General features: G+C 49.7%; 5 protein-coding genes and 3 long non-coding RNA genes across 43 annotated transcripts; 4 read left to right on the top strand and 4 right to left on the bottom strand.

Moving 5' to 3' along the window:
* The first annotated feature begins 55015 nt into the window (after positions 1–55015).
* Positions 55016–70202, top strand: LOC148758983 (uncharacterized). Its single transcript, XR_016019895.1, has 3 exons — positions 55016–55237; positions 64647–64928; positions 66823–70202. It is a non-coding gene; the product is annotated as an uncharacterized LOC148758983 (long non-coding RNA).
* A 38782-nt stretch (positions 70203–108984) lies between these two features.
* On the bottom strand, positions 108985–115591 carry TMEM18 (transmembrane protein 18). Of its 3 annotated transcripts, none has more exons than XR_016020518.1 (6): positions 115147–115400; positions 114170–114464; positions 112964–113049; positions 110640–110694; positions 109253–109346; positions 108985–109169 (listed from the first exon to the last, which is right to left on the bottom strand). XR_016020518.1 is itself a non-coding variant. In XM_074331612.2 (6 exons), the coding sequence occupies exons 2-6, from the start codon at positions 114224–114226 to the stop codon at positions 109074–109076; spliced, it is 423 nt and encodes a 140-aa protein (XP_074187713.1). In that variant the 5' UTR covers positions 114227–114464; positions 115407–115591; the 3' UTR covers positions 108985–109073. The 3 variants fall into 3 exon arrangements, 2 of the variants coding, with proteins under 2 accessions (XP_074187713.1, XP_088652442.1); XM_074331612.2 differs by lacking the exon at positions 115147–115400 and adding an exon at positions 115407–115591 and having other exon boundaries at positions 112929–113049; XM_088796316.1 differs by lacking the exon at positions 115147–115400 and having other exon boundaries at positions 112929–113049; positions 114170–114634.
* Positions 115592–239137: 123546 nt separating this feature from the next.
* On the top strand, positions 239138–393923 carry SNTG2 (syntrophin gamma 2). Of its 2 annotated transcripts, none has more exons than XM_074331613.2 (17): positions 239138–239383; positions 286256–286393; positions 292447–292503; positions 292580–292637; positions 301011–301054; positions 301152–301193; positions 304645–304732; positions 307373–307464; positions 324645–324772; positions 341198–341327; positions 342955–342993; positions 348825–348941; positions 354410–354481; positions 358866–359066; positions 370379–370471; positions 376168–376278; positions 393382–393923. In XM_074331613.2, exons 1-17 carry the CDS (start codon positions 239312–239314, stop codon positions 393511–393513), a joined length of 1614 nt encoding a protein of 537 aa, XP_074187714.2. In that variant the 5' UTR covers positions 239138–239311; the 3' UTR covers positions 393514–393923. The 2 variants fall into 2 exon arrangements, with proteins under 2 accessions (XP_074187714.2, XP_074187715.1); XM_074331614.2 differs by having other exon boundaries at positions 239315–239383; positions 292452–292503.
* A 192-nt stretch (positions 393924–394115) lies between these two features.
* On the top strand, positions 394116–448362 carry TPO (thyroid peroxidase). The gene is made up of 19 exons (XM_019752038.3): positions 394116–397806; positions 400216–400437; positions 405250–405385; positions 410505–410599; positions 414503–414587; positions 419395–419564; positions 420384–420516; positions 425745–425874; positions 426320–426526; positions 427591–428103; positions 431844–432102; positions 433305–433475; positions 435045–435282; positions 436243–436451; positions 438457–438627; positions 444292–444423; positions 446044–446143; positions 446607–446730; positions 447498–448362. The coding sequence occupies exons 3-19, from the start codon at positions 405351–405353 to the stop codon at positions 447534–447536; spliced, it is 2811 nt and encodes a 936-aa protein (XP_019607597.3). The 5' UTR covers positions 394116–397806; positions 400216–400437; positions 405250–405350; the 3' UTR covers positions 447537–448362.
* A 9445-nt stretch (positions 448363–457807) lies between these two features.
* Positions 457808–525828, bottom strand: PXDN (peroxidasin). Of its 2 annotated transcripts, XM_074331615.2 has the most exons (23): positions 525512–525828; positions 499635–499706; positions 499050–499121; positions 495364–495435; positions 492182–492253; positions 491750–491821; positions 490249–490418; positions 489147–489264; positions 486965–487134; positions 482771–483043; positions 481875–481991; positions 480512–480670; positions 479332–479444; positions 478441–478597; positions 476500–476608; positions 475801–475958; positions 468944–470447; positions 466591–466725; positions 465775–465983; positions 462438–462558; positions 462116–462248; positions 460161–460274; positions 457808–459805 (listed from the first exon to the last, which is right to left on the bottom strand). In XM_074331615.2, the coding sequence occupies exons 1-23, from the start codon at positions 525700–525702 to the stop codon at positions 459686–459688; spliced, it is 4431 nt and encodes a 1476-aa protein (XP_074187716.2). In that variant the 5' UTR covers positions 525703–525828; the 3' UTR covers positions 457808–459685. The 2 variants fall into 2 exon arrangements, with proteins under 2 accessions (XP_074187716.2, XP_074187717.2); XM_074331616.2 differs by lacking the exon at positions 495364–495435.
* Positions 525829–537309: 11481 nt separating this feature from the next.
* Positions 537310–902916, bottom strand: MYT1L (myelin transcription factor 1 like). 31 transcript variants are annotated; one of them, XM_019752018.3, is made up of 27 exons: positions 896347–896602; positions 861759–861846; positions 794808–794925; positions 729299–729346; positions 711714–711854; positions 671273–671431; positions 659976–660030; positions 659793–659826; positions 659471–659533; positions 640166–640491; positions 627404–628381; positions 622948–623082; positions 618330–618420; positions 616817–616924; positions 610484–610695; positions 602701–602954; positions 600382–600618; positions 598351–598472; positions 597933–597995; positions 597410–597478; positions 568587–568649; positions 562616–562699; positions 560964–561185; positions 550317–550408; positions 545163–545266; positions 540427–540570; positions 537310–540108 (listed from the first exon to the last, which is right to left on the bottom strand). In XM_019752018.3, the coding sequence occupies exons 7-27, from the start codon at positions 660028–660030 to the stop codon at positions 539968–539970; spliced, it is 3597 nt and encodes a 1198-aa protein (XP_019607577.2). In that variant the 5' UTR covers positions 671273–671431; positions 711714–711854; positions 729299–729346; positions 794808–794925; positions 861759–861846; positions 896347–896602; the 3' UTR covers positions 537310–539967. The 31 variants fall into 31 exon arrangements, with proteins under 31 accessions (XP_019607577.2, XP_019607573.2, XP_019607574.2 ...); XM_019752014.3 differs by lacking the exons at positions 729299–729346; positions 896347–896602 and adding an exon at positions 902769–902916; XM_019752015.3 differs by lacking the exons at positions 729299–729346; positions 896347–896602 and adding an exon at positions 902676–902832.
* A 21093-nt stretch (positions 902917–924009) lies between these two features.
* On the bottom strand, positions 924010–1086872 carry LOC141571491 (uncharacterized). Of its 2 annotated transcripts, XR_012496224.2 has the most exons (10): positions 1084797–1086872; positions 1059174–1059390; positions 1034704–1034889; positions 941927–942041; positions 937126–937231; positions 932375–932604; positions 930475–930585; positions 929044–929171; positions 928314–928496; positions 924010–924973 (listed from the first exon to the last, which is right to left on the bottom strand). It is a non-coding gene; the product is annotated as an uncharacterized LOC141571491 (long non-coding RNA). The 2 variants fall into 2 exon arrangements; XR_016020517.1 differs by lacking the exon at positions 930475–930585 and having other exon boundaries at positions 924010–928496.
* LOC141571490 (uncharacterized) lies at positions 1061429–1070339 on the top strand. The gene is made up of 3 exons (XR_016020516.1): positions 1061429–1062959; positions 1065846–1066007; positions 1066164–1070339. It is a non-coding gene; the product is annotated as an uncharacterized LOC141571490 (long non-coding RNA).
* Positions 1086873–1108069: the final 21197 nt, after the last annotated feature.

The raw sequence follows: 1108069 nt of genomic DNA, 5'->3' as shown, positions 1-1108069 counted from the left end.
GGGGGCTGATGTCCAGGACGGGGAGGGTGGCCTGGCTGCCTGCCCGGAGGGAGAGCTGCTGGGCAGTGAGCCGGGTCCCCACTGTGTCGTGGCAATAAGTGTCTCCTAGTTGTCATCTTAAGTTTTCACTTGCATGTTATTTCCATTCAGCAAAGACTGCAGCACGCCACGTGTCAGATGGGGGTCAGGACAGAAATCACGAAGCCACACAGGTGCTCATGGTCAGGGGCCAGGCGGCAGGAGCAGCTGCATGTGACGTCACTGGGTCTGGCTGGGGACCCGCCTGCCCTACCCGGCTCTGCCTGCCCACCGGTGCCAGGCTGACCAGAGTGACCACACCCAGAAAAGGAAACATGGCATATAGGGGCCAGGGTAGTTTGAACGCCATTGCCTCAGTGAAAAGGGAACAACATTGGAGAATGGGAACAGGACGGCATAATAGAGCAAATCATTTCAAATCAAATTTTGATGGGGGGGTCTCTAAATAACACGGGAAACAAGTCTGTTGTGAAAGGCTCGTGGTGTCAGTCCGAGGCAGCAAATCGACATGATGTAGGTTCACGGCATAAAACAGGAAGCTGAAAACGTGATGGACTCGAGTCCACAGGCTGCAGTTGCCAGAGAAGCCTCATTTCCCCACCTGCTGTTGCTGGTCTTTGCAGGTGCGGGCGCTGCGATGACCCAGTCGTGCTTGTGGGAAAGGAACATTGTGTTTCGTCCTCGAGTCCCTTCTCCATGTAGCATGTTCCACGGTTTCCTCACAACACACTGGGTGATCTGTGGGGGTAATGAATTCCAGGAAAAAGCAAAACTGCGTATTCAGCCGTGCGTTTTAGTTTTGATTGGTGCATTTTTGGTCTTTTGCTTTAGTGGGGAGACGAGGAAGGAGGACATGTCACACCTGGTTGTTTTCCTTTCTCTGCCACATGCTGAAAATAAAACGGCTCCCTCCGTTTAGTATTGTCTCAAAAAACTCTATTTTGAAGCTCCCGTGTCAGAGCCACTTGTCAGGGCTGGTGTCTCGGCTACTGAGAGCACAGCACAACCTGGGCAGAAAGATCTGATGGAGGAGCCGTGTGGGGCCCCTCCCAACAGGTGACTAACAAAACAGAACAAACAGCACTTTCTCCACAGAAAACTAAACTTGTCAGGTCAGCTACTGTCAGTGTTTAATAGACATTCTCGTTAAAAAGCTACTGAATCAGATTTTTGGTGGATTGCACAGGCTTTGACTCATGAAACACAGCAGCCTCTTGTTTTCATTCGTAGTCTCCAAGGACCTAGAAGTAATATTATGGGGCAGAAGTCATGGCTCACCGCATCCTACAAATGAACTCTAACGGGGATGGGAGGAGGGGCGGTTCCCAAGGCCCTGAGGGCAGACCAGGTGGCAGAAGTGACAGACCCCCCTGCCTCCTTCCTGAAGAGCTAAAAAAATGACCCCAATTTCACAACAATAACTTCTTGTTATTTGGAAAAAAACATATCCCTGTGTATGCAAGGTACTGCCAGTTGGGTTTCTGTTCCTTGAAGCTGAAACTATTTGTAAGTAATTCAAGATGATGTAAGCATTACATAAAAAGAATAAAACTATCTTTAAATCTAAAACTATATGAAAATTTTTGTAAGCATAGTAACACTTGAAACAATCTGACAAGAAGAGTCAATCAAGTTAGACTAAATGAAAATTGTATAGTACGTGCATTTTCCCACCAGATTGAAGACCCGTTCTCGCAGCTGACACGGAGGCCCCTTCCACAGGCGTCTGCCGGTCCAGCCCCACACTCCGCCCAGACGAGCTGGCGGACCACTTGTTCCCTCAGAGTCCTGTCAGTGCCGTGACTTGTCCAGGCTTCACCTGGGACACAGCCTCTGGAGGGAGCTGGGGTGAGGGACCCAGCCTGGTGGTCACACGCCTGGCCCAGGTGCCTCCCCTTGCGGCCTCTTTCCTGGGGGTCCTCTGCAGAGACCCCCATGTGGGGTTGACACGGCGCCAGGCCCACTCAGCAGTCAGAGCTTTCCGTCCCAGCCTCCCCGTGTCTCCTCCCCCGCTCCGCCCCTCAGGACCATCCCCGTCTCTGGGCCCTCACATGGTGCCCTCTGTGGGGAAAGTGGGGTGGAGGAGCTGCTGGGGTTTCCTCCGATTTAGCCTCTTGCTTCCATCGTCACAAAAGGGGTTGAGGCTGCCTGTTACCTCAGTTACCTGTGCACCTGGACACCTGCAGCTCGGCTCTCGACAATGTTGGACGTGCGGGCGTTCTCTCCACTTTACAGGCCAGTCACAAAGAGACGGCACTTTTCTGCCTCTGGGTGTGACCATGTCTGGAGGTGTGGCCTGGACGTCCTCTATGTGCCCTGTGTCCTGGATCCTGCATCGTGAGAGGAGCTGACCTCAAAGAAGCCGCCAAGGGCGATGGCAGAGCAGCAACATGTGAGGATCCCAGGAGCATTGATCGCTCACTGGAAAAAAAAAATGTGAGCCTGTATTTTGCACCATTCAACAAAATCAAATTAAAATTAAAAAAATAAAAATGAGACAGTGTTTTGACTCAGGTTATAGAAGTATGTCTTTCACATGAAAGAAACCCTGGAAATTATAAGGGAAAACTTGATAAATTCAAGTACATCATAGTTAAAAACTACTGATCCTCAGAAAACACGGAAAGAAAGTGGAAATGCCAGCTGCCGACTGTGAGAAGGTCCCGTGTGCGCACATGTTTGGTTCTGTGAACATGGGTGTAGTTCCCTCTGATTGTATCTCCATTTTCTGTCTAAAGCACCAGAGGTTGGACCAGGTTTACTTCTCTCATCTGCCTCCTTGTTTCCTCCTCAAGGTTCCATCTCAACAGGATGCTGCTGCTTTGCCACACGTGGTCTCTTCTGACAACGTCCTGACCCCTGGCCGGCCAGTCGCATGTGCTGGGCCGCGGGACTCATCCTGGCGTGTTTGGCAGCCGGGTGGGCATCTGTTAGCGCCCCTTGTCTGTGCCACACACCTGTCCTCAGTGAATACTCATGCAATGCTCATTGATAATGATTTTTTAAAAATTGTTCCCATGTTTTAAAGCAGCAACTAATGCTTGGAAAAGGATAAATGTCAATTTCGATGATACTCTTCAATTTCAGGGAAGGGTTTCATTGCAGGGCAAAATCTGCACTTTCCAAAGGAAAATAATACACCCTGCAGTTCACACTGTTTTACCATCTCAAATTTTGTTTTTCACCATTTAAAATTTTAAACACCAAAACTGCAAATAAGTCACATAGATTCAAGTGCTGCATGAATTTTGTGTTTCTGATCACTCGTGTGTGTACGCTGAATCTAGTGTGTAACAGCAGGAAGGCGTCATGTGCAGAAGTCAGTCTACAGACCTACTGCTGGAATGGAAGTGACATTGTAATTGGGTTCGCACATGGCAGGCGCCCAGTCTATAAGCTCTCAGCAGTAACGTCCACGTAGAATGTAATTTTAGGTAAGAACGCATGATAAAACACGCTCGTTTGAAGTTTACATGTATTGAAACTCAATAGTAACTTCAGCAATTATTTAAAACTTAGATTAACAAAATCTTTTTTGGAGAGCAGAATTTTATTCTTGACATCATTTAAAATTCCAGCAGTGACAACACAAATCAGCCTGCTTTTATTAATAGTTGGTTAGATGATTATTTTAAAACACCAGAGCACCCTGATTGGTCAGCCCTGGGCTGGCTGCCCCCACAGCCTCCCGTCCCTGGTGGTGTGTGTACCCCAGTCGTAATAGAATTTGTAAGGGTTTCCTGTGAAAGGGGAACCTGGAGTTACAAATAATTTACTTATTTCCTTATAGTCTATTCCCAGGAGTAGGACTAAATAGAGGGACAAAGTGTACAGACATTTTTTGTGTTAATTCACATAACTACTAAATTGCTTTTCAAAAGTCTGGCACTACTCTACAAAGCAACAGACTTCACCAACACAGAGTTTTAAATTCTATTTTATTAATTTGTGTGCCTTATTACTTTTTTTTTTTTTTTTTTTTTTTACAAGATGGCTATGGGTTTCTTTTTCTTTTTTTTATTGGGGAAGGGGTACAGGACTTTATTGGGGAACAGTGTGTACTTCCAGGATTTTTTTCCAAGTCAAGTTGTCCTTTCAGTCTTAGTTGTGAAGGGTGTCGTTCAGCTTCAAGTTGTCCTTTCAGTCTTAGTTGTGGAGGGCGCAGCTCAGCTCCAGGTCCAGTTGCCATTGCTAGTTGCAGGGGGCGCTGCTCACCATCCCTTGTGGGAGTTGAAACCGGCAACCTTGTGGTTGGCAGGACGCGCTCCAACCAACTGAGCCATCCGGGAGCTCAGTGGCAGCTCAGCTCAAGGTGCCGTGTTCAATTTTAGTTGCAGGGGGCAGAGCCCACCATCCCTTGCGGGACTCGAGGAATTGAATTGGCAACCTTGTGGTTGAGAGCCCACTGGCCCATGTGGGAATCGAACCGGCGGCCTTCGGAGTTAGGAGCATGGAGCTCTAACCGCCTGAGCCACTGGGCCGGCCCCTGCCTTATTACTTTTTGATTTCCGGTTTGTACCATTTTACTTATAGGTGATTTGAGTCTTTTCCCTGTGCCTGAGACATTTAAACCAGATATGCTGTTTTTCAAAGAGGAAACCAAGACGTGGGAAGTTGTGTGCCAGCCCAGCTCATGCCGCCATTTCTCTGGGGACACCTAACCCCATAAGCTCTGCCCTTACCTGCCGGCAGCACCGATAGCCTCTTTATCACTGACTCACATCTAGTGGGAAAGTCAGTTCTGTTAGTGCGTCTGCTCTGGGCATCAGTGTGACTTCTGGTCTGCAATTTCCTTCCCGTTGTTCTTTCAGACCACTTAATATTTCATATTGGTAATTAGCAAATTCTTACTGAGTGCTAATTTTAAGTATTCCATCTATTTTTGTGAGACTCTTTTCGGTAAGTAAAATAACCATAACTTCTTCTAAATGTTCACTGTGTTCATTCCATTTATAGCCACAAGACCGCTGTGTCACCCTGGAGTCACACCACTATTCTGCCCGGTGAGACGTATAAACTGGTTTCTCTTCTGCAGTGGTGGCTGCCCACTGACCTGTCGGCATAGTTCCCTGAGCACCTACTGTGTGCCAAGCACGAAGGGGAGGGGAGCAGACCCGCGATCAAAGAGAGAGAAAGGATCTGACATCCAAGAAGAGCCTGCCATGTGCCCAGCAGTTTTGTCACGACCCTGAATGTTCGCATTGTGCCAGTTTTGTGGATGGGGTAATGGAGTCAGGACTTTGGTGGGTCTGACGCCACTTGTGGTCACACTGCCTCACATTTTACTGTTAAATTGACACAGACCCCACCGTCCCTACGTGTGCGCGTGGGTCTCTGGTTGTCCCCAGAGGCACTTTTGCCCCGGCCGCATTTGTGACGTCTGGATGCGGTTTGGTCATTGTGATGGGTAGGGGTGTTCCTGGCACAGGTGGGTGAGCCGGGGTGGGGCGCACACCCTGCCGAGCTCAGGACACCCACCCTGAACACCTGCCCCACTGTGCGCATGCCGAGACTGGGGAACTTTGACACGCAGCTCCTGTCATTGTCCAGCTCGGCTTCCAGAGATAAACGCCCTTCGTTGGTGGCGCACACTTCCCCTCCGCTCACCGTTGTCTGCTGGGTGGAAATCTGTCCTCATTTGTTTCTCACCATGTGTATTCCTAGTCAAAAATGAGCTCATGCTACGAATATCGACCTGTAATCTTTGCCGTTTTTCTCCCTCAAATGCATGACAGTTTTCATCCGACAGCGCAGTCTTCAGCTGCTCCCCCTTCATGGCTCAGTGCCTGCCCTCCCCGAGGCTGTGCCAAGTTCCCTCAGACGTCCCTGCAGGTGGGGGTGAGGCTGCTTTCTGTTTTTCAGTGTCCCCTACATGGATCCTTAGGATCCTGTCTGTCATGTGGATGGTGTCCTGGAGGTGTGCCCCTCGTCACTGCGCGTTCCCATCTTCCGTGTGGTGTGGCGTGCCCCCTCCATCCCATGAGGGCACACGCCTGTGGTTGTCCGTTCAGTCTCCTTAACATGGAGTCAGGGACTTGCGGTGATGGCGCTCGGCCGCCATCACGTGGGTGGGCATCACCCAGTGTGCAGAGGCCTGCAAAGCAGAGCTGGGGTTTCCTGGAGAAGAGGCTCTGCCTTAAGAAAGCGTGTCCCTCCTGCCCGAGGTGCCAGCATGCCCTTGGCTCTGACTCGCAGGCACCAGCCCCTCAGGACACCACTAGGCACCACGCCCACCCCACAGTTCTGTTTCTCTGGAGACCACCGAGTGGTACACTCAGGGGCTGCCAGCGGCTTAGCATATGCCATTCAGAATACCCTGCCTGTGACATGCTTTTCTGAAATTCGGTCTGAGTTTTGTTGACCAAACTGACCTGTTGATGACGTCCCAGTGCCATTGCGGGCGAGTCCCATTGCTGTGGTGGTGTCTTCCTGGGCAGTCAGAGGAGAAGGGGAGGGAGCAATGCTCCACCAGCCTGAGGGGGCGGCCATGAGCCAGGGCAGGAAAGATGGGCGTGTGGGGACAGCGCCATCTACTTTCAAAAGGCCAGTTACACTGGGGACATGCAGACAACGGCTCGGGACTCAGAGCTTGAGGATTCCAGCGGCCACTGCAGACGTGAGCGCCAGGAGCTCTGACCAGCCCCACCTGCTCCACTGTGACCCTTCCCACAGCTCATGTCCCTCCTCCCCCATTTTCCCGCCCTGCCTATGGGCCGGCATCTCAGCTTCCTCCTTGATGAGTGCCTAGTTGTCACATCCGCCTGAGGTCCTGGGACAAGTTAAGGCTCTCGGATTGTTTCCTGATCTGCTCACGAGAGGCAGGTCTGCGGGCTCACGTTCCTGAGACACCATGTCCGGCTGCAGTGGCTGCTCTCGTCACCAACGCCGAGTACAAACGTGGAGGGTGTCAGGCTGGGAAGGGCCACAGAGGTGGCTCTGATGTCTGACAGCCCAGGCAGGTTAGGGGAGTCTCAGGCAGCGTCGTCCCTGCCGTTCTGGTCCCTTGCGCCATGTTCCCGTGAGAAGGTTGAGACCAGCAAAGGACAATTTATCTTTGGAAGAGGGTGTGAGCAGCCGTGGGTTCCGTATACTGCTGGCTCCGTCTGTTGTGGGAGGGCTCAAAAGTCTGAAACCATCTCTCTCTGGACATTCCATTTCAGCTCCGCCTGCATCCTGGGAGCCTTCCCCAGGCCAGTCTCCACATCCAGGTTTTCTTGGCACCCACCTCATAGTCCAGGCTTAGCATTAAAACTGCGCTGTAAGTAGGACATTTTCATGTTTACTTATGACAGAATTATGACAAGGCGGGAAGTCAGCGCTCGGAGACAGTCCTGCTGGTGTGCTTACCAGAGGGTCTCTTCAGTCGTGTTTGCAGCCCAAGCTCACCATGCTCACTCGCGTCCCAAGTCCAGCGGCAGCGTCTGATGGAGGCAGCTCTGTTCTGACCCCACGTGTCACACAGCGAGACACTTGGGCCTTTGCATGGAGCTCATGGAGGAACACCTGGCGGTGGGCTGGAGGACGCTGGGGACACTGGGGCCCAGGCTGGCACGACATTTCCAAAGGTCACCCGTGTGACCGAGCCAGGTCTCCAGCCTCCCGGCCTCCAGGCCGAGCTCCTGTGTCACCACAGGACCTGCTCCAAACCTGTCTTCCACACCACAGCTCTGTCATGTAAAGACACCTCTCTTCATGTGCAGCTTTTTCTGTACCTTCCCCACGTCAGACAAGTAAGCACTACTGGGGTGCTGTTGGCTGTGCACCCCAAGGGCCGCTGAGCTGGAATCAAGAGGCTGACGTGGAGAAGTGTCCTACTTGCACATCCAGCGTGTGCTCACACCCCATGCTGCTGGTTGAGTGTGTGCAGAATTTCCTTATGCACCCAAACTTCGTCTGAAGGCGCAGAAGGAAATACCACCGCCCACAGGCCTGCAGCCCCTGCAGCATCGTTTCTAGCCTGTTTTCCTGACATGCATTCAGTGGCCACAGTTCACACCTGGTTCAGGTAACTTCCTTTCAAGAAACGCAGCCTTTGGCATTTACAGGAGAGACAGCAGTGTACCCAGAGCGCGCTCACCATGCCGCAATCCATTCAGGCCGCGCTGAAGGCACAGGGAACCACCCATGGTTTAACACTGTTCAGGTGAACGGTTTTGTCTTTAGCTGCATGGCCATTCAGAGCAGACCTCACGCTGTGGCAAGGTTAAGGGTGATGCTTCTGCGATATGAAGAGAAAGCACGAGGAACGGATTCCCGTTGGTCTTGCCGACGGCTGGTGTTTCTGCTCTTCTAGGAAACATTCAGGGAATGTCAGTGTAAAGGTAAGGAGATTGTGCTGGGGCAACAGGTCGTTACCTGCAAAACAGATTTCAGAAATCCAAGCTGGACATGCCCTGTCCCTCCATCTGGGCAGGACTGCGGTGGCTCTGTGCCAGCATGCAGCCAGCAGACGGGACAGCACTGTCACCCTGCAGCCCTTCCGGGCCCATTAGGCTCAGATGAGAGACCCAGTTGTTCAGCTTTTTAGAGTAAAGCAGGACTCTAAGAAATATATGTGAATGGTGACGACAGCAGTGATTCAGCATCCCCTATGCACCAGCTTCTGTGCAAAATGTCAGTGTCTTCTCTGTCAGAGCAGCTATGACTCAGGTAATTCTGAGCACCTCAGAAGTATCGACCCTTTATGACTGAGGAAGAAACCGAGATTTTAAAAGTTCCAGCAGCTGAGTCTTGGTCACCCTTCCCACACATAGCAGAGCCAGCATTTGAAGCCAGACTCTTGTGACTGCACAGTTTGCCTGTGCCGTAAAGACGGGCTTGGGGGGAAAGCTTGCATTTCCTGGGTGCTGTGCCTTCCCCCCTTGCTTCAGCGGTCAGAGGCCAGGTCCCCTTTCCTGCCCTGCATGGCTTCACTCTTCTCCTGAGACCTGGTCCCAGAGGGCATCGGTGGCCATCACAGGGTCGGTAATGGTAGCACAGCAGAGACGCAGCCACCCTGCAGCAGGTGGCCTGCACCCCACCCCGAGCCAGGTGCCCCCACATTTTACAGGTGAGGACAGTGGACCCCAGGAGGGCAGCGGAGTTGTGGTCAGTGCACTGCAGAGCTGAGGTTGAAGTCACACTTTTTTTCCCAACTGGAAGCAGTTGGCCACAGTCGTCTGAAACCACAGTGACCTTCCAGGGGGAGGCACAGACTTGTGTCGTTCGTGGGAGAGTGCACCGTGTGCTTCCATCACTACTGTCTGACCCTGAGGACGACGTTATTTAACGTCTGCAATCCTGACTTAACCTGCACAGGCGGGCACAGGTCCCTGAAAGAGAAATGTCCTTGGCTGCGAGCCCCCGCCCCCCACACTGGTCCCCAGTGTTCTCACTGCGTTGTGGCTTCCCAGTGGATCCGGTTTCCACAAATGTCTGTGGCACGCATGTCCCATGGGCCCCTTCTGATGTCTCCTCTGCTTCTCTCCAAACCTCCCCCCAGCACTATGTTTTCCACCGTCTCCCTTTGCTGCAGTTAATGTAACAAGGACATGAGCTGGGTTGCCATCTCCATCTCGGGGCACTGGTGTCATGGTAGAGGGTTTTGCTGTTGGCCTCTAGGAATGACCAAGGTTTCTGGTCTCGGGACCTGGGAGCGTATCCCATGGAGGGCCTTCCGGCTTCTGGCCATGTTGCATCTGACTCCGGCTCATCTTGCTGAAAGATGGGCTTACTTTCTGCAAGGGGTGGGTAGTGAGCTGGAGGCCAAAGAAGGTGAGAGAGAAGGACGGGAGAATGACGCGTGGGGCACGTCGCTTTGTCTCCACTAGAATATCAGCACTCTGGTTGATGTTGGTTCTTTCCAAAGCGAGAAGTTTGGTTTATTGGTGGGTATAAATTTTTAAATGTAATTTTGCCTTGGACAAAATCCGTGACCACCTAGGGGGTGATGTCCTTTGGAGGAAAATGCACGTAGATGAGTGGCTTGAACTCACTTGCCACACACGAGCACGGCATGTGCCCCTGTCTCCACGCGCCTGTGACCAGCTCACCCGTCCTCAGTGTGCAGGGCGCCTGGGCCCCCACCTGTGCTGTGCACACAGCAGACACGCAGGCCAGGGAGGCACAGGACCGGGGCACAGGGAACGTTCAGGGTGACCTGGTCTCATCATCGTGAACCTCCCGGTTGTGGCCAGGGGGCTTGTTGCGCTGAGCAGCAATTCTTCACTATGTTGCCCAAGTGACAGTGTGTTTGGTGTTAAACTGAGCTAATCAAGGTCCTGCCACTTCTCACTGCGTTACACACCAAGGCTGTGTCTTCCTGGAAGACGGAATGGGTTTCAACTCACATCTCCGCTGACAGAACTGTGTTAGCAACTCGGCTGGTCGTCACCAAATGGACTGTTTCCTGGTGGCCAGCCAGCTGGCCAGCCAAGCGAGCTCACTTCTGGGAGGAGGCCGTGCTCCAGGCATGGAACCTGCACGGCACTCGACCATCACTGGGCTTATCCCAGCGTAACCTAACCATCCTCGCGTCTGTGGGCTTAGAAGTACAGTCAGCACGCACCCCACTCGCAAGGGGACGGTAACCCAGTGAGCAGCTAGAGTTCTGACACACAGCAAGCTCCGAGGGCCGTCGCTGCACTGTTTATACGGATCTTCAGAACCTGCGTCGGCCAGAACACGGCGCTTCTCCACAGAGGGAGTGACGCGAAAGCAAGTAGATGCAATGCAGACTTCTCCCTATCTGACCCCGCTTTGGTGACATTGTCCCTGGGACCGTAAAGGACAAAGAAGAAACACTGACCTGCACGCAGGCGTCATGTCTTGTAGTCTCGTCCTCGGCAAAGCTTTTCGTTTTTCCTCGGAGTTTTCATTTTACAACCAAGGTTGAAAACATGATATTGGTATTAAAAAGGTAAAAAATACAAACGGTAGCAGATTAATTTTTTATCAGTTTCACCCACTTGGGTCACTTGCTGAAAACTCAGACAGCGAGTCTGTGCTGAGTGGGGTGACTTAAGAACGTACCTGGGAAGGACGCGGCTCAGGGACGGTGTGTCTGCTGTGGGGACAACCTCTGGCCATGTGCATGCCTCTGGTGGCGTCCTTTCTCCATTCCTCTCTCAGGTGCAGAGGCAGGGGACCCAACGGGAGGTGAGTCTGTCGGGACCAGTCAGTCACTGTGAAGGCTTTGGGACCCCCACACCCCCTTCGCTGGAAAACCAGAGGACTGGCAGGATGTTGGCTAAATTAAAACGGAAATAAACTGCACAGCAGTTAACTGGTATTTGCTTATTACTTAAGGTAAAAATTAGAGTTAATTGCAACTAACCCCTGACACACTGTCTGTTTCAAGTTTGCTTTTAATAGCCCCAAACTTGAACTACATGCAAATTCCATCAACAAAAGAATGAAATATCGGAGCTGTGTTTATATGATGGAATACTACTCCATAATTAAAGGGAGCAAGCTGTTGACACAGGTAATGTGAATGACAGAAGCCCAACAGAAAAGATTTATGTTGTATAATTTCACTTATTTAAAATTCATGAACAAATATAATCAGACGTGCTCGAAACCAAAGCAGAGGGTGCCTGTAGGGTGGGGTTGGCGGAAACAGACACAGGTGTTAGGGGTCGGGAAATGCTCCCCGTTCTACCTGAGATGTGCTCACCTGGGTGTGTGCACGTGCCGACACTCACCTCCAGCTTTCTCTTTAAAAGTGTGCACTTCCAGTATGTAGTTTAACCTGGCACCATAGAACCGAGACTTACATTTCTGGGCCCTTAATAGCCTCTCCATCCATAGGAAAGAAAAATTTCTTCTTCTTACCTGTACATTCTTCTGGATGAAACGATAACTTTGCTATATTGAGAATCCATCTCTTTCAAGGCAAAGATCAAGAATGGTCTTCTAGAAACACAGCGAGTGTCAGTCACGTGACAGGATGGGTCCTGGAGCTGGGGTCCAGCGATGGGGTCGGGGGTGCGGTCTCTCCGTGGCATTTGGTTTCTGCAGCTTAGATCGGCACAGTGTTTCTTAAGTCTGAGTGGACGCAGGTTTCAGGCGGCTTCCGGTCTCTCACTGTCCCCACCACTTTCTACCCTTAAACGTAACCCGCTTTGCTCATCCCGATAGTGTTTTCATTTTCCACCTCAGTGTAGACAGATCACCCGGGGGTCTCACCGGTACTGAGACGTGGTCTGGAAGGAGGTGACCCACGAACAAGCACACCCAGCTGAGGCCAGGGCTTCAGAGGCAGAGGAAGACACTTGGGTTGAGAGCTGCCGGGCGAGTAGAATTCAGTCAGGTGGGAAAGTGGAGGTGGCAGGGGTGCCCGGAAGAGGACCCTCCAGTGCAGGACATCCCCCCAGGAGGGGCTGTGCCTGCCCTGCACAGGACAGAGTGAAACAGGAGGTGACGATGGGGACAGGAGAACGAAGAGCTGCTGTGTCACCAGGGCTTCTGGGCACCGGACCCCAACATTGGACCTCTTCCTACAGCAGCAGACAGCTGCCACCCGGGAGCATGCTTTGGTCAGTGGGAAGGGGTAGCCCAAGGCAGGGAGATGGAGCAGGCAGGACGCTCCCACCACAGTGGTGCAGATTCAGAGATGGCGGTGCAGGGATGGGGGAGGAGGGACGCGCGTGGGTCTGCAGCTGTCCGGTCGTTTCTGGCTCGGTCACTTGGGTGAGTGGTGGAGCTAGTCTGAAATATGCGACCCAGGCAGAAAAGAGGTGAGTTAAGTGGCATGGTCTTTGAGCTCCCTGGGACAGCCAGGACGTGCAGGAGCTTTGCACACTTGGGCCTGAAACCCAGAGAAGGCCTTTGGGCTCTGTGTCCGTTTAGTGGGACACTGGTCTGTCCTTAGCATCAGACCTGCTCCCTCGCCATGCAGTAAGAGCACCGATTAGCTCATTAGTTGAAAAGCCCGGTGGTGGTCGGGTCTGGAAAGATGTCACCAGGGCCCAGTACATGAGAGCCCGAGGCTCTGATTGGGTCTGAGAGGGGCCCTGCCCACCTCTGAGCCCATCACTGGAGTCGGGAGAGTGCAGACCTGCTGGCAGTGACGTGACTACCTGGGTGGGGAGTGACAGAAACAGCAAGTGGCCCCTGCAGGTGCCTCTGGAGAAGAAAAGAGGGGTCCCCTCCACTTAGAGTTTAAAAGTTTAGGCAAAGTCCTGAGAGGTCTTGTATGTGTTCAGGAGACATGCGAGTATTCGTGTGGCCTGCCTGCTATTCTGTGGTCGGTTGGCTGTTTGAGCCCATGTGTATTCTTTTGTTATATGTTTGACTTCTGAAGCCAGGTGGGTTTGAATGCTGAGATGGCCCATTCTGTGTGAGATCTTGTGTCTCACTTCCGTATTTTGATCTCTTTAATCGTAAGCCAATCCTTTTGTCAGCTTTTTTGAGATGTAATTAACCATCAGGTTGTAATACATTTAAGTTACAGTGTAATGGTTTGTTGTGAATATGCATTGTGAAAGGATTCCACCGTAAGTCAATTAACACATGTCCCATCACCTCACACTTTTTTTTTTTTTTTTTGGTGCGAGCTAAGTCGATTCTTGACCTCTGTAATTCTAGGTTAGGTTTTGATGACATCAGTATGTTTTCAAGAACAACTGACTCCTGCCCCTCTTCATGGCCTTTCTGATTGTGACGCATGCAGAGGGACAATGGTGAAAACAAAACGCGCTGCGAGTCAACACCAAGACTGAACCTGTAGAAACCAAGACCAAGAGCTGTAAGGTCTTTATGTATCGAGTCAGCTCAAACCCAAATCTAACCAGGGGTTGGCTATTTAGGAGGGTTCCAGGGCAAGAAGAGACTGGGGAACCTGAAAAGTAAAGGTGGAGATGGGTGGACAGAGGAAGAGAAAGATGCTCCGACTTCCTTCCGGGGGCTGTGCCCTTGTCGGCTCCCCAGCGTGGATGGAAGGGAAGCACAGAGACCCAAACAGCAGCAGCCCATCAGCAAAGCCAGCCAGTGCCCTGTTGTCTGACCCGGTACTTCAGGTGTCCTCCCCCGGAGCAAGGAAGAGCGGGGCGGGCAGGCGAGGGGGCGCTTCCTCCCCACCCCCAGAAGGCTCGGCTGTGCTGCTCACAGTGTGGTCCCACTGCCTGTAAGCTCCCTGCAGTCGTCCCACAGTTCCAGTAACACTCCCCAGCGGCATCCCCGCCTGGCGCTCCCGATGGTAAAGCCAAACCGCAGGGCGGGGGTGTGTTCGGGAGCAGCAGCTCGGTCAGGGTCAGGGTGAGTCCCGTTACAAGGAGAGGGCGAGCTCAGACCTGGGGGGAAGTGGGCCAGGATGCTGCGACCACAGGCCCGCATAGGATGCGCCATGGCTGACAGCATTCGGCTACGAAGACGAAATCTCACCTTCACCCCTGATGAATCCCAGAGTCTCGTCCTTTTAATTTTCACCCATGTGGTAGCTTTAATGTGTTATTACCCCTATTGAACTGAAGGGAGGCTGCATTTGCACTTGATGTATTATTGATATGCAGTAGATGGTTGTACATCTCAGATGTGAAATGAAAGTGGTATTAGGATCACGTGACTTTAGGTTAATGATAGAACGTTCTTCCTTATGTTGCTCCAGCTTTCCAGATAAAGTGTGAGCCCCAGTGAGTGGCTGTGCGATGCGGACTTTTAGCACATTGTGCAGCTAGTTTCCACTCGATTTTCTGAGTGCTGTCAACGTGACTTAGTTGTTTCAACATCGATGTACATTTTATACTCATCTCGTCTCCATTCTGAAGGAGCTCAGTCAGAAGTCAAAGCTTGCCATTATTTTTGGAAGAAAATATATCTTCTTGCGGAAATGTCCCATTTGGGGATACATCTTGCCCTCTAAAGTTTGATAGTGTAATTGCATAGGTGATTTCAGATTCATGTGTCAAGTTATCCATACAGCTAGCGTTTGTTGCAGTGTTAACATGTCAGTCATGCTGGCTACAGGCAATGCAGAGGCAGATGGGTTTTACTCTCGAGCATTTCAGCCTGTAGTTGTGTTGTCTTCGTTCATGACCCACCCAGCAGCTGGTGCGTTACTTACATGATGAGAAACCTGTGCTTCTGAAGGACGGTGGTGGGGGGAGGCTGTGAGCAGCTTGGGTGGGTGCAGCCCAACTGTCCCACCACCTTCAGAGCTCACGAATGGTGAGGAAACACGTCCGTTTACAGTTCCTTCCACAGACACCTCCAACACTTTTGATTGGATTTACCTACCGTGTTTCCCCGAAGAAAAGATCTAGCCGGACCATCAGCCCTAATGCATCTTTTGGAGCAAAAATTAATATAAGACCTGGTATTTATATTATATTACATTATATTATATTATATTACATTACATTATATTATATTATACCTGGTCTTGTATTATATTAAAATAAGACCGGGTCTTATATTAATTTTTGCCCCAAAAGACGCATTAGAGCTGATGGTCCGGCCAGGTCTTCTTTTTGGGGAAACACAGTAGTATTTACAGAACCGGAAGTGCAGTCTTAGAAATGCCCTGGACACAAATCCATGGTGCGTTAGTCCACCATTTATCCCCCTGACCGTGAGCAGGGAGTGGGAGGGCCGCAGTGATGGCTGAGTGTGCTGCCCAGCGTGGGGCAACTGCGGTCACACCCATGTGTCGGCCGCCTGCACTGCAGCGTGTGCCTCTCTGTGCTCGTCACTGCGCAGGTCACTCACTCATCTGCAGAGCTTGGCTTGTATTCGACCTGCAGGGTTTGCTCAGTGAATGAACATCTGGTCAACTGCAGATTAAATGGCAGAGTCTTGGGCAGGGCAAGTGTCGCATCAGTGACCTAAAAATTAGCTAAAACGCCTTCCTATGTGATTCCCAGGCTTCCAGCATCATCAGTGGAAGGGTCGTCTGTACTGTTAGTAAGGAAAGCAATTTCAAGTCTGTTTTTCTCACCTCTACCAGAAACACCCGGAAAGGAAGCCATGGGAGAGGGTGAGCAGTCCGAGGACTGTTCTGACTGAGTCTGGTTGTGCCTCTGAGGCCCGATGTCCAGGGGGCGCTTTTGCCTGGTGGAGGCGGGGGCGGGGGTGGGGTGGGGGGCGCCATCCACACTGCAGGCTCAGGAGCGACAGTAAGAAAACCTGCTCCCTTTCGAGTCTGCTTGTTCTGCACAGGATTATTTCTGTGAGTGTCCATCGTCCCAACGCCGTTTGTGTTGTCCTTGGCACCCAGGGCTCTGTGTTTTCCCAAAGAGTGAGGGGGGCCTGACAACAGTCGCACGGCTAGAAATGACCAAACATTCATGCCCTGAGTGTTCCTTGTAATAGAAAAAGTTAATATAAAAATTTTTCAGTTGCTTTTAATGTGAAAATATTACGTGTTGTATTTCTTCACACCACTTATATCCACGTACCTATGAATCTGAATTTTCAGTAATTTCAAATGTGTAAATTCTTTTAAAGAAGCGCTTGATTCCTCTATTTCCAGGGAAAAGTTGCAGGTTGCACAGACTCACTAGCCCTGCTCCCCTTCTAACCACGACCCAACGACCTGGAGGTGATTCTTCGGACGTTCATGGGCACGGGGCTCACACCTCCTTGGAGCCAGACTGCTCCACGTAACCCAGGGTTCCCTGGGATGGAGGGTGGGTCAGACATCCACCAAAGGTCCAACTACCTAAGGGCCTGGTGGTGACCACGGACATGGCACATGGACGGGGCAGCCGGTGCCCGTTCACCGTCTTCCACATGGAAGGGCACCCGTGGCACGCGTGGCGATGGCATAAATGATACGTGCCCGTGCGAGTGGTGGGAGCTGGCGGTGCTTGAGGGTGGGGATGAAATGAGGCAGAGGAGGGGTGTGACGGGCGCACAGTGTGGCTGACGGGTGGCTCCTCGCAGCCCAGCCCGGCCAGGACGGCGGGGCAGCTGGCCGATGGCACCTGTCTGCCCTGCGCTGCCCATCCTGGTGCCCCATTTGTACTCAGATAAGCCTTGGCACCTGCCCCACTCACCCCGGGCAGAGTCGGCTGTGAAGTGTGATGTCTGCCATCTGGGGGGGCTCGGGACCCCCAGCTGCAGCCATCTTGGGGGCAGTCCAGGGAGAGAGACCATGATGACAACACAGTGAGGGCACCAGGCAAGGGGTCGGGACAGGGAGCCCCGCCCAGCGCTGGAGGGAACCGGGCAGCTGCTGTCAGGCGGGTCACAGCCTCCTCTTGGGGGACAGGCTGCCAGACCCCTTTCCAGTGTGAGGCTTCCAGACTTCGTGAACTTAATGTTTGCCCTGGTGGTTTTTGTTAATTAAATGTCAAGTTAGTCTGAATAAGCAGGAATTTTACTAATTTTCCCTGCTAGTATGTCTTGTTCAGACACTTGAAGACCAGTCTCTCATAATGATGTTTGCTTTTGAATAACCCCCCAAAATAATGCCCTGTGCAATGCATTTGGTTTTTACTTTTCAAGTGATATTTGTTATTATAGTTACTGGTTATAAATTAACACATTTTATTTAGAAATTTGTAGAAAATAAAATCATGCCAAAGAAGAGAAAAAATCTTCCAATTAACCTAAGGTAACTGCTTTTTATTATTTTGGCATGTTTTTATCTCTTTGTACTTACGCACTTTTGTAGTTTTATAAAATTAATTTTATACTATAAATGAGTATTTGACATATTCAGATGATTTTGCATACGGAGAGGTGTGAACCTAAAATAATGTGAAAATGCATAAAATTCAGTGTTGATTTAGGGAGAGGAGTGCATGGAGGCTGAGGGCCCACAGGGTCCCCGAGAGCTGTGACCACCAGCTCCCAGGCGCCCTCAGGATCTTCCCTGCACAGACCTGCACGCAGAGCGCACCGTCTATAACATGCCACGGCCAGGAGAGGGGACTCCCGAAACCTCGCCCTGTGAGTTAAACAGCCACGCTTCTAAGATGAAAGAGGCACAGGCTTGCAATTAAGAGTAGAAATATGAGTATAACTTATAACTGGCAGGAGAAGAAAAGTTTTGCTGGAGAAAATGCCCCGAGTGTAACCGCTGAAGATGCGGCATGGCAGCTTGTGTGACCGCAGGAGAGTCAGGCCCTCTGTCAGCCGCCAAGTAGGTCAGGAGGGAAGCACTGGGGGGGCGACAGAGGACAGTCCCGGGCACCTTCCTGGCGTTTGCGACATGGGCAGCAGCCTGTGGCCGTGTCTGCACGTTTGCTCCATCCTGACTGTCCCATCCCTTCCAGCAGACCCACCGTGGCTACTCATGTTCCAATTGCAAGCTCCAGTTATTTTAAATGTGTTTATTTGGGAGCGTTTTCCAATGTCATCTGCATTATTACGCACACGGGAAGAAGAGTCTTCAAAGGATGACATGAAGTACTCTCCAGCACTATCACACTTTCTTCTTGCAGCTCGCTTGAGAGACTGCTAGCCACTGCCGCTGTGTCACCTGCCGACGGGGTGGCAGCGGGAGGGCCCGAGCCACATCCCCAGCACCCCTCAGGCCCCGCAGCCGTGCTCCCTCCCGAGGTCTGTGGGTGGCACAGGCCTCGCTGCAGACAGAGCCCAGCGCCTGCTACGCCCAGTGCGCGCGACCAGACAGACATGAAAACAGAGAAAGGGAGTTGTGGTGTGAGGAGGGGGAGAGTGACGTGATGTACTCATGGGCAATCCTGGCGTCTGTCAAAGCAGAATTTGGACATAGCTTCAAAGGCTCGTCAATTACAGTGTAGAGAGTAAGTACACTGTGTAAATTGTAAGGCAACCAACTTTTCCTCCATGTATCGTCACCAAGAAGAGAAAACCTCGTTAATCGAGGAATCGTTATTCTTTCCCACATCATGCCTGTCTTACTAACTTCACTCTCTTGAATGTCAGTAAGTGCCAAACTAAAGAAAAATTCACTTACTAGCGGTCGTAGCTGGTATTACAATCACAGATGTGTTATCAGCCAGCATGGAAAGTCGAGGCTCCTAAGGCTGGGTCTTCTACTGCGATGTGTCCAGCTGGTGTCCCGCAGCGTGGGAAGGACCCCGGGACACCCGCGTCCCCACCAGAGGGCAAGTCGTCTGCCTCAGACCCGCGCCTGCCTCTCAGGCAGTGAGCGCCCCCTCCTGGGTCACCCCCCCCATGTCCTTCAAAGCGCAAAGTTCAGGTTCATACATTTTCTTTTCTTTCCAGCACGTCCTCCTGTCTTAGGTCAGCATTGAAAGAGAATTATGATCAAAGATCTATAATTCCTCAGAAGTGCACATACGTACTTAATGTAACTCCCCAGTTTTTGTACTTACCCCAAACAAACTTACTGTTTCTTCTGAGAGGACTCAGAATACACAGTTTTGGCGAGTTTACTGAACACCTGGGGGACGTGGCAGGGCGCACAGTCCTGGGCCCGCCTTGAGCCTGTGGTCCCAGCGCCCCGGCCGGTCCTGGCTCTGCAGGGCCACAGCTACCGAGGGACCACGTGTGAGAATTCCGGTTCTGAGGCTTATCATCCGAATGTTGTTTGTTTCCACTTGAAAGATGTTCCTTCTCATGGTTTCCAATTATAGCTATAAAGGCTGCATCTCAAAATACAAATTTCTTGGTTTTGCCTATTTTTAAATTTTGTGTAAATGGAATGATAAACCCTCATCCTTCTCTGTCTTCTTTCACGTGAGTCTTTGTGGGAAGCGTCCTGCCCCTAAGGGTCCCCCACTGCGAAAAGTCCCAGCCGAGGCCTCAGCCACTGGGGACAAGATCCTGCATGTCAGTCATAGCGATTTCTTGAATTACTTGGTGTTTTCATACAAAGATGGACTCCGGTTCCATATGTTCGTAGGTGTTTCCATTTGGGAGAAATACACTTGACAAGTTTGGTCGGTTGAGCTAGATAATTATCTGATGTGATATTTTTAATTTTGTTATTTTCCAAGAGAGTGTGGTGATGACTCTAGTTATTGGAGCGACGTCTTTATTTAGTTCTTTATTGAAGTGTTTTTGTAAGATTGACTTTAGAAGGAATTTTAACCGTGTTTAACAGGAGTTAAATGTAAGAGTATTAATAATGGATCTACAAATATACATTCATGTGCATACATAATTTATTAACTGAATCAAGGAGACACCACAGTAGTTTATCCATTTTACGGGTATCTGATGATCTATGTATGTTTTCAATTGTTCTTATTTATTAAATTCCCTTTTCTGTCTCAGTCAGAGGCTCGGCCCCTGAGTGATGCCTGAGCATTAATAATAAGCTGCATTTATTCTGAAGGAAGCGAGTCCCCTGATGCTAGAGCAGTAGGAGCTGTTTGGCAAACACCACATGTCATTATTGAGCATTTTCCAGGTGCTCGTAGAATATGTTCCTTTAGGGACAGGCAGTGACTTGGAAAATCAGTTCTCTTTCAAATGGCTTCATGTATTTTCTTTAATGTTTAATGGAATGCACTCTACTTTTTTTTTTCTTTTAGTTTTATGGGGGAAAGGGTGTTTTGATGTTAACATTTTAATAAATGAGTGATTTTTTTACAAGCTAAAGTCTCAATGCCCAAAATGGTTCCCCACAGTGTGTTCAGACTGCTTCCAAAGGTTGTGAAGGCAATAATGAAAAATTCCCTGCTTTATGGGCTCAGAGAAAGAAAGGGTCACGGCCATCTGACTATAAACGACCCAGTTGGAATAACGGGTCTGGTGAAGTCGTTTCCTCGTGTGAATTTTGTGAACTCTGGCTGAGCAGCTGTTCCGGTGACGGGGAGCCGGGGTTTGTGCTGTGGGGTGACTGGCGTCTGACCCGTCCTGCTGCTCATTGTCTCACTTTAAATCCCCCCATTACGCTTGGAACAGGTCTTTTTGGAAACACAGGGCAGGGCTTCAGTGGAAGGAAAACGTAGCAACCTTTCCTCTCCTACTTCACCTTTAATTTAACTCCCCAGTTTTTGTACTTGCCCCAGACAAACTTACTGGTCACTGTTTGGCAGGATGAGTGATTGTTTTTCTCAGACAGGTACAGTCACGCGAACGTCATAAAAAAGGCTGCTCTGAGCGTGTGAGGCAGACGAGGTGCTTGGACACGCCGAGGGACGTCGCCCACTTGAGTCCCTGGAAACTGGCTTCTCGCCCACGTGCCATCCTCTATGAATGAGTCACTTCACCCCCTGGGCATGTGGTCAGCAACCTGTTCGCTCCACCCCCTCCCTTCTGGTCTCAGAGTCTGTGCGTGTGAGCTGGCGTGCACACGAGACCACCACTGGCCTGTCTTCTTCTTTGCACTGCACACACTTGTCTAAGTTGCCATGAAAAACATTTCTGTCACAGAAACGCCCCAGCAGAGGCAGGAGTGTCTGCTCCTCCCTGGTGGCCCAGTCCCTGCCTTGCCCACCCCTGGCTCCGAGAGGCTGTCATCTGCAAGGGCCACGCAGGTGCTTTGTCCTCTTCCTTTCCCTCGTGGTGGCCCCTTTGGTGCCCTGGGTGGGCCGCTGCTGCAGGTGGGGTCCCGGGGACGCTCTGCTGTACCCGAGCCTCCCAGCCCCCACTGACGTGCGTCATGTGGGTGCAGGGGTCACGTTTGCTCTGACAGCTTCCCTGACTGGTGGCAGCTCTAGAAAACGATACCTCACATCTACCTGACGACAGCGCTGCTCGACCAGCAGTGCCGAAGCGATGGAGCTCACATCACGTGGCCTGAGCTGCTCGTGCAGCCGGAATCACTCAGTTCTGTGTGTGAACAGTGGGCAAGCCCGTGTTCCTGTCAAGTGCTCGGACCCGCCTTTGGCTGTTATCAGTGAGCAGTCACGGCCCCACTCGGCCCTAACCGGAGGGCGCAGATGCCCGAGGGCCAGGGCAGCTGACTGGGGTTCGGTGGAACAACACAGAGCCGAGCCCCGCTTGCCAGCCCCCGGCACGTCTTAGTCACTGAAGTGTGATGTCTGCAGTTACGATTCCAACCACACTCTGATTCTGTGTTTATTTCCTGACTGCTGCTAACTTTTCATCAAGGCACCGAGGCGCAGGGGGTGTCCACCCTGCTCACAGGCTGTTCTTGGCACCGTCCGCGGGCCTTTCCACTGGTGCCCACAGACGGGCTGAGAGAGCGAGTGCAGGGTCCACGGCTCTGCCGGCGCCGGTTAGTACTTCTGTTTGCAAAATCTGACGACACTTATTTTTTTACCATCTGTATGTTCACCAAAGAGCCGAGCTCTCCCATAACAATTTGAGCACTTAGAGCAGAACAGCCACGTCACTGGGAAATCGCACCTGGTCCAGGTCATGTAACCTGCTCGGCAGCAGGTGTGTGGCTTTGGGAGGCCTGATTGGAGGAGGAGAGTGGCCTTGACATTTATTTGAAATAAAGGAAATGGCATGTGTTATATAGGATAGAAAGTTGTTCTAGCTTTAGCACTTTTCTACAAATAACTTCTTATTTTTAAATTGATGTGCATGCACATGCAAACACACACACACACACCACATACGCACACACCACATACACACACACCACATACACACACACACCACATACACACACAACACATACACACACACCACATACACACACACCACATACACACACACACCACATACACACACACCACATACACACACAACACATACGCACACACCACATACACACACACCACATACACACACACACCACACACACACACCACATACACACACACCACATACACACACCATATACACACACACACCACATACAGACACACCACATACACACACACACCGCATACACACACACACCACATACACACACCACATACACACACACACCACATACACACACACACCACATACGCACACACCACATACACACCATATACACACACACCACATACGCACACACCACATACACACACCATATACACACACACACCACATACAGACACACCACATACACACACACACCACATACACACACCACATACACACACACACCACATACACACACATACCACATACACACACACACCACATACACACACACCACATACGCACACACCACATACACACACACACCACATACACACACACACCACATACACACACACCACATACACACACACACACCACATACACACACACCACACACAAACACACGCACACATGCGAGCTGCACCCCACCAGCCCCCCCGTGCTGTGTCCCCTCCCTCAGGATGGTGAGACGCATCTCAGTCCTGAACTTGCATGTTTTCAAAACAACCACCTTAATCATTCCACGGCAGGTAGGAGGTGAGCTGGCACCTGTGTGAAACAATAGGCATGGATGGCATTTGCAGAGGATTCACAGGCGTCTTGTGCGTGTCATTTCAGGAGTGCCACCTCGTCGCCTTCAGAAGCTGGCGTTACTGTCAGTGTGTCTGTTTCATGATGGGAACTGCAGGGAGTTCAGGGGGCCAACTACTCAGGTGTGGAGCGGCCACTGAGCCTTGTCTCTCTGCGTCCACGGCTCCTTGCTACTCAGCGCGTCTTTATGCCTCTTGCCTCTGACTCTCTCTCTCTGTCCCTCACTTGTTAAAGGGAACTTGGTAACTTCGAGGACCGTTTTCAGCGCTCACTCTGGGCTCTTTCAGACACCAGATGTTTCTAAGACATTTGTGATACCGTACACAGCCTCAGCTTGTTCCTCGCCACTGTCGGGCAGTCCCGTCATCGTGTGGTAGTTCACAATCAATTTATTCTCCTGGCAATGGACTTGAATTTTTTCACAGGTTATTGGATCCCTAATTCACACCATAAAAGAGTCTAAATTTTAGATTGAGAATTTTATTTTAGGATTTAGAAGGAAATGCAATTAGGTGAGGTTGGGACTGCCAGGCACACGCTTTTCTAAGCGTCACTTCTGTAAATTCCTTCAGGAGTCCTACACAGGATACCCTGCCATTACCTCATTTTACTGCAATCAAAGCTAAACTCTGACAGGCTACATGGTTGTCCGAGCTCTCTCTGCTATCTATATGAGCTCAGGGTTAAATCCAGCTTTCTGGGGCTAGAGCAACACCCCTGACCAGCTCACTGTCCACCTCATGGGCTGAACACTTATTTGAACAAGCTGACCATTCCTGGAAGACCCACCTGTCCTTTCCTTTCCTCCTGGGATTGTGTGACCTGCCAGCTTGGTTTGCCCACTCGCCTCTGCTCCTTGGTGTGGCCTGGGAAGTGGCCTGTGGTCCAGCGTACAGCAGTCACTGTGTGTCCATCCCACGCTGGGAGGCAGGGATGGGACCTGGTCGTCCCAACCACTCAAGTGACCCCTCTGGGCACTTGGCCACTCGGTGGGGAGTGGAGGGGCTGTCTGCAAAGGCCTGGCTAGTATGTCAGTGAAAATAACTGGGCTTGTCGCTGAAATGTTTGGGAGTAAAGTACCACTGACATGAGGACCCGAAGAGTCCACTCACCAGAATAAATACCTATCTGTGTTCTGAAGACCAACATTTTGAAGGATATGGCCCATCTGCCTGGTGGGGACAGAATCAGAAAGGGCCACCCACGCTGCATGTCTGAACACACACCGTTTGTGCGGGGGGGGGGTCAGTCCTCGTGTCACAGAGGAGGGACCCGATCGGAAGCTCTTTCTTGGGCCACGTGCACGTGGTTCGTGCTGGGTCCACATCTGGATCCCGAGCACGGCCCTGAGGAGACTGGCCTGCAAGGGAACTCTGCCTGGCTTGGCACGTCTGCCAGCGACAGCCCATATAGACAGGGAAGGGGCGAGGTGGCCAAGTGGCAGCAGGCCGAGTCAGCGGCAGAAGCAGCAGATGACACGGGAGCCCAGAGAAGCCGTGCAGGTGAGACGTGTGGGAGGAAGGCTGGGCCCGCTTGAGCACGGTGGTGCAGGTGGTGTGGGTGCCACACCAGTGACCTCCCGGGGACACACATGCTGTCACGTGCATGTCACCAACGCAATTTGTGAGGTCTGCACAGCATGACAATAAATAGAGACCAAAATGAAGAGCAGTTCTCATAGCTTCTGCCTTGTCCCCGTGGGTGTTCTGTGCCCTCCAGTTGGGCGCCCACCACGGACCGGTCCTGACCCCAGCACTCCTGGAGTCTGGCTGCGTGGGTTGCACAGGTCGCGGGCGGCTCATTGTCCTCGGCAGCTGCGGGGAGAGCTCCAGGGTAGATGGTCCATGCACAGGATGCTAAGCAGGCAGGTACAGTGACAGGATGTCGTGGTATCAGCGCTGTCGGTCTCGGTTCCTGTTCGTGTCAACCTCCACTCAGAGTAGAGTTGGCGTGGGCTTTACTACGTGGGCTGGAAAGGGACAGTGACAAAGTTCAGTGACAAAACTGACAAAAGGTCTTCCGCAAGTGAGGAATAACTGAAGATTTTCAGACAGAAAAACAGGAATATTTCCTCGTGTTAATAATGGATAAAGAATGAAAGAATAAATGAACATAATCCAGCAGTAACCTCTCAAGGGACAATAAAACCCGAAATGTCCAATTTGTGCAGGAAGTTACTAAGCCACACACTGTCCTTGGGCTCTGAAGGGAGTGACCTCATGTGGGGTTGACGCCTCAACTAGGAAACTGCGAGAGGAAGGGACCTCAGCATCTCACTCGCTCAGTCTGACGAGCTGTATGTCAGCAGCTGCCCTCACCCTGCAGGGGCACAGAACCACAGTGGCCCCCGCGCTGTCACTGTGCCTTGCCGGGAAGAGCTGTGGCCCCAGCGAGGCTGGCACACCCCTATGTCTTGGTTGTCCTGTACGTTGGCTTGCCCTGTGAATTCCCAAATTCTGAGGCTTTAGCTCAGCTGCTTATTCTCATTTTGTCGCATTGTTTTCTGCAGAGGTGAATATCTTCTCAAGAGAAGCATTTTGTAAAAGAATTGGATAATTTAAAAAACATGCAAGTTTAAAGCATATTGGTGTTGTAAACCTCACAACATTTCTATTTTTTTATGAGAAAAAAAATCCAGGAGTGTAACTTTCAGCCTTAGTCCACGGGGCCGTTCTAGTAACAACTGTGACCTGCACTGGTAACTGGCAGCATTAGTTTCGGCGTGTGACTACTGCGCCCCATCCACACACAGGGAGCCTTCCTGTACGGAGGTCCTCAGCACGCTGCTCTATACATTGATGACGGACCTCACGTAGTGGTTTTTCCTACAACCATAAGTTTCACTGCTAGTTTGTGGCTCAAGTCTGTTTACATGGCCGTGGAGCCGAGTGACACCGTGAGCGCAGGGTGGGTGGCTGTGCCAGTTGCTCAGGCTAACCTGAGCCCCGCCAGCCCCACAGCCGTCCAGCATTTACAGACGCAGCCTCCCCACAGCCCTGCTCTCCATGTTTCCTTCTCCTGTGGCAGCTGGGCTGGCTGAGTGTGCGAGGGAAATTGGCCAGAATGGACATGCTCTTCATATTTTTCTGCCTTATCCACTTTACTATCCACGGGCCCAATTTTACAGTGATGTTTATGAACACCTGCCCACACTTCAAAGGTGAGACATGTAAATAAGGCTTGAGCTCATTTGCAAATGGCCAGAGTATAAAAATACACCCCTATACGACACACTTTTGTTTCTCAAATCCAGTAGTTGGGCCGTCGTTTCTACTCAGCTTTCCTTCAAAGAATGTCCTTGGCAGGAAAGATACATAAAATTACACTATAGATCTTTGAGTAAAATATTTCCATCACTGAAATAACTCAGCATTAGAGTTTGTTGCGACATACGTGTCTGTTTTAAGAATGACAAACTTATTTCATTATGTACGTGTAACTTGGGGAAGTTCTTGAGGACCCTAATAATAGACACACATATTTGTGTTTTAGCATATCAATTGTCTTATGAAAAATTAGTATTTCCTATAAATTAAAGAGATTAGCATCAGGGATTATTATAAGCCCTTTTACACATCAAATTTATCACTATTTTTAAAGAGTTTATGAAATAATGTGATTTGTTGAACACACACATCTATCTTCATTTTGCCTCTGATCCCAAACAGTGGTCAGAAAACAATTAAAGGTAAAATAAATTAATTCCAGGAAAATACTGGGAGGCAAGAAACAGAGCCATCAGCATCCTTAAAACTTTGAAGACTCTCCAAATTGGGACAGTTGGTAGGGTCACGCCATCCACGGCATCAGAGAGAAAGTTCTAAGGCAATTCCAGGCCTTAGTGCCCAGTGCACGTAAAAGACTGCCTCGGAGACAAGGCCCCTGAAGGAAGCGTCCGGGCATGGAGAGCCGGTGGGTGCCGTGGATGGGTGGGGATGGTCCCCCACGCAGAGCCAGAGGACACTCCCAGTGTTTGGCGGGGTCAGACATTCCCTTTCCCCACGCAGTGCTGAGCAGGACCACCCGCAGTGTCCCCAGAGGCTAACATAGGAAACGTGGGTGATGATCCACTCACCAGGAAGGCTGGGAACTTGCACACCCACAGAAGGCTAGCACTGAGCACAGCCAACCCCACGTCCCTTCCTCTGCATGGTCACGGAAATGAGCCCTTGTGCTGGGGACCCGCAAGGGCCACCAGAAATGACTTGACAGGCTTTTGAGGAAAGCGAAGAGATGCAGCTGGACTTCCCATGTCCTCCAAGATGGAGCAGTCGCGTTCCCCCAGGTCCAACGAAAGCACCTGAAATGCAACACAGCAAACATGCACAGGGATCTCGTAAGATGGGAAAAGAAGGCAGGGGCCAGTGGGCCTTGGGGCCGAGGGATCGGTGAGTCCCCGCTCCTGTAGCTCCAGCATGACCTGGACAGGGGAGCCGCTCAGCTCCCCCACATGCTGGATGGATGACACATAACCTTCAACCAGAACCACCAAGACTCACAAATAGAAAAGCTCCAAGGAGAACCTACCCCCTCAGTCAAGGGTCTGGACAGTGGTGGTCGAGCCACAGAAAACAAAAGAACGTTTGCCCACGTCCAGAAAACACCAACCCTCCGTGGTTTTAGTGAGAAGAGAAGGAGGCTCATCTTCTCCGTCTTCTGGCCTCCCCGCCCTGGCCGGTGGGGTCGGGTCTGAGTGGGGCTGACCTTCCATGCCTTGGGCTCTGGCCTCTACTCTTTCCACTCCTGACGTGTATTTTCTATGTGTACTGATAAAGTTTCTAAACACTAATTTGGATGAGTAACTCGTTTTCTTAAAACCTGGTTTCTTCTTACAACATGAGGTCTATCCAAGTCCCATTATACTTAGTCTTTATGTTTTATTTTAAAACACTTTTTGAAAACAATTACATATTTATTGTGTGAATATAACAGTTTAATTTACCGCTTGTCTAATGTTGAGCAATTAGCCTGTTTCAATTTTTATTAGTTTCAAGTGTACAAACCAGCACAGCGATTAGACATTTACATACCTCACTTTTTAATAGAGCTTTATTCCAGCCGAGTTAAGCTCCCAAACACGCCTTGGATCCCCTCGCCCTTTGCCTTTACTCAGCACATTTCTTTCCCTGGAGTAACTCTCGGTACCTTACGCTCACCCAGCTGTTTCTGCCTCACTCAGCTCTTCCTGGACCTGGTTTCTCGCTGCCCGATTCTCTGTTCCTTCTCTAGCAGCCCTACTTTTCCGTTTCTCTCTGAGTGTCAATCATCGCCCACGTGGGGGCTCTCCTGCTATCACTGCAGCTTAGGTGTGTGCCCAGGTGTGGTAACCTGCAGCCTCCTCAGCCCCGTGTGCCGTCACCGTCGCCGTCACGTCGCCACCATCACAAACCCGCACACGAGAACGTGGGACTCATCCTTGAGCTGCATCTCCTCTCCTCTCCATGTCTCCTGAGGGGCAGCCATCAGGTCCCCGCTCTTTGACTTCCTGCAGATTCCCACATGCCTCTGTCGCCGTCTCCATACGATGTCAGAGGTCAGGTTCTTACCCACTCTCCCCCAGTTCCAACAGCATGTACCTGGACCCCACATTGTGGGGTTTGTGTCCCCAAACTCACCCTCTGCTCAGTTACTGGATGCTTTGCCTGGAACACAGATGAGACCCTTTCAAACTCTGGCTGAAAACGGTTTACCGGGTCCCCTTCCCGGAGCCCACCGCGGCCCTTTGGCGTGGCCATGTGGACTCTTCTGGCGGGCCAGGTGTCACCTGTGCATTGCACACCTGGAACGTCATGCTCTGTGGATTGCAGATGACCTGCCATGGTCTTTGTGCTCCTGTATTTTCCTACTCCTGTGCCTTTGGTGCTGCCGGGCGGTCTGCCCAGCACCTGCACACCTGAGGCCTGACTCGTATTCGGGACTTGGCCCCAGAGGACTTGCTTTGTAGGCTGCTCGAGCTGTGGAGACCCGCCCTCCTGTGGTCCGTTGCATTTGGAAATCTCTGTACTGACTTCATGGTAGCGTAATTCTCTCCTTATGTGTTTATCTTCCCAACTGGACTGAGTCACCTCTGTGTCCCAGGGACAGGGTCATTTAAGGTCCCCTGTCACCGAGCATTTAAAGTAAGCATTTGCTTACTAGAAGAGTCCAATGGGAGTAAAGTCTGTCTCCCAGGATTTTTAGGAGGATGAAATGAAGAAAGCTTACAAACATGGTTTAATAATGTGAATACACGTTACAAATGTTAGTGACAATGTCGGTGTGAGGATGATGGCGACAGTGGTGATGGCATGGATGTCATGATGGTTGGTATGTGGGGCCAGGGCTTTGCAGAGAGGCCTGCACTGGAAATCGAATAACAACATCCATCACGGGGTGAGTCGGCAGGGACAGTCATGGGGAAACATAGATGGACCCTCTGAAGAGCCACCGGAAGTGCAGGCAGAGTGAGAAGAAGCCACCTCAGGCTCAGAGAAGCCGCATGGGAACCAGACAGTGACACAGCCGTCCCGAGAGATGTGCCGAGGAAGGGAAGGGAACACGGCGAGAAGACCTGCCAAGAGCGTGGGCGAAATGGCACAGCTCCCGTCTGGGTTAGCGCTCAGACCCTCTGCTTACCTGAGTGACAAGCTCATTCTTTCTTTGGACTATCTGGAAATTAATAAAATATTGGCACTAGCAGTATATTGTACTTTGTGAGGGCAGGAATGGCATCTGGAACGTGTCCCCTTCACCTGGCAAGTGTTTGACATGCAGTAGGTATTTAATTTACAGATTTTTTAATGAAAAAAAACATTCAGACGGGCAGTGACTTGTCTTAGATTAGCTTTTCTGTGCCTGGATATCATCCAGGGTTAGTGTAACAAGATTTTCTTGGGAAACTTAAGTTGGTAAAATTTTGTGTTTCTTGAATCAAGAAGTTGCTTTGTAAAAATAAATTTTCAGATTAGTAAAGTAACATATAATGATAATTGATTCCTGACAGCGGTTGTGTTTTCAATTAACTGCAGGAGTGAGACATTTTGTTGTTTATGTGACAGCTAGATGAATTAGCATTCGGGCGTTCATTCTGTCCCTTCCCTGTCCTCTGCCCGTCTAATTTCTTCCCTCTCCCCCTTTCTCAGAGCAGGGCATTTTTTATCTTGCTCAGCGGAATTTAAAATGCTGATATTGCACTTCTGGGGCTCAGGTTACCCCAAAGCAGCGATCATGCTTTAGATAAATGAAATGTAGCAAATGTTAAAATTGGTTAAATATGCAGTACACCAGTTTCCATGTAGAAAAAGGAAGGGGTGAGAATGTTACCCATGAAAAACGGTGACAATGAAATCTCACAGCATCCAATACAGACACAACAACTGAAAGGCCGGAAAACGATCACGAGAGGTGATCAGAAGCAGAGCTCCCCGGGGTGACAGGCCACGCAGGGACCTATTGTTCCAGTTTGGAAGATGGAAGAACCAAGAAATCAAATGAAGAAGTGTGTGTAGTGACATTGTTGCACCCAGCTGGCCCCTCACGGCTCTGGCCCTGTCACCTCCTCACTCTGTTTAATCCACGTGTCACGTTTCCTTCTTTGTCACGTTTCCTTCTTTGTCATGTTTCCCATCATCGTATTTGCTGGGGTGAACCTTGACTCCATTCTCCGTCTGTTCTGAAGTTCTAGCATGGCGGAGGGAGGCCACAGCCGGTGGCAGCCCCCAGAGTCCGTCAGCGTCTCAGGGGGCTGCTGGCGCTGCTCTGCCATCGTAGGTCCCCCAAGGTGTCCCCAGAAGACCAGCTCATACCTTCTCTTCCCCCTTCAAACCAACGACTCTCCCCCACCTTCCCTCTTGGCCGGTGATGATACCTCCATTTTTACTGAAGAAATAAAATCCCCCGTCCAGGAGGCCGTCCACGCCCTCCCACCGTCTCCCTCACCCCCAGCCTCCCTCCACCTTCCTCCTGGTGTCCTGGCTGGATTTTCACCCACACGTGTGCAGGGCACCCACCCTCTATCACTCCAACAGGTGCCCCTCCCATGTCTTAAATTGTTACTTTTTTCTCCCTATTGGATTATTTCCATCAACAAATTTAAAATAACGTGTCTTGTCTTTCAGGGAAAAGTAACGTTTTTCATTCCACATCCCCACACCTGCCCAGTCTTGCTGCTCCTCCAGTGACAACCACCCTGGACAGCAGTGCACTGTCACCCTCCCAGCTCTCTCCCCACCTCTCTCGCCCTCCACCTGGGCTCTGACCCCCCGTGTTCCAGAAACTGCTCTCCTTACTCCCATGAGGGGCCTCCCGACACAGGACCCACTGGAGGAGTTCAATGCTCATGTCACTGCTCATATGGCAGCATCTGGTCCAGCCTGCTGGCCTGTCCCCTTGGAAACAAGACTGTCACTTGCCCTGGGGACCCGCTCGCTTCTCTCCTGCTGCCCCCTTCATCCCAGCCTCAGCCTCCCCATCCAGCCCTCAGGCTCTGTCCCCAGGCACATCTGCAGGACTGAGAACAGACTGCAGGAGAGACGGCCCTCGAGGGGATTCAGAAAAGGGACGGGGGTGACAGAATGACAGTGGACACCAGAACCTCAGTGTCTGTCGGCTGCTAAGCAAGTCCATGAGTTGACCTTTGGATTTTGAATGGAAGATCGCGGACAAACATGTTGGATTGCGGGGGCGGGGGTGGCGTTTCAATAAGAGCTGAAATCACAAGGGCACCCCACATGTCCTGACAGCTGGACATGGCCTGTTTTAATGGCTGTGATGAAAGGGGCACCTGCTTCCCTGGTATTATTGGGAGCTTGTCACTTTTTAAAATCATTAACTTTGCTTTATAAAACGAGATTTTCATAGAATAATTATATTTTCACGAGTGCCCTCATCCTCCTTCATCAAAGATTCACCATTTTCTCAGTGGAATCTCCATTTTTTCCTTGCACCTATGCTGGCGTTCCAGAAGTTAGCAGTTCCAAAAGCAAGTTGTCAGTAGGTTTGGCTGTGGACACAAAATAAGCAAAGATTTGGCAGGAAAAGTTCCTGCTCAAAGCCACAAATTAATCATGAATTACGAGTGACACTACGACACGCCCGCGCTGTGTTTCGGTGGGAGTCTGACCTGACGGACGGGTTAGCCATCTCTGGGGACACACAGCACGTCACTCAGCTCTATTTTACGGGCCTTTGGCTGCTCTAAAGATGCTTTCAAGGGTGAACTCGCTAAGAGAACGGCTCATCTTTTTCTTTAACAAGGCTGCACATTCCTTGGAGACAGTTTCTTCTGTTTTTTTCTTTGAAAATAGAAAAATAGCCAAACATCTGGGCACCAAATGCCCAGAGTCTCTTGGAAGGATGGTTGCTCTGTGCAGTGGAAAGCTTGCCAGCTCGTTTGTGTGCGGCAAAGGCTCTGCATGCCACCCCCAGTGGGTGGTGACCTCGGTCCCCGGAGGAGGCATCAGACCTGCCAGCAGAGGATCGGCCCATGGACACGTGGAGGCTCCCAGCGGCAACATCTGTTTGGTCAGCGAGGACGGCCATCGAGGACGTGGGCCCTGAAGTCGCTCGCTGTAACAGCCGCCTGGTGGCGTTGCCCAGGCCTGTCTGCCCGGCACTGTCGTCCGTAGCAGTGTGGACACGCAGCTGCTCTGTTGGCATCACGTCCACCAGAAGGAAGACCTGGACCCATCACAACCGTGGGGCAGGGTGTCGGCCCAGGCTTTCCCCTGGCTCTCCTCCCGAGAGCCAGGCCTGTGGCACAAGTGCTCGGTCCCATTAGCGGCTGTTCTCAGCAGGAACATGGGGACATGAGTGAGTAATCTGAGGGCTCCATTTGCTACAAATTAACAAATCGTTGTGCTGCTTTCACCTATTATGTGTTCTAAGGAAGAGGAGGGAAATGGGCCTGGCATTTACTGAGGGTGTGAGTGTGCACATGTGTGAGTGCACATGTGTGTGCATATGCGTGTGTGCATGGTGTCTGTGTTCACGTATGTCCCATATACTCTTTACAAAAGCCCATGGCAGGAGTTCATGTCACCACTCATAAACCAAAGGCTCATAAAGAATTTAATCCTCATTTGTGTCATTTGTAGGTGAAACCCAGAGATACAGTGTTACCCAGGGTCAGGTGTAGTCTGGAGGTGAAGCTCAAGCTGATGGGTTCGGGAGGAGAGACGGAGCTGAGGGATTCGGGGAGGTATCGGGAGCGAGCGCTGAGAGCGTCAGGTGTCGTCTGCCCCTTTGCTGGAGCCGTTCACCTGCATTGCACGGAAACTGCGTCCTCTGAACAACGAAAGCCCGATGTCCCCTGCATGTGCTTGCCTCGGAGTCACAGAAGAGGACAGGAAAAACGCATGGTTCATACCAGGCTTTCAGCAATATAGCTGTCACTGTTCAGTCATTCTGTCGGTGAAAATACTACAAACGAAACAAGGAAAATACCAAATTCTTTTCTGTTCCTCTGCTTTTTCTGTCTCAAGATGGTGAGTCAGGCCATCCCTCTGGCAGAACCGCCTTACCCAGCCCATCTATGTCTGTGGAAGTCAGTCTTTGTTTTAAACCCACTGTGGCCGTGTGGCGCGTGAGGCCCCTCCAGCCCTCTGGCCTGTCCCCAGGACCTGCTGGTCAGGAGCGGGTGTTCTGTGCACATCCATGTCCACCAAGAAGGTTCATTTCAGCTTCCATTGAATTATTCAGAAGTATTTTGATCACCCTTACTTGCTTGCCACGGTCCTGGGCACGAGACATATGGTGGGTAACCAGGTAGGAACCTGGCGCTCACCTGTTTTTCTGTGAGCCCTGGTGGCTGCCACAATCAACACCCCCCTGTGATGCTTCTGTCACATGTCCTCACAGGGGTCGGTCCCTGCCCCTTTCACCCTCTTCTACACACCATCAGCCCCTTCTCAGTCTCTCCGAAGTGTCATGTTTCTTTTCTGACATCCTTTGTTCCCAAAGAGACTGTCCTGTGTAGAAAACCCTCACTTTAGGGGTAAAAGATCTAGGTTTGGGCAACTCTGTATAATGACTGCGTGACCCTAGGGAGTCTCAACTTCCTAAGCTGGTTTCTTGTATTAAATGTTTGAAAGACGTCGATGTTGATCTCATAGAGCTCTTAGGAAAATGTAATATAATAACGTATAGAATATTACTGCAATCGAATCATAGTTTTATCATAATTATTCTATTCACATCCACCTGCAATTCTAACTTCACCATTTTTTCCACCTCTAAATCTTTGAATTTATTTTCAGTTTAAAATGCCACATTTTCTCAGGTATCACCTCTTGAATGTCGTCTCATTTGAAGGGTCGTGAACGTTGCCCCTAACCAAAGAGAGTGGGTCTGGTATGCTGCCTTCTGCTCAGCTCAGTCTGACTTCCGGTATGAAGCAGCGAGACTCCTGAAACTCGGGCATGCCACTGACATTTGAGCCCTAAGCTCTAGTGGAATTTGCAAATACAGTGTTACTGCATCCATAGGAATTTGGCAAAGGCATGGATTGTGAGATAGGGAATTTTCTCCCAGCCCTCCCTCCACTGTAAGGACATCTTACAGTCATGTGACATGGACAATATGAAGTGTTGTTAAATTCAACAATAACTTGATTTTTACGCCCTGTAGCATTGTCCCCATGGGGTCATTTCACGAGGTGTCAGGAGGAGAGGTCATGTTGTAATCTGATGTCTTTTAATGCTGCATTCCCACAACCCACAATTCCTGTGCAAGAAAACACATGGAAATTGAGATGAATAGAACATTTAAGAATATTGGATTGGGTCATGTTCAGTAACTCTCAAACTATTTTTGAAATTTAATCTTTGTGATTCCTATTACATAGGATGAAAAGCACACTATGTACTTTCAAAATTCAATAAATTAGGAAGAAGCTAGAAGTAAGTAAGCGTCCTGTGTCATGTCATTCCTATCGTGTTAGGGGCTGTTTTTGTAGCCTTACCTCCCGGTCCGCTCAGTGGCCTATTTTTCCGCCTCAAAGAGGTTGTAAAACTTCGAGGGTAACAACTCGTTCTTACTTCTCCAGAGTCCAGGCCAGTGTCTGACACCCGGCAGGTCAGGTGGTTGATGCAAAATGAGTGTGGCCTCAACCCCTCTGGGTGACAATTGCAGAGTAGGTCCGGCCACTGGCAGGGGTGGAAGACAGAAGTGGTAGCAAGTAGTTTAGTTCTGTTTTATTTTAATGGCCAAAAGATCAACAATTTTCCTTACCAAGTACCGTTGGGGAAATCAGATCCCACCTTCCCCGTTTCTTCCGTCATCCCTTTTGTATGTACATTTCTTTCTCTATTCTTTCCTTGTTTTGTTGAATGCTAGTCTCATTTTTTCTACGTCAATTCTCATAAGCTTAATGTGACACTTTAGAAAATAGCAGTGATAAATCAGTGGTCAAAACTCAGTTTTTCTAAGAAATGGTAAATCATCCACATGCCATGTCCTGTATGGTAGGGCAATAGGAAAATTTTCAGTGCAACCAGAGTCAGGATAGGGTTTGAAACTTGTGATTCTCTCAGGAACCCTCCGATGTTCAGTCCCCTTGGAAGAGCTGAGATGACTTGTGGCCAGAGTCCACAGGACACACCAGTGAAAGGCACTGCCTAGCAGAAGCCCAGCACAGAACCACGTGGTGTTTAAAACCGAAGCCTAGAAGTGCTGTCTCTGCTGGAGAAGCTGGTGAGGAGCCTCAGTGCGGAGCAGCTCCTGGGGCATGTCAGCTGAGCGCTGGGCTCCTGCGAAGGCATGACACCTGTCATGGAAGTTCAAAGTCATCGCCTCCCTTAGCTTCCTGGGAGACCGAGGCATGTTGAGACGGACCAAACATAATTACTATTGAGCGTTACAAACTTTGTTGTCTTTCTATGTCGTCACAGACCTGTTTGCAGGGGTGGAGGGAGGGTGCGTGAGGAAAGAAGGCCGCCAGACTGGCTGGGCTAGCTTCACAGAGAGGAGCAGCAAGGAGTGGACACTTCCTCCCATGGGGATGCTTCCTCCGGGGCTGCAGGGCTTGGCCCCACATGGCCTTATTCAGAGCTGGTCCTGTGGCCCTGAACTCCTCCGTTCCTTCCCCAGAGCATGGATGCTGCTCCATGTTCTTAGTACAGCTTCCAGTTTTCAGTGGATTTTCCATCGAGGGGGGTTACCATTCACACGCTGTTGGTCATTCCAGCTCCTGGGAATGAACTGTTCATTTTCTGCATTTTCATCCTAATCCTATGGTCCTGTGTTCCATTATTTCGTCATTAGGCTGTGATGGGTTTCTGAGGCGGGGGGTTAATAATGGCCTCAGTATGTATATTGTCAGTTCGATTCACATTTTTCATTTGATACTTGTGCTGGGTCATTGCAGCAGAGAGCACTGTGTGACAGTCCAACGATTGCGGGAGCCTGGGTGAGACCTAGTGATCGTGTCACATGCGCAGGCATGGGGTACAATACGAGTAGCAGAAGCAGAGGTCGCAGTGGACAGGCGTCCCTGGTACCCTCTGACCATGCAGGACCATGCTACTGCTCACTTGGGAGAGGCCAACGCCATCTCAGTGGTGTCCCCTTCCCTGCGAGGTCTGACTCCGACCCATTTTGCACATGCAGTGCAGATTCATCTTCAAACAAACAGTTTGACCCCCGATCCCTACAATCTCACAACTAGAAGGTGGGGTAGTCATCTCCTCACACTCCTCACACGTACCCAAAAGCAACTGGGTATTTAGATGAAGCATCTGATGTGTCCAGTGCAGGTTTTCTCCAGGTAGGTCTCTCGACCCACCTGCTTAATCGTCACCTGGGATCCTGTGGAAATGCACATTCTATGTCCCCACCACAGTCCCACTGACTAGAAACTTTACCTCTGCATTTAACTGGGAGAGTCCTAGGCAGCCCGCAGTTCAGGGAACAACAGAGCAAAGCAGTCGTTTCACTGTGGGCAACTGTAATTATTAGAAAAATATTAGAAGGTGATATGCAGACAAGTTTAAAAATAAAAAGAGAAATCAGAATAGCTGCCTCTTCCTGTCTCATTCCTGTCATAAGACACAGAGCTGTTGCTGTGTGGTCCTGTGGTCCCTGGTCCTGTGATCCCATGGTCCTGCGGTCCCTGGTCCCATGGTCCATATGGTCCTGTGGTCCCATGGTCCTGTGGTCCCTGGTCCCATGGTCCATATGGTCCTGTGGTCCCATGGTCCTGTGGTCCCTGGTCCCATGGTCCATATGGTCTTGTGGTCCCGTGGTTCTGTGGTCCTCTGGTCCAGCAATAGAATGTGATGCTGTGGCAGCAAAGGAAGGTGGGTGTGAGGCCAGAGACGACTGCTGGCTTTCTTCCATCTTAGTCTGAAGCTCAGCTCTAAGGAGTGAGTCCAAGATGTCTCACTGGACTGGGGGCCCCCATGCTGATTTTTCTGCTGAGTCAGGGGACTTCTGGGCAGGTTCTTGAAATACAAGTTGTTTGCAAGAATGGAGGGAATGTTGTGGAAGAGTCACTCTGCTTCAAGTTCTTTTCATCTTCACTTTGGGGGTTCACCTTATAGTCTGAAAAGACTCCCGACCCAGTGTTTCTTCATTGCCATAAAAAGATTACTTAATTGCCCTTGACTCCAAGTTGGAGATGAAACAGCTCGGATCCCTTTGTGAGTGCATTCATGATTTATGCTCTTAAAAGCAATGTGTGCAGTTTACAAAGTCAAGAAGAGTAGCAGTAGTAGTACAACACGAGTAGCAAGGATGTATGTATCTGAGCCCCATCTGTCATCTCAAGAAGTGATGACGCCAAATTTATAATTTAGTTCTAAAGTCTAATAATCACCAAATGTTCAACCAGACCCCCTTGGCTAGTTCCCTTACAGCAGAGACATGCAAATGTAATTCAGCAGGAAGGAAGGAGGTTTTCACATTGTCATAACAAAAGTCTGCCCTCTGTCTTTCTTTAGCCTCCAGAAAGATCACTCTGAGATATTACATGGTTCATTTCTCCCCAAGAGACTGAACCTGCATCAGACACACACGTGCATATCTACATACAAACACAGACAGAAACGCATATGTTTATGATGACTATTGATAGGAAAAATAATGCTAGAAGTTATTTTTCTTGACGATACAGTCATATTAATATTGTCTGGGATGGTAATTACTTGGGGGGGTAAATCTGATGCAAATTAGTCTGGAGGACAGTTGAGATGGTCCTTATTTGTTATCATGTAGTATTTGTAATTAATAGACTTTATTCTTTATAGAACCCTATGTTTACAGAAAAAATGAGCAGGAAATAATAACAGCTCCCATATATCCCCTCTCACCCTGACCCACAGTTTCCCTGTTAACATGTTGCATTAGTAGGTACATTTGTTAAAAGTGATGAGTCATTGTTGACGCATTTTTATTCAGTGAAATCCATCCACAGTTTATGTTAGGGTTCACTCTCTGTATGTAAGGCTTTATGAGTTTGACAGATTCACACAGTCATGAACCCATCAGTACAGTATCATACAGAATAGCTTTACCACCCTAAGCGTCCCTTTCATTTTTCTCCTCTAACGCTCTTCCTTTCTTTGTGTAGATCCAAGTTTTAGGTCTATTTAATTTTATTTCTCTCTGCAGAACTTCTTTCAATATTACTCACAGGGCAGAACTACTGGACACAAATCAATTTTTGTTTCTCTGAGAAAGTCTTATTTTGCCTTCACTTTTGAAAGGCAATTTTGCTGGGTACAGAATTCTAGGCTGGCTCTTCTTTCAATGCTTTATCTTCCTCCATTTTCCTCTTGTTTGTGTGCTTTGTGAATAGAAGTTTGATGTAATTCTTGCTTTTGTTCCTCCCTAAGTGAGGTGGATTTCCCCCCTCTGAATGCTTTCATGAGTTTTGTCTTTGGTTTTCTGAAATTCGAAAATGATACGCTAGGTGGAGATGTTTTGATATGAGTATTTACCATGTGTGGTTCTTTTTGAGCTTCCTGGATCTGTGTCTTGGTGTCTGTCATTAACTTTGACAGTAAGAATGTCTCAGCTAGACATTATTACTTTAAATATATTTTTCTGTTCTGTTCTTTCTTCTTCTAATATTCCCATTATGTATATGTTATACCTTTTATAATTGTCTGACAGTTCTTAGACATTCTGTTGGGTTTTTTCCTCTGTGCATTTTAGTTTAAGAAGTTTCTACTGACATATTTTCAAGCTCACTGGTTTTTTCATTGGGCATGTCCAGGCTACTGATGACCCTATCAAAGCTATTTTTCATTTCTATTACAGTGTTTTTTTTTTATTTCTGGCATTTCCTTTTGATTCCTTCTTAGAGTTTCCATTTCTCTGCTTCCATTACCTATCTTTTTTTTACATGTTGTCCACTTTTTCCATTAGTGTCCTTGGAATATAAATTATAATTGTTTTAAATGGTCTAATAATTCCAAAATATGAGTTCTATCTGGTTTTGATGCTTGTTCTTTCTCTTCAGACTGTGTTTTTTGCCTAATAGCATGTCTTGTAATTTTGTATTGAAAACCAGATTGATGTATAGGATTAAAATAACTGAGATGAATAGTCCTCTCGTGTGTGCTTGTGTGTATATCTGGCTAGAAGTTAGGCATTGATCACTGTTTGCTATGGCTGTGGTATCAGAGGCTCAAGTTTCCTCTGGTGTTCTTGTTTTGTCTCTCCTTTTGTCTCTTCGTTTCTCTAGAGACTTCTTAAATAGTGTATGAGATGTGTAGTTCTTTCCACTGTAATGCGTTATTACACAAGAGCCCTGTTGATGTGGGGGAGGAGTGGGGGAGGGGCAGCATTCTGTGGCTCATGATTAGGTCTCTGTCATGTAATCAGGCTGTGCCCTGGGTTTTGCCTTCACAAGGGCTCCCCCCACCGCCCCCTCCTCCCCTCCAACGTGATACAGGAGGCCTAGAGCCAGCTGGAGGTGGGTGTTTCCTTCCTGCAATGGGATAGCCTCTGATGAAACCCCAAATGGGTAGGCTTTGGCAAGACGGTTACCCTTGAAGATGGGCCTTGCAAGGAGTGCTCTGGGCATATTTCACAGTGGCTGCCAGAAGGGTGGGGAGAATTTTTTCCAGTGTTCACTCTAAGAACCTGGTAGAGCTCGTGGGGTAAAACGCACAAAAGTTGGGGACCTTCCAGTGTCCCAGAGGGATTCTTATGACTCCCTCAAGCGTGTCCATGCTCAGTTTGCAGTGGCTACTCACTTACCCCCAAAATGTCCCTATGGGCTGCTGGCTTCAGTGGCTTCTGCTCTTTTCAGCTGTGATTCTATCTGTGTCTGTCTCTCCACTTTTCAGGGCAGCTGTCCTGTGACCTCAATCTCTAATCTAAAAGGTCTTTGAGTTTATTTAGCTGTTTTCTCATTGTGAGGATGGGAAGGCAATGGCCAAGCCCTTTACAGGTTGGACCAGACACCAGGACGCTGCCATTTTTTCTTTTCCTCTACAGCCAGCATTTCAAATTTTACATTTTAAAGTATTTCTTAGTATTAGTCTGTTCACTTCCCAATTTTTGAAGACATATTTTAAATGGTTTGGTTCATTGACAGTTGCTTTGTAATAAATAATTTATTTGTGTAGGCACTATAATTTTCTAAATATTTGTATTATCCTAGAGACATTAACCATTTTCAGGTACATTGACTAAGTTAGTTTCCTCCCTAAATATGTGTCAGTATTAATTTGCTCAACATAAGAAGCATTTTAAATACAGGGATCTGATTTTTGAGTCTAATAATAATACAGGGAGTGAGGGCTGGGCAGACACAGTCCCTGCTGAGTGATTCTGCCCAGGTCTGTACGAGGCAGGCCACCCCTTTGAAAGCACTTCATGACTCTCCTGGAAATACCAAAAAAGACAAACATGTGCACTAAGAAATAATGGCCCTTAGTTTTTATTTAATAGAAGCAGGTATTTACTTAGAAAATACTTACATAGATTGCTTCAATGACAAAGGAGAAGGTATAAATTCCATATGAATGTGGTAAGGATAGGTTTTTACCACAGGAGCCCATGTGACTGCTGTGTGCACAGATGAGTGGGCTTATCTGAGGCCTTCAGGGGATGCACCGGGGTGGCGCAGGGCACAATGGCATCAGGTGGGGGAGGGTCCGGGCTCTCCAGGATAAAGAACAGCCTTGTCAACCAAGTCCACTCTGCGAGGGACAGACTCTGCACATTGGTAACAAAAGGTCCCAATTCCGAGACTGTAGTTAGAAAGACAGGAAACAAAATAGTAGTCTCAAGGAGCCTCAGGAGTCATCTTGTCTGCCAGCCCATCATAAGATGAGAGACCTGGGATTGTGGTGAGCTGCGCAGCTCCTTTCCTCTCTCAAGCACCCCCACACATGCACACCTCTACCCATCGCAAGGGCCCTCCCTGGACGGTCACAGGGTCTGCCCCAGTCCTGCCTCAGCAGATCCTGAACTCAGGGAAGCCTGCTACCACCTCACACTAGACACGGAGGAGCCCAGCAGCGGATAAAGGTGTGGAGGACAGAGCAGGGTGAAGTCAGTGGAATAGTCATCGGCAGACTTTAGGAATTAATTTGTGACCAATTTGGGTAAAAGTACTACCTTATATGTCCATGTCATGGTTCATCTTCTGTGTCCGCTCTGCTGGGCCCCAGGATGCTATTTGATCAGACATGATTCTGTGTCCTGGGAGGGAGCTTCTGGGTGAGACTGATGTTTGAGTCAGTGGACTGGGTGAAGGAGGTTGCCCTCCACAATGTGCTGGGATTCACCAGGCCCTTGGCTGGGGGGCGAGGGGGGGGGAGAAGGCTGACAGAGCAGAAAGGGGGAGCGTGCTGTCTGCCTGGTGCCTGATTGTCTTCCAGCTAAGATGGGGGTGAGGGGGGGTGTCTCCTGCCACCAGCTGTCCCGGTCCTCAGACCACCAGACAGCACGTGCTGGGACTTGTCAGCTTCCGTAGTAACGTGGGTCAGCTCTAAACACTCACACTCGTTGGTTGTTTTTTTAGTTTTAAAAATGTATTTATATATTTTAATAAAAATTGTGTATATTTAAGGTGTGTGACATAGACTCTGTGAATTGGTTGTCACCGTCCAGCTAGCCCTCCATGTCCCCTCACAGCGATATCGTACATCTGTGTGCTGAGCGCACCTAAATCTCCCTCTCTCTGTCTCTAATACTCCCTGTGTGAGGTTTCCAAACATGGTTTTAAAAACCTCAGATTTTCTTTATATATGAAGTGTTAATAGATTCCAAAAAACTTTCAAGAAATTTAAAAAAATGAAGAAGAAAGTGATCATTTCATTTTCAATATGCAAATATCTGTTAAAAACTATGCCTGTGTTATAACATTTGGCTTGTTAATGAGTATAGTGAACTTTCTAGTGACGATATAAAATTCTTCCAAAATGCAAAACGAAATGACTGCACAGTTTTTCTAAATTTCCCTTTGCTATTTTTTCCAGTTGGCTTCACAGTGATCTCAGAGTTATTAAGAGAGAGAATCAGACGAGTGTGGTTCCCATGAAAGGCGTGCAGACGGGACAGCTGCCGAGTCTGACTCGCGCTCCTCAAAGCGGGGAAGCAGCTCTGGGCTCAATCAAAGGGGCTGAATGGAGGCCTGACGAACTGGGACTTCCTGCACCAGTGATTTTGTTTAACGTTGTTTTGCTTCTGCTCCGCCTCCTTGATCAAGTTGAGCTATGGATATTTTGGGTGATGTGGGCACGTGGCCCTGAATAGATGCAAAAATCTTCCAGTTTTCAAAGATGCTTGCGTTTCTTTGTGAAAATCTCCATGATAGTCACCAGGCTTATTTGAAAGGATAATTTCTCTTGTCCGGGCCGGAAAGGTTTGCTCAGAATAGAACATGTCCCCGCCCCCCATTTCTGAGACCTGCCCCCAAGGACAGGGACGCCCCCTGCGCTGGCGTTTTCCGTGAATTAAGATGCTCCTGGTGAGCAAAATTTCAAATAATTGCAACACTCTTTAATATAATCAACCTTGTAGTGAGCATTTCTTTAATCAAAAATCATCTTCAATTATTGGGCTCATTTTCTTACTTTAGGATAAAGGCCATTTCTATCAACACTGAACTGTTTCTGTGTAACCAGGTGGTGTCATTTTAACCCTGGGGTGTGTCCTCCTACAGGGAAGAACTCAGACCCGCCTGCTACCCCGCCCCTTTCCCCGCCCACCGGGTCTCAGTCCCGCCCCTGCCCCGCCCACCGGGTCTCAGTCCCGCCCCTGCCCCGCCCACCGGGTCTCAGTCCCGCCCCTGCCCCGCCCACCAGGTCGCAGTCCTGCCTGCTCTGCAGTCTGTCCCCTGTGGCTGAGCAGTTTGTTCTCGTCTACCACCTATTGCTATTTAGGAAAATTAAGGGACAATGAAACATGTTAAACTGGTTACTCTAATCTTAGGTAAAACAGTTAATGAAAGGGTGACTGTATTTTTAGACCAACTTTAAAACTCATACTGTGTTCCAAAGAGCTGAGTCAGTCGTTCCCTTGGCCTTCTCTAAATTCATCTACTCGTCCCTGACTCTCGTTTCTCTTTGCTTTCACTTCCTATCTCAAACGCCGTTTTTCCCATGAAGCCCTCCCCTCTGTCTCCCTTGACCCCAGGAAAAGGTGCAGATAGTGTCTTTCTTGTCTGAACACCGTCTGCGTCTGTCAACACCTGTGTTTTCAGCCCTGGTTGTATCTGTCTACCCGTCAGCCTTCCTTCTGTTACAACAGGAGCTCATAGACCCCAGGACTCCGTTAGAAGGTCTGATGGTCAGCAGACCTATGTGTACAGAGCTGAAAGTGTACCCGTGCATTTAAAACTGGAAATTCTTTTTTTCCAGAGTCATCAATATACCCGGGGTGCCAAAAAAAAAGTATACATTTTAAGAGATGTTATTAATAAAAGTGAACTGGCATCTTAAGGTGACTAACCATAGAGCTGGGAGGACTATGGGTGGAGCTGGGCCCCTTGTTACCTCTCTAGTCCTGCCTTCCTGTGGAACTTTGTGGTAACTCCCCAGAGGGATTCATATATAGAGAGGTGGTCTTGGGCAGGGGCTTTCTGGGGTGCCGGTTGGAGCCCCTCAGAGCAGTGCGTTCTCACGCTGTGGTGGTTTGTTTGTTTCTTTTCCGAGTAAACCGCTCTTTTGGTGGATTCCCTGGAGAGTTATTTTGCCCAGTTGACATTACCTATGTATTACTTTTTGAAGTTGAATTGAATTACGGTATAATGTGTAATATGCCCCTCGCTCAAAAGGTGGTGTCAAATGAATGCTAGTGTCATTCATTGTATTAACGTTTTAATATAGTTTTTTTCCTTTGTTTAAATGTGTACACCTGTTTTTGGCCCCTCTCATGACTGACGTGTAAGGTTAGGGCACACATGTGGTGCACTGACACGTTTATATGGTGACATGACCACCAGTGAGGTCAGTGAACACCCCTCACCTCACAGTCAGTTGTGGTACTGAGAACAGTTACGACCAAGAGTGCTGAGTGCACGTTCTAGTGCACGGTCCAGGGCTGTCCCTCTGGTCGCTGTGCTCACATCTCGTCTCCAGAATTGACTTATCTTACAAGTGAAAGGTTGTGTCCTTCGAACACCATCTCCCCAGCCCCCAGCACCCCGCCCCTGGTCACCACCAATCTGCTGTGTTTGTGTGAGCTCTGCTGTGTTAGGTGTTTCAGGTTTTATTTATTCTACATTCCCCAGAGAAGACTTACCTCCCCTGGAAATGTTAATGGCCGGGTATAATGGGACCCGGTGAAAGCGGTTAGACAGACGTGGACTGAGGTTGGGTTACGGCTGGAGGTAGATAGGATGGCCATGGAGAGCTTGTGGTGAAGAGGTTTATCCAACGAGCCGTAAATGCTGGTGAGAGGACTGAGCGAACTGGGAGGAGGGATGGGGGAGGCGAGAAGCACGTGGTGCTGGGGTTCACACTTGCTGGGCTGCTGACCACTCAGGGACAGAGGCAGTGGAAGTGGCCAGACCGCCCCATCCCAGCCACGTCTGATGCGGCAGAGCACAGACGGAGGGTGTTTTCTGTTGTTTCTCAAGGGTCTCCGGGGTTTCTGTGGGTTTCTCCCACAGGTAGCCTGGGCACCGAGGCAAGGTAAGCCCCCAGCTGTCACATGGCAGACGCTGCTTTTGGAAGGCATCTCTGCGTGGCCGGCTGCTGGACCGCAGGACGGAGGCCCCGTGGGTCCCCAGCAGCCCGCGTTGGCTGCAGGCTCCCAAGGGTTGGGGAGATGCCACCCCGGAGTTGCCAAGGGGCCGAGGGGAAATGGTGCTCCTCCTGCCTTTCTCCAGGTGTCCTCAGGTGTTACCTGTGCCTGGGGAGTGGAAGGGCAGGTATCTGGCAAGTGGAGTTCAGAGAGGTTCAGTTACTTGCCTGAGGCCACAAGGGTGTCTGACGGCAGAGCTGGGAGAAAGAGCCAAAGTCCATGTCATTTTATGTCCCTTTATCTTCTCACCGCACTGTCCTACTTTCCAAAGAGGAATTAAGTTGAAATCCTGTCCCTCAAGTTCATGGACACCTCTGCCATACACCATCTTTTAGAAAAACGACTTCTTAGAGACCCGCAATGTGTTTCTTTTAACACAATGAAGCAGGCTTATGAGGCTTTCCTTTCACAGAATCTGCGAGGCTGTTGGGTAATAATGAGACTTCTCGGTAGGATTTAGACAACGTCCCTCAACATGACTGGGTGATTGGCTCTGTTCCTACAGTCAGGATGTGGCACAGTCATGACTGGGTTTAACATTCCACGTGAACTGGACCAGAGCGAATGTTGGAAGAGATGGGTTTACTTGTAACTTGCAAAGGTGCCAGACTTCAGGGCCCATGAATGACGGCCAGGTATGTAAAGAACAGTTCAACCCAAGCCTAAGGTCAACACACCCAGAGTGGGAATCCTGTAAAAACAAATACACTTCTGTCTCATTCAGGGACGGAGGTAAAGCCAGCATAGGTGAAGGTGCTCCATTCATCACACAAACTCCCTCCAGGTACAATGCAGATCGCATGCACACGTGCGCGTGCACACACACAAATGCACCCCCCCACACACACACCATGACCCTGGTAATCTACAGGGCTGGAAGGCAAAGTTTTAATGGGTGGGGACAGTGGGAAACTTGGGGGAAGGGCACTTCCTTGAGTAGACACTGGGGCTGGCTTCTTAGCAAACACTTGTTCACACCCACTGTCTACATGAACACCTTGTCCCTTTTGTCCCCGGATTTACCTTCTAAAGCTGTAACTCACATTTGCATTTCTTTAATCATTAATTATTTGGCACCATATGTTCAGTCAATCAGAGCAATCACTTTGCTCTAACATACACTGTCCTGGGCAAATATTAGTGTTTATTCTGATTTTCTCAATGTAATAACCCCCGGGGGTGGATGTTTACCCAAACCTGCCCCCCTCTCTCTCTCATGCCTAGAAAGGTCCATGCACTGTTGACTCTAGGCTGTACTATTCAGACATATTCCTTGTACTCGAGTTCAAATGTTGTCTCATCCTGAAATCTCTCCCTGATTCCCCCAGTGTGAGATCCCCCATTGAGCCCTGAGCCCCTGCTTTCCTCCCCAGCACAGCCTTTACTCTGTGAGTTGCGGGGATCTTGTCAGCCCACTGCCTGGGTGACAGCAAGGAGACACGAGGTGCCACTCTCCTGCTGCCTCTCCAGCATGATGTTCCCCCCCCCGCGGAAGTTCAGTCGACTTTCTGAAAGAGGCTTTCCTTCTAATACTCTAGCTTATTTTTCCAGGACATACCATCCTTGTTTATAATGAACAATTTTGTGTTCTAATGTTTTTTCTGTCATGAAAATTATCACAATGAATTAATATAACATTCTCATTTTTTGATGGGAAGCAGTAACAGGAAATGAAATCCTTATTACACAGCACGAGGATGTTTGAACTTGAACGAAAGCCAGGCGATTCATAAAGTAGGACTTTACATCACCTGCTCAGTTATCAGCTGCACCCCAAACTTACCATTCTTTTAGGCCTCATTCTACAGATCGACAGAGAGGTGGAAATTGGTTGTGAAAACGATTTGCATAGGCTGCCAAGTCCTTTGGAAGAATCATCCACTCTCCTGAGAACTGAATTAATCAAATGTCCAGGCAGCAAACACACTTGGCTTTGCTGCCTCATGGAGGAAATGATTTCATTGTGTGTCACTGGCCCTAAACCTTCTGTTTCTCTGAACACCCACACACGTTCATTCAGCAGAAAGCAGCCATGGGGGGAAGGGGTCTGACAGGGAGGGCTGCAGCTTTGCTGTTCCGCTGAGCTGTCCACCCGACCCCACAGCTGGGGGGAACTGACTGACACTCTCGGGGGCCCTGAGCATGGTGACCACTTGTGATCACTAACTAACGGAAGCCCTATTCCCAGCACAGCAGCTGACGAAGTGTGGGCACTTGGTATGCATGGCCAACACGACTGGGATGAGGGCCTTAAATTCTCTGCGTGAGTTTTTTCATGTGCAGAATAGCAGCAGTGACACTGCAGTCCGTGGCTCTAAAGACACTGGATGTGCGCAGTGACCGACATGTGTCAGGACCCTTTCCCTCCTGAGAAAGCCCATGACTCCTGGAACCAAAGGAACACCCTGTGCAGAGCTGAGGGCCCACCCACCTGGGGGCTCCTGTCCGCCTTCCTGAGTCCAACAGCTGCAACTTCCCCCATGGCCAGGTGTCACCTAGCCCCCTGCCCCACCCCCACCACGGCCACGCTCCTGACAAGTCCACAGGCCTGGAACCGCGTTGTTCAGGGCTCCGGATGTGGAGGAAGTGACATGGGGGGTTGGATGGTTCAGGAGTGCACCAGGTTGTTAAACCTTTATACACCTAAAGAAGTGGTCACCATGACAAGTCCAGCAACCATCTGACACCATCCCAGGCTGTCACAATATTACTGACTATATTCCCTGTGCTGTACATCACATCCCCATGACTTGTTTGTTTTATACCTGGAGATTTGGACCTCTTATTCGCCTTCACATTCCCCCCCTTTTTAATTTTTCAATTACAGTTGACATTCAATATTATATTAATTTCAGTAGTTCGGAACAGTGCTTAGGCATTTATATAACTTATGAAGTGATCCCCTGACTAGTCTAGCACCCACCTGGCACTATGCACAGTTGTTACCACATTACTGACTCTACTCCCTATGCTGTACTTTACATCCCTGTGACCACTTTGTAACTACCAATTTGTACTTCTTAATCCCTTCACCTTTCTCACCCTGCCCCCAACTCCCTCCCATTTATCTCTCCAATAGATCTAGTACCCATCTGACACCATACACAGTTATTACAATATTATTGACTATATTCTTATGCTGTACCCTCCATCCCCATAACTGCTTTGCAACAACCAATTTTTATTTCTTAATCCATTTGCCTTTTCACCTATTCCCAAGCCCCCTCCCATCTGGTAACCATCAAAATGTCCTCTGTATCTATGAGTTTCTGTTTTGTTTGTTTATTTTGTTCTTTAGATTCCACATATAAGTGAAATCACTTGTATCTGTCTTTCTCTATCTGACATACTCCACTCAGCACAATACCCTCCCGGTCCATCCATGCTGCTGCAGATGACAAGAACCCATTCCCTTCCCTGGCCGACCAATATTCCATTGTATATATGTATCACCTCCTCTTTATCCATTCTTCCATCAGTGGACACCCAGGCTGCCTCCACATCTTGGCCATTGTAAACAATGCTGCAATGAACATATGGATGCACAGGTCCCCTCAAAGTAGTGTGTTGGGTTTCTTCAGATAAATACCCAGAAGTGAGATTACTGGGTCCTCCTTTGTCTCTTGCTGTAGCCTTTGTTTTAAAGTCTATTTTGTCTGGTATAAGTATTGCTACCCCAGATTTTTTTTTTCGCTTTTTGTTTTCATTTCTATGAAATAACTTTTTCTATCCCTTTACTTTTCATCTGTGTGTGTCTTTCAATCTGAAGTGAGACTCCCATAGGCAGCATATGTAAAGGTCTTGTTTTCTTATTTATTCATCCCTCTTATGTCTTGATTGGAGCATTTAATCCATTTACATTGAAAATAATTGTTGATAGATGTGAGGTGTGATCAACAAATACAGTGACTGCTGCTGCCGAGTGCCATCCAGCAGAAAGGTAGGAATCTTCAATATGGGAAGTGGCGCGTGGAAACTTAGTCACTGTGTGACAAGTTTCAACTTGTTCAGTGCAGTCAGTCAGGTGTGAGCTACAGTTGAGAGAAGGTGTGTTTTACAGTGTGCCGTAAATCATCCTCCATCATGATAACACTCCGTGTCACACATCACTTCTGGTATGCGGCAATTTCTGTCAAATAAAAATATTATGGTGTGTCCTCATCCACCTTATTCACCGGACCTGGCACCATGTGACTTCTGGCCCTTCCCCAAAGTCAAAATGATTCAGGACATTGAGGCAGCTATGACAGCGCAACTAAAGACACCCATGAAACAGGACTTCCAGAACTGCTTCAGAAAGTGGCAAGCACAATGGGATAAGTGTGTTTGAAGCAAAGTGGGGTTATTGTGAGGGGTGATTAATGGCAGCGTGTCTTTTACTGTAATAATTTTTTTTAATTTAAACATTCACCATATGTATATCACATTTGATCACAACTTGTATATAACTATTGCCATTTTATTATTCATAATTTTGATCTTTTATTTTTTTCCATCTTAAAGAAGTCCCTCTAAGATTCCTTGTAATACTGGTTTGGTGGTGATGAACTAACTCCTTTAGCTTTTTCTTATTTGGGAAGCTCCTTATCTGTCCTTCAATTTTAAATGATAGCCTTGCTGGGTATCATTTGATTGTAGGTACTTGCTTTTCATCACGTTGACTATTTTGAGCCAATCCCTTCTGGCCTGCAAAGTTTCTGTTGAGAAATCAGCTGACAATCTAATAGGAGCTCCCTTATAAGTTACTAGTTGTGTTTCTCTTGCTGCTTAAAAGCAAGAGATTCTCTCTGTCTTTAAACTTTGGCATTTTAATTATGATGTGTCTTGGTGTGGGCCTCATGGGTTCATCTTGTTTGGGACTCTCTGTGCTTCCTGGACTTGTATGTCTATTTCCTTCACCAGGTCAGGGAAGTTTTCCATCATTATTTCTTCAACTACATTCTCAATCCCTTGCCTTTTCTCCTCCTGTGGTATGAATGTTGTTATGCTTGATGTTGTCCCAGACGTCCCTTAAACTATCCTCATTTTTTTAATTTTTTTTTTTTTTTTTTTTTTTTTTTTTTTTTTTTGCTATTCCAATTGGGTGTTTTCTGCTACTTTGTCTTCCAAATTGCTAATTCGATCCTCTGCTTCATCTAGTCTGCTGGTGATTCCTCCTAGTGCATTCTTCATTTCAGTTATTGTATTCTTCACTTCTGACTTGTTCTGTTTTATGGTTTCTATGTCCTTTTTAATGCTTACTATCTCTCTGTTGAAGTTCTCACTAAGTTCCTTGAACATCCTTATAACCAGAGTTTTGAACTCTGTCTCTGGTAGGTTGCTTGCCTCCATGTTGTTTAGTTCTTTTTCTGGAGTTTCCACCTGTCATTTTATTTGGGGCATATTTCTTTGTTTCCTCATTTTGGCTGCCTCTCTGTTTGTTTCTATATATTAGTGCTGCTACATCTCCCAGTCTTGGCCAGGTGGCCTTATGTAGTAGGTGCCCTGTGCAGCCTAGTGGCACAGTCACCCTGGTCACCTGTGCTGGGTGTTCCAGGTGTGTTCCTTGTGTGGGTTGTGTGTGCTCACTGTTATAGTCGAGCCTTGACTGCTGTTGGCATGTCAGTGGTTGTGATTGACCCTCAGGACGACTGGCTATGGAGTTTGGCCACATCAACAGCTTACCCAACTGAGTGGGATTCTCCCCACTGGGTTCTGGTGGTTGTTGAGACCACCCTTTGTGTGTGCCACTTGTGGGGCTAATTGGGTGGTGCCCTGCTGTGGCTGAACCTCTAGGGCCTCTTGGGAGGGGCTCGGTGCAAGCCCAGGTCACCCACTACCTGTGACTGGCTGGGGACTACCTGATAGGAGCTACAAAGTGATCTGCAATTGTTCGCTGCCTGTGCTAAACCTGTAGGCATGTGGGAGAAGCCATGCTGTGAATTGAGGATATCTACCACCAGTACCAGACGTAGGTAGTTCTGCAAAAAGCCAGGACACCCTGATGCTTGCTGTTATCTGCTGGCATCCTTAAGGTTTAGCCACTGATAAAGCCTCATGCATTACACAAGTAGGTGAGGCAAGGTCTCAGGGAGTCACTAGAGTGGGAAGAGTTTTGGTCACCAGGTTAATGTGGATTCTGTTTTAGTGTCTGTGCTGAGCCTGGAGTGACTCAGCAAACGTCAGAGCACACCAAGGCCACCCGCCTGGGCTCAGTTGGACTCTGATAGTTTTCTAAGAAAGAGTGCAATGTGGGCCGGGCTGGCTGCTCATGGAGAAAGTATCTCCGCCACTGTGGGAGTTGTGTGGGGGCAGGGTCTCAGTGAGTCAGCAGGGCAGTTCACCAGACCAATCAAATTCAGATTTGGCTGGAGGGGACAGGCTCAACACAGGAAAGATGGAGCCCACCTGATAGCTGCATGGGAGAGGACCCCACACAGAGAATATGCTGACTGTCCTCCAGCCCTTGCTCCCTAGCCACACTCCTCAATCTGTCCCCCATATGCATGTGACACCCCCTGAGTCACTGTCCCTCCACTGGAGCCCAAGGTGAGTGCCTGCGATCAAGTGAGTCTGTGCACAGTCCCTTTAAGAGGACCCTGGGTTTCCTGCAGCCTCCACCTCACCTGGATGATCAGAATCCCCAGTTTTTCACAGTCAGGTGTTGTGGAGGCTCCTCTTCCTGGCACCAGTACTCGGGGCTGGGGAGGCCGGCCTGGGGCTGGGGGACCCTCCAATGCTCTTCCAGGGGGAACTGCTGCAACTGAGATATCCCTCCTGATTCTCATTCATCACACGCAGGTGTCGGGCCATTCAGCGTCTCTGCCCTCCTACCTGCTGCGACCTGGCTTCTTTATATCCTTAGTTATAAAACTTCTGTTCGGCCAGACTTCACGTGGTTCTCCAGACTGATTGTTTTTATAATTTAGTTGTAATTTTAATGTGCTCATGGAAGGGAGCAGGCACAGTGCTGATCTACTCTGCCATCTTGGGTCTCTCTCCTAAACATGCCTTCCAGCACAATTTTTAAATAAAGCAGTTTTTCAAAGAGTTACATAGTTTATGCCTTTAAAATTATTTTTAAATATTTAAAACTGTGAATCACAGTGTCAGGAAGGATTTTTAAAACTTAAGAAATCTCTGCTGAACAGGTGCCACCGCAAGCCAATTATTTAAATGCCTGTCCATCCGAGTTTTGTCTCCTCTTGCTTTGTTGCTGTCATGCCCCCCAGCCTGCAATACAAACAGGAGTACCTGTCATTGGGGCTGAGGTGGCCCGTCTGGGACCTGTATTTTTTTGGAAGTGATTGTCCAGAAGGCTCCCCAGTAGGGAGCTGCCGGCAGCAACTGCACAGCCCTGGTCCCGTGGGCGGGAGGGAAGCAGTTGCGCCTGCGCACAGCCCGCTGCACTGCGCCTTTAATGGTAAGTGCGTGTGCTCGCAGAGTGCGTGAGACACTCAGGGGGTGGTTGTGGTTGGGATTAAGGCCTAGGAGGTTGCTCCCAATGTCAGCGCGTCTCAGACTGAGTGATGCTCAGTCCGGAGCATCACAGCGCTGAGCAGGGAACAGTGACCTGGCTGCACGTGCGAGTCCTGCACGGCCACCTGTGGGGCACCTGCCGCCAGACTCCTCCCTGACTCCTGGGCGCCTCTGTAGCCCCTGACCCATCCCACCCGCTCAGTCAGGCTGTTCGCCCTGTTCCACGCTCCACGTGGTGGGGCCCAGGCTACTCCACCTCCAGCGCCGGGTGGCCCTTTCACCGCTGTAATGACACAACCTGTCCGCGGAGTGCACTTTTCTAGGCTGTGCCCTGGGAGGCAAGAGACAGCACGTCCCCTGGCTGCAGCTGAGAGACCCCTCAAGCTCTGTCTCTGATTCCAGATTCTTCCTGCCTCCTGAAGCCGAGGGCAGGTGGGAGGGCAGTGGGCAGGCCAGTGAATGTGTCGGTTAGATGAATGGGTGAATGCAGCAATGGGAGAGAGCGAGGGGAGGAGAAGAGGGGCAGAGAGAGAGGGAAGCAGAGGGAGGAGGGAGAACGGGCGATGAAGGGAGGGAGGGGAGAAGGAGGCAGGGAGACAGAGGGAGCGGGCTGGGGGGAGAACGAGAGAGGGAGAGGAGAAACACAAAGGGTAGCGTCTGCCGTCTCCTTTCTGGGGCTGCACAGCACAAGGCTGGTGGGAGAGCGCAGGCCAGAGGGTGCAGTGAGCCCTGACCTCCCCAGGAGTCCAGCTTGACCCCTCAGTGCCTGAGGGCCACGGGGCGGACCAGCTGCTCCCTGGGGTGGGCGGGCTACAGGACTTGGTGGCGGAGGCACCCAAGGTCCGGTGGGACATGTTGACTGACGTGGGAGCCGGGTATACACATGTGGAGCTCTGGAACAAAGGCGTCCGTTTGGGGTCACTAGTACAATTTTAGTCAACTAGCAAGAGCGCCCTCAGGACTCCCGAGGGGTCCCCAGGGGAGGAGGGACCAGCCGCCAAGGAGGCAGGGCGAGTGGAGGGGTGCTTCCGCCACGCATGCCCACCTCCCACGCTCACGCATCCCAGCAGGTGCCCTGGGTACAAGACTTGGTTCCCTGAGTCCTGGGTGACAACTCCTGCGTTCCTGTGACATGACCTTGTCCCTTTTCACCTGACCTCGTTTCTTCCCTCAGCCTTCCCCAGCTGCCTGCGCTTCTCGTGGGAGAGGCCGCGAGGGTTTCCTTCCTGGGCCTGGCATGTGGCCCCTGCTCCGAGCACATTCATGTGAATGGATCACTCACGTCGTGAATCCTGTCACCACCCGGATATGTTGACGCCAGCTGTCCCCTTTCTCCTGCCATGTCCCTTACTGGCCTCCAAGTTCATCTCTTCACTGCCCCAGGTTTTCAGGGTCCTCTGCCACCGGCCTTTATTTCCGGAGTCAAACACCAGCAAAAAAACGCTAACTTGTATGGATGTGTTCAGAGAACAAGGCTAAAGAGTCGCTGAGTTCTCCTCACAAGAAAAAACACTGTTTCCCTTTTTTTTTTTTTTTTTGCTTTGTCTTTTTATTGGATCCCTACGACACGAGGGGTGCTCACTGAAATTACTAGGGGTCATTTCACAATATCTGTCAGTCCAAGCCTCGGGCCGGTCACCTCAAATTCACCCAGTGCTGTGTGTCTGTCCGTTATGTCTCAATAAAACAGGAAAAGAGAAGACGGCTCGTCATCCCTGGAACAGGCCCTTCTGCCTGGAGGAGTGAGCCTCTTCCCTGCTCACCACGCGAGTCTGCACTGTGGGGAGACAGACGCCCGTGAGCAGGGCAGGGGCTAGGGGCGAACTGCTGGGGTGGGGGTGACGCCGGGGAGTTCCAGGCAGCGGAACATCCAGTCATGTTTCGTCTCACACCATTTAATCCAACACTGACACTCATTATGCACTGGGTCAACTCTTCCTGGAAGCTTCTACATGGCTAGAAAGGCTCTAGAGAATAAGAGAGGGAAAATGCTCTATGCTGGGAAGATGTCCAAAAAAGCATTTTCTGGAAACTAACTCCCGCCTTGTTCCTATTTTTAAAAGCAGAAATGGCTCTTTGGAGAGAGAACGCAAAGGGTGTGATGAGTCTGCCCTCTGACCACCCCTGGAGGTGGGTGGAGGGGAGCGGAGGGTGGGCTGCTCTGGGCCTGAGCGGGGCTCAGAGCGTGGGAACTCCGGCTCTGACACACCCGCCACACACCCACCGGGACCGTCACCTCCTTCTGTGAGGAAGACACGAAGAAACAAAAGGAAGGTAGCAGTAAGGAGAGTATCCTGCCACACATCAGGGCCGGAATGTAAGTTCTAGCTTAATATCTGTTTCCTTCTGAATAATTGAAGCTTGTTTTCATATCCAATCTTTGGTTCAACTCAAAGAACATATCACAGTAATATTATGGTGAAATTCTAGAGCCTCATAAGTAATGTAAATTAAAATTCTACATCATGTGGTCTCTGAAATGGGTCTTGTGTGAACAGTGCTAATTTCATTGTCTTTGATTATATGTGAGTATTTTGAGACATGCTTGAAGAGATGCCAGAATCAATTCTCATCTGATTTTAGTTCCATTATAAACCCAGTGCTCTTCCAATAGCTTGTTCCAGAAAACTATTGTCATATTAAGGGGAAAAGAAAGTATTTTTAATATAAAAATTCATTAATTGCATCACACCTATTTCCAAAAACATATTGGTAGTGGTTTACATTTAAAATATATATAATATGAATGTGTGTGTGTGTGTGTGTGTGTGTACCGAGGGTGCCAAAAAAAATGTACACAAGTGGACACTTTGGTCAGCATTGTCCAAGCAGTAGTTTTCCATAATCAGAAGTGTCTGGACGCTGATGGGAACCACTTTGAGCACCTCTTGTAATTGCAGAAATCAAACGTGACTTGTATTCATCTTTTGTTATCGGTATATATTGAGTATTACAATCTTAATACAGTTTTCCTTTCTTAAAATGTATATACATTTTTAAACGTCCTCTGTATAAACAGTTAAAATAAGAGAGAAAAGTTAAAGGAAATGTGAAGATGGCAAAAGATGTTACTCAGAAGGCAGGAATGGTATAGTCGGTGTGAAGGAAAAGTAAATGTCCTTAAGATTTTGTATTTGGGGCCTTTATTTTCCTTTGTCTGGATCATTCTAATACCCAGCTAAACAGTCTTCTGCCCCCAGTTTTCCTCCTTTGTATTTGACGCCATAGCTGTCATTCTACACGCTATTCAATCAGATCCTTCTCCCTGTGAGTCCGTGCAGTAACACCTCATTCACTTTAGGACAGTTCTGACTTCTGAGCATGTCCACAGCATCTTCCAGGGTCACAGACTCATGCTGTAGCCCCACGACTGGACGTCCCCTGTAACTGCTGTGCTCGCTGTCCTTCTGCTCCATCTGGCCAAATCACTCAGGTTTTCTTATATCTTCTGATTTAAAAATATTTTTCTTCACCTAGAGTCACAGAGTCAGTGAAGGACTCAAAGCATTGCAGTTTTCTGACACTTCCTCTCCCCCTGGGCAATGAGCTCCTGGGAGGCATGGGGCATCTCCCACTCCACAGCCCTCCGTCCTTGGGGAGCCCCTGATCCTGTGTAATGGGCACTCCAATGAATATGTAGGTTAGATGAATGGGTGAATGCAGGAATGAGAGAGAGGGGGAAGGAGAGGGAGAAAGAGAGAAGGGAAAGGGAGGGGGGGAGAGGGAGAGAGGAGAACCAGCAATTTGAGGAAGCACGATCATTTTTAAAAGGGTGAAACTCCTTGCTGGGCCTGAATTCTAGGGTGCCCAGTGTGGAGGGACACAGAAGAGGCTTCTTTGACAGTTGCTCAGCAGATGTACAAATGCCCTTTGGAGAGCCATTTCTTATTATGACCCTCAAATCTAAAAGCACATGTTGAATTGCAATTTGGTGACAACATTTCTGCAGGAAGCCAAATTAATGCCATCAAAGTAAGTTTCTTTCTGATGATTTAAGTTGATATCAGATTGAACCCAAAGAACCTAGAGAAATGAATGGTTAGCCCTTCCTGAAGGTCCCAGCTAAAATACTCCTGTCTCAGCTGCTCTTCTGACAAGAGATGAATAGTACTACTGCAAGGCACACAGGCCTCAGAAAGCGTATGTCCCTTGTTGTTGGCTAAAAAAGAGATGCCACATGCTTTAGCTATCAGGGACTCAGTCTGACAACAGAAGAGCTTTTCAGGAGGTGGGGGTAGGAGCTGGCTACCTGTCAAGTGTAAATCATGGCCTTACTTATGTATTTATGTTCTTAGATGGAACAATGGTTTCAAATTTCCTTTTCACATTTTGAATATTTCTTGTTTCAGTAACAAGTCAAAGAGGACGACCAAGTTGTTTTCATCTTGCTACTTAAGGCCAGCACGTGTGTTTTGCTGTGTGGTGTCCCCTCTGGCACCTGGGTGTCACATGGCCAAGCAAGTCCGTTTATCTGTGTGGGTGGTGCTAGCAGATAGGCACTGTTTTCCTGGTTTATTTATTAATTCTACTTCTTCCAAAATGTTCCAAAAATGACCAAAGAATAGAACAGATTAAGTAAAATGCTCATTGCTAGACCTTACAAAACTTCAAGACATTTCACTCAAACTAAGTGGTTTTTTGAGAAATAATTAACACTAAATATTTTGTTGTGGAGACTCATGGAGTTCTGTGGCTTGTTATGTGATTGCTTCTTCTGATAGTCCTCAGCCTTACACAGCCAAGCTCGACCTTGGGAAGCGCAGGTGATGGACGGAGGAAGGGGGCTCACGAGATGGCTGGCGGGCACCCGTGGCCCGTTGGCATCATTGACGGCGGCCGGCCAGCTGTGTGAGTGTCTGTGGCCTCTGCTTGGCAGCAGCACTCCGCCCCACAGGGGTTTGCAGGGCCCTGGACATGCCAGGTCTCTCTTTCTGACTGCTTCTCCCAAGCTCCTTCCCTCTAGCACACATGTATAGTCTGGTTTTAACAAAAGCCAGTACATGAAAAAAATGTAGGTTCTTGGAAAAGAAAACGTTGCACAATTCTTTTTGGAGTGGATTTTAAATGCACACACTTATCATATGTATTTAGTTCGTGTCATTGTGTACTGAGAAGCCTGACCACTAAGACAGAAGGTACAACACCCAGGAAACTATCCTATTGCATGAAAAGTACTTACTCACTGGTTCAGCTACTCTGGCTCTTTAAGCTCTGTCTTGTTCTCTGACTCTGCTTCTGAACAGTACTTTGGGCTCATGCTCTGAGCTCTGAACCGGAACACCTAGATAGAAGGTCAGCTGGGAGGAGGGCTGGTGCCACTGGGAAGTGCTGGGTTCTTTGCCTGGCTTTACTTCCTAGTAAACACTGGGAATTTTGTTTAAGAGCAGACTAGCCAAGTTACTGGACTTGCACTGTTATCTGTGTAAACAGAACAGGCCCCAGCCTGAGAAAGGAGTGATTGCTAAGAGTTAATATCGTCCGTCCACAGCCACTGCACCACCTTCATACTCACCACTTCTGGGAGCACGTGTTCTCTTTCTGAAGAATTTGAAAATGTGGAATTAACAAATCACATACATATTTAATTTACATTAAACCATACAAAGTTATTGACTTTAAGAAACTGGACTGTATTTAAATTATCTATATACATAGTATGTCTGTCATGTGTGGCACTTTTCCGGGCTTACATAAAGCAGGATAAAACTCTGGTAAAATTCTAAACATCCCATTTATAAATTCCGTTTCTATTTAACTTCACACAAAAGAAGCATTATTTTGAAATTTTCTGAGATGTCAAGGAAACCTTTTAGTTGACTTAGATCTCATTCCACACCACACAGATCCTCAGAGACAATGGTCACAGGGAATGCGACCTCTTCAGAACTTGCATGCTCGTCTCCTTCCTCCCGAACTGTCAACTGCTCGGTCGCTACGTATTCAGCATATTTAAAGAGAATGAATTATTTATGCAGGTGGATGCTGAAAATGAAACACCCTTTAGGCTGAAACTGAAAACTGTAAATCTGAAGAGCATGAGGGGTGTCTCTACCCAAATATCACAGGGTCATCCTCTTTCTCTAGATCATGGCTTTTAACATTGTCAATCTTGTTATACTGTAGAAGCAGGCTTTCTGGGATGCCTCTGCAGAGTCAGCATCCGCAGAAATTTTATAAACTAACCAGTGCAGAAAAAACTATCATTTGGAATAAAAAGGCACAGCACGTAGAATTACAGTCTCATTGTAACTTGAAAAGATTTCCCCACATTAATTTTATTGTATGGATTGCTTTTTAGAAAATAAATTCTTAAACTAAAATAGGAAAATCAATTTATCTGCCAAGTTATATTTTTGGCAGGGAGGGTAATAATTTTTCCTTTTTTTTTTTTGACTGAAGTAATACTGGTTAATAACATAATATAAGTTTCAGATGTACAAATTATAATTTGATATATCTATATGCTATTGTCTGCTCACCACCCAAAGTCTAGTTTCCATCCATAACCATATATTTATTTAAGCCCCTTTACCCATTTTGTCTTCCCTTCACTCTGGTAACCACTATTTTGTTATCTGTGTCTATGAGTTTGTTTTTATTTTATTTGTTCACGTCTTTCTTTTTTTAGTTTTATAGTGTACATATGAGCAAAATCATATGGTTTTTATCCTTTTCAGTCTTATTTCACTTAGTATAATACCCTCAAGGTCCAGCCATCTTGTCACCAATGGCAATATTTCCTCTTTTTGTGGGCTACTTATGAGGCAGCAGTTTAGAAGCTGAGGAAAATATGAATTATAAAAAGTGTTTAATCTGCATTTTAAATTGATAGTTTCTAAAATTCTTTTTCCATGAGGGGTTTTTTAAATAAGCAATTCATAATTCAAACATAGTTTTCAGGAGCCTTAGTTAAAATCAGTGGAGGTGACCTCCTGGCAGTCACCTCTTTGGGGATTTGGTTGTGCAAGGGGCTGGCGTAATGAAGACATCTTAATGAGTCAAAACGCAGGCAGTTCCCTCAGAGACGCACAGAACAGTCAGTCGATAGGGAAACAATGAGACAGGAAATTGACAGAGAGAAAAATAGCAGTGTTACTTTGGAGATTTGAAGGCAGGGAAATGGGCAAAGAATATATTTAGAAATTAGAATTTAAAATCAGTGGAGAATTAAATGGAATAATCTATTATGTTCACATGTTTAGATTTTAATGTATTGATTAATATTCATTCATCACTAATATCTAACAAAATAGAATATTTTCATACTGTCTGTTTCCACCACTGAGCTTGTAAAACTGTCACGTTTTCTTTATCCATTAATTTGTTGCAGGACACTTGGGTTGTTTCCATATCTTGGCTATTGTGAATAATGTTGCAATGAACATAGGGGTGCATATGTCTTTTCAAATTAGTGTTTTTGCTTTCTTAGTATAAATACCCAGAAGTGAGATTGCTGGGTCGTATGATAATTCGAGTTTTAATTTTTTGAGTACCCTCCGTCCTGTTTTCCATAGTGGTTGCACCATTTCACAATCCCACCAACAGTGCACAAGGGTTCCTTTTTCACCACATCCTCACCAATAAGTATCTTTTGTCTTTTTGATGATGGCCATTCTGACAGGTGTGAGGTGGTATCTCATTGTGGTTCTGATTTGCATTTCCCTGATGAGTAGTGACCTTGAGCCTCTTTTAATGTACCTGTTGGCGACTCTATGTCTTCTTTGGAACAATGTCTACTCAGATCCTCTGCCCATTTTTAAAATTATTTATTAGTTTTTTGTTTGTTTGTTTGTTTTTTGTTTTTGCTATTGAGTTGTAAGAGTTTCTTCTATATTTTGGATGTTAACACCTTATAAGTTATACGGTTTGCAAGTATCTTTTCTCATTTAATAGGTTGCTTTTCATTGTGTTGATACGTTTCCTTTGCTGTGCAGAAGCCTTTCAGTTTGATGTGGTCCCACTTGTTTATTTTTGCTTTTGTTGCCTGTGCTTTGGGTGCTATATCCAAAAATTATTTCCAAGACCAAGGTCAAAGGGCTTTTCCATTATGTTGTCTTCTAGGAGTTTCAGGTTTGAAGTCTTTAGTACACTTTGAGTTGATTTTGTGTGTGATGCAAGATGCAATCTTATTATTTTGCACGTGAACATCCAGTTTTCCCAACACCACTTATTGAAGAAACTGTCCTTTCCCCTTTGCATATTCTTGGTGGTCAATCTTTCTTGAAGTACATCCTTTTATAGTTCTTTGAGAGGTCATTATGGAGTGCCAAATTAACTGTCTACAAATGTGTTCATATTACAATCACTTTTTTTAAACATTATTGATTTTTTTATTATTAGTTTCAAGTGTACAAAACAACATAATGACTAGACATTTACACCCCGCACAAAGTGATAACCCCAACAAGTCTACCACCCATCTGACACCATGCATAGCTATCACAACACCATTGATTGTATTCCCTATGCGGTACTTTACATTACATATACAGATTAATGTTCAATATAATAATAATATAATATTGATTACATATGTTATAGTTGACATGCAATATTATTTTATATTAGTTTCAGGTACACAGCACAATGGTTAGGCATTTATATAATTTATTGGAAGTAATCCCCCCATAAATCTAGTTCCCATATGACACTCTACATAGTCTTTACAACATTACTGATTGTATTTCTCCTACTGTATTTCACATCCTCGCCATTACTTTGTGACGACCAATTTGTCCTTCCTATTCCCTTCACCTTCTCACCCATCCCCCAAAACCCCTCCCATCTGGCAACCATCAGTTTGTTCTCTGCATCTATGGGTCTGTTTCTGTTTTATTTGTTTATTCTGTTCTTTAGATTCCACATGTAAATGAGATCATATGATATTCGTCTTTCTTTGTCTGACTTTTACAATCACTCTTGAATGATAACTTAGTTGGCATAGAGTAGTGGGGTGACGTTTTCTTTCTTTCATGACTTACAAGGTATTATTACATTGCCTTCTGGTCTCTGCTACTGTTAATAAGAATTCTACTGTCAGCCTATCATTTCTTCATAAATAATCTGTCTTTATTCTCTGGTTCCATTTACAATTTTCACTTGGATATTCTGAAATGTTCTATTCTTAGGTATAGATTTGTTTTTCTATAATGCTACTCAGGACTTTGCATCATCCTTTAACATGTATTTCTCATTCTGAAAAATCTGCACTCATTACCTCCCATTCACTATTCTCTTCCTAAATTCCTATTTCATGATACAGAGCTTATTATTGTATACTCAATATCTCTTAACTTGTCTTTCACATTCCTGTCCTCTGTCTCTCTGTTTTATGTTCTGAAAAATCTCCTCATAGCTTCCTTCCAAATTATTTAATTTTCTTTTTTGGTGATGTCTAGAATAAAGTTTATATTTTCCTTTCAATTTTTATAGAAATGAGTATATATTTTTTCTAAAATATCTTTCTTGTTATGATCACTTATTTATGCTATGGAAATTCTATTCCTTTAAATCTCTTAGAATCCTTCTTATCCTTATGTTTAAGTTTCTTTCAGGTTGTTGTAGCATTTCTAGAATTAGGGGGAAAATTCACCTTATTATTTCATTGGATGTATCTCTTTCTTGGGGGTCATTTCCTTCTGATCTTTGTAGTTAATTTTTATTATGATAAATTCATTGTGAGTTTATCCTTGTTGAGTCCTAGGCTCTTGTGTTTATAAAAGTATGCCTACAGGTATTTTACATTTGAATTTGCTGGAATCCTATTGGTTGAACAAACTCTTTACTAGTTTGTATAATATATTTTGGCTTTTCATGTAAGATTCATATTGACAATGTGACCCTGGATTCTACTCTGACATGTGGTGCAGTTGTAGAATTCGAAAGACGTTCTTTGATCATATTTCCATCTAGAACCTGAAGCTTATGGCTGTAACACTCCCCCAGGATGATGGAGTTTCTCTAATGTCAATTTTATTGCTGTAGTAGTCCTCTCTGAATACAGCTCTGTGGTGGTTAACTCAATTTCAGGTCCGTGGGTGTGAAGCCTATATTCCCCTCTCTGGATTAGAATCCCAGTGTAGATTTGCTTCTGATAACCTCATAGTCAATTTTGGATTCAACTGCTGCTCAGCACTCTCACTTTGAGCTTCCTCATCCTTTCTGACGTCTCCAAATCTCTCTCTCTCTCTCTCTCTCTCATCTGAGACATAGTTATATAGTTTCTAGTATCTTGTATTATATGTCACTGAGAATGTTTAGAATTCAAACTGGGGAGAAATGGATTTTTCAATTACAGCTCAGTTGACATACTGACAGACTCATGATAGTACATAGTTACAAATATGTTTAACTATGAAATGGTTAAAAAATATACCTAACTGTGAAAACAGGATGAAATAGAATTACGGTGCAGTGTGATGCATTCTCTCATTATAATTTTAATTTGCATTTCCTCAGTGACCAAGGATGTTGTATAAATTTTCATGTATTTGCAGGTTATTTGTATCTCTTCTTTTGTAAAGTGTCTATCCAAGTACTTTATTGGGTTGTTTATTGATCTGTAAGAATTGTTTATACATTATGGATACGGGTACTGTGGCAGTTATATTTTTGTGAATATTCCTCCCAGATTATGGTTTGTGTTTCTCAATGATTCAGAATGTTAAGCATTTTTAATGTGGTGATTGGTCATTTGTATCTTCTTGTTTGAAGAGTTTGTTCAAATCTTTTGTCCTGTTTTAATTAACTTGTGTCTTTATTGTCAAGTTGTGACTCTTTATACAGTCTGAAGGAGTTTTTCTTAACAAATATATGTATAAGAATATTTTCACACTTTTTGTTTTCCCGATTGATTTTTTCAGTGTGTTTTGATTAACTCAAGCTCTTTAGAAAAACCTTATGGGATGAGAGAAGCTATAAATTTTATCTATGAATTGAATCACTTGACATTTATTGAGACTTGTTTAATAGCATGCTTATATAATGCACCTTAATGAGTGTTTCACACACAATTGAAAAATGTGTTTCTGAATTTTTTATTGTAATATTCTATAAATGTTAATTATGCCAAATTGGTTGAGTGTATTGTTCAAGTTTTTTGTATCCCTAGTGATTCTTTTATGTAATTGTTCTCTCAATTACTGAGCTATGAGTGACAGAATCTTTAATTCAAATAGTGAATTTGTGTATTTATCTTCTTAACTCAATCAAGTTCTACTTCTCACATTTTCTAGTTTTGTATAAGGTGCACACATGCTTATGATTATTATGTTTTCTTAACAAATTGACTCATTATTATGAAATGTCCTTTATACCAGTGGTAATATTTGTTTTTGTTGTAGTCTCTCTTATATGCTTTTAATATACTTACTACAATGTCTTATTAGCATTTGTAAAATATATATTTTTCCTTTGACCCATTTGTGTCTTTATATTAAAAGTGTGTCTCTTTTTTTTTAAATGCAGGTGGGGTTTGTTTTTTTTATTGACTTTGACAGTCTGTGTTTTTTAATGATAGTACTTAGTTTATTTACATATAATTTAGTTACTGATATGGCTGAGTTTACATCCCATCTGGCTATTTGTCTTCTGTTTGTCTCATCTCTTTTCTTGTTCTGCCTTCCCTGCCTTCTTTTGGATTATTTCAGTGTTTTTGTGTTTTCCTGTGTTTATTTTGTCCCTTTTATTTCTTTTAACAATGCCTCTCTCTTTTATTTTTCTTTCAGGGAATCCTCTATCAATTGTTAACAGCACACTCCCAGATGAATGTCAAATCGCTGCCGCTCTCACCGACTTCTGGGTGGTCAGGGGTCTGACCCATGTACTCTGACCGTGTCCTGCAAGTTACGTGGGAAACCGGAACTGACGTCTTCCTGGGAGAGCGAGGCCAGGCTGGCGGGGAAGTGCACCTGCGCCAACCTGGGATCTGGATGCGCTCAGGCCTATCCCGCCCGAGGGGCCCCAGCAGCGGTGGGCGCCCCCATCAGGGACCTGCCGCTTGTCCTCACGTACGTATGTGGCACCGGCTCCGGGCTTTTCTCGCTGATAAAGTGCAGCTCATAGTAGGCCTACTGAATGGAGGCGATTCGGGCAATACCTTCGTGCGGGCGCGCAATGCTTAGTACAAGGTGGAGCGCGTGAGAGCCGTCACGTGCCCGCTGGCAGGAGCAACACGCAGGTGGCCGTGGTCAGGGGCCGCGCAGTGCAGGGCCTTAGTGCGGGCAGGAGCCGGGCCTCCCTCCGCAGGCAGCGGCGCGTGGGCGTGACATTGTCACCACGGGCACGCGTGTGTGGCCTGTGGTGAGACGGAGCTGCGGTCAGTGCGAGGACTGGGCGGGCCTGCCGGCCGCCGTCCGGAGGAGACCGGCCTCTGGCCGGGAGACGGCCGTGGGACAAAGGCCAGGCCGAGGTCGGGCGACGGGCTTTTCCTTTGTGGCCTGAGGCAGGCTGCGGGCAGGCACTGGCAGGAGGCCCACGAGGAGAGCGCTCCCCGCCCCACGCCCACCAGAGGCTCACAGAGCGCTGGGATCCGCGCTTCATCTGCGACCTCTGCCCAGGTGGCCGAGCTGCTTCTCAGCGGCTGGGCACAGTGACCTGTCCCACACCAGCCCAGCGGGGTCTGGAGGTGAGCTGAGGACATCACCTGGGCCACCAGCACTGCAGCTGCCCGTAGTGGACGCGAGTCTCAGAAGGCCGTGCACCTTCTCTAGGACACTGGGTTCCAAGATCGCGGTGTGTCTGCAGCTGAGTGCCTGGCCCAGTTCAGCAAACTATTTTTATTTTCCTTTTTACATATGCGCTTCAATCCCAACAACAAAAATAAGGCCACTTCCCGTGGCCGAAGGGGTTCCATCTCAAGTCAGGTGGTACTGGCTTCTGCTTCAGGAACCCTGCGGAGTCTTCTGCACCAGAGGTTTGCACCAGCAGCACCAGCAGGGTCTGTTTGCAGCAGCAGTCCTCAAACTTCCGAGCAGTGAAAGAAATACCTGCAACCACATGTTTACAACAGAGGGAAAGGGCGCTGCTGGCGGACCCTAACCCACTGGGTCCCCTCGGCTCTCCTGTCGCAGCAGCACATACAGGCTATGGAGCACGTGGCAGAGCAATTCAGGGCTTGACCACTTTCTTCTCTCTTTCCCAGCTCTCATGTTCTCCCTGAAGATGAGGGTGTGAAATAGTGCAGGGGCTCCCAGGAAACTGCACACACGCTGGCTGATGGGTGATCTCCTGGTCCTCACTGGCTTTTCATTCTAGAACAATCTTGGAGGCCTCAGCTGAGGACACATGAGTGGCAAGGTTTAGTCCTGTCCCTCAGGGAGATTAAGATAGCATGTCACAAGATAAACAGCTTTTCCTTAAAGAGAACTTCTCAAAGGCACAATTAATAAACTGTAATTAGGAAAAGTAGAAAATGTAGGTAAATGAAAGATTTTAGAGATGATTTCTTGGTAACATATGTAGGAGAATATAAAAGGTGTAATGTCACAATAGAGCAGAGAGGTTTCAAAATGTAGGAAGGTGACGTGGAGGAACAGGACTACAGCTGAGCTCTTAATTCACAAAGGTGCTGGGGAGAATGAAAGCGAGGGCGGTCGGGGAGAAGAGGAGTTTGTGATGAAGGAGCAAACATTCACCAATTCAGACGCGCGCGCCCTTTCTGGAGCATTTTTCCTTCCCGTGGCGGGCCTGCCGGGACGCCTGATGGGAGGCAGCGAGTCCTCACTTACCCCCTTCCAGCCCTGCTCAGGTTTCACAGGCTGTGTGGAGACTGGCATTTCCAGAAGAAACCTGAAAGAGCCTGCCAGCTTGGGTGTGTTCACATCACTTCTTCCTATTGAGTGTCAGGACTTCACATGAGATCAGATCAGGGACTAATGACCTTGGCGTTGATCTTGCACACAGGTGACTTCTGAGAACTCCCTGGAGGAAGCAGGGTCACTCCCACCGGGCTTCAGTTCTCTCTGAGTGCGACGGAGAACTTGAGAGATAGACCGGGAGAGTCACTTCACTGTGGAATCTGCAGTCCCTATGAGGGCAAGTGAATCACGGGGTGAGTGTGAGTACAGGGGACACGGAGAGCCTGGCGAGTAGCCAGCGAGCCGATCACGTCCGGGATGGTAGCGCGATGTTAGGACAGTTCGTCTGACCATGAGTCAGCCGCAGACACCTCCAATTTGATCTCAGAGCGCTGCAAGAAGGGCGGGTTATACCTCTGGCATTTTGCTAAATTGTGGGTAACATGTTACAGAAGTGTAAAACCGGAATATGTACTAAAAAACAAGTTTGATGAGTGTTCTCAGAATATTGTCCATAGAAGACTGTTGAAAGAACTGGATTATTTTTGCTTTGCAGTGAAACAAAACTTGAGGGACAAAATGGAGGTGCAGTGCCACGAAAGAGTTGTTCACAGGTGTATAAGGCCCCGAGGGTGACAGCAGAGGCCACGTGCCAGCTCAGAGCTGTTCAAGGACGGCGGGAGCCACCTCCAAGTGTATGGACACAGGAGGTCACTGGACAGTCACACACAGATTCGTCAAACTCTGTAACCCACAGATGGGTACATTCTGACCCTCTAAAAGTTCTCTATATAAGAAACGACTCCTTAAAAATGTGGAAGTAGGAAATTAATGCCAAATAGAAAATATGAAAGTTTCCCTGCAGATCTTGCTGCTAGGAATTGCCCATATACATTCACACTCTGCATAAGCGACCAGGGCACAGTGTGTGGAAATGCTTTCTAGAGAGATGCATCCCTTAGAATCAGCGGCTTGGGAGTTCAGGAATAAATACAGCCTTTGTTTGGGCTGCAAACAGTCCAGCGCAAATCTCCCTGTGCTCCCCACTCACTCTGCTTTGGGTTCTGTTGCAATTTTCATACCTGTTAACATAGGTCATTGCAGATGGAAACACCTATCTCAATGACCTCCCGAGAACCACATGGGCACTGTAAGTCCATGCTTTCTCACTTTGGATGCCCAAGGAGCAACCACAGCAGAGACCCATACCTCCCTTCAACCCACATTTGGGGTCAGATGCTATGGCTGCCCCCTTTCCTGGAGCCCCTGCCTGGATGTGCAGAGAACCCCTTGTTCTGAGGGTCTCAGATTTGCCATATGCTGACAATTACATGATTCACAGACTTGTTACATCTGGGCGACCTGCATAAGTGGAGGCCAAATATATTTTCATTCCTTTAGAAATGGAAAACGGGCCGGCTCAAGGTTTGTTCTTTGAGGCTGAAGGCAACTGGGTCGTTTTCATACTTGGAATAATTCTACGGACAGAGTCAGCATAATTGAAAGCAGATCCAATTGAGCACCATGGCATTATCTTACTGTCACCCCAAAGTCCCCCCCTTACGACGTATGCTTTTGCCAAACCATGTGATACCCACAGCATGTCTGACCCCCACTTCAGGAGCTCCTGTGTCCAGCAGCTTCCTGGCCCTGCTGGACCATGCTGTGCCCTGGAGTCACCAGTGCTAAGTGCCACCTCACACAGCCAGCTGCCTCGGGGGACAACGGACAGACACGCTGATGGCCAGCATGCCCACTCCCAGGGCAGAGCGCTGCTACAGCTGCTCCACAACTGTTTCTCCAACAGCAGGAATGCAACACAATCACCGTGTGTTTCAGCCAAAAGAACGTCTCATTTTCAAAGTAGAGAAGAGTATGTTTTGCACAGCAGGGCATGGCAGCCCATGTCATCTGGGACGGCCACAGAAACCTGTGCGGGAGGAAGCGTAGCTGGAATCCGACGTCATGGGTTCAAGCCTCAGTTTTGCCAACATTGTCTATGTAATCGGGGGGGCAGAGCTGGCACCTGGGCTTCCTTTGCGGGAAGATGGGACTCCTTCCCTGAGTCCACAAAGCTGTTTGAGCTTTATCTGAAGCAGGTCATATTCACATAGTGTAAAGCTTGATACTGTTATCTTTCAATGATTTAATAAACTGGAAACCTAGTCTCATGGAAAAATACTCCCATATTTTACACCTAGTCACTTTGAAAATGGACACATCCCATTTCTGTCCACTGTTGTCAACTTTGTCCAAACATGTTGTCCAGAACTCAACTACTGCAGCCAGCGGTCAAGTGTGAGTTCAGTGGGCCCAGGTAAAGCCACTCTGACAGCGGGAATTTCCTAGTGACCAAGAATCACGCCCAGCCCTCATTTTCTTTTTACCCGTTGCTATAAGTTTCAACAGAGCCAGAGTGGACTCTGACCCACGGTCGACCGTGGGTTTGTATGGGCTTTTATGCCAAACACCAGTCTCCCTGTGGACCCGGCCGACAGCACATCAGTAAGTTTCCGTTTGGCTGACTGTCAGAGAGAGCCATGTATGGTGTCGGGGGGAGCGGGAAGGGACAGGAAACGCAGATCCTATCAGAAATCTCTGTGGGCAGGTGTGGTGTGTGTGACATTATGCCGAAAAGCACCTCCATTAGCCGAAAACAGTGTGTGCTGCACTGGTCGTTCCAGGACAACTTCAGCCTCAGGACAGTTAGGCCTCCCTGCCCGGCCCCGGGCGGTGCCACAGACCCCGTTGCTCACTTGAGGTTTTCAGGTTACAGCCGTTTGGAGCCAATTCACAATTTTTGTTGCAAAATCAAGTCTCTGCTTCTGTGCAGGTCTGCACCAGGCAGTCAGTCTCTGAGCTTCCGAGACCACGTCTGCAGAGAGCAGCTGGTGGCCGAGACCAGGGGCGTCCTCAGGGGTGCCCTGTCCCTCCGCCTGGCTGTTTTTCACAGCCATCTCTTCTTTTTTGTTTTCGGTTCTGCTTTGTATTTTTTGTAAGCTCTTTGCAAGAGATTGTCCTGTGAAAATGCCAGTTCAGTTTGCGAGTGCCAGGGAGGTGCTGTCGCAGACGACAATTTTTTGAAAAGCAACCCTGGGGAGGCTGGAGGGCTGGACAGGAGGGGTGTCGGGCAGGAGGTCCGGAGTTGACACACTGCGTGAGAGCGGAAGCATCACCTGCTCCGTGTCCCGGCAGCAAGCGTGAGGACTGCCGGCCTCCCGGACTCAGGTCCTGCATGGGGACAAGGACAGCACAGCAGTGGTGGCAGGCAGTGGGCAGTGCCCGGGCACCGGCCTCCTCTGAGCTCCACCTGGCAGGTCAAACCTGGAGGGATGGCGTCCTGAGCCGCAGAGCGGGGCCGCATTTCAGGGCCAGGGGTCCAGGGGCCCATGAAACCAGGGCCTCTGAGGGACCGCAGGTGCTTAGAAGTGGGCGTGGGTCCCGGAGGGGCCAGCCTGGGGGCAGCGTCCCTTACGGCTTCCACGTGGGCAGTGGCGTTGGTAGAAGGAGGCCTCTGAGAAGGGGAGAACAGCTGTTTCTTTATTACTGTTGGGTTTGTCTTTACATTTTTGTCAGGTGGGGGGGCAGAGCACGACAAGACAGTGAGGCCCGTTCGGGGGCCTGAGCACAATCCAGGCCAGGAGCAAGGGGCCTCACCAAGCCCATTTGAGGGGCGTGGGCCAGGGAGCCGGTTCTGTTTCGTGTAAGCAGAAGGACGGATAATAACAGGTGACGTCACTGAGTTCACACTTGTGCAGAGTCCGTCCAGAGTGCAGAGCTGCCCGTGACAGTCATCAGGAAATATGTCCCCAGTGCCCACCTGCATCAGAGAGCAGGGCTGCATGCGATGATGGCATCTGCGGTGTGGACCAGGACCAGGCCGCACTCAGGAAAACGTGTCCTGGAGCTTCCTAGAGAGTGGTAGGAAGGACAGTGTCTGCGTCAAGACAGCCCCTCCCGGCTCCACACCTACGCCCTACCTTCCCTCTCACAGAATGCGCTCCAGCCCCCGTCCCAGCAGGGCAGGAGGGGACCCATTGGGCCTCTGACCCTCCCAAGGCCAGCTGGCAGCTCCTAGTGTTTCTGCCTTAATTTATCTGATTGGCTGCTGGCTTGGGTTGGAGGGACCAATGATAGGTTTAAAGCCTGAAAGTGATCACTTACTCTGACCTTAAGAAAACTGAGACATGAGTGAAGCTGCTATGAGTTTAATGTAAATGGCTGATATGTAGAACTCTGAGCGCTTTTTAAAAGTTGTACCAATTCGCAATGTTTCTCTGACACCTAAAGTTACACTTCCTGTTTTCTAAGTGTTTGCCAGGCCGTAAGTTGAAGATTAGAGAAGATGCCTTAGAGGTGTGACTGTGCTTGCAGTTTACTCCTGAGAACTCATTTGCCACACCGTCCACAAAACACTTCCAGAAAGGCCCGGAGTCAACGTATTTGTGAGTCACAGGGAGTGTCATTGGCTCGTCCTGGCTGTACCAATTTATCACTTTCCTGATTTTGATGGTGTTGACAGTGTAGGAAGTGCTGGTCAGGATATCTGTGACTGGAATGCTTATGTTTTTCTTTACATGATAAGACAGTTTATGCCTTCTCGGGAAGAGGGCCGCAGCGGGGAAGTGCTGTCTTTGTCATATTGTGTCAAAGGCGTCCGGTCGGCATGACCTACCACCGCTGCTCTTGGCCACAAGCAGCTGGCTGAGATGCCTTGCTGGGATTCCCCACCTTGGACTTCCCCTCCCCCTTTCCCTCCTGTGCCCGCTGGAAGGAAGTCACATGTGCAGCCCACACATGAGGAATGGGGTCATGCTCCCCTTCCCTGACACATAGCATCTACCTGAGTTGTTGGGCTTTCTTCTGCTCGGAAGATCTGCCCTCTTCTCCACTACTTGTTTATTTATTCAGTTGCTTACATCACTGTGGACTCAAGGATGTTGACTTTATACTTTGGGTTATAGTTCAATACTAATTTATTTGTTCTCTTGCTCAAGTTGTTCCTTCAGCCATTGAGGCCTCTTCAGTTTGCTTCTGCTCCCTTCACACACCCGTATCAGTGCACTGTTGGTTTGGGTCACTTCCTCACTTCCTGGTGCTACAAGATGGTCCAGGCTCATCTTGTATATTTTTGCCCCAGTCCCAGAATTAGCCATTGCTTCAAGGAGCCTTAGTTCCTTTTATTGAAAAATGGTATTAGAGGCCAAGATCTGGGTGTTAGATGTGGGAGGTGTAAATGGGATGTTGTTTCTCTTCGGCCCTATCAGCTGACAGAACAAACACATGTATGTGTGTATACTAACCCGTGTATAAACACATTTCGTTAAATATTTTACATGTAACTATCTTTATTACACTAACCATGAGTTCACACTGACACCTCCGAGTCTAACCCATCACCACACGGATCATTCTGGCATCCTCCCCTTGCTTATCTGTAAGCCCCCACTGCAGTCAGGAGGAGGCTGGCTGCCGCCATCCACCGTCCATTGCCTAATTGTTGGATTCCAGTGAGTGTGTGTTCGGTACCACAATTATTAACACACCCCATGAGACACAACTCAGTTGCTTACAGCACTGTACCTAAGACTTCCTGTTGCCTCAGTCTTATAGGCATCTCGTTATTTCCAGGGCGGTAGCTCAGCAATTTGTCCGCCCCTTCAGTGAAGTTGGTTCCTACATTTGTCATAGACGTACAGTCCCGGGTCACAGTCGGCATTTCTTACTTATATTGTTGGCGTTGTATGTAAAAACTATTACCATACCAAAAGTCACACAGATTTTTCTCCTATGTTTTCTTCTCGAAGTTTTATAATACTGCATCTTACATGTATATCCATTACCCATTTTGAGTTAATTGTTATGAAAGGTGTGATGTCTGTGTCTAAATTCAGTTTGTTTTTTTATATGGACATCCAATTGTTTCATCATCTTTTGTGAAAAGATTATCTTTTCTCCATTGATTTGCTTTTTCTCCTTTGTCAAAAACAGTTGACTATTTATGTAGGTCTATATTTGGGCTCTCTATTCTGTTCCATTGCTCTATATGCCTATTCTTTCACCAGCACCATTCTCTACAGGTTACTGTGGTTTTGTAGTGTGTCTGAGGTTGGGTAGTGTCAGTCCTTCAGGTCTGATCTTCTCCTTCAATATTGTGTTGGCGTTCTTGGACCTTTGCCTCTCTGTGTAATGTTTAGAATCTGTTTGTCAGTATCCACAGAATCGCTTCCTGGATTTTGATTGGGGTTGTGTTAAATCACACATACAGGTTCTTACCACTGAGTATGACATCAGTTGCAGGTTCTTTGTAGCTGTTCTCTGTCAAGTTAAGGCCATCCGTCTGTCCCTAGTTTGCTGAGCATTTTTATCATGAATACTGATAAATGTTGGATTTTGTCAAATGCTTCTCCTGCATCATTCAGTACGATCATATGATTTTCCCCTTTAGCCTGTTGATGTGGTAGATTATATTAATTGGTTTTCAAATGTTGAATCAGCCTTAAATACCTGGACTAAGTATCACTGGGTTGTAGTGTGTGATTCATTTTATATTGTCGGATTCAATTTGCTAATATTTGTTGAGGATTTTGGCATCTCTCTTTATAAGATCTTGCTTTGTGGTTGTCCTTTCGTGTCATGTCTTTATCTGGTTTAGGTATAAGAGGAATGCTGGCCTCGAAGGGTGAGTGAGAAAGAATGCTTTCTAATTCCTTCTCCTCCTTTCTGTTCGTGGGTATAGAGGATGGACACACCGTCTGATACAAGCGGATGGCTGTGGCCCCTGGGGCTGCCGGAAGCCCTCACCTGCTCAGTCCAACCAAGCCGCACTCGCTCCAGTAGTGGGGACGTCCCTCTACACTGCCCACAGTTCTAGCAATGTGTGGCCCCGGGCACCTGGCATTTGGCTAGTGCAACTGGGAACCTGGATTTTAAATTTTAATTTGATCAATTTAAACTTAGTCACACATGCCTAATAATGGCTACCACATTAGACAGCATGGCGTCCTTACATTAGTCCCAGTTTAATGGAAGGTATGATGCCAATTGTGTATAGTGAGTGGGAAATATTAATCTCAAGCTGAATTGATTTTATTGGAGGATTAATAAATATCTAGAGAAGTTGATAGAAATCAACTACGTTAATTCAAAATAGGGAAACACATAAGTGATGAGACATAGTGGGAAAACAGAAAAAAAAGAAGGTAGAGGGAAATGTGTCCTTTACTGTGCTCACAAAATAAAGCAGCACGAGGAGACAGGTTCAGGTTCAGGTGAGAAGACAGGCACCCCCTGTTCCCGTTGGCTTAGACCTTCCTCTCCTTGCAACATCAGCAATTAGTACATAATTTAACACAGTGAGACAAACTGTATACCATGAAGCAGGCTGAGCTCGCAGGAGGGCGGGGGGGTTCAGTCCGCAGATCTGCGCAGGAGTCCGTAGGTTCTGCACTAAAGCCTGAACCATGAAGGGACACACGAGTTACTGAAAGGCGGCGGAGCTTCCTGGGAACTAGAGCTTCCTGGGAACTAGAGACCCCCTGGATTTCTGGAGGCCTTGCTCATGGGCACGTGTCGTGCGGGAGACCCTGCTCGCTGCACCATTTTTCAGGCGGGGCAGCCTGCGGGGTCTCTGCTCCCGCTCCCCACACAAGAACGCAGGATATGGTGAGGCCGAAAAGGAACACCCACGGAGCCATAGGTAGGGGAGTCACATCACTATGGTCTCACTGGAGGCTGGGCCCACCGGACGCGCGACCTGCCGTCCGCCTTTCCGCCAACCGACCGACCGACGACTCTCCTCCACTCTCCTTGACTCTGTTCCTCTACTCTCTTCCGCTCTCCTCGGCAATCCTCAGCAGTCCTCGGCAATCCTCGGCAGTCCTCGGCTCTCCTCCATAGCTGCAGCAGTTATACCAGCGGCCAATCGGCTAACTGGCCACAGCCGACGGCCATCCACCACCCGAGCCAGCACCTTTCCACGTGAGGCCGAGAGCCTGTAAACTACTTTCTGGGGCTCTGTCCCCACAGCACGTCTGTGAGCTCCTGCGAGCCCTGGGACGCTGGAACAGCCCGCCGTTCACGCTCAGTGTTTGCAAACGTCTACAATGCAAACGAATGCTCGTCCCCTCCAGATTGTCATATCCAGAAAGCCATCAGTGCGCTCAGTAAGCTCTGGTAGGTGCTTCTCTTTGATACTAAGTTCTGAGTGTGTCATGTTCCTGAGGGGCAGGGAGGAGTGGCAGTGCTAGCAAAAGTACCAGTAAGACCAGATTCGTAAAGCTCTAGAAGTGCATGAGAAGCCATTGCACACGCCCATTGCACACGCATGTGCACACACATATAAACATTTGACTTTCAATGCTTTCAAACATGCTTTTTCATCTTTACACAGGGTTTCAAGGCAGATGAGAAACGTAACCTTTACATAAAAACTGCTGCTCAAAGAATTTAAGAGACACATTCAGAATCACGAAACTAGTTAAAATGGTCGGGTCTGGAGCCCCAATCCTGACGTGGCCCAGCTCCTTTGCTTTCTGTGGGAAGCCCTTTGGGCCTCTGCCAGCGTCCCCAGCGCGCCACGGGGACAGGGCACTTTGCTCCCTCCTTTCCTGGCTCTGGGAGTAATTACAAAATTTAATTTTAGAAGAGACAGTCTTTGTCATTAGGATTCCTAGGAAACCGGCCATTAAAAAAAAACCAAAACTGGCAGATGAGAAGCTTCTGTAATTTTTTAAGTTAACGATATAGCAATGATTTAAGAATGCTGCACATTGCAGTAATAATTTAATTTCTGTCCCTGTGGTTCTCTTGCCAAACTTCCCTGTAAGTTCTTGACACGTGGTTCCCTGATGACCAAACACCGGAAAACTCCAGGCTGGGCTATGTGCTCGGTCCCCCTGACACGCACTGTGCATGTGCCTCAGGCTCCCACGCACGAGGGGCTGCAACCGGCTCCGTGTGGGCGGGACGACGTCGGCGGTGCCGGCTCAAGGGGACGCGCTCGTTTCCCGCCGTCGCTAAGCGGGGCCGAGAGGAATACCAGCCGAGCAGAGCGGAGGAACGAGCGGAGCCAGTGACCCGAGTGAAGGCGCCGAAGCCCCGCCCTGTCGCCTGTCGCCCGCGGAGCGGAGAGAGTGCAGCCCGGCCAGCTCCCTGCGTGGCCGGAGGACGCACGGGGGACGGGGTCCGCCGTCCCGCCAACGGCGAGCGTGGCCTGCAAAGGCTTCGTGTGTCCCGCGCCGCCTGCCAGGCCCGCTGCCGGCCTTCTCCGGTGTCGGGTGGGTTTGGTGCGTCCCGGGGCCCTGCAGCGGGACACAAGGCTTCGTGGTGCGTATGGCTCGTGTCTGACGGAGCGGTGTCCAGGGCTGTCATCCTTACAGACGACGGATGACACATTTCGATCTAGGTGTCACTACGTGTGGGACACGGCGCACGTGGGGCCTGCGGGAACCAAGGGCGCTCAGTCGGGCGGGGAGCGACGTCGCCTTCCCTCCAAGGCAACGGCCGCAGCCCCCCCAACGCCAAAGGCAAGAAATAGCTTTTGACTTTGCAAGTTGGTGTGGCAAACACTGTGCTTTTTAGCACGATAATTCCAGACCATAGAATTGAATGGCTATAAGCAAACATGGTATATATTTAGTCTGAAACAAAGAACCTAGATTTTCAAATTGTTAGAGACTTCCAAAAATGTATTTCGTTTCAAGAGTATAATCAGGGGCAGTGAGTCACAGTGAGGCTGGTTCAGAAGCCGTCTCTAAAGAGGAGCATGTCCCCCGAAGCCTGTTTGTGAGGACGCCGGGCACCCGGCCCTCCACCCAGACAACTGGCACTCACTCTGGGGGCCGGGCCAGCGGCAGCCGCAGGGGCAGCTGGGTCACCGTGCAGAGCCCCAGGGGCAGCAGGCACAACGCTGGTGGTTCTTTGGCTGACACTTAGGATTGGGTTTGAGGTTCCTGCGCTGGCCTCTGAGTGTGTTGCCTCACTTATGTTGCATTAACATAGTCTCCAACTTTCGCTTAAGTCAATAGTGAGTCAGCTCGATGAGTCAGTGTTAATTCTGTTAGATCCCAGGACGAGTCATACCTGAATATTGATGGAAACCCTTTGAAGTTTGAGACATTGTGTTTTGTAAAGTAAGGTCATCTCTTTTTTCCTAATACATGACCTATGCAAAGGCTCGAGTCAAAATCTGTAATTATACCCAAGCTAACATGACAGGACTGTTTATTACATTTTCCTGTAGGTTTGGCTTGGGTCCTGGAAAGCTCTGGTTGCACATAAAGATTTGAGGGGCCTGGGGTGTGGTACGACCCCAGGCTTTGGAAAATCCGGGTCCTCAAACATTCTGGCAGAGTGGTGACAAGGAAGTCAGTGTCCCCAAGGCTGGCTGTCTGTAGTACAGTGATGACGCGATGGCACTGGTCTCAGCCCCTGTGCAGGAGGCTGTCTGGGCTTAGCAGTTAGGAGACACACTCGAGTAGCCATCAGTGCTGACTCGTGGGTGATTCCAGCAACGTCAGCATAGAGGTCTCCTGTTCACGTGTCCGGTTACAAGAGCAGGACTCTACAGCTGGCATGAGCAGGAGCAGGAATTCACTCGAGAGACACAAAGACGTAGCCACCAGAGCTCAGAGGACACATCACAGGAGCCCATTCTGTGTCCTTAGGTTCATGGTGCTTTGCTTGTGCCTCTCCTCTGTGTAGTCACGCCATTGTTCTCTTTTTGGCACATCCGCATCCCTAGCCCTGGCCCCGGGGTGGTGGCCTCGCCTTCAGCCCTCTGTCAGCTCCCAGCACACACGAGGACCTGTGTTCCAGCTCCAAACTATGGATGGGCCGGGAGGCAGGCAAGCTCGTAGTCATATTGCAGTCAGGTGGCCTGGGCACAAATGTCGCCTCGGCACTGGCTGCTTTTGGCTTCCAGCAACTCTTCCTAACACCCAGTTAGAGTGAGCTGTTACAGAGAGCTAGTGAGGTGGTGTCTGCCATTAGGTCAGCGTGACACCAGGCCCACTCCAGGTGCTTGGCTGTTAGTGGGGAAGTAGAGTCGAGGAAAACCGCCAAGAGTCCTGTCCTCTTGGACAGTACTGGGGTGTCATGATTAACACATTCAGAAACACTCTTGGGGGCTTTCAGGAGAAAGTTCTGAGGTGCTGTGATGGTTAATTCTGTATGTCAACTTGGCTGGGTCACGGGCGCCCAGATATCTGGTCAAACATTGTTCTGGGCATGTCTGTGAAAGTATTTTTGGAGAGATTAACAGGTAACTCGGCAAACTGAGTACAGCAGAGCACCTCCCCCATGTGGGTGGGCCTCACGCAAGCGTTGGACGGCCTGACTAGACCTAAGAGCCTGACCCTCCCATGAGTGGAGGATCCCTCCTGCCCGATGGCCTTAAGCTGGCACATGGGCTCTCCTGGGCCTCCAGCCTGCCGACTCGCCCTGCCGGTCTTGGGGCTCAGCCTCTGTAATTGCACGACCCATTTCCTCATGTGAAGCTCTCCCTCCATTTCTCCAGAGAACCTGAAATACAGATGCTGCACACTTGTACAGAAAGGACCACCGTGGGGAGGGAGGGAAGGTCCAGGGTTGCGGAGGATGTGACCCCGGGCTTGCATGCCCGTTCATTCCCGCATGTGGACAACGTGAGTGCTGGGTGACTGCTCTACTTGGGGACCGTGTCCTTAGTGTCGGACGACCATCCCGGGCGTGCTGGGGTGTCAGGCAGCATCGTGCTGCCGGCCTCGGGACGTTCCCACCCGTCAGTGTGGCCAGGCGTGACTTGGAGGCTGGTGCAGCAGATTTCTGCCTGCCAGTTTTATTACAAATATGTTTCCCTCAAAGAGAGTGACAAAGGACACAGCACAGAGGAGCAGTGCAGAATTCATCATTTCTGTGGCCAAGTCTGATGCTGTAGTTGGGGGGGGGGGTGTCGTCTCCTGGAAAACCCTGTTTCCCCAGGCAGTGTCAGACGTCCCTCGCTTGTCCAAGCTGTGCTGCTAACATCTGCGTAGAAACAGAAGGAAAGATCCAGTTACCTTTTCCTGCAGAACTAGACCACAGTTCTCTCCAACATGATCGCGGGGACTTGGGTGCATGTTTGCAGATGCAAAAACCTAGGACCGTTGTTCTCAAGTCCTGATTTGTTGTGGCGCCCGGGACCCCGACGCCCAGACTATTTCCATCCCTTTCATCAGCGTCACATCTGCTGCTGTTGAGCCTCTGACGAGCCTCGCACTGTCCTGACGCCATCTTGCTCGTTTGCACACTGTTGGCACACATTGTTCCCATGCAGCTGGTCACATTATCCACGTGTGCCCAGCTGGCAGAGCAAAAATACCCGTGGCAGTGGTGATCAGCGATTTATTCCCTGCAGCCTGGGCCAGAAATGGGGATCCAAAGCTGGGCAGGAGGGTTGGCAGGGAGGCGCTCAGGCTCTGTGGTCCAGGACCCGTGAGTCCTCAGCCCCGGGTGACTTCATGGAAACTGCAGCCACCAGGCTGGCCGTATAGCTCTGTGTCCTGACTTGATGCTGAGAGGACGGAGCCTGCTCGGAGTTTCATCATCCAGTAGAGACAGACCGAGAGGCTGGTGTGCACGCAGGTGCCCGGCAGCCCATCTGCCCTCGTGGCTGGAGATGCGGCCTCTGCCCGACCCGAGGCATCCACGCCTGGTGTTACCCTACCTGGTCACTCGTCTGCTTTGACATCCATGACAAATGGCTTTACCTCCATCATACATACATGTTTCGATTGATTGTTGTTACTTTTTATTTTATTCTAACTCTTTGGACCAACAGACACAATGACAGCTGTGGGATAATCACCACTGACAAGGGCTCCTCCACCATCTTGCTCACTCCACCAAATTGGCAAAAGTAAACCGGGGTGCCCGTCCGCTCGGCAGGTGAAGAGGCAGGAAAGGGGCACCAACCTGTGTGTCTGTTGGTGGGATGTCTGAGATGAGCTTCTAAAAGGCCCATTGGAAAATATGTACTATGATTGTTAAAACATGCCAACACTTGCAGAAAAAACTATTTTACAAGAAGAAAATACTGAAAATATAAATCCGGGTTGCAGCATGCTGCACAGATTGTAACGTAGTATATTGGTTTTCCTGACTTTTGCACAAACATCAAAAAATCTGAGCCCTCACTGTAAGGTCAGAATTTTCTTCTGTTTTGTCTAAGACAATATTAGAAAGTATCGCTTTCTAGGGGAGCCCAGTGTAATGCTAACTCACAACTTCCCACATTTGAGTTCTAGGCTCGGAATGTCATAGTGTTTTATATTTCTGCAGCGTCCCTGGGGATTTCGATGTGACAGAAGTCAGAATTTAGGGCTATCAAGTTTCATTGTTTTAATTGAAATGAGTTTGTAGGGTCACCTCCAAACCTCCAGCTCCAGTACTGAAGCTCACTTTCTGCAGGGGGAACAGCTCACCTCAACCACCTTCGTCTGACCATCAGGTCTTACATGGCGTGGGATCATTTTCTCAGTGACCATTTCTTGTGTTTAGCACGAGGCTGCAAACCACGGAACGGCTAAATGGCTGTTCTTTTACTCAGACTTTAGGGCCCGGATAAGAAGATAGATAACCACGCATCCCATAATTGCGACGTATAGACAATTTGGGGTATAGGGAAGAGATGCTTAAATCTTCCAGGAGCTGACACAGGAAGTGAGGGTGTCACGGTTCCCCAGAGGGGCCTGAGGTGGGATGATGCCCATTCAGGGCAGACACTTGGAGCTGGAAAAAGCTGCTCTCTCAGAAACTCCAATCTGTGAGGAGGGACAGCATTTTGCATCTGGAACAGGTAACAGGTGTCTGATTTCCTCTCCCCATACCTGTCCCCCCAGTGGAGCCTCTGGAGGCCACGCTCAGCAGTGACACTGCAGTGAGGCCAGCCGGGTCCCACACAGAGAGGAGGGACTGCTTCTGTCATCTCTCTTTTTTAAAAATAGTCTCCTCTGTGCCAAGAAACTGGAGCTTACGGCTCTGGAAATAATCACATGCACGTTTAAGGTCTGTGCTTTGTCAAGCCCGCACTGGTTTGCTTTCATGAAAATTATTAGAAATTTTGCATTTGATGAAAGCTTTAAAAGAGTCCCTTTTAAATGGATGACTTTAAATTTGCATAATATTTAGAAGTGGCTGGCTCTTTTCCCTGAAATTGTGGGTGGAATTTGTAAAGATTATGATTTTTTAGATTTTATAGAACATTCTTCATTCTTTTAGAAGAAGGGGAGTTAAGAACGTCCCATCCTTCGGTGGTTTTCGGTGTTGGGTGGCTCCCTGTGCCCTGAGCTCCTGGGTTACTGGCCCCTAGATGCCTGTTGGAAGCTGGAAGGTCCAAGTTGTGGGGAAATGGATAATCCATTTTCTGACATAATAAACCAGCGCCAAATACTGGTCCTACGAGTCTGCTCTTCCCAGAACCCTGCTGCTGTCAGAGGTCACCAGCCTGGTTCTGACACCGGAAGGCTCTCTGGGAACCACAAACACGCTGTAAACACATTTAGTCAGGAATCTGCCTCCAAAAGCTTGCGAAAAACAAACTGTTCTTTGGTCTCCTTTTTGTCCTCTCAAGATCTCTCTTGTATCGTGTTTAATTTTGGCATATATGCAAATCTGTAAAAGCTGGGTTTTTATAAAATATTTGGCAAAATGTGGATTTTGTGTAAAATTACTGGAAAGGTTACCAAGACAAGGCAAGGTCATTTGAGTCCCTCGTGGGCTGTTTTTGTTTTGTTTTGTTTATTTTGTTCTGGAGTGTTGTAGAGCTTATTTGGGAGACTGGAGTCCAGTTCCTCATCTCAGGACACTTCTGTGGGAAGCTTACTGGACTGGACCTGGAGGGACTGGGGTTTCTGGCGTGTGCATGGCAGCAAAGCCACGTCAGCTGTGGTGTCGTGCAGGGGTGCTGCTGTGGTGCGGTGGGAGGAGGGCCCTGGGGCCAGCAGAGCTGGGGGCTGGGCAGCCCGTGGTCTCAGCTGCAGGCACCTTTCAGGGCCCGGGCGCCACCTTTTGTCCCTCGTGCCATTAGCTTCTGCACGCACAGGAAAAGCCTCATTCACTCCTCTCTGGGGTTTTGAATTTGCTATAAGGCAGCTCCCTGTCCGCATTTTGTCATTGAAGTGGTGGAGAGGCCCCAAGTGAAAAAGGTGGCAGTTAAGGACAGACTTACATTCAGAGCCACCAAGAGGCAGGCCCCTACCCCTGCGGGCGCACTGGTGAGCAACGGGCGAGGACAGGTGTCTGCATTTGGGCGCCCATCTCTCCAGTCTGTCCGCTGTCAGAGGGCGCAGAGCCGCAGGGGGCCGCTTCTCAACAGCGGTCATGTGGGGAGGTGCGTGTACCCGCATGAGCGTCAGGGATGCGCTCACCCCACTCAGACAGATGGGTCTGCAAGGCTGTGTCCATGTGGCACTGGCGTGAGGGTGGGTCCCGACCTTGTCTGCCTCCTGGGGCCGTAAGTCAGCTCTGGCACTAGTGTATGTTCAAGGTTTGCCCCTCGCAAATGCGCAAAGCTACTGTGTGCCCCACAGCCAGAAACTGCCCATCGCAGAGAATAAGTGAGAATCGCCCCAAACAAGTCGGTGCTGCATCTAAACAAGGAGGGTATGTCTTCCTCGTGCCGCGGGGCCCTCACTCCTGGCAGATGTCAGAGCTCCTCGTCATAAATGCAATCTCGGGAAGAGGGTCCGGCTGTGACAGGCAGGTCCCCTCTCATGCTGGGAAGTTCGAGCACCTTCGATCTGGAGAAAACCACGGCGGGGAGCTCTGAGGAGGTGCTGAGAGCACTGGCCGCCTTTCCACACTTTCTGATCTGTGTATTTTCTTTGAAAGATGCCAAGAACGACACAGCTGCATCCTCTTAAGGCATTTATGTCCATGGAAATGAGGCGGGCCTTTAAAGTTTAATTATGGAGCTAGCTGCAGACACGTCGAAATAAGGGGAAATGAGTCTTCTTAAGAGGGCCTTTGCAAGCTTGTGCGAACGCAGAATTGCATTCCTCAGACACAGGAAGCCTTCGTCTGCTCAGGCGGCAGCCCTGGAGGGTGCAGCCTGGACCCTGGCTCCTCCCCTCACCAGTGTCCCGGGAAGGTGCAGGTGTGGGTCTGCCGGCCGGCTGGGGCCGGGCTCACCACAGAGCAGCAGTGCCGAGGCCCTTTGCCAACACACGGGGTGCAGTGCCCGCCTTCAAGCATCAATGGGAGGAATAAACAAAATGCTCTTTCAAGGCACTTAGTGGAGCTGCTGTCACTCTTTGCGTGCTGGTGGTTTTGTGCCCTTCCCCCACCCCCACCCCCCATCAGGCCTGCACTGGGCAGGAGAGGCCGGCAGCTTTCCCGACATGCCACACTGCTCACTGCCGAGTGGAGTCACCCCCAGGGCATCGCAGGGCCTGGAGGACATCCTGGGCATGAGTAGGAAGGTCCAGCACAGTAAAAGCGTATGGACAGACGCCACGTCCCAACACCACAGGCCTCCCTGTGTGTCTCGGTCCTACAGGCAGGTTCCCTGTCCCCCTCCTCTGCTAGTGTCCTCCACAGGTTTCTTCCACAGACTGAAGTTGACAGGTGACCCTGACACGGGCTGCCATGCTCACGCTGTCAGCCCGTCCTATTCTGTCAGGTCCCCAAGTCAGGGCAGGGCCTCATGGCTGTGTACCTGTTACCTGCCTGGTGTGTGTCACAGAGCAGGGGTGCAGCAGACACTCAGGAAATCCTGCGCATGTTAACGCCGGCAGCTGCCAAGGTTCACACGGTTCTCACATGCTGGCCCACGGCTGCTGGCCCCATCGAGGCAGCCGTCAGGTCTTCCTTGCTGGCTGGCCAGGCAGGGCTGCAGGTGTTGTGTCCTTGAGGGGTGAGCTCAGCCACAAGGCCTCCTAGCAGGTCCAGACATCAGAGTAAGCATTCACGGACTTGAAAAGAACTGATGAGCATGTGCAAGCAATGATAAAACGAAGCTTTAGAAGAGAGTTGCAAGCTGGGAAAGACTTGGATATTCTAGAATTCAAAAAGACTCAATAGCTGCAGTTGAGGACTCAGTCACTAAATGGAAAGGATAATTAGTGGAGCAGAAAGTTAAAGGGAACACTCAGGACATACTTGAGAGAGTGCACGAGAGCAAAAGCATGGGGCAGGGACCTGTGCGAGGTCTGCTGTTCTTGCAACTTGGGTTCCAGAAGGTTGGGGGGGAGCAGGGGGTGGTGGAATGGAGTAGAAGCCACCACTGAGCAACACATGGCATTTGAAAGACATCAAGCCACAGAGCCAAGAATCTGATAAACCTCAGACAGAATAAATGTGAAGATGTGAGGAGTCACAGCTGGGCACATCAAAATCGTAATTGCAGAAAATGAAAGTAAAAGCAAGCAGAAAATCTTAAATGCAGGCTGATTTGAAAAAGCACAGTCCGTCTTGTAAAAGCACAAAGTGAGACTGGTAGTTCTCAGTGGGACGGGGAAAGCCAGAGACACTAAGGGCACCTTCAAAACTAATAACAGCAAATAAATGTGAATGCAAATTCTATAGGCAGTGACGTCGTCTTTCTAAAATAAAGAAGAATATAGTAAACTCATTTAAAACTTGGCGGGAATTGAAAGAAAATACATAAAGTCAGAAAAAACTTGTCGGGAATGTTGCTTCCAGTTTTCATGTATTTTGAAATGCGTTATATAAGGCACAGGGCACCAGTTTGGTCTTTAAGGAATCACTTTGTCTCCCGGCAGCCTTCACTCTGACTTGGAGCCCCACGCGGCACAGATGTCACCTGAAAAAGCAGGTGCCCAGGTTGCAGCCCATCCCTCTGCTCACCAAGTGAGCAGCCATGCCTGACTCCCCACTGGCCTGTGCTCCTCACGTGGGCGCATGAGAGCTGTCGTGGGTTGTGAGGCCTGTGCACGTCTGGGGCTGCAGTTGGCGTGTTTTTCTGAGTGTTGTCTGCTTGGTGTCGCCGAAGGTCATTTTCCATCCTGACCTCACTGTTGCTTGTTTTCTATGTTTCAGACAAAAACAAACTGGAAATAAGTGGAGGGGAAATGCATTATGATTCCTCAAAATGTTTCATAGTAAGCTAAGTCTTGGGTTGGGTTTGATTCATTTATACAGAAATGAGTCAGCTCATCTGTAAAGGTCAGAGGACATTAACTCAATGGAGACGTGCACAGCACCGAGGGGAGTGTCTCTGAGCAAACAATATGTTTCCAGATTTGTGCTAAGTCATAGTCTAAAGCTGAAGTTCACATGTTGTCAGCTTTTGTTACCAGCTGCTCAGACATTGGCAGTAAGAACATCCCTTTACAGATGAAAAACACATATTTCAAAAACCATGAAGGAAACTAAAGTTGCTGAAAAACATGGATTTTTTAAAAGCTGTGAAGGAAATAAACTTGCTGTTTTCTGTGCAATGTGCCATTTGCAGGTCTCCGCTGCCGTTTTCTGCAGTGATGTCAGCATCAGTCTGGGGGGGTGGGCATCACATGTTTCCATGTGAGGGCCGAGGGCAAGGCGGTGTGGAAATGTCCCATCCGCCCCTCCTTTAAAACCCACGCATGTCCCTATTATGCTGCTTTGACCCAAGAAATGACCTGCTCCTCGGAGACCTCCCTCAGCAAGGAAAGAATGAGGACCTGGCATCTGAGAGCTGCTGGGTGCTTGGTGTGTGATCTGCCTCCCAACCAGCCCCATAACTGCTTCAGCAGTGAGGTCATTCAGGGCAGAACCCTCAGTGTCGTGGGACCCCAGTGACAGGTTGTTGGCCCTCTTCACAAGGCCACTGGGGGGCGTGGTGGTCACTTCAGTGCTGCTGTGGGTGCAGTGCAGGGGGACAGTGGTTAGGCAGCCGCCTTGAGACCCAGTGTCTTTTCCTGAAGGAGGCAGGGGCGGCAGGTTGCACCCTGGTGACTTCTAGCAGTTTCTTTAGCCTGGGGCATCCTTCTTCCTACAGAACTTAGAAGTTCTGATGCTTAACGAGATTGCAAACAGCGGGAACCGTAACTGATGAGTTTAAAGCTAAACTCACGCTTGTGTTCCTGTTTCCAAGAAGGGCCGTTTCTGTCAGGTCACAGCTGTCCCTCTTTCCCCGCGGGGCCTGCCCATGGGTGGGAAGCCTCCACCCTCCAGGGCAAGAGGTCCGCAGGCCAGCTGCTGGGTGCCGGGCTCCCTCAGCCTTCACCCGATGTTGGGTGACAAGTGGTGACGAGGAGCCCTGGCCTGAGTTCTCGAAAGACGCGGAGGCCCTGCCATGCTCTGCAGCTCAGCCATCCCGGCCACCAGGCTGGTGTTTGGGTTTCACATCATCCCGGCAGTCACAGGTGTTCGTGACCTTCAGTTGGCCTCAGGAAAGGAGGGGTTCTAGGGCTCAGACAGCAGATCCCACCGTGCATCTGGAATAATTGCTTTTATTTGTTTATTTTTTATTTAATTTGGTGTCCTACATGTTACCATCACAAGGCCTAAATAGCACAGGAAATAGGATTGTATTTGTACGAAAAGTACAGAGAACAGTGGAAATTAAGTTTCCCTGGCAATCAAGAGTATTAATTAAATTTAGTGATTTACCAGCTAAATGCTTCAGGCCCGCTGGTGATTAGGGAGACTGATTGGCTTGTCAGCGGGCCCTGGGAATTGGGTCACAGTAATGGGATGGAACCTAGAAATGCAAATGAAGCTCGTCTGAGGCGGTGGGGGGACCGTCTGCTCAGCCCTCAGGGGCCGTCCTGGGGACAGCTCAGAGCGTGGACCTCAGACCGAGGTGAGGTCAGCACCACCTGCCTTGACCACTGACCAGTGCTGGGCCTGAAACCACCTGAAGGGCCAGTCCTGCCCGAACACGCTCACAGGTGATGAAAAGTCTCCCCTCGCTCAAGTGTCCAGGTCAGAGTTCTGAGTTCCCATGTCCGCAAACTTTTCTTCCAGAAATGTCCCTGCTCATTTTATGACCCTACCTTATGCCAGTGTCCTCAAGCCAAAACCTTAGTGTTCATCCTTGACCTCTTCCTGTCCCCCAACATCTGGAGCCCCCCAAGACCGGCAGCCCCCCTGCAATGGATTTCAAACCCACCCCCTCCCCTCCGCTCTGTGCTGCCACCAGGACCCCCAGAGTCTCATCAGGCACCCGGGGAGCAACAGGGCTCCTCATGGGCCGCTGGCTCTGCTGTCACCCGCAGCCTGAGTGGTCATTCTGACGCCACCCAGATGGAACCCTCCTAGCTCAGACTCCCCAGATGGGCTCCGCTAAATGCAGACGGAGGCTGAGGGCTTGCTTTTCCTGCCTGACCTCCTAGGCCTTCACCCCACCATGCCCCCTCTGCTCGTGGGCACAGCGGTGTCTGCCCTCCGAGGGGTTGAGCCGGTGTTAATTCGTCGCCAAAGGACTGTCCTGACCATCCTTCTCCTGACAGGTTCTCGAGTGGCTCTAACTCGTGCCCATTTCATCATGGCCAGTAGTGACCTTGTCACATGTGCTCACCTGTGATTGGTGTCCCTGTGACAATTGAAGCCTTGTTTAGAGAAACACGGTGGGCGCCTTTCATCTCTGAATCCTTAGTGTACCACGTGGCTCTAATAAGGATTTGTTCAGTGGGGAATCACCAAGGAGGAGGGTGTGAGGGGAAACGAGAAACAGGGAGGCCCCCTGGCCTCAGCCCGGTGCGGGCGGAGGAGAAGCAGGGGAAGCTCTTCTCCCCTTGAGAGTCCCGGTCACCCCGACACGGTCCTTCCATCTCGTTATTCACGGTGCTGCTGCCTGTTCACACTGTCCTCCCTGCCCCCACTAGAAGTGACATCGCTGCATTGGGGACTTTCCTCATTTGGGTCACAAATGTGGGCCTGCCACTGAGCCTGCTTGCTGATCCTGAGGTGACACTCAGCGTTTGTCAGACGAACAGTGAGAAGTTCTAGTCTCCGTCTGTGCTTCCTTCTGAGATGGATTAATGTGTCAAAGCACTACATTTATTTACAGGTTATTTCATGCCAATCGACTAAGTTTGCTGCAGTTCAAAGTTGCCGGCATTTCACATTCTATGAAGGGACCTGGCCTGACCGCATGACATGACCTCTGCTCTTGCCACCAACCACCTACTATGTGTGTGTGTCCTTTTTAATTCTGAGGGGAGGTATCACGGATCTCCTCTTACGTATTTTTATTTACTATTACATATTACATGTGTAACGACATCATTTGTACAGCACACACAGTGCACATGACACACTTTCCATGTGTGTACCTTACATTCCTTGCTGATACTTGGCAGGGCCGAGACACTAATATACACGTGTGTGTGTGTGTGTGTGTGTGTGCGCGCGCGCGTGCAAAAATGTATAAAGTGCCTTTTGGGTCATCTGTGTGGGTCCATGGAAGGGCTAACCATAGGAGGAAATTTAGCAAGTTATGTGAATGTCTGGAATATGTGCCTGCACCTGCTTTTCGATGCCAAGTGTCCCCAGGAAGACACTACATGAGGTTCCTGGGGGAGCAGTCTCAGGAATGGCCTCCGCAGGTATGTGGGAGCTGGGGCCTTCAGAGTATCCCAGCTAAGGCCATGGCTGTCGTTGCTGGGGGTGTAACGAGGTGGGGAGAAGGCAGGGGAGACAAAGCAGCTTCCTCGTGCCGGAGGTTCCGTGAGGAGCCTCCGCCCAAGGTGTTAGCTGCTGGCACACGTGGGAGCTGAGTGACAAACATCTCTGTCCGGAAGCCACTCGGTGGCCCCGCTTGTGACGGGCTTGTGCACACAAGTTTCTGAGTGTGTGTTCTCAGGAGCAGTGTTGAAAATCAATCTGTTTTGAATTTGATTCCTAAAAAAATTCTAGTTGTTTTATAGATACAATCAGTAAAATGAACTCAGACCTTCTTCAGTTGGAAATTGATGACCACTGATTGTAGGGTAGAGACTAGTGTCTGCAGCTGTGTGCATTTCTTCGTGGATATCTATTAATACAAACCACAATGTGTTTGCAAGTGATTTCACCTTGGTTTAAATCACCTTCCTCAGACACAGCATTTAATGTCATTATCAATCAAATTTTAAGTGAAGTGTTAGATGTGGAGGAGGGGAACTATGAGTCGTTTTTTACAGATGAGGTTCATTTTTGTGTCCTGGAACCAATTTTTGTTGGTATCAACTGGAGCAAAGGACTCAAAAAGGACTCTAATAAGATATTAAAGAAGGAATAGAATTTCAGCGTTGTCTACAAACATTCTAATTTTGCGCATAAGAAAACAGGCTCACAAGGAGAGTGGCCTCCCAAGGAAACAGGCGTACAGATGACCTCAGCTTTCCAGTGAAATGTCCCTGACGCCACCTCCAAATGTGTCAGAATTGTGTGGCAAGCATCTGAACACACGTGACAGCGGTCGGAGATTTCTCACGGCTGTTGGCAGACGCACCTCAGTCACCATTTCTCTCTGTCGTGAACGCAGGCATTGTGTGTCCCAGGTGCCACCCTTCTCCTGATCTTGCTGGGACAAAGCATAATTTTTTTTGGCTTCCAGGCCCAAATGAGGGGAAGAGAGCAGTGCTGGCAGGTGCCGTCCTGCCCCGATGGTTATCGCCAAGTGGTCAGATCAGGACCTGCAGACTCTGAGCAGAACTCGGAAGAGAAACAGTGAACAGGAAGTGTGCATTCCTGGTGCGATTTCTGCATGTAATGCCTTACCCATTCGTGTCCACTTGGCTTTACTGACCCTGAAATAGAGTGGATCATGCTCAGAGACAGATTACAAACGATTAAATAAGGCGAATACTGTGGTATATTCTAGATGAGCATGGAATGTGGAACTACTGTGGTCACAATTGTTGGGACTTTTAACTGAGATAACAGGGCCTTTATTCCTAAGTTTTAAGTTCGTGATGGACAAAATCTTCTTACATGTAACACTCACGTGAAGGCCTAAGAAAACGAAAGGGAACCTCTGCAGCATGACTTGCAGAGGCTGTTGGGGATCACAGGTGCCCCAAGCTCCCCTTGAGCACTGGGTGTAACATGCCAGCTGAGGTCCTCCTGTCGGAGGCTGGTTTGTAAGGTCAGTCCATTCATCTCCAGCAGTCTCAGCTGATTTCCTCTGTGAGACCTGGTGTCCCCCCGGCAGTGATGGTCTGGGGTATTTGCATAGTTTTGTTCTAAAAAGTAGTTAGGAGAAAATGACATGTGTCACAACCAACAATGACAAAGATTGACACCCACAACAGACACGGGACTGCTAAGGGCACAGAGGAAAGCGTCACAGGCAGCAGTGATCCTGGTCCTCCCGTCACCTGCTCTGTTACTTAGCGGCACCTTTATGACGGGGCATTAGAAAGATAAACACATGAAGCCTTTGGGCACCGTCGTGCGCTGGGCTCACCACAGAGAAACTCGCGAGCCAAGACCGTGTTTACGTGTGCAGCTCAGATTGGCCGACCTGCTCTATTGAAAACCACCAATGTGCGGACAGCTCTGGGCATGGCTGGCACATGTTCGATGGAGCTGAATAACAGTAGCTTTGCAAACGTCCGTAAAATGAGTAACTGAAAAAGAAGAATTGGCCGAAATTCATTTAACATTTTAAAAATGGCTATAAAAGTGTCTAAAACAGAAAAAATTTAAGTAGTGAACACTCCGGTAGTGGTTCTGCAGAAGAATGTCATGTCCTTTCAAGATTTCAAGAATTAATGCATTGAAACATGCACAAGTGTCCCGGGCCTGTTGTAGGTGGGAAGTGATGCCACACAGCTCTGATGAAAGCTGTCACATGTCACAGAAAGACTGCGGACAGTCCCCGCGTTGCACTGCGTGGGAGAACCTGAACAGTGGATTCTGTCCCATGTTCGAGATGGGGTTCTCTAACAGGAGTTTCAGTATTAGGAAGTTAAGTATTGTTGCATATTTATACCATTCAGAGAAGTGAGAAGATTTCTTTGGTCATTTCAAAGTGTTCCAGATGAAGTGAAATCTCACAGCCACGCCTGATGCGAAGCTGTCTCAAACCAACTGTAGGAATCAGTCCGCTTTCCTGGGAAGTCCTGTGAGTGACCATAAGCGAGGCCGGGATTCCCAGCAGCACCTGAGGGAGCATCTCCAAAGCCTGACTCTGGCAGTTCTGATCAGGCTGACTCAGCACGAGAGACTTGTTTTCTTTCTGGTTTTCTTTGTTTTGTTTTGTTTTGTTTTGTTTTGTTTTGTTTTGTTTTGTTTTGTTAACTGCCCTTCACAATGTCTTTCATGCAGTAGACAGACAGTAAATATGCTAAATAAATGAACAACTGAAAAGATGGGAAATCGGTTTATTTCAAGTCCAATTCCTGCGTGCCCAGGAGGGAGCCGGCCTGGCTCCATGGCAGTGGGCCCTGTGGTTCTGTTTTGTGCTGGGAGAAACGTGGCCGTGGCTGTACTGGCAGCGCACGTTGATTCCTTTTTGAAGTTTTAATGTAACTAAGAAGGGCTTGTTGGGACTCCAGCTGTGTGACTTCTCCCACTGAACACTTGAGTGATGTGAGGGGACAAAGTCAGGGGCATCCTGGGGGCTTCCGACGAGGTTGTCAGGAGAGCAGCACAAGGGGGGGCTGTGTACAGGCCCCTGGAGTGCAGCCCTGGACAGTTGCCGGTGTCTAACGGGTCTCTTGAGAGCCTGACACTGCAGTGGCGGTTAGGTTGTGACAACAGAATGACAAGAAAACAGGTACTAGGGAGCGGTGATTCACCAGAGTTCAGACTCCAAGAAGTAGGATTATGTCAGTGTGTGACCCACACGTGACACCATTGTCACAGTAGCTCTCCTGGGGCTGTTCTCTCAAGTCTGTCTCGAGACCAAGTGTGCAGCTACCTAAGTCAGCAGGGTTGTGAAAATAGATGCCATGAATAGATTTGGAAACCCCAGTGCTATTACTGGGTGCGTAACGCAAATTAACCAACTTTGAGATGGTATGGTATAAGTAATATTTTAAAAAATGTATGTGCAAATTGTAAAATAATTCTAATCTCCCAAGGTAATGAAAACCATGTAATTTCAAAGCTGTGGAATTTGTATATTGTGAACATTTTCACGTGTGAGAAAATATACATAGTACACTTTTTTAATTACTACAGAAATAGCCTGTAGTAAGAGTGTATCTTGATTTCCATCATAGCATTCCTAATGAGTTTCAGGCAGAAGAAAAACAAGAAGTTACATCAGAGGGTTCCTTTTAGTGAAATATTTACCAATTGTCTTATATCTTAAAGTAAAAAGATTTTTAAACTTTCGTAATTGTTACTGCTTTGGTTTGCAGCTAACTCAGAATGCTAGGGATTGTGCAATATAGCCTTCATCTAGCAAACACATTTCACACATAGATGAATAGTTTTCACCTATACGTATCCTGATCACACTCGGCATGGCTACAATCCCACGTTCCTGCTCCCTTTCACAGTAACTCCCTTAAGAATTGCTTACCTCTAACTTGTAAAATGTCCTTACGAACTACGTATGACTTGTGGAATTGGTATAAGAGGATCCTGTAACGCCTCTGTACCAAGGGCATAGCGTGTTTCCTCAGCCTAGCACACACGATTTCCAATCCATGCCTCCTCTATAAAAAATCAGTTTTTCTAGTAGTCAGGAGATAAAACAAATAATGGCCAGGAAAACAATGAAGCCAGTGAAAATGTTCTTTCATTGAGCTTTTATCTATAATTATGCCACTAAACTGATATTTTTAAAAATGAATAAATAATATGGGCCATGAAAGAAAACAGTAATGTGCTAAGCATTTAACTGCTGACGTATGTTTGAAAACATTAAAAGGTCTGTGGAACACAGGCCTGTCACAGTGGCGGGCAGCTGCACTGCAGCCTGTTTTCAGCACCGGCCCTCACCAAGGACTCAGTAGGTCCGCACGTGTGTCAGTGACCTTCACAGTCACCTTGCCTCAGACGTGCAGCCCTGACCCTCCAACCTTCCTTCAGCTCAGAGATGGAAAAGCACCTTCCAGTCACTCTGGATAAAGGAGCACATAGGCAGCAAGTGACCCAGCCCGCCCGCCCCTGCAGGTCCCCACCCCTGGCCTGTGGCCTCCCCACCTGGTGCCCCTTGTGTCACCAGCCCCGTCCTATGTCTCATCAGTCGCTCCCCCACAGCACCGGTTTCCCACAGCCTTGTCACAGCTGGAGGCAGTCCTGCTCTGTGGTGTTTCTTCATGTAGCTCCTTCCTGCAGCAGGTCTGCTTTCTACCTCCCTCTGCCCAGGACCTGATATGTGAGACACACCCAGCAGTGCTTGTGGACTGACTACCTGTGGAGGTGAGCGCAGCGAGAGGAGACCTGACCAGTCCACAGCAGCCAGGGAGCTGCATGTCCCACCTTTGCGCCCACCTCCACGTCACCGCCTGGTGGCTGTGTCTCCTTACTCTGTCATCAGTGACCTGAGCAATGTCACCTTTAACGGATGTTTGCTGATCGTGTCACCAGACACAAAACAGTTGCTGGGACAGTATCCCCAGAACGGGAAGTGCTGGCTTAGGTGTCTGGGGCCCTTGGAGCCCTGTGCAGGGCTCTGGGGGCCTGTCCCTGGGACACGGGCAGGCATGGGGCATGGAAAGGCGCCAGCAGCCAGGGACAGGCAGGGGACCATCTGGAACACGACACTTCTATGCATTTCTGTACTTCTTCATTTTCTCGTTCAGATGGCACAAAGTTCAGAAGTGAATCTTAGCTAGGATTTTCCCCCACCTCCCTTATTGCAAGATCAGCCCTTGCTCCTGGGGTCTCTGCCATGTGCCCTTGACTGCAGGTTGTTGACACTTCTTTCAGGAGCAGGACGGGGAGGTGGTGCTAGAGCAGGCAGATGGGAGGCACAAAGCATCGCTGCCATTCATTCAAAGGCCGTGGTGCTTTGCTGCCAAAATTGTCCCCTCGCTGTATGTCACACTGGTGGCCTATACGTTATAATTCACTTCATTCTCATTCAGTTCTGCTGTGTGCAGCTTACCTCAGGACACACTGCACCTCTGTGTTCCAAGTCTTGAGGCTTTCCATTGGTTTCCATGGCGTTTTTAGCACCTGCTGACTTACGCACGGAGCGGCTTGCCTTGTCTGAATGGTAGTGTCATGTCAGTGAGCCTGTCTCCCGGCAAACGTGGGTGTGAAGTTAGTCTCGGCCTCATTAAGGAACAGTGGCTTCCTGGCCCCACAGGCGCGTGTGCTCACACCTGGGGTTGGGATGCGCTCACACGTCCTCTCCCATGTTCCTGCCACCCTCAGCCATCCAGTTCTGGGGTGATATACAAGGTAAGAGGGTGCCAAGGCTTACCCTCCCACCAGCGTGTATCCCAGCAACGAAACAGGCCTCCACCCCGTACTTAGAGTAACAGTGGCAAAGTACTGAGGTTGCCCATGTGGGTGGAGGCTCCCGTCCACGTGACAACGTTCGGTTGCTGACACTTGAGATCTGCTGCCTTAGGTGCCTGTCGTTGGCTCAGTAAATGTGCTGGTGTGTGTGTGTGGGGGGGGGGGGGGTGTGGGGGTGTTCATGGGCAGGAAATTCCATGACTGAGATTTAAAGACGAGGAGGCCCAGCAGTGGTGTGGGGATATATGGGTGCCAGTGTGATGGGCAGGGCGGGAATCGTCGGATTCGGGAGCCCTATGGATGTGATGCTGGGGACAAAAAAGAATTGATGAAAGAATAAGCGGACAGATATGTGCCTGGCAGGGCCAGACGTGTGGACGGCGACAGGGAGCGAGATGGGGAGGGCGGGGTGACGGGGGAGTTTTTACAGCACTGGTGGAAGCTGCCAGGTTGAGACTCTACAGAGGAAATAAAGGGAGTGAAGGAAGAAGTCCTCAAGCTTGGCTGACAAGGGAATAGAAATATGAGAGGCTGGAAGAGCGGGGAGAAGACGACGCAGTGGTGACCGCTTTCACCAGGTCCGCTCGGGGAACTGCAGTGCCCGCCTTTCCGTTTTTCCGACAGCAGCCCCTGGCGTGTGGTGTGGCCACGGTCGCCTAAGCCACATGTTAAGGTTGCTGCTTTCCGCGTGACTCCCGTTAGTTTCATCTGCAGCCTTTGTCCTACTCGTGTCTGTTGTCACAGTTCTCGTCCCTGTGACGTCCCCAGCTTGTCACTCTGGATTAAAACCTGGGGTCACTCCTCTGAAGAGACAAGCCGGGAATGGAGGAGGGCACTGCGGAATGGGCTGAACCGCGAAGTCAGACACAGGAATTTTAGGGCGACCTTTGATACTTGCAGAAAAAGTAAACCAGGTCCGTAGGAGGGAATGGCCTTCTGTACCAGCACGAGCCGCCTGAAATCTGGCTTTGTCAGCTTGTGGTGGTGACGCTTTCGAAATACAAATCTTTCCAATTGGCAGCACACACGTGTTTCTACAGTTTGTCCCTTTGTTGCCCCCGTCAGGGTCAGAAGATTGGCCTGGAACGCTCCCCAGGACCAGCGCTGGTGTGGGCGCTGGACGTCCCTGTCGCGCCCTTGGAGGACGCCGGGTGTCCTCACCTGCGGGCGCACTGACGACGAGCTGCGTTAGCAGGACCTCTGGCGCCACCTGCCGCCCGGCTTCCGCGTCGCCGCTCGGGGCTCTGGTGCGGAGCGAGGCGGGGTCTGGAAGGGGACAGCAGAAGCACGTGCCGCATCACTCACGGTGTGCCGTTTGCATCTGTGTCACACCTGGAAGGTAAGTGGGCGCCTACAGGTAGTGTGGTGCCAAATAAGAAAAGCAGTCGGATGGTCCGTCCTCCGTTAGCGCTCCCCGCACACCTGGCCCGCGCACCAGGCCGGTGCCCGGTGGGCCGAGTCCTCCCAGAAGCCGCCCGCCCACCTCCTGCGGCCCAGAGGGAAACAGCTTCCAGACTAGGCCGCGGGAGCGCGTGTCGGAGCCGGGGCAGCGGCCGTGCGTCGCCCCCAAGGAGCACGGCCTGCGCCTCGGCCTGTAACGGGGCAGCGGGGCAGCGCCCACTGGCCCAGGCGTGGCCTCAGCAGAGCTAGACTCCCTTCGCACATTTGGGGATGAGTTACAGTTCTGCCTGTCGTCTTCCATGATTGGGTGAGATTGGAGTTTATGTTTGTGTGTGATTTGTATAAAAGAGAGTTTAAAGGTCATTTCAAACCTGACTTAGAGAAACAGGGACCTGCCTGGTGGCAGCCGGCAGGCACGCCACGCTGGCACTGGGCACTGACAGGGTGTTCTTTAGGGAGCACTTAGGTCACCCAGCCTGGGTTCTCTTGCTGTCACAAATCAAAGCATGATTGACAGTCATGCTGTTTTAGGTGAATCACGAGAAATGTGCTGATAGGAATCACTGCGGTTTCAATGAGGAAACTGCTAAAGCAGCCCCTGTACCTTCTACACCACCACCGTCTGTAAGTCTCTCAGGCACTAGCTTTCTCCCTCCCCAAGCACAATTCTGGTTGCCTCCTTTTTCTGTGGCTCCGTTAGACACACCCTCGTGTAGCCAACTCACTGAGATGGTCATGACACCAGTATCTTCCTGTAGTGTTGCTCATAGTAATAACGAAATGTGTAATTATAGAGTGAATGAGTGAATATTAACGGTATGAACAAGTACATAAAATACAAGTTAGATTTCTGATTCTGACATCACATTCCAATGGGTGGGCTTCCCATCCCCTCTTCCCCCCAGCAGTGTCCTACAATTCATCTCGATTCTGACAGTCTTCCTGGAGACAGTGTCAGGTCTCACAAGTTGAGGGCTTCGTCCCATGGGACTGCCCCCCCATGTGCTGACTGTGAGTCTAGGTGGTGGCCTGGGCCTGTTGACCGGCCGCAGAATGTGTAGACGGGAGCTTCCCAAGCGGGGCTTGGTTAGTGTCTAGAGTGTCTCTCAGAACTCAGGAACGTTTTACTCATGAGATCACCAGTTTATCGTAAAGGGATGTAACTCAGGAACCGCGGAGGAAGAGATGCATGGGACAGGTCTGGGGAAGAGCGAGGGGCTTCCGTGCCCTCTCCGGTGCTGCCCTCCACACATCTCCACATGTCACCAACGCTATGGCTCTTTCAATCCTGTCCTTTTGGGTTTGGGGGGTAGCTTTATTTTGTAGGCACAATTGATTAAATCACTGACCATTAGTGACTGAACTCAACCTCCAGCCCCTTCCCCCTCCTGAGCAGAGGTGGGGGTGGGGTGAAAGTTCCAACCCTCCAATCACAGAGTTGTTTCTCCTGGCCACCAGCCCCCATCCTTAGGAGTCCAAAGTCACCTCATCCACAGAACAAAAGTTGCCTTATAGCTCCTATCTCAGATAATCCAAAGGGTTTCTAGAGCTCTGAGCCAAGAACAGCTGAAGACCAAATGTATATTTCTCATTATAAATCACAATATTATACCAGGCTCTTTGCAGTTTTAAAGTAATTACAACTAAAAAATTTTGACCTGTATATTTTATATATTTTTATAATACATTTTCATTTTTTGGTGACACATATTTTCACAAATGTGGTTTTGCCAGGAGACAGAATGGCTTGCTCAGCTTGTAGGTATTTGCACAAGTGCGTCTCACCACATTGGGGTCAGAACTCCTTTCTGTGGGCTCTGGAGCTCCATTTGCAGGGCCGCCAGTGCTCACCGCACCCCTGTCCCTGGGTGGGCTCACATGGGAATTCAGGGTGAAACCAAGGCAGAGGGGACATGCTCCCCCTTCAGGCCCCCAAAAGCTTTCCACAGACCCTGCATGTTCTCACTCTCTGCCCACCAGCTGGCCGGCTATAGAAAATGCTAGAATATGGTCCAGCTGCCAGAGGAAGGAGCCTAAGACAGAGCCTCCTATACCCCTGGGGAAACCTGTGTGAAGGTAGCTAAACCCTGGGCTAGTTTGTGAGTGTAGCTAGCCCACTTCCTGGGCTCATGTGTGTATCAGCCACCCTATCAGATACTCATGGCAGGGAGGGGTAATGAGGGGCAGTGAGGGGCCGTGGGGGGTAATGAGGGGCCGTGAGGCGTAGCGAGGGGCTGTGAGTGGCCGTGAGAGGCAGTGAGGGGCTGTGAGGCGCTGTGAGGCACAGTACGTTGAATGGCTTCACTTTGCCATGAACTTCACAGTTCAGGAAAATGCTGCTCAAGGAGCCCAGGAGACCTTCTCAGGTCATAAACTTGTAGACACAGAGCAGAGGACACACTGAATGGGAGAGGGTTTGGGATCCAACAGTATGTGCATGTTATTCATAGTTTTTAAAGACATTAGGAGATTTGTATTCATAAAACAGATTTGAGCTTTAGCCTCTAAGTATGGGAGATAATTTTATCCAAAGTTCTTTTTACAGAGATGGCATTCTAGTGTCTAGAATAACTGCTCTTTCTTTTTGCTAAGAAGTCACTGTCTCCTGAGCAGGCTCTCCACACTCACAAGAGTCTCGTAAAGAGTCAGGTTTGGAGAAAGTGAGACTCTCCAGGCAGGTTGTCCGCCAGCTTATCCCTTAGAAGTACCACAATAGAATACAGATTTAAGTATTCGGGATATTTTTCTTCATATGAAAACAGCCAAATAGAATGAAATACCTATGCATTTATACATGCAGATTCACAAACTGTAACTCTGGTATTCTTTTCTAATATAGACATGGCAAAAATAATTTTAAGAAAGGGAATTGGAGCTGACCTGGGGCCAAGTGCTTCAGCAATTAGGTGCTCACAGATGAGCTGAGGGATGTTTTTACTCAAAATTCCAGCCCGCTGGGGTCTCGGGGGAACTGCAGAAACCACGGTGATGCTCTCGTGTGCTGGTCAGGTGGGTTCGGGCCCGTGCAGTTCACACTTCCTGGCAACCTTTCGCCCGCATCAATGAGGTAATATTTTCAGGGCGGCTGCAGTGCATCTTTAGTAAATTAAGCACAGCACACCTACGAGCAGTTGACGGAACACGTACCTTCAGGCGCAGTCTTGAGCTCTCAGAAACCACACGGTGTTACGGCAGTCGATGCCTCTGCCATTTGGAGTCTGCAGATGTGGGCGTGTTGCCAAGCACATCTGTCTTGGAAGACAGAAAATCGTTCTTTCCAACTTCCATGCCACTCGCTTGCTGGAATACTCTCTGAACTTTTAGTTCAGGGCAGACCTGCTTTTTTCTTTAGCGTTTGTGCCTCTGTGGGAGGAAAATGCAGAGAACACGTTCAACAGTCACTTCTCTAGTGGGTATTTACTAGGCACGACTCTAGGCACCATGGGGAGGCCATAGAAATAACAGCACAAGCCATGGACCTTAGAATAACTAGCAGTACTACTTTTATTTGATTTTTTGTATGATCTGGTTCACACCTTCATGAAAATTTCAGTCTGGTTAGATGGATAAATACGCAAGCATTGACAGTGGTGAAAACCACAGTGACAAGCGCTACTGTTGGTTCAGTGCTGCCAGTGTGCCAGACCCCAAATTAAATGTGTTTTCCACAATTTTCACTGATTTTAATAGCAACATTGTGCATAGGTATTGGCAATGTCTTTTTCTAGCTGAAAGTGAGAATCAGAGCATTGCACTGAAATGCGAAAAAGCCAAAAACGAAGATGTAGACGAGCCCATCCTCCGTCAGTGCCCCACACATTCTAGCCCGGGCTCCGTGAAAACACAAGGACAGCCTGAGCTCACTGTGGTGGCCCTCAGGCCGCCTGCTGAATAGTCCAGGCCCCCTTCCCTCACAGGTGGCAGGGCCGGACGCCCAGGTTCTGGGCGCGGGTGGGGGAGGGGGTTGCTTCCGTCCAGGGGCTGCGAGTGAAGCGGCCTGTGTCTCTGGGGATAGCACAGGGTGACCTGGGGGGCACAGGAGCGTGGGCAGAGACCAGCTTCCAGACAGTCTGGGACCAGGAACGGGCATGGGGCCGGTGCTGGAGAAGGCACAGTGACCTGCAAAGCACAATCGGCTCCCTGGAAGCCTGGAGAGGCATGAACGAGGGCAGCCTGGGCAGTGTGGGACCTTCTGGGCCACTGATCTCAGCTCTGAGCTGCTTCAGGGTGTAACCAGGACGTGCCTGCTCCCTCTCCAGGGTGACAACGACGAGGTCAGAGGTGTTGTGGGCCTTGGGATTCAGAGAGTGGCCACGGTGGATGGGACAGATTCTGGATTCAGCCGTCGGTTGGAATTTGGCGGCAGCACACTGGGGCGGGGCTGTGGGTCACGGTGGCTCTGACCTGGGAGCATGGGGCTGCCTCCCGAGAGCCCAGGGTCTGAGGGTCAGACTCTGATGGCCGTCTGCTGAGCCCCTCGGCCTCCATGTGTCCTTGTGTCTACATGCTGGGGCCCAGGACACTACACAGCCTGGCCCTCTTGGAAATAGCCAGAGTCCCCCGCCCACACAGACCCACGAGTGCCACGCCACTGAGCAGGAATGGCATTCGACGGGTTTGAATGTTGGCTGTGGGCCCCGCACCTCGCTAAGCATTGAGGGCGTTTCCTGGCCCATGGTGTCCACTGCTCCCATGTCGCAGACCCCGGGGCCACACAGAGCTTCCTCTGTGACCACTCACGAGACTCTCCACCGGCCAACGACCAGTCACATGAAGCAAGGCCAACCACCCAGGAGCCTGACACTGCAGCCTCCAAGAGATAGCAGCTTCTGATCGGTGACACAGCTCAGCCACCAGCTCCCAGGACAGCTGACTCGTCCAGGGCACTGTCCGCGGGCAATCCCAACACACGTGTAACCGAACGAATGCCTCCAGCCTCCATTGCCACCTTTGTGTGACACAGATGCATGGGAAATGCACAAAGTATTCAGAACATTCTGCTTACGGTTCACTGGCAATTACTGTGCCCGGGAGTCTGGGGAGGGACTTTCTGGAATGGATCCTAAAATATTTGTAGCTGAGGGGGGTGGGCACTGGCAGAGTCTGCCAATAAACTGAAAGTCAATTATGCAGCTGCAATAACCTAAATTAATGCCACATGACGGTGTGTTCAGGCCTCTTAACTTGCCCTGGTTGTTAAAGGGACTTGACAAAGTGAACTCACGGGTCTGTTTCTTTTTGAGTGAAGAGCTGTGCAGAGTGGCTCTCTGCACAGGCTGTCAGAGTTCCCCACACTTCCTGCCTTGGCGACAGCAACTGGGATAAAAAGGTGACTCTGGGAGTCCAGATTTAAGGCCCGTGTACATGTTTACTCCAAGGCTGTAGTGCAGTTTCTTTTCAATGGCTGTGTCACAGTCATCTGGTACCAGAGGGACAATGTGACCTGGTGGGCGAGGCCAGGTTCTCATGTTGAGGTGGCTCCCTTCTCTGGCTCTTTGCACATTCCCGGGAAAGCCACCCTCCTCTCACCCTGCTCCCTTCACACCTGTCCCAACAAAGGACCCCGTGCTGAGCGTACACTGGAAATTAGAGGTGCAAACTAAATAGCCAACACTGTTTTCAATTCCAACATCATTTTGGGTGCCCCCCATCGGCTTGGCCTGCAGGACTCCCCAGGCCCACTGCTCGTGGACTCACACTCAGCAGGGAGGATAGCCAGCAGGACCCTGAGACCCCCAGGTCTGATACCTGGAGCACTGGGACTGCGAGATTTTTTTCTACAAGTGGAAGGAAAGGTTTTGCAGGCCATTAAAGGGATTTCACGCCAAATAATAAAACAAGATGATGTGAGAAAATGGCATTTAAAGATGCAAACTTAGGGTTCTGTGGTGTAAACAATAGACTTGCCCCAGGAAACCCAAGCTCAAAACTGTCACAGAACAGGTGAGAGCCTGGTCGGGACCTGTGCCCTAGGCTATACTCCCAAGGCCTGCAGGAGTCTTCTGCAAAATGGTGATGTCTCCAACAGAGTCTGAGACAAGGAAAAAATAAGTCAGAACAAAGGCAGCTAAGCGTTCTTGTGTTGTGATGGAGAAGCACTGTTTTCTTCTGAGACCGCAGCTTCGGTTGTCACCTCCATGTCATTTACTGTAAACGCTGAAGCTGTAGCCATCATTATTTCTCAGCGTAGTTCTCGGGACCCAGGTAACCAAACCAACTTTTACCTTATTTTTTACTCTTTTGACATTGACTCTTAGGAAAATTCCAAATCGTATGTGTAGTTATGTAGTTTTTTACTTTAGCTTTGGTCATTAATCAACCCACCTGTCACTGTCATGAAAATCTGAATCTCTGGCCCCTGAGATGCGTCCAAGGCTGGTGATTCTCTGGCCCCAGAGGACACGATTACACAACAACCATCTGTTTCTTTCATTCGCCAGAACGGTGAGAGGCAGCCTTTGTGTCTGGGGTCTCTTTCCCTAAGTCCTGCTCATTTCTACTAAATCATGATTCAGGTCAACAGGCACCATCCTGCGGGGCCGTCCCAAGCGGACACTGTCTGCTCCTCGCTGCGGCTTCTGTTCTGCTTCAAATGCACAGACACTGAGCTCTGTTTATTAGCCTCCTTCCAGTTTCGTCCCACGTCAGCACATCTTCTGAGGAACCAGACATGTTGTCTCTCTAGAACGTGAACTATGCTGGTGTCAACACAAACGTGCACCTTGGAAACGGGAGCACCCACGGGCTGTGACACGGCCACTTTGGAGCCCAGTGCTGAGGCTCAGCCACTGGGAGGCGCCTGCTCGCAGACAGCCTTCTGCTGTGGCCTGACCTTCCATTTCTTACACCATCTACCAGGCCCCAAGTGGCCTTTTCCAAAGTTAAGTCTATGTGTTAAGTCTTGTTAAAAGAAAAAATAACTCCAGACTATAGTTGCTTAAATAACTTAGAATGTTCTTTACCCATAAATGAGAATCTCAAGGTGAGACCTCCAGTCCACACCAGGTGGCCACTTGGGGACCCAGGCTTGCCCCAGCCCCAGACTCTGGTCCATGGTGGCGTGGCTGGTTCTGGGTCACTGCTGTTCTCATTTAACCCCGGGGAGGAAGTAAAAAGTCACCTGGTTAAAGCAGCTTTGACTTTAAAAAGGCAGGATAGATATTGACTATTTCACTCTGCTATGTCCCAGACACATAGTCACACCAACAGGAGAGACAGGGAATGGAAAGGGAATGGGTCTGGGCGGGCGGCAGGATGGCTGCGGGGAGCTGCGAGCCAGGGGCAGTGGGACACTGAGGGATGCGTGGTGAGCGGAAGTGCACACGTGCGGAGAGCTGAGAGGCGGCCCGCCCAGGAGGAGCAGGGCTGCGGGGCTCGCACCTTCCTCTCACCCCAGAAGCTGCAGGACCTCAAAGGGAGGGACAGCTTTCTGTCTGTGCACGTGTGGGCTTGCCCCTGGTACTCTGTAAGTTAACACCATCAGCTGCACCTTGTTCACCGAGTTCCAATGACGAAAGGAAACCAAAGTTCCACAGCGCTCAGCCCAGCCTTTCCTGGGAACAGCGTCCCTCCTTCCGAACATCAGGCTTCTCTTTCTGAACACCGGACAGCTGTCCCCAGCCTGGCCTGACCGCACACCTGGCAGCCTATGACAGCACGTGGGTGCCCTCTGCAGGCTGCAGTGAGATGGCACTTTCTCGGGAAGGAGACCAGGGCAGCAGTGGGTGGAACCTGAGAGGCCTCCACGTTTATACTCACCGCCCAGGTCAGGACCCAGCGCAGAAGTGAGCACCGGCGGCGTCTGTGCTTGTTGCTCCCTCGCAGGCGCAGATGCCACCCTCACAGCTGCCACAAGGCCCGCGCCTGCCTGCACTTAGGGAAGCTCCAGACCCATCTGTTTATCCTTTAGTGACGGTATAAATAGGCCTAGCAGACACGACATACCTTTTTCACAAGGGGAAATCAGTGATTGGCTGCCATTACGTCTCCCCAAGTCCAAAGAGAGAACTGTTATGTTCTCGTTACTTTTCCAAGCAAATCTCAGGAACACTGGTAAACAGAATTGAAAATCTTTTTGTCCTCGTGCAGTACATAGACTTTGCAGATAAAGAGGGAATCCAAGGCCACCACCCAGAGGGGCAGGGCTCGGATGATGGTGACATTCAGCACAGGCCGTGACTTCACGGTTCTCACAAGTACCCAGCTCGTCAGGAACACGCTTTTAATGACCATGTGATGACGTGTACATTTCACAGCGATCATCTGCCGCTCTTCTCCAGAAAGTCAGCTCATTGCGTCAGTATTCAGAGTGATCTCGCCTGTACAATGGGGACAGTACTTCCCGGCAGCTGTGTCGACAGCACCGGGACATAAACCATCCAGCCCATGTCTCTCTTTCCAGGGTCCGCCTGTTTTCAGTTTCTTAGTTACTCTGCTCGTGATTGGGATTCCAGCGAGTAAACATCTGCTCTCCATGTCACACAGGCTCTGCTGGCGGGGAAAGGTGTCCCCTTGCTTGCTGGCCCAGCCCGAGAGCAGACAGCCGGTGTCATGCCGGGTGTCATGCAGAGACTCTGGTCCTTCTCCCAGCACCAGAACGCAGGACATGGTGAGGCCAAAAAGGAACACCCACAGAGCCATAGATACGGGAGTCATACCACTGTAGTCTCACTAGCGGCTGGGTTGGAGACAGTGGGGACAGAGCCAGGAGTGCACTTTCCAGGCTCTCGGCCTCACGTGCAAAGGTGCTGGCTCAGGTAGTAAATGGCCATCAACTGTGATTGGATGGCCATCAGCTATGGCTAGTTGGCCGTCAGCTGTAACCTGTAAGCCACTGGCCACTAATATAACTGCTGTGGCTACGCTAGCCGTGGATGGTGGCTGAGCTAGCAAGCGTGGATTGCAGGTAGCAAGTGGGGTTGGTTGGTTGGCAGAGAAGCAGACAGCAGATTGCAGATCGTGTGGCTCCTGCTTCCGGTGTCTCCAACCCAGCAGCCAGCGAGACTATAGTGGTATGACTCCCCTACCTATGGCTCCATGGGTGTTCCTTTTTGGCCTCACCATATTCCGCGTTTTTATGTGGGGAGCGGGACCAGAGACCCCACAGAATACCCTGCATGACACACGGCGCAGCGAGCAGGGTACGGTGTCGGCCAAAGCTCCCCGAAGGGCGGTGGAGCAGTTGGTGTGTATGAACACTCAGTCTCAGGAAGACAAGGAGGAGCGGCTGCCGGGGAGCTGCACCCCCGTGGAGGGGTGGGAAGACGTGGACAGTTCTTTGACCAGCATAGGCCAGAGAAAGCAAAGGTCATTGCAGCCGTGTTGGCTGGGAACTGCCTGCTGAGGCAGCCCGGATGCAAGACTTGTAGTCCCAGGAGAAAACACTTGCTGAGTCCTCCGTGGGAGATGAGGGTGAGGTCAAGGTTGTCGTCCATCACCCCCAGGTTGGGGAGGGCTTGGAGCCCTCACCCTGTGGAGAGGGCACACGTTGTGGGGCCAACGCACAGCCCTGGCGAATGACTGTGGACTATGGGGAATTGCCTTCCATCCCTGATTTGATGGACCGCTTGACTGTTTGCTTGGGAACATACCACCATGCAGTGGAACCAGTGTCTTGACCAGCCGCCATCGACAATATGTAAGCACCTTGACTGTGAGTCACTGTTGTTCCAGCATGGTACCCTGAGAACTCTAGCTGTGCCCAGGAAGTGTGGCTGTGTCCAGAAAGACTGGCAGTGCCCTGAGAAACCCTGGCTGTGCCCTGAGAACCCTGGCTCTGCCCAGAAAGACTGGTGGTACCCCGAGAAACCCTAGCTGTGCCCAAGAAGACTGGTGGTACCCTAAGAAGCCCAGGAAGTCTGGCTGTGCCCAAAAGGACTGGTGGTGCCCTGAGAAACCCTGGCTGTGCCCAGAGAGCCTGGCTGTGTCCAGGATATTGCATTCACCTCCAGGCTCCTCGCACAGGGCCCCTCGCGGAAGACGCTTGTTGCGTAGATTGTGAGGCGAGACCGTGGAGGGGTGGAGGGTGGGGACAGAGCCAGGAGTGCAGTTTCCAGGCTCTCGGCCTCACATGGAAAGGTGTTGGCTCGGGTAGTAAATGGCCATCAACTATGATCGATGGCCATCAGCTGTGGCTTTTTGACCATCAGCTGTAACCAGTGAGCCACTGGCCACTAATATAACTGCTGTGGCTACGCTAGCCGCGGATGGTGGCTGAGCTAGCAAGAGCGGATTGAAGTTAGCAAGTGGGGTTGGTTGGCAGAGAAGCAGACAGCAGGTTGTAGATCGTGTGGCTCCTGTTTCCTGTGTCTCCAACCCAGCCTCCAGCGAGACTACAGTGGTATGACTCCCCCATCTATGGCTCTGTGGGTGTTCCTTTTTGGCCTCACCATAACCTGCGTTCTTATGCAGGGAGCGGGACCAGAGACCCCGCCTGACACCCTGCATGACAGAGACACAGGAAGCAGTAGCCACACGATTTGCAATCCACCATCCGCTTCTCTGCCAACCAACCAACCTCCTAGCATAGCCATGGCAATTATATCAGTGGCTAATGGCTAACTGGTAACAGCTGATGGCCAACAAGTCACAGCTGATGCCAGCACCTTTCCATGTGAGGCCGAGAGCCTAGAAACTGCTCTCTGGGACTCTGTCCCCACAGCCAGCTACAAAAGGAAGGGCAGTGTGGATTGAAGCTGAATGTTACGCTGAAAAATTAAAAAGACAAAATTCCACAAATGTATACTAACTATATTTTAAAACCGTCAATCTTTATAATACAGTAGTACCTCAGTTTTCGAACGTCTCTGTTGACGAACATTTCGGTTTAGGAATGCCATAAACCCGGAAGTACATGCTTCAGTCTTTGAACACGCCTCGGAAGTCAAACACGTCACACGGCTTCCGCTGAGTGCAAGGTCCTGAGGCCTTGCTGTTGGCTGCTTTCGAACAATTCAGGACTTGAATGATCTTCTGTAATGGATTACGTTCAAAAACCGAGGTACCACTGTATTATACACCAAGTATGTTTTGAGAGATTCTTGGATAAACTTCCACATCATGAAAATATAAACTGAATTTGCTAATTAATGTGACTTTGAAATGCATGTAATGTCAACAGTCAAAATTTATTTCATATGCACTGAATTTACTATTTTAATAATTATGACATCAGAAACTGTTCCAAAAATATTACACCCCTCTACACGGAAAACCAAAAAAACCCAACATCATGTTTTCACATGAAGACACTAACTTCAAATCTATGCCAAGTTAATGCTATTACACTATTGTCACAGGGACGCTGATGCAGCCAGATGGTGCCATGTTCACTGTCCAGATGTGCCCAGTGCGAACACACCCCTCCCACCTGCACCTGGGCCTCCTGTCGGCTGAGCCTAACACCCAGAGCTGCCTGGACAATGTCCAGAAACCGGGCACTTTTCACAAGACACAGCCCGAAGGGCTGGGGTGTGACAGAGACCCCCACTCCTACCGCCTCCCTCCCAACGCTCTCGCCTGCTCTCGTGTAACGGGCCCAGTTTGTTTTGACTCCCTGTGCAATTAACTTGTGACATAGTGAACTCTTGAAGCCTCAATGCAATCAAACACCCCAGAACGCAACAAATTAACCCCCCCCTTTACATGGGGTACTCTGAAGTCATTTTTATGTTCAAGACAAAGGCTAACATGTCAGAAAGAGAACGGAAAAAGTGTCAGGTTAAAAGCACCAGGAGACTTAGCTAAAAGATTCTACCAGATCATTTCTAAAATCAACATAAAAATCCAGGAAGTACTTTCACTACTAAGCGTTGACAACTGTCTGTAAAAACATTTCATATCTGGACTTCAAGATTTAATCTATCAAAGTGTCATCTTTTAAGCTGCTAAATAGAAATGCTTTCATATGCAACAGGTTTTTTCTTTGTGAAATTTGAAGACTATGTTTCACTTGGGAAATATCTATCTAAAATTAAGACAACTATTCACCATTTTCTAAAACTCAAATCAAGAGCCAACACTATGTATTTTTTAAAATTTGGATCTCTCCTCACTGTCGTGCTTAAGCTGTGGCTCCAGGCTGGAGAGGACCCAGAGTGTCCTGTGTATTAGTTTGTGAGGTGCGTATTACAAAGTGCTTTGTGTACCTGCTCTAATAAAATGGACAGTTTATGTTCCTGTGCACCCAAACTGTAAAAAATGTAAAACTTAGGAAGGCACATAATCCGTCATAAAAACCTGTTAGTTGACACAGGTAGTCACAGACTCTCCTTGTGACTCTGCATCCTGACAGACAGGGTCGTCTCTACAGGCCCCTCCATGGAACCTGACTCTGGCCTGTTACGCTGTAGATTTGTAACGATCACGAAAAAGCAAAGGAGCCTCCAGTCTGTTCTGTCCCAGGACAGAGCCTGTGACATTCATTGGCACCCAGCCTCATGGGAACTGGTTCTATGCAGACGTAGCATACTTTTTTAAGACCTTGCTCCCAAGGTCTGCTTTCCAGGTTCCTGTTGTCCAGGGTTTCTCAGTCTGGGTGGTGCTGGCATTTTGGGCGAGCACAGACTGTCTGGGGTTTCCTGGGCCCCCCTGTAGTGACCTTCCGCATGTCACCGCTTTACCACACACCTGGGGCAACACCACACTCGGTGGACCACCAGACAGGCCGGAAAACTGTGACAGGAGGTGGCGTTGGCCACGCCGACACGGCAGGTGATCACTGAGTTCACCGTTTTTATCCCAACCATACTTCTGACTAATACAGAATCAGTGTGAACTGTGCAGCCTGTGTGATGGGCTCTGTGCAGACTGTCTGTCTGGCCTAACCAGAAGCTGCGTGTTCTGACACGTGTAGGTGCGAGCCTCGACAGGCCTTCGTGCTCACTCTGCAACCAGCTCGGGCACGTGCTCCACTGTGGGTGGTGGCTGTGATTGCTTGTGATTTCAAACCCACCCGATTATGAGCAAGTGCAGTTGTTTTGATCTAAGGAACGAGGAGCAGCTAGGACGTAACGGACATTGACCTGTAATGCCCAGGTCCCGAGCACGCACCCAGAGCGTTGTCTGGGCACAGCTCCTCCTTGCTGGCCCCAGTGGTCCCCGCCGACCCTGGGGCAGCAGCTCCTGCCATGGGGACACCATGGTGCAGCGGTGCATGGTGGGGTCAGATGCCAACACTGGTACAAGTGTGCCACCAGCATCGCGCTCCAGAAAAGGGACTTGAGTTTGTGCTGGCAGCTGGGCGTCGGCTCTTGGTTGGCAGAGCAACTCCGAGAACCATCCCGGAGAAAAGGCCACCTCAGCCTGATGTGGACTGCAACCCCTCGTCCCCGAGCCTGGAGCAGTAGTGTGACTCGTTGTCACTGGTTTCGAGCACATTGCTCCTTTACTGGCCTGTCAAACAGTTACTGTAAATTGTAACTCCTGCAGTGAACCTGTGCTAAATAAATGACTGCCAAGGACAGCCTCAGGCTCTGAGCACAATGTGCCATAGCGGAAACCATGCTGAGCTACGAGAATAGGCGTCACAAACCACCAACCGGTTGCTAAGAAGGACCCTCGTAACACGTGCTCTTTAATACTCAAAACAATGATGGTGGAGGACAAAAACTAGCATAAAAACACAGAGCAATTGCTGTAACGTTATTCTTCTTTTCTTCTCCTTTTCCGTTCTTTTATTTTCTCTTGTAAGTTCTTCAGGTCAGTCATCACATTCAAAGTCTTACGTACCCACATAATCTAAAAATAATCGTTTCGAGATATGGTTAGAATTGGGAGACACAGAGAGAAAGCACACACGTGGCAGTCTGTGACATACATACCACAATGACCATGGCATTGAACAGCAACGGTGCCGAGAACACGATCGAAATGAACATTCCTCTTGAATCGAAATACTGGTATTTTGAAAATAACCTATTATAAGAGAAGTTTAAAAATGACTTGGCATAAGGAAACAATAATATTCTCTATTGAACGGAGGCTGTTGGAGCGCTCCTGTGTCAACTAAAGTAGCACCAGCTACCCCACGACTGACCCCCCCCAGCAGGTCTCCTACAGTCTCCCGTCTGCTGTCCCAACTGTGACGCCCACTATGAAGGAAATGCAGTTGGTCCCAGGTGCCGGAAGCAGGCGATGGCGGAAGCCAGGTAACTAACCCACAGGTTTTCTGGTGCAGAAAAAACACACACACACTCGAACCTGACATCAAACCCAACGTGCTTGTGACCTGAAATGCGTTCTCGGCTGAGCAAGGCTGGGGGAGGTGGAGGGCGTGTTAGTCACTCGGGAAAGTGTCTGGATGGTAACCGAGGAAGGGGACCGCTCAGCACGCCTCTTAAAGGCCCAGAGAGCTGATGCTTATTCCTCGCGGGCTGGAGGCAATGTCTTCCGCTTGTTGCTGAAAGCTAATTTTTTTCTTTTTTTTACTTTCAAAAACTTAAAATTTTACATTTACAACTGTAGAATTCATTATTAGCTCACAGGCCACATAAAGACAGCTGGAGGGCCACCGTTTGCAAGCCCCGTCTGGAGAAACGTGTTTCGGGGCTCCGCAGAAGCCTCTCGGTCAGCACAGTGTGGCCTGGGGGCTGGCCCGGCAGCCTAACCAGGGGCAGGCGTGATACCCAGCCAGGATGATGTTACAGGTGGAAGAGGAGTTGGGGGAAGCACAGGACGAGGACGGGGACGAATTGTGGGTCTGGACCCCGGCGTGGGGGGACCCAGGAAGTGGGGAGAGGTGGGACTGCCAGGCAAAGCCCTGAAGGGGGCCGTGGACAGAGCTGGCCAGCACCACGCTGCAGGGAGTGGGGACAGGAGCAGGCCCTCAGGGAGGGCAGGCGCTGGGACTCAAGGCACTGGAGACGGGACATGCAGGCCAGGCGGGCACCCTGCACTCCGACCACGGGGGGCCCAGCTGTGTCCTGCCACTCCCTTCCCCTGCAGGAAAGCCATCGTGCGTGGCCCCAAGCGCTCTCCTGCGCTGTCATGAACACGGCCAGCACTCTTCAGCTGGACTCACTCAGTAAGAAAGGCCACATGTTCCTATGTGTGCAAGAGCTGTTTCCAAACTACACCTGCCAGCGTGCGGATGCCGGCCTCACGGGGAGCTACTAATCTCTGAGGCCTGTGGTGTGTGTGGCCCCCGGGGGGCAGGCGTCGGCACAGCGTACTTCCCAGGACAGGGCGCGGGCGGGCGGGCGTACTCACCTCCAGTTCAGCGCGGCCACTTCATTGATGTACTCAGCACAATAGACTAAAGTTACTGCCAAGGAGGAAACCAAGGTAGGATTAATCATTAGGGAGTAAAATTACACATTCTTTACAAGGGAAGATTTAATGTAACACAATAGCAAGACTTGGATGAGAAACGTAATTTCTATTTTAGATATAACATGAGGTAAGTTATAAAACCATAAAACTTCAGGATACACCTACGTAACAGAAAGGAAAACCAAGGTCAGCACACGTGAAGGTGTCCGACGTGCGTGAAACCAAGAAAGCGGGTCAGCCACACAGCATAGCTGGAATCCAGGTCTTCTGCCTGAAAATCAGCTGCTCCCCACCTTTGCCATTTAGTGGCATTTCCCAGGTGTCACTGCCGCAGAATGCCAAGAGCCATGACCAGGAGCCTACAGCCACCGGCTTTTCAACCCCACCCCTTGCGAGGCTGCTGCTGATGCTTCCACAGCGGTGTTGAAGGCAAGGACAGGGCAGGACAGCCAATCCGATGGGGACAACAGCCACAGGAACCACTGCAGCTGGCTGGCCATCCTCACAGGCCACCTACATGGGGACACGGTGCTGCTGGAGCAGCATGGGAGGCAGGGGAGCCCCGCCGTCCCCACCTGGGAGAGATGCCTCAGGCCAGCGGGGCCGCCACCTGCTGACAGAGGGACAACACACTGGAAACCCTATGCTTTACTTTCTCGGCTAAGTTCAATGTGCAAATCAGAAAACACCAGGGCCCTGAACATGAGGAAGCAAAAAAGAGACGGAGAAGAGGATAAAGAAAGGGGAGCCCTGGCTCCTGGGCTCCTTCCCGGCTGATAACAGAATGGATCTTGACTAGCCACTCAGGAGCTGTGGGGAGCAAAGCTCTGTGTCTCATTTGTAAAATGAAATGGGCACATAACACACCAAGCTCAGGTGAGAATTCAATGTCATAGATAACAGCATCTATTATCCCCAAGTGAGAAAGCCATCCCTCTGTTTATCCTAGAAAAGCCCAAATCCACACATAGCTCCTAAGTTCACAAAACTGTCTCACACACATCAGCTCATGTGCTCAGGCCACCGCCTTCTGCAGGGAACCTGCCCCAGGGCCTTTGCACATGTTATTCCCGCCGCATGCTGTGTTCAGGCAGGCCCCACAGACCTGCTGCCTGCCTCGTCCCCTGGTACCCTTTACACCTCGGCGTAAGTGTTACTGCACAGACTTAAACGGGCCCTTTGTAGTGTTTCTCGCACTGCTGCCTCTTCTGACATAACATTTATCACAGCTGATAACAAGACTACTGGGTCAGATTAGTGAGTGCCAGCATCCCCACTAAGCTCCGCAAGCCTGAGCAGCCTGTGTGTTGTCCTCCCTGGACCCCTAGCATTCCTTAGTCCACCCTGGACAAAGAGCTGTCAGAAAGAGGCACGAAGCAGTAACTCTCCCTCCCTTTTCTGCACAGGACCACGGCACTTGTGTAACTCGCTGACTGCATCACACTAATCCTTGCTATACTCCCCACCTTGCACAAGGCCAGCTGCTGACCTTATCGTCGTTGTCGCAGCTTATTAAACTACCGTTGCCTTCCCAGTGTTCACAAAGCGCAGGTTCTGCCCAGGCACAGAGGCCCAGCCACCCGTTCTGTCCCAGCACTTCTGAGGACACGGCATCAGAAACGAGCTGGGCTGGCCCTTTCTGACTTCTCACCGATGCTTCCCGTCCCTCTTCACCCTGTGTGTCAGGGGCCTCTTCTCTCATCGGGGCGCCTTCGCCCCAGATCTCACGCCTTGGCCACGGACCTGCTCTTAATCTCTTGCAACACGAGCTTTCACTCACTCTGTACACCACGTACCGTGACTGTCTTTTCCGTGTACTCTTTCTCAGTCATTCCATACAACTGTCCCTTCTCTTCCTGTAGCTCTTACCTTGAGAACTGATTTGGGCAACATGTTATTTTATGCACAGAACTTTCCTTTCTGGTTTGCATTCTCCCTCCCAGAGCAAGCAGTACAGCGCTAAGCCCATGGAGAAAAACAGTTCTTATAAAGAGTCAGCATGTCACTGACGCTAAGTGGTCTTGGCCCAACTGGTACTGGCACAGTAGGTGGTCACTGGGGTCCTTTCCAAGCCGATGCCCACGGGGTGGCATCCGGGAGTGCCCTGAAACCAACGTGGAGCACATGGTAGAAGGGCTGGGTCTTAAGAAAACATTTCTGTACTGAGACCCACACAGTACCCTGCCCAGCAACGTGAGTCACAGAGGTCTCCTTTACTGTACTCACCCAGGCACAGGAAGTGCCCGACCTGCAGTTCATACCTCCGGGATGAGACACACGTGAGCAGCAGACACAGCACATGGAAGACAGCCAGCCCTGTGAGCCACGGCTCGGTCCAGTCTGTCTGCTGTGGGGACACACCAGTGGACACACATCAACGCCAGCTCCCACAGGGCCAGGCTTCATATCCCCAGGGTCAGTGGGAAGTCAGTGGCCCCTCACTCCTAAGTTCTTCTGGGGCTGTCCAGGGAGCACCCTCCCCAGGCCTCACAGAAATGGGGAGGGGGGACAGGAAAAGGAGAGAGGGAAGGGGAACCCCACCACGGTCCCGGGACTTAAAGAGGAATTCACTGGTTTAAAGCTGGCGCACACAGGCCTGACGGCCTCGTGGACATGCCCTTCTGCTTGTTGAACAGAGTCACAGCCTAAGGCTCCCGGTCCCATGAGGCCTGGGGGAAGTGACTGGTATAGGAGATGCACTTGGCCACTCCCGTTCAAACTATTTCTAGCTCCTTAGGCTACTACTTAAGGCCTTGGGAAATCTGAGCCACCCTTCTGTCTGCCTTACACCCAGCCCTCCAAAGTGCTGCGATCTCAGGCCTCCTCAGCTTTCCGGGGGGCATGTCCGCACCCAAGCTCAGAACCTCGCCATACTGATCTCTCCCACCTGCTCAGACCGGCGCCCTGCCCTGCCCTGCCCGTCTCCAGACCAGCCTCAGGCCTCTCTAAGTGTGCGCCGCCCTCCTGCACGCCCGCTCCGCAGGACCACGCCAGCGGACATTCCACAGCCTGGGCACCGTAAGCCGGCCACCAGCTATGTCCATCCACGCGCGTCCGCAGGGCCAGAGCGAAGAGCAGGGGAGGGCGTGCGGGACATGGCGCGGGCAGCAGCAGGAGGCCACGCTGCGCGGGGAAAGGGTCGCTGGGGGAGCCACAGCCCCTCGCCACTTCGCCCACTGCCGGTCCACACCCACTGGACGCTCCCCGCGGCGCCACTAAACCGCCTATTCTGTCCTCGGTTCCCGCCCCCGGGAGCTCCGCCCGCACGACCAGGCCCCGCCCCGTCCCGGGAGCTCCGCCCACACGGCCAGGCCCCGCCCCCGGGAACTCCGCCCACACGGCCAGGGCCCCCCTCACCCCCGACGCCCAGGCCCCGCCCCCAGCGCCCCGTCCGTTGGCCTCCGCGGCGGACGCTGGGGAGCCTGGAGCGGTGTCACCGCCAGCGCGGCGGCTGACCGCCCGCTTACCGTGATCACGGCGGGAATGCTGACGGGGAAGGAGCTGACTGAGAAGGCGGACGGCATGGTCCCCGAAAGGCCCCCGTCCGGCCCGCCCCGCCTTGGTACCGCAAGGAGGGCCTCAGGCGTCGCCTCTCGCGGGATCTGCGTTGTCGCGAGACCTGCTGCGTCAGAAGCGGGCGGTGGACGCTGTTAACTCGCGGTGGCTGCAGGGCCTCGTACTGAGTCCACGTCTCGCGATGCTCCGTGGTGGCAACGCGGCTGCGGCCGGGCTGCGAGTGCGTCACCGCCTGTCGTAGTCTCGCTGCGAACGGGGGGGCAGGGGCGGGGCGCCGTGAACTGGGAGCCGGACGCCGGTGCCGCCGCGCCTTCCCGGCCGTTCCTGGCCCCGGTGCCCTGCTCCCCGCAGCCCCTCCGCGCGCTCCCCGCAGCCTCTCCGCGCGCTCCCCGCAGCCTCTCCGCGCGCTCCCCGCAGCCCCTCCGCGCGCTCCCCGCAGCCCCTCCGCGCGCTCCCCGCAGCCCCTCCGCGCGCTCCCCGCAGCCCCTCCGCGCGCTCCCCGCAGCCTCTCCGCGCGCTCCCCGCAGCCCCTCCGCGCGCTCCCCGCAGCCCCTCCGCGCGCTCCCCGCAGCCCCTCCGCGCGCTCCCCGCAGCCCCTCCGCGCGCTCCCCGCAGCCCCTCCGCGCGCTCCCCGCAGCCTCTCCGCGCGCTCCCCGCCCCTCCGCGCGCTCCCCGCAGCCCCTCCGCGCGCTCCCCGCAGCCTCTCCGCGCGCTCCCCGCAGCCCCTCCGCGCGCTCCCCGCAGCCCCTCCGCGCGCTCCCCGCAGCCCCTCCGCGCGCTCCCCGCAGCCCCTCCGCGCTCTGGGTCGGCCCCTGCGCCCCGGGCCCCGCCCTCCCCGCAGCCTTCCTGACCCTGGTTCCCGTCCCTGAGCAGCGCCCAGCCTTGGCTCCCCCAAGTCCGTGTGGTCCCCGCCTGGGCCGACACGCACCGGACCCACCGTAGGTCGTGCCCCTGCCTTTCAGGGTCCAGTGCGGCTGAAGTGAGCGAGGCAGCCACGCCGGCCGGGCCTGTGTCCTCACAGCCGCCTGTGAGCGGGCCTGTCTGCACTTTCCTGCCTCCCCCATCCCCATGTCCGTCGTGTGCGATCCCCTTCTCCGCACCGAACTTGGGGACCTCAGCGGCAGCCTGTGGGACACCAAGTCAGCTGCCGGGCCGCTGGGCTCCTGGGCTTCTCTGTGCTGTGCTCACCTCTGGGTTCCGGGGGCAGCTGCGGGGCCTCCGGCCGCATGGTCGGGCCCTGGTGTGAAAGCCACTTACTCCTCCGTTTCTACAGTTCAGGGTTACAGCAGGGCATTGGAGAGCAATGCAGATTTTGTTTCGCTTTTCACAGGAAAACGACAGGGGTTGCACTTCCAGTAGAAGCAGTCCTGCTAGTCACCTGCTCCCAGCACCTGGGACGCTCCACCTGCCCCCTCCCTGCCCCCCCCCCCCCCCCCCCCGCCTTCCATCTGTTCTGTTTCCTCTTCTTTTGGCCTTAACATTCAGAAAGCACAGTCTTCTCTTGGTCCGACATCGAGTTACGCACTTTCTTAAAACTTGGTTAACAGAGAACAGACGGAAGGCAGGCTTGCCTCTTCTTGCAAGCACTCATCGCGCGCGCGCTCCGCAGGGAGCTGGGATGCATCCCGCGTGCCCACTGCCCAGAGGCCGCAGCGTTCAGTAGGGGTCGCTGGGCTGCCTTCCCTCCACCTGCGCTGCCGCCTGTGGCGTTCCTTAGGGGTATGACGTCCAGTGGTTCTTCCCCGAGGGCCCTCCCCCTCTGTCCCCACTGTCCCCCTAGTTTTCAGTCATAGGTTGTCACCTTTTCCCAAAGTCAGGCATGCACAGTGTTCCCTAAACCAACGTCAAAATGATCCCGGACGTGGAATCTATCATACTGTGTTTAACACAAAGCTGACATTCTTAGTCTGTTACTCCCCTCCCCCCACCAGGAGGTGACACTGTGTGCCTCCTGCGCGAGCCCTTCCCACTGTCCCCAGTCCCAAGAGACGTGCTCAGGCTCAGGATGAAGACAGGTGGTCCGTGGACTCAGGGCCGAGTCGTAGTTTAAGTGAGGCACCAGCAGGTGGCAGCACGCCGCCTGGTCGGAGGTCCTGCGCTGTATGTAGCCTTGACACTGTTTTTCGTGTTTGCAGCAAATGGATTTGCATAAATTCATACTGAATTGAGATGTTTTAGTGTATACCATTTAATTTTAGTTGGAGAAATAATTTTTTCTGAACATCATGGAATAGCTGTTATTTTTTACTTCTTTATTTGATTGCTTTTAGAAAATTGTAGTCTTTTTTAAAAAGTGCCTGTGAAAATTCCATAATTATGGATAATAAATGCTTTATGGGTAAAACCCAACAAACGTAACATCTCATCTTCACTTTATTTTCTCAATATTCTGTTACTGCGTCCCTCCTCCGCTCCCCCCTACAGAAGATGGCGTGACCACGTGGGCCACCGCACGTTGCGTTGTGCAGCTTTTTCTCTGAGCTGAGCCTCCCCACGGCACTAACAATGTCTTATCTACTTACTTTACATCCTCAGCACACCTGACAGTAGGTTGTGTGTGAAAAGGTTTGTGATATGAATGAGGCAGTGGGTCTGGAATGACAGCTCCCGTAGTGATTAGAGGTGAAGGTCTGGAGTCTGGTCCACAGGTAACCAAATGCAGTGACTGCAGAGCCCCTGACTAGGCAGACCTTTCATGCAGAAGAAGGAAGGGTCTCGGAAACGTGTCATCACTGCCATCTTTGGGGAAAGTTGAATAAATGATGACATTATCAGTTAAAGAGGTTCTTTTTTGCTTTATTCCCAAGCCAACAGGGCTGAGATAGGAGTTTTCCTGATGATGTTTGGAAGGCCAGCCCCAGTGGCTGCAGCACCATATCGGGTGTGGAAGGGACTGTGTTCCCAGCCTGTGGGTTTCTGTTGAAGCCTAAAAACCTTGGCTGCTGAGGAACACACATATGCAGCGTGTGCTTGGTACTTGGAGAGTTCTTCCTCTTCGTTGTATTCTGTTGACCCAAAATAGATAAAATCCCTAAGCACGGTTAGACATTAGGCCACTAACATGGCGTGGGTGTTGGCTGCGTGTCTAGACAGGTCAGCTATAACACCGCGGCTGGATGACCAGGTCTGTGGCCATCTCAGGCCCTGGGGACGGGGCCCCACACCAGCACAGTGGCTTCAACTTCCACCTGGGCGTTTCTTAGGGCTCCCAGACTCGTCTCCCCGATTCCACTGTCGCATGCCCTCATTGAGCAACTCACGTGTACTGAAAATGTGGACACTTAGCAATGTTTGTTCAAGTCATTCAGACCCTGGCCACTTGCCAGTGACAGGCTCTGGGCCAAAGGTGGCAGTGCCCTGGGGACGCATGCCTATGGTGGTGCTAAAGAAATGTGCCTGAGATTACAGTATTACCAGAGAAAAAGCGTTCTTAGTAAATCTCACAGGAAGGAATTCAGGATTTCCGAATAAGCCACGCAAACAAAGCCCAGAAAGCATGGGTTTATTAAGAAAAAGGAAACAGTACAGCACACTCTCAAGAACGGCGTGAGAGCAGGCAGGCCCAGAGGAGAGTAACTGCCCTGAAGAACAAAGAAATTTAGGGTTACATTCGAATGAGGGCGCAAAATATTTAGGGGTGGCTTTGTGGGCGTTCCAGGCGGGTCCTGGCTGACCACTCTTTCTCGCAGGGAGGAGGGATTTTTGTCCTTATTTGGCCCTTGTGGGCTCTGTCGTGGTGACACAAGGTGGAGATTTTTCTTGGCTGCCATGCTAATAATATTAGAATCCATTATAATTAGCTGAACGTCGCCTGAGGGGCAAGATGTGTCGGGGATCTGTTCTAGGCCACCGGAGCCCAGTTCTGGCCGGTTTGGTAGCTGCACCTTTTCCTAAGAATGACCTCATCTCATTCCTTTGTCTCACCTTACTGCCTCCTTCCCTTCCAACCCACTCTGCCCAGGGCCCTGTTCTTTCTGCCAAGGGTAATATCAGGATGGCAGGGAAATAATTATTTCTGGGCATATCTGTGAGGGTGTTTTCCGGGAGAGATTAGCATTTGATTCAGTAAACTGAGTAAAAAATACCCCTCCCCCAGTCCCTCAAACCGGGTCTTTTTATCCTCTGTATATTGGATTGAGGGTAGAGAGAAAAATTAAGCACAATAAAAGGATGATTTCAGGTCTTATAATGCCAGTGATCTATTGCTTATGGAACAATCTCTTTGATTTTTTTTCTTCAAGAAATGCTCATAATTTTTGTAGATGTTTGTTTTTTTCTTGTTGGACCCCCACTCTGATTATGCACAACACGTGCACGAGGGCTACTAAGGAAATGAAGGTATCCTCTGTCACACTGAGTTTTTCAGGATCTGAAAAACTGACACAAGGACTGAAGCAAAATGGGGCACTGACCTTAGTGGGGCACCTTAGTGACTATTTTGGCACCAAACTATTGAATTCCACCTTCATTACCAAGTATCAGTTAGAATCTATCGCATTAAGGAGACATCTGAGATTTTGAAAAGGTTATATTGTGGCTACTTACGACCTTTTGTAAGAAAAAAAAGATTAGTAAGGTCAATGTATTTACATTTTACCCAAACATTTCCATGGACATGAAAATTTCAAGTTCTGATGCCCTAAGTGCTTTGATTTTTTTTTCCTAGTATTTGTTGGGTTTTGGCATAAGTTTGTGATGTTCAAAAGGCAAAAGCATTTTCATGAGCTTGGGGACTTCCTTCCTTCACCCCGAAGCTTAACTGCCCCTTTTCTAAGGCATTAAAAACGGAATTACACCCTGAAAGGACCCTTGTAGGTGGCTGTCACCGGCCTCTGACCCACAGAGCCTCCCTGCCCTTTCTCAGTCCCTGTGCTGCTAGCGGGAGATGGCAGGGCACGGAGAGGGGACTTCTCCAACCAGCTCACTGTTTATTTGACAATTTCCTTCTGATAAGAAGATAAATTCAGGGTTAGAAAGTTGTTGTTTTTTCTTTGGTTATTATTCAGTGCATTGAAAAGAAAGTGCAGACCGCTAGTTGTTAGGTTTATAAGAAATGTCATTTTGGAGAGTAATTTTCTAACATTAGTGTTTATCCAAAGAAGGCTGAGGGGTCGTCAGATGAAGGACATGTCCTGGGCTGGAGAAGACGGGCTGTGCTGACGTCACTTAGACCCACAGCCACTCCATGTGCCTCCCCAGCACCGAACACACAGCATTCATTCAGCATCTCCTTTCTTATCCTCAGTTTGTCTTGGTCACTTGGGGAAATTCATTCATTCAATTAACTCATTGAGGTGTAATTCACAGCTAACCCCAACCTGTGTTGAAATAGCTTCGGGCTATTCTCCTTATCTTAGAATTTAGGAAGAATTGTCAAGTGCACAGCACACTGGACACAGGGTCAGGAGTCGGAGGACGTCCCCTCTATGGGGACAGAGCGGCTGAACCCCTACTAGGGCACTTCAGTACTACTTGGGGAGGCAATCGGAAAATGGGCGTGTGAATTTATGGGGAGCATACAGGGTACCCCAGGGGGGATGCTTAAACAACAGAAATGTGTCCTTTCTCTGTCCTGGAGGCTGGAGGTCCAGGTAAGGCGTGGGCAGGGCCTCTCCCTCTGGGGGCTCTCGGGGCGGTCTCGGGGGAGGGAGGACAGTCCTTGGGGGAGTATGCGGTCCTGGGAGAGGACGGGTTCCTGGGGGAGGATGCATCCCCCACTCCTGGTTGGCAGGGCCCCACTCTTGTTTCTGCTCTGTCTCTTCCATGCTCTCCCTGCTTCTGTCTTGCCTTCTCATCAGGGCACAATCAGTGGATTAAGGTCCCCTACCCAGCACCGTGTCACCTACTTGATGACAACTGCAGCCTGCTTCCCGTGGGACCACAGTCACAGGTACTGGGGACTAGGACACATCTCTTTGGGGGACACAATCAACCAGCAGAGGCAGCTCCCTTGTAGCCAGGGCGCCTGCGCAGGCCATCAGGACATGCTGCCTGGACCACAGCAGGGGACAAGAAGGGTTCTGCACACGGTGGTGGGTGGCACAGGAGGACAGAGGCCTCAGGAAGTCTCAGCTACGGAGGTCTCCACTGCCACTGTCTAGGAGGGGGAGGCATGGAGGTGTGATGCCTGCATACTCTCAAATCAGCTTCTCTAATTGGCTTCAGTCCAGTTACAGCGTGGCCTTGGGGCAACTGCACAGACCAGCCGCCTGACGCTCACGTCTTTTCTTCACTTGACTCCTCCACATGCAGGCTGGTGCGTTTGAAGCAAAGGCTTCTGCAGCCACGGTTTTGTGATTGCTCCAGACCCTGGATGGCTCATTTTCTAAGTCTTGTAGATGTTTGCAGTAATAACCCAGCTTTGTTTAAGCGGAATAATACCTCATTGCATCTTTGTTTCCAGCTGTCAATTTGCACTCTGCTGTATAATTATGTTTTTATGCATATTGTTTTTTAACTGAAACAAGTTTTAAGACTTGGCAATTTGAATACTCAGACATAGCAGCATGATATTCACTGGTGACAGCTGTCATTCTCAGAAGCTGATTGACTGTAAGGGACATATCGCTGCCTTCCACTGACTGTCGGAAATGGAGGGGAAGTCATCCCAACAGAACCAGGAGCCCGTGGCCACTCCTGCACTGGGAAAGACCAGCATCTGTGTTGACTGAGAGTTTGGTGGGTCACGTGACAGGGGCTGCGGGAGGGGCATCTATTTGGGGGGAACCGGGCGTGTGACTTCCTCTCTGATTTCTTCCCACCCATCTGGTAGCCGTGCACTGGGCGTGACAGTAAGTTGTTAGTTATGGCAAACATGGGTCAGAAACAACTCCAAGTGTGTCATGTCTCAGCTGATATCATCACCTGACAGGCTTTACAGATGAGGACAGTTAGAAACAGCAAGTTAAGCCGTTTGGCAGATGTTGGCCTCTTCGTGCGTCTGGCAGTCACTTTCCATACCTTGTTCATGTTTGTGGTTTTCTTCGGCGGGGAGGTAGGCATGACAGGGCATGTCTGGCCATTGCTGGAAGCAGAAACCCCCGAATGACACATTCTTAGGCATCCAGCAGTGCTCTGTGGGACAGGTTATTTTAGTCACTTGGCAGTGAGGACTCTGAGACTCAGAGAAGTAGGAAGCGTTGCCCAGGGTGACACTGGCCAAAGTCCGGCAGGGTGTGGCACTTGACTTGGCTGATTCCCAAAGGCTGTTACGTTTCCTCAGCCTCTCCCGGAGGTGGCCCTCCATGTCCCTCTAATGAGCAGACTGTCCCTTATGTGAGGGGACGGTCATTTTCCCCAGAAGACGATACACCAGCGACTCAGTGCCTGGCTTCTGCTGCAGGTACAGGCTTTAGCCTCTGATTCACTTCTCCTCGGCAGACCCTTGCTACCGACCTAATGTTGGGTCCTTGGTGGGCGTCAGCCCCTCCACATGGTGAGACTCCCAGTGGGTGGGGACAGAACGGCCGTGATTCCTGAGTCAGTGTCCAGTGGTCCAGTGGAGGGTCAGTTAGACAACAGAGCTGGTTGGGAGTAAGAGTGGGCAATGCATTGCACAGGGGCTGCTGTGTCCTCTACGTGGGCTTTTGTGTGTAGCTTTACTCTCCTGACCTGTCAGGGAGAGGGGCTGGGAAAACCAAGGACTCAAGGGCTGTTTTCCTGCTCACTGAAAATGGCTCCCATGAGGGACAGCAGCTGTGCAGAACCCGCCCTGCAGGAAGGTCCCAAGCACCAGGAACCCTGTGACAGTGGGGGTGGACTTTGTGCAGCTGCTAGTCATTCCTCTTGTTCCCACGGCAACCTGCCCCAGGGAACTGCAGGGTCAGCTGGGCATGCTGCTGCCACCGGCAAGGTGTGGCCGCCTTCACGGCAGCCCCTTGAGAACAGGAGGGGAGGCTCGTGGGCTCCCTACACTCAGGAGCTGGTTACTGGGCTTTATCGTCCCACTTGCTTTTAGTGCATCGTTAAATTACAGTGGAATTCCCACTTTCACTTCGAGAGACACGGGCTCATCCTCAGCCCATCAGCAAGCCTGTGGCAGCCGGAGCATCTCCTTCCCCTGCTCATTTAGGGTGTCTGCTGCTGCCCTGCTCCCACACACAGACAAAAGCCCGGGGGGTGAACGGGGCATCCAAAGCCTGCTGGGGACTGGCCTGAGCATCAGATGTGAAGGTGAGTCTCTGGGGCCTAGAAAGTGTTCTCCCGAGGAAACTGCAGGTCACCGAGGCCTGGGAGCCCCAGACCGAGCACAGCACACGTCTCGTTCCTCAGTTCCCTTCTGTTTGTCGCTCACCTGGGGGCCGATCAGGCTTTCCCTACCTACAAGCGGTTTCAGATTTACTCTGTGATGTGCTGAACAAAACAAGCTGCATTTAGGGCTCTCAGATGTCTTCTCCTGGGGTTCTTTTCATTCTTTATGGCTCAATCTGCAGGCGAGACAGGGAACATCACCAAAGGTGTGAATTAGAGAACCTGAGTGATGCAGGGGCTGCTAACCTCACGCTCATCCTGCACAGGAAACACGCTCTAGAGATTCACTTATTAGGTGACGGTAGGAAGAGGACAACACGATTTCTGTAACGTTTCTTACACAGAGCTTGGTCTGTGGTGTTCAAACTGACCTATGTTGATATGAGAAGAAACAGCCCTTCTCTTGCACAATTATGAAATATCCTCCAATGAGAGATTTCTACTCCTCTGTGAGTCCTTAAGCATTCCTCCAACTGAATCATTTTCCACATTTTTAAAACAAGTCCCAAGTGGCATTCTCAGAATGAAGAAAGGAATAAAATTAAAGAATGCTGTTACGTCAATAAGAGAATTTAACCCAAGAAAGAAAAAAAGAATTAAGTGATTAAAGATTGGACTCAGTGTGTACAAATCTTAGAAAGAAGGCTGCACCAATTTCCATAAAATACTCTGGTTGTTGTGTCTGTTCTGGGTCCAGCTGTCATTTGGCAGGCTGTCCCTACAGTGACCCCGGCATCCGTGTTGGGTCAGCTGGGTGCCCAGAGCCCTCTTCAGAACCCTCTGGTTTCCCCCTTCATCCCCTCCTCTTGCTTCTGCTCATGGAAACTTCTGGCAGCTTTGCAAAGGAGGCAAGAGGGAGGACAGGTGCCGAGAGGGCGAGTCCCCCTTAGGGCAGGCCTTGTCACTGTGGAGAGGACACGTGCTCATCAGCATCGTTTCAGAGTGCCATGTTCATTCGTGGTCATCTTAACTTGTTTTTCAATTGAAAAAAAATCACATTTGCCAAGAAACATAACAGTTTTATCACACATTTTGTGATTACAGCTGCTGAATTTCAATAAATCTTAAGGAATGTCACAGGAAGATGAATGCATTGTCTAATCTATAGCACAAGTTTAGTTTGCAGTGAAGAGAAATGATAGTTTGTTTTCAATCACAAATCCCCCTTCACATAGGTGCAAATGTGGTTTTGCATGGCTAGGAAGTGTATGGATGACTGATAAATTAGTGATGGGTGAAGACACACGTTTTCCACTGACAGCGGATGAATCTAATTATGTACAAGCAGGAAAAGTGAACAAGGTCTTTAGCTCGAATGCATTGGTCATTAATTAGAAGGCCAATTGAATACATCATTTTCTTTTTGACAAAATCCAGGTTTCTGAAAGTAACTTCCATGGCCGGGCTTCAGCAGATCCAGGCTGCTCTGGAACTCACCCACAAGTTTCCTTTTCAGTCTGTTTCCATGTGATCTTTCTGCAGAAAAGCTCCCAATTCTTAACTTCTCGAAGGATCCATGGCACCTAGAAGATGAGAAAACTGAGTACACTTCCTGTTTCCCGGAGCCCAGAGCTCTGATACTCTCACTCTCACTCTGGTCCTTTCTGTTACGATGTGGCTCTTCAAGCGGAGGAGGAAAGGCTGAGCCTGACCTGTACGGACAGCCCATCCACACTCTCACAAAACAACGGACACATTTTTTATTTCCCAAGTAGTTAAAGGGCTTTACTACTCAGTGGCTATTGTGCACAGAAGCATAAATGAGATATGAAATGGGAAATTTCAGCCCACTCGGCAAAGGGGCGTGCAGCGTGTCTTCCAGTTACAGCTTGACTGTGACACTAGGCTTCGTTCTGAAAGAATTCACCAGTGGCCATTTCCTGTATTTCAGAAAGAAAAACTCTCCTGTGTCATGTATCAGTGTAAAGCATTGCAGTTAACACAGGAGAGAACGACGCAAAAGTAACTCTTTGAAGGTTGCTCAAATCTCCTGGGATATTGCCAGTCACGATCAGCACCATGGACAGAAACAGAGAGTCACGTTAGAGAGGCGCCTGCCCATAGCAGGGGTGTAAACTGAGGAATGAGTAAATGTTAATTTATTTCTTTAAACAAAAACTTTAGAAATATATGATTCAAATTTAGAATTTTTAACAAGACTCACATTCCTTATTTGGTTCCAATTTTGATATTTGAATATAATTTGAATTTCGTTCTATTATTTTTGTATTAAGTTCTCTTTAAGAATATTGCATGGTCACCTTAGACTCTGCTAATGAGTACTGAGTACTTTCTTCAGCTATGCATAACTTTTCGATAGTAATTTCCACTTATGTTTAATGAGTTTTGAGCAGTTCTGTTAAAAATAAACTCCTATTATGGCTCTTTCAGAATTGCATAAATTCTTGGTTCACATTTTGACATGTCTTCATGAATTTCCCCTTACACTCCAATTGTATTGTCACTTTTTATTCATCCATGTGGCAATTTCTTAAAGTTTTTGTCCATCTAAACCTCTATTAGAATTAGTGACTGAAGACTTCATTTTCCCCTCCTGACTCTTTCCCCTTGTTCCTCTTTTAGCTACTTCCTGTTCATGGTCTCAGGATGTCAGTTCCATCAATACTGTTGTAGAAACTCCTATTAAATGTGTCATAAGTGAATTAATCCAGAAGTTTTAAAAAAAACCTAAAAATGCAACAAGAGCATGACCTGTAAATCTGAGTTTGCCCTGGGTGTGTGCGAACACTGACACCTACAGTGTGACTGTGCCTTACACGTGTGGATGCACATTTAACTGGCTTGACTGAGTCCTTCAACTAAGTAAGGTGGTTACATTTTGTGTGAAAGAACAGCAGCAAAATGAAGCTGATGTTATCAAGAGAGCAGTTGGGGCCTCTGGGAAGCTGAGCTAACCTCCCCTCCCTGTGAAAATGAACTTTTGAACTTGGCTAAACCTCAGCCACAACAAGGAAACGGGTAGGGTGGGAGGGAGGCCAATTTGGAACCACTCTGCTTTTGCACCATTTCCATGGCAACAGACGTGGCTTCATACCCTGCCTCTTTCTCCAGCTTATTTAGTTCCAAAGTCAAGACTCACATCAGAGCCTCTGGATGGCAGTGTCTACACCACACAGGAACTTTAGTTTTAAGAAACAGGTAGAAATAGATGTTGAGTGATCTGGTCCACAACCTCCCCAAGTCTTGTCTCACTGAATTCCCAGGGCCCAGGCATACCTTCCTTTTTCTACCTAGACCATAGACAGTAAGAATGGTAACGCAGTATGCTCCATTTCACAGAATTTATCAGCCTTGGTTCAAGCACATGTTTGCGCCCCCTGAGAAGCAAAGCCTTTTCCTGCATCTCCTTCTGAGCAATGCTCAGGCTTGCTGTCCCTTAGCCACACCCACTTGTCTTCTCACATCCTGCGAGAGAAATCACATTGCTGGTGATGCCAGCACACTTTATAGAGTAGAGTGTGGGAGAGCCAAAAGAGAGAGAGTGGAAGCGGTTAGTGAAATGCACACTTGTGGGAAGAGCGTGGTCAGCTCCTCTGTCCCTGAGAGTGATGGTCACACAGCTGTGTTGGAATGGACAGCTCCTGCAGCTGCACCTATCCATGTCCCTTGTCCCTCAGCCAGCACCTCGGTGATGAAGGGTCCACACTTGAACCTGGGGGCATGTGCTGTCTGCTGTTGATTTTGCTCCTGGACGTGGCAGTGCGGGGAGAGTCCCAAGGGTCTCTCTCTCACTGTGAGCAGCAACTCGGCTGTCTCTGGATCACCAGGGTCCATCACTCCAGCCAAGGCAGGGACACAACTGTTCTGGGGGCCGGTGCCCTTCCTGTGCTGCAGTGGGAGTGACAGGCATACACATTTCGGCGGAAACAGCACTGTCGTCAGTAGAAAGCAGCTGTAGGACAACGACTTGATCTTCACCATCTTCACCATTAGCTCCCGTTTGGCACTAGAGCGGAGCCAGACATTTTATCCGTAGGCATTCTACCCCCCTAGCACGCCAGGCATCCTTGAGGGATGCTTAGAGCAACTACATATGCTGGTTAGCCTTGGAGACCCTGGTTCACACATTTCTTCACGCACAGTTATTAATGGCAATCCCGTTTGTGTTAAAAACCATTGTGTTCATGGTAACTCCCATAAAAGTCCAAGATCAGATCTGTGAATCTGACTTGGTTTGCTTTGTGGCTATAAATGAGTTATTCTGCCAGAAGCTATGCTCTACATGAAATTACCATGATGGATAAACGTGCCATGATGTCCACCATTGGCATTACTGGAAGAAGCCTGTGAGGCACCAGTTTCTGGCTATTTCAGTGTGAAGCGTCCCGATCACTGGCCTGTTGTGGGGCTGTGTCCTGTGCCAGTTCCATCTGTGGCCTGCAGAAGGAGTGAGGGCGGGTGTGACAGGCCGCTAGGGAAGGAGTGGGGACAGTCAGTCTTTTTGAGCAGCGCACTGCTTCCCTGTTATCATGGTCACCAGCACTGGCCTGAGGGAAATGCCACCAAAATTCACAGAGTGGGTATGTCCTCTCTGCTGACGCCTTCTCTGCAAAGGGGACCTTTTGGTGACATTTATGTGGGGCACAAATACCCCACAAATCAGAACTTATCCTGTAAGTCTCCTCAAAATAAATCTTCCTGAAGCCTCATTTTCACTGATTCTCCATTTTGTTTCCCAATCTCCATCGGACCACGTGACATGCATGCAAATTCACACCACCTCTACCTCCAAGGTGGAAATCTGTCCTCCCCACAGAGTAGTTACAGAGCAACGCACTTGTCACCACTGCAGGAGATAATGCTCTGTGGATTAAAGGGGTTAGAAGTGTGAGGTGTGGATTAAAACACCATGTGAATAATCACAGACTTCATTCCAAAGAAAATCTGGAGTTAGGCTTTTAAAGTCTCTTCCATTTCTTTAACTTTCACTAAATGGCACTTCTTTGTTGAAATTTAATGTGCCCATGGGCTGTTAGGACGCCCTCAAAAAGATTGAAACTTGGTACATTTTGCTCAGCTCGATGCTTTCCTACTCTGTGATCTCAGCGACCAGTTACTCGTGCTGGTAAAAGGATAGAATTGGAACAGACAGGCCAGGTGCCTTTGCTCCCGGAGAAGAGAATTTGCTCTGTTTTGGGCATAAAGATGTGCTATCTGATCGGGAGACTGCTAAGATGACAACTGTCAGAAGAGAAACAAAATAAAACCATTGCATGAAATGTAAAGTTCATGAATCTTCTCATGGTGTACAATAGCTGGATGTTTTAAGCAATATTTTTGTTAAATAATAATTGGTTTGGTCTATCCTATCCCATTGGGTGACAGTTTGTTTCTACTTTGTTTTTTATCATGCAATATTTTAACTACAAGATTTTTAATGTAAAGGTGTGTTAATAGTTACATCTACTAAGACTGTCTAAACCGAACAGCTAGGCATAGGAAAGTTAAGAAATTCTCTTTCTCTTTATTTTAAAATTACTCTGTCCCACATAACTTACAAGAACATATTTTTTGTTCCCTTATCCTCTATAAATTTACACTAAAGTCAGTTTTATCATTTTAAGAGTTCAGCTCATCCTAGTAATACCTCCTCCAAAGAGCCATGGACAGTATTTATAAAAAAGGTGCATTAAAGTGTTTTATGGAAGCTTTATGTGCAACAATAGCTCTAAATCACAGGCTTCCATTTCTTGCCACCGGGCTCCGGTCTTCCTCTGTCTTAAGAGGTTGTGTTCTTTGCAGCCACCTCCATTTATTGCAAGGGAGGAGCCACGCTTTCTTCTTTATGATCTAGTATGTCTTAGTTCTTAATGGAATTCCAATTATTTATGCAATCGTAGTATTTCTCATTTTATTTCATTTATACACTTGCTTTTCATTGAGGAGTATAAATGGAACTGAGGTTTTTACATCCATTTTAAATTCACTTGGCATAATAAAGAAGGTAATTAGAATTTTGACAGGTACTTAGGATGAGATCTCCCCTCTTGCCAGGCCCAGTTTTCTAGTATAGGTCCCATGTTTTCCCCTTGGAAATCAATCACAAAAAACACTCCTGCCAGTTTTTGAAGACTCTTGGTCACGCGCCGTCCTCTACGCCATCAGAGGAAGACGGACTGGCTGTTTGGGGCGCTGGGCCTGCAGGGACCCTTGGCCGCTTCCGCCTGAGAGCCCGCCTGTCGCGGAGCAGGGCCGGGTCACCCACCTGCTGGTCTTTGAAGCTGCGCAGACTCACTTCTCTGGACCCTGTGGAGGGTCCGGGCCGGGCGAGGCGGCGGAGGGGAGAACCCGGCGGAGAGGCTTCCTCGCCGGCCGCTGCCGTCAGGAGGGATGGTGGAGGGTGGCGTGGGATTGCAGATAGGGTTGCCTTTCGTTTGCTTTTGCAGTGCAGTCTTAGGAGGAAGAATAAACGCAGAAAACTGAGGAGACGTCTGCAGAAACTTGGACCTATACTATGATACCTGTAAAACGGAGAAGCAAATCAGTAGGAGAGCTGGTGACGTCGTGAGGCTGTGTCACCTGCCAGCCGGTCACCTGCCTGGAGACCCCCGGGGCCCAGCGCCCAGTGTGCGTGGAGCTCTCCCGCTCTGCTGACAGCCCGCACGGAAGTGACGGAAGCTTTTCCTAACGCAACCGCATGGAGAACAGGATCGGGAGAACTCCCGCTTCTCAGAACGCGGCTTATTGCTGACAGATCTTTCCATTGAAAACAACTGGAAAATTGCATAAAATACAACATAGAAACGGAAAACTTCAGGCCATCAGCGACCAGGCAGTGAGCACGTGAGCCGACACTGGCCCCTCCTCCCTTCAGGGAGGTTGTCACATACAAGTCCCCGGGGAGACGGAGAAGCTGAGGAAAAAGTAGTGGAAAAGGTTGAGAAACTCAGAAAATGATTTCTGAATCGTCAGGAACTGAAGTTCATCACCCACATATGAGAAGGAGCCCCAAAGTGGCCCAGAACTCAGGGTGACCAGGTAGGAGAGCGGCCCTCACATGACACGGAAACACCGCTGGACAACCTCACCCCACCGCCTGCCTCTGACCCGCCACCAGCCAGACACACAGGACTCCTCTCTGGGGAGACTGTGGCCTCTGAGGCACGACTGTCTAACGTTGTAGGTCGTCACTCAGATGTCCCCAAGCACACAGGAGACAACACTAACCACCGAGAAACAGGAAATTTAACAATAATTGCAGTCAAACCTCAGAGATCCGGAGGTACGGTCATCAGACAGAGACTTAGAAATAATAAGACACGGTGAAGACATTGCTTGACAAGATGGACCGTTTCGACTGGAAATCCTGAAAGAATACAATTTGGAAATTCTGGTGAAAACACTTTTTTAAATTAAGAACTTAACAGATAAATTAAATGGAGTATTTGATGACTGAAGAGACTACTGAACTGGAAGTTAAATCAGAAGAAAATATCCACAGAGATAAGAAAGAATATGAAATATAAAATGGATCATAAGATAATATAATAAACAGTGAAAAATGTAACTGCTTGTGTTTGGAGTCCGAGAGAGAGACGAAGGAAAAAGAGCAAAAGCATATTTAAAGAAAAGGTAGTAATTTTTCAAAACACAATATAAGCTATCAAGTCAAAGATTGAAGACGAGCTATAAAACTTGAAGAGCATAAATAAAAAGAAAGCTAATCTTAGATGCATCGTAGCCCTGTGACTGAATAAAAGAAAAAGTAAGATATTTATAGCAGAAAGTGGAACAGAGACACATTATTTTTAAAGAAGCATTGACAAAACTGATGGCCAATTTCCCAGTTGTAATAATGGAATCACTGACCATGTGACCATGAAACGACATTTTACAGAGCTGAGAGAAATAGCTACTGACCTTGAGCTTCATACTCTGAAAAATCTCCTGGAACTTATGACACACAAAACGTGAGAGAACATCACAATCAGGCTTTAATTAAAAGAAATACAAAATGATGCTCTTCAAGCAGAAGGAAAGGGACCCCGGATGGAAACACATGGATATAGGAAGAAATAAAATCTATGGAGGTAGGTAATTTGTGGTAAAACTAAGTGGTTATTAATTCTATAAAACAATAATAATAGTTTATGGAATTTAAACATATGAATAACTGAATAATTTAAGTAACTAATCTAATAGCAAAAGGCTCACTGTTCCTTAGTCAGCTGTGCCCATTCTGGTGACGAGCTAGTTAAAGCCATTCATCATTTCCATTGGAGTGTTTTTGATTTACAGCATTCCCTCTTGTTTCTTCCTTAAAGTTTCCATCTCTCTACTTACATCACCCATCTGTTCTTGAATGTTGCCTGTTTTATGAGAGCCCTTAATATATATATTATAGTTATTTTAAATACCCTATTTGTTATTTCCAAAATCTGTACTGTCTCTGAGTCTGGTTCTGATGTGTGCTTCGTCTCCCAAGACTATTTATTTTTTCGTTCTTTAGATGTCGCATAATTTTTTTCAAATGTTAGACTCACTGTTCAGACAATAGGAAGCAAGACAAATATGTCTGCAGTGTGAGATTTTGTGACATGTGGGCAGGAGCTGGGCCTCAGTGCGTACCTGCACTGCAGGTGCCTGGGGCTCCCAACTTCTGCTGTACCTTTGTTTTGTCCCCACTGTCTTGGGGCTTCCCTGGACACTTCTTAAATAAAGCCTAGATGGGCACTGCTTTCAGTTCTCTTCTCCAATGACTAATACCAGGAGTGTCAAGTGTCACCAAGAAAACAAAATAAAAAAGATTGTAAAAGGAAGTTACAAATAAATTTATGCTAATTGTTTGAAAATTTGAATGAAATGAATGATTTCCTAGGAAGACACTATATATTAAGACTATGTAAGAAATAGAAACTGAGTAAACCTGTGTCTCTTAAAGACACTGAAACTGTTATGGTAATCATACTGCAATGTAGACTTCTGGGTCAGATGGCTTCACTGGTGAATGAGTCCAAACTTTTACTAAAGAAATAACTTTTTCTAAAGAAATGAACTTGTCAAGAAAATACAAAATGACAGAATTCATCTAATGGGTTTTATGATACCAGTATTCCCTTGATTCTCAAGTATAGCAATACAGATTATTGACTAATCTGTCACCTAAACATAGATACAAATATGAATAAAATAGATTCCTTGGCATGCAAAAGAATATATATATCAAAACTAAGGTTGTTTTAAACTCTAAAATCTAAATGTAATATTCCATGTTAAAAAATGAATTTAAAAAATCATCTAAGTAAATAAGGAAAAAGTATTTGATAAAATTCAACATTTCTTATTAAAAATATTTTGTGTCAAAGTAGCTATAGAAAATACCTCTTTACCTCTAAAACCACAACAAACCCCAAGGCGAAGGTTGATAAGTTGAAATCTGTTTTCAGATCAGGAATGAGTTGAAAATGTTCACCGTTAGCATTTCTAGTCAACATTTTATAGGAGTTTGTTGTCAGTGAAGTAAGTCAAGTAAATAAATGGTAAGAAAATTTGAAACAAAGAAATATATGTCTTTAATTACAGATAATGTGTTTATGAAAGAAATATTCTACAAACTATTAGATTTAACAGATAGGTTAGATTGGCTCACTAAATATGGTGTCAACATATAGAAATCCATCGTGTTGACTAGCAGTTATCTATAAAGAAGTAACTTTTTTAAATGGTACTGTTTACCATAGAATCAAAAATTATCAAATACCTAGGAAACACATGCAAATATGTGTGAGGGCTCTAAACTAAAATTATTAAAAGATTATTGAGAGAATGAATGCGGTCCTAGATAAATGGGAGGATATAATATTTTCCAGGTTGGAGGGAGCAATATTCTGAGAATAAAAATTCTCCTTAAGTTAGAACAGGTAATTTTGTTTGTTTGTCTGGTGACAAGAGACTTGCTAGTCTAAAATTTATATGGAACAGGAGAGATCCAAGATGGCGGACTAGATAAACACTGTGCCTGCTTCCTTCCACGAACACATTAAAACTACAACTAAATTATAGAACAATCAACCTGGAGAACCATCTGACACCTAGCAGAACAGAAGTGGTATAACTAAGGATATAAAGAAGCCACGTTGGGATTGGTAGGAGGGGCAGAGACACAAAACAGGCCCCACACCTACGAGTGGTGAATGAGAATCAGATGGGATATCTCGGTTGCAGTGGTTCCCCCCTAGAGGAAGGAAGGATCCCAGCCTCACACTGGCCCTCGCCAGCCCAGAGTACTGAGGCTGGGAAGAGGAGCCCCCACAACGTCTACCTGTGGAAAATAGTGGGATGGAAGGGGGCAGGAAACCCAAGTGTCTTCTTAAAGGAACCGCACACAGACTCACTAACTTGCAGGCACTCACGTTGGGTTCCAGTGGAGGGATGATGACTCGGGAGGCATCAGAGGCATACGGTGGGGGCAGATTGAGGTGTGTGACTTCAGGCGAGGGCTGGAGAACTATTGCCATTTGACTGTGAGGAAATCCTCCTCCCCCAGCAGCTGACAGACAGGTGCCATCTTTAATGTGTTGAGCCCGCCCCCTACACTCACTGCCAAACCTGAATCTGATTGGCCTGGTGAGCTCCAGGGCTCCACCCTGCTGACTCACTGGGGCCCCACCCCACCCAATTTCCCCAACCCTGGAGGCACATTTTCTGAGAACAGCCAGCCCCATCCACATTGAACTTTTTCTTAGGAAATGATCAGAGTTTGCAGTTTGCATTCACTGCTGGGAGGGTGGTGACTGGCTTCATTGTGCTCTGAGACTTTTGCTGAGTAGCTCCAGGCTCAGCCCTGGTATCAAGCCAGAATCTACATTAACCTGGTGATTACAACTCTTCCCATTCTAGTGACTCCCTGAGATCCTGTCTCACCCAACTCATGTAATGCACAAGGCTTTATCAGGGGTTGAACCTTATAGGAGCTGGCAGGTGTCAGCAGGCTTTGGGGTGTCCTGGCTTTTTGTGGAGCTGCCCCAGGCCTGGTGCTAGTGACAGATGTCCTCAGTTTGCAGTGTGGCCTCTCCCACATGCCTACAGGTTTAGCACAGGCAACAAACCACCGTGGATCACTTTGTAGCTCTTAGCAGGTAGTCCCCAGCCAGTCACAGGCAGTAGGTGACCTGGGCCTACATCAGAGCCCCTCATCAGAGGCCCCAGAACCAACGTACTTGGATGTTGGCTTCAGACCATAGCAGAGCACCACCCAATTTGTCCCACAAGTGGCACACATACAGGGTAGTTTAAACAGGCACCAGAGCCCACTGCGGTGAATTACACTCAGTGTGGTAAGCCCCACACACAGCAGCCCATAAGCTGTGGACATGGCCAAACACCACACCAGTCATCTTGAGGGTCAATCACACACACTGACATGCCAATAGCAATTAAGTCTCAACTGTAACAGGAGGACACACAACCCACACAAAGGACACTCCTGGAGAACCTGGAGCAGGTGACCAGGGAGACTGTGCCAGGGCCCCACAGAGCACTCACTATATAAGGCCACTTGGCACAATTGGGAGACATAGAAGATCTGCCTAATACATGGAAACAAACACAGACAGGCAGCCCAAATGAGGAAACAAAGAAATACGTTCCAAAGAACAGGAGAAAACTCCAGGAAAAGAACTAAATGAAGTGGAGACAAGCAACATACCAGAGACACAGTTCAAAATAATGGTTATAAGGATGCTCAAGGAACTTAGTGAGAACTTCAACAGAGAGATAGCAAGCATTAAAAAGGGCATAGAAACCATAAAAAAGAACCAGTCAGAAGTGGAGTGTGGTCACACAGAAGCCTAGCCGTTTGTCCCCTCCAATCTTTCCTTAGGGAAGGAAAGACTTTGCGGGACTGTCCCTCTTTGGGGTTGAGTTCATTTATCCTAAGTCTCTTTATTTGGTCTCTGTAAGCAGGGTCTGCAGTCAAAGACGAGTAAGTTTCCTCATGGGAGGAACGACTTAAGCCAGATGGGACCCCATTGGGACCCCCATGAGTTAACATAATAAAAGTTAGGAGGTAGCCATACCCCTCCTCCTCACCATTATGGGAAGCTGCTAATGCATGCCCCAGTTGTTGTCCTGCACTCGGCTATGCAAAGGACTTCTTAGAGCGATAAGATATCGCTCTTCCTGCTTACCTCATGGGATGGTTTTACCTTGTGAGACTTGCTCCCCCAGGGGGTTGTACACACCCACCTTAGTCGCCTGGGGACAATGAGCATCGGTTGCTTTGGGACAGATATCTGGGAATTGGAAGAATTTTTATGGTGTGTGAGAATTTCGTGGACCCTGCCTTTCATCTTGTGATGCTTATTGTGAGAAATCAATAAATACCCATGACAACCCGATTCGGGGCTCCAGTCCCTTGAGGCTGTGAGTCCCTCAGTCCTCTGTGATTTAATTGTATTTGAGTCTCTGTCTCTTTATGATAGTTTAACCCTCGCCGCCTCCCTCGCCTTCCCACGGCTTGTGTTGTGCAGGTCGCAACAGTGGAGAATACAATAACTGAAAAGAAGAATGTACTCCAAGAAATCACCAGCAGACTAGATGAAGCAGAGGATCGAATCAGCAATTTGGAAGAGAAGGTGGCAGAAAACATCCAATCAGAACAGCAGAAAGAAAAAAGAATCCAAAAAAATGAGGATAGTTTATGAGACCTCTGGGACAACATCAAGTGTACCAAGTTTCACATCATTGAGGTACCAGAAGGAGATGAGAGAAAGCAAGGAACTGAAAACCTATTTTAAAACTTAATGACAAAAAACTTTCCTAACCTGGCAAAGGAAATAGACGTATAAACTCAGCAAGCACAGAGAGTCCCAAACAAGATGAACCCCGAGACACATCATAATTAAAATGGCAAAGATTAAAGACAAAGAAAGTATCCTAAAAGCAGCAAGAGAAAGGCAACTAATAACTTATAAGGGAGCCCCCATGAGATTGTCAGCTTGTTTCTCTATAGAAACTTTGTAGGTCAGAAGGGATTGGCACAAAATATTCAACATCATGAAAAGCAAGGACCTACAACCAAATGATACCCAGCAAGGCTATCATTTCAAATCAGAGGACAGATAAAGAGCTTCCCAGACAAGAAAAAGCTAAAGGAGTTCATCACCACTAAACCAGTATTACAAGGAATCTTAGAGGGACTTCTTTTAAGAGCAAAAAAAAAAATCAAAAAAAAAAATCAAAATTATGAATAATAAAATGGTAATAGCTACATATCAATCAAGAATGACTTTCAATGTAAATGGATTAAATGCTTCAATCAAAAGACATAGGAGGGCTGAATGGATAAGGAAAGAAAACCCTTATATATGCTGCCTACAGTAGATTCACTTCAGATTGAAAGACACACAGAGACTGAAAGTAAAGGGGTGGAAAAAGCTATTTCATGAAAATGCTATAAAAAGAGAAAAAGAAGGACCGAGTAATCCCACTTCTGGGTATTTATCCAAGGAAACCCAAAATGCTACTTCAAGGGGAATGAAAGGCAGACTGAGGCCTCAAGGTAGGTCAGTGTGGGTGCTCACGTGGGTGCCCCACTGTTGGTTGAATATATTCTGCATTAGTCAGCTAGGGCTGCGTAACAAAGACCACCTGGGGGGCCTCGTTTATTCTCTCACAGTCTGGAGGCTGGAAACCCAAGGTCAGGTGTCACAGAGCTGGTACCCCTGAGCCTGAGATGGACATCTGCCCCCCAGCCTCACTGCAGCTCCTGGTGGTTTGCTGGCTGTCTTCTGTGTCCCTCAGCTTGTGGCAGCATCACCCATTTCCATATGCTGTTCTCCCTGTGTGTGTGTGTGTATGTGTCTGTGTGTATGAGTGTGTATGCGTGTGAGTGTGTATGTGTGTCTATGTGTGTATGGTGTCTGTGTGTATGTGTGTGTGTGTGAGTGTATGTGTCAGAGTGTGTATGTGTGTGAGTATATATGTGTGTGTGTGTCAGTGTGTATTGTGTGAGTATGTATATGTGTCGGTGTGTGTGTATGTATGTGTGTGCATGTGTGTATGTGTGTGTGTCAGTGCGGTCAGTGTGTGTATGTGCATTAGTGTGTGTGTCCCCAGCCCTGAGTGGCAGTCTCAGAGGGAACAGAGGGGCTGTCTTGAATATCAGTCTTCAGAGTGGGTTAGCTGACGAAGAATGTCCTGGTCTCAGCACTTATCAGAGAGAGCAGAAGCAGAATTTCAAAGGGAGATACAGGAGAAATCACTCAGACATTTATGTTCTTGCGCAGAAATCCAAGCATCCCCCCAATTCCATCCATTGCAGTTTATTTTTTTATTTCTATAAGGATTCATGAAATGAACTAAAAATTACATAGAAAATGAAAGGTTGTTAAAGTTTGGGAAGTGCTGACTTTGTAGGTTATGGCCCTTCTATCAGGAAACCAAGGGGCAGCTTCATAAGCCCCGTCAGAGGCATAAAGACCCACCAAGGTGACATGGAAGGACTTGGACGGAGCAGAGCACCCTGGATTTGAGTTGGAAGTAAAGCAGGATTTCTGTCAGTCAGGATAGTTTGCATGAGAATGGGTTACTTAGAGGCCCCGATGGAGGAACTAGCTGGAGGGTCAAACCACAATGGTCAATCTGAGGTTTATTGTATCTATAAGAAAAAGATGTGACTGGCTTTTAAGAACGTGCGTCACCTTCCATGAGCCTGCGTGGCATGTGCATACCTTTTCGTCATGACAATGCACAGGGTCACCTCTCTGGGGACTGTGAGGCATTGGCCCAGCTCTGTCTGTCGCACGTCAGGACCTTCTGAGGGGACTTCTGCAGGTCCCACTACACCTGTGGCGACATGTGAAGTAGCAGCATCGGTGGGAAAACGGGGCTTTCATGACGAGCAATTTGACGTTTCTCTTTTGTCTTTTGCAAACTTGGCCCTTTTCTCTCCCCTGAAGAAGAGAAACAAAGGGACGGTGTCCTCTGGCCAGTGCCCCTTTGACTCAGTCCTGCTGAGGGTGTATAATAGGCTCCTCGCTGCCGGCCGCAGGAGGAATCCCGCTGATGGTGAGAGCTGCTCTCGGGGGGGATTAAGCCTCATTTTACAAGCATGGACTTCAAATGCCTGTTCACGAACTCTGGGGGACTTGGGACATATATGCTGAGAGGAGTCTGACCCGTACGTTGGGGCACAAAAACAAAAGGCTTGATTTGCTTTTTGCTGCCTTTGTTCAGTTGTAAAAGGAAGTTATTTTTGCTCAAACTGTTATAAAACCTAATTTAAAGACATTTCAAAGATTATACCTGTTACTGGATTTCGTATACAATTCTACTTACTCTGCAAGAATGCATTTGCATAAAAACTCCTGCAGTCTTTCAATTTGTGAGACGTGCATTTGTCCTTCAGCAATGATTGTGTGGACGCCAATACGTGCGCCTGCTTGATACCCGGCTTCGCGTCTCAGGACAGAGCCGTGACACTGTGACGCGTCCCAGGCCGTGGGGCAGTCACTGCGGAGCTGCGATGGGTGCTTCTCCGAGGAAGGCTGCATCTTCGGTGACAGCTCTCAGAAGGACACGGTTTGCTCCGTGTGACTCGCATGTCCCTGTCACTTTTTGGACGCACGGGCACGGCCCACGCGCAGTCACACAGCTGCGCCGCCTACGGGCCGGGGACAGTAGGGCCGCCACTGGTCTGCGCGTGTTTCTACTTCCCTACGAGTCGATTAAAGTATGCTTTTTATGCGTACACTTCTACATCGTTGGGTCTACAAAACCTGATATGTTTTTAGGTTTTTACTGAAATGTGTTTAGTAAGAACTTCCACGTTACCGTGTGAATCTTATGTTAAATAATTTATGACCTTGGAATAGTATAATTCATGATTTTTCTGTTTTAATCTATGTTATCATGAGGTGTAGGATGCTAATCTAATAATTGTATTTGACCAGGTGACGTTTTGCCCCGACAACAGTCCAGTCTATTCTGCAGGTAAATTACCTCCTAGTCACAAAAGGTGTTTGCTCCAATGCTAAGTATCTTCTCCCTGTGCCCCGAGTCCCCTGTTTAACTGAAGACACTCTGGGGGACCCTTGGTGACAGTCGGCCCATCAGCTGAGACCCATCCGCCCCTATACCACTTGGGTAGTGGGGACCAGGAAATGTCCATGGGACCTGACACTGTGGGCTCCGGGAGACACCTGATGCTGGTCCCTGATAGGAGCTGGGAGGAAGAGAGCCCGCAGGGGGGTGGCAGCAGGGGGTGGGGGGAAGGTTAGGGGGAGGGGGTGGGGGGCGGTTACGAGGAGGATGGGGTGGGGGTACGCAGGGGGAGGGGGGGCAGCAGCCGAGGGACTCGGTGCCAGTGACGAAAGCACTATTGCGTTTTCCTTGGACCTCTTAGCAGATGTTTTAAAACAACAATGCTCACATTTTGCCCAATGCAGTAAGAGTCACACTTTGTAATAAAATAAAGGCAGAGTTCCTTCCTGTGATAGGTTAAAAAAACAGGAAAGTGGAGAAGTGATATGCGAAGAGAATGCATAGAGGACCCCATCGTTTTAAGGAAGCATTTGCACACGCACCGCAGTGTTTGGAAGAACCTCAGGGCGTTTCTGGGTACCACAGGATAGGGCCCCAAAAGACCTGCCTCCTCCGGTCTACAAGTCCCAGGACGCACGCGCGTCCACGTGCCAAGGACACCTGTTCACTGGGGATTGTTGAGTTGACCAAATGGTGCCATTAACCAGGAAGAAATAAATAGGACAGCGCCAGTGGGACATTGCACGGGGGTGGGAAGTTTTACCTCTGAATAACAATTTTACTTTTGCAATAGAAAAAATGGATTTATAAATATTAAAATTACAGATATGCTGTAATTTTTATTCTTGGAAGAGAGCTTAATTATCTAAATCCATAGTAACTTTTAATGAAAAATGGTCTCCAGTGTTTCAGTACATTTGAGATACGTTCATCATAACATTAATTATGAATTAGCTGATGTTAGTTATTCATCTAAAGAATATCATGTTCTGTGATGTGTAATCAACCAAGACATGAAGAAAGCTGTAAAAAACGCTACCCTTCATGTGAAAAACAAATGAAAGGAACATTCTTCATTTTAAAGGGCACATACATATACTTTGGTAATTAAAACATTATATGTGCACTCTGCTAAACATTTCATTTTTATGACACCTCTGGAATGATAAACTGCTCCAATAACACATAGAATTAATGAGAGATAATAAAGTATATTATTGCCACCTGTGGGCTTATTTGTTTCTCTTTATCTTTCTCAGCTCTCTTGTAACATTCCTGACTTTAGTTTATAAGTATTCTCTTACTTTCCTGGGTTTTCCTGTTGCTGTTGTTTTAAAGTCACAAGCAAACACACTGTGCACAGGAAACGTAATGACGTGTTTCAGTTTACACGAAGCATTTTTGGGGCCTCATCTTGTGACTTCTCCCTGTTTCCCAGAACATCTTCTTATGGTTTGCAATACACCACATTCTAAGTTAAAGGTGCTGAGTTTGTATTCAGACTGCTTGGCTGTGACTTCACATCTCTGTGACTTCTTCCCTTTGCTGGTGGGAGGGGCCGTTGTCTGTCCCTGCTTTAATTTCCGAGGACAGCCTGGCACACACTTCCTCAAAAACGCTGAAATCCATCTCTTGAATTTGTTCTCTGAATTCCTCCCATTCTTTCTTTTACTACAGTCATGGTTTCTACCCAAGCTCTGCGTTTTCAAGGCCTCCTGGCTTTTCATGAAGAAGCTGAGAAGGTAAGATTAACAAACAGCACATCCATTCACCTGCTACACGTTACCTATGTTTGGACCCCACGAAGCATGAGGCCCTGATTTTGGAGAGGGCGGATGTGGATGCTTGGGAGAGCTCGTTTCTCAGTTCAGTCTCTGCATCTTACATGAAGAAACCACAGCCAGACGGCGGACTTCACACGGCACTGTCTGTGACCCTCATGCTGCATGCTTCTTCGTCATGTTCTTGGAAAGGCTGAATTTCTTTACACCAAGAATATTCTTTGAGATTACACGTCTCACCTCACTTCCTACTCTCTCCCCGCATCCATGCTAACCATGCTCTTTCCTCATAGTTTCTTAATTTGGGCAGCTGTTTTTCACCCCAGGGCCTGTGACTTTCTCTGGCAATCTTCTGTCTGGAGGGTTGAGCTGATCCGACTGGCCCTGCATATTCTGAGTTAGAGTCTCGTCCTGCTGGGGCCCCGGACCCCACCCAAGCCTTTGTATGTTCTCCAATGGCATCTAGTGAGCAGATCTGACCTCTGTGACACGACACCGTAGAGTGACAGAGCCCATGCACCCTCCTCTGAAACAAGTTAAAACCTCCTGCAATATACAACAAAGGAGCTCAGACCTCGCATATCAGGCACCCAAGGACAGTGGTCACGGAGTAAAGCGACAAGTGATGTGAGTCCCACAAAAGCCCAGCTGGTCCAGAGGGCGAGCTGGCCAGTCTCAGGTGGACAGCTGAGGAGACAGCTGCAGGGAGGGCGCTGAGAACCGCTCTCCAGGCTACGGCTGACGTGTCCGCGTGTGAGGCTGGGGGAGTGTGCCCCAAGGAAGCAGGGAGAGGTGCTACGGGTCACAAGCACGGAGTACAATGTGCCATGTGTGGCATCCAGTCAAAGTTGCCCGGCATGCAAAGAATGGAAGAGTCCAGTGTGCAATGACAATGGAAATCAGTGAACAGAGTAGATGCAGAACCACCACCGACGGCAGTATTAGGAGAGAAGGACGAGAAAAGCAGTTATTATATTTACTCATGAAGGTAAAGAGAAGTAGCAGCATGTCAGGAGGTCAATCGGACTATATTTTTAAACATGCACATCAAGCTTCTAGACGTGAAACCTAAAATCTCTGAGGTGAAGCAGACCCTAGGTGTAAGTAATAGAAGGTCGATGCCACAGATGAAAAGATTTATACATTTAAAGGTACGGGAAATGAAACTCGATCAAATAAAACACAGAGAGGAAAATCTTGGGAAAGTAAATAAATAAAAAAAGAATGCAGCACCAGTGAGCCACAGGACGACTACCAACCACTTACTATATGATCTGAGCCCAGGAAGGGAAAGCAGAGGGCAGGACAGAAAAAGTATTTGAAAAAAGCAGTGTTCAAAATGTCCAGATATAATGAAAAACAAAGCAAAACTATAAAGCCACAAATTCAAGTAACTTATGTAAATCTAAGCTCAAGAAAGTGAGCAAAAAAAAAGCGGGGCATGTGATCAGGGAGTTGCTTGAATCAGTTACAAAGAGGAAGCCTTGGGCCAGGCCCCGGGGCACACGCCAGACCAGGAACAAATACAGGATGACAGATGCCTTGGAACAAGGTAACGCCAGTTGGCAGAGGACCAGCCTCTTAACCAAAAAAAAGTCAACCATCGAAAACTCTGCCCAACAAAATGTCTCTCCAAAAAGAAGGGAAATGAAGACTCTCAGATGTACAGATGCTGAAGGAATCTGTCACCTGCTCACCTGTGCTGGGGACACTGGGACCCACCACACAGGGTAACCAATCCACGCCCCCTGGGAAACTTGCCAGGCTCATGAGATGTGGGTGCAGTGCCTGCCCCCCGACCTGTCTTGAGAGGGCTTCTCTCACCAGTAGTCTGCTGCTTAGGGGCTCACTAGGTCTCCTGAACACCATGATTGGAACTTTGGAGTAAGTTTGTTTATCTCAAGGTTCAATGAGACTCTTGCCCCTCCAGCCGCAAAGCCCCTACCTTGGTGGTTTGGGGTGCTGTTTGTTGTGGAAAACACCCGGCTGGGAAGTTGATAGTCCTTTGCTGTGCAAAATACTCTGCCTTAAGGCCCCTGGAGAAAAGGCTGTGCTTTCACGTCAACAGACGCTGTGTCATGGGAGATGGGGCCAGAGAGAGAACTGCATGTGGGGTCTCAGCCTCCGTCAGACTCAGGGTGTGAAGGGCCCCCTCCTCAGCCTCGCAGGGAACCTGAGACCCTCTGCGCCAGGATGCCCTTGGATCTCCATTGCTGATGCCTGTGGAGGGGCCTGAGATGAGTGGTTTCCTTAGTAAGTGCCTTGCGTGCCTCCCATGGGGTGTCAGCCCAATTCTGGCTGTTTGCAGTGACCATTTGGGATCCGACTGCAGGCTCCCAGGTGCTCTGTGTGCCCCGATTGTCCATCGGTGAGTGGGCCCGCCCATGCTTCCTTCCGCCCTCAGTCCTGGATGGAACTGTGAAGGGCTGAACCTCGTCCTGCCCTGACAAAGGGCACTGAGGCGCCGTGGCATGCAGGCGGAGGCTGCCCCCCGGCTGGCAGTGCCCACCCCTACTGCTGGGTCTTACCTAACTGAGCAGGGCTCTAAGAAGGAGCGTGCCATCAGTGGAGGCCAGAACACAGAGGTTGGCGGGGGGCATTTTTAGGTGTTAGCTCTGCACACATTAAACACCTCCCCTGCTTCACGTCATTTCCGTGCAATACTTGTGGGTTCAGGTGGTTTGAGAAGTGTTTACAGAAAGTGACAGATCATTCATCCGAGACTCTAGATGCGACCTGGTTACAGATCCAGTGACAGCAGTTTCTCAGGATTGTCCCCTCATCGTGGTCTCGTTTGCTGTCAGCTGACTGCCCTTAATCACGTCCTCAGTGGTCACTGACCTCCGCCAAAGCTGTGACGATCATTGGTAATCTAGATATAAGTGACAATGTTCATGCCAAAATCTATAATTACGCCCTTCAATTTGGCCTCTTTTGTGAGTAATATTTATTTAATTATAGACCCATAAAATAGTGTTTGCTGTACATAATGATGATTTCTCTTCATGGGCAGCTAGAATTGGTTAGGTACACTATATACAGCATAGGATTTTTTATTTAGGATTTTATTTTTAGAGCAGTTTTAGGTTCACAGCAAGACAGAGGGGACAGTATGGAGACTTCCCATGTCCCGTCCCCATACCCTCAGCCTCCCCCAGTCCATATCCCCACCAGATGGGACAATTGTTACAACTGGTGAACCTACACTGACACGTCATTGTCACCCAGAGTCCACAGTTTACCTTAGGGTCACTCTTGGTGGCGTCCATTCTATGGATGAGGACAAACATGCAATGATACGTGTATGTCACTATCCTTCCTTCCTTCCTTCTTTCCTTCCTTCCTTCCTTCCTTCCTTCCTTCCTTCCTTCCTTCCTTCCTTCCTTCCTTTCTTTTGCCTTTACATAAGTTTATCCCGACGTCTCCGTCCTGGCTCAGTATTCTACCTGCCTGTGGAGCATCAAAAAACATCGATGTTCCAGAGTCCTGGTTTAGTAGGGGTGAAGCATCATCTGCCACCCCCCCTTTTTTTCCAGCGGCCTCTGGGCGTGGCCTCTCACTGCCTGTTGGCACCCCTTTCAGAGCATATGCAGCCCTTGGCCACACGGGGCTCTTCTCACTTGCAGGGCTTGTTCAGCGTCTCACTGTCTCTTGAGTTACCCGTGTTCCTCTGTGAGAATTTGGTGCATGGCTCTGACTGCTGTCACAGCTCATTTTCTGCAAGCGCCATGTCCCCTCGCTCACCCCAGCAATGATGTCACCTAGCTTGTTACCTCAAACAGTGGAAAGCAAAGAACACAGCACAGTGGTTGTGGGGAGCTTAAGATTTGGAACAGACAGCGACTCCTCTCAGTCGTGTCACTGTCACCGCCCCCAGTGATTTCCAGTCAGTGAGCGCTTGTGCATGAGGGACCCACGTCTCACCAGCATAGACCCGGCCCCCCTTCCTCTCTGGTGGTTGCACTTGACATCGTGTCTCAGAAACGTTTTCAGTTCATGTCCCCACCCCCAGCTCCTAACTCTGGTCTGCCCTTGTGACAATTCAAAACCATGACACGAGAAACACACTTCACAATCAGGGTAACTTTTTTGGTTCTTGAGCTAACAGTCGTCGGGACATACAACAGAAATGAAGAAATCCGTGGAAAAAGAACACATTTGCAAAATACATGTGATCAATGATTTCATTAAATACCTATTAATGTACAAGCTTCAGAAAGAGCTCCCTATTAATAGCTGTCTCTGGGCTTTGGGATTCGCTGCTTTCTTTTTCTGTTCAGTTAATTTCCAATTCATTTTACAGTTTCTAATAATGACTCACTAGCAGAAGGTCCTGAAGCCGCACAAAGGTATTTCATCAACATGACAAGACAGAAGTTAAGAAAAAACAAGACCGTCCACTTGCTGGAACCCGTGAGGCCTAGAAACGGTTTGTAGTCCTTCAGCTGTAACACCGCCCCTCCCCACGCCTGCAATAGTATCACAGAATTAACAGGCTGTTTTCTCTTTTCGCACCATTTCCTGCATGGGGTAGATGGCTGCTCAGCAGGGGCCTCTGTGGAAGGAAGGGCCTCCCCTTCTGCCCCCCCTTTTCCTGCCCCCCCCCCCAGGGAGTGACCGCATTTCCTCTGTTAATGTCCCCATTTCCTCACCATCCTCTTTCAGCCCTTTGGACACATGGCAAACACTTTATAACACGGTTTCTAAAAAAATAAATACCAACGTCAAACGAGTGTGTGTGCAGCAGCCCATACCTGCGTGCACACAGCGGTACCTGGCATGTACTCGCAGACACGCACATGCTGCTCGGAAACGGACCCACACTGCAGAGAGGGACGCGGACCAGCCCGCAGGCGAAGCGGGGCAGACAGTGTGGTCACCGCTTCCTATGCCCCAGGGAGGAGCTTGGTCCAGAGCAAGAACCAGGCAAGGGACTAATTACAAGTCTGAACTACCAGGAACATCAGGGCTGAAAGGAGGGTTTCCGCTGATGTGACTGACCTGTGTGTGACAGTGAGTGTATGTATGTTTGTGTATGTGTGAGTGATGTTGAGTGTGTGTGTGACAGTGTGTGCGTGTGTGTGATGAGTGTGTGTGACGATGTGTGTATGTGACTGTGAGTGTGTGGCTGTGTCTGATGGTGAGTGTGTGTGACGGTGAGTGTGTGTGTGATGGTGAGTGAGTGTGATGAGTGTGTGTGACAATGTGTGTGTGTGGCTGTGAGTGTGTGAGTGTGTGTGACGGTGACTGTGTGTGACGGTGACTGTGTGTGATGGTGAGTGTGTGTGACGGTGAGTGTGTGTGTGATGCTGAGTGAGTGTGTGTGTGTGACTGAGTGTCCCTAACTGCCAGCGTCCTGCAGGTGACTGACAGAGGCAGTAAGGTGTCTGGGTGGCCTGTTGTTAGAGCCCCGAACACTTCCGCGTGGTGCTGACTGATAGCCGGGGTGTCTGTGACCTTGTCCCTGAGGGTCAGGGGCTGGTCCCTAGCCCTCTGGCTTTGTTCTGATGGACGTTCAGGTTGGTGCTTGCCGCCAGTTGCTGTGGAAGCGCTTCCAGTCACTGCCGTGCACTTTCGGGGCACATGAGAGGCCACAGTGGTGACACTGGCGGGGCCTGGAGGAGAGACAGCAAAGGCAGCGCAGGCAAGCGCGTGGGGGGGAGACACCCCAAACCGCCATGGCCCCACAAGTCCATTTGTGCTGCGCAGACTGACCCAGGGAGGGCAGGGCTCCCCACACCTCCCAACAGCCTCAGCTGCAGCTGGGGGAGTGCAGAGGAAGCAGCCAGGAGAGCAGGGAGGCCTGGGCGGGGTGAGCAGGGAGAGGAAGGAGAATAGGACCCCAGGCACAAGCGGTAAGGCCTGGCACCGAGGAGAGGGGGGTCCCTTGACGGCCACCCTCACCGCGGGCTCCAAGTGGGGCCGGTCGGGTGTCATGTCTGAGGCTCTCTGGGGCCGGGGGAGCCGTGCAAGCCCGGGGCTGGTGCCGGCCGGCTCTCCTTCCCCCACCGCAAGGCTGGAAGTGCATCAGCTCAGACGTGGACCCAGATGCCCCAAAGTGTCCCTCTCAGTGGTGCGCCCGCTGTCACCAAGTGCCGCTCACTTGGATGACACCCTTTTCCTCAAAAGGCTGTCACAAAGCTTGTTACCCTGATGACAAAGCAGGTCCAGGCACCCATGACACTGTTTGCAGAGCCTTTCTTGTGCAAATTTATGTTCTGGGAGAGTTTCTCTCTTTTTTCAATCCCTTCTTAAACAGAGTCCTCCAACTAACACATTTACAGACGGCTGCTGGTTCAGACACCGCTGGCTGGCCACAGGGGTGGCCTATGTCACACAGTTATGATGGAAAAATGCAGGCTTTTGCCAATGAAATTGAGGCAGATTCGTGCCTGTGCCTCCCGTTCTCCTTTACAGCAAAGTTCCCAGGAGAACCGCTGGTTGTTGGGAGACACCATGTCAAAGTTCGGGATTTCCTCGGTTTGCGGTCCAGCAGGACGTACAGAGCGTGCGGGGGGCAGTGTCAGCGGTGTCACCAGCCTTCGTGCCCTGGCCCCTGGGAAAAGTCGCGTTTGCACCCCTGTCCCTTCGCTAGTACCTGCAGCTAACTGTTTGCTGACGTCTTTTGTCCTCAGGTCCCACAAAGTGCCCTTTAATGGTTTCACTGTCTTGTTTACTTTTACCCTCATTTATTCACTTTCTGGTTCTAGGTTTCTTCAAATAAGACAGAATTTCACAACAACACTTCTATTATTTGAGGATTATTTACTTTGTCCTGTACCATATGTCAACTCGGGTAAAAATATGACTACTTTTTCCAAAATTGTCTTTTTGTCACTGAAAATATTGATTTGTTGAGTATATAATTTTAGTACGATGATAACAGCAGTGTTTTTCCCCTCGTGTTTCTGAACTATGTTTTCACAGCCTCATGGCTTCTCACTCTGCCCTTGAGGACGCAGCTCTCACATTATTTGTTGTTTTATTTGGGGAAACCTCGTCTTTCTTTCCACGTATTTTCAAGGTCCTCACTGTGTCTTTGGCATATTGCAATTCTCCATCTTTCCCGCTTTTCCAAACCCGAGACTAAAGGTCTTTCGGCAATTCTGGAAATTCTGTTCCTACCTTTGCAAATACAAGCCCAGACAGAAACAAAGCTTGTTTCCACATGGTATCTCCTCAGGTATTAATAAGTTCTCCAATCACAAAAAGTAGGCTCTATGATTGAAGGTAAGGCGAGTAACTGAAGCAGAATCGTAAATGCCTGTGCTTCTCAGGACGGTGTTCTCTGACTCTCAACATGTAATTCTGCGTTTTCATCCAAAGAAAGTCTCCCAGGCTATTGCAACAAAAATTTTCCTACATTTGCTAACAGCAATTATTGTACTATGCATACTCTACACCATATTTTAACCATAATTGGACTAGAAAATGACTTTGGGGCATTAAAAATTCAAAGCAGCATATAGTAAGATTCAAACAACTTAAACCGAGACAGACAGAAGGAGAAGGGGGGAAGGTCCCCATAGACCCAAGGAGCCGGGACCCAGGTGGACGTGGTCCTAGACAGATGTCTGTGGACCAGCCTGGACCAGGTCTTTAAGTACAATGTTCTGTGTTGAAACACTTCCGTTCCCTTCCAGCTGTCACATAAGCAGGGACATTCCTGAGTGAACACACTGCTGTCTGTGTAACACTGGACATTTATGGAACTGTCATTTTAGTTGTATAGTAAACTGCTAGGCCCTTAATTAATTTACATGCAACAGTAAAAGAAAGAAGTTAAACCTATCAAGTGTATCATTAGATACCTTAAATGAATTATGAGGAGCAATCATCTTAGAGGGAAGTTTTCTTGTCTCTCTCTCCCTGTCGGACATTCCGTCAGCTCTAGTCTGTTGACAAGAAACTGCTAACCCTACGGGACCTCCTTTTACCCCTTTGCTGAGAGCCGTGGGTCTCTCTTTTCTCTTAGCATCTTGTGACTGGGCCACATAACCCAGAGGGACAGAGGTTGTGTGGGGGAGAAGTGGATGCAGACCTGTGGGTGGGGTCGTCACTGCTGTCCCCTGGCCCCCTGCTGACCGCTGTGAGCTGACAGCTCTGCCTCAGCTTCCCAACCGAGCCCCTCGATTCTGGGGCAGCCCCAGGCCATTGACTTGGCAGAGCAGGTGCTGTGGGCCAGCTGCTTCTGAGTGCCCTCTGAGGGAGTCTGCTCCGGGAGCCACATCGGGCGCCAGAGATGGCCAACATGACCTCGTGGTCTGACTGTAGGACCCGCCGCCCCCGTCCCTTCCCCAGGGGTGTCTCCCCAGCAAACCTTCTCATCCAACACTGTGACAGCCAATTTCAGGGGTGTGGGGACTGCATGGCTCCAGCCCAGGCCTGGTGGTAGGTGGTGTGCAGGCAGCCGCCTGAAAGTGGCCGTCCCCTGGTGAGGGGACAGCATGCATGGAGGGGGATGGATGGGAGGGGGCACTGGGCCCCGCAGGTCTAACAGCAGGTGTCAGCGGAGCCTGTGGCTCACCTGCAGGACCCTTCAGAGGGGCTGGACGTGAAATGCCCTGACATAGGCGCTGTCATTCCTCAGGCGGCTCCCAGGAGCCTGGAGGGAGCTGCAGTCCACACAGAGGAAGACTGATGTATCTGAACTCCAGGTGGAGGTAGTGGGGATGTTACTGTCACACAAACATAAGTCACAGAGTTTCGGGGAGGTGGGGTCCGTCTGGAGCCTTGTGTGAAGTAGGCAGAATCATGTTTATCTGAGTGTGGGTCCGACATTCCAGTGACAGCAGGGTGGAAGGCGCCTGTCTGATGTCTGAGGAAGTCCAGCTGCCTTCCTTCCAAAAATAATGGCCTGTCCCTCTGTCCTAGGAGTGTGTGGAAATATTTACTGATCAGCTGCTCACAATTCTGCCAAGCGTGACTGTCACTGCAAACATCCTGTGAACACGTAGAGAAAGATGTTTGGGAGAACCAAGGCGGGGAAGGGCTGCGTCTTTGCAGAAGAGCCGCACGTGCAGGTGGCTTCCGGCCACAACGGAGAGCCCCTCGCGGCCCCTTGCACTTCAGATGGCTTGTCAGAAATCCAGGGTAAAGATGAGAAGCTGAGTCAATCCAGTGGCAGACTGTTCTGGGAGGTGTGACACGCCTGCGAGGTGCACTCGGCCCATGCACGCCTGTGGCAGGAGGTGATTGATGTACCTGCTGCTATGCCATCAGCTTGTCACAGCACGGCCCTTTCTGGCTGACTTTTCAAATAATCGTCAGGTCACCATGGTGTATGTAAATGATGCCCTCGCCTGGCCTTCTTGTGTCATCAGAATCTCTGGAAACACTAAGTGTCAGCATCCCTGCACAAGCAGGCTTGTCCTCGCCCCTTCCCTCCCTCGGGGAGCCCCCATGCTCCCCGCTCCTAGTCTCTCCCTACTTCCAGCTCTATTGTATTTTTGATGGGAGGGGCAGAGAACTTACATTTGTTATTTATTAAAGGGAGGGGCTCAGGTGGGAAAAATTAAATTGCTTTGACATGTGAAAAAATATTTAATTGACTTTAAAGTATTTAACTTTTTTAAATTGCCACTTATTTTGAAATGCTGCATAACCTCAAACAATAATACTTCTTTATAAAACTGCTCTAAGTTTTATAGTTTAAGGTTTACACTCACGTGTTGGTGAAGAAGACTCTCAAGGTTAGAACTTTGTGCCGTGGCTTCCCCTGAAGGACACCTTTGTTTCACCTTTATTCTTACCTAAAGGAGAACGAGGCACAGGACTTCCTCAGAGCGGCTCTGTTTCCACACGGCAAGAGCAGTGTCAGCTCCGGGCCAAAGGTGTTTCGGGTCCACATGCTGAGGTTGAGTGTTTCTCGGCATAAACACTCCTGAAAGCTGCAAAGACTGCTGTCTGGATCCCGACAGGGTGGGGCGACTGAGCTCTGACGCCTGAGAGGAAGCTGGCGTCCTATGCAGACACTGGGTGGGAGGGATGGACAAGCCGCGGGGCTGCATGCTAGTGTCACAGCCGCATCTGTCCCCCCACTGTGCTCTGCGTCCTCGCAGGTCACTCCCACTCAGGACTTCTCAGTCATGGAACGAGCAGAAACCGACAGGTTTGCTTCTAGGACTGTGAACCAGCAACTCTAAAACTGGTTGCTTTCTAGTCAAAAGTGCTAAGAATCTTCATGCGGTAACAACTTGACTTTGTCCTGATGCCATAAAACGTCAGTGTGTCAGGTATTCCATTCACTATCAAAATTGCAGCAGTGTTATCCTTTCATTGGCAGAGCGTTACAGTTTTGCTGGTAAGAGTGAGTACACAGGGCATTCGCAGCAGCCAGAGGACACTGTGTGATTAATTCACCCCATCTCTTAATTGCTGCTTCCCGTTACTCTGCACTCCTGAGAGTTTCTCTGTCCCCATCAGATCCCCACACACATGCTCTTAGTACAATGCTCCACTGGAGTTTCAATAACTAATTTTATTCAAATAGCTAAGGGTTCGTTACTGTGGCTTCCAGGAAGTGGGTGAAAATACGCGCCCACTGAATGGAACAAGAGCAGGTCCCTCGTCACACAGCTCAGTTCCGTCCGTGCCCACTGGTGTCTCCTGAACGTCCCCGCACGCCACTGAGCACGCCTAGGACAGCTGCTTGGTTCTCTGGCACCTCCCCCCACAAAGTGGCTGGAGGTGGGGCTCACGCAGGTCCCAGGTCCCGGTAGAAGGCCCCACGCGGGGGGCTGTCCAGGCAGCGCCGGGAGGACTCGCCAGGCCCACAGGTCCATATTCCTGGCCTTGGTGGGAACCCCGTGGGAGGAGCGGGACCCCACTGTCCTCAGAGCCACGCTTGGCGGTGTTTTCAGAAACCCTCAGCCTCCAGGTTTCTGAAATCAGGACTCAGACACCTTCAACTTCACTGAGTTTAATTTTTAAACAGCACCATGGTCACAAGATGAGAATGTTGAATAATGTTTTATTTTAAATAATAATTAGGGCTTTCTCATAAAAGAACTGTTTGAAGGAGCTTCAAAGCCTGCTTAATACTAGGTTGTCTCAGAAATAGAGACAATTTTCATCATTTTGTTTTCAAAAGTATAGTCTGTCATTCTTCTAGGCACCTTGAGGAAGCGATTTGCTTTAAAAGATTACAGAACCTTTTTTCATTCTATCATGTTTCTCTTCAAAAAGCATTCAATTTCAAAGAACAGATGAATATTTTATGTGCGCTTTAAAAATCTCCTATTTTAAGAACTGATATTTTGTTTTCCTTGTAGATAGCATCTGCTGGAGGTGTGTGTGTGTGTGTGTGTGTGTGTGTGTGTGTGTGTGTGTGTGTCTTTTATATAAAGTCACAGCTTTACGAATCGAGCTCATGCGATGCCAAGGGACGCGATGGCAGCAGGAACCCACTGCGCATCTACCAGAGCGGAAACCAGCGCGTTTTCGTTGCTTTCTGTTCTCTCAGCGCCAGCTTCCGAGGGCAGAGAAAACCCAGACCCAAAACGCAGAGGCTGGCGGCCCAGACAAGCTCACGGACCGCAAGGACCGACCCGAACCGCCCGCAGGGCTTCAGGATTAATCAAGCGCCAGGTCCAGCGGACGCAAAGCTTTCTCCGAGGGGCCGGGGGCGGAATCCCAGCAGCGCAGCGATGCGACCGGCGTGACCGGCGACCTCGCTGCCTTGTAAGCGCTCAGCCCAGGAGTTTCCACAAACCCTCACTCCTGGGGTTTCTGCCGGGAAACGCTCCTCTTCAAAGTGAAATACTGCAGACCCGCCAGGAAGCATGAAAATGTAATCAGAAACCGAGAAACAGCGAGCGACAAAAGTGCGTGATCAGGGCCGCATCGGGTCACCTTGCCGCTTCCAGGCTCCACCAGCGTCGGGAGCAATTACGCAGCAGGCGACGGGAGCCAGCGAGCGGGCAGGGGGGACTCTAGTCCACCACACGTGACAAGTGCTTTGGGGCTGGGTTAGGTCACCAACATGAATGGGGCTGAGACAAAGGGGGAATTTCAAGGAGGTAAAACCGAGAGAAGCAGCGTCTGTGAGCTCGCCACAATGCAAGGAGGACGGGCCATCAACCGTGCGCAGCTACATTTTAACACATTTAAAGTAAAATTATAGTCTTAAAGTTTTTTTCTGATAAAAATTTGTGCATGTTTATTATATTATTATATAATGTTTAGAAAATATCAGACATCAATCACCTTTAGTACCACTGTCCAGATGTAACCACAGTTAAGGTCTGTGTTTTTGTATGTGTGTGCACACGCGTGTGGATGTGTGTACTGAGGATTACAGAGCTTGGGTTCCTGTTCATTTGCTTTTACACAAAACATGATAGCTTGAATATTTTCTTCTGTAACCAAATCTCAAGTATATTCTCCCAAACTTCGTATAATTTAGTGATTCTCCTATTGTTGGGAATTAGCAAAACCTTTACCCAAATAATTTCACATGGTAGAAAAGGAAAGGAGGGGAGTTGATTCTTCTTTGCTTTCACATAGAGTAGGAAGTCTAACTTAATGACAATATTAAGTGCAATTAAAAATAAATCACTAAATTAGTTACTAGAGCCAACTTCACCAATCAGGTGATGAAAAGAGGTCCTTGGTGCCCTGATTAGAAGTGTTTAAAGCTCGTTCTGTTCGTACACAGCAGCAAATTTGTAGTCAGCACTGCAGTCTCCAATCAAACCAGAAATACATGTTTGTATGAGGGCGCGGTCACATCCTGAAAGAGACGTAAGCACATGACGCAAGCCCTGTGCTACAACAATGTCACCACCTTTCAAAGAGGCTCTACCTGACTCTTGTGCCCTGAGCCTTCCCAGGGCGGCCACAGCCCTTCAGAGCGCTAACCTCTTGACCCCCTGATGGCGTCCAGCTGGCACAGCACCTGGTAGGGACGATGGGAGTTAGAGCCGTGTTAGAGTGTTAGCAGGATGCCATCTCCTTCATGGGGGACAAAGAAGACGTGACTGCATAGCCACTAGACATGATCCTGCCATAGGTGGCTTGGACACCAAGTCACATAGAGTGAAAAGAGATGGGGTCTTCACCACACACTTTGCCTGAGGATTTACTGAGTCTGAAGCAAACTTTACCAATGAGAGATAAGCAAAACTGCCTTGTTTCCTGCCAGCTTGGGTGTTTGACTAGCAACCATGTGTCCTAACAGAGACAAGCCTGAAACATGCATTTTCTCCACGTGAGAGCTGGGCAAGGTGGAGTTTAGCTACCACTAACCATCAAAACCTGCCTACATGGGTCCTCTAACTTCACATGAACAATTCCTGACCCTTGAGTAACTTCTGATGGCACCCAGGACTGATAAGTGTGGCCACATTTACTGTGGGGTTCAATTTTGATTGATAATAGTGGTATTAGGAGAAACATAAGATTGAGAAGAAACCCAGAGAACGGACTGGACCAGAGAGCCGCTGTCTCGTGCAGTGCCCCCGTCTCCATTCTGAGGACCAACCAGTCAGGTCAGAGCACCACGCACTCAGGTACCACGTGATGCGGGGCCAGGGGACACCTGTCACCAGGCTGGGCAGTGGTCTGTTCTGGGAGGAAGCCATGTCCCATAACAATGGATCCTTCAGGAGCCAAGAGCATGACCTTGGGTCAGCTGTCCATGGTACCGAGCAGCAAGGGGGTTCGTGAGCATGGACAGCTGCCTTTCCTAGGCCATTACCTGGGGTTCTCACAGGCTCCTTCCGCACCTCATACTGGTCAGGTTGGCATTCATGCCATCCTCCCACCAGCCAGGCGGTAGTGAGTGCGTGCTGTGGCGTTCCCATGTCATGGGAGCTGGGACAGCCCTGGATACTATAGTCCACACTAACACAGCCTGTCCATATCGTGACATGTTTGCTGCATCACAGCAAGTGGGCGCCTGTCTTCTCTTCATCTTCTGCCATGCGGGCACCTGGGTCTGTCAAAAATCAGCAGCGTGTTTGGCTTGAGCTGTGCCCGTGTGTACGACTCACCAGGTGGCATCGCCTGGAGCCCTCCTGGGAAAGTACCCGTCACCTTGTCACCCTTCCCACGTGGCCGTGCTTCCCTGTGCAGCCTTTGTCGTGTGAGTGACAGGCCAGAATGTGCTCAAGCCCCTTTCCTTGATCCACCCCCCTTCCCTGTATAAGGTGCTGATGTCCCATTAGGAACGATCAGACACAAGTGATAGTGACTTAGGAAGGGTGTCTTAGCAGGGTATCTGGTCACTGGCTCTAGGAAATGTAGCCACATGTCCACATTGGAAGCACAGGGGAAGCAAAACCACCCATGTGCCAGACTTACTGGAGGATGGCACTACCCCCTTGCTGCAGACGGGGTGGTGACAGCCAGCGAGGGCAGTGAACACAGCGAGCGCAGTGAATGCAGTGGAATCCAGTGGGGGGGGGGGTGACAGCTGTAGAGAGGAGGGCCAGGAAGAACGGGTCCAGGCGTTGATTCATTTGGCTCCTTCCTGGCACCAGGACTCAGGACCCGGGACAGAGATTTTCTCTTTCTGGGGCCACAGCTTCCCAGCCCCAACTCCACAGCTTCCACAGATGGGAGTGTGAAGGCCCAGCAGAGCCAGGAAGTGCTCCGATGGATGTGACCAAACTGGGCAGGTAGAGATCAGATGGGGTGGTGACGTCACAAGAGTGGGAGACATCCATTAGGTCTGTGAGTGAGGGACACAGCAGATGGCAAGAGAGGCTCCCTCAGGAAAAGGAGAAAGCCACGCTTCCAGGATGGAAAACCAAGCGCCCATTTCAGTATCACCTGGAGTGCCAACTGCCCTCAGAACCTTATGGAGTGAGGGACAAGAAAAGCACTTTTTCCTGTGACATTGACATTTGAGATAACAATTTTTAGTGTGTAGAAATTCAATATGGGAAAGGGAACAAAAGAAAGAAAATTACAGAGTGTTGATATTAGAGCTTTAAAATAAAGCAACGGAAAATAGAGTGTTTTCCAGAGACGCTGGTTGAACAGAAGGGCCTATTTTAATACAAAAAGAGAGTCCCGAACACACCATGTCTGGGCAGAGGGGACGATTACAGGACGGAAAACACTAGTACCCGTGCAGACAAGGTGACAACTGCAGGAGCAAATTTTATTTTTATCTTCTTTTCATATTTCTTTCTTTTCCCCCAGCTTGTCTGTCAGAGTACAGCCCACCCGGTCACATTGCTCCATTTGACTGACTTAGCACCAGAGGGCACACACTGATTTTAGAAGAGCTACTGGCGTCACTAATGCACAGTCTGGTCGCATCCAGATTACTTTCTAGGACTTAATGGGTTATAATTGATTGGAGGAATGCAAACTGACACTAAATTTTTTTTCAGTAATGGCTCTTTCTTTTTAATGGGATTAATTCTTAACATTTTTTCTGCCTAGAATTTCTACAGAAGGCCAATGTGCAGAGAACTATATTAATTGATGGCTGTAATGGTTTCCACTTTGAAAATTAGATTTAATAATATCTGCATTTTAGATAAGCTGAAGGAGTAATGACAGCTAATAGGAATCACTGAGGAGTGACAGCTCCCCAAATTCTCTTTCATTTCTGCCCCCTCCCCAGCACAGACACCAACATCACGTTCTCCCTTTCCAGATCTGCCCTCGTCCCAGGTCCGGCCATGCCACCCTAACCACCACCCTTTCCAGCCTTTCTAAGTAAAGTCTGCAAAGCCTGACTGACCTCTGTGCCCACGCCTGCCCATTTCCCATTCTTACTCCTCTAATAATCTAGTGTGATGTTAATCTAATCTAACCTTGGCAATTAGAAGTTAATTATTTGTGCTCACTTTGGCAGCACATATACTAAGAAGTTAATTATTAAAAGAGTAAGAGTTGGTATGAAATTTCAGAAGGAAGAAAAACTATCTTATCTCACAGAAGATATGACTGTTTTGTAGAAAATATCAAAGATTTAAAAAGAACAATAACAAAAGTGTCCTGGAACTAACAATTGACTACAGCAAGGGGTCAGTGACGCACACCTAATATACAAAAGGTGATCACTTTTCTGTGCAGCAGCAATTGAAACCTGAACTTAAAAACACAATATGACTTACATAAGCACCAAAAAAGGGGAAATGCTTGGGCATAAGACTCAAAAAATGTATAAAATAAATGAGGAAAATCATGAAACTCTGATAAAAGAAAAAGAGAAGATCTAAATAAATGGAGAAATATTCCATGTCCATGGGTAAGGAGACTCAAAACTGACAAGATGTCAGTTTTTTTCAACTTAATCTGATATTCAGCTCTAGTCAAAATCCAGGCGAGTCATTTTGTGGATGTTGACATACTAATTCTGAAGTTTCTACGGAGACAAGGGAGCCAGGACAGCCCACACAACATAAGGAGAGGAACAAAGTTGGAGGACGGCCACTGCTGAGCCCATGACTTATTATAAAGCTACAGTGATCAAGACAGCATGATGCTGGTGCGAGGACAGACAAATGGATCAATGGAACAAAGAGAGAGCCCAGAAAGGCACCCACACGGATACAGCTAACTGATCTATGACAAAGGAGCAAAAGTGACATAAGGGAGGACGGACAGTCTCCTCAATAAATGGCTCTGGGACAACTGGATGCCACGTGGAAAAAGTGACTCTAAGCACAGTGACACCTTTGTAAAAATGACTCTGAGTGGATCAGGGACCTAAAAGTAAAACTAGAAGGTAACGAACATAGGAGAAAATCTGGATGACCTTGGGCATTTGGATATCTTTTTAGATACAACATCAGAGGGACTATTCATGAAAGAAAAATTGATAGGTTGGATTTCATTAAAATTAAAAACTGTTCTGCAGAAAACATCATTAAGAGAAAAGATAAGCCACAGACTTGGAGAAGACACTTGCAAAAGACACACCTGAAAAAGGACTAGTGTTATTGAAAATACAGAAACAGCTCTTTAAACTTAACAATAACATAACAAACAACCCAATTAACAAATGAGCCAAAAAGTTCCACACAGCTCATCAAGTAGATATACAAGTGGAAAATAAATATATGAAAAGATTTCCCACATCACATGTCATCAGGGAGATGCAAATGGAAACAACAATGAGACACCACTGTACACCTCTCAGAACAGCCACAATCCAGACACTGAAAACCCTAAAAAATGGGGGCTGTGGAGCCGCAGGAACCCTCGCTCGTGGCTGGTGGGGAAGAAAACGTGGCACAGCCTCTCTGGAAGACAGTTTGGCAGTGTTTACAAAACTAAACTCACTCTGACCACACGATCCAGCAACTCATGCTCCCTGGTATTTACTGAAAGGAGTTGAAAACTTATGTCCACAGGAAAGCCTGCAGACAAGTGTTTATAGCAGTTTTTCATAACTGACAAAACTTTATACAGCAACCAAGATGTCCGTCAGTGGGAGAATGGGTTAAAAAAAACCTCTTATTCATTCAGGCAATGGAATATTATTCAGCACTAAATAGAAATGAGCTCTCAAGCGATGAAAAGATGGAGGAACAGCATATGCACACGATGAAGTGACAGAAGCCCGTCTGAACATGCCACACGCTGTGTGATGCCAACTCTGTGACATCCTGGAAAAGGCACAGCTGTGGAGACAGTCAAAGGGTCAGTGGGTTCCTGGGGGTTGGCGAGTGGTGTGGAGGGGAGCACAGAGACGCTAGGGCAGTAAAGCGACTCTGTATGGCAGCAAAATGGAGGCCACACGTCACTGCACATTCGTCCAAACCCACAGAATGTACAACACGAAGGGTGACCCTTATGTGGGCTGTGGACTTTAGTTGATGATGATGTGTCAATATTGATTCAGCCGCTGTAACAACGTAACACACTAATATGAGACACTAACAATGGCGAAACTGAGTGTCTGTGGGGAGGGGGCTCATGGGAACTCTGTAGTATCCACACTGTATTTCTATGAACCTTACAGTGCTCTGAAAAATGAAGTCTATTAATGAAAAACAAAACAACAAAAAGGGCAAGTATCTCTCACAGGACTACGTACTCAGCTTACACTGCAAATGCTGAATTGTTTCCTGCAAACTGACCACTGTGAGCTGAGCAGACATGTCCACAAGCAGGTTCCAATACAACATAAAGTGATGATGTCAGTGCTTGGGGATGCCATGTCCGGGATGCTAAGGACACCTCTGTGCTGCGTGTCAAGGAGTCCCAGCACCGAGGGCACGTGACAAACTGTCTGCCACATGTGGGTTTCTGCGGATGCTGACACATCTGAGAGACCCTGCCCTTGGTGTCAGTGACCTGAGGTGTCTGAGAGGGCGAGAAGCAGAGGGGAAGGGATCCCAAAGGGCACAGAGCCACCACCAGGCTGGGGACTGCAGGGGCACAGCCACTCTCTGCTCAGCACTGGTCTGGCCGTCCCTCTGCTCACACCTGCACTTCCAGCACTGGTCTGGACATGGTCCCTCAGGTCCCCCAACCCCACAGCACCCCCACTTCAGGAAGGAAAGTGTGAGTTCCACCCCATCTTGACATTGTCTGTGTCCTCTGTGTCCGTCAGACTCTCTACGTGGAGGGCTATTTCCATTATGATTTCCAATATGACACACGCAGATACATGTTTAAAATGCAACAGAAGTGGGTGCCTACAAGGCTGATATAAAAGTAACAGACATGCAAAATACAAACTCAGATATTTGCTACATTGTAACACATGGTTGACAAACATAACAAACAGAAAAAGAGATATTTTATTAAAATATACATGCCAGTCAATGAACACTCTAAAAGGTGACTAACATATGAGGTCAATTAAGTTCTTGGACTCGTCCTAGAAAAAGTGCTACATGCCTCATTGCTGAATATCACTACGGTCATCTTCGAAGTGCTCCCATGGGAAGCTATGCACTGACACCTGTGCCTAGTTTACCCTTTAAAGCAAATTTTGAGCTGTTTTTCTGGAATGGCCATCAGAGCTGTCGTATTACCCTTGATGTCCTGAATGTCATCAAAATGTCTTCCTTTCAAAATTTCCTTTATCTTCGGGTAAAGAAAGAAGTCATTGGGGGCCAGATCAGGTGAGTAGGGACGATGTTTCAATACAGTTATTTGTTTACTGGCTAAAAACTCCCTCACAGACAGTGCCGTGTGAGCTGGTGCATTGTCGTGATGCAAAAGCCATGAACTGCTGGCAAAAAGTTCATGTCGTCTAACTTTTTCACGCAGCCTTTTCAGCATTTCCAAATAGTAAACTTGGTTAACTGTCCACTTGGTACAAATTCATAATGAGTAATCCCTCTGATATCAAAAAAGGTCAGCAACATTTTGCCACAAGTTCGCGAACTTAATTGTCAGACCTCGTATACGTAACATTTCATTTTGTGGAGAGAAAGTAAATATATTTTCACTCACAGCCGATTTCTGGCTGAAAGACTTTGCAAATTAATGTTTGTCACCAAGTTTTGCTGTATTTAAAATAAACCACAGCCATGTCACAGGGTTGCTGTGAGGATAAGTGAATTAAACGCAGAAGCGAGTCTGACAGAGCTCTTTGTTCTCAGGGAGCCGTTGGCCGTGGTGCTGCCACAGCTGTGCGTGCGCGTTCTCAGGAAGCCGCTGTCCGTGGTGCTGCCACAGCTGTGCGTGCGCGTGCTCAGGGAGCCGCTGTCCGTGGTGCTGCCAGAGCTGTGCGTGCGCGTTCTCAGGGAGCCGCTGTCCGTGGTGCTGCCAGAGCTGTGCGTGCGCGTTCTCAGGGAGCCGCTGTCCGTGGTGCTGCCAGAGCTGTGCGTGCGCGTGCTCAGGGAGCCGCTGTCCGTGGTGCTGCCACAGCCGTGCGTGCGCGTTCTTAGCAGTCACCATGTTGAAATGCCTTTCAGAGGCTGAAACTTGACATAAAGAAAACGCAACGTGGTGACTAACGCAGGTGTGCCCAGCAGGCGTCTGGGATGGTGCCACCTCGGGCTGACACTCACGGGTCACAGGCTGAGGGAGTCTGACCCCTCTTCAGGCTGATGGAGGAAGACGTGCTTGATCACGAGAAGTCTTCGCAGGATGCAGAGGGATGAAGGCCGAGCATTTTGTCTCAAGGCCCATGAGGCCATTCCGAGTCTGACTCCTGCTTCGCGTCAGGCCCTTTCCCGGGCACGTGGTCAGCCAGTCCTCTGCGTCCACAGTAAGAAGCTGATCCTAACCGCTGCCATGCTCTGAAGAGCCACTTGGCAGATTGCTTCCTCCATTCCCACAACAGCCTTACAAGGGAGCCTTCGAGCTCCTTGGTTTCCAGGTCGGGCAGGCATCGCAGCTTCCCCAGCTCTTCAGGTGAGTAAACAGGTGAGAGCCCGCTGTGCCAGAGACACGACGCCCCAGCGAAGAATGTGAGGTCCTAAACGGCCTCGTGTTTGACCATCAGCTGGAAGAGGCCTCCTGACGGCGCACGGCCCAGGATGAGGCACTGTGCGCGCACGTGACCTGGGCACTGCTTTCCAGACAGGCCCTGCCTCCAGGGAAGCCCAGACCTGCACTTGTATCAGTTTCCTCAGATAGTTTTTCTGCACACTGAATTTTGAGATACTTACTAGCAAGCTTTTGTCATCCTCTGAGTGTACATATAATAGAAAGGCTCAGTTTTAGAAATTTTTCAAGTGTACGCTCTATCTACATAGTTGTTCTAGGAAAAGCACTTTCCGATACATTGTAGGAGATGGGGGCGGGGTGGGAGGAAGCGTAAGAACAACTACTAGAGCCGTCATATTATAAAAGGAAAGAGTGCTCTCTGAGGCAAGTTAAAACTGAATTAAATTTAGCATATTAGACCAAATACTTATAAAGCTGAAAGACATGTCACAAATGCTCATGCCATAGACGATGTGTCATCTAAAATTATTCTGTAATGATACTAGCATTCAAACCTCAAACTATATCATAAAAAGCTGAGAGAGGGGTCATAAAAAAGGGAAAAAATAGTGTGAAACACTTTGTTTTACATACAAGGAAAATATATTATCCTATCTCTTTCTTTATTTTGCTAGTAAATGAAATATCACTTAAGCACATTTAAGTAGAATTCAAATCAGTGATAACATAGAAAATGAAATTTAAGAAAAATTTAAGCAGAATCTAAATCACAAAGAAAATAAAGGCTGACCAAATTCAATCTACTTAGAAAATAATAGGAATAAATAAGAGAAAAAAAGATGCAGAGAACACAAAAATCAAAGAGTTGACAGACATAATACACAAACTTCCATTTCATTAATTTGAATAGTTTTAAAAACCTCATCTTGCAGATGGGATCAAGAAGCAATGTACTGAGTCTTTCGTAGAGGAGAGCCACCGAAAACCAACGAAGGAAACTGAATTACTCCAGCACATCCATGTTCATCTATGCCTGGGGAAATCTGGGCCCAGATTTATGAATTGGTTTCAAATCTAAGCACTTGTTCACTCACTTTCAATATATATATATCACATTTTTAATTTACTGGTTAAAATTTTTCTTGTTCAGTATTAGGCTGTACATACACATTTTAAGGGTTTAAGTTATAATACTATTCTAAATATTTTGTCAATTTAAACACAAAAATCTTTCTTAATTAGAACAATTAATGCACTTAGAATAAGTGTGGTCACATACGGGCTGATTTGTAAGTAGACGTGTTTCCTTGTTTCCTTGACCCTGGAAGAAGCTGGGGGTTTTCTCCACATAATCAATGCAGTGCACACAGCAGGGTCATGACGTGCCTGGGTCCCTCCGTATCCCCACTACCTGCTCAATAACGTTGAGTGGGTTCTTAGTGAGTATTAACTGAAGGAAGACAGACCCTCATGTGAGGAAGGTCACGGCAGGTGGGAAGGGTGATTTGCACAGAGAAGGCTGCCAGGAGTCCCCACACTGCCCACCCTCTGACACAGCCCACTGACCTCCCACTGCCCTACTTAGAAGCCAGGACCTGGGAGGGCTCGGTCAGTCTGTGCTTGAGAAAGCAGGTTACCCACACTGTGGGAAAGAACCGAACACAGGAGGCTATGGAGGGGGCTTATCAGGAAGTCCGGTGGGAGGAGATGCTTGGCTAGTAGGTATAGCTTTTTAAAAAGTAACACATCTAAGGGAAATTTAGGAATCTGCGACCGTGACCACTGGTTTTAGTCCTTGGAATCCATTGCAGCCTCTAGTCCTTCTGGTGCACTGAGAGGAAATAAAATAAAGTTGCCTTGCTACTGCTTTACACCGAGAGGAGATGAAGACTGAATTTATGACAATTTCCAGCAGATGAATCGGCAGGACAGGCATCTCTTCTCAAAGGCATTTTTCCTTAATCAGCTAATTAACCCATAATGAATTTCCAGCCGTCCGCTTCTCCTGGCCAGAAGTCCAGTGCAGTGCAGGAAGCGAAACCCTTTCGTTGCTGAAAATTCTGACACCAAACGCCTGTGACAGGGATCTGACTGATCTGACATGAGTATTTAGCATGAGTCCAACCAAGATTCTCCTGGGTGCTCATGAGTCACCTCCAGTTTCACAGCATCTGATTATTCACCAGCTTTTAAACCCCTTTCATTGCTCAGAAGTGGCATAGAATTAAAAAAAAAAAAAAAAAAAAAAAAAAAAAACTACCAAAGAGACAATTATTGTAACACCTGGTAAGATTTAATTAACAGTTTGTAAATCACACCTTAAGCATAACACCATGTGGTGGTTTCTTTATCTTTCATGGAAATAAACAGTGGCATTATCATCTTAATAAAAAAAGGGACAAAATGTATTTTAATTTCATCTAACCTTTACAATTTAATCATTAAATGTTGTGGTGCTTACAATAGCACTTAAATGAAGTCATTTTTCAGGGTGACAAATGTTCCCATATTTTTAGTTCTCAAAATGCTAAGGAATTAGACATCATTCTCATTCAAATTACTTACTATGCCCAACATAGTGAATGAAATAAATTCGTATATTTATTTTATCTTTTACTGTGGATCTTTTCACCCTCAAGCTAAGGATTACATCCAGATTAAATTAATTAATTAATTAATTATTTTAAATTCTACACTAAAATGTTTTCTCTTAGACAAACACCAACTATATCTCTAAACCCTCACACGGTGCTGTGTGGATGCATCCCACACACCCCCAACCACAAGGACTTGTAAGAAATCCAGATCCATAAAGCGCAGACATCTAAAAACCACTAACACACAGGGACAGCCAGAAACAAGTGTCTTCCACAGTAGGTCAGTGTTCCCTCTAGGTCACTGGTGTCCAGAGGGCTGGGGTCTGGTCCCTCTGAGTGTCAGGGTCGTGTCCCTCAGGGGTTTGGAAATGGCCACTGGTAGGCTTCTAGGGGACAAGGCAGGTGACACAACCTGCCTGGGGCAGAAGCAGGGCGGGGAAGCCTGTGCCAGGTGTGAATCCTTAAGCAGACACCTGCCGTCCAGTGGGGCTGGAGGTCATCGTGCCTCCTGTGAGACAGACCCATGCTGACCAGTGACCTGCAGCCGTCTTTGGGCCAGAAGCAAATGTCAGACTAGCCCGGAGTATTTCATACTTGGGTGGCTTGTATGTGGTATATTTTTATTTCAGTTTCCAGTTGTTGCTCATATGGAAATCCGACTTCTTTCTGTGCATTGACTGCCTGTCTGGCACCTTGCAGACTCACGTTTCTCTCAGGAGCTGTCCCCTGACGCCCTGGGAAGTTCTGCTCAGACAGGCACGTCTGAAACGTGGTCCCGGCCTCCCTGCCCTGCCCAGACAGGCCTCCGGGGGGCGCTCTGAGGAGGGGCTGGGCCCAGGGCCGCCCATCTGGGGCTGTGGGGAGAGCTGTTGTTTGTAAAGCCTCCTGGGGGCTGAGGTCACGCCGTCTAGTCCTTGTTGGTCCAGCAGTTTCATTCACTGTGTCAGCGTTTTTCCTACAAGTCTCCAGATAATCAGATGGCCTATAATCCTACTCAGGTGATGACTCCTGTTGATTTGATTTGAAAGTCACATGCACGTATCACGTCTATTCCCTGCTGCAGCGCATTTGCTCATGTTATGTTCAGGAGTTCGCGGCTGTATTTGTGAGGGTTATGTCCCTAGTCTTTCCTGGAACCATCGTGGAGTCAGGAAAACGCTGCTGAGTCGATGGGCTGGGAAGCCGTCCGTCTGTCCCACTTTCATGCAGGAGTTTCTGTGGAGCCGGCATCCTGTTTTCCTGTGTGTTGGCGGAAGTCAGCAGGAGGGCCGCCCGCCGGGTGGTCTTCCTGGAAGTGGGGTGCGGCTCCATGAGCCCCACAGAGCCTGGAGCGTGGCCTCCCTCAGACGCCCTTGCTGAGCTCTGTCCATGGTGGTGAGTGGCAGCCAGAGCTGGCATGGCCACCCCCTGCCTGAGTCAGGTGTGACCATACGTCGCACATGCTGGCATCACCCTGGCCAGGCGGCTGCCCCTCAGCATGGGCTGTAACAGGCTACCTTGTCTTTTCTGAAGCCACTGTCACCCTCCTCTGCTGCCAGGTGGGTCCCTATCTGGGTCTAAGGCCTCCTGGAGGCCCCTGAGTGTCGGTTCCTGGAAGGACCCCTGCCAGTGCACAGACCCAGCATAGGGAGGGCAGTCAGGCCACCACACAACTCGGGGTTCTCTGAGCAGGAACAGCCGTGTTTGTCAGTGACCCCGCCCATCACAAGGGAGGGGAGCAAAAGGTGTGGGAAGAGCAGAGGTGAGGGGCCTGGAGTCTGGACGCCCCTCACATGGCTCAGGGATGGCCACCTGCCTTCTGTCCACGATGACCTGGACAATGTGGTCACATCCAGCACGGGCCACCTGCTCACTGATGGCCCAGGGCCAGTGGCACAGGGCGGCCTTCAGGCACAGGTGGCCTCCTGCTCTGAGGCCAGACCCTGAGGAGTGTGCCCTGGGCTCTCCCAGGCTTCCTGATACGGCACAGACACCACCACCCGACTCCAGCTCCCTCAGAATGGTGGGTGCATGGCTGAGGGGGCAGGCGGTGGGTGCCCCGGGCCCCAGCATGGCTGTGCCTCACCTGAGGCTTTCCTCTTCAAAGTCGTGCCATAGAAGGGCAGAGTGACGCCCCCAAACGGGGGGTGTGCCCTCACGTTCGGCACCCCACCAAGCCTTGATACTCTTCCTGTGCGGAGACTGGACACACAGGCAGGATGACACACCAGCCTGTTAGAAGGCACATCCTGGGCACAGGCCCCTGGCCCTGTGTGTGCAGCCTCCTGGCTCTGCTCCCCCACCTGCATGAGTCCCGTGGGACAGCAGAGATACAGGCACAGCCAGTCCCGCTCACGGCCCCCGGTGTGAGGCCCCCAGAAGAGAGCATCTGCGGCAGTTAATAGACGTGATATGAGAGGTTCTCTCAACGGTCAGGCCCAGGGTCTGGCACTGCCCACCTCAGCACAATGTCCTTATGGTCACCTGAGGGGCCATGATTCCAGCCCAAACCATCCTGTCTGGTTCCTTCACTCGTTCATCAAGGGACGTGGACACTTAGCCACTTACTCTGAACGTGGGACCATCTCAAGGACTTCCATTTCCTTTCCGTGGCCTTAAGCACACAGATCACTTTGAACCCTCTGCTAATCCAATCAAAGCTCCACCAGGTGGAGAGAGTGGTCAGGACACCTGTTAGGTGAGTGAAGCCCCTCCTCCTCGGAGGTGTCACTCACACTATTAGTCACCTGCTGAGCCACCTGTCCCTACAGAGCTGGAGGACAGAAAGTCATCACATGCACTGGGCTTCCTGGTTGGCACAGAATAAGCCAAATCGGGAAGAGGCACGTCCCACCGGGATGCCGCCCCCTAAACCTCTCTGTCCACAGGAGCTGTTCCTCCAGCTGGCTCAGTGCTGCTTGGTCCCGAGTGAGGCAGGAAACGCAGGGGCTCCCAGTGGCTGTCTCATTAGAAGGCCACCCCAGGCAGGGATGAGGACTTTCTTCTCCTAAAAGATGAGCTTTTCCTTTTACCCCCTTGGTTGTAACCCATGGCCTCTGCGTGTTCAACTTTCAGGAAAACACTAAAACCTCCTGCCACTATTTTACTCTCCATACGAATTTGAAAATAAAAATAAAAATAATATACCTACTACATTACAACTTTTCTGATTTCCTAGAGCTACAAGGTAATAGATGAGTATGAATACAGTTCTCATCTATATGATGACTTTAAATGGTGCATTCTCCTTATTCCCGGAAGTATTACAAATATTTGGGGCACCAACTATAATTTGAGAATAATTTGTGCAAAAGTTCTATGTCTGTCTCGACACTGGCACAGGGCGCGTGACGGTGTAGACGGGGGTGCACAGGGCGCGTGACGGTGTAGACAGGGGTGCACACAGCACGTGATGGTGTAGACGGGGGTGCACAGGTGCGTGACGGTGTGGACAGGGGTGCACACAGCACGTGACGGTGTAGACAGGGGTGCACAGGGCGCGTGACGGTGTAGACGGGGGTGCACAGGGCACGTGACGGTGTAGACGGGGGTGCACACAGCTCATGGTCATTGCCATTCTCTAGAGCCAGTCTCAACGTTTGTGCTCACATTACCAAGAACATGAGTGAGCTTTGTGTCAGGAATGTCAGGGGATGGTAACTGATTACTGAAGTCACCTGACACAGTACCTCAACGTCCAAAAGAAAAGAAATGCTGAGTACCCGTATGCTACTAGAAACGCAATTTCAAAGCAAATAATGGATGGCGTATTCAACATGAAGGTCTGGCATTTTTTACTGCTTAAACATTTCTGTAATCAAGAAAACTTCAAAGGAATGCAATAGAAATTAACAATATTTTCTCAGCAGACTAAAACCAATATTCTCTAAGTATTTGGTTTGTCTATTAATTGATTTTATCATTTGGCCTCTGTTAAAGTATCAATCAAGGGGATTTTTCTAAGATCAGAATTAACATCAGTGGTGTACGTAGGTGTGTATATTTTTCTACTATTTAAAATTTGTGCACTCCTACAGCGCATCAGACATGATATTAAAGAAATACGTGTGGTATTCTGCAGCGGTAGGTCGTTGCTCATCTCCGTGGCCTTGCACCATGAACTACTGCAGCTACTTTTAGGAAGCACACACACACGGGTAGGTGGCCAGAGAGAGCCTCAGGTGGCTGTCACTGTGGGCACGTGGGATGTCAGCATCTGTATCTCCAGGCTGCTTTCATCCTTGTCTTTTGCAGGATTTCCTGTCCCCAAGAGGAGGGCGCCTTTTCTTGCCACACTAGGCTTCCAGAACCCAAGGCCTTCTCTCACCTGTCCCTGCAACTGTCTTTGAGAAAAGAAAGTTCCACGTATTCCAGCCTTAAAAGTCTGACTTTCAACGACAGAGTCTTACGCCTCCTCACAGCCTCCCTGTGGTGTTGCCGTTTGGCAGGAAACAAGAACACATGCACTCATCACTGAGCAAATTAAAAAGCCATGGATTTCAAATGTCATTCTTCTTAGTATAAAAGTATTAACTGTGCACATTTCTAAAATTAAAAGCTATGAGGGCCCCATGGTCATACTCAAGCCAAGCTCAGCAATTCGACTGGTGGACAGTCTTCCTAACCATTTTCTTTATTCCCACCAAAGCCATCCTAGTTCATGTATGTATTTTATTTCTATGTGGCAGCACCTGAAAACGGAGCCTTTGTTAGTACGTATTGCATGATATCATATTATGAAAGTTAACTTTTCCACATTGTAAACCAGGATTTAAAAATCTCAGTATCTCGTCTGACAGATAAGAAATCCATTTCTTAAATCAGTGGCATGCAGCCCTGGCCTCCCACATGGAACGGATATTGATGAAGCGGCAGGTTTGCAGAAGGAGCTCGATTCCAAGTTGAGGAATCTCACCCAAGTGTACTGTAGGGTGCAAAGGGAGGAAGGGCTCAGCTTCCCTGCCAGCAGCTGGCTGACCATGAGTCACCGACTTACACCTCCAGCCTGACATGTCCAGTGGGTCGGACTCAAGCTTTCGTGGAAACTGGCTACACGTGTCTGCGTATACAAAGTTTACTGCAAACTCAACTCAAATACATAGAACCCCAAAGTCCCATTCTCCCCTAGACCTGATACTGAAACAAGCTGACAAAACTGCAGTCTGGCCCTGAAAGCAGCTGTCAGGGGCCATTCGTCCCCAAAGACAGGTCTGGATTGTTTCTCACGTTCTCTGTGATTTGACTTCAGTGTCTCAGAACAAGTGTGGAAATAAACGCGCAGGTTGTCGGGCTGTGCGGTTCGTCAGGACTCTGCTCACGGCTCCCCCGCCCCGCCCCTCCCGCCCGGGCCCTGGCCCAGGCCCACCACCTGCAGAACCAGGTGGCGGAGCCCAGCGGCATCTTCAAGGGGTTGCTTAGTTTTCCTGGTTCTCAGTGTCCTGGCCCATTTGGAAGGTTCAACAGTCTTCCAGCTTTTAAATCATTCGACGTTATAAACATTCCAAATCCATTTACTGCACGAGTCGTGTGTCTCACCCCGCTCCCTTACCGGAAGGTAGTAATCAGGCTTGTTTTGCACAATGTGCATGTTTAACAGGCAGTTTCTTTTTTTTATATAATTAGGAGAAATATCTTTATTAAAGCAACTTTCACCAAAAGTATGACATATTAATACATATTAAATAATGTTTTCTTTTTTATTCTTTACATTTTTTAAATTAGTTTCAGGTGTTTTCATTATCACTTTTTCCTAGAAGGATGGTTTTTCACCTCAGTAATAGCTTTCTAACACCATTAACTAATGTCAAAATTAAGAATGTCTCTTGTAAATTTGATACAATAAAAAGATGTTAAGCTTTTTACAATAAAATACAATAAAAAGCTATTAAGTTTGTAATCCATCCTATATATGGTCAAATTTAAAAGTGAATCATAGCCACTTTTTCCAGTTCACGTAATTGTAATATCTGATACTTTATAAGTAAACAGTAGGCAGTTTAATGTTCTTTGTGAGATATATATACACTTATGACATTTCAAATGATACAAGATTATTTTTAATGGATTAACTGTCTTAATGACCTTCTCAAGACGGGCCCACTTTTGAGAATAATTATTCGTTTACCAATACACGGATTTGAACTTCAAAGAAGAAACACTGGTGATTTAGCATTTTTGCAAAACATGGACAAGAGTGTACACGGTCGTGGTGGCTGGCCGTACTGGTCACAGTTTGGACTGCAGAACACGTGAGAAAATGTCAGGTAGGACCTGTGTGCTCCTTTGACAGGAGGCAGGGCAAGTGACTTGCAAAGCGTCCTGTCAGGGGTCAGGCTGTGCACAGGGGTGACGAGATGCTGGCCCTGGGCTCTCACTGCCTAGCGACCTCATCTTGCTCTATGGGCCACAGGGCAGGGAGTGGCCACAATGCAGGAAAGGAAAGCTGCCCCCTGTCCCCAATTCTGGGGCTAACATGTGGAGGTGACAACATTTTCAACTATTATTCTGCCTTTCTGGAGTCACATAATCTGAAAAAAACCTGTTCTTGGCTGCAGCTCAGAAAAGTCAGTTCATTAGACAACACGAACCAGCGGCCTGTGAGAAGTGACCACTTGCAGGATGCACAGAAACCTGCTGTCCCATAGTTTCTGGGCATCCCATAGTTTCTAACAGCACAGCCAATTCTGTCACGCACTCTGCTATAAGAATTCCAGGTAAAATTATTTTATTTCTATGTATTCCCAGCACCAGTTGCTAATCAACAGAAGGAAAGATTTAGGCAGACGCACAGCTGCTTCTGCTGGCTGTGGAAAGCATAGACACAAGAGTTAGGGGTGACCCATCCCCAGGAGCCTGCCATGTTGGGACCCAGATGGCCCTTGGGGACGGGTCGCCTAAATTTTACTTTCTTCTGTTGATTAACAACTGGTGTTGGGAATACATAGAAAATAAATTAATGTTACCTGGAATTCTTATAGCAGAGTCTGTGACATAATCAGCCAACTAGATTTAGGGAGAGAAATGGGTAAGGATGAGCTTCGGACATGGTGTGACACCAGAGAAAAGACAGCTCCTAGGTCGCCTGCTTGTCTCAGAGCAGGGGGCATGTCCCGACATTCTCAGCTGCACTGTTTGTTAGGACCAGACATGGAAACTGCACAAAGTCCCATACAAGTAAAATGGATAAGCTGCTGTTCAGAGCACGAAGGAGCCAGCTAGGACAACAGCAGCCACAGACATAACATTACAAAGGAGTCAGGCAGAGAGGACGAGGTCTGGTCCCATTTGTACAGAGAATGAGAGTGGCAGACCTGGCCGGGGCTGCGCTGAGGCTGGACAGAGCTGCCCTGGGTGCAGGCGGTGGGGGCAGGGTGCCGGGGGCCGTCTCCTGTGACCTCACCGAGGGGCCAACGACGTGTGCAGTTCGTCAAACACTCAGGACACGTGCCCCTTCCTCCATGGTGCTTTCCGCTTATTAAAACTTTCGTAAAAAGTACTCAGGATGCAACATAAATAGGCTTCTCCCGGGACAGGATGGGACAATTTTAGTACTGAGAATGATAATAACCTTAAGGGACTGAAGAACAGCTATTATATAAAATTTATGAATTATTCATGATTCTCAGCAGCAAGTACAAAGGGACCCATGGTCAGGTTGGGAAATACCAGAAAAACAACTCATGATTTGGAAAGTGGAAAGAAAGGGGAAGAATAAAGCATTTATCCTGCCTTTTATGTAAACCCTGTGCCTCAGAGTAACCATACAGTTGATCACGGGGAGTTTCTCTTCATAGAAATACTTCAGCTAATAAACAAGGAAAGAAGGGTGACATTAAAATACCACTACTTCGCTACTTGTACTGAATTAATGGTCACACATAGATTATGAATGCTAACTAGAGAGGGACAGAGGACGGCACACTGTGTGCTCTCAGTGGAGGTGCACAGTAGGACCAATGCAGAAATCTTGCCCAAAACACATAGCATGGACTTGCTCAAGCATCTTCTTCCAACCACCCATTTATAGGCAATACAGGGAACAGGTGAAAATACTTAAAAATCTAGACACCAGAAATGTAATCAGCAACACCAGCTAATGGGACAAATGACCCGGTTTCTTCAACAAATACATTGTAAGGGGGAAAAAATAAATGAAGATGGAATATCTAGATTAACAGTATGAAGAGATATATTAACCAATACAAACTCATGGAATTTGTTAGAATTGATTTCAAATACACCAAGTGCTTTAAAATGTATTTTAAATGCATTAGAACAATTATAGAAATAGCAATTTCAATTCTAGAACCCACCTAAAGTAACACCAACACAATCTCGTAAGGAAATATATAGAGGTGTCCCCTGCAGCATGATTTGTCAGGGCATAAAAAATGGAAAAAAATCCAAACGCCCGAACAGTAGGACACGGACAAGTGAGCCGCCATAGTGGTGAGGGTGACATGAGCTGTTGGCACCAGAGATTTGTCCCAAAGGGACTTGTGGGAACTCAGGGATGCAGGACGCACCCCATCCTGACTGGGGCATTCGCACGGTTGTACCGATCCGTCAACACCCCTCAAATGTACTTAAAACGTCTGCGCTTGATTCGCTTGGTCCCAGTCCATCTCCCTCCCTTTTGGGCCAGGCTTGGTGTAACGTTATACGCTGGGTCTGCAATGGATGCCCCTACGATACAGTAAACCGGTGTTGTCTCCTGCCTGTCAGCTATTATTTTCAACCTAAATTTCATGTTATCAGACTCACCATATTTTGTTAATTTTGCTTTAAATAGTCAATTAGCTTTTTTTGGTACTTTTTTATTAGTTTCAGTACAAAACAATGTAATAGTTAGACATTTACACCCCTCACAAAGTGGTAACCCCCCCATCAACTGCCCATCTGACATTATATGCAGCTGTTACAATTCCATTGACTCTATTCCCTATGCTGTTCTTTACATCTTTTTGAAGAATTCAAAAGGATAAGGGAAAATGGCTGTTTCAGGTGCTGCGCACACATCTGCTGTTTCCAGGGCTTCCTATCATGTCCGTGTGCCACTTTCTTTCTGCTGTGGCATCTTTACCTGCAGGATGTCCTGCATTTCCTGAGGTGTGAGTCTGCTGGGAACAAGCTCTCAGCTGCACTTCATCTTAGGCCGGCCTCATTTATCCTTCCTCTTTGAAAGATAGCTTTGCTAGACATATTTTAAAATTGACAGTCTTTTTTTTTTTCAGTGACAATTTCTTTTGGACTCAATTTCTTTTGTGACAAAACGTCATCCGTCAGTTGTGTCATTCTTCCCCTATATGTAGTAAATCTCTTTCTCTCTCTCTCTTTTATCTGGCTGCTTTTTTATCTTTGGTTTTCAGCAGTTTGGCTCTGGTTGACTTGGGGGTGACCTCTTTGTAATTATCCTGTTTGGAGTTTGCTGTGATTTCTGGATCTGCAGGTTGCTGTTTCTGGTAAATATGGGTTATTTTCTGCCAGTATTTCTTCAAATATATTTTCTGTTCCATTCTTTTTTGTTAATATTGTTTCCCTCTAAATTACCAATATGTTTCAGTTTTTTAATATTGTATCTTCCACAAGTGATCGAGGCTTTGATTTTTTTTGGTTTTGTTTTTTTTCCTCTCACTGTGCTTCAGTTTGGTAAAAATCGAGACACATCAAGAGGCATCATCCAAACTTAGGAATATGACAGTAAGGAAATAAAGCCACCCCTCCCTTCATCCTTCAGAACCCCAACATTATACCTGATTCTGGTGTCTTTCTCCTGACCATGACGACACAACTGCCTGCGTCACTTGAGCGAAACCCCCACCCCTCACACCCTGAAGAATCAGCCAGAGGTAACAATGACCTATTCCACTCGGAGCACCCAAATCACACAGACAGTCTTTCATTACGGGGGGTCACGCCAGTGTTCCCAGCTCCATCACAAGAAAGATTCACACCTTCCAATCCTGGCATGTGTTTGGTTCAGCCAAGTTCTTTTCATTGATGTGAAGCGATTACATACAAGCCAGGATGGGCAGCGTCCAGGAGGCAGCAAATGGAGGTTTTCCCAGCCTGGTTTCAGGCACATGGAGGAAGATAAATTGGGAAACAAATTTGGAAGCTATTCAAGTTTAATAATTCAATCTTACCACACTCTTTTTAGAAAATTGAAAGCTAATTGCTACCTGTGCTCATGAGCTGCTGGGTTCAAGGATGGAAGTAACTTAGCTCTCAACTTCAAAGGCTTTAGTTTTTGAAGAATAAAACATCCAGAAAAAGAAACCATCTTTTGATGAGTGACTTAAGTGTTAGGTCACTCTAGTATTGAAGCAGTGCCCTGGGACATTACTGACTGTCTCCCATCTGCTCTGTCTCCACTTGGAAACTGCACAAAATCCACTGATGTGAGTTATAAGTTGATCTTGTCCACAGATTTCTAGTGTCCTGTAAATTCTGGCATCCACAAAGCCTGTTCCTTCCCCAGAGGCCGACTCCGCCATGCGCCTCTCCCTTGGAGTGTGTCGGTGTGGGAGGGAGGCAGGGATAAAGGTCCCATTTCCTCCAGCCGTGAGCCTGGACTCTGAGTGTGGTCTCACATCCCTGCGTCCCCAGCACTCCAATCCCCCAGGGCCCCATGGCCACAAATCTCACCTTTGATTCATTAAAGAAGGAGGAAGACCCCTTTTCCACAGGTCAGAATCAAAGGGGCAAGCAGACGGCGTTATGAGTACGTGCATGTGTGTTCTAGGTCGGACTAACCACACCACCCTGTCAACTACTGTACCAAATGTACACAGGAACAGATGTTTAGAGAAATGGGGAGCTACAGTTAACATGAAAAATATATTTAATTTTGGTATTTTATTTATTACCTTTTTGTTCCTAACTACAGTGTTATCAGGAGAGCTGATACTTTTATTGAGAAAAAACTGAGTTAATATGATGAGTTATTTGATAGACGTTACTTGTGATAGGATTAAGTGAACCATAGCAAATACCGTGTTTCCCCGAAAATAAGACCTAGCCAGACCATCAGCTGTAATGCGTCTTTTGGGGCAAAAATTAATATAAGACCCAGTCTTATTTTAATATAATACAAGACCAGGTATAATATAATATAATATAATACCAGGTCTTATATTAATTTTTGCTCCAAAAGACGCATTACAGCTGATGGTCTGGCTAGGTCTTATTTTGGGGAAACACGGTAGTACATTTAGTTTTCCTGTTACCAGTTTGATGGAAGTGAAAGCTAAAACATATATAGTTTAAAAAGCTGTACAAGACTGAGTGGAAGATGGTGTGACATGTTTCTAAGCCATGATATTCCTTTCCAACCTCATCTACCAATTCAAAATATTTTTTTTTGGAAATTAACTCTTAAGTTTCCATCTTTCTTAATATCAGTCAACTTTTATGCAAATAAACAAGATTTTTAAATATTTTAATAAATGAATTCAATATCTATTGAACAACTTTGCTGGAAAATTTTTAAATGGGTGAGTAGGTTTTGTGTCCAAGATTTCAGAGAGACGGGGGAAAGTCACATATAAACCCCCATGGACTGACCAGCTAAGCACGAGAGAAGTGTGGCTCCCTCAATTGCCATCAAAGAAAGTGAAAAAGTAACCGATTCAGAGAGCTGTGGCTGACGAAGGGACAATGGCAGCAGTAGCTGCAGTGTCTTCCACACTGTCACTTCCAGCTCAGATGGCTGGACACACTGCTACCTGCCACAAGTGTCTTCTGATCCAAAATCACAATCAGAAAACATTTTCCTTTTTTTTTGCATAATGTCTTTGTCATGAAAATGGCTTATTTATAAGGCAATTGAGAGTGAAAACAAATTTAGACGAGACTTCAGAAACAATAGCAAAACTTTCCAGAGACTTCTATTGATGAGTTAGGTTAGGAGTTAATGAGAAAAATTGTATTGCTTTTGGCAGAAATAATAGAAACAGAAATTTGGGCAGATGTTTGTGTTAAGGTGCAAATAACGTCTATCAGAGTTGAAGGCAAGCGTGAGTGATGCTCTGGGAGGGGCTGGCAGCTCTGCCCGTGCCCCCTCACGCTGCTCAAACACCATTTGATGTCCTTCCACAGATTTTGAAGTCATGCCCTGTGCTGTTTTATTTCAGCACAAATGGGGTTAAACTGAGTGAGTAACAGACTTTTGTAATTCTGTTTGCATTCAGTGTTTTTCAGTTCTTTTGCATTCAAAACCCCAATGGCCCCTAAACAAATGCAGCTGACAGGATCTTCATTTTACTTAACGCCTAAAACCATAGTTCTATTCTGAGGGAATAGGCTCCAGCAATTCTTGTTGGCTTGTAAAATAACCCTTAGGGTGAAGCTACTTACTTTCCTTCATATTCTGTGTTATGACTTTTGCAGTAGGATTCCACAGGTGGAAATGCTGTCAGGGCAGCCCTCCAGTGCTTAAAGGAACTTGTTGAAAGTGGTGAAGCAATAACTGATGGCAAAAGAGTCCTTTAAGCATCAAGAACGCTCTGAAATGTCCATGAGAAGGAGCAGACATGTGACGTGAAGCAGCTGACGCCTGTGGCTCTGGGACGCCTGGGCTGTGCACGGATGTCATCCTTTGATGAATCGGGTCCCCTGGCCCGTTAGCAGGCACTCCCCCGTGGGGGCCTCGTGGGACCAGCAGGTGTACTGACGGAGAAGAGGGAAACAAAATGTGACGATAACGCTTTTGTCAGGGGACACCATGTTTCATAAGCTACTGATCACGGAATGTGCAGCTCTGGAGACAGAGAGTGAGTTGTGCGGGGAACCTGGTGTCTCGTGGCCCCTCCAGCATGTGGCCTTGGCAGAGCGTGCGCAGCGGGCAGGGCAGCTGAAGGGAGAGGCGAGGACTGCGCTAGTCTCAGCAAGAAATAAAGGGTCCTGCTGCCAGAACGGTGTCTGCGGAGGCTGGAAGGAGTGGAGGTCAACGTTCATTTTCTGGAGGCCTCTGAGCAGCTGGTGATGGATTAGGGCTGGAAAGCGAGGGCACGTGGCCAACAGGACGGGGTCTGGGCCTCGGTGGCGCATGGCGACGCTGCTCACACTCGCCCACTCCTGCAGGGTCCAGGCCCGCAGAGTGTCCCCGGCGACCTTTGCTCCCAGAGCTGCCAGTGGTCCATCTTCCCTCTAATAACTGCCTCGGCCAGAGGTCCCGCGGTTGCCAGAACCCACTGTATTTATCCCCACTGTGCTTCTCACGTTCTCTCTCCACAAATCAGCACCAAGTAAATACTTCCTTTAGCATTTGCTTAACCTTCAGATCTTCAAAGGGTATTGGAGAAACTGAGACGAATAAATAGCTGAGGGGTCCTCAGTGCTAATTAGAAATCAATACATTGTTTTAAAAACTCCCCCAAATGACAGTTTTAGAGAAACCGTCTAAGTCGAAAATAATTAAGGTTCTTTTTAATAGGAAAAAATAAATAAATCAAATTCAGATTATCTTCAGTTAACTTATCGCATGTCTTGTTTAATTATATCTAAAAGCATTAGCATTGACCAAAAACAGTGTTATTGTGCTTGAGATTGTCTTAAAGTTGTGCTCTTTGGTTTTAAATTTATTAGCTTTCTATCTTATATCATCCTGTGTTAATTTAAAAGCCTACTTAATTTTTATTTCTTATTAAATGAGCTTTCGGTATGTAGTTACTGAAAACGAGAAATTATTAGAATGAATAAGAACCAGGCCCAGACCTGCCCACATCCCACTTCCGCTCAATTTGGAAGTTTCTGTGCGGCTTAAGCCCCACCCTGCGCTGCGCTGCGCGGTCCCCGAGCGCGGCCCCGGGCGCGGGCCCCGAGCGCGCCCCGAGCGCGGCCCCGAGCGCGCCCCGAGCGCGGCCCCGAGCGCGGCCCCGAGCGCGCCCCGAGCGCGGCCCCGTGCGCGGCCCCACGCCCACGCCCCCTCGCGGTCCCACAGACGCCTGGCATGTGCGGAAGCCCCTGCTTCCATCGCTGTTTGTCCGTGCGGTCTTTTATGTGAGTTTTCGAAAAAGCACATACTGAGTCGCTCTTCGGCTCCGCCTAATTCTGAGAGAACAGGACATGAAGCCGTTCCCACGTGAGGAGTCCACTGCACGAGGCAGTGACCGTGGCCTTCTGCGTAGCCATCGGTCCGCCTGGGTCCTGAGCCAGCGCCTCCTCGGCCACGGGGCAGCGCCGCTGATGGCCCAGCACTGGGTTCCCCAAATCACTACGTTCCAGCACCTTCTCCCTCCCTCGGCCCCGCTCAGGCAACGGCTGCAGCATTGGGTGCCGCCTGGTGTCAGCGGGCGCAGACGCAGACACTGCCCGTGGGGTCCCTGACAGAGCAGCTACCCCTGTGCGGAGCGAGCCTCCGTCTGGGACTCCTTCACCGGCAGCTGCTGGGCTGCAGTGACATCTGCAGGACAGAGTGGCTCCCAGAGGGAGCGGTGACTTTCTGTGTCAACCTGGTGGCCTGACAAGATATTTGGTGCAGGCTTGTGAGTCAGCGGCAGGCAGGCCCACAGGGCGCTGGTGGAGCGGAGCTCTGCTTAGGGGGCGCCAGTGGGCCGAGGGTCAGAGTCAGGCACCAGCCCCCCACAGACACTCCACACACTCTGGACAGGGCCACGCAGTCACACGGGTTTAGAATGCTTGAAGACATGGGTCTAAGGGTGACTAACGTCACCTCAATCCAGGGAGAGGTCCTGGGAGCAGTGCGTGGGCCCCCGGGGAGCAGGGCGTTTGTGGAAAAGACCCTGGAGGCTCCTGGGAGGACGGAGCCCAGTGAGCACATGGCTTTATCTCCTTTTGAGGAAACCAAGCAGAGAGCTTCCCGTGTCTCTCCAAGGTCAAATGCTTGTGACCACTGAACCAGAAATTTGGGGGCAGGGGGTTATCAGGGAACATTAAAGTTCTCAATATTGGTAGAAGCTAGAGACCCAGGACAGAATCTTTCCCATGCACCAGGAAGGGTGTGTGAGCACGATTACAGTGACAGCACAGTCACTGAGGGAGGTGCTGTCCTGCACCTGCTGGCACCTCCGTCCTCCCTGCTCCTTGCCAGCCGCTGCCTGAAGCAACCACAGGCACCGCCCACCCGCCTCTCCCTCATGATTGTCCAGCGACCTTGGGCTGTATGAACGGGTGCAGCCCTGGTTCCCGTTGCCTGATCCATTCTACAGATTGTCCACGCATGAGGGTGAATACGACGTTTCGTACAAGAGCCGTAGCAAGCAGAGTGGCCCTCCGGCCATTTGTTTCTATTTTTTGGAGATGCTGCAGTGTCTAAAGATCGTTTTTTTCTGAGAAAATGTATGCTAAAATCTAAAGCTACTTTAGAAATGATCGATGGAACCCTGACCACAGATACGAAGAATATGTAAGACACTGAAAACAAGGTGTCTTACAGAAGGGTCCAAATAATTGACGTAGGTGCTTGGGCTTGAATAAGTCAGCTCAGCCCCTCAGCCCTCAGTGGGCTGTGATATGTGACGTCCCTCCAACGAGGACACTGTGGGAAAAGGGGAGGGCTGCTGTGTCACCACAGTGAAGACAACCGACAAACACACCTCGCCAGGTGGTTCCGTCAGCAGCAGCAGTGACAAGCCAGGTGGCAAGCACAGCCTCTAATGAGGTGATACAGTGTCACTTTGCCTTTGGGGTCTTCCTCCCAACAACCAGTAATCCCAGTCTAATCGTGAGAAAAACACCAGACAAATTCTGAGGACATTTTATAAGTTCTCACCAGTTCTTCTCAAAACCATCAAGGTCATCAAAAACAAGGAAAGTCTGAGAAACTGCCCCCGCCTAAAGGATCCCAAGGAGACATGGCAATTAGATAATGTGGCATCCTGGGGCCAAAAGAGGACTTTGGGTGAAAACCAAAGAAATCGGAATAAAACATGTACTTCAGCTCACAGTGACGAGCACCACCAGTTTCTTTGCTGGGACATGTGCTACACTAACGTCAGATATTAGTAACAGGAGAAGCTGGGTGCGGGGACTAGAAACTCACTGTACCATCTGCACCTTTTCTGTAAATCTAAAACTGTTCTAAAATTAAAAAAAATATATTTTCAAAAGTACTTCATGAAAGACTTTACAAATGTAGAGTACTAAACAGCCTGTTGGAAATTGATATGGAGCTTGTAATCTTTTATTGTCTGTTTTTGCTATAAAATTGCAAATGGATTAGGGGTGAGCTTTTTTAGTTTATCTTTCTAATGTACCGGTTGAATGTCACTTAGCTGTTACTTTTTCTGTCTCCAGAGGCTGACAAGAAAAAATGATGAATTAAAACTTTCGTAGATCTGTAATTTTCCATATATCACCAAATAATAAAAACATCAGCAAAAAATTAAAGACTGTAATTTAGTCTAGCATTATTACTAATGCATGAGAAATGCAGTTAAAAATTTTAAATTAATAGCATGCATTAGAGCAATAAAACTGGTGCTTTTTTCTAAGTCAAATATGTACATTTTATAATGGAACTGTAGCTGCTCGTCCTCTTAACACACGCCTGTGAAAATCAGGATGGGACCGGCCCGGCGACTCAGGCGGTTAGAGCTCCATGCTCCTAACTCCAAAGGCTGCTGGTTCGATCCCCACATGGTCCATTGGGCTCTCAACCACAAGGTTGCTATTTCAACTCCTCGAGTCCCACAAGGGATGGTGAGCTGTGCCCCCTGCAACTAGCAATGGCAACTGGACCTGGAGCTGGGCTGCGCCCTCTGCAACTAAGAAAGGACAACAATTTGACTTGGAAAGAGGTCCTGGAAGTACACGCTGTTCCCCAATAAAGTCCTGTTCCCCTTCCCCAATAAACAAACAAACAAAAAAATTACTTTAAAAAACTCACGCTGGAAAAGCACCCACTCACTTGTCCCCCCATCTCAACCCTGCCACTCACTTGTCAGACGGCTGAGCTACAGTTTTCTGTGGTCTTTGCTGTTATATTTTATGGTTGGGTTTAAAATTCCCTAGATTTCTTGAATTAAAATTATTTATTTCCTCTAGGCAAGCTAATAGGTCAAAAACGAGAAGGCATTTTCCAGAACGTCTGAGTGGAATGTATTTGCATCCACGTTGACACCCACAGACGCTCTTCGCACGTGATCCGGTCGCTTTGGCGCACCCTCAGCTCCCTCGAGATTCAGAAGGAGCCTCGAGTGTCAGCTCTGCAGCAAGTGAGTCAAAACTCAGGAGTACAGGTACTGCTCCCGTTGTGGTTGGAGCAGAAGAGGACAAACCGCCCGTGTGGCCCCCTGGGTGGGCCTGTGTCCCGGGAAGGACACCGTCCCCGGGTGAGAGCCACCCTCCCGGCCTCGTGCCAACTGGATCCCTTTTCACATCAGCAGTGCAAACACACTCACGTGCTGGGGCTTGGGGCTTGACCATGACTCTTCGAGGGGCCACAACTCAGTCCCTACCTGTCTGCCTTTCAAATTAAGGCCAAGAATTCATTTTTTAAAATGTGCCTTTCCAACAGTCCATGTACTAACTTTCATGCTTGTTGTTTCAAATAGCAACATCGCCGAGTTTGGCTCCCGGCTCCTCTCTCCTCTGGCTTCTAAGTTCTCCTTCTGCAGAGATCGCAGATGAAGTGGGAGGTTGAAGTACTCGGGTGGCTTCACGTCTGCCATGCAGGCAGCTTTCTGTCTCACCCGCACAGCTCACCTGAGCATGAGAAAGGCCTACAGGTCACGACCAAAGTTACAGGAGCGAGCTGAGAAGATGCTGGACCTTCCCTGTAAGGGTACAGCCACGTGTGTGAGGTCCCCGGCGTGTGGGCGAAGGTACAGGGACCTGGCTGTTTGCTGCAGGCCTCCTGACAGCGCTTCCTCTGGGACCGCGGCAAGGGCTTCTCCATGCAGTCCCAGGGTGGCTGTCGGCACAGCACACGTCTGTTTCCACGTCCTCATTTCCGGAAAGGGTCCGTAGGGATCGGAACCTGGCATCATTAAAAGGCTGCCGCCTCACCCTACCTGGGAAGGATGCTGCTTGAAACGTCCACACAGAACAGTGATATACTGAGGGCAGGGTTTAGTGCTCCTTGAATGTACACTCCGTAGAATTTGTCACCAAATCACTCATATTGTTCTGGAATGATAAAGCTCTCCATCTGTCTGCACCCTGTGTGTCCCTGATGGCGCAGGTCAGACAGACCCTCTGATGGCACAGTGCCCAGAGACCAGGGCACACTGGGCGTGAGGCAGCTTGTGCACGGAAGCTTGTAAAACACTAGAAGCGGTGTGTGAGGGGCTTTCTCATGCCCACGCCCCTGGCCATGACCATCAGCTCTACAGTTGTGGACTGCAGCTGTGATGAGTGTCTGGTGGGTCCCCAGGTGAAGGAATGGGGTGCCCGCAGCCTGAAGGCATAGGACTGCGGACGTGGCCAGCACAAGGTCACACAGAGGGTCCGACAGCCTGTGTGCAGTGGGCAGTGTTATGGCCCCCAAAGATGCTCATGTTCCCAGTCCTGAAAACCATGAGGGGACACTGCCCTGGCTTATCCCGGTGGGTGGGCCCAATGCAATCACATGTGTCCTTGAAAGCAGAGGTCAGCTGTGGCGAGAGATGTGACCTTGGAAGAAAGGTCAGCGATTGGGACTTTGCCGTCTGTGGAGATGGAGGAGGGGCCATGAGCCAAGGATGTGGCACCTTGAGAACCCAGAGAGGCCAGGAGTGGGTTCTCCTGTGGCCCCCCCGAGGGGGGGGAACAGCCCGCCCACACCTGGTGAGACCTCCAGAACCGGAAGATGATACATTTACGTTGTTTAAGCAACTACGCTTGTGGCTATCGGTTCTGGCAACAAAAATAACTAACACACTGAAAAAGATGAAAAAACACGTCTAAAAGAAGCAGTCGCATTGTCTGATTTTTGCTAATGCAAAAACAGAGGCTAAATTTCATCATGAAGTCATGTTTTTAGAGAAGCCATAGAGATGAGTTTTACATGAGTTACCCTGATATTTAAATATTGGGAGAAAGCTTCGGGAAAAATTGACCACGATGAGTCAAACAGAACACGTTTGTCACTAGGCTGTCCCTGCAGGCCGTCGGTTCCCCAACCAGGAACTTTCTCCCTTGCAGTCTTCTCAGCCCTTGCTTCACTCCTTGATTTTCTCTTCTCCAAAGGACAACATTTTTATTTCAGTGCACGTGGAAACTCTGGGAAGTACTCCTTTTTGCAGTGAGGCCTCACCATGACAGTCAATGAAAGCTCTCCTGGCAAAAGTTCTAATGCCTTGAAATTTAAATATTTGATCAAACTTTTAAGAATATTTGGAAACTATCATTACTCACAGCAGTATATGGTGGTGTGTGCAGTTTATGGAGAGCTGGCAGAGCCTCAGAGACACTGTAGAAACAAAAGCCGTGAAGGGGGCCCAGACTGGGGCGTCAGGACCTGCTGTGCCCCCCCCCCCCCCAGGACACTGTGTCTCTTGTCTGAAAGAATGTGTCGCTGCGAAGATGCTAATGAAGTCTAGCAAAGATTTTTATCAAAGTTGATTTTACAAGTGAACACTTTGAGTAATTGCCATAGCTAGTCAATGTTATATTGCTTATACTTGCTGCAACTTATGCAAATGCTGCTTCCTGTAAACATCAATTCCGTCGCTGGATATATCATAACGTCACTAAGAGTAGGAAGCACATTTCCCATTTCTCTGCTTCTTCTGTAAGCAGAGAGCGATACTCTATACACGTTATATGCTAAAATGCTTGGTTGCTAAACACACACACACATGCACAGTTTTCTTAAAATGGCCTTTCCTTCAAATCTGTTCAAATATGTCCTTGACCTTTCGGCATCAGCAGTCAATGAATTCTCTCTACTGGAAATTGGAGCCTAAATTAAAGTCTGAGGGGCCCAGCATTGACTGTAATCCAGCACTCCTGTCTGACTCACAGACGCTGCACGATGCTGAATCATTTGAAACGTCGCCTGTAGTTCATTTCTAGTGAACACACCACTGGGCGATCAATATTTGCATCTTCTGTTTTTCAACCCTCTCCCAGTTTCTCTCTATTTTTAACTCGGTCAGGAACACCAGTGTGTTCCCTGTCACACAGGCTAGACATCTCAGTGGCACCTGCTCCTTTCCCTTCCATCTCCTCCCCGGACAGTGAAAACACTACCTGCCCCCCCACCCCAGTTACTGCTTTGCATGTCCCATGTCCACGCACATCACTGCAGCAACTCCAGAAAATGCGCAGGTCACATACGTGTCTTCAAGGAGCTTTCTTCCCTTCCTCAATGGTTTCTAAGCTTTTGATAATTTGTTTTTAGCAAAACTCCATTAATTTTAGTGAATTCGTACTCAGTGGCCTAATGAATCAAACCAGTGACATCAGAGAAGGTCTGATGGAAGCTGCGGCCGTGGGAGGAGGGTTAGGGCAGTCACTTGCCTCACCCCCACGGCAGCACAGACAGGCAGCTGACTGACTGAGTTGAGGCCCCTTCCCTGCACCACACCCGCTCTGCAGGCTGACACCAGCAGCTCCCCCACTGTGGTCTCCTGCCCCACCTGAGACCATCCCCACCCCCATAGCCACGGCGGCATGACACCCTCCCTTGCCTCGTCCTGCTTCTACTCTCTGGAATCCCCACATAAGCTTCTTCAGTTAGCACGCCCCTCCGGAAACCTCTCCTGACTATTCCCACTCCCCCAATCCACCTAGAAGGCTGTGCACAGAGCCCCATGACACGCCCCAGCTGGGCGGCATTGTGATTCTCTCACATGGACCGTGTTTCCCCAAAAATAAGACCTAACCAGAAAATAAGCCCTAGCATGATTTTTCAGGAGGACATCCCCTGAACATAAGCCCTAATGCGTCTTTTGGAGCAAAACTTAATATAAAACCCGGTCTTATTTTTGGGGAAACATGGTAGACCCAGGTACTTCAGGGGAAAACCTGAGATTACTCTTGTTTAGATCCAAGATGCTTAACAAAATGGTTAGTGAATAACAGGCACTTAAACAGTGTAAGTATCCAAAGGGGTGTTTTTACTAGGAAAGGACATTGGTGTACATGCAAGTTGTATGTTCCAATTCGGCGCAACAGGGTTCCCTGATGCTCTGTGTTTTTCAAACTCCTTCACCAGAGTTACTCTGCTATCTTATTGGCCACGTCTGTTCAGTGAATATTGAAACATGAAATAAAATGTGAACCAGATGACTGAACAGAGACAGAATACTGAGGGGCTTGTAGCTTTGCCATCTGTCGACGTCTTGCCGTCCCAAACCTGTTTCCTGGGAATGTCCTAGAGCAGTTCTGTCGTCGGGACACATAACGTGTGTGTTCTGTCCAGCTTAGTTTCAGTGTGTGGCACACAGGTTCCAGTACATCAGCCAGTCTGCCTGGGGACGGCTCACATGCATTTGTGGGGACTGTTTCCCGCTGAGCCCCGTCCTGCACTGAGCTAGTTACTTCGTTTATTGCCACTTCTTCCACAGGAGCTTTTCCCGTTTCAAGAGCAAGACATTAGTTGCTGGTAAACGAAGGTCAAAGGCATCTCTCCTAACGTTTTCATTAAAATCACAACGTGTGATGTAATGTCTATGACTTAAAATTATATAAAACTAATTTCCTTAGATGCTGCTTTGAATTTGACAAGAAGAGAGCTCACCTCATTCTATTTTCATGTGGGAAATGGAACTGTAAAACCAGCTCCCCCATCACAGCCCCCAAAGCAGCCGTGAGAAACCCAGTGGTCTCCCGGGGATAACACAGCCACTTCTAGCCAAATGCTAATCGGGTTACATAAACTACTTGTGAGTCAAACTCGGTCTAAAATAAAAAAGGAATTTCACAGGTGTGGCAAATTTGGGCAGATGTTCTTTCAGGTTAGGATCTGATGACTTGTACTTGGTCAAAATGGTGAGTGTCCCCAATGTGTCCACAAGCCCCTGTCAGACTACAGCTGGAGACAGCAGGGCTCCCCCAGTGCCCCGTGCCCCCACCTCCAAGGTGTGGACCTGGTGGCCACAGGAGCCCTTTCCATGAGCCCTTTTCCTCTAGACCCCTGATGCAGAAAGTGACAGAGTGGGACCTCCCTTGGAAAGTGACTAAGAGAATGAAGTGAAGCCGACAGTGCTGAGTACATGGCAGGTGGCCCAGCAACTTAGCTGTGACTGCATCCGAATCTAATTCCCACACACAGCAGCCACTGGGCAGCCGTCCTCTCTCTGTCTCTCTGTCTCTCTGTCTCTCTGTCTCTCTCTCTCTCTCTCTCCTTTTTTCCTATCCCACCATCATCTCTCCAATGAGGAGAGATGCTTAGCATCTCCTAAGGCAATAAAAACCTGTCTCTGGACGTTTAATAGCTAAGCTCTCTTTTGCGAATCAGAAAACATAAATTTTGCCCATTGAGACGGGCAGGTGAGGCAGATGGCAGTAAGAGAGGAGGGGGCTGACACCTGACCCCCTGTGCGTGGCCACAAACACTCCGAACCACACTGACCGAGTGACTGGACACAGTCAGATTCTGTTCAGTGCGGTGTCTGAGTCAGCGCCGGGTGTCAGAAGTGTCCGGCAGCTCCAGGCCCCACCCCCATTCCTGTCCCCTGCTGTTCATGAGCTTCTTTCATTCCTGACTCCCCATTGCAGTCCTTGCAGCATCACTCAGCACTGCTCTGTGTGTCACTGTCACTGTTCCCAGTGGTGCCGCAGTAGACGGGGAGTTGGCCCTGAGACGACAAGGTGAGGACAGTGGCCCCTCCCCTGAGGTGCCTGGACTGGCCCTTCTCCCAGGGGAGGGCATTGGGCAGACATTGCATCCACTTCCACGGCTTTCCCACCAGGCAGTGCGAGGACCTCAGCTGCTTCGCTCGCTGCAACACCAGGCCGTCCCCTGATTTTTTCTGCATGTTTGTGTTTTTCTTCACTAAATCAGTTCATTGAGTAATACTTCTTATGGCATTTTTATTTCAATTTTTAAATTGGCATTTTCCCAGAACCAGTAGCATCCAAGTCTCGACAAATATTGCTCAAGGTCTGCTTGGCATCCTAGAGAGTGTGCAGGTTGTGCTGAGAGACTGTAAATCCTGCAGCGCCTCAGACCCCAGCTGAGGGGCTGAGCACCCGCAGGGGCTGCCCCTTGCCCAGGAGGAAGCAGCACAGGGCTGGCGTCCATCCATCCGTTCGAGCAGACGCCTGGCCGTGGGGCTCTCGTACTGTCCCCGCAGCAGCCTGACGTGGCAAGTCTGGCTGAGGCGCCGAGGCTGGTGAGCATGAGCTGGGCGGGCAGTGGGGGAGGGGCACAACTGCTCCGTGCCTGAGGTCCTGGTCCTGCCAGCGTGTGGGCACAGCGGAGTGACGGAAAGGCGGCTGTGAGCCGCAGTTTCCCAGAGAGGATGCCGCTAACTGGGGTGACAGAAGCGACAGGGAGGCGCCCAGACCCACCCCCAGTTTCTGGCTCCCAGTGGCCCTGGGAACAGTGGTGACCAAGGACAAAGCAGGGAGCGTGTGGACCCTCAGCCTCCCTATCCAGCCAGAGCAGCGTCTGCCTCCGCGCCCAGGACTCCTTTACAGGGTCCAAAAGATGAGCTCTTTCCATTTCAATTGCTCTAATAGCTGAAAACATGGATAATTACACATTACAGGAAACCATGGACCCTGAAGGCTCAGTGAGGACACCGTGGCATTGAGCAGACACAGCACTCACCCTCCCGAGTCCCCCTTCTCGCTGGGTCACTCCACCTTCATCCTCAGAGTTTCCCTCAGAGTCTCCCCTGGGACATTCTCTGCTTTCACACGTTTCCATTTGGAACTTTGAGAGCAGCCATTTGCAAACTTAGCGGGGAAGACGTGTGTTGTACACGTGCCGGCATCAATGAGGTATGTCACAGTTTGAGGCTTCTCATTAAGTAATTTCTGCTCCAGGCTACAGTTCTATTTCAGGAAGTAAAGGAAAAAAGGGCCTTTATTTCAGTTTTGCCAAAATTACACCCACACAGAGGGACACAAATTGATTTCCTTCTTTACGTGAGGAGCCTTTCGTCTGTGGCTCAGAAACACGCCAGCCATTCACTGGCATTCTCAAAAGACATTAAAGAAAACTGTAATCAAAGAGAAAATGGTTGTAAGTATGGCTGTAAGCCAGCTTTTCAGGGTACCCCTTCATAACCAGTTCAACGGCTTACAAACTTATTTCTTCATATGTGAACATGAAATTATTTTTTTCCAGCTGCATTCTAAAATGCCGTCTTTATTTCAAGCAGAAAGTGTTTCTGTGGGAAAGGGTTCCAGTTGCTAACACTGCATCAGGGACTTTGTGCATGTTGAGAATTGCAGAGGAAAACACACGCCACCCAACCCAAGCCGAGCGGCGCCACACGGTGACCTCTGAGCCTGAGGAGGGCATCAGGGGTGTGTCCGGCTTCTGTTGCACTCGTGGGTGCAGACGTTACCAGCATACTGGACAGTGGTTGCTTTCAGCTCCCTAACTGTGGAAAGACATCTGCTTCTACTTCAGGACTGACCCAAACTAACTAGTATCCAATGTGAGCGGAACTCTTCCTTTAGGCTCCGTCAGAAGGAGTTTCGCTGATATCCTGAGCCTACAATCTGTCCGTGGCCCTGGCCGGAGGGCCCGCCTTCCCGACCCAACTGCCAGCCCCTCACAGTTCTCAGCAGCCCTGCCAGCCCCACCCAGCACTGGGCCGTGTACATGCACGTGTGCTGTTGTCACTGGAAGCACTAATTACCTGGGCAGAAAAGAAACAAAGAGACACGGAACATTCAAGTTCCAACAGTGGCAAAGTCTAGAAATCAGATAGTTGTAGAAATGCCCCAAATAGGTTAGTGAACCTGGCCCCTGGTTTCCTGGAGAATGACGTCTGGGGCAGAGAAGGGCCTGTCCTGACTATGACGCGCAGAGTGAGCTTGGCTCACATCACCATTCGCAGGCTGTGGCCTCTCCCACGTCCTGCGGGGGCCGCCTCCGAACACCAGAGGTGGTTTACAGCGCATCGGCACACCTGACGTGTGTCACGGACAGGACCCACGCTTACTGATGCCACCGTCTGCTGTGCCCCGGGTGTGTCTGGGGAAGCAAACCTTAGCCTCCAGGTCAGCACGTGCCCCTGACACAGCTCCGAGGGGACTGGGGGCTGGGGGCACGTGCCCTGAGCTTCCTTCTCCAGACACCACAGTCAGGCGAACCGTCTAATCCTTGGAAATACAACCCTTTGTGTTTAAACTGAGCAGAGTGGGTCCTGCTCCTAGAATTAAATGCTTTTCTGTGACCCCGTCTGCTGAGTGACAGGAAACAACAAGGTGAGCACACAGCCTTCACAGTGATCTGATCTCTGTGAGACACAAATTCGTCTCTCACAGAAGTGGGTCAAGAAGGAAAACGTGTAGACATAAGCTGTAAACTACAAACGAGTTAAAAATCCCCTGTGTAAATGCCAACACATTTTTCCTCTTTATGAGAATCCCAAGCCCAGTGCTATTTGTAAGCCAACATTTGGCAGGGATTCTGGCTTGAGTCTGCACAGGAAGAGAGAATGAGGAAGACGTGGGAGGACCATGTAAGGAGCCACCTGCTGTCACCCAGCAGTGACCTGCAGTCTTCTTCTGTCTGCTTTCAGCCTGGATACCTGATCCCCCGCAGAGGGACCCACGCAGTGTTTACCCTGCAGGAGGCTCCGGGGGCCCAAGGAGGCCTCGCACAGCAGACCCGCACCCACCCATAGACAGAGCGACTAGAAAGCTGGAGGAAACCGGCTGGAGCCGAGTGCCCTGCATGGGGACACGCCAAGCGGGGCTCTGCAGTGACTTGTATTCACTTCTCCAGCTAGATTGAGTGGGGACTTGTCTGGGGCGCTGCCACAATTGTCCCCATCCCCCGGAATCCCTGGAGTCCCGCGACCTGGGCCGAATGCTGCAGTGGCCGTGGCCACCACGCACGGCCTGGGAGGGGGGTTGGCACTGTGTGCACGTGTGTTGGGGGCACCAGGTTCTCAGGGACGGTCCTGTGCTGTCACTGGGAACCGCTGTGTTTCAAAAGCTCCCTCCCAACCTGGATGGCAATGGAGCCCCCAAAGGGCCACTTCCAGGCCACCTGTAAGCGGTTGGGTGCCTGGAGCTGTCAGTCACGTGGTGTTTGCTAGAAGCACTAGGACCAGCCAAGGCTCCACGTGCAGCCTGTGGAGGCAGCAGTTGGGGTCCCATCCTGAACCCCGACTTCATGGCTGCCTAACCCGGGCGCCCTGCTCTCAGGGGCCGGTCCCTCTCTGTCAGCACGGGCAGATCAGGGCATGAGGATGAGGACACAGAGTCCAGCCCCCAGGCCCTGCAGACCACGCACTGATGCAGCTCAGGGAGGCGACACGGAACGGCCGGGCCTCTGCAGCCACCACACATGACTTCCTGGGCCCTCTGCTCCTGCTCTCGTCCCACCCAGAGGCCGAGCTGCACGCTGGGCCCTGGAACCCAGGGCCCCTCTGAGCAGCCACATGGGCTCCTGCTCACACGCATGGGGCACCCTCGCCCCGGAGACCAGCGTTGGGACGATGCCTTGGGGCCTGACCTGTGACTGCCCGGCTGTCCTACCTGGATGGTAACATGTGAGACAAGAGCCCAAAGCTGATGGTGACGAGAGCCAGCGCATGCGTGGGAGGCATCTCACCTTTTCATACAATCGTCCTGCGGGAGAGCCACCCTGGCACCTCGCTGACGGGACAACCATGGCCCTGACTGCAACCTCACGTCTGCTGTTAGCTACGGAAGTTCTTTCAAAGTTCTGTGCTTTTTGGTTATTTGTAAGCAAGATACTACCACTTAATTATAACTGCTTTATGGGTTAATTATCACAACGACTACATGAATATTTAATACAATTTATGGTGTTTACTGACTATATCTTGAAAATTAGCTCCTATGTAGCAACAGGCCAATATTAATCATTTATATTCATAAACGCAGTTTGACTTTCACCAGTAACAACTACTGGAAATGATGTGAGCATATTCCTGAAAATGTAAGCGCTGGGAGCTAGCAAAGTAATTCTTATACAAAAGTGACGAACAGCTCAACTGTCTGAAAATTCCTCAGGTTAAATCTCCTCCCTTGTAATGCTGATGTTTTGGCATCTCAGCAGTGTTTCAAAGCACTTGCTTCCGTCTGCCACCTGCTAACATGCTCCCGGTTCTGCACGCGTCACACACACCTCACCTGGAGCCCCTGAGGTCGGGCTGCTTCACTGACACCGTCACTGCTCCTCAGCGCTCGGCTTCTGCTGCCCCTTCATCTCCCTCGGAAGACACAACGTTCAGGTGCCTGGTTCATCCACATGACATTTCTGCTGCTTACCATGGAGCTGTCGGATTCTCTAGTCTACACTCATGGACTTCTGCTTGGAACGTGTGAGTATCACACCTAACGAGAACTGCTGTGCCCGTATCCTAACATCGCCTGTGGTTGCAAAGGGATTGTGCTGCAGTGGAGGGGTGCTTAGGGGCCGACGAGCTGGCCTGCACCCCTGCACCCCAGCTCTGATCGGGGGTCCCATAGCCTGTGATGGCACAGACGACACTGCAGGGCAGGTCCTCAGGGTGGTCTAGGCCCCTTACTGATAGCTGTTCACTGCCCAGTTCCCCCACGACCACTGCACACCGGCTGCCTGGCACGTGGTGCCCAGTGTGGGGCAGGCACAGCAGGAGCTCCAGCAGAGTTCAGGGGCCTCCTGCACTGAGCACGGCCCGTCCACTCCCGCCGTCCTCACTGACCCTTCACGTCCACACAGACACCACCTCCTGAGTGTTGCAAGGGCCTCCCTGGTCCGAGCGGCCAGGGGCCAGCTTTACAGGGAGACAGAAACGGCCACTTCCAGGCCACACTTTGGACGTCACGGCTGACACTGGTTGTGACTTTGGCATCTCTCTTCCCGAGCAGCTGAGGGGTCTGGGGGCTTGGTCCCACCAGCAGGGGCTGCCCACCCAGGGCCACAACCTCACACGCTTATCTCCTGAAGTCCCCACGAAACACGACATGTGGAATCTCTCATCTCTGTTATCAGGATCCATACGAAAGTTTTAGTGTAGGAAGAAGGGACTGGGCAACAGTCAGTTTTCCTCAAAGGAAAATGAGATGATGTCGTGACACATCTTATGTGCTCAATACACTTTCCTATTTTAGGTCAATTTAGAGGTTCTTTGTGAAGAGAATGGCAATGATGTGAAGCCTTCCCACCCCTGCCAGCGGTGGGAGGGGTGGGCAGCCGGCCGGCCCAGGGGAGGCCGACCTGGTGGGCAGATTCCTAATGGAAGTAAGGGCCCATCTGGATTTTCCCTTGATCTGTGCACAGAATGCTGACGATATTGCCACCACCATCTGATCTCGTCACTGTAGCTACTTCCCAACGTTGATGAAACACTCAGTTCAGAGAGAAAGAAACATGTTTTTGCATAACTCCTGTTGTGCATAAATGGCCACATTTCTTTCATTGCCCTGTACTTTATCATTCTTTGCCATTTGCATTTTATTTTGAGAGATGAAACACACTTCCGTTCTGTCGGGGGCCCAGGGAACTCAGAAACCTTTCTATGTGAAGGAGAAAGGCAACAAAAAATAAATAAATAAGGACTTGGAACACTTTAAAATTCTGCTGCTATGATTCAGAAACTGAGAGTGACCGTACAGTGAAGTGTGACTTTCTGTGTATAAGTTACGGCTCATGGGCTCCTCCATTTTCATAATGCAAATAATCCAGCACATTAAAGTCTCAGAGGAAGGTCTGCTTATCTGCAGCTGAAAACCGGCACTCAAGCATTTGAAGTGGAGGTCCTGGAATTCATAAGCAAGCCCCCTTCTCATGGGCCCCACTCACCAACCATTAAATCAGTTTCACACCAGTTCCCTCCCACGCAGGAGAGACTCAGTGCTTCTTCTGTTTAACGAGAGGTGTCATTTCAGTCAAAACTGTCATCTGAGAGAGGCCCTGAAAGAGCACAGGGAAGGGTTTCAGGCCATGTCTATGGATCGAAATCTCTGTTTTTCAGGTCATACTCCCTTCTGCAACGACTCGTGGGCTGCTTTCTCACCAACACGAGGGCTGGGCCAGGTGGGCTCTGTGTCCTCCTGCAGCCCCCCAGTCAGGAAGGCACCACTGGGGCAAGAAGCAGGCTGGCACCCGCGCCTGCTGGTGACAAAGCACAGTCCACATTCCCGGGTCCTGCCCATGAGGATATTTCAGGCTGACGCAGGGCAAGCGCTCAGCTTATCTCATTGAGTGGCTCGTGCGTGGGGCTCAGCCCGGTGCCTGGAGACAAGACACAGATGTCTCAGCCCATGTCTGCACACCCAAGACACGCACGGCTGTCCTGTCACCTGGGGCTTGTACTTTCCTTCCCTGGCCTGATTTGTCAGTGTGAAGGGAAGAATTCACTGGAGTAACCCCACAGAGGTAATACTCTGATTAACTGTATCTGCTTAGGTCAGGAGTTAGGACAAGCACACTGCAGAGCAAACACTACCTCTTTATAATTAAGGTCAGCTTTGTGAACAGACATGGTAGCAGTCTGAGGAAAAGCAACATTTAAGAGCTACACTTATCAAGGAAGATGGATGGAGAGAGTCACGAAACCGGAGTATGGTTAGAAAATGCGCGGAAGAAATGACAGCAACACACGAGCTGTCAGGTGCTTTCCACACAGCCTCTCATTGAATTCTCACAACCCCACAGGAAATACATTGCGTTTTGACTTCACAGACAATGATCCAGACCTCAGAGAAGCCACGTCACTCGCAGAGGTCACATGCAGGTGAGCAGCGAGCACAGGTGTGTGGTCCTCCCCCGAGCTGGGAGAACACTGACGGCGGGGGCGGCGGGGCAGCCCCAGACCTTTCCTGGGGTTCTCCTGTGGCTTTCCTACAGCCACGTGCATTGCTGGCTTTCATACTTGTCTGAGTTCACAAAAACCCTAATTTCAGTGGAGACAGGAACAGGACAGCTGGCATTTCCCTGTGACACCTGCACGAAAGCACATTAACCAGAAATTTGGTAGCAACAGAGATAACGGCGATGTTACGAATATGAATCATGGTGATAGTTACAGCTATAACACTAAACATGATTCATCTCATATGTTTATGAAGCGTTTCCAGTACGTTCCGGCCCTTACGTCCCAAAGGAGGAGTCCCAAGGCATAAATGTTACACTGTCCGTCTTTCACAGATAAGGAAACAGACTCAGGGAGGCCACAGAGAGTGAGCGGCAAGCGTCACGCTTGAACATCTGTCCTGAAGCCAAAGTCCTAGAGTTGTCCCTCCACAGAACGCACTCAGTAAAGTCACGATGACACAAACATCCTCTGAGATTCCCCTTTTGTTCACGCACTGCCTGAGAAGTATCCAACATGACAGGGCTGTGCCCACACACTGCCTGAAAACATCCCCCGGGGTCCTGTAGAGGCTCGTACACCAGGTCAGCAGCGAGGCTGGGGGAGCCGTGGCCGAGGAGGACGGAGCAGGATGCTGACAACACCTGCGAGCCGGCCGGTCAAGGCTCCGTTTCTGTTGTTCGGCCCCTCCCCCACCCGTGTTCCTCACAGCTGTTCTTCTCCCTGGCATCTGGAATGTCCTGTTTTCAGTACATTCTGGTTCCGTGCTACACCTGGGCCAGGCCTGGACCTGAAATCCTGACGCAGACGGAGGGTACAGCGAGTCACCCACAGAGGCCAACGAGCCTCCACGGGCGCAGCGTCATGAGGCCTGACAGCAAGGTGAGCTGTGACTGTCCCGTCCACCACGGCTCGGCCCCACAGGGGTGACAATGACTCTCTCTGAAGGGTCAGCTGAGGCCAGTGGGATTTGGCATGCCTCCGTGGAGAACACGTGACCCCACGCATGGGGCCAGCAGGGTCACTGGCCTCCTTGACCCTGGCCTCACGTCCTTGGCGACATGTTGCTGGAGCAAAGCGAAAGGTGCAGCCCGTCCAAAGTGTCACCACAGCAGCCTTCCAGGCCCCACCAGCCTGCACGGTCTGCTGCCACCTCGTGCCCGCAGGACACTAGCCAGCACAGTGGAAGTTCAAACCCACAGCTACAATGCGACTGGAAGTGTCTAAATCGGGAAAGCTAAGACATAAAGCACATCTCTGACTTACGCAGACACAGAACTCCGAGTTTTATTGTCTTTGCTGCTTTTAATATTTCTGCAGCTGGCGAGGGCCTCAGTGCTCAGACCCCTGTCCCTTTGACCCAGAGCAGGGACGTGTAGGACCCTGACTAAGGGCCTTTGCACAGAGCCACAGCCCATCTCCACGCAGCTTCCACACGCGGACAAACTTAAAGTTCACCACATGGTGCTGGGACATCACTTTGAATGTCCACGTTCCATGAGGCCAGAGAAGGGAAGGGTCGTGCCCAAGGTCACAGGCCGTGCAGGGCGGGCCTGAGTCCCTCAGGCTCTCCATCGCGTTGTGGCTCCTTCCTTGTGATGAAAGGTAAGAATGAGCATTTTGAAACACTAAAATGAAACTGGGAACTGAGGAAACACTTAACGAATGATTTTTAGGTAATAAGAGAAGTTCTGCAGATCAACACAGTGAAACAAGACAAGTGTACTTCCCCCCCAGTGTTCCTTGCGATCTTGATTTAAAAACACTCGTGCATCTGTGAGGCTGGACGGCATGGCAGCTTTCTGTTGTCTGAACAGCCCGTGCCTCTATCTCCAGAGCAAAGCAGGTCACTGGCAGGGACACCGTGAAACCAAGGTCATTTCCAGGGGAAAAAACGTCAAAATGCTTCACGTTCCTTTAAATGGAAAACCTGCCATTCGTATGCTAATTATTTCAATTCAAAGAACAGCTCTCTGTTTAAAGGATAAGACATATCTGAGAAGATTTATACTAGAAACTTCAGGGGGTGAAACAAAGTCGCAGCTTTTGGAAAGTCAGGTTGGCCTCTGAACACTGTTCTCAGCTCCCGCTGTCTGGGAAGATCTTTCAGTAGGAGAAACGAAATCGCTTTAGGTTTCCCCAGGAAGCACACCTGACACACTAATTTTTCAGTAGCAAATGGAAATGGTAAACATTCGGGCGACATAAATAATTCTGAAATAGCAACTTCTGGTGTCACATTTCTTCCTTGGAGTTTAAGGCATGAAAAAGATTTTGGTCTCCGAATTTGTAACCTAGACGTGGACTCAATGTTTCATATCAGCCCACGATCCTTTTATTAATCGTAGATTTTAATGTTATTTTAATGTTTTGTGGTTTGACTTTTTACAAAACTATCTCTACTTTAAGAGAATATCTCTCTCTATGGACAAACTTGGACTTTTTAATGGCTAATTAGAAAACAGAAGTGATGTGAGCCATTGTGCTTCCGTCTGCCTCATCTGGCAGGAAAGCAAAGTGAAAGTTTGCCTTTAATTTTCACAGCTATCTTAACCCTGTCTTTTTCAGAACAGCTGGTTTTCTGTTTTCACAGAGTGGCTGTCAGACTCTAACTAGTTTATGACGCACACACGTACCTTTCTCTGACGGAAGCTGCTATATCATCGAGCTAAGTTCCCACCATCAGCACCAAGGAGCCCTCCGGCGCAGAGGTCAGCCCATACTCCCCGGGACAGCCAGGGTGCCACTCAAAAAGGTCCTGAGTGTTGGTAGTCGAAACATTTAAAAGAACAATTTATAACAGAACTCTAAATACTTTGTGTAATATAACAAGATGCTTCTAAAATGTTCTTAAATTAAGTACATAACTATAGTAGTTCTGTTTTTATATTAAATTTTCTGTTGAACTTTGTTCATTTGTCTACAAATACCTTTCTCTGAAACCTGTGTTATCTTCAAAATCTTTACTAAAAATGTTAAAGTGATGATACATGTTTCTTATTAAAATCTGATGTGAAAAATTAAGCCCAAAATATTTTATAGTTTCTGATAAAATCATATTTAGTTACAGTTCTGTTATTCATCATGCAATTCATGCTTCTATGATTCATAGCACAGATAATTTTGCAATCCAGAATTTTTTTTTAAATAAACAAAGTTGAAACAGAAGAACACTTCTCTCTGTATATATGTATTCACAAACATAACCTAGACATTTCATTTAGAATTTAAAATGTGTTATGTGCAGGTTGACAGTTGTGATGCTATCGCTTCTTCACATTTAAAGAAAGCATATTTCATGGTCCAGTAAAAGCAGCCTTATAATGGAGCGAGAGAGGGTGAGCTGGCCCCTGTGCCTGACCTTTGCTGCCACACTTAATCCAGGGAGGAGGATAAACCACGAAGGTCTTGGTGGGACTCTACCGTCTTCATTCAGCCAACCCTGGAGGGTCTGAGTTACACGCAGGCTGCGGGGAATTCTGGGTGGCAGCACGAAACACGCATACATGGCGAGGACACAGAACACCAGGGAGCCATCCAGTGATAAACAGGTGCCATTTGAAGAAGTTTCGTTTCTACAAATAGAGTTATCTAGAATTTAAAGGCTGAAACCCAGTCATGTGTTTTGCCTTAGTCCATTCAGGTTGCTCTGACAAAATCCCAGACTGGGCCGCTTATAACCAACAGAAATTCATCCTCACAGTCCTGGAAGCTGGATGCCCAAGATCGGGGAGCCAGCCTGGTCAGGTGAGTGCCCCCTTCCAGGTCACAGACGTCTCCTAGAATCCACACGTGGCCGGTGAGCTAAGCAGCTCCCTGAGGTCTCCTGTATAAGAGCACTGATCTCATTCATGACGCCCCAACCTCCTGATCTGAGTGCCTCCCAAAGGCCCCACCTCCTAATACGATCATATTGGGTTTTAGGATTTCAACATGGGGACTTTGGGGGACACAAACATTCAGACTGTTGCACATTTCGATGATAGATTTTGATAGTGGAGAAAAAAACAAAAACATACTAAAACCAGACACCCATGATGGGGGGGGGGGACACGTGTATTATAGGTCCACTTAAAATTTAACTAAGGAATTACCTCCATCACTCCCTGTCCCGAGAGAGCGAGCGAGCGAGACTATCCTAAAATTCCTGCCCAAATGTGTCCCAGTGTCTGGAGCACTACCCTGGGGCAGGCCTGTACTTTACCCCCAAGAGCCCATCTGCACATAAAGTAAGCTAAACGACCAGTGAAAGACTTGACTGTTCATTCATACATTCGTTTAATTGAACAAGATTTGTCCAACAATATCTCTTACAAGAACAAACTAAAACATTTTGTTTGTTCTCTAATTTAAAAAACAATAGATGCTGACCAGTGCTAGCAGCTATGAGGAAGTAACTGGGCCAAGCTGGATATGAGGCACAAACAACTAGAAAACTGGGCGGAATAAGGAAACAACTGTTTTCAAATATTGGAAACCAGGAGGCACAGAGGGAGGGCTATGACCCCGAAGCAGATTCCTGCTTCGAATGTGGTGATTCCTGTAACTGCCCATAGCAGGCGCAGCGGGGACTTCCTCAAGGCTCACTCATAAGCACAGCATTTCCTGAGTGTTTCCACACTCGGGACTGTTTCCTCCACAGCCCTGATACTCGGCAGCGCGGCTCTCAGTACCCAGGATTCCGGGAACCCTCCTCCTCGGTCGCCGTGCTGAGGGATGCCAGCTTTACTCTTTGCCCACAGAAATTGCATGTTCCTTTGCCCTTAGGTTATAGGCCTTTTTACTTTGTCTTTAAAGTTTACACGTTTTATTAGGCTATATGTCAGAGTTAAATATTTGAGACCAATTTCCAGAGGTAACGAGTAGCCCCTTCTAACGTGTAGTTTCAATTCTTCCTTTATTTACAGAAAAGTTGTTTAATGAGCGTTTCATTAGGTCGGGTTCATTGGTTTTTCTGGGACTTTAGTTGTATGTCCACTGCTGCTTCCTTGTCTGTCTTCCATTTCACCATTTTCACTCTGATCCTTCTTAATTTATCTAACTTAATATTTTGGTTGTTTTCTTGTCTTTATCCAATGCCTCAATTTTTCACTTATTTCAATTATTCCTGTTTTTGTCCATTTTTATGCATTGAACAAAGGTTGCTCTTTTCTTACCATGAAGGGCTCAGTGAGCGTTTAACTGCGGCACTGGCTCCATCTTCTGCGTCGGGAGTTTGGCGTTTTCATCAGCTGACATCTTTTGATTCTCATTTTGCATTTTCTTCTAATAATAGCTCTTTCTAACGTTCAGCTGCCTTTGTTTATTCATTTCCCCAGTACAGATGGCAGCTGTGGTGGTTGACGAGCTGCCTTGTCAGTAGCTCTCTCTGTCCGCCCAGCAAAACCCTATTTCTTGTTGCTGCTGTTCTTGTGGGAGAACTAGTTCGCTGCTTTGATTTCAGTGTGCTCCTTGGTCTTGCAGCTCCTGGGCTGTTCCTCTTTCCTTGTCTGTCCCTTCACCAGCTGCCTCTGGAGGGCACCCCTATTTTCTGACTTACCTCTCCTTCCCCAGAAGCACACCTTTCTGGAGCTGCCACCTTGAGTCCCAACATACCCAGGTCCCGAGCTGGGTCCCCAGGAACCTTTCCAGCAGGCCTACCCGCTGCGAGTGAGGTTGCCTCAGCTGCAGGCCCACTTCTGTCCACTTTCCTGGACTTTCCGGGTCTCCACCAAGCTCTGCTGTGGGACTCACAGATCCCTTGTGGGCATGTGTTGTTTATTTTTCTACTTATAAGTAATTTAAAATTCACAGTGTTTCTCTCTCCCACTTATGTGAAGGGAGGAGTCTAATGTAGTTTCAATTGCTCTTTATGTTTATTTGTAGAGTTTTTTTGAGAAGTTGAGGTTGAGGTGGCTGCTGGTAACTTCAGGCTACCCAAAGTCAAATGAACATTTTAATTAAATGACATAATTATGAAGAAAACGGTTTTACACATTTAAGAATTATAATAACCATGGAGCCAGTTATTTTGTTCTTTATCATTCATCAATCTGTTAATTTTTTATTGATACTGAATAGGTAATGGTTTTAGAAAACGCAAGGTAAATATGGTCAGCTAATCACGGAGGATGAAATTTCCTCTCAGGTCTGCCATGCTAGGGGTGTGAGACTCCATCACTGATCTCATATTGTGAAGCATAATTTTGATATTAGGCGTCTTCTCATTTTTATTTCTGTTCTCTATTTTTTCACACTTTTTACTTTTTACATAGGTCCTGTTTTAAGATATATTCTGTTCTTTAAAAATTGACTGAAAAATGTTGAAGATCTTACTGGCTTTAGTCTATGATTCATGAATCAGACCACATCCCATTATACAGACATAAGGGGCTCCAAGGAAAAGGGAGTGGGGACAAGGGAGTGATGCCAGCAAAAGTGGACAGGTTGTAGCAAGGTCCCCTTCCTTTAGGAGCTGGCAGGGGCCTGTCACGCAGACTACGTCACCAGCACAGCACGAAGGCACTAACACTTCCAGGACGGTTATAAACATAACATGGGTGATGTACTCAGGTGTCTATCACAGAGCAAGCATTCATACATTATAAGGATCAAGGTGATTTTTATTATGAAAATCTAATCTGCTTAGATTCCTTCTGCACTTACACTTCTGTTCATTGTCAATGACCCAACTGATGCCATGAAAACCCCTCCTGGGTGACAGCGTTTTTCTTTTCCTCATTGACAGTGTTGTAAGCATTTTCAAAGTGTTATCTGGATGGAGGAATCACGTTGTTCTCCCCCCACCAAAAAACAAAACAAAACAAAACAACACAGCACTAAATATTTTATCATCTTAAAACACTGTTTACAATTATCTCATAACAGGATTCTATGGAATCTTTATGAAAGAGAAAATGTACAAAGAAATAAATGATTACAGGACTCCGTGGAGAGATTTTTCTTTTTAATATAAGTTGTGATGATTAAAGTTTATTTAATTTGGGAAGAAATATAATGATTTGGTAAAAATATGTCTTTTACTACTGGATAATGAAAATATAAGTGAATATTTTAATGACTATTCTGCTAATACTTTCACAAATGATTAGTATTTCTCAGTTACTGGAGTGTATCATCTGATTGTAAAACATAAGCGGGATTTCAGAAGTTTAGGGATTAAGTTCCTGAACTTTCTGATGTCCTAACTTAGAGTTTGCTTTCAGTTTTTCCAACAAGAAGTCACACTGTACCAAAGTACTTAGATTGTGACACTTGTGGGATTAATTTTCCCTGAAACCACCCAGGTTACTTTATTCTGTCAATTCTCTATAAAAAAAAATCAATATGATTAACCTTCCAATTTATTTCTAACTGTGATGGATGCATATTTCAAAACAGATTCTTGAGCTTCTTTTGTCCTATGAAACCAACAGTATTTTATGGAAAAGTACAACTCAGCCAGTAAATGTCTATTTTTGGCCATGATTTCTACCCACAGAAAAATATACTGAATTCAATGTGGCTCTTAAAAGCATTTTAAAGGTTCTTCTCTCTGGAAACAAACTCTCATAAATATGAACGATCTGTTTTTCTATTCGAGTGGCATTTATCTTTGTAGGTCAAAGAAGTGAATCAGTTGGTGACATGTTTCTCAGGCCATTGCAGCCGTTTTACCAGAATGTCATTCACTGGAACTCAAGCGACTGAGTCATCAGGGTCCATGCTGAGAGCAGCACCTGCATTCTCCCCGCACAGAGCACGTGGGAGAGCCTCATCGTACATGTGTTTACGTATTGCACTTCTCCCATTGAAACAACTGCTAAGGTGGCATCAGGTGAGACTATTTTGGCTACGTGTGCAAAATGCACATCAGATGGCAGTGCTGTTTCCACCTGGGAAGCAAATACCTTCTAATATTCAGAGCTTGTCTCTATAGGGTGATGTACAGTTTGGGGCTTTGTAGTTATAGATACTTTCCCTGCAAATACACTTTAGATGTATTTCAAATGACTTTTTAACCAAAAAGTGTCACATGCATGCAGTGTGCCTGTCCCAAGCACAAGGAGAGGAAAGCCTGATTCCTAACTCTAGAGACACACAGTCCTTATGGGGAAACACCAAGTTCACACACAGAAGATTGTAGGACAAGATGTGACAAAGAAGGATAGTTCTGCTCAGATCTACAAGCTGAAATCCTGTTTTTCACTGAAATTTTTCACTGGCCATAGAGATCTCAAATCCTACTGAAGTAACCCAATGTGTCTGATAGATTGTAGAGACAAGAGCTAGATAGATAGAGAGATAGAGAGATAGATAGATAGATAGATAGATAGATAGATAGATATGATAGATTATTGATAGATAATAGGTAGATACATATAGATACATGATTCAGAGGTAATAGATGGATATAGGTGATAGATGATTGATAGATAGTTAATAGACAGTGATAGATGATACATAGATGATAGATGATTAATTGATAGATGACTGATGATACTGATAGAGAAATAGAAAAATAGTGATAGATGATAGACAGATACGTACAATGTTTCCCTGAAAATAAGACCTACCTCGACCATCAGCTCTAATGCGTCTTTTGGAGCAAAAATTAATGTAAGACCCGGTCTTATATTATATACCCGGTCTTACATTATATTATATAAGACCTGATCTTATATTATAGTAAACTAAGACCGGGTCTTATATTAATTTTTGCTCCAGAAGACGCATTAGAGCTGATGGTCCAGCCAGTCTTATTTTCGGGGAAACACGGTAGATGCAGATGGACAGACGTACGCACAGACAGGCATAGACTTCACAGCACTACAGCCTTCCCGATACTGAGTGGGAGGTGACCAGTTCTGTTCCTTCTGTGTCCCACTACAGCTGCGGTGCAGAGCTCATGGCCTGGGAAACGAGGGGTCTCCTCCCCATAGTCCCTCCCTCTCCTCGGTGCCCTTTCCTCCCTCCTCCTCACCCTGCTGTTCCCCTCCTCACCCACCATCGTTCCTCGGTGCCCCTCACACCCACCCTCCCTCCTCCTCACCCTGCTGTTCCCCTCCTCACCCACCATCGTTCCTCAGTGCCTCTCACACCCCATCCTCCCTCCTCCTCACCCTGCTGTTCCCCTCCTCACCCACCATCGTTCCTCAGTGCCCCTCACACCCACCCTCCCTCCTCCTCACCCTGCTGTTCCCCTCCTCACCCACCATCGTTCCTCAGTGCCTCTCACACCCCATCCTCCCTCCTCCTCACCCTGCTGTTCCCCTCCTCACCCACCATCGTTCCTCGGTGCCTCTCACACCCACCCTCCCTCCTCCTCACCCTGCTGTTCCCCTCCTCACCCACCATCGTTCCTCAGTGCCTCTCACACCCACCCTCCCTCCTCCTCACCCTGCTGTTCCCCTCCTCACCCACCTCACCCACCATCGTTCCTCAGTGCCCCTCACACCCACCCTCCCTCCCAGCCCCACCTGTGCAGCCTCCCCCTTTCCCAGCTCTTCCCTGCGTCCTACCCATGTCCCTCCCTCAGCCTCCTCTTCCTGAAACTCTAATTTTTAAAATTACATCATATAACCAGTCATTCACTCTTTTCCGGTACAAGCTGGGAGTCACCCGCGTTTAACAGGCAGCCCTGTGATTCAAGTGACATTCACGACCTAGAGAAGCTTAGCCCTAGAGAAGTGAGCCCTGGGACAGCAGTCCTGGGCCTGGAGATGGTGATGAAGAGAAGGGACAAAGTGCACAGAGCAAACTGTCTCAAAGCCATGAGCATCAGCAGACAGGACAGTCTGAACATGGGGATGAGCTCGGACACTCCAGAGCATCTGTCACCAGCCCAGAAGTTACGTGATACTGTTTGAGTGTCACCAGCTGAAGGAAGTGTGGCCCAGGACCTACATTCTACGCAGAAGATGGACTGCTCACCCCGTCCTCATAGCAGAGAAGAGACGAGCTGCAGGAAATTAGAATGACGCAAATTCCTTGGAGAGTTTCTAGTTAAAACTGCATGACGTGGCTTCCTCCTCACGGAAGGGCACAGCCTCTGCCTCCAGGCCAGCAGGCCCAGCGGTGCTGCTATCGACTGCACAAAGAGCCTGGTAGCTGGTGTTCAAGGTACGGTGAGCACTATCGGATGCTCCACAAAGGCATGGAAGCCCCTGTTGGCTATTTCCAAACGTTGCTGCAAGAAAATAGGTGTGTTCCACACGCCATTTACTTAAAAGGGAAACTTGCGGCTTTCTTTCCTCAGTGTGTGGAAGCCCCCCCTCAGGGTATCTCACTGGGAGGGAAACCCCATGTGGGAGCTGTGGGCTCAGAGGCCTGTGCCTGCCAGCGAGCTGGTCTCGGCCACTCTCTCCTGTGCCACCTTTCTACTGGATTTACCCAAATGACAAAAAGCAATGACAAAAGCAAGACGGGCCTCAAGTACTTAGATTTCTTCTTCATGCCTCTAAATCCCGAGTGTAATCCTTGCCCATGATGTCCACTTGTGTCCTTGCTTTTCACTGCAGTTTGGAACATTTGGCAAAGCAGGACCCTTATGGATAGATTAACCGAACTCTGGGGTGATGAAGAATGCAGGTGTGCCGACGGATATCACAGCTGACGGGCCAGTTACCATGACAAGGGCCTGGAGCAAACTACACAGGTGATTACTGCAGAATTCCCTCAGGAGTCCTGAAAATCACGCACTCTTCTAAGGAATTACTTCATGTGTGTGTGAGGCAGGAGGGGAATATCCGACGGCATGAAGATTTTGTAAGGTGGTTCTTTTCTGGTGATGTGACAACAGGTGATGCTGGGTTCACTTGCTGATCGAGGTACCAGTCAGACACGTCACACGTTCAAGTGCTTATTTGTACAGTGCTTCTCTGCCCATTAAGAAAAGGCAACAGCTGACACCCTACAGCCCATCGCTAAGAAGTTCGGCCCAATGAAACCAGGCCAGTGACATGGACAGAGCCTGGAGTCCCTGACATGTTGGTCTGTCACTGAACACTTCCTAGTAGGTCTTGTGCCACGAGCTGGTGACAGATGACCCCAGCGTTCACACCCACCTGCCACCCTGGATGTGGAGCTGTGCAGAGCTGCTGCCTGGGGGTCATCTGGCCCCCACCCCCCACACCGCTGAGAGTCTGGGAAGAAATAGGTGCCCAGGGCCAGCGCCTGATTTCCCCCATCAGGATCACAGAAGAGGGTAGAGGGGGACAGTGCACCCATCCTCCTGCTGGAAAAAATCCCCGCTGGGAGCCACAGTGGACCCAGCAGGAGGGGTGCAGACTGCAGCACCTGAGAAGGGACCTGGCTTTCTCTGGGGGGCCCAAGCAGGGTCAGAAAACTGAGGACAGAAGATCTGGAAAGTAAATATTTAGGAGATTCTACTATATCCAAGGAGAATTTTAAATTTGTTCCTCTTGTGGGATTTGAAACAGGAGAAAATGCACACAGTCTGCATTTCAGATGTCCCAGCCTCACACTGTCACAAGGCAGAGCCGGGCCCAGGCCCAGTGTCCCAGCTGTGTCTGCCTTGAGCCCACCCTAACCTGGTTACGCCAACGTGCGCTTTCATTTCCTCCATTGCTCACTGTCCGCTCAATGCCCGTGAAAACTGAGCCAGGCTCAGGCCCTCCCAGGAACTTCCTGCAACCCCCCTTCATTCCATGACCCTGGAGCGCCTCTCGTCCAAGACTTCAGCTGAGCCCGCCCTTCCTGAGAACCAGACAGACCACTGTCCCTCTGTGGCCTGAGACAGCCAGCCGGGGCCACCCAGAAGTGACACAGTTCATGTCAGTCATCGGCTCAGACACTGAGCACCTGACTCTGCCCAGAACTGGACGGTCTGAACTTCAATTGCTTCAACTTGTGTAGAGAGGTTGGAAAGTTCAATACAAGAACGAAATTCAAAGGCGATTTGTCAGGATCATGATGGCAGGTCACTGGAGGAAAGCCACGCCCGTGGGAGTGGGCACAACCTGTTCTCAGGTGAGGGCTGAGGAGGGCCCGGCAGAAGGAGCCCACGACATCCCGTCTGGTGGTGCAGACACCGCACTCCCGGCACAGGAGCTGCCTGTGGTCTGGACCCTGGCTTCCTGTCTCTAAAGGCGATGGCTGTCCTGTTGGCTTTGCTCGTGGGCACCAACCACAGTGGGCACCGCAGCCTGTGTTGAACTTGTCCAGCTCTGCACACACGAATGTGGTAGCGCCAGGCAGGCTGACTTCTGCGTCTGGTGGCTTTGGCACCTCACACAGGGTGTGAACGCCGCAGCTCTGGGGGCGCTGGGCAGGCACAAGGGACAATCCTGCTGCAGCCTGCGAGCCCTGGCTCACATCGGTGACCCCCTGAGCCACAGCGACTGCCGCAGCTGCAGCCACCAGACTGTAGGACGCCACCTTCTCAGAGTATGACTGCCACTTCACGGTTACTGGAAATCACCGGAAAACGTGAAGAGACAGCGAGCAGGGGCTTCTGAGTCCGGGACTGGGCTGCGTCACCGACTCGCGCCCTCCTGTAGCCTCAGCAGACGCTGGCTCCTCGCGCTCCCGGCCTCGGGGCTGTGCAGGCTGAGCACACTCATCTGTGGGTTTCCACCCAGCAGGAGCCCTGCGTCTTCAACGTCACTGTCATCTAGGGCGGTGCCGGTGCAGAAGGTGATTTCCGTCCCGCAGGCAACACACGTCCCTTCCTTTCTGGTCCCTGGCAACGAACCCCACGGTGCCCTGTGAGGACAGTCCCTGTGCCCCTGCCTTCGGCCCCGTTGGGGCAGAAACACAGAGCAGCCACACAGACCGAGGATAATGGGCAAAGCGGTGCTTCAAGGGAATGTTCTCACCGAAAATAAAGTCTCTTGTGGGCATTCAGGGTGCGCCAGGGCCCCGGGGACGAACGAGCCCTATTGGAGTCACGATAGCTTACACCCAACACCACCGGCTCCATCCAAGCGCCGAGTGAGCACGGCCCAGGCTCAGCCTCACCTCCCTTCAAAGCCTCCGCCTGTGCCACACGCGCATCTCCAGGAAGGAGGCCGGCTGTGAGCCCGTTGACCCTGCGGCACAGCACCGGCCTCGGCCCCGACGGCGGGACGCGCAGCCTGCTGACCCCGCCCCGCAGCCCCCACATGCAGCGCCCTCTGCATCCCACACATCTGAGGGCGGGTCCTTGCCTAGTGTCCTGCATGCTTCTCACTCCCAAAGCTTCCTCACAGGTTGCTACGGCCTCCACAGGACGCTCCCGAGGTCCACCCCCACCTCCAGCTGCACAGGCTCGTCCCCTGCGGATGGTCCTGAACTCCCTGCAAAGCACGCCCTTCCACTCAGCCGGTTTGATCACAACCACGACGCCCATCGTTAGCAGACGAGACTGTCAACAAGGCACTGAAATTCAACTGATGGACTGGCTTCACGGAGAGTGTCAGAGTATGTACGGCAGGAACGGGAACCACCAACGGGGCGACGTGCGGCCAATATCCCGGTATGTAAATTACATCTGCTGCAAAGCATGCTGGTCGCTGAAAAGATTTCACACACTATCCTCCTTCTTCTTAGACTAATGCAGTGGCTGCTCTCACCGGCTGCTCTTACGGGCTTGCTGACATCTCCACCTTGTGCCACTTTAGACAGGAGGACCTCAGCTGAGGGCGGATATGTCCTCGTGAGTGAGACATGCATGAGGTCACGGTAACCAAATGTCGGGCCCTTCCTAACTCAGTTCCTTAGAAAATGATGCGTTTTACCCTTCAGATTTGGAATCGCCACTCAGAAAAAAACGGTTCATTTACATTTTCTACGAGATATTTTAAGAGTGTGCTTATAAATTTTCATGTATTTTAATTCACATTACATATCTGCCTTAGAGTTAACTGTTGCAAGCTCACTTTAATCACTTTTATAGTTTTATATGAACAGGGTTTACTGCATATTTTATGTATATTAGTGGGATACTTCATTATACTTATTTATTAGTATCAGATATTTACTGGACAGTCGGGGGTCTGTGGGCTACGACCCGCTGGCCATAGCCAGCCACGGCCTGCCTTTGTTTGACCTGCCAGTTAAGAATGCTTGGTGTTAGTTACCTTCTGCTGCTCAGCCAGTGACTCCATATGCAAAGGCTTCAAACGACATGCGTTTACTACCCCACGGCTTCCGTGGGTGGGGGGGCCAAGCGTGCCATGCTGGGGTCTGGCTTCCACCAGGGGTGGCTGGGCCCCACTCTCACCTGCAGGTGGGCTGGGGGTCGCCTCCACGTGACTCTGGCGTTGGCAGGAAGCCCCTCCTGCTACAGGAGAGGGGCGTGGCTTCCTTGTCCACATCAGCGGTTCCCCGAGCACCAGGGCCGCCACAGCCCCACAGCAGTGGCCTCTCCGCAGGCCACTCACATCACGACCCACCGTGCGCGTTTCTCACGGTCAGCGGGACAGCCACACACCCCAGTGAGGCATCTGTAATCAGGCGTCACCACCAGACTGACAGCCCATCACCTCTGCATATTCTTTAGGTTGGAAGCAAGTTCTGAGTCCCACCCACGACTGGGGTCCTGCAAGGGTGTGAATTCAGGAGGCGGGACCATTACGGGCACCTGAGGGTCTCCCAGCCACAGGTTCTGACATTCACACAAGGCGGCAAAAAATGTAATTCAAGAGCTAATACATGACAGAGACCCCATATGACAGAGACCCCACATGACAGAGACCTGGCACTTGATAGAAAACATCTGCTCCCTGTCGGGGAGTCAGATCAGAGGTCAAGACACAGAACACCTGGTGCGGCAAGCATCCCATTGGAGACGTCAGAAGGCAGAGTGAGTGAGGTCGGAATTCAAAGGCGTGTCTCTCCGTGTGCTCGCAGGACCGGCACAGACCTTTGGGAACACGACGCCACACACACCCCAAACTCAGGAAGACTCAGAGGACCCGGCGCCTGTGATGGAACCCACATCCTCCTGTGTTGCCGAGGCTGATTCACATCGACACTTGCAACCATTTTGTTTTCCGAGCTTGCGCTTCCACGACCCGCCTTGCAAACCCTTGGCACTGGTGGGTCTATTAGTGAGAAGTAGGAAGCGCATACGATGCAGGTGTGAAAAGGAGCCTGGCTGTACCTCCAGGTGAGTGGGTCAGAGGACAAAGAAACGCAGGAAAACGTCATTTCCAGTGTGCCGGGTGGGACAGGGGCCCCAAACCTGTGGGAAAAGCCTCCTCGGAATTCCCACAATCAGTCATCTGTTTTCTCCTTAAAGGTAAGATTTGCATTAATCCCAGGAAGAGAGCAACCTGGGAGGCAAAACAGAAGATTCTGTCACTCGGCTCTCCACAGGGGTGATAGCACCTCCAGGACTACAGGAAAAAGATCACTGGCTTCTTGAAATGGTCGTTTCCAACGGAAAAGTCACATAGGTTTCTTGTGACACAGTCCTGAGGTAAAATCACTCTTACACGGGAAAGCGTCAGTTGGCAATGCAGACTCAAGGACCATGTTTGAGGCAGCGAACAACCCACTTCACCAGCTCCAGCTCATCCCACCTGCTTTCCTGACCCGCCTCCACGGACGTTTACAAGCTGTGGGATGACAGGCGTGGGCCCATAGTTCTCGTTTCTAAACGCAGAGCTTCTCTCCTGGTTTTAACAAAATGTCACCTTCAGTAATTCCAATAGTCAATCTACTAATTTCTCTTCAAGAGATAGTAGCCCCAGGAAGGAGCCTGGAAGAGGGAGGGGACATTGTCAGTAGCAAGAGCCAGCAGTGCCACATGGCACAGAGTGGACCTGTCACACACAGTAGGGTGTCCGTGTGACAGGACACAGCTTTGGTGGAGGAAAATAGATGGAATGCTGCTTCATTTCAAGGCCCCTCCCTACCTCTCATGAGCCACTGACAGAGACTGGCTGGGGCCGCTGAGCTCAGCCAGCCCTGCACCTCAGAAGGGACAAGGCTTGAGGCCGCAGGGACATGGGGCAACCCAGGGCAGGGCCACCAGACTACTTCCTGTGTCTCCTGACACATGTGCCGTCCTCCTTCTGTGTGGGGCCGCCTCCCATCCCTGCAGCCCCACACGGCCAGCCCACGCTAGACTCGTGCTGAGACCTGGCTCCTTCTGTAGATGCACCCGCAGCCCTCGCTAAGCACTCGTCCTGAGGGCTGCAAGCGTGTCCCCACCCTCCACCAGGCGGAAAGACCCTTAGAGGAGCTGTGTCCCCTGCTGCTGCGTCTGCATCTGCATCTCAGCACCTTCAGGCACAGGGTGAGCGGGCGCATGTACATCTGTGTGTACATGTGTGCAAGTGTACGCTGAGCCAAGTGCATGCAGTGCAGCTGGGCAGGGGCCTCGCAGTGTCACCACCTGCTGCCTCTGCCCTTGTGTCGGGCCTTCGCTTTGGTTGTGCTGAGAGGGAGCCTGCAGAACTGCGTCCTCCGCTGACCACGCCTTGTACCTGCTGGCCTGCACTTGCCTGGAGCCAGTGCCTTTTGCTAATTTACATTTCCAACGTGCCAGTCACACTCCACCTTTGGAAATTCTGGAAATAAGGTTCCCTATACTCCCACTTTAAAAGAACCCCCTCATTTCCTCTGCCCACCTGCCAGTGACTAAAGCTCACTCACTGATCCACTACCCAGAACAATAGTGTGGCTTCCAGTCCTGCAGCAAGACTGAAGGTATAAACACCAAAGTCAATAAGCAAAGCAGACAGACAGCAGACATTTCCTGAAAATACTGTGTTGGGGGTCAAGACACATGACAGTCGGAATCAGAGGTGACGCCATGCAGGGTAAGATAGGACAAACAAGGAACAGCAAACAAATGCCCACAATAAGTGGTTTTTCTCCAAGACTCGGGACTTGTGATCCTTAGATAAACATCCCTAGAACCACGTGGGAAGGACATTGTCACAAAACTGTCATCCGATGAGACCAGTGTTGGGTTCTGTGGTGTTCATGTGATTCTGGCTGCCATACTGGGTATTTAGAAAATTCACCTGGTGCGATGCTCAGAGACCATAGGCTGAGAAGGCCCCCAGAGCCAGGCAGCGGGACTGACAAGTGCTGACAGAGCCACACAAACATGAAGGGCCAGGGCATCCCAGTGTCAGCAGCTATTTTCTCGGAGAGAAAAGACTAACAAGAAACAAACAGAAGAAGTCCTTCCACGATAAATCAAACTTTGCTGTGTTAGCTGTACAGGTCACAGCAGAAAAGACGACTGGAAATTCTCCCTGGCACCTACACGTGACATTTTGTATACAGCCCCCTGGAGAGCTGTATTTTTGCTTCACAGGCTACTTAAGATGCTCTAGCAAATGAGCCACAGTTCTGCCAAGGATGCCTGTATTCAATGTGACTTAAACAAACACATTCTAAAACGTAGTCACACCTCTAGAGACACCTTTCCAAAAATAAGTAACTTTGATTCATCTGCAGCTGTATGAGTAAAGTCACCTTACTTGAATTTTGGAGTTTGCCTAATTCATCCATCCATTCAACAGATATTCACTGAGTACCTGCTATAAGCAGAGTATTTTATTTAGTACTACGATGCTAAAGAGATAGGCATTCTCCTTTCAGGTTTTGTGTACAACACATATACATATATAAATAGTTATCAAATCAGATATAAAAACATAAATAATTCACAGAAAGTGCAATCCTCTTTAAAAGAAGGCAAATAAGAAAATCTCTTTCTGGATGAAGTGCCCTGAATAAGGAATTCAAAGTATGAGCAGCTCCTGAACACACACAGGCACTGGGGAGAACATTCCAAGAGATTGCACGTAAAACTGCTTACTTTGAACAAGTGAATGTTCAAAGAAGTGTGTGTAGGGTTCTCTCTATAACACTCTTTAACACCACCGCACAGGGATGGGAACAGCTAAAGCATCTGTATTAGCCAAAATCCTCCAGACCAACAGAAGCAAGCAGACATCTGATATGCCTGGATGATATATAAAAAACTGTGTCATAAGGAATTGGCTCGTATGGTTATGTCGGCGGATGAGTTCCACAAAGACCTGCAGGAGGAGTCGGCAAGCTGGAGGCCCAGGAACAAGCACATTTGTCTGAGCCAGTGGCAGGGAGAAGCCCATGCCCCAGTGTGAAGGCAGCCAGGCAGGAGGAGTCCCCTCTTACCTGGGAGAGGATCAACTGCTTTGTTCTACTACGACCTTTGACTGATTGGATGAGGCCCGCCCACGTGGGGAAGGGCCGTCTGCTTGACTCAGCCAACTGATGTAAGCGTTAATCTCACCCAAAAACAGCCACATAAAAACACCCAGGATAATGTTTGACCAAATTTCTGGGCACCCCATGACCCCCTCAAGTTGACACATAAAATTAAGCATCACAGTATTCAACAACATAAAAGGAGTTAAATATCTTATGCTACATCCTAAAAAGGGAATTTTATGTAACAATAAAATGACATAAACATATAATTACACAACAATGTTTAAATATATACTAATTGGGAAAGCATAATGGAGAGCAGACTTCAATATATAATTTTAACACATCAACAGTGTCATAACATAGTGTATTTAATGTACAGTGTTATAATGATACACATGGAGTTTATGCCAGTGGTTACAGGTATGTTAACAGAAATTTGGGTAACATTTCTCTGCATTTTGAAATATCTGGATTTGCTAATTTTTTTTTGAAATGTCTTGGACTACCATAAAGGGAAAAGAGGAGGTGAGTTTATCATTGTCAGTAACTGCAAGTTTTTTGTAAAGACTAAAATGTTATAAATGAATTCAAATTGACTTTCCCCAAACTGTCTAAGAAACTACAGAAAATCAAAATGAGAGGAGACCCAAGATGGCAGAGCAGGTAAATGCTGTGCCTGCTTCCTTCCATGGACACATTAAAATTACAACTAAAGTGTAGAACAGTCAACCTGGACAACCATCTGAAGTCCAGCCAAACAGAAGGTTTATAACAAAGGTATGAAGCAGCAGCCACGCCGAGACTGGCAGGAGGGGTGGAGAACAGAACAGGCCCCAAATCTCCATGTGGTGCATGAGAACCAGGTGGGATATCTCGGCCGCAGAGGTTCCCCCCAGAGGAGTGAGGACCCCAGCCCCACAGCGGCCTCCCCAGCCCAGAGCACTGGTGCGGGAAGAGGAGCCCCCACCACGTCTGGCTGCAAAGAGCAGCAGGGATTCCAACCGTCCCAGTGGGACGGAGGCTGCAGGAAACCCAGGGTCCTCTTAAAGGGCCGGCGCACAGACACACTCGCTCACAGGCACTCACCTTGGGCTCCAGCGGAGGGGCAGTGACTTGGGGGTGTCGGAGGCATACGAGGGGCAGACTGAGGCGTGTGGCTTTAGGATGAGGGCTGAAGGACAGTCAGCATTTTCCCTGTGAGGAAGTCCTTTTCTGGAGCAGCCGGCAAGCAGGCGCCATCTTTCCTGTGCTGAGCCTGCGCCGTATGCTCACGTCAAAATCTGAATCTGATTGGTCTGGTGAGTTCTGCGGCTCCTTCCTGCTGACTCTCTGGGACCCCACCTGACCTCACTTGAGCTCCACCAGAGGCACTTTCACCGAGCGGCCAGCCCCGCCCACATTGCACTCTTTCTTGGGAAACTGTTGGAGTCCATAGCCCCAGGCAGGTGGTGACTGGCCTCCCTGTGCTGAGACTTTTGCTGAGAAGCTCCGGACTCAGCACTGGCACCAAACCAAAGTTTACATTAGCCCTGGTGACGACAATCCTTCCTACTCGAGTGATTCCCTGAAACCCTGCCTCAGCCAACTCACATAACTCATGAGGCTTTATCAGCAGCTGAACCTTACGGAAGCTGGCAGGTGGCAGCAGGCCTCAGGTGTCCTGGCTTTTTGTGGAGCCACCCCAGGACCAGTACTGTTGACAGAAGTCCTCAGTTCACAGCATGGCCTCTCCCACCTGCCTCCAGGTTTAGCACAGGCAGCGAACAAACATGGGTCACTTTGTAGCTCCTACCAGATGGTACCTGGCCAGTCACAGGCAGTGGATGACCTGGGCCTCCACCAGAGCCCTTTGAAAGAGACCCTAGAACCAACATACTTGGAGGTTGGCTTCGGACCACAGCAGAGCACTGCCCAATTAGCCCCACAAGCAGCACAGACAAAGGGTGGTCTCAATAGGCACAGAGCCGACTGCGGCGAATCCCACTCAGTGGGGTAAGCCCCTTGCATGGCAGCCAGTAAGCTGTGGACATGGCCAAACCCCATAGCCAGTTGGCCTGAGGGTCAAACCCTCCCACTGATGTGCCAACAGCAACCAAGGCTAAACTGTAACAGGAGGGCACACACAACTCACACAGGGACACACCTGGAGCACCTGGCACAGGTAACCCGGGAGACTGTGTTACTGGGCCCCACAGCACACCTACTACATAAGGCCACCTGGCCAAGATGGGGAGACATAGCAGATCTACCTAATACATAGAAACAAACACAGAGAAGCAACCAAAATGAGGAAACAGAAATATGCCCCAAATGAAAGAACAGGAGAAAAATGCAGAAAAAGAAGTAAATGAAATGGAGGCAACCTGCTAGACACAGATAAAACAATGGTTATAAGGATGCTCAAGGAACTTAGTGAGAACTTCAACAAAGAGATAGCAAGCATAAAAAAGGACATAGAAACCATAAAAAAGAACCAGTCAGAAGTGAAGAATACAATAACTGAAATGAAGAATGCACTGGAAGGAATTATCAGTAGACTAGATGAAGCAGAGAATTGAATCAGCAGTTTAGACAAGGTAACAGAAAACATCCAGTCAGAGCAGCAAAAAGAAAAGAATCCAAAAAAATGAGAATATTTAAGGGGCCTTTGAGACATCAAATGTACCAACATTCACATCATAGTGGTACCAGAAGGAGAAGAGAGAGAGCAAGGGATTGAAAACCTATTTGAAGACATAATGATGGAAAACTTCCCTAAACTGGGGAAGGAAATAGACATACAAGCCCAGGAAGCACAGAGAGTCCCATACAGGGTGAACTCAAACAGCCTCATACCAAGACACATCATAATTAAAATGGCAAAGTTTAAAGACAAAGAGAGGATCCTAAAAGCAGCAAGATAAAAGCAGGTAGTTACCTACAACGGAGCTCCCATAAGACTGTCAGCTGATTTCTCAGTGGAAATTTTGCAGGCCAGAGGAAATGACACAAAATATTCAAAGTGATGAAAAGCAAGGACCTACAGCCAAGGGTATTCTACCCAGCAAGGCTATTATTTAAAATCAAAGGACAGATAAAGAGCTTCCCAGGCAAGAAAAAGCTAGATTTCATCACCACCAGTATCAAACCAGTATTAAAAGGAATATTAGAGGGACTTCTTTAAGATGGAAAAAAGAAAAAAAATTATAAATAATAACGTGGCAATAGCTGCATATCCATCAACAATTACTTTCAATGTAAATGGATTAAATGCTCCAATGAAAAACACTGGGCTGAATAGATAAGAAAAGAAAACCGTTACATATGCTGCCTACAAGAGACTCACTTCAGACTAAAAGACAAACTCAGACTGAGAGTGAAGGGATGGAGAAAGATATTTCATGAAAAGGGAAACAAACAAACAAACAAACAAACAAACAAAAAGCTTAGGTAGCAATACTTATACCAGACAAAATAGATTTTAAAACAAAGGTATAACAAGAGACAAAGAAGAATCCAGAAATCCCACTGCTAGGTGTTTATCCAAAGAAACCCAAATGCTACTTGAAGGGGACCTGTGCATCCATATGTTCAGTGTAGCATTATTTACAATGGCCAAGATGTGGAGGCAGCCAGGGTGTCCACTGATGGAAGATGGATAAAGAGGAGGTGGTACCTGTATACAATGGAATATTGCTCGGCCAGGGAAGGAAATGGGTTCTTGCCACCTGCAGCAACATGGATGGACCAGGAGGGTATTGTGCTGAGTGGAGTGTGAGACAGAGAAAGACAGATGCAATGTGATTTCACTTATATGTGGAATCTAAAGAACAAATTAAACAAAACAGAAACAGACTCATAGATACAGAGGACATTTTGATGGTTACCAGATGGGAGGGGGGTTGAGAGTGTGGGTGAAATGGTGAATGGATTAAGAAGTACAAATAGGTTTCCACACAGTAGTCATGGGGATGGAGGGTACAGCATAAGGAATATAGTCAGTAATATAGTTATAACTGTGTGTGGTGTCAGATGGGTACTAGATTTATTGGAGAGATAAATGGGAGGGGGGTTGGGGGCAGGGTGAGAAAGGTGAAGGGATTAAGAAATACAAATTGGTAGTTACAAAGTAGTCACAGGGATGTAAAGTACAGCATAGGGAGTAGAGTCAGTAATGTGGTAACAACTGTGCATAGTGCCAGGTGGTGCTAGACTAGTCAGGGGATCACTTCATAAGTTATATAAATGCCTAATCACTATTCTGAACTACTGAAATTAATATAATATTGAATGTCAACTGTAATTGAAAAATTAAAAATGGGGGGGAATGTGAAGGCGAATAAGAGGTCCAAATCTCCAGGTATAAAACAAACAAGTCATGGGGATGTGATGTACAGCACAGGGAATATAGTCAATAATATTGTGACAGCCTGGGATGGTGTCAGATGGTTGCTGGACTTGTCATGGTGACCACTTCTTTAGGTGTATAAATGTTGAATAACTATGTGCACCCCTGAAACTAACATAATACTGTATGTTAGCTATGTTTTAATAAACATTTTGAAAAAAAAGGAACTATAATATAAAGCCCCTCTCCATCAATGAGCAACTCTGATTAGGTAAGGACAAGCCAACACCTGCACGAACGGTGCTGAGGGACATGGGGCTTTCAGAATAGCCCGCCAGGCACCAAGATACGGTGAAAACAGAGCACAGACAATGTTCCAAAGGGGGCTTGGAATATTGAATAAGGGAAGTTAGAAAGAATCCAGAGCCCAGGACATCTCGGTCCCGACAACTCGGGATTAACTGTGTCCTGGAGGAAACTTCTTACCAAACCGTCTTCATCACCAGTTTTCTGTGGTGAGCTGCACATGCAGCCCTTGTAATGACGGGTGTGTTAGGCTTGTTTTGGAGGAAACATACGCAGACACCTATCTTAATATGTTTTGAAAAGATAGCTCAGTGCGAGTCTGAAGGGCACAGACTCTTCTTCAAAGCGCCAAAACGCTGCAAATAACATACTGTTCATATGCCTGGTGCTGATCTACCTACCGTCAGGTAAAGATAAGTCACCCTAGCAGAGCTGCACAGAGGCTGTGCCGTGAGCTCCCCAAGGAAGGGAGACAGATCCAACGGTCTTGCCTCCAGTGGCTCCATATCCCCCTGAAACAGTTCCCGCACACAGAGTCACTTTAAACACGGGTGATGAATTGATACAACTGATTTTAGTATTGCCTGGTAAGTTCTGGGTTTTCCTAAACATTTTATCTACTTTTATTTCCATTGTCACAGTTCAGATGTAGCAAACAACTTGCGTCACAAAACTGTGGAAGAACAAAATCCCGTGTGTTTGCTTCCCTAACAACGATCTTCTGATTTTCCCTGCGCTAGGTATGTGTCATGCGATGAATTCATGGGTTTCCAGATCTCAAAGGCTTAGTTTCCTGAGGACATCTGTGGGGACAGAGCCAGGAGTGCAGTTTCCAGGCTCTCGGCCTCACGTGGAAAGGTGCTGGCTCAGGTAGTAAATGGCCATCAACTGTGATTGGATGGCCATCAGCTGTGGCTAGTTGGCCGTCAGCTGTAACCAGTGAGCCATTGGCCACTAATATAACTGCCGTGGCTACGCTACCAGCAAAATGGGGGCCAGCAAGAAGATGGTGGCTGAGCTAGCAAGAGCGGATCGCAGTCAGCATGAAGGATTGCAGTTAGCAAGTGAGGTTGGTTGGCAGAGAAGTGGACGGCAGGTTGCGGATAGTGTGGCTCCTGCTTCCTGTGTCTCCAACCCAGCCGCCAGTGAGAATATAGCGGTATGACTCCTCTGTCTATGGCTCCGGGGGTGTTTCTTTTTGGCCTCACTATGTCCTGCATTCTTATGTGGGGAGCTGGATAGGGATTCCACATGCCACCCTGCATGACAACATATGTGACAACACATAAATGAACGATGTCAGCACAAGCCCGACCTGTCACTCAGTTCTCAGGTTCCTCAGGAAAGTGTGCACATGTGTGCAGGGGAATGAGATGGTTATAAGAAGGGCAGTGCCGTCTGAGGAGCATGTCTTCAGACATCTTCCCCTCTCCACTGCTAAACGCGAGTCCGTAGCTGAGGGTCCCACCTCGCTTCTGGTGATCATGGGTTAATCCCACCTGCACTCCTGATGCTGCATCTTCCCAGTGACCTGCACCTAGAAAAGCATTAGACAAGAAAGAAGGAAACTGATGGTGCTGCTTCAGACAGAACTTTAGAACGTAATAGACGTGTTACATTTATATCAGTGCTACTGGTGAATTGCCCTGATGTCATCCTTGAGGGCTTATGTTCTTAACACATTATGTTCCCTATCTGCCTTTCTACCTCTATCTGAAAACTGTTGAAATATATGAGATAATATACCTATTGCAATGGTTTTGTGTGTGTGTGTGTGTTCCTGTGTTTGATGTTTTATAATACAATAGGATGAATTTGACACTTGCATTTTTTCTTTGACATTCGCATTGTCAAATTGAAAAATCCACATAGATTCCTCTATTTAAATGTTAATGATTTTCTAATAAAGGCATACAAAGCATTGGTAGGAAAGTCATTCTGGCAGTGACATCAAACTGCGGCTTCCGTGAGGTTATGCTGATGGAGAGCTGTTGACATTTAAATAAAGCCAGATACATTTTACCCAAGTTGGCTAAAATTTTCAGAACTTCTTTTGTCTTTGAGAATATTCTGCTAACAATTTAATGCTATGATATATAGCAGAAATATAAACAAAGTGATCTCTTTGAAATAGTTTACTTATTTCCATGGGAAGGGAAAATTAGAAAACTGTAACAAGTGATGCCAGAGGCTCAGGAATATTCTGTTGAAATAAAAAATGTGTTGGAATACTATAATAAAAGCATAAAGACCATTCTTATCAAATGGGAAAGGTCAAAATGTTCGTGATGATGTAAATAAAAATACATCTTAGAACACCAGGCAAATAAACAAAGGGTTGGGAAAATTTCCTACTCTGTAGAATTGTTTAGCTTCAGTGAAGTATACTTAAAGTGTACTTAAAGTGTAAAATAAAGACATTTCCTTAACTTGTCCCATGGTTAACAGAGGAAGTATAACATAACCTTCCTGCAAATGACCCAAAGGCCTGTTCCTCAAATATAAAATGCCAACCTGTGGAATAATAATTAAACAAGCACAGGACTTTAGTTTTTCTGTTGCTACTAAAGAAAATAAACTAAATTAGCGCTCAGTAACCCTTTCCAAAAAGATAAAATATATCCCCAAATTGGGAAGGTCAACTGTTACCAAAAGGCCTGAAGATTATCTCTAGTTCTGGGTAAATTCTACTCCAAATTCAATCATTTGGAAAATTGTACCCACCAAACTGGAAAATCCATTCCAGGGACTTAGAAAACTGTGCTCAGTCTGTTCTGTTATCAAGGAGATGACTCACGCTGTGTGTGGCCAAGTTCTAGAGCCCCACTTAGCCTGCCCGGTCCAGCATTTCTAGGATTAATTTCTACTCTGACAGCTGACAAGCCCAGATTCCATGGGACTGCTGGGTGATAGCTAATTCGGAACGGAACACTGACACCAGGGCGACGTGAGTACGGGCTGCACGCTGGGCTTCCCAGAGCCGCGGAGGACTCGTGCCCCTTCCCTGGCACTTTGCGTGTGCCGGTCTACACGACAGGAAAAGAACCTGTGTCATTGTCAGCAGCAGCAAGAGCAAGCTGTTGGTGGTCCCCACTCCACAGAGACTGAACAGGCGCTGAGGAGCCGAAGTCAGTCGGGACAGTGGCCAGACTCGGTGGTTTGGGCAAAGCTAAAGGGGCTCTGTGTTCTCATCCCTAAATCTGGCCTTTCCCTGTCCAAAGCGTCATGTCACACTTTCAGTATCAGGACACCTTTGAACCATGAAAGGGTTGAGGTCACAGCTCTCCCCACCTTCTGAGATCAGAAATGGGATGACAGAGGCCAGGCAACTGTCCATGGAAAACAGACTAAACTCTACCAAGAAATAGCTACATTTGTTTTCCTCCCCAAAGATAAAACAGCCAAAAAAAAAAAAAAAAAAAAAAAAAATTAAACTTCCTTCCTATGATGCCTCTTTGCCCAGCAAAACAACATCTGTTTCTGTCAGTCTTATTTGCAAAGAATTTCTGTATAAATAAATCAGTGACTTTATCGTAAAATGTAGGGAAAGAAAACACACAATGCAGTTTTGGGCATAAAAACTAACAAATTCATCAGATTCTTTAGAGCAAGTCTTCCAAATGTAACCGAGGACATTGGCCTTGTCCATTTTTTTTCAAGAGGTGTGAGTTTTAGTAAATATGTGTATATCGCATACGTAAATGAACCAACACAGCTGTGAGGTGAGCTAATGCTGGTGACACTGAGCACGTGCTATGTGTCACCCGGATTTATGACTGTTTTGCATGGATTATTTCACGTATTTGAAAATCTCTGTGAAGTTGATTTCCCTCAGGTGATAAAACTGGAGGAGAGAGAAGTTACAAAATTGGTTCTGAGCACACAGCTGGAGGTAGTAGAGCCAGGATGAAAGTCCGGCCTGCCTGAGGCCACACAACTCACCAGGCGTTCTTTCCTGGGTGTCAGATGTAAGAGGCGTGGTAAGAAAAGTCAGCGAGCTGAAGGGACAAGGTCAGATCCCTGCTTCGGTCTGGTCAAAGCTTTGATCCCCCTGGTTTTTCTTCCCCCTGTGATGGTGATGAGTCTCCTGTCACCTCATGACTTATTTGATTCATGTGCAAGTGATAGGTTTGGAACGGGACCTAAGCTGGGATAATTCTGTGCATAGTGTCTATTATTTGGCTTCTCGAACGTGCCCTTTTTGAATGAAGTGGCATCTTCATGCAGCATCATAAAGACCACACATGTGTGAAGTGTGGAGACAAACACCAGTCTCTCGTCTCCCCACATTAAGCTCGCAGATCAAGTGAGAAGAAAAACAAAGAAACCTCTATGACTTTTTCTATATATGTAAATAATTGTTATTTTAAGTTGTGCACTCTCTAAAAATTATTTACCTGGTTATGTAGGCTTTCATGAAAATGGAAACTCCCACTCTGCTGGCATTACTATGCCAGAGTTTGAGTGACAATTCTGAGGTCACAGGAATATTACTATTTCAGAAGATGGAAATTCCTAACAGATTGAAGTGATGTGAGCGGAAGTGGGAGAGGCCAGGGGTGTGCCCCGCCCACCCAGAAGACAGGGCAGTTACAGTGAGGCAGGGAGGGGAGGCTGCGTGCGACCGGCTGCCCCTCGGCCTGCAGGAGCTGTCCCTGTGGGCACATCATGGCGGCCCTACCCTTTAGCCACACCTGGGACTTGAGGCAGCCCGGCCAGCCAGCCTCCTGCGCCCTGAACGCTAATCAGGGGCTCACTGTCCGCTCGCCTGGACTGTCATTCTGATCTGGGCCGAGCTCCGCCCCCACTCTGGACAAGAGAGAGGCTTGGTTCCTGGAAGCAGGTGTCACCAAAGGTGGTCGGGTGGGTCCAGGTCCGGCCCCTGGGAGGCGGTCAGGGTGGGTTGGGTCCTCCCTCCCGCCCTGGAGACTCCACCTGCCCCAGCAAGTGCAGCTGACGCAGAAGTCCAGCCAGGCTGTGGCTCCTCAGCGACCCGCAGGACAACCTCGTGGTGACAGGAGAAGGTGCGCCCTCTAACAATCAGCGGGCCATGTGAGCAGAAAATAGCAGCTGGCAGGTGGGCGTGGTGTGACGCCGAGAAGTGAACAGAACATTCTGGCCCCGCGTCCGGACCCAAACAGCGAGCGCTGCGCTCCTCTGTCCCCCTCGCCGCGTTCCTTCCCGTGAGCGGGATGTGCCGCGCTTCGGGCACCTGCGCACCTGCGCCCACGCGCACCTGCCTGCTGGCACCCGCGTGGGTTCCGGGAGCCCCGGCCTGGGCGGGGCGCCGGGCCGGCAGCGCCTTCCGAGTTGTGCCCCAGCCCAGGCTGTCCCCATCGCATACCTGGCACGGCCCTGGCCGTGTCCCTCCCGCCGACACTCCGGCTCTCCGTCCAGGTGCCGCCAGGCAGGCTCCGCATCTGAGAACCAACTCACAGCAGCTGGTGGCAGCGGGGACAAGCCCTGGACACTCGGATTCAGGAAGCTGCTTCAGGCGTTGGGCCTGGGCTCCGTCTGTGGTGACAGGGTCCTGTGGACTCCAGGAGCGTTTGGTCGGCGGTGTCACTGCCACGGCCATCACCGCGTCCTTTCTCGGGCACTGTCCCGTTGGTTAAAGCCACCGCCACGCCACAGCCCTAACCTCAGGCGTTCAACATTTTGCTATTACGTTCGTGTTTGTAGTCAGGTAGGTTTGGGGTAATGAGTTCATCTGATTTGAGTGGGACCTTTCTGTTCCTGGTTCGCCAACCATTTTTACCAGATGGACATTTACCGTGTCCAACCAGACCTTTGTCTTTATCTACTGAGGTGATCTTTGATTATCTCTCCTTTAATCTGTTAAGGTGGCAACTTTAATTCATGAGTTTTTTAATGTTTAACCAACTCTTCATTCCTGAAAGAAACCTGATTTGGTCATAATATTCTCTTTCATCTATTGCTAGATGTGGTTTGTAGATATTTTTACCAGTTTTGTGGAGATAATTCACCTACCACGAACTTCACCACTTAAAGTGTACAGTTTAGTAGGTTTTCTGATATATTCACAGTTGTAACAATGTAACTTTACAAGTTTCATTACCTGGAAGAAAACCTTGCTGCACTAACCACCAGCTCTCCCTCCCCTCCCCGGGCTCCCACAGCCTATTTTCTGTTTCTACAGGTTTCCTATTGCAGTCACTCCACACAAATGAAATCACGGTGTATCTGTCCTCTTGTGACTGGTCTAAAGGTCCGTTCACACTGCATGTGTCAGTATGTCACCTCTTTTGTGGTAAAATGATACGTGCTGTGTGACAGTTGCTTTCACCTGTTGGTGGACACTTGGGTTGTTCCCACCGTTGGCTTTTGTGCCCCTGGGTACACAGGCTCCTGTGTGGCCACCTGAGCAGGTCTCCCCAGGACGGGCCACGTGGGACAGGGCTGCGCTCCTCACCAGCTGCTCACCGGAACCTCCCTCAGTAGCGGGGGTGGCAGTGGGGGCCGTGCTGCTGCCCAGGCCTTCGGCGACCCAGGGCTGAGGAACAGCCACCTCCTGAGTTCTTCCTGCTTCTTCGGGAGAAGATGGTGGGAGGCCTTCCCCTGTTTTTACCCAGTGTGCAGGGTGTTGAAGAAAAGCACCTGGATTTGATGCAAGCACCCTGGTCAGTCCCGAGAGTCCTGAACAGCTGCATTCGCTGATCCTGCCCAGCTGAGCAGACGCCACTCTGGGGCAGAAGTGTCACCGAGCTCTCAAACCCACACACGGAGGTCCCCCTGCAGCTGCCCAGTCCCCCTGTCTGGGTTTCGGTGTCTCTGGGGACAGCTGACTTCGTTGTGCAGTTCTTTACACAATGTCCTCGCCATCTGTTGGTGTGTCTTCCCATCAAAAATGAGTTGGGGAGTTTTCTCTCTTTTTCTTCTCTCTGGTTAGATTATTGTAGGATTAGATGGTGAACATCTTTGGGTTTAGAATTCTCTTTGTGGGGAGTATTCATTTCTAAGATTTAATTTACTTATCAGTGCCAGAACATTCATGCTTCCCGTTCCATCTTGCTGCTTGATAAGTTGTGTTTTTTAGGAATATTTCCATATCATCTGGTTTTCCTTTTTGTTTATGCGTTGGCATAAGGTTGCTCGTGATATCTGCTAGTTTATTTTCATGTTTTGTAGTTTAGCATTAACCTTCTAACGATAAAGATGAGGGCAATATGGAGCTGGCATGAGTCCAACAGTCGAGGGCACAGATTGGAGCATGAGGACAGGACGTGAGGACAGGTTCCTGATGTCACCGCTCACCCCCTGCACAGGGAACCGTTTCACCTTAAAACCAAAGATCAAGTTTGTGTATTAGCCCTACCTTTTTTCTGGTTCCCAAGTGACTCGTCAGTTTCACTTCTGACACAGGCTTGTTTATATTTGGATAAAAGTCATGTTTTTCACGTGTTGACAATTATGACTTCACTGTTTTGGACGTCCCACCAAAGGGTCCCCGTAGATTCACCTTCCAGAGATAAACTGCGCTGCCCAAGAAGTGGACCTCGGTGCAGGGGCGGCTCCCTGAGCACATGTCAAACGCCAAGAGAAGCTCACCTTTGCTGACTTTCTACCCTGACTCTGTTTTTTTCTGTTGGTCAGGGTTCCCCAGAGAAGCAGAAGCAATAGGACATCTGTATACACATGTGTAATATCTTGTAGACTGAGGGGAAGGCAGGGAAAGAGGCAGATACTGGCTGAGGGCTGGCAAGTCTGGAATCTGCAGGGAAGGCCATTGGCACGTCTTCAAGCAGAGTTTCGTCTTCCTTGGGAAACCCCAGGTTTTGCTCTTGGATGAGGCCTACTCACATTTTGGAAGAAATCTCCTTTCCTCAGTCTGCTGACCACACCCCCTGAGTCTGTGCTTGGCACCTGAGTACTAGCCCAGCCAAGTGGACGCTAAGGCTGACCGCCACAGTCTCTGTTTCTGGTTCATGGACAAGTGTGTTGTGGTTCAAGTGTGGCTGATAAATTAGTCTCAACTGGTGGCAACAAATGAATGAGGATTTGGTTTATGATGACACCTGTCCTGTAGAAATAACAGGGAATTTGGTTAGCTCCTCTTTTCATTTGTGCAAAAACAGTATGCCCTCCCCTGTGAAGGGGACATTTCTTTGAGATGTGGAGCTGTTTGCCCCATGTCTGCACTTGAGAAACGGAAGCTGCCAGGTCTCTGTGAGTCTGTGTACACCTTTCGTTGTGGGGCATTAACTAGAACCCACCTCCAGGGTGTCAGTAAATTGGGTTTTGGGGCCCCTTGAAATAAAGGAGCATTTTTCTGAATGCTTTATAGTCTATAAGTGTTCACAAAAATCTAATATTCCTTAAATTCCAAGAAAGTGAAAAACAAACAAACAAAAAAAACTGAACTCCTAACACTTGAAGTGTACTACACTTTTATGAAAACAAAACAACCCTTTCAAAGAAACTGATAGCAAAAAAAAATGTTTTTCTATAAGAAACCAAATTCAAACAAAGATAAACCTTGGACAAGTCAATCCGGTTTGATCATTTTGATTTTAAAAAATTAGTGTGCAATATATTATTGTTTTTCATTTTAGTTCATTTCAAGGTCTGTGTATTTATGGCAAGTCTAACTAAGTTTTCTAAATTTCTTATACTGATTTACTGTTTGGATAAACTAATAATACATTTGTATCATCTTTAAGATTACAAAAATAATCATATTTTCAGCTAACTGTAGTTGTGATTCTGACATATTTTTATGGAAACAGTAATTATGTTCTGTAGTGTGTGACCTTAAAACAGCTGTCAGACCTTTAGTTAAACTAAAGTCTGGGAATAATCGAATTCCTTTGTTCTTGTTCTGTGTTTGTCACGTGGCTATGCCTTTGGGTCATGCTAATGAATGCATTCACTTTCTATTTTAAGTAGGAATAGAGGGTGTGTTTAGCCGTACGAAGTCAGACTATGTGACTCATAGCTTTGCTGACCTGCAAAACGCTTTTCTCAGATGGAAGTTCTCAATTGCCTGTCTCCTGCCTCTCTGTGTGAAATAGAAATTCATTTATTTCATTAAAATTTTTCATAATTTTGAGTGGTTGAGGCTATACTAGGAACAATGCTAGCAGACAAGTGAGATGAAATGTCTACTTATTAAAGAAAAAAAGAATTATTTTCCTTTTAAATTGCTGGCTTATTGTGTATATGAATAAGGAGATCTTGTGAGAGGAAATTTTATTTTCCTTGGTTCTAACATCTGCAAATAATAGATCTCTAAAGAAGCATGAAATGTGTTAATGTCTTGGGAAATTGGGCTCAGTTTTGATAGATTCGTTCACCAGACTTTGAAAAGGATCTGGGAAATCCATTCTATCCAGACATTATCTTAGTGCAAAACGGACTTTCTCTCTGTGGAATGACAATCTAGCCTTAGCATATTGTCTGTTTTCAATACCAGATAATAAGAGGTTATTGTCTACATTGCGTGTAAACCACCCAGAGAGCAGAGTCTGTATCTCACCACAGCGACTTTCTGTTCTGTGTATTGGTTTGGTCATCTCTTTCATTATTAAGAAATAAAAACAAATGTCTCTCACTTCTGGGGGAGCTGAGGTTCTGTAGAGTGGCACTGCGTTCGTCAGTGTTGTTTACAGTAGGGACTGTCACCTGGGTTAGCAGGCAGCCCAGACTCAGCCATTCGTCGTGCTCAGGCACCTGTGATCACACCATAATTAAGACACAGCTAAATCTTTTTATTACTGAAATTACAACCACAATCTAAAACCATGAAATTCTCAGGATGGCTTTTACACTTAGACTGTCTTTGAATTTTCCACATGGCCATGGAAATGCCCCAAGATGTGTTCCTTCACCTTATAAAGAGGTAAGCACTCACAGGTGTGTTCACCTGACATAACACACATGCCACAGACAGCCCGCTCTGTGCCACGGCGTGGGAGATGTGCCCTCTCAGGGGAGAGACTCAGCCACGTTAGGTGAACCTTGTCAGGTGGCAGTGACCGCAGGTGGGTCAAGGGATGACGTGTTCAGGGAGACGCTGGCGATTTCTAGGGCGCTCACAGTGTGTGGTGTGTTCACCACAGGGGAGGACCTGGTCTGGCCTGTGAAATAGCTGTGTGTGCATTTAATGGGCAAAGAGGACCAAACTGCCCTCTCTCCCGAAGTCGTGTCACTGTGATAAACAAGCTCCATCGGCACCCACGCTGGCTTCTGTGTTTTCTCCACTCTTGACTGAAAGAACGCCGTCTCCATTAAGAAAGTCTGCCTCCTAACTTCCCATGGAGTCATTTAAAAATAAGACAATTATAAAGGCTAGCGAGTGGGTAAAATAAAAATAATGAAACTGAAAAATTGAGGCTCAAGATAAAAATTTAGAAACTCAATAAATAAAAGTTATAATACCATAATTAGTTAGATATTAATAAGAGAGAAAAATTAATTGAGAAGAGTGGATAGAATTGAAGATTAAAAACAAGAGCTAAGAAGCTTAAGGTTGAGGAAGATTCAGAAAAACATCTGAAAGAAACTAGAAAAAGAAACATGAAGATTAGAGAGAGCGGTGTTGTAATTGAAGTCAAGTAACGGAGAAAGAAAACGTCAGCTGACAACACCATGTATAAAGAGCAGGATGACATTTCTATCGTTCACTTGAAGAATTTACCATTTTTTTCTTAGCAGGAACAATGTTCCCGACGTGTCAATCGAGGACTGTGGGGAAGGGGCTGAAGTCACTCTGGTGAGCATGTGGTGAGCATGTGTCGCTGGGTGGGCGGGGTTAGGGTGTGTGGTGCTGGGTGGGCGGGGTTAGGGCGTGTGTCGCTGGGTGGGCGGGGTTAGGGCATGTGTCGCTGGGTGGGCGGGGTTAGGGCGTGTGTCGCTGGGTGGGCGGGGTTAGGGCGTGTGGTGCTGGGTGGGCGGGGTTAGGGTTTCTTCAGCACGTGGCTTTGTGGGCAGGGACCCCGCCCATGCACGCGCATGGACAAGTAGCTGGATCAAGTCTTTTTTGTGCAAGTGATGGAGAGTTGGTGTGGTTATTAATACCATAAACCTAACCTGACAGACATGGCAATACCAAATTGGGATGTCGATTTATGACAGTCAGGGAAGTGGATTCAATATTTTAAAGGGTGGAGGGCAAAAAGACCACAGGCAGAATAATGGGTCCCCAAATATGTCCCCATCCTGCTCAGCAAAACCTGCGGTTATCTTAGGTAACACAGCAAAGGGAAATTCAGGTTGCAGATGGAATTAAGGAACTGGTCAGCTGACCTTGAAACGGGACACTGTCCTGGATTTTCTGGCTGGACCCAATGCCACCACATGGATCTGTGTAAGTGGAAGAGAGAGGCAAATATGTAAGCGTCCAAGAGCTGTAGTGTGACAAGTACTCTGCTGGGAGGAAGGGCCACGAGGCAGATGCAGGGGCAGCCCCCAGAAGCCGCAAGAGGCAAGGAGCTCCCAGAAGGAATGGTGCCTTATGGACACTGCTGCTTCGGACTGGTAAAACCCACCTTGCACTTCTGATCTACAGAACGTAAGAAAATAAATTTGCGTTGCTAAAGCCACCAAGTTTGTGGTCGTTTGTCACAGCAGCCGCGACCTGAAGCGATGAACACTTTTAGTAAGACCATGACTTACAAAGGGAGAACGTGGAAAGGTGCCAACCTGCAGCTTTCACGGTGGTGGGAGCATGGTTACCATGGTATCCAGTGAGTCCTTTCAATTACACAGGATTTCTCCGGAAAAAGGGCTGAGCATGTGGTTCCCTCACCTCTACCTGACGGTGGAAGGTAGTAAGAGGGTGGGGTGGGGGAGAGCAGTCCTCAAAAAGAACAAGCGGTATGGACGTTGGCACAGGACCCCAACAAGAAGCTTACTACCCTGTTTCCCTGAAAATAAGACCTTGCCGGACAATCTTATATTAATTTTTGCTTCAAAAGGTGCATTAGAGCTGATTGTCCGGCTAGGTCTTATTTTCCGGGAATCAGGATAGGTGTTTGAAACAGTTAAATGCAGAAGAAACAGCCTGGACAGGGTCAGTGACGTCTGGAGAACGTACAGGACCCCGTAGGCCCCACCTTCCCCAGCAGCGAACGCTGAGGACACCTCAGCCACGAGATCAGTGACCAGCTGTTAATATTGCCAACAAGGAGCCCCATTCCTCCAGAGAGACTAATTCCATTCCTCCATCGGCTCAGAAATCTCAGTTCACCTTGCAAAGGCCTCACGCCATCTGAGTTGGGAGGACTAAGCCAGGGCCAGCAGAGCCGCGGCTGGCAGGCCCCGGAATGGAACTGTGGCCCTGGCTCAGTGCCAGCTGACTAGTTCAGCACCCCTGGCCCCTCAGTAACGTCCCCAAGTACCAGCTCCACCTAGAACAGAGCCGTGGGGTCCTTCAGTTGGGAGTGAGGGCGGGAAGACAAGACATGTGCGCGCGTGGGTGTGTGCGCGCGGGTATGCGTGCGCGACTGATGCTGAGGCAACATCGTTTTGACCACACACCCGCCTGATGGTGTCTGCAAAGGCTGCCGTCAAAGGAGGGAGCTAGAAATGCAGCATTTGGTGGGAGGGTTTCTTGAACCTAGCCTGAGTTTATCCCGTACTTTCTGTTCTCAATTTATACAACAAATAGATTAGAAATTTTACATTTATGTATTTTTTCAAATAAAAACCTCTTTTACTTGTAGTTTGGGTAACATTTGCTGATAGGACAGAGGTAGGTGTGATAGTCTACAACCACACATTTTGTGTTCTTTCAGCTGGAGTCAGACCTTTATTATTAATAAAAAGACACAAACCAACTTCTCCAGCAGTGAAACAGCCAATCCGTGGCGTGGTGTCTGCCTACAAGGTCATCAAACCTTAGAAAGGGCCGGCTGGGAACTGACATTATAGTGAGGTAGGCTTTACACTTACGGGGAGTCAAATTCCTCTCAGTGAAGTAGAAGGGGCACTCGTTCAGTCTGAGAATTCCCGTCACGAAAATTTGCTGTGACTCTCATGCTAGACGGGTGTTCCCATGTGCAGCTGTATGCCAGAGGCTCATCTTTACTGAAGCCGATGGCACCTTTTTTTCTGCTGAGTTTTCATGTCATAGTTTACTGAAGTGCAGATTAGCAGAATTATCATATTGCGCAGTGAAATAAACAGGCCATTAAAAACAAAGCAAGAATTTGAACCACTCTGTATATCAGTTTAAAAAATACTACAGCACACTTTCTAATGGCGGAAGCATTTGTTTTTTCAGTGGGAGAGGAACTGGAAAGTTACCATGTTTCTAAGTCCTGTTGGGACTTTTAATTCCATCTGTGATGGCAGCTATTGCTTACAATGTAATTATTATAACTGGCGTAGCAATGAACGAGTCCTGAATAATTACAGTGAATGACTATGTTTATTGATGTTTTTTCGTATTCTAGAGAACACCAGGCTTTTTACAATGGAGCCATTGTAACAAATTTCCAAAGTAGGCGTTAGGATTTTGGTATTGAAATCTGAAGTCGATGAATAAGGAACTGCTTCCTTTTAGGTGCACAGATGGGGGGGCTCCCTGCCCAGGTCCTCACTCCCCAGCTCCGTGGCCTAAACAGGCCCCCACTGACCTGCATGTAAACGCAGGTAAGGCGAGCATTGGCTCACAGGGCTGCGGAGAAGATGAAATGAGCCACCCACACAGGGCGCTTCGCTGCTTGGCCGTTACACAGAAAGCTCCCGAGAAGGCCAGCTGCCCCAGGAGCAATTGCTGTCGCTATCAGAGGCTTTCCATGGTGGCCATGCCATTAGGTCCCTGCAGCTCCAGCAGACGGTGCTCACACATCTCCCCCACCCGATGTAACTCCGCGAGTTCGGGATGAGCAATGCAACATTTGCATTAGATTTGACAATTCCAATCACTGACGCTAAGGAAAGGAGCCAATCATTCAGGGTTCTGAAGCCCTTTCACGAGAAACTGTAAATATCTCTCAAAACCCAATATTAGTTTCCTCCTCCGTTAGAAATACATTTGCCAAGAGTTTTCCCTTGTTCTCTACCTGCTGTACCCATTCATTTTATGATCAAAGTGTCTATTATATGAAACTCTGAGGTGCAGTAATTTGGAAGAATAGCAGCAATGAGGGAGGTTTGTTTATGAGACGAGCTTGCAGACTGCATTTGTTTTCCTCTAAATGTGATAAAAACTAGGAGGAAGGAACCATAATAGTGAATAGTACACAGGACTCACTGTATAATTTGTAAGCATTAAATGATTTACCTGCTTCCAGGACGCTGTCCACGCACCCGTGAGCAGATAGGGAAAAGGATTTTCATCACAATGTGTGACAGGAGCAAAAAGTTAGAGATTAAGCCAAAGTTTTATCCTTTATTTATCTGGAAAAGAAATATGTAATTTGATGGAATCTTATGAAGCACTTGAGATAATGCATGAAGTTTAATGTCATGTTAAATCTCAAAAACATAGTAAGGTGGATGGAGAATGGTAGAAACAGAGTGATTTCTATGCACAGAACCGTCTAGAAAACTCAAACACCCCACGACATTTTCTAAGGACACATGTCTGGAACTGACTGTGCATATAGGGCAGATAATGGGGGTGACAAGGGAAATCTTCGTGAGTGGAGATCTTGCAGCAAACCGGAGGTGATTCTGTAACAGGAGGGGGACAAGACTAGCTCAGTGCTGCCACCTAGGGTCCCAAGATGCACCTGCTAGAATATGACAGGCTGGTCACTCATGTTTATTTTCCGTGCTTTTGGAAACCCCACTAAAACGGAATTATAGCAGAAGAAAGTTATGGTTGTAGAAATAAAATAATAAAAAATATAGTGACAGACATAGCAGTAAAGTAAGACCAGTAAATCTCCCAGGATGTGAAGTAGAAGAAGATATGAAAGAAGCAATATTGGATCCAACTAACAAGACTTCCAGAAGAAAACATAAATACAACATGCGCAAAGGGAGAGAAAGGAAAATAAACCCAAACTGTTCCTAGCAGTGGAGAACTCGGGTCTCCAAACAGAGACAGGTTGTATGCCTGGCACAAGCCATCCAGGAAACTCAGAACCAGCAGGAGACAGAGGCCAAACAAATGTCCTACAGGCTTCCAGGGAGCGGGGAAGGCCCTCTGAAGGAGCAAGGAAAATACTGGGCACAGGTTTTCCACAGAGTGTCAGGAACTTAGGGACAACCTTGCGGTACGTTTAAACTTTTGAGGGAAAATGATTTTCAACTGAGATTTCCATAACCATTAAAACTACCAATTAAGAATAAGGACAGAATAAAGAAACATTCAAATATTTTAGACTCAAAGTGCGAGAGGAAGAGGGCTCCGTGTGGAGCATGAGAAATGCTGAAGAGGCTGACAGGAGGGGTACTTGCAGGATAGTAATCAGAGAGCAGCAGGGTCCCTCCAGGGCAAGGGAGGAGAGAGCTTCTGGAGGGAGGCAGGAGAGTGGGAGACTTGATTGTAGGGTGATGGACAAATGAGACCCTTTCTCTCTGTCTTTTCTAGTTTCTCTTTGAATTAGAGAGCAAGACCTGCAGCAGAGTGAATGGGAGGAGGTGAGGATGGGGGTGCAGAGAGAGGGAGGGGATGGGATGCAGAGAGAGGCAGGGGAGGAGGGAGGGGAGAGGGAGAGAGAGGCTAGGATGGAGGGAGAGAGGGAGAGAGGAGGAGGGGGAGGGGGAGGGAGGGTGGAAGGATGGGATGAGGAGGGACTGAGGAAGGAGGGAGGCTGTTTAGAGGCTGGGAAATCAGACACAGGAGGAAGGGTGGTGACCCCCAGGACTGCTGAGTGCCTGCTTGGATGTATTGTGAATGGAAACAGACCAGTCGCACAGCTTTGTGTGGTTTCGTACAGGGCTCAGGTGTTTGGGTCTAGATATGGAACAGGTGAGTAGTTGGGCTTAACCAGGGTTGTGGTTTTACTACTAGGCAGGAATGACCTGGGGTGGGGGAAACTGGGAGGAAGTTAGAAATGTTTGTAAGGGACGGATTGCAGTGGTGGACTTTACAATTTAAGCAGAATAAGAAACTGAAGGATTTTTTGAGGAAGGGGACAGTGTTTGGAAGTGGAGGGCAAGATACACAGGACCACACAGAGTAAAAGAGCCGGGGTGAGGATGGGGTGGGGCGAGGAGGGCCCCTGAAGGGAAGGCGTGTGTGGGTGATGCAGTGACGTGCTCAGGTGGTTGGTAGGGCAGATGCCAGGTAGGACCATGGCCGAAATCCACACAGTCCCGGAGCCAGGGAGCTGAGGGCACATGGAGGCATCGAATGCAATCGCTAAGCAATGCCCATGCCTAGACTCCCCCATTTCTGCTTATGCTACATGTGACTGAAGAACAGCTGTGTCTCACCGGCGTCTCTCCCACGTAGCACAGTGCCTGATACACAGTTCTGGTGCATGTTTTTAAATAAGTAATGAACAAATGAGATCAGTGGACGATCACCTTATTATATTATGAAGCAAAGGAACCCCATATGTCTTGGTTGTAGCTGGGTGTTTTATGAAAACATTTTCTTATAAGTAATACTAGTTGGATTGCAAGTAATTTCCCATAAGAAAAAGTAAATAAATCAGAAATTCAGACTTCTCAAAATTCATATATGTTATACATTTCTAATGTACAACATTAAGAAAAGGAAAAGTATTAAATGAGAGGATAGCCTTATAATTAGTTTTATCACAGCAAAAGTTGAAGAGAATCACGGAACATCGCTCAAATATTTCTATCCGTCTCACTTAAGCCTATGAAAACCTAAGTATATTTGTGTTCAGAGACTAATTCTGTCCTCGGAGGCTCTGTACACTTACATAACTGAAAATATGGCCTGAGGATGCGGTTACGAGTCGAGCCCGAGTGTATTCATGGCTTCTTTCTATTTGAAGACCATCCTAAAAGCTCAGGTGCGTGTTTGATGACTCCAGTGCCAGGAAGGTATTTTTAGTATCTTCTCCCAATACTCTCATTCAGGTAAGGATGGAGTGACAGTCCTTTATGAGTCCACTTATTTACTCAGGAACTTACGCAGCACATGCATGGAAAGCTTCTCATTTGTGAAGGACATTTTTGCTGACAAAGTGTCTGCAGCTGTCCCCTAAGGTGGGATTTCATGTGGCTGGTCCCCTGGACTCTGCACTCTGTGAGGACCTGGCAGCCCTCAGTTACCACATCCAGTACCTACTGAAGCAGGTGGACACTGGTCAGCAACCGACCAATAGTTGTTGAATGTGTGAAAACGCTGGAAATCAGAAGTGGTAAAAGATGCAAATATCACATACGGTTTCCGGCATTCACTGACAGCCGCCCGAGCCCACCTACGGTCCGTGACGTGGAGCCCCTTGCACTTGCCAAGGTGGCCCAGGCCCACGGTCAGATGCTGAGTCCTCTGGGCTACCTACCAATCCCCAAACGTCCCCAACTGCCACTGCTGCTCTGGGAGGGACGTTCTGACATCCAGACACTAATTTCCCCACTGCTGTGGAACTGTTCATGTCCTCTTCGTTTTCCTGTCTGTGAGTGACATGTTAGCTGTGTTGTAGCACTCCGTTCTTTACAGGCGACAATGTCATGTTTCCAAAAAAAAATCTCAAAAAGAGTATTCACTCAAATTCCTTAGCACGCAAATATCCATAGATTTCCAAAACAATATTAAGTTAGCAGTGTTTGGAATAATTCAAATTCACTATCTGAAGAACGGGAAAAAGTGATACCTGCCCTGTAATGTAGTTCTTATGAGTTACAGATATGACTCATAATAAGATCAGTTTAAAAAACTAGGAATACGGTATATGATCATAAATGACATTCTTTTTCTTAAATAATTAATAGCTTTTTTCCTTTTTAGTGAATTTCCACAGTTTAGAGAACACTAAGAAATTATGTCAGATACAAACATACTCCTTTTGTAGCAAATATCACTTAGAAACACATCTGAGTCTTCTCCTTGTAGGTGTGATGGAAAGACCTTTTTTCGGCCATCCATCTGACCACAAGCAAACGGAAAACCTGCATGTAACACACGGGCACTTGGAGCGTGTGCGAGAGGGACCAAGACTTGTGGAAAACTCTGGAGAGAAGGGACAGTTCTGAGGTGGGCCTCCCTTCGCCTCGGTTCTGACTGAGGAATCCGCCCTTTTACAGACAGTGCAGTCGGTGCCGTTGCAGTCCAATAGATCTGGGGAAATAAAATTGGAGTTCCCAGCTGCCGAAGCATCCAGGACTCCAGGGATTGAGGCCACGGAGAAATTACACCACAGCAGAAGTGTGGGTGCAAGCAACCTGGCGGGGCTATGCTCGTCCTCGAAGCCCCCGGTCGGCTGGTGGTGCCAGGGTGACTGGGCTGGCACAGAGCGGGGAATGAGCAGACCTGGCTGGTGCAGCCTGTGTGTGGGGTGAGGCGGGCTGACAGCAGCCTGTGTGTGGGGCCAGCTGAGCCAGTGCCAGCCGGAGGGCCACGCTCTGAGAGCTGACTAGACTCAGAGAGGCTGAGTAAAAATGTGGGTGGAATTGAGAATAATGGAGATACTGGCAGAGAAGGGAGATAGGACTGCGGAGGAGCCGCAGCCGGGACCCGATTTGCAGTGTTGCCCTGGCAATGAATTTGCAAAAAACAGACAGTTAAGCATAGACGTGCAAGTGTATGTATAGTTTGAAGAGCTTTGTCTGCTAGGAGGAGCTGGGAGACCTGTGTCCCAGTAGCAATGCGCCCACTGAGCATTTAGATTCCAGTTTCTAAATATTCACCACTAAAAAGAATGAGGGCTCCTGAGAGCAGGCTGATTCTGAGAACGGGGTAGAAAAAACAAAATGAGCCAGGAATAGAAAGTGGAAGTCCTCAGAGAATAAGGGGGATGTGGAAAGGACACAGGAGTCAGCTCGAGGGGACCTAACTGGTCAAAGGTGGAACAATCGGAGCATCTAAATGGTCACGAGTGAAATGCAGACCCACGTGTTCATGCTGGTATAAATACATGAACAAACAAATAAACACTTCAGTACCGGATGCCAAGTAATAGATGGAGAAAGGTGAAATTATAAAGTCATCCTTTGGCAACCATCATAGCAATAACTGATTCACGCAAGAGTCATCAGTGGATTATTTAAACATGCCATTTATTCCTTATTACAGCAGCCAGCCTTCGCTCTGACCTCCAGAGGTCTGGAGACGCCTGCTGGCATTTGTGCCCTTGTCCCTCCCACATTGACTCAGGGTGGCCCTGTGTGACCCATCGTATTCACTCAGTGGAAGCAATGGCCGTGCCTTCTGAGGCCAGGCTGAACGGGACATGGAGCTTGATGACTTACTGCTCTGGGGAGCCTGGCACCCATGCCATGAAGCCGCGCGCACGGCCCTGCCGAGAGGACCAGGTGAAGAAGGAGTGAGGCCTCAGGACCTCCTCTCTGGCCAGGTGGATTAGCCACCTTGGAAAGGGGCCTGGAGGCAGTCCAACCTCTTAGGATGGCAGTCCTGGGGGATGGCCCCGGCACCTCCTGAGACACTCTGAGTGGAACCCTGTAGGTTGGCTAGTCCTGAGTGTCTGATCCCCAGAAACGGAGACAATAAATCATTAGTGTTATTTTAAGCCAGTGCATTTTAGGATAATTTGTCATGTAGAATTAGATAATTGTCATGCAGGGCGTCAGGCGGGGTCTCTAGTCCCCCTCCCCACATAAGAATGCAGGATATGGTGAGGCCAAAAAGGAACACCCACGGAGCCATAGACAGGGGAGTCATACCACTATATTCTCGCTGGTGGCTGGGTTGGAGACACAGGAGGCGGAAGCCACACGATCCGCAACCTGCCGTCCACTTTTCTGCCAACCAACAAACCCCACTTGCTAGCTGCAATCCACCATGCTAACCGCAATCTGCTCTTGCTAGCTCAACCACCATCTCCTTGCTAGCCCCCATTTGCTGCTAGCGTAGCCACAGCAGTTATATTAGTGGCCAATGGCTCACTGGTTACAGCTGACAGCCAACTAGCCACAGCTGATGGCCATCCAATCACAGTTGATGGTCATTTACTACCTGAGCCAGCACCTTTCCACGTGAGGGCGAGAGCCTGGAAACTGCACCCCTGGCTCTGTCCCCACAATAATTCAAGCACACATTTATATTAATCACTTAATAATACATTCATTAATCAGTTGTTTACTGAGTAAGTTCCCACATTTATTCATTAATGTTACAATGGCTAAACCTGGCAGACTCTTTTAACCAAGTAATAAAGTTAATGCCCCAGCACTGGGGCACACTGACACCATGTGTCTTCTGATAATGTGCACGTGAATAACACAATGTCACTTCTGTGATATTCCTGCCAAAATGGTAGAAATGAGCCCAGTGATGAGGACGCTTTGGACAATCCCAAACGGAGGGGTTTCCTGCCCTCTTCAGCAAGGTCACAGTTGGGATTGGAGGGGATCAGAAGGTCACGCAACTGAAGGCAGACATGACCTGAATTGGATCTTGAAGCAGGAAAAGAAGCTAATTGTGTGTGTATTATTGCTATGAAAGGGTATTATTAGGGAAATTAATGTGACTTGCAATTCTTAAGTGTTACTGAGAATTTTCTGCTTCTGATGTGCCTGCCCTACATGTGAAGGGCAGTGTCTCCTGTGCAGGAAGTACCAGCTAAGGGCTCAGAGGTGAGGGCACATCGTGTCTGCAAATTCCTCTCCACACACTTCCAGAAAGTGATGTGTGTATAAATAGAAACACATCCTGTGGCAAATGCGGTCAGCTGTGGACAGTGTGGAGCTCTGCAGGAAGGATAAATGGAGTTTGCTACTAATTTGCAACTTTTATGTAAATTTGGAATTACTTCAAAATGAAAAGTTAATAAATTAAGAGAGTACTCTGTATTCATCATGAAAATGTTTGAGTTGGGTTTCACATAGGAAATTCATACCAGCTCATTCCCTCTCAGGAGGATATTCAGTGTTTCACAATCTATCATCATCATTGTTGTTGTGGTAGAGTCCCATTACTTAACAACAAGCAAACAAACAACCCGTATGTGCAATCCTAACACAAAATGTGTAAAAACAGAGATGCTATGGTGAAAAAGTTAACACCTGAATCGCTTAGCTTTTCAAAGGCCGCCCCAGAACACCCGAGAGCCTGGATCCGGAATCACAACATTTTAGTGCAGAAAGGATTGCAGATATCACAGGTAAAACCATATAGTTTATAAATGAGCTAACTTAGGCTTGAAAAAAATACGCCCATAGTCTTTCAATAATTTAATGTTAAAATTGAACAAAAACTCAAGTCTCCTGAATTTGACCTTTATGCCTTTTTTTGGTCCCTGGATAGATCCTCCCTCCGGAAGTTACTGAGACAGTATGTTTGTGGATCTTGCAGATCTTTAATTTCTCAGAAATTAGACCCATGCACTCTTACACTTTTTTTAATGCAGCTAAAAAAAGATCTCTTATACTTTCTTATTCTAGGTTTTGCCATAAATAAAAAAAAAACAGTACAGTATTTCTTACCAGTTCATCCAAGAAACTTGTTTGGGGCATCACGCCAAGGATAAAAAGATTTAACGTTTGTGCTTCAAGAGCTTATGCTCAAGTAAACCAACGAGTGTTAGGGTCCAATAGATTTCTGTGCAGAAATGGGGAGAGATGGGGCGCAAAGCAGAGACAAATCTGGAAAGCCTGATTCTCCTTGCGCATCTGGGTGAGAAGCCCAGTCCTGCTCAGCAGTCCAGACAGGTCGCAAATTGGTGCAGCTGCTATGGAAAACGGTATGGAGGGTCCTCAAAAAATTAAAATAGAATTACCACATGATCCAGCAATCCCTCTCCTGGGTATATGATCAAAGGAAATGAAAACAGAATTTCAAAGAGATACTTGCGCTCCCAAACTTATCGCAGCATTATGCACAGTAGCTAAGATATGGAAACAACTGAAGTGTCTGGCAATGGACGAAAGGATAAAGAATATACATACATGTGGAACATTATTCAGCCACGAGAAAGAGGGAAATCCTGCCGTTTGTGGATGAACTTTGAGGGCATTATGCTAAAATAAGTCAGACAGAGAAAGACAAATATTGTTTGATCTCATATATGGAAAATTTAAAAAATCCAAACTCAGAGATAGCAGAGTGGCAGTTACCAGGGGTTGGGGTACAGGAAATAAATGGGAAGATGTTGGTCAGAGGGTAAAAATTTTCAGTTATAAGATGAATAAGTTCTGGGGATCGTGTGTGCAGCAAGGTGGCTGTAGATATCGATACTATGTTACATACGTGAAAGTTGTTAAGAGAGTGAATCTTAAGTGTTCTCACCAATGAAAAGAGATGGTTATTATGTGACTTGATGGAAGTGCTACTAGCCCTCGGGTGGCAATAATGTTGCAGGATAAACGTGAATCAGATCAACACTTTGTATACCTTAAACTGACACAATGTTACATGTCAATTATATCTTAAAGGTGGAAAATAAACAAAAGCAGGTAGGGGTCAGAAAAAGCAGTGTCTTTATATGTTCAATACATGTATGTGTAATGTGTCAGGTATTCTACTCTAGAGCTGGTTCACGTCCCAGCTGGGGCTTGTCCTGGCCTCGGAGGGTAAGGACACCGGCTTGCTGAGCTGGAATCCTGTACAGGTGCGTGCCTGCGGGGCGCGGGGCGGGGCGCACAGGAAAATATGTGCTTGCTTCTTTTTTGTGTTTACTTTCCGAGATTTATCCAAAACTAACTCCCGCTTAATTTAAATGAAGATGATTTGCGTCTATACAGCCCTGTCCTGCGAGGCCTATGGGCTCAAACCTGAACCAAGAAAGGGAACCAGCCCATCAGCTGACTCTGCCCGGAGGAAGGGTGTGGGGGCTGCCGAGGCAGGGCCCGCATCGCGACCCCCGAGGCGCCCCGCCCCCTCTCGCGGCGGGTACCTGTAGGTTGGGGCTGAATCTGGACCGACGCGGGGAGGGGTGGGCGGGAAAGAGTTGAATTTTCTGCTTTCCTTTGCCGGAAAGTCCCCGGGATCCCGCGTCAGCTCTGGTGTGACAGGGAGACCCGTGTGTATGGGGGGCGGGGGGGGGGCGGGTTCCCGGGGACCCGAGAAGCGGCCGGGCTGGGACTATCCGAGGTCGGGGAGGGCCGAGGAGCGCCCGGCTGTGGACCGAGGGGAGGTGGGGGCACCCAATCCAATTAACCCGGGAGAGGGGTGGGAAGGGGACACCAAGCGGGGGCAGCCACAGCCGCCCCCACCCCTGCCTCGAAGCGCGCCCCCTGATCACTGTGCGCTCGCCCGGGCCTGGCGTGAGCTCGCCCCCCTCTGGCCGGTTCTGCGCGCTGGTCCGCACCGGGTGGAAGCGCGCGCCCCTCTTCTCGGGGGCGGGCCCGCGTGGGCGGCGATCGTGGGCGGTGGGCGGAGCTCGCGGCCGGCGCTCCTCCTGCGGCTGCCAGCAGAGCCCGAGCCCGAAAGGGGCGGCGACGCGGCGCCCGCGGGGCTGTTGGAGGCTCGCGCGCGGCCCTGGCATTGAGCTCTCCCGGCCCCGAGAGCGGCCCCGCTGCGTGGGCGGCAATGAGCGCCGAGGGACCCCCGCCCCCGGCCGGTCCCCGCAGGCTCCCTGGCCGCCTACTGGTGTCGGTGCGGGTGAGTGAAGCCTCCGCGCCCCCGCCCGCTCCTCCTCCTTACCCGGAGTCCCCTCTTCACCCGCGTCCTCTCCTCACCTGGGACCCCTTGTCACCTGCGCTACCTTTTCTCCCGGGACCCCTCCTCGCGCGCACTCCCTCCTCACGCACACCCCCTTCCCCACCTCCCGGAGCGGCTCGTGCAGACGGGTGGACGCAGGGACCCTGGGCACAGTGGGCAGCCACCCCGGTGACCCTATTGGAAACGTGGGGGGTTTGCTCTTTCATGTCTTGAAGGACTGCGTGTTGAAGGCAGGGGCTTTAGAGGCCGAAGGAACTAGGACTTTCCAGAATTGGGTATTTGGGGTTCGCCCCGCCTGCCTTCGTGTGAGCGGTTCCTGGGGCCCCAGCAGGTGCGGGTCGGGGTGTGGGAGGCGCCCGCCCGCCTGCAGGTCTCGGCGGCGCGGACCTGGGGGCCTCTGCGGGCTGGGGGCTCCAGCCAGCGCCCAGGAACTTGGGGGAAGTCATAATACTATTTTCTGAGGTCTATTCTGGTCCCTACCCCAATACAGCCCCCCTCCCCCCTTTATTTTTAAATAACTGAACTGCTGATTGACGGAAGGCGGAAACGTTGGCTCAAACCTGCACGAAAAGTTCTAACTGCCTCCCACAGCAGAGGCGAGGGTTCTGGAAGCGGTTTCAGGAAGAACTGACTTTCTTTCCGCCTAGTAGACTGACATGGCGTTTCCTGCGAAGGCAGTTAGGCCCCCCTGTGCGTATGCTGTACCCGCAGACCCTCAGTCCCGAGAATGACAGTGCGGACCGGACCGGCAGTGCGTTTAGCAGCCTTTCTTAGGGGAACTGAGCAACCTTGAGGCGTCACGCGGTGGCAGGCTTCTGTAAATCGCGTTGCTCATAATGTTTCTAAACCAGGGTAGTAGCAGCAACCACGGCTTTGTTTTCTTTCTTTCTTGTTTTTAAATCTGCATAGAGTTAGGTGCCTCTTCCATCAAGTTTTACCACTCTGGGATATTACCAGAAAACCTTAAAATTAAAGTTTGTGTCAAGTTCGTGGTTATTTCTGCGGTACTTTGTAGCGCGTCCAGCTGTGGCAGGTGGCCGCGGCACCTGGGCGGTATCTGGCCAGCTGACGCTCATGAGTGCTTGAGGAAGCAGGGAGCCCCAGTGACATGCCTTCTTACTGTGTGTGGCTTTGAAACGACGCCCTCCCGTGGGTGGGAACTGTGTCCCAGCTCAAGGTGCTCTGGCAACAAGTTCTGTGACTGTAGCGCAAGAATTGAAGTGGATTTGTCATCCTGCATAACTGACCCAGCTGACGAGTTATCGGCAGTAACTTGGGTTTTTAATGCAACATAGCAATGGCGATGCCTGGGGTCAGCCTCCCTGTGTGGCAAGTGCTGACACTTTTAGGTACCGACTCAGGCCCTCAGCCCAGGTGGCTCTAGTCACCAGTTTGCTGCAAGATGTAATTAGTGCTTCTTCATAATAAGCGCTGGGATTATATGATACAACCTGTGAATTGTACTTGCAAGGAAGTTTTGAAGCCCTGGAGGCCGAATATTAGAATAACAAAGCGTGCTAAGCTCAGAAATATGTGTGGTTTCCTAAATGATAAGGTGTGTTCTGTGGGCCTCTGAACTCCACTGGGTGGGAGGTTCAGATTCTTACTGAAAATGGATGTGTTTAAGTACCCTGCCCACACATCCGTCCTTAAAGCCGAGGACATTCGCAGCACACAGTGAACTTGAATATCTGATGGGTAAGGTCTCTGCATGTTGCTGCATTATGAACTCTCCTGGCCACTCATTTTTACTGGAATGATGGGTCTAGGCAACCATGCGGAATTACTGATTTTCTTATTAGTAAGTATCCATAACCTCACTGAATTTGCAGTCATTTAGTCATTTCAGCTGAGAAAGAGAACTTTGTGATTCTAATTAGAAAAACAATGGCAAAAAGTTGTTTTAAGCCCATCATATTTCTAGTCACAATTTTTTTTTCCTGTAGTCAAAAATACAACACATTCTTTATGACTGCTTGTTTGAACCATGGGAATTTGGCCAAATCTGAACGTGTCTTGTTCGGTATTGGAGCTTCTTTCTTCTCTCTCCTTGTGGGGAGTTGTCGCCTATCGTATACTTTTCCTGAGTCGAGCCAGTTCTTACGCCTGTTTCCATAACTGTGTCTGTGTCCTGCGGGAAACCCTGGAAGGAGCCGTCAGCGTGGTGTGACAGAGGGTGCAGCTTTCACAGTCCAAACTGCTGTCGGCTTGCACAGGGAGCGTGGTGTCTATGTACCAGTAGTGCCTCAGTGTTGGGCTGGAGCATGGAGGCAGCCATGTCTGTGTCATGTGACGAGCTGCCGACTGGACGGCGAGAGTGTGTTGTGTATTAGTGATGCAGCCACTTAATGGCCCACTAGAGATGTGAGTGGCTGCATTAGAGAATTAAAGCGTGGAACGTCCCAGGAAGGTTCTGCATTAGTGTTACTCTCTGTCACACGGTTCTCATCCTTGCTGACTCATCTTTGGTTTCCGTTGTGCAATTTCCGGTGACGTCTATGACATCATAAGCTAGATTCACTTATTTTTTCATGGGGAATGATCTGATTTGATCAGGAGGTATGTTTGCTAGTGAACATTTTACCAAGGTCCAAGTTAGAAAAGTATGCTGAGGCATTGAAAATTCCAGGTGTTCAAATTGTCTTATTTCCCAAGCCATAGGTGAGCAACAACAACCTTTTCCATCTCCGTGTCTGTGTACGTGCATAAATACAGAGGCAGCCTTTTCAATTTCAACTCGAGTTTAGTTCTACTTCCCAGGATGTTCCATGAGACACACTTTGAGAGAGGCTGACTTGAGGCCTCCTTGAAGTCTAGTCCATCAAGGTAACGAGTTACAAATTCAGACACTGGGCTGCTTTCTAACAGGGATGCAGGGAGGAGATCCTGTGGGGATGAGGACACATCAGTTTACTCCTTTACCTGTTAAATGGGTGTATTGGCTGCAGAATTATTAGAGCAGTTTGGTGTTTGGCTTGCCTGTCACCACAGGTAGCATATGGTCGCATCAGGCACAGGAAGTGAGTTCTGGAAGCTTCTCCAGGGCTCCTGTCTGCATCCCAGCCTTACGCCCAGCACCCTGCAGACTTGCTCCAAGTCGTGTGGAGATGGGATGTGGCTGGCAGGATGCCATCCAGGAGAACCTGGACCCCTCAGGTAGACCGGGGAGCTCAGCGTTCCCAGCCTTCTTTGTCACTGGAAGAATGTGCTGAGCGTGTGCTGAAGGTTGCTTTGAATCTTTGATCCCAAAACCCTGAATTACTCACTATTTAATTATATTCTACAGGTTTTTTTCCTTTGAAATAGGAAAGTTTAAAAATTACCAGTGGAGGGAAAAATACATGAGGATTTCATGGCAAAATATATATGCATTTTAAACTGGGTGTGCTTTTCATTATGACCCAACTGGTTACTGCATATTGTCATTCAGACCCTAGTTTTGGACAGAAGATTTGGGGTTATTGTCAGTGAACACTAGGTGTCGCCTTTCCCCGGTCCATGCTAATGTTCCTGAAAGGCGCAGGAAGCCTTACCCCTTCGGTGTCTGGCTAGATGCTAAGCCCCACCCGCTCTGTGACCTGGGCCCTCTCCAGGCCTGACCTGCCACCCCTGAAGCCACCCCCAGGACCGAAGCCACCTCGTCACCTGTCAGCCCTAACCTTCGCTTTTTCTCTCACACATCCTCTTCAGTGCTGTTGAAAAGTGCTGGGGATATGATGTGAGTTTTCAATTAAAATTATTGCATAATATAGTTTGCTTTCTAAGGAGTCTAGAGTTTTAGATCCTGTAAATATTATTAATAATTAGCTATGGTTCAATTAAGCAAAGATTAGGATTTTAAAAGAGAATATTCTTCTTAACCTAAGTTTTCATCATTTACTGAGAAATACAAGCTTAGTTCTCACACCTTAAACTGGGGACACTCAAAAGCAGGGGCTTAGGCACGACCCTTTTGGGACGCCTGCCAGCGTTGACGAGTGAGCACAGGTTCGTGTTGTCTTGATAAAAGAAACCCGTCTGGTTTTAGTGCACTTGTCGTGGTTCTTGGAACAAGGGAGAGAAGACCAGCTCTGCCTTCGTGTACTAGGGATGTAGAGATGTTGCTGCCTCGGGGACCTGGCGGAGGGAATGGCGGGGACACCCACGCGGTTTTCTCAGCCTTGAGGTTGACCCTGGAGAGTGGGGGCTGTGATGGTGCAATATGGCTTCACCTGGAAAAGTGCTTTGTACATATAAATGTGCATGCGCGCGCGCGCACACACACACACACACACACACACCTACACCTTACACGGCAGCGTTGGAGCACCTGCCAGGTGCCATGCCCTGTGCTGGGAACTAGAGGTGAGACAGACAGCAGGTGGCGCCCAGAAGTCCCGTCCTGGAAAAACAGGTGCGAAGCAGCGACAGCGGCAGTCACTCCTGTGGCCACCATGGAATTACTGCTCGGCGTCATGGGGACACCAGGTGGATGTGGCCACAGACCCTTAGGCGAGGTCACAGTTTGCAAAGAGTAACACGTGAAACAGTTGTGTGTTTTTATGGTGTGAGGGAAAGAGAAGGGTGCTGTGTGGAGAAGGACGTGTTAACCGGGTCACTGTCATCCATACCTACAGGGAGCCTCAGACATGGGCACCTGTGTGCATGGCCCCGGAGGAGCCTCCTGAGTCAGTGACGCTGAGAACTGATGGGCACATAGGCAGAGCAGCGCTGAGTGTCCACGGGTTGGGGCTGGCGCAGAGTCACTCCCGTGGGGCTGCTGGTGGGAGCGGGGGCGTGCATAGAGCGTGCAAACACACCAGCACACAGCCAGTGTGCACAGACATACTATGTGCACATACACACACATACCCTGTCACACACACCTGCACACACACTGCTTGCACACATACCACACACACATGCACATTTATCGCACGCACACACACACACCAGGCTCAGGGCGCTGAGAGCTGACGTTCTGTTTTACTTGTACAGCCAGGACGCAGGGGAAGGGAGACCCAGGCCCAGCGCTGTGACCTGCTCCTACTCAGGAGCGGCCGCAACTTGGTGAGCAATGGGTCTGACGAGCCCAGTTCACCTTCAGACAGAGCAGGTTCTCTTTCCAGGGCCAGTGTGTTTATGGGTGAAATGAGCCACGTCTCACAGGTGGGTGTGGAATGTTGGGGATCATGCAGGAGCCCTGACTCGACCTTCAGGGAAAGGGAAGGGCCCGGTGAGGCCCGGTGGACATCCTGCAAGCTTCGCGTTTCTTGCTAGTGAATGTAAGAAGTGATAAAACCTACCTGGTTTCAGATTTAAACAACTGGAAACATCATCCTCACTGCCTGTGGGGCTGTGATCAGCAGCTTGGAACCCCCACCCACCCCCAGCTGCATTTGCGTCAGCACAGCCCTGTGGCCAGAACCCTAGCGATGCCATGCAGCTTCCTTCTGGGATGCCAGGACCTGCAGCTCCCTGTCACCTCAGCGGTCTGGCCAAGGTTACTTCAATTTGCTGACTTCTCTTTCTATCCTTCTCGGGCGCTGCGCCCATATGTGCTCTGGGTAGCTGTGTTTGTGGCCAGCGTGGCACAGGGATCCTGGATGCTGGTGTGTGAGTCCTGGTGACAGGACAGGTGAACGTGCCCCTGTGGCTCCCGTGTGGGGGGAGAATTGGAGAGCCTGCACTGTGGGGTCTAGTGATGGCCGGATGCAGAAATGGCTGTTCATGAGAGTATTTCCATTGCCGCCATTAAACACTTCAAAGGGGGGCATTATCATCATGGTACCCTCTGCAGAGCGATTCCTAAGTTCCCAGGGAGAACAACCCCGACAGCTCAGGTCCCAGAATTTGATCTTGGGCAGTTTGATGGGTTTTATGTTAATGGAACCATTTCAATATGGGATGCATTGTGACATGGGGAGGTCTGTGACATCAGTCACCTTAACAGCATGGCACATATTTCTTTATTAGCTAGAAAAGAACAGTCCATGTGACTCTATACAATACACATAAGTCACTGATTCTGCTGGAGTCTTGCCCCAGGATTTAGCGGTGTTGTGACTAATTGCAGTGGGTTTTCTCACTAGGAGATTTTCTCTAGGAAGGTACTCACCATAGTTAGGGAGGGTTTTGCCCATCATCTTCCATTGTCAGATGTCTTCTGTAGTCAGTGGAATGGTGGTCCCCACGAAGCTATGCCCACATCCTAATAACCCCTGGAAATGTGTACGGTAAAGAGATGAATTCAGCTCAGGGTTGTGACAGGAGTCTCTCCAGAGTGTCTGAGTGACCTGTGAACACAGCATTCTCATGAGACGGAGCAGAGGGGGCCTGCACACACACAAGAGAAGAGGGCGTCACCAGGACGCAGAGGCTGGAGTGACACGGCCACACTCCAGGGGATGCCTGCACCAGCAGCAGCTGCAGGGACCCTCCCGAGAGCCTCTGGAAAGATTTGTCCTTGGGCTTCTGGCCCCCAGAACTGGGAGAGAACAAATGTCTGCTGTCAGGAGGCACCAAGTTCATACATATGTGGTTACTCTGCCCTGGGAAGCCACTGCATCTTCTCAGGTGGAGAAAACAGTTTTCGCAGGAGTGCGTCCCTCGGAATCAGGGGTATTGAGCACAGACCCCAGTTAGAAATGTTTGCACAATCGCTAACCTTTACTGTGTGCTGTGAGCTCTGACCTCTCCCAACAGCTTCACTCTCCTAATAGTCAGGCGTGGATTCTGTTCACACCTGCTGGCAGTGAGGCAGGCGGAGCCGAGGGCGGCTGTGCCCTACCCATGTGGGCCCAAGGTCTGATGTGCACCCCACACCTCTGTGCCCATGGCACCATCTCCCATCCTACAGACACCAGGGAGAATGCAAATAACAGAAGAAAAGGCAGCGTGGATAATGACACTCACCACACATGAACTGCCCCTTCTCTGTATACAAAATGCATTTATTCTCGCTAACGACCAAATGGAGTAAAAAAAAAAGTGTGTAATATATAATGGGAAGTGCAATACTTAGATAAGATTTCATTATATTTTTAAAAATTAAATTCTAAATTGGATGATGCAGTTTAAATTTGATATGAAAATTTAAAACACGGTATATTAAACTAAGTAACAGCATACTTAATAGAATGAAGAGGAAAAGGCTGGTGGCTAAAAAAGGAAAGGAGGTGAAAGTGAGAAGCTTTCCTATCAGGGGAGGACTTGAAGCCCAGGACAGTGGTGGACTCCAGCTCAGGGGTGTGTGGGTCGCTGGGGGGCCAATGGGTCGCACCCAGGACCGCTCAGCTCATGCCAGTGAAGACCAGTGGGTCTGGGAAAGTCGGGGAGCTCTGGCTTTAAAGCGACAGCCTTCCTGTGCTCCATCAAATTACACTATGACCTGTGCCTTCCTTTTCTTTCTGTGAGGAAGGGATGAAAATGCATCCAGCGTGGAAGTTTCCATTTCCCGGGGGTGAGGGGGGGGGAAAGAGCAGAGTGACCCCCGTCTGAAACCTTCCAGAGGCCCGCGCTGTGCCTGCGCCCAGGTGGAGAAGACCTCCGAGCAGGCCAAGCGGCCCCTGCTCACACGGTTCCCTGTGGACTCATGGCCACGGCCTGACTGGCCTTGGGGTGAATGGGGGAGGGAGAGGAGTGAGGTGCGGGATGAGGCTGGCCCGAGGCGGGATCCCGCTCCTCTGTCACCTCCTGTGGTTGACGCACGTGTCCTCCCCTCATGCTCTGACAGCTGTGCGAACAGTAACTCAGCTCGCGTCTCAGGGTAAGAAGTATGGAGGACGTTGGACAGTGGCCTGTGTGGTGGCTCCTCCTCCGCGGTTCAGATGCTATGCATTTACACTCACTCCTTAGACACAATTTTATCCTGCTTTTCAGAATTTCTCATTATAACATGAAGAGTTTTATACTTTAAGATAGTCATCAATTACCGTCCAGTCCCTGCTTAGTATTCTCTTGTATCAAACGCGTCTGCACGGTTGTCCCCTCTGAATGGGTTTCCATTACACAACCGTCTGCTTTCAGTGTGGGGCCAGCACCAGTCCTCCCGGGCGCTTCCTCTCCCTCCCCCTGATGGGGTGTGACCCCGAGGCAGGAAACTCCGGTTCCCAAGTCCCCCCTCTGGTCACCCCGTTGCCAGGAGTGCTCAGTCGGTGGTTTCTCAGGTGGGTTCAGTGCGGCCGCGGCCGTCCCATGAGGTTTCTGCGGCAGCTTGCAGGGCTGGCGTCCACCCAGGCCCTCGCTGGGCACCCATGAGATGCGGTCCTCCCGTGAGTCTGTCTGGAATCTGTAGCATCTGTCACTCTTACTGACTCGAGGAGACTTGGTGTGACGCTGCCGCCAGCATGTCCCCGTGCCCCTGTACCCGGGAACAGCCAATGCAGCCAGCTCTGCGTTTCTCAAACTGGGGTGCAGAGGGAGTTATTCAAAGACAGAATGAATACAGCTAATTGTACTTGGAGATTAGATGGATAGAAGGGAAGTCATTTAGACATTTTATTATATCATAAATATAATATGCAAATATACTTACATATTTTAGAATATAATGGAAAACTCACCCTAACTTTAAAAATAAGTACACAAACCCGGGGAGTCTGAGTGAGTGTTCTGTGTCCAGCCTACCTGAGTCTTCACACACCCCAGCCCTTGGTGCTCACTGCCTGAGACGCAGCCTGTGAGGTACCCTTTGGGGAGGAAACACTGGGGCCCTAGAGGCCAGTGCAGCCCGTGTTGGACTCAGATTCAGAAGCAGGGGAAGTACTGCTCACTCTGCAATGGCCCTGGGGCATAGGAGGTGGGCAGGTGGAAGCTGGAGGCTGCATTTCCTGAAAGTGCCTTCAGGGTGGGTCATTGCACCCCAGGGCGGTTTCCGGTTCAACAGGGATCTCCCCTGTGGAGCGGATTGTGTTTGTGACTTTTTCTAAAATGTGGGCTCAGCGTTAATACCTCTGGTGAAAGGAGACACACTTCATATTCCCAGGAAATTCACTTCATTTTTTTTTTTTTTTAAGATTTTATTGGGGAAGGGGAACAGGACTTTATTGGGGAACAGTGTGTACTTCCAGGACTTTTTTCCAAGTCAAGTTGTTGTCCTTTCAATCTTGGTTGTGGAGGGTGCTGTTCAGCTTCAAGTTGTTGTCCTTTCAGTCTTAGTTGTGGAGGGCGCAGCTCAGCTCCAGGTCCAGTTGCCGTTGCTAGTTGCAGGGGGCACAGCCCACCATCCTTTGCCAGAGTCCAACCGGCAACCCTGTGGTTGAGAGGACGCACTCCAACCAACTGCGCCATCCGGGAGGCAGCTCAGCTCAAGGTGCCGTGTTCAATCTTAGTTGCAGGAGGCCAAGCGCACCATCCCTTGCGGGACTCGAGGAGTTGAACCAGCAACCGTGTGGTTGAGAGCCCACTGGCCCATGTGGGAATTGAACCGGCAGCCTTAGGAGTTAGGAGCATGGAGCTCTAACCGCCTGAGCCACTGGGCCGGCCCTCACTTCATTTTTATTTTCTCTATTATTTTCTTTTTATCATTTTTTCTTTTACATTATCTTTTATATTGTTATTTATTTTTCAGTTACATTGTTTTCTCTTGTGTTACTTCTTTCAGATTATCAGATTATGTTCTTCTGTATTATTAAAATATAGTTTCTTATAGTATAAAATACGTTTTCTTGCTTGGTCTTTGTTGTGATGTCATGAGCCATGTGGTATAGGAGTCTCCTTTGAAATGGGTAATTTTCTAAATGTCTTACCTTTAAGTGTATCATCATTCATTTTGTTATATCATTTCATCTATTTACATACATTTTGATTAAAATCTCAGTCTGCACGACAAAAACCTGAGTTTTATTCCTGTTGAAGGCAGTTTCTAGGATCACATGGCAGAGAAGTAGAATTTCACAGGATGGTAGGATCAGCCTGTGGAATTCTGAATTGTCGGGTTTCCAGCATTATCTTCTGAAATAGCATTTCCCTCTTTTCCTCAACATTTAGGCTTATATCGCACTCGCTTTGTTTCCTGAGCACTGTCGTGTTTTTCGGGATTCGGTTTCAACCACAATTCTGAAGTATGTGTACACTGCTGTGCCTGGTCCACGACGATGACGGCAGCATGTGTCTCAGGGCTGACCCCACGGCCTGCTGCTCACAACAGAGAAAGGAGGTGACTGTGAACAAATGTTCCATTAGAAAGGCGAGCCTGTACCTGCCTTCAGTGACTCCTCAGTGAAATATGGGGGGCTAGTAACAAGGATGTTTTACCGCTAAATGAAGATACGGGTTTTGGGGTAAAGGCCTTGCGTCCCTGTCTGCCCTGGGCACTTGGTTAAAGTGCTTATCACCTGTTGTTTCCTCCCATCACCTGTTGTTTCCTCCCATCACCTGTTGTTTCCTCATCTGTAAAAAGGCTCCGGTGACTGAATTACTAGGAACCACCTCAGCCTCTGCTCACAGCAGCTCACAGTCTGGCAGGAGAGATGGAAATGTAATACAAATACTGCCGTGCACTCTGGGTGGATGGGTCCCCTGGCTCCCTGGGGCGGGTGGAGGGAGGGAGATAAGCCTGGTTCCAGCACGAGCTGCTGCCTGTGGTATAAATGCCCCAACAGGACAGATGTCAGGTCCCAGTGGTTTCACTACCAGTTGGCAACGTCTGGGATGGGTAATGGTCTGCTGTCCTCTGCTGGTGAGGGACCAGCTCTGTGAGATGAGCCATTGAAGGAGACGGCTGGCAGCCCCCGTGCAGAGGCTGTGACAGCTCTCAGGGCAGGGGGCTGAAGGGCGCAGAGAGGGGCTCCCCTGTCCTGTGCCACTGACCACCCGAGTCCACTGGCCGCTTTGGGACCATTCTGTCTTTGTGATTGTGTATTAAATGTCACGTCACGTCTGGCATCTGTCAGGTTGCTTTTGGGGAAGCTGGAAGGTGTCTGTGGTTTTGTTGCTAAGAGATATTGTCTTCAAAAATCGTTTTAGGAAAACCACCCCATAGTCTGTGGTCTTTTTCTGTTCTCCTTTTTAGAGTCATTTCCCTTTCTCAAAACTGCAAGAATAGGAACAAATCAATCCCACTTGTTATGCAAATGTGTGGGTTTCTTTCAAACAGCTGCTAGAGTGGTTTTCCAGTTAAAGATCTTTTAACTCTTAATGTCATATTTGCACGTAAACCATTGAATGCCCAGAGAATGCTGCCACCTTTTAACAGTTGTTGCTGAAATTTACAGAGGTAATAATCTGATTTAAATTAAATAACTTTATGATAAAGTACTGTGCCACTTTTTTTGTTAAGAACTTTGTAGATTTATCATTATTCAAAATTTCTATTGGAAGGACTTCTTTAGCATTAGATCATTTTATAATCATTCACTCCTTTGGAGCATCTGTGACTTGCATGGGACTTGTATTAAAACTGAAGAGTCAGGTCAGCCTTGTTTTTATTTCGTTACTTCTTGATCATGCCCCCAGTCTAACCAGTGTTACTGTGTCAAGTATTGTTGACAAAAAAGCATCCAGCCTAAGAGGAAGCTTATAAGAGTTTATTTGAGCCACACTGACGACAATTGTTGGGAAGCAAAGTCTCAACAGATTGAGAAAATGCTCCGGAAAAGGGCCGTTTTGCAACTTATTTTATACATTAGCATCTGAGGAGGAGGTGACATGAAACCCACTGGCTGTAGATGAAGAGGGCGGGAGAAAGCACAGCGGGGACGTCTCTGGGACGGACAGAAGTACATTGGGGACCGGCGCCTGTTTCACCTCGGGGGGTGCAGGACAGTCGACAGCATTTTACAGCAGGTGGAGCGGGCGTTTGGGGAACAAGAGCACAGCGAGCGATTCTGCAGTTTCCTGCTCTGGTGGGCGGTGCCCGGGGGTCCGGAAGGGGACCCTGACCTTGCAGGGGTGACTCACCTTAGACGCAGAAAGACCGAGACGGGCCCACTCACGTGAAGCCTGACTGTGTCGAGGAGCCGCAGGCCGAGGACGTGACTTCCGGCCGAGGACGTGACTTCCGGCCGAGGGCGTGACTTCCCGCCGCGGCCGCCTGGTGAGGGGTTTTTATGTTCGCGCCACCCGGTGCGGTTACTGTCCGTCCCCTGAGCTCGTCAGCTTTGACCTGTGGCGCCTTTTCCGTCCACAGTGTTGGAAGGAGTTTTCAGTTACTACTCAGTCTGAAGACTCTTCTTCACAGGTGAGCAGAGGAGATTATTTTCGTAGTAATGCCGTCTGCTGAAATAAGTCTCCAGATAATCCCTACAAAGAAAACACAGTTAAGAGAAGGCGCCGTGCGTGCACACGCGGAGGGCAGCCCTGCGCCCGGGACCGGAACGGCCAAGCCCAGCCTGGCGCCTCCCACACTGACCGCCCCTCCCGCGCCCCCACCCGGAAGTTACCATAGAGTTCAACCGGAAGTCACGACTAGAGAGTCAGCAAGGGGCCCAGCTCCACCTCAGTCCTCCCATCTCCATGGTTAAGCATCCTAAGGTGTCAGTTTACTTTCAGCAGTAAACACCGACAAGAAGAAAAAGCCTCCTTGAGTAAACTAAAAAACATCTGATGATGAATAATTCATGGCAAATGTCCTGCCTACATATCCTTGTGAAAGGTACGATCGTAAGGAAATTAGTGTTTCTGAGTCATCCGGATGCTGCCAACAAGAGAGAAAACACTTTGGGATAAAACCCACGTGTGTTTCATAATCAAATTGAAGAGAAAAAGAAGTTTTGGGTTATCACCTATTTTACCGAGAAGAGAACGGTTTCTGAAAGCTCATTTTCTCTACCAGAGGTGTGTCTGGAAGGCTGGCTCCATCCAAGGGGGTCGTAGTGAAGCCTTGTTGTAAGAGCCAACATCCAAAGAGAAAACACTTGGTTTTCCTCGAAGGGCATTAACCGTGAGAAGCTGCAGGACAGCGCATCACTGGCCAGACCGTCCTGCTGACCACAATTGCGCCACGGACCTCATAACCGTTAACACTTCAGTCACCGTGGCCACCCTGCCAGGACCACCGTTTGCTTCTTATTTTCCATGGGACTTGCCCAAGGTCAGAGCTGGTGGCTTTCAGGGCTGAGCTTTGCGTCTTGGTGGCTTCCTTCCGAGCCTGAGATTCTAAGCTGCTCCTGAGACGGGAGGTTACGCCGTCCGGTCTGCATGTCCCTCCTGCAGCTCAGCTTTTCACGACCAGAAAGTTGCCACGACCAGTGACCCAGGAGATGTGACCCAGACAGGCACACCGACAGCTAGGTGAACCACGGAGCTGTGTTCTCCACAAGGACACGTCAGCATCGTCCCCTAAGTGGCGAGGCACAGGCATTTGTCACAGCAGGGAGTACATCCCACTGGCGGTGTCCCTTCCTCTGTGTCAGTGTCTCTTCTCCACTCACCGCCTTTTTCTCCCCACCAGGGCCACACATACACTTGTGAACGTACAAGCACATGCATGAACACTCACTTTGCACACACATGTGCACACACGGCACTTGCACACACACATCCCCTGACTGGTCCTGGGCTCCTTACCCCCCCCATGGAACGGCCACCTCTGAGCCTGAATTCCAGTCCCCCGTGAGGGTAGCAGGGTCGCTTGCCTGGCTTGGCAGAGCCCCAATTAGAACCCGTGTCCTCATTTCCTTGAGTTTTATTTTTAAAGGTCACACACAGGTTACAGTCTACTTCATAATATGGGAGAGGTTTTAATATGAAATAAGGTCCAGACTTACTTACCTGTCAAAGGAATTGGCCTGCCCCACGGTGAGAACAACTGATGTTTCGAACGTGTGTCCACTGACCCGCATGTTTCATTACCACCTGGGTACGGAGATGACAGAGACTGACCTCTGCTCATCCAGCCACGCTGTGCACATCCGTCACACAAAGGACATGCCTGTGGACCTACTGTCTGCTTTTCTAGGTTGTCCGTGGCCGCTGTGGATTAAGGTCAGGAGGTAGTAGTGCCCTAACGTAAAATCTGAGCCGCACTCCGGGCAACATTTAAAAAGCGCGACGCTTATCCCCTAAACAGAATTTATGTGAAGCCAACAGTTCATGCGGTTGTTTTAGTCACACCTCCCAGGTCAGCACAGGAGAGCCGCTTCCTCCATGTAGGCCCCCCGAGTGCTCTGACCACTGTGCCTGGCCGTCTGGCTGGGCCGTAGCTCAGTAAGTGTGGCCTCGGTCACACAGTCCCGGCTCCTGCCTGGAGTGTGGGTGGCGGCCGTCGTCCCAGAGCCTGGTGCCCACGCATCACTAATCTGCTCCTCAGAGTGACTGAGGGCACGAGGGCACAGAGGCCAGGGGAGCGAATGTCTTGGGGTCCAGGATCCTGCTGGGTGCATGCAGGCAGCACTGGGAAGCAGCCGGGGTCACGGGCGAGCTGGAGGCTGTGGTGCTGCACCCACCAGTGGGCAAAGGAGCCAGAGTGGAGAACTCTGCCCCCCGCAGGGGCCTCTGTGAGCACAATGGCCAAGGAGCGGAGGCTCCAGGAGGAGGAGCCATCATAGGTCATTTGCTTGGATTTCATCTGAGGACGTCCCGTCCTTCCTGAGGGACTTTGTCCCAACTACAGCAGCCAACACCATCCCCTTCCCATCCCATCTTCCACAGCTGTTTCTGCACCGAGACCAGCTGAGCTGTCCTTGTCCCAGCCCCTGCGGGAAACCCGAGCTCCTGCCAGGCGTCCCAGGTGTCCCACGTTATCAGGCGCTTAGTCCTGCTTGTCCTTGGTTGCACTTAGACTATGGCGTGTGTCAGTTTTCCTTAGAAAGTGGTCCAGACTGGATTGAGAATGGGGAGAGGAGACATGAAAATGTCATCTTGTCCCTGCCAGGACACCTCCTCCCTGGGGCCTGGAAAGTGGGGAGGGTGATGGTGTGGAGCCGTGCGTGACAGGATGGCAGGTGACACAGGACCTGTCTTAGTGTGACTAGGAGGTGACGCAATGGGCTGCCCCAGCCTGGTGGGTGACACCTGGCCTTGCTTGTGGCCGGTGGCAGATGTTTTCTGTGAGCTGCATTGTCACTGAGTGTTTGGCATTTTAAAGGTGAAACTTTATCAAATTCATGCTTTTAAGAGAACAAAGGTTTTCCCCTTGTTTTTGGCTAATGTTTTACACTCATGCTAATGGGGAAAAATACAAGAACGTCCTGATTAGTGATGGAAATGGGACGTGCGGGCCCCTCCCTGAGCTGAGGGGCCTCGCTGTCCTCGTCAGGCAGGGACTCTGCTCTCTCTGTGGAGACTGCAACCAGCTCCCGCCCCTCTGCTGAGCATAACCCATGTCCTGTAGCCGAGCTCCTGTCCCAGGCGCTCATCCCCACCCCTGGGCCACCTCCGACCTGCATCCTGGCCTCTCGTCCTGCCACGTGTGCTGTCTCATCCGAGTTGCCCCTGCTGCAGCTCTGGGGCCGGCCTCACCTCCGGCGGGTGGTGTTCCGGGCGAGGGAGGGACGGGTCCTTTTGTAAACGCTGAGGTTATGGCACCAGAACAGCAGTTTTCAGTGTTGGACACTGGTCTCCAGTCTGCACATCCAAAGCTTCTCTCACGATGGGTGAGTGTCCGGCCACCTGGAACCTCAGCCTTCGGCTCCGACACATGTCATCCTAGTCTCCTGCACCCCGCTCTTCACACTGCTCTAACCTGTACACCAGGGACACCCTGTCCTTTGCCGCAAGCGCTACTGCCAGGATGTGCGTGTTCTCACTGGAATCAAAGGGAGAGGGCAGCGCTGGGGCCGGTCCAGTAGAATTGGTGCACGGTAACTCACTGGGCTTGTTTTGGAAACGTCCTCCTAAGTCAAAGGAAAAAGTGGGTGCGCTTTTCCTGGAAAGTGAGCTTAATGAAGTTTGCGTTCCTTTTAGAGACGTCCTATAGGCTGAACTTGCTCTCCAGCTCGTAACTTACTAATGAGCAAGTCGGCTTGTGAGGTGAAGCCATCAGCTCGCTGATTCTTGCAGGCTGAGAGGAGGTGTCTGCCATGTCCTATGAGAGACTTGGGTGCCCGGCACCCTGTCACAGTTCACTGGCCTCCTTTCCCCTCTCCTGTTCACTCGAGACTCACACCAGCCAGACGCAGACAGACACAGCATGCTCGGAATTTGCGTGTCCTTGTCGGTGACCTGACAGGTCAGGTAGGTGTGGAGACTGAGCCCATTGACAGCGTGAGGAACTCGAGCTCACGTCCCTGTGAGTCTGATCTAAGTGTTACCGTCTGGGTTTCAGGGGGCAGCCAGCACCTCAGACAGGATTCAGTCCTGAAGTCACGTGTGGCTGTGAAATAGTCACATGTTAATGGAAGCTCCGGGGAGGAGGGGAGGGAGGATGGAGATTCCAGTTCTGTAACATTTGAAAAAAATAACCTATGGCTTTATTCCAAATCGATGAGCCTCTAATGATTTCTGTTACCCAGTGTACCTGTTGTATTAGGATATTTGCATTCAGGAACTCACACGAGTCCTGGTTTATTTTCTTTTCCATAATCCTCTTACGGCTTTTGACTTAATAATCATGTGTTAGGATGTGAGGCAGTTTTCCCCCTTCCCCCAAAAGCCCAGTAATATGAGCCAGCCCCAGAAGGTACCGTGGAGCCTGGAAAATGTGTCTGCCCCACGAACGTCCGAACAGCACCATGCAGGGGGCGGTGTCCCGGCTGCCTGCAGAATGGTGTCTTCCTGGGGAAGGGGTGCTTCAGCTTTCCCAGGAATCCTGAGACCAGGCAGCGGCTGTAAGAACAAGCCCCTTAGTTCCTTAGAACCATCAGCAAGTGAGAGATGCTGCTCACCTCACGCTGCCCTTCGCTGCAGGGCGGGAACTGGCTGCTGTACTGAGGCCGTCAGGGAGGGGACGAGGGGTGTTGTGTGGCTCCCGGCTGTTCCTGGCTGGAGCCTAACACAGTCGTGACTGGCTCAGCCAGGGTGAGTGTGTTGGGTGAGCCGGGCAGGGGAAGGAAAGCACGTCCGAGGCTGTCCTACAGAGCACAGCACAATTTATTGTATGCTGGACTGAAAAGCAAACAAATGACTTTTTATGAAACAAAAAAACTTCTGCACTAACAGAAATAAGTGAGAAGCAGAAAACACATAGAAATCAAATTAGTGATATTGAGAAAACTATGATTTCTAGGAATACAGAGGAAAAGAACATAAAATTATGAGAAAAAAGAGATATGGAAGATAGAACAAATGATAGAAAAACATGATATTCTTATTGAAGAAATTAAAGAAATGGAACAGGAGCCATAATCAAATTGCAATTACAAAACTTTCTCGATACAATGTTTATTTCTGACACCTTCAAAGATACACTGCTGACATTGGGAATTTTAATACATGTTAGTGTCATGTATGTTGCATTATGTAGGGGACTTTGGATAGTGACCTCATCCATCACTAACACACACACAGTCGTCTCACTGCCCTACACGTCCTTGTACTGCCTGCATGGTTTCGCCTTTTCCAGAATGTCGTGCAATGGGGTCGTACAGTATGTTGCCTTTTCAGACTGGCTTCGTTCATTTATTCCTGTGCATTTAAGGTTCCTCCACATCCCTTCATGGCTTGAGAGCTCATTTCTTTTTACCTGAGTAATATTCCATTGTATGAATGTGCCACAGTTTATCCATCACCTACTGGAGGGCATCTGCCTGCTTCCCAGTTTGGGGAATTACAACTAAAGTTACGTTAACATCTGTGTGCAGGGTTTTGTGGACGTAAGTCCTTAACTCCTTTCAGTAAATACCAAGGAGCATGGTTGCTGGCTCAAATGGTAAGACCATGTTTAGTTTTGTAGGACACCAGCAAACTCTCCTGCAGAGGGCTGCTCCGTTCCGCGTCCCCAGCAGCAGTGACTGAGGGTTCCTGTGGCTCCGCGTCCTGCCAGCACTTGGTGACGTCAGGGTTCTGGATTGTGGCCGTTCTGATAGGTGTGTGGTGGGGTCTGGTCGTTTCGATTGGCATCTCCCTGATGACACAGGATGTGAGCTTATGTGTCGTCTGCGTATCTTCTATGGCGAGGGGTCTGTTAAGGTCTTTGCCTCGTTTTTTTAATTGCGTGGTTTGTTTTCTTGTTGCTGAGTTCTAAGAGCTCTTTGTCCATTTTGGATAACAGCAGTTCTTCACACGTGTCTCGCACATATGTTCTCTCCCAGTCTGTGGCTTGCCTTCCCCTCTGACGGGTCTTCTGCGCAGCAGACACCTTTCATTCTCATGAAGTTCAGCTTCTCAGCTGCCTCTTCCGTGGTCGTACCTTTGGGTCGGATCTAGAAAGTCGTCACCATGGTCAAGGTCATGCAGGCTTCCTCCTGTGTAACCTTCCAGGAGTTCATAGTTTTGCATTTGACATTTAGTTCTCTGATCCATTTTGAGTTGATTTTTGTGAAGGGCATGAGGTCTGTGTGTGGATTCATTGTATTTCATGTGGCGTCCAGTTGTTTCAGCGCCATTTGTTGAAGAGACAGTCTCAGCTCCTTTGTCAGAGGTCAGTCGACTGCACTTAGTGGGTCTAGTCCAAGGCTCCAGAGGCATCGAGTGCCGCTCTGGTGAGTGACGTCCTCACCAGCCAGTGAGGTTCTGTGTGGAGGGCGTGGACCCACCTCCCTTCTCCCGCCAACTGCTCTCTGCCCCTCACCTCATTCTGCCCTGACACTGCCCGTCTGTGTCCTCCACTCACCATGCCCTCCTGCGGCCCCTGGGCATCTGCGTGCCTCTTGCTCTGCCCAGAATTGTCTTCTCTCCCCTCCTTCTCAGGTTGCAGCCCAGGCCGCTTCCTTGGAGGAGCCTCTCCTGAACGCTCCGGCCAGGCCTCCCCAAACCTCCGTTCAGAGGCCCTTTATAAACAGGGTGTGTCTGCGGCTCTGCTAGTCACTGGACACCAGCCTGGATGGGACAGCAGTGTGGCTTCTCTGTGACTCATGCTGACCACGCCTGCTTGTCACTTGGTGGACGCTCAGTACAGCTGGCTGAATACATGATAGGACGCGGCCTAGTAACAAGGGTCTTTAGGACATTGACACAGGACTGTGGACGAGCGTCAGGGGACAGGAGTTCCAGAAGGTTTGTGGAGCAGACGTAGCTGTGGTCGCTGAGAACCGGGTGATGAGAACCGGGGCACCCTGCGTGTGGGGGGCTGGGAGCTGGACCCCGACTGCAGGTCCAGCCACAGGCGGCCTGGTGGGCGACAGGAAAGCACAGCAGCTGAGTCCTTAGCGCTTGTGTTTTACTAGAGGTGACACTGTCATTGTTTCAGGTTTAGTGACGCGTGAAGAGATGCCAGGATTTCTGTGCACACTGTTCAGCCCCCTGTCATATCTTAATCTGTGTGGTTTGGCCTGAGGGGAACAGGGGGCGCAGGACGCCGCCTCTCAGAGAATTTCCAAGTAGGCCTGAGTCATGCAGGCTCCCGAGGGCGGCTGCTGGAGTGGCGCTGAGCTCTCACTGTGCGTGGGCTGTGATTTTCGTCCTGGAAACTTCCCGAGTCAAGCTCTGTGCTTAGTGTGAATCTGGGGAAACATGACTTTTTCTTTGTACCTAGCTTCTTAGTTATTTCTCAAACGAGTGACTATAAATCGCTCTGCTTCTCGCTTTCATTTAGTCCTGGTGCAGACTGCATTGCAGAGCCCTGAATTCCCAGGGCAGACTCCGCACTTAATCAGTGCCTGTCATGGCCCAAATTACTTTGTCAAGGATGCGAGCTACTACAGAGCAGACGTTGTTGGAAACGAAACTTTGCCGAATAGCAGTGCCCAAGCAAAGTCCCCTAAACAATGCAACAACATTAAATTTTAATGTTTTAAAAAATTATACCTTGTTTATTTTTAGTAGCGCTTGATGTTACTGTCATGTGACAGAAATCCAGTCATTAGTCTGTGCGGTCGCAGGGAGTGATGTTCCTAGGGTTTCAGTTTCAGTTTTCACCACTGACGTCTTTAGCCTTTTGTCACTAACTCAAAATAATTGTCGTCCTTGCTGTAAAGCTGAGAAAATGTTCTCAGTAAACAGCATTTGATGTGGTCATCAGCTGGCTTTATACTCAACTGATTCCTGACCAGACTTTCTCTGTGCAGACAAGCTGCATGTGTTTCAGCTCTGTCAGTACGTTTTTATTCTGTCGCTCACTTGGTCTTTGTGGTTAAAACGAAGGCTGATGTGCTACGATTACTGTAAAATTGTCCAGGGTGATGTAACTCAATACTAAACTCGGGTCTTCACTTATTCTTTTAAAAATAAAGCTGTGTTGTTTCATAACATGCGTGACATCACTGTTAAAAGATAACTCCTTTTCTAAATACCTGACTTACAAGCAGTCACACAGACATGTCACGTCACTTGCTGACAAGATTTTCATTCGTTTGACTGCCCTCAGTGGTAGTGACGTGACATCACGCTCCTGGCCAGCTTCTGGTTACTTCTACGTTCTCCTCGTGATGGCAGTTTAGCCCGAGTGTCTTACACATGAGTGGCGGGAGGTGGAGAAACTCGGGATGGCTGGCTTCTAATTTTCAGTTATGCTGCATTTTAAAATATGGCCAGTGTCAAGCCAGCCAACCCCCGTGCCTCAGTTTCTCCAATTGTAAAAAGAGGAAGCGGTGTTAGAATCTTGCAAAAGTTCTTCAAGCTCCAAAATTCACATGTCGGCTTGGAGATGACATTACAGAGATTACTCGACCAGAAATGGAAATGTCGGCTATTATCATGCGAGTTCCATAAACACATTTTACATTGTTAATTCCTAGAATCATGAAGTTACATCAGGCGAAACCAGTGCTGCTTAATCCTTGGGAACCTGCAGGTCTGAAGGGTGTGTGTGTGGTGTCTGGACCGTGGCTCAGCAGTAGCGTGTCAGTGCACTTAGTGGGTCTGCATCTGTTTGGGGACACGCTTGCTTTCTCAGGGCTCTTGTCACGACTGCAGGCAGCATTTGAGGTGACGTGGACACATGAATGACCTATTTCTGTCTTACCTGTTTCCTCTCCACAGGAAGACACCTGTACTTTATCCCATCCACCTCCACCTGCCCCCCAAAAAACCAGTGACAGAAAAGGGGCAGCAAACTCACCTCTTTCCCATGTTGTCACCTGAAATGGGGACAGGGAGCAGGACCGCTTTCTGAGCAGGGAGCCAGATGTGTGTATGGGCCCCGCTCACGCCCGGGTGCCCAGCGGGGTGGGCAGGTGCCCTGCGCCCAGGTGGGGGTGGCTCAAGTGCACAGGCGCGTGAGCGTTACCTGACTGTGGGGTGTTACCTGCGTCCATGCTGTGACGTCATAGGTGCAGTTTAAGGCTCACAGCGGTGTGTCCAGGAGGGCGCGTTTACTAGGGTGTGAGGAGCCGCGTCTTCCGTGGCCTCGGAAGCGACGACAGGATGTTGGGCCGCGGCGATGTGAGCACATCACTGTCTGTCACGTGGGGCCACGCGCGGGTCCCGGCGGCGGCCACGCTCAGATCAGACCTGGTGTTCACACTGCACGTGGCGATGTGACCCCCACGAGGACTTGGTCCCAGCAACAAGGAGAGAAACTTGAGTACATTTTAAGCTGCTGAATTCCCTCTTATTTGGAACTGAGCGTTTCGTAACGATAAGGAAACATTTGCAGTCAGAGTGTTTAATATGAAAGATCTGAGGAAGAAGGAAAGACGTCCTAGGCTCAGGCAAAGCACCTAAAATATTTCAAAAAGTGTAAGCGTGGACCAAGTTTAACCTATGAGAAGATCCCTAAATACCTTCCACATTGTCGGTTGTGCACGACTTTATTGCCAGTGGGTGCCGGGACCGTGGACGTGACCAGAGGTGATTTCAGACGCGTTTTATTCGTTTCACTGCCGTGTACTCCTCCAGCTGTGGCTGCGACAATGTAATGGGCCCTTCTTCCCTCAGCAGATTTCGGTTCATTGAGACATTTCACTTCTTTAACCTGTGTTGCCGGGGACATTTCTGTGTCTGAAGCCTGCGGCCCCTTGGGGACCCGTCCTTACGTCCTTGTGTCCTGGGGCTGGTCCTGGGGCTGGTCACTCGCTCTGCTCCTGGGCGGCACATTTTCACACGATCGAAACATAATCAAAAGAAGAGGATCCTTCCATGATGACAGGAAGTTAGATGGAGCTCACAGTCCAGTAAAAAGTCTGATTGGGACCGGCTGTGCTCACTGGTCTGGGTGTCGTGCGTGGCTGCGTTCCCAGGGCAAGGACAGAGCTGGTGTCATTGTGACAGAGACCACATGGCGTGGAGCCTGGGGGGCTCGCTCTGTCCCTTCGCCCTGAGAATTTGTTGTACGTGAGGAATTAAGGCCCTGGCACCTCGAGTGACACACTGCCTGCGTCCCATTCCTGGAAGAACAGAAAACAGACCCTCATGTAACTTTGGCAGCAGCGCCTTGTGTTCAAGTTCTATTTTATACAAAAGGAAAGGAAAGGAAAGGAAAAGAAAAAGAAAATAGTCACTTTCTGTGTGGTTTGAATCATTGGAGGAGCTCTGGTTTCACTTCCTGGATCATTTACCACATGCATTTAACTGTACATGGTGAGGCCCACCGACTGGTTTCCCAGGTGGTGTCACACCTGCTGGCGGTGCGTCACCACACGCGTTGCCGTGCAGCCGGACACACACTCGCTGTCACCAGGCTTTATTTTGCGAGGCCTCCTTGGTGCAAAATGGCATTTCCTGGTGGGTTTCATTTCCACATTTTTTTTTTTTTACTATTAAAATTCTTTCTTTCCATTTATGACACGTCTGTCCAGATATTTCCTCACTTTTCTGTCGGGTGTTTGGCTTGTATTTGTAGGTAGGATTCTTTTCACACATTCTGATGAATAATCCTTTGTCAGTTACGTGTGTGGGACGTGTGACTTCCCACTGTGTGCAGAACCGTTTCACCAGCACACGTTTCCCCATGCTGACGCACATTGGTGCTGACTTGCACACATTTGTACACAGTGCACTGGTTGTGTAACCTTTCCAACTTATTTGTATATTGCTAGTTGGTAGTCCGTGCTGGACAGTGGGGATAGCACCACCAAAGTCCTGTCCTAGTTTAGTCAGTGACAGCCCGCTGACACATTCCTCCAGTTTTAGTGCTGCACTTCCTAAACCTTTCTTTCGCCGAATGTGCGTCTCACTTAATTTTATTTGGGACGATTTCCTGCACTGTTTTTCAGTCCATCGCATATTGTGCTGTGATCAGTAGTATCGCCAGTGAGCAGAGCAGAGTTGCTGTTGTCTTGGTTACTTTGTCAACTGTTAATAAGTCCTGGCTGAAAAGTCGGTTCTTGGTCTGCTGATGTTCGCAGGTACCTGTGTACGTATGAATCGCTTACAACAACTTCGTGGCTAATTAATGAAACTTACCACATTGAAACCAACGGTTGACGTATCTCACAAACATTTACAATGGATTCCAAAAGACCAAGTGTCACTTAATTCACTAGCAACTTTCCAGACTATGGAATGTTTCAAATATTTCTTTAAATTTCCGTAGAATGATGCCCTCAATGCTTAGGATTTATAGTTTGTCTTACGTGAGTTGTCTGATTAGATGATTTCATATAATTTATCATAATGATTTAAAGCATTATAAGTCTCTCTCTCTGAGATGCTTAAAGGACGAGGACATTCATGATACAGAAAATCATCTTTCATGCATTTAAACAACTCTGTATTTAAGTTTTATTTAAAAACGCCTGTCTGTGCTCATGCTGGCACCCCTAGAAATGCCCCCACCCACGTCCTCCCCCACCCCCGAGCCTTTTGTGACACCTCCGCCAGCGTCAGCTCTGAGGGATTCACTGACATGCTCTGGGCTTAGGGCACCTGCGTTGGTCGCCTGCACAGGTGGCTGAGCTCTCAGCTCTGAGAGACTGACTGATGCCCGGGGGTCCACAGGATCGGACAGTTTTACTTAATTATATTTGTCTGCTTCACAGAAACACAGAAACTGATGGTACATGAGACGTGTCCTTATTCGGTGTTTTAGTTACAGTTTTGATTGTGGGAAAAATAAAATACAGTAATGATAAAGGACATCTGGTTTTAAGAAAATTTGGGTAGTAACTACTGGTTTTTTCTTTTACATACCAATAAAATATAAGCTAATAAATGGAATATATTTAGAATTGTTATTCAATTTGATTTTTAAGGTTTCCTCTGCAAGATAATTTTGAGTTCAATTTTGTTTTTTCAATTACAGTTGACTTTCAATTATTATTTTGTATTAATTTCACGTGTACAGCACAGTGGTTAGACATTTACGTGATTTACGAAGTGATTCCCCGAATTAGTCTAGTACCCGCCTGGCACTATACATAGTTATTACAATATTATTGACTGTATTCCCTGTGCTCTGCTTTACATCCATGGAACTATTTTGGACTACCAGTTTGACTTAATGCTTTCATCTTTTTCACCCTGCCCCTCCAACCCCCTCCCATCTGGCAACCCTCAGTTTGTTCTTTGATTTTGTTTGTTTATTTTATTCTTTAGTCCCACATATAAGTGAGAACATATGGGATTTGCCTCTCTGTCTGACTTAATTCACTCAGCATAATACCTTCTAGGTCCATCCATGTTGTTGCGAATGGTAAGATTTCATTCTTTTTTTATGGCTGAGTAATACTCCATTGTATAAATGTACCACAGTTTCTTTTTCCAGTTGTCTGTTGATGGGCACTTGGGTTGCTTGCATATCCTGGCTATTGTAACTAATGGTGCAGTGAACATAGGGGTGCAGATATCTTTTCGAATTAGTGTTTTGGATTTCTTCAGATAAATACTTGGAAGTGGAATGCTGGGTCAGAAGGTAATTCTATTTTTAATTTTTTGAGAAAGCTCCACACTGTTTTCCATAGTGGCTGCACCAATCTGCAATCCCACCAACAGTGCAGGAGGGTTCCCGTCTCTCCACATCCTCACCAACATTTGTTGTTTGTTGATTTATTGATGATGGCCATTCTGACAGGTGTGAGGTGGTATCTCATTGTGGTTTTAATTTGCATTTCTCTGATGATTAGTGACGTTGAGCATCTTTTCATATGTCTGTTGGTCATCTGCATGTCCCCTTTGGAGAAATGTCTATTCATATCCTTTGCCTATTTTTTAATTGTGTGTGTGTGTGTGTGTGTTTTGAGTTGTATGAGTTTGTTTTTTTAAAATAAGTTGTGGCTATTAACCCCTTATCAGATGTATCATTGGCAAATATCTTCTCCCACTCAGCAGGATGTCTTTTTGTTTTATTGATGGTTTCCTTTGCTGTGAAAAAACTTTTTAGTTTGATGTCCTACTTGTTTATTTTTTTTCTTTTGTTTCCCTTGCCTGAGGGGATATATCAGTAAAAATATTACTACAGGTAATGTTTGAAAATTTACTTCCAATATTTTCTTCTAGGAGTTTTATGATTTCAGGTCTTACATTTAAGTCTTTAATCCATTTTGAGTTTATTCTTGTATATGGCATGTGAAAGTGGTCCAGTTTCATTTTTTGCATGTATCTGTCCAGTTTTCCCAGCACCATTTATTAAATAGACTGTCTTTACCCTGATGTAAATTCTTGCTTCCTTTGTCATAAATTAAATGACCATATAGGCATGGATTTATTTTTATAGGGATTGCATTGAATTTATAGATTGCTTTGAGTAGAGTGGACATTTTAAGGATGCTACTTCTTCATATCCATGAAGACAGTATCTTCTTTATTTGTATCTTCTTCAACTTCTTTCTTTTGTGTCTTATAATTTTCCAGGTTACAGGTTTTTTTTACCTCTTTGGTTAAACTTATTCCTAGGTGGGTTTTTTTTTCTTTTTGTTTGTTTGTTTTGATGCAATTGTAAATCAGATTGGTTTCTTAATTTCTCTTTCTGGTAGTTTGTTAGTGGTGTATAAAAATGTAACTGATTTCTGAATATTAATTTTGCATACTACTACTTTGCTGAATTCATTTTTTCGGTTCTGATAGTTTTTGGGTGGAATCTATGGGATTCTCTGTATATAGTATCATCTCATCTGCAAATAATGACAGTTTGTATTCTTCCTTTTCTATTTGGATGACTTTAATTTCTTTTTCTTGTCTGATTGCTGTGGCTAGGACTTCCAATACTATGTTGAATAAAAGTGGTGAAAGTGGACGTCCTTGTCTATTTCCTGATTTTAAGGAGAATGCTTTTAGTTTTTCCCATTGAGTATAATGTTAACTGTGGGTTTGCCGTAGTTGTACTTTATTATGTTGAGGGGTGTTCCCTCTGTTCCCACTTCGCTGAGAGTTTATAGTTATAAATGGATGCTAGATTTTGTCAAATGCTTTTTCTGCATCTATTGATATGAAAATATTATTTTTGTCCTTCATTTTGTTTATGTGGTTTATCCCGTTAATTGATTTTTGGATATTGAACCAACCTTGCATCCCAGGAATAAATCCCACTTGATCGTGGTGCATGACGTTTTAGTGTATTGCTGAATTCGGTTTGCTAACATTTTGTTGAAGATTTTTGCATCTATGTTCATCAGGAATATTGGTCTATAGTTTTCATTTTTTATAATGTCTTTAGTTTTGGAATCAGGGTAATGGTGGCCTCATAAAATGGTCTTGGGAGCCTTTCCTCCTCTTGAATTTTTTTTAATAGTTTGAGAAGAATAGGTATTAATTCTTCTTTGAATGTTTGGTAAAATTCACCTGTGAAGCCATCTGGTCCAGGACTTCTGGTTGTTGGGGATTTTTTGACTACTGGTTTGATTTCATTAGTAGTAGTTGGTCAGTACAGATTTTCTGTTTCTTCTTGATTCAGTCTTAGAAGATTGTATGTTTCTAGGAATTTATCCATTTCTTACAGGTTGTCCAATTTTGTTGGCATACAATTGTTCATAGTATTTTCTTATAATCCTTTGTATTTCTGTGATGTCAGTTTTCACTTATTCTCTTTTCATTTCTGATTTTTCTTATTTGGTACTCTCTCTTTTTCTTGATGAATCTGGTTAAAGGCTTATCAATTTTGTTTATCTTTTCAAAGAACCAGATCTTGGTTTCATTGATTTTTTGTAATTTTTTTAAAGATTATTTCATTTATTTCTGCTCCAATCTTGATTATTTACCTCCTTCTACTCACTTTGGGCTTTGTTTGCTATTCTTTTTTCTTGTTCTTTTAGGTGTAAGGTTAGGTTGTTTATCTGAGATTGTTCTTGATTCTTCAGGTAGGCCTGTATTGCTATGAATTTCTCTCTTAGGACTGCTTTTGCTGTGTCCCATAGATTTTGGGTTGTGCTTTCATTATCAATTGTCTCAAGGTATCTTTTGATTTTTTTCCTTGATCTCATTGTTAACTCATTTATTGTTTAGTAGCATGTTATTTAGCTTTCATATATTTGTGTATTTTTCAGATGTTTCCTTGTAATTGATTTCTAGTTTCATACCATTGTGCATGGACAAGAAACTTGATGTGATTTCAATCTTCTTAAATTTATTGAGACTTGTTTTGTGGCTTAACATGCGGTATATCTGGGAAAATGTTCCATGTATACTTGAAAAGAATGTATATTCTGTTCCTTGGAAGTGAAATGCTCTAAAAGTGCCAAATAAATCCATTTGATCTAATATGTCATTTAAGGCCATTTTTTCCTTGTTGATTTTCTGTCTGAAAGGTCTATCCACTGATGTCGGTGGGGTATTAAGGGCCCCTATTATGATTATTACCATCAATATGTCTGTGAATATTTGCTTTATATGCTTAGGTGCTCCGGTGTTGAGTACATAAATGTTTATAAGGGTTATATCCTCTTGTTGGATTGGTACTTCATCATTATGAAATATCCTTCTTTGTCTCTTATTATAGACTTTGTTTTAAGGTTTGTTATGTCTGGTGTAAGTATTTCTACTCCATCTGTTTTTTCATTTCCATTTGCATGGAATATCTTTTTCCATCCTTTTACTTTCAATCTGTATGTGTCTTTCAATCTGAAGTGAGTCTCTGGTAGGCAGCACATGTTTGGGTCTTGTTTATCCATTCAGCCACCCTGTCTTTTGATTGGAACCTTTAATCTATTTACATTTCAAGTGATTATTGATAGGTAAATAGTCATTGCCATTTTATTATTCATATTTATGTTCTTTTTTCCTCCTTCTTCTTAAAGAAGTCCCTTTAACATTTCTTATAATACTGGTTTGGTGTTGATAAACTCCTTTAGCTTTCTCTTGTCTGGGAAGCTCTTTATCTGCCCTTTGATACTAAATTATAACTTTGCTGGGTAGCATAGTCTTGGTTGTAGATCTTTGCTTTTCATCACTTTAAATGTTTCCTGCCAATCCCTTTTGGCCAGCAAAGTTTCTGCTGAGACATCAGCTGACAATCTTATGGGAGCTCCCTTTTAGGTAACTAACTGCTTTTCTTTTCCTGTTAATAGATTTTCTCTTTGTCTTTAATCTTTGACATTTTAATTATGATGTTTGGGTTCATTTGTTTGGGACTCTCTGTGCTTCCTGGGCTTGTATGTTTATTTCTTTCACCAGGTTAGGGAAGCTTCCCATCATTATTTATTCAAATAGGTTTTCAATTCCTTGCTTTCGCTTCTCCTTCTGGTACCCCTATGATGTAGTTGAATGTTTTTACATTTGGTGTTGTCCCCGAGGTTTCTTAAACTACCCTTATTATCTTTTTTTTACTCTTTTTTCTTTTTGCTGTTATGTTGGGTGTACTCTGCTACCTTGTCTTCCAAATAGTCAATTCGATCCTCTGCTTCATCTAGTCTGCTGGTGATTCCTTCTCGTGTATTCTTCATTTCAGTTATTGTAGTCTTCATTTCTGACTGGTTCTTTTTTGTGGTTTCTATGTCATTTTTTTATGCTTGCTATCGCTTTGTTGAAGTTCTCACTAAGTTCCTTGGGCATCCTTATAACCAGTGTTTTAAACTCTGTATCTGATAATTTGCTTGCCTCCATTTCATTTAGTTCTTTTTCTGGAGTTTTCTCCTGTACTTTCATTTGGAGTGTGTTTCTTTGTTTCTTCATTTTGGCTGTCTCCCTGTGTTTGTTTCTATGTATTAGGTAGATCTGTTGCATCTCCCACTTTTGCTGGGTGGCCTTATGTCATAGGTGCCCTGTGGGGCCCTGGCACAGTCTCCGTAGTCACCTGTGCTGGGTGCTCCAGGAGTTTCCCTTGTGTGGGTTGTGTGTGCCCTCCTGTTATAGTTGAGCCTTGATTGCTATTATCATGTCAGTGCGTGGGAATGACCATCAGGCTGATTTCCTGTGGGGTTTGGCCACGTCCACAACTTACAGGCTGCTGTGTGGGTGCTTACCCCACTGAATGGGATTCACCCCAGTGGGCTCTGGTGCCTGTTGAGACCATTCTTTAGGTGTGCCACTTGTGGGGCTAATTAGGTGCTTCTCTGTTGTGGGCTGAAGCCGGCCTCCAGGTGTGTCAGTTCTGGGGCCTGTTTGAAAGGGTTCCAGTGCAGGCCTAGAGAAGCTGCTGCCTGTGACTGGCCAGGGCCTACCTGTTAGGAGCTACAAAGTGATCCATGGCTGGTCAGCCACCCCACGGCCAGCTGCCACCTGCTGGTCATCCATAAGGCTCAGCTGCTGATAGAGCCTCCTGCGATATGCAATTTGGGTGAGACAGAATCTCAGAGTCACCAGGGTCGGGTGAGTTATGTTCACCAGGTTAATGCAGGTTCAGATTGGTGCCAGTGCTGAGTCTGGGGCCACTTAGCAAAAGGCATAGAACACACTGAGGCCAGCCATCACCTGCTTGGGGTCCCTGAGAGTTGTCCAAGAAAGACTGCAGCATGAGCCAGTGCTGGCTGCCCATGCTGAAAGTGCCTCCAGCTGAGGGCGAGTCTAGGCTAGCTGCTTGCTGCTGAAAATGTCTCCTGCAGTGCATGGGGTGGGCCTGGCTGCCCATCACCAAATGTGCCTCTGGTGTTTTGCAAGTTGGGCTGGGTGGGGCCTCAGGCGTCACCAGTGTGGAGTGTGGAGCTCACCAGGCCAATGCTGATTCAGATTTGGCCATTGGCATGAGGGGAAGCCTCAACACAGGAAAAGTGCTACCTGTTTGACTGCTGCAGGGGAGGAGGGCCTCAACATAGGAACAATGGCGGCTGCCCTTCCAGCCCTCACCCTGAGGTTACACAACTGTTTCTCCTTGTATGTCCCTCGTGCCCTCTGAGCCACTGTCCCTCTGCTGGAGCTCAAGGTGAGTGCTTGTGAGTGAGAGAGTCTGTGCACGTGCCCTTTAAGAGGACGCCTGGCTTTCCAGTCACCGTCTGTCCCACCTGGATGGTCAAAATCCCCATTGGTTTTCACAGCCAGATGTTGTGGGGTCTCCTCTTCCTGGCACCAGTACTTGGGGCTGGGAAGGCCGGTGTGGGGCTGGGGGACCCTCTCTTACTCCTCTGGGGGAAACCTCCTCTGCTGAGCTATCCCTCCTAATTCTCATTCACCACTGTTCTGTGTCTCTGCCCTTCCTACCAGTCTCGATGTGGCTTCTTCTTTATATCCTTAGTAATAAACCTGTTCAGCTGGACTTCAGATGGTTCTCCAGGTTGACTGTTTTATAATTTAGTTGTAATTTTAATGTGTTCATGGAAAGAGACAAGCACAGCATTTACCTGCTCTGCTATCTTGCCTGGAACCTCATTTCAATAGTTTTTGACAAACCTTAGGTGATGTTATATCGTACTTGACAGAGAGTACTATTTCGGGTTATTAAATGTCAATAGGGTAGGAAGAACTTCATTTATGGAGAACATGAAATTGGACACACATAATTGTCTTTCAAATTGCCATCCTTAAGAAGGAAAAGACACTCTGTTTAGGGGATAAAAAGCACCTAGGAAAATCTATTTTTACAGAGAAACAACTGGTATCAAAATCACTGCTGTTGTGTGTTGACAGCTGGCTCTGTGACGATCACATCTGGTCCTGGGGACATGCATCTGTGAGCCACACCTGTGACCACTAGGCAGATTTTGCTGGCTCTGATGCTATTAAGTCATTCAGTCACATGCAAATTTTTTCTTCATTTAAATTTGCCTAATCTCATATTTATGGTAGGGAATAAGCCCTCCCCCCCATACTCCCAACATCTTTTCAGTTTTAAAGCAAACCAGATGCTCTAACTAGTGGAAAAGTGTCCTATTCGACTGTTTCTGTTCGCTTCCAGCATGACCAATGCTGAGGTGAACTGTGTGGTTGAAAGGGCCAGGCTTTTGCTGGTATCCTCCAGGTTTGCAGTGGACGATGACGCATGTTAGAATAAGCTGTTTGCCTCTGACAGTGAGACAGAGGGTGATGGTGTGTGATTCAGAATGGCACATGCAGGAAGTCGACATGTGATGTGCACGGTGACATTGGGGCCAAAGTGAGGGTGCCAAAGTGAGGACAGAGACTGGAAACTTAAAAAAAAGCAAATCAGCCTACTTGCGTGTACTGAGGGATGGAGCGACATAAATAAACCTTCTGTATTCAGGACTGAACCTGGTCCTCAGGCTGGGCTTGAGCCAAAAAGGTGGACACATATTGTACAGAAAGGGGCGCGGAGGTGTGATTTGTGCAGAGCCCGACAGCGGCACTTACAGACGTGGTGTGTAGGGTTTTGTGTGGATGTGCGGTTCTGCTCACATCCTAATCGTTGTGTTGGGGCTGAGTTGGGATGGACAACTGGAGTCCGTTCCAGGGAATGAAAGGGTAATTAAATGCCTGCAAAGCATCCACTGCATGACACACACGCTACTTGTGCTGGGAGAGGAACAGCCCCACTTCCTTGCCACATGGAATGTGGGTAGGGAAGAAGGGTTGGTGGCAGTCTGATTGAAAGCCGGTCCAGTTCCCCAGCACTTGTCACCCGTGTACCTTTTCATGTTGTCCCCTGCACCTGCTGACCGGGAGTGCGGGAAGGGCTGACCCACTGTTAGCTGGAAAGCGGAATAAGAGTGTCTCATGTCCAGGAAGCCCCGTTGTTCTGACTGGACAGAAAACGGAGAAGTGGAACAGAGCTGACCTGACAACGAGCGAGGTGGAACCACATTAGTGAAAGAGCTATTCCTCAGGACCGAGCCTCCTGTGGCCTCTTCGGGCTGTGATAGGTTTTCTTTCCATTTGTTGTACAGCAGGGAGGCCCATTGTGTCTGAAGACTCACGACAACGTCTTTGTGATATGGTTTCTAACACAGTGAGGGGACCCTGAAGGACACACAGACGAGGGGACTGTGGTCAGCAGGGCTTGAGGGGGACACATAAAGCTTGAAGCAGACTTGTCTTGACAGACACCAGCCTCAGAACTTTTTGTTGTTAGAGCTAATTTTGGGTTATATAGATAGGCTTCGGTGAAATAGTAAACACAGTTAAAGACATGCCTTTTAATAGATAAATGCAACGTACCATTCTTTAACTTGTTTAAAAAAACACTAAATTTACATTTAAAACCTGATTATGCCACTAAAATACATATAATTTATTAGATACCTGCATTGAGGCGAGTGTCATAATTATGTTTGATGACTGAGCGGTGACTCAAATTTGTAATCATACTAAATCATTGCGTTTTAGTTATAATTTCTTTTCAGTTTTTGGGAGCCATGTCACGCTGAAGTAAATGGAAAAAGCTGTTGTAATGTTATTTCAGAGTTTAAGGAAAGTTTCAAATATGTATAATTTTGTGTATGTTAATAAAACCTCAAGTTTTTTTTTGTTTTGTTTTGTGTTTTTTTTTTAATCTAGAGGTAACTTCAAATTTCATATGTGGTCCTAAAATCTAGTGGTAGGCACTGTTACTTTCATTTTTAACTTTCACTAATAACTGAAGAGATAATGCTTATTACGGACTGAAAACAAGTCTACAAAAAGAAACCACATTTAGGCATTAATTGTTGTCGGCATAGCTTTTATGTAAACTCCAAATAACATTCACTAAAAATGGTTTTGAAGTATGTTATGTATGTGGGCATGCATTTCTTCATATATATTTCATATTCCATAAGAAACTGAATATAAACAGAGATAGTATGTTACAAGCACTGACTTCAGAAGGTTTTCTCCCCAGGGAATACCAAATACTTAGATTTCTGGATCTCCTCTAAATTATGCGAAAATGTCACTGCTATCACGACAAACATGACCACTTCCTCTTCTCCCTGAAAATCAATAAAAATAACCGTCATCATAGCTCAAGTGGCAGAGGCAGTAACAGCAGCCATAGCATGAGCCAGAATGGTGATACGGCGCTGCCATTCCTGACACTACGTGGGACGTCGTTTCAGTGCGTCCGTGAGGCTGAACTTTGAAATGCACTGTGAGTCTCTGCACTTCCGTGGGGCAGCATTCCCTGTGCAGGAGGAGTGCCCCGTGCTACGTGGACTCGTGCTGCGTGTGCCCTGTGCCACGTGTGCCCCATGTGCCCAGTGCCATGTGTGCTGCATGTCGTGTGTGCTCAGTGTCACCTATGCCCCATGCCACATGTGCCCCGTGTCAAATGTGACCCGTGTCACATCCCATGCCACGTGTGCCCATGCCATGTGTGTCCCATGCCACGTGTGCCGTGTACCATGTGTGCCCCATGCTGCGTGTACTCCGTGGTGAGTGTGCCCATGCCATGTGCTCCATGTGCCTGTGCCACGTGTGCCGTGTACCATGTGTACCCCGTGGTGAGTGTGCCCGTGCGGCAGGTGCTGAGCTAAGCAGAGCCTGGCACGTCCTGTGACTGTGGAGTCTGGTTGGGTGTGTGGTTCGGGAGGCACTGAAACAAACAGGTTGACCAGTAATCCCTCCAAAACGCTTAACTGAACACTGAGGAAGGTGCCTAGGTCGCCAGGAAAGTGATTTTCAAAAGTTTAGGAACGTGAAGTCACCTCCAAGGGCATCTGAAAGAAGCTCCTTGAGGGACTGAGGTGGTGACGGAGGAGGTGACACGGGGGCAGGAGGAATAGAGTGGGTGACGAGCAGGTGGGAGGGGAGGAGCCCAGGCCACGGGCGCAGAGGGCGGTGGGGCCGCCTGTGGCCACAGGGCCTGGAGCCTGAGAAGATGGGAGATGCTGTGGTTACAGCCGGGCGGGGAAGCAGGAAACGGGCGGGTCTGCCTTTGGAGCCTTCTGGGTGGGGAGGCGGGCAGCTGTATGTCACAGTGAGGGTGCGAGCCCTTCCCGCCCCCAGGAGCCAGGCAGGGGTCTTTGTATCTCGGCCTCTTTAACCTTTTGAGTGTCCTTGCGTCCATCTGCGCAGTTGCATTTTTCTCAGTGGTCACCATCAGTAAGAGTCACTATTCCCTCTGATGGTGAGATTTCCCCAAGTGTCAGAGCAGGAGGCTTGGCTTCTGGCTGGGGAGCCGCCGTCTGTGAGGCTGTAGCTCCTCTCTGACGACAGAAGGTGTCGCAGGCTCGCCCTGTAACCTGTTGTGGAATCCAGGTGTGACCTGCCGTTTCCCGAGGAGCTGGAGCGCCTTTTTCATTTTTGTTTGCATGTTTAGAAACCAGAAGCTTCGAAGGCCATTTGCTGGACAGACCAAGAAAAGCTATTTTTAAAGTGTCATGACTTTATGTTATAGTGTTTCCTCAAATTACACAAGTTTTTTGCCAAGATTTTGTTTTTCTGTATCTTTTTTCTTTGTTTTACTTCTTTTTTTCAGAAAATCTTTACTCTTAATAAACCTATCATCCTTACTTACAAATCCTATGTGTACATTAAATATTTTCAAAATTATAATATCAAGGCATTATCAGCACCAAAATTATTTATTGAAAATTTATTTATTGCTTCTCTCTGATTGTTAGGATATAATCAACTATAAACATACACATCTGTAACATGTTCCAAATTTTTGAAAGTAGTTATTTTTTCTTTGTAGTATTATCAACTTAATATACAATTGGCTTGAATATTTAAGTGAGTTTTTATTATTTGGGTTTTAATATTTTTCTGACTAATTTCCCTTTTGAATATATAGAAATTTACAATGAACAAAATTAAAACTGTATGAAAAGAATCCTCCGAATTCTCACTTCAGTCCTGTGCTCTCCTGCCTGACGTTTTCTGCCACCTATTGTGATCATTCCAGTTATTTGCTAATTTAAATTTATGATGTTTATTTTTGGAAAACAAAGTCAGAGTGTGTTTTCTCCCTCTTCTTACTATTCCCTCCGTGTAACTCCCTCCTCTTCTGACCGGAGATTGTCGCCCTGTGCCTGGCGTGGTTCCGGGTACGTGTGGAGAGCTTGCTGTGTGCTGGCGCCCCCGGCTGCATGGTGCCCACTGTGTGAGTGAGCTGCAGGGCAGCCCCAGCCCATTAGTGTCCACAGGCTCTGCAAACTGGAAGGACGCAGCGTCTACGTCTCTATGCGTGTCCTTTTCTCCATGAATCTTAGGCGAGCTATTGCAGGGTGAGCTAATACATCCAGGATTGCTTAGACGTGCACATATCTCTCCCGGCGTGGCTGCTCTGCAATTGGGTGACACTTTATGAAACAGCTGCTTCCTTAAGAGGTTCACCAGTGCGGGTGTGTCACACGTTTGTGTATTTATGAGTAAGATCAGCGATACGCAACTTCTCAGGCGAGGCACAGGGCCTGTGCGTCTGGTTGACAACGTGTATTTCCACATTTTCATGCAAATGTACTTGACAGCGTCACCTGTCCCTTTGTTAGGCCTCAGGACAGGCTGTGGGTAACTTACCTGCTCTCCTGTTGCCCTGTAAGGTTTCTTGAAGGACGTCTCAGAATTTACACTTAAAAACTAATTTTCCAATGGGGACCTGAACTTAATTCTCTAACTTCATTTTGCAGAGTGTTTTTCCCTTTATCTGTGGTAGCATTGCTGTGATACTATCCCTTAATTATATGTTGTCCAAACATGGCTTTGATTGTAAGTGTCTTCCATGAACGTACTGACTAAGGAGCGTGGTCCCTTAGCCATCAGGGACCCTGCACTGTGAGGGGTCCCGCTCCGGGCATCTCTGAGACAACTTGTCCACGTGTTATCTTGCTGTCAGCCTGGGTTCTCTGCCAAATACACTCTCACAGATGAAAAGTTGGCTATGTGCCAACAAATCAAGTACACGTTTCTGAATTGGTTATTATATGTAGTGTGCAGTTAAGAAATTAAGATATTTCATTATAGTATTATCGCCAGACGATTAAATGAGAAACTATTTAATTGATCATGACATCATAACCACTAAAGACAAGTACAGGGAAATGATTACAAAACTTTCCTTTAAGACTTCAATTTGCATTAGGTGGCAATTTGTCTCTAATTAAAAAGATGTCCTGCGGTTGCTATCTTTTGAATTCTGCTAAATGACTGTTTTAATACCAAATGGCAATGAGTAAGTCTAGGACCATTTTTTTGTAATTTAAATTAGGATGACTTGAATTACAGAGTCAGATGTAATCCTTCGAATTTTGGCCATATGATTTTTTCACTGTACAGCGTCTGCAGGGCAGTTTTACAACATCACATGAAACAATCTTTCAGCTGTTGGTAATGGTCCTTTCTGGAACATGGGAGTTTGGGGATATCCAAACCCCCGAGAATATTCATAGTGTGAGAAACTGGCTAACACAGTTAAATAATGTTGGCATTGATTCTGCATTTGTACTTTGTACTTGAATTACCTTTTATTTGGGGAATAAAAGCTATGTTCATTTCATATCTTACATGCACTCTATATCCATATTTTTGTTAAGAAAGAGTTCTCTAGTGAGAAGCATGCTGTGACATGAAGGGAGCGTCTGAGGCTCTTGCATTCAGTACAGTGGAGTATTGCGTTTTGTTTCATTTTTAAACGTAAACGAATGAGGTGAACTCCTGTGGCCCCACCATGGCTGGTGCACTGAACGGTGGGGATGGTTTACTGAAAGGGTCAGGTATGCAGCTGTCAGAGCCCTGAGGGGTGATAAACTTAGGTGTGAATAGTAGCTGGCTATTTCATGTCAGATTTCCCAGAGACATTAAAGACACTGGATACAAATTCAGTGTCAGGCACTGGCTTCTAAATATGGGACAGGCTCGTAAATAGAATGTTGCCTCTGAAAAAAAGAAGCCTGTTTTCCATGATATTCTATTAGCTCATCTTCAGCTCTGCATCAGAGATGATAATGACATCATCTACGGAGTTGGGACTCCTTGCCTTTAAGTAAGAACACACACCCTTGGGTTTCTTCCTCGGTTCGGACTATATAGTGGAGGCTGAGTTTTTATTGGCTAAAGCACCAGCAGCTCAGCGGAAAAATGTCAGTTAAACACTGTTGGGTCAAAGCGAGTAGGAAGTTGACAGAAAGTGTTTGTCACACAGTCACTCTGGTGTTCTGTCACTGTGTCTGTGGCACCCACAGGCTCGAGGGACCTGCACGTGAGTGTCACAAACCCCTCAGTCGGGGACAAAAGCGACTCACCCAAACAGTGGCCTGAGTTCATCACTGTGGCTCATTCTTCCAGGACAGAGGATTCAAACTAAGCTGACTGAGTAGAGGGGTGGGACGAAGGGTGTGTGTCCTGGGGGCAGTGGGCTCAGAGGACTTTGGGCGCGTGTATCCCCTCATGTGCCTGGTACGTGGGACGTGCTTAAGCATATTTTTAATTAACATGTCATGCGCGTGTGTGTGATAGGCGATATTCCCCATCTGTGAGGACTGCATGAAACTTCTCAGACCTTCCGTCCAAGGAAGAGCCCAGGCCTTGCCCCACCCCCAACCTTGCCCCACCCCAGCATATTTTGCCAGGATTTTGTTGAAGATTTTTATGTCTGTGTAAAAGAGAGATTATTCTATGGTTTTCTTTTCTTGTGATGTCTCTCTAGTTTTGATTGAATGGGTTGGGAAATGTTTCCTCCTCTTCTGTTTTCTGGAAGATTATGTGAGGTGGTCATGTTAATTATCCTTTAAATGTTTGATAGAATTCACTAATGAAACCCTCTGGTTCTGGGCTTTTCTTTGTGGAAAATTTTTGGTTAATCTCTGCACTCGTTATAAATCTATAAACACATTGTGTGTCTTCCTGAGTCAGTTTTAGTAGTTCATGTCCATTTATCTAGGTTGTGGCATATTTTGACATACATTTGTCCATCACATTAACTTGTAATTCTCCTAAGACGTCTCTCTCTCTCTCTTTTTTTTTTTTTTTTTTTGGTGGTTGCAGCAACAGGTTTGTTTATTTTTTGGCCTTCCAGTTTTTATGAGTTTCAATGAGAAATTGATGGTAATTCTTTTCAAGGATTCTTTGTGTCTTATGGGTCATGTTTTTCTTGCTGCTTTCAAGATCACCTCTTTGTGTCTTTTATCAGTTGGGTTATGAGGTGCTTAGACGTGGATCTTTGTGAGTTTTACCTCCTCGGAGTTCACTGAGCTTCTTGGGTATGGAGATTAATGTCTTTTATGTCAAATTTGAGAAGTTTTTTTGCCATTATTTCTTAACATATTCTCTCTGCTGCTTACCCTCTTAACTCTCGTCAGGTGTATGTTGGTAGATTTGGTGGTGCCCCGTTTTTTTGAAGTGTCTTTTATTTTTCTTTCTGTTCTTCAAACTGGGTGGTCTCAGTTGATCTGTCTTCAAGTTTGGTGATTTTTTTTTTTCTGCCAGTTCAAATTGGCTATTTTGCTCCTCTGATGAAATTTTCATTTCATTTACCATAATTGTCAACTTCAGAACTTGTTTTTGGTTCTTTTTATTGTAATTTCAGTCTCTTCATTAATATTCTCCATTTGGTGAGACATCATTCCCATATTTTTCTTTAATGCTTTAGACATGTTTCCTTTAGTTCTTTGAACCTGTTTATCATAGTTGATTTGAGTCAGTGTCCATTCAGCCCAACACCTGGCTTCCTCAGAGGTGTAGTTTTTGATTGCTTATTTTCCTGTGTATGGGCCATATTTTCTTGTGTCCTTGCATGTCTCATATATTTTTTTGTTGTTGAAAACTAGACATTTAAATTAACATAATGTAGCGAATCTGGAAATCATATTTCCCCCCACACACAGGGAATGTGTTTGTTGCTGTTAATTGTTGATGTTGTTTGTGTTTTTTGTGTGTTTATTGGATTTTCTGAAATCACTTTGTAATCTCTGTATTTTTGTTGTGAATGGCACTGAAGTCCCTATTCAGTTTGGCAGTCAGGTAGGTGGACAGAGATTTCCCGAAATGCCTTGATAAGTGGCCTGAGCTTTCTGAGGGCTTGGTGTGCGTTGGGACACCTCCCGTGCTGGGGAGGAGTTGGCAGCTCTTCCTTAATTAGCCTTCACTTCCTGCCTGAACAAGGCTTCAAGGTCATATAGAGGTGAGAGCATAGGGCCTTATCATGTCCATTGGGGCATGTGCCTAGCTCTGCGTGCACATTGCCTTCTAGATTCTCAGGAATGTATTGGGGTTTTTCACAGCTCCCTATGGACATTACTTTCACTAGTATTTCCTTTTATGTTTTCTTATCTTTCTCTTTTTAGTCCCAGTTGGTATTGGCACCTCAGACAACTGTGATGGTACACAGTACCCTAATTGTGTGGGGCTGTGGGTGGCACACAGATGGAGCTCTGAGTCAGGTCAAATGAAGACAAGCTTTTCCAGGAGTTCTGGGCAGATCACTATAGTAAAGATAGATCAAACAGTGGCAATTCTCTGGAGGTGGGGGCTTATTTTTTTCTTGTCGTTGCTGATAAATCTATTTTTCTTTAATGGCTTGTCATAACTGGATTTAAGTTGCTATCCCCTTTTGGGAGCTCATATTTACCTAGTTTATATATTGCCATCCTTTCATTTTCATGTTTTCTTTTTGTATATTTCCATGTGTCTTTAGTTTTTTTTGTTGCCTTTATTTTGTTGTCTGCATAGCGAACATGAAGGGTTTTTGAGCTTGAAAATGGTTATTTGCCTTCTCTCTATGGAAAATCTATTGTTTTCTAAGATAAACAATTATATTGTCTGCCAATTATGATCATTGTTCCTTTTCTTTCCCATCATGAAACATATTTGTATTTCCTGCCTTATTAATTTATCTAGGATTTTTCAGAACAACAAGGTAGTAGTCAAAGTTGAAATGTTTTATAATAACTTTTTGACATCTGTTAATAGGGTCATAAGATTTTTTCTTTTTATTTATTTAGGTGATTTATTACTTATGGATTATTACTGTGTTTCCCCGAAAATAAGACCTAGCCGGACCATCAGCTCTAATGTGTATTTTGGAGCAAAATTAATATAACATGTGGTATTATATTATATTATATTACATTACATTATACCCAGTCTTAAATAAGTCATATTAATTTTGCTCCAAAAGACGCATTAGAGCTGATTATCTGGCTAGGTCTTATTTTCAGGGAAACACAGTAGGACATTCTTCTGCTGACACATAATTGTCTGCCTATATTTTGTATGTTATTCTTTTCCTTCTCCTGAATTCTGTTATTGGAGGGCTAAGATTGTCCATTTACATTCAAAAGTGAGACTTGCTTTTCATTTATTTCTTTTTATCATTTTCTATGTTTGTCTTACTTTTAAAAATTTCTCTGTCACATGTAGTGGGAATAATTCCCTTTTTCCTATACTTTGAAATCCTTTACACAGCATAGGACTTTTTCCTTTATAGTTTAAAAGTATCAGCCCATAATAGTCTTAGCCTTGAGTCCTTTATAAAGAAAACACTCGCAAAATTTTAAGGTTGTTCATTATTTTGAAATTTACTTGAGTTTTGATAATTTAATTTTACAGAAAATTGTCACTCTAAGTAAAATTGTAAACTGCTAATCAGTCTCCCTATCGTGGGTTTAATTTAGCATTGTTTTCTATATCAGGTAAATTGTCTCTTGTTTCATAAAATAATTTTACTTGGTATAACTTTTCTCTGATTCTTGCAGCCGGTCCCATATAGTTAGCAACTGTGATGGGTGTCTTAGAAGACACTTCATCCAGTTTCTGGTGTATGAATGTCTCTACTCTCTTGATATCAAGATTATTAGGGTTATCTCCCCAATATCTTTTATTAATTCAGTGGGTTGTGAACTAGTAGAGGCAGGTCAAACTTGCCACTTTACTCAGGAAACCTAGAATATAGTTTATCTGCACTAGCTATATTGACAGTAATTCATGTACCATATAAATCACACACGTAAAGTATATAATTCAGTGGCTTTAGTTATATTTATGGCACTGTGCAACATTCCCCACAATCAATTTTAGAACATTTTTACCACCCCAGAAAGAACCCCCGTGCCTGTTAACAGCCCTTCCACACTCCCCCTCCCCCGCTCTGACAGGCAGTAATCTGAGCTCCCTCCCCATGGATTGGCCTGTTCTGGACATCAGCTCTCTATGGAGCCGGGAATCTCTGGTCTCGTGTGACTGACCGCTTTGACTTGGCAGAGCATTTGAGGTTCCTCCACATTGTGGCCTGTTTCTGCACCTCATTTTTTAACTAAATACTATTCCATTTTGTGGATGGACCTCTTTTTGTGAATCCATTCATCACTTGGTGGACGTTTGGGTTATTTTTGCTTTTTGACTATGTATTACGAATGGCACTTCCATGGACATCCATGCACAGGTTTTTCTGTGGACATACGTCCCACGTCTCTTGGTTACATACCTAGGAGTGGACTTGGTGGGTCACATGGGAGCTCTGCATCTGGTTGTTTTGAGGAAATGGTAGACTTTGCAAAGGGGCTGTCCCGTTCACATCCCAACCCAGAGTAGGATAGGCGTGTTCTGTCTTCCTCACATCGTCACCAACATTGTTCTTTCTGTCCTTTTGATGACAGTCGTCCTAGTGGGTGTAAAGTTGTGAGAAACCTTAATATCTCAAAAATACCTTTTAGTGGTTGAAAATGACATAACATTTGAATGAGTGAAAAGCCTAACAGAGAATGACACTTACCCGTGACTAACACAAAAAGCTACTGTAACTTTCCGGGTGTAACTCTCCAGTCTTTTTCTACTTTCTGGTGTGTACATTTGTAATTTTCTTTTCCAACAGACGGCTCCTGTTGTATTACAGTTGTTCTCTGTCCGGCCTCTCGGCAGGTAGTGAGTGCTTAGCACGTCACTTCCTGTTCTCCTAAAACATGGCTTCACAGGCTGCTGATTATTCTATCCCGATGCTCATATCGTTTATTTAATCAATGTTGAGTACATGGGTGGTTTTATATTTCTCACTATTCTAAACAATTTTGCAACACATTTATTTGATAAACGTTTTTAAATAGAACGATTACTAGTCCATTAAAATAAATCTAGGCATTAAATTATAGAGTCAACATTTGTGAGCATTTAAAGTTTTCTTATATTGTGTCATTGTCAGATGAGTCTGTGACGGGTGTACCAATGGACACACGTACTTAATTTTAGACAAATATGTGTCCTTCCTTGAGTCTGAGGAATTGACATCAGTCCTCAAAATCGTTTCTCACTGGTGGTCAGAGTTTCTGCCTTGTCTTTGTTGGCACTTTGTCCTCTTTATGCTGGTGCCTCAGATTGGATCATATATGTGCAGAGGGTGCCAGAAAATGTGTATATATTTAAATGTGCACTGGTGTCATTTTTTATTGTAAGGATTCTTGTGTGTTATTTATTTCCATCTAAAATTTTAGGCAAGATTGCTTCTTCTATAAGTACATTCTCAAAGAGTGCATTTATAAGTTTCTGTTACCAAATTGAAGAAAATAAAACAGATTATTATGGAAAAATTGCAATTATAGCACATACAGAATATAATTCTGCATATGAAATAAAGGGATTTCTCAAAGCACCATCTTGCAGAAGCTTCTGGTGGCGGGAGTTAGCGTGCTGCCTGCCCACTGGCCTCACGAGCGTGTCACTCCTGACGCCGCGGCTTCCCACCCACCACTCCTCGTGGGGAATAACATCCAAATTAGCCATTCCTGCCACCTTCTCTTTAATATTATAGTTAAAGTGTAAAGAAATTCCATACAGGAAAGGTGGATCTTAGCTATTACATAAGAGGCTCTGTGTGCTAAAGAACTTGGTTATAAAATGTCGTCAGCTGTATGATGGTTTTGACTCATGCATCTCAAGTTCGAGTGCAACTTCACAACAAATTTGCAGAATATTCAACCTTATGCTGAGGAAGCTGCTAAATTCAGTAACTGAAGTTTTTTGTTTTTTTTTAAAGTTAGAAGCTTATATCTAATTTAATTTCACAGTAAAATGTGACATAACTGCATTGAAACATGTGGCACATTTGAAAAATTTAGGTACATTAAGTTTATTTTTCATTCATTTTTTTGCCTGCAGTGTGTTCTTCAAAAAATGAGCCCATAGTTTCGTGTTCCTTCCTTTTTGCAGAACGACCTCTTTACTTAAAAATACGCACCTTGGCAAGCTATTCCTCTTTGCAAATTCCTAAGTTCGTGTAGAGTTTATATAAAGCTCATGCAGACTCTTCTTTCTAAAAGTGATGGCATCTCTTCTGTGGTGATGAGGGTTTGTCTTTAATTTGGTGTTTTGAAAGCAGTGATCAGATCCCACTTTAAATATACAAAGAGTAGTTGTGACAACATCAGCAGCAGTCTGAGTGCCTGACGGTTGAATTCTAGTGATGATAAATGGTAATTCATTTATTTTGTTTTGATTGTTTTAATGTCTTTTATGACTTTTAGATGTGTGTATAATAAGTCTTTTTCCCCCCAACATTTTCCCCACAATTAGATTGCATTTTGAAACGCAGTTTAAGCAGGTAGATATCTATTTTAAATATCATTGACATGTTTTTTGTATGTCAAATCCAAGTTACTCAGATGTTACGCCATTTTGTGTGGAGTCTTTTGATCTGTGTGGCTCATTTTAGTGGTCAATTTCCACAGAAATAGACGTCACTCGGCAGCATGGAGTCCTACCCTCTTTCCCTTAAGAAAAACCTCGCGTTGGGTCATTATTGAGAGAGCCTGCTTGTCCTCTGTGACGTCTGTACACTTACTGGGAGGACAGAATTAATTGCTTTGTATCAGACAGCTGAATGGCAGATTCATGGTCAGTGCTACTAATTAAAGTTTGACTCTAAATAAACTTTAAACCGAAGTTTAAAATACCTAATATGGCCTTTTCCCTGTATTACAGGGAAAATACAAACCCTGCTGTTTAGCACCCAGGGCAGCTGCGTCTCTGAGAACCAGGCTGATGTGGGCTGTCCCCTATAGAAGGTGGCACATGGGGACACCTCCGCATCGCTCCAAAGACAGTGCTAGTGTTTCGGCACAGGCTGTTCACTTCTGAGTCCTTCTGGTGATAAAGGATGAGGCCGCTGCTATTGACCATCTGATGGGCATGGGGACGTGTGACTCTGACAGCCCTGATTCTCACCCCCAGTTGCCCCACGGGGCTGGTCCAGGTGCAGCTCACCTGCCACTCTGGGGCTTCCTTCCTCCCAGCTCTATTTACAGCTCATTCGACCTCTTGCTTCTGCTGCTGCTTCTGTGTTCGCCCATCTCCAGTTCTCCCCTATTGTTCTCAAAGCTTTCTGCCTGATAGAGTCACGAGGCAGTTTGTAAAACGTCTCATCCCACCTGTGAAGCCAGCGTCTCTTGTGAAGGGGAGGGGATTCTGAAGCCAGAGAGGTGTCCAGTGGGCAGGCCAGGAGCGGATGCCAGTTGCCAGGCGAGTGCAGTGGCCCAGGCTGGCAGGTCTGGGGGGCGTCTGGGCCTGGACACATCTCATGGACTGGGCAGTGGACCGGGTGGGGCAGGGAAGGCAGGCCAGAGGGGACCCAGCTGCTGGGAGGAGACCCCAAGCGATGACGTTGCCATGGGCTATGATGGGAAGACCATGGGACGGGCAGGCATTTGCCCTTATTTGTTTCTGATACTTTTGTTTGTGAATAGCCAAGGCCAACATTTAGTTTTGAAGAAGTTGAGACAACTGTTTTATTTCCAAGTAACGTGTGAAGAAAATGTGTTCTGTTAGTTAAATGAGGAGAGTTGCTAATGCCATCTGGCGGGTCATGCACGGAGCGTGGGGTCCGGTTGGAAGGGGTGGCCACTGTGCCCTCACTCCACTCCCCCTGTGTCCCCTTGTCCCCTTAGTTGCTCCGATCTCTGCACCTCTGGGGTGTTTTCTGAGGACAGCAGATGTGTCCCTGTCAGTTCGGGGCTGGGCAGTTGTGAATATGTTATATTTATATTATGGCAAATATTTGACTCTGGCATACTCTCAATTTGACTAACGTGAATGTTTTCATAGAAGAAAGTGATTTGAATAAAATTATAACTTGTGGGTTGGGATGCTCAATTATCTCCAATATGTTTATCCCTGACATTGTCTTTGTAACATTTTGAGAAGTGGGCTTATTTCAGATGGCATGATAAGGTAACGGAGGACTGGTCTGGGTCTCCACTGCATCCTGCTGCTGTTCATTGGCTAACACTGCAAATCTCTGACGTGGTTCAAATCCTGTTTACTTAGTCACAGCCCGAAAGTCCCATCCTTGACTTTACTCCTAGAAAGCGCCTGTTCTCTTTCTAAAGCTCAGCTCAGCGGTTTTCTTGTGTAAGTCCCCAACTCCCAGTGGTCATGTCCTGAGGGGGGGGCTCTCCGGCTGCTGTCCAGGGTCCTGACCCTCGTGTCGGAGCCCGGCTGTTGGTCCCTGGACCCCAGGACCTCCCTGAGGGTCCCCACCCCCTCTGTCCCTCATGTGTCACCCTCACGCATCATCGCTGCATAAGTCTGCCTGCAAGCGTGTCATGATGTGTCGTGTGCTCGGACGGGACTCAGGAGGCAGCCAGGGCTCACATCTCCCCACGTCGTGCGGGAGTAAAGACTGTTTTTATAAACAGGATATATAGTGGCCTCTGTGCTGCACTCCAGATAAACACGCCCATGCAGACACTGCCTCTGCATTTATTGTTTATCAGCCTTTGGCTTTTTCTATGAGTTTGAGGTTCCAGCTCTACAATGGCAGGCTCGGTCTGAATGAGCTCAAAGCTGCATTCCTGCCCTGACCACGGCATATGATATGCTGTGTGGTGGTACATGTGTGTACGTGTGTGTGCAGTGTGTGTGTGCATGTATGTATGCACATGTGCATTGTGTGCATGTGTGTGATTGCACATGCACATGTGCGTATATGTGCATGTGTGTGATTGCACATGCATGTGTGCATATGTGTGTGGGCATGTGTGTGTGTGATTGCACATACATGTGTGTGTATGTGTGTGGGCATGTGTGTGGATGTGTGCAAGCATATGCACGCGTGTGCGTGGAGATGGTTTCTGGGACATTGGGGGGATGCTGGGAATGAGAAGCACATAGCTGCTGCTGTGGATGGCACGCAGGGTCTGGAAAAGGCAGCAGCAGAGGCTTGTGTCGGGGCTGCTAATGGTGACAGGTGTGGGAAGTGTCCGTGGGTGGCCTCTTCTGCAGGGAAGGTAGACGTGGGCACCGCCCTGGCCTGGCAGTGCCTGGGCTGGTCTGTGTCTGCGACAGGCAGGTGGAGTGTGAGACGCTCAGGGAGGGAGCGGGGCGCGAGGGGCTGCTGACAGCGTCTTCCACAGGGGCTCGGCTGCTGTGCGTCTGTCGGACAAGAGGGAACACAGGTACCATGTAGACTCAGCCCTCAGGTGCTGTGTCCTTGAGCTCAGACACGACTACCTTTGTGGGTCAAGTGTGAGCCGTTTGAAAGCACACTCTGTCAAGTCCTCCATGTCTGAGAGCACACTCGTGGGCTGGTGGCCGTCCCCTGGGGCTGTGTGCTGCTGCGTCAGAAGCAGAGATGGATGAGACCCCCTGCTCTCCGGCGGTTGGAAGCCTGGGGGTGCAGGCCCGTGAGCAGGCGGGGGCTGTTAGGACAGGGGTGCAGGTGTGTTTTAGGAAGCTGCTGGAAGGGAGCCGCACACAGTGTGTCAGCGCCCATGTCCTCTGTGCTCACAGCCTGTTGTTCTGTCCCCACTTGATCTACAGACTAAAACTGGTGTTGTATTGCTGCACGACGAAGTGTCTGGAAATGCCTACGCCGTCCGCCTGAAGCTGACAAAAGAGGTACTGACAATTCAAACACAGGATGTCATCTGTGTTAGTGCCAGCAATCGCAGTGCAAATGTAAGTGCCTCTGCGTCTCCAGGCGCCAGCGGTTGGTCACCGTGTCTCACGCTGATGAGTCACATGAAAGCCCTTTAATGTCGCCCGTGATTCTGGGCTGTTTGCTCAGGACGAGTCCCTGCCTTTGTTTAGATGTCCCCAGTGCTGGCTTGGATTGTCACAAAGCAAAACACCGATTTCACAGTTGTATCACGTACCCTCTCCCTAGTCTTACTTTCTTTGCTGATATATTTCATCTGAGTAGCTTCACGTAAAAAAATGTCCGCAAATGCCACAATGTGAAACATGACTCAGTCTCATTGGAAACTCAAAAGACATGATATGACAGGCCATCTGCTTACGGGAAGAATAATAACGTCTAGAGTGACATCCAGTGAAAGATAAATGGGTGTTTCTAGGGTTAACTGTCAGCTTTGTCCCTTTGCATCGCGACATAAGGAGGAATTTTACCCAAAGCACGGTCCTTGGTGCTGGTAGTCCCACTCCTGACTTAACCTGAGGTTTTCTGAAGAGTTAGAAAAATGTTCACTAGGTGTAGTTGAATACTGAATAAAGACCAGGGAAAGGCTTTTGGAGATTTTATCTCAAAGTTTACCTGGAAGAGGACTACTGCACATGCTCAGTATACAATGAACTGTATTGAAAACCACAGTCAGCTTCCTCATGCCCTCTCGTAGGCTTGAGTAACTGTGGACATACATACACGTATGTACTATGTTTAACATTAGTCGGTGGCCTTTCACTACTGTCTCCTCCCAATAATACCCACCCATCAGCTATACAAACTCACATTGAAGAAGTCATGCAGCTCAAAGTGAACTCTTTCCAGTGTGTTTTTGAAAATACCCCAGGAAGCACTCGCGTTCCAGTCTAACTGGGTCTGGGAGCCCTTGGTGGTTTGGTTTTGAGTCCTCGTGACCTTTCCCTGGGAAAGAGACCAACTGGGCATTTCCCCCAGTGGATTTGCATCCTCCAGTCGGTCTTTCCTCAGGAGGCACAGATGCCAGTAGGTTTTTAAATTCTCCTGATTCAGCATCAGAGTGTAGAATCTGCAAGTTCATATCTTATTTAGATTCCTATCCCTTCAGATCAACATAGCATTTTGAATGCGTAGAATTTCAGGATTTTCTAATTATCTCCTAAAGAGAGCGTATGCTTTGCGGTGTGAAAGAGAGCTTTCTCTCATCTGTTAGGGTTTTTGTTTAGATTGCTTTATATGTATAACTGTCACTTACATTTGCTATATTTTTCTAAATTGTAATAAGCTTACATTTGTGGTTTGAATGATGGGGTGGGAGACTTCCATATGAAGAGAAAATTTTAATAGGTCCCCGTGTTGTATTTGGGACTTTAAGTCATGGCAGATACATAGTAGGGATGTATTTTGGAGACTCTCATATCCCCATGTTACTGTTTAGGGAATTCAGATTCGTAGGGAGGAAGTCACTGATCTGAGCTGGCCCCTGCTGACGTGTATCTGGGGTGCTCTCTCAGAAGCGTGTAAGGGAGGCGCAGAACCCAGCAGAGTGGCTGGAGAAACGTAAGTCATGTCAACACTAAAAATGCTGGATGGTTAGTCAATAGTAAGTTCAGCGAGGGGCCCAACCACGGGACCCACAGTTTGCCCCCAGTGTGACCTGGATGGGGCATTTCAACGTGGACATGAGGGAGGACACAGTCCGGGGGCTGAGCCAGCCAGGACACGGCTCTGTCGGCTGCTGCAGGAAGAACAAGAACGCCAAGTCACACCTTTCCTGAGTGACCTTGAAAACAAGATCTGCCCCCTAGAGGGGGCACAGCCAGAATGCTTGCCTGTCGGGCACTGGCTCCAGGGGGAAGAGGGACAAAAACAAGTAGATGCCCTAAGGACCCCTCCCCCACATCTGCCTTCAGGTTTGCGGCTGCTTTTACTCTGCTGTGTGGCACAAGGGACCTCATGCTGCAGTTTCAGGTGGTGTCCGGTCTGCGGGCTCCCCAGGTCCCTGCAGCAGCTGAGCACACTTCCCTCTGGAGGACAGCTTATTCCCACCTGGAACCCCGTTCTCAGTGGACACCCCTGTGCATGAGAAATGCAGGTCTCAGATAGTTCCCCAGTGAAAGGGGGGCAGGAACCTGCAGGATCCCAGCCAACAGCAAGGAACCCTGTAAGCAAGAGACAGCGGAACTGAGATGCCTGCAGAAGCTGACCCACGGGGGCTTCAGGTTGTGGGAGGTCAGCTTTACACTGTAAAATGCATGCATGTGTTATCACGTGTGAAGACACAGGAGCGGTTTAAAAGTGAGAAAGGATGAAGGGTTATAAAAGGTGATCCAGCACATGTGAAAACAAAGCAAAGGGACATCTAGAAATAAAAAACAACAACAAATGAAATCAGGAGCTCAGTGAACCAGTCAAATAACACGCTAGAAAGGAAGAATGTGGGCTCTGGAACAGACATGGGGAAATCGCAGTGGCAGCCCGGTCACTGGGAATGGGGCAAGCGGCTGGGAGACCTGAGGTGGGACTGCTGGTCGTTTGAGGGGCAGAGACCTCGGGCCGCAGAGTGCAGGGGGCGGGCGTGGGGACAGATGCCGTCCATCACGTGACTGATGGACGCCGTGGTCCCTGGTGAGGAGCCGGCAGGTTCTGGGGGAGACATGAGGACAAGCACTTGTTTCTCTCCAGTGCGGAGCCTGTGCAGGCCTGGCTCATCCCTCCTCTGCCTCGTGGGAAGGTTTCCTCCGGCTGCCGTCACCCATCTGTGTGCTGACCTTAGAACTAGGTCCTGAGCACGTGAGCTCTGCATGGACAGCACATCTCAGGCAGCCCTGACCCAACCTGCCTTTGTGCCCCCAACCTCGGCCACGGCCCGTGTGCATGCCGGCCTCGCACGGCGTCGGCCCGCGCACCCGCACACCAGCACCAGCTTCCTTTCACCGCCGCTCCCACATGCGTCTTCTCAGCCGTGCAAAGGAGTGATTTTTGAACAACGGTGCGAGTGAATGAATGCAGAAGTGGAGGCATTGCAGAACTTGTGACTGAAGCTCCCTGAGTGACACCGAGTGGCAGCTGTGTGGTCCAAGCCACCAGGAGGCACTTACACTTGGCTCCAGGCACATCCCAGGGGTCTGTGGAACTTGGTGAAATCATTTTCAAAAATTAGGTTCATTGCTTACATAGCGAGTACAGTGAAGAGTATCAACAAACGTCCTTTAATTGGATGAAAGCAGTAAACTTGGACTAAACTCTCCCAGACAGAAGCCTTTGTCACACCTGCCGGGTGGTGGCCCTTCCTGGCGGCCTGTCTACCTGCGGCTCAGCGCGTGCACCTGGGCCTGCTGTTCTGCGATCCCGCGGTGTCTTCCCGCCGCCTCGCCCGCCTCCGTCATGCCTCCTGCTCCTGCTCTCGGGGGGCAGGAGTAGCTGCCACCCCTCCTGGATGTAGCTTTTTACGTTGTTTGATTTTTTTATTCTTACCCTTAATGTTGATTATTTCCTGACATGCAGAGTAATGATCGATTTCCCATAAGATATTTTATCATTCAGCCAAACCACAAGTAACTTAGTAACGAAACAACTCTTTGTATTTTGAATTTGGCCGCTGTATTTATTTCAGTTAACCTTACTTTGCAATGATGTGTAAATTCTCTCAAATATCATTTTCAACCTGCGTGAAGTAAAAATGATGGCCAAATTACGCAAACCAAGCAGGAATAACGTGCAGAACAGTATCTCAGAGAACCAGAATAAGAAATCTGACGTTAGTGTCACAAAGTCCCTTTGTTTTGGGTTTGACCAACAGCATAGGATGGGTAAGAATTATCCTGTGTTAGGAAACAGCTCTATCTCCAAACATTCGCAGTCGGAAAACAATGTGGAGACAGCGGAGTCCTGCTGTCTGGTGCTGGCGACCAAGACGTGAACGTGAATGAAGTGTCAAAACATAGTTTTGGACTAAATGATAAAAAGGAGAATATTTTCTGAAGGACCTTATTTCTGATGTTTGTGAAAAAAGAGCTGGATTGAATTTGCAAAGAATTTACTGACTAGTAGCCGTAGATTTTGACCCTCATTCTCCAGAAGTCTCCTTTGATCTGATTGTTTTCTGGACTCGCTCCTTGGTGGGGGGGGCGGGTGAGCCCTGAACCTGGGGAGAGAAGCCTTCGAGCTGTGGGGAAATCACCCAAGGAGGAGGCCTCAGGGGCCACGCTTTGCTGCTGTTCAGCCTCTTGTCTGTTCGGGAGCCTCGCCTGTAGGAGTCCACGCCCCAGGTGTGCACTGAAGAATGAGTGCTTAGGTTCCTCAGAAAAGGCCCCTTGACAACGCTCGCCTGTGATGGGAGCACTGTGGACACTCCACCGGGGCTTCAGGTCATAGCGTCAGCTGTGGCTGGGCCGCGGGGCCGCGACCATGCAGGACGCGGAAGGGCAGGCCACCAGCCAGATGCGTGTGGAAGGTGTCGGTTAAATGCTGCACGAGTCTTGTTACCTGTTGATTTGTTTCACCATCCACTCATTTTTAAAAATCTTATTTTGAAAAAATGAAGTTGTTAGGTGTGAAAATGCTATCACTTTAGAACCTTAATAATTATTTAAAAATCTTCATTTATGAAAGCCTAGATTAGCAGAACTTTTCTCCCAGCTTCGAAATACTAGAATTGCTTGATACTTGAATAAGAGAGTTTTAAAAAATAGGAAAGAACAACTTTTCATAAAAGAGACTAAACCTCCTGACATTCTTATGAAACTTGATACTTTCAACACACTTCCCCATGATTACCTTACATGACCTCCTTCTCTGGTGAGCTCCAGCTGCCATATCATGCCACGGACGGGACAGCTGAAACAGCAGACATTCATTGTCTCACCGTTCTGGAGGCCGGAAGTCCAAGCTCAGGCTGCTGCATGGTCCTGTCTGCTCTCTGGACGTGCCCTCCAGGCGGCCGCCTTCCCTCCCCCCTACATGGCTTTTCCTCTGTGCACAGTGAGCTCTGGGGTCTCACCCTCTCCCTGTGAGGACACGCGTGTCCTGCAGGGTCAGCGCCCACGCTTCTGACCTTAATTACCTCCGCATGGCCCTAAGTCCACGTCCAGTCGCGAGGGGGGTTATGGCTCCATCCGGGGATGTGGGGACACAGCTCAGTCCTGGCAACTTCCTGCATAGAGCACCGTTTATAATCCTCATTTTTCCAGATGCAGAAACTCAGTTTTGCAGAGATTTTAATGACTGGGCCAAATTTATGGAGGAAATTTCAGCAAATTATATAAAGTGAATATTCTAACGAATAGCTTTCTGTCTTAGAATAAAAGGTAGTAGGCTCTTCCAGGTCTAGTAACAAATATCAGAGATGTTTATGACGAGTCTGTCTTTTCTCACCTGTCAGGAGTGTTAGTCCAGATTTTTGGGGATGCAAGAACCCATTTTGTCACACGTGATCGTTTTCAATATTTCCTTTGAATTATCTCCCTGAGACCTGTGCATGAATAAAATGCCAGATTTAAATGACATTGTTTGGCAAAGTCTGTAGAGGTAGAAACACACTTGTTTCTTCTAAAAACTTGTTTTCTCTGATGTGCACTTGTTCTCAGCTTCAAATGCTTGTACTCACGGCTGAGATTGAGAAACACTGTTGGGTTATTTTGCGAAATCCTATGACATAGTAGTTGAGTTCCTGGGTAATGTGATAACCCAATTTTCCATCTTATGCTTCTCAGAGTTTCTCTAGAAGCGTAAGACGTGACTGTGTCACATGAGGGTCCCCATCCATGTTTCCTGGAGTCCCGCCGGGGGGCGTATCCTCAGAGACCAGCGGGTTGAGATGCCAAGCGTGGTAGGACTTTCATGTGGATTTTAACTGACGCACCTGGGAGGCTCTGTTTCTATGCCTGTGTCCATTTTCAGTGCCACAGATCGAGGACTTGAAATTGAGTCATTACTGCAGAATTTAAGTGGTGTCGCTTTGGAAATGCTTTAAGCTGTTACTTACATTTAAGAAGTGCATGTGCGTTTTGCATTAACTTTCTAGTAGTGTGTTTTAACCTAAACTTGGTTTGTTTTCTGAAATGTTTTAAAGCACAGAACTGTCACCCTTCGCAGACAGCCTGTTGGCGGCTTGGGCCTGAGCATAAAGGTATGAAACGCTCTTTCCACCCCACATCCCTTTCAAGGAGCGTCCCAGCGTTCACCACCCCTCTCCTGTCTTCCAGGGAGGCGCCGAGTACAGAGTTCCTGCTGTCATATCAAAAGTATTCAAAGGCCATGCAGGTAAAAGCCGCCGACGTGAGTGGGTGTGCATTGGGACAGCGTGGGAGGTGCCTAGGAGTGCTCAGCCATGTTATTTTTGTAGTTGTCTCGCCTTTTATCCACTTTCGCTTCTCCGGATCCTGCGAGCCCCTGAGAGGGAGACTGCTGCAGTGTGTGTCATAGTCGTCCTGGGGCAGCGGCGATTGGGCCTCTGAGCCGTGTTTTCTAAGGTCCCACAGAACAGGGCGGAGAATTAAAGGGGCAGGAAGAAACCGGCGGTGTTCTGGTCCCCTGGACGGGTTGCCGTGGGGCCTGGCGGGAGCTGGCCTTGGCTCATTCTCTGTGGACCAGATGAAACAGCAGCTTGGGGACACCAAACCCACCTCCTCTGTCTGCACTGTGCTCGCTGTGGGGGAGGGACGTGAAGACGGGGTTTCTGGCCCCACTCCAGTGCCGGGCGTGTTGCTTTCCCTGAGAAAGGGAGACTTTCTGCTGTAAAAAATCAGTGCGTCAGATGGCGCGTGCGGCCGGCCTCTCCATGGTGTGCTCACCTCCGCGCTGCCTCCTCTGTCAGCTCCTCTCAGCCCAGGAGCTAGGGGAGGCGGGGGATGGAAACGTAGGCCTGTGTGGGGCCTGAGCTGGAGACGGGCTCTGAGGGCAGCTGCTTGGCTCAGGGAACTCCTGACCCTGAGACTGAAGAGCAGGGCAGGGTGTTGTGACTGCCAAGGGGGGGTTCTGGAGCGATGATGCCCACTCTGTGATGGACATACGCTGTTTGGGGTACAGAGTAGGGAGCCAGCTCGTGCTGTCCCCATGTCCCCCATTCCCCAGCCCCCAGCCACCATCAGAGCACAGTCCCCGGGTGCCGGGAGCAAGGGCAGCCTGGGTCCCACCTCCACACTCTGCAGCTTCGCACCCCTCGGTCATCTGTCCTGTGGGTGCTCATGTGTCCGTGGAGACTGTTGACATGTGAGTTTCCCCACAGCAAGTTTGACTTCGTTTGTGGGGAAAAGAGTGATGTTAGTGGAATATTGCCACCGAGGTTGTGACCTTTGGGAGTTGCCACGATGGCTCACATTTCCCCCTTTTGAGCAAAGGTGCAGGAGTTGCTTTCAGAGTTTGCAGCAGATGGGACGGCACTTAACTGGGGTTGAGGGCAAAGGGACCATCAGCACAGCCATTTTCCTGCCACAGGGGGAGGTCCCTGGACTCTGCACCATTCCCGGGTCAGGAAGAAAACAGGGCACGTACCCCCAGACAATGCTCTTCTTGGCACACAAAAGCTTGTCACTTTCTAAGAAAATACAGCTTTAATTAAACTACAGGTAGCAGGAAATTGCTGCACAGGCCTCTGAATCAAATGGTCATTTTTTGAGGTTGTTAAAACGTTCCAAGCCCGCGTTGTGGCTCCACTGACTGAGGAGTCCGTTGAATGTCAGGTGTAATAACGGGAACTAGAAAGCTCACAGGAGCTCTGCGCCGGTGCCTTTCACGTAGGGCCTGCAAAGGGACGTGATCCCTCCTGGGTTAGGCATCTCCGGGCTGCCACCTGCCTGCTGGTGAAGACAAGGGAAGCGTCATTCCCATCGGTTCTGCTTCTTCCGTCTTGGTGACCGTCCTCAGTTCTTTTTCATTAGCATAGCTTTGATTTATGGATATAAACATAAGTTTCAGAAAAGAACGAGGACAAGGGAATAAGATTAACCACCAGATAAAAATCAGAAAATGGTTTTCTGCTCCGTTCAGCGAGCAGATGGAGTTTCTCTGTGGAGGGGTGAAGGGTGGGGCGGCCTGTGTGCTGCAGCAGACATGACAGATGACAGGGAGGCCGGCTCCCACGATGGCGATGGCACCTGACCCGTCTGGGGAGCAGACCATGCTGGACGCTCAGCAGTAACTGGCCTGCAGGTTCCCAGGCTTCTGAGCTCTGGCGTCAGAGCCGCTCACGCTCTGCTGAAACGCCGACCCTTCTCTCCTCTGCCGGAGTCACTGGAACTCAAACCCAGCAAGTCTCAAAGCGGACGCCTCCTTCCCTGCGGGCCTCCCCCTTCCTGTCGTTGGCACCTGTGACCCTGAAAGCCAGGGCCTGTCTCCGTGCCCTGTGGGTCACCTGTCCCTGGGCCGGAGCCCTCCCACCATCACCTGGTCCTGCCTGGGCCCAGGCTCCCGCGTGTCTTAGAGATGAGGCCAGCGTCCTCCTTGCCCCGGGCCCGCCCACTGCTGCCCATGTTAGAGTCTCAGGCGTCTGTGTGCGTCACTGCTGGGCTGGTGTGCGAGGTCCCTGAGAGCTGGGACCGGTGGCCCAGGACCGTGAGTGCATGGCCTGGACAACTGCTTCCCAGTCCACAGCCTGGAACAGGAGCTGGGGACACCCGCCGATCCCGCCATGGTTGGGGTACTTGCTGTGGGTGGGCAGGTGTCTCATTGTCCCCCAGGAAAGGCCGCGATGGTGCGGGAGTCTCTGCACCTCTCAGTCTCTTCTGTGGGGACCAGGGACATTGGCAGCCAGACGTCCACCTGGCACTGCACTTTGGGGTCGGGGGCTGGAAACTGGGAGGTGAAAGCAGAGTGTAAAATCATGTATTGCATCATTCATCCACAAACGTATCCGGTCACATTTGACAGAAAAGAGCCTCGGCAGTGAGTGTTGCTGTCACAGAGCATGCATTCAATTGGGGGAAATGGGCAGTAAATAAAAGTGTCACAGAGGATCACCGCTTTTATGCCCTCAGTGACATTTAAGCAAACATTGGAATGAAATGAACGAGGCATGGGAAGACCTTTGTGGACATTCGTGCAGGGGTCACTCATCTGCTCCAGGGACAAGGTGACGCCCGTAGGCAGGAGAGCCTGTGGGTGGGCGGGCCCGTCACTCAGGGCCTGAGATCCTTGCAAAGAACCTCGGTTTTGTTTATGAGGAAAAGGGGTCCTTTGATGACTTTTTGAAGCAGGTGATAAGATCTGTCCTCTATTTTAAAAAATGAGGCTACTGCTAACATGAGAGTCAGGGAGCAGAGCGGAGCCCGGAGGCAGGCATGCGTGGCACATGGGTGATTTGGGTGAACCTGGGATAAGTGGTCAGATTCTGGACAAACCGTGAGGGTCCCCCTGCGTGCCCAAAGACCAGCGGTGTCATGTGACATGGAGAACTCGTGCCCAAATCCGTGCTGTTTCAGCCTCAGCAACAAGTGGACAGTGACAAGGGAACAAAACGACACGGACAGGGCATCCTCTCCTGCTAGTGGAGAACAGCTTGGAGCCGAGACCCGGGAACCAGGGACGCTGCGAGAAGTGGGGCCGAGCACAGCTGGCCTGCGAGTCTTGGAGAATGTTCGCAAGGAAGTCTTTCTTACTTGCTTTGCTTCACCTGCCTGGTTGTCAGCTGCAGTTTTGGATTCGATCCCGCAGACTTCCCTCAGCTCTGGAAGTCATGCTTCTGTCTGTGACAAGCTGGGGACTCCGGTCGTCACCGTCACCGGGGCTCCGGGAGCGATGTAGGTCTCCCCAGCGACTCCTGTTTGTGAGGACACAGCACGTCTTCAGCAGCTCTTCGTGGCTGTGCCCTGCAGCCCCGACCCCATCCCGACCTCGCAGTGCTGGTGGGCAGGGCTCTTCACTGGTTTCTGGGGGGTCCCAGCCGCTTATGGAACTTGCAGCCCAAGTGGCTGACCAGACCGAAAAGGGGAGACAGGCCAGTTAATCTTACCGACCAGGTGGGTGGTACTGTCCTCCCTCGGTGCCCACGGACCCCGTGGCTGGAAAACTCTGAGGAGACTTGAGTCGCTGGTTTGCACGTCCTCAGTGTACTTTAAATCAGCTCTAGGCCCCTCTGACACCTGACACTGCAAATGCTGTGGACTTGTCACTGTACTGCTCAGGGAGCAGCGAGGAGAACAAAGCCTGCGCTCGGCTGCCCCACAGCCGGGAAGCGAGTCGTTACCTTGGTCAGTTTGCAGCAACGTGACGTGGGCAGAAAATGCGACGGTGAGCGTGCAATCCGGGTTCACACGTAGGACAGCTCAGCTGAACCAGTTCCAGGGCCTTTCTGTTTTAGCTCTTCACCAGACGCAAAAACTTTTCCATTTATTTTCACCTATTTTGTAAGCTGTTGCTCTCCAAATTGTCGTATACAAATATTCTCTTACTAGTTTTAATATAATCTGTTCTACATTGTTTGACCAAACAATAAGTTAAATTGTAAAATTATTTATAACTTCAGAAACCTTAATCTTAAAATTAAAATTTATTTAAAAAAATTAAAATTTAAGTCAAAATTTAAAATATACTTATTTAAATAATATTTAAATTTACTTATTAAGATAGTATCCTATTATAAGATAGAGTTTGACATTCTTTTGGGGTCTAGGCCAGGTCAGTATGTTTCACGCAGACACAGTGGTTGGAGACGCAGCAAGTGCCGTCCAGACCTGTGTCCTTTGGCACTGAATTACAGGCTGCACGAGTTCATGTCACTCCAGCTGCCATTGTTTCTACACCATTGCAGAAAACTAGCTGCAGAGAACACCGCTCCCTCTTGACGGTGGCACCAGAAAGGCTGTGTTCCGTGTGGAGACAGACGCGGATCGTTAGTAAGAGCCCGGTGCCACTTCGGGGTTACCCATTTGGAGGTGCGCGCAGGAGGGATTGGGCAACACAGCCCAGAGCCGGGCTTAGGGGGCCACCCCCAGCTCTGCCATCACTGCAGGTGGCAGGGGACTCAGCCAGCTCTGGGGTGAGGAGCACGCCAGACACGTGCGCTTGTCGTGCATTGGAAACGAGCTCGTGCTCACAAAGCGCTGTGAAGAGTCTGACACGTAAGGAACGGTCAGTAGTTTTTAATCATTAATCCAAATTGTAAAATTCAGTTGAGTCAGTGAGTGTTCAGACCTGTTAAGAAGAATTATTATCCTTTTATAACATTACCCAGATGTTCATGTGAATCAGTATTTAACCAAAGTCTGGATTTTACGAAGACTAATTAATATGCAAGAAGAAACAAATTATTTCTATTATAACACAATTATGTTACAAGCAGTTACATTTACATAACCTCAGATGATAGCAATTAATTTGACTTGAAAAGGCAAATATAACAGAAATAGAAAACATCTCATTATAGGTTTTTTGCATGTTTGAATATTTATGTGAATTAAAATGCATTCTGCTATATTTCAGTTTTATATTAGATGTAATGGCAGGATTACCACAGAAATAAACTAAAATTACTTTTCGGCTGAAATCCACAAACTCAGCTTAATCTGACCAAAGAGTTAATTTTATTTAGGAGCATTAATTTAAATTTTAAATGAAAATCAAACTTCCATGCTTTCATTTTGTCGACCATTTTACTACTTTTTAATTTGCTTTTTTAAAGACTAAACGTGCCCCCCAAGTGGAAAGCATTTCCAAGGTGTAGCTGGGAAGTCTCCTCAGTCACCTTTGTCACATGTGGCCTGAGTCCCCGTCCCGCCCCTGACGTGGCCTGAGGCCCACAATTTGCAGGTTGCTGTGTCTGACGTTGAGCTTACACTCAGCTGCTGATAACTGCTGTAATGCCCATGTGTTTCTCTGGTCTGGTATTTCTTAAACTCTAACTGTATCTAAACCACAAGAGAATCATTTAAAGTTCTGTGACATTTTTGACCACATGTGGGCACAGAGTCCCAGAGAGCAGTTTCCAGGCTCTCGGCCTCACATGGAAAAGTGCTAGCTCAGTTAGTAGATGGTCATCAGCTGTGACTAGTTGGCCATCAGCTGTAACCGGTTAGCCATTGGCCACTGATATAACTGCCGTAGCTGAGCTAGCAAGCGTGCATTGCAGTTAGCAAGGGGTTGGTTGGTTTGCAGAGAAGCGGATGGTGGATTGCGGATCATGTGGCTCCTGCTTCCTGTGTCTCCAGCCCAGCCGCCAGCGAGACTATAGTGGTGACTCCCCTACCTATGGCTCCATGGGTGTTCCTTTTTGGCCTCACCATGTCCTGTTCTCTTATGTGGGGAGTGGGACTAGAGACCCCGCATGATACCACACTTGAGCTAAATTGTTTCAAGACCATTTCAAGTGACATGTTTGAAAACCTTCATTATTCTAGAAATGATGAGCTGATGGTTCACTGTAAATCGAAACGTCAGTAGTTCTAGAAGCCAGGCTGTTGCCACAGAGGGGACAGTAAACGGGTGACCAAAGAGGATGGTCCCCATGTGCCCTTGCTGAGGCTCGGGCTGGGCGTCTCTGCCCGTCTGTCTGTCCTTTAGGTGGGTCACAGCTCAGGACCTCAGAATGTCTGTTTCTCACAGCAAAAGGGGAGTGGAGGGGAAGAAGTGAAGAAGAAATCAGCAAGCATTTCCCATCACATTAAGTTAAAAATACTTTCTGCTGCTCAGACTCCTGGCCTGCAGTCAACTGAGGATTTGCACCTTTAAGAGTTTAAATTCGGTCTGTTAATTTTCTCAAAACCTTCAGAAGCTGCGTGTGGGCTTCCTGCTGTTGACCTGGACTGCCGCTGGCGCTTCCATTCCGCTCCCTGGGAATCTGTGAGGGGACGCCGTGAGCGTGCCGCCATATGCGGTGGTTCCTCAGGTCCCATCCCGTCCCACCTGTCCCGGCCACGCACAGCCTTCAGCCACAGCACCCTGTCGGGAAGCCCAGGACGGGCGCCGGGCCTGGGACCTGGCCTCTCCCAGACCCACATCCCAGCCATTCGAGACTCCTTCGTGGCCTGAGCTAAGTTTTAATAAAACAAACTTCCTCTAATCAGGCATGGCTCCGTGCAGACCTGACTCAGACTCGTTTTCAAGTCTGCAGCAGGACTGGCGTCCACCCTCGGGGTGCCTGGGGCTCTGCACCCACCTGCTCTTTCCTGCCGGGCCCTCCTGCCTGACGCCCCCGCCTCCTGGGGCTTCTGACCCTCTCAGGAGTGGAGACCGGGCTGCATGAGCTCCAACAGAAGACATGGCTCCTCTGAAGAAGCTCGTCGGCCCACATCATTCTCAGCCAGGATGAGGGAATCGGCCCCGGGCAGCCTGTTCCTGCCATGGCGCAGGGTCTCGGACACACACGTCACTTCTGAGCAGCACAGAGTGCTTCCCATTTTATGTTTGGAGCCTGGTCAGAAATAGCTCCTGTCCTAACAAGTGATCGGTGCACTTTCACTGGAGGATGAAAAGTACGTGTCGTTTTAAACTATCATTGGACAGATTCAGCGACTTTTCCATAATTACTCACAATTTGTTTTTGTAAAAGCTGGTGCATCTGAAAGCACAGAGACCTTGATTTGGGGCAGGTCCGTATGGGCTGCAAGGTGAAACCCTGTGATGATAAGAAAACCTTGTCTCTGCATTGTCATTAGGAAGGCAGAGCTTATCCTCGGACACGTCACGTGGCTGGTCACCCACGGTGGTGCTTCCTCGTCTAAATAAGGGTGATGTCGGGCTGCTTCTCTGTCGCCACGAACAGCCTGGTTTTAGACCTCGGCTTATGACTGTGGCTAAAATGCAGAAATACGGAGCTGGAAAGAATATTTTGACAAATAATGATACAATATTTCTGCTTTACACAAACATTCCAGCTGGGTGACAAACTAATTTTTCTTTATTCTTGAAAGATATGAGTGATCAAAGTATTGCATGTCTGTATCTCGAATCCCTTTTTACTCACTTGTATCTACAGAGGTTCCACTGAGCTTAGTCTGGATGCTCTGAAGCCAGACATTGGCTAACAAGTGCCCAGTGGCCCCTCTGGAGCCCCAGTGGCAACTACAAAACAGAACAAAAACGTGGGGTCACCAGGCTCCACAGGGGGTCCCACAGAGGAAGGGTGTTGGCTGCAGGGACCCTTGGCTGTGGAGGACCCCAGGGCCTGGCCGCGGGCAGCGCTGTGAACAGGTGGAGGTGGGCTGGACCCCATCGTGTGGGCTGGGGCCATGCTCAGAGGTTTAGGTGGGTGGGAGCCACAGGTGGGCTAGGTGTGCGAGTGGGGGGCGGGCGTGCAGTAAGGAGGAGTCAGGTTGATTACCCATGGAGAACAGACCCCAGGTGGACTCAAGTGGACGGCTCAGCAGGCTGGCCCCAAGTGCCGGGGGCTGGTGTCCGTGCCTGGGGGTGTGGCTGGAGCAGGAGCCGGGAGGAGGGATCCAGGCAGGGACACGGCAAAGGCAGAGACCTGCAGACCTGTGTTTGGAAGGTAGTTCTCTAGTGTGAAGTGATCCATGTGCTCAGCTGTGTGGGGCTGCCTGGGGCTGTGCTGTCGGCCTTCCCCACACCCACGCACACGCTGACGCACACGTGCTCACACACACTCACACGCATCCAGTTGCTGTGAACACTGAGCTAGGTGACTGTCGTCAGGAAGCCTGGGTCCCTGACTTGCTGGTAACAGCCTCCGTTTGTGCCTTGCAGCTGACCGGACAGGAATGCTGTTCACAGGAGACGCCGTCCTACAGGTGAGTGTCTCACCTCAGTCCTGCACTTGGCTGCACGTTTACGTTAAACTTACAGGAATCAGTTATTCTCAAAATCCTTAATATGTCGTCTCTTCAGGTTAATGGCATTAATGTAGAAAACGCGACCCACGAAGAAGTGGTAAGTGTTACATTGTATATCTATGTTCTGTTTATCAGATGTTCTTTTATTCTGTCTTTCTCTCTGGAGTTACATTTCCCTGAGTGTATTCATAGACAGCGTTAGAGCTGGACACACCTCAAGAACTTTCATCCCAGCCCAGGAAAAGCAACACACATTCATCCAAGAAAGAAATTTTTGAGTAAATGATGTGTAAACCTTATAAATGGAGCTACTCCAATATTTGACTGCTACAAAAATACTTTTTAAACCAAATTATCAAATTATATGTCTACTTTCGTATGTGACACAAAGGCCATGATTGAATCAGTGTTAATGAGACATCTGATTGCAATTTTTCAGATTCATAAAGTTTGTAAAAATATTAAATTTGTCAAAGAGTTCATAAATCAGATGGTTCAGCGCTCAGTTTTCAGAGTGACGTGGAGCTTCAGTGAATTCTGAAAGAAAAATGGAGGTGCTGCCGAATACAAAGGCTGCACAAAGCTGACATTACTGTGCACACTGCCTCCTGCTTTGGAAAACGTTTATTACTTGAAAGTGACAAAATTATGTTTATGCCCATATAACATGTATATGGCAACAAACATAATTTTCCTCTTTTTAGTAGACCTGTGTATTTTCATCCACATGGATATATCACAGCAGCCACGGCACAAACTGAAATATACGTAAGATTTTGGGGCAAATTCTGAGACATGTCACCATTCAGAGAAAAATGAAAATTGATCACTGGAAACTCACTCAGGCTGAGATCTGCGTGCAGAGGGCGGCAACACCGGGGAGGAGGTGGCACAGGAGCAGCTGGCCCCCTGGGGGACCCCCACTCCTGTGGTCTGTGTGGAGTGACGGCCACAGCCGATCTGGTCCCTCCAGCTCTCGAGAGGCAGAACTCCATCATCTTCACCTGTCGGGAGAGGACAGCAGCCTTTCCCTCTTGTTACAAGGAGCATACGTGCTAGATAGAGAAACAGGATAAAATAAGTGGATCAGACAGACGAAGATAAATCGATGATTAGGTGGAAGACAGTGAGATAGATAAGATACAGATGATGAACGGGTAGATAACGGGCAGATACGTAGCTGTGAGAGACAGACAGACAGGTGATAGGTAGGAGATGGGTGGCTATATCGATACACAACAATGATAGAAGATAAATAGATAGAAAGGAAAGGAGGGAGGCAGGCAGGCGATGGAGGGATAGGTCGATAGATGGCAGTGCTAGATGGGTGATAGATAGACAGAGATAGGTAACCACCCGTGAGTTATTCATGAGTTTGAAAATTGTTCCTAGAGAGGTGAGTCTCCACCCGAAGCAGGTTAGAATCACCTGACACCCCACAGAGATTTCAGTAGCTCTTTTCGTTGCAGCACCACTTCTCCCTCACGCCCAGACCTCTAAATGAGTGGGGCTCCAAGTCGTAGGAATGGGAAACAAACTCCTCATGAAGCCATGGGTATGGTTTGTGGGCGAGGTATTCGTGGCAGTGGTAGGCGCCACGCGAGTCTGGCCGCTTTTCCTGCACCACCTTCCGTTGGGACCTGATCTGTGCCCACTCCCCTTGGCGGTGCAGGAGCACGTGTCCAGCTTCTGTGGTTTTGTGGGACAGGTGACACTCACGTCTTGGACAGTTATTTTGTGTTGTGACTTCTTGACCGTGGTCAGGCATTCTGACCCTGCCAGAGCCCAGGAACTAGTTAGGAGCTTTTTCAAGAAGAGCGCATTTAGTGGCAGGGGTTGATGTACCTTTATAAGAAAACCCAAAGGGTCTGCACGTGGTTTTCCCATTAGCCTCCTCCGGAAGCTTCCCAGAGGTGGTGGTCTGTCGTGGACACTCCCAGCGCCCTTGCATCTCTGCACCCTGCGCCCCGCGGCTGAGCCCTTGGTGACGCCAGCATGACTGTGCTGCGAAGCCTCCTCAGTGTTGTGACGGGCCATCCAGGGATGGGTTATGTGGTGCGTGGGAAGAGCAGGTGCCCAAGTGTGGTTTTATGTTCCAAGGAGACCCTGGGGCTCGGTTGCCCTCTTAGCTGTTGTGTGCATGAGGTGAAGCGGCTTGTCCTGCAGCCAGGGGACTCACTGGATGTGCCCCGGCCACCAGGCAGCACGAGCTCACCAGGCTGCAGGCTTGTATGTATCTGTGGGGCCGTTGCTCACTCTCTGGCACGTCTGTGTCTTACCACATTGTCCAGGGCACGGCCCCATTTCCCCCCACAGTTGGATCCACATGGTGCCGCCAACGTAGTGAACCACCAGGGTCCTCTGGGATGGAGAAAGGCTGCGCTCCCTGTAGACAAGACCGTGGCAGAGGACAGATGTGGCTGCATGGCCGTGACGCAGGAGAGTAAGGGTGTCCGTTGCCATCTGAAAACATGCTTCTGGTGGCGTCTACTAGTGGCTGGAAACTGCCGCAGGAGGAAGCGCTGGCCATGTCAGTAGTTGTGTCCCAGGTACAAGAGCGCTTCTGCTCTGGGAAGGAGAACACAGCTGGACAGCAGCTGTGAGTGGCGTCCCATCCATTCACACTCGCGGAAAAGCACCGTCGTTGGCCGTCGTTCACGTGCTTCCACCTGCGCCGAACACACAGCTGCTCAGGGACGTGCCGAAACTGCCTCCTCCACTTCTTTCAAGGCTTCCATGCCTGTGCGTTTCAGTTTTCTGTTTTGCAGTTTTAGGGGTTTCCACTGGACCCTTCTTACCAGGAGAGGCCTGACTGCAAAGGTCAGGGAACCAGTGTGGAGAGTCTGCCAGTCAGGGAATGGTCTGGTCAGCCCTCCATTCAGAAAAGGGCACGATAACCACAGGGTGTGTTTCAGGCCGTGGGTCTAGTGTGTGATGGTGCGAGATGAAGGGCGCTCGCCGCCTGGCTGCTCTGCCTGTGGACCAGAGCGGGCGCTGGGGGGCTCTGCTCTGAGCCAGCGTCCGGGAGCCTTCCTTCCATCCTGCATGGTCACGGGGACCGCGGGGCCCTCTGTGGGGGCTGCAGCTCCACAGTGCAGTGATGCCCGGTGATTTCTTGAGAACTGAAGTGTCATTTTAACATTGAAGCTAATATTCGTGGCTTTCTGTGTCATGGTTAATCCAGCTGGCATGTGTTCTGCCCGTGTCGGAAAATTGGTATTTACACTAATACGCTGAATTCTCAGATGATTTTACTCGGTGGCACGTTATGGTCAGAGTACGAGACAGCTGGGTCTTGAGGTTAAATGATGGGTGTGACATGCGGCTAAAACACCGGGGTTCTGTACTTGGGACACACAAGCATTCCGGTTATCCCAGCTTAAGCCTGAATTTTCAGTGTTTCAAATTCAGTGTTGGTGATTAACTCAATTCTTGAGAAGCAGGTGAGGCATGTTGGGCTTTCGTTTTATTTCTGTGCCTGGTCCTTTTGTGACAGTAAAGTAGGTTTTTTTTTGTTTTTGTTTTTTTGTTTTTTGTCCCATCGGCAGGTGCATCTTTTGAGAAATGCTGGCGATGAAGTGACCATCACCGTGGAGCATCTCAGGGAAGCACCGTCATTTCTGAAGCTCCCACTGGGTAAGGCGTGACCCCGGGGCCCGCAGCGTGCTCCCTGGCCGCGTCGTGTGTCCATGTGCTTCGTGCCGACAGCTGTACAAGGCCCTCCCTGAGCACGTGTTCAGCAAGGGGACACGAGAGGCCTGGGCGGTGTCCCTAAGACACAGGCTGCACTTTGTAACATCCACAGACATCTTAAAACAACACATCATCCGATGGCCGGTTTTGATTAACTTTCCATTTTCAAGTCAACTCACTGTGGTTGCATCTCCCTGTTCATATGCAGTTATTTAGAAACGGAGTTTGTATTTCAAATGTCCACGCTGACTTGAGAACATACGTAAGGAAGACACACCAGTTTGTTTGTGCTGTGACGAGCCTCGCGTGCCTGCGTGCAGAGCTTGTGTCTGGTGCATGTGGAAATGAGAACCCACTACCCATAATAGTTATTCGGACTTTCACTGATTCTCTTCAGCTCATGTTTTTGTAGAATGTATGCATACGGTTACCATCATGGCTGTGATTTGGTGGTGTGGGTCCAGGGCCCGTCTGTCGGGCACGGCCCCTGCCAGTCGCGGCAGGGCTTTGGGCACAGGTCCGGCTCCCTGGGAGCCCACGTTCTGCTGGTGACTCCGCAGGGTCACGTCGCACTGAGCCGTAGAAGCAGGCCCTCCCCCTGGCGGGTGGAGACGTGGGGCCTCCCTCCCAACCCCACGGCACCAGCAGCAGCCCCGGCTCATCACGGCCGTTTCCCTTTCTTCTTCTTCTCGTTCTGTGTCGTGTGAAGGAACGGCTCCCTCTCTCGTCCTGGGCTCACCTTTTGTGCCGTGTTTTCTCTCCTCTTCTATCGTCCTCAGTTGTCCCTGGCCCAGGCAGAGCCCTTGTAGGGTCCACACTCGACAGAAAAGGTCTTTGAACTCATAGTTCCCTTTCTGCTTTCTTGCTTCCGAATAACTCGGAGCAAATCCATTTCAGTCACCCCGTTTCCCCCGTGAGACAACAGTGGGGTAGCTGTGTTGTCCACTGTTCTTAGAGAAATTGCTGTAGCTTCCATTGCTGTAAAACTACGTCAGCAGGACGCCCCACGTGTCCTGCTTAAAAGACCAGTGTGTCTGCAGTAGGAGCCCCTAGATGGAAGGAAACAGGGACACGGCGAGGTTGTATGTGCAGGAAGGCAAGTTCTCCCACAGTGGTAGGAAGTGGAAAATATTCAAAACCAGGACAAAACACAGAGGAAGACGCAGCACGCATGCACAGCATTCCATCTCGGGATTTTGAGAATGAACTTCCCTGAATGCAGCCAGACACGTATGGGGCTGGACACGCGTCAGGATACCCACCCCCAACCAGTGAGAGGGCTCGGCTGTGGGCATGACGTGACCTGCAGGACGGCAGCAGCCTGTGAGACCTCGCAGAGCTTTGCAGAAGAACACACTAGATTGAGAAAGAGGAGATGCATGTATTTAACAAACGAGCGGGCAATAGCACATGTGATTAATTATCCTGGGGATCGTTTCAGGTCCCACGCAGCTCCTGGTGGCCAGTCGCCCCAGTCCTCACAGGGCACTGAGTGAGGCCAGTGCCGGGTCTGAGTGGCGAGCGGAGGAGGCGGCTGCACTACAAGAAAACCACAGACTGGGGGCTGCTCTCAGTTGTGCGGCTGGGGGCCGAGGTCAAGGTGCCGACAGCTCCAGGTGGGCTCGGCGCTGAGACTGTGAGCTCTGCCTCCGGGCTTCTCCTCTCAGTGACCTTGACTTGTCCATCAATTCTGTAGACGTCTTTTTCCTTTTATTGGTTCTTGAAAAGCTACAAGTGTTAAAAGCTTCATATCCATAAAAATGTAAGCACAGTGGCTGAAATCCCTGCGTAACTCAGGCAGAGCTTCCTCGGGTGAATTCAGACCATGAAGGCAAAATGGCCTTTGCCTGAGCGGACATCACGCAGCAAATCAGTGCCTGTGTGAGCCAATCATCCTGCCCAGACGTCGTTTTTGGTAAACGCAACAGCGCACGTGAGGCTTCCAGCTCAGTTCCCCGCCAACTGGTGATGGTGTGACCGCCACACGCGTGTGCTGCCCGCCTCCACTCCCCCTCACAGCCCTCCTGCAGGGCTGATGGCACCAGTGCCCAGGGCCCGCACGTGGCAGCCGACCAGGTAGGGCACAGGACGGGAGTTAGGGCCCCAGCTGAAGGGGGGCTCGTTCAGCTCCCGTTCAGTCAAGCTCATTGGGAAACCTGGCCCCAGAAGCACCAGATTTTTCTAACTTATCGAGAAACTCAGAAATCTGGATTTTCACATGGAGTCTTGTTTTTGTCAAGTCAGAACTGTAGGTCAGGTCTGGCTTTGCCCTCCCATTGGCGCCTCCCCTCCCCTAGCGTGACAACTGCCCGGTAATTGGCAACTGAGGGTCTCTCTGGGCCCTGGAGGTGAGGAGGCTGGTCCTCCCATCCATGCACTGTGGCTTCTACTCCATGTCACATCAGGCGAGGTGGCCACGTGACCACACACGGGGTTGGTGGCCCAGCCCGAGCTGGGCACCGCTTCTCCCAGAGGGACGGGCGTCCTGTCCTCGGCGACTCCTTGGGGGCACTGAGGGCGTTGTGATCTCAGGGGGCTCGTCTTCAGCTCTGTGTGGAACCACCATCTCTGTTTTGTCCCCAGGGTCCCCAGGGCCACCCAGTGCCCACAGCAGCCGGGCCTCGTCACCCCTCTTTGACAGCGGGCTGCACCTGAATGGGAGCTCCAGCCACACAGTAAGCCGGCTTCTGCTTGCATTTCACTTAGGGGACAGCAGGTCACCACAGACTGTTTGGGCAGGGTTAGAAAGCACCCCCCTGCCCAGGGATCAGTGGCCGTTTCAGAGGGGGGCTTCACATGTGGGGTAGGAAGCTGGTTGGGCCATTGCTCTGCTGGCGCCTGTCTGCAGTGGGCTGTGTCCGCTCCCAGTGCGTGCAGCTTAGTGAGCAGGCAGGGCACATCCTTCTGAGGAGCAAGGAGCCCTGCCTCTGACTCCCGGACACTGACCGCAGGCACCACTGGCAGTTCCGGGACGCTCCTGTAAGACCCCCAGGAAAGGGGCACAGCCAGGGGTGGTGTCTGAGTTAATAGAGAGCACCTAGGAGGGTGATGCCTTCTGTCTGCAGTGCACTTTCATCATGCCCAATCTCCACCCTCCCAAGAAACCTGACTTGAGCCAAAGGAAGGCGAGGCTGCGATCAGGGGTCTCCAGACCCCAGGCTTCATTCCGCAGGGAGCCCCCACCCTGTGCAGCCTTCGTCCAGGGGCGGGCCTCCCGCAAGCTGGGTGCAGAAACGTGTCACTAGAAATCGCCCGACTGCACCATCAAAATGGTCAGCTGTGCAACGTGCAGGTGCAGCCCAGAGAAAAGGGCCATGTTTGTACAAGACCTCTTTAAAGTGTCATCCTTCGTCATTTTTAACCTTTAAATAGAGTTCTTCGTACTTGAAAACTGCGTTTAGTATCTCTGTGAGTTAGGAAGCAAAATAATAAGACAACTGCCTAGGAATGCGCAACTCAAATCAGTAATTAGAATATTGTCCCCAGCTTACGCACCTAGTCACGTGTCACTTGTGTGTCCCATTTTCCGGCTTTCCCAGAAGTGAACAGTGTCCTGAATCTTGTGTTTGTCATCCCCTTGATAGAGAACATGGCTGTGTACGTCCCTAAAGGACGCCATTTCCTTTCATTTTGAGCTTTACAAGATACTCTGTCGTAGCCTTCTGGGCTTTACATTGTTACGTGCTATTTATAATGTTTTTAAGACCCACAGGTGGTGGTGTGTGTGGGCCTGACACAAACGTTTTGCTGCCTGGTGTCTGTGTGACTACAGTTGATTGACTGTTAGTTACCAGTGGACATTTGACTTTTGTTCTCTGGCTGGGTTTTGTTTTCCCCAGTTTGTTGTCATTAACATCGGGGCTGCCGTGAACGTGCTTGTCCACGTCTCTGGGCTGTCAGCACAGGTGGACTGTCTGGGTACAGGTGACGACACCCTTGTTCGCACCGTAGATGACACTGGGCACAGCCTCTGTCCCAGTTCTCCTGCCCAGCAGCCCCGGGAAGGCCAGCTGCCCCACGGCTGCCCCACCGCTGTGCACGGGGGTCAGCCCCCAGTTCCTCGGTTATGGAGGCCGTCTCCTTGCTTTTCCTCCCCGTGCTGACCTAGGGTTTCTCCTCTTCTGTGAAAGGTTTTCCTTCCTTAGTTCACTTTTCCTCACTGCTCCATGGAAATTATTGCCATGTGCTTGGAGTTAATATTTTGTTAGTTATGAGTAGAAAATGTGTCCTCACAGTTTACAGCCTGTGCTTTTGTTTTATTTACAGTACCTTTGATAAATAGAATTTCAGTGTAGCCACATGTATCCATTTCTTCCCATCAGAGTTTGTGGTTTTAGGATCTTGTTCAACAAATCCTTTCTTATGCTAAACTCATAAAGATATCTGTTCGTATTTTCTCCTAAATATTTTTAAGGCTTGTTTTTCACTTTGTAAAGTATATGAGATGTCTTTTTGTAAAACATGTGAAAAACTGGGATCCAGACTCATGTTCAGGGTAAGCAGTCATCCGACCTGTTTCTCAGTGACCTGCAGAGCCACTGGGCAACGTAACGTGCAGCCTGGCGCTGCTGAGACCGTCACCATTTGTCACTATCATACGACACCACCCTGTTTATTAATTACTAGCTATTTATTGTAAGTCTCAGTCCTCTGGAGGCTCAGCCTCTCACCACCTCTTAATTTACTGGATTTTCCATCCTCTCTCTTCTATATTTTTTCTTGTGAATATTAAAAAACTTGGATTAGATCCCACAAAACGACTTTGGGATTTTCATTACAATTGCATGAAATTTACATCTACTGGGGAAATCATCTTTCCTATTTGCGAAAAGGACGTGTGCTCCTTTATTTGGGTCTTCTTCCTTTTTTTTTTTTTTTCTTTTCTGATGACTTTCAGCACATTTCACTACTCTCTTCAAAGAGCCCACTTTTGGCTCCACGGACTCATGTACCACCACTGTGTTCGTTTTTGTCCTTTCCTTTCGCTTTCTTTGTGTTTTTGTCCTTATTTTTCACAATCCAGTCTGACAAGCTCTATACTTTGGTTTGAGTTTATTGTGATTGCTGATCTATTTCACTATTTCAGCTTCTAATCAGGGACTTTAAAGTTTTGTCTGTCACCTTTTTCATGTTCCTTTTCCCCTTCTTGGTATAATTATTTTGTTAGTATTTTTCATGTGTCTTTCACGTTCCCTTCTACTGGTTTAAAATTTATGTACTTCATCTCCATTTATTAGAGGTTACCCTTGATATTTTACCATATATACTTTGGTCATAAGATATAAAAATACAATATCTTAACTTCCTCCCACAATAACACACGGACCTTATAATATGAGCCTGAACCATCCCGTCCTGACTTGCTGCTGTGTTTGGAAGCCATTCTTTATTATTATTATTATTAAATTTATTGGGTGGGGTGACATTGGTTAGTAAAATCATATAGGTTTCAAGTGTACAATTCTGTAATATGTCATCTGTATATTGCATTGTGTGTTCACCACCCAGAGTCGGTTCTCCTTCCATCACCATGTATTTGGTCCCCTTTACCCTCATCTCCCACCCCCCTCCCCTCTCAGTCCCTGGCAACCACTAAACTGTTGTCTGTGTCTATTGAGTTCCTGTTTCTTTGTCTTATTTCTTTCTTGCTTTCAGTTTTATATCCCACATATCAGTGAAATCATATGGTTCTCTGCTTTTTCTGTCTGACTTATTTCCCTTAGCATAATAATCTCAAGATCCATCCATGTTGTCACAAATATTCCTATATCATCTTTTCTTACCGCCGAATAGTATTCCATTGTAAATATGTACCACATCTTCTTTATCCAATCATCTATCGAAGGACACTTTGTTTGTTTCCATGTCTTGGCCACCGTAAATAAAGCTGCAATGAACACTAAAGTACATATATGTTTACAGATAAATGTTTTCAGACTTTTGGGTAGACACCTAGGAGAGGAAATGCTGGGTCATATGGTGATTCTAGTCTTAATTTTTTGAGGAAGCTCCGTACTGTTTTCCATCGTGGCTGCACCAATCTGCATTCCCACCAGCAGTGTGTGAGGTAAGCCACTCTTTAGCCCACATTTCTAGGATTACAGCCTCTGTTTCCCATCACAATGGTTGCATTTAATGCTCCTTCTGACATCTGCTTTCTTTTTCCTGAAGGCTTCTTACTAGAGGTCACAGCCTATTGGCAACTCTGCTTCAGCTTATATTAAAATAGGTTATTTCCTGTAAAACTGGGGACCTGGTTTCCACTGTCTGTGGTTTCTGCTGCTGATGCCAAGAAGCCTCGGTGAAGCCGACTCCCCGGGCGTCTGTCCTGGGGCTTCTCGTGGGGTCCCTGCCGCTAGTGTGTGCGGCTTCCTACGTGGCGACTCCTTCTTTTTCCTGCTGTTGCTGCCGTGTGTTTTCTCAACCTGAGTCGCTCACCGACAGCTCTCCACCCTTGTCCTCGCAGGTCTGCTCTCTCCTGCAGCCTCTCCGGTGTCTCCTCTGGAGCTTAGGCCGCACACGTATTCTGTCAGCTAGAACCTTACTCCGTTTCCTCATTTTTCTTCTCCTTGTTGTCCCCTATTCTGGGATTTTTATTTCATTTTTTCCATCTTTGTACAGTATCCTGGCTAAGCCATCCACTGAGTGTGTTGTTTTTTTTAATTACTTTTTTAAAAAAGGAGAGGATATATACAGAGCACAGGCTGCATACCCAGTCATAGTTCAGGAAGGCGAATAGTCTGTGTGGACGGTACACAACTGAGAAAGTCACAAGACAGCGGTCGTGGAGAGGAGCCACCTGAGCCCCCCACCCCCGCATGTTACTTTACTGGCCTCAGGCCATTAGTGTATGTGCTCAGGCCTCAGTGGGTACAATACTCAGGGGTAGAGTGAATAGCATAATACTTTGTTGTGTTCACCCGTATTCACCATCGTTATCAAAAAAGAAAGATGGAGGAAGAGAAATGCAGACTTTCACAATATGCTGTGCTTATTTAAATGGCTATTTCACCTCCAAAATAAAAGGTCATCACGTTGTTTAAACTCATTGCAGAGAATCTGAATTTCAGACAGTTAGAGAATAACATTAATATGTTATTTTTTAAAAAGATACCAAGACTCAAAATCCATAATACTTACAGAGACGGCCTCCTTGGTTTGGCAGCTGCTCAGTCGATGCTCTAACAGCCCATGTGTCCACACCCTCCCCACTGGGCGTTCTCGTCCGGAGACTGGGGGGCACTATGCCCGGTGCGCAGGGGGCATCACACCGGCAGCACAGTGAGAGTCGCTGGGGACAAGGTCACGGGAGCTCTGCCGTCTGCTTCACTGAAAGGACGGACCTGGGAACACCCTGAGACTCAGAGGATCAGACCGGTTTGCAAGTCTGCGTTTGCGGACTTGCTTATATCACTCCCATTCTCCCAGGACCAGACCTGACAGAGCGAGAACAGAGTGTTGTGGTCCCGGCAGCTTTATAATCACGGAAGCCCAGGGGCTGGTTTCATCTCTCAGTTGTACACCGCTGACCCCAGCGCACGTCGCCGTGTGGAGGCCGCTGAGCCTGCGGGACGCGTTTCCTCTCTGTCCCTGACTGCTGGAGCAGTTCCCTGCGCTTCCTGGTTCTCTGTGTTTTCATTTGAGACTGAATTATTCACGGCTCCCTTCCCCAGATGCTGCGGCTCAGTTTTTCTCCCGCACCCCCAAGAGGAACTCGCCTCGCAGCTTTTACACCTGACTGCCATGTGTTTTCTTCCAGCACTTGAGTATGGCTCACAAGGTAAAATTCTAAGCTCATCACTTATACTGCACCATTTTTGTGTTAAAAATCCTTACTGAAATTTATAACGACAAAATCTCAAATTCACATTAACATCACCTGTTTAGGTCTGAAAATGTACATTGCAAAACGCATTGGTCCTACGAGCCTTGACTTCCACTCTGGCAAATTCTGTCTGGCTCGCCTGTTAGCTAGTGTCTGTGCTTTCCCTCCAGAGGGCACGGGCAGGGCTGCTCCTCGATTGTTTGCGTGTCCACAGCGCTTTCCTTTCTCCTGAGCTGTGCTGCTGCCTCTACTGGGCGTCCTTGGATTGCTGGGTGCCGACCCGACTCTCACAGACAGTAGATGCTCATCTGATTAATTTCCCTTCGTAAGAAAACCTTACGTAAAATGAATAAGGAGCTTCAATTAAAGAACAAAAACTTTCTGACAGTACACACCTGATTTTGTAACCTGAAAATATTAAAAGTTTAATTCAAGAAGACTGCGGTCATTACAAAGAACTGAATGACTCGAGGTGTATAGGAAAAAATAAAAGACAAAACAAATAAAATTTTACAGAAACTATAAGGGAATGGATAAGAACCTTGCAAATAGTAGTTGTAAAAAGGAAATAATTAATGTAATAAAATTAATTAAACAAACGAAAGTGTAACAAAATACTAAACAAATAAACATGTATGTTAGAGTTGAGATTTCTGAATGAAAGAGAAAGATAGACTCTCAGGCTGAGATAATGAATCAGTGAATGATATTTAACTGTTTAATTAAAACATAAGGCACATACAGGGAAGTATGCAACTCTGAAGTAACAGCTCAGTAAATTTTTTAGCATGTTGGTCAAATTTTAGTACACCCCAGGAATCTCAAAGAATCCACACACACACCAAAAGCGACCACTGTTTTGACCTCAGTCACCACAGATTAATTTTGCCTGGTTTTGAATTCTCATGGCTGGTGTCCTACCCTTTTGATAACACTCAGATACATTTAGAAATGGAAGAGGAGACATTACAACTGATACCACACAGATACAAAGCATCACGAGAGACTACTGTGAACAACTACACGCCAGCAAATTACACACCTAGAAGAAATGGATAAATTCCCAGAGATATACAAACTACCAACCCTGAATCGTGAAGAAACAGAAACTCTGAACAGACTAGAGACTGAAAATCTGAACAGAACATGGACAAGTAAGGAGATGGAAGCAGAAATCAAAAACCTCCCAACAAAGGAAACTCCAGGAACAGATGGCTTCATGAGTGAATTCTACCAAAGATGCAAAGAATAATTAGCACCAATCCTTCTCAAACTCTTCCAATAAACAGAAGAGGAAGCAACACTTCCAAACACATTTTATGAGGCCAGCGTTATCCTGATCTCAGGTCCAGACAAGGACACTGCAAAAATGAAATGACACACTGATATCTTTGGTGAACACAGGCGCAGAAATCCTCAACAAAATGCTAACAATCTTAATTCAGCAACACGTTAAAAGGCTCATGCACCATAATCAAGTGGGATATGCTCCCAGGATGGATGCAAAGGTGGTTCAGTGTCTGCACATCAATCAACATGATGTGACACAGAACAAAATGAAGGCGAGATGTAGATGCAGGAAAAACATTGGACAAAATTCAACATCCATTTATGATGAAAACTCTCAACAAACTGTTTGTAGAGAGACCGTCCCTCAACATAATAAAGGGCATATGTGACAAACCCTTGGCTAACATTATATTTAGTGGTGAAAAGCTGGAAGCTCTTCCTCTAAGATCAGGAACAAGACAAGGGTGCCCACTCTCCCCACTTTTAGTCAACACAGTCCAGGAAGCCCTAGCCACAGCAATTAGGCAAGAAAAGAACTAAAAGGCATCCAAATTGGAAAGGAAGAAGTAAACTTTTCTCTATTTGGATACATCAGCAAGCAAAACCAGTAGGCAAAAAGTCAATTGTGTTTTCTATACAGCAATAACAAACTATCAGAAAGAAAAATTAGGAAAGCAATCTCACAATTTCATCAAAAAGAATAAAATACCTAGGAATAAATTTAACCAAGAAGGAAATTATCTGCACACTGAAAACTATAAGCTGCTAATGAAAGAAATTTAAAGACTTGTTTTAGAGATACAGCAATTAAGAGAGCATGGTACAGTTTCAAGGAGGCATGAAATCATCAGCCGCACACAGTCGGGGAATGACAGATAAACGCTGACATTTATAGAAAACTTGGTACCACAGAGGTGCCTTAGACATCACTGGGGAAAAGATGGGCCATTCCAACAGGAATGCTGTAAAAATACGTTGCCCAGGCCCAAGCTAGAAATACAAACCAATTTCAGACAGGTGAAAGACTTATATGTGAAGCCAAATCTATACAACTTTTAGAAAGGAAATCAAATTTTTCTCAGGATAGAGAAAAAATGTTCATCTTTAAAAATGTTAATTTGACTCCATTAAGAAGGTATCTGTTCCTCAAACACTAGTAATGTGAGAAGCCACGCCCAAAACTTGGTTTAACTGTTGTTATTACTTAGAATATAAGAACATTCACACATTGAAATAAAAAATAACAGAAATATATACAAAATATATTATTAGATATTTTCATAAAAAGGAACAAGAATAATAAATAATCACATGGAGAGATTCTCAAGCTCATTGATTAGAAAGGAGATGTAAATATCCAAATGAAATATCCGTTCTCTATCTAGGAGATTGCGCACCCAAATGCTGCTAATACGTGGATTATAGGAATACTTTGTGTAAATAAAGGGGTATTCGTTGGTGTAACCACTTTGGAAAACAGGTACAACGTTTGAAAAGAGCACCTTTGAAAACCCAGGGGTGCAGAAATCGCCCTTCTGGACAGCACAGCAGACCTCCATTTGCATGTGTGACGAGATGCATGCAAGAGCCTCCACTGAAAACAATCTAAAACGCTCGTCAGATTCAAGTGCAAGAGAAGGGTGAGTCCCCTCGGCTGCGGGGAGCCCTGGGGGGGCTTCCACACGGCCCCGCGTGCGTGTAAGGTCTGTGGTTCCTTCCTCATAGCTGCTGTCATGGGCGTGTGCAGCCGCCCTGGGCGTGTCCTGCGCCAGGAAGGGCGGGGTATTGAGCACAGCCTCAGTTTTCAGTGAGTTTGGACTGCTCTTGTGTAGGCCTGTTTTGTATTTTTTCTTGAAGAGGGCCCCCCATATTTTATCATCTTTGTGCGTCATGAAGACTGCACCCATTTCAGAGGTCAGGCCACTGGGTGTGGGGGAGGGGCTGTCGATGACAGAGCAGCCCCGAGGGCTGCAGTGCCTCAGTTGTCTTCTAATTTGTGAGTCCCGTGGGGGCCTCATGGGTGTCTGTAGTACTTTTATGCTTCATAATTCACATGTGCTACATGGACATAAGAATATGCATGTAATTTGTGTATGTCCGTATGGCACCCTAGTTTCAATGCAGAGAGGAGAAAACTAGGACGACCATTACGTAAATATCTTAGAATCACCATCAAACCTGAAAAGGGTTCTTTGGTCCTGAACAGCTGCCTCCCCTGCCCGTAAGGACTTTGGATTTGGCAGAGGATGACACATTCATGTGATGAGATTTCTCAGGGTTTTTAACCAAATTTTACCGAGAATGTTTAACATCTGGAAAGTACTTACCTGATGTTGATTCTCCCACGTCAATGCTGTAGGCGCACACTCACGTACAAAGCCCTGGAGAAGGGAAGGGTGTGTGCTGGATGCAGTGAGTGCCTGTACCTAGGAGGTGTGGGTGGTCTTAACGTCCTCCTCTGTGTGTGAGTGTCTGTGACAGTAGGAACAGCAATGACAGCAGCCACAGCTTACAGGACACTTACGCAGCAGGCATCTTCAATGCCCTGCACTGATTATTTCCTTCTCCGAACCCTGGGAGAGGAAGGAGAACTTAGTCCACGTCTAAGGCCGCACAGCTCTTAAATGCTGGCACACGCCTAGGACACAGTCCACGTCCGAGCGGAATTTGAACTGCAAGTCCTGGTCCTGGGCCCTGCTTCTCGCCGCCCACTGCCTGCCGGGTGCTCTAAGCACTTCACACATGTGGAGTCTTACAGCCCTCACGCTGTCCCCTGTATTTCTGCCATTGCCCGGGGGAGGAAGCGAGGTCTGGAATCGAGTAACTCAGCAAGGTGTTGGGACCCCTAAGTCAGGAGCTGGGATGTGGACCCCGGCCGGCCAGCTGCACAGGCTTCGGGGGAAAGATGGAGGCTTAGTATGATGACAGTGCTCTTTCAGTCTTTCATTCCTTCCATAATGGTGACTGGATATTTGCTGTGTGTGGTGGTTTGTCCTGTCGCTGGAGATTGTGGTAGGGAGGGGAATGACCCCAGAGGGGCCCATGGCCTGGTCCCCAGGTCCTGTGCACGTGTCACCTAATGTGCAAAACGGAGTCTGCAGATGGACTTAAGGTCTTGTGATGTGGAGCTGACGCCAGCTTGGCCACGTGGTCAGTGTAGTGACGGTTCTCTAGGAGAAGGGCGGGGGCGCGATGGAGGGGGTGTGGGTGTGGCCGTGAGGTGGGAGTGACGACTAGGGGTTCAAGTTGCTTTCCTCGCCTTGATGCATAAGAAGCATTGAGTATAAGATCATACCAGGGTGTTGTTTCGCCACAGGAGGCCCCAGTCCTGTTCACTATCATATTTCCCCCAATAATACTTGCACGTCTCTCTCTTTTTTCATGACGTGCTCCAATATTTCATTAATCTATATCTTAAATAGATTGTGGTAACTGAAAAGGCTTCTAACAGCCCTGACTTACAGCCACCCAAGGGAAAGTTTAAGCAGAAGCAGATCCTATTTGTTTTCATCATTTATATTTCATAAGATATTTTAAATCTCATCATCATCATCATGATTTCAATTTGAAGAATATGAAATAATCTTTTGTCAGATAAGTTCATGTGCTCTTAATAATCGTGTTGCTGTAATATTAAAAAATTTATACAACTTAAATAATTTAGGTAGTTAGCTGTCTTCACGAAATTAATGAATTAATATTTATGCTTTAAAATAACAGACTAAGTATTTTCCACTCAAAATATGTCAAATTCAAATAGAAAAATTATTTACATATTTTTATGAAACGCTAAGATCTTGCTGCTTTGCTCCTGAGATAGGTCTTATTTAGCTGCAGAAAAATATTTCAGAATGAACCTTTTCCCTCAGTAATAATTAATATTTGATGGCTAATTGAGCCTTTAAGAGCTGCTTTTTTGGGAGGGAAAACAAAAATAAATATTTTAGTGAGAAACACACTTGATTGAAAATTGACAGGTATGACGTCTTGGTGGCTTTGTCCAACGGTCACGTCACAAAACAGCCACTAAAGCCTCCTTGGTGTGTGCAGGGTTCCACTGGGGGTGCGTGCCCAGACCGCTGACAGCTCTGCTAAAGGGGCCTGTCAGCAACGGCCGGACTGGACCTCCAAGGTCCACTCCCTCCCTCCCTCTGGTCCTTAGATTCACATACGGACCTACTTAATGTCAGTCGTCTGGACACGGGACATTTTCAAAGAGAAATCAGAACTGGAATTGCAGTAAAAGCTGGAGCTTCATTAACAAAATACCTTAGTTCTGGATCTACTTAAAAACAATTAGGAAAAAGCGGCTGCCCCAGTGCCTAAGGCACTTCTCCGTCTCTGAGGGCCCAATGCCGCTGCCCGCTGCCCAGGAAGAAGCAAACGCAGAGGCAGAGTCCATGATGACGCCCAGGCAGCACCTGCTGTGGCCACACAGCTGGTCTGTTGGGTCACAGGGAGCTGTCATCCACGTCAAGGTCGTCTGTGTGACACAAGTGTGTGATCTCCCCTGGGGAGCTCGTCCCACTGTCCTGTGGTCCCTGATGTGAGGGCTGCTTCTTCGCAGGGGCCCTCGAGGGCTGGGGCTCCAGGCAGCCTGTCCCGGACACGTGTGGTCTGAGCGGTAACCCACCATGTGTTCTGAACGCCGAGGACATGGAGCCCCAGGCGTTTTCCTAAGGGCCCCACTGGAGCCACCTGGCTGTGGGGAGCACTGCTCCTGCCGCCCCGGGGGGAGGAAGAAGGAGCAGCGCTGCCCCCGCCCCCAGGACCCTCAACTCCCCAAACGCCCCGAGCGGCCTCACATCGTCCTTCACTCTGGACGTGGATGATGAGCTAGGGTGACACTTGCATCCTGCATCAGTGCCCTACCGTGTGTCACTTGGTTCTCACCAGTACTGCCCCCGGAACTAAGAACTGTGCGTTTCAGGGAAGCTCACTCGGTCATCCTGCGCTGACCATGCCCACACCCTGTGGGACATCCTGCTGTCACATGTCTCCCCGAAGAGGCTCGGTGAGACCCCAGCAAGCTTGTCATCACTTCAGGTGCCTCCACGTGTTCAAGACACTGTTTTCCCAGTAACAGGACTGCCTTGCAAAGGCGCATTGCCACGTGGTCACTGGGGCCATTTAGGAGGCGCACGTTCCAGGGGAGCTGGTGTGACTCAGGGCCAGGCAGCGGGCCCTGTGTCCCTGCATCCCTGTGTGTCCGAGGTGGTCAGCCCTCAGCAGCGTTCGGGGCAGTCGGCCGAGGAACGGTAGGAGGAGACCTCGCTTTCCTGCTGGTTGGAAAGCCTTGTGGACAAGTGAAGAGAAAAAAGGGAGAGAGTGGGGAGGAGCAGAGGGGAACGTCCCTGTGCCGTCTCACCCGTGGCCCTGCAGCCGCCGTGCCCAGGGTGCCCATGGCTGCCTTTCCGTGAAGCGGGAAGCAGGTGAGGCTCGGGGGCTGCTGGCGGGTTCAGCTCACACACCCCGGACAGCTTCTCACGCTGCCTCTGGACACACGTTTTCTGCTGTTTGAACGACTGAAAGCCAGGAACGCGCAGGAGTTCTCGGGTCGTCCACTGGGCGCTGCATCACTAGGCAGTGCTTTCTTTTCCTGAGCAACATCGGAACACAGAGTCACGTCCAGAGCTGGGGTGTTGCCATCCTGAGGGTGAACGTCAGTAGAACTGTGACTGCGTGCGGTGTGTGCTTCCCGTGGGTTTCTGTGCAAACGACTGTCTGCAGTTTACACCGTTTATTCCATCTACGTCAGAGTCCAAGCCTGGGCTTCTTTTTATGCTTCTATGAAGCAAAAATTGAAAAGTAACACTGACAGATGCATCCCTCAAATTGGTATTTGTAGTGTTATAGAGACAAACTCAACTGAGACCTAAGTTCAATGGCCGTGGGAAATGAGTTGCTGAGAACACTGAGTATAAGCAGAGGCTGGAGTGAATGTTACCCCTAATTACAGAAAAACAATTTTTCGTGTTTTCACTGCATTCAACACTGACTAGCTCCTTTGTTCTAGATTATAGATTTGCTGTCACATTATCACATGGGACCCTTTCCACAATCCCACAAAGTAGATGTCATAACTTTATTTATAGATAAGCAAATTGGGCTTCAGGGGGGTTATATCCAAGCCCCCACGTAAAAGTAGCAAAAATAAGTGGCAGGGTTTGAGCCCAGGTCTGTGTTTCACGAAACAGCCTTTTTCATGCAAGGACATATATCACATCCATAGGGTTTCTACACTTACATAATTACGTATGCTTGCAATATATTGTTTGTCTTTTATTTATGGTAGTGTGCATGCAGTAAGTATAGACATCTAATTGAGAGGCTGAGCCAATCCCCAGACCAGAGCAGGTGACAGCGAGTCACAGCGGGGACCTTGCACCCAGCAGAGGGCTGGCCCATGGGACAGAGTGCAGACCTCCCCCAGGCGTGTGGGAGGCCTGGCCTCGCCATCCTCGGTCGTCTCCGGGGGTCTCTGCACCAAGCAGCGTGCTGGTGTGACAGGCAGCTGTATTCAGACAGAACTCAACTCTGTCTCACCTGAGGATACACAGACCTGTCTTCTTGGGCAAAATACCCCATATGTGTCTCACCCAGAGTTTTTTTGAGCATGTAGACATGGCAGGTTCATTGGTAAGCTTGCCAATTCAAATTCAGAAAACTCAAAGCACCTGGCAGTGAAATTCTAAGTAAATCATCCCTGTAAAGCTGGGGCTCGGGCAAGTGTGCGGGTGGATACCAGGGTACTGGCCCATGGGGGCTGCAGTCCGATGGCGCTGGAACCCTGGCCTTGCTGTGGGCCAGACCTCAGCCTCGGAGCCTCAGCCTTGTCTGCCCTGCAGGCCTGAGTGACCATGTTTGGGGTCCAAGGAGGCAGTGACATGTGGGCCACACTGCAGTCTGAGCCATCAATTCTGTGTCTGGGAGCCCCAGAAACAGAGCGAGAGGAGGGGTGATGTGAAGGCCTGGCCTGTGACACACGGGCAGCCTAAACCCACAAGGACAGTAACGGGTGAAGTAAAAATTAACACTTCAAAGTCTCTAAGAAAGCTGAAGGGAAAAGTACAGCACAGACCCACTGTGATCACAGCTCAGACCCGACGTGAGCGTGACGCCCACCCTGGGCCAAGGCTTTACAGTAAAGACAGAAGCCTGCCTGTGAACATTGCTACGAAGGGGCTGTGATGTCCCTGTCAGAATAGTCCGTCCTCCCAGACAATCTGTGCTTACGGTGGGCTCGATGCTGACAGCAGGATTAATTACATAATCATAAAAACTCTTCTGCCCTTAAAGAACAACTTGTAAGAACAATGCAGAAAAGTCGGAGTTGACTTTCTGATCTGGCTTGTCTGCTTTCATCCCCAGAACGCGGAATCCTGAAACCTGGTTTCCTGTGTTGTTGTTCTTAACCAATGAGGTTTAAAGTCTGACCCAGCGTCCGGGCCGTGATCCAGATGCACGGTGGCTGTTGGCTTCGTGATTTTAGGTCTTTCTTGTGGAGAAAAAATGTGTTTTCTCACACTGTGTTAGATTTTTTTCCTCTTAGAAGCATAGGTGAAGAACATCTCATTTTTTTTCAAAAACAAAAATATTTGTAAAAATCTCATATAAATAACTTTATTCTAATCAACCCCACTTTGGAAAGCACCAGTTTCCTGATCTAAGGTCAGTGTGCATAGGCAGGGAACAGTCTCGAAGCTTGCCTCTGTGGGGGTGGGGTCACAGACTGACCCGTGCCAGAGCGGACACAGCGTCCTGTCCAGTTGGACCTGTGACCACATGTAGAGCCCCTGCGGGACTCCAGCTGCTAGCGGTGGGGCAGGCGGGGAGGGGCGTGAGGAAGCCCGCCAGCACAGGCCCACGTCCAGATGCAGCGTGGACCCCCCCAGGACGCTCCTGATGAATACACACGATACTGAGTCATTTTGGAGCACTTTCTGGTTCTTTCTGTTGTTACAGTGATTTGTCAATATTATCAGCTTGCCTTCTCTTTCCGTTTGACTAGATCGTTTCCTCCCAGACACTAAGTGATGTGGGGGGAGGGGGACAAAGTCGAACGGTGTCTTTGAGGCTGGATCTTGGCCACAGGGACGCGGGCAGGTTCCTCGGGTGGCACTGAGGCCACCCTTCAGCAAGCCGTTAGCTGTGTGCCATTTGCGCTGAAAGTGGAACCATGAGCATCTGCCTCCCGCAGGGGTGAGTCTCCCACAGGGATGAGTCTCCCGCAGACGGGCACTTGCTGGGACACGCGAGAAACCCACATGGGCACTGAGCTGTCCGAGCGGTGGCCGAGGGCCTGGGAGGTCCACCGGCAGGCACTTCGCATGGTGTGCTCCTAGGAGCAAGCCCAGGTGTCCCTGCCGGGCTTGGCTCTGTCCCCATGGGGCCTCAGGGCTGGCCCAGCGAGGGCAGGTAGCCGTGTGTCCCTGAGCAGACGGCAGGGACCAGGCAGGTGCGCTCCCGCGGGGCCCCCATCCTTGCTCCTTGTCCTCCTGTCTCGCAAACCCGTCTGGGACGGGCGTTGGGATGCCACCGAGGAATCCTTAACCTCCAAAGGAGCTGCAGGGACCCACTGCCCCCTGCGGTGTGTGGCTCTAAGAAACATTTTCTGAGATTGTGCTGGATGTTCCTCCAGAGGAAACGCATGTCGGGTCTGACGTGAAGCTGCAGGCCTGTCAGTGGCCCCTGAGCAAGAAGCATTCAAGGCACAGGGAAGGACAAACTTCCTTGAAAAGGTCACAGTCTGAGGCTGAAAGGTGCCTGATGCGCTGTGAAATGAAACCCAATTTTATAAAGGAAACATGGTTTTTCTTAGTAGGAATTGCTTTTTGTTCTCCATTTTTAAAAGTAAATTTTAAATGATTCTATCAAACAACCCATATTATTTTGTTCATTAAAACATTGTGTTTTGTACTGGAATGTACTGTGACATTGTAAGTGGTGGTTTTGCAAATTGTTCCAATAACTTTGAACACTGATGCCTGTTACGCTCATGTGTTCAAAGCCCAACGGGTGGGACGTTGCACAACGCAAAATGCGCAGAAAGTTACTGTCACGAACTCCCCAGTCGCAAGTGTAGCATCATGAAGACAGACCCTGGTGATGAAATGAATGGCGAGTCACAGTGAAGGACCTGCCGCCCTGTGTAATCAGCTGGAATGGACCCTACGCAGGCAGCGCAGTGCAGCAGGCAAACGGCATTTCAGAGAAGCCAGAGGAAAACAGAAGGACAAGAGTAAACCTGGAGGCTGCCCAGTGCTCTGCTTGCGTCTGCAGCTAAAGCCACTGTTCTGTGGGATGTTAGAAGACAATACACGGCGATGACGCTAATGAACATCGATCAAATGGCTCTTCAACCCCAGTGTTGCAGTATCACCACTTGCATTTGAGGTGTTGGCCATGGAATTAATGAGTTGAAATGGAGACTATTAGGAGGTAACGCAAACCCACGTGTGGTTGTTTGAGGTCAGGGTGGGTGGGCTGACCCCTCCACAGGCTCAGGGGAGGAGTCTTTCCTGCCTCCTCCAGCGTCCTGGTCATGTGGCCCCCATGTCACAGGGCCTTACTCTCTCCTCTCTGGACCTGTCTCCCTCCTCTAAGGGCTGTGGGACGGCATCGGGCCCACCCAGATGAGCCGGGACGAACATCCCATCACAAAATCCTTACTTTAACCACAACTGCAGAGACACTTTCTCCAAATAAGGAAACACATCCGGATTCCAGTGTTCGGGCTGGATGGCTTTTATTGGGGGATGGCTGGAAGTCGCACAGTTCTGGGAATGTAGCCCAGGGGCCACCACAGGCCATGCAGCTCACAGTCCTGTTGCATCCTAGAGTGGGAGGTGACCCTGACATATTTTAATACCCACACACCTGAATAGCTGTGATTTGTCTGATTCAGAGCTCATTTCCAGCATTCATCACACTACTCAGCCTGTTTTCATTGACAAAACCATTTCCTACGTTCCTGGTAATAATCACGCAAATACAGTGTGGGTTGGAAATGCAGAGCAGAGCCTGTGATGACGTCAGTGTGGACCCTTCCTGATGGCAGCTGTGACCACGTCCTGCTGTGCAGGTTGGTTAGTGTGTGCCGCCCGCAATGCCAGGACACGGAGGTGGCTGGGCTGTGCTGCCTGGAGCCCCGTCTCTGGCTCGTTGTTCCTTGGTCACCTGTAGGACATTGTGTCTGGTGACGTCATTGCTCACCTGGGCTCGTTCACGATGTCCTGTGTCTTCTGTTCCCCTGACCCGCTCTCTGTCTCCGCGGGCATCATGCTTTGCCCACAGCCATCAGACAGACAGGGGTCTTGACCACTCACTGACAAGCATTGTGTCGAGACCTGGACCCTGTGAGAAAGTTCCACCCTCGGTGTCTTTGACCTGAGCTCACCCCAGGGCACCTGTCACGTTGGTGGGTCACCCACACCCTCCTGGTTTCAGAGCTTTGTCATGTCAACAACCTCCCTCCAATTTCAGTCTCTCTCCCCACATCCTTCCCTTCGTCTTTTCTCTCTCGTGCAGTATTTTGTTTAAAAAAACACAGGGAGAAAATAGTTTCAGTAGAAATAGAAGAGCCCCTGTTTCTTTCTAGATCTTTGAGTGAGTCATGCTGTGAGCTTCCTCAACGATGAAATGTGTTTTCTTTGAACTTCATGGGACATGGTGTGTCTGGCCTGTGTGCCGTGCTCGTGGCTGCTTCTGTGACTGTCGATTCTCGTTTATTTTGCACAGGCTCCATCGTCGCCTCCGTCGCCCGTAGCTAATGAACCAAAGTACGAGAAGCGCTGGCTAGACGCCTGGTCAGTCCCTCTGTCTATGGCTCGAATCTCGAGGTACAGAGCTGGAGCGGGAACGCTAAGGTGTGTGACCTTTGTCCGAAGTGGGAAAGCTGAAAACCCCGTGACTTTGCCCAGTCCCTAACAGTCCACTGACCGCCTAGCATTTGGCTGGGTCATTACGTAGAGCGTGTCTGTCTTCTGATAGGTGTGCGTTTGCAAAACACGGTCGCCAAGCGAGCTGGTTTGTAGGAATAACTGCCATGTGGAAAGGTGACTGTTGTCACTTTTTTTTGACACATTTCCATGAGAAGAAACCACATTTCCAGTTTTAAATGTTAACAGAATTAGATTGGAAATAAGACTTCACTCTTGTCCGAGTAACAAATGATTACAGAAAAGTCACTTAAACTCTTTGCATCTCATTTTCTTCATTGATAAAATGAGAGGTTAGACCAGACCAGTGTGAAATTCTCACTAGTGTTTGAGCTCAATTAATTAGAGGATTTCAAAGACTTACCTGTAAAGGTTGTGTTTCCATAATGTGTGGTGGGACAACAGCATTTTGCAATGTGTCGTCTGTGACTGCTGTGCCAGTCTTACGACAGGGTAGAGAAAACCCCGTCAGCCATGTGTCTGCTTAACTGTCAGCAAAGAAGGTGTGTTTGTTGATGTGAACTTGAGCATTGTCCTAGATAAAACACGCGTGTGTGTGTGCCTGTGTGTGTACGTGTATGAGTGTGTACACGTGTGTGAGCGTGCCTGTGTGTGTACGTGTATGAGTGTGTGTACACGTGTGCGTGCCTGTGTATGTACGTGTATGAGTGTGTGTACACGTGTGCGTGCCTGTGTGTGTACGTGTATGAGTGTGTGTACACGTGTGCGTGCCTGTGTGTGTACGTGTATGAGTGTGTGTACACATGTGCGTGCCTGTGTGTGTACGTGTATGAGTGTGTGTACACGTGTGTGAGTCTGTGTGGTGGGGAGAGCGTGAAGTCTGAGGCTCTTCACTTGTCCTTCAGTGAAAGGGAGAGTCTAGCTAATGAGGCTTTGAATGAACAGGTATAAGTTGATTTTTAGCATTAACTGATATTAGTTGCATAACTTCTTACAATGAAAACCTGTTTCTGATACCATAGAACTAACAGGAATTCTGAGTTTGATTGTTGAACATGTGTCTGTCTTTGGGGAAGATAGATAGACCTGGTAAGATATGTGTGTACAGCGGTGGAAAGATTGGTGATGCATCGATGATAGATAGATAGATAGAATGACAGATGATACAGAGATACATAGATAGGCAGATAGAGCGATAGGTAAGTTGATTGATAGACAGATATGAGAGATAACAGATATAGATGATAGATAGATGATTGACAGACATAACGATAGATTGGCAGATAACTTGCCATTTGTAAATTTAACACAATAGCAAATGTACAAGCAGTCACTCTCACTGCCACAGACCCTTCTAGAATGTTCTGCATGTGCATTCGTGAGTGAGGCTTTCCCACACCCTGCTTCTTGTTTGGGGTTGGTTTGTTTAGGAACCGAGCAGGGATTTGGGTCCCTGTCTGTCTGGACAGAGAAGGAAGCACCGTGCTGTGTGCTGTCTGCCCATCAGTGTGTTTGGATTGAGTGGTCCTTGGGAAGTGGAGCGTCTGGGCCTCACGGAGCCCTTGGCAGCCAGGTGCCTCTAACGTGATGAACAGGGGACATGACGTCCAGTGCTGGGGAAGCTCAGTGTGCATGTGGTCCTAGGCTGTGGCTGCCCTCCCACCAACACCTGCAGGATGGAGGCTCTGGTGACTGTGGACTGGGTCTCACCAGCTTCCTGGCTGCACTTAGAGACCTGCTTTAGTTTTGCAGCAGGAGTGTCTGACCCGTGCAGCCCCCGCCCAGCTCTCAGCAGGACAAATGTCAGGTGTCTGCAGATGACATGGAGCTGACATGGCCTCCTGCCACCTGAGCCGTCACCGTGCCCTGTCCTTCCCGATCAGGTCCTGTGAGACCCAGCAGCAAACCAACAGGCCCCTCATTCTGAAGGCAAATACGTTACTAGTTTTGCTGACTTTTTCATGGCTTTAAGCAAGGTTTTAAGATGGTCAGGAAGGCGCAACAAGGACTCAAACCTGGCATTTGATGGCATGTTTGACTCACGGGGGTCTTCAAAGCCATGCTGTGGCCTCAGGGTTGGCTGTTAGCTGTGTCTGCCCCAGAAGCCCCCATGGTCCCATTTTGAAGGAGGAAGAGGAGGCGTGAGCATTTCGACAGCTCCTGTGCATTTCCCCCCAAGGGAGCTGTGGTCTGGGGGCCTGGAGGAGCAGGTTTAGAAATTGCCAATTCTAAATCAAACAGTTTGAGACTCTCAGAACAAAGGCTGTGCACTATAGCCTGGGAAGAAATCTTAGGAGATGCGTCAGAGCGGATAAAAAGTAAATAGGATAATGGGTCAAAAGTCCTCTGCTGCAGGACCTCAGATTTGTCACCATTTCCTCTGGGTCTTCTTTTTTAAAAAGTAATTGGACCAGTGGTGGTTGGCATTCCTTAGCTTTCTGAATATTTTGAAAGATTTCTAGAGTCGATGCATATTTAAACCTACCTCCTTTGAAATATGTATTGAAATGTCACAGTGGTGAGTACGACCATTTTCATGTCCCTTTTCCCCAGATACTACAGCTGTCCCCTGCCAGAAGCCCTGTCCCCTGTCCCCTGTGAGATGGAGCATAGTCCCAAGTGGTTCTTGAGTAAAGTGGGAACTAAGCTTTTAATCAATATTTCACTATGTTAATCAAAATGTCACTATTAATGAAGATTAAATGACTGGCCACACACTAAGCAAAAGGATGGCTCAGTAAGAACCAGGGGAAAACATCTTGAGATGAAACCAACACAGACATGAAAACAGCATGTTTATTCCGTGGGTGGAGCAGACTCTGCAGAACCAGTGTCGTCCCCAAAGTGCCTCCGGGGGGAAGTGAGTGTGTCTAGGGAAACATCACAGGTCACCTGTGTGACTGTGCGATCGTCCTTCTGGGTTAGTTGTCAACACACTTCTCTGACATGGAGAGAAGCCTGGCGATGTGCGGGTCAGCGGTCACAAAGCTACTAGCGTTTGCTCGCCGTCACGTGTCACTTTTCCGTGGCTGTGTGAACGGTGAGTGCGTACTCAGCATCCTCAGCAACACAGGTGTCTCACCATCTCTGGAGGCCGGAGTCCAGCAGGCGTGGCTGTGCCGAGCTCGCGGTCTCCTGGGCAGGAATCAAGGGGTCGGCCGGCTGCTTAGTGTCTGAGTCTGGGGCCCGTGAGAGCTGTCGTACTGGACACGGCCACGTTGGGGATGGACACCATTGGAAAGGGGTCATCGTCCTGATGAGACCCGGCTGCTCTTGCACAGGCCAGTTCGTTTTAAATGTTCACACAGGAAAAGGTGTCTGTGTAGTGAGTTTTCTGTGGCTGGGAAATCTGGAAAGCGCAGCCCTCCTGACACCTGTCAGGCAGGTCTGGGGAAACAGTGCCCTGGGGGCACCTCAGGACGAGCAGGGCCTTGTGGGGTCAGGTGGTAACAGGAGGGTTGGGGACTCAGGGCTGCGTGGTTGGCAGAAATGTGAAGGTGGGGGAGGGGCACCACGGTCCGTGGGAGAGCTGCGGGGGGAGGCGGGGGGTCTCTGTGCTTGGCCGGGCAGGATAATGGACAGCCCTCGTCTGTCTGTCCCCTGGAGTTCTCGGACAGTTGTCCCTGATCTGTGGAACCGCTGTGTCCATCTAAAGAGCCCCACGGTGTGGCCGGTGGCCGTCACACGTCAGGTTGCTCTTGTCGGTCTCAACGCTCTGTCTGCACATTTTTTTGCAAGTGTCGTGGTGGGACAGCAGGATGGGGTGTCCGTGTCTGCGGAACGAGGACAGTGACGCTCTGCAGCATCCCTACCAGCCATGCGCTTTGCCCTCTGCATGTGAGCTGCTCTTACAAGAAGAGCAGCTGCTTCCAGGACTAGGGCGATGAGTGTGAGCCCACGCCACCCAAACGCAGGCGGCCAGGTCCGCTCGGACCTCCCGCCTGGTTCCAGATGCCGCTGAGTTTAGCCGTGGGTGACGAAGCCTGTCTCCAGCGCAAGTCCCCACTCGGCACACACGTGAGGGCACGGACCCCCAGCACTGCACAGAGGGTTGAATTTTTAAACCTCCGTGGCATGTTTCTAGCCTGTGTTACTGGCTTTAACGCTTGAAATAAGTCTGTTGTGCTTCCTGTTTACTTCCCAAACCATGGACCGTGTAACTCACACCTGCGTTGACGCACTGTCCCCTCTGAGGTGGCCCTGGGACAGGGACTGAGCTTTGCTTCATGGTGGGATGTGCATGGGGTCCTGACTGTCCCTGGGGGGGCAGTGACCGGCCAATGTCACTGGTCAGCTCTGTCACTCTGGGTCCTCCAGGTGGCCGAGCACAGTCCTTTTTGCTCCGAAGCCGAATCCGGGGCTAACGTCTTTCTGGGGCCCAGCTCGGTGTGGCAGCCAGGGACCTTCGCCTCCACGGGTCTGGTGCCCCACTGGTAACCTGGGCAAGGGCCCCTGCTAGGTGACTCCCCAGGTAGTTACTGTAGGACAGATGCTGATGATACAGGAGCGTCATTACCCCCCACCCAGCTCATCAACGTGCACAGCTGTCCTTGCTGGAACGCAGGCCAGCTGTGTCCTGGGGGTTCCGAGCAGCTCCCAGCAGCACTGATGCCAACAGTGGCGCGGGTGGTGGCGCTGGCAGCGGCGCTGGCGGCGTCCCTCTCATTCGCCTGGCTCCCTTTTCTGCAACCAGTGTGCTTGTTCTGGGGGAATGCTCCTCCCTCTCTCTCCCAACCCCACCCGCCCCTTCCCCTCCCCTCTCCCCTCCCCTCCTTTCCCCCTCTCTTTGTGGAAATGTAATCAGTTCTCAAGCTTTGGGATGAAATAAGCAGGACGGGGTTTAAAGTGGGGAGAGTGGAATCGTGGAGGAAAGAGCCACCCTCTTGTCACATCCTGTTCTCCTAAGAAAGTCCCAGGCTGGCCATGCCCACAGTTGATCCGCCTGCCACTTGCCTCTGCCCGTGGCTAGCACCTCCCTGCTCACTGGGCACAACTCGCGGCTGCGGGTAAGACATTTTCTCTAGTACCCCATCTTTTTACCAGCATCCTCATCGTTGCAACAGAACAAACGGCCCGAAGTGGCGGGGTTTTCGTGCTGCTAAAAGAGAGCCTGTGGTAATGGAGTTTTTGTCCCACCCAAGTAAGTGCTATGCAAAAAAGCATATGTGCCAGCAAACAAGCAGTTAAATTAAAAGTATAATATTCAAGTATCCAAAACTATAGTGTCCCAGTGTCCAAGGGAGAGAGGATCGTAAGTCCTTGGAGAGTGGGATGCTGTTAGGGGGCTTCCGGGACAAGTGAAGCAGCTTGAAGAGCAAGGAGTACCTGATGGTATGAATGGTTGGGGCACGCACACACATGCACACACACGCGCACACGTGCACACGCACGCACACACGCACACACGTGCACGCACACACACACAGACATTCATGCACACACGCACACACGGGCACATACGCACACGCACACACATGCACACATGCACGTGCATGTGCATATGCACGCACACACATGCACACGCACACACATGCACACACACGTGTATATGTGTGTGTATATGTGTCTAGAACAGAGGTGTCCAAACTTTTTTCAACGTTTTTCACCAAGGGCCATATGCGGTAAAATACACAAACAGACGGGCCACTCACTTGAGGTGAAGTACGTATTGCCTCACCTGGTTTATTTAAGTAAACTGAATGTATTTTGGGAATTTGCTGTGGGCCAATTAACAATGGATTGCGGGCCGCAGTTGGCCCACGGGCCGCAGTTTGGATGCCCCTGGTCTAGATGGTGTGTGAATACACACACACATATCTATAGATACACACAGCTAAAATGTTAGTTCTCAGAAATTCAGAAAATATAAATGTGGGGGAGTGAACACTCCATGATTTCGCTGTGAGATGGAGTGTTCCCTGACACAGATCTGTCTAGACATTTTCTATAGAGATGGAGGTAGCATCACAGATGAAAATACGGCTCTGGCATTTTCACGAGAAGAGAACTGTGTAGCTCCCAGCTCGAGGTACCGTATATGCTTTCCCCGCACTCCTTTATAATGGCACCAGCAGGTTCTTCTTTGTCTTAAAGAGATTTGGGGACTGCTGTAATGTTCTTGTGTACAATTTTTGTGCACATTACTGATCACTCATTAGAGTAAATAATGTCGTTGGATTATGGAATGAAAGGGTTAAAGCATTTTAAGGGCTTTCACGTGTTTTGTGAAATATCCCATTCACACCAGAAAGCTGACCCCTCTGCAGTGTGCAGGTGTCTTTTTCTCTTGAATAACTTCTGAAGTTAGCTTCCTATGGAATAAATGGGAAAACAGGTTTAAAACTAACTTATTATGCAAGTAAACTGAAAGTTGAAAAGTGAGAAAATCTATTTACCAATAAATCCATCCACTCAGTACCCAACTCTGCTGTTTTGCTACTGTCCACTTGCTTCAGTCGGCTTCGGAGACTCTGAGACGTTATTCGTTTAGATGAGATCACATGGGCTCAGGAGTTAGGAGTATGGATCTGAATTTGGAAATAAAAGTGAATCAGCATTAGAGAAACTGAAGGTTGTGTGGATAAAATGTGCATTTTTCAAGGGAAGAATCGATACTCAGAGCATCCCTCAGTGTGGACGGTGGCATCAGGAGTTGGTATATTCCCCGGTCAGTTGGCTTTCCTCGCCGTCAGTCAGAGATGCAGAGGGAGGGCTGGACGTCCTGCTCCCTTCCTCGGGCACCGGCTGAAGTGTGTGTGGGGTCGGCAGCCATGCTGTGGGCAGTGACCCACTGCTATTGTTGAAAGATACCTGGGCTTCAGCAGGTTTGCCCAAGGGAAGCAAAGCCCGTGAGGACAGCTCGGTGACCTCCGGGCTCAGAAGTGCAAAACACACCACCCAGACTTACACGTGCGAGAAACCACTGATGACCTAGGAAACGGACAGGTGGTGTTTGTGATGCAAACTGTCCCCAGCTATAGGCCACAACGCCATTAAATCGGTTGGGAAAACAGAACTTTGAGACTTATAATCCCAGTGACTTTGGCCATCTGTCATCTTTTAGGATGAGTTTTGTTGCCTCTTTACAAACAATAAACACATTCGTCTACTCTCGATTTACAGTAGTTTGAATTGTTGGCAGTAACTTCAGTCATTATGTAAAGTGAGCTTTTAAAATGTCCGATTCTTGGTTCCAACGTGAGAATTTGAAACTCCAATCAAGACCACGAGATGTGCTGAGCAGTGTTGAGCGAGTACAGACCCTGATTCCGGCCTGCTTGTCACTTAGGACACAAGCAGGGCTTGGAGCCCCTTGTCCCATCCTCGTGTGTCTAACACTGTCATTCACTGGGCGTTTGTAATAAATGTGGGGTTTTTTACAAAGAGCTGTTCATCATCAGTAGAGGAGGTCTTGTGTGTTTTGTTTTCAAGTTCATGAGCTTAACTCTACATTTGCCCTTAAAAACAGAACCCACAAGATCTCATTAGCAGTGACCAAGCGGCTCTTTGCAGCGGCAGCTTCTCTCACATGCAGACACCGGGCTTCCAGGTGTGCCGGCCACACGCACACAGGAGCCGCAGGAAAGGGGCCGCCTGCGTGGCTGGCGCAGGGGCACTGCCCCTCCCTGCTGCGTGAGGACCCACCCTCCTGAAGAGGCGAGCTGGCACCTCTGGGGACCGGGAGCTGTGAAGGACACTCTTGGCGCTGCGTCGCTGGCCAGGCAGCACTCAGCTCACGTGTCCATCCCACCTGTGTTTGCACATCAGCTCCCGCGGCCTGTGCAAAAGTGAACCCGGGCAGGTGTGTTTGGGAAATGCCGCTTACGTTCCCATTTGGTCAGAGCTGGCAGTTTACGACACAGCGCGTTATCTTCGATGTCTTTATCTGGTGAGCCCATCCTTTTCTTTGAGACATAAACATGTCTTATGACATAGTATTGCTTATTACAATATATCATTTATGGAGAACGGAACAAATAAGTACATAAATTCCTCAATATTCCACCACTCGGTTGTCGCCACTGTTTACTCAGTTCTGCTGCAGGCACCAAGTACACACTCCCCACTTTTGACCCCCAGACGCCCCTTCTGCTGGGAGCACCCTCCCCATCTGAGAAATAAGGAAAGAGCATACTGTGTGCTGTTGCTTTCTAGTCACGGTGCTGACACACTCTGATGGTCAACAGAAGAGCAGAGGCAAGGCAGAGGACCCAGGCTGGGGAGTTCAGGCTGCATTTCCCTGACGCTGAGGAGATTCTGGTGACCGTGTGATGTGTTTGTGTGGATGGAATTGTGTGGGTGCAAGGCTCTGTCACAGGGATGGCTGGTCACATTTGCTGCCTGGGGACTGGCAGTGCCTACTTTTGGTGTTGGAGGCCATGGGGGCACCTTAGGGACGGGTCATCGAGAAGCAGGACAGGAAACCTGAGGCAGCTGCTTGTGCTCTGGGGACTAAGGGTGACAACGGTTTCATGTCTGTGGGTAGCGTGGTCCACAGGAGGAACTCGCCCGGGCTGCGGGCCAGTGTATGCCCCTGCCAGCTGCCCACCTGGGTGGGGATACCATCCCTCAGCTCCGTCGCTTCCTGGGAAACTGAATGACAGCACCTCATTCGTGAGGGCTGTGAGGGCAAGTGAACCGAAAATGACTCAGGCGAGAGCCTGGCACAGAGCGAGCCTCCAAACCCTTTAGGTCTTGTCACTGCACCCTTGTCACAGCAGTTACTACTGCCATGAGGTCGTGTGTTGCGAGCACCTTCCTTCTGATATAACCAGGTCAGTCGCAGGCCGCAGATGTGTTAAAAGAGACCCAAGCCACTCAGTACAGTGCCAGAGCCGTAACCAGGAGACGGCCCCCTGAAGAGAGGTTAGTGTGATAGGCATGTGCCTAACACGCCCCATGCAGCTGTCACCTTCCGCACCTGATCTAGTTCACCTCACCGCCCCACTATGTGGCGCTTCAGTTACCTGTCACAGGGGAGGAGAGCGCACAGCTCAGCAGGGGTGGGGGGTGTTCCCACATGGGTGGCCCTGGGCAGTGGGGGCGATCGATGTGTGTTACGTCATGCTGCACGTTTTCCTACTGTGTTCGTGCAGCAGACACTCTGTGCCTACTGTGTGCAGGGGCCTACTATGTGCAGGCGCCTACTCCGTGCAGGGGCTGTTGTGGGTGCTGCAGGTATGACGTGGACACACTCTGGAGCTTACGGTCCTGTAGCACGTTGTAGGCAGATGTAAGGGTCAAGCAGGAAGAGTCCTGAGTATCCATGACCCTTGAGCCTCTTTCTGTCCATCTTCCTTCCACCATCTGGCGGTGGCGTGGTCCTTAGGGCCCTCTGCCCAACACAGCTCTGAGTCCTGCTCCATGAAGGCACGGGGCAGGAGGACACTAGCCTCACAAGGGACACAGGGCGTGACAGGAAGATGATGACACACCTCAGAGACAGTCTGGAATGCAACATACAGAAGAGAACATGAAGGTTTTTCAAATTCTGAGAGAGATACATGTTTTCCTCTCATTTTGTGTAGTGAACGCTCAGACCTCTGCGTCCTGGGCTAAAATAAACACACTTGCTCCTCAGCTTCCAAAGCACAGAGGCTGCAGGTCAAACGAAGATGAGACCCTCGTGTGTGTGTCCCTCCTGCCCTCCCACGTCACCGCCCGGGAGAGAGACAGGTGTTGGCAGGGGCCTCAGGGCAATGGCAGGGTGTGCTCCTCACCGATGCCGTGACCTGTAATTCATGCTTCAGGGTCTCTGGCTAATTTTGGAGGGTCAAGTATATTTGGTCTTTCATAACCACATACCTGGTTTAAAGGTGATTTGTAAATGCCGAGTTTGCTTTCTCGACATTGACGCTCTGAAGGCAGGTAAGCATTTGCACTTCTTAGAGTCGGCTCCGGGATGGGTACTGGGAGCCACGGCACGACGGGGGCAGGAGCTCGGGAGCTGGTCCTTGCCTGACAGGCTGTCCGCGTCAGGTTTGGGGCCTTGAGAACAGTTGGGACGAGTCACGCGATCAGACGCTGCCTGAAGCAGTCGACTTGGTAAAGGGTCAGGATGGACGAGCGTGTGGCGAATTCCGGGACAAATCCGCCTGGTTGTGGTGTTCAGTTCTCCATCTGTGCCACCGGATTCAGTTCCCTAGGATTTTGTGCAGGACCTTTGCAATATTCCAAGCAGGTATTGGTCTGTAGTTTTCTGTTCTCGTGACGTCTTGTGGTTTTGGTATCAGAATAGCATCTGCCTTATGGAAGCAGTAGGGAGAGGCCCTCTTCTGGTTTTGGCGGAGTTTGTGGGTAATTGAATGTTTGGTAGAATTTAGCGGTGAAGACTTCTGGGCCGTGGCTTTGCTTTGTGGTTAGTTTTTTGGTTAATCGAACTCTTTTCTTGTAATATTGTCCATTCAGAGTTCTTGAGTCAGTTTTGGTAGTTTGTGTCTTTCTAGGACTTTCTCAATTTCATATAAGTTATGTCATTTATCAGCATACCATAGCTCGCAGAATTCCTTTATAATTCTTTTATTTCTGTAATATTGATAGTAATATCTCATCTTTCATTTTTTATTCTAGTCTTGTGAGTCTTATTTCTTTTTTCTTTGGTAAATCCACCTAAAGCTTGTCAACTTCGCTGATCTTTTTAAAGAACCAGATTTTGTCTACATTGATTTTCTCTTCTCTGTTTCATTAAGTCCGGCTCTAATCTTTATTGTTTCCTCCCTTATGTTTACTTTATGTTTAGTTGTGCTCTTCATTTTCTAGTGTCTTAAGATAGAAGGTGAGATGGCTAATTGGAGATCCATTTTCCGTTGTTAATCAGGCATTACACCTATAAATACACAAGACGGTTCCAGCTGTGTTCCATCGGTTCTGGACTGTCACGTCTTCATTTTCATTCATCTCAAATCATATGCTCATTTCTTCTTTGATTCGCTCCTCTGCCTCATCTAACCTGCTGGCAATTCCTTCAAGTGTGTTCTGTGTTCTTTATTTCAGTCATTGTGTTCTTTAGTTCTAACTGGTTGTTCGTTATCATTTCTCTATTCTTCCTTATGTCGTCTCTAAGCTCCTTAAACATTCTTATCATTAGTGTTCTGAACTCTGTCTCTGATAGGTTGGTTACCTCTATTTTATTTGGTTCCAGTTCTGGAGGTTTCTTCTGTTCTTTTATTTGGGACATGTTTCTTTGTTTCCCCATTCTGGCTGACTCTCTGTGTTTGCTTCGATGTATTAGTAGATCCCCTAGGGTTCTCAGTCTTTGCTGGGTGATCTTATGTAGTATGTGTCCTTTATATTTGACTTGCACCACTTCCCTATTCTCCTGTGCGTGTGCTCCAAAGGTGACCTTTGTGTTGTGTTTGTTCTCCCGTTAAAGTTGAACTTTAATTGCTTTTGGCTTGTCAGTAGGTGGGATTGACTTCAAGGCTGTCCAGTTGTGAGAATTGGCTCTGACCACAGTGGATGAGCTGCTGCATGAGGGTTGAACGCCCAGATAAGGCTTGGCCCCTATGGGCTCTTGTGCCTGTAGAGAATTCCCTCTGGGTGTGTCACTTGTAGGTCAAACCCAGTAATACTCTGGTTTGGTCTGGAGTTGGCCTCTGGGTGTGTGTAGGGCCCTGGTAGGGCAATTTCAGAACAAAACAAATCAACAAGCACAATAACAACAACAAAGAAAAAACCACATTCTCTCACATGTAAAAACAACTGATAACCGACACTCAACACAGGCAAAAATATCAAATACACACACACACACACACACACACACACGAAAAGTTAATACTGAAAAATGGAAAGAGGGAGGAAAAGTAGGGCAGGGAAGAGAAAAAAAAAAAAAGAGAAAGAGGGGAAAGTGTATGTATATGTACATATAATATAAGCTAAAAATGACAGTCATACGAAAAAAAAAAGCTTTTTGCCTTAAGCCCACCAAACAATCTCCAGGTTGTCCTCTGTTGTACAAAGAGTCCTCTACGTCTTGTGCAGGCAGATCTGGCCATCTGGCGCCCAGAGTGACCCTGGCCCTGCAGTTCTAGATGAGTGGGGTTATGAGGTGTGGTTGGTAGTTTCTACAAAGTCAGTGCACTTTCTGCTCTCACCTGCACATACGCTCACTGAGAGCAGCACAACCAGCCGCTGGGACATGGGCTTCTCTGTGCACAGGTCTCCTGAGTCTTAGGGCACTTCTTCCGTCAGGGGGTGTGGAGGGCTGGAGATTTCTGAGCTGCTGAAAGCCCAGAGCTGCCTCTGCCCCCTGCTGTTAGCCCCTGTGTGTGTGTGTCTGCTGCTGTAATTATCTTGTCACAGCAGCAGCCCAGAAAAGGTGGGGGCTCGGAAAGGAGGTTTCTGCCGTCTCCCAGCCCAGCAGTGTCACACTCTTCCCTGCCTCTTCCCTGGGTCACAGTTGAAAGCAGCTTTTTTCCGGGTCCTGAGCACTATGGCTCCTCTGTTATCTGACATACTCCTCAGTTCAGGGACCAGCTAGAGACTCTGGAAGGGCGGGGCTAGGATTGCTGTGGGAGAGTGGGGGAAGGGGCCCAGGTATGGCTTTGCTTTTTTGTTTGACCTGGGGCCCAGCTGGAGATCTCCGATGAGGTTACTGCCTCAAACATGGGATACCTGCTCTCTCTGCAGGAGAGATCAGCTGTGGGACCAGAGAAAGAGCCCACCTCCTGGCCCTTGTGATCTCTGTTCTGTGTCCTGGGGCCCCCGCGTCTCCCCAGCCGTGGATGCGGCTGCGTCTCCACTCCACTCCCTTCCCTCTTCCCATGGTCGCCCGGTTTGCCCACCTTGGAATAACCCTTGTCCGAGCCTCTTCGCTGCTGTGTGTGATGAGCAGAGAGTCTTTGATGGGTTATAGATGTTCAATTTGGGGTAAGTTCCAGAGGAGAACGCAAGGAGACCACCTCACTGCTGCCATTCCTATGACGTCACCTCTGCTCTTCTTTGATCCATTCATTATTTGGGACTGTATTGTTTAATTACCATATACTTACGAATTTCTCAATTTCTTTCTGTTATTGATTTCAAATGTGAGTCCACTGCGGTTGGGAAACACACTTTGTATGATTTCTGTCCTGTTAAGTGCTCTGAGTTTCTCTGGCCAGGTACATAGTCCGTCCTGAAGCAGGCTGAGCTTGCGTCCTGTCACTGCCTGGGGAGTCCCACGGGGCTGCCAGCTGCTCCATCGTGCGGCTCCGGCTCCCCTTGCTTGTCATCCTGCTCAGTTTTTCTAGCCGTTATTACAAGTGGGTATTGAAGCCTCCAACTATTTGGCCCAGCAGTGCATCATATACATATTATTTTATATAATTGCCTTTTGCATTATTTACAATAAGAGAGGAGAAATACGTATACTGTTTTTATAGTTATATTATTACCTTTACTAGTGGTCTTTGCTTTCTCATGTGGATTCAAATAACAATCAGGGGTCTCCTGCTTTCAACCTAAAGAACTTCCATCAGTCTTTCCTGTAAGGAGGTTTTATCAGCAACACATTCTCTAGATCTTGCTTATCTTGGAATGTCTTCATTTTACCTTCGTTTTTCACAGAGAGCTTTGGTGCGAAACGCAGTATTGGTGCTGTATTTCTACTTGGTTGGCAGATTTGTCCTTTGAGCACTTTGATGTGCTGTCCTAGCATCTCCTGGCCTCCAGTCTCCACTGAGAGGTCAGCTGTTCATTGCTGTTACCTTATCGGTGATGACTTGTTTCTTCTCTTGCTGCTTTAAGATTTTTCTCTTGTCTCTGATTTTCAGCATCATTGACGTAAGTCTGTTTGTGGGTATCTGTGTGAATAATCCCACTTGGGCTATTTGAGCTTCCTGGATACGGAGCTTAGTGTTTTTCAATAAATTGGGGAATTTTTCAGCCATTATTACTAAGAATATGTTTTCTGCTTCTTTCTCCTCCGCTACTCCCTTTATGCAGGTATATTGGGGTCGCATTTTCAGAGGCTCTGATGATTTTTCTTCACTCTTCTTTCTGTCTGTCCTTTAAATTACGTGAGGTCTATCAATTTGTTTTCAAGTTCCCTAATTATTCTTTCCTTTAAAATCTATCAAGCATGTCTAGTAACATTTTTGTTTCAGTTATTGTACTTTTTAACTCCAGTTTATCCAATTTAGTTGTTTTTTGTAGTTTCTCTTTTCTTACTGGTATTGATATTCTCTATTTGATAGGACGTTGTCGTCATATCTTTATTTCTTTAAACATGGTTTCCTTTAGTCCCTTGAATATGTTTGCAATGGCTGTTTGGACACCTTTCTGTTCAATGTGACATCTGGTCCTGCTCACGGATGGTCTCTGTGCCTGCATTTTCCCAGCGTATAGGTCATAGGTATATTCTCCTGTTTTTAGCAACTCTGGGTACTGGTCCCAACCCCACCCCTTCTGGGGCTTGTTGTTCCCATTTGTTTGTTTGTTTGCTTGTTGGTTGGATTATTTTTGTGATGTCTATCCAGCACCCTCCCCCCGATAGTGTCCCGCCTCTGTGGTGGTGCTCGGAGGTGCAGTTTGGGTGTGTACACAGTCACCCTGGGCTGACAGTGGGGTTTGACAGGATCCCTTTGTCTCTTTCCCCGACCACACCCATTTATTAAACTTCACTAATTTCTAGCTGATTTGTCTATTGTTTGGAACAAATCTTTGTGGCATAAATGGTGCTGCAGAATAATCCAGTCACATCTAGTTTCTTAGAAAGACTAGATCCTGGGGTCAGAGCTTGAGATTCGTTCTGACCCAGGAGAGCTCCTGTCAGGTGCCTTACCCAGGTTTTCTCCTGCAACCCACCAGCTGCCAGGTGAGCCTGATTCATTCAGTCTGTGGTGGTCCTTTCAGCTGCCTTTCTCCACAGCAAACAGCGCTTGCAGTGAGCCCAGGCCGGACTTCTCCAGCCCTGTTGCAAGGACAGGCGGTGCCTTTGCAAACCTTTCCTGAGGAACTCGAGGCTGTGGCCCCTGGGTAACAGCTCTGAGCCAAGGCGAGTGGAGACAAGGACACTTGTCTGTAAACAAATTTTCTGTTGAATCAAGTCATGCAGATCAAGGTGGGAGTGGCACCTCATCAGGGATGTCTGCTTAAGGAAAAGAAAGGGTTGTTTCATCAAGGAACCATAGTCTGATAGATTTGGCCCATGAATGCACAGGACTGTTTGAAAATGTCTCTGGTTCCTACTCCTTCTCTTATGGTCTTTCCCTGCTTAGTGAAACCGTGATTAAAGTCATATCTGAAAGATTAAAACATAATTTAGTGTGGACCTTATTTTTTTTTTAATGTTTCTTTTATTGGTTTTTACCTTTCAATTATTTGCGTCGGGACATGAAGTCATAGGCTACCTGGGTTAGTATACACTGCGTTCTTAAGAAAAAAATGAACAGAGGTGTAAAGACGTTCCTTTTCTGTACTAACTGTGTCAGTCAGCTCGGGCTGCCACCGCAGGACGCCACAGGCCAGGGCGTATGCAGCAGACATTTATTTTCTCTCAGTTCTGGAGAACAGAGGTCCGAGGTCAGGGCGCCAGCACCCTCGGTGTCTGTGAGAACCCCCTCCCTGCTGTCGGTGAGAACCCCCTTCCTGGCCGGCCCACGCTGCCGCCCTCTCTGTGTCCTCACCTGGCAGAGTTCTAGGCCTCCTCTTACAAGGACACTAGTACTGTCAGATCGGGGACCCACTCGACCTTACTTCTTTCCTCCAAGGCCCGAGCAACACATATGTCCACACTGGGGATTAGGGCAGCAACAATGATGTTTGGAAAGGGTACAACTCAGTCTGTAACAGTAGTTTTGTACAAATTATATTTGGAAAACAGGCTTTGCATTATAGGGAAGTACTGAGCTGCAGACAGTCGTTTTGCTGTTAGGAATCATTTGTCACGGCAGGCTTTGTGGCACGCTGATTTTCATGGAGAAAAGGACGGAGAACCAACTTCTTCAAAAGCGCTGTCATAAATCAGAAATGCACGTGTGGCCATAAAACATGGTCAGTGCTGTGAGGACGCGTTTCCCTTGCCCTGTCATCGTCGTGATAAGAGGTTTCAAAAGCACAGCAAACTGCCTTCGAGGGAGAAGCTACCGAGGACCCCACAGGCAGTAAGCCAGAGTTTCCACGGGGGCAAGAACTGTCTCCCATGGGACTCGCCCTCCGTGTTTTTATTGAATTAGGAATAGCTGTTGGTGGGAGGTCTCAAAGTACTGACCTGAGCTCCAGTAAAGCTCCTCACCACGCGGGAGCGTCCGCGGATGGGCACGCTGTCTGTCTGCCGTGTGTCCTGCGTGTGCAGATCCATACTGAGTGGGCTGGAGGGCGGCGTGCGGCCAGCGGGGCTGAGGGCCCTCGGCGCTCCTGCAGGACAGGTCTGCGGGCTCCTCGCCCAGCACCGTCCTCTCCTTCCTGCAGGCCCAACGCCTTCCAGGTGGTGGCGCTGGATGGAGCGAGCTCGGGTCTGCTTCAGTTTCCCAGCGCCCAGGAGCACGCTGGCTGGCTCCAAGCCGTGTCCGCAAACATCGGTGACCTGACACTGCAAACCGTGAGTACCGCGTCCCACTCCCTCTAATGCACGGAGATAATTAGGGGCCTTGTCACTCAGGATTCACCCGAAAACAACCAGCTAGAGCATGAAACAGAAGAACAGGTACTTCCCCCCAACATTTCAGATCTATGACTAAAAAAGTTAAAATTTAAGCCATGTGAGTGTTTCCTCAGTAAGAGCATAAGCTGAGTCAGACGTCTGGGTACTTGAATGGTGGGTCCCTCCCTCCCTCCCTCTCTCTCTTGCTTTCCATGTTCATACACATAAATATTTGTGTGAATAGAAATAGAAATAAAGATAGATAGATATTATAGATAGATTCCAAATGCATGGATATAAAGTGGCATTTTTATTTGGGGAACCTACTTGGGTTAAAGGTATAATTCCTCGAAACATGATGAAAACTTGTAAAGCGGCATTTCCAACCCGAAAGATGACTTCTCCAATTGTCACTGCAGGTATCAAAAAAGAAACAGTGCTTTGTCTCCTGGACTGATCTTTTTCATTTTTAAGGTCAATGTGAAATACCAAATGAAGAGTAAAACGAGATCGGGTGGGAGTGAAAAATCAGTCGAGTATGAGGTTCTTTGAAGCCACCCCTGTGTGGAGGCCACAGCTGGGAGGTTCCTGAAAGGTGGCCTTTGACCAGCTTTCTTGTTCTCAGTCCCTCCCAGCTGACTGGCCCTGGTGACTGCGGGGACACCCCAACCGAGGCTTCTGTCCCAGGGCGGGCTTTGGGCTCGTGCTCTCACAGCAAGGCCAGGCCCCGCATCCCGCCCACACCCACCCCACCCACTGCCCTCTTCCTCTGTCCACACTGCCTTGCTCCTGGACGCTGCAGGCGAGGCCGGCAGAGCACATTAAAATATTGGGGGAATATGTTGGATTTCTCTTCTCCAGACCTCAGGGCTTCCTTCAGTTACGTAAGGAGGCCTAGAACTTTTCAAGACCTTAGTTTTAAAGGTTAACATTCTCAATTCTGAAGGTACCTGGATGTAAAAGGAAAAGAAAGAAAAAACACAGGTGGTGGTCGGTTGATATTTGCTGAACTGCCTGTGACGAGAGCTCTTCAGGTTTAGGTGATGTCCACACATTCTAGCAATTCAGCCGAGCAGAGCAAAGGAAACGCCAACACTTCAGAGCCAGACACGTAGGCTCAGAGCCCTTTCCAGTGTGGAGCCTTGGCGTGCTATTGTTTTGCACTTCCTGGCCTCACTGGTAAAGTCTGGGAAACAATACGACCTTTCAGGAGTGCACTAAGTGAAGGATCAAATGAGGAATGTGAAAGCCGTCATGACCATAAGTTCATGCACAGCAGAGTCATTTCCCTATTTTTCCAGATGATGAAATTTAAGCATCAGCTGTCCCATAGCTTTACTTACATAAAACGCTGATATTTGAAAAACAGTAATTTAAGTATACCAACACTGGGTTTTTTTCTGTTATGGGAATTGCTGCCAGCCATTGGTATTTACTCTGCTAAGAAATGAATTGTAAGAGAAACTCCCAAGGACCCTCCCTGCAGCTAGTTAATTCCGTTGCCAGTGAGACAGGCTGCAAATCTGTGGCATGAATGTGCTTGTCTCAGCGACTGACTCCTCTCCTCGCTTCCCTCTCTCTGCAGATGGAAATGACAAATACGTGCTGTTCTCCGTGTGACCAGGTAGGGGCAGTGTTTTTTGTGCTTGTCGTATAATAAGTCTCCAAAAGTACTTTCTTCCTGTTGATGACATTTGATTTGGAAATTTTGATAGAAAAACATGAGCACATGCCAGACGGAGGTCATGCCCTCACTGTTCACAGCACCAAACTACTCGTGCGCCGTGGAAATAGTGTAGGAGGAATCGTCCCATCTCCTGTGTGGGCTGTGTGATCAGGTCTGTCTGTCGGCAGCCGTGTTTCATGAGGAAGCGTGATGAGAGAATCGCATGCCGCTGCAGTGGTTTAAGCTGACAGGGTGTACGATGGAGGCACCTGTGTAACTTGGAATCTCAGGCACCGAGTGATTTGCTTAGATAGCGTCCTCACTTGGAGAGCTTCCCTCTTGCGTGGTCTTTGACCCAGCAGGTGTTATTGTGGGAGGTGGGCACCCTCCCCAGACAGGCAATTTGCTCACCTTGAGGCCCAGTCACAGGTGTGGCTCCCACGTTGGGACCCTCAGCTCACCGTCCTCAGAGCGCAGGCCCGACCTCCAAGTGAAGGGCTGCTCCTGGGCTGGGCCTATGGGGACGTAGGAAGATCTCTCACATCAAGCTGCGGGACAGGTAGGGTAACTCCAGGCCACTGTGTCGTCCTGCGTCCTTTCTGATAAAGCCATAGTGTAGGCTGCACAGGAAGGGCACACAGTTTTTGTTTGTAGCTCATTAGTTTCTGATTGTATCTTTCATGCGTTTGAGGAAGTGTGCACTGTAGCCTCAAGTGAAGAAAGCTGAGAAGAATGCATTCAGCGTACTTTAAGTACTGCTTGTCAACACTTTAAATGACGCTTAGTGATAAAATTTGAATTCAAGATGGCAGACATTTGGGAGATTAAGCCTCTGCCAATCAAAAATTTACTGAAGAAAGATTGGAAATTAGGACCAAGTTTTTAATTAAACCAGTCTGGTCGACATTTTTAAATTAGAAAAGAAATTCTAAGAAAAGTTACTCTTGTAATATTTTTCTAAATTTATGATCAACTATGTTTTTTTTCATATATCTAAACGATATGGTTAGCGATTTAATGAGTAATATTTCCATAAGTGTCTTCAAGTTAATACAGGATTCATTTCATATTCTTATACATGAAATATTATATTCCAGCTATGCTTTGTGTTTCTGACACAGAAGTTGTCAGACTTTTCCACTGAGGACGTACCTGTCCATACTTCACACATGAAGCACATCTTCTCTGGATTTATTTACTGAGGCTGCTGGGAGAATGGACCACATCGGTCCTGTTGTCTCCAGGAATAATTTGCCATTAGAAATTGGGTTTCTGTTGGCAAAATCAAAATTAGCAAAATGCCCGCGAGGTCCTTTTTAAAATGAATGAGAGGCTCCCCTGAGTGCATGGGCGGGAGTGCTCCGGCAGTGCTCCAGCGGTGCTCCTCCGTCTCGTTCACGGTGGGGCAGTTCTCTCTCCTCTCCTGTGACTGTCCTGACACATCAGCCACGGTCAGTGGTTCGCACACAGTTAAGTACAGAGCAAATGTGAGCAGCCCTTATGCTGAGAACATGCCGCTGTGATGTGCAGTTTCCATGGGCCTTGAATTTGATGTGTTTGGAAGAACACCGAGGGTTCTCATAGGTGCACTTGAACTACTTGGCACCACGAGAAGCACTCGTCTGGAAATCAAAACATGTTTTATTTTGCTTTGAATTTAACTCCTCTTTCTCGTTGCCTCACAAGAGAGAATCGTGAATTAAGGTTCAGAGAAACTTAAAACTGTCTGAGAAGCAAACTCCCACTAGAGACAGAGAACATTCAATGAATAGTGGTTCAAACACCTTGGAGGCAATGGGATAACCTTGCTTTTGTTTTAGTGAAATGTTATCGCATATTGAACCTCATATGTGCGATGTCACTCTTGGCAGCCTTATTTAACTAAAACCTGGATTCCGATCCCAGCTAATCCCTTCTCTGGTGGTGTAACGTAAATAAATTAACATCTGAGTCCTAGTTTTTCATCTATAAATGAAGAAAGTCTTACTGAGTAATCTAAAGTCTTTTTTTAACCTTAAAAAGTTCTATATAACTTTGAATTTACTTGGGTGTTTGAATTAGTTTATTTGGAAGTAAATATTAGAGCCTCACTATGTAGAATTATTAACGAATTACCCCCACCATATCTTTTTGCGCTTTCGGTAGAGGATTCTTTCACATTTTCTCCCCAAATTAAACATTTTGTGTATTATAGTTTATATTTATGATGTTGGACCCTTCAAAGACAGAATTTTAAAAATCATTCTGGACAATTACTGATTTGGTGTATAGCAAATAAATAATATTTGAATAAGTATTAAAAAATAAAGATATTTGACAACCACTGAAATTGGCCAACAAAAACCAAACAGGATTAGAAGGATAATACAAAAGGCATAGGATATACATTTTTAGACTCTTACATCTAATACATAAAATGACTGTACAACTTGTTATCCACACTGGGTACTTCTTTCTGGGACAAAGACCAACCTAAAAGTGACACTAAAACAACAGGCACAGATTTTGAATTGTCCCAAACAAACCGGAACATATGTCTACCCAGTATGATAGCAGATAGCTCTGTGTATTTCCAAAATAAATTTCTCCTCAAAAGCCTGAATTAAAGGGAGATGTGGATGCCTTAACTACCAAACAAACACACACACACACACAAAAAAAAAAAAAAAAGAAAGAAAGAAAGAAAGAAAGAAAGAAAGAAAGAAAGAAAGAAAGAAAGAAAGAAAGAAAGAAAGACCACCCTGAACAACTCTGGTAATTCTGACTACTTCTGTATAAAGGAAAAGACCAGCTGTTCTGTCATCATCTGATGGATGCTGAACTAATTATCTTGACTCATTCAAGTGAGGAAGAAAGAAAAAGAGTTTCCTATAGAAATGCCATCAGAAAAGATAAATGAAAATATGCTTCTTTACTATAATGGTTATGTCCCCTTAATTTAATTATGGTGATACAATCAGATAGGTGTTCATAAAATTATAATATACATTTCTTGGGCTATGTAAAGCCATTAGAAAATTCATAATGTAAAAGATAAAATTCGCTCTCCTTCAAGTTATTTATGAACTGCATATACCTAAAAATACTTCATAAATCAGCCACTGTTTCCAATAATAGCTAAGCTGTAACTTATTTATCTGCTAATTAATGTAGGTGGAATCCAGCTGCATAGGGAATTTCATTACATTCACATCCAAGTTGCAGACATTTCCGATTATTAACCTGTGTGTCGCCCTCTTGGCCAGAAAAGGAGCTCGTCCTTCACTCCTCCAAATAACATTCCTGTTGGATGACGTGCCGAGCGCCCTTCACCAGATACAGGAAGGAACAGACTGTGCAGTGCTGGATGGGCGGGCCGCAGGTTAGAGGACAGGGCTGGGGAGAAACAGGCGCTCGGCCCACGGCGCCCCCCAGAGACCTAGAGCAAGTGCCATGCTGCGTCCGGTCGGGCGGCAAATCTGTGTCTGGACAAGGGCAGCCCTGAGAGGGTGCATGCTGCCCTGGTCAGCCTGGGACGTACATGTCCAGCCTTCTCTCCTAGCTCTGTCCACGGTAATAAATCCAGCTGTCCGTAATGTCTGTCTTCCTGGCGTCTGCCTGACATCTGTCTGTCTGGCATCTGGCATCGCATTTGTTTCTATGTGGCTATTACTGCCATGTCTTAAGTTCCTCCAGGTCAGGTTCCCATGTATCATTCTTGTGAAATCTAAACTGCAGCACTGCAGCGGTTAAGTATTTCATGAAGAGAAGGAGGAGGGTGGGAGGCTTGGCAGTGTTTGGATATGTGATTAAAAACTTAAAGGAAAAGGAAAGAGTGCAGGTTTTGTCCTTCCCTACAGGCAGAAGAACTCTTGAATCTCTTCTTCCCCTTTGTGAGTCTAATTAGAAGCAAATTCAAAGGCTCTGGCTAGTAGGAGTTCTCACCAGAGGAAACACGTGTTGGACAGATTTCCAGGAGCCCCGCAGCACACTGTGACAGATGCAGAGAGGGGCGTTTTGTTTCCATTCCTACTGTTTTCCTTCTGGATTGTGATTATTTTCCGTTCCCCACCAGTCTGCTAAAACAGCTAGTAAAATGAAACGTGTCTTATCCACCATGTACAAAGAACTCATAAAACTCATGGTAAGGAAACAACCCAACTGAAATGAAATATGTTTAACAATGGGAATTGAGCACCATATTATGATGAAAAGTATTGTTAGTGTTATAAAGCCCCCCAAAATATTTATCTACGTGACCCGATCAGACAAAAAGGGAAATAAATAAATCAATTCTATGTTTTTAAATAATCTATGTACTTGGTTTCAAACCCACAAGACGTTTAAGGAATCAGTGATACTTGGGTGTCCGCCACGCATTACTGAAGGACACGTGTCATCTGAACAGCGTGTTGTTAGTTGGCTGCTGCCCGCCAGCGCTCTCAGTGGGGTGCCTGTGTCTCGGCACTCAATCCCGGCACGTACCATGCAAGGGCATGCTAGTCCCCTTCTCCGGTGGTCAGCAGAGTTCTGTGTGTGCGAGGACACGTATGAACTACAGCTGTCGTCTGCTAATAACAAAACTATACAGCATCCAGCTCTTATCACACAGATGTGAGGGCTTAGAAGTTCACAGCTGTGCATGTGAGTGGCCTCAACACCAGGCCCGTGAAAATGCTGACTGTTCAGCCATGGCGAGCGTTGTCCCTAGCATGACACACATCAGTTTTCTCTCCCTCGGCAGGAACAATGTAGAATATCATCTAGCATCTTGACATACGAGGTCTTTCACCAGGCACAGGAGGGAAAGCTGTCAGTGATTTATCAAGCAAAGAATGGTATCAGAAATGGCCTACCTGGAGCCCAGGAGTAGTCATTGCACTCGCCCAGACAGCGGCCATCACGGGCACTCACATGGGCACCAGTGTCTGCGGGACGCCCCCCCCCCCGCCCTGAAACAGCTCCCAGGACAGTGCATGTCCAGAAGTGGTTGCCATGACCACGATAATGTCCTAACAGTTTTGTGCAAGTTGCTTTAAATATTTACTACCTAAGAATATGTTAGGGTTTTTTTCTTCTTAACATGACAAAATGAGGAAGTGGAAAAATTAAAATGAAATGACTCTTACCACTTACTACAAAATATGTGTCCCATTAAAATTTTAGGCAAGATGCACAGGGCTTTAGCTTAATATATTGAGTATGAACTCATGCGCTGAATTCTTAAGTTGTTTGACTGTTTCCATTAACTTTGAATCGTATTCTGATTTGTCATTGTTTGCATTTTGTGTCACAGATGAAATATAGTCAGTGCCAGCTGTAGTAATCTAACATGGTCATACTAAGTTTGCTGTTGTCAGGAAGTTGAACTGAAGAAACAATTGTCCCACGTTTGTCAAGCTTACGCTTACTATAGAAATGGAAAATGCAGTTAGTTGTTTTTGCCACTCACAGACAAGTGTGTAACACTAACACTAATGGAATGAAATGAAATGCTGTGTTGTACGAGATACTTGGAAGGTACAAGTTGAATGTCGCTGAGTGGTCAGCACTGGCCACACCAGAAGTGGTCAGCAGCGCGCGTGTGCAGCCTGGCCCGATAACAAACTCTGGATGTTTCAGCGGGATGTCATAGACTCTTGTCTGCTGCTTCATCTGGAGACAGACCTGGGGCCCCGGCCCCTCCGCCCCAGGCTGTGGCTTTGGTGTGCTGAGGTCGTGGGAGGATGATGTGTTTGGTGGCTGTCTGGCTGCCCCTGTGACAGTGCACAATTGTCAGGGCTTCTAACTTTCAAGCTTTCCCTCTGCAGGTTGTGCACATGGGTTGGGTCAGTGAGAGGCTCGAAGAGGCTGACCGCTCTCAAACCTTCAGGCCCACGTTCCTGGCCCTAAAAGGCCCCTCCCTGTACATGTTCTGCACCCCTCCGGTAAGGACACTCTGACATTCCCGGGAAGGGTGCTGGTGAGGAGAAGCAGCCAGACAACCTGGGTTTGGAAGAGACCAGGCTTTTGTCCCCTGTCCCTCCATGGTTGGAAGGGTTCTGCTCAGGATTCACTGGCTTTTCTGCCTCTAAATCCATAGATGAATCCATTTCTGTCTTTCACTGGGAGATGGCAGCCTCGCTCTGCTTACAAACCTGCGCTGTTGGAGTTGGGGGTTCAGGAGGCCATGTCTTAGAGCATCAGTCATGCGGTGGGAGAACTCCCAGAACAAAACAGACAGACCCTTCTCTTCAGGCATTTCTGAAACATAAAAGCTATTCTTTTCCCTCACATCTTCCAAGGTTTATTAAAATAAACAGCCCGATTTAGTCTGGTCCATCATGTAAATTTTATGCTGAATGCTACAGTTTGCATTTTATTTTCCAATTCCCACAAACACAGCTCACTTCGAACTGACTAAATGTGTCGTAATTGTTTTTAGCAATATGATCATTTACTAACTTAAAGTAACGAGTGGGTGCCCTGCCTAGAAGTAGTCTGAACATCAGAACTACAAACAACAAAACCTGTGCCTTCATGTTCTAGGAATTTGAATGCAAGTTCTGTTGAGCATTGATGGAGCTTTGTGCCATTAAAAATAAGTGAAAGGATTTCCTTCTTCTTAAGGCTGGATGACATTCCACCCTGTGCATATGCACATTCCCTTTACTCACTCATCCGTCAGGGGGTGTTCTGGTTGCATCCACGTCCTGACAGTGGAGAAGAAAACTGTCGTGAACATGGGAGTGTGGATAACATGAGATGCAGATTGCATTTCCTTTGGATAAACACCAGAAGTGGAATTGCTGTGCCATATGATGGTTCTAGCTTCAATTATTCTAATCTTTATTCAATGTGTTGTGGTAACAGTGGTTAGTATAATAAAATTACATAGGTTTGAAGTGTACAATTCTGTATCACATCATCTGTACATCACATTGTGTGTTCACCACCGAGTCAGTTCTCCTTCCATCACCACATGTTTGAACCCTTTTTCCTCATCTACCACCCCTTTCCCCCCTCCCTCTGGTAACCACTGAACTGTTGTCTGTCTCTATGAATTTCTGTTCCTTTATTTGTTTGTCTTGTTTCTTTGTTGCTTTCAGTTTTATATCCCATATATCAGTGAATTCATATGGTTCTCAACTGTTTCTGTCTGACTTAGTTCACTTAGCATTATACTCTCAAGATCCATCCATGTGGTCACTAATGGCAGTATTTCCTCTTTTCTTATGGCCGAGTAGTATTCCATTACGGTGGAAAATGATACTCCAAGCAAATATTTTCAACCTTTTGAGGGACTTCATGCTGTTTTCCAGAGCGGCTGCTCACTTCCATTCCCACCAACAGCACACGAGGCCCCTCCCACCCCCACTTCACCAGCACACGTCCCCTCTTCCTTTGGCAGCTGATGGAGAGGTGACGGCACAGGTCGCAGTGCAGGTTTCATGGCTGTTCTCTATCTTCAAACTCATTGCATTGTATACATTAAATGTGCACCATTTTTTGTGTCAATCATATGTCAACAAAGTTCTTTCAAATGTAACAAAGGGACAAATCAAGTTCCACATTCAAACATAAAGACAACACATATTTGTTTTAATTGGTAAGGATAGTTTTTTTGTACAATTAGCTTTGCATTTTGGAGTAATTTTAGATTTACCAGGAAGTTGCACATGTGGAAGGAGAGTCCCTGTGTTCCCAAATGTTAGCTCTTCCATAGCGGGTGTGTTTGTTAAAACTAAACTGCTAACCACGGTATAGCACCATTAAGTAAACCCAGCCTGGGGAACCTGCCCAGTCCCCCACTGAGTGTTTCTTTGTCCCCAGCTGCCGTCCAGGCTCCCATGTCACAGTGACACACCAATGCTGTGGTTTCCTCACGTGAGGCGTTCCCTAAATATTTGCATAAATGATCACTGAATGCTCCTCAGGACAAATGTAATAATATTCGTTAACATTTATTGCTAAATGTAAGATTATATGGTTTCATCTCACAGGGTAACATTAGAAAATAACTAGGAATTTAAAGACATGAAAATGACTGTGAATAACCCTCCATTGAGGCTCCAGAGAGGATGATCGGGGACCCGAGAGAGTGGCCGTCAGTGATCAGGTCTCATTAGGCTCCAGCAGGGGTGCATCGCCTGCCCCTGTGAGGACAGAACAGGCTCTCAGCTGCCCCACCCCCGCTCCCGGTGCCCACGTCCAGCTCACGCCCCTGAGGACTCGCAGTTCCCTTGTCCCGTGTTCAGGTCTCGGTATGTGATTTCTCCTCGTGTACAAAATTCTAAATTATGAGAAAGGCTTTCAGTATTGCATCAAATTCCATACCTGTGTGAGCAAAATACAGTTTAATCCACTTCCCTTGGGAGTTTCGATGTCATGAACAGAAGTTCTTATTTGTGGGGGCAGAGGGCACCTCCGCAGTCATGCGATGGGTAATGTAATTTTTATTAATGCCGGGTTTTGCTTGTTCATTTTAAAATCCCCCGGCCTACTTTCTTGGCAGCACCGCTCGCCCCAAACACCACATCGTACAGATAAATCACCGCCCTCAGCTGTTCAGATTTGGCTGCAGTCAACTCCCCTTGCACTCCTGTCAATATTGTGCTGAGAAATTCGAAATCTGTTCAGATCTCTGCTCTGAGGGAAAGGACTGACCGGTGAACAGAAACCGACAGGACGCTGTGTCCCCTCCATGCCCACCCTCAGCAGTGGCGGGTCCCCGGGACATAAGCGGCTACCCCCACCCCCGCTCCTGGGCCCTGGTGAGCCAGCTCTCATACCCTCCTCTGCTTGTTTAGCTCAGACATCTTCCAAATGGCAGTGCGTTAGGCATGTGTGGAATACACCACCTGTCAGCAAGTGGCATTGGTCCCTGTGCCCCAGGCCTTGCTCGCCACTCAGGCCCCTTGCTCTCCAGGGCAGTGGTTGTTGCTTCTAAAATCTGGACCACGTTCTTAGCCTTTTCTTAACACTCGTGTCAGAATGTTTAAATGAATTTTTAAAGGCACAAAGATTCTGTGGCAAATGTTTAGGAAAAACTGAAAGATAAAGTCCCGTATTGAGGGATAGTTTCTGAGGTCCATCTGTTGGGATGGTGTTTCCTGCAGGCCCCCCCTGGGAGCTCAAGCTCCCCCTTATTGGAGCTGTCCCCGGCAAGCTCCCCCTAAGAGCTCAATCCCCCTCCTCCTCCCTCCTTATCAGGATGACTCCTGCAGGCACCATAGTTAGAGGCCTCCCTGGCAAAACAAAGTTGAGGGATCACAGCTGCTAGGGACGGATCTCCTGGCACCCCGGCCAGATTCTCCACCCCACCCCCCAACCCGGAGGCCTGGCCCTATAAAATAAAGCGCCTGACCCCAGTCAGTGCTCAGTTCTTTGGGAAATACCCCACTGGGCCCACTAGTGTAATAAAGCTGAGCTCCTTGCCGTCTGGGAGCCGCTTGTGTTTCTCGTCCTCACCGCTTTTCCACAGCACATCAAGAGGAGGGAAAGGGATGGAGTGGAAGGACAAGAGGAGAAAGGAAGGGAAATGGATGGGGGAAAGAAGGGGAGCAGTCGGGGGTGTTCATGCTGTGAAGAGGAATCAGCCGTGGGGGGCTGGCTTCCCAGGGCTTCCAGGGCACAGACCAGGCTGGAAACACGCCACGCCCCGGCCACGCCCCCGGCCACGCCCCGGCCACGCCCCCACCCCATGCACTCCAACTGCCTGAGGCACAATAGTTCTGATTTGCAGGTTGGATCTGAGAAAGAATGGTGCAGCTCTTACGTTTTCAAACATCCTTAAAAGGTGTTAAGAGTTATAAAATTAATTTTACAGCATTTTATAGCATTAACATAAATTATATATAGCTGTTGCCTACGAATATACAAGAATTAGTAAAAGCAATTTTAAGACTGTCAATTAGGCAAGTATGTGCTATCATTTAAAAAATTTACCTGTAAATAAGTAATTTAACTGAAGATTTGTAGACTAAAGAAATATTACACGATTATGTATTTAACACAGAATTAAATTACCCTGTATCACCGTGGGGCTACATATTAAGTTTTCCACAGTAACATTGAAAGATGCCAAGATTACATCTTATAGTTTACAGTTTCTGCTATGTTTTTAAGTCAAATGCGGTTAAATAACATAGAAAATTGTCAACTGTCATTATTTGGAAAAAGCAGATGTTTTCACCCCTTTCTACAAAAGAAGTGCATCCTGAAAAACAGTGACCCTGTCATTTAAGGGAATTATGTCACGAGCCATCGAGTTTACAGAATAAGGAATTCTTGTGTAACATGAATAGTGATTAAATGCGCGTCTGCTTTGTAAATACAGTTTCTTAATCCACAAGCCCCTCTTCCTGCGGCTGTGCTTCTTCCTCTCCCTTGAAAAGGTGTCAGGCTTTTGGCCTTGAATTGTTTGCTTAGGAGATGGCCACCGAGGAGAGGCCACCAAGAGCACACTGCACAGACAAGTGGCCGGGAACATTCCTCAACACAGGTTCTGATCCACTCGGTCGGGCTGGGGACCTGAGGAGATGCCAGCCGACAGTGCTGCTGAGCTGCTGGTCCCCACGGCCTCACGCCCTGGGAGCCCTGTTAATGCACCAGTAGAAAATTACTTAAAATAAACACCAAGGTCTCTGGGCCCTACTGCCCACTTACTAAACCTGAACCTGAACCCCTCGGACGAGCCAGGGACCTGTGTCGAGTGAGCTACAAGGTGACACCTGGCTGCATTCAGTTGAGTACAGAACTCTGGGAATGTCCTGTTTCAGAACTTTCAGTTTTGTCACTGTGCTACTATCAAACCTGCAGTTGGAACTTTATTTCCTAATTATTAAATATATACATTTTATATTATTCACAATGTATACATTCTAATATACATTATAGTATACATTCTCTTAATCTAACCTAAATTTGATCCTTAATTTAGTCTTAAAGGAATGCAAAATGAGTTCCCCAAAGGGTATCCACTGCGTGTAATTACAAGTACATGTGTCAGCGATGTGTGTGATGCGGGCACGCACACCGTCAGCCGTGAACACGCACACGCCCGTCACCATCCACAGCCGCCCCGAAGCTCAGCGCCCATTCTCCACTGCGGACGCAGAACTTAGTAAGATGCAGACACACTGACCCACTCCCTGTTGTAAATGTTCCCATTCTCCAGCGACACGTGGATGTGTCTTCATGGTGCATTTCAAGAGTTGTCAAGCTTTATTGAGATATAACTTGGTAACAAAATTTTAATGCATTTAGAGTATACAATGTGATGATTTGATACATGAAACGATCCCACAATAAGTTAATTATCACGTCCATCACATCACATGGTTACGTTTGGGGGGAAGGTGTGTGTGTGTGTGTGGAGACTTAAGATTTATGCATATGTTCTGTATTCTTGCAGGTGAGCATATTGGACTGGGTCCGAGCAGAAAAAACCTATAACCTCTGTGAGGTGCTATTTAAAGTTGACAAGGTAAGTGTCTTTGCACAGTAGATGCTTCTGTGTGATAAGATGTCCCTTTGGATTTAAAGTGTGAGAGAGACATTTGTTCAGCACTGTTCATTGAAGCAATAAACTAATGTGAAAATCTGCAGTCATTTGCCCATCATGTCCTGAAAGTTGTCACCCTGTTGCTTACCAAGGTAGACGGACAGACGGACCATGTATGTGCACATGCGCATGCGTGTAACAGGGACGGTGGTTTAGTCACTTCCAATCACAGTGAACTATTCCAGGAATTTCAGTTTGTTGTTGTTTTTACCAAGTCATTTCCAAAATGTGTGTAAAAGCTTTTCTTCCTTAAGCCTGGCCTGAGCCGACCAGAGTGACAGCCCAGACCTGGTCCTGTTTGGGGGGATGTGTTCCTGGGTACAGAAGGCGGAGATTCATCCCTAACACGCACGTCCAGCTTTCAGAACAGTCCTTTAGTGGGAAGTTTGCAAAGCACTTAATCTCCCACGAGGTTGGTTTCCCTGTTTTCCCCCTCCCCGTGTACGGAGAGCTGCGTCCCCCAAGGGACGGGCCTCGAGGAAGCAGGAGCGGGACGGCCTGCTCTGCCCTATGAACACGTTAGATGTAAAGACAACATGACGTGTAGGTGCGCACACGCCACCGAGTGGAGCACGCCTAGGAACACGTTACCTCATTGCTACGACTCCTGACATTGTTCGGTTTGCACAGAACTCCTGGTAACGCTGAGTTAGACAGGTTGGGATGTTGAACCTGAATGAAAAAATGTGGGAAAGAAGTGAAAACAAGTCATTGTCACCAAGTGGACTCTGCTGAGCAATGGATCGTCACTTGTCAGATATCAGAGGACCTCTGTCTCCCCAGGGGTGTCAGGCTGCCCGTGGGATTTCTCTGGCCCGCGGTGACTGGGGCCCAGACCTGTCGTCCGGTGTGGTGTCTGCGTCTCCTGCTGCACCGTGAAACAGATGAGAAAATGCACCCATCAGCCGGATCACCACCGTGACTTACATTACAGACAGGCCCAGGGCATGTAATTCAACCGTCAGGAACACCCCTGCACAGAAGCAGTGGCTGTTTCCTCTCCACATAAGGACATTCCATTTGAAACTTTCAGGAAAATTAAATTTGCTCCTGTGTTTGGCAGAGGACGTGGTGACAATGTCTGTGTTCCCCGAGTCCCTCCGGCGCTTTGCTAAGCCGTCCCTGCTCGTCTCCCCACCTGAGGACTGGCCCTCGGTGTGTCCACGAAGCACAAAGTGGACAGAGATTGCCAGGCCGTCCCCTGGAGGTTTACCTGGCTGCAAGGTCGGCCAGGTCTCGTTCTGGTTCACTCGCCAGACACTGGCACCCAGGAGCCCCCACAGTGTCCACCAGGAGTTTTGTGACAAGCTGTCCAGCCCCATCTGGTGCTGTGTGAATAAGCAGGAAACGAGGGAAAGTCCTAAAGTTTCCTCTGATCCTGCCACGGCCACAAGTGCACCCATCAGACTGAGACAGACACGGAAGACTTCCAGACCTCTGCACGGGGGTGAGGGGTGGGGGGACGGGGGGCTCGATTCCACGGAGCCAGAGGCAGGGTCCCTGAAAGCTGGGTGCCCTGAGGTCCTGGGCCCCCCGTGTGTGCTAACAGGCCCAACGTGAAGGAAACTAAATTTTCTTGACTCTTCGTGGTAGGATACAGTTTTGTGACTTGGAATCACCTCATGAAGATAGGGCCCTGGCCTGGGGTGGGGGCTATTTCTTGACTTTTATGTTCCAAAGGGATGGTCCCTGGGTCCTGGGGATAGACAGCCCTGGGAGGCAGAACTGGCAAGTGGCTTTTAAAAGATTTGCATCTCAAAGGGGCAGAGAAAGGCTTCACAATAATGGGTTGTGCTGCACAGGCTCAAAGGCGGGGTCTCGGGTGGGCCTGGGCGGAGTCTCGGGTGGGCCTGGGCGGAGTCTCGGGTGGGCCTGGGCGGACAGCAGTCAGGCCGAGGGAACGGAGGACAGGTTGGTCACTGGGCACTCATGGGTCCTTTCTGCACATCGTCCCCTTTACTTAACTCTGTGATCAGTCACTCCAGCCTTTAGGTCGTGTTGACACATTGCAATCTGCAGAGACTGCGTTACTGTTTTAAAACGGAGCTGCAGGGTGAGTGGGGAAGGAGCCACACGTGAGTGACTTATGTAGCATTTGTCACCCATGGTTCTCTGTGAGGCTGCACGGTTTGCATTCTGGAAAAGAACATGGTCTATGAAATCCTTCAGCGTTTCATGGAATTTCTCAGGTTGTTCAAAAGCTACTTTGAATCCCTCCCTTTTGTTCCTGAATTTAGAGCTCAGCTCACTGACTTGCCAGTTCAGGAAGTCAGGAAAATGTCACCGCTGTCACTGCTCATGAAAGAGCTCACTGCCCAGAGCTGACTCTGCAATCACAAGAGTCAGATGTTAATGATTTTCCATAAGCCAGTGGACATTTCAAGGATCGTCAAAAGACCGCTGAGAAATGTTTAGAAATCTAATATGATCTTGTTTAAGTACTCCATTAATTACATTACAAATTCGTTAAATTACGTGTGCAGAGACATTGCATGGAAAGGAGATAAAAAACCCAATCAGATGACAAAAAGGTAGTGATCGTATTAATAGAATTCTCTCTCTTTTGTATTTCCTGCACTGTTACTATAATTGTTCCAAAATAAATAAATAAATAGAAGCAGGAAAAAATCGAGGTAATTTAAAAGACAGTCCTTTTGTTTTCAGAGGAGACCCTGAGCTGGTTTGTGTGTTCTGGATGTGGTGAGGGCCGTGGGGCAGCTGGAAATGTAGCTGCAGGGAATGACCGCTGACCGTCTGGGAAGCGCTTAGCTGAAGGTCAGATACCACGTCTCAGTCTGCACCAGGGCTGTGCCTCAGAGACCCAGTGTTTTATGTAAGTAGAGTCGGAGCTAACGACTGGTCGACACAGGTTTTACCTGTGCTGTCACTTAAAGCCTGAGGCAGACTCTTTCTTACGACCCCAGTTTGTAGCTCCAAACCTAAGTGGTTCAGGGTCATCAGCTAGTAACTGGCAAAGGAGAGTCTGCAGTCTGTCTGCCTCGCTCCAAACCGGCTCATCTCCTGTGAGAGCGCACAGCGCCCTGACCAGAAAGGAAGTGCGTCTCCGTGACGTGACGTGAGCACTACCAAGACGCCCTCTCCGGGGTTGATCTTGACACTGAAGTCCAGTGGATCAGGCCGGTCACTAATGCCTGCTGGTCCCGGTTTGTGATACGCAGTCCTGTGAATGGGGTGGTTTTGTGTCTCCCCGTCTGCGGTGAAGACCCTGGGGCTCCCTCCAAAATTGAGGTGCAGCCTCTGTCCCAGGTTCAGTGGGGACCAGGAACATAGGCACCACACATGCACACACACATGCCTATGTGGACACACATCACCTGTCTATGCACATACACACACCACCTGCACACACGTGCACACACGCCACGTGCACACGTACACACCTAGCACATATGCACACATGCCACATGCACACATGCACACAGACACATACACATGCCACATGCACACACGTGCACACATGCACAAAACACAAGGCAGCAGGTGTCTAAATGAGGGACAGAGTACACAGGCAGCTGGCTGAGTGACCTGAGTGGGGACACACATGAAGTGGGATCCTACAGACTGTCCCCAGCCCCCCGCGGAGCCCTGGGGCCCACCTTCTGTGCACCCTCGATCTCTTTACCTAAAGTCTATACCCAGAAAGCATAAGAAGCCATTTGTCTGCTGCAGAGCTGCTGCAGCCCTGGCGAGCTGACTGGGACACAGGTGTGAATGGGGTGTCCGGCGAGAATGGACGTGTCTGAGTTAGGATGCGAAGCCCCGCCTGCAGACAGCCTCCTCACTGCGGCGACACACGGGCCATGGTGCAGGCACCCTTCCTTGGGCCACTGGCAGCCTGGCCCGTCGTCCACGGCAGCGCCTCCTGCTGTGGGCTGGTCAGTGTGTCTGTAGACGGAGGGGTGACGGATGTGAATCTAGAGGGAGACGGATTCGAGCATGAAGTCCTGCTATTGGGGACAGTGACCATAGGAGAGGAGCTTGGCAGCTCTGCAGGGCCAGTCAGCAGTGACCCACTTGCTACGGTGCCCTGGCCACTTCTGGGGTTTGCTGGGTTTATGTTAAATTGTCATGACTTCCAGCTCCAAACTTACCAGAGAAAATGAACTTGTGGTCAGCAGTATTTGAAGTGCAAGTGCTCACAGATACGTCAGAGGTAGACATAATGTCCTTGCCGATACTTGGGCTCACCACACAGCACCATGTCCCGTCCCCTCCCACGGGAGCCCTGGGCACAGTGTGGGGAGAGCTCCGGCCCAGCTCACCTCAGCCCTGCCCTGTCTTCCAGCCCCAGCTCCCGGATGCCTGCTGCTCACGCGCAAACCTGGGGTTCCGGGACCTGGACTTTGGGGATCAGGGACCACACTGCTTCAGTGTCCAGGTCGGCCATGGCGGAAGTCACTCCTTCAGCGTGGAGCTCGGCAGTGAGCTGGCTGAGTGGGAAGCACGCTTCCAAAGAGCGACCTTCATGGAGGTTCAGAGAACGGGGGTAAGTGGCTCAGTGTCCTCAGAGGAAAGGTACTGGGTGACAAGCGACATCGGAGTGCGTGTGACACCGTCTGAGAAGACGCGACTCTAAAAGTTGAGTGTTTCTGTGGGAGGCACCATGTGAGATGCTCTCTCCTCCATGAGTCACCCCCGGGGGGGGGGGGGGGGGGCTCTGTGCGTCTCCCTTGACACGTGTTCACACTTCAGGTGGGGAGCAGGCGACAGGTGACTGCGCTCTCCATGGACGGACTCACTGATGCACTGACTGGCTTCTCGCAGACTGGTAATTGGGGCGGGGAGGGAGAAAGCAAGAAATAGTCCTGTGCCTTTAAAACCTGATTTCAGACAGCGGAGTAAACGGGATGCAGTGGGACGGAAGCCCTGGCGTGTCATCTAATTATGACGGCATGAGAGTCCGTGTGTTAGGTCCTCAGAGGGATCACCACTGACCATGTTCTTATTGGCTCGTTTGTTGTAATTGACCTGGAAGTGGGCGTGTCCTTGGTGTCGGGTCTGACAACTCACCATTCCCCTCTAGTTCTGGAACATTCTATCCTGCATTGTTTTCTAAAAGCTTCGAAGTCTCACATTTATGCGTGTGGCCTGTGCGGGAGTGCCCAGGTGCCTGGCAGGTGCGGTCCCCAGCCTATGAGCCACGTGCTGTCTGGTCTGGGGGGTGGGGAGAGTGAAGCCTTTGCACACGATGCAGGACAGGAAGGGGCGAGGACGTGGCTCAGAGTGAGTGTTTCGTGCTGTCTAGGCTGCGATGGGGGAACAGGAGGCAGGCGCCGCCCTGGCCAAGCTCGGGCCTGGCTGAACAGTCCCATTTTGAGGGCAGTCTGAATGGAAAGGGGGTGAAAACGAAGCCTCTGGTTTTCCGATTAGAAACGTTCTCTGTGACACTCAGTGACATGGATTTGCTTCACAGATGACATTCTTTGCGCTCTGATGATTTCACTTATCAAGTGTCATCCATCCGTCAGCAAATCTTGAGATTTACCAGAAGCTACCTCTGTTCGTTGCAGCCAAGTCTGGGGCTTTCGGGGGGTGGGTTTCAGAACGCCGGGCGCAGCTCGCTTGCTTAGCCCGAGCGCCCCAGGTACCTCATGGTTTTGTAGCTCAGGACAGTGACCAGCCGTTTCCTTCCTGTCACCACACTCGGGCACCATGACGTGCAGTGAGGTCCGAGAAAGGTCCCCAAAACACCTGCCTGAACTTCTGTTTTAGGTTTCCTAGTCTTTCCCTCCCTCACTGCATCCTTCCTCTGAGCACCACCTTCTTTTCCAGGTCACATGGCGATTTCTAGAACACCTACCGTGGCCAGCAAAACAAATACAGCCCTTGTTAGGGTTTTGTCGAAAACAAGAGCAAACAAAACCCACGTGGAGAGGACGCATAAGAGTTAGTTCCTGGGGGGCTGTAGGGGCGTCCTGAGGCGTCAGACCCTCCTCGTCCCCCAGGCCATTGGTGTTCTCTCAGGCGGTCCCTGGGGGCCACTGTCCACCTGCCGTGGACTTCTTTAGACGTTTTCAGGTGATCCAGGAAGGTGCTTTCTCTGAGAGCAACTGTCAGGCCCATGAGTGAGTCCAGAATGTTCCTTCTCACTGTGCTGGCAGCAGGGCCGCGGGTTTCCAGAGGTGCTTAGTTCTGAGCATCACAGATAATGTAAAATCACAGAGGCGGGAATTATAACTGAACCGTAGCCAGAAAAAGTGTGTGTGTGTGTGTGTGTGTGTGTGTGTGAGAGAGAGAGAGAGAGAGAGAGAGAGAGAGAGAGATTTGCCGCCTTGAGCTTGTGTAAAGTGAAGAAGATAACCTTGAATAAGTCACTTAACCTTTATAATTATTAGTTTACTTGTTTCGAACATGATCACTATTTTATCTCTTTGAAAGGTGTTATGAAATTTTATTAATTGAAGTGTATAAAGCATTTGACATTGAAATATGCAAAACATAAAAACATAATTTCCATAAATGTTTAAGTTAACTTTCCAGATTAATTTTTTAAAAATCTGATGCTTGAGATATTTAAAAAAAAAAGAAAGAAAACACTAACATTATTGGTAGCACTATGTAGAATACTATAAATATGTTTTCTCCTTAAAAAAAGTCAACCAAGATGGCCTAACAGATAGTCAAGTGAAATATTAGATAGCACTTACATTAGAATAGATCTATGAGGTCATAAAATGATAGTTATTGGTTGTTACCAGAAGCACCAGTTCAATTACACAGTTATGTTTTATATAGTTTTCAACATATTTAGGAAGCTGTACAATTCTAATTTACCTCGTCGTTTCGAGATGTGGTTTTGCAGCAGCTTTATTTTAAGTTAAAACCATCAATGTAATCGTGTGGCTTGTGTTGATCACCCTTTAAATGTTCTGTTTCCTCAAATGCACAGCATTTCCACAAATGGCCTAGGAGGTGAGTAGCCTCTGCTGGGACCCTCTCATTCCTCTTGGTGCATCTTTGGACCCCTCCTTAGGAGAAGCTCTCAGAGCTGTCACGTGGGACACATCCCCCTCTCAGAGCCTCATTTGAAGTCATGTTAAAATTGAGCTTTTCCTTTAAATTGTTATTCCTGTGCTTGAATACTCTCCATAGTCTACTCTTAGCCATTGAAGGAAATTATGAATTCGATAAATTCACAAATGACCTCACAATTCAAGTTTTTTGATACATTGTTACAGACTTTCTAAAAGAAAGATCTAACTGGTACTTACTTTTCTGATATTAGCGTTTTGTTTCTACTGGGTTTGTTGCCGTGTTATATAAGCTCCGCCAAGTCCGATGGTTCTCACTGTGTGTATTCAGACTCAGATGCTCACAAGTAACTTTATACCCCTGATGTTTGCGGATGAGCAGACGCCACCCAGGCTGGCGGGGACGTGCGTGGCCTGTACCTCTCACATCTGTGGGGAGTTTCTTGCTCAGTCGTGCTCGTCTCCAAGCCAAGTGTCACTGCTGAGCTGATGAGTGCCTGCTGGCCCTGGGACACTGAGTGCGTGAGCTAAGCAGTTAGGGCTCCCTGTCTCGGGCGGAGTGACGAGGGCTTGTGAACGTCAAGGACGCCTGCCCTGCGCTCACACAAGGGTCACTCGAGCTGCAGCCACAGCCACCCAGTGCCATGAGCTCCTGTAAAGTAGGAATTAAAATGAAAAAGTGGTTGTTCAGGGACTGACCTAAGAAGACAGTTGACTTTCAGCTAACCAGTGAATTTGCTGGAAGTCACAGCAAATGTCGTGCCGGAAGCATGCGATCAGGAGACACACACCTGGGGGCCCTGCCTCGCTCCCTGTGTTCCAGCCGGGACAGCACCGCAGACGGTTACTGTCTCACTGACCTGCAGGTCAGCGTCCGACATGGGTCTCTCAGGGCTAAACTCAGGCTGGCAAAGCCACCCCTTCCTGGGGGCGCTGGGTGCACCTGAATCCCGCTCTGGGGACCATCACCTGCCTCGCTCGGCAGCCCCACGGCCGGCAGCACCACCTCCCTGGTACCCTCTGTCCATAATCATGTCTCTGACCGAGCAGGGAACATCCAGCTCTGCAGGGCTCACGTAATTTGATTAGAGTGGCCCTGGGTCATCTACCCAGGGTCCCCACGACCCCGGGTCAAGGTCCTGAACTTCATCACATGGGCGGCGTCCCCTTTGCCACGTGAGAAAACATAGTCCCAGGTTCTGGGGTCGGGACCAGGACGTGTTGGGGGCCTGTCCCTGCTCATTGTATTTTCTGTGGGATGAGACGGTGCCGTCGTCGTCTGGGGCTCACGTCTCACTGCGGTCCCTCTGTATGTGCACAGGCGAGCAGGTGTGTCCCGGCGTAAATGAGGTGAGTAGATGCTCGGGCTCACTTCTCATGAACAGAAGCTGCTCTACAGTTGCTGGTACAGCTCTTGAGGGACAAAAACGAGCAGTTTCAGGAAGAACAGGGACCGGGAGGAAAATTATTGTGTTAAAATACTGATTGCGGTTGGGCCCTAATCAGGAATGTAAACCTGACTTGAAGACCAAAATATGTAGCAAGTCCATTCCAGTTTTAAGTATTCTAAACATTGTCCTGATTTGCCCAGTCAGGGTGTCATTATTCACAGACATGCATTTGCAATACAGACTAAAGTTTAGGCCTTTATTTATCCTCTGCAGGCACCCACGCATACCTATCCACAGGCATGCACACAGACGTGCACACATGTGCACACACAGATGTGCACACACAGACATGCACACACAGACATGCACACACATGCGCACACACGTGTGCACACACACACACACACACACCGTGCAGGATAATCACACACAGCACAGTGACAGGAGCTGCACATGCCTGAGCGCCCTCTTTGGGTACCCACCTCTCATTCAGGTTTCCCTGCGGGACCCCTGAGCAGGCGAGACAAGCCGGTACAGCAGCCAGGTGACCTTCCCAGGCCAGTCAGAGGATGTCACAGCCAGGCTTTCGGCCAGTTTCAGATGTCTGTTCGCCTACCGGCTGCCAGGATCGCTGGCTCAGCACAGAGTGACGTTTTATAGGATGAATTAGTGGATAAAATGGGGCGAGGGGAGGAGATAAAAAGAGAAAACCAATGCAGTGCTCGTCTCAGGAATCCCATGAGGAGCTGAGTGAATGACCAAGTGCTGGGTCTCGCAGTTGTTTAGAATATGTTGTAAAGGGCCATGCAGCCCCTCGCGAGGACGGCTAGGGGCCGATGAAGGGTCCACAGGCAGCTCATCCAGAGGAAGGAGAACCAGGGATGACTGACGGAGCCACCTGGATAAAAGCAAAAGAAACTCACAGGGATCGTGATGAGATTTTAGCGTTTCTTTCTGAGGACCACTCAGTCCCTGGTGATTCCTCTTGGCCCGTGGGGACCACATTCACTCTCCACTCCCGAGGGCTTGTCAGGCAAACACGAAGCCCCCTGACTGCCGGGACGTGCGGCCCAGCCTCCCGGAGCCGAGGGTCAGCTCCACACCAGACGTGTGCACGTTGGGCTCCTACTGTCCTGCTCTAGGCAGCGTCCCACCAGGTGCCATAGATTGTTCTAGAAGGGGTCATATTGCTCTTGGCCTCAAATATCTCAGAGGAGACTTGACCCGACGCATCTGGAAAACCACACAAGTGTGTCAGTGACCAGGCAGCAAGCGTAGTGAGGGTGCAGGAGCCCAGAGCAACAAGGAGGTGCCATGTGGGGCGCCCCACAGAAGCCTTACCGGGAGGGGACCTGGGTCTGGTGTCCTCCCCACCTCTGTGCGTTTGAAAGGAAGTCCTTTTTTTAATTGCCTTTCAACCCTTTTCCTAAATTTTACAAATTTTCCCAAATTTGTAAAAGGTTATGAAAATGTATCTTACAATGAAATACATTTTCCTTTGGAGCAGAATGCTTGTTTTTGAATAATAATAATAATAATTAATAATAGCAGCAACAGTCATAAAGCATGATCTCAGGTCCAGGAGTCTGCATCCTCTAGTGGGAAAAACATGAATTTCAGGTTAAAGTCAGAAGCCCCAGACCAGCCAGGACCTTGGGGAATGTGCATACGATCTGAGCCCCCGTGTTCTCATCTGAATACAAAGATAAAGCCACCTAAGCACAGCCTCTCATCTGGTGACGCTGTGGTCATGTTACGTGTCGGCACCCCTGCTGATCACCATTGCGTGTGTGTGCACACGGGTGCCCGTGTAAGGCTGATTCCACATGCCATCAATAGTCTATCCCAAGCTGTTAGGGCTCAGCCATTTCTAACATTATTTTTATAGGAGAACATTTTCCAAACTCTAAACATCTGACTGACATATGAACTGCTGGCCTATGGCCTGCTTACCACTGCTTGTTCCTAGATTATCAAAAATACAATAAATATTAAGATATATTTTAAAATATATACCCTATTTGTTTATTGGATTTTATATGACGGCAATAAATGGTGACTTTCCCATAGTCCTTTGTCCAGACACCAGAAATGAGCATGTAATTCTCTTTTTCAGTGACATAAATACATACCTATAAGGAAATAATTTCAAGGCACCTCTGAGGTGTGTGCAAATGTAACAAGCACACTGTTATTTGTTGCTAGTGTGACGATGTCATTACTACATATATCATTGCTTGTAATCCTTTCAGATGAAGATAGCATCTTCCTATGGAATTTATCTTTCATTTATTGTTCATCAACTCACCTAACTCTCAGTGGGAAACTGTTGAGCTAAGAAAATGCCAGTGCATGCTTTTGAAGTCAAAACACACCCCATATATTCAGGATGCGAGGCTGCGAGCTGGGCAAAACCTCCTCACACAGAGCGCATCCTAATTCTTCTCTTCGCAGCACGTCACTCTCTAGAATATCTTCCATCCGTGTATCTTAATCTTTGCCTCATGAGCGGCTTTTTTCCATCAGTGATAGAGTTGCCAAAATCAGAATAGAGCAGCAGCATTTCCTGGTGTTATCAGTATGTTTGCTTATTAATGTAGCTCGAGATCCCTTTACTCACGTGGGTGCTCTTTGCTACAATGAACTTGCACATATTTTCCAATTAAGTTCAAAATAGGACCAAGAGGCACAACACACAGATGTGAAGACGGAAGTGGCCCCAGGAGGTCGGCAGCTAAGCTAAAAGGAGCATCCGAAGCTGCTGCACAGAAGGAGGCCGATGCCCAGGCTTTGCAAAGGTGCCCCAGCTCCCGCCCCGGCCCCTTCCAGGAGGAGGGCAGATGTGCCCCTTCCCCGCTGTGCCCAGAATCCAGGGTCTTCCAGCATGTTCCTGTGTCAGGCTGGGGGGGTCGGCCAGAGCCACTGAGACCCTCAGATCTGGGGACTGCGTCCCTGCCAAGTCTGGGCGGGGACAACGTGGAGAGCGACTGCCCTTGGCTCTCTGTCAACACCCAGACTGTACACTAGCCTGCGAGTGGCACAGGCAATGCGTCCTGTGCTCCTGCGGCCCACCAAAGCGGCCGTGCAGAGTGACCCCAGTGCAGCCCTGCCGCCCGGCCCCAGCGCTGCCTGCGGCCCCGACAGACTGTCCACCTCGACGGTCCGGAGTGTGTGTGCTGCGAGCAAGAGCAGATATATCCAGTGAGTCAGGTGGCCCTCGGGGTCGTCACTATTTGCTGCGGACTGTTTGGTGAAGAGCTAGTATGTCGTGTCTTCTTCAACTGCTTGGATGCAGGAGGAGGGCTGCCGATGAGAGAACCTGGCTGGACCAGGCTGCCATCTCCTGGTGGAAATTCTGCTTTCAAACTCTGTATTGACCAACCTCCACACTCACTATTTGGAAGTCTCCAGAGTGACCCTCTGACACACGTGTCATCGTGAGGAGTGCTGCCCACTGTTTCCTTGCTACAAATGAGGTCTTCTGAACATTTCTGGGAAAGAGACAAGTACGGATGGCACTCCATTCCTCTAAAACCCATTATGGCTTAATTTAATTAAAAGGGAACTGAGCACAGCTTGTAATGTTTCCATTTCTGCTCCTGAATTTATTTCGGGGTTGAATCCAGTTCTTCAATTAACATTCCTATCATGGTAGAGCTCAGCCAAATGAGCTTTTATTAATTGTCCACATTTTAGTTTCCTCATTCCAAGCCTGATTCTAACGGATGACGGTAGGAAGGGAACAGCTGATTTGGCCTGAAACCGTGTCTGAGAATCAGAAGCTCAAATAGCCTCCTGCAGCACAAGCTCGGGGGTGGCAGCAGCCCTGTCCTGCATACACAGGCCAGGCACCTCAGAAACGCTTACAAAATGACCTATTTCCTTTTGGCATAAAACTCAAAACCAGTTTCTTTCAGTTTATGGACAGACCCCCCAGTGAAGAATGTCATATATTCTTGAGCCAGACAAGACTAAATTGGCTTATCTTTTAAAATTCCACTTAAAATGTATTTTTACAGAACGAGTGGAAAATGAGAGGCACTGTCAAGGAAATCCCCCGTTTCCAAGAGTGGTGCTTGTGCTTTGCCTCGGAGACAGACATCTGTGTTTGTGATCAAAACACTATTTTGTTTGTAAGTCTCACAAGTCAAACTTACTAACATTTGCTGCAGGTTTGTCAGATTCTAGGAAACCCTCGTTTACGCAGAAGAACATTTCACAACAAATTCCCTATCTGTTCTACTTTTGTCATCACTCGCTCCCTGGAAGAATCATATGCATGAGGGTTTTCCCAGTGGTCTCTTCTCTCTTTCAGAACAAGGGGCTTCTGAAAATAGCGAGCGCTGAGGAGCCCAGGAGGCTGCCCCTCCAAATGGACACAGCGCTGTCTCTTAGCCAGGCCGGGACTGCCAGGGCCTGACGATAGCCCCCACTGTCGCCAGTAAGCACAGGTAGTCACAGGACTGGCCTGGTGGGGCCGGGAAGACGTGCCTGGCCCTGGGCCGCCGTCTTCTCCCAGGTCGCGAGTTGAATTCTCTGCTGTCACCGTCGAGCAATCCTTTGACAATGGGCCCGGGACTGCTACTTGACAATTCACTTGCATCAGACACCTCGTTATTGTTCAGAAATACACTGAAGTGGCTTCCAGAGAATTCGTCACTTCCCCAGCAAATATCCGTGGCTGTGCCGGAGGTTCTTCCCAGAGACCCCTGGACAAGTGAGTCCGTGGAGCAGAGGGTAATGAGGCCACAGGAGCCCCCGGGTGAGAGGGAACACGTCCGGGACGGGAGAGCATCTGAGCTGCGTCCCACCTGCTGCCCACGCGTGAGCTGGCCCGTCGGCCCGTCCCTTGTGCTCTTCCGTCTAAGTGGGGAGTTACTGTTCTGCCAACTTGTGGAAACTGTTGAGACCTTTATGTTGTGAAAAGTGTTTTAAATGATTTGATTTCTTCAGAGCAAAGAGAAGGGGTTAGTCCGGCATGTGGGATGCTGCGATGGGGGCAGCGCTCTGACTCGGCCCCTCAGTCCTCACGTCTCTGTGCTGCCCTGAGTGGACAGTGTCGCTGCCCCGCTGCCCCATCTCTCGTTCCTGGGGAAGCTGGGAACCGTGAGTGCTGGCCTGTACCCATGGAAGGCAGTGTCTGCTGGGCCCAGATTCAGGCTGAGAAGTTCTCTCGATTGGGAAGGTCAGTGAGAAACTGCACAGAGCCTCCTACAGAGAGTGCCAGGAGGTCTCATCTGAAGGTCAAGGTCGTAGAGAGCAAAGGAACACGGCCTGGCAGGTGGGGAAGCTAGGACCCAACGCCGTGGCCCATGTGACACACGGAACAAGTGAGGGGGGCTGTGGCCGCTGGGCTCAGGTCCAGCTACGAAGCCATGGATGGAACACTGCACCTTGGCTCTCAGGTGGCAGGTCAGGGACAGTCAGTGCGTCACCTCTTAGTCACCAGGAAAAGGTAAGCTCGGCACAATGAGTGCCACTCACACTGCTACACACCCAGTGTGAACAAGTTTGAAGATACGACGAGGAATGGAGCAGCAGGAATGCATCACAGGCTCGGAGGGGCAGAGCAGTGTCCATGCCGTCTGTGTGGACTTCAGAGACATGAGAAACGAAGGCGGAGCAGGTGGCGAGGTGACCAGGAAGTGAGGTGACGACCCGGCGGCGAGTGACGGCCAGGCTGTGAGGTGACAACCAGGCAGTGAGGTGATGGCCAGGCAGTGAGGTGACGACCAGGCAGCAAGTGACGGCCAGGCAGTGAGGTGACAACCAGGCAGCGAGGTAACAACCAGGCGGCGAGGTGACAGCCAGGCGGTGAGGTGACAACCAGGCAGTGAGGTGACGATCAGGCAGCAAGTGACGGCCAGGCAGTCTGACCTCAGACTGTAGACCCCGGGGGTGTGGGGGAAGATGCAATCAGAAGGAGAATAGACGGCCATTTCAGCATTTAAGTGTGTGTGAGATACTTTATAACAAACATGTAATTTAAAATAATAAAAATGTAAATAGGAGACAGGCTATTGGGAGGCAGCACCCATTCCCAAGCAGAAATGTAGAATCAAAAGTTACCACTAAGAGCTGTTAACAAAAATTCCAGAAGATCCTTTGGAGAAATTACAAGAGGGTTTTCCAGGTCTGATTTGCAAATCGGGGTGCATCCCTCAGCATAAACCCTGAGGTGGGTGGCAGTGCTGGGCTTTTAAAGACAAAGTTGCAAGGAGCTGACCAGTGAAGAGAATGGGTGGTGTCATGAGCCCACTGGGCAGTCAGGATTGTCCCTGGTGCTGGTTGTGGGCCATGCCCAGCGGTAATGGGGACACTTGTACCAACAGAGGCCGGAGGCAGCCTGGACCCTTCCTCAGCTGGCAGCCACCTGGCCCCTGCAGAAGATGAGTCAGAGAGAGGCAGACAGGATATGAGTAAGATGGAGGGTCTCCTAATATAAAAATATCCAGATTCCACTCGAACATCACCCCTCCTACCGAGAACCAGGGAGGTGTGGACTGAATGAAAATGGCAGTGGACGCCAGCATGAAGGGGGCAGCGATGTTAGAAGTAGCTGACAGACACTAAAGCGTTTTAGCTGCAGGCAGAATGCTCGCGACCTCCTGTCCCAGGTCCCTGTGTGTGAGCAAATGTACAAGCTGTGCTTTTGCCTGACTTGGCTGGATGTGTGCCCACGTGTGCCCAGGGATGTGTGTGTGTGTGTGTGTGTGTGACGGGGCAGGGAGGCAGGGAGTCCCTGTGCCTTCACGCTCGGGACCTAACATCGGTGGTGCCCCAGAGACAGGTGTTTCTCCCAGTTTGGTTCCAGGTCACGTGTCAGCAGGGTCCACCCCCACCCAACAGTCCCCAGAGGGTGGGACATGGGACCCACTGCAGCCACCTGTCACCTGAGAGGGGTCCTCGGTCTTAGCTTTGCATTTTGGTGCTGCCAGTGTTTCTCTGCCATCGGTTGTTGTCCGTCAAACTGCTCGTCAGAGTTTTCCCAAGAGGGCAGGTGTAGATTCTCCTGGAACGGTCCTGCAACCTGGCCTCTGGCCTGAGGCAGCCTGTGACACAGGGAAATGTGTGGATGACAGCAGGCGCTTCGGAGTGAGGAAGCAAGTAGGAAGTTAGTGACCCAGCGTCTTCTGCATGTTGAATGGAGATTCATTGGCTGTTCCTTCATTTGTTTTTAGGGTGATGTCTGCAGAGACTAGCTTTTGCAGTTGGAAGGTTTGCCAGGGACAAAAAACAAGGAAGTGCTGCTCAAGGAAAAACGTCCCCACAGGTTTCATGTGGCCGTGGGCCCTCCAATTTTATTCATGTCATTTGTGTGTCAAGGCTGTAAAAAGTAGTTTCTGAGCAGGGAGCAGGGTGCTGGAGTTCTCCGATGGATGTTAACAGTGTTGTTAAAGAACGTTTAACCAGAATTCATTTGTTCTTCCCTCTAGTCCAGAACATACGTGTGCAGCTGGCGAGGACGAACACTCTGTCTCACGGTGGACTTTGCGTTGGGATTCACCTGCTTTGACAGCAGGACAAAGGTGAGATGCCAACACCAGAAGCCAGGTGCCTGCCCGCGGTGCTCACGCCACCTGGCAGAGCTGGGCCTCCCGAGTGTCTGGCAGGAGTCACCAACTCTGAGGTGTGTTGTGTGTAAGTCACACCTGCCCAGTTGATTGCACTGACGTGTCGCTCAGGGACCCACAATTTCCACAAGCCCAGTGCCGGGCAGTATTGGCAGCGAACTGCCCGGTGGTGCTGGGAACACTGTTCCCACGTGGGTGTGGGGGAAGCAAGAATGGTGCCCGGTCCTGCTCAAGGGCAGGGGCCACAGCACGGAAGAGAACCCTGGACAGAAAGCGAGCTGCCGCCTGAGGGGAGCCCGAACATGTGGTGAGGGGATGGCACCCGTGCCTGGCAGACTCTGTGCAGTGCTGATTCCAGGGATGCAAAGCTGTGATTGCTTTCCGTTTTACCCAACGTTAACTGCCTAGTGTGAGCAGCGGGGTATCAGACTCACTCCCAGCAACATCTCGCAAAGACCTGGGCATCCACCTGCCTACACAGGTGTTGAGAAAACGTTTTGTGAGCACAAAGCCAGTATTTCTTCACGTCATATTATTAGAAACCCGCTCTCTGCTCTTCAGGATGGTGGGGCAGCAGGCATTACCGTGGGGTGCCGTCCTCTGACGTCCACTGCAGGGGGCATGGGGGTGCCCGAACGCCTGTCCTTCTCATCCCACAGCCTCGGTCACTGCTCTGCCCCACCCCGTGCAGCAGGCAGACACTGGACAGCCTCTCCCACACCCCCGTCCCCCACAGATCCCTGCCCACGTGGTGGGATCCACACTGAGGGCATCACGGGCCCACAGGGCCCCCGAGAGTGGACAGGGGAGTGGACGGCCGAGCGGTCACTCAGCAGTGCTCTTAAGCCTGTCACCCAGCCACTCCTTTCTCCTGCCGCTGCTATGACCTGTCTCTTGGGGGTGTTGCCATCCCTGCTTCTCCGGTATGTCATGGGCGAGCAGGTCTGCCCAGGGCCCTGGGGAACCATTGCCTACCCAGACGTGCGTGCAGTTCCCTGCCAGCCTGGAATTAATCAGATACTGTTTGAAATAGCTGTATTATGTTTCCTGCTGCTGTGCAGGCTGGGCTGGGAACCCTTAGGGTGGAGCTGGGATGTGTTAACCGTCCTGGTTTCCGGCCTGTGTCACTAAGCTTCGTAATTAACATGTTTTTATCCGTCATGGCCTGAACACCTGGCTCTGCCAACCAGTGGACTGAGACCTCGGCTGTGGGAGTGAGCCTGTCAGCCTCTCAGTGGGACTGGGGCCTGTGGGGGCAAGGGGACCACGGCAGGACATGGCGGGGCGGGATCAGGCCAGGAGCGTGTTGCAGATGTGCTCAGCCCCCCGGAACCCCCGCCATCTGGGGGAGACAATCTGACCTCGCCGTAGTCTGTCACCTGCTCAACGTCAAGTCCGCACTGTTTAAGTCAAGGTTTTCTGATTCCCAATTAAGTGTCTCTGTTCATCTGAGTTCACGTTCACACCAAGACCTTCTCCTGATCTGTTTTCCTCTGAAGGTGAACTTTGCATTTTTCACGTGGATACTTTATTTCAAGAGGTTGTAGCCTAACACTCACATATTTATTTTGCTCTCAGTAACTGAAAGTGAAAACAAAATGTGACAAAAAGAAAATTGTTTCACAGGCTAGTTTCATATCATGCTTAAAAAAATTTTTTTTGAGTTTAAAATATTTGAATTAATTTTCTAAAGGAAAGCTTTCCCAGCTTAACTGTGAAGCATATAGCAACGAGGTGTAACTATAAAATACAACTTTGCTTCATTTGACAAACCTTCATCTGTAAGTTCAGTGTAAATAGGTTTTCAGTTACTTCTAGAGTGATCTGAAATAATTATGAAAAGCACAAAATAATTACTGAATACGAAATGACTCTGAATAATTATGAAAACGGTGTTTTCTCTGTGTGCCCTTTATGGTCATTGTGGAAAAACCAAGTACATTTCTTGGCCTAGAAATATTTCGACTGGGAGTTACCTCGCTTATATTCACAAGGCAATTAGCAGGCACCTGTTAGGCCACTTCTGTATGATTTCGGGGTCAAAACTAGACCCACGATGTGGCAGCAAGGCTTGCTAACCAAGTGCTTGCAAGGAAAACGACTAGATTTGGACACCGGCCCAGATGCCCCCCGGACGGCTGTGTGGATGTCACCTCTGCAGTCAGATGTCCCAGTTCCCCACTCTGGGCCCTGCCAGGGCAGAGCTGAGCAGTTGCTTTCAAGCCTGAATCCGTTCACCATCAAAATGCCCTTTTCAGCACTGACACAGGTTCTGAGCTGAGAAGATCTGAAATGACACGGAATATGTTTGCCCAGGGAAATTTTTCTGTGCTTACAAAGTAAATGGGAAGAGCATTATCTAGTATTTTAAAATTTTCTAGACAGTTTGAGAAATGCATTTAGAATAAACAACTGCCTGTGAGCTGCCTCTCAGCCACCTTCACGCTAGAAATGGCTGCACCCCCGACAGCAGCCGCCCAAGCGCGGGCTGAGAGCTGCGGGTTTGCCTCCTGCTTCCTGACCCTCCGCCTGAGCCGTAACCCACGTGACGTCCTGTCTGCGCTGTGATTGACAGAAGTGGGCGTGGACATCACCAGACTGGATGTGGAGCGGCGGGTGGGAGAGCCTGGGGCTGTGTCTCCACGAGTCCCGGTCCGCGCGCATGGAAGCTGTCATTTGAGACTTAGAACGAGAGGGAGCTCTTTCAGGTCGCACTTGTCACCGGGCTGCCTGCAAAGCCTTGTCCCCAGGTCCGCGCCTGCCCCAGGTTTCCTGACCATATGGGTGCTCTGTGCCCAAAGCTCAAATAATCATTCTGTGTTTAGGGCACCGAGTGGGACCCTCGTGACCACGTGCAGGCTTGACCCCTCATAACCTTGTGAGGTTGAGGTAAGACTGAGGTGGAAGAACAGACTCATTTTTCAAGAAGATGAGAAAAACTGCAAAGGAGCTGACTTTCTTGTTGGGGAGCAGGTGGTGATTTGGGTCTGGCCTGAGGAGAGGCAGGAAAGTCTCGCCACACCAAATGGGGGACGCCGAATGGCTCCGTTCTCACACCAGGGCACCTCGTCTTTATTTTATGAAGTCTCAGGGGTGCTCGTTGAGCTATCACAATGAAGGATTCAGGGATTCCTTCCATTGCCAAGATGTGGAGAATTCTGAGTTGCTACAAAGAAGGTGAGCAGTGATTACAGTCAACAATCTGTAATCATAAAACCGAAACATAAACGTCAGCATGTTTCCTGTAACGCACCTAAGTATAAAGCTGCTTTAATCACTCATACCGTGGGAAACGCTTTGCCATCCACGACTGAGACCTCGGAGTCAGGATTCCCTCCTGTTTGCGTAGCCGACGGGAGGTCCAGAGCGGAGCTGGTGCTGGGAGTGGCTGTGCAGACGCATCTCTGGACTGTGGTGGACGGTTGGTCACAGTCTGACGGAGAAAGTCAGGCAAACCACATCTTGCAGAAGAGCTCAGAGTCCTGAAACTAAACTGTTACCCAGAGTCACCTTTAGGTAAAATGTGCAGAGTTGTCATCCCTAACAGAAAGAGCGAATTTTTTTGTTTTTTTACAAAAACCACCAGTTTTAAGTACCTGAAAGAAAATTCAGAACGAGTTCACCGAGCCCGGCACTAGTGAGTTGAAAACCACCTAGAGGAAGTGTGGTTCCTGGAAGCCTCTGCGTTGCCGCCTTCACGCACCGAGCTCAGAGCCATGTCCAGTGCCCGAGCCCAGCAGCGTGTACGAATGGGTCACTTAGCGTGTCCCTGCCACCTCAGGGCACGTACTCTGGAGAAGCGGCTGAGAGCATTGACTCATGTCCCCAAATGTTGGCTACGAGTACACGCGTCCCAGCGAGTGACCTGTGGGTGTGCATGTCTCACGAGGCATCTCAAATCAGCCCACACTCAGGGCCGTTTCCATGCAAATAATGAACCAAAAAGTAGCAGCGACACACCTGAAGGGCTTAGCTGTGAGGCCATTGAAATTCTTAAACAGTCAGCGGGGCTTTTGCATAAATACGTTGGCCCTTTTGTTTAACGTTTTCACAGCCGTTTATGATCGTGTGTACAATGCCAACTGTGTAGTTATCCAGGATTTTATCCTGATGAGGGAGACCGCTAATGAGACGGCTGTTTTGGGAGGACTCTGGCAGGACCCTGTGCCCACAACCCCTCTGGCTTCTCGCGATGGCACCACCGTGTGGTTGCAGGTTCCTCGTGTGGAACCAGAGGGGTAACTCTGAGAACAGATGTGATTTGGGCCCTTGTGGCTGAGGTGACGCCCTGTGAAGTGGGAGTGGCCAGGGAGGGAGGCCGCTCCAGGACTGTGGCCTCGTGGCCCCAGTGGGAGGCTGCTTGCCTGGCATCCATCTGTCTGACCGGCGTTGGTCCTCTGATGTTGGAATGCTCTCTGGGCTGTGGGGCTGTCGGCTTTTTGGGCTGTTTGCAGCGGGCGGAGGCTCGTCTGCCGGGGACGTACAGCTGAAGTGTGATTCCAAAGGGTCTCGCTGTGTGGAGGCCACAGGTCCAATCTGAAGGTGCCTCAGTGCCTGGTCGGGGCCACGGTCGTGCCAAGTCAGGCACAGACTTGGCTTCTGCACCCCCAAAGTGAAGGAGCCGGGGTAGCTGTTCCCCAAGACCTACAGACGTCCAGGTTTCTCTGAATCTAGGAGGAGTGTGTGTTTGGCACGTTGTCCTGAAATGCAGACTCTGTTCATCTGTGAGGTTCACAGTCACAGATTGTGGGTGGTGTGGGTGGTGAGGGAACAGACATGCCCTTGAAGCGCTCCTCAGTGTCCCATCGTGCTTGCCCTTGGGGACTCTTAGAGAATAATAGGTTCGTTATTTCAAACTAAATGCTTTAATAGAAACCCAACCTCTAACTCGTGAAAAAAAATAATTCCTGTTCTTTATTGGGAATGTTCTGGGAAGGTAAGGATTTATTACCATGAGGTGTGTGCAATTAGAGACCATCTTTTATGAAACACAGCCATTAAGTGGTTGTCCGGTGCAGCCCTTTCATGTTGAAGAGCAGAAATTTATAGTGGATTTCATCTCTAAGTTACCTTAGCAAACATTAAGTAACCTTTGCACTTTAAGCGGGATTATTATCTACATTGTTCAACTTGGAGAAACTAATCTGCGTGATCGGAATGTGGAGGGGGTGTGTCCAGCACGATGAAAGGTTTTCATTATATCTGCTCTCCAGACCGTGTCCCACGGGCCGTAGCAAGAACTGGACCTTGAAGTGGATTTTTTAAAGTTTACATGCAGAAAAAGGAGCGAGGATCTTACGATGCTTTTAGACTACGTACAGAAGAATTCAAGAGAAAACCAGAGAGGGTGGATGCGGATGGGTGGGGTTGGAGAGAAGACAGGGAAGGGCTGTGACCCACAGCTCCAGGCACAGTGACCTGGGCTTGGCTGGAGGGGCAGAAAAACCCCTGGGGGTGTGAGCACGTCCAGCCCCGCACTGAGCGGAGAACAGACGGTGGTGATTCTGATAAGCTATCTCACACTCCATGTAGATAAGATGATTAAACAAATGTCTGTGTGTATTTAAATAGATTCTTTAAGGTATGAATAAATTTAATTAAGTAAATGAGCTCTTGTTTCTAAATCACTAATGAATTCCATTCCTTTGCAGAACGTCCTATGGAGATATAAATTCTCTCAGCTTAAAGGGTCTTCAGATGACGGGAAAGGCCGCGTCAGGCTGTTATTTCAGAACCTGGACACCAAACAAATCGAGACAAAGGTACGTGGGTTCGCTCTGCCTGCCAGCCCGCCCCACGTGAAGTGAAACGTAACTGGGCAGCAGGTCAGCGTTTCCATCGCACATGGAAAAAGGTCCGTCCCAAAGTGCAGACTCTCCATACAGCCAGGCAGTGGGGACGCCCAAAGGGCCCACACTCTGCCCCCCATGGGGACTCTGCGCCTAAAATCATGACTTAAAACATTTGATTCCATGAGAAAACACGTGTTTCTTAGTAAATATTAGCAGGAAATCAATATTTTAAAATACATGCGAAGTCGAAATTTAAAGGGAGAGTTTTACCGACTGCATGACACACACGATAAAGTGTCTGTCATGTTAAGAACAAACTGCTGGTTGACAGGTTGTTAGACGTAACCTCACATTCATTGCACGAGCTGTCACTTTGCTGTTAACAAGTACTGTTTTATTCTACGTCCTATGTATAAATGTTTTGTCAACAACCCAGTTTTAATACAAACTAAAAACAAAATAATGATAAATTCACTACACTAAAGAAAAAGAAAAAAAAAAAGTGTGAGACCCATGACGTATCGTCTGTAAAAAGACTCAACACTTTGCAGGCATTTTTTTTCTGATGAAATTAATCAGAGGGACACGTCACACATGACATTTTTATTTCTGAATGTTTAGTATCAACTTTTAACAATACTTGACTGAGTTTACTTAATGTTACATCTCTACTTTTCAGTACAATTGAAATTATACAGAATTTCTTGACATTCTTATATTCAGGGAATGGATACAATAAGACTCTGAGTGTAAACACTGTCGCTGCTATTGGGTCATGCGGTGTATAAGGGGGCAGCCGATGGCGGTGCTGGTGTGGACGCAGGACACTGGGCTGTGACAGAGAGCTGGCCACGCCCAGTCGTGCTGCCCTGAACAGTCCAGGGGACGTTTGCCACCGCAAAGTGCGAATCCTAGATGGAGGTGGGGAGACTTGAAATAATGTCACTACATTAGTGACATTATTTGCACTGATATGTTTTATTTGCGCTTAGTGTTTTATTTGCACTGATATGGCCCCAGGGGTAACCCTGACACTTGGTCCTTTCTCTGGTTTGTGTATTTATTTGCCGACTGCCCTGGAGGGCCGAGGCAGGGAGCCATGAGTCCTCCACGCTCACGTCCACAAACCTCTTAACCCAGTATGTTCTGTGTGAGTGTGTGCGACGCTGTGTGAGCTGGTTCACCAGGCGTCCTGAGGCATGTGCTGCGGTTCCTCGTTGCTTCCGCCCGAGCAGCTGCTGTCCCAGGGCACATGCTTTGGCAACACCCAACTGCTTACGTGGCTGTCCTTTGGACAGGTGACACCTGTTTCCTTAGATTTAAAGGTATTTATTTTTTTAACATTCCGTCACCTTCTGGTTTTGAGTTATTAACAGGAGCAGAGGTAGTGTCTTGTGTAAACCCAAGAGTTGGAGATACGTGGGATTTGCTCGGGCCGTATGTTTGTTTCAGAAGGCTCAGTGGCTTCATGGCATTCTGTTTAGATGGCATCAGTTTCCATTTTCAGTTGAAGGAAGAGACAGAACCCTAGAAAGTTGTAGAAGTGACAAGGATGGACATGGGACCCATAGGGGTGAAGCTCAAACAGTCTTCAGGGGTCTTTAATGCACACACAAAAAAAAGTGGCAAGTACAATAACTACACACAGGAATGAATGTGAGACACAAAAGTATCTCCCAGCAAACCCAGCGCCCCTTCACCTGGTCCCAGTGTCCCTGCCTCCCCGTGAGGCCATGGGCTAGGGAGGCAGAGGGCAGAGAGGCGGAGGTCGTAGGTAACTACAGATAGAATAGGACAGGTAGGCGTGTCGCTCGGCCCCGCCAAGGCCCTGCACAGGGTCTGTGCAGCTGAGGACACAAATGAGGAGAAAATAATTTGCCACGTCACCCACAGAGCAGGAAACAAACCTGAAAGAGCCTCAAATAGGCCACACACAACTTGCAGTGGTCACTCGAACAAACTCCCTTTAAGCTGATGTCTGCATTTTTACAGCTTATGAGACCGAAGAAAGTTGGGGATGCCAGCTGGGGGTGCAGACCCCATGACAGTTCTTGGTGTGGACGTTCGACTTAAACAAGAGCCTTGGGTGTGAATTCTGAGCAAGAACCAGAGCTTTGCACATACTTGGTGTAAGCAGCGTGGGGATTTGGGCGGCACCCGAGCCTTGTGTGCCCCAATGTGTCAGTTAACCGGGAGTTGCAGAGACAGCTGTGCTCCTGTTGCTTGATTTTTCAGGTAAATGAGTCATCACCATGGAACAATTTTTAATAGTTATTGCCCGTCTTTCTGGGCTGATACCCACAGTACGGCATTAGTAGTTAGTCGTAATGAGAAAGCTAGCGTCCCTCCTGGAACCCTGGGAGGACGCTGGCGCCTGGCGCACCAGAGTGGAACGTTTCTTCTTAGGACCCACGATTGACAGAAATCACGTACACGTCAGGGATTTGGGATGGTCCCTCAGTGGCTCCCATGGCTGGAGATTTGGGGTTGCAGAATTTTTTAAATGAACCATCTGCTTTTCTTTTTTTCCCCTGTTTCTCATTTAAGAAAGGGTAGCGAAGACAAGCTTTACACAATGAGTGACTCACTCCCCTGCTGTCCTCCTTAGCTGGCTGTATGTCATTTCTGTAAATTAGGCGGATGATACAGACTCCACGCGGAGTGTGCCACGGGGCCCCGTTCCACGGAGACTGAAGCGCTGTGGACGTGACGGTCTGTTTAAAGGGCCTCTGCAGGGGGGGCCTCCTAAGTATGGCCGCTGGTTCTCTGCGCATTGGCACAGATGGCCAGGGGCTGCCTCAGGCGTCTGGGGTGTCTGGACCGTGGCTCTCAGGGCGGCCTGGGGTGTGGGACCCACGTGGCCAGAGGGCAAGGCCTGCGCCATCCTCCCATCTGACACTGGGCCTGGGCGTTCACGGGTGGGAAAGACGTTGGTGCTTTCAAACAACGGCCGGTCCGCGAGGCCAGTGTAAGCTGAGGAGAAGCTCTAGTTACTCTATGTTCAGCTTCTCAGGCTTTAAGACAAACTGTAACTAGCCTGGACCCTGGGCAGCAGGCTGCATGTCCCAGGGTGGCGATCAGACATCCGGGCACACGTGAGAGATGTGCTTGGGTGCTCACAGAGCGCTGAGAAACCGCGTCGCACGCTCCGTTCCTGCCAGGGTGCCCCGGCAGCTCGGGGCTCTCCTACGGCCGTGGCAGTCGGCTCACTTCAGACACTAGTTTGCAAAGTGCTCTGAGGGGCAGGTCCCCGTGGGTGTGCGTGTGAATGACCCCTGGACAGCTGCTCCTCCCTTAACTTCCACCTCGTAAGAGAGACAAGGCCGTGAGCTCATCGCTGGGGGGCCGAGAAAGGCATGTCTGTTTCATGGCTTTCACTTACATTATCGTCACCCATCAGCCAAGTCGCATTCTCATGACTTTGTTTTTCTGGTTTTTATTTTTATTTTGAAGGGACCATCTCTGTTAGACCTTATGTTTTGGACATCAAAATAATGTTGGTTTTATAATTAAAATACAGTATTTCAACTCAAAGATGTTGCAAAGGAAATAGACACAAATATGCCTCTTTTGACATAAGAAAAACACCAGTCATAATAGTACCTATCAGTTTTTCAATGAAAGAGCAAGGCATTTTCTTATGCAGGCTGATGTCAGGCCACTTCCTCTGTGGGAGAATGAGCTCGTCACGCCGTACAGGGGGGCAGCTGAGGCTCAGGGAGCTCACGGCAAGGCCCAGCGTCACTCGGCTTCTGTCTGATAGAGTGACAGGTGTGTCCAGCAGGCTGCCCTCAGCGATGACATCCTGGTGTTTCTTTTTTCATTTTTTAAAATTTTGGTAAAATATGTGTGGCATAAGTGTGTCCATTTTAACTAGTTTTAAGCTCGATGGCACTAAGCACGTTTGTGGTGCTGTGTTACCATCCCCACCGCCATCTCCAGAACTCAGCATCTTCCCAGACTGACCCCCGGCACCCACTAAACACTCATCCCACCCCGCCCCCAGCCCTCGGTGCTGTCCCTGTGGTTTGACGAGGTGCCACATATGAATGGAGGCGTAGAGTATCTGCCCTTCTGCATGTGGCTTCTGCCCCTCAGTGTGGGTTTTCAGTGTTCTTCCATGTCGGGCATCCATCAGTGCTTATCCTTCTCATGGCTATGTCCCTGTGGGCTCCCCACGTTCTGTCTGCCCGTCACCCCTGTTGAGGGACACTCGGACTGCTTCACCTTTTGGCTGCTGTGAACTCAGGGGTACAAGCATCTGTCTGAGTCCTTGTTTTCAGTTATTTGGGGTGTGTACCTGTGAGTGGAGCTGCCGGGTCTCGTGTGAATGCACGCTCAGCTTCTGGAGGACCCGCTCCCACCGGCAGTGTGTGGGGTTCCAGTTTCTCCACCTCATCACCAACACGTATGTCCTTGCTTCTTACTTGCCTCCCCTGTGGCTGTACGGTGGTGTCTCACTGTGGTTTTGGTTTGCGTTTTACTATCGATCAGTGATGCTGAGCCCCTTTTCATGAGCGTGTTGGCCATTACAGATCCCTTTGGAGAAAGGTCAATTCAAGATCTTTGCCCATTTTTCAATAGTGATTGTCTTTTTGTTGTTGACTTGTAGGCGTTTTCTATATATTTTTCATATTAAATCCTTATGAGATACATGATTTGCAAATATTCTCCCATTCTGTAGGCTGTCAATTATACAGGTTCTCTTGAACATGTCCTTTGATACACAAAACTGTTTAATTTTGGTGAAGCCCAATGTATCTGTTCTTTTGAAGGTGGAGCACCCGGCTTTAAGCGTCCTGGGTCCCGAAGCTGCACCAGCTTCCTGTGGCCGCCCCACCTGGCCACACGGAACCCCCGTGGACATGGGGTGGTTTGCAGCAGTTTTGTGTTTTTCTAGACTTCGCAGGAGGGCCTCTTGCCAGTGTGACGTCGGGTTGAGTGGAAGGCTTAGCAGGCCTCCTAAGGAGGATTTGCAGGCGTGAGGGGTAGGCTTTTGCTTGTGATCTCGAAACCGATGGAAATGAGCACAGCATCCACTGCCCTGCAAACGCTGTTTTGAAAACAGCTCAGCGACTGCTGGGTGGTTATTTCTCTTCTTAAGATTTTGAGTGGATTTCTAAACAGCGACAGCGTCTGACGTGCTGTGTGAGTTCTGAGTGGGTGCCTGTGGGCGGCAGCTCCGGGGCCCATAGCCGCATGCCCACGGCCCGTGTCACAGCCAGGGGTGAACAGCTGCCTCGGGATGTCCTAAAGCACTTCCTCCACAAGACCTTGGTGTAAAAATAAATGAAAGAAAGAAAGAAATCTGCCTGATGCTCAAACTTTCCACGTCCACCCTGAATGCAAGGAGCCGTTACTTGGGGAACTGAATTCAACCCACCCACGCTTTTCTGAGTTTGCGGGGCTAAAAGAAGGGTTTACAGATTTCTGCTTCGCCAGTAACACTTCACACGTAAACAAGCACACTGGCAGTGCCCAAGCAGAGGCCTTGGTACCTGGGGAGCCGTGCGGTGGGCAGCGATGCACAGGATTGCACAGAGGTCAGCTCCCTGGGACTCGCTCACAGGGACCCCGCTTCGTTCCCGAGTCAGCCCCGCTCAGCGGTCCCGAGAGCAGAAGCTTCCTCTGTGACCCGTCTCCTCCCGTTTTCTGAAATGCGTGACTTCTGGCCCCACGTCCACAGACGAACCGTGCTTCACACAACCTGCTCGTGGCTCAAATGGTCGTGACCTGAGTCACTGTCGGGCTGGGATGAGCGTCTGGAGTTCCCCACGTTCTGGGCGCTGTGAGCCCACTACGACCCCCTCCTCCCACCCCTGCCCAGCCAGCCCTTCCCCTCTCCCTCCCTCCCTATGAGAACCCGGACCTGAGGGCACCCCTGGCTGCGGCGCAGGCTCCCGCCGACCCCAGGACAGCTGCCTGGGTCAGAATGTCCCCAGTGCCCAGTGGTATCCGTCAGGGGGCAGTGTTCCCAGAACCTCCCCACCTCTGCAGTGGGGGCTCCAAGGGCATTAAGGACACCAACTGGGGGATGCATGGGTGAAAGAAAAACACCCTCGGAGGCGTTGCCATGTCACAGGGAGAAGAGGTGGAGGGGGAGTGAGAGGTGAAGGCCCTTATCTCCCACCCAGCACGAACCCCCCCAGACACTCCCTGAACCACCGGGCAGCTGGGCTCCGGGCCTACGGTGCTCAGGGAATGGTCCCCCCTCCTGAGGAAGCACAGGGTGGCTCAGAGGAGAGGGAGCTGGTGTGAAGGCTCAGGGAGGAGAGGGGGTCTGAGGGTTGGACGGAGATCTGGTGGGGCCGCCCAGAGTGGGCAGCTGGGCTGGCAGGGCACCACACTCTCCAGGGCAAACAGGAAAGCTATGGAAAAGGTTGTCCCTCTCTTGATTTCATTTGACACTTGGTAATTTGAGAATCTTGTAAATGGATCCTTATAAAAAGGCCTTGTGTAGTTGAACCAAGAAAGAAAATTCTCAAGAAAATTAACATGTTTAGGGGAAATTACACTACAAACATAATACCAATTAAAGTGCATGAAGAGCCAGACACACGTGGCCAAGCAGCTGTTTCTCCTGGGAGACGTCTGACCAGACGGGGAGCGCGGAGCCCGGACGCGAAGCATGCATTCTGCAGCCACTTCTCCCCAGATGGCTTGGAGGAAGACTGGCCCTCACGAGTGGGCTGCAACCCACCACCCCAAAATAAACCAGAAACCACACACACACAAAAATGTGTCCCAAAGTCACTGCTTTTAAAGGGGTAGGGTCTGTAAGACTGTCCTCCTCCAGAAAGTGGACCCCAGATGGAAAATGCCTGGGACGTGGCAGGTGGGCTGAGGGCCTCGTCAGGGACTTGGACGCCCGAAGCCAACATCCTAAAGCTGCTTGTGCTGGACGCACTGGTCCGTCACTTCCGGAAGCCATGCCTTCCCCTAGCAGTCCCGTAAGGGGTGTGTCCCCACCCAGCCCAGAACCACGGTGTTGCAGCCCCTGTAGTCCACTCTCCCTTCCCTCTGACCCCAGCCGCACACAGGGCCAGCGGCATGTGTCCCCTGCTTGGTTTCATTTGAAAAGCACGCTGAGTGGACACTTGCTCTATACGTATTTGAGCAGAAAGCACCTTAAACTGTTTGCGTGTCGGGCTGTCTCACAGCTGTGTTTCTGGTGAAGCCATTGCTGACACGCATGATATGCTTGTTCTGTGGCAGGAGCTGTGCGGGGCCTCCCATGCACAGTGCATCACGTGACAGCAGCCCTGGGAGAGGCTGTCGTCACCGGCTGTGACTGGCCTAAGGGACTGACTTCCGGTCCCAGAATTAAGGGTGGAGAGGAATCGGAGCCCAGAGTCCATACCGACGGCAGTGTCCTGTGCTCACCGTCTGTGAAAGGCACAGGCCAGTGGATATAGCATAAGCCGGGCCCCCACGCTCTGACTGGCAGAGTCTGAAGAATGCGGCCTCATGTGAGGGAGGGACAAGTCCTGGTGTGAGGCCGTGGCCCTGCCGAGGGCTGGGAAGCCCAGATGCAGGAGACGTTTTCTCAGCGAGGAGGGCACGAGCATGTCCTCTGTGCTCTTCAGGGACCTGGTGACAGACCATGAGGCCTGGTGTCGTCCGCACGCGGGCAAACTGCCCTGGAGGGGAGGGAGGGTGGCGGAGGCACTGCCAGGCTGAGGGGCAGGCAGACTGGGGTGACCGGCCAGGCCAGGCCACAGAGGCTACGTGGTCCCAGGGACTCAGACCACCAACTCAAAGTCAGTCACCATCCTGCCCAGAACCCGGCGTGGGCACGGGAGTAATAAGGAAAATGTCACCAACCTAAGCCACATGGTCCACCTGGACACGGTGTTGGTGAGTGACAGAGTGTGCACAGCACTCGGCCACGTGCCCACTCAGCCGCTGTCCACGTCTCAGTCACAGCTGCCCAGTTCCAGGCCTTGCCGGCGCTGGGAAAGGATGTGTTTCTAAAATAATGAGTCTAAGCCTTGTTTTGGGTAATAAATCATGGTGTCAGTTTAAAATTTATTTTTTAATTAAAATTTTATAAAGAAGAAAAAGGTATCGTGTTTAAATGACCAGCTGGGATCAAACATCTCTGTGCCTGAGGGTGTGGGAGGGGCATCTTCTTTCACCCTCGGTGTGAAGTGTGGTTTTCTAGCTGGCAATTCCCCGAAACTGGGCAGAGAGGCGACTTTACAGGAAGAGGGCAGAAGGAGCTTCTGTCAGGAAAGAGGTGAGAATTTGCATGTAGATGCATCAGTTACTGACGTTTTGGCAAAGAGTTCATTTCAAAAACTTTTGAATCAATGAGAGAGAGCGTCCGTGTGTGAGTGAGGCTGGATGTCGGTTACCGTGCAGCATGGTGGCCCGGCTGTGCATGCCAGCGTTTCGGAGACAGTCACTCTGCATCCTGAACAAAGCATGCAGACGGCCCACTGCCTTTGTTGTCAGCCGTGTCAGCGTCTCCGTGGTCCTTCCTGCCGATTTGGCGGGCTGTGCAGAACGGCACACACACCGTGGAAGGTCGCGTGGCAGCTGCTGGTCGGGCACAAGCCCCTGCCATGTGTATGTCTGAAGCACCAGCCTGTGACATTCTGGCTCTCAGGACTCACAGGAAGATGGAAGCAAGGTGAACTGTGACAAAGGGGGCTGTGGGACTGCCTGCTGCAGAGTCCTAAGTGAGAAACTAGGAGGACACACGTCCACAGGTCCCTGAAAAGACAGCGAAGCGACCTGTTCAGCTGTCATCGCCAGGGCACTGCAGACAGACATGGCATTTAGGTGGCCAGTAGACGACGGACACAAACCGACGCCTGGTATGGGCTTTTGTTAATTACTAGCTCGTCACAATAACCTGAAAATGTCTTTTCCAGTATCCTAACATATGTATTCTACTTTCTAAAATCATTTCAGCATGAGTAAAATTCTGTGCTGTTTCTTTGAAAATTGATTTTGTTTATGAAATAAGTGTAGGAGTGATTTATCTTTGTCAGAACTTGGAAAACTTCGAGTAAAAGGTTTACATGAGCAGAGAAAAGCAGGCCAGTGACGCTCGTGGCACCCGTGTGCGTCGGGGTTACTTGGGGGGCCACACTCCATGGAAACAAGTCTCGGGCAGCAGACATTCATCTCCCAAACACAGGTCTCAGGGGAAGGAAGCTGGTGAAAGTGACACACTCAGCACTTGAGAAAAGTCAGATGTTTTGAGAGTCCTGGTGAGATGGTAACGTTGAGCTTTCCTGTAAATAAAACCTATGAAGTTATTGTGCTGTTATTTGCCAAGGGGGGAAAGGCAGTTTAAAATGGGAGCCAGAGAAGAGCCCAGCAGCCCTCAGGGTGCAGAGCAGTGAGCGTCCAAGGAGGTATTTACAGAGGCAACTACGACGGTACCATGGCAACCACACTTCTGTGCAGGCAGGTGGCCCTTCTGAACCAGACAGAAGGAAGGGAGCAGGTGACCCAGGTCAATTCCAAGGGGACGGGAGGGTCAGCCCCTCCTCTCCTCCCTGCTGTGCTCCTGCCACCCTCGGGACAGCATGTGCCTCACGGAAGCTCCAGCTTCCGGCCACAAATTGCCCCTCTTGTGCTTGGTGCTCTCCCCAGTGACCCACCAGGACCTCTGGAACGTGGCCGTCCCTGGTCCCTGGCTCAGGCTCCGTTCTCTGTGGTTCTCCCCGAGGAGTTTCCTGCCCCCAGTGCTCCCCTTCCACATAATGGCAGAGGTCATCTTTGTCATGCAGACGTGACTGCGCCTGTCCCTGCTCACCCCCCACCCGGCAACGGGGCCCAGGGCAGCATTGGACCACACAGCCCCCCACAACACCCCAGGACACAGCCGGCCCTCGGAGCTCAGCGCCCGCCCGCCAGCCCTACCCCTGCCAACTGTAACAGGCCGGTTACTGCCGAGGCTGGTGCGTTCAGAACCACGCTCCACTCAGTTCTGTCCCCGTAACCTTTCTGTGCATCGGGCAGGCCCTGACCTAAGCCTGTGACAAGGGCAGAGTGCACATCCGCGCCCCAGACGGCCTCTGTCGTTATGCGCACACAGCTCACCAGGGAGGACCCACTTCCGTTCAGTAGGGGAGGCAGAGCCTGAGAATCTGTGTTTCCAAGAAGCTTCCAGGAGCTGCTCATGCTCTGGGATAGCCCCGCGTGAAACCTGGTGCAGCAGTGTTTCTGGGACGTCTTTGTGGCATGGTGACGCTGCGGGCGAGTCCTGCAGTCTACAGTAAGTGAAACGGCGCCCACCCACTGGACCAAGCGCTCAGTCCTGGATTTCAGGTGCCAGTTCCATGACTAATCAGTGTTGTCACCTTGCAGAGGTGACTTAAAACTCTGACACCTCCACTCCCTCACCTGGAGAACGGGATTTATCTCTTCATGGTGAGTGTTTTATTTTACTTTTTATCTTTGAGGCTGGGACACGTTGTCACGGTGACACAGATAACTTGGTGAAGAGGCCTGTTGCTGGCTGGGCACCGATGGAAGCAGCTCTCAATCACGCTTGGCGGTGGTGCCAGCTGAGGTGAGAGAGACGCCACCACAGCCCTCAGTCCTGAGCTGCGTGGGGCCACGCCTCCTGCGAGCCACCCAGCAAATCACAGGAATTTTGCCAGCAGATGTTAAACTGTTGAAAACCATTGCTTGAAACTGACTGTGGTGGGAATACTAAATGGGAGACCAAGGTCTGAACCCCGATATCCAGAGGTATTAACCATTAAATTATAAAGGTCAGAAGGCGGTCGGAGTCCCTGCAGAGCCGTTCGTGGTAAGTTGATTTCTGGGGCCTAGTTTTTTCTTGCGGGAGCATATTCTGTCATACATGGTCTCAGCCTTCTCTAAGGGCAATTACAAAGCATCGTTTCTAGATGGTCATTCATTTATTCAGCAGCTGTCTAGTTCAAGTACATCCTCTGTGAGGAATTCACTGGGATGGGACATGGTGAGGCTCGCTTTGAAATACAGTCTGCATTTGAATTGTATGGCTGAGTGGAAAGTCTTCTCCCTAATGGCCATAGACTTTAAATCTCCCCCTCAATAAGGTTGTCAGGTGACAATTGGGGAAAACTGGAAACCCGGGATGGCTACTGTTCATCAAAGGGGTGTCAGTCAATGTGCGGGCCTTTTACGGGCATTTTTTGACAAGTCTGGCAATTTGTGCACTGAGATGGAAATATGGACAGTTCAGTAAAGAAATGTGATTTCTACTGGAGGAGATTTACTGAGGACAGGCAGGTGATATTAACTCTTGTGTTGATTGAAAGTGTCGCCCTTGTGATAGACGGAGCAGTAAAGAGTGTGAAGGAAGCAATGCTTTCTCACATTTCAGTGCCCTCACTATCCCTGTTCTGACGAGCCCGGTGTAGGTCCTATGGCTTCCTAAAAGTTTTACCTCATTAAGGAAAAGTCCGAAATCTTAAAACACTCAAAGTGGATGGATAATTGTGCCAAGCTGTAGACTATATTTAAAATCATTATTTCAGCCAACATGAAATATTAAAAGGCGTTATGAAAATGTAGGTCATTAGGACAAATGTGCTTCAGAGGAAAGTAACTGGGTGACAGTTCAGTGGTGGACAGAGGGACATGGGACTGGCAGTCAGTGGCATACGCTGTAGCCACTGTGCTCGACACTCAGCTTCCTGGTCTTTCCACAAGAAAGGTGTTGCCTGTTGGAAATGTGGTTGGCTGGGACAGTGCATGCAAGAACACTTTGGAACGTTCAAGCAGTTTCAAACCATATTTTGTGAGGGTCGGCAAACATGGCTGAGCAGAAAGGTCGTGGGCGTCAGGGTCAGATAGACCCCGATAGTCTCCCTTCACCCACAGCGGCAGTGTGACTCGGGCTTCAGCAGGCCTGTTTGTCATCATGAGTCAGGGACCGTCCCGCCTTGTGAGTGGTCATGAGGGGAAGAAGGCGTGTGCGGCGGCCGCCTGCCCAGTGACCACACAGATTCACACCCGTTAGTTTTCATTGTCTTTGCACGATGTTAGTGCCAAACATGCCACCACTGTGGCCTGGGAGCTCATTTCATCTTTCCAGGACTCAGAAATCTTTTTTTTCACTGTGATAAATCATATGAGGTCTGTTCTTTTAACCGATTTTTAAGTGTACATTGAACTGTAGTTCAATAGAGTTAAGTGCATTTGATTGTTGTGCAACTGGTCTCCAGAACTTTCCATCTTCCCAAACTGAAACTGCAGCCACTGAACACTCACTTCCCCTCCCCTCCCCCAGCCCCCGGTACCCACCATCTATTTACTTCCTTTCTCTGTGAATTAGAGGACTCTGGGGACCTCATAGGGTCACACAGGGTCTGTCCTTCTGTGACTCGCTTATTTCTCTTAACACAATGTCCCAAGGTTCACGCCTGTTGTCACGTGTATCAGAATCTCCTTTTTTAAGGCTGAATACTCCATTGTGTGGCCGGACCACATCTTCTTACCCATTCATCAGTCAGTGGACACCGGGTGGTTTCTGCCTGTTGGCCGCTGTGGCTGTGCTGCTCTGAACATCTGGTACAGGTGTCTCTTTAAGTCCCAGCTGTCAACTCTTTGGACAAATATCCAGGAATGGAATTGCTGGCTTGTGTGGTGGTTGTATTTTTAACATTTTGAGGAACCTCTTTCCTGTGTCCATAGTGGCTGCACATTTTCCCCTCCCACCAACTGTGCAGGAGGGTTCCAGTTTCTCCACATCCTCACCAACACTTGTTTTCTATGGTTTTGCTGTTTTTTTTCTTTGAACAAGGCCATCCTAACAGGTGTGAGGTGGCACCTCATTTCCCAGATGGTTAGTGATGCTGAGCAATTTTTAGCACACCTGTTGGCCATGTATGTGTCATCTTTGGAAAAATGCCCACTTTTCAATTGGCCCATCCACACGCTATGTTGGAAACATTCTCCCTGTCACATTCCCTGGCCCTTGTATGGAGCCTGGACCATGGGTTAGCAGCCCAGCCTGTTCTAGAGAAGTTTCTGGTATGTCCACATCAGCAGACCATGTTCGTGCACCCCCATGCTCGTGCACCCCCATGCTCGTGCACCCCCATGCTCGTGCACCCCATGCTCGTGCACCCCCATGCTCGTGCACCCCCATGCTCGTGTACCCCATGCTCGTGCACCCCCATGCTCGTGCACCCCCATGCTCGTGCACCCCCATGCTCGTGTACCCCATGCTCGTGCACCCCCATGCTCGTGCACCCCCATGCTCGTGCACCCCCATGCTCGTGCACCCCATGCTCGTGCACCCCCATGCTCGTGCACCCCCATGCTCGTGCACCCCCATGCTTATAGTACCACAGTGGTGGGGGTCAGGTTACAGTCTTTATTCCCAGAAGGCTCTGGGTACCTGCTGCACAGGAAGGAGAAGCCCTTTGCTTTCTCTATGTTTAAATGCATTATATTGGCATAAGTATTATAAAAGAGGCAAATACAGTGAGTTTTTTCCTTTATTTGAATAATAGAATTCTGTCCCTATGTGATTTTCTTTCCTCCGCTTCACACACAAAGCAGCAAGCACACACTGATCACTTGTATGTCACCAGACACAGGGCTATATGCGGATAAGGGACCTTCTCTTGGGGATGGAGTGGGTGATTTTGGTTTAATATCTGCAAAGAAAGAGCCTCTGAAATAAAGAGCACGGGGGTCCACGTAGCATATGAGACATGGTTTCGCAGAAAAATCCCGTCACCCTCTGTGGTGTTTAGAGAATTGGTCCCGTGGGAGCTTACAGTCACCAGGTGGCTGGCCTTGGGGACAAATCCAAGGCCAGGTCCCCCACACTGTCCCACCAGAAGGATCATATCTATCACCTCAGTCTGCTCTGCCCTCGTCATCCCTCAGAAGTTGCCCTGCGTGGGTAAACTGAGTGCTTGGGTCAAGGGCTGGGCTCTTTTCTGTGTTTTCCACTGAGCCTCAGACATTGGACCCCCGATTCCATCATCCTGTCTTGGAGACCAGCATGAAATTTTGTAAAGGTGCTGCGTGATTTCCTTTCAGTGCTGGCAGCCTGAGAGTCTATGGTGGCCTTATAATGTGCCCCACTCTCCACCAGTAATGAGGAGTTTCTCTGTAACAGTTCACCCCATGAATGTGTCAGTCATGTTCTTTAGTCGGTTGCAGCGTTTCCTAAGTGGTCCTCGGAGATGTCCTGTCTTTAGACAGTCAATCAGCCTGAGAAACAAAGCATTACCGTTGCAGAGACAGGACGGTCACCCAGTATCTGAAACAGCCAAAGCTATTTAGGTCTCCCAAACTGACTTTTTCTCCAAACCCATTTGCACCAGCGCTCCTTTCCTAATATCACACTTAATACCGTCCGATAGTTTGGGGAAGTAGTGCTTTGTGATAGCATCACATTTAATATAATTTTTCAATCTCTTTACTGTTTGAGGGATGGGCAGTCTTAGAATTCGGCATGAGCCCTCCCTGAGCTCCAACAGAACGTCAACATCTGTTCTTGGCTGGCTCAAGCGGCGAAGTCGTAACTCAGCACAGCTTTGCTGGTAAATTGTGGTTAGGAAATCAGGCAGACCGGGTGTTCTGGGAAACGTTCACAGGGTGCTGCTTACTCAGTTCCTGGGGAAAGGTGGGATGGAAGCTTTATCCTGGACTTATGCACTGTCGACTGGGACCCTTTGTGGAATTTAGGGCTGTGCTTTTCCGCGGTTCTGTCAGCGTCTTCAGAGATTTGGCTGTGTGGCTTCAGTGTGTACAATCAGAGGTTACTGACCCTGTTCAGACGCGTGTGTCGAGGCTGCACACTCCCCTCACCCCCGGGCACGTTGTGCTGCTACTGGGTGAGTCTTTGGGGAACTAGAAAAGCAGCTTCCAATTTGCAGATGTAAATGATGTGGACAGAATGGCTCTTCTTTGCAAGCTCAGTAATTATTGCTTGCAGGCATATCCATACATTGAATTAAGTACATGGCACTTTGCAAGAACCTCGTGTTTTTTCTAAAATGTTACATGGTTTTCCAGGGACAAATCACAGTGAACGAAGCATTCTGAGTGTAGTCTCAGTCGAAGGAAGCAGTGGGTCCATTTGAATGACAGCTCAGCACAGGCACTGGGTGGCCCCCAGGTGCAGCGAGGGGTTTGAATACCAAGGGCTGTCGTGACTCTTCGGGAAGCTACTTAGAAATTATTAAGCTCCCACAGGAAACACACCTAAACATTTTGAGCTTTCTGCTTATCACCACTTAGAAAAAGTCAAAATAAATAACAGTCCATCAAAATCAGTCACCTGATGGTGCCGCTTGCTGTCACGGCTCAGGAAGGGCTCAGCTTACGGGGGATGGAGAAAGGGGCTCCTTCCCTTTGCTTCTGCTGCCTGGGCGTCGGGGCGGCTCCACACAAGTCTCTGCCTCTGTCCCTCCAGGCGGGTGTCCCTCTGAAATGAATTAATCCTCTCGAAGGCTCTCTCTGCTGGCAGCAGAGATAACAGCTTAGGGTGAACGTCCCACATGCGGCACGCCACCGCCTGGCATGCGACTGCCTGGCCACCCACGGAAGTCTGGTGGTCCCCGTGTCCCACAGGCCTCCCCGAAACGGGGCAGCTCCAGAGGAGGACAGGTACTCGTGGTTCCAACAGAGGGACCGAGTGGACTTCACGTTTAAAGGGAGTTTGAAGCCATTGTTGAGGTGTCACATCTTGGGTTACGAGAAGTAGCTCAAAAGGCAGGGATGGGTGGCGGGCAGGGTGTGCACACCGGCGTGTGGCCGTCCCTCCCGCCTGCAGCTGTGTCAACTTTCCCACCCTTTGTCCTGCCCCACAGTGAAAAGGTCAGAGATCTTCCTCAGAGGTGCTGGAAGAAGCATGGCTGTGGAGCAAATCAGAGCATGTTGTTTTCCTTTAAAATGATACATAAAAGCTTAGTTTCTGATGTCACTTCAGCAGCTCATAAAAACTCTACTAGGATTTTGAAAAAAATTTAGTTACTAGGATGCCAATCAAATAGCAGTCACCTTGAAAAGAATTTTGTTGTTCTTCGTTCTTTTGGAGTTTTGTTATATCAAAGTTGAAGAAAAAATCATAATACTGCGTTTAAAGCTCCCTTCTCATGGGTGGACGGCGAATCCCAAGTCGCCACAAAACACGTGGACGTACAGGTCGTTTCCCCCCATAGTAGCGTAGCCTTAAGACAGTTTGTCTTCTGCTTCAGCTGTGGGGCCATCGCTGACTTGTTGGTGTGATGCGTGGACGTATGTGGGGAGTTTTCAGGAAGAATGATACCAGTCTGTGGCTCGTTTTTGCTTTTCAGTAGCATTTGGGGTCTTTAAAATGGGAGTGAGGGATCCAGGAGTTTGTTCTGAGTATTTTTTGTTTCTTTCTTAGTGGGGGCACTGCGATCTCTGCAGGAAACTCACCCTCGAGCATCATTTCTTGTTTTTCCTGTTGGCAGGGTTATGAGGCTGAACCCGAGTCACTTGTCTGTTCCCTGCCCTGTGTGATATGTTCACAGCACCACAGCTGTCGGCTGTTCAGATAACCACGGTCTTTGTTATGAAGCATTCACACATGCACGCATGACACTTATGCACAGGCACCAGGAATCCACACGCACAGGTGCACACTCAGGCACACTCAGGCACACATGGAGAGGCACACACTCAGGCACGTGTGTGCACACGTGCACACATATGCTAAAGAGCTAGAGCACGTGGTTAGTGCCACTAAATTGCAAATGCCATGAGGTCTGCTGTCCCATCGTGACCCAGTCACCCAGCTGGCCATGCTTTAGTGAAGACTCCAATCGGGACTGTGCTGGTCAGGTGACTTGCGACCCAGCGTGGCTCGCGCTAGATGCCAAAGAGAGGAAATGAGTGTCAGCCTGAGTTAGTTACAAGAAAATAAGGCACTGGAACTAAATTGTCAGGAGAGCAGCGCAAAACCCAGTACATTCAGCTTATTGCGACCTGAGACCGGGTGACTCTGACACCTACTCTGCCTTCCTGATTTCCATGTCTGTGCACTTGAGTGACGGTCTCGGGGGTGATGGGTTCCGGCTCTGGCACGTTCCCAGTGTGCACACTACACACTGCGTTCTGTCTTTCCTGCAGGAGCTGGGGTTTCAGGACCTGACAGCCGTCCTGCACTGCGTCCACTCCTTCATGGCAGCTAAGGTGGCCTCGGTGGACGCCGCTTTCACGGACAGTCAGAGCCTCACCAGGAAGTTCACGCACAGCAGCTGAGCTTGCGCTGGTGACGATGCACATTGAGTTGTTTTCATAAGGAGGGACTCTGTTCTGCGCAGCACTGCGCTTGTCTGGTTTTCTAGCCAGTCTGCAGTTGTGACACCAATAAAATCCACCCGTACTTTCCAGCGATGGGAGGTGCTTGTTAAATGGACAGCTCTGTGTCACCATGTTGCCCCCGGTCATGCTGGTGGCCTCGGCACCATGCCCTGGTGCCACTATGATTTCCTTGTCACGGAGACCCCGGCGACTCGCCACGTGTATTTTCCTGGGGGTGTGGTTGATCAGTGCTCCTTTTCCTCAGGGAGGAGGCTGAGTCCAGGGCTTGTGGGCGAGAGGAGCAGAGGACTGTGGGAAAGGACATGGGCTTGAATGATTTAATTTACTATTAAACATTTATAAGCTAATTCTTATGTAATGAAATAATGATCACTTAAAGGTTACTTTTCCTAGTTCGTGAAGTGTAGCCTGCGTTTTGGTCTCCTTGTTTCTCATATGTTTTATTACCTCTAAGAAGTTCCACTGTTTTCATTACCAAGAGCAACTTAATGGACTCGTGAATTTTCTTCCAGGGGTGCAGACTGTAGTCAGAAAAAGTCAAGGTCGTGTACTCATTTTCAAGGCTGCAAGAACAGGAAGCATAAAACCAACCAGACGGTAAAGTGCAGAGGGTGGTTCCATGTTTCCTGCAGCTTCTACTGCAGACCAAGCTCACATGTGACCAACACAGCAGCGTTGGGGTGCAGTGCCCTGCAGCCCCATCCCTGCGGAATTGGTGTTCAGGATGAAGGAACTGTCTTATTTATAACGTATCAAATATTTACAAGTGATGGTTTTTATGTTTGAAAATATATCCTCCCTTTTAGAGGACATCTCTATATATTTTATGTATAAAATCCCATTTACATTTTAATGACCTCCAGGAAGAGTCTAACGCGAACCCTGTATTTAAAGTGAATTTTAAATAATATTTCACGAGCGTGGTGTTCACAGAGCGTCAGGCAGCCTTTTTCTCTGCAGATGTTTATTCTCTGGTTTTAATGTAAGCTTTAACTCAAATATTAACGTTAATAGCAATAGGAGTTTACAATTTTATAAAATATTCAGTAACTGAGAAAGATAAAGTTAGCAATGTCCCTTTCTCTCGTTACCTTTGGGTTTGATAGTTTGATCTGAGAATTTAATGCTTTCTCATCTTCCTCCCTCATGTCAAAGAGCCTAAACTCACTCAAAAGTGGATATGCTCTGTGCTGACGAGGGAAGAAGCTGTGAGGCATCTGTGTTTGGTTTTCATGAAGAAAACAGTTTAGAACGTGCCTTTCTTGGAGTGTGAGCACGACCACACACTCAGCTGCGAGCTGGGCTCACCAGTCCTTGGCTCTTTTAAATGGTCCACAAGGAGCTTCTCACAAGTCTGTTCAGTCAGATTTGGAGGGAAGGAGCTGCTGGACAGTGTCCCCGAGAGGCCAGGGGTTTAGCAGTGGGCCCAGGACGGCCTCTTCATTCATCTGATGCGGGGACGCTTCCTCTGTGGACGTGGCCTTTATATCACCCAGGGCACCTGGGGGGACCGAAGGTGACCACGTCAGGTCTGCTGCTGTGCCTGCCCCGTGCCTCCTCGTGTCCAGTGCAGGTCGGGGACGGCCCACTGACCTGTCTGCCCAGACGGGGGCCACAGGGGCTCAGGGCATCAGTGTCCCCACACCCATGGCTGAGTCTTTCCTCACACGGCCCCTTTTGCCCATGAAATGAGAGTAAAGGCGTTTAATAACAGCAAAAATGACATTCCCATGGCAATTTAATGGTGTTATTTTTAAGCTGCACAAGCTTTAATGCTGCTCGCAGGGAAAGGAAAACCAAATTCACATTTCTGATACTATTCCCAAGGGCTTGGGGGCAGGACAGCTCTTAGTGTGCACTGTCCTAAAAATTTACTTCCTGTTTCAGCAATGACAAAAGAGGTAACACAGAATTTGGTTGGAAAAAAGGGTATGTGAAGTCGGACAATTAAGTTCGCGAACTTTCCACTATGCGTTTACATGATGGAAAGTTCGCAAACTTAAGCGTCCGACATACATTTTATTTGTACCTAACCGTAAATTTATACCACAGTGAGCGATAAGAATATTAAACAATATGTATTTTTCCTAAGAGAAAATTATCTTCCATAATAAACTGTTCCTTTAAAACTGGAATTCAAAGCAAATGCAAAACAAAACGAATGTCCACAGTTTCCTCCAGGGAAAGCAAAATTCCTGTTTCCTTTAGGTTGCTCTTTACCTTCGTTTGTATGAAAGAAAAGCAGCCCACACTGCCACCAGAGGTGTGTGGGCTTCCCGAGCCCTCCAGGAATGACAAGTGAGCACTTGCGTTCCTTTGGTGGGTACCGACCTCGATTTGGGACAGGCACTTTCGGAAGTCACCTCCAAGGTCAGCCTGGGATTTCTGTGCTTCTTTGCAAAACCACCTCTTACCGGAGCTCAGAGCCAAGATGAGAGACGAGCTGCGAAATGTGAATCGCACATGGGTGACAAGTTGGTGACACGTAGGTGCACATGTTGGTGCTGCAGGGGCCACCGTGGAATGGAGCCCAGGGTGGTTGGCGAGCCTGGTTTGCTGGTGGTGTGGGGGCCTGTGTGCAAAGCCTGAGTGTCTGGAAGGCCAGAGGGGTCGCACATGCAGGGACAGCTGGAGACACACTAGGTGCTTCCTGCCCCAGGAGCCTGGGGGGGAACTGTCCCCTCTTACTGAGGGCGGCACATGAAACTCAACAGGCTGATTATCCGTGAGGTGAATCGACTCAGCCATGCAGCACTGACTTGCAATCCGGTCTGTCTGGGATAAGCCAGATGCACCTGGACTTACTTCATTCAAGGTGAAGGTGAGGAAATTAATCCGTGAGGTCTATCTTGGTAAGTGTGAGCCCCACCCCTGTGACATCAGCAGAGGGCCTGGCCAGTGCCAGGCAGGTTCCTATGTAGGCAATCTATCTGCCAGACTGATGGTGGCACTGAACCAGAGAAGAGCAGCTTGGGGCATTGCCACCGACCCCTGATGCCTGGAACACCCCAGACACCTTTCTCAGCTGCTGTGGGTGACGTCTGATTGTGCTGAGGTGTCCCCCAGCCATAGATGTCACTGTGGAGTGAGGGACAGCAAGCTCCCCTCCCCTGGTCCATCTTCCCTTTGGCGCTCTCTCTGTCTTGCGTCTGAAGCCCAGTTATTTCCGGGCTTCCTTGTCCTGGAAGAACATGCCCGCCCACACCTATGCCTGGGGGTCTCATTTCTATATGAAGTCCTGCTCATGCTTTAATATTATAACTTTCCTGTCAAGAAACGTGCATTTGATAAAGAGCCTTCAGACGACAATATCTTAAATCAACCTGACAAATGCTACAAATGTGGGCAGAATATCTCATTACAGCATTGATCTGAAGAGAGAGCAAACGTGACTTGACAGAAGGCCAAGGAGAAAGCCTGCGTGTTTCTCATTTTATCTGAGAACACTGCAAAGTAGTTTTTCTAACGACAGCCTGATTTACTCCATGGTTGCCTGCCATTAGACTATAATGGTCAAGTTCACCGTTATACTCTAACATGGGGCTGTACCTCATCATTCAAGGAAAATAAAAGGTAGTTCCCATTTTAAACTGTCCAATTTTCAGCAATTTACCTAAGAACTCAAGTGACACAGCCCCCAGCCCCCATCTGAATGAGACTAGATTGTCCACATGTAATCAGTAGAGTAGATGGTTCTACGAGAATAGGTCTCATCTGGAAAACAAATAAGCATATCTAGAAAAGATAACTCATTTAATGAGTATTTTGTGTCCAAATCTAAAGTCGGAGTTTTGTGTACACTAATAAAATTTTACAGTATAGTAGTTTCTTCATTCAAGACAAGTTATGTTTCAACCTAATGACGTCAACATGATGATACACCGTGGGATAAACTCGAGAGTCTGGTCTGGAAAAGCACATCCTTTTTCCTCCCTACTTTGGGTTGTTCTCCAGTGCCTTCACCCAGTCATTTTTTAAATATTTTGTCCAGGATTTGTAACTTTTTTTCTGTAGGCCTTGTCTATTTATTTGTATTTTTCACCTATCCGTCACCCCGCCCCTTTGGCAACCAGCAGCTTGTTCTCTATACTGCTCTGTTTCTGTTTTGCTTACTCTTCGTTTTGTCCTTTTAGATCCCACACATAACTGAGATCATGTGGTATTTATCTCTCTGGATGACTTATTTCATCAACATAATACCTTCTAGATCCATCCATGTTGTGGCGAATGGTAAGAATTCATTCTTTTTATGGCTGAGTAATACTCCATTGTATAATTGTACCACCTCCTCTTTATCCAGTCGTCTGTTGATGGGCACTTGGGTTGCTTCCATGTCTTGACTATTGTAAATAATGCTGCAGTGAACATAGGGGTGCAGGTATCTTTTTGAATTAGTGTTTTGGATTTTTTCACATAAATACTCAGAAGTAGAAATGATGGGTCCTAAGGTAATTCTATTTTTAATTTTTTGAGGAAGCTCCACACTGTTTTCCGTAATGGCTGCACCAATCTGCAGTCCCACCAACAGTGCAGGAGGGTTCCCTTCTCTCCACAGCCTCACCAACACTTGTTGTTTGTTGACTTACTGATGATGCCATTCTGACAGGAGTGAGGTGGTATCTCATTGTGGTTTTCATTTGCATTTTCCTGATGGTTAGTGACGTTGAGCATCTTTTCATATATCTGCTGACCATGTGCATGTCCTCTTTGGTGAAATGTCTGTTCAGGTCCTTTGCCCATTTTTCTTTATGAAATTCAAATAAAGGATGACAAGTAATTTTTCTAAATGCTTGACAACCTTGAAGTATCAGATAAATTCATATAAGAATTTACTGAGCATGACTCAGGCCTGCCTGGGGCATAGGGGTGGGGCAGTCAGTGTCCTGAGGGAGACCACAAGGGTTGGAATAAATTAGCACTGATTTATGACACAACTGGAAAACTGATTGACTCACAGAAAGTGACCCACAGAATCTGCCAAGCAGGGCTGGCTGGCAAAGTGCAGAACACAGACCGTTCTCTGGGAAGCAGCCTAACAGCTTGGACACCCTGTGCTCACTCACCCTGGTCTTCTGTTTTCTTAAAGGAAACACAGTGTTCTGGAACACAGTGGTGGTATGAAAAGAAAAAGGTTTTGTTGTTATTGTCCTGGGTAGTTTTGTATTTTTGCAAGCAGATCAAAGCATCACACAGAGGTCATGGGCCACTTGGCTTCAGTGAGCAATGAGTGCTCTCGCTGCTAGAAGCTCTGGGAAGCTTCCAGAAGCTCTGGGAAGCTCCCAGCACATTTGATAAACAGTAGGGAGTTGGCAGGTGTTGACGCCTGTGGCTCTTCGCAGTGCTACCGCAAGTCACATCTTCATGGGATGGTGTTGCCTTACCCAACAGACTGACCCACCCCTGCACCAAGGCTTTGAAACCCCCAGCTTCCACTGGGTGGCTCTTCTAGAAGGACATACTTTAAACCAACACACGCAGGTGATGCTTTAAAGAAGTTTCCCGTGAGCTTTACTTCAACCACAAAGCTTTTGGATTGCAAAGTCCACTGGCAGAAAGTAGAATATCCACATATTCCAGGTGGGAAACTTGCATTTGACTCATGGGGGGGCCAGGATCTCCAGCAAATAAGACTGTCAAGTTGGGCCAGTTTAATCGTTTCGAATTAAGTCACTATTGTAATCTTTACCAGCTCTGTTGCCTGAACGACATTCACAGACGCGAGAGAAGAAGACAAACTTCTGCGTCTACTTTCCTTTTACTTTGAAAATGGGGTTTATTTTACACACACATATTTTTAGCACAGTCGGTGCCCGGTCCATCCTCATTAACCCGAATGCACACTTTGACTCCTTTCCCTCATATTCGTTGCTAAGTAAGTCATGGGCGCTACAACGGGTTAGGTAGCGCTGTCCCCCACCCTAATGAGAGGAACTTTGGGGCCGTTTTAATCCACTGCGAGGGACAATCAGAAGAGAAGGAAACCTTTCATGTGGCAGATGATGACAATCGCTATGTTGAGCAGCAACATAATTTTTATCTGTGTGAGGTAGTGGTTGTCCCTCTAGGCCATGCCGGTGGTGTCACGGGGCCACCTCCCAGCTGGGACACACAGTGACATTTATTTCCACCCTTCTTATAGCCGTGGATCCTCTCTATGTGTCTACAAGCTTCTTACATTCAGAAAACTTATTTTTGAAATGTTATTAAAAATTGACAGGGGGGACCCTGGGTTATAGAAAACACGTGAAGTTAAAGCCAGCTATTCCCTAAAACCCCAAAATATAGGCAACTTTACTGCATGTGTCTTAGAAAGAGACACTATCTATTGTGATGTGTGAAACCATCTGGCAGACTAATGAAAATGTAAATTTCCTCCAGGCTCCCCAGAGACTGAGACATACTTTCATTGTAGGTGTGACTTTATTCAAGAATCTTATCAGCAGGAATTGAGTATTAACCCCCACAGTCTTCTTCATGTCTCGGCAAGTCAATCATTAATGACTAAGCCTTGAGAAGATCTTTTATTTTATTTAATTCCTTTTATCTTTTATTTAAAAATGTGAACAGATTGCTTTCTAATCGTGCATTCTTGTGGCAGACATTCCAAGCAGTAGAAGTAAAAAGATCCCTTTTTAACAGGCCTCCTTCCCCACCGTTTGGCGTCCCTGGCGTCCCTGTGGTCCGTCTCCTGTGCCACGTTCCTCCCGGTGGTGCACGGTGGGTCTGCAGGGGTCGTCCTCACCCTTGTTTGGAGGGCAGACAGCACGGCATCTGGTGCCCTCGCAGGAACCAGGCCTCCAGTGTCCGCGCCTCAGGCCACCTCCCCAAAAGCAGCGGCCACCTGAGGCATACCTGTGGCAGGTACGTCACGGGGTGGGTGGCACCACTGCCCCAGGAGAGCAGAACTGGCACAGTGGTCCCCACTCCTGCGGCCAGTCCTTCCTTGTCTCCCTGCTGGCACCCACAGCCTCCTTGGGCTCAGCTGCCAGGGAGCACAGCAGGACACGTGCCCTCCACCTAGGGCCCCGACATCCACTCACGTGATCACAGTTTCTGCCGCCCCAAGGCCACTCCGCAGCAGATGTGCACATGCAGCAGAACACTTGTCCGACTGTTCAGATACATTCCAGGTTTGCGGCAGTGGGTGGTCCCCGGGTTTGAGTTAGGGGTTGGAGGGAGTGAGGGGCTGAAAGCCAAGTGTTTATCCAGAGACCCTGCTGAGTGGGCAAGGCCACGAGACAGCAGACATAAATCGGTTGTGTTGATGGCAAGGGCCTGAAAGACAGGTGTCCCGAGACCCCAGCCCTGGTCACGCCCGGGGACCCCTGCGTTGGCTCAGGGTGCTGAGAGCTCCACTTACAGTTTCTTCACCGTGGAATCCCCATGTACAGACCCTTAAGCCCCATCTGTCCTGCACACTCAAATAATGGGGTACATTTTCTTGCCTGATTATGAATAATGAAATGGCCAGTGCCACCTCTTCTGGTGCCAGGAGAGAAATGGCCTTTCGCAGTTGGGACCCAGTGGGAGTGACAACCTTGCTGTCACTTACTGCAACCTCTTATAGGCTGAGTTATGTTCCCTCAAAATTCAATGTTAAAGCCCTAACCTCCAGCACCTTAGATTGTATTTGGTGATAAGGTTTTCCACAAAGTAATTGAGTTAAAGTGGGTCTTCAGGGTGGGCTCTATGCCAGTGTCTTTTTAAGAAGAGGACACAGGCACACACAGAGGGACACCACGTGAGGATGTGGGGAGAAGATGACGTCCACACACCCAGGACAGAGGCTGCAGGAGGAACCAGCCCTGCAAGCACCTTGGTCTCAGACTTCCGTCCTCCAGGACGTGAGAAATGAATTTCTGTTGTTTAAGCCCCATCTGTGGTGCTTTGGTACGTCTCCCAAGGGAACAGGTACAACACCCTTTGCATCCTGACAGGAGGCTTCTCATGGTTTTGTGTTGAATCCTTCCATTGAGCTTGCAATGAACAGATGTAAGGGCCTTGTTTACATTATAAGACCAGCACCACGAGTCTCCTGCTCATCCTTTACAATTCACCCTCACAGTGATCTAATCAGCTCTTTAAATGTGTCATCCATCATTCATTCCATTCTTTCATCTATTCACACATCCATCCATCCATCATCCATCCATCCATCCATCCATCCATCCATCCATCCATCCATCCATCCATCGGTCTTCCATCTGTCATCCATCCATCCATCATCCATCCATCCATCATCCGTCCATCCTCCCATCCATCCATCTATACATCTCCATCCATCCATCCATCATCCATCCATCCATCCATCCATCCATCCATCCATCCATCGGTCTTCCATCTGTCATCCATCCATCCATCATCCATCCATCCATCATCCGTCCATCCTCCCATCCATCCATCTATACATCTCCATCCATCCATCCATCATCCATCCATCCATCCATCCATCCATCCATCCATCCATCCATCCATCGGTCTTCCATCTGTCATCCATCCATCCATCTCCATCCATCCATCCATCCATCCATCCATCCATCCATCGGTCTTCCATCCATCATCCATCCATCCATCCATCCATCCATCCATCCATCCATCCATCGGTCTTCCATCCATCATCCATCCATCCATCCATCCATCTATCATCCATCCATCCATCCATCATCCATCCATCATCCATCCATCCATCATCCATCCATCCATCCATCATCCATCCATCCATCATCCATCCATCCATCATCCATCCATCCATCCATCCATCATCCATCCATCCATTCATCCATCATCCATCCATCCATTCATCCATCCATCATCCATCCATCCATCCATCATCCATCCATCCATCCATCATCCATCCATCCATCCATCCATCCATCCATCATCCATCCATCCATTCATCCATCATCCATCCATCCATTCATCCATCCATCATCCATCCATCCATCCATCCATCCATCCATCCATCCATCGGTCTTCCATCCATCATCCATCCATCCATCCATCCATCTATCATCCATCCATCCATCCATCATCCATCCATCATCCATCCATCCATCATCCATCCATCCATCCATCATCCATCCATCCATCATCCATCCATCCATCATCCATCCATCCATCCATCATCCATCCATCCATTCATCCATCATCCATCCATCCATTCATCCATCCATCATCCATCCATCCATCCATCATCCATCCATCCATCCATCATCCATCCATCCATCCATCCATCCATCCATCCATCATCCATCCATCCATTCATCCATCCATCATCCATCCATCCATCCATCATCCATCCATCCATCCATCCATCATCCATCCATCCATCCATCCATCCATCCATCATCCATCCATCCATTCATCCATCCATCATCCATCCATCCGTCCATCCTCCCATCCATCCATCCATCCATCCATCCATCCATCCATCCATCGGTCTTCCATCTGTCATCCATCCATCCATCATCCATCCATCCATCATCCGTCCATCCTCCCATCCATCCATCTATACATCTCCATCCATCCATCCATCATCCATCCATCCATCCATCCATCCATCCATCCATCCATCCATCGGTCTTCCATCTGTCATCCATCCATCCATCATCCATCCATCCATCATCCGTCCATCCTCCCATCCATCCATCTATACATCTCCATCCATCCATCCATCATCCATCCATCCATCCATCCATCCATCCATCCATCCATCGGTCTTCCATCTGTCATCCATCCATCCATCTCCATCCATCCATCCATCCATCCATCCATCCATCCATCCATCGGTCTTCCATCCATCATCCATCCATCCATCCATCCATCCATCCATCCATCCATCGGTCTTCCATCCATCATCCATCCATCCATCCATCCATCTATCATCCATCCATCCATCCATCATCCATCCATCATCCATCCATCCATCATCCATCCATCCATCCATCATCCATCCATCCATCATCCATCCATCCATCATCCATCCATCCATCCATCATCCATCCATCCATTCATCCATCATCCATCCATCCATTCATCCATCCATCATCCATCCATCCATCCATCATCCATCCATCCATCCATCATCCATCCATCCATCCATCCATCCATCCATCATCCATCCATCCATTCATCCATCCATCATCCATCCATCCATCCATCATCCATCCATCCATCCATCCATCATCCATCCATCCATCCATCCATCCATCCATCATCCATCCATCCATTCATCCATCCATCATCCATCCATCCATCCATCCATCCATCCATCCATCCATCCATCGGTCTTCCATCCATCATCCATCCATCCATCCATCCATCGGTCTTCCATCCATCATCCATCCATCCATCATCCATCCATCCATCCATCCATCCATCCATCCATCGGTCTTCCATCTGTCATCCATCCATCCATCTCCATCCATCCATCCATTCATCCATCCATCATCCATCCATCCATCCATCCATCCATCCATCCATCCATCCATCGGTCTTCCATCCATCATCCATCCATCCATCCATCCATCCATCCATCCATCCATCGGTCTTCCATCCATCATCCATCCATCCATCCATCCATCCATCCATCCATCCATCATCCATCCATCCATTATCCATCCGTGCACCCACCCACAAACATTTTTGATTGCCAACATATGCCATACTTTTCTCAGCACTATGGACAAAACAAGAAACAAAATCAACATATCATGGCACCTCCCTGCTGTCCTCTTTAACCAGAAGTCTCTCCTCTCTCCTCTCTTCTTACCCTTTATCTCCCTGTGAAAGATTTCCTTACCATGTCAGGCAGTCAGGCACCCTGTTCTGTGTTCCCAAGGCTCACACCCAGGATTCTAATAGGGGATGTGTCACATGCCACAGAAGTGTTCAGTTGTCGTCCTAGCGACCCTGTCCCTCTCATAAGCTAGGGGTACCTCTACTCATGTTCCTGTCTGTCCAGCACAGAGCTTAGCCCCAAAGAGGCACCCAACAACCATCTGTTAAATCCAACAGTGAATACGTGTCATTTATCCTAGTGACTCAATATAACAAACAACTTCAACTGGATTGTACTTTAAATTAGGCCTTTGGGGTTTTTTAGTTCTGTGTATATTTTTTACTGTCATTACAAAAGAACCCCCAAGCTATCTAGGAAGAGAACATATATTCTCTCACGCTGAAATGTGGTCAAAACGACACTGAATATACAATTTTGGTTTTGTTTTGTTGTTTCCCTAAATTGAGTGACTTGACTGTTTTGCCCTCATGTAAGCGATGCCTTGAGTTCACAGGAAGAAACACCTCATCACTTTTCCTGAGAAAACTCTGTGTTTGTAAATCAGGAATTATTGTGTGTGATATTCACATTTTCCTCTAGAAATTGTTCAGGTGCGTTTGCTGACTTCCCCAGGCATATCAGAGAAGTGCCCTTGGGGTGAGAAGCTCTGCTTTCTACCACTATGGGATCCAGAGCCTTTTACATAAACTAGTAATTCTGAACCTCTATGAAATGCTGAGCTTAGCAACATGACATTTCTTCAGAACCTCCAATCTTTTTCTTTTCTTTTTCCAGGGAAGGTGAATTATATTTTCTGTCTTTCTGTGACTATTTTAAGGCAGTGAAGCGAGTGGGCCACACCTGACATCTACTCATCTTCTCTCTGCTTTCAGACAGAATTTGGCTTGAATCGCATGGTTCTTGCACCCATGTCAGTCCCCGAGAGTGACAGTGACGTGACCTCTGACCTGCTCCTGCTTATCACAGCACTGCCATGCGGAACGCAGTCTGTCTGTTAACTCATTTAAGGTGAGAGCGCCGCCGTGAAGCAAAGGGCCACATGTTGCCCACCACCTCCTAGCGAGCTCAGGTCAGGACCCCAGTCATTTCCTTCTCAGAAACAGAAACAGGAGGTGCCTTCCTGTGATTGACAAGGGGGAGGGTGAAGCTGCCAAGGGCCCGAGAGCCCTGGATGAGGTGAGGCTGTGTCACTCCCGCCCACTGTTCTGGGCAGGACAGTTTCAAAGGAAGTGATCAGTTTGACCCGGTCGTGTGCTGGGAGGTCCTGGACCGGAAGGCACACTGGGCTGCGTTCAGTTGTCACCACTCCCCGCCCCTCACATATGCGTGGCCTGTGTGACCTTGGAAATGTAACTTGGCTGCAGGTGTAGCCAGCGGGGGATGTAGTGGGCCGTGGAGGAAAGCTGAGGTCACAGAGGGATGGGGGTTGATGTAGTTGTTAGCAGGAGATGTGTGTGCACAGCTTCCCAAACCCCAGGACACACGTCTTACTGGACACGTCACTTGCTCAAATCTCTGCTCATGTCAATATCAGCAAGCCACGCTTTGTCGCGAGTGGAATGTGTGCCCTCACTTTCAGAATTCTCTCAGGAGGACGTGTGTGTGAATAAAGTGCCTTTCCAAGTTCTAACAGCCCTCCCGGAGTCCCCAGACCCCTGGGCTCTGCCTTGCGGGAAAGGGGGCAGCGGTCTCTCTGTGTAAGTTAGAGAATGTTTTGAGTGTTGACAAGCGGTTCCCATTCCGGGGCTTTCAGAGATGAGCAGAAGGGGGCCAAGTGCTGTGCAAAGCACAGCTCTTGACATCTTTACAGACTGGCCAAGCCACTAGATTCCTGTATGTGCTTGGGACCTTAACAGCAGCCCAAATGTTTTCTTTATTTCTTTTTTAAAGTGGAACATTTATTTTTTAAAAGTCTTCCAAACAATTCCCTTTCCCAGATTGTCTTTGAGCAGTTAGCTAAGTAATGTGGGCATTTCAGGAAATTCACATGGTTTTCTGTTCCTAAGTCATCCAATGTCAGCATTCTCAACACACAATGTACAACCTGGTCACCGGGACATTCAGTGACCAGAAGAGCACAGTGCCCTCCTCCCAGCCATCCATGTTTCTGCCATCCCTCCCACGAGCTGAGCTCGCTGAGGAGGAGGAGGTCATGTTTCTCTGAGACCCCGACCTTCAGGGTCGGGCTGAAGGGCACAGTTCGGATGAGAAAGTCGAGGCCTGGGAGCCTGTGTTGTTGGGAGGTGTTTGGCTCCACCTGGCAACGTCCTGGATCCTCTTAAGAGAGTGTGACGTGATGACTCATGAACTGGAAAGTACTAGAAGACTCAGTGGAACGAGGACCGTCACACGCCATGGAGCATCCACACAAACTCCTGCAGTCAGCTGACGCCAAGGTCACACACATCCTTCTGCCACTTAACCACAAGGGCCTGTGTCCCTGTGTGCAGAGCAGACTGACGTGAGCTGAGTCACTAACCCCTGGCAGCCAATTGAGCGGGTCGACGGGTGAGCAGTCAGTGGCTCAGAGCTGTGGCCTGTGGAGACCATGGCTCTTTGGCGGGTGTGGCCCTGGCTGAGACTGAGTCCCCAGGACAAGCCCTGCTTCTCGTCCTGTCTCCCGGGGGCATCCCACCCTCAGCCTGGACGTCACCCAGCCGAGTGAATGCACAACCTCAGTTAGGGGCCCCTGGGGACAGACACCTGGGCCCTGCTGGGGTGTCAGCACAGCCAGCCTTCCTGGTATGTTGGACACACATGTGTCTTCAGCTGGACACCAGCTGCTGTCAGGCTGTGCTTGGGGCCCAGGGTGCAGGAAAGTTGTGTAGCCCTGAATACTAGCCCCACTTCTGATACAGTGTGATGCTCACAGCAGGAGACACACAGAAGCTTGCAGACCAAGGCAGCCAAGACCCCGGCCTCCCGCTGCATACACAGAACCGTCTGCACTCAGACAGTCGCAGCGACCTTGGAGGTGCTGAGAAGAGAGACACCAACCTAGGACAAGAGTTCGTCCCTCTGGGCTCAGGGCCACGTTGTCTCCACTCAGACTCTTGAACCTCAGTGAGAAGTGGTGGCTGGAGGGGCAGAGCCAGCCCGGCCATTGGAGCCTCTGCCGAGGTGACGAGGTGACAAAGGGCTACTGGCCTCCTGGGCAGTAGCACAAGTGATGATGGCATTAGTTAATGCAGCAGGAGAGGAAAGGAAGAGGAAAAATAACCACCAATTCACAATTCGGAGGTTTCCTCTCCCAGTTTATCTGATTGTCCCGCAGCCCCACCCAGGTCACCTCCTGTCCGTTCCCAGGTCTGTCCTTCCAGCCCCAGGGTCCACCTCAGTCCTCCTGCATGGTCCTCTTGTGAGTTTATGTCCCTCCTTCCTGTCCCACTGTGCTGTCACCTGATGTCCCATAGCACAGTGTCACTTTCGTCCCCAAAGCTCTCTCTCCTTTACTTTCTCCAAGGCCAGAGCCCATCTGAGCACGACAGTGCCTGGCTCTGTTGGGGCCAGGCTGTTCTTCCTGGGGGCTGAGAGCAAAAGGCCCAGGGCTCGTGGGCTTCACGCACCACCCACACCCCCTGAGCCGTCCAGCCGTCTCTGCAAACTGGCCGTGACACGGTGGTCACCTAAACAGCTCTCCCTGTGCTGCAGAGTCCTGCCCTCTGTCTCGAGCCAGGTCGGGCGACGTCCTTATCGACAGGGTGCCTGTGACGTCAGCCTCGTGCGGTGACTCTGTCGTCCTGCACCACCTGGCTGTCGGGCGCCGCCGCCATCGGCTCAGAGGCCCACGGGCGCCTCGCAGCTGCGCGTTGTTGTTGCCTTTTTCCTGTGCATTTATCACTCACCACCTTGTACTGTGATGCTTTATGGACACATCTTATCTCCACTTCCAGCTGCGTCATTATGGAATTGCAGCTTCAGAGATTGAGACCCTTCAATTTATTTTTGATAAGAAAGGCTTTGGGTAACGTTTTCAGCATTCTAACCTAACTTGGAAAGAAACGCCTGGTTCCCGGGTCCCCTCCTCAAACTCGAAGCCTTGTACCTAGACCTCCAGGACCCTCCCTTTCCTGGCTGGGGACCTGGGGACACTGTCCCTCGCGGGGTGGCCCCCCTGAGGGGCTGGGACACACCCCAAAGCCCAGAACTCAGCCCCCTCCCCCCTCCCATGTCTGCAGCTACAACAACTCCTGCCCGTGGGCCACGCAGCCCACTCCTCTTTCCAAATGTCAGTATTGTCATTTTCTAATGAAAATTCTGCCACTCTTTGAAAGCCATCCAGGTGTGGTCTGTCACCATGTCCTCCCCCGGTCCTACGAAGGGGCCTCAGGGAGGTGGCAGGCGTGGAAGGACCCCCTGCCTGATGTCCCTCTAACCACAGAGCCTCAGATTATTCCGGAACGGTTACTTTTGGACCCACTCAGTGGCCTCCCTTTGCACTACATAGAGTGATGGCCAGAACTGATCCACTAAGGTCCCACTGCAGGAAAAACCAAGTAGGTTTGATTCTGGCTGACCTTTCACTTTGTATTGAGTGGAATCCCACTGTGCTGGCCAGGGGCCGTTTCTCTCCGTGTCCTCCTGGCCAAGGTTACTGCCACCTGCACAGAGACGGCTCTGAGGTGAATGAGGACATCCTCGCGCTTCCGGTTGTCTGCTCAATGGCAGGCTGACATCCAGAGGCGCTGGTGCAGCGCCGTAGGACGTTATGTCATCTTCCTTGGAGGAAGCACCAGTCGTGTGGAGGTGAGTCCTAAGGAAGAGAGGAAACAAGGAGAAAGAAATGGTGTTCATGAGCAAGAAGCCTCAGACTGAGGTGGGAACCAGAGTCGGACTCTCGCGGTTCCCACCAAAGCGCGGAGTGCTCCATTCACCTGCCAGCACGCGAGACTGAGGGTGTGGGGACGCTGGGACAGACCCGAAGCCACCAGCATCAGTGTCACACCTGCAGCCGCCGTTCAGCTGGCTAAGCTCTGAAGGGGAACGTCTGCATTGTCCCCAGGAAGGTTTTAACTCAGGAAAGTCAGAGACAGGAGATGCAGGTGGCAGAGGGGCCGATTTCAGTCGGCGCCTTCTTTCTCAACACGTACATTTTCCTGTCCTGTCCGTTTAATGCATGGCCAGCAACCTCTCGGGGGCCTAAATGACACAACCCCTCAATTGCCTGGAACAAACACCACACAGGGTCTGGTGGCCACGGGAAGGGAGCCAGCGGCTGGGCCACTCCAGCGGGTGTCAGAGCGTGCAGCCCTTTATAGGAAGGCAGCCGGGCCGTCACACCAGGGTCCTCCCAGAAGAGACCGGCCCCCGGGAAGCTCGCAGCCCTGCTTGTTCAGCTCCGCTCCAGAAGACACAAAGGGGCAGGTTGTAAAGCTCGATTTCTCCATTTCCTTGCAAAATTCATCCCGCAAACTTGTCACCTTGTCCTGGGGAGGTGGTTGTTGGGGCCGTGTGGCTGTGTCTCTGGGCACAGCTGATTGACTGACACCTGTTAGGTTTTCCATGACCTGCTCAGAGGTCTGGTCACTTAACTGTCATCAGTCATGCCTATGCACTGAGGGAAGCCCCAGGTTAGGGAAACAGAAATTCGGGAGGTAGAAATGATTGATTTTTCAATCTTCTGCTCTGTCTAAACAGCTGGAATTCTGAGATTGTTTTATAAGCAGGGAAAAGAATGCTTTAGAAGGTCAGGTGCACTTAGGGAGTTTATTTGCCACTTTGGTGACCACTAAAGCACTAATATTATTCATTTTTCTACATGGATGTATGATGGGAAATAGATGTATTTTATTCCCAGTACTTATACCCCATAATCTTACGTCACTGGATGTCACTGTGAAATAAAACAGGTGTGACTGAGCCATTCTGGTGACTGTAGCTGCCACACTTGTCAGATTTGTTTTCGAGTAACTGGGACGTGGAAGGTGCCCAGCGCTACGGACAGAGTGAGCCATCTCCTTGGTGGGGAAGCAACTCAGAATTTTCCAGAGCCCAAAACACAAGCTTCTGACCCTCGGTCGTGGTCTTAGAGACGAGCAACGGGCAGCTGGTAGGATTCTAACTACAAGCGGCCAAAACGCCATCTGCTGACCTCACCTGATTGTGTCTCTCTTTGTCCCGACTTTAGGATGAGAGTGCTGGCCGTCCTGGGCATCACACTGGTGGTGGCCTGCAGCCAGGCTTTCCTCCCTTTCTTCTTGAGAGGCATGGAGCTCCTTTGGGGTAAGCAACAAGTCAAATGTGGTCTTTCCACCTTCTAAAATTGTTGTTCACGGTTCTCAAAACAGAAACATGCTGGCAGTTGTCAGGGTGGGTAACGACCCCGCTGGTTCCGCTGGGCTGTCCACAGGAAGGGTAGTCCTTCTTGGGTTTAAGAGGATTCAAACACGCCTCTTTCTAAAAAAACATGTGGTTTTCCTATGATGGCACAGTAGAAAATTTTCATTCTCAGCTGCTCGTATATTTGAAAAAATGTTGCTGTGGGAGTCATTGTTTTGCTACAAAATCCTTTTTCATTAAATGACTTGTGATGTGTTTTCTGGACCGAGGGAGTTACAGTGCCACATTTGATTTTCAAAGCTATGGAGATGCAGTGGTTAGAATAATCACATCTAAACTCTACTTTTGTTTTGTTGAAAAATAAAAAGAAAAGAAAGAATTCCCAACCCCCAAGAGGGGACAGTACTGGGCAATGTTGGGGTGGTTGGTGGCACAGCTGCTGCCAACATCTGGGACATTCGCGCCTCCCTGGGCAGCTGTGTCACTCATGGCCACGCCCACACTGCCTGCTGGCCCATCCCCAAGAGTCACAGGCCTCCCCGCCCACCCCCCCAACATTGACTGGTGCTCTGAGTCCTTGCCGCCCATGTCCACGCCACGCTCTGCACCCTGCTGGGAGCCAATTTTCCCAATTTTGCTGAATACTGGGGCCCGTGATCTTAGTATAAGGTGCGCCAATGTCCGGAGACCTTCACAGACTCGAATGTGCCTTAAGAAAGCAGCACACCGTCCCAGACAGCCAGAAGGTAGGAGGCAGGCTGAGGCGAGGGAAGCCGTCAGCTGGGGTGCTGCCAGTTACTGATGGGCAGGTGGTCCCCTCCCTTCTTTCTCCGGACTCTGGAAAGCTGTCCGTCACAGCAGTTATTGCGCGGCAGTTATTGCGCGGCGCCCCTAGTGAGACCCTCAGAGCTCTGAGCGCAGCGCTTCACACTGGCCAGGACCAGGAAATGAAAACAGATACATGTTTCAAAAAATCTCAGGAAAGCGTTGTTTTCATCTCGCCCACAATGATTCCTGGGCATGATAGCTGCTCAGCAAATGCTTTGTGAATTGGTTAACTTGTCCTTACATTGTTATTTATTAAGCTCCCAGTTTTCTAACCCACAGTAACAAAAGTCAGAAGTCACCAAGCTCATAAGGACGCAATGGTCCTGCATGACAGCTATTCAACAGAGATCAAAGTAGCTGTGGATTGTTTAGTTTTAGAAATTAGTTTTTAAAAAAATCTGGAAATGCGGTACTTACAGCTGTGCTAAAGCAATTTTTTATTATTTCCCCATCTTGGAGACGTATGCTTTTTTTTTGCCTAAACGTTCAGTAAATATATAAATAATGCACAATACAGTCTCCAGTAAAAATGCTGCATTTCAGAGACCATTTTATTGTTGATTAGGATATTTTGAAGCTGGCTTATTACTTGTTTACTTTTAAATTATTTAGAAACATTATTTACCTTTCAACTTTGGAATCTTTAATATAAGAGATTTTTTTTTCCACTTGCCAACAAGCCAACAATAGCTTTGAAACAAAATAATTACTCAGGGCTGAACTTGCTTTGAAACATAACTTTTGTCAGTCACGTTTCACCACAGCCAGTTGAGACGATGGCACACCTGACTTTGTGAGCGGGTTTGTACGGCTTGCGCTCTCAGACTGTCACGAAGCAGAGCCTCACACCCTTGGTGTGCTGAGAGCCTGCTCCCAGAGCAGCCGGCGCACTGGCAGGAGGACAGGGTCGCTGCTGGACCAGAGATGGCCATCTGCAGGTGACAACACTCCTCAGTACTATTCGTCCCCTGTGGTCAGTCACCCATGTCACAGCTCCAAAGACACAAGCCCCAGGGTCTCAGCTGTGGTCAGACTTGCTCTCATGTCCCGGTCTTCACACAGCTCAGCACACACCCTGTTTGACTCTGGCTGATGAACCCCTAGAGGACAGGGTGAGTCCTGCACACACGTATTGGCCCTGTGAGTAGTTTGTGGGTTATAGGAACGTTTGTGACAGGTGAGCCCTGCACAGCAGGGCTTGTGTGCAGCACGAGGGCGGGGTCAGTACAGGCCCAGAGTAGGGAGGGGCCCAGCTCCAAGAGAAATAAACTTCGCACCTGGCAGTTCTGCACCAAAAGTAATTTGACAGTGGAAAAAGATTCCATTTCTGCTCAAAAATGTATGCAGGACCGTTGTGGGCCTAAGAAAAATTGATGTTAAGTCCCTTCTCCAAACCCTGAACATTTTGTCATGGAAACCACATGTGTTCGTCACCACACAGATAAGGGTGCATTTCTGGTGCTTGTGCAGAGTCAAGATTTATGTGCAATTATCTGTATAGCAAATGTTCCCACAAGTTGTAGCTGCTGAGAGAAAATAAATGCAAACGAAGCGGGAAGCGGACCTCAGATTAGAAGAGTGGGCGCCAGCCTTTCTGTGACCAGGAAAGTCGGCAACTTCACGCCGGTTTACTGGACGTCCACAAACAGGAATTGTTAGAGGAGGGACCAAACCGGGTCCTCAGGGCGAACAGGGGCGGGGAGCCCGTGTGGCACCTGGTTTTGGAAAAGGAAGAGCTCGGTATCCTGCAGGAAGGGGTCCCACACTCCGGGTACTTTCTATAGACACTGAGACACTGATGTCCCAGGGTAGAGGGGGTGGGGCAGAAGTAAGTAGGGACAGATGAAGGAATCGTGGGGGGTACTTCTGGTTTGGCTGAGGGAGGAGGGGGCGGCAACTGAGGCTGGTGGCTGGACACCCTTTGAGGGGCCTTCAATGGGGTCTACATCCTGGGCTGGGGGCCCAGGGACATCAGGGGTCTGATACAGTCACGTCTTCTGGGAACTTGCGGTCTGAAGTCCCTCACACTTTTCTAGCAGTTTTAAGTCACGTAATTTCTTCTCAAAAGAAGATAATCAGTTAAGTTTTAGGACAGAGGCCAATATAGTAGTCACTGAACCCTGCTGAATTCCTCAGCAACATAAAGTACTTTCTGGAATCCGTTATGCCCACTTAATTCTAAAGATATTGAAACGTACGTTTAAAAACAGTTGTAGCAGATGTGTAATGTTGGAGGACATTCTGATATTCTACTTCCTTTTAGGAATAAGTGAGTTTCTCTTGCTAAGATAGTGATTATACAGAAGATAGTTTAGTGACGGGAGTTACCTGTGGGGACGGAAGCCTTGCCTACTTGTGTTATTCGTGTGGACCTCGCCCTGTCACCAGAAAAGGGATCTCGCATGCCGAGCCCATCCGGGCCGCTCTCACAGAACAGCACACATGGGGCTCGTAAGCAGCAGATGTCCGTTCCTCACAGTCTGAGGCTGAATGTCTAAGGTCAGGTGCCTGCAGGGTCGGAGTCCAGGGAAGCCCCTTCCCGGTGCACAGATGTCAGAGAGGGTGAGGGTCCCAGGGTCTCTCTGACAAGGGCACCAGTTCCATCTCAAGGGCCACCCTCGTGGCCCATCACCTGCCAACATCCCCATCTCCTGGCACCATCAAATAGAGCAATAAAGTTCCAACACATGGATTTGGGGAGACAAACATGAGACCATGTGTCAGAAAAACACTGTTTGGAGTCACTAGAGGTGGTGTGGGCAGCGAGAGGGAAAGAAGCCAAGCTGAACTTGCGTGAGGTGAGAACAGGCGGGTCCTCGCCCCATCCCACACGCAGCTCTACCCCGGGGGTTAGCACTGCTTTGCGATGGGGCATCCGGCTCACTGCCCAGCAGCCCAGCAGAACTGCCCAGCAGCCGTGTGGTTGTCATACGCTAAGCTGGAACCCTGGAGAGAGCTAAGGTGACAGAATTGCTGGACATCTGGTTTGTGCTGATGTGTGTCATGCTTCCTCCACAGGAAAGTCTGACAACTCTCATGTGCTCAGCATTTTAGAGGAGAGCAAGCTACTGGTGGATGACGCCATCTACAGCACAATGAAAAGGTGCCGTGTCCTAGAGGGCACAGAGGGAGGGGACTGGCGTGACGTCACCCAGGGTGTGCCAAGTCCTGCGTGAGTCTTCCTGTGCTCACCTAGTCTGCCTTTCACAGTCACCTCTGAAATTGGTCTCAGCATCTCCATTTTACAAATTAGGAGCTGAAGCTCACATGGGTTACTTGACTTTTTCAAGGTCATGTGCATGCCACTGGAAGAGCCAGTATCAGTCTCAGTCTCAGTCTTTCATTAGCAAAACACAGAGGAGAGCACAGTGACCCGCCCATGTTTGGCTTTACCAGGAAAAAGATGAGAGAGACTGAAGTCCAGACAGGTAAGTAGGCTGCTTCCTGCAGAACTGGCACAGACTAAGGAGTAGAGGGCAGTGCAGGTCCCTGAGGTGCAGTTGTGACATCACCCAGGGAGTGTGGTGGAGCCGTGACATTGCCAAGGGTGTGTGTACAGCTGTGACATAGTCCCAGTCGCTGAGGTACAGCTATGACATCACCCAGGTCGCTGAGGTACACCTGTGACATCGCCCAGGTCACTGAGGTACAGCTGCGACATCGCCCAGGTTGCTGAGGTACAGCTGTGACATAGTCCCAGTCGCTGAGGTACAGCTGTGACAGCGCCCACGTCTCTGAGGTACAGCTGTGACATAGTCCCAGTCGCTGAGGTACAGCTGTGACATCGCCCACATCTCTGAGGTACATCTGCGACATCGCCCAGGTCTCTGAGGTACAGCTGCGACATCGCCCAAGTAGCTGAGGTACAGCTGCGACATCGCCCAGGTCGCTGAGGTACAGCTGTGACATCGTCCCAGTCGCTGAGGTACAGCTGTGACAGCACCCACGTCTCTGAGGTACAGCTGTGACATAGTCCCAGTCGCTGAGGTACAGCTGCGACATCGCCCACGTCTCTGAGGTACAGCTGCGACATCGCCCAAGTAGCTGAGGTACAGCTGCGACATCGCCCAGGTCTCTGAGGTACAGCTGCGACATCGCCCAAGTAGCTGAGGTACAGCTGCGACATCGCCCAGGTCGCTGAGGTACAGCTGTGACATCGTCCCAGTCGCTGAGGTACAGCTGTGACAGCACCCACGTCTCTGAGGTACAGCTGTGACATAGTCCCAGTCGCTGAGGTACAGCTGTGACATCGCCCACATCTCTGAGGTACATCTGCGACATCGCCCAGGTCTCTGAGGTACAGCTGCGACGTCTCCCAAGTAGCTGAGGTACAGCTGCGACATCGCCCAGGTCGCTGAGGTACAGCTGTGGCATAGTCCCAGTCGCTGAGGTACAGCTGTGACATCGCCCACGTCTCTGAGGTACAGCTGCGACATCGCCCAGGTCGCTGAGGTACAGCTGCGACATCGCCCAGGTCGCTGAGGTACAGCTGCGACATCGCCCAGGTCGCTGAGGTACAGCTGCGACATCGCCCAGGTCGCTGAGGTACAGCTGCGACATCTCCCAGGTCGCTGAGGTACAGCTGTGACGTCGCCCAAATCTCTGAGGTACAGCTGTGACATAGTCCTAGTCGCTGAGGTGCAGCTATGACATCGCCCACGTCTCTGAGGTACAGCTGCGACATAGTCCCAGTCGCTGAGGTACAGCTGCGACGTCTCCCATGTAGCTGAGGTACAGCTGCGACATCTCCCATGTAGCTGAGGTACAGCTGCGACATTTCCCAGGTCGCTGAGGTACAGCTGTGACATCGCCCAGGTAGCTGAGGTACAGCTGCGACATCGCCCAGATCTCTGAGGTACAGCTGTGACATAGTCCTAGTCGCTGAGGTGCAGCTATGACATCGCCCACGTCTCTGAGGTACAGCTGTGACATAGTCCCAGTCGCTGGGGTACAGCTGCGACATCTCCCAGGTCGCTGAGGTACAGCTGCCACATCGCCCAGGTCACTGAGGTACAGCTGCGACATCGCCCAGATCGCTGAGGTACAGCTGCGACGTCTCCCATGTAGCTGAGGTACAGCTGCGACATCTCCCAGGTCGCTGAGGTACAGCTGCGACATCGCCCAGGTAGCTGAGGTACAGCTGCGACATCGCCCAGGTCGCTGAGGTACAGCTGCGACATCTCCCAGGTCGCTGAGGTACAGCTGCCACATCGCCCAGGTCGCTGAGGTACAGCTGCGACATCGCCCAGGTCGCTGAGGTACAGCTGCGACGTCTCCCATGTAGCTGAGGTACAGCTGCGACATCTCCCAGGTCGCTGAGGTACAGCTGCGACATCGCCCAGGTCGCTGAGGTACAGCTGTGACATAGTCCCAGTCGCTGAGGTACAGCTGTGACATAGTCCCAGTCGCTGAGGTACAGCTGTGACATCGCCCACGTCTCTGAGGTACAGCTGCGACATCGCCCAGGTAGCTGAGGTACAGCTGCGATGTCTCCCATGTAGCTGAGGTACAGCTGCGACGTCGCCCAGGTAGCTGAGGTACAGCTGCGACATCGCCCAGGTCGCTGAGGTACAGCTGCGACATCGCCCAGATCTCTGAGGTACAGCTGTGACATAGTCCTAGTCACTGAGGTGCAGCTATGACATCGCCCACGTCTCTGAGGTACAGCTGTGACATAGTCCCAGTCGCTGAGGTACAGCTGTGACGTCGCCCAGGTCGCTGAGGTACAGCTGTGACATCGCCCAGGTCTCTAAGGTACAGCTGTGACATAGTCCCAGTTGCTGAGGTACAGCTGTGACGTTGCCCAGGTCGTTGAGGTACAGCTGTGACATCGCCCACATCTCTGAGGTACAGCTGTGACATACTCCCAGTCTCTGAGGTACAGCTGTGACATAGTCCCAGTCGCTGAGGTACAGCTGTGACATACTCCCAGTCGCTGAGGTACAGCTGCGACATCGCCCAGGTCGCTGAGGTACAGCTGCGACATCGCCCAGGTCGCTGAGGTACAGCTACGACATCTCCCAGGTCGCTGAGGTACAGCTACGACATCTCCCAGGTAGCTGAGGTACAGCTGCGACATCTCCCAGGTCGCTGAGGTACAGCTGCGACATCGCCCAGGTCACTGAGGTACAGCTGCGACGTCGCCCAGGTAGCTGAGGTATAGCTGCGACATCTCCCATATAGCTGAGGTACAGCTGCGACGTCGCCCAGGTAGCTGAGGTACAGCTGCGACGTCGCCCAGGTCGCTGAGGTACAGCTGCAACGTCGCCCAGGTAGCTGAGGTACAGCTGCGACATCGCCCAGGTAGCTGAGGTACAGCTGCGACATCTCCCAGGTCGCTGAGGTACAGCTGCGACATCGCCCAGGTAGCTGAGGTACAGCTGCGACATCGCCCAGGTCACTGAGGTACAGCTGCGACGTCGCCCAGGTTGCTGAGGTACAGCTGCGACATCGCCCAGGTCACTGAGGTACAGCTGCGACATCGCCCAGGTCGCTGAGGTACAGCTGCGACATCGCCCAGGTAGCTGAGGTACAGCTGCGACATCACCCAGGTAGCTGAGGTACAGCTGCGACATCTCCCATATAGCTGAGGTACAGCTGCGACGTCGCCCAGGTAGCTGAGGTACAGCTGCGACGTCGCCCAGGTAGCTGAGGTACAGCTGCGACGTCGCCCAGGTAGCTGAGGTACAGCTGCGACATCGCCCAGGTCGCTGAGGTACAGCTGTGACATAGTCCTAGCCGCTGAGGTGCAGCTGTGATATCGCCCACGTCTCTGAGGTACAGCTGTGACATAGTCCCAGTCGCTGAGGTACAGCTGTGACATACTCCCAGTCTCTGAGGTACAGCTGTGACATACTGCTAGTCGCTGAGGTACAGCTGTGACATCGCCCAGATCGCTGAGGTACAGCTGTGCCATCGCCCATGTCTCTGAGGTACAGCTGCGACATCACCCAGTTCACTGAGGTACAGCCGTGACATAGTCCCAGTCGCTGAGGTACAGCTGTGACATCGTCCAGGTCGCTGTGGTGCAACTGTGATATCGCCCAGGGTGTGTGGTGAAGCATTAAATTTTGTCATCATTCTCTATTCAATAATTGAGAAACACCGTAATATAAAATATGTAATTGACATGAATATTATGGTGTCATGTTCGATGTTTATAAAACAAAACAAACACGAAACTGAGAAGCAGGTTTTATCCTCACAAGCTCATTATTTGGTTGGACGTTAAGTAATAATTACAGACGCTCTCCAGGTACCAAGCATCACAGGGCAGCAGTTGTTTTTTTCCAAAGTTCTATTACTCCAGTCAGAAAACATCCTCATTGTTCTTACTGCCTGCTAGTTCATTTTTACTTATTTTCTAAAAAACTTGAATAGTAGGGAGAAAGAGGAAGGAGAACTTTCTCATAAACTCATACTTCCTCGTGTGTGTGAGAGCGTGAGGAGACGTGGGGGGCATCCAGTCCGGCACCTCACCAGCCACGTTACCCTCTCAAGAGTGGCCACACATACACAGGAGTCTCTGCACGTGTCAGCTCTGTGGCCGCAACAGGGCAGCACCTCTCGGAGCCCCCAGGTCACTGGCCCAAACCCAATTCTAACTGGATTTTTAAGAGAAGGTTCGTCTTACACAGTTGTTATGCGAATTGAATGACCAGATATGGACATTTGTAAAGGGCCAACATTGGCCATTCTGTTCATCATTCAATTGATGGGTCACCTGTACTATGTTTTATCCCTTCACTATGTCCCACGACCCTTGTGGACAAGGCCGGTACAAGCGCCGTCTTCTTGCTTGTCTGGGACGCAGCAGATACTCAGGAAAGTTTAGCTTAATTGATTAGTAATTAGCTACCAAAACAGTCATAGAAGAATAATTGATTTTATATCTCCTCCTCGTGCCGTAGAAACCTCGAGAAAAGAGAACTCATTTCTCCGTCTCAGCTTCTGTCTTTTTCCAAATTTCCTGAGCCAACCAGCCGAGCTATTGCCCGAGCGGCAGAGATAATGGAAGCTTCAGTGCAGGCGATGCAAAGAAGAGTCCAGCTGCCCCTGACACAGCCACAGCCTCTCACAGGTAAGCACAGCTGGTGCTCCGTCCCACGGGGTTGGGGTGGGGGCGGCCCCCACAGGTAGACCAGCTGACTTGTCCGGGGGCCTGGCAGCCATTTGTGGACAGCTGTTTTTTACTTATCACCACGAAGGTATGATTTTCCCTCTCACTCAAAGGGCAAAAGCAACAGTTCTTAAAATGCTGGTAAAACACTCACACCCTTTGTTTTTGTTAGTCTGAGAATTACCTGTTTCTCTGCTATTCAAATTGAATCTGGAGAACTACTAGCTCGAGAATCAGTTTGTTGAATAAAGAGCGATAGAATTGGCAAAAAATGAGAGAGACTGTTTTATGGGGCCTAATTTAGAAATATTCACAAGGAGAAAACCAAAAATCAGTATGAAGAAAAAAGAAGGGTTTTGTAGGTAGACACATGAACACTGTTAGCCAACTTGACGGAGGCAGCTTTTGTTGGCAGGGGCGGGAAAGTACTGGGTATCCGCTGTCCTCTGAAGCATCAGGCCACGGCTGGACACACTGCCTCAGCGGTGCCATGTGACAAGTGACACGAGATAGACAATCGCCCTGAGCACTGACCCACTGGGACACAGAGCTCTTAGAACCACTTTTCTGAAAGATCACAATGCGGAGTAAATTGACAAACCCGCATCCCTAGCACTGAGGAAAGCCAGCGGATGGAAGGCAGCTTGACTTCAAGGATAAGGAAGGGCGTCCCACACAGAGGCGTGGGTCACGTAAGGATCCCAGACTCAGAGGCTGCAGCAGAAGGTGGACCTGGCCAGGTAGGTGAGTCACCAGTCTGTCCTTGGCATTCTCCTGCAGACGCCTTATCGGAAGACCTCCTGACCACCATTGCGGAGGTGTCTGGGTGCCTGCCTCACATGCTGCCCCCCAAATGCCCATATACCTGCCTGGCAAACAAGTACCGGCTCATCACGGGGGCTTGCAACAACAGGTATTCTCTCTGGTGTGCTGAGCCTCGCGTGCGGGGGGGTCTGGACATGGCCAGGTGCCGTCGGGAGGGCGCTCTGTCGACTATTGGTGACGTCCCCACCTCTGAGCTTCCGATCCCTCCATCTGTGACATCTCCCCTTGCCACTCACACATCCTGGTCCTGTTGCCGGCCTGCCGGGTGGCTCTGGGAGCAAATGGTGGCACATTCTGTGGTGACAGATGGGCAAGGGTGACAAACCAAGCAATTAGCATGGTGACAAGCAATACGGAGAAAATGGGAAAGTGACATGATACAGTGACCGGCTGAACCTCTGAGATCCGGTGTCCCGGGAAGGCCCCACGAGCCGCGCCTGGTGCTGAGACCAAGGAGGACAGCCGGGGAGAGCGAGGTCCCTGGGGGTGCAGACGGCATGGCTGGTTCCCAGGTAGAGGACAGCCGGCTGGGGGAGGCCATGACTCAAATTCGAGTGGGGACCAGCCCGCCCAGGTGCTGAAAGGGGCAGAGAAGACATCCAGGGGGAGGTTGAGTCAGAAGTGGGGGCTCAGGAGAAAAGCAGCCGTTCAATCATTCATGGACATATTTATCCAAACTACTCTGAGCTCCCGTATTTGCCAGTCTCTCTACTTATGCCGGGAATATCACAGCCTCTGTTCTCACAGAGCTGACAAACGGGGGCTGTGGGCCCCAGTTCACCTGGGAGAGCCCAGGCTCACACCCATGGGTCTAGCATATCAATATTCCCTCTTTGTTATTACAAAATATTTCCCAATTTGGAGAACAAATTCCGTGAGTCCTCCTCATGGACTAATAAAAAAATGCAGAATAAATGTCAAAACGGTGGTGACCACGTGGTGTGGCCGAGGGATGGGAGGACATACACAGGGGTTCCTGTAAAACACGCACATTGTGTTAGTCGGGGTTCAGGAAAGCTTTGCTGGGGTGCTGATGTGGGAGTGAACCAGACCCCAGCATGAGCAGGGATCTCCCAAGTGGCCGGTGGAGGGCGAGCTGAGTCCTCAGAGGAAGAAGTATTTCGAGCAGAGACCTGAGCGCAGTGCCTTCTGGCTGAAACACAGGAAGCTGTGGTGGGGCTGATATGCAGGGTCAGCTCAGAGGGGCACAGGCTGCATGGCTGGGGGGACAGTCCCTGAGAGTGACAAGTAGCCAGCAGGACCCCGGGGGTGTGATTTTCAGTGACATGGCATGACAGCCCCATGTCACATTCCTGAAGGCGAGGTAGGCACACCTGAGGGCAGTTTCTTACGTGACCTGTCGCAGAACAAAACGGGCACAAATAGCACCAGAGTCAGTGGGATTTTCAGAGTTTTTGGAAGTCCCTGAGCGCACGCCAACTAGAGAACAGTACCTCCTTGTCTGAGCGGGTCCCAGCGCCCACCTCCTGACCATCCAGTGCCAGTCTCGTTCCCAAACCATCTGGATTCACTCGCCTCCAACCATGTGGCTCTGGCCGGAGGCATGATGCGTGACCAGCCATGCCTTCCAACACGTCATGGCTATCGCAGTGCCCCAGGCATCTTCTGGAAGCCCAGCCGCCCTCAGGGCTCAGGGCCACCTTGGGCCCACATGCCCCGTGCGAGGCAGAGGGTCCTCGCCCGTGTCCCTCACCGCTGAGCAAGTGGGAGGAAGTGGGACAAGGACGTGATGGCAGAGGTGCCAGCTTTCGGTTTATCCTGAAGTTAACTTGAACCGTTTTGTCCCCGGACCGAACACTGTGTGCTGCTCTTCGAGCGAGGGCACGTGTGTGGCTCTGCGTGTCCTGTGTCCGTAACGGGAAGCCTCAGCCTCAGCTCTGCACCCCAGCTCTCTTCAAGCTGCAAGTTGAGAATTCAGAGTATCAGGAAGTCTGTAGTGACAGGCGCCTGGGAGAGAGGACGTAGTGTCGGATAAATCACGGCGTCTCGGAGCCACTGAGCACACAGGCACCCATCTCCTCTCCTCCAGAACTGGTTCCATCCATTCGCTGTGGTCACTGTGTGACGGCTGGTGCAGTGCTGACATTAACCCAAATCTAATGAAGGAACAGTGTGGTGCTGCAGGTCTGTCCCCTCTGGGCCAGACGTTCTTCTGTCACAGCGAGCCGCATCTCAGAGCCTCAAGAGCGCCTTGCATTGGGCCACAAGTCCCCAGATAGCCCCAGGCGCAGCCACGGGCATTCACCCCACGCTCGCCTGGGTCCTGCTGATTGGCAGAGGCCCTGGTTAGAAAGGTCAAGTGCCACCCCCACTGAATGTCCACAAAAGTGTGTGGGCGCTTCGGGACTGCTGTGACACCCCAGCGAGCTGCTGAACACTTAATTACAGGGCACTGCAGTCTTCCCAGGCTGACATGTGCAGCTATTTAAGGCAGCAGTGTCCCGTGTCACTGCCTCAAGGCCTCTGGGTGCTGGAGATGAGTGAGACATCAATGACAGACTCAGTCCCCACGTACTGTCCCCACAGACATGCACTAGGAACCACCACTGCCTGCGGCTATGAGGTATCTCTGAACGGCTCCTGGATACGGGGGCAGTGATGGGAGTGACAATAGCAATAATGTCCCTTCCCCAGTGTCGGGAGCCACGTGTATCACTAGGAGACCTGCAGATGGGGAGAAGCTCAGTGCACGGCCCAGCCCAAGGCCGAGGCCAGGCAGAGCTACACTTGACCTTGAACTTCCTGACCCTGGTTGCCCAGGTGAGAAACAGTCCTCAGAGCACACAGACCCTTCCATTCTCATGTGTACCAGCCAGGTGGGTCTGAGGTGAGAGTGGCCGACACACGTCATGTCCACAGAGGTGGTAACACTTCCGTCAGTAGCACTGCGACCCCCGTGGACACCGTCAGCTGGGCACTTGACTAATGGGTTCACTCGCAAGGTCTGCCAATGTCTGACCGCTGTGTGGTACAGCGTATTTCAACTGTAATGGGAAAAATTTTAAGTTATTAAAAAAATAATAATTTGGTGCCAAAACAAACCATCCCTTAATAATTTTTAAATACTTACATTTCTGAACACTCCAGGAGTTTTGAAAAATCACTCAACCTGTCACAGGTCTTGAAGACGTCACTCCCTCGGTGTTCTCAGTGTCTACCCATGAGACGCTTGAAGGAATATTAAAAGCCTAGATCCTGATCAGTTCAATTCACATTATTTTGCCACGTGGCCTCAAAGAGCCCGACACCACGTGACGACTGCCAACCTCCAACCTGCGGCCCTGAAGCTTCTTTTTGCCAAGACTCTGCACCGCCCAGCAGAAAGGCCCGTCTGCTGGGTCTTCCCACGTGGGTTTTGAGACAAATGCCAAGGGAACTTGGCTGCCGTAGCAGTTTTGTACCCAAATAACCCATTTTCAAAAACAGAGCACATTTTTCTCTAACATATAATTCCCTTTCTTGTTGTTCTTTGAACTGATATTTCCATTCTAACTCATCTATAATTTTTTTCCAAACGTGGGATATTTTATGATTGAAAGTCTTTTATTTTTTCCTTTACATACTCCGTTATGTATGCTCTGCAAATTTATAAAACCTGATATTTTACTCTTACATAAATGTTACATACTCATTTATTTTTCATTCATTTATATATTTTATCATGTATTTATATGTTTACATGATCAGATATTTATTTTACATATTTATATTACATTTCATAAGTTGAAATTTTATATTCGCTTTCCAGAGCACTTTAGGGTTAAACAGTCATTATTTTCTTCGAGATTGAGACTTTTTTTTTACAACAGTTTTGAAGACACAATTGATCAAATCAGCACAGATACGTTGCAAATGTTGATACGTAATCATTCAGCAGAGAACTAATTTTTGTTGGCATTAACTTGCTGAAAGGTGGCAGACCCTTCAGTTAGCTCATGGGTCAGCTGGATGGGCATTACCTGTTGGCAGCGTGACTGCGAGCCTGGTTACCTAGAACATGTGACCCCTTGGACACGTGTGAGTCCAGAGTTACTCATTATGTGCAGTGCTCCCTTTCACTCAGACGTCCTGCAACGGGATCACAGGTCAGGCGGTCACCTCCTCACTGGAAATGAGGCAGAGGCAACGGCCGCGCCACACCTGTTTGTACTGCCACATGTGTGCATGGCCAGGTGCCTGCAGACAGGCTGGGCACAGAAGTTCTGTTACAGTCATGGGGCCCAGTCCTCGGAAGTTTTCTGAGATTTGTCAGAAAATGAACAATCAGGAACTATCACTAAACTCACGTCTAATGACCTGTCGCAGACTCAACCAGGTTGTCCTTCAATTCGTTGTTTAGCAAAGACTGGAAAGCACCTGATTCACAAGAGGATTCGTCATTGATCGTTACTCTTTTATTTTCTCAGCTTCTGAGAAACTGAGTGTCACGTCACTCTTAGTCACACCTGTGCTTTTACTACGAGGTCCCGTCCTTAGCACAATGCGCTCAGAAGCAGCTTGTTAGATCACAGTATTATTATACTAAGCACAACTTGCGTCGTCATCCTTTTTATATTTTTGTCAAAATATACTTTGACCAATGGAATGAAGCCACAGAGCCGTCTGTGTGTGGCGAGCTCTGCCATTCAAGCCACTGGCTGAGCCCATTCTCATGATCACGTCCATTTGTATGACTCACCGTTCCCAGAAAAAGCCTGACTTATTTTTAATTCAAATAACTGTAGTAATATAGTCTCCCTTGATAACCATCTCACTTCTGAGTTTAGAACCTTCCAGCAAGTTCCAGAGAACCCTGCTGCCACAGAAACATCATGGAAGCCCCGTCCCCCAGACGGGAGGGGCCCAGTGCCCCAGAGGGTTGTGCCCCTTGGTGAGAGGATGTCACACACAGCAGTGTGCCCACTGCCTCTCTGCTGGGAGCCTCGCACTGCTGTGCTCCAGGGAGAGCCCCACTGTGCGCCTGAGAGGGCGTGAGAGGAGGAGAAAGGCTGTGGGGAAGGCAGGTGCCAATGGCACATCCACAGGAAGGACCCCTCAAACACGGGGGTGCTTTCAGGCCGAGAGAAGGGTGCATCTGGAACGTGGGCTCCAGGGCTTAACTCCTTAGAGACGTGCATGTCCACACACCCCAGGAAGCCTGTCAGTTCCCGCGTGTGGGCTGGATACCAGTCTTCACGCCAAGGGCCTTGGGAAGCCAGCTCCGCCTGTTGTCCTTGAGAATGGTTTCCTGTCCGTGGGTTCTGCTCCCTTCCTGCTTTCTCCCCGTCTCACATGTGTGCACGCTTGTTCCCACAGAGACCACCCCAGGTGGGGTGCCTCCAACACGGCCCTGGCCAGATGGCTGCCTCCCGCCTATGAAGATGGTGTCAGTGAGCCCAGAGGCTGGAACCCCCACTTCTTGTACAACGGGTTCCCCCTGCCCCCGGTGGGTACCTCACCGTGCTGCGTGGGCTGTCCTGGGGTTGGGCCCCACTGTCCTGCAGGAAGCAGAGCTTTGCTGGGCTCTGGGTCGATGTTTTAGGCTCTGGGCAGGTGCTTGTGTCTTCCTTGGACCGTCCCACCCCTGTGAGGTGCAGAATCACAGCTCCCTTTGTGTCTTAGGAACTGAGGCTCGCAAGGTCAACATCACTAGTGAGTGGGCTGATGCAGATTTAAATCAGGGTCCAGCCAAGTCTCTCTCCTCTTTATAATCACTCCAGTGTTTTCCAGGAAGTCCTTACTCCTAGGCAGGAGACGAGGCGTGTGCAGAGACACTGATGAATCAATCGCATTCACGCATATTGTGCAGAGATGAGGGTCGCCCTCTGCTCCCAGGGGCAGACTATTCCCTAACCTCAAATCCAGTCTGCTGACCACGTCTTCTCTCCCAGGTCCGGGAGGTGACCACACAGGTTATTGAAGTTCCCAATGAGGCTGTCACAGACGACGAGCACTATTCTGACCTGCTGACGGTGTGGGGACAATACATTAGTCACGACATAGCCTTCACGCCACAGAGCACCAGTAAAGCTCCTTTTGGGGGAGGAGCCGATTGCCAGCTCACCTGTGAAAACCAGAACCCATGTTTTCCCGTACAGGTAGGATTTTCACACTTTTTATCAGGAAACTAGTAGTGCCATTTGAAAAAATCAAGCTGCAAAGTCCCTTTGTCCTGTCCCTGGGGGGTAAGAATGTCCTATGCATCCGGCCAGAAGTGATCTGTGCACAGATATGGACGCACCAGGTACACACCTGTATGCACGTGCTCCGTGAGCCTTACGTGCATTGTTCTGAACCTGGGCCACTCAGCAACGTCTTACATTTCTCTCCATATCGTGAGATGGGCTGGAATTGGATCGTTTCATGACTTCTTATCCCACTGTGTGTATGTTTTGTAACTTCTTTCACCAGTTCACTTATTAATGAGCATTCAGTTGTTTTGGCATTGCGGTTGTGGTGGTGGTGGTGTCACGAATAACGAGGCTAAGAGCACTCTGGGACCTAAATCTTAGCGCGCATGGGGGTCCCTAACAGACAAGTCCCTGGGGAGACAGACCTGCTGGAACTAGAGCCAGTGCCAGTGGAATTCTGACAAACATTACAAAACCCTTCTCACCAATATTGGTGTAATAGTCCCCCTTCCCAGCAAGGAAAGAAACAGTGCAGGCAGGGTTTTTTGTGTCTTCTCTTCAGAAAACGCCTTTGAAGCTGGCAAGGGACATTTTCTACCCAAGAGCAAAGACTGTTTGGGGCTCGTGTCCTCACTGACATTCGTCCCATAAACCTTGTGGAGCTGTTCTGGCCATGCTGAGCAGTGACTTGGGGCAGGCCCTGCGAGGAAGGGCTTTGTGGTGGGCCGGCCAGGAAGAGATCCAGCAGTTCAGACACTTGGGGCTCAGCAGGAGGCCTCAACAGGCGAGGCCCTGAAAAACATACCAGAAGGAAAATTGGGGTGACGCAGGAAACGAGCAGCGTCACAGCACCACCAGTCATAACAAACAACTCCATCCGCATCTCATCGCCCTGACCCTGGGCGGAGGGGAGGGCTGGCTTGAGCAGATGGCAGAGACGCAGTGTTGTAGGGTCGTGGCCAGCCTGGGGCTCTGAGTGCCTTTACTGGGCTGCGAGAACCCGAGCTGACCACAGCTTCCTGTCCCGGCAGCTCCCCGCCAACGCCTCGCTGACCGGGGGCGCCGCCTGCCTGCCCTTCTACCGCTCGGCGGCGGCCTGCGGCACCGGGGCGCAAGGCGCCTTCTTTGGCAACCTGTCCACGGCAAATCCGCGCCAACAGATGAACGGCTTGACCTCTTTCCTTGACGCGTCCACCGTGTACGGCAGCTCCCCAGCCACAGAGAAGCAGCTGCGGAACTGGACCAGCGCCGAGGGGCTGCTCCGGGTCAACGCGCGGCACCAGGATGCCGGCCGTGCCTACTTGCCCTTCGTGCCTCTGCATGCACCCTCGGCCTGTGCCCCTGAGCCCGGCGCCCAGGGCCGCGCCCCCTGCTTCCTGGCCGGGGACAGCCGCGCCAGCGAGGTCCCCTCCCTGACAGCCCTGCACACGCTGTGGCTGCGCGAGCACAACCGCCTGGCCTCCTCGCTCAAGGCGCTCAACCCGCACTGGAGCGCCGACACCACGTACCAGGAGGCGCGCAAGGTCGTGGGCGCCCTGCACCAGGTGAGCAGGGCCCTCCTGTGCCTGGAATCCTGGCGGGCAGTCTGAGGGGACGTGCGCGTGGAGCTGCCATGTGCAGGGTCCTCCTTGCCCCAGCTCGTCCCCTCTGGGGCTGGTGGTGGCATCTGAACAACAGACCAATGGCAGCCACAGCTGCTCAGCGGTAGTGAGACGTTCTGCTCACCCAGGGCCTTTCTGGTGCTGAGCCCCGACTAAGGGCCTTGCGGGTTTTAACTTATTTAGTCCTCAGGCAACCCTTTGAGATGCGTGTCTGCCAGTGATTTTGATTGTTTTATATGTTGGAGACAATGGAGAAAATTAAAAGGGAAACAATCTATGTGAAATTTGCTGATTAGCAAGTTAAATAAGAGTCTATTTTAACTCTTTCTTCGTTTATGATGATTTTTTTTAATGTGGCATCAGAGGATCATGGATGAAGTGTCAAGTTGACCAGTGATAAGTTGTGTTGATTAACTCCTCGTCTCTTCTTCCCACGCTCTGTCCTGCTGTCATTTAATTTAATTTAGGACAACTCAGAAGTTTTCTGTGTTCAGTGGTGTGTGTGGGTGGTGTGCGTGAGTGTGGTATGTGTATTTGTGTGATGTGTGTGCGGTGTGTGTGGTTTGTTGTTTGTAGTGTGTGGTGTGTGTGTGTGTGTGTGTGTGTGGTCTGTGGTGTGTGTGGGGGGGGTTCAGGAGTTGGAGTAGAACGTGGCGACTTGACACACACGCACTGACTGAATTTGCTCTAATGTTGAGCCAGCGTCCTCATTGAATTATATCCTCCCTTGAGAGATGGGAACAGACGGAATGAGTCAAGTAAGTACGAGGAGAGTGACCATATTAGAATCTGTGAGGGGATTTTAAGCAAATGTGGACGACAGAGTAAGTCACAACCTGGCACCTTGTCACAGTTGTGAGGAAAAGGCAAGCAGCTCGTCAGCTGTCACCTGACCTCCTGAGCGAGTGGAACGCAATCCGTCCAGACAAGCGCAGAGGACACAGCTCGCGTGGCCGCGTTAGTGCTTCCCAACCTGGTTTGCGTGACAGTGGCTGCAGGTTCCTTATACCCGGTTCCCCGGGCAGGTGCCACTGCTGGGCCATCCTCCCAGCGCTCGGGCCACAAGGGACACAGGGATCCAGACACCCAAGCCCAGCAGTGTCTGCAGAAACCGGAGGAACCAGGAGGTTGGGTGAGATGGGCCAGATGGAGCAGCACCCTTGGGAGACGGCGCCCCAGTGGGGCACCGGGGAGAAGAAAACAGGAGATGGCCACCCGCCCTCAGGCGATGGGGAGGCAGAGGCAGGGGCCTGGTGCCCCCGGACCCACGTGGCTGAATGACGACACACCAGAGGGCTTTCGTGGGAGTTCCACAGAGGGCTGGTGTGACTCAGATGTGTAAGGCCGTGGGCCAGGACGGTGGTGCTGGCCCGCCATGGTGACAGTCACAGGCATTTTGGCACCATCACAGTGGCGCCTCCGATCAGATCCTGAGAGACCGGGCAGTGGACAAGTGGGGGGTTGGGCGCGGAAAACGAGAAGGTGGGTGGGGACCAGAGGCACGCGGACTGCGCTCGCTAAGGGGGCTCTGTGCCCTGGGCGTGGGAGGAGTGGTGGCCCGTCCAGCTGTGCTCAGGACCCCGGTGCCCGTGAGCTGCCTTGAGCTCACCAGCCAAACTCTGGGTGAGGAGAAAGGAGAGTCATCGTGGAAGCAGTTTACACCTGGATTTACAGTGTCTCCTGTCCCTGGTAGAGAAGAGGGAGGCCGGTTCCCTTCCACTGTGGGGAGAAGACACCGAAGAACAACGTTAGGTGCCGCCTGAGTGCTGCGGGAAGGGCCACTGTCCCCTGACTGTGCCGGAGAAGCCCCCGGACAGGCAGTGGCAGTTTCCACGGGTGACGCCATAAGTATCCAAATTATGATCAAGAACACGGTGCTTCCGACTCCTGAGCTCAGAAACCCTGGACGGGGCCTGTCACCGTGTCTGTCTGGGACTCACTGCCGTCTCCACTCCTGCGAAGCACCCGGTCACACATTGAGGAAGCACATTTTATCATTTGGAGGAGCACACGGTGCACGTATGCGGTGTCGTTTGTTACCTTTACACAATCTGAGAACGGTAACAGCTCACCCTCCTAGGCTGACTGGCTGAGTCTAGCGTAGACCATCCCTACTGGTTTGCACCTCATTATATGCAGTTTATTAACCAAATATTCTGTTTAAATATCAAAACAATTTGATACTGAAAGAAATGCTGTTACACCTGAAAGAAGACCCTGGAAAACAGTTCTACAGGGACCAGGCCGTGAGTAGAAGTGACGAGGCCGGTGGCTGCACAAGGGCTCACCATCGACAGGTCACTCGGCTCCGTTAATGTTTGACTCAGTCCCCAAAGAGCTCGAGGAATCAGGTGTTCTTCACGGGAGAGGAAGCTGTCCCCACGGTAGGATGCCCACAGGTAGTGGGTCTGTGCTGTGGGGCCTGGTGCCACGTGTGTGCCCACCGAGCTGCCTTCCCTGCCACGAGCCACCCAGCCACCACCAGCCCAACGTCAGGGGCTGGCGCTCTGTGGTCAGCCCTGTGAGCGGAGCTCCTGGACACACACACAGACAAGTTCAGTGCGGCTTTGACTGCAGAGCAAGCACTGTGCTAACGAGACCTGGTCACATGAGTGAGCAGCTCCCTTCCTCATCCCGTCCTCCGAGCGTGAAAGGAGCTGTCGGGCCTCTCGTTTTTGATGGCCACGCGTCCCCACAGGACAGCACGGAAAGTGGGAATTCAGGCTCATCTGTTAACCCACGGCACAAATTCAGTCCCCAGTGACACCCCTGGTGGCCCCTTTATCACCGTGTTTCTGCAGCTCTTCCCGGGAACGAGCACGTGGTTACGGAGCCGGTTCAGAAGGAGAGGCCCAGGGTCTCAGTCCTGCCTAAGTGTTAATTTATGAGCGTCTCCCAATCCGTGTGTCAGCTTTAGTTGGTGTTTCATTGCCTTTAACCTGGGCCTGGAGTTGTCTGACCTGCATCATCTGCTGCATGAAATTACACGCGTATGTGATGCTGCTGTCACGTCTGACTTCAGACTCCATGTATTCTTTTCATCCTCATGAAACGCTCTGGAAGAGGCTTTTCCAGATAAGGACACGCCAGCAGAGCTGCTCAGCGCCCAGAGTCACCGCGCTGGGCGGCAGGCATTTGAGCTCGCGGTCTGAGCTGGGAGCCTTGTGCCGAGTCCTTGCAGCCCCTGGTTTCTGTCCGTCCCAGGGCCGCTGCCCTGGCCACAGGTGAAGGCTGTGCAGGAGCAAGAGGTTTGAACGGAAACTTTGTCCTGTCTGTGTTGTTTGTTAAATGTCCTGGGTGACATTTTAATAAAACCATCCATGTCTCAGGTGTGTGGCCCATCACACACCTGTGTGTTGCACTGCGTGCTGGTCGTTCGCGCTGCACCCAGGTGTGCTGTCTGCCCCCCCTCCCCCCTGGCCTGCCTTGGGCAGTGTCTGAGGACGTCCCTGCAGGCCCTGGCCTGCCCTGCCTTGCCCATCGATGCAGCGCTGTCAGCCAGCCAGTCCGGACTGGTGGTGCTGCTGTCGCTGTTCACCTCTCACCTCCCTTAACCTGGAGGCGTGCCCCCCCGGCCGGGGCAACTTGGGCACCAGGGAAGTGTGGGGGCCGCCCCGCCGAGCCTGGGCCGGGCACAGCGAAGGCTCCCTGCTCAGGGGCTCGCGTGCTCTCCTTTCTCGTAGGTCATCACGCTGCGGGATTACGTCCCCAGAGTCCTGGGCCCCGAGGCCGTCAGGCAGCACGTGGGTCCCTACCAGGGCTACGATGCCACCGTGGACCCCACCGTGTCCAACGTGTTCTCCACGGCTGCCTTCCGCTTCGGCCATGCCACAGTCCACCCACTGGTGAGGCGGCTGGACTCCCGCTTCCAGGAGCACCCCGACCTGCCCCGGCTGCCACTGCAGGACACGTTCTTCAGTCCCTGGAGACTCCTCAAGGAAGGTGTGCCCAAGTCCACACAGCATGCCTGGGGCTCCGCGGGGCAGCCCAGGGACGAGCTGGGTGGGCCTTTGTCTTTCACGTCGGCACTTGGCCGGGTACCAGCCCATTACCAGTGTTTATGGAGAAAATCAATGTACGCAGAGCTTTTAAAAGGCTAAGCTGCTCGTCAGGTCTCGGAAACTTCAGGATTCTGTGCATCCTCTCCCAGGGTCCTGCTGCCTCAGGCCCCTGCCAACCAGCGGCCCGATGTCCTGCCCCTTCTCAGGCCAGGCCCGGCTCACCCAGTCCACGCCTTACCCCTCTCCCATCCCCGTCCACACACTCCTGCCCGGCTGCAGCTCACCTCCCACCCGTTATTTCAGACGCTGAGTGGAATCTCCATTTACACTACACATTGCACATAAGGCCACTGAGTGTGCCTTCTTCGTTTTGTCTGCTCCACGGCCGAGCTCGGCACAGGCTGTTGGAGAACAACTGGGTTACATTTGGAGGTGAATTGTTTGGTAAACCCATCACAACTCTCTCCTGCCGTCTCCTTTCCCAGTGTCCTCTCTGTGCCTGCCGGAAGCTTCTAACCTACCCCAAAGGGCTCCCAGTGGGGGTGGGGGTGCCGGGACAGGGGCACAAAGTCACCGCACGTGCTTTGCCCTGCGTAAGCTTTCACACCGACCTCGTAGGAGAGAGGCCAGGGGTCAGCAGGAGCCCCAGCATTTGGTGGCGACCGAAGCACACCGCGATTGCTGGGCTCCGTGCGACGGGTGGGAGAGCTCAGCTCAGGGGTGGCCTGAACCCTTTCCCTCCGGGGTCCGGGGACGACCGGCGCTTTGGAGGTGAAGGGCGCAGGGCCCCGGGGCACCTTCCTGAGCCAAGTCCTCTCACGATTCCAGGCGTAAGGTTCAGCAGCTGCTGCCTCTGAGCGCAACGTTTCTGCTGCAGAAAGAAACAAACCCATGAGCACGAGAGGCTCCATCTCTGGGTCCCCTCAGACCCAAAGTCCAATCCCCACACACACGGCTGGTCCCCTTGGGGTCCTGGCAGGAACCTGCCCCCCACAGGCAGCAGCCCAAGAATATCAATGTTTGGAGTCACACGAGGTGAACTTATGAAAAGCGACTTGTCCAGAACAAGCCTGGTTAGGTCTGGGTGACACTGTGTCTCCAGAACTGAGCGGGAGCCGCTCACCTTCTCGCGGTGCCTTCCAGGTGGACTGGACCCGCTCGTGAGGGGCCTGCTTGCGAGGCCGGCCAAGCTGCAGGTGCCGGACCAGCTGATGAGCGACGAGCTGACCGAGAGGCTCTTCGTGCTGTCCAGCTCAGGGACCTTCGACCTGGCTTCACTGAACCTGCAGAGGGGCCGGGACCACGGCCTGCCAGGTCAGCCTCCCGTCCCCTGTGGGCGTGCCAGTTAGCAGCCTGATTTGAAGTAGAACGTTTCTGTAGAGCTGTTGTAAACATACGAGAAACAGGGTTTTAAAGCTCTCTAGTCCGTTCCCCTGAGCGGGCCACTCAGCTTTTCCCAGACAATAGAAGCATCCAGAAGGCCTGAGGCTCCCCATGAGTAAGGAGCTGGGCGGTTAGAAAGAACACCTGGAAGAGGCAGTGTCCCAGGCAGACCACGCGTCTGCTGACACCGCGCCCCCTGTCACACGCTCCTGCTGCCTCAGGCCCCTTAGCCAGCGGGCCCGATGGCCTGGCCCTTCTCAGGCCAGGCCCCGTGCTGACCCCGTCCACCCCTTACTGCAGCCCCCTCTCCCTTCCTGGTGCACACCATTCCTCCCTGAGGCCGAGCCTGACCCCTGTCCACCATGTCCATCCCGCCCTGGCCTCCTACAGTTCAGCTCACTGGTCGACCCCTGCGACATGTCCAAGGCCTCAGTTCCCCGACACCCAACTTCTGTGTGCAACCTGCTGTCCTTGCATCCCTGCAAACCCCTCCAGGACAGGTCCACCCCATATGTCTTCATCTGACGCAGGGGTGCTGCTGACATGTGTGGCGGCGCTGCCCAGGGCCTCCCAACCCTGCTGGAAGGTGTTAGTGCTTTATAACCCCCCAAACCTAAGGAGGCTCGATTATGGGCACTTACAAGTTGCTGAGCAGGCAACACCCCAGTTCTGATTAGGTGTGTGGGGCGCCGAGGCGGGAAGTCCAATCGCCTCAGGAGGGAGCTTTCTGGAGGAGACGACACCTGGACGGGATTGGGGGTGTCAGGAGGGAAGAGCATAGAGAACGGCACAGGATGAGGAGGGGACGTGTCAGGCAAGGGAGGCAGCGACACAGCAAACTGTACATGGGGGCACCTTCCAGGTCCCAGGGGAAGGCGGGGCGAAGGTTACGAGAAGCAAGAGTTCAACAGTGACCAGGGGCTGAGGACTTAGGGGACAATGGAGGGCTGGCCAGACAGGTGACCATGACGTCCCGTGTGTGTGTGCGCACGCATCTGTGTTATGTGTGTATATGTGTGTATCTGTGTTGTGTGTATTTGTGTATTTGTGTTACGTGTGTATGTATTGTGTGTGTGTCTGTATATGTGTCTGCATGGTGTATGTGTATCTGTGTTGTGTGTATATGCATGTGTGTGTGCATGTGTGTGTCACCCACATGGTACTGAGGAGCATGGTGAACTGGCGGGGCAGGTAAGGCCTGTGGCACCTGCTCGGGCGGGACAACCAACGGCAAGCCAGGTGACATGAGCCTGGCAGTGTATCAGGGGCCACACTGCTGCTCTCTCCCAGCTTGTTTATGAACAGGCTCTTGGTGAGAAGTTGAAGTCTGGAATATTCCAGCACATTTGTCTCTACAGGGCAGGGGTAGTGACATAGTTTTCTCTATAGTGGGAAATTATGGGCAGAACCTACTGCTGCAACCACACCACTCAGTGCCACGGCACAGGTGGGGCAGATGGGTGAGCAGGCCCTGTGCCCTGTGCCCTGTGCCCCATGCAGGCTACAACGAGTGGAGAGAGTTCTGCGGCCTGGCCAGACTGCAGACCCGGGCCGACCTGAGCAGCGCCGTGGCCAGTGGAAGCATCGCTGACAGGCTCCTGGACTTGTATAAACACCCCGACAACATTGACGTCTGGCTGGGTGGCTTAGCAGAGGCCCTCCTCCCGGGGGCTCGCACGGGACCCCTGTTCGCCTGCCTCATTGGGAGACAGATGAAGGCTCTGAGGAACGGGGACCGGTGAGTGTCTGGCCAGCCCCACCTGCGTCTGCACAGCAGGTGGCGTCCACATGGCTCATTGGAAGTTAAGTGGCCCAGGGCAGGTTGTTTCTCCTCATCGTGCAGCTGGGTGTCGTAGGAGCGAAACACATACGAGTACACACAGAGCTTGCTCACATTCTCAGCATTCTCACGTGTGAACCCTTGTTGGATTCTCCTTGTCACGCAGTCACAGGACTAAGCAGGCAGGGTGTGCATAAGAAACTGTCCCCAGACGACCCTGACATTCCAGTGTTCCTCACATGTCCTCACATGTCCTCACGTGTCCTCACATGTCCTCACGTGTCCTCACGTGTCCTCATATGTCCTCACGTGTCCTCACGTGTCCTCACGTGTCCTCACACATCCTCACATGTTCCCTGTCCACGTCTACAGAAGTGGGGAGGGTCAGGCTGGCCGAGTGTGGGGACACAGAGGGCTCCACCTGGACGCATGCTGTCGTCCGCCTTGTCAGCCCTCAGCCTCCAGCCCAAGCTAAGGGCTCCAGGCCATCAGAGAAGTGAGGTCCTTGACCTGACGTCCAGTTCCAGTGTCCACATGCTGCAGCTCACGACAAAGCAGGGATGTGGGACAGCGTGACACTGGGAGGTGTCTTTCTTTTCTGATAATCCCCACACACCCAGTCTTTGTTGTACTCACTGTGGCCAAGTCAGACTCCTTTTCAGGAACATTCACAGTCTTTCTAATCAGAGGGCTCGTCAGCGATGCCCTGAGCACCCCCCCCCATACAATTTGTCACTAATCTCTAAGGTGCAGCATTTCAAATAGTTAGGAATGTCTGGGACAAGTCGCTACAAGTTGTCTCACTCAGAAGTGTGTCTTTACCAACGCATGTGGCTCGAGGTTTTCTGGGACAAAGGAAGGCACTGTCTCAGAAACGGGCGTTTTCATCACTGCCCACTGCTCTCTCCTTCTGCGCAGGTTCTGGTGGGAAAACAGCCGTGTGTTCACTGAGGCACAAAGGCGCGAGCTGCAGAGGCACTCCCTGTCCCGGGTCATCTGTGACAACACTGGCCTCCCCCGCGTGCCCGCCGACGCCTTCCGACTTGGCACATTCCCGCAGGACTTCAAGCCGTGTGAGGACATCCCAGGCCTGAACCTGGAGGTGTGGAGGGAGGCCGCTTCCCAAGGTAACTGTCACCTCACCTCAGCGCCGCCGCTCCCACCACAGAAGCGTAACTCCTCAAAGAAGCGGCTTCCAATTAGCACATTTGGAGAAAACACGGGAGAGCGAGCCTGGTGCCCGCAGGTTGCATCCTCCTTGGTGAGGAAGGAACTGTCCCCCAGCCTGGACCCTCCCTATAAGAGGACATTGTCCTGTGTGCCATGTACGAGCTGTGAATGCTTACATCAGTCTCCCAACCTCACACCTGTGACACCTCGGGGCTCATTCAGTGTTTCAGGGTCCGTCCTGCTCTGTAGGATGTGCTGGCACCCGGCTAGGTCCCAGGGGTGCCACCGAGTTGTGAAAAGCAAACACAAATACAAGACTGCCACTGTCCTCAGTGGGAGGGCAGAGGTGGCCTGGCTGAGAAGCAGTAGCTCAGAAAACACACTTGTCAGTTCAGATGGGGCAGCCAGCAGGTGGTTATAGGAAAGAAGGTTCTGGGAGGAGTGAGACTTGCCAGGGACCTGAAGCCTCTTTAGGCCTCAGTTTAGGAAAGCAGAGGTTTCTATTTTAGTGTTACGCCCACCAAAATTATCTTCTAATAAATGACAGAGCCAAGACTCACAGTGGGTCTTCAGCTTCCGTTTTTCTGCTGCACGTGCTGTCACACACGTCCAACTCCGTCTCCCGAATGTCGGGGGTGTTGTCCTGTTGTTATGGATGGTACCAGCTCTGTGTTGCACGATCTGGCTCCAGGCAGGAGCTGGGGGCTGCTTTACTGCTGCCGCCTCCGTGACAGGCACTTGTCCAGGTGCTGCAGCACATCTGTAGGAATGAACACATATTCACATGCACGCGCACACACACACGCGCATACACACACACACACGCCTGCCTTCGCAGCACTGACACTCTGGGTAGGGAAGACAGACAACATACGAGTGATGCTGTGAATAGAGCCTCCTGTCCCCATGTCCATGGGCACGGCCACAGTGGGAAGGGCTGGGGGGACTCGCGAGCGAAGCCTCCACAAAAGGCCGTGACTCTCCCTCCAGAGGGAAGAGCACCTGCCACCTTGTGAGTGCGCCTTGTATCCTGGGGTCCCTGGAGGCCGGTCTGAGGGGTGAGCGAGGAGGTGAGAGGTGAGGAGACAAGACCTGAGGAGTAACACAGGCCTCGGCGCTTGTAAGCCTCGTCTGTTATTCTGAGCGACACAAAGTATGGCAGGTTTTCCGTGGGGGACACGTGACCTTGATGGAGACCCCTGGCTACTTGTTGGGAATGTATGTGGGTGGGGACAGTGCAGACACAGGAAGAACCAGCAGAAGCTGCTGTGACAGTCCCTGGAAAAGAGGAAGGTGGCCTGGCCCCCAGGAGGTGACTGTAGGAGCTGCCAGCGGTCTGAGGACAGAGCCCATAGGGCTTCCTGGCAGGTTAATTGTGTGCCTGACTGACGGAAGCACCTTGTGGGAGCTGGCAGGGCAAGGTGAGTTCATGTGGTGTGGCCTGAATGCAGGTAACAGCTGTGGACTCGGCGGATGGGCTGCATGTCGGGAGTGAGAGCAGAGGTGAGTAGAAAGCAGCAGGGTAGGAAGAGTGGGAATCAGGAGGATACAGAGGTGGGACTTCTCTGAAAGCCCATCTGCAGAGGTTGTGTTTCATGCTGACAACCAATGACACAACCCCGGTGAGAGCTTCTGGAAGGGACAAGTCCTGAGTCAGATGGAAGGCAGGGGCTGCCAATGGCCTGGTGACAGGCGGCTGGAAACTCATTGTGACCTTTGGCACCGAGGGACTACTGGTCTTGATACAAGTGATGTTGTTGGAGTGGAGCCTGATCAGAGACAGTTCAAGGGCGAAGGGACAGAGAGAGAAGGAACTTCTGTAGGCCTAGGTGGTGGCCGGCGGGCACCACGGGGAGCAGACTGGGTTGTCTGTGTGAGACGTCTGGACGTGACATCCTGGTGAGGCCCAGAGGGTGGATGACAGAGACAGGGTTTACTGCATTCCCTTTGACCCCTGCACAGATGGCGCGTGTGGCTTCCCAGGGAGAGTGGACAACGGGGACTTCGTGCTCTGCAATGAGTCTGGCAGACGCGTGCTGGTGTTCGCCTGCCGTCACGGATTCCAGCTTCAAGGACCAGAGCAAATCACCTGCACCCACCAAGGATGGGATTCCCAGCCCCCGGTTTGTAAAGGTCAGTCATTTAACTCTGTCTTTGAATGACGTTACCGCCAACGCTGCAGTTTCCAGATATGAATCAGGAATAACTGTCACTCACTCACCAGAAGGTGCCTTTGAGCACGGTTGCCTTCCCAGGGCTGTTTTGGCATGGACTTCAAGTGTCCCCTTAGCCGCCATGTCCCCAAGCTGACGCCTTTCTGGATAGTGAAGCATCGAGACAGTCACATCAGAGAAGCTCAACAGGATGACGCAGGGCAGGAAAGAGACAGGGAGAAGAAGCAGCTCATGGGACAGTTGCAGTGAAGCCGTTGAGCCAGTTCCTCAGATGAGTGAGACGGAGATGGTTCCACTGGGAGAACGTAGGGGCCGAGCAGCCCACCGGCGTCAGCTCATCTCCAGGCCGGAGTCCCCGCATCCTCAGTGCCGTCTTCCTGACGCCCGGTGTGGACTTATAGCTGGGGACACGAGGGCAGAATGGGACACCCTCCCCTACCCCTGTGCCCCAAGCCCATGCCCTCCTGCTTTTCCTTTTCGACTGCGTGGAACGGGTGCTGGCTGCCAGGCTGGAAGACGCCACGCAGAGCTGTAGGCCAGGGCCCGAGTCCCTGGTCACTCCCACCGAGGCCAGTTCCAGCAGCTCACGGTACCTGACTCGCTCACAAACACCCTGCAGTGGAAGCTGAGTGCAGGCCCTGGGATCGCTGAGCAGAGCTGCAGCAGGAAAGCCATGTTTGAAGCGGGAAACGAATGCTGCCTAGCCAGTGGTGACACGTCTGCTTGAACTCACCAGCCGTCATTGGAAAGGCAGACCAACTGCAACCAAGACCCTGTTAATACAGAGGAAATTGTCACCTGGCAGCCCACCTCATCCGGGCTGCTGGCCACCGGCTGCATCCAGCAAGGCCGCGGGGAGAGCGAGGTGAAGCCACGCGAGACTCGGGTTGCTTGGCCAGTGGAAATGAAAACAAAGTGCACATTTTTCAGTTTTACGGAGTTCCAGTTAGGGAAGATGGTGGTGATGCGGGGACTGATGGTGGTGATGGTGGCACAACAGTGCGAAGGCACTAAGGCCACTGAAACGTCCACTTAAAAATGGTTAAGATGGCGAATTTTATGTTGCCTGTATTTTACCACAGTAACAAGTTTCCAGTTCAGTTTTGGAAATCCACCGTGCTTTGTCCCAGAAAGTTACAACGGCCAACTGCTTCACGTCCCCAAATCGTAGCAGAAACGCCTGCGGGGCTGAGCACAGAGGACCCACTGCGACCGCCGTGTCAGCTGTCACATCCAGGGCCAGATGTCTCGGGCAGGCCAGGCCAGGCCGGGCTGCTGTCTCTCAGCTGAGAGAGAAATGATGACGACGCGTGAGGTCCAGCCGGCTCTACGAGGACGTCTAGGGGAAGAGCGATGAGTTGGTGGCTGGGAGCAAACGGCCTAGGAGCCAGAGGAGTGGGGGCGTACTGCCCGAATCCCTGGGCTGGCTTCGGAGTCCCTGCCTGAGGCTGCGGGGACCCAGGGCGGCATGTGTCCACACACCCCACGTCGCTTCAGGGTTTGGTCGCGGACGATGGTGGACAAGAGACGCGACCAGAGGATGGACACAGAGCCGTCAAAAGGTGTCCCTCTCAGAGAGTGGGTCAGCACTTTCTAGAAAGTTCACATACAGGACCCCAGCTGTTCTGTGATGAGGTGACGCCTGTCACCACAAATAGCCTTTTATTACCTGGAAAACTGCATTCGTAGCTAAGCCTTCGGAGAAAAAGCCGACAAACCCACAGGTTTCGTGCTGCTCTGGCTCAGAGCCTGTGCCAAACCGAGATGCCCGCCGCGCTGCATTCCTGGCTGCACACTGGCCGTTAGCCCAGGGGACAGCACGTGGCTTCAGCATGGCCAGGTGTCTGCCAAGCACCCGGTATCGTCACACGGTGCTTATGTCATGTGTGTGCCATAAAGTCCTTTGGCCTAAATGCCTGGACCCTCTAAGTCCTGATCGCGACTGTTTGTGGCACCTGTGACCCAAAGCTGTATTCACAGGGATCCGTAAGTTACCCATAAAGGAGGGGCAGAGCCCACAACAGGCGGCAGGGAGATCCGGGCGCCCAGCCTCGTGCTGCCCCACTGTGCGCTGAGCACCCCTCACTTCCCACCACGTCATCTCCTGTGTGGGCTCTTGTCCTGCTCCTCTGGACATCTGATGACATCAGCATAATTATTCTTTCTATTCCTGAGGTCCTTTCTCACCCCCATCCCTTATCTTTTTTCTGCTTTAATTTCTCACACCAATAGTTAACAGGACCCTAGAGTGGGTCACGTACTAACGCGTACCAGTATCAGCCTGGTCCTGAAGCGGGCTGCATGCTTTGGGGTCCAAGACCATCTCACCAAGTGGTCCATCGCGTGGGCACCATTCCTGGCTCAGAGGGAGGCAGCAATGCCCCGGGCAGCTTGGACACAGCATCTGCGGCCTCCCCAACTCCAGTCAGAAACTGCGGCTCCAGCAAGACCCCCATTACACTGCAAGCTGAGAAGATGGCTGACGGCCCACCGTGCCCCCTGCCTGGGCCGTTTCAGCAGCTCCCTCGCCTACCTCCCAGCCCCTGGTGTCTGTGTGCTGCCATGTTTTCCAATGTAAGATGAGGGTGGTGGTCAGTCCACGTCGGTGCTTGTCCACATGAGTCCTTTCCGGGCACAGGGCAGAGAATAGGCATGTCTCATCCCCGAGGTTATCACTGTGTGTCCCCAGCAGCTGGCCCAGGCATCCACGCTGTGAGTGTCAGGCCAAGTGAGTCAGCAGCCGCCCGACTGAAATGCTCCCACAAGCACGGCTGCGTGGAAACGCGAGCTGCAGTGCGACGTGCAAGAAGAGCCTGCTTTCGACAGCAAGGGGCCTGTGTGTCTGTGGCACGTTTATGAATGTTTTCACGACAACACAAGCTTCTTAACATGGGTCACAGCGGCAGCTCAGTGAGATGGCACGAGGAAGTAACTTTTTATTTATAGAACTGTTGTGTCTCCCTACATTTATAATTGATATAATACCTTAAAAATAAACCAGTTACAGCTGCTTGGTGAGGAACAACCACGGAACACAGGCACTCAGCTCCGGATAGATATTTTTACCCGACCAGGCCCCACACTGGACATTCCTGAATCAAGAATTACAGGGTACAAGGGACTCAGATATGGCCACGAGGGGACGCACTGCCCCACAGTGAACGGATGTCAACGTAACCACTCTAGCCAGTTCTCAGCGAAGTCAGCTTATCAGTCTGTCTAGCGAAGACCCTACAGGCCCAGCTGAATCCTTAACACGCAAAATCCTACTTATCCCCTAAGAGCCACCCGCATGAAAACCTGGTGGAAAGGAAAAACTGGCAAATGAATTATAATGTTTGTTGAGAGCCTGCAGGACTTGAACTCAAAATCAATAAAAAGCTACGTTTGTGCAGCGTGGTGCTCCAGTTACTGCCAAGCAGTTGTGTCGTGAACAAACACAAGTGTTTCGGTGTCTGAGGGGCAGAGAAAACTGCAGTCGGCACACATGTGCTCAGGGGACAAGGACTCTGCACGTGTCAGGGGGCTGGGGACGCAGGTGAGCGGAGCCTCGGCCTCTGCAGACTGACCCGTGACGCTGGGGACATGCGGGTCTCAGGTGGCTTCTCCCCAGTGTGGCTCTGTCACAGCTTCCTCAGTCTCACCCCTGGGGCAAGGAGACCAGTTATACGGTCCCTGACGTGGGGCTCTGACCAGAAGAAACTGACCACAGCTAGAGTGAAATGCAGCGAATTGTGTCCCCAAAAAGCTATGCTGAAGTCCTGCGCCCCAGACCTGAAAATGTGACCTTACAGGGCAGTAGGGTCATTGCAGGTGCAACCAAGTTAAACTGGGGCCGCCAGGCAGGTGCGAAGCCGATGTCCTCGTAAGAAGAGACACAGGGAGGATGGAGGAGGAGGTGCAGCTACAGGCCACGGGCACCCGATCGCCAGCTGCCACCAGAAGCTGGCTGAGACCGGGAGGGGCCGTCCACGTGCCTCGGAGCGAGTGTGACCCTGTCAGGTCTCCAGCACCGTGACAGCAGAAACCTCTTGTTATAAAGCCACCGCGTCTGCGGCACCGCTGGTCATGGCAGCGGCCACAGGGACCAGTGACAGGAGGAGAAAGGGGGGTCCAGCCGCAGGATCCTGTTCTCTGCCCACCCCATCCCCTGGGTGGCGCAGCCTCCGGTGACGACGCCCAGCCCAGCTGGCACGAGCCTGCCTGGTGAGGCTGCAGGTGCCTTGTCACCGGCACCAGCCCTCCCTGCTCTGCGTGGGGGGGGGGGGGGGGACCGTAAATGAGACACTTCTTAGCTTCTGCACAACCAAAGCTCCACTGGCCGCTCTGCCCCGAGCTGGGGCCTTGTGGCTCCAGCCCTCGAAGCCCCTCCCCCTCTTGTCAGCACTGTTTCTGTTTTGCTGTCCTTGTCACTGATGTCATTACTTGGAACTACAGATCTTGAATGGCGCCTGTGTACCAGCTGCTCCGCGAGGGTCTTCCTCCGCGCAGCCCGTGGGACACTCCCGCAGCTGCGCGCCATGTACTGGATTCGCCCCATTTATAGGTCAGGCTGGGGGGGTGCGGGCAGCACCCGCCCCCTAACGTGCCAGCCCGAGGCCAGCCGGGTGAGGCCCGTGCCCATCACTCACGTGTGGTCGCCTCGCAAGCACAGCGCCAGCTCGGACGGGCCTGTTTGTCCCTGGGAGGTGAGCGGAACCCGTGGCCAAAGGCGGCGGGTTCCAGCTGGTGCCCACAGATCCAGCTTTTCCACGTGGGCGGTCCCTCCACCTATCCCTGCTTCCGCCCTCTGTGGGGCGTGTGGGTGACACCAGGGTCGCAGACTGGAGTGCGGGGCAGAGCCTGGCCTGGCTGGCCGGAAAGCTGGAATGAGTGCCGTCTCGTCCCTCTGGACGGAGGGCTCCCCAGAGCACTGTGTGACATTTAATGCTGTTTATACAACGTGCACTTAGGAACGTGACATGCTCTCCTCTGACATTATCCTCCCAGTTTCCTGGAATTGGCCCAAAAGGCTTGCTATCCCAGGGAAGGTTACACAGCGTGGCGCTTGGGAACAGGAGTGTGGTGACGGGTGGTAGATTTTAGGCAGGAGGCTGTAAAGGCGGCACAGGTCCCCGTTGCGTGCTGCAGGGTGGGTGTCACATCACAGATGCCCGGCTGATGGCAGTGTTTCGGGGAGGAGGCTCCGGGCCCAGCCCCCCCTCGGTTGTTGCTTATGATGAGCTGATGTCCTCCACCCACCCCGGGTCCTGCACACCATGCAGTCTGACAAGTGAGCAAAGCGCCAGCTCCCCAGGGAGGCTGGGCCCCAGGCTGGTGCCTGTCATGCCCACACGCGAGCTTGAGTTAGACTCAGGTGGCTCGGGTGGGTCAGCAACAGTGCCCGAGGACGCTGCTGGGGAGGGGGGACAGGAGGGGTCAGAGGGAGCTGGCAGGCGCCACCCTGACTGTGGACCGTGGAGGGTGACGTTCCCTCTTCCTGGATGGGGATGCAGCCTTGGCACACTCGCTGGCCCTTGTGGGGAGGGTCACCCAGGCCAGAGCTCGCTGAGGTGGGGGGTGGGGCTGCTGCCTGCTGCTCAGCGGGGCCTCACCTCTGCGTCGTTTGTGTCCTTTCCACCAGACGTCAATGAGTGTGAAGACGTGACAGACCCCCCCTGCCACTCGTCAGCTCGGTGCAGGAACACCAAGGGCGGCTTCCAGTGCCAGTGCTGGGACCCCTACGTGTTAGGGGAAGATGGGAGGACGTGTGTAGGTGAGACCGCACGCCTCCCGTGCCCGGCGTGGGGAGCGGGGTCACAGTGCACTCTTGGGGACGGCTGCGGGTCCTCCTGCTGTAGCTGGTGACCAGTATGTCTACCTGCTGTGTTCTCGGTGTGGGGCGGGGCAGACATTGGCCTAAATTTACACCCAGAGGTTGTGAAAACTCGGGAGTGCCGGGTGCTGTGCCAAACTGTCAGCACTGTCACCCCTTGTGAATTACCTCCGTGAACTAAGCACGATGTCCCCACAGGGACAGAACAGAGAGGTTAAGTGACTTGCTGAGGGTCACACCACCACTCAGTTGCAGATCTAGGATTCATAATTTGGCTTCTAGCTCCTGTGAAAGAAAAACCATGCACAGATACTTGTCAACAGGGCAGGACAGACTTCATCACATCCCACAAGAGCTTCACTGCAGCAAAGGTCGCCAGGGGTCACAGCCAGTGGGCAGAGAGAAGGCACCTGTGGGGGGAAAAGACCAGAGGAACGGGGCCGGGTGGGGGTTGGGGTCCAGACCTGGCTGAGCAGGGGGCTCAGAGCATCCTGACCACAGTGAGGCCAGGGCGGGGGTCTTCCCCCCTGCAGGACCCTCACTACCTGCTGTGCTAAACGTCCCCACACATCATCCATTTGACGTAAAAGTGCTCATCAGGCGTCTGTTGTGAGCGTGAAAGGGGCCTGGGCTGCAGGGTGAGTGGCACCTGCCTCTGCCCCTTGTCCGGAATGGTCTAGTGGGGAGCACGGCGTGGCCAGCCAGGACGCGGCAAGCCTGGAGTGAGCCCCACTTAGATGCCCAGGGGCTCAGCGCCTGCACAGAGAGCCAGTGAGGAGCTGTGACCAGAGGGGCCGTGCTCCTGAAGCCCACTGGCCCCAGACGGCCTCGCCTCACGTGGACAGTGGAGACCTAGGACCTGGTGGAGCTGGAGGACCACTGACTGAGTCCCACGCGTTGGGGGGGCCCGGGCCCGGTGTGGGAGAAGCACTTCCCGGGGTCCAGTCTCCGGAAGCGGCGGTCCCGGGACCCAGCTGCCCCCGGCAGCCCTGCCTCACGCCCTCCAGAGAGGCCTGTGTGCTCCATTCCTGCTCAGTTTCAAGAAGGAACATTCACGCCCACAGCGGGAGATCTGCTGCCTCTTGTCCCCAGGGCTGCCCACGGCTCTAACTACCACCTGGGCGGGGACGGCACCTTCCTGACCGCTGTGTGACCTCTGCCTAGGGACGCAGAGGCACCAGGACGTGAATTCATCGACCACACTGTGCGCCTCGTCCCGTCTGCCCACCGTCACAGCCTCTCTGCACCCACTTTCTGCTGCCACCCCAGGGTCTCTGCAGTGGGGCTCACAGTCCCCTCCTGAGTTGGCAGGATGAGTGTTTGCATGGAGAGCCGCGATGTCACCTGGAAAAGGGAACAGGTGTCATCTGCTCTGCAAGCTTTCCTGTACGCTCGCATTTGGGGGTGCTTGCCTGTGTGAACACTGCTTCCAGGCGGCCCTGGGCCCCTCAGTGCATCGTGTGGTCATGTGGGGCAGCCCAGCCCAGGATTGGGGTCGGGCTGGCACACTGACGCTTCCCCTGGCATGGCGGCTCCCTAACTGCCTCGTTCTCACGCCAGACTCTGGGAGGCTCCCAAAGGCATCCTTGCTGTCCATCGCATTGGGCGCCCTGCTGGTCAGTGGCCTGGCGGGTCTCACCTGGACCGTGATTTGCAGGTGGTAAGTCCCCCCTTCAGCTGGCACGAGCCCGTTTACTCTGCAATGGTCGGGCTGGTGGTGGTGCTGCTGGTTTTCTGAGGTCGGGGTACATTCTTGGGCCCCCACATATCTGCCGGGCCGCTTTGTACAAAGTCTAGGCTTCCGGGTCCTTACATTGCAGTCTAAACAGTGACGTGGGACAGTCACTCAGTCACCATAGGCGTCAGCCATCTGTGGGTGGCCGGTCAGCGATACTGGATTCATGACCGTGTGACACAGCTGCATTGAGACACCTCATTAGAGCCACGTGCCCCTGGGACTGGGTGGGGCATGGCCGTGGCTGAGCATTTTCATGGGCTGAGATGGGGTCGTAACTGTTAACCCCCCTCCCACGGGCACCACCGGACAGTGTTGTCATCTGACAGTGATGATGGTTTGGAGGGCACGTAGTGACAGCATTAACTAGGTGTGCGCTTGTCTGCAGGACACACTGTGACTCTAAATCCTCACTGCCGATCACGGAGAGAGACTTGAAGGCCACCTCCCCATTGGGGTGCCCGGACGTCGGCGTGTCACAGAGTGCTGGTCCAGCTCCGGGCTCCGAGCAGGTGGGTGACACCTCATCCTGCTAGGTTTCCAATGTCAGATATTTCCCTGAGGACCCAGGAAGTCGTCACAAATGTCCTCATAGTTGGTGCAAACACACGGGTCCTTCTCCGTTTCAGCTCAGGGCACAGCCTCCTTGCCTTCCTGCTGTGTTTTCTTCTCATATAAACTGTATTTATAAACGAAGGATATTGTGAAAACGGTAACCCACTTTTAAGGAAGTGTAGACAGAGGATCAGTGAGCCAGCGTGATCGGAACGGACCCGCCTTCTGCTGCACAACGTTCTCCCAGCTGAAGCACTGGCACCACACCTTCTCCAGTGCTGGCTGAAGGCTGGCAGGAAATGAACCAGAAGCAGACAGAAAATGGTGGCTTTTAAAACGTGCTTCTTTCAAAATCACATAATTATGATCAGTGTGGGGAAAAACCAGTGTAAACTTACTTCATTCCATCTCTACCTTCCATGCGAGACCCCAGGTGATGCTATAGTAGGAAGTCCCTCTGTACCCCGGGGCCACCGACGCAGAGGGTTGTTCAGAATTGAGACAGTCCTGTCCTGGGAGGCGTCGTTGCAGATGCGTCACTACTGGCACCAGATGCCCAGCCTAGAACCAAGAACCCCCAGTGGGAGTGAGGCATGGTGTCCCTTCCACACACAGCCCGTCCCTGTTCCCACCAGGCTGGGGACTGTGGCCCCACCGGGCAGCTCATCAGCCTGACTGAGACCCTAGGACCCAGCCATGTGTTCAAGTCACTTCTCTCCTGTAGGACCCAGCCTGTGGATCCCAAATCCTTCTCTGCAAGTAGGACATGGCCACTATCCCCACGGAGCCTGGTGTCACCAAGCGCGGCCCGCAGCTGACTCAGGAATTCCCTTCCCCAAACAATGAGGGGAGATGTTTGATCTCGAAATTGCCCTTTGTTTATTAAAACCACGGGCGTCCCGTCGTGTAGGACGTGTGTGGTGCTACTGGAGACGTCCTTCGCGTTTGTTCTGAGTTCCATGGGACGGTGACCGCACAGAGTGACAGGAAGCTTGCACATGGTCACGTGCTAGATCAGGACAAATGGACATGGACATGAAATGCTTCAGCACTATTCTGCGTTCCGAAGGTCACCACTAAGACTGTTTTCCAAATAAAGGCAAATCTAGTGCCACGTTCCTGCCAAGACGGATGCGGATGAGCAGATGCCCCCTCATGGGCCCCACTTTGTTGCAGACACTGCCACCTGTCCCTCCTGGGGGCCTCCACAAAAGGCATTAACATGGTATCCACATTTGTAAATGTTTTCTTCCAGCCAAATAAACAGGGAAGCGTTATTTTCACCGTACTCGTATCTCCACTTTTAATTTTGTCCCTTCTCCTACAAGTCCTCCTTCCCCGCTAAGTGTCCTGCTGCCTATTCATTTCTCTGCTGACTCTTGACGGACAGCGCCAGCCTTGTGCAGCCCAGGGCCGCCTCATCACAGTCAGGGGCCTGGAGCCCCCACCCCTTTTCCCTCCTGTCCAGGGATGTAACTCGAGGTCTCCTGCGAGGGCAGCAGGACGACTGTGGTTCTTAGGACCAAAAGGGGTGGTGGTGGTTTGTGCCAGCATGGAGGGACCTGCTGACAGAATTCGGGTAGAAGCAAGGCCTCCACTTCCCAGCGCCCACCCACCACCATGCCCCCTCATGTCCCCCTCGCCCGGGTAACAGCCTGATTATCCTTTGAGGGGCCTGTGAACTCGAGGGCTTTAGTCACCTCAACCCCAAAGCAACAAGTATCATTAGTTAGCACATGAGGTGACTGAGTCACAGAGGTGAGCGGCCTGCAGAGGTGACAGCCATAGGTGGTCAGACTGGCAGCCCTGAGCCCCACAACACATCACCAGTTCCTCTGCATGAACACCAGGCACAGACACGTGTGTCCGCCCTGGGGCCCGGCGGTCACCAACACAGAGAGAAATTAGTGACAGACAGACAGGACTTCTGTGCGGGCAGCACTGAGTGGCTGTGCCAGTGGGGACAGTGGCGAGGGGTCTGTGATGTTTGCTAGGTGTCATGCGGGGCGGCCTGCGGGGTCTGTAGTCCCGCTCCCCACATAAGAACACAGGACACGGTGAGGCCAAAACGGAACACCCACGGAGCCATAAGTAGGGGAGTCATAACATTATAGTCTCACTGGCGGCTGGGTTGGAGACACAGGAGGCAGGAGCCACAGAATCTGCACCCCACACTCCGCCACACTCTGCCATGAGAACTGCAATCCGTGCTTGCCAGCCCAGCCACCATCTTCTTGCTAGCCCCCATTTGCTGCTAGTGTAGCCACAGCAGTTATATTAGTGGCCAGAGGCTCACTGGTTACAGCTGACGGCCAACTAGCCACAGCTGATGGCCATCCAATCACAGTTGATGGCCATTTATTACCCGAGCCAGCACCTTCCACGTGAGGCCGAGAGCCTGGAAACTGCACTCCTGGCTCTGTCCCCACACTAGGACTGCCCACAAAGCCGCGTGTCATGTGGACAAACGCGTTTTACCTTTTGTTTTGTAGCCTAACAGCTCCGTGCCGTTTCCCATAGGTCCTAGGCCATCCTCGTCAAATGTTCTTCTTGTTAATCTAACGCCCATCAGTGACGTAACTGCTGAGCCTCCCCTGGTGACGTCCTGGCAGAGCCCCCTGACCACCCTTCCATCGCACCCCGGGATGCGTGGCCTGGCTTCTGGAAAGGAGCTCAGCTTCTCCGACACATGGCGAGGGGACCTCATGAAGTAAGGACCCTTCAGCTCACCACCACCAGCTGGAGGACGACAGGCCCTGTGCGTCTGAATAATTCCTGCCAAGAAGCAAAGGGGTGGGAGTGACACTGACTGACAGGTGGTCTTCTGCCCCCGCTGAGCCTCGTGCTGCAGTCCACACCTGGGAGCTGCCAGTTCTGGATCCTTAGCTCTTCGCCTGGGCAGACCTCGTCTTGTTCTTAGCGTCTGTTCCACTCCTGCGTGCTTGATTTTTGCCTCAGAAACTGCATCAACAAGCGAGCAGTTAGCCTGAGCCGCAGCCCATCGCATACGCGTCCCAGGATGACCAGGCCCGGGGCTCGCAATCCCAATGCCGTGCACCTGGGCTCACGCTAGGCCTTCGCGGCCACTTGCCGTCCTCTCATTGACCAAAGTCCCACTGTTGTGAAGGCACATTGTTGGGGTTTCGTTCCCCTGCTGGGGGCAGAGTGTGGCTGAGCTGTTGTCAGGATCGCCGATAGTCTTGCCCAGACTCGCTTTACCTGGAAGTCGGAACAGGAAGGCTCTGTGCATCGGGCTGGGAGCCCAGGGGGCCGTCGGCTTCCCTTCAGGCCTCTGCGTCTGCGGCCCTTGCGTTTGTTCTGATTATCTCTGGGACTTCATAGGGGGTGACCGTGCAAGCCGACAGGGGACTGGCCTGTCAATGAGCTGATGGCATCCGGTGACAAGCAGGGGAGGTCACCCAGATACCCTTCTGTGCAGCCCTTTGGCTCCATGCGGGACAAGCTGAGTCCTGGCGTCACACAGCAGATGTCCATTCAAGGAGACGTGAGGCAGGTCACAGTCAACTCCTAGAGCAAGTGCTTGCCGTTGCGGTGGGCGGGCCACCCTGCCACCCCCCAAATCCACATGTTCCAGGTTCCTTGCTGTTTGGATGGCTCTTTAAAACTCTGCTCATGACGAACCCTGGTCAAACGGATGAGAACAGGCCACCTCTTGGCCTTGGGATTCCCATCTTGCCTGAAGGTCCCCTCTGAGCACGTTGCTGGAGCAGCCCCTCCGAGGACTGTTTGTATTTTTCCTTGTAACAAAGGCGGGGCAGGGCTGTTCCCTTGGCAGACAGCACCACCTGCTGGCCGGCGGGGAACTCACATGATCGTGCAGTCCTGACCCAGCCTCTTGGCAGTTCCAGTGCCCTGCACAGCGGCAGCCTGTTTTCTCCTGGATTACACATCACCACTGGGCCGTGAGGTGGAAAAGCCTGGTGTCCTGTGGCCTGCTGAGCTTGGGATAAGCTTGAGAAGCTCCATGTCCAGCAGCAGCAGCTTACGGTGCCTGCTCAGGGACCAGGGATCCCCCAAGCGCCCACAGACCCGCCGGCCTCTCTCACCGACCCAGCACCAGCGCTGGTGGACAGTGTGGGGGTGCCAAGCAGGGACAGTGGCTGAAACGTAAGGACAGCACACATAGCCGTCCGTCCAGGCGCAGCCGAGCCCTGGACACGAGGGCTGTGGCCCAAATCAGCCGAAGCCCAGCTGGAAGGAGACGTAAGGCAGAGGGGGCAGGGCCCCTTCTGCTCCTGGTGGTCTCTGCTGGGCCCACGATTGCACCTACTGCTTTGCAATGATGTCTGTGGACGCTGGTTGTCCAGCCATCTAGGCACTTGGGGTCCTTGTGCACTGACGTTGGGGTGGGAGTGAGCAGGGGACAAAGTGCCACGGGCAGGCTGGGGCGCACAGCTCTCCTCCCCTTCTCCCAGGCTTCAGAAGCCCTTTGGGGTGTAACCTGCACGGGCTACTGGCGGGCAGCACCAAGGAGGGCCAGCCCGCAAGTCCCAGGTCAGCACGACCAATGCCCAGGAGCCACAGTCCCCCCGGGACCAGGAAGAGGGAGTGGACACTGCACAGGCCCTGACGGGCCCTCTCAGGTGACACCCAGGCCAGGGGACTATAGTGTGTCAGGAGCAGAGCCCAGCGCAGCACCTACTGTGAGCCTTGCTTCTGCACCCCTGAAAAAGAGGGGGGCGCCACACTGGCCCTAGCGAAGCAGTTCTTTTTGATGAAAGATATTGTTGCCATGTAAGCAAACATTTAAATCTGAAGCAAAACAATAGCCAATCAGTAAGACATCTAAACTGCGAGGCCGGCAGGAAGGTCTGTGTTGTGGTTTAACGTTAGCAACATTGTCAACAGATTCTACCTCTTCTGTTTTTGGATGCCTCTTAGGGCCCAACTGTTCATGTTGTTTAGCAGCATATTCTTAAGAGTTTGAATTTGTTTTTAATCTGGAGAGAGAACATCTTTCTGTGTCTGTCAATGCAGCGACAGAAATTGTGGAAATAAAAAGAAAGGTCTCATCCCCAAAATTGCATTAACTTCAGTTTTTTATACAACACAGTAACCTGACAGTTTTTGTTTCTGTTAAATTTCAACTTATTACAACTTTAGGTGGAGGAAAGTGCACTACTACAGAATAGGTCATTTCAAAAGAATGACATTGTTTTGCTCGCCCTTTATTTTCCATTTCAGCTAATTGTCTTAGAATAATGCAAGAGGTCAGGAAAAATTTTTCCCCTTGAACCTACGCCTGCCTCGTAGTCGCTGTGCAAACAGTGGGGTGAAAAATCACCGTGGCGCAGTCTTCACATGGCCTCACGTTACTGCAAAAGGTCAAGGTCAGGCTCTCAATCAGCCGAACAGCAGAAAAAGCAAAATGTTGTTAGATGTTGGTGGAACTTTCACAAAGGGAATTTGTAGTTGAAAATGTGATCGTTTTCATTTCAGCACACAGAGGCCGTGGCGCTGTCTCCACGCAACCGGACAAGAGCCAAGTGTCTGCACATCCTCCCCGTCCTCGCCAGTGCCCACGCGGCATGTGGGGCTTTGGGCTGAAACCCTAGAAAGCACCACAACTTTCTGAGGCAACTGGGGGCTGGTTATGGTCCGAGTCCACATCTTAGCTGTTCTCACGGGATCTTGGTGGCTCAGTGAAAACAGTGCATGAGCATCATTTGTTTGTTTTACCAGCAGGAAGGACATTTCCTCACAGCTGGTTACTCACTTAGAGACTTGGAGAGCCAGACCCACACGATGACCTCCTCCTCCTCCTCCTCCTCTTCGGGCCAGTGGAGGACGGCGGCTGCACAGAAACGGACGTCACCGCCGTGTGCACCCCTCTATCTGCGCCACATGCACCTGGGACCCAGGTGGCTGCAGGGATGCTGGCTTTGGAACGTCACACACCTACACACACGGTTAGTATGTGTTCACACCTCAAGACTTTTAAAGTAGGGAAAAGAAGGACGTGGTCTTGTGTGCATCACCGAGGAGTGGAGGGTGGGAATGTGCTGTTAAGACAGCGAGGCGCCTACTGTGTGCTCCTGTTTGGAAGCATGAAGGAGGCGCCATCTCACCTGTGTCACATTCAGTTACATGACGCTGGCATCTATGGACAGCAAGCCAGTGTGACCAGCAAAGTGACAAGCAGCTGGGAAGTAGTGACATGGGAAATATGTACCCGGCTGTGTGAAGTGAAAATCAGAGTACAATGTCATCTGTGCAGCTGGTGCAAAGGTGCAAAATGAAATTCGGACAGGGAGAAACATTAAAAGATCTAATGGACTAATGCAAACGTTGACTTTTTTACAAAATGGGATTGTGGGGAAATTTTGCTTTATCTGTCTGTTTTTATTTTAAGGTAGATTCCAGCTCCCCACCCCCCAAAATAGAGAAAAATCCTGTCATAATATTATAAACCTATTTCTAAAAGTCCAGCCAAAATGAAGCCTGGTTTCTGGTAATGAAATACAAGGTTTCTGTTGCTGCCTTTTTAACTTGTGAAAATTACTTTATTTCACCATTTTTAATTGTTTTTCAATTACAGTTGACATTCAATATTATATTAATTTCAGTAGTTCAGAATAGTGGTTAGGCATTTATATAACTTATGAAGTGATCCCCTGACTAGTCTAGTACCCACCTGGCACTATGCAGTTATTACCATATCATTGACTATTCCCTGTGCTGTACTTCACAGCCCCGTGACTACTGTGTAACTACCAGTTTGTACTTCTTAGTCCCTTCTCCTCTCACCCTGCCCCTTGACCCCCCCAGCCCCCCCCCCCCCCCCCCCCCCCCGTGTGTAGATTTGACAGGGCCCCTGAGACTGCTGGGCCCATGGCGTGGTTGTGACTGCGGCTGGGCTGTGAGCCTTGCAGTCACCTGAGTCTCCGGCATCAAACACCAACTCATGCAAACCCTCGACAGAAAGGGGCTCGGTGCTGCAGACATCCTGGAGAAAATGGTGGTCTAAGCCTGTGGGAAATGTCCTGGGCAGCGTTTAATCCACTTTCCCGAACCCCCAAGCTGGAAAGACGATTTTCACTTGAAAATGCTGTGGACGTACAGCTGGGGCACATGAGCCTTCTCCGAGTGTGTGGCTCGCAGAGGACGGTGCGTCCACGTGGGCTGCGAGCACCGACGCCTGAGTGTGGCTCTAGGGTCAGGTTTGTAGGGGGCCAGGCTATGTGCGCCATCTGGAAGAGCACTGGCACACTTGGTGGCGTATTAAATGGCCGGGCCCCCACCGGCACAAGCACTGTCCTGGCCTGCAGTCGGGTCTGGGCCAGGACAGCACCTGCTGTTCCAGGCAGGACGTGCCTCTGAGCAGTCCCTGCCTTTGCTCCAGGAGCCAGGCCCAGACCTTTGCCCTAGGGGAGAGGCAGTTTTCTGAGAGCTGCCAACATGTGTCAGACGCTGGCCTCTCACTTGGGTCCCGGGGACTCGGGAGCAGAAGTCCCTACTGTGTCCCGACAATGAGGCCTCAGTGAGGACCAGACTCCCCAGGGAGGGGCTCCTGCTGAGATGAGGGACACACAGGCCCAGAGAGATTGGCCCAAACAGCACCCGTGGCCCCAGGACTGATTTTAAGCACGACCTCCTTCCACTGGTGCCAAATATGAGCCCCCAGGGGCCCCAGTGAAGGGCCTCCTAACAGAGACAGTACCCGCAGGCCAAGCGGCCCAGAGGGAAGATTCCAGAAGAAGTGGGGACCCAGACATCTGCTTTATGGACAACTCAGGTCACTGCTGTTTGGCTGAGCAAAGGTAACACTTGGTAATAATTCCAGGAAGTCAGATTTCCTTGGGACACACGTGGGACAGGTCAGGAGGAAGCATCTTTGTTTGGTGAGGCACTAACTGCTGCCCACAGAGCAGATGTCATGTCAAGGGCGGTGGAAGGTCAAAAATAGAAGGGTGGAGGGGAAAGCAACTTAATACATGACCAATGTAACTGACTGTTATTCTAACAAACGCATATTGTTGCCATTGAGTCACAGAGAAGACTCAGCCTGCAGACCACAAATGAGCTGACCACTTGGACCATCTGTGGGTGACGTCACCATGCTTGTTTTCCAGAACCGGGGACGCCAGAATGTGAGGTGAGTCATAGCTACCCGGCCCTGACCCTGCTCAGCTGTCCTCAGGGGGAAACTGGTGGCAGCACCTCCACGTGGACAGGGTGAGGGGGCATTTATCCCCAGGGCCCACTGAACAGAAGCTCTGGGATGTGGCCTGGAGAAGCCGGTGTCCCCAGCTAACCTGAGGTCAGAGCTACATGGCCTCAGACCTGAGGGCTTGGACCTGTTCTTCCTTCGCAGGAGAGGTGCCCAGGGCACCAGGCTGGTCCTGGTACCAACCCACAGCTCATCCGTTCATCTTTTTTCCACTGACATTCCTGTGTTTATGTAAAAAAACTTCCCACTAGGCTGATCACTTTGCAGGCTCAAAGGGGCTGTGTAGTCTGTCTGGAGCAGATGGCCAGTAATCACTGCGTCTTCAGGTGTGTGACTTACAAACATAAAGGTTCTGGTGTGATCACCCTCCACCGAAGTCATGATGAAAAGGGGCAGGGCCCCACCAGTGAACGTGGGGCCAGGGCCAGAACTGGTTTTCAAACAGCTGGGAATTCACGGTCACAGATGCCATGGTAGCTGTGAGGACTTTGCAGTCCATCTGGGGACATGGGGCTGCACTCGGGAGAAGAGACATGGCCGCCGGCAAGCAGCAGAGCACCGCAGACGGGGCCCTGCCCTCTGGCCAGCCGCAGGGACAGAGGTGGAGAGCGGGAGGGGCACGGCAATCATTCAAGGACCAAGGATGAGACGGACGGACACGGGAGCAGGAAGGTGTTTGGGAAGCCATGGGAAGAGGACCTGGAGAGTCCGCGTGGGCCCAGGTGCTCGGCCGCTTGGAATCGCCTTGCTGGCCGCAGCCATCAGCCTCCAAGTCAGAGATGTGGGGAAAGGAGGCCGTTGGTCACGGAAACATTGTTGCCTTTAAGTCTAGGCAGCGCAGGAAGTCAGGACCCGTCTCTCCCTCCGTTTCTTATTCGTATGAAACACACACGACCCTGCTGTCCTTTCACACAAAAATTACAGCCACGCACAGGTGGCCACAAAGAGAGAAGTCCTGTGATGCTGTTTGAGCCTTGGTCCATCTGGGCACCTGCTACGAGTGAAAACAGTTAATGGAAGACGGAGGGTAAGTGGTTTGGCAAAGGTCACGCAGCCAGACGGCAGCCCAGCGCCAGAAGGAAGCCGGCATCAGATTCCCAAAGGCACAGGGTCCTTCCCAGAAGGAACATTCAGCGAGCTGTGGGACGGCCCCCAAGGTGGGCACAGGTGGAAGGAACGTTTGCATCCATGCAGTTGTTTTGTCTTTACGTTTGGTGAAATGAAAGCATTCTGGCCTCAGTGTCAGGAGTGGGTTTCAGCCTTGGGCACTGCAATTCCCGGATTTGGGGGCGAGACCCACAGCCCCCTCAGGCGTCCCAGGGACACACAACAAGCGTAGCACCTGCTCCATCTCTTGTCTCTCTGGATGACCACTGTGAGTGCTGGCAGCAGCCCCAGCGGAGTTGGGCTGAGACCATAAACATGGGTTCCCAGCAGCGTCCTTGGAGGACCATGTACACTGTCATTCAGCAGTGGGTCTGTGTTGTGGCCTGATGTTTGCTCACTGAGGACAAAACAACCGGAACAGCAAGCTGGGAAGGACCCAGATACCTGGAAAAGCATGTGGCAAGGGAGTCATGCAGCTGCAAAGTTCGGGGCTTCTGAGGGTGAACGACCATGAGAAAGAAACCTGGTCTTGATAAAACACTGGGATGACACTATCCATGATACAGAAATTTATGCTCAATGTTGGCATGGGAAAGATATAATGGAAATCAGAAGATTCCTACTCCTCCCCACCCCCAAATCTCTGCAAAAGAAAAGCCACACCAATTTGGCTGTGACCAGTTGCTGCAAATGCCAAAGGGACATACACTATCCCCTCCCCTCCTAACACCAAACCTGCAATAATGACACTATTTGTGAAAAGCGGGACTTCCTGGCAGAGCTGTGGGAGACGAGCCACCAGGCTGAAGTTCAGAATCGTGATGGAAAAACCACTCCTTTAAGATTATTGTTAAGGCCAGACATGAGGTAAGGCTGTCGTGGGAAGGACGACGAGGATGGGGTGACCTCCGGGCTGAGCTTCCTTCCTCAAGAGACGCGGCCTCTGAACAAAGAAGCCCAGACACAGGAACAGCAGATAAGACTCTAGTCTCAACAACATAGAAACAGGCACGACTGGCGCTTCTAGAACCTTCCAAGTTCAAGCACGCTGCCCCACTGTCACTGCCTAAAGGTTTGGGGTTGGAGAACATTTGTCACCACAAACGTAAAAGAAAGCAAGTCCACAATCTGAAGGTGTCACACACAGAGGCTTAATGCTCAGCACCTGAAGACGCGAGGATGGAGTCTGTTCTGAGCAGTTGGTCACCATGATGCTGGGGCCTCAGGACATCGGCCCACAGGGACACATGGGCGGGGAGGGGCCTCTTCAGACAGAACAAATGGGGCCACACGCAGGCCTACGGGACAGGCTGGCTGCCCAGACCTGTTCACCTGCAGGTGGCCTGGTGCTTGGGGGACCACTCTTCCTCACCTGCTGAACCTTAAGGCTGAACCTTAAACCTACTTGAGCCTCTGACAGCTGGGGGCAGGCGGCGCCATCACTGACGAGCGCGGTCCTGCTCACACAGCTCCAAGACCCTAGGGTGTTGTGGCTACAGCTGTGGGTACTGATATGAAGCAGTAAAGCCACCAAGAAACGTTACAGAAAACTCAGCTTGTGCAAGTCAGGCGACTTCCTGAAACTTTGTCAGAAAACACATTGCTTCTACATAGCAAATAGGTCGAAATGCATCACCATCTCTCTAGGAAGTGTCTCCGTTCTTGATCATGCTTGGATCTCACTGGACAAACAAGGCGCAGCCCTGCTGATGGGTTTCAGGGAAAAGAAGACGCCATTCCCCATTGGAAAACGTGGCCCCTTTATTGAACAGAAAGGCATCGTTACACAGTGCAAACATTTCTTTGGCAACAGTGAACACAAACAAGGCTGTGGGCTGTCGGCAAGTCGGGAAAGGAGAGAAACATGCACACAGCGTCCTATTATGGCCCCAACACAGCTGAGCCTGGCTCGGCACTACCCACTGTGGCGTGACTGCACGTCAGGTCCACGTGCTGATTCCAGACACCCCACTGCAGCTGCAGGATTGTCCTGTAACGCAGAGAACATGATCCTAGACGCCTGCCTGAGCCAACACGGCTGCCCGCGTGCCTGCCTGTCTGCACCGAGACCTCAGGTAAACCTCAGGTAAACCTCCAAGGCACCTGGACACCTGAACAGTCCCGGAAGTGGGACCCACTGCCGTTTGCAGCGGGGCAGCGTACATAACTATCGACCTTTTAGATGGAGTTTTCCATTTACTATTTACAGAAATTGATTCCAAGACCTGATTACTGAACCTGGTATTTCAAAAGTCCCATGACACATGCCAGCTTTTGTCTGTCAGGCAGTGACATGAGGCTAAGACGTCAGCTGCCCATGTATAAACCCACTGGCAGTGTTCTTATGGCAGGGTGTTCTTGCTACCCGGACATGGCAGCCTGCCACAGGGCACCGGAACGGTGCCCATGCTGGACAGAGGCGTGGCCATGACACTGCCCGTTGCCTGTGGACACTGCACGGAAACGTGCATCCCACTCGCCCTGGTGACGGCCGGTGTGGACTCGCCCGTGTGCTAGCACCAGCCACGTCCTCACAGGTCATCCTCACCGGCCATGTCTTCCCCTCACCAGCATAGCACCCAGCACGCAGTAGGCCCACAAGTAAATGTCTGTGGGACTGAACGTGTATGTTCAGGGACATGCTTCACAGAACACAGACCACTGTACATTTCAAACAAACAGGCTTTTGGTCAGTTAGAGCGACCATGAGGTACGAGAGTTACTTTTCTCTGGATTCTGAAAGAACCTCTGCAGAATGGAAACGATTTTCCTGCCATACCTAACACCTAAAACGTGGGCAAAATCTCATACAACATCATGCATTTTGAAAATACAAGTGAGGTATAGGGGCTCATGTTTGGCTCTTTAACGCACTCACAACCGGAAGTTGGCAAGTTCCCAGCATGTGGATTCCTCCCGCTGGAATGCAGGGTGCACCCGGCCAGGACACCTGCGGGGTGAGCAGCCGCGAGCTGGCTGTGGGCTGGCACGGTGATGACAGGCGCGCGACAGGCACTGGCCACGCGGTGGGCACACGCGGGCAGGACGAAAACAAGCTCCTACATGTGGCTTGATGCTCATGCAGTCGCATACGGATGGTGCACAGACATGGTGGGTGTGCACTCGAGCAGCAGGAACATCTGCTGTGTGGCTGCGTGCAGAGCACCGGGGCGCTGGGAGCGGTGCCACCCGGGCACTCTCCTAAGAGATGCTGCGTTTGCCGAACTCTGACTTTCTCTGTAAATGCATGTGCCTCCTGGTGGCTCGGGCACACACCCACCTGCACGTGACACGTCTGCAAGCTTCTGGTCTCAGGGCCAAGCGGGGAAAACTCTCCGTCAAGAGGAAATGGTGGTTTCAAGGGAAATGACGTGAGGAGCCTAAATGATTTAACTGTGCAATTTAATAGTAGCACCGACTTTTCATTAAAAAACTTAAATAAAAACCTGAGGATCTAACATGAAGTTAGGACTCGTGTCTGCTCCCACCGCATATCTGCTTGTGTCCCTGGCGCTGCTTCTGAGACAGCCCGGCGACATGTCCGGGACCACCTGACCTTCGTGTCCTGCAGCAGCCAGCAGCCTCAGAGGACGCTCGGAGGGCTCCGAGGGGCTTCAAGGCTTCCTTCCCTGGACGTCTTGCAGGCAGACGGGGCAGCAGGCTCCACTGATTGTCACAGGCGCTGGGCAGTTGGCAGCCTGGCAAGCTTCCACGAAGCAGGTGACCTGCCCATCCTGGAAAGACACGGTGCCACACTGGTCAGCTCTGGGCCGGCCAGCCCTGCATCCTCCCACCGCCCACTCGTCTCCACTGTGCTGGGGTCTGACGGCTTTGGAGAGCCTTTCCACAGTGTGTGGCTCTCTGGGCTGAGTGACAGCTACAGGCCCCGCCCTTCCAGAGGCCCCGCTCCTGCTGCACGAAAGGCGCCCAGACCAGCCCTTGGTTTCCCACCATGAGTGCCCCCCGGCCAGAGTGCAGCCAGACCCCGTCCATCCACTTTCTCTGGGGACCAGAGATGCCTGGCAGGACCAGCCCTCCTTGCTGGTGTGAACCCTGTGGCTCCCGGGGTCCCTGACCGCCCCTACTCACGTGGCATTCACAGAGGGTGCACGCATCTCGTTTCCACCGGGTCCCGTCAGCGTGGGGGTCGCCATCCGCGCCCGTGCACTCCCCCGGGCTGAGCCGGGCCTCCAGCTTCTTTATCTGCAAAGCCAAAATGTGCTCGGTCATCCCAGGTGGAGAACCTGGGGCCACACCTGTCCTCCCGCAGGACGAGGCCTGTGGAGTGTGTGACAGGCACGAGGGGAGACGGACGTCTGGGAAGGACAATGGCGTCGCCAGTGCACTCATTAGACAGCCAACGGCCAGCTGTCCCGAAACCTGACCTGAGCTGCCTTAGCTGACGTTTACTGTAAAATAAGGTCAGCGGTTACTGAAAACAGAAGGAAGCGTGGACACTGACGAAGATGTGCCCACAGGGCTGCGCGAGAGCCACCCGGACGACAGAAGCTCTGCTGTGACCGGCTCCCAGTCCCCGACAGCAGGTCTTCCCTGCTTGTGCCCCTTCCTCTGTCCCCTCGCCGGGGGTGCCAACTGGGTGACGGTGGCCGGGGGCCGGGGGCCCTGCACCCAGGGCGTCCGGCAGCCTCAGTCCATCTCCGTCCAGCCTCCATGAGGGGAACGTAAACTTCCCCTCAAAACCACTGTCACCTGGGTTTTCTGTCACAGGCAACTGAACCCCAAGTAATGACAGGAGGTCTGGGGAGGACGCACCTGACCGCACGGCCGTCCTTCTAACCTACCCTGAGGAAGTGTGTGTGGCTGAGGGCGACGCGCCTCGCTGATCAAGGACGAGGACGGCCACACACAGGCCCTGCAGAGACCTGCCGCGCGCCCACTGCAGGCAAAGCAGCTTCCATTTACCCTGTGTCACAACCTGCCACCAACAGCAGGGTCTCAGATCTCCCAGGACCAGGTCATGCTGCGTGTGCAAAATCACACGACCAGGGGTCAAAACCACCTCTCCCGGTGCACACGTAACGACCACCTCGTGGCACCAGGGGAAACACTCGGTGTCCGATGCAGCTGCAAGTGCGAGCCACTTTTGTGCGCGCGTCACCGACAGAGGCCACCAGACCTGACACTGGGCCAACACCAGAAGCAAGCAGAGAGCAGCGGTGATGCCGCCGTGGGGCCCTGTGACCAGCCCCAGGGGAAAGCCAGAAGCAGCAACACTCAGGCCCACGGGCCTCGGCGGTGGGCAGATGAGCTGAGCTGCCCGTGTGGGCCCGGGATGAGGGAGAGGCTGCAGGTCGCCCCACACCCACCCCTGACCAGCAGGGCTATGGGAGTAACAGCAGACGTGCCACCTGCACTTCTGGGGACCTGGCGAATGGCCCCTGGCCCAAGGCCCCGAGGTGGGGGGTGGTGTGAATGAAGGCCATGCAGTGCCCCCACACACAAGAGATGTCACAACCCCAGGGGCCTGTGGTGGGCGTCACACACCCACTCGGCACTTGCAACACCCATCTCCCTGGGCGGGGCCCCCAGGACACCATGTGTCCACCTCAGCCTGGGTGTGTCTGGCTCCTAGTGGCAGGGTTTCCTGGAACCCTGGAGCCAACCTGGAAAGGCAGAAACGACTCACTGGGCAGGAGCGGGAGACTGCATTTTCCCCAAACCTGCAGCCTCAGTGAAGAGCCGGGAACCTGTCATCCTCCAGCTGCCGGCGCCCTTCCCAACGTCCAGGTGGCCTGACCTCACAATACCTCAGACCCTCCCTAGAAGCCAGGTCTCAGCAGTCACCCCTGAAGAAGTGGCTTCAAGAAGGACCTGAGCTTCCAGTCCCCTTCAGGGCCCTCGTCCTGGGCCCACACCTGCCCCCAGCGGCAGCCAAGGCCGAGGGTCCCAATCGCCATGAGCCAGCAGACAGAGCGGCTCACCCTGGGCTCCTGGTCAGGGGCAGTGGGGCCACACCTTCGGGTCCCAGAGGACGAGTCTACAGACGTGCAGGAAGCTGTGCCAAGGCAGTGGCGGCCCCGTACCTGTGTCCTGAGGTCTGCGATGGTCTGCTGCATCTCTAGGACGAAGTCCCTGAAGTCACCGGCCCCCGGAACCTGTGGGTGCTCAGAGGCGGCAGACGTGGCATTTCTGGGGTGCTCGCTCTGCTCCCCAGCACTGCGTGGAGGGCACAGGGAGAGGCAAACGTGACCCAGCGTGTCACAGCCAGGGTCATCACACATGTTTACACCACACCCAATGCTCGTCCAGGGGCCGCGGCCATGCGGGGGCCACACCGGACGTCCCGCCTGGGGCCCCACGACCAGCCAGCGTTACAGACAGTCTGACCCTCAGGAACAGCCATACCTCAGCGTCCTCCCAGGCTCTGCTTTTGTGGCAGGCGCCTCGTCCTGGTAGCTGAATTCAAGGGATCGCTTGCCTCGGAAGTGATACGAGAAGGCGTTGAACTGTCCCCTGGTCCTACAGTCTAAAGAGGAAGCAAAAGGGCACGTCAGCGGTAAGGGCTGATTTTAGGAGAAACTAACTTCATCTGGGCAAATATCACGCCTTTCGTACACACCTCAGACACACGGTGATGCTTCATGGCAGGCGGTGGCCAGGCTGCACTTACCTGGCCCCTCCACATGCAAGCTGTGCGTGGATGGCGCCCAGCCTCCCCGATGACAGCCAGCCCCCTAGGACACCCTCCTTGGGTCACACAGCACACCCCGTCCTCTCCCACTGCCCTGGTCCCCACCACACACAGAGCACCAGGCCTCTGCAGCCTGCCCCCTGCCGTAGCTGGTGCTCTGCTCCGGACACCTACGAGTAATCCTGTTGCATCCTGTGCCCACTGCATGCACCCAGGACACAGCCCGGGACAGACCTGGTGGGAACAGGGCCATGGCCACAGGGGGCTTTCTCAAATCTGACGTCCCCTGGACCCTGAAGCACGAGAAAGGCACATGACACATGAACTGAGGCCACCTTCTGGCCCAGCTTTATCGTGACTGCCCACCACCGCCGCCATAACAAGCCACAGGCAGGCCCTCTAGGTGCTCTGTGACTTATGTCAGCCTCTGACTCACCTGGGTCCAGCCTCAAGACACACCCTGTTACACACCAGTGTAAACGCAGCAGACCCACAAATACCCAGGATTGTTCTGTGCCCGCAGAAGACCTGCATCTAAGTCCCAGGGCCAGCTGAAAGCCATGCCCGGCTCCCTGTCACACCCAGGGGAGTTAAGTCCCTGCAGCCCAGGTACCTTCCAGGGCTGTCCCAGAGCTCATTTTGAAAGAGGAAATGTGTTCATCTTCCTAACCTGGACATTTGCATTTTCATGGCCGCCCCCACCCCTCCAACCCCATCCTTTGGGGTACAGACATCACATTGTTGCCACATAATCCTAATCAGTGTCACCAATAACAGGACAATGTGGCTCCTGAAGACGGACCAGGTGACAACCTGCTTATTACAGGCTGTGTCCCTAATGCAGGACCTGGGTCTGGTCTGAGAAAAGCCAGACCAACTGAGAGACCCCACAGAACAGGGCTGTCACAGAGCAGAGGGGGCCTGGGGTTAGAGGTGGCTCTTACAGCGAAATCCTCAATTTGGGTCGAACCCACACTTAATTACTGAGGAGTAGAGCAGCATGTCAGAAACTTCCTCAATAGTTTAGAAAGAAATAATATTCATATAGATACACACACACACACACACACACACACGACAGAAAAATGAGTAACATGGCAAAACTTGAACTGATGACTCTGAAAGTACAGAAATTCCTTGTAATCCTTCCATAATTACGGCAATTATTTCAAAGTTGTGTGTGTACCTATGACTCATCAACCTGCACAGAGAAGCTGCAATTTCTAACTCTGGTCAAAAGGAAAAGAAACAGCAGCCACCCAGGGCGGCAGGTGGGTGGAAAAGACAGACACGAGCTCGGGCTGCCCCTCAAGAACGTTGCTGTAAATGAGTCTTAGGAAAGTTGAGTGACAAGTCAATAGCAGTCGACATTCGGTCCTGTCGAACCCCAACTCTGTTTTTCTGCTTTATTTAGGTGTGGCTTTGGGACACAGCTTACAGGCAGTCTTGAGGCTCGGCCAGCTCAGGGCTAGCCTGCTTTCTGAGGGAGCCCCAGCGTCCAGCCCAAACAGGCTCCTGCGACTACCGAGGGCAGACCGGGCGCGCAGTGTTCCGAGGACTCTGGGTTCTCGGGGAAAAAGTACAGAAAACCTGGCTCTGCTTCTCTCTAAGCAGCTGGAGGGAACCGGTCAAGTCACCAGGAAGCGGAGGTTTGTCCGCGAAGGGGACTGGCTCTCCCGATGGCTTGGAAGAGGACGCGCGTCTGCCCGCACAGGACCAACCTCTGCCATTCCCGTGGGAACGCATTTGGAGCTGGATAAACCAGCGAGAATATTTATCAAAGAGCTAAAACAAAACAAAAACAACGCCAGCTTCCACGGTGTGACAATGAGAACGTACATGCTTTGGGAAGGCAGGTGTGCAGCGAGCACAGCTTTCCTTTCTATGTGAGCTCGCCCACGGCGTCAGAACCCACATTCTGTGTGTACATGTTTACCATTACAACAAACATACACACAGGAGAGGGCACGAGCTCGCAGACAGAGGCAGATGACATCAGCTCACACATGCACAGACGTTAGAAACTGCTAAATATCAACCCAGGTTCCAACACTTACTGAGGGAAGTCACCGCCAGCCCACGTGGGTGACGAACGGGAACCACTGCTTCAGGAAGGAGCGGCATGTCCGTGCCGCCTCTGCACTGCCCATGTCTCTTGCACACGGGCCCTGGCTCTGGCCGGCCCACCTGCCCCTGTATGGCCCAGTGGTCACTGCACTCTGGTGCCCCATTTCCTCACCACAGAGGACCAGGGTTACATGGGACGTGTCTACACGCCCCCCAGCTTTGACACTCCATGAGTCTGAGCAGAGTTTGAGTAAAGCCACAATTACATTCAAATTAGAAAGTGAAAACTGAGGCCCCCCAGCAGTGGGATTTCAGATGCCAAGTAGGAGCCACTGTGCGAGGACAGCGGCCCCACGAGCCACGTGGACGGGGACGTCATGTTGCCACCCCACCCCCCACCCCGGGCCGATGGGCGGGACAGCCAGCCCCTCCCACTTTCCAGGGCTTCCTAAGTCCCGGGAATGAGGCCACCGGAGACCTGCGAGGCCTGCTCACCTCTGCAGGGGCATTTCCTAACCTCTCTTTGGTCACGTAAGTTCTATGCAGACATTTGGAACACACGGCTACTTTCTAAAAAACAAATTTTGATGTCTGCTATGCTTGACAGGTTTCTTTTTCACCTGTTATCTGTGGGCACAGATACTCAGGCTGCACAGAGGTCCTTCTAGTCAGACTTCTGTGGGCTTTTAAAGAAAAGCTGGGAGCATAGCTACTCAAGTTTTGTTTCCTGCTTCTCGCACTTAGTATTTCAGCCATCCTACTAAATACTACAGACGTCACTGCAAACTGTTCAAATCGTGACTTCCTGTGAGGTCCCAGGACACCCTCGGTGTGGACACACGCCACTAACAAGCTGCAGAGCTGCCCACCTGTCTCCCGCTGGCCCCACTCCGGCGACAAGGTGCAGATCCGAGCAGAGACACCCACACTGGCAGTGAGCAAAGGCACCAAGCACACCGGGGCGGGGTCTCGCACACGGCCCACCTTCACAGCAGTCCTGCCACACGCGCAGGTCGACCCTGGGAATGTCGTCACAGCTGCCGTAGCCGTGGGGAAACTCCGCCACTCTGAACACATCCCTCTGCACACGCGTGATGTTGTCGGAATTGTCACACAGGATCCTGGCCAGGGACGTCTGCTTGATCTGCGTCAGCTGGGCCGGGGAAAACAGCCCGGGGTTCTCATACCACAGCCTGTGACCGCGGAATGGCACAGCGTCAGAGAACCGGAGGCCCAACCCCACGGGGCCGGACCCGCGCGTCCTCTATCACTCCCAGCAATGCGACGCTTTCAACAAGATCCCCTGAACGTGGACCCAAGGTCGCTCACATCCCCCTCCAACAACAAAACCACCATGGGACTAAGAACGGCAGAGCGGTGTCTGACGGACGGGCCCCCGAGGACCCCTGAAGAAGCCCCTGCTAAGTGCTTCATGACAGGCAGGGCCACCTCCCCGCATGACACTGATCAGCAGCCCTGTACCAAGCCTGAGCTCGCAGCCCTCTGAACTCCCACGGTGGTGACACCGGAGGGACTGTCCATTTCTAGGAACAGGAATGGTCTGAATAACGGAAGGGACACGAGCGCACCTTCGAGTCAGGTTCTGGTTAATTCTGATGCTGCGGTGACAGGCCAGCCACAGTGAGCGGGAGCTGTCACCAGCATGACGAGGGGCAAAGCCATGTTGCACTCTTAGCTCTTGGCAGGGACACCGGGCCGCCACCAAAGGCCCTCTCTTCCCCGAGTCCCGGGAAAGGTGAGTTCAGGAATAGACTGTCTTGTGGGGGCACCTGCAGTTACCTGTCCCCATCTCGCAGGCGCCTGAACTGCGTGCTCAGCAGACACATCAAGGTGGGGCCCAGGCGGCTGCCGGGAACCAGGTCTTCCACCATGAGGGCAGGGAACAAGTCAATGTTGAGTGGGGACCCGTACAACCTGCAAAGGAAGTGACACCTGAGGGTTACGAAACAGTGCTCTCTCCGGAAGCGCACACGGCAAATACAGAGAAAGTCCCATTTCTTTGTCATTATTTCACGTTCACTTACAGAGACCTTCACTTACAAAGAGACTTCGTCCTTGCTTCTGTAAAGCAGCTGTCCACGATATTTGTACCAAGAAAATGTTTAGGAAGCAGGGATAGTATGAAGGACTGAGGTAGCAAGGTTTAAATATTCAAGAAGAATTTTCATCAAATTCTTCTTTCCTTAGAAATACATGCTTCCGAAGAAAGAGCTGACAGCTTCTGATCTGACTTCTCACGATACCCAAAGAATGTTCCAGCTGCCGCTCCAAGACCTTTTGAACGAGTCCTATTCTGAGACCAGCTTTGACACAGCACTAGACTAGACACACTGTGACAAAGCCGGTGGGGCTCTGACCTCAGTGCCACCACCTGACAAGCAGCATGAGGGCAACGTCCTTCAAAGGGTAAGTTGCGATCATTTTCTCTAAGTTCAAGGATATTCACACCGAATTCCTCGCTCAGGTGCCTTGCTCAGGTGCGGGGTCAGAAAGAGCCTTGCAAGAAGACATCTGGTGCCCGACAGAGCAGGCTCAGAGCGAGAGAGCTTTTCCCAAAGGACGCAGCATTCCCGGGGTGGGGTCCTGCTCCCCTTCTGCACCCCCACCCTCACCCCTCCAGGATGCACCAGCACAGGCTCACCAGACAACGACCAGGCACTGGGGACACCAGATACAAGCAAGGAGCTGTGTCCCAGAAGGGGACAGGACGCCTTCCCCACCCCTCCCCCGCGGGCTCGGGACACACAGCCCTGCCAGAGCACAGGACACGTGGGTCCCTCAAGCCACCAGCAGTGCTAGCCTGGAGCTCCAGCTCCCCCAACCGCTTTGAAGTAAGTTTGTCAGATGAGAGAAATGACTGGGGACCCAATCTGCGTCAGTCTGGACCAGAAAAAGGAGGATGTTAAAGCACATAAAAGACACAGTTCCCATAAGTCCTAACGAAGCAGCACTGTGGCCAGAATGCCGTGGCACCACAGAGCACACACCCCTCCCTGTGGCAGCAATCTAATCCCATGATTTAAATGGACTTCAGGGCGCACAAAACTTAGGAGGACACACGAGCAAAAAGTCGTTTTCCTCTAGAACACACAGGACAGGCACCAATGGGGGCGTGTCTTAACTTCAGCGTTCAGTGAGTGATGTGGGAATCAGTAATTTACTGTTCGGTGAGCTGCAGAGTCCAGAAAATATTCTAAGTGAGTCTTTAGAAGAACGTTCCCTTTCTTCTTAAAACAACTCCTTCAAACGTGAATGAGTGTGTCTTAAACACACAGTGGCCCGTGGACTCCATTCTTAAGGGCATGTGAGGGTCAGTGTGGAAAAGCTCCAGCAGTGGTCATTCCATGAGAGCCTGCGTCAAAGCAAATGGTGCCCACACCGCAAAAAGAAGTTAGTGAGCAGAGCGGAGGGTAGACGGGGCACCAAGGACAGGAGAAATGTGGGGAGCTTTACATCTCATTAGCTCCCTGAGGGGAGCAGACTCGTGTCCCTGGGAGCCGGAGTGCACTGCACAGGCAGTGCTGTGTGACTGCTTTTCCCAGGATGGAAGGGGCTGCCCCAGTGGTCCCCAGGGGCCCTGACCCTCCCCAGGCACGTCCTCACACATCCATCACCACAGGCCTCGGAGATGTGCTCCCGGGAAGGACTGATGCCACTGCAAAGTCCCTGAGGCCATCATCAGGGCCCCGGGGACATGGACAGCAGCTGGGCCTGGGCAACACAGTGGGCGAGTCTGGGGAGAGGCTCCGAGCCCAGCCTCAGGAGCTGGTGCCTCCAGGCCCCACGGGGCCACCTCTGGCACTGCTGATACCACAGCAGGGTCACTTCCGGGAGCCCCAGGTAGACATGGCCTACGTCCTGGCGTCTTCCCCTGCAGATTCCTCACCGCACCTCCTGCTGCCAGGCCCCTGCCAGGCAAGCACACGCCTCTCTCAACTCAAAGCTCATTGCACATGCGGCTGCAATCACCATGCGCTGTCTCCCGCCGGCCGGCACCAGCACAGCCCCCACCCCCACCGGCTTCTCGTGTGTGACCCCTGGCTGTACATGGCCCCCAGCAGTGCCCCGCCCAGCATCCTTTGCCCATCAGACATTTACCAACAAGAGGTAACCGTGGTTTCCTCCCACTCACCGTCTGAGCTTCTCCCGGATCTCGGGGTTTTTGATTTCATTTCTCAGGTCCTCGAAGGTGTGGGCGGACGACAGGTTGCAGTAGACGCGGTAGTCGTGGTAGGGCGGGATGCCGTGGTCGCGGCCCCGCTGGATGTTGATGGCGGCCAGGTCCAGCGCCACCGTGTGCGCCATGGAGAAGAGGCGCTCGGTGAGCTCGGAGTTCACCAGCTGGGAGGGCACGCGCATCTTCCCGGCCACGCCGAACAGGCCCCTGAGCAGAGGGTCAATGCCGCCCTCGTTCACGATCCGGAAGGGCGAGAAGAAGGCTTTGTGCAGGGGCACGTGTCCCTGCGCGATGGGCTCGAAGTTCTCGTCCAGCCGGTAGAGCACGGGGTTGATGAGCGTGTGGCCGAAGCGGAAGGCGGCCGTGGCGAAGGCGTTGAAGACGCCGGCGTTGACGCCCGGCTCGTAGCCGCGGTACTCGCCCAGCATTTTCATGCCCACCTCGCCCAGCACCTTGGGCAGCCAGTGCCTGTACGTGATGTGCTGCATCTGCGCCCCCACGATCTTCCTCGCCTCGTGGTAGATGGTGTCGCCGTCCCAGTGCGGGTTCAGCGCCAGCAGCTCGGTGGCCACGCGGTTGTGCTCGCGGAACCACAGCGTGTGCATGCTGGTCAGGCCCAGCTGCTCGTTGGCGCGGTGGTCGCCGGCCAGGAAGCAGGGGATGGGGCTCTCGTTCTCGTCGCGCATGCACTCGGTGGGCGGCCCGGCGGCGAAGGGCAGCAGCGGCTTCCCCGAGCGCTGCACGATGCCCTGGCGCAGCAGCCCCCGCTGGCTGGCCAGGTCGCGCACGGCGCGGGCCTCGTGCTCCGAGCTCCCGTACACGTTGGACGCGTCGATGTAGGAGGTGAGCTGGTTGATCTGCTCCCGCGGGTACACGGAGTTCATGAGCAGCGACGTCATGCCGCTGCCGCACACGGGGCTGGAGCGCACGAAGAACATGCAGCGCGCGCCGTTGCGCACGCGCGGGTCGTTGGGCGGGATGGCGAGCGAGAAGCAGGGCGGGTCACTGCTGCACACGACGCTGCAGTGCTGCCCGTCGGAGAAGCGCGCCTGGCTCAGGGCCACCACCGTGGAGTCCAGGTCGTGGTCCAGGAACTGGCCCCACTGCATGAGCATGTGCGTGAACTGCGCGTCGGGCGTCACGGCCTCCGTCCCGATCAGCGTGGTGGACACCAGGCGGGGCATGGGCAGCGCGTGCCCGTGGTACAGCCGGCCGGGGTTGATGCCCCGCGGGGTGTTGAAGCCGTTCTCGTACACGGACTTCAACAAGCGCTCGAAGGCGGTCAGCGAGGCGCCCCACATGGGATGCTGCAGGTTGTTGCAGGTGCCGTCGTGCGTGCGGTACTTCTGGTGGAAGCACATGTCCGAGCAGTTGTTCACGCGCCGGTGTGCGGTGCAGCCAGACAGGTTGGCGATGAGGCTCAAATACTGTGGCGACACAAGGTCGTTGTAGTGGTAACCTGGAAGGGAGGGCAGGCACGGCCTTATCCCCTGGAAGGGAGGGCAGGCACGACCTGATCCCCCTGGAAAGGAGGGCAGGCACGGCCTCATCCCCCGGAAGGGAGGGCAGGCACGACCTGATCCCCTGGAAGGGAGGGCAGGCACGGCCTTATCCCCCGGAAGGGAGGGCAGGCACGACCTGATCCCCCTGGAAAGGAGGGCAGGCACGGCCTGATCCCCCTGGAAGGGAGGGCAGGCACAGCCTGATCCCCCGGAAGGGAGGGCAGGCACGGCCTCATCCCCCGGAAGGGAGGGCAGGCACGACCTGATCCCCCGGAAGGGAGGGCAGGCACGGCCTTATCCCCCGGAAGGGAGGGCAGGCACGACCTGATCCCCTGGAAGGGAGGGCAGGCACGGCCTTATCCCCTGGAAGGGAGGGCAGGCACGACCTGATCCCCCTGGAAAGGAGGGCAGGCACGGCCTGATCCCCCTGGAAGGGAGGGCAGGCATGACCTGATCCCCCAGAAGGGAGGGCAGGCACGGCCTTATCCCCCGGAAGGGAGGGCAGGCACGACCTGATCCCCTGGAAGGGAGGGCAGGCACGGCCTTATCCCCTGGAAGGGAGGGCAGGCACGACCTGATCCCCCTGGAAAGGAGGGCAGGCACGGCCTGATCCCCCCGGAAGGGAGGGCAGGCACGGCCTGATCCCCTGGAAGGGAGGGCAGGCACGGCCTCATCCCCCGGAAGGGAGGGCAGGCACGGCCTGATCCCCTGGAAGGGAGGGCAGGCACGACCTGATCCCCCTGGAAAGGAGGGCAGGCACGGCCTGATCCCCCTGGAAGGGAGGGCAGGCACGGCCTGATCCCCCGGAAGGGAGGGCAGGCACGGCCTCATCCCCCTGGAAAGGAGGGCAGGCACGGCCTGATCCCCCTGGAAGGGAGGGCAGGCACGGCCTGATCCCCTGGAAGGGAGGGCAGGCACGGCCTCATCCCCCTGGAAAGGAGGGCAGGCACGGCCTGATCCCCTGGAAGGGAGGGCAGGCACGGCCTGATCCCCCGGAAGGGAGGGCAGGCACGGCCTGATCCCCCGGAAGGGAGGGCAGGCACGGCCTGATCCCCCGGAAGGGAGGGCAGGCACGGCCTGATCCCCCGGAAGGGAGGGCAGGCACGGCCTGATCCCCCGGAAGGGAGGGCAGGCACGGCCTGATCCCCCTGGAAGGGAGGGCAGGCACGGCCTGATCCCCTGGAAGGGAGGGCAGGCACGGCCTGATCCCCTGGAAGGGAGGGCAGGCACGGCCTGATCCCCCTGGAAGGGAGGGCAGGCACGGCCTGATCCCCCGGAAGGGAGGGCAGGCACGACCTGATCCCCCGGAAGGGAGGGCAGGCACGGCCTGATCCCCCGGAAGGGAGGGCAGGCACGGCCTGATCCCCCGGAAGGGAGGGCAGGCACGGCCTGATCCCCCGGAAGGGAGGGCAGGCACGGCCTCATCCCCCGGAAGGGAGGGCAGGCACGGCCTGATCCCCCGGAAGGGAGGGCAGGCACGGCCTGATCCCCGGACGCCAGGCGGACGGACGCAGCCCTGGGCCCTCCAGCGCTGCGCCGCGAGCCTGTGGCACCTCTCCCTCCCGGCATCTCACAAAGGCCTCTCTGCTCGTCCTCCACCTGACCCGCCTCCGCACAACTAACCCGCTCCGAATCTCGTGGCGTCCGAACCACGGTTCTGCTTCCTTTAACAACCTGTACAACTCAGCCTCCCCACGTGGAGCACAGTCCCCAGAATCCCGTCCTACCCCCCTGCACCCGCCCCCGCGTCGTGGGGGCTTCATGCCACCTAGTCCCCACATCTGATCCCTCTTGCCCTCCGTGTATCGTCATCATTCCTGACGACTGTGCCCTCTCGCATTGGAATTCCATCACCCCGGCCAGATGTCCCAGTCACCTTGCCTGGAATTACAAAGGGTTCCACCAGGGACGCGCCCTCCACTGGCCCCACGCGCCTCTGATGACCTTGCCTTCCTGCCCAAGACCTCAGTCTGCCCACCGGCTACTGAAGAAACTCCAAGCGGTCAGCCTGGCAGACCGCGCGCACGGACCTTCCTCATTCAAGGTCCCACTCTTCACCTTCAAGACCGGCTCGGCCCAGCCAGTGACTCCACGTCCCAGGTGTTCCGGGGGCACTTTCCAAACATGCTCCCACCAGGGGTGTTCCCAGCTCCATGCTCACAGAATAAACAGCTCCACACACGCCAGGGGCGCGCGCTCCCAAACCGGCCGCTGACACAGGGGTGCGTGCTGACGCAGGGCCTTGCGCTCCCACAGAGGCGCGCACTGACGCAGGGCGGCGCGCGCGCTGCAGGGCGCGCTCACGGAGAGGCCGCGCTGACACTGACCACACACGGGGTTCTCGGTCCTGACGTGTCCTCTTTCTAAAGGATCTGAGGGCCCCTACACCACTCTGCATGCGTTGGTGCAGGACACAAGCCACACACCCCTCATAGGGGGCGTGTCCAAAATACCACACAGGATGCAGGACAGAGCTAGACGAGAAGAAATTCCACAGGCTGCGGAGAAGCAATCAAACACAAGCGCTTTGCCAGAGGCGTGGCACCGCGCTCCGGGCCACTTGCGGCTCTTGCTCACTTAGACCCAGACTCTTCAGCAGCGTGCGAGCCACCAAAACCGCGCAACGGGGATGTCAGGCCCTGTTCACAGTTACTCTAGGCAAGTCTAAGAAAATTCTCAGTCTTGACCATCACAGAGTAGGAAGAAAACCACTTCCTCCCACATGTCACCTGGCCCCCAGGAGCCTTCTTCCCACACCATCACTTGTTCTGCAGCATTGCCATCGCTTTAGCAGTGACTGGGGCCAGAGTGCAGTGGCCGGGTTCCTCCCGCCACCTTCCCAGGTGGGGCCCCTGGAGGGCAGGGAGCAGGCACCAGCCAGCAGAGGGTGGACACAGACACAGCTGCCTGTACACACTGGGCGCGTCTGCCGTGTGTTTAGGAACGGAGCCTCCTACAGTTTCACTGATAACGTGCTGCAGAACCAAGCCTATCTGTGACAGCAGATGCAGAAGTGACTTCTGGAAAATGGGACTTAACCAGGAATTTTGCAAGCTGCCCTGACCTGTTCACTCTAGTTTGCTTTAGGAATTAAAACTGTCTCAGAATACAGACAACTATGGGTTAAAATACTGGAATGTGAGGACGTGTATACCTCCAAGAACAAGGCGATGGACCAAACAAATGCTTCACGACAGAAAAACGCCTGGGAAGCACTGTGAGTGGGAAAGTTTTACCCCACAGCGAGTTATCATTGTGGTTTGCGAAATGAGGGCACAGGAAGGCCCAGAGGAAACGTCTCGGAGGCACACCTGTGTGAGCGTCCAGAGCTGGGACAGCCCTCCCCAGCCCCTCACTGTCCTGGCCCAATCTGCCCTGTTTCACTAAGGGTCAGCTCCCCACCTTCCAGCCACTGGGGCAAAAATCATGCCGTCCTCTCTGTCACCCTGTATGTCCAGGTAACGAGTGAATCTGTCACCTCTGCCTTCATACTCCTCTCACCAGGCCACCCTGGTCCCAGTGCTGTCACCTCCCTCCCAGACCATTCCACACATACCTGCCCAGTTTCCAGCATCTGCCTCTACCCCTCCATGGTGACATCACCCATCAACAACATCCATGTGAAATCACGCCACTTCTCTGCAAGAACCACGTGGCTCCCATGTCACCCAGAGCTGGAGACAAAATCCTCACCTCTGACCGAGGACCCCGAAAGCTGCCCATCTCATCTCCTGCTCCAGCCAACCTGGACTGCCTGCCTCTCCTCAAATATCCCAAGTGTGGCCCTGATCCTGTCTCCCCCCTGCCCAGAGTTCTCCTCTGGCAGACATGGCAGGGCTGGGCCTCTGCTCGAATGTCACCCTGGTGACATTTGCTGCACCTGTAGAAAATGGCACCCAGAGGCACTCAGGACTCCCCAGGCCGCCTGCCTGCCAGATTTGTCCTTCCACTCACCACGTGGGGACTGCATGCACTGTCCCCACCTTCCCAGCCCACCTGCACTGACATGTCAGACCCCCGAGGGCAGAGCTGTGTCTGTCTGCAGCTGCCGCCTCTCCAGGTCTGGCAGAGAACACGCGCCCACACGTGTGCAGAGGAAGGAATGCATGCACGAATGAATGCGTAGGTGCCTGTGTATTTATTTAACTACTTTAGATAGAAGGAAACAAAATCATCTCAGGTTGTGGGCGAGTTGAGTGATCCTTCTTGTCCTTTGTCTTTTCAAGTGTCCACATGTCTGTGACCAGCACATATGGACACGGGGCGGGCAGGCAGTCCCTGGGGAGACGGGCCTCTCTGAGTAGCTGCAGTGGGAGGTTCAGGACCCGCAGTGTTTAAATCAAATGAAGGAAGGGAGGCAGTGCCGAGAACAAACACTGGGCACCCAGACTGGGGCCGGGAGTGGGGGCCAGGAGGCAGCAGAGGGGCAGCCCGCACCCCCACGTGCCCCAGCAGCAGCCCTGTGCCCTCAGGCAGCAAGTGCCCAACAGACACAGCACAGAATGAAAACGTCTGACATTTCTCCCAGGGTGTGCCTGCGAGCTGAGGCTGGGGGTCCTCCAGAAACCGGTGGAGACGTGGTGACATGGCTACCCCGATCCCCCAGCAAGCCAGTGCCCGCCAGATGGGGAAGCAGGAGCCACAGCTGCCGCAGCCAGGAAGCCGAGCAGACTGGCCTCAAATGTGGCAGGACTGGGGACCGGCCCACGCAAGGACCGTGCTCCTGAGATGGGAGAAGTGACCTCCAGCTTTCTCCCCATCTCCCTCACCTGACACATTTGTATTTAAGGATAATGTTCAGTTCCCGAGAACATTCTTGTCCTGACGGGAAGAGAGGCTCAGCAGAGATAAGTTAAGAAAACACCGAACAAGCAGAGAATTGTAAATCACGCCGTGGCCGCACTTCCCAGGGACGCTACTGCTAGTATGTTTCCCAGCGATGTGGGCACAGCTACCACCTGACGCGGCAGAGGCTCCTCTCACTTATGGCAACGCCACGCACCAGGGCAGCATTACAGGGAGCAGTCACCACATGCCACCCCCAGTCGCAGGTGCAGGGACATTACAGCAGCTGGGGCTCCACGAACATCACTTCTAACAGCTGTGTGGACACAGCATCGTCCTGCAAAGTCTTCCCTCAAACGCCCTTCATCCCAGAGGACCCGGGTGGGCAAGGATGGCCTGGCCTAACTCTGGGCCCACACGTCCACCCCGACTATCTCCTGCACAGACTCATGGGACAGGAACATTGGAACCTGTCCCCAGAGGGCCACCACCCAGGAGGGGTCCCGGAGGGGCCTGGGTACTGACCGGTGCCGTTGAGGTCCACCATGAGGCCGTGCTGCACGTGCTCCTGGATGAGCTGCAGCGTGCGCTCAAATATCTCGCCCGCTCGCGCCTGCTCCACGGTGTACGGGTCCCTCGGGTAACGGAACAAGGCCAGCAGGTCGTTCGGGGTGCGTGGCCGGCTAGCAGTGAGGGCGAAAGGGACAAGGGACAATTACTAGGACAAAAGCCACTCCATCCAAACACATGACAGCATTTAATGTTTCTGAAGCTTCTCTTCTCCAGGGAGACATACCGTACCTTACTCATCCCAGTGGAAGGCAACAAAGCAAAAGACACTAAAAACAAACCGTTAATTAGGTCACAGAAAAAGCAGACGCTATTTCAGTGCAGATGCAGAGAAAACACTCTGGGACTTGCCAACGTGAACAAATCCACGAATGGCTTGGGAAATACTTTGTTTTTGCCAAATCGTTGAGTAACAAGCCAGAGGAACAAGCTGAAATTTTTAAGAAATGTTTCATTTGTGAAGCATAGTTCAGCCTCTACTTGGAAAGGATGTGTTGTCTTAACCCCTGGCAAGTTGACGCCAGCGTCGCGTGTGATTGCTAAATAAGTTTTCTTCAGACGGAACAGCTGCAAGTGTGCGTTAGAATCACCTGCCCCTGGAAAGCCGGAGCTGGTAAGTGCAATGAGGGCCAGGCTCCCTGCTCCCCCATGTACCTGTCGAACAGGTGTGTCCGCGTGGAGTTTATAGCTCTGTCAACAGTCGCAATCGCTTCCACAATTGATGTGGCTACAAATGGATCCCCGTTTCGACTGACGTCAGGAACTAGGAAAGCACAAAGTCACACGTTACCAGAAAAATGCTGCATAAGTTACTCATAACGTCTAGACACTACATCACTTAGACTTAAGACTTGCTTTCCCCAAATGTTATTTCTGTGTCTCACACCATAGCTTAAATTACTTTATCACAAATTCTACTAGAAGCTATTTCCAAGAAGGATGGAAATAACACTTTTAATTTTTGAAATCATGTGACGTCCCACAAAAGAACAGGGAAAATGTAGCTGTAACGTAAAACACCAAAGCATGACACAGGCGGGAGAGGTTAACTCAGGCCAACCCGGGGGCCAGCCAGCCGGGCAGGAAGCCACCGGTGAGAAGTGTTAACTTCTGGTGGATTGTTTGTTCCATCAAAGGCCAGCCCTTCTTTGGTGACTGGGTGTCACCTGCTCACCCCTTCAAGCCTGGTTCCCTCCATCATTGCGCCTGATCCGTGTGTCATTACATGGCCATCAGTACACCGCCCTTTTCCCGAGTCAAACAGATGAAAAGTTTTCCTAGGCAGAACCCCTATTTCTGCGTATCTCAAACAGCCCAAATTTACTAATTTTTGAAACCTAATATTCTTATACCAAGGGTAGACAAATGAAGCAGACGATTTTACATAATTTTATCACTAATATTTCATTATTATCAGTGATTTAAATTGAATTTGTTTTTCTCTAACCAATGATGGCAGGAAAATATGAAAACACTTATTTACCTTTAAAAATATTAATAAAGGAAATTCACCAAAATGTTAATAGTGATTATTTCTTGGGAGTGGGAGGTTATTTTTAAATTTCACATATAATTAATTCAAGTAGTAACTCATACTATTTTTCAAATATAAAAATAAGGGTTAATTGAAAACAGTTTTGAGTCATGGAATGCATCAATTTAATTTTACATTCGTTTCACACACTATATATAAAATGGTAAAATAAGGTCATTGAGCATTTTTCCCTAAAAAAAAAAAAAAAGCAGTCTTTCAGTTATTCATGTTTCACGTTTAGTAGGTGCATGTGGGGTCTGGGCGCTAAGTTACCCAGTTGTTCCTGCCTGGGCATCCACAGGCCCATGGAGAAGGCAGCCTGGTCACGTTACAGGGGAACAAGCAGGAGAGCAGACAGCGCGTTGGGCTGTGTGTGGGAGACGCTGACAGCGGGTGCAGAGCGGGCAGAGCTGCTAGGAGGCAGGTGTGCGTGCAACCAAGAGGCTAAGCAAAGCTAGTAGGTGTGCCATACACACACCAAGTGCGAGTGACACATCCCGACGTCTGTACTTTTAGGAAGATGGAAGTAACGTTTGCAGAGAGCAGACAGGGGGAGCCTGGGGGACGCTGGGGTGAGCCAGGGCGGGCCACACGCAGAGGTGGGACCTGTGTGGCTCCAGGGAGGGGAGGGTCAATGATGAGCTGGAGGTCTATGTCGAAGATGCTCGGGAAGCAGCACATCCCAGGACACACGGCCACTCCCGGGACACACGGCCACGCCCGGGACACACGGCCACGCCCGGGACAGAGAGAGCTAGTGAAGGTGCCAGACTCCTGTGAGGCAGTTAACTGCACCCACGCTTCCTCCCAATGGTGACTGAAAATCACGCGTCATCACGTTTGAAGGGTTGAGATGCCACTAAACCCACCAGCAAACCCAGAGCAGGGACGCTCTGCCCAGCGGGTCAGCCACAGAGGCCTGTGGGTCCCCCAGCAAACGGTGCGGATGCCTGGCGGGCCTTGAAGCCCAAGCGCCTGGGTGTTGCTTCTCTGCGCCAGCCTTCCAGCCCACACAGGTGGGGACGGCGATGCCAGCCCCGGGACACGACCCTGGCTCTTACCGTTGACGCTGAGCACCATGCTGACCGAGGCCTGCCCGATCGTGTTCCGGGCCACACACTCGTAGCGGCCGGCGTCCGCGGTCCCCACGTCGTGGATGGTCAAGAACCCCTCAGGACTGATGTGGAATTTCCCACTTTCCGTCACTTGCACCCCATCCTGGAGCAAAACAGAGCAGAAATCACAGGTGAGTCAGACTCGGCAGCAGACAGAGTTTGTCCTGGGTGGGGCGGGGCTGCGTGTCAGGGCCTCACAGAGGGGAACTTAGAGGTTGAGCTTAGCGGAGGTTTGATCAAAGTCCTCAGGACCAACTCAGTGGGACACACGTGGCCTCCGTGCCTGCGCAGACCCCGAGGATGTGAGCAGACTGGCTCCTGGGCCTTCCCAGGATCGGGACGGGACGTGGGACACAGGCTACGGAGATGGACAAGGAACCTGCACTATCTCGGGCAAGACAGACGCTTGGGCCACACTGGGAAGGCCGGCGAGTCCCAGCCGAGGAGACCCAGGCGTCACCAGCCCCACCCCCGTGGCTCCTTCCCAGGGAACCACTGCACGGGACCACCCGCCATCCCGGCGTCTGGACACATTGCAGATCAAGCACTTGTTTATATGTTTAACACTGTTACACATTTTCATTGGGTTTAATAAAAACAAAACAGAGAAATGAAACAACAAAAAGCCTTCCCTACTAATTACAAAATCGGGATCTAACAGGAGGGTTGCTTTGCTTTTGTCCCCGAGGACGTGAGCAGGAAACCGTTCTGAGGCTCTTGTCCTGTTTTCATTACTGAGGACACCGGCAGAACGTTTTAATGCAGGCTTGAATGTGGGCGTTTGCTGTGGGAGGACACGGGGCAGCCACCGCACGTGACGCTGGGCACAGCGCGTACCTTGTTCCAAGTGATGGCCGGCTCAGGCTCCCCCTGGGAGCTGCATGGCAGCTGCACGTCGGTGCCCGACTCCACTGTCACGTCGCTGGGAATGCTGACAAACACCGGGGTGACTGGAAGGCAAGTGTCCGTGGTGGAGAACCCAGGGAAGCTCGGGACTGACGCCCCAGGTCCCTCCCCCAGCAGGGCAGGGACAGGGCCCCGAGGACTCCTGCCAGTCAGCCTGTCTGTTCCTAGCGGCATCTGTACAGAGCACAGGAGCCAGAAGAGACCGGATGGCCCACTGCCCGCGAGCAGAGCTCCGGCCTGGGGAGGGACGAGAGCCCCCAGGAACGAGGCAGGACAGAGGGGGCCCGAGAGAGCTTGATGACCACGAAGGAAACCTGCACTTGACAGGGCAGCTGACCTCACCTCGCAGCGAAGGACCTGGCCAACGGTGGCAGGTCCTCATGGGCTTTCAGGGACCCAAGTTCTTACCCAACAGGCCACCCAGACTCCTGCCCAGTCGGGAATAAGAGGGGAAAACCCACAAACCCAGTGCCAGCCAAGCACATTAGAGATGCAGGAGGGGAGTGGTCTCCCAGGCCTGACCCTCACGGGACTCTCCACTCTGCACACAGGCCTGGCTCCCCATTTGAGCTCTACAACCTCTGCACCTACAGACATCTATCCTGGGTCTTTATAGAGGCATGAGGCAATGTGGGTCCTTCGGAGTGGAGAAAACATGGGACCTCCAGGAAGGACGGGAGGAAGAAAGGGTCAAATGCTCAGAGGCCAACAGGAAACAGACCCGTGCCTCCAGGACACGGGTGGGGGTCTGTTCATGGGTCAGCTGACTCAGACCCAGCGCTGCCTGAATAGCCACCCAGGAGAGGTGACATGGCCTTCTCTGAAGTAGGAGGTACAGCCAGGGGAACAAAGAGGTCCATTTCACGGTGACAAGTCGGCCTTATCAGAGTTCAGCACTGGCATCATTAAAACATAAACAAACGTTGTCACGGGCTAAAGTGAAAGACAACGGTTACAGCGTAAACACCTTGAGATTTTGAGAAAAAGGGACAGCTACTCAAGAAAGGAAGAGCCAGCTCCCGGCAGTTAACAGTGACATGGACGCTGGTGCCCAGGCCGGTCCTTCCACATGACCAGTCTGCACACGGCACCTGCACCACCAGCCACGCACCTCTGGGCTGTACCGTCAGGTGGACTGAGACCCTCTGGGAGCCGACGATGTTGACGGCCTGGCACTCGTACTGGCCCTGGTCGTGGAGGGCAACACTCGAGATCCTCAGTGTCCCTGATGACAGGACCAGGTGCCGTCTGTCCACCGACAGCTGACTCCCTAAAAGGCAAGGAGACACGGGTCAGTCAGTGGACACATGGGGGTGACGCTGTTACCGGCGATAAAGTGAATCAAACAGAACTTTATCTGAGAAAATGAAAGGAATGCAGCAACCTGTCTTTGCCGGAGTGAGGGCCCGGGCTCATCGTCCCAACCCTCGCTGGTCAGCGAACTCAGACGTCCCTCACACGCCTGCGTCAAGTGCCAGCACGAGCTGCGTGCAGTCAGGTCAGGGATGAACAGAACACATCCGCCATCCCCAAGAAAGTCCTCAGAAGGCGTGTGCGGCAGATAACAGGGCGACAGAGCTACGTAAGCAGGAGTCAGGACGGCAGGGGGATCCAGGACCCTGGGATTGGCTGGGCCCACGCTGGGTGTGAAAGGACACACATCTGGGCAGAGGGCAGGGGACTGGAGGGACTGAAAGGTGAGGTCACCCAACCCCTTGGGGATGAGCCTTCCTGCCTGAGGACTGGGAGGCCCAGTGTGGGGGTACACAGAGGGCTGTGGGAACCCCTGGAAAGCGCCCTCACGGGACAAAGGGACACAGCTGCCCTTTGGTTCAAGGCAGAGGTCGTCAGCAGGTTCTCAAGGTCACCCTGTGTCGAGTCCAGGACAGAATGCTGAAAGTCCACCCAGTGTGGGCACCTGTCCTCCCTCACCCCGACCTTGTCAGCCAGGCTCCTGTCACCCCTGGGGATGGTCTGTGCCTCCTCAAGCCCAGTGGCCAGCAGTTCACCCACCTGGGTAACGGGGTGGACCCCAAGAAGTAATGTGATGGAGAGATGGTAGGAGCGCTCTGGGAATTAAAGTGAGAGCAAAAGGGTTTTCTCTACTGGTTTCCAGAAAGTTCTATCCCAGGTGTTGTTAACTTTCATTCAATGCTGATTAAGTATCCATTAAAGGTGAGACACAGACCATCTGGGTGAATATGATCGTGAGTAGAAGGCCACACCCTGTCCCTTCAATAAGGACAGACTCTGATGCGAGTGGGGGTGCCCACGGCTGGGGCAGGTGGAAACCTCTGGTTGTCCCCAGAGCCTGGGTCATGCTGGATTCAGCCACCTCGGCCCTGCCCACAGGACGGGGGTTTGCCAGGCCAGACAGACAGAGTGAGTTGTGTCTGGGTCCCAGGGAGGGAGGGAGGGAGGGAAGGAGAGAGGAAGGGCGGGGGCAGGGCCAGGAGCCCAGGTCAGTGTCTTACCTCCTTTGGTCCAGGCGATGACGGGCTGCGGGTAGCCCTTGGCCTCGCACTGGAAATCGACCGTCTGTCCTTCAATCACAGCTCTGTCCTGAGGGGTCACAGTGAGCTGAGGAAGAGCTTCCGGAAGGAAACACATTGGGAACGGACATTAAAAGGACAGCATTGCTGAGAATACCACACACCCTGGCGCTGCCACTGTCCCCCCATAGAAGGAGCTGCCCCAGTAAGGAGACGACAGACTCCAAAGGACCCTGCGGTCACTGCAGCAGCTGTGCACAGGTGGGGAGACACGTAAAGGGGGGGCAAAGGGAAGTGCAGGGAACGGGCGGCGGGCGTTTCTAGGCATCACCCTGCAGAGAGCAGACACTGGTTGGACACCCGCGCCAGCTACAAGTCAGAGGACAGCTGGCTTCCTTCCAGGCCGCGGACGCAGGCCGGCCCAGAGACAGCGCGTCCTCAGTACTGCCAATGGCTAGAAACGTCACTGAGTAACAACTGTGCATAGTGATGGGGTTCTTTTGTTACTATTGGGTGAAAAACACGTTACAGAATAGTGTCCCCAGTGTGATTCCATTTTCATAAAAGTAACAAGCACAACAAAGACAGCGAGCACCAAACAAGGGAGTGGCCAGATGATGCGAGAACGGCAAGGGCTCGTGAACTGGCTTCCACATTTACACACGCCAGGCGCTCCTGGTGCAACGGGTAACGGCCAGAAAATAAAGCCCCCCGTCCTCTGAAGCTTTGGATCAGAAAATAAACCAACCACCAGGTCACAGGTAAGGAGTCGGGTGGCGGAAAACACGATGGGTAAAGAAAAGCCAGTTCTGGGCGCAGGACCAGGGCCCGGGGTGGGGCTGCTCAGGGAGGGGGTCCCCGCGGGGCCCGACTCTCACCCTGGACGATGATGAAGGCCATGGCGTGGATGCTGCCGACGCTGTTAGCCGCGAAGCACGTGTACTCCCCACTGTCCTCCTGGGCCACGTTCTGAATGTAAAGGCCGCCCGAGGGAGTGATGCTAATACGAGGGTCGACTGGCACCGGGGTCTGGTCCCCTCTCGTCCAGGTGATCTGGGGCAGGGGGTGGCCGGTGGCACTGCACTCCAGGGTGACACTCTCCCCGACCAGCACCTCTGTGTTCTGAGGCTGGATTACAAAAGTGGGTCGAGCTGTGACAACGAAACACAAGTTCGGAGTTATTTCTCTAGTTTGGCAACAGTTTGCTGAAGTTTTTCTGTTTTCATGCTATGAGCTCTAGCTAGTGACCTCTAACTAAGAAAAACAGACACAATCCACCGTGTCCTTGCCTTCTTTATTTCTTACAGAAAAGTGCAGAAAATAAAAATGGGCCACTGCCGTGGGTCACACGAGCCATCAGCAAGTACGAGTGACGAGTGACAGTCGTGTCTTGTTGATGCAGGGACTGGACTCTCGAGAACTCTCACTGTTTGTCCCAAACACGTTATGTCCACCTCACTAATAGTTCTTATGGGCGTAACACTTGTCTTTAAAGAGTATTCATACCAAATAAAAGACTCTGTTTCACTTACAAATTAAAACTACTCTGAGATAACACCTTTCAACTGTGAAGCTGGGGAAAGAAAACCCCACACATTTGTTAACGTGCTTCGTGGGTGAGTCTGGGCAGAAACCGAGCTCTCCCACCGCGGCGGCCCCAAGTGTCACCTGGAGAGGGACATGGCCACATGTCTCAGCACTAAAAACCCATAGGCACTTTAGCCCAGAAATTACCCACAGGGACCTTACGCCATACATTCAACAGAATGTAAAACAACACACACGTAGAAGGCTTTCTTTAATGGCTGTGGTGTTTCTTTGGACGGACACCCTCATCCATAATTCTGGAATCCACAAAGCTCCAGAAACAAATATCTTTTCATAACTTGTTGATAAATATCGACCTAAACCCTCATGAGGCTCTTTAGCGTCCTCATTTTCCTGTGAGTATCCCGGCCATTTGTTATGGGGCGTTGACACGTTGATTATAGGTGTGCACGCACCACCTGCCTTCTGAGAAAAGTCCCCACATTAACGAATTTCAAATATCTGGCCCCAGGGGTTTTGGATAAAGGCGATGGACCTGTGATAAGAAAAAGTCTGGGGAGAAAGCTAAACATATCCATACGGGAGAAGGTTTTTGTTACATCATCACAAATCCGACACAGCTCAAAGGGAAGGCTTGCGACTGAAGGGGAAAGCCTCTAGCAGCGGCACAGATAGTTTTTCCAGAAAGAAGAAAAAACCACTGTAACTTGGGGACATGGGGCAGAGGGAGGAACTAAGTGGGGACACAGTGAGACCTTTCTACACTGTTCTATGTTAAAGTGTAAGCCTCACCTGTCAAATACCTCAGTAACAGAAAATGACAGAAAGTAGAGACGACATTCAACACCAGCATTTCTAGAGAGCGGCAAACCAGAGGCTGGGGGCTGTGTACAGGGAGAACGCAGAGTAAAAGAGGGCCTGAGGGCAGGGGCAGGGCCGTGATCTCAAATTGTCCTTAAACAGAGAAAGATCAGACAAAGGGCGAGGGACCGGGAGGCTGGGTCCCCCAGTGCTACACCAACTAGAGGTCAAGTGGCCCCACCTCCCCACCCAGGGAACCATGCTGAGGGGAAGGGGCAAACAAATCTCATTTTAAATTCATTAACCGAAAGCTGGTCCTCATGTGGGTTTGCTGCCTAATTCACTCCACGTTAGGCAGAAGAAAAGTGGCCGCAGGAGAAGAGCTGAGATGCAGAAAGAAATAAAAAGAATCAGAAGTGATTAATATGTGGGTGCAGCTAGACAGGCATTAAGAACACAAGACGATGATGTTTTACACGCTGCAAACCACAAGCCAGGCACAGACTGAGAGGCATGACTGCATTTTGGAGGTGAAGGTAAAGACTGGCACTGCAGCTCTTTAATTTAAGAATGCATTTAAAATGGCCTGGAATAACTACTGAAAGAAAAGAAATAAAGTGTTAACTTCCAAACTAGGAAAATAGAAAAGGAAAAACAATTACTCCAAAATAAGGCAAGGAACACAGAAAACATTGTTGGATAAATAGTTCAAAATAAGATGTAGAATTTATGTGTGTAAACATGTCGCTTACTACAATAACCATAGATGGAATCACTTTAAGACAATGTCCACTTGAATTTTTTTTCATGTCACTCAATGCTGTTTGTAACGAGCCTCCAATACTTATGGGTACAGAAAGGTTCAGAGCAAAATGATGGGACAGACACTTACTCACCAGAAGGAAGCTGGCTGCATCTCTATTAAGCCAGATTAACTCTGAGGCAAAAGCACTGACAGGTAGAATTGTTCACGACCAAAAGTTTAGTTCATGGAGGGAACTACAAGCCCCTAATAACAGAGCTTCAAAATATATAAAGTATATTTAGCCCTTTAGACTCCCGGAGACTTACAAGTTGGTCTATTGTCATTACTACATATTGTCACCAGTCTGGGGACAAGGCTGACAAACTTTCTGGGAAGGGCCAGAGCGTCCGTTTCAGGATCGCAGACCACACAGCCTTGTTGCTGCTCAATTCTGCCGTGGCCTCAAAACGCAGCCACAGACAACTTGTAAAAGAAGGCGTGTGGTTATGCTGCAATAAAACCTAGTTTATAGACACTGAAACCTGACTTTCTTGTAATTACCATGCATCCTAAAATAGCATGTATCCTAAAAACGCCTACGTTTCCGTCATATAAAAATGTAAAACCGTTCCGCATCCCCAAGTCTTAGGAAAACAGGCAGCAGGCCAGGTGTGGTCCACAGGACAGTTTGCCAGCCCCTGGCCCAGTGGCCTTGTCACAGATCGGGGGCGCCCCTTCACATGTGCTTCCGTGATCTACACGGACGTGCTCATCCGACATTCAGTGAGGTCACCATTCCTGAGGAAGAAACGCCTTCGAGGTGGGTCATGCTCCTGCCTGGAGGGCAGCCAACCTGCCACCCGAAATAAGTTCCTTCTCAGGCCCCACTGTTTGCCTTGCCCTGCAACCTATGCTGGGGGCACTGCCGCTGTGCACTGCCCTGTGAGTTTTCCTACTCCTCACACAAGCTCCTTCTGGGACCAACAGCTATGCCTTCGAGATTCCGAGCAGCAACGAGCCTTGGTGGAGACGCCCAAAGCCCTGTGGGAGCCGTGTCACTGGGCTTTGCTCTCCCTTGAGCTGCAATTCGATACTAGGAATTGTCATTCGCTACAGAAATACTGTGTGTGTGAATGCTCACCTACTGGGCGTACCACACGATACAAGTGTCAGACCAGTTTTTCGGAGCCAAGCATCTAAACAAAGGCTCACACACAGCCACTTACACTGCCATCCGACAGTGGGTAGGAATATAAAATGCAGGGAAACCCAGGCCCAGAGTGGTTTGCAAAGGAAGCCCAGGACAGTGGCCAGGTGTCACCAGGCAGGTGTAGGGGGCACCCCTCAGGAATCGACTGCTGGCCCAGCCAGCAGGGAGTGACAGCGCAGACCCTCCCCCGTGCTGTTTCCAGCAGCAGTGGCAGTCGTGGACCACTGCTCGGGACTCTCCAAGGGCCAGATGCTCTTCTGACCACAGCCCTGCAATTAAACACGTTGGCAAGAGCAGGCCTGCCGCCGGTGGGACCCACGCCAACTCCAGGCCACAGCGGAGCCTTACTGGACTTGGACGGTCTTTTAAAAATCAGGTGCCAACATTTTAGATGTGAGGATTTTGCATAAAATTCCAGATTTTGGCTTTGTTTTCAATAACCAAAGCTCTTGGCACAATGGAGACCCCACTGACAAACAGGACACCTGGCAGCTGCCCCTTAGGATGGGTGTGAGGGGCGGGCCTGGTGTGGTCTCGCAGGGGTCCACGGCCCCTCTGGTGGCCGCCTCACCACGTATCCTAAAAACCACGTGCCTCAACTGTCCACTCGGAGTGTCTGTCCTGCATTAGAGGCTGACTGTGGGCCAGTGACGGGCGGGGGTCGCCTGTGACCCCGCTGCCAAGCCCCGCGGATGGCGTCTGACCAGCAGGGCACAGAAAGAAGCGGCCTGAGGAAGAAGGACCCTCATTTGCACACTCTCCACGTACCTGGAGACCCAAAGTACCTGAGGGTCACTTCCTGCGTCTTCGCCTCCCCAGCCACGTTTTTCGCCATGCACTGGTAGATGCCCTGGTCTGTCTCCTGTGTGTTCTGGATCATTAGGGTCCCATCGTCCAGCAAGTTCAAGCGGGAATCCGTCTTCATGCTCAGCTCATTGCTGCAAAGACAGAAAGCCATGCGTGCCAGCCCTCACAGCACAGGAAGGCCTGGGCCGGGCCACAGGGGCATCCTGGCACGGTGCCCGCGTCTGGGGGCCCCAAGTGCCAGGAGTGGAAGGGCGGGACCCCGTGTTCCCTGGGACTGAAGTCATGGGTGTCCCTGGGACAGAGGCCTATGCAGTTGCATCTCTCATTAATTCAAATATTTGCTTGTTATTTACATGTGCAATCTATAAACATTTAATTTTTAAAGTGGTCCTCATTCCAAAGGGAAAAAATAAACACAATGGAAAAAAAAATATTTCCCTTTGTTTCTGGCCAGTTCATTCAAGACAACAGGGTAGAAACACTTATGTTATTGAAAGCAAAAGATTACATAGCTGACAGCACACACCCATCCTTGTTTGTGAGCATTTCTGTATGGATTCCGCTGAGACCCAGGAGCTCCCAGACGGATGGCTCTGAGCTGCGGGAACACCGCTGTGCGGCCCACCCCCTTCCTCGCCTGGCCAGTCCCCCAAAAGTGAAATCCGTCCTCATTCACGGGGTGCTCTGGATGGAAGCAAGCCACCTCAGGCCCCACAAATGAGACTCTTACTGAGGTGGCCCAGTTCCTGCCCATAAACACTTGAGCCAGCAGGTGAGGTAGGCTCTCAGGTGACGCAGACCCACAGGGGAGGCTGGTCCACAGGGGAGGGGAGGCTATCCCATGGGGGGGAAGGGGCGCTGGCCCATGGAGGGGGGAGGGGGGCTGGCAGGAACTGGCAGGGGGAGGCTCCGCCCTGTGCAGACATCAGGCCTGGCTCTGTTCTCCGTGACCAGCTCTAGGGTGTTAACTTTTCGTATCAACGTGTTCCGTATGAATGTGGGTGTGCAGGGCTTAAGCCAAACATGCTTCTGTGCCTTTTCAATGTGCACTTCAAAGTACTTCAGAGCTTGCAGTGCTCACTCTAGATTTTCAATCGCATCCACTTCAGAGCCAGCCCAGAAGGTATGTGACGTTTCCCCACACTGCAGTGGCCCAAGTCTGACGACAGCTCAGTGGTGAGGACAAGTCTGGGCCATAACAAACCCCACGTCTTTACAGCCAGGAACTCGTCTTCCCGGTCTGCACCAGGGGGCTCCCAGACGCCCAGCTCAGCGCCTGCATCTGCCATTCCTGCCAACACTGGGGACTCAGGAGCCCAGGCAGACTCCTAGGTCAGCCCGCGTATGGAGCACGAGGCCCAGGTGGTGTCGGGCTCCCATCTCCTCAGCGTCCTCCTTGCTCGGTCATGACAACACGGCCCTGCAGCTCCACATGGAGACCTGAGCGCCGAGGTGACAGCCTGGACTCTGCTCCTAAGTGATGGTGGCAAAGTGCTCGTGCTCATGCACACACTGAGGATTAAGCCCAAAATGGACGCTTGAAATGCCCCCTTTACCAAAGACCCCACAGGCTGACCAGGGCCCTGGAGCAGGTGACCCCATCCCACACCTCTGCTCCCCACACCAAATGCTGGTGGACAAAGGGGAGACCTCCTTTCAGGAACAAGTAAGACGCACACAGGAGCTCAGCGCCTATGTGGTCACTTGCGGGAGTCTCCCAGGGGACCCCACCCAACACAGGGCCCCTCACCTAGTAAGGACAGGTCCCAACGCTCGAGGGGCCAAGCCCCCAGGCATCACACCCCAGGGCTTCCAACCAGAGAAAGCAGGTGGGCACAGAACCAGTTTTCCCTCCCAATCCTAACCCGGGCAGGGGTGACATGCAGCCCTTTAGAGCAAACGCTGACCAGGGGAGAGTGGGAGCGAGCTGCTTCCCTGGGCGACCCAGCTGACGGCCCAGGGCCCTGGGACACGGACACATGTACCGGCCCCACTGCTGTTGCAGAGCAGAGAAGATGCACTAGTGTTTCCTCCTCGATGCCTCTTCCCCACGGCAGAGGAGCAGGGTCAAGGTGGGGTCTGGAGGTTGTGCTGTGCGCTGTCCAGCAGGCAGGGCACCGGGACCATCCAACACCCAACGTACTTGTTTCGCAGCCAGATGATCTCGGGTTTGGGGTTGCCCTCGGCTCTGCAGGTGAAGAAGACGGTATTCCCCGAGGTGACGTCTGCGTCCTGCGGCTCGGACGTGATCCGGGGTCTTTCTGCACCAACAAGGAAACGGAGAACTTCCTGGTCTTAAGCCGTCAAGGGAGCAAGGACCCAAGTGACACCCCTTACGTCATGAGCAAGTCACAGGTATTCAAGCTGTATGCAACTACAAATTTCCCCACAAAGTGGCACAGTTTCATCCACAGGAGACCACGTGACAGGCCAATCCCCACACAGCATCTTATACTCAGAGCCTTGGGGCGGCCTCACAGTAAGGTGTCTCGGACGCGCACCCAGTGGTGTACGCAGCTGTCAAGGAAGTGAGACCCCTGTGCAGACCGCGCACTCCATGAGTAACGGTGTTCAGTGAATAACAGAGTAGAAAATAATACTTTTTAGCCAAAGCAACCGGCAGCAGTAAAGGGACATAAATGATGACACCAGTGGCTCATGTTACCAGCAGGGTCACTGATGAAGTGCACTGGCTTCTAATCCTCCTTGTTTGTCTTTAATATGTAAAAAATAGCAATGATGCTTTAGAGGAAGAACTGAAAAACTAGGTTTAGCATCACAGAAAGGGCTGAAACAGAAAAGGCATGGCTCTGTGGGCATCTGTAGGGAAGATTCAGCCATGCAGTCTGCTTCGGGCTCGTTCCTGTTCTGCAATGTGGAGAGGTGTCCCAGGCACACGGTGCCGAGCCCACATGCATCAGAGGCATGAACGTGAGTCCCGCAGCCCGTGCGGCCACCGCCCAGCTCAGCTCCCAGCCGCCGCCAGGCGCCTTCACCTCCTGAGTCCTCCCACCCCCGGGGCAGCATCGGGCACACTGGCAGTGCACTTTGTTTGGTAGGTTTTGCAGGGAACCTCAAAGGAAAGCCCAAGTTCATTAACATAAAGTTCCTCACGGATACTACAGAGCAGGGCTTTCACCGGAGGGTCGTCGGCAGGTCCCCCTGGGACTTGCTTTTGGGAACCAGCCAGTAAAGACAGGGCTGTGACCGGCCACCCCCCTGCCACGCCAGCACGGTTCACTCACCACAGTCTAGCTCTTCTGGGGTGATGGTGGCCACCGACCGCCCCTGGATGCGTCTAGGGTATTCGCAGGTGGCAGCTGCCTGCGCGTTGCCCGACCTAGCGTAGGCTTTCAGCAAGTCCGCCAGCCACAGGATTTCACAGTCGCAGTGAAGCGCATTGGAGTCCAGTCGCCTGTGAGAAGCAGCCAGTGAGACACGAGACAGCAGGCACTAACCATTCCAGACAGACCAAACTGGACAAACAGAGGCACGTGGCACAGCACGGATCCCGCCCAGACTGGCCCGACTGGAAAGCAAGCCCAGACCCGCACGTCAGCAGCCTGGACAGCAAGGAGCACGGTGAGGGGTGGTGTGAGGCGGCGCGTTACGCGTGAGTGTCAACCACCACAGGTTTCATGGTCAAAACAGAGACATCTTGCGAGAGACGCAGGACGGGGCACCTTATAAACGACTACTATGTTGTAGGCACTGTGTCGTCTCAGGGGTCCTTAACTGTCCCTCAGGGGATGACAGTGGAGCTGCATGACCTGGTTGGGGTTTGTTTCCAGAGCACTGATCTCACAGACTGAAGTTATCCCAAAAGTTGCTGAGAAAGTGCGTGTGCAGCCAGACACCCCCATCCCCACAAATGTGACAGGCAGGGGACCCTCCACCTGGGCAGGACGGCTGTTTGTGCAGCACAGCGGTGAGAAGCAGCTGCCCCCAGGGACCAGGGCCCAGAACTGGGACAGTGGCAGCTGCTGGCCAACGGGCCTGAGCTGGCTCATGAGGAAACCCCACTGAAGCGGGCGCTGCCAAATTCATGGAGGAAGAGCTCACAGGCCCCAGAATTAAAGGGGCATTAAACTCATCGTCCTCTAAGTCCACAGTGCAGGCCAGGGCCACGCTGGGGAGACCGTGGCCTGTGACATCACACCTGCCACCTGTATTTCTCCAGGACGGGCTCAGAACCAGCCCCCTACCTGGTCATTTCTCTGATGACCACCCTCAGTGGGATTTACTGGGCTCAGTGCAGACAGGATGTCACGACACGGTGCCTGAACTCTCAGGTGTGTGGCCGTGGGTGGGGAGAGCACGGGCCTGCTGGGTGCAGCCCTCCGACCCGACAGCCCCTCTCGACAACAAGACCTCTGTGAGGGGTCACAGGGTGGAGCGGGCAGACCAGATCGGTGTGATTCGCTACGTGACACTGGCCGGCCCGCCCTGGACTGGGGCCACGGGACAGAAGACCACCAGGAAGTTACTTCCATGCAACATGGAAATAAAAACTGACTTGAGGAAGTTAGACTTGATTTTTAAAATGTCTTATTTGACTTAAAGAATTAACCACGGCCGTGTGCCCTGGGGACCTCGGTTCAGTGTCGCCTACTAATGGCTGTGACCCATCTCCTCACTCAGGGTCTGTCCTGATTTGTGGTGTGCACGTCACGTCCCCCAGGAAGGGGGCAGGCAAGTAGAAATCAGGCTTTGATGGGAAGATAGCACAAAAGGTGTTGTACTTACAGTCTTTTCATAGACTCCAAGTGACTGAATGTCCCTGGGACCAAATGTGTAATTCGGTTGTTGTGCAGAAATCTGTGGAAAGAGATCGTTCATACAACAAACCACCTTTGAGAGCACTTCTAAGACGTGTAGAAAAGAGCACAAGCAGTTGAATACGTTGGCTTTTAAAGAAAACTCTGATTGTGTTCACTTAATTCCAATGAGTTCAGAGCAATGCTATTTAGTCCAGAAAAGAACTAGATATTTTTCTGTTTTATTGCCACTCCCAAACAAAGAGAAAACTGTAAGTCTTGCTTGTGAATTGTTAGACAGGAGCTCAGTTTTATACAAAGACCATTCTTGGGTGTTTTAACCAATAGTAACCTGAACTCTATCACAGCTAAAGATAAATAGCCGTCAGCAGGTGAAGGTCAGGAATAAAACTCGACTTACAGCCTTTCCAGCTTCGGCAAATGTTGAAATGAGTCTGGGTCCAAAGTTTCTATCTGATTAAAGTGCAGGTACCTATAGAAAGTTAAAAAAGAAAGAAAGAAACAATGTAAATGATTTTAATTACTTTTTACAGATCTAGATTTACTGTTCAAAATGATTTTTCTAAAGTCATTTCAAATTCATATGTCAACAGGTAATTCTCTAGATGGTCTACACTGTGGGGGAAAACAAAGCCACCCAACAGGAGAATGAGAACCACTGAAAACTGGGCCCAGGCTTTATGACCGAGTGACAATGACAACTACGGGTCAGACACTCCGGCCGAGTCCCCGCACACCCCAGGGGGGAAGCCATGACTGCTCAGCCCCACTGGTTCACTTCCAAAATATCTGGACCTTTCTAGGAAAAAACCAACATCATCCCAATCATAGGACATATGCAGGCCTGTGAGTACCTTCCTTCAAATCTCTGAACTTACGTGTGGCTGCAGCAGGGGCATGAACTGTAATGTGACACTGCGTGTACTGTCAGCCACAGAAACCACGTCAGGAACCCCTAAATGGCACCGAGGTGAGAGGCTGTGCTCCCCAGAGCCCTTAAACTATGCGGCTGCCAGAGTTCATGCTCTTTGCTTTCACGACGGTCCCCGTCCTGCCGCTGACTTATATATTCACATACAATTCCTTCTGATGGTCCTGAATACTGCGTTCTCACTTTGAAAATTGGCGTTTTTTTTTCCTTCAGTAAAACACTGAGTCACCTTCTAACTGGGTGCTTCTGCTGGGACCCCCCCACCCCATCCACACAGCAAGAGCAGAGTCCCCACCCACGCACCACGCACCCACCCCGCCACGCACACGTTTTAAATGTCAGGTTCTTCAAGGGGTGCTGGGGATCAACAGGAGTGACAGAGCCCGGCCCCAGCGTGACAGGTCTCCATCATAAGCACAAACAGAAGAAAGCTTTCTTAAAACTCACCCTCCATCGTTAGAGACTTTCACTAACTTTTCCAAATCACTGTAACTTCAAAGTCACCAAACTCAACTCGAGTCACCCGCACCCAATCCCGTGCATGTCCGGGCCTCCCCCAGGACAGCTCCAGAACCGCCACAGGCAGGGTGACTCCCAGCCTGTGAGAAGGCGGCCCAGCTGGGGGCCTGCAGAACTCTGGCCTCCCCTGGTCACAGTCAGGTCACTGTGACACCTCCTGTCACCCCTCCTGCAGCCTCTATCACAGGACTGTGCCTGAAGGGGACAGGATCAAACAAAAATCTGCCATAGCCACCGTAGGGCAGCTCCAGGGATGCGGCCAGTCAGGGGCTCAGACACATGGAACAGACTCACGGAACAGACACACTCAGCTGGGCAGGCAGGGGAAGCCCCCCGAGGGCAGGAAAGGGGCATGTGTCAGTCCCACAGCGACTGCCCACGACAGGCTGGCCAGGCAAAGGGCTGACCGGAAGGGACACAGGGTCCTGCCTTGAATGCGCTGAGAGCCCTCACTGCCAGGGGCACACAGGCTCCTTTGCGGCTGCAGCTCCGGCGGCCTGGGGGCCAGCCACCCCGCCCCGACAGTGGAGGCAAAGACAGACCACGGAGAGGAAGCAAGTCTGGTTCTAACCCATGTTTCCTGACCCTGCACAGGCGTGTGCACTGCCTGCGACCCCAGCCTCCCCAGGAGGCCCAGCACTCAGTGTCCCTCCCATCCCCAGGCTCCAGGGGCTCATCCCTTCCTGCCTCCCCTCTGGTCTGGGGGGCCCCATAGCGCTCTGCACACGGCAGGACAGCATCCACCGCGTTCTGGGAGGGATGCTCATGGCCTCCTCACACAGGGCCCTCTGAGGGTGGGGACCGGTGCTGTGTGTTCACCCCTGGGACCCTCAGCGATGACAGCTGAATGGGAGAACCCAGAGGCAGAGACCCCTGACTGCCCAGTGCTGGGTTTCAAAGGCAGCCTGGCTCGCGTGCTCCCACAGTCTTCAGGTTGAGTCAGACAAGCGCACCTCAGAGACCTGTCCCAGACTCTTTCTTTCTTGACAGTGACTCAGCTCACCCCTCAGGAGGCTGGAGCACCTCCTACCTCCGCCTGTCGGCACATGTGAACCACAGCCACACTTCACCACCCCTACCACGATGACCTTACTGTCTCCATCCCACAAAAAGCTGGGTTCCTCTGTAAACTGCCCCTCCATCTGGATGTTTTCCAGAGATTCCCACGTGTTTCTGCAATGATCTGAACTTGTCCCGTCTCCTTCTCTCTGAGGCGGAGACTGCCCAGCCTGTCAGAATTCTCCCCAGTCTGGTCTGTGCTGTGCAAACCTGCTCAGGACAGCAGCTGTCGCTCAAATAGACAGACAGGTGCTTGCTGACAAGCTCGAGCAGGGTGCTTCCAGGGAGCGCCTTCTCCCCAGCTCTGCCTGCAGCCTGCCCAGCCAGCGGACAAAGCATGGGCACACGTGTGTGGCTGTGGCACAGGGCGTCACACTCAGCTCAGCTCAGCAAACAGCTGTTTGGGGCCCGAGGAACAAAGCGCTAGCAGAGCCTGAAGCTCGGGAACGGCTCTGGCTCAGTGACAGTGGGTGACCCGCCAAGCAGACAAGCCCGAAAAAAACTCCTTTTCCTGGGAAATACACTTAAAAATGAACATGCTGACATTGCAGCAAAGCAGGACTTCATATGTGGCCAAAGAAGCAACATCCTATAGACACTAAGTAGCAACGCATGGAAGACGGTTGATTTTCTCCAGAACGATGGCGTCACATGTAAAGAAAGTCACCAGGCTGTGTAGACACACAGCAGGCAACAGGACACCACCATCTCCTCGCCCCACACGCCCCAGCTCTTCTCCCCAAACGACCTTTATGTGCTCAGACTGGTTTGCAAGTGTGTCTGTCCTTTAAACCGGGGCACCATGGGAACAGGGCCAGTCTACTGCCATTTGTGTCACGAATGCAGGGCCCAGGGCCTGGGGTATGGCTGCACCCAGGAAATGCCCACCAGGGGACAGACAATGATGGTGACAAGCTAGTGAATTACGGCCCACTCGTTTGCATGCACACGTTCCCTATGTCCCGCTAAGTCCAGGCATGCAACATGCAAACAGCAATCTCAGTTCACTCCCCTGCGAGGGGACAGAGCAGGTGACACCTACAGAAGCGAGGGCAGAAGCGAGGGCCACTTACAGTTGTTCTAGAGAGGAAAGTCCCTTAAACGCTTGCCTGTCAATTGACTGGATCTCATTCTTGTACAAATAGCTGAAACAAGAAACACGGGAGGGTTAGCACACGCACGCGAGGCAGAACCTCAGAGGGCACGCAGAGTGACGAGGACTCTGGGACAGTTTCAAAATTAACAGTTGTAAGTTTACACAGTGAGCACTGGTCCCTCACACAGGCCCCTGTCCCCCTCTCAGAGGACAGTCTCAAGTGACAGGCAGCGGGTGCCAGAAGCAGGTGCTCCACCCACTGCTCCCCGGGTTCAGGGAACACACGTTTTACAGCCTAGGAATCGTGAGAACTCATTTGCTTCACACCCTGAAAAAATAAAATCACTTCCCCACAAACGCGTAACATGCACTGATTCTGTAACTGATAGTTTTAAAACATCCGGAAATAATTTGGGGAGTTGACGAGAGAAGACTAAATGTGTCTGAACTACTCACGCCCCCAAGAGTCCCACTGTCAGCAGAAGCAGGACCAGGGACATCAGAAGCTACGTAACTGGCCTGTGGGCTACTCTTGTGTGGCCGGCAGCTGACAGTATTTTCCACATTTTTTTTCCTTTTCTTTTTTAAGGAGGACAGTGCTCACAGTGGCCCCTGTGGAGATCAAACCGTTCGGAACCTTGGTGTTTTTAGCACCATGCTCTAACCAAGTGAGGTAACTGGCCACCCCCTACTTTTTACATTTTTAAGTGGTTGCAATTTCAAACAAAAAACAGTACTTCATGGCGCACGAAAATGGTGAAAATTATGTGAAAGCTAAATTCAGTGTCCTGAAGATGTGTGGCACCTGGCCACGCCCACTCGTTTAGTCCCACCCGCAGCTGTGGCCCAGTGGCCCATGACGCCCCAAGTCTGAGCTGCTAAGCCTTCTTAGGACAAGCCTGCACCTCCGGAACGGACTCACGAAGGAGCACGACCACAAGCCTGTGGTTGGCTCTGCCCCCCCGACATGACTGGTGCTCAGCACAGTCCCCACGTCTGTCCATCACGAGACCCTGGTGACCCCAGAATCCATGAGTGCAGCAGGCACCTCCACACAGGCGGGCGGACCAGCCCACACCATGTACCCGTCTGCTTCTGACCCAGGCAGCTGCTTCTCCTCCCGCCGGCCCCTCGGTGGCTGGCTTCTCACCTCACCTGCTTGGGCTCCCTGGGAATCAACATGTGGCCCAATGCTTGTCACTTCGCGTACTGCATCCCAGGACACGGTGCCTGGTTGTGTTTTCATTCATACGTTCGGTGCAGGGCCCCATGTAACAGGACCTGCTCTGCTGTCTTTCACTGTTGCAATCCACTCCTGTGCGAACCTCACGAAGGTCCATAAGCAGCCAGATCCCCCCACCAAGTGACAGCCCTGCGCCCACATCAGAGGCCTGGCACGGCAGAGATTTCTCCAGGCTGCACGGTGGTGAGGCCTTGAGCTGCCACGTACTGGCTGTGTGGTCTTGGCTGAGACATTGGCCGCCCCCTGCCTCAGTTTCTCCCATGTAAAACGGGACCACAGAGACCAAACAAACAGGCGTGAAGCTCAGAGTGCAGCCAGCGAGTGGGAACGCCGCTGCGTGTCAGGGACCACGCCCAGAAACGTGAGTCTGAAGGGAGGTTTCGTGACCCTTCTTTGAAACAAAACATCAGTAGGGACCTCAGTGTGCATTTATATTAAACAGGGTGAGTAAAGGAATCCTTTTAATGGGACCAAACTAATATGGACGCCTGCGTGTCAATAAAGACAGGAGAACATCATTTGTTTTCATAAGAATGATTGGGTATTGATCACCTTCTAATAATAAATTATAAATAATACTCTACTTCATCACAGAGCTGACCCTTGAATGTAAGTTCTACCTGAAGAGTTAATCTCATCATCGGGAAAATTATGCCTTACCAGCAGTAACTGGGGTTGCAGCAGACGGAATACTCAGCTTCTAAAAGGTACTTTGGCACTGACTAAACATACAAGGCTGACGTAACCAATGAATTCCGGAAGAGATCTTACCCATCACACAGCCTCCGAACTCAGTGCTCATCCGTGCCCTCTCCCATGAGGTCTGAGGGAACAGGGGCAGGGCCCCGGGACCCTTTCCTGTGACCGCTCCATGCCTGCCCCTCGGCGCTTTCCTCATCACGGTCCATCTCCTCCCTTGCCTGCTGACCACCGCTCAGCCCACCCCCAGTGACCGGTGGCACCTAGGCCAGTGGGCACCACAGTGGGCACACGGGTGCTTTGAGAGGGCGCTGGTCAGTAGGCAAGGTGTAAAGAGTATTATCGAGTGGAAGAGATTATCTTAGGTGAAAAATGAAGTGTCCCAAACTCCTTGACATTAAGTACATTTGCAGGGCAAATAATAATTTGCTCTTAAGTAATTCAAACCAAAACCAAATATAAAATAAAAAGCAAACTACACACACACACACACACACACACACACACACACACACACAGTAAATCTGGCCCTCGGTAACCTAAGTGTGCTTTCCAAGAAATCAAAAACTTTCTTTTGGGACTTGCACAGCATGTAAAACAATAATAAGAATGCAAAAACTAAAAGAATAAATAGAAGGCCTGCCCCTCATTTTAAAAACGGGTAATAAGACTTACTAATGCTCACACAGAATTAAAAATTAACAAACTGTGCCAAAAGTGGTGGAGAAAAACGTCTACACATAACACACTCAAATACCTTCACTGAGGAAAATGCATTTTCATTAACAGCTACAGTCAGCTGTGTAGTTAAGAACTACTGACGTCTAAAAGCAAACGGATTCTAAAATATACATCAACACTGACAATATGACTTTGTTTTAAAAACCAAAATAACTTACAGATGTTCAGGTTTACATGTGACACAAATTTTCATTAAAAACACTGATATCCCCCATTAAAATGACTCTATTTAAGAAGTGATCTAAGTTCTGAAAGTAAGAACAGCATGTTCAACGCACACGACGCACCCTTGCCATCTGTGGAGGAGCAGCAGGTGGTCACAATGCTTTTCCCATCGCTTTCCAAGCTCAAAGTAAGTGCCCGTGAAGGCACGACACCAGCTCTTCCCAGCAAGGTCATGTTACAAACTGCAAAACCCACTTCAACAAGCAGGGGTTTTCAATGCCAGCAAAGCAATTACATAACACCACGTTTTAAAGGCAGAATACAACTAAACTGCATAAAGAAGAGGTGAAGTCACTCAGAAGACGGGAAAATCAGGAGTCAGTGCCTGGAAGGCTTGTCTGACCTGTCGCCCATCGCTGGGGAGGCGACTCGAAACTGTTCTGAGAGCTTATGTTTTCTAAAACATATGTCAGCTCTTCACCCACATAGGCGACTGACTATGTGGCAACTTCCACCCCAAGAAGGGCCATTATGACGCCCACAATGACTTTCAGAGACTCTGGCTTTGACATTCTCTCAGTCTGTTTTCCTTAAGGCTCAGTAGCTAAACACAAAACTTTGCACAACGTAGCACTTTATACTTATGACAACTCACTTTAAAAATCCCAGCCTAAATCTCACTCACCTTCTGAAAACAAAACTTCCTTACATGAATGTACTAACCGTTCATCAACAGTACAAAGTGCAGCTCGGTGAGTCCACAGTGCAAACATAAATAGCAAGATTTGGGGGAGAGAGCTGGTCATTGAACTTACAGGTATTTTAAATTCTCCAAGTCTTCAAAGGACCCACTAGGGATTCTCTTGATCTGATTATTGTTGAGAAGTCTAGGAAGGAAGTTTCAGTAAGAATTAAAAACACAACACTTCGGAATGGTGTTATGAAAAAACATTTCCTATAATCTTGAAAAACTTCACAAAACAATTAAGCCACGGACCTTAAGTTCAACATTTGCTAAATTAACTCAAAGAAATAGTACTTTCCGTGTTGGACCCTCGTGATTCCAAGTGTGCTTAAGAAATGAGGGTCCACGACCCTCCCTCCCCCCCTTCCCCCCGTAGTTTCAGATTTGTGTGCAACAGAGCAGGCGTTCCCTGTCCCCCACGCGGGAGAGACATGGTTCTGTGTCCTGTATCTCTCAGGCTCTCCACGCCTGCCAGGACGGGGGCCAATGGGAAGGCCATCATGCAAAAACGGGAAGTACGGGGACCTGGCCAGACATGTCAGTGCAGGGCAGTTCTCTGGCAGTGACCGCTCGTCTGCCCTGGAAAGGGGCGGCATGCACAAGCACCGGCCCTCCTCCACCTGTCCCACTGGCCCCCGTGCAGCATCGGACTTACAAGGTATTCAGGCTCCTCAGCCTCCTGAAGGCTCCAGGCTGGATCTCTCTGATTCTGTTAAAGCGAAGATCCCTGTGAAGAGACAAGAAATGCGTTTACAGCGCGACATCGTCACTCGGCACTATTCTGGGCCGTTGGTGAATATTCACCTGCAAACCGTGCGGAGGTGTTTAAGGAATGAAATTACGCAGCTCATGCCTTGGATGAACCATCTCTGGCTGATGCTGCCTAGTACAGGAATATTTATCTGAATGACAGATCGGTGGCCTCACCTTACACACGTCTGTGTAAACAATTATTATGAGGAGGTGAACAATTGCATTAACTGCCTACCCATCCATCTTCTGCCAACCCACCGAAAAACCATTCAATGTCAGTAAGAGTTAACATATTAAACACAGCTTTAATTCGCATCTATTCAACAAGAGGGACACGGGCTGTGCAATTGTGTAAACACTTCAGAGCTCACTCCCGTAATTTCATGAGCTGGAATTCGGTTGTTTACCAGCTAACTACCTATAACGTTTTCTTAGTGAGGAAGTTTACTGAATGTCTCAGGCCACAGAGCTCATTCAGCACACAAGTGGGGAAAATAAGGCTGATACCCGGGATCTCAGCCTACTGCTTCTAACCAGGTAGTTTACGTAGCGTTAAATGTGCACGGGTAGACCAGTCGTTTGTGTTTTCAGGGACAAAGGAAGGACCTAAACAGCCTGGACAGACCACACACTGAGCTGCCACCTGGCCCAGCACAGTCCACCTTCGAGCCGAGCGAGTTTGGGGAGCTCTGACACTGAGGACAGCGGATTCAGGGACAAAGGCACACAGGGAGGTCTGTTTTTGCCCTCCCCCAGCTTGAATTAAAATCTATAAACTAGTATGAATGTCACTGAAAACAAACAGAAAGACTGCCTTCTTTATCAAAGAGTCCTAGAAAAATTAAAATTCCTTACTCATAGGTCCAACCCCTTCCAACAGTCTAGTAGGGATTATTGCGGGTTGAACTGTGTCCCCCAAATTCTCATGGTGCAGTCAGTCCTTCCCCCATGGCCTCAGAATGCATCCTTATTTGGAGACAGAGTCTTTATAGAGCTGTCCCAGGCAGAATGAGGTCAGTAGGGTGTTTCCGGATCCAAAAGGACTCATGTCTTTACAAAGAGGGGAAATTTGGAGACAGGCGCAGAGGGAGAGTGCCCTGTGAAGACTGGACTTACTCTGCCACAAACCAAGGGACACCAAGGGCCGCTGGCAAACCACCAGAAGTTGGGACACATGGCACAGATCCTTCCTCACAGCTCAGGAGGAAGCAACCCTGCAAACCCTCGATCTCGTACTTACAGCCTCCAGGGCCAAGAGATAATATTTATTTCTGCTTAAGACGCCCCTCTGTGGTGCTTTGCTATGTCGGCCCCAGGAAACCAGTGTGGGGACTCTGGGCAGCATTTGGTCCAAATCATGAATGGATGTTTCTCCTGTGACATTTACTGAGAGGGTTTAATGTTCATAATCTTTTCAGGAATCTGGTTATTCTGAGACCATTTCATAACCGTAAATGATTTGAGAATTGGTCCTAGTTTATGATGTCATACGAGCCTCTCCAAAATGTGTTAGCCACTGTCATTCGCTGTGTGTGGCTTCCTCCTAGGGTATAGTTCTCGGGAAGGGGGTCCCCTCCGCCCACCCAGGCAGCCACAGCCACCCTCCGACCTGTGATCCCAACCCCTCAACCTGGTTTGCCTTCTCTGACAATTCCCATCATCCACCAACAAATTCTCCCGGGAACAATGCCCCCCAACTCCCACATGAGCCTGTTTGTAAGCAAACGAGAATTTAATTCACATCAGATTCAGAAAAGCGCACCTGGTTCCATTGGGGGAGGTGCTAGAGGTCAGGACGCTGGGGGCAGGGACAGGAGGACAGACGGGAGGACAGACGGGAGGACAGAAGGGAGGGAGGCAGGTTTCCAGCATGAACCTTGGATCAGGTACTAACGAGGAAACAGCTCAGTCTGCAGTACAAGCCCCAGGGCTGGGACGAGCACTCACCTCAAACATAACAAACTCAGGGTGACACAGAATTGAACGGACGTCTGGGCCGACACCAGAGCCAATGTCCCTGGCACACTCGCCGAGCTGCACTCCCATGCACAGCGGGAATGGGTCGGACGCCCTCGAGCTTCAAGTCCAGGGTGAGGCTGCGGCTGGACCGCCTCCAGCTCTGCCTCCTGCTCCCCAAGAAACTCAACTGACGGACGGGAGCCAACAGCGAAAACAACTTGGGCACCAGAAGGCAAACCTTCCATGTGGATGAAGGACTTGGCCACTTGAAATTAAACCCGGGCAGACGGCAGGAAAGGTTGAGAACTGGCCTCCTGATATGGACAACGACCCCCCCCCCCCATGTCTGCAGGTGGCGCGACCGAACCTCGGACAGCGGGGGGACAGGGAGGAGCCGCAGGCACAGCAGCCCCCACAGCCGCTCTGAGCCCGAGTCGCCAGCCCCGACGTGATGACACGCTGCAAGGACCTCGTCTGAAAAGCTGAATTTACCTCTGTCACTGACACACATGTATATTGGTTACGTGTTGAAATACGAGTATGTTTGATACACAGGAGTTAAATAACGTCCTAGCAAAATTAACCTGTTCACTGCTAATTTTTTAGTGAAACTACCAGAAAACTTAAAATTCCTCACGTGCATCACACCCTAATTTTTCCGGATAGCACTGGCCTAGGTTAAGGGGGATATTTTACAAGCCTTTCACAGTGAGAGCGGTTCCCCTCTCTATTGACCAGGTAGCCTGGAAAAGACCCCACGGCTAGCCAGCCAAGGTGGGGCGCAAACAGGGCCCCCTTCCCTTAGCAGAGAAGCTAAAATGAGTTTTAAACAGAACGAAATTGAGGTTCTAGAACTGAAGACCACAACAGCTGAAACGAAAACCTCACTGCATGGACCAGACACCACACTGACTACAGGAAAAAGAAGGGGAGTGAACTCGGGAGCCTAATTTAGGAATTACCCACTCTGAAGAAGCGGAAACACTGTTTACACACTCAGCATTTACACACGCACACATCCAGGTCACCCCAGAGACAGCCATGCTTGGAGCAATGCAAGCGTAAGAGGCCATGTGACCCCAACCCATAGAGAGAGCAGAGGGAGTGAAGACCATGGACAGGGAAACCAAGAGTCATTTCATATACGAGCCCCAAATTCAAAGTCACGACTGCAAAGTATGGGGCTGCGTTCCACCTGAGTGAGTTCCCACCCAGAAAGAAATGTCAGGATGGGTGATGATTCTCTTCAGCAGTGTCCTCTGTGGGGTCCCCTGGTCGGGAGTGACATCACCTGGGAACTTGTTAGGAAAGTAAAATCTGGGCCCTACCCCAAGTCTGCAGACTCAGAAACTCGGGGGGTGGGGCTGGTGATCTACATTTTAATCTCTCCAGGTGAAGCAAGGTGAAAACCACTGTTCTTCAGAGATGCTGGAAGGAGGCGCTGTGTGTGTGTGTGACTGTGTGCATATTTGTGTGTGCGTCTTCTGTGTGTTTATATGAGTGGCATCTGTACCTGCACACGCCCATGAACAGACACTAACTGCAGGTGTGTGTGCCTCCCCATCCGAGCCTTAGCCCCTCGTCACTGCTGACACAAAGCATTACATACAAATAACTGCATTCTGCACTTAACAAGTGGTTAAAACCAAGTGTGCAATTTAATTCCCCTTTTTTAACTTCTAAATAATGTGTAACAGTCTGGGCAGGCAAATCCCCCTACACCGAGGACCCTCTACGACCTGTATCGCACATGGGTGTGGCTCAGTTATTTTACAAGCAATTACTCTTATAATCTAGTAACTACTTCACAAAGAACCCTAACGGTAAACAAAACTGTCCTAAACGCAACAATGAGCATTTGAGAAACACTCCCTCAGCGTGTCTCTGCTCCCACGCCCCAGCGGAGTGCCCTCTCCCTGGGGCCACGGGGCTGAGTACGGTGGCAACGTGGCCACACAGCCCTCACCCACACCTGCTTGCAACAACCAGGCCATCTGGTTATCGGCCACCAGCAGGGTTTCGGTGCCACTTCTCCCAACAAACAACAAACTCCTGGAAAGTCGTCCATGGAGTGGGCATCATGAGGAAAAGAGCCAGACTGAAGAAAGCTCTGGAAACGCACAAATGGCGTGGTGACGAAAAGGCTGAGCCCACATGAACACTGAGCAGACAGAGGACAGCGTTACCTGCCTCTGAGGCCACGAGCGAGGCCCCGGGATAGCTCTGCACCCCTTCCTGCATGAGCCGGGACGTGTCCACCTGCCCCGTGCAGGCGCCTGAGCCACAAAACATCCAAACAGCCGAGACAGTGCTACGACATGTGCATGCGGAGACGGGCGGGTAAGAGGTCGCCACCAACCGTAAAGCTCTTTACAAACAGCCGTGGTGGCCGTCACCTCCAAGGTCGGCGGGCGCGTGAGGGGCATCTCCACACTTAGAGAGGCTCGGTGTAGGGCAGGAAGACACTCAAGGGCTCCCAGAAATTACGACTTTAGGGCAAGACCTGGTGAACGTCACGGTCCACTCCAACCTTGGCTACAGAAGCGACCGAGGTAACACCGAGGGGTGGGGGTGCTGGTGGGCACAAGTTAGGGAACGGTAAAGTGGCTCATTTTGGGAGGGAGCACTGGAATCGGTTAGAAAAAATCCCTGCATTTGGCAAACAAGGATTCAGAAACTAAGAAGCAGGGTAATTTCCCTGCAGCCACTCTCTCGGGAAGTAGCAGAACAAGTGAGAGTCAGCCCGGCTCTGGTCAGGCCAGGCCACTCCCAGAGGCGTCTCCGCGCCCGGGGGGGAGTCCACGCCCCTCCTGCAGTGCCCACCTGTGGCTCCACCAGGGCAGCGACCCTCACTGCCTGGAACCACCGTGACCCCTGAGGCACGAGGTCTGCAGGTCAGACTCTCAAAAACGGAACCTGGGTCATTCCTATCTTCTAGTAAAAAGCCCAGCAGACTCTAAGTTTATAAGGCGAAGAGTTTCAGGGTGACTGCTTTGTTTTAATGTTTCCATTATTGCAAAACCTTGATAGAAACAAAACACCTACCAGAAAAATACAAAAACAAAAAGCTGGGAAGAACTGCAGTGTTTGGGATGAAGCACAGGTTTACATTTAATATCAAAATCACGACTTACTGCAGAGCGTTGGATAATCGCAGTTCAGAACTCAGACAGAAGTCAAGATCCAAACGTTAACTGAACTCCCTCTGGGGCTTCTTGCCTGCGAGCTCCCTTTCACCGTAACACAGAACAGACAGACCACCAGAGATGTTTCATTTAATCATCAAAAGTCGCCATGAGGGAAAAAAACACAATCATTGAAGACTTATAAAGTCCATCTTACTATCCTCTTCAAGTATGCCAATTTTGAAAATAAGACAATCTTCACTTTTTCCTATTTACTAAAGTGACACGTTTTACCTTTCCTTGAAATTTTAAAAGATTAAGAATGATTTGTCAACAAATTCAAAATCACACAGTAGATACTGTTTGGTGTGACAACCAAAAGTATTTCGATTACAGATTGAAAACGTACCTTATCAAAGCAGCAAACCTGACAGAAGTTACTTTTCTCATGATTAGAACTCGGGTATTTTGTTCCTTCTCGAGTCTGCGTCTGGGGCTGTGTGTCCACAGCACAGGAGCAGGTGTTACCTGCCAACATTCTCTACAAATAACACATCTCAGAGGTGAAGTGTCTTTATTTTCAATGCTTTTGTATCAGCGCTTTCTCTTTAGAGCCTGGATTTTTTAAAGTATTGGGGCATGAGTACATGTCATATAAGAATTTTGATCATGTCTGGGTCAGAATGTGCCAAGTGGTCTGGAGGCCCCCAGCACCATCCTGGTTTCTGGCTCCGGGCCGAGCTGTACAATTTCCAGGTGAGTGAGGGGGCGCAGCACGGCCACCGACCCAGACCTTCTGAGAAGCCTGCAGTACGGACCCCAGGGCTTCTGAGTCCCGCTTCCGAGGGGACACATTTCAAGTACTTACTGAGGTTAAAAACCAGAGTTACAATAGATGCAACACCCTTCTGATGACAAGACTCTACCCGGAAATGCTGACCCTCCTTCGAGCTCCCCATTCAATTTCTACCCAAAATGTGGACACTGGAGATCGGTGACGGTCGCGTAGTTTAAAAACAACACCTTGAAACCCGACCTTAGGGTCTGTCATTCATATTTGGCCGGAATGAAATGATTTACACTTTGTGCACGGATGCTGCCGTTCAGACACTGAAACCTGTGTGTTGGTGTTACCGCTGTTAGCGGCGCAGGACGACCGCGTACGAAGACCATCACTGGAGCAGCCTCCAGTGCTTGGCGCAGTCTCCGCGCACGGCACACTTGCTTCTTTACAGCGATGAACACCAGGCACCTGCATGTTTAACGAACGTCAGCAGCCGTTGTGGACCCTCAGCCCCCTGATGAGCCCCAAGCCTGCACCAGGGCGGCGGCAGGACACACGGACAAGGGCGTGGAGGGACAGTCACCAGGACTGCCGGGGACCGGACGTGTGCTGTGTGGGAAGGAAGGGCTCAGGCAGACGCTCACCTCAACTACTGCAAGTGTCTGGGCCCCTCACTGAGGTGGGCGCTGGGGGGCGTCGGGGTGAAGGGCACACGAGCCTCAGATGCAGCTACACCTCCAAGCGGGGGGCTACGCAGACACACAGTGTGCAGCCTGGAGGAAAAGCCCAGCGTGAGGACAAAAGTAGAGCTGTCACTCAGAGCCACAGGACTGGAAGACGGCAGGGAGACTGTGCCCAGAGGAGGGAGCGACAGAGCGAGGAGACGGGACAACCTCCACTCGGGAAACTTCACCAAAGGAATCGCTTTTAATTAATGTCGCCCCCCAAATCTGGTATTTATGCAGCTGATGTCTGAATATAATGTAATTCAATTTAATATTACTGAGTAATTTTGAAAAAACTGGGGTTACAGCTAGAAATCACAGAATTTTTATACATAACAACAATATTTACTCTTATTTTTGTTTTCATCCCTACCTCCCTCCTTTCACAAATCGTAAAAAGCAAAAAAGTACACAAAAAACAACACATGAAACAGTTTAAGGAGCTGGGGGGAGGGAAAAGGAGAACAAAGACAGAAAAAAATCAAGAATCACCCGAGATGCCTGAGGCAGGATATGACGCAAGTGGGGCTCCCAGCGTAGTAGCAGCCAACACTGGGAGGGAACCAGACAAACACAAAAGACTCATTAGCCCCCAAAACGTCCTCAGGCAACCGGGAAGGAACCTTTCGCTGATGCTGCCTTTCTCATCTGGAGGCTGGTGTGGAACAGCATCCTGAGGACAGATGGGGACAGCTCGTAGCTGGGGGGCCCCGCCCTCCCTGGCAGCCAGACGCAGGGCCCTGAGGCCCGACTCAAGGAAGCAGAAACACAAATTTCATCCTGTTTACCTCAGCTCCCCTTCTGCCTCAGGATTTGCTAAAAATCCTCTTGGGCGTGTGACGGCCACTTACCTTCTCTATCCAAGCCACTAAAATTTTTAAAAACATAACCAAAGATGCAGTCAGCAAAGGAAATAGCAGCATATCACAAGGAAAGCATGTGAGTGGGTCAGAGGCCAGGCCCTGGGTGCAGGCATTGCAGGGGACCCGCATCTGTGGACGAGTGACAATTATGGCACCGACACCACCAGACCCGGCCAACAGCCCTGCTCAGCTGCCTCCTGAGTCCTCGGCCTGATGCCTCTGCATAGGAGGCCTGACAATTAAGTTCGCAAACTTGTTACAATAATGTTGCTAACTTTTTTGGTATCAGAGGGATTATTCATTATGAATTTGTGCCAACTGGACAAACAGTTAACCAAGTTTACTATTTGGAAGTGCTGAAAAGGCTGCGTGAAAAAGTTAGACGACCTGAACTTTTCGCCAACAATTCATGGCTCTTGCATCACGACAATGCACCAGCTCACACGACACTGTCTGTGAGGAAGTTTTAGCCAGTAAACAAATCACTGTATGGGAACACCCTCCCTACTCACCTGATCTGGCCCCCAATGACTTCTTTCTTTACCCGAAGATAAAGGAAATATTGAAAGGAAGACAGTTTGGTGACATTCAGGACATCAAGGGTAATATGACGACAGCTCTGATGGCCATTCCAGAGAAAGAGTTCCAAAATTGCTTTGAAGGGTGGACTAGGCACTGGCGTCAGTGCATAGCTTCCCAAGGGAAGAACTTCGAAGGTGACCGTAGTGATATTCAGCAATGAGGTATGTGGCACTTTTTCTAGGATGAGTTCGTGAACTTCATTGTCAGACCTCGTATAGAGAACTCCCGACACCACACCATGGCTATGACGACGCACAGCACCCTCTGGGATGCCCCTTGACATGGCCCTCAGCCACGTGATTACTGATAACCGCTTTCAAGAATGGAGCCATCAGAGTCCTGGAGGCCAGGGTCCTGCCCCTTGTCACCACGGCATGAGGTGGCTCATGGCCACCCATGCAGTGGATGACGCTGGGTCAGCAAACTGTACTGAGGTCAGTGTTTTTTGGCCGTTACGGTGAGGGACCTGTCTGATGGTTTGCTTCTTCTCCTCACTCTCCATCATCGGCTGAAACTTTTGTAAAACACGGTAAAAATGTTGTTGAATGTCACAGCAATGTCAAGTTGCTGTGGCAGCTCCTTTAACTATCTTGCTGCCAACGGTAACAAAGCAGCTGCACGCTGCCACCAGCACCCAGACCCACTCTGAGCATTACTTCTGCAGGTGACATCCATGCCACCCAGGGGACACAGGGCTGCTTCCTGGTGAAGGAGCAAAATACAAAGTGAGAGGGTCCCCCCAGGACTGTGCGTCCACCTCTGTTCAGTCGGCAGCCCCAGGAGCCGGGGAGAGGCAGACATTGGGTTCTTTGCTGAATATCACCCAGTTTTTCTTTCACGAGCCTTCGGAGGAGATGGGTCATCGGACAGGGTCCCCTGGATGAGCGGGGGGACCCTTATGCGGGATGGTAGTGCCCGCATAAGGCTGCTCTGGGCCACGTGGGGACTTAATTTTCTGTGGGGCAGCCGAGTTCCCTGCTGTGTCTCCCATTCACCCAGGATCTCAGATCCCAGAGGCCACACGGACTGGAGAGGCCCACGGGGACTCAGCACACCACCTGCCAAATGCTCTCGTCTGTCGTCCCCCTGCCTTGAATTTCTGCACCAACAAGCCACGGACCCTGCCTGCTACATCTCAATCGATGCCCCATCTGGCAGGATATAGCTAGCTACGCCCAGAAGGCCAGCAGAAGGGCTCCTGGCTCTGTAGACACACGGTCTCTGAAGTTACCACTGCACTGTCACTGCAATGACGGTCACACTGCAGTGGGCGTGCTAGGCTCAGCCAGTGACACTGCCCACGGCACCGCAGCGTGCCACTCGAAACACTGTATGTCAGGAAATAACCCTCTTCTCCTGACTTTCTCAAGCCTAATGCACGGCTCGCAGGCCAACAAACCCACACGGGGCCACGCGGGCCCTCGGCCCAGGCTGTGGACGAGGTGCTGGCGGCACTGGATCTCACCCCTCTGCCTGGGAGAGTAACCTGCTTCTAGGCTGTATGTTTCGGGGGCACCGCTGGTCAGGCCAGTCCCCGAGGCCCTCCCTGTGCCTTGAAAAGGACAGCGTGGACCCTGGGACCATGGTGAAAAAAATCACAACATACGCATTTTCCCTGCTTTCCAGGGAAAAAGGCAGAAGTGGGCACCAGTCTTCCCCAAGGCCATTTCCTCTGTCCCAGAAAGCCCAGCGTACGGGGTTACGCCAAGGACACGGTGCCGTTGTGGGAGGGCCCCACGCGGTCTTCTGAGCAAACATGAGGCAGAAACCACTGCAGGGACGAGCGTGAAATCCATTCCTTCCAACTAAGTGTGTCAGTGAAAACACAGCAGGCTGACGTCGCTCTAATTAGAAACAGCAAGGACACGGGCAGGTTCCCAGCAGAGTGTGCCAAGGTTCTGGGCGGGGGCGGTGGCCGTGGGAACCGGCCTCCTGCTGCTCGTCTGCGTGTGTCACCGCCCTGCTGGGAGGACAAGATACGCTGCAGGCAGGAGCCCACCTCCTGTCTGTGACACCTCAGGCCTCACACAGGTACGATGGCCCCAGTCCTCTGTCGGCCTGGCATCCAGTTCTGGACTCTGGAAGCAGACAGGCCAAGGTGTCACCATCTGGGGACATCCCTGCAGGCCAGGCGGATTCACGCCCAGCTGACTCCCACTGGGGGGCATCCCAGCCAGGTTGTGTCGTGTGTGCGGGCACACACACGCGTGCTCCAGGCACAGTACGCCCTCTGCACGCCGAGTGGTCTGTCAGTCCTTCCTGCCTTGGCAGCAGACAGGAGAGATGCTGCCTGGAAGAGCACACGGGCCTGGGCTTGGGTCTTGCCTCTGCACTTTGCTGCTGTGTGACCCTAGACAGACACGTAGACGTCGCTGAGCATCCATGTGCTTGTGCATAGAATAAGGTAACCACGTTACCTGCCTCCCAGGACCACTGTGAGGAGATGAAGGGCAATGAGCCCAGCAGGAAGCAGAGGATAAGGGGGATCGCAGCCCGGAGACAAAGGGCAGGGGGGGTACAGGCCCTCACAAGGGAGGGGGGCGGCGTTCTATGCAGAGTGCAGGGACCACCCTCTGAAAGGGACAGGCCACCTCCCGCTCTCATGGTGTGGTGTTCCGTCATGTCACCTGAGGGGGACAGGTTCAGAGAAATGAACTGACTGGCCTGGAATCACATCGTCTAACAGGGCAGCTGGGAAGGGACCTCCAGCCTCATGCCCAGGCCTGGCCTCCGTGTCCCTAAGACCCTGCTCTTCTTTGGGGACACTCCCAACAGTGCCTTCACGCAGTGTGATCTGAAAACAGTCACAGCAGCGCTCAGCACTCCCCAGTTTTCACCTGGCCGACACGCACGCATCGATAGAAAGACTAATCTGACTTAAATATGGCCATTTCCTTTAAAACGCTAATAACACCATTCCACATTTCTTCTCCAGAAAACGGCCATGAGCGAGTACGGGCAGAGAAGGTGCCTGGCTGGGGAGTTCCTGACCCACAGGCTCACGCCAGCTCCCTGGTGGAGAGTCTGACGGTGCGGGTTCCACAGCTCCCACCTGCATTCAGGCCCCTTTGTTCAGAGCCCTGTGGGTCCTGTTTGCCCACGGCCACCTGATTCTCCTGCCCTCAGTGGCTTTTCCTGTCGGAAACCACATCACCAAGGACAATGCCTTCTACACACAAACAAAGACTCTGCCACCACACCCCTGAGTCTGTGTAAACTCCTGTTGGAAATAAGACAGCAGGCTCATCTAATTTACCCAATGGGCAAAACGCTGAGAATCAAGTCGCCAAATTGTTGGTGCCAGAAAGTTCTCACTCACACAGAAAGCCTCCTGCAAAAGCATCACAGGATCACACTGGACTGGCAGGGCAAGCGACCAGCAGTGCCGGGAGGTGTTTGCCGAAGGGCTGGTGCACATATCAGGGAGTGGAAAGCAAAGAGCCACAAACAAGAACGTCACCAAATGCGGAAGAACGGAGGCCACGTCCCTAACGATCCACGGAGCGCAGGGCACCACTTACGAGGCAGACCCTCGCCTGGATGTCACAACCAGGAACAGAGGGGTACAGAGTCGCATCACACACAGCGGATGGCACCAAACTCAAAGCATGGGAAACCCTGCAGGACACGTGACCTGCTATCCTTTCTAACCAATTAAATAAAATGAGAGAACTGCAGATTTTGAAAAGCTATGTAATGAGTCAGCTAAATGCCCTGTGCAGATGGATCCTGGCTCAAACCAACCATCTGTAGGTCCCACAAGCGCCCGTGCACACACACGTCTGGGCACACACACGTCCGGGCACACACGCGTGCACACACACACACACACACACACAGGAGGACTGGGGAAGGTGAGACATTGACGAGATATCAGATTATGTTAACATGTTAAATTTTTACATGCAATATTGTGGTTATTTTTTGAGGGCGTTCTTATCTTTTAGATACCTACTAAATATGGATGAAATGAAAAATAAAACTGAAAACAACAAATATTTAGTGGAAAGTAACATGTCCCTCTTGTTTACAGTGGAAAAGACCTAGTTACCAGCTTTAATACACAACATCAACAGTCAAGGCCAATACCGGCTGCTCATTCATGAGCTCACCCGTCGATTCACACCATGGATCCGCCGACGGTGAAAACCACATGCCCTTCTGCAACTCGTCTGTCACCTTCCAGGCCGAGCAGACCCTGGCCCTGTCCCTCTGCACACATGGCTCCCAGGCGGTGCTGGTGAGTCATCACCCACTGAAGGTCAGCCGCAGCCAGGGCACCTTCTGTCTGCACTAAGTCCCAGCCCCAAAGCCACCCGTTTCTCCACTCACAGCGCTCAGGGCGCCCTCCTGCAGCCTCAGGTCTGCAGCCTGCGCGTGACGGCCCACGTCCATCTCCAGGGTCCCTGAACTCGCACCCTGAACATCCTACAAGCAGCCTAGCGCTGGACGGACGGCTTGCTCTCTGTGACCTTGACTGTATGGTTCCCACAGCTACGTAGCCGGTAGCTCTCCCACACTTGACAAATCAATTCAAATCAACCTTCCAAGCCCAGACAAAGTCGCCACATTTCCGTCCATGAACACTTTGCAGACTGTGGAGGCCTGGGCGCCAGGATGGAGTTACGTCCTCTCACCGTGCGTCTTTCTTCACACCACCTCGTTCCCAGCCAAGAGAGCTCACGTTTGTTCCCCGGGGCCCCAAGCCCACAGTAGCAGGGTGAGCACAGAGGGTGCATGAAGGGGCCACCCAGGCAATAGCAGGTCCCGCCCAAAGCAGGGGGCTGTGGGGTGCAGAGTGAACCCTCCGACAATGCCCCACAGTGGGGTCGACTTGGGCAGATTCTGAGTCGGTCAAAGCTCCCTCCCCACAGCACACGTGTTCTTACACGGACCCTCCACCTCTCCAGGCTGGTGAAACCTGAGTCAGGTGGAGTGCAGCCCTGTACGGAGGGGGTGTGTCGCGTGAAGGGAGGCGCCCACAGAGGGCATCCAGTATGGCCGGAGCCGCCCATCGGCCCTGCTTGCCACCTGGAGGGCTGGGGGCACAGCCACGACTCATTTCTTCTGGAAGCAGGCGCTCAGCATGATGTGACGATCAATGCTGATGGCCACGGGATGGCAGGGGGACAGTGACACAGGCCCTGCTAATCGCTCCTCGCTGGCTGTGGGCTCAGCTCCAGGGACACACAGAGGAGCAGCACCGGGAGGGGGTCGGGGTGAGGAGTGTGTGGTGGCCCCACGTGGAAGCCACTTAGTAACCAAAACGGCACAGGTGACATGGCAGGAGTTTCTGTGCCCCACGGATTATGGGCTTTGGGGTTCACGGGTTTTCTTTTCCTCAATGTGATTTCAAGGTCTTCTTAAATGAATGATCTCACTTACACAGTAAGTAAAAGGTGCTTTTCTTTTATGTTTTAAAATAAAGTAATCAAGTGACTTTCTGGACTATTTGGGGCTCAGGGAATAAAACTCATTCAACAACTTGCATTCCTGAGCAGGAGCGGAGACAGCTGCAGACCCTGACCCCTCTCTGCATCAGTCCAGGGCCACACGTGCCTTCCCCGGGTGTCCACGCTCCAGCTGCCCTCTGCCCCTCCAGTGCGGGGAACTCGGCGCCCCCCACAGGGCTTTCCTGGCCCCTCTGGAGCTTCTCTGAGCCTCCTCCTGCCTGTGGCTTTCAGCTCCCACTGCTTGCTGTTTGTCCCCGTAACCTCTAGTTCCAGTTCCTCAGAGAGACCTGTCTGGGTCAAGCCTGCCCAGGAGTAACTGGCCAGCACAACGGCCCAGGTCCAGCCCGCTGTGACTGGGTGGGTCAGGGTCACGTGTCAATCAACAGGAAACCTGTATCAGCCAGGGTTCCCCAAGAAACAGACCCAGGAGTGGAGAGGAGGGCAGGGGGTGGAGAGCGAGAAAAGGATTTCCTTTAAGGACCGGCTTGTGTCTGTAGGGTGGGCTGCAGACGGGACACTCCTGAGTCCCTTCTGTCCGAGTCCCAGGACCTGGAGGCAGAATTCTTCCTGCGGGGGGAGGTCCGTCTTCGGGTCCTAAGCCCTTCGACCGATTGGACGGCGCCCACCCACACTGGGGGAGCAGGGAGGCATCTGCTTTACTCAAAGGCTACTGACGTAAATGTTGGTCTCATCCAGAAACACCTTTGCAGAAACATCCAGAATAATATGTGACCAGGGGTCTGCGTACTGTGACCCAGCCAACGGTGACACGTCGAAGAGCCTGGCAGAGCCCAGGCAGGTTGGGATGTACCCAGCTCGGCACCGAAAACGTTACAACCGAACAGGTTGCAGAGGGGCCAGACGGGCTCTTGAAGTTCCGCAAAACGAACGGATAAATGCCACCGGGCACACACCCAGGACAGCCCCAGGCAGCCAGAGTCACACTGCAGCACAAGCCAAGCAGAAGCCACTGCAAGATTGATTTGGGCTCGTTTTTCTAAAGGCTTCAATCAGGCTGATTGTGTTTAATCACCTCCCGAAGAAATGGGTCATAGAATGGAGGCCACAGATGCCACGTCTTCCCAAAAGGCTGGAGCACCTCTGGCCAGCGACTTCCTACATACACACAACTGATGTTTTCAGGAAGACAAGTGCAGCCCAACTTAACTATCAATCGAGAACTGTTCTCAAAGGTAAAAGAGATGTTTCCGCCAATCAGAAAAGATCTGATGCCAGGAGAGCTAGGCCAGACAGCAGACACAAAGCGGACGTGTCTGGGCTGACCCATCAGGAAAGGCTTCTGAGGGAGGAATTATAAGACGAGCCCCAAAGAGAATAAAAGCAGAGCCATCCCTCCTGAAAGCCCCCCAGGTGGCCCCTTGTTCCTGCCTCACCTGCCGTGCCCACAGCCCATTCGCTGGGCAGCTGCATGGTCTCTGTCTTTGCAGGGACTTTCAGAGTTCTTGTGGTCTTGCAGTCCTGTCCAGACAGAAAACGAGAGGCCCCTGTAATGACCGGGTGCATCTCCAGCATCTCCTTTTCTCCAGCCCTCTAGCTGGGCTGCCAGTCCCGCTCCCACCCTGAGGACGGCAGGAAGCAGCCGGCTGTAGAGACACAGGACCTGGCTATGATGGGACGGCCTGGCCCCTCCTGGACAGTGAGCACCCCAGCAGCAAGGTCTGGGTGTCCAGCCCAGTGCTGGACACTTAACAAGGAGTCCAGTAATGGGGCTGGGAGAGAGACGTGACAGGTGGGCAGATGGAAGGCCCAAGGAGTAGGTGGGAAGGTGCAGGGGGGGGGGGATGGTGGATGGACAGATGGGGGGGTTATGGAAGGATGGAAGGATGGAAGGATGGATGGATAGATGAATAAATGGACAGACAGGTGGGTGGGTGGGTAGATGGTGGATGGGTGGGTAGTTATGTGATCCAAGGCTGGATGGATGGATAGATGGGGTGACACATGCACTAACCTAAAAAAAATTATACAACAAAAAGACATGCACAAGAAAACAAATGCTCAAGGTTAATATTTAGCCTCCTGTTGCCAGTACAAACATGCTACATGTCTGAATAAGTTAACAATGATGACCAACTGTATCCACTCTAATTGCTATTTTTAAAAGTTAAAGTATTGCTCAGATGGTTACAGACTTTTAGAAATATTGTTTCAGTCCAGGAAGCGACAAGCCTAATCTAGGTTCCCTTTCCGTAAAGGAAGCCGTGATCAGGACAAACAGCACAAATTTAGAAAGAACGTCAGATAAACCACAGCCCTTGTTCCACTGGTGAAACAAACACACGCGCTCACATATGTCCACTCTCATGTTTCCTTCCACAGCATTTCCGAGTAAAGAGAGGTCCTGCCTGAGAGCTGTGACAGTGCTGTTTTACTCCACAGAAAGAGAAATACGCATCTACAAGCTCCAATCATGGGAAAGACAAACTCTTCCCGTGACTGCCAACGTCAGCCTTACGTTTATTTAGAATAACTGAGTTTCGTTTCTATTGTCCTTAATTCTTAGCAAATAATTAACATTCAATCTATGTCAGATGGCATTTTAGGAAAGTTGGGAAGAGAAAGAAAAGCAGAATTCTGGAGCATTTCCTGGGTCCCGTCCCTGCACTTCACAGGTGCTGCCCACACAAAGAAAACCAGACGCTTCTTAAACATTTGGGTTTGGTCTGTTAAGGAAAGCTGCGATTCCCAGATGCATTGACAATTCTGCCCAATGGTATTTCCTGTTTGCATCAGCAGTATCTGCTTCAACTATAGTCAGTGCACAAAATAGCGGAGCAGCCACGCCCTGTGCACGCACAGCTGCTCTCCACCAGGAGAAACAGCCCACGCAGCCCTCCCGCGAGGCCTTTCCTGCCATTCCCCCGTCTGGACTCCTCTGCAAGCCCACATTTTAATCAGCGTGATTCAAAAAATCCAGATCGTGGTTACAAAACAGCAGCTCCCAGTGTGCTAGGCTCTGGGTGCGGCGGCTTACATACATACCCTTCATTAGCCCTTGAGATGCTCCTCCAGAGGGGAAACCGAGGCTTGGCGGTGACGTAACCTTGCACAGGGTACATGTCAGGAGAGCACAGGGCCAGGATGCCACACCCAGCATGCCGCAGGCCCCAGGCTGCTTCCTTAGCCCTTGGTTAGGCTTGGGGCAGACCCCTAAGTGTGAGGCATCCCACTATGGCTGTAAGTGCAGGTCACATAAGTTGCCCTCGAGTCATCCAAGAAATACACCCCTGGCATTTGGGAGGCACGCACAGTAGCAGAAAAGTGCAAACTAGGAAATGACCCATAATAAGAATTTAGTTAAATACATTTGCAACTCTAAAAAATGTATCACGTGGCCGTTAACAATGATGGTACAGAATTCTAACTGACGCAGACACAGGGCCACAGTGTCATCAGACTTTAAAACGTGCAACGTGTACTACAGCACAGGACATCACTCATGACCCATTTTCTGAGATCGATGTGCATACACAGGCAGGCAGACGACAGACAGATACTCGTAGATACAGAGTAGAGGTGGATATAGATAGCTACAGACACAGACAGACGAGCGGTGATAGATGACAGACTGATGGATGTAGATATAGGTGGATATTCAGACATACTAGCATTTCTGAGCACACAGCACACGTAGAACTGTGTGTATGTGTGTATCTGACCACATGTCAACAGTTTCCTCTATAAGAATGTAGTTTGTTCTGCTGCGTTTAGCTGCATTTTCATTTTTCTACCACGAACATGTACAACTTGCATAAAAATATTTTAAAAGTTGTAAAAGAGAAACAAACAGGATGATGCAATCAAGTGGGTAAGGGGGCAGGTTTCCCAGGCCCCTCACTGCAGCTCTCGGGGCAGGTGGGGGGCGAGCTTCCACAGCCCTGCACCCACACAGCCCCAGCGCCTGCAGGGGGTGGGGGCTTGCAGAGATCACGCACTTCTGCATGTCGGAATCACGGGAAGCACACGGGGGGGAATCCTCGGGCAGCGGGCAGACTCTGGGGCGGCCTTTCCAGACACTCGGGTGGCAGGAGCATAAACACATCCCAGAAACGGCAATTCCTGGTTCCCTGCAGCTGTGATCCAAGCCCAGGACAGGATTCCTCCTGGGTTTTCTCCTTCCCGTCCCCCACAGCACGCCCCCAAGCCTCAGCCTGCACATCTGCAGTGACAGGACCCAGGACCCCTGGCCTGCCAGGTGCCTTGGAGGGAAGGCTTTTGTGAAGCGACTGTGGGTGACGGTCCCTGAGGCCGCCTGACAGTCCCCAGATCACCACACTGGGCCACTCCCTGTGCAGGATAAACAAACGGCCTTCAATGCCCAAGTAACCAAATTCTTCCTGTTGGAAGCACGTGGCATTTCCTATGGTGGCATCTGGAGCCCACAGCTGCGCTGCCGGAGGCAGGCCGGGGTTGGGGGTAAAGTCCTTCCTACAGTGAGGACAGGGGCCGTCTCGCAGAGCCCTGGCTTAGACACGCGGTGAGCACGCAAAGGATATGAACCACGAAGGGGCGTCATGCACTGCAGGCCAGCACGACGTGGCTGTGGCCAGTGGGCTACTCACATGTCACCTCCCATCCTGGACACCTCCCTGGACACCTAGGCTGTGGCTGGGGACCCAGAACCCCAGCATCCAGGCCGGGGCAGGTGCCCTGCGCCCCCTGAGCGCCGCCAGCAGCAGGGGCGCGTGACCTCTGGGTGGCTTGGAGCTCCAAGCCTTCCCCTGTCCTTCCCCCTCTTTCTTCTTCAGTGACAGCCTGGCTGGCCAGGGACTGAGGGTGGCAGAGCCACAGGATGGCCAGAGCCTGGGTCCCTAGCCACAGCTTCAGCCAACATTTTCCTATAGGGCCTGGTGGTGACGACTGGGGCGGGTCCTGACTGTCCTCTGCCTTTGCTAGTGGAAGGCAGCCATGAAGCGGCTGCAGACGGAGGGCTCAAACTCGTCCGTGCCACAGGTCAGCCGCAAAGCAGGCAGCCTCCGGTCTGGCCAGCTGAGCGGCTACCAGCAGAACCTCCAGCAACAGCTGCCTGTCCCAGAGCCTCGGCTGTGGATTCCAAGAGCCAGGCAGGAACTCACATTGTTTAAGTCCACTGAGACCTGGGATGTTTCTGACAGCAGCTGAAAATCCCCCTGGCAGCACCCCAAAGGCAAATGGAGAGCCAGGGTGAAGAGGCTTAACTGTCCTCTACTCTGACTTGGGCGTGTGAGAGGTCACCGTTCTATTCTAATCCTTTCTCACGTTTTATCACACTTGGCTGCCAAAGAATTCAAAGATTTTCAAAAATTACCAAAAAAAAAAAAGTGGGTGGGACTTCTGCTTCTGAACAAGATGGAATCAGTCACCTCCTGCCTGACACAAGGAAGAAGCTGGCAAGACACACGTAGCCGCGGTTTACCAGACTGTATATGGGCAGCTGTGGACACAACCCTGCGACTGAAAATGAGCGAGGTAGCCACACAAGTGCCCAGGCCGCTGCCCGGAGAGAAGAGGCCCGAGAACTCGCGGGAGCCCAGGACACAGAGCGAGCCCAGGGTCTGCGTGCTCAGCTCGGTCCTGACTGGTGCCCATGTGGGGATGACCAGGAGAGCCAACGGGACCCAAGGGGGAGGAAAGGAAAGACTGAGACCAGAGCAGAAACCAGCAACACAGAAAACAGAGCGAGGACAGACAAAAGGCACTGAATCCAGACACAGGCTTTGCAAAGATCAGTAAAGCTGATGACTCTGGGCAGACAGATGAGGTCAGAGCGAAGACACAGCTTTCCAACAGCAGGAACAAGACAAGTGACGTCACCACAGCCTCGGGTACCAACGATGAGAGGAACAACTTCATGATATTCTGACAACTCGGTGACATGGGCAGTCTCCCCGCAGCGATCACTCAGGAGGAAACGGCTCCCCAGAGCCGCCGGATTCACTGGACAAAGTGAAGTTGTAGTTGGATCTCTTCCCACAAAGACAGCCCCCAGCAGGGAGTCTTCGCTGGGTAGGGCCCCTGGCCCCTGGGGGAACTAAAACCAGCTGTACCCTCTCCCAAAACTCGCTCCTCAGCTGAACTCCTTCGTGAGTGCGGCTTATCCCGAGAGCAGACACCAGACAAAGACATTCCAGGAAGGGAACAAAGGCCAAACCCCAGCCAGGCGGAGGCAGGGGGCTTCTGGGAGTGAGGGACCCTCTTACCCTGACTGTGACCACGGCTTCACACACAAGACATGTCAAAACTTCCCAAGAGCAAATGTGTGCACCTTGCCAACTGTTAACCTTGCCAACTGTTAATTATGCCTCAATGAGGTTTTTTTTTTTCTTAAAAGAAAATTCACCCAGGCAAAGGTCAAGAACAGGGACAATCAACCATTAAGCTTCTACTTCAGACCTCACTGCAGAACAAGACCTGCTGGCCCCACAAGGGACCTCTGAGCTGCACGGGCCCCCACACAATAGCGTGGGGCTCAGCTCTGCGCAGCTGGGCAGCAGGCAAGGGGTGTGGCCACACCTGCACTGTTCTCGGTGCTCAGTCCCGAACAAAACGCCACTGAAACACGTCTGACCCTGGGACATACAGAGGGCGGTCTCTCCACTGCAGCTCTCTGGGTGAGATCCTGGGGGCGTTACTCTCCCTTTTCTCGACCCCTTAAGGGTGCTGGGAAACAGTGGAGAGAGGCAACAGTTTCCAGGATAAACTAATCAACAAATTACAAGAACCACTCCCACATCACAGCCAGGAAAAGGGGAGCCTGAGAATTAACCCACGAGACACAGTCTGACTGACCTTACTGCCGTCTGAGTGACATCACAGGAGTAACCCTTTGAGATGTCTCTTGGTATTTGCCTGTGTGGTGTGTGGATCTGTGGCGTCTGAAGAGAAGCCAAGGGATGAGGGGACGAAAAGCATGATTTCTATTTTTCAAAATCGACTTAAGAAGGATTTTAAGCTGTGGATGGTAGTAGTGAGCAGTAATCATGCCTCAGATAGAGCTCAATAATGTTATCTCAAACACCCAAGAAGCAAACCCACTGAGCAGTGCAGGTGGGACCGGCGGCGCTCAGCCAGGCCCCGTCCGAGGGACCGGCCCACACGAAGCGCCAGGAACACCCAGCGTGTCTGAAGTGACCCATGAACATGGCGGTCAGTAACGCAGAACTGCTTTCAAACTGAATTCACCAAAAGGGTATTTTCACGTAATTCTCAGTTTGGGGGTACCCCCCCCAAAGTGTCATGATTAACACGGTGCGTACGGCGGGGTTTAAATCCCTCGTGAAGATTCTCGTGATCCGTACGCAACATGTTAAAATGCACAATAAAGCTGGACGTGAAGTTGAGGAGATCGTGGCCTGACCCTACAGGGGCGTCTGCACGTCCACACAGCCATAGGAGGCCAGAGGACCCGGGTCCGCTCCCCGGCCTGGGCTCTGACTGTGGACGGGGGCCCCCAGGGCCCGCACGTTCACCACCAGCATCTATTTCCGTTTCTTGTTGTCAAGAGCCTGGCATCTCCAGTCAGAAGGAAACCCACTCCCACTTGGCCGACGGAGCAGCATGGCGCGTGTGCAACTGCCAGCGTCTACCTCCTTTCCAAACTGATGACGAGATCGGCTCTGGGGATGGGAACGTGTCACTGGCTTTGTTGACATTTTTGGTGTTGAACCTCTAGTGGGTGTGGTGTGGTGGCCAGCCTTGTCCAACACCCACATCTTATAAGAAGCACACCCTGTTTTCCTGAGGCAAGGGGCCCAGCCTGCCCCCAGCCACAACAGGTCTACCTGGGGCCCCAGGGGCGTGGGGGACACAGGACACGCAGGTCCATTCGCACAACGCCCAGCACGTGTGCCGGGCACCCAGTCATTCACGTTGCTGCGGCTGCTCTGTGGCCTCCAAAGGGAAGCCAAAGCTGCCAGTCGTCACTACGTAGGGAAACTGAGTCACAGAACTGCGTGGAGAAGGAAGCCCTGTCCTGATGGTGGCATGTGGCCCCCGATGGAGCCAGAGCTGCGTCGGATCAGAGTCCCAGGGAGGGAGGTGTCTCAGTACAACTATTCCCTCTGCCACTAAAGACACAGAGGAGGGAGGGAGGGCGTCGGACGCAGACAGCGAGTGCCTGAGTCTCTATCTTCCCAGGAAACTTTCAAACATAAGTGTGCAAATGTTCAAGTGGCGGCTGTGACGGCACAGGGCCGTCCCTGGTGGAGTGGCCCACGACGTGACTCGCACAGCTTCTTGGGAACACTGAGGGGTGTCCTCTGAGCCCAGCACGCCGGTGTCTAGAGCTCATGGCCCACACCGCCCCACTGGGCACGTAGCCGTGGGAGAAATATTCGTAAAGATAAATTAGTCGTCCCCCCGGCCCACGGGGATGGGTTCCAAGACCCCCATGGGTGCCAGAAACCACAGACAGTACCAAACCATGTATATGCTTTCTCCTAGACATACAGCCCTACGACACAGTGTAATTCATGAACCAGGCACAGTAAGAGACTGACGGTAACTAACAATGAGATGCAGCTGTAACGGTGTGGGCGCGTGGGCTCTCTTGCACCTTTTCACTGAAAGGAGGCGTTTTACCGCTTCTCTTGGGCGGCAGAGCTGTCACATCACATTCAGGGCCAGTGTTAAGTGGAACCGGGTGACCTGAAGGCGTGACGACCCCGTTGCTGCTACAAGACAGGGCTGGAGGCCGGCGGGGGCACATGCAGCCACTGGCCAAGGGGCTGGACAGAGGGCTGACTCACGTCCCGGGGGGCACAGCGGGCCTGAGCGAGATTTCATCACGCTGCTCAGAATGGCGTGCAATTTACAACTTAGGAATTGTTGCTTTCTGGAATTTTCCATTTAATATTTTCGGACTGAGGCTGACCTGGGTAACTGAAACCACGGAAAGCGAAACCATGGAGAAAGGGGGGCTACTGTACCGATACCTCCATATTTTTTAAATATTCCTGCGGTGCTTTTCAACTGTCATTGAGCTCTGGTGACAATAAAGCCTCCGACCTCATTACAACAGTCAGTTAAAGTGGTAATTTGTTTCTCTCAAGCCGAAGGCCCCGACTTAAACTGTTGACCCAGACTGCTGTCCTGGTGGCACGGGCGTCCTGCACAGCTGGTGGGCGGGCCGGGGGGCTGCCTTCAGGGTACCGAGCCTGTGCTCCCCGAGAAGACACCAGCTTCCCCGGGAGGCAGGGCCGCGAGGCGAGCTAGAGGACTGTGCCAGTGCCCTCACTGCCGGCCCCGCCGGGCTCACACCGTTTCTACCTCAGCTCACCTGTGCAAAGCAAAGCTGCTGCCAAATAAGGTTCACCTGACAGCCCAGCTTGGGGCGGGTGAGCAAGGAAGCTGGGATTCCAGGCGCCAGTCTCCAGGGACGAAGCAGGAACACTGTGTGGACATGGGCCTGATGACCAGCATCCACGCACCCAAGCCCGCAGCCCTCACACTGGGTATTTCATGAGGCGGGAGTCAGATGTGGTCCAAACACACAGTGGGGGCCAGAAAACTGAGGAGTGCTGACACAGCTATGTGGCTGGAGGCAGTGCCCCCAGGGCAGGTGGACCTCTCCCTGGCCCCACTGTTTTGGGGCCAGTCTCCAGGCCACCCCAGCCCACACCCCAGCCCCCTCCCGCAACAGGGTTTCCTGTCACATGGCCAGTCTGGGACAGCTCAGAGGCTTTGGAATGGGCTGCACCCTGGGATGGGTGTCAGTTTTGAAGAGCTCATTCCCACGACCTCACTGCAAGGAAAGGGGGTGGGGTGGGGGGCAGAGGGCCAGGACCCCAGTGAGGGACGACAAACAGAGGAAGGCAGGGCAGTTTTCACACCAGCCTGACTATCATGGTAACAAACTTCACCGTAGTCTAAACAGTGTGACGTTCAAAGTGCAGACTGCTGAGCTGACTACTCACACCTGACCCTGCAGCAGGCAGCCGGGCGCCCCGTGGCCAGAACACGCTGCGCTTTCCAGTTGGCCTGACGGGGCCACACCACACCTCAAGCCCAAGGTGGCCTTACACCACTGTTTTCTGAAGCCCAACCTCGAATCGCAACAGTCCAGGGTCAGGTCTGGCTCCGACACACCCTGAAACTCGCAGGGAGGGAGGTTGGAGAATTTTCCAGCAACTGGAGTCAACCATCTTGGGGGGGGGGGGGGATGGTGTGATGGTTGGATGGCCCCACACACTTTGGGGCCACTTTAAGTCTCCAATTTCTACCAAATAAATTTTAATAGAAAATAATAGCATATCACGAGCAGAGACTTGGGAGAAAAGCTGAAAAGTGAATGAAATATTTCTGCACAAGTGGAATTTGTAACGTGACTGCATCCTACCTGGTGGACGGGGCCCAGAGCCCACATCACCAGGCCATCCCCAGAAGTGGCCTCCTCTCCCCTCACTGCCCATATCTCCGTCCTGCACCCCTTCCGCCTGTCTCCTCCCCAAACCTCCCGCCCACCCCCTGCCTCTCCGCTTGTGCCCTCCAAGGGACCAGCCCCTGAGCAATGCTCCCCAGCTAGAACCTGTCACACCAGGACTCAGTCTGTCCAGTCCCGCTGTACCCATGGGCAGCGATGGGCACGTCCTCCCCGGAACTGAGTTTGCAGAGACGTAAAACAGGTATGATCATTTCACCGTGATCTGCTTCGTTCTACCGGGACTTGGTCATTTGGAGTCACCCTGCCTGTGTCACAGAATGGGGTGCCAAGCAAGCATGGTCAGTGCAGGACACTCTCAAAACTGCAGAAACCCCGGACAGCAAAAGGAGCAAGTTTATGCAAATGACAGTGTGAGTATCATGCCCCTGGCCTAAGCTGCCCTGGCTGTTCCACACTCCGGTTCTGTGGAGGATCCGTTTTTGTTCACAACACTCATGCTTGCAAACACAGCTCTTCTTAAAAAGCTATTAAGACCTGAAGGCAGAGCACAGTGCAAGCATCAGACATTGGCCAGATGTGAAAAATGGCTTCAGGGTCCAAGTTTTTTCCACTGACTCACTGAAGAACGAAATTACCCGAATCCAGAAAACCTCTTTCGCATCCGCCTCCGGCGTCTGATGCCCTCCTGGCCGGCGGTGCGCGCTCGCTGGACGGGAAGCCGTATCTCTCTCCGAGGAACAATTTCGCGGGCTGAGAACTCCCGCCAAAGACCCTGCAGAAAGCGGCCTGCGAGCCCACGACCACTAGGAGAAGGGTCTGCCCTTGCACTTTGTTTCAGAAGTAGGAACGCTGACCGCCCACTTCCTGACTAGTTCACTCACAATTTTACAACTTTTGCAGGCTCTGCGGCGGTGCCAAAAGGACTGGGCTCAGCCAAGAAAAGTGGAAACTATTTTTGGCATCCGAAGGGCAGCTGTAGGACGCGGAACTATAGGCGGCGCCTACAACGCACGCCTGCCTAAACAGATTGTGAAAGTCCCTCAGCAAAGTCGCGTCCGCACACCTTGAGGCCCCAGCGAGTTGGGCGGCATTTCGGGCCCCGGCCACTCGCGTCCAGGGAACGGGATTCGGCCTCTGGGGAGCGGGGGGCGGGGGGTTCCGCGCGCGGTACTTTGTACCGACTGGAGCGCCCGGTATCCGCGAAGTTTGGCTCACCCTCGATCGCGGTGCGCCCCGGCTGAAAGCGAGAGGGAGGACTCCTGGCGGAAACCCGGCTGCCCCGGACCCCAGGAACCAGCCCCGCGGCGCGTCGCAGAGCCTCGGCCGCCAGGCGCGCTCGGGGCGCAGGGAAACCCCGAGAGAGCCGTGCGCCCCGGGGCCAGGACACCTGGGGCAGGAGGCTCTGGGCGCCCCGGGCGGATGGGGGGCTATGGGGGGGTGCGGGGCGCGGCCTCGTGTCACTGAAGGTGCGCGAAGGGGGTTCCTGCAAGAGGGGAAAGGGGTGGAAGGGAGCCAAGTAGGAGGAGGGGGAGGGGCAGGAGGAAGAGGGGGTGGAGGAGGGGCGCACCGCGCTTCGGGAGGAGAGGGGCCGGACCGGAGAAAGGGGGGCGAGGAGGGGAGCGATCGGGAGGGGGACGGGCCGAGCGGAGCGGGGCTTTCCCCAGCCGCTCGCGACAACTTCCCCGTCCAGCAGGGGATTCCGAGCTCCGAACAAAGGCGGCTCCGGAGGCCGCGCTCTGCGCCCCGGTCCGCCCTCCGCGCCAGGACCAGGGCGGACAAAGGCCCGTGGGCCCCCGCCAGGCCTCCGACGCCGGATCCTCCCGGACGTGCCCCTGCCCACGTTCGCCCCTGCGCCCCCGGGCCCCCAGACTCCCTGCACCCCGACCCCCAGTGCCCCGCACACTCACAGGATGGAGGTCTGCAGCGCCACGGCGGGCACGGCCTCCAGCAGCAGATGCATGCAGCGCACCGTGCTTCGGAAGCACAGGCAGCGGCTCGGGCACCCCGCGCCCGGCTTCTGGGCCACCGCGGTCAGCACCCCCCAGCCACAGCACAGCACGAGCGCCAGCAGACAGGGGCGCGCGGAGCGCACGGCCATGACCACGGCGCGCACGGACGCTGGCCGCACCCACCGATCGCGGAGGGCCCGGCGCGTCCTCCACCGGCTCCGGACTGCGCCCGCCCGCCCTCCCGGTCGCGGCCCACGTCCCAGCTGTGCGGGGGGCGGGGGGCCGCCAGCTGTGCACATGCGCGCGGCTTCTCCGTTCCCACCCCCACCTCCCCAGGGCCGGGGCGGGGCGAGGACCTCCGGCTGCGCGTCGGGCCGCCGCACCCCCCTCCCCACCGCGGGGCTCCTCAGGGTGCGGAGGAGACGATGGAGACCCGGGTTCTAGTCCCAGATGTGCACTCACAGCTGGGGACCTCGGCTAAGCGGCTCTACCTTACCCCGCCGTGGTTTCCACATGTGTGTGTGTGCAGGGATTTTCTGTTGTTTCATAAAAGACTTTTAGAGAGCTTGCTATGTTTTCCAGGCATGGTTCCAAGCTGGCACTCCCGCGCTCCTGCTCGCGTGCTGGCTGTCTCTCTCTCTCTCTCTCTCTCTCTCTCTCTCTCTCTCTCTCTCTCTGTCTCTCTCTCTGTCTGTATGTCTCTCTCTCTGTGTCTCTCTCTCTGTCTCTCTCACTCTCTCCACCGCGCGCGTGCACACACCCGCAGCATGAGTTGAGCCAAGCAGTAGGCGCCCTGCCCTAGATCCTGAGGCCTGTTAGCCTCCCACCTTCTGCCACGGCCGACCCCAGGCACTGTGAGGTGCACAGAAGATGTTGTACAGACTCCTGGGTGCAGTGCTCGGCCGGTGCAGGCTCCTCGCCCTGTCCTCCCTCTCTTGTGGACACACAGGAAGCAAACCTTTGGACCTACCACAACGGGGCTTGTGTAAAGCCACCAGAAGTTAAAGCAGAAGCTGTGGAAAGAGCAGAGGCGCTGAGTTACAAACACATGTTTTCAGCTGCGTTCTAACGCTTCACATACATTTGGTGGGTCCGCTGGGTCCCCCTCCTGCAGAGGACAGAGACTGTCACAGCTTTGACGAAGTCACTTCCCTGCCTAACCTCGCCAGACCCCTCCAGTCTGAGTGGGCAAAGGTCCTATTTCAGGGAACACTCTCAACTACGGCCACCCCAAGAAGCAGAGGCGTCTCTAAGCAGCACAAATCTTTAGCTTCTCTTTTCAGTCCAACAGCTGTCTGTCTCCTGAGCCCCTGTGCTGTTGGCGGCCCGTGTCTATTCGCCCAGGCGATTGCACCGTCATTAATCACACTGACCCAGGGGCTGAAAGTATCTTGTAGACGAGATTAACATTGGTTAATATGTACAATCAGCCAAGTCTGAGTAAAGAAGATTTCCCCCATAATGGGGTGGGCCTCATTCTATCATTTTAAGGTCTTAAGAGTAAAATCTGGGATTTTCCAGAGAAGAAATTCTGCCTCAAGAATGCAGCATCAAGTCCAGTTTGAGTTTCTAGTCTGTTGGCTTGTCCTACAGATTTAGGACTTGCCAGCTGCCTCAATTGTTTAAAACCTATGTATGGAGGACTGACCTTCCTTCCTTCCGTCCATCCTTCTATCATCCGTCCATCCATCCACTCACCACCCATCGTGCTGTTTCTCTGAAGCCCCCTGACTGGCACACAGCCCCGTGCAGAGCACTGGATGAGGACGTGTGTGGTAGCCAATGGGCCCGCATTACAGTGACCAAGGCCTGAAGGAACTGACATGTGCTGGCAGCTCTAGCGCAGAGCAGACTGTGCTTCTCATCTTGGTGCTGCGTCTCCTGCTTCTGCCCCTAGAAGTCCATGGAGGCCTTGCACCTGGCATCCTGACCGCCCCTGAATCATTCCAGGGCATCAAAGCCACTGACATTTTGCTGTGGCCCAAGATGCCGTTTCTCTCTGACGACCACTTTCCAAGTCTTATTGTCTGCTTCAAATCCTGCTATCTGTGCTCCAGCAAACATGCCTTTCAGGTGTGCCTCTGCTGGCTGACAGCCGTTAGTTGTTTAGCTTTCCATACAAAGAAGCAAAGTTAATGAGTGAGAGGTGCTATCTGGCCCTCAATCTTGCTTTCTGTCCTGCTGTCACTGAGCTCTGGTGTGTCAGGCGTGGCCCTGGAGACTCAGCAAAGACCAGGCCACCACTGCTGGAGGGCACTCCAGGCCAAGGACCCTGCAAACATGTAGCACTGAGCCCACGACACCCCCTCAGTGAGGGGTTACTCTACTTTGCAGGTGGAAAATGCAAACCCAGCGCTTAGAGAACTGGGGTGACATGCCCAAAGACTTGTAGCTGAGTCAAGGGAAGGATAAAGGAGAGGCAAGTGCCAGGTCACACGCGCCCGGCACTGACCTTGTGTTTCCCATAGTGCAGTGGACACTGCTGGGGCCTCTCCCACACCTTTCCCGGGCAGCGGACACTGTGAGAATGGCCCGGGGCAGCCAGGGCCCTTGGGAATTCTGAGGTGCCTGCTCCTCCTGCACTACCAGCAGCCAGAGGGGCGGAGTCCGGCTGGGCCTTGATGGTGGTGAGCAGTCTGGCGGGCAGGCTGCAGAGCGTCCTGGGGAGTCAGGCTGATGACCAGCTTCCCCCGGGCTCGATGGACTGCCCACAGCCCCGAGAGCCCTCTCCGTCCATCGGGCTCTGCTGAGAACACCCAACCAAAGTGCATCTGCATCCTTAGTGCCCCCTCGGTACCTCCTGCTCCCTCCTCGCGGGGCACGTCACCTGCCTGCCTGCCTGCCTGTCTCCCCACTCCACTGAACACTGCTCCAGGATTTTTATGGAAAGAAGGCGGGTTTTAGGACACGGCCAAAACCAGGAGGCAGCCAACCAGTCCCGTACCCCGAGCGACTTTCTGCCTTTCTCTGGGCCTCAGTTTCCCCATCTGTAACATGAGAGACCGGTCGTACTCACGGGCTGTTGTGAGGATTCAAAGAGAACGTTGTGAGGCATCTGCGCAGGTTTCCACGCAAACGTGGGGGTTGTGAGTGCACTTCTGGCGGGAGAAGCCCCGGGGTCTGGGTGGCTGAGTCTGGAAGGCCGTTCCCAGACGGTGAGTCAGCCCCTGGCAGGACCTGGCTGTGCCTCAGGCACCATGTTCACTGAGCCCACGTCTCGCTCAGCCGCGCCCCCCGCCCACAGGAGCAGAGGGCCAGCACCTGGTCAGGCCAGCTGGGCCCCCACGCCAGTGTCCAGGGGCTGCTGTGACAGGGCACCACAGCCCTGGAGACCAGAGCCTGAGACCAAGGTGCCGGCAGGCGGACCCTTCCGGGGGCTGCTAGGCAGAGCGGTCCAGGTGCCTCTCCAGCTTCTGGTAACAGCAGGCCATCCTTGGCGTCCCTGGGCTTGTAGACGTGTCACTCCAGCTCTGCCTCCGATGCCACAGGGCATCCCCATATCTGTCCTCACACAGCGTCTTTCTCTCCCAAGGACCCACTGGCTTTGCCTCATCCTATGACCTTGTCCTAACTTGACTAATTACACCTGCAACAACCCTGTTTCCAGATAAGGCGTCATTCTGAGCTCGGAAGGCCTTGGGTCCTGGGGGACGAGACGACGTGTCAGGGTGGTTCAACTCTGAAACTGGCCTGCAGTCCTAGCGAAGGGCTTGTCCCTTGTCCCCTGCATGGAGCAGGGAAGGAAAGTGCTAGAACGGAGCCTGCTTCACGGTGACTTCCTGGTTACCATTAGCTTAAAATTTAAAAAAAGAAGTGTAGTGGGCTGAGGGGTTAAACGCAGGATGAGATGTCGGGCTCCTTCCAGGGAGGGAACGGGAGGTGCCTGTGGGCCTCAGAAACAGGGTGCTGCCCGCAGTTTGTCCACATATACTTGCGGTTCCAGAATGTCAGGCCAACGGTGAGAGCGGCGCTTCTCTACCACCCACCTCGCCCCTCCCACCCGGCCGGCATGCAACGCATCACCAATGTGGCGGAGAACGAGAAACCCTAAAAAGCCCTTTCCTTGGCGGGTTATGTTTGTTTTCAGATCACAGAGCTTTCTGGGCCCAGATGCGAAGGGACCGACAGAGTAATGCGGCCCCAGCACCCCCTCCACCAGCGACCTGAGGCCCCCTCACCGTCCACGTGTGTCCCGAGATGCCTCTGGCCTTCATGGAGGCTACAGGAAGCCCGAGCCCAAACCCCGAGCCTGTGTAGTGTCTGCAGCTGCCAGGGTGCCAGTGGGCTGGCAAGGAAGGGCAGAGGCGGGTCTGGGGAACGGTGGGTGCTGCCTTCACTCTGCACCTGACCGAAGCCAGGGAGTGGGGCCCAGCCCCCAGAATCCACAGTTTAAGGAACACACAGGCTATGGATACACCACCTGGGTGGAAGGTGATCATGACGGACAGACGGGTCCACAGCCAGCAAGGGCAGCGAATGACTCAGTGTCCCTGTAATTACTTCTCTGCACAAGGTCCTGGGTGACTACCACCCACTCCATCCTGGCGCCCACTGTCCCCTTTGGGGGCCCCTCCAAGGCCGCCATCCCCACCGGTGCCACTGCAGCCCGGCAAACAGCGGAGGTAGCCCTGCAATCGCTAAGGGTCCTGGGACTCTCCTTCCCCTCCAGCTCGGAGGGCAGATGCCTCACAAAGGGTGAGGTTCCTTGTCAGCATGAGGTTCCCTCACAAAGGACAATGCGTGCCCTGTCTTTAGAGCTTCTGCTGTGTCTGCTATTCCGCAAACTATTCAGCTCAAAACAGTCCGTGAGCCAAAGGGCATATTCGGACTAGAAGATGCTGGGTTCCTGCTCCACCCCGAGTGCGTGGGCGAGTGACAGGTTCCAGCTGTGGGTTGATGGCGCCCAGCTGGGGGCCTGGCCTCCAGCCCCTCCACCTGAGGTCTCTGCGTAGTTCTGCGTGAACATGGGCCTTAACTCTCAGCATTGTCCCAGGTTCCTCCCCACTGGACCACGGCTCTGCTGAGACACACACAAGGTGTCCTGACTTAAGGCAGCCCAGTGCCAGCTCCTTCTGAAGCAGCGGTGTTTGGGGGAAGCTTCCCGGGTAGTGAACATGGTTCTGCAGCAGGGGTGTGGGTGCATCAAGAGGTGGGGACGCTGCTGTGGCAGAGAAGCAAAGGTAACAAGTGAGGCCACAGCACAAGAGCGAGTCCCGGCGCCGTCTCGTGGATCAGAGCAAGGCAGATGACAGTGCAAACCCAGGCTCAGGGGAGACCTAGATGGAGGGGGAATGTGGACAGCTTCTCCCTCAAGTCTGCAGGGATCAGAGCTTCCTAACATGTGGCAAGGCTAATACTCATACTCTGCAGGTAAGCCTCAAGTATTCGAGCACATGTTTGGGGCCCTGGGGAATATTTCTGGCAACAACAGAGAAACGACAGCATGTGAGTCACGGAGCGTGGAGGGAGCGTCTGAACGGAAGTGAGAGTCCGGCACTGAGGGCAGATGAAGGTGCTGAAGGTGCAGGCGTCCGGCTCCTTACGTCTTGATTGACAGCCTAGTTCTGAAGCTGGACCAGGGTGGGAACAGAGGAGGGCCAGGAAGCAAGCTTTGCACAGAGACACTCAGGGGGGACAGAGAAGGCAGCCGTGGACATCGGTGCCAGCAGATACAGCTCCAAGGGCACAGGTGGCAGCCATGAAACTTAGCCAGCTTCTAGAACTTTCGGGTGCTAATGTAGCACCCTCACCCTGCCTTCGATGCCTCTATGATCAGGAACACGCTTCTGTTAAATGGCTTTTAAAACGCCAAGTGGATTATCACTTGTTGCCAATCTCTTCCCATATCCCCACGCAACCACAACGACAGTTATGAATGGTCTTCTGAGTGTGGTCACACAGGAGGCCTGTGGGCTGCCCAGAGTCCAGTACTGCAAAACGCCTGCGGTTATTTCCAGGCTGTTCTTCCCAGAACATTGGGACTTGCCTCACAGACATTCTGCATGTGAAATTACTACCGACTCTCAAAACCAAAGACAAATGGCCATTGTACTGAGGAGAAAGCCCACATTTTTTATCCTGACATTCATATTTCTGTCTTCGTCAGCTTCGGCTATGCTATGAGGACACTGCAGACTGGGGGCTACAACGACAGAAATGTCTTCCTCACCATCCTGGGGACTGACAGCCAAGGTCCAGGGCCTGCTGACGCCGAGGGTCTCCTTACTGTGTCCTCAAAGGCCTGGGGGTGCGGGGCGGGGGGTGAGGGGTGGCGGGCAAACACCTGCTGAGTTCTCCTGTCTCTCTGTCAGGGATGCTATTCTCATCACCTTGAAAGGCCCCACCCCTTAACTATCACATATGAAATTTGGGGGGGGGGGCACAGCTAATGATCCCATAATAATTTCCAATGGGAAATGTGACTAATATAAGTACATGTGGGAGCTGAGCGCTGATGGCGGGGCAGCCCTTCACACACAGGTGCCCCGAGGCGACTGTGGCAGCATCGCACAGACATTTCCATCCATTGGCCCTTTTCTAAGGGCCCTGTTTCTGAACCACCTGTTAGAACTCAGTGAATTTGAAGAATGTCATATGAAAAAATGAGATATTCTCAATCATCACTAGCATGAAACAGATACAGCGTGTTGAGAGAAAGGCCTGTCCTCGCGACAGCACAGACCCCTGTGTGAGAGGCGGCAGCCAGCTGTTGGGCTCCTGCTGCCCACGTCCCACCCTGGTCCCGGTGGCCTCTCCCAGGCTGAGGCCGGGGCCCTCACACTCAGGTGTGTGTCCCCACCAACTATCAAAAGTGCACGTCTGGCCGCTTTGACCTGTATTTACCCTTCCCCTCTGACCTCTCCTCTTGTTCCCTGTGCTCTGTCGCCCCTGAAAGGCTGGATACATTGACTGGAGATGGATGTTTCTGGAGAAGTAAACTTACGTAGAATTTAATAGACGGTGAAAACGTACGACTGCGCCGGCAACATCTGGAAACGGTAGGCGTCCCTTTAAACAAGATCTAAACAAAATTTTTAAATCCATATGAATTTATCATCTTTCAGCCAAAATTTCTTCCGTAGGAATGAAGCTCATTTCTGTGCTCAAAAGTGCCAATTGCACTAGGGTTGCATAGTTTTTGGGAGCTTGCCCACTTTACAAAGACGTGAAGCCACCTGCTGTCACCTGCACTGGTTGTCATTTGAATACCTTTCATCAGGGTAATGGTTACTTCTCAGCAGCTGCAGTTTGAACTTGGTCTCTGGCACCCAGTAAGTCTTGGTTTATGGAGGAGACCTTGCCGCCTTCTGCGTTTCAGACAACTTAAGAAAACAGGTTGAGGGCCGGCCCAGTGGCTCAGGCGGTTGGAGCTCCGTGCTCCTAACTCCGAAGGCTGCCGGTTCGATTCCCACATGGGCCAGTGGGCTCTCAACCACAAGGCTGCCAGTTCAACTCTTCGAGTCCCGCAAGGAATGGTGGGCTCTGCCCCCTGCAACTAAGATTGAACATGGCACCTTGAGCTGAGCTGCGCCCTCCACAACTAAGCAGGTTGAGGACCACAGCAGCAGCTAACTCGGCAGACAAAGGCCAGGAGGTGTGGCCGTACCACCTCCCCGGCCGTCCAGCCTGCGGCTGAGGCCCCCCCCTCCCCCCCCCGTACCTCCCCCACCGCACCCTTCCCTACGGGCAGCTCTCACACTGTCACCGTGCTCCTAGTCCCCGGGCCTTCTCTGTCTTCCTGCTTCCACTCACCCAGCGTGGGTCACGCCTCAGGGACTCGGGGCGCCTCTGAGCGGCCTTGCTGGGGCCCTCCCGGGAGTGGCCTCCCCCAGCCTCTCTGTGATTGAGCTGAGGTGGCATTAAACCTGAATTCTAAGCCACCAGACTGACAGTGACTCAACTCCCTGGTGTCTCCACCTGGTGATAACCATCAGCTTCTTTTTCTGTTGTTAATCCGTCTTTTGTTACAGGCCCAGCCTGCAATTCAGAGCTCCGGCCCCACCTCTGCAGCCCCGAGCAGCTGGGCCTGAGTGGGGACTGCCACTTCCTTCTGGTGCCTCTGATCTCCAGGGCCAGGGCCACGGCTGGGTTCGGAGGTCCTGGCTGCGCCTTTCTTCAGTGAGGTCATTCCTAGGAGGAGAGGGACAGTGTCCTGTCCAGCCCCAGGCCACACCTCCCGGTGGGGAGCAGAAGACCTGTCCCTTCTGGGCATCCCACACACAAGGCTTTTCCGGGGTCTCCCAGGTACCACCAGATGCCACTCAGGACACCGAGTCGCCCAGACACGCCTCCATCCACTGGCTTGGACCCACATGGGAGTCGCTTCGCTCAGCTGCTCCCACATGGCCGTCCCCACCACGTACGTAGCAAATGGAGGCATTGGTCTGAGACCTACTGCTTAGACCCCACAGGACAAAGTAAAACTTGTCGTTTCTGTGACGCTGTGGAGTCCCTGCCGGTTGTTTCCCTTTTGTAACGCAAGTGCTGACCGCAGCTCGGATGGCCAAGCCCCCAGCTCAAAGCCGGCTGTTTAATCAATCCCTGGGGGCCACGGGCCTGGATAAGAGCCCCCCACTGAGGTCCTGTTTCGTGAACTGGATCCTCTGGGCCACTTGTCTGTGTTCTGTTCCCGAGCTTTCCGTTCCCACTCCGATGTTTTAAAGTCCCCAATAACGACTGAGCCAAGAAGGCCCAGGCCACACCCTGGACCCCAGGCCCGGCTCTGCACCAGCCCCCTGGCTGTGGCCCCAGGGGGGCTGTGTCCCCCAGGGGGGCTGTGTCCCCCAGGGGGGCTGTGTCCCCCAGGGGGGCTGTGTCGTCCGCTCTTAGTGATAAGCTTGCATATTTTCTAAGGTCCTGATGCTGCCAGGGCGGCTTGCCTTCTCCCTCTGCCTGATTCTGTTTCATGAATCTGCCTTCTTTCCTGCGCCATTCACACAGGGACACACTTTTGTTTGCACATAGTGACAGGATGATTCAGACACGCCGCCCCAAAATATGGCGCTTGGGCCTATTGAACACCTGAAGCTGGAGGAATTTGGGACACGGCGGCGGGTGCAGGAAGGACTCAGCGCCCCCCGACCCCCACCCGACCCCCAGGTCAAAAGACCCTCAAGGGAGCAGTGCCCTCCCTGCTGCACGGCCCCCGGTCACCCCGTGGCTCTGTCCTTGTCCCATCACATTTCTGCACCACTGTCCGCTCTTCAACACACAGTAAAAGTACTCAGGCTTAAGTGCTTTGGGGTCTTCTTTCCTTACAAAGGAAACGTCAATAAATTTGCATGCTTTTCTCTTTTGTCAGACATCCAGCGGAGAGCCTCCCGAGGTTTCCTTCCCTACAAGGCCTGTCTTGTGTATTTTTTTTATGTTGCTCAGCAATGACTTGAGGTCACTTGAAGGGCACATACAGACTATAGGGAGGAAGACATGTGGATTGAAAAAGGGACAGAGAAGAAACTGGACTTGAGGACGGGGTCAGAGCCCCGAGAGGACTAGTATGCTGGCCCAGGGGGTCCAGCATCTCCTCACGTATGCGGCCCAGCTAAGTCAGGTCTGCTTGGGACCCACGTGGAGACCTCACATGGGCTCCTGCATTGGAGAGAAAGTTGTGCCCAGGTGTGGCTTCGTGCGCCGTCACTTACGACAGGCTTATCCTACCTGCATTTACTATGGCGGCTTCCATCTTTGCTTGTGCCGTTTTCCGTTTCTTCAGAGACTGTACCAGATACTTCCGTGACCAAGACCTCTTTTTGGGTGTCATGTGATTGAAATACAAAGACAAAGGATACATGTTTGATGTTTTCCCTTAATATATTTTTTAAGTTGCTGTAGACGCAGGGCTCTCCTGCCTCCTGTGCTGTTAGAAACGTCGCCACGTGGAGCGCTGTCCACGCTGACTGGACCTGGGAAAGCGGACGAGAGGAAAGTGCCCGGGCCTGCAAGCTCTGAGCCTCCCTGAGCAGAAACAGCCTGGGAGGCCAGACAAGCGCTCTACCAGCCCAGGACCTGTAACGTCGCTGGAGAAACAACGTCCCAGGAGGAGGTTGGGGATGGACACTGTCTTCCAGCATCCAGGAGCCAGACGCCAGCCGGGCCCTCCCTCTGCTCAGCGATCCTGTGTCATCTCTGCTGGTGACACCAGAACCTTCTTCTCCTAAACCCTCGCGAACCCTCACTAGGCTCAGGCTTTATTCTTTAAAAATAATTCATTTCATCACCCAGGGTGAGAACATGTAACCCCAGCCTCCCCTTTGGGTACCTGGTCAGCACAGGATGTGAAGTCGACCGGAGACCCTGGGGGACCAGCACCCGCGCAGCTATCCTGACACCTTTCCTGTGAGTCTGCACCTTCCCCACCGAACCTGAACCTGGAGGCATTTGCTCTCGAACCCGGTCTCCCAGTCCCTCCTCTTCCTTCTCCTCTTCCTACGAGGCCGACTTCCTTGGGGCCAGTCAGGTCCCCAGCCTCCTTACTTTGCCGCTTGCAGGGTCACCTTGACAGACTCCCCCCCCCCCACACACACACACACAGGGAGGCCTGGCCGGAGGGAAGTGTGGTCTCCAGCGTTATCATGCGCCAAACTTACCCAGCAGCACCGCCAGCAGGCTGCTTCCCTGTGTGTCTATGGTTCTGTTTTCTGTACTAACACTTACTTTGTCACAAGTGTGCTAGCAACATGTCTTATCGCCGTCACGTTCAAGAACTCCTGGGATTCCTGAGCTGTACTTGCCACCCTCCCTCATCAGCTTCTGCTTGTTTTTACTGACTTCCGGGCACTCACTGTTGTCTTGGTGTCACAGGATAGGCTTCTGGGATTATTGGGTTAAAAATTCGATTTAAGGTGCACGACATTATCGCTAAATTTCTTTCCAAAACGTTTATACCAATTCTCAACCACGTGGCTCCTAAGGGGAAAGGTGTCTCAATAACCCAGTGGAGAGACTGAGTCTGTGACAAGTCAAGGACAGGCCACCACCTGCGTTAGGTGGAAGTGGCCACAAGGCAGGCTCTACCAGAGCCCAGACCCCACTGTCTGGACACCCTGCCGCCTCCCAGGAAGCAGGCCGACCAAGTGCGATGTGCAAACAGCAGATGCTGCTCAGACGGCCTTGAATCTCAGGGCAGAAGACTCCACTGGGAATCCATTTTGGATTTAACAGAGATTGTGGGGTCTCCTCAAATGTTACGTTTCGGGGACTGTGTCTATTACAGGAGGGTCGTTTTGGAATTTTAAAGGGTGATTCTTACTAACGTAAATAATGGGAAAATGGGATAATCATGACTAAGTCACACCTGAAGGTAATTTAAGCTTTAGGGGTGGTGCTTGGCGATGGTTTAATGGAGAGCCCAGGGAACCCATCGCAGGGCGCAGGACGGCAGGTGTCCCCGGACGTGAGATGCTGAGGACGACAGAACATCTGCCATCGAAACTGAACCATGAGGAGGTGGCAGCAGATGGAGCCTTCCTGGGGACGTTCTGGACACTTGACAGACATCCGTGGCCTGGGGGAGAGAGGGAGCCAAGGTTCTGCGCAGGAGTTAGAGGACAGGGCAAGGGAGAGCACAGTGTGATCCCAGACACCACCCAGGACACGGGGCAGGACCGCTTCCCAAACAAGTGCGGCCGCTGAGCGCGCACCTGCCGGTGGAAGGCACCTCGCTTCGGGGGGAGCACGAGACCCCGAGCGTGAAGGGCTCCTTGTGGGTCCTGCCGGGGCCGACAGCATTTCTGGACACAAGTGAAGACGCGACCCTGTTAGAGATCCATCGTGCTACAAACGCGGCAACACCTTTTTATTTAGAGTAAGATGTTAACATCCAGCATGACAAAGTTTGTACAAAGTTCACAATTTAAAAATGAAGTAATCACTGCAACTCGTGACTCCACACATTGTAGCAAAATCAAAGTGTCAACAAACCCATGCTGTGTGTACAAAAATAAATGAGACTTCAGTTCCACAGAGAGCACAGTAAATATTTGTACAAAATTCTGTCTTCATAAATGGTTACTTAAATCAACTTAGAAATGAATATGAACAATAAGTTATAATAAATAAACTCTGATGACTCACGATAATTCCATATGAAAGGTCAGCATTCTAATATGTGACACTTTTGTGATCCCTATATAATAGTCACAGATAACTTTTGATTTGATATTTTACCAACATTAGATGAGCAGCAGATTTGTGCTTAAAACCCCTCTCCACTGTACATAGGTGAGAACAAGAACCCAAACCGAGACTACCTATCACTCTACGCGAAGCATTGCTCTGTTGGCGAGGCTGCAGACACGACGGGGCGGGAAATGCGAAGCCGATATGAACAGCGGCCTGAGCGGGAGCGGGAGCCGGGCCTGGCCCGTGGTGTGGCAGCGGCGCCCGCAGTGGCGTCAGCTCTCAGGCAATTCTGAGCACGGCTACGACTAATCGCACAACAGAAAGACGGAGGCGCTCTCCAGACCCCGAGGGAATGACATCATCTTTTCCCAGCTCATTACGAAAGTCCACGTGGAAAACCGGAAGCGTTTGTACAGTGAGCAGTATAAAGTGCCGCTGAGATGTACATGTATTTATACACATATGTACACCGAGGCTGAGTATCGTAGCAGAGTGTTTGCCTGAGGCCCCTGCGACCTCCGCACCAACGTTGCCGGTCGGCCGGCGGGCCCCCTGCAGGGTCAGCGTGGCAAGGCCGCTGACATAGGAATTGCACACCTCCGTACGGATATAGAGGACAAGGGGAGTGCAAATAGTCGACTGGCACGTTGTGGGGACAATGACCCTGTAAGTCCTGTTCTGCTAAAAATATTATTATTTTTTTTATTTTTACAAAACCCATCTTTTTTTTTTTTTTCATAACAAAATTTTAAAGTACTTTTGTACTTCCTGCATAACATCAAGACATGGAAGGAAGAGATGCTATGACATGTAAATCAAGTCCACATCAGAAGACACGACACGTCCTGGGGACTTCTCGGAGGGCGGACGCAGCAGTCAAAAGCGGTCTTTGCATACACAGAGTGCAGTCATGGCGGCAAACGACCCGTGTCCGAGGAACACGTGAGTCTAAGATGATTTCGTGTAAAGAAAAGTGCTGAAGTACATTAATTACTCCTAAAATCTGATTGCATTCATTCTTAGAACAGGTCATGACAACTCAGACACAAGGCTACGCAAACGCTCTGCGGCCAGCCGGTCTCCCACGAGAGGCAAGACACAGGTCCTCGTGAGAATCCTCTGAGCAGGACCAAGTGCGCATTTGAAGCCCAAGCTCGGGGGGCCGGAGAGGTTTTACTGAGCAGCTTCCCCCCCAATCCAGAGGGGATTCAGTCCCGTCACTCGAAGACTCACAAATCATTTCCCTTTATCCCCCAAATGTAAAACAACAACAACAGCAACAACAATAATAGTTCTTCAAAGTGGGAAGGGGAAATAAATACTCTTAAATTACCTGTGACCTTAAATTAAAACACACATATTCTGGTGGGGAAACCACATTGCAATAAAAGACAGTTCAGAGGGCCGGGAAACTCTTGGGAGATAAGAGAAGGTTGTCCCAAAGTTTATTGAAAATGGAAAAGGAAATCTTCACATCGTCCACCTGTCACAAGGCCCTGTCTTAACTGAAGTCCCATAGTCACACCACGTAATGCTCAGGAGTTAATTTAAAAGTGCTGTTAAGCTGCTTTGACTCTTCTGCCAAGTTCCCATGGCTTGATGTTGTCTTACAATAAATTACTTATCTCATTTCTTACAGTTAATCCATATGCCATTTCCTTGGAATGCAAAAAACCTCATTTATTGCCCCCACCATACACCATCCTCCTAAAACAAACAAACAAAAAAATCACATAATATTTCTAAGCATTGTTCAAAAATAAAGCATTTTTTTGCAACCAATTCTTGCTATGAAACAATATGCAACAAAACGTATTTCTGAAATTCCATAAAGCCCTCCAACATGAGGCAAAATGATACTGTGTAAAAAGTGGCTGTGGGGCCACCACTTGGTCATTCAAAGCTGTTTTTCTTTTTGTCCATTGCAGTTCAAAATACTAAAACATTTAATCACTAAAGCATTAAAAAGAATTTACACTCTATGTATTTTGATCAGCTTACCTCTTCAGAAATATATACAACCCCAATGTGCACACATTAGCAGCTATAAACATTACATGGCATATCACACTATGTCAGCTTATATGAAAACGTACAAAATGTGAATGTGTTCCGAAACTATTCTGCAGGGACGATCTTTAAAGCAAGACATAAAATCATTATGAAGTCTTGTAAGCATAACACTGTTTCCAACAGAAATAAATAGAAACACTTTCTGGTAAATTACAGCAGCAAGAGACAGGAGGCGTCCTGTTTAAGCAAGGCTCCATCACTACAGTCACTACAGCAGCTGTTCAGACCTGAATTCCTCTCACAGCCTGCTTTATATTTTCCAGTAGGGCTTTATTTTCTGGGCTCTGATAACGATCTTGATTTGTATACATGTCCGTCAAAGTAGTCACGTATGCGTCAAAATTTTGTTCATTGATTGGGTCCTACGAGATATTAAATAGTAGTTCATACACAACTTTTATTTTCTTAATAGGATATCACATCAGCATAAAACAGCATCACAGCATCCTGCCACTGTCTGCATAACACTTAAAAGGCCAACTCGGAGCATCTTAAGCTACGGGCTCCACGGGCTCAGCCCCACCAACGCTTCCGGCAGTTAATGCCATGGCTTTGGGGAGGGAACCACAAACATCCAAAGTCTGAAGAACCATGAGAACAGCAACAGGACAAGACATCTACTTTATGGTGCGCAGTGCGCAGCTCACCGCACGCCTTATCTCGCACTGTCAGTCACTTACCATATGTGGCAGCTGGATATTAGCTAGACTATGAATTAAAGACTGGCTTAAGTTGGCCAGCTCATGAAGAAGAGACTCATTTTGCTGTTCAATTACTTTGTTCTCCTCTTCTATCGTCTTCAGGTTGGTCTCCATTGTGGTAATCTAAAACGCACAAATTTGTGTACATGTAACATAAGGCAGGCGGGGGCCACACTCTCGCAGGGCGAGACAACAGCCTATCGATGCAAAGAAAACCTTTTTGCTTAAATAAAAAGGCTTCCAAGTTAAGAATTTTTCATTTTAAGGGTTTGGCTTTCGTGCTTCTGATTCATTACACTCGGAGATTTGGTGACTGGACTCTAGTGGCTTGTCTTTCTGAGGCGGGATTAATGGATTAACGTGAGGTGGGCGCCAGGGCTGTGGGGACAAGCTGTGCTGTCCTCGTGTGCAGACTGTCCTCCCAGTCTCCTGTTCTCTCTGCGGCTTTCATGGATTGTGTTACTTATCTGGGGTGGTGTCGTAGTGACTTACTGCTAGCACTTCTTTTCTAGCCTGAATCTAGTTGTGCCACAGCTGAGCCCCAAGACATTACTTATTTGTGGCAAGTCCATGTCTTCTCCACCGGCACCAGCAGACACGCCATCTGCACTACGTGACCTCCACACATTCCTACATCAGAGAGAGGCGACTGTGGCTCCCGCTGGCTCTTCTCCCTCTAACTCCCCAGACAGACCACATGGTTGCCGAGGTCACGAGCTTTGTAGTGCCTCCACCTACAGCCAGATAAGCAGCCCTTACTCCTGTGGCCAACTGCCCAACCCACGTGTGTCGGAAGATGAGCAGCCTTGGAAGCCACTGTGTGGCTGGGAAAAAGTGCTGGTTCCACAGTGTGCCTGCCTTTTGGGGCTCGGAAACACTGTGACCCCCAAACCAGAGCTATGCGGTAGCCCCACGCCAGTGTCGGAGGCGTGGGCGGGCCCAGGGTCACGGCCTCGGCTCCTCCGTCACACTAGTGCCCCTGAGTTACCTGCCCCCCGCTCATAAACTCCAAACACCAAGTTCTCACGCGGGGTCTCCCTGCCCAGACACACTTGCCTGGGGCCTTTCCCAAGGCCGCCAGGAAACCACGGCCTCAGGGGCACTACTGGATTCAGCTCTACAGGACGAGTCAGCAAACTCTGGGCTCCTTCTCTGGAAAGCAGGACTACGAGCGCTTGCCCACTGTGCATCTCGTGTAGAGACGCTCGACAGTTTGTGGGAAGAAGACCTTCCCCACTCCTGGGCGTCCCATCCAGTCAAAGCGCCAACTAGGGCACGTCACCCCGGGGGCTTCGTGGTGTCACGGGAATGGGTGCTGGGAGGAGGAGGGGCTACACAGGGGACACAGACATCGCCCTTCCATCCTCGGCAGAGCGGCCATGGTGCCAGGTGCCCAGGCGATGGCTGGGATCTGGAGCTGAGACAGCTCTGAGGGAGGCGTCTGCTCAGGGAAAGGCTGCACTGAGCAGGGGCCCAGGACTGGGGTGGGGACACAGCCACGTGCTCCTGGGCCGATGTCACTCACTGTCCTCAGACAGGAGAAAGGTGACCCTGTTGCTGACAGCACGTCCTGTCCCTGCGTTTGAGGAGCATTGAGCTCCTGTGGCCACAGGAGGAGACGCATCAGGAAGGGGTAGGTGCGTGTGTGCGTGCATGTGTGTGTGCGTGCATGTGTGTGTGTGCGTGTGTGTGTGCATGTGTGTGCGTGCATGTGTGCGTGTGTGTGCGTGTGTGTGCATGTGTGTGCGTGTGTCTGCGTGTGCGCACATGTGTGAGCGTGTGTGTGCATGTGCGTGCGTGTGCGTGTGTGCGTGTGTGTGTGCGTGTGTGTGTGCGTGTGTGTGTGCATGTGTGCGTATGTGTGTGCGTGCACATGTGCGTGCGCGTGTGTGTGCGTGTGTGTGTGCGTGCACATGTGTGTGCGTGTGTGTGCGTGCGTGTGCATGTGTGTGTATGTGTGTGCGTGTGTGTGCGTGTGTGTGTGCGTGTGTGTGCGTGTGTGTGCGTGTGCGCACATGTGTGAGCGTGTGTGTGCATGTGCGTGCGTGTGCGTGTGTGCGTGTGTGTGCGCATGTGTGTGTGTGCGTGTGTGTATGAAGTCTCGGGAGGGCGTAAGTTCAAAGTAAGATCCAGAAGAAATAAACGCAGCCAAGACATCACTGATTCAATAATATTAACTGGATGTGTAATTGCTCGCACAGTTCTGACCATTTGAAATGGAGACACGTTGGGCTCTTTCGGGCCCCGGATTCTGCCTGGGATCCCGGGGAACTCTGTCTCCCTGTTTCCACAGTTTTAACTGAGAGGTTTGGGTCTGACGGGCCATTCGTAAAATGTTTTTGAAGGCGCAGAATCTATTTTCCCAATAAGGGCGCACAGGGAGCCCTGGTATGTAAGTCAGACGTGAGTGCAGCCCTTGGGTCCTGAGCCCGCCAGGGCCCCGCCCCCATGGGACCCGGCCTCCTGGGGGCTGTGCCAGGGCCTGGTGCAGGGCCCTTTGCCCTTAGCCACCCCGTGCTGCTGTGCTGCAAGGTCTGGGCCCGGCGCACCAGCTGGCGTCTGCTGTGCTGTCACTGGGTGGTGTGGCTGGGTCGCCCTGCAGAGCTTTGCCTGCAGCTCAGGTCAGATGGGACAAAAACACACAGTGGAACCTTCCATCACAGTGTTGCTCTCGGAGGGGAGGGCGTCAGAGGTGCCAGAAAGCCTGGAGGCAGTACCTTCAGTCTTCCGGCATTTTCCAGAGATTAGGGAGGGTAAGTGCGCTCTGGCCAGAGACAGGGAGGCGGAGGTACAAAGAGACTCCATGGCCAGTTTGACCTCAAACACTGGGGGCAGCAAAGGTGCGGGGAGCAGGGGCCCTCGGGCGCCAACCTGTCCGCAGAGTCCTAGGACCTCTATCCCTGCCCGGCCATTACCTGAGTCCTCACCCAGGGCTGCTGGTCACGCGACCTGCCCCCCAAACAGCACCGCCCGGACCCCAGCTCAGCATGCCCCCTCCACTTCCAAGACACTGGCCTTACCTTCTGGAGCAGACGCACCAGCCCAGGCTCATTTGGGGGGTCACCTCTCATCAGCCAGAGCAGTGACAACACACATTAACCCTTAAAGTTCCTTTGACGTCAGATGCAAATAGGTGCTGCTGGGAGCAAATACCCACATCGGACATCAAAGAGCCCAAGTGGGCAGTGACCACCGACCCAGGGACAGACGGCCACTGAGGTGAGGCAAGCGTGTGGGCGCGGGACTCGCGGTGATTCTGTTCTGAGTGCCAAGTCCCCTCGGCTGGGGGAGCGCAGCGTCCCCTGGGCCCTGAGCCAGGCTGGGCGTCTGGGCCTTCCTGGCATGGGGGTGCGAGTTGGGAGGGGCTGGGGGGAGCCCTGAGGTGGGCGGGAGGGAAGCCTTTCCCGACAGATTGCCGTGTGCAGCCAGACAGCCAGACAGAACTCTGAACCCCCAGGGTTGCCCAGAAAGGTGCCATTCAGAGGCAGCTGATTAGGATTTTCACCCTTATGAGCAGAATAAGACGGGAGAGTGAAACTGGCATCTGACCCAAACCATCGTTGCTGATTTGGCCGGCTCGTCTCCCTACCAGAGAAGGTGGCTTGTGGGATGAAAGAAGGAAGTGGCCCTGGAGTCCCCTAGGGACCACACCTCTGCCAGACCTTGGCCGGGCCAGCAGCTGAGAACAACCAGGGGTTCAGATAAATATTCAGGAAAACTCCAACTTGTGTCAGTTGAGCCTTTGGCCAGGCCATCGTAGGACCCCATGATGGCCAGAGCACAGCCAGGTGGGGGGCTGCGGTCGAGTAGGCTGGTGTCAAAACAATGTTCCCCCTTGCCCAGCCTCACAGGCACCCACAGAATCCCTTCTGGCTATTCTGGTAGGAACACAGCCTCAGGGCCCGTCCCTGGAGAAGCTGTGCCATCGGGGAATGGGTGGCAGGCAGAACTGTGACCTCCACCTGGACCTCCATCAGCCTCTCCCAGAACCCGTCACACTGCTGATTGTGGGGAGGGGTTCCCGAGGTGGGGCTGGCCCAGGTCTACAGGGACGGGCACCCTGCCTTACCTGTGATGGCAATGCCGGGGGGCCCCTCTGCCACAACGGGATCCCACTGCCCGAGCCCACACTGGGCACTGGGACCCTGCAGGGCACGAGGGGACGCCCTGAGGGCAGTCAGCCCAGCCACTGGCTTTGGCTGAGTGGAGGAAGTCACCTGTCTGGACTTTAGAGAACATGAGTGTCAAATGAGTCTTATGATACCTACTTGGAGGGCCGGTGTGAGTGAAGTGGGTTACACGCCAAAGCCCCTGCCCCTGGCATCTGGTTGGTGCCTCCCTTCTACGCTGGCTAGACACTGCGTCCGCCTGGGAATCGGCATGGACAGGCACGGCCTCCCAGCCCCAAGGAGCGCGGCCCCTCTGTATCTACGTGCTGAGTCAAAATGCCGGTAACCAAATATTGGGGCAAAAGACTCGTCTACTTCGCTGCCAGAGCAGGCGGTTCTCTGGACGGTCTCATTCAAGACACAAGACAGAAAACTAGATGCCGGTGGCCCCGGGGGTACAGCAAGTGTGGCCACTGAAGTTTCAGCAGAAGACCAAGACAGAGGTAAAAAAAGAAAGAAGCAATGAGCAAAGAAAAAGGAAGCGAGGCCGCCCAGCAGCGGTGGCTGTGCGGGCGGCCGGGCGGGCGGGAGCCTCAGGGCCGTTACCTGCGTCCTCAGCTTGATCATGTCGGCCTCCATCTGCGAGTTGGACTCGTTGAGCTCCTTGATCTCCTCGTCCAGCTGCTTGATCTCCTCGTCGTTCTCGATGCCTGCAACCACAAGCGAGTGCGTTAGGGTGCGGAACCGGAAGCGTGACACTGAGGTTTGGAGTTTTCTTTCTTCTTTTTATACCTGGAACCGGGTTGGCTGGGAAAAGTGCCCTTGAATTAAAAAGAAAACAGTCGAGTTTGTGCAGTCTTTTGTCCCCAAGCACCACCCTCCTAATGACCAAACCACAGAAAGACAAGGGGTGCACAGACCCTGGCATTGACTCAGAGCCTCATGGCCCGGGTGGCGCTGCACCTGACGCAGCCTATGAATAGGGCCCCCCATGGAGGCCATCCCCTCCTCTCTCACTGTCTGTCTGTCTCTGTCCCTGTCACATGCACACGTGCCCAGGAGACTGGTAGGGTCCCCGCCCTGAGCACGCTTAGGTTTGGGGTAGGAACACTGCTAACAGACATAACAGCACCCGAGCCGGAAGTGTTAAGGACTGTCCAGCTAAGTGACCGAGGGAGGGGATGATGGGCAGTGACAGACTCCAGTGAGGTGGCCACAGAGGGCTCCCGAGTAGTTCACATCTAATTGATAAAAAATTCCGTCTTCCGCAGTGATAGGTCGGCGACAGAAGTGGTTGTGGGCTCTGGCGGGAGCCCCGCAGCAGCTGCGCAGTGACCAGCCTGTCGAGGTCGGGGGCATGACCAGCAGGGCTGTGGGGTCCATGTGGCGGGCGGCACAGGCAGACCCAGTGCTTACAAGGTGCGGTTCAAGGCCGGTTCACTCGGCTGGTTGTGTCTGGTTCCTGGCAACGGCCCACTGCCAGGGGCAGAAAGATCCAGAGCTTTCTAGTTCGGGGCATTTGGCCTCCACCACTGGGTGTGGTTGGGGGAGAAGAGCAGAAATCCTGCAGATGGGACAGTAGTCAGTGGCCCAGGTATGGACTTGCCATTCCCATCGGCCACGTGGTACAATAGTGGCCCTCGCTCAAAACCAGTGGGAAACGCACGGGCCAGGACTCCAAGGGAGCTCGGGCGGCAGATGCTGTGGTCCAGTATCGCGGGCAGAGAGGGGTACACTCAGCCTGAGAGCAGAGGCATGAGACCACCCCAAAACACTGCAGAAGCCACATGAAGAGATTCTCCCCATCAAGTGTTGAAAAGACAACAGAGACAGAAAGAGGGGGCCAGTGGGGGTGGGTCTTAGTCGCTGTTTTTAGTGAAATGAAGATTTGGGGAGCAAGCAATCTTCCGGGGAAGAATCAGTCGTGCGTCCCCCACGATGGTGCTTTTTCTCGCCGAAGCACCGTGCGCACCTCTGCTCCTGCTCGGTTCGACTCCCGTCTGCTTGTCTTTCCTCTGAGTCGGCCGTCCCCGATTCAGTCGGAGGTGGCAGAGCTTTCAGACAAGCCTGTCTGCAGCACTGATCAGGCTTCTCCCTCCTGCCTCGGCTGCCCCCCAGAGGGGCCCGGGGACCCCTAACTGGGACCATGGGTTTCGCTTCCCTGACCCCGGAGCAAGCCCTTAGGTCCTCAAGGCGTGTCCTGCCAGCACCGTGAGGGCCTCAGAACATGAGCAACGACTCCCGTCTCATCAAGTAACTCCCAAGCAGTTCAGGGGTGTAATAAAAGTACGGCCGGTGCCGAAGTTTACCCTTTCTCAGCTGTGGGTCATTATCTGGTTTCCCCTTCTGTGTATGTGACCGGACCTCTATGACAACCTTTCACAATGAGGAATGAGGACCAACTGAGGTAACGTATCTGACACGTGGCACACAGGACAGCTCAACAGGGAAGTGACCGTGCCATTACTTATCGGCAGAAGTTCCAGTACGCCTCAAGATACGAACACCCAGCACATAGCTGAATTATGAATCAATTTATCATAACAGGGACCCACCACTACACGTCTTTAAATTGCAAGAGTCCAAACGCACTGGGGCATCTCGTGTGTAAACTGAGGCCCCTGGGACTGAACACTCGTAGTGCCTGGGTTCCCGGGGCTGCACACCTGGCCCTCCTCAGGGAAACATCCACCGCGGACCCCAGAGCTCACTGATGAGGCTCTGGGAACTCAGCTCTAACGACCGAGCCCCCGATAGGCCTGCCGTTCTCAGCCAGGAGGCCGCCTGCCAGGGTGCAGGCCTGGCCCGAGCGAGGAGCAGCAGCCCCCCCTCGGCTTCCTGTCTCCTCTGATAACAACGGGGAGAGAAGGTGTTGCTTCCTTCTCTCCTCAAGGCTTTGCAAAAAATAAATAAAAGTGAAGCCCTGGCAGCGATACTGAAAGGTGTGGGGTGAGCTTCTGCAGAGGGTCTGGAAGCAAGACCAGCATCATGTCGTGTTACATGGGCTGGTTAACTGTATGGGGTCGTTCTGTATATGAAGAAAGTAATGATAATCTTGTGGGGGACGACACGGCAGCAGAGTCTTCTCTAAACTTAAAAGAACAGAGAGAGAAAGAAAGGAAAAGGATTTTGGAACCGGAAGGGAGGTTCGAGGACTTGGACTCGCTTTTCCTATTCAGACAGATGCACGAGAGAACGGCCGGGCTCCCGGGCAGGAGCTGCCTGGCCCAAGTCAGCTCGGGAACTAACGGTGGCCTTCTTGAGGTCTCAGTGCCCTGTCCCTTGGACACGTGTCATTGTGAAGGGGTACAGGGGACTTCGGGTGACGTTTTACACTCAGGATTTTAAAAAAGAGAGGGAGGCTGTCCTGTCCACAGGCATAGCTGGGGCGCCCTCCAAACTGGGCACAGTTGCAGAGGGGGCCATAGGTCCGCATGTCTGCAATCTGGACAGCAGCGGTCTTGCCCGACTTGGCCACACGGACGCCCCTGCAGTGTGGCCTCTTGCCGGAAGGAGGTCCTGTGGGGTGAGCAGGGACGCCTCTGGTCTCGGCACAAACGGCATCTGGACAGCCCTCCTGCAGCCGGTCTTGGGCCTGGTGTGACCTTCAGCTGCTTGCTCTCCAGGTGACCTGGGGCTTCCAGTGTTCCCATCTGGGGACACGCATGTGAGAGAACAGCAGAAAGAAACGGAATCATGCACTGTTCAGACGCAAAGAAATGGGCGGATGGCAACAGTTGGGGGCCACCCCTGTTGACCGGGGCAGAGCCAGGGGGCCCGCCGGGGAAGGCTGGGTGCTGCTCCTGCAGTGAAAGGTCTGTGTCATGGACTGCTTGCTTCCGCCTCGCCAAGATGGCACTGGTTCTCCTGGGCCAGGCAGGCAGGCAGGGAGGACTGGATCCTGCTGCCCTTGGACAGTGAGGCCGCATTTTCACGCTGACAGATGCCAGCTCAGTGAACTTCGGCTCGGCCAGCAGCCCCGCGGTGGGAGCGGCGCCCCTCTGGGTGCACACGCACGCTCTCTGTCTCCTTCTGCTCCTCCTTTTGCACACTTACCTTTCGTCAGTGGGTCACAGGCTGACACAGGCTCACATCGATTGGCCTACAGAGTTTTGCTTTCAAACCAGCATTGTTTTGGGGGGTGAAACGTCAGGCTAAACATTTTGGAAAGAGTTTATAAATGGTGTTTTCTTTCCAGCAGGGAACCTGGCCCTTTATGGTGAGAGAGAAGTGACACTGGTGATCCTGGTGTCCCACGGGCTTCCTCACACTCGCCCCTGGGACTGCAGGCGCCGGGGCAAGAGTCTGAGGGCATCTGGAAGGCACAGCTCTGTCTGATGAGTGCTTAGCTCTCTAGCCCCCACTGGTGTTGAACAGACGTGGAGGTGGCACGCTGGGCTCCCGGACCGAAGCCCTGCAGGTGGAAGCACCGTGAGTCTGGCTGTCTCCCTGGCAGGTGACTGGCCATACCCACATGCTGAGCGTTCCGCAGAGTCAGGGGCAGGCTGAGTCCCTCGTGCTGTCCTCAAAGCAAGGTGCAGTGGGCGGTGGAAGGCTGGGGACCGTGGCCCTGGCCCACACGGCTCCACACGGGGCCCCCAGGTCCTGGGGCGTGTTGCTGGACCCATGCAGAGGGGTGGCCACTGACGGCGCCAGCACAGCAGTGCTAGCGGGCAGGCCCGTGCTACCTTCAGCCTGGGACTGACCCCTGCCTGGGCCTCACGGCTCAGTGACTTGTCCTCTACCCGGTCCTCGTGACAGCCGCCCCGGGGCTGACAAGGAACCCCAACTCCTGCTGTCAGAGGTTCCACTCGGCCTCCTCGTTCTCAGAGCGGTGTTCTCAGAAGTCACCACAAACTGCGAGTCAGCTGACACTGACCGGTGCTGGGGCAGCACAGGGTTAGGTGGCCACGAGCCACCAACACATTGCCTGGTTTGGGTGTGTTTCTGTTTAAAGACACCTTAATTAGTGTGTACTGTTGACCATAAATACTAACGTCACAGTGGCAGCACGTGACAGCCTGGACGGTCACCTAGTGATGGCCTTTCTCCATGAGGTCATCATGGCCTCTTGCGCTCAGGGTCTGTACAGCCCCTGGGAGGGGGGTCTTTTAAACTGAGAAATCACAACACAAAGGGACAAAAGTTCAAAAACACGGCACCAAAGGACCGTGTCGAAGGCCCCTGTTCATAGGACGAGCTGCAGAAGAAGGCAGGGTGTCACCTGTCCCACCTCGGCCGGGAAAGAGCCTCTGGCAAGACTCAGACTTTGCTCTGCGCTTGTCCGTGAGGGGCTGTGAACACGCCAGAGTGTTGATTTGGGTTCACAAATAAATTTTAGCAAGTATGCCACCTCACAAATATGGAATCTCTGAGCTGTCCCTAAGGGCTGCTGCTGCCCCCTCCTGCCACCTGTCCACACACACCTGTGTGGTAGCGGCTCTCAGAAGGAAATGGACTTGCACGTGGGTTCGAGATGGTCAGGCAGCTGCGAGTGAGGGCAGAGCCAGGGCTGCATCTTGGCTGCACGCGCCTGAGGGGCCGGGGGTTCTGGAGCAATACCTGGGGCCTGGGTGCGGGGACCGCTGCCTATGACTCCGGCTTGTGACCAGGTTGGCGGTCAAGCCGGGGACACTTTGGGGAAGACCACAGCCCAGGACGGCTGGCTTGTGGAAAGGCTCAGACCGGTTCCACCTGGCTGTCGCAGGACAGTGGCCCTTGGCTGTGCCGGCCTGAGCCGGGGCACACGGGTGACATTACCGTTGCTGGCCCGCTGCCGGATGGTCAGCATCTGCTCTCCGGACAGCTTTGCCTTCTTCATGGCTGACGTGGCGCGCGGGCAGCCTGACAAGCTGGGGACAAGAAGACAGGAGATGACGTTAGTCATGGGTCTCAAAGCGCCAGGGAGACCGGTCATGAGCCAGGTGGTCACTGGGTCACCTCCTGAGGCTGTGTGCGGCCGACAGGCTGTCTGCAAAGGGGAAGGAAGCAGACCGCTACACGCATCTGTGGGCTCAGTGACACGCGTGGCACCAGTGCAGGGGTACTCGGTGGCTGGGACCCGGGCAGCTGGGGCGCTGGGGCGGGAGGGTGACACGTCCATCACGTCTGCCTCCGGGCTGCTTGGGTTTTCATGGAATAACTATTCCTTTAAAAACTTCCTTATTACGGAAAGTGTGAAACTTACAAAGGGTTGAATTTAAACTTAGTTTGAAACAGAAAAGGTAAAGAGAGCAGAGTGAGGAGCTCACCACCCGCTGCACAGATTATTCTCGAGTGACCACAGCCACTCCACATTCTGTCACCTAAATGCTTCAAGCCAGTCACACGTGCGGCTTGTCCCACTCACTCTGCAGTGACCTGGGTGACGGGTCTGACCACGGCCTTCAGAGGGCGGCTCCCGGCCCTCCTGCCCCTGTCCCTTCAGGCCGTGTGCCCCGGGCACCTTTGACAGAGCCCAGGCCTGCCCATCGGAGGCTCACCCGCAGCCCCCACCCCTCAGCCTGGCTATGGTCCAGAGTGAGCACACGGAGGCCAGGGCCCACCTGGCACCACACAGCGGGTGACGTGAGGCTGCGTGTGCGTGTCCTAGTGTGTGCATTACAGTGAGAGACACTGCCACAGCACTGGCATGGCCTGGTAGGGGCTTATCTACATCCACACGGACTCACATAGTATTAGCAGGGTCTACCTCGTGTCTAGATTAATAAGTGAGGCTTTCCAAGTGTCTCTCACATTTTTCTCACGTTTCCTGACAGAGAAGATAGCTTGGACGTAGTTGTTCTGGGGAAAACATCCTGGTACAACTACTATTTCCACTGCTGCTCGCAGCTCGCACTGAGGGTCCAGCCGCCGTCTCATGTGATGTTTGTGTGACGTGTCTATTCCTGCAGTAGCCCGCCCACAGGACACCGATGTCACCGGGTTGGTGGCTTTCCCCAGAACCTTTGCTAATGGCGTTTCCAGGCTCAGAGCAGAAAAGGGTTTTGGTCCAGAGGGTGTCACCAGTCCCAGCCTTCTCCGTTCCTGAGGTCAGCCCAGGAAACACCAGAAGCAGAGGCCCTTGGGACCACGATGGCTCCATGGGGTGGGGGGTAGGCGAGCAGGAAAGCATTGGGGGGCCGCTCGAGTAGAGCCATTTCCTGAGGGGTTCCATGCTGTGGCCCCAAGGCCTGCCTCTCCCTCAGGGTTGTGTGTCTGGTGACCAGCCTCAGGGGTGTTTCCTGAGTACACTTGTCCCCAGACCTGTCTGTCACCCTTCTCACTGTCACCAGTGACCTGTGATTATCCCTAGCTGGGTCCCTGGGCCTCTGCCTGGCTGTTGCCCAGCTCACCAGGACAGCTAAGTGGCTCTGCCAGGCTTCTCTCTGATGTGGCCGCCCCTCCTGGAGACCACGTGCGAAGGCCTAACAGCCCTGTGAGGCTGGCGCCCTCTGCACAGCTCAGCTCCCACTGGCTTCTCCGTCTGCAGCCCTGGGGTGACTTGTGTGTGTGGCTCTTTGCGCCCGGCCACGCCCGCCCAGCTGACCTCCTGCTCTCCTTTCAGAGCTCGCCACAAAGCAGGGCCAGTGCACCCCGCGCCCACGCCACCCCAGCCCAGCCGTCAACCGCCCTTCCTCTCAGGCGCAGGCTCGGGGAGGCCTCTCGCTTGGCCTGGGCCACTCCGCATCCTTAGCTCTCTCTCCCGGTTGGTTTCTACTCAGCAGGCAGCCATCCACAAGGCCTGTCCTCAGAGCTTCGCGCGTCTGGATGTCCCAGACCGGTGCAGAGGGACAGTCCCACACACCAGGGTCTCCCACCCCGAATCCTCCTGCCTGCAAACGAAGGGGTCAGAACCCAGTTACAGAGCAGCGCACGAGCCGAAAATGATGAAGAGGGATGTGCAAAAGCCGCCAAAGCCAGAAACGGGCTCCGCGTTTCCAGGGCAACTCCCCGGGGCTCCCACGCGGGACGCACCAGGGACACCTGGAAACTGTGACCGCCGCCGAGACCCACGCTGAGGTTCAGAGCCGGACCTCAGTCTTGTGGTGATTCTCTCAGTCTCAGTTACTAAAACTGCCAGCTGCGGATGACAAATAACGGTGTCATCTCTGGCAAGAGAGACTTCAGCCCCAGATGGGAACTAAATTAGGACACAAAGACAGGCCCACAGAAGGATGCGTTTTGTGCAAACACGTCCACACTCAATCCCCATTCCGATCCGGTGACTGCATCAACGTGGGTCACATTTGGAAGTATCCTGCCGCCGGCCTGGCCACACCTCCGCGGGTGGCGCGAGTCCCGTGCGCGGGCGCAGTGCCATCTAGTGGTGCCTCGCGCCCACCGCCCTTCGCAGTGGCCTAGGGGCTCCTGGGTCCCAGCCGGCCCAGCATCTCAGGGAGAAGTCCACAGAGACTCCTGCCAGGGAGTTGACCCCCGCGGGGGCGGCGTGCAGTGGGCGTGGACTTGGGAAGTCACGGAATCTCGGGTCGTTCTGCTCCAGGCAGCAAATAGTTAACCGTCCCTGCCCCGCCCGCCGCCCTCCCTGGGGCCCCAGACGTCTGGCACTGGCGCCAGCACCACGCATTCCAGGCAGGACTCCAGGCACACGCTGTGGAAAGCTGCAGGGGACAGGGAGGCCCGGGTTTTTATCAGGATACTGGCCCAAAGGGGACTTCCGTCAGGAGAACATCACAGCTGAAAGTAGCTAAGAAGTCAGCGTTTCCTGGGGGTGTGGTTAGAGAGCCCGTGGGCGTGGGTGAGCTCCATCGCGTGGAAGTTAAGTGTGTGACAGCCATTCGGTGTGTGTTGTCCAGAGATTTGTTCCTGCCCAGATTGGCTGGGAGACAGAATTTAGGAACAAAGAGCCTGGGCAAGAAGGATTCAGGAAAGGCCCTGTGTGTGCCTCAGTTGCCGGGCCAGGAAATACACTCCCTGGTACAGCTTCCTTTGCACCAATTTTTGCTGTCCTGATACTGAAATCGCAGGTCTTATGATTTGATTAAATTCAGCTTTAAATCTTAGCTGTAGAAATCATGGCTGTCTCTATACCCCTCAGAGACCTAGGCTTTCCCCTGCTAACCAGGAACCCCCGGGAGCAGACGACAGGTGAGACCTCTGGCAGGCTAAACATCTTACCTAAGTCATGTTTCAGCTCCTGGGCCCTAAGGTGGAATGACCCCCTGGCTACTGTCCCAGGGGACCAAACAGGGATTCCAGAAAAGACCTCAGAACCGTCCTCAAGACCTGAAGACATGATTCATTACCCTCGCCTCACCTCTAACCAATCAGCTCCCAGCACGACCTGACCCCTGACCCACGCGTCCTGTGACTTTCCCCCACAGAATCTGTAACCCACAGGCCATCGGGAAGCCAGGTCTTTGAGCGCCAGCTCACTTGTGTCTCCGGGCTTGGTGCTGTTTCCTTAAATAAACCTCTACTTTCCTTGCTGCAAAGTCTTGTCTGTGTCTCGTGAGACTCTGACGAGCGTGGGCTGATGAGCCCGAGTCTGCTCACAGCACCTTACTTATTGGGCAACGCTCTTCTAGGTCACTTATGTGACACGTGATAATACTCCCTGCGTGGCACATACAGCCATTTGCTAACAGCACTGCTCCACTGCCCGGGCACAGATGGGCTGTGGGCTCCGCATGCGTACCTGGGAGGGATACCTGGGAGGGGCCACTATCATTCAGGTCACTATGACCCGTTTGCCCAATTACTGTTGAACTCAGGGCACTCAGCGCAGGTGGGAGGGCAGGTCTGAGCCAGACAACCTACAGAAATGGCTCTGCAAAGCATCTCCTCAGGCTTTCTTCCCTAACAGTGTTTGGCAGTCACTGCCGAATAGCAGAAGCTCCCAAATCGGTCTGGGCGACTGCCAGCCCTCTTGGGCTGTTGGAGGGAAGAGCCCCTCACCCACTGAGAGCCCGAGAGGGTCTTCTGTCTATGGAAATGAGGCAAGGCTGGTCCTCGGGGCCCCTTGGGAAGGCGGCCACCCTGGCAGGAGGGCATGGGGTGCCAAGCAGTCAGCTGTCCCACCTGCACCCAGGTGGTGAGCCCCAGGCAGCATCTCCTACTGGTTCTGTTTCCCTGGGAAATCTTGACTGAAGCCCACCATTTCATTATTGCTCTGGTTACTCAGTGATGGTTCTCAAAATTCTCAACGTTTGCCCTGGGACTTTCCCTGTATTCTTTCTTTGAGCATTTTCTTTCTTCCATTTTCTCTTATGTTTTCAGAAATTCCTATTTGTTGGTTATGAAACATCATAAATAATTATCTTATTTTTTTATTGAAAATAATTCTTTTTTTTCTGATCTTTTTATAATTTAAGGGAGATTTCCTCAATCTTATATTCTAACTTTCCAGTTGAACTTTTAATTTCAGTTATCTTCTTTAAAAGAGATATTTCTTGTTCTCTGAATGCTTCTTGGATTCTGAATATCATAAATGATAATATTCTTTTTATTCTTCTCTTGTCTGATGACAAATTATAGTGTTTTTATTTTTATTTTTTAAACCATTTCTTTTCTTTCCAGAAATGTCTCTGCTTTCTCCTCTTCTTCTTCAGTGGCAAAATCCCCAGTGTGAGTGTGGCCCCAGGTGGCCGTGGCTTGGGCGAGCTGTGGCTGGGCTACACCCTCCAGGAAACAGAAGCAGAAATGTTGCCAACTTCCGAGTGCAGTGTCCTTAGAGGCAGCGTCTGGTCATCAGGGACCACAGAGACCCTGCAATGGGAGCTCCAAGTGCCAGATGGGGGGCAGCGCAACCACCGAGGGGCTTTCCGGTGGTCAGGAGCCTGGGCAGCCACTCACCTCGTGTTCACGTGATAGAGAATCCTGCCTTGTTACGACAACTGTAACCAACAGACGGTAAGGGAACGATGGCTCTTTTCGTCTGTCTTTTGCTGTCTCTTAGGAAGATCAGAGCTAAATTTGGTGTTAATCGTTGCTGTGGGTTGATTGTGTGCCCCCCAAAAGATATGTTGGCATCCTAACTTCCAGAACCTTATTTTGAAATAGGGCGTTTACAGATGTGAGCAAGTCAGATGAGGTCATACTGGCTGAGGCTGAGCCCTAATCCCATGGCTGGTGTCCTGCTAGGAAGAGGGGAGTTTGGTCACAGACACAGGAGCAGGAGGCAGAGATTGGAGTGAAATGTGCACCAGCCCAGGGACACTCTGGATTTCCGAGCACCACCGGAAGCTGGAGAGGCAGAGAGGGCCCTCTCCTAGAGCCTCCAGAGGGGCCTGCCTGCCTGTGTCCTGATTTCAGACTTCCGGTCGGAGGGTATATTTGTAGGTTTGAAGCCATCATGGCTGTGGCAATGTGCTGGCACAGCTTAGGGAGCTGGGGGACTCACATTTGTTAGCTAAGCGTGAGCTCTTAGCCAGATGTTTTCCCAGGAGTTTTCTCTTAGGTTTTAGACATGTGAACATAACTGTTCTGGGAATAGGAGCTTTTACTATGAGTTGGGTCAACTGCAGTGATGTGTGGAAGACACAGGTTACAGTGGAGGAGCCTATGGTGCTGGGATCCAGGTGGTGACTGCGCCATAGCGACAGGGACCCCAGAGAGCCCGCGGAGGCAGCTGGGCCCCACATCAAGCCTCCTTGGGCCTAGTTCCCGAGGAGGCCCCAGACAGGTGCCGAGGCGGGTGTAGAGAACTCTGAGAGGCTGAGGACAGGCTGGCCCAGAGGAAAACAGAGGATGCATGGGGCTTCCAATGGGCGAACAGCGGGTTTGGGGTATCAGACCTGCAGCCAGAGGTGGCAGCCCCTAGTCTCAGCTGGCAGCTCACATTGGAACTTGTAGCAATTGAATCAAGTGACATTAGCAAGTCAGCCCCTGTGCAGTCAGGGGACAAAGAGGAGGTGGTGTGAATGAGCTTCAGAAGGAAAATCTCTGCAAAGCCCAGAGGGGGGAGGGGGAGGGCACAGCACAGATGTGACCTTGAGCCTCTCACTTTCATGGCCCCTGGGGATTCGTACTTGAGACAGCTGCTGTCCCCCCCCCCCCCCCCGTGCTTTCCTCAGATACTAAAATATAACAACGATGAAAATAAGACTTGGACGCATTCAGGCAGCCATGGTCAGCATGGAGCACTGCAGGGGGACCTGCCCCTGGGGGGCCGTACTAGGTTCTGAGCAGGAAGCCAGCCCCCAGAGGGCGTGAATTCTAGTCACTGAAGGCTCTCATATGATGATGGATCCCAGGCCAACCGTGTGTGTGGAGGGAGGGCGGGAGGCCGGCAGGGCTTGGTGGTGGGTCCTCCTCTCTGTGGTGAGTGTAGGAGGGGGTCCCGGGCCCAGCCACGTGCCTCCCTGCAGGAAGGGCAGAACTGCTTCCTCAGTAAGGCTTCCTTGTGTCCCCTCCTCCTGGGAGGCCCAGTCCTGCAGAGAGCTGGCTTCTCCATGTGCATGTGCAGGGAGCAGGGCAGGGACAAAGCAGATACCATCCATCGCTGCCCCCAGTATGACCAAAGAGTTGCCACAGTGTGGTGCGGGCTGGCTAGTTTCTTGGGAGCAGAAGTCCAGCAAAACCCCGATCCAGCCTGTGGTCTGGCCCTGAGTGAACTGCTCTCCATGCCCGCGTGTGCGTCCAGTCCTCTGGTGGGCCACCTCGACCCTCTATCCCCCTCCTCATTCCCACAGAACACAGAGAAGGGGGAATTTGCGAGGCCTTCCTGTGTTGTAAAGTGAGGTCTGATGTTTGCAACATGCTTCAGAAACAGAAAACCGCTGACTACTCTGGCGGAGCCCTGGCTGTGCCTCGCAGGTCCTGCCACACTGTCACCAGGCCAGCAGCAGAAGGAGGACGAGGGGACTCAAAGAGAGTGGGAAAGATGGGTGTCGTGAGGCCAGACAAGAGTTCAGAGGAGGCTTCCTGAGGCAGCAAGGCCCAGTTTCCTCTACACCTTGGGCGACGGGTACTGGCCCTGTGATGTTTCATTGTCAGAGAAGGTCTTGAACAAAAACAGCTTGAACCTCCATCAGTGTCCTCAGTCTTGCTATGGTCTTGGTGAGAGTGGCCAATATTACAGGTTTGAGAGGGAGCGGAAGGCCCCACTCTCCAGGTGTATGGCAGACGTGGACATCTCTATGTGGGTCAAGGGCACTGGCCTTCTACCTGGCATGTGCCCACTTTGCTCCCCACCTCCCCTGGAGAACAGCTAATGGCCCACCCTAGCAGCCCTCCTCAGTGGCGGCCCACCCTAGCGGGCCTCCTCAGTTGCGGCCCACCCTAGCAGGCCTCCTCAGTGGCGGCCCACCCTACCACGCTTCCTCAGTGGCGGCCCACCCTAGCAGCCCTCCTCAGTGGCGGCCCACCCTAGCAGCCCTCCTCAGTGGCGGCCCACCCTAGCAGGCCTCCTCAGTGGCGGCCCACCCTACCACGCTTCCTCAGTGGCAGCCCACCCTAGCGGGCCTCCTCAGTGGCGGCCCACCCTAGTAGCCCTCCTCAGTTGCGGCCCACCCTAGCAGGCCTCCTCAGTGGCGGCCCACCCTAGCGGGCCTCCTCAGTGGCGGCCCACCCTAGTAGCCCACCTCAGTTGCGGCCCACCCTAGCAGGCCTCCTCAGTGGCGGCCCACCCTAGCAGGCCTCCTCAATGGTGGGTTCTTGAATGCCCGCACTGGGGAGGTCCTGTGCTTGGTCCTGTAGGTGTGGAGGTGAGTGACACACAGATGGCCATGGACAAAGCCCACTGGACAGTCCTTAGGTAACTTCCAGCTTTTCTTTACTGGTGTGCCCATGTGACTTGCCTTCTTGAGTTAGTCTTCTCTTAGAATGGGGACCATAGAGATCTCAGGGTGCTGTGGTTGGCTGTATATATGTGTGTTTGTAAACCCAACGGCAGCTCAACGTCACAGAGACGCAGGCTGCCTAAAGGTTTTCTCTGGTTCCTGGGCTCACAAAGACCACATCCCCCACTGTCCCCCAGCAACCCTTGTATTAGGTTTGCTATCTATAGAACTGGGTTCTACCTGTGGGACATGAAGGAAGCAATATGTATGGCTCCCCCATGTCCCTCCAGGACCCTCCATGTTCTTTTCCTCGTTCTGGCTATGGAATGAAGATGCCCTTGGAAAATGTGCTGAAGACAGCAGAACGCATCTCTCCTTTTCCCCCATCCACTCTGTTATGTGAACAAGAAACAAACTTCTGCTCTGCTGGTGCCCATTCTGGTAGGGCAGTTAGTCTGTCCTAGCTAGTGCTTACATTAAATGAGATGACTGATCACAGAAATAACTCACATAGTGAGAAATCAAGATGGTGACTTTTTCTATAATTTTCTTGGGAAGTATTAAGCAAAATAAACACTGAAAAAACCTACCTCTTCATTTATAATGGACTATAGGGGAACTGAAAATAAACAGGTCAGGCTGTATAGTCCAGGTGGAACAGGTTTAAGAAGGTGTAGGACATGACTTTTTAAAAAATGTCATTTTGGCTAAGCCCTGTGAAAGACTGTATGACTTACTTCTAAAATTATTTATCTGTTTGTTTGTTTTTCAGGGTTAGACTAAGTGAACTTTCATTTCAGAGCCTCTCCTGGATCCTACTTGAAGTGGCAGGAGACTGAGACGACGACCAAGCAGCCCAGCCAGCACACTTACATACAGAGAAGTGGGCTCCACGGTGAACCCCCTCCCAGCCCTGCCTCTGGGTGCCCCCTCCCGCTCTGCCAGCCCCACAATGTGCCCTCGGCCCTGAGACCCCCACACAGTGCTGTGTGATGGAGCCCAGCCACCAGCTTGCGAGGGGCTGGGTCCAGTGCTCTGAACCATGAAGCCTGCACTTCGGGCAGGAGCTCCTAATGGTGGTGGGTCTCCAGACCCACATCCTGTAACTACCCCCACTGATGTTTGCACCACCCGTCGGCCAGCTCCAGGGCAACAGCCGTCCTCTGGTACAGAGTCTGCACCCCACAAGTGCTTTTATCTATCCAGAGAAATGGAACTGGCTTTTGTATGTTAACAAAACACATAGACCCTTACTCAAATGGCATGTAACAGGGCTTTAAAATTTATACACACACACACAGAGGGTGCCAAAAAAATGTAGACACATTTTAAGAAAGGAAAAACCTATTAAAATGTAATACTCAATATATACCAATAACAAAAGATGAATATAAGTCACGTCTGACTTCTGCAATTACAAGAGGTGCTCAAAGTGGTTCCCATCAGCATCCAGACACTTCTGATTATGGTGAACTACTGCTTGAGCATTGATAACCTCTCTTAAAATGTGTATCCATTTTTTTTGGCACTCCCGGTATATGTATCAATAGCCAAAGATTTGAAGCGAGAACTTGGGAGAACATTTTGTTACTACCTGTCAAAATTTATGAGCTAGAGTTTTGTTTCTAGGATTCTGTCCTGAAGATGCGCTTGCACAAACATGCAGTGTCTGTGGGGGAGGTTGGTCATCATTCCCAGCAACACCCACGTCTAGAAAGGACACGTGTGGCAGTACATACGCCCGAGCTCTCTCACTATGGAGGAGGAGGCAGCTCGCACTGAGCACACAGTGGGAGGTTTGTTCCCCCCCCCCCCCCCCAGCCCAGTCCCTGGTGAGGGGAAAGGCCCTTCCTATGCAGAGACCTGGGAAATACTGTGATCTATTTGTATTAACACAGAAACATGCTGCAGGATGGGGGTGAGTGGTGTGTTCCCTAGGCGGCCGTGTGGACGTCTGCAGGACTGTGTGCCTGTTTGCTCAAAGGTGCTGCCTGGGAGGGGACCCAGCTGAAGGACGAGGTCAGGGTATGGACGTGCACTCTTTTCTTCAGGCCCATTTACCCTGTTTATACCTTTTGCGTTTCCTACCTGAGCAGAAATTCCTTTAATAATTAAAAACCTTCCTTGAAGAATGTTAAGCTCATTGTCACACATTCCTGAACACGTCAACCTGACCTCTGCCTGGTCCACACCCCGGGTCCTACCCCCTAACTGAGCCTGCCAGGCACTTGATTCAACAGAACAGCCTCTTCCTCTAGGACAACACACGTGCATGTATGTCTTCCTCAGTCAAGCAACACACATCAATGGCTTTCTGGGAATTTCCTGACGTAGCTGGCCAGGCACTCGCCGCGAGGCTTATGACAAATGCCACCCTTTTCCTCGCGTGGGGCCTGTCTGCAATATTCAGCCAAAACTCTACATATATTCATGTGTGTGGAGCAAACACCTGCTTCCTGCTGTGGGTCCCTGACAGACATCTGGAAACCACAGCCCTGACACAGTGGTGATGACCTAGCTGGTGCTTTCAAAACAAACCTAAGTTTTCTTTTCTGGCCCAGCCTCCAATGTCCTTAGTTTGCTGCCATGGTTCCCGGCTTTTCTTTCTTAGCATGGGTGGTGACCGCTGGCAAGCCTGCCTGCCCCCCGGTACCCCAGGCCTCCAGGCCTGGGCAGCTGCACTCACCTGCGATGTGTGAGGAAGCTGCCGCTGACGTGTCCTGAGCCATCGCATCCAGGGGTGGGACACGACATGCCCTCCGTCTTGACTGACTTCCAGGAGAACTGGGAGCCATTGAGGTACCCGTCCTTCTGCCTCTTTGCTGCCAAGGGGCACCCGGACGCACTGCGGTGGGATGCGTATTTCCCAGTGATGTGGCCCTGGCCGTCACACCCAGGAACGGGGCATCTGGTAGCAGACAGATGAGACACACTTTATTGTTTTGCCATCACATACCTGGTGGCCTCTACAACAAAGTCAAAATAACCTGACATGAAGGAAAAATTACGCTCTGCTCAAGCAAGAGAAAAAGAAGGGAAAAAAATTCACCAGTGGGCGCCACCTAGTGGGGCGATGGAGGATGTCACTCGCAGAAACGCTCCACCCGACAGGAGACTTTTCTGTAAGGGAAAGTCTAAGCTTTGGGAGGGTCGGAGGACCCAGCTGGGAAAAGCAAGAACTGGTTTGCTGTAGCACGTGAGATTCAGGCGTCTGTTTAAAAGACACCACTTTTGGGCATAATCACAGCTTTTATGGTGGAAATAGGCAAAGTCAATGGTAGATTGCAGGGTTCTTTTCAAAAATACTATTTTATAAACCTGTGTTTTCTCAAGAGCTAGAAAACATGTATTTGTTTGGTAATGTTCTCCGGAGGTAATAAAACATCCTTCCAGCCAGACATGATTTTAAGCATAAGAGATAGTATTTAATAAGGCACGAAGCACACCATTAATGCATTTTGGGGAATAAATGGGAAAATCATTGGCTGGAGCCAGAGTTCAACAATGTGCTAATCAGTGCTTCTAGAACTTCCTACACAGGTTGCAGCACAGGGTTGTGACATTAGTTACTCACCAATGTCACAAATGACTGTCACAGGTGGTGGAGTGCCATTTCACGTCTGCTCACAGGCCCTAAGCTTGCGGGGGTTTCCTGCATTTTTTTTTTAAACAGTAAAGTTTACATTCTATAGAATTTGTTTTACCTATTTATTTCAATATGTCTTAATTTATTTTACTAATTTTTACTTAAGTAATTTTTATTTTGTTTAAATCAAAGTTGTTCTCCAAAGACAGTGAGATTGAAATCTCAGAGAGACAGAGCCAGGTTTATCTTACGGGGTTTTGAGACCCAGGCTCACCGAGCCTCAGCTCAGAGCCATGGCTGCGTTGTCACAGGGGCTGGCGTTCTCGCCCCCCAAGCTGGAAGCCCAGGGTGTGTGTCCATGGCTCTCAAGTCGTGCCTGAGAATGCATACAGCTACATGGTTTTCAGAAGCCCGAATGTCACAAAATGTCCTCTTTGGGTAATGTACCTTCTACCTGCATATCCTTTCACGAACCTGCCATTCCCAGTAAATTAAATTGCTTTTCCCACCACGGGCAGAGGGGTGTTTGTGGTGTTTTGTTACTCAGAATACCAGACTGAGAGATGCTGGCTTATTACATCCCCTGCAACTTTGACGATGCAGTTTGGTGCGGGTTTAAATCTCTGATCTTGCCGTCGATTGCCATCTGATGGATGCCAGGCAGCCCTGTGTGTCCCCTCACTGAGGCTCGCTCTCTGGCTTCCAGGAAGCCGCCGCCCTCAGCCCCAGCAGGCTCCCCGCCGCTCGCTCACCTGATTGGCTCCTGGTCTTCCTTGTCTTCCTTGCTCTGTGCTATCCTGATGCCGCTTTTCTTTGCTCTTGGGCAACCTGAAAGGCTAAGGGAGAAAGTGGTTTCAGAAAGCGTCCCAGAAGCTGGTGCCACACCAGCCACGGCTCTGACTCGGTTCTCCCCAGAAGCTGGTGCCACACCAGCCACGGCTCTGACTCGGTTCTCCCCAGAAGCTGGTGCCACACCAGCCACGGCTCTGACTCGGTTCTCCCCAGAAGCTGGTACTTCTGGGCATAAAAACAAACTCTGGAGGAGGGTCCTTTTGGGTGCAGGCCTGTGTGTGCCCTCAAAGCACATCCCTGGGACACGGTGGCCTGGTGCCCCATAAGCAGCAAGGTCCCCACACTCCCACAGCCTTGGAATCTCGGTCTCACCGGCAGGCGGCATTTTAGAGCCTGGACTGCTGTCTCCACACTAGTGACTCACTTCTTGTTGAAACTAGATAACTTTTCCTGCCACCAGCTGGGTGCTGGAACCCCAGGAAAAATGAAACTAAGCATTGGCCAGAATCTAAAACTCCTGTTTGCTGCTCAAATGTGGGGAAGCAAACCCAGTGCTAGGTGTCAGCCCTCACTTGGAGCTTCCTGGCAGGGCCGTGCTGGAGGGCTGTCTGTGGCCACTTTGCTGAGGCAGGTGGCACTGAGTGGAGGAGCCTGTGCGTCAGACAGGCCACTTCTCTGCAGGCAGGTCTCAGCTAGCTCAGCTGTGGTCCAGGGAGCACGCCCGCAGCGTGGCCGTCGTGGGAAACGCAATGCGAGGTCCACAGGTGCCTGCAGAGATGGCGTCACGTAACTTCAGGCCTTTTAATCACCTTCTGTCTGCACTGTGATTCCTGCTTTATTTCCACATCTGACCCCAACAGAGTCACTCGGCCGTGTTTTCCTTGTGGGTTGAGTGGTGTGGAGATTACCATTGCAGGACCTCAGGAGTGGGGCAGTCCTGTCTTGTGGACATTGGAGCTGGGCTCCCACTGTCCGCTTAGGCGTCCTGGGAGGAGTTGGTCCCTTGGTATTTGGACCACCCCCCCTTCCACTTTCAAAGACTGTGATTCTGTGTCTCCTCCACTGAACTTCCAATGGGCTCAGATGTCACATTTGCTGCACACTCTATACTCTGGTTTCCCCGCCAGCCCCGTGGCTGCCCACCCGCATGGGCCACAAGAATCTCCAGGTCAGTGAGTCTGAACAGAATTTCACCTGCTTGGTGGGGGGGGGGGCGCTTCTCAATCTCAGCACCCACGGAAGCTCCCTGCAGCCCTTTCTGCCTCCTGACCAGCCCGTCCTAGAGCCCGAGCCTGTCCCTCCAGGAACCTGCAGGTCCCCACCCATCGCGGCTCCAGTTCACCTGGTCTGAATCTTCTCCAGGACGTTACCATCCCCTCCAAAGTTGCTCTCGGGGCCTCTCATCTCCCAACATCATGTTCTCTCTGCTGACAGCCAACCGTGCTCCCCAGCACGTGGGGGACTCCCCTGTGCTCTGGAGAACTAAGTTTAAAGCACTATAACGAATTAACAAGACTCCTAAAGCCACGCCCTGTCCATTGCCACTCCCACATGCTGACATCCAGACTCTACCAAATGGACTCATTCGCTGTTCGCATGAAGCACGCTGAGTGTTGCCGTAGCAGCTGCTGCAGCAACGTTCTGCTAGCGCCTCTGCTTGGAGACCCTTCCCCGACGACACCCTGCACTCTGCCCCCCACTTAGTGCTCAGCTCTGAGGTGATAGCCTCTCTGCTTTCTCCCATCCGCCCACCCGGCTCGAGTAAAACCTGCCTTACTTATCATGGTAATGCACTTATATCTGTATTTCTGTCTGTCTCACTTGTTTGCTTTTATGTCTCTTTTTTTCCTTAGATCGTCTATTACTTGAGGTCAGGAGCACCCCAATTATCATTGTTCCCTAGCTTCTGGCCCATGTCATGTGGCCAATAAATATTCACTCAATTTGCTAGAATTTGGGGCTGACATTTGCAATGATATTCTGAGCGATTAACAGTTTCCTAGACAGAAGCCACACTTTCCACAATTTGCCATCATTGATGCAGGTATCTTCGTATACGAATAGGCATCTTCATTTGAGATTTTATAGATTTTGGAAACACTGCCAACGCTTTCAGAACTCTTGCCTTCTCTGGCTGGGGGTGGAGTACGTGGGTACTTCCGGGCAGAGTGGGACACACAGCTGGGCCCTCAGCGTGGGCTGTAGTTGAACGGCGTGTGCCGTGGGGCCTCCAGACTACAAGTGGGGCTGGGCAGTCATTGCGGCCAACACCCAAGGGCGAAGAGAAGCCAGCACATTACTGTCCCTCTGACCGAAGAGCGGTGCGGCCGTGTGACAGCCGATGACGGCTGGGCAGGTCCTAGGAGCTCCCTGGAGAGAAGCTGCACATCCTGGTTCTGTGACAAGGGCCCAGCCCCGGGACGGGGACTCAGTCCCTATTGGCATCGGAATTCCCTCAACCGGCTTCTCACTGCACTGCTCAGTATTTGGTCATCTGTCCACATCGTGGCAGGAAAGGCTTTGGGGGCCCGTGGTGTGACTCCCGACAGAACACTGAAATCACAGGGTACACAGAGAGGCCGTCAGACCCTTCCATCATCATCCTGGAGGCTCATATTTTGCCCATTTTTATAAAAGAGCAAAATGAAAATCCCCAGGAGAAAGAGGACTGGAGCGTTGGTGATACAGGACGTCCGTGTGTTGTTCCCTCATATGCAGTGACGACCAAGACCCGTGTCACAGGACAGCGAGGGCGTCCACGCACATGCTTAGTGCTTCACTGTCGGTGCTCGAGGAGCCTGGCCTTATGTCGTAGAGAGCGTTCTGGAGCCCTGCATGTGCCGCTGCTCTGTAGACCGGGAGGGTGTCCCAGTGGGTCCGACTCACGTGGCACAGTCTCCGAGAGGCGGAGCCGTCACTTCTGGGCTAGAGCAGCAGTGCTGGCCTTGGGGTGCCTGGTTGCAGGCAAGCGGCAGCGAATCAGACACACCGGGGCCCGGGTGCTGTGCCGGGGACGTCCTTGTACGTCTGAGGCTGAGTGGAAAGCAAGTCTGGAGAAGGGTCAGGGAAAGGTATAAAGATGCCTGGAAATGGGTCTTTGCGGGAAAGCTGAAAAGCACTGGACCTGTTTCTGTTGTTGCATGAAGACAAGGTTGACTCACAGCCTGACGAGGTCTGGGAAGTTTCTGGAAGCTTTTCCATGCTCTCAGCAAACAGGGTCTCTGCTCACTGAGGATGGGGGGGAGGGAAAAGCACTGGAGGAAGGTGTTTGATAAAACATCATAGGCACTCAATATATATCGATTAAAACAAACTTAGGAAAGTTTCAGACAGGATGTAGAGACTGAAAACCCACACCATCCTTACAACTGAAAAAAAAAAAGTCCCGGTCAGATCCAGGACAGGTCAGGGTGTGTCCGCTTCCCACGGTGAGTGGCTGCGTGGCTTCTGCAGGGGCCACTGCGAGTGTGGGGTCCAGGGCAGACCCAGGAGGTGGGCACATCTCCGCTGCACAACCTCTGCCAGTCTCGGGTCCTCCAGTGCAAAAGGAGATGGCATACCTAGTGCTTAGGTGACCCGAGGACAGCGAGACAGGCAGCTTCCGAAGCCCCCATGACAGTGCCCAGGAGGAAGCTGGTGCTGGCGGCACAGCCCTTGGTGATAGTTACATTGGAGAGCAGTGGCCGTGCTGTAACTTAGACAAAACTTAAAATGTGCGCATTTGGCCTGAGAGGCAGGGGGCGGCTCACAGGCTGACCCGGCCGCTCGGCGTGAGTCTGCGGTCTGAACGCGCACTGTGGCCTGCAGTCCCGACTGTGGCTCAGTCAGCAGAGGCTGAAGCACCTGTGGAAGCCAGGTTTTCTCTGGAGTTGGTGCGTAAGTAACATCCCCTCACATTCCTGAGAAATAGACAACAGAAGAGGGACGCAAAGAACCGACACACTGGGAAGTGTTGGCAGCTGTCCTCCATTCGTGCCCTGTTCACACAGGAGCTGTCAACCGAGGGGACACTGTGGCCTGACAGTGGCAGCCCCATTGTCACCCTTACGCAAGGGAAGTCGTCACTGGGATGCATGCCCTCACCGTGAACCCTTCTGTTGATGGGCTGCCCCACAAGGCTGTGCACCCCGCCCCAATTTGCCGAAACCCAAGTCAAACTTGCTTTCCATCTCTGCAGGTTAATCCTGGTATGACTTACTCTAGGCCCAGGTCACAGCTTCAATCTAAGCCTAAATTATATTTCATTTACAAGTTTATGCTATATTAACACCTACCATATAAGCTCTCAGTTACATGAATTAAAATGTTTAAAGTAAATTATGAATAAATTTAAATGCCAAACAAAACACCAATCTGTGGCAGACAGACATTGGACAGTAAGCGACCAGTAGATGTTCAGTGTTAGTTCCGCAGATGCTGTTAAATGCTGGGAGTCCTGGCCGTGTGAGGACTGGGACATCTCTTTTCTAAGATGAAATTAAAATCAGAAGTATTGTAGAATGTGCTTGACTTTTTATATTTAACCAGAGTTTTAAATTTACTTTTGTTTTATTCACTCCAGACCAGCGATCTCACTCTGGCGACCCATTTTGGAGGTAACTCCCATCTGCTGTTCAGCACGCCCTGGCTGGCCCAAGGAGCTCGTGACCCCCGGTCTACGGCAGGGGCCCGGGAACGTCTGGAGACACATTTGCCGGTCATGAATGGAGGTGGGGCGCCCTGAGACCTGCTCAGCACCCTGCAGTGCACAGGACGCCCCACAGCAAAGAACTGCCCACACAAACGCCAGCAGTGCCCAGGGGGACAGCCCTGGTCTTGACAGCGAGACGTGGTCATCGAGTCACATGGAGACGCACCCCTCAATCGCACCGGTCAGTTCTCCCTGCTGGCGCTCCTCCGTCAGGCTTTCCCCAGGCCTGTGCTGCCTGCTCAGCTGCTCCCACAGGGGAGTGAGTGCAGAAGAATAGGACTCGCGGTCAGGTCTTTGAGGAAACCGCCCAGCACGTGCGCTCAGCCTCTAATCCACACCGTGCCAGCCAGCCAGTGACGCCTGCTCTGACCACGGGGAGGCGGTCGCTTGGGGCCACAGGACCCCCTCACTGGACCTGCTGGGCCAGGCCGCGGCCGACATTGCTCTTGCTGGCCTAACCCTCCCTTACACCTTTTTTGTTCTTTTCTGTGCAGTGGGGGTGGAGGGACGCACTTAAAGCAGGAGGTGTGTGTCCTCTCAGCCTGCCCGCTCTGTGACCTGGCCTTAGGGCACGGGGAGCCAGCAGCGGGCCTTGGACTTGGCTCATTTGTTAGATGCAGCTGGTGACCATTGCTGCACGGGCCTCGGTCCACAAGCTTCTTGCCCCCCCCCAGCACTGGCTTGTCCTGAACTGAACGGGACAAGAAACTACTGTGCCTGACCACAGGGTCCACACCCTTGTGCAGACGGAGCACCTCTCACCTCTGACACAGCCTGGCACAAAAGGCTCACTGAATGTGGGCTCGCACAGACTTGTGTTTCCTCACACGGCTGAATCGCCCTGCTGTACTCAGACACCGCCTCTCGGGAGAGACAGTGCCGACAGTGCCGAGACTTTGGAAGGGTCAGGTCTGTGTGTCAGCTCTGTGGATCCCCGCTCACAGTAACCACAGGGCCCGTGGCTCACACCTCAATGTTTAAGGACAGCTCCCAGTGGCATTAGCAAGCTGGCCTGTCAGTGACTGTTCTCAGGAGCTTAGCTTGTCTTGTGCTACTGGGGGACTCCAGTGGACGGAGCAGCTGCAGGACAAGCAGCTGTCAGGAGGAGCCTGTGGTCCCTGGGTCCCTGCGGCCGCCCTGCCAGCAGAATCAGCCAGCGCACTGCATGCCAGGCTGTTGGCCACACTGCCATGCGTGGTGACGAGAAACAACAGCTTCGAGAGAAGAAAACCTGTACGTACCTTCGATGGGAAGCGTAGTTGCCAGTGATGTGCCCAGAGCCATCACAGCCAGGGGTGGGGCACCTACAACCAAAATGCAAATTGGCAATTTACTGGAGAGAAATGAAATTCCCTGGACAGTTAACTTCCTTTTTATCTGGAAAGTGAACTCGCTTTGAGGCTTAACTTCCTCAGTGAAGCAGAGAAATGGAGCTGGAAGGCCCCTGGCTGGCGTGGACGTGGCCCACCTGCCACCACTGCCAGATACCAGCCTCGGGCCACCTCTTCCCTCCAGCACAATGACATTTTCTGGAGGAGCCTGGTCTCAGTAACTGCCTAGGATTTGGCACCGTCTGGGGCGTGCTTGGCCCCGCGACCACTCGTCTGGGGTCTCTGTTCCCCCCCACATGCTCCTTCTCTTTTTGCCACTTGACGTCCAGTCGGGCCATTTACGGCAGGGCTTGTTGTCACACCAACCCTCATGTGAAGCTGGATTTTTACATGAAGGGACACACAGTGGTCTAAGAGAACGGACGTCGTCCAAACCCACACCGCCATTGTCACGGGCTCCCATTCAACTGCCTCACCACACCCCGGTTAAGTCCTGACTGTGGACCAACCAGGCCGAGGCCAAGTCAGCCAGGGAGCCGGGGTCGGTCACAGGCCTTCAGGTCCCGAGGCAGCGCCCCAGTTCCTGCACCATCCCACCGCCACTGCTCTGACGGGAGAGAATGCTTTTAAACAATCTCATCATTAGTGCCCTCACGTAGCGTCTTCAATGTGCCATCCCAACAATAATCAGATGGTTCAACAAAAATATTTGCACACTGTTATTTCAGCTGCATCTGTACCCACCACACATGTAAAAATTAGGACAAAAATTAAGAAAATTTCTTATTTCTGTTCATTAAATTTGTAACGTTCAAAAAATAAGAAGGAGGAGACAGACATTTAGGGGGATGGGAGAGAATGTACTTGGGAAATGTAGTGGGTCTTGGGCCTGGTGTCAGTATTGAGACCAGTCAGCCAGGCTGTGTCCTCCTGTGGGGAGGTGCAGGTGAGGGCACACAGGTGGGCTGGAGTTAATCAGCCTGAGGTGTAATGAGTGTTATTCGGATGGGCAGGCAAGAGTGGCAAGGGACTTGACATAGAGTAATAAAATGATGGCGCCTGGCTTGAAGCTCTGGAAGGAGAGAAAAGACGCCATGGGGCTGGGGGATGGAATCAGTGGATTATTAAATCCCTGTGGGTCAACCAAAAAAATGAAAAACAGAAAACAACTAAACAAGGACAGAGTCACAGTAATTACTACTGTCACTGAGCTCGTGTGCCCCACCCCTACTCGATGAGAACCTGGATTCCTGGCAAGGCCAGATATCACACATTTTAAGTATTTACTAAGCGTGTGCTGCTTCCACGAGATTTCAGTCTGCTTTCCACTCAGGAAGTCACCTGGAATTGGGGGTTGAGACCAGGCCCACAGAGGGACGTCCTCTCCACCAGATGAGCATGGGCAGGGCTGGGGCCCATGCAACGGGACCCTGCTCCTCTGCATGGTGTCGTGAGTGACACTTGATGTACAGACCACTCTGGTATTCAGAGATCGCCGAATTCTCCTTTAGTCCCAAGAAAGGGAACATAAATCTAGGTCTGCCAGCTGCCATGTCATCCTAAAGGTTAAAGTCTAACTTACAGCCTGTGCTCTGGGAGAATTAAGAAGTAACTTAGTGAAAAGGGACTAGAGAAACCGCTGGTGTAAGTGGATTCGGGATTTTAAAAATAGGCGTTTGAGACAGAACGCGGAGATGCTCACAACAGAATCTACGTCCCAAGAACAACGCCCCCAAAGCTGATGACCTGCCTTCTGTTGAAGTAACAGCTGTTTATGTTCCACCATAAGACTACTCCGTCGACTGCTAAGGAATTATTTTCTAAAAAACGACCTAAATGACTGAACTTAAATAGCTGATTTCCCAAATGGCACCTCATGGGGACAGACTGAACCCAGAATGCTCACACAGGGAGGGGATTTGAAAGCAATAAAATCATTCTAAGAAAAGCCAATCTTCATGCAACTTTCTGTCCTGAAAATGTATCAAGAAACAGAAATGCTTCCTACTGGCCAATAACATATACTTGGCTTTACTTTTTTGAAAAAAAAAAAAAAAAAAATCCTTAAACTCTTCCTAATTTAAGTACTTAGTGCAAATTTATTTAAAATTTATTCTTTTTAACATAAGTAGAAAGTTTTTCATATGCCATTTTTTTTTTGATGGGGCAGGAGGAGGTTGACATACTCTGTTCAAGTTTAAAGTGAGGCATTATAACCAACGTCATAAAAATGACAATCAGATTTTACCAATTAAGAAACGGGGGGGGGGGGGGGGCGGGGTCCGCCTGGTGGCTCAGGCGGTTAGAGCTCCATGCTCCTAACTCCGACGAAGGCTGCCGGTTCGATTCACACATGGGCCAGTGGGCTCTCAACTACAAGGTTGCCGGTTCAACTCCTCGAGTCCCACAAGGGTTGGTGGGCAGCACCCCCTGCAACTAAGATTGAACACAGCACCTTGAGCTGAGCTTCTGCTGAGCTCCTGGATGGCTCAGCTGGTTGGAGCGCGTCCTCTCAACCACAGGTTCAACTCCAGCAAAGGATGGTGGGCTGTGCCCCCTGCAACTAGCAACGGCAACTGGACCTGGAGCTGAGCTGCGCCCTCCACAACTAAGACGGAAAGGACAACAACTAGAAGCTGAACAGCACCCTCCACAACTAAGATTGAAAGGACAACAACTTGACTTGGAAAAAAATCCTGGAAGTACACACTGTTCCCCAATAAAGTCCAGTTCCCCTTCCCCAATAAAATCTTAAAAAAGAAAGAAAAGAAACGGGTGATTTTCGGAGTGGTTTTTATGTGATTAAACTATTTACAAACATGCCATCTGATAAAAAGAGGCATTTAAAAAGTTCTTTATCACCATAAAAACAAAATCTTGATTTGGCTCATTTTCCGAGCTTTCACTGTGTTGGGGAAGAAAAAACATAGGTACCAGGTTAGACAGAGGGGCCGGACCCCAGCTCTGCTACTTGCTGGCTGTGTCACTGCCAGGATTCATCGTCCTCATGGGGACAACCCGCCCACCCGTCTAGGGCTGAGGATGGAAGGAGGGTGGCTGCCCAAGGGTCCTGCTCTACCCTCCTCCTCCCCGCCCTTCCCGCCGGCCAGCAGAACCCAGGCTCGCCCAGGCTGTGTACGCTCCAAGGACCTCGCATTGCCTGGTTAGCGCCCCCCACCCCCTGCAGTAGCCACTTTGGTCTGAGGCGGTAACCTCTGTGTGTCTCTGGGTGGCGCAAGGCAGCCCCGGGTGGTTCCTCACTGTGCCTTCTTCTAACAGCCCTGGGTATTCATTTTATGTTACTGCTCGAGACTTCTGGGCTGTTTTTCAACTCTTAGATTTACATGCGAATTTCTCAGCTAAGAAAACTCAACATGCAAAAATAGTTTCTGAAGCCAGTGCATGAGGAAATGATTATTCATCTAACAAAAGGGTCTGTGCTTGTCATTTGGAGCCTGCGCTTGGACCCCTGCTAACGGGGGTGGAAAACCGACCAGCAAACATCGGCTCTGCATCTTCCTGTCTAGAGGGCATCTTCTCCGTGAAGGGAGGCCTCCGTGGTCAGAATCACACAGCACATGCGGCACAGCAAGGCTTCAAACGGCAGCAGGGAGTGAGGGGTTGCCATGGAAACTCCTGTAAGGCAGGCGCCCGGTTCTCAGGTGGTCCCAGGAAGAGCGGCGCCCCTCCGTGTCCTGCGTGCTGCCTGGAAGTTGTCACACAGACAATGGCACACATCCCTATGCTTAGGGATGTAAGGTTGTGTTAAATAAAATACCTGCTTAGGATATTTTGTCTCTCCCGCTCCAAAGGTACTCTTGCTGCAACCACTCTGAGAAAGCAAATGATGAAGGAATACTCTTAGCATCTATCCTCACCTCCTTATGCACAGATTTGAGACAAAAAACATTTGGCCTCATCTATGATCCTGCATCACCCTGGGATTAAGCAACACTGAGAGAAAACACTTCTGGGTAGTACATGTTATTATTTGGCAAGAAAAATTGGTCTTGTACAGACGTTTAAAAGTGGTGATGAAAGTATAATAAAGTTTTAAATAGTGTTGAAGTTTTGCAGAATCCAGGCAAAACCGAAACCAAAGCAAAACTAAACCAGAACCACTCACAAACTTTGGGATTTATGAATTTATGAAACCAGCCCTTCTCAAGGAGGAACACACTGAGTCCCGCTGCTTTGGCAGAACCCAGACGGCAGAGACTCTGAGCCAGAACCTTCCAGAATGCCTTCCTGTTCATTGCTTTCTCTTTACTATTTTCCACCACAAGAAATGTCCTATTTGGACCCCTACAGGAATCATCACCAGTCACACCTCCATGGAGGTCATAAGCTATGTCCCCTAACACCAAAAGACAACTTAATAGGTATGCAGTAAGTACATAATCATGAAAAGCATGTCATGTTGCATAGGCACACGTCACAAAAATATGATGACAGGCCAACTGGCCTCTCAAGTTTGCCTCTGACGTGTCCTTATGCAAGACCTGTAACCTAGGAGCGTGCTATTGTCTCCCACCTACAAAGCATCACCTTGACACAGGGTAGCAGCCGTACCAGTAGTCACGTTATCTGTCACTACTCATTCACACTCGTAAGAACACTCGTGACGTGCCTCCTTCACACTGAATCACCCCTCTGTCTTTCACAAGTAAATATGATAGAACATGAGAAGTTAATTTAAGACATTTAAAATATGAACTACAGTTAAAAATCTCATACATAAAGGCTGAAAATACTGCCATCATGTTTGAATTCTATCTGGACTTGACCGTGGAATCGGCCTAACCCGGTTGAAACAACCCCACCTGGTGCATTTGCATACATGCCTGGATTTTGAGCGTAGGCGCTAAGACATACACAAAAATGCTCACGGACTATTAGGAATAAGAATATAAAATGCCAGACAGATACACCTTGAGCTCTTTGAAGAATTCCATGCAGAGCTTTTAACAGTCTTTTGTATTCCTTGCTTTCATGGCAACTCTGTCAAAGAAACTTAGTAAGTAAAACAAAAAATATGAAAAACATGTAATTTTTTTCTTACTGCCCTCAATGTTCAAAGAAATCAGAAAAACGTAAAATTAGACCTTGTCTCTAGTACCAAAACTTATTAGTAAATTGGAATGATTTCGGTTACCTATATATAAAAGCCTTTGCCCCATTTATATAAAAAGTTGAATTTAAAAACATTTTTTTCCCTAAAGAGATATGTTTCTAGAAACATATCTCTTTAGTTTGATTTTTTTGTCTCATAAATAAGAAAAAAATAAAGAAATGTAGAGTGCAAAATAAAAATATTTTGAAATAAAAAAATGACATATGCTTTTTTTTATGCTACAACTCTGCAATTTTTTCCCCCAAACTGAAAGAAATCAGGTCACTTAAAAAAAAAAAAAAGCAACATATACCACTCTGCCCAGTTTCTTAAATATACTACCTGAAACTCAAGGAAAGGCAAAAGTCTTGTGGATCACATTTCAATCTGTAAGACATTCAACAATTTTCTCTTTTGAAATTCAACATGAAGTGTGCGCATTGTCAGTTTCTCCTGTTCTCCCTCCTTCCTTGACAGTCAGGTGAAGAGGAGCTTTCACAGTGCAGTTTAGAGGTTTCAGTGTTTAGAAAACCCACACATTTCAAAATGTGAAGTCAACCCACTGACACTAGAATTTGGGTGGAAGACTTGGCTTCTGACGTCCGTGACATGTGAACAGAAGACACTTTTTTCTTTTGGTTCTAGTACTTTCTTTAAAAATTACAATCAGAAACACACATAAATGAAGCAGAATTTTACCATTCATAGGACTGAAATATTTTTTCACTTTGGTGACGGAGGAACAGGCCTCAGGTTGCTAAGAAAGCAGGTGTCCTCCTCAGTCAATAAACATGGCAGCTGTGGTTCTTGCGAGCCCTGGGCTGACAGAATGGGGGGCTGTGTGCTGGGGTCAGCAGCAGAGGCCCGGAGGGGTTGGTGGGTGTTGGGGCTTGGGCGTCCCCGCTGGCCCGGTAATTGTGCGGGCCAAAGCACACACTGTAAACTCACTGCATGGCACACTCACGATGCGAGCCACTGACACGCAGGTATTCACGCGCAGGGTTCCATTCTGACCTCGAGGCCCACAGCCTGTCATCAGCCTTGGGTCACCTGTAACGTATGCCGCGTGAAACCTGCCCTCTGCCCTCCCCCGACTGGGGCCAGGGAGACCCGGGCTCTAGGCAACCGGCTGAGAGGAGGCTGAGTCTGGCCCGCTCCTGGGTCCACCTTCCGGGGACACTCGCGTTGCAGGTGTGGCTGCCTGGGGAGCTCCAGTGTGTACGCTGCAGGCAGTTTTCCCTTTTCACTCGTGAGCCTGCAAAGCGTCACCTGCCGGTTGTCTGTGCCCACCACGCTGGTGAGCCGAGCGGGGTGGGAGCCTGGCTCGGCCCGAGGGGTGTCCCAGGTAAACCAGGCCGGCTCCTGTGCGCAGCGGCCAGACGTCCCTCACACGTGCAGACGGGCCTCACGGAACGGCCGTGGCCCTGGGAAACTGCAGCCGGAGCTCCGAGCTATGCCTGTCTGGCCGCAGGGCAGCTGCTAAGCAGGGGCTGGGGCAGCCAAGTCAGAAGTGGATGTGGGCGCGGAGGACCCAGGCGGAAAGCACAAAGGTGGCTGGTGCAGCGGACTCAAGGCCATAGGAACCTCCATTCTAACCTCATGTCGACGCCGTGTGGGCGACAGTTGCCATTCAGGGGCCTGTGGGCAGGCGCCGTGATGCTCATAAGGCTGGGGCTCCGCAGAGACCCCGCAGGCCGACAGGCTGGGGGAGGGACACACAGGAAGGACTCACCTCTGGCTGCTGACACCAAGCTCTAAACAGTGTCACTTACATGCCGAGAAGCAGGTTTTTAAACATACTGAGAAGCATGTGTGTGCTGTTGCAGGGGGTCCCTTCTGGCCATGGGGGGGGACAGCACTGACCTGTGCGACCACGAGTCACGAGTCACCCCCCCCCCCCCCGCTTTACTCAGCGCTGTCACAGCATTCCCCACCTCTGAGAGGGAGAAAGCATTTGTCACCACGTCCACTTGCCACGTCCACTTGCCGCGATGGTGGGGAGTCACACAGCAGGTGAGCCCTCCGTTGTGGAAGCTGACTGCTAGGGTGGGATGGGACAGGGAGGGTTGGGAGCGCAGGCCTGGGGCGGCTGGGCTGACAACACCCATTTTCCAAGCACCCTGGATCCAGGGCCGGCACCTGGGACACAGCTGGTGACCTACCCCGCTCAAGGCTGCGCTGCCTCTGCTCGCAGGCCTGCAGGCAGGGCGGACGGGAGCAGGACAACAGCCACCAACACAGCCCTTGCTCGCTTTGTCAGGTCAGAGGGCATGCCGGGTCACATGTGAGCGCGCCGGGTGTCACATGGCTGGGACTGCAAAGCTGTACAAGCTACTGGGACCCAGTGACATCAGTTCCATTTCTCTGTCCACAGACGGTTTAAAACTACTTGTAAGTTAAATAGAGAAGGCGGTTTATATAGTTTAGAAGCAGTTCGGTTTTCTAAGGCTCAGAGACTTCAGGGAGCTTTAGGGGAGGCGGGTGCCCCAGGACTGAAAAAAGGAAAGATTCTAGGGCCACAGAGCCGGGAGGGCAGCCGTCCAGGTTCCCTCTTAGCTGAAATCCTGTTCCTATTTGTAATTTTTTAAAAAACTTTTGTTTCTCCTGTTTTTCCTATGTTTGTAGGGCTTTTACATTTTTTTGAACCTCTATTCTGTCTCATAGACAAAGAGTTTCTAACTCGGATCAGAGAAATTACAAGACTCCACGTTCATCTGCAACCTGTGTGATCTAGAATTTTCTCTGCTGCCTCCTCACACTTTGGGCCACTCTGGGTCTTCTCCCCTCCCATCCCCCAGGTCCTGCCTCCTGCCCTAGCCTCCTGTTTATAACTAACGGGTTTTAAAACACTGTTTTCAGTTTATTTTCTCTTCTGTCGTCAATCTCTCATTTAAAAAATGGAGTTCTAGCACGTTCTCCCTTCCTCCTATGGAATCTGCCCTTTCCCCTGTTTTACATCGTATTTTTTGGTCAAATTTATAAATGATTTCACTAATTCTCAGTTTTGCCAAAGGTTTTAAAAATACATTATTTTATATCAAGGAGACAGATCCAAGTCGGTGAAGAATACTGTTTAAGGTCACACAAGGAGCGACAGAGCCGCGATTAGAACAAAAATCTCTCCTCTTCTCTGCTGGTGCTTTTTCATTCCACTAGACGCTTTTCAAATGTCCCCTTATTATCAATGACTCCCCCTACGAATCTATCTATCATAGGGTCTCCCCCTCCTGTCAGGGTCAGGTTCATTTGTTTATTTATTGACCCATATGGAGTTCTCAGAGTCTTATAAAATGGGAGGAGAGGGAGAGGTTAGGAAAGTAACACGGAATTCCTTTAGACTTCTATGTCGAGGACACATCTATCAGTGGTTTCCAAAACTCACTGGTTGTCCTGATGCCCCTTCAGGCATGAGCAGAGCCCACAAGAACAGTCAGAGCTGCGGGGTGGATGTGAATGGCTGAGGGAGTCAGGCAGGAGGCAGAGGAGGTAAGAAGACCAGGCACTGGGAGGGCGGGTGGAGGAGGCTGCTGCAGGCGCTTGACGGGGACCCGAATTCTCAGAGATGCCGATCCAGGACAGTGCTGACTACATGGCCTGCCGAGGCCCAGGAGGTGGCAGGGACACTGGGTCTACCCTGTGCCGGCCTCTCATGGCTCTGCACGCTAGTCCCCTGTGCTGGACACTGCTATGGTCACCCCACCTCCTAGACGACACAGGCGGAGGCTCACGTGCCCAGGGCAGGAGTGCAAAGCCGGGCGTGCACCCTGCCGTCAGCTCAAGGGGCGCTGGGCTTAGCGGTGGCATAACCGGTGCGTCTGCTGGGGGTGCTTAAGGGAACACAGGAGCAGACCGGAAGTCAAAAGGGAGGTGTGAGTGGAAGGGAGCAGCAGAGGGCCTCCAGCAGGGGCGGAGTGGGGTCCCCAGCAGGGAGAAGGGCCGGAGCACAGCTGGAAGGAGGCAGAGCAGACCGTGCTGTGAACGGGGAAAGCTCTGCTTACTTGTCCAGGAGAAAGATGACTTAAAATGGGGAGGGAGGAAGGGAGAGTCGGGACAGGGACACTGTGAAGGGGGCAGGAATGAGGATGCACTGCAGACACAACTGGCAGGTGACTGATGGCCGCCCAAAGGCAGGAGAGAAAGGGACTGGTCACAGCAGGTGGGGGGCAAGAGAGCCAAATGGAAGGTGTCCTCGTCCCCACAGACAGGTCACTGGGTGGGGAGAGAGGTGGGTACAGGAGTGGGCTGCTCTCCCCTAGACGTGTGCAGCCTGGGCAGTGGAGCGCTGGCCCTGACAGAAAGGTAAATTCTACAGCGCGCCCCACCTCCAGGCCATGCGCACCCCACTTGTGTGCACTGCCAGGGGCCCCTCTGCCTTGACTCACAACCATCTCAGGGCCTGCACTGTGTCCTGCTGTCTCCTCCCACCATCGGAGGCTTGGTTTGAACCTGCAGGGATAACCACCCAGCTGAGGCAGGTGTCCTTGTCCTCAAGGGCCCTGCAATGTGCCCGAGAGGAAGCAGCCCCTGGAAAGGACCTGGGACGGAGTGGACGCTGTGGGAATCAGAACAGCAAACACAGAAGGAAGGCGCCTGCAGACGGTGGGGTGGGTGCAGGGGTGCAGGGGTGGCCCGCGTCCTGAGAGCAGGTCTGCCGTGGTCTGCTGCTGTCTGCAGCTCCCAGGGCACTGCATGTGTCACTGGTGTAGTGACACCCACAGGTCCAGGTCACTGTGGACAGACTGCCCTCCCCCCGTGAGCTATACTTCATTAATATGTGAATGGAAAACTGTTCCAAATAAAAATATGTTACAGAGTCTGCTGATTGTGGAAAATGTAAATATTAACAATATCTGTATTTCATGCATAGCAATTATGGACCTGGTTTTTAAGAAAATCAGTTTACAGTCTGGCTGTTCCAGAGTGTATTTTAATGGGAACCTGACTTGCCTGACACCTGAATGTGTTTCTTAGGGAAAGAATCACATTTAAAAATGATTTTTATGTACGCTATGAAGCAAGAATAGGAACGATTTTTGAAGGAGAAAGAGAAAGAAGGGAAAGGAGGAAAAAACCTCCATAGTGGAAATCCAGTGCTTAAGGGGCTTGCAGTAGCTTTTAATTTTCATGTCTCATTAGCAATTGTGCATGGGGGCCCCTCCTGGGCCCAGAAGGCAGGAAAAGTGCCACCAGCTGGGAGGGAGGCCCTTTGGGGGCTCCCACAGGTGGGAGGACACATCCCCTGCAGCCCCCCGAGGCCCTGCTACTGGGAGGGGGAGCGGCAGAGAGGCAGTGAGTTGCTATGGCAACCGCCTCCCTCCCTCAAGCCCTCTGCACAGGAAAATTTAAGAGCAGTTGTGAGCAGCAGGGAGCTGAGTGGGAGTTGCTGCCTGAGGGTGGGCGGGCGGGCGGGGTACAGCGAGGGCAGGGCTGCCTTTCAGCTCAAGCAGCTGTCTCACCCAGGATGACACACCAACCAGAGCCAGGACCATGGGGACACATGGGGCCTTCAGAATGTCATGAATGGGTCCACCCTGCAGCCAGGACCCACCTGGGACCACCCGGAGAGTCTGAGTCACACCAGCCCAAAGCTTGGTGGCATTTGTGTCCCCAAACAGGTCAGAATCATGAGCTGCCCCAGTCCTTCCACGCTATCAAAAAAGCATGAACCCTGGGGTTCTGTGTGAGGGCCCGTTATAGGGCCGCTGCTCACGTCACCCTAGAAGCAGGTCCAAGGAAGGGCACCACGCTGGTGCCATAACACCTGGAGCTGTAAGTGCAGCGCTCTGACTCGGTGCTGTCACCTCAGCACGGTCTCTGTGCTGGGAGGGGTGTGTGTGTGCACATGTGTAAGAGACAAGACTCTGTGCCTCACACACACAGGCCCACGGGAGGAGAGCTCTTGGGGACTGATCAGGGACGGCAGCTCTGCAGACGCGAGGGACAAGCATGTGGCCCTGAGCACGTGCCCTTGTCCCTTCTGTGTCTGCAGTCTGTCTGCACAGCTCCCCTGTCCTCTGAGGGCACAGCATCAGGCAGGTCAGTGCTGACGTCCTCAAGCCAGTCTTCCTCTAAGACCCAGAAGGTTGCTGTTATTTTCCGTTTTAGAGATGAAAAGATGGAGGTCCACGGAAAGTCACGTAACTAGTGTGGGCTAACTAGTGCAGGCTAATTAGTCCAGGCTAACTAGTGTAGGCTAACTAATTCAGGCTAAACAGTCCAGCTAACTAGTGCAAGCCAACTAACTAGTGCAGGCTAACCAGTGCAGGCTAACCAATCCAGGCTGTCCAGCTAGTAAGTGACCAAAGCAGGCTGTGTATCACCTGTGTGAATCTGGAGCTGTGCTTGGCCCAGGGCGCTATGTGGGCGTTGACTTAAGTCAGGAAAGAGCTAGTGACCTAAAAAGCTCGTTAAGCGGAAAGCGTGTGAAGAACACACCACCTTCCTGCTGTGACTGTAAATCTGGCCGGCGCAGGGTTGATGACCCCCGTCTCGCATCTTTTCAGGCTAAGCTTTCAAACGTGGGACATCCTTCTTCCCACTTGGTGCATGATGTCTGTTCTGACTGCGGTTCTCTGCAAGGGAAGGCCCACCTCGCAGAAGCTGTGGCAGAATCCCCAAACCCGGCCTTTGTGACCAGGAGTCCGCCTTCATCCGTCTTTGGACCGAAGCCCAGGCTGCAGGAGAAGACGAGGGTGGGTTTCTCCCAGGTGGCGGCACCAGACCAGCACAGCCTCAGGGGCTGGGCCAGGCTGGCCTGGGTCACGTCTGCCGCACGTAGCTCGGAACCGGGGACCCGGCAGGGGCATTTTATATGATGGCTGTGGCTCAAGCGGCCTATCCGCACCCACTGCACTCGAGAAACCTCTGTCATCAGGATTGTTTCCTCCTCCAGTTTGGGAAGCTCGGGTTGCAATCCTGCCTTTGTGCAGAGCAGCTCTGAAGTCCCAGTCAGTGCAGCACTTGTTCTTGGAAGGCAGAGCCCCACACACAGGCATCACAGTGCGCGCTTCCCGGTCCACGGGGGTCCTGTCTGCAGGCCAGCAGCCCAGTGCTGAGCCCGTCTCTTCTCCTGCCACCTGACTGCCCTTCCGTCCTGCCTGCTGCTGTAGCTACTTGCTGTGAAGGGGACACAGGATTTCGACACATCCCAGTCTTCACAAGAGGACAAGCAAGGCGGGCAGGGAATGGAGTTATCAGACGAGGCTGTTGAGGGGGAGACGGTCTGTTCTTAACAGCACAGCCCTTGGTTTCTGGAACCAGGTAACAGGTTTCCCAAAGTACAGAATGAAGTCTCACCAAAAAGCCGCCGTTTAGAGGAACTGGACACCGCATGACTTCGGTGTCTGAATTGAACTGTCCTCTTTTCTTAGGCAACACCTTTAAACCCAAAGGCCGACCACATAAAGAGCCGTGGAAACCTGCCTGCGGGCTGATGGGAGGGCCCTGGTCAGGCTGGGGGGTTTGGCAACAAAGTTGCCCTGTGACCCAGGAAAGTCGCCCGCAGCTGTGGCCTGTCAGGCGAGGGCAGTGAGCAGTAGTCACGCTGTGGCTGCCCAGGGCACTGGACGGCACACCGGCCTTGAGAGGGGGTGTCACACACTGCTGCCACCTTTCCTAATAGGAAAGCCGATATTCAGGATCCCGACTTGCTAGAGGCCACTTAGCTGGATGTGGACTGCGCCCGTCTGCCTCCCTGACACCGGGGCCCGTCTGCCTCCCTGACACCGGGGCCGGCCATACCCCGCTCTCGTTCCTCAGGGCAGCTGCCCCGTCTGGGCCGGTCCACCCTTCGGCATCTTCAGGACACAAAGCAGCTGCTTAAGCACTGAGTGCCTTTGGAGCGAGGTGGCTGGGTGAGGTGCCAGCGCGGCGTTCAGGGGCTGGCAGGGATGGGATGTGGCTACTACGTGTCACTGGACGCAAGGCTTAACCAAGCTCACTGCTCTGCAGTGGGAGGGAGGCACCAGCGCCGCCCTGAAGCTGACGCCAAGGCTGGCCCAAGACCGCTGAGTCCTGCACGAATCACAGTGGGTCCCGCATGAGACACACGCTGTGACTGATGGTGGGTCCAGGTGCTGCTGGTGCTGGTGGCACGAGAATACAGCTAGGAAAGCTGGCGCCTCATGGGCTGTGTGACAGACGCCTGGATCTATCTGACCGGCTCAGCCCTGTGTCTATAAAAGGGGGAAGAAGAGAGGATTCTCAATGTCTCCTGCAGGTTCCAACCTACAGCAACATACAGGGCATAAGAAACGCCTCCACTTCCATTATATTCTCACACGCCATCCAAAAAAGGCAAGAGAACTGAAGCAAGGACCCAGGGTAGTTTGAAAAATGAAGAAATGACAGAGAAAAACGATCAAAATATGCCAGTTGGGAGTGTTTCAGAATTCAGGTGGTGACGAGGGGCTGAGATCAGTGAATGGGGGTTAGATCTGATGTGAATTTGATGGGCTGATGGACATTTTTATTTGAAGATTTAAAACCTGATTTGCAAGTCTGACATAAGAATTTTAAAACTGCACCATATTAGACGAGAGAAGACATATTAGGAAAATGGAATCTTTTTGTCTTTGAAATATTTTGATCTTGGTTGTTGGAGTTTTAAACCTAAAAAGTTTAATTTCATTCATTCTTTGCCGGAACTGGGGCAGCCTTCGGTGTCGGTTACCTTTGTCTTTTTCCTGCCTCCCGCAGACCCCGAATCTTTCCGCTTCATAGCTCCCGAAACCCCTTCAGCTTGGCCACCAGTCCATTGGGCTGGTCCCTGCCTCTGTCTTGTCTCAGACCACGTTTGCTCACTAGCAAACCCTATATCACTTTTTCTGGGCATTGGGTGCTATTCTGAGCACTTTACAAACATGAAGTGTTTAAGCTTTATAACGAACTATCAAGGGGGTACCAGAACAGCCCCACTTTGTAGACCGCCACTGGAGAAGTTAAGTGCTGGCTGAAGGTATCAGCTGTGGGGGGCCAGCCGGGGTCTGGACCAGAAAGCCTGGTCAGCCCTGCGAAACACTGCTCTCTGCTTTCGATTCTGAAAGACGAGAGCCCTCCCCGGTGCCATCAAGAGGCTGGATGAGGCCAACTCCGACGCTTACGTCTTTCTTCCATCACATTTCTAAAAACCCAAAGATTTTTAAATGCTTCTAGGTCCTTGAGAGTCCTTATTGATTGAAATATTGACTAGGTTTTTAAAATAAGTTTCCAAAGCAAACAAGTAATAGACGCATCCCAAATACTGCCAATGAAACAATAAACGAAAATTTAAATTATTTCTACTCAGCCTAAAAACTTGCTCCATTTGATATCCCTGGGGAATTAAAGGCCAGAGACTGGCACCTGTAATGGCAGAAAGTCTTGTTGTCATAATATGAACGGAAAAACCAGCAGAAATGCCATAAAGAGAAGCCAGAGACCCCACGGTGAGTATGGGGGGACGTGACTGGTCACTGCAGGATTGTTCTGACAGTGAGGTGAAAGGGACGGAAGGAGGGCTCCCTTCTGAAAGGCCAGACTTAATCAAAGTGACTGAAAGTTACGGTTCAACAAAATTCCCCAAGGATATGTTCAGTGCCGAGTGCGAGCCGCCCGTGGATGCCCAACTCAGGGGGAACACGCCCACACCTGGGGCGCTTGGAGCCAGCCTTCCACTGGGTCCCCAGGGAGCCCTGACCCCACATACGTGAGCCGCGCTCAGTCGGAGGAACTAAGCTGAAAACATCACACCCTGATTTTAAAACAAGCAAAAATAGAAAATCCAACCAATAGATCTGTACTTTAGCCCAAGTCTGGAAAACAGGTAAAATTCAATTTTTTCTGGGGTGAGTTTTAAATGTGGAGAAGCATATTGGAAAGATCGTTCATTCCTTCCAACAAGCCTTAGGGTCCAACTTCCTGCTTTGTGAAGACTAACTGCCTGACGTATGGAAAAGAGCTTCTTTCCCTCTTTTAATAACTGATTATATTGGTTCAGCTTTTCAAACTCTGCTGACTGCTGACTGACACGGGCCAGGCCTGGGCTCCTCCCGTGAACACATGCCATGAAGACAGCTGGGAACCTGGCACACGCATTGAGGGCACAGCCGAGGGCACCAGGCCCTCTCCCCAGCTGCCAGTCCTGTAGCCAAGAGTGTCTGTCTTTTCTCTGTTACTCACTCAGAGTTCAGGAAGCTGCGTGGGCTGGGCAGAGGGCAAGGTGGGAGCCATGTCACCTGCCTGTGCCAATGTTTGCAGGGTGGACATCGACCGACTATCTCTCACAAGCAACTACAGCAGTGGTCCCACTCTGGCTGCTATACAGAGGTGACATCATAAAGGTCACCACCATCACTGCCTGCTTTCCACCCAGAGAAAGAGAATTTCAAACTCACTGAAACCTACCAGATAATCTCGCCCAATCCCCTGACTTCCTGGGGAGAGACTGTAGCTTGGACAAATGGCCGCATTTGCCCACGGTCACCTGGCTGGCCTGTCTGCTGACCCAACTGACCTTCCTCAACAAGTTTCCCTTCAGAATCCGTGGGTTCCCTTCAAGGTTGGGCTGTACGAATAAACTTACTCTGCTCATTCATTGCTCATTTACTCCGCGGCTTAGATCCCTAGCATTGTGTCAAATGCTCCAGTGGGTGTGTGGAAGGGGTCAAATGAGCCGAGTCCTACCCTCAGGGGCCTGCGTTCTGGAGCACCGCACAGGCCAGCACACAGCCCGTGGAAGACAAACACGGTCGCCGCAGGAAGGAGTCAGCGCCCGTGGGTGAGAAGTGGAGGGTTAGGGAACTGGTGGGCTGGCCTCATTCTGTGCCTGGGCTGCAGTACGCAGGTTGGATCTGGGTCACGAAAAGGGTCAAGGAAGGTCATGTCCAAGGGCACCACAAGATTTTTGTACTATGAAATGTGCATAGATTTTTAAATGGTGGTTTAAGAATTAAGAAGTATGCATTTTAGGACCTCTTATTCTGTCTTTAAGACTCAAGGTGAAATAGTCTGCAGACCTACAAGTGTGGCATTGCCTTCCTGTTGTAGGTAAAATCCAGGCTTTTCTACCATGAGAAGGCATGGCTCCCAAGGACATCAACCTCTCTGCTTCTCTCTCCTGCCCCTAATACGAGCTGGCAGGAACGACACTGAAATCCAGGCAGGTCCTCGCAGCAACAAGTGGAAGGAGACACGTTTGGTTACCAGATCCCTGCTGATGACAGCCTGGTAACAGTCCCTGCCCCCCACAGACACGCAGGTTAGCGCACTCATGATTTGTGCCCGTGCACCTCCCTGGCCTCAGCCTGGCTGGGGGGGGGGGCGCAGAGGGGAGAGCTTTGCTGCCTCCTGCCCCGTGGTGTCACTGTGTGCACCAGGCGCCCGCCCTGACAGACAGCTGTCCTGCGTCTTTGATTACATGTTAAAGAATACGGCAGCTACACCATCTTCCCAAGTCAGGTGTACAGTTTTGATTTCTGGAATAGCCCTCTGTCTCAGTGCGAACCCACAGTGCGGTCTGCGCGGGCTGTCCCATCAACATATCGAAACCCTTTTATGCTACCCGTTCTGGGCCTCTGTGATGGAACGGAGGAGCAGTGACACTGGAGGGGAAAGATTTGTGACAGGATTTCCAAATTTTGAGACAATTTTCATTTTCCAAAAGTAATCAGATTATCCTGGGCCCCTCCCACAGATGTTAGAACAGACGGAGCCAGAGGGGAGCTGGGCTGTGGTTTTGGAGGCACGAGCAGGAACCTCTGGTTTTCTTGGTCTACACCACTCCTGGCGATTCATTCCTCTAGTGCCGCAGCTTTAATCCGTATGTTGACAACCTGCTCTAGGGTTCCCGCCAGGCTCCCTCCTGCGCCGCACACTTGGTCACACAACTCTCTCCTGGATTCGGAAGGTCCTCCAGCCCTCGATGCCTGCACGTATGTGGATATCGGCAGCTACTGTGAATGCATATGTGCAGCTCACACGCCACAGCCTGCCGCAAACCTCCCCTCGGGCAGCCTCCCGCTTCAGGCAATGGCTGCTGGGAGCACCTGGCGAGCTGTCCTGCTTGCCTGCTCTCCCTCACATGCCCACATCTGTCCTGTGGCAAATCCTGTTAGTTCTGCTGACAAACAGCCAGAGTCTGACCACTCTCATCCCTGGAGCGCTCTTTACCTGGGTTGTCGTCACATCATCTCCCACCTGACTTGTCCCTAGGTCCTCACAGCTGGCCTTGCTGCTACTTTCACCATCCTACAAGCTGCCGTCTCCATGGTAACTGGAGTGATTTGTAGGACTATGTCAGATGATGTCACTGAGGTGCTAGCACTCAGATCTGGGCCTGGGACTCAAAGTCCCGCCAGGTGCCTCTAAGCCCCTATGGGACTTCCACTGCTGGGCTTCATGTTCTAGAACCTTCCTGTGCCACTCCTCCTGGCTCCGTGGTGTCCCTGTAAGCGCACAGGGACTGTGCCTCTGCTGTTTCCGGGCCGTCAGGATGCAGCAGACGACAGGGACTCGCTTTGTTCACCGTGCGCTGGAGCCTCCCCACAGCAGCAGCCAGACAACAGGGGTCACATGCAGATCACAGGGAGCCGCTCAGACCTTCGCCTGCTGTTGTCATGAAGCTTAGATAAGAGCCTCTGAGTTGTTAGTTCCATAAAATAAATTGTGTACGTCCAGTATGTCACCCACCACACTTGACGAGCACATTCATCTGTGGTCCACTGCCCTCATCTCCGCTCTCAGAAGAGGCCAGCTGGGGTGCCCGCTCGCTCGCCCCGAGGCCCTGCCTGGGTGCTGGCTCGCTCGCCGCGAGGCCTGGTGCTGGGGGCTGTGCTGTTGCTGTTAAAATGGAAGCTACAGAAACAACCCCTGCCCCGAAATGCCATACAGCTATTCAAAATAAGATTATGTAACCTACATGTTAAGCAAAAAGCAGGCTTCAAAACCACAGATGGCTTGTGATTCATAAAAACATTAACATATCTCTAGACAGATGAGGTTACAAACAATTTTTTCCCTACTTCTCTATTTTTTCAGCCTATATTAGTTTTATTTCCAAAAAGTCATTTTCAAATTTCCTTGTCTTCAGAGCACGTTTTTCCCTCTTAGATGCGAGGACACACATGCCAGGGTGGGTGACTGGGTGCGTAGCACGGGTATTTTTATGTTAACAGATTGAAAGTACGTTGGAAAGGCCCGTGAGCACTTGGCCACAGGAGGAGAAAATGATGAACAGGAGCCGAGGAGATGAGCCACTGCCACTCACACATCTGTGCTGCGGACGGAGCAGAGAGGGAGCGCGGCAAGGCTCGTGGTCACGTGTCTGTGAATGTGCAAGTAAGACAGGGCTGCTCTCTGTGGGCTCTGAGGTCCTGAGGTTGAGAATTAGCCAAAGCAAGTCACCTCTGTGAATGCTAGGTTGTGCCAAGTGCAAACAGTGACATCTCCCGAGCTCAGATGCGGGCAGTAACTGGGACGGGAAGGGCTGAAGTTCACCTGTAGAGCTTTTCTCTACAGGTAGGCTCGTCAATGACGGACGCAAGCCTGTAAGAGAAATACTTCCCATCTAATGGAGAACAGGCTTCTAACAACTACACAGCCCCAAGGAGTGACACTGCCTATGCGAATTACAAGCTAGTTTATTTAGTCACTAAAGAAGGGCCTTAGGCCCTCCCTTTGAGAACCCCTGGTTAACCAAATTTGAATTTCTGTACGAGTTTGAAAGTCATGAAATTGATTCTTTAAAAATTAACCTAAGTGAGCCATTCCACTAACTTAGAGTGAACGCTGCCCTCATGGTCCGAAACAGTGAGGTTTCATGCAACACGCAAGTCTTCTGTACTGAAAACGCTACGCTGGGAAATGCATGTCACATTCAGTTGTTTTATTTTTTTTATCTTTTTTTTATTGGGGAAGGGGAACAGGACTTTATTGGGGAACAGTGTGTAGTTCCAGGACTTTTTTTCCAAGTCAAGTTGTTGTCCTTTCAGTCTTAGTTGTAGAGGGTGCAGCTCAGCTCCAGGTCCAGTTGCCATTGCTAGTTGCAGGGGCACAGCCCACCGTCCCTTGCGGGAGTTGAACCAGCAACCTTGTGGTTGAGAGGATGTGCTCCAACCAACTGAGCCATCCGGGAGCTCAGCGGCAGCTCAGCTCAAGGTGCCGTGTTCAATTTTAGTTGCAGGGGGCCAAGCCCACCATCGCTTGCGGGATTCAAAGAGTTGAACCGGCAACCTTGTGGTTGAGAGCCCACTGGCCCATGTGGGAATCGAACCGGCCACCTTCGGAGTTAGGAGCATGGAGCTCCAACCGCCTGAGCCATGGGGCCGGCCCCCATATTGTTTTAATCTGCCTACAAGTGGCATCAGATAGAAACGGAGGACATATGTGTGTATGTATACATGTAAGTATCAGAGGATTACCCTATTTGTCAATGGCTCAATAACATGACAACAACAGCGAGTACCCACACGCCAAAAACAGCGCCATAAACTTTTCAGTCATCGACATAAAGTATTCCTGAACAGTTACTGCGATGTGAGAAAATACACGAAGAACAACCGTATCAACGAGGCGAAGGGTCTGCGTCACTCTGCCCAACATGGATGTCACTGATGCATGCGGCGATTTGCAGATGAATCCGTGAAATGAAATGCACATTAAGATTCAGGGTCTTCGATTCAGACGCCCCATTCAAACGCCCAGTGGCCACGTGTGGCTGTGGCTCTGCCCTGGACAGTGCGGGTGAGAGCAAGCCCGCCCGTCACCCCAGGGTCCTGGGAGCAGCCCTGCAGACACTTGTGTCATAAGGCCTGATGACACCTGTGTTTTGACTAGAAAATATTTGCCGATACTGAAAGTTTTTTCTTAAAACGTCGGGTAAGAGCGGGACCCTCTATCAATTTATTCTATTACAATATTCTTGAATTCTCTTTGACTGTAAACAGGACGTCTCCATCTCTTAATCATGGGTAGAGGAAACATTACGCTTCTGAGGACCTAGAGACTCAGAATATAGACAACTCGATGGAATTCGCTAGTGCCGGGGACATACCTCCCTCTGTAAGAATGCAACTAAAGGAGAGAGCAGATGAGATGTAACTTTGCATGAATTGTCATGTGTTGGGCTATGTATTTACACGGCTCACAGATACAGGTGGGTTAACTGCTCTTTTCGAGCTTCTCTGCTGCTGGATCCTCCCTTGCCCACAAACAGCCCTTCCATGGCTTCAGAGTTTCCATTCTAGGAAGAAACCCAAAGAGAATGGCTCTTGTTCCTGAAATTGCCAAGAAAAATGCCCTCCAAAATCCTTGTCAATGATTTCCCAAAGGGAACATCTACTTTATTTCCAATTTCACTCATTTTGCTCTAGGGACTATAAATCAGTGACGTGTTTACTGGAATAAAACCTCCCATCTACAGTTAAGGGCCTGTGTGACCTAGTGCTTACTGGCCAGACGTCCCACGGCAGCAGGTGGCCTCTCCCCCTGCCCAGGGGCTAGGGGCGTGGCTCAGAGTCACCCCAGAGGAGCCAAGAATGAAATGAGAAGGGGACCGGACGCCCAATAATTAGGAAAGGCCAAATTTAACTAGAAGACTCAAAGACAATTTAACTTGTTTTAGGAAAGGCAATATGTGCCTTTTGAATCCTGGCCACCAGCACAGACGACAAAATGTCTGTACACACGTGTGTACACTAGTAATATATAGTTAAAGATGTGTGTAGACATGTTTAAAATCACTTCAAAACTGCTGCACTTAAAATTTTAAGGAAAATAATTTTTTGTTCACATGCCTCAAATATGCTGTACGTTTGATAAAGGAAAGTAATCCACAAGTTAAAAAATAAATTTATTCAGAGAATAATTTTAAATAGTTTGTTGAGGACGTATAACTCTACCTTGGATTAGATGACAAATTATGTTTTATTTGCTTAGAAATAGGCAGTGTGATTCAGTCTTTTCTGATGTCTGCATATACTGTTTCAGCTTTTCAAACTGGGGGATGGGGCACCGAGAAATGTTTTGCAGGAAAGGTCTCCCTAGGGCTTCTTCCACCTTCGAAACGTCCCCCACATTTGTCACAGTAATAAGCATGACAATCTCCCACCAGCTTTAGACATTCTCCCCACCCCCTGGAAAGGACATGGGGCTCCAGTTTCCAAGTACAAACACAGGGCAGTCACAGCCCCTGCTTTGTAAAGGGCGTGTGGGAATTGTTCAAGTGGCAAAACAAATGAGCTGAGCAGGAAGGCAGCACACACGACAGGTTGAAGGTGAAACAGAAGGCGAACGCCGATTGAATCCACCATCTTTGAGAAAAAGTAAGCTGATTTCCCAGAGTGGGGTTTGCTGAAGTCAAATTCCCTCATCACAGCAGCCAATGAAAAAGGTCCAGAAGCCTTAACGTGAGGCTTCAGGTATTTTGTGACTTAGCTGGTTGTGGGTTGCGGAATCGTATCTACTTTTCATCATGTTTTATTTAATTTTGATGAAAATGGGTGGTGAAATAACAATGAACAATTTAAGGATTTCATTTGCCATAGGCCAGAAACCAAGGTTTCCAGAGGCCAAGTCCACACCCCCTCGCGAAAACCCCCTTCCTGGCAGTGCCCATTCAGGCTTCCTGGGATGAGCCACTGCTTTAAAGTTGGCCCCTCAGAGGCACCTGACTGAGCGGCTCTGCCCAGGGGCTGCCCTGTCTGCAGTGTCCCCACCAGCCCCTGGGGGGCGGGGGTCGTCCCCTTCCACTCAGCCTGCCAGGCCAGCCCCAGCCTTCTCCACTCCCGCCTGGCTCTGCCCACTGTGCCACCCACCGCATGCCAAGTGGTTTCCTGCAAGGAGCCCCCTCTAGCCTCCCCTCTGCATGGGTCCAGTGTTCAGACTCTGGCCCTTTCAGGCCACGGCCGAGCTGCAGGATGCGTCCCATCCGGCCCTGCTGCTCTCTGGGCTGACCCAGCAGCCGCTCTGTGACCGTGCCTGCTCCTCCACACGGAGGCCAGTGGCCTGCTGACCACATACCTGGCTTGACCTGCCCTGACCGGCACCACATGTATCCCCTCTCTGTTCCCGCCCACATGGTGGCTCTGGCTGGAACTGCTGTTCCTCTCTGGTCTGCCTCAAGACACTGACCGTCAGTTCTGAGGGTGGGACCATCTCCTCTCTGGGTGCTGATGACATGTTTGGAAAATGAATGGATGGATGGAACAGCTCAGTTAATAGTTTCCCCAAAAGGTCTTCTCACGGCTGCTGCTTCCACCTGGAAGTGAGACGGCGAGGGGCTTTCAAACCTGTCCCCCCACCGAGAGCCACGGGTGTGAGTGCGGAGGTGCAGGGACGGCGGCGGGATGCTCGGGGGCAGCGTTGCCGTGCGCACTAAACGGTGCTCAAACCGCGAACTGTGACAACCAGGTGTGGACTCCTCCTATGGGAGCACACACACTGGGGGACGCGCGGGAGGGGACAGGGCACAGCCCACCGAGACCTGGAACAGCTTCCAGGACCTTCTAGCAAGGGCGACACAGCAGGGACTCTTAACAGATAAGCTGGTCTCTTATCTTTCTTTTGAATTAAAGGGCTTGGTGTAAAGTGCTCCCAATCTAGAGGCTCCAAGCCTTGGGAGTGAATTAAAATCCTTATTTCAGGGACATCATAAAAGGTGACGAATACCAAGTCCTCTCATAAACGTTAAATTAATTTTTACATTTTCTGTCTTTGAATTCTGCTTAATGCTTTCACAGAGCCCAGAAATTTAAAAAGAGCTATCTATGGAGCTCTGTGTGCCAACACTGTGGACGGTGTTTACTGTCTGCCCACTGTGTGCCTGGCGGCAGGATGAGCCCGTCACGGATGATGAGGAGACCAGGGGTTAGACAACGTTCCCCTCGGCCCGAGAGGCTATGCTCCACATTTTGTTTTACACAGAGAATCTATTCATTCAAAAGTGTGTTTGGACTATTAAATGTTTATCCTATATCTCTGCCTTGCTTTGATTACCTAAGTCTGATTTTTACTCGAATTTTACCAAAATCTGCATCAAAACCTGGATGATGGGGAGATGGGGGGAGGGAAGCATAACAAATGGAAACCAACGCCCCTAAATTGCATTTCTACACTGCTGGACTTCGGGAGTGTGTTTATGAAGCACAGATTCCTGATAATGTGCATTAAACACCGAAGTTTTTGTTTGTTTGTGGTTGGTCTGTGTGAGCAAGCAGCTGGGGAAAGGTGAAGAAGGCTCAGCAGTCTGGTCCAACGCCCGAGCACAAGGAGGCAGGCAGATCCGCGCAGTTACCACAGTGAGCACCCACGTTCACATGCAGGCGGGGGGCGCCCAGTCCCCCTGCCCCCCGTGGCGCCCCTGCGTGGGGCTGCGCACCACGTGTGCTGGGCAAACGGGAACAGAAACAGGCTCTTGCCATAACGCAACCTGAGCAGCTCAGTGAGCCGAGACCTGCGCGGTGCGGTGCGGCTTGTTTTCACTCGTGTGTGTGCGTGTAATTGGAGTCGTCCTCAGACACTCGAATTTGGGAAGTTTCACTATATCGTGCTTATGTCTGTCTCTCACATGGAACTTATTTTTATGGCCCTAGTATGACCGCGTAAAAGCCTACCTGCAGCAAGCTGTACTGTAGGGTGTTCTTGAACAACTGCCTACTGCACACTTTATAAACCTCTTACAGACGTGAAAATCTAACTGGAGGGCGAGGTTCCTGCCAGGGCAAGGACAGAATGCGCTTATCAGATTGGGGAAAGGCCTGCGATGCAGTTCCTGGAAGGTCAGCAGCCATCACTGGACCAGATCCCGTTTATCTCACCGTGTGGGTCATGGAGAAAAGCTGCATGAGGCTGAGGTGGAGAGCTTCGCGGAAAGAACATGGGGTGTGTGTGTGGGGGTGTGTGTGCAGCCACAGGTAAATACAAACCTTTAATTCCCCATCACTAAACAGCACGCCTACAGGGTTATAAATTTTGAAGAGGTAGCATGATGTGTGTGAAAGTTCTGTCCCTGCCACCTGTTGTCTGTGGGTCGTGGCGGAGCCACCTAACCACCAGGCCGCGGTCCCCACCTCTGGAGAACAGGTCTGAGCCTTCCACGTCTCCTCACAGAGGAGACAGGCTATGCACAGGGCTTTGTGACAGTGACAGTGACATGTTTCATCATCAGCAGTGCAGTTGTGGGTCCGGAAGGTGCTCGCGGACTCGCTGGCCACACGCGGTACGAGGTGTGCGCTTCTCACCCACAGACAGACGCTCTGCACCCACGCATTTCCTGGGAGCCCTGCCGGCTGCCGAATAAAATGACTTTCCTAACTGGAATGAGGCTCTTTGAAGTAAAAGGTTATGTGCTGCCAGCCCCTTGCAATGGGGACACTGACCTCTCAGCAACTTCTGTCCTGAAGGAGCTAAATGTACAGAGGTGACCACACCCTCCGGTAAGGAAATGCAGCATCTGCTGAAGAAAGCAGGCGCTGGTCGAGGCATTTGTAATTCGTGACGACTGAAGCTTTACTGCTCTAAACAGCAAGCACGAGTACTCCCAGCTCCTGGTGCAGGAAACGGGGGCGAACTTCTTGCCCCTAAACAACGGATGGTGTCGGCCAGTGAGGCTCTGCCAGATCTGGTCAACAGTCCTCCTGCTGCCCTCACTGCATTTACGGCTGAACAAGAAAACCCAGCAAATTCCAGAAACAAGCAACCTTCAGAGAAAAGCATTATCTTGGCCTAAATTCAAAATTCTAATTCTGATTTAAGTTTATTTAAAAATAGATATAACCAGGTTTTAAAAAAGGTTTGTGGTATGTGTGGTTAAAATTCCTCTAGGTCTGACCTGAAAACACCCATGACGGATACCCGGTAACCACGGAGCACACAAGACAGCCTCTCAGGGCAGAGAGCCCAGAGCAGCACCCCACCCACCCCACGGGGATCAGAGGCAGCTGTGAAGACCAGCCAGTACCCTACTTTCCTTCCTGCCCACAGGAAGCTTGGATTACACCATAAGGGCAGGAGCACTAAGGAGGGGGCTACATTTGGCCGAAGTATAAGAGGGGACAATTTGGGGGCTCATTTTTAGAGCTAACAGCCTCTGATTGAAATCAGTTTTGATTTGGCTGAAATGGGTTACTGAGGTGGCCCAAACACCTACAACTTGCCCATGTCTGTCTGCACCTGAGCACCATGCGGAAGTAGGAGAGAATTCCTGGCTGGGAGGCCTGGTTTCTTAAAAAAAAAAAAAAAAAAAAAAAAAAAAAAAGGCCGACAATGATGTCATGTGATTTGCAAGCTCTTTCAAGGCACTAATTTTAGGTAATCTTAGCAGATGAAATTTTAAGAGAAGAAACTTCCTTTCAGAATCGGAGGTCGTTAAGCAGAATTTCCACCAAAAATCACTCTACTTTGAACAACGTGATTCTTTTTTTTGGCCTGGGGTCTCAGTGAATGTTACAGCCAGGAACCTCACGGATAGCCAGGCAGGATCGGGAATGTCCGTGCAACACAGAGTGAGGACATGAAAGGGTCTGTAGTCTCGGGCTTGCTGAGCTGCATGACCCTCTCCTGCCTCCTGGATGTGGCACTTTCCCGGGGCTGTGTTTTCTACATCAGACGGACTAGGAGCCAGGGAGCAGGAGTTCCAGAGTTTGAATGATACTCATGTACACATTCTATTTTAACACGTATTTGCTTTACATATTGCACATAATCAGACATGAAGGTGTCGACTTCTTTTTGAGAATATCCTAGTTGTGTTGCTATGGATAAGACCTGAGCCAAGTGTCATTCCAGGAAGGCTAAGAGGACTGGGGATCTGAGACCCACAATGTATCTGGCAAAACCTGTTGTCTGTCCATGATAAAGAGTGTCCTGGGCGGCCGGATGGCTCAGTTGGTTAGAATGTGAGCTCTGAACAACAGGGTTGCCGGTTCGATTCCCACACAGTGAGCTGCGTCCTCCACAACTAGATTGAAGACAATGAGCTGCCGCTGAGCTGCTGGAGGGGCAGCCGGATGGCTCAGTTGGTTAGAGCGCGAGCTCTCAACAACAGGGTTGCCGGTTCAATTCCCGCGTGGGACGGGGGGCTGTGCCCCCTGCAACTAAAGATTGACAACGGCGACTGGACTTGGAGCTGAGCTGCACCCTCCTCAACTAGATTGAAGGACAACGACTTGGAGCTGATGGGCCCTGAAGAAGCACACTGTTCCCCAATACTCCCCAATTAAATTTATAAAATAAAACAATGTCTTGTCACTAGCCAAGTATCAAACGTCAGTGTGAGAAGTGACAAGAGGAACAATTCCAGAAAATTCCATTTCTTAGCAGATGCACAATAAAGAAACATTTTTGAGGTGATTGGGACCCACTTTCTAATACGCCCTCATGAAGAAGTAGAGAGTGCCACACTTTACATGAACAGAGCAATTTCACTCCTAGTCAGGTAAGAGGCTGCTGCAGCGGGAATCAACCAAAGCTTTTACAAATATATAAAGAATAATCCATTGAAAAGAGCACACGCATGAGATATTTTAGAGAAAGCTACTGTACATCTCAAATGGATGAATCCATGCTGATGGGAAAGCCCCTCAACAGGACGTATAAGAGTAATGGATGGAGGAGTATCATCAATTAAAAGGTTAAAGGAAAAACATTACAATCTATGGTTTCCCCAGTTTTGAAAGACATCATCAGGTAAAAATTGTTCATTTAAATATTAGCCATTTTACTGTATACATTAAACTGAAATCCCTAGTTTTGAAGATCCAATATACAGAAAAATGGACCATTTCAGATAATTGGTCAAGTTGAGATTTCTAAGAGAGGGTTAATCAAAATGGGGTTTACTTGCTGCAAACACAAGTTTAGAAATGAGTGTGGCTTTTAGATCAGCCAAAGTTAGGAAAAGGCATCACCCTCTGGAAGACAAGGTGTCCCCTCTAGGAAGAGGCGGACGGAGGGAGCAGACCACGCTGACAGTGCCTGGAGGACATGAAGGGCAGACCGCGTCCCTCCGAAGACGCCGATGGTGAGGCCCATAACACCATCTTCCAAGATGAAGTAAGGGAAGAAGAAAGTGCTGAAACCAAGTGGCAGGTCTGCTTGGAACTTCAGATCAACGTAAATTTCTAAGCCCAAAGTCAAGGATGCAACCAATGAAAACCAGACCTGTCAGAAAATGACTCTGGTCTCTGGGGGGTCTTGACACACCCACCACTCAGAGGCAATGCCACACACAAGTTGTGCAAAGGCTATTGTCCTGGTTACAGTTGGCCTGTTGGAACTGGAAATATGGCAAACGTTTGCAACGAATTCCTCCTTAAGAAACTCAAAGGAAAAAGGTGCCATGTTCGGATGTGCTGGCCAAGGTCCAAATGCAGAGAATCACGTTTGACTATGAGGGAAACACGGTTTCAAGCCGTGAAAAAGATGCCGTAACCAAGTGCGTTGAGTGGTTCTTGCTAGTTCTGTCCATTGTGCAGTCCTAAGAGCTATTTGTCCGGGAGGCACTGGGTGGACGTCACTACAGACTGTCAGGCCGCTAAGTGAGAGGACGCCCTCCGGGGGCTACGGGCCATGAAGACAACGCCAAGAGGCTGGTGGCGGGAGGGCTAGTTCAGGAGGTCACTGAGCATGAGCAGGTGGTCTATGGCACTAGGGCCTTGGACAGGGACCCTGGAAGAGACGACACGGTGTGAAACACAAGGCCACACTCTGACAGCCTGCCTGGCGCAATGGGGTCAGGGCTCGGGGCTGGGATCCTTGGAAAAGGAGTCAAAAAGGGTCTGAAAACAGCATGTTCTCTACAGTGCTAACAGAGCCACTTGCAAACAAAATAGACGCCAAGCCATGTGCGGTGACGATGTTTGTAACAGGCGGTAACGAAACACAACTCTTTGGGGCCCTTGATTCTCATCCTGCTGCAGATGCATCTTTAAGCCTGGCTTCCGTTCCTTACACACCCAGATGTCTGCTCTGACCAGACTACTGAAGGTTTAATCTGCTTCCTGCAACTTGTGCCGACTTCTTCCAAAACCCGTCTAGGACCTGCCCACGGTTCATCAGATATGTGAACATAAAAGAGGAACGCCCTGCTCTGGAGGCACAAGTGTGGTGACCAGATTCACGCAGAGGAGTTACAGGCGCAGAGCAGAGGGACAGCAAACCATCCAAGACGTGTGTGCGTGCAGGTAACTGCCTGAGCTCCTGCCATTCTAAAGAGTGTCACGGGCCTGACCGCAGTGGACTGAAGGAATCGGCTGTCACTACGGTAGCTTTTTGTCATAGTGCTACTTAAATATCCATATTTTAAGTAATCACTTCTACTGGCTTTCAAAACACCAGTTTTTGACTTTTTAAGTTACAATCATTTCTTCAGAGTTTGAGTAATTGTTAATTTCTCCCCATGAGCGTGCGTATCTGCAGAGACCACACTTATGCTTTGGGAAATCAACATGGAAAGGACGATATGAAAGAACCAGAGATGACGAGGACAGAGGCAGAACGGGTGACCCAGATAGTGGCTGAGACCCGAGGACCCGCTCACGTGTGCACAGGTGGTTCTGTAAAGACAGTTTTCTTTCCAAATGACACATCCTTTTTGCTACTACAAAGTGAATACATTTGTAAAACAATGATTTTCATTAAATCTTACTTGAGTTCTTGGGAGCTGGTGGCCAGCATACTTCGAATGCTTTTGTCAGCCAGTGGGCAGCCCGACAGACTGTAAGACAGGCCAGAAGAGTCAGGTGAGAAGCCCCTCTGAGCAGCTTCCGCTCCCGAACAAACAACATAAAACTGAAATTAAAAAGTTTAATGCAGAAAAGCGATGGGGCAAGTGCTGTATATTGAATTTTTTTTTTTTTTGTATAAATAACTCTGCATAGGTTTACATGTAAATTTCAGAAAACAGGTCTGTTAATAAACCATCTTTAAAAATAAGATAAAATATTTGTGCTCTTTGGTTGAAATATTGTAAAGAATTTTCCAAATTTAGGTAGTTCATTTAAAAATAAAACACATTATACAACACAAATTGGCATGCTTTTAAAGGTCGACATACAGCACTTAAAGGGTTGACACATAATTCAACGTTTTACTTTGACAGCATTGTTGAGGTAAGCTGAAAACAATAAATTGAAAAGACAGAATCCACCATGAGAAAAATGAAGTCACACCTTCTATGTGAGGCGTAATTACCAGTCACATGACCACTCCCATCACACCTTGGTGTTGGACATCTGCCACCAAACAAAAACAAAAACAGCCAAAATAGTAAGTATGTTTAAAAAAAAAACTTTAAAAAAGTTTCATTGTTTCCAGTTTAGCTGCAATGTCTGCATGGGGACTTAAGCGCCCTAACGAAAAGCTGCAAATGCACGGGAGTAAATGAGAATGGCATCTCCGTAACAGCGCATCGTTAAAACACGCGAATCCACGCGGCTTGTCACTCTACGGAACCGGCAGCTTGAGACATTTATATGCTGCGAATGTCGCATGCTCAAACGGCAAGGCATATACAGATCGGTTTTTAAAAATAAGCCAAGGAAAGGGAAAGTTAAGAAGAGCGACAATTTCACCTCACGTTATGCTTACGTTATTAAGTCCTTTTTGTTCTCCTTGCACTGGGGGTACTTGGGCTTGGGGCTGGGGATGGTCACCTCCCCCGGGTACCTTCTTTCTTCCAGAGCTTCCTGGAAGGGATCCAAGTCTTCTGGCTGCAGGCAAACCACAGCTTCAGGGCCACAAAGACGATAATTCAACACACAGACCAAAAACCACGCGGCCCTGGGCTGGGGCTGGCCGCCTCTCATTTCCCAACTTTACCTTTAAAATCAGATGTACCTTTGTTCTGAACATGCAAACTGAAATTTGTTCGAGGGTATGTCTTCTGTGGCAGACCTCAATCTCGATCTCACCAACTGCTCTAAACTCCTGACATCACGCTAACTCGTCACTGGCAGGGCCTTACTCAGGGCTCCGCGGGCTGTACCCATGGAGGGACACAGTGGTCTCGTAACAGGGACTGCCTCCACGCTGGTCGTTTAGGCCGGACCTACAGGTCCTGTGGCCACACCTGACGCTCCAATTCCACACTCACCAGCATGCAGAGCACGGTGCCACCCGTCACTCCCAACTAGTCTACATATGTGCTTGGAGTCCCCAGGCAAGGGACGGTCAGCTTAGATTCACGCTGCAATTATAAATTATTCCTTTGCAGCATTTTCTTCTTTGCAGGACCTGGGACCAACCGCAGTGACCCAGAAATTCCCATAGATGGCAGCGTTCAGCAAACGTGTTTCAGGAATACTTGGGTTCTTACTCCTGTGACAGACAGTGTGCGTGATGAAAATACTTCTGTCGATTTCTGAGGGCTTCATACTAATTAAAATAAATCTGGAGATTCAAATACCATGCCTTATTTGGTCGTCACGATTTAACACTGTAGGAGAGAAACAATACTCTGGAATTTAGCTCAGCACTTAGACCCTATTGCTTTACAACTCCTGGACACTTAAATCAATTCAAAGAATAAAGATAACACAGGCGTTGGGGTGGAATGGTCTTATACACAGGGATCTTCCCCGCAATTCCTACAAATAGCTAATGTTTCCTTTTTCTCCATCTCTTTGCTTCTGTAAGAAATGCTTTGATACCGTGTTTCCGCGAAAATAAGACCCAACCAGACCTCAGCTCTAATGGTCTTTTGGAGCAAAAATTAATATAAGACCCTATCTTATTTTACTATAAGACCGGGTATAATAATAATATAATATAATACCCAGTCTTATTTTAATATAAGATCAGGTCTTACACAATATAAGACCCGGTCTCATATTAATGTTTGCTCCAAAAGACGCATTAGAGCTGATGGTCTGGCTGGGTCTTATTTTCAGGGAAACATGGTAATAGTCTCCCCCACTGTATTAAAAAGGAATTTTCATTTTTCAGTGAATAGAGAGGACGTCATAACTTTCAGAATCAAGCACTGGAGAAAAAGTCCAATAGAAAACATGTTTTTCTTTGTTTCTTTTCGTAGCCTAAAGGATTTTAGATCTATTTTAATAATCTGAATTTGAATGTTGTAACTGCTTTAAAAATCTGTTCCTGACATAGTATTTTGATGATACCATAGTCAGTAAAGATTTCGGTGACAGTGTTAAGTGACTTACGGCTGGAGTGTACTCTGAATAGTTACGCTTCTTAGAGAGCTCACTGTCCTTAGCTTCAAACAGCTGGCTAATTTTTAGCACAAAGTTAGCCATTTACGTATTTAAGGCTCATTACAATTCTCCATCTGTAAGGAAAATCCTGTGTGATAGCAATATGTCACCCTGAAAAATGAACTCTGCTGTTTGTACTTTTCTTAGAGAAATTGTTTGAAAGAAAATACACTTGTTTAGAAAATAAAATTCATCATTTAAGAGGCAATGGTTTGTTTCACCAAATCAATGTCAGTCACAAATCTCTCCTGAGTCAACAAAAAAATGCATTCTAAGCTTTCGTCAGCTAAAGGTCGTATGTGAAGAGGAATGACTTGTGTGTTAGGCGTGTGCCCGCGGCATTGTCCCCAGGACACCCCGCTTTCCCTGGGGCGCAGAGGTGGGCTCATGGGAAAGGACATACGGTGACGTCTTTGGAATCGTCCTCCTCTGCCCTGCGGGGCTTCATTTTGGTGTAGTCCACGGGCAGGTCCCAGCACTCGCCCTCGCTCAGCGGGAAACACCGGCTGCTCATTACAGCCTGCTGCTGTGGGGACATGGGCTCCAGGGGCGTCAGGATGGGGCAGCAGCCCTCCCGCGGCCTCTGCTTGTTCATGCTCAGGTCCAGAGTCCCGTTCTCGTCCACGTCCATGTCGGGGTTCTGTGGGCGGAAGGACACAGTGACAAGGTGCCACCCCAGACCACAGGCCTGCCTGCAGCCAGCACAGGGCAGGGGCGCAGGCTGGGCCCTGGGTCCTGCTGTTACCCCAGGCTCCGCAGAGGCACGGCTGCTTGCCCCATCGCTCTGCTGATCTATCATCGACCTGTCTGCCATCTATCTATCTATCTATCTATCTATCTATCTATCAATCAATCATGATCATATATCACTTTTATTTATCTATCTACTTGAATCTATTATCCACCTATCACATCTGTTACCTATGTCAATGCATCGCTGCTTCTAGAAATATGCCTGGTCAGAAGAAGATCAAACAAGTGTCTAATTTCAGTTCCATTCTAATTCAAACCTATTAATAGATCAGAATTTTAATGTGTGTGTATGAGTAAGAATGTATATTTATCCTTAAAGTTACACATACTAAAAATGGATAAACACTTAGAAATCCTCCTTTGCTTTCACGGACGCTAAATACTTGAAGACGTGGAAAGGAGGAAAACACAAGAATCAGAGAAATGGACAGAGAAGGGAGAAGGAACTAGAAGGTACTTTCTCCTCCAAAATCCTATGATGGAGAGAATTTTCCATTTTAAGAGCAGGAGATGTATAACCGCAGTTCAAAACACCTCTGCTGCAGCGATTTGGGTCTGACCTGCTCAGCCTCAGCAAACCAGCAATTCAGTCAGCTGGCTTAAAAAAAACAAAGAGGAGGTCCAGGGTGAGTTCTTTTTTTTCTTTTTTTTAAAGATGCTTTGAAATAGATCAAGAATTCTTCAGAGCTTGTCTCTCAGGAGGAGGGAGAGAAGGAAGGACGTGTGAAGGAGAGAGAAGAAAAATCAAAATGCCCCAACAATCCCACACTTGTTCCCAGAGTCACACTCTTGTGAGCAGAAATGTGATTTCAGAGCTGGTGTGAAAGCTGCTGCCCATGCAAACGTCTGGCAGCTCTTTCCTCTGGATGCAGCAGCGGAGGGCAGATGCCCGACTGAAACCTCATCCTGGGGTAGTACCTTGGTAAACGACGGGGTCCTAGTCTGCCTGAACTCTTTTTGTCACACTGCACTGACACCAAGTGTCATACTAATTTAGCCTTCATAATACTGGATTTAAAGCTCTCCGTCTTAGTTTAATTGTAATAAAGTGAAGAAAACTGGAAGGGGTTATGGCCTTTTTGTTTTCTTGCTACAGAATTGCTTCCATGCTGGCCTAGCACTCAGCAGCCCTGATCACCATGGAAATTGCATGCGCCTGACGCTTCCCCCAAATCTAAGAATAAAAACAGTAATAGGGAAAGGCATTGTATAACATGAAATCTCTGACCTTCCTCCCTTCCTACAAATTACACTTACTTATAACGACTGGCAGGGTTGCAAGGCCACGGTGCGAGGCCAAGCAGCTCCAGGTAATGGAGCTGGACCCTAAGTGTTCTGCAGAGAAGTGACGACCCCATGTGCCTGCTCACCGTCCTCTGAGAGCACTGCCTTGGTCCCTGGCCACCTAGTGGCCTCGCCAGGGCAGCTCTCTGCTGCAGCCTAACAGACTGTCCTGCTGTCGGCACAAGAAAATCAAAATTATAACACCGGCACAAATGCTGCCTACTGTTTCAGCTTCTGTGATGTTTCTGAGCTAATGAAAGCTGGCTGCCACTGCATGACTGAACAGCCCTTGTGGAAATCAGATTTTTACGCTCTTTGTTCCCTCATCCTGGGTGACCTATTGGGAGCACGGTAAGGGGACAGTCCTACCTTTTACTGGACAACCCTCCTTGTGTTTCAAGTTCAAAGCATATTGCTTCTTTAGCTTTCTAGTCCCTGTGTGCCCATTCGAAGCGACTGAGGGTCTCGTGGTGTCCTTTGTTTACAGAAATGACTGGACCGTAAGCCGGTAGGTCCACTGATGCATATTAACCTAAAGACCTGGCATTTCCTGAATCAGAAAACCACCCTCTTCGGACCTTGACCACATGCTACCAAAGCCTCTCTCTGTGCGGAGCCACGAAGCATCCGCCCAGATGTGCGGGGGCCCCCGCTGCCCCCCCTCGCCCCCTGCCAGCTGGCGTACCCGCGCGGGGCACAGGTCCTGCGGCTTGGTGGACAGGTTGTGCGGCATCTCGCGGCAGCGCGTGGAGAGGTTGAGGATGGCCGTGGCCGCCATGTGCGCAGCCTCCACGTCGTGAGTGTAGTCGAAGCTGCTTTTGCTGCACGTGCTGCTGGCGCTGCTGCCGCCCCCGCAGCCCAGGCTGCTGCTGCCGCTGCTGGGCGCGTAGCTGCTGGTGGTACTGCTGCTGGGGCTGGCGTTCTTGCAGTACCGCTTCGCTGGGGAGACATGGGCACGGGGTGACTCGGGTCCCCGCTGGGGCGGCGGCAGACACAAGAGCAGGCACGACGCCCTGCCACCCGCACCTCCCACCAGCCCTGTGCAGAAACCCGTCGGTGCGTGCGGTACCGTGCCCACCGGCTGACTCGCGGGAGAAAACCATCCTCCCGCTTGGTCTTTCCTGCCACGGCACGTCTGCTGATTGGCAAACCGGGCCCTGCCAGAGCGGAGAATGCGCCCTCCCCGCCGCAGGCCGCACAAAGCTGCTTAGGTCGGACTAGGCCGCCCAGAGGCAGCATTCGCTGGGCAGACCAGCGTGGCCAGGCTCGAGGAATGTGCCTCCCTGTCAGGACTGCTCCTGAGCTCACTGGGTGACAGACCGCTCCTTCCAGCCAGGAGGCGCTGCAGTGGCCAATTGGGGCTCACAGGCCCTGGGCCACCTGGGGGACCTGCGTTCTGGGAAGAGGCATTCGGCCAGGTGTGCAGACCAGACAGTGTGACTGAAACACCCCTTTCCTTAAGAAAAGTCTTATCCTATAATTCTAAAAAGGGCCACGTGGGTGGAAGCATGGTGGCCGAGGGGAGACTTTCACCACCTGTGGTCTTGGTCACATCCAAGGTAGACATACACATGCGCGTGGCCGCTCAGTGATGCACAGATGCCGTGTGTGTGCCATGCCTGTCCTGCTTTCACAGGAACAGCCGTCCCCTGCACCGAGCGTCCCGCACCAGATTCCTTCTGAAGAGCCAGCTCACTGACAGCCATACGGGCTTCAAGAGCAAGTACGCTCCTTAGAGTTGTTTCAAAGTCTCCTTTAAGACATGGATGGGGAATGTCTGATGGATGATTTATGAGGATGGGTTATTATCACTGCCAGGGTCACTGGAGTCACAGGGGTCAGATTTTTCACTCTGAATCCTGGGAGTGAGGGTTACTCAGAGGTGAACCTGGAGGGTGCTGGAAGACCCCCCCACAAAACACCTCCCTCGCAGGGTCTCAGACCCGCCATCAGCAAGCCCTCCTGTTTTGAAGCACATGCATCTCTCGCACCTTCTTTCCAAAGCCCACGGAGCTCCCTGTGTGAGCATGAACTGCCGTGGGGACGTGGTGACGGGTGTGTGTGTGTGTGTGTGTGTGTGTTTCCAGCTATGCAAGGGCCGCGTGATCCGAGAAGCCGGACCCCCATCTAGATAGCTGTGAGTGGTAGCACGGCTGTCCCTTGCTGGAAGCCGGCCTTGCTCTCGTGGTTGTCCCCAACTTTGTCATTCACGGGTCTAGAACCTGAGCAGCCCTACTTAGGAGGGCTCACAATGGGAAGAAAACAAAGCTGAACGAAACAACATAGCTCACCAGCCGACAGCCACTCATCAGGAGCCATGCCAAGGACTTACCCAAAGCACCTGCTCGCGTACAAATGGACAACGGACAAAGCTTTCGCCATCGGTAACTTCCGACTTTACCCAAAGCCCACACTCCTGACCCAGCAGACCAGCTCACCACTGCCACCTGACTGCGAGGCCATGCAGCTGGCACCGCTGCCTCGTCACAGCCCCTGACAAAAGCCACAAAGCCACCGCCCAAGCAGGTACCTGCAGAGCCAGTTCCCACACTCAAGGTGGCAGAGCATGTGCAAGAGGTGCAGGTAAGCAGGCTGCTTGTGTTGTGTGCCCCTCACTGAGTCAGCCCGAGGACAGTCGCCACTGCAGGTGTGTCTGCCACATGACCTTCGTCCTCTGCCTCCGTGAATGCGCCCTGTCTCACCAGCACACGGCAGGGGACTCGGGGGTGGAGGGAGCCCACTGAGCCCCCCTCCAGAGGTCACCCCACGGGACCTGCCCCATGGGTTCCAGAAACCACACCGAAACAGCAATGCCAGTTCACAGCCCAGACACTCCCCACTTGTCATAAAAGCAGGATTATGAAAGTTCTGGGAGAAATGAAATAATACTTATGAGGGTTTTGTTTTTTCCCTAGTGAGGGCTAGCCACTGGTTTAGAAAAAATGTGGTCCACATAAATAAGAAAAATAATTTTTTTTCTGAAATGAGTGAAAAGCTTAATTTCTAAAAGAAAGCAAGCAAGCAGGACAACAGGTGTCTATGCAACACATTGTAGCAAACTTTGGTAAAATGTCTAAATCAGAAGGTTCTATTTCTCTGCATTATACCCAGCTGAGGGGCTGGTACAGGATGTGAGCAGGTGCGTGAACGCGGACCATTTGTGGATGGGTCCTCAGCTCACATGAGCCAGGACGAGCAGCTAGGACAATATTCATTTCACACGTGTACTTGCACTAAATGTCATCGATCACTTTTTGTTATGTTCCAATGAAAATAAGGGTCTCTATACTTCAGAATTTTCAGGTGATGAAGGTCTTCGGTCCTAATAATTATCACCTGTTTGGAAAACATTTACAAAACGCGGATCACTGTGCTGACACCAGAGGGCGCCACAGAGCTGCACATGGCCAAGGTGGATGCCCCAGTTCTCGAGGGGTGCTTGTCCCCTCCTCCCACTGAGGGAGCCTTTTTACCAAGACAAAATGGACGCTCTTTTTCTTTTGGCAAATAAATCTATTTTCAATCAAATCATTTTGCAATGAATAAGCAGACAAGAATTTCATGTCTTTCGAGGTGCCAGAACATCACTGGGAAATTCGAGACCGAGTGGCTGGTTCTCTGCAGCCCCCACTGTATTTGTCAGCCCCAGCAGGTCCCACACCACACTGAGAAACAGCCCTTCAGGAATCTGCCCTCTCTTGCAGAAAACAGAGAACCCACATGAGAAGTGTAAATATGGTAGGTCAAACAAGGACATAGCAGACACCTTCCTGCCAGGACCTCTCCATTAACCTGCCCTGCTTGTGAGTCTTACTACATGTGTGCGTCTCATTACCCAGGAAGGTCCACGTCCTTCTGGATTCACCTTCTTCTGAAGGGAACAGATGAATGCGGCTGTACTCTCGGAATTCCCATGAAAACCAGGGAAAAAGGAATATGGCCCAAAATATGCCTCCTAAATTTATCCCCCTGGGTGGGACCTGGCAGCCTGTCGGCCTAACTGGATTCAGGCCGTGTGTGCCAAGAAACGTCGCATGACCCTCAGTCTTTCTGCAGACTCTCCTCTGTGCTTTATCACAAGTAGACCTGAGTATGGACGCAGCATCCTAAACAGGGATCGAGCTCCCTGGGAAGGCTGTCCTCTCAGACAGCATGGCCGGACATGTCAGATACAAGCCAGGATTCTGGACCCCCTCTCACCTGGTCCCTTAGTTTCCCCTGCATGGCTATGTGTGCCAGGCAAGCATGGTGCGCGGGGTGAGGCCTCTTACCCACCAGGAGCTTACAGTCCAGGAGACAAGTGGCATTACCAAGGATGAGGCAGCGTGGACGTCACATAAGCAATAGTGCAGGTAAGTGGGATTTGTCAGGGACAATGTGACGGGAGGGCCCATGGGCAGGTGACTACGAGGGTGTCTTCTAGCGGGCAGGGCCTTGGGGGCAGGGCCTCGGGGTGGGGAGGCCCAGCCAGAGGACGGATGAGGAAGGCTGGGGGGGAAGGGCAGGCTGCCTGAGGCAGTTCCGGTAGACATTACCCCACAAAGGCACTTGGATGAGGGTGAGGGCACAAGACAGGGAGGCTGGGCATGTCAGAGTGGCACCAGGTTTGAGGGCTGAGTGAAAGGAAGTTCAAAGACGATCAGAAAGTTTTAAGGTCAGGAGGGCTGAGAAGTTGGGACTAAGCAAAAGAGGCGTCCGCGAGAGGCGTCCGCTCACTGTACTGGCTGGGCACTTAGGGGTCTTAAACCCCGAGGGTGTGGACAAACTACCCAGGGCCACAAGTGGAGCTGACTCAGTCCAGGGGTTGGCAACTCTTTCTGTAAAGGGCCTGAGAGTCGTTTAGGTTTTTGGGCCACGTGGTCTCTGCCATGACTGTGCAGCTCTGCCGTATGGGACAGTGGCCACTTCCATAGCAACCAGGGGGGCCGTGGGACGAACTGGACTTGTGAACACTGAAGTGTGAATTTCACGTAATTTTTACATGTCAAAAAATATTCTTCCCCCCCCCCCCCCCAGGTATTTTAAAAACGTAAGGGGGGCAGCTGATTGGCTCAGTTGGTTAGAGCGCGGTGCTCTTAACAACAAACTTGCCGGTTCGATCCCCAATGAGCCTCTGTGAGCTGTGCCCTCCACAACTAGATTGAAACAACTACTTGACTTGGAGCTGATGGGTCCTGGAAAAACACACTTAAAAAATAAATACCATGTTTCCCCCAAAATAAGACCTAGTCGGACCATCAGCTTTAATGCATCTTTTGGAGCAAAAATTAATGTAAGACCCAGTTTTATTGTACTATAACATAAGAGCGAGTCTTATAATATGATATAATATACTATAACACGGGGTCTTATATTAATTTTTGCTCCAAAAGACGCATTAGAGCTGATTGTCTGGCTAGGTCTTGTTTTCAGGGAAACACGGTAAAAAGTTTATAAATAAGTAAATAAAACCGGAAGAGCTATTCTTCACTCACCATAAGAACCAGATGGGGGTTGGAGGTTTGGGAATCCTCTTCCTCACCTTTCCCTCCATCATGTCTGCACATAAATTTCCATGTCCTAGGAAGGTGTCCCAAACTCCTCAACATGATGATGACGCAAAGCCACGTGCTCACCATGTCCACAGGTGTTCCTGCCCCACCCCCATCACGAGTTGCAAGTGCAGCCTCACCAGCCCCTGGCCACTCCCACCAGCCCATGGGTTTCCTGCCTTCTTGTGTTAATAATCAGTGTTCAAGCTTCATGGTCAAGTCTAACACTTGCCACTCAGGTAAAGCTCGTGCTAATTCCTCCAGGCACAGTGGACTTCTCGCCTCACTGTGTGTGAACATGCCTTCTATCATCTTCTGTTTATTCATATCTCTTCCTGGAAAGTTGTTATCAAGAGGGAAAGAATAAATAGGGAGATAGATGGATGACAGATAGGCAGACAGACAGATGGCTGAATAGATGGATGAATGGATGGATGGATGGGTGGGTGGATGGGTGGCTATACAGACAGACAGACAGGAAGAGAGACAGATGGAGAGACAGAGAGCAACTAGCATGTGTCTGGAAGAAGGCAGGTGGTTGAAGCCCAGTTTGCTGAGTGTTCTGGTCATAGCTGGTGGGGTCTAAGAGGTGACACCCAGACATAGGGAGGTCCTCCTTTTCTCGCCTGTCCGCATCTCCGGGGAACGCTCCTTGCTCCCGAGTGTTACTCTTTCCCCCCATAAAAGGCCCATTTTACCATCTTTTTAAGGAGCAATGACTGAATTCCTTGTGCATCTGAAGCAAGCCTCGGGGAGGACACTCCTGGAGGGTGACTGCAGACGACAGTCACCCTGTGGTGTCCAGTGTCCGACGCCCAGAAACAGGAATGGCTTGTCTCAGGTCACACTCCAACAAACCTGACCCAGCCTAGCTCATCCTTAGTGGGCACTTTGCTTGATGTTTTAAAAATCTATCGGATTAATCTAGTGGAAGAGAAATGGGGTCACTGATTTTGTTCTCAGTAAACTGTGGTAAAAGGCTGTCTGTCTTTCCTTTCTCCTTAGTTTCTTGAAGACCTGACACTGAATGGTTTTGCATCTTGTTTTCTTGTGGGTCAGCTAAACAGCCTGGCTCTGCCTGGGTTTCTGACGACAGGTGTTTTCTTCTGGGCAGGTAAGAATGAACGCCAATAATTAATACATGTTTGTTCACCTCTTTAGAGTCATCAGTCGACCTTCCCAACAGCCCTGTGAGGCACCAGGGTAGAAACTGTTGCTACCACCCTGCTCTTGAGGGAACTAACACACAGGAAGATTAGTTTGTTCAGTATCATACAGCCGCTAATGGGAGAGCTGAAAGAGACCCAAGCAGGTCTGACTTCTGATCAGCTAAAGGGCCCTGCAACCACCAAGACATGCTCTACTGGTCACGGCGTCCCCTGCACTCCAGCCATGACAATGAGGTTAAGGAAATCGGGCCACACAGAACAGCAGCAACAAATTGGCGTGTGAAATGAACAACTCGTGAAAGTACCCATCAGGTCACGGTAAAATGTCAATAAACTGGAAATCACATCAACAGAATCCTTAGTTATATGGATTCAATTTCTTCTGATCCTCCATTTGTAATCAAATGAAGGAAATTGTAACAAAACCTGAAACTGGCAAATTATTATTACAAAATAAACAAAACAAAAATAATTATTTTCTGTTCTACCCTTGCACTTCTTTTTTTTCCACTTATATCTTTTTTCCTCTATATTAAGAATTGATACATGCAAGGATAATCAATATTTGATATATCAGAGAAATATTAAATTTTATTCACTATATAAGTTACTTGTTATAAAGGCAAAGAATGACTGACATAACATAGAAAGATATGTAGCTACTCATATCGAATTATAAAAAGATTTCAGAACTCCCCAAGCATTCAATTTAAATGACTTTCTTGTATGCTGTGACTTCAGTTAAATATCCTGTCCAGAGAGGAGCGCAGAGACCTTGAAACCTGCGTCCCTGTGTCTGCTAGAGAACCCCAAGATAAGACTTAAATCATCCCAAGTGATGCAACCCACATCCCAATCGGCAAATTCTGCCAACTAAGTCCCTGTACCCCAGACTTTAAAGCAGAAACGTGGTTAGGTAAATACGTCAAGTCACAGAAAGGCATCTTCCCTCTGCCGTTCAAGTTAGCAAGTTTGCCCCGGGACGAAGTGGGGCCCAGCTGACACCGCGGGCAGCGGCTTCCAACAGCCTGGGTGAAAACGACCTGCCCCTGTCTCGGGAAGCACGCAGTTTTTGTTTGGTTCATCGGCCCTGTTTTTGGGGGATGCCGAGGGCAGGCGGCTGTGAGTGCAGCCAGCGGCAAAGCCACTTTACAACAGGAGGCAGCCCCAGGCCCACCCCCAGGCAGAGAGCAGACGGGAGTCTGGCCGCCGGGAGGAGCCGGGGACACCGCGGAAATCGTTGCCCCTCGCCGCACAGAGTCGCGGGAACGGGAAAGGTGCCCGTGCCAGGCAGCCCGCGACGGGGCTTGGGCGGCGAGGGGTGCAGCGCGGGCACTGGGTCTGAGGGCGCCCCCACCCGACGGAGCGCGCATGCAGGGCTGAGCCAGTGACCGGGCGCCACTGGCGTCGGGGTGTGTGCGGGGCCACCTACTGCAGGGCGCTTAGAACGATAGGGACGCGGGCTTAGCGACAGTGAAGCGGTCAGCCGAGGCTCTGTCCATTGCGCAGGCGGCCAGGAGTCGCTTTGGGCGCAGTGAGGCAGGGCCTCCACGACACGCGCCCCCCAGGCCCCGCCCCCGCAGGCCCCTCCCTCCCCGCAGGCCCCGCCCCCACCCCGTGGACCTGAGCAGCCCACGCTGTGGCGTGCTGTTCTCTGTACCCAGCCAGTGACCACATGCTCGAGCAGCTTGTAGGGAACGGATATACACAACAACAATATCATTAACGGCAAGCGCGACTCTCAGGTATAAGCGTGTGCACCTCCTACCATCATATCCTTTGGGGGATATGTCCCTGGTTTGCACCTTGGGAGCTATGGCCCGCTTGCCGTAAGTGTGGCTGTCGTAACTGTTGTATTCGAACGAGGTCTTGGAGTATTTCTCCAGCTCTTTGGCCAGGTTGGAGCGCGGCGTGGTGGTGGGGACGCTGTTTCTGTAGCCGTAGTGAGGGATCTCAAGCTGCTTCACAAAGCACATGGGCCTGCAAGCAAACAAGAGACAACGGACAGCTGCTTCCGTGTGTGTGTGGGGGGCGCACTAACCAGAGCGTCTGGTTTCTTAGCCGTATTAAGGACCCAGAACCTTGCACAAAAATCGCAATTCTGTTTCCCAAGAAAAGACCAACGGTGCTGTAATTACACAGCACCAAATAAGCTCTCATGTTGGTGCAAAATTGCGTTTTTGCAGTGATTTTTAACCTTTCAAACCACAATTACTTTTGCACCAAATAAGCTAGCTGCCTACTGTCAACTTTGGCAACAGGAGGAACAAAAATAAAATATGGAACTTTCCCCGTTTTCTTTTCCTTTTCAGGGTCCTGATGAACAGATGAGATACAAGGCTGAGAAACATTCACGTCCATGCATTTTCTTTGCAAAGAGTAAGAATTACACACTAATAAAGGGAGCTAATGAGACATTTTCCCTTACAAAATAAGAGAAATAAAAGAAATCCTCACAGGGGCACAGACTGAGACGACACTAGATACAGAGTAAAATGGAACCTGCAGTAATATGTTTGACAAATATTAGTGTACACTTGCAGTACTTTTACCTAGCAGTGATTCATTGTCCTCGGTTTGGGAATAAATTACTATAAATGGAGGAGCCCTCAATTACCAGTCATTTATTAAGATTCTGTTGTGTTTTTTCCTGTGTGTGTATGTCCAGATATTTATGCATCTCACAGGTGGAATTTCAAACTCTTTGGAAATAACAGAAAAGTTGTGCCTCTCACTCACCATGCTGTCAGGTGACCTCTTTATCTACCCAAATCCCCAGCACATTCACTATTTCACTGACTCAGCCTGCTTACTTGACAAATCAAGACAAGGCAGTGATGAGCGGATTGTCTACTATTTGAGGCATTTACCCAGTGACATGGGGGTGGGGGGCGCTGCATAAATGAATAAAACCCTCGTCCTCGCCTCAAAGATCGCATGATCTGTGTGATACTATTTTAAGAGCCCAAGAACTGTGGAAATTCTGGGGAAGAGAGGTCACTTCCGGCTGTGAGATTCAGTTCCATTTTAATGGAGCACATAGTGCTTGAACTTGACCTTGCAGAACTGGTAATGTCATTAACGCCAAGAGCCAGGGAAACAAACAACAAAAGGTGAGGAGCATCTTCTGGGAACCGCAGGAGGCTGCTGGCTTGGGGTCAGATGGGGAGTATGCTCGTTGTCTAGACAGCAAGGTCAAGGGGCTGGGCCGGGAAAGCATGCTCCCAAAGGAAGAGAGGACGGAGCAGAGGGAGGCACCAGTGAAGTGACAATACTTGGTGACAGATAGAGGTAGGAGGGGACCCAGCCAGGGTGCTGCAGAGATGATGAAAAGTTTGGACAGGTTTGAAAGCACTTAAGTCCTAAACCTCTGTTGGAAAATTTACTTAAATTATTGCAGGTTTAAATTCTTCTCTCTTTCCTTCCTGTGTATGTCCTTACCCTGTGAGACACGGGTTATACAGGAGGGTCCTCCACCCTTGCTCCTGGCGGGAGAGCAGTGCCTGTGGTGAGCTTGGGAGCAGGAGGGCAGGAAGAGGCCAGAGGCGGGGCCTGTGCTGCAGCCAGCCCGGGCTCCAGCTGACCGGATGGCTGCAGTGGGTCCTTCCTGCGTCAGCACCCGGCCTCCCCACACCCACCAGGGGCGCGAAGGAAGCGCTTTGTACGTGTACACTAATTGGCCCCCAGCCTTGTTTTGTCGTCATTTGATGTGGTTTCCCATTGCGGCCACCCAAAGAAAGGGACCGAAGCTCTGAAACCACAGAAACAACGTAAATGCTGGTGTTTGGGCTCGTGTCTGAATAGGGTGAGGTTTGCAATCGGGCTGCGTCTTGTCTGTCTCAAGCCGCCAACGAGGTTTATACTGGCTTGCAGCCTCGCTATGACTGGCGAGAACGGTCACAAGGTCTTTTCCAGCTCCCTGGGGTCTGGCCACAGTAGGCAAAGGAAATGGACAGAAGCCCCGCCTCGATCTCTCTCTACCTCTCCTCAAAATGCCCTGAGTGTACTTGTCCCAAGGACTTTTTGTGGGGTTCTCATTCTGCCAACGACCAACAGTGGGCTGGGGACGAGGCCCTTTAGGGGTAGGGTCCCATCATTTATTTGTTGCCAGCCTTACTTTGTGTGAAAAGAGAGAGTTACAGGCAGCCTGGGATGTTAGATTGGTAATACCCACAACACAGAACAATCCAGAAGACACACCAAGCTTAACTGAGGGTTTATCTCTGAATAACATCACAGATGGTTTCCATTTTCTTACTGTCGTCTATTTAAATATTTCTCATTGTCTGTAAAGATTTTAACTTTTCTATTGTGGGATAAAAGGGAGCTTAAGGACTGTGGTAAAATCTTCTCAGAAAACTGAAATAATATACAATGAAACCCAAAAGGTGACATATTGTTTGTCTGATGACTATTTCCAAATGATTTGCCCCAAAGAAACAATTCAACAGAACCAAGATTGTGTTGTGTATGTTTGTGTTGTATGTGTTGTGTGTATATGTTGTGATGTGTGGTATGTGTATGTGTGTGTTGTGGTGTGTGTTGCATGTGTTGTGGTGTGTGTTGCATGTGTTGTGGTGTGTGTTGCATGTGTTGTGGTGTGTTGCATGTGTTGGGGTGTGTGTTGCATTGTTGTGGTGTGTGTTGCATGTGTTGGGGTGTGTGTTGCATGTGTTGGGGTGTGTGTTGCATGTGTTGTGGTGTGTGTTGCATGTGTTGTGGTGTGTGTTGCATGTGTTGTGGTGTGTTGCATGTGTTGTGGTGTGTTGCATGTGTTGGGGTGTGTGTTGCATGTGTTGTGGTGTGTTGCATGTGTTGTGGTGTGTTGCATGTGTTGGGGTGTGTGTTGCATGTGTTGTGGTGTGTTGCATGTGTTGTGGTGTGTTGCATGTGTTGTGGTGTGTGTTGCATGTGTTGTGGTGTGTGTTGCATGTGTTGTGGTGTGTTGCATGTGTTGTGGTGTGTGTTGCATGTGTTGTGGTGTGTGTTGCATGTGTTGTGGTGTGTTGCATGTGTTGTGGTGTGTGTTGCATGTGTTGTGGTGTGTTGCATGTGTTGTGGTGTGTTGCATGTGTTGGGGTGTGTTGCATGTGTTGTGGTGTGTTGCATGTGTTGGGGTGTGTGTTGCATGTGTTGTGATGTGTGTTGCATGTGTTGTGGTGTGTGTTGCATGTGTTGTGGTGTGTTGCATGTGTTGGGGTGTGTGTTGCATGTGTTGTGGTGTGTTGCATGTGTTGGGGTGTGTGTTGCATGTGTTGTGGTGTGTTGCATGTGTTGTGGTGTGTTGCATGTGTTGTGGTGTGTGTTGCATGTGTTGTGGTGTGTGTTGCATGTGTTGTGGTGTGTGTTGCATGTGTTGTGGTGTGTTGCATGTGTTGTGGTGTGTGTTGCATGTGTTGTGGTGTGTTGCATGTGTTGGGGTGTGTGTTGCATGTGTTGTGGTGTGTTGCATGTGTTGGGGTGTGTGTTGCATGTGTTGTGGTGTGTTGCATGTGTTGTGGTGTGTTGCATGTGTTGTGGTGTGTGTTGCATGTGTTGTGGTGTGTGTTGCATGTGTTGTGGTGTGTGTTGCATGTGTTGTGGTGTGTTGCATGTGTTGTGGTGTGTGTTGCATGTGTTGTGGTGTGTGTTGCATGTGTTGTGGTGTGTTGCATGTGTTGTGGTGTGTGTTGCATGTGTTGTGGTGTGTTGCATGTGTTGTGGTGTGTTGCATGTGTTGGGGTGTGTGTTGCATGTGTTGTGGTGTGTGTTGCATGTGTTGGGGTGTGTGTTGCACGTGTTGGGGTGTGTGTTGCATGTGTTGTGGTGTGTTGCATGTGTTGTGGTGTGTGTTGCATGTGTTGTGGTGTGTTGCATGTGTTGTGGTGTGTTGCATGTGTTGGGGTGTGTGTTGCATGTGTTGGGGTGTGTGTTGCATGTGTTGTGGTGTGTGTTGCACGTGTTGGGGTGTGTGTTGCATGTGTTGTGGTGTGTTGCATGTGTTGTGGTGTGTGTTGCATGTGTTGTGGTGTGTTGCATGTGTTGTGGTGTGTGTTGCATGTGTTGTGATGTGTTGCATGTGTTGTGGTGTGTTGCATGTGTTGTGGTGTGTTGCATGTGTTGTGGTGTGTTGCATGTGTTGTGGTGTGTTGCATGTGTTGGGGTGTGTGTTGCATGTGTTGTGGTGTGTTGCATGTGTTGGGGTGTGTGTTGCATGTGTTGTGATGTGTTGCATGTGTTGTGGTGTGTGTTGCATGTGTTGGGGTGTGTGTTGCATGTGTTGTGGTGTGTGTTGCATGGGTTGTGGTGTGTTGCATGGGTTGTGGTATGTATTGTGGTGTGTGTTGCATGTGTTGTGGTGTGTTGCATGTGTTGGGGTGTGTGTTGCATGTGTTGTGATGTGTTGCATGTGTTGTGGTGTGTGTTGCATGTGTTGGGGTGTGTGTTGCATGTGTTGTGGTGTGTGTTGCATGTGTTGGGGTGTGTGTTGCATGTGTTGTGGTGTGTGTTGCATGTGTTGTGATGTGTTGCATGTGTTGTGGTGTGTGTTGCATGTGTTGTGATGTGTTGCATGTGTTGTGGTGTGTGTTGCATGTGTTGGGGTGTGTGTTGCATGTGTTGTGGTGTGTGTGTTGCATGTGTTGGGGTGTGTGTTGCATGTGTTGTGATGTGTTGCATGTGTTGTGGTGTGTGTTGCATGTGTTGGGGTGTGTGTTGCATGTGTTGTGGTGTGTTGCATGTGTTGTGGTGTGTGTTGCATGTGTTGTGGTGTGTGTGTTGCATGTGTTGTGGTGTGTTGCATGTGTTGGGGTGTGTGTTGCATGTGTTGTGGTGTGTTGCATGTGTTGTGGTGTGTGTTGCATGTGTTGTGGTGTGTTGCATGTGTTGTGGTGTGTGTTGCATGTGTTGTGGTGTGTGTGTTGCATGTGTTGTGGTGTGTTGCATGTGTTGGGGTGTGTGTTGCATGTGTTGTGATGTGTTGCATGTGTTGTGGTGTGTTGCATGTGTTGGGGTGTGTGTTGCATGTGTTGTGGTGTGTGTTGCATGTGTTGTGGTGTGTTGCATGTGTTGTGGTGTGTTGCATGTGTTGGGGTGTGTGTTGCATGTGTTGGGGTGTGTGTTGCATGTGTTGGGGTGTGTGTTGCATGTGTTGGGGTGTGTGTTGCATGTGTTGGGGTGTGTGTTGCATGTGTTGGGGTGTGTGTGTGTACTTATTTCTCCTCCGTAACAGTAAACGCTGGCCTCACCCCACTGGGCCCGCAGCTGGAACCCCATCCCAACAGTGGGAGCACCTCCCCACCGTGGACCTTGCGTAGCCATCAGGATCCCAGTGATGATTCTTTACAGATGTGGATGCGTGTCCCCGGGGGGTGTGAACGAACAGGGCAGAATACAATGATGAGCACACTTCCCACGCGACAAGGGCTCGAAGGGAACGTGCAGAAACAGAAGGTGACCGAGGGCTGTGCGAGTGGGTCTCTGTCCCGTCTCCTCTCCCAGCCATCATCCTTTTCTAAACATAAAACCAGTGGGCGGGACCAGCTGATGCCTGGGTTCTTTCCTGGCTTAACATTCAGTGGCTGACTTCCAGGTTGTTGGGAAGTCATCTCACCTCTCTGCACTCGGTTTTGCTTGTCAAGTGGGGATGATGGCCTGACCGCCCGCCCCTCGGGTACCACCGGGTAGAGCAGCAGCCCCCGCCTTCACACAGGCAGCTTCGTGCTCCGCCCGGTGCTGCCCCCCTTGGGCGTTTTCAAGCACCAACACCAGCCTGCGGGTCGGCGTCATGGCCTCACCTCCAACTTCACATAAACTGACTTTGGGCATCTCATTAATTTTCAGAGCTTCTCTGTAGCATTCACAGAATCATGAAATATCAGGGTCAGAAGGAAAACCAGTAACAATTCCGTCTGCTTCTTTCACTAACAACTTATAATCAGTCCACGAGACCAGGGACGTGAAGCCACCTCCTGCCCTCACAGGGCCACACGGGGTCTGGCTCCCAGCACAGGGATCTCCACGTGCACCCGCCACCAGCGCCGTCCTTGTCACTAAGCATGACCATCCACCTCATGCAGAGCCCCCTGGGCATGTGGGGCTGCTGGTGGATGGGACTAGGTACCTGAGCACGCGGTCGGAGGCCTGGCTCGATTTGGACGCGTCACAGCTCTGGTGCTTTTCTTGGGCCTTCGCCAGCTTCTCCGCAGCGGCAATAGGGCATCCGGACAGGCTGCAGTGACAGAAGGGGCTTAACTGTCTCCTCGCGCGGCCTCGTCACCACCTCCCCTCCCTCAGCCAGCATGGGAAGACCCTGAAGCAGAGGTTGGGGGTCATTTCCCAAGCGGGTCCCGGGCTTTCCTGATGGAAGGAACAGGGAGAGGGAGAAGCCATGTCTGCAGCTGGCAGTTTCCTCTTGGTCTCCAGCAGCCATGCCTGATGGCCATGCCAGGGGAACAGTACACTGGACCTTTCCAATGACAGCTAGCCAAGCTCTGCGACAGTCAAGAGAATGTGAACTAGTTAAAATCTTAGACACAGTTCCACTGTGGGATGTTCGCCATTTCTGGAGATGAGGGACTAACTGCTTGGAAGGCTGGTTCTAAGATGCCCAAGAGGGGCAGCTCTCTGGCGGGCACCTGAACACATGGCTCTGAGCTGGTCCTGCAAGCACAACTGACCACAGCGCCTGGCTTGTCCTTCCCCAGGAAGATAAGCAGGAGGGGAAGAAAGCAGGACAACCTGGAGGTCTGCTGCAGAACGCTTTTCCGAGCTGAGTGTTTATGGAAGAGACCCTGGGTCTGAGCTGATTCCTCCCGGAGTCCCAGTGTCTGCTGTTTGTGTGACCACATCTGTCTGCACAGGACAGGCCCACATGGTTACTCAGGGGCTGTGATTGGTTTCAGTGTGAATTTAACACAAGGAACCAGATTGACCAGTCAGACAAGCAGACATTAAAGTCACACCTGGCAGTCTGCTCTACTCAGATGTCATTTCACACGAGCTTGTGGAGCTGGGACGACAGGCTGTAAGACAGACTGTAACAACCACTTTCGGCTCCCGAGAAAAAACACCTGACTACTATAAGGAAAGGTCAGAATGAGGAAGAGACAGTCGAAAGTTGTCCTGAGCAAAAGCGTACTGTGACGTGGAGGATGGCCCGGGAGAGGTCTAGCCCCTGCGCTCTCAGTCACTCGCCCCCTGACACACTGCTGGACATCTGCTGGTACTCAGTGACACCCACACTGAGAAGCCAGGTCTCAGCAGGGTTTTGGGGGTGCGGCCCGGTTACGTCACACTCCGCATAGTCTTCCTGCGTTCTAAGTTCTGCCCCCCTCATGTGTGCCACCCTGCTGCTCCCCCTGGTGAACCCTGGAGGGGAATGCAGCCCCCACTGCATTCCTTCACATCGCCCCAAATGGTCACGGTTCCATCTTAGGCGTTATACCAAGGATGGCACCTTCCAGGGGACTGTTACCCCATCAGGACATGGTGGGCGACACAACTGAAAACATCCCAGGTGTTAAGAAGGGACGTAAGCACCTGGCTGTCCCGTGTGCCTCACGACCGCACGCTCCGTCTGAGTGCATGCGCTGGGGCCTCTGTGTGCGGGCAGGACGCCGGGGCGCGGTGCTTACCTTCTGTGCGAGTTCCGGTTGCTGTTCACGTGCCCTCGCCCTGTGCAGCCTGGAGTAGGACACTTGAGAACATTTTCATGCATGGCAAGAACTTGACAAGGAGAGGCAGAGAAAACAGCCCAGCGTCAAAACACGGAAGCGGCCCAGATACGAGAATATGCAGTCATTTTAACAGGCTGGGCTAGTTCACAACACAGTCCTACAGACATCCGTGGTGGGTGTGGTCAGGGAACACGTGTGGGAAGAAAAGCGGTGTATCAACCTTACTCTATGGGCATGCAAAGCAGGGTGCACTGTGTGTGGGGGCCTGGAGGCAGGGGTGAGGACCAAATTGCTCCTGATGGGACAGGACCAGTGGCCTCCTGGTACACCTCTCATTCTTAAGCACCGATGGTGCCATGTAAAGCACGCAGACTGGAAGATTCTGATGCATGCCGACACTTCAGAAGCACAGTGCTAAGGGGCGTGATGGCCATGGCTGAATAGTGCACCCCAAACCTTACTGCTACATGAAATGAATGAAATAATGACTTTCCATCCAGGATTAGGTACTTCATTCTTCTCCAAATGCAGTGAGCTAGAATGGTAAGTGGGCTGCAGGTCAGCTGTGAAATCAGGATGTGGGGGACACGCTCGTGGTCACACAGTGTAAGGAACCACCGGCCTGCTCAGGACAGCGTTCAAACTGACCCGCAGTGGCCGTGGGCTGGGCATTTGCACAACCCCTCTTTCTGGGTCCTCTGCTCTGGGTCGTGGGGGAGGCTAGTGGGCATGACACATGTGGTGGACAGTTACAGGATTGGCTAGGGCCCCGGCGCAGCTGCGACAAGCTCCCTGTGGCAGGAGTCTTTGTGGCTCTCCCTGCGAGTGAAGTGAATGCAGGTGAGCCTGGACACCCCCCAGAACAGTCTGTCCACATGAGCTGCACACTCGGGTTTTCTGGTCTGTCCCGAGACGTGCATGCTGTTCCACACACGTGGTCATCACCCAAGTCCCCATCTCACCCTGCCCTCCTGCTCAGTTCCTTAGAATCAGAGTCCATTCTGGTTTTGTCCTTCTGGATCTCATCACCCAATAGGAAACAGTGATCAAACAATGAGAGCCAACTCTTGGCTCATTTTGTTAGGACCCATGGAGTGGGGTTCTAGGATGTCTTCTTTCTGGGGGATTCTTGACACAGCTGCCTGTCTCTCTGTTCCCATCTCAGAGCATCTCAGGGGAGGTAGGGCCCCTCCCTCCCAAAGTACTCTCTTCGCCTGCACCCTCACCTGTCCTCTTCCCTTTCCTTCAGGGTCTTGACTTACCTACGTCATTCATTCCTACCATCTTGTTATACCACCACATAAACCCCTCCCACGACACAGCTTCTCTCTCAAATTAATATACAGCTTTCCTTTTGTGCTAAACTTTTCAAATATAAAATGTTCCCTGGACGTAGTAGCAGATCCCTTTCACGCTTGTCCATGGGACAGATCCGGTCAGAGTGACCGGACCTCTGTCTGCTGCTCCGTGGACACATGGCCTCCTAGCCGTCGTCAGCCGGGGTCCTCCCTGTGACGGGATCTACTTGCCACCCCTGGTTGTCTGCCTCTGTCCCCACAGCCCCAAGCGTGGTCCCAAAGTCCTGTGACCATGTGCTCCTAGTGCCCACCTCACGTCTCACTTTTCTCCCTGCTATCGATGGCAGGCTTTTGCTCTGTAAGCCTGACGCCCCCTGGCCTTTCCCTGCATTCCTTGTCTTAGATGGTCTTGGATTTGTCTGGACCTCAGGCATCCCCCTCACACGTGGGCCCCTCACAGAAACACTGCATCCGGGTTCCCTGTCTCCTTCTGACTGCTCCCTGCCTGCCTTTCTGCCTCTGCGTCACCTTCGTCTCCTTTACGTGCAAACCTCCATTTATGGCTGCTCTTCTTTCTTGCTTTAGACCTCCTCTCCAGGCCACTTCACTCTCAGTTGCTACTAGGACAGCTCGGAGAGCAGACCCCGAGAGCCGCCCGCAACCTGGCCTTCTCCAGGCCTCCTCACAAAAGCCTGCTGGACACATCACACAAACTTGCGATTTAAGTGGGAAAAATCAAGTCATGATGTCCCGTCAGATGTGGCACTGTCTCAATTCCCTACACCTATTCTTGGCGTTACCATCGGACCATTTCCCGAGGAAGAGTCCTTGGCTGCAATCCAATCTACGTCTCCTTCTGACCTAAAAGGGTCTTCAGGTTCTGCCAACCTGTCCGGGAAATGTTTCTTGAACTTGGCCCAGCCATCCCACCCCTGCTGCACTGTCTCCCTCATGCCCTCATCGCCTGCACGGACCATCACGGTAACTCTCACACAGACCCAGCTAAAGCATGACCTCCAAGCGGCCTGCGGGTCCCTGGGGTGCCCTCAGGTGCCGTCCCAGGTGTGTGCCACAGCACAATGCTGAGCCTCTGGCATGCAGTGCTCACGTCTGTCTCGTGTGTGTGCCCCCTCTCTGCCAGGCGGGCACTCTTGGAGGATAGAGTGGGTGTCACTCAACACTGTGTCCTCCGTTTCTGACAGTGTGTTGCCACCTGGGTACAGACTACTTCACCGAATTCCCCTGGAGTGTAGCTGTTCTACGTTTTTATAGCATCATAAGGCATTACACACGAGTAAAGCTTTGCAAGTGCTGTTCTGCGGTGCCCTGGAAGGCAGCTACTGTAGGACCGGTTTCAGACCTGACTCCCATCTCACACGGGCGAAGGTGTCGGGCCCGTGGTCTGTGTGAGCTCGTTCAATATGTGACCTGTCAGAAGAGTCCCTGTTTCTACTACATTTAGACTTTTCCTGTGAAAACATGGAGCCAGGAGGATTTTTCAGCCATGAAAAGGAAATGATACAGTAGTACCTCGGTTTTCGAACATAATCCGTTCCGAAAGACCATTTGAGTTCTGAGACGTTCGAAAACAGCCGACAGCGAGGCCTCAGGATCTCACACTCAGCGGAAGCCGCGTGACATGTTCGACTTCCGAGGAGCGTTCGAAAACCGAAGCCTTTACTTCTGGGTTTATGGCGTTTGTAAACCGAAATGTTCGTCAAGGGAGACGTTGGAAAACCGAGGTGCTACTGTATTCTGTTTTGAAGGCACACGTGTATGCCTTAAAGAAAAATTGCACAAAGAGTCTCTTTCTTCTCAAAATGTTAGTGTGGGGTCCTAATGCCTCATTTGTAGAGGGAAACAGTACAGCAAGCATGTCGGATCCAGGTCTCGGGACACAGACAGGGTTTGGACTGAGGCAGGTATGGACTCAGGTGATCGCTTGGCTAGCTACCTGGGCACGTTTGTATCTGCTCATGTGTGTCTGGAGACACTGAGTGTCTGGTCCCTGGAAGGACAAGGGTGACGGAGCCTGTGCGTCATTTTCCTCACCTGACAGACCGGCCAACACTACCCTGCAGGCTGCCTGGGGAGAAACGCGTGTTTTCTGGGAGCGACCTGAGTGGCTGGCATGAGCGTATGCTCGGGAAATGGAAGTGGCTGGCATTAGACCACGCTGCCACCTGCTCAAGTGACACATGGGACAGAGGCCTTGTGGCCACAACTCCTCCAGATGGCTCACAAGACAGTCACAGGAAAGGTGGGTTTCCTGTTTTCAGGTCCATGAAAACATGGGCCCACGTAGCTTTTAAAAATATTTCACTGGCCAACATCCCACTAAGCCTGTTCTCTGAGCCTCAGCTTCTGCTCTGAACTTCCCTTGGTCCCAACAGACTTGCCTCTCAAGTGTCCCAAAGTTGGCCATTTTAATAGGGCAACCCTCAAAAGTCCCTCTGTGCAGTCAACTGGTCACCTCCTCACAGCCCAAGCCAAGGGTTCCATTTCCCCACGAGAAACTGTGTCTCAGATGACGAGGAAATTCCTAATGCACCTTGGAGCCGAGATCAGGTTCTTAAACTCTTATCGTCATTTCTGAAAATGTGCCTTTTTCCTGAGCAGTCAACTCTAATTGTATTTAAATAGTTGGCATACTTTTTGTGCTGAGAGAAAAATAAACAAAAAAGGTGTCCATATTATAGTTCTAAAAGAAATTGAGTTGTTTTCGCAAATTTATGGCATATTCTCAGAACCTAACTGATTAAAACAAACATGTAGGATCAAAATCCACCCCCCTCCAACCTCCTCATTTAAGATTTTATTATGTAGAAATGTTGGGACAACTGTGACACGAAACAGACTTTTTAAGTAAAATGCAGTTAAATACGAATGTAGTATGGATTCACATATGTGCAGAGGTCCAGCTAACTGGGCAAAAGAACTCCCGAAGGGCTGTTCTCAGGGGTTCACAGCAGTTCAGTGGGAAGGGATGTTCCATACAGACTGTCGACATTCAGTCCTACCATGAGCGAGTCAGGGAGGAACACGGACGCGAGCCCAGGCCGCCTGCCGGGGGCAGGTGTGGAAGGTTACTTGACGGCGAGCTGTGTCCTAGGCCCGGTGTAGGCACAATGACACCAAGAAAACACCGCACGCTGGGGGTGGTCTAGAGCCCACCAGCCTCCATGGGCTGCTGACCTAGGACGCATGGGCTCGACAGAGGCAAGGGCTGGCAGGGACGGCTGCAGGCATGAGTGCAGGGGTCGGCGGAACACACTTACTTTCTGGAGGGACCCTATCTTTGTGCGGACATCCAGACAGGCTGCGATGATGCGGGTACAGCCCAGTTACGTGGCCAGTTCCATCGCACCCTGGGGTCGGACACTTGCTCTCTTTCTTTTCTGCTCTCGAGGGATCTAAAAGCGACAACAGGTGTCAAGAGAATGAATTCTTTACCCATTGAAGACAAACGTGATTATTTCACAAGCTGAAGAGACCTTGATAAATAAAGAAATAAAGCGGGTGCTACAGAGACAGGCTGTGACATCAGGCTTTTGCGTAGGTCTTTGATTTGGGGCGATTATTTTTTACCTTAAACAGTATAATCATAAATTATAAAATATTTTACTTTCTATGCTAAAGAAAAAAGAAAGACCATCCCTACCTGAACTCTCGATAATTGTTTTCCTATGTGTTACGTGATGGGTTCAGAGACATCACCGTCAGTGGTGAGGAGACCGTGACCTTCTCAGAGAGCAAAACCAGGCTTGGTCACTCAGCAGAGGCCATGGGAAACCCAACCAGGATTCTGATGCCACTCAAACCCTCTTCAGTGGAATTCCTTCCTTACTGAGTAGACATTGTAGGTGCAGATTTATTGGTTGAGATGCATTTTCTCGCGACACTATTTGGTAGCCTGTCAATTCCGGGATTTTCTGAAAATAAGCTGAACTCTCAGAAGGCACTGCAGGCGGACGATCAGAGTGAGGAAACCCTGCCCGACAGGGGTGTGTGCAACCACAGCTGTGGCAGAAGCTGCCGGGGCAGCCGCTTGGGTTTCCTGGCCTGCACTGAGGGCTAGCGGCAGGCTGCCATGAGCTGTGCGCACGCACAGAGTCCCAGGGGCTCTGCAGCACCGGGAGGGCAGACAGGCCGTGGCACTGCTGAGAAACTACGTCTATGCCCAGGCTTGCCCACAGTTTAGAACGTGCAGGAAGTAACTCCAGAGAAAGTGCTAAGATAAAAAGCTTAGAGCAAGTCGTCCCGTCAGTGTACAGACACGGTTCTGGGCTCTGGAAACCCAGTTGAGCAGATTGCCGGCAGGGAGTGACTGCTCTCTGTATCCTGGTCCAGGGCATGCTATGGGTGAGACTCTCTAGGGGCTGACTGTCTTTATATTAATATCTTATTAATCAAGTTAATCATGACTCTGAGAAAACAGATGCTTCACTTGTGGTTTAGGGTGCATTTCCCATCAAGAGAAAAGCTTGGTTGAAAATCTGCACCTAACGGACTTTTCCTTGTTATCCACGTGACCAGAAACACACAAAGGACTCCCAGGAATATCTAAACACTTTTGTGTTTACAGAGAACCCCCTTTTCTTTCTAAGCTAGCGTTTATTCTACGACGTACTGTGTCTCTTTCAGGTTCTGCAATCTGTTACACCAGCGCTGCTGTTGGGGAAACAGCACGACACGACCGTCCGCTACTTCCTGCCACTGCTTGTCGGCAACAGTCCCCGGCACAAACGTGGGGGACAAAGTGTGTTGCTGTCATCTCCGTTTCCAGATACCCTACTGGGGCGTCTCTTACACCAAAAGCCTAGCATTCACTGCCTTGCAAGTCATTTCCCAATCGTATCATCATACTTTAATTCACGTGAGTAGAAAACAGTAAATGCACACTAACCGTTTCAAAGGAAAACAGTGATTATTTAAGATCATACCCTAGAGATATAATTTAGAACTATAAACTAGACAGAAATGACTTTTAAAGGATAGAAATGTAAATTGTAAGCCGTTCATCATTAACTGACTCTTTCTCATCAGGACACTTACAGTTTCCTAACAGATCGTATTATTCACAGATTTCAAAAGTGTTCTGGAGCTGAGTACAGGTTTGTGTGAGACAGTGTGGCGGGACTGTCTCGGGTTCTGGAAGCGTTAGGGTATAATCTCCTCTCGATGCGTGAGTCCTGGCGGGCGGGGCCGTTCGCCTTCACCTCCCCTCGCTCGCTTATTCTGGAAATCCCAATTCATCTTGAAAGCAAACGTTGGAGCAAACACATAACAACCAAGCAAGCAAACAGACCAACAGTTCAACTGAAAACCTGGCAAACAATGTCCAGAAAAACAACTGTGCGCTGCTTGATTTGCTTGCCCCCCTCACTCCCTTTGGAGTAGATGCTGGAGAAGAAGGAACACAGAGGGGTTTCGTGAGGAACCGCTTTCATTTTAGCTCAAGATTTCGGAACGGTTCCTCATGTATAATTCAAATAATTTTTAGAAGAATGTATAAACGAGAATTGGCACAAGTGTTCTCTTCATCGTCAATAGAATAAGAGAGGAGCTGAACACAGAGATGGCGACAGGCTATGTGGTTGTAGGAACTGTCCACTGGCCGTGCTGGTAAGAGATCACACACTTTTGTAATAGGAAGGGCATTGCTCTGTTCGCGCCCCCTGGGTGTCCGTGCTTGGCTCTGTTTGTTTGGTTCTGAACATAACTACAGGCATCTTCAAAGGAAACTTGGGGACACTGATAAGACGGAAATGAACTGTGATCAAAAGAAGATCTGGAAAACTGGGGAGAGGCAGAAATCAATGCTTTCCAGCTCATTTGGAAAGTCCAAATCTCCAACCATTCCCCCATTTCAGGGACAAAGCATATCTCACTGTTTACTGTCTGTTCCCACCTCTTCCCCATTTATTTAGGGGAAACGAGCGGTTTGAATTCCATTTCTTGTAAAACAAAACAAAACAAAATAAAACAGAACAACGGTAACAAAACAAAATGAGCTGAAGTCTACAGCAAGCTTCGGGATTAAAGGAACCACAGAAACCAAACAAGCAAAGCCAAATGTGCCTCACGTTTCCTGGGACACCGCTGCATTTATCAGCGCAAAACTCCACCACGACACCACTTTCCAGAACTTGACAGCAGAAGCCTAATGCGTGTGTGTCCAGCTGAGCAAACCCACGAGAAAGGACACTTGCTTTCTCAAAATGCTCAGATACGATTCTCAAGTATCCAGCTGAAATTTTCTGAGAGGCGCGACCCCCTAGAGTTAAAACATACTCTATGTCTCGTAGTCAGTACAACACCCAAAGCAGCCTTGCTCCCCTGAGCTGGACCCCCTGCCTTTGGGCAGCAACCTGCCTCACGAGCCGCCCCTCGCCAGGGCCTGCTCTCACCTGCGTTACCGAAACGACGTCAGTGCGAGCCCAGTGGGCTCTGGTAAGGTTTGTGTCCAAGTGGGGTTTGGTTCTAGTGAAGCCCAACTTGCCCTGGGGTCATGTGCACACATTGAGAGGAGAATACACACCTATGTCACAGCAGAAAAGTCGTTCTGGTCGTCTGAAGTTCACACAGAAACTGATTTTCAAACCACCTTCCTGAACCTCGGTATCAGATCCACAGGGAGGAAACTCAGTATTTATAAGCAATAGAATCAAACATAAAACAGGATCTTTTTTGGTACTTAAGTGGAAGATATTAAGGAATCACCAGTTTTGCCCTTGAAATGGCTTCTTCCTTAGTTCTCTAAGAGTCTCGTAACTGAAATACCCACAGGGCCAAGGTTCTACGTGAGGGTCAGACAGACGTTGTCTCGTGCTGCCAGTGGACACGGCTGCTCTAGCAAACAAGAGTCTCATCGTTCAGGCTGGAAACACATACATACATGTGAGCACAGCGACTATACAGGCACGTGCTTCAATACGGAGCTACCTACATGCGAATGTGTGCGCACACACTGCATGAAAGGAAACCTCATCACAACTACCGTATTGGGTGGTTTTCAGGGTCTTATAATAAAATAAGCACCGTAACTGTTTCCGCAATGAATGGGATGGAATCAGTGACGGGGAATGACTATGGTGAAAAAATCGCTATTGATCTCAGCTGAGGACACACCACGCTTTGCGTAGCAAAAGGCTCCCGTTACTTCTTACTGTCTTAACGATAATTAATGTGCACACACTGCCCTTGTCTCATGTCATCGGTCATTCTGTTACTGTTCAATTTCTATCAGGGATGCTTTCTATGGAGGAGGTTTTATCAATAACTGTCATTTGATGAGAATTTTATAAATCCTGATGCCACCTACCCATCCAATTTACAAAATGTGAGCCTCATCCCTGGTTGACTGTTATACAAACCCTTGCCACTCCGCATAGATTGTGGGTCATTTCTAAGAACACAGGCTCACCCTCACGTTTTCTATCACATGCTGTGTTTGTGCCCTAACCCTTCTTTCCAAGACATGCGGTTTTCCCTGAAATACCACATGATTCATCTGCCCTGGCAGAGACGTGGAGCTGCTGTGTGTACTTCTCATTCAAACTGCATTTGCTCTGCAGAAACATAATCCCGAAATGTCATTCTGGAATCAACTCTAAGAACTATGCCTGAGAGATGTAATTTCATGTGTGGGTGCTATAACCCTAGACTATCACTGACACGTTTTGCTCTAGCTCATGTTTTCATCAGGCAACTTACGTTAGGTAGAAATATTACCTTTACCATAGTATGGCTTTTTGACATGGCTGTCACTGGATTTCGGCTTCCTATCCTCCCCGGGAAGCTGCCGTGGAGACTGCTCCTCATATGACCTCATGTTGTCCCGCCGGCCAGCTTCCATTGCCATTTTGTCCCTCATGGCCTTTGCCCTTTCCGTCTCCAAAGCAATGGCCTTCTCCAGGAGGGTCAAGTTCCCCTTGGTCATGTCAAACACTTCCTCAGACCTGTCCGAGTTCACAGAGGTGGTGTCATCATCGCGTTCATGGTATCCGTCCTCCTTCGCACAGCTGGAGAAAGTTCTTGGTCTGGGACTCAGCTGCTCCTCGAGCCTCATCAGGTTCATCATGTCGGAGTAGCTCCTGTCCGGCGTTCTTCCCGAGAAGTCGTCCTCTTGCCGGACGTGCTGGCGGAGGCTCACGTTGGGCTGCTGGCCCCGGTCCTGCGGGTTGGTCTCGCTCAGCTTCCTGGCCAGGTCGAAGCACTGGTTGCGCAGGCACTCCAGGCTGCTCAGGCACACCTCCTCGTCGCTCTCCTCCACCATCTTGTCCACGAGCCCGTTGTTCACGGGCTTCCCCAGCATGACGTAATTCATGTTCCTGTTGTCTTGCTGTGACAGGGTGTCGGCGTAGCTCCTGTCACTCATGTTTTCCGCCAGCACCACACCGTGTCCTTGTGCTAACAACTTGAGGGAGTCCACCGTTTCTCTAACGACATCGCTGTCTAAGTCCAGACTCAGCTCGCCTTTCCGACCCAGGTTCTCGTTCTTGTCACTGTCGTCCTCCAGACTATTGGACGTATTGCTGTTCATCTCCGACTCAGTCCGGGCCCGGTACGCCGCGTCCTCGGCGATCTTGCCGAGATTCAGCAAGGACTTGGCCACCAGCTCATCGTAATTATCATACTCATCATTATTATTGTCATCCTTTTCTGCGTCTTGCATTATTCGACTATTGTGACAATTCATTTGATGGTCTTCTGCAAAGAAAATAAAAAAAAAAGGACAAGAAAGGAAAGAAAAGAAAAAAATGGCTAGAACGTGAAGTTCAGTTGCAAGAGCATGGACAGCAAGTCAACTGCAAGGCAAACCCTGGTCATCGGACCACAGACAACTTCATCCCACTTGCAGCTCCGTTCACAGTGTTGACGTAAAGAAAACACATTGTGCTAAGAACACCCCCAGGAGGCCATTTAAAATACTTGCTATACAGTTTTAATTTCCTTAATGACTCGTCAAATAAATCAGCATACATGGTAAATGTAATTTAAAAATATTAATTTTTCATTATTTCTAAATTTTGAAAATGACTTATTTTCTTTATTGGCTTCAAGATTTACAGCCCAACCAGATGCATAACAGTTACAGCCATCATATTACTAGACTTTGTAAGAGTTTATGAACTTTACTTGTTTACTGTTAAACAGATGCTCGCAGCAATTGCTTTCAGACTGTTAGTTCTCACAGTGGTGCTCGGGCCACGCAGGACACGGCCTCAGGTCCTCGAGGGGCCACACAGAGACACCACCTACAGTGTACGCTCAGTACCAGAAGCATTTGGGGTGAATGGGGAGTCGTTTTGACTTGGATGCCTCGGAGAACATTTGTCAGGAAGCACAGGAAGCAGCAGGAAAGTCCAAGTGCGAGTTCAGAGACCAACTCTGACCGGCTGTCATGCCCATGAGCATGTCAACAGGTTTGAGAAGGTGGGAGGGCTAAGTTCACAGCGACCAAACGCCTATAAAAAACAGGGTTCAGAGGAGAGGGTGCAATTGGGTCACATACAATACAGCACTGAATTGGACACACAGCGCTGTCACGTTCATCCACCTCACGGCCTCAGGACACTTCTGGTGAGCTGGCAGAAATAATGTGTGAAGAACTGTCACACCCAATCTCAGACAAGTATCTAGGAAATTTGCTTAAAAAAGACCATGTTAAAAATCACACAAAAGCCCTGCGTTTCATCTGAACTGCATCCTGCTTAACACTCCAGGGATATTTGGGACACACCGCTCTCTTCACCCCCGCTGCATCACGGCTCCCACGAACACTGACAGGCAGAGAAAATAACCAACGCATTCTCATTTGTATCCCCCCAACCCTTAGGCTGGATTTGATTAACTGCAGGCCACTGTCACATCTGTTCTTTGTTTCTATGACTAAAAACCAGAGTAAGAAGGGTTCTGAAAGTTTACTGATGAGCGGAAGAAATGAGGGATGTCGACTAGTAGACACCAGCTGTTGACAAGGGCTGGGACGGGGCCCCCAGCACTTTCCTGATGGATCTCATACTGTCCCCTCAGAAAGGGCTGTTGCTGGTGGAACAGACTGATGCTTCCACACATCAATAACAGAAAACAACATCCTTGCCAGCCCACACACCGAACGGATACTTTTAAAAAAATCTAACAATTCTCTAAACTTTAGCAAATTTGTATATATTAGTCATAGAGATTACTAATTGTCTGAAACAAAAATGGTGTCTCTTCTGAATAATTCCTATGAATGCTTTCCTTAGTATGAGGATATGCGTTGTCCCAAAGAGTAGCGAGAGGAAGGAGACCCAAGCGGTGAGTGCAATTGGAATGCTGTGGACACAAGCACCTAATGTGCACGCCACACGTGTGGCTGGCCCAGGGCTCTGGCTGCTAAGAAGTGAAGGCAACCCTGCTTGAGTAAATTTTTGAAAACATGCAAGTTATATTCTCCTCTAAATTTATACACTTTGATTCTTGTGTTCATGGGCTATGACCCGAGAAGTGGCCTCAGGATAATCGGCTTATGTTACCTCCACAGAGTGAGTGGTGATTTTGTACCTATGGGGAACCGGCCATGAGATGAATGCACAGCGAGGGTGTGAAAGTGAGGACACACGTGATATCCTACAGCATTTTGGAAGTTGAGTCAGAGAAGAAACCAGAGTCAGGTAAGATTTACAGTTTTATGATGTTCTCTTAATGCTGTCTTGTGAAACGCATCTTACCACCCTGGAGAACTCGGAAAGGAGGAAACCAGTGGAAACATGTCATCTCCTCACTGGACACGAGAGCCCCACACTCAGGAGCCCTCCCTCCGATGGACCTCAGTATGAACACGATTGTAGTTACTTCTCACTTTCTACATCGCAGGGAGCTCCAGCTCCTTTGTCCCCAACAGGCAAGTCTGTGCTGTTATTTCGGGGCCTCCCAACAGCCTCCCGACAGCAAGCTTATCTCACCTTGTTGATAACCGGAAACCCATTCATCTCCCCCTCCACTGACACGTTACCCCTCCCCTCAGAGAGCCGAAAACACACACAGCTTCGCTTCTTCACACAGCCACACAGATGGAAGCTGTGAACAAGCTGAGAATGGGTGTCCTCGCCACCTGAACCCTGGGGTGGGGTGGGGAGCACATGCCGCCTCCAGTGCCCCTTCCAGCTCTGGGCTCTGACAGTGGGGATGGCGGAGACAGCAGGGCATCTGCGGGTTGCATGTGGGGTCAGAACAGAATGAAAACGGAAGAAGTGACCCGGCCTGGTCCAGGTCACTTGTTCGCTGGTTGCGTTGTGTGATACAGTGACCAAGGCCTGGCTCCTCGCAGAGAGCTGTCACCAGGACCCTGGGATGAGCCGTGATTTTTCAGCTTAAACCATGAGCGCATAGAGGACCTCAGGGCAGAGTAACAAGTCTGCCCCTGTAGGCCACCCTGGGGTCCCCATAAGGGCCCTCTATTCTCTGGTACCCACTGGCGTCTCATTTGCTCAACAGACACAGACCTGGGACTTCTTCTACTCTGACCCATCTGCTCTCGTTCAAAGCACAGGCATTTCTCTACCATAACCGGTCCTCTGACCCCAAAGCTGCAAGGGCGACTCTTCTAGTCAATCAGTGCTGTCAGCTCCACACAATTTCACCCACCGGCCAACACTGGTGGATATGGCCTGAGGGGTGGGGCTCGGACACATACCACACCCCCCACTGGGGGCCACGAGCGTGGTGAAGGGCTGTAGAGATGAATAATAAAACACTCTCTTAAATGTTGTTTCAAGTGAATTACTGATAAATGGCATATGATTTCCTTATTGATGTAGCCGAGCCCATTAATTCTGGAAGCTAGAATTAAAGAATTTAATTCTTGATTAGACTATAGGCACAGGCTTTTACCAAATGTTTCAGTTGCTTTGGTTGTCACATGGCTTCTGGTCAAAGGTTAAGAAAGTCGGCCTGCAGAGCACGTCCCAGGAGAAATGCTTACGCTGAGAGAACAGGAAAACACAGCGAGCGAAGCACAAGGTGGCAGTGGCCTAAACTGGGTGCTTGTCAGATGTCTAGCTCCTGCTTTCTGCTTTAGAGGTGAGGTCCCTGATGCACGATTCTGAGATATCGGCAGAATCCTGGTTCTCCATTCCAGCACCTCTTGTTCCCGCGACATAATTTTGTGTCTCTGCGTCAAGCAGAGGGAGGTAACTTCAAGGTCTTGAGCAGAATTTCTGAGTTTGTTCGGCAGAAGGAGGGAATGTCTTCAGGGTAGCTGCGACCAGCTGCTGATGCCCAGGAGTCTGATGTGACAGAGCGTCATCTGTGACCAAGGGAACACAGACTTCTCTCAGGTCCCTGGAGCTCCCCGCCCCTACTCCCCAGCTGCCTAAAAAATCCCTACTGTTGCTTTTTGGGGAGACGGATGTGAGCACTCTTGCCCCCCGTCCTCTCGCTTTGGCCACATCCAACAAACTGCCATCTGTCCCCAAGCACCGGTGTCTCAGTGCTTTGGCTGACTAGTGCATCGGGCTCACGAATCTGAATTTTGGGAGATGATTCTGCAACACTGACTGTGAAACAATATTTAGAATTAGTTGGGATTTTTTTTTTTTTAATTAAGGAAAGTAGAAATACTGCATATCAGGAGTAATCGCCCCGCATTGTATAAATGCAGCCGTGAGGACCTGTGGCTGATACGTTCTGACTTGGCAGGTATGTCGCTGTGTGGAGGTGGACGGTGCCTTTTCTCTGAACCTGAGGAGGAAGGCTCGGCCAGCCTCTGGGGTCCTGATCTCGCCGTTCTCAGAGAGGATGGAGGACAGGGGAGCTGAGCTGCACTGAGGCCCCTCCCACACTGGCCTCACACCCTTGTCACCTGTGTGTGCTGTGAAGTGGAGGGCAGCAGAGGGCACCTATGTGTAGGTGGGACAGCCAGACGGACACTTGGGGAGATGACTGGTATTGTACAGGGTGGCCCCCCCAGATCTGTCTCCAGAGCAATTTCCTCCACCTTCAAGGTCACCACGTTCCCGTGGGCCTTCACTCCGGGTCTTTCTAATAGTGTCACTTTGTTCTGATTGGTACATGATTTGGGTGAATTACGTGCCACCGCCCAGAGTATATTTCCAGCCCCTTTTGCTGAACCGCGTGTTGCTTCCCATTTATTTCTGGGCTTCCGTCCCGTTTGTATGCAGTCGGCCATGGGCCAGCTCTCTGGCTTCCAGGATCAGGTGGTTCCGCCCTCTGTCACCGCCGCCCAGGGCGGCTGTCCTCACAAATCACTGCACTCGCAACCAGGCAGGTTGTTCGTGTCACCCCTGCTGTCTGCAGGCCAGTCATGTCCCTCTAAATGTTTACTGACTGGCACCTGTCCCTGCCTAATGCCCTCCCTACGACTGAAAGGCAGCGTGTGGGCCAGACGTGTGTGGCACGCCCACGGACACCCATTGTCTGGTCACAGTAACCCCAGATGTGCACAGAGGACGCAGGGCGGGAAGACCTGGCACTGCCCACTGAGCTGAGCCAACATCTCTCTTGACAAGAGACTGAGGTATGGAGAACAATGCCACCTACGAGCCCAGGCACAGGTAATCTCAGCAGCCTTTTATTCACTTGGGCAAACACTGGCTTTTCTAGATACCTTCCTCAAACTCCAAAATGCAAACACTTTGGAGAGGGTGGCATATGATCACTGCTTATCATATCACAAATCCGTAACTGTCACAATGTCACTGGGCCGGTTCTGAGGGGACTTGAAAAAATAAGGTATTTGTATCCCCACCCAGAGAACAAGCCAACAGACGGAGATAGACTGAAACATGCCAACCAGTTGCCCTCCCCCCCCCACCTCTCTCTCTCTCTCTCTCTCTCTCTCTCTCTCTCTCTCACACACACACACACACACACACACACACACACACACACAGCTCAGAGGGTTTCCAAATGAACCGACCACCGTGAACATCCCCCACCCGGCAGAGCAAAGCTGCCCCTGTCCCTGTCCTTGCTGTAAATCAGGGAGAAGAAACGAATCTGTGAAAATTTGGGGCCTTCTGACTCCCAGGGCACTTTGGAGTAAACGTGGCTGCTCCAGTGTCTGGTGGAAGGAAACCAGAGAGACACCGGGGTCTGTCACTTGCATTCTCGTTGGCTGATTTCACCCCCATCGGGCAGGAAGGAGTCTCACCTGCTTCTGAACACCCTTCAGAACAGCACAACAGTTTTCCCGGGTAACCTAACATCTACCAGTCTTCAGTATCAGGAAACTTTTGTTCCAGGTGCAGCTCACACCTTTAAAGCTTCCACCGCAGTGTGTGATGTCTAGCTCTGCCCTTTGGAAAGAACCCAACTCACACTCTTCAGGTACACACTTCTCTTCCATACTATGCTGTGTTTCTTTGGGGTGAAGTGTGAAGCCCCGTTAGTGCTCATGTCCCCATGGAGCCCAGTGCACTTCTGGGTACAGAGGACATACATCCCGTTTTTGAAATGAGCTGTCACCATGCTCTGACTCCTTCAAATTAATGCAGCCTTAGATATACGTGATATATTTGCGATGCACAGCCACGGCCTTGGGCTCAGAAGCATAAAGGAGCTCGAGCAAACGCACGGAACAGTGAGACTGCGCAGGAGCCCCCCAGCCACAGCGGCTGCGTCATCCTTCTGAGCTGCTCCCCTCTCTCGTGCACTGGTCTACGGCACAACTTCTTCAAGCTTCGAAACAAGACGGGAGGGTGAATGAGGGAAGGATTACCATCCTACAGCTTGGAAGTCACACCGAGGTCCCATGAGAGTCGGTGACTTGCCCAGGACGCGCGGCCCAGCCGGCGCTAGAGGGCACCTTACCATGGCCTTGATTCCCACCTTTGATAAACTAGCATTTGGAATAAAAATTAACAAGACAATGTAGATAAGCTGGTAGTTCCTTCAAGTGGACCTTAACAACAAACTAGATGTATTCTCTCCCATCTTTTATTTCTCATTGGTACATAAAGATTTTCCCCGGCATTTTATGCACGCTGCTGGCATCGTAAATGTACATGACATTCTTTCTCAGCAAGCTTTCTACTTTGTATTGAAGTGTCTGACAATTCACGAAATATAAGATATAATTATATTTTATAGTTATGCAAAATTAATTTGCATGAAGGAAGTTTTATTTTTACCACAGACTGATACCTAGAAATGTCAAATTCTGCATTTACTCAATTAGAAGTGACAGGGCCGTACACCTCTACATCATCTGCTCACTGAACTTCCTAAAACGATGCCTTCGTGGATGTAAGGAGAGATGGTAAAACCCCCACTGTGTCCACGCTGCTCTCAAGCTGACACCTTGCATACTAATCGTCTTTGTTTCTCTGGGGGTCTCAGAACTCACTGCATTTTCTGCTGACTGCAGTAGAAAACGGGTTGGCTAATTCTGGTTTTCACAGTCTGCCTTCATTTCAGTTCACTTCCCTGGTCAGGGACATATCCCTGACAACCTACGAGGATAACTGGCTAATCAATACGAGAACGCCGCCCTAAGGGGAGTTTGGGGAACTCAGAGGCCACAAACCACACCCTCAGCACCTCTGCTCTGTTGTCGTCTTATGAAAATTCAAGGCCATCCATTGAAAATTGTCATGATGTTTTGATAACTTGGGTCCTAGTGCAGCACCCTTTTGGAAACAAAAAAATGTCCTGGAATCTTGGCAATTTTTAGCAAGGTTCTTGTTTCTGTGGGGAAGAATTTACACAGGGTGGATTTTGCCTTGGATTCGTTTCCAAGGAAGTTCAGGGCCGTGACTGAGGAAAGGGCATGCTGGAAGGAAGCTCGGCTCGCGTTCAGGGCGGGTTATGGCGAGGGCGTGAGGATGTGAACGTTCCGGCACCGATGAAAGCGGCACAGCGTGTCGCCCTCGGGAGGTGACGGGAGGAGTCGCAGGACACCAGGGTGACAAGCGGCCCGTGGGTGCCGTGGTGCATTCCATTCTGCCTCCAGTCGGTTGGCTCTGCCTCGCCCAGAGTGCGCACGTCCTACAGTCCACAAGGTTCTCAACACAATTGTGCACATTTTCCCTCAAACCACCCACCTCCTGAGATGTGAACTTCTGTGAATGCTCCACACATCCTTGGCTGATACATCAGGGGACCAAGGTGCTGAAGGCAGCCTGCAAGCCTTCAGGAAGGAGGCCTCTGCGCTTTGCCTGATCTAAGCCCAAGGCCAACTGCGCTGCCCTTCAGGTCAACTGCCTGACAGCCCAGAGATCGCTGGGGCAGCAGGAGAGGACTGAGGTATTCACAAGTGCATTTCAGGAACAGACGCGCTAAGACACAGCTGTGTGCTCAGGGCGGAGTGAACACACAAGTTCCCTCCAGCCCTGTCACGGGCACGTGCGATATGTGCTCAGGAAGCTACACATATGCACTGACACACACACACACACACATACACACACGTGTGCGTGATTCAAAGATGTTTTCTGTTTAGTGGGCCAAGTGTGAAAATAAACCATAACTGACCAGTATTAACCAACCATTTCGTCTATACTTCTCAAATCACAAAAATCCAAAAAGATATTTACTGTACCATGTTTAAAGGCTGCTGCCAGAAAAATCTGTGAGCCCTGAACAATAATTTTCTTACTGCTAAGATAACAAGGGAACGTTTATTTAATAAATGCAGACTTAGACCATTATAATGCATTTTGAAAATAAAAATTTTCATGCAAAAGACAAGCCTGTGATAGCTCAACTGGGTAATAAATATAATTTTGATTCATTAAATATGAACTTGATGTAGGCTGAAATGAATTACTGAGATATTCTTCCCTGTTGCTCAAAAAACCAGAAAGTGATGAAAAAAAAGAACACTTTTATGAGCTCTGTGTTAAGAAAAACCATCAACAGAGTTTGACCATACATCTCCCACCTACTGAAAATACTCGGATTTTTCTGAGCCTCAGTTTCTAACGAGTCAAACAAGAGTAAAACAGTTCGCGCCCCTGCCTGTATTACATCCTCACTGTCAAGCTCACTTCTAAACCCACTGGAAATGGTCATTCTTAACAATATTTTGGTTCATATGTAGCTGCAATGCTGGAGGATCCTTGGAATTAAAACAAATATCTAATTCCCACCTTCTAAATAATGGTCCTTCTACTAGGTTGGTGCAAAAGCAATTGCGGTTTGAAAGGTTAAAAATAACTGCAAAAACCGCAATTACTTTTGCACCAACCTAATATAATCCGTGGGTTCCTACTGTAAGAATCTGGTGGTTTGTATACATGTGTTTCGTTGAAAACAAATCACTCAATAAACTCCACATCTCAGTTTATAACTGAGGTGAGAAAGGCTGCCCTGGCTGACTGGATAATGGCAGCCTACTAGCGGAAACACTCAGACTTTGTTGCCTCATAAGGCTGATGGCAGCTTCAGTTGCATCCACGTGGCTCCCTCATGCCACCCTGGCTCCTTCAGGTTGGGGGACTGTCCGCTCCTTGTGGACGGGCAATGGGGGCCAGGCTCTCCAACGGCCCGGGATGGTGTCCTCTCCTACTTGTCACTACTTGGCCTCCCTGTTGTTGACGTGACGCTGCTGTCTGTGTGTCTGTCTGCTACGAAAAAGGCACAGCCCACCTGGGAGGGAACCTGCAGGCGCCCATGAGTGCAAACCCAGGAACATGAAAGACTGACTTTGAGACGGTGACCAGAAGTCTGGCCATTGACACAAGAAGGTAAAACCAGCAGCTTTTCAGAGCTGTGCGATTTTTGCCGAATGCAAAGCGAGGACACGGCACACGGGGAGCAGGTCCTGGGCCGCACCGCGGCGCTCCTGTGAAGGGGGTGCCGACAGTGACGGTGGCCCTGACTCAGCAGCGCTGAAGGCCAATGCGTCCGGTGAGTGAGGCGAGGAAAACAGGGGACTGGGTACATATGTCTTTCAAAGCCCGATTTTACTAAATTCGACACAGCTGAGTAGGATCATGTGAAATGAGTGCTGCATCAACAAAGCTACATAGTCCCCCTGGTCTAGAATCTTCCTGAAGATTCTGAGCCTGGGGATTTATGAGCTGCCTGGAACATCATCCACCTGAGGGATTTCCATGTGGTACTGGCTGCAGGGGGTCCTGCAGCACCTTTCTGTGAGGCTCCTCCAAGGGACACCCCCCACGACAGAAGCTCGGCGACCCAGTCTCCAGGAGTCAGGCTCTGGCATGACTTCGCCTTGGGGGGCACTTTCATTGGACTGAGAAATCAAGCAAGACGTGGGCGCCTCCCGCAGAGACCACAGTGGAGGGTGCTCCTTGGGCCAGGGCCGTGTGATCTAAGTGGCTCCCTGATTGACGGTCCAATGGAAGGGTGTCTGTCTGAAAGGGCATCCGTCCACATCTCTCCAAGGACACTGGGTGACCTGATGGGCTTGTCTTATGACAGCAGCAGCCTGTCGCCTAAGCAATCGCCTAACCTGTCACCATGGCTGAACCCTTCTTAGTAGTTCCAGGCGATTCCTTTAAAGTTTATGTAACAGATGATTCTAGAAGGTGCTTAGCTGGAGTTCAGGATGCTGAGTCTGAATTCTGAAACCAGGAACCCAGTGATTGATTATCTGCCTCTTAATGGGCATTTGCTTCAGGAGCCCCCTTCCTAATGTGCTCAGGCTCAGAGCCCACCTTGTGAGCACAGGTCACCACGCACGTGTGTCACATGACAGACTCCCTGGGGCTACGTGATCACTCTGTCAGTGTCGGTGCCATGGGCTCTCACACACCCACGTATTATGCCCGCTCACTTGACTTTTCTAAAACAGTCACCAATTTGACTTCTTATTTCACTTTTAAAAACAATTATGTTCTAAGTCAGAATAAAGAAAGCCCTATAAGACACATTTGAAAGCCATTTCAATAATGCTCTGACTACTTTTCCAAAACATGTCACTTTGTAACTTTAAAAGTAGACCTTTTAAAATATGACCTTAAGTAAACTAAAATTGAAAGTTTAATTTTACAAAGACGACAGCAGAACCTAAAACCTGAAGATGCGTGGTTAAGGACGCACACGTCCACTTCTCCTACCCTAAGCCACTGCACACAAACAGCCCTAATCCCGAGCATGATGCCACTGTTGTCCAAAGAGAACGCGAACATAAAAGAGCGATATTTTATACCATCTTCATAATTAGCCACGGCCAATCACAAACCATTAATCAGCCTCAACAATTCATGATTTTATCCCAAAATATACGTTTACTACAGTAAATGTTTAGAAGTAATTTATGAAGTGAGCCTGTTCTCCAGCTTTCCAGATATTTCATTACACAGAGCTGCTGTTTGCAGCTCTGAGGCTGAAGTTGCCCATCGTTGCGTGACATGGGCCTTGTTCAGTAAACTGATACCCGCACCCGTGTCTTCTGATGCATCCAGTTAGGCTGTCATGAAGTGTGTGTGTGTGTGTGTGTACATGTATGTACAGATACAGCCGTACATCCATGTGGCATAGATGGTGAACTCTCTTTGAAAGGTCCACAAGCCACTCTAACCACCTAGGGCTGCTTCATACTGGTCAGGCTCCTGGAACAAACTGTGATGACTTCTGAAGGATATAATTTTGCCCGCCCATGAGATGGGCCACGGCCGGCTCAGCGCCCGACCTACTGATCTCACGACACTCCTGCACGCGCCCGAATGGCCTTCCTGGGTATGGAAACATTAGCGGCCGAGAACCCTGGTCCCTGAACAGTTTTGAGCCCGCGGAAGAAGCAGAAGGAAGAAATATTCCCTTCACTTTTAAACATGTTTTGGCATTTCTCTGAAGCAAATTCTAAGCCAATAAGACTCTTCAGAAAACTCCCACTTTCTAGAAAAGCAATGACTTTGACAAAAGGACTAGCTTGGAAGTCACTTTTGGAGTCTGGCATTAAGGGACACTAGACAGAAAAGCAGAACCACCTTCAGTAACAGCCTGCACAACCCACCACCCTGGGCAGCGTTTTCCACTGTGAGTCTCACTCACATGCCAGATGCCTTTACCACAAACACGGCCTCCGATATGGAAGCCGGTGACAGGCTGACAAATGATTCCATCTCAGCAGCACCCTCCTTACGCGACATGTGACAATCACCACAGTGAAGCTTCGGCCATCAACAGACAAACCTACTTCCCAGGGGACACCCACACCCGAGGAGGCAGGAGGATTAAGCCGCCCATGCCCGGCTTGGCTGGTGACAGTGCCTGCTGGGCGGGCCTCCAGGACGTGCCAGTGACACGTGTCACTGTCTGGAACAAGCCGCTGGGCTAGTCAAAGGGGTGCCCCGCAGACGTCTCAGCCAAGTTCTGTGGGGACCAATGTGAATACCAACTGGACTGAGCTACACGCTGACACCACACAATCTAAAAGGATTCTTTAAAACAGGGTGTCAGGACGGTAGCAGGGTCTCCTGCGCGGCGGCGGCTGCACGTGGGCAGCACCCACGCGGCCCGGACACCCACCCAGGGCTTCTCGGGAAACTGGCCGTTCGGTAACCCCGGGGACATTACCATTTTCCTCGTCCTCCTCCTCGTCCTCGTCCTCATCCTCGTCCTCGTCCTCGTCCTCCCCGTCCCCGTCCTCGTCCTCGTCCTCGTCCTCCTCCCGGTCGGCCTCCTCCTCGTCCTCGTCCTCGTCCCTCTGCTCGTCCTCGTCGTCGGACTGCTCGTCCTCGTCCTCGTCCTTCTCGTCCATGTCCTCCGTCCCGTCGCTCTCGTAGCACTCGTCTACTGACGAGCTGTCTGCTTTCACCGCGAACGCCTTCCGTTTGGGGGCAGGTTCTTGGGGCTGCTTATCTTGTGTTTTCCTTTTCTTAGCCAGGGGGCAGCCGTACACACTGTTCAGGAAAGAGACAGAAAGACCCGCGTTACCAGCTGTGGAGCGCGGAGTGACGGGGTCCCCAGCAGCAGGAGCCGGCTGAGCACGGCCACCGCTGCCACGCGGGGCGGAGGGTGTGCGTGAGCATGTGCTCACGCGGGCCGCGGTCTGTCCAGGAACGACCCTGCAGAGAGGAATGGCTGCGGGTGTCTGGCGACCATCCACACCCCACAGCGAGTCTGCGCCTTGTTCCTCGTCACTGTCATCCCGCACAATGACGGGATTCCGATAAAATTCACAAGGCTGCTTTAATGAAACACCTGTATAACATCACGCCCTTCATAACACAGATTCAGTGATGTCCGTTTTAGAAGAATCAGTTCTCGCACACTGTATTTACTTATATGCATTTATGCGAAATAGAAAAACAGGTGAGTTGTGAGAAAGCTCTGGATAGATTTGGGCTTGTACACTCCATGGACACGTGACACCTTTCCGACACAACAACCTACTCAGAGGAAAGGGAAGTAGACGCCTGCTGATGGCAGGCCCTGCGCCGCTCAAACCTCAGCAGCAGGACGGCAGTGCTGCCTGGTGTGAGCCCCACGCCCCGCGTTACAGAAAACGAAGGCTGTCCTATTGGCGGTCATCACTGAACCGGACGTGGTAAGACCCTCGCAACCTCTCCTTGAACAAGGGCAATTTTCACACACTCGATGATGCAACCACATTTGCTAGTAAGAAAAGCACGGCAAGATGCAATGAGGAGGGCAGCTGAGAGGGGGTGGGAGGAGACGGGGGCAGAACGTAAGCAGTGCCGTCAGCCATGAGGTACGGGGGTGACCAGCCTTCTGCCTCTTAAAAGTTATCATCTCTTAAAATATAATAATCAAAACAAGCATAATATTTACTATAACCAGAAAAAAACGAAGACAACAAATGTTGGTCTACATGGTATTTCTAATATGAAATAAACAGGATTCTGAGATTTCTTTTATGTGAATTTTTACATGCTTTGGGGAGACGCAGAGTCAGTCACGTCAGAGACACTGGTTCCTCCCACCGGGCTCTCCTCTCCATCACGCTGTCATCACCTGACAACCAGTTGGTTTAAATCCCACACCAGCAGTCTTCTCACGAGCAGCCTTGAGGATCTGAGCAGACTTGTGGAACGTGGTCCCTCTGTGTTCGTGCGAGTTTGCTTAGCAAACGGAACAATGAGCAGTCTGCTCTGGAGCGCCTGCCCATGGTTTTGTGCTGTCATGGCTACTGTTCCACTCCCACACTGACTGTCAGTCTTCTCAGTTCATTAACAAAGTGTGTGAGTCGTCTGTCTTCGTCACAGCTACGTGTACAACAGGCATTCGCTAAAACAGACCCCAGGTGGGGCTTTCGCCACCACCCTCACCCAGATGGCTGGCAAACCACGGACGGAGCCCCAGCTGACCATCTGCTACTCAGTTAGGTTGTTCAAACACCCCCACCTCACCTTGGCAATGGGAAGCTTCCTCAGCTGGTGTAAACCCAGCACTAAGGTGGGTGTTCGGGTTTGATTCTCACACACACTGAGCTGCCCGAAACGTTATAATGGCTCACTTATTGCTCAGACCTTACAGGGGGCTGCAAGGTTTAGAGCACAAGACTGAAGACGGTCCCTCTATATTTATTTGGGTTTCTCTCCGTATCCTTCATTTTGTAAACCACTGGATTCAATTTTTCAACTATTTGAAATTAGCTGGTCTCAAAGGTCCAGGGTCTTTTGCCAATTCACATACTTTGATGCTCAGTGTTTTTCTATATCCATCAATGTAAACCATAAATAAAACTGCACTCCAACTACAAGCCAATTCTATCTTGTCCCTTCTCTATGTGACCCATTCTCATTGACTGCCAGCTCCTGGTATCCACCATTAAGGTGACAACCAAGTTCAAGCCCACAGGACAGACCCCGTCCTATCTGTGTAGAATAGCATGTGGATTGAGGACCTGCCGAAACTGAGCGATACCTCCTGGTCCACAGGCTCCACTGGTGGGGAATATTTCAAAGCGAAGCCTGGAAGGCGGTTCTGGAGCACGTGTTCGGGGACTGTGGATCCTCCTGAACCCACATGCTGTGACCATGATGTCTACTCATGAGGTGGCCAGTGGCCTGGAAGGAGAGTTCGCATGCGAAGAAGAGTGGGCACTGTCCCTCCTCCACCTGCAAAAGCCAGCCTGCCTCACGTCACATCTCAACTCATTCGGGCTTGTGTCCATAAACACAAGTCCTTGTAAAAAGACAACAAAACCCCATCATTCTGGAATGTCCCCAGATTGACAGACACCACGTGGAATTAGTGGTAGTCTAAGGAATAACAGGGAAGCTAGTGTCCAGGTGAAACCCAGGAAAACGAACGCGGCAGGCACCATGACTGGCCCGTCACCCCCCAGCTCCCACGCGGGGGGTCCAGGGCCCACTTCCTGTTTGGAATACATGTCATGTCTCAGCGGGGTGTATTTTCACCTACTGTGCTGAGCACTTGCTGGGCTCTTTGGTCTGAAAGTCAGCTCAGGGAAATTTTTTGGATTGCTTCTTGCACCATTATATGCCTATTGCTCACTCTGTTCTCTTGTCCTGGAATTACTGTTATTTGGATGTTGGCAGGTTCTTTCATTGTCTTATCTTTTCTCTCCATTTTCCCCCCTATAGCTTTGTCTTTGTAAATGGGAGATTTCTTCACATTTATCTTCAATTCTTCTCTTGAGTGTTAATTTCTTGCTATCTTTCATTTCTCTAAAATTCTTAGAGCTCCTAATTGTTTTCTCAACAAACATCCCGACTCATTAGAATATTACACTTTTTTTGACAATGCCTTTCTCTGCGTAACCTGTTTTTTCCAAGCTGTCTTTTCTGCTATATTGTTTTCATCTCAGAGGCTCCCCACATGGCTAATCTTTTGCTGTCCACTCGCATTTAGGGTGGGACTGGAATGACCATGGGCGTCAGGTGCAGCAATCTGACGAGGCTGCTCGCCAGCTAAGCCAACTCGAAGAATTTGGTTTTCCTCTTAGGTGGGTCTGACTCCCCAGAGAAGGCTCCTTCAAGTTCCCAGCGGAGAAGCGTCAGTGCTGGCAGACGAGGTGCTCGGAGTCCAGTGTGGCAGACCCCCGGTCTCCACCTTCAGTGCACAGATGCCCACTCAGCCTCCTGCTGGGCCTCGGCTCTCCAGGGGACCGGACACCTTATTCTCTCTAGAGGACAGTGCTGTAAGCTTGTTCCATCTCGAGAGTGAGTGCGCCTGTAGATTGGGGCCTCTGCTTCAGATCCACCATCACCAATGCCTCCAGAAGAGCCTGGAACCACCCATTCTGGAGTTTGGAGGTTTCCGTCACAGTTGTCAGTGCCGCCTAGGTTTCAGCTTTTGTCGAGGCGGCTGTCTGCTAGATCAGACGGTCCTCAGTCCTCTGCTGTCTGGCTGCCCAAACTCCGATGCCAGCCCCTCCTCTCCCAGGATTCCCCAGGGGCCTTTTGCCTTAAAGAACCAGACTCTGCTGTCATTTCAGTGAGGTCTGCAAGGAGTACCAGCCTGTAAGTGTGTGCAACCCCATCTTAGACTCAGACACCATCTGTGTGATTTTTAAGAACTGAAATGTGGCTACATCCTCCCTATAGAACTGTACATCTCCCTATGCACCCTCATTCAGCCTTCGCTGTGCTTCCCCACTTGCCATTATTTGCACCCTAAAGTCCATGCTCACTCAGGGCTGCTCGGCCTGGAATGCCTTCTCCACCGACCCTTCAAGACGCACCTCAAGCTCAACTTTCTCCTGAAGTCATTCCTGATCAGTCTACACTTCCAGAGCCTCTGCCATTAAGGAATCTGTACCGTTCTCCAAGGAAGATATACAAGTGGGCATTAAGCATATGGAAAAGAGGGAACTAAAAAAAAAAGTGACCAGGACCTTGACTAAAAAAACACACACCAAAAAACAACAATAACAAAAAGAGCAACTCTGGACCATTAGACCCTGAGCATGAATTCTGTAAACTACCTTATGTTGCTCTTGACGTTTCCATGTGAGCTCGTCTCACCTCAGTTTAACTGCTCTCTCCTTGGCTTCGGGCTCTGCGCCATGTAGTTAGTTACCCCCAGTGCCCATTGTGCCAAGTGGAGGAGTGGGCCTCCGATGTCCTCTTCGTCCTGGTAGATATTTGGACACTTTGGTACGGGCCTACCCATCTTAGGTTTGGTCACGCCAGCATCTGGCTCCCAGCCACGTATGTGCCAACTCCCTCCCTGCTACAAAACACCACCTTTGCCACTTACAACTCTCGGATGTTGGAAATGTTCATATAAAATGACCTCAACAGACAATCTACCTCTTGGCAGTAAGTCCGGTGAATTAAACTGATATATAAACATATGTAGACTCTTTATATTTTAGCTAATAATCTCGGATGTTTTAGAGGGTTTCCTGAAGTGGTCATTTTATTATGAGCTAGTGACCCAAGTGCTGGGAGACACCACTAAGACAATGTGCCCAGAACCATAGAATCTGGGGGACAGAGGAACCTTAGAAATCACTTCATCTGTCTTTCTACGTAGAACATGAAGACACTAAGGCCAGAGAGATTAAGTGACACGTACAAGCTCAGCACTGCACTAGACTTTGCACCGGCCAAGCAAGCACCTCTTCTGCTACAGTAACAGTTGGGACAGACATTAACCAGTTAAAGGACTTCTAGCGCGGACCTATCTGTGCACTGCATTCCTAGTACTCAGTGCCTCTTAAGCATCCTACTCATAGTAGCTCAAAGGAACATGTCCAGACAGAGAACTGCTGGAAAGGAACACCACGCTTGCTTAGACTGTTAACAGCATAGCAGCTTCAACTGTAGCTTTCTGAATATTTACAAGTTGACAACAACACTCGGGCAGGTCACACTAAACATTAACACAGCAGCACAGACCATCTGGTCTGCATTTAGTCCAGATGAAGACATTCAGTGCTTGAGGCAGCAACTGACGACATCATTAGCAAGTGATTGTTCTACTTTGTACTGCCACAGGTACTTGATACTGTAGCAACACTTAATACTGTCACCACACTTAATATTGTAGTAATACTTAATACTGAGGCTACACTTAATACTGTAGTCATCTGCAGTACTGTAGCAACACAATACTGCAGCAACACTTAATACTGTAGCAACACAATACTGCAGCAACACTTAATACTGTAGCAACAAAATACTGCAGCAACACAATACTGCAGCAACACTTAATACTGTAGTAACACAATACTGCAGCAACACTTAATACTGTAGCAACACAATACTGCAGCAACACTTAATACTGTAGCAACACAATACTGCAGCAACACTTAATACTGTAGCAACACAATACTGCAGCAACACTTAATACTGTAGCAACAAAATACTGCAGCAACACAATACTGCAGCAACACTTAATACTGTAGCAACACAATACTGCAGCAACACTTAATACTGTGGTAACACAATACTGCAGCAACACTTAATACTGTAGCAACACAATACTGCAGCAACACTTAATCTGTGGTAACACAATACTGCAGCAACACTTAATATTGTAGCAAGACAATACTGCAGCAACACTTAATACTGTAGCAACACTTAATACTGTAGCAACACTTAATACTGTAGCAATACTTAATACTGTCACTACACTTAATACTGTAGCAACAGGATCAAGCGCCTGAAGTCCCATCAGTACTACCACCTTGAATTATAGTAAAAGTGATAGGAAAAACTGAGAAACAAGCTATATAAAAATTCATGAATCTACCAGTTAAATCTTTGCTCTGGGAGGAAATATATAAGAAAATACATAAAAACAAAATGCTAAAACTTCCTACTTTACTCAATACATTCTAGATTCCTCTTCTAGGAATGACTACTAGGAACGATGTTCTAGGACAGAGTACTTTGTCTTTATATGGTTGCTAAGAAATTATTCAGTTGGGAAATATTTAAAATGCTGGATGAAGGATTGGGATGTTTACACATTTAGCTGGGGATGGAGGAGACGCATGAGTGTTCTAGCTCAAAGCAACATGATCATATATAAATATATGACAGATACACAACATTTAATATATATCCAGACATGAAGACACACACACATATGCACACTCCAGGAAAAATACGCCTTTCATAGAAATTATGAAGCGTCTTAAATATGCATTTTTAATAGGTTATTGCAAGCAAAATACCTGAGTTCTTACTCCACATGTTTTCAAAGCCGCTCCACAGTATAATGGGCATCAGTCTACAAATAAGGAGTCTTAGTGTCTAGTCAGTATGAAGAGAATTAGAAAACGTGTTCTCTGTAACATCGCCGTGAGGGGCATTTCTGTGGCCATGGCTAGTTAACCGCTGTTGTGCCTGCACTTTTTTCGTTGCGCGTAAGCTTTCAACCAAATCCATCTGCCTTCGGGTTTCCCACCCCGTGTTTGGATAGTATCTCAGCTGGACACAGCTATGTTCATTCCAGTTATTTACTTTCCCACTAACAGTGAGAAATACTTGTCCTAAGAAAGCATGTAATGAATTGATGGTGTTTCCTGCCCTGGTCTAAGATACAAACATGCACAAACACAAGTCGGGGCGTGCATCTAACAGCTGACCGTCATTGTGCTGTTGACACTGTCACAGAATGCTGCGCTTCAGGCTGTGCAACTCCCTCACTCCTGGTACTTTCTCTTTTTCGAAACTCAGATGACAAGAGACATTCGAATTCCTTGTGACGGACGACATGTGCTTTGAACTGGGCTTCCACATGGCGCCCTCGTGAGGAGCGATGGTCCCGTTGCAGAGGAGGTGGAGCAGGACCCACAGAAAGGCGTCTGTGGGCAAGTTCAGGGCGCCCACTGTGCTGCCCTCGGGGGCTCATGTTCTCTGAGTCTGCACCTGTGTCCATCTGTCTCTTGCCTGTTTGGCTTTGTGGCTGGGATGTGCTCTTGGGGGCCATGCCCAGTGTGGCTGTGACCTGGCTGTGGCTTCCAGGATTTCCAGTCAGCAGAGATACGGCATAAATGGCCAGCCTGCCGCCAACTGCAGCAGTCACAGTGCTTCCTTAGACGAAATTTTACTTGGGGCCCTGGTTGGGTGTGAGGTCACGGTGTGTGTGTGTGTGTGTGTGTGTGTGTGTGTGTGTGTGTGCACGCTCATGGCAGCTCTGCATCTCTACCTCACACCAACTTCTTAGATATGCAGGTCTTTGGGCAACAAGGGACTGTCTTACGGGGCAGACCTGCCCTCCTGCGAGCACACGGCCCATTTAGTGAGAGACAGATATCGCGTGTATGGTAAAGGAAGAGGCTCTCACGTGCTCAGGGGGCCCCCACGTGGCACTAACAAAGCCATTGCGCCCTCCTGGCAGCTCCCAGCACTGCCCCACTGTCCCCCGTGGAAAGGGGACAGGTTTCTCAGGAGTTAGCTGTAAACACAGCCACACCTGCTTGGTTCACTGTACTTGTGGTCAGATCTGGGGGTGGAGGTTGCAGAACGTTGTTGTTTTGTTTCTTTACAGGAAATGCAGTATTCTTCCTTCACGTGGTGCTGAGGGGTGTGAGGAAGAGGGGAGACTGTCGGCCTCCCAGTGAAGCCACTAGGCTCACTCAGTGATGGTTCCATGTGAAGGATGCTTCCGCATGGTGCCAGAAGCCATGTCATCTGCCCCCAGGTTTAGGACACTCAGTAGACATTTCCCCCTTTTCCATCAGATTTTTTTGGAACCTCCCACCCGGCTCCCTGGGGGTAGGAAGGGAGACATTAGTGCAGCCACTGCAAAGGCTGTCTCAGACTTCTCACTCAGGAAACTGGGCTGCAAGCCTCTTCATTTACCACGTGTCTGTGAGCGGTCGCTCCACAGCTGTGGTGTGAGCTCCTCGTCTGTAAAGTGAAGGGCTGGTCAGATGCCCAGGGGTCTTCAGAGGAGCCATGGCTCCAGATCAGTGTCTCAGCATGTGGACACGTGTGGAGGGAGGGCAGTGTCCACGTGGCCATGGGACATGCTCTGTCCTTGCACTGACACTCTTTGGCTTGTGCTTTGGCTCTGTCCGACCACTCAGTTCTCTCCTACTCCCTGCGCTTGGAGCCGGAGGCTGGGTGGGTGGGGGAGGGACGTGTCAGGTGATCCGGACAGAGTCCTCTAGGAATCAAACCTCCCTGGGGTCAGTCTGGAGGCGGGGGAGCTGGGAGGTGAGTTCACCCAAACATAAGTGAGACGATTCTCCAAAGGGAGGGGATGCGACAAATTTTGAACCATGACTTCTTCCAGAATTTTCTAGCAACAGTATTGTTGAAAAAGTGATCAATGCTTTAGAAATTAACCCTTTTACAAACAAGATAATTCTTTTCTGAATCAGAAGGGAGTATTTTTAAAGCAATCATGTTCCATCTCATCTGCAGCAGGTGCTGGTGGGAACACAGCTGGAAAGAAACTCACAGCAGTCCTGCTGTCCTGCCAGCCCTCCACCCCATGACAATCTACCCCACGGGAAGACTATGTAAAGAGACCTGTCACACATGGTTGACAACAGGGAAATGTTCAGAAAAATGTCAATCATTTCCAACAATAAGAGTTGCATAAGTTACACTATGACCACAGAATGGAAGTTACCACGCAAACGAAAATTAAAATATTTAACAACATCGAAAAGGCTCATGTTGTGATGTTAAGTAAAAATTTAAAAATACAAGTTTACATCTATAATATGAGATTTAAAAAGTAGCAAAAATGCATTAAAAGCAAAAATCTAGCAGTGTACTGATATTCTGGGCAAACGTCGCGTGCGCCACGTCAGCAGGGATGATGGCACCACAGACGTTAGTGAAAGGCTGCCCCAGTCCACGATTATTTCTTCTACAATTTTATTTTTAGTCTTTATTTAAGAAAATGAGCATTTCCCTACCTTTAATCTAAGTCATCTTTGAGCTCACGCAGTGTTTCTTTTGCCTCTCTTGCTAATAAATCTCCCTGGGAGAACCAGTTAAAACATTTGAAAAGCCAACTTTTTATCTTTTCAGATTCTGAAGTGTTTCAAAACCTGAAAAGCCCAGGATTTTCCCACCTTCCCGCTGCGCTGGGGGCCAGGAGCCCGTGTCACACGCCTGGAGCCCCAGGAACCACGCCCGGGTGGTAGGGGCCTCGGGTGAAAGCCCCGAGTCTCCTGCCCTCGCCCACCAGCATCTACTAGAAATCCGTGTGGGTTAATTTCAGAGCTTCCCTGACAGAACCACGCTCGCCTCAGCGTCCCCGGAGCTTCGTGCCTTGTTCTAACAGCCTGAGCACCACTTTCCAGACCAGCCAGCCGGACCGGGCAGAGGGGCTGAGTGGACAGACAGCGGCCTGGCCTAGGGGCTGTGGGCAGAAGGAAGCGTGGGCTACAGGGTGTGGGGCTATGGGGACTGAGGACACACTCCCAGGGGCCCTGGTCTGCATGACAATGTGCCCTCACACAGCAGGGGCTGAGCTTGCTGCTGCACAGGACAGGAGGGCGACCCCAGGGAGCCACCCCCGCCCCCAGGAAGGGAGCAGGGACGAAGCGCCAAGTCCTGCAGCACAGTTTGCCGAGACCTCTTCTGGCAGCTGCATCACTGTGTGTCCCCCACACGGCCAGCCTGACACAGCCAGCACACCCCAAGTTAGAATGAAGGACACAGCTGCTGGACTGGACCCCAGCTCTCCTTCAAGCCATGTTTCCTCTGAGTGTGTGTCCTGCCCTGGGGGTACAGTCTGGGACCCAGTGCCAAGTAGCTGATGGGTAATTACCTTGCCCACCTGCCTGTGAAGCCCAAGCACAGTGGGGACTGGCTCCAGGGTGGGCGGTCCCCAAAGGGCGGCCCCGGCCCCGCCCTCTCAGCCCTTATGTCCTGCGGGGGGGGGGGGGGGTAGGCTGGAGAAATGGATCCGGGGTCTGGCCCCCTGGCCTGTCTGCCGACTTCGGTCTGGAGCCCAGACAGCTCGCCACACGCACAACAAGCCATCCGATTGGCCGAGGGGCTGAGGAGGTGATCTGAGAGCATCAGTGAATCATGACTAGAACTTCCAAGATGCTTTCTCATCCCGAGTTCTGGGCAACGCACACCCCGCCCATGCATAGGGAGCTTATGTCTGGCGAGGTCAAACACAGCATTAGACAGTGTCCATGGCGCACAGGGTGGCTCCGGCGTCCCAGTGAGCGGTTCTCTTAAAATGGGTTGAACTACACTGGGGTGCTCAGAGCCTTCCCTTAGCAGGAAAGGGAAGGCGAGGCATCTTAACGCCCCATCCCCACAGCGGCAAAGGCTGAGGGAGGCTCATGGTCCAGCAATGCTTTGTGGGTGAGCCGCACAGGGTTGCACACGATCCTAGGACACGCACCGGCTGTCTCTCTCTGAGCCACTCTGCCCTTTTTACATACTGTATGTTCCTGGCCACTGGGCTCTCTTACAGCTGAGGCTGCAGGGTGGCAACGGCCAAGGAACCACACACCTGGCTCTCAGACTGTGCCCTGGGCCAGGGACATGCATAAGCAGGGCCTGGCGGGGGGCTCTGAGCAGCCTCCAGCCTCTGGACCTCCCCAGAAGCCCTGCGGTGGCCTGGGGGAGTCCCAATGTGCGACAGAGCTGAGCCTGGAGAAGCCGTCTGGCTCACAGCCCTGACCGTGCACAGCAGGCTGCCCCTTCTTCCCCGGACAGCCAGACAGCCCTCGCTCCTTAGACAACCCCTCCCTCCCCAGGCAGCACCTCCCTCCCCGACAGCCAGACAGCCCCTGCACTACGCTTCAGTATTTCCGTGATTGTCAGTTTCATGAATCCACGGCGTGAACAGAGTGACATGGGACACGACACTGTCCCCAGATAGAAGTCATCCTCTGTGGCTACTGAAGGCCTCAGGAGTGAAGCCGGGTGGCAGCAACGTTAGGGTCATGTCAGGGCTGGGGGTTGCTGGGCGGCAGGCGTCACAGGCAGGGCTGCAGTCTGTCGGCATGATGGACAAGTTCCCGGCCACGCTCAGACACTACCTAGGAGGCAGCTCCTGGCACTAACACTCTTTGGGACAAGGTTCTGGTTGTCACTCCATGCCTGTGTGTGTGGGTTTTCAGATTCAGACGCGCTGTGGGCCTTGTTTCCTGGTTGTTATGCAGAATAACCCCTCTGCCCTGTTACCTGCAAACCCCATGTAGTCAGGTACCTGCCCTTTGCACACAGGCCTGTCCTCTGGACAGCGCTTTTGACACTTGGGACCATCAGAGTCCCCTTAAGGGTATGCAAACAGACTGTTGGGCCCCACCCACAGCTTCTCATTCAGCAGGTCTGGGCTGGGGCCCAAGAATTTGCCTTTCTAGAAACTTCCCAGGTGATGCTGAGATTCCAGGTCAGGGGACCCCACTTGGAGAACCCCTGCCAACAGGAAGCGGACCCAGCCTCCAGCTGCAAGGATGGGCTTGAGGTCATGAGGACGATGGTACCTGCTGGTTAGGGAGGGCTCGGGAACGGCTGTGACCCCTGGAGCACTGGAGCTCTGAGGACGGTGGTGCAGGCCTCCCAGAAAGCTCCTCCTTGCTCTTCTGAGAGAGCTTCCAGAAACGAGTGCCTGCAGCCTCCTCCGGAGGCGGGGGCAGAGGGCCGGCAGGGCAGGGCTACTGACTTCCCAGGAGGAGGTAGGTCATGACAGAGGACGGAGAGACTATAAGAGAAGTGGCTGGTCACGGAGCAGGAGCCTGACTGAGGTCACCTGGGCACCCACCTCTCCGTTTCCAGTGTACACGCGACAACCTCTGTGGTTTATGCCAGTCTGTGGTAGGTTTTCCATTTTTTGCACAGAAACATTTTTAGTTGCAAACACTAAACTCAGATTAAAGCAACGTCACACTAAGACAGCGTCTCCTTCTTTGCCCGCTTTCCTGCGTTAGGCAGGAAGAGTGCATGGGGGTTGGGGTGCCCACCAAGTTCTGGGTCTAATATTTGAGGCATGCGCTTCTCTTCAGGACAAGTCAGAGGAGGAGGGACGCAGCTTTCCCAGTCGGCATCACAGGTCCTGCTGGCCACGCCCCCACCCTCAGGGCGGAGACTCGAGGAACAAGAACGGTGTGAAGGTGTGAACGTCCTCAAACCGCTCATCCTGCTGCCTGCCTGCATCCGTCACCGGAACCACCTCAGGGTGGTGTGACCGGCTCGCTCTGTCAGTCCTCGTCTACCCCCCAGCATCGCGCTCACGCTAAGTGGGGGACGCACGCCCCTCAGAGCACGGCACCCATAGGCTCGGGCTCAGCCTGGCTGGTCCCTGGGCTAAGAACCAGCAGAGACCCACACACTCGAGGGGTCGGACCAGCTCGGGGTCACAAAGCCAGCGTTGCTCTGGTACCTGGCCACAGCTGCACAACTGGGTCACCTCCTCTGACACCCTTCATGGCGCCTCAGGCCCGTCTCCATGCAGCAGAGCTGAAGAGGGGCTGCTGTACTTCTGCCGTACTCCCCAGGCACAAGGCAGCAGCCCTCAGTGGGCTGGGCATTACCTGGCGGGGACCCCGGACAGCAGCTGTCCTGTTTGCAGACTCTGCTGACGGCTTAGAGCCAAGTGGACCTTTTTATATGTAAACTGTCTGAAGTGCCTGTGTTCCTTTTCTTTGAATGTGGAATGATTTGAAAATGTATTTACTTTTATCAAAGGTTAAAAGTAGGTCCTGAAATGCACTGTACGTTTTGTTTCGCAGTTTTTAAATACCCTTTGGAATTGATCCCACTGTATTCTAAAGTATGCAACGCGGTAGCCCAGGCAGACACACTGCAGACTAGAAGCAGGCAAATGATTTTCTCAGGATAACGGCCAGGAATCTTATTTTTTCAAATCGAGGGTTTATTGTGACAATGAAGGTTAACTGCCAGAGTCCAAACAGACTCCAAGTTTTGTGTATTTGCACATGTGACTAATAATAAGGCATCAGAGTGACAGCAAGTCCAGGAGACCCACTTGGTTTGATTCTCCACTTCCTGCAAATAAGTCCCTGGATCTCAACATTTTTGCTGTGCAACTGTGTAAGCCATCAAGTTAATGCTAAAATATGTGTGTCCTCCCTTCTGATTTACAGTATCAGTGACACACAGTCAGAAGCACAGGCCTGCCCTGAAGCGTATGGATGGGGGTGTGACGTGCACACTGGTGTCTCCTAAAGAACGAGGGGCATTTGTTCTCGCGGCAGCAAACCGGCGGGGCGGCTGCGTGCACAGAATCTCCCATAAACTCCCCACAGTGCGTGCCATCACACAGCCACCACACATCAATCAGAGCGCTCGCCAAACACGGCAATGTGTCCCGTGCAGCCAAGTGAATCTTCATTTTTCACATGCAGGGCCTTACTAATTAAAATCAGCTTTGCAATTAAACATGGAAAATTGTGTTAAACTTTCAAGTGTGGTTAGAAAAAAATGCAATTATTTTTAGGGCATTTTATTTTAATGCAAATGAAATTTCTAACGATGTGAAATCCCTAAGAGGGAGAGACAGGCCTCCCTGTGCCTGTCTCTGTCTGTCTTCCTGTTGCTTCTTCCCTCTCTTCCTGTCTCTGGATTATGGCTGCCCCTCAGTGCACGGTGCAGAGCCCTGCTGTCTCACCAGCACCTGGTCCTGTTCCAAAGCTTTCAGTGAGAGCCTCTGTGAAGGCATGAATAATGCAGCCCCGGGGCTGCCGGCAGAATCTGAATGAGGCCTGCTTGCACCAGGAAGCCAGCCCTGCACTTCAGCTCCAGAACAAGCCCCCGTGAAGACAAGCAATTATTCACCCGCTGCTTATGCGCAGCAATCATACTGCGGCTGCAAAGGTATATGGGATGGAGAAGTGTGAGCAAGGAGCGCAACAGGCAGCCAGAGAGGCAGTCATTTTCTAATGAAAAGGGAAGCTACCATTCGGAGCTTTTAATTGTAGTTTCAAGATCCATTGATTTGGCTCTGAATTCTCTAATCTGGGGAGGATTTAAAATAACAGTGATACCCATCACCAAGCTTTTGGGGGCTTGTTGAGTGTGAGAGACTCTAAAGCTACATTCTGGGTCAAATATTTCATCAGAACCCTATGCTCAACAAATAATTTTAAAAAATCCAGTGAAGGGTAAATGCAAGTGCAATCCACTGAATTTCAGAAATAAATCCAGAGGGTTCACAAAGTAGGTATGTGAAGAATAAATCCCTGTGAGCGGCTCTCTGTCTGTCTGTCTGTCTCTCTCATCAGAGGCTTATACAAAAGTCACTGTTCAGAAAGAAGGAGGTAAATCCAGTTCATTTCAAATGTCCCAGTATGGACGCCTATACGAGCGAAGGCTGGAAGGCAAAGTACCCCATTGTTTAATAGGAATCCAGTAAGTGGTATTAACACATCTGGATTCCTTCCAATTTCTAATTTCTATTGGGAAAATTAAGAAAAAAACTTTAAGAACAGTAAGCTGACTGTTGTTTTGCAGATGAGCTAAGTTTCTACAGATATTCCCCTGGAACCAGCAGGGGCACACTTTATCTTTAATCCAAACAATATTTCATATCAACATGGAGAGAAAAAACATAAACTGAATATAAGGCACCAGAATTTTCAGTCTTAATCAAATGTTCACAAGTAGATTTTTGCAGGAAAGCTCTGACATTCGGCTCCTAGCTCGCAGCTTAGAATCAGCTGGTGGAACACTCTGGATCACCACGGTGTGTCTTGCTCAGGAACTTGAACTGTCCTCAGGCAATTATAGACAGAGTGACAGGTGGGGCTCTTTTCACCGCACCTTCCCCCCTCCCTAACATATACGATGCCCATCTTCGGTTTGGGGGCTGCCCTCGGAGAATGCCAGGCTCTGGTCCCACCTGGTGAAGCTCAGGGTTGTGGCACTTGACGTGCTGTGGCCCACATGGCACCACACGTCGGGCGGGGTCTGGCACTTCATACGTGGCCGGGAGCCTTCGGATGCCACCTGCTGGAGGTCAGGAGGAGGGGCAGGCCTGCAGCTCCTAAACCCCACTGCTGGTTTCCACATCTTCCACCCACCGCAAAATGGCATGGGCATGTGGGAAGCCCTTGTCTTCCAGCCATGGGCAGTTTAAATGCTTGCAGGTCACAGTCTGCCTGCACACTGGGGACAGAGGGCATCCAGGAAGTTCCCTGCCCTGAACTTGGGCATCGAACAACTAAACTAGAAACCTCGGGATCACCAGGAGCCAGCGTCTGCATCTGATAAAGGAAGCTCTGCAATCGGACCCCACCTGAGATACAGGCAGGCTCTAGCTACAGCCAGCACGATTTCAGAAAAGTTGTCCGCCCTCCACAGCCACGGCACAGCCATGCGATGGTGTGTGTCGGAAGGCAGCGGTCGTCACTGCGCACAGAGCAGACCAGTGAGCGCTCTGCTTCCTAACAGGAGAATTGCTTCTGGCCCTGACTGCAAATCCATGGTGTTTCTGTCATACTTATACACTGATAATATAAAGCCCCAGTGGGAAAAACAGAAGTCAGATTCACGTGTCCAGATACTAAGGTGGTTTCTGAAGACAGACGTCTGTTTTACCGGTTAGTGGTACGAGGGGCGGGGCCCTGACCACCTTCACCAGGGCACGGACATGCTGACTGAGCTGGATCCCTGCCGCCACAGATGGGCACTGAAGCAGCGCCGTCTTCAGTGCCGCGGCGACGCTTGTCTGACCTGCTGACGTGTGCGTGTCTCAGATATGGGATCCCCCATTCATCTCCCTCATTTTGGCCTTGGCTGACAAGGGGCTCAGAACTAAATGTAAGATGTTATTAAAACCCTGATATAACCTGGGTTTCCAGTAAAATTATGTTTCCATTTCCCTTACGTTTTTCCTAATTTATCTCTTGATTTAACTGTTAGCTGTGCAGTTACACGAGTGTTTACCAGCTAACTCAGACTGTTTATAAACTATTAACACAAATAAATACTCATGAATAGATTCTCTTTTGTTCAAGGACGCAATTTTTGAAGTCAGGCAGACCATCCAATAAAGTAAGTATTTTAACCTTCACTGCTACCCCCAGTTCTTAGCCAGGATCGGAAATTCTAAATTCCTTTCCAAGTTCTTCTTTCCTCTCACAGGTTATTATCCAGGGTCCATTCTCCTCTCTCCCAATTTCTTACAATCCATAGCCCCACATTCATCAACTGAAAAAATAAATAAACGAGCCATCAACTTCAGCCGCTCCCACGGGAAGCCAGACGCCAGTGAGGCAGCCTGACCAACCCCCAGGGTCACCACAATGCATGTCCTATGAAGCAATAAAGCAGTAGACTGAAACTATGATTACTATCTGATTTCCTGAGGGAGTTTCTTACGTTAAATAATACAGATTAATAGGTAGGCATCATTTTATCACTTGGAATCAAATTTCCTAAAATTTGTTCTGACTTTGTTACATAGTCGATTCTGCACACCTGAGGAAATTTATTGTTTGCATGTTCAAATAAATAGAAGCCTCAATGTACTAAAATACACGTTGTACTTGGCTAAGAACTGATGGGAAACATGGATAAAACTGTAGGCCTAAGAGGAATACATTCATCGAAAACTTTATTGTTAAAAAACCAAAGGACTGGTGATTGCATCAAAACCCAGATGCCACTGCCACTGCTGTCACATCTGAAGGCACCTGCAGCAGCGCTCTGGGTCTCCGCAGAGACTAACAGCAGAGGTCACCCCGTGTGGAGGGGAGCGAGGAGGTGTCAGAGGGGAGGGACTTTTACAGCAGGACATCTTTTAAAATCAAAACGAAACAAAGCCAGATATCACTGAGCCCTCAGAAATCTGAAACACAACCATCAAAGGCTGTTACTGTACACATGAGGTTTAGCTAGCAGATGGGGCACTTTTCTGTTTAAGAAACCCAATGTCATCCCCATCTAAAATTACTGATCGTACGTAGACATCAAACAAATAATACTCAGAAAGCCTCACTTGCTGCCTCAGGAAGAGTGCTCTGAGAGGAGTTTCCTCCAGGGACATAAGTTTTGACCAGTAATTAGTTACACATGACAAAGTCTGCAACGCTCTCATTTCAAACTGAGGAAAAAGTCCATAAATGTTAACAAATCTGTCCGAAGCCCCTGGCTCATTAGTGGTGTAGATGAAACAACCTGTGTCTCTGGACTGGGACCAGCTCTTCGTCCTCTAGACCACGTTACGTCTCCTAACTAACTATTTCCATTAAGATTTTAGGAATTGTAATAATGACACACGGTATGACTCATGGTAAGAGTGCTAACATTACTTTCAGTTAAGTTAACACATTTATTGGAAAATGTTCTCATTTGGGTGTTTCTGCGAACCCCCCTCGACCCCCATCCGCTTGGCTCCTGTCAGATTTGGGCCCTGTGCCCGCACCGCACGCGTCCCAAAGGCCACCCTCACACCACGCCCGGCCCACGTCTGAGGCCATCGCGGGAGCAGGCGGGGAGCGTCTCACAGGGACAAAGCAGCGCACAGCTGGACGGAGAGGGCAGGGATACCAGTGTTGGCACAATTCTGTGGGAGCATCATGATTTTTCCTGCAAAACTGTGGTTATGGAATTATATTTGGCTGACACCTAATTAAAACTTTTTAGCCAAATTTAATCTTTCTGTAACAGTACAATAAACTTTAACTACTGACTAGTCAAGAGATGATTATGGGAAAAGTTAGACTCCACTTATGGTTTGCTAACTGGTTTTCCATTGAAAACATAAATGCTGCAGTTTTTTAAAACTTTTAGCTGAAGTATTTACACCTATACTCCTTTATAAAATAACATCAATACTTGAAACTACTTATTTAAATTACATATAAATTACAATAACTTATTCATTCTATAAGAACAGTAACATAATAAGTTTAACATTTTAAATCCCAAAATTCCCTTAAGAAAGGGCTCACCATTCCTGTGGTCTATTTATAAACATAACAGAAGTCTGACAATGACCTCATCATGGATGCTTGTTAAAAACTCCCTGCCTCCTTGAATGCTAACATGGGGATCTGGGAAATCATTTGTAATTTTTCCCTTGATTTTATTAAAGAACATTCAAAATTATTGCCTGATTTTACCCATAAATTACTGTTCAGCTGAAAAGGACCTACAGCGTGAGGCAGTGAGGGAAGGGCACGCCGAGGCCTGCGGGCACACCTGCTCTGGCATCTGAGCTTTGATTACGCGCTTTGCTTCCTGACGGTTTGTCACGGTGAATGACCTCAGTCCCAGCAACCTCGTTTGTGAAAAATTAGCTCAGAATTTATCATGGGTTGTAGACACTTTCAACTCATCACAGTGGAAACGTCCACGGAAAGGCAGAGCTGCCTTACTACCCACAGAAGAACTTCACTGCGGAAAACAATGTGGAGCCGGATGTCTCCGTGCCCCCAGCCTCTGTTGTGACGCTCTGTCAGCGGTGCCCACCAGGCCCCTCACCTCCTGGGCTCTGTCCGCACAGGCTCTGTGACGGACCTCGTCCCAGTATTCATGACAGTAACAACCATTTAAGCCCTCAACTCCCGTTAGGCGACACATGCTGTTTAGCTCCCCCTGTGACCACCCTGCAGCCGCCCAGGGACTGGGCTTGGGGTTCTGATCCCAGGATAATGTTCAGTTATGGGAGTCACGTTCCTGCAGACGATCCAGAAGGCCACACTCTGACTCACCAGCTTGCAGCCACCGCATGAGCAAGGGGAAGGAGAGAAACCTTCGTGAGGACGAGCAGGGGTCGCAGCGCGCTGCCCCCAAGCCCACGGAACGAGTTTCAGGATGGCCTCAACGTGTCAGCTTATACGTTATCATACACCTGCCCCATGGGACAGTCAGAAGGGCTGACATGTTGAGAACCTGCGCAGGAGGCCGGAGACCGAGCTCACGTCAGAGGAAAACGACCACGCGCAGCAGTGTTTCCAGGACACCACCCATGTGTTCACGTTTGGTTTGTCCCCACACGAGTCATTTGAGACAGAACAGTGTGAATAAATGCAGGCATTACCTTCTGTGTCTTGCGTATTTGCCGCTCACATGCCCACTGCCGTCACAGCCAGGAGTGGGGCAGCTGCAACAGGAAAGAATTAATTACACAGGCGCCATGGCTGGGGCAGGTGAGACCGAACGCATCAGTGGCAGAGAGAGGAGGAGGCCACCCAGACAGGGAGCACCCAGAAACCCGGACGGGGGTGGGGTGAGGGGACGCTCTTTATGTGCAAGTGTGGAGGGCTTGCTTTTATCAGCACGGGGGGCGTGCGCAGGCCACCGTGAAATCTAAGGCATGGTCCCCCCTGCCTGGCACGGACCCACCTCACCACGGCACTCACCTGAACAGCTCCTGTATGGCTGGCTCCACAGGAACTGCAGAGAGAGATGGGAAACGGATAAAAAGTTACCACGCATCACAGGACCCCTTCCACACAAAATTCCCGAGTGGGTGGTGTCAAGGCAGCGGTCAGGATGGAGGTGAGCAGCTTGGCTGCACGGTCACCAGGCGGCTGTGGACGTACCTCGAACCCCTTTGGACCGGGTGCGATGGCGCTTCTCTTCAGTGTCCACTTCCATCTGTGGGCAGATAAGAGGCGGTCAGTGCCCTGCGCCCGCGAGCGGGGCCGGCCAGCTGGCTGCGGGCTGAGCCCTGGCATGGTACTGAGGGTGTTTTAGTCCTGCTTCCCTCTATAAGGGACGCCTGTCCAAGGGGCTTTGGGGAGGAACGTGTCGGGAGCTCCACACGTTAGAAACAACAGAGCTGACCTTGACCTTGCGGAACGCGTACCCAGGAAGCCTGCCCCGGGATGAGCTCCGAATGCAGCCTGCCGGACACATATCTGGGTTGGTGCTGACTTGTACTTCGCACCAGAATGTCACAGACAGCTGTTAAGTTTGCAGGGCGGCTCAGACTGACATCTGTCATGTCTGGGTTCTCCGTGGAACTGAGGGGTTTAATCTTCTCCAGCAGGTGAGAGGAGAGCAGGTGGGTGGCCCAGGAGGACAGCGTTTGACCTTGGGGTGCCCTCCCTGACGTCTAGGTCCTGGGTGCACTTGCCAGCCACACTGATCTAAAGGGTCAGGATGCTTTTCCAGGACACATGGTTACCCCACATCTTGCACTTTGCAGATTACACAGTGTTTTCCTAGAACCACTTGGTGTGACCCTCACAACTGTGCAAGGGACATATCTTTAGCGTGTCTACCTTACAGGCCTGGCTTGCCCTGATTTCTGAGTGGGAGTTCTGCTGCCAAGCCACCCGCCCCTCCATGGCGTCTTTCAGCCAGGAACACATGCTGGGCTGAGTGTGTGTGCGTGTATCTGTGCACCACACTTTCCCAGCGCACGAACAGTCTATCCAGGGCAAGACTGCACAGACACAAGTAGAGGTCTGTGGGCGGGCGCAGGCAAGTTCAGCCCCCTGCGCGCAGGAGGAGAACGGCTGTCTCCGGCGGCTTTCCCAGCCCGGAGCTGCCGGAGCTGCCATGACTGTGACGCACACACAGTGGCTCACCTCTGCACAGTTCACAACAACCAAGGTCAGACTTGGGTAGAGGAGCCCGTGAGAGCGCGGGCTCTGCTGGGTGAACATTACTCTGGTCACAGAAAGCACTGGCCAGGCATGATCCTCCACAGATTTGACAGCGAGGCCGCAGAGGATCGCAGAGGCCACGTCCGACTGAACCTTCCTGTCAGCTGACCACCGAACACTGATTTACTGATATTGTGCGCGGACGATGACAGAAGAAATAGAAATGCGTGTAATAAACCATATAAGTTCATCTGATGGGCTCAGCGCCTTTAACGGGGAAGTACCTGTGTAGACAGAAGACTCCCAGATTCACTATGACAGACGACGAGAGCTTTGGAGCAGGAGCGGCCAGGGGGAGGGGCTCACTGAGGGCGGCTCTTCAGGAAAGCTGCGACACTTAAGGACTGTCCGGGTGAAGGAGGAAGAAAGAGAGACTGTACCTGAGCTTACCCACAGATACTGGGTACAGAGTTTGACTGGATGAGGGAATGAGAAAATGAATAAATGAGGGAATGAATGAATGAGGGAATGAATGAATGAGGGAATGAATGAATGAATGAGTGAATGAGTGAATCTGTTTGCTGGATGATGGCGGGTCAGGAGCTGGCAGGAGGCAGGTGGAACACCGAAAAGACGGGATTGATGGAGCAGAGGGGGCACTTCCGAGGCCTGGGCAGACCTGGGAGGGGTCCCGGGCGACCTGGCCACTGTACGGCTGTTGTCTTTTCTGGAGCACAATGATGGTGGGCACTTCACAGCATATTTTAGAAAATAAGGTACCAGGGGTGAGAGTGTGTGGAGGGCAGCGGGAGTGGGTCAGAGGAGCTGAGAGAAGCCGGCGAGTTACTGAGGAAGGAGGGGCGGCAATGGTGCTGCCATCAAGGTGAGTCGAACACCTGGGGCCCTGCTGTCCAGGGAAGGAGGCCCAGGAAGGACGCGAATTGGGACACATCCCCAGAGGAACCAGCGTGACGCAGTGCTCAGCAGCCTCTCCTGGGGCCGCCCCTTCTGCTCCTTGAGCACACAGGACACTGAACGCTGAACGCACACACGTGTGGGCTTGCGAGGGGTGTAGCCGCACCCCTGGGTGACACGCGATGCTCTGAAAGTGCTACTCCACGTGGGAACATTTTCCAAACACTGCACAGCTTTAGCAAAGCATATCGGGCCAATAGGACACGCAGTGAAAGGTGTTCCAACATCCAAGATGTGGAGGTGAGCTGGGTGCCGTCGCTAGACAACTGGATACAGGAGGTGGTCCACACACAGTGGGTATCACTCAGCCGTAGAAACGAAACTAACCATCTGCCACAACATGGATGGACGTGGAGGGCACTGTGCTGAGTGCGAGGAGTCAGACAGGGAGACAAATACCATATGACTTCACTGTGGGACCTAAAGAACTGACTAAATGAACAAATACACCAAAACAGAAACAAACCCCTAGATACACAGAAGATTCTGCTGGTTGCCAGATGGGGATGTGGGTGCAAAGGGGGAAGGGACTGAAGCACAAATGGGTTGTTACACAGTGGTCATGGGGATGGAGGGGACAGCATAAGGAACAGGGTCAGTAATATTGTAATGACTGTGTGTGGTGTCAGATGGGTTCTAGACTTGTTGGGGTGACAGATGGAAGGGGCTTGGGGGCAGGGTGAGAAAGGTGAAGGGATTAAGAAGTACAAATTGGAAGTTACAAAGTGGTCACAGGGATGTAAAGTACAGCGCAGGGAGTAGAGTCAGTAATGTGGTAACAACTGTGCATAGTGCCAGGTGGGTGCTAGACTAGTCGGGGAATCACTTAAACTACACATGTGTATAACCACTATGCTGTACACCTGAAACTAATAAAATATTGTGTGTCACCTGTAATTGAAAATAAACATAATAATAGAGAAGGTGATGGAGAACGTGGGTGTCACTGTGGAAACAGTGTATTCCTGACACTGCACCTGTCACAGGACTGGGGAAACAGAGGATGGGATGAAACGTTATTCTTTGGGCATTCACAATCGAGTGGAACTTCGTGTTAGGGGCTCGGGTGGAAGTATTCTGTGTGGCGTGACAGGACAGGAGGGGCTGCATCCAGCCCCCCGTGGGGGAGCAGACAGACAAGACAGGCTTCCTGTCTGAGATCTGAGCCGAGGTGAAAGCTGCAGTGCAGGTGTCAGGTGTGTTCCCGGCAGAGGGAACAGGCTGTGTAAAGACCCTGAGGCTCGCAGGCAAGGCAGAGTGTTCCATGTACCCCAAAAAGGGGCCTGCAGAGGCTGCGCTACAGGCACAGCCTGGGGGAACGCGGGCCAGTCCCTTCCCACAGCCGGTCCCTCCACCTCTCTCATGGCTCAAGACGGTAGAACCCAAATGACGTCCTGTCGTGAAAGCACAACAGAAATCCTGTGCAGCACAGGCCATGCTCTCAATAAACTTCCAAGCCTTGTCTGGGCCTGACTCTGTAAACAAAGCTGCAAACCCTAAGAAAATATCCATTGATGTGATGACAGGTTGCAAGAAAGACGTCCAGTAGTAGACGGCCCAGAGAGGACATCTGTCGTCCTGACACCGTCCACTCTGAAAGCAGGTCCCTGGGGCGCTGCACAAGGACACCAGGCTGGCCTCTCTCAGACCCCTCACCCAGGACCTGCACGTGCCTGTGCTGGGGCCACAGCGGTGGGACCCAGACGCAAGGGAACAGCCACGATGATGTTCCCCCAACCCCCCGTCTTTTGAATACAGAGAAAGAAAGTTGTTGGAGAAAAGGAAAGGGTCCTGTGTTAGGCAGGCAGAGGTGGTAGAAAACGCCAGTATACAGAGGCGACTGTGCACTTTGGTTTAATGAATGAAAGAGTGAATTACAGTGAACTAATGCTTCTCTTGGCCAGCTATGTTCCTTCATTTTTTTTTTTTTTTTTTAATATTTTATTGGGGAAGGCGAACAGGACTTTATTGGGGAACAGTGTGTACTTCTAGGACTTTTTTCTAAGTCAAGTTGTTGTCCTTTCAGTCTTAGTTGTGGAGGGTGCAGCTCAGCTCCAGGTCCAGTTGCTGTTGCTAGTTGCAGGAGGTGCAGCCCACCATCCCTTGTGGGAGTTGAACCGGCCACCTTGTGGTTGAGAGGACGCGCTCCAACCAACTGAGCCGTCCGGGAGCTCAGTGGCAGCTCAGCTCTGAGCCGGCAGCCTTCGGAGTTAGGAGCATGGAGCTCCGACCGCCTGAGCCACCGGGCCGGCACGGCCGGCTACATTCTTAATTACTACTTATTAACAGTTTTACTGTAGTTTTGAAAACTTTTAAACAAATAAAAGAGCTGCAGAGAAAAAGCCCCCACGTGCTGCCAGAAAAGCCTCTGCTGTACGAATGGGGAGGGGACGTCAACAGTGGCTGTGTCAACGGAAGGTCAAGGTGAACGCCGTCCATCAAGCGTGTGCAGTTACTGGACTTCGTGCCAGAGGTCTTGCCGACTTCAGAAGAAGCAACCGGGAAAGGGCTCTTCTGCAAATCCTGGGTGTCCTGTGTCCAAGGATGGGTATCGCAGCCATGCCAGGGCCTGGGGACCCAGTGGGACAGATGAAACTAAACCACAGCTTCAAAGCCTCCACAGGTGATGACAGGACGATCAGGCAGTGAGATTCTTCCACAAAATAACATGTTTGCTTTGACTAAATAAGAGGCAATCAGGCAATTTTGCATCCACAGAAATCTGCTTCTCAGTTACTCTGGCTACAGTAACAGCGGAGACAGGAAGGCCCCCTGGGCAGTGGTTTAGGAGAAGTGGCCGCGACAGGACGCGGAGGCCCCCTTGCGAGCATGTCTCAGGCCGCCTGCAGCTGCTGGCGACCCATGGAAGGCGTGAGGCCACTGCTAGCTCTTCAGTGACATGCAGAGATGACGACAGAGCCCTGAGGCTCCTCACACTCAGCAATGTGTGCACAGTTGCAGCGAATACTTCTAGGTGTGGCGCTCTGGCCACGTGGGGAAGGCACCCTTTCCAGAACTTTCCATGAAACACCAGGTCCGCTTCCCTTCAAATACTGAACTAATTCTCGGTTAACTAGCTGTTGCTCTTGTGGCCCTGAGTGAAAAAGAAAATAAACGTGGATGTGCATAAATACCTGATTTTCTGCATGTGGGTGTTTCTCTTTACTTCTCCATGGCTCCCACCTGCCAGTCCGTCCTGGCAGAAATGAGCACTTGGGCTGGGGCCCTGTAACAGCTCACGTTCTGAACTGTCTGGCAGGTTCTCCATCTTATCACACTGGACTTGCACCCAAATTCTGGAGCCTTGGTATCCAAATTGGAATTTCTGATTTTTCTGGAGAAACAGGAGGGTCTGGAGACTGTTTACGTACATTTCCCAGGCAGTGACGCCCGCTCTCCCACGTGGCAGCCCCAGCCGCCTGAGGTCCCATGTGGATGGGGCTATGACACCGGCCCAGCCCTCGGGCATCTGACGGGCTGCTGTCCACGTGGTCCCAGCCAGGTCAGAAGCTGGGCTCCAGCCATGTGACCCTGCTGTGCCGAAGGCAGCGTGGGGCTGCAGTGTGGGTGTGCTCCCGGGGCCTCCCCAGGGTCCCCGCTCCTGTCCAGTGTGCTACCTGGAGGGTGACCGAGCGCACGGAAAACAAAGCCAGCGTCTCGGTCCCAGGGCTGTGAAGGGTCGTGGAGAAGCCAGACCTGAAACAGCCCTCCATGTGACGTCACAAGAAGCATTCCCTTCCGGCTCTCCAGATGCGTATGCAGCCATCAGGCCCTCACGGGCGCTGGGGTCCCCGAGGTCTGGATGGGACACTGAGTGTGGACATGATGGGCCACACACGCCACCTTCTCTGAACGAGCACAGGGGCTTCGCTCAGCGTTTAAGAATTTAGCTCAGTGTCCTCACCAGCCCTCTTCTTGGAGTGACGTGTTCTTTAATTTCCCTGAAAGGTGCTCCAAACAGGTTTGTAGAGACCTTGTACACACCTTCAAAGTAATTATGGTCTTGCCTAAGGTGCTGGTTTCGGCTTCCCTCTCCCCCAGGACCTGCATCTGCCCCCCCAGGTGCTGGCTGATGCTGGGACTGCCAGGTGGAGGTGCAGAGTGGACGCGGGTGCTGTGCGGCTGCTGAACGGCCCTGTGGATGGGGCGCCGTCCCTCGGACCTGCTGCTCAGTCTTCTGCGTCAGCACTATCCTTCACCTGGTCACTGGATGCATGGCGGTGACAGCACAGGTCCCAGGGGCAGGTGGCGGTGGCGTCTCTGCTGTGCGAGTGATGCCCACGATCTCAGCTCTCGCGGGTCTAGAGTTTCTGCTCAGCTCACTGCATGGTCCAGTGAAGGGAATAAAATGATTTTCCAGGAGGACCTGGCAAGGTGCCTGGGTGCTTTCCTCCCCGTTCAGCCTCCGAACTGTAGCTCTCCAAAGGCACGGGGTCTGCTCCTGACCCCAGGTGTGGTCTGACACTTGTCATGTAGGGTGAGAGGATGTCCTCTGTGCATTGTTAGGTACCTGCTCATAACGCCAAACATCCGTGTGGCCTGACCGTGACCACGTGTCCTTGGGTGAACCTCAGGGGCTCTCCTTTGCACCGCTGTCCCCTCTGAGTCATGCCACTGCTCGTCCCTTCACAAGGAAGGGTAGAAAAGCCATCCACGGAGTCGCTCACGGTCACCCACCGCCTGCCCTGGTTTTGATATCCCTTCCCTTTGGTCTGAGTGACAAATCTCCCTTCCAACTCTTCTCATGGTTGGGGATCTGGGCCCCGCGTCGCAGCCATGCCTTACGTCTCACCACCTGGTGCTGGGCCCAGCGCGTTGCCTGCAGTCTCTGGCTTCGTCCTTGAAGCCACCCTGTGTGATGGTGATTACAAAGCCCAGGACTCACACAGGCTCAGTCATGGGCCAAGGTCAGCCAGCTAGAAAGGACACCAGAGCTAGAATTCACGCCCGGGTTCGGGGTCCCCACGCCTAACCATTGCCACGTGCCAATGCCACCTCCCACCACTGATGGGTCTTGTGAGAGCACTTCCCTGAGTGGTGACAGCAGAGGAGGGCTTGCTCCCTAGCTCACCCTTCCTTCCAGCATGTTCCACCTGCTCCTCTCACCCCGCCCTCTGCTTTCCACCCTTTCTTCCCGCTGAACTCTACCAATTGTCACATCTCTCTCTATGCCAAGCTTCTCCCACAGCATCCGCACCTCCATCACCCACCCTTCTTGCTGGACGTCACTCCTGAGATCTGTTTCATGGGTCACCGGCGACCTACTTCCCAAATCGCCAGAGCCTGTCACCCTCAGTAAGTACCGGGTGCTAACGCCCACTCCCCCCCCCAGTGCCCTGCCCAGGTCCACGCACACTCAGGAAATGTCTGTGCTGCTCGTGCTGCAGGCCGAGCCCCATGTCTGTAACACCAGGCTCTCATTCCAACCGCGAGTCCCCATTGTGAGCTGCTCCCAGAGGATGGCCAGCTCACATGTATCACTTAAAACCGTGTTCACAGTGGTTCGTTCCAGAACGCCATCTCTTCCCGTCTCACTGTCACTTACTGCTCTCGCCTCCCCCCTCTTGTGTTTTACACACGTTTGTTTCTCTGCATTATAGTCAGAAGGTTTTCCTCCACTGCTTTGCACGTCTTGTGAGGAGATCAGTGCCAGCCTGCATTGGTCCAGGACTTCTCAGTGGTCATTTACTCCATAAACGCAGCGCTCATCTTCCAGTCTGAACCCTTCAAGTCGTATTTGACTTTTCTCCATTCCTCTGTCAAATGATCACGTCCAGTTTCACTGCTGTCTTTCTGCTGCCTTTCCTTTCCACCTCCCCGGACACCACCCGAGTCCAGCCTGACCTATGAGCCTGTCGCTGCGTTTTCTCTGGGGTCCTGGTCCCCCTCTGTTTGGCTTCCTCGTCAATCCATTACATCTACAGCTGGGATGTTATCTTCCCGTTTCCATCAGGGAAGAATCCAGACTGGATCCCTGCTGACTAGCTCAAGTCTAAGCAACACCTGCTTTTCTTTCCTTTAAGTCCTCTACACGATTGAGCTGAAAACAATGCACATGTCAGCAGTAGGGAGGAGAGTAGCACTTACACTAATCTCTCTTCCTCCAGCCCATTTCCTCATCCAGAGAGAGCCACCGTTCTCTCCGCTTCACACAGGACGGACAAACAGAGCGGCTTTCCTTTCACATGCTCACTGTGTACAAGAGCAGGCTCCACTACACGCCGACTTTTCTGTAAGTTGCTATTTTTCACTCACCCACAATCACAGCTCTCTCTCCAGGTCAGTGCCTGTGGATTAAGCTCATTTCTTGAATGGATGCATAATATTGCCTAGAATGCAAGTACTGTAATCTATCCAACCATCACTGTCAGTTTCCCACTAATGGATATTTAGGTTGTTTTATTTCATTTAGTTGCTTTATTCCACTGTAAAAAGGTATAATAAATATCACACACATCTTTGTGTATATTTCTATGTTTTCTAAAATGATATTGTCAGTACTGTTAGAAAGTGTAAAAATACATGTACTTTTTAGTACTGGATGGTTATGCCCATTTTTCTAAGTGCCAGTCTCCATGATCTCACAAATCTTTTACTTTTGCCGAGGGAACGAACACAGCTCGTTACTGCGTCCCCTGCTTTCCGCCCGGCCACGACAGCTACGGCACTCTTCCTATTTGGCCTCTTGTATTTCCCATGCTGTGTGATACAGCCCTTGTATATTATGGCAGCAAGCCCTTTGCCTATCGTATTTGCTGCAAGAGTTTTCTCCCAGCCTTTTTTTTTTAACTTTGGTATTATCCCCCCCCCCCCCACCACCGCCATATATTAGGTTGGTGCAAAAGTAATTGCAGCTTTGGCAATTGTTTTTAACCTTTTAAACTGCAATTACTTTCGCACCAACCTAATATGAGTAAAAACTGTAGGTCATCCAAGCAGGCATTTGGAAAGAGTTCCATGCGCTCCGGCCTGGCTATGAGCCCCTCACCGAGCCTCATGGCCAGTGTCCTGAGGGCCCTGACCAGTGGGCCCAGTTCCTCCTGGGCCCTCGCCGGGCTCAGTCCTCCCGACCTCAGCAGACGCATCCCCCCCGCCCCCCGGCTGGCTGTCCGGTCGCCGTCTGTGGTCTGTCCTACACCCAGGGGCTGCGTGCTCATCAGCCAGCCCACAGCAAAGACGTCCTTCTCTGACGGGCGGCTGCCTCAGCGACACCTGCCCCCCAGGTGGAGGTGAACAAGAAGAGGGGATGACATATCTGTTTATGACAGTTATAAAAACACAGATGTGACGTGAGAACTGCCCCCAATAAGTAGTAATACTCTCCACACGCAGGCGCAGGCAGATCTATGAGCTTGCAGCTGAGACCGGCTGCCTACACTCAGCCTTTTCCACCAAACTTCTCCCTAAGTCAACTTTTGGTAAAGGCATGGAAAATAAAATTCAAAGATTCAAATATGTTCTGACAGAGAAAAATATTAATTGAACTGTTCATTTATACGGATATTTAAATTATCCTTGTGGTTGTCCATTTTCTAAGGTTTTTAAAATTCAGTTTTTAAAAAATGTTTTACTTATTTTTTAAGGGGCGGACAATACTAAAAGGATAAAGAACAGAAAAATTCCAGAACTTATGTCTACAAGTGACCGAACGTGGAACCTGTGAACTATGTTTGTGTTCACAGGAGACAAAATACACTCTTCCACAGAAAATCTTCAGACATTCAGGTGTTTCAGACTGTTAACCGCGCAGCACGTGTGGGTGTCGGAGAGAAGGGCGGGCGTGGCATCTGTGGGTGGAGCGTGACTCCTCACTGTCTCTCCCATGACCCGCTTGTCCACGCAGACACAAGAAGAAGAACGCTCCCACACGCTTCCGCGGGGCCAGATGGAGGTGGGCGCGCACAGTGGGTCTAGAAGAACTTGCTAAACGCAAGAACTGTGCCCGTGGAAGGAGTGACGTTACCCTTGCAGGCCAATGCCTTCATGGCTCGTTGCTGCTGTCACGGTTGGACACCTGTTTGCATGTTGGCATGTCCTTCTCCAGGGGAGAGGGACTCCACCAAATGAGACACAACCTCACTGCAAGGAGCTTTCAGAGGCGTGAGCCAGAATAAAACACGTCCACAGAGGAAGAGTGAGGCAATGACAGAAAGAGAACCTGAAGAAACAGCACATGATAGAGGAAAGACGGGAGAAAGTTCCAGAAGGGCTGTAGGGAAAGGAAGGAACATAAGGTTGGGACCATAGGGTTTTGATGGGGGCCCTGAGTGCAGCTGGAGCCTCACCAGGAGGTGGTCAGCAGAGGTGGAACAGTCTAGCTGCGTCCATGTGTGGAAGTTCATCCCTTGGATGGTGGGATGTGGGGCTGTGATGCTAAAAACCCCTTCCACCCGACACTGTCTGGATTTGGGCTCCTGAGGTCAACGGGCAAATTGAGAGAGAAATTCAGGAGGAAGGTAGGGCCCAGCCAGACTCCGTAGTGGATGGGCAATGGACAGGGCTGCCCCGGATGGGCCCCAAAAGGACAAGACAAGGTAAGAGCTTGCGGGGCCTAACGAAAGCTGCGTTCTCACTGTCCCAGGACAGGGTCTGTCTGTCCATCAGAGGGAGAGCTGATCGCATGAGGAGGAGGCAGGGTGGAGGAAGGGCCTGGAAGAGGATACAGTAGAGACACTTGCGGGTTGACAGGAAGCGAAGATGGTGGGGGGCTAAAGGGAAGATGGCAGCTGTGATTCTGAAGCAGGGCCCAGCTGGGCCCCCTGACCCCGAATGTCTCCAGGATGCCCTGTCCCGGTTCCCACTCGTCATCTTAGAAGATCACCTTATAGACACTTGCTAATTACAAACTATCGCTTAGCATTTTCCCAGGTTACTACCCCACCGTTCCCAGAGCACTAGCGCCACAAGAGATGCGATGACAGAGGGGGACATCATGGAAGGAGAACAGACCTCCGGGATGTCATGCGGTCTCTGGGAGAGTGCCCTGGTTTTCCCTTCAATACCCGCAGCCGGTCTGAGAATGGAAGACAGTCTGTGGAGGTGTTAACCCGCTGCCCTCTCAGACCACCGGTGCTCTGATAATAAACGCTTATTCTATGACCCAGCTCCTGTGTCGGCCTATTGGCTGAGCGGAGCAGGCAGCACGAGCCCCAGACTCATGTGGCCTCCGGTTACAATCCCACAAGGACGCACAAGGCTGACAGTTAGGGTCTAGACCAGACGTCTAACCCACGTCAGGACAAGCGAGTGCTGGTCAGTCCCTGACACTCATGCAGGGAGCCCACAGCCCCTGAACGGAGACCATGTGTCACCTTGCTGGAAGTCTTCTGTCCCAGGAAAGGAGGCAGCGTGGCTCTGTGGGCAGGACGCAGGCCCGGAGTCACGGGTTCTCGCGAAGCTGTAATCCTGGTCCTCCCCAGTTTGTGACTGTGGCGAAGTCACTTAATTTCTCTGTGCCTCGATTTTTCCATCTGCAAAACATGAACAAGAATGTAAGGTGCCAAATGCTTTAGGTTCAGCAGAACTGACATCAGGCAGAAACCTAGAGTGCACTCCCCTTGCCACGGTCGGCATGGCTCTTCATCCTCTTTCCTACCCATGGATGGCAGTTCCCCTGAGAATTGTCCTCCTAGACATGGGGCCTGCCCTACTGGATCTGAAGGTTGCCTCAGACATGCTCAGGTGGCCCTGTCTGGGAAGTCTTGTTGCTGCCAGCCAAGTCAGCCGTGCAGTCTGTGAGATGCAGAATATTCTAGAATTCCTGGTTCTGAGGGCCAGTAGCCCGCCAGGCTTCCTTACACAGACAGTCCTTCCAAGAGCTGGAGCAGAATCAGCCGACAGGGCAGCATGGCAGGCTAACTCCAACTCAGGATGTACACGCCATCCCTCCTGGTGTGCCATTTCTCAGGGTCTCCTGGGGCTGTAGCACTAGGCTGGTCTCTGTAACGTTGGAACAGCTACAAGGTTTACAGAACATTACCTTCTGATCCATTATGTCATCTAACCATCTTTCTGCTAATTTTATGAATGAAGAAATTGACGACGAGTGGTTAACACATTTGCTCAAAGCGCCTCAGCTAGTCAGAGGGAGAGCCATAGTGACACCCAGCTTTCTCATCTGCAAATCTAGGACCCCTCCCAATGCCAGAGATCCCGTTCAAACACACGGCCTTGAAGAACCTGGAGGACTGGGACACAGGGTGAGGAGCGCGAGCGAGCCCTGGTGGCCCTGAACGAACCTCTGGGTGGTGGCACTGGGTGCATCCCACCCAACAACAGCCGTGGATGCTGTCCAAAGTGTTCATTCCCTAAAAGGACTGGTGCGTCCTGCTCCTGTGGTTCACGGGAGCCCCCACAGGCAAGTGAGGCCAGCGCCTGGCTGTGCTAGGAGGTCACGCGCTCAGGCATTTGCAGGGTGACAGTGACTGCAGACAACCAGCAAGGTGGAAAACCGACATCACAACGACGGCTACATGGAGTCCCTTTGTAAATCCTCATTCGGACAACAAATGAGAAGCCAAGGGGCCATCGGGCCATTTTCCTCAGACTCAGTGACCCGTTCCTGACCCTGGAAACCTGCATCCTTGTCTATTTTCTGACCGTTAGGTACTGAGGTGTAAAGCCTTTCCTTGTATCCTTAATTTTCCCAAGGCACGATTTCATCCACACAGGTAATAACTAAGCGTTTGAACATGTGTGTCTTGACGAGAACATGAGGCTGCAGACCACAGAGGATGTAAAGTCATAAATTCCCAGACAGAGAAAGGAATTAGACCAGATTTGTCTTTCTTCTTTTCAACTTCGCCATTGAAAATGCACTTCTCCCCACCTGCGCCTTCAGATTGACTGACTTCCCTTCAACGTCAGTTACTACGAGCTCGACCTTCGTCTGTCTCACCGGCCGGAGGCTCTGGGCTGTGCACTGCGCGGGGCGGGGACAATTCCACTGTCCTTTATCTCATGGGCCTACACCTAGTGGTTGGTGATCATGGGTTGTTGACTGGATGGCAAAAGAAAAAAAGACAAAAGGAGAGGCGGAGGGAAAGAGGGAAGGAGGGAATGGAGGACAGAAGGAGGAAGAAAGAAAAGACAACATGTGTGGAGGCATTCTAATTCTAATTCTAATCCTAATTCTAATCCTAATCCTAATCCTAATTCTAATTCTAATTCTAATTCTAATTCTAATTCTAATTCTAATCCTAATTCTAATCCTAATCCTAATCCTAATCCTAATCCTAATTCTAATTCTAATTCTAATCCTAATTCTAATCAATCGGATTATGTTACGGAAGTGACTCAACCAACCAATGACATGTTTAATGGTTAAAAAACGGGCAATCAGACAGACACGGGTTACCAAAGCATGACCTCTTACTACCTCATGCCCTGAGCTCGGTGTTCTCTAAGCATTACATTCCCAGAGTTTTTCAGCGTCTAAATCAGATAACACGTACAGCGTTAGGCCGCCGTCACTGCTCACCAGCGGGAGCAGCCTACACCTCATCAGTGCAGGGCTCCAGCTCAGTCACGTGCTCCAGTGTCTCGGAGCCCAGGTTTCTCACTTGTAACTGCTGGGAACAGCGGAGCCCCATGCAGACAGCCGGCTGCTCACGGGCACCTCTCCTTCATGCAGCCCCATTACCGCAGTGGGACTTGAGTGACCGTGTGAGAGGACGGCCGAGCCACTGCTGTACGAAGTCGGGGAGAGCACAGAGGGGCGTCGGAGTCAACACAGTTGCCACTTAAATATGCGGAAAAATCATTTAGTTTGAGTATAAAGAAAAATAGAAAGTATGAATCAATAGAAAGAAAAAAGAACGTAACATAGTATGTTTGGGTGAAGTAGAAATTCCATGGCCATCATTAAAGTTACCCTAAAATCCCCAAATGAAACAAAACTCACCACTAATAATTGAGAAAAATACAACATAATCTACTAAGACAAAAATTAAAACAAAGTAATTCATTGAAACCATGTTCAGTTTTAATACGGACATATGCAGATGTCTGTCTTTTTAAAATAAATTCTTTTAGAAAACTATGGTTATAAAAAGAAGCATTTTCCAAGCAGCTAATATTCAACTGCATGCTAGTAATATTATCGAGAAATACATGTAGAAACAGCTCACACTGTTTAAGAATAAGTAGCTGAATCATATATTAATGGGTGACAAGCAAGCTGTCGATTAGGGCCCCACCCAGCGCCAGGTCCTCAGCACCAATCAGCTCGATTCGAAATTCCTGGTTAGCACAGTTGTCACATAAACCACAGCAGATTCGCCTGTGCGTTTTGTGTGTTGTAACCATGAAACCATGTGAGACAATGCCTTTTACAGGAAGGAGTTGGAAACACAGCAATGTTACTGTATCTGAAAGCAGTGTGTTCACACTGCTCCATCAGCGAGATTTCCTGGCACTGAGCGCTGGGCAGCCATTGCGGGAAGCCCAGTGGCCGCCGCCCAGCCCCGCCCCAGGGCAGGAGCAGGAGCAGGACCAGGCTGAGGCCGCAGCACCAGGCTGAGGCCGCAGCACCAGGCTGAGGCCGCAGGACCAGGCTGAGGCCGCAGCACCAGGCTGAGGCAGCAGGACCAGGCTGAGGCCGCAGCACCAGGGCGGCCAGCACTCAGAACCTATCGGACTTCCAGCTCATCTTTTGACGTTAAAAGTCAGTGGAAGAAATTCTCTCTGGGAAATTTATTTGAGGAAATCAAGGTCTCAGACCTACTTTATTTCTTTTTATTTGCTTTTGAAAAATGTACATTCTCAAGGGTCCCCCTGGAGAATCTGAAAGAAGAGGGGCTGAGCGGGGTACTGAGCACGCACTGGCCACAGCGGGTGGCACGGGGCTCCCTGCCTCACCCTCAGCACCGGCAGAGATGGGGCAGGGCACTGTTATATGCCAGACAGGCTCCTACCCGATTTCTGCTCGACTTGCTGACACTCAGCCCTAGATGTCTGTTCAGAATGAAGACCTACAATGCAAGATTCCGTCCTTGGACTTGCAGGTTGGGAAATGTCTTCATTTTACCCTCACGTGTGGCCTTCTCCACGCAAATCACTTCCTGAGAGCAGGACAGCAGGGCTTCCGCTGCAGCTGAGGCCAATCTGGCTCCCTGTACCTCAGAAGCCCAGTGTCCCCTGTGAACAGCTCGCAGGACCTTCTCCTGCTCCTGGCTTTCTGCAGGCACAGCCCTCTCTCTTTTTGCTGCGCAGCACCCAGCCCGCACACAGCCGGAAGCCCGCTGACCCTGGGGATGTGCTTCTCCCTTTTTTGATAACGTCTCCCTCTTTAATAGTTTCTTTTAAATTTCTAGCAAATGAACTTGGATTGTCTAAATTTATCCTCCATTGATTAGCTTTCATATTTTTTTCCATTATGTTTTTCTTTTTTCTCTATCTTCTGGTTTTCTCATATTTATCTTTAAGAACTTCAGTTGCATTTTAAAGTTTTAAGAATCCTATTGTATATGCCTCAATGAGTTTTTGTCCCAGTTACACATTTGCATTTATTTTGGTGGTCATTTGTCTTCACAAGCGGTTAGACAGCACGTCCCACCACTGTGTCAGTCGTAGCTCAGTGACACAAGATAAGCAGTGCTTAACATTTGATCGATGATGAAACAGATGAGTGAAGGCAGGTGGGGGAAGAAGGCGTCTGGGCACCAGGCGGCTTCCCAGGGCCTCGTCTTCACAACAACTCATCAAGTGGGTGTTACTTTCCCTGTTTTGCAGATTCGAACAGAAGCTGGAAAGACGTGACATAATTGTCCTGTCTTCGCTCAGCGAGTCGGGCAACAAAGCCCAGGTTGCCCGCAGTGAAACAGTGAAGGACAGGGGACTCCACGCGCCCCCTTTCTAGGGCACGGCCACACGTTCCCTACGGGTTGGCTGGGAAAACGGCGGGGTCAGGCAGGAGTCCCAGGCTCGGTGTGTACCTCCTTTTCTAAAAGGAGGTGCCATGGCCTTCAGCTGTCCTTGCTGGGGCTCTGGCTCATCTTTTCTATGTGGAACTAGGCTGGTGGCTTGCAAGATTTTTCAATGTGACCCTTTGTGAAAAATATATTTAACACCTTGATCCAGTGTACATGTTATGAATACTACAGACAACATGGAAACCGCAATAGGAGCCAACATTTTACATACAGCGTGTATTCTCTGGGTAACCTTGCAGGGCCATGCTGCCCATGGGCCCATGGGGTGTGTGGAAGGGCTCCCAGAGCACACTCAGCTCTGCTCAGGTCCTCGGGGGCCCCACACATCACCCCAACTGCAGAACACTCATCACTGGACACACTCAGCCACAGCAGAGAGGTGTTTTAGGAGTGGGCTTGGACGTGATCGCTCCAGCCTTGGGAATGACGGGGAACCGAGCAGGCGTCCCTGGCAGCCCAGCTAAAGCCTCCAAGTGCTCCATCATGTGAAGCTGCCCTGCCCGAGGGCCACATCGTGTCTTCCGGTCAGGCTCGAGTCACTGTCACAACACCACCTGCATGGTAGGGCACTGCCACCTGTGCCGCCAGCCTCTGTCTTGCCTGAGCTCGCACTGTTCCTGACGCCTTTTGGACCTTTCTACTTAGATATCCCACGCAAACCATTATGGACCACGAGGCTGAAGGGTCACTCACTGAACACCCACCCACACCTTCTCCTTGTCCCGTGTTTGTGCACAGTGACATTAGGCACGCTGCCAGCCCACAAATCTCCATCATCGCCCTGCCCCACAGCCAGTTGTTTCGGGGTCAGCCAAGTCTCCCTCTCAAAGGTCTGTTGCATTTTCCCTCCCCTTTCTGTTTCTTTTGCTGTATCCACAGCTCTAACCATGGTCTGGGCCTTCTCACCCCTTCTCTGAATGCCCAGCTCCCGTTTCATCCATTTTCTTCCACTTTCTAAGGTACAACTTTGTAAAATGAATGCCAGGCAACCTTCTTCCTGCTCACAGTTCCAGAGGGTTTCTCCACTACCTTCAAGGTAAAGCAGCGCTCTACCGTGAGGCCCCCAGCTCTGCAGGACGGGGCCTCAGCCTACCTGCTGAGCCCACCTGAAGCAATCCCCATGGCCCCACCACACCAGGCTGCATGGCCTGTGTCCTTCGCCTCCCCACGCCCCTGTGTGTGCATGACCACCTCTGCAGAGCACTGTGACTCAGTGCCCGGTCGTGCTCTGCGGGAAAGCTGAGGGCACTGGGCCCAGGCGCCTCCTCTGTGCTCACAGGGCACCTAGTGCCCTTACAATCATGAGACTGACCGTCCATCTGTGCGCTCCTTCCATCCACGTCTTCTCTTCTGCAGCCCACATTTCAGATAGAAAGTGCTTTACCACACAGTACTGCAACACTCTGCTTACTTGCCTGTCTGAAGTGCTACAGAAACTCTCCTTTTGTATTTTGGGTGTTTGCAGAATGAAGTGGAGAGTGTGTCAAGGTCGTGTGCATTCTGGCAGGATTCCTGAGTGGATTCTCCCATTTTCCTACTGCTACAGCTGTCTCTCTGTATGGACGGTGCCACAGTTGAGAAGCGCAGGAAGCAGGAAACCAAGCTCTTCGGGGCTGAGTGAGAACATTCAGAACGGAACTCGCTATTAACGGAGACCAAAGAAGTCACGTCAGGAGGACTGCTGGCTGGCTCTGGACTGGGCGTTCTGCCTGGTGTGGAGAAGCTGTGCAGTTAAATGTGGTCTGGTCATGGGGCCAGGTCTGAGGCTGCACAGGGCGGCACTTTGGGGTGACAGGCACACTTGATGGGGCCACTTGGCAGGTGCAGCCATCTACAGATTCGTTCCTCTGGGCCAGGTCTTGGTGTATCCTGGAGTCCTCTGGACAAGGCACGATGGAGCCGTGCAATGACGTAATGGCTGCCCCCCCCCCAGTAACGGATTCTTCATCATTGGAACTGCCAATAACGGCTCCGGCGCCTGTTCTAGAAACGTGCAGCACAGAAAGAACAGGGACCGACCTGTGCTCTGCTGTGGGAGCTTTGTCAGCTTTGGGATTCACACGATATACTCACAGCTAATGTCATACGAAACAAAGAACTCACACTTGCCAATTTCAAATCTTACTACAAAGCAACAGTAATCGACATACTCGTAGTATAGTGCAGCATAAACATAGACACAGAGACCACTGAAATAGACTTGCGAGCTGCCATGCAAAAAAAATGACTTTGGATCCTTACCTCACACCATATATAAAAATGAACTCACATTGGATCAAAGACCCAAATGTAAAAGAGGTGAAATTATAAAATTCTTAGACGGTAACATGAGTAAATCTTTATGACCTTGGATTTGGCGAAGGAAACTCAGCTATAACACCAAAGTATGAGGAAAAAAAGCAGTCCCACTCCTGGGTAAGAAGTGAGATCAAGTGCACACAACACCTTGTACGAGCACATTCACAGCAGCACAACTGGTGATGTCCAAACTGTGGAACCAGCTCCAACTTCCACCAGCAGATGAGGACAAATGCAGTACAGCTTCTCCACAAGAACACGTTACTCAGTTACAAACAGATGAACGGATAAGTGCAGTGAGGTTTCTCCACAAGAGCACGTTACTCAGTTATAAACAGGAATGACACACTAATGCTCACTACAACATGAATGAGCCTTGAAAACATGACGTCTAGATGTCATCAAAATGGCGACATGAGGTGGGCCTCCCCTGGAAATTACAACAAATCTAATAACTATAACTCCACAAAGGACTCCCTGCATAGCAGACAGACAAGATGAAGAGGCCCACTACTGGATTCACCTAAAGGTGGGCGAATCACGCGAGCGGGGAAGGAGGGAAGGGAGAAGTGCAGAGACGGAGCCGCGCGGGCACAGGACGCAGAACTAGCTCAGTGCTCCGAGCTCGCTGCTTCCCGGAACCACCACAGCTGTGGGAGAGGGAAGAACTCGGACTGCTAGGGCTCTGCTTATGGCCCACAGGGCTGAGGGGGCAGATTATAACACGGCTGAACCCAACGCTCATGGCAGAGACCTCGCAGAAAAGACTGAGGGAGGAAGGTTGAAAACGGTGGTTTAAGCCCTCACTGCCAAGCAGAGAATGGAAGCCTTACGCACTGAGACTAGACGCCCCCTCCCTACCCTCCCAGAGCTCGCCCCACCCCCACCTGCCAGGTGCTAGAAGCGGAACAGTAGCAGTGTCAGATCAAAACAACAGAAAATTTGCTATTTTGAGAACTGTGGCCCACAGACACAGATTTGCAGCCCAACTAGTTCCGGCAAAGGGGAGGGAGCTGTGGAAGCAGGACTGGCTGTGGTGGTGGTCGCCGCCATTGCTCTGGGCCACCTCTCAGTCCGCCCCTGTCCCCACCTATCTGGGCAGATCCCTGCAGGAGTAAACAGAACTGCTGAAACACTCGGGCTCTGAATCTGGCGCAGGAAGAGCTTTGGAACTTCAAAAGCTCTCGGCATCCCTACAGGGACACGATGCCCTATAACCCAGGTGAACTGTTAACAGAGAAGAAGCCCGCCTTCCAGGGAATCCCCCCATTGTGTGAGAAGCTGGAATAGTGCAGAGAAAACATAGCACTACCGTGTGAGAGAGAAAGGGCTGCAGTCGGAGAGAAAATAAAACATTCTACCAACACATACTGGAAAACAAAAGAAAGACCTCTTCCTATCAACCTGTTGCAGAATCCACTCCTGTAGATGTCTAGGAAGAGAAAAAATAAATCATCAATTGCTATGCATAACCAAGGCAACAAGACAACTCAGAAAGAAAGTGAAAAGTCTCTAGAAAAGGAACTTAAAGATATGAAAATATGTGATTTAAATGACAGAGAATTCAAGATTCAGTTCTGAAAAAACTCAACGAGATGCAAAAAAACACAGAAAGGCAGTTTAATCGAACTCAGAAACACAATCAAAGAACAACGTGAACACTTTACCAAAGAGATTGAAATTTTAAAAAAGAACCAAATAGAATTTGTGGAGATTGAGAACTCAATAGAAGAAATTAAGAATGAAATAGCCAGCTTAGGTAGTAGAGCTGACCAGATGGAGGAAAGAATCAGTAACATCAAAGATAGAAACCTGGAAATGACATGGATGGAAGAAGAAAGAGACTTGAGACTTAAAAGAAATGAAAGAACTCTACAAGAACTTTCTGACTCCATCATAAAGAGCAATATGAGAATAATGGGCATACCAGAAGGAGAAGAAAGAGAGAAGGGAACAGAGAGTATATTCAAACAAATAGCTGACGAGAACTTCCCAAACTTGTGGAAAGAACTGGATCTTTGAATTCAAGAAGCAAACAGAACACCTAATTACCTCAATCCCAACAGACATTCTCCAAAGCACATTGTATTGAAGCTGTCTAAAATCAACGACAAAGAAAGAATCCTCAAGGCAGCCAGGGAAAAGAAGACGGTAACTTACAAAGGAAAGCCCATTAGATTATCATCAGATTTTTCAGCAGAAACTCTACAAGCCAGGAGGGAGTGGAACCAAATATTCAAACTATTGAAAGAGAGAAATTAAGAGCCAAGAATAATATACCCAGCAAAGATATCCTTTAGATATGAAGGAGGAATAAAGATCTTTCCAGACATGCAGATGCTGAGGGAATTTTCTAATACACAATCTGCACTATAAGAAATACTAAAGGGGGCTATTCGACCACTGTCAACAGGGATAATTTGTGGCAACCAAAACATAAAAAGGGGGAGAGTAAAGACCTGAACTGGAATATGGAAATGGAGAAAGTAAGTGTGCTGAAGAAAATGGAATACTGTAATTATCAAACTTTCTTTTACATACATTTAATGGTAACCACTCAAAAAAAAATCCAGAATTGAAATATATACCATAATAAAAGAAGAAACAGAGCAAACATCATAGACTACCACCACACAGAAATAACAGACAACAACAGAAAGGCAAAGAAACAATGGAGACACAATCTTACCAGGAAACTGAAGATAGAGTGATAGGAAATCCTCACATATCAATAATCACCCTAAATGTAAATGGACTGAACTCACCAATAAAAAGGCACAGAGTAGCAGATTGGATAAAAAAACTAAACCCAACCATATGCTGTCTCCAAGAGACACATCTTAGCTACAAGGACAAGCATAGACTCAAAGTGAAAGGGTGGAAATTGACATTCCAAGCAAATGGTACCCAGAGAAAATCAGGTGTAGCCATAATGATATCAGATAAAACAGACTTCAAGGTGAAAAAGATAACAAGAGACAAAGATGGACATTTCATAATGGTGAAGGGGTCTATACAACAAGAAGACATAACAGTTATCAATATTTATGCCCCCAATCAGGGAGCACTGAAATATACCAAGCAACTACTAATAGAACTAAAGAGAGAAATTGACCAAAACACAATTATACTAGGGGACCTAAATACATCATTGACAGCTATGGATAGATCATCCAAACAGAAAATAAATAACGAAATAGCAGCCCTAAAATGACACATTAGATGAAATGGACATAACTGACATTTATAGAGCACTTCATCCTAAAACATCAGACTATACATTCTTTTCTAGTGTACACGGAACATTCTCAAGGATAGACCATATATTGGGACATAAAATCAGCCTCAGCAAATTTAAGAAGACTGAAATCATACCAAGCATATTCTCTGATCACAAAGCTTTGAAATTGGATATCAACTGTAAAAAGAAAGCGGGAAAAAACACAAGTACATGGATATTAAACCGCATACTTTTAAAGAACGACAGGGTCAAACAAGATATTAGAGGAGAGATCAAAAGATACATAGAAATAAATGAGAATGAAAATACGTCCTACCAAAATTTTGGGGATGCAGCAAAAGCAGTTTTAAGAGGGAAATTTATATCATTACAGGCCTATCTCAAGAAACAAGAAAACTCCCAAATAAATAACCTCATGTTACACCTTAAAGAACTAGAAAAAGAAGAACAAATGAAACCTAAGGTTAGCAGAAGAAAGGAAATAATAAAAATCAGAGCAGAACTAAACGAAATAGAGAACAAAAAGACAATAGAAAAAATTAACCTGACAAAGAGCTGGTTCTTTGAAAAGATTAACAAAATTGACAAACCCTTGGCTAGGCTCACTAAGATAAAAAGAGAGAAGACACTAATAAACAAAATCAGAAATGAAAAAGGGGAAGTTATCACGGACACCACAGAAATACAAAGGATCATCCAAGAATACTGTGAAGGACTATAAGCCACCAAATTCAATAACCTAGAAGAAATGGACAAGTTCTTAGAAACATATAGCCTTCCTAGGCTGAACCATGAAGAACTAGAAAATCTAAACAGACCGATCACCAGTAACGAAATTGAATCAGTCATCCAAAACCTTCCCAAAAGCAAAAGTCCGGGACCAGATGGCTTCACTAGTGAATTCTACCAAACCTTCAAAGAGGATCTAATACCAATCCTGCTCAAACTCTTCCAAAAAATTGAAGAAGAGACAGTACCCTTAACTCATTTTATGAGGCCAACATTACCCTGATACCAAAACCTAGTAAGGACAACACAAAAAAAGAAAACTGCAGACCAATATCTCTGATAAATACAGACGCAAAAATCCTAAACAAAATTCTAGCAAATCGAAAGCAACAATGCATTAAAAAGATTATTCATCACGACCAAGTGGGGTTCATCCCAGGGGCAGAAGGATGGTTCAACATCCACAAATCCATCAATGTGATACATCACATAAACAAAATAAAGGACAAAAATCATAAGATTATATCAATTGATGCAGAAAAAGCATTTTTTTCAAGATATAGCATCCATTTATGATTAAAACAGTTAATAAAATAGGTATAGAAAGAAAATACCTTCACATAATAAAAGCCATATATGACAAACCCTCAACTAATCTCAATTAATGGTGAAAAACTGAAGCCCTTTGCTCTATATTCAGGAACACGACAGGGCTGTCCCCTATCACCTCTGCTTTTAAACATAGTGTTGGAAGTCCCTGCCAGAGCAATCAGGCAAGAGAAAGAAATAAAAGGCACACAAATTGGGAATGAAGAAGTTAAATTGTCACTCTTTGCAGATGACATGATGCTATATATAGAAAACCCTAAAGACTCCACCAAAAAGCTATTAAAGACAATCGACGAATACAGTAAAGTTGCCGGCTACAAAATCAACGTACAAAAGTCCATTGCATTCCTATATACTAACAATGAAATCTCAGAAAAAGAAATAAAAAACAATTCCTTTTGCAATTGCAGCAAAAAGAATAAAATACCTAGGAATAAACTTAACCAAAGATGTGAAAGACCTATATGCTGAAAACTACAAGACAATTTTAAAAGAAATTGAAGAAGACACAAAGAAATGGAAAGACATTCTGTGCTCATGGATTGGAAGAATCAACATAGTTAAAATGGCCATATTACCCAAAGCAATATACAGATTTAATGCAATCCCCATCAATATCCCAATGGCAATAGAACAAAAAATCATCAGATTTGTTTGGAACCACAAAAGACCCCAAATAACCAAAGCAATCTTAAGAAAAAAGAACAACAATGGAGGTATCACACTCCCTGACTTTGGCTTGTACTACAGGGCCACAATAATCAAAACAGCATGGTATTGGCAGAAAAACAGACACATAGACCAATGGAATAGAACTGAGAACCCAGAAATAAAACCACATAAATATGGACAGATAATTTTTGACAAAGAAGCAAAAAACATACAATGGAGAAAAGACTGCCTCTTCAATAAATGGTGTTGGGAGAATTGGAAAGTCACATGCAAAAGAATGAAACTGTACTGCTGTCTGTCACCATGTACCAAAATTAATTCAAAATGGATCAAAGACTTAAGCATAAGACCTGACACAATAAACTGCATAGAGCATTTTATGAATTTGACTCCAAAGGCAAGGGAAGTAAAAGCTAAAATAAATGAATGGGACTGTATCAAACTTAAAAGCTTCTGCACAGCAAAAGAAACCATTGACAAAATAAAGAGGCAACCAACTGAATGGGAGAAGATTTTTGCAAACAGTGCCTCTGATAAGGGGCTAATATCCAAAATATACAAGGAACTCATGAAACTCAACAACAAAAAATCAAACAACCCAACTGAAAAATGGGCAGATGGACCTGAAGAGACATTTCTCCAAACAGGACATACAGATGGCAAATAGACATATGAAAAAATGCTCAACATCACTAATCATCAGAGAAATGCAAATCAAAACCACAATGAGATATCACCTCACCCCAGTCAGAATGTCAATCATCAACAAAACAAATAGTAACAAGTGTTGGAGAGGCTGTGGAGAAAAAGGAACCCTCATACACTGTTGGTGGGAATGCAGACTGGTGCACCGCTATGGAAGGCAGTGTGGAGGTTCCTCAAAAAATTACGAATAGAATTACCGTATGACCCAGCAATCCCTCTCCTGGGTATCTACCCAAAAAATCTGAAAACATTTATCCATAAAAGACACGTGTGCTTCAATGTTCACTGCAGCTTTATGGCGGCCAAGACATGGAAACAACTAAAATGTCCTTCGATAGATGAATGGATAAAGAAGTTGTGGTATATATACACAATGGAATAGTATTTGGCAGTAAGAAAAGATGAAATAGGACCACGTGGAGGTGGCTTTTGTCACCCTGTTTCAGACATCGGGGAGCCCCGGCTGGGGAAAGCTGAGTGACCCCGCCAGCAGCCAGGTGGCGACCTGGGGAGTCCGTCCATCTCTGTGCCCGCTCCCTCTCTGCTGCAAGATGGATCGCGGCAGGGCCTCCCTGGGCACCGGCCTGGAACACTGACTGGGAGCAGCCAGGCCAGCAGCGAGCGCTCAGAGCGTCGCATGGCCACCTTGCCCTCTGCACACTCAGAGGCTTGTGGCTTCAACGTTATTCCACAGAGAGGGAAGCCACACGGTTTCTGAGGAGGATGGAGCACAGGAAGCGGAGGGTAGGAAGGGCCTTGTCGCTAAACAGTGCGGCATCTGCTCGCACCGGCCCTGGGCAGGTCTTCCTCCCCTGTCACATGTTCATTCCTTCCAACGGCCCTGTGAGGTGCCATCTTAGTCTGTGACGCAGACAAGGTGAGACGCAGCAAGCAGCCTGACGAGGGTCACCAGAGTCAGACGCCAGCAAACAAGGGAGAGCAGGGTGCGTCGCTGGGGAGGACAGGCACTGTGTCCCTTGGAAGGAGACGCGGACGCTCATTCTGGTCCAGTGGAGGCCTGGCGAGGACAGACAGTCTCGCTCCATCCAGCGTCAGGTGTGGACGCCTGTGTTTGTTGTGCGTCGTGTTGGGAGCAAGGACACAGCAGGGACGGAAGCACACAGAGTGACAGCTCTCAGGGGACCCACAGTCACGGTAGGAAGACAGACCAATACAGCGCGTGCTCTGTCAGCCAGGAGAGGCGCTGCTGAGAAATTCAGAAGGGGGCAGGGCGTGGCCAGGAAGCCCGCCTGAGCATGTGGCACAGAAATCCCCCCTCGGGCCTCCCAAGGCCCAGCACAGGGCCCGATGGGGATGCAGGACGAGGACGCAGTACTCTCACTCTGGAGCACTCACAGAGCCCCCAGGACTGTCTTCTTTCCTAAGTGGCGCCACACGGGGCAATTCCACGGTGATACAGGATGCCGGGGAGGACAGGCAACCAGTGCCTTGTCCAGCGTGGCCTTCTCTGCAGCTGCCTGGGGGTGAGGCAGCTTCCAGGAAACCACAGCGAGGGCAGAGTGTAAAAGGCAAGAAAAGAAAAACACCGTATTCCAAACCAAGAGGGAGAAGCTGGCTAAGGAAAGCAGCGCAGCGCCCTAGGACACACTGACACAGACACGCGACAGGAATAGGGCACGGACACAGGAGAACAGTGGGACGGTCTGACCCCCGTCTTGTCAATCTCAGCATTGCAGACCCTAATCTTCTTGGTATGGATTTCAGTACACAGACGGTGATGAAAAAGCCTCCAGTCTACCTGCTTAACTGGCCATTTAAAGGAGGTGACATCAAAGCCTCGCTAATCACTGAGCCCAAGGCCCCCCAACAGCTGTACCACCTTCCCCTTCAAGCAGCCAGACCAGAGGCTGGGCACCTGGAGCTTCCTGCTGCGGGGGTGTCATGACGACGGCGTGGGCTGCGGGTTTATCCCAGGCGCCCGGGACCCAGCCGGATCACCTGTGGGAGAACTGGCTCTGGCCGCCCTCGCACCGGTGGGGCCATGGGCTCCCTGAGCACACCTGACACAGACAGTCCTCTTTCTTTCACTCACTCCCCACCTCTCGGCCTGGCAAGTTACCCAGGAGAGTGTGGACGCCTGTGTTTGTTGTGTGAAAACAACCGAAATACCCAACAATGCAGGAAGGCTGCGTAATTTAAAACATGTCCACTGCCCAGTATAAATGCGAAGACCACTGATTTTTGCCCAGTGGACTTGAGTTCTGGCTTGACGAGCCGCCAGCCATTTCCTTGGTCTGCAGACCCACCTGCTCCCAGGTTCCCTTTATAATGTGGGGACAGTAATTCCTGCCTGTAGGTTGCTGGGGGATTAAATGAGCAACACATCAGACACTCAGCACAGAACCAGTGCCCAGTCAATGCAGGCCTCTTCCCCCGGAAACACAAGTAATTCTGAGGACTTTGCAGGAATGTTTTAAGTGACTAGGATGTAATTTTGAAACAAATTACAGTGGTATCTCAGTTTTTGAACATAATCCGTTCCGAAAGACCATTCGAGTTCTGAGACGTTCGAAAACAGCCGACAGCGAGGCCTCAGGATCTCACACTTAGCAGAAGCCGCGTGACATGTTCGACTTCCGAGGAGCGTTCGAAAACCGAAGCCTTTACTTCCGGAGTTACAGCGTTCGTAAACCGAAATGTTCGTCAAGGGAGACGTTGGAAAACCGAGGTGCTACTGTATTAGGTGGCAAAACTGTAAGTATAATATGCTTATAACCCAAATGTACAATGGACACGAATAAATACGGGCAGGACATAAAAAGAAGTGCTGACAATACTGAGCTGTGGAGAGGACGGCACACGCACCTTTCAGCTTCTCAGTGTCTCTCCGGTTGCACAGCACCTGACCTACCAGTGGTGACGACACTGGCCCCCAAGCACTAAGCACCTCCTGACTAAGACGCAGCTCTCAGTACAAGAGGAGACACCGTTAACTCGGCTGTCTGTCTGGTAACGACAGTTTAATGACGGTCTTGGGAGAGTTTTGTCTTGTTCTATTCACTTTCCTCACGAGGGAGGACTTTACTTTGGCAGGAGACAGAAATTAGACCCCCGCTAGTCCTGGTCACCAGTCACCAGGGACGGGAAAGTCACACTCAACGGGGGGCCTCTGGGCAGAAGGTCGCTGCTGGGTCGTGCAGCGGCTTTAACTTAAGTCCAGGAAAAGCTTGAGCCGGTGGGTCAGACACACTCTTCTTCCTGACACTTTTCCTACAACGCACACGTTGTAAAACAATGCAAAGTTAACTACTGTTTGTCCTTCGAACCCTCAAGACGTAGGAATGAGGCCGGAGCATGAAATCCTCACAGACCCTGGATGGCATCACGGCCGCTGGATGGGCCCCCGTCAGCAGAGGTCTGAGTGTGGCCCCTCACGGCCATCTGCACCCTGTGTGCCCACGGGAGCCCGCGCCTCAGAGAAGGCACCACTCGCTCCCAGCACGTCCTGAATACGTGGATCCTAGCACAGGGCGTAACCAGTGCTGTGACGAGCAGCTCAGTTGTTGGTCGGACAGGCGGCGAGGGTGGGTTCTGACTGGGGCTACAATACCCACTTCCTTTAATCTGGTATTTGGTGCTGAGCTCCCCGTGAGGGAAGCTTTATTGCCTCCATTCTCACACAAAGAAATTAATTTGGGGACTTAGGCAAGGTCAACTAACAGGCCCAGGTCACTGACACTCAAGGACAGATTTCCCACCCAGGGGTCTGCTCTGAAATGGCACGCGGACACATTCTCAGCACAAAGAGCTCAGCTGACATTCTTGTTCCTGTTGGCGGGACCTCCCACCCAGCCCCTGGCAGGGACACACGTGCTGTCAGCAGCTTTGGATCTGAGGAAATATTCGTGCTCATCTCAACACGAGCACACACAAGCACACTCACAACCGACCTGAGTGCCATCAGCCCAGCCACGTGTGAGAACATAGAATTATCTCCTTTTAAAACAGAAATGCTACTATATTTTACACCGTCTTCTATAGACTATGTTTCAGTTAGACTGGAAACACCGCCAGGTGAGTGTAAGATGCTACTCTTTCGATTCCACAATTGGTGGTTTATGCTCTGTAATATGCTGCACACAATGTATGAAACTCAAATGTCTTGACAGAAATTCAGGTTGCTTCCTGTTTTTTACTAAACAAGTAACGCCTGAGTAAACATTCTTGTTTGTGTCTCCTCTTCACCTACATGTACTTACATTTCTCAACAGTCAAAATTTTAACAGACCCCAAGCGTTGCCCTCCAGTGGCCTGACAACTCACCATCAGTGCGGCGGGGTGAGCGCGCTCTCCGGACACCCCACCCGTCCGCGCCTGATCAAAGCGGACGTCGTGACGGCACCTCTTGTTTGCTGCACAGGCCGCCTGAGTCTGACCTCCCGCTCGCCCTCGTTACTATTTCTCTTCCCTCTTCTATGATTTAGCTCATGCGGCCTTGCCTTTTACATCGCAGTGTTTACATTTTTCCTGGAAATTGATTCTTTCCGTATTATACGTGCAGAAACGCTTCTCCCAGTTTGTCACTGGTCTTCCACTGGGTTCACAAGCTCTTCTCATGCCCAGACTTGACCTGTGCTCATCAGCCTTTTTGTTGACGCAGCAGCTGAGAGCGCCTTCCCTGCTCGAGGGGAAAGACTTACTCGGGATCTTACCCCGCATCGCAAGCAGCTCATGTCTGTTGACCGGTGTCTGAGGGGACCAAACCCTAGTTGCAGGGCCGCTCTACCGCCCTTGCAGCGAGCACCCCTGCCTCGGGTTGCACTCACTGGGACCAGCACAAACAGTCTAAGTGGCGATGGACACGCAGGGAGGAAGGGCGGACACCTGCGGGGGACTGGTTAGTGGGACTCGGGCAGCCCAGGGCGGGCTCCTTTAGATGCTCAGGAACGTGGCTCTTCTAATGAGGGTGTTTGGGTTGGCCATGACCAGAAGGAAGACAGATGACTGAGTGAGAAGCAGCAAAGAACCTTCAGACTGAGGAAGCCACAAGTGCGCTGGCCCAAGGAGAGAAAGAGATTTATGTAAAGGGACAAAAGGCAGGGGGCCATGGTCACAGTGTCGCATACCCCAGAGCAGGGTCATGGTTCTATTCTGAGTGTGGCAGAAGGGGTTCTAAGTGGGGAAGTGACCTAGTTAACATCTAACCGGGCCCCTGGTGCCTGGTCTGGTATGGTCCATGTGGAAATCTGAGGGTGGGAAGCAAGGGCAGACTGGGGCCCCTGTGATGTTTAGACACTTGGAGGGACAGGGGACAGGCTCATATCTGCACTTATTAAAGTGAATGTATACGAGGTCCTGCCAGGACCAGGAGTCTACCTTTGTGCAGCAGAAGGGTCAGTAAAGTAAGTCATCGTTCCAGAATGTTCTCAGTCTGCGAGGCACAAACTGGGTTCCAAACGTTGGTCGCATTTCACTTGCCCCTTGGCACAGTGCGTTGCTTGTGGATGGGAGAGCCGCAGAATCCTGGTTACACAGGCCTCCCTGCGCCGTGGAAACGCCAGCACACATCCCTTAGACCTTGTCTGGGGCCAGAATGACACACAACCTTGATGCATGAGGTCACCGTCACCCTTATTTATCCATCCCCAAATAATCGTTTTTCCGCCTGCCAGCTGACATGGTCAAATTGGTCAAATGTGACAGAAGATGGATCATCCGCCCGTGTGTGACCAACAGTGACAGAGACATTTTATCTTCAAGTACCACTATCGCTGAGAATTGACAAGTACCCAGGGGTCAGTCAGCATACCCAACGTCATTCATGTTCAGGGTCCACTGACATGACGTAGGACCGGAGAATTTTCTCCACGGCCACCGCTGGCTGAGCCTGCTGCACCAGCAAAGGAGGGCCCCAGCCTTTCTGCAAACGCTGTGCTGCACTAGACCCCAACGTTGCGGGTGGGGTTGTGTCTAGTAAACTCACGCTGAAGTCCAACCCCAGGACCTCAGGATGCGGCCTTATCTGGGAATAGGGTCATTGCAGATAAGATGAGGTCGTACAGAAGAGAGCAGGCCCTGGTCCAACACTGCAGGGGTGCTTACCAAAAGGGGCAACGTGGACACTGATACATGGCGAAGAGAACGCCCGTGACCATTACTCAGAGGTCGGGGTGATGCTTCCAGAGGCTGAGGCCCTGAGCACTGGCCGGCGAAGCACCAGAAGCCGGAGCGGGGCCTGAAACAGAGAGGAGCCTTCTGGGCCCCGGTCTCCCAGCTCCCCGCACAGGCCCTGCCCACAGCCAGTCTGTGGGCTGAAGTGTTCCCACAGGGGCTCCGGTGACCGAGGTTCTGGCCGCCACCTGTGGTCCTCCTCACTCATCCCTGGCTCTGATTCCAGAGCCACTGACAACATCCTCTTTCTGGGGCTTTTCATGGGGATGGAGCTGAAGGTCAAGGTCATAAGCACAGCAGAGCTCGAGGCCTGTCCCTCTGGTTCAGCTTCGCAGCCTGAGGGGCATTTGAGGCAAATTCCAAACTGCCTAGTCCCTTTTGATGGGACCCTACTAAGTGTCCAGTTGTGTCTTTGGAAAGTTAGGATGTGATGCAGGAATCGGGAGTGTTTAGTTTTCTTTCCCACACTTCCTTGCGCTCCAGTCTGAGCCTTCCCCGTGACCTGCTGGAGAATTAGGGCTGCTGTATCTGAAATCCAAAATTCAGATAAGTCACCAGTATTGAGGTGTTTTGACCTCTGTAAGGAGTCCCTGGGTATCAGAATGATGGCCATGTCATAGGCCAGAGAGAGCAAAGGTGAGCCAGGCGGTTTAAGTCTCGCTGGAAGGAGGGGCTGCAGGGCACATGGCTGCGAGAAGGGCGGCACCTGCAGGGGTGTGCAGGCAGCCAGGCCGAGGCAGGAGGCCCGGGGAGTTCCTATGGCCTGAGGGGTTCCTACGGCCCGGGGAGTTCCTATGGCCCGGGGAGTTCCTATGGCCCGGGGAGCTCCTACGGCCCGAGGAGTTCCTACGGCCCGGGCCCCAGGGCCCTGGACACCAGCTGCCTTCCTTAGAGAGAAGGGTACCTCAGGAGGCTGGACACTGCTCACCTTGGCTGTGCACGAAAGTACCATTAAAAAAGGGGAAGCGTTTCCGCAGTGGCTGCTGGGACGCTGCTGACGACTGGCCACCCAGGAGGCCTGTCTGTGGCCAGGGCCCGGCTACACTCCACCCCTGCAGCCAGCACAGCCCTTCCTGTTCACCAGCTCCGGCACTGGTTTCTACCCTCTCCACAAAGGCTCTGGGATCGCACAGGGCCCTCAGGGTGGGCGAGGGAAATGCAGTGCCTGGCTGAGAGCGCTGGGAAGATGGGGCACCGCCGCCACTTCATGCCTCCCTAACCTGGTGGAGACCCAGCAGAGAGTGGCCCCCACCTGGACCACACAATGCTTTGCTGGTTTGTCCAAACAGCACAGAGGACAAGCAGCTGGACGGGTAGGGCCCAGACAGGGCTGCCCAGCGAGTCTCCCTCTGGACTGAGGAGCTCCCTTCTGACAGCTCCAGTCTCAGACGATCTGACTCTGATACACACAAGCGTCCAGTCTCATGGAAATGCACGCCTTCAACCACAACTTTAAAGTCAACACGGAATGCATTTCCTGAGGTGAGATCTTCCTTTGAAGAGAAATACAAAGTAGTGATGAGGCTGAACACGATTTGCTGTGTTCGGTCCCTTTGAGACTGCCTAATTTTAAAGTCCCTCAATTAACACAAAAATTCAGGGCAGAATTCTTCTTGCCAGCTTGCTTTCCTTGTATCTGGAAAACTTGGACTCTCTTCTGAGAAGAAATTTCGCGTGGATTTCAAAATACTTCCCTCTAAACAAATGCCAAGTTACATGATTCTGAATTTTTTTTATTTTGACTATAATCCAAAAATTAGCATATTGTATCTACCTTCTGCCACTGCTCTTACTAAAACTGTTTTCCCCCCAAGGCGCCGAAGGCCACCAATCCAGCGACCGCCAGCTTCTCACTGCAGCGCGCCAGCCCTCAGGCCCTCGGTGGCTGACGTACTTCACCTCCAGGGTCACGCTGCTCCTTCTATGCCCAGAATTCTGCTCCTGAGTCTTTACTTTCATTCACGACATGAATTTAACGTTTACCTCTAATTAAACAACTCACAAAGCTTTACCTCTAAGCCTGATTTTTCATGAAATCGTCTCCGGGTTTCCAGCACCGGCCGCGTTCCCCACCCGTCCGGCAGTGCTGACTCCCACTCCCGTCACCACCAGCAGCCACCTTTCCTTGAACAGGAAGTCACACCGACTCCTCCCTGTTTCCATCAGTTGCCAGTTTGCAGTCTTAGCTCTGAACGGCGCTCACACCCTCCCCAGGCCTCTCCTGTTCCCACGGGAGCCACCTGGGTGCGGGCCACCCCATCAGCTCTGGCGGGGGCCGTCGCTACAGCCTCCTCTAGAGTCTAAACCATCCTGTGCACTATGGGTCTTTTCCCTGCAGAATTTCTTGGTTTTCAAATCCTACCCAGAAACCCACCATGGAAGATGGATGGCAGCTCAGACGCTGGGAGAAGTGGGTGAGGCCTGCGGGGTCCTGGCGGCTTGGCTTCCCTGACTCCCAAACCAGCTTTTGTGCTTCTGGAAGGCCTGGGCTCAGCAGGGCACAGCTGAGCACAGTCACTTCTGCTTGGCCTCCTGGGGTGGCTTCCTCACCCGGACAGACTCATGCGTGAAGCTCCCTGCCTGGGACCCAAATTCTACCGCCAGCTCTGCTCATGAAACCAGCTGCAGGCTTCTGGAACGTGAGGCCCGTGTCTCATTTACCAGCCAGCCCAAGGTTCACACAGAAAAATACCCAGTTCTATTAACTGAGTTGAAATCAACTTAAAAACCAGCACATGTAGGCAGCGTCTAGACGGATTTCTATGTCGGAGACACGTAGATAGCTTGGAAGATCACCAGTGTGATATTTCTCAACACCTGGAACAGTCTTGGGGAATTTTGAGATATTTTGAGCAAAGCTAGCGTTTGTTTTCAACAGGGAAATCAATATGCTCCAGTCGCCCTGAGCGTGCGTGTGTGGCAGTGTGCAGGCTCCCTGGTGGGCCAACCTGTGAGGCTGAGACAGCAGCCACACTCACTTGTGGGCATTAGTATACATTTGCATAGATTTGCATATAACACTTAGGTCATCCCAGCTCCCAAACCTGCATGCTGGATGAATTTTTTAAGAAGGTAGTGTGACTATGGTAATTATATTCAAGCCCAATATTCAGAACAACTTACATGAAGCAAAACAAAAATCTAAACCAATCAATTCCACGCCTGGTTAGGATAAAGCCGGGCAGAGCTTCAGCGCGAAAAGAAAACCTAGTCTTCTGGCCGCGGACACCAAGTCCCTTGTCCTCATGGACCAGTCATTGGTCTCGGCAAACATTTGCTGGGCCCACGATGAGCCTCACTCTGTGTTATGCGTTTAGTATTAGATTTCAGGCTGCATCACTGTTCCCACTGTGCATGCCCTCTGTCAACTGAACGAGCGTTTGTGAGGCTCCCCTGTCCCTGCCAGTCAGATGACGTCTGTCCCCCTTTCTCCTGAAGGTCTGAGCAGGGCTCTGGTGGCTCCCGGTGGCCATCGTGGACACACCCTTGCCCACGCTGGAGGAGATGGCCAGGGATGCAGAGAGGACGGCACAGACCTGCGGACCAGGAGGCAGATGGAAGGGGAGGGGTTGAGAGCCGGGAGGTGAGCCTGCCCTGAGGGACCTGAGCATGGATTTCTCAGCACCATTCAGAGATCCCTTCTGAGTGAGAAAGCCGCCTCTCGGGCCTCACCAGCCGCCTGGGGCTGGGGCCGGAGCTCAGCTTCTCTCCCAGTGTCAGAGCCACGCTGGGCCACTGCTCCAGTGGCGTCTGCCTGTGCCTGAGGTTGGGAGGCGCAGAGCACAGCTCTGTCCCCACTGATGTCCCGCGCTGTCCCGCTGCTCTGGGTGTGCTGCGCACTGCCCCCTCCCCCCCACACCTGCCCTCACTTCTCCCTGGGGGAGCGCTCCTGAATACGGCCCAACCCTCAAGGCCAACAGGGGTGGGTTCTGAGGGAACCAGCCCATGTCCCCTTTGGAGAGGCAGAAATCAGCCTGTGGGAGGTTACTGTGGGGTGGTGAAGTAGGTTCTGCTGAGCGTGAATGGTGAAGTCACACAGCAGAGCCAGGAGCGGATGCAGGCATCCCAGTGAGGGCGGGGAGAGAAGCACGGTGCACCAACAGTGCCTTATAGGGAAGCCCCTCACCATCCCAGCAAAGGGCCCGAATGGCTGCCCATGACCTTCCGGAAAGTCCGTCCCTCCGGGCACTAGGCCAGGCCCCCGAAGGGGCACCTAGTGCCCGCCACCTGGACACAGATATACAGTCAGGTCAGAGAAAGTCAGGAGGGACGGAGGGAGGGAGGACGTGGGGCTCTGCCACACGCTGCGGCCGGGCGGGAGAAGGCTGCTTGGTGCAGATGGGAGCGCTGTGTACAGACAAGGCGCCAGCCAGAGCCTGAAACTGCCGCGGTGCCCGGCATCGGGACAAAGGGACCAAAGGGCCCTTTAAATGGAGATCTGGGGTGAAATGTGCAGAAGGTGCGTGAGGACCAGGATATTGTTATATTTGTGTGGCAGACACACTGACCAGGCTTTCAGGAAACAAGCCAACTTGTAAATAGTAGTGTTAAGATTCTACAACAAACAGTAGCTGCCAAATATGAGTTGATTATGGTAATAGGTTAGAAACACAAATTAAGAAATAATGTAATGTACAAGGAGGATACGATACAATGACAACCAATGGCCTCCAGACCCGCCAACCGGAGCTCCCGCTGGCCGTGTGACGGCAGCCGGGAGGCGACACCCTGGGCCTCAGGGCTCAGCTGTGAAGTGGGGATGGGGGACCAGCCTGCACGCTGCGTCAGGCGTGCACCGGTGTGACACCGAGGGCTCCTACCCAGATGGCACACAGTGTGCTGCAGCTAAGATGGTGATGCCCTCCGAGCTGGGGACCCAAAGGCATAGGAGTAGCTGAAGACGTGACAGTGACACTGGTGTTTCTGTTGGGGTGACAGCTCACAGCCAACCTCATCATTTTGCAGAGCGAGTTCCTACCACATCCGGGACCCAAACACTGGTTACATAAGAAGATACTTTCTAACATTTCACGCTCAGCCAAGAGCTTCTGGTTTCTGTGTGTGTCTCCACACTCACACAGGTCAACACCGAGTGCGCTCCCACTGAACAGGAAGCTTGGGCCTCAGGGCTGGGGGGTGGGCCTGGGAGCCCCAGACGCTGCAGAGGGGCCGAGAGGAGAGGGGGCCCTGTGAGGGACGTGGGTCTCACGCCTCAGCAACAGCTGGCAGCTGAAGCAGTGATGGGATGAAAACGTATGGGGCAGAATGGAAGGGACTAAATGATAGATCCAGCAGGTCACAACACTCTGAGTCAGACGGCGACAAGTATGCAGGAGGCTGTCAGCCTCTGTGTTTGCAAAGAGCAGGAAAAGAAGGAAGGTCAGGCAGGACCCCTGCGACGGCGGACTTTATCCAAATGCCACATTTGAGGGAAATTTTTTAAAATTAAAATAATATTTTGTGTATAGTTAAAACAAATGTTAGTATCACAGCTCCAAAATAGGCTCCTGTCAGCCTCTGGTGTTACGTACAGATCAGGCTTTGTTTGGGGACATGGCTCCTAACCTCGAGGCCCTTGATGAGACCTTCCTTCCTCCACTCCAGCGTTACAGGAGTCCGCTTGCGTGGCAGCCCGTGCCAGGGACAAAGCACCTAAACCTCTCAGGATGCGACAGTCCAATGTGAGAGGCAAAAACAAACTGCTGATAACCTGTGTTTAAGGGCCCAGAAGGGGGCATCCAAACCAGAAAAACGGGGTGTAGGTGTTGGGGACGTCTTCTGAGTGCAGAGTGATTAACTGGGGTCTTTCTGAGCAAGTCTCTCTGTGCCTCAGTTTCTTTATCTATAAAATGGGATACTGGAGTGGATGCTTTTGAAAGTTCATTCCAACGCTAATATTCTAGAATTTCTAAAAAAGCTCCTAGGTTTTCAATAACTCAGAGTAAAGGACCCTGTCCTAAATAGGCCAACAAGAGAAAGGTAACTTTTGTCCTGAATTGTAAACACAAGGCGAACACATTTCCTTTAGACCAAAGTGACAGTAAATGACATTCATACTGTGACATACACGTGTCCATGGCCTAGTACACGAGTTAGAGCACATACGCACAGACACGTGCACATATGTGAGTACTCGTGTGTGTGACAGCTCGGCTAGAATGGCTCTCCATTATGATTTGGTTTCATTTGAAGTTGGAATTACATTTATGTACATAAAATAATTGAGGTTATATTTCATTAAAAAGAAATCCAACAAATTATCTTCAAAACGACTAACTGAAGCATCTGCATATAATTTAGGAAATCACTGCCATTTGACGATTGTTTGTGTGTCAATATATGTTGACCAAATACATACTTTATGTCTAAGACTATACAAAATAAACACATGCAATCTCACCCTGACTGATTAACTGTTTTAGCTAACACCTAACCATGTTTATTTGCATATTTCATAATTCGTTTTAGTTACTCTCTTCTTCCCTGGTAAGACAAGGGTTTCCAAGAACAAATTACCTTCTGGTACCCTGCCAGTTACACCAACAATTAGCTCCTGTCTAATTAGCGTGTGTTACAGTAGGCAGGCTCCTACTCTGTGTCTAAAGCATCTGGTTCTCACCCATCATTCATTCACTCAGTCACTCATGGTTCTTTTACTCCGTAAGCACAAACCAAGGGCCTACTACTTGCCAGCTGTTGTTCTGGGTGCTAAAGAGTCACGAAAATGAAGAAGAGAAAGCCACTTACTCAACTGTTATTTAAACAAATATGTCAATTTAAGGTATTTTAATTTTATTTTTATCAGAAATTGTAAGCTGAATGTGTATCTTTAGAAATGATGCAGGAGTGACAAATGCAGATTTCTTCCTGAGTATATTGAGGTAAAAGTTGGTTAATTTGGAAAAATGTCCCTGAATGTACAGTATTAGTTAATGGAAACTATGATTCAGTCTGAACACGTCCAATTTATGTCTCATTTTAGTTACCTATTTGGGGGACCTCAAGATATGGCTCTGTTTTGACTTCTAACCAGAATGACTGTACAACTGGGTGCTTATGTATACTTGGTCCACTTGTGTTCACTTTTCAAAATTAAACCAGGGTATAAAGTCCATATTGAATTAGTTTCTAGTATCTCACATTGTGAGGACATAGCTATTTCTTATCTATGTGGTATTTGTATTATGTATCTGTACGACACTCCTTTTTGAAACTATGTCCTTTTCATCAACAGCTCCACTAAACAGCACGTCTGTAATTTCCAACAGAACTCTTTAGCTTTACAAATGAAAGTTTATTTTTTCATAAATTTTGGAGGCTCGCTATGTCGATATCACTGAGCTCTAGTGCACCTGGGATCTTAGGTTTTACCAAGTGTCTCTGTGAATTCATAGCAGCTGTGACACTGAAGTGAAGTGTCACTTCACCACAGCAAGGTGCATGAGGCAGTCACATGGGAAACCAGGACGCGAGACGTCCAGGGCCTTGTCCATGGTGGTCATGTGGCCCGGTGGCCGGAGACGCCAGAAGGAAGCCCTCGCGTGTCCACTGGGCACTCAGCAGCGCCTTCAATCCCAGGGCCAGGAGGCCGGGCCGCCTGACTCGGGCTCAGGCCAGTCTGTTACAGAGCGACTGACTGGAAAGCACGTTGACATCAAGAGAAAATTAGCTTCGTTTTTCAGTATTTGAAGGTGACATCAGGAAGCAGCATTTAAAAAAATTCCTGGTTTCAATGTGCGAAAGACATTTGATTTTAAGGTGTCATATTCTCACAGAGGGCCTCTAGGAGACGAAGCCCTGGGAACATGACGACGGTCCTGGCGGTCTGTCCCCACTGAGAATGCGGTGAGCGCCACAGCAGCCACTGGGGACCCACACCACACGCTACCCCATGTGTGGTTCAGCTGACAGTCACGTGTGGGAAGGAGGGCTACGTGGGGCGGGGGGCCTTCTGGAAGACACACGTGCCTGGGCAGTGCTCACGGAGGGTCAGGAGCCCTGGGGCTGGTCTGTGCTCTTGCCAAAGGCGCTTCCCAACTGTAGAGAAGTCACTGAATTTCTGTCATTTTAAAATGCGACTGAAGGAGTAAAGGATGGAGCTCTCTTACTGTGATTTTGAAAAGTTCAGGAAACACTGAGGGGAATGGCTCCGAAGAGAATGTCAGCATCGACGCAGTTCAGATACTGAGGGGCACCCGCACGTGCGCCCACCGGCTGCACCCCCACCCACTCCGCCTCCCCCAGGCAGCGGGCCGGCCGCCTGCACAGCCGCTCCCGTCAGAAACTCAGGAGTCCCCCTTCATCGCTCCCCTCTTTCAGCCCCCACACCAGCGAGTCTCCACGCGCTTATCTCCAAACTGCCCCCGAAACCGTTCCCTCGATCGACGCACCTCAGTCCGGGCAACGTCACCAGCCTGTGACCAAGAAGCCGCCGCTAGCGGGCTTCCCACCACCACTCCCACCCCTTTAACAGCCAAACCTCTGCTCTATTGATGACAATACTCTCTGTCCTTTATCAAATGTTCCTGGAAACACTGTCACAACTCCTCACACACCGGGCAGAGGTTTGGGGTGTCACCCTCCCTGCGGCAAGGGCCCGGTCAGCTGCAGTGACACATCCCTGGTGTCACTCTTGTGGCTTCTGTGGGAAGAAGGGAAGGTGTCCTAGTACCTACACCTCGCAGCTGAAGCAGATGGCTTTGAAGTGAAACACGTGCAGCGGTGTCTAGACAAAGCCCTAATGACAACCATCTTCCTGCTTCCACCATCACGTGCGCTACCTGCGAACTTGAACGTCTGACTGCAGAATTCTTCCTGTCTAGTGAGACTGTGCAACAAACGCGCTCAAGTTCTCTTTAGGAAACAGTGTCACGCAGCTTCTCCGTCCCTCTAGCTCTCTTACCAAATAACCTTCGCTACGTTAACCTTATCTGTAGATTTTGTTTTCAAGGCGATAATACTGCATCTTTGTGTCAACTCTGAAGAACACTTAAAGAGCAGACAATTTACGATAACCTGTGTGATACAGATTATGTTTTATTTAGCAATTAAATGATTTCTGTGCTCAAGGTCACAGAGCTATATATACTACATTTAGTCACACCAATCCATTTTTGTCCTTTGTAGGCACCCTTAGAAATGTCATCTACAATTAATGCTAAATTGCAATAGGATCCCATGAAACTGTGGATTATTTTCTCATTGGTTATCCCCACTGGCAGGGACAGAGAAGGTCCCCCGCCCCCGCCCCTGGCCCCGCCTGCCCGCGGCCTTCCCCAGTGCTCACACCCTCAGGAGCCCAGGCTCTCGCTGTCATCCCTCAGCTCGGTCTCAAAGCCTCACTCGCTGGGCATTTGTCCCTGGTCTGACCCACTCCTCACTCTCTGTTCTTGAAACCACCCCCATGGCGGCCTCCGGAACTCAAGGCCAGATAGATGCAAAGTGCTGTGTCCCCAGCGTGTTCTCTGCAGGCTGCCCCCCCCATCCCACTTCCCTGCCTGCACCCTGACAGCCCCTCACGTGGAGCCTGCTGGGACACACGTCCTCCTGCCCCTCCATACGCTCCCTCAATCTCCTCACAATCCTCCAGCCTGAGTCTCAGCTCATCCGAGACTCAGAGACCCACTTGTGCCGCCGCCCACACCCAGGATGCCCGTCACTGTTGAAGCTTTTGCTCCTGGCTCGCTCGTGGTGATGGTTTCCCAACTGCCTGGCGACACCCTCGATTTTTTCTACACCCACCTCACCGACCCTGCCTACCATCTACCTCCCAAGCACACGTGTGGCAAAGCTCTGTGTGTGGTAGAACACACTGGGCAAATGGCATGCATTAAAACAATAACTGGAAGTATTCGACAGGCTTTACCACGGCCGATTTCCCCCCGTGGATGCAGGTGAAACGAAGCCTGTCTGGGCATTCCAGGTGCTCTGTCCTCTGCGTATCCACCTGAAGTCACACATGGACCTGCATTTCACAGGCTGAGTGAGGGGCCCACCTAGCCTCCCTCCCCAGCCCAGTCCCAGCTTCCTATCGAGCCTGGCACTTTAAAAGTATCGGGATCTGTAGTCACTTTAAAAATAATCCAGTTCACAACGAGGACTCAGTGTTCCCATCTTCTTCCCCCACCTCTATTTTGGGACGCAAGCCCTGCTATCACTGAACAGAATGACAGTCACAGCAGGTACAACTGACACATGGAAATCTGTTGGATCGGCTGCACTAATTGGATCCCTGCACTTGCAAGGATGATGGCACAAGTAGGTGGTGTTTAAGCCTGTGAGTTCAGAACCCTGTTTATGGTCCATTTCCATGTAAATGAGGAGCGAGCAGCTTCAGTGCCAGGCACGGGCGGGCGACACACTACAGCCAGCCCCCAGACTGAACGAACGACGCCTCGAGCAAGAAAACTGATAGAGAACCAGGACGGTTTTCTGTACCTTCCTGCTTGCAAGATTTATGCCGGAAGCTGCCATTAGCACTAATGAGAGCCACGCGTGTAAATCTCCCATGAAACGACGGGAGATTAGCCTCATCCATCAGCGTGCACAGCAGTTTCTAGGGCAGGCCGTTTGCACTCAGGCTGCTGCCGCTGGTCCCGCCCGCCGCCCTCCCCCAAACTGCCAGGGCAGCAGGGCCTGTGCCCACCTCGGCCTGGCAAGGCCTGCATGCCAGGATGGTGCCACAGACGGCAGTGGCCCGCCCACAAGTGCTTGGAACAAGCAGATCTGCTCTCTCGCGACGGCTCACGATGCGCACACAATATGGGAACGCCCAACTGCAGCACCACCTCATGGGGTGGAACTGCTTCCCCTCACAGTTTTGGATTTTTCTTAGGAGAGCACGCAAAGGGTTTTAAGTCAGATCCCAGCAACTAACTGCCCTAATGTCCCACCCTGTGCTCATATAGTCGTTCTGTTCATGCCCCCGTAATGAGACTGGCTCTTTCTCGACAGGACCTCTGTTTTCCTGCCTCAGTGTCTTCGCTCTTGCTGGCGGAACATTCTAGCTCCACTACTCTCTTAAGTTTATCGAACTGTTTGGCCCTCTAGGACCCCTCCTTCTTTCTAGAGCCTGGTCTCTTTGCCGTGGCACTGACAGTCCTCTACCCACTGCTTCCCCATCAATCTGCCCAGTGCCCTTTGTCAGCCTTTCACGGAGCACACGTCACCTGCGCTGGGAGTGCCCGGGCCTCAGGGCCACAGCCCGCTGATGTCTCTTTGGGACCCTCTGTAGGCCCCGCATGTGACTACAGATGTGATTGTAAAGAGGAGCACACGTTCACGTGCGACAACATTCTTACTGTATCGCAGCGCATGCCACATAAAGAGATTCCCCACCCCCGCCATCTAATTCCCTCCCTCTGAGGTGACCTTGTCCATCCTCCCGACACCTGATGTCATGACAAGCACCCGTGTAGAATCATGCTCCAAACTGTATAAATGGTGACGCTACACACACAGCTTTGCACAATATGTGTTGGGCTAGGTTCATGTAAGCTCTCCCACTTAAAAAAGTAACTCCTAGTATTCTATTGCATGAATACAACATAATTTATTTAACCAGTTTCCTCTGGATGAACAGTTGTTTCCAAAATCCTGTTCTTACCAAAAAGCCCACAAAGCAGATAACAAAAATGGCCAGCTCGTCTAAAAGGCCTGCTCTGTGACAAATGCCATTTCAGGCATCCAATCCTCACACTCCTCTAAGGTGAAGACACCATGGTTATTCCCGACACACAGAAAAGGAAACCGAGGCACTGAGCGATCAAACAGCTGTGCAAGGTCTCGGAACTGGTCAGGGTGAAGCCAGGCTTTGGGTCATGAGGCCACGCCCACTACGTACAGCCTGTTAGACCTGCAAACACACGTTACTCAGGTACCCGGAAGTGTTCCTGCTGATATGAAGGGCACATCCTTCCGAAGCTGCACTGATCTTGCTAATAATTGTCTACAGTCCACTCTCCCCCATACTGCCACTATCAGTTTGTGTGACTATTTCCAGCTGATAGGCAAACAGTGCTAGGACACTATGACATATAACTCTAATTCGAATTTATGATGTAATGAGGTTCAGCATCTTTTCTAATGTAAAAGCTATTTGTATCTTATCTGAAATATCTTCCCATACCCCTTGTCCATTTTTAGTTAATGTGTCTTGTTAATTTTAATATGCTAATAAGTGACTGTCTTCCTGTCTAGATTATATTCTAATCGGGTTTTTCTTGTTTGTTTATTAATGCAGCATTAAAAATGCGTACACTAATATTTCCATCTATGAAAGTGATTTTGATTAAGGAAAATTTCCTCATTTAGTTTCTATATTACTTATGTTTAAATTTACTATATTATGTTATTAATAATGTTTTGGGAAATGTGTATTAATTTCTACACATGAATTTTGCACTGTATTTAAATTGTTCATAAAAGCTACCTGTGAGATAAGGGATAACATGATTTTTATCCTGGTCAAAGCAAAATATATCCACAAGGGTCATGAAAAGAATACACTTGAGGATAAGTGTATTTCCTCCCAAAAAGGAAAAAGAAAAGTACCCGCAATGGTCATTCTAGAACCTTCTGTGGAATGTGGCTACATGAAAATGCCCTTTTAGGAGTGAGGAGAAAGATTATATATCACTAAATACAAGGTCTGACAATTAAGTTCACGAACTTCTTGCAACCATGTTGCTAACCTTTTTTGGTATCAGAGGGATTATTCACCATGAATTTGCACCAACTGGACAAACAGTTAACCAAGTTTACTATTTGGAAGTGCTGAAAAGGCTGCATGAAAAAGTGAGACGACCTGAACTTTTCGCCAACAATTCATGGTTCTTGCATCACAACAATGCACCAGCTCACACAGCACTGTCTGTGAGGGAGTTTTTAGCCAGTAAACAAATAACTGTATTGGAACACCCTCCCTACTCACCTGATCTGGCCCCCAGTGACTCCTTTCTTTACCTGAAGATAAAGGAAATATTGAAAGGAAGACATTTTGATGACATTCACGTCATCAAGGGTAATATGATGGCCAACTCTGATGGCCATTCCAGAAAAAGAGTTCCAACATTGCTTTGAAGGGTGGACTAGGCACTGGTGGTGGTGAATAAAAAACAGCTACCCAAGGGGAGTACTTCGAAGGTGACTGTAGTGATATTCAGCAATGGGGTATGTGGCACTTTTTCTGGGGTGAGTTCGTGAACTTAATTGCCTGACCTCGTATACTGAATATCACAGAATACTAAATCAACATTAAGTTTCCATTGCTTGGAATGAAATTTAAAAGTTCAACACATACGTTTGATGGGAACAAAAAATTTGGCTGACTACATAGAGAAGAAATTGTTGACATCAGCAGACAAAGAGGTTTAATTATAAAAGCTTACATGTAAGCTATTACTAGTTATTTAAGCAGAATGTGGTTTTCCAAACATACTAATAATATAATGGTAGATCTTTATAAAGAAGATGGTACATGATCTTTTGGTCAAACAAAAATTAAGACCCAGGGAAAGAATATAAACTACCATGTTTCCTCAAAAATAAGACCTAGCCGGACCATCAGCTCTAATGCATCTTTTGGAGCAAAAATTAATAAGACCTGATCTTATTTTAATGTAATACCGGTATATAATATAATGTAATATAATACCGGGTCTTATATTAATTTTTGCTCCAAAAGACGCATTAGAGCTGATGGTCATGCGAGGTCTTATTTTTGGGGAAACACGGTATTACTGAAGGATATATGAAAATGGTAAATAAAGTCAGCATTTAGCTTAAACCACAATAAAATTCTCCCGGCAAGGCTAGGGGACACAGAGTGTTAGCAGAAAATAATGTTTTCAGTTTCCAAAGGGAGTTTGCAAAGGACCTTGCTGTGCGATGCAGGGTTATCTGGAGTTCACCGTGGGACCTCAGATCGTACGTGGGTGGAAGGCACAGACCACAGCACTAAGCCAACACCATACACACAGCACCGGCTTGATAAACGCTTCTGCTTTTTGTTTTGTGAGAAATCCAGGACACACAGTCTGATGTTGAGAGCACTGGTGCCAGCGATCACAGGGATAACTAGAGCACACTTACCTGCCCTCTCCCCGCCTTCTACCCCAGACACAATCAGCGGTGCTGCGTACACCAGGGCTGCCATGGCTGCCCGAGGCCCCACTGACCTGGGACGTGGACTCTCCCGGCAGCTGGACGAGGAGGGTCCCCTAGTCGTACTCCAAGGGGCCATAGGAGGAAAGGGCCCTCGCGCTCTGAAATCCATGTGTGGAAAACCCAAGTCACCTGGAAGCTTTATGGGACCCGTGGGGTGTTAGGTACCTCTGGGACCTCCCTGCCTGCCCGTCACCCAGGAGGGGCTGGAGTGCGTGCGCACATGGGAGGCGGCTCACACGGTCGACCTCCATTCTTGGCAGCAGACGCCCCACAGAGCAAAGCGAGGCTCCTCTGCAGTGACCTCCTGACAAGCCCCCCACCAGGTGGACCCTGGATGTCTGAGCCCTTTATAATATGTGGCTGCCCCTATATCTGGTCCCTCCAAGTGACCTGTGGTCCCACATGACCTCGCCTACATTCCAACTTTGCTTCAGTCAAGACACCCACTGATAGTGATGATTGTTCTCTGTTGGGAGGAAAGAAATGTCATGATTTGCAATTTCCATCCCACTCCAGGGTAGGAAAACGAGGATTAGCAATTTGTATCCTACTTTCCACGAGAGCAATGGTCCATGACCTTGATGTTACAAGTCACAAAGAATGCAAATTTCTACTATTTCCTCAACTAAACACCAGAAAAAACAAAGCTCAAACTTTTTTTTTACTATCCAAAATAGTTTATAACATCACATTGCAATCAATGCTGTTACGGTGGAGGATAATGAAAGTCACAGACATTGTCATTTAAGCAATATGAATAAATTACTATAAAAACAATGGAAAACCATTGTCTCCTAAGTTAGGGATGCCTGTGACGAAACATGACCCAAAATTGGTGGGTTGTTTTCTGGAAAAAGGTGTACGAGGGTGGTGAGCTACACAGTTGTATTAACAGCACCTGTACCACCAGGAAAAGCGATGGAGTTGAGTGTCGGCACAGCAGCTTTACAAAGTCATGGTATATATAACTATATGAATACACTTACATATAAGCGTGTACATTGTACTTTATTTGTACCTACATTTCTGTTCCTATCGTTTACACAGACACACACACACACACACACGCACACACCATGCCCCGCAGGGACGACAGCAGCGACTGGTACTGTCTGCAGAGGCTCGGCAGTTCCCAGCATTTAGGGATGTTGGCTCGGAAGTTAAAATGCCTGCCTAGCTTTCAGTCCCATCAGTGCTATTAACTAACTGTGTAACGTGGGACAAATTATTTGTTTTCTCTGCTCATTAGTTGCCTCCAATATAAATTATGGATGAACTATGGCTGAGACTAATACCGATTCCACAGCGTGTTTTGAGGACTAAATGGTGGTATATGGTGAGTGGCACTTTTTAAACTATGCTTGGTATATAGCAGATACCTAATAAATATTTAGCTACTATGATCAACATTTGTAGTTTACATTCTCGTCATGTAATCCATCTCATCTGATCTTCACATAGCCTTTTTGTCCCTATTTTATGGAAAAGAAAGTAAGACTTTGAAGGAATTTGCCCAGAGGCATACAAATGGTTACTGGCCATGCTAGGACAAACCTAATAACACTTGTTAGTTGTTTTAACGAAATTTTTTTCAAAGGGTCCACATGCATAGAATCATAAAGTTGGGGCTATTTCAGCAGATTCCTCCTTCTGGATGCTTGGTATACTTTTCTTTAAAATTGTCGCCATTCAGAACACAATTCATGAAGTTTTTTGGGAAACAGATATTGATTTTATTTTAAGTCAAGTCTTTAGCATGGAAATTGGACTCAGAGTGTGATTTTCTCTCTGGGCTCCAGTTCAGAGGAAATTGGATTTCCTGGAGTGCCAGCTGCAGAGACGCCACAGGTGTTCACGGCTCAGCAATCACAGCGGCTAATTGGGACACTCTAGGACAAAAAATGCCCTAAATCTAAATCTTGTTCTCTGGCACTTTTATTTCTCCCAGAAGAGCAAGACTCACAGTCCTTCTTAGCTGAAGGAAGCCAACTGCTTGGACAGGACACGTGACACATGTGACACGGGGCAGGGGGGAGTCACAGGGTAGGAAGGCCCGGGGCTCATTCACCAGCTGCTGCTTAGCGATGGCTTTTGGTACCACAAGGCCTCGTACCTGAGTATTTCTGATTGTGGCTGTAATCTGAAGATTAACACCAACAAATGACCGAGCCTAGGAATCTATAGTTGAAGAAGTGCAAACAGCGGCTCAGCTGGCATCCAGACAGCATAACACTGTGCTGGGCCCTGGAGAGAGCGAGGGGGCGGGCAGAGGAGTGAAAGCAGCTGGCAACCAACTTCCAGGCTGGTGAGCAGGTGGCAAGTCCCTGGGGCTCACCTTACCCATGCCATCAGAAAGGGTCACGAGAGAGAACCCCAGAGCAGCACACATCTCATTCTATGGCCATCAAACCCATGTCACCAGCAGTTAGGTCCTTGTGCCAAGAGCCCTGTACCCACACACCTGTGCCTCGATTCCTTGTGTCTCTGAGTTCTGTGTTTCTCGCCTGCCTCGTGGGTCATTCCCAGATTTATCCATCTAACAAACCAATCTCCCAAGACCCAGTTTTGGGGTCACCTCCCCTGCAAAGACGTCAGAGTTAAGATCCCAGCTGTGTCCTCCTCAGCCGATGTCCCCAGATCTCTGCTGATGCAGTGGGAAGTGACAGCACCACCTGGGCGCCAGGGGACACACTCCACTCTGGAGCATGGACAGCACGCGGCCCAGACTGGCACCCAAGCAAGTAGTGCACAAGTGCCACGTCTACGCTTGTGAGGGCGATGGCCACGCCCACTCATCTGTGCCCCTTCACCAACCAGAAGAGCTGCTGGCACAAAGCCTGGCTCACTCACCAGTGCTGAAGGCAGGAGAAACTGACAGAAAACAGACGAACACAATTATTCCTTGGTATCTGTGACAGAAAAAGGTAGTTGTGATCAAAGCCTTCTCTTTGAGTGACTTTCTGTCATGTCTTTTTCTAATGCTGACTTCAGAATATTTTTATTGAGCTTGGAAACAGACTTGGATTAACAATTGGAATTTGAAGGCTACTTGGATTCCTAAACAAAATTCACTTCTATCCGGTTGGAGGCCACCTCCGCCTGCTTCAGGCACTGTCCTGACTAGTTATTAATGACGTCACTTAGGAGAGCTGCTCACGTCCTCCAGGCTTCCCTTTACTGCGCTCTGAAGTGGGAAGAACAATCGTTTGGGAGGAATTGAGGGCTCACCGGTGCTGGCACTCATGGCGGGGCACCGACACGACACAGAAGGCACTGATCACACGCTCTCTACACCACTGGCACTGACGGTGGTCTCTGGTGAGGCCACAATATCTGCGTCATTCTAGCTCCTAGTGTCTCATGGGGACAGTGACACTGGACGGCAGAGCAGCTTACCCTTGACGGCTAAGATGATGTGACACAGTCTCTGACACTGGTGGCTTTCTAAGGAATCACTCTGAAGAATAAAAGTCTTCAAAAGGCTGAGCTTTAAGAATTTAAAGAGAAACTGTAACTTCATCGTTTGTGCAGATTTTATAAAACTCTATATTTAACACATTGCGTACGGCGGGGTTTAAATCCCCCATGAAGAGTCTCGTGATCTGTACGCAACGTGTTAACAGTCTTATATAATTCCCTATTGTTCACCAGACCAGGCTCAGGTAAAACCACATAAGAAAATTTGAATTTTTTTCAAACTGAAAACAAGAGTGAATTAAGGTATGGTATGTGCTCAAATCGGAGGGGGAAACTCACTACTGTCAGGTATAAAATCTCTGTTTCTGTTTCATTAAGAAACAGCCATGTGCATTATGCTAAGTGAAGTAAGTCAGTTGGAGAAAGACAAATACGATATGATCGCACTTCTATGTGGAATCTAAAGAACAGAATAAATGAACAAACTAATGAGAAACAGTCTCAGAGACATAGAGGAAAAACCGAGGGTTGCTAGATGGGAGGGGGGTGAATGAGGGAGAAGGTGAGGGGATTCGAAAGCACAATCGGTAACCACAAGATGGCCACGGGGATACGAAAGTCAGTTTGGGGAATGTAATCAATAATGTTGTAAAGATTTTGTAGGGTATCTGATGGACACTTGTCTTATTAGGGAAATCATTTCAGGGATGGTGTAGATGCCTGATCACTGCACTGTACACCTGAAGCTGAAGATGAATAATACTAAATATCACCTACAATTTAACATATACAGTCGCGGGATGTGGGGTGCAGCATAAGGAATAGAGTCACTGGAACTGCAACAGCTACATATGATGTCAGAGGGGTAGTAGATTGGGGGAGGGGAGTTATCACTTTGTGAGGCGTGTGAATGTCTAACTATTACATTGTTTTGCACACCTGAAACTAATATAAAAAAAGACTATTACACACAGTGAAGGGTCATCATTTCACTGAGTTTAGCACTAAATTAGGTCCACACTGACAGGTTCAACAGAACATTTCCTATTTTGGATTTGCTCTCATTCCTATGTCCCTATTTCAGTGAATGTACCAGACTCTGTGCTGAATATTAGGTATATGACATGGCCTTCTATATCTAAATCATTGGGAATAAATGGCAACTTTGATGCAGTCAAGCCGTCAGGTAAGAGCTCCATGTAAAATTATTCTTCCAATAAATGCAAACACTTCCTGTGTCATCAATATCTTCCTGCCATGGTCATTCTTAAAACAAACATAGCCATTATCAATTACAGATGTTTAATACCTGCCTGGTACTGTGCCAGCTGTTTAATATGTCTAACGACCCAGGATGCTCCCAGCGATCCCTTCTCCAGCCTCCAAGGAAGGAGGCTGCAGGGGCTCAGGGAGGTTAGCTGCTTCCCCAGGTCACACAGCTGGGGCCTGGACTTGAACCTAGGTCTCCTGCTTTCCGAAGTCAGTGCTCTTAGTGCCCATGTCTTATTTTCTTTTCCCCATCGTCACAGAAAATACTAATGAGCACAACAAAAACCCTACTAGAAAACAAGAGTTTCATCTGAGAAGCAGTGATAGGGGAACTATTTTAAACACATGTATCAGACATTTTCTATGTTATTTGCACTGCAAGGCAAAGAGCTTAAAAATCAATAAAACTTAAAATACCTACCATTGAAGCAGCGATTCAATTAAAAAAAATGAACAAACTAACAGAAACAGTCTCATGTGATCCAGAGATGCAATGCTATCCCCACCAAAACCCCAAAGTCCATTTCACAGAAATAGAAAGATCCATCCTAAAACTCATATGGAATCTCAAGGCACTCCCCGTGCCCCCTCACCCCCAAAGAAATCCAAGACAGCCTTGAGGAAGAACAAAGTTCGAGGTCTCACACTTGCCCATTTCAAAACTTACAACAAAGCTGTGATAATCAAAACAATGGGCTGCTGGGACAAGGACAGACACCTAGACCATGGACAGGATGGAGAGCCCACAGATAAAGCCTTTTACATGCAGCTGAGTGACTTTTGACAAGGGTGCCAAGACCATTCAATAGGAAAAGAACAGTCTTTTCAACAAATGGTGTTGGGAAAACTGGGTATCTGTACACCAAAGAATGAAGATAGACACTTAACTTACACCATGTAAAATATAAAAACTAAAAGTTAACTCAAAATGGATCATACCTAAATAAAGGAGCTAAAACTATAAAACTCTTAGAAGATAGAGGACAGTCTTCACGGCATTGGAGTTGGCAGTGATTTCTTGAACGTGACACGAAAAGCAAAGGCAACAAAAGAAAAATAGATAATTTGACTTCATCAAAATTAAAAACTTTTGTGCATCAAAGGACACGACCAATCAAATGAAAAAGCAAACCATGAAATGGGAGAAAATATTGCAAATCTGATAAGGGAGTAATTTCCAGAATATATGAACAACCTCTACAACTCAATGACAACAACAACAAAACAACTTGATTAAGACAAAGGACTTGAACAGACATTTCTCCAAAGAAGACATTCAAATGGCCAGAACGCATGTGAAAAGATGCTCAACATCACTGATCATTAGGGAAATGCAAATCAAAACCACATGAGATACCGTTTCACACCCATTAGGACGGCTACTATTCACAACAAAACAGAAAACAAGTGTTGGTGAGGAAGTGAAGAAATTGGAACCCTCGTGCACTGTTGCTGAAAATGTAAACTGGTACAGTCACTGTGGAAACCAGCAGGGCAGCTCCTTAAAAAACTAAAACTAGAACTACCATGTAGTCCAGCAATCCCACTTCCGGGCATATACCCAGTGCTGAAAGCAGGGACTCCAACAGGTATTTGCACACCTATGTTCACAGCAGCATTACTCACAGAAGCTAAAAGGTGGGAGCAACCCAAGTGTGTATGGATGGACGAACGGATACACAAAACGTGGTCTACACAAACAATGGAATATCATTCAGCCTTAAAAGGGAAGGAAATTCTGACACACGCTACAACATGGATGGACCTTGAAGACATTCTGCTGAAATAAGCCGGTCACAAGGGGCAAACGGGGTATGAGCCCACCCATGTGAGGTGCCTAGAATAAACGGTCAGGTTCATCGAAGCAGAAAGTGGAGCGGAGGTCGCCAGAATAGCGGTGTCGGTGTGGGGGACTGCTTCATGGGGAGGAATTAGTTCTGGAAGATCGAAAAGTTGTGCAGATGGACGGTGGTGATGGTCGCACAGCTATGTCAACGTACTTCATGCTACTGAACTGTACAACTAAGGGGGTTAAAATTGTAAATTTTATGCCACACATATTTTACTACAACTTAAACAATTCTTAAAAAAGAAACTCATCAATAACCTTCAGTTCTACAAGGAGTATGGCTCCCAGGATCCCTAGCGGCACTAAGGGAGGTTTACAGCGTGACTGGCAGCAACCCACGAGGACCTTGGGCTATGCAAACGAGGGCCTGATTAAAGGCGGGCTTCATTTCTTTACAGACAAAATGTGCCTAAATAGAACCCAGTGTGGAAGCAGATGTGATTCTCAAGGAGCGTCCTTCAGGGGGCCTTCTGTGCAACTGCCAGAGGTGGACAGACCTCCTGAGGCAGCACTGACACTGCTTGGGGTAATGTAGCTGGACAAGTGCGGGCTGCCTGAGCCCATGTTTAGCTATGGATTATAAAGTCCGACTTTAAGCTGAGCTGTTTTTTTATTAAAATGAAGGCACAGCGTGCTCTTTAGCAAATAAAAACCCACCCTTCACACACCCATCTTTATGCCTTTTCAAAGTAAGATACTCTAAGGCCAGTGTACCAGACATCTGTCTGCATTACCTTTCTGTGTCTCCTCAGGCGGCCATGTGTCTGGGAGACCCACCGGAATCTTTGATGGATGCTGCTGGCAACTTGAGAGACACACACACTTGACCGGATTCGATAACTACATTTTTCCTCTCCCACCAGATGTGGGTCACTCTAGAGAAAAACAAAAAGGCAGAAAAACAAGGTTGGTAATCGTAATGGAGCACAGTTCCCACACGAGGGGTGCAATGATCAGGGAGGGGTGCACTTGAAGCCAGCAGGGTAATAAGAAGCAGGCCAAGGGCACAGGCGCGTGCAGACGCAACAGCGAGGGACGGCGGGGACTGCCACCTCCTGGCACAGCCAATCACTTCTCGATAAATGATCCATTGTAGAAAATTCCTTTAGAAAACAAAATTACTGTTTGTGATATAAAAATTACACAAAACTGGAAACATTCTTATGAACCTGTCAGAATTACTTTGGTGATCGAGTCTAAAAGGTATCAGGCAGTGTGTCCTATTTAGAGGCTGACTAGAGAAGCGTGTGTACGTGTCTGCACACAGATACTAGTGTACAGCTCGTCTCAGCAGCAGGTTGTCATACGTGCTTTTATTTTTGTCCTCCCTAAAAAGACAGTAAATAAGTGGCAGTCCTTCCCATCTAAAAGACTTTAAAAAGCATGTTATTTGACAATTAAAAAACGAAATACAGCCTCTTGAGTAATTGTTTACATTTTTGTTTGTTATAACTGTAAAGCGACACCCAGATACAGTGCTTACAATGGCCTGATGCACAATCTTCTCCGCCAATATTCAGGCAGCGGACGTGGTTATTGGGAACACGCTCTGAGCCCTCCTTTACTGGACTGGCTAAGAACGCTGCCGGTGGGATCCCATACCGTGGCTTTATGAAAACGCACGTTCTTCTCACCAGGTGGAGGACAGCAGATGACAAGTTCCCATGAACCTTACAAATGGAGCAGCATAAAGCAAGACACTGACTGAGAACACACGAGCGGGTCGGGCGGTAAGGCAGAGCCACCCAGCTGACTCACTGTGGACACTGTTACCGCACACTCATGTCATTGCGGGGGGTCCTCTCGGTTGTCGGAAGGAAGCAGGACAAAGACCTAGAGAGCCCCCCCCCCCCCCCCCCCCCCCCCCCCCGCTCATCCAGAGGGCGGGGTAGTGTCCCACAGCACCTGTGTGTGAAAATGGTCGGGTTTCCCATTAAAAGGACGAGCACCTACAGAACAGAGCGCTGCGGACCAAACGGCAGGCTTCTTTGGTGTGTACCCCAGGCCTGCACGTACATGTTCACAAATCAGGGAGTTGAAATGCCCTCACTTCCCACGTGCTACACCGTGCCCCCGTCCCCTCCCCGTGGAGGCTGTACCCGCCAATGTCTTCCCACCCTCGGGTGACGGGTGACGGGCTCTGTCCCTGGTCCCCGTGAGCTTCCAGAAAACGGGGCACGCCCATACACGTGAGACTCTGGCCCTTTGGGGAGAAAGGACGCCACAGCACGCCTTCTGCGAGTGCATCTCATCGCTTACGGCCTCGATGGAAGTCGCTGCGTGTGGACTACAGGCTAACCGCCCAGGGAGGTATTCGGGGCTTCCTACCGCATGGGGACAGCTCTTCTGATTTCAGACAACTGGTATGTAAAATAGAAATTCCTTTTTAAGAGCAGCATGTAAAAAAGAAATTGAACTGAACCGATTACTTCTTTAGCAGCTACCTTTCTTTATGTAAGAATTCACAGGACAGTCCACTGAGCGAGTTCCCACAGTGACACGGTCTTACGAGATGTTACCTTTCCCCGGTTGTGCAGGCACAGAATGAAGGGTTCTGTGCCCACACTTTCCATCACATACTCTGCTTGTGATCCTGTCTAGTGGCGTTCCCAGGCCGGGCTCTGAAATGCAGCGTCTGCAGGGACTCAGTGGCAAACCCCAAGTCACCAGCCAGGCAGGGGGCCTACATCCTGGGCCACACTGTGCTCACGGAGGCTGCACTGACACCCGCCGCTCAGCACCGCACTCAGGCGAGCGTCCATGGGGCTTTTTAATGGCATTTGTCCTACGAAATTACACTGCACATTTCTCTGTTTTAAACTGTTTACGGTGATTGCAGAGTCAATGCAGCTGGCAGAAATACAGAGAGACCCGTGTACCCTGGATTCGGTGTACCCCAAAAATAACACCCTGAAAAACTGGAGGACACCATGACAACCAGGAGACCGACACCAATTCGTCCCACTGACCCTGTTCAGATGCTGTGTGTGAGTGTGTGTGTGTGTGTGAGTATATGAGTGTGTGAGTGTGTGTGTATGAGTGTGTGTGAGTGTATGAGTGTATGTGAGTGTGTGAGTGTATGTGTGTGTGAGTGTGTGTGTGTGTGGTGTGTGTGTACTTAATTCTACGTGATTTTGTCACTGTGCAGGCCCAGGTGTCCATCACCACAGGGTCCCTCCATATGCACTCTCTTCCTGCAGCCTCGAATCCGTCCCCCATTTCTGTAGTTCTGTCATTTCAAGATTGTTCTATGATACAGTGAACAGGCTGCTGGTTGCCAGGGGGATGGGGTGGGGGTGGGCAAAATGGGAGAAGGGGTTTGAATGGTGCAAACTTCCAGTTTTGAGACAGACAGTCCTGGCATGTCACATACAGCACACCGTTCATAACAGCGTGTCACATGTGTGGAAGGTGCTAAGAGAATAGATCTTAAAAGTTCTCATCACAAGAAAAAAAAAGTGTAACTATGGGAAGTGATGGACGTTACCTTACTGTGCCAATCATCTCCCGATACGTACAAACATCGACTCATCATGTTGTACACCGGAAACTACTGTGTCACTTGTATCTCAGTAAAAAACAAAATGTTCTGTAAAAGGAACAGCACAGTCTGAAACCTTTTGTTCTGCTCAGTTTTCTGCAGGCGTATCCAGGGTGACGTGTGTGTCAACACTTGGCTCCTCCATGTGGCTGAGAGGGTTCCACGACGTGGATGGACCCCAGTCTAACGTTGCACCTGCTGAAGGAAAGCAGGCTCACCCGCAGCCTTGGGCTGCCTGAGTGAAGCTGTCACCATTTCTTCTTTTAGCCTTTCTGACCGGCAAGCACTAGTGTCGCACTGTGGGTTTGACTTGCATTTCTGGTGACTAACAACATGGAGCATCTTTTCCTGAGTCTACGTACTGCCTGTCTGTACACCCTCCTTGGTGAAACGTCTGTCCATGTCTTTTGCCCATTTTCTAACTGGATTTTTTTAACTGTTGAGTCTTGAGAGTCCATTATATATTCTAGATACTGGTCCTTTGCTGACTATTTCCCCAATTTGTTGCTTGTCTTTTCATTATATTAGGGTGTACTGTAGAGCCCAAGTATTACTTTTGAAGTCCAATTTATCAATTTTTCCTTTATGAGTCATATATTTATATGTTTGTGCAATCATTTTCTATCTTCCTCTACTGAAAAATGACACTCCCTGATGGCAGAGATCTTTCTAACCTATTTCTGAATCCCGAAAGTCTACAACTGTGCCTGGCAGATAATAGATGCTGAACGAACATGTGGGATGAATACATAAACTACTTTGTTTTAGGTCAGTGTGTTATTAACGGCTGTGCTGTCACATACATTTTAACTGTAGCTTTACCAGTATTTATGATTTAAGACTGATTTGTTACTTTCCTCATTTAACAAGGGTGTGTACTCTTCAAATTACTTCAGTTATGTAGGAATAAAAAGCATCATTTGTCCCCAAATTCAAGAAAGACTAATTACTCTCTGTTTGGTTTTTAGACTGATTCTATATTAAGAGATAAGAGTGAAAGTTCACAGTATATCTTCTCATGAAAAACAGACACAAATGACGTTTGGTTTGAGATGTTTGCTCGTCGACTTCCCTCTTTCGCTGCTTCTCTCTCTCTCCCTTCATTCCTATTTCTGCTCTTTTTCTAAATTTGTTTCCAAATGAGGAGGCGGAAGAGACTCTCCCAGGCTGTTATTTGTAAGCACCTCCCACGTATTATGTGTTACAACTGGGGTCATCTTTATTGTCACTGTGTTAGAAGAGTGTGACAGGGCTCATCTCCTCACTTTGATATGATTTTCTCTGTATGTTATTTTCCTTCCCTATTTTCTCCTCTCCCTCTCCCTCTCCCTCTCCCTCTCCCTCTCCCTCTCCCTCTCCCTCTCCCTCTCCCTCTCCCTCTCCCTCTCTCCCTCTCTCCCTCTCTCCCTCTCTCCCTCTCTCCCTCTCTCCCTCCCTCCCCCTCCCCCTCCCCCTCCCCCTCCCCCTCCCCCTCCCCCCCCCCTCCCCCTCCCCCCCCCCCCTCTCTCTCTCTCTGAAACAGGTGACCTGCAAGAGAACAAGTCTGACGACATGAAGGTCACTTACAGAGCTGGTAGAGACAACTTTGAGGTGAATTTGTCTCGTGCTAATTTTACTTTATTATCAGTGCTCCTTGTGCTTCCCGTTTTTACTAAAACGCATTATGAATACACCTCCCCGCTCTGGCTCCACATGAAAGGAAGCTGGGCCCTGCAGGGGCCCCCAGCTGCCTGGCTGAAGGAGGGACAGCTGAGTGACAGGCCCCAACTCACTCCTCGATCTCCAGGAACCGCCAGAAGCACCCGCAAATGAGAATCCATATGGAGCCCCTCCAAGCAGTTCTGGTGGGAACAAAAATGTATTTATTTTCCAGCTTTAAATACAGACATGGAAACGGCTGTGAAAGCCCCGCAACCACTTGAACCCCCTGGGGATTCCTTACCCAGTGCAGGTGGCGCTGGTGTCAGGGAGCTGCCAGAGGTGCTGGTCACCAGAAGGAAGGGTGAGGACGGAGGCCGCAGAGCCATGCTCAGTGCCCTTCCGGGGAAAAAGCAGGCCCAACACTGGCCCAGCCCGCCTGAGGCATCTGGGTTCTGGGAAGCACTCCTTTTCTGATTCTAGACCCGAGCGAGAGCTCAGATGCTTTGCGGTCTGGCAGATGCAACTGTCAGCCATCCAGATGAGCGGACGACAGGAAGCAGAGACTTTAAAACACTGACCCTGCGTTCTCATCAAAGGTACGCACACCCGTGGTTAAAGGGTCGAACGGTGCTCCCCACCCTACCCACCCCATTCTACTTCCAGCTCCTAGAGACAGCCTTCCACTTTAGCCATTTCTTTTGGCATTTACCCCAAAGCCCTAAACAAATGAATACATCTCTGCTGCTGAGCTGTGTCTCACCAAGAAGCATCTCCCCATTAGCTCCGCACTGTGGACGGGCACAGGAGGCTGCATCTGGTACACTGGCCTCGCCCACCCCAGCACACACTGTCTGGCCCCCACATCGAACCCTGGGCATATCAGACTGCTAACTGGCATCTGCTGGCATAACTACGAAGCCCTGCTGACAGAGGAACGCTCGGTGTCACTACGGCCTTGTCCGGACCACGTTTCCTACCTGGGTTTACAACTGTCTGTGTGCACACCATGCTGTGTGCGAGTCAGGAATTGACGGCCAGGGCCTCCCAGCTGAGGGGTCTCCTCTCGTCACGAGCAGACGTAGGTGCCAGCTCGGTGCCCTGGATCAAGCCTCAGGAGAGCGGTCAGCGTGCCCCCCTGGCCTCATTCACGTGGGGGGCCCTCAGACCCCCCTCACAATGACACGCAGCCACCACCCATCCCGTTTACTGAATCTAAAGTCTCCCTCATTCTTGAGGGAAAACATCCAAGGAAAGGTACTTGGCAGACCACTTCGGGACTATTTCCTTAATATTCGTTTGAGTGAAAAACCCAGATTGGGCTAATTAATTCTCCCTCAGATGTCTGAAGGTTGCACTCCCTTGTGTCTACAGCCTGAGGATTCTCCGTGTGACTCCTTGCTGCAGATGTGCGGTCCACAACGCTACGAGTCTCTCTGTTCCCAGTGTATTCTGAGATTTTCCCGACAGTAGATGGGTGGGGGGCTCTGTTTTCATGCATCCTGCTGGGCCCTCTGGAGGACTTTTGGGGAGTCTCTTCTTTCTTTAATGGTTCTTTTCTCCCCATTTTCTCTCTTCTCTCCTTTGGAACTTCTGTTGTTCAGATGAGTCCTACTGGACAAGCACGCCAATTTTCTCGTTTCTCATCTTTGTCTTTTTGTTCTAACCAGGTATTCTCTATTTTACCTTCTCACTTTTCTAGCAAGATTTTGGAATTTAAACTTTATATTGACATTTTTAATTCCATTTTTGGATAAAAACTCCCATATGTGTATTTATTGCATACTCATAGTAGTTGCTAATTTCTGGACCACAGGTGTTTAGTTGGGACCAACTGTATGTAAACTCAACTTTATTTTTTTCAGTCAGAGCACATGAAATACTTCTCCGCATTTTAATAACAAATATATTATTACTATTATTAAAACAAAGCACAGTGGGGATGTGAAGAGATACGTCCTGTCACACCCTCAGGGTGAGTGAAGTGGTGTGTTCCGAGTGGAGACTTAACACATTGGTCTCTTCCAACACAATAATATGTAAAATCCCGAATAACAGACATAACCTCAGCTTTTGACAACCTTAAGACTTTTTAGGTAAAACCACTAACAACATTATGGAATGCACAGATTATTTAATAGGATCTATGCAGACAAAGATACAGATATTTCCTTCTTAGTAAAATAAGTACATTTCAGAGAAAGCTGTTGAAAAGTGATTTTTTTCAATTAACTAACTTTCCCCATTATCTTTCATTATAAAATATGAGATGATTTAGATTAAAATATATGGCTGTTGGATGTAAGAAAACCCAAATTAAGAAAGTTACAGTAATAGCTACGATAGTAAAATGAACAGCCAGGAGAACATTCTTAATTATGATACTCAAAGTCAGGGCTAAATGCAGTCACAACTGTATTCCAAGTTAAGCTGTACAGTACCAAGGACCCTCAGCGGCATAGTCACTGCCCTGGCCTCACTGCGTGTATTATCCTTTCAAAGAGTAAACTGATCACTTGCTTCCAACTGGCTTGACATTTCAGACTCTTCGCCCTCCCCAGCCTGAACACTCTGCATACGACGGGAGAGAAGCCTTGGCTAATCAGGGAGCACCTTGTCCGCGTGCCACGCACTTCCTGTCCATACAGCAGAGTGTCTCGGGTGCATTCCATTCCTACATGACCATGTAATTATTTACCTCCAGGGCATGTGACATTGCTCTTCAATGAACTTAGAAAACTACTGCTGCCTTTGGATCTTAGTCATTTGCTAGGGTATCAAACTCTCTCTTACACACACACACACACACACACACACACACACACACACACTCGAGAACTCTAGTTGGAAGTTATAACCAAAAGAAGGTACTAGGCATAAAAGAACAGCGAGAAAAGTCAAACTCTTATGTTGTGTAGGAATGATTTGCCTCTTGGACTCACATCACTTTCACATCATTCCGCCCATAAATCGTCTACTTTCCACCAAATGTAGCGGTTTAAATCCTACTCACTTAATTAAGCCCCGCTCAATGGCCACTTTGCCCAAAAGGCCTGCTTTCAATTCCCGAAAGTGTAATCTCTGGCCCTTAAGTACCGAAACACTTTCAACAGTGAAGGTGGCACCAAAAGCCGACCTGCTCCAGGGTTAGAGCCACGTCCGCTTTCTATTATACTGGGTTTGTGGTCAGAAGCAGCACACGGAGCAGTACGCTGTTAGGACGGCAGGAAAGCCCACGGAGCGTTTCCTCTGCCCAGGGATGTCTCGGGCCCTTCGGAAGCACTCACTCATACAAGCCTCACAAGCCCAGAGGCAGGCACTGTGGGAGTCTCTGCCTCACAGGACAGACTCTGACGGCTGCTGCTTACCTGCTGTGTGGTCACAGACACATTACTTGACCTCTCTGACCCTCAGTGTCTTTGTTTTTCAAATGGTATTGTCCATAAACGTTCTCTCCGTGGACAGTGAATTTAAATAAGCTGGGTTCGCGTTCTTACCAGAAGGCTGAACAAGAACGACCACTGAGTCCACGCACAACCAATTCCAGGAAGAGCCACAGGGGCAACACCAAGAAAGGAGACCACTGGGTGGGGTGTGGAGGGGAAATCAGGTGTGGTTTGTGTGGGGGCGGGTTGGTCTGGGGCACTCATAACTGCAAGGAAAAGCAGCAAAGGAGCCACTGTAGTGCTGTCCTTTCCCCCCCAGCACTGTCCTTAGAGCACTGACATGTAACCAGCGCAGGTAAGGTGGCCGCCGCACATGGCCGTACATGTACTGTCTCTCTTACGGGACAATCATCCAGACAAGCGTGTACATTAGTACGAGAGAATATAAAGTGGATACAACATTTAACAAAAGATGTGCAACAGTTCTACAGGGAAAATTGAAAAACTTTACTGAGAGATGTCAAAGGAGATCTAAATCAATGGAGAGATAAACCTCATCGTGATAGGAAGACTTAATATTGTCATGATGTCAATTCCCCCAAAATTAATGGGTAATGCAATTTTAACTAAAATACCAAAAGGGCTTCTAAAAAACCTGATACTTATATGAAACAGTAATGGGTCAAGAGTATCTAAGACACTCGTGAAAGTCGGAGGAGAAGATTGCTAACCAGATTTCAGGACTCATTCTGACACTGTCATAATGACACCTGTGCTGCTGAGGGGGGATAGTAAATGGCCCCATAATACAGGAGAGAGGCTGTCTGCAGGCCCGTGCAAGCACGTGACGGAACGTGGAAGAGGGAAGCTGTGTCAAAGGAGGGCAGAAGAGACGCTCTTCAATAAACGGAACTGGGAATGGTCATTTGTTGGAGCTTTACATCTTATACAAAACAAATTCAAAATAGGTTATGGGGTTAAATATTAAAAAAACAAAACCTTAAGACTCTTCTTACAAAAATATAGATGAATACATTCTTAGGTCTTGGAATAAGGAAAAACTTAAGATACCAAGAGCATTGACAATAAAGGAAAAGATGGATGAATTTGATAATAATAAATTAAGAACTTCTTTTTATCAAAAGACACCTTAAAGAAAGTGGAAAGTCAAGTTACAAACTGGAATATATGTTCTTGATTTGTATAAAGAATCTATAAAGAACTAAAATTAAATAAGAAAAATATACTCAATATAATAAAAGATTGGGCAGAAAATATTAACAGCATCTCACCAAAGAGGAAACACATACATCATAACTACCGTGTTTCCCTGAAAATAAGACCTCGCCAGACAATCAGCCCTAATGCATCTTTTGGAGCAAAAATTAAGGTAAGACCCGATATGATATGATATGATATGACATGACATGATATCTGATATTATAAAGACCTGGTCTTATAATAAAATAAGACCGGGTCTCATATTAATATTTGCTCCAAAAGATGCATTCGAGCTGACTGTCCAGCTAGGTCTCATTTTTTGGGGAGACATGGTATGTGATGAGATTGGGAGAAATAGCAGAGAACATGAGGACTTGAAAAGACCCTGGACGTCATCTGGCGCAGTGGCCCTGCCGTGGTCTCTGACGTCTAGGGGTTTGGAGGGGACATGTTAGAAGCCACCACAGAGAACTGGGGTGGGATGAGCTGGGAGCCTGTGGGGACTCATATGCCCAAACAGAAGAACCCCACTTCTGTCTGTCATGTCCTGAGAGCTCCCCGTATTAGAGTCCTATGGACAAATTGTTTGAAAGCTCATCTATGAAACCACAACCCTTGTATCGAGGAGCAAATCAAAAGCCAGGAATTGGGCTGAACTTCAGAGCAACTCAAGCACGGCGAGCGGGGCCTAGGCACTCACTCTCCTGACACTCCCAACAGCATCCAACGCACTCCACTCCTTTGCTTCCAGGAAAGAATTGACTAAAAGGGAATAAACAACCTTTCCTGGATATTTTCATACTGACTGCAATTCTGAAGTGTGAACATCTGTGCATCTGTGTCTGTAGTAAATATAAATGCAATGTATTACTTGCTCTGTAAATAAATATATTCCTGAACAATTTAGCTTAAGATAAACATCTGAGAAATAACAGTATTTCCTATCAGAAATCATAGGTACTAAACTTAAGGACTTTGGTCTCAGAGAGGATTTCATAAACTTGACCCCAGAGCAAGGGAAGTAAAAGCAAAAATCAATGAATGTACCACAGTTTCTTAATCCAGTCATCTACCGATGGGCATTTCGGTTGTTTCCATGTCTTGGCTATTGTGTATAGTGCTGCAATAAACTGTGGTACATTTATACAATGGAGTATTACGCAGCCATAAAGAAGAAATCTTACCATTTGCAACAACATGGATGGACCTAGAGAACATTATGTTAAGTGAAATAAGTCAGAGAGAGACAAATATCATATGATCTCACTTATATGTGGAATCTAAAGAAAAGAATAAGTGAATGAACTAATCAGAAACAGTTTTGGAGACATAGAGGAAAAACTGAGGGTTGCTAGATGGGGGGGTGAGGATAAGGGGGAAGGTGAGGGGATTAGAAAACAGTCAGTAACCACAAGAAGGCCATGGGGTTTTGAAAATTAATTTGGGGAATGTAATCAATAATGTTGTAAAGATTTTATAGGGTATCCAATGGACACTTGTCCCATTTGGGAGACCACCTCGGGGATGATGTAGATGCCTGATCACTGCACTGTACACCTGAAGCTGAAGCTGAACAATAATGAATGCCAACTATAATTATATATATATATATATATGTGTGTGTGTGTGTGTGTGTGTGTGTGTGTGTGTGTGTGTATATATGGTTACAGGAAGCGGAGTACAGCATTAGGAATAGACACAGTGGAAATGTAATGACTCTGTGCGATGTCAGAGGGATAGTGGATGGGGGGAGGGGGATTCACACAGTGTGAGGGATATAAATGATAAACGTCTAAGTATTGCTTTGTCTTGTGCACCCGAAACTAATAAAATTAAAAAAAAAAAGGATAAAAAATAAATGGAAGTTTGATGAAAAAAAAATCAATGAATGGAACTGTATCAAACTAAAAAGCTGCACAGCAAAAGAAACCATTAACAAAATGAAAGGAAACCTATTGAATGGGAGAAGATATTTGCAAACAATACCTCCAATAAAGGGCTAATATTCAAAATATATAAAGAACTCATACAACTCAACAACAACAAAAACAAACAATCCAATTAAAAAATGGGCAGAGAACCCGAACAGACACTTCTAAGAAGACCTACAAACAGCCAACAGATATATGAAAGATGCTCGACTTCAGTAGCTATTAGGGAAATGCCAATCCAAACCACAATGAGATACCATATCACACCTGTTAGAATGGCGTCATCAACAAGACAAGTAATATCAAGTGTTGCGAGAGGCTGTGGACAAAAAGGAACCCTCGTACACTCTTGGTGGGAATGTAAATTGGTACAACCACTATGGAAAACAGTATGAGATTCCTCAAACAATTAAGACTAGAATTATCATATGACCCAGCAATCCCTCATCTGGTTGTCTACCTGAAGAATTTGAAAACATTTATTCATAAGGATACATGTACCCCTATGTTCACTGCAGCATTATTCATGGTGGCCAAGACATGGAAACAACCAAAGTGTCCTTCAATAGATGATTGGATAAGGAAGATGTGGTATATATACACCATGGAATACTATTCTGCCTTAAGAAAAGATGAAATACTGCCATTTGCGACAACACGGATGGACCTTGAGATTATCATGCTGAGCGAAATAAGTCAGACAGAAAATGTCGAGAACTATATGACTTCACTCACATGTGGGATACAACACTGAAAGCAACAAATGAACAAAGAAACAATTCACAGACACAGACAACAGAAGAGTGGTTACCACAGGGGTACAGGAATGGGGGGAGGACGGAGAAGGTAAAGGGGTCAAATTTATGGTGATGGAGAGAGACTAGACTCTGGGTGGTGAACACACAGTTCAGTATACAGATGATGTTTATAGAATTGTACACCTGAAACTTACATAGTGTTATTTAACTATTGCCATCCCCATAAATTTAATAAATAAAACATCAAGAATAGTATTTCCTATCACCTACAATGCTACAAAATCATGCAAAAATAATCTCAAAATGAAAATTATATTTTCATCTTTAAAATTATTTGGTTAAAAGGAACACACGTTTTTTGGAAAAAAACACACATGAATGCCAACTAATAAAACACCGGACTAAAGAGTAATGCCGAACAGACAAGGTCATTTCCAGGTTTGAGAAATTATGAAATACACAAACGTTTCTCAGTGGAATCAGTAGACTTCGGAGCCATGAGCCACTTCAGTGTCCACCTTTCTGAAACATTGCAAGACAGAAGAGGCCACGTTTACTGTGGCTCCCTAGCCCCCTCCTCCCCACGCAGTGTGGGATCTGGAGGAAGGCCTCCACCTGGGCAGGCGCAGAAGAGACCACAGGCCTCGTTTATCAAGGGCTGTGCTCAGCCAGAGGGCGGTCCAGTTCTGAGCCAGTTCAGGTAGTGATTTCTAGTCCGTGCCTGAGCTTGCGAGTCCCACCCAGGCAGGCCTGGGAAGTGGCCATGCAAAGGCAGGGCGCCAAGTGTTCTGACTCACAAACAAAGTGGAGTGTGTAGGAAAACCCTGAACTAAACAGATGGCCTTTCATAAAATCTGTCAGCCCTCTGGGTATCGGGCGGGTAAGAGCGTTCTCGAGGGTTCTGTGGAATTATCACCTAAAACGATCCGAGGAAAACCCCACATATTCTACAGGTGCTTCTGGGAACCCCCGCAGGGTTTGTGGCGCGAGCGCATACACCCCCGGGCTGAAGCCTCAGCCAACGCTGAAAATTGAGTTGACGATTTTTAGGAAACGACATTGGAATTTGAGGCTAGCTCTGAGGGCTACTGTTTTCTTGTCTTCATTCCTAATGTTACTTCCATGCGGATGAAGCTGCTCCTAAAACGTTACTCAACTGGCCAAACACATCGCATCTTAGAGACTATGATTTGCCTTTTCTGGTCCAATACTAAAATTAGTTTTTTGTTGTGAAGACAAATACCTGTGTTCTTGTTGCCTTTTCTGGTGTGTGTGTGTGTGTGTGTGTGTGTGTGTGTGTGTGTGTGTGTGTGTGTGTGAGAGAGAGAGAGAGAGAGAGAGAGAGAGAGAGAGAGAGAGAGAGAGAGAGATGAAAGGACATCGAAAAGATTCCAAGAGAAATCTGGCTCCACAAGGAAACATGGTACTTTCCTTGCATCTTTCTGGATTTGATGGACTCAATTCACTGTACCCTGGACAGCGATACAGAGCTGTGCACGGTGTCTGTGCTGGACACGTGCATATCTACTATATCAACTAGGCCATGCACTGAATCAATTCGGAATCTCTCTCAAATCTAAAATATTAAGACAGCCAAACATCAGTTATAATAATTCATCAATTTGAAAGAAATCAATGACATAAATATTAATTGTAAGAAAAAGACCAAAGCAACGGGAATGGAATGAGCACTTTCATCTGCACCATCAGCTACTTGGTGCCCTCAGAAAAGTCACTTCCGCCTACCGGAACGTGCATGGTTGGTAAGTATCTATATTTATACTTTATCAACATTCTCAATGAATTCTTTCGAAGATTGAAAGAGACAAAAAATGATGCAAACATTTTAGAAAGTAAGAAATGTTACTAAGATATGTAGGGCTGATGAGTACTAGTAGCGATGCCAGTAACACTAGTGGGAACAGACGCCGTGGGCTGAAGTCGAGGGAAGTGAAAGACGGCACTTCAGAACGCAACGCACAGGGACACTTGATCCTGCGGTGCCTCTCTGATGTGCGCCATGCAAATAAAAACGTTAATATGTTGTGAAACCTCAAATATCCTGACTAACGGGGGGAAGCCAATTTGAATTTCTGAAAGGTTTTAAAAGTAATGTAGTTCTGTTACCTTAAAATGCATATGCCAGAGGGTAAGGGAGGACTGGAAGGCAGAAGAGGGTAAAGGGGGTCAAATACATGGTGATGAAAGGAGAACTGACTGGGTGGTGAGCCCAAAATGTGCAAAATAAAATCTACAGTTGAAACCTACGTAATTTTACTAACCATTGTCACCCCAATAAAGTTAATTTAAAAACGCATATAGTAATCTAAGCTACTAGTTAAAGAAGTGCTGGGCAGATCTCCATTAATAATTAGATTAGGATAATGTGTATTCATCACTGATTCATTAACTCCATCAAATATCCACCGAATACTCCAGTGTTCTCTGACGGGCAGCCACTGAGGAGAAACCCAGAAGCAAGGTGCTGCCGTGTCCTCAGTGAGTTTACTGTCGAGTGGGCGACACTGACCAATGGGTCATTGCCACACAGTGTCGCCAATGCTGTGACGATGGAGGGAGGCACTGGACACGGGAAGCTCGCACTGGAAGGACAGATTTCTCAGTTTGGGGGGTGAGGGAAGACCTACCATAAAAAGTAGCACCTATATTGAGACCTAAGGGGTAAGTTGGACTAAGCCAAAAAGTGGGGAGGGGAAAGTGCTCAAACTTTGTCTTAAGTCAGACTGTGAAAGGTTTTCAAGTGTGGAACCCTAGATGACAAAGCATGTATCATTTGACAGGCATGTCATTGGAGTGTGAAGAACTGATAGTGACAGGTAGGTGTGGAGGGTGGCAGATCCACGAAGAGGCTGGTGCAGCAGCTCAGGCCGAGGCCGAGGCCACAGCGACCTCCACTGGGCACAGGCAGTGAGGGCGGGGATGTGGGAAGGTCAGAACCCGGGGAGCTGCAGCTTAGGAGGAGAGATATTCCAGTTTGCTTGCTCGACTTTGTTCCCATGGCAATGTCTTTCTCCCTCTTGGAATGTCCCTTCTTTCTCCCTTCAGGGCATTCACAAAACAATAGGAAATGCTGGCAACATCTCAGCTACCCAAGGCTGTGATTTCAGATGGCAGAGAAGCCTGGCTTGGAGTGTAAATGGAAATCCTAGAGCACCCCTGAGAACTAGACAATAATAGTGAACTTGGGAAGGCTCTGTCTGGCAGACTGCTGGGATCTAAGAGGCTGTCTGCAGGCAGGAGGCTGTGTGCATATCCCGGGGAGACATCGGGCAGGCTCGGCAGCAGCACTTCACCTCTGGGTGACCCTGAGGCCCTGACCAGCAGGCGCAGAGAGCAGGCTGGAGGCTCACAGATGCCTCGGCCGTGGCTGGGAAACACAGAGTACTAAGGAAAATCGGAACCACCTTTGGCTGACCACTAGTGTATATTAATCACATGTGACACCTAGGAAGGCAGGCATAAAAACAAACATATGAATAAGCAAAAGAACTCCAAGAACTTAAAAAAAAGAGATACCAAAGAACTTAGTGGCCACACAACACAGGGTACACAAAATGTACAGAATTTAACAAGACAAATGCAAGATTTATACGCTAAAAACTACAAAATATTCTTTCAAGAAATTAAAGATCTAAGTAAATGGAAGGACATTCCATGTTAATGTATCAGAAGAGCTAACATTGTTAATATATCAATACTCCCCAAATTGATCTACAGATTCAAGGCAGACTCTATTGAAAGCCCAGCTGTTTTTTTTAAATGAAATCCTTAAGTTGATTCTAAATTCATATGGAAATGCAAGGATCCAGAATAAGCAAAACAATCTTGAAAAGGAAAAACAGAGTTGGAGGAGTTAAATTCCCTGATTTCAAAACTTATCACAAAAAACAAACAAACAAACAAACAAATAAAACAAAAGCAGTAACCGAGATAGTGTGGTTACTGGTTTAAGGACAGATACGTAGATCAACAGAATAGAACTGAGAGTCTAGTAACCATCACATTCATGGTCAATTTATTTCTGACAAAGGTGCCAGAATTATTTAATGGGGAAAGAATAGTCTGTTCAACAAATGGTGCTGGAACCACTGGATATCCACATGCAAAAACAATGATGGTGGACTTTTAAATTACACCACAAAAATAAACTCAGAATGGATCACAAATTTAAGTGTAGGAGCTAAAGCTATAAAAATCTTAAAAGAAAACATAAAAGTAAATCATACAACACCAAAAACAAGCAAAAAAAAAAAAAAAATCCCGTAAGTTGAATTTCACCAAAATTAAAAACTTGTGTATGAAAAATGACATCATCAAGAAGGTGAAAAAGCAAAAAAAAAAAAAAAAGATAAAAAAGAGTGGGAAAAATATTTACAAATCTTATATTAGACAAGGGACTCACATCCAAAATATGAAAATAATCCTTTCATGCAAAATTAAAAAGACAACCCCATTTAAAAATGAACAAAGGATTTGAATTGACATTTCCCCAAGTAAGATAAGACAAATGACCAATAATCCTTTGGAAACATGCCAGACATCATCTGACATCAGCGAAATATAAATAAAAAACATGAAACAGCACTTCATACCCATTTGGATGGTTGTTTTATATATATAAAACATATATACCGGGGGTGCCCAAAAAATATGTGCAAGTGGACACTTTGGTCAGTGATGCTCAAGCAGTAGTTTGCTGTAATCAGAAGTGTCCGGATGCTGATGGGAACCACTTCGAGCATCTCTAGTAATTGCAGACGTCACACGTGACTTGTATTCATCTTTCGTTATTGGCATATATATTAAGTATTAAAATTAATACTGTTTTTTCCTCTTAAAATGTGTATACATTTTTTGGCACCTCTGTGTTGTGTGTGTGTGTGTGTGTGTGTATACAGATATATATATATACACACACACACACACACATATATATCTGTGTACTAGAAGCGATGTGTGACATGGAGTGTTGTCATGATGGAGGATGGTTTACAACACACGTTAAAACACACCTTCTCTCAACTGTAGCTCACACCTGACTGACTGCACCGAACACATTGACACTTGTCACACACTGTTACTAAGGTTTGATGCACCACTTCCCGTATTGAATACCCCTGCCTTTCCGCTGATGGCACTCGGCAGCAGCGTTCACCGTATTTTGTGATCACAACGGAAAGGCTCCATGTCACACATCGCTGCTGGTACAGCAATTTCTGTCAAAAACATTACAGTGTGTCCTCATCCACCTTATTCACAGGGTCTGGCACCGTGTGACTTCTGGCTCGTCCCCAAAGTCAAAATGATTCAGGACATCGAGGCAGCCACAACAGCACAACCAAAGACACTCAGGAAAGAGGACTCCCAGAACTGCTTCAGAAAGTGGCAAGAACGATGGGATAAGTGTGTTCGAAGCGAGGGGGGTATTTTGAGGGGGATTAATGGCAATGTGTCTTATACTGTAATAATTTTTTTATTTTAAACATTCACTGTATTGTTTGATTACACCATATATGTAAATAACAAATGATGGTAAGGATGTGGAGAAATTGAAACCCTCATACATCGCATGTGGGGATGTAAAATACTGTAGCTACTCTGGTTAAGAATTTGGCAGTTCCCAAAAATGCTAAACAGAATCAACATATGACACAACAATTTCACTTCTACCCAAGAAAAATGAAAACATATCCACAAAAAACTGTACCCATGTGTTCATAGAAGCATTATTCATAACAGCCAAAATGTGGGAAAAACTTCAATTTCCATCAACTGATGAAGGCACAGTGACCTGCGGCACGTGTACGATGGAAGACCACTCACCCAGAAAGAAGGAATGAGGTTCTGGTACATGTTGCCCATGGATAAATCCTGGAAACGATGCCAAATGAAAAAGTCAGTCACAAAAACTCATAGTTTGATTCCATTTATTTGAAACATCCAAAATGGGGAAATTCATAGAAGCAGAAAGTAGGTCATTGATTGCCGAGGGCTAGGGGAGGGGGCTGCTCTCAGGGACGGGGTTTCTTTTTGGCATGTTGTAAAAGTTCTAACATTGGATTATGGTAAGAATTGCACAGCTCTGGATATACTAAAAAGCACTGAATTACAAACTCTTAATGGGTGAATATGATTATATTGAGATTTGGAAAAATCCTCAGTAAAGGCCTAACAAATATGGGTTTCCATTGGAGAGAGAAAAGATAGGGTGGGCTCTGTCTCTTGTCAGTGGCATCTTCCGTTTCAGTTTCTAAAATTCATCAGTGGGCATAAAAATGCTCCACAGGTGGGGAATGGTTCTTGACTCTTCCTTCCCAGTCTGCCAACTGCCTGTCAGAGAAACCTCTGTGTGACCCATGGTGGCCTAGATTGTCTCCTCGATGGTGCTGACAGAACTACCAATGGATTCAACATGGTGGCACCAAGTGGCTCTTGTGTGTCCTGAATTAAACTAATGTATATGGTTCTGCCGCCATTTGTTTGTACATCCGCGGATTCACTCAGCTAGGCATTCAGTTGTTTATAAACACTCAGCTCTGCACTGCTTCATGCAGCAAGATCCCTGGAAAAAGACCCAGCAAACCAAAAGTCTAGTCCCAGAGGCTTGGGGATGCTTCTCAACCTCTCCACACCTTAATTTCCTCCAATGTGAAATCGGAGTGATGGGCTGCATGACAGCATCTATTAATTGGCATGTTGTGAGGCTATGACGCTGTCGACACCCCGTCACACACACATGTAGACACACACACGCATGCATGTACAACATACTATATATAGCATCACATGAAACGCAATGGTAGTAAACTCCTGGGCCTCATCTACAAATGAAGACCCTGAGACCTGTGGACTTGATTCAGTCACTCAAGCTTGCAGAGAAAGCATCAACGCGGGGCTGAACCAAACTTCGCTTGACATGATGGAAATTTTAATTACATGAGAGTTAAGTCCAACTAATTTTTCATCCTTTAAAGAGTCATTTTTAAAAATGCTCATTTTTTTTAGATTTTACATCAGCAAATAATGATGCCACGAATAACTACTATGTCAGTCATCACATTTCTTATGGCAAGACCACACCTCGGAATTCTGACCAGCACGCTGCTGCCATTTGTCAAGAATGTTTCATTTTAGATTATCGCTCAGAAAGGATTTAAATTCATCGCCAAAAAAGAAGAACAATGTTCCCAAATGTAGCATAGAACATTTATACTAATACGACTCCTATGTGAGAATGCTTTCTTGGAACTTAAAAATCAACCGTCCCACTCGGGAGGGGCCAGAGTTGCAGCAAGAGCACACTGTTATTTTGTCACAAAGGCATTCCTGCAGCCCACGTGCGCGCTGGGGACAGATGTTTCAAGCCTTTCAGAAAACAGGGCAACCTCCCTGAGGTTTCCCCAGATGGGGAGGGAAGATTGTTTCATGACTAAGAAGCAAAGCGGTGGCTTTCGGACGAGCTGTGTAGCACCAACCCCACTGCCCACTGCCCTAAGCCAAGTCTGCCCTCGCCCAAGACCCCATCCCTGCCTGGGGCAGAAGAGCTTCGGGACAAAGCTGCAGCTGGCACCACACGCCAACGCGGCCCCTCTGGTGGTCTGACTGAGCTTCTCAGAGACAATGGCCCCACAGCATGGCCCCGGAACAGTAAGTGGCCGTGAAAATTCAGGTCCTGAAGGTACACACGAGCTGTCAGCTCTCTGCTAGGATGACCTGCTACCGCTGTCAGGGACAACGCAGAAGGTGCCTTGCTGAGTTTTCACGCACACACGCCAAGCCAGTTGGAATACTTCTTCTCTGAAGAGATGCCTGCTATACCCCTGCTGGCGCTTTCTCACCGTTAGGCGCTGATGCTCGTGGGTGCCAACCCTCACTCAGCTTCACTGAGGAGCAACTAGTCAATTGATGAGTGTTGCCCACCAATCAGAGTTCCCAACAGGCAATGCGGTTGGCAGCAGGATGCACGTATGTGTGAGGGACGTGCTGCAGCCAGCGTGATCTGACCTCTCTGCCATCACCTTTTTCTGGGTGGGACAGACACGGGCAGCTGAGGCAGAGAGCCCCATCCACGATGCAGCCTGAAGCTGGTGAATTAACTACATCAAACTGGCTGCAATTCTACCCGTCACCTGCAACTGCCACCCATCTTTCCTGTGAGGTAGTCAATCCCCTCAGGAAATTGGTTTCACCAAAATCTGAAATCCTAAAATTTGGCAGAGTTCAGCAGCAAGGTGTGAGAAATCGGACACTGTGGAGGAAGACGGGATGATGAGAAAAGAAACAAGTCAGCCCTGGTACCAGGGGTGTGGGAAATGTGGGAAACGAGAGTGTGTGGGGAGGTAGATTACTCCCCAAAGAAGCTGATGGATAGCGACCCTCCACAGCGGCCCCTGTTGTCCGCGGGAGACACGTCCCAAGCGTCTACCTGAAGCTGCGGAAAGCACTGAACCCTATATATGCTGTTCTTTCCTGTACATACTCACCTTTACACTTACAGGAAGCACGTTATGGCTTTTCTGCGTATCTGAAATATCAGCATCACTGCTCTTGTGCTTGAGGCCACTATTAAGGAAAATAAGGGTGACCAGAACACAAGCACTGTGACACTGTGACAGTCAATCTAGTAACCGAGGTGCCTGCTAAGTGACTAAGTGACTAATGGGCGGGGAGCATCTAGAGCGTGGAGATGCTAGACAAGGGGCTGATACACATCCCAGGTGGGACAGAGGGGGACAGTGGGAGATTTCATCACACTATTCAGAACGGCACATAATTTAAAACTTATGAATAGCTTATCTGTGGAGTTTTCCATTTAAGATTTTCCTGCCGCAGTTGACCGTGGGTAACTGAGACCGCGGACTGTGTCACTGGATGGGGGGACTGCCGATATACAGGGCATCTTGGTAGAGATCGAAAGGGCTACTAAGGAACAGGAAATTCAGACCCTGTCCTCAGAGAAGGTGGGAGGCACCCACCCCACCCCTTGCAGGTGACTCCCATCCCCAGCTGAACCCCCCCCCCCACATGGAACGCCCTGACCTGATGGCTGCTTCTAAAGGACAGAGTATGACGAAAAGTCGTGAGCTGTCCCTCGCAGATCAGGTAACACACACTAGCTCCCCTTGCAGGAGACCTCCCTGGCTTGCGTGCTTGCTCGCATGGGGCTGCTCGGCCAGGCAGAGAGAGGGGCCTTCACCCAGCAAGGAGCCGAGGCCTTGGCCCAACAGCCTGTAGGGCACCGAACCCTGCCGACGTCTCCTGACTGAGAGGGGCCGTGGACCCTGGCGCAGTTGGAGCCTGCAGTGACTGTGGTTTCAGCTGCCACCCTGACTGCTACCTGGGACACCTGGAAGCAAACGCTGCCGTTAGCATTATCTGTCTGGATAATAAATATTGAAGTTAGGAGAAATGGCCACGCCGGGGGTGCCAGGCACCACTGTGCACCATTCAGGAAGGCAAAACGCTGCAGTGAGACACGTGCTGAGAACGTACAGACAGTACCGCACGCAAGGTCGTTGTATGGCCACCAGGGCACTCAGACGGCTGAGCTCTTACGCCAACCTACGTGAGGAGCCATACACAGCTAGCCTGGAAACTAAAACGTATCATTCGGGTATTGCAAGCGTTGTGGTTTTCAAGATCCAAGAGGAGGAGACGGAAGACAGAAGCCCACAATGACCAGACACGCCCCGTGTGTGTGCGGCCTGCTCACGCCAGGTCTCTATGTCCGGTGCCACCTTCCCTGGCCATGCCACAGCTCTGTCTCTACCCCTGTGCCAGGCAGGTAGAGGTTTCTGACCTGCAGACGGTCATGGAGAGCTGTACCTGAAGGCAGCCAGCAGGACGCTGCCATGTGATGAGCAGGAAGTAAACAGCGTATTGTAACGGCAGAGCTGAGCCACAGAGCGCGACAATTGCAAGACCAGAGGGAAAAGGCCCTTTGTGGAGAAGACTTGTTTGTTTCAGCGTGGACACCCCAGAAGGTAAAGTAAGGAATGAATGCAATTTCTCCAAAAGGCAGAAAATAAAACATGTCAGAAAGCCAGAAGAGGAGCCACTGAAACGGCATTGAAACATCACAGACTTTCTCTTCTTCAGAAAGTTATAACATACAAAATCGAGAAAACAAGAAAATCCCAATAAAGATTTCTATTTTAAAGACACTGCCATGTGAGTTTCCAGTCCTGGTGCTGAGACCTGTCCGTGACACTGAACTCCCAGCGGGCTGCTGACCAGAGCTGCTGGGGAGGGCAGCTGACTCAGGCATCTAACTGGGACCTATAGGAGGACACCGTGGGGACCAGACCATCTATGTCCAAGCTGCAGTAAGAGGAGGTCACGTTTGAAAAGGGTTCATTGACTGAAACAAAGGACAGTGAGTTCTGAAAGCACCACTGTGAAAGATACTGTGTATTCTGATTCTGTTAGAGCCGCCGCACTGCCCACCATGCCCAGACACCGGCTTCTGCGTGAACAGTACTTCTGAAGAAAGACCGCAGTCAGCAATTTGAACTTAATAATTACAACCAGTTTGTGAGGTTCATTTCATAGCCTACTACGTGTATACCTAAAACTAACATAATGTTGTATGTCATCTGTAATTGGAAAAGAAACGAATTTAGAAAATACAAGTTCAAAGGACGTATTTTATTTCTTGATCAAACCACAAGAAAACAATTTTTTTCAACTAACTTACATATATAGACTGAATTCTACCTAGAAATATTTTTCTAGTTTTTTTCTCCAAAATAGATTGTCAAAAGAAATATTTTTGTTATTCCTATTAACTGTTAACACATTTACCTAATAAAGAACATGATTAACCATGGGACGTGAACACTGCTAAGATACATCAGTAGAACAGATCTACAAAAACTGATTTCAAAAAAAGAAAGGAATCCTCTGGTTTTACACACCGAAGGATTATGAAATATACTCTTATGTGGAACTTACAATAAAAAGGTCAGGTTTAAAGAATTTAACTCTGAGAACTTCTTGGGGTCTATTTGCTCTGGTGTTAAAGCACCGTGACTCTCACTTGAAACATGCCAGTTGCAGTGAGGTGTGCAAGTGAAGACCTGTGTGGTCCCACTGGACGTGCCGCAGGACAGCTTTCCACTGCGCCCCAAACTGCTGCGAGGGTTGCACGCACGGGGTGGGCGCTGCAGGGGCCGTGGCAGCAGGCTTATCTGTTCTCTTTCTCTTATTAGGTCTCTCCTAACACAGCTAATAAGGCCAGCAGCTTGGTCAATGATTAGTGTAGACAAACATGAAAGAAACAGAAATCATGATGGTGTTTCCTAAGGTGCTGTTAGGAGATGGAATCTAGAAAAGACATGATATACAAATGCTATTTCTATGATGTGTGCAATAAGTTTTAAAACATGAGCAGAGTCAGAAAGGGGAGAGCTGGGAGAATCCTTGCACACCCTCAGTCCATCTTCTCATTGTGTAGACGCTCAGAAGGTAAGAGCCACACGAGGTGGTGGGGGCGGAGGCGGCTCCCAGCTCCCAGGCCTGGGCCACTTCTCTCTCCCTCCCTTCTCCTTTTCCATTGTGGTCATTTCATTGGGCCCGTTATTTACCTTTTCTATCTGTGAAAAGATTTCACAATACAGTCACAGTGAGAATTACTGTGAAAATTAAACGAGATAATACCTGAAACACACCTGACATCAATTCTTCCCCGTAAGATACTAAAAGTGGCAGAGCCTCAGCTAGAATCTGTGTTGACTCAAGCAGTTGCTGCTAGATGACGCTACAACTTAGCACACACGGCTGATTCCCATTATTCTCCGTCGTTATCTTCTCAGTCGTCCCTGGGAACTAGGAATTCAACACTGAACAACTGCTCGTGGGGAAATGCAGGGTTAGGTGCCTGCGGGCTTCTGGGCACAGCATTTCTTGTCACCCAATTAACACACAAGCTGTGTGTAAACACACACACACACACACGTTTGATTCCTTCGCCTGGACCTCACAGCCAACAGCGCGCTGGCTCCACCTGGACGCGCTCAGTGGGCCTCCCAGGCTCTTACACCGAGCAAGAAGCACGGGAAAGCACTTGAGCACATTGCTGGGCCCACTGTCAACAGAGAATCACCAGCAAAAACAAAAGTGGGACGTACAGCACTAAATGGACCATGAAAAGGACAGTTTCCAGTGTGAGCTGAGGCCGGCAGGCGAGTGCTGCCTCGTTGGACCTCGGCTGGAAGCACGTCCATCCGACGATGCCGATTTGTAACTGCCCTGCTTGTGCCCATCAGTGACCATGAAGGTGCCATGAGTACTGATTTGGGGGCTAAAATAATTTTTTACAAACGGGCAAATCAGCAAATAAAGAATGTGTGAATAATGAGGCTAACGTGTGCTGGAATGAAGATGGGGTGAAAAGACTTGACTTTTGCAATTTTCTTCAGGTGCCTTCCCAGGGGTGTGTCTTCCTTCGTGTGCGGCACCGCAGTCACTTAGACGACGAGGCTCACAACGCCCGGAAGTGCAGAGCCAGTGTTTAGCCACTTTGCTCCCTCTTTGGGGTGAATGTGTCACCGAGAAGCCCAATGTCTGCAGCGTCGGCTGTGCATTCTTAAGTTTGCCAGGACTCTTAGTCATCAAATAATAACTCAACGTCAAGTCACGAAACTTGATATATTCTACTTGAGACAAACAAGAAACACCCAGCAGGGAGTGGAGACCTAGCGGTCATGGGAGAAGAGCCAAGTTTCAGGGGCCTCAGCAAGTGAGCCAGGTCACCAGGGCTGGGCGACCCTCCTGTCACAGCTGCAGGGACCCCAGGGCACCGGGCAGAGAAGCCCATGTGCAGAACACAGAGCCCACTCCCAAGCCCTCTCCAGACAGGGCGGGGTTTGCTGATGCTGCCCTGACAAGGGCCTGGACGTCGCTGTCCCCGCCACTCGCTCTGATGCGGCCGCGGCGCTGCAGGTGCTGAACGCACGAGGACGGCAGCTCCTTCCTCTGACAAGAGCCTGCCTGGGCCCAAAGCACCCTGGCCATGGGTCAGCCCGTCCTCCCCCATCAGGCAGCGTCTTGAGAACCTCCAGCTGTGGCTGCTGAGTCACCACATGGGGGAGAAGGTCTGAGTTTTCCTTTCACCGTGAAGAAGAGCTGATGTCTTCTCCAGCGATGTTTGCCTGTGGCCTGTACCTGCAGGCTAGGGTCAGGGGAGTCGCAGGGAGGGGACAGAGGGCTGGGCTCTAACCAAGAGGGCTCCTGTTTCTCTCTTGTCTCAATAAGGGTGTGCTTGAGGCGGATGGTCCCACCCCCAGAAGCACCGGTGACCTCAGGGAATAAAGAAGACATGAGGTCCACGTGGGCCTGATGTGCCTGGCACTCCTTCCACGTGCCGCTGGCCTGTGTGGCCCTTGGCACCCACCACTGCGTGGTCACTCTTCTGGCTGAAACCTGTGATCGGACACATGGCCGGGCCACTACCCCCAAGCGGCACCTGCTGAGATAGAGCAGGGCGGGGCTTCCGCGTCTGCCCCCAGCTTCCCTTTCCGCCGCCGAGCGGCTGCTGGCGGATGTGGATGGTTATGACTCATGCTGTGTGCACAGGCCGCCAACAATCGGGTGCTTTTCCCCACCAGTGGGTTTCAGAGACACCCTATGCACACATCATAATTGAATTTGTAATTTAAATATTCAGGTTAGGAACTACCAGTGAACATTTCTTAATCACAAAGGAATGACAACAGCAGATATTAACAGATTTTTGTTGAGGTCAGAAATAAAAGATACTGAACCAGGACTTACATTTGTCTCACACCCTTTTCTAGTCATTAACTTGACCGAAGCCGACCATCCTGGTCTCAGGGCTCCTTGAGCCATCTAGTGCTCGGCTCTCCAGAACCTCCCCCGAGCAGGAACTCCCTGGATGGTGGGTGGGAAGCTGGGTGAGCCGCTCGGGCATTCAGCCACCTGAAAAAGCCGCGCCCCCTCTGCAAACGTCCAGACACACTGCCACCAGTAGTGCCCCCCCTTCTTCCGCATGGTTGGCATACACAGGCACTCACTCATTCCTCTTAGGCAATCGCGCAGCTGGCACACTGCTCATTGACATCTCCTGTGCCTGGGTCGACCCGGCGCAGACTTCCCCAATTCCCCTCCGTGGCTGTAACTGTCAGCTCTGCCCATCTTCAAACAGCGCAGTGAACAGCTGCCCTCCTTTATTCCGGACGGGAGCTCTCTGGAGGGCACCAGGCCGAGAGCAGGAACAGCAGAGTCCATTCCTTCCACTGATAGGGCTGAACTGTGGGTGTGGACACAGTTTGAAAAGATTTCCCCCCTGGCTCACATTCATGAGGACCTACTGTGTGCCAGGGAGGTAGCTCGAGTGAGAGACCGCTGACCTCAGCGGAGGTGCTGGACTCGTTTCTTGAGCACAAGTGCCTAACTGTCCGTTTTCTCGGGCACTTCCCCTTGGAGCTGTGTGCCCCACACCGCCTGGGGCCCAAAGGCCTGGTGCACGACGGGGAAGGCCCCCTGCCCGGGTGGTGGCAGGGCTGCAGGCACTCTTTCCTCCTGGCCTGGCCTCTCCTGTCTGCGCCTCCACAGGTTCGCGTGCTTCACCTTCTGTCCAGCGGTATCCAGCTCCCTGCAGCTGCGGGGAGAGCCAGGACCCCCTCCTCCTTCCCAGCACTTGCAGACTCGTGTCCTCTGTCTGCGGCTCCTTTTCTACTTCTGCATTGGTGACGTTGGGAGGCCGTGGCCAGAACCCTGCTCCTGTCGCTGTTTGTTGCTTCCTTGACCCACCAAAGTGCGGTTCTTCTAACTAACTGCATCACTGCTACTCCAAAGTCCTCCAATCTGCCAGTGCTTTCTGTCCCTTCCCCCAGGCACCTCTCCCCATTTTGGTGGCATTCCCGACACTTGCTAGTGTGGGCCATTTTCTCTCTGGAGACCAGCTGGCCGCACGGTGCGGTCCTCGCTACATCAAGTGAAGACTCCGCTTGTGCAGGGCTTCCCAGTGTTTCACGGCCTGTGCTGCACCTGGGGCTGCAGACGGGATCTCACAGGTGGCCCTGAGGCAGCACGCCTGTGACCAGCTGCTCCCCACATTCTGTGGCACCGCGGGACAGCCTGCTGTGCCCTGGAGCAAAGGCCAGGAGGGCTGCTCTCTGCACAGGAACAACTCACACACCGCCGGACAGACTGCGCTGTGTCTTACTTAAACACACCCTCCTGTCTGCCTCCAGGAGCGCTACTGCAGCCCCTGGGCCACAGCCTCAGCCCCGCACACCTCGCCAGCCGCCGCGCAGTCCTGTGTCAGCAGGACCTTCCCCAGCGCTGTCTTGGATGGTCCAGCCCCCATCACGTGCCCTTCACGTGAATGTCCACCTTCCCCAGCACAGGGCAGACCTGCTGAGGACAACCCTGTGCTCTGTGTCATCTGAGCAGGGCCACACCCGGGGTTAGCGGGAGTAATCCTAAGGCAAGATCACCTTTCGGCCCAGAGCCCAGCGCCGCCAGAGACTTTACACAACCAGCCAAAGCCGCGCGTGGGCTGTGGATGTTCGTGCTCACGTGCTCGTGTAACTATCCTACGCTCACACGGAGACAGGAGATTGGGAACACACGGAGCCCCGACTTCACAACAGCAAGGTCTCCCAAATACTTACGGGGCACACCTAACAGTCTCGTAAATAAACACCCTGATAGGGCTACCAGGAGCCTCTTTTCTCATGGACTTTTCAAACGTTTATCTTTCAGGAGACAGACACTGTCCTTTCAACACCACCCCTATTTTATGCTTTTAGAGTCTGACCATAAGGGTCTGAACATAAAAGACTGATGAGGGGATGAGAGCCGTGCTCACCAGCGCAAGTCATACATGCTGCGACTCCACATCACGTGTCCCACGAGCCACGCAAAGTTCACACACATTGTGCACGCCATCCTGGACCACACGTTTAGGCGAAATCTAGCTGGCAGTTGTGCTCTCAGGAGACACTGGCCACACTGACAGGCACTCATGGTGTTGTGACCAGCGAGAGAGGCAGCACATCTGGAGCCTGCTGGCAGAGGGCAGGAGCTGTGCTACACATCCCACCAAGCCAGGACAGCTCCTGCGACAGAGGAACTTCTGGCCCACCCTCTTCCCAGGTAACACATGACAGCCTTTGCAAACAAGGAAAACGGAACCAAAACAAAGCCTTATTTGATAGGCTAGTTTGTTGTGCTTAAGATGTGCGACCATGACAGAAATGCAAGCAGCAGGAAAAGCAGGGTCTGTACGTGAGCTCTGTCTGCACCTCTACACTGGGGTTAAATTAAGTGGCACAAGCAGCTTCCAAAGACAGGCAGCAGGGGCTGCAGAGACAATACCAAGGGCTTCGCGACCTGCGGAAAACCCACCCCCAGCACCTACTGAAAGGTGTGGGGCAGAGACCCAAAAGGGCTCCCGATGGCAGAAAGCACACCCAGCTCACCAGAGACCCCGGCACTTAATGCAAGTGCCACGAGGTCACCCATTAAAAGCATTAGTGGTCTGGAAACAAAGACAGATGCACTGCAGGGCAGCCCCAGCCGCTCTTTCCAAAGGCCTCAAACCTGCTTCTTTCGTTCACCTTTCCCCCAACAACATGGTTCTTTGGCTAAAATGTTCACTCACAATTTAAGTCACTGATACGCCATGGCTGACACTCCTGTTAGTTTTATTTTCTCAGATTCTTGACTTTGACCTGTTTATCATGGAATCGTCTCTGCTTTGACCAAAAGAAACTGATCATGTCACTTTCAGTCCTGCCAGAGGATCGTATGCTTCAATGTTGGACTCATTTGTTTTTTATCATTTTTGGAAAAAATGGACGGATGATAAGAAATTAGGAAACCATCATCTAATACATAAAGGCCTCTGAAGGGTTCCTGGAAAACAGGTCTCAAAATAGAATCTCCTTAGGAGAAGTCGCGCAAAGAAAAGCTGGCACGCCAGACTCCCCCCTCCCCCTCGCGGGGCCCATCACAGCACGACTGACGTCAGGGCTTCAGAGCTCATCATTACTTAGTGTGGTGAGAACGTGGCACGCAGACATTTATTTACTCACCCAAATGCATTCTGGTTCATTTTAAGCGCTGATGAAAAGATCCTAACAAAGAGGGAAAACAGTACAGCTGCTGTGTATGGCTCCCCCAAGTTCGCCAACATCAAAGGGACTCCTGCTGGAGGCCAACTACACAGCCGTGCAGCTGAGGTGGGAGTTTTATACCTGCATGGATCTCAGGAAGACTAGCGGTCTTCCTTCATCTGCACAAAGTATTCCGGTTTCTTTTCTTCTGGGAACTCTGAGTGGGCAGGTCTGCCTGCCGGCATAGATAGATGGACATCCGGGAGCCTAAGGAAACTGAGAAGACCCGTGATCCATGGGAAAGAGTGGCATCTGCTGAGGGGCCTGGACTGTGCAGCCCTGCCCCACCCTAACCGGGCCCAGACCCCACCCTCCCTAATGCTGGGCTTCTCCACTTTGGTGACAGGAAGGGATGGGAGTGCAGCCAGTGGGAAGTCTCTTCTAGTCTTTGACTTGAAACAGTGTAGGAGAACAGGGAAGGAGTGAATGCAGAAACCAGTCTCAGAGAGGTGACCCGACAGCAGAGGTTCTCCACGGAGGTCTGACTGGGCCACAGCAGGGACACTGTCCACGGAGGTCTGCCTGGGCCACAGCAGGGACACTGTCCATGGAGGCCTGACTGCGCCACAGCAGGGCACTGTCCACGGAGGTCTGACTGGGCCACAGCAGGGACACTGTCCACGGAGGTCTGCCTGGGCCACAGCAGGGACACTGTCCACGGAGGTCTGACTGGGCCACAGCAGGGACACTGTCCACGGAGGTCTGACTGGGCCACAGCAGGGACACTGTCCACGGAGGTCTGACTGCGCCACAGCAGGGTCACTGTCCACGGAGGTCTGACTGGGCCACAGCAGGGTCACTGTCCACGGAGGTCTGACTGCGCCACAGCAGGGACACTGTCCACGGAGGTCTGACTGGGCCACAGCAGGGACACTGTCCACGGAGGTCTGACTGCGCCACAGCAGGGCACTGTCCACGGAGGTATGACTGGGCCACAGCGGGGTCACTGTCCACGGAGGTCTGACTGGCCTACAGCGGGGTCACTGTCCACAGAGACCTGCCTGGGCCACAGCGGGGACACTGTCCATGGAGACCTGCCTGGGCTACAGCGGGGACACTGTCCACAGAGGTCTGACTGGCCTACAGCGGGGTCACTGTCCATGATGATGGGCAGCACAGGGATGGTGGCTGTTTTGCTGTGACATCAAGGGCCAGCAGGGTCTCCCCGCCCCCTCGCCAGTGTACACATCGGCAGGAAGGGAGCCACTGACAACTCAGCCAGAAATCTTGAGGAAAAGGAGCGGCCCAGCAGGATGGGAACTCAAAATAAAATACAAGTTTTAGAAGAAAATGTTACAACAGTCGCACACACACAGAAGAGACAATTTAATTCACATTTTTCTATTTAGTTCTCTAGTGCCTGACCTGGTCATTTCTGGTTATCTCCCCTCCACTGGAGCCATTTCTGTCCTTGGCATTCACTCTTGCTTTTTCTCAACCAACCCATACTCATTAGTCTCTTTAACACAGTCCTGGTCCCAAACTCATACAGGGAAGTACAAATAAAATACTGCCTCGTATGTCCACACTGAACCTAAGACTAGATTATATGTTGACCTAATTTAGTAACAGATTTGCCCCCCTTTGGATAATAAGGAGAAGAAACTTCAGCACAGCAGTACATAGACTGAGTATTCAGCACCCAGGCCCGACTGGAGCATGGTGTCTGCGCTGCCCAGCTCAGCGGTGTCTTTCTGGATCAGATGGGGCGCAGATTCCACACCTTCCAGACAGTAGCCCAGCAACATTACCCACAGCCCTTCAGTAGAGTTGAATATAGAATCACCGTAATCTTAACATAATTCCTGATTGAATTTGATTGATGTTTTGTATATTATGTATGTGTCTCTGGAGATAGTCCTTGAGAGAAAATGAGTTCCATATCAAAGGTTTAAAGAAAGTCACTTATCTGTAGTAAGTATTCTCTCTCACCCATTAGCAGGGTGAGAGACTAGCGTGTCATTTCCAAATAGTTAGGCATGAAAGCTTCAGTGTCAAGGACCCTATCCTCCTGTGCTATTCATGTGACCAAATGCTGGCCGTTTAACCCCTCTGAGTTGTGTTTTTAATATGTGTAAAATGAAATTTTAATTATAAAATAATTGTGAGTTCTATCAGGCATTAAATCCATCCATCCATGCATCCATCCATCCATCCATCCATCCATCCATAGATAGGGTTGTTTAAGGACTAAAAGAGATACCAGATGAGAGGGGACTGGGGGATGGATGAAAAAGGGAAAGGGATTAAGAAGCACAAATTGCCAGTTATAAAAGCAGGGATGGATGTAAGAACAGCACAGGGAATATAATCAATCACATTGTGATAACTACGTATGCTGTCAGGTGGGTACTAATCGGAGCGATCACTTCGTAAGTTATATAAATGTCTAATCACTATGTTGTACACCTGAAACTAATACAATTTTTTTTTTAATTTAAAAAGAGGTAACACATTTAAAGTGCTTTATATAGTGTGCTTGGAACCTCGTCTATTGCATAAATTGTAAAATGGCAGCTATTACTGCGGTACCTTGTATGAGAGGGGTCACCAGTCATAACCTTTCTCCAAAAGCAGGATCTGTGATGAGGTTTCTCCACTGCAGACACGTTGGCGGTTCCCGGCCGCTGCACAAATGAAGCGCACATACTTTCCCACCGGAATGCCCCTGCCTGGATCACGTATCTGAACACCCTTCCTTATTGCCCCCTGTGGCTGTCATTTTATTTCCTCTGAATCCCGACAGGCCGTACTGATCACACCACTGTGTGAACCCGTTTCCTAGTCATTTTTATGCTTCTTGTAGCCTCCTAGATCTCCCCTCTAAGAAATCTCACTTGTTTGTGCAAGGCCCTGGCACCGTGCCACCCACATACGTAGTTGGTGATCAATAAATGCCTGAATAACATCTCAAAACTGTTAAGAATTATAATTTACTCTTCTGAGTCACTGATGAAACATCAATATTTTATTTTTAAATTAAATTTTCATAGGTAAGTCGTTTTCATGGTTTAAAACCGGACCTCAATAGTGATCCAGCGTGAAAAATCTCCCTTCCCAGCCTCTCGTCACCAGCCTGGTCCCAAGCCCTGCTGCATAGGCACACGTCGTCCTCTTTCTCAGTTCCTCCCAGAGACTGTCTGCGTGTCCACACAGAAACCACAGCCATTCTCCCTTCTGACCACAAACACTGGCCTGCTGCTCGCCGTTCTGCTCCGTGCACGCTCCGTCGCCAGGACATACTGCAATACACGCATATGCATATTCAAATCCTTGTGGGCACCCCACAGATTATCTAGCGAACTGAACCCCAGAGCGCTGGAGCCTGGGTGGGTTAAGCCAGCGGCCCAGGTCACAGTGGCGCCCAGATTTCTTGCATCTCAGGGGGAGCGCTTCTCCCCGTCCTGCATTGAGCTGCAACCTACGCCTAGTTCTAGCTCAGCGCATCCACAGGTGAATGTCAGTCAGTACGTCGGTCCTGGACAGGGTGGATGTGGGCGGTTGAATACCACGCAGTGTCCTAACGGCCAAAGCGCCCCCAAGTCCCTGCACCAGTGAGCCCCGCCCGGCACCGACAGGAGCATCCGCGCACTCGTGCTAACCGCACACGGCCTTCCGTTGCCATGGACACCACCCCGCGGGGAGGTTAGCAGGTTCCTGCACACGGCCACGTGTGCAGAGGTGTGCGTGCTCCCGGTTGACTCCCGGGGGAATCTGCGTGTGCTGACTTACACGGGAGGGGTCAGTGTTTGGGGTGGGGCGCCTCAGCCAGCCCTGCAGCAACGCAGTGACCAGCAAACACATCCACAGTGGCCTCCACAGGGACCCGATTTGAAAACTCAGCCCCTCCGCCTTGCCAGCCACAGTGAGCTCATCCCGCGGTGCCAGGCCCCTCTGCAGACTTAACCCCTGCTTGTCCTCAGGACAGCGCAGGCCACCGTGTGCCCCCTGCCCCCCAAAGCAGCACACTCTCCTCTTCCCCAAACACGGCCTCAGGGGGCCCCGGAGGCGCCTGCGTGGCCCTGGGGCTGAGTGATGGCGAGGCCATCAGCCAGCGCGCAACAAGGGCGTCGTGGGCCAGGCTGGGAGCTACTGTGTTCGGCTACACGTCCCAGGATGGCACCCTCGTGACCTCCCCACAGCCCTCGATGGCCTCTGCCGTGCAGGGGGCTTGCTGGGCGCACAGGCTCGTCACCAGCACGGTCGCCAAGGACACGCGCGGCGCCCTGGCCATCCGCTAGCCGCCCCGCGCTCGGGACATCTGAACAGTTGCCTTTAACTTGCGCTTTTCCAATCCTTTTACAGGAAGGCATGACATACTCGCAGACTGTCTTACGGCGGCCGCGCCCGGGACGGAGCGCGCGCTGGGCTCCTCCTCCGCAGAAACACAAGCTTATCTCGCTGGTTCCACAGGCACGTGCTGTGGTGCTGGGTCCTTTGCATCCGGGCGAAGTGAAGGCGGCAACTGAGGGAAAGGCGGACACAGAGCTCAACACCACAGACGCCGTGAGGGTGGAAATGGCTTCTGCACCCTCAGTCAAGGGCAAGTTCCACCTGGTGCTCCCTGGAGCCGCCCCCCACCTTCCCTCCCATCCTCGGTGCCCCTCGGACCGGCCCTTTCCAATGAGGGGCTCTCAGCTGCCTTTGTGAGGCCGTTTTCAGAGAGTTCAGGTTGCTGGTACTAACACAACCTGAGAGTCACTAATGTGGTGGAAGGCTTTTTACTCAATTATAAAAATGAAAACTAACTGTGCTGTTCAAGTTGGGTTAAAACCACATCACATCCTCAAAGTAGGCAGCTGGGACAAATAATTGATAAGCTCAAAATGCAGAAAAACAGAAGAAAAAAGGAGTCAACTAGCAAACCAACAAATGAAACCAACACCATAGCTCTAACTCACTCTACAGAGTCAGCTCCTCAGGTATCAATCATAAAACTCCGTGAAAATGGAAAGAACCTACTGTGAGTAACAGTGGGCACTGGACCCAACCACCAGATTAGGGAGAGAATCCGAGAACTCAAATTCCAGAGAAGAAGTAAGTAATACTCTTAAGGGGAGGAAACTAGAAGGGAAAACGCAAATAGGCATGTCAGTACGTGGGTGACACTGCAGACATTTTAAGAGCATGGATGTCCCAGTGAATGAGGTGGCAGAGGTGAAGCCCTTCCAGCGTCAGCGGTGTTGGCACTAGAGCTGGCTGGCAGGGGCCACAGCAGCCATCACAGCCATCACGGCCTTTGCAGTTACCTATGTGGCACCTCCTGCTTTTCATGACCCGTGTCCAGTTTTCAGCTCCCCTTTCTGCAGTCATAACCATGAGTGTCACTTCGGAAACACCCACCCTTGGCCTCGTTCCACTGGGCCAAGTCCTGTCCTGTATAAGGAGGTTCTAGATGGAGACTTCAAGGGCCCCCCCAGGGCACGAGTGGGGGGGCAGTGGGGAAGATGTCAATACTGTGCCTGGAGGGATTGAGGCGGCTCCTTATTCCCATGCAAAGTTCTCCCTCCTTAGCAATTACCATTCTCTGTGGGCAGAAATCTTCTTCCCACTCCACAGTAGAATTTCAGGTCCTTCAGCCCAATTATAAAATCTTTCAACTGGAAACATCATGATTATTACTGAAAATAACACACTGGACCATAGCTGTGACCCTTTCCATTAATGGAAAATTAGGGACTTATTTTCTCAGATTCTGTAAGTCATGTGCTGTTATTTACTGAAAATTCTACTTTCTACCTAAGACAAGCATGACTGCAGCTTCAGGAAATGTGACTGAATAGTGCTGTTTTGCAGCAGTCCCTTGTGATACCAGCCAGAGTGAACGGCACACTGGTGTCTGTGCTCTGTGGACACTCAGGACCCGCGTGGGGCGGCTGCAGACCCGGCACCAGGGACGTGACGAGCACGGTTTATTCTCTACACCAGGACTTGCTGCACTTGCATCACGGCCGGAGAAGAGAGCAATGCGTTCCCCCTGAGACTGCAGCAGGACGGATGACGTCTGTTCCTCCCTCTTTGTTATCCTGAACTTCGCAGGAATAAGAAAACTGTTAATACGTGTGTTTTCTCCTCTTCATTCACACCCATGGCATATGAGCAGTTGCTTTTTGTATGTGTTCACTATGCTCTTATTTTTGGAATTTTTATTTTATGACAAGATGCTCATTTCTTTTAAGCGAGGCTGTTATCAGTGGGGGCTGGGTTAATAGTGAGGAGACAGCATTTTCCTCATAGAGTTTTCAAATTGTTTGGAAAAAAGGCATGAAATACTCTCGAGAATTTCTTCTGGGTCACTTTTATACTTCTATATATTTGCACAATGAATAGATGCAGGGAGAGGGAAACTGTTCAGAGATTCTTGCCAGATCTGAGGCCCTAAGAAATCGCCTTATGAAATAACATGGAGTAAAAGATGGAATTTTGTGTGTGCCTTGTGTGATTCATTTCAGGGAAAACAAACAATGAATTTCAGTGCAAACATCAGGCTGAGTATGTGTGCAGCATTTTTATATCAAGGAGAGACGATTCATTAAGATAACCACAGACGTGCACTTCTTTAAAGCAATTCTTGGTTGAAGTCTGAGTTAAACACCTTGAAATCGAGACCCAACTCTCTGTTTGTGTCCTATCTGACGCCCACAGGAACCCAGCATTCCCGCGTGGAGCCCCGAGAGGAACACCACACACACCCGCTTCCTCTAGAAAGCGGCCAAGGTTTTCCTTTTACACAGGGAGCCAAGCTCGAGAGAGCCAGGTGAAGGGTTTACTGTAAGTGGGTGCGTTCCGCCTTCGGGCGAACAGAGTGCAAGCCCCAGGTCACTGGAAGCCTGAGGTCAGTCCCCATGTTTCCCTAGTCTTCAGCACAGCCTGTATAAACGAGACTCTGATTAAAATACAGTGTCTCCCTGAGTGAAACCCTCATGCTCGTGGCTCCAGGCCTGCAGCACTCAGGGATTCAGAACACACCCTCTCAGCTTCGCGAAAAACCAACAGAACAGATGAACACTCTGCTTCACGTGTCGGCAGCCATTTCAAATTCAGTTTGTCCTGCGCTGGGCCTGTTATGAGCCTGACACCTGCCCCGTCTCCTTCAGCCTGCAGGTCTGCTGAGCTCCGCAGGCCTTGCACTGCCCCGAGTCAGCCGTGAGGGCTGAGCGCGCAGCCCAAGGGCCACCCGGACAGAGAGGGGTGGCCGCTCAGCCGGGGCAGCCTGAGGCACTCACGGATGGAGCAGGGATCGTTGTGGTGAGAACCATGTTGTCTTAATGCTTAGGAAGCACTGGCCCCAGATCTGGCACACACTTCAGGAACAACAGTGGTGACACACGCAATGCAGGCAGTCTAAGACGACGAAGCAGGCTCTGGGGGGCTCCACGCCCTGAAGCGTCCTCAGTGAAGCGGAACACAGCCCACGTCGTGTGTAGTCAGGCAGGGCTCTGCACATCATGGCCCGTGGCCGTGGCCAAATGTGGCCAAATGTGGCCCCCAGCCTCTTTTTGTAAATAAAGCTTTATTGGCACAGTCATGCCGTTTGTTCCCACGTTGCCGGGAGACATGTTGAGACAGTAGAGATGAATGAATAGTTGCCTCAGAGACCACCTGCTGTGAAAGCCTGAGAGTTGCCACCTGACCCTTCACAGACAAAGTCTGCGCCCCTCTGGTGAAGAGCTGAGCATCCAACACCCAGGAACAACATCTCGGAGCTCAGCCCACGCAGCAGGACAGAAGACTTCTAAAGACATCGTTACTCTGTGGTAACTTCTCCACACTCCTTAATTTTTTGCCCTATTTACTTGTCAGTAACGACAATAACAAAATATTTTAAAACCAAACAGGATTGTGAGCAAGATTTCAGAGAGAATAAAGGGCCGTTTTTAGTTTTTGCTAGTTTGGTGGGGAGGAGGGATTCTCAGACTGACTGTAACCCGTGTCCCCAGAATGTGGGAGACAGGGGACTAGACCTGGGCTGACAGTGTCCGGGTTACTCTCTGTTTGCCCAAAGGCGTCAGCCACGGGCATACACAGAGCCACGTGGTCTGCAACAGTTCTCAGAACTCTGAAGTTGAGCTCCTTCTTGAATATCGTCCAGAAGGTCTTAGAACTGACTTGATCTAACAATGTGTTCACGCGAGCTTCACTAGCTCCTGCCACCGAGATTCATTCTGACCAACAGGACGACACGCTGGCTTGTTGTTCTGGGGCGCTGCGGATGTGGGTAAACGCAGAGGTTTACAATATGTCTCCACAAGACGTGGCAGAAGCCCAAAGTCACCGTGGCCAGGGGCTCCCTGTGCTGTGAGCAGCCCCACCTGAGAGGGGCCTGGCAGCTCCTCCTGGCACATGGACACTGCCAACATTTGAGGTGCGTGGAGGGGAGCACGGGTGTCAGCACTATGCTGCTTATAGCTTGGTTCAGCATTGCCAGCTGGTAAACGTGTTTACGGAAATGGCAGCACCAGGTTCCCAGCTTGTGTGTGTCCCACGTTGGGTCCCATTTAACCAAAGCACCAGTCTGCTCTGCTCCTGCTTTCCTCCTCTAAGCTTCCTCTGAACCCCTTCCTGTCCCCTGGCTGCTTGGGGTCTCCCCCCCGCAGGGCTGGCCCGGCCCCGGAGGACGGATTTCCCAGGCCATTCTCTGTGACAGCACAGACACCTTTGGGCGTCCCTGCTTTCTCCTAGCACACTAAGTGACGACAAAGTCAGCGGAGGCCACTCTTTGAAGAGGGCATTAGAAAGCAGGGTTGCTGGAAAGCTGACCAAAGCTGGGCGTATGTGACCTAAAGTGCTGTGAAGACTGCTATACACACTCAACATCTTTTTTCTGTGAACTTTTCACACACTCATGTTACCATCACACTTTCCATTTTGCTTTATCCAAGTGTATATGCCATGTGACTCTATAACCTACTCGGTCACTGCTTTGCCTTTAAGATGTCGAATATCTATTTTACTGTGTTGATCTGTGGGCTGTATTTGCCACACGTGCTGCACCTCTGGGGACACTGCACAGCACGTCACAGGTGGCCATGCCCAAGCCGTGCATGGTACGCGCACTCATTTTTCAGGTGGTGGCTCCCTGCAGCCCTTTGCTTCTCCCTCCTGTCCTGCCAGCATCATGATGGCCCCTCTGTCCACACACTGGAGTGATGAGAACAGGGCAGGGGCACAGCTCAAAGCGGTCGATGCTTAACGGCTGAAAGTCTGTGGATTCCGCTTCACTGATGTCAAAACAGTCCCTCGGAGGTACCTGTGGGAATCACGGAGAAGTGCGAAGGCTCTGATGGCAAAGTCCTAACTACACAGGCTGGTCCTCGCTAACTGGGAGCTTGGGAGGGCCGATTCCTCTTGGGGGAGCTTGTTGATCGCAGCCCTCTTGGGACGGGCACCACGGGAGAGGTCTACGGACGGCAGGCCCAGAACGACAGCACGCAGAGGAGCACACAACTGAGGCAGCTTCCCCACAGCCCTGCTGTGGGTCCCTAGAGGGCCACTTCTCCCGGGCGGACACAGCTGTGAACCCTGAGCAGCCAACACTCCTCATGGATGGGAAATGGGGTGTCGACACTGAAGGGGGCCCTGGGGAAGCACCGAGAGTCCAGCCAGCCAACACCCCCTCCTTAGCCATTTACAGGAATGTGACGCCGAACGTGTGCGTATGCCCTGCCTCTGCCATGGAGCTCCAGACTTTCCTGGGCAAGTGCTTTCTCGGCACCTCCAAGCAAATAGTGCGACAGCGACACAAGACACGTCCCCGAGGTGGACGGCAGGGCAGTGGGAACAGGGGACGAGAGTTTAGCAAGCCAGATGATGAGTGCTGTGGGAACTGAAGCAGCCGGAAGCACCGGCAGGTATTAGTTTGGAGAGCTGAAGGAGTAACAAGGGAGTTCCTAAATGAAGGCAAACTGCAAGATCTTCCTAACAGAGAAGTTCCGCGTGTGGCGAGTGAAGCCGGGCAGTGTCACACGGTCGTGGAGATTCGGGAGGACAGACTGCCCACCAGTGCCCCGCTCTCACCTAGAACATAGTGAAGGCGTGCAGAGGCTCACGGGAGTGGCTGGGTCATGCGTGAGCTCACTCTGTTGCACACTCACGGGTGTTATCTGCACATGCTCAGACAAGAGGCACAGCTGGATGGGTGAGCAAACCAGCCCTGAGCCTGAAGGCCGGACGTGGCCCGTCTGCGCGTCCCCTCATGGTGCTGTGGTGCGGCACGCTCTCCTGGCGGCCTCCTGGTCCCTTCTGACCTTCTGGAAGGAAAGTCCTCTGTTTCACCCTGTAACTGACGCTCAGCGCACTTGTGAAGTACAGACGCGCCTAAGCCGGTGTCCTCATCCCTCTTCACTCTCTACCCTGCTTCCCTGGGAGCTCTGAGCAGGACAACGGCTTGAAAATGCTTCAGGCCAGCAGTCGCAGGAGCCCTGTGCGCTCACCTGGCCGCCAGCCCCGTCCCACTCCTCTGCAGTGCCGGCTTCCAACTGGGTCCCCATGGGCCATGCCCTGTAGTTCCCGTCCCCACGTCTCTGTCAGTCCTGTCACTCCCCCGATGGGTACCACACCTCAGGAATGATGCCCTGTGACTTCCGGCACAGGCTGTCAGGGGTTTCACAGCCTCCACGTGAATCCTGCCCCCAGGGAAGCCAAACCACACCAACTCTGACCCAAGACCACCATGCTGAGAGGCCCTGTGGAGAGAGGGGGCGGCAGCCACAGGCTCCTGCTTCTGTTCCCAGCCCAGCGGCCAGACGAGAGTAAAGGGGCCGCTTCAGACCTCACACCAAGCCTGTTCAGGTGACCCCAGCCACCTCTGCTCTTTGCAGCCAGCCCCACCCGGCCGTCCTGGCTCGGCCAGCCAGGGACACAGAGAACAGGAAGTGGCTGCCAGCAGCCACAGGCTTTGGGCTGGGCTCTTTCCCCACAGCAGGTCCCTCTGCACTGCCCCTCGCAACCACTCCGCCTCCCACTGCCCCTGCCTGGGCTTTCACTTACGCCTGCAGAGCCTCTCACCAGAGCCAGGCACCGAGTGCCCGCCTGTTTCACGAGTCTTCCACCATCAGTGCAAACGAAATAGAGCAGCAGACATCCTCACAAAACAAGATGTGATCGTCACATTACTTAAAACAAAACAAAACAAAACTAAACTAAAAAACATTTGATGGAATTTAGTGACGAAGAATCATGAAAAAATAAACCAGATAAAGTTGGCAGGAGAAGACAGGGTTGAGCCCTGAAGCCCCCAGGGTGCCCAGTGCCCGCCCTCCCGCAGGGACCAGGCACGGGGCTTGACTGGCAGTGGTCTCAAGATGAAGTCCCGCCTGTCCACAGGACAAGCTCCTGCCCCTTGCCTATGGGGTGCCTGTGGGGCCGATGAGGACACGCAGGTGTCACTTGTGTATCAGGCGGGACGTACTTACTGCCCTAACATATATGTATACACACAATCTGACGGGTGGTCCTTTTGATGCACCTTTTTAACCCTGAATTATTCTTAGTTAATTATATTAACTGAACTGAACAAAAAAAACCCTTATTGGAAGGGTATCATCAGAATGAAATGCAACAATATTAAACATACTGGAATTAAGAGCTAGGTGACAATGAGCAGACCGCTGCTGATATGAAGAAAACTGACTATTTTCAAAATGGAAGAAGAGTCAGCAACAGCTGGAACACGGAAAGTTTGAAAATCAATAAATGCTTCTTATCATTATTTTGCTTGTGTTTGGAATATGAACTTGACACAGTGACAGAACATCATGAATACATCCACAGACACATATATGCACTCATGTAGACACACAGAGTACATGCTGAATACAATTACTTTTTACTACGTTTTTGTTCTGTATTTGGTCAGTTCTAATGACTTCTGAGTACCTAGCTCATGCCAAGGCTACATGAAGAGCTGTAACAGAAATTACGAGATGTAAAAGCATTCCCTCACAAAAAAAAAAAAGAAGAAAAAAAGAAAAAAAAGAAAAAATAAAGAAATAAAGGTACCCAGTGAAGAAAAGAAAGTGACCCTGAGTACAAATGCTGGTGGCATCCTATAGGCAGCATGTCCCAAACCTCCTTCAAGGTGCTTAATGTGAAGAACTGCTTAAAAAATTTTAAGCACAAGTTCAAATATATAAACAAAATGACTGAGATAATCACATCCCAGTGGAAGGCGTAGTTGAAGGTACCGTGGCCAAAAAACAACTGATGCATAAACACTGAAACTATATTTTTGGTATTATTTGAAGGTGTAATAAAGGCTGGGTAAAGTTATCAAAACCAATGATTTAAGAAATTCCTAAAGAAACTGTACTCAGACACCTAGTAGCATTAAAGTCAATTATAAGGAGGCCCTTATTTAAATAAAGGGTTAAAAAATGGGTTTTATGGTGGGCTGCCATTTGAAATATTTGAAAATTTCCCAGATTTTAAATATTACAATGAAATAACAAAAACTTCTGTCAAGTACAGCCCCTTAGGTACTGCCAATCAATATAAAATAATTCCAGCTATTTTTTCTTCTTTCTTTTTTTAAATGAAATTTGAATTACTATGACAAAATGAAAACAATTCCTAGGTTCAGCAACCATTACGCAGCTGCTACTCCCTCCCCACCACCGATAAGCCAGTGCAAAATAACGTCAGATGCACACTCTCTCTGCAATAGTTGCAGAACACTGTTCTCAGAACACTGGCATTTCCATAACAGAATAAAGAAGGGAAATAGAATAACAGGTCACCTACGGGAGAAGATGACTCAGAGGCGCTGCGTACGACTGACAGCATTGTATCAGGGCACTGAGTTGCCTCCAGTTTTCCTTTCGTTTTTTTTTTTGCCAATATGTCCATTAGGTTAAATATTCAACCATGTGATAAGAATTGGAAGATGAGATAATACATTTACCTACTGGTTGGGTTTGCAGTTTCAGTGTAGCTTTACGTTAACCCAGAATCACCGCCTCATACTACTAGACAACTACCACATAGACTTTGCAGTGGTAGAGAAAGAACGTTTGCCAAACATAAATCAGTAAGAGTACGGAGAGAACAACCTGCTAGGAACAAATAATAATGGTAATAATATAGTGCTTTAAACGTCACAAAGTGCTATTTACCTACATAAGTAGGCACTTAGGAATTCAAGTTTACCATAAATAAATAGTAATCTGTGAAAGATGTGATGTAAGGTAAAAACTCATAAATATCTCATCTTATTTGGGATTCATTAACCACTAATTAACTAAAGGAAACTGAAAATTCAGTTTTGGTGGAATGAATATATTAAAAATTTATCTTGGTGCAGGACACTGGGTTATGTCTTTGAATTCCAAAACATGTTTCAAGAATGAAATGATGGTTTTCACACTGTAAGAAAACCATCGCAAACCCTTCAGGAGAAGCAGCATAGCATACCATTGAGGGTACGGGCTCCAGGGTTTAAAACCAGTCCATTTACTGGTCCTCGGCTAATGAACCCATAGTTAACATTACAGTTAATTAGCATTCACACAGCACATGCTAATACCAATTTCATCTTCTCGGAAATAACACTTGAGTACATACATTCTTTGGATGTGCATTTTCTTTAACTATAAAGTAATTCAAATGTCTAAGCTAAAATACATCAACTTGTATACGTGTTGACTATAAGGTACACGTATTTAAATCATGACTACCTTAGATAACTTACAAAAGCACTTAGTTTGCTGAAGTTCCTACAGACCAGAAGAAACGTGTGTGAAACAGAACAAAGGGACTTGGGTGGCTGTGAGAACGCAGGTGAAGCTGAGCGCTGGCCTAGCTCATTCCAGCCCTGGGGGGCGGGGGGGGGGGGCAGCTCTTCACACCGGGGCCAGAGGCTCTCCCTCCCCGAGGCAGGTGCACACAGGCTTTCCTGAACCATCAGGCTCCTAGGCGTCCGCTCACTGCCCAGCTCCCTGCTTCCGTCCCTCGGCCCTGACAGGAGCGGCCTGTTCAGCGCACACTCCGCGCGGAAGGTCCCAGCCCCTCGTAACCGGGAGGGCGCCCCCTCCGCGTGCCCGCCCCGGCCACGCAGGTCACCCCGAGGAGCAGGTGCCTGATGGTGACTGTCACCAGCTTATTTCAAAGAAGAGTCGGCACCCCTGCTTTTCTCCTCTCCGCACCGCACGGAACCTCCCCCAGGGGCGCTGCTTCTTATCCGCACTTTACAAGCCACTGTCCAGCCAACGGGCACCTGTTGTGCAGCTCAGGCCCTCACACCTGGACGCTCACACCTGGACGCTCACACCTGGACGCTCACACCTGGGCGCTCACACCTGGACGCTCACACCTGGACGCTCACACGTGGACGCTCATACCTGGACGCTCACACCTGGACGCTCACACCTGGACGCTCACTCCTGGGCGCTCACTCCTGGGCGCTCACACCTGGACGCTCACTCCTGGACGCTCACTCCTGGACGCTCACTCCTGGACGCTCACACCTGGACGCTCACACCTGGACGCTCACTCCTGGACGCTCACACCTGGACGCTCACACCTGGGCGCTCACACCTGGACGCTCACTCCTGGACGCTCACTCCTGGACGCTCACACCTGGACGCTCACACCTGGGCGCTCACACCTGGACGCTCACTCCTGGACGCTCACTCCTGGGCGCTCACACCTGGACGCTCACACCTGGGCGCGCCCGCCCGGAAGGCAGCTCCTCCGGTGAAGGATCGGGAGGAAGCTGTGAGGGAGGCGCAGTCCTGACACACACCCGCCGCCCGGAGCTTAACAGAAGCCGAAACTCCAGAATCCGGGGGATTTGAACCGTGTTTCGGGTTCAGTAGAGCAATTTGTAAGTTACGAAGGTTTCCACCGGGCTGTTCACACGCACACACGTGCGGGATCGGCTTCTTACCAGACGGGACACCGCCCAGCTCGGGGGAAATGCGGGGTCTTCCTAACAGCTCCCCGCACTGAGCGAACCTCACCTCGGGACTGCGGCTTTCATTTCATTTATCTCGTCGGCGGATTCCACCCCGTCAGACCTCGGGGCTAATTTGCTTTGGCCCCTCAGCCACCAGGTGGCGGTAATGGCCAGTCAACCAGGCCGTGCAAGGACCGGGGACTCAGAATTATTTTCTGCTGGAGGAAGTCAAGATGTGGCCTCTGATCAAGTCCCACTGATTGAACTGTCAGTTTTCTAAAATTATTTTATAACTTGACTCTTTAAAAATTATTTAACATTAAAAATAATTGTGCTTAACAGTCATTTTTATGGACTCTATAAATTAGAGATAACAAGGAACCAAGTTCCAGTTTTCTTACGCCCCTTCTCGTTTTTACACGCACCTGGTCATTCTCTGTCCCCACACGGTCCTTGTCCACCCACCATCTCAATGTCCTTCTTTTCCAGACCCTTCTGTCCTCATGGGCTGAACGGAGAAGGAAAGCCAAGCAGCACAACACTGACCCAGTGTCCCAGAGGCCACATGTGTGCGCCCCTAATGAGGAGAGAGTGGGATCCTACCTTACGCTTCTTAAATCCTCTTCCTTCCCACAGTTCTTGGCACCTTACTGAACCCAGTTACATCTGGATTTGCTGACAGTGCTTTCATTCTCTTAGTCCCACGTTCTCAGCCAAGCAGCACTGCAATGACGTCACTGAACATTCCTTTACTTTGGGAATGAAGCGAGAGCGCCGGGCCTGAATGCGAGTGCTGCCCGTTCCTGTACGTCGTCTGGGAGAATTGATTTGACCTTTCTGTGCCTCGGTTTACTTCTCTGTACTAGAACAATACCACTACCTCCTTCAAAGGGGCTCTGAGGGTTGAGTGCATCAATGCACGTGCAGAGCCCAGAACAGGGCCTGGAACACAGAGAACAACCCATGCCTGGAGCTGTTCTCATCACGAAACGTCTAGCTATGCCGGGCGGTCGGCTAAACGAGGGAGAGAGAACTAAGACCGCGCCCCTGTCTGTGAGGGGAGGAAATACGCACCATGTGGAGGACACACTGTGCTTCACAACGTAGCACACAGACGGCGTCCAAGGCCTTAAGAAGCTCCGTCCTCTCCACGAATAGGGACTGAAAGCGAAATGTCAGTTACCGGTGAGTCCTCCGACCTCAGCAAAACCTACCCTGCGCACGAGCTCCAAGATGTCCCTCTCGTCCCCGTCAAGGGGAGTCTGGGTTTCACACAACCGTCCGTCCTGCCCGTCCTCTGAGGACTCTGTCTGCAGAAGGGGTTCCTAGACCTCTACGCAGAGCTGGGGCTACAGGGAGGGTGGCGGGAGAGGGAGGCCCTGAGTGCAGGCCAGGCCAGAGACACTGCCCAGGCCTGGCTGTGGCTGTGGGGGAGGGGAGAGTGAGGCTCTGGGTGCCATCCCAGGGTGGAAGGACGGAAATGAAGCTGAGGGGCGGGCGGGGAGGGGGGTCCTCAGAGTTTCTGAGTTCTGTGGGATGCCCCCACGCAGGTCCCTGTGACGCGCGGCAGCACAGTTGGGAGTGCTAGGCCTGTCTCGGTCTGTGTACCGCCCTGCACGGACCGTGACGGTTCTGCATCTATTGGGTTACACTGGTTTACTCGGGATTTAATGGATTTTACGTGTTTGGAGCTGTTTTGTGCGCTTCGGAGCTGTGGTAGGCAGGCATAATAACGCCCCCACCTCTTCCCAGAGATGCCTCAGCCCTAATCCCAGGAAGCTGTGAAGATGGTATGTGGGGACAACAAACTGCAAAACGACTTTGCTAGTGGATTAATCCAAGGGGTGGAAGATTATCCTAGGTTACTGAGTGGGCCCAATGTCATCACAGGGTCCCTGGGAGGGAAAGAGGCACATGGACGGTCAGACAGGGAGACGTGACGATGGAAGCAGATGCTACGAGGCCAGACCAGATTCTCCCCGAGCCTCTGGAGGAGACAGAGTCCTGCAGACCCGCTGCAGGGCTCACCTTCCAAACCTGTAAGATAATCGCTGTGACGTTTAAGCCACAGACTGAGTGGCTTACTGAGTGGCTGCGTCGTTACAGCGGCAGGAGGGAACTTACCCAGAGACCTTTCGTAAGACTCTGAAAAGCCCTTGGAGGCTCCGAGACGCCTGGCCTGCTCTTTGATTTCTCATTTGCTGCTTAAGGTTCTTCTTAAAGCCTAAAGGGGAGGGTGCTGGGACATAATGTTCGCCTCCCACACAATTTGGAAATACAAATACACGAGCCCATTAGCAGGGTTAGGCGAGTATTACAATAAAACAACAGTTATTCGTTGTATTTGCACCATGTTTTAGGATTTTAATAGCTTTGTGATCTGCTGAATCTCACCTTCATCCAAACCATTTGAGGTGAGAATATAAGGGTATTAGTCCTCTGTGTACATGAAGATACAGACATGGACGGTTGACTTTTCTGGAAACAAGTGGTGGTTCCAGGACTGAAGTTGAAGTCTGGGGACATGTGATCAGATACCCCCCAGGTCACACTGCCCACCTGACGTGCAGGCAGGGTGGTCTCGGGGCCCCTCACTCCTACTGCAGGCGGTCTGCAGGTGCTTACATCCTCCACCATTTTGTTTAACAAATACAGAAATCGGTTATCTTTCCTTGTGACTGAATTTCCCAGAATTTAAACTTTAAAAGGCAAACTTTATCTACAGTCAGCTGAGGTTTCCTGAACTGGATAGTTAAGCTGTAATCGTTAGAGAGACACAGAAAGAAGTCCATATCACACCAAGATTTCCCAGCGTCTTCCCACCACCTGTACGTGCCAGCAAAGGTCAGGGCACTTCCTGTCACCTGCACTTGCCTGGGCTCCCTCTCCAGCGCAGTGGCCCCTCGTTGGTCTTCCTGCATCCGTGTTCCAGGCCATATCCCACCACAAAGACGAGCTCTTTCAAATCTACTTCCGACCCTGGCTTCAATTCTCCAACAATGCCACACTGTTCTTAAGACAAAACATTCAAACTCCTCAGAAATGAGAAGGAACTGAATGATTTGGCCGCTCCCCCGGCTGTTCCAATCCCCCCCACACCCGCTCCCCCATTCCACCACGCCCCGCCTGGCCTCCCTGACGTTCCAAGGCTCTTTGCCACCTCTGCAAGCTCCACATTCCTTCTTCTGGAGCCAGCCTGCCTTCCACCCCAAGGTTAACTCTGGCTGTCTTTCAGATCTCAACAAAGACCTTTTCCACTGCACTGGGCCGGCAATGAGCACCGTCCTCCCACAGCCTCCCCGAACTCAGCAGTGTTTCTACTTATATATCATGTGACAATTTCACTTCAATCTTTGCACAGCTACCTTATAGCATCCATAAATTATACTTGGGCATGAAAATTTTACATCACCCATAATCTCCCTGAGTAAGCAATTATTATTTTTTTAAATAAAAGCAATCCATGTGAAAGACAAGGAATTTCAGAAGTTCTTAGATGTACTGAATGAAAAGTGAAAGCCTTCGCCATCTCCCAAGTTACTGCCTCAAAGCAAATCAATGAAGGATTTCTTGTAATTCTTTTTACTAAATAAAGCACATGCACATCTATTTGCTTTAAGTATATGTGCCCCACTAAAGTGTAAGCCCCGCAGAGTAGGTCATGTGGGGTCAGGCGCTGGCCCAGCACGTGCCATACTCAGTAAGTATTTCTTGAAAGCATGAGCATTGAGCTGTGTAAATATACACTCCTCAGGCATATGAAGACATAGTATATGAACACCAAAGCTTAACGAAAGTGATGAATTGGGAAGTAATTATTTTAGAAAATATTGTTGTTTTCAAAAGAACTCATCACAAGTGTTGTAAAGTGGCGCTCTTCTAGTACACGCATGTCTGGCTGACTCCGGGAGAAAATCAGAACATGCGAATGGAAAACGAACGTGCTCCAGACCGTTCTCATTACAAATCAGCCTCCATAACCTCCAATTCTAGGAAGGAAGTGCAAAGCTGAATCTGACTGTATGTCCACTGACTCTCCAAACACACAGAGATGTATCCATCCCAGCAAGAAAGCCACAAATCAAGAGCCGATCGTGAGACTGAGCGGCCCCTGTGCATCTACAGAGTATTTCACCTGGAGCGATTGCTCAGTCCTTGTCAAGACCCGAGGACGTGTGGGAAGCACATTCCCACTGCTGACGACGGCCGAGGCTCAGGGCCCCTTGCTGTAGGATGAGTGGGGTCCAATCTCTGCTCTTCTTCCCAGGCTCCCCGCGTTTCACCAGCCTGGACACACCCCATTCCCCTGAGAGGAGAGTCACTTCTTTGTCTTTCTGGTCAGCCAGCTCTCAGGCCACAGTACCTGCTGCGGTCGGTTATTCTGAGATCCACAGAGAGGCGTCTGGTGCCCCACAAACACTGGCACTCATTAGCATACAAATGCATCGTAACGTCTGCACACGATTTGTTCTGAATCAAGTGAATTCCGTAGTCCCACTGGGAAGGATGCTTCTAGGCAGAGGAAGGAGAGGGCCTGACTGGCCCGTGTGTATCAGGCCAACCTCATCCCCTGGCATGGAACTGTCAGGAACGGGGGAGCGTAAGGAAGTCAGCACGGGTGTTATTCCAATCAGTGGAAATGATTCAGAAACGGGTTTGTAACCTCATGTGGGCCAATGAGAAACAAACAGAGGTTTTGTGCTGGCTTTCTCACTCTGATGAGCTTTTCCCAGCAATGGCCTTGTCTTCTAAGGGGCACGGCCACCGGACAGGCAAGGGCTCCACCTGCTGCTCTGAGAATATCCTCAGTGATGTCGTACATTACGTATTCCACAGATTCACATGTCTGTGTACTGAGCTTTCTTAGAGCATGGACCACATACACAAGCATTTCTTTCTGACTGCTGAAATGTTCTTTCTGTGACTTTCAGAGAACTTATAACCAGCATGCACATGTCACCTGTGTACCATACACACCAACACACTTCAGAGCAGTAATACGTCCTCATCACGAAAACCGCCATCATTTCTCTGCCCTACATAACCCTCTGGGTTTATGCATCTCTAGAGAACTAACCTGCCATGTAACACCAACTGAATCAGTAAGTTCTGCTGAAATTCTCCATATAGTTTAGAGTAAGCCTTTGGCACACACACATATGCACCATGCACACACCCCACATGAGACTCTCCCACAGCGAGCCACGGACCCCCTTACTGAAGCAGCCCCTGTCAAAACCTCTTGTGCTTCTATGCAGGGATCGAACCCAGGTAGTAAGCGGCATAAGGTGACCTAAAGTGAAGTTTACAGCTGCATGGGGCTTTATGTATGTACACAGCCTTATTACCAGCTCCGTTTAGACAACTTTCAACCAAAAAGACACTGTCAGCATTCCAGAATGTTCCTTCATACTCCCTAGGAAGTGCCCACTATACCGACTCCCACTGACATGTATCAGCTCCTCCATTCTTGAACTTTATTTACTGGAAGCATAAAACACGCACGGTTTCGTGTCTGATTTCTTTCTTTCAACACAGGATCTGTGAGATTGAGCTATGTTGCTCAAAACTCAGTAGCTTGTTCTTTTGTGTTCTTATGGACTATTCCACTGAATGGATTTCAGTGGAATGAATAACACTGAGCAAAGAGTAAGGTGGAAATGCAAAAAGACGTGCTCACATCTATGTCTTTGGACCAGCAGGTTAAAATCATACTTGCATATTCCTACATCTGCATGACAGCCCACACTTGCTTACCATGTTTCCCCGAAAATAAGACCTAGCCGGACAATCAGTTCTAATACATCTTTTGGAGCAAAAATTAATATAAGACCCGGTATTATATTATAATATACCTAAAATATATTACATATGGTCTTATATTATAGTAAAATAAGACTGGGTCTTATTAATTTTTGCTCCAAAAGACGCATTAGAGCTGATTGTCCAGCTAAGTCTTATTTTGGGGGACACACGGTAGTAACGTAATAGGAAGATTTTGGACTTCGGAGTCAGGGAACCAGGTGGAATTCCGTTTTCCATTTACTCGTCGCATGGTATTAGGTAAGTCACTAATCCCATCTGAGTCTCTGCAGAATAATTGTATTAATAATGCCGCCTAACAGATTTGCTGGATAAGTGGATTAAATAATATATAGGAAAAATTATTTTTATTGAAAAGTATCATATAAGTTCTCGTTATTAAAAAAATATATATATCCTTTCTGGATGTTAAAAAGACAGTGATGGAAACCAGAAAAATCACCACATCTGGGACTTGCTCCCATTTCACTAGTTCTAACATTTCAGTAAAATCTTTGCTTCTAAACCTTTAACTTCAAAATGGGAATAGTATTTTCCAGGATGCCAAACTTTATGGGTATCTGCTGCAAGAATCAAGACAGGCCCAATCCATAAAAGCACTTGTTAAAGGCATAGTGGTAACAGTGGGGATTATTCTGTATAAAAACATGGTCTAGTACCTCTCAACCATGTGGCCCCATTTCTTTTTTATTTACTTAAATGAAATTATCAACATTAGTTATTATGCCAACAAATCAAAACTATTAATAGATGATGGAAAAGCAATAGATAAAATTCTATAGCAATTTTCAATAAAGAGTATACATAAACGACTACCAAAATTCAACAGCACAGGTCAGATTAAATGGTAAACATTAATAGCACTGCATTAAGTTCATGAAAAAGAATGTACATCACCACTTTCAGTCAAATTAGTAGGAGCTCCCGTGAGCTAACTGCCCAACACTGTGTGCATAAATGTTAAAAGACAGCAGGCTTCATTCGTAGATGAAATGGTTTCATTCAAAGGAAACAGGAGAAACTCTTCCAATTAACATAAAAGTGAGTAGCAAATTCAGTGAAGGGGTTATCAGATTTAAGAAAATATACCGAAAGGAACAGCTTCTCCTTTTATTAGCAGCCACGACACTGACGCAGAGATTGAAGACAGACATAGATGAGCAGACCCAGAGCAGGACTCGAATGGCTGGGGAGGCACCTCATATGCAGAGGAGACAGGAAGACATCTACGTTCCTAAGGGGGTTCCGTGTGTGTCTGGTCAGTCCCCACACAGGTTAATCTGGGGAGGAGGGTGTTTGATGAGTTTAAAGTTCACTTGGAAAAATAAGTATGTGATAACTGTCAAACAATTAGATAAAGATTACACCCTACTGATGTTTAAAACTCACTGTAAAGCTAATGTTATCAAATCAGCATGGAATTGGCACAGAAACAGAAAAAGACCAGATTAGCTGAAGGGAATAAGCTCCAAATATACATGGTAACATGTGCTAAGGATGACGTCGCCTTTTAGTGAGTGTGATGGCTCCACTCATCGGAATGCCTGCCAAGTCGGAGATGCACACGCACGGAAATGAAGACAGACCGACGTACAACATCAGCAAATGTAAATCTCACACTGAATAAAGACTATATTTCTTAGAGAGCTGTAAACACCCTGGTAAAGGTTTCTCTGACTACATTTTAAAATGGGGAAGAATTTCTTAAATAACGTAGGAAATAAACAAGCCATGAAATTAACAGATTTGGCTACATGAACATTTCTATATAGTAAAAGGCAGCATAATTGCAATGAACAATAAAATGTCTGCGACAAAATATTTGAAATACTTGACTGAAAAAAGAGTTGATATCTCCCCAAATAGAAAGTCATTCTGAAATCTGACCAGAAAAAGACAACCAAGTAGAAAAAGGGTCACCAACAGAGATAGCAAGTCACATAAGCAGAAGCACAAATAGTCAAAACCATATAAATGATGCTCAGACTTATTAGCAGATAGAAAAATGCATATTAAAATAATGGAACATTTTCACCAATGAAATTGGCAAAACTTCGAAAGACTTATAACATCCACATCTGCTGTGAGAGAAGAGAGGGCTGAAACACTGGAGAACGTTGCCACCTTGATTAAGTTGTGACAGCTGTTCCCATGGCCCTGGCAGCCCAGGACATCGAGTCCCTCCTGCAGAAACCGAGCACCGGTATCCAGGACACATGCACGAAGATGTCTTGGCAGGCTTCTTGGAGCAGCAAAACGCTGAGTCCACCCCATGCCCGCTGCAGGGGTGTGCTAGACTAAATTAAGGCTAAAACACACCATGAACTGTTCTGCCACTGTTTAAAGAAAACCACACTGACCACGATGATCTGAGCAGCTCGACCGATGTTCATGATGTGTGATTAAGGAAGAAAAGGAAGAGCAAAGAACGTCACTGTGTAATCCCGTTGTTTACAAGAAAAACTGTATCGACATAGATGCATTTGTGGGTAGACACAAGTAGACTTGTTGAACTTTTGGACAGAATGAGGAGAATAATATTAGCTTTGTCTCTATATGTCTTTGTTTGCTTCGTTTATTATGATCCTATTTTTAAAAACTCAAAAAGAAATCCAGGTAAGAAAAAAATCTTTAAAAGCAGTTTTCACAAACACCTTTACGAATCCAGTCAGCAATTTAATATTACAAATGCTAAGAGGAGCAGTATGATTGAAAGAAAAATGCATCACCTCTAAAGGATTTTACAGGTGAGTGTGAGGTGCGCGCACGGCTGCGTTGTGAGCAGAGAAGGAAGGCCTTCCAGAAGGACGAACTCCCACCGGGCAAAGCCATTCTGGAGTCTCCTCACCCCAACTGTGGGATGTGTGGGTGACTCAAAGGAAGAAAAGCGCGGAGATCGGCAGGTTGCCCAGCAGCCACAGCGCTCCCTGGTGGCTTGGGGACCCAGAAGAGGGCACTGCGCAGTGCTAGGGTGCGTGCGATTCAGCCGACTTGCTCAGCACAGAGGCACAGAATCCAACAGCCAGCGACATACAGTTCGGGCACAATTAGGCTGGTAGCTACTTGCTTCCACGAAGCATAGACGAGTATATTCGTCATTTTCAGTGCAGATGTCACTGGATCTTTCTAGAATAGCTTTTTTATGAATGATGGCATTTTATTGGTGAGCGATCTACGCAGAGAGGTCATTTGCTTGCTGAGTAGATTTACAAATGTGATGCCTGCCATTAGCCTTTGGGCATCTGGACAGAGGTGACCAAGCGTATCGGTAACCAAGTGAGCGGCTGGGAGCTTGGCTCATACGCGACCTTAGCCTACGATGTGGGGGTGAAGGGGCGACAGACGGAATACGGTCATGGCAAGCTGGCCCATCTACAGTGGGGCAGCAGCAGGACTTTCAGAAGCTGTGATTATCGGGATCAACCGAGAGACCACAGAGGCCTAAGAAGCTGGGTCTGTCCAGGGCCCATCCAGAGTTTCAGTTTCCAGTAGGATATCTGCTGTTAGATACGAGCCAGGGATTCTGGAATGTGACTCTGAAGGTGGTTTGTCACTTTTTGGCAGAGCCCAATGGTCTCTTAGGAGCCAATCTATGTAACAGCAAGAGACACAGTCTGCAGAACGATATAGATCAAAAAATTAAGTCCTTTCAAGGCTTCTATTGTCATCAGCAATCCTTGGCGGCCTGCTGGACAGTTAGTGGGCTTCTCGGTAACTCAGTGTGCAAACACCGGCCTCTCCTCAGACATACGCCCCTTCTCCCTCCTTGCTAACAACTGCTACCTACGAGACATGGCGGAACAAGGGAGAGAGGCATTCTTCCCTTCTCACACTGCTCCCGTAACTGCTGTCTTTGGGGGCAGGACAGACACATTAGGAGACGTGCTCTGTGACGCTCACAATGACAGCCAGCATGTTAGGGCCCCCAGACTGTGCTGATCTCCAAAGACACTTCTATGAGTTTCGCAAGATCATAGCTCGTGGGACAGCAATGTCCTCAGTGGGCTCACTGAAACGCGTGGCGTGAGCCTCGCACAGAGTTAGTGTTCGTCATGCCCAGCCCCACTCAACAGTCACAAATTACGAAGCATGTGGAGTGAGGCAGATAACAAAGTAGAGAATTTAGCAAAAAAGAGGAAAATTTCATTGAAACAATCAATGTCACTCCACTCATAACTTTCAAATGTTTTTCTTTGATGTCGTTAATTTCCTGGTGAGCCGATGGAAAGGCGACAAGCTGTTGCTCATGTCAATACACAGGTGCTTCATTCCAAAAGGGCACCAACAGCTGATTGATTTTTCAGTTAATCTGCAAAACACAACGCGCCTCGAGTTCCCAGCTGAGCCGTGGGAGAACGAGGCGACGTCTGACGACGGTCTCAGAGAGGCCAGAGCCCACAAGCACGGCTCGTGCGGGGAGGCCCAGCGCCCGCTTCTCAGTGCTGCTCTGCCTCCCAGGACACCACGTGCTGTGGACACAGCTGAGCTCCTCGGCGGTACAACCACGAACACAAACTTCTGGGGCTGGAAAGAAATTCTTTACATTGTGCACCATGATGTGCATGTCTCTGCAGAACAACGATTTCAATTTTATTTGGGAACGGCTAGCTGCTGCCCTCATGGCTCTGCACACCGCCAGACCTCAGTGCAAAAGCCAAAGCCTCCTGGTACTTGTGTGATGATAAAACTTACATCGAACAGTTTTAGAACTGAACTCAGCACCTTTTCTACCATGTTTCCCTGAAAATAAGACCGGGTCTTACATTAATTTTTGCCCCGAAAGATGTATTAGGGTGTATTTTCAGGGCATGCCTCATTTTTTCATGTAGAACAATCTATATTTATTCAAATACAGTCATGTCATCTTCTTCTGGAACATCGTATAATGTTCTAAATGTGTCCATCTGGCTGACGATCTTAACTGGGTCTTATTTTTGGGGAAACATGGTAAGAATCCGCTTGCCCTCTGCATGCCCCAGTCATGCGCGCCACCAGCCTCTAGGAGCTCAGGCTCAGTCACACCTGGGAATCACGCTTTCCTTGCTTCCACGTCACCAGGGAATATTCACTGTCCCTTATGGCTTTGCTGCGTCTGCCTCCTTCCAGACCATCCACTTCCTTGCCCAAACGGCTGCAAGGGGCCCAGAGACCTCACAGTCTCCCATCTCCTCCCGCAGACCCGCTTGCCCAGATGGAAGCTGGGACGCTCTTACTAGAAAACGCATGTGACTGGGCCTGTCCCTTGCTTACAATCACATCTTCCCTCATCCTTGGCCTAAAGTTCAAACACCTGAGTGTGGATTTCCAAGGAGTGCCTCGCTCACCCTGTTACTTCCTCCCCAGCCGGCACAGCACTGTGCCCAGGAGGACCCTCTCCCGCTTCTTCAGGAAGCTACCAGCTCGCCTGCTCTCGCCTCTGCACAGGCCCCTCCCATCTGCCTCTGCTCCTGGGTAATCCCTGGGGGGCTCTGGTGCACTAGACCAACTGAGGAGCCCTCCACGTGCTCTCCCAGTGCCCGGGCCTCTCGCTGGCATGCATTTGTGAGTGTATTCTAATTATTAATTATCTGTGCAATCTACTAATTTGTTTACCTGGCGGGGCAGGAAACTTTCCTTTTTACCATTCTATCACAGACTATGAGAAGCCCTGTAATATGTTCATTGATTGAATACAAGGATGGATGGATGGATGAATGGATGGATGGATAATGGATGATGGATGGACGGGTGGGTGGGTGGACAGAGGGGTGCTAGGTCTTTTACTGTCTATGGACAGCTTCAATTTTCGCGTATATTATAGTGGTGATGGCATGCAGTCATCGATAAGCTGCCCCAGGATCAGAGAGAACGGGCTCAGGCGGCCAGAAAAGGCGAGCTGAGTCCCCCTTCACGCCCCTCCGCCAGCTGTGGGAGTCTCGCTAGGCTCCTTGCTCTCACGTCTTCCGATCTGTGTTTCTGATGGAAAAAATGAGACTGCTGAGCGCAGGACAGTGACCTGCTCCTCCCAGAAGGCAAATCCATGCTTCAGGTCTCTTAGCAGGCAGTTCAGACGCCCCTGTGGCCTGAAAGAGTTCATGTGTTGCCAAAGAGTGAAGAATTTCAATTCTTCCGCTTCTCAGCAACAAGATCAGGTCTGATACCCAGGAAACTGTTAAATTCTTCAAGCCCAGCCTGAGAATCTTCCTGACAGGCAAATGCGTTTCTCAGCTCTGAGGAGCAGCTGCGAGAGAGGGAAATATGGGACGTGACCTCCCCCATCCCCTCTCTCCAGAGGACCCTGCACGTCAATCACGGGAGAGTCCCCCACTGTCAGCATAACCCATTGCTTTGTTGGTTTAAAAATCAATACATGCTCTTTCTCTATTCATTTTTGGCTACAAAACCTCCATTTTTAGTAAGTCTATGTAGTTTTTACTGCTCAGGTTTTCTTCAGTGTCCAAAGAAATCATTAATATATCCCACATCGCTTTGGAAGCTGCCTGGCATGAGGCCCGCCACGTCCTGAAGCCTCCGCAGCTGTTCTGCTGGCGACAGTGGGTGCGCTCCGTTCTGCTGCACAGGCCCTTCCGCATTCAGTTCTGCCCACTAGGGACTGTGCTGTGAACACACATTCCACACACACCTTCCTTCTTCTTAGGAGCTCAGACTCTAGTGGGAGGCGCGCCGATCTGGACGTGGGCCCAGGCAGGCGTGCGGACTTCACTGCAGGCGTACAGGTGTCCACTGCTCTCCCACACGCCACCTGACCGCCAGCGCGCCAGTGCCTGGAGGGCAGACGTGAAGCCTAGGGTCTTAACTTTAGTCCTGAAATGTCACTGTCATTATTCAAACAGTAGCCTACAGGAAGAATAGAGGTGAGAAATATGCACGTACAAAATTATAGGCATGTATAGGACCTCAAGCATACCTGGGAAGGATCCATGTTTACACAAGAGAAACGTTTGTTTTTCATGTTCTGGCTAAACACGGAGCAGAGCAGAACAATGATAAAATGCCATCCATCTTTATCCAGTATGGCAAATGGCATTATCATCGTGAGAAAAAATATGTTTTCTTGATTAAATTCACTCATTGTCAAGAAAGAAAAATGTGCTTGAATTACCTCAGGTTTGTTGGTTTATTTTTGTTTTTCATTGACAGTCACTCTGGAGTGTGCTGTTTCTACATAACTGTTCAGGACAGGGAGCCAGGGTCAGTCAAAACTTCTGCGTCGTGTAATCAAATTGTAAAGTAACCGTGAAGTATCATATGAACTACGTTAGGAAGGGATCTGTCATAGCGGAAATGAAGCATCGTGCTCATGTCTCCCTAGTATGTAATCACCTGCCATAACACACGTATACCTGCAGGTTGAAATTCCTAATTTCAAAGAAACCTGTGAGGCCTTTAGAGCGAAAGTGCTGCCAGACATTCCTGGGCACCACTGTTAAATGTAAGTCATCTTTCCCGATGAAACCCGACCGACAACATCAGAAGAGACAGTTCCTTAAAGATTTGTAAAAAATCCTCCAGGGCTTATGATATCCTTTGGCATATCACAAACCCTCATTCATTGGGGATTTTTACATCTTGTTTGATTTTTACAAATAGCCATTAGTTGCACGGGCCATGACAGTTGAGTAAATTGAGAGCTAGAACCACGTTAATTCAATTTCCAGTCAAATGCCGGAAAGTACTCCGTGAACCACAGTGAAATCTTAGTTCCGAAACTGTTTGCTCAGAAAAATTTTGAAACACTGCAGAATTTCTAGGTAGGGAGACTGAGTGAATTTTGGAGATTTATAGTAAAAAACACACACCTATCTTCATCTGTTATTAATACTTTGAAATTTGGAGGTTTTTCTTTTCTACTGTAAAGCTTAATGTCTTCTTTCCGGTCAACATAATGAAAGGACATCTTTCCTTTAAAATAAAAAGGTTATTTTTGTCTATTTATTCTTAAAAGTTCAGAATTAATATCGATTATGCTTTCTTTGCACAACACAAAATATGATTAGTGTATTTACGTCCTGCCAATTTTAAATTTCAGAACGTGTGACTCTCTTCCTAGGTTCAACATCTCACCTTGTGTTGTTATTTGTAAACCCCTCCTCTTCTAAAGGACGCAGTCACCGACCTGCACACACTCACGGGTACAGCAGCTGTGGGCAGGCTGCCCTGCCCTACGCGCTGTTCTTTCTCCCACCACCCTGTGTATGGCTCTTCTCGTAATTCCAACGTGCCCCATGTGCTGTGCGTGTCACTCACTCTGCAGACACTTCATGGAGCCCTTGTGCTTGAACCACACTACTTATTTCACCCACGCAGGGAGCGCCACCTCAGTCTCTGTGAGGCCACCGTGACGTGCGGACACTGCAGGCCAGTCAGGAGCCCAGGACGTGCTGGGCAGCGAGCCCGATGCGCGCAGATGACTGGGTGCTACGGCCCCATCTGCGTGCAGGACCACCTTACAGAGGAGAGCTACAGACCCCACTCGTACTGCTTTGCAAGCGGAAGGACACACAGGCACACTGAGAACCCTGTTAACTTCTCCCAAGGCTGTGATCCAAAGAAAGAACCCGGCAGCTGCTGGGAGCTGGAGAAAGCCTGTGTGGGGCAGCAGTGTGGCAGGGAGCTGACACGGCTCCTGTCCGGGGCCCATTTGTTTCGCGTGGTTCTGGTTCCTGCAGTCGTATGACTCAGGATTCCGAGTTTCTCCTTAAGGGTCTCAGGTCCACTCACAGGGTGTGGAGTCGCATTCCCTCACGCGCCAGGTATTGAGACTGTTCTCCTCCAGCACCTGTGTGGGGTGCTAAGAACGGTGTGGGGGTCAGAAGTCAGTCCCTCCGCAGTGTGCACGAGGGGCAGCATGTGTGTGGGGGTGTCACAACGGAAGAAGTGATGTAACAGATTCGGTCTAATCAGAAGCTCTGTTGGTTGGACCTGCAGCCTGGAAAGCGCTGGTGTGGGTGAGGACGTCGTAGACGTCCCAGTGAGACAGGGACCAGCGGGTTTGCTCTGACCCCTCTTGTCCCTCTCAGTGTCACCCCTGACCACCACGGTGCAGACGCTCTCCAGGGAGGACACATTTGGAATCTGACAAGATGGCCCATCATCTTACGGCTGTCAGCTGGGCTGGACAGGTGCCGTGCCTCGCACAAGATCACACTGTGTACTGCGTAGCAACAAACATGCCTCTCAAATGACCCTTGACTGCTGCTCCTTCCATAGTCAAATCTGCGCTCAGTAATTACGTGGAGAAGTCGACTGACTAGCGAGACTGGAGACTACGAAGCTCACGCTGAATCTCTAATACTTCGGTTTATCAACATCGGGAGTCAAGTGGAAAAGGAAACTTGTGCGCTGGGGTGGGGGTCTGCAGACAGTTTCGTTCCTAGCTCAACGGAAACCACCGTGGGCTTCAAAGGCCCACCTTTCTGATGAACTTGCAGAGGACAGCCTCCTTGGAAGGTGGAAATGCCCTCTGTTCATACGCTTACATTTAATGACATAATTTCTCAAGGACCAAAGGAGCAAGAAAATTTACAATATGCTTTAAAATTTTTAATTTTTAATAGACTTTTACCAGTTAGCCAGTGTCTTGCGGCTATAGCTAACTAGGTGAAAAATACATATTCACAATTTCAGTGACATGCCACCCTTCCCTGCCTGCAAACTCTGAAGGTTATAATGGATCACACCTTTAATTACGTAATTATTCCTATAAATCTGCTCTAGAAAAACATGAGGAAATTAATTTGATAAAAAATATAATGATTACACTTGCAAAATAGCTCTGATCGTGAGAACTATAAGTATAATTTAATATTTGCTTTCTTAAGACAGTACATACGTACAGGCATATACACACACGTGCTAACCTCAGAAGGCGTGGTTTCATCGGACTCACAGCCACTCTACAAATGGCCTTTGAGGAGCTCACTAAGTCAAAATAAAACTAGGTTTTACAAAGGGCCACCGGGCCCTGGGAGTGGCACTGATGGTGTGAAATGGACTCAGCAACACACTCTCTCCGAGTGTTTCTGAACAGCCCTTTCCAACACCCCAGCCCTTTTGTACCTGAAACAGAGACCTAAATCGCACTACAGACAACAACGTTACAAAAAGAGTCCTTTCTTCATGGTTTCCTTCTTGTTGTTTCTGAATTTGCAGCTCTGCAATGTCCTGGTGGGAAAAAAGGGTTTTCTTGGGGCCAGAGTTAAATAGAAAAAGTTCAGGAGGCTCTAGCAGGTTTAAAATGAAGAGGGCAGAAGATGATACGGAAAAGAAAGGCAGGAACCTTTGTCTCACGGTTAATTATTGCCAGAGAAGCAGAGAGGAAATGATGGCTTGGGGTAGACAGAAAACTACTTAGGTAAATGTGTAGATGTTATTTATTCTATTATGTGCATAATATACTGACACATGTCTTTATATATTAGGTAATATATATTTATCAATATATTTATATAATCTATCAACTATACAGTGGTACCTCGGTTTTCGAACGTTTCAGAACTCGAACGGTCTTCCGGAACGGATTACGTTTGAAAACCGAGGTACCACTGTATTATGTATTTCTCAGCAATATACTTCTATACTAAAAATATATAGAATTTAATATAAGGTTTTGACATATATCCATAATTACATGAAAAAATTTGGCTTAAAACTGAAAGCAACTTATGAGCGTTTAAATAAGGCTGAGATGTCCATGCAAGGATTTTATAAAACGGCCATTGCAAAACACGAAGCACTGTCCAGACGACAGCCACACTTTCTGTTGGGAAGACAAGCAACCCTAAGCGTGTGTCCAGCCCCTCTGCTGCTGGCGACAGCCTGCCGTATGGAGGAACTGATTTTCTAATTTGTGGAGAGAAGATTCTGGCACCGTGGTGTTGGGACCTGGCGACGCCTGAGGCTGGTTCTAACGACTACTGTCCAGGTTACATAGAAACCCAGAAAGCTGCACTACTGGGTAAAACCAGAGTATTGCATGTTTTTTCAAACAATTTTTACAAAATATTACGTAATTCAGTTTAGAGATTAGTGCATCTTTTCCCTTAAACATCAAGGAAACAGATGTGATGGTTTCTTGGCATCAGAATGAAATAACTGTGCTCTCACAACCACAGTGGAGTGACATCTGGGTAGCAGGAGTGGACGGCAGCCACCGCCCATGTCACCTGGTCTGTGATGCCCGCCGCGGGACACGCACGCACATCTGACCACCGACGCTAACGGGACAGAAAGGCACATCTGTAAGTGCCGTGGGCTGTCCCTGTGTCCCAGCAAGCTCAGCGTGTCCTGGGACATTGCTGGGGTTCAGGAACAATACAAACATGCCGCATTAACAAGCGGATCTGCATAGTAAACACTTGCCATTGTTTCCGTGCCTTCGCTTCACTTTCCTCCTGTGTTTGTCCTCGATTCATCAACAAGCTGGCACCCACTTACACAGGGACCACGTTAGCCACATGATCGCTTTAAATGGTGCCTTAGGCGCTTCCGCAGCCAAACTCTGAGCAGTGCCCTGCATGACCTTGAACGTCCTCCACATCCACCAGCACTAAAACATAAGGCTCATAGGCGATTTGTACATAAAGAAGGGCCTGGGATATTTGCTGCTTCCCATCCGAAGCCACCGAAGCCTACGAATGGCTTGAAGACGGTGTTTCTCAGCACTGAGACTCCATGACAACTGGGGACTGCCGTTATTAGCATTCAAACACGGTTGGAAGCTGCAGCTGAGCTCCAGCTGCTAGCAGGCTTGAAAAGCTTCAGTGCCTCGCAAACCTCTCAGACAGGCATTCTGGAGATGAGCCTTTCATGGCCACATCACGCTCCCAGTGGAAGCTCCCCTTCTGATGACAACGTGTAACACAATCAGACAGACAGGTCAGCCTGGATGCCTCAGGTCTACACTGGTGTGCATGTTAAACAGAACCTGGAAGGACTCGGGCTGTCCCAGACAGTGCATGCTGGCATCTGCCCGCCGGCCGCTGGGCTCCAGGTCCCTGGAGGGGTCCAGGAGGACGGCCACGGGGACACCTTCTTCATGAGGAGCCCTCTCGGGGTCTGTCCTTGTGGAATCTAAAGGGTGAATGAGTCACGACAGCCTACAGCTGACTCTGCACAGGCACAGCTCCTTTCCAGCAGAAGCCATGGGTCTGCCATGGAAATTTCAGCTCGTGGTCTTATTGACTCCAAAGGAGCCGGGGCTCTACCCCACAATGCCAGGAGATGACAGCATGCAGCTCAGGGAGGACAGCACACCGACAGGCTGCCAGCCTTTCCTGAGAGCTGACCCTGCATCCCTGACGAGGCCACCTGGGTGTGTGGCAGGTAGCCCGTCCACCTGGGAGGCCCCACACCAGACAGCACTTCATTGTCACTCAGAGACACAGGCCCCCCAGGTGCCGTGGCTCCCAACTGCCTCCTAGAAGCGTTTCCAATGTTGAATGTTAATGCACTTTGCCTTTCATAGACACCACAAACTTGAAATACAGCTGAGCTTGCCGGTTTTAGAGCCAGACAGACACATCTGTTGGAAGCCGTTAGCGAGAGGCCACCTGAGTGGGCGCACCTCTGATTCCAGGAGGCAGGTCAGACCTCTCGCCTCCGCCAGGGGCTCAGCAAGCCCACGCTACCTGGTGCCTGAACAAATTATCTCCACTATTGAGGAGAGTGACAGAAATATCTAACGATCACTTTACTAAAGGCACAAAGAAAAGGCTTGAGTACAATCGTGTTCCCCTTAGTTCCCAAATGAAACCACACGGAGAAGGTAAGCGCTGTGTTCTGCAAAGCACTGGCTGTTGGGCACTCCACGGAGAACGTTCTAGAGTCGAATAAGGCTGAAAACACTAAGGGAAACAATGCGGAACAGGTTTTTCACTGCATGGATTCTTAAGACTTGTGCTAAGCTAATGCAGTGTAACTCTCCAAAGGGTGATTGCTGTCACCATCGAATGCTTTCTGTGTGGCATATGTGTCACTCAAGGAACACTACACTGTGTCCTTGTTACTAGGTCACAGGCTTACTGAGGAAGCCCATCTCCTCCTTGCTCTGGTCAGTTCCATCAGCTGGTACAAGCCTCACTCTCATTCGATAATGCGATATGTTCTGGTGGCTGTTGTAACCGAGAGGGGACAAAGTCCTATAGAATACCTCTCTTAGTTTTGTTCTATGCATGCTCTCTTCCCTCCTTCCCTCCCTCCCTCCTGTCTCTTGCTTCTTCTCCCCTTTGTGTTTTAATTCTGTTCAGAATGGAGTGAATTTAGCAACATATAAACATCACGTGAAATCATCCCTAGAGAGGCCGTAAGGTCGACGGGAATTTAAGGGAAAGTGTCTTTGCACAACCGGACGGGAGCGTATGGAGTAGGCGGAAGGACAGGAGGTGGCCTGTGGGCTGCCCTGCCACTCTGCAAAGGCCCAGCTGCGGGGGTGCATGCCCGGAGGGCAGAGGGAACTCGCCTGCCCCAAGGACACGCGTGCCGGTGGCTCGGCCGGCACCTGAACGCGGCCCCCACATGTGTTCCTCTGCCAAGCTGCCCACACTGGGCCGACTCCCTCCGCCCTGATCTCAGTCTGTGGAACCCACCACGAGACTCTGAGTGCCACCAGGCACCCTTCCACTGCACTCCTCCCGGCGGGAGCTGCGCCGGCCCCTCCTTGGGGCGGCTCCACAGAGACCGGCCCATTACTCTCACCTAAAAGGACAAGTGGGGTCAGGAGGGCACCACTGCATGAGTCAAGACGACCACCTGTCGGAAGGAGGCTGCGACCTGAGCCCCAGTCCCGCCCGCGCGGCCCTCATGCCCACACCCGCGCCTGAGCCTGTGCCTGCTCTTCCCTCTCTAAGTCCACGGTGGGGGTTACAGTGTCACCATCTCCCGTCCAGGCCATCACTTCCAGTCCCACGGACTGTCCTCTGCACTGTCAAGTTGGGAAGGGACAGGGAGGAGGAGCAGTGGTGGGGCCACTGAGCTCCCTGGAGGCAGACGGCCCTTAGAAAGCAGCTGGTCGAGGCTAATTCTCCCCGGGGTGTGTGAGGGCGACTTTCCTAGGACTCTGCTGCGCCTCCAGGACCCAGGCCACACAGGCCACACAGCACCGACTTCGGATGCGCCGACAGTTCGGTTTATCTTACCTTTGTGACATAGGTGTTTTACAACTAAGCAAAGACTAACATCATTCCTAACGTTAGTGAGAAAACCAAAGTCCGAGAGTAGCTGTCCACCTGCCGCAGGTGGTTAGGTGACTCCGAAAGCAAGAAGCCAACCTCTAACTTGCAAAGTGAGCTGCGGAGGCTGCAGTGCAATGCCTGCCGGCTCGGCCCCATCCCGGGCAGGTGGGCTCTTTCCCAACAGAGCCTAGCCAGCCACGGCTTTGACACAATTGAATCTTTCCATAGAAATCACACCACAGTTCATGATGACGTTCATTTGTTCTGAGCATTAACCCAACAGCGTCAAGACATCTGCCCTCCACGCGCCTGGAGCTCCTTATGTCAGCCTAATGCCTGACACTTCCAGTCTTATTTGTCTTCAAAGATGCAAAATATACAGGCAGGCTTCTGACGTGGTGGAAGTGCCTTCAAGGAAGGGAGGGAGGGAGGGAGGAAAGAAGGAAGAAAGGATTAACGGAGAGAGCTGGAGAGAGGGAGGGGAGGGGAAAAGGGAGACAGAGAAACTCTAAGGCCTGGCTCTAAGGACTAACATCAGACAAGATGGTAAAGTTTATGAGAGAAGAAAATGCTCTACAGAAGTCCTCCCATAGCCACAGTTTCACTTTTCATGATTCAGTTGCATGCAGCCAACTTCAGCCCAAAAATATTAAATGGGAAGTTCCAGAAATAAACAATTCATAAATTTTAAATTGTGCACTGTTCTGAGATGCGCTAGGAAATGTCTCTCTGTCCGCCTCTGTCCCACTCGGGATGTGACTCATCCCTTTGTCCAGCGTCCTCCCTGTGGGCTCTCCCCGCCCACTCCCTGCCCCTTGGCCACTTGGCAGGCACCTCGGTTATCAGATCGATTGTCACAGTGTCACAGCGCTTGTGTTCAAGTCACCCTTATTTTCCTTAATAATGGCCCCAAGCACAAGAGCAGTGATGGTGGCATTTCGGATATGCCAGAGAAGCTATAACGGGCTCCCTGTAAGTGAAAGGCGAAAGCGCTCGGCTTCATAAGGAAAGAAAATCGTGTGCTGAGGGTGCTGAGATCTACGGTGAGAACGAATCTTCTATCCGTGAAATCATGAAGAAGGAAAACGAAATTTGAGCTAGTTCTGCTGTCACACCTCAAACTGCAGAAGTTACGGCCACAGTCGTGATAGCACTTAGTTAAGATGCAAAAGGCTCTGACCGTGTGGGTGGAGGGAATGTGACACGACAGGGAATGTGATCCGACTGACGGCCACGTGTTGCACAGAAAGCACGGAGCCCACGCGAGGACTTCCTCAAGGGACCCCCTGGAACAAGGGACTACATTCGTAAAACTTTTATTACATTATATTGTTACAATTATTCTATTTTTAGTTATTGTTGTTAATCCTTTAGTGCCTAATTTATCCATTAAACTTCATCATAAGTATGCATGTGTAGGGAAAACATCGCATTTTTAGGGTGCGATACTATCCAAGCTTTCAGGCATCCACTGGGAGTCTCGGAACATACCCCTCATGGAAAAGGGGGGACGACTATAGTAAGTACACACTGACACTCAGAAAGCAAGTAAAGTGAAAATAAAAACCTCTACTCTGGCCAAGACAACTCATTAGAAATCATTCTTTGAATATGTTCAAAGGAAGAAATTATAACTTAAGCAGCTTTAATGTCTCTCATTGAACTCAGTCGGAGTTCAATGAGAAAACCACTTGTAGCTTAAAGAAAAAAATTAAGCTTTGTCTGCAGAGCCATAAAGCACAGTGAGAAGAGGCCACTGCTTTTACAAATACTGGTATTGGAATCACAAAGGTCTCTCTGAAGCAGGACAGAGGGAGGAAATCCCAGTGGCAAAGCAGCCAGACGCAGATCCCGTTAGGCGTGATTACTCAGGGAACTGGCGCCAGGGCCAGACGGTCGCCCTCAGACTCAGTACTCCCAGAACTTTCGATACTACTAAGTACTGAGCCAGGACTCAGAACTGCGCGTGCGGACTGCACGGCAGGCCCTCCAGACTTCAGGGGCAAAAGCACAAGGCAGACTCGTTCTCTGCCCTACAAAGCCTTTCATGTAGAATTGAAAAGAAATACAAAATGCTACAGGAAATGCATTATGATATTCAAAATAAGTGCTGTGAAAGTTGAGTACCAAAATCAGTCTGTGGGGCAGCAGGCAGACGTGGAGATGGCAGGGCCGAGAGGAGGTGACCGGTGACTCAATGGCAGGAAAGGAGTAAAGCCTAATGGAAAATGTCATTCCAGGCGGAAGTCAGGAAGCAAATTCAGAGGCACAGGCAACGTCAGTTGTCTTTGGAGGGCTCTCCAGGTAGCTGAACCCCAATATCTAGGCACATGGTGTGAAGAGGCAGCTGGAGAGATGGCAGGGGCCAGATAACCATAAACCTCGGACCATATGAAAGAAGCCAATCCCATAAGTGATAGGAAAGCTTTGAAAGACTCTAAACAGAGAGCGGCATGGAGAACTTCAGATTTGACATGGGTTATGGAAACTAGGGGAAGGACGGACTTGAGGATCACAGAAGAGGAACCAGCGAACACAGCTGAGGAGGCCTTGGCGCTCCAGGCGACAGGTGATCAAATGCTAATCAGGGTGTGAGTGGCAGGGCTGGGGGGTGTTTGGGGTTGAGGTCAGAAGGGCATGATGACCTTTTGACTGACAGAGGAGACACCACGTGACTCCAGCTTGTGTGGCTGGAAGATGCTGACATCACTGGGTCAAATGTGTACAGTGTTGGGGGGAGTCTCCAGGGGAAGGGTGAGTCCCACATTCAGGCACTGGGTTTGAGGGCTCTGAGCAATATCAAGATCAAGATGTTCCTACAGCTACAGCCTGGAGTTAGATGGAGCAGACAGAGCTGGGGTGCAGACTTGTGAGCCTCATGCGTGGGGAGTACTTCAGACAGTGATGGTGGAAGAGGTTATCGAGCATGCACAGAGCTGGGGTGCAGCAGGCGGAGGTTGGGATGCCCTACACATAAGGAGGCAGAGAGGGGAAGAGGGAAAGCAGAGGGTGTGACAGAAAGGGCGGAGGTGGGGAATGTCTTCAAAATGTCTTAAGACTTCATGCAGAGATTGTTATCACTCTGGCTAGTTTGGGGGCACCTGTATGCGGCAGTCGGTGCCTCTTATGAATGGATTGAGTTTTGTTTGCCTAAACTTTTAGCTCTAGCAGCAAAGGGAGCCCAGTGCAGACTCTGCAGAGGCCTAAATCAACACCATGAAGAGCAGATGTGAGTCAGGCACTGAACTCCCAGGGGCTCCACAGCTGGGTCCTTACTCTGAGTCCGGATCCCCGTCCCGTCCCGCTCTGCCTCCTCTCCTGGGGGAGACCGTGTCCATTCTGGGGGTGCCAGCAGTGCCGAAGCTCGCCTGTCCCACCTCACAGATGTCCTGCAAGCCGGAGCTCTGAGTGACACACCCAGCTCACACTGTGTCCATGGCCGGGGGGCTTAGAGCATTATCAGTGAGACAATCTTACACACGCCTTGGCGTTCTTGCCAGGCACATTTGAAAAAGAAAAGCTTCTGCTCCCCTGCTGTTGTTTTCTGGAGAAAAAGCCTGCAAGGAGAGTCTGGCAGACTCACAGGGAGCCCTGAAACAGCACGTTTGGCAGGAAGCTGCCTCACCAGCCATTTGCATGTTCCAGGCTGTCATCCCTGGGCTGCTCCTCACCACGCCTGCAGGCACCTGTCAACAACGGCCCTATGCTGGTCCAGCCACACGTCTCAGAGCAGCAGCCTTCAGATGGGCTGCGTCACTGTCCTCATTGGACCGAGATTGATTTCTAGAAGCACACAGGAGCCCTTTACTCTGTATGGCTCTGCCTTTCCAGTTCTGTCCCACCCTGCGCACGTGCATGTACACACACACACACACACCACACACACACACCACACATACTCCACACACACACACACCACACACACACTCTCCACACCCACCCACATACACCCACTCCACATACCACACACACCACACACACTCCACACATGCACACACACTGCACACACACCACACACTCCACACACACACACCACACACACACACCACACATACTCCACACACACACACACCACACACACACTCTCCACACCCACACACACACACCCACTCCACATACCACACACACCATACACTCTCCACACATGCACACATACTCCACACACACACACACACCACACACACTCTCCACACCCACACACACACACCCACTCCACATACCACACACACCATACACTCTCCACACATGCACACATACTCCACACACACACACACACCACACACACTCTCCACACCCACACACACACACCCACTCCACATACCACACACACCATACACTCTCCACACATGCACACATACTCCACACACACACACACACCACACACACTCTCCACACCCACACACACACACCCACTCCACATACCACACACACCATACACTCTCCACACATGCACACATACTCCACACACACCACACACTCCACACACACACACCACACACACACACACACACACACACACACACCACTCCCCACCCAGACACTGGATGGAAAGGTACTGATTTTGACAGGAGGGCCTGATTCAGGACCCCTGTGTCTCTCAGTGCCGGTGGGCAGGTGCAGCCAGGGCCCTCGCTGTGACAAGGGTGGGGAGTGAGGGACCCTGGTGTGTCCTCCCCCATAGCCAGTCACTGCTGCCACCACTGCCCTGGGACTGGCCAGGCAAGGCACAGCCTTTGCAGTGGAAGAAGTCCGGGCTGACTGCTGACCGACTGCTGCCGGGAAAGGAGGAGTCCGCCTGCCCTTGTCCCATGTGAGGGACAGACCGCTCTGGCCAAAGGCCAGCACAGAGATGGCGGCCCCGGAAGTCAGGCACAGCCAGGGCCTCTGCCCTGGAATCCGCTCCTGGAGGCAGGAGGGCTGTCAGCAGGCTTCTGTGAGCCTGGACTGAAGATCCAGAGAGGAGGGTCCCCATCAGGGGGGCCTGAGCCCCCACGACTGCCGACTCCGCACGGCAGGCTTTCCTCACGCCCTCTGACTCTGGGCACCTGTGCTGCCCCGTCCACACTGCAGGTGCACAGATGTGCATCAGATCAGCTGCAATAATACAGTTTTTAAATTTAAACATTCACCACATTGTTTGATCACACCTCGTACACAAGGATTTCCAGTTGAAAAAGGAACACTTTCTATGTAAAAGTATCCCAGCAAATAGAAGAAGGAAGGAGGGGACATGGTTTTGCAAACCTGAGGAAATGCGGAATCTGGGTCACGGCTCCCTGACCACACAACGGTCCGGCGGCAAGGCCGCTGGGTGACTGCCTCACAGATGGGTCCGGTGACGAGCTGGACGACGTGTGCACAGATCTATCAGATGCCACGTGACAGCAAGGGAACAAATGCCACCTGCTGCGCCCGCTTCTCACTGTCATGGAAGGGGAAGAGTCCCCAACATCACCTCTGAGAAGGCTGAGGTCTCTGATCAAAGCACCAGATTGGAGACAGCGCAGGGGCCAGAGGGACATAGTAAAGGACACCACAGGGACGAAATCAGCTAAGTCCAGACTGTGGCCGCTCCACAGGACACATGAGGCAGCTTTACAACACACAGGTAATGAGAGGCAGGGAGGAGCAGGGAGGAAACTGCGCAGGTCAAGAGGCTTTCAAGACGCGTACCAGTAAGACACAGCGTGGCCCTCACCTGGGTCTGATACAGACACACAGACGGTCGAAGTACCTTTGGGAGGTAATCTGGGAGCTCTGAATCCTGCCTGGGTATTTGAGGACAATTAAGACTTTTTTAAGGTTTGATAGGTAAGGTTATGCTTTCACAAGAAGCTTTATATCTTAGAAACTCATACCAAAGCATTTCCAGGTAGAAACAGATACAATTGCCCACTAACGTGGACTCGCTGCAAAGTGACCCACGGTTGGGGAAGGAGAACGAGTGGGGGCACAGAAGAAACACGTCTCACATTCCCGAGGCTCAGGTGCGTGGAACGAGGGCTCCCCGCCACGTGTGCATGTGTTGAATGCTCCATAAGAAGACAACAAGCAGAAAGACAATTGAAAGACAAGGCGGAGTAACCATATTTTCCAGGTCACGAGTGAGAAATTGTAAAACTAACAAAGGACTCAGGCCCCTCGGGGCTGCGGTAACAGCGCAGGCCCAACGCAGGAGGCCCAGTCCCAGGAGGCCGGGCAGCTCCCGGGCTCGGCGACCGGCCTGTGGCTCTGGCAGTCGCTCTCCATCACGAGCAGAGGCACCTGTGGTGCATTGATTTAAGACGTTCCTGTCCAGCCCTGTTCCTAGACATTGTGACGTGGTCTTGAGTGAGATCATAAACCTGTGAGAGGAAAAGCACGGTGGTGACTGGGGTGGGGGGTCCCGAAGGCCCTTCTGGAAAACGAGGGTCAGGCACTCATGTCTGCAGGGGCACAGCAGGCACGCGCAGGGCGTTTACTCAGGATGGACTCTCATTAGCTAAGTCTCAAATGCACAAACCACTGTTTAAGGGGATAGACAGTCTGAACACATCTGAGGGTAACAGAAATGACATCTGGACCTGAAGACCAGCAAGCTCCATGTCCCCTCCTGGTAGACAGACCTGCTGTGGGAGCCAGGCCGTTAATGACATTTACGAGAACAGAATCGAGCCAGGGTAAGAAAAGCGGGTGGGACAAGAGAGAGTGACAAGGGACCCAAGCAGCTGTGGACTGGCCCATGTGCAGGAAGAGGGCGGCAGGCGTGGTGCAGGGTACCTCTGTGAGCTTCTTCTCCCTGTGACCCCACGAATAGACATGGGGTCTCTATTCCCAGCTTCCCTCGAGGCGGGACTAGGATCTGGTGTTCGACTTCCCACTAAGGACGCTGCAGCGCCCCCCCCCCCCCCCCGTAAGCCCCCCTGCTGCTGGAACACCACAAATCCCAGACGGCCACGCCAGAGTGAAGAGGCTGCACAAGCTGCATCAGGTGCTGTATGAGCAAGAAATACACTTTCATATCATGCTTTCTGAGGTGATTTCTGGGTTCCCCTGTTAAGTTGCCCAGTCTATCCCGACTCATTCAGATGACAGTAAATTTACAGACATTGGGAGTGTTCTATCCCTCTCAGGTGGCTTCGCGTATTTCTACTTTGGTAGGTGTTTAGGGTAATTTGATTTGCCACCTCTCCAAGCCCCGGGGGTGGGGGACCGCACTACAATTGCTAACTCACAATTGCTAAGTCTGCGAGCTGTGACCCTGCCTGCTCAAGGTACACTGATTCCTGTTTTCTGTAAAGCAAATCATTAGTGGCAAATTTCTGACAAGGAGTTTTGAAGATTTATAACTGAAATAGAATTTGCATCCGGTGCTTGTGGTAGTGAAAAGTAAAACCCCCCAAAAACACAAACAAGATGAGTGATACCCCATGCGGCCATCCTTTGGTTGAGCCTGGCAAGGGGTCACAGAGGCTACCTAACAGAGACAGGGATGTGACCGGGTATAAACATCACAGGATGTGTAGGAAAGAGCACGCTGGTCACTTGTCATGCTCACTGAGAAGCACGGGTGTGTTTCCCTGTGGACTCTCATCCTGGGACGACACTGAGTGTAGTAAACACGCCCTCAATGTCCTCCTGCAGCGATACACGCATTTTTATAATTTAAGATCTACGAGGCCGGACAACTAAATTAGCGAACTCATCCTAGAAAAAGTGCTGCATACCTCATTGCTGAATATCACTATGGTCACCTTCCAAGTACTCCCCTTGGGAAGCTATGCACTGATGCCAGCGCTTAGTCTACCTTTCAAAGCCATTTTGGAACTCGTTTCTGGAATGGCCATCAGAGCTGTCATCGTATTACCCTTGATGTCCTGAATGTCATCAAACTGTCTTCCTTTCAATATTTCCTTTACCTTCAGGTAAAGAAAGAAGTCACTGGGAGCCAGATCAGGTGAGTAGGGAGGGTATTCCAATACAGTTATTTGTTTACTGGCTAAAAACTCCCTCACAGACAGTGCCGTGTGAGCTGGTGCACTGTCGTGATGCAAGAACCATGAATTGTTGGCGAAAAGTTGAGGTCGTCTAACGTTTTCATGCACCGTTTCAGCACTTCCAAATAGTAAACTTGGTTAACTGTTTGTCCGGTTGGTACAAATTCATCATGAATAGTCCCTCTTATATCAAAAAAGGTTAGCAACACCATTGTCACAAGTTTGCGAACTTAATTGTCAGACCTGTATGCATGTTTTACGTAAATAATTTTATTTTGGATACTGAACAAACAATAGTAAGCACGATTTAGTACTTCATGAATCTGGCTAATTATGGTAATTGTTTATTATAATGAGGCAATGATGGTGCAGGGGTGTTCGAGGACACACAGGTAAACAGGTCTTGTTTGTTTCTTTGTTTCTTCATAGAATTAGGTCCGTATTCTTTATCTTTTAATGTTCTACCTCCCTCTTCCTTCTTTTCATGTCTTCCTTTCTGTGGTTTTGCTTTTCCAGGTCTTTCCAATGAGTCCTGTGCAGGCTCACAGCGCCTGGCACCATCTGTGCTCTGTTTGGTTTCTAACCGAACGCCTCCCTTCATGCACCTGCCTGGGTGCAGGCGGCTTGTCTGCTGGGGCACAAAGCACATGGCCTCACACGGCCTCCGTGGGCCTCACCTCATTTGCCTGTGTGGGTCCAAGCTCGCCGAGGTCCTCAGCACCTGACTTCTGCGTAACCCAGGTGTCAATATTGGCTCTTTTCAGTTCCGTTTACTTTCCTGTAATAGAGAGCTAGCAGAATGTCTCACAGCCAGCTGCTGCTCAAGAACTGTTGACCGACGAACGACCCTTTGGTTTTCTGGTTGAGAATGAATTAAAAGAAATATGGTGTTCATAAAGTTTTGACATTTTGCTTAGTGATTTCAGAGCATGTGGGAGAAAGAGATAAGCTATGGACAGCTGACAGGTGAAATAAACACACTTTTCTCAGGAGGGAATTACAGCATTGGGACCTTTACAACTGCATCTCCACGTGTGCAAATCACATGCTGCGTGCTCTGCTCAAGCTTATATTAATGAACCGGCACCAAACAAGCCATGGCAACATGACAGGTTCCAGGGGCCTCGTGCTCAGAGTTCAGCCCAGCTCTGTGTCGAGGAAACACTTTGCCCTGCGGAGGGCTCCCGAGTACCGGGCTGCCTTGTCCTCCTGTGGGAACAAGGGCTGCTCAGTGCTTGTCACGTGATGCCAAGGATGACTCTCTGACCCAACGGAACCAGCTCAGAACATTCCACGAGATGACAGTTCATCTTTACTTGAATAGTAAAGGAGTTTGTGAGTTCTCCTTTATCTGTGACATTTTTAAATGAATGTTAAGAAATAAATGTTTAAGAAAAATGGATACAGTAAGGTTACCTTGTCCTTTCATGGACTATATTATACATACTGCCAAGTAAAGAGGGCAGAGGGTACCTGAACCACACATGCACACATACCCCCCCACATGTACACACTCGCACACACACACATTCTCTCACACACCACCCACATACATTATACACACACTCTCACACACACAAATGCATATGACACAGATACACACCCCCCACCCATAATCACACACACACACACACACACACACACACTTTTCTGAACCTTCTGAAAGTGGGTAGTGGACATCATGGCTACTCACACCTAAATCTTTCAACATTTGTCTCCAACAGGGGGAAAAACATTTTCCTACATAACCCAAGTATAATTTTAACAAAAAGAAAGTTTATAATTGTTCCAGTAATAAAATATACAGTTCATATCCACATCTCGCCAGTTATCCATAATATATTCTTTGTAGCTCTCTTACGGTATAAAATGTAAGATATAAAATCACTTCCCCTTTATTATTCTAAAAAAATTCATTTATGGCCGCTGCTATTTTTTCCATGTTTTTGTCACCGCATAGTTATTTCCTGAATGTTATTTTAGAAAACACTTCCTTTTAATAATTTTCAAACTTCGGCTTTTCAATTATAACTTTATTATTGAATAAGTAAATAAGCAATCATATAGTTCATTTTACAATTTGTAAAACAAATTTTACATTAGAGGATTTCAGAAAGAAAGGCATGCATGAGACACTATAAGCCATGGGAAAAACTAAAGTTATTAAAAGGTAATTGTGTCTAATATACATACATTGTTAAATAGGGAATCTGACAGAATTTCTGTCCGTTCTTTATTTTGTTTTTAAACATATATTTTTTTAATTTTTCAATTACAGTTGACATACAATATTATTAGACTGGTGCAAAAGTAATTGCGGTTTAAAAGGTTAAAAACAATTGCAAAAACCGCAATTACTTTTGCACCAATCTAATATATGTTTCAGATGTATACAACACAGTGATTAGACACTGATATAACTTATGAAGTGATCCCCCCAATCGATCCAGTACCCGCATGACACCACACATAAGTTATCACAATACTACTGACTATATTCCCCGTGCTGTACTTTGCATCCCCATGACTGTTTTGTAACTACCAATTTGTCCTTCTTAATCCCCTCCGCATTTCACCCATCCTCCCAACTCCCCTCCCATCTGGCAACCATCAAAATGTTCTCTGTATCTATGAGCTTGTTTCTATTTTGTTTGTTCATTTATCCTGTTCTCTAGATTCCACACATAAGTGAGATCATACAACCCTTCTCTTTCTCTGTGTGACTTACTCCACTCAGCACAATACCCTCCAGGTCCATCCATGCTGCTGCAGGTGGCAAGAACCCAGTCCCTTCCCTGGCCGAGCAATATTCCATTGTATACAGGTACCACCTCCTCTTGATCCATCTTCCATCAGTGGACACCCAGGCTGCCTCCACATCTTGGCCACTGTAAACAATGCTGCAGTGAACATATGGATGCACAGGTCCCCTCATAGCAGCATGTTGGCTTTCTTTGGGGAAATACCCAGAAGTGGGATTACTGGGTCCTTCTTTGTCTGTTGTTACAGCCTTTGTTTTAAATTCTATCTTGTCTGGTATAACTATTGCTACCCCACATTTTTTGTTTGTTTGAATCCATTTTTATGAAGTAACTTTTTCTATCCCTTTACTTTCCATCTGTCTGTGTTTTTCAAGCTGAAGTGAGTCTCTTGTAGGCAGCTTATGTAGGGTTTTGTTTTCTTATCCATTCAACCCTTCTATGACTTTTTATTGGGGCATTCAATCCATTTACACTGAAGTAATTGTTGATAGATATGTAATCATTGCTATTTTATTCATATTTTTCATCTTTTTTCTTTCTTCTTCTCAAAGAAATCCCTTTAATATTTCTTGTAATACTGGTTTGGTGGTGATGAACTCCTTCAGCTTTTTCTTGTCTGGGAAGCTCCTTATCTGTCCTTCAATTATAACTGATAGCCTTGCTGGGTAGAGTAATCTTGGCTGTAGGTCCTTGCTTTTCATCACTTTGAACATTTCCTGTCCCTCCCTTCTTGCCTGCGAAGTTTCTGTTGAGAAGTCAGCTGACAGTCTTATGGGGGCTCCCTTGCAGGTAACTAATTGCTTTTCTCTTGCTGCTTTTAAGGTTCTCTCTTTGTCTTTAACCTTTGCCATTTTAACTATGACGTTTCTTGGTGTTGGCCTCTTTGAGTTCATCTTGTTTGGGACTCTCTGTGCTTCCTGGGCTTGTATGTCCATTTCCTTCACCAGGTTAGGGAAGTTTTCTGTCATTATTTCTTCAAATAGGTTTTCAATTCCTTCCCCTCTCTCTTCTTTTTCTGGTACCCCTATGATGTGAATGTTGGTATGCTTGATGTTGTCCCAGAAGCCCTTTAAGCTATCCTTTTTCAAAATTTCTTTTTCTTTTTGCTGTTTGGATTAGGTGTTTTCTGCTATTTTACCTTCCAAATTGCTGATTCGATCCTCTGCTTCATCTAGTCTGCTGTTGATTCCTTCTAGTGTATTCTTCATTTCAGTTATTGTATTCTTCATTTCTGACTAGTTCATTTTTATGTTTTCTTCCTCCATTTTTATATTTCCTATCTCTTTGTTGAAGTTCTCCCTTAGATCACTGAGCATCTTTATAACCAGTGTTTTAAAATCTGCATCTGGTAAGTTGCTTGCCTCCATTTTGTTTAGTTATTTTTCTGGAGCTTTGTTCTGTTTGTTCATTTGGGACATGTTTCTTTGTCTCCCCATTTTGGCTGCCTCCCTGTGTTTGTGTCTATGTTTTAGGTAGGGCTGCTATGTCTCCAGGTCTTAGTAGAGTGGCCTTATGTAGTAAGTGGCCTGGGGGAGCTCAGTGGCACAGTGTCCCTAGTCACATGAGCTGGGTGCTCCAGGTGCATCCCTTGTGTGGGTTGTTTGTGCCCTCCTATTGTAGTTTAGCCTTCTTTGCTGTTCGCACATCACTGAGAGGGACTGACCCTCAGGCTGACTGGTTTTGAGGACTCGCCATGACTACACAGGAGGAGCTGTGGTACAGGGGCTGATCCTATGGGGGAGGATTCACTTGAGTGGGGCTCTGGTGCCTGCCCTGTGTGTCATTTGTGGAGGTGGTTGGGTGGTGTGCTGGTGTGGTCTGAAGCTGGCCACCAGGTGTGTTGGTTCTGGGAGGGTTTCTGGTGTGGGCCAAGTTCAGTCTCTGCTTGTGTCCTGCCTGGGGCCACTTGGTATGAGCTCCAAAGTGACCTTTCGATGGTTGTCACTTGTGCTGGGCTTGAACGTGCCTGGAAGAGGCTAAGCTGTGAACTGAGGTTGGCTGCCATTCATGCCAGGCTTGAGGCTGCTAAGCAAGAGGAATGGGGCACAGTGAGGCCAAATGCTGCTTGTTTGGGGTTTGTGAACCTTTAAGAGATTTTAGGAAAAGCCGCAGTATGAGCCAAGGCAGGCAATTTTATGTAAAAGCCCCTGGAAGCAGCTTGGATGGGCTTACAAGTTGGGTGGGAGGGGGTCTCAGGGAATCACCGGGGCAGGGCGAACACTGTTAGCTAGGTTGATGGAACCTCAGCTATGACACCCATCTGCACATGCAGCTGTGTGAGGTGAGGGTTCAGCAAAGGAACAATGGCTTCTGCCAGCACCTATGTCTGGGAGAAAGATGCCTCTCCAGCCCTCACCCGGAAGCCAGGCAATTCAGTTCCTCCCCGGATGTCTCTGGTGCCTTTTGAGCTGCTGCCCCAGCGTTGGAGCTCAGAGTAAGTGAATTTATCAGTGAGTAAGTCCGTGCATAGTCCTTTAAGAGGATCACCAGAGAGTCCAACCACCCTCTGTCTCACTCAGCCACCACCCTGACCGGTTTTCACAGCCAGAGGTTATGGGGACTTCTCTTCCCCATAACTGGGGAGCCTGATGTGGGGTTGGGACCCTTCGCTCCTCAGGGGGACCTCTGACGCTGAGATGTCCCTCCCGATTTTTAATTGCTACATGTGGGTGTGGGACTAGCCCATTCTTCATCTCTGCCCCTCCTGCCAGTCTCAACATGGCTTCCTCTGTACGTCCTTAGTTGTAGGACTCTGTTTAGCTAGACTTCAGATAGTTCTCAGTGATGTTTGTTCTATAGTTTAGACGTAATTTTCATGTAGTCTGGAAGGAGGCCAGCACAGCATATATCTACTCCGCCATCTTGACCAGAACTCTTCTGTCCCCTCTTTTATTCATTTCCTCCCTCAGCTTCTTGATGGCCCTCCTCTCTGCTCCCTCCTCCCTCCATCTTTTCCTTCCATCCTTTCTTCCTTCCCTCCCTGCTCCCTTACTTCTTTCTTTTATATTCACATGGTTTAAAAATAAATAAAAATTGAACGAGTGAATAAAAATAATGAAAACTTCCCCTTAATTCTGCCTGTTTCTGTATTGTTACTATACACATTAACATATCTATCAGCTTCTTGTCTATCCTTCTAGAAATTTTATGCAAATACAAGCAAATATATGTGATTGTATTTCTGCTCCTCTTCTGCCCTCATGCTTTTTTCTTTAACAAACTGTTCTTCAAATCTTTCTACATCAGTTCATAGAGCACTTCTTCATTTTTTACACAGCTGCATGGTAAGTGAAGGCACTTTGATTTGAATAACAGAAAGCATAACACAGATGTAAATCGGATTATTTCTGCCTTAACCTTTTACGGGAAAGTTAGTACGCCATGGTTCTTTATAAATAATGACAGTCACTGTAAGTTAAGGATTTGAGCTGTGTGCTAGCCACTGCGCACTATGTGTTACATATATTATTTTATGCCTTCTTCATCAATGCTAACAAGCAGAAAAGATGCTCCTACTTTACAGATGGAAAAACTGAGGCTCCAAGAGAATATATCCAAGAAGTGTATAACTTCCTCCTGCCTTCCTGGCTGTGCTGTGAAGTGCTTTACAATCACTCCTCCCAGTTGGTTGCGCTACCAAGTCCACATCTTGCCTTGATTGGCACACTCTGCTTCACGGCCCCACGTCCACATAGCCCTGCCCTGGCTGAGTAGCTGAGCAACGGCCTGGACTCTTCCCACAGTCCCCTGCCTAGCCCCTCCCAGCCATCCTTCACGCTGTCTTTGTCAAGGGACGGTCAGCTCACGTCTCCTCCTTGCTTACCATCGCCATGGTCCCTCATGACCTACAGAACTTAACCTGACCTCACAGGGCCCCACGTCCTCCCCTGCTACCACTCGCAAACCCCTGGGTCCTTTCAGATGCTAGTGCGATGCTGGAAATACCTACGTCTGTCAGAAACGTGCACAGGCACTCCACTCCCAATTAAATGGTTAAACGTGAACAGCTTTGCGGCAGAGTTCTGCGATTCCATATTTGTATCTACGATGTCTGACTCAAAAATATGTTACATAAATGCACAGACGTGTAAATTTATGTGTATGGATGACACTTGCAATAATTTATTCAACAATATGTTTTATTTAAAAGTTAGGCATTTACTTCCTGAGGTATAAATTAATTACCGTGTTTCCCCAAAAAGAAGACCTAGCCGGATGATCAGCTCTAATGCATCTTTTGGAGCAAAAATTAATATAAGACCCGGTCTTATAGTAACATTTTAATATTAATAAAATTATAGGAAACTTTTACTATAAGACTGGGTCTAATATAATATAATATAATATAATGTAATATAATGTAATATAATGTAATACAATGTAATATAACATGGGTCTTATTTTAGTTTTTGCTCCAAAAGACACATTAGAGCTGACTGTCCAGCTAGGTCTCATTTTCGGGGAAACAGGGTACCCTCCCTTCACTTGCACCTCTAAGAAACAGAATAAGAAACACTCAACAAAATAGATGACCTCAACTTAGTGGGCTTAGAGTTTATACATTTGACTGTGGCCATTTTCAGAAAGTAAAGATGGATGTTCAAGAAAGCTTCAGGTAAGAGGGGTGTTTGATGGAAAAGGCCAAAGGTGGTAACCATAAGCAAATGCACTGAATTTCATGTAAAAGAGTAATACATGCACTCACCAGGAAATGGCAAAAAGTGAAAAGTAAATTTTCCTACCACCTTTGACACCCTCTAGTTAAAAAAAAACAACAAAAACATACGTGTATGTATATACTCATGCACAAGCATATATAACTATGGTTCTGTTATATAAATGTTGGGACACAGCAGCACAGAAAGTTCTGCACCCTACCTTTCAGACCAGGTAATTCTCTATGAGCTCCTTACGTATCACAAACATGTAACTACAAGCCTTCCTGAGGCACATTCATTCATTCATTCATTCACTGACATCCACGGCTCAGCACACAGAGCCAGTGCTGTCTGATATAAAGGGAGTCCACTGCCCATTTCAAAAACAGCACAGCTGCTCGACGGTACTAAACTAGCTTCTGTTTCAAGGCCTAAAATTAGTGCTTTATATTCTTTATATCTCATTTAATCCTTAGAGCAGGCCGTTGAAAAGAAATTATCTTGTCCATGACACTGATGGGAAACCAAGGCTCAGACTCAAAGAGCTAAACAACTTCTCCAAAGTACACGAATGGTGTGCTAGCGTCAGGGTTTGTTCCCTGGTGCGACTGCCTCCAAGTTTTTACCCGAATGTCTACTTGACATTAAACTACTTGTGGGACTAGCCAACCTTTCTTTTCTTAACTACTTAGGGCAACAAGGCAGGAGCACACATCTTTAGATTGTGTTTCTGCCATTTTTGTTCTGTTCGTTATCTCCTGTTCTGATGTAGTCTGAGATAATTTATTAACTATCAAAATCTGCTTTAAAGATATATGCATTCTAGCAAATCATTTCAGTGGAAATGTCAATTAATGTTCTACATTTTGACTAAATGATTTATGCTACTAATTCACATCCCAAATAAGATAAAAAGTTGGAGGCAGTCATAAAATGGCTTTTAGAAAAATAACCTATGGCAGCATTAAAGTCTTTTTCCAAGATTAACCCCTTTTTCATGCTTCTGATGGATGGTCTACTGCAATTTGAAATAATTCTCTTTTGAATTTGGTGTTTTATTCCCTATGTTCCCTGCACTTTTGTTTGGGATTTACAGAGTATTGGGGAAAGCTGATGGGTGACATCTTCCCAAGTTGTGTGGAGGTGCCCTGCACAGCAGCCCAGCTCCGACACTGTGCATGGACACCACTGATCACTCTATGGGACATGTCCTCTTTCGGTTTGGGGTTTGACACACGTACCTCCTGTGTGTCTTCGTGGGACAATACCCCTGGAGATTGGTTTGATTAGATTGTATATCCCACACAATTTTCAGGATGATTTCAGGATATTCCTTGGCAGAACGGTTGGTACAGACATGAAAATACTAGAAATTTCTCTCCTCTTTAAATACGACGGGTTTCCTGGACGCTGCCCCGCCGTCCACCCACAGAACGGACCTGTTCTCCTGAGCCTTCCTGTAAGCTCTGTACAGCTGTGTCTCAGCTCAGGCCTGGCGACTCAGCTCCCACATAAGCCACGTGCTCGTCAGTGGAGCAACATGCCTACGGACGATGAGTTTACATGCTGCTGAGTGAGTTTGTGAGTAAGGAAATTTGGAAAGAGAGTAAGAGTTATATTCTGTTTTCAAAAAATGACAGGGTAACTGAGGAACTCTTGATTTACATATGTACCAAGGGCTAGCGAAGCCCTGCCCGGGGGGGCCTCCCATAGCTGCAGGTCTCCTGGAGCATCCTGGCGCTGGGCTGCCCATTTGTCCACACACCGCCTGTGGCTGCTCTCCCGGCACAATGGCAGGCTTGGCGGCTGCTGCAGAGACCACAGGCCCACGCAGCCTGGAGCACCTACTACCTGGCCCTTCACAGACACGTGCCACCCTGATCTATGCAATGTGATGATTTACACACTTTTGATCTGTAGGTGATCATGGGAAGAGTCGTACCTTGTTCCCAGAAGCCACTGTCACAACACATCAATATTCCCATTTTGAATAGTCATCTGTTTCAGTCCACTGTTTGATTTCATCCCTATGAACTGAAGTATTTATGACACACAGCAAATAAATGCCCATTATTCCCCAGAGCCAGACTTTCACGAACGAAGACATCCCAAGTACCCGGAAAGCACCATGCACACACATACGCACACGCACCTCTGTGCCGCCATCTCATGCTGACCGTCCACTGTGAGACCATTACCACAGCTCTGCCTGAGACACGCTGACCTTCCATGAAGACTGAGTGAACTTACACGAGCGCGAGACCCGCAAATGAACGCGCAGAGACGACCATGCTGTGCCATTCCTGTCATCTGACTAACTGAGGGCTGAGGGGATCGTCAGGAGGCCATCAAGTTCATGTCACACCCAGAGGCATCTACTGACTCCAGGGGCTGCTTGGGTGTTCGAGACACATACACGTATGATCAGGTGTGGACAGGTTTGTGGTCAAGCGTGCGACACAGGAGGAGATCAGTGTCTGCTGACCCTGTATGTCTTCATCTTCTCTGAACAAGTCCAACCGGCTGTCCACCTTGAAAACCAAATGTGCTGATGCCTTAACTGAGAAGCCTATTCAAGGCCAAGTATAAACAAGGATTTTTCTTTGAAAACCAGCTTGTTGTTTGGTTTAATTCATGTTAAGATTTGTATTTGAATGCTTTAGAGTAAAATATGTTGATAATTATCATTTAAATGTGAACACTGAACTCCATGCCAGAAATACCAACAAATCTACATTTAAATATTAAAGTCTTTTAAAATATTGCATTACACATTCTTTAACGTATGACTAAAACTAAACGAGGTTAGATAAACAAGGCAGCCTATATGCACGAAACACCTACAATTCAGAAACTGGAACTGACTTGAAACTAAAGTATGAGTTTATGAGTTTAACACTCAGTGTGAACAGGTTGTATTTTTTTAATTCCAGGGAAATGACAATTAAACAGACGCCTTCCCCAAACCGAACCAACGAGGGTAGTGGGTTTCTTCAGAGAAAGTGAAGAGGGCATAGTCGAGGAAATAATTAGAACAACTGTGACCTATTATAGCAGTTCATAAAGCTCCTGAAGATTGCAGCGCTCACAAGGCTGCAGCATATGGAAGACAATCCCAGGCTCTAATTTCCATGTAGCAGCAAGTACTTCTATTACCAGACAGACGAATGGGGGAGTCGGCAGACAAACAAATGACTCTCACACAGTGAACTTTACAAGACATGCCCGAGCTTCCCCACAGAGCACCCTAAGAAAACACCCTTTCACCAGCAAAGTCACATGCATAAAACAGGCTCCTGAATGTGAGCCTTGACACGTTCATACCAGAGCTTTTGTAGCCATTTGCACGCACACATTCAGAAGCCGAGACTTTGAGAGGTAGGGTTGTAGTCACTGTACAATCGTGTGGACCCCAGCCTATGTGAGTCCCTACAAAGTTGTCCTTTCGGGCAGCAATCACTCGGCACATGCCAACACCCACCCCAAACCTCCAAACCACAATTAGCAAACTTGATTAAAATTACTGGCTTTACTAACCAGTTACTTCCGCAGCAAGCATGGATTTCGTTTGCAGTGACTCAAAGTGGAACATTTCCATCCGAGGGCCCAGTACCACTTCCTCACTGGCAACCCCAGGACACCTCACAGTGCCCAGAAAGATGCCCACCCCTTGGCGGCCCCATGGAGCTCTAGTAGCAAGAACAATATACGTATCACCTAATTTAACGGCAAATGGCTCTTTTCACCAGGAACTGTCTGTTTGGAGATGATGCACAATAGACATGTTAAGTACCTCCCAGAAGCCAGGAGGCAGCAGGAAGCTGAGAAGTGACACAGAGCAGCAAGTGGGGAGGGCACAGGAGTAGGACCCTGGCCAGCTCCCGAGACAGCTGAGGGCCTGGTACCTGAACTCAGTGGCCGGAGGGCGCGGTCTGCGTCACGTGTCGCTCCCTCCCTCAGTCCGTCAGAGTTCCGAGATGCCCATCGAACATGCTGTCACCAGTTCTCCTTCCGGGTCATTTTCTAAAGGGCAAAACAACAGCACAACAATATAATATGTAACTGGAGACTGACAAGAATTCTCTCCTTAGTGTTACTGAACTTACAACAAAGAGTGACATTTAAAGACAGGTAACTGCCATTAAGGAATGTGTAAACGATGACATGAAAGGCCGCCATGGACAAGCAGACAATGCTTTTAAACATTTAGTTAATTTACTCTGAAATACAAGGTATTTAGCAGTTTTAAAAGTCTAGGTTTGAAGCTAAAAAAAGTAAGTGTACTTAATATTTAGATGGACCAATTACCAGTCAATTTGTAAGATTACTCCTTTTTTAACACTGTGATGCAGTTAAGAAACAATTTAATAAGCGAGAAACATTTTAGATGTGTAATTATTTCTTGGAAATAATGCAACTTCATTCATAACAAAATATAATCTGGTGATGACAAGGGTGGCTCCAAATGTCAGTTCAATTTTGTTTTAGTAGAACAACAAAAGACATTATTTCCATTAATATAAATTTAGAATTTATTAACTTTCCATCAAGATTTTCTGCAATATTGTGTGTTAGGAACTACTGACTGTTCTAATTGGAAAATAAAATACCCCGATCATTTCAAACTCTGCTGTCACAGACAGCACTTATTTTGTTTACAAAGAAGAGATGAACTGGAATACCGGAGTGGAGAGGGCGAGCTGCCCCAGTCGCTGAGGCCGTTGTTTCTGGCACAAGGCTCCCAGCTCAGCGCCCGCATTACACTGAGTCAGGGCAGGAACTGAGAAGTGTTAATGGGCAGCAGTGAAGTGCGTCAGGCAAACGAAGGCCCGAGGGCCTCCCTGCTGTTCCACCAGCACTACCCTAACCCGTCTAAAAGATACCGGTACCTGCCAGAAAGGAAACACTCAGGGCACTTAGCAAGGGGGATTCGAAATAAGACAACGCACGATTGCCTACGAAATACACAGGCAGCCTGCAAAACGCAAGCAGGACAAATTTTACTATTTCCCCTAACAAGAATTTACCAAGACAAACACATAAAGAACAGAATAATTTAGAAATATACACATGGAGCTAGAAAGGTTTTTAAACTACCCTGAAAAATCAAGGTTGAAAAACAAAATGTTAGTAAGTCTGTTTTGTGTCAAAGTCCAGGATTGTTAATTCAGAGTTACTTTGTAATAGCTCTAAATATATTAAGCTTTTGATACAAATTATGATTTGCAATTTATTCATAGCAAATACGATGATCTATAACAGAAAACGTCTGGGGAGAACTATGGTTTGTGGCCTTTTCCTGTCTACAATACTCAACACACACACGCCCACCTGCACGCACCCACACGTACACAGGATACGATGCAAGAAATTCTTCTCAACACTGATTTTTCTTCCATGTACAACATGATTTGTAAATGTCACTTCCTACCTGGCAGACACCCCAAACATCGTCATATCAAACGCAGCACCTCCAAATCGTCGGGACTCAGAAGTGAGTGCCCGCCAGGACGAATGGCGACGCCATCCCCACGGCTCACTGTCCTCGCAGGATTAAGGAGCCACGTGCATGCAGGAGCCCCATATCTGGGCCCCACGGAAGATAAGTGCGTGCTTGGAGGGCATCTGTGGCCACCGGCCTCTGTTACTTTAACTTTCTGAAATCCAGACCTGCTCTCTCCATCAGAATCTACTACAGCAGCCTCATATAAAACTTGACATTATTGATTTGGAAATCATTATATAATGGTTTAAAAATATCATTATTCTTTGCATGAAATATTAAATACACACACTGTCATATTTATGTAGTTCTAGATTAGCAAGACCCGTATTAGCCAATATTGGTGTGAACGCTCTGAGACACTGAACTCTCTGAAGGTCAGGTTACTGTCTGACAGTAGCAGGGCTGGGCTAACAATGTCAAGTGTCTCCTTCAGCTCCAGAATCCTAAGTTCCCAGTGCCTTGCAATGCCGCCACAGCTGCGAGTTCTTGGCCAGTGAACCATCTGTACTGGGAGTGCCCACATCTCATTTGTGAATTTGCTCAGGTCCCCTCTGTTTGTTTACACGGCGGGTCACGTTGACAGCTTGAAATGTCGGCTAAGTGACACCAGAGAATGCGCACAAATGCCTCTCTGGCCAGAGGTGCTCCTAGCAGCACCCAGATGATGACAGAGCAGGAGGTCGGGCTACCCTCTTGCCTGGAAGCTCCGCCCCTCCCCCCGCCCAGAGCAGGAGGGGCTTCTGTGACCTTTCCAGCAGGTGTCAGCACACTGAGCTGTGGACACTCCTGTCTCTGCATCTCTGTTCCCTGAGATTTCCTGCTGTCAGAGACCTTTGCATTCACCGTCATGCTTAAACGACACATGCGTCTGCCTTCCAGCCTGCGTCACGGCTGCAGGACCACCCGCCAGTGGAAACGGTTCTGGTCTTGTCTCCTCCCTAGAAACTCTACGTGAACTTGGTTCAAATGAGGGCTGTTCTGACAGTGCCTCTTCCTCAGACTTACACACGTAACAGGAAGAGCCGGCCAAGTTCCCCCAGCACAGGAGGAGCAGGCAGCCTCAGGTGAGCGTCCAGGAGCGAACCCACAGGCCTCTGGCCTGACCTTGCTTCCCTGAACCCGAGCCTGTGTGTGTCTAAGGGGAACCTGCTCTCTGGAGGGTCCTGTGTGCACTGCAGTGGTCACACCGTGCTTGCATAATGCTCTCCAAAGAAGAGTGCCCCCCTGGCCTCCGTGCACCCTCCTGGTCCCCAAGCGCCCTCCTGGCCCCAGGTGCCCTCGTGGGTCTGCACATACCTGCTGCCTTCCGCTTGTTTCCGCCTGGTCTCTACCTACCAGTAGAATCGAGCTCAGCAGCTGGGTTGAGACGGGCGCTTTGTGCCAGCCGGAATGCAGTGGGTTAGGGTTAGGGTTAGGGTTAGGGTTAGGGTTCTCCTTCAGTCTTTCCGTATTCAACAGAGGAGCTGATTCCCCTGGTGCCGCATGAAATATAGTGTAGTGGACCACACCCTGCCTACAGTCTCCGTTCTAGAATATGCTCAGGAGAAGGTGTTCAGCTTCCAGCTGGCGATGACATTTAGAACATGTCCACTTCCAGTTTTTCAGAGAAAAGAACAATGATCATTATCAGAGCTAAAGACGACAAGGAAGAGGAATGTACAGGAAGAGAAGTCACTGAATGAGCGTCTCTAAGAAGCAGCAGCAGAAAGTGAGACGAGCGTGTGCTGAGTTTAGAACCACCTTCTTGCCATGCCTTTCTGGGTTCTGACTCGAATCCATCGCACAGCTGCCCAGCGACTTCCGATACTCAATGCACCTTGAAACTTGGAGCTTTTACAGCTAAAGCATCGTATGCACGATCTGGGCTCCAGCGACCCTCGGGTGACTAGGGATTCCTACGCTTAGACCCGGCTGTAAATCCACCATCTCATTGGTTCTGGAAACCAGCACTGTTAGGGGTTCCCACTGGGACTTTTAGGGAGCGCTTCCCACACAGAGGAAAGGGCACTGAGGCTGCAGCCTCCCTGTGATAAGGTGGCAGGCGGGGACAAGCCTCTACTGTGCGAAGGGAGGAAACCAGCCTGGCATCGTGAACTTGGCCATGGGCACGATGACTCAGAGTGTACACACCGTCACCTGACAACCACAGCGCCTGTACCCACCAATCATGATTTAGTCACAGGCGTGCACACACAGGTGCATGGAACTGCCCAACGCGGCAGTGTACAGTCAAAAATGGAAGCCATCCGTGGTGGACAGTTGGGGCTCTTATAAGTGGTCTAGGATTGGTGACTATGTTTTGACACGGCAGGGTCACCAAGACGTACATCGAAGTGACAAACAGATGGCACAGAGCAGCACGTACAGCTGCCCACATATGCACACCAATGCTAATCAAGACCCAAAAATGCATTTTACATTTACATGTGTACATATGCAACTGAATGCAAAACGTCTAGGATGGCTCCAGACCCAATGGCTAACAGACGCTATGTTTGGAAAAAGGAGTGGGATTTTGAGGACTAAGGACTTTCACGTTCTGCCTTAAATAGTTCTAATTATTTATATTTTATTGACAAAGGAAATTCATGGAACATTTATGTAACAAAACAAACTGAAAAAATATGACGATCATTTCACATATCTACTACTATTTTCAGAAGTTATGTATCAACTACTGTAAAGAATGACTAATAAATTCAGGTTAAAAAATTGTACTTCCAAAGTCACATAATAATCACAAGCAACTTAAACTGTCCAGAACCCAAAGCATTCATTGCTTCATAGCGTACTTGTAACCGGTCCTGGGACCTGCTGACTGTTTGCACACCAGTCAACAACGCTACAAGCAATCACACTTAGGCCCCATTAGATCATCTTAGCTCATGTAACAAAATCCTCCCAGATTAAGCAAAATGGTATAGAAGGGCAAATTAACGCGGAGGTAATGAAAACAAAGGCCACTCAGCCTGTGTCAGGAGGAAAGGGTGGCTTTGGACACCCAGGGACTGTCCTCCGCCCCTGCGCCAGCCGCAGGGCCACCAGCAGTTGGGACCCCAGCCTCCCTCTGCCTCGTCACTTCGTCACTTTGGCTGTGAGCCTATGGTCACTTGGGGAGACAGCATTTATCATCCAGGCACAGCCCCAGCAACAAGCACACATGCAGAGCCGCTTCCGGACCTTTGAATGTTAGATGAAAGTAACTCGAACGACAAGGCTGTCGCTGCCGGTTTGAAGACTGGGACACTGAAGTCCAGAACTAAGTAGCCTGCCCAAGATGACAGGCAAGGCAGAGCAGGTCCTGGAGCAGGTCCCTTCCCCAACTATGTGAAAACCATCGCAGAGAAACCTAAGCTCATTTCACTGTTAACACCGAGCGGAGGTCTTCAGGGCACCTGAGGCTGCTGAGGGGAGGGGCAGCGGGAGCCACAGGGCAGGGTTCGGAGGGTCGCAGCTCCCACAGCTGGGCGTCACTTGTCGGGGTGGCCGGGGTGCGTTGAGGGTGGCAGAATGCACGCCCATGCACGCACCCCTGGCAGAATGCTATCGGCTTGGGACCCAGAGTGGTCACACCCCTCCACTAAGGCTTTCAGGCGCATGTCCTCTGCGCAGCAGCGAGACAAGTGGTTCCCAGAGAAATCTCAGCTTTGCACCAAGCAATGTCCACATAGACCCCGATCGAGGCCCCACCCCGCAGGCCTTTCTTTCCTCAGACGCCAGGTCTGGATTCTAATGACCTCTGAGCTCGGTTCACTTCACCGCCCCACCTGGCCCCCACCCCCGTTCCTTCTCTTCCTGCCCTGTGGGAAGAGTCTTTAAAACCAGGGCTTCTATCCCGAAATAGCACAGCTCAGAAATAAGTCAACTCAATACTGATCAGTTATCATCATTATAACATCTCCCATTCATCACAACTCAAAGTTCACAGTGTTCCCCGCACACATCGTAAATGACGCCCATTTGACCGATGAGCAAACTCCAGTTCAGAGAGCACTGCTTGAGCGAGGAAGAGCCAGGAAGAGGCAGAGTGGAGCTAAAAACATTCTCCTTAGCCTGGCTCCCAAGGTCTTGTAAAGCTTGGTAACAAATTAGCTCTTAAATCGTGAGTCTCACTACTGCCCTATGTGACCTTTGGCTGAAGACCTTTTATTTTCTGTGTCTAGGAAAACAGAGGCCACTTTCTCACTTAGGTCCACATTATTCTCTCTATTTAAGTATCACCGAGTTTCCAGCGGTCCCATCCAAACCCACCATTTATGTATTCAGACTTCCCAGATCATTCGGCCCTCAGGTCATTACTCTGTGAATTACAACCACGGCACCCTCGCGCCAATCCTATACATCAAACATCGATGTTCACGTTTCATCTGATATCACTAGCTGACTCTTCAGTTGTTTCCTGCTTCTGCTGCTGCTTTTGTTATTGTTATGAAAGAGGCAACTTTCTTGAAGGCAGAGAGAGTGTGTTCATCTGTGTATCATGAGGGGCCAGGAGAGAGGCAATGTGTTAAATGGATGAATTTCAATGACGACCACAACAGCAACAACAGTCGCAGTGAGTGGGCTGGGACCCCTCGGCGGTACGGATGCCCGCGACGCTGGGAGGTCCTCGTGTAAGTGCTCAGCACACGTTATGTGCGCCTACATATTTATTGTCAGTTGGAAAAATATAAGCTATTTGTCTTCTTAGTCTCTTTGAGCTGCTAGAACATGACAGCGCAGACTGGGTGACTGTGAGTCCGAGATGAGGGTGCCAGCCTAGTCGGGTACGGGCCCTCTGGGTGTCCTCACAGGGGGCAGGGCCAGGGAGCAATCTGGGGTCTCATTAGGAAGGCACCGATCCTGTTCACGAGGGTGACCCCCAGCACCTCCCCACCTCCCCAAGTCCCCACCTCCGGATACCACCAGCCTGGGGACTAGGATTTCAACACGTGAATTATTTTTTGGGAGCACAACCACTCAGAGCACAGTACCCTCTTGGAAAGACGGGGAGGCTGTGACAGAAAAAGAACTTTCCAGGTGACAGCATTTTGATGATGTTGCTGTTAGGTCCCCAAAAGCCCTGAGGACAGGGCACAGGAGACACTGCTCACTCTGTTTGCAGAGAGAAATGCATTTGCAGAAAGGTGCCCTCCCCATGGCTGCAGAGCCCTACGGGACCACTGCCGTCCTCACTGGACACACACACACTCCATCCTGTCAGGGCCCCAGGACCCTGGGGGACACACTTCCAGAGTGACAGTCACATCCCGATCTGACTCCACCGTACTTGGGGAGCTATGACCAGGGAGAAAGGCAACCAGAGTTGCAAGGTGGAGAGGACACACGTGGACACATCCGCCTGTGGGATGGGATTAGAAGAGCTTGGAAGGATCTTAACAGACAGTTACACCAGGACCCCTGCCAACCTTCAAAACCCATACGCTGGGAATCCACGCCTGTGAGCATTAGTTTTTTTTTTTGAAGAATTTGTCTTTATAAAGTACAAACCATCCTAAGATACCTAATACTGTAAGTCACTACTGATTTAAAAAATGTGTCTCTCTCTCTGTCTCTCATTGTTAGTCTCTCTTTCCGACGAGGACAACACCAGAGTGTAGCGATTACGAGGATTTGGAAGTGGGATTTAGGGGGAGCTGGAGGCTTCAAAGCCTGTTTTGGCCCCAATGTACGAAAGCGCAGTATTGCGGCCATCGCACACTTGCAGCGACCGTAAAGGTGTGCTCCGTGCTCCGTCTGCCCCTGTCTGTTGGGGAATCTCCCCGCAGGTCCCGGGAAGGACGAGGAGTCTGGGAACCCCTGGCTGGCGGCCACAACACCAGGAAAGCACAGAACCTGCTCAGCCCAGGGCAGCAGGAGCTGAGACACATAAGGAGACGTGAGAGAAAGCGAGCGGGAGCCAGGAGCCGAGCAGAGGCCAGGCCCTCGTGGAGGAGGGAGGAGGGAGGAGGGAGGAGGGAGGAGCGTGAGTGACCACTGCATTCCAGTCAGAAAGGCCATGGTGGGCACGAGCACAGAGCACTCGGGGTCGCCCAGGAGGTGACTAGCTCCGCCGTGGGTGCTGGAGACAGTCTCAGGCTTGACTAGTCGGTGTCACCTGACATGAGGAAGCCACACAGGGCATTTCCGAGGCGGAAACAGCAGACACAAACAAAGAGCAATGAGAGACATGTGTGTGGACAGTAGGTCCTGAGGGGGTCCATTCACCCTGCAGGACACAGGGGCTGGGGCACAGGCTTGCGTGCAGGGCACTGAAAGGATCAGCCTTTTGTGTTAGCACAGCAGCCACAGGGACAGCGGAGGGCAGCAGGGCGAGCTCACCGGGGGGGGGGGCTGCCTGCCAGGTGCGCGGGGGCAGCGGAGGGGCCAGCTCCCACGGCGCTGGGGGGCCCAGGAGCCCAGCCGTCCACCGTCTGGCTTCGGAGTGTCCACCCCACCCTGTACCTCAGGACAAACGGCATCTCACGACTCGTGAAGCTTTCTTTGTTCTCACGGCTCTAATAGTAATATAAAAACACTCTTATGCCCACAAAGCTTGAAAGGCAGTAATAGTTTGGATGTTTGAACTTACACTGTACTTGCTGGCCCTGTAAGGTCATGACTAGGTCAGAAGACTCTCGATGTGATACAGTAAAGATTGGTATTTTTGCAAATGTTCTCCACAGTTGTAGCTGTTTATAAAGGTTATCGACATATGGCAGTTCAAAACTCCAGATTTAGTTTCTTGTAAAATACACACTAGAAAAAATATTTTGGAAACAGCTAAAATTTGTAAAAATGTGCAAAGGTAAAATTCCATTTTGACAAATTTTAATTTTAAAATTTCTATAGATGTTATATCTTTGCCTAATAATTTAAGTTCTTGAGACACGAAGAGAGAGAAAGAGAGAAGGAACTGGAAGGAAGGAATAGTAGGGGGGTGGGCGGAGCGGGGGGGACATTGATGTGAACAATATGGACCAAACTAACGTTGTTCACAGCTTGAAAATTTGGAAAACAATGCTAATATCTACCTATAGGGTAACCACTAAGAAATCTTGTTTTGATATTACCAAAATACGTAATTACCAATTACGATAAACAAAGTCATAGATATATTTTCAGTGTAAACACATGTAAGTATTCAAAAGAAATGGTGCGTGAGAAGCAGAGCAGAGACTGAGGCGGTGTGCACACACCACATTATGAGATGAAAACATTCAGTGTTGCCAAAAAACATCACAAGAAAACATGGAAAGAAGCACCTCAGGCCCCCCCAGCCCCACCCCACTGATGTTTATTTTTATGCAAAGACATATTTTAGATGTCTACATTTTAAAATGGTGGGTTTAGATGGCAAAGCACATGTTTAAACCTCAAAAGCTTTGAGACTGTTTCACAGGATGACTCCATCCTACACTAGAGCGCCTGGGTCTGGCCCACGGCAGCGCTGGTCTCAGAAGCCAGTGCTGGGTCCTGCCTGCACCCCGCGTGCAGACCCCAAGGGCTATGGGCAGCCCAGCCGTGGCTCAGGCCGCGGGGTCTTCTCTGTGACCCTGCAGTCCCTTCCTCCCCCATCCACTCCCTTCAGCTGCACTGCCAGCCTGACCACGCGGCACACACCTCACGGGTGACCCAGGGACCTGAGGTGTGTCGTGATTCCAGCGGGATCCTGCTCAGAGACACCAGCGTTCAGAGCTCAGCACAGGCTCTGCAAACAGCCAGCTGGGTGACAGCGGCCCGACACTGCCTGGTCACTTGGTGTAAGCTCTGCCACCTCTCTGGGTTTCAGCTCTGTGGTCTGTGAAATGGGAATGCCGCTGGTAACTGCACGTGCCTTGGGAGGCTGACAGAAGGACTGAGAACACATAGCAGAGCTTAGGGAGCGCCTGCCCATCGTCAGCGTTCCCAGGAATCAGTTAGCAGCTGCCTCATAAGCACCCAGTAACCTGTGTTTCTGTTTCGACTGTTTAGTGAAAATAACTAGAAACCACTCGGTGAGGGGGAAAAGGCACAAACTTGAAAAGGGATTTGCTTCATCCTTCTGTCAACTCAGGTAAATCCAACAGAAAACCAAAACAAAACAAATGCACAAAAGCAACGAACGTCAGTGAAAATAATGAAACAAAAAGGGAGCAGTGTGCGCAGGAGTCGGCTGGTTGGCGAAGTGGGTGAACAATGCGTAAAGCACAGCTAAGCCTAAGACGGCCGCTCCTTCACGGGAGGAACTTAACCTGACCCCAGCCGGCGGCCAGACTCTGCCAAGGGACCCTGCGGGGCACAGCTGCCCTGGAGCCAGTGGGGCCGCAGGGGGCGGGCAGGGCAGGGCAGGGCGGTGGGGGCTTGGCTCTGGGAGGGGCTGTAGGTGCCTTGGAACAGCACTCCTGCAATAAGCCCCTCCGGGCAGGGCTCCCTGGACCCACCCCAGCCTCCCTACGAGTTAGGAGGCTCTGCCGACCCTTCTCCACGTGACTGGGCGTAAGTGACAGCGAGTGTCAGCCTTCACCTGGGATGTGTACCTTTTCTTGATAAGTAAGTCTGTGAAGATTCTTGTCTCATACTTTCATGTAATTATTTTTAAAGTCCATTTGTATAATAAAACCCAATGAAAAATATAGACATTTTGAGTAGATGTATATGAAAATGAAAATACATACATATATTACAGAAATAACAAGATGTTCGTAGTATCACATACTTGAGGTTTCTATGGTGGACAAATGCCAGTGAGGACGGTGAGTGAGCCGCCCACGCCCCGCAGTGGGGTCTGACCCAGGCTCGGCACGTGAGGCCCCTTCCGCCATCCCCTCAGCACGTCCCCAGTAGTGTCGCCACAAAAGTGAGCCACCAGGAAAGGAAGTTTGCTTATCCGCATGCACGGTGACAGAGAATAAACTGAGCAGATAGGACACACGTATAGGGACACTCAGTGTAAGATCTGGCCCATTTCCTACACAGCATGGGGTCCAGGTCCGGTGGGACTCGCTCAAGCACCTGGAAGACACAGGTCTGCTGCGGGCTCTGCTCATGAACTTCACGGTGTTGGACAAATGACCCAAGTCTGAGGGCGGCTCTTTCCATGTATAAGCACCAAGTTCAACTACTTGACCTCCATGCTCCTGACCCGCTCTAAATTATATACGGCTATAATTTAAACGTTTCTTTAAACAGTGAATTCTACTATTTCACGCATAATGGGATTTAATTAAGACAATTTTAAGTCACATACAAATTTTAGGCAACACATTTCGTAGACAAAATACACTATTTCATCTCCTGACTGATGCCCCATTAAGAAAGACAGAACAAAGGATGTTTTTAAAAAGCTATTACTCAGACTGTCCCTTCATGAACCTCAGCAGCAATTCCTAACCACGAAACCCAGTCTTTCTGGGGTTGCAGACAGACCATAAAGCAGGTAGCAGGCACTAGTCCTTGTGCAAAAGCAAATGTCAGAGGAAACACTCTGATATCTGGCTGCGGGCTCCCACTTCCTCACAGGCATTTCCTAAATCCACGTTTGATGAGCTTCCCCAGCTATCAATTCTGTCAGTTCCCTCCGGAGCCGAACCGAGTGTGCTCCATGGAAATGTCATCCGCCAGGACTGCAATTACTGCGCTGGCAGCAATCAGGGGCACAATGCAGAATGGGTGGAATTCAGGTGAGAGGAGAGCCAGCAATCAAGCTGGGGGACAGGAGAACAAAGCCGTTTCTTTCACGTGGCCTTAATTATGAGCGAGTGTGGGGCTGGCTGCTGAAAGGCGGATTATTATACAAATCAGCTCCGCACTGATGGACGGGAAGAGAGGAAGCCAGCTTGGTCCCAGGGAGAGGGAACCGGAGGCAACCAGACAAGTGTGGGGGGGCATGCTCCGGGGAACAAAAATAACTGCAGACGTGGGAGAGGAGCACCTGAGCACCAGCTGAAAATAAGCCTCCGAAATTCATACACGCTGGACTGGGGCGTCCATCACTCAGCACACGCACTTACCCTGCTGCTCACTACGCACGCTCCGGAAGCTGTTCTTCTTGAATGACATTCCCCAAGGTTTCCCCCAAACTGAATGTACTGACTACATTCTTTGTTTTTGTTCCTAATTTTTATTTTTTTAATTTTATTACATTTATTGCGGTGACATTGGTGAGTAAAATCATATCAGTTTCAGGTGTACAATTCTGTAATACATCACCTATATCTCACATTGTGTGTGCACCACCCAGAGTCAGTTCTCCTTCCAACACCATATACTTGACCCCTTTTCCCTGCTTCTACCTAATTTTTATAATCAACTTAAGAGCATTCTAAGACAAGTTCCCAAATTTCCCTCGTATATCCTATGGATATACCAGGGGTGCCAAAAATGTACACAAGTAGACACTTTGGTCAGCGTTGCTCAAGCAGCAGTTCACCATAATCAGAAGTGTCTGGACGCTGATGGGAACCACTTTGAGCTCCTCTTGTAATTGCAGAAGTCAAACGTGACCTGTATTCATCTTTTGTTATCCGTATATATTGAGTATTACAATACAGTTTTCCTTTCTTAAAATGCATATACATTTTTTGGTACCCTCTGAATTTTATATTTATTTTAAATATATAGTTTTTTGCTTCTTTCTACATTAAAATATCAACTATCCAGTTCAAAATATCTCCATAGAAACTGGGATATTGACACTTGATTGCAATTCTTAACCATCTCTGAAAAAAGCCTACACATTAAAAATAAATGTATGATTTATACTAGGAATTACACACACACACAAACACGTTTCCTTCCTATATCCGAAAACCAGTACTTGTGTATGAACGAAACACAAAGAATGGGTTGGCCTCAGTATTACTAACACTGCACTGTGACACTGACAGCCCACCAAGAATGTGACTCAGAATGGCTCTGCGTCAACTTCTAAGAAGAGCCTCTGCTTTGGCAGTGGGAAGCCCTGGACAGGGGATCAGGAGATAGCCTAGTGGGGCTGGTGGAAACATACGGCCACACTGCCCGCTGATTGGGACAGAAGAGGCCTGTCTGCGGCAGGCACCCACGCACTCAGTTACACACAGGCCAGCAGAGCTCAGTGCAAACTGTTAATTCACGGGCCCTCCCGTTTCCCAGCCTATTGACATGTCTGGAAGACAAGCCCTCCCAGGGTGCACCTGGAGCAGGCGCAGTCCTGGTGGGAAGTGTGAGGTTCCTGCAGCCCCAGCCCACCCCTTCCCCTGCGGGCTCTTTTCCTGGGGATCCGTGGCAGGTAGATGCTCGTCCTCATAGCTCACTGCTTATGGGAAGTGGCAGGAGTTTAGGAAAACGAGACAGAAGGTGTCATCCTGCCCACGAGCTGGCCAAATGCAGGTGGGCCAAGTTTTGAGTGATGCGATTTTTGAAATTCATCCCCAAGGCAAAATGAAAATACCAAAGCCTTGCCAGCCCCGCATGGCTGTCGGATTTCCTTAGTGCGCTTTGTTACTGACCCTCAGGAAGTGCAAGCTCTTCGCATATTCTTTCACACGTGACTGAAAGGGAGCACATTACTGCCTGAAACTCAAGGTGAGAAGTGAAGTTACCACCACCAGCCTCCCAGCACTGGCAAGAACCACAGCCCCCTAAGAGGTCTCTCCAAATCCATTCCTTCTTTCTCCAACCCATCCTCCACCAGCAGCAAGACGACCTTTCTAAAAACTGGAGCCGGCTACTCCCCTGTCAACACCCATCAGTGGCTTCCTACCGCCCTGGAGGCTTCTACAGCCTCCACTTTGATCACGCCCGCAGGCCGCAGGCCGTCCTAAGAACTGACCCTTCACACTGCTCTGAACTCGTCCGTTGCTGACAACCTTCCACCACAGCAGTTCTACACGTAAGGTTCCAGGAACCCTGAAGGGTCCCTGAGGCCCGTTCACCGGTCTGCGAGGTCGTCCCTCACCCAGCGACATAACCTGTGAGCTTAGATTCTCTGCGTAGATCCGCTGACTGCGGGAGCAGAGGAGAACTGCACTGTCTGTTACGGAAGACACTAAGGAGAGATTTTCTAAACGGGAAACAATGGCTATTATGTGATCATTCCTGTGTGCTATGGAAAATGTGGTTGTTTCTCATAACACTCTGTTGCTTATCACAGTTAACATGCAATACGTTTTTATATTGTTATTTTAAAATAAATAAATTTTCAGAAGAGTCTATTCTAACTTTAATTTGGTAGATGTGAGCCTCATAAACAAAACCTGTATGAGGTCCTCAGAATATGAAGAGTATAAAGGGGACTTGGAACCAAAATCCTTGGAACCACGGATCTAACACATTAATTTTGTGGTTTCTCACATGCACACTAAACTCTCTCTTCAGCCAGAACAGCCCCTCTTGCCTAAACGTTGCCCCGCTCCATGGAAAAGGCTTCTGGCCCTCGTCTGCATCGGCCCTGCAATTTGCCTTTACTTTGGACCTCAGGTTTGAATTTTCCAGTTGGTTCTTGTTCTTCTCTGTCTCTTATAGGAACAAAGTTCACGCGAGCCCAGGACTCGCTCCTGCTGTCCTCTGGGACGTGGGAGGCACTCAGTGAAGACCAGATGCAGGGCTGAGCCCGGGGGCTGCCGTGCCTCAGAACATGTCACTGCTGCTCTGCACACGCGCCAGTACACAGCAGACTCTCACCTGTCTCAGCAGGCCATGCCCTGCGGGGGACACTCTTGGAAACTTGGAAGTTCATGGACTGTTTCCTTTGGTGGTTCAGGACGGAGGGAAGAAGAGAATGAGGAGCCTAAGAACCTTATGCATCCAGGATCCCTTTAGGTGGCGGCTTGTCGCAAAAGGTAAAACTAGCAGGTCAGATAGGAGTTTGTCAAGTAAATACCATCTGCTTTTCATTGGTATTAGAGCCCCAGGCAAACATCAGAACAAAGCCCTTCTGTAGAATGCGTGAGGCCATTCTGTGACATGCTCTTCAATCTAGTTACACAAATGGTGTGCCATCCCCAAGCTGCAGCACTTAAGGTTACACAGCAGAGCCCTCAGAATCTGCAGCAGGCAGGCCCTCCCTCCCCCGGAGGAAGAGGCCACTGGGTGGAGACAAAGCGCTGTGGATGAACCTGGGGGTGGGGGCTGGGCCACCCACTTCTGGTGGGGAGAGGGGGCCAGAGCGCCGCGTGGGCCGGAGCATCAGGGACGGCGCGAAAAGCAGCATAGAAAGGATGGCCCTCTGACGATGCCACAACAGACGTGCAGAGGCTTCCGTGGGCGTCCGCTTACATTTCTAGCTCAGATTTCCCCCAAACCCCCGTCCACTTCGCATCGGTTCCAGCAGAAGATGGCAGGAGAAGCATCTTCAGGACACAAAGTAGCCCAGGTTTCAAGAAGTCACTTTTTCAGCATCCACTGAAAATGGCCACGCGCTGTGTCAGGGCCCCCAGGAGAGCAAACGCAATCCCTAAATATTACTGAGGTTCTCTGTTTCTACAGATGAGATGAGAGACAACAACAGATGCTGTCCCTGCCTGGAAGGAAGTCAGAGCCAGTTAGCCCCACTTGTGTGTGGTGGAAATCCGACTCTTTCTAGACACTTCTATACGGCGGGATGAATCCTGGTCTGGGAGCTAGAATGCACTGCTGGGCTGTGCATTCTGTCGGAACTTTCCCATAGATGCCAATTTCTAAACCTGAAGTACCGGCCTCAATTATCATATATTATACTATAAATATATTTCAGACGTAGTTAATTCAATGCAGACACATTCGGAGTTCAGTCTAGTAGGAGAACACGTGATCTGGAATCCAACTCCCACCCTATACTTTCCACAGCAGTTCTGAAGAATGGCAAGGCCACAAGGGGCAGGTTTCAGGGAAATGACTCATGGCCATGCTGCTTTTCTCTGCCCCCTTGTAACCAGTGTCGCTCGCAGCCTTAAAGCTCCTGGGCGCACACGGGACAGACACGTCCGCTGCACAGCAGTCGGTGGACAAAGCAGTACAAGCACAAAGCCTTGTCCAGGGGCCTGCATAGTTCTCCACTGGGAGGAAGAGCTGTCCGTTGCTGTGGGAGGCCTGAGACTGGGGACAGGGTGACGGCTGCTGCCGTCCAGGACCAGAGCAGGTCAGCCGAGTGCCCGCACTGCGCCCCTCCTCTGGGCAGCTAGGGGCAGTGGGCTGGCGTGTCCACACAACAAGGTTGCTAAACGTACCTGTTAACACTCACGTGCTTGGGAAGCCTGACCTTTGCCAGTCAGAGCTGCCAGCTCCACACTCACAAACACGCCCCTCCCTGCAGGTGTCGTCAGCGGCTGTGTGAGAAAACCACTCTGTCTCGCTGGACTTCGAAGATGAAGGCAACACCTCTGCCAGAGAGATGTGCTAATTAGGAAGCATGAAAATGTGTAAATGTTTGAAAACACAGGGCACCACGTGCCCTGGAGTCAGAAAGCTGCCCCTCACACTGCTGCATGGGCTCCATCAGAGTGCAGATATTGTGGCCTTTTAACTTTGTTAAACGAGGGAAATGCTCAGTGTTTGTTCTCCACATTCTTTCCTGGGATGCTCTGGGATGTGTTACCAATCCATTTGGCGTTTGAACAATCTACAATCTAATCTTTGGTATGCTACCTATGTCTGGCAAGTTCTAAGAAAAGACAAAAGACTAAGCACTGAAAATAACTAATCAGCAGACTGCTGCTGACACATCACAAAATTCTGTGATGGGATCAGATCTGGAAAGCAGAGCAGGGTGAACCAGCCCAACCTGTGGGTCATGGAAAAAATGTACCCAGTTTTAAAAGATTTGTGGGTGCTTTGCTCCCTCTGGATTACATCTGAGCTAGAGGATTTCTCAGAATCTGAAGCAGTCCAAAGTTGTATTTCATAGTTATGACTTCGAGTAAAAGACTTTCATGTCATTGATGTGGAAAATGATTTTTAATAAAAACTCTATTACATGTGCAATAGGAATGCTGGAAAAAAAGGGAAAGAGGACCGAAAGCAATACTTGAAAAATTAAGGCTAAGAATTTTCCAAAGTGATGATAGATATGAACCCACAAATTGAAGAAGCACTAATAATTCAAAATGAGAGAAATACAAAGAAAAGTACGTAAGGGTACATCACAGTAAAACTACTGGAAACCAAAGACGACGGAAAAAAATCTTAAAAATTGTCAGCAATCACTGATAGCTAACTTCTCAAAAGAAATAACCCAATTCAAAAGACAATGGAATTCTATATTGAAAATGCTTTAAAAAAGTAATTGCCGATCTTGCCAAAAAAAAAAAAAAAAAACCTTCAAAAATGTAGATAAAAGATATTTTCAGACAAAACACAAAAGAATTTGTATATCCATATTAAGGAAAATACTGAAAAATTTTTTAGTTGGAAGGAAAATGATCTGATTATATTTCAGAGATGCATGAAGAAACAAAAATCAACCCAAATTGTCAATATGTGGATAAAGCTAAATGGTCATTGACTGTATAAAATAACAGTAATATCTTATAGGATGTAACGTATTTATAAGGAAACAATTATGTTTAATATATATTTGTATCCTATATGTATTACTTCACCTACAATAAACTAGGGTATGTAGATGGAGTTAATGCATTAGTAAGGTCATTGAATTTGGAGAAAGTGGAAAAACACTTGATATTAAATTTTAATAACTCAAGAACACATGCTGAAATTTCACAGTAACCTATAAAAGAGTATTTTTTAGAGGTGTAAAAAAAAAGGAAATATAGCAAATCCAAATAAACTGAAGAAGAAAGTCATAGATGAGGTGGCTAAATATAAAACAATAGTAAAGTGGGGGATGTAAGGCATTAAAATTACAGCGAAAGGACTAAATAGTACCATTAACAGGCAAGAGTTATCAGACTGGACTGAAAAACAAAACCCAACTCCATGCTGCTTTCAGGAGTCACACCTTAAATATAAGGGCACAAGAGGGGTGAAATAAAGGAAGAGACACACAGTGCAAATGCCAACCGGAACAATCTCCTATAGAATTCGTAAAAACACTGACACAGGCCTAACTTTCGCTATGGGGATTATTTGAATCTTAACGAGGGCATGGGGAGCTGTGTCACTAAGATTGTGTATGGGGTTCTGGGGAAAGTCATGCCTGAGAAACAGTGATCCAGCCTGAATTGTTTATCTTACTAAAAAGGAAACTGAGGCCAGAAAAGAACGAACTTATATTCCTTTCAATCATTATTTATTCAATATTTAAAGAACAACTGTTATGAACTAAATGACGAATAAGGTATGTTCCCTTAATTAACAATTTTTAAAAAGTTGTGTATATGTACAGAAATAACTACAAACCAAAACAGAAAAGGAAAGGCCTTACAAAAGGTACAAGATAAAATACCAGCAATTTGAGAAGTGGACGACTGGTGATTGGAGAGGGTTAAGTTTAGTCTTGCAGAATCAGGTTTTAAAATCTGGCTTATAGAGAAGGGAGCAGGCTCCAGGATCTGACAAGTGGGGAACGGCCTGGCAATGAGGTCTTGGCAAACAGCGTCCGCAATGACGAAGAGAGCGCGTGTATACTGCTCACAAAATGCTCAACCTGTGCTTTGAAAAGCACACATTCTTGTTGACTTAAGACCTCTTGAAATGTCAGTTTCTTAAGGCAACAGAGTTTTCAGAAAACCTGGAAAGTGGAGCAGAGATTACCCCCCGGGTCCCTATCTTCCTGTCGGCCACACAGCCACCGACGCTGACGGCCTCCCTCGCAGGGGCTGTGGTTCTGACCTCGGCTGAGCCACGGGGAGGCAGAAGTGAGGGCAGCACACCTAGGCCAGTCCATGAGAACCGCCAGGACACGAGCCTGGGTCACCTGCTGGGTCAGTGAAGCCACGTGACAGGAAGAGCCCAGGCCCCGCGCAGCTGTGAGGCCGGCTCCCTCCTCCCATCTGGCGACTCTTGCGACCTGAGTTAGAAATGTACGTTCAGCGGCTGACACACAGGGCGGCGTGCTCAGCAGGTAGCCACCTCTGTTCTCAGGGCTGGCCTCCACCCACGTCTTGCTGTCTGATTTCGCAGTTTTCGGATGCACCTGCCTCTGGTCTAAAGCGCTACCTTCTTCTCCCCCGGGCACTGTCCAGTGAGGGACATCACATAAGGTCAAGGCTTTGCTTGGCGGCCTGAAGGGCCGTCAAGGCACACACAGCCTCTCTCCAGGCAAATTGCCATTGCGTCAGGCAGCACAGAAGAGCCCCTAAAATAGTCATGAAATGACACTCAGACCTCCCAGGTCTCAGCCCCCATTTCCTTAGCTTTGGGGAGCATTCCTCTTCCTGCCACGCCCATGCTGATGCAGTAAATGGTGCAGGAAGTCAGGTCTGAGCCTTTGCGCTCCCCCACAACACGCCTCTGCTGAGGAGGGAATTCCTCCCAGACCAGTAAGGGTGGAGAAGAGTGAGCTGGTCCTGGGCGTACGTCTGGTCACGTTCTGGTGTGCTCCTTAGTAAGCTGACGCTTTCTGGCTCTGGGGCCCCAGACGAAGAGCCCCCAGGGCCGGCTCAGGGGCTTCTGTGCCTCCTGCACACTCGGTTCCTGCCTGTGCCACGCAGATGAGGTCCCCAGGAGCATGGATCGACTCAAATCAGAGAGTTTGGAAGAAGGAAAGCAAGCGTACTGATATTTACTCAGTAAGAAATGACAGGCTGTGGACTATGCGTGACCCTCTGAGTGACCAAAGCAAGTACTGCATGCAATTCCTAATATGTTGTCATTCCAAATACTGAAGCAGAAAAAAGAAATCGGAATCCTGAGAACAGCTAACTTGGGCACAAACAGGGAGGTGTGGGGCGAGTTAAGTGGGTGTGTCTGATGCACAGTGACCACGGTGACACAGAACCACTCCTGGGCACCGCTTTCTGGAACAGGTGACGTGGTCAGTCGCACCTGGAGTGCACCACCAACTAACCAATCATGTTTGCTCACTGCTGCCCTGTGAGGTACAACTGAGCCTGGCTTGTCTGTTTTGCTCAGCACTCAGCCCAGAGCAGTAACAAGTCAACTCTATAAAGAGTTGTTGACAATTATCGGACAGACGCTACAGTGACAGTTTTTGGTCACAGATTCTTTCAGGATCTGGTGAAGGCTATGGGCTGCTTCTTCTAAAACACAGAAATGCAGAGGTGCACACAGAGGTACACGTTTCCTGAAAGCTCAGAACCTGCCTGAAGCACATCCGTACACCCCACAAATCACCTATTCCCATGCAGAGTGAGAGCCGCCATGACTGAGTGAAGCTGAAGCAGCTGACCCTCTGCGCCACGGACTCCGTGTAGTGGCCCCACCCGTCCCCAGTCCTGTCCCTGGACACTTCCTCCTGCCCACTCCACCTGGAAGGCTGCCCCACCCCACCCCCTCCATCAGGCCCCGCCTCCCGTAGACTAGGATGTAACCAGTTTCATTGTCCAATACACTGAAGTGACTCTAGGCGCTGTAACTGGGGAGCGGGTGACAGAAATGCCACCAGTCCGAACCAGCCTTTCTCCATCTGCCTCATCACTGAAACCCACCATATTCTCTTGAGGAGGAAGGCTGAGTGTGAGAGGGCATGACCCTGCGGCCAAACAACCTTGGGTTTGACTGCACTCAAGCTCTGCACTCGCTACCCTTGGGAGGCCAGACCTGTGACATATACTTCAAGAATCAGTTCTGATGAAATGTGTGGTGACGACGCCTGGACGGCACACCTGTGGTGAGGGTCACACGAGATCACGCATCCAAACGCCTACCGCACTCCAGGCACACGCCAGGCCTTCCACACTTGTCAGTGGCCATGCCCGCGGGCAGGTGGGTGCTCTGTGATGTCCTGTACACAGCAGGCTTTCTAAACTTTACGGATCGGGCATTCCCTCAGTAAAATAATTATAAAAACAATAATTTTTTAATAAAATAAGTCAATAATACACACACACACACACATACACACACACACACACCATTATGTACTGACACATTGCAGTAACTGTGGAATACCAACAATAATAAAAGTAAAAAATTTAAATTTAAAAATACTTATTAAGTCTATAAATATTACCAATCTTTTTCTTCTGTAATGTATTAAGAATGTTATTAATGTGAGAGAAATCTCCTAAAATATAACTCATTATTTTTTTAAATCTTACCTGACACTTTCGGATAGAGCAATTTCAAGCCCTACGTTTTAGTTCAATTTATATTGATACTCGCTTTTAAGACCTGTCAGAGTTGAAAAGATGCCTCACAAAGAAACATTCATCTAAAATGGAAGAAGACTAACTCCTCTTTTGGCTACTGCAACTAAACCATGATAACTTATTTTACAGTTATTTCTACAGGCTGTGCAGATTTTTACTGAAATTCACCTAGTCAATTTCCATTGCTTCCAAATGCTGTAAGTTGCTCTTGCAAACCAATCAGAAGGTGTTTAATAAATCTCAAATATCATATATAGCAAAATGTAAAAATCATATGACAATGACAATATTCTCAGCATTGATTTTCAAAACGTTCTCTCCATAATACAAGTTTCTTTGTAGAGAGATCTCCCTAATTGTTATAACATCACCTTTACTTTCAAACAAGATTAAATGTATTTATTTTTCCAAAAATATCTGCTGGCACCGTACTCCTTTAGCCACTGTCCTCATCCATAAACCACAAATGTGAAGCACGTGTCCTCTGGTAAACAATTTAGCTCATCTGTAAGGCCAACAACCCTTTTAGAGCCTTGCTATAAAAACGAGCAGACATCTCTGTGGTACATGATTTTCACAGTATGGCCCTCTTCAGCACAGAGTATTACAAAATACTGCAATATAATTTATAAACCCATTTACTGAGGCCCTCACAAACTGCAACGGGGAGCAAAATGCCTACAGAAGCTTGAGGTTCCCAATTTCAAGGCCCTGCACTGAGACCGCCCATCGGTCTGCAGGGTGCCATGACAACACCCTGACATCTGCAAAAGGGGAGGGTAATGTTTATACTACAAAAACAACGTAGCTACTGATTTTAATACAAATGAGTCCACACGGGTTTCTTACACCCCAATGCCTGTGCGTCCACTTTGGACACGTACGTCCCAGATCCCCACATCAGCGTTCCAATCCCCCCAAGATGTACTCTCTGGCTAAGTCACTGCTGAGCTTTTCCCTTCTCACTTCTCGCTTCCCCATCGTCTCTAATTGGTCTTAATACTGAAGCAGACATTCTTCCTGCCTCCTGAACAGGCCTTACTGAGGACCCTCTCCACCCCCACGCTGGGCGATGGGCCTGTGGGCACTGCCTGCTCCACCCTCCCCGACTGCCGTCCCTGAACCCCTGGGAGCTGACTGAGCTGTCAGTCATGGGAAACCCTGCCTTTAAGTGAGTCACCTCTCAAAATTGGAGCTGAGTTAACTTCTTTCTGGATCCAGATGAGCAAAAACAGTAACTGATGAAAGTGTCAGAACAGAGACAGTTGAACAAAACCAACTAGCAGCCCCCATTCCCCTTCACACAGATAAGGGTCTTCAGTAGTCTCCCTGACGTAAATTTTCTCTATTAAAAATAATTTGGGAAAAAAAAAGCATTTAATTATTTCAGATTTAAATCAGTCACAAAGTCAGGTTTGTAAACTTCACATGTCTCTTTACTAACGGTATCCAATATGACTTTGTCTTAAATACTAAAATCTAATTCTTGATTGGTTCCATAGTGATATGTGCCATTAAGCATTTCTAAAAATAGCTGATATGTTAGATTACAGAAAAATTTTAATTTTTAAATTATTTCTGCCACATGTTCAACCATTTGCTTGCATATATTTTTACAGACCTATTTCATGGGCCAAGTGTGGTCTTTACGTGGCTGGATTAAAAAACATACGTAGAAGTTCAAAGTCTAAAAGCCTATCCTGCAATTAGCCGTTAGATGGGAAAGATACCTACCTGTCCAGCATATTTTATTTCATTTTCATTTTGGAATGTATTCAACTTTTTCTTCTACAAGTAACAATATTTAAGCAAAAACTTTGCAAATCCAGGTGGGCTACATGAAAAATGACCTCACAGTTGAAACTATTCCACCGCCAACCTACCCCAGGTGGGTCAACTAAAGAAGACACAGGACCGCCAATCAAACTCCGGGGTTATGCCAAGGCTGGTATGACACCAGCTCACCTTGGTGTCGCTTTCCCTGAGTTGACAGGTGAAGTACATGTGTTGTATGATGTTCTTAGAAGGTGACTTTCTGAAAATGGCTTCTAAACATGCCATTGGAAAGAAAATAATGAATGGAGACAAGTCACTTAAGGAGAACAAGCCACGTTGAGTTCAAAGACCAACCTCCAATGAATCTCCTACCAATTTGTATGTGAACTGGGTCTTCAGGCTTCATTATGAGGAAACATTCTGTGAAGGGCTTCTCCCTCCTTGCCTGTCTGAGAGCCTACTGTGCTTTCCCTTATTTAAAAACAGAAGGGCGTAACATCAACAGATGGCAGCCCTGAAAGGACTCCAGCTGAGGTTTTCAAACAGACAGCAAAGGACAAAGGCTGAGGGGATCAGTGTCACCTGTGCAGAATTACCGCCCCTGAAGAGACGGGAGAGAGAATTCGGTGACTCCAGCACTCCTCTTTTCTAATTTTAAATGTTTGCAGGTGAGAAGGAAAAAGGAGCAGCTTCAGTGTCACCCTCCTCCTTTAGGAAAATAAAGAAAGGCACTTTGAAATCCTTGAGAAAGGTCTTAGACACGCTGGCTTATGGGTGCCTGACTGGCAGTCACCAGGCCCATGCTCAGACGGGCCTCCCCCGACCCCCCACCCCGGGGTGGAAGGTTCTGCTGTTGCCAGCGGAAATTCTGACTGAGGTCCGAACAAGAGGCCCTGCGTTTTCATTCTGCACATGATGGAGCTGGTCCTGTCTCAGGCAACCGTCTTTATGACTATACCTTTTTGATCCAGTTAAGACTTCTGCCCAGTTTCCGTGCCTCCAACCAGATTGTCTCTCTAGCTCATGAGCTGAATCAGCCCCAGAAACCTAGGGATCTGTTCTTGCCTCCACCCGCCCTCAGCCGCGGACCAATCAGCGGCCACGTCTTCTCCAGCTTGCCGCCTGTGAAACCGGTGGCTGTCCACCTGGGGAGGCATCACCACTAGCCTCCCACCCTCCCTGCCAGAGCCTGAGTCTTAGGAGGGGATTGGGAGTCTCTGCCTTTCCAAAGATCCAAAAGTGATACCAAGTGCGGGACTGCAACCCACCATCCAGCCCAGGCCCCCGCCCTGCCTCTTCCCTCTAAATCACCAGCACTGCCCGGGGCCGTGAGGCATCATTTCTGGTCAGGGTGGCTGGTCTCTCTGACTCAAGCTTGACTTTCCCCAATTCATTTTCGCTAATTCAAGCAGAGATATTATTGAAATACTAATCTCATTCTATGCCACCCTTTCCCACCGGACACCGAGAAGGCGACCAGTCAGGGCTCAGGAATAAACAACTGTGCCCCTCACCAGAAGGTGAGATCCCAGGTGGTGGTGCCCAGCCTCAGCCAAGAGTCGCTGCCCTCATGCTGAAGTGCAGCAGTCGGGCGGTGACTGAGCTGGCGCGCTATTTCTCCCCACCTCCCTTCTCCACCGCACATGCGTGCACGCACACACGTGCACGCACACACATACACATACACACACTATATGCATGCCCATGCTCGTGCACACACGTTTACAGCTCATAAAAGACCCTTGTGTGTCCCCACATTGTTTGCACAAAGGCATCCGCATGGACAGACTCTGGCTCAGAGGGAACGCTCGTGTGTCTCCGAAAGATGGGGGGGAGAGAAAAGGGAATCCTGAAGACCAGAGAGGAGCAGGCTGCCATGCCCTGGAGCACAGCATGGACTTGGGCCCAGGCAGACCGCTCAGGTGGGGCAGGAATTCGGAGGGGAAGCTGGCCCGCCATGCTGTCCTTGGCACCCTGATGCCTGGCGCAAGCAGAGCCACTGTGCAAAGCAAGAGACCAGGCTGGCTTGGAGGGGACGCTGTGAGCTGCCACCATGACGGATGTGGGCACAGCTCTGGAAGAAGGGCCGTAAGGTGCTCGGCAAGTCGCCAGGTGCAAGAAAGGAAAACGCTGGTCCTTGTGTGACCTCCCACAGCAGCACAGCGCAGGCCCCATTGGGGAAGACACAAAGCCTGTCCGTGACCCTAGAGAACAAACCCGGCCCAGGCAGCACGGCCACAAACCACCTGCTTCCTTCCGAGGCACCGCACAGCCTTCAGACAAGCGTGGCTCAGGACCACCTGCCTCCCGGCCTCGCCGTGGCTGCAGGACAGAGCAGCCCACAGCACCAACCCCGAGCCGCTCCCCACGCAGTGCAGGTGAGAACGTGGTCACCTGCCCACCTGCCGGCCCACACTGTCCTTACAGTGATCTGGGGGATCGTCTGAACTTCCCAATCCCCCACCTCGTGCTTCCTCTCCGTGCACCTGAAGACAGGCTAATTCATCGCAGTCAGAGGACAAGGACAACAGGGGACACAGGAAGGCGGGCGGGGGACACTGACAAGACGTGAGTCTTCACCAGCTGGGCCAGGGGACGTGCTTGCCCTCTGTGAGCGCAGTGAGCTCCCCTGCGATGGCCGCGAAGTGGCCCTCGGGACTGCAGGGGCCAGGTCCCGGCTTAGTCTGCGGCCTCATGCGCAGATGCCCGCTCTTCCACGAGCCCCACCTCTACTGGGGGCCATCGCGCTGCTCAGAGTCCCCGCTGAGCAGGCAGGGACTGTTTCAGGTTCATGTCCCCACAGACGCAAAGTCTGGTCCGGGCACTTGAGCAGCAGGTGTTGTTAACTAGGTGGACGAATGTCAACATGTAAAGGCCACCATGGGAGACTTTGGGGGAAATGTCCCAACAGAGGCTGAATCTCTGCAGATGAAAGCACACTCGGGCTTGTTCCAGGACACGCTATGGTGCTTGCTCTGGCCCGGCAGCGAGCTGCCCTCCTCGGAAATGCTCGGTCAGGTACTGCTCATGACAACCTGGGAGGTCGGGAGTTCTCTTAGGCGCATTTTCCATGCGGGAAAACTGCATGACAGACAGGTAGGCAGCTTGCCCATGGTCAGAGGTAAGACTACAAGGGCGGCGGGTCTGGCGCCCAAGTCCGAGTTCATGACCGCCGTGTGTTAGCTGACGAGATGAGGGGAGCATGGACTGACCACTTTGTGCGCTTCTGGTCGCTCTACCATCCATTATTCTTACATGAGTAGGTACATCCATGAGCCAGAAGCCACAGGAAGAGCCCCCAGTAGAGGCCAGAACCCACTGTTCCGACTTATTATGCCCCAAACCCTCAGGAACAACGTGCGGACTATTTGGAGTGACCGACCAGCATGCTGGCTTGTCCATCACTTGCAAAAAGCAGGCCTACCTCGGAGCCTACCCGTCTCCCAGCGTCTTCTAAACACCACAAATTATGAGTGATAAAATGCATTCATCTGTGAATTAGATGATAAAATACAAAAGGCAGATGAATGATTCTAGTTCACCTGGCCACAAAATTCAGCCCTTTCCAGTGTGTGGTTCCAAAGTTCCAGAACCTCCTCAGAGTGGTACCCTTGCCTTTGGCTGATAAATGCCTGCTCACCAAAAGGCAGCCCAGTGCGCCCAGGGACCTTCTGGCGTTAGGTACTTGACTCCTGCGATCTGTACCTGATGGATGACAACCTAAGGCACTTCGATTTATGAACGTGTGTGTGTTCACTACAGGTGAGGTGCGGTGTTAAGAATTTTACCTGTATCATCCCCAAAGCTTACAGCAGCCCAACAGGTGCACACGAGGTCAGACAGTTAAGTTTGCAAACTTGTTTTCAACGATGTTACTAACCTTTTTTGACATCAGAGGGATTATTCATTATGAATTTGTACCAACCGGACAAACAGTTAACCAAGTCTACTATTTGGAAGTGCTGAAAAGGCTGCTTAAAAACGTTAGACGACTTGAACTTTTCGCCAACAATTCATGGCGCTTGCATCACGACAATGCACCAGCTCACACGGCACTGTCTGTGAGGGAGTTTTTAGCCAGGAAACAAATCACTGTATTGGAACACCCTCCCTACTCACCTGATCTGGCCCCCAGTGACTTTCTTCGTTATCCAAAAATAAAGGAAATATTGAAAGGAAGACATTTTGATGACATTCAGGACATCAAGGGTCATACAATGACAGCTCTGATGGCCATTCTAGAAAAAGAGTTCCAAAATTGCTTTGAAGGGTGGACTAGGCACTGGCGTCGGTGCACAGCTTCCCAAGTGGAGCACTTCATAGGTGACTGTAGTGATATTTGGCAGTGAGGCATGTAGCACTTTTTCTAGGATGAGTTTGTGAACTTAATTGTCCGACCTCGTATGCCTAGTCCCATTTTCAGCTCACCTGGGAACCAGGTTACCGAACAACGCCCGCCAGGAAGGCGGGGCATCGGAATCTGGACCCCAGCTCCCCCTGCCTCCAGAGCCTTTGTCTTTTCACTACAATGTGATCCATTACCTAAGGAAAGACAGGAAAACAGCCTTGCAATCCCGATTTACAAATTCCTGTGAAGAAAATAATTTGTTTTAAAGTTCTTGCCATTATTAAACAGGGCATTGTACCTGACATTCTCTTTATTTTCATTTTTAACAGTTTATTTGCCTAACATAGCTTTGACTTCAAAATATTTCCTCTTTTTTCCTCATTGAAATTCTATCTGGAATTCTGTCTGACGTGTCAGTAGGTGGAGCTTGATGATTCATCTGACAACGCTTTTCACCTGGTGAATGGTGACCAGCTGAACACCGCGTTACCAGAAATGACAGGACACCGGCGGCCTGTGGTAAGCCGTGGTCACGGGACACCCTCAGAGTGCTGTCTGGCCTGAGCCCCCCTTACAGCGGGCTGGTCCGGTTCCCATTTCACCCGGCAGGGGTTTGCCTTCAAGCTCTGATCTCCGGAAGGAACTCACCAGAGAGCATTTCATGTGCCGCCCCCCTGGCCTGCCTGCGGATTCACGGACAGGCTGCCTGCAGAGCTGCGACTCCACCGGATGTGAAACAGCGCCCTCACTGCCTGACTATTTATGGGTCGTGCTGACTGTGTTGTGGTGGGAACACTGGAAACTTCCCCGTGCTCCGTCCATCCTCACCAGCGAGGTGACAGTGGAAGGCAGCTCCTGACCCAGATGTGCTGCGACCCCGTCCCAGCGGCAGCCGCCCCATGCAGGGGCTGACAGCACTGCCGTCGTGGCCTGTGGCTGTGCTGTCAGGGAGGAAGGACGCTGCTCGAGCGCCAGGAGTCCAGCTGAAGCCATTTCTCTGCCTCACCTTTGATCCTCAGCTATGTGCATATGGTTATGAGCTCAGGGGCTGAAGAAAGCCCCGGGAGACACCTCCCAGAGTGCTCTGCCTGTGCATTCTGTGGTGGACACATGACATGCCTGGGCCCTGACCCCCACATTTCCTGCACCCTTACTACGAGATCGCCTTTCACACACAGCTCAGTCCAGGCTCACGCCCACAGTGGTCTATGGAGAAAGTCCCCAAAGTCACCGATGCCAGGACAGAGCAAAGGTGCTCTCACCGGTGTCCAAACAGGAGGTGAGGTCACCCTTCCCTTCCCCACTAGGAGCACAGCTTTTTACTTCACTGGTTCCCTGGAGAGTGAGTTGGATTGGAAGAAAATACTAACAGTTGAAATGCAAGCTGGAGACAAGCATGTCACACTGGGGACATTCTCGTTCCCCTGTGCGTTCACCCAGCCACTTTCCATCTGTCTGTCTGTCTACCTATGTGTATCTCTCTCTCTCTCTCTCTCTGTCTCTCTCAATGTCTCCATATCTTTCTGTCTCTAGCTCTCTATCATCTGTTTCTAGCTCTTCATCAACTATCTCAATCTCTCTCTTTCTACCTATCTACCACTAACTCAGTAAACACTTATAGGTGGGCGAAGGTATTACCCGACATGTCCAAGTCTTGTTGGGGGAAAACAATAAAAACAAAAACAACAACAAACCGATCTGAGGATCCACACAACTGGATTTCTATTGACCTCATCCAATCACACCCCGAGTCTCACATTTAGTCTTTTTTTGCCTGTTTTGTTTTGTTCTTTTGAGTCTGCTTTGGTTGGACCATAAAATAATCAGAATAAGCAACTGGTTATGTCGGTTCTTTTCCAGTTCTGACCCAGGAATACATGACAATTGACACAAGTCCACTTTCATTCCCCAGCTCTGACAAAGGCTCGCTTTGCAAATACCCTTCAGGAGAACACAGCACCAAACACACGATCAGATGGAAACTATGGATTATTAGATGCCTCCATGAGACAGTAAAGGAAGGACACACTCAGAAGTGGAGACTGCTGGGCACATGGGAGATGGGTCGGGTGATGGAGGCGGACAGGCAGTGTCAAAGGCAGGAGAAGCCAGAGATGAGGGACTCCCTGCTGGCAGCAGCCCAGCCCTTCACGGGGAGTGCAGGTCTGCAGTGACCAGGCAAGCGCAGAGCAGACTAAAGCTCGGCCGCCTCACTCACTAGGAGGACGCAGTGAAATGATCCAGACTGTTCTTTACAGCAGGTTTGTTTGTTTGTTTGTTTGTACACGAAAGTAGCACGGATGTCCAGGCCGCCTCTCACTCCCTCTGACCCCCGTCTTTCCTCATCTCTGATCACAGACTCGGGCCCCTCTGTCTGCAGTCCTACCTCCACCGCGGCTGTTCCCTCTCTGGACCCACACTCTGCAGTGCTCGGCCCCTTCCTTCATCTACTGTCCACCCCCTCACGGGCGGGCAGCGCCCATCCATTCTCCGCTCTTTCAATCTGGACTTGTCCTGACAGCCACAGCATCCCCTTCGAGGAGCACTGGTGTCACTCTTATGCCTGGTCTCTGCACCCCCAGTTTGACGGTCCTGATACTACCTGACCAGTGGTCCACAGCAGCTGTATTTCCCAGCTCCTCTGGCCCATTGGGGGTGCATGTTTTCATTCTTCTTGGCCACGTTCTAACTGGTGAGGGCAAGCAGTGACTCACTCGCAATAGTCTCCCCATGGAGGATGCTAAAACCTCAGATAACTGGCTTATTTCCATGGTGAAACTGTGAATCCACGTTGTTTAACTTACTTGCTTGTTTGTTACAATGTGTCCCACCCCCAGTATACTCTTCATCCTAATTAAAACCAGGCATTTCTGCAATGGCAGGCAAGCTTGATGCTGAATGGACTGCCAGTGGGAAAGGAAGCAGGTACCTGCTCCTGTAGAGAAAGGCCAGCGACTCCATTCGCCCTGCATTTGAACTTGAGGCACACAGACACATCGTTACACGGCTCCACATCCTCAGGGAACCCAGGAACTCACAGGTGACGGACGATGACATCCCAGCCGCAAACTCAGAACTGTCCCTTGGTCTCCAAAAACTGCTCAGCACTCATGGCTTCCCTTCCTTAAATGACAGGTGTTTGGGGGAGGAGCCACTTGAGTGGTCTCATCCCACATCTTCCTTCTGGGATCCTGCTCCCGCCCACCTGTCTTGTACCCACAGCTGTCCCTGTACCCACAGCTGTCCCTGTACCCACAGCTGTGCCCCGCCCAATTCCAAGTGAAGCTCTGGAAGACTCACCCCTACCTGCTAACCAGTGCTGTGAACACAAAGCCTGCCGTGTGCGTGCCAGCTGTCCCATGGCAGCAGTGTGACCCCTCCCTTCACACGGAGGACCGGTGCTTCTCTCACCGCAGAGCCCAGCTGGTTTGGAGAGAGCAGGGCACAGTCTGCAGTCCTAATGCCTCAGCAATTTGTAAGGGCTTTAAATCTTGCCTCGGCCTCTCCCTTTTCACTCAGGGAATGTTACCAAATGGTCCGGGCTTACTCTCAACACCCACAGAAGGTCAGGAAGGATGGGGCTCCCTCCACAGCTCAGACAGGCCTGCGGTGCGCATGCGCCAAGCGGCAATGACGGTGGCCGCCCGCACCCCAGCACTTGCACGCCAGGACCCTGCGCAGCCTGGGGTGGGCAAGTCCTTCCCCCAAAGGAGGGAGGGAGGCCCAGAAGCTGAAGCTGCTTCTCAGTCACATAGGCGGGAATCTGTGAGTGGCAGGGGTGACAGGGCAAGCTAGGTTCTGCCTCACTAGGACAGGTAGGGTGCCCTGGGAACCCGGCAGTCCAGACAAACCTGACTTGTCACCGCACATCACTGGCCGTGCAACAGACAAAGTCAGGGCGTGTAAGTGGCAGGGCACAAAGACCAATTCCTGCAGCCTTGCATTCTCCATGTCTGAGATGCTCCCGGCAAAAGGGAGTGTTGTTAATTCTCCACAACGAGAAGACAAGCGCGAGTTGAAGGAGACCCTGTTGGGTGGGTTCTTGGGCGAGCTAGTCTTCAGAATATTGGACTCCGGTTTTTCTCGGGACCCTGGCACAAGCGGGAAATCTGAATTGCTCCACTTAATGTAACAAAGGTTCAATCAAGGCCCTGGCCTGCTTGTGACAATGGGGCCCTTGCTGGGGACCTCAGCCCCCGGCCGGCCGGGCGCCCTCTCCTCTGGGCTTCTGCCTCCTGACCTGCAGAGCGAGGGTGCCTGGTCCGAGCAAGAATTTCTCTGGGCTCTGGGGAGACACTCAGTCCCAGCGCTGGGAAGCGGATGGAGTGCAGGAATGCACGTGCAGCTTCGGGTACAGTTCCAGGGTCATTTGTTAACACATGTAAGAAAAACTGGCTCTGCTGAAAAAGTGTTTGAAGATGACTGCTTACTGAGTGTTGAAATCAGCATATTGGATTACACGAGGGAGACAGTCACGTCACTTGTTGGGGGTGCCCGCTTTCATACCTGGGGGGCCCTAGCATCTTCAAGGAAAAGTGCAGCCTAGGATGGAAGCCGGCACAGCACGCACCTGCAGGCTTTGTGGTCACTGCGTGGGAAGCACCATGTCAAAACAAAGCACCCTCCATGGCTTGTGACAGAAAGCAGCCATCACAAGTTAATGCCTCAGGCTTGCACGGACCAGGCGAGACCAAGTGAGCCCTACGTGACGCTCTTCCAGGCCCTACACAGCAGCGCCCGGAGCTGCAGTACCTGGTCTCTAGGCAGACAGAGCCGGCCTTCCTCTTGGTCTCTTGTGACTTGGAAAGCAGGGGACAGGGAGGGTGGCACTGCAGAGGCCCTGCACAGGAGTGTGAAAGGGTTGAGTGGAGTTTCAGCACGCCACGTGCTGCTGTGTCACCTGACCAAGTCTGCCCACCACGCTCAGCCTGCTGCCTGATCGCGACAAGGGGTTGGTGGTAAGAGTCCTTCCCCCGATGTCGCTGTGCTACCTGAACGACATGCAGAAGCAGTGTGAATGCGAGAGCAGTGTGTGGACACAGGCTATTGTCTCTACTGGACTGCCAATGCCCCAGCTTCTCTGTCGCGTTTGCTTGCCAGCTGAAGGGGACACAGAAGAGCCCGTGCAAACATGCCGCCCCACTGCATTCTGCACAGACACAGACAGACGGAGGCAAAGGAAGGCACAGGGTGTCTCAGCACCTGAAGCCGGACCAGCAGGGCTCCCTGGTGACCGCTGGTATGGGCTGGTATCCTACCTTGGTACCAGCGCTGCTGCAACACACATTGTCACGGTGGGTGAGCCAGTTCCCACTTTACACACAGAGAAGTGAATGCAGCACGGCTCACGTGAAGACATGGCCACGCCGGAAACGTGTGCGTGTTCCTGATCACACACAAAGCAGGTCCTGTTAGTGTGAACAGGAAACACTTCCTCCCCGGACTGAGAGGTATTCCTTTCCTGCTTCCTACTGGAAGGGACGCTCACAGCGCCACCAGGGAACCCATGGCTCTGGCTGACCCCATCCCAACCTGCTCTCCGCACTCCTGTCGCGGCCCAAAGAACACTGTCCCCTGCTTCTTAGTGGCTGGGCTGGCTGCCCAATCTCCAGCTGAGCTGCTAATCGTGAAATGGACACAACCACCGTGGAAGGAGGCAGCAGGCGACCCTAAGCCGCCGTCCCTGGGCGGAAGCGGGAGGCAAGCAGAACTGCTCAGACCTGCCGCTCTCAAGCTCCCTTTTCTGAGTTTTTATCCCTGTCCCCTTTGTTTGCTATTCTTTCTTCTCGCCTTTTCCCACTTTTTTCTCGATTCTTCCTTATCTGGTCCTCCATTAACTGATTACCTTAGTAAAGAAAACATAGATTTAGCTTGTGACAAATTTCTTGAGTAAACTATTTCATTCCTTGCTCTAAAAACTGGTTGTAATACAGAGTCTTAATTTAAATGGAAAAGATGATATAAATACCAAAATGGCAACAGTGAGTATTTCTCGATTTGCGGTGCTGTGTCTTTTTGCCCTTTGTAAAATGTTACATAATTAAAAATATTGTTTTCACAGCAATACAAATGAGACATCTGTATCGAAGTCCTGTATAAGTCTCTAAACGAAACAAGAAAAGTCAGTGTGCCTTTACCGCCATTTGGCCTTGAGTCACATGACTTGAAGGGGGGCTTGGCACCCGGACATACAGTTCCCCCTAAACTCATCTTGGCTCCCCCCAGGCCGCCTCCCCAGACAGCAGGACATCAAGGACGGTGTCAGGCCCCCTGCAGCCTCCAGGTGGGACCTTTTGTGCACAGGCACCTCAGGACTGAGAGGTAGAATATTCAGGAACCAAGTATGCATCTTCCTTGCATGACTCACTCTGTAATGGGACTACGTGGAATCCAGGTGGGTATTTTAGAGTCTAGTGGGAACTGCAAGCAACGCAGTTGAGTCACTTTTGACACGAATGTTACAGTGCACCCTTCAGTGTGTGACACAACTACACTTTCAAGTTAGTTTCTAGTGGAGAAATGCTCACATCAGAAAACTATCCTCCCTAATTGGCAACCTTGTTACAGCTGTCTCAGCAGAAAGACTACACACAGGATCCAGGCCCAGGACGCATGGCCAATTCTGTCAGACACACCCCCAAAGCAATTAAATAGTCTCCATAAGAAAATGCTCACAGGATCTTGGAGATTATCATTTCAAACGTGTTTCTGTTTATGATGCTCTGTGCCAGTCCATAGGAAGACATTCCGATCCAAAGATGGTTTTAGGAAAGCTGCCCTCCTGCGCCCGCCATCTTTGTTGGGAGGGGTGCTTCTCCTAAAGACCAATGTCTTAAGATTTCTGTTTGTTTCCTTTTGCAAAATTTAACAATAAACATTTGCGAGACTCTTGGCTGACAGGCATGTAGGGAGTAAGGAGCGCTCGTAAATGAGGGTGACCCTGACCTTCCATGGTGCTTCGTAGGTTTGGAGGCTTCCACACCACCTACCACTGCGTTGCTACAGCACCGTGTACAGTGGACAGGACAGGTCATGTGCCCGTGTCCCAACTCTGTCACTTGTGACGGGGCTGAGCTCACTGGGACAAGGGCAGCTGGCCCGGCTCAGCTCCATACACAATGACAGATGCGAGGGGCTCTTTCTGCACCTTAGACTACAGGTGCAGAGCCGAGTCAGCTCAGAGGGCAGGCCTGGCAGAGACGACAAACAGTGAGCGAAAGGCAGAGCAACCTCATTACGCGTGGCCCGTGGTGAGGAGCGCTGCTCCCGCCTGCTGGCTCCGGGGCACCGCTCTGTGCCCTGCCCGCTCTGGCCAGCAGTCCAGCTTCTTCCTGAGCACTCTTCCCGCTCTCTAACCAAGCGCACCCCTGGGGACAGTTACGGAACCCACATTGTTACTGTGAGGTCCTCAGCAGGATGAAGATCTGGAGAAACCGCTTTGCCCGGTGGGCATTAAGTACGGTGCTGCGTCCTGTTACACATCCGTGCCGTCCGATGCACTGAGCAGGAACGGGCGAGCCAAGGTTAGCATGCCACCTAAGCTCTCAGCTAAGTGACAAAGCATTAGTGACAAAGGTCTGCATTACAGTCTGAGACACAAGCCTGTAGGACGTGAGTGCTGCCAGCAAGGCCACTGGTGCACCCAGAGCGGTTTTTGAAAACTTGGGCCCAGATAGTGGGAAAAGCACCCTAAGAACAGAGAGCGGGATGGGAGCAAGACGCACTGTGGGTGGAAAGCGAGCTGTGCGCGCCAGCAGCACCCCCGATGTAGCCCCTGCAGCCGGTTCGCTGGCCTCCTCCTGGCTTCCACTGAGCCTCCGAGAAGCCTGGACGGCCCTGGGCTCTGGCCCTGCTCCCGCTGACCCGTGTGACTAGATCAGGTGACTATTCAAATGGCAACATTTAAACCATAAATGCAGCCCTTGATGTTGCATATCTTACAGATGCTTTGATAGCTAATTCAAAGTGTGACGCCTGGCAAAATACTGGGCTGCCCTGTGAGATCAGGGAAACCGACGCTGCGCCCTGAGCTGGCCGCGAAGGACGCTGCCTCGCTATGGGACGTTGGACAGCACGCTGACTTCTGTGTGTCTCGCTTTCCCACGTCACAGGGTTTCATAAGTCACATACGAGGTCTGACAATTAAGTTTGTGAACTGGTTGCAACGGTGTTGCTGACCTTTTTTGATATCGGAGGGATTATACATTATGAATTTGTACCAACTGGACAGTTAACCAAGTTTACTATTTGGAAATGCTGAAAAGACTGTGTGAAAAAGTTAGACGACCTGAACTTTTCGCCAACAATTCATGGCTCTTGCATCACGACAATGCACCAACTCACACGGCACTGTCTGTGAGGGAGTTTTTAGCCAGGAAACAAATAACTGTATTGGAACACCCTCCCTACTCACCTGATCTGGCCCCCAATGACTCCTTTCTTTACCCAAAGATAAAGGAAATATTGAAAGGAAGACATTTTGATGACATTCAGGACATCAAGGGTCATACAATGACAGCTCTGATGGCCATTCCAGAAAGAGTCCCAAAATTGCTTTGAAGGGTGGACTAGGGGCTGGCATCAGGGCATAGCTTCCCAAGGGGAGTACTTTGAAGGTGACCAAAGTGATATTCAGCAATGAGGTATGCAGCACTTTTTCTAGATCAGTTTGCAAACTTAATTGTCTGACTTTATATAAAGTAATGGATGAAATTCTGAACTCCGTGCCTGGAATTGTGCTGAAAAAGTTTTAGCTGTTACAACTATTATAGAAATGTCATGAAGAAACTGAGCAAACTACAAACAGTTCATTCAAATTTCCACCATTCCAATTACTCTCAGTGGATTTCCCACCTACAGATACTTCAGAAACCAATCTAAGACTCAGAATAGGAGTAAACGTGAGAATGCCGAGTACTCACTCGCTGAAGGTGGGTGCCCAGAGGTTTTCAACAGTCAGCGCGATACCCACACAGATGAAGCGTTTTAATGGCTAGTGGTTTGTTTTATAAGTGATCAGTCAGGAGGAACATTACACGGCACTACTGTGTCTGAGTCCGTGCACTTGGACATTTCACCATCAAACACACCCTACAGCACTCAGAGGACACAGACCTAATTGAGATGCACAGAGGAGGTTGGCAAAAAGGAATAAGAAGTTATGTGACGAAAACGTCTTTGTAACCTGCACCCTGTGGTATGGCCACAGGGTCTTCAGAGATGACAGTGCAGAATCATGCCCCCCAAAGACCCCAGGCCCCAGAACCTGTGAGTATGTTACCTTACTTGGCATGTGATTAAGGTAAAGATCTGAGATGAGGAGAATTTTCTGGATTACCAGGCTGGGTCCAATGTAATCACAGGGTCTTTATAAGAGAAAGGCGGAGGCAGGAGAGTCAAGGAGAGAGAAGCAGGTGCTGGCTGTGAAGATGGAGGAACTGGCCAGAAGTCCAGTCGTGCAGAAGCGTCCAGAAGCTGGAAAGGCAGGAAATGGATTCTCCCCTGAAGCCTCCAGGGGGAACCAGCCCGGCTGGCATTGACTAGAGCCCGGGGAGATTCGTTTCGGACTTCTGACCTACAGAGCGGCATGGTTACAAATCCCCGTTGTTTTACCCCTGGTAATGTATTACAGCAGCTGCAGGAAACTAGGATATGGGCCATGGTTTCCCTGGGACCTGTCTAGCCTCACCCACCTGAGGGTACCCAGTTTATTTCTGTGTGACCTGAGTTACTGAAGGAGAGCAAGGGAGACAGGTGACAATGATAACTAACTTGGCAGGTTCCAGGAAATACACTGACATCCTGCAGGAGCGGAAAACGTCCAGCACCCGGAGAGGACTGTGTCTGGGTCTGCGGGGCTCCCCGTGAAGGAGCACCCCCTCCCACCTGCCTTTGCTTCAGGCGTTCTGTTCCCCTTCCGGAGGCTGACGCCCTCTGTGGTCACAGACGGAAGGACAGGCAGCCCCTTGGCTGGGGACGAGTCCCCCGTGCACACACGGGGGCCCTGTCCTTGCAGCCCCCCCGCACAGCTCCGGGCCCACTACCTGGCACGGCTGACGACCCACCTGCCGGCTCACTTCCACAGCGCGCTGCTCTTCGTGCTATTTATCCACGCTATTTATCAGCCGGACTCAGGTCAGGGGAGGGCTGGACGGGCATCTTAAATTGTAAATCTTGATTTACTTCTGCCAGTGAGTGTTGCTTAATTGTACTGATCGCCTACTTATCAGGAGCTACAATGTCTAACCTCTTTGCCCGTTAAGTTACACCTGCGTGTGTGGGTCACCAGTGAGTGCGCCAGCACTTCCGGAGACTTCCTCCTGGAGGTGGGAATTCTAGGCCCCACCTTTGCAAAAAGTCAACCTGTGTAATTCATCCACAGCATCTATCCCAGCTATGCTCTTTTTAAGACTACTCTAAAAAAACAAAAGTAGGAAAAAAAAAAAAACAGTACAAAATCATAGCATCATTTATAATTGAAAAAACTGAAAAGCTAATGTTTAAAATTAGGAAATAGTTAAGTTAGGGTAATTTTACTAAATAAAATATTCTCCACCTAAACGTTTATACTTTTAGTGCATGAGAAGGAACTCGCTATAAGATGAACCATAAAAACCTACTAAACGTTAATATATGTTAAATGCTGTTACCTCTAATTGTGAAATTGAGGTAATTTTTATTTTTCTAATTTCATTTTCTGTAATTTGCTTACAATGAGTCTACAGTCCTTTTGTCATCAGAGATAATACTTTAAATTATTTTTAAATGCACTGGAGACACACACACACCTGGCGTGCTCCAGGCTTGCTCCTGCCCTAGCACTGGCCATCCTTCCAGAAGCTCTCTCAGCGTCTCCTCCACGGATGCCCACCCCCCAGGGAGGGGTGGGGGCCCACACCATGTCTCCCACACCACAAGAAGCCCGTCATCGGGTGTGCCCCCCAGTACTTCAGCCCCACCCCACCGTCCAAGCATCCTCAAGTTCAGTTATTACGAGGAGCGCATTCAGGAGAAGCTGAGCCATTGAAGGAAGGACGCAAGTCAGCCAACGGAAATGACTGCGTTTGCATCAGTGCTGGATACATGCTTCCATCACTACATTACCCCACCCCACTGGTGAACAACTGATCCAATGACGAAAGATATTTTACAGGGTGTGAAAGCAGTAATATACTCATTTTCAAGAATGTCATATTCTCACAGAAAATGTACCCATGACTAAGTCAAGAGCTTCTTCCAAGTATCTAATAAGGGCCAGTTAAGCATAGGAACAGAAAAAATCCAGTTAATATAACGGTGAACAGAGGAGGCACTCAGTGAACACAAAATATGAAACGAGATTTGCCAAAGCGACCTCACTTTTCGGCACGGGCAAAATCTCAACTAAAATTCCGTCCTTCCTGCTATCACGTCCTTTACTCCCAGTGTCAAGAGCTCGATGGCTGGAAGGAAGAGTTTCCCAGCCCCGTCATGCCTCAGTTTACCCTCTGGCTTTGTCGCTCACTGTCTGCTCCAGGAGCCGCAGTCCTCCCAGCTCCGTCACCTCCCGCTTTGCACACACTGCCCAGGCTCCCGTTTCCAGGTTGGGCGTCCACCCTTCCAGCACTGCCTCAGAACCCGAGTAACTCCTGGGCCACCAAAGGCCTTGTTAATGAGTCTGCACGGCCTGGTCAGAGCCGCCATTTACCTTCCGGGGCTCACTGTGTCTCCTGACTTCTGCAATCCTGGGTCAACACAACTCTTCTGTAAACCACGGGATTCTTATTTTAATTCAAAAATGGATTTCTAAATTCTTAAGTATAAGAGCACATCTGTGGGGCAGGCATTCTGAGGGTGACTGGATGGGAAACGACAGGAGGAAGCACACAGCTGCAGAGGGTCGTGGCCCTGTCCCCATCCCCAGCACACCAATGGCAGGAAACTCTGGGCAAAGGAAGGGGTCCCTTTTCCTCCTGTGCTTCGTTCCCCAAGAGGACTCTGGGCGCGCTCTTTGAGGTATCTGTCACTTCCCAAATCCTGTCCCCCCTTTTTTCCCCCTCTTCTATCTAAATCTTCCTCTAACATTCTGCCGACACACACACACACACACACACACACACACACACACACACACACACGCACACGCACCCCATTCTGTGCTTCAGGCCACAATTCTTAAGGCTCATATCCTGAATCCTCACTTAAAAGGTCTTCAACAACTTTTCAATCAAGTTCTTGTGCCCTGCTTTAGAAGGTAACTTTTCCTGCAAAATTTGAGAGTCAATCAGAGAAGACTATGTAAAATAATCTACCCTGTTTCCCCCAAAATAAGACCTAGCCGGACAGTCAGCTCTAATGTGTCTTTTGGAGCAAAAATCAATATAAGACCTCGTATTATATTATATATTATATCATATCATATCATATCATATCATATCATATCATATCATATCATATCATATCATATCATATTAATTAGATTAGACCTGGTCTTACATTATAGTAAAATAAGACCGGGTCTTATTTAATTTTGCTCCAAAAGATGCAGTAGAGCTGACTATCCGGCTAGGTCTTATTTCCGAGGAAACACATAGCTTGTGCCATTACGGCACACCTGAGAGAGGAGGGACCAGGGCGAGCAAGCCAAGTGCCCACTGGGACGGTGTGACTCAGCCATCCTCCCGCCTCCCTCGTCCACATGCCAGGCCTCATCCCCACGCACTTTCCGTTTCTGGGAACGAATACCCAGCTCCGCGCTGAGGAACAAGGGACAGGGGCGCTGAGCTGGTGCGCACAGAACACTTGCCATGAAGGTGCTGAGGAGAGCGCTCCAGGACTGTCTTAGTTCTGTGACTTTTTACAGAGTCAGCATCTGAGGTTTCTGGATAATAGTCAAAACTAAGCGCCACTACCATGGGATTACCCAGCGTCACCAACTGATAACACTATCACATCTAGTGCTCTACGGGGGAAAGAGGGATACAATTAAAAGGAAGGACTGCAAACGCATTTGTAAAAAGTAGTGCCCGGAAGCGCACATGAAGAAACACGCAGGAGAGACGTGAATCGAAGCAGCCAGACCTGACGGAGGAAGCAGTCTGTCTTGGCGTGCGCGCAGCAGGAGCGTTACAAGAACCACATGATGGAAGTGCTTCCCTCCCCCAGTCCTGCAACACTCGCCTTCACTGCCGGCAGCAAGTTAACACACTAAGTCTTACTGTAAACACTTTCTGATGAAAAGATGACACAGTCTAGGGCGCAAGTTCCAAGTATAAAGACAACAACACACTGTATGACACACAATAACCACCACTTGAAAAAGAACCAGCATGTAAAAGTGCACACGATGAGCATGGGCGGAGTGGAGACCTGTGGTGATTTCACACAACCGTCTGCTGTGGGTTCCCAGTCGTGTGGTGCCATTTGCTCATGTGCAGACCTACACATATGACTCTGCATCTGTCTGTCCAAAGGCACTAGACAGATCACGTGACTCTGCATGAGACTCAGTGAGTGGCAGCACGGGAACTGCTGGTTCTGCAGTTGAGGCTGCACGTGGGGCATCAGTCATCTCCTCCAACAGCAGGTGGGAAACAGAGGTGCTGAGCCCCCGAGGGCAGGGAGCCTGGCTGTGTTCGCACCCCCCATGGTGACGGGGCCCTGGGCTGGCAGAGACTCCTTCTGGGCGGCATGGCCTGTCCCCTCGTGCCTCAGTGTCGGCATCTGGGAGGTGGCGCTCATGACCGCTGGGAGTTGTGAGGAGCAAAGGAGTCAAACAGGACATTCCAAGAGCCTTGACTGGCACCTGCATCGGTAACCCCCACTACTATTCCTACTGTGATCGCGTTATTTTATCTTAAATGCCCACGAACGTGACGCAGACACAGGATTATGGAGTAATTCCGCAGGATGAGACGTCCTTGTTGTTTTCTCCTGAAAATGCTTACTGGCATCTCCTGCTTCACTTCTTACTTAAAGTTTAGTTGTCGGTGCAAAAATCACAGCTTCCTCCTCTGCCCCAGGAAGTTACCCTGCACCCACTGTGCCCCCGCCCCGACCCTTCCAGCATTCTCCTCCCTCCTCCAGGTCCCACCTGCCGCTCTCCGAAAGTGACAGGGTCACCTTTCCTTTCCTCCACTCTAGTGCACACATGCCACATGCTCACCTACTTCTACGTTTCCAATTTAATTTTCTTTTTTATTATGCTTTTTGGGGGGACATTTTAATTGAAAAATTCCCAATATTTTTATTCCTAAATAATAAAAGCTTAGAAATAGTATGGCAATTAGCACAGGTCTTCCTGAACAAAATCTATCTAACCCAGAAAATTTTCCTTGACTTTTAACTCAAAGACTTCCATAAAACATAATATAAGTGGCTTATGGGCTATGGTAATACCCAGTCATTACCAATTACTTTTTATCTTTTATTTTGCTTGTGCATATTTTGTTTTTTAATGTTTCATTTTATTTTGATCACATCACGGACTTGTCATCAAATAATCTAACTAAGGAGGAAATGTACAAGTAAATACCAGGAGTCCACATCCCCACCCCACTCCCTGGAGACAACCTCTTTTGAAGGATTTAGTTTGTTTTCTTATTATGCTTTTTAACTCATCTACTTCCAGGAAAAAACTGAGGTAACTTAAAAGACATAAACAATTTATCAGTCATAGAGGATCAAAGGGAAATGTCTAAGGAGAGGTAACATTTTACAGAAAAAACGAGGTGATGGATCTGAGCGCTGAATCTAGGGTGCTCTCCTTTTCTCTGCTGCCCTTCATCTGCGGCCCATCTGATGTCTCCCCTCCTGCAGCGCTCCCAGACTGACCTGTTACATGGGGATTTCTACCCCATCTCAATGCCCAGCACTCACCATCGTCACTTAGCCCACGTAATGCAGTGAATATATCAAGAGGATATACTGGGGGCTAATTATTTTTAACCACAAGACCCGTCTCTCTGTCCAGCCAGAAGTCTCCTCGCATACGTCTTCCGCTCTGGAAAAGGGCAGCTGTGTACCCACTGAGAATGCAGGAAGGCACGGAGCCGGACAATAAAAGAATTCCGCTGTGTCCACTGGAGATGCAAATTACTTTGAAGTCAATGATGAAATCAGTCCCCATTTGCTACTGAACATTCAAAAGATTTTAATTAAGAATTTTATTTTCCAAAAATATGAATCTTTAGAGCATAAAAGATTTGCAGAACTAACGCTGGGTCATTTTTCTAGTTTTGAGCTCTTTCTAACACATATGCATGTATATTCGTGCCATGACACACGTACAGAAAGCAGGTTCACCCTCACGACACCATTACCATGTGAGCGTGTACTTGGCCGTTATGGACAGTGGGTCATCGTCGGGGCTGAGCAATGGCAGCCTGTGTGTATAAAAGAGGCCCAGCTGAAGTGTAAAAGTTCTGAGCGCCTTTCCCTTTACTGAAAGTGCATTAATTCATGGCAAAACCATGGCGTTGCCCCCTGATACTTTTCTGCAGCTACGGAGACTCATACAATAGGGAGACATATCAGGGTGAAAGGTCAGTGTGTTTTTAAAGAGAAAGGCCTCCTGGTGTGTACAGATTATTACTCACCTCTGTAATTCTCTTAAAACACTTCCAGCCAATGACAAACACAGGGGTGGACAGACGGAGGTTCAGAAAACAGATGAACGGGGAATGTCCTCAACGCTGTTGGGCCTGCCTAACAAGATGTGACCTTCAAAGAGATGGGAGGTCAGAGTGGCCTGCAGGCCCCAGGCCACCGTGACCAGCTTGAAAGCTCACATCATTGACCAGCAGGCAGACTGGGATTTCTGAGGGAAGCCAAGTGAAGGTTAGATCAGGGGACCACCAAACTGCAGGTCAAATCTGGTGCCACCCATTTCTGTACAGAAAAGCTGGGGGGCACAACCATGCCCATTTGTTTCCATAGCAAATGGACGCTCTTAGTGCTACAACAGCAGAGTTCTGAGTAGCTGCAACAGGGACCACATGACTCCAAAGTTGAAAATATTTACTACCTGACTACAGATAAAGCGCCAACTTCTATTTTCTATCATTGTTCAAGAAACAGAAGTTCACAGAGAGGCTATAGCTTTGAGAACACAGCATAAAGTACAAAGAGACTGAGCCCCAGACAATAAACAGCATTCATGATTTGCATGACAGTGCAAAATGCATTTTAAAAAGCAAAAGAGAAATCAATACACTGTATGGTCAGGTGATGCTGACATGAACAGCCAAAGCTATAGAAGGAGCAAAGGCATAGCACTCACTATGTCAGCAGTGACGAGGGGCTAAGGCTCTGATGGGGAGGCACACACACCTGCAGTTAGTGTCTGTTCATGGGCGTGGCAGGTACAAAGGCCACTCATGTAACCACACAGAAGACGCACACACAAATATGCACACAGTCACACACACACACAGTGCCTCCTTCCAGCATCTCTGAAGAACAGTGGTTTTCACCTTGCTTCACCTGGAGAGATTAAAATGTAGATCACCAGCCCCACCCCCCGAGTTTCTGAGTCTGCAGACTTGGGGTAGGGCCCAGATTTTACTTTCCTAACAAGTTCCCAGGTGATGTCACTCCCGACCAGGGGACCCCACAGAGGACACTGCTGAAGAGAATCATCACCCATCCTGACATTTCTTTCTGGGTGGGAACTCATTCAGGTGGAACGCAGCCCCATACTTTGCAGTCGTGACTTTGAATTTGGGGCTCGTATATGAAATGACTCTTGGTTTCCCTGTCCATGGTCTTCACTCCCTCGGCTCTCTCTATGGGTTGGGGGTCACATGGCCTCTTACGCTTGCATTGCTCCAAGCATGGCTGTCTCTGGGGGAGCCCCCAGAGCCCCACAGTTGATTTACATAAAAGATGTAGCCTATATTTTATGTCAGGCCATTCCAAAGCCACACTCCAGTTTGGTGACAGTCATTCTAGCTCTTGCATGTGTTATGGTATCAGACAGAAAAATTAAATACATCAAATAAAATGTCTGAGAAACAAAAAGAATACTGCAGGGCTGGCCTAAGCCTGGGTTAAGGGTCCTTAGGAGGTTTCTCTTGTTGGTGTCGTTTATAAAAGCTGCTGTATCAGCAAACACTTTACTAAGATGTTAGGAGGACTATTTAAGACAAAATACACAACGTGGTTCTTTTTTTAACACATTCCTTATTTCTAAAATCTTAATAAAATGAAGTAAAACTGTGAGTTAGAAATCCTTCGCTTACGGTAAGAATCCTCAGACCCGGCCCTCCTCCCCTCGCCCTGCACACTGAGGGTTTGCAGTCTGTGCTGACTGACACGCGGGGCTCGCGGAGGGCAGCCCTGTGGCGCCGTGCCCTCTGAGCAGGGCTCTGACTTACAGAGCGGTCCTCACGCAGACCATCCTGCTCAGTGTTTTCCGCTCCTCTGCTCACAAACGAGGCATCTGGGGAATTACAAATGGGCGGACCCAGTTTGTGCACTCCAGGGACCTCAGGTTCTCTCCAGGGCTAAGCAGGGAGGCTGCTCTTCAGGTGCTTCAGATGCTGTCCAGGTCTGCTGCTCTACGGCCACGGCCACGACTCCATCTCTGTCTTCACAGATACTCTGTGGGTGCCATATGGTGAAAGTGCCTGTGTAGTATGTCTAGCAGACGAGATCTACAGACTACAAAATGGGTTTTGCATATAATGTTAGGATATATAATGACAGATCCAGGATTTCTATGAAATGTTAAAAAACAACATATAAACCCATTGAATTTGGATTTCTTTCTACCCTGTATTCATAATTTATTTATGTTGCTATTACATAATTTTATTAAGAAAACAAACTACTCTGTTTGGATACATTTGCAAAGTAAGTTCCAAAAAGTCAAACTTTTCATAATTGATAAAAATGAAAGTGTTACTTATTAAACCAAAGAGGAAAAGTCACACCTATTGAGAAGACACCACGGCCTACATGTTTATTTTTTTCTACTGCAATTAATGTCAGAGCACTGACTGGATATGAAGTCATGTTTGTTGACTGACTCTTGATTTGCAGACTACAGAAATGGTAAAGTAATAGTTACAGAATCAAAAGGTTTGAGTCAGTAAGAAATTGCAAATCTTTACAAAAGGTTGAATCAGGTCTTCCTAGTAATTGAAACAATTTTCTGTTTTAAGGATCATATCCAATCTGTCCATCAGACTCAAGAGCCGCTGAAAAATACCCAGAAGTTCTCCAAAGAGGCCCTCTCTTGACAAACACAGAGCCAGTCTTCCTAAGTGGAAGGAGCTCTGGATTAGAAAACATGCTACAAAAGAACCCTCTCTCCTGCGGTGTAGCCTTTCCTCCTCTTTCTGGTCATTGTGCACTAGAATTTCCAGAGGGCCAGCTCCTGAACCTGCAGACTCATGTATGGGCAAGTTCATGAGGAGATCAGAAAACGAGAAAACCAACCAACAAGGAGAGGGAAGTCCTGAAGAGGAATATTAAGCACCATGGGTAGCTTCACCCTTAGGTCTAATATTTGAGGAATTACACATCTCATTACTTGATGGTTCACTGTAAAGCGTTATATTCAAAAGACGATTCCTAACCAGGAATAGGTCCCAAAAGGGGAAAGTAAGGCTTTTGAAAATCTCTCAATCTTTAGAATCACTGAAATAAAAGTCCATATTCTGACCAAGCACTAGCCATACGGGAAATGTGGCTTACACCGACCACTTCAGTGACATGCCAGTAGCATGCGACGGCAAGGATGGCGTTCCCCAATGGCCAGATGGGCGTGGGGTTTGTCCTGCCTATGCACCTCACCAGCTCACTGTGCCAGGTCAATTCTTTAACATTTCTGAGCTCCTGTTTCTTTGATGCAGAAGAAAAAAAAAGATGTTAATAACACTGCCTAGGAATATTATGAAAATAACATATCCTAACTTCTGAGGAGAATGTTTTGGAAATAGTGAAGGGCCGCCATGTGACTTCTGCTCCCACTCAGCTCCCCTCAGGCGGGCACGGGCGGCAGAGCTACCCAACACATCAGCCACAGTCCGTCCTGAGCACAGCCTGGCTCCTTCTCAGATACCATATCCACCCCTTCCCTTAAGACTTTCAAATCTACTTAACTAGCAGGAGAGTCTATTACAGAAAAGAACAAGATTTATAATCAATTAGGGCTCACACCTGGCACCTCCTTAATTGATATGATCGGGCAAATTGTTGTCTAGCTCTGTGCTTCAGTGACCACCAACAAGATGGGCATCCTAGTACCAACATTTCCCCAAATTCATGAGGATTAAATGAGATCAAGTTTGTGGGTAAAACGTGGGCATGTTAAAAGCATACACAGACCTCAGTGGGTGTCACTATATAGCAACTCTACGAAATGCTACTATAGCTCAAATGAAAATGATAGTTATTATCAAATAGTCATAACTCCTGGCCAGAAAATGAATGCTATGATCGTAACTTATTATCTCACCGCTTCCAGAATCAGCCATGCTTCTAATTTGAAATGACTTATAACAGACTCATCATGTGCCACGTCCAGCCCACGTCCTCTGTGTCTTGGTGAAAGTACTTCAGAATTTCTTTCTCTCACCACTTTCTATCTTACTGAAACTTAATTTGCGGTGGAATTATTTTTTACTACACTATACCCAGACTCTGATCTATTGAAATTTCTTAAAAGAAATGCCCCTGGGCTCCCTTCCCTTTCATCCATATTTACAATGGAGACACGTTTTGCCATCTATCTGCATGGCCACCTGCACAGAAGCTTCAGAACCAGGAATGACATCATCACCAGACCCTTCCACCCTGGACCCAGCGAAGGAAGCTGACTCATTCTGTTTTACAGTGTCACGTTCACATCCTGTGGGACATGCACTGCTGTCCAGAGCCTGTCTTTGGTATCCTGATACAGCACTCTTTTCTAAAATTTCAGGCTTTCATTCATTCTAAGAACCAATTTTGCTTCTCAGCTCCATGCATTTAGGTTACTGAGGCAACCAGAGCATCATGGCGTCCTAGCTCAGGAAATCCTACAACCTGAGCACGTGACATCCTACCTCAGGAAATCCTGGTGACACAGTATTTGCAATGACCCATTCACTGATCCTTACTCATTTCATGGTCCTTCTTCCAAGCTGTGTGTGTGTGTGTGTGTGTCTTCCCAAAACATGTCTCCCTTGGGGTCTCCAACTGTTAGTTTGGAGTTTGTTTTTTTTGTTTTTGAACATTGCTCTTTGCATTTCTTCCCATTTCATTGTTCTTGGGTATCATCAAATCAAACACATAACTGTATTTCCTATGCACTTTATACAAACTTGCCTTTTGATACTTTTGCTCATTTTCATACTAAATCTGATTCCAGTCTTTTAGACAAACCAGAAAGGACACAGAAACACCACGAGTCAGGAATAGAGCTTTAGCATCTCCTGATGTTAAATAGAAACAACGGCATTTGAACGGAACAAAGAGGAACGCTGAGTGTCTGGAAGACCTACAGCATTAGATAAAACTAAGTATGAAATAGAATCATCGCCCACTGCTGAGTCCTCAAAACTGTTATCAGTGGGGCCCTGGCTGAGGATGAGCTTCAGATTTGGCCAATTAGGTGACAAATGAGGCAGAATTAGGGACAGCATATTTATGGCAAAAGCAAACTGAAGATAAATACATGAGAGAGGTGAGCAGACCCCAGCACACCACCAACAGATAAAAAAGATGGCAGTTCTGGAGAGCTTCAAATCTAGTCAAGTTCTAGGGAGTGGCTTGATTATGGTGCAGAGGAAGACTGAAATAAAACCCACTTCAGGAAATTTATGCCAGATATTATCATAATCTTTTCTGGAGCCAGCCAGAAAAGAGAACGTGCCCTGAGAACATTCTTCATTCCTTAAAAGAACAAAAATAAATTTAAAAAAATTCACATGGAAACAAACAAATGAGTTAAATTCAAGTGCACTGTCTCACAGCCCTTGTAAAATATCCTAGCCAGTATTTGTTTCCTTAAAGGGTGGTTCTGCGTAACAATATTGTGGGGTAACATGGGGCCAACTCAAAGTGCAGTGGTGGCAGTCCTTGAACCCACTGCTGGGACCAGGTCACTCTGCAACTGCAGCTGCAGGAGGTGGGGCTCTGTGGTTGCCTTTTTCTTTTCACTGTTGAATTCCAGCACCTAGAACAGTGTTTAATACAGAACAGGCACTAAATAAATTTTTCTGTGCAAGGGAGGGAGGGAAGGAGGGAAAAAGAGGGAAGGACAAATGATCTTTGGAGAAAGATAATGAACGAATGACTCCAGTGATTCGTACATTTCCTCACATCCTATAATTTTTTGAAATTCTTTAGAAACTTCCTAATTTTGCTTTAATATCCTGCCAAATGAAAGTTTTCATTAATAATTATGATAGCTGCAACTATAACATTTGATCTGATTGTCTTTGCTGCTGGTATGAATTTTTCTAGCAAACCACATGACCAAATAATTTCTGATCAAATCCAACTAACGACACCTTTTTTAATGCACAGCAGTTTTTTCTCTCACAGGTTATGTTACAGGCAGGGGTGTTTTTAGTCTCAGTGAATTGGAAAGGATTTTCATGTCCTACCTAGGTATGTGGCAGGCACAGACACATACATTACAGGTAATAAATAACCTATCTCCTTGACTGAGGAAAAAGGAGCGCAAAGTACACAAAATTATTTTTTCTCCAAAGACAGAATGAAAAGCGCAAATTTTCAAATATAAAACACACTGAAACTAATAACTTTTAAATGAGGACTACTGCTGTCTTTGGAGAGGGTAAACTTAAGTCGTCCCTGACTCAGAAGCTCAAGGTCAGCGCAGGGCAGCATCTGGATTTAACCCCTGGGCTGCTAACCCGGTGTGCTGGTTCTGTGTTTCCGAATCTTGGACTCACACAGCCTGCTGGGCAGGGACCGTGCCCTTCCTGCCGGGAACTCAGTGTGGACACCCAGTGTCTGCTGCCCACTACCCCACCTCAGCCCAGCCCTGCACGCCAAGGTTGTGACACCTTTTTTAATTATTAAAACCCATATGGCATCCTGTGACATCAATAGAAACACTGTGCTCTGATCCCTCCAACTCCACCTTTCCCCGAAGCCACAGCGATGCGCAGTCACAAGAATTTGTTTTGCATGTGACTTTCTATAGGGACACAGTTCAAACAACCAGCCATAGCCCAGAGCTCATGTGGCCTCATCTCGTTATCTGCCGAGGATACGACGACTACTTCTGGGCTCATTCCAGGGTCCCTGTAGCACTGGCCTGCGACCACAAAGGCCCTGCTGCTCATTTGCCTGCGTGGACAGTCATTCGGGGGCTGAGGACAAGAGCTGGCACCCGGATGACTGGCGGAGCCAAGCCCTGAAGGTCACCAAAAGGTCGGGCTGTGGTCCAGCTCAGGTTGGATCAGGACGCCTCTGGAGAAACTCAGCTGTCCTGGCTAAGGGTGCAGAGAAGCACACACAGCCAAACCCAGTGAATCCCCATCAACTTGGCCGACTTTTAGAAAGGCATTTCTGATGTGCCAGAAAACAGCAAAGGCTACAGGGAACCCAGAATTAGAAAAGGAGACAATAAGTACAAATATGACATCAGAAGCAGGCAGACTTGGGTGCAGACTCCTGTTCTCCCACATAATGGCTATAAAATCTTGGGCAACTAAAATTCTGCATCTTGACTTGAAAATGGGCTAATGACTTCTACCTTTTGAAGCTGTCACTGGAGTTCAGTGAGATGATGGAAATGAAACAGTCAGTCCCTTGCCTGGTACACAGGAAACTCATACATTTGTTGTTTCGTGATATGGTGTCGCTGGGGCTCCAAGGGGCACATGGGGTGGCACTGCAGGTAGGACACAGTGAGAGTGCCCAGGCGATGGGCATGAGCAGTGGGCATGCACACGAGGGACATCACTGAGTCCACCGGGGGCTCTAGGGGCCTTCAGGCCGATGCAGCTCCTGAAGACGTTCGTCCTTCAGGAGGAGGGGCTGGGCTGTCCGGCCGTGAGCACGCTGCTGAACCATTTGGGAACGAAGCCTCCCCTGCAGCACTGAGAGTAAAGGCACTCACCGCGTAGGGTGTGGTGAGCGCGAAACAGGCTAATCCTGACGCGGAGGGCAGTTCACGGCACCCAGAAGCAGGGATGCGTTCAGCTTTGGACGGCGATGACAAGGAAAGGGGAGGGCGCTGAGGCTGGGCGCTGAGACTGTCAGGGAGCACAGGTGAAGGAAATGGGTGAAAGTGCACGCGAGCCCAAGCTGCTACGAGGCGCGGTGCATCACGCCACCCCAAGTGGGACCGGACGACGGCTCGGGCCGTGTGGCCGGCAGAATCCTGGGACGCAGCTGCGGGCACACACTTGCGAGGGTTTGACGAGAGAGCTTCATATACTGAGTGACCGACAGCTCCAGCGCCCAGCCCTCAACCCCGTTATCATGTTTCAGGAAACATCTTAAGAGCTTTCCCAGCTGCGTCTCATTTCATCTTCACAGCAGCTCTACAAGGCAGGTACTAGTGTGATGCCTGCATTACAGATTAATAAAGGGTTCTCAGGGAAGTCACAGAATCTTGACAAAGCTCACAGAGTTAACACGTGGCAGAACAAGGCTTGCAATGCAGACTTATCTGATTGCACCGTGTGTGCTCTTCCTAAAATACAATGCCACTCCCGATGGAGAAAACTCTCCCAGGTACAATGAAAATCAGTGGAACCTCTATCAGGGGTCCGGGTGGGTCCACGCGTGAGGACCTCAGTATTCATACCAATGCAGTCATCATGACAGTGCCTGAGACCCTACAGGGCTTTGCTGGGTGACATCCGGCCCCCCAGACATGCAGCAATAAGGCACTGACAGAGCAGGTGGGCGAGCCCAGAGCACTGAGCCACGGCTCTCATGCGACCTGCTCCTGTGGCTGCTGAAACCTACAAGGTCATTCCAGATGCTGCAGGGGGAGCACCGCTGGGAAAACAAAGTGGTGCAGGAAGAGTGCTTAAGGGCAGGTAAGACCTCGACCTGCAGCCGTGGTGAAGGAGAGGCATCGGGTTGCGATGAAATGAACCCGCAAAGGCACAGAGGAAAGCTTCGCAGTTAATGTTGGGAGAACGGTGACTGGCCGGGTACAGTGGACGCCTGGGGAGGCCGCGCTGTGAACGACAAGGGGGAGCAGCCACAGGACAGTGACGCGGCTGCTCCTCATTTCTGTCGCTGGCCCCCCTGAATGCAGGTGCCCGTCAGGTGCTTGTGCCTCGGAACGTCACTGATCTTCACAGGACACCTGTGCACTGTTTGTCATTCCCATCACCTCAGGTGGGGAAACTGCAACTGAGAGGTTACATGGGTTCCCACGGCCTCCAAAGAGGCAGAGAGCAGGCTGGTTTGAACCCACAGGGAAGACTTAAGTGCCTGCTTTACATTCAGTTTTAGAAAAAAACATTCAAAGCCATGTGAGAAGCAGATGTGACACTAGACCATATAGCAAGAACCAGGGGGCAGATGACTGAGGATAAAATCTCGCCAGGCAGAAGAAACCAGCTTTTACACGTGACTGTGCAATGGGGCCGGGAGACGACAGTAACCCTGTGGTCTGCCCGGCAGGCTGGAGAGGAGTGGCACTGACACAGAAGAGGAGCTCTGCTGGAAAGGGGCCGAGTGCGGCGGGCGTGCTGAGCGCACGTGTCCGTGGGCATCTAAGCAGAGGTACCGCCGAGGGGTGAACACGGGAGCCTGGTCTTCTGTAAGCTACACACAGGGACCTGAGCTTTGGCGTAACTAAAGTCCAGTCACAGAATGGACACCGCCATCATCACCTGAGGAGATGGCCAAGGACGGAGCCTTCAGGACAGCACCCATAGTCCCACATCCTCCAGGTCCCTTCAAGTTCATGAATCCAATACTTGCTCTGAATATGGGACTTGAAAGTTCATTTAAAATTTAGTCTCCTGATTAATATTAATAAAGGGTGAGATTGGGAGATAGCAGATGGGAATTCCAAAAATGTTACAGAGAGATTTATGAAATATAATGTACGGTTTAAAATGAGGTCATTTTTCAATTTCCCAAAAGGCCATACACATTTGATTCATGCATATGCCTACTTTGGATGGAAGTGTTTTATTTTCTGAACTCCAAACAATCAATTTCTCTGTCATTGTTAACTAGAACGAAAGGTAAGGATAAAAGTATGGAGGGGAAAAAATCTACCTCCAAAACACAGAAATTTAATTTCCGAACATTTCAGCTTAGAGAATCAGTGAGGTGAGCAGAACGGTTATTTTATTAATTTGCAGGTAAAGGTAACGTTTACCTACATAGGGAAGGTGGGAGAAGAGAGAGACAGAGCAGGTGAAATGGGGTAGGAAACACCTCTGATTGAAACACAAAATGCATTACTTTAAGGTCAATTTTCCACATGGAGACAAATGGAAATTATTTGTGGATTTCTTATCTTGAAAAATAGCCAGCGGTATTTTTTAAAAATCACTATTTAACACTAAACAATTAGAAAACAGTCCAGAAGCCATTATGGTATACAATAAATTGACAAAAGGAAACCAGTGGTCATCAAATTCGGTTGGGAACCCGCCCCAGAAAAGCCTGAAGAGGAGCCCGCTTTCCCTTAGTTTCCAGAGAACGCCTCCTCTTTCTGACGTGTGTCGGCCCCGAGGACGCCGGGTCAGCTGTCCCCCTGGCTGACTCCCTTCACAACACTTGAACGTCCCCTCTGCCTCGAAATCAGGCATTATATGTTTAGGGAATTCACACTCATTTAATTATTAGCCTACATAAAATATAATTATGAAGATAAATCTGTAGGGAAGGGGGAAAAACAAACAGCCTATTCGCGAGGTGACCAGAAATGACACTGGTTACTCCTGAGTTCCTCCCACAAGGGCCTCCCTTCACTGACACGGGATGGATGGTGCACTTAAATACAGGGAAGACGAGTGAAAACTCTTTTCATCTGTTTCGTCTGTCAGGAGCCAGGACCAAATGTCCAGGACTCAGTGACGAGTTTTAGCTCTGCTATGTCCGGCAACATGACCTCACCCAGGAAATACCATGCAGTGCTTCCAAAACTATCTGTAGGCGAAAGATGAGATTCAAAAAAACAATCCAACCCAAATATTTTAGACTTCGTATTTTGTAAAACACAACAGAAATCATTCCTGGGAAAGCGCTCATGCACTTGAGTGCCACATCGCTGCCAGTGGCCATGACGCTTCTAAACACGCAGGGTCACCTCTGCGCTTCTCCAGATAAGGGGTTGGGCCACAGAGAGTCCGTGGCCCCGCCCTGGGCCGCAGGTCACTCTGGGTGGCACTGCGACCACCTCCCACAGAATGCGGCCACACGTCCCATCTCTCAGCAGGTGTGTGGATTAAATGAGACCAGAAATGGGCGTGCTTGGTGTGCGTCCGGTTTCGGGCCGCTGCCGTTACCGGCTCGTTCTGTGTGGACTACTCCTATTTCTCACTTGGCTTCTCTGTAGCTGCAGCTGCCTGCAAGCTGGATCGAGATCCCAGCAGATCTTCCTTCTCAAAGCCACATGCTCTGTCCCACCAGTGCTCAGTGTCCAGCAGCCCCTGGGGCCACTCACCACCACGCAAGTGTGTCCCTAGCTTCACCTGCCATTCTGAGCCCTCATGTTGCTCCTACACACCTGCCGTCTTTTTGGTCCCGTCCCATCCCCGGATTCCGGCTTAGTGACCACCACCACTTGGGGTTTCTGCGGTGCCCCGGTCGTCCTCATGCTCACAGTGCCTCCGTCTGGACGTCCGTCCTCCGATCAGGAAGGCAGTCTCAGCTGGACTGTGTGCACGAGTTCCATCCTCTCTGATTCTCACAGTCACAGTAATCTCTTGCTACTCCTTAGTCAGACCGTCCTTTACCAATTCCTCCAAAGGCATTACTGCCTTCAGTGTGATATTAGAAACCACATACATGCAGGCTAGAAGTGTGTGTGTGTGTGTGTGTGTGTGTGTGTGTGTGTGTGTGCGCCCGCGCGCACACAGCAAAAGACTAAGAGCCGTGTTTGCTTCATCACCTTTCTTCAGTCATTAGCGTGGTGCCTTATATATTCACTACAACAATCCATTCATTCCCTTTGAAAATATATTTTTGAGGCCCTACCATGTGACAGGGATGGAACGAAGAGGAAGGAAATGGAGGACCCGTCATTTAATCACAGATCAGTCACACTGAGGTCATTCCAAAAAGGTGACAAACAAGCATAAAAAAATTACACCCAGTCTCCCTAATTGGTACTCACTGCATGCAAGCAGCCTGTAAGTACAGCAGTCAAGGGACACTACAGACAGCAGGCAATCAAGGGAAGCGGTTAATAAGGAGAATACAGCAGCCTCAAGTTGCCCTGGGGCTCGATGCCCAGGCGCCCAGCTCAGCTCCCCAGGACTGGAGGCCACATCCTGCTGGGCCAGTTCAAAGGCTGCAGACACAGCCCCCAGTGTCTTGTTAATAACGACCTTCCTCTTTTTCAAATTAGCTGAAGCAGAGCGCATTGCATTCGCCTTTCCTTCCTGGTCACGTAGTTGGCTTTATTATGTCAGAATATACAAATCCCTCCTAGGCCAGGCATGCGAGCCCTTCCTCTTCCTGGTGCATGAGAATGCGGCAGAGACCCGCGGCCACGTGGGTGGGCCCAGCGGGAAAGCCTGCGTGCGCGCGCGTGCGTGTGCTGTGCCCGCTGCTCCAGAAGCAGAGTCTCACCTCTAGATACATCAAGCCCAGCTCCTTGGGACCCGCGCATCAGGCTCAGCGCCTGGCAGGCTGCTCCTGGGCCACGTGTTCTCTGTCTGTGGCTGTGTCATCATCTCCCGCCGGCCTCTAATGTGCTCACTCTCCTCCCTTCCTCAGACACACTCCTGGTCACACCTGAACCCTCGTTTGTGCGGAGAGCTGGGGCTTCGCCCCAGTCCGTTTCCCGCGTGCCCGGCCCCAGCCATCACCTTCGGCCCTTCCTCCGCTCCCAGCACGCCACTCACGCCCCTTCTCCTGGCCTGCCAAGCACTGGCCTTCCCACCCCTCCTGGCTCTCACCGCCGCACCCCTGGCTAGGCTCCAGTCTCCTCTCTCCAAGCTCTCCTGTCGCTTCCGTCCTGCTCTCCACTGACGACCAGAGAACAGCCAGGCCCCCGAGAAGTGCGCAGCCATGGCTGGCTGCCTCCTGCCCACAGTGGGCGCCCGTGCTTCCCTCTGCGGCGCCCACTGCCCTTGTGCCGGGCGCTCCTCCTCCCCCCACGCAAGGACAGGCTCAGAGGCTCCCCACCCTGCGTCACTGATTCTCCTGTCTGCTGCACCCTCCCATCTGCAAGCTCATAGGCTGCGAGCTCCCTTCTTAAAAAAACAAAACAAAACAAAACAATGGAAACCAACCTCCCTGAGTCTGTGTCCTGCAGCTGCGCCCCAATCACCTGCCTCCTCAGGACGCCACTCTCACTGCTCATGCGCACGGCCCCACTCACTCCCTCACACTCCTCTCTTCTCATGCACAGCAGGCAGCTGCACCCCACAGTCACGCCTGGGCTCCAGGCTGCCAGTGACCTGATAGGACCTCGCCCACAGACGGCTTTCTCCTCCTCCCCACGCGCCCCCACCCCCACTAGCCAGGCCCTTTGCTGGCGGGCACCTTTGTGCACCCCAGTCCGGGCTTGGTGAGCCTCCCAGCTCAGCCTCTGGCCCCTCATCCCCTGTGAGCGCCCTCCTGGGGCTTCCCTGCCACCTGTGCCTTGACCACGCCAAGCTTTCGCCTCTGGGACCGCTGTCTCCCCTGAATTGCGTGTTCGGCTACGCCCTTGACTTCTCCCTCCTGTACAGATGGGCACCTGGGCTTCACCAGGTGAAACAGACTCCTGACTTCCCTTCCAAGCCTGCTCCCCCAACAGCGCTCTCCAACTGAGCACGGCCCCCGCGCCCAGGCAGCATCGCAGTCACCCTCGCTGCCTCTTGTCCTCACACTCATGACCTCGGCTCAGCAAATCCTGTTGGCTCTTCGTTCCAAGTGTCCCCACCACACCTGGCACCACATCCTCAGAGCACCGGCCCTGACGTTATGGCAATAGCCTGGCCACTCGCTTCCCTTCTCCTCACTCACCTCGCTTTCCCACCTGCAACCAGACTGAGCCTCTTAAAATGCCAGCCCAGTTAGATCACCTCTGTGCCCAGGACTTTCTAGTAGCTTTCCGTCACACACGCAATGGAAGCCAAAGCCCTCACTCCTGTCACATCCATGCCCCCAGTGGTCTGCTCCCACCCTGCTGTCTATCTTTCCTACCCTGCCCCTTGCTGCTCTCTCTCTTCCTCCCTCATTCTGCCTTAGCACCCCTGGCTGATTCACTGTTTCTAGAAGGTGCGGCCATGGCCCTGCCTTAGGGCAGCACTCGCCGCCGGCCTGGCCCGCTCCTGCCCCAGACCCCGCAGGCTCACTCTCTCAGGGCCTTCGAAACACTGCCTAGAGTCTCCCACTCGCTAGACCCTGCCAGACCGCGATTCTGAAAACGGTGCCAGCGCACCCCACCCCGCAGCCTGCAATTTCCCTGTCAGCTTCAGTCCTCGTCAGGCGTATCACCATCCAACACAACATACATTTGTTTATATCGTCTGCCCTCCCAAACACACATCCTAAGATGTACTCTCCTTAAAGACACAGAGTGTTTTAGCTTCTGCTCTATTATTGGAGTTAATGTGAACATAACTTTTTCTCCAGTAAAGGAAGGGATAATATAAAATGGTAATATTCAGTTATTAAGGAAAAAACTAAATACTAAATGAAAGGCAAAAAACAATATGAGGGATTTCACCTAAGGATTAGAAAAACATGTAAAGGTGACTAGTGCTCAATCACACATATGGAAACAAAGAACATGCAGTGTGGACGGCTACAGAGACCTTTTCTTGTTCCGTCCCTACAGGATTGGGGGCTACCTCATTTTGTAGATATGTGAATGTGCCAGGAAGCCTAAACTTTTCACCTGGAAAGGTGCCCACCACCCCCTACAGCGAACCTCCTAAGGCTCAGTCCTTTTCGAAGCACATGAGACCCAGGACGGTTCTGCAGGAGGTGGGAAGACGCGGAGCATGGTCAGGGCCAGAGCAAACGTGCTAGTCTGCCACCTGCCCCAGGTGAAGGCCAGGGGCACACTCAGGCCACGGCATTCTGCAGGGGCTGCATCAGAGGGCAGTACCCCGCCACTGACTCTAGTCTACTGCCAGTTTGAAAGATTACTAAGGAGTGAATTGGGTTCGAACAAGAAAAACACACCAGAAAAGACAAAACTGCTGTTGCTGTGTGAATGTCAGGAGGTGAGGGAGTTATGGAAAAGTAATGCTTTTCACCCACCCACAAGAATATTACTCTGGGTGAAAATTAGTATTCGTGTTCTTTTTGATATTGTAAACCTTTCGCCTCTCTCATTAAAATGAAAAATATGGTATAGAGACCTCTTGGAACACTAACCAAATAATGATGAGTGTAGAGAACTGACATGCGACTCTATACATGTCGTGTGTCTGCATGAAGGGAACGGAAAGGACAGAGGAAGGAACGAAAACATACAAAGTGCTCAAATGTCGTAATTTAATTACAATGTAAATTAGACTTTCTTCCAAAAAATGTTAGGAGAATTGGGGAAAGGGACATTTTTAATCACACTTAAAGTGTGAAAACTCTTAGCTTTTATTTTCAGCAATCCCAAATTACGAGTATTTATGTTCTAGGAGATTCAGGCTTGCTTTTTTCTAAAGTGATTTCTGAGACTACGGTGAGTAGTCTAAGGAAGAGGGACAGCGTGAATAAAGTATGGTTTTCAATACACAGTAAATGTTAACACTGGCTATAAAACGGCAGCATACGATGTCTTTAACAGTACCACTTTGCAAATGTATTTTAAAGTCTCCTTACAACCAGTCTCACAAAACTCCTGAAGCACACCATCGTGAGACACGGAGAAAAGATAAATGTATCTCAATGTGCAGATACCCCCCAGAGTACGTCTGTGGACTCCAGCCAGAGCCCTCAACCGGGTGGGGAGTCACCCTCAGCCCCCACATGGAGAGCTACGATCCCTGTTTTGTGCTCGGAGGGGCTGCAACAAGGAAAGCTGGTCATACGCAAGGAGACAGCTCAAAATTGTTCCAGGAATATGAGGAAGTGCTTCAAAAGGACAACAGGACAGCAAGTACACTGGCATAGGGTAGGTGATGGGGTTTAGGGAGCACTGAAGGGGGTGTCACCAGGAGTGGACATTTAAGCCTGGCCTAGAAAGGATGCTGGCGTTCTACTGGGCAGACATGTTTGAGAGGGAATTTAAAGAAGGCATCACAGTAAGTGTGTGCGTGTGTGTGTGGTGTGCATGCACGTGTATGGTGTGTGTGTGTGTGCATGTGTGTTACACAGCAGAGATGTGAAGGTGAACTATGTGTTAGGGAGTACCAAGTAGATGGCGCCATTTTATACAGGAATCCCATCCTAAAGTGTTGGCTGAACCGAAACAGAATAAAGTCAATTTCTTTCAACTCCATTCTGCACTCGGTGGCTTCTGCACTGTGAGCCACCTGAGGTCACAGGGCACTGATTTCCTACCTGTGTGACACTCCGAGCATCAGGACGCCCAACTAGCGACCCCGTATGGCTATTCTGGATGAGAACAGGAGGGCCGTAGGGGCGAGGGGTCCCCTGGAGGCCACAGAGCCGTGAGGCGTGAGCTCAGACAGCTGGACCAGCGTGGTCCATGCTGCACTCAGATCGCCCCGGGGCGTCTTCTCTGCCTTTCCTTTGTCCCATCAACACTCTCCACTCACACACTTACGTCCTTCTCTGTCGTCCGTATGATACGCTCTAAACACAGCATGGGGTGGGTCCCTCATACCCTCATCTCGGCCTGGCTGCCCACATTTACCTTCCGTGTGTAATTACCATGTCCTCCACACCCTCGTGCTTTGTCCCTCTGGTCCCCTAGACAGAGGAAGTTCCCGCCATCTTCCTCCACTGGGAACACCCCTACTCGTTCTCCAAGACCTTCTCGAATGAGCCTCCCCGTCTCCTTCACTGACCTCCCAGAGGGCTTGCACTCCCTCAGCTGTGTTTCACTGCTCGTGTGTTTGCCTGCAGCATGTGATTGCCCTAGAGCCCGCGCCCGGGTTCCGCATGCAGCAGTGTCCACCGCACAGTGGGAGCTCAAGGTGTATGTGTTGAAGAGAGACAAATGTTTCAGGCTTCCCTTAAAAATAATGACCGTTTCTATTCCTCAAGGTTTGTCTGTCACTGCAGTTAAGAAATCTGACCACTGTGCCCGTAAGCCACAGAGGATGCGATCGTAACGCAGTGCACACTCTGCCACATGCACAGGGCACCTCCGCACGTGGCTGCCAGAGCCCAGGAAGCTGCCTTGCACCTCTGGTCACACCCACTGTGGGTGGGCAGGCCTGAGACTTCACCAATCCAGTGACGCTACAGTTTAGCCGAGATACAGGTTATTGGTGACTAAGGAGGTTTCTCTATTCCTCCCGGGAGAATTATTTAACTTATCTGAATACAGATTAGGCAGGTTTTTTGCATTTTACAAGTGTGCCAGTTAATTTAAACAGTCCTTTTGCAACCACACAAATGTGAGAGTGGGAGAGTGGAGGAGGAGACAGCAGTGATCTGTGGTGCGTGTCCATTCCCACTTCCCCTTCTTGTCTTGACACCTTCCTGCTCCGGAGCTCCTGGCATGGCCGTGTGGGCCACCGAGCCACGGGAGAGTCTGGGAGGGAAAATTTAACATGCACTGAATCTGTTCCTGTCTACAGATGGATGCAAAGAATGCTATTTCCATTCATATTTTGCCTTCTTTTTACCTCTTCTCCATCACAATTTCTTCCCTCCATTTCAGACGCCTAAGCTTTTTTATTCCATACCCTTCCAGGAAGCCCTGAGCTGTGACTACCAGAATGAGCGCCCTTCCCCTGAGCCCTCCTGGAACTTGTCAGTGGCACCCAGCATCCCCCATTCCAGTATGGCTTCATCTCACTGCTGAATCCTGGTGAACTTTCCAGAATGTCTGGTCTTTGCTCACCTCTTCATCCCTCCTCACCGGGCACAGTGATTTGAGCAACACAGCTGCTCAAAGACCAGCCTTGTGGAAACCACTTAGTCATCTTTTCTACACGGAACTGATGATTGGTAATCCCCAATCAGAGGGCGGGGCCGAGAAACCTGACACAGAAAAGACGGCAAGAACGGAGAAAGCAATGAACACCCACTGTTCTTTACGCTTTCATGTTTCTAAAACCTTTCTTTTGTTTATCAGCAAAGTGGGTTCTTCAGAAAACACAATTGTCCAAATTCCCAATGCTGATTCCTTTCTTTGAACAGCTATGTGTTTGGATTTAAACAATGTGAAAAAGAGAACACTGTAGGATTAATTATGCAACTGTAAAGTTACTAACTCTCAAGTGCTATATAAGGGTAGACTATAAGTGGCTATTTAACAATTCTATTTATAGGGAAAAATGGAGGTTATTTACCCTTTGCAACAGAGGAAGGAGAGAAAGAAGGAAGGAAGGAACTAAATAACCAAGATATAGTCAGTGTTGTGGTTAATCTATTAAGCTATATCTTTTAAGGAAAATAAATCAAAATGTATTTATAGCAAGTTTTAAAAACCCATTTTATACAATTTAATTAAATACCTTTAGGAATATATTCAATGTTGCAAATAACAGAAAGTCAATAAGTATTAAATCAATTCATTTTAAAATAGAAAAGGTAACTATTAACTCCAAAATGCTTTACATATACAAAATTAAGAGCTTTCTCTACATAGCAGTTGCTAAGGTCAGATATCCCAAGTGGAAAATGAACACAAAATCCCACCTCTGTAAGAGTTCATGAGTGTGACCGTACGGAGGGGCTGTGCTATGCGTGCTCGTGGTGGCTCACACGTAACAACTCATGCCGTCTCCACAAGGATCCTATGGAGCCCAGACTATTATCACCCACACTTTACAGATGAGGAAACTGAGGCACAGAAAGGAAACTTAACCCCAGTTTTTAGACATAAGAGGTTGGGTTTATTCCCACGAATCTGGTACTAGAGGATGCCTCTTCAGTTACTATGCTATGCAAATTCCCATTCACTGATACATTTTACTTTGGAAAACTTTAAACAAATACAAAAGTGGATAGAAAAGTATCATAAACCTGATTTACCCATCAATCAGTTACGTCAGTGCAATGCGGCCAATGCAATTTCATCTACACCGCCATCCAATGACTACGTCTGCATTATTTGAAGGAAAGTTTGGAAATCATAGAATTCTACCTAGAAATCTTTCAGTATGCATCTCTAAAATATAAGAACTCTAAAGAACTCATTAAAAAATGAGCAATTCCTTAATGCCAGGTAGTTGAAATTTTAAATAGGTTAAATAGTTGATGCTTTCAGTTCTAATGTATGAGGCCCCAATCTTTAGTCAGATTTTTTTTTTCTGGCTGTATTTTAACACCCGTGTTTCCTGTAAAGGGAAACACTTAAAGATGGTGGGGGAAACTTAAGGGATAAAGTACCACCTTGAGGCGAGCGCCTGGCCGTGCAGAAGGCACGTATACACCTCGTCGGCCCTTACTGAAGCCAGAGGACAGCGCTCCTGTTCTTATTCTCATCTCCTCGCACATCCCTGTGGCCTGCTCTTGTCACTGTGACTCCTTGCCCAGCCCTGGGAAGCATGGGGCTGTACCCGCCACTCATCGGGGCACAAGGCTCCCCAGAGGCCATCAACCTGCATCAATGTGACTTTGTGTCAAACCAGAGGACACACAGTGCTGGATCATCTCAGCTGTCATCTCTGACCCCAACCACTTAAAAATGATTGTGAAGCTCAAGGAAGCTACCTCTGGAGCAGACCTTTGTTTTCAGGTCTCTCATATCATTTAATATTTCTTAATATCTTGACAGTTGTGACACTTTAGGCCCCACTATGGTTTTCTGGTCTGGGCACAGATGACAAAACTCCCTTTGTTCTGTGGTCGAGCCCTTATGCTGTTATAAGGGCTAATAGTATTTACTTTCCCTGTGTTTCATGGCTACTCCTGAATGGGACTCCAGTCTCAAGCGTGGAGGAAAATAATGCCTCTTCCATATCAGAACTCATACATTATGAGTCACGATTTAGTCACTAAACATAAAAGCAGCAGAAGGAGAGAGAGAAAGAGAGGTGGGGGGAGAGGACAAAAAGGGGAAGGAAGGCGGGAGGCAGAGAAGGAATCAAGACTGCTCCTCAAACGCCCCCTGGCACGTTGCTCCATGGCTGGGTTGCTTTTCCTGTCCACCTAATTATACCTCCAAGTTTATTAGCGAGTTGGTTTTGAGCTAAGTGAAAGCTTTTCTTGTATTTCCCATTTGCTAATCTACGTTTACAAGGGTTTTTTTATTTATACCCTCAAATTGGCAGACATTGGACAGGAAGCACTGATATTTTCTTTCACTTACTTCTTTTAATCAGAGCACACAGACTGATGACTGAGTGACAACTGTTGTTAACAGGCTGGACTCACAGTGTTTACCTAGTGAAGAAGCAGAGACCAGCGTGTGGTATAAAGTCAAGAATGGGGATACGAGGTCAATGAAACCAAAGCTTTGATGTGGGAAAATTTTATGGAATTTGAAGTAGATAAGATGTAAGAAGTGTAAAAATAAGTCTCAGGAAGGAAAAGTGAAGAAACAATAAATATAATCAATTACCAAACTTAAAAAGTAAGACAGCATTTATGAACTAAACACTTCTGTGAACTCAAACAGAAAGCACTAATTTTTCTAAGAACGCTCTCTTGACAGGAGGATTTCAAGCATATACTATTCATGCTCATACGTGTAGTTCACAGTGTTTATGGATTGATGTGTTTCTGTTGGTGGTGTTTCTGTATTTTTGCACATCGAAGTTGCCTTGTTTGTAAGTATTTATCTCTAAGACAACCAAGTGTTCGAGAAACTACTTGGAGTTCAGAGTCTGGAGTAGGAAAGTCTCTCCCCCACCACACCCTCATGCCCACCCACAGTACAGAGGTGGGGAGCTAAAAATCAGGTGACTTCAACCCCAGACCTGATTCTTCAATTTGACCTTGGGTACAGAAGCGCAACAATGGAAGAATTAGGAAAGGTCCCCAAGAACAAAAGCGTGTCATTAGAGACCAAGGCTAAGATCACCCACACCCTCGTATTCTCAATTCATATGTACAGATGCGAAGGATGGACAGTGAAGAAGGCTGATAGGAAAAGCACAGATTCATCTGAAACATGGTGCTGGATGGGAGCTCTACGGAGACAGACCCTGGACCGCCGGAGAGATGAGCCAGTGGGTCCCAGAGCAAATTGAACCTGAACATGGCTGGAGGCCAACATGACGACCCTGAAGCTGTCCTCCTTCGGGCACATCCTGAGAAGGCGGGTTCTTTGGAAAAGACATTCATGCTGGGAAAAGCAGAGGCAGCAGGAAGAGAGGAAGACCGATACGAGGTGGACTGACTCATAAAAGAAGCCACAGGCTGAGTCTCCGGGAGCTGAGCAGGGCTGCTGGGGACAGGGTGCTGCGCACGCCACTCATTCATAGTGTCGCCAGGAGCTGGAGCTGACTCAACAGCAAGTAACACGCACGCTACACAACCTCTTTTTCAGCTTCCTCCTCTTGGATCTGGAAGACACTGCTTCCTACCCTGGAGAACTGTCAGCCTCACAGGACACAGCTCCACCACAGAAGTGTCCATGACTGTGGCCACACCTGCGGCATGTGCTAAAGGCACATTCCAGGAAACCACCCCACAACCTGAGTGGTGTCAGAGCCATGTGAACATGGCCCAGGCCCCCAGCACAGGACTCCAACCTACGGTTTGGAGTTCGAGTGCCACACAGAACACCGTGCCCTTCATTTCACAGATGAAGTAACTGAGGCCTACGGAAATTGAGGGGCTTGTTGAAAGTGGCAGATAGAGGACAGACATCCGAGGTGCCCCATTTTTAGGTCAGGTTTACCTTTTACACCGAATTCACAACCCTGACAAGGTTTCTCATGTCACAATCATTAATAGTTTAGGGCAAGTGCCTTTTGTTTTCATTTTAACAAAATCTTTGGTAATCTACACAAAAGTAGGGGGACATCTCTGTCCTCGTGGTCATTTGGGGGAAACTCTCCAACTAACCCATTCGTGTTGTCAAGAATTGAGGTCAAATTTATTCCTTTATAGGAATTTTTCAGGTTTAGTATAGTAACAGTTTAATTACCTTGAGTAACACAAGTTATTTAACTTGTATATTTAGAAAAATAAGACAACTACCATCAAATATTTGAAATATTGTCATATGAAATAGAAATTAGCCTTTAGCAGCTAGAACAGTTTCTGACTATAGCAGATTCTTAAAATACATCCCTTGAATTAGATTGAGTTGAACTGCTCTCATTTCATTCTAAATCTCTCCAGAGGCTAGAATTAGGAACAATAGGTCTACAATATAAAATCATAATTTCACAACCAAAATTTTATGAATAATATTAATATTTCAACCATTAACACAAACCAACAATGGAATGGGCTGCCTTGCTGGATAATAGGCTATCACTATCCATTTGTGGAAATATTCAAGAAGTCAAAAAAAGAAAGCTCCTTGTCACAGGTTGGTGGAGTGGGGGCAGAGTAGTCTTACAGTACCCTCTGCAGTACAGTAACAAGCACCACACAAGCTTTCTCTAATGACTGCGGATCCGGAAATACTCGGGGTTTAGGAATCAAGAATAATCACTGTCATTGTGCTAAATGGAGGATGATGAGATTATATGTTTAAAAGCAAATGTGTGAGTGTTTTTCACACGCACTCAGTGTAAGCGTGGACTCCATCACTAAAGGGTGACCCGTAAAAGCAGGGGCCGTGTCCTATCCATTTACTTAGCAACAGTCTTCTTAGTGTCTTACACACCAGCTGGGACCTCACACGTTAAATTCATCTCTAAACAAGGGAATGAAAGTGCAAGATTTGGAACTAAGTTATTGGGAATTCAGAATATATATTGAAATAAAATTTTAGTCTTTTAAACCTACTCTGAGATTACTTTTTCTTAAGGTCAAATTCATAAAGCTTGTATACGAAACCTCACACCATTCAAACACTGATGGTTTGTTATGTTTATAGACAGGCAGTCACATGAAAAGACTGATGAATGGAGGAGCATTTTGAAAGTATTAACATTCTCAAAAGGCTAAAAATGTACATGTCCTTTGACCCAGCTACTATAATGTTAACTTATGTTACAGAAAACTAACAGTGTAAAAAATTTTAGGTAAAAAATTGGTCATTAAAACTTATTTATAAAGCAGAATTTAAAAAGCCAACTGATAAAATTACAATAGAGGATTGGCTAGATATATTTTAGAATAGCCATGAAGTGGAATACTATATACCATAAAAAATGTTACTGAAATATATTTACCGCTATAGAAAGATATGTATGAAGCATAAAGTAAAAAAGGAGTAAAGAACAAATATACAGTATTATCCATCTTAATTTAAAATTATATATGCAAAGCAACAATTGTGAAGAATTTTAAACCAACATAGTAATTATCACTGAATTCTGGTACTCTCAGTGTTTTAATTTTTTTATTATAATGTATGTATATACATATAGGTATATATGTATATGTATACACACACACACATACTCACACACACATATGCACACTACTACTATAATTTTCTACAATGGGCATATACTAATTATGGAAAAAAAACTAAAGTTAAAAAATCGATCTCTCTGGCAATTCGATATCAGTGGGAATGACAACATTTAGGAGATAAGTTCCTGACAACATTACCACCAAAAAATGAAGGAGATTAAAGAGATAATGCCTTGAAAAATGCATAGTTTTTGAACAATTAAAAAGTAACTGTGTACTAAATAGAGACTTCCAGGCCCAACTGACTGGTTCACTTCTGACGTCTTGATGGGGATTAAATTTTTCTTATGTATATGAGCAGCAATTCTCAGTCCTACCCACTCATCATTGTAAGAGACAGCAGAGGTCCAGAGGAGTCACATGTGTGCTTCAAGGTTACAGGACAGGGACAGAGGTCTCTAACACATCCTGGTCAAGTTAATGCTACTCATTAATAGAGCTGAAAAGTAATGAAATTACATTTCAGGATAGATTTTAAAAGGGATACAAATGCCTAAAGTGTGCCACCACGGAAAAAGGAAACTATGGTGCCAAAAAGGACTACAATTCTGGGTGAATTTTTTGTAATTGATGTGACCTGGACCAGCTGTCTACCTCCCTCAGCCCTGGTCTCCTCTTGTCCCCAGGGGGGTGGTGATATTTCCTTTTTAAGAGTACAGTGAGGGTCGAAAAAGACAATAAACAGGAAGTTACACAATGTGGCTCTGACTCGAAGCCAGGATGTGATACATGCTAAACATTAGTAGCAATTTGCCTCTCCACGTACAAATCAATAGTGAAGAGGAATTTTACAAAAGAATAACAGATTTCAAAAAATGTCACTTCTAACCCTCAACACTCTGCGTCTGTCACACACTCCACCTGACAAAGGAAATACCAGATGTATGGGTTATACACAGAGGCTCAGTCAGTACTCTTAACCAATTGGTTTCTAGAATTTTTATGAGGCCCCAATTAAAGAATGTGAGTGGAAGAGTCTGAAATCTACAAGGCACCATATAAATATCAGTAATGAAAAGAGAGGCAGCTAAAAACACTAGTAGGCATACAAATATGATTTGGGTTAAGGCCCTCAGCTTGACTGATCTGTTTTTGAAATATCTGGATTACATATGATGCTCTCATCAGTGTAAAGATGTAAGAAAAAGTCAGTTATGTGCCAGCTTAACATGGATATTTAATCAACTAAATGATAATATAAAATCAAAGCATCTAAATATCGAAAACAAGAAATACCGCTAGAAAAGAACCCTTTCCCAACAGGCCTAATTCGACATCAGGCATCACTGCAGTCTGAGTTCTACTTGTTTCCAGGTAACCTCCAGAGCCCTACCAAGTCCAGGCCCCATGTGTGTTAACATACCACACTCTGTGACTCCTCAGTGTCAACGTGGATCACAGGACCGGCACCTGCTACACGCACCTCAGCCTCAGCCTCCGCGGGAGCCGCTCTGCATGAAGAAAAGATAGGACAAGTGGTTAGTGGACTTGAGTGTGTCCCCCTCACTCGATGGGGATGGATGGTTTCCCCGCGTGTGAGCTCTCGTCCTCCAGCCAGTGGAGGCCGTGCACACACACGCTCACACTCACTGCACTTCAGCTGAGGAACAGTCCTGAGCTGCACACAACTGTGTGTCCTCGAAGGTAGAGTGCTTTTGAAATAAAAGTCTGTGCTTCAACAGAAATTACAGAACAAAGTCAGGTATGTGTAACTTGAGTCAGTCCCCAGAGGTCTGGCCTACAGAGACCACCAACAAAGGGAAGTGAGTCAGAGTGAGCTCAAAGGCCCAGGACAGTGCCTGCTTGCCAGGTAGAAATCACTGTTATCAACAGAAGGTTCTGGACTGCAGGGTGTACACTTTGGAATCCAATAGGGCAGTGAATACAAAATCAAGTAAGAATCTCAAAGTCAGATTGCTTACCTAAGGCCATATCAGGACAATGAAAGGAAGACAGGAAGTGAAAGGAATGAAGTTTCTGGTATTTCCTATTTTCTAGGTTTACATGGAAAACTGGGGTTATTGAAGAAAAGGAAAAGAATTCCTTTGGAATATGAATCAACTTTTTCTAACCACCAACCACATTCATTCCAATTTTAGCAGCTCTGTGGGAGGAAAAATGAACATGAAATTCTATGGTTTCCACTTCACATACATCTTTACCTTCACCTGGAACGCCCTCTCTCTCTGGGTCTTTGCAGCCTATTTTGTGTGATGATCGTGAAAAGAATAAGCATCTTCATAGTAAGAACAGCACAAACAATAACTCCCATTACTGGCTATCGAACTGAGAAACCAGACTCTATTAGCTACTGTGGGCCCATTAGCTCATGTTCTGTGGGCTCAAGATGTTAGGCAGCTCGCTGCGACACACAGAAGGTGGTGGGCGGGGCTCAGAACACCATTTTCTGACTCTAGCGTTCTTTCTGCATCGCCAGGCTACCCTGCAATTTCTCACCCCCTCCAACACTTGCACCCTGAGTTCTTCACTGCTTTCAAAAACATCTAACATTTGTGAACATGCTTTGGTTCACATACTGACCTCGCCCCTTGTGCAGACAGAGTTGATGACTTTCCCAGGACAGTATCATCATTATTAAAACCTGGAGACCATTTTAGATTGCTCAAAATCAAATGAAATATATGTACACTTTAAAAAGAAGTAATGCAGATATCAAATTTCTGATGATTTCTAACAAATGGTGAAAATAAAGCAAGAACCCATTAGAAGATACTTAGGAGAATTTCAGGCCTTGCAACCTTTACTTTATAACTGAAAATGACAGCAGCAAATCTAGTTTCTACTTGGGTTAGTGTACCCTTGCCTACTGTCAGTTAGAAAAAAAGGCCTTAATGGTTTTAAGTGGCCCAGTGGTTCCCTGCATGTGGGTATAGCAGGCAAGGTTATCTGTGAACAATGACACCAAGAAACAAGGGCCCAGTGCTGGTTGGAGAGCTATTCCTGCGCAAACATCAGCCTTAATTGGTTTCCCTGGAATGGTTATCTGCACAATGGGAGGAGGGGGGCATAAATTTGAGGGCAGGGAGGGAAGGGACTAATCAGACGGACAGATGGGGTGTCAAAAACAACATTACTGAGTCCTACTGTCCAGTCCACTTAGAGAAGTTGATAGCAAACAAATAGGATTAATTAATGCTCACGTAATCAAGTAAGAAAGATAGACAGAGATGTATGTATATACACACGTGCACACTTATTTCATCTAAAATTGCCATTGCTTTGATTTTCATCCTGGCTCTCATGCAAAATACCAGGCTTAAGACACATACAGATGCCCAAAATTAAGTGACTTAAAGAACCCCTGGCTAGTATGGGCAAGTCCCAATCCCTTTAATTTATTTAAAATGTAAATAATCTAATCACTGCATATGAAAAAATGACAGATTTAAAAAATACAGGGTAACTTCCTCATTTGTAAAATGAGGGTAATGCGTTGGATGATCTTTAAGATCCCTTTTGATCTCTACAATTAAGCTTCAGCTATCAGGAAGTTGGTCTTTAAATTTATATAAATATTCTAGTAAATTAAGAGTTATTTCATACTGTCTTTGAGACAAAATCAGAATTATTTGCATGTCAATATCACCACTTTTTAAACAGAGGAGAAGCGATAAACTTTCCACGGAAACAGTAACAGCAATGCAACTACAGCTTCATTGACTGGTCTAACTCTACAAGTCAGTACCAACCGTAGAACACGCTGGAGATTTAAGTGGAGTGATATCAGAACTCAAGGCTTGACTTCAAGAACTCTAGCAGATACACAGCTCACACTAAAGGATTTACTTGCCCTCTTCTATAGCCTTCCCAAGACAGACATCAGATTTCTCGTTAGAGATATCATTTAGTCTCATTTTATACTCTCAAAACTGACAGCTTCTTAAATCAAAATTAGTTAATGACAAGTTATTTTCTTTAAGATAATTACACTTTAAAAACTTCCAACCCTTTGATATAAACTACAGGCTTATTTTTTTTGTTTTTCTGTAGGTTTCTGTGGCTCGTGATCAGAGGTAGGTCGAGATTCCTTATTCCCTGAGGGAGACCATGGCAATGGGGATACTTGTCTGTGCAGACAGACTCTTCCACTGACAACAGTGAGACTGAATCAGAAAGGGTGACGATTTGCTCCTTAACCCTGAGAAAACTTGGTACGTGCAACCACCTGGCTAATGAGGGCATATTCTGACTTGTGCTAGCAAACAGGCTGGGCCTTTTTTGCATATTAGCCTAAAAGTTTGTTTCTTTATATATTTGTTGATTTATGCACATATTTTTCAGGCTTATACTATTCCTCCCCACACTTCAAGTATGGTAATAGTATAATTAATTCAAAGTCTTAATTTTTAAAAAAGCACTATTTGTTTTTTGGTTTTTTTTCAGGCCAGACTAGCTTCATTTAGTGAGCTAATTTCCATATATACTTTATGGAAAAGTTGGGCTGTGAGAGGTAAATACAAAATATCTCCAAATATATGAACATATAGCTATAGCCTATGGCAATAATAACCAAACAATCCTAACCACCAGCTAACAGCTGTGTGAACTTGAACAGTCATCTTTTTGTAAGACCAGAACAAGCTCTCTTGTGCCATTAGTGGCCGTTGCTGGATGTTTTGCAATGGAAACGTAACTCTTCTTGGTACTGCCAAGCAGGCTAAATGGAATAGAACCAAAAATCCTCTCTAAATGGAGTGAGCAGATGACTGATACTTTAAAGCATGTGCTATCTGAGAAATTATGTGACTTTCTTACTACTGTCTGAGGGGATGAAAAATTAGATTTATATGTAGATCCAATTAATTGCCTAGAGTCTGTAGTCCCCAAACCCCAAGCTCACCTGCGTCGTGGCATAAACATAGCCTCACTTTCACTCCAGTGCCAACAGGGTCCCAGGAGGTGGGTCCCACAAGGTGGAGGGAAAGAGAAGGGCGAGTGTGCAGTGAAAGGAAATTTGCTCTCTGGGGAAGACCCATCCACGTCAGGTGCAGGGTCTCCAGTGGGAGTCAGGGTATTTATGTTCTGACAGTGGCTTGGCAACCCCCATCGCAACATCATCCATGAATATCACGATGTCAGCCACCCACTCGTGAACTACAGTACACAGGCAGAAAACAGAAGGGCGAAGGCATTTCTTGGTCTCAGTCTGGGCTCCTCTGCTAACTCTGGAACCCCATTCTCGGGCTCGTTTCCCTCGGCAGTAAAACAGGAATCTTTAACAGCCTGTCTTCTATCTCTGAGGGCCCTCAGCTCACACCCAGCTCCTGATTGAGCAAATGTCCACATGAGCCCAGGAGGCGAGTAGGGACCAGCCTGGAGCCCTGCTCCTACCTTATCTGCTTTCAATTTTAAAAAGGGCTCTTCATTAATGAACAAGTGCAAGTCATGGGACTAGATGACCTCTCAGTCCTTTCCTGCTCAACGAGGAGATGCTATGTGCTGGTGTAAAGGCAAGAACACGCTGTACGGATTCACCTTGTGTGAGCCCAAAGCTTACATTATAAAGACACACAAAGCTGACGTGCGCAAAAAGATAGCAATGACGTAAGGGCACCATTCAAGCACAATCACGTACAATATGCACATTCCAACTGGGAGGCTATTCCTACAAGGAACTGAAGGCTAAATGTCAAACTTCTGTAAATCGTCCACGAGCCTCACCCCCACAAACCGGCTCGCTCTTTCCCTTGCTCATCCTCACAGAGAGGGAGGAAGACAGGGTAGTTCTCAGCCCTGGACGCACATTAGGATCCCCTGGGGAGCTTTGGGAACGTCCTGCTCTCCACCTGCAGGGCCAGAATTGGCCTGAGGTGAAGCCCACGCATCAGTTTCTTCTTTTTTTTCAATTCATTGGAATATTGGTTAGTAACATTATATAAATGTCAGGTGTACTTTATAACCCGTTTCTGTATACTTTACTGTATGCTCCACCCGAAGTCTAGTCTTCTTCCATCACCATGTACTTGACCGCTTTAGCCCTCTTCTGAAAAATCTCCCCAGGTGACCCTAACATGCAGCGCAGGCTGAGAACCACTGGCTCAAAAGAAAGCTCAAAGTCTAGCCAAAGAAGCCCAGATCTGAATTGGTATTTTCCGCCACTTCCTGGCAGTATGAACATTACAGTTCAACTAGCTCCTCCATTAGCGGACTAGGAAAATGACAAAATAATAACAGCACGTGCTGCAGTCACCTTATAGGGTTATGACAAAAATCAATTTGGAGATACAAGGGGAACGGCCTGGAAATACAGCTCTACAGAAACCATATTTTTACGTAAGGAAAACTCAGAGAAGTAAAACTCAAAACCACGGACAAGGCACAGAAGTAACACAAAAAGTGAGAATAACCAAGTATCAGAAAAAAGGGTCATATTCTTGGGCTTTAGCTACAAAGCTGTGGTGGCTTTTCTATCTCTTGACTATGAAACCAGTGATTTATGATTAGAGCTCAAATCCCTTTATAAGATAAAAGCGTCCTGGACCCAGGGCAGTGAGATATATAAGCCACGATTTTATATATTGGAGCTGAAACGGGAAGTCCCCTGAACCCGTGATTCAGATTTCATCCAGCAGGCGTTTACTCCCTGCCAAGAGCTGAAACAGGTAACTCTGAGGTGTGAGACGCAGGACACTGAGCCAAGAGGAAGACACCAGGTCCTTGTCTAAACAGATGAGACGCAACAACAAAGGGTGATATAGTCGTTAATGGAGCAGGAGGGAGGGAAGCCATCCTGTTCAGATGAGACTCAGGGTCCTGGTCCGTGCGTGATGACAACTGTCCACGCAATGCTGTCAGGTGTGGCAGGTTTCCGGGGAGCCTGCTCTGATACGACAGTTGCAGAGGTGGCTCTCGCCCCCAACCCAGGAGTCACTGTGGGCCTAGGTTTGGGAAGGGCCCTGACATCACTGTCACATGGTGTATTTAATAATTTTAAATATTTCTGTAAGCAGTCTTCGAGCTTTTACGGGGTATCTCTTAAAACTTAAAAAAGCATGATTCTAAGAGTGCCAGGGCAAGCATGGAAAACACTGGAAATGCACAGAAGGGGTGTGCTCTGCGCCCAGGGCCTCTCAGAGCCCCGGGTGTCTCCTCGAGGCCGCTGAGCCTGGGCGGTGGCTGCAGGGTTCTGTGCTCACCGCTGCGGGGAGTGGGGAGGAAGAGACTGAGTTAAGTGGGCGGGGACAACACACAGGGCACACGCAGGTGCCACTGCAGCAGGCGCAGGGTACAGGCAAAGGAGGCCACGCAGCTCTGGGGGGACCGGGGCGTTGCAGAGGGAAGAGCAGCCTGGTCTCCCACCAAGCTGACTTCCTGTCCTCATGTCCCCTGGGTGTGTGGCTTTTCTCAGGTGGGACCTGGTAGGAGATAATGAAACAATTCTATACCCAAACGTCTGTGCAAAAACACAGGAAATTAGAGAAAAACTTACAAAGTCCACAAAGCCTTAGGTTGGCTACATAAGGAACTTTGGGGGCCATTCCTCAGTTCCCTTCTGTTTGCTGCTTCTCCCTTTCTTGTATATGTCTGGACCACATATGGCCCTCCCCCCTGTGACACGACCTCTGGGAAAGGACAAGAAGTCCCGGAGTGACAGGTGTGCAGGGCAGGCTGTGCCCTCCTGCGGCGCCTCTGAGGGCCCTGGCCAGACCCGGGGCACACAAGACGGTATGCACCCCGCCTTGGCGGCCACACTCCCCCCGGCTCACGTCGCACGACAAGTCAAGTTTGCATGTGTCATTAGAACACAAGCACAAGAGGTTCGGCGGCTAGGGTTTCCGGGTGGGAATTCCCGCCCGTTCTCGGGAATTGTTTTCGCTTTCCGACGCAGTCCCGAGAAAAATTGGTCGGGAAATTGGGAAAATCTGCTCCTTGCCTTGAACCCAGGTGGTTGATAGTACTGGCCGTCACTTTGTGGAAACGATTCATGGTGGAGAACAGAAAACAGTTTATATCTCGGGATCGGAAACGGGAAAGCGAAAAAATTCCGCGAGGAGTCCCACGGGGGAGCCCCCGGAAGTCTGCGCGCCGAGTGGGAAGCAGACAAGAAGCCGAGGAGCTCTTCTCCCCACCGGCCCGGGCAGCTCTTGTCACGGGAGCCCCGCGTCCGTGAGCAGGAGGGCGAGCGAGCAGAGGCGGCGGCGGCGAGTCCGTGACACCGGGAACAGGGTGCACTCCTCACGGAAGGACGCTTCCCGAGTGTCACCCTCCTTCACTTGCGAGTCCCGCTCACAGAAGCACCTCAGTCCCACAGGAAGGGGAAGTGGCGGCAGCGGTCCCGGGGCCTCGTCCTCAGCCCTCGCCCTCGGTGGGGTGGGACCAGGGACAAGGCCGACGCCAAGGCGGGAGAACAGGCCGCACCTTCGGGGCGCCTGCCCGGAGCTCCCAGGGAGAAGGCGGGCGTCGCGGCAGCGCTGGGCATGAGGGCGTCACCGGGGCACCGGGCGGCCGAGCTGAGCACAGGCTCCTGGAGGGGCGGCGGGGGCCGCGTGACGAGGCGTCGCACCGGCTCCTAAACGTCATACGTGGGCAGGAACGGCCGCGGCCACCCCGCTGCTCAGGCAGCTCCTCAGGCCGCTCCGGTGCCTCCGGCTCTGGCGTCCTCCACGCGGAGGCGCCGCGGCACTTCCGGGAGGGCCGTCGGGGGCAGCAGGTGGTGCGGCGTCACTTCCGGCGGGCCGTCGGGGGCAGCAGGTGGTGCGGCGTCACTTCCGGCGGGCCGTCGGGGGCAGCAGGTGGTGCGGCGTCACTTCCGGCGGGCCGTCGGGGGCAGCAGGTGGTGCGGCGTCACTTCCGGCGGGCCCCGCCGGCTCCCGGAAGCGGGCCTGTGCGTGCGAGCCCGTGGTGAGGCTCGCCGGTTGTCCTTGTTGCGCACCCAGGAATGGCCGCGTCTCAGAGACAAGGCGGAAAGAGCGTCGGCCAGGACCGTGTGACTTCAGCCTTGAGCTTAGCAAACCGTCATCCAAAAGGCGAACTTGTCCCCGTACTTAGTACAGTACGACTGAGGCCAGGCAGCCCACTGAAGGAGTGATGAGCCCTGTGTTCCCATTAACATGTAAATGGGACCAAAAAGGGGAGGGGCAGCCTTTCGAGTAGGAATTCCCTCAGTTTTACAAACGAGACCAAGTTGTTTTAAATGTGCTTCACTTGATCCCTTGTTATTAGGGAGGCTGAGGGCAACCTGATGCTCATTTTACCATTGACCTTGCAGAAGAAACCAATTAGTAAGTACTTGTTGAAACAGTGGCACGTGCACAACACTCTGCTGGGTATTACAGGAGCTATAGCTTTGCATCAATATCTATATCTGTATCTTTACATACAGTCCCTGTCCTCAAGCAGCTAACGTTTTAGGTACGGAAGCAACCAGTGTACATGAACTCGTTCAGCTAAGGGCGATTAGAAATCATGTACTTTCCTCTTAGGCAGTGATCGCCCCATTGTGGTAGGTATTCAAGGAAAATTGGATCAGCAGACGAATACATACCAGGCAGGTTTTTAGGGAGAATTCCTGAATTAGGAGACATGCTGGACTAGATGAAAACTATGACACATCCCTCTCTGTCAGACAGCCCATGATACTAGTGCTGAGGTCTTTGGAGTAGGTATATACTCAGAAAAGAGAAACCGTAGACTGGGCAGGAGTCAGGCGCACAGGCCTGGAGCCTGAGTGTGATGCAGATGAGAAGATAAGAGAAGGACGTCCTAGACAGAGGGAATCGGAGTCACGCTACTTGGAGGCCAGGATGATGGCGATCCATGTTCAACATGAAGTATCCTGAAACTGTTTTATCTGCTGTGTATCATCCATTTGGTAATTGTGTGCAGCAAGACCACAAACATCAGATAGTTTCTTCTGCTATCCAGCCACTGCAAGAGGCTTACCCAGGACATGGATGCTTTCTATTATGGGGGAAGGAAAGTCAGACAAATGCGAATGTTGCCAGAGAGAACGAGAGTGGGAGGAGAGACAGACAGACAGAGTGACAGAGAGACAGAGGCAAACTTTTTGCCCTCTATATCAGTTTCAAAAGAGTGCAACCCAAATACATAAAATCAGGAAATTCAAAAGCAGTTATATTTAAGAGCCCCAGTAGGATAAATATAGAAAATTTAGAAAATTTTATTTGGTTTTTCCAGGAGGTTCCTATAACCGAGCCAGAATTACTCAAAAGGAACCTTGAGTGGTTAAGAAATTTTGATATAAAAGTTACCTGAAATACAAGTAAGTGACCTGTCACTGCTCCTGAAACAAAAGCTGTTTGAGAGGCAAGAGGAAAAAAGTTCCTTTTAAAACGAATAGAAGAAAAAGAGTTTGTTATTCAGAGGAAACCAATCCTCCAATAAGAATGCTTGTCCTGATTAGTAAACTATTACTATTCCCATTTAGATGATTTGTTTTTAAGAGAAAGGATGTCATTCATGAGAAACATTTCCAATTTGAGGGGTGTCCCCCTTTGTTTGAGAAATTAAAAATTTAAAAAGTTTTATGATTAACATTAGGATGCCTTTTTGAGTATAGATGATATATGATTTTTTTATGTCAGTATTTCAGCAGTGATACAGACATTTTCTTTTTCTAGAAATGCTGTCTCACTAATGTCCTTAACTCCAGGAGAAAAGGAAAGGAAAATAAGTGTGGAAAAGAGGCTTTAGGACCCATTAATGTTAAGACAAGGAAATGAAGGGGGACAAAAGTGCAGAGACAAATGCTGCTGTTGCAAGGCATGTGCTGTCCCCGAGAGCACAGCTTGGTGTTTCTACACTGGGGAAGACAGCCCATGGCTGGCCTCGGTCTGAAGGAACCCGTGATTAGTGGCATCAGGAACAAGCTTTACTTCTTCATGGAGGGTCATTAAGAGGTTAGAACGCTGCCATGCCTAAGCCAATGTGTGCAGGGCTCTAACCTCACCAGAGGTTCCTCCAGCCATAACCACCAGCCTGACGCAAAGGTAAACAACTTCCCTTGCCTTGGTGGGGTGGCCAGCATCAGGGGAGCCAGGGTCTCCTTCTCAGATTTGCTCCTACCGATCAGGAGGATACTTTAGGGCCAATTGGAAAACATGTACTGTGTGTACATTTTTAGGGGGAGCCAGTAATAATGCAGATATCACCTCCCTACAAGTTCAGCTGGCCTCAGTAGGCACAACCCTTGTTCAAAGCACATTAGTTCTGCAGGTTTCCTCTGCTCCCACAGGCATCTCAGTGAAAGAACAAAAGCCCCATGTCCTAGAAATGCTTCCTGAGTCATTTTTCCTGCTGGGCCCAAGTTAGAAGCATTTTGAAATTTGTATTTAAATGCCCTAACAACAGGGTGACACAACTGGGGCATCATATTTGGGACAAACGTTAAACTGGATGGGACACCTAGACAAGAGGTGTAAACAAGGACTCCCAGGTACGCCACGACATATGGCCACTCAGCACAGTGCTTTGGACGGGGCCGAATCCACCCGTCCATTATCAGTGAAAAAGGCTCTCACCAAAGAGCCTTTTCCTCAGATGGGCCATGGCGTTCCTGTTCATTTCCCCCAGAGACAGGTTATAAAACCCCTACCGTCCAGGCACTTTCACTTCTCTCCACTCTCCTTTCCAACCACCCCACCGGCCACACGCACTACTCAGTGTGCAAAAAGGCATGAGCTCCAGGGAGGGTTTCAGTAATTTCTCAAGGAAGAACTAATGCATCCTTTTATACAGAATGAACTCTCCGCCTCCTCCTTGTTTCCATATGAGCACTTTCCCAATGAGGAAGAAAGGCCAGAAAAATAAAGTCAATGCCCGTAGGGTCATCTAAGGTAAGACAAATGGGCCCCACATTTTAGGAAAGCAGAGCTATTCTGAGAAATCATTGCCAACACCAATGTCATGACGCTTTTTACCTATTTTTCTTCTAGAAGTTGTACAGTCTCAGGTCTTACACTTAAGTCTTTAATTCATTTTGCGTTGATTTTGTATATGATAGAAGGGTCCAATTTCATTCTTTTGCATGTGGGTATCCAGTTTTTCCAACACTATTTATTAAAGAGACTATCTTTTCCCCATTGAGTGTTCTTGTCACCCTTGTAAAAAAAATCAACAGACAGTATAAGCATGGGTTTTTCTGGGTTCTGTATTCTGTCCTACTTGTCTAGATATCTGTCTTTATGGCAGCACTATCCTGTTTTAATTACTGGAGCTTTGGAATATATTTTTAAATCAGGTAGTGTGATGTTCTTTTTTCTCAATATTGCTTTGGCTATCTGGGGTATTTTGTGGTTCCACATGAATTTTAGGGTTGTTTGTTCTATTCTTGTAAAAAAAAATGCCATTGGGATTTTTTTTTAATTAGTTTCAGGTATACAAAACAATGTAATAGTTAGACATTTACGCCCCTCACAAAGGGATTAACCCCTCCCCCAATCTACTATCCCTCTGACATTGTATATAGCTGTTACAATTGCCATTGGGATTTTGACAGAGATTGCACTGAAACTTTAGATCACTTTGCATTGTGTAAACATGTTAACAATATTAAACAACAAAAGCAAAATAGACAAATGGGGCTACCTCCAACTGAAAAAAAAACCGCTCTGCACATCAAAGGAAACAGAGTGAAAAGTCAATTTACAAAATAAGAGAAAGTATTTGCAAACACATATCTGATAAGGGATTAATATTTAAAATATATAAGGAAATCCTACAATTCAACAGCAAAAAAAACAAGTAATTTAAATATGGGCAAATGACTTGAATAGACATTTCTCCAAAGAAAATATATAAATGGCTGAAAGGTACGTGAAAAGATGTCCAACATCACAAATTATCAGGGGATTGCAAATTGAAACTGTGAGAATGGCCATCATAAAAAGAGATAACAAATGCTGGCAAGGATGTGGAGTAAAGGGAACTTACGTACACTGTTTTGGTGGGATTATAAACTGGTACAGCTACTATGGAAAACAGTATGGAGGTACCTCAAAAAATTAAAAATAGAACTACCATATAATCCAGCAATCCCTCTTCTGGGTATTTTTATAAAAGAATTGAAATCATGAACTCAAAGAGATACTTGCACTACTCTCTTCATTGCAGCTTTATTCACAACAGCCAAGATATGGAAACAGTGTAAATGTCCATGGATGGGTGAATGGATAAAGAAAATATGGTATATACACACAATGGAATATTATTCAGCCTTAAAAAAGAAGAAAATCTTGCCATGTGTGATATCATACATGAACCTGGAAGATATTACGCTAAGTGAAATAAGCCAGACACAGAAAGACAAATACTGCATGATTCCACTTCTATGAGGTATCTACAATAGAAACTGAGAGAATGGTAGTTGCCAGGAGCTGGGGTAAGGGGAGTTGCTGTCCCAGAGATCTGTGGTACAACATTTTTCCTGTAGTTAACACTACTCTGTTGTACACTTAAACATTTAGGAGGACAATCTCATATTAAGTGTTCTTACTGCAATAATAATAATAATAATAATAATAACAATAAAAAGAAAAACCTGTTCTACTACCCACCCCTCAAAAAAGACATTAAGCGTTTCAGTGCACTTCATTCTCTCTCACATCCACTTTGGCTTCTATGTTCACACATTGCTAAATTTCTGAGGTGAGGACCTAGGAAGAAAGCTTGGGTATCCTGGATTAACTCTGGAAGGAAACTAAGGGAAGCAAATACCCATAAAATATTCTTAGCATATTTAGTCCCCCAAGTATCCTAGTAATTAGCATTTATGGGCTGTGAGGACCAGGTTTATGTTTGATTAGGCTCAGCTTTTAATTCTGGGCTGAAATATAAACAGACACACTCGACTTCCAAATCAGCTGGCATACACGCATTTGCTGGAAACCAGTATGTGCCTACTGATGACCGAATACCAGGGAGATGCAGAGAGAATTTAGATCTTTTGCTCAAAGGTCTTAACTCTGTGAGGAGGCAAGAGAGAAGTACAAAAACAACAGTGAACGCCTATGTAATAACAATTAGATGTGAAATCATTTGATGAAGCTTAAATATAAACATTCCTTCTGAGATGGGATTTGCCAGGGAAATCCTCATAAAGGAGATATGACTTAATTTTAAGAATGCCTTTCCAGTAATAATTTGCTAGCTGCAATTAAGAAACAAACAATGATAGTACAAAGTTTTGTAAACTTTCATTCAAATTAAAGTCTTTTCATTAAAAAAAGTGCCAAAATACTTATGTGATAAATGCTCCTCTGTGTTTTAAAAATGAATCTCCCTATATTCACTGCAGCACTATTCATGGGGGCAAAGACATGGAAACAACTAGTGTTCTTCAATAGATGAATGGCTAGATAAGAGGTCGCACATGTACACAGTGGAACACTGCTCTGCCATCAGAAAGGATGAAATGGTGCCGTTTGCAGCAACGTGGATGGACCTTGAGATCATCATGGAAAGCGAAATAACCAAGACAGGAGAAGTTGAGAACCGGACGACCTCACTCCTGTGTGGTATATAAAACTGAAAGCAACAGATAAACAAACAAAAACTTACAGACACAGACAACAGTTTCGTGGTGACCAGAAGGAAAGGGAGAGGGGTGGTAGAAGAGAGTAAAGGGAGGTCTCCTACGTGGTGATGGAAGGAGAACTGACTCTGGGTGGTGAGCACACAATGGGATATATGGATGATATATTATAGAATCGTACAATTGAAACCTATATAATTATATTAACCAATGTCACCCCAATAAACTTAATACATTTTTTAAAAGCACTTAAAATAAGATAAATATGGAAGTCAACACTAGAAGACACAACTCAAACAAGTGAATGTGACCGCTTATGAAGAAGTGACATGGTGTGGGGTGGGAGGGTAGTGTTGGAACCTTTTTTCCTTACCTTTTCACCCCTATTTGACTTTTAAAACTAGATATTACTTTAATAAAAATAAAAATTAACTTCCAAAGTGCAAAAAAGTAAAAATGACTCCCTTAGACCCAGTTATCCATCCTAAGACCTTGGTTCAGGGAGGGGTAAAGAAGGTGATGGCTATTAAGAGAACGAGGCTTCCTGAGGACGTCGTCAGTCATGGTATTGTTCCAGAATCTGAACACTGAGACCCACGACACAGACTTTCTCATGTGGCCTCACAGTCCCATGTACACGTGCACATACTGTACACGTGCACAGTGCTAGGGGACAACTCCACCCTCTGGCCAGGATGACTCTGTTGATTACAAAGGGGTATGGTTTGTTCCAGAAACCGAAAGCACTGGGTTCCTCTCCAAGGACGTGACACAGTGAGTCCTACTGAGGCACAGTAGCCACAGGCCTGTGGAAATCTTGGCTCCACCAGGTGACAGATGCATCTCTGCCCGCGTGTCGGGCAAGAGGAGACCTTAGTCCATGCCTGTGGGCTTGCCAGTCAGGACTCCATAGGTTGTGGTCGTCGGGAAGGGGACTGTGTCTGTGATCTGGAAGCGTGAGTGTCTGCCAGTGGGCTCCAGATCTCGTGTGAGGGGCATGGGAAGGGACGAGGTGGTGCCCTGGGCGCTGCACTGGGCAAGGGAAGTGTCTGCTTCCGGGAGACCCAGCTACAGGAAAACTGCTGTACTGTACCCACTGTGTTTGTTGGTGCACATTAAGTAAACTATGTATCCTACTGGATGTCTTTCTGTCAAAGGAAAACATAATTATCAATGAACTGGAAACGTCAAACATCTGAATACTTTATCATCCTTTTCTCTAGCATTGTTGAATGCTGACTCATCTACTCCTTTAAAACTGACAGTGAGAGTCTCCCATACACATTGGCAGGTTTATCCGAGGTTTCCTAAACATCCAGTCCCATCCAGACTCTTCCCATAGCATCAAAGTCTCTCACTTGTCAGAGTCCTAAATCATATGTTAGCTCTACATGATTTTTCACTAGCTTGCTGATGTAGTGTAACTTTTAATTAACATTACAGCAAAGCGGGGGTGGGGGGGGAATCAATATTGTTTGGTATATCAATGACTTTGGAGTGGTGCCTAAGCTTTTCAGCCTGGCCTGAGCTCCGTGTATTGTTATGAAATACCAAAATGGTCAGTATGGTTTCCTATCAGGGAACAACACGAAAAGGGATTCAATAAACTCAGAAAGTCAAATTCTTTTATGGAGATATTTCTTCTTGGTGTATAACAACTATTTGCAAGTTACTGGGAATAAACTTGATATGGTATGTTTCAAATATTCAAATAAATGTATAAAATGCACTCAGTTGTTTATGGGTGAGTATAGGTATTTAACTTCTGATTGTCTGAAATTCCCATCATTTATTATAGAAGATTTGATGTGACCATGTAATCTAAGTCTCCCTCATTTCTTTGTTTCATAGGAATTACCGAAGCAGAGCAGTCTATTACTTCCAATAGTCAATGCTCACATTTGTATAATCACTTATAGGTGATACGGGATTGCCCACAAACCACTCCTGTCCAAGGCCAACAACAGAGGGCATTACATGCACTTTCTCTTTGCATCGCAATAGTGAGGGGTGTATAGTTCCCCCAGCATTTACATAGTAACATTCTCCCAGTTTGAACAATATGCCGTAAGTGAAGCACATCTTTTCAAATAATAATAAAGTATTATTTGCCCAGTAAGTTGACGATTTCAAAGAATTGTGTCAGTTGTACTTGCGCGTTGTCTAACCACAGGGCGGGGGAGGGGAGTTGAACATTCTCATATGTGTTTAGTTATGTAGAAGATTCACAGGGAGTTGACTTTCCACGAGTTTGATTTGATTCACAAACAGCCTAGAGCAGTTCCATATTGCTGTGGATCTTAATGGTAATCAGAGCAAGGACCATCCGAGCCAGGTCCAGCCTCCTGCTCCATGAGAGCAGCCCACGTCATGCTCTTATTTCCCCATGACGCCTACTGTTTTCGCACTGCCCTGAACAGCAGCCGGTCACAGCCGCAAGACGACCAGACCCCCTTTCTCCCTTCCATCAGTGTTAAAGCCACATGGAAACCTGATTTTCACCAATCACCGGCATTTCTTAGAATTGATCCCGCCCCTTTTCTCTGCGTCTGTTTTGCCTTCTGTGAAGCTCTGTACTCCATCTCACTTGCCTGTCCCCTTTTCTCTATTTCCTAGTCTCTGCCCACCCATGTCTCTGTCGTTTTTCCTTCCTCTTTGTCTGATTTTTCCTGTATATAAGGAAACTATTTGAAACAGACATGTTGAAAATTCTTTTTGAACTCTAATATGTCCCATTTCATATGTGTAGGGCGATAAATTTATTTTTTATCCCTTTACTAGCAAATATCCAATTCACATTTTTGAGCCCTACTCTGTGGGCTCTGTTCCCAGCACTTGATTATAGCAGAGAATAAAACAAAAATTGAAGGACTGGTGAATATAGACGTTCTAAAAGTTTTCTTTCGTTGGAAAGTTAAATATGGAAATATTACGTATACCCACCACAGTGCCCAAATATTTAGTTCATGTGAACACGACCAAAGAAAACTCTTTAAATATATATTATATGCCAGGCTATGAGGTATATCCTGTTGAAACAAAAATAAATAACAAAAGGTTTGATGTGTTATAAAATAGGGTCACGCTCATAAATGTTCCTCTGTCTAGTCCTAGCTTTATATTCATAACAGGTTAATAATACATCCGTCAATTGCCTTTAAAGTACACAAACATAGCACATTTCACAACTACTGCAGAAAATGCACACACAAACATAGGGAAAAATAAATGGATATACATTACTTTCACAAATATAAACATAGCAAAATGAAATATAGTCTAAAAAAAAAATACAATATATCAATGAAACCAAGAGCTGGTTGTTTGAAAAGATAAACAAAATTGAAAATTTTTAAATAGACTCATCAACAATTAAAAACAAAAAACAAAAAAACATGGCAGAATATTGAAACAAAAACTAATTCTGCACACAGGTACTTAGCCAGACTTGAGGTTGAAAATTTAGGAGACTGAATAAATCAGGAACTAATGAACTTATTAGTCAGTAAATGTTGTCTAAATATTCCGAATATTTTGTCCCAATGATAAAAACAAACCCACAGAAGTGGTCTTGGTGGATTCTTTCCTGCGAGTTTGTTCACCTATAGCAGTGAGCTTTGAAAACGTGGGACCACTTTTCCTTTGAAATGCTGAGGAAGAGGGGTTGCTATACTTCTATTTTTGCCAGACTTCAAGACAAACTGACTGAGATGTCAAATTGCAGTGCCGATGCCTGCCACTCAACACGCTGATATATGCGCATCCCTGTCGCTCACGCTGCTCACAATGAGCTGGGGTTCTTTGCCTCCCTTGCAAGGGAGACAGATTTGTGTGCTCAAATGGCTGGGGCTGAACCAACAGTCGAGACCTGATCAAATACTTGAAACTCTCAAAGAATTTAAATGGGTTCCTTTGTCTCATCTAAAACCAAAATTATTAATTAGATTATAGTCATGGTAATATGCAATCATTATTTGATGTATGAACAAAGTCCTTAAGAGAGGGACCAGTAGACTGCTTTAAAGAACTAGATTTTTGTTTTAATGCAAAAGCACTTCTGACTTTTGTGACTATTAATGAATGTCCCTGAATCATAATTAGCACTGAGCCCTTTTGGGGTAAGTACATGTCTTTTTTTTTTTATTATTCTTTCAATACATTATTCAACTTGCATTTACTCAGCACCTACTACTTGCCAGAGAGTGAGCAATTGGGCTCAATCTTAATTCTAGCTTAAATATGATTTTTCTAAAAGAAAAGAATAGTTATCATGATAGTAACAGAGTTTGTGAAACCTCTTTCATATTTCACAAAATTATATTATTTTATATTTCCATTAACCTTAATAAACATAATGCCTCTGTATTATGCTTGGTTTTAAGGGTGGAGATATAATGTCAAATATAAGGTGATTTGTCAAAAAAGTTGAAAAGCTGAAACTAGCGTGGCAGTCATCTGATTGCTCAGACCACACTTCCAGGTACAACTGGTAGGTCTATATGTCCCCAACCCCCATCCCGCACCTGTTCTAGCTGCTCACTGATGTCACACCTGTATTCCTCCCCGGCACCTGTTCTTCCTGCTCACTCGTGTCACCTCCCATTGTTCTTCTTTCACATCCTCTGGGCACCTAGCTCCATCCTCAGCACAAATGAGGTGCTCAGGAGATTCCCATCAACTGGCCTGTATACTAACATGTGTTGAAGAGCAGTGGAGTCAAAACTTGAAAATCCAAGGTTGCTGTCTCTTCAGGAAGGTCCCCATGCTCTAGTCAGGCTTGGGCTGGAGTGAAGCATCCCATCCTTGACCTATAGGTCACTAGGCCCATGGATTCATTTCAGCTGCATGAAAGCACTTGGGGGGCACATGGACCATGTTGGAACAGTTCTCAACCGACCATGTTGGAGAGGCAAAAGCATCTTACATAATTCCATGTTGAGAGCAATTTAGTTACTCTGGAGACCAAAAGGAGACTTTAAAAACCAAACCAAACCAAACCAAACTAAACTAAACCGAAAGCCAGCTTGTCTAAAAATGACGAAGTTCATGGCTATATGAGCAATAAACACCATCACCTATGAAAAAGGTATTTTTCACTTTACTTCTCCGGAGAACAAAGTATGAAACAACATATCCCCTTCAAGAACCCTCCTGAGCACTGTTGCCCACAGAGGAAACATGTCACGTTGAACCAGGATCCCAACTCACGCTCGTTGCCCAGGCTACAGGCACTTATCAATAATCCAGGCGTCCATTTTCCCATCAGCAATATCTCTTGGAGACTCTTTTAACCAAGGACAAAAATTTGAATTGGGATTATATAGAAGCAGGAAACAAAAACCAACACCAAAAGGTAAACTAGAGTGTCGTAGGCATATTGGATTTAACAAAATATGAACAATATGAACAATTCATAACCCAAATCAGTCTAATAATTAGACAAGTATCTACTGAACACCTTTTATGTGTGTAAGGCACTGGAAAATCCATATAGTAGAAATGAATACGCTTAAGGCATAAGACACATTTCTAAGGAGATACAACCTGATTGTGGGTAGGAAATAAATACGTTCACTAACAAGTAGCCTGAAAAGTTAGGTGACCAGCACGTTGGCAGGTGAGTAGTACAGATGCTCTAGCCACTGGCGTAACAGGCGGTCAGCTCTGTGCTGGGCGTCAGGGTTGACAGAAAAAGGGCAACTTAAATCTGTCTTCCACCGCCCATGCCTAACGTCTTCTGTGTGCTTTTCATGCTACTGATCGTCTTCATCCTCTTCACTTTTATTTAATAATAAGCACTAGGCTCCTTTTCTTTTTTAATCTTTTAATCCTTTCAGCTCACTCCTGGCAAAAAAGTTTCATGGAGCAAGTTACCTCTTTGTACCTGCATCCCTGGTAGTGTGACAGGCTTGGCAGAGTGTCCCAGAGTGTTCTGGCTCACTGGGAAGTTAGGCTTCTTTTGGGGATGAGGTAAAATTGATTATGAAGGCTGCATGTCTACATCACAATTCCCTGCATGATCCATAAAATCTTCACCATTTAAGCAGAGCCCAGAGTGTACAGAAAGGATATTGCAAGTTCTGGCTAAAACCGCAGGCAGTGTGTGTAAAGAACAAGTCTCAGTTTTTGTACTGGGCCACACTGGCTCCAGTCATCCCCACATTAGAAGGCTAAAGTGGATCCCTTAAACCAGCCTGTGGCTTAAAATACACAGAAATGAAGTACAATCTCTAAATGCCTATTTTCCCCTAATAAGTGGAACCCAGCATGACCATGCTATTTAAATTGATGAAATAACTTTTAGTTTTTGAAATTACCATAAAACGTGAGGACTCTTCACCACTGTTGGAATAGACAGAGCTAGCGAACAGGTCACACGGTGCCTTTCTTTCTTTTTTTAAATTAAAGTTTATTGGGGTGATAATTGTTAGTCAAGTTACATAGGTTCCAGGTGTACAATTCTGTAGTACATCATCTATATATCACATTGTTGTTGATGGCAGTGTGGAGATTCCTCAAAAAATTACGAATAGAATTACCATATGACCCAGCAATCCCTCTCCTCGGTATCTACCCAAAAACTATGAAAACATTTATCCGTAAAGACATGTGTGCTCCAATGTTCACTGCAGCATTATCACGATGGCCAAGACATGGAAACAACCAAAGTGTCCTTTGATAGAAGATTGGATAAAGAAGATGTGGTATGTATACACAATGGAATACTATTCTGCCATGAGAAAGGATGAAATAGTGCCATTTACAACAACATGGATGGACCTTGAGATTATTTTCTTAAGCGAAGTAAGTCAGACAGACAAAGGTGCCTCTTTCTTGACGATGACTTCTGTGAGGCCCAGGGTTTGTCTGTCCCACTTAACTTCTTTTTAGAATCAGCATGGTGACACTTCTAAGCTTGGACAAGGGGAGGTCAAAGGCTCCTCAGCTGAGTGACTCTGAGACCATGTGCCTCCCCAAATTCTATATCCCAAATTCCTCCTCACATCATCTTAGTTCCTGCTGTAGTGGAAGGAACACTTGAGGAAAAGGGAAAACTTCCCCTTTCCAGGACTTCAATTTAACTTCCCTCCCAGCACTACCATCGATTGCTTTAAGAGCTAGGAGTCTGAGTTTTCAAGGGTCCTTCTCAGTTGCTTGAATTCAAGTGGCAGATACACAACTATTTATTTTTTAAGTGGTAGCAAATGGTCCAAATGAGATAGAACACACTTAGCGCGTAAGTAGATGAAGGAAAACAAAGTGTGTGGGAGGCCCAGGTTCTCAGATTGGAGCCTGGACTTCTGATTTATGAAATTTTTATTTAGCCAGTTTAGAGATAACATCACTTTACAGGAAGTCCCCCCGCGGTTCAGGGAAACAGGGTACATGCGCTCATTCACACGTCCGAAGCACCTGGGAACTGCTTACTATGCAAGGACAACACACCTGTTTCCAACGTCAAGGTACATGGCATGGTACATGCCAAAATTACGTGGTTACCACTCTTGGGTAAATAATTTCACATTGAATCAGGACATGAAATCTGGGACCTGCAAGGTACCCACAAAAGATGCTGTACTGGCCATGCCTCAGCCATAGAGAAGGGGCCACGTCAGTCTCCCCCACCAGTCCCTTTTCACATCAACAGAGTGACTGGGCACCAACCATGTCCCATGTTTGGACAGGAATCAACACTCATGAGGAGCAGCATTCTACAGCCTCAGAGGGGAGGCTACACGGTTCCATGAACAATTACAAATGCAAGGTAGGCCATGACGAGGGCCTTAAGACATGTGTTGTGAAGGTTCAGGGGGGAGGGCTGGATTGCCTCTGGAAGGAATTAGAAGGGCTGGTGGAAAGCACACTTACACCAGCCTGCAGAGGGTGCCCAGTGCACGCAGGGTGGGACATGGCAGTCGGAGGGGATGGTGTGAACGACCCGAGCACAGTGAATAGGGGACAGTCACTTTGTCACTGCACTGACAGTCTGCAATGGACGGGACAGTGTTTGAGGATTACCTCAGATGGTATGGTGAGATGTTTGGGTTTAAGTCTGCTGGAAACAGGAAGTCCCTGGTGTTGTGTGAGCACAAAAATGTCAAAGCTGAAAACAGAATGTAGAGTGTGTGGGTGTGGTGGGAAGCGTGCATGTGTCTGTGTGTGGGGGGCGGCACTCAGGGCTACTGTAAGTGTCCAGGACAAAGATAACGACAGTCTGCTCAGCAGCAGCGGCGGGGGGTGGGTGGGGGGAGCTGGAACAGTTGGGAGAGCTATTTTAGAGACAGAATTGGCAGGAAGTAGCCACTGATTGGCCGCCAGATTAATTATCCCGAAGAATAGCTCTGGCCTTGTCACTCAACCACATAAAAACCTTCCAGAACGTCCCATTATCTGGAGAAGAAAGTCGTAATCTCATCACGCGTAAGCACTTGTAAGTGTGACACTCACGACCCGCCACGACCTGCCCGGCCTGTGCCTCAGGCCTGGTCCCTGCCAACCACGCCTCTGTGAGTGCTGTGCGCGCATCAGAAACAGTCTGTACACCGTGCCCTGAACGCCACGAGTCTCCTTCGCTAGGAGCTTTCTCACCTTATTTTCCCTGCCTGGATTCCTCCCCACCCACCCCACCCACCTCTGTAATTATCTGTTGAAATCCTACTTTTCCTTCAAGGATTGTCTCAAACACAAACTTTTTCATGTCGTCTCCACTCTAGTTCTGCTTGACACAGGCTCTCCCTCCTCGGAGAAAACCATAACGTTTAATTTATAGTTCCTCACCACTTGTATCAAATCCTAAACCACATTGCAGTCATTTAAAATTTGTCTTTTCTTCCCTATTGGTCTACAAAATTTCTGAGGCCAGAGGGTAGATCTGACTCATTTTCGTAGAACCCACAGCATCTGATAAAGAGTTGTTGAAAGAGTGGGTGACAATAATTACATAAAGAACTTTCAGCTGGAAGGGGCCTCACAGAAAAAAATTCTTCTACCTATAGCCAAAGAACAGAAATAAGCAAATAAACAAACAGAAGATAGAGGCACCTTGTGACGGCCACCAACCTGTGGACATAACACACCCACTGGGTCAAACCTGAGTTGTTGCTGTGTTATCTCATAGCCCCTGCTAGCACCTCTGCGCGCTCAGCTGTCACTTTCGGTGTCTCCAGACCCCCGATCTGAACGTGGGCTGGTAGGATCTGATTTCAAGACCATAGACGAGAAGTGAGGAACTTAAGGTTTTCACAGCCAAGATCTCACAAGAATCAGAAGAGGCAGCTGGCGGCACAAACCCCCGCTGACGGGCTGTGAGCACCAACACATCTACACACTGCAGTCACATCACACACGAGCTCGTGTTCAACCTGTATTGATGTGTCCAGACAAGGACGTGGCCGAGTCGCCTGGATCCTGTCACTGGTCTGCCTCACCCAATAAGCACCCTCCTTACGTGACATGGAAAGGGCTCGCACGGTGTGACACGCACGACGAAGCTGATGTCAGGTGAGTCTAAGTGAGAGCCCTGGAAATGCCTTCCTCTGTGTAGACGAAGCCCCAGACGGTACGACCTGGACAGTGAGGTCAAGACTGCTGGGTCACACAGCCAGGGAGGCCGCCCTCTGGCTGCAGTCAGAGTGAGTCGAGGCTCTGGAGTGGTGTGTGCTCAGAGGCCCCCACTCCGGCCAGTTCTGTCTCCTGGACAGGGAGCAGCACCAATGGGGAAGCATAAGCCCCGTGTCCCCATCAGAAGAAGTCCAGTGCAATTAAACACACGGGGTGTGTCTCCCAAGCTGCAGGTGTTGACAGCTCCTTTAAGGTGCCGTGCTGTAGGACTGGAGAGCAGACACACTCTCCTGAAAAGGCTGGCCTCTCTGCGATCACTTAACCCAGTGAGCCTTTCTGAACCTCCAAAATACCGTGTGCAGCAGTGTCAGTGGTGAATGGGTTTGCTCCAGCCGCATCTCCAGGCAGCAGTGAAGCCCTCAGGTGAGCCCATGTCTGAGCCTGCGATGTGTGTGACTAATGGCATGCAAGCACAGGACTGTAGGATCCAAGTGCGTGCGTGGAAACAAGCTGATGTACTGACGGCAGTGAGCGGCTCTGCAAGAGCCAAGCACTGCCGGAGATGCCGCCTGACCCACCGGGTTTTGGAAGGCCTGCTCCCACTTTTGTTTGGATCCAGACTGTTCACTTTCCCCTGCTTCTGTCTTTGCTTTCTGACTGGGTTGCTTCCTCTCCTTGACACTGAGAACTAGAACAACAGCCTGGTCTCCCCCCTCTTCCTTCCCCCAGGATTGTAGCTCTTCTGAGGCCTAGTAAGGATTTTCACTATCAGTAGCTTTTTGATAGTTTCATCCCATTACCCATTCTTCCTATTTTTAGATCCTGTAGTGATAGAGACAAAGCCTGTATTCTGTTAGCCAAGGACAGAAGGAAACGTGTTCGTTGTGTCAAGGGCATTTCACCCAAGCTCCGTGGAAGGCTTGGCAGGACGTGTGGGACACTGCGAAGTGGGGTAAGGGGAACCTGCGGTCACAGCAGGCTGAGAGGAAGGAGAGGCGATGAGAAGAGTGGCAGAGAGAGAAGAGCATTCTGCACTACTTGGTGCATTAGCTAATGGTGGAGGGGCCATTGTTTGCAAAGAATGAATGAACCAGAGGAAACACATGGTGGTGGCTGGGGCATTGAGAAGAAAAACGAAAGAATGGATTAGTAATAAACTTGGAACTTAACTTGAGAAATTACTTATATTTTTACGTCAGTAAAATATAATCATAAATAATGATGCATTACTTATACATAATTACTTTCAGGGCAGACACGTACGAAGGGTTTATAGTCTACTTTTGCCGTCTTCAACACAGCAATGAAGAAAAGGTGAGGGAGTAGTAGTTTTTTTAATCATTGTCTTTGGCACAGCAACAATATTTGTATAAAAAACAAAACTGATAAAACTCAGCACATTATTTTCCAAAAATCTCAGTTGATACGGAAATGAAACTGGAAATCAAGTGCCGTCGATGGCTCGCAGGCCATTTGCACATGGCCTTGGCTGCACTAGCTGTCTTCACTGCTGGGAGACGCTTACAGCAGTCACGTCAGCGTGAACTCTCTGGGGAGGGCCTGTAGCTCGGCAGAAATAATGCCGAGCTAATTTCAGTGGGATCTGAAAGCAGACAAAAAAAATCTGACATTCAGAATAAGGCTGATGTAAGCATGTTTTAGGTTTATAAATTTGTTTAAAATAAATTTGGGGGGCAAGTTAGGAATTGTGTGAGAAGCTGGAAGGCTGGACTTCTTTCCTCTAAGAGCCAACGTGGGAAAAGACCCTAACAGACATCACAGCAGGTCTCACAGCGACCTGTGGAACGGGGAAGACGCGTTTACTGCCGTGGAAGGACAGAGGGGTATGGGTTCTTAACACAGTTTTGAACAAAATAAATGAGAAGTAGTATTTGTATTTTTACTTTTAGAGAGAGTGTACATTCTCTGAGCCACGTTTAAACTCGATCTTACATAGAAGGGTGAGCTATTATGCATTGCAGAGCCATAATGAAGCCGGAACTGAGTGGCTGATTTATCATCATACAGAATTTCATAAACATGCTTGGGCTCAGCCCCCTCTGGGTCACAGAGCTCATCATATGTTTAGCTCTCTAATACCCCTCTCTCTGGGGAAAAAAAAAGACAATCTGCTACTGGCACGTAAAGATTTCCAGAGCAAAGAAGAAATGCCTGTTCCTATTATTTTCTTACATATTTTAAACTGTTTCATGCGAACTCTTATGAAATTATTGTTGAATACCACAAGAGTAAATGTCTTTAATATTTGTGTGAATCATCCCATAATAACACTATAACCCTAGATTGTCATCATTAGATCATAAAAGGAAATGACATGTATTTTGGAAAACTCTTTTAAAAGCAAACTGTTAATAGTTTCCAAAATGGAACCACTACCCACCTATCTACATGCACAAGTCCCCAGAGGCCACTAGAAGTTGTGCACAGGCCATGGGCGACAGAATAAGCAATCCCATACTGTCAAATGTCACTTGATAATGACGATTCAGAACATCACGTTATTTACTTACTAATGTAACACTTACTATGGTTATATTAATATAGAGTGCCTTCTCTTTCTCCTCACATGTCTGAATTAACTAATTTTCAAGGATAGGTCAGATCGTACCTGCTTCCAATGGCCTCCTGCCCTATAGGAACCACACGTCCCTTCGTATTCTTATCACACATACTCTGCACGATGAGAGCAGGCAACCACCCAAGAACACACAATGCTTTTTCTGGTGCCTTGACTGCCCACGAGATCTTTTCATTTGTTTGTTGCTTCGTACATTCCCATGTTCACAACTAGATTTTCAGTTCCTACAGGCAAGGGGGGTGTGTCACACCCAGCTGAACACTTTTCCCACAGACATTCCATACGTAAAGTGCTGGGTCATCTTAACAACCGTAGTCATCAACCAAAGCAAGCACCAAATTTTAGACACGGAGCGTCACCAATTTCATTCTCACTCAATAACTTTCATTTGGGGGGCTGGTTTTCTTAGACAGCACGCTACATCTTCAATGACCTATATATCTTCAGCAGGCAGGCTGCTTTGTCTTCTTGTGATGATGGAGATAATAAAAGTACCTTCAGTCCTATAAATTCCTGTGGGCTTTACAGGATACAATCCGTGAGTAATGCCCTCAATGTAGTGTGTTTGTTAACTAGGTATTGTGTGTTACTATTTTTGCTATCATGGTGTTATCCTGACAGTCTACCCTCATTGGTTTCTTAATATAATATATAAGTAGTTTGTATAAAAGAGAATGAGGATACTTGTCACTTAATGTTACCGAACTTTTGATCTTCCAAAAGTAGGATTTTACAAACTGGTCCATCTTTACAACCCATTTTCAATTAGAATTAGAAATAGCCAAATTGAATGTCTTAAGTGTACTCGTATCTTTTATTGTCTGTGAGTGTCCTCTCTTTTTCATCTTTTCCCTGCACTTTTCACTCTTTCATTTCTGTCTTCCCATTACCCCGGTGGGTGCACACTGTTACCTTTCTCTTATCACCCCTCTCCACTGCTTTTGCTGTGAAAGCACTTCCCAGTACCTAAAAGTTTCACGTTTGGCATTTTGAGCTCTTCAAAGAGTTGATTGTTTTATGAAATAACACATCTTCATTTACATTTTCCCAAAGGTGCATCCTTGCCACCAGCAACCTGGAAAGGCCTCTGGGACTCAGGTGAGAAGCCTGTGTCTCAGGTGTTCACAGAGAGATGCCCAACCTCACCCGTGGACTTGACTTCTCTGTCTTACTTCCCTTCCACACGATGGGCTAACATTCTTCTCTACGGGGATAATTTGAGGACAGTATTCACTTCGCCCTTTTGAAATGAAGAAGAGCACGTACCACTGGTTAGTGTGGAAAAAACTCGGTGGTTATTTGTACCCACGCGATCTTGTTTGTCATTTTGGGTGCTTTTATACCAGAAGTGGAACATGCATTGCATAATGGATTTTAACTACTAAAAATTTTATCCACTAGAACTTTCTATTAATGTTTCAGAGCCTGGCTGTTATTACTATCTAAAGACTGCTTCCTGAAGAGAAGGTGAAACAAAGCCAGTGGGGCTATTTCTTTAAGCATCAAGCTTACTGATACCAGTTACATACACTCCATCTGCCTCCTTCATGGTGGTTGAGAAGATCTGCTATAATCAGACTGAGTCGACAAACGAAGCAGCCGTACTAGAGCCATCACAGCACACAGAGTTTTGTGAATTCTACAGGATAACTCACCCACTGTAGTTGCCATAATAGAATATTTGCCTAAAGTAAACTAAAACGAGAGTCACAAAATTGATAAAATCAAAAGAGAAAAGAGTTTAAGGGAAAGTTACTTTTCGGCTACACGTTAGTTTCACACAACTAGGTGACCAAGAAACCTTGGATTAGATGAATTCCTTGTCACTTCAGTTGCCCTTAGAGATACTGGATTAGACCCATAATCAAAAGTAGCACCTCCTCTAAATTCTGCAGGCTGTTGGTGTCAGGCCTGCCTCCCGCTCTTCTCTGCAGAACAACCCCAAACAAAGAGCCCCCAGCAGGGAGGGCACTGCCCACAGCATGGAGCCCCACCAGTGCACAGTAACAGCTGTGCAGGGCAGGGCTCCATGGAATGGCAGGCACAGAGTCATCTAACGTGAGAACCAGGAGGAGAAATTATGGAGCTCGGTCCCTCAATCAAGCCGGGACCCTGAGACACGGAGAGCTGAGGTGGCTCCCTCAGTCACGCCCCAATTGTAAGGCGAGCTGAGTGAAGATGAGCACCCTTCCACCCAGAACACTTTCACGTGGGTGCCCTGGCACTGTCTGTTAGCTGTGGATGAAGAATAAATGAAACAGACCGAAACAAGGAGAAGATGACTAAAATGTGCACTATTACGTGAAAACCCCCTTCGGAGGTTGACAAGAAAGAGCTGGCCCCCAGCAGTCGTCATTTCTAACATGCGAGGGATTACTCGGAAACCTGCAGCTCACGTGCCGTGTGTCTGACGTAAGCAAACCAGGCAGTGTTTCTGGCTCTGGAAGAGCCCCCCAAGTCAGCAAAAGGACTCAGCATGCTGTTCCGGTCTTGTCCTGCATAACTGAGCACTCAGGAGCAGGCACGAGCAGGAAAGCGAATGCAGGCTGTAAAGGGAGTCAGTGGGGCCATGTGGGCACGTCCCCCGGCCAGGGGCACTGACGTGGGAGGAAGGGCAGGAGACAGGCCGAGGTGTGGAGGTGCTGCACTGCCCACATCACCCATTTCCTACTGCCCAGGGCCCAGTCAGCCTCCCTAAGACCTCAGTAAGACTCTGAAGCTAAAACGAATGACTCCGTCAGCATGTGCTGGCTTTTGAATGCGTAAAGCACCAAACAGAAAATATCACTGGCTGCACTTCTCCTCATGATGTTCTGGGTGGGTGGTGAGATCCACGACTTGGAGTGTTTACCCCAGGTTGAGTATTTTCCAACTTATTCAAAGTGTAACATCCATGAAATGTTACATATTAAAAATGAGAAGTTACCTGGAACCTCACACGTTTTGTGGTCTTCCCCATCTGACCCCTTGGGTCAGATACTGTTTTGATCATTAAGTTTAAAACTAGATGAACAGGTGGCAGAGCCTAACTGTAAACAGGTGTGTTAACGTATCCCTCAAGGACAGACACAGAATTTCTTGGCTTGTACTGTGGATGTAGGTCTCTTAGGGAAAAGGATTGTTTTTGAGCTAACAAAAACCCAGTAACAGCACATTAGCTACAAAAAAAAAAAAAAAAAAGGAAAACATTTGGACCATTCTTGTTCTCAGGGCGATGAAAGGAACCATAAAAGATATTGGTAGATTCAAAATACAAATGCCATGGAAAATTCCAAGATTGATTCAATACCAAATGTGCCATATGAACCAAAGAACACAAAATATTAAATTTGTCTGAAATTTATCTGAGCAAACTGTTAAGGTTTTCTTTCCTTTTTTATACAAGTACCTAGTATCAACCAGCACTTTTTACTTTATGAAACCTCAGACTTTCATTGTTAAGCAAAGACAGGCAGCTTTTTGATGCCTGAACTACTTAAATTTCCAGACACCGAGAGAATATAAAATGCTAATTATGATCTAACTTTTACAGGATTTAGTTGCAAAATTCTTAGTTCTAAATAGTTATGTCTGTTCAGGCAGGTCTGACTCCATGGAAATGTGGCAGAGGCATCAGGATAGTGTGAAATGCATGAGCAGTTTCTAGTCTGAATTCTCCTCTCCTCTTTCCTCTGATGGGCCCCAGCCAATGGTGAGTCTGTGGATAATGCTGTGGCCGCCCCTGTTAGCTGCCTGCATCGAGGGCAGCTGCTGATGTCACAGAGCAGTCAGAGGGGGTGAGTGGGACCCAGGGCTTCTTCCTGTTTGCTTGGGAGGCTGGCTCCTAGGATCGATCGAAGGCTTAGCCATGTCGTCCTCAAATGTTCTGTTGTGGGTCTCTCCGGGATCAACAGCTTTGAAATTTCCAGAAATTGCAAAACAGACACCTGACATTTACTAACACTCCTTCCTCATAGTAACGTTTTGTTTACTGTTTCATGCATTCTCGGGTACACAGCCTTGTTTCAGTTGCAAATGCATAAGGGGACGGCAAACGTGTACGTACAGAAACCATGAATGAATGAGGGGCCACTATCAGAAGCCTCAAAAGTTGGAAACTTCAGCTCTAGGTTCTGTAAGAAGGTGATAAACACAAATCATATATTTCATTAATTGGAGAAATATGAGTATATAATGCCATGTAATTAAGAGCTAACTTTCAGAATGATCACCTGGATCCCCACAGTATTAATCACTCAAGAAAGGGACCTCGATGTTTACACTACTCATATGAAGTCAGAAATAGTTTAATCTATTTCCAAATGTATGCGAGGACAAGTAGGTCTAGAGGAATTTGTCAGTGCCCTTTATCAGAAATAAATATATATTTTAAAATAAATATATACTTATATACAATCCATGAATATATATAACATAACACGTTATATGTGTATAACATCTAAAATATTAACTATATTACATATGTATTTATTTATAGATTATATGTACATATATAGTGATTATATGTGGATATATATACATCCTGACTCATTGTGGGTCAAAAATTGTTGTCAGTTCTGTGTCGTTTGGCCCTGCACACTGCAGGTGCTCAGGGCATGCACGCTCTGTGACATGTCCACTTAACATGCTACGAGTGGAGGAGCGCTGAGTTTAGGAAGCCATGCCTTTAATTTTCGTTACTGACTTTGATATTTTTTATTCTAAGAGAAGATGGTGAGGGGCGCCCCTGGGCTTCCTGTCACTGTTACTGCCTCCAGCCAAGCTGTTACCAAACTCTTCTAAAAGGCACAATCCAAACATAATTAATAAATCTGCAAGTAGGATCCCAGGGTAGGAGAACAAAAGAGAGAATCACAACGCAGCAGCTGAGATGCCCACGGAGGAGGCATGCCCCTGATCTTGAACCCTGAGTGGTCCCGGACCCGCAGTGGTCGAAGCTTCTTCGGTACGGTAGGCTTGGGGAAGCGCTCATGGCACGTGAGGGTGGGCAGGGTTAAGTTTCTAACATGACACTGGCCACAGCAACACTACAATGAGGCCTACAGTGATATCCCTCTGCTAATATACTCCACGCCCTGAAAAGAGCCAGTGAAGAAAGGAATTTCCCTTCAGAAAAAATAAAAAGCAAGAACAAAACCAGTTACTCTTGAAGATAAACTGCACAGCCCTATTCTGGCAAGTACCACCATTCGCTCCCAACTACCGGACCTGAGGCCAAACCCAGATCCAAATCCAGAAAATGTAAACAGCTATTACCTATCACACTGACCACCGAGGAAGAAGCACAGCACAACCTCATACATCCAGTGGCCCTACACGGCCAGAGTGCAGGCGATGTGCTTTATGCAGGAAGCCAGGTCATCTGGATGGAGCTGCCACCACGGCCACGTGCACGTGCCCCAGGATAATTTCATCCGTGCTGCCCTTTAGCCTTGTAATGATTCCCCCTTTCCTGCAACTGGTGATGAGCCATACTTTCCTGACCAGACGAAAAAACAGCTGGGTGGATGCCAAAGGACCACACATCCGTGGTCTTCCATCCCTTTTTAATCAACTTCCTAATTTAAAAAATGCCACGCTGGCATGAGGTATGAAGGGAATAGGCTTGGGGTATTTCACAAAATTGCATCCCCTAATCCTGGGCTTGTTGAGAATCTGTGCTCTTACAGCTGTTTATGACTTTTCCTGGTGCAGATAGAATCAATTTGCTTGCGCCCGGCCCTCAAGATGTATTAAATTTATCCTGAAGGAAACTGGTTTCTGAAAAGCTCTTGCCCACACGCATCAGGCAGGCGGGCGTTTCAGGGAACCAGAGGGCCCACTGGCAGATGTAGCATCGACTTCTGAGTGTTCACAACCTAGCAGACAGCTCCAGAGCAGACCTGATTTGATGGCTCTCTATGGGGTGCCATGCAGACTCGATTATTTCCACAGCCAGTCTGGCTAGCATTGTTCCATGGCGACAGTGCTCTGTGCTCCCAGCTTCTGTTCAGATGGCATAGGCTGGTGGGATACACGTACCAGGGTGGGGAGACAGGGACAGACGTAAAGCCAGTCCCTAAAATCTGTCTGCCAGTTTCAGGGTTGAGTGACCTGGTCGCCTCTGGAATCAAGAGGTAAGGCTGACTCTCAACAAACGGTTCTGTCGGGTGCCCTTAAAACACACTGAGTCTAGGCTGAGATAACAGCATGAAGACCCTACCCAACACAGGGTTTCAGCTAGAAGCCCCCTACTGAAAATCTCTGTCATGTGCTAAAAAGAGCCCCCTCCCCCATAACTCACAAATCCACGAGTTGTCTGATTTGGAGACCTAAGACTGACATTCCACACTTAAAAATATCTCAAGCATATGTCCAATAATCTTGAGGTAATTTTCTTTAAAACAATTTGAGTGCACTAGCTAAGCAATCAGACTTTAGTCAGAGCAGTCAGTATGTAATATTGAGTCATGAAGTTCCTTTCAACGATATTAATGAGTGCACAAATGTAGCAAAGGCAGGTTTACATGCTACACATATTAAGCCAATGGCTGAAACATCGTCAGCTCACACACAACACTTTCACTTGGCATCTTAAAAACACATGTATACATGCACTCACAAAACCTTTGGAGACATTAATTGTAGTCCTCCCAATAGCGCAAAAATACATCATAGTACAGCATTTTAAAGAAACAAGTTCAAGTGACCTTTGGAAAGACAAATGTTTACACCCATCTTCATTCACAATCAGCGGGCAGTCTGCTGAGGAATGACACACCATGGCACACAGACCTTCCTGAAATGGAAGCTTCCCGTCTGCCCACTGCCCTTCCCCAGTGAAACCGAACAGTGCCTGATTTCAGACGATACTTTGGCATCTCACTGATTGCCTACAAAAATTTGCTATGAAAGTCTGCTTTATTTTCCTTTCCCAAGTTGAGCTTGAACCTTAGAGCTCAACCTAAAAAAAAAAAAAAAAAAAAAAAGAAAAAAAAAAAAAGAATGAAATTCCCTTAGAAATCATATTTTCAGTCAGGTAGACATCACCATATTTGTAACTCTGGGAACTTTCATTGTCTTTGAAAGCAACCCCTTCTCAACTCAATAGTGCCTGAGAGCTAATGTGACAGATAGTGGCATAAAGTAACTCTGTCAAGTGGAAACTAATGTGACATAATTTTGGCCCTTAAAAAATAAGCTGGGCTATACCTCTGAGAGGCAGCCAGGCACAAAGAGAGCCTGTGGTAGGTAACAGACCAGTGTTCCCTCCTCTTGTAGCCTCGCAGTGAGGCTAAAACAGCGCTGATATTTTGTCCCGAGAAAGTTATGACCCACCAGAAAACTAAGAGGAGTTATTTTAATCTTAGAAAGCTTGGCTCAACTCTGAAATGAAAGACAGTAACGGAAAACTCATGGCAATATTACTTGTCTCTCGGTACAGCTCGTGAATCTCTTTGAGAATATTTTGGTACTTAATATTGTTTGGGTTAAAAAAATCTCAATTGTTTTCTTATTCTAGTTTACCAGCAAATTTTAAAATAAAATAAAATTGGCTATATATATGTACATATAGGCACTGATATAAAAATAAAGAATTCACCTATTGTGCAAAAAAGAAAAAAAGCTCAGTGTGAGTGCTCAGAAACTTGAAATATGAGGGGGGAAATTATCAAAACTAAAGTGTCAAAAGCTTCATATGAAGGATTAATATGTTTTCCAATATCTTGTGTTTGAGATTTAGGTCTATTGAAGGTAGGTTTCTTTCTTTTGTTTTGTTTTCTTTTTTTCCTTTTGTGGAAAGGCCTAGTTTTTTTACAAACAGAAGAAATGACCCTCCAAAGTTGTGTTTTCTGTCAAATATTCACTGTCATTGTGTAAAGCCAACAGCTAAAGTAAACCAACTCTTTAAAAAGCCTAAAAATAAAAGTCCACCAAAATCATTAAGTGACCTAAAATATTCAGGAGACTATAAACTGTATTAGAGAATAATAATTTATATTTGAGTTCTACCTTAAAAGCAGATGAAATAATTAGGTCAGTTAAAATGAAACCCTCACCTTTTAAGGAGAGTAGGAATTACGAGACCAGGATAGATTTATTTATCAGTGAATTCCCTGAGATGGAAGTATATTAACTAAATATTAAATAACCCATATTGCACTAGTACAGTCACAGAATTATATAAGAAATGTGTATCACTGATGACAATAGAAAATTAGCATTCCAGCAGGCTTTATACTTACTTTCCAACTCAGGGGACTGATTTGTACAAAATAGTCTCCATTTTTCTGACATGAACTGACAGTACCTGAGCTTGTGCTCATTTTTATATTTCCTATCTGGGGTCCTACAGATCAATGGGAACGTCAGTTCAATTTTCATAATCTCTTGTAAGTTGCTGGTTAAATCAGCCAAAATCTTCCTCCAGCTAGGAAAAATATATACCAGTCAAAACTAATTATGTCTGGTCTTTCATTGAAACAACACTTGCTAATTTTACTGGTCTGGATACACTGCTCCAGAAAATATTAATTAAACACAGTGAATAATGGCTGCTGTAAATTTCTGAAAACAATCATCTCTAAACAGTTCATTTCCCCTTCAGACACCGGCGCAGGAAGATGGATGAAGCACTGCCCCAAACCAGCAGCAGACGACTATTCTTTTGTTACTGACCATTCGGAGTGGAACTTTACTGCACTTTAAGGAGTGGAGCTAAGGCTTCGGGAACAACAAGAGGAACAGGACACATTTACCTGGTGGCAACAGCAAAACAAAGTCGTGGGTGTGAAGTGCGGGAGGCTGCAGCCGGCTGGCTCAGCTGGGCCAGCTCCCGGCAGCCGTCCTTCCCCCAGCAGCCACCCTGCCTTCCATCTTGGGGACTCACCCAGGAAATGCTCCAACCTGCTCCACGACCACAAAACTCTTCTGGTGCTTTCCAACGCCCACCATTTGTTCTCCATTCATCCAATCAACTTCCCAGGGCACATCTTCTCTCTACTGGCGCTCAGACACCGGGCCACTTCTCATCTGTATGCTAATTATTTTGCCACATGGACAAAAGTAATAATGCTTTCCGACAGGAAACTAACAGGCCCGAAGTCGAGGATGGAAATTAATAAGTTGACACCACTAAACGACAGGGAAGATGGGCATGCGTGCTGGAGACAGAGGAGCCTTCACTGACAGGCAGCCGCCGAGGTGGGCTGTGCGCCCGCCGCCCCGCGTGCAGCAGGCAGGGCTCCCTGGGAGACCACGTCGCTGCAGAAAGACACCAGTAGCACACGGCTGACTTACCCTGTCTCAGGCTGCATCCTTTAAGCTCTACAAAACACATCCATATCCCCGAATCCTAGTCTGGGGGGGCTTCGTCGCTGAGCTAGATCTTTTCCAAGGTAGAGCTGTGGATTCCACCGGCAATTTCTAACCCTCCTGTCTAGTAGGCTTGCAGCCCCGTCAGGCAGGAGTGGGGATGCATGCTGTATGATTCTTACATTGTACCACAGGCCCCTAAACCTCTACAGCTCAATGTGTATCATGTGCAGTGCCGTATTTAATGTAATAGATGAGAATGAGAAATGCCAAAGGCAGGCTGCTAACAGCTACCGGCCAGGCAGCATGTCTAAAAATACCCCCATCCCTGACGCTGTGGTAAAGTCATTCCCCGGCCAAAGAAACCTCACAGTCAGCTGCACCTGCAGCGTTTTCCCTGGTACTACTGCTTAGCTCCGGAACAAAACAAAAAGAGGTTCCAAAAGGCGCCCAGCCACTTTTCCAAGAGGAGAGCAGTTACCCAAGAGTTAACGCCAGCTGACTCTTAAAGTCTGTTCTGCTTCCCTATGAGCTTCTTGTCTCATTTTCTTTTAAAACAAAAGACATAGAACTATTTCTCTAAGAAAGTTAAAGCATTATCAACCTTTTAGTATTGTTTGGAGAAAAAAATATCAGAAAGTTTTCTCTCAACAGGCAAGACCAAATTAGATTTCAAAAATACAAAAGGCAACATAGATCTAGGACTTTCATTAGCGTTTTTCCGGTTAAAAAGAAGTGCCAATTTTATAAATGGCTTCTTGAGGCAAGCAATGACTGTTTTACTCCCATGGTAACTACACCTCGCACTCTGCAAACCTCTCTCTTATAACACTCACCACCATGAACGACCACATGAAATCATACAGGCTACTTAGCACCTCCCACCCCTCCCCCTGGACACGAGCCTCGAATACACAGACTCCTGTTTAATAACAACTCCAGGCGGCACGCAGACACATCGGTGCCCACAGTGACGTTACACCGAAGCAGGAGCTCTGTGGGAGACAGTCCAGTGCTGGCTCATCTGGACACCAAACCACGCAATTTTAAGAAGTGCTATAATTTGTCATCAAATAAGAGCTGAAGACAGGTAGTCAAGGAAACAACTATGTGTTGAAGTACTCAAGAGGTCAGGTGAAATCATTTGGAAGACAGAAACGGCAACAACCAGAGAAATCCCATGCAACATTTAAAGAAAAGGAAGAGGTACCTTTATGTGGATGACGAGGTGGCCGTCAGGCCACCAGTTCCGCAGTCTGTCCCTGCACACATGCAGGACTATTCCTGCCACGCAGAAACCCTCGCACGTGTTGATCACCTCTCCCCACACACTGCCACTCCATTCGTCCCCATGCTCCAGAGGCGTCACTCTGTCAGCCCCCTGTGTCCAGGCTGAGCCTCGGGCAGAGCAGCAGCGGTGACAAACCACTGCGGCCTCTCCACAGCACAGAACATTGGCTGTGCTGTCCGTGGGGGCAACAGCACGGGAGTCCCCTGTCACCAGGGACGCCTTCCTCTGGCTTTCAGAGGTGGTTCCTCCAAATCCCGAGACTCTTGCCTGACGTGCCGAGACCAGACATCCTGGTTACTACAGAGGTGACAATCCCTTCTCATCCAGCTCTGCTGGCTGTCACTGCGGTCTGAGAGCAGCAACACTCTCAGAGACTGTTCTGTACCATTCCATCTTCTCACAGCACAATACCCCTTACACTTAAACCAAAAGATTTTCCTCTCCCTCCCAACTTCTCCAATAATTGCCACGTGGGGAGTAGGGATTTTCTTTAAAGAGATACATTTTACGAAAAATTTCTAACAGAACAGCCCAATCTAGCAGTGCTTCTCAGTAGTTGCTCACATAATAAATAAGCATTTGTGCATTCTTTCTAGTTTTATAACGCCTGGCTTACATTTTCCCTGCCATCTCCGATTACCTCCACAGTCACCCTGAGGCCTCATTATGATGTCAAAGCTTAAAACAGCATCATTGTGAAAACAGGCACAGAAAACTCATCGTGTGTGCTGAACAATGCAGGTGTGAGGGACACGGAGAGGAGGGAGGCGAAAAGGGACAAACAACAGAGTTAAAGCGAGAGGACTGAAGAGACAGGCAGGGAGCGAGGGAGGAAGGAGAGAGGAGGGAGGGAGGCAGGGAGAAAGGGAAGAAGAGAGGGAGGGAGAGAGGAAGAAGGGAGGGAGGGAGGGAGGGCACAAAGCACACTTCAAACTGAAACCATGTTGCATTGACACAGACTATTTGATGGAAGAATGCATAGCTGCTACCTTAAAATCATCTGGTATCAGAAAGACCATACAATAAATTACTAAAAAATAGAGTATTTAGCATTATGCCTTATACAAGTTATGGTCATTATAGGCAATATGTCTAATTTGTGGGGTACGCCAATTTAAAATATTTAATTTTTAATATCAGCCACACATGATATCTGGATGTGATTTACCCCCCACCATTTCAAAATGAAATTTAAAATAATTAAATATATATATTTATAAATATATCATATTACATATATTTATACATAATATATATATATATATATATATATATATATATATATATATTCCTTAAGCTTGTCATATCTTTTCTCTTTCGTGTAATTTGGCTGTAGACTAATGTAGGTCGAGTGTTGTGGTGAAGATTACAGTGTGATGAAACTTAACTCAGTGAAAAATGTGCTAATCATATTCAAGTTTTTGTTCGAGTTTATCCTCTATTGCTGCTTTCAAAGGAATGTTACATGTTGTTGTTGTTTTTTTGTCCAAAGAAAACACTGATGAAGAGAGCTTTTTCAGAAACTTAAAATAAGAAAATGCAGAATACTATTGCAATCAAATTATGACTCAAAATAATTGGGTAAGAATTTAGCACAACTGAAGATCTCTCTTTTCGAATCTGCCATTCATGTGCTTCCTGGACAGTGCTCTGGGGAGACTTTGCATCAAAGTAGACTTTATGGCAAAGTACTAGATGCAGTTGAAAAACTGGTTATTGATTGGAAATTACAGTCATGGATAGAAGGGGACATCCAGCAGAGCCACACTGCAATGTCAGAGCAGGGTGGTCATTTCCAAAAGGCATCTCTCTAGTCCCTCTTATGCCACTGAATGGGTTTCATAACACAAAATATTTAATAGTACATAAAATTTTAAGTTTTTTGAAGTTAAAAACATAGCTACCAAAATGCATAATAAGTAAAGTATTTTAGATGATATAGTATGTTTTTTAAAACAATACCTCTCCCTCAAATTAGATTGTCTTACAGGTAGAATTGGAAATCTAGTTTACACATGTGACTTTAAACATATTATTTAGGCCACAAAATGAATTTTTCCCAGAAAAGTGATTGCATTTTTTTTTTATCATACATGTGAAGTATTTCTAAGAGAAAATTAACAAATAATCAGATTATTCACTCCAAATTTTTAATTTTAAGTATAGTTTAACAAATAGAAAAACTTTAAAAAGCTTTGAAGTTGCAAAATATTTTTATTTTCCCTAATTGATTGAAAGTTGGCATAGAAAACAGACATACAACATGAGACAGTGAAATAATTAGGCATACTCAGCAGTAAGGCGAGAAATACAACATTTACAAGAGAGTGAAAAATAAGTTAGGTGAAAATATGACAGGAACAATGAAAGCTCTACACTGAGGAGGCTCATTCTTGAAAAATACCCCCGTTTCCCTAAAATCACGCTGTCCTGCTTTTATCACCCGAAAGGAAATTGTGTGCTCCTTTAGGGACTTTCGTGCACCACACGTACAGTGTCACAAATTATTGTGCCTTCATCCTTGATCTTAGCTCCTAACACAAATTTGTGAAATTGGCCTGAGTTTGGCTGGAGGATTCAAGTCTAACTCAAGAGAAGTTGAAATTTATGTTCCATGTGTACTTTCTGCCTTACTGGTTCATCTTGATCCTCCGCCTCCTTTTCAAAACCGAAATCTTATTAATTGCATAAATTTCCATTACATAAAGATTTCCCTTTTGAAGAGCATGTCTCCACAGTGTTTACGGTTTTTTCAATCACAAGTACACATATCCAAGTATTTTTAATTAAATCATGTTATGTTTGGAAATTTGGAAAGTAGAGTAAAAATTGTATATGCAAAATAGAGATATGGAGATTGCATGTCTTTTCTGCCACCATCTTCAAAACATCCAATTGTGACCATAAAGGCTGCTCCTACTTCTGCCTCAGCGAGGACAGTCATTAAGGTGATGAAAGTGAGCCATTTTCACATTGCCAGTAAACTAGTAGGAAGTCAGTCACTGCTGAACGGAATTGCTAGCAGCAGCGGACAGCTCCCGGTGCTGAAAGGGAAAGGGAGAGCAGCCTGGCTCACAATAGCTCACTCAGCCAGCCTTTGAAAAATCACAGCAAAACTGAATGAGGTGGCAAGTGCTCAGGCTGAATAGCAGTGTCTGCAGAACAATGGCAGCCAACTCCAAATCCTACTATAATCACATTAATGAGATTAATCAGTGAATTAGCAGCAGTCAAATGTCAGGGAGGCAAGGAAGAAGCCAACCAAGATCGGTAATTAACTTTTTTTGAGGGGGGAGGGGAAAATCAACTGTGCTATCTCCTAGGCTTCTCAGAAGTTGACAATTTTGTTTCACAAATCTAAAGATTATATGTACTGATCAAAAAGCAACAGCATAATTTTACATATTATAATATAGATCCAGGTATCACCTTACTGATGCTTAAAGTGAGGTAACTGTGAATAATCTTCATTAACTATCAGGCTTTTACTGTTGTGAACTTCCTAAGTGTCAGATTAATACTTAAAATGAAATTACTTCTCTAATAGTCGAGCTAAAATATATTTTTAAAATGGCTGATTAAAAAAGGAAGGATTATATAACAGTTGCTATTGCTTGTGTGACGTCTATGACACTGTGGCAAGAGTTTCAAAAAGTGCCATTAAGTAAAAAACTATTATACAAATATATCAACTATGGCCTGTTGACTTTAATAAATTAAATTTATTACTACAGTACAATTTTAAGAATTTTAACCAATTGAATTATTGCACTTGAGGTGACAGAATTATACACTTTCCTTTAGGTCAATTAGAAAAAAAATTAAGTTCCTTTTTTCTACACTGTGTCACTAAATGGCACGTGTAATATACAATCAGTACTTTGGATTCAAAGTTCTTGAGAGGTGAAACTTAAAGAAATGCAATGGAACTGTTTTTCAAAAAGGAATATTGTCAAAAACACTTTTTATTCTTAAAATAATCACATTTTTATCTGTATGGAAGACATGCCTTTACATAACTTTTATAAAATTGAACAATCAGGGACTCCCTGATGTCTGTAAGGGTGGTAGGAAATACTTTTGTCTTGGAAGTTATTTTTGTCCAGTAAAAAATACAAACACAAACAAAAAAAGCTCTTATTATGAAAAATATTTTTACTCTAAGAAATTAAATAACTTAAATTTTATAGGTTACATAGTTTTAGTGGTATAGGAAATTGTCATGAGTAAATTAATATTTAATTCACTATCAGTGCTTTATATTTTGAATGGCTAACTATCACACAAATATTTACATATATATTTATTGCCTCATTCTGATTTACCTTGAAGTTAAAGTTTGCATTTTGAATTTTTAGTTTATTAATTTAAGTCACATTTAAAGACATATCTCTGTTACAAATGAAATACTGTTTCCTTATGATGAACTTCACACATTTAGGTTATAGTTAAAAATCTTCGAGTTTGTCAAATTAAATGATGTAAATCAACTTTCTTATCATTAGGCAAATATCACATTATATTAAGGATATCTAAAGCTTGACCAGCCTTTATAAGAATGGTATGCTTTATTTGTCATGTAAAGTAATCCAATAAAGTCTGTGGGAAGTTTTTGTTTCAGTATCTGAATCTTGTCTAAGTATTAGCCATGCAGCAAGTTTTTACAAACAACATCACGGTGAAGGCATGCAACCTAATACCCCTTTTGCTTTCAAAAGGGACTGCTGTGGCTTTCACACTCTCTAGCCCAGGAGCATTTCAGCTACCAGCCATGCTATAAAAATAACTTGGAAAAGGAGCAAACAATAGGCGATGCAGCATGAGCCCTGAAACTACAGAAAGACAGACCCTGTCCGCTAAGTCCCACAATTAGCCTCACGCAGACCACATACCTCACAACACGACCACAACGCTCGCAAGGCAGACGAGCTCAGTTTTGGTAACTGTGCTGCCCAGATACACATAAAGCAAAGACAAGCCTGTTCCAGCACAGGTTGGCAAGGACGATAAGGAATGTGCCTACCACGCAGACGCAGAAAGGTGGCTTTTTGTCTTCAGTGAGTATTGATATGATACCCCATAGTCCAGGGAGTAAAAAAATTTAAAATACACCCACCAACAATGAGTGAAAAAGCCAGGGGGCTTCAAGAAGACTGCAGGGAAAGCCCTCTCACGGTTTAGTGTGCAGTAGCTTAGGGAAAAAAAATGTCGCCGGGCACGAATGACAAATGCAGCGCACAGGCTCACGGGCCTGAGGGATCTGTTTTACTTCCACACACATCCCCTAACGCACGCACTCCCACTCGTCCTCTCGATACGCTTTTTCTCCACATTTTTTTTCACGAGCTCCAAATCCCCGGCATATGACCTTCTGTTAAATAGATAAAAAAAAAAATTGCTTATCAGTCATGCAAATGAGGCTGAATTCATTTTCCACAACAGATGGCCTCATAGATAATGATGATGGAAGAGAGAAAATTGAATGTGTCTCACAAGGTGGCCATGGCAACCGAGAGCAGAATAATATCAATAATAAGCTCACTGCATAATGAGGTTGTCAATCCCACAAATCAAAGTCTCCAGCTAAATCAGGTATACCACCCCAGCTACTTAGCAGCCCAGGTAAATTAAAAAAAAAAATGCATATATATATATATGGCATCTTACAGTGATCATGAAGAAAGCTAGAATTTCAAGCCATTCTATGGAAGTGTGTGTGTGTGTGTGTGTGTGTGTGTGTGTGTGTGTGTGTTGAGGGGGTAGGTGGATAATGAAATGACGATGGGACAATTTTTTTCTTTTCCCTTTCTTTCATTATATTTTCTGTAATGGACTTAGTTTCGTGAAGGATTTTTAAGTGGCCATATTGACATTTGGAACGTGCAAGCTGAAGCCTTTTCTCTTTCTTCCCGTCCCCGTGCTCTCCCTGTCTGGTGTGGTGTGCTGCATTGATGGCACAGCAGCTCGCCTCAGGCTTCCACCTTGGCTCCCAGGGGGACATCCTGCAAAATGAATCAGCAGCCATCCTGAGCCGCTGATTAAAATGAAAATGGAAGGCACATGTCTGGGCGGAACTGGGGCTCAGCTTTGCTGCCTGTCTGGCAAGCATGCTCAATATAGCTCTTGCTAAGAATGGCTTACAGCCTTTCGTCTTTTAAAAAGGTATCGCCCTTTTCCCCTTAACCGACTGGTGCTGGAGTGTGCGTGTGTGTGTGTGTGTGTGTGTGTGCGTGTGTGTGTGCGTGCGTGTGTGTGTGTGTGTGTGTGTGTGTGTGTGTGTGGTGGGGAGATGGGAATGGATTGTTCAAATCTTCTAATTTTCTGCTGCTCACAAGCAGACTGCCTGCCTGAAAACACCATTACTATAAAACTGGACTTACCTCTACCTTTCTTTTGGGGAGGGGGGCAGTTGATAAGTCTTGGGCTAAAAGGGCCAATAATAACGTCCAGCTGCCTAAAGACCGAGACAACACTTTTACACCTCGCACCACAGTTTCTAACCACATCCTGGGCAGCAGACCTTGAGCAAGCGCTCTCCTCACAGGCTCACAGCTGGGCTCTGAAATGCAGCTCTGTAGAAACCCATTGCTGTTTCAGACATTTGCACCAGCCTGTTACTGTCTCCTAGGTATTATGCAACACAAAGCATCAAAAATATAAAAATGAAAGCTGACTAACTGATCTAATAATCTAAAAAAATTTAATACACATAAATTTGACATTTCCCCCCCAAAGTTCTCAGTCATAGCTTTAAGATTACTCTCAAATAAACTACTTTTCAATATCTCTGTGAAAAATGTCAGGGTTTTTTAAAGGGCGTTCTGGAAATTAGCCCATTATCATCTCATGAAAAATAGCTTAAAAATTACAACCAGAGGTGTTTCTGAATTCATTATTCTCTACTTTTCCTATATACACTCTATTCTAAGTTATTAACAATCTTCCCATTTTGCTGTCTAAATTTCCCCTTTTTGCTTCCTTTTGGTAACAGATACATGATTTTTATGTGAAACTAACATATACTTATTTTTGCCTTAGCAATTCCTGTCTCTGGGGTGTGATCTTGTTTCTGCTGCATGCACTCCAGCCAGTGCTGCAGTGTGAGCCAGGAATCAATAGGGCTGCCCTAATGAGAGCCCGCTCGGCGGGGCACAGCCTGCAGGCCCGCGCCCGCCCGCCCGCCCGCCTGCCGCCCGCCCGCCATCCCTCACCCCCCAGGCGCCCCCCTCTCTTTTTCTCCCTCCTCTCCCTCTCCCTCTCCCCCCTCCCTCTCTCTATCTCTCTTCTCTCCCTCTCTCTTTCTCTCTCTCTCTCTCTCTCTCTCTCTCTCTCTCTCTCTCTCTCTCTCTCACACACACACACACACACACACACACACTAATGACGTCTGTGCAGCTTTCTCAGCTGATTGGACACCATATCGGATGTTCTGTAGAGCAAAGAATAGGAATCATTTACAGTCAGTGGAAAAAAAATGGGAGCATGTGTTCTCCTGTGTCTGAGACACTCGCCTTGTGCTCCCCAGACAGCCCGCCAGCCACACTGATAAAGGAGGTTCTCCAGGTAGTGTGGTCACCACGGAGGCAAGGAGAGCTCTCAAACGACCCTAGAACCGAAACTGCAGCACAACGGGAATTTTCCATTTTACAAAGGACAAAGCCTTCCTCTAAAATGTAAGCAGAATAAGATTTACAGGAAAATTGAAATGTTTACATCACGTAGTGAGCTCCAGTGCACTATTTAGGGTTTAAATATACACTATATTATTATTTTTATTCTTCCACATACACTTTTAAAAATAAAGTAGACATGGAAAATGTGTGTATGTGCACACACATATGTAGTTATTCCCTGTCAGTTTCCCTGTTTACGTTAGTTGTGTTAGCAATAAGTTCAGTTTTCTTAGTTAAAATAGCTTATCTTCCAGTAAGAAATAAGTCAATCTCTAAATAGCAGTAAGCCACGGAATTTTAAATCACAGATTTATATATGTGAGTGTGTTTCTTAGATGTGCAGGTCTATGAAAATACACACTGTTAGATCCCGGGCACCTGCACACGCGTGCACGTCTGTGCTTCCACAGCTGCTGGTTACCACACTACAGGCGCATGTCCCTGGAACGGCAGGCCCCTGCATTGGTGAGCACAGCATGGGGGTGTCACCATGAAGGGGAGGTGTGCCTCGACCTGGCAGCTGGCACCAGCGCCTGCTCCCCCACACACGGTCAGTGCGCCATAGGTGGCCTCACCCCAGCGACCCCCCAGCCTGAGCTGGCTCCCGCACAGCATGTGTATCCCCCCCATCCTCCCCGTGACTTCAGAGCTTTGAGCACTCAAATGGCTGAAGACACGGGACAGTCAATGCCCTGTGAAGCCAGGATGCACAGCAGCCCAGCGGCCTCTCAGTCTGCATTGTGCAGTCGTGTACAGGGGCACTTAAGAAATCACGATTTCTTAAAAACAGAAACCCAGCACTTGGCAGTCAAGTCCCGCAAGCAAAGCCCTTCAGGACACATGAGGACTGGGGAGGACCCCAAAGGCTACTGACATTGAAACTCTGAAGTTTGCAGTTAAACCATACAGTGAATGAAACACTTCGCCTGCGACTATCTACCAAGCTCTAAATTATTTTTAATATACTTTATGCTGCCCTAAGATGCTCACTGCTCACATTGAAGCCTTTCTGGATTAGAAAGTCCATAGCTTACCTCCATTAACTAACTAACTAACTAACTAAAACTAACTAACTAACTAACTAACGTGAATTAATTAGAGAAAATAAACTGGAGTACACAGTCCCTTCTAATGGGTATGTCCTCCGATTTAATACAAAGAAAATCAACCCAGGGACATGAGTGTCTTGAAAATAAAACACACGGCTGGTAACGAACGGTACACGAGGCTGCACTTCCGACTCGCACACACTCAGCTGCAGCTTCTGACGGTTCCAGCTAACCACAGACGGCCCTCTCATCGTGTGGGAAGGACGGCCTTTTCCTGTCAGTTCTGGGACTCGTGTGTAGAGTGGTCCTGACATCATGTGTACCAACAGGGGCCGCAACAAGTCTTCAGACACTGTGTTCCCAGCAGCAAAGCACAGGGACCAGCTCTCTGGGCAAAGTGGAATTATGACTTACCCCAGCTTGGGCACAGGAAGCTCATGACATGTCCTAAAGTCTCATTTACTTTTCTCCAGAATTATGCCCGCATCAGTAATGGGGCGGTGTGATATGAAAAGGAATCTTAGACTAACTTAACATAGTTGCAAATCGAATAAAATCATAACAGTTGGATAGTAAATAGTTAAAACCTGGAATCCACGTATTATTATGTCAGTGCACACTCTGAAAAATTGAGCACTAATGTAACCTTCCCCCACGCCATCAGAAACTAAACTTTATGAATTAGACGTATATGAGGTAAGGGATATTTTATTAAAATAGAAATAAGAATATCAAGATGGGAAACCTATTTTCGTTACAGGGAATTTGCTTCAACTAATCAAAACAGCTGTGGAATGCTTCAACAGCCAATAGTGAAAAAGAATAAGGTGTTAGCAATTAATGCAAAAAATAGAGGAACGAAAAGGAAATCTGGGGTCATCTCACAGAGAAGAGCTGCGTAAATGTGATGGAAGTTGGCTGTGTAACCTCAGTGAACTGGTTGGATCAGAAAGGATGGGCCATGACCTTGTTGGGTCTCATGGATGTGTCTTTGCGTCCATCTTGGACCGATACTCTATTGCATATTAACGGAGGGACACTGCCGGGGGGGGGGGGGTCTGGAGTAACAGGATTCTAAGGCACGCATACTCAGGTTATAGAGAATCTATGATTTTATAGACCTGGCCTGCTTTGATAGGGCTGGTACTTTTTTGGCAAAATATATAGATATAAATTGTATCAAACATAATTCTGAGAATTTAAGATTTAGTTGATCATAGCCAGCCAACTAAGAGAATCTACAAAAGATATTTTTGTCATTCCCAAGTTCATAACTTTAAGAACATGATCTACAATTTTTATAAAAGAACAAATACTGTTCCTTTCATGCTTGGTAGCCCAATAAATTCACAAATACCCATGTCTTCCAACAAGACTCTACAAGCCACCTCCAGACTTCTGATCTCCAGCGTCTGGGGTACCTTGCATCTGGAGTCTCTACATCACATTTTTTCACCCTTATGTCATCTGTTTAGTATTTCTACTGTTCTCATTACTGGCAAGAGGGACTTATGCTCCTTAGCTTATGCGTTCATAGTGCTAGCGCTGGGACAAACCAGGTGCTTAATTAGAGTGTTTGGGCTGGTTTTCCAGTTCACCTGTGGGCCACCACTAACATCAACTATGTAGACATAAAGCACATTTTAGGCCGTTGACCTTATTTGGAATTGAATTTTTCTCCATTGTGCTGAAAACAGTAATGAGTGTCATGCATAACTAAGGTGGTTTTAGTACTGAAAAATCATTAGGAAAAGAGAATCTAGCCAGAAAAGATGGATGCAGAGAAGATACCTGAGATAAACAAGAGAAGGAAGACACGTCTTCTCAGCCACACCGTGCTGAACTTTTTCATTCTTTCTGCATTTCCGGCCTCTGAATCTCCTTCCTGTATTCAGAACCTCCCCTACATTTGAGTCTCCTTACTAAGTAGCGACGGCCTCTCACTGTGGATACTAAAATTACTAGGAATTTATTTTTCCAATTCCCCTTTCCGCTAAGATGTGGGCCCGTGACCTATCATCCACCTTTACGATGTTCCCATCGAAGATTCCCCATTGTGAGTTGGTTACACAAACAAATGCGGTCCTCAAGGCTTCTCCTGTGGTAACACGGCAGTGGGGGTACAGCTAATTTCCTGGAGAAAGGGCGGCGGTGTCCCGTGTGCACGGTGTCCGCAGCAGAACACTACCTGGATCAACTCTAGTGCGTCTGTTTAGACCTTGATACCAATGAGCCAGCCTCCAAGTCTGCTAGTTCAAACAACCTAGTAGTTCTGCCTTTTCTCCTTGTCAGGCGTCATATGTATTGGTAACTAAGTACACGAAGTGATACACGCATTGACACTTAGAACCTGGTAGGAAACGAACAACAGGGAAAATGAAAGAAATCAAGGTTCATTATTTCACTTGGTAGAGAACATCCGGCAAGGCAGGCATTTGTCACTCATGGTACCTGGTGGCAAAACAATTAAATTATCAGCCATGGCTGTGGGATGGTTTGCAGGAAGGAAAAAGAAGGGTGACACACAAAGGTCCTATTTGATTGGTCGAACTGAAGGAATTTGATATCTGTGAACAGGGTGTGAGGTCAGCCCCCCCACACAAAGATTCTAGGTCCTTCACCCAATCTCGGGAATTTGCTTTCCAGCCTCACGACATCTAGAATAAAGGCTATCATTGAAGAAAGACCTTGCAGTGACATCAGGAAAGTAAATGATCCTTTCTCAGATGGACCTGCAATGGTTTGTCAGAGTAATAATATATTGGGAAAGGGAACCCCTCAGCTGTAGAGGCATCATTGCACATAGTCTTGCCTAAATTTCTGGGAACCCAGAAATCACATGGCCTTCTGGGTGAAGCGGGACTTACAGGGAGTGGGGCCATGACTCATTAGCTCAGTGGGGCCTTAAATTCTCTCCATGTTCACTTCCCCTACCCCATTCCTAGGGAGAGAGATGAAAAAGACATCTTCAACAATTGGCAGATTCTCCACCTTAGATCCCTAGTGAATGGATTATTAACATAATAAAAGTATTGTGGCGTTGCTGGGGACACCCTACGTGCTGGCATCACCAACAATGCAGCAATGGGGAGTCTCATCTTGTCACCTTTCATGCATTACTTGGCTAGTACAGAGGACAGGGCTCCCAGAGAGCCATGGTGACTTACTGGAAGCTTCAGCCAGGGGTGCCGTTTCAAACATAGTGTCTTTACTCAAGCAAATCAACACAGCTCCGTGCACAAGGAAATGGGTGTTATCCCAATAGACCTAAGACAAGGATGGTTTTTCCTCAAGTACTGGGAACAACAGAATATCTTCACTGCCTCATCTCAGGTTAAATTAATTCCTCACCTTGGCAGAAAATGGAGTCATCTTCCCACCGTACAGGATGTGAGGCTGGCCCCCTGCAGCAATGACAGCATGCTAGAAGGATCTACGGTAGAGGCTAGCAGTCACTCTAGATTTCTTGGCAAGATATAGTCTCACCAGAGAGCAGGAGGCGAGTTCAATAAAAACACAGGAGCCTATACCTTATGCGGCTCCTGGCATCTCGTTGTCTGGCCAACACCTAGGTTTCGTCTATACACAGCAGGGCACGATGCTTCACTGTTTATTCCCTGCTTCCTCCTTTTGGGTCCTTATGCTCCTGGGGGAACAGGCCAAGGTGGGTGCATGGTGCTGACTGGGGGGTGGTTCTGATCACTAAGTGGCTGCTGTGCAGCGAGGGGGGTTCCTGGGCGTCTGGAGGAAAGCCAGGTTGAGTAACAGCTGCCGGAAGACCAGCCTACCGCCTGCAGACAGACACTCAGGACCCATATCTCTCAGTGAAGATATTTTGGGGCCATCATGTAAGGTGAATAACCAACTAGCTGGGGTGCTAGCTGGTTGTGAGCAAAAGGAACGTAACATCTAACTAGGTTTCTCTTCCTGGCTTTGTCGTATAAGTTGTCATATATTTGACATAATTTAACAAACTTTCTGCTTTCCTCTCTCTCTCACAACTGTGTGGTATAGAGAACATTGTGGTCCATACGGAATATTGATGTGGATTATGACAGAATAGAGCAGGAGCGGGTACCACCTGGAGATCCGGACTGGGAGCTGGCACACAGTGACGGGGCTACCCGCTTCCTAGGAGGGCAGGGCGCTTGGACCAACAGATAATTATACGAGGATGCACACGTACTTTTTAGGGATGTGTGCCGACGTTGGGCAGCAAATGATAGGAATAGTGGGCATTTGTTCCATTCTGATCCTTCATTGCGGAATTTCCCTCCCAAGGAGCCTTGCCCTGTGAGTGGGACAATGATGGCAGCCAGACAGGGTTCCAGGTGACGTTGGCAGGTCAGGCGCATGGGGGACAGTGGGGATGCCCTGAGTGAATCCACTCAGCAGTGTGATGTGGGCACCGGTAAAGGCTGCTCACCCCTCGCGCCTTGTTCTCCACTCCTGGGCATTCTGGGAGAACTCCCAATATCTTGTTCATAAATTGCCTTTCTGCTTAAACGAGCCAACTGGTTCCTTTTCTCGAACAAAAGAACTCTGCCTGCTACAACACACAGACACATGTACACACACAAACACTCTGCTCCTGCTCCAAGGTGAGAGCCAAGTGAAGGTGCAGAGTCTCTCCAGGGTTCATCTGTCATCAAAGCTCATTGCCATCACTACAAACCCTGGCTTATTTGTCCCCTGGGAAGTACCCTTTCACTTATTAAGATGCCACTCAGCTTTCCACATGGGTGGCCCATCTCCACCCAATATCCTATGTCACTCTAGCTCTAAATTGTTCTTCTCCCAGCTGTACATGCAAAATCCCTTAGGCTCAGGACAGGGAATAGATTGGTCCAGAATCTAAACCATATCAGGAGTTAAGCAAATAACTAGGCTCAAAAACACAGTCTTCTTGATTTTGTCAGTTACCAGCCCTTCCATGACGTCAAGCCGGAAGAGACTTTGCAGGGAGAAATATCTTAACAACATATCTTTGATGTATGGTCTTCCTAATTTGTAGTAATGGACAATTCCTGCTTTATCTTTTAATACCCTACACGGCAGGAGTTCTGTATCCCAATTACAGAGTAAAAACGCCTTTGTCTTGTATCTCATTCTCGTCTTGAAATATGCTCAGAAGCCACCCAAGCAGCACCGGAACCGGCCACACTGCTCTCCCAACGCCCACCCTGACTGCGAGGCAGAGTCTGCACTTCAGCGTAACTCCCAGGTGATCTGTATGCACAAGGAAGTTTGAGAAACACTGGACTTGATCAGTGCTTTCCAATAGAAATAGATTGTGAGCCTCGTATGCTATTAAAAATTTTCTAGTGGCTGCACATAAAAAGAAAACAGAAACAGGTGAAATTAACTTTAATAATATATTTTTATTTAATCAAATATATCTAAAATGGTTATTTCAAAATATAACCAACAAAATAACTGATGGATTATTTCAAATGTAATCAGTATATTAATAAGATATTTTGCATATTTTGGTGTGTAATTCTGATTGTTATTGATATATAATTGACATACAATGCTATGTAAGTTTCCAGTATACAACATAATGGTTGATATTTGTATATATTGTGAAATGATCACCACGATAAGTCTAGCTAACACCCATCAGCATAGTTACAAAATCTTTACTTTTTGTTTTAAATCTGGTGTGTGTTCTGCAGTTACAGGGCAACACACTTGGAACCTGCTAGTTTTCGAGTGCTCAGTTGCCACACTGGCCAGTGACCGGCCAACAGAGTCTCAGACAGAACCCGCCGACTTCCTGTCCTGTCTTCAGAAAGGGACAGGGCTGCTGGAAATCCCCGGGTTGAAGAAGCTGCAGTAATGCCACCCTGGGGAACGTAAGCCAGTACTGCAAGCAAAGGCCCAGCACATTTTCACACAGCGATATGTATGTTACTAAACACACATGTATTGAGGAACAAGGAATGAGCGTTGGCTCAACACTGGGCCAGGCTGCCCGAACCTGACTTGGCCACGTGGAACCCTTCAGTGCACCCCTCTCCACTCTGCTTCAGGGAGGTGTATGCTTGCTACTGTGCAGTGCCGTCTGTAACTTTTTTCCATTTTTAAATTTTTATTTATTTTTAAATTAAATGTATTGGGTTGACATTGGTTAATGGAATTATACAGGTTTGAAGTATACAGTTCTATAACACATCATCTGTATATTGCACTGTGTGTTCACCTCCCAGAGTCAGTTCTCCTTCCATCACCATGTATTTGATCCCCTTTTCCCTCTTCTACCACCTTTCCCCTTCCCCTCTGGTAACCACTAAACTGTTGTCTGTGTCTGTGAGTTTGTTGCTTTCAGTTTTATATCCCACATATGAGTGAAATCATATGGTCCTAGACTTTTTCTGGCTGACTTATTTCCCTTAGCTTGATAATCTCAAGGTCCATCTACGTTGTCCGGACACTTATCCCAAGAAAACATACAAATGGCCAACAGATATACGGAAAAATGCTCAACTTCACTAGCTATTAGGGAAATGACAACGAAAACCACAATGAGATACCACGTCACACCTGTTAGAATGGCGTCATCAACAAGACAAGTAATAACAAGTGTTGGAGAAGCTGTGAGGAAAAGTAACCCTCATACACTGTTGGCGGGGATGTAGATTGGTGCAGCCAGTATGGAAAACAGCATGGAGAGTTCTCAAAAATTAAGAATAGAATCACCATATGACCCAGCAACCCCTCTTCTGGGTATCTACCCAAAAGATCTAAAAACATTTATCTGTAAAGATATCTGCACCCCTATGTTCATTGCAGCATTATTCAAGGTGGCCAAGACATGGAAATAATGGAAGTGCCCTTCAATAGATGAATGGACAAAGAAGATGTGGTACATATGCACAATGGAATACTACTCTGCCATACGAAAAGATGAAATAGTGTCATTTGTGACAACTTTTGTTCCATCTGGATGCCTTCCGCTGTTTGTCACAGAAGGAAAGGAGTGGGGTGCTCATCCACTCTGGAGTTCCAGAACCTCAGTCCATCCCATCGATTCCATGCTGGATCTGACCCTCTTGCATTTCTCCTCTGCTCCCTGCAGTGGCCTCTCCACCTTCTTACTGCCCCCATGTTTCAAGTCTCAAGTTCCACTGGACTCGCTCTGCTGTTCTCCCACCAGGCTTCCCACAAGCCCAGGGAGGACAGCAACATCTATTATGTTTCCTCCTGTATCTCTTACCAGCGTGCATTTCCGAGACCTCCCTTATACCGCGCTCGTGATTGATGGCGTGTTTCACACTGGGTGGCTCGGTCTGCTTCCTCAGCACTATTTCTAAGTGTCTGCTTCTCCTTGAACCTGCTCTCAGCCTCACCAGAAAAGATTTCAGAGGCTGGGGCTGACTACCACTCTGTTTTATGGAGGCCGCGAGAAGTGGGGCTGGATGCCCTCTACCTAAATTTATCTTAGGTCGTTTTCTCTTTTAAACAACTGACTTTAACTTGGACGATTGGAATCTCATTTCCCAAATGCAATTACTTTCTAAGTTGAAATAAAAGCAGAAACAGATATTAGAATTACAGAAAATTAGAAGTAAAAAGACCACCTTACAGATTATCAATGTTATAATTTAGGAAACTAAAGCCTAGAGAGGTGGTGACCAGTTGGTTCATAATCAAAGATGAGAGAGAGAGAGAGAGAGAGAGAGAGAGAGATGATTGATAGATGATAGATAAATAGATAGATGGATGATAGATTAATAGATGATAGATAGATGAGAGAGAAAGAGAGGATAGATAGATAGACAGAGTCACAAAGGGAAACTAACTTGAGATTTGCTACGTCACAGTCACACACTGGAGATGCAGGATTGCGCTGCATGAATGAACCCAGGTGTCTCTTCAATAAACTCACACCATCATAAAAACATCTAAGAATTGTTAGTTAGCAGAAAATTAAAATGTTATTTATGTATGGACCTATAGAGCTTAAGTTGGGACATGAACTCAAACGTGAATAACTTTATCTGCACCAAGCGAGGTTTGAAAAAGCTCATGGAATTTGTGGGATCCTCTAACTGGGTCCAATACACCAGGTAAGAGAGGGAATTAATATACCAGGGACTTCACAAAACACTTTCCATGTGTTATCTCATTTGATTTGAAAGTCAGAAAATATATGTATAAAGTACTATAAGTGATTTAAGAAATACCCGAAGTTAACACATTCAAAAAGCTCTGCACCCCTCTATCAGAGTCACGATGACCCCAGGGTTCTACGCTGCCCACCACAGCCTTAAATGGTTCCTGGCTTGTTTGGGAGACCTCAAGCCCTCGGGCACATCTGATATAATTTCTTCAGTGCACAACAGCTTCATTCTTGAAAGATGCCAAAATCATTCAACAATCAACCCTAGCAAATAAACACTACACTTGGTCACCCTCTTTTCAGACAGAAAGCGAATGTGGTCAGAAGGTAAGAAGGCTGGTTTTCAAATGCACGCCTTCTAACTTGTTTCTGAAAGCTGGGTCTCAAAGAGAACTTTATGCTTGTTGAGAAGGCCGTTTAAACACGTGCACACCATCAAAAACGTGAGCCCCTTAACCCAGACACGTGTCTGGATCTGCCTGCTGAGGCCTCTGGGCTTCCTTTGGGATCCATCCTTCTGCCTCAGTCCCAATCTCCTTCGTCCTCCCTCAAGTTAACCATTGTTGTGTAGTTTTCCACAAGTTCCTAACCCCACGGGCACAGCGAAGGGCAGCGTGTTCCTCTGTATTTCTTGCAAACTGCATCTGGATTTCCAGGCTGGAGCAGAATCAGGTCCCGGGCAAACGGCGCGCATTGGGTGGGGTTGTGTGTCTGCCAGGAAGTGGACACCGCCTGATGTTGTCCATTGATGCTATTCAACAATTAGACACAAGGATTAAGTAAAGGTTGCAAAGTGACGATATTCTACTTCTATAATTCATTTTTTCCTAAATTGGATGGAATATTCTTGTAAAGAAAAGAAACTTCACCCACCTACCGTTTGGTCCCTTGATAGACTTCACGCAGGAAGGGCAGCATAAGTGTTTGATTTGACCCTTCTATTGACCATTGTCAAGATAACTAACTTGGCCCCTATCATCCTCCAAAGGGGACCAATTCCTTTTTTTTTTTTTTTTTTTAAATAATTTCCTGTTAACACGCAGATTTAAACATATGTAATAGGTTTCTCACATCATCACTGCTCTCCTTACCGAAGCTCGAATTCATGTTTAGCCAGTGAGGTCATCTTCAAGTCGAATCTCAAGGCTTTTTGAAAAGACCTCATAGTTCTTGGTAGTCTTCTTTCTGTCTGGTGTGTCAACGTGCTCCAGATTCATTTTCATTCTGTACCTTTCCTGCTCCATTTTTCTGAGAAGCTCTGTTTTTTCCCCCCAGGGAAATTATATTTCCAGACCATCATCTGGGTACTAGGGATGGTCTTTGCTATTGAACTGGTATTGTTTCTAGGCTTTTTCAGTGAACATAATGAGGGAAATTAAACAACTTATAAGCTCCTATTGATACAATTAAAGTTCAAGACTACAGTCTTCTAATTCTGTCTCTTATATGTCACATCTCTAGCTTTTTTATTCTGCATCAAATATCCGTCAAGGACTAAGCAGATGCTTGAATTCGAGTATCTCATAATTACTTTCTCTTTGCTTTATCCCCCTGCCCCCGCCAAAAAAAGATTAGTCTCAAAATAACAGTACTAAATACTACCAGTCCCAATGTAATTGCTGAAAAGTTTAAAAACTGTTTTTACAGTTGTTTGTCTCATTCCTTCTTCATCTTTTTATCTTTGAACTGTAATTATATTGTCAAAGGATATAGCCATTCAACACCATACTCTCTTCCTTTTAATCCCCATTCAGTGCTATTTCTACAAGAAGTTACATACTTAGTGAGCATTACAGTCTTTCTTTCCTAATGTGTCTAATCATTTTGGTTTGCTGATGCTCATCTTCAGGTGACTCCTCAAGAAATACTCAAGAGAACATATTCCCTAAGATCTTGAGGGTCTTTTTTTGCTGGAAATATAAATTCTTGGTTCACATTTCTTTAAGAATCTTAAAAATGTCAATGTATTTGCATGTACGCATTCCCACCAGGTAAATCTGTCAAGCATTTTTCCCATCTCTACATTTACCCCACACCCACAATCTACACACCTACTCTCCTTTCCAGATCCATCTGGACAAACCAATCTCCCCAATTTCGCGTGCTTTCTTTGAACTTTCCCACCACTCTTTGCCTTGAGTAAAAGGTGGCCCTGCCTGTAGACAGTCACCTGCCTGCTGTCCTCGCTCATGGACAAGTTTCCTAGCTCCTAGAACAATAGGGTGTGCACTGACATACCGTATGTGCTTTGGTCCACATGTGGCAATAGGTAGGTACTTGAAAAATATGTGTTGATGGAATGAATGAACAAAGGAGTTCCTCTGGCAAGAGAAATCTAAGCACAGAGGAAAACTAAAACAGTTGGGGGGTGGGGGGTGGGAGATGAGGGTAAGGGGGATCGAATATATGGTGATGGAAGGAGAACTGACTCTGGGTGATGAACACACAATGGGATTTATAGATGATGTAATACAGAATTATACACCTGAAATCTAAGTAATTTTACTAACAATTGTCACCTCAATAAATTTAATAATAATAAAAAATAAAAATAAATAAAACAGTTTAAAAACAGAAAACAGGAGGAGAGAAAAATAGATTTCAGAGGAAGAGCACCAGCACCTGACGTGGGTAACTAAGTCTTAACTGACGGGCGACCAGCACATGCTGTGCGGTAAGGGTCCTGACACACGTTCACACTCAAAAGGAGAGGGGGGCGTCTGGAGAAGGACTTTTCGTTCTTTAAACAGATTTTAGAATTCTAATTCTAATTACAGTTCCCCTTTATTAATTCACCCTTTTCACCCCTGCATTTTCAGTCTTCACAGAAAGCAAGGAGGAAAGGGAACTCTCTGTAAACAGAGGCCATACCCATCATTTAAGGCCCTGGACACATTTCATGAAGGTCTGCCTGACCCCCTCCCTCTCTTGTCATTGTTTCAGGACATATACTGGCTTAGCCTCTCCACAGACCACTCTGTACTGGATGATTTGACAGTCTCCGGCTTGTCCCCACAGGGTGGGACGTCTTATCTTTGAGTCTTTTATAAATCCAAGAAGAGTATTTTACATAAAATAAGTATCAGAGATGTATTGAATTGGAGAACGCTTTCATTCTAATAACTGTCCACATTATCATTAGAAAGTGAACTATATTTGAGGACGTGTAGTAAGCACTGACTAGAAGATTTGATAGTCTGATATATAGATATCCATTCACATTTTCAAAACCACGTAAGGACACATAGAAACTCTCTTTGGACACTCCTCAGCAACTGAAAAACAAATGGGGATGTTTTCTCAAGATTCAGAAATTTGAACTAAAATTTGAGGAAAATGCATTACTCTTCTGAACACAGAAATAACACTATCAGTCCTCTAGCCTCCACTGGAACAGATTTAAATAATTACCTCCAGAGGGTTCACTTGTTTGAAAAGGAGATGCAAATATTTTATAAAAATAAAACCAAGGCCATTAAGAGCACCAAAGAGACAATATAAAGAAAATAAAGAGAAAAAATTCCTAAGGAGATCCAAGACGGCAGAGCAGATAAACACTGTGCCTGCTTCCTTCCGTGGCCACATCGAAATTACAACTAAATTATAGAACAATCAACCTGGAGAACCATCTGAAGTCTAGCTGAACAGAAGTTTTGTAACTAAGGATATAAAACAAGCCACGTGGAGACTGGTAGGAGGGCAGAGACCGGAACCGGCCCACACCTGCGGGCGGTGGACGAAAGTAAGCAGGGCTATCTCGGCTGCAGAGGTTCTCCAAGGGAAGTGAGGAAAACAAGCACTGCACCAGGCACCCCAGCCCGGAGTATGGGTGCCGGGAAGAGGAGCCCCACTATATCTGGCTGTGAAAAACAGTGGGGATTCCAACCGTCCTGGTGGAATGGAAGGCGGCGGGAAACCCAGGGTCCCCTTAAAGGGCCTGCGCACAGACTCGCTCGCAGGCACTCACCTTGGGCTCCAGCGGAGGGAAGGTGATTTGGAGGCCTCGGAGACATATGGGGGAGGGGTGGGCAGACTGAGCTGTGCAGCTTCAAGGTGAGGGCTGGAGGAGAGTTGCCATTTTCCCTGTGAGGAGGTCCTCCTCCCATATAGCCAAGCAGCTGGCAGGTGTGCGCCATCTTTCCTGTGTTGAGCCCGCCCCCTCTGGGTAAATCTGAATCTGATTGGCCTGGTGAGCTCTGCTGCTCCGTCCTGCTGACTCACTGGGACCCTGCCCCACTCAACTCCCCCAGTGCTGGAGGCACTTTCTCCACCTGCCCACATTGCACTTTTTCTTGGGAACTGTTGGAGTTCATGGGCTCCAGGCAGGCGGCAACTAGCCTCGGTGTGCTGATACTTTTGCTGAGTCGCTCCAGGCTCAGCACTGGCACCAAACCAGAGTCTACATTAACCTGGTGACCACAACTCTTCCCACTCTAGTGACTCCCTGAGACCCTGCCTCACCCAACTTGTGTACTGCATGAGGCCTTATCAGTGGCTGAACCTTAAGGGAGCCGGCAGGTGGTAGCAGGCCTCGGGGAGTCCTGGCTTTTTGCAGAGCTACCTCAGGCCTGGGGCTGGTGGCAGCAGTCCTCAGTTTGCAGCATAGCCTCTCCCATTTGCTTCCAGGTTTATCACAGGGAGCAAACAACCACAGATGCTTTATTGCTCCTACCAGGTAGTCTCCAGCTGGTCACAGGCAATGGGTGACCTGGACGTGCACCAGAGCCCCTCCTAAGAGGCCCCAGAACCAACATACTTGGAGGTTGGCTTCAGACCACAGCAGAGCACCGCCCAATTAGCCCCACAAGCAGCACACACAAAGGATGGTCTCAACAGGTACCAAACCCCACTGGGACGAATCCCACTCCATGGTGTAAGCCCCTTGCACAGCAGCCTGTAAGCTCTGGATGTGGCCAAACCCCACACCAGTCAGTCTGAGGGTCAGTCACACCCACTGATATGCCAATAGCAATCAAGGCTCAACAACCCACACAAGGGACATTCCTGGAGCGACCAGAGCAGGTGACCAGGGAGATGATGCCAGGGCCCTACAAGCACCTACTACATAAGGCCACATGGCCAAGACTGGGAGACATAGCAGATCTAACTAATACATAGAAACAAACAGAGAGACACAGCCAAAATGAGGAAACAAAGAAGCATGTCCCAAATGAAATGACAGGAGAAAACTCCAGAAAAAGGACTAAATGAAATGGAGGGAAGCAACCTACCACAGACAGAGTTCAAAACAATGGTTATAAGGATGCACAAAGAACTTAGTGAAAACTTCAACAAAGCGATAGTAAACATTAAAAAAAAAAGGACATAGAAACCATAAAAAAGAACCAATCAGAAGTGAAGCATACAGTAACTGAAATGAAGAATGCACTAGAAGGAATCACCAGCAGACTAGATGAAGCAAAGGATTGAATCAGTGATTTGGAAGATAAGGTCTCAGAAAACACCCAACCGAAACAGCAAAATGAAAAAAGAATCCAAAAAAAAAAAAAATGAGGATAACTTATGAGACCTCTGGGACAACATCAAGTATACCAATATTCACATCATAAGGGTACCAGAAGGAGAAGAGAGAGTGAAAGGAATTGAAAACATATTTGAAGAAATAATGACTGAAAACTTCCCTAACCTGGTGAAGGAAATACATGCCCAGGAAGCACAGAGTCCCAAACAGCATGAACTCAAACAGGCCCACACCAAGACACATCATAATTAAAATGTCAATGGTTAAAGATAAAGAAGAATCCCAAAAGCAGCAAGAGAAACATAACTAGTAACTTATAAGGGAGTTCCCATTATATTGTCAGCTGCTTTCTGAACAGAAACTTTGCAGGCCAGGAGGGACTGGCACAAAATATTCAATGTGATGAAAAGCAAGAACCTACAACCAAGATCACTCTACCCAGCAAGGCTATCATTTAAAATCAAAGGACAGATAAAAACCTTCCCAGACAAGAAAAATCTAAAGGAGTTCATCACCACGAAACCAGTATTATGAGGAATTTTAGAGGGACTTCTTCGAGTAGAAGAAAAAAAAGATTAAAAATATGAATAAAGAAATGGCAATAACTACATTTCTATCAGCAATTACTTTCAATGTAAACGTATTAAATGCACCAATCAAAAACATATAGTGGCTGAATGGATAAGAAAACAAGGCCCTTACATATACTGCCTACAACAGACTCGCTTCAGATCGAAAGACACACACAGACTAAAAGTAAAGGCATGGAAAAAGTTATTTCATGAAAAGTAAAACAAACAAACACAATCTGGGGTTGCAATACTTATATCAGGCAAAATAGACTTTAAAACAAAAGCTATAACAAGGGACAAAGAAGGACGCAGTAATCCCACTTCTGGGTATTTACCTGAAAAAAACCAAAATGCTACTTCGAGAGGACTTTTGCATCTATATCTTTATTGCAGCATTGTTTACAATGGCCAAGATGTGGAGGCAGCCTGGGTATCCACTGATGGGAGAACGGATAAACAGTAGGTGGTACATGTATACAATGGAATATTGCTTGGCCAGGGAAGGGCATGGGTTCTCACCATCTGCAGCAGCATGGATGGACCTAGACGGTATTGTGTTGAGAGGAGCATCAGACAGAAAAGACAGATATGTGATTTTGCTTACATATGGAATCTAAAGAACAAAATAACAAACAAAACAGAAACAAACTCATAGATACAGAGAACATTGTGATAGTTGCCAGATGGGAGAGGGGTTGAGGGAGTGGGTGAAAAGGCAAATGGATTAAGAAGTACAAATTGGTTGTTACACGGTAATCATGGGGGTGTAGGTTATATAGCATAAGGAATATAGTCAGTAATATTGTAATAACTATGTATATTGTCATATGGTACTAGATTTGTTGAGGTGATAAATGGGAGGGGGGTTGGAGGGAAGGCTGAAAAAGATGAAGGGATGGAAAAGTACAAACTGGTAGTTACAAGACAGTCATGGGAATGTAAAGCAAAGCATAGGGAATATAGTCAATAATATGGTAATATAGTAACGATGTACGGTGCCTGGTGGGTACTAGACTAATCAGAGGGATCACTTCTTAAATTATACAAATGTATAACCACTATTCTGTGCACCTGAAACTAATATAAAATACTATTGAGTGTCAACTGTAATTGAAAAATTAAAAAGAGGGGAAAGTAAAAAGAAAGAGAAAAAATTCCTTATCTTAACCAGCTTATTATCAGTCTTGAATAATATGATTATTTTGCTGAAGATGATCTACAGTGAATTATTATTTTAGGGGAATATGACCAATTATAAGAAAGATGAATAAATAAATACTTATAATATTTCAAAAATAAATTGAAAAATAAAAACAGGAATAAAATATTGTGATTCCATGCTCAAGTTTAAATTTTGAAGATGAGCTGCTCCACTCTAAAGTAATGACTTATTGAAATACAACGGTCCTTTTGCAGTTTCATGTTCCTTCTAGGTATATTATTGGTACCACCATACACATATCTTGTTATTTTGCATAATTGTCTTCAACCTATTGGATAGATTTCATTGAAGGAGGATGAGGACAGGGATGGAATTCACCTAAGACCACGGGATATCTTTTTTTGAGTAGATTTTTTTGAGGTAATTTCTATTGAGATTTAAGCTTTATATTTGTAGTTAAATCATCATTGATTCTGTTCCAGTGTATTTAGGACTCACTTTTCTCTAATTCTTAAACTTCACATTTTGCAATGAGGACACACTGGTTGTCATTTTTTTTCATTTTCTCAATAATGTCCACTGTGTTCAGTAAATTTCTGCTGGGTTTTTATCTTGTATACTTTTTCTATAAATTTTTAAATGACCCAATATGAACATTAAGGCTGTTTTTTGTGTGTCATGTTCACAGTTACTGCAGCAGAGTCTTAAGAACCATGGAGTCTTTAGCTCATAGTGACGTAGCCTCCTGCGGACATGGCGAGATCTCCCTGAATACTTCACGCATAATGATTTGAGGGTCAGAATCCAGGTTGGAGGCGGCCTGACACTGACAGCTGTGGACTATTTCTTGATTACTAACTACAACATGTTCTGCCGGTGTCGGGGTATCTTTTCTCTCTCCTTCATCTGTTCTTTGACCAGAGCAAAATGCATTTTTCTTTTTGTCACAATATCCTCACTGTTAATAAATTACTTTTTGTTCCTCTAAAGCCCGCTCTTTCCTCCTGTGGCTGTGAAACCCTCCCTGCCCGACCTGCTTGTCCCGTTCACCAGCCTCTCCTGAGGTCGCTTTCATGTCACCCTTAGCCTTTCTTGGCAGTTATTACACCTTTCAGGCCCCTTCCTTACCAGATACTTTGTACCACGCCTCCTATCTTTGATTTTTATATTTTCCATTTCCACCCCATTGTGTCCTAGTTCTACATGCTTGTTCCTTCAAAGAAAGCCTTGCGTCTAGGCATCCATCACTTTCTGTAAAGAATAATAGGAAAGAAAATACAGTAGGTATGTTTCCTTTCAGTCCTCACATAGAATTTGGTTTCTGCTACTCAGTGAGAGCCCAAATTCCCATCTCCGTCCTCATCTCCATCGTGGAAGGTGGCCCCGTGTTACAGGACAGAGCGCCTCTCCTGGAGGGCGCTGTCTCTGTCTGCAGGTGGCCAGTAGAGCAACATGCTCGTCCGCGTGGCTATGTACTTGGGGACAGGTCTCCTAAGGGAGAGAGCGTTGTCCTGTGAGCCACTTCCCTTCAGGGCTGATCACAATCATGGTGACTTGGGGTCAGATGTCCTAGGCAAAGGTGTCCCATCCCTCTGCATCTAAGCAACTTAGGAAGACAATTCCGAAACCATCTCTCTACTTTCATAACTTCTAATCCCACTTGATTTTCCAGATTGTTGCTCATTCAATGCTTGTGTTTATATGTTTTAATAATGATAATAAAGAATACTACATACTCAAGGCAGTTCCTCTGCCCTCTTGTTTTTCATGATCCATTCCCACACTTGCAAGGATCATTGTTTGATTTCAACCAGAGTCCCACAAAGAGAGAGGACCCCCACTGGCAGTCTAATATTGTAAATGAGAATTCCACCGAGCCACCGTTACCATGAAAAGGCCAGAAGATGGAATCGAGGCCATGCTGAAGAGAATAAAGTATGTCCTGATTTGTAAAAGTTGGGAGGTGGATATAAAGTCAATTTGGTAAAGCTGTCCTTTCCCAGGCAGGTGCTTGTACTGAACTTAACTGGCACCAGATGTTTAGGTAAGACTCGGAAAAGTAATAGTAGCAACCATTTCTAGAAGAATCTTCAGTGTTGCTCATTATGGTGGATGCTTACCATGGACTCATCAACTCACTTCCTTCTCATGAAAGTCCTTCAGGTTGTGCGATATTATCAGCCATCTGACCATCAAGAAAACAGAAACAATGAGGAATTAGAAAATATCCACAAGTGCACTGATTGGTAATTTGGTCTAAAACCAACTCCATAGAGATTTTATTGCTTTGATAAATATTTCTTCTTTAAGACAAGATTGACCAAATAAACTTTCAGTATTCAGGATATTTTTAAAAATATTTCACTGAATATACATTCATCCAATTAAAAATCAGAGCTCTATCAAAGTATTTACTCCAGAAAATGACCTATTCTTATTTACAAAGTAATTCCTTAAAGAATTAAATATATATTTTTTGTGTGTATTTTCACATGGAAGATTTGTTTTCAACAATATCATTGTCACAAAATTTTGTAGTTCGTGTGTGTGTGTGTGTGTGTGTGTGTGTGTGTGTATGTGTGTGTATTTGAGACTTTTCTCTATTTTTATTGTGAATTATCATAGCGTGTTTGGACAGAGATATGGGTTACATGTGTGCATACCACAACCAATTCCAAATGCATTTCTGTTCCGTAGGTTTCTTAATCTAATACAAATAATTTTTACCATGATTCTGGGTTCCATCAATATTTGTCTTCTTAATTTCATTGTAAAAATAAACAATTTTATCTTCAGCAATAAACTTCTTTTTTCTAAATTAAAGTTTATTGGGGTGACAATTGTTAGTACAGTTACATAGATTTCAGGTGTACAATTCTGTATTACATCATCTATAAATCACATTGTGTGCTCACCACCCAGACTCAGTTCTCCTTTTATCACCATATATTTGATAGCAATAAACTTCTTAACCAAATTATCTACAGCGTCCACAATAATGTCAGATCTTTCACCTTCTCACACAGAAAACTTAGCTGGTTGTATGATTTAATTGGTTTCTCGGGGCCCCCGCCAGCGGTCCACGGAGGGGACAATTGTTGCACTTTTGTTCACTCGCTGGAAGCTTGGATTCGTGAGAGAAGATTCGTCACAAGCACACTGTTTGAGCCAAAGAACGTCTGCTGCCTGCATGGTATCAAACACCTTCAGCAACGAGTCAACCGTCGTCGTTAGGCACAGGCTTCATTTTCATCTACACTGCAGAGGACAAGGAAACAATGAGAAGTGTCACAGGCTGGAGAGGGCCTGGGAGACCCAAAGTTAACGCTACATACGACATGTGCTAGATATTAGGGCGGGCAAAGGCGTTAGCAAAAACGGGCAAGTGGGGACCAGGCCTGCACTTCAGTTAATCGTGCGGCACCAGTGTGAACGTCCTGGCATCCACAATGGGGTCGTGATTACAGAAGCTGCCAACACAGGTGAGCGGAAGCTGCTCTGAAGGGCACATGGAAACTCTGAACAACTTCTGAAACTTTTCTGTACATCAATTTATTTCAAATAAAAAGTTATACAAAATGTTGACATTTACGTAGAAGTAACTATTTCCTCAGTAGATTTGTGACATGAATTTCATATACTTAGTGACATCACGAGGGCACCTTTGTTCAATGGAAATGTGGGGAAACAGAGTGAACAAGGCACACATTCATCATGACCTCATTGAGAAAAGGGGATTTATTAATTTTTTCTTTAAACATACCCTTTTATGACATGTTTCTTCCCTTTATCCTTCTCTCCCACCCTAGCTTCCTTCTTTCTTGTCTTTCATCTTCCTAAATAATAGCTTCCAAAAAAGTTTATTGTAAAATTTGGTGAAATGGGTGAAGGTGTTGAAAAGGTACAGACTTGCTGAAGAAGTAAATAAGTCCTGGAGTTGTAACATACAGCACTGTGACCATAATCCTCCAGAACTTGTAGACTTGAATGAATACTTGGTCCGCCCGTTAATAATGATTTATTGTTTAGGTTACTCAAACTTTAAGACTGGCGAGGTCTTTGTCTGAGTCTTCAGATGGCCTTCATTGCTCAAGTATGATCTGCTAAACTATCTCAAAAGTATCTGAAGAATTTCCAGATCACATTTAGGAGGAAGATGCCTCTTGGGCACACAGTAAGGGCTGATATCCGAAGCCAGGAAAATCTAGGACAAGAGTTGGCATAGAGTGTGATCTAGGAGGCAGAGAGCAGTGGATCCCAGGGTTGAGGGTGAGTCACAGTCCAAGGACTTAGATACACAGCCTGGAAGATTACTCATTTCTTGAGGACAAAATGCTACTGGTCAGACTATCCTAGTCCCTGATATTGTCAAGTCAGCCATATTTAAAATATTCAGTCCATTTCTCTATATAGTCATCAGGCAACTTTCCTGATTTGGCGGGCCCACCATATACATGTTGTTCTCTAATCTCATACGTAAGATTTAGGTTGGAGCTGAAAGAAATAGTTCTTACTTCTTCCTCCAGAGAACAATGAATATTTGCTCCTTTACGTGTTGAGTTAGGGAGGAGGTGCCAAAAGGTGAGGGTAAAGGAGGGAATAAGAAGTGGGTATTTTAATGTTAGTGAATAACATTAAACTCCCACTAAACATGGCAAATTACTGGGTCCTCTCAAAGCCCACAGAAGTGAGAGCAAACGGGTTACATGATGGCGTAAACCCAAGGAATAATGCATGAAACAGAAGAAAGGATGCCAGCAATGAAAATTTGGAAGCAGGAAAGTGACGTATGAAAGGCAACTGTCACTATCCCGATGGTTGTGCCCATCTGCAGAAAGCCCACAGGTAGTTTGGGCCACAGAACCCCAGAAATGGTGAGGAATTGGGGAGTCAAGTGCACTCGGAAGCTGGGATGGAGGTGGGATAGGGTGAGATCAGAAGCATTGTTTGAAAGTCTGTTCAAGAAGCAGTCATGTTTCTTGTAGATCCATTGCCTCACCTTTCAGGAAAGATGGAAATGAGGGGTTCTCTCACGGCAAGACAGAACCGGAGGTTTGTTTTTAGGAGAGGATGAGGACCCAGGAGGCGAGTACAGAGCTGAGATAGTGTAGGAGGCACTGAAGAGACAACATACCGAAAGGGAATCCCCAAACGTCCTTCTTAGAACGATGACAGATGAACGTGAACTCCACAGGTAGAATTTTGTGAAATATTTTCCTAAGAAGAATGAGACTCTAAAGAGAAAAAATACTTGTACTGCATCTGGAGTTTCCCTAATGAAATAGCTCAGCCATACCCCCCGATAGTGAGGCCCACGCGTTGACCAGTTGACAAGCCTCAACATTCACACAGAGCTTCAAATCAGCTTTGAGAAAAAGCATTTCCAGACGTCTGAGAATAGTCTCCAATATGAAAAACAGGCACAGAAGCAAACAAAAGAAATGAAAAGCTCAGAAACTTGTAGGAAACAAAAGTTACAGAAGAAAAGTTCCAAAAAATGATATTTTCAGGGCAATGAGAGAAGATAAAGCATACCTAAAGTAAGAATGAGAATTTACACAAAAAAGAAGGGGGGTTTCAAAGAGCCAAAAAAGATTTCTTGCATATTAAAATTTGACAGAATGTATAAAAAGTCCTATAGACGGATTGGAAGAAAGTCTTGTGAAATTTCCTAGCAAGTAGAACTAAAAGAAGACGGAAAATAGGAGAAAAATGAATAAGGCTATTAGAAAATCCAACAAGAGGTCCAATGTCTGACTAATAGGAGATCCAGAAAAAGAGAAAAGAATCACGAAATTATCAAAGAACTAAATTTAAAATGCTCCCCAAACTGAAAGACACAGGGTCACAGATTGAAAACCCTTCCTGAGGGCCCATCAAGACATGGAATCCTGAGTTTCAAAACACATTGGAAAGGTGGTAGACAGGTCGCATAAAAAGCCTGAGGAGCCAGAAGCCCAGCGAGCTTTCACCTGGCAGCACTGTGTAGGGGTCACAAGAGAAAACACTTCCCACGTCGTGAGGACTTGGTTTCCAACCTAGAATTCTGTCCAGTTAGACTGACAGTGAAGAATGAGAGAAAGAATGGACAAAGTTACAGACATGCAAGGTGCAGGACAGCCATTAATCACACACCACTGCCCCCACCTTCCTCATGAACAGAATCACAGTCTTGCTTATGACAGTACAACTCCCAGAAAACAGCCACAACATCTAGGAGTGTCTGTTACCTAAATCAGCCAGTGAGGTATGCGTGGAATTCTATAGCAGTTACTTCCGAATAAAAGGACAAAGATAGGAAGGAGAAGGTTTGGTTCCCTCTCCCTGGACACAGATGTGATGACACCATCAAAACATGGAATGCACTTGACACCTTGCTGACGCAGCAGACACCACACCACCCTGAATTTCCTACCTTCATGCTTCTTGCCATGGGGAAAACAAAACCGAAACTCTCTGTTGCAAGCAGCCAAATGCAACCCTGACATGTGTGTCAATAATTGGCCTCGTAGGCATTCTTTCTCTGCAGATACTAATGGATTGGCCCCACCCAAACTTAAGTGGTAAACCCAGATGGGAAAAGGGCCTGGGATTCAACCTAGGGAACAGGCGAAGGGATTGTCCATCACGACGGCAATGCAGCTCCCCAGACAGCCACAGTGCAACAAGCCTAGAGGGAAACTGGCCTAGGTTGGCCAGGAAGACCTGCGGTTCCAGCGGGATGTTCCAAGGATGCAGAGGCTACCTGATGGAGAGCTTGTTCTTCTGGTAGAGTTTGGACCTGAATTAGAAATGGAACAAACTATGAAAATAAGCAAATAAGACAATTATTAACTCCAGAGAAAACAAACAAAAATATTATACAAGACGGGGCTGCAGCGGTATCTATAAGCCTCAGTTGTGAATATATTTACATAGTAATCATAATGCAAACATTGGGTATTTTCTCTCAAAATATAACTGGTTTTGGAGGCTGGGTGGGGAACGTGGCTGCATCTGGAGTAGGGATAAGAAGTGTAAATCCTCGTCTTCAGAAACAGAAAGTCACCAGATACTGTCTCAACTAGAAACACAAGGAACATCAGTGTAAGAATGACACTCAGAAATATAGAAGCAAATACAGATGAACAGTAACTATTAGAATCGACAGCTAAGAACGGAAAGTGCCTGCTTCTGGAGCTAGAACAAATGTCCGCGGAGCATTGACCTCAAAACCTTGTAAAACTGCTTGATTTTTTAAAAGTGAGGTGAATGTATAATTTTGATTTTAAAAAGTCAAAGGGATATATTTTGGAGGTGCTGAGCTTAGGTTTAGTTTATTTTCATACCTTCATTTTTCCCCCTAAGATATGGAAGGATGTGTTTCCCTTTTCGTCATCTGAGCAGATCACTAATTTTCAGTCTTTGGCATAATAATTTTCAGTCTTTGGCATAATATTTCTGGTCTAGTGATAAACTATAAAAACAAAAGAACACAGAAAGATAACATCAGATTTCCAAGTGCAACTTTCCTGAGCTAAGATGCTACAATTTTTGAAGCCTAATAAATAAGCATAATTAACATTTTATAAGAAATGATCACGGGATTGTCTGCCCATTTGTATAATGAAATATAATCCCATGAAATGCACACCAACACCAAGTTCCTACGCGTTGTTTGTAACACAAAGCGCAGCTAAGGCCTCCTCCTCCCCCCAGGTGGCCCCTGGGACATGTTCTGTTCATTCTGCGAGTCTCACAGGAAGGAAGCGAGGAGGTACGTGGGGCTTCGCCTACCCCTGGCCCTGCACCTGCGCATTCCCACGCACCGAAGTTGCTGCCGACTTCACTTCCCCGCCTTCCTGAAGCTGAGGGCCCCGTTTCCTCATCGCTCCTCAGGAAGGGCTCAGTCTTTGCTCCTAGAAGCGGCCCACATTTCTCTCCATGCTTTTCATGTGACCCCTCCTGACGTTCTCTGTGGGCTTCGCACTCACCCACGCAAATGACTATGTCGCTTACATTACTTAGTTATTTTCTGTCTCTGCTTCTTACTAAATAATGGATGTTACAGGATTGTCTGCAAGGTAAAGAGGCATGTGATGTGAATCTACTATGCAGATAGAAACAATTCGGAAGGTACCAGGCTGCTGCTTAGATGTCGACAGGTCATCACTGAAGCGAAGTGGTATTGCGTGTTCTGTTTTATTTCCCAGTTATTGGATATTCTACTTATAAATAATTATACAAATAGAAAGGAACTCCTTAAACATACTCAAACTAGTTTAAGGATTTCCCTTCTAAACCTGTGAGCACAAAGCTCCGTGTCACGCGTGTGTATGTCTTGCCCTCTCATTGTGCAAAGCCCATTGGCATCTCATGAATTTCAATGGTTCTACAGTTTGTCAGTGAACCCTGGCATTGGGTTGAACAACAGCTACGTCTATACAGATGGTGAACTGTTAGCATGTGAAAGACAAATGAAAATGAGCATTAAAACTGACAGAAATCAAATATTCACCTGGGCTACTATCATACGCCTCCCCTTCCTCTAATTATGTAACTTAGGTGTAGCACAAAGACAGCCTGAAAGACGGATTTCCAGCAGAACGTTTTAACCTTGGGAAGGAGCTCGTGTCCGTCCCCCTAGGCTCCAGATTTCAGGGCAATTCACCACTGCTGCAAACCACTTCTCGTCACTCACTCATCTTTTGTAAGGACTGCATTAAATCAAAGCTAAATGACGCCATATATACGCACATACATACATAATATGTACAGACCTGTACATAGAGGTTTTGAAAGGCATGTAGAAAAGAAAGAACAGGACAAGTAAGTCAGGTCTCTTTCCGGAATCCAGAGCAGCAGCCTGACGGGCACATGGAGGGTGGGACCTAATAGCAGAATTAGGGGACAGGTCATCAGACGTGAGTTCCTACGTGATGCAGCCTAGTTCTGGTCACTCCACCATCAAGAACGGGCTCCTTGAGGACTTCGTTTTTAAATCTCCCTTGTATCATACAAAGAAAGGTCCCTGGATGGAGTCTCACGGGAAACTAACAGCATCATAAGACAAGTCTTAGGAGGAATTAGCCACCAGCTAAGAAACATTAAATTACTCTGGAAGCAAGGTGGCGTTGGGAGGGTTTGCTGAGAGACACTCTGGGAGGGGATCAAAGTAAAATGTTTCCCCTTCATAATTTTGCACAGGGCTAGTCCTACCTCTGTCATCCCGAAAAAACAACCAAGTTAAGCATTAGCTGCCTGGGTAATTTGCTTTTTCTCTTCGCACTCTGAACATTCAGTTGTTTCTGGAACGATGACTGCAGCTGGGGACTCAAATGGAATTAGGGTCACTTTGGTGCCCAACACTGTCTAATTTAAAAGGTGGTACGATTGCCAGTTAAAGACAAAGTGCTCATTCCTGGGGGTAGGGGGTATTATTTAGTAAATACCTCATTATTTTAACATTTCTCAAGTCCCCAAATTATTTAACCCTTTCTGAAATCGTGAAAATGTAAAGTCAGCATTTTATCATCACTCACAAAAAGATTTTGATCTTAACTAAATTTTTACAATTCATCATTTATACTGAAACTAGCAAATCAAACACTATCACAGTCTAAAAAAGCCCACATTTAATTTTATTTCAAAATACAGGCCTGTAAACCCTTACTTTAAACCCTTTGAGTCAGATGTGTATCATATTCAGATTTTTTTTTTTTTTTTGATCTTAGAAAAGATACAGGGTACACGTCCTGTGCCTGGCAAGGCCACCTGGAGGGTCTGGTAGTCAACAGGCGCCCAGCAGACGTGTGACAGCCACACTGAGAAGGCTGGACAGAAACGAGGGAGGTTCCCACTGCCTGGAGCAGGTGTGACTGTCTAACGACTTGGGAGCGGCCCAGGCTCGCCTCCAAATGGGCAACTAAACATACACACAAAACCGTTTTGCAGGGCGTTTTGGACTTCCGAATTGCAGATGACAGGTTGTAGACCCATATTTTTATTGCTGCTATGTATGAGGAAGGCACTTAAGGAAAAAAAAGAACACTGAACGAATATGCAAAGTAGTCATCTTACTTTCTAAAACACTTTTAAAGGAGGGGAGCAAGCAAGTCAATGAAATCATAAATAATTTTTTGAGCATTGGACCTACAGGTGCTGTTATTCAAAAGGCAATAATGTAAGCTATCGTGAGGCAGGCAAGTGAGTTCATTGACTGTAGAGACATAAAATGTAAATTCAACTAAATAAATTTGACTTTAGCTGTACAGATTTATACAAGAAGAAAACCTAGGGAACTTAGAAAACCACTGTTTCAGAAGAATAAAGTATATTTAAGAATACACATGGTTAGCCACCCAAATTAATGCAACTATAGCAAAAGAAAAATACCTAATGGTCATTCTACTGATAGGGGCTTTTAGAGTGAGCATAATTGTGTGAATTATTAGGTGTTAGGGTTACCTTGGCCTGTTGTGTAACTTATTGGTACTATAGCAAATGAGTAAAGACGAAAACCAAGCAAACAAAACAGGGCTTTGGGACCAGATAATGTTTTGCTCTTTCAAATAGAGACTAATTCTTGGGGAGGAAAGGGGCAGGGAAGGGCAGCAAAACTCAGTAACTTTGTGTGAATGAAACTGGAATTTCTACATTAAAATATTTGTTAAGAATCACCTGATCTGATGATAGCAGAAGACCAATTTCCATAGAAGAGAGAAGAACGAAAGAAAACACTCTGAAGTAGTTGAAAACTAAGTTCTGGACAGGCTGTCTGGGCTGAGACTGACTTTCAAAGTCCGGGCTCAAGAGTGGACACAGCGTCCCACGCCCACGCAGTGGCGAGCTCCATGTTCACGCCACGAGAGCTCCGTTGCAGGACTCGTCCTCGCACAGCGGCCCAGGTCCTGCACACACACAGACATGAGAAGTTAAAGCAACCGCTGAGCTCCCGTGAGTCCAGAGAGTTAAACTTGGCTTTGGCCCAGCACCATGACTTCCACTCAGCTTTTAAACTATTTTTGACTGTTATAAAATACAGTGCACTGAGAAGCCACATTGTAAGCAAGGGTCCGCTTAAAATACTGAAAGAAGTGCTAGACATGCCATCTGGAAAACCCAAAGGGCAAAACGGAAAGGGAGAGCCACAAAAGAACGGGAAGCGCGCAGACCTGGGAGTTACAGAGAGAGCAGGTGGCCAGGGAGGTGGTGTTGTCAACGTCTCAGATTATTGCATTTCTCATGAGGAAAGACATCATGCTCATCATAAATGCAAACGGGAGTCAGACAACAGAACCCACGCGTGCGTACACACACACACTCACACGCTGGTGTTCCCTGATTTTGTCTGGGGTACTCATTGGCAGAGACACTCTCATTACTGTCAGAACTCAATTTTCATGTTTTTAGGGTGTACGTGATCCAGATTGGTTTGCAGATTATTTAAACATTTTTGTTGTTGTTGTTGTTTTTGCAATTTTCAGGTGCTGTCACTCATAGAAAGAAAAAGGGAAACTGCTGTTTGCCACACTTGACCGCTCAGTGCCACTTGGTGTATTTGTAAGCGTCCTGCGTGCACATTGACACTGAAAAGACGTCCTCTTCTGTCTTGGCTTCACTTTTCCTTGTCGTTTAGGGAGAGTCCTTGGCAAGTCGCCAGGCAGTGCCACATCACCGGAAGGGAGCAGTCAGCCCGGGTTTCAATCCAGAGCAGCCTCCGGATTCCTAGGCAAACAGCATCACAGCTTCCTGAGTTTCCAAATGTGGTGAAAACCCACACGGGGAGCCTGGCCTTTTCCAGCCTTTCTGCTTTGTACGCACTTGACTGTGTTTGAACTGGACTCAGATGAAGAAACTGTTAGCAAGTTTAGAAATCAAATAGGATGAAGTAGAAAGATCACAGTTTTATAATCAGCATTTTACACGTACCATAGGCCCAGACAAATTATCAAATTTAAAAGCCAAAATCTGTGCTAATAAGGCTATTACAGAGGTTGCGTATATATGTATACATACACATATGTGTGTGCATATACCTATATACGCATGTACGTATCACTGCAATCATAATATGAAGGTAAAATGTTAGCTTATTGGAATGATTCTTTTATTGATTAATTTTTATTTTTTTTTAGTTTCAGGTGCACAAGACAAAGCAAAACTATTGGAATGATTTCTAAGTTACATTTCAGGACCATTGAAAGCAGGTAGGCTTAACAACAGGAGATTGGTTCCCCTCTGTTGCTCTTCAAACAAGGGCATTTCCAAGACAGCACTGTGTTGGAGAACTGAAAGAGAACGTTTTGGTCTTTACAGCCCCAGAAAGGAGTTACACGTCTCTTTCTTTTCCTCCTGGTCCTTTCCATTCCCTAGTTAGAGCTTTTCACCTGGACTTTGCCTCCTAACGAGGTCTTCCCACTCCTCCAAGCCCATCTACAGAATTCTCAATGACACTGAACAGACACAAACACGCAACCTGATTGAAAGGCTTTCCTGCTTCTCAGTGCTCCTAGGCTGAGGACCAAATTGTAAACCTGGTCTGCAAGGCACCGAGAGCCTGGCTGCTTTCCAGGTGCCTCACGCCTTCCCACAGAGAGCACTGCTCTCAGTCTGATGGGAAGGCTGACGCTGTAACCAGATAGCCCATCATCAAAAACAAACTTAATAGAGAGTCTGGATGTCTACTGCTGTGACCGCAGACAAACAGAAACTACAAATGTCAAACCCTGATGGGAAAAGGTCTCAGGTGACTTGTTATGTAGAAAAGGGAACAAGATTTGGGATCTTTGAGACTCATTTTTGCCATAGTAGCTGCATGAACTTGGACAAGTCATTTCATGTCTCCAAGCCTTGGTTTCCTCATTTACAGATATCGACAATATTAACTCTTTATCGCCACTGATTGCTCTAAAGATGAGGTAAGTCTTAAGAAAGCACATCAAAAACTGCAAAGTGTTTCACAAGCACTCTCAGCATTGCTGCAAAAAGCAAAATGCATCTTCTCCCTTTGTTGTGAAAAGTAGCCCCACGAGATTTGGTACCCAATGAATACACTGCTGTCATTGCTGTTTTGCTATAAATGGAGCACAGCATCCTGGTGGGATGAGCACCGAGCTTCATAAACATCTGGAATGAAGAAATACACTCACTGGCACTAACGAGGCCCTTTGTTTCTGTCCTGCCCCCATCTTTTTGCATTCACCTGGGACATAGACTGTTCTGATGAAAAGAATCCAAGCAGTGCCTACTTTCGTGTTGTTATCATGTTAAGTTATATCCAGCTGGGCTCACGGGTGACGACTGGGGTCCACACAACAAAGTTAAGGAAGTCTTCAGGGCTTCTTGGCCAACGTTCAGTTGGATTTTGACTTGACGACAGGTTCTGACAGAGGTTTGTAACTGGGCTCGGGACGGTGACCCAAACACTTAGTCATCATGTTTTAAATAAATTAAGTAACATTGTGGGTTCCTAAAAATTGGGCTATGAAGTTTTGCTGGAAGAGCTTAACAAAGAGGCAAGACCACACCCCTTTCACATGAGAGCAGAAAGCAAAGTGGGTTCAAGGTTCTTAAACACTAAAGGCATGGACAAGACACTTCTCACCACTGAGAGGCTCGCAACCACACCAACTCGGCTATCACTGAAATCTGCCAAAAACATGGGGAAAAAATATTAAAAACACATCTTTAACATTATCATTGAGCTGGTAAGTAAGTAAAAAATATTGAGAAACGAAAAAGTCGGTGAAAGTAGGAAGCTGTAACTCTCAAGTAGGCTGCACTAGAGACCTTGAGTTTGGGGTCATGGCTGCACACGGCACAGACAGGAAGCAAGCCATGGAGCCGCCCAAGGCTGGACGGCCAGCAGCACTTACCAAGGAGGGACAGTCTCAAATGCTGACATTACTGGAGAAGAAAGGCTTAAGACTGATGAGCTGAGACTCTAATTTAGGTAGGGTGAAAATAATAGAAAAAAACACAAAGAAAGAAAGCAAAGAACAAATATTAACAAAATTTAAAAATCTAGTCTAGAGAGAATTATGATCCAAAAGCTAAAAAAAGAAGCAAAGTTGAAAACTTCTTGTATGATTGATTGAGAAAATTCATAAGGCACAGATTAAGTAATACTAGGAATGATAATAAACCCAATAACAAAATCTAAAGAGCTTAGAAGATAAGAATATAAATGACTCTATGCCAATAAATTTGAAAACTTCAATGAAATGTCTGTATTCCTAGAGAAATGTAATTTCCAAAATTGACTCAAGTAGAAACAGAAAACTAGAATAGTCCTATCACCATTACAAAGTTGAATCACTAAATATTGTCCCACAAAGACTATCCAGAGTCTAATATTTAACAGGTGAGTTATACCGAACTTGCAAGTAGCAAATAATGCTACATTTACCCCAAATAGTCCAGTATACATACATACATACATATATATATATATACACATACATACATAAGTATATCTATACATACAAACATATATACATACATATATATAAAGCAAATGATCTCAAATCACTTTATGAAGGTAGCATAGGCTTAATTTTAAAAATATGCAAAGAAAAGATCACTTCTTGCTAAGGAAAGGAGCTAAAAAAATTGTAACTAAAATATTAACAAGAAATTCAGCAACATACATATGTGTATGTTTACACATGAAAAACCAAAATCAAGTTGTATTTTTCCTAGAAGTACAATCTATTTAAACATTTTAAAAACCAAACAAAATAATTAACCAAACAATTATTTTAATTTGGAAAATCATATGATCATCTCAACAGATGAAGAAAATTCATTTGATAAAACTTTATACCTAATTATTCTTTGAAAAAAACAAAAACCTCTAAACTGAGTAAAAACAAGTATAGTGAGTACATGCATCTATTACAATTTTTTTCTGGTTCCGCCTTAAATAGCACTAAGATAATCATAAAGGGACATTTTAAAAAAGACATAAACTGAAATGACAGGGAAACTAGGGGTGGGGACAACAGCTGGGTGTGACCATGTGTTCCAGTGTGCCCAGCGGTGCATGTCCGGGCCTGCAAACCCAGCACCATGACTAACAGTTTCCCATTTCACAGTGAGTCCTTGGTTTGGGTGGTAAGTCATAGAATCATGACCAGGAAAAGCCAAGTTGTCTTAGTTGCACAGCAGATTTAAGACAAGCAAATGAAGAATGTTATCCCAGAAAACTAAATTCCAAGCAGCAATGAGGAAAGAGAAAAAGAAACCGAATCTACACAGCTGAGACCAGTTGTCTCTGGAAGGGGACAGGAGGACCCCTGGGATTCCAATCACTTGCCCACGTGCACCGAGAGCCACCGCCACGCTTCCTGCATCGCTTGCTGCCCTCCAAGCCTGTTTTCCTCCTCCTACCCCAAATGAAGTAGCTTAAAGGAGCGCAAACTTATTACCTCACAGTTGGCCTGGGGGTAGCTGGGTCCCCTATCCAGGTCTCAGCAGCCTGAAATGGTGGTTGGCCTAGCCATCTGGGGTGTGGGGTCCTCTTCATGGAAGGAGCTGGAAACAGAGGTGGAAGCAGTCAAACTAAAAGAATGCGTAAGGCCTCGTAAGGGCTGTGGTCTGTTCGTGAGAGCACAGAGAAGCCCTGACTGTTTGTAAGCAGGGAGGATGCAGTCAGGTTTCATCAGGTGTCATCACTCTGGCTTTAGCATAGAGATTGGATTGGACAGGCTCAGAGGAGGCGATTTCAGAGGCCCAGGTGGTAGTGATGGCTTCTCTGCACAGCATCGCGGCAGTTCAGATGGAAAGAAGTGGGTGAGAAGGGACACATGAAAGAAATGGAAGCAAAGGAACGTGAAGATTGAGGGGATTCGGGGCAGAGAGGTCAGCGTCATCAAGGGTGAACCCTAAATGTCTGGCTTGCACAGTTGTGGGGGTGGGGGGTGATGGTGCCACCCACTGAGGCAGGAAGCACAGCAGAAAGAACTGAGCAGGAGGGAAGACATGGGTTTGTCCAAATAGCAACTCTGACACCCCTAAACGATGATGCTGAGCAGGTGTTAGGTCAGACAGCGGGAGCAGCTTGGAAGGTTCCCGCACTTAAATACCGAGTAGAGAACGCTGACAAAGGGCGGCTAACACCTCACAGAAGACTGCGCCTCAGTTTTCCCCGGTGGAGAGCCTACCTAGGAAAAATGACTATGAGATGGACAGAATAAGGAAGAGGAGACGCAAAATGGTTTCAAAGCGCCCCAACGACGAAAGTCAGCCCTTAAATAATCCCTGTGGTGTGGACGGTTTCCGGCAAGTCCCTTAATTTCCCCTAATGTTCTAATTTGTTAAATGGAGCTAATAATGCTGACCTGCCCCAAGGAGATGTGCTGAAAATTAATTTACCATTTGGAAAGACTGAGAGCACTAGTGATAACTTCACATTTTTTATTATTGTTACCATAATACCCAAAAGCTCATGCCAAGACCATCAAAAACATCCAGGAAAAGACAGCAAAAAAAAAAAAAAGAGAGTAATTTTCCATGTGCCGTATGCATCTAGGGTTGTGAGGAGGCTAATATATGTTCATTACGGTGAAAACTGAGACTATCAGGGTTTCCTTGCTGTTAGTGGCACTCAGCCTTTGGCTCTCCTTACACAGGGGCCTGTAGTTTACATACCCCTGTGTTTTGGGTGCGTTTGGGTGCGAATCCTGGCCCTAGTGGGGGTTCCTTTTCCCTCCAATATGGAATCCTTGTGTGTCTAGCTCTCAGCTAGAAAATTAACGTCCAGCGAAGCCAAGACCCTGCCCTAGTCAGACACTGGCGATGACTTCCTCATTGCCTAGGCCACCAGAGCCTTTCATTTTGTATCTTCACTCTTCATAGCATTTAACCTGCCCAACCACTTCCTTCTTTTTGGAATTCTTTCCCCAAAGTCCATGATGACATACTCTTTAATTCTCCTGCAAACTCCATACCCATTCTCTTCAGTCTCTTCTGGGAAAACTGTTTTCTTTCCAAATCCCAAATAGTGTTGTGTCTTAGGGCTTAGCCCTTAATTTTTTTTCTCACTCTAAAACACTGCTGTGGTTTCTCACAGGACATACTCTGGTCACATCAAGATGAAACAATAAGCAGCAAAGAACAATGGAGATCATTTTTGAGTCAGTTTTTCAAAACCCATAGGAGTGGGTTATTTTATCAATAAAAACACTTTCAAAACACATCCAGAGTCTGGTCCCTTCTTTTCACACCTGCTTCTGCCAGCCTAGAAAGGCCACCCTGGGTTATTCCAGGGGCTTTGGCAAGAGTCTCTCTACTGTCACTGTTTTTTGGTTTTGTGGGGTTTTCTTTTTCTCACTGACAAAGTCTACTTTCTAAACAAAACAGTGTAACATCAGATCATGTTATACCTCTGTTCAAATTCATGAAGTGGCTCCTCACTTCATAAAAATAAAGGGCCACTTTCTCATACGTGGTCTACGGAACCCTGCGTGATGCATGGTGGGCCCTTCCTTCCCTGATTTCACACCCAAGTGCTCCTGTGCTCACTCAGCTCACTCTGGCCTCCAGTCCCCTTGCTGTGCCTCAGCACGTCCTCCCCACATAGGGACACGGTCCCTGCCCTCATCATCTCTGCTCAGGTGTGAGGTGTTTCCAGTGACAGGTGGCTGCGCCAACCGTCTCATTTAACATCGGGTTTTGTCTGCGGCCAGTCCCTCTGCCCCTTCCTGTTTTCATCCTCTCACATCTCACACATTAGGTTTACTTTATTTTCTGCCCCACGCTGGACATGCCGGCTCTGAAGGTGGGGACCTTGTCCTGTTCAGCGCAGCCTCTAGCGGGGTGGGGAGCACAAAGCAGGGACTCAAGACATTTCTGCTGAGTGGAAGGAATGGGAAAACACATTTCAGAATAAAATAAAAATCTTTGACTCTCTGGAAAAGCCAGCTTTCAGAAGAATGCGCTCCCAGGATCCTTGCCAGTCGGGAGTTTCCTCCTCCACTGCAGAACCCTTACAGTCCTCGGCCACATTTCAGATGAAATGAGCTTTTGCTGACAGACTTTGGAATGTATGTACCATTTGCAGCAGTGCGTTTACTATTTTCCTAAATACTGAGCCATCAGCTTCCAAGTGGACTTATGGGGCATCAAAGTCGCGTATGCAATGGATTCAGCAGCAAGTGACAAGCCAGGTGTCCATTCTTAGTTGTCCCCTGCCTCTGATTAGCTGCAAACTAGAGCTAGTCCATGGAGTTCTGCAGCCCAGCTTCTCCAGCTGTAAAAGAGAGCTTTGGTCTACGTGGTTTCCAGCATTCCTTCCAGCATGAAGATTATGTTTTGTTTTGTTTTTTCAAAAGGCAATAAGCCATAAACAGAATTAGAACTTATCCCAGTAACTCTTGGCTTTCATGGAACTTCCTGGGTTATTTTATAGAAACTGAAGTCCACAAGGGTGCCATCCCACAAGGGAACTGTCCGCAGACAAATAGCCCGGCCCACCCTAATTCATCTGTCATCCAAAGACATCTCAGAAGGAGAAGCAAGCCAGGGGTTCCTCACATAATTAACTCATGGCTGATCAGTGACCTTTATTAGCCAGTGAACTGGCCTTGAATCTCACAATACATATTGTATCAACTGATTATCAAAGAGCCTGAAATCCAAGGTAAAGGGGCTGATGGTGGGTGTGGCCTCTTCATGACCCTTGGGTCTATTTCCTTCAGATGGTTGAACTGTCTGATTCTTCCTGGGTCTCTAGCTCTCTGGACCCAGAAGCCCCACTAGGTGGCTGGTGGTGCCAGTGAGACAGGGCAAGAAGGAGGAGGTACCTACTGTTTACTGAGTGTTTACCCAGTGCCAAACTCTCCACCTGTAGGTAGTAATTTATGCCTGATTTGTAGTAGTGTTGGTTTCTCTTAGTTTGTCAACTCATGCTTCTTCATAGAACAAAATCAAACTCCCTGAATTTCCTGGAAAGTCAGAAAGGTTCCCTATTTCTTAAGGATAACGGCAGAGGTAGTCGGAGCAGAAGAATTATTTTCTAGGTACATAACCCAATGTTTGTGTAATGTCTTTTTAGACTACGTTTCAAGGAAAAGAAAATAGTCACAGGGTTCCCCACACAGCCTTCTCACTCCTAGAGGAGCCTTTCTATCATCTGGTGAGCACTGTGCCGCTGCAAATGGCTGCCCAGAGCGGTGTGGCCGCACTCTGTGAGGCGCCGAGGAAATTCCTGTGCAAGGAGGGGAGGGAGGACCACAGAACTAGGTCCAGGCAGACAGAACATGCATCTTCATTCACCACATGAGGTTTCTCAAGAATTTGGGCTTACTCAGTTGATTCGTTCAGCAAACATTTGAATTGTCCCACGGGTTATTCTGTCCCCCATGCCCCCGCCCCTGTCCTTGCAGCAATGTGGCACCTGCAAACTGCCCTAGACCCAATTCTGGGAGGGACATTGGAGGGCCCTAGAGACTGGGCTGTGGCAGAAGTAGAGGAAGTTGCAGGGACAAATAGACAGTTGCAGAAATTCATCAGTATCTTGGCAAATCGTCTTTTGGTTAATGACCCCTTTAGTGAATTGGTCATTTGTTGAATTGATTTTCAGTTGATTGGTTTTTGGCAAGTTGGTTACTCAGCAATGGGAAATTGATTTTCAGAAAATGGCTCAGAGGCTAGACTGTGTGACTCACTTCTGGGAATACAGGGGCATCTCCTCACCCTCAAAGCTTCAATGGAGGAGCTCCACGGTGTCAGATGCCACCACGAGCACGGGTGAGTGGGGGGAAGGAGAAGCCCAAGCTGGGAAAGCTTCTGAAGGGTGAGCAGATGTCGATCAGGAGAAAAGTGGGAACATGGGGCAGACACATGAGCACGTGGGGGAAGGCAGGGTGGCTGAGCAATGGGAAAGGCAGTGGCTGGTGGGGTGACAGCAGCAGTGGCAGGAGCACAGTCCCCTCAGGGGCGCTCTCTCACTCTGGAGCAACGGTGGGCGGGGGATGCTTGGTTTTACAACTTTCATTTCAGCAGGTGTCTCTGGATGCAATGCAGAGAATCACGGGCAAGGCGTAAGGGTACCGATTTAGGAGGAACAAAGTCATCCACATGCAAGACGACGGCAACTGTGACTAGGGAGCAGGAAGTAGAGATGTGGTAGGTGGAGACACTGAGAAGTGTTTGTAAGAACAATGGGTGATTCTTAGAGATGAAGTGGCCATGCCAGGTGAAAGGGAGGGCGACGGGAAGGATACTTACTGTATCCCAAACAAGAATTTTCATTGTAGCAGCGATGATGTCTTTTGCTGAGCACCAGGCCCCATGCCAAATCCTTCTCGTACATGCGTGTCACCAGTTCATCCCGAATGTAAACCTGCAATACAGGCCCGACTGTTAACCCCATTTCAGAGATGAGGAAACTGAGTCTCGGCCACCAACGTCCATTAGCAAAATAATGTGAGCCATGTACCTAGTTTAAAATTTTCTATAGCCATGGGAACGGATGTAAAATGAAAGAAGTGCAATTTTCATATTTTATTTAACCCAAAATATAAATATCATTTCAACAATTAATCTATAAAACGATTAATGAGATATTTACATTTTTTCCATTTTAAGTCTTCCGAATGCAGTGCATATTTTACACTGATGGCACATCCCAATTTGGATGCCAGCTTTTTATCAGAAGTAGTTGATCTGTGTTTAGATTTCACAAAATTTACAGTTGAAAAAGTTGATTCCCATTCCCAAGTTATTCTAAACACATTTAAAATTTTTCCAACAACTGAATTGTGCCTCAGCTTTTAAATTTAAATTAATTAGAATTAAATACGACTAAGTATTGAGTCCTCAGGGCACCAGCATCATTTGAATGCTCCGCCTTCACCTGCAGAAGCTGCTGCTCGCTGGCAGGTACAGGCCAAGAGAATGTGAACTTGTTTCCGAGAGTGTTTCCATCCTGAGTCACAGGGCTGGGGTTTGTGTCCAAGAATCTGCCCTGAGCGCCAGTCGCACAGCGTCAGTGACCTGCCATCCCTGCCCAGCCTCAGCACCAGGCATCGCGTCTCTTTCTAAGCGACTCCTGACCTGGGAGTCCTTCCCTCTCCCTAAAGATGTTCGCACGGCCCCTCCCGTGGCTAGAAGAGCTTCCTCTCTTTGGGTGGCTTTCTCTTCCTCCTTCTTTCACTTCAGCTTCTATGCCAGGAGTGCATAGCGGCCTGTCCGGTACCCCAAACTAAAGTGGGTTCTCCTTGTTATTACTCCCAAAGCCCCATGAAGGCATGGCACTCATCTGACCGTGGGATTATAGATTCAAGCTTTTAATGAATTGTGTTTCAGGCTTTCTCCTCCCCAGGAGTGCAGGCTTCAGGGGCAGAGATTTTGTACTTGGTACAGGATGGGAACGGTACGAGTGCTTTGTAAATATTTTGAAAAGAATAAAGTACTTTTGAGACGCCCAAGTGAGTGTAAAATACAGGAGGAGCTGACCCTCTGGGCTGAAGCTCAGGGGTTGGCCGCGCCCGTGTACACACCGGAGGGCTGTTCACATGTGGGTGGTGAGGTCGCCGGGGACAGCTGCTCATATGACATTTTGGACAGTTGTTTGAAGATCTCTCAATGAATAAGAGAAAAGCTAAAGGTTAAACTGGAGGGAAAGAAAACTTGTACGCTATTAAATTAAAAGGGGTAACACAGCCTCAAAAATATCAGTTTGGGGGATGAAACTGAAACCTACGTAGCTGAGTGGGTTTAGAGTCTGCACCCCTCGAAGTCCCTCTCTGGGGTCAATCCAGAAAGCTGGGGTGTCTGGGGCATGATCTGGGACATGTGCCCAGGTTGTCCCAGCCTGACTTCTCAGAGTGTAGCAGCAGAGCCCACAACACTCAACTTCAACCTCCAACCAGGCGTGAAGGACAGACAGTGACACTGTGTTGACCGTGCGGCCCACTGCGCTTGTCAATCTGCCCCATGGGGAGACCAGTCCTCTTGGCCTCATCCGTCCAATGCCTTCTTCCCCAGGTATGAGGACAAATCCTGGTCCAGGTGACGTGCGCAGATGCTCTAGACCAGCTGCTGATGTGTCAGCGTTAGATCAGTCGTGACTGTCTCCTTGGTTCCAGGAAGCTGGACTTTTCTCTTCACTTAGGGTCACCCACCGTCTTTCTTGTATCACATCTCTACTTACTGGGTTTAACATTCTCTTTCCTGCTTGGTTTCTGTGCCCACGTCTCCCAAACCCATCTGTACACAGGCCATTGTTCCTTAGCCTCATTCTCATGGCTGGCCCTGCTCTACCCCTTCCTGCGGTCTCCCTTATCACACACCAACAGCAGGACACACTTTCACTGGTGACTTCTAGCCCAAATCCCCCAGGCTGAGCTATTGATCTGCATGAAAGCCCCATGAGGTTCCTCTAAAAACAGTCATTTCAAGCAAATGCAGTATATTTTCATTTTGCAGAGGATCTGGGCAACAACCCACAGGGCAGGGTCCTGTTTATTCTGCTAAAAAGCTATGCAGGCACCTGCAACAGCACTTGGGGGTGGGGGCGGGGGTCAAGGTGTGTGCCCTCAGGTAGTGCCGCCAAGACACGGTGGCTATTGGGCTTCAGAACAGAATGAGAAGCAGATTCAGAATCACTCTGAGCAGTGCTCTATGTCCCGGCGTGACTGGGACAGACCTGACTTCAAATGTGCTGTCCCATTTTCAGAGCATGTGCCAGACCATATGTCCACATTCATGCTTAAGAAAATATGGGATTCGTTTCTATAACAAGAAAGTAGGCCCAAATCACCGGACTGCAGCTGAATCTCAGCTCTCCTTCTCTCTCCCGTTAAAGGGCAGCAGCGCGCGGAAGGGGTCAGACAGCGGCTGAACTCAGGCCCGGCCGCCTGCCGGGCATTAAAAACAATGCCACACCCCGGGCATCCTGGGAGCCGGACCCAAGTAATTCTGTTGCTGACTCCATTTCCTGATTGCTTTTTACGTCATTCATGTAATCAACCTTGAAATTCAACTTATAGCAAAGTGGGTTCAATCTCTCTTTAAGTAGAATTATCTATTTTGTATAAATGGGCACAATTCCTCTACCAACGCCTGCCTTTTGGGTTGGTTTATATACACATGGACATATAATTGTAGTTTAACAAAAATAAAGGAGAAAGAATAATTAATTGGTTCTCATTTCACTTCAGTATGACGTGTTTTTTTTTCATGCTGTAAGGAATTACTTCCTACAGGAAGGAACCATTCTTTAGAACAGCTATGAATGACGTAGCATAGCAAGATATGGGACCATTCCATACATTTTCCTCTGAATTCTAAAGGTTGGAATTTAGTACCATGAGGAAGGTATGTCACTTAACAAAAGTCCCAAAATACCACTGGGACACACTGACCACCTAGAAAATCTGTACTCATATAAAAACAAAAATACCCTGCCATTATTAGGTTCAACGACCTCAAAGCCAGATTTGTAATCTAGTTCAAATGATGTGTTATGATTTGATAAATGTATATCTTTATTTACAATGTTCTTATTAAAGGAATGTTAAAAATCTCATAGAGATAATCCAATCATGATATCTAATTACAGAATGAAACAAATCACTAAAACCAGCTTAATGAGTCTTAAATACTAACTAGTATTCAGACAAGAAGCGGGAATTTGACACCCCAGTCATGTAGTAAAACATGGGGGCACCAGAGCATGCAGGGTGTTTTGTCATTTTGAATTTGAAACCCTCACACCTTCTGCATTGTTCAAGTGGCGCTGCGTTCCTTGAAGCTTTTGTTAATCACGGTCCAGATTCATCACCAAAATGCTATCGATGCCACTCACCGTGTGGAAATTCTTAAAAAGAGATACATTTGCTAAAATTTGTCAGAGTGGAGGGACCTAGAGATGATTGTAATGAGCAGCGGTGTAAAAAAAACAGAGCGTGAGTTTTTATCAGGTGGAAATGAGGGTCTCGTGAAAGGTGGGGATCTGCTAACAGGTACATGGGGGTCACAGAAGTGCCCCATCAGCATGTGCACTGACGCTCCTTCTGACCCTAAGGCACAGGTGGGCGCAGAGGCTCAGAGGCCAGGCTGGGAGCAGACTCCCCGCTGTAAGTCCCAGAGTCATCCCTGAACACGAGTGTGGGCGCTGTCCCCTCTCCTGGCTCCATTGTGCCCCTGTGTAAGTCAGGGGTGATAGTAGCAAATCTGGTGTGTTTCAGGGTGACAGAGGTTGCTATCTGTCAATCACGGGGATTGGAGCCTGCATTGGTTAAGTGTTTGCAACCGTTCACAGAGGTACAGCTGAGGCTTTCCGCTCACTCAGCTCCTTGCAGCACCTCTGGTATTCAAATTTTAGCAATCAGGTAGCCAGCTTCCCAGTAGCTGTCATGGGGGAGCAGGAGACAGCAGAGGGGGAGCAGAGAGCTCCTCCAACAGACGTCAACAGTGGGCGTGGAAGGGAAGAGTTGCGTGGAGTCACACGCTTAGGGAAACAGAAAAGTGAGCTCAGCACAGGTATGGTATGAAAGCTGTCAAATGGATCACAGTGGTGACAGTGACCCATAAGGAAAGAGTTGGTGACTATTTCGTGAGCTTGTCAGGAACTTTAGAAAAGCAGCTTCATTTTAAAGCTGGATTTAGGTCGTGCCTGGCAGTAACCACACAACCGACTCCTCCTCCATCATTTCTGTTCTCCTCAGCAGTCGGGGACAGCTGATCCCCAAGTGGCAGATTGGATGGGGAGTGTTTCTGTGCCTTTGCCACCTGCTCCATGTAGGTGTCACAGCCACATGGCTGAGAAATTATAGGATCCTATAGAAAATGCCTAGTACTAGGACAGTCCTTTCCAGTAACATATGGTTACTCCAAACTTGATAGTTTGTTTATCAAGTACAATTGAAACAAGTGAATGAGTAAGGCTTCGGGAGGCTTATTAGTCTCAGCATCCCAATCAGAGGACCCCCCAGTTGCAGGGGGACAGGTAGATGACATGACGTGGCGCCTGTGGAGCCACATGGTCTTACACAGTCACTTCACACCTCTGACATGCACTTATTTCTTCTTTAAAACAGAGATGAGCTATGCCAGGAGCTCCTTCCCACTTCCCTACTCTACCTGCCCTTTCCCAGTATTAAAAATGCTCAAGTCACTTAAAATTGAACAGAAACAGAACTCTAGAACACTGATGTCACGTGGCTTCTTCTCCACTATTTCATGGAATTTACCCTCCCCAAGGTCATGGATGCCCTAAGAGGTGAGGACCCTCGTGGGAGTTGACCACCTTCCTTCCCTCTGACGGATTTTCTTGGTTTCTCTCTTCATTTTAGATCCTCATTCTCATAGGTGCCTCCTTTTTTCTCTGTTCCCTCCAGCTTCCTTGCCAACTAGTTGTTGATATTCTAAGATTACTCCTGATGTCTTGTCCTTCCTCACAGTTTACAGTGAGGTAACTGTTCACGCACAGCGTCCGTCACTACCTGCAGGGCACGAATCCCAGCTACTGACTGACGTTCGAGCTGGATTCAAGTCTAAGACACACACACACACACACACACACACACACACACACACACACCCAGCGGCCTGCAGGACACGTCCACCTGGACATACACCACGTCAACTAAGGTAAGTACCTCACAGTGTGAATCATCGTTTTCCTGATCTCCTGTGTGTAATAAAAACATCGCCATCCAATTTGTCCCTAAAGTAAGACACCAGGAGTGTGTCCTGGAACCGCCCGCTCTCCTTCCTACAGTCCATGTCCCGTCACTGGGTCATCACGTCCTGTCAGCCGCTCGGCATGAGTCTTCACGCGGTCGCTCCTCTTTCCCGCCCGTGGCGCTGCGTGGGCCTTGTCATTTCTCACCGTGAACACAGCAACCCTCCCGAACGACGTCCTGTGTCTAGTCTGCCTCCTTCCCAAGACGTCCCTCACACAATTCAAAGTGACCTTTTAAAACCCACAGTCGAGGACTGAACTTCAGCGCCCCTCCCCCACCGGAAGTGCAGGTGCTCCCGGAAGTGGCTCACCAGCCGCTGCGCTTCCTGCCGCGCGTGCGCCGGAGCCGTGAGCCCTGAGCCTCAGGCTTTGTGTGACAGGCGGTGTCATCCGGCCGCTCCCTTGTGCGCACGTGCCAGGCGCGTCCATGACGTCGTGCGGCGGCGTCATGACGCCTGGTACGTCAGCGTCACCGCACCTGCGGCCCGTGGAGCTCCCGCCCCTGGCTCGCTCCCCGCAGGTCCAGGCAGGCGCCGCACAGCAGCCCCTTCCCGGACGGGCCTAACTCCAGAGGCTCAGTAACTACTTGCTAAATAGAAGAATGAGAGTGAAGAATAAAGTGTATTTATTCAAAAAGCTTTATCAAGCATCTGACACGTATCGCACGCTGCCGGACGCCCCGCGAGGAGACCAGGCGCACGGCCGCCGAAGCCCCGGCAGGCGGCGTCCCGGGCTCCAGCGCTGCGTCAGTGCGTCTCTGACGGGGGCGGCACAGGCCCGTCAGCTGAGAGGATTCCTGGGCTTGCAACAACAACAACAACAACAACAACAACACTTTCTGTTCAACAAACAGAAACGGATAAAAGTTAATCCACGAGCCATCCAAGAATTGCAAATTGAAAGGAAGAACCAGTTTTGAACTGGAAATAAACAACTTAAAATTTACATAATACCCAGTGTTGGCAAACTGTTTAAGGAAACTGTCATGGCGTATCTATAAGATAAAATGCTTACGCAATTAGAAATCATGTTGTGAAAATAATGAATGCAGTAAGAAAGTATTTACTATATAATGGTTACGTCAAATGACTAAGGGAGATCGTTCAATAAATTACACAATGAATTCCAATTTGATGTTTAAATCCTGCATGTGTGTGTTATGATGCTTGGAAAATAAACAGTGGAGTAAGAAGAGGGTCGTTTTTATATTCTTTGTTGTACTTTTCCAAATTTTACAAATTTTCTAAAATGAATAGGTATAATTTTAATATCCAGAAAGAAAATAATGATATTGAAGAGACAGAGTACGCTCTGAAACAGAACCCAACATACATTAAAACACACAAAAAATTCAGGGAAGCTGACATATCATTAGGAAAGCAAAGTGTTATCCAACCATCACTGCTAGTGAAAGTGGATAGCTATTTGAAATAAAGCACACAGCCAAACAGATAAAATATAGGTTTTTTCCTCACACCATGAACTAAAACACATTCCAGTCATATTAAAAATATGTATATTTTTAAAAATACAGTTTAAACACTTCAGTTGAGTCTGCTGGCGAATGATAGCAATTTGGCCACATGTATTTAAATATCCTTCTCCCTCCTAAAATAGTGGGAAATTAGGAAAAAAAAAAATCTCTACATCCATAGCAACAGAAAGGACAAATGAAAACTGGAGAAATGTGCATGCAGAGTCATAATTTATTTAGCAGGGAGGAGGAGGCTACAAACAAAATATCTGTGTAGAATGATAGCAAAGAGAAGCCAACTGGCCAATCCAAACATCTAACTCTCAGAATCGTTGGTTCTTTGTGGCATGGAAGTGAGGCTACGAGGTGTGAGCTGCAAACAGGTGCACTGGCTGAACACCTGTGTGTGGGGTGGCCACATCCCTCATTAAACTCCCAGACCCCATGTATTCAGGATAATACTAACTAACCCACATCTTCCTAACCCCGCCAACATCCCTAGAGAACAGAATGTAGGTTTACTTTATAGTGCAAGGAAGAGAGTGAGGGCCTGAGAACACGTGGTCTCTTTGATGCTACATTAAAGACAGACCCTAAGACAATTAGCTATTCAGCTACTAGAACATATACCCCAGGCAGAGGTACCCAGGCAAGAGACTGGAGGATTGTTCTCTGAAAAACCAATAGACCCAATTCCACTGACGCACATTCTGGATCATAAAATGAAATGGTTGCTCTCCCCACCACCTCAGCCTGATGCCTTTGCAATGATGTTCACCAGTCACCACGTCTTATCCACACACTCTGAATTCCTGATCAGCTTGTTAGTACATTTTTTCACAAATATAAAGTCAGGTTCCTCTCAATAGTTGCAAAGAGTTTTCAATGAGAAAGGGAAACCTGCAGTTGAAACAAAATAAATGAGTATGAAGGAAATAGAAATAATACAAGAAGGAAAAGAAACATTTCAAAATTCTAAATGTTACAGCAGAAGAAAAGACATTGCTTCTATAAAATATGAGTAATATGCTGTGAAAATCAAACAGAGGATAAGAAAAAGCCATTAAAATTAGGAATATGAGAAGCCAAATTAAACAAATAATATACAATGGAAAAGGTAGAAAAGGATTTACTAAAGACTTCCACGGGAAGAGAGACGAAAAATTCCATTCCATGCAAGACATCAAGGATAGAAAGGCAATTGGCCTTGTGGAGAAAGACATTTTATGCTAGATAATAGCAAAGCCTTCCCTTCAAAGTTTAAAGGGAAAAAATACTCCCATGTAGAATTTTATACATAGTCAAGTTCTTAAATGACTGTGGAAAGATAGAATCAAAGAAATTTCAGAAATTCAAACATTCAGAAAATTTGACCATCAGGTGGTCTTCCTTTGGAAGACAATGGAGGATATTCAATGAAAGACGGGAGTAAGTGAAGGAAATGTGAGGTGTAGAACACAGGAAGCACCAACTCTAACAGAAGAGGGATCTAAGCCAAGTCTGCATGACAGTGATGGAGTAGGTCTAGACAAAAACCCATACAAACTGGGAAAGAAGCATAGAAAGCTCTGGAAAGGACGTGTTCAGGAAAATAAAGGGACTGGTTATTTGCTAGGACAGATCCTTTGGCATAAAGTGGTTACCAGGGTGGCAAAACTGATGGGTCATTGGGAGAAAAATCAAGAAAAATATATAGAAGAAATAACATAGGCATAGTTTTCTACTGGAATTGCCAGGAAATGGTTACATAATTGTGTGTTAAGGGTTGAAATGTGACCCCGCAAAGATACATTGAAGTCCTAACCCTGATAAATGGAAATGGGCCTTCCTCAGAAATAGACCCTTGGGAGATGCAATCAAGGTACGATGAGGTCATTAGGGCGAGCCCTGTCCAATATGACTGGTGTCCTTATGAGAAAAGAGACAGAGAAAATACCTCGTGAAACTGAGTCCCACAGCTGCTAGCCTAAGAGAACAAAAGATGCTGGTGAACCAGCAGAACCTCGGAAGAGGCAAAGGACTCTCCTCCAGGTTTCGGAGGGAGTGTGAGCCTGCCAACACCTTGATTCAGGACTTGTGGCCTCCAGCACTAGGAGACAATGAATTCCAGTCGTTTACAGGAACCCACTTTGTGGTAATTTGTTACAGCAGCTGTAGCAAACTAGAATACATAATGCAATAAATACATAATGTGATCAATATTAGTTAATTTAATAAAAAGTATTGTATAACCATGTTGGCAGAAAGAGTGATGTAAGGCAGCTAAAGCCTGATCAATTATAAAATACATTTTATAGATAAAAACTAACTTTCATAAATTAAGGGATAGTGTTGTAGTTATATTAAACCCACATTTATAGGGCATTTACTATGTAATATCTACAATATTTATATGGCGATAATACAGTAACAGCAAATTTAATTTCACATATTATATAAAATTTATTATGTCCTAGGTAATGTTCTAGGTGTTTACATAGATTAATTCATTTGTCACTATGGTAACTCTAGGAGGCGTTTTTACTATTATCATTTCCATTTTTATATGGAGAAATTGAGTATTAAAACACGAAATGGTATAACTCCGATTCAACCCAATCACTCTCAGGTCCGAATCTGTCCTGGTAACCACTACAATAGATTGCCTCTAAGATAGTTGGTGAGGAAATACAGCAACTAATGGAGGTAAATTGCCTCCAAGATGGTGGGTAAGGATAAGGGTCCGTTGGAAACACTCATATTCTGGTGGCCATACAGACATTCTCTAAAAAACTGTTGGCATGCCAACTATATTCCAAAATGCAATTCCAGTCATAAATCTGTGTGTAAATATACCTACACACATAGCTAATAGAAATGGTTGTACATGGGCACCCAAGGCCATGAGAAACAGAATGAACAACTATATCGTGGCATACCATGTAATGAAAAACTAACTATACGGCACATGAAGTAAATGAACCACGGTCGCACTGGTGCACTTTGGGGACACTGGACAACTAGCAGAATCGGCCTTACACTGTACACGCACACTCAGCAATGCCACATCCCCACCAAACAGGGACAGATGCTCATCAAAAAAAAAAAAAAAAAAAAAAAAAAAAGAAGAAGAAGAAGAAAAGAAAAAGGTAAGAAGGCTCATAGCTCCACGTGTTAGCCCCAAACTGCATTCTACCAAATGTCCTCCCCCAGTAGAGCAGACACATAACTTGCAGCGCAGTCACACAGCAGAACACTACATAGAAATACAAACAGCAACGTGGACAAGCCAGGCAGGAAGAACGGATACTTAATGATGCGTTTTGTGTAAGGTTTTTCCTCCCTAAAGTTACCTGTGATTTGAGGAGTCACAATGGCGGCGACCTTCCAGAAGAGAAATCGCAGGAAGAGGGTGCGGGAGATGGGGTTCGTGTGCTGCTATTGGTCCCTTTGTTTGCACTGGTCGTATCGGCGTGAATGTCACCTCGTGGGTTTCTTCACTGAATTGTGTCTTATGACGTGTGTACCTTTTATACATATATGTTCAACTGAAATTTTAAAATACTAAGCTTAATAAGTGTACCTTCTCCGACACCTGAAGGGGTAGAGTTTGTGCAAAACAGAAATGCAGGGACATTTGTAAACTGCAAGACCTCTCAACATGAAGAAGCGTTGTGAAGGGTAGAGGCAGGAATGAAGATTTGAACCCTGGCTCTGTCACTTTATATTTGCATTATCCTGGTCACACAATGCATCTCATCAGTTTGCTCACCTGTAATGAGGGGAGAATGACATCTCAGAGGGGCTTTGTGAGTATTAAATAAGCTCTGAGTGATGCCTCCCTCCCTTCTCTAGGCAACCTACACTCCATTTCCCTCTTCAAAATGACGGCCCTCTGGCTTTGCAATTTCAGTTAAAACATTCATTGTTTTGCAAAGTTCTGTATTTTACTTGATTTTTTAAAAAATGTGTCCTTAAACTTTTCATTTGCTTTTTCCAACTGAATTAGCAGTTAAGCTTCTTGAGGCTGCAAATTACACTCTCATGAGTGTAACTTCTTTCTCTCTAAAACAAGATTAATACTAGTAGTTTAAACTACATTATACTTTTTAAGTCTAAAGCATCCCCAAAGTATAAAGGGTTATTAGCATAAGTCTAACATTTTTACAACACCTAAGGAGGTGTCCAGTGCATTTTCACCAATTTGGTTCCTAGGCCAGCCTGTCTACTCTTCCTGCCTGGGCTTCTCCTGTAACCATACTTTATGTACACACACATATATATATACAATATTATATTAGTAACATACAATATTATACTAATTTCAGTGGTACACCATAGTTATTCAACATTTATGACGTGATCATCATGATAAGTCCAACAACCGTCTGACACGGTCCCACACTCACAATATTATTGATTATATTCCCTATGCTGCATGTTACACCCCCATGGCTATGTTTTCTACCTGGAGATTTGGACCTCTTATTCTCCTTTACCTTTCCCCCACCCCCTTTTAATTTTTCAATTATAGTTGACATTCAATATTGTATTCGTTTTAGTTGTACAGCACAGTGGTTAGACATTTATATAATTTAAGAAGTGATCCCCCTGACTAGTTTAGTACCCACCTGGCACTATAAAAACAGTTATTACCATATTGTTGACTATATTCCCTATGCTTTACTTTACATCCCCATGACTATTTTGTAACTACCAATTTGTACTTCTTAATCCCTTCACCTTTTCACCCTGCCCCCAAACCCCCCAATAAATCTAGAACCCATCTGACACCATACATAGTTATTACCATATCATTGACTATATTCCCTATGCTGTACCCTACATCCCCATGACTACTGTGTAACAACCAATTTGTACGTCTTAATCCCTTCCCCTCTTTTCACTAACCCCTCCAACAGCCCTCCCATCTGGCAACCATTCAAAATGTTCTCTGTATCTACGAGTGTTTCTGTGTTTTTGTTGTTGTTGTTCTTTAGATTCCATTTATAAGCAAAATCACATTGTATCTGTCTTTCTCTGTCTGACATACTCCACTCAGCACAATACCCTCCAGGTCCATCCATACCACCACAGACAGCAAGAACCCATTCTCTTCTCTGGCCGAGCAATATTCCACTGTATATACGTAACACCTCCTCTTTATCTCTTTATCCATTCCTCCATTGACGGATACCCAAGCCCCCTCACATCTTGGCCGTTGTACACAACATGAATTGGGTGAGGCAGGGTCTCAAGGAGTCACCAGAATGGGAAGAGTTGTGGCCACCAGGTTAATGTAAATTCTGGTTTGGTGCCAGTGCCGAGCCTGGAGCGACTCAGTAAAAGTCTCAGTGCACACTGGGGGCCAGTCGCTGCTTGCCTGGGCCCGACAGACTCTGATAGTTTTCTGAGAAAGAGAGCAATGTGCGTGGGCTGACGGCTCACCAAGAAAACACCTCTGGTGTTGAGGGAATTGGGTGGGATGGGGACCCAGTGAGTTAGCAGGGTGGAGCTGCAGAGCTCACCAGGCCAATCAAATTCAGGTTTGGCCTATGGGGATCAGCAGACCAATCAGATTCAGATTTGACTGTGAAGGGATGGGCTCAACACAGGAAAGATGGCACCCACCTGCCAGCTGCCTGGGAAGAGGACTCCTCACAGGGGAAATGCCGACTGTCGTCCAGCCTGGCCCTGAAACCACACACCTCAGTCTGAGCCCCCCCCCCCCCATATGCCTACGATATCCCCCCAAGTCACCATCCCTCCACTGGAGCGCAAGGTGAGTACCTATGAGCGAGTCTGTGTGCTGGCCCTTTAAGAGGATGCCTGGGTTTCCCTCCGCCTTCCATTCTACCTGGATGGTCAGAATTCCCATTTTTTTCACAGCCAGATGTTGTGGGGGCTCTTCTTCCAGGTACCAGTACTCTGGGCTGGAGAGCCTGGTATGGTGGGCTGGAGTCTCTCATTCCTCCAGAGGGAACCTTCAGAGCTGAGATCTATCTCTCTGTCCTCAATGGCCACAGGGAAGTTTGGGGCCCATTGTGCATCTCTGCCCCTCCTACCAGTCCCGATGTGGCTTCTTTTTTATATTTCTAGTTATAGAACTTCTGTTTTGCTAGGCTTCCAATGGTTCTCCAGGTTGATTGTTCGATAATTTAGTTGTAATTTTAATGTGTTCATGGAAGGACGCAGTCAGTGTTTATGCATTCTGCCATCTTGGATCTCTCCTGTAACCATACTCTCAACTTCTCCTTTTTTGCCTCTTCTTTCTTTCCCACAAAGCCTCCTTCAGAGTGACCAGCTGGCACCTATTTCTTGTGGTTTGCATTCAAAAAAAGTAAGCAATGGTCACAATTCAAATTTTTTTAGAATTTAGAACTTTGGGTTTATTCCATTTTGTTCTCTACTTCCATTTTTCCTAATTTGCAGGACTCCATACCTCCTGCTTTCCATCTGATATTCTTACTCTGGCCCCTTGTTCTTGGGTATCCAAATATACTGTCCCTCTAGTATCAATATTGTGTTTTCTTTTAGTCTCGATTTCCACTCAACCCTCCATGCGACGAGGAGAAGAATAACCCCATTCATGACCTTCTAAGAAGGATGGGTTCTAACGAACAGTTTGTGTTTTTCTTGGAGGATGTGGGAGATGGGAGTACAAATGGGATATGCTAGGGTGGGGTAGGCCCAGCAACCCAAGAGAGGGTGTGAATTACTTACAACTGTGGTTCTTAGTCAGGGACTGCTGTGTCCCACAGGGAAAGTTTGTCAATGCCTGCACTCACTTTTCGTGGTCATACTCAGGGAGTGCTACTGGTTTCAGGTGGGTAGAAGCCATAGATGCTGATAAACATCCCACAATGCACAGGGTCATCTCTTACAATGAAGAGTGACCTGGCCCCAAATGTCAACAGCACTAGGGTTGAGAGAGCCTGACTGGGGAATGCAGGTGGAGGTGGGAGATAGGGGAATGATTGTGAGCTTTTAGGGAAAAGGCAGGTCTTTATAGGTTTTAATTAACAGAAGAGTGAGATTTGAGTGCTGCCAAGAAGTGTGGGACAAAATAGAGGTGTCAAAAGAGGATCTTAAAGTTTCACATGTTTTTCAATGTTATTTTCTCTGCCAATTCTTCCTTAGTTAAGACACATTACTTTTCATGTTTTTGGAGTCAAATTTGAGTTTCTTTTGGGTGTGACACTATATCGAGATAAGCTTAAAAATAAAACCAGGAAGGCTCCATTTACACGGTCACCTACACTACTCTCACTTCTCTTCGCATTACGTGAGTCTGACTTATGCCAACGGAGAACTGCACCAATGACATGACCAGTTTCTGATGGACATTTCTTGGTCCCTCTGAAGATCTAGACATTTCTCTTGCATTCTTTTTTATATCTGACAATGACACCAGTAATTTCACCTCTTTCAGTGGCCTCCAGATTTTCAGAGGTTTCTGCCCTGTGCACTCGTACTCATTTACCCATTTCATGAGACTGTTTATGTTGATCCTAATGGTTGCTGCTAAGCTGTTTGCAATCTTGTCAGGAGAGGGAAGGCTTGGTTCTGGCAGCTGAAATTTCATGTTTAATGCAGGCATAATATGAAAAACAACTGGTGCAATCAGAAAAGGCCCCAGGGAGAGACACGTAGAAGAGGAGTTTAGGTAGCAATCACACGTGTTAACGGAGATCTAGCTCACAGATGAAATTACTTTATTACAAAGCTCCAGTTTGTTATGGCACTTGCATTGTTTTCCCCAAAGGCTTTATAGTACCCTTATTTTTAAGGGTCAGAAAAATCATAAATCAATGTTAAACTTCCAGGTAAGAAGGAAATAAATTTAAAATATTACATCACTTTTTATTTGGGAGGAAAAAGTGAAACATGACTCTTAGTCTATAAGAGTGTATACATTTAAATAGAGAACTGTAACAGTTACTGTAGGTTGTCTTCCCAACGTCCTTTCCCACTTATTTCTGTGGCAGAGCCCTGATTTGCCAGGTATCTAACTACCTCTTTAAGTTAAGCCAATCATGCTGTTCTCCATCCCCTTGCCTGTGATGGATTTAGGCATAGGCACTGACACAATTCTGGCCAATCATATCTCAAAGGAGTCTGATGGCTGTTTCTAAAAGGAAATTTGGTCCTGCTTTAGCTAAGAGACACGCGGAAGGGTTGGCTTTTATTCTTCCAGAGACTATTGTCATGTCTGGAGGGAATGCCTGGAATGACACATCTGTGACCAGGAACCCAGTGAAACTGAGTGGAAGCTAGCAGTCTGAGGAGAGCTGGACACCAGTGTAGAAGGAAACTGACCCTCAAGTATACGGTTGAAACGTTGCATTAACCAACTGTTAAGTCATGCTACTTCTGGACATCTTATTTATGAGGAGAAAGTTTGAGTTGATTTGAGTTGGGATTTCCATTTACATGCTTCCCAAAAATCGAACTAAGGAAATAATCATATCTGCCACAGCAGGTACACCATCTTCTCTACCAAAAGAAACTTTAGGTTTAGCGATTTCATATTAGTGAGTCAAACACTTGGTGAGCCATCACTCTTTGTACACCCAAAGGAACAAGGCATTTAGGAGGGGGCCACCTGCCTGGTTTTACCTTCACACTTACCATCTATGTGTGTTTGAGCGACACGGAATTTTCCTCCATGTCCTGAGGTCTGCGAGCTGCAGCTGCATCGTTCTATGCATTTAACATGAATATTATTTGTTCATCTGACAGTTCACGTCCAAGTTGTCCTGAGCAGGCCCACCTAGTGTCATGTTTTATCTTTAGAACAAGCACATAAAATCATAAAATATCTCATTTCCGATATTAATTTTTGTTGCCCCTAGTAGTCTATATAATTTTTTATGCATTTTTACATGAAACTTGGTATTTCTAGGTCAATAGATATCTAAATGTTCTCTTAAAATTAATCATGACCTTCTATAAATAATGAAAAACCTAATTATATATTCTGTTATGTGTGCAATGTGTGATTTCTGAGATTGTTAAGAGTTGGCAAGTTAAGAGAATTATAATCAGCCATTAAATTTAACACGTATTTACTGCAGTGTCTACTACCACTTTCATCATTATTGACATCTCCTATTTGTTTAGTGTGGGAAATTATAAAGACATTTTATATCTGTTTTTATTTTAATCATAATAACATATACCCACCACTGTGCCAGACGCTGAGGGAATTCAAGAAAAATACACAACTGGCTTGACTAACTGAAATAATGCCAAACAAAAGCTGTATTGAAAAGTTTCATTTCAAGCCATAGATTAGTGGATTTGAAAAGAGGTACCGGATCTAGAACTTTGCAACAAGTCATAGGAAGACCCCCCAAAATGGCTTCAATGGCCTGACTATAGCCAGCAGAAGTGTAGTATGTGACACTAATATGACAAAGGGAAAAAATTGTTTTGATGAGTGACTCATGGATAATTCTAAGCCCAAAAGTGATAGATATGAGAAGGCATTGAATTAAAGCTATTGTTCTATGTAGGCACATTTATTTTATTTGTGTGATTTAAATGTCTCTGTATCACCTAACTGTTGTCTATCATTTCTCTATGTACCTGTCTTATTTAAAGAGTGACATTCCTATAGAACTTACCCATCTTAAAATATTAATTTTCCATTTGAACCTCAAATTAGATCTGGAAAATTCCAAAAGACATCTCTACAATGTAACGTAGTGCATTCTTCTTCACAGGATAGAAATTATTTGATGATTTCCTATCTAGCTTTTGTATCTTTTACTTATGGAAAGCTGGTCAGAAAGCTTGCTTGACTGATATTTTTAGCATATTAGTTGTTTTTCCTAAACAATCTGACTTTTCTCCCCTAAAGAAAACAGTAGAGAAATGGTCTTTCTTAGAGATAAAATAAGTCCTCTGACGCCATGATGACATAGAATAGACTCATTCCGATTCAAAACTTGTAGTTGTAAAAGTTAAGAATGTCACCTAACTCAAAGTCCTCATTCACAGTACGATGATGATGATAATCTCATGCATTTACAATGTGGCCAAATCCCAAACTTCAATCCTACCTCTTCCATTTTCTATCTGTGTGATCCTGGAACAGATGCTGAATGTCTACAGGTCTTACTTTTCTCATTTATAAAATTAAAACAAATATTTTCCATGCTCTAGATGTGAAAGTCCTCCACAAAATGATAGTAAACCAGATCTAGTGATGTGTGAAAAGCCTGTACACAGTAACAAGGCGGACTTCATCCCAGGAAAGCAAGGCTGGTTTTCACATGTGAAAATCTTATGATGTAATATCATAGTGACAGGATAAAAAACAGAAAACAGGATTATCTTAATAGATGTAAAAACAAACAAACAAACAAAAAAAACCAGAAAGACAATGAGAGAGGAGTAGAAGGGAGCTTGCTCAACTTGGTACAAGGTGTCTCTGAGGAACCCACAGCTATGACTGCACGCAACTGTGAGACTGAACACATCCCGACCGACTCCACGAGCAACACAGCGACGTCTGCTCTCACCAGTTCTACTCAACACGGCTCTGCCAGTTCTGACCAGGCAATTAGGTAAGCTAGACACAAAAAGTCATCCTGGTTGGAGAGGAAGAAATGAAATCACCTTTATTTGGAGGTGACGTGATCTTATGTGTATATAATCCTAAGAAACGCATTATGAAGTATTGCAAGCAATAAATACATTCAACCACTTCAGTATACAAAACCAATTGCATTTCTATACACTAGTAATGAAAAGTCCAAAAATAAAATTAAGAAAACAGTTCCATTTATAATACCATCAAAAGAATAAAATGATTAGGAATAAATGTAACAAAAAAGGGCAAAAGTTACGTTCTGAAACTATGAAATGTATTGAAAGAAATTAAAAGAGAGATAAATAAATGAAAAGACATCTCATGACCATGATCAGAGCTTTGATATTGTTAAGACAGCAATATTTCCCAAATTAATCTACAGATTTAACAAATACCTATGATAATCTCAGCTGCCATTGGCTTATACATTGACAAGCTGATCGTAACATTCATATAGAAATTCAAGGGACCCAGGATTGTCCGAACAATCTTTAAACAGAAGGATAAAGTTGCAGGACTCATGCTTCCCGATTTTTTATCTTACTACACAGCGACAATAATTAATCCAGAGTGGGTCTGGTATAAGGATAGACATGCAGATCAATGAATAGAATGGAAAGTCCAGAAATAAATCCTCACATTTATGGCCAATTGGTTTTGACAAGGCTGCCAAGGCCATTCAATGTGGGAAAGAATTTTCAACAAACGATGCTGGGACAACTGGATCTCCACCCGAAACATTTTCAAAGAGGTAACTTAAAAATGTGTCAGTAGACTGAGATGAAATTCTTAGAAGAAAACAAGTATATATCTTTGTGACTTTGGACTAGGCAATGGTGTCTTAAATGTGACATCAGAAGCACAAACAACAAAAGAAAGAAATAGATACCGTAGACTTCCTCAAAACGAAAAACAGCTGTGCTTTAAAAAATACCATTAAGAAAGGGAAAGGCAATCCACAGAATGGAATAAAATATAAACAAATCATGTTACTTGGAAAGGACTAATATATAAAGAACATATAAAGAACTCTTAAAACTCAATAATAAAAATAAAATCACCGCCCCCCCCAAAAAAAAAAAAATAAATGTGGCAAAGGATCCGAACAGACGTTTTTCCAAGAAGGACATACAAATGCCAATAAGCACAAGGAAAATGCTCCACGTCATTCGTCACCTGGGAAGTGCAAATCAAAACCAGAATGATATATAACCTCACATCCACAGCCAGAATAAAACAGACAGATGATCACGAATGTTAACAAAAATACGGGGAAATCAGAACCTTCAAACATTGTCGGTAGGAATATGCAATGGCACAGTCACATTGAAACAATCTGGTAGTTCCTCTAAAGCTTAAACACACAGTCATGATGTGACCCGGCAGTCGCACTCCTCTGTACATACCCAAGAAACACAAACACACTTCCACACAACAACCTGTACCGGAGCTTTAGTCATCAGAGCCAAAGGTGGAAAGAATCCAAGTGGAATATTATTTGGCAATAAAAAGATTGCCAAGTAATAAACTCATTATGTGATATACTATACAACGTGAATGTACCTTGAAAACAGTTCGCAAGATGAAAGAAACCAGTCACAAAAGACCGTATCAGGAGTTGATTGGGGCTAAGAGGGCTGAGGGGAAATGGGGAGCGACTGCTCACAGGTGAGTCACAGGGCACGTGGGCTGATGGAAATGATCTAAAATTAATTGTGTGGTGGTTTCCCAGCTCTGCAGATGCTAAAAACCACTGAACTCTCCGCTTTAAGTGAATGAATTGCATGGCATGTGAAGTACAGCTCAGTAATTATGTTTATTAGATATATATTTATATATGTTTTCATCTATATGTGCATATATGTACATATACATAGCTTCAAAATAGGGAAATACATACTAATAGAAATGAAATAGACAAAGTTACAAGTGCTAATCATAGAAGGAAAATGGCTTAGTTGGAACATATAAAGAGCCTCTGGTTATCAAATCATGTAAATGTACAGACATTTATACACATACAATTTATGATTTGTGTCCTGATAGAAAAATTCTCATCTTATATAACATATAAAAAGTTCCAAAACATCACTACATAAATAAACAGGACAAAGCAAATAACTCAAATAGAAAAATGAACAAAAGATTTGACTAGGTACATTTAGGTTTTCAATGTCATTTTTCCTTAGGGAAATTCACATGAAAGCCCGGGATAGCATGTATGGCCCTCCCATAAAGGTTAAAGAGAGAGGGGCTGACAGCAGGAAGCGTCACTGTGAGTGTGAGTGGGGGGGTATGACTTACGCAGACACATCAGGCGTGTTCACCAAAGACAGACATTTATCTCCAGAAATTCCCAACCCCGCCCTCCTCTCCTAAGTGTGTGCCCAGGAGGCACGTGCACGATGCCCACAAAAGCCCCATACAGATGTGTACAGAGCATGACTGCTTCCAGTGGACCCACCGAATCTGCCCACGTGACCCCCAGCCACACAGTGGGTCAGTATGGGGTGGTCCTTCCCACAGGGGACCCCTGAATACCAGTCAGAATATATGCACGCAGGGCCATGGAGGTGCACAGATAAGCCCCACAAACCATGCTGAGTGGGTACTTAAGACGCAAAGCATAGTCACTGCACGACTGCACTCGTATGAAACTGAAAAGCGAGTTAGGGTAATCTGCAGTGTCTGGAGACCAGACGGTGGCCCACTCTGGGTGTGGGTGAGGGAAAAGGGGGGAGCTTTAGGTATTTATCAAAGAAGAGAGAAGTAGCAGCAGCCTGGACAGTGGAATCGGGATGCCGTTGTGTAAGCTCAAGGAGAGCTTTGCGTCAGGATAATGGAAGCGGAGCTCCATTAGCCCTGTGACAGCCAGGAGCGGGCTCCAGAGGGAAGCGTCACAAGGCTCTCATCTCCTGTCAGAAGGCAGACAAAGCCGAGACAGGCTGGGTTCCTTTCCTACGGCCGCTGGAACCAATCACCATTAAGTTAGGGGCTTAAGTGATACAAACTTCTTATCTCACAGTCTGTCTCATTGGGTTAAAATCAAGCTGCTGTGCTCACTCCTCCTGGGGGCTGGAGGGAGAATCCATTTCCTCCCTTCTCCAGCTTCAGGAGGCCTCGCGTCCTTTGTGTCACTTCCTCCAGCTCCGAAGCAGCAACATCGCATCTCGGTAATCCTCCAGTCACACATCCATCCCTCTCCCTCTCCCCTGTCTCCCTCTTCCAAGTTTCAGAGCCCTGTGACTACATGGAACCACCCAGAAAACACAGGAGAACCTCCTGACTTTAAGGGCAGCTGACTAGCAGCGTTAATTCCACCTGCAGCCCTGATTTGCTTTGGCCATGGACGTGGCACATTACAGGTTCTGAGATGAGGACATGGGCGTCTTTGCAAGATGCCTTCTGCCCTGTTGCTGCATTTAATCCCTCAGGTGACCAAATCCAAAAGAAAGTCAAGGTCAAGCTCCAAACCAAGGAAGGTCCGGATTCTGGTTGGGAAAGAATGACCCCTGACAAAGGAACGGGGACGTCCAGGTTGGTGTGTCTGAAAATCTTGAATTCCCATGTGTCTGGGAGAGGTTTGTCGTGCAGAAATGTTCCACTCCTCCCTGTGAAGAACAGGCCGCTCCCTGGTAAGACCCTCACCTCCTGGCCATTAGCTCCTAGCTGGGCTCTGTCGTGGCAGATGACCTGGGTCTGAGAAGGAGCTGGGAGGCTGGGTCAACATGTAGCGGCAGGAGACAGAGCAGAAAGTGGGGGTCTGGGTTCTGAGGAGGCTCGGTCGAAAGGCTCTGGACAAAAGCTTGCATAAGGGAGAGTTTACTGATTTGGAAGCAGTTTCCGGATGCAGGATTTAGCACCCTAATGAAGTCTTAAGAGGTAGTGTAAAATCACCACTAGGGTGTTTCCTAGAAACATGGACAAATCCATGGCTCATGCTACGTGAGCTGAAATGCCAGGCTTTCATGGCAGACTGTTGAAGGAGGGCTGGACAGGTTTGGGGCAGTGGGCATGTGAGATGGACGTGCTCCACCAGGCCGGAGCACACACCAGATGGCGCGAATGATGGGAGTGTCAGGAGAGGCCCTAGTGACCAAAACAAGAAGGAATGTGCAGGAAGAGAGTCACCACATCACAGGCTTTCTGTGGTGTTGTCCTGTGTGGCCAGGACCTATGCTGGGCGACGCCATGACAGTTAGGTTCGCTCGAAGCCGGGAATGGCAGGACTCTGCAGAATTACAGACCAGGTGAATGTGCTTCCAGATGAGGAGCCAGGGTGATGCAGTTCTCATCATGACTGCCAACGCTGGAGGAGCAGCCAACGAGGCCTGACCTTCAGAATTCCAAGATGGCGTATAGAACAGAGCAAAATGACCAGAAAGCCAAGCAGAGCACTGCTCGCATCATCACAAGAAATCAAGGATGATGAGCTGGAAACAGAGAGCAGGACCCCTCGTGAGGTCTCCTGACTGAGCCAGTGTTTGGACCCATGACCCATTGATTGACGAGGAGGCCATGTTCCCAGGAGGAAGGATGCAAGTACCATGCAAGTGCACATGGCAATGACCCCCCACCCCCGACCCTTCACAGAGGATGCTGGGGAACGGTGCAAAGCATTGCCACGATTACTGGGCACAGGTTCAGAGTTGACAATAAGACCTGGACACCTGCAGGGACTGACGACACTTATATTAGAGTTGGGACATATGGGGCAGGTAATGAATGGAATCTAGGACAATGTCCAGCTCAGAACGGACCCACTGGGCCTGCAGGCTCGCCAGGCCATTATCATTTTCCTGGTCCCCTAGTGTGTATTTAGGAAAGACACGCTGGGCAGATGGTGCAGACCCAGTTGGGTCTCTGTATGTGGGGTCATGGATAGTATAGCAGGAAAGCCAAGTGGAAGCCTCTGAAACTGTGACCCACCCCTGTCCCAGGCAGGAGGAAAAAAAGAAACTGATAGCTCATCCCAGGGCAATGACAAGGATAGGTGCTCCCCTCAGGAGCTAAAGTGTGCAGGGTAGTGGCCCCTCTGCGTCCCCATGTCTGATCCTGTCTGGTCCTCTGGAGAAGTCAGACTAACCCTGGAAGAGGACAGTCGTCCCTCACGAGCCTACAGTCCCCCCCTCCCCCCCCCCTTGTAGTAGTAGATACAGCCTATATAAATTCAGGGGCAGGCCACTTCAGTGAACTTTCAGGCTCCAGTGGTCAGGGCATCTCATCCAAAACAAAGGACAAGTTATGGCGTCCTCCCCCACAAGAATGCACCCCACTTGGTAGGCCTTTAGGATTCCAGGCAGCATGCCCCCTACTTGAGAATACTGCTTCAGTGCATACACTGGGCAATGCAGAAGGAAGGCACCTTGAGTGGGGCCCAGACCGGAAGAGGCATTCCCCCAGCTGCAGGCGCCGGGGCAGCCAAGACTCAGGCCGTGAGACCCAGCAGACCACACGGGTCGGAGATGTGAGTGCTGGGAAGATGTCCTGTGGACTCTGTGGCAGCAACAAGGTCGGAGGCTACTGTAGCCTCAGGAATTATGGAGCGAGTCCACCCCCACAGAGCAGCATGGCCCCCTTTTGAGAAGACACACCTGGCGTGCTGTGGGCAGAGGGGAGCACCTGACCACATGCGCGGGGCCCTGCACCTGGAACTGCCCTTCCCCACCCGCATTCCGTCAGTCACTAACTGTGCGACGAGCTGGGCCCCGGACAAGCCAAGTGTGACGGGAGCGGTCTGACCAGCGTGAGCAAGCAGTGAGGGCAGCGCCCTTGGCCTTCACATCATGTGTCAGCACCGTGGCAGCAGCGCTCCTGAAACTCAGCCACGGCCGTGCGAGCAGCTGCGGGGAGTGAAAGCCCTGTGGTGGTCTGCAGGTGATTTGCTGGGTGTTGGGGGCAGGATGGGAAGGATGGCAGCTGCAGACAGCATCACTCAAGAGTGGCCTGACAGCGCTGAGAGCCTGGTGGCTCACCCTGGACTGCCCTCTTTGGCAGCGTGCCCTGTCACCCACCCTGAGCAGACAGCTGAGTGGCACGGTGGTAGAGTGGTCGCCCAGAGTCACAGGGCCAGGACCTGGCAGAGACAGAAGTGGGACCAGGCAAGCTACGTTCACACTCTGTGCCCTTACCACGCTGCTGGCCTTGGGAAAAACGGACTTTTTTCTCATACTTTATATCAAATAAATTCCAAATGGAACAATGATCTAAGTTTTTAAAAAAGGAAAGGAAGAAATCACAAAAGTACTGGAAAAAGCATGTGAATTACAAAAATAATAATTATTGTTTTTAACAATGATTGTTGTGTCCAAGTGGGTCGAGGCCCCAGGGCTAAGGTGTCGGAGCCTCGGGAGCTGGAGGGAGATGCCTGGAGCTGAAGGCAGAATAGACATGCTTTATTCACTGGCGTCGTCACTGGATGCAGCCAGCCTCAGGGTACAGCTGGCAGCCCCATGGCTGGACGCAGCACAGCTCATAGCAGCAGCCCCCCTGCAAATGGCCGGCCCCTGTATACCACACAGAGACAGTAGTGGCGCATAGCCAAGGTGCTGACATAAGCGTATACACAAATAGCGACATCTTCAGGACTGACGGCACCTGCGCAGCATTCCATCTCATGTGCCCAGCGGGCCGCAGGGTCAGGGCCACCAGATGGCTGGGGAAGGAGCCTGACCAATTCTATTTTCCCTATAATGATCTTTTTAAATTTATTTTTTAAATTTATTGGGGTGACAATTGTTAGTAAAATTACATAGATTTCAGGTGTACAATTCTGTATTACATCATCTATAAATCCCATTGTGTGTTCACCACCCAGAGTCAGTTCTCCTTCCATCACCATATATTTGATCCCCCTTACCCTCATCTCCCACCCCCCACCCCCTTACCCTCTGGTAACCACTAAACTATTGTCTGTGCCTATAATGATTTTTGAGTGAGGAAGGGCTTTTAACTTAAAAACTATGACACACGAGAAAAATGTAGCCGGAGCTCAAATCCCAGACATTTACTTCCCTGGTACGTAATGGACGTGCATGAGTCTGCAGGAGACACATCGATGGAGCAGCAGGAAAACGAGGATGGGAACACGAGACAGGTGACAGAGGCTCTGCACGTGGGTCTGAACACTGACAAGATCAGCCAACCCCCGCATGACACAGAAATGTGAGCTAAAACTCCTATGATATGTCCCTCTTCCCCAGGAAACGGACAACGATTAAAGCCCATTGTGCAAGGAATGATGTGGGCAGGTGCCAGTGTGATTGTAAATTAGTGCAGATTCTATGGAAAGCAATTTACCAAAATGGATGAAAACCTGCCATGCACACACTCTTTGCCTCATTGGTGTCCTCTCCCCACCCTGCAGGGTATTTCTGCCCCAGCAGCCAGAAAGAGCATTCTGAAATTTACTCAGACCGACCACTCTCTTCTAAGCTCTCCAATGGGCCTGAGCCCTCTCAGAGCGAAACCAAGGCTTCTGGCTCATCACGGTCAGGATCCTCCTGGATCCGGTGACCTCACCTCCTTCTAACCTTTTCCATATGTGTTGGACTCTCTCCATTATTTTTAAAATATTTTTTTAAACCCCAAAGTATAACATAAATAAAAGTGAGCAGGTCATATAATTTACGGTGATGAGTTACATGAATAATCACAATAAATACTACACATACGCTGTTTCCCCCAAAATAAGACCTAGCTGGACCATCAGCTTTAATGCGTCTTTTGGAGCAAAAATTATTGTATATTGTATTATATGAGACCCGGTATTACATATTATATTATATTATATTATATTATATTATATTATATTATATTATATTATATTATCATAAAACCCGGTTTTATATTATACTAAAATAAGACCAGGTCTCATATTAATTTTTGCTCCAAAAGACACATTAGAGCTGATGGTCCGGCTAGGTCTTATTTTTGGGGAAACACAGGTAACTGCTGCCCACATCATGAAATCAAATGTTGCAAACACCTGGCGGTTCCCTTGGAGTCCAGGCCCAGTCACTGCCAGAGGAGGTCACTCTGCTGACTTCTCCTGAGGACGCTCAGGTGGCCTGTGTCTGAGCTCTGTACCCACGGAACAGTACACATGGCTTTGTGTCTGGTTCGTTGGTGGGATTCTCTCCTGAGCAGTGGAGCTGTAGCTTGCCCATGCTCACTGCAGTACGATCTCATGTATCATACCATGTCATGTCAGGCCCGTCCACACCATGCCGTGTCATGCTATGACATGCCACTGTGTGTCCTATCAGGTCACCTCATGTCATGTTGAATGGCATGTCATACAGATACTAATAAATATGTATTAAGAAACTGACCCATTAGAGTGGATGGGCACTGAGCTGCTCCAGGGCTGGGGTGACGATGATGAAACTCGGGACATTTCTGGGGGTGTCCTGAGAGCATTTCTGTTGAGTGTAGACCCAGGAGTAAGATTGTGGAGGTGACATATATTTGTGAACAATAACAGTGCATGATGCTAATTCAATTTTCAACGTGTTTGCACTCCCACCAGCATGGAATGAATATTTCAGTTGCTCTAATTTTTCCCCCAAAATAGATATAATATCTAAAAAATTGAAACATCCTCAGGTTTCAAGAAAAATAAATTATATTTCATACATTGTAATGTTTTATGATAAAAAAATTTAGAATAACTAAAAACAAATGTCTCAGTAATTTTAACGTAACCAGAAAGTGAGATGAACATACACACCAAGGGTTTTCACGAATCATGGCCGTACAACGTATTAATGTGTTTAAGGAAAGGAAGACATGCTCCACGCAAATTCTATAAACCAGGCGTTACCTTATTTCCTGACGTTTTAGGGCAACGCAGGCCTGTGGACCAGCAGGCTCACTGCTCGCAGGGAACACACCTGCCAGCCCTCCAAACTGGAGTCAGGATGTACATTTCCACACAACTTGAGTTTTCGTCTATCATGTCCCTGGTTAAACCCTTTGTGAGTGAGTAGCTTCAGCACCGACCATTTAAAAACTTCCTGCTTCCGATTTCCTGGGACCATGCATAGCTTCCTACTGAAATAGCATCTGCCCTTGCTTTTTTCTTGGATTTTCTCGAGCTGTAATCTATTTCTACTTCTTCTTATGGTCATAACTTTCAAACAAGAGAAAACTAATCTAACAGACTTCAATCAGGATTGGACTAGAAATAACAAAACCTTAAGAATTGCCTTGTGTGTAATGAATGCTTCTAGGCCAAGATGCAGGACAGCAATGTGAGGTTTAGACTGGGAAGGAAAAACATCAGTTTTGATGATGGCTTTATTGGTGAGATATTATTTCTAATCAAGTCTCTCACCTGTGGGCGGTGCTAATGCAGAAAATTGATGCAAGTCAATGATTGCTATATACAAATTATTTCCTTTTAGCTCACAAGGTCTTGAAGCATTGGATGGCAGAGGGAAAAAGAGGTGTTGACTAATATCTCTGGCAAAGGATCCATTCAGTACCAACAAAACACCCACCTCACAGCTCTTCTTACCCCACTCCTGCTAAAGAAACTGTCCACTGCCTCCAGCTTTCACCTGAGAGTAAATCTCTCTTCCTTCCTTTCACTGGACTCTGACTCTCCACATTTCCATGTGATGGGCCATCACCTCTCCTCTGGGAACGTCTCCAGCTAACTGGTCTCCTGGCCCTTCTGCTCATCTGGCTTCCATTTTGCTGTGAGAGTAAAAGTAATATTTTTCAGTGTGAACCAAAACATACCCCTACTTAAAACACTGCAGTGACTTCCAGTTGGTCTTAAGACAAAGAACAAACGTATAGCGTGTCCACAGCTGTTCTGTGTGGCCTGGCCCTCCTTCCCACGTGACTTCTTTCATGTGACTCTGCCGCCTCGTGGCATCCCTGCCCCTGGAAGCTCTCAGTCCCTGACACCTGCTGGAGCACATTCATCAGCTCCTGGAGCCATACCCTTACTCCTCCTCGTGCTTCTGAAGCATATGCTCCCCCCCATTGCAGCTCTTCTTGTATTTGTAATTTTACAATAATTTATGCAATTATTTTAGTCATGCCTCTTCCACTACGGTAAGATTCACAAAGTGGTACAAGCTTATCACACCACCCAAGCACTTAGAGTACTGTCAGTCATTAATAATTATCTCCTAAACCATTCATTCCTCTTCACCCAACGTACACCGCTTTGCTTCATGGTCCCTCAACTCTCATAGACACTGAGACCAAAAGCCCCTGACCAGCCTCCAGTCACAACACCCTCCATCCCATCTCCACACCACACCTGAAAAGTCCTCCTAAAGCACAGAATGATAATGCAAATTCCTATTTAAAGATTTTTAACAGCCCCCACTGCTCTCAGTATGTATTCCAAACACTGTCGCATAGTACACTTTTTGTGGCTTATACTCCACTTGTCTGTGCAGCTATATATATAGACAGGTAGATATAAGTAGAGATTATTTTATATGTACCCATTCGAATTATACCCTTCAGACGTATGGAATTACTCATCAGTGAGCTGAACAGACCAAGTGGGAGGATGAAAGACAAACCCTGTGAAGACAGGGGACTGGACCTCACAGACATTTCTAGGTTCTGGCCGGCATATCCCCTGCATGACAAAGAGACATTGTCACACCTGTACTATTCATCACACACGCAGAAAAAGAGAAAAATCGTTTCTAAGGCTTCCTTGGATTTGAGAGACAAAACATGGCACACGTGAGTGTGGGACCGCCCGCTGCCTGAGTAACCCATAAAGCATCATTTTGAGTTGGACTCAGCTCACGACGCAGCAGACCCAAACCATGATGAAGTGGCCACGTCGCTCGGGTCCTCGGTGGCCAGGTGGAGCCAGCTGTGACCGACTGGGACACTGACGGAGCCTGTGATAAGGTCCCACAGGAGACGGCACCACAGAGCCCTGGAGTGTGAGGAAAACCATGCCCCTCTCTGCAAAAAATCATTGACCCTGGCTTCCTCTGAGCCGTGATGAATGCAGAACCTGACCTGGGAGCCCAAGTGGCAGGGAACTGAGAAAACAACGTATCACGCATCGTGTGAGTGGGAGGAAGCCCCAGCCAGCTGCGTTGGCACGTGGCCGGGCCCAGACAGCGCCCACAGGCGCCGCTCACCCCACGCCCACGCCCACACCCACGTGTGGATTCGGCACAAGGATCACGTGGTTTACAGATGGAGCTGCGTGACGAGTGCTGACACCAGGCGGAGGTGAGCTCCTGCAGCGCGGGAACCTCTGAGGTGGGCTCGCGAATGAGACAAAACCCCACGGAGAGCAGAAACGGAGACCCTGCAACTGGTTACCTGCTTTTCCAGGAAGGAGACGTGGCCCGAGCGCGCTGCGCGTGGTCATGGAGGCGGCAGTTACCTGTGCAGCCCGTGATGAGAATGTAGAACGGGCAGCTCTGAAGGACTGGTGACCGGGCTGTGGGACGACGTATAGATGAACCGTCCAGAACGGACAGAGTGGGGATTCTGTGTCCCCCCCCCCCATGCTCGCTGAAGGCTCCACAGCGCGGGGGTCTCGCCATGAGCGAAGGACAGGCTGGCAGCTCCGTTCACCTCCTTCCCCAAGTCACCGGACTTGCTCGGCGGGAGGCTGCACGTGGCCGCGCAGCGTCAGCAAGGTGGCCGCTCTCCTCCCCAAGGCTGGTCACCGCCTGTGTGACCAGCGCGGCCAGAACAACGCAGCACGGCTGGGCGCCCGGAAACAAGAAACTTCCTCTCTCACAGTTCTGGAGCCAGAGGGGTGAGCTGACGGTGTCAGGGCCGCATTCCTTCGGCCACAAGGGGACCTATCCTGCCTGTTGCAGCTTGGTGGCTGCCGGCTGTCCTGGGTGCTTCTCGGCTGCATCGTGCCCACCTCCGCCGCCATCACCACACCGTGTTCTGCCGCCTGTGCGCTCGTATTTCCCCATCTTGCCTTGGTCATCTGCGCAGACCTCACTGCCAAATAAGGTCACCTTCACCGGTACCGGGGGTTCAGACCTGAACGTATCTTTTGGGGGGACACGAGTCAGCTCACCGCACTGTCCCTGCTGAGCGCCCACTGTCAATGCTGAGTGTCTGGATACAGCAGTTCCCAAGTGGGAGGTCCCAGCAGCCACCTGTTGGGGTTGCACCCATGGAAGCACTTCTATCACAGACTGAGAAGAAATTTCTCCTCCCTGAGGTCATGTTGCCCACGCCGCATCCGTGGGCCTTCAGGATGCTTTACGACTGTCCGGTCACCCCTCAGTGCCGCTGCCAACCACAGGGGTCACGACCTGCACAGAGTAGGCACGCACCCCTTTCTGATGCCGACACAAGTTCCAGCACACAGACACTTATAGAACTCAGGACGCGGTGACGTGCAGCTAGGGGACCACCCCTGCAAGAGCCTGGGGTGCATGCCTGTTCCCAGAAACTGATAGGATCCTGGAAACAGGGACCCCAGAGTCAAGGATGAGAAGCAGGAGGGACTCCTCCATGGCCACCGCTAAGAACCCACTGGAGTCATTTTGGGTGTGACTGCTTCTTGGGCCTCCTGGTGTGGTGATGAATCCCATGGAGTGAAAATGCTTCTGCTGTGGACACAGTGATTCCGTTGCCCCAGAAGCTGACAAGGCCACTGTGTCATCTGGAGCTCCTCATGACACTGAGTCATGCGGCACAGGAAGGAGTCACTGCACTGTCAGGTGAGTCATCCCAGTTACTGAGGGGAAATAGAGTCACGCTCTCCGCTGGGAAAGGAAGGACTCTGTGTAGATCGCGAGGAGCTCCTTGGGGCATGTCCACCGTGTCCCAGGAGAGTGAAGGGACAAGCACAGCCAGTGCACTGAGACTCGGGCTATTTAGAAATAGGGCCCAGGCCACCCCACCCCCAACACAGAACCCAGCCTGGCCACCACCCTCTGAGGGCAGCAGCGTAACGGGGTGAGGACAGGAAGGAGCTGTGAGTATCAGTTATGACCCGTGGTTCGAGGCCACTTAAATAAATGAGGGCTGCACCATCTATGCCCACTCTCTTCTTCATGGATACATATGTGTCTGTGTGTATAAACTTCGCCAAGGGGCTTGTCATATATGTTACATACATTATATATTAACAAACTTTCATATATGAATTACACATCTTTTCCCACAGGTTAATTATATATTAACAAACGACTTCCTTGTTATTTTTCCTTGTGTTTTTCCCCTACGATTTTATCTAAGGAGGTTAGATTTGGCGAAATTTACAACTTAGACTTCAGAGCAGAGTTTGCAGGTGGCGTTTTGTTTTCTGTTCTGATAGAACCACTTCATGGGAGTGCGATTGGCACACAGAAAGCGGTGCATAGTTAGCGTCCACAGTCGAGTGTGTGGGGGTGAGTGGACTCTGGTGAAACCGTCATCACAATCCATGCCATAAATCTTCTATCACCTCCAAACATTTCCTCCCACTCCCTTTATAATGTTTACTTTTTACTGGAATCCACGCCATCCAGAGATAGAGATGGTGACAGAGGACTCTGAGCCTGCTGTTTGGGGGAGCACTGAGGACATCTGGGCACAGGATGGGCAGACAGGGGCTGCCCCCTTGATGGTGTGTCGGAGGGGGCACCCATGGTCCCTGGGGTTTGTGGAGGGGAGAGGCCATGACAGGCACTGCCCCCACCCCCCACCCCGAAGCCCCAGCCTCACGCTCTGTTGCCAAACGGCTTCTGCCCAGGTCCTGAGTCGGCAGCATTGGATGAGATTAGGAAGGCGAAGGATAGAAATACTTGCTTTTCTTTTTCTGCCTGATGCAGGCTGTTTGGCAGCCATCACAGCAGATGTCTGGGCTCCAGCCGTGACTGCAGACAGCATGAGCTCAGCAGCACCCACGCCATTTTCCAGAACAGCAGTGGGAGTGTGGCTTTAGAGTGTCCACCAGGGGGGCTAGCACAGTCTCAACATGGCCTCTGGTCACCTGGGTCACATGAGGTCAGGCAGGGCCCCACCCCAGGAGCCAGAGTGTCCTGGTCTGCACAGCAGCCCGGTACTCCCTTTGCTCTGACATCCATACCGCAGCCTGTGGTTTCTGTTTTCTTGGCCAGTTAGTCACTGATAACCCCATTATCAGTTTTCCCTTGCCACCTCGCTCCAGTTAATTAACGGCCCTTCTTTTGCCTGCCTGATTGTTAGAATGGCCCCCAAGACTTTATCCTCAGGGCCCAGGAGAGTGTCAGCTGCTTGAAGGGCGTGGATCACATTTACACATCTTTAAATCTGATCATTTTATACCACTGACAAGAGTATATGGCTCAGGGACCCAGCATTGAGGAACCGCTCAACTAACGTTGAATGAATGATCTCGTTTATTGTCGTGACTTCAAGTAGTTGCACCCGGATGTGAGTCTGATCCCCAAGTGTGCATCTGACTCCGTTCTTAACACGTCACCGACGCAACAGCTTTACCTGACTGTCTCAACTTACTGTACCCCAAGTCAAATGTGTTCACACCCATTCTGAATTCCAGTGGCCGCTGTCTGATAGCATTACCACCTACGGGTACCTACAATTAGAATCTGTAGCACAGTTTCTGAGACGCGCGTAGCTCAGCCCCCAAAGAGCGGCACAGCCACAGCAGCGTTTCCACAGCCTGCACAGCCCCCACCCCAGGCAGGAAGCTTACTCCAGAATTCCTCCTTACCGGCCGCACTCTCAGCCTGTGCCTCTAGCGCTTCAGTTCTGAGTCCCAGGTGGACATTCCTCAATGGCCACCCTCACTGTACCTAAGACCTGTAAGGCCTTCTGATCTGGGCATCCCCTGGGGCTTAGATGGGTGTCTCCCTCTCTCAGCCCCAGTTCGGCTACCAGCCAGTGAACCCACATCCTATCTCCTGCCAGGGAAGAGGTTCCAGAAGGGTCCTCCTTTCCGGTCTTTCCCTGGGAGCACAAAGGTTATCAGATCCCATTCACTCCCCCCGCAGCACGGCGCTCACTCCCCTCCCCCAACCAGGGCAGCTCTGGGAGGTCTGACCTTGGCCTTCCATCTGGACCAGAGAATAACAACCTTCTGGTTGGTCTTCCTGTGTCCCATCCCCAGTAGATTCCCACACTGGTATCAGAATGTCCCTTTCATGGGTGAAAAGCTAATACCATCAGCTCTCCCATTAAGGAAAACAAAATGAAAATTCCTTACCACGTTGTCTCTTGTGTTCTGTATGTATTGAGTTAACTGATTATGTCACCAAATTCTCAACCATGTCTTTTTCATGTATTATCCTTTCTAACTGGCCAGTGAGGACTCATTGCTGTTGTGTGGGGACCACCCCAAAGCCCGTGGCACCTTGGGAAAGGCTGGGATACTCGGGGAAAATCCAGGAATTTTTATTTTTCAGGTAGATTTTCTCTCAGCTGCACATCAAAGGAACTTAACCACAGAAGCGTGACCAAATGAGCTACTGATCATTATGCATGTACCACCCCACAGACAGGAGCCCAGCCGTGGGAGGTGTTCCAGTGTCTCACGGCAGCCGAGCCCCATCAGTTTCTTCACCATTCCCAGCATGTTGCCCTCAGCCTCAGACACAAGACGTCTGCTGCACTTCTAGAAGCACCTTCACCATCCAGGCAGAAAGAAGGAAGTGACAAAGGAGACAGAACTTGCAAAGCCCCAGACACACACACACACGTATATGCACATACACACACATATACACATGCACGCAAACACACTCACACCACACACACATCACATCACATGCACACACGTACTCACACCACACAGACATGCACACACATGCACACATCACACACACGTACACACAGATACACACACATCACACACACATGCACATACACATGCACATGCCACACACACGTGCACACACACCACAAGCTCAGAGACACACACATATCACACACACGCACTTGCACACATACATACACTCACACACAGACACACACACTATACCACAACCATACACACCACACACACTCACACACCTCCCAGATGGCTCCCATTAGGTCTCACGGGCCAGGACTGTGTCACAGGGCCACCCAGCTAAAGGGAGGTTGGGAGAGGAGTGGCAAGGGTGCTTTTCATCGTAGCCAAGGCGCTTGAACACCGTGGGCCGCGCACGAGCAGCTATGCTGCTCTCACTGTGGGGAAAAGTCTTTCACGTCTAGAAAGTTTGCTTCGGGCAATTTCAAAATAAAACCTTGTATTTTTCCCACAGAAAACTAATCAAAAAGTAATACCTATTACTCCCTTATTTCCATTTTGAAAAGGCAAAGCCAGAAATCCTTGATGCAAACTATAGCAAGGAAATAAAGAATTTCAATTCCATTGGGAATGTTTATGTGCAAATCACTGTACAAGGGATAGGGAGTGGGATAAACATGAATGAGAAGGGGCCCCACAGTCCAGTGGGGAGAGTTGGCACCCGGGACACCTGGGACCCTTCAGTTTGACATAAAATTGTCTCAAATCTCAATTCCGCTTCATTAAGGAACATCTAACGTCTCCTTCGTATTTGTGTAAATGTCACGGTGGGGAAGGAAGGAGGAACTTGTACTGACACGGTCAGCTCTGTTTACAGTTTCCCGCCTCACCTGAACTTGGTCATGTCCTGGTCAACACAGCAGGTAGACCCCTCTCCTCCTCAGCACCCTGCACAAATGCTTGCACACAGCCCGTCCCACGCGGTACACTTCAATAAAGGTTTAGAAAGATGAAGTGAACGGACAGCAAAAGTGAAAACACATGGGTAGTCCACGCTTTCAAAGTCCACTGACCCCTTTGGCCAATGTCCCCATGATGTAACATACCTCTCTTCACAGTTGCCACCTGCACCCACTCTTGACAGCTTTAAACAACCCCCCACTTTACAATGAAAGCCACTTGGTTTCTCTAAACCCCACAGAAGACTAATTCAGATTTCTCTCTGAATACACCTCCAGTTATTTGTTCATTCAATAAGCAAACACATCTTGAGAACCTCCCAACATAAGACTCCCTACCAGGCACAACGCATGTAGGGCTGAACAAGAACAGGAGTGTCACCTGCACTCACAGGCGGAGAACAGGTAATAACATACAGAGGCCACGTGTGTGAATCAAGGAATCCCTCAGTAAATGGAAAATGCTGGTTGCAACAAGTTCTACAAGTGAAAGGTACACGGAATAAGGAAAGACTAAGACAGGAGCATTTGACTTGTTCAGGGAGCTCAGGGAACAATATAGTGAACACACACGTACACACATGTACACACACGTACACACACATACACATATATATGATATATACCCGGGATGGGGGCCAAAAAAATGTACACAAGTGGACACTTTGGTCAACGTGGCTCAAGCAGTAGTTTGCTGTAATCAGAAGTGTCTGGACGCTGATAGTAACCACTTTGAGCACCTCTAGTAATTGCAGACGTCACACGTGACTTGTATTCATCTTTTGTTATTGGTATATATTGAGTATTGCAACTGTAATATAGCTTTCCTTTCTTAAAATGTGTCCACATTTTGTTGGCACCCTCTGTATATGTTTTATATAGTTAGGTGCTCCTCTGTTGGGTGCATAAATGTTTACTAATATTATGTCCTCTTGTTGGATTGACCCCTTTATCATTATGTAAGGTCTTCTTTGCTTCTTATTACAGTCTTCATTTTAAAAGTCTATTTTGTCTGATATAAGTATTGCTGCCCCAGCTTTTTTTCTAGTTTCCATTTGCATGAAATATCTTTTTCCCATCCCTTTCCTTTCAGTCTATGTGTGTCTTTCCATCTGAAGTGAATGTCTGGTAGACAGCATATGCATGGGTCTCGTTTACTTATCCATTCAGCTACCCTGTCTTTTGAGTGGAACATTTAATCCATTTACATGTAAAGTGATGATTGATAGGTAAATAGTCATTGCCACTTTATTATTCATATTTTTGTTCTTTGTTTTTCTCCTTCTGCTTAAAGGAGTCCTTTTAATATTTCTTATAATACTGTCTTGGTGGTAATGAACTCCTTTGGCTTTTTCTTGTCTGGGAAGCTCTCATCTCTCCTTCAATTTTAAATGATACCAGTGCTGGGTAGATTAATCTTGGTCGTGGGCCCTTACTTTTCATCACTTTGAATATGTCCTGCCACTCCCTTCTGACCTGCAAAGTTTCTGTTGAGAAATCAGCTGATGATCTTACGGGGGCTCGCTTGTAAGTAATTAGTTGTCTTTGTCTTGCTGCTTTTAGGATTCTTTTTTTTTGTCTTTAAACTTTACAATTTAATCATAATGTGTCTTGGTGTGGGCCTCTTTGGGTTCATCTTGTTTGAGACTCTCTGCACTTCCTGGGCTTGTATGTCTATTTCCTTCACCAGGTTAGGGACATTTTCAGTCATTATTTCTCCAAACACATTCTCAATCCCTTGTTGTTACACTTGATATTGTCCCAAAGGTCCCTTAAACATCTTCATTTTTAAACAATTGTCACCCCAATAAATTAAAAAAAAAAAAATTCTTCTTACTGTTTCAGTTGGGTGTTTTCTGCTACCTTATCTTCTAAATCACTGACTCAGTCCTCTGCTTCGTTAACCTGCTGTTGATTCCTTCTAGTGTACTCTTCACATCTATTATTGTATTCCTCGCTTCTGACTAGTTCTTTTTTATGGTTTCTATGTCCTTTTTTTATGCTTGTTATCTCACTGTTGAAGTTCTCACTAAGTTCCTTGAGTGTCCTTATAACCAGTGTTTTAAACTGTCTCTGGTAGGTTGGTTGCCTCTATTTCATTTAGTTCTATTTCTGGAGGCTTCTCCTGTTCTTTTATTTGGGACATGCTTCTTTGTTTCTTTGTTTCTTCTTTCTTTGTTTCCTTATTCTGGCTGCCTCTCTGTGTTTACTTCTATGTACTAGGTAGATCTCCTAGGTCTCTCAGTCTTTGCTGGTTGGCCTTATGTAGTATGTGTCCTGTGTGGTCCAGTGGCACAGTCTACCTGATCTCCTGTGCATGTGTTCCAGGAGTGTCCCTTGAGTGTGTTGTGTGTGTTCTCCTATAATAGTTGAGCCTTGATTGCTTTTGGCATGTCAGTGGGTGGGATTGACTCCCAGCTGACTGGGAGGCTACACTCACAGCGTATGAGGTGCTGTGTAGGGCTGACCCCTCCAAGTGGGGTTCGCGCCTCACAGATTCTTGGGCCTGTTGAATCTACCTTTGGGTGTGCCTCTTGTGGGGCTAACCAGGTAGTGCTGTGGTGTGGTCTGAGGCTGGCATCTGGGTGTATTGTCTCTTGGGAGGGACTCCCATGCAGGCCTATTTCAGCCTTGCCTGTTACCAGCCTGGGGTTACCTGGTAGGAGCTACACAGCTATATGTGGTTGGTTGCTGCCTTTGCTGGACCTGGAGGCATATGGGGGTGGTCTTGTTGTGAACCAAGGCAAGCTGCCACCAGTATTATGCCTGGGCAGTTTAGCAAAAGGTTAAGGGCCCCCATGCCACCTGCTGGCTGCCTGTGAGGCTCAGCTGTTGAAAGAGACTCCTTAAATGCACTGTCCAGGCTGGTTGATCTAGTAGGCAGGGCTGCGTTCCAGGGAGTTACAGGGTGTGGGTGGTGGTTTTTATAAAGTTAATGCAGTTTCAGTTCTTGCATCCATGCCAGGCTTGCGACCACTTCCCCAAAGTGCCCTGAGCACACTGTAAAACACTTCCGCAGCTCATGGTGTAGGCCCAGGTACTCCACAGCCAAGAGGGGCCCCAAGGCGTCACCAAGGTGGTGCATATGCATGGATTTTACCAGACCAATGTCTCAGATTTGGTCCTTTAGGGGAGGGTTCAGCACAGAAAAGATGGAGCCCTCCTGTAGGTTATACGTGAGGCGGGCTCTACTCAGGGACAACGGCTGGTCCTCCTTGCCATGAAACCACCTGAGTCTTTCCCTACATGTTTCTGGTGCCTCTCAAGATGCCGCCCCTCCACTGGAGACAGGTGAGTGTTTGCAAATGAGTAAGTCTGCGTGAGGGCTCTTTAAGAGGGTGTCTGGCTTTCCAGCCACCTTCTATCTCACTGGGAGGGACAGACAGAGTCCTCGCTGATTTTCACTGTCAGGTGTCATGGGAACTCCTCTTATGGCACAGGACCCCTGGGCTGGGGAGCCCAGTGCGAGGCTGGGATGCCTCCCTCTTTTGGAGGGACCCCCACGAAGGAAGTGTCCCTCCGGTGTTCAGCCACTACCTGTTGGTTTGGGGTCAGCCTGTTTTGCGTCTCCACCCTTCTTTCCAGCCTCAATGTGGCCTCTTCTTTATGTCCTTAGTTATAAGAGGTCTGTTCAGCTGGTCTTCAGATGATCCTTGAGGCTGATTTTCTATAATTTGTTTGTAATTTTGGTGTGATCCTGGGAGGCAGTGGGCGTGGCGTTTACCTAATCCGCCATCTCAGACCTTCCCCTCAAGCCCATTATTTCCAGAATCAAGGGTTCCTAAGTCTAACTTCCACTGAGTACTAATTTTGTAATGTTTATTTAAGTCTGAAATTACTTCAAAATTACAAATTCATTTTTGAAGTTTGGCTCGACAACTTGAAGTTAACTGTGGCCTGCTGGTTACCCAGCTCCCTGAGCCCTGAACACGCGTCCTGGTTTTCTGTCTTACTACTTGCTCCTTGCTTATAATTTCCTCTGTTTGTGTCAGATTCCTCACTTCCTACAATCCTTTTCTTCCTCCCTCCCTTCTTTCCACACAATGTGTTAAGTGCCATTATGTATAAAACACAATGTTAGATGTTGTGTGTACAAAACTGAAAATATATATGTATTTTTTTCTTGACCTTAAGTCATGCAGATTCTAGTTGGGGAGGTAGGCATTTAAACAACAACAACAACAACTAAACAACTACAATCCAATATGACAAATTTTAAGAAAGACATACAAATTGCCATGGTCACCAGAGGAGGAAGTTGACACTAGAGTGAGCCGAGCCAGGGTGCCTGGACCCTGAATTCTCACACACCTTTCAGGAGCTGATTCAGGTGGAGTCTGCCCAGAACATCTTAATGAAGCCGACATACATATTACAGAGACAAGGCCCTCTAATTAACAATGTAAGTCTAGAAACAAAAGCTACCACATGAAAGCCGCATCCCAATGATGTGAGCTTATGTTATTAAGCTATGGTCTTCTTTCTAACCACTTCCCATTCTCTTGCACTAAGCAGCAATCTAAAGACAAAATTTAAAACCAGACCTCAAAAAGCAGCTACATATGACATTGAATTTTTGTGTTTCTCTTCACTGCACACCTCATGTACTCATAGCACGTCTATGCAGAGTGAACTCACTAGTCCTGGAATTATTCATGTTACGCTTGCTTTAAGGCCAAGCCTTTAACAGTGTGTTACCAATAATTATAACAATATGCAGTATTGTTTTTGTAATTTTCAGAATACTTTCACTTGTATGGTCTTCTTTAATCAGAAGACAGATGCTGGAGGTTGAAAGGTGTTCTTAGGCTTTCTTACAGGTAAAGAGAGAGGGATGTTAGCGACCTCCCAGCCTGTCCATGTAAAGAAGGCCCAGAGTGTGTCTTCTGCCCTTAGCTGGGGCTCCTCCCTCTCCCCCACCCACGCCTTCTGCAGCAGCTCAGGCGAGCTGGACTCGACTGAATTCATGTTGAAACATGTCCTTGGCTTGACTGAGCTGCCTATAAGCCCTAAGGCTAACATTCTGGAAGGGAAATCCCCTCATTTCTCTGAACCAGGGGCATAGATAGCAAAACTATGAAACCTCTGATAAACTCTTCCAAATACGTGAGTGTGATGGTTCTGGAAAACAAGCTAGAAAGAAAGGCAGACAGATCACTCCAGTGCACAAACAATACTGAGGCCAGTTCTCCCTGCATTGCCAATCCAGTACCAAAGAGCACGGATGCTGCCAATGACAGACGCCCTTGACCTCAGCCCACCCGGGAGTGGCAGCACGCTCAGCTGCCCCTCTCCTTCGATCATGACAGGATCTACTGATGCACAGACAGTGTGGGGAGGGGGGAGATGCTGAAGCTGCACTTCGGGGACCATTTCCATAACTTTCGAGAGAACTGGCAGGTCGGAAATGAGTCGATAGTTCAGATAGATTGTCAGGTAATAAGGAAAGTCGTTAGGACAGGGGAATAACTGCAGCTGCTTTAAATTGAGCAGGAATTCAGCCAGATGTCAAGGTGGGAGCTCCGCGGCTCGCTGTAACAGAAGCCCCGTCTTGTCTACGCTCCTAAAAGAGCCACGTGGGCCATGAGTTCAAACAATAGGTTGACAGCTGCAGCTCCCAAATTGCCTTCATCTCTTGTGTACGGCTAACCACAATGAAGTCAGGAAAGACAGATTGATCTCACGTTCAAAGAGTCAGAGTGCTGGAAAAAAAATATCACTGACTGGGGCTCAATAGCCTCAATTACTTGTACGAAATGAAGTGGAAAATTTTGGCAAGTCAAGAAATTAAGAGACACAAAAGCTGGTTCAACATTTCCTGTGCTGTGAAGAGGTGACAATGAGCACAAGCCCTCATCCATATGCAATTCATTTGAGTTACACAATGCTGGGCTTTGACGTCCCCCCATTTGGGGGGCAGTGAAGGTTCTCAAGTGTCCAGAGGATGAAAGGTGAGCATCGTCCCAGGTGGACCCAGGTCTCCACCGCCTTCCACTTTCTAATGAGCTTCATGCTCATTGCCACAAGGGAACTTCTGAGGAATGGCCTGGAGGAGTGACGTGTGACTTGAATGCTGGATTGAGCTCTCAGCAGGTGGAAGGGGTGATACGATGCTTGCTATCCTGGCTCAAAAAGGACCACAGAGCACCCAGGCACGACATAGATTCATATATTGAAGGATGATGGCCTCTGCAAGAACCTACCTCAGACATTAGTAACACGAACAAGCAAGGCCAGCACCATGTGTGAGTTCACACTTCCACACTCTCTTGTTGTGCGTGCCCTCACTTTCACTCACCCTTTAAGGCCCAGATCAAATGTCACATCCTATGGGATGTTTTCCTTTCCCGTCATCTACCCTTCCACAGTAATTTATTGATGTATATCTCTGTTCGATCTCTGTTATTGATCATATCTCTATTAGTGTGCTCATTCCATATTTTTATAATCTGTAACCGCCTAGGTGGCCTTTCCCTAATGAGTTATGAGCCTGGACCATAACTTTTTTATTGTGTGTCCCCAGTTCCTAACACAGTGTTTGGCACATACTTAGTCAGAAACCATTACCTAACAGCTCATTTGATAGCCTCTTCATTCCAAGGTCAAAGACGCTCGAAGGTGAAGTATCAGGTGGGGTGGCAGCAACGGAGTAGGAGGGATGGAAACTGGCATGGAGGGCACATCTCACAGAACTTTCACGTGCACGGGGGAAGCCATAAATAAGAGTCCGTTCGATTTGGCCCCCACAGCTGCTGTTGACGTGTACACGGCAACATAATGTGGTGTGTGAACTCTGAAAAGGAGGGAGGCGTGCAGAGAGGGGTCCAACAGGTTGCATTTGCTCAGCACAGACTTGCAGACGTCAAGGTGCTTGACGAGGCATCTTCTTGAAATGAGTGTCTTCTCAGAGGCCTCAGCCATTCCTGGGTTTTCAGTATGAGCTCTGCATTGATCACCAGAAATCACTTGCTCTCTTCCCAGAAGCTCTGCACATTCATATTCCGTTGCTGACTCTAATTTCCAGCTGCATAGTTCACTGTAAGCCTGAGTTTCAGGATAGGTGACACCCAGCCCACAAGGGTCAGCCTCCGAAGGTTCGCCTGTTTCTTTTCTTATTTGCCTCTGGGTTTCTGTTATTCAGTCACCTGGTTTCAGGCCCAGCCAGAGTGTCCCCCATTCTTCTGCCCTCTGTACTTCGCCCTCCAGTTCAATCTGCCACTGAGACCTATTCATTGTTTAAAAAGAAGAGAACCTTTATGTCTCTCTCCTCTGGCCCTGTTTGCCCATTTCTACCATTTTTTCTTCTGTTACCGTCATAGGTCTTGAATCATTTCTCTACTTTTGTATCTCACTCTAACCCTCTATCCACAATTTCAGAATCATATTCCTAAACCTCTGCTTTGCACACTTAACCAAGGCAAAGTCTCAGTTCTGTACGTTCACCTATCTTCTGTCTACTTTCTTGGACTGTTCCCATCCCACCCCGTCCTCAAGCTCATTACTCTTCCTGGATCATATCTACCTCTGAACCGAGACTCAGGGCATTACCTTGACCTGGGAAGCCGTCTAGGATTTACTTGCTCAGGGAAAACATTCCTGCCTGTTCTAGCCCCAAACGAGCTTCCACTTTCGTTTCCCTGCTCAGAGCACAGCACCAAATGAATAAGGACACATTTTCTAGTGCTTGGTTTATAGGGGGAGGCATATGTGGCACTTCATTGAGCAGTGCCATGCACAGATGTTTCTCTGGTCAATTCTAGAAGGGAAGACCTCATTGTTTATTCATCAATGCACCCTCCACACCAGAATAGAGTAAGGACTATGGAAAGTATTCACCTACCATGTTTCCCCGAAAATAAGACCTAACTGGAAAATAAGCCCTAGCATGATTTTTTCAGGATAACATCCCCTGAACATAAGCCATAATGCATGTTTTGGAGCAAAAATCAATGTAAGACCTGGTCTTATTTTCGGGGAAACAGTTTATGGAGTGAATGACTGCTCTGACCTCAGTAGCTGGCTGAGCACACGCTGGGCCTGGGCTGCGCTTCAGAAGAGGCCCACGTGGGCTCCCCTGCTCCACTTTCAACTGCCCTCCAAAAACGAATCACTTCAGCGATCCCAAGAACCCCTGGAAGATCTGGTTCTGGGCATTTCCTCCACAGTGCCCATTCTCTGTGGGGGGTTTCCTGGAACGTCTGCCCTGTTAAAGAGAAACCCCTTCCACCTCACTAAAGCCCTGAAGTTTTCCTGCCACCTCTGTCATCTTCCAGATCAGTTGCTGTCCCCACATGGGGACACTCACATGAGGGACACTGGACACTGAAGCAATTGTGAAGCAACAGGATCCCCAGGGTAGGTTTGTAATGCCCCCAAAGCTTTGGAGCTGGCACTGGACCCCAAGAGAGGGTGCCCTCGAGAGCGTGGGAGCAGCACTGACGGTCGGGGGGATGACAGAGGAGACCTATCCACAAACCACGAACACCCACCCACTATAACACGTGCCCAACGCAAACATGCGGAAGTGCTTTCCTCCTCTCACACATTCTCTTCAAAATGGACACGTGTCCTGTGTATGTTCAGTTGCTCACTCATCGCCGTGGTTTGGCCACATGATGGTAAAGTTCCCCTACGAGGTGATCATGCCTCTGACAGTTACAGGAAGCGTTAGACGTCCTGACCAGTTAATGGGCTGGGGGCGAAGGCTTGCAAGTATCCAGCTAGAAATTGACTAGTCGAGTATTGGAATGTTTCAAATGAAAAACAACTTAAAATTGATTTAGCACATATTTAAAACATGCATCCTTAGAGTCCTTATGTAAATTCTGCTTTACAGGTTACAGATCAAAATAACTTAGAGTGTTTGTTAAAGATGTAATTGAGCAGAACACACACAGGTGATTCTGACTGGGGACAGTATCCCCACGCCGCCCATTTCTCCTCGTGGGGCTAAGAATAAACCTTGTTGACTCACAGTCCACATCGTGTGGGCAGGTAAATCAGATGTGGTGACACTCAAGGTATGACTCCTCAGGAGGTCAAGTCCCCTCCGGCTGTGAGCCTGTACAATCCAACAAGCCACGTGCTTCCAAAACACAGTGGGGGGACAGATACAGGACAGACACTGCCATTCCAAAAGGGAGACGTAGAAATGGACAATGTGACAGCTTCCCACCAAGACCAAAACCTTAAGACACGAGAATAATTTGCCTCGCGTCTGCCCTCTGGATCCACAGAGGCTGCCTGTCCCCCTTTCAGACCCACTAGGTGGAGACTCCACCTTCCAACACACTGTGGGGGCGGGGCTGGGGGACAGACATTTACTCCGTTACATTCCACCCCTGGCCTCCCAGGTCCATGTCCTTCTCACATGCAAAACACACTCATTCCATCCTTGTAGCCCCCAAAGTCTTAACTCTGACCAGCTTCAGCTGAAAAACCTAAGATTGAGAGTCTCACGTGAACAGCCAGAGGCCGCATTTGCTGCTCAGGCTATAGTTTGGTGGCCTCTGGTTTAGCCAACGCACATCTGATGTAAATACTGATGTGGCCAGATACAGGTCTGCCCTTTTGCTTTTTGCTTTGTAATGATCTCATCCCTCTAGTGTTCCTTTCTTATCTACCGTGTTTCCCCAAAAATAAGACCCAGCCGGACAATCAGCTCTAATGTGTCTTTTGGAGGAAAAATTAATATAAGACCTGGTCTTATTTTACTATAAGATCGTGTCTTATATAACATTAACATAATGTAATGTAATGTAATGTAATGTAATGTAATGTAATGTAATATAATATAATATAATATAATATAATATAATATAATATAATATAATACTGGGTCTTATATTAATTTTTGCTCCAAAAGACCCATTAGAGCTGATTGTCTGGTTGGTCTTATTTTCTGGGAAACATGGTAATTACCACTTTCTTTTGTGTTCAGTAAATGTATTTCAGGATGTCCTTTTAATTCCTCTATTGATTGTTTAGCCGTGTTCCTTTGTTTTTGTTTGTGCTCCAGGTAATACAGCATTCGTCTTTAACATCAAGCTGACGCTGACATGCGTCCGACATGACAAAAACTCTAAAACTCTGTGCCCGTAGAGCCCACTGGCTCCCACTCCTTGTTCTTTCACTGTCATGTGTACGACATCAATATACATTATAAACCCCAAAACACAGTTTTATAAAATTTGCTTTAACAGTCATATGTCTTAATAATATCAAGAGAAGCAAAGATAAAATATGTGTATAATATATAATAAAACAAGATTTTAAGATCAAAGAAATACAATCTTTTCCACCTACCCACATTTTTACTATTTCTTGTGTCCTTTAATCCATTCAAATATCTGAGGTTTCATCAGTTGTCATTTGCTTTAGTCTGACAGGCTTCTTTAAGTATTTTTTATCGTGTAAATCTGATAGCAATGAATTCTATCAATGTTTAGTTTTCACAACTGTCCCTTTTTTTTTTTTTGCTTTTAATTTTAAAGGATAGTGTCATTAGACATAAAAGGCATTTTTTTCTTCTTCTAGAACTTAAACATGCCATTCCAATTTCTATAGATTTTATTGTTTCGGATGAGAAATCAATTATCAATTACATAATTGTTTTTCCATAAGTAAATTGTGATTTTTCTCTCAGTGCTTTCACAAATTTGGCTTTGTCTTTGGGTTATAGTGGTTTAAATATGTCTAGTTATAATTCTCTTTGTGTGGATCTTACGTGGGCATTTTGAGCTTCATGGATTTGTAAGTCAATGTTTTAATCAAATTTGGGAAAAATATCAGACCTTACTCTAAATATGTTTTTATGGTTTGTATTGTCTTTCTCTAACTTTGGAGTTGCAATTACACATTTATTGGAACGCTTGATAGATCTCTGAGTCTATCTGCATTTTTATTTATCTTTTCTCTCTGTGCTCTTTGAATTTGATAATTTTTAATGCTCTATCTTTTAAAAGTTGATTCTTCTGCCATCTAATGCTGCCAATAAGCCCATTTAATGAATTTTTATTTCAGATATTGTACTTTTCAGCTCTAGAATTACCATCTGGTTCTTTTGTATTGTTTTCATTTCTCCATTGAGATTTCCTATTTATTCATTAACAATAGTATGTTTTCATGGAATTACTTGATTATATTTTTAATTGTTTGAACATATTTGTAAAAGCTACTTTAAATTTATTGACTACTAACTTCAGTATCAGGGCCCATTTCAGGACAGCTTTTCCTTAGTATAATTTATATTCTTTAGTGTCTGATTATTTTTGGTTGAAAACTGGACATTGTAGATAACATGTTGTAGCAACTTTGGATTTTGTTTTTTCTTCACAGAATTGTTTTATTGTTTGCTTGTTTTGTTTCACTAGGCAATTAATGTGCCTGTGCACAGACTGTAAAGTCTGTCTTTCACTCAGTTCAATATGCAGTCACAGTTGTTTCTGCCCTTTGTTGTTTTAAGCCTGCCTACCTAGAGATCTCCCTTGTCCCTGTTTACTTTAATTCTCAGCCAATGATCAGATATTTCAAGCCAGTAAGGCTTCTACTATCTGGTCATGCTGTGCATGGACTGAGAGATGCATTCTTAAAATCAACATGTCTGCAAGCCTCTCCAGGTTTTCCACTGGGCTCTTCCACACAGAAGCATCACTCAGCCATCAGCCCAGGCAGGAGACCTGGAGACTTCATTATCTCAGTCCTCCTCTAGCACTCTTTCTTCTTAAAGCTCCCCTTCAAATGTCCAGCTTCTCTGCCATCCAAACCAAGCACACCACCCCAACCATGGCTGGTGAAATTGTCTTATTTTTTTTTTTTTTTCCTGAAAAAGCTGGGGGGATGAAAATGCCTCAAGAAAAGAAAGTCACAGACCTGTCATTCTGATCCACGCTGGTAACAAAGTTTTGCAGGTTGTTCTGTAACAAGAAGCATATACAGGATGCATGATCCCCTCTTGCTTCTGAAAAAGCTCCCCATGGCGCTGACGTTTACGTGGCGCGTGCTTCACAGAGCTGCTCACATCTACAAACACTTGCGCCCCCTTAGGCCCGTCCTTATCCTTTATCTATTCAGGTACGGAATGGCTATTAAATAATACTACGTTCTTTCAAATGTGTTTAGCCTTCTCTTTCTAAATAAATTAACACTTTAAACAAATTCAATCATACCATAAGATAACAATGCACTCAATAAGAACATGCAAAATATAAAAATACTGAAACATAATTATTCTTAATGTTATGTTAACCTGAATTTCTGAACTACAGCATTTAGAACAGTATTTACGCACAAATTGAGCCATGGTAAAGCTATGCTCTTCTTATAGCCCTTCTCGCTCTTTCATTTCTATTTGTTTCTGACTTTATTTTTGATAAGGTAAATATCTACATCAGAACCACCCGAGGTGATGGTTAAACTTTGCATTCCTCGGCCCCATCTCAGTCCTCCTGCTTCAGAACAGCTCCAGATAAAACACAGGGGGCCTGTTTTTGAAACAAGTTCCCACAGCAATTATTATAGACATTGAAGTTTATCAGTGAGGGTCTTAAAATCAAGGTATCTATTTAATAATTATACTATCAGGCATTGACTGTACTTATTAGTTGAACTGTAATTCTTACACCGTAATTTTAAGGAAATAATTATAAAAAATCAAAATACGATGATACCTGAGATATTAATTATACCATTAGTTAGATATAAACCTTTAGGAACAACTTGAGTATCTAGCAATAAAAGAATGAGAACAAATCTATGGTAGAGAAACTATGATATAACATAAATGTTAATATTATACTTATGGAAAAGGAAATAAATACAGAATGTAAAGATAATGAAACAAAATAAAATTGTATGTGTACCATTATAAAATCTATATAAAAACATGTACTGATGTAGTAAAAGATTAGAAGAAAACAGAAATAAAACCAACTACATTGAGGTGAAGAAATTAGAGATCTCTAATAACATTCTGTGTTAATGTGTTGATATCGTAATGATACTTGAAAAAGAGAAATTGAAGGAAACCTACTAATAATCAAATTACATAATATTGATTTTTGATGTATGTTCAGCTCAGATCTCTTTTCTATAGGGTTGATGAAGCACCACGCTCCCTGTGGACTTCTGTGGGACTTACTAAATGGAATGCTCACTCAGCACCTGCAGAACGAAAAGTCGAGGACTTGCCTGGTAAGGAGGGAAAGGGTGTTTGCAGAGTCTAGGGTGCTGGTCATACCTGGGTTCTTATAAATACAGGTGTGTTCTGTTCATGAAAATCCACTGCACCATATGCTTTATGACTGATTTTATGCCTTCACTAATGGATGTTATACTTCAATTAAAAAACCCCAATTTATGTCTCTTCATACAAAACAATGTGACTTGATGAAATTGATGATTCTTCCAAACCTGTAATTTCAGAAACTGGTTTTGTGGCTGAGTGGATTTCAGCGTTCTTGACTTGGACGTTCCTTCAGTTACATCCTGCCTCCAAGAGAAGTGCTGTCCTGACCCACACACCACAGGCTAACTATGCTGCTTCCTGGATTTATGGAATCGAAGCATTCCGCTTGTAACCTCTCATGTTGGCTTCTTTGGTTCGAGTTCCATTGCATGGTTGTGTGGAGTTCTGACTCGGTCACCCTCACCAGTTAGAGTCCCACCGTGTGACTGTCACTACCATGGTCCGGCTGCACTGGGCTGGGTATTTGGTGAGTTGCCAGGCATTGTGGTGCTTTGAAGAGTGCTGCTGACAGTATTTTGTACAGCTGCCTATCTGGTTTCCAAATGTTCTCCATGCTCCCAGCAGAAACGTATGAGTTTGCCTTCTCATCTTCTGCGCAACTTGGTGTCGAAGGTCTTTTTTCATGTTAGCTCTTCTGATGGCTATTGATTGTAAATGGCTATTGATTGCCCAGTAAGTTGTTTGTCTGTTTTTCTATTGGCTGTTCTTGTTGTTTTCTTATCGATTTGTCCAAGTTCTTTACATATTCTGGGTGTGAGTCTTTTGTTGAATGGATGTAACACAAGTATCTTCTCCTTCTCCATATGGTTCATTTTGTCTAGCTTTTAATAGTATATTTTGATAAACAGAAGTACTTAGTTTTATTATGGTCCACTATATCAATGTTTTGTTGGCAGGCTTTTGTCCTAGGTAAGAAATGTTTGCCTGCCCAAAGCCATCCGGTGACCTATTATTTTCTTCTGAAAGATTTGTTTTTTAATATTTCACCTTAGATATGTAGTGTGTAAGAATTGATGTTTGTGAATTGGTAAAGCAGGGGTTAAGACTAATTCTTCCATGTACATCTCCAATTGACCTAGCACAATTAGTCAAAGAGACTCTTAGTTCCCACTACACTGTAGTACCACGTTTTTCATAAATCAGGTCATTCTATGTGTGGGTCTGATTCTGGGCTCTATTTTGCTCTGTTGGGTTATTTATCTATCCTGCCCCCCTGTCTTAATTCCTGTGGCTTCATAATAAGTCTGGATGTCTGGTAGCTTACCCTTCAAGTATAGTCTTGTTCTTTCAATATTGCCTTGGCCACGTGCATTTCCATATGAATTTTAAGAACAGTTTTTCAATATCTCTCTCCCCCCAAAACCTCTGATTTTTAGTTGTAATTGCATTATATCTACAGATCAGTGTGAAAAAATTTGAAATAATATGCTGATTTTTTTCAAGCTATGAGCATGATATATTTCTCCATGCATTTAACTTTTTAAATTTCTCTCAATAATGTTGCATAGTCTTCAGTGTAGAGGTCTTTCATGCTTTTGTTTGACTTATTTTTATGTTTGATGTGTTCTGATGTTATTTTCAGTTTTATTTTCTGCTGCTTATTGTTACTATATAGGAATTTGATCAGTTGGTACATATATGATCTTGTAACTAGTGACCTTGCTAAGTCGACTTTTTCATTCAAACAGTTCATCTACAGAAATGTTCTGAATTTCTGAATATATAATAATGTATCTGCAAAGCAGTGTAGCTTTAAAGCACTAAGTATATCAGCTATTTCTAGGCGGAGACTGTTTAAACAGGTAAGATACAAAGAGTTCACTCTTTCTCTCCTACTTATATTTCCTTAGACTCTCTTCTCCAAGCTGAAGGGCCTGTATACAGAGGAAAAACACACACACAGACACACAAGAGTGATCAAAACCACATGTGTACAGAGGGTTGAAGAAAATAACAGAAAGTAGACAAAGAAGGTGAGTGTTTATCGTGTGAAAATGAGGCTTTGGCTTTTTCTATTGATAACCTTTTATGAGCACAGTTAATTAGAGATGCAGTAAGATCTTATAGGTGAAATAAATGATATGTGGTGTGACTGAGAATGGCATGTTATCAAGTTGTATGTTTGTAAATTACTTTTGATAGCCATAAAATGGTTCTTTAAGGGATGTATCTGCATGTGACAAATATTCTGTTTCTCATGGGTGAATGAAGTAACTAATAACTTCATAGTCACTTTTCTTCTTATTATCCCTATATTATTATTATTATTAATTAAAATATATTTTTCTCTTTTGATGGTAAAGCAACTTGAAGAGAAATACATGAGAATAATATTTTACCTAAACTTAAAGGAAATATTAATTTGTACTCTTCTCAGAAAATGGTTGAGTATAAGTTATATTTGAAGTTTAGGAATATGATACGGGACCACAGCCACAGTAAATACAAAATAACGAATTTGAATACAGACCACCACTTCCAAGTTACTATAAGCCCTCATTTTTCTGTTATAAAATGATAATAGTTCGATAGGGTGGCACCTCTATGTCTTCTGGCTAATAATACATATTGAAATCATTAGGTTAACTAGCATCCCCAAAACATATAATTTACCAAGAACAACAGCACAGTGAACCAGATTCGTCTTTACTCCTTGGTCAAGACGGTGTGGGCTCTGGATGGGGCCAAATGACTGGAAATGGACACATTCCCTGTGCTTCTGTCCATGGTCCTGACCTGCCTTTTCAAGAGAAGTTGGCAGTTTGAAGACAGGAGGAAAGAAAAACAACAAAGGAGGCAGAAAACAGGGATGATGAGGGAAAGTCAGAGAATAAACCTTCTTAGAAGTAGGTGAATGTAACTATAGTGACTTCAAAAGATTAAGGAACTTTTTTTCTCTCTTCCACAGTTTACCCAATCTCATGCTCAAACCCGTCAAAGACCACAGCAAACTATGAGGTGGCAAATGGTGGGACATGAAGGCCAGTAAAAAACAAAGAAAACAAACAATAAGTTGGTCAAATATAGATAAAAGAAATAAAAAGTCGTCAAACTTGTGACAACAGTAAGCCACCAGCAGACTCCACAGCCTGGATTGTAAATTGTTTTCTCTAACATTTTCCGTCAGATACCCCTGAAGTCTTGTTACAGAAGGCTGTGAATCTTAAATAATAAAATCTATTATGGACAAATAGGAAATGTTATATTATTGTCCATAAAAATAACTGGACATCTGAGGCATAGGGGAAAATTCAAAGTTTAAAGATAGCATGTGAAAAAAAATTTTTTTTATTGGCTATGAGCCTTCAGTGTGATATAACTGCCAAATAAGTTATTGTTTTTAAAAGATTTTTTTGAGGAAGGTATAGTGACTGGAAAGGGAGAAGTGATGGCCCTTTAATTACTCCAGGCTGGTCGGGCCTTATGTCCAGGTCAGTCTTCATCTAGTTAGGTATCAGAAGGGGACCAGAAATCATGGCATTCGGGAATCAAGGGGAGAACTGGAGGACAAGAGCCTGCGTGAGGGTAGACACAGGGAGGGATGGTGGTTGTCATAAGGAAGACACATCACTAGATGTCCCTATTCAATCCTGGAAGAGAGAACCAGGACTAATAGTTATAGGGTATGTATTAGTCAGGGTTCTCTAGAGAAACAGAACCAATAGGATGGATGGATGGATGGATGGATGGATGGATGGATGGATGGATGGATGGATGGGTGGGTGGGTGGATGGATGGTTGGATGGATGGATGGATGGATGGTTGGATGGATAAACAGATGACAGACAGATGACAGATAGATGAGAGATAGATAGAAAGACAGCTGATAGATACATTTGTTATAGGAACTGGCTCGTGAGGATGGGGCTGTGGGTGCCGGGAAGTACATGATCTGTCGTGTACAAGCTGGAGACCCAGGGAAGCCAGTGGTATAATTCCAGTCTAAACTCAAAGGCCTGAGGTCCAGGGGAGCCACTAGTGAAAGTCCCAGTGTGAGACTGGCTGCCTGAGAACCAGGAATGCTGATGCCCCAGGGCAGAACAAGATGACGTCTCAGCTCCAACAGAGAGCAAACTTGCTCTCTCTGCTCTAGGGGTGGGATCAGGCCCCCCTCACTGCTGAGAGAGAGCTCATTTCCTCATGCACCTAATCAAATGCTCGTCTCATCTGGAACACCCCCACAGACACACCCAGAAATGTTTTTCCAGTGGCCTTGGCAACCCTTAGCTCAGTCAAGCTGACACATAAGGTTAGCCATCATAGAGTAGCAGCATGCACCTGAAGAAAGGGACAATCCAATAAGCAAACCCTCCCACACTTGGAATGAGCAGCCTTGAGAGAAAATATCCTGACAGAACAGGTACCAAACAGACAATTGAACAACCAGGTGTGGAGACCCACCACCGCAAAGCGCCCATGACACCAGGTGCACCGTGGGGGTGAGGAGGGCCGCTTGTCTCCCAAACATGGAGGTTCTTTTAGGGCTGCTTACCAAAGTGCAAAGATGGCCTAGGACAGTATTTCACATCTACCATATTTCCCCAAAAATAAGACCTAGCCGGACCATCAGCTCTAATGCATCTTTCGGAGCAAAAATTAATATAAGACCTGGTCTTATTTCAATATAATATAAGACCAGGTATAATATAATATAATGTAATATAATACAGTATAATACAACAATATATAATATACACTATAATGTAAAATAAAATAATATAATATATACTATATTATACTATAATGTAATATAATACCAGGTCTTATTTTAATTTTTGTTCCAAAAGACACATTAGAGCTGATGGCCCGGCTAGGTCTTATTTTCAGGGAAACACAATGCCTCTACATTTTCTTTTAGTCTAAATTAAAACTCAAATTGTTTGTCAAAACCTTCACTGTCAAAAGTCACATTGTTCCATCAGTGATTCTCTCTCGTCCTCAAGGCTTCCGTGCTTTGCATCGCCTGTCATCTGAGGCACATTTCCTTAAAATTTGATCAAACCTATGAGTCAGTTCCCCAGAAGAAATGCACTTATAGGCAGGCAGCCTAAGTACACACACACACACACACACACACACACACACACACACACACACGCCTCCCATACAGACCTCTGAAGTCGTGTGCCTCCAAAGCTCAGAGCTCTGCTTCAGGGTTTGCTACTGCAGTAATAAATCATGAATTCTTTGATGAGAATAAAGAAGCGAACGAACTTCATATCAAAGACCTCTGGGCACTGCCCGGCAGCCCAACCCCAAGTGGAGGGCCAGTCAACAATTCGTGTACAAGCATATCATTTACACATAACTTTTAAGGGTCTCCATTTTGTATATAGTGACATTTGAAGTTGCTTTGTCACCGCTTTTGTCCAGTCAATCGTTTTTTTTTCACACTGTCTGAGCACCTACACATTCACTGTCTATTCACCCTACGTGTTGAAAGCTTTCGTGGGGTAATGAGAAGGCAGGTCGGGGAAGCAGGCCACCTGGGCTCTGGCTGCAGGTCTAACCCACAACCAGTACAAGGGGGCAGGTCACCCCCTTGCAGGTCTATTTCCAGTGAGGCCTGGTAATATCTGTGAGCTTCGACCCAGATCAGAAATGAGAAGACTTGATGACCCTAAGGGCCTGCCAACTTGAATGCGGGGTCTCCCAAACGTCCGTACCCGCCACGCTTCCACTCTTACCCACCTGGGAACCTGTCGGGTCTCAGATGAAGCTCCCTGCCCTGAGCTACTGGGTGAGGACAACTTCCTGCCAGCGCTCAGTGTGTGTGTGGATTAACCGAGAAGATGAACGCAAACCTCGTGCAGCACCAAACACGTACTGAGCACTCGGCGAGTGACAGCTGTCAAGACTGGGGTTGTTTCTCATAGGATGCATGGTGTGGAAGAAAAAGTCATCAGAAACAGCATTACTGTAGCCTTGGCAGTCTAATCTATTCTGCTACTAAACAGGATTGGAGAATTGCAGTGTGTATGCCTGTACGTCTGTCCATACTTATACATGTGTATGTACCTATGTTATATATGCATTTATGTATACATTAACAATATCTATTATAGAAATAAATAACCATATACATGTCATATATGTATATCCATAGGTACTGCTATGTATATTTCTCACACCAGTTCTTGGTTTCTATCATTATATAACCTGCACCCCTTGAATTCCAGGCAATTTGGCCTTTTCGTTCTGCCCACCCCTTCTTTTCCTCCCCCCAAATCTAAAAGTTTCTCATCCCAGGAGGTACTAGGGCTGGCAGCGTGACCTCACATGAGGCATGGCGGGCTTCCCCACGCTGCTCTTGGATGTCGTGCCCCATCTTCTGCATTTCATCTCCCACAGAGCAGCCAGAGCTGTGTGCACACAGGTCTACCTCGCCATGTTCTCTGCTGAAACCATGGGCAGCTTCCCGTCCGTAGAGGACTGAGTGCTGGGTCAGCCTGTGTGTTGGGCCTGTGCTTCGGCCCCTCCATGTCCCCCCTGCCCCACCCCGTGGCTCCTGTCTGCACCTCAGGTCCCAGTTCTGCCACACCTCGGGGACATCCTGGAGACGCCATGCAGCCTCACGCCGTGCACCATTGTGTTTGCCCCCATGTGGGCCTGGTTAGCTTCTGAATCTGGCTCAGGTATCCCCAGCCTCATGCCGCCTTCCCGGGCCGCCGTTCCTGCCCCTCTGTGCTTAAACACATGCTTACTGAAGCCCTTTGCACACTGGGTATTTGGACACCACCAGAGTGTTATGACCATCCCACTGCACCGCACTCAGAATCTGGGGGCTTCAACAGGCATCACTGGGTGGGTCAGTAAAGGCAGCCCCTTGGGGGCGGGGATGTCTTATCATCTGTCTTTGTATATTCAATTTTTTGGTATGTGCACCGTTTATAACTGACAATGTAGTGCTGTAATTTAGAACGATCTTTCCTACAAATGTAGTGACTTATTTAATTGTCATTTAAGGTCGTGCCTCTTCCTAGGAATTATAACCCTGCGAGGAGAAGCCGTAGGACTTCCAGACCCACAACTGACTCCGTACGAGGCACGTGGTGGGGATTAAAAACGTGCTGCGGGGCTGGCTCTGGAAGTTTTCCTACAGTGACTTTGATGAGCCCATATAATTACTTAATGTCAACAAATCCACTCAGTTCTAAATTCTTGCCAGGTTTAGAGGCCTCCTAACTCCCATTGTTTAAAAGCATTACGCTTTGCAGTCTTCTCCAAGATCAGCATGCTTGGGGATGCCTCCTTGCACCTGCTGAATGCAGGAAACAGAATATCTTCCTTTTTTCCGGAGTTTGTGTGGTTTTGCACGTGAGTGGATACGCACAGGAACGATGGCTGAGGAGTTCAAGTGGGTGTCGAGGTTCTGATGTTTGATCTGCGGAACTCTCTTCATGATTTCCTGAAACGCTATAAGCAAGTGTCGCCATTACCCTGCAGGACAGGAAGTGAGTGAAGCTCCAACGCCAGTCCGTTCCAGCTCAGACTGCAAAGGCACAGATTCAAATTCCTAGAAAAGGATTCTCTTGGGTTGTTGTGGTGTCAGTGACGGCAGACAGACCAATGGGGCTGCATGTGATGACGTTTCACTGATGGGTAGGTGCCTTGAGCCAACTCTACCCCCTGAGACCTCAGGGCCCCCTGACAGACACAGCGTCCTTCCCACTCAGCAAAGTCATTTTTAACTACAAAGGAATGTTTTAGGAAAAACTGTCTCTAGATTTGCTACCAAGTGAAGAAACACAAGGGTTCACCAGTTCCTGTGAACCAAGGAAGAAACTTTTCTTGCTTCATTCTACTGTTCTGATTGGTGCTCGGGAGCCCTGCTATATGAGGGTGGGCTGCTGGCATTGGCTGTGGTTGAACCACCCAAAGGAAAGCCTGTGATGTTCACCAGCACAGCAGCCCCACAGAGCAGCACTGCTCTTGGGACCCAGATGTCATGGGAGCCCCTCTGTCCAGGTAGTAAACTCCGGTCAGGCTCCATGGTGTCACATCCTCGGGGGAAATGGGTTGAAGGGTACATGGGGACAGAAAACCATCTTGTCTGTCTTATACATCCCCACCTAGTCCTAGGTAGAGATGACTGAGAGTGTAGAATATATCCAAATGTTAATTAAACTGGAGACACATTTCTGTGGTTGAACAAAGGGGCATATTGAAGCATCAAAGGCTGGACATTGGCTCCATAAACTTCGGAGCATAACTAAAAGTCTGCCTCATGACCACTCATGGGAAAATGACGAGACAAAATAGTGAAAGGGGACATACAGTTTCTTCCAGATATTTCCTAAACGCAGACAAGGACAGTTGTCGGACATGTTCGATGGAGTTCAGTCACGTGCCTGGCACATAGGTGGCCACGATGGGTTCATCTTTAAAATTTTTAAAGATTCATATACTGATCTGTTGCTGTAGTCATTGCCAGGCAGTTCTGGGTGTCTGGAGAGTCCTTTCCTGTGTTCACTCATTTGCTGAGAAAACGTACACATGTCGCCCCACGTGTCACACATCATCGCGGTGGCTGGAGCCACCTGGGTCATGAAGACACTCCCTGCTGTGAAGACGTTTAGGGCGGCAAAGAAAAATGGGGCTAGATAAGCAGACGTGCATAACCAAGCACTGGGCTGGAGAGAACACAGGATGGCATGAGAGGGGCGCAGTGGGATCACGGGCGCAGGAGGCACGCGGGTAAGTGACAGCACCTTCGGGTGTTTGGGACACGTGGGAAGAGGCATCATTCCAAGCAGAGTGGGCAGCAGAGCAAAAGCTTAACATGTAATGTGCTTTTCCTGGAAACTTGCTGCCATTTCCAAAGGCTTTCTGGATTGCCCGTGGAAATGGATCTACGTTGGATGAAATTGAGTAACTTGAGTGGTACAACCATTTAAACATGAGAACACATTTCAGACAAGTAAACATATAACATGTATTCAGTCTTTCAGGCCAATGACTCCTAGTGTGTGTGAGTGCACTATGAGCAAAGTAACGTGTTTGTCTTCTGGAATAGCATCCGGTCCCCGTGAGCATTTGCAATCAGGTAACTTATGCGTCATTTGAATTCTTCAGACAGTCATGGTGTAGGATAGCCCACCTGGCATATTTTAATTTAATTCTCAGCTGTGAGTTCTGTACAGTTAATTGAGACTTGATCCATGTGAAAAGGAGGTTAGACCGTTCTGCTAATCAAAGTGTCTTGTGCTGGAGAGAGTTCGCGCTGCCTCCCTGACGACCTGGGGGGACAGAGGCTAACTTCAGAAAAGCGTTGCCAGGGAGGGCTGTGACCAGTGCACACGGTGAGGCCTGACAGGAAGCACAGACACACCTGTGGAACCTCTGGGCTCTTCAGGTAAGAACAAGAGCTGCTTTACCGGCTGGGCAAATTCTATTTTACAAATCTTTGTCCTTGACTGATAAGCTCCCTGTGTCTCAGTATGACCCAACATTTCCAGGCTAAGCATGGTCGCAAAGCAACGTGCAGCCCTATAAGTATGAAAATCTTCTGATGTTTTTATAACAGCCTCACGATGACAAAGAAATCCCCAGTGCAACACGTTGAATTGTGTCTTTCAGCTGATGGTGATTCCAACTCTATGAAATGCCCTTCCCAGTAGGCAGTGTAAATTTCCAGTGGAAACTTCTTTTCAAGGAAGAAAATGTGTGATAAATTGAATAGTACCAGCAATAAGATCTGAAAAGACTTCAAGCATGAGCTTCCAAAACCCACGGAAAATTCTAGAATTGTTTAAAATTTCTCTCCATATGTATTTTATAGTTGGTCCCATTCAAACTACATGTGCTTTCTAAGAAAAAGGGTCACAGGCGCTTCTTGAAATTGTCTCCATTGCTGAACAGTGTTCCAGGGTCATTACACACGCAATAAATATTTGCTAAATCAATTAAGGAATGAATTGTATCCATGCTCATGGCCACTGAGCTGTAGAGAGAAGGAGTGATGTTACCAGACCATGGAAACTGATTGGAGTGTGACCACCCTCCTTCAAAATGAGAAGCAAATCTCCCTAATGAGGGAGAGAAGGCTCACTGGAAGCAACCAATGAAACACAGGTAACCAGGAGGACCCCTGTCGCAGCGGTGTGCCCGAGGGGCCTACGGCGATGACCCTGGGGACAGGAATTGCACATTCCTCTCCTGCCCTTCAGATACCTAGTGAATGGAAAAAGCGTAGAATTTCATTCGTTTTGCTATGAGTGAATCCCTGGTATGATGGGGTGTCATCAAAATAGGTGTCTACCTGTGTCCTGACTAGTAGCCCATCTGGGATCAGTGGGGCATTAGACAGACAACACAAGGGTGACCTTAGGCTCGTAGGTCCAGGAGTGGTGACGTTTCACTGTACCCACAATTATCAGTTCTTCACGAGTTTGAGCAAGGAGATTTTGTTAGGCAAATCTCAATAAGGAGAGGGGTGTTAGCTGCCATAGGCATGAACTATGGGTGTGTGTTGGTTTCCATGAGCTGCCACAACAAAGCACTACAAACTCGGTGACTTAGCACAGCAGACATTCATTGTCCCACAGCTCTGAGGGCCAAGGTCCTGCAGCACGGTATCCACAGCACAGTGCATTCTGAGGGCTGAGGGAGCAGCTGGTTGCCCGCTCCCTGAGCTTCTGCTGATGTTAACCGTCCTCAGCATTCTTTGGCTTCTGCTGCATCACACCCACGTCTGTTCCACCAGTGCATGATGTTCTCGTGTCTCTTACAAGGACACCACTTGTACTGAAGTTAGGCCATCCTTAGCGTGATCACATCTGCAAAGACCCCATTCCACATCAAGCCACCTTCATAAGCACTGGGATTAGGCTTCGGCAAACGCTTCTGAAGGACACAGGGCGACCCCTGGCAGGGTCCTCAGGGCTTCTCATGGGCCTACCATGCTCCAGCCGCAACTTTGCTACACATTTCCTTCACAATGACTGCTCATGACTGCTAGGACTGTCACTCTGGTGTTAAATATCTTAGGAGAGAGCACAGGCCTTTTGCCCTTTTTGGGGGGAGGGACACATATATTTTGCATCTCAACAATATGTACACATCTGTAAAACACCATCAAGCTGCACACTTAACATTTGCCATTTTACTGTGGCTCAATGACATCTCAAAGATTCTTCAAAAAATTCTGGGCCGAGTCTAGCGCACGTTTTCTGTGGCATGTTTATGACAGGAAGTCACAAGTACCCTGACCTGACAACAAGCCTCGTCACTCTCCGACCTCCATGATATCTGGTGCTAACATATAGTGACTATTTCTTTGAGTTAATTATGTACACACCCTGACTTCACGGTTTACCAGTATTGTTCCTTTTCCCGTCGGTTATTTACACAGCTATTTTGTTAACTTCATTGATTCATGATTTTATTCATTATGTGAGTCTACTTACTGTGCCCCAGATACCGTAGTAATTGTGGCAGATGCAGAACTGACTCAGACCTCGTCCCTGCCTTTGAAATTCACTTTCTTCTCCTAGAGCCAGATAAGCACAATTGCATACATAAGCTGTTGTGAGTGTCTGAGGGCCCAGAGGGGCAGGGAGGATGGTGTCATTATCAGGCAGGGCTCTGGCCCCTGGCAGCAGAGTGAGTGGTATTGGAGTGACGGATGGACACATAAAATTATAAGGACAGAGGTAAAGGTCAGGCAAGGAGGTGAAAAAACAAAGGATGACATGTGACAGGGAGACACACATGAGTGCACTGGTAGTGACCCCTCACCTCCCGGTTCCGGGACTCGCCTGGTCAGCGTCAGAACCTCCTCATGCTGAGGCTCTAGATGGAAAGAGGGGCAGAGGAGGAGAGCAGGCCAAGCTGCCAGATGAGGACATGGCGGGGAGGGGAGGGGTGGGAGGAGGGGCAGGGGCTGTTTAATGAGAGGAGGAGTCGGGAGGAGATGAGCGCTGCCTGGGCGTCTCCTGTGAGCCCTGCGCTGGGACCCACCTGGTCCTCCTGGGGCTGCGGCCTCCTGAGCCAGGTCCCAAGGCTGGGGCGGACAGAGACTAGGTTTACTTGGGATGCGATAACAGGTGACTTTGTAACCTAGTGCTTTTGAGGAGCCAGCTCCTGTCCAGACATTATCTCTAATCTGCAAAGCAGGCTTGTGGGGCGAATTTGTAAAATTGTTCTGTGGAGGCAGAAAGCGAGGCACAGAGACACTTGCCCAAGTGCCACTGGGTTGCCGGATGCCACACCCCTACTTCGGCCATTATTTCAGCTCCCGGTCCCAATTCAAATCTGTTTGCTTTGCAGGATTCTTACGCCTGGAGCCACATCCAGAAGTCTGTCATTCTGTTTACATACTAGTGAAAGCCTGAGAACTGTACGACTCCCTCCCTGACACCAGCAGGCATAAATCTCAGGTCACTGGGACCACGTGTGCCCGGTTGCATCACGTCCCTGTGGCTTAGCCCAGAGCCCTACTCACGAGAGCGAGGGGCTCTCAGACCCCTGAGCAGTGCATAAGGGTCCCTAAAATGCAAGTCCCACGCTGTGCGCATAACAAGTCTCTCTGATGGGAAAGCTCCACGCATCACAGAGGTGGGGACCTGGAGACCCAGCAGCTAAGCCCCTCACTCAATCTGCCCAGCAGGCAGAGGACCCCACGCCTGCACACCACAGCCCCACTGCCCATGTCCCTACACCACACTCTCGGTTGTACACACTCGCCTCTCACCTACTGAGAACAACGTGGGGAATTTGAGAAGCGGGTGGGAGCCTTCGCGCTGCTCTACGAGCTCTGTGTGTCTAACACTGCTCAGCAGCCCTTGCTGAGCACTTTACTTACATCGTCTCAACACAATCCTGTGACAAGGGTCACATAAGCCCATTTCACAGGCAAGGAGACTGAAGCTCACGGGATTAAGCAAGCTGCTTCTCATCACCCGCTAAAAGCGGCCGCGTGGGAATTACACGGGACTTCTGACATCACAGATGCCATTTCACTGCTCCACTCATGTTCTCCTCAGGGAGAGAACAGTTCACGCTCAGCTTCACTCCACTTTGAATCTGGATCTATTGATTAGTTTTAATGGACAGATTCCACTGGGGGAATACTGACAGGTCTTTCAAAGGATCCACAATCCATTCAGAGAACACGGGTCCAGAATCAGGCCTAGGGAGCCAGCTCCCGGTTAGGTTGCTGGCACTCCATCCCCTCTGTGCCCATGGCCCAAACCCCAGCCCCAAGCTGACTCTTCAAAGGCACCGGCTGGGTACGAGGGGACACAGGCTCTCAGCCACTTAGCCCTTGTAATCACTCAGATCCCCTGGACACGTGTAAGCAGAAAGGTCAGAGGCCACTACAGAACTGCTGGGGCAGGAACAGAGGGGCCTGGCCTGCCCTGCCCACATGGCACATGTGACAGCCCTCTGAGCCTGTGATAGTCTGTGCTCAGGCCAGGTCTCCCCTCCCCCAGCCTCCATAGCCAGTCTGGGTCCAGGCAAAGTGAGCATGTCTGAGAGAAGAGGAGATTCACGCCACAGGGACTGAAGACTGCCCTGAGAGGGCCCTGAAGACCCACGTGGGGACTGGTGGCAGAGGAAACCTGGGGCTCCAGTCGAGGCTCATGTCAGGGGCTCAGGGGTCCGTGGGCAGGTCTGCCCTGGCACCACCATCCTTCCTGCCAGGTGGGATTCTGAGTTCTACAATTGAACTGGAAGTAAACGTGAAAAAGCTGGCTTTTCTTAAATTAGATCGGATGGTAAATGTGCTAATGTAAAAATCAGCGCCCTCACCATCAGCAGAATCCAAGGTCTGAAAACCACTAACCTCGCATTAGGGAGGCGTGTCTACCAGGCGGTCTGCAGCAGCACAGACCCAGTGCCAGAAGCTTCCTGGGCCTGTGGTTCTGGAGTCACCCCTCCACAGTGAGAGTCTGCTCAGGGTCTCCCCCTACCCTTCACAATGACAGCTTTTTATTTCCATTGCTGAGCCCTCCTACCAAGGGCCTGCAGTCATCCTGGGACGCAGGGTATACCCTGTCTCGGGGACAGTCCCACAGGACACCAGAAGCCGCTTTCCAAACAGCAAGGGCGCAGGGCTGTTGGCGCGGTGAACCCCTGCTCAGGTAGGACAGGTGTGGGGTGCAGGAGACAGAGAGCAGGAGGGCGAGGAGGTCGCGCTGGCAGGAGGCCTGGCTGCACAGCCAGAGCTGCCCAGTGGGGGGGGGAGCAAGGGAGAAAGGCCCCATTGAGAAAGCGGGGCTTATAACACACAGGGAGACACACTGGGGTCCTGCACACCCCTTTCCCAGGGCAGCCTCCGCGATGGCTGCTAATCCTCCCGACCCTCCCCCAACCCCCATGGTTCTCGGAGTGGGCGGGACCCCAGGGCGCCCGCCTCCCACGCACACCTGGGAGAACTGCATGACGTCCTCGCGTCCTTTGATGTTTGGTTCTCCCCTTCCTGGTGTGCAGAGGTACAGTGAACTAGCAGAGGTGAAGGAAAGGGGGTCGTCCCCAAGCCAGCAGGCTGTCTGTGCAGTGGTGTCTGACGATAGGGCGAGAGGGGCCCGGGAGCCCAGCTGTGGGCCTGTAAGAGGCCAGAAGGCAGCTGCAAGGGCCCAGGGACCTGCTCCCAGGAAAGCTGAAGCCTGCGCCCCCCCTTCCCCCCCACTGCCCGCCAGTGCATCAAATGGCTGCTGCATCTTCAGCTTTTGTTCTGCTTAATGGAGGTTACAGAGAAGGGAGGCGGCTAGAGCGCAGGGTGCATCACCATGGGAACGGCAGCTGATCACCAGCTGTGCTGACCTGCGTGCGCCCTGGAATGCCACCTCTGCAGGGGTGCCCTCCAGGTGTCCTGTGGCTCACGGCTAGAGACCCACCCAGGTGGCCGGCGGTGAACAGCTCAGCTGCCCACTGCTGCCCTCCTCTCCCTCCGGACTCGCAAGAATCTGCAGGGGCCGCTGAGTCATGCGCTTCCTGTGTGAGCACAGAGCATGTCTGCCAGTCCTGTTCTCACTGGACATCCTCAGAGGATGGGGAGGGAGAGTGCGGCGGGTCAACCAGACAGGTCCGGGCACGCAGAGCGGGGGCTGGGCCCAGCGCAGCCCTGGGACCTGATGCCAGAGTGCTCCCCTGACTGAGACCTTCACCCCACCCGGCACTGTGAGAAATGCAGACCCCGGAATCTGAAACTGCTGGGCGGGGCTCAGCCCTCCGCGGTTCAACATGCCTGGGGATTACGATGGGCGATGGGCCCTCCTCTTTGTGATGCACTGCGGATCGTCCCGGGAGGACCGGGCCCTGCTGGGAGCCAGGCACGGATTCAGGGGCAGGCAGGGGCCCGGGAGGCAAAGCTGAATGGAGAAGACTGTTCCAGCACCACGGCACCCTTTCGCACCAGAAAATTCTCCCCACAGAATCAGATGGCTAGAAGAGAAGTGATTTTTTATTCCAATGCTTTTATCCATGTTCTTAGCCAGAGAATCTTTTTTATACGAAATTTTATGCACAACCCCAATACGCATGGGAGCAGATGGAACTACAGGTGACCTAGTTGCAGTGATGATGTGGGGGCAGGGCTTGGGGAAGAAACACCCAGCGCCTCTCGGGTAACCGTGTGCTGTCTTCCCGGACCGCCAGGCTTCAACGTACACAGACCTAAAACCACCAGGTTATTCAATCCCACCTTTATTGCTTGAATTATCAAATTATCTTTTCTTGCACACCTACCACGTGCTTATCCTAAGTATTTGGAGGGCAGATGGCCAGCCTTCCTTTCTCTCTCCTGCTTCTAAGAGAAAGGCCCACTTTGCTCTGTGCAGTCAGCACACATCTCAGGCAGAAGCACCAGCAGAGATGGGGCGCTCTCTTCCAGTCAAGCCATTCCTTTGACCAGGTTCTGAGTGTGTGACTTGAGGAAGTCACTTCACATTCCTGAATCTTAAATATTTTTATCTGCAAAATAAAAATAATGACGAAACTGCCTTCATTGGGTAACGGAGAGAATTAAGAGATATGCACGTCCTTAGTGTACTAACTGGCACGTGACGAATACTCAGTAAGTTAAATACTAGTAATATTATTAGCTATTGCTATTATTCAGGCGTTATTATTGAACTGAAATCTGCACTGCTGAATGTTCCCCAACCTTAGCTGTGTCGTTGGGAACCATCCAGAATGAACGCAAGAATCCTGAGTTCACAGAGGAGGCTGAAGCCTTCAGCCGAGGCCTGCGTTAGGCCCTGACACCAACACAAAGACGGGCCTGGGTCTCCCTCCTTCCGTCTTCTCCTCTTTAGTTCTGCTCGTCTTCCCACCTGTGCTGGGATGGGCCTTTCATCCTCTGGCACGTCCTGTCACTGCCCCACACCCTCCCCGCCAGTGCCGTCCGTCAGTGGGCACCCCTGCTCATGTCACACCTCCCGCCATGGCAGTCCGCGCGAGCTCACGTTCACTGCCCACTGCTGTCCTGTGTCCTCCTTCTCTTCACCAAATCTGCTCAAGACATTGGACCTGCCATGGCTTCTGTGTTTCCCACGTCCCTTAACCCTTCGTAACTAGTCCTCTGGAAACACTGCCTCCTCGCTGTTCAGCTGAGCGGAAGGCTCAGTTCTGATTTACCGACTGTCAGTGCTGAGAACACTGACCACTCACCTGCTTATTGAGTCTCTTCCCCATAAGGCCGTGACACCAAATGTCCCGGTTTTCCCCTTGGCCAATGGCTCATCTGCTCGGCCTGCTGTGACAAAGCACCAGAGAGCAGGGGCGGAGACAGCAGAGACGTATTTCCTCCCAGTTCTGAGGCTGCAAGTCCAAGACCAAGGTGCCTGCGGGGCTGGCTCCTCGAGGCCTGTCCCCGGGCGTGCAGACGGCAGCCTTCCCGTGTGTCCTCGCCTGGTCTCTCCTCTGTGTACCCTGCCCTGGTGTCTCTCCTCTGTCGAAACTCCCTTTTCTCACAGGACACCGGGCAGATTGGATTAGGGGCCAATGGCCTCATTTTAACTTAATCACCACATTAGAAGACCCATCTCCAAGTGGAGTCACATCGGGGGTTAGGGCCCCGACATATAAGTTTTGGGGAGCACAGTGCAGCCCCTAACGTTCAGTCTTCATCAGGAGCCTCTCTGCCCCCTGCCTGCTGACCCCCAGGGTCCTGTTGCGGACTCCAGCCCTGGTACTTCTGCCCCATCTGTGACTTCCACCACCACACGTTTGAGCAAATGCTGGACAAAGCTCCTGGACGGCACACAGGCCTCTTAAACTCAACAGTCAACCCAAAGTGAGCATCTTTCCTCTCAAGTTGGTGTCTGTTCTTTACTCTGTATTCTACGTCACAGTGAACTCATTTATGCATTAACCTACCACCCAGCTATCCATTCAAAAATATTTATTGAGCCCTATGTGTGAGCTATCCACACTCACAGAGCTTACAGCAGAATGAGAATGCAGAGTTTAATTAGATAACTTCCTAAACCAGTGGGAAACTTTGTCGCCAGAAGCATTACGGAAGAGAGACACACAGAGGTATGTGGGCATCTACCAGGGTGGTCTGGCCAGCTCACAGTGGGAAGGGAAGTGTTCAGTGTTAGTTTCAGTGTATTGGTTAGTATAGTTCTTATTATCCAGTGTTAACCTGAGGACGTGACCTTGAGGAAGAATGAGGTGGCACTAAATAGGCAAAGAGCAGGTGACAATTCACTCAAGAGGACAGCGTGGCAAGAGCGTGGGGCTTGGGGAGAACAAGGGCTGTGGGCGCAGAAGGAGGCCAGGCCACGTCGGGCCTTCATGGACACAGTGAGGGGAGTTTTGCATCGGCTGAAGCACTTTAAGTACCAAGTGGCATTGTAGGAATGTCATGTCAAGTGATAAGTCACTCTGCCAAGGTATGGGGAATGCCTGAAGAGGTCCAACAGAAAGGGTGCAGCTAAGCCACTGCGTTATCGCAATGGTCCCGACAAGCGAGATGGCAGCTTCAACCAGAGCAGTGGTGGGAGGCTGCAGAGATGCGGAGAAGCTGGGGACATGTGGGAAGTAAAACTACACAGGTTGGTGATAGAGTGAATCTGAGAAGAAAGAGAAAGGTGTTGAAATCCTCAGGTGTCTGGCTTGCACAACTGGATGGCTGCCTACAGTGAGCAGAACAGCTGACTGCAGTGTGTGTGGAAGAGTCCGGGGGACACTAAGACACCCCAGAGGTCAAGGGCTGGATGTCAGGGCTGGTGACAGGGCCCAGGCTGGAGATGGAAGCTCGCGAGCGGACGCTGCGGACAGAACACCTCACACTGTGTGGGGAGGTTGGTGCCGAAGCAGAGATGTAGACCTGAGCCCTGAGAAAGCCCAGGGCTCAAGGACCCACAGAGGAAGCTGGGCCCCTAGGGGACCGGGAGGGCTCAGCAGTGTTGTGGGGGGAGCCGCAGTCTGGGTTCCTGGAAGACAAGAGGGTGTGCCCAACGACTGCTGAGGACGGAAAGCTCTCCACTGCACTTAGCAACCTGGAGATGCGTTTCTATTGGCAGCAGCCATCGCTGAGTCATGCTGGGGACAGACGCCAGCCTGGAACACATGGAGGAAAAAGTGGACACAGCAGGCATTGTAACCTCTTTCAAGAAGCATGACTTTGAAGGAGGACGGATGGTGGAAGGAAAGGGGGAGGCAGATGAGTGGGAGGGTGGAGGGAGAGGGTTCTGGCCACGCTGTTTCCCTGTTTTTAAGATGGTGATAAGGAATGAAGGAGACGTGGGGCCCGCATAGTCCACCCTCGAGCTCCTTAAGAGCTAAAGAGCCACTACCCCTCTTGTGGGGGGTGGCCGATGGTTCTCGCCTGAGTCTCTGTCCTGGAATTGCCCTTGACTGAGGAGAGCTGTCGTGTCCAAACTCACGCCTGTAATGGGGGCATCCTTATGAATGGCTGGTCACTGCAGAGCTGGAATGGCCCAGTTCCCTTCCTTCAGTGGGGACGCTCGGAGGGGCATCTCAGCTCCAGGGCGCCTGGGTGAACTCTGTTGCAGCTGCATGGCAGCCCTGCCTCTCCCCATCTCTGAAGCCGTGTCCCGGGAGGTCGGGACACTCTGGTCCTGTTTCCTTTAGGCCCCAGCACAGCATTCACCGCCTCGGGGCAGCTAACACAGAGGAGGGCTGTATGTGACCCCGCTTGTCGCCCCAGCTATTGAGTGTCCCGGCCCCAGCAATCACCCCCGTCAGACACACAGAGCCTCGTTTCTGGCCAACAAGCAGCACATGCTCATTAAAACACAAATTGCTGCTGAAATATGTGCCGTTCCAGCACCTGCACACAATTTCTTCACACTCTCAGTGACGTCACGAAGTGTGTGATCCCTGCCACCACACTGTGTTCTCCTCCCTGACATTTATTTTGTGTCAGGACCAGCCGTTTTGATCCATGATGGCTGAAAAAAGTGTGCAAATGATTTTTTGAATGTGCCAACAAGAAATGAATAAAAATTATTAACCTGCTTGATAAAATGTAAGCTTTACACTTGAGGTGCCTTTAAGCAAGTGATCTAAGAGTGAAAGCTAGAACCATAAGTAGGCAATTAGGAATTGGTCAAATTGCTTTAATAACATAAACGTCTCTCAGCCTGAGAGTATTGACCAATAATTATATAAGTTAATGCTAGCAGAATAAAGCTATGGACTCAGAAATTTCTGTATTATTGGAAAGTTGTAGGCAACAAAAGCTATTGCTAAGGTTAGGGTGGGTCAGCAGAACTCCCATTTCCAGGAAAGTTACTTCCTTGCTGAACAGAATCTATGTGCATCATCTGCGTCTTCCATTAAAAGTGAATTTGGTAGGGCCAGGGTCATCCCTACCTTGTCCGTGTTGTACCCCCACTCCCTAGTATATAACTTGGCATATGTGGGTTCTCAATAAACACTGGATGGGTGGATGGGCGGGCAGATGGATGGATGAATGGATGGAAGACAGGTAAGTAGACGGGTACATGGATAGATGGATGGATGGATGGAAGACAGATGGTTGGATGGACGGACGGATGGATGGATGGATGGACATAATTGTGTGTGCACACGTACCCCCAAAGTTCTGAAGAGTGGCAGGTGAGATAGCTGTCACTATCTGGCACACACACAAGTTAATACTGCACAGTCTAGGGTTTTGTGTGGACTTCTGTGAATGTGGCGGTACCGGGTCAGTCACGTGCCAGCACCTCAGCTAAGGACAGAGCTCATCTCAGATGCTCTCCCACACAAAATCAGCCCCTTTCCCAGAACTTTTGATTTATTCTCTGCTCATTCATTCAACAAACCATGATTCTATGCTTACAATGAGTTTGACATTGGAATAGATAAGAGCAGACCCCTGCTCGCACGAGACTCTGCCTGCTGCTAAAGGTTATCTGTGGACCGCTTCCGCTATGTACCTGCTTCCTTTTGTCTCACCTCTGATATCTCTGTGCTTTTATTTAGGGGTAGGGTTACTCTCCTTCAGATACCGACTGTGTGGTCTGCTGACATTACTTTCCTTCATGTTTAATACTATAAGGTTCATTATTACCAATACGACTTTATCTGCGCTTTGCACAGAACTTCTGTGCTAAACATTTTGCTAGATGCATTATATACATGAACACATCCTCATAACTATAAGAGGATACCATCCCCATACGTTAGTTGTGAAAACTGAGGCTTGAATAAGTGAAGGGTTTACAGAAAGACATAGATGGAGAAATTGAATCTACACCAGTCTGTGTCAAGCTTAGGGTTTTACTGGCTTAATTTTATTTACCATTGGGCAGATGAAATAGTCATGAATCCATGAGGAAGTTGGTGAGGTATTATTTGTCTTATAGTACAAGGTGGGAACTGTAGGGGATACTTAAAAATAGATATGGCCCCAGACTTCAAGGAGCTTACAGGATGCAGAAGGAGACATGCCTAGCCAAGAGAAAAAAAAAATAGTCAATACAAGAACTTCTCTGTGTGGGCCGGCCCGGTGGCTCAGGCGGTGGTTGGAGCTCCGTGCTCCTAATGCCAAATGCTGCCGGTTCAATTCCCACATGGGCCAGTGGGCTCTCAACCACAAGTTTGCCGGTTAGATTCCTCGATTCCCGCAAGGGATGGTGGGCTGTGCCTCCTGCAACTAAGACTGAACACGGCACCTTGAGCTGAGCTGCCACTGAGCTCCCAGATGGCTCAGTTGGTTGGAGCCCGTCCTCTCAACCACAAGGTTGCCGTTTTGACTCCCACAAGGGATGGTGGGCAGCACCCCCTGAAACTAACAATGGCAACTGGACCTGGAGCTGAGCTGCACCCTCCACAACTAAGACTGAAAGGACAACAACTTGACTTGGAAAAAGTCCTGGAAGTAAACACTGTTCCCCAATAAAGTTCCCTTTCCCCAATAAAAAAAAATCTTTAAAAAAAACTAAAAAAAAACCTTCTCTGTGGATTGGCCATTGTCCTAAAGTCATTGTTTTAAGACTTAGGTACTTTGTCAAATGTAGCGTCTGGAGCATGGCAGGTAAGTGCCATACAGAAGTTATGGAAGGACGTCGGTAGCAATTCTGCTCAAACAGCATGTCATCAATAGGAAAACTAATTTTAAACAAACAAATGGCCATAGGCATTCCATGGACCAAAAGCCAGGAAAGAGAAATGCCTGCGGACTAGAAGGGTTGATGGCAGAGGTCAACGGCCTTCAAACAGAGGTGAAAAGGCAAGCGTATGTGGTCAGAAGCCAGCACTGACGTCCTACCTTTTCACAAATGCTTAATTCCTCAGAATTTGAGTCTAACACAGGTTCTCACCAAAGGCTGACCCATTTCCCCCAAGTTTTATTCACTCTTTGCAGCACACTTGCTTATGCTGGTACACCAGTCACTTGCTCCCAGATCTTGTTTGGAATGGCTGCAGTGACAAACGCATAGCTGTTCTAACAGACAGAAGTTCCGTCCATCGCTGCCATCACTGACAAGGCTCAGGACTTCCCGCAGGCCACGCTCTGGCCTCTCCTAGCAGAGGAGGAGGTGATCAAGGGCACGTGTTCGTGTGGTTAGTCCATCGCTAGCAGTTTTGGAAAATTGCGCAACCTCCCATCAACCCACCATCAATGAAAGGAAGGTTGGACGCGCCACCGTGACATGGAATAACAGGACCGAAATTGCTTTGTAAATCCTAGAGATCAAAACTAAGCTGCTCTTGCTGGCCTCACAGTGCAACCCTGCCTGCATTCTCATTTTCCACTGGGTCACTCACAGCACAGCACAGACTTCCTACAGGTGCGGAGCTGGGGAGAGATGGGTAAACGGCAGCCTAGCAGGCCTTGTTCCAGGATGGAAGCTGAGTCTTCAGGACCCTGAACAGCCACACCCTCTGTGTGCCCCGCAGGCACTCGCCTGTCCCCGGGGCTGCTGTCTCGCCCCCGCCCCACCCCCCGCTGCTGGTGTACAGCCCAGATCCCTCAAGCCACATGCTCCTAGGTCGTCCCTAGTCCAGGCCTCCCCAAACTAGGTCAAAGTGCACCACGGGTGTCTGTCCTCCACTCCGACACTTGAGGACACTTGATCTGGCGCTGCCTTGGCCGTGCGGCCTCGTTCCCATGCCCCCTCCTCGTCCCACAGCGGCTTCCGCACCTCGATCAAACCAGGTCACGTCTTGTGCTGGTTTCCATTCCTTTCCTGGAGCACAGTCTCTCTTGCCTCCTTATTCTGCTTCTGCCCACCAGCCCTGGGTCCATACAAATGAGCATGACCCAGTTACCTGAACCGACCACACTCCAAATGACTGTCACCTGAGCCAAATGGGGACACAAACAGAATATCCACGTAATTGGAGGTGATTACTCATCACCGTCCCTTCCACCCACGAGTGAAGAGCATGTGGTTCTGGAGCACGAACAGGTCAGACTTCCGTCCTGCCTTCTGACTGGGCACGTTTGGTTTCCCGCATCTGTTTAAAACAGTCTATTTCTCCCTAAGCAGCCCCATCGGATCCAGTCACTTTAACTTCCTGGGTTTTTGTCCCGAGTGTGGTGCCAACAGCCATTTGTTTGTTTAAAAATAGTTATTGCTATTAATGACAGGATCTGGTTCTCTGCAGAGACAGACTGCCCGGGAGGGTGCCAGGAAGGCAGCGTGCTGTGGAGGGGTGCCACGTCTTGCTGATGGGGCTGTCGCAGGCACAGAGCTGCAGAGGGGAGCAGACCCCCACCCACCAGCAGGAGAAGTGCCCCCGAGCGAGCAGCGGTCCTAAACCCGCCTCTGGATCCTCTGGTGCCTGTTTCCTCGCCCCTAAGACGAAGGTGCCGCACTGAATCCTTTGCAATGACCCTTAGCTCTGCCGCCGCCTGGCTGCCGGCAGCCTGCTGAAGCGCGCCTGCGCTGGGCCGCGTTCCCAGACCTGCGGAGTCACGTTTCTCATCACACTTCCAGTCCTCGTGCAGAGCACTCTGAGCAGAACACAGCTGTCTGGGGCCACAGGATTCCACGCCCATCATGGGACCTCCACTCTCATGCCTTTTGATCCCAATAATTACACGAATGGGGGATGACAGTGCCACCCCCACTCTATGGATTAGAAAACCGAGGCACAGAGAAGTTGAGTGGTTTTCCAAGGTCTCTGTGGGGAGCCAGACGAAAACCCAGGCCCACTGGCCGTCCATCTCTCCTGCAATCGTTTCCAAAGGACGTCAGGCCCTTAGACACGGTCATCCTGTCCCTGAGATCGGGGGCATCAGTGGGTCCAGGTCAAATGGAAAGCACGGCACGAGCAGCCCTGCTCTGAGAGGGCAGAGGCACGAGGCCTGGAAAGAGGCTGAGCCGCCCAGGAGGGTCCGTGGGCCGCCAGCGCTGGGCCTCAGGGCACTCGCCAGGCCTGCCAGGCCGATCTGGGGCGGCCGCTCCACCCCCTGCCGCCTGCATCTGCTCCCACGCTCAGCAGCGGGCACCACTGGGAGCCGTCAGCATTGACGGCGGAAGCACCTGACTGTCTCTATTGTTCTGAGACTTTAATTAAAACACACTCACTTCACCTTGCCTATTGCTCAAGAGGCTTCTGGAATGACAGCTACTCCACTAAGCCTTCAATGTGTCGGTGTCCCTCTCGAGCGACGCTGGGAGGAGGCAGAGAACCTCACCGTCCCTCCCAGTGGGCTCCTCAGCGCGTAGCCTGCACCCAGGACCGAGGCTGGAGAACGCCGTGCCTGGTCTCCTGCCCTCTCAGGGACAGCAGGCAGCTCTGCTCGGTGACACTGTTGTGTGTCTACTTCTGAGCAGTGCAGGACGCAGAGACCAGCTTCACTGCTAACGGCAAGACTTGGCAGCTGCGGAGGCTAGAAGGTGTGCCGGAGTCTCTGTTCGTTTGCGTAGGTGTTTGTGAGTTTACTTTGCATCATGAGAAGTCCACAGCTGGGCGGTGGCTGGCCCTGGTCCCCAGCTCAAGGGCATTAGGGTCAGTCAGTGCCTCTGAGATGAGTCCCTTGTCCTTTCCTCATGGTGCCAAGATGCGCCTGGGGCTCCAGCCATCGTGTCCACAGGACGGAGGGAGAGAGAGAGAGAAGGCTGACCCGGAACTGGAACCAGTGACTCGGCTTTGCAGCTCAATGGCAATCTTCCCCGTGAGAGGCCGGACTATACTTTCCAACTGCGTGCGTGCATTACCCCTCTACTAACACGGGTTCTGCTAACAGAGGCGGAGCTGGGGTGTGGGCAGCAGACACCCTTGTACTTCTCATGTGGAGACAAAGTGTCCCTGACTGATCTGCGACACCCAGCGGTTATTTGTACTAATCATTCATTGTCTAGTCGTATACCTTATTTTTCTATATAGAAAAGAAGGACAATAAAGCCCTGTCTTATGTCTATGCAGAGAAAATGAAACCATGGGTCACCGTCACTTGCAAAGCAGAACATGAAGCTTTAGAAGTGCTGCACACACTCGGCCAATACTGGTTTTCTGAGTTGAGCCTGTGTCGTTTAGAGCCTCCGGCATTTGTCGAACGCCCAGTGGGTGTGAGTTTCAACATCCTGTGTGTGTGTGGGATGGGGGGCTCGCTGGAGGCCTCCAGAGGCCAGGACTTGCAAAAGCAGCTGCTCAGCTCTGAAGTTTGCTCCTGCAGTCTCACCGGTGGGCCACCCACCCCACAAGGCCACGTTGTCAGAACCAGACCCAGGGAAGAACTCACCCTGCAGTGTGTGCTGTGGGCCTCTACCCCTCGGGGATTTCCACGTTAGATGGGCACTTGGGTCTGGGATGTATAAACCCCAGAACAAACTCAGGGTGCAGTGGTCACTGCCAGAGGCTCTGTCCCTACCAGAGACCCCTTCAAAGTGAACCACGACGTGAGCTCAGAAACCCGGAATCAATTCCGTCCTTGCTCCTGGATAGAGGTGACTTTCCTGTTCTGTCCGGACATGTGGGGACCTCATGCGGGTGTTAGGAGGGCACAGACAATGCACATGAAGGTGTCCTCTAGGTCCCCATAGGGGTCAGGTCTGCAGAGGGGATGCAACTAAAGCACAGAGCAGCTCACTCCAGTCCTCGCTTGGCCGCTGCCCAGTGACGGGCGCTCACGAGTGTCTTTGGCGCTGCAGGCTTCATAGAGTTCATGGCAGAACAGGAAGGATGGGTCACCTTGCTGGGAAGCTGCTGGGGAGGTTTAAAACGGTGCTGCCGGGACAGCTCTCGGCCACGGGTGCCGCAGAGCGAGCCGTCCTGCTGACTACCGGCCTCGCTCGCCTGCTTTGGGCACAGACGTCACATGGGGCGGGACCAGGCCCTGCCCGGCTCCAGGCTGGGAGCTTCAGGGCGGCACTCAAGTCAGAAGACCCCAGACCTTCCGACTCCATGTCTCTGAACATGCAGCCTTTGGCTGGGAACTAGTATTTCCTCTCAGTCATCCCTGTCAGGACCCCGGAACAGACGTATTTCAGAGAGGAAACAAAATGCAGCAAAGCATCTCCTTTAGTGATGAAATTCGGTGCCTGTGGGATTTTCTGAGGCATGCACTCATGATGGCAGCTGTCATCCAGCCGACGTGGGACAGACTGTTTCTGAAAATTATTTGAAAAATAATGAGAAATCCTGTGTGTGTGTGTCGGGAGACAGGAGCCAGCAGTGTCCACGCTCGTGACCGTGACCGGCATGCCCGGGGTGGCACAGGGACGCCGCGCCTCTGGCTCCCTGCCTGGCACCACCGAGGGCCCTTGTGAGGCTCTGGGAGACTCTGATTCTTTGGATGAGACAGAACTACCAGCTCTGGGCGGCTGGCTTAGGAAACAAGCCGTGTCCGAGGGCCTGCGGGCTCAGTCTCCAGAGGTCAGTCCCCTCTGCGAGGCCCATGTGTTCTGAGCAGGAGCACGGGACGGTGGGGCATCTCGTCGGTCAGCCCGACTGGAGCCTTTTCTGGTGCCCCGGGGACCCCACATGCTTCAGGGCTGCCCACACAAGGGCCTCTTTCCTGGAAGGAACTTGAGAGCCCAATCTGCCCAGCGGGCACCTGACCGTCACTCAGAGACACAGTTGCCCCCTTTGACCTCAGGGCACTGTCCTCACTGGCCACACCACACGCTGGCTGAGCCTGCAGGACGGCTGTGCAGGGAGCCAAAGCCCTGAGAGAAGGCAGCCTGCCAGTCACCTGGCTGCGGAGGCTTCTCAGCAACAGAGTCCGGGCCCCAGACCCAGCAGCTGAGAACCTGTAATGGGGTAAAGGGTCCCCATCAACATCAGGAAGCGCTGCCTGGGGCCACGGCTCCCTTGCAAAGGTCTGGGTAGGGCGGGGATCTGATCTGTCTTTTGGTGTCTCTGTCTCTCTAGTCTTTAAGCAAATGAGTGCTACTTTTCTGTTTTCAGCCAATGTCACCTTGATGGAAAATTCACCCTGGGTTGCCGCGGATTGTGAGGACACATGGCAGGAGGCATCTCTATTTCCTCCTCCACGCACACATCCCAGCACCTCGGCCATCTGAAATATTTCGACTACTTCTGTGCAAATTGCAGGTACTGAGCCTCAGCACCTGGCGGTGGGCTGGCATTTCCTCCGGCAGGACTCAGCGTGAAAGCCCCAGAGGCTTCCAGGTGGGGGGAGGGGCTGGTCCTGCCGGGGCCCTGGACCCAAGGATGGGAAGCCCAGAGGACCAAGAAGAGAGCCTGCGGCCTTGGGGGCTGCAGCGGAAAAGGCACTGCCCTCTTCTTAGAAGAGCTGGAGGCAGTGACCTAGACGACGTCTCCAGAGGCTTTGGGCGCGGCACATGCGCCGTCTCAAAGCGTGTGACCCTGGAGGCACCCCTGCCTCCCCAATGCCACCTGCCCTTCCCATCACCCCCATGGCCTGCCTGCTGGTGCCTGCTTCCTGGACAGTCTCCCTGATGTAACCAGGGTGTCCCCTGGGACCCTCACTGTCCTGGGGGTGGGTCCCGACTCAGAGAATGCCTGCTGGGTGCTCCTAGGGCTTGTGCACCCTCTCTGAGCTACCCTTCCCTACAAGCAGTTCCCTATCAGTCTTGCCTCTCCTATTTAATTGTTAAAAATAAATTGTAAGCTGTCACCTGTCTGCTGCTGGGGAAGACTGAGCGAGAGGACACAGAGGACAAGCAGCAGGGCGCACGTGTGTCTGAAAGCAAGTGTGTGCTCACCGCTCTCCCGTCCCATTTCCTCTCCAGTGTCTCGTATTAGTCAGCTCAGGCTGGGGGCTCACCAACAGCCATTGCTGTCTTAGTTCGGAAGCGGGAAGCCCAAGATTGCGGTGTGGGCAGGCTGGTTCCTCCTGTGGCCTCTCCTTGGTGTGTAGATGGCTGTCTTCTCCCTGCGTCCTCGCATGGTGTCCCTCTGTGCATGTGTGCCTGGTACTTCTCTGTGGTCAAATGTCCTTTTCTTACAGGGGCAGCTCACACTGAATCAAGTCCCACCCTAACAGCCTCATATTAACGCAGCCATTTACTGGAAGACCCCATCTCCAAATGCAGCCACATGCTGACGTCCTGGGGGTTAGAACTTCAACATGTGAATTTTGGGGACGCAGTTCAGCCCCTAACACCTAACTCCCCAGGCTCCTCCTTGTTCTGGTCCCTCTGAAATTCCCACTTTTCTGCAAATAACTCTGGATCTCACATTACCCTCCCCTACAAAGGATTACCTATAAGTCTTGTTGGGGTTTCCTCCTTGGAAACCTTCTGCCAATTGCAGCTGAGAATGACATCCTCCATAATAAAGCAAACTGAAAGGACCACCTGCCCATCCTCTCATCCGTTCACTCAGTCTCTGGCAGTCTGGCACTGAGGCCATCCGAGAACGCAGCCCCGTGCAGCCACCAGGAAGAACTCAGAGGTGAATGTGACGAATTACGAAGCCTCTTTGACCCCTTGCCTCTTCACATATAAAAAGAAAAGCTTTGATTAGTGAGCTCTAACACCCCTTCCAGCTTGAAAGCTCTATAACTCTTTCATCATCCTCATCAAAAAGCATCAAAAAAAAAATTCTAACCAAAAGACCTGTAACACCGGATGCTGTGCTCTGCCCAGCAGAGAACCCGACGTGTCTCCTTTCTGCCGGCAGGGAGCTTGAAACTGGAGACAAATGGCTACCCCACAGCAGATACAGTTGAGGTGAACGTGAGTGATCCAGCTGTGAGGAATCCCAGCAGAAGAAGCCCTAGGAACACTAACTGCACGACAGAGACCTGGTCGTGCGGTTCTACGTGCGCATGTCTCAGCTATCATCTCATTTCAGCCTCGCAACAACCCCTCCAGGAGGTGCTTTGATATCCACGATTTAAGATGAGGAAACTGAGAAATACGCCCAACAGCTTGTCTGCATTTACTCAGCCAGAAAGTGGAGGCAGGATTCAGCACCAGGCTCGGGACAGCGACCCCTGTCTGCCCGGCCCAGGGAGACCCCCGCCCCCAGTCCAGACTCTCACTGTCCAGCAGCCCTGCTGAGGAACAGAGGCATCGCCCACTCAGCAAAAGGGAGCCTGGAGTAGGGGGCGCGTGGGAGGTTCACCATGGGGACATCTCCTTGGAGGCAGAGCACTTTATTTCCCTGAATTAATTACGATGAAGGTGACATGCTAACCCATGTCCCACTGAGAATTTGAAAACTAAACTGCCGTTCTTTTATTAATTTACTTGACTCTCCAATGAATGAATGAATGGACTCTATAAGCATTCATCAGGAGCTCTGCTGAGGTACAAACAGACGAGTGTCCCTGTGACACCGAGCCCTCGGAGCCGAGACCTGCCTGCTCAGTGCTCCTGGCACCCCCTCCCCCACCGCGTGTGAAGACACAGCCACGCCTCGCTGTGCGAGCTGCCTGGGCCCCCACATTGCACAGGCTCTCCTCGCTCCTGTACTTGTGCGATTTACACTTGATGCAGTTACTCTATGCAAACACTACACAGTCACTATGTCCCCCTCCTGCCCTAACGCCTACTCCCAGCTCCTGCCTCACCCCATCAGTCGAGGTCCCTGAGCACCATGGGTACAAACCCATTACTGTTTCCTGGTACCCCGATTCTGTCCCCCCGCCCACACACGCCACTTAACATACAGACTAACGATAACAGGTGTTTAATACATGTTTGTGGAATGGGAGCTAGATTTCTAACCCTACAGACGCAAGTTGTCACCTGAAATTGTATTGATAGCAGGAGTTGGGCAGGAGGGGACCCCTGGACGTGATCCATGAACTGAGAGTGTGAGCGGCAGGAGGGGCGCGGAGAGCGGGAGACGAGGGAGAGGTTTGCAGAGGTCGCAGACATGAGGCAAACGCACCATGTGGAATCTTGATTTATAGCAAAATGCAATTTTGAAAGATAAATGCACAGGCTGAAATTGGGAAGTAGAGCTGCCATTTGAGGTTACATAAGAGAGAAATAAACACTTTCATTCCCCATCAGATCAGTCTATGCCTACCTTCCCTTCCCTCCCTCGCCCTCCCCAAGTATCTCAGTCTCTCTCTCTCTGTCTCTCACACACACACACACACACACACACACACACACACACACACACACACGCGCGCGCACACACACTCCCTCCCCCACCGGCGCCCTGGGCTCTCTGCTGTCTGCATCCCTCCCGGCCCTGCTCGGCAGTGGAGGCAGGGGGAAGATTTATGGTGGCGCGTGCTCTGCCCTGCCTCCCCACGCAGGCTCATCCCACACTAAGCTTCTTTATATGGGGTTGTTAGCTCTGCTCCGCTGACTTGGGCGGCTACATATTTTTAATCTTTATTATTTTTAATGCAATACTTCATCCCTGGGCTCTGGCTCCCACCACATTCTGACCTCAGAATACCAACAGCAGTAAAGCCACTTCCATTTGTCACCCCCACGCTGATCTGATCGCCCAGGGTTCTTAAATTAAAAAGCGTGGGAGGGAACAGAGCCTGGAGCTTTTCTGTCTCCGCCCGGAACAGTCTAAATACAGGGGACACGGGCTCACTCTGGCCCCTGACCAAGCGCTGTGCAGGGGGACACATTCCTGGTTTTAACAAAGGGGGAAGCAGCTGTGCCTGAGCGGGGGCTGCGCTGAGGGGCGAGACCGAATGTGCTGAAAGGGCGTCTCTTCTACATGCGCAGCCAGGGACATGCGGGGCACGTGCCAGGAGCAGCAGAGGGCACTCACCAGCGGCCCTAAACTCGGGGCCCTTCTGAGCGACGTGCCACATGCTGTGCAGCCCCAAGGCCGTGTGATAGCAGCCAGAGAAGCCTCCCAGAGTGACAGATGCCCCATCTCTGCTTCCAGGGCTCACAGCAGGCCGCAGGACCTCGGTGACCATGCCTCTGCTTCTGTCTGAGCTCCATTTCCCCGCACTTTGCACTTCTTTGGCTGGCAGGGTGAGGAGGCATGAGGAAACAGGGTTTTAGCAAGCTCTGTTTGTGGGGGACGCTGCTCCATCAGGGGGAGCACTATACCACTGCCACATCTTTGCAGACGCTCCATGTGGCCCCAAAACATGGTCACACACCTGGCCCCGCTGAGCCTCATCACACGGAACATGAGAGCACAGTGTCTACGGTTCCCCTAACTCAGGGGGACTCTCCGCTGCATGGCAGAGCCCACCTAACCCCACAGCTCTCGCCCCAGCACTTGTGGGTTTTGTCTTCAAAAGCATAGAGAGGAAGGAATACTGACAGTGTCACACTGTGGTGCAAACAACAGTCTGAAACGTGTGTAGCCACCCCAGATCCTGCTGACAGGAGCGTATGTGGGGCGGGGCCTGCTCAGGGGCAGCAGGAGGCCACCCCCACGCATGGGCTTCCTGGAGCCAGGCAGGCGCCTTCCTCGGCCAAAACCTTCCCAGCAGCTCCACTCATGGGCACCATTTTGCTTTCACACATTAGAATGAAGGTTTCAGAGGCGAGACACCCCTGGGAAAGTGAGCTTCCTGGGAGCAGGTTTCCACCAGGCAAGGAGAGCGCGTCTGCCAAGGGCCGCAGAGACACAGTGCGGGCCGCAAGTACCATTGAGCTGCAGGGAGAAGTGCTTGCTTGTATAATAACCCAGATGAAACACGGACCGCGAGGCACCGTTCTGAACATTGTACTTCTGCGTTCCAGCTTCAGTTGGTAATGAAACATGGCTCTTCTATTTAGTGACTTTTGCCTGTCAACCTTCTTGTTTCTCCATGGCAGAATCTATCGGGTGTGTCCTGATGGGATATTTTCGGGTTCCAACTTGATGTACAAGGCCTCACCACAGGCCATGTCTACTGAGTGGTCACTGAATCCCGTCTGAGAACGAAACACTGCAGGTGAATCGTGCACCACTGTTTCCTACACCACTGCTGTGGCCTTTCAGACGGCTTCACAGGAGAATTCTATCAAACACTTAAAGAAAAATTAATACCAACCCTTCTCAAACTCCTCCAGAAAACAGAAGGGGAGGGAAAGCTTCCAAACTCGTTTTATAAGCCCAGCATCACCCAGATACCACAACCAGACAAGAAACTACAAGAAAAGAAAATTAAAGCCAGTATCCTCGATGAACGTAGGTGCAAAAATTCTCAACAAAATACTAGCAACTTGAATTCAACAAGACAATAAAAGTATTCCAGGGACACAAGGATGGTTCAACACCTGCAAATCAATCACCTGATACAGTGCAGAACAAAATGCAGGGTGAATGCCAGAGTGCATGAAATCTTCAGCCCCTGAAAAATCTGACGTATGCTTTCCTCGTCTGCATGCCCACGTGAGAGTTTGTTAGCACTACCTTTTGTTTTCAACTGTTATACGCCAGCAATACAAAAAGGTGGAAAAGAATGAGCGACAATTTTTTTAAAAAAATTAAACAATCTCCTACTATTTAATCTATAGATGAACCTCTTGTGAGTTTCTTGTGGGTGAAGCTTGGGGTGCAGGAAGCCCCGCTCCCTCACAACCTGCTCTCCCCTAAGGCCCCACACCTGCAGTCTGGAAGGTCACCAGTGACTTCTTGCTGCCAAACCCGAAGGCCCTGCTTTGGCGCCGCATCGCCCTTGCCATCTCTTCTGCGTCCCGCTTTACCACGTCCCGTCCTGGAAAAACCCTTGTTTTGTTTCCAGGGATCGTATAGGCCCACTTTTCCTCTGATGTTTGCAGTGGTTGGTTGGGGTCTTCAGTGGAAAGTGTCCTCTTTGCCTCCTGTTTGCCAACGTGGGCAATGCCCAGGGGCAGCTCTAGGCTCTGGCCCTTCCCTCCACGTGCTCAGTCCTCCTTCTGCAGCTTGGCGTGACCTTTGTCTGACCTCTCCAGCATCTCCTCCCGTCCCCACCCCACCACTGGCACAGAGCATGTCCTACGCTAAGCAGAGCCCCTCCCACAGTGAGTCTTCCTGCTCGGCTTTCCTATTCTTCCACCTACATCTGTGCTGGCTGCATGCAAGTTAAAAATAAGTAATCATTGCATTTAACTATGTCAATATTGGATTAATCAAAAATGACATTTACAGTGTACAAGATGTTTTCAGATATACCTCCTAGTTTGATTTTTATGAAAACACTTTGAGAAGGACATGAGTGACGTTGTTTTTGTTTCAGAAACAAAAAGTCAGAGCCCGGAGAAGGTGCGGATCTGAGCAAGGACACAGGTGAGTTAGCGATTAGCTTGGAGCGTCCCCACTGCTCTCTACACTCGCACAGCAGGTCTAGCACAGGTTCCCTCGGGCCGACTGAGCCCTCTCCCAGCCCAGAGCCTAAGCTAGGGCATCTGGGATTGCCAGACAAAGACCAGAGATGATGGATTGCTGTGTCACCAGCACGTGAAAGGCGATTTCCTGCCCCATCAACTGAAACACTCATCTCCGAGCCAGGTGTCTGCTGGGGCAATGCCCACAACTCACAGAGTTGGGTGTCTCCTGACTACTTGGTGGGGTCACTGTCTCCGTCCCCCTTTCACAAAAGCAGGAATTCTGCTTCACCTGACCCCTGAGCACCCCCACCACTGCTCTCCACTGAGCTGCCCTGTAAAGCGTGGCCAGGCGTCTACCTCACAAGTCTAGGCTGCATCTGGTCCCCCTGTTGTGAGACCAGATAAGCGGCCAGGTCGCTTTCTTCAACCCCCTTCGCCTTTCCACTGGCCCTGCTCACCGGCATTTCTGTGTTGTCATCTTACTTCCTAACGTCTCCTTTCTCTTTTCTTGACAGGACCCAGGAGATGCAGCGGAAAGCACGCAGGCTGTCACGGACTCTGACGCTGTCTGGGGGTCCCAGGCACGTCCTTTGGCTTGCGGGACCTCCGTTTCCTGAAGTCTGATGTGAAATCAGGAATAGTGGATGCATTGCACGCAATGTAGAGTCCAAATAAGTGGTGGTCATTATTGTCACTATTACGGTCATCTTGTCACAGGGCGCTGGGCTCCCAGTCACCTATGATTTGGAGCTGGCCTCCTTCACAGCTAACACTTCTCTGGAACTCCAGGGACAATAGCATAGATGAGATGTTTTCAGTGGCTGCTTCCCAGGACGTGTCTGAGGAAGAACAGATCAGCCCTGAGCACCAGCACGTCTAAGAGGTGCCCCAACGGTGACAGCCCTGGGAGGGGCCGCTGGCCTGATGCTCATCTAATAGGAAGTGGAGGCCCAGAACGTCTGTCACCTGCCCAGGGTCCGCTAAGCAGCTCGTGCTAGTTACCTGGCCAATGTGTCAGCCAAGGGTCTGAAGTGGCAAGTCACAGACGATGACTTTGGCTAAACCGAGGGAGAAAAGAATGAGTGAATGAACGAGTGAATGAATGAATGAGTGAATGAATGAACGAGTGAAGACCTATAACAAGTCATCAGATAAATGCACGGATACATGAAGACGTGTTGGGAGGGCGCTGGGCCGACTCACAGAACTGAGGGACAGGATTCCCAGTCCCGGGGTCTCCAAGACAGGACATTCTCACGAGGCGGTTCCTGGTCTCCTGCCATGCCTTGTTTCTGTCCCGGCTTTAATTCCCATGAGGTCACCTGTGTCCAGAGGGTGGGTGGGAACAGGCAGCCCCGCCCTGTGTGAACTCGGGACATGAGACAGGACCCCGAGTTCCAAAGGCTGCCTCTCGCGGTTCTATGGCGAGAACGTGCATTTAATTTGCTCAGTTTGAATGGCTCCTCTCCTCTAGATTTGCTCTTTCTTATACGGTGCGCGAGGTAGGTGACAGAGGTGAGGCAGCTTTCCTGGGTGACAGGCTTGGCTGATGAGTTCAGGCTCAGAAATCAAGGTCCGAGTGCACTTTGTCCTGCCCACTAGCGCAGCGTCACACGGATCGTGCTCGGGGAGGGGTCTGTTTTCGTCTGTTCTTTTCCACTGAGCATTTTGACAAGTGTGTTTCCCGCCACAGTCGCTGAAGGCAGACCCTGAGAAATGGAGCAACGTGAGCCAGACTCTGGCCAGGACGCTAATGACACCAGCTGCATGGCTTTCAGAAGCAGACATGTCACCCACTGTGTGTCTGCTTTCAGAGGGTGTCACACTGGCACCTGTCCCAGCCCCAGGCCAAGACGAAGGCGTTGGCCACCGCGATGGGCATTGGGCCCGTCCACCTGGAATGTCCAGGTAGAGGTGATGAGCAGGCCACCTCAGTCCCTGCCGCAGAGCAGCGCCTGTTTGCAAGGACACCTGGCCACAGTGTGCTCCTGTCCCTTGGGGCTGGGCTGCTGCACGTGGGAAGCCCCTATGAGCCCCGAGTACAGAGCGTGTGCTCGTGTGACTGTGTGACGCGTGTGTGTGTATGCACTGGTGCCGTATGGGAGAAGCTTGGGGTGAACGGGGATTCCAAGGTCACTCTGCAAGGATGTGCCCTTCAAGTCTCATTTAGCCAGGCCTGTTCTGCAGCCTCTTCCAGCCTGGCACAGACACAGAGAGCCACATGGCGGCCACAGCTGGTAGAGAACCAAGCTGCCGGCCGACCGGCGGGAGCTGGCTGCCCACTGCCTGTCTCAGGAACGCTTGGCTGTGTGTTCTGGCTGTTGATCCAGCCAGGGAGAAACCTGAGCATCACGGGAGCTGACTAACCACCTAAGTCATTTTGCGTGTGCTCTTTCTGGCTGGCACAGCCACCAACTGGTCCCCGGTTTGACCTGGTTACAAGTAGAGGTCAGATACCCCAAGGTCATGTACACACAGGAGCCGTTTTTGTTGCTTGGATCATTTCGACTGTCTGTTCAGTTTCAAAACCAGTTACATTTGCTGAAATCTGTGTTCACTGGCCTCCAGCATTACGAGCTGCCCCTCTCCTAATGTGCTTCCTTCATACTGGGGCACACATGTGCTAAGGGTGCGCTGGCGTTCTGAGGAACTAACGAGCTGCCCCCGGCGTGGTTGCAGTACTTCACGTCGTACCTGGTGTGCTCACCTCTGCAGCCCAGGCACTCCCTGCTGGCACTGCCGGGGACCCGGTGAGGCTGGCTCCTGGCATCTCGGTCCTGGAAGCCCAGCCCCAGCCTGAGAGCAGTGAGGGGCAGAGGCGGCAGACGCATGGCAGGTGCGCAGTGGAGGGAGGAGAGGGAAGAAATCACTACCATGTTTGGAAAACCTTCCCTCTGACATATCAGAATAGCCCGCCTTAGCCAAGTCTTTAAATATATTAATGAAAACAACCTAAGTAGCATTTGTATTAATTTGATTAGCTGCTGAGCAGATGTGTCCACATCGGCGAAATCACTTGGACAAGATCATGGGCTTGGCGTGGACGCCGCTCTGAGACTCCACTCGGAAGGACCCAGCCTGCTTTGTCCTGAGGGTGCAGACGCAGACACGTGGGGAGTGGAGAGCAGTGCCACCCGGATATCGGAGGGCACGTCCCAGGCCGCCCTCTGTGCATTCAGGCCACCGTGGATTTCCAAAACCAGTTGCCAGCAACTCTGAAAATTAACGGACCATTGTAGCCACCCTGGTCACATTCCATTTCCCAAGTTCTGACTGTCCAGGTGACAGCTCTCTCCACATTTCCCTCTGCTGATCGTGTGAAGGACTCGGACACCGAGATAACACCCAGCACCACTGGCGGTGGCCATAAGCGGGATGGGGCCCTGGGGGATGGGCCCACAGGGGCAGACAGACACACGTCCGTGACTGCAATGAAGCACTCCTTACGTATGTGTTCTGCTTGACAGCAGACAGCACTTCTGTCACCAGAATCGCCTTTGAAATGTCATCATCCTGGGAAGTACGCAGGACAGAGCATCACCGACCGTTGGCTGCAGGCGAGCTCAAGGCAGGTTTCTGGGTCTTTCCCCAGAGTGTTCCCCAGACTTCTGTGGATTCAAGACAGTCGTGCTGGGATTTTAGAGGGTGTTACTTTTCTTGACCCAAATCTTCCTTTTTGGACACCTCCCTTTGACCTTTGACACTGCTCTGTCCCCAGAAGCCCCTTCCCTGCTGAACAAGTCTTGTCCTCCGATATAACTGTCCTCACATATTTTAAAAGCAATTAGTTTTGCAGAAACAGACTCATGAAGACAGAGAATATTTTGATAGTTGCCAGATGGGAGGGGTTGGAGGCAGCGTGGAAAAGGGGAAGGGATTAAAAAGTACAAATTGGAAGTTACAAAATAGTCATGGGATGTGAAGTACAGCACAGGGAATACAGTCAATGATGTGGTAACAACTATGCATAGTGCCAGGTGGGGACTAGACTGGTCAGGGGATCACTTCATAAGTTATACAAATGTCTGACCACTATCTGTACTACTGAAACTAATACAATATCATATAGCATATGAAAGATACATTTTAAATGTTAAAAAGTAAGATAGATAATAAAAAGATTAAAACTGAAACAAATAAAAGCAGTTAGTTTTGCCCCCACCATCTCCTGAAAAAAGCCTTTATTCTCAGGTTCCCCATTGCTCCCCACACGGTGGGCCCTGGCGCCTCCCTGAGCTGTCCCTGGCAGAGCTCCAGTGTGTGGCCATCTCCGAAGCGTGGGGACCAGAACGGGCGTGGGGACGGCACGGTGGGCCATGCCGAGAGCAGGACAGCCGCCTTCCCAGCTGCAGAGCAGACGCTCATCGAAACAGCCCAGTACGACTGCAGCTCTTCACTCAGGAGATCTTGGTGGGAAGGGGAGGGAGGAGGGAGGCTGTGTGTGCAGGCCTCACCTCCTCTGATTTACGGCTCTGACAGGAGGTGACCACAAACCCTCTGGTCAGCAGGGAACATACCCCAAGGCAGGTGTCCACACCCCACATGTTCCACCAGACGCCTTTCTGCCAGGTCATCTCAGCTCCCAACTGCCAGGAGCAGGCCCCCCCGATGGTCCATATTTTCCATCTATTCCCCTGCCATCTTTCTTTCTCATTCCCCCCCACCCCGGCTGCATCCTCCCCTCGGACAGCCGCCACCGTGGTACGTCCGTCCTTTCTCAAGGTGGTGTTCACTGCAGGAGTCTGTTTCTATGGTTTTGGTTCTGGTGTTTTAGTGTCGCTGACGAGGTTTCTGAGTGCTGTGTGATCCCCTACGCCCAGAGGTTTCACTGCACAAGTCTGTGCACAATACAAGCCCCCTAAACAGACCCTCCGGCTGCCACCTGCGTCCCGCCAAGTCCTCCCCAGACAGTGGGAAAGAGGCTGGCCATGAGCAGGGCAGGGTGCCTGCAAATCCTTCACCAAGAGCCTAGAGTTTCCTCGGGGCCCAGGTGACCCTGGAAGAGAGTGACAGGCACTGTGATTTATGTTCCTGTTCTTTCCAGAGGAAGTTCATGGCGAGAATAATTCAGGCCATGTCGCGAACAGGCTGCGAGGACAGTGGGTGTGATAATGACACTAGCTTGTTTCCGGTGGAAGCACCAGCTGAGCCTTCCCCACCCCTCCATTCAGCGAGGGGTCCTGGGCTTCAGCAGAAGAAGGGAATGTTTGTTGAATCTATGACACCTGAGACACACCAGCTGATAAAATGTCACAGGTACAGCCCATCCTGAGAAGCTCCCTCATCAGCACAGGTAGGGTTTGCAGCCGGCCACCTCCACCCAAGTGCCCAGTCTTTGCTGAGTTGCCCAAGTGGAGAGTGCCTGGGGCTACTCCCCAGAGGGCTGTTTGAGTGCAGGACAGTGCCAGGAGCTGGCACAGTGCTGGTCAGTTCAGACACCCCAAGAGAACTGTCACGGGCCGGTCTCTGAGCTCCAGCTGCTGGAAGGACAACAGCCAGCTTTCCTACCTGCACTCAGGTCTCTCGGGACTTCTTCCTACCCACCCCCCACCCAGGCCCACTAATGCTCTCTCCCTCTCTCTCTCCCCACCCCCTGCTACCCTCCCAGCTCTGGACAGATTTCTAAGATCCTTTCCAACACACTCAAGGAAAGCGTCGCTCCACCCCTGACTGGCACTCCCAGGGCATGTCTGATACTGGCTGGTAGGGACCTCCCAGCGCCCACAGGCAGGAGGCAGAGAAGGAGAGAGAAGGAGAAAAGGGAAGGAGGAGACCCCAGGGTACGGAGTGCGAGGCATGTGACAGGAGCTGTGCTGGCAGGAAAGCTCGTGTCACCGCGTCAGCTGTTAGGAGTCTGTCTGCAGTCAGAGGGCAGATATGAGCCCGTGACATTGATCAAGAACTCGGCTAAGATGGTGACGACGGAGTGGGGGGCCAGTAATCAGCCCCACAGTCCCTTCACTGGCCCAGCGTCCCTGCCGTAGATGGAGGGGCCGGACGACAGCACAGGCGGCCGGCAGGTGCACACGGTTCCCTGAGGGAGGCGGCCAGCCTGGGCGCACACGTCACAGACTGCCTGACCTGGCCGAGGTGAGCGCTGGAGGAAACGCGACTCAGGGGACTGGAGCCGTGCTTCCTGGGGTACCCATGGGGCGCAGCCCGAACACCCTCAATCGGAGCTGCAGGCTCCTTCACATTTGTTCCTCAGACCATGCAGACAACTATGACAGAAACACTCTTTCTTGGGTGACAATGGCTCTGTCTTTGGTGACAGTGGCTCTCTCTGATGCCTGATTTCATGTTTTAGACTTAGCTCTGGCTGTGGAAAGTGTCGTCAGGCAGACGCATTTCAGGTGCTGGGAAAGCGACCAGTCCCCAGCCGGCCCTCCTGCCTACCACTGTCATGTCATGAGTGGGTGTGTGCCTGGAGGACGTGCCTCGTGCAGACACCCTGCATCTGTGCCCAGTGTTTACACAACTGATTCAGCCACAGAGATTTCAAGCTCCTGTCCAGGAGAGTGTCGTGCTGACATGTAACGTACATCCAGGCGGCTGTGGGTAGGAAGGCGCACATTTTCAAGGCCATGCGGGGTTGGAGGGCAGGCTGATGCCACCACGGGGAAACTGGCAGAGCTTCAGATACGGGGTGGGGATAAGGGAGGCAATGACCGAGGCTGAGCCCAGGGAGAGGCTGGAAGAAATGCCAGAAAACAGCGCAGACTTCAGGTCACTTAACAGGCGTCAACTCCAAACAGAAGGGGAAGGAGGCCGACAGCTGAGAACAATTAGCAATCCTTGCAAACCCTCCCCCGTCATCACCTCTCCTGTGTGTCTGCAAGGTTTGCTTTGAGCAGGAGTAGAATTAGGTGACCTCTGAGTTCTCTCCACTTCTAGGGTCTACAGAGCTCATAATTCAGGGTCCAGAGATGGCATCCCTATGAGTCACTCATCTGAGACACCATCCTTCATTCCAACTGTCATTCGGGGGATGTGGTGACGACTTCAATTGTGTTTGACATAAAAGTCACCATTCTCGTGATGACACAAAGCACAAGTTTTTCTCCCGAGACAAGGTCCCCGGGAGTAGGGACACAGCCCTCGTGCCACACTGGTCTGCCATGGCTCATGCTTCAGGTCCCAGATGGCAGCCAGCAATCCACCTCCACCCATTCCACTCACATTCTAGCGGGCAGGAAGGAGGAGGGAGGAGGAAAAGGCTGGTCCTTCTCTTTGTGAGCACTCCCATGCCCCAGACACAGCTCTGCTGCCTGCATCAGCCAGACATGGTCCACTGGACGCAGCCGCTGCGATACACAGGTGTTAAGGAAGGGGGTCTTTTAGCTGACGGACAATGTGTCAGCTGAAATGTTGAGGTTCTTTTTACTAAAGAAGAAGTGGGAAATTGATACAGGGAAGCAACCAACTTCCTCTGCTTTGAAGAATGCTTTACATGACATGAAAGACCAGAGCATCAGATATATCCATCAGTCTAGCTGTCCATCATCCACCATCTTTCCACCCATCCATCATCCATCCATCCATCCATCCATCCATCCATCCATCCACCATCCTTCCTTCCATCCATCCACCATCATTATCCATCCATTCACCATCCATCCACCATCCATCCATCCATCCATCCATCCATCCACCATCCTTCCATCCAGGACAACTGCAGATCCCTCTGTGCAGGTTCCTGCCCCTCCATTCCCTGTTTACCTGGACACCAGCCAGGGTTCTCACCTCTCAAATCACCCTGTGAGGCCCCAGAGTACCTGGGAAGCCCCAGCTCCAGCCAGGTGCACATATTGCCCGTAACCCTGTGCGATCCCACTTCCATCACACTGCAGGCCATGCCCCTTCCCCAGGAACCTCCCTCCCCAGGCTCCCAGACCACACAGACCAGAGGGACCACCTCCTCCCTGTCCACACAGCCCAGGTGGCCCCTCCCCTGGACCCTCACTCTCTGGGCCACAGATGGGGCTGGACCCTTTTTTCTAAAACACAAATTCCAGGGCACCTGCTTGCAACTCAGCTTGTCACTGAAAGTTGAATAGCTGTCTTCACTGATCACTGTGGCCCTTTGATTAGCAGGACACCACACTTTTTTGACTTGGTGGCCAAATTTCAATGTCAGTTTTTTTTATCCCCCTGACTTTGCTCTTTCCCAGACTGAAAATTCACGGAATTCTCCCAGCACAACATGCTTACCCAGAGGGGGGCTCCCATACCCCCAGCCCCATGGATTTCAGGGGCACAGCTACTAAGGGGGAGGGGCCAGCCCAGTCCACTGAAGGCTTGTGGGGACCTTTGCCCTCTAGGCTGCTCGTCCTGAGCTAAGGTGCTGCACACATGCCCGAAGCAAGCTCCCTGAAGGCCGACCCCACACGTCCATCACCAGCGCCCTCTGCATCACCTGGCCCCACGGGGAAGAGCAGGAATCCATCCAGCCTCGCCCTGAGAGCGTCTCTGTCCCAAAGGGCAGAGTGTGGTCCCCACAGAACAAGATGACAGTGGAGTCACCACACCACCACTCACTGAGAACTTTCCAGAACTCTGGAGGATCTAGGGAGTCCCTGGGAAAGATGGGCAGCACCTCCAATGAGGACCCAACCCCAGAGGGTCCCCCCTCTGCAGGGGTCACGACTCCAAAACACTGTGTCCAGTGGGGCCTCCTGTCCCACCCGGGCAGCTTCAGGCTGTGGTCAGGAGTCTGTTGTGACCTCTGTCCTTTGTCCGCTGGCCTCGGTACCTTCTGGATGTGAACAGCCTTGGAGCCTGGAGTTCGCGAGGGCCCAGCTGTAAGCTAACAGGGACACAGGGCCCGGGCAGGCCCTGCCCTCACTCCTCGTTTGTCGGGCCTCCTGTGATGCCTGGGACCCCAGCTGGTAGACAAACACTGTTCACACGCTGGACGGGACCCATGTACCATCCAGTTAATGGTTGTCTTTGGGTCACAGATGCGTGCAAATTTCTGCTTCTTGGAGTCTGAAGACAAAAGACAGTAACACCTCTTGTCAGAAGAGATATTTCTGTGTCTCCAAGGCAACTCAACACCTTGCCTCCCAGGGAAAAAAAGTCTATGAGGAAGATTTCACGGGGCTGTTCAGCTACCTCCGCGAGACGCCAGGGGCCCTGAGGCTCCCCCGGCAACCAGGAAAGGGACAGGCACCAAGGACACAGGCAGACACGTGAGGGCCTGGACGTGGCCAGACTGCTGCACGTGCTGTCGAGGACATTAAGCTACAAAGCAAGTGAGTTCAGACGTGGATTGGGGTGACAGTGGGGATGGGGCCAGACTCGGGAGTTCCGCGCTTACTAGTAGCCTGCCTCTGCCGCCTTGGGGGTCGTCCCCACACGCCCCACACGGCCGTCCACGCAGGGGTGTGACAACAACCCCTCTCCAGGTTGAAGTGTGTGAGTACACGTTAGTGGTTCAGGACTGTACCGGCCTCTAGGAAGTGCCTGCTAAGTGTCACTGACGGCTGCTGCTGCTGTGAGGGCCCCGCGGAAGAGGCGGCGTCCCCATGGGGAGTCTCCACTGACTGGGCCCAGCCTTGTGCATGCAGCGGTCACCCCGGGAGCCTGGGTCCACCTGAATGGGAGGTGGTGAAGCCAGCAGAGGAGGCGGCCAAATGCCTGTGTCCCCTTCTGCCAGGCAAGGTCTGGGAGCGGCCACTGATCCCGCACGGGTGGCACGCTCCACGGCGGCGTCCCTCGTCCTGCCACAGGCCCACGTGGCGACACTGGATGGGAGCTCAGTGAACAGAAGTTAACGCCAGTCTCCTGTGTGATCTTATGGAGACGGAAACAGCCACACTCCTCAGCGATTGCTATCTTGACATAATTGAGGTGTCGTGGGTTGAATTGTGTCCCACAAAAGAATATGTCAAGTCCTAAGCCTGGTACCTGTGGGTGTGACCGTGTTTGGAAGCAGGGTCTCTGTAGATGTCCCAAGTTAAGCTGACGTCACACTGGATGTGGGTAGACTCTATTCCAATGTGTCTTTATAAGATGAGGGAAATCTGGACAGACACACACACAGAAAAGAATGCTGTGTGGAGACACGGAGACATCATGTGATGACAGAGGCAGGGGACGGAATGACGGGGCCACAGATCACGGCAGGCAGGGACGGCCAGGGTCCGCCAGCAGCTGGAGAGGCAAGGTGCGTCCTCTGTTGAAACCTTCAGAGGGAGCACGGCCCTGGGACACCTCGATGTCAGGCTCCAAACCCGAGTAAATGCAGCCTGAGCCCGGGGTGTGGGCATCTTCACAGCAGCCCCAGGAGGTTTGCAGGGAGGAGGGGCGGTGCCGTGATGCGGTGACACTCGGCGTCCCGGGCGAGTCCTCCCTGTGCGCTGCGGGCTGTGCTCTTCCCCCCTCACCCCCCCACACACCCGCCTCACTTTTTTGCTATTCATTAATCCCATGTTAATGTAAATAGTTATATCTAACAATTGTATACAGATCAGCTCCCAACCGAAGCGAAATAAAACAGCTGACAAATTAACGGAAACGTCCCAAGACACCCAGGAATGGTGCCTGTAGTATTGCAAGCCACTACCAAGAAAAAGACAAAAGTGATGAGGATTAGAACCACCTGTCTTTATTTTAAGGTGTACCGGAAAGAAAGGGGCTGGGGACACAAGGGACAATCCAGAGCCCGCGGTGACCTGCTTGCTCACAGCCTGTTTTGCCTTTTCCCATAGCTAGAAAAGACAGAACAGTGACGGAAATATACACACGTGCTGGGCTGGCCAGATCCAGAAAACGGGCTTGAAGCATGGCCAGCCAAGAGTCACAAACGTCATTAACACTAGTGGAAGCAGGAAAAGTGAACAAATGATATTTTGAAGCCCTGCGCTGCCGCAGCCAGACAGGCACGGTTGTCACAGAAGTCGCCGTCCATACGGGTGTTGAAATGCTCATCTCGCGCACTGCACCCCACGCGTTGCGGAGGCTGAAGTATCAGTGTTTGCAGGAAGGCCGCACAGCAGGGGTCCACGTGACGCAGCACACGGCCGTCGTGCGGCCAGCAATCACCATCCAAACGTGCACGTTCCAGGCAGTGGAACCTTTGCTTTTGCCGCCATAGCTGTAATTTCCTCCTCCCTGGAACATGCCGGCCATGGTGGTTCTGCACCATCTCACTGAGATCATGAGAAAGCCATTCATGTTCTTCTCGCCCACAGGATTCAAAGCCTAATTTCTCAGATCCAAAGGCACCATTTTTTTTTTTTTAATGCCCAAGCAGGAAGCCAGAGACACCAGTGTGTGCGATCAGCGTCACCTCCAACGTGGACCAGTCGAGGCCAGGCACACTCAGCTGTCCCTCTCGTGGAGTATCCTGATGGATAACTTGTCTTAACAATTAGGAAATAACCATATTTTAAACCGCCAGCCCCTAAACTGCAGTATGTACATGTACACATGTTAATCTCTTGTTTTTAAAAATAAATTTGTATTTCAAATTCAATGTTCCAAACACTAAAACATTTCCCTTTACAGCTCTAAGAAAACCTCAGAAGTTGTGGGGTTTCTCCACATTATAGAAATGTGAACAAAACACACACACGTACATATGTGCACACGGGTGCTCAGGTACACATATGCATATGTGTATGTATACGTGTGTGCACACATACATATGCATGCACACACATGCCATTCTGATCTGGGTCAGCCTGCTGCTGGGCGTCCTGTGTCACGTCATGTCCCTCTCTGGCCACCACAGCCCCGACTCTGTCACTTGTACCACCGGTCCCTCAGCCTTCATGCTCAGCCCCTTCTGACCCATCCTGAAAGCCAGAAGGATCTTTCTGAAACTAAAATATGTACACCCTTGACACAAAAATATAACTGAAAATGTGCCATAGATTTAAACATGAAACTATGAAACTTTCAGAAGAAAACACAAGGGAAAATTCTTGTGACCAAAGGTGAGTTCCTGAACACGACACCCAGAGCATGAGCCACAGGAGAAAAACTAGATTAAACTTTCAAATGAAAATTAAGAACATTTTCTCTGCAAAAGACTCTGCTCAGCACAGAATAAGACAAGCTATGCACTTGAAGAAAATATTTGCTATTCACAAATCCAACAAACGACTTGTATTCAGACTAGATGAAGAATTCAGAGAATTCCCAAAACTGAGCAGAAAGAAACAACCAATGAGACACATCAGAAGGTGAACAACGCAATGGGCAAAAGACTTGAACAGACACTTCTCCAAAGAGAAGCCACAGGAAAAGACGGTCGACATCCCAGCTACTAGGTCAGCGCCAATGAAAACATGATGAGAATCTCCACGTACCTGTCAGAACGGCGACAGTGACAGCTCCGGGTAAGGACAAGCGCTGGCGTGGATGCTGGGAGGCCACTCCTCCTGCACCGCTGCGGGAACGCAGATGGCGCAGCCACAGGAGACAGCGGGCGGTTTCTTGTGACGCTAAACACACACCCGCCATGTGATCCAGAAGGCTCCTCCTGAGCTCACCACCTAGAGAAAGAAAAGCGGCCGTTAACACAGCGATCGGGAAGGAGCGTTTCCGTAGCCGTGGTTATAATCGCCGAAACCTGGGGAGAGAAACAACTGTCCCCCAACAGGTGAATGGACACTCATGCACTGGAGGCTGCTCCTGAGCGAAGGGATGGACTTGACGCCAGGTCACCTTGGGTGGGGCCGGAGGGCATTTGGCTGGTGAATGCCAATCTCACAGGGTCACATACTGTCTGGTTCGACTTATCTAATGTTGTCAAAGTGACAAAGCGATGGAAAGTGGTCTGTGGTTGTCGGGGGCACAAGTAGTGAGGCTGAGGGCGGTCCGTGCGACTGCCACCCGGACGCACGTGTGTGACAAGATGCCAGAGCAACATGACAAGTGTGCAAAGAAGGTGCTGAAGTCTGAGCAGTCTGCAGGTCCGAGCACTGGACCAATGTCATTTTCCGGGCTTGTGAGATGTCCTCAGGGTGGGAGCCGGCCAGGAGCCCCCAGAGGGATCTGTCAGAGGAGATCTGACATCTCCCGTGCGACCCTGACATTATTCCAAGGAAAACGTTTTTATATATTCTTATTTGATCAGCACTCTGATGAAAACGCTTTAAGGACATCACGTTGTCCTCAGCTGAAAGAGCCAGGTCCCTTGCACAGCACGGGGAGTCCCACAGCCCCGCCCGCTGACTCGCAGGTCTCCACACTGTCTCCGTCTGCCTTGTGGCCCCTATGGACCTTTCCAGACTCTTCTCCAAGGACTGCTGAGCCCGGTGCCCTTCCTCTGCCCCTTTGCAACCTCAGCCTGTGCGCATGGGCACTGCTGTGTGTGACAGGGCTGGTGTGCCCTGGGACTGTCGGTGTGACTGTGCACGCACGGGGAAATGGACCAGACACAGAGTGGACTGTCAGCAAACACACAGTGCACGCGCGTGTGACAAAGTGCACCGTAATGTGTGTGGAATGAACCAACCGGCCAGAAAACGTCGACAGACCCACACAGGGGCCAAGAGAAGGAAGCGCTGCTTCGAGGCTGCTCCCTCGGGCGGGATGGACGGGGACGCAGTGGCGGCTTCTCACAGGAGCTTAGGGAGCCGTGCTTCCTCCTGATGCTCCTGCCCTTCAGCCTTTCCCAAAACCCACGAGCGTCTGTTCCCTGCAGAGCCCTACTCACAGCACAGAAATGCAAACATGAATGGGACACGGACCCTACTGAAGAAATACTCCATCCAGTAAACAGATATTTGGGGAGGTCACTGCCACACAGAGTCCTAAACTCGTTATTTGTGACAAATAAGCATCAGCTGTTGTGTGGACGGGCCACGCTGCACGGCAGCCTGGAGCCACGCCAGGGGAGCCCCCTATCGGCGACACTGTCCTAAGCCAGCTCTGAGTGTCTGAGCCAGTCCCACCCCGCTCATTCTTTCAAAACTTGAAAATATCTCACTTGCTTATTTGAGAACCACTGAAAGCGTAAATATCTAGGGCAGTTGATTAAAATTGCATTTTACTATTAAAAATATGTATGAAACACTAAAGTAGTTGGAATATTTGATGTTATTGTAAGAAGATACTTGGGGCATCTTTTACCTTTCAAAGTCCATTATCAACCTAAACGAGTGAAGAATGCAAAAGTGAGAGGGGAGCAAGCAGCAGTAGAACACTTGCAGCTGGGAGGGTCCAGCTGTGCCCAGAGTGAGCGGGGACGTTCGACATGGCTTGTGCATATACCCCCACTGTGCTCCGAGCACGGTGGCCCTCTGGTCCCCAGCCCCGCTGCTCTGTGCATGCACCTGGGAGCTCCACGCGAAGCTGACGACTCGCCCACACTGCCACGCGCCTGCAATGGGCTGGGCTGGGCCCCGGCTTCTTCAAAGCTCCCGCCAGCCCCCGAGGACAGAACGAATGGGGACTGCTGAGTCAGGCACACTGGCCTCCTGTGCCCACGCCCTCCCCGGGAAAACCCACGTTCACTGCCACACAAGCAGTCCTGCTCCCTAAAACACAGTGAGGCACAGACGACACTCAGGCCAGGATTTCTGCTTTGAACACGAGCCCTGTGCCATATCCTCTGTGACGTCTCCACAGGCAGAGGCGCCAGTTCTCAGAGGGAGACCAGGAAGGAGGGAGAAGGATAAGACCGACTGGCCTCACGTCCAAAGCTGATGCTCTTCTTGCTGAAGCTGTGCGACCAAAGCTGAACTGGTTTCCCGTTTGCACGAACGGGACCTTTGCCATTTAGCCTGGACTATTCAGTTTGATCCAACTACGAGCATTTTGCCTTCATTTCAATTCCCTGGTGCATGTTTTGGAATCCTTTACACCTACAATCATTTTGCTAGGAAGAGGGAAGGAAGAAAGAGGAAAGAGGAGTTGCCAAAGTTTGAAGAAACATCAGGTATGGGAAGCCCCCAGGCAGACGAAGAGATTGGTTCAGATGATGAAATGGCAGCTCGGGTCACCAGCCGCGGTGGAATGTCCCAAAGCCATGGCCGCAAGCTGTGCAAGGGAGAAAGCTGCCATCATTTGGAGTCTCCACATGGGGCCGCCTCACTGAGGACAGCTGACTACGGTGGAAGGGACAAGGCGAGGGCTTCCTGGAGGAGGCAGACACTGTGTGGTCTCAGCCACGCTGAGCTCAGGGCGCCCATATCGCATCCTGCCTACAGGGAGGACTCTGCAGCTGACCTGTGACCCTCCTCCAGCTCTCACTCTGGTGGACCTTGTCCCCCTCCTGGTGACACAGGAGGATGCCTTTGAATAGAACGGACTTCCCACGGAGGACGAGGGCAGAGCGTGGGGATACGACAAAAGTCACTCAGCAAACACCACCGCCTGCCACGTGCGGTGCTACTTAAAGGCACAGGCACGACTCAGACGGCACCAAGGGAACGCATCGTCTTAACTGCTGAGTCAGCGGGTGGAGGGGATCGGGTCCGCTGAGTGGGACGTTGTCCAAACACTCACTAGCATCCACTAGAAGAGGCGTGCTCAGAAAGCCCCACACGGGACAGCAAGCAATAGATGCGTGAGAAGGCCGAGCAGGGCTAAAGCTCAGAAGCTGGCGCTTGGTGGGCGTGCCATGACCTCAGGCAGGTGGCAGGTGGCAGGTGGCAGGTGGCAGGCACTCCCAGGCTGTGCGTCAGCTGTGCCATCAGCCATCTGCAGAGGGGTCCTCTTTGTTACCTGGTGTCTTTATACTTTACACGAGTTTCATCTGGATAAAATCAGGTGCATTGGACTTGCCATCAGGTGGTCAGTCGACCTTTGGGATTACTGTCTACACACATGCATGTACATACGTGCACTCCTGCATTCACATGTGTGGCTATGACTAACTATACATGGGAGTGACCGCATTCCTCCTTGGCGTCCGACAACACACTGGCAGCCAGCAGGGCTTCCTGCGATTAGTTTCTGCCCAGGGTTAGCTGTGCATAATGAGGGTGTGATCCAGTTTCCTCATTTTGGTTTAAGGTATCAGTTGCAGTTTTTTAATAACCACAGATTAATAACCACAATCAACGTTTACCTTGCTACCACCATGTAGACATTTACTCATAAGCAATCTGCCACTCTCAGACCTCACGGTCTGGAAATGTGTTCTCACAGGCAGGGATCTAGTTTCAGGGTGAAAATGGACACTCAGAAGAGGGAGGTGTCTCCTGCAGGAGGAGGAGGCGGAGAACTTGCCCTGGGACTTCCGGTCAGGCATTTATCGATGAGAGAGTATACTCCCCCCTGCCTGCCCTCCCCGCCTCCCCTCTCCCGGACCCTCAGGCAGTGAGGCTGCCAGAAGCACCGCATAGCAAAGCTGTGGACTTAGCCTCTTAAGTGTGTCCTCATCTTCTGTTTGGCCCTGTGTGTGGACACCAGCACGCGGCGCGTGAGTGAGCCGACGCACGCTGCACTCTTTCCTCTTTGCATCTCCTAATGTTTCGCAGTCCTGGCCACTGATGCTGAGCTTCGCATAGCCTTCCTTTAAATATCTGGTGGTCTGCTGAGCTAAGCCCGTCACGCGCTCGGCGACGCTTAAATAGCTAAAACACAACCTTTAGTGCCATGGCCCTTCACACTTTTCACACGTAGCTCTCGGCTCTGGGCTCCTTCAGTGGAAACAGGGTTCTGACGTGCTTGGAGAACTAGTGACAACACACGCACAGAGCGTGGCCATGCGCCCTGCACACTCAGCGTCTCCAGTGACCTGTCTTCCAGGACTGGCTGACCTCATCTCGGGGACAGGCGCCCTTGCTTCTTCCTGGCTGCTAGAATCCTAACAACCTGACTTGATGTGATGTCTTTCCAGAAGGCGAGAAGAGAAATGTGAAATGCAGACTCTCAGCTCGACCTTTCCTTTCAGCTCAAAGCCGCTCAGGAGATCCCTGCTTGATCTTGGGATCATGGATGACAGACAGCGGCTGAGGGGAGCCTGTGGCGACAAGAGAGCACAGCTGAGGCAGAGCAGCACAGCCGCTGGTGCGAAGAAAACACCTGCACAATGTTCAATGTCATGTGTGTGCACACGTGTGCACGCATGTGTGAATACACTCACATAAGAAAGCAACCTCCAGCTTCATATGATCTGAAGTCACACCCTGACCGCTGACCGCTCACCTCCCAACCATGTGAAATGGAGCAACAGGCCGCTGAGCGTCAGCTGTTCGAGGGCGAGCTCAGGTGATGACCAGGACAGCACCTGTCACAGGTAATGCCAGCGTAGGGTCAACAATGCACTTTATATCCCGTATTTCTTCATCTAAAAACGTCAGTCCGTGGAGGAGGCGTTGTTGTCTGGACACCATCTGTGTGCCAGGGATTTGATTTTCAAAGGCACCAGAAGCAATTTTGTACCAAAGGGCCCAGGATCGCCTTGGGGTCCGCCTTGGGGTCCGCCATCACTACCGGTTCAGACAGGAGCACTCTTGGCCACACCCCCCAGCAGGTCGTGGCCCCACCTACTGGGCCCAGGTCAGGGAGAGGCTCTTGAGCCACAGAGACACCTGTGTTGTCCTTTAAGGACTGGGGGCTCTGGGCTCCATGGCTGCCCCTTCTGGAGACGACCGTACCCCAGCTCCCCACAGGTGAGGCCTGCCAGCGCACCAGCCAGCAAGGTCCCAGGAGGGCTCATCCTCCTCGACAATCAAGACCTCCATCAGGACGAGGCTGTGACTGGATGTGACCTCATGCCAGGAGGGGCTGAAAACAAGTTCCCCGCACACCAGCAGTCCCGGGACCCTCAAGGGGGCCCTGGCCAAGAGGTGAGTGATTCCTGCAAGGGGACCGGAATTCGTGTTGTAATTTTGTGGATACAGTGTAGGCAGCAGGTTTCCCTGCTGGTCTGGTCCCAGAGTCACACTCCAGCTTTCGGTCCTGTTCTGTGTCTGTGGCTCTGGTCCCGACACCCCTGTGTGTCTCTGGCACATGCACAGTCCCCAAGGTCCATCCGTGGTGGTAAAGTGTGTTTCCTTAGTGTTTCCTCTTTCTGTGGGAATGGGAATGGGCCAAGGTAAGTGGGCCTCAGCAGGCTTCGTGTGGACTTCCTAACTCTTACACAAATAGATTTCTATCCCTAATAGAGACGTGTGCATTCCATTGCTTTAATAATTCAGCTCTGAGATGATTTATGGCAGCGTGCTAATTATGAATACAGACATTACCATTTTTATAGCCTCCTTGGCTGTGGATCAGCAGAGAATCAACCGCTGCCCTATTGTTTCCATCCATCACTTATGCTCAGTCCCACATATTTGTAAAACAGAAGCTCAGTTCCAAACAGCAAGGATTAACCCAACCGTTTCTCAAAGTCCCTTTGATTCCATCACATGCACAGAATGTCAAGACTGCATTTAAAAACTGTGTCTGGCTAACAACCCTTGACGGGGCCTTGCCCGATTTCCCTCCAAAACGCAGTGAAAACACAGGAAAAAGTGAAGAGCCACACGTGCTGCACATGAAGCCTTACAGTCTCCTACTTCCGTAGACTGAGAGGGACTGTGAACCCCCAGAAGCTCGCTGCACATTTACCGAAAGAAAGAGAACACTTCAGACACTGACAGCGCCATCTTACCTCCTGTGCTGTCTCGGGCACCTCCTTGCTCCCACCTCCTCTCGGTCCCCAGGGCCGTTCTGTCCCCCAGTCCTCCAGCTCCTTCAAAGCGACACTCAGTGGCCCTCTTACAGACAGCCGTCCTGGATCTCCCACCACACCACCCGCAGCGACCCCACCTTCCTCTGAGCTCTGGGGTCCGTCCACGCTTGTCCCCTTCAGCGCCTCCCGCTGTCCTGTGTGCTCAGACGTGATGTCCCACCCTGGGCAGTGAGCTGTGGACAGAGCCTTTGACACAGCACACCTGCTGTGCATCCCGGCTACACACATGCTCCAGCGTGCGGCTTCAGCCCCAGTTGACCATCTGCATAATGGGGTAGTGGCAGCCGACACAGGACGACCACAGGGATTACAGAGAAATAAGGAAGACGCAGCACAACGTTGGAAACTGCAGGTTCCAATGAGAGGTTTGTTGAAAGAAGTTATGTTGGAAAGAAAAGCAAACCCTGGGCGTGCTGGCCCCTCCCGTCTCCCAGGGGTTCTTGGATCTTTGGTGTTGGTTTGGGTAACGGATGAAGCCATATGGGAATGCCAGACATGGAAAGGGGATCTGATGGCAGTGTGGGTTGGGGACGTGCAAAAGATGGGTGACGCTGGGGGTGATAAGAGAGTTCTAGGGGTTTGGAGGGAGGTCATGGGCTCTTCTTGAGCTTCCCTGCACGTGGCATCACACTGTGACCTTGGCCTCAGCCAGGGCAGCTGCTCCAATGTGATGCAAGTCATTCAAAAGAAAGAAAGTCTGAAGGAAGCCTGGTCCTGGGCTTGGCAGGAGTCCTGGAGAACAGTGGAGGCCACGCGTGGTGCAGGGGAGGGGCAGGCTGGGCCACACAGGCAGGAGCAGGAGTCCCCGCAGACCCACAGCCTGCAGTGAGCTGGGCCACAGATCAGCAAGCCATGTGCCCACCCCACGCTCAGGTCCCTCCCACGCTGCCATCCTCTCTCGTATCTGCTCATGTGGCTCAAACCTCCTCCGGTTTATCTGGGAGTTTGTGGGGATCCAATCTAACGGTTAGCACCTTGTACGACACGGATTTCTGTTTGAATTCCAGCCCCTTTCCAGGTGTTTCCCCTCGGGGTGCATGAGGCGGACCTCCCCCTGAGGGTCACACGTGTGTCTGTACTGGGGGAAGCAGCTGCAGGCCTTGCTCATGGCGGCAGAACGCAGCCGCACCTTATGTTTCCAGTAAAAGCAAAGGGCTCCCGTTTCTCTACTTTTGACATGTGTGTGAGTGTGTGAGTGTGCGTGAGTGTGTTTGTCTGTATGAGTGTATGTATGTGTGCATGTGAGTGTCGTGTGTGCATGTGTGTAAATGTGTGTGTGTGCATGTATCTGTGAATGTGAGTGTGTGCGTGTGTGTAAGTGTGTGTGTGGTGTGAATGTGTGTGCATGTGTGTGTGTGTGCATCGGTGTGTACTGAACAAGCATAACTTACGTCATAAGTAACTGGACTTCCTTCCGTGACCTGTCTGTGTCCCTTTGAGAGTTGGCTGATGAGAAAAACCCTCCTTTCTCCTAGAGGAAAACTAGAGGCCCGTGGCTCTGTCCTCATTTTCAGGTGACAGACCAAGAGAGGGTCGCTGTCATGGCAGAGTCTAAACTGAGTAGTGGGGACGTGGAGAGCACGTTCGCCTCAACACCACACCCCTTCGCTGCTCCCACGGCTGAGCCTGGAGTACAGGGACCCGTCAGCTTCTCCAGTCCTCTGTCTGTGCGTCCCCCTCCCCCACACCCAGTGCCAGCCGCCTGGCAACCCCGGCGAAGTTGGCGCAGGGAGAAGCAGGACTGAGCAAGAAGGAAACCATCGTGACGGTGCGTGCGCTGTCGTAGCAGGCGTCCGACTCCGGCAGGTGCTTGAAATGGATTCTTCCTCCAGGGAACACTTTTGAGCAGTTTGTGGAATCACCTTTGCTGGGACGTCTGTCCTGCTGCTCCTGCTGCCCGGGAGATGAGTCTCTATCCTGGGAGACGCTTCTGGCTCCCCGTGGAGACCTAGGAAGCTGGTGACGGGCTGCGTCCCTCTGTCCTCCAGGCAGACCTTCTGAAGACATTCATTGACACCCCCATGTCAGCTCTCTCTCGCCCCCAGCTACATTCTAACTCAGTTCTTTGTTGCTGTTGTTGGGTTTTATTTTTTTCAAAGAGGGCACAGCTCACAGTGGCCCCTGGGGGGAAAGGGGATCGAACTGGCAACCTTGGTGTTATCAGCACCACCTCTAACAATTGAGCTAACCGGCCACCCCCCTAAACTCAATTCTTATGGTGATAAACTCTCCGCATGAGTAAGCCCATCCCCACACAGCTGCAGAGTTCACCAGGCCAGAGGCAGGCACCAGGAGAGCCCTGTCTCAACTGCAGGGGCACAATCCAAGCTCCCCTTGAAGCTGCCTCTCACGGGGCGGGATGCACACGACCACTTCCGCATTTGCTCACCTGGCCCCTCCCCCAGCTCAGAGTCAGAGGCAGCGCCTGACGGCAGGAGCCTGTGGAACGATCTCCTTTAAGTCCACTGCCAGGCCCTGTCGCCCCCCCTTGGGTCAGACGTCAGCTATCTTCTAGCTATGGCGCGGGGCTTCCGTGACAAGGGGGACGGGACAACGACACTGTAAGTCTCTACTTCACTCACCGGCACGGGCACCCATGACACGCATTAACATAATATATCACGTATGTAGCAGCGACCTGCCAAGGTGGTTCCTTATGTCCACTCACACGTGAAGAGCCTCAGACTGCAGAAGTCAGGTAACGCGCCCAGTCCACAGGGCACAGTCAGAGAGTCAGTCCCAAGAAACCCGACCCCTTGGCTCTCTTCTGCGCGAGCATGGCCACTGCCTGGAGGGCTCAGTGACATGCAGAGGGCTGGGCCCCACCCCTGCCCACAACGTCTGATCAGCACGTCTGGGGCGGGGCCCAAGAGCCTGCATTTTAGCAAGTTTCCAGGTGTCTCAGCTGCTGGTCTGAGGAACTTAGAGAACCACGGCCTTGGGCTGACCCACATTCCCTGGATGGCCCCTTTCCTCTCCTCCCAGCCTGCTTTGTGCTGGGCACTGAGATTTTCAGATCCAGGTGCCAGCCTGCATAGGGCCCTCAGGAGACCGGCTGGGCAGGCCTGCTGGAACAAGACCACTGTGGGGCCATTTGCTTTTGGTGGCACAGCTGACTGAAGGCAGCTCATTACTCTGTGTGACGATGAGGGGCTTGTTAAGGTTTTCTCAAGAGGGGAGGGGAGCTTAGAATTGTGGTTTAAAAAGTCCCGGTGGAGACAGGGCACCTGGTTTACCCACACAAGGGCTTACTGCAAAGGACACACCCTGGGCCAAACGTTTTCCCAGGTTTGCAAGGTGACAATAATCCATGCGACTTCATTCAATCCAATGCCCACGTCACCAGACCGGAAACCACACACACAGACACTGCATTTGCCCAACGGCTGGTACATTTGAGGGTCACAGAAACAGGTCGGAAAAGAAAAAAATTGAGTAAGTGAAAAACTAAGGTAATTTAATTTCAAAAACCCTGAGTATTCATTTGAAGTAAACCAATTTATAAAGCTGGAAGTGACAAGCTAAAATTAAATGCACTTTCCTTTTATTACTGTTTTTCTACACCCTCATCAGCCAATTACACTCAAGTCATTTAGCAGGAGGATCATCTTCACTCTCTTTTAAAGTCGATAAATTCTTCTTAAAAATCCATTTAATGTCTGATTGACAGCTAATCTCCATTTGTATTTATCACGTCCCCTAAGTTTTCTCTATGAGGAGACCCCGCTTTAGAATCCAGGAATCTGAGCATGGGGGTAAGTGCCCTGATGCAAACATACCTGAGAAATACGACACTATTTCTACCAACCGGCCCCAGCGCGTCGCACCCCACACTCTGTGATGCCCCTACATTTACAAGCATCGTCGGCAAGCCACAGCCTCTGTCTCTGGGGCCTGTACGCCGTGTGACTGAAGGCAAATCAGAAGCCCAGACTGGCTGAGTGTTTACCTCCTGGTCTGAATGCCGGCCACGTAGGCAGGGTTTATTGTATAGAGTGGATCAGACAGCTTTTGCTTCCTTTTTACATCAAAGCAATCTGATCAAATTTTAGAAGAGAATTTTCAGTGAGATTAAATGTATGCTGTACTGGTATTCTGTTATTGCGTCCGTCCATCCAGGAATGCTGCTCAAGAACAGCCATCCAGGAGCATTGTTTGGGCCCTCTGAGCGCTGTTACGTGTGGTGCTCCAGCCGACTGGAGTCCCCTTAGCTGGGCACGGGGCTCACCTCCTCTATTTGCCGGCCACTGCCTTCACTTCTGAGAGACTCCTTCGTGCTGGGAGCTGCAGCTCTACAGCTCCGGGCAGGTCTCCTGAAGTCCCGGACCTCTGGACCCACTGACGGCAGGGCGAGGCAGGTGAGGGAGCACACACGCTAGCTGGACCCAGCAGGAGAACGGGGCACCCTCTGAGGACCTGAGGACAGAGCTGTAGGTGGCTCCAGCGACGCCCAGCCTCGGGCCCATCAGAGCCCTTTCCCGACACCCCTCTCCATCCTCAGCCAGATGGCCTCTAGCTCTGCCTTTAAGTGGATGGGCGACAACAGTCAATTTGTTTAACCCCTGAGCCTGTTCCCTCATCAGTAAGTTGGGGATGGTAAGGCCTATCGTGTGCATTTATTTATTAGTAATAATGAAAATTGTGGATGACGAGTCATCATTTAAGTAGTAGAAACTCTATTGCTCGTATCTACCCTATCTTCCCGTCCTTTGTCCTCTACCATGCAACGCGAACCCTCCCTGTTCCAACATGTTGGTCCTTTCTGACTCCCAGGCTGCCAGCCAAGTTGCCACTCAAATTAGTAAGGAATGAGTGGGGTGTCCCTCCAAAGGGCCTCTGCCTTTAACAGCAGCCTCCCAGGGGATGGGCTCCCTACTGCAATAAGGAATCCTGAGTGCTGGGATTTTAGCCGTGGTGCTCAACTCGCTCAAGGCACAGTTTGAAGAATTCCAAACCCACCTCAGGCTATTGGTCTAGTTTGATGGCAAAACTCAATATACAAAATAACTAAATAAAGGTACAAAGTTATATAACCCATGAGACGCTACAGAACCATGTTGGCCAACAGGTTTTATCTTGCAGATCACACAGATGGCCCGTGGCTGCCCCGTCCTCTGCTGAGGAAAACCCTAAAGCTGCTGGCTGCAGGTAGGGGTGACCAAGAGAAGAAACAGGGGTTCATACAGGAAGTGCACCTGCCATCGCAGCTGGGCTACCCCACAAAAGAGCTGTGTGAGCAATTATGCAGCTTTCAGAGGAGGGGGAAGGCTTGCGAGGAGCTTGAGCTAGTAGGATGGACAGGATTTGGGTAAAATACTAGTAATACTGCTGACAACAATGATGACAGTGAGAGGTCTCCAGCGGGAGGCGACCACAAGGCTGGCACTTTACCTGGGGACAGTGCCTGAGGGGTTTGCGACAGGTTAGCTGCCAGGTGCACATAGGGCAGCAGACATCCTTTAAATGAGCCGAGTTGCATTTCGGTCGGACTGGGTGCCTTTTTGGCCTCGCTCCTGTATAGATCCTGGTCTGGCATTTTAACAGCCACTTATGACCACAGCATCTACGAAAGTGCGGCGCACACTGAAGCCGGATGCTTCCCTCTGAGGCTGGGGCTCCGAGCAGGAGGAGGCGTCCAGGTCCAGTGGGGGTCCCTGGGGAAACGAGGTGAGACCTCCGTGGAGACCCAGAGGGAGCTCTGCCAGGAAAGCGATAGGAAAAACCCCGACAGAAACATGTCGGCATGGACCACACCCTGTACTTCCTGAGGCTGGAGTGAACGGCCTCCCGGGATGGTCGAGGCAGGAGGCTGGTTTGCGTGAGTCTCTCCAGACCCATGCGACCTTGACCTCCGGCCTCTCTCCTGGCGCATTCTCCTCACGCCAGGAGCATCCTTCCCACTCCCCCGCCCTTCTCCTAAGCCCGCTGCTCCGCCTCTGCCTGTCTGTCCTCAGCCTCCGGCCCCAAGAGGCCAGTCTCACTCTCCTGCCACTTGCTCCTCTCAGCCCGCACACCCACAGCCCCCTCTAGAAAATTCTCCACTCACACGCTCCGTCCTTCTAGAGCAGAAGCCAGCCCTGGGGGTATCCGTCTCGTTTACAGTTGGAAGCTACTGTGTCCTCTCCCTGATCTGAAAAGACAACATCTCTGCCTCCTCCACGTGGAGAAAACAACAGGCCACAAGAGCACCCACAGCACCTTAGGGGGCTCTGCGTTCAGGGGCTCCCTCATTTCTCACTGCTCCTCTGAGGCAAGCGTCCAGGAAACACTTCTGCGCCTGAGACCCTACGCGTGCTCCTTAGGACGACGCTAAGAACACCATGGCCATTCCTGCAGGACCCGAGTGGAAAATGCTGTCAACAAGCATATGTGGCACAGCTGGAAAACGACCCTGACAAGCGGCCAGAAACTCTTTCTGTGGAAATGGATCCCGAGCATCTGCATTTCCTGGAGGAGACAGTTCTGCTCTGCTACGATCTGTGCACCAGCTCAGGGCCTCACCATCACAGCTGTGGTCCTACTATGTGTCACACGCTCCCCAGGCCCTTTGCACGCATTGTTAGAAACCTCCCAGTAATCCCAGGGCAGATACAAATATTAACTCCTCTCATGCATAAACAAGGGCTTAGCGACAGCCAGCTCATGTGAGATTTCCTAGCGAGCATGTGGCAGGTCTGGCATCCCCTCACAGAACCGTCTGAGCCCAAAGCCAGCTCATGTTCCTGGACGAGGCAGTCCCACATGGAGAACCAATCAATAAAAGGGTCTCGAACCTAGGAATGGGCGTGTCACCCAAAATGAATGACTTCTGAGTGGGCAACGTAAACAAGTGACAGTGACGGCATGGAGGAAGCTGTGACATTCCGTTGACCACTGGCTGGAACTTCTCCCAGAAGTGCATGAGGGAGGCCATCCTGGGATGCTGGCTATTTGGTGGGCTCGTCATGCTGGGGGAGGGTGAGTGTTGTTGGATAAGAGGGGTGGGGTGTCAGCCAGTAACCCAGTTCTCCTGCCACTATCACCCCCAACCTGGAGCCACAGGCCTGTGCACACCTGTGCAGCCCCTCTGCTTCTGGCTGTGCCTTCTCGTCCTGTCCTCCTGTGGGCTCTGCTTGTTAGGATGCCTTGAAGACAGAGACCTGTGTTTCCTTTGCCTCCTTCACAGAACCTGGTTTACTTCTGAGATCTGAGAGTAGTGCTAACCCCACCAGCTGCCCCCTCCTGGAATGCCTTCTGACCATATCCTACTCTCCCTCCCGCGACCCCATTGCACTTGTCTGCACCTCAGTGACACCCCCCCAACCTCCCCACCCTCTTCTCTGCTCCACAGGCTGGGGCATTTCTGTGACCCAAAGGCATCTGATGGAATCTGAGATGAAAAGCCAAGTGGGGATCAGGGCAGACTCCACATCGGAACTCCACAGGGACACTCACCAAAGTGACAATTACAACCACCAGAAAAGAGGCCTGGCCCCTGTGGACGCAGGGGAGGGCGGAGGGAAGGACAGAAAGCTGACACCAGGCACTTCTACCCCCACTTTCCATGAACCAGGGCTCTTTTTAAAGATGTTCCTTTATTTTGAAAAGAAACATACACCTTATAAGATACTACCAATTCAGAGTTGTAAACAACATAACAGGGGTGCCAAAAAATATATATACACTTGACTTCTATTCATCTTTTGTTATTGGTATATATTGAGTATTACAATTTTAATACAGTTTTCCTTTCTTAAAATGAGTATACATTTTTTGCACCCTCTGTATTATTCATGGTTTCATACAAAAGAGAGATTAATATTTTGGCACATTTTCCCTCCAGGAAAATTTCCAAGTATACGAATAGATATTTTAATGATACTTAACTGGACTTGTGAAACTGATGGTAACTTCCATTTTCAGGAAAGGCTTTTCCAGAAGGATTTCTCAAGTCCACTTAAAGGAATTTGTCCTCAATTTCTTATGAAATTGTTTTATTCATCACTGTCCTCACCACTTTCAATGTAGATTTGAGCCCTGCTATTGCTGTTTCTGTCTCATTGTAGCTTTTTCTTGCTCTGAGCAGCTCTGTTCTCATCTTAGTTTACTGACTTCATCCATGTAGACTCGAGTTAAGCACCTGGGTCCAAGAAGTGGCCTGGATTCAAATCCGTGCTTCTCTCCAGCTATGAAGTTGCAGAAAAGCACTGCCCCTCTCCATTCTTTGGTTTTGTCATCTGCACCGGGAAAATAATGGCGCCTGCTTCACAGGTGGCACGTGAGCATTACATAAATTAACGCGTGTCTAGTACTTGGGAAGTTACCTGCTGTCAACACGCAATATGTGCTGAGTATTATTACCACTCACACCATCAGAAGGCAATCGTGCTCCTGCTTCTCACAGGTAAGTTTTATTATTGAGGATGATAGCAGTTTTCTAAACGTCTCTATTTCAGCTTCAGACGTCAACAATCCTCAGAGGTCTGGTGACCCTCCATCTCCAGCCTGTCGAACACGCCTCCCTTTGATCTGCACCACCTTCTCAGGCCCCGTGCTGGTTCTCCTATTCTTCTTATTTTCCTTCTATTTGTTTCTTATTTTTGGTTCATTCTTCCCCACAGAGAAACCAGCTGTCCAGGCTTGGTGCAGTTATGTGGATAAACGTTGGCTTCACCCTGATGATAAAAGCATCTCCCCAGATCTACAGCTAGAGAGCAGGGTATGGCAATCCTCAGCTCAAATAGCAGTGTTGGCAGCTCTGCAGGACTGGAAAGGCATCTCTCCCAGCTCCATACCACTCGGGTCCATTGAAAGATGGTGCCCATTGAAGACTACAATTCCCAGCATGCACTACGCCAGGGCCATTTCCTCACTAGAGGGTCCTGGAACTACACTTCCCAGCATACAGCAGACCACCTGCAGCCCTCAACTGTGTTTCCTGGCAGTGTTCTGTCCTGATGGTGCAGTGGGGCCCTGGGAAGGGGGATTGTGCTGCTGGCCACCTTGGAGCATCTGGGCTGCAACAGAGAAACTGTCTGCTTCCCTCACGGGAGAAACGGACTTCCGTGCTCTGAGCTGGAAGCAGCAGGGCTCTGGGAAGCAAGGTCCTCCGACCATTTTAAAGAGAACAAAACACACGTTTTAGAATAAGGCTTCCTCAGCCCGATAGCAAGTGGGGGTTTCAGATAACATGGCTATGCTTATGGCTGTCCATGCTTGTGCTAAGCAGAGTCACAGACTGTGTTCATTTTGCCTCATGGACCCCCAGCTCCAGAGCATTTCAAACTGGGCCCCTTTAACGTGGGGCTTTTGCGCAGGCATCTGTAATTCTGTGCATTTAAATTCAAGTGTGGGAGAGCCAGCGCTCCAGACTACGTGTGCTCGTGTGCACACGCCCCGCAGACAGCGCCTTCAGGCTGCTGACTTTATTTTTACAAGAGAATAGTCTCAGGCTCTGGGCTGCAGAGGCTGTGACTGCATCTCCCCCAGGCCTGACCATCAGATTGACTGGCCACTGAGCTGTGAGCCCTGCCTGGCCCCTGCCTGCCAAGGACTACTTCTCCCCACCGACAGCAGCTTGGCTGAGGCTCAGTGCAGTGGTTGTCAGGTCTCTCCCAGCCCAGCAGAAGACCCGAAGGCCACTGAGCCCATGGAGCCTGTCCTAGTCAGGAAGACACGTGCCTTCAGGGACCCACTGTAACCCAAATAGAGTCAGCCTTCAGCTGCCTCTCGAGGGCCCGCTGAGGCTGTGCACAGCGGGGAGTTACCTGCAGGCACTCAGACAGCAGGTGGTGTGGGCCATGGCCAAGGTCAGCCTGTTTCTTCTCCCTGTGCCCAACATCCAGCAGGGGCATGTGCTGTGCTTACTAAGCTGTGTCCTGTGGGCTCGTCCCTGGGGTTGTGTTCTTGTCCTTGACTCTGTGTACAAGGACAGAAGACCGAGAGCAGCAAAACTGAAAACATAAAGTCTTTCCAACCGAAGCCTTATTATGTCGACAGGCAGGGAGCAAGCAGTCAAAACCTTGGCTTCACCCTGATGATAAAAGCATCAGTGGTCCAAGTTCATGGGAATCAGAACCTCGGCTGTGGCCAGTGCTGGACACCAGGGCCAGCGTCACGGCCACGTGGCCTGGGTGGTCACACAGGGCCCTGCACTCAGAAGGGCTTCACATGTGGCCTGTGGCTCTGCTCTCACATCTTAAAAGTTTTAATAATCTTTGAACAAGGGGCCACGCAGTTTTAGCCTCCGCTGGTCTCCACAAATGATGTAGCTGGTCCTGAGAGACATGTGCTCTTGTGGGCCTCAGTTTCTCCTCTGTAAGAAGGCGGACTAGTCAGTTTGGGCTGCCATAGCAGCTCTCATAAACTGGGCATCTTAAACACCAGACATGGATTTGCTCATAGTTCTGGAGACTGGACGTCTGAGAGCAAGATGCCGGTGTGGTCACCTCCCTCCTGGTTTGCGGACAGATGCCTCCTTGCTGTGTCCTCACATGCAGAAGGGGAGAGGGAGCTCTCTGGGGTCTCCAAGAGCACAAATCTCACTAACAAGGGCTCCATTCTCGTGACCTAATCACCTCCCAAAGGCCACAACTTCTAGTATTCTCCCATGGGGGGGGGGGGGTAGGACATTAACGTATGAATTTGGGGCGACACAAACATTCAGACTATACCACTCAGTAAAAACACCAGAAGGACCAATTTCTTCCAGTTTGGCAAAATGAGACCTAGAGTAAGACAACTCTATGCCCACCATAATAAAACTTACCAACAAGCCTGCAGAGGACGAACCTGATCTAAAACCCCCCAGCAATGTGCTGTTTACAGTGTCTGGCAGCAATTGAGTGTTACCAGACAGGTGGAAACTGAGTGTTACCAGACAGGCAGAGATCGAGTGTTACTAGAGAGGTAGAGTTGCTACAAATTGTTAAGCAGATCTAGAAGGAAAGCAAGTCAATAAAAACAGATCAAGAAATAACAGATGATGAACTTAGCAGACATAGACATGAAAACAGCTATTATAACCATTACAAGTATGCTACAGTATTTAAATGAAAACATGAATAATGAGGAAAGAAATACAAGCCATAAAAAATAACCATTGAGCATCAAAAGGCATTAACAACAATTTCTGGTCAAGATGGCGGCAGAGTAGGTGAATGCTGTGCTCACCTCGTCTCCTGTGCTCACCTCCTCCCATGATCACATCAATTACAACTAAATCAAGAGCAACCATCACTGAGAATCACTTGAAGTCTAACTGAACTAAAGCCCTACAACTACGGACACACAGAAGCCATGACGAGACTGGGAGGAGGGGCAGAGACGCAAAACGGGCTGGTCCCACACCGACGTGTGACCATTAAAAATTGGGAGGGATAGCTCAGCTGTGGAGGTCCCTCCCTGAGGAGTAAGGGCTCTCAGCCCCTCTCCAGCCCAGGGTTTCAGTGCCAGGGAGAGAGGTCCCCATAACTTCTGGCTGTGAAAACCACTGGAGATAATGGCTGAGTGAAATGAAGGCAGCTGGAGCTCCCCCCCACCCCCCGCCCAGGTGCTCCTCCTAACAGGCCGCGCCCGGACTTACCTGCTGACGGACTCACTTGCTCTGGCCTCCAGCGCTGGGGCAGCAGCTCAAAATATGCCAGGAACATACGGGGAGAAACTGAGTTGTCTGGCTTCAGGTGACGGCTGGAGGGGCAGCTTTCTCCGGGTCGGAGGAGTGGGCGGGAGCCATGGTCTCTGTTGAGCCCTCCCCTACGTGCAGACGCAGCACGCACGCAGACGTCATACCTGAGTCTCCATCACACTGGCTATCACCTTGCACCTGCCCCGCCCCAATTCCCTGAGACCATGCCCTGCCCAGCTTTCAGGCACACCCAGGCTGCTTCCAGTGACTTTTCCTTACAAATGGCCTATCTTGGCTCATGCTGCAGACTTTCCTAAAATCTCTCAAAGGTTCACAAACCCCCAAACAAGGAGCATCTGGTTTCAGCATATCCTGTACCTCGAGCTGAGCAGACACAAGCTCGGCACAAGTGGCAGCTGTCCTTGGTTCACAGCTTGGCCGCTTAAGCCTCTTCAAAGCACAGCGTGGGGGGTGGGTATCGGTGCATTGCTCTGTGGCTCATGCCAGGTGGCCCCTCGCAGGGCACAGGATGCAGCTGAACTGGGCCTGCAGGAGGTCTTCTCCCAGGAGGCCCCGGGATGGCAGGCCCGGTGGCCAGGTTCGGACTGAGCCAGAGCATCACCTGACCACCTTCAAGGATGACACACACAAATGGCACACTGGGCAGGCACCAGAGCCCCACTAAAGCAAACCCTGCTCCATAGGTTCAGCCTCTGCCCCACCGCTCCTCCACTGTAGTCACGGCCAGTTCTCATAACCAATCAGCCTGAGGGTCAATCCCTCCCATTGGTGTGCCAACAGCAACCAAGGTTCAACTACAACAGGAGGGCACACACATCCCACACAAGGGACACACCTGGGTTACCTAGCTTAGGTGACCGGGGAGATTATTCCAGGGCCCCACAGGGCACCTACTACATAAGGCCACTCTACTAAGGCTGGGAGACAAAGCAGCCCTACCTAATACACAGAAATAAACACAGGGAGGCAGCCAGAATGGGGAGACAAAGAAACATGTCCCAAATGAAAGAACAGAACAAAGCTCCAGAAAAAGAACTAAGCAAAATGGAGGCTATCTACCAGATGCAGAGTTCAAAACACTGGTTATACGGATGCTCAGTGATCTCAGAGAGAACTTCAACAAAGAGAGAGGAAACATAAAAAATGGAAATAAAAAGCATGAAAAAGAACCAGTCAGAAATAAAGACTACAATAACTGAAATGAAGACTACATTAGAGAGAATCACCAGTGGATTAGATGAAGCAGAGGATCGAATCAGCGATTTGGAAGATAAGTAGCAGAAAACACCCAATAGGAACAGAAAAAAAAAAAAAAAAAGAATCCAAAAAATGAGGATAGTTTAAGGGGCCTCTGGGACAACATGAGGCACAACAACATTCATATCACAGGGCTACCAGAAGGAGGGTAGAGACAGCAGGGAACTGAAAACCTATTTGGAAAAATAATGACTGAAAACTTTCCTAATCTGGCAAAGGACATACAAGTCCAGGAAGCACAGAGAGTCCCAAACAAGATGAACCCAAACAGGCCCACACCAAGACACATCATAATTAAAATAGCAAAGATTAAAGACAAGAAGAGAGAATCCTAAAAGCAACAAGAGAAAGGCAACTAGTAACTTATAAGGGAGCCCCCATAACGTTGTCAGCTGATTTCTCAACAGAAATTTTGTAGGTCAGAAGGAATTGGCAGGAAATATTCAAAGTGATGAAAAATAAGGACCTACAGCCAAGATTACTCTATTCAGCAAGGCTGTCATTTAAAACCAGAGGACAGATAAAGAGCTTCCCAGACAAGGAAAAGCTAAAGGAGTTCATCACCACCAAACCAGTATTACAAGGAATCTTAGAGGGACTTCTTTAGGACCAAAAAAAAAACCAAAAAAAAAATCAAAAATATAAATGACAAAATGTCAATAGCTACATATCTATCAACAATAACCTTCAATGTAAATGGATTAAATGCCCCAATCAAAAGACATAGGAGAACTGAATGGATAAGAAAACAAAACCCTTACATATATTGCCTATAAAAGACTCACTTCAGATTGAAAGACACACACAGACTGAAAGTGCAGGGATGGAAAAAGTTATTTCACGAAAAGGGAAACACCGACAACAAAAGCTTATAGCAATACTTATACCAGAAAAAAACAGACTTTAAAACAAAGGCTATAACAAGAGACAAAGAAGAACCCAGTAATTCCACTTCTGGGTATTTATTTGAAAAAACCCAAACACTACTTGGAGAGGACGTGTGTATCTATATGTTCACTGCAGCACTGTTTACAGTGGCCAAGATGTGGAGGCAGCCTGGGTGTCCACTGATGGAAGATGGATAAAGAGGAGGTGGTACCTGTATACAATGGAATATTGCTCGGCCAGGGAAGGGACTGGGTTCTTGCCATCTGCAGCAGCATGGATGGACCAGGAGGGTATTGTGCTGAGTGGAGTATGTCAGACAGAGACAGACAGATGCAATGTGATTCGCTTATATGTGGAATCTAAAGAATCAAATAAACAAAAAAAGACTCATAGATACAGAGGACATTTTGATGTTTGCCAGATGGAAGGGGGGGTTGGGGTAAGTGAAAAAGGTGAAGGGATTAAGAAATACAAATTGGTTGCTACAAAGTAGTCATGGGGATGTGGGGTACAGCATAAGGAGTATATTTAATAATATTGTAATAACTATGGTGTCACATGGGTACTAGATTTGTTGGGGTGATAGATGGGAGGGGGTTAGGGAACAGGGTGAAAAAGGTGAAGGGATTAAGAAGTACAAATTGGTAGTTACAAAATAATCATGAGGATGTAAAGTAAAAGGAATAAATCATAGGGAATATGGTCAATGACATGGTAATAACTATGTATAGTGCCAGGTGGGTACTAGGCTAGTCAGGGGGATCACTTCTCAAATTATATAAATGTCTAACCACTGCTGAAATTAACATAAAATAATACTGCATGTCAACTGTAATTGAAACATTTAAAAAGGAGGGCTGGAAGGTGAAGGGGAATAAGAGGTCCAAATCTCCAGGTATAAAACAAATAAGTCATGGGGATGTGATGTACAGCCTGGGGAATATAGTCAATAATATTGTGACAGCTGGGACGGCGTCAGATGGTTGCTGGACTTCCCATGGTGACCACTTCTTTGGGTGTATAAAGGTTGAATCACTATGGTGTATACCTGAAACTTATATAATATTGTTTGTTAGCTATATTTTAATAAAAATCTTTTTTAAAAGGCACAATCCACACAGTGGAAAATCAACTCACAGAATCGGAGAAAATATTTGCAAATCATATATTTGATAAGGGATTAATATTGAGAACATATAAAGAACTTTAGAACTCAACAACAACCCGTTTAAAAAAAGCAGAAAGGACTTTAGACATTTCTCCAAAGATAAAGTCGTCCCCCCTTATCTGCAGGGGATACATTCCAAAACCCCCATGGACGCCTGAAACCGCGAACATTATTGAACCCTAGTCAGCTTCATCAGCTATGGCAGGAATATGGTGGCGGCTTCTTTACTGTAGAAGCGGCCTCTCCAGTCACTTACATTCCTTGGTCTAAACCTGTTCCTGAGTCTGTGTGACCGTCCCTTACTTGCAGCACAGGGCTTGGTGTCACTCTTTTCAGGGGGTCCCTTGCGGAAGTCCTCGCGTGGGCTCCGTGCTTTCTGTGCAACACGTGGCCGTCAGTCGGATCACATTCCCTGTCTTGTCACATTCCCTCCACCCACACGGTCAGAGCCTTTTGCATCTTAACTAAGTGCTATCACGACTGTGGCCGTAACTTCTGCAGTTTGAGGTGTGACAGCAGAACTAGCTCAAATTTCGTTTTCCTTCTTCATGATTTCACGGATAGAAGATTCGTTCTCACCGTAGATCTCAGCACCCTCAGCACACGATTTTCTTTCCTTATGAAGCCCAGCGCTTTCGCCTTTCACTTACAGGGAGCCCGTTACAGCTTCTCTGGCATATCCGAAATGCCACCATCACTGCTCTTGTGCTTGGGGCCATTATTAAGGAAAATAAGGGCGACTTGAACTCAAGCGCTGTGACACTGTGACAATCGATCTGATAACCGAGGTGCCTGCCAAGTGGCCAAGGGGCAGGGAGTGGGCGGGGAGAGCCCACAGGGAGGACGCTGGACAAAGGGATGAGTCACGTCCCGAGTGGGACAGAGGCGGACAGAGAGACATTTCCTAGCACATCTCAGAACAGTGCACAATTTAAAATTTATGAATTGTTTATTTCTGGAACTTTCCATTTAACATTTTCAGAGCACAGTAAACCACAGACAACTGAAACTGCAGAAAGCAAAACCACAGATAAGGGGGAACTATTGTATAAACGGCCAATAAACCCATGAAAAAATGCTCGCCATCACTGACCATTAGAGAAACACAATTCAAAAACACGTGAGATACCACTTCACACCCGTTAGGACTTAAAAAGAAAAGAAAAATCGCAAGTGTCGCGGAGGATGTGAGGGAAATTGGAACCTGTGTGTTGCTGGTGGGGATACAGAGCTGGGCAGCCACTGGGGAAAACACTGTATCAATTTCTTAGAAAAGTAAATACAGAATTGCCATCATCATCCTGCAACTCCACTCCCGGGGCGTGTACCCAGTACTGAAAGCAGGGCCTGGAACAGACCTGTGTGCCCCCATGTCTACAGCAGCTAAAGGTGGGAGCCACCCAGCTGTGCGTCTACAAATAACTGACACACAAAAGGTGCCCCCACACACAATGGAATGTTATTGAGTCTTAAAAGGAAGGGGCGTCTGACACACCCTGCAACATGGACGTTTCGCTCAGTGAAACCAGCCAGGCACAAGTGCACAGACACTGTATGATTCTACGTGTGTGAGCTCCCGGGTGCCAGGGCTGCGAGATGAAGTAACGGGGAGTGAGCGAGCGACTAATGGGGACCGGGCTTCAGTGTGGAAGATGAGAAAGTCCTGGAGAAGGACAGTGGTGACAGCTGCACAAGTGTGAATATGCTTGAGGCCACCAAACTGAACACCTAAAAATGGCTAAAATCAAAAATTTTGTTACAGCATTTACCATAGTAAAAAAATACCAAATAGAACTTCTACAGATGAAAAGGGTAATGTCTGATATAAGGAAATCACAGACTAGACATTACAGAAGAACAACAGTTAATCTAAGACATAAAAATAGAAACTATGCAAATGCAGAGTAAAGAGAAAAGCAGAGGCTGAAACAACAAGAAGGGTGAGACAAGGGACAGATAAACTATTTGAAGAAGTTATGGCCAGAAATGTTATAAATTTGATGAAAACTAGTATAAACCCACATATACAGGCAGCTCAGCGAACCACCAAGCAAGACAGACACCAAGACAGCCACACAAAGAACATCACAATTACATTTCTGAAAACAAATAATAATTAGAAAAATCTTAAAAGCAGCCAGAAGAAAACGCACGTTACAGAGGAAGAATTATAACTAGACAACAGACTTCTCGAGAGAATCCAAGGAAGCCAGAAAACAATGAACAGCATCTTGAAGGTACTGAAAGAAAAAAGGGCCAAAGTAAAATTCAGTACCAAGTGAAAGCACCCTTTTCAAATGAACATGAGAAAGAGACGTTTTCACATGAAGAAATTGTGAAGAATCCACTGCTGGCAGAGCCATACAAGAAGGAAAGAAAAAGATGTCTCGAGTGGAGAAAATGATATCAGATGGGAAATCGGATGGGCAGACATAAAACACGCACGAGAGAGTTACAAGAAGAACAGAACCTGGAGGGAGAAAGCGGCTGAACTTAACCAAGGAGGTGAAAGAACCCGTGACTAACTGCAGCCAGAGCTGACGCCCTATCACAGGCACAGAATGCCGTGAAAATACGATTTCTCCCCAGATTAATTTATAAATTCAAAGATCTTTAGTGAAAAATTCCGACTGGATTCAAAAAATTCAAAATCTTTCTAAGGTTCATTAGAAAATAAATAACTTAAATGAAAACATAATAGGGAATATTTTTCCCAGCCATTACAAAAACTGTATGAACTACAATAATTATTAGGTTGGTGCAAAAGTAACTGTGATTTAAAGAGTTAAAAATAATTGCAAAAACCACACGTACTTTTGCAGAAACCTAACAAAAGAGTCTTTTACTAGAATTCGAAAAGGTTGGCTGATAGTGGAAAAGGATCAAAAGTACAAGACGACACCCAATCTGTTTAACAACTTAGTACATTTGAAGAGTGGTCCTACCCTTACAAATAGGTAGAGAAGAATGGCTTAGTAGGTGTACATTAATGAACTGCCACATTTAAAAGCAAAATCTTAAAAACTTCCAGGGGCTGAGTATGCAGCAGGTATGAAAAGTCCTAAAACGTATTTCTACTTTGGCTTACAAAGTCTGCTCCTAGAAATTTACCCACACACAAGCATCAGTCAAGACACGCAATATGCCCACCCAAGAATGCCACAAAACCAATGTCCGTAATTGAGAAAACCTGGGAACAACTTACGTGTTTTGCAGTGAAGAGCTGGTTGGGTCATTGTCATCTTTGTGGCCACATCCTGGCCGTAATTGTACAGAATCAAACATGCAACTACAACGTCTTCTTAAAACTGTTCATCATTCGATCCCTTGGAGAGTAATCTGTGCCAAACACCAAGCTTTCCATAAGCAGCGAGGACGCCAGAAGGTGTGGTGAGGAGGCTTTGACGCTGAGAAGCGCGGTCCTGTGGGAAGGCAGACATGGGGAGACCAGGTGTGTTTGGTGAGCGCCGCTGCATGGCCAGATGCCACAAGCACTGAGACACCCCGTGACACAGAGGCCTACTGTGTGCGGGACTCCTGAGTGCATTGTCTTCATGCAAGTCGACAACCCCAGGGGGATTCCGCAGGTGGATTCACCGGGATAAATCAGGGGAAGGGACGTGTGCGTGTCCAGGGAGAACCCTGCAGCGCGTCTGTCAGTCTCCAGGCCGGCCTGCGCCTTCCTGGAAGTTTGGGCACTCCTGCATGGGAAGCCCAGGGACTCAGCCACTGGACACGCCAAGCTCTGCCTGGGGACCTTTGGGACGTCATCTTGGTTTTTGTTTATGTGTTCGTCAGTTGTCCTTCCAACAGGAATGAAGGAGCCTAACCCTGAGTGCCTGAGTCTCATGGTTGGTGACATGTGTGTGACAGTGACGTCAGGTACCATTTCTCCCACAGGGAGTACACGGGCATCCAGGAACGCCCAAGTCTCTGGCCCACAGGCTCCTGAGTGTTCACAAGGGTGATTCCCTCTGAAGAGCAGCCAGGAGGACCAGTGAGTGTCCAGTCGGGCAGGGACACTGCCCCAGGGACAGGCCGCCTTCAGGCTGCTGTCGGAGCACTCCCTTGTTTTCTGTACAAGCTCTTCCAGGGGAACAGACTCAGCCACAAGGCACATGAGACGTGCACCTTTTGTTTGTTCACCTGTTTGTCATGTGTGCACGCATGTATTTCCCGGTTGCCAGGGAACACATACACTGAGGCAGAAGTGTTTGGAAGTTGTTATGCTCAGGAGTTCATAACATCAGGTGGTTTGAGATGGCCCGACACAGCGGAAGTGCCATAACAGCACGCCTCTGAGTGAACAGATAAGCAATACTCCTCCTTTGGTATTTATTCACTTACTTTGCCTGGATATCGCTCAAGTCATGACCTTCTGTGGGCCACCATTTAGAATCCCCATCTTTTTCCCAAGCCTGTGAAACACTGTTAAAGAAGCGGGAGTGGCCCAGGGGCCAGGAAGCTGCCACCTACCAACACTGCAATGTTCCAGGGGTCTCTTCAAAGCTGCAGCCCTGGCTCAGACAACGTGGGACTAAGAGAACAAACGTCCCTCAGCAGGGAACGCTGCGGAGATACGGGCAAGTCCACCCAGGCCCCCAGCAGCCATGTGCTGAGCTGGTTTATAGCAGCTCCTGAGAACTGACGGTTACATCTTCAGGAGTTTGTGAGCCCGTTGTTAAACAGTCATTACTTAAAATTAAATTGTAGAAATGTACAACCAAATAAATTGTATTTAAAACAAAAATAATAAAAAATAAGGAATTCTCAAACTTATTACTGCCTGATTATATTACTGTTTTTCTATATCTGTTCCCTGAGCTTATTTACATATACTGGAGGCTACTGCATGCCTCTCCCAACTCACAGTTGGTGACATTATGCCAGCCACCCCAAGCGGACCAGAGTAGGGCATTTTCACTGTGGGAAGTAGCACAGCCCACGATCAGAGCTTCACGTCTTGTTTTGATTGTCTGGACCTAACATGGTGAAAAATACTAGCAATTCAGATTAAACTTAAATGTACACTATATCTGCAGCAATTGCATTATGAAAAGTGCAAAACAGTGAGGAACTATTTGTCTAGTACCCCCAAAATAATGATCAAAATCAACAAAGAAGTCACACGCATCGCTGACAAGGGGGTGGGTTTCTGACCCACATCAGCACGTTTCACTTCTGTCTTACTGGGTTTGTATTAACGAACGAAAATATCAACCAACACACATGCTGTCATCACATTCATTTGTCAACGGCAAACCCTAGTTGGGCCATGGTTCAAGAGTTCTGAAAAAATGAACGCAAGCATTTTGTGAGCATTAATTTCTCTCTACACAATTTATAATGGAGTATTATGTATTTATTATTATTCGTAAATATTGCATAGCTTATCCTGTACGTCATCACAATTTTAATAACCTATGTGAGTGGGCACATGCACACTTTGGTTTTTGTGGAGACCCACTTGTCAAACAACCCCCAGCACAGAACAAAGACTGCAGGTGCCCAGGGCCAGTGCGTCCGGGGAAGCTTGCTGGGCCAGGCCTCCAGTCGGGCAGTGACGGCAAAACACACGACGGTGATTGACCTTGTGGGGAAGCGGAGGCCAGTGGGCAGCCCCGCCAACCTGTACGGGAGCGGTAAGCCATCCTAGGAGCCGTGGTGAGACACATTTTTGCTGGCTTTGTTGTTGGGTGGCTGGTTGGGGCAAAGCTGTAGCACAGGTCACCATGGTTTGCCTCCAGACATGAAGAGGCAGAAAGTCACCCCGCAAAATGCGTGTGCCTTGAGCCGACCGCGTCTCAGCTCTTGCGTGTCTCTCCGCCTGAAGTGCCCTTTCACCTACTCTGTCTCTGTATCATCCTGAGCTCTTCGTCTGTAAGAAGCGGCCCCATCATCACTTTCTTTGGGAAGTCGTGACTGATGAAATGCGTCTGCTCCTTTCTCTCCCTCTGCCTGAGTGTAACACTTATCATGCCGCATTTTGTCCGTCAGTGTCCAAAATTGGCTCTAATGTCCGCAGGGACAGAAAAAGAGAATTACTCCTCTCTGTTAGCAGTTAACAACAATTTCTTATTCGATTAGATAATGGAGACGTAGGGAAGATAGCCAAGGGTATCCCTCCTATAGCTCGTTCTGGGCTGTCACGACATCAATGAACGACAGAGCCACGTAGGGAAACTGAATGCCTCACTGCACATGTGGGAACGTAGGCCCATGTGTAAGTCGGGGTTCTTACAGCCGGGCTGGGTATGGGATTGACCTGGAGTTTGTCCGTGGGCTGTAGAAATAGGAATCAAGATTTAGCTGACAGTCAGTGTTCCGAGATGTTTTAGGAATTGAGAACCAAAAGAAACAAAAGTCCAGGCTTGAAGTTTAAATTGAAGTCCTACAGTGAATACCAACGTGGGGCCAGGGAGACACAGTATCTGATTTCCAGAAGTCCTGGTAAATGAGAGTCGTTCCTGTGGGAACCACATTGGGTGTCAAGGCCGCTAGTGTCACACTGAGAAGAAGAGACCCACTTTGGTTTGTCACTCATGTTTATTGCAGGACAACACGGGCAAATGTACACAAATTATAAATATACAGCTTGGCGAGTTGTATATGCCCACCACCCACTTCAAGGTATGCAAGAGTCGCAGCAACCGAGAAAGCCCCGGGTGACCCGCAGGGCAACAGGCATCGACAGACACAGCATGCCACCACCCACCACCACACACCTCAGTTTTCTGTTTTGTGCCTGCTTTCTGTCACAGTTGGGTTGGTGGCAGCCACTGATATTCCTGTAATAGTGCGTTATTCTTCATTGCTCTGTGGTATTCTGTTACATAATACACCGCAGTTTTCGCCCACACCACTCTGATGGGTTGTTTCCACTCGGAGCTTTCAGGAATAATGTTGCCGTGAATGTCACTGCAGGTGTCTCTAGGTGACATACGCACACGTTTCTCCGGAGTACATAGGAGAGGAATCACTAGGTCAGAAGGTAACGTTCCTTTTCTCCACCTTCTTTTGATTTAACCAATGTATATTTAAAATTTTTACGTGTATCCTTTTATTAATTTTATAAACTTCCCTTCTTTAAGGATTAGAATCACAAGTCAAGATGATCATATGTGTTCTTAGTTAACGACAGTCCCGTGTAAATTAATCGCGTGAGTGCTCCGCAGCCAGTGAAATAAGCGTAGAAGGCTGAGGGTCAGTCAGTCACCGCTCTCTGTCACTGTCATGCACGTTTAATCCCCACCCATTTGACTGTGTCAGGTGTCAGGATTATTACTGCACGGTTAATGTTTGTTTGCGTTTACCTATGTATCTTTAATTTTCTCTTTCTCTTGCTTTTATTTCTCATTGTGTTTCTGTTTCTCTCTGGAATCATTGTCTTTCTTCCCAAAGAATTCTCCTTACTACTTCTTTTCATGTATTTCTCCTGGCCACAGAATCTCTCAGCTTTTGCTTCTGATGAAAATGTGTCTGTTTTGCCCTCACTTGTGAAAGCCACTTTCTCTAGTAGGACCCAGGCTTCCAGATCTTTCTCTCAGCACTTACAAGTCATTCTATTGTGTTCCAGCCCCACTGCTTCTGTGGGGGTGTCAGCAGGTAGGATTGCTGTTCCTCCTTTGATGGAAATGGTTACCTTCCCTCTGCCCTCTTCTAAGACTTCTCTTGTTGTCTTCGGATCTCAGAGCCTTGTTACGATGTGTCGGAGGTGGTTTACTTCATGTCTGTGCTACGTGGGACCTGCAGTACTTTTGGTATCTGTGGCTCGAGTGTGATCATCAGTTCTGGAACTTTCTCAGCATTCTCCCTTTAAATCTTCCTTTTTCCGCATTCTCTGTCACTTCTCCTCCTGATACTGCAATTACGCAGTTAAACTTTCCACCACGTTCCACGTCTCTCCTGTCACTTTTGGGCCTCCCTTCCCTCTGCTTAAGCCTGGATAATTTCCACTAATCCACTGTCCGATAATCTAATCCTCTCTTCCATTTTTTAAGCTCAACTATTACTTAATTGAATCTTAGTTTTAATTATTGAAATTTTTACTGCTAAAATTATTGACTCTTTTTTATGGATTTGGATTCTGATGAAATTCCTCATCTTTGCTTCAACATATTAATCAGAGCTATTTTAAAGTCCATGTGTTATAACTGCAATAAACGGACTGTCTGGGGCCCTTTTCCTATTTTCCTTTTTATCTTGGTTCCCTGTCTTGGTTACACCTGGTGCACTTTTATGGAATGCTGGACATTTTGCATGAAAAATTGTAGGGCCTCTGGATGACGCTGTCTTCTCTCAGAGGCGGCCTTCCCTCTGGTACCCAACTGGGAGGGGCTATGCCTCACTGTCACCACGACTGAGGTCATGCCTGACCGGACGCAGGGCTGCCTGCCTGCCTTTTTGTTGGTTGGTGTGGTTTTGTCACGCTCCACATTCCTTTTATTTTCCTTTCTTCTCGGGTGCCCCCCCCCCCCAAGATTTCCAACTGAAGCTTAGACTGTTTATTAACCTCCATCTACCTCTTAAACTGCAATTCAGCCCCATTACACCAAGTTTTCACTGTTTTAAACCAAAACGCCAAGGCTTTGGAATTAGCACCTTTCCCTGTTCTCCCTGAGGATCCGACAAACGCCTTCAGGGGAGCCACAGTTTAGGACAGAACAGTCTGCCCCGGCCCCGGCCCCTCCCCCAGGACCCAGGCTCCTTAATCCCCGAGTCCCACACACTCCTGGGATCAGCAGCAGCTCAGCTGGCTTCAGACTCCTCGCCAGGGCCTGGGGCTTGCTCAGCCTCTCTGCCCTCTGGTCACTCCCCTCCCTCTGGGATCTTCATGTCTCAAGTCTGAGCTGCACAGGCATCTCTCTGGTGCCTTCCCACTGACTCCTTCTAAATCTGGCTTGTCTACCTGTTCTCGAGGAAGCATTGGTCAGGGGCTAGCTTCTCCAGCTTCGCTGCAGACACAGATCCTCGGTTTGGTTTGATGATGGTGAGCTCCAGGGAAAGCCACTGACAGCGCAGCTGGAAGTCAGACACCACGTCTCCTCCAGCTTTGTGTCCAGTGAAGACGGAAGCTGGGAGGCTCCTCTCAGCTGCGGCCCAGGGGCAATGCTCCTGACTGACCCCTGCTCTATTCTTTGAATCCAGGATGCAATGTCAGGGCTTTTCTCAATACGCAGCCCTAGGTTTTCATATGAACTTAAACCTCTCTTCCTAACCCACCGGTAGACTGGATGGACATTACACAGTCATTTTGGCCAAACATCTGCCAACTTCAGGCAAAAAGTGACACAGCAGTCGCCTGAGTTCAATAGCTTTTCTTTGCATAAAATCATGGTATTCCTGGCTGAATTCAGGCTGACTTTACGTATCAGAATGTTTGTGTCTCCTCTTCCAGCTCTTAGAAATGAAAAGAATAACACTTGTGACTGAAAAAGAGGGTCAGGAGACTATGCAAATATTTGGAAAGCAGCATAGTTTGAACACTTGAAAGAAAAGTGAAATATAAATGATTGTTTGTTAAAGCACCATATGTAGGAAATGCAATCCAGCTTTTTTAAAGAAGTGTTTTGGCGTTTCGTCCCAATTTACTGATGAATGGCAACTAATGAAATGTTTGTCTGGGATTCTGAAGAGGCAATTCAATTGGCTGTATGTAGACAGATAACGTCAGTTGCTTTGATCTTGCAGACCAAAGCATCTTATATAATGATAAATTATACCAGGTTTCAAAATCCTCTAAATGATGTTATCTGCGATACCATTGCTTTCCTTACTGTCTCCCATTTTTATTTTCTCTCACTGAGAGAAATAACCGTTTGTAAACTCTTATCTTTTAAAATGGTTGCTCTTTTTCCTCATCTTAACATGCAAATAGACTCGCTTTCTTAAGCCTTTGATAAAGACCTAGAAGAGACATTGACAAGGTTTTGTAAACCATCCTGAGAAGCCGCCCATGAACAAAGACACAGAGGAACTGACCTTCCCTGCTATTGTGAGCAGACCCTCCTTCACCTCCTCAGAAAAGGGGAAGAAATAGGTAAGCGGAAATCTGGTTAAGATTTCGGAACCATCTATTCACAAAAGAAATTTACCTAATTGTCACCAGCACTGTTGACAACAGGAGGCTGTAAAAGGTCACTGAAGGCGACTCAGACAAGGTCACCTTCAGGTCCCCTTCGACCTTGTTTTGCAGCAGGCCCTGACTTGATCCTGAGTGACTGCACCACCTTGGGAAGCACCACCAGGCTGCCAGCACCTGCTCCGGAAACGACGGTGAAGCAGGCCCTCCAGTCACCTGCACCATGCTTCTCATGCCCACAGATGATAGCTCAGGAGGGACCAGCAGGAAATGTTCGGGGCCCCCTCCATAGGCCACGCGCCCACGGCCAGGCCCCTCACCTCTTACCGACACGCACAAAAGCTCCTGCTCGCCCCCATTCCACAAATCTGCCAAGTTTCTTTTCCTAAAGCGTCTTTTTTACCGCGTTACTTTTATTCCATAAGTTCCTGCTCTGATGTCCAGAAGCCGCTCGGCCCCGTCATCTACCTTCAACTTTAAACCCATCTCCTGGCTTCGGCTGCCACGGCCCCTCCTCACATCCTTCCTCCCAGCACTTCTTCCGAACCCCAGCCGCTTTCCACCAGTAAGCACGACCTTCCCTTGTCCTAAATGCAGCTCCCACTGATTTTGTAGCTGTTGATCCTAAGGCTTTCTTAAAAAGCTGTGTTTGTTGGCATTTTATTATCTACTGCCCAGAGAGCCCCCAAAGTTTTGCTTTTAGAGAAGGAAAAAAATGTAAAAAAAAATAGTACTAAGTGGTGTTACATTTATTTGGCAATAAAAATACTCAAAACCTCAAAGAGACTGTCAGATCTGCCAGTCTTCCCAAATATTTTCAACAGAGAATTTCATGATGTTAGATGAGTGACATGTGGGCGTGGTCTGAGAGGAGGGACGCATGGACTGGTCTGAGATGGTGACCCACGGGCATGGGCTCCTCTCCCTCTTGCAGGTACACTGAGTAAACTGAGGCTGGGAAGAGGCTCCCCTCTGACAGGAGGACAGGGCTATGCGTGGAGGAGCTGGCCCGGGGACAGAGGCTCACTGATGTCCTCTCCCCGCCTGCAGGAGTCACAGAGCAGCTGCAGGGGCCACGGAGACCCTTCCCCTGGCTGAGGCCAGCTAATCACAGAGCCGTAAAATGGTAAAGGGACCTCAGAGATCAATGCATTTATCACAAGGTGGCACTGCCTCCAACTGCAGCTGTTGTGTGACAGGAGTTAATTTCCCAGGCCACCCCAGCCTGGACAAGTAAACAAGTCATCAAAAAATAGTGCAAAACCATGGCTCTCCTTGTGGTCCCGACCTCTTTGTGTTGGAGATTTCTGCTTCCCCAAATCCCTACCTCTGCCCAAAGCAGTGGAGAGAGTAGGGCGGCAGGTGGGAGGTGGGCTGACTCCTAACCTGTGACTGTTCAGGGCCTGACTAGGGCACAGAGAACCAGGTTTCAGTCAGGGCTCCCCCGTGTGATCTCGGGGGCCCTCTGGTTTCTCCTGTGAATGAAGGAAAAAGTCACCTCTGAGGTCCTTACATAGAGCTTTAAAGATCTGAAGGTTTCACAAGGCGGCTTTACATGGGTTATTATTATTTAATTGAGATGAAATCCATACAACATAAAATTCACCGTTTTAAGTGGATCCTTTGGTGGCTTAGTCCATTCACAGTGCATGCAACCAGCTGGACGGTTACTTTTTGCAGAGCCAGGACCCTCATTCTTGCCCCCGGGGCAACGTCACTCTCCCATAGTGCAGGGGACTATGCAGAGGTGGGACACGCTTCAGACACCCCGAGCAGACAGGGACAAAGCAAGAGCCCAGCTGGGTGCCCGTCCACCTGTGAGGAGCGTCACCAAGTCCACCTGAGACGGCCTCACCCGCCTGCAGGACCAGGTCTCAAGCGCAGCCAAGCCTTCTGGCATCTCAGGGCCACGTTTGCGCCAAGGCTCTTGCAATCCATTGAGCATCAGGAGAAATTCCAGAAGGGCCCCTCTAGGCCAAGGGAGGGTGAGGAGAGGAAGTGCTGCAGGCCAAGCCTGGTGGACAATGACATTCTGGGAGAGCCTGAGAGAGGCCGCGGGAGCCAGGGCCCTGTTCCCGGGGCTGCTGGGGTACAGCACTGCCTGCTCCCCAGAGCGCTGCTGTCCATTTGCTGGAGAGGAGCAGAGCTTGGGGGAGGCACAGAAATGACACCCTGGCCCCTGCATTCCACACATTATCACAGCCACAAATAAAGCCGGGTGCCAGGCCTGACCTGACCGCCCCAATTCCCATGCTTCTCCCACATCTCATTTCCAGCATCGAAAAGTGGGTGTCAGCTCCTTTCTTTATCTGTATTTTCATCTCCACCTCCCTGGTATGAGCAGTGTATATCAGTGTTTGTCATCCCAGAGCTGTTTTCCAGGGAAATCTGTGCTTCTGTGTTTATTATATTCTCTGTAGGCATAGACACTATGCCTTTTTTAAAAAATGAGATGTATGAAGCTGGAAATAAATACACACATAAAATGTATTTTTGGCTTGGTCACCAGGTGCCGATTCCTGAAACATGAAAGACAGGTCACCCATGACGGGTTCTCGACACTTGCTGAGGGTCCCACAAGGAGCAGGGGGTGAAATAGGGGGACGCTGACCCCATGACCGTGAGATGCCTAGGGCTGGAGTCTCGTGTCACAAATGAGGAGACTGAAGCTCCAAGGGTGACCCAGCAGGGCTGGGGTGGACCTGCAGCCCCGCGGGAAGTTCCCCACAGGAGCCCAGGCCCCCTCCCGGCCCCTCTGCATTGTCTGTGTGAATTCTCCTGCATGACCCTGAGCTTAAGCAAGGGGAGATCATTTTCCGGGAGCACACGGAACGTGGTTTATGGTTGCTGCAGAGAGCTCTCCGAGAGACTCTAAATTACCGTGCTCTCCGAACACGCACGCATGAATAATAGATCCCGCAGACGCAGAGCCCTGTGTGCAATTTCTCAAGACGCCTCAAGAGCCTCTCAAGGGAGCTTGCCGAGGTCACAGCCCGCTTGAGCTATTTCGGGCCGGGAACAGAACTCTGCAGGTGGGGATGAAATGCCAGTGAGCAAGCCGTGCCAGCAGGAGCTGGCGAAGGGGCGGGAGAGGGGACCAGCGCTGGCACCACTCAGCCACTGAGGAAGAGGCACGGGGGCTGAGCTCACACATAGTGTCTGCTCAGACCTCCCAGCTCAGCTATGCGGCCATGGCCTGATTTCCAAGGCGACGTGAGACAGAAACCCAGGTGGTCCCACCTGCCCAGAGCCCATATTCTGTCTGTTATCACACATCCTAGCAGGAAAGGAAAGTTAAAAACCAGGGACAGACGTGCGAGACCGTGATGCCAACTGCCCGCCCAAGAGCTGGGTCCTCCCTGCGGGTGTCACACGGCTCAGTGACCTGGAGCACAAGGACCATGTTCCCGGGACACAGGTCTCAGCTCCCAGAATTCACACGACGCTCCAGCTGTCAGCTTCCCTGGGCCTGTGACACAGCCTTTCCCACGTTGGCTGCGAAGCTCGTGGAGCTGTGTCCACGTGCTCTCTCATCCCAAAGGCGGGGACCCTACGTTGGCTGCCCCAGCACCAGCCACAGCGGCTTTCGTTGTCAGAACAAGCCAGTGCCACGTCGCGGTTAGATCACAGGCACGCATCTCAATTAAACGGCGGTACCAGGGGGCAATCACCAGCCTGGAAGTGTAGACAGAGGCACCAAGAAAGTTTGGTTTGATAGAAAACCTACTTCAACGAGAAAGAGAGAGAAATTCTCATATATTAATTTCTGATGTAATGCCTTAAAAGCAAGGTTTAACTGAGGAAAATTCGAAATTAAAACATTTCCTGTACAGTTACACAGAATAAATCTTACTACTGGTTATGCTGTATTTATCCTCATTTTAGGCATTTAATTCACATGCAATTTAAGCCCAGCCAGCAGCAGCAGTCAGAAGAACGTTGCCTCTTAGATGCCCGTAAACGCAGATATGCACCTAGGGAACACGAAATTCTTGTAACAATGTCTCTTTTGCTCAAATCGATAAAGCATATCAGGAAGTGCGTAAAGCTTATGCACATTTTTAGAAAACTGTGCGATACAAGCGACAGGGCCCTGCATGGCCACCGTCCTCCCTTTATCAGGCCCCGACAGGTGCAGTCTCCTCCAAGTCTGCACCCAGTTCACCCCGCACAGGGCACCACATGGAGCGAGGATTTGTGGGTGCAGCACTCGGGGGTGGATGGGAGCCTGAGAGACACCCCCAGGACACCTGGGTGCAGATCACCTGCTGGCCACCCTGCAGGGGCCCAGGGGACGGTGTCTCAGCAGCCACGCAGCAGCTCAGGACAGCTCTCTGACCAGCTCCCTGCCCACCCCACGTCCCCCTCCAGGAGACCTGGTCCACCAATGCCCCCCCACCCCATGTGCCCGAGCCCTGCCGCATGCCACAATGACAGCACGGAACACAGTATCAACCCCTGTGTCACATGGCATGGCGTGCACAAGACCTTTCTCACCTTCTCTGATTCCCACACAACCTGGGAGAGCAGGCGTGTGCCCACGCCACCCGGCTGGCCCACAAGCTGCCCCTGTCACCCACCCCTGTGGGTACTCACACCCAGCCCCGCTGTCTGCACGGAGAGATCTGGTCAGTGGTGTGAGCAAAGGGGCAGGTGCAGCCGCTGGGTAGAGACCATGACCAACTCTGTGCTGGCAGGCTGCCCGCTGCTGCAGACCCACAGGGGGCAGAGCCACAAGGGAGGGAGCCCGCCTCCCTGACTGACGGCAGCGCAGACGCCCGCTGACCCACATTCTCCTGTGACAGGCAGAGCGGGCTCCCAGAGGCGCGGAGGCAGCCAGGATGCAAAGGGCACGCAGGAGTCCCTCTCGGGACGTGGGAGCACAGCGAGCCCTCCTTGCATTCTGTGCCCTGGCCACTCCAACAGCCGCGGGCGGGTCCTGAGAAATAAACTTTGAAGGTGCTAAGCCCTGAAATTTGAAGGGTTTTATAGCAGTTACCCTGTCCTGACTAATCCAGGTAGATGGATATTTTCACAAATACTGAAACCAAGACCGTAAACCTCTAGGATTTGCCCAAAGCCACTCAGCTCCGAACTGAGCAGAGTCCCTGGGAAGCCATGGTGCTTACGTGGGAGGCTGGCTCATGTCACCTCTTGTGCGGCCAGCGGCAGGGCACAGCGCCTCACGCCAGGACGTCACGGATGCTGCTCAAGGAGCTGACAGGTCCAGAAGCCCGGGTTGATGTGGGACGCAAGTTTTCTGTTGATTCAGTTTATTAAAGTCAACTTTAAGTTGGACAATTACTGTGGGACAAAGTGTTTGTTGAAGAGCTAAGGCTGACTCCCGAGCTCCAAGTTGGGCAAGATGAACATGAAGACCTTTAAATAAGGCACAAGAGATGCGACATGGGCTCCACACCTGTCACACCCACGGAGGGGGGTGTGGGTGGAGGCTGGTGGTTTGGAATCAGAGGGCGCTGCACTGGAACCCGTTTTAGCAACACGCTCTCTGTGGGACTTTTCTACAGCTCACTTATCTGTTCTGTAAAACGAAGTTTAAAAGGACGCGTTTCCAGGGTTCTTAGTAAAAACCAGCGTTTATGAATGATTCCCCAGGTGTCGTGAACCACGGTCCGCCGTTACACATGTTGGCAATTCTCCCGCACCACAGCTGGAACTGTCGGGACACAGACCACGTTTGGGTCTGACTCCAGAGACCCACCAGCCTCAGGCCATAAGGGAGTGAAGAGCAGATGAGACCAGAGTGGGGGGTTCAATGCCAGCTGACAGGGCAACTCCCGCACCGGCCACCTGCTCCTCCAACCCACTCACCCATGTGTGCACCCCTCCGGGCCTCACAGGGCGGCTCCCTACACGTCAGTCACCTGCCACCCACATGGAGGGTCTTCTCTCCCACCCAGTGTGGCCCCAAGTGAGGAGGAAACAGGTATGTCCTCTCTCTGAAAGTGGCACCTTCTGGAACCTGAACATGGCCCTTCACTTATGCTTCTTTGTCAGAGCATATTCACAAGACCGCTCCTTGGTACCAAGAAAGCAGGGAAATAGAATCTTTATTCAGATGGCCATGTGTCCGGCTAAGAATGTGAAGTTTTACAATTAAGGAAGAAGGCGAAAAAGGATATTGGGGAAAACAACACAAGAACGAGATCACTGACCCTTCCCACTGGGAGACACTCAGACCCTGAAGGTCGGCCTGTGTCCACTCGTGAGCGCACACCCAGGCCCAGCACAGAGAAGCACCCAATACAAGGGGCGACGACATCGGGTGCTAAGGGAATGCACGCCTCTGAGCAGCGCAGACCCACAGACTGTGCAGAGAACAGGGTGGTCGCTGCCATCTGGGAAAAACACAGCTTTCCTGCTGGACCAGGGGAGGGGCAGGAGTCAGGGCTTCGTCGACTCGCCAGCTTTTTCATCAAGTTGCACTGGGGGTGCCCTGCTCTCCCCTGGTTGCCCTAACTCTCCTTCAACAAGAATGACCCATGTGGGGACTTGCAGGCAGGAAGGGGGCAGGGCTGAGCCTCGCTCCACCGTGTCCCAATTGGCCTGTTGGCCCCATGGAGGTTGGTCTTCAGGACACTGCCAGGCCTCATCTCCACAAGCCCTGACCTGAGCCCACCCTTCTGTGGTAGAAATCAGGCAAGAAGGCAGCTGCAGGGGAGGGGAGGGGGGAGGGGAGGGGAGGGGAAAGAGGGGAGGAGAGGGGACTGGAGGGGAGGAGAGGGGACTGGAGGGGAAGTGGGGGGTGGAGAGGAAGGGAGGGGAGGAGAGGGGAGGTGAAGGGAGGGGAGGAGAGGGGGAGGGAGGGGAGGAGAAAGGGGAGGGGAGGGGAGGGGAGGGGAGGGGAGAGGAACTGCGAGGGGCAGGTTTGCCAAGCGCTGGCACTGTTCCCTGTGCTTTTTCCCCAGTCAGTATCTTTGTCACTGTCAGGTTGTGCAGAGAAAGAGCGCTCTGGCCTCCTGCCTCAGGCTCCAGCACAAGGGCAGCCCAGACTGAGCCCCTGGACTGTGGGGCCCAGGCAATCACGCCCTGGCGAGGCTGTTGGCGCATCTGGCCGCAGAAGCAGGAGGCCCACAGGGTGGGACTGCCGTGCTCAGAAGAGGCCCTCTGAGGCTGTGAGGCTGTCTACCCCAGCGCGACTGTGTTTGGACCAGAAGACACGCGGTCCTCCATGGGGCCTCTGGTTGCAAGTGTGTGGGGGGTGAGCTGGCCTGCATCTGCCTGTCTCCCAAGCTGCTCAGGCCACCCACCAGGGGTCTGCCTGCGAAGCCGTGGCTTGCTGCCACCTCAGCCATGTGACCTGAAGCTTCCACTGCAAAATCACCTCTTTCTTCACATTGTCGCCTCAATGAGATCACACCTCACCTGTCAGAGTCTAGCCAGGTACCCACTTGGTATCCACCGCACATTAGCCAGCAAACTCGGCACCTAGAACTCATTCCAGAAACAGTTCAAGGAAACTGAAGGAAGCGCAAAAATCCAACGTTACTTCTTCACAACTGAAATTTTAGGGGGTAAATTAGGCGGTGTGTTCCCTGGTTATTGTTTGTTCCTCCTGGCTGTTCTGGCAATTGTCGCCCCCTTTGGTTCAAAACTAGAAAACTCAAGCCCACGTCTCCTGAAACAAGCCCACGTCTCCATCAGCCACACTGCGATGCCAAGAAGTCCAGTGCAGACACATCTCAGTGGTTTTCCTCACGCCCTCGCCTTCTCATCACTGCTTGGGGTCCATTTGGTTTAAAGGAGAGACCTGAAGCCTGGGGTGGCTCCAGGGAAATCCTGAAGGGCTTAGATGCAGAGGAAATGCTAACAAAGGAGTCTGACATGGGCATTTTTCCCCCTCTGCGGGATGTCCCCTGCTGACATCCACTCGACTTCCCCATTGAAGGTAAGGGGGACTGACCGGGCGTCTCATTCCAGGGGCTGACACAGGTCCCATCTCTAGACACATGTCCTTGTGCAGGACTCACCAGAGTCGTCTGCCTGTGAGGTCTCCTTGTATTACCTTCAACAGTTCAGTTTGCTACTGAGCCCAATTCTAAGTTCAGGTTTTTGAAAATACCCAAATCTTGTCAGAGTGAGGCTTGGCCAAGATACAATAAATATGGTGAAGACACAGTCCACTGGAAGATACTTCTTTTTATTTCACATGTGCAAAATAATAAGGCTTTTACGAATTGCTCTAATTTTCTTGAAAAATAATAGAGTTTGAGGAGCTAGCAATAGAGGGATTAATAAGGACAATAAAGCATATTTTGTAGACCAAGGTAAAAGAATGAAAACTGGGGTTGTGATGAAAGCTGAGCGGTTTGGGCAGGAATGACTGCACATTGAAGGTAATGAACATACGGAATAAACGAAGAGACAAGGCAGATGTAGCACAAAATTGATTCAAGCCCCTGACTTACTTCGAGGGGGGGAAAGCATGTCGACAGATGGCAGAACAGCAGGAAGGTGGGATTAAGATAAATTTTAAGAGGACAGGTGTGCAGGACAGAGTGGCCTTTTCTGATTCTGGAATGCTCCCCGTCCTTAAGATTTCACTGCCAGTTGGATCCCAAGACGCAGCCCCCACTGGGTCCCCTCTGCATTAAGCCCTTTCAAGTGTGCGACACGTCTTGTCTCCGTTACGGGGCTGAACTTCAATCCATTCTGAGAGACACGTATGGCTCCTTCCCTCTTTTCAGCAGGGGTTCAGGGTCCTGGATTCATGGAGGAACTCTTCATTGGGAGAGTCCCTGCCAGTGTAGCTGGGCTGTACTCAAGAATGAAACAATGCGTCTGTACATAACACGCCAGAAGTCAGACACACAAACGTAAGGATGCTATACATCAGAAACATCGTAACAAAAATATTTGCTACGTGTAACAGATCGGTATCCTCAAAATATAAAGAAATATGACAAAGAAATAAGAAAAAAATAACACTGACAAAGAAGATGAACAGGCAATTGAAAATATAAACGATCAATAAATATGTGAAAATATTCTAATACACTACAAATAGAATTCAAATTAAGGTAAAAGTCATATACTATTTATACCTATCAAATTAATACCGATGAAAATAAATGCAAGTCATTCTTTGGGAAGAAGTCAATAAAATGTAATGATCTTATGACACTGGTGGTAAGAATAGAGGTTAGTACAACAGGTTTTCTGGATGATCATTTGGCAAATTATTATCAAGAGTCACAAATGCTCATCCTTTTTATACCTGAAAACATTGCATTGAGAGTGTCCCCTAAGTTAAAGCGAAAATGCACCCAAAGGTGTCTGTAACTGTGGCTTACTGACCACCACCCGAAACGGCTGCCGGTAGGAGATGTTACAGCCACTCACCCGCCCCACAAACGGGTGCTGAGTGTTGGGCATGCATTACGGAGGATTCTGTGTTCTGGGGACACAGCAGTGACAAACCCCCCAGGGCCCTGTCCTGCTGCAGCTTCTGTTTTAGCTGAAGAGGCAGACAAGAAACAATAAAATACGTCATAAAATGGCAGCTAACAGTACATGCCATGAAGAAAAATATTAAAAGGAAAAGACATGGAGAGTGACAGCAGAAATACTGGGTAGCCACTAAAATAACGTCATAGAGCATATTTAATAATGACATGGAAAAGAGCCTGAGATATTTTAACATATAAGAAGATATTATAAAGCAAAGCATGCAATACGGCTCCATGAAAACGCTTCAGGAAACTAAGTCCCCACACAGGAAAAACGACGTTTACTGCAATGCTGACAGCGGCGTCTGGGGGGTGGGACCACACATGAGGTGCTTTCAAGCTACTTCTTGCATTTTCCCAAACTCCCCCTACCTGACTGCGCACTCTTGCAATGACAAGGACTTCTTCCGTAATAAACATATGAGTATTTCACGGTGCACATAGAATTTTACTGGAAACAGAAAAATAAAGGCACAAAAGGCCGCACGTTTCTTCACAGACTGGAATAAGCCTCTGCAGGTAACTCGTGTTACGCATGCAGCGATGTGACACGGGTTCCGGAGGGACAGGAGGGTTAGACGAGGGGACGTGCAGCTGGGTGTGCTGCATCCTCAGCCTGCCAGGCCCAGCCACGCCCTGGTGCTGGGGGCTGGGCAGAGCTCTCCCGGGGCACACACGCGGGGCCATCCCAGTGATGGTCCCCCAGCAGTGGGCTGGCCCTGCCCTAGAGGACGTGGCAGGGCCGTGCCTGTGCGGGAAGCACGGGGCCCAACAGTGGGGACCAGGGAGGCCTCTAGGGTCCAGGAAGACGCTGGTCCTGGCTGCACCTGGTCTCGGGCCAGGACAGTCCTGCTTCCACTTGGTCGTTGAGAGCGTCCCTGTCATGGCCTCACTGCACCACGGACAGGCTGCGGGAAGACGAACTACGAAACTGCCTGTCGATGGAGGCAAGACTAGCTCTTAGAGAAACACAAACACGCGGGGAGCTCAAGTCACGAGAACTGACTGCACCCAAAAGGGGGCATTCACACCCTGGTCCCAGAGAACTTGCTGCAGCTGGGCAACCTGTTTCCACCCACCGGCGGCTGCGCTCCAGACACCACAGACTGCTGTGGAGCGGCTCTGCCCTGCCCTTGACAGGGAAATGGACGCGCAGGGCAGCCACGCAGGGTCCTGACGGCTGGCACCCGCGCAGTGGCTCGCGCTGACACCGATGCCCTCGGAGGGCTGTGGTGCTGAGATAACAGTGAGAAGCCGACCTGGCCTCAAGGTGACAGCTCCTGCAGGCTCCAGGCCACAGGGCTGGTTGTCTGGCAGTTTTCTTTCCCACAGGATGGGGCTGGGCATTTTAAAGCTTCCGTGATGGCCTCTCAGGGCTCCGTGTGGGCTCAGGAGATGGACCTGAAGCTGGGCAGCTCTCTGGCGCGTGCCGAGGAAGCATCCAGAAAGCATTACCTCTCACTCTGCATACCCACTGACCACGTGTGCAAGGCTTCCTGGGGGGCTGCCCCCCGCCCATCTGCCTGCTGCCTCCATGCCAGGGAGGTTGCCAGCCTGGCTGCCATTTAGCACTCCTGGCCCTGGCTGTGGCCTGCGAGGCCCTGTGTGCTAAACATACGCGTGGCCCTCTGTGGACATGAGAGATCAGCATGCGGAGTGGGGGAAGCTTCAGGAAGCTCGCAGGAGAGAGGGGCAGGCAGTGCCTGTGACAAACCAGCCCCATGGCCTGTCGGGGGCTCTTCTCCAGGTGGCGGACCGTGACAGCGATGGTGACGGTGACCGTGAGGGTGACAGTGACAGTGACCATGATGGTGACGGTGACCATGATGGTGACAGTGACGGTGACTGTGATGGTGACAGTGACCGTGATGGTGACAGTGATGGTGATGGTGACCGTGATGGTGACTGTGACAGTGACGGTGACAGTGACCATGATGGTGACAGTGACAGTGACCATGATGGTGACAGTGACCATGATGGTTACAGTGATGGCGACAGTGACAGTGCCCGGGACTGTGATGGTGATGACAACAGTGACAGTGACAGTGACCCTACCCTGCCCACCCTCCCGTTATCCATTTTCCCTGTGTGAGGCCTTATAGGACAAGGCCTTGGCTTTTCGATGTTTTGTCTTGTTCTGCACAGAATGCCTCGAGGGGCTCCCCACTCTGGATAGCAGTGGAAAGTCCTGGAGATGACACTTGGCGCTCTGAGTGCAGGTCCTGGGTGCCACGTCTTAGGACACCCCTACCTGGATCTCACTCAAGCTCACAATCTCCTCCCCAGCCCTGGTCCCTTCCTAATTACCCCAGCACCGCGTGTGCTACCACATGGCCCGGGCTCCAGGCACCCCCTCGTCCCCCTGGCCATCACTACGCTGCAGGAGCTGTGTCTTCTAACCCTCAAAGCCTCCCCACTGAAGAGGAAGAAAGCGCAATTCACAGGGCACCCAGGGCAGCAGAGCAAACAAGAGGTGAACTGCATACCTGGTGCAGCTGGGCCGTCGCCCCCACGCCCCGCCCAGCCCGCACTCAGCGCTAAGCGATGGCCTTGGGGGTTCCTGTCTGAGAAGCCCCACCTGCCCAGCATGGCTCACCGTACTGAGGTCACAGAGCAGGAACAATTTGAGGACACACAGACCCAACTTGTGGTCCTGGGTGGCACACGGCCTGTTTTCTCTCCAGAAGGAAGGATAACAACAGTCTTCCCACCTCAAAGGGGCCTCATCTGATGACTGCCGTGGTCACAGGGACTGTCACCGTGAACACCCTGCCCACCTATCTGGGCCCCTCACAGGGCCTCCTTCACACACACACAGACACACACACACACACACACACACACACAGACACACACACACAGACACACACACAGACACACACACACGTGCAAATCCTCTGACCCCAGGCAGACCACACCCACGGTCCTTCCTGGCTTAGTGGCACTGCAGCACAGAGAAACCCAACAGTGAAAATGCCATCTCATTCCTCCCGGTCGCTAGCTGCGCAGAGGCAGTGTCCACCCACCCAGGAAGCGGAGAGTCCTATCCCGACGTGCAGACTGGAAACTCAGGGGAGCTAAATGTCCAAAGTGGGGAGAACAGTGCCTGTCTGTGGCATCGCTGGAGCCCACTATGGAGGGAAGAAGCACGAGGTCTGGAACTGACAATCAGGTATATTAATATGTTTAAGCTCCAATAGTCATTTCAAAACAGATAGAATTAACATCTTAAGAGAAAATGAGCTTGCACCAAATAAGCGGAACAAAAACAACAAAGATGGTGAAAACAATAGGTAGGTCATATGAACAGAAACTGATGTCTGTAAAATATAACAAAAAGGAAATGGTCAACCTTGCCTATTTGACTCATAGAAACATCCTGGCGTCTGTACTGGATACAAAACCGGCCACACCAGGTCCCCACCGAGGACCTGGGGGCACCTAGCCCGGGGCCGAGAGCTGCCAGCTTCATCTGGGCATGGCGGGTCCCCATGGTGGGTCCTGCCTGCGAGCTGTGCCACCCACTCGAGGGGGCTGCATAGGAACACTGGAATCACACAGAGACCAGGTCCTGGACCGAAGCCATGCTGAGGGTCACTCACACGGCACGGCGGGGGGTCTGGGAGGGGGCGGTGGCTGCAGCCAGAACAGCTGGCCACTCCAGCCTGACTTCTGAGGTGACGGAGCAAGGACAGGCAGCAACATGATGACAGCACCTGGCTTACAGTGGCGTCAAGAAACTATCACGATGCTGGTCATTGTTTTGCTGCAGCTCTGCCTTCCTTTACGGCCCAGACTCCAGTCTAACTGCCCAGGACGGGAGCTTAGCCAGCCTCGTGGGGAGAACTGTGGCCCCCCAAAGGTGCCCCAGTCCTAAGCCCTGGTGCCCATGAGGGGGCCGCTGCTCAGAAACAGGGTCTTTGCAAATGCAATCAAGTTAAAACTCAGGCTGGGCCTAACGCCAGTGCCTGATGTCCCACCAAGAAAAGGAGTGGCAGACACATGCAGGGAGGGGACACAGTCTTATGAGGACAGAGACTGGAGGCACGTGGTGAAGCCCAGGCACCACTGGAGCCCCCAGAAGCTGGGAGAATCAGGAAGGACCCTCCCCGGACCCTGAGGGAGCGCGGCCCTGCCGACACCTTGACTGGGGACTTCCACGCTCCAGAACCGTGGGAGCATGGATTTGTCCTCGTGAGCCACCACTTTGTGCTGATGTGTGCCAGCAGCGCAGGAAGCCCGTCCAGCCAGGGTGTCATGTTGGCCCAGCCGAGGCGCCGCCCTCCTCGTTGAGTTTGCAGCCCTTCCACAAGGTGGAGACTTCCTAGTCCAAAGCGGCCTGTCCTAGGGTTTGCAGCCACACCAGTTCACCGCCACGGCCCAGAAAACTCCCTGCCAAGCCCGAACCAGGTGCCGCCCTGGCCACCCTGTGCCTGGCGAGGACCCGCTCTCCATGTCCTCAACACGCCCGCCAGTCCCCACACCACCAGCCCCTCAGCGGTGAGGACCTTGCTGCAGACATGTGTGTCTGGTGCCCTGGAAGCTGCCAGGGCTGACAGCTCTGTACGCCATCCAACCTCTGCCCTGCCCCACGCACACACCCGCGCTGCCCCACACCGCCAGCTCTCCTGACTGCGCGGTACCGGGGAATTCATGGACGGTCGGGTCCTCAGCAGTCACGCTGGTTCCAGGGGCAGGAGTGGCTGTGTCAATGAGACCTGTCCCGTGCGTGTTACGAGAGTGGGCTGCTTTCCATCTGAGGCCACAACTTAACTGACAGGTGCCAGCGAGGTGGGAGGGTGGGCAGCCTGTACCCCACAGCACATTCTCAGCACAGCAGGACCCTCTCCCATTCTCCTGGGCCCAGTCCTAGCAGCCACTGCCCCTGCTGTCGCCAACCACAAGGAGGCCCGAGTCCACCACCTTCCCTAACACGTGAACACCTAGCTGACACCACTGGGTACTCCAGGCACTCCCTCCTCCTCCGAGCACACCCCCCAGGTCTGGGGACCTCATTTGGGTAGGGGAGGCCTGACAGCCGGTGAGCAAACGGCTGCCTGCGGGGCAGAGTCGTTCCTTGGGGAGGGCCAGAGTCCCACTCAGAGAGGAAGTGGTCTCAGTCCAGCTCCCAGTCAACGGGGAGTTTCCCACGAAAAGGTCTTTGCATAGAACTAGGACCTTCTGGCACCAGAATCACCGCACTGCTGGGGCGTGGCACTTGGGCGGGACAGCAAAACTGGCTCTACTGGAAACAACACTTTCTTCAACAGAAATCAAAGAAAATGCCTCCTATCCACGGGCCACCTAAAGAAGTATCTCAAATCAGGGCCATGGGATTTTCACAAAGAAATGTTCCTATTGGGGAGACCCGCCCCACACACCTGCGGGCGTTTCGGGGTGCTACCCACGGTTGCCAGGGGTTTGGTGCAGGAGGTGAGCAGGTCCAACTCCCCCTTCCCTCCCTGAATGCATGGCCCCCTCCCTCCATGCCTGAGCAGGGGGCCCAGGGAGCCGGGGTGACAGGCTGACGCGGGCAGTTACACAGGTCCCAGGTCACCTCCCTGCCACCTACCCACGGCGCAGGGGGACATGCCACTGCTGACAAAATGCAGGAGGCTTCTGCCAGCGCTGGGCAAGGCAGGAGCAGCCCGGCAGGCGAGACACAGGGACACACACGCACACACGGTCACAGACGCTCACACACACTCAGAGTCTCACACGCGCCCGCTCACACTCACGCTGGCCGTCCCCGATGCCCGCTGGGCCTGCCCCGCACACGCCCTCCTACTGAGCAGAAACACATGGCGGGGTCCCTCACGCCCGGCCTGGAGCCCGGCAGGCAGGGGTGTTTCAGTCACTTACGGACGGACGGACGGACGGGCATGCCGTCAGCTCCCCGTTTTCACACTCACCAGCAGCTGGGACCACACGAGCCTGAGCCTCACAGGCAAACACCCCGCAGGACGGCCGAGACTGAGAGGCGCCGCCTGCCTGTGGGTCAGGGCCCGTGTGCTGCCAAACCTCATTGCTCCACGATATTTAGTGGGGGCCGTGTGGGCATTGTGCTTTCAGGGATGTGGGATCTTCCCGAGTGCCTCCAGCCCCCAGCTCAGCACGTCCAAGCCCACCCTCCCATCAGGCCCAAATGGATGAGGCCTGTCGTGCGGGGCGGCCTGCAGGGTCTCAGTTCCCGCTCCCCACACAAGAACACAGGATATGGTGAAGCCAAAAAGGAACACCCACGGGGCCATAGGTAGGGGAGTCCTACCACTATGGTCTCACTGGTGGCTGGGTTCACTCGACGTGCGACCTGCTGTCCGCTTTTCTACCTGCCAACTGACTGACTTGCTAGCTCAATCCACCTCTCTGCAATCCACAACCCTCACTCCACCGCTTGCCAGCCCAGCCACCATCTTCTTGCTAGCCCCCATGTGCTGCTAGCGTAGCCACGGCAGTTATATTAGTGGCCAATGGCTCACTGGTTACAGCTGACGGCCAACTAGCCACAGCTGATGGCCATCCAATCACAGTTGATGGCCATTTACTACCTGAGCCAGCACCTTTCCACGTGCGGCCGGGAGCCTGGAAGCTGCACCCCTGGCTCTGTCCCCACAGGTGCTACCTTCAAGAAGTCGTCCTAGATTCCCAACAGGCAGACACCGGCTTTGCGCGGCACGCCCATCACCTTGCTGCAGACACAGCTTTACCTGCATCACCGCCACCCAGCCTCGTGCTCAGTCCTCCGGTTATGTTTCTCTTCTCACTGCACTTTCCCACCTTGAGGAGCCGAGTGCTCGTCGTGAACGCCTCTCTCTCCTGCCGTCTCCACATGAGCGGGGTGTGTTTTGCTGCTTCTGAGGCCCTCTGTGGAGTCCGAATATGGAAGGTCCTCCATAAACAGGTACTGAACTAACTACTCTCAATATCCCCAGAACTTAGCAGGCCTGGGACAGAGCCCGGGGCCCCCAGACGCTGGGAAGGTGACGTGCCACCAAACACACGACCGCCAGGGGCAGCATTCTCCTGTAATCATTTGCACTTTAAACTGTATCTGCTGTACGTCACATAGGTCCTTTTATTCTCCACTAGTTTGTCCTTCAATGGTACAAAGATCACGGCATATTTCAGACAGAGCAAAGACACAGGAAGACGCCTACTACTCACCTTCCAGGAAATACACTCCAAAGTCTCCCCGTGAGACAAAGCACACCTGTGTGCATTCTCCATGGGAGCACGTGAGCCACAGTCACGCCCCTCCTGCGGGGAAGCTGCTCTCCACGGCGAGTCCAGCCCATGCCCGACCCTGGGGACCATGCTGCCGTCCTCAGCCTGGGCGCTCCAAGCCCGGGCCGTTGCTATAGGCGCCCAGCATCTAGCAGACATTCACCTACTGCCACAGTGTGGGCAGTTAATGAGGCCGGGGCAGGCTGCAGGTGGAAGGTGCACTGTGCTCCGTGCACATCTTTGTCACCTGGAGACTGTGTGGACACGTCTTCACCTTGAATCCCTGCATGGTGTCCCCTTGGTGACGCGCCACGGGCTCCCTGAGATGCACGTCCAGCTGGTCAGCCTCCCCGTCGCACCCTGTCGGGGGGACGGGAGCTCATACCTGCACCCGTCAGACTATCCACAGGTCTGGGGCCAAATGCAAGGAGGGCTGGTTCTGGACCCAGCGGACGAGAGAGGAGACGGCTGGACACGTCAGAAGGGAAGATGGTCTGGATGCAACAGGCTTGTGTGGCACTGAGAGGACACAGTGCAACTCCTGCGACACTGTCATTGCTCAGGACACGTTAGCTCTTTTCTCTGTGACTGTGTGGCCTGTGTTAGGGACGATGACACCACACAGTGGGAAACGTCAGCTCTGGGTCAAAAGGACTTGCCTTTGAATCTCCTTGCTGAGGTAGCCCGTGTCTCTGACGCTGAGCTGTCCTCTGTGGGAGCGTCAAGGCAGGTACCTGGGCAGTCCCTGTGCAGATTAACAGCAAGGGGGCCGAGACGGTGCCTGTGGAGGCTCCGTGGCTCTGTGACAATGGCCCTGCCTCCTCAGAGCTCAGCGCTCACTGACCTGGCCCAGCGCAGGCAGAACTTCTACCGCACCCTGGGCCGCTCCGCAGGTCAGTGGGTGTGAGTGGCCAGCCCTGCTGGCCTGGTCAGCCCAACTGCCACCTGGGCCCTGGCTGTGGTCCAGGTACCACACGGACCATTGTTGTGTGACAAACAAGACGCTGGGCCTCCAGCAAACTGAGGGGGTGCGTGGGCTCTACGTCAGTGCCAGACGTCTCAAGGAAGACGAAAAACAAAACCATCAAAGGAGCAAGGTGTGGCTCCTCGGAGCTGCTCTCAGCCGCTGCACTGTGGTTGGACGCAGACACGCACTGGTCCTCCAGGAGGGACACACAGGCTCCGAGGGCCGCCCGACGCCTCCGAACTGGGCTCGGAGTCTTAACGCTTCTCTCAGCACAGCGACTCTGGACAGCACCCCAAACTCAGCTCATCATCGGAATGTAAGTCCCTGGGAACCATGTGTCACCGGGAGACCGGCCGTGCCAGGAGCCCAGGAGCCCAGCTGAGGTCCTGCAAGGACAGCCCTTCCGTGAACGCGGCCAGGGGTTTGCTCAGAGGACTCTTCATTGTTCAGAACAATGTCACTCCGGCCACCATGATGACACAACACTTCTCTTAAACCAATGCTCAATGACCCCAAAGAACCAAAAGGTGGCCCCTGGATGAAACAACTTTCCAGGGAGTCCGCCAAAAGACAGTCTATTCAGGAAAAGGAGAAAGCAAAACCCCGCAGTAGTGCGAGCACACGCACCGCAAGCGACCGGCCACAGGCAGACAGCGCGCTGCCCCAAGCTGGCCCCGATGTAGGTGCATATCCCCCCCCCCCCAAGGATGTTAGACCATCAAGTTTAGCCAGAAGTGGGGACTAGAGAGGGCAGGAAGCCCAGCTCCACCCACAGGCCTCCCAGCTCCCGAAACACTTTTCTTAAAGTACCAGTTCGCTTTCATCGAAGGACACTGGCCAACTATGCGGTCTGCACGCCCCTCACGGCCAGGACCTAAAGTCGTGGACCTGCCCCACGTGCACGGTGGGCTCTGCCTGTGGGTGTTACTGCCCCCACGCCCTGCACACGCCCCCACGCCCTGCGCACGTGCCCTCACGCCCTGCACACGCCCCCACGCCCTGCACACGCCCTGCACACGCCCCCCTCACGCCCTGCACACACCCCCACGCCCTGCACACGTGCCCTCACGCCCTGCGCATGCTCACCTCCGTGCCGTCACCACCTGTGGGCTGTGCACCTGCTTTGCGGGGAGCAGGAAGCGGCCCTCTAGGCCTTCCGGTTCCTAGCTCCCTGCTCTGAGGGTGGGAGCTGTCAGTGTTCTTCAGTAGCCTCTGCTTGTGAGCTAATTCCAGTGTGTCTCCCACCCGAGGTTCGAGATACGTGAATAGCTGACCTTCACTGGCATTTGCTATGGCCGGTTATCCATCATCCACTCATTTCTGATCTCCTGCAACGTTCGTATCCAGCCTGTGATATAACCACCATTATGTTGTATCCCATTGCACAGATCTAAAAATTAAAGAACAAAATCTGAGACAGAGCGAGAACAGGAAGTTTGCGAGAGACAACGTGAAGAGTAGGGCAGAGCAGCTGCCTGAGAGATGGGGTGAGGAGGCCCCAGTGCCCCAGGCCGTCCCCACAGGACGGAGCTGAACACTTGGAGGTGGGCATCTGACCCTAAGGAGTGTCTCTTCCTCTCACCTCAGCCCAGGGACAGCCCTGCCAGGTAGCCAGCTGCCTGAGCCACGAAGTCTGTCATAGTTCACTAACAAAGTGACGTTTTAGCTCCATCCCCTCTGCCACTGCCGACCTTAGTTTAGTCCAGGCAGCCACCCCCAGTCCCTTCATCCCCGCAGCCAGGACAACCTTCCCCAGACTGTGCACGCCCCCACCTCATGGGCTCCGAGTGTTCAGATCAGTGTCAAGTTCACCTCTATGCCCCTCAAGTCTGTTCATAATCTGTGCTCTACCTGTGATCACTCCTTCCCCCCATCATCCCAAATCTAACTGCACCATCCGACCCTAGAACCCGTGTGCTTTCTCATTGCCTGCAACACACGAGTGAGTGAATACAACAAAACCCCTGCCTTGTGAGTTTCTAATGTCTGGGGGGGAGACACAATGAATGATAACCAAATGAATAAGAGAATTCTAGTGTTTAAAAGCTGATCTGTGCTATAAAAGAAGAAATGCAGGACGTCAGGCCTGGGAAGGAGGTGTGGGGTGATGTGAGATGTTAACTAGCTTTGGTCAGAGGAGTTCCTATCAGGAAAGCAACATGAGCAGAAGTTTGGGGGAGGTGAGGGGTGTCTGGGGGCAGCGTCTCCAGGCAGTCAGCCAGCCACAAGGAAGACCCTAAGGTGGGCACATGCCCCACGTGGTAGAGGGACAGTAGGGAGGCCAGGCGTCTGCAGCTGCGTGGGCTGGGGACAGCGTAGGCAAGGTTGGGAAGGTAACGCGAGGCCCATGAGGACATCACACGCCATCACAAGGGATTGCTTTTGTTCAGAGTGAAATCAAGGCCATCTGAGGATTCTGAGCAGAGGAGGGAAATGACCTGGCTTGCCTTTTCAAAAGAGAACTCTGACTGCTGTGCTGGGAACAGACTGTACGTGTGCAGGGGGGACAGCAGGCATCGTGACGCAGCTGCAGACCACGCTGGCTGGGGCCAGGGCCGGCCAGTGCGGGAGGGGATACGTGAGCAGATTCTGGCCGTGTTTTGAAGACAGGCCAGCGGAACCCCTCCGGCACTGGGTACAGTGTGTGACAGCCAGGAGGCCGAGATGAGCTGGTGGCTTGGGGCTGAGGCTCTGGAAGCAGAGGATGAAGCAGCCAGGTGCTGAGATGGGACGATGTGGAGAACAGGGCAGTGGGGGCGGGGGGGGGGGGGGATGTGCCCTGTCGCGGGCACGAACACTGGACATTCCTCTTAGTCGGCCCAGCAGAGGCGTCAGGTAGCTGGGCTGGGCGGAGCCCAGCTGTGGGTCTGGGCTGGAGATAAGAATTCGTGAGTCCTTGTCTGGGGGACATGATTTAAAGCCAGGGGAGGCGGCAAGAGGGCAAAAGATGAAGCCCTGGGCGTAGCAAAGTCCGAAAGGTGAGGAGGAGCCAGTGAGGAGGCAGGAAACCAAGAGCACCCGGTGTCCAGTGAGCTGGGCCGTGCGTGCAGGCCAGGACACGCGAAGGGCGTTTCAGGGCGCAGCATTCAGGACAGCATCACGTGGCTGGCAGCGCACGTGCTCAGCTGAGTTGATTCACAAGCCAGTATCATGTTGGAGCCAGTAGGTGGTCAGATACCTGTGGGAGAATACATTGTAGGATGCCGCAGCTTGTAAGGACCAGTTACCAACAGCCCAGGCCCTTCCGCTGACCAACGAGAAGAACTGAGTCACGGGGGCGGGGTGGGGTGGGGGCTGAGGGACTTGGCTGGGTCAACAGAGCAGAGCCAGAACCCAGGCCCAGGCCACTGCCCACTACGTACGGCTCCCACCTCAAGTTCGCAGCCAGCCATTCAAAGGTGTGGTCCCTTAGCTTTCAATTCTGACTCCCATTTACCAGGGTGCTGGCTGCTTGAAGGAGAAACTGTCACCTCGCTCGTTCCCTGGGGGCTGGGGACCACTTCAGACTCAAACTTCTTTTGGCCCAAGACTGGGATTATCTACATCACCCATCGCTCACCATCTGTTTCCTTCTTGGCCACACAGGACCCACAGTCTGCTGTGGCTCCTGCAGAGCAATGGGCAGACGGACGGGGCGGTGGGTGCCTGGGGAGGCCTGTGCACATGGTAGGTGTGAGGGCCTGTGAACTGGCTTCTCTTCCCCACTTGCCCCACCTCTGCTCCACGTTCTCCTTGGCAAACAGCCAGCAGCCCTCTTATTCACCCTTAAGTTGCAGCCGCCCCTCCCACCCCCATGTTGCTTCTGTGGCCACGGTCATCTTTCGAACAATCAGTGTTTGGCCACAACCCAGGTGTGCAGCGGCGGGGCTGGAGACCATTCCTCAACGAGAGCCCAGGACACGACCTTAAATAAATGTGCAGATTTAGAAAAGGACAAATATCAAGTAAATCTTGTCTATAATGGCCATCGAGTAACGTTCGTGAAGATTAGCTGCTGGAACCTGTGAGTCTCAGGATGTATAAATAAGCCTGCTTTTGACAGGCAGCACATATACATTTTGTTTAAGGGCTAAGTGTCAGAAAATTCATTTCTGGAGATCTCCCAGGAGACGTGCACATCAGCATGCCACCACCGGTGTGATAAATCCGGGACCGGAAACTGCAGCCTGTCTTTGAATTCTCACACCCTCACTGGCCACCTCAAAGAACCAAAGTTGGGGAGTCCTCACCTGCAAGCCAGAGCTGCAGGCTTGCTGGGGGACAATCCCGGTCCCATGTCTGCTCTCCCAGACCCAGGCGGCGCAGGCGGGAAGGGCCACAGAACTGGAGCAGGCTGCGACTCGCACGATGGACGTGTGACAAGAACGGGCCGGGGCTGCAGATGGCAGTACCAGGGGGCATGCTGGCCGGTCCCCACTGGTCACCGCAGTCCAGTCCTGTGGACACGTCCTGTGAATATTTTTAAGTCAGCCAGATCACGTGCACGTAAGGTGACTGTCCTAAGAAGATGCAACGTGTGAGTCATTCCATCCAACACCACTGGAGTTTACAAGTCCAGATTTGAATCGAAATCTCTGGCGATAAGAATAATTCTCAACTTAGAATTTTGGATAATTTTTCATTCTTCTCAGTTTTAAGGCTCTAAAATCTGCCACCAAAAACCGTGACTCGCCACACTCCTTTCTTAGGGGAGTAGAAGAAAATGAATGGGACTACAGGGGTCTACAGGAAGGCTTTTGATGGGCTCCCTGATGGGCTACTATTGGACAATTCTGCTGTTGATACAAAGACTTTTTTAAGTTGCTAGTATGTGGCTTAAATCATGTTGCAAAAGGAACTTACTTGCAGGCGGGCTGGCTCCTTTTTGGACTTAGTTTGTTTACTTGTTTACTTGTTTTCTTTTGTTTATTTTTTTCTGTCTTAAGGCATTTCTTTACATACATGCCTCCCTCCAGTCATGTATGAATTGAACACACAAGCCTGCCTCCTATTGCTGATGCTGACAATAGCGGTCCTATTCTCACCTTCTCGTGACGTACCAGACGTTGTGCTGGCAATTTTAGGCACGTGATCTTCCATCAGTTCATCGGTCCTAAAAATGCGTGTCATGTTCCCACTTTTCACACGAGGAAACGAAGGGTGAAACCTGCCAGGGGCTGGCGGTCCCTTCCGGAAACAAGGCTGCAAGGAGAAATGGGCTGTGCCGTGCGTGGACGGTGTGAGAACCAGGAATCCTCAGTCTTCAAAGTGCCATTGAAGTGGGAGGGACACTGAGCGTGCTGAAGGGCCTGTGGGAGGGGCCCATGAGAGCCGCAGGACCCGCAGAGATGGTGCCTGACCCCGGACAGGGCAGCCGTGGGTGAGAGGAGACTGGCCTCAGCGAGAGGGTCCCGCCCCGTAGACTTGCTTTGTGCATCCATTTTCATCTGCGTTTCTTATGACGCCATTAATACAGAGTCTGAACCCTCCCCAGTTGAATGCACCTATGTCATGCTCCCTGACCGCTCAAGCCCACATGCCTGGCCCTGCAGAAAACATCCAGGAGAGGCCCCTGCCTCCCGCTCTCAATTCTGCACCCGGCACCCAGCTCATAGGTGATCAGGAGGGTCTCTGGAAATGTCTTACCTGAGTGAATGCAAGCTTTATCACACACGCGCAGTAGACGGAAAGGGCGGAACCAGCCAGGATGACCTGTTCAGAATAAAGGAGGTCAACTTGTTTAGGAGTAAACTCAAGAGAAGCTACAAGTCTTAACATATATTACTGCAACTCAAAACATACCGTATTTCCCTGAAGATAAGACCGGATTCTTATATTAATTTTTGCTCCAAGATGCATTAAGTCGTATTTTCAGGGGATGTCTTATTTTTTCATGTACAACAATCTACATTTATTCAAATAGTCATGTCTTCTTCTTCTGGAACATCGTCCTAATGTCCTAAATGCATCTGTCTGGCTGATGAGCTTAACTGGGGCTTATTTTCGGGGAAACACAGTAGTGTGACAGGCGACGCAGGGAGGGCCTCAGAAGTGCATGTTCTGGGGACGGACATTTGTTGACTGGTGGACAGCCTCAAAAGCGGTCCCTGTGGCTCCCACTGGGTGTTCACACCTGGAGACACCTTCCCTTGGAGTGTGGGTGGGAACTTCAGCTACTCTAACCAACAGGCCATACGGCAGGTGGGGTGCTGCTCCCTCGATGACGTCACCTTCTCACTAGCAGATGCCCTGGAGGCTGTCCTTGCCGACTTGACGAAGCGTGGGAAGGAGCTGCAGTGACCTCCCGGGGCTGCAGTGACCTCCAGGAGCTGCAGTGACCTCCAGGAGCTGAGGGTGACCTCTAGGAGCTGCAGGTGACCTCTAGGACCTGCAGGTGACCTCTAGGACCTGCAGGTGACCTCTAGGAGCTGAGAATGGTGTCTAGGAGCTGCAGTGACCTCCAGGAGCTGCAGTGACCTCCAGGAGATGACAGCTCCAACTGACAGCCAGCAAGAAGCTGACCATTGGTGCTGCAACCACAAGGAAAGGAAGTCTGCCAATGCCCTGGGTGACCTTGGAAGGGACTCTTGCACAGCTGAGCATCAGCTGGAAATGCGGCTGAAACCTCACTGCAGCTCTGAGGCCCTGAGCACAAGGCAGGGACAGTCTGGTCCTGGAGTGTGGACAGGAGGCTAGCAGGAGGGACAGGCTGCCATTTCGTGGGATTTCTTCCCACTGCCCTCCTGAAAGCCGTGAGCCGTGCGGTCAGCTCACGAGGAGGTGGGTGCTCCTAACCCTCAGTGGTGCTCAGTGGAAACCCCTCCTGAGGACAGGTGTGCCCCTGCTTGTGATTCCCGGTGAGCCATGCTTAAGTTAACGGGCAGCCAGTGGACGGAGCCCAGCCCTGGGCAGTGGCCCTGTCCAGAGCCCCCCGTGCTCTATGCAAAGCAGGGGTCTCACTGGGAGGAACCCTGCGTGACCCGTCTCCTGGGGCATCACCATCCGAGCCCGCCCCCTGCACTCGGGCACGGTCCCTCGGAGCCAAACAGGATGGCCGTGCTGTCTTGACTGACCCCAGGTGGACTCAAATAACACTCTGCCCCAACCAAGGTGCAAGGTCCTTGAGACAGTTCTCACTGTGCCCTCATCCTCTCTCCCGGCAAACGGCGCCCGGCAGGCCATCTTTACCGCCCACCCCGCAGGCACACCTAGCCCGGGGCCAGCTCGGCCAGCCATGTGTCTAGCTGAGGCTGTCGCTCTAACAGGAAGTGAGCAAGGTTTGTCCTGGCTCCTGGCTCCTCTTCTGTGTCTCTTCTCTGCTTTCCTGTTTCTCAGAGCAATGCTTTCACTTTGGACGCAAGTTAATTGAAACATATTTCGATCACACTCTTTCCACCCTTAAGCAAAGGCTTAATGTGTAATGAAAGGACCACTCCGTGTGGGTGCCAGTGTGTGCAGCCAGACTGCTTGCCCAGGACCCTGACTGCCTTCTGTGATGTGCGACAGTCACACCAAAGCCATGCGCAGCGGCAGAGGCTGGGGGGCTCTCAGGAACCTGCCGGGGATGTGGGGCGGCTGGCCACCCTCCTGGGGAGGGACGAGGAGCCAGGGGGTCACAGGCACCCATGCAGCACTGGTTTGTCAACGTCCTCCACTCTGTCCCCAGGCTACTGTTGAACCTGCTGGCACCTCTTTCCACAGGAGCACACTTCCGGCATTTTCTCTGGTCTGTCCCTGGTCCTCACCTGTCCCGGGACAGGCCCTGCCAGGCCTGTCTGCGACACAGCAGGCACCAGATGACAAGGGCTCTCGAGTCAGGAGGCCTGCGTGGCACCCTGTGTAGTGAATGCTTTGTGACGCTGACCCAGGCACTGCCTCCGAGCCCCGTTTCCTATACGAAGGGGGGACTGGACTCTCTCAGGGTGACTGCTCCACAGACACCCCGACATCCCCCAGGAGCCTCAGAACCTGGGGAGGCCGGCCCGGACCAGACTCGGGGGCTGGGGCCCCCACCCCAGGGGGACTTCAGTGGCCCAGCTGTCTCAGTTATGCACTGGGCTCCACCGCTAGGATTTGCTTGCACGCCCTTGGCGCAGGTTGGTTCTGAGAGGCCTTGTAAGGCAGCCCTGAGGGGGCATTCGTTCTCGTCTGCCTGCAAATCTCTCCAGGAGGCACGGACCCCTCTTCCTTGGCCAAGTGTCACTCATTCTTCCTGACCCAGCTTAAGTGCCGGTGTCTCTGTGAGGTGCCCTGAGAAGCCGGCAAGGCCTGCCTTTCTGCGCCCCAAATGTCCTTCTGCTCAGCTGCTTCAGTGTCTGTCCTGGAGTAGGTGCTCAATGAATGTTTGTGGGATGAGTTGCCATGACAACAGCGGATCTTTGCGTCCTTTGCCGACAGGAGGGTGGAGGGAGGGGGGTGGTTGCCAGCGGCCCCACCTGACATGCCTTCTGTCGCAAGCCCTTTTCTATCATGTGTCGGAGCCATTACCTGCTTGACAGCGTGGGGAGCTGTCCAGCACTCAGGGGTTGACCTCGGTCCCGTTTCTCGGTGGACAGAAGCTGCTGGCACAGGGACATGGACCAGAGACCCAGGTGAAGACCCGACACACCACCTGTGGTCTGTCTCTGAGGCTCAGAGCACCTGCTGCTGTCTCGTCGGTACCAGTGAACAAATGGTGGGGAATTGAAATCTGGCTGATGGGCGGTCAGAGCTCTGGGGCTCAGACACACATTGCTGCGCCTTCCTTCCGAAACACAGGCCTGTCCACTGGGGGAAATGACATCCACCTGCTAGGCTGGCACCTCTCTTCTGACAAACTGACCTTCGTCTGCCAGGCAGGTGGAGGCAAAGAGGAGAACAGCGCGGAGCCACAGCCTGGGCTCTCGGTACCCCCGGACCACGGCCCCTGGTGGGGACGCACTGGGGGAGCAGTCAGCCTGGGCTCTCTGTACCCCCGGACCACGGCTCCTGGTGGGGACGCACTGGGGGTGCAGTCAGCCTGGGCTCTCCGTACCCCCGGACCACGGCTCCTGGTGGGGACGCACTGGGGGTGCAGTCAGCCTGGGCTCTTTGTACCCCCGGACCACGGCCCCTGGTGGGGACGCACTGGGGGTGCAGTCAGCCTGGGCTCTCCGTACCCCCGGACCACGGCCCCTGGTGGGGACGCACTGGGGATGCAGTCAGCCTGGGCTCTCCGTACCCCCGGACCACGGCTCCTGGTGGGGACGCACTGGGGGTGCAGTCAGCCTGGGCTCTTTGTACCCCCGGACCACGGCCCCTGGTGGGGACGCACTGGGGGTGCAGTCAGCCTGGGCTCTCCGTACCCCCGGACCACGGCCCCTGGTGGGGACGCACTGGGGATGCAGTCAGCCTGGGCTCTCCGTACCCCCGGACCACGGCTCCTGGTGGGGACGCACTGGGGGTGCAGTCAGCCTGGGCTCTCCGTACCCCCGGACCACGGCTCCTGGTGGGGACGCACTGGGGATGCAGTCAGCCTGGGCTCTCTGTACCCTCGGACCACGGCCCCTGGTGGGGACGCACTGGGGGTGCAGTCAGCCTGGGCTCTCCGTACCCCCGGACCACGGCTCCTGGTGGGGACGCACTGGGGGTGCAGTCAGCCTGGGCTCTCCGTACCCTCGGACCACGGCCCCTGGTGGGGACGCACTGGGGGTGCAGTCAGCCTGGGCTCTCCGTACCCCCGGACCACGGCCCCTGGTGGGGACGCACTGGGGATGCAGTCAGCCTGGGCTCTCCGTACCCTCGGACCACGGCCCCTGGTGGGGACGCACTGGGGGTGCAGTCAGCCTGGGCTCTCCGTACCCCCGGACCACGGCCCCTGGTGGGGACGCACTGTGGATGCAGTCAGCCTGGGCTCTCCGTACCCCCGGACCACGGCCCCTGGTGGGGACGCACTGGGGATGCAGTCAGCCTGGGCTCTCCGTACCCCCAGACCACGGCTCCTGGTGGGGACGCACTGGGGGTGCAGTCAGCCTGGGCTCTTTGTACCCCCGGACCACGGCCCCTGGTGGGGACGCACTGGGGATGCAGTCAGCCTGGGCTCTCCGTACCCCCGGACCACGGCCCCTGGTGGGGACGCACTGGGGGTGCAGGCAGCCTGGGCTCTCCGTACCCCCGGACCACGGCCCCTGGTGGGGACGCACTGGGGGTGCAGTCAGCCTGGGCTCTCCGTACCCCCGGACCACGGCCCCTGGTGGGGACGCACTGGGGGTGCAGTCAGCCTGGGCTCTCCGTATCCCCGGACCACGGCCCCTGGTGGGGACGCACTGGGGGTGCAGTCAGCCTGGGCTCTCCGTACCCCCGGACCACGGCCCCTGGTGGGGACGCACTGGGGGTGCAGTCAGCCTGGGCTCTCCGTACCCCCGGACCACGGCCCCTGGTGGGGACGCACTGGTGGTGCAGTCAGCCTGGGCTCTCCGTACCCCCGGACCACGGCCCCTGGTGGGGACGCACTGGGGGTGCAGTCAGCCTGGGCTCTCCGTACCCCCGGACCACGGCCCCTGGTGGGGACGCACTGGGGGTGCAGTCAGCCTGGGCTCTCCGTACCCCCGGACCACGGCCCCTGGTGGGGACGCACTGGGGGTGCAGTCAGCCTGGGCTCTCCGTACCCCCGGACCACGGCCCCTGGTGGGGACGCACTGGGGGTGCAGTCAGCCTGGGCTCTCCGTACCCCCGGACCACGGCCCCTGGTGGGGACGCACTGGGGGTGCAGTCAGCCTGGGCTCTCCGTACCCCCGGACCACGGCCCCTGGTGGGGACGCACTGGGGGTGCAGTCAGCCTGGGCTCTCCGTACCCCCGGACCACGGCCCCTGGTGGGGACGCACTGGGGGTGCAGTCAGCCTGGGCTCTCCGTACCCCCGGACCACGGCCCCTGGTGGGGACGCACTGGGGGTGCAGTCAGCCTGGGCTCTCCGTACCCCCGGACCACGGCCCCTGGTGGGGACGCACTGGGGGTGCAGTCAGCCTGGGCTCTCCGTACCCCCGGACCACGGCCCCTGGTGGGGACGCACTGGGGGTGCAGTCAGCCTGGGCTCTCCGTACCCCCGGACCACGGCCCCTGGTGGGGACGCACTGGGGGTGCAGTCAGCCTGGGCTCTCCGTACCCCCGGACCACGGCCCCTGGTGGGGACGCACTGGGGGTGCAGTCAGCCTGGGCTCTCCGTACCCTCGGACCACGGCCCCTGGTGGGGACGCACTGGGGGTGCAGTCAGCCTGGGCTCTCCGTACCCCCGGACCACGGCCCCTGGTGGGGACGCACTGGGGGTGCAGTCAGCCTGGGCTCTTTGTACCCCCGGACACGGCCCCTGGTGGGGACGCACTGGGGGTGCAGTCAGCCTGGGCTCTCCGTACCCTCGGACCACGGCCCCTGGTGGGGACGCACTGGGGGTGCAGTCAGCCTGGGCTCTTTGTACCCCCGGACCACGGGCCCTGGTGGGGACGCACTGGGGGTGCAGTCAGCCTGGGCTCTCCGTACCCTCGGACCACGGCCCCTGGTGGGGACGCACTGGGGATGCAGTCAGCCTGGGCTCTCCGTACCCTCGGACCACGGCCCCTGGTGGGGACGCACTGGGGGTGCAGTCAGCCTGGGCTCTCCGTACCCTCGGACCACGGCCCCTGGTGGGGACGCACTGGGGGTGCAGTCAGCCTGGGCTCTCCGTACCCTCGGACCACGGCCCCTGGTGGGGACGCACTGGGGGTGCAGTCAGCCTGGGCTCTCCGTACCCTCGGACTACGGCCCCTGGTGGGGACGCACTGGGGGTGCAGTCAGCCTGGGCTCTCCGTACCCTCGGACCACGGCCCCTGGTGGGGACGCACTGGGGGTGCAGTCAGCCTGGGCTCTCTGTACCCCCGGACCACGGCTCCTGGTGGGGACGCACTGGGGGTGCAGTCAGCCTGGGCTCTCCGTACCCCCGGACCACGGCCCCTGGTGGGGACGCACTGGGGGTGCAGTCAGCCTGGGCTCTCTGTACCCTCGGACCACGGCCCCTGGTGGGGACGCACTGGGGCTGCAGTCAGCCTGGGCTCTCCGTACCCCCGGACCACGGCTCTTGGTGGGGACGCACTGGGGGTGCAGTCAGCCTGGGCTCTCCGTACCCTCGGACCACGGCCCCTGGTGGGGACGCACTGGGGGTGCAGTCAGCCTGGGCTCTCTGTACCCCCGGACCACGGCCCCTGGTGGGGACGCACTGGGGGTGCAGTCAGCCTGGGCTCTCTGTACCCTCGGACCACGGCCCCTGGTGGGGACGCACTGGGGGTGCAGTCAGCCTGGGCTCTCTGTACCCCCGGACCACGGCTCCTGGTGGGGACGCACTGGGGGTGCAGTCAACCTGGGCTCTCCGTACCCTCGGACCACGGCCCCTGGTGGGGACGCACTAGGGGTGCAGTCAGCCTGGGCTGTCCGTACCCTCGGACCACGGCCCCTGGTGGGGACGCACTGGGGGTGCAGTCAGCCTGGGCTCTCTGTACCCCCGGACCACGGCTCCTGGTGGGGACGCACTGGGGGTGCAGTCAGCCTGGGCTCTCCGTACCCCCGGACCACGGACCCTGGTGGGGACGCACTGGGGGTGCAGTCAGCCTGGGCTCTCTGTACCCTCGGACCACGGCCCCTGGTGGGGACGCACTGGGGCTGCAGTCAGCCTGGGCTCTCCGTACCCCCGGACCACGGCTCTTGGTGGGGACGCACTGGGGGTGCAGTCAGCCTGGGCTCTCCGTACCCTCGGACCACGGCCCCTGGTGGGGACGCACTGGGGGTGCAGTCAGCCTGGGCTCTCTGTACCCCCGGACCACGGCCCCTGGTGGGGACGCACTGGGGGTGCAGTCAGCCTGGGCTCTCTGTACCCTCGGACCACGGCCCCTGGTGGGGACGCACTGGGGGTGCAGTCAGCCTGGGCTCTCTGTACCCCCGGACCACGGCTCCTGGTGGGGACGCACTGGGGGTGCAGTCAACCTGGGCTCTCCGTACCCTCGGACCACGGCCCCTGGTGGGGACGCACTAGGGGTGCAGTCAGCCTGGGCTGTCCGTACCCTCGGACCACGGCCCCTGGTGGGGACGCACTGGGGGTGCAGTCAGCCTGGGCTCTCTGTACCCCCGGACCACGGCTCCTGGTGGGGACGCACTGGGGGTGCAGTCAGCCTGGGCTTTCCGTACCCTCGGACCACGGCTCCTGGTGGGGACGCACTGGGGGTGCAGTCAGCCTGGGCTCTCCGTACCCTCGGACCACGGCTCCTGGTGGGGACCACTGGGGGTGCAGTCAGCCTGGGCTCTCCGTACCCCCGGACCACGGCTCCTGGTGGGGACGCACTGGGGGTGCAGTCAGCCTGGGCTCTCTGTACCCCCGGACCACGGCCCCTGGTGGGGACGCACTGGGGATGCAGTCAGCCTGGGCTCTCCGTACCCCCGGACCACGGCTCCTGGTGGGGACGCACTGGGGGTGCAGTCAGCCTGGGCTTTCCGTACCCCCGGACCACGGCCCCTGGTGGGGACGCACTGGGGGTGCAGTCAGTCTGCGCTGGGGGATACAGGAAAGGTGCCCCATTGTCTGGATTTGTTCCGATTCTACACGCACTGCTAAGCTTGAGACACGGCCCTTCCGAGCACTCGCTGTCCGGCCGCCCTCTGACCTTGGCATCCAGTCTTACAGCAGAATCCCTCCCTTCCTCCCACATGTGTGCCCCAGAGAGAGAGGTCATGTGATGGAAACGGGGAGGAAGCCAGCAGTAGGAGCTGGGTACGTGGGGCCATTTCCGAAATCCCAACCAAGGTCTGTACCAGCATTCCACTGGGGAGCTGCTCGGCAAGGTGTCTCTATGGCAACGAAAACCACCGCATGTGTCCCCAACCTGGCCTGTCTGGGGAGAGCCCTGATGACAGCCATTCTTCAGAGTCCTTCCTCTAGCCACCCTAGCCACCATCCTCACCGCTGTCTCACGGATGCCTTCCAAACACGCATGCTTCTGGGCTGCCAGAAATAAGTCACAGGTGCATTTCCTGCCTGAACCTTAGGTTTTTGATCATGGTGACAAGGACAGGCCCACTGCAGCACACACGAACACAGCCGCCTGGCAAAGCTCGACCTCGTCCAGCGATGCTGAGCCGTGCAGGTGTGACGGCTCTGCCTTTCACTGTCCTCCCTGGGATAAAGCAAGCGCTGCCACCCATGTGGGAGGTGAATGCTTCCCGTGCAGTGCAGGCTGGCGTCCCACATTGTCTCGCTTCGCACAGCACGTGAAGCCAGCAGCAGCAGGAAGTCTTTCTGGACAGGTTATGCCAGGTTTTCAGCTTTGGGGAAACTGCAAAATCATCGGCTCTCAAAGCGATCGGCCTCCCAGGCCGTGGGCACCAGAGATGCAGACACACTTTCTGCCTAGAAAACCCATCTCAGCTGTGCTGAAGTTGGAAGGAGGCTCTTCTGGCTCAGCAGTGGCCCCAGCAACGGTCGCAGGACCACCAGCTCCCAGGGTCATCGCCTGCACGCTGGCTTTCTTCTGATTCTCCAGCGTGACTGCGCCCACCCTGACACGCTGGCGTCACCCTTTGCCTCGAGAACAGACTGCTGGGAACACCAGGAGGAAACCAGATCGTAGAGGACAGTGGGCTTCATGTGCTGGACCAGCCCGTGCTGTCCTCAGGCAGGAGGCGTGGTGACAGAGCACGTGTGGCCGTTGACCTGAGGGATGCCCTTGTCAGTGCGTCATGAAGGGACAGAGCAGGGACTTCTGGTTAAACGTGGCAGATTGCACAGCAGCGTGTATCTCTGCTCTCCCCTCAGAAGTGGTCGATGTGGACGGACAGAGAACATTAGACAAGCTAAGCAGGTGCAAGACCTCCACACGTATCTGAAAGGTGGACAGTGGGGCCAAGTGGCACAGGAGTGCTGGTGAGAACCGAGCCCTGCTTGTCTCAGAACCTAGGACAGACTCGGAACTGGGGGACCAGGAGCAGTGGCAGTTGGAGAACCCCTGGGCTGAGAACAGCTGGGCTGGACAGCACATGGGGACGCGGTAAACAGACGGCGGTAGAAACTGGCCGCAGGGCCCAGGGAAGAGGTCCAAGGTGAGTCAGAGCTCTGGCCTGAGAAACAGGACAGTCTTAGATAGCACGGCAGGGAGCAGGCTTAGGCAGGGGAACGTGACACGTCCAGCTGGGGTCATGGCACATGGGTAAGCGACTGCTACACCTCTGGTCACCGGCTCACTCCTAGGCGGGGGACATGCAGCTTGTACACAACGGTGGCAGGATGGCAGATGGCAGTGCCTGCTGGAGCCTAGCTTTGGAGCAGATGAGACAGTGAGCAGTCCACAGGCTCACTGGAGAGCCGGGCAGGGGACACGGTGTCCTCTGGAAGGGGGAGGAGCTTTCCCAGCACGACGCGGGCTACTGACTCTGGCGTCCCTATAGAATTCTGTCGTTCTCAAAGTCAAGGATAAAGGCTTCAGGTGACCTGTCCCCATCTCACGGAGGGGGGCTGTCACAGGGGGACAGCCCACCCCCAGATGCAGTTTGTGGGCATTCTGTGGCTCTTGGAAGCGTGTACTTGAATGCACCCTGTGGACCCTCAGGGCTCCCATGCTGACATAGGCGGCCTCTGAGGGGCAGGGAGGCTCCAGGACAGCCGTGCCCAGGGACGCCAGCCTCCAAGCTGTGGCTGCTCCATGACCCCTGAGCCCCTGGCCTCAGTGGATGCTGCCAGGTCTGGGCACAGTGGCTCCTCCGGGCCTGTTATTCGCCGCTGGTGACAGAACAAAGGGCCATAAGCACCTGGGCTGGCGGTTCCCGCCCACTTTCTGCACCAGTGTTTAAAGTGATGTGCAAATGACAAACGACAGCTGTGGTGACAGGATTTCTGATATCTGAGTCTCCCTTCACTTCCAGTTCAGAACTGATTGAGAATTTCCTTCAGTAGATTCAAAGTCTCCCGGCAACGAAGCCCATTGCACAGTGAGAAGCTCTGCTTAAGTAACCAGGGCACTTTGCATTTTTAAATGCGTTTGTTCCTCAGCAGTCAAAAGCCCCTTAACACCCTCATTTCCCTCCTCTCACACCTGCGTCTGCTGCGGCTGACCTGGATGCTCTCCATGCCAGTGGCTCGGGCCCACCCTGCCTGTGCGTCCAGCACCCTCTGACCACACTGTCCTGAAGCTGAGGGGTCAGCCAGCACGCGGTGTGGTCCGCTGAGGCCCAGAGGAGGCATCAGGCCGAAAGCCCCACATGACCATCTGTAGTGTCTGCATGTCCAGGAGCACACGGTGGGGAGTGAGGGATGTGACGAAGCCAAGGAGTCAGGACCATGGCCCAGTGAGGGAGGAAGGGGCCAAATCCCCAGGACAGAGACCGAGCTTGACCCTGCTGAGGGCCCCAGTCCTCGGGGGAGGGGCCATGGAGTCGCCAAGCACACAGGGCCAATGGTGGGGGTGGGGGAACTACTCAGTTACATGACCTTGGGATGAAGGTCATATTGATAGCCGGGGCCGTCACCTCAGACATCAGGCCTGGAGCAGCCCAGTGGCTGCTGGGACTTGGACCTCAAAGCGCCAGGAGCAGACGACCCCCGAGAAGGAAGGGCAGGTGGCATCAGAGTAAAGAGGCTAAAATGGGAGGCATGGTTTTGAGTCACCACACAGGTTAAAAAGAACTGATAGCATGTGCTGTTAGCAATGAGAGTATAGCGATAAAGACGTTCTCATACGTTGCTGGTGGACGTCAGACTTTGAAATGAAACACAATTTCTGGAAAACAGTGAGTATCCAGGAACTTAGAGCTCAAACCCTTTGACCCGCTCTTGGCAACTTTTCCTAATTAAATAATCTAGAACAAGAACGTACATTTGTTAACCAGGGTGTTTATCACAGAGCTGTTTATAGTATTAAAACAGCAACAGCACATGTGTCTGCTGTTAGGAAGATGGCTAATGAAATGACAGTGCTTCCCTGCGAGGTGGAGACGTAGCCACCGCGGTGCAGCTGTGGGGCCCTCCTGAACCACGCGGACAGTCCCGGGGCCTGAGGCAGTTGGCACCGTCCTCTGGGCAGTGGATCACCCGTGGACGAAGGAAATGAAAACCCGCGATCAACACCGCACATGCATTTCTGTGTCCGTCGGCCGCTCTGTGGCCACCTCTGACTGACTTGGGGGAGTGATGGTGCCTGTGGCTGCGCTGTTCCCACAGCGCTTCCTGGTTGGGCTGCACACCCTGCAGACGGTCACCGAGGGGAACACCTGGGTGCAGCGCAGAGACCTCTAATTGCTCCAGCCAGACAGAAGGGGCCAGCTATGTGTCACTCACAGATGTGCACACCCCCTGTGTGCTGGGCCCTGACTTAGGGGAGGCACATAGGGTGCCTGCCAAAGGGTCAGAGGAGGCTGACAGCCAGGCTGCCCCAGTCCCCAAGTCCTGCCCCGTCATGGGGTGAGTCCAGCTGAAGAAAGGGCGACGTGGGCCCGGTTTGCACAAAGAACCGTGCACATAGCAGGGCCCCAGCAGCCTACACTCCTGTAAGGAAACAAGCACAGCTGGGCAAATCCCCACCGAAGTCGGCACGTTGTAGCAGAGTAACACGTTAGAGGGGCTCCGATGGCGGAGCAGCAGCTGTGGTGTCAGGAAGCGTCACGGATGGGGACCTCCAGCTGGGTCTGAGTGACGAACTGGACAAGCAGGGTGAGGAGCATCCAGAGCAGAAATAGTGCCAGGGGACGGGAGAAGCTCGTAAGCCCAGGCATTGGCGCTCACGCACGAGACTGTACCCGCCCAAGGCGGGGATGCCAGCTGGCCCAGATTCTGCAGGTTCCAGGCTGCTGGTGGGAAGGCTGGCATTTACAGTGTGGATGGTGGACACTGGTGTTGACACTCAGGCCCAGCCAGGAGTGGACACCTTCTCCTCTCATGCAGTCGCCGTGTCCCTAGAGGGCAGGGACCAAGCCTTCTGCAGCTTCCTAGGAAAACACGCAGGACCTTGCATGAAGCTGAGAACCCAGCAGGGCTATGGAAGGGGGTCAGGCCCAGCCCCCACTCAGGTGGGAGCCTGCTCTGTCAGGACCTGGCTTTCGCATCCCAGGCGAGCCCTTGTCCTTTCTGGGCTCGGTCTTGCCATCTGGCACAGCAGCTGTGAAGAACCAGGATGGGGGGCCTGCCCAGGCAGCTCTCGTCCTTCAGGCCCCAGACGATCTGGCTGGTCTTTGGCTTTGCAGCCAGCTGGGAGCTAATCCACGTGGGGGGACCCAGGAGTGTGCCCCCCTCCCCGCCAGTTCCCTGCCATTAGCCCCTTCTTCCTGCAGAAGAGTCTAACGAGGATTGCAATGACGGCCCCCGTGTGTGCTTTGAAAGGACACAATTAAAACTGTGCAACGGAGGCAAAACCTTTCTCTTTTCCTTTTATTATTATTTTCTAATTCCACTTCCCAAGGCCAGGGGCCTCGTTAGTAAGATACTAGCAGAATGTATGATAGCAGGAAGGATGCTCATTGTCAGCAAGAGGGAGGCTTCCACCAGCCATAATAGTTCCGGCTGTGACGAGCTCCAGGGGTGTGAGAGTGGGCCCGACATGTCCCCTGCCCGTCCTGGTGGTGGTGAGGGGACCAGGAGAGAGAGCCTCTCAGAAAGGACATAGGCCTGTGGCAAACCCATCAGCACGCCGCAATTAGCAGGAAGCCTGACCCTCCCACGCTGCCAGGGACACTGCTGGCTCTGTCCCCCACCCCCACGTGGGGCTAAGCTTTACTTCAGTGAGCAGCTGGGGACGGGGGGGGGGGGGGGGGGGGGGAGCTCAACACAAAGGACACCTTTCCAGAAACCAGCACACCTGCCTTTCCTGCTGGAGAACCCCAGCACTCCTGGAGAGCCTGGCCCTGGGCACACTGGCACAAACACGCTGGCAGGATGGAAGGAGGCTGTCACCTGGCTCCTCGAAGGACAGGACCAGAAGGAGCTCTGAGAGGCCGCCCCCCAGAGGGAGCCAGAGGGCGGCTTCCTGTGATGGTCCCTGTCCGCCATTCCCTCCGCCGACAGCAGCCATCTCCACGTGCCCTTAGAAATGCTGAAGGGCGATTCATAAATAATAGGACAAGAGCCTCTGACTGCATTGGTGAACGTCCAAGTGCCAGGGCAGACCAGCTGCCCGGAGCTGCGAACGGGGTCCCTGCAGCTGCACTTAGAAGCTTCTTGGTGTCTGACCTTTCTTCCCTGCAAACAAGGGCAACCCAGATGTGTGCACTCCCCCAGGGCCAGCCAGGGCTGCGCCAGGCACCACCGAGGGACCCGCCCTGAGCCGTTGCCATCTGCTGGGTGGCGGCCACAGGGCTGGTCCAGCAAAGAGTGAGCTCGGAGGGGTGACAAACACCCAGGTCTCCACGCTGCTGCAGACCACGCCTCACAACTTGGGGTGAGTGCAGCAGGGTAGGGTACTGTTATCCCCCCCAATCAACACGTGACTAACTGGAGGCACAGCAGAGTTTGCCCCAAACGGCACAGGTTTACCCCAAAATCACCCTGTTGATAAGGAACTCTGTTAAGTTCAAGACGCACATTTTCTTTTCCGCAGATCAACACCAGTGGCACGATTTCTGGAACCATCTTTTTAGAGGAACATAAAATAAGCATTTGAGGGTTCGTGGAATTAACTAGAAGCCCTTCTAGGATCTTTTCTTTCACTTCCTGTTCTGGGGCCACATTTATTGAGAAAATAAAGAAATAGGAAGTGTGCCGAGCCGGGTCTCCCCCCTTGCCCTGGACCCGAGTCCCAGAGACGGGCTCCCCTCCCCGCAGGCGGCTATGTGAACTGTGAGCCCACAGAACCGGCTGAACTCTGACCTCCCTGCACTTGCTCTGTGACTGGGGTTCACACAGTGGAGTCCCAACAGCACCTCCCCCTGGGTGGGGATGGAAGTGCAGGCCCCTCCAGAGGCAAGTGCTGCAGGGGGGGCCTACCTGCCGCAAGTGCCCTGAAGGTGGGGACGTGTTTCATCCCGCCCACACCCGTCCCCAAGTCTGGAGAAGCTGACAGCACATTGCACCTTCCAGAAGAAACAGAAGGCTCACACACGCTGCCTCACTTCACCCCCAGGCTGCCTGTGACCCCCCAGGCTGGCGTCACCTTCCCCATGTCAGTTCTCCCAGGCAGGGTGCAGGCAGAGCTTGTGTTCAGAGCCCAGCCCAGGGCTCTCTGCCTGCAGCTGACGGTACTGCCCCACCTTCCACACGCAGCCAGCACCAGCGGGGAGCAAAGCTGCTTTGGGAGGAAACGATTAGAACTGCCTGAGGTGGCCTCGCCCATGTTCCCAGGAGGGAGCCAAGGTGCTGGAAGCTGTGCCTCAGCTGGAGGCTGACAGGCAGGGCAGCCGTACTGACAAGGCCTGAGGCCCCAGCCTCACTGTCCAGCGTCCTGGGCAGTACAGCCTCTGCTGACTTAAACTGCCCGGCACATGCTGGTTTCTCAGTGCCCAGGGGGCCATTGCTCTGGAACCGCAATTCCGCACCTCAGCCTGCAGCCAGGGGCCCCCGCTCACACCCAGCTCTGTGCCTGAGACAGGCTCGCAGGCTCATCCCCCAGGTGGCCCTGCCAGGGCGGCCTGCACCTTCAGTAAGATGACACGGAGGGGACATTCAGTGAGGAGGCGCCGCTGAGCCCTGGCGCCTGCTTGCTCCTCCCCATGTGAGTTCTGGGCCGGGGCTTCATGAGAAGCCAGAGCCCACGGATGATGCCAGCTCTGGCCTTGGGGACAACAGCCTGGCCTCACTCTGCGTGTCAGCCTCCATCCGTCCTAGCAGCTAACGTGGCTCCGAATGGCTCCTTGCAAGGGCTCTCAGACCAAGCCAATCGATCCTCAGGTCTTTGAAAGACGCAGTTAAGACAGGAGGCAGGAAAGCACAGCAGCCATCCAGAAATAATTAGGAGGAAAGAATCCCCAAATCCACCGTTCTCTGAAGAGCCCGACCAGCTCCCTGCCTCCCCCTGCTTCTCTCTCCCTCCCTTTCTCTCTCCCTCTCTCTCACACACACACCACTGACAAGAAATCATGTTAAGAACCCAATTAGCTGTGTTTGCCCCCAGCGCTGGCTGTCTTGGGGGGGGGGGGTGTCTGTGGTCAGAGCGTTTCTTGGTGATGTAGCCACACAGATGCCACAATGCCACGTATTTTGTGCCCCTCTTCTCTTTACCTGCCCAGGGTCTCGCTTGTTCTGTGTGTGTAACCTACCCAGGGAACAAAACGAGCTGTCGGTGGGAGTAAATGATGTATATTTCTGAGCAATCACTACTCGTTGGGCACAGCTCTGAGCGTGTTTTATACGAGAACCCTGAGAGCTGGATTTTCCCGTTCCCTCTCGCAGATGAGGGACATAGGATGGCGACGGCGGAGGCCGCACGGTTGGTAGACGAGGAATGGAGCCCAGCCTCGGTCTCTCCACAGGCCGGGCCCTTCCCACAGCCCCCGAACCCTCGAGCATGTTGGCCTGTCCTCTACTCTGCAAACATCCATGGCGGGAGACCTAGAATGCCTGGACCAGAGGCGGATGGAGGCTACACGGGTCACCTCTTCTTCCCATTACACCTGAGCAAGCTGAGATGGAGGGAGAAAGGGAAGGAGGGAAAGATGAGAGGGGAGAAGGGAGGGAGGGGAGGGAGAGGAGCTGGGGACGGTCAGGACGACTTCCCCACCCACCCGGGGGAGCTGACAAACCAGCCACTCGTGCGTCTCCCTGTTGCAAATGTCCCTCCTCTTCCTGTGCCTTGTGCAGTAGATGCTCCCCTCACCCCCTCACTGGGCTCCAAGCTACTACTTGCCCAGCAGGACTCCCCTGGGCTCTGCAGTGAGAGGCAGAGCCACAGCTGGGCCTGCAGACCCAGGAGGAGGAAAGAAGATGTCCCAAGAAGAGACACCTAAGAGAAACTGGCCGCTTTTACAACTGTCATGTCAGTCCCAAGCCTGTGCACCTGTGTACCTTTCTCAGCAGGTGTCAGGAAGACGAGCCTGCTGCACGTGCTTCTGGGTCTAAGAAAAGACAGCCAGGTACGCTGATACCTGGGCAACGCAGCTGCTGCTAAATAAGTTGGGCAAAATGCTCTGAGAGCAAAAGGAGGAAGGAGAGAGACCCCTGTGCAAGCTCCAGCCCCATGCGGGCTCTGGGGGACCCGAGACAGACAAGTCCAGGCAGTGCTTCCAGAGACCCCTGGTCTGGACGGTGCTCAGTGACAGTCGTGTGGGGCCGCTGGGCAATGGAGAATGGTGGTGAAGCCAGCCGGAGGGGGGTGCTAGGGAAGCGAGAGCGCCTCCCTGGTCAGCGTGTCTGTCTGCACGATCCGCTGAGCTCATGAGTGGGCTTTGGGCAAAGGGTGGGCAGCCATTCAGGGGCCCATGCAGAGGAATTCCCAACAAGAAAACAGACGGGGTGGTGGCGGGCAAGCACCTCTGGGCTCTGGACCTGAACTCAGGTAAGAAGACACCGCTGTGGGGAGCCCTGATGGGTCGTAGGGAGGGGGAGCTGCCGTCCCAGCAGAAACGGGTCCTTTCAGAAGCTCTTTACAAAAGGACGAGCTGCAATGGCCTGGACGGAGAGGGGGAAAGCCCAGGGCTAGAAGGACACGTTGACCCCACCTGACCGCAAGGGGAGGGGGTCGGAAGTACAGCCAAGGACCCAGTGACCTCACGTCCTGATCCCCAGAACTTATGAATAAGGGACAAAGGGACCTTGCAGGTGAGAGTACGTCAGGATCTTGAGAGCGGACAAGACCCTGGATTATGTATGGAGCCCAATCGAATCACAAGGTCCTTATACAAAGGAGGAGGAGGCTCCGAGTCAGAGAAGATGTGAGGACAGAAGCACAGGACAGACAGACGGAGGCCGGAGACACTTCTGGCTGTGAGGCTGGAGGATGAGGCTGCGAGCCGAGTGCAGGCGCCTCCAGAAGCAGGAAAGGCCAGAGGGCTTCTCCCTAAGCCTCCAGGAGGAGCCACCCCACTGGCACCTTGCTGTTAGGCCTGTGGCCTCCAGGACCTTCGGGTAAGTCTGTGGTGACACGTTGTAGATGCATGAGAAACTAATGGGTTATCAGAGCACGGCAGGGTGAAGGACGCAGTCAGACCGTGGAAACCCTGGTCCTGGCCGTGACCTCACTGGAGGGCCCGCACAGAAGCTGGAAGCCGAGGAGAGCAGGGAATCCATGCAGAGCAGAAGACACGGGGAGGGGGAGAGGAGGGGTGGGGCAGGCAGGTGGACGCCAGCCCGCAGCGCAGAGAACGCCTGTGCTGTGGGGCATCATCGTTCTGGAGCTCACGTCAGGGCCCAGAACGAGCTGCCTGTGAAAAAACACTAGCCTTTCCTCACTCAGCAGTGGGGCAGCCAAGCATCGTCCCCCGTGACTGGCAGTTGATGCTCTGTCCTTCGGGGTGCTTTGTGCAGACTCCGGAGTTCCAGAAACCCCAGCGTGGCTGCCCTGGCCTTTCTGTGTCCTGTCGTGGGCCTCTCACTGTGGGAATAGTAGGGAGTGGACCTTTCTGCATTTCCCACAATAAGCAGACTTCTAAAAGGCCGTTCCAGGGATCGATGAACATTTCCTGCAAAACCATTAGCTATTAGATTTGAGAGCCGAAGGTGGGCAGAGACGTGTCTGCAGATGAGCAAAGCTGGCTGCACACTCTTCACCCCCAAGGAGAAGGCGGTGTACAGGCAGGTGCGTCAGCTGTACCCACCTCCCCGAGAGGTGTTACCCAGCAACACTACAGGGGTAGCTCCCTGGCAAGAGGAAGGAGGACCTTGTCCAGCCAGAGTGCCCGTGAGGCCAGAAGATCTGCATCCTGAGCTCAGCCCTGCTGGTGACGTGACCCTTGGCCCTTCTCTGAGTCGGTGGCAACTTGCTTCCCCACAACAGAACAAACGGCCCACAGGGGCGAAAACAGGGGCTTCTCAAGTCTGTGGAGCTAGAAAAACAGGTAGGGCTTACATGGGAAATCGCCACACACACATGCACACAGGAACACAATGCACACACACCTGTGCACACACACCCATGCAGGCACACGCGCACACACACACACATGCACACACACGCACACACACGCACGCACACGCACACACACGCACATACGCACACACGCGCACGCACACACACACACACGCACACGCACACACACCTGTGCACACACACCCATGCAGGCACACACACACACGCGCACACACGCACATACGCACACACGCGCACGCACACACACACGCACACACACGCACATGCACACACACCTGCGCACACACACCCATGCAGGCACACGCGCACACACACACACACGCACACACACGTACACACACACGCATGCACACGCACACACACGCACACACGCACATACGCACGCACGCACACACACACACACGCACAC

This window comes from Rhinolophus sinicus, chromosome 2 (genome assembly GCF_057876585.1).
Source record: "Rhinolophus sinicus isolate RSI-liver-muscle chromosome 2, RSI-T2T, whole genome shotgun sequence".
NCBI lineage: Eukaryota > Metazoa > Chordata > Mammalia > Chiroptera > Rhinolophidae > Rhinolophus > Rhinolophus sinicus.
The sequence above is the reverse complement of the archived record's forward strand: the minus strand, read 5'-3'. Positions and strand labels throughout refer to the sequence as shown.

What these genes read in the sequence shown, in the direction of transcription:
- TMEM18 (XM_074331612.2), bottom strand. Translation starts at nt 114,226, where the DNA reads ATGCCGTCCGCCTTCTCAGTCAGCTCCTTCCCCGTCAGCATTCCCGCC. An exon ending in CGGGCACTTCCTGTGCCTGG is followed by an intron (nt 110,695 to 112,928) that starts GTGAGTACAGTA and finishes CCTCCTTGGCAG; the next exon opens with TAACTTTAGTCTATTGTGCT. An exon ending in GTGGCCGCGCTGAACTGGAG is followed by an intron (nt 109,347 to 110,639) that starts GTGAGTACGCCC and finishes CTCTTATAATAG; the next exon opens with GTTATTTTCAAAATACCAGT.
- SNTG2 (XM_074331613.2), top strand. Translation starts at nt 239,312, where the DNA reads ATGAGCGCCGAGGGACCCCCGCCCCCGGCCGGTCCCCGCAGGCTCCCT. An exon ending in AGTATTCAAAGGCCATGCAG is followed by an intron (nt 292,638 to 301,010) that starts GTAAAAGCCGCC and finishes TGTGCCTTGCAG; the next exon opens with CTGACCGGACAGGAATGCTG. An exon ending in CAGGAGACGCCGTCCTACAG is followed by an intron (nt 301,055 to 301,151) that starts GTGAGTGTCTCA and finishes TCGTCTCTTCAG; the next exon opens with GTTAATGGCATTAATGTAGA.
- TPO (XM_019752038.3), top strand. Translation starts at nt 405,351, where the DNA reads ATGCGGAACGCAGTCTGTCTGTTAACTCATTTAAG. An exon ending in CTGGAGACTCCTCAAGGAAG is followed by an intron (nt 432,103 to 433,304) that starts GTGTGCCCAAGT and finishes GGTGCCTTCCAG; the next exon opens with GTGGACTGGACCCGCTCGTG. An exon ending in CAGCTCCGGGCTCCGAGCAG is followed by an intron (nt 446,731 to 447,497) that starts GTGGGTGACACC and finishes TCTCTCCTGTAG; the next exon opens with GACCCAGCCTGTGGATCCCA.
- PXDN (XM_074331615.2), bottom strand. Translation starts at nt 525,702, where the DNA reads ATGGCCGTGCGCTCCGCGCGCCCCTGTCTGCTGGCGCTCGTGCTGTGC. An exon ending in CCCAGAAGAGCTAGACTGTG is followed by an intron (nt 489,265 to 490,248) that starts GTGAGTGAACCG and finishes TTGTTGGTGCAG; the next exon opens with AAAGACCCCGGATCACGTCC. An exon ending in GAGCCTGGGAGGACGCTGAG is followed by an intron (nt 462,249 to 462,437) that starts GTATGGCTGTTC and finishes CCCTCCACGCAG; the next exon opens with TGCTGGGGAGCAGAGCGAGC.
- MYT1L (XM_019752014.3), bottom strand. Translation starts at nt 660,030, where the DNA reads ATGGAAGTGGACACTGAAGAGAAGCGCCATCGCACCCGGTCCAAAGGG. An exon ending in AGGACCTGTGCCCCGCGCGG is followed by an intron (nt 600,619 to 602,700) that starts GTACGCCAGCTG and finishes TTCCGCCCACAG; the next exon opens with AACCCCGACATGGACGTGGA. An exon ending in ACCAGCTCCCAAGAACTCAA is followed by an intron (nt 568,650 to 597,409) that starts GTAAGATTTAAT and finishes TTTTGGTTGTAG; the next exon opens with GTGCCCCACCCCTGGCTGTG.